Below are 1,153,433 nucleotides of genomic sequence, written 5' to 3'. Positions count from 1 at the left end.
GTAGTAACTAAACAAATATTTTTAAACTTTCAGCATTTCTGAGATGAGAATATGTAAAACTCAAGTCCCCTTGTCAAAACTTATGGCAAACTTGTTTTAAGAATGACTGATTATGGCAAAATTCCAGAAAAACGAAACACTTAGAATAACATTTAGTATAACCTAAGTGGTTATTCTACCTAAATGGATTGACTGTTTCAGACTTTAAACGAAACAGCATTTCTATCTTTACTCATAAAGGAAGTAGAATGCCAATTATAGTCTAAATCCAGCAATGTCTAAAGTTTATTCCACATAAATTTGTAAAAAAAAAAAAAAACCCAATCCCTAAATATCAGTGGTCTCAACATTGATTCCAAATTGTATGCTATGAGAACACAATGTCTAGAATATAGAAAATTGTGCTTTTAATGTCTTTTTAACTGAAAATAAGCTAAAGGGAATTTAGATTGCTTTTTCTTGAAATAAAGAGAGGCCATACTTCTCTCTGTCCTGAGCCACTACAGTTACCACACTCACCCAAAGGGAAATTTAAATATCAAACAATATTGGTAGAGCAGGTAAGTTTTCTTTTAAAGGACAATATACAATTCTTATAGCCAAAGTATTATTTGTAAATCATTTTCCTCCAGGATAGAGATTTTTCAATTTCTCTTCTCTATTGTGATTTCTGATTCTGTGAATCAGAATCCCATCAAAGGAAACCAGTAAAGAATATAGATTTATAGGTTAATTATTTTCCTAGATATGGAGGGGAAAAAAAGCTAAAGCTTTCTTTTTCTTTGTCTAATAAATCAGAATTACAAAATCCCATGATCCCATGCAGACTCTGGCTAGTTTGCAGTTTGGGGACTTGAGAGAAGATGACAGCTGCAGACAGTGTGGAGGAAAAACCACCTTGCAACATAGTTTGTCAAGTTGCAGCCTCTGGCTTTGACCTAGGGCCAGTATTCCTGGAGACATGATGAAGTGTGAAAAGTACTGGCAGGCATTTTAGACAAAAAAAAAAAAAGTTAGGCATTGAGGGAAAAGGGGGACCAGGAGAGATTAATATTTGTGAGGTTTATAGCAAAAAAGGCAAAGCAATAGGAAGTAAAGAAATCCCTGAAGGGACTTTCTTACAACAGCAGCAGATTAGAAACAGGACGGACAAGAGCAGGAAGCTTATTTTTCCAGTTGGAGCCTTCCCTACAAACCTGAGGTCGATTTTGGAACGGCAGACAAATGCCAAGCAAATGCAAAATCAAGAAATCATAATAGAATTTACAGGCTCTGGGAAAGTCTGGGGGCTGGGAAGAGAGAGAAGGAAAGAGTGGGGGAGTTGTGAAGAGAGGAAGGGATAAAATACAGAAGAATGTACCAGAATTCTGAAATTGGAACATTTTGGAAACAGAGCCAGAGAGCAGAATAACGTTTGTGCTAGTGAAGGCAGATTTTCAAGTTAGAAGAAGAGTTAGAGGTGACCTAGTCTAGATATTTTCAAATTTTATAATAGCCACAGGAAATACAGTTCAAATTCATATGCAGAATCCCCATATGGATACAGAAGAGCTGATCTAAGAGGAAGGGGCAGGCTTGGACCTGTGTGCACTGGCCTCAACACATGCCTGGAAATTGACTCCTGGGGCACTTAGAGAATCTTTAATGCTTTTCAAAATATTTGAAAATAAACCCGGTCTAACCTATCCCTTCATTTATTACTTAAGGAAACAGAATTTAAGGTCTTCGGGATTGCAGAATATATTTTGAGGGCCTATGTGCTGTAAGCCTCTGTTTCCTGATGCCCTGGGTTCTGAATTTCCAGGGTCCCTCTGCTGAAAATAAAGGTCCTTGAACATCCCTCATAACACTGTGGGTAATTGTTACACACACTTCTTCATGATAGACGTAACAATAGACCGATGAACTCCACTCTCACTCTGAGAAACAGAGAGGATGATTCTTTTCTGTTTAAAACTGACACTTTACTGGCATGGTGAATAAGGCAGGGATGGAAGAAAATTAGAAAAGAAAGAAAAAGAAAAAGAAAATTTGCCTGCAACTCTTATCTGTTCTCATTGGTGCCTACTGCCATAGATGGGGTTTTCCAACAGTTTTCCTCAGCCTCTCCAGCTTGTAATGACTCCTTTAATAATCATTTCCAGCAACTGGCCTGTCCCTGTCAGCTTTCAGAAATGGCATTTTCTACTGGCATTAACTTTGCTTCAGATGTTCAAGTTAGCAGCTTCTGCTGGCTACTCTGGTAGGATAATGGTGTCCCACTATCGCTCAGTAGCTGGCAAAGAAAAATTCTTCCACTCTGAGTACTGTCTCAGTAGTGTCCTTCTTAGAAGCACTTCTGTGAAACCTTTCAACCACAGCTACCTTGCAGCACAACTCTTTCAGTTTATGATTTCAGATAACCATCTAGTTTCACTGGGAAAGCACATCTTTGTATATACACATATTGTTACATTTATGTTACTTTTTTCGCTTTAACTTTGCCTTGAAATGAATTCTGACCTTGTTGGCAGAAACATTGGGTAAGCGTTGTCTCTTTCACTTTCTAAAGATGTGAATTCAGGAAGACCATAAAATCTCAAAGAATCTCATATCCCTCATCTGTTCAGATGGAGATAAATCCTAATGACCTCCAGAGGTACTGGAAGCCTTAAAAAAAGTCAGACTAATGTGAAAATGTTTTCAAAATTGTAAACTATTATGTGAATATAAGGGATTGTAAAACCACAATCATAATAGTATCAATCTGTTTCCTCTGCCTTGACTTTCTGCTTTTTAAGGCTCTCACTGTAACAAAAACCCATTTGTTACGGGTTTTGAGGGAGGATATTCAAGCCGAGGAATACAGTTTAGTAATATCTAAACTTAGACAATAGGGTACTTGGCAAAATCTCCCAATTCTTCTTCACATACCTCTCATGTACATGGAGGCAATTATTCTTAAATATAGTGACAAAAATTTCCTAGTTATCCCATAGTTTCCTATGTAAAAGATACACAACTACAAGATTCTTGGGAACCCAATGTCTTTTTGTTAGTGAATGAAGTCACTGAGTAACCTGAATTTAATGTTTTCAGTGTTCAGTTTATCTATTTGTCTATTAAGGAATTTGTGTTGATTATTACATGCAACTTCACCAACAAGCTCTTAATTTTGTGCTGTATTTTATTACCAAACGGAAATACACCCACCTAGATTTGCAATAAATATTTAATATAAGTGTGCCCCCTATAATATTTGTAACCTGCTTGCCTCTTCCCCTCTGTTCCATCTCTCCACAAAACAGTTTCTGTCTTTCAGTGCCTTAAGCCAGAATCCAATCCTCCATACCTTGACTCCTTTCTCTTATATTTTATCAATCACAGAAGACTCCTGATTCTATCTCCTAACTGTATTTTAAGTTTATCTATTCCTTTCCATCCCCAATGGCATTTCTCTATTAGAGGTCACTGTTACCTCTGACACTGATGGCAGCAACAGCACCCAAATTAGTTTTCCTGTCTTCAGCTTTTCCCCCAGTCACCCTACAGCAATCTAAATGCTATCTAAATGCAAATATAATACTGTAAACCAGAAAGTAAGCGCCATGAGATCAGGACCTGGGTCTTTCTTTCTCACCTCTTCATCCCTAGTAACTTATACATTGATTTATTCATTCAACAAACATTTAATGAGTGTTTACTATATACTAAGCAATGTTCTAAGCTTTGGAAATTCAATATAGAACAAGACAGGCAATGGCTTTGCCCCCAAGAACCTTACATTTCAGTGAAAGAAGACAGACCTAAACAAACAAAAATAGACAAATGAGAAAGTATAAGGAAGGTATGAGTGTTATGACACAAATAAACTTGTGGTGTGAACAAACAGTGGCCAATGGGCTGCTTTAGATAAGGTAGGTCAGGGAAAGCGCCTCAAAAGAAGTGATGTGAATGCATGGCTGTCACTCTCCTCCTTATATATTTTCTGTGGTCACCATTGTCTTCATGAGATAAGGTCATGATTTTTCAGGTTCTTTTTTTTTTTAATTTTTTTAAATTTATTTTTTTATATATATCAGATTCTTACTAGTTATCCATTTTATACTTTCCGGTTCTTATCTCTCATTTTGCAAGGCTAATCTTTAGCTACTTTTGAGCATTCTGTACAATCTTGCTAATTTAATTTGAGTTCCTTGTACATAGTGCTTCTCACACTTCAGCTGGCGTAACAGTCACAGGGAGGGCTTGTTAAAACACAGATTGCCAGGCTCCATTCGAGGGTTTCTGATTCATTTGATCTGAGATGGGGCTGGAGAATGTGCATATCTAACACGTTATTCCCAGGTGATGCCAATGATGTTGGTCCAGCGATCAACATCACACACTCTCACACAACCACCTGCAGTCTTCCTTCACACACTTTTGCACTGTCTGTGGAGTTTCACTCGCCTGCCCCCACCCCTTTGCCTTTTTTTTGCATTATTGGCTGTTACTCATTTTCCAGGTCTCAGTATACTTTTATTTCCTCTAAGGACATTCCCCAAATATACATTTTCCCTCTCTCTTAGATGTTCCACAGAGTCTTATTGTACCCCAGTTTTATCACATTCTATTATGGTTTCTTATTCCTTCTTTGGTGTACCTCATTCATACCTCCTTGATTGTATTTTTCACTGCTGTATCTTTATTGCCTAACACAGTGCCTGGCACGTTTTCTATACTTTTTATTCAAGAAATGCCAGTGCTCTGATGACTGCTAGTTTGGTCAAGTGATTTCCTGCATAAGCCTGTGAATTTGGAAAATAATTAGATATGATAAAAGTATGATGATGTATCTAACGCCAGATACATTAGTTCTTAAAATCATAAAGACTGTGATGAATGAATGAATAAATTCCATTAAAACTGTGATTTCTGGATTAACTTTCAAGAAAATAATCCCTCTGTGTCTTTTTCTATCTCACCTTGAAAAAAGGCAAAGCATTTTTTTGTTTGTTTGTTTGTTTTTTAATGATAGAAAATACCAAGGGGATAAAGATAGTGATGTACCTACTCTAAATTTGGTTAGACTTAGAGAAGAGATTCAAAACATTTTTTTTCTAAACAGATGTTATGTTTACCCTATTTTAAAAATTGTTTTCTTCCATGTATTTTACAGTCAAGTGATTCTGAAAAAACAAAAGTAGTTAACAAAAAAAATATTATGATTGAGCCATGGAAGAATAAGGCCTCTTAAGGCTTTTGACATGTGTTTTCTTAGATGGGAAATTATATGATGGAAAAAGTGAAATTGTACGTTAATCAATCAAGGCAACGTTAATTAAATTGGGGAGAATAGTATGAACAATTCAATCTTGGATAATACTTAATCAAAGGAAGAATAACAAACAATATGGATAGAGTGAAGTAAATTTGAGATAGGAAATTTTCCAGACCATCTAATTACTCATCTTCTCAATTTTCTCTGCCATAAGTGACAGCATATTCACTGTCATCATCTAAGTTAATGAGAAACCAGGGGCTAAAAGATCATCGCTAAAACTGAACTTGCCAGTAGGGGAAATCAAAATGGAACACAGGAAGAGGAAAGGTTAGATTTTAAAGAGGAAAAATTGCTTCTCAGAGATGATATGTATTTAGAAGAGCATAAAATGAATTTGATCTGAGTTGGGAATTCAAAACATAAGAGCTTTAAGGGATTGCTAAAATCCCAGTGCCTACATTTAAGAAATCTGTTTTCCACTTGGAGATTTAGAAAATAAAAACTACATGTCAGTAGAGAACTGGAGATAGGGCTTTTTGGCTTCTGGAAAGTCTTGAATGAGTCACTTAGTGTCACATGAGAAATAGGTGTTATTCCTACAAAATCCATCATACTATAAAAGCAAAGCACTGCAAAGGACCTTTAAAAGCCAACCTAAGCATCGCCCTGTCTGCACACATGCCAATTTGAAAATTACTCCAGGCCAGTTTTATAAGGCCTTAATAAATACTTCTTCATTCCATTAGTAATCTCGTATAGTACTTAACAGTTTTCACTGTCAGAAAAGTCTTCCTTATATATTATTTAAATTCCTTCTGAGTTTCCTTCCTTTCTTTCTTTCTTACTTTCTTATTTGCTTTCTTTCCTCCTTGCTTTCTTTCAATTCAGTCTTCCATAGAGATGGAGAACAGCTGGTCATCATAAATTATATGGTTGTTCATCTTTTATATAATTGGTAAAGAGTAATTTCTCTCACTTTCAAGATGCAAGTAATATAACCAGTGTTGAAAAATTAGGAAAACAAATAAGCAAAACGAAAAATACCACCCCAAATCCTACTACTCAGTTACTCAGTGGTTACAATTATAAATATTTTTGCCGTGTTTTTTAGACTGTTCCCTATCTAAATTATGTATGTTTTACATAATATATTATGATCGTTTTGCCATATTAATAAAATTATAAATTGTATTATGTGTTGCAGAATTATTTCTCAAGTTGATTGACTAAAGTAGAAAAGCAGATATAAAACACACTAGCAACTAGATTACAACGTACAAAGTACTATAATAAAAATATTGTAGTGCTTCTCTGGTGGTGCAGTGGTTGAGAATCTGCCTGCCAATGCAGGGGACATGGGTTCGAGCCCTGGTCTGGGAAGATCCCACATGCCACGGAGCAACTAAGCCCATGCGCCACACCTACTGAGCCTGCGCATCTGGAGCCTGTGCTCCGCAACAAGAGAGGCCGCGACAGTGAGAGGCCCGCGTACCGCGTTGAAGAGTGGCCCCCGCTCGCTGCAACTAGAGAAAGCTCTCACACAGAAACGAAGACCCAACACAGCCAAAAAAATAAATTAATTAATTAATTTAAAATATATATATATATATTGTAAAATATTAGTGTAACAAAGCAGGACTTTTTTTCCTAATAACAGTCTGGTAGAAACAGGGAAGACTCCATCCAGATGATGTCATTTTAGTCACTACTAAATAAGAATGAATAGAAGTTCCTTTAATAGAAAATGGAAGACAATAAAAACAGAAAAAAGAATCATGTATAGGAATAAAGTATAAGAAAATGTGTGTTTGGCTATAACAGTTGGTAAAAGGAATGCAAAGTCTCCTGAGTCTAGCTTTCAACAGCAGGATACATTTATCCTTTCTCACCTTTTCTTCTATGCATGGTATAAAAATACAGCCCAGATCTTCCATAGTCAAGCTATGGTTAGACCTCAGAAGATAGCTTTAGTCTCTTCCTCTCATGCGTGAGGAATTATAAGATTCCTTGTGAACATGCAGTTGATAATGGAGTTATCACAGAAGACACTGAGAGATAAAGTTAACTTTTAAAAATATTTAACTTTTTGTTTATGGATTAAGTTCAAAGAACACTAAATAATGGAAAATTATTTTGATTCCAAGCTTCTTTCACCTATGCATGTGACCTGATTAAAAATAGTGAAATTCAGAGGAAGGTGGCCAAAAGGCACAAGCTTCCAGTTATAAGGTAAATAAGTACTAGGGATGTAATGTAATGTACAGCATGATGACTATAGATAACACTGCTGCATGATGCATAGGAAAATTAAGAGAGTAGATACTAAGAGTTTTCATCACAAGGAGAATATTTTTCTTTTCTCTTTATTGTAGCTATATGAGATGATGGATGTTAACTAAATCTATTATGGTAATTATTTAACAATATATGTAACTCAAACCATCATGCTGTATACTTCACACTTATGTCTTAAACTTATAAACTTATACAGTATGTCAATTATTTCTCATTAAAACTGGAAAGAAATACTTAAATTATCAGAGCCTCAAGAGCCTCATCCCTTAAAAGAGGTAATAATAAAATCTACTTATACAGGGACTATAAAAATTAAGATGGACATGGTGGCATTATAAGGAATTCCAGTTGGACTCATTAATTCCATATGTTAGGTATCAAGATTGTCTCTTCTTTTCCCAATCCTCACACATTGTGTCCAGGTATTTTACCCAACCATCCAGGAATTTACAAGCATCCACAGTATTTGGTAAAGCAATATTGCAGGCAGATATATTATAGAGAGTTTTAGTAAGTTTTGCATCTCACAAAATGCTTGGACATCTCATTGACAAATTAAGTATTTTTAATTTGGATAATTTCACAAGGACTAATCCAACTATGAATTCTGAATTATTTTTAATGGCTTTGTGGAGATATAGTTGACATATAACATTGTGTAAGTTCAAAGTGTGCAAGGTGATGATTTGATATATGTATGTATTGAATATATATTATAAAGTTAGCTAACACCTCCATCCCATCACATAATTACCATTTTTGGTATGGGTGTGATGAGAATATTTAAGATGTATTCTCTTAGACTACTTTCAAGTATATAATACAATATTGCTAACTATAGTCACCATGCTGTATATTAGATCTTCAGAACTTATTTATCTTAAGATAGGGAAGTTTGTACCTTTGACCAACATCTTTCCATTTCCCTCACCCCCAAGCCCTGGCAATCACTATTCTAGTCTGTTTCCAACTGTGAATTCTTTAAACACGAGGAATAGGTTTCAAACATCTTTAAGTAGGAGAGTTTTATTTCCCCCTGTTTTTCTCTATTTGGGTTCAGATGCTGTAGCTCAAGTTTTCTCCTCAAATGTTCTTACAGATTCTCTTCTTCTCAAAGACTCTGTTTGACTCAAGAGAGTATGTTTTTCACTTACCTTCTGAAACCCTGCAGGAACAAAACCTCAGAACTGGATCCAAGTGTTATATTTATACATATTCCATATGCTTTCTCAAAAGATGTTTTATCGGCACCTGCTTGCATGGATCGAACAGAAAATAATAAATCCATAAATGGTGATGAATATATAAGGCAAGAAACTATATGCTTCTCCCCCTAGGAAGACCACAGTAGAAAGATTGTGGTGCCTTCCGGAAATTTCAAAGTATAGAGGTGCAAGTGGACGGCAGAAGCCAACATTGAATGAGCACCTATTTGGTGCCATATTGTCCCAGGTGATTCATCTACATTCTATCAGCTAATTCTCACAACCAACCTGAGACAGAGTTCTTAATATGAAAATTCTGAGATGTAGAGCATTGAGAAACAAGACTAAAATCAAACAGTAAGATAAAGTAGGACTGTATGGCAAGATTCACCTTTGTAGGTCTTTTCTGTAAGAAGTTGTCTCCTTAATAAAGAAGAACTATCTTATAATGTAGATACTGGAAGTAAAGAGGGAGAAGCAGGACACTTCTCCAAATTAATCTCAGTAGCATTATAAATTTCTCTACTGATCCCATTGAGTAAGACCTACTTGCCCAGGCTGGAAGCTTCCATTTATTTGGCTTGCTTCTCTGCAGCTTTAATCCTATTAAAAGACATGGTAATCATTTTAAAAACCGTTTTCCACATGCATTTTCAGATATGTGATGTGCCTGACCATTAGGCTTAGAGTCTGACAGAAATCATATACCAGGATAAGTGTAAAATGTGTCTAAAGATAAACAACTGTCTGGGTTATAGGGCTCTGCGCTGTTGGCTTACTGTTAAATTTGAAAAGTAACTTGCTAGTTTTTCATCTAAGCTGCTACTTGCTGATTTCAGCTGGAAAAATTGGCATCAACTTTCCCTTATCATGCTCAGAACAAAGAAATATGGATTTTTTTTAAGATCAGAATGTCTGGTAAATATCCATTCCACTGATACTGCAGAGAGCTGATCCATGTCTCCTCTGGGTTTCAAATGCATTTGTTTTAGTAAGTGAATAATCAAAAATAAATTACTCTTTCAACAGAAAACTGACTGAGGCTTGAACTCATGGTGTGTAAAAGCCTTTCATCATGTTTAAAGGTATCTAGTGGAATGTAATAAAGCAGTGGGCTCTATTCATCCTTCTTTTAACTCATGTGGATTACACCTTAAGACAACAGGGTTGTTCATGCCTTGGTTACTTTTCAAAAGAGCCTATTTGCAAGTGAAAACTATATCACAGTACCTATTACATTTTGAAAATTTCTGTTATATGCCTTGCAGTTTGGTATTGCACTTACAGTAGGGCCTAACCTATGCATGCGGAAAAGACAGGTGTGAACACACTGTTAAAAATGAAGCTTTAGGTCATCTGTTATATGTAAAAACCAGAAGTGTTCTACCTTTTAAACTGAATACAGCTGCATTCTAAACTGCTTGCTCACTCTACTTTCTTGAAAATACTAATGCTACTACTATATAATAACAATAGAAACAAAAATACATTACTGAACCTCTTCTAAAATGAGTAAATACACAGATAAAATCTTCTCAAGTGATTTCTGAAATTTTTGTCCTTTATCTTTCACATTATCCATTCTAAATGCACTGCTTTAGGGCCCCCTGCATGTATATATACATCTACATATACACATGAACACACACATATATTCCTCTAAAAACATCTTCTACCAGTAGAGTTTTCATAATTGTAAAGTTGTAGAATTAAGATCATTTCTGTTCCCTCGTTTTGTGGGTGTTTTTTCTTTGGAGTTCCCTGCAGTACCTACCATAATGGCTTCTGAAAGAGACATTTGCTTCTTCTACACTTATGCATTGTTATGAAGTGTAATATTTTCCACATGGAAAAAATATGATGTAGTTACTTATGCAAAGCCATATGTCATATTAGTAGCAGAATTGGAACTTAAAATATCTTTTGATGCCACGGTTCATTGTTATACAGTGTTTAATGTTGTGGTGCTCTATCGACTGTATGCCATTTGTGTAGGTGATGTGATATCCCAAGCAGGTCACACAAATCAGCTCTTGTTTAATATATAGATTCCTCCCTGCCCATCCTCAAACACCAACACACTTCACAGTAGTATAAAAGAGTTCCCCTCCTAGTCCATTATTCCCCAAACCCATCATAATAACCTGATTACGATAATGAATAATGTAGTCTATCGTGATAATGTAAGAAGAGCATATTTTTCTGTTAATTGTGAGAGCATTACCCAGTGATCTTATTTCCATCCAGTGGAGAGTAAATGTCCCCTTTCTCTTTTCTTTCCTAGTATCAAACCAATTCTAACCATCTCTAGCTCACCATCTTCCTGTAACTGTACAGCATTCAATCCTAAAAGTGTTAAGACGCTGTTTTCCAAGTTTATATTACTCGTAGAGTTTATTTTTGTTGTTCACAGTACTTTTCTTTTTGTTTCTAATTGCTAATCTACTAAAATATAAGATTCAAGAACTGAAAGGAAAATGCTCGAGAATTCTTGTGAATATACTGGTTAGAGCCTAAACTGGATTGCTGTTCTAGTGAGAGTTGATATATATACATTCATGGCCTAAAGCAGAAAAATGGATCTATTTCTTGGCTGAGAGACATAGAAAGACTCTTCCATCTCTTTCCTCAGAGGCTTTTTCTTGTCTCTCCCACCAAACATCCCCAGGACATAGTAACAGGAATGAAAATTGTGCTTCCTAATCAATTTGGTTCTGCTGTGAGTCTGCAGGGTTACCTTTAAGGCTTTAATAGTTACTAATTTCCTATCTCTTACTAGCATGCTGTTATATTTTAGGGGTAAAGTCAATTAATAGGATTTCAATGAGAACCAACCAAAATGTTCTCCTTTATATTACAGAGATAGATAGCATGAACAAAACAAAAATTCAAAATGAGTATGTCACACGAAAGACCTATACTGGTTAGTCTTCAGTCTCCAGATAAGTTTTTCTTCCATGCTGTGTTGAGTTAGCCCTCTATATTTCTCTTTATCCTTTCTTTCTGACTCAAATCTGAGCAATTAACTCATTTCTTAGTTTAATTTTATACTTAGTTTTCCTCTCTTGGAAAACCACTTGACCCAATTAAATGATTAGATCATATTTGGTAAACATGCAGGCCTAAAAACCTAGTTTCATCTGGTTGTCTGGTTTTTAGAACCCTACTGAGAACAAACCCATCTGTCCCTAGAAGCCACCTAGTAACCATGCCTATGTGATTGATATATCAAATGAGAATGCCACTCTATTAATTTATACTAGGTACAAAACCAAAACAAAACCTGGAATACTTATGTCTAGAATAAAGATGTTAAAAGGCCAAGAATTATCCACAAAATCATTTTATGAACATGGAAGGAGAGCAAGAAGACTGAATGAAAATTAAGTGGCACTGGACAAAATTTAAATAATATAGTATACTGCAAAGGCTCTCTAAATCAGCCATCAAATCTCAGCTTGAGCAATTACTAGCTGTGAAGTCCTAGACAAATTATTTAACTTCTCTAAATCTTAGTATGCTCATTAGTAAAATGAGAGTGATAATAGTAACTTATCTCATGTATGATGCAGTATGTGAAATATTTAGGACAATGCCTAGCCTGTATTAAATATGACCCTGTGCAATCTCACAATGGGGATGGATGGGGTGGTGGGATCATTAGAGTTAAAGACCTTTAACTAAGGTGGCTTCTCTCCTAGACACTAATTGTATGCAGGCATGGACCATGCCTCCCCTTTTATTCTGTTTCCAATAATCTTTTTATTATGCATTTTTTTCTTTAAATTTGTGTTAGACGTGTTAGTGAATCTTTTTATGCCTGGGGAAATATTCTGTCCCTTGAAAGTCATCTTGCACATCTGCTGTGAGCTATTCAGCATTGGATTTTACAGTTTAACTCTTAATATACAGCTCTATTTCCTCACTTCCTCCTCCCATGGAAAACCTTGTTATATCTCTATGCATAAAACCCAATGTTCTCATAGTGACGAAAACATTTGGATAAAGTCATGTAGTGTCAGTACAGAGTTTAGAAAAGACCAAAAGCTGCAGAAATAACACTATCACAGGGGCTGGAGAAAATGCATTTCATATTAGTAAGCTGATCAGAGTCAGTGCCTCAGTACTCTGCAGAGACAAAGTACAAACATTAAAATGCACATATATATTAGGAATTTCCTGACGGTCCAGTGGTTAGAACTCGGTGCTTTCACTGCCAAGGGCCAGGGTTTGATCCCTGGTTGGGGAATTAAGATTCCAGAAGCCACGTGGCACAGCCAAAAAACAAAAACAAAAACACATATACCCTAATCTTCTCAATATTAGGGTTTTTTTCTGCCCAAATTATTAAGCGTAGTTATCTTTTCCATAAGGCTGGCCTATATATTTTTAATCATTGTATATTCTCAGTTGCCATTTCAGTTAGAGCAGTAAATGTGTTACTTGTCATAACCAGTAAAGCACTATGTCATAGATCTCATTTTGAAAACATTTTTTGCAGGTTGGAAATACGGCTGCCAGATTTCTTATTAGATTTAACTTACACAGGAGAAACTGGACATGTATGGCTTGAGAGAATTCTATAGGTCATATCCCAGATGCCCCTCAGCCCAGGGTTTCAAGGTCTTACTTTGAGGCACAGTAGATTTCTAAAACATCCACTAGAGTGACTGCTTTTGCTTCCATGCCATCATGTCTTGACTAATCAATCCCAAAATTTCGGAAATAAGACTTGGCAAATGAAGATGTGTTGATTAAGCACGTCTGGGAAAATACTTGACAATTATTCTCTCTTAAAAAATACAGATAGGGGCTTCCCTGGTGGCGCAGTGGTTGAGAATCTGCCTGCCAGTGCAGGGGACACGGGTTCGAGCCCTGGTCTGGGAGGATCCCACATGCCACGGAGCAACTGGGCCCGTGAGCCACAATTACTGAGCCTGCGCGTCTGGAGCCTGTGCTCCGCAACAAGAGAGGCCGCGATGGTGAGAGGCCCGCGCACCGCGATGAAGAGTGGTCCCCACTTGCCGCAACTAGAGAAAGCCCTCGCACAGAAACGAAGACTCAACACAGTCATAAATAAATAAATAAATAAAAGAACGTGAATTTAAAAAAAAAAAAAAAATACAGATAGATGATGGATAGAGAAATGTGTGTGTGTGTGTGTGTGTATGTAATTTTAATTTTAAAATTTACAAATATACATGAAAATAATCCATCATTTCAATAGCTTCATTTCATATAATGACATAAGAAGAGGGGATTCTTTCCCACTCTGTTGTCCACATGTACTACCACTATTGCATACTTCTCATTTGGTGCTGATTGAATTCTAATCACACAGGGAGGACAGTTATTATCATTTCCAGGTTTCAGATGGGTAGGATGAAATTCAGAGAGTTTTGAAAATTAAGTCCAATCTCTCAGTAAATGGAAAATTGGGCTTCAAACCCAGGTTTTCTAGTTTTGTGTTCAGTGTCCTTTTGATTCCTCTAATTTTGAAATAAAAGTACTTACATAAAAACATGTATTTTGGGGCTTCCCTGGTGGCGCAGTGGTTGAGAATCTGCCTGCCAATGCAGGGGACACGGGTTCGAGCCCTGGTCTGGGAAGATCCCACATGCCGCGGAGCAACTGGGCCCGTGAGCCACAACTACTGAGCCTGCGCGTCTGGAGCCTGTGCTCTGCAACAGGAGAGGCCGCGATAGTGAGAGGCCCGCGCACCACGATGAAGAGTGGCCCCCACTTGCCACAACTAGAGGAAGCCCTCACACAGAAACAAAGACCCAACACAGCCAAAAATAAATAAATAAATAAACAAACATGTATTTTCATTTTAAACAGTGTTTATAAAGTAATACTTGTAGAAGAGAGGTAAATATATTGTAGTAGGGAGAGAATTAGTCAGCAAAAATTTTTAACAATTTTGAAAGATGGAGTTGAAGATGAATGCGCATTTAAAAGCTTTTCTAGATAAAGTGTTCATGGGTTTTGAAGAGGGTGTCAGAGGAGGAAATTAAGGAATAGAATTTTAAGATCTATCGTCAGAGTTTCAGAGAAATCAGAGCTCATGATTGTGATGCCCAAAGGAATAAGAATGTAAACAGAGCAGTAGACAAACTAAATGAGATAAGATTGTGAGTGCTTGCAGTGATAATACAATGCTGTGTGCCTGCATGGGCAGGCCCTTTAATTTACCAGGAAATGAAAATCAAGGTATGACTCTCTTTTGCGTATCTTAATTGCCACTTTGGGCTCCATATAGTCTTTGTTGCAATTACTTCTGAACATACAGTGAGAAATTCACATTGCCTGTCTGTCATTTTGGGGTACAGAAATTCGTCTGAACTTGTGTTAGGAAAAGTGAAAATAGATTTGAAGTTACTTTATTTCTTTCAAACAGCATTTAAATTTTAAAAACGTTTAAATTCACTGCTTAGGGAAAATCAAATCATTTGGAATCACAGAGGCTAATATGTGATAGAAATTACTGGGTCATACCCTGGTTGTGTCATTTATATCAAAAGAAGTGTTGTGACAGAAATTTCCAAGACTTTCACATTGAAAATTACAGTTGGGAGAAAATGGTTTTCACAAAAATAAAGAGCAAAAAATAAATAAATCAATAAAAATAACATGATGTTTCTACTCAAGAGGTGGTCCTGTTGGTTCCCCCTAAGTGTTTGGAAATCTGATCATCAGTCTTCCCCTAAAGGTTTTGAAATGAAGCTGTTGAAAGCTGTGATCAGCAAGCACCCTTTTACTCTCATTACTCTTTCTGTTTTCTTTTTCCTCTCGGCAGACAAACTCAGTTGCATCCTTCCTGCCCCCTCCTCCAGCCTGTCCTTCCCTAAAGAATCTTTTCTATGATGTTGAAAGTGATATGTTCTCTTCAAAGGAGGTCGAAACAAATGAACATATTCAGAAAATATTGTACTATTTTTCGTGATTGAAAGGAAAATGTTTTCTTCCTGTCTGTGGGTTCATATGTGAGAAATACAAGAAGGGTAATCAGGGGGAGTCTGTAATATATTTTTGAATATTGCTCTCAAGTGTTTTATGACAAATGTGCAAGTGGATGGAACTAAATGGCATTTTGGAAAACAATCTTGGACTGACATTCTAAGGAACTTAATTTTACCTGTGTGTAATGTGCAAAGATTTTTATACGAAGGAGGCCATCTCTTGCTTACTTCAATAGATTGTTTATTTATTTATTTTTTTAAAAAATTATTTATTTATTTATTTATGGCTGTGTTGGGTCTTCGTTTCTGTGCGAGGGCTTTCTCTAGTTGTGGCAAGCGGGGGCCGCTCTTCATCGCGGTGCGCGGGCCTCTCACTATCGCGGCCTCTCTTGTTGCGGAGCACAGGCTCCAGACGCGCAGGCTCAGTAATTGTGGCTCACGGGCCCAGTTGCTCCGCGGCATGTGGGATCTTCCCAGACCAGGGCTCGAACCCCTGTCCCCTGCATTAGCAGGCGGATTCTCAACCACTGTGCCACCAGGGAAGCCCCAATAGATTGTTTATTAATTTAAGTGGACTTGAAAATAAGGTTAAGGAAGTAACAATATCATGATTTTGCTAAGTTTCTACTGATAGATACAAAATGAATTGCTACCACATTTTAACATCATGGCCTGTGCATATGATGAATATTTTTGATACCTACAAAAATACTTTTTGAGACTCTACTATTGCCAGACACATTTCTAGGGTATGCAAGAGTAAATGAACTAAGCAAAACTCTCTAGCTTTGTAGAGCTTTCATTTTATTTAGGGAGAGGGTAGAGAAATTAAAGTGATGATTAGAGTTTAAGAATTAAATTTTATTAAAAAAAAAGAAAAGGGGATTAGAGTATGAGAAGTATAAGAAAGTGACATTTAAATAAATCTCTGAGGAAATGATGGAGCTACATGCAAAGAGCATCTCAGATAAAGAAGGTGAAAGTGTGGGGCTTCCCTGGTGGCGCGGTGGTTGAGAATCTGCCTGCCAATGCAGCGGACACGGGTTCGAGCCCTGGTCTGGGAAGATTCCACATGCCGCGGAGCAACTGGGCCCGTGAGCCACAACTACTGAGCCTGCGCGTCTGGAGCCTGTGCTCAGCAACAAGAGAGGCCGCGACAGTGAGAGGCCCGCGCACCGCGATGAAGAGTGGCCCCCACTCGCCGCAACTAGAGAAACCCCTCGCATAGAAACGAAGAGCCAACACAGTCATAAATAAATAAATAATTTAAAAAAAAAAAAAAAGGTGAAAGTGTAAAGTGGCCTGAGGTAGAGGTGTCTTGGAGGCTGGAGGAAGGGTGAGGAGATCCATGTGGCTACAGTGGAGTGATCCAGCTGGAGTTGTAGGAGATGAAATCTGAGAGGCAACCTGGCCAGATAACCATGTAAGACCCTATTGATCATTTCCAGGGCACTGTATTTTACTTTGAGTGAGGTGAAAATTCTTTGGAGGATTTTGAGCACAGAAATTAAGTAGAGTAAGAAAACTGATCAAACCTAGTAAAACATTCCAAATCAAAAAAAGGTGGTGAAGAGAAAAACAAATACCGTATGCTAACACATATATATGGAATCTAAAAAAAAAAAAAAGGCTCTGAAGAACCTAGGGGCAGGACGGGAATAAAGGCGCAGATGTAGAGAATGGACTTGAGGACACGGAGAGGGGGAAGGGTAAGCTGGTACGAAGTGAGAGAGTGGCATGGACATATATACACTACCAAATGTAAAATAGATAGCTAGTGGGAAGCAGCCACATAGCACAGGGAGATCAGCTTGGTGCTTTGTGACCACCTAGAGGGTGGGATAGGGAGGGTGGGAGGGAGATGCAAGAGGGAAGAGATACGGGGATATATATTTATATATAGCTTATTCACTTTGTTATACAGCAGAAACTAACACACCATTGTAAAGCAATTATACTCCAATAAAGTTGAAAAAAAAAAAAAGTGGTGCAACATAAGCCAGGGAAAAAGAGATGCAGAAAAAAATTAATACCAAGATACAGGTTGAAATACACAGAGCATTAGCTCTCCCAAAAAGACTTCTAATTATTTGTTTGTTGATTCCTTTTCATTTGAGGAAAGACTGTTCTGAGTGTGCATGGTCTGTAACTGAGTTGTGGAGTAGGGCAAGACAGGAAAGCAGAGTATTTAGCAATAAATAAAGATTTTCCACATGGTTTTCAATTGTCTTTAAATGTCTTTACATTTTCAAATGTCTAACCTTTTCATCTATCTTTACTGCAGATATGTGGCCTAGATAAAACTGTACATGAGTTGGGGGAAGGAGATGTGGAGAGCAGTCATTTTCTCAGAACGCATTATACTTGGTCCAGGCTGCATTCATATTGAAGATCTAATTGACTTCATCTCACTTTTACAAAAAATGAGGCTATGAGATGTTGGTTGTGTTTTGCTAATGTTTAAAAGAAAAAATTGAACTTTAACATTTTTTAAATTCTAGGTGATAATATCTAACAATTAGTGAGCACCAAGTGCCAGGCATTGTTTTATTTTTCAAATATTATTTTATTATAGTAAGAACACAACATGAGATGTACTCTTTTAATGATTTTTTTTTAAGTGTACCTTATTGTTGACTATAATGGAGTAGAGCAATATAGGCTCACTTATCTATTTTTGCTTTTGTTGCCTGTGTTTTTGGTGTCATATCCAAAAAATAATTGTTGAGAACAATGTCAAGGAAATTTTTCCTTATGCCTTCTTATGGTTTCAGGTCTTACATTTAAATTGTTAATCCATTTCAAGCTAATTTTTGTAAGTGGTGTAAGATAGGGGTCCAGTTTCATCTTCTTGCACATGGATATCCAATTTTCCCAGGACCATGTATTGAAGAAACAATCCTTTCTCCATCGTGTATTCTTGGTGCCCTTGTCAAGGATTAGCTGACCACATATGTATGGTTTTATTTTTGGACCCTCTAATCTGTACCATTGGTCTATATGTCTACCTTTATATAGTGCTACACTGCTTTGATTACTGAAACTTTGTAATATATTTTGAAATCAGGAAGTGTGATGCTTCCAGCTTTGTTCTTTCTCAGGATTGATTTGTCTCTTCCTGGTCTTTTGTGGCTCCACATAAATTGCATGTTATTTTTTCTATTTCTGTAAAAAATGCTATAAGGATTTGGTTAAGGATTGTATTGAATCTGTAGATCACATTGGGTAGTATGGACAATTTGACAATATTAAATTTTCTATCCATGAACACAGTATGTCTTTCCATTTGTTTGTATCTTTAATTTCTTTCATCAATTTGTTTATCTTTATTTTGGGGGGGCGGGTATAGTTGTTTTCAATATTGTGTTAGTTTCTACTGTACAGTGAAGTGGAGTTCCCTATGCTGTACAGCAGGTTCTTATTAGTTATCTATTTTATACATATTAGTGTATATATGTCAATCCCAATCTCCCAATTCATCCCACCCCTCCCCCTTCCCCCTTTGGTGTCCATATGTTTGTTCTCTACATCTATGTCTCTCTTTCTGCCTTGCAAAGCTGCTCATCTGTACCATTTTTCTAGATTCCACATATATGTGTTAACATACGATATTTGTTTTTCTCTTCCTGGCTTACTTCACTCTGTATGACAGTCTCTAGGTACATCCATCTCTCTACAAATGACCAAATTTTGTTCTTTTTATGGCTGAATAATATTCCAATGTATATATATATATACCACATTTTCTTTACCCATTCATCTGTCGATGGACACTTAGGTTGCTTCCATGACCTGGCTATTGTAAATAGTGCTGCAATGAACATTGGGATGCATATTCCTTTTGAATTATGGTTTTCTCAGGGTATATGCCCAGTAGTGGGATTGCTGGGTCATATGGTAGTTCTATTTTTAACTTTTTAAGGAACCTCCATACTGTTCTCCATAGTGGCTGTATCAATTTACATTCCCACTAACAGGGCAAGAGGGTTCCCTTTTTTCCACACCCTCTCCAGCATTTGTTATTTGTAGATTTTCTGATGATGCTCATTCTAACTGGTGTAAGGTGATACCTCATTGTAGTTTTGACTGCGTTTCTCTAATAATTAGTGATGTTGAGCATCTTTACATATGACTCTTGGCCATCTGTGTGTCTTCTTTGGAGAAATGTCTATTTAGGTTTTCCACTCATTTTTTGATTGGGTTTTTTGTTTTTTTGATATTGAACTACATGAGCTGTTTATATATTTTGAAGATTAATCCTTTGTCCGTTGCTTCATTTGCAAATATTTTCTCCCATTCTGAGGTTGTCTTTTCATCTTGTTTATGGTATCCTTTGCTGTGCAAAAGCTTTTAAGTTTAATTAGGTCTCATTTGTTTATTTTTGTTTTTATTTCCATTACTCTAGGAGGTGGGTCAAAAAAGATCTTGTTGTGATTTATGTCAAAGCATGTTCTTCCTATGTTTTCCTCTAAGAGTTTTATAGTGTCCAGTCTTCATCAATGTTTTATAATTTTCAGCATACCAGTCTTCCACTTCCTTAGCTAAATTTATTTCAGAGTATTTTATTATTTTTGGTGCTATTGTAAATAGAATTTGTTTTCCCAATTTCCTTTTCAAATAGTTCAAGGTGTATATAAACAAAACTAACTTTTGTATTTAATTTTATATTCCGCACCTTTACTGAACTCATCTATTAGTTCTAAAAGCATTTTTTTTTCCTTTTTTTTTTAAAATGGTGTCTTTACTGTTCTCTATGCATTAAATCCTATTGTCTGCAAACAAGAACAAATTTACTTTTTTCTTTTTGATGTGGATAACTTTTATTTCCTTTTCTTGCCTAATTTTTCTGGCTAGGACTTTCAATAATCTGTTGAATAGAATCAGCAAGAGTGGGCCTCCTTGTTCCTGATCTTAGAGGGAAAGTTTTAATTTTTTCACAATTAAGTATAAAATTTGCTGTGGCCTTTTCATATATGACCTTTATTGTGTTCAGGTACATTCTTTCACTTCTTAGTTTGTTGAGAGTTTTATCATGAAAGGATGTTGAATTATTTAAAATGCTTTTTCTTCATCTATTGAGATACTTATATGCTTTTTATCCTTTATTCTGTTAATGTGTTGTATCATATTAGTTAATTTTCATATGTTAGACCAGCCTTGCATTTCGGGCATAAATCCCATTTAGTCATGATGTATGATCCTTTTTATATTCTGTTGGATTCAGTTTGCTAGTTTGTTGAAGATTTTTGCATATGTGTATATATATATATATATATTCATCAGGCTATTGGCTTGTCTCTTTCTCTTCTTGTGATGTCTTTGCTTTAGTATCAGGATAATGCTGGCCTCATAAAAATAGTTTGGAACTGTTTCTTTCTTTTCAATTTTTTGCAAGTGTTTGGGAAGGATTGGTATTAATTCTTCTTTAAATATTTGGTAGAATTCACAAGTGAAGCCATCTCGTCCTGAGGTTTTCTTGGTTGGGAAATTTTTTATTAAGGATTCAATCTCCATAGAAGTTATACGTCTGTTCAGTCTTTCTATTTCTCCATAATTTAGTCTTGTTAGGTTGTATGCTTCTATGAATTTATCTATTTCTTCTAGATTATGCAGTGTGCTGGTATACAATTGTTCATCATAGCCTCTTGTAATCCTTTTTATTTCTGTGGCATCAGTGTAATGTCTCTTCTTTAGTATATAATTTTATTTGAGTCTTCTCTATTTTTTTCTTAGTTTAACTGATGATTTGTCAATTTTGTTAATATTTTCAAAAAAATGACTCAGTTATATTTTCTATTGTTCTCTATTTTCTATTACATATATTTCTATTTTAATCTTTGTTGTTTTATTTTTATGCTTAGTTTGTTCTTCTCTTTTTAGCTCCTGGAGTTGTAAACATAGGCCGCTTATTTGAGCTTTTCTTTTATAATGTAAGGATTTATTGCTATGAACTTCTCTCTTAGTACTGCTTTTATTACACTCCATAAGTTTTGGTATGTTGTATTCTCATTTTCATTTGTCTCAATGTATTTTCTAATTTCCTTTTTTATTTCTTCTTTGACTCAACAGTTGTTCAAGTGTGTATTGTTTAATTTCCACATGTTTGTGAGTTTTCCACTTTTCCTTCTTCTATCAATTTCTGGTTTCATTCCATGTGGTTGGAAAAGTTACTTGGTATGATTTCATCTTCTTGATTTTGTTACAACTTGTTTTGTGATGTAACATATGATCTAGTCTGGGGAAAGATCTGTGTGCACTTGAGAAAAATGTATATGCTGCTGTTGGGAGAAATGTTCTGTATATGTTCTTTATGTCCATTTGTATATAATGCTGTTCAAGTTCTCTGTTAACTTATTGAATTTCTGTCCAGATGTCCTTCCCACTATTTAAAGTTGGTTATTGAAGTACCTTACCATTATTGTTCTCCCTTCAGTTCTTATAATGTTTGCTTTATATATTTAGGTGTCTAATGTTGGCTGCATATATATTTATAATTATTATATCTTCCAGGTGGGTTGACCTTTTTATCATTATATAATGTCCTTCTTTATCTCTTGTGAAAGTTTTTGATTTAAAGTTTATTTTTCCTGATATAAGTATAACCACTCCTCCTTTCTCTTGGTTATTTACATGGAATATTTAACAGCCCTTTACTTTCAGCCTATGTGTATGCTTAAACCTAAAGTGACGTTTTACAGAAAGTATATCACTGTGTTTATTTTTTTAAATTCAGCCACTCTATGTCTTTTGATTGGGGAGTTCAAACCATTCACATTTAAAGTAAAGTAACTATTGATAGGGAATGGTTTGTTATTGTCATTTTGTTAATTGTTCTCTGTTAGTCTTATAGTTCTTGTGCCTGTCTTTTCCTCTCTTAATGTCTTCCTTTGTGTTTTGTTGAGCTTTTTGTATTGGTTCCCTTGTTTCTTTTGTGTACCATCTATAGGTATTTTATGTGTGTGTGGTTACCTTGGGAATTTCATAAAATATCTTATATTTATAACAGTCTACTTAAGCTGATGGCAACTCTCATTTCTCTTCCCTAAAAGTCAAAGACAAAGATAGAATTTTGAAAGTAGCAAGGGAAAAATAAATTGTCACATACAAAGGAACCCCCATAAGACTATTAGTGGGTTTTTCAGCAGAAACCTTTCAGCCAAGAAAAAAGTGGGGTGATACATTTGAATTGCTGGAAAAACAAACAAACAAAAAACAAAAAAAATGCCTAATGAAGAATACTATGCTTGGAAAAACTTTCCTTCAAAAATGAAGAAGAGATAAAAACTTTCCCAGACAAACAGAAGCTTAGGGAGTTCATTACCACTAGACCTGTCTTACAAGAAATACTACAGGAATTCTTCAGTTTGAAATCAAAGAATGCCATATATTGTTTTGAAATATTTCTATATTATGTTTAATTATCACAACAATACTATGTGATATATATTCTTTCCATACCTATCTATATAATAGATCTTTACCATTTTGTGGCCATAGTATATTTGAAGCACCATTCCTGAATTTTGGTAATTTCTCCATTGTGAGTTATGATTTCCCAAGGTAGAAGCCAAAAATTTACTTTCCCAGCCTCCTTTACATCATATGACACACTTTCCTCCATTAGATGCACTCACAGAAGAGAATAATATAAATAAGGAAGTGTTCAGTTGAATCTATTTTTTCTGGCAAAGAGGTAGAGCACAATAACTAGATCACATAATAGTGATGGGGTTCTAGTAATATTGTCCTGTCTGTGATCCGTGTCCGATGCTGCAAGCTGTGGTTTCTGTGAGCAGCAGCCTTGCCTGTGAAAAGTGTGATTCAGTGGTTTTTGCCACTAAAACTGGCGTCATGCCTCTGGTTCTGCATCTATACCTCTGAAATCTTCAAGATTCTGTGAGTTGTACAGTGTCTTCTGAAGACAGAGGTTGGCAATGCCTGTTTTTGTAAATAAAGATTTATTGGAACATAGGCACACCTATTTATTTATATATTGTCTATGGCTATTTTTGTTAAAATGTCAGTCTTGAGTGTTTTTAATAGAGACTATCTGGCTCACAAGTCTAAAATATTTACTCTTAGGCTCAAGGAGAAAAAGGTTTCTAAACGCTGCTTTAATAAATACCTTCCTGCTTTAGTTAGATAGAGTGAGCTGTGCTGTGTGCAACTAAGAACCCGATTGATACAATCCATTTTAAAAAATGAGGAAACCTGGCCAAAATGAATTTAGATTATGTTCTCCAGTTCATGTATATTTAGTAAGTAGTATAACCAGGATATAAACCTCAAGGACTCACCTCTAGAGCCCAAATTTTTAGCTAAATACTATATTTCTTCTGTTATATTTTATGCTGGCTTTAGAGTTGATAATATAAAGTTTGGGGACTCGACTCAAGTTTTCAGTTTTCATTTATATATGCATTGATAGAAACTTGACAAATTTAGAAACTATATCCATTTAGCTTCATCTCTTTAGGGCTGGGCTCAGATTAAGGCTTTCTTAGTCAAAGTAGTTTTTTCCTAATCCTGGGTTGTGAATTGACATTAATCTTGTTTAAAATTGTGCTAATTATATTTAACTATTTTTTAATCCTGATATTTTACATAAACTATTTTCTTTTTGGCTATTCTTAGTGGCACTAGTATCCTTCCAAAAGCATACTCATTTTCAAATCTTAATGGATTAGTTCAATGACAGGCTAAACTAGAAGCTCCTGCTTTCAGAAGCAAATGGTGGCTGTAACTAAATTAATCTGTGTAAGAAGCATAAATAGCATCAAATCACCAGGTGATGATAGTGTCCAGTGTAATCTTTCTGTAGATAAAAAATAAAAAAAACTTATGAAATTGTAAAATGCAAAAGTCCTGAAGTTTAATTCATGTGAGAGGACCTTGCCTTTCAAAATAAGAATTTGAGAAATGGACTTGAAAATATAAAAATAAAAACAAAAATGACATGAACTCTAAGCTCTGGACTAGTTTCCTCAAGATTTGCAGCCAATTTTCATTGTCTATAAATTTGATCACACATCTTGCCCATTTATAAATTCCAGTCTTTTCATACTGATTTCTCTCTAATTAATAGAATTTTATTTCATGCTTTTATTTGTTAGACTTGGTTTCAAAATCCCAACAGAGCAATTGGGGAAAGAGACTGATTCCTTACAGGTAAAATATATGGCTTTAATACTAAGGGTTTTAAGTAACTAAAAATATGGAATGAGAAATTTTGTCACCACAAGCTGATGAAAGTCATAAAATATTTAATCCCAGTTACTCCATTGTAATACTCTTTACACAGGAAAAATGAATTCCTTTCATTATAAAATTTAGCAAACTGAAAACAACATTATATGATTGACACATTGTGTGACTCTGAGGAATGAAGAAAAGAAACAAGGGCATTTTGGTTATTGATGTGTATCTGCTCTGAGGAAAGAAAATTAAAGCAATGTTTAGAAGTTGAAATTCTTATGTAATTGTTTAAATTCTGAGTAAGTCTTTTAGGTCAAATATTAACTAATTATGAGAGAAATATAACATTAAAAACGTGACATAAATTTCTTTATTTCCAAGTAAAACATGGTGAAAACTCTTTCCTTCTCTCTCTCCCCTCTCTCTCTCAATATCTATATATAGAGGTATAAATATAGACATAGATATAGATATAGATATAGACATAGATATAAATCTATCTACAATTGAGAAGCTGTTCCATAGGTTTTTGGACTCAAAACTACCCAATAATTATATAAATATTAAAAATATCAATGATATTCTCACTTTGGTTCAGGTTACTGAAAAGTTTATGAGAAAAAGGGCTTTCTTCTCCATTAGTTTGCCTTCTTCTGTCAGTGGGACTTAATGTTGGTAAGATTAAAGGCACCACTTTGTATCACAGGCTAGGTGAAATGGCTCTTCTATGTAGGCAAAGTAGAGCAAAGAGTTGGTACTTCAGCTCCTTAGTATGCCCCCTCTTTTCAAGAAATTGATGATTTGTGGGGGAAAAATGATTTCTTGTGTCTTGCTTGTGCTGCAAGGCCATCATTCATCTTATTAAAATGTGCATATAATAATGCAAGATGTGATTGAATGTCACTCATTTCGATCCCATTGATCACATAGTGCCTGTTGGTCCCAGTGTAATTTGTCAAGGTAAGACATGCTAAAGATGGAAGCAAATGAGCTCAGTCATCTCACAATTCCCAAGAACAGAAACTGCTTTTTAAAAATTTTCTGCACATGTTATTGCTCCTTGTAGTTATTGAGTTGAGTCCTCAATTAACAATCTGTTGAGTTTGTTATTATATCTGAAAGTCCCATGTGACATAGGCATGAAAGAACCCCCAATTGGACTACCATATAACAATAAAAACGAGAACAAAAATTATTAGTTAGCTTTATCTTAATACATATTTTATGGGGCATTTAAAAATATGTAAATGTATGTAATCTGCAACCATGAATTTGACATTTTGTTCTTGTTTTGTTCTTGCTTTAGGAATAAACATTATAACTGCTTCTATATTTACTCTCCAACAGTAGTCTTCATTGCTGGGTACTGACACCAAACAATATATGAAATTTTACTTTAGAAAAATTGTATTTATGAACAGAGGATAGGGAGGGAAGATAAGAAACACAGAGCATAATGACAAAGATCTTAGAAGCATAGAGGTTTGAATCACAATTACAGGACATTCTATATTGCACCAAAATGTTGGTTTTCTTTTTAAGGTTTCTGATAACTCTGAGTATCAGGAGGATTTTTTTTCCAATTTACTGTGGAGACAGAGGGGAAAGGATTCTGCTAGAAAGAGTGGCTATTTTAGAACACTAAATCTGTAAGTCTTAGGAATCTACTTAGATGTATGTTTCAGGAACACAGTATAGGGCTCTAGTGGGTTTGGAGTGAGAATCCTTTAATTGATAGTGAGGTCTTTAGGCACTGAGCTTGAAAGCAGGGCCAGGGACACTTAGATCTCAAAAAGGCTCAAAAAAGAAAGTCATGATGCTTTCAAATACAGTGACTGATTCTAATTAAATCTTTGGGCTACCAAGGGAGCTTTGCACCCGGCTCTGAATAAACACTGATGTTCAAATGTATTAAACTTTGAGAGACTAAAAGACTAAGTGACCACTTATGTGGAGCTCTCTCCCATTTTGAAGAAGTCCAACCAGAGATATACTTGGTGGAGACCTTGATGGGTATTTTAATGAATGTGAAAGGAAGTTTAGCTTAGAAGAAAGAAGGAAAAAACTATTTTTTCCCTTTACACATTTTATTTTGGTAGTGAATCTATTTTAAACCTGTTCAATGAAAATAATCTTGCAGTTTATTTGGTAACATATGTGTATTAAATATAATCGTACATGCATTTTTGTGCATTTGTTCCATTATTTTCTTGGAAAAATCTCTAAAAGTAAAATGGTTGGATGCATGTGTTCATATATTTTAAGACTTGAAGTGGCTTAGTTGACCTCTAGAAAGGTTGCACCACTCCCCAAAGACTTACTTTTAAGTTAAATTTATTCCTACATTTAACAATTTGCGATTTAAAATTTTTCACTCTTGGAATCCCCTGAATTAACACTTGTCCTTTCCTTCATGTATTCTTTCCCTATTCACTCCCTAACTCAGTGATAGAACCTAATATTTGCTTCAAATTATTACGGCTTGGGAGTTTGGGGAGAGATAAAGAAGGCAAGGGTTGACTATGACACCTAAGCATGCAACTGAGCAAGACCACAGTAGCTTGAAAGGGAAGACCCTTGAATGCACCAGGGGAAGCATAGGCTGTGGCTATCACTGGTAAGACCCCTGGGTGAGAAAATAGTGCCCCTCTTATCAAGGACCAATTCCTTTCCATCTTCCCTGGATTACAGCCACCAACTTGTGTTGACCTAAGATAGACTAACAGATATTTCTCCAGCAAAGATGGATTTATTCAGGATCAGCTGAGTTGCAATTCAGGATCTGCAACCTTGGTGAGCCACGTTTAAGTTCCTACACAGCAAGCCGCGTGTCTGACAGGGTCTTGGTTCTTGGGCCAGGTGTCAGGGCTGAGCCTCTGAGGTGGGAAAGCAGAGTTCAGGACACTGGACCACCAGAGACCTCCCAACCCTACATAATATCAATCAGTGAGAGCTTTCCCAGAGATCTCCATTTCAAAGCTAAGACCCAGCTCCGCTCAACGACCAGCAAGACACAGTGCAGAGCACGCCATGCCAAACAACTAGCGAGACAGGAACACAAACCTATGCATTAGCAGACAGGCTGCTCAAAACCATAAAAAGTTCACAGACACCTCAAAACATACCTCCAGACATGGTCCTGCCCACCAGAAAGACAAGATCCAGCCTCATCCAGCAGAACACAGGCACAAGTCCCCTTCACCAGGAAGCCTACACAACCCACTGAACTAACCTTAGCCACTGGGGGCAACCACCAAAAACAACAGGAAATACGAACATGCAGCATGAGAAAAGGAGACCCAAAACACAGTAAGTTAAGCAAATGAGAAGACAGAGAACTACGTAGCAGATGAAGGAGCAAGGTAAAAACCCACCAGAACAAACAAATGAAGAGGAAATAGGCAGTCTACCTGAAAAAGAATTCAGAGTAATGATAGTAAAGATGATCCAAAATCTTGGAAATAGACTTAAGAAAATACAAGGAATGTTTAAAAAGGACCTAGAAGAACTAAAGAGCAAACAAACAATGATGAAATACACAATAAATGAAATTAAAAATTCTCTAGAAGGAATCAATAGCAGAATAACTGAGGCAGAAGAATGGATAAGTGACCTGGAAGATAAAATAGTGGAAAAAACTATCACAAAGGAGAATAAAAGAAAGAATGAAAAGAATTGAGGACAGTCTCAGAGACCTCTGGGACACCAGTAAACACACCAACATTCGAAATACAGGGATCCCAGAAGAAGAAGAGAAAAAGAAGAAGAATGAGAAAATATTTGAAGAGATTATAGTTGAAAAATTCACTAAGACGGGAAGGGAAATAGTCAGTCAATTCCAGGAAGTGCAGAGAGTCCCATAAGGATAAATCCAAGGAGAAATACACCAAGACATATATTAAACAACCTATCAAAAATTAAATACAAAGAAAAAATATTAAAAGCAGCAAGGGATGAAGTTGGTAAAGTAGCAGGATACAAAATTAATAAACAGCAATCTTTTGCATTCCTATAAACAAATGATGAAAAATCTGAAAGAGAAATTAAGGAAACATTCCCATTTACCATTGCAACAAAAAGAATAAAATACTTAGGAATAAACTTACCTAAGAAGAGAAAAGACCTATATGCAGAAAACTATAAGACACTGATGAAAAAAATTAAAGATGACACAAACAGACAGAGAGATATACCATGTTCTTGGGTTGGAAGAATCAACATTGTGAAAGTGACTATAATACCCAAAGCAATCTACAGATTCAATGCAATCCCTATCAAACTACCAATGACACTTTTCACAGAACCAGAACAAAAAAATCCACAATTTGTATGGAAATACAAAAGACCCCGAAAGGCAAAGCAATATTGAGAAAGAAAAACGGAGCTGGAGGAACCATGCTCCAAGACATCAGACTATGCTAGAGAGCTACAGTAATCAAGACAGTATGATACTTTCACAAAAACAGAAATATAGGTCAATGGAACAGGATAGAAAGCCCAGAGATAAACCCAGGCACATATGGTCACCTTATTTTTGATAAAGGATGCAAGAATATACAATGGAGAAAAGACAGCCTCTTCAATAAGTGGTGCTGGGAAAACTGGACAGCTACATGTAAAAGAATGAATTTAGAACACTCCCTAATACCATACACAAAATAAACTCAAAATGGATTAGGCCAGATACTATAAAACTCTTAGAGGAAAACATAGGCAGAAAACTTTATGACATAAATCACAGCAAGATCCATTTTGACCCACCTCCTAGAGTAATGGAAATAAACAAAAATAAACAAATGGGACCTAATGAAACTTAAAACTTTTTCACAGCAAAGGAAACCATAAACAAGATGAAAAGACAACCTTCAGAATGCGAGAAAATATTTGCAAACAAAGCAACTGACAAAGGATAAATCTCTGAAAGTTACAAGCAGCTCATGCAGCTCAATACCAAAAAAACAAACACCCCAATCCAAAATTGGGCAGAAGTTCTAAATAGACATTTCTCCAAAGAAGATATACAGATTGCCAACAAGCACATGAAAGAATGCTCAACATCACTAATCATTAGAGAAATGCAAAACAAAACTACAATGAGGTATCATCTCATGCTGGTCAGAATGGCCATCATCAAAAAATTTACAAACAATAAATGCTGGAGAGGGTGTGAAGTAAAGGGAACACTCTTGCACTGTTGGTGGGAATGTAAATTTATAAAGCCACTAGGGAGAACAGTATGAAAGTTCCTTAAAAAACTAAAATTAGAATACCATATGACCCAGCAATCCCACTGCTGAGCATATACCCTGAGAAAACCATCATTCAAAAAGTGTCACGTACCACAATATTCATTGCAGCACTATTTACAATAGCCAGGACATGGATGCAACCTAAGTGTCCATTGACAGATGAATGGATAAAGAAGATGTGACACATATATACAATGGAATATTACTCAGTCATAAAAAGAAAAGAAATTGAGTTATTTGTAGTGAGGTGGATGGACTTAGAGTTTGTCTTACCGAGTGAAGTAAGTCAGAAAGAGAAAAACAAATACCATATGCTAACACATATATATGGAATCCAAAAAAAAAAAAAAAAAGAAAATGGTTCTGAAGAACCTAGGGGCAGGACAGGAATAAAGATGCAGACGTAGAGTATGAAGTTGAGGATACTGGGAAGGGAAGGGTAAGGTGAAACGAAGTGAGAGAGTAGCATTGACATATATACATTACCAAATGTAAAATAGATAGCTAGTGGGAAGCACCTGCATCACACAAGGTGATCAGCTTGGTGCTTTGTGACCACCTAGAAGGGTGGGATAGGGAGTTTAGGAGGGAAATGCAAGAGGGAGGGGATATGGGGATATATCTATACATATAGCTGATTCGTGTTTTTATACGGTAGCAGCTAACAGAACATTGTAAAGCAATTATTCTCCAATAAAGGTGTTAAAAAAAAAAAAAGAAGAAGACATGGGTTTTTATATTTAGGATAATAGGGTAATTTGTAATCAGCATGTGATGTAAACTCAGAAGACTGATTTAATAACTAACTTCTGTGCTTCATAGTGTGTCACTTGAAATTTTTGAGGTTCTAATTAATCATGTTAAAAGTGGAAGAAAACAGTAACTACTTGAAAAGATAAGCAAATATGCAAGTGTTTTGTAAACCAAAAAGCTGTTTACAAAACAATGATTGGGGTTTGGCTTTACAAATGCAAGATGAAATTCTTTAAACCTTCTATCATTTATATTTATCCAAATTGATAGTCGAAGTCATATTATGTTAATCTGAGTAAATATTTAGCTTCAGCCATGGCGTTTTCTAATACAGGATTGATGTTATAAATGCATGCCTTTCTTCCTCCCTCCTTTCTTCCCTCTCTTGAAAGAGTTTATCTAAAAGACATGACCACAGCTGGACCCAGGCAATCAGAGACTCTTCACCCACTCCCTGTCTTTGAAATGTACCCCTGCCCACTGTTCTCGAACTAGGAACTACTTAAGGACACAGTCTTAAGAGAGCAATGTGTTGTTGAAACCATCAAGACTGAATATGTGACTGAACTTTGTTAATGCCTCTATATAAGATTCTGGGGAGCTTGTACAGATATCTACTCATCTTAAGGCCACCCAAGACAAGCTTCATGTAAGTTCCCTTGCTTATTAAATTGGCCACCTACCCGTCTGGAGTGATCTGCCTCTTTCTTCTGTCTCTCCTTGCTCTCTCTGTAGGGGATCTAGTTTTAGATCTCCCCCAGAGAACTTTACAGGTTATGAATAGCACCCTCCCTAGGTTACTTCTCTCTTTCATTCCTTCTTCTTTCTTCTTTTACATTTTCTTTATGCATTTGATAAACACATCATTTAGTTATTTAATAAACAAAACACTCACTTGTTTAAAAAATTCAGAAAGCATGAGAAAATACATTGTGAAAATTCTCCTCACTGCAGGGATCAGCCACTCAGAGAATAATTTCTCACATATTATCTCTCCTTCTTTCTCTTGATACACACACACACACACACACACACATCTCATTTTTATTAAAAAAAAAAAAAACTACTGGGTGTTAAATTCACCGTTCTTCACTTTTGTTTATTCACTTAAAATTCACTTAAAATACAATTTGAAGGTTGTCCCATATGGGCTTATACATTTGTTTTTACAGCTGTACAATTGTACATTATGACTATACCATAAATTATTTAAGCAGCTTCCTATTGATGGACACTTTCATTGTTTCCCAATTTTTTATTTTACAACCATATTCTATTGTCATTTCACACATGTGATTACCACTAAAGGACAAATATCTATAACTGGAATTGGTATTTCAAAGAGTGAATGCATTTGTAACTTATAAATGTTGTCAAATCTCCCTTTATAGGTTTTGTACCAGTTTATATTCCCATGAGAAATTCATGAGAGTACCTTTTTCCTAACATGACCCTCACAATGTTTCAAGAACTGTTTGATAAATTAGATAAGTTAAGAAAAAGTTTGTCATTGTTTAAAATTTAGATTTCTTTTATTATGAGAAAGGTTGATCATCTTTCCAATTGTTTAAGGGCCCTTTAAATTTATTTTTTTGTTAATTATCTTTATATATTTTTCCTGTCTTTTTGTTATTTCATTTTTTATGAATATTTTAATGGATATTTGCTCACATATGGGTACATATATCTGCTTTTCTATGTAAGGAATTGCAGTTTTTTCCCGTGTTTGTTTGTGTTTGGATTTTTAAAGTTGCCTTTTATCATGTCTTTTTTCATTATTATGAACTCAAATTACAAATCTTCCAATGAGCTGTTTTGAGAACACATGTCATGTCACATTAAACAGACCATCCTCAACTTGAGATCATTCAATTTCTCTATAGCGTTATTTTCTAATACTGTTATAGATTACCTGCTAAGTTTCAATATATGTTCCATTTTGAATTTATGTATTTTAAAATTAATTACTCTATTTTTACATTTTTCAGACAGTTTCCAAGTTGTACAAACATTTTATTAAAGAATATGGGTCTTACCAAATTATCTGTTTTATTATCTTTGTCATACACTAATTTGGTAATATACTTTAGCCTATCTCAGGACTTCCCATTCAGTTGCATAGATGTGGCTATCCACGTACTAACATCATAATTACAGATATATTAACTTTATAATAATATATTTTTTAATTATTGTACATAGCCCCCCTTTACTACTAGTCTCTGGCTATATTGTTGTTAATTGAAATGTTGTGTTGAAAGTGTAAATAACTTCAAATTTCCTAGGTAATGAAAAATTGTACATAAAAGTGGTTGTAACAACTTAATTTCCAAACAGTCATGTATGAGAGGTCCCATCACTTAAAAACCTCTCCAGGGACTTCCCTGGAGGTCCAGTGGTTAAAACTCTGCACTTCCAATGCAGGGGGCACGGATTCAATCCCAGGTCAGGGAACTAAGATCCCACATGTAGTGCTGTGCTGCCAAATGCATAAATAAATAAATAAATAAATAAATAAATAAATAAATAAATAAAATTATAAACCTCTCCAATAATTGGAACTGATCAGATTCTTAATTTTTCCAATAAATTAGTGATGGAATGATATTTCATTGTTGTTTCAGTTGGTCTTTCCTTGATTACTGAAAAACTTGAGTTCTTATTAATATCAGTTATGAATATAACTTTTGGTGAAATATCTATTTAAAGGTTTCTCACATTTTTCTAATGGGTTGTTTGTCTCTAAATTATTGATTTGTATAAGTTCTTCTGGTGACTAATTTTTTTGTCAGTTATACACATTCCAAATCATACCTCTTACTATATGCTCTTTTCTTACTCTATGTATAGTTTTTTTAATGAGCAAAAGTTCTTAATGTAAGTGTAGTTGAATGCACTGCATAAATACGGTTAGTACTTTCCATATTTTTTAAGAATATATTCCATATCTGACAATATAATGATATTTTACTAAGTTATCCTAAAAACTTCATGTATTTGTCCTTAACATTTCAATCTTTCATCACCAAGGAATCACTTTTCTATATAGTGTAAGGTAAAGGTTAAATTTTATTTTATCCCAAATGGATATTTAATTTTCTATCATCACTTATTGAAAATCCTATTCTTTCCCATTCATCTAAAAAAAGCATATCTCTCCTATGTCAAATATTGATATATGTGTGGGTTAATTTTTTGATCCTGTATTCTGATATATTGGCCTTTTTGTCTATCTCTAGAAAATAATTTCTTTGGGTTTATAACAATTCTTGATACCAGGCACAGTGGCCTTCCCACTTTTTCTTTTTCAACATGGCATTGAAACTTTGCATTTTTATATAAATTTATAACAGCTTGCCCATTTACACACACACACAATCATGTGCACACAAACCCTGCTGATATTTTAATTAGAATTGCATTAAATATACAGAAAAATTTGGTGAAATTAACATCTTTCTTATAAAGGCTTTTAAGTTATAAAACAACATATTTATTTCTAAAAAATCTCTCTTCTGTGCAAAATCACTCAGTAAAACCAAAGGGCTGTGAGGAAAATGGGTTTAGGAGAAAAACACTGTAAAACATCATCAGTGATATATAAAAATATAGGGGAAAAACAATAGCAAAATTTTACGTATGTTAAGTGCTTAAAAATATATACAACAATAAATATGGTACTTTAACTTGAAAAACACTTGAGACATTAGAATTGTCACAGTGAGTTATTGTGAGGTGGTGGAAGGAAGATTCTCTGAAATCAGATGGAAAGTTATAAACACTAGATGCAGATGGGTGTGGCTCATAGCCTACTTGATAAATTGGGGTAGATGGTAGATGTTGGAGATGTGTTTTTCTGTATTTTTGTGTGTGGTGGAAGAAAGTGATCTAATTTCATTCTTTTGCATGTAGCTGTCCAGTTTTCTTAACACCATTTATTGAAGAGAATGTCTTTTCCCCATTGTGTCCTTTGTCGTAGATACATTGACCATATAAGCCTGTGTTTTATTCTGGGCTCTCTATTCCGTTCCATTGATCTATGAGCCTGTTTTTGTGCTAGTACCATACAGTTTTGATTACTATAGATTTGTAATGTAGCTTGATTTCCAGAAGCATGATACCTCTAGCTTTGTTCTTCTTTCTCAAGGTTGCTTCAGATATCCAAGGTCTTCTGTGGTTCCATATAAATTTTAGGATTATACACTTTAGTTTTGTGGGAAAAAAATGCCATAGCTATTTTGATAGGGATGGAATTGAATATGTAGATTGCTTTGGGTAGTATGGAAAATTTAACAATATTAATTCTTCCAATCTATGTGCATAGTATATCTTTCCATTTATTTGTGTTGTCTTTAATTTTTTTCATCAGTATCTTATAACTTTCACAGTACAGGTCTTTTTACCTCTTTGGTTAAATTTATCATTTTATTCATTTTGATGCAATGTTAAATGGGACTGTTTTCTTAATTTCTCTAACTGATAGTTTGCTATTAGTATATAGAAATGCAACAGGTTTCTGTATATTAATTTTGTATCCTGAAGCTTTACTGAATTCATTTATCAGTTCTAATCACTTTTGGTGGAGTTTTTACAGTTTTCTGTATATAGTATGATGTCTGCAAATAGTGACAGTTTTCTTCTTACTTTCCAATTTTGATGCCTTTTATTTCTTTCTCATGTCTGATTGCCATGGCTAGGACTTCCAATACTATTTCGAATAAAAGTGGCAAGGGTGAGCATCCTTGTCTTGTTCCTGATCTTAGAGGAAAATCTTTCAGCTTTTTTCCATTGAGAATGATGTTAGCTGTGGGTTAGTCATATACAACCTTTATTATGTTGACATATATTCCCTCTATACACACTTTGTTGAACGCTTTTCTCATAAATGGATATTGGGTTTTGTCAAATGCTTTTTCTGCATCTGAAATTATCATGTAATTTATTATATATTTTGTTAATGTGATGGATCATGTTGATTGACATGTGGATATTGAACCATCCCTGAACCCCTGAACTAAGTCTCAATTGATCATGGTATATGATTTTTTTAAGGTATTGTTGAATTTCATTTACTAATATTTTGTTGAAGATTTTTGTATCACCATTTTTTTAATATAAAACATGTTTTATAACCCTTAGCCTCATTGTCAAGTTATAAACCCTTATGCCTCAATATGCCTTTGCAGATTTACCACATCACCAATCTTTTCATGAAATGGTACAATAAAATTGCTCACTTCTTTACCCTTTTTATAACATTGACTATCTTGTTTCTGTCTGCTTATAGCATCTTTTTCTATTTTTACATGTATAAATCTGTTTTGCAGAAAGTTTTACTTTCATTTTAGGTTCGAAGGATTAGTTAACAAAAAGACACCACTCGTCACACAAATAGACAATTTAAACTTAACTTTAATAGAAAATCATTAAAAAGAAAGAAATAGAGATGAAAAGGGAAAGAAAAGTAAAAGCATGTACATCACCAAATTGGATCAACACCTACATCCAGACTCAAACAGCCCTGGGAATTCCTGAAAACAGCCATCTGGAGTCCCAATTGGGAAAAGTCCCAGGCAGTGCGTCCACTCCGCGGGTGAGACTTCAAATTGCAGTTTAGGGGAATCCCACTTATAATAGTAGGTCGCTAACTGATATCATCAATTTGCATGCAAATACGCAGCTCTGGGTTTCTTCAACAATGCTGTTTATCGCAATTTGTGTATCGTAAGAAATTTTAGACCCCCGGGAACTGACCAGGTCCTCCGAGGCTCAAGAAATTCCACGATCCACTCCCTTCTTCATCTTAAGTGCCGCCAGACTTGCTGGCGGCAGCTCAGAAGCAGGCACGTAGTCCAGGCAAGGTCACCCATCGGTTAGAGGCCTAATATCGCCTCTGAAGCCTGAACAAGACTTCTTCCATTTCAATCCTCCTGACAAAATCCTATTCACCGTACAAAGTTTAGTTCATATGCCATCTTCTCTGTACAGTTTCCTTAACCCACACACAGTGGCAAATATTGCTTAATCTCTATGTACTAGATATTATGCCATGAACCTTCATGTAAAAGATCGTATTTCAAAACAACCATTCAAGTTAAGGACTGTTTTTTTTTCTCCTTCTTCTTCCCCTTCTCCTTCCTCTTCTCCTGTTCCCTCTCTCCCTCCCCTCCCCCTTCTTCTCCTTCTCCTCCCCCTCCTCCTCCTTTTCTTTTTCCTCCTCTTTTTCTTGAGTCACATTATCCTCAGAGAAATCATCTCCTTACTTAAATTTGCAAAGAGCTACACATGGTTAGGGTTGCTTTTGAACACAAAGATATCTAATTATACAATCCTGCTTTCTCCATTTCTTTGCATGCTGTCTACCTTCTGAAAATTTCTGTTTCAACTTCAGACTTTTCTGTATTATGTAATTAAATTATTGTGTTTTATATACCTCACAGCCATTTGTATGTATATTTTAAATTTGTTTCTTAAGGAAAAGCCTGAATTTCTCAGTATCTCTCCATATGCTCTCAATAGGCGCTGGATTAAGTCATCATGTGTCATCTCTACCAACATCATCACCACTACCATCATTATTCAGCTTGATTGGTTTTATCTTTGGCATATTCAAAGTTATGTTATAACAGTGCTTAAAAGTGGCCCAGCTATGTTTGGGGATTAAATATTCTTACACTGAATATTTGAATTCAATAAAATACAGAAGACTGTTATTTTCAAATTGGTAGTTTAAATGTGAAGGTTTTCTGCTTATAGAAGAAAGCTAATATCTACATTTGAAATTTTCTTCTTTTAAAATAAGGAAAAGAAATATAAGGTCTTTGTATTTTTTTAAAAAGTACTCTCAAATGAAAACACAGTAGATTATATCCGAAGCTCTGACTGTAACGCTTAGAGTTTAAATCAGAGGAGCACCCTGAAATGAAAATCTCAGATCACTCTGTGACTTGTCTCACAGCATCAACCTGACCTCAATGTAAATTGTTCCTTAGATGGCAGGGCAAATGAGAAAACTTTTAAGGAAGTTAAGAGAACACAACTTTTACCTCGAAGAAGATTGCCCCTGGGGATACATTTAAATCTTTCGAAAGCTATACCTGTCTCCTGTTTACAGAACACAGAAAGAGATATGCCTCAGCCATTCTTGTCTCTGCTTTTAATAGATACTACTCTGCCAGAGGGAGGACATATTTGTATATGCTGGTTTTAAGCAGGGTCAGGTCAAATTTGAGTATGTTGTTATAGCACTGTTACACGCTTTATCTGGCAGAGAGAGAAGAGAATATCTGTACGAGAAAAAATCCCAGGGCGTTGCTCACCTATTTGCTGCAGAACCCAGTCGCTCACAAAATTGGGAAATATTTGGGCCTTACAGACAAATAGAATATAGTGTAGTATATACAACGCTGGTTGGAGAATCACATGATATTAATGACAACACAGTTAAAATAAATATCCAGTGAAGTGCAGGGCAATGAAAAATACTTTGCAAGTGTTTATAAGGACTTATACAAAATTCAAGAAAGTAAGCTAACATTGTTATATAGCAGTAATATACCAGACACTTTATATGCATTAAATTTAATTACTATTCCCACAACACTGAGACATGATTTGACCTTTACTAATGTTGTCATTGAGAATCACAGAATTTTTTAACTTACAAATCATAATAGTATGTCAAATACTGTTAAAATCAAGTGTTGGTTCTTTCCAGAATTGAAAAAAATCTAAATATTTTAAAACAGAGCTCGAAACTCTGAAAAGGATCATATGGAATTAGGAATTAGCTATCAGCCTAATGGGTGACCTTGAAATTCAGTTTCATTATATATATATAATTAAGGAGAAGGTAGTTCATATATCCAATACTATTGTACAGGCATTATATATTTTTATGAGAAAAGTATGACTGCTCCTACTTCATAATTGTGAGGAATAAGGCTTAGAAAGTTCATGCGACTGGGAAAGTATAGCCAGTCAGCACTAGCGTCAGTTTTCCAAACCAGGTGTGTTAATAAAAGCCATGTTATTTACGTTACATTTTTCTTCCGAATTAAGGGAATCAGGATTATTTCTGATTGCTTATGCAACATAGAGAGTACAAAATGTCAGCATGATTTTGGTAGCCAAGCAGCAAACACACAGACATGTTTGGCTGCAATCTAGTGTTATTGGTGGGAAAACAAGCATCTGTCTTCAGAATTCCAAGAGCCTGAGGTGATGGTAGTCACCTAAATCCTAATGTCTCCACATAGCTAATAAAATCACTATAGATCATCAAGAAGACCAAATAAAATTTTAACAATTCCGCTCTTTTGCTGAAGAAATGTAAATACATATACATATATATATATATATATATTTTTTTTTTTTTCTGAAGGTATGAAGTGTGAATAAAAGCAGGCTTATTCAAAGAGGAGTTGACTTAGAAGAGAAATGAGGCAAGCAATGTTTCTTGAATTTGTTTTTTTTTTGGCAAACCATAGTCAGAACTGTATGGGACTCTTAAATTCCTGATGGAAAAACTGAAGTCTTCAGAACTTGGAATACCCTCAATGGCTAGAAAGTGAGAGAGAAGGGAGTATCACTCTATCTCTTATCCTAAGGTTTACATAGGCTTTCCACATTTTAGGATTGCCATAAATTATGTATGCATGAGATAGACAAACTGCAGCCCAGATGAGAGTAAAAGAAATGAACTGAGATTTGAGCAGCTATCCAAGTAAGAGCTTATAATTTGAGTTCAAACAACTTGATTTCATGCCAAACAAATGACAAAAAAATCAGACTCTGGTAGAATATAAAAGAATCTAGAATTTTCATTATGTGACATACACAATGTACAATCCAAATTACTCAGTATGAAGAATACAGTTACTCAATATGAAGAATAAGGAAAATGTGACCTGAGGTGACCCAGATGTCGGAATTAGCTGCGAGTATTTTTAAGCAGCCAAAATACTCAATCCAAATTACTCAATATGAAGAATAAGGAAACTGTGACCTGAGATGACCCAGATGTTGGAATTAGCTGCAAGTATTTTTAAGCAACCAAAATAACCATCATCAATGTTATAAAGCAAAATGTGCTTTCAATGTATGAGAAAATAAGAAACTGCAATAGATAAATAGTAATTATTAAAAATAACAAAATTAAAATTCTGCAACTAAACAGTATCTACAATAAAATTTTTAATGGATGGGACTAACAACATAATAAATATGGCAGAGGAATGAATCAATGTGCTTCAAGACAGATCAAAAATAAAGAAACCTAGACTCAAAACCTATGTGACAATATCAAATCAAAGGTCTCATATATGTGTAATTTGTACCTCAGAATAGGAGAAGAGATAGAATGGGGTTTAAAAAATAATTGAAGAAACAATGGTATAATATTACCCAAATGTTAGTGAAAGACATAAATTTATTGATTTAAGAACCTGAGGAAACTGAGAGCACATGCATGTTTCATTTCATCTGGTTAAGTTTTTTGTCTTCATCATATCACATGTAAGCTTCATGCTGGTTTCCCAAATTCCCTCCCAGTTCTTATCTTGCTACAACGTCCTTCCAACTGAATTCCTACATAACAGTTTTGACAGGGTAACCCCTTTACTCAACAAGGTTCCATGGCTATTTATTGCCAATAGAATAAAATATTTAATGGCAAGTAACCTTTTCTTCCATCTGCTCACATGATATTTTTTATCATTTTTTTGGCCAAGTTTTAATTTTTTGAACTTGCACTTATGGTACACTATATTGATTTAAATAACAACTATGCTTTTCCTTAAACCATTTTCCCCTTACTTGTTAAAGTCAGACATAATTCTCAAAATTTCAGTAGTTCTAAAACATTCAGATTTTTTAGGGCTATTCAATACTGATAGAAAAATAATTTACATAATAGTTGAGACTCTTCCGTAGTCAGTGAAGATAATTCCCTAGAAAGAATTTCTGCTTTAAATGATATTGCTGTAGAAAATACCGATTATGAATGCAAGAGTATATCAGAAAATGAGAAAGGTTAAAACATAATAAAATAGAAAATGTAAGCATTTTGTAAAGGAGACTTCAAAGTTTTTCTTCACAAACCCCAGAAGTATTTTAAGAAAACAGGATTAGGTAAAGGCAATGATTTGAGAAATTATATATTTATAATTATCTAAAAGTACACAAACAGTTTTAGAGTTTACTTCTTTGAAAAATTATTTTCCTCCTCTGTGGGTTTATTAGACATTTAACTCTTGTGCATAGGGACTTCTATCTCACCAAGAGAAAATTGATTTCTTTTTTTTTTTTTGTATTCAAGCAATGTGGTTGTTATTTAGCATAGCCCTGGCTGTGGCCAATTAGTAAACATGAAAGAGGTATTTTAAACGGGCTACATTTCTATCAAAGTGATCCTTTTGGGAAACTCCAAATTCCCCAGGAATGTGATTCTGGGTCTTTTGAGAATGCAGAATATGTGCTTGTTCTTTCTGTCAAAGATAAGAGTCACTGCAGGAAAAATCCAACTGATGGAATATGAGAAAAAGGACTAGCAGTAGCCAAAATAGTACAGGAATTATCAGTTCTTGCCTACAGAAGAGGACATGCATGGCCCAGTAATGTCATGAAGGGAATGTCTTACCCTCATTGCTGCACAAAAGTATAAACTGTGAGATCTAAAGAAAGATAAATATTTGAATATGAGAAACGGGGTGCTTCATTCCATTCCTTTCCAAATAAATGTCCCTCCCCTTACTTTTAATTATCCCACATCAAGAAGCAACAGAATGGAATAGTGGATGAGCATGAGAATTTTAGTCAGGAAACATAGACAAAATTCACCACGTAGTAGTCTTGTGAATTTTGGCAAATTGACATTTCTAAGCTGCAGTTTCCTGATTTATCAAATAAAGAAAATAGTAATTCCTTCCAGCCTGTGAGGCTAAGTTGTCATAATGTATGTAATTTTGTCCACTGTGTGTTTGTGTGTAGAGCTTTTTGTTTGTTTGTTTGTTTGTAAATTTAAACCATGTGACATGTCCATTCTTATTCCCCTTTTTGCCAACTTCATGATGCCTACCTCCTACTAGACTTCTGAGATGCTAAGAGACAAAGTATTTCCTTTCTGCCTTGGCAAATAAACATCTAAATATCAGTAAGTCACTGTGGCCAAAATGCTAAAGGAAAGAGTGAATGATCTTTCAATTGACTCCTGAGCAACTTTGAAATCTTTGCCATATGGACAAGTGATCAAATAATAAGCAGAAAAAAAAATCAGAAAAAATGTATTAGAGAAGTGTGTCAAGCAGTGATTACTGAAAATATCATGGTACCATTCTATATTTTGTGATCACTGTGGTATTTGTCAATCTTTTAATTTTAAAAATTGTTTTGATTTTTTCTCATTGATAAATATTCATATTCCATACCTAATATTGTATTTATAGTTTGTATTAGATTCAGGCAGCAATCACCTTTTGGGAGCACAAGAGTTTCTTTGGGGGGAAATGGAACTCTTCTTTGGCCTACGGAAAATTCATTATTTTTTGTATCCTCAAAAATTGCAAAATAGACCCTTAGTGCTTTATAGGTTTGATGTCTGAACACCTGAAAAAATGAATGGAAACTTTAATGCACTGAGTACATGTTAATTATAATTTGTGATGAGGCTTAGCTTCAAATCTCTTGTTTAATTACTCTAGAACATTGGCAGAATGTCACGGATGTATGGGAAGTACATGGCCTCGTGATAAAACAATGAAATGTTCTTTTATTTCAAAATGACTCTAATGGCTCACTTGTTGGGAGACAAGAATAATTAGGTGATTTTGTAGTACTGGATTTCTGATATTTCCTCTACATTCTCTGTAATCTTTGACATGAACTTGAAAGACAGGACAGAGATTATGTAGTCTAAGGTCATTAAACAGAGTAGAGTGGGAGGAATGGTATGGATTCAGTGTCTTCTAACCTAGATCATCAATCTTGACTATTGGCAAAGAGATTTTGTATATTCAGGTGAGACATAATCTGAAAGAAACTTACAAATGTACTTCCTGTACAGAATTTGTAGCAACAACTAGCTCCTTAAGACTCAATAGCAGAAATTTCACCAATAACAAGTACATGGTAGACTTAACTGATAGACTTAACTGATGAGAAGAAAATAAGTGAAAATCATACTCCATATTCAATAAATTATTAACAAAGACTATATTGTCTGGTATGTAAAAGAAATATCTAGACAACTATTAATTAAATGTCTAAAGTTTCTTTACTGCCTGGTTTCACAGACATGCAGAATGACTGCATTTGTGGTGGAAAACTATTGACATTCCACATTGTCTTTACAGCATCTTAGATTTGGAAAGGAAATCAAACCCATTTGTTTACTGTACCTCAGAATTATTGTTACTCTCTATAACTGTGCTTCATTGAACACTAGTATCTGATAAGATACTGATAAGTGTTCCTACTTTATAAAGCAGGCCATTATGTGGTTGAATGTTCAGAATTCATTATAAATTCCTATTTACTAATATTGATTCAAAATCCCTCTACCTTCCACTAATAATCACTGTTTTGTGTTTTGGAGTAACTTACACTTTTTCCTTTCCTTCGTGTGAAAATATTTTTATTTATGCTATAACGGACATGGTGGTTTTTCCTCTTGATACACTCTCCCCCATCTCATTGTGTAGCAACCAAACTTATTGGGTCAAGTTGACCATAGGTGAGCCCTGAGAGTTGTAAGCCATCACTAGTGCCTTCTCTCCAATGTCCCATCTTAGCCCAGGTAACTATCATCTTCTGTCTGGTCTCTTACAATCAGTTATCTCCTAACTGTGTTCCCTGTTTCCCTTCTGTCCTTACTAGAGTCTATTCTCCAGCAGCCCGGATGATCTTCAAAAGCACTAATCATACTATGCTACTTCTGTTTCATTTAGACACAAAATTCTACAACTGCATTACATTGTTCTTTGAATAAAAACTAATATTTTCCCCATGACTTACAAAGCCCCATTGTGATCCAGTTTCTCTTTACTTCTCTGGACTTATAACATTTTAAAACTGGATCATTTCTCTCTGACCATATCAGCTTCTTTTCCTTCCCTTAGGAAACTAAGCCTTTTTCTACATCCAGGAGTTTGTATCTGTCCTTCTTTTACTTAGAAATTTCCTCCCATAGCAGCTCCTAAGGCTGATCCATCCTCATTTTCAGATATCAACCAATGTAATTCTTTTAAGAGTGGTATCACACATTAGTGTTGCTAAAGTAACTATGCCAAAGTACTCTGTTTCTTGTTAACCAGTTTATTTCCTACATAAAACAGTGTAAGAAGTCATGATCTCATGTGTGTGTGTATTTTTTTTTTTTTTTACTTTTTTGCGTGAAATATCTCACCCAATGGAACGTGATCTTCATGAGGATAGGGGCTATTTCTATTTTCATTGCTGCTTTGAAATAAGTATTTGAACAGTGGCTTGTATATTGTAACTTCCCAATTGTTAAATGATGAATAAATGAATTGAGCTTGCATACGTTTCATTATTATTATTATCAGTCCTTAGCTTTAAATAACAAGTATCAGTTCGCATATGATATAGAGAACAATGGTGATAGGAGAGAGTGCTTTAAATAACATGCTACAGATATAAAATATTTTCAGTAACATCATCAGAGTAGAGTTTGGCATGAAATAGTGATAATAATCACTTGCCCCATTTGGCTTCGCTGACTGCTCTAGCCTATAATAATCTCCACCTGTGAGCATCCCTTGCCTTTGGTGAGTGTATAGCTCATTTGTCATTGACACAAACTGTCTTGTGAAATCTAGTAACTCAAATTGCTCTTTCATTTATAATTTTTTCATGTTTATAAGAAAATGTGACATGTGTATATCTTGACTCTCATAAACTATTATAACCTCCCAAGGGTGCTGAGATATAGACAGTGCTAATCACTAATTAGAAAACATTAATTTAATCAATACCTATTTATATATTTCTTTGATAAAAGAGATGTTTACAGTTTTCTTGGGGACTTGCCTTTACTTCTTTCTGTCATAGAACCTCTTCCAAGAAAAAGAATTTTCATTTCTAGGTGTGTCCCAGAATCCTCATTTCCTTCTTTCCTGCTGTAGAAACCAAAGAAATAAGGTAGAGAGGATAACTGAGTTTTTCATTTGACAAATATCTTTTGAATCACAGTAGACAATGTGCTAGACTTTGGAGATAAAGCAGGGAAAAGATGAATACTCTATTGGGGTATTCATCATATCCAGGAGATACAAAAGAAACAAGTTAACACATAAATTAGATAAATGGATTTTTTATGTATTTTGAAGGGATTCCTGTTGTTGAGCTGACAGATGGGGGGAATCCAGGCTTTAATGAAATAATCCCACAAGGAAGCCAAGTTGGCTTGTATAATAAAGACTGATCGAGAAGAAAAAGAAAATGTCTATGTGGACTGAGTTTGTGAGCAAGTTGAAGGGATCTGGGATTTAGGGTGAGTGTTTTTGATTAGCTGTTGTGTTTGCAAGCTACATCGAAGACAAGAGAAGGAGTATGTATTTCTGAGTTCTGCAGTGTAATGGTAAAAGTATTATATTTTTTTTCTTCAGAAACTGCCATAAAGATTTAAATTTCTCCTCAAATGTCTTTGGTTGCAGCAGTGATGTTCTATTGATGTGGCACGAAGCCTAAATGGGTAACATTGAGTGAGTTCATACTTGGAGTAGTGGTTGATAAGAAATATTCAATAAATTGTTGCTTCTTCCCTTGTTGCATTCCCCTGGCTTTGACTGTGACTTAAATAACCATTATTTCTTATAGTTAAAAGCTTGCTAAGCCATGTCATAGAATCTCCATTCTTCCTTCCTGCCTACTGGCCTTTTTTCTCTCCCTTGTTGACATCCTTCCACCTATTATTCTTGTTCCCTCTCTCCTTTCTTTATAATATTTATTAAGCTGTTACAATGGACCAAGCAACATAAACTCCCAGGATCATTAAAATAATAACTGGAATTTCTTCATGGATCTTACTTTTGAATCTTCATTTAAACTAACAACATCCTAGTATTCTCTCAGAGGTCCTGTTACATTTCCTACAAATTGTGCAGTTTGCTATAGTTTCTCAGAGCAAAGCTAAGTTGGTAAGTCTGTAATTTCCAAAGTCATCATTTTCTCCTTCTTTTGTAAAGATGAATGTAGTATTGACCTTATTTCCTCCTTGGTTTGATATTTTACACACTTGTCAATACATTCTATCTAGAAGATCTCAGGAGCCTTCCCTTCCTCACAACTGAATATTTAGGACTGAACATTAAAGCAGTGTGCTCTCTATATAAATGTCCACAGGATAGGTAGGGAGATAGAAGAAAGACACAATTTAATAAGCTCTGACAATATTGTGGATGCTAGGCTGAAAAAGTTACCTATGTATATATTTTAATTTATTTTTACAGCAACACTATTTTACAGATGATGAAATGGAGGCATGGGAAGATTAGGCAATAATGAATTATCTGTTAAGGATCAAGTTAGTTTTTAAAGGAAAACTAGAGAATCCGAATTCTGAAGTGAGTAGGGGGTGTGATAAGGAAAATGATCATATTAAGATTCTGAGAGGCACAGCCACTATGGAAAACAGTATGGAACCTTCTCAAAAAACTAAAAGAGTTGTCATATGATCCAGCAATCCCATTTCTGGCATATATCCAGACAAAACTATAACTCAAAAAGATACATTCACCCCTATGTTCATAGCAGCACTGCACCATAGCCAAGACATGGGAACAAACCAAATGTTCATCGACAGATAAATGGATAAAAAAGATGTGGCATACATACAATGCAATACTAACAACTACAAAAAAGAATTTAAAAATGCCATTTGCAGCAACATGGGTGGACCTAGAGATTATCATACTAAGTGAAGTAGGTCAGAAAGAGAAAGACAAATAACATATGATATCACTTGTAAGTGGAATCTAAAATATGACACAAATGAACTTATCTAAAAAACAGATATAGAAAACAGACTTGTGTTTGCCAAGAGGGTGGGGGTTGGGGGAGGGATAGATTGGGAATTTGGGATAAGCAGATGCAAATATATATAGAATGGATAAAGAAAGTCCTACTGTATAGCACAGGGAACTATATTTAATATCCTGTGAAAAAACATAAAGGAAAAGAACAAGAAAAATAATATATATATATATATACATATATATATACATATATACACACACACACAACTGAATCACTTTGCTGTACAACACAAATTAACACAATATTTTATTTTTTAAATTATTTCTTTGGTGATGATGCTTTTAGTATTTTATTTTTTATTTTTAACATCTTTATTGAAGTAAAATTGTTTTACAATGGTGTGTTAGTTTCTGCTTTATAACAAAGTGAATCAGCTATAAATATACATATATACCCATATCTCCTCCCTTTTGCATCTCCCTCCCACCCTCCCTATCCCACCCCTCTAGGTGGTCACAAAGCATCGAGCTGATCTCCCTGTGCTATGCGGCTGCTTCTCACTAGCTATCTATTTTATATTTGGTAGTATATATAAGTCCATGCCACTCTCTCACTTCGTCCCAGCTTGCCCTTCCCCCTCCCTGTGTCCTCAAGCCCATTCTTTACGTCTGCATCTTTATTCCTGTCTTGCCCCTAGGTTCTTCACAACCATTTTTTTTTTTCAGATTCCATATATATGTGTTAGCATACGGAATTTATTTTTCTCTTTCTGACTTACTTCACTCCATATGACAGATGCTAGGTCCATCCGCCTCAATACAAATAACTCAATTTCATTTCTTTTTATGGCTGTATTCCACTGTATATATGTACCACATCTTCTTTATCCATTCATCTGGCGATGGACACTTAGGATATTTCCATGTCCTGGCTATTGTAAATAGAGCCGCAATGAATATTGTGGTACATGACTATTTTGAATTATGGTTTTCTCACGGTGTATGCCTAGTACTGGGATTGCTGGGTCATATGGTACTTCTATTTTTAGTTTTTTAAGGAACCTCCAGACTGTTCTCCATAGTGGCTGTATCAATTTACATTCCCAACGACAGTGCAAGAGGGTTCCGTTTTCTCCACACCCTCTCCAGCATTTATTGTTTGTAGATTTTTTGATGATATGGCCATTCTGACTGGTGTGAGGTGATAACTCATTGTAGTTTTCATTTGCATTTCGCTAATGATTAGTGATGTTGAGCATTCTTTCATGTGTTTGTTGGCAATCTGTATATCTTCTTTGGAGAAATGTCTAGGTCTTCTGCCCATTTTTGGATTGGGTTGTTTGTTTTTTTTGATATTGAGCTGCATGAGCTGCTTGTAAATTTCAGAGATTAATCCTTTGTCAGTTGCTTCATTTGCAAATATTTTCTCACATTCTAAGGGTTCTCTTTTAGTCTTGTTTATGGTTTCCTTTGCTGTGTGAAAGCTTTTAAGTTTCATTAGGTCCCATTTATTTATTTTGGTTTTTCTTTCCATTTCTCTAGGAGGTGGGTCAAAAAGGATCTTGCTGTGATTTATGTCATAGAGTGTTCTGCCTATGTTTTCCTTTTAAAGTTTGATAGTGTCTGGCCTAACATTTAGGTCTTTAATCCATTTTGAGTTTATTTTTGTGTATGGTGTTAGGGAGTGTTCTAATTTCATTCTGTTACATGTAGCTGTCCAGTTTTCCCAGCAGCACTTATTGCAGAGGCTGTCTTTTCTCCATTGTATATTCTTGCATTGTTTATCAAAAATTAGGTGACCATATGTGCATGGGTTTATCTCTGGGCTATCTATCCTGTTCCATTGATCTATATTTCTGTTTTTGTGGCAGTACCATACTCTCTTGATTACTATAGCTTTGTAGTATAGTCTGAAGTCAGGGAGCCTGATTCCTCTAGCTCCGTTTTTCTTTCTCAGATTGCTTTGGCTATTCGGGGTCTTTTGTGTTTCCATACAGATTGTGATATTTTTTGTTCTAGTTCTGTGGAGAATCCCAGTGGTAGTTTGATAGGGATTGCGTTGAAACTGTAGATTGCTTTGGGTAGTTTAGTTATTTTCACAATGTTGATCTTCCAATTGAAGAACATGGTATATCTCTCCATCTGTTTGTATCATCTTTAATTTCTTTCATCAGTGTCTTATAATTTTCTGCATACAGGTCTTTTGTCTCCTTAGGTAGGTTTATTCCTACATATTTTATTCTTTTTGTTGCAATGGTAAATAGGAGTGTTTTCTTAATTTCACTTTCAGATTTTTCATCCTTAGTGTATAGGAATGCAAGCGATTTCTGTGCATTATTTTTGTATCATTCTACTTTACCAAAATTCATTGATTAGCTCTAGTAGTTTTCTGGTAGCATCTTTAGGATTCTCTATGTATAGTATCATGTCATTTGCAAACAGTGACAGCTTTACTTCTTCTTTTCTGATTTGGATTCTTTTTATTTCTTTTTCTTCTCTGCTGTGGCTAAAACTTCCAAAACTATGTTGAATAATAGTGGTGAGAGTGGGCAATCTTGTCTTGTTCCTGATATTAGTGGAAATGGTTTCAGTTTTTCACCATTGAGGATGATGTTAGCTGTGGGTTTGCCATATATGGCCTTTATTATGTTGAGGAAGGTTCCCTCTATGCCTACTTTATGGAGAGTTTTTATCATAAAATGGTGTTGAATTTTGTCAAAAGTTTTCTCTGCATCTATTGAGATTATCATATGGTTTTTCTCCTTCAATTTGTTAATATGGTGTATCACATTGATTGATTTGTGTATATTGAAGAATCCTTGCATTCCTGGTGTAAACCCCACTTGATCATGGTGTATTATCCTTTTAATGTGCTGTTGGATTCTGTTTGCTAGTATTTTGTTGAGGATTTTTGCATCTATGTTCATCAGTGATACTGGCCTGCAGTTTTCTTTCTTTATGACATCCTTGTCTGGTTTGGTATCAGGGTGATGGTGGCCTTGTAGAATGAGTTTGGGAGTGTTCCCCCCGTGCTATATTTTGGAAGAGTTTGAGAAGGATAGGTGTTAGCTCTTCTCTAAATGTTTGATAGAATTCACCTGTGAAGCCATCTGGTCCTGGGGTTTTGTTTGTTGGAAGATTTTTAACCACGGTTTCAATTTCAGTGTTTGTGATTGGTCTGTTCATATTTTCTATTTCTTTCTGGTTCAGTCTCAGAACATTGTGCATTTCTACGAATTTGTCCATTTCTTCCACATTGTCCATTTTATTGTCATAGAGTTGCTTGTAGTAATCTCTCATGATCCTTTGTATTTCTGCAGTGTCAGTTGGTACTTCTCCCTTTTCAGTTCTAATTATTTATTTATTTATTTATTTATTTATTTATTTATGGCTGTGTTGGGTCTTCGTTTCTGTGCGAGGGCTTTCTCTAGTTGCGGCAAGTGGGGGCCACACTTCATCGCGGTGCACGGGCCTCTCATTATCGCAGCCTGTCTTGTTTTGGAGCACAGGCTCCAGACGTGCAGGCTCAGTAATTGTGGCTCACGGGCCCAGTTGCTCCACGGCATGTGGGATCTTCCCAGACCAGGGTTCAAACCCGTGTCCCCTGCATTAGCAGGCAGATTCACAACCACTGCACCACCAGGGAATCCCTCTAATTTTATTGATTTGAGTCTTCTCCCTTTTTTTCTTGATGAGTCTGGCTAATGGTTTATCAATTTTGTTTATCTTCTCAAAGAACCAGCTTTTAGTTTTATTGATCTTGGCTATGGTTTCCTTCAGTTCTTTTTCATTTATTTCTGATCTGAACTTTATGATTTCTTTCCTTCTGCTAACTTTGGGGTTTTTTTCTTCTTCTTTCTCTAATTTCTTTAGGTGTAAGGTTAGGTTGTTTATTTGAGATGTTTCTTGTTTCTTAAGGTAGGATTGTATTGCTATAAACTTCCCTCTTAGAACTGCTTCTGCTGCATCCCGTACGTTTTGGGTCATCGTGTTTTCATTGTCATTTGTTTCTAGGTTTTTTTTGATTTCCTCTTTGATTTCTTCAGTGATCCCTTGGTTATTAAGTAGTGTATTGTTTATCCTCCATGTGTTTCTATTTTTTACAGATTTTTTCCTGTAATTGATATTTAGTCTCATATCATTGTGTTCAGAAAAGATACTTGATACGATTTCAATTTTCTTCAACTTTCCAAGGATTGATTTGTGACCCAAGATATGATCTATCCTGGAGAATGTTCCATGAACACTTGAGAAGAATGTGTATTCTGTTGTTTGTGGATGGAATGTCCTATAAATATCAATTAAGTCCATCTTGCTTAATGTATCATTTAAAGCTTGTGTTTCCTTATTTATTTTCATTTTGGATGATCTGCCCATTGGTGAAAGTGGGGTGTTAAAGTCCCCTACTATGATTGTGTTACTGTTGATTTCCCCTTTTATGGCTGTTAGTGTTTGCCTTATGTATTGAGGTGCTCCTATGTTGGGTGCATAAATATTTACAAATTCTTATATCTTCTTCTTGGATTTATCCCTTGATCAATATGTAGTGTTCTTATTTGTCTCTTGTAATAGTCTTTGTTTTATAGTCTATTTTGTCTGGTATGAGAATTGCTACTCCAGCTTTCTTTTGATTTCCATTTGCATGGAATATCTTTTTCCGTGCCCTCACGTTCAGTCTGTATGTGTCCGTAGGTCTGAAGTGGGTCTCTTGTAGACAGCATAGATAAGGGTCTTGTTTTTATATCCATTCAGTCAGTCTATGCCTTTAGGTTGGAGCATTTAATCCATTTACATTTAAGGTAATTATTGATATGTATGTTCTTATTACCATGTTCTTAATTGTTTGGAGTTTGTTGTTGTGGGTCTTTTCCTTGTCTTGTGTTTCCTGCCTAGAGAAGTTCCTTTAGCAATTGTTGTAAAACTGGTTTCTTGGTGCTGAATTCTCTTAGCTTTTTCTTGTCTGTAAAGATTTTAATTTCTCCTTTGAATCTGAATGAGATCCTTGCTGGCTACGGTAATCTTGGTTGTAGGTTTTTCCCTTTCATCACTTTAAATATATCCTGCCATTCCCTCAGGCTTGCAGAGTTTCTGCTGAAAGATCAGCTGTTAACCTTATTAGGATTCCCTTGTATGTTATTTGTTGCTTTTCCCTTGCTGCTCTTAATAATTTTTCTTTGTATTCAATTTTTAATAGTTTTATTAATATATGTCTTGGTGTGTTTCTCCTTGGAATTATCCTGTATGGGACTCTCTGTGCTTACTGGACTTGTTTGACCATTTCCTTTCCCATATTAGGGAAGTTTTCAACTATAATCTCTTCAAATATTTTTTCAGTCCCCTTCTTTTTCTCTTCTTCTTCTGGGACCCCTATAATTCGAATGTTGGTGCATTTAAAGTTGTCCCAGATGTCTCTGAGACTGTGCTCAATTCTTTTTATTCTTTCTCTTTATTTTGCTCTCTGGTAGTTATTTCCACTATTTTATCTTCCAGGTCACTTACCCGTTCTTCTGCCTCAGTTATTCTGCTATTGTTTCCTTCTAGAGAAGTTTTAATTTCATTTATTATGTTGTTCATGATTGTTCATTTGCTCTTTAGTTCTTTTAGGTCCTTGTTAAACGTTTCTTGTATTTTCTCAAGTCTATTTCCAAGATTTTGGATTATCCTTACTGTTATTACTCTGTATTGTTTTTCAGGTAGACTGCCTATTTCCTCTTCATTTGTTTGGTCTGGTGGCTTTTTACCAGTTTTTATGTTCTTCCTCCATCTGCTGTTGTTTCTCTGTCTTCTCATTTTGCTTAACTTACTATGTTTGGGATCTCCTTTTCGCAGGCTGCAGGTTCGTAGCTCCTGCTGTTTTTGGTATGTGCCCCCAGTATCTAAGTTTGTTTCAGTGGGTTATGTAGGCTTCCTTGTTGAGGGTACTGTTGCCTGTTTTCTGGTGGATGAGGCTGGGTCTTGTCTTTCTGTTGGGCTTGTCCATATCTGGTGGTGTGTTTTGGGGTGTCTGTGACCTTATTATGATTTTAGGCGGCCTCTCTGCTAATGGATGGGGTTGTGTTCCTGTCTTGCTAGTTATTTGGTATAGGGTGTCCAATACTGTAGCTTGCTGGTCATTGAGTGGAGCTGGGTCTTAGCGTTGAGAGGGAGATCTCTGGGAGAGCTTTTGCTGCTTGTTATTACATGGAGCTGCGAGGTCTCTGGTGGACCAATGCCCTGAACTCAGCTCTCCCACTTCAGAGACACAGGCTTGATACCTGGCAGGAGCACCAAAGACCCTGTCAGCTACATGGCTCCGAAGGAAAGGGAGAGAAAATGAAAGAAAGAAAGAAAGAAAGAAAAAAATAAAGTTATTAAAATAAAAAATAATTATTAAAAATAAAACAGTTTAAAAGTAATAAAAAAAGAAAAGGAAAAGAAAGTAAGAAGAGAGAAACCAAAGCAAAAACCAAATCCACCAATTATAACAAGCACTAAAAACTATACAAAAAAAAAAAAAAGCGAAAAAAACCAGACAGACAGAACCCTAGGACAAATGGTAAAAGCAAAGCTATACAGACAAAGTCACACAAAGAAGCATACACATACATGCTCACAAAAAGAGAAAAAGGAAATAAAAATATATATTGTTGCTTTCAACGTCCACCGCCTCAATTTTGAGGTGATTCGTTGTCTATTCAGGTATTCTACAGATGCAGGTACATCAAGTTGATTGTGGAGTTTTAATCCTCTGCTCCTGAGGCTGCTGGGGGAGATTTCCCTTTCTCTTCTTTGTTCATACGGATCTTGGGGTTCAGCTTTGGATTTGGCCCTGCCTCTGTCTGTAGGTCACCAGAGGACGTTTTTCTTCACTCAGACAGGATGGGGTTAAAGTAGCAGCTGATTAGAGGGCTCTGGCTCACTCAGGCAGGGGGGAGGCAGGGGTACGGAATGCGGAGTGAGCCTGCGGTGGCAGAGGCCAGCATGACGTTTCAACAGCCTGAGGTATACCGTGTGTTCTCCTGGGGAAGTTGTCCTTGGATCACAGGACACTGGCAGTGGCGGGCTTCACAGTCTCCTGGGAGGGTAGGTGTGGCTAGTGACCTGTGCTTGCACACAGGCTTCTTGGTGGCTGCAGCAGTAGCCTTAGCATTTCATGCCTGTCTCTGTTGTCCGTGCTGACAGCCGTGGCTCGCACCCGGCTGTGGAGCTTGTTTAGATGGTGCTCTGAATCCCCTCTCCTCACACACCCTGAAACAATGGTCTCTTGCCTCTTAGGCAGCTCCAGACTTTTTCCCGGACTCCCTCCTGGCTAGCTGTGGCACACTAGCCCCCTTCAGCTGTGTTCATGCAGCCAACCCCAGTCCTCTCTCTCAGTCTGAACTCCAAAGCCAGAGCCTCAGCTACCAGACCCTGCCCGCCCTGGTGGCTGAGCAGACAAGCCTTTTGGACTGGTGCGTGCTGGTTGGCACCCAATCCTCTGTACGGGAATCTCTCCACTTTGTTCTCTTCAACCTTACTGCTGCACTCTCCTCCATGGCTCTGAAGCTTCCCCTCGCAACCCCCCATCTCCGCCAGTGAAGGGGCTTCCTAGTGTGTGGAAACTTTTCCTCCTTCACAGCTCCCTCCCCAAGGTGCAGGTCCCGTCCTTATTCTTTTGTGTCTGTTTTTTCTTTTTTCTTTTGCTCTATGTAGGTATGTGAGGAGTTTCTTGCCTTTTGGGAGGTCTGAGGTCTTCTGTCAGCGTTCAGTGGGTGTTCTGTAGGAGTTGTTTCACATGTAGATGTATTTCTAATGTGTTTGTTGGGAGGAAGGTGATTTCCACGTCTTATTCTTCTACCATCTTGAAGTTCTCTCCTCAACACAATATTTTAAATCAAGTATACTTCAGAAAAAGAAATTTTTTAAAAAGACTATGATACAAGTAAAAATGCTTTCAAGAACCACTAAGAGTATAGTACAAAAGAGGCATTAATTTCAAACTTGCTAAATAAAACTGAAGCTGCGTTACTGCTTTTGTCTAAAGCCTTTCTGTATTTATTCGCTTCATAAATGTTCTTGGGCACTCTTTGACTGTTGGTCTGCCTGTACAGCTGAGTGTTGAGATACAGAGTTGAAAGCAGCAAGCCCTTGTTCTCTTCAGTCTTAGGTTTAGACAAGTAAACTCAATGTTTACTTGTCTAAACAAATACAAGGTCTTTCATCATGCCAAGGCTACGAGAATTGCCACATTTCCTGATGAGTGTGGTGCTCATTATCATGGTAGAGGTGAAAGCAATGGGGTGCTGAGTGACATGTACCTGCTACAACTTCCCAGAGGAGAAACATGTCTGTAATGCTCAGGAACATAGTAGGTTTCCAAAAGTACATAAAGTCAGTGGTATTGATTGGCCATAGTTCTTTTTGTTCTGTTACCATGAATAAAAGCAAATAAAATTTATAAGAATTTGAAAGATAAAGGAAAGCCATTTCGTTCCCCAATCTCTGCTCACATTTTGTAAAAACAAGTGTTGGTCCATTAATTATATATAAGTAAATGTAACCTATTTTAATACTTTGTTGTAATCATCCCCTCATAAAAAGGTAGTAAGACTCTAGTTTATACTTTACATTATGTTCAACCCTAAGGAGAAATAAAAAGGTAATATGAAATATATCTTTGCCCTCTTGAGGTATCCCATCTCATTCTTCTGTCTTTAAAGTGAATCCTGTTAAAAACGTTTCTGTGTGTGTGTGTGTTGTTTCATTGTGGTGACTTCAAGATAAGTGGACTCCTTAAACTCCTCCAGTGCTTCCTTTAAGTGTTTAAAAATATGTCAGTAAATGCACAGAGCAGTGGCCCAAGCACTACATAGGAAGTTGATATAATGGTGTTTAAGCAATAGATTTATTCTTATGTATCTAGTATTTTAAGCCATGTAAACTCTCCAAGCCTTGTTTTCCTTATCTCTAAAATGAAAACAATTGACTGGATGATATTGAAGTTTTCTCTAGGAGTTGATTAAATTTTCTACTATATCTAACTTCAATCCTACAATCTTCAATTTATGTCAAGGCTTCATATTATTTTCTCAGTGGAAAGATAGGACAGATTATTTTTCTTTTAAAATTAAAGCCTGAGGGGGAAAATAATGTATGTAATTCTGAATCCAGGATTCTGGATTTGGGAAGGAAATATATTAATGAGCATAAGCTTTAATTATTTTGGTCAATAAAATATTTCTTTTCTTGAATGGAAGATAATTTTAAATTTTAAGAAGGCAGTAATAATTTTTTCTATTGAATCTCTACAAAACCTTACACCTGAAACTTGAAATTATGCAAAGCAAAGTATTACTCTGCATTTTCCAGATATAAAATTAGCATTTTTATATTCTAACAATTTTTAAAATATGCAACTTAGAGGAAATCTAAATTAAGAGCTGAAATTCCAATTCTTTGTTTAAACATTTCTCCATGAAACAAGAAAAATCTTAGTCATTGTAGCAAGTAAATATGTAGGACACATCTCATTTCTAATTCAACTTGAACTTGCTATTGAGGTGTTTGCTATAACTATTACTCATTTCTTCTTTTTTTCCCTGAGATTTGGCACAATCAGCTAATTGTAGTCAATTTTAAAGTTTTTGACTCTATGATAGCAATTATAAGCTAGATTAAAAATAGCATTCAAAACTCAAATTACATGATAAGTATAAGCATGATTTTCAAAAAGATCTGGACATAAAACAAACATTAAAATTAATAAGGAAACATCTAAACTTGGAATATAAACAGAAATGAATGATCCTAACTATATTTCACATGAATAATGTAACTACACTGAAGGAAATAAAAAAAAAATAAAAAACTATGTAGCATTCAAACACAGTATTTAGCTACAAAACTTCCTGTTACATGCATGGTAGCTGTGGGGAACTTAGTTAACAAGTTTGTTTTTCCTAATGTTTTAAATTTCTCAATGGGTTAAATTTTCTGAAACACTCTCTGTATATTCTAGGACTGAGTAACTAAATAAATATACTGTGGATAAAGGAATCATGTTTCTAGTTGGAGAAAAGAGGAACAAATGTGGAGACAAAAGTTACAATAAATCCTGTGATACCGAAATGAAGCTGAAACAATTAATATGATTTCATGATTTTCAGTATAAATAGGTAGGTATTTAAAATATAAATACACATATTCAGAGCATACAGTATCTTACATAGTACATATGTGTGTATATACATGTATGTATCCTTTTTGCCATCAAAATTTTATCCTCTAATTTTAACTTCCACTGTTGTTCCTTGCTTGAATCAATTATTACTATGCGGTTGAAAAAATGATGATTTTCTAATCCTATCATTTGTTCTATGTTTATTATTGGCTAATTGGCATCTGACTGTACAAAGAAAGGCAATTCTATATAGATAGATTGTATATTCTACATCTTTTGAAAGAGCCTAGAAACAAGACATCGTAGCAACAATGAACACACCTGCTGCCCAGATCTTGTTTTCTCTACACCATTCTCCACTAAAAGTAACCAGGGCTCCTTGAAGAAAGGATTAATCCAGGGGTGACGTAGAAAAATACAAGATGAAGCTGGAACTTCTTGTTGTGCCATAAGGAAAATATCATGCTCAAAGAATGTGGAGGAAATGTCAAAAGGACAGAGATGCTAGATTGAAGGGACTTTCATTAGCTAAGACAGTTTTAACACACATATATAATGATGCCAATGATTATAACCCATTGAATAGAACAAAAGGTCATGAGTCTATGCTGATATATGCAAATAGATTAATAAAGGGGATAACTTTTTAAAATACTCAAATGTCAACTAGCCAACTAATAAATGTAGAAGTAATAATGGAATTATAAAATCACAATTAGTCAGCTTACATAGTAATAATACATTCGGGCAAGGATCATCAGTAAATATTAAAATTAGGGGATAAAAGTTTGATGAGAGATAGAATATTTACATGATCTCAAACTGTCTCCCCCAGTAATGACTCTTAATGGAGAAATCTGGCACAGGCTAACTTAACCAAGTGATCAGAGTTAACATGAACAGTAATAGAACAGACTACATCATGTGCCTTCTGATATGATGGCTTGAGAAGAACACAACATCACTTCTGTGGTTGGTACTCTGGCCAAAAATGTATAATCACCAAATTAAGGGTTATTCTACCAAACAAGTAGCCTAACTCTTCAAAAGTTTCAGGGTTCACCACTTTCAATAAAAACACACAAACAAAAAACAACAACAGCAACAAAAACAGGGCTCCTTGGAGAAATGGTTGATTCTAGTGCTGGACCAGGAAATGTTCAAGATAAGTCTGGAGTTTCTTTTACTGCCAGAAAACAAGGAAGTGCTAAAAAACCCCAAATTCATAATGATAAAGGTATATCAGAGGAACACAAGAGCCAAGCAAAAGCTCCCAATAGCCAAAGGTGGAAACATTTGAGCAACAGAAAGAATAATGTAGCAGTGGATAATAACCTAAAGTAAAAATACATATTCATAAGGTCATACTGATAAAAATAAATTATTGAATAGATAAATATATAAAAGAATAATGGGGAGGGATAGACAAATCTCCCCATAGCAGAACTCCAAATAATGTATGTAAATACTGTTTCCTCAAGGAGGTGGAATATAACTTTCTACTCCTTAAGTTTGGGCAGTGCATAGTGACTTCTTTCCAAAAAGTATCACATGGGAACTGTGTGTGTGTGTGTGTGTGTGTATGTTGGAAATAACTTTACAGTTTTACACTTTTATAGTGGAGAGATCTGGCAAACACTATCTCAGCCATGTGACCAAGGTTAACATTAGCACTGATAATTCAGGTTGGTAATATGTACCCTTGATATTATGTAGTAATGGTACTTTACCTCATGTTCTTTCTCAAAAAATAAAATAAAATAAAACAACCCCAATGTAATCAGAAAAAATAAGATAAACTCAAAATGAAGGACTCTGCAAAATACCTGACCATTATCTTCAAAGCTATCAAGATCATCACAAATACGGTAAGTCTGAAAAACTGTCATAATTTAGAGAAGTTTAAGGAAACACTATGACTAAATGTAACATTTTATCTTGTAAGGTGTCCTGGGATGGAAAAAAGGACATTAAATAAAAATTAAGGATATCTTTAAAAAGTATGGACTTCTAGGTAATCATAATGTATTAATATTGGTTTACTAGCTGTGACAAATGTGTCATACTTATGTAAGATCTGAGCAAAGAAAATTGAGTACAGCGTATATGAGAAATGTCTATCCTATCTTTGTAACTTTTGCAAATATAAAATGGTACAAAAATGTTTTTTTCAAAAACATATGTCAAAGTCATGAAAGACAAGGAAGTGCTAAAGAAGGTTCTAGATGAAAAGAGAATAAAAGGTTGTGCAATGCATGATTCTGGATTCAACTCTCTAGCAGATTTTTTTTTCTTCTTTTTCTTTTCTTTTCCTTTGCAATAAATGGCATAATTAAGACAATTGGAAATTTGAATAATTTATCTAAAACAAGTAATTTCCCTGGGACTACTTAAGATTTTGAGGATCTAAACATATAAGGCAAACTCAAGAGCAGGTTCTACATGACAATTTCTCACTTCCATTGCAATTGTAAACAAAACACAAGTAGGCCTAATTTTCTTTGTAAATAATTATTTCTAGAAAAATTCCTGATAATCTAGCTTACTGAACACTTTTCAGCTCATCAATGTAGCTTATATTCTAAAGAACAATATTTTTTAACTTCATTGAATTGTTGGAGAACTTTTCAGACTAAGAGTATAGTTCTCTTTATGAAGCTATCTTGTATCCACAGGGTTTTTCTGAGTGACAGTGATGAAATGAGAGGAACATTTTTCATAATACAGAAACTACCTCCCCACCTGATTCAGCATTGTAGCTGTGGAAATGGGTGAGAAATATAATTTAACATAGGTAGTTTGATTGAAAAAAAAAATTCTGTTGTTTCTGAAAGCTATTTCCACAGAACCATGATGTCTAGATGTTGGAAAATGGCAACAAACAACTTTGATGATATACTGGAAGGGGAAAAAAAAAAGAGAGAGAAAAGGATAAAAATTGCAAGTCACATACCCCACTCACGTTGGCTAGCTGAGGAATAGTCCCAACTTTAAAATTATGCAGGAAAAAATTAGGCTGCCTTTGAAATCAGTTCATGGAATAAAATTCCTGTCTCTTTATTCTTCCCTATCAGCATAAACTCTTAGAACTAAATATGAAATAGCAATTGTCTTATAGAAAACTAAATTGAAAAGAGTAGGTTTTATAAGGGGAAGGAGATTAACAGTATAGTTTCTTGTATTGTGGGTATTCAGAAATATTTAAAATGTTGGACAGTACTACCCACTAAATATATTTCTCAAATTCTGAGTTCTTTCATTTCATTTTTAATCTTTATATTGCTACTTGAAGGGTTGCCCTAAACAATGCAGAAGTAGTGTTCTGATGGAATGAATGCATATAATTATTACAGAGCCTCACCCAGAGAGATGTATAATTATTTGCCTGAACAGAGAGTCCTTGAAGTTATTAACCTCTGATGGAAACAAAAGGAAAGCCATCCTCCAGGTAAGCCCTAGACCCGACTCACCTCTGAATCCAGTGCTTTTCATTCTTCCATCTAGCAATGTACTTCTTAGCAGGTTCTCTCAGAATTCCATCATTATGGATATTTGGTCTGTTTAATCTAGCAATACTCTGTTTCTTCAGAATACTCCTTTTTCAAAGGATTCAATGAGAAAATATGGGTTATATTTTAACAGGAAATATTATTTTTAAATGTATGTGTTTTATATTTCTAGGAGATTAAACCTGCAAAGTAAGAATTTTGTGGTAAGTTGGATCAAAATTAAATAAGGTAAGCCTCCATTTGGGTATCCTTAGGGAGTTTTTCGAGGCAAACCTTTCTAGGAGGCCCACTCTTGTTTTTCTCCACGCCCAGTCGCCAAAAGCAGAACATGTAATCTTACTGTAGAAGCTCATGAAAAGGAAGACTTCATAGGTGGTTAGGATCACAGTGTTGCCTCTGTCCAAAGAATAGACAGTCTCATGTGGAATAGATTGAAGGTAACAAAAGCCTACTGCAGAAATCTATTAATAAATATAAAAGTAAATTTGGGGCTAGACAAAATAATACTATAGACAAATGAAGAATGTGGTTAGTAATGACAGTCCTGATCAAGAAGCAGTCAGCTGATTACAGCCTATATCCAAATTGTGTTTCATAAAAAGAATATGAGAATGAATATAGAAGGAGACACAAGCTAAGTCAAAACTACTCATTTAGCAACATTGATTAGACATATATCAGAACCTCTTTTGCAGCCTTGTTTGTTTTATACACTGCTCCTCAACTAACCTGATACAGGATACTAAATGTGGTAGACTACTGTAGATTGGCTCTTACCATCAGCATTCCACCTCCTTTGTAATTGGAAAGATTAAAAAACAAAACAAAACACTGTTTCCCAGACTGTTTTAGGGCTTTGTTTCTGGATGTGAATCAGATCCACCAATTGGAGGCACTGACATGAAATCTGGAAGGCAATAGGGAGGCAAGGTGCAAGCCAGTTTCCAGTAGCTATCTCTGCCAGCAAGAAGGTTTATGAAGTAATCTAGAGACAATTGAGGCACCTAGACTTAATGTTCCATGTTTTCATTCCTAGCTTTATGGGTTTAAAAGGCAACCATGAAGCACACGGCGAAAGCAGCTGCAGCCCCCTGATCTCTGGATGGTAGTTCTAATGCAATTCCCTTGAACATAGTAGGACAGAGATGGTCCTTCTTTTTGCCGTACTTAAACTGTTGGATCCTTAGAAGGCAAATTTAATAACTCAGTAATCATTTTAAGCACCTACTATATTCCAGGCAGCGTGGTAGGCATTTGAACAGGGCCATCACGAACAGTTATGCAGACCATGCCCTGCACAAGGGCAGTTCATCAAGATGGCAAATTGTAGCTGAAATGCCTGGTGTGAGTTTTGTCAACTGGAAAGAAGAGGCATGTTCTTTTATTATTCTTACAGGTATTTCCTTCTTATAATACCTCAGGCAGCATTAAGTCCTCACTAATTACCAAATTGCAATGTATATATGTATATTTTTTTTCCATATAGGATTCTAGATAGCATTCCCTTTGCATAGTGAGGCTTAGGAATTCTTATAAAATTCCCCCTATTGCTGCATATAGACCTGAGTTTTTAAAAGTCTTTAAATTTTGAAATTTGTAAATACCCTTTGGGGGGTTCTTAACTGATTGTTGCTCTGGGATGTAGAGTGGGGAAAAATAAACTTCTCTTGAGCAATTCTGTGTTAATCAAATTAATGCTGTTAGATGAGCTCTCTGTTACAAACCCTCTTTGAAAATACGTGCACTGCTAGGTTTCCAGGCTTTGTAAACAAAACTAAAAGAGAGAATCATCTACTTAGTGTCAAAACAATATTTACAATGGATTCAAACACCAATTGGCCCATAATGAACAAGGGCATTACTGGCATATTTGATGTCTTTATGTGAATTTCAAAAAGTGACACTCCCAAGACAAAAGTAAATTTGAAATAGTTACACTCAGGATGTAAGAATAATAAAAGAATACGCCTCCTTTTCCCAGTTGATGAAACTCACACCAGGGATTTCAGCTACAATTTGCCATCTTGATGAACTGCCCTTGTGCAGGGCATGGTCTGCATAACTGTTCGTGATGGCTCTGTTCAAACGCCTACCACGCTGCCTGGAATAGAGTCGGTGCTTAAAATGATTATTGAATTATTAAATTTGCCTTCTAAGAATCCAACAGTTTAAGTATGGCAAAAAGAAGGAGGGATGTGCCTTTATCCCTTTATCCTGTGCACCTAGCCTGAGGTCTGATGCATATTTAGGCAACGTTTGATATTTTCTTCAAAAACAGACATGTTGGTTTCCTAGTAGAAAGGCCTACCTCCTTGAATGATAAACTCCATGGAATGAACATGTAATACTGTACCTTTTTCCAGCTCTAATTTCTTTTGTATCTTCTTAAGGTACAAAATTGAATAATAAGAACTGAAAGAAGACTCAGAGCACCCTTCCTTTGAGAAAGTCACGTACTTTGACACACCTTGACTTTATTTGGCTGTAGTCAGGATTAAGCATGGGAAATTTTATTTTTATTTCCATGATATACACTCCCCTCCTGTCTATACAGGTGTACATGCCTGTGTATATTTGCCATTTTATTTGTAGAAAGTGACATGTTTTCTCCATAACAATATGTACAGGTCTTCTAGGATAAGTCCACTGTCTCTCCTTATCCATTTAGCGGAACTAATCCCCATACTATTGTGAGATGCCATTTCACGGTCTTACGGTTTACATAGTTTTTGTCAAGACATGTGAGATAATTCTTAACTTTGTATTCCTGTATGTAAAGATGTAATGTCTTGTTTTTCTCTAACTTCTTTAATGATTTTCTCTCTTTAATGAATTTTATCAACTTGATTATAAACCATATTTTGCTCCATATGGTTTTCTTTCTCTTTACCATTGCTGGAATTTGCGGAGCTTTCTGGTTCTGTGAGTTTATAATTTTTTAAACAAATTTGAGAACAAAATAGTGATTATTTCTTTAAATATTTTTCAGTTTCTTCCTTTCTGGAAATCTAACTACACATATGTTATACCACTTGATATTGTACTACTTGTAAACGAAGCTCTGTTCATTTATTCTGTTTTCTTCTGCCCTTCCTCTTCCTTCCTCTGTTTAGAGTTTTATTTTTGTTGTTGCTGTTGCTTGTTTATACATGCTTAGTTGTTGCTATATCTTGGAGGACATTGGTATTCTCTTCTTCAGTATCCACTTTTCTAACAAGCCATTCCCAGTGTATTTTTTTCACTTTGGATATTTAATTTTTCAGTTCTTGGAGTTTCATTTATTTCCTTTCTATATCTTCAATTTCCTCATTAGGTTTATATTTTACTTTAAATCCATTATCACGTTTATCATAGGTTTTTTCGTTTTCCTTTTTTTTAAGATTCTGCCTCTAAATACAAGAGCTCTGACATTTCTGGATATCCTTCTTTTGATGTGAATTCCTTCCATTTATAGCTCACAATTTCTTGCTTTTCTTCCCCTATACATAGTAGAATTTGTGAATTTTAGACATTGTCAAAGTTATATTTTTAAGAGTCTGAATTTTGCTGCCTTCATTTGAAGAATATTGAATTTTATTGGGGCAGTTTATTACTTGCAGATTAGCTTGAATGTTTTTGTGGCTCATTTTTTAGTTTGTTAGGTCAGCTCTCCAATAGCCTTTATTTTATCAAATTGAGCCCTGTCACTAAGTTCATACCACTATAAAACCGCTACTGGATTTTTGGGATGTGCAATGTTTCTCCATTTAAACTGGTTAGACTTGAACAATTTTCAAACCTTTGTGAGCTCTTTGAATTGCTCAGCAATATTTCAATAGTAGTTCTTTTTACAGTGTCTTGGTGTTTTACCCTAAACCAGCACAATTTAGTATGTGACTGACTCATCCTTTATGCAGATTGCCCATGATCTTTCTCTGTAGTCTCTCCATTCCAATATTTTGTCCTCTAAATTCCAGCATTGTCAACTTCCCCCAACTGCAATTTGTGTCTGCAGTCAGAGAGATCCCTGTACTCTTCTTGTGTTTCTCCTCCTTGTAACACACTCAAGAAAGTGAATCATGGCTTAAAACAAAGCATTTGTAGTGTTCATTCCATTTTTTTCTCTTCTCTCAGGAATAAAAGTTTGTGATGATTGTTGCCCAGTGCCTCTAAAAGTTTTTTTTTTTTCCAAATATTTTCCAAGTTGCTATTTTCTTACAGCAAGATGGCAAACCACTATCAATTAATGACCCATCCTTTGATAAAATACTGTGACTTCCTTCCCCATATGTTATGCTAAATAAGTGTTCTAATATTTAAATATTCTCTTTTACTGTAGCATTGCATTCAGTGGGCACTTTGGATTTATTATTGATTGAGCAGCTGAGTGCACTTACATTTTCTAATGTAAGTCATTTATTTGTCCATTCAAGGAATGGACAGCTTAGTCTTGAGAGGTTTAGATTTTGGCAAAAATAATTGCTGGATTGGAATTTTAGCTATAGTTTTTCTTTGAAATGTTCAAAAGTAGGTGACTAAGACATACTCTGAATCTCACATTTTTCAGGAGACTATAAGTCAAGACAAATCTATATTAAACATTTCTTAAAATTTATTTTATTGAAGTATAGTTGATTTATAATCTTGTGTTAATTTCGACTGTACAGCAAAGTGATTCAGCTATATATATATATATATATATATATATATATATATATATATACATTCTTTTTCATATTATTTTCCATTATGGTTTATCACAGGATATTGAATATAGTTCCCTGTACTTCACAGTAGGACCTTGTTGTTTATCCATTCTATATATAATAGTTTGCATCTGCTAATCCCAAACTCCCAATTGATCTCTCCCCCAACCCCCTCCTCCTTGGCAACCACAAGTCTGATCTCTATGTCTGTGAGTCTGTTATTGTTTTGTAGATAAGTTCATTTGTGTCATATTTTAGATTTCACATGTAAGTGATAACATTTGGTATTTGTCTTTCTCTTTCTGACTTACTTAACTTAGTATGATAATCTCTAGTTGCATCCATGTTTCTGTAAAAGACATTATTTCATTCTTGTACGGCTGAGTAATATTCCATTGTATATATGTACCACATCTTCTTTATCCATTCCTCTGTCGATGGACATTTAGGTTGTTTCCATGTCTTGGCTATTGTAAATAGTGCTGCAATGAACAATGGGGTGCTTGTATCTTTCCTTTTTTTTTTTTTTAACATCTTTATTGGAGTATAATTGCATTACAGTGGTGTGTTAGTTTCTGCTTTATAACAAAGTGAACCAGCTATACATATACATATATCCCCATATTTCCTTGCTCTTGCATCTCCTTCCCACATTCCCTATGCAACCCCTCTAGGTGGTCACAAAGCACCGAGCGGATCTCCCTGTGCTACGTGGCTGATTCCCACTAGGTACTGATTTTACATTTGGTAGTGTGTATATGTCCATGCCACTCTCTCACTTAGTCCCAGCTTACCCTTCCCATTCCCCATGTCTTCAAGTTCATTCTCTATGTCTACGTCTTTATTCCTGTCCTGCCCCTTGGTTCTTCAGAATTTTTTTTTTTTTTAAGATTCCATATATATGTGCGAACATACCGTATTTGTTTTCTCTTTCTGATTTACTTCACTCTGTATGACAGAAACTAGGTCCATGCACCTCACTATAAATAACTTAATTTTGTTTCTTTTTATGGCTGAGTAATATTCCATTGTATATATGTGCCACATCTTCTTTATCCATTAAACTGTTGATGGACACTTAGGTTGCTTCCATGTCCTGGCTATTGTAAATAGAGCTGTAATGAACATTGTGGTGCATGCCTTGTTTGAATTATGGTTTTCTCAGGGTATATGCCCAGTAGTGGGATGCTGGGTGATATGGTAGTTCTACTTTTAGATTTTAAGGAAACTCTGTACTGTTTTCCTTAGTGGCTGTATCAAATTACATTCCCACCAACAGTGCAAGAGGGTTCCCTTTTCTCCACACCCTATCCAACATTTATTGCTTGTAGATTATTTGATGATGGCCATTCTGACTGGTGTGAGGTGATACCTCATTGTAGTTTTGATTTCCATTTCTCTAATGATTAGTGATGTTGAGCATCCTTTCATGTGTTTGTTGGCAATCTGCATAACTTCTTTCGAGAAATGTCTATTTAGGTCTTCTGCCCATTTTTGGATTGGGTTGTTTGTTTTTTGATATTGAGCTGCATGAGTTGCTTGTATGTTTTGGAGATTAATCCTTTGTCAGTTGCTTCATTTGCTATTATTTTCTCCCATTCTGAGGGTGGTCTTTTGGTCTTGTTTATGTTTTCCTTTGCTGTGCAAAAGCTTTTAAGTTTCATTAGGTCCCACTTGTTTATTTTTGTTTTTCCTTCCATTTCTCTAGGAGGTGGGGAAAAAGGATTTTGCTGTGATTTATGTCATAGAGTGTTCTGCCTATGTTTTCCTCTAAGGGTTTGATAGTATCTGGCCTTACATTTAGGTCTTTAATCCATTTTGAGTTTATTTTTGTGTATGGTGTTAGGGAGTGTTCTAATTTCATACTTTTACATGTAACTGTCCAGTTTTCCCAACACCACTTACTGAAGGGGCTGTCTTTTCTCCATTGCATATTCTTGCCTCCTTTATCAAAGATAAGGTGACCATATTTGCTTGGGTTTATCTCTGGGCTTCCTATCCTGTTCCATGGATCTATATTTCTGTTTTTGTGCCAGTACCATATTGTCTTGATTACTGTAGCTTTGTAGTGTGGTCTGAAGTCGAGGAGGCTGATTCCTCCAGCTCCATTTTCCTTTCACCATGTTGCTTTTGCTGTTTGGGGACTTTTGTGTTTCCATACAAATTGTGAAATATTTTGTTCTAGTTCTCTGAAAAACGCCATTGGTAAATTGATACGTATTGCATTGAATATGTAGATTGTGTTTAGTAGTAGAGTCATTTTCACAATGTGGATTCTTCCACTCCAAGAACATGGTATATCTCTCCATCTGTTTGTTTCATCTTTAATTTCTTTCATCAGTGTCTTATAGTTTTCTGCATACAGGACTTTTGTCTCTTTAGATAGGTTTATTCCTAGTTATTTTATTCTTTTTGTTGCAATGGTATATGGGAGTGTTTCCTTAATTTCTCTTTCAGATTTTTCATCATTATTGTATAGGAATGCAAGAGATTTCTGTGCATTAATTTTGTATCCTGCTACTTTAGCAAATTCATTGATTGGCTCCAGTAGTTTTCTGATAGCATCTTTAGGATTCTCTATGTATAGTATCATATCATCTGCAAATACTGACAGCTTTACTTCTTCTTTTCCAATTTGGATTCCTTTTATTTCTTTTTCTTCTCTGATTGCTGTGGCTAAAACTTCCAAAACTATGTTGAATAATAGTGGTGAGAGTGAACAACCTTGTCTTGCTCTGGATCTTAGTGGAAATGGTATCAGTGTTTCACATTGAGAATGATGTTGGCTGTGGGTTTTTCATATATGGCCTTTATTATGTTGAGATAACTTCCCTCTATGCCTATTTTCTGGAGGTTTTTTATCATAAATGGGTGTTGAACTTTGTTGAAAGCTTTTTCTGCATCCATTGAGATGATCAAATGGCTTTTCTCCTTCAATTTGTTAATATGGTGTATCATGTTGATTGATTTGCATATATTGAAGAATCCTTGCATTTCTGGGATAAACCCCACTTGATCATGGTGTATGATCCTTTTAATGTGCTGTTGGATTCTGTTTGCTAGTATTTTGTTGAGAATTTTGGCATCTATGTTCATCAGTGATATTGGCCTGTAGCTTTCTTTCTTGTGACATCTTTGTCTGGTTTTGGTATCAGGGTGATGGTGGCTGCATAGAATGAGTTTGGGAGTATTCCTCCCTCTGTTATATTTTGGAAGAGTTTGAGAATGATAGGTGTTAGCTCTTCTCTAAATGTTTGATAGAACTTGCCTGTGAAGCCATCTGGTCCTTGGCATTTGTTTGTTGGAAGATTTTAAATCACAGTCTTAATTTCAGTGCTTGTGATTGGTCTGTTTATACTTTCTATCTTCCTGGTTCAGTCTCAGAAGGTTTTGCTTTTCTAAGAATTTGTCCATTTCTTCCAGGTTGTCCAATTTATTGGCATATAGTTGCTTGTAGTAATCTCTCATGATCCTTTGTATTTCTGCAGTGTCAGTTGTTACTTCCCCTTTTTCAGTTCTAATTCTATTGATTTGAATCTTCTCCCTTTTTCCCTTGATGTGTCTGGCTAATGGTTTATCAATTTGTTTATCTTCTCAAAGACATAGCTTTTAGTTTTATTGATCTTTGCTATTGTCTCCTTCATTTCTTTTTCAGTTATTTCTGATCCGATCTTTATGATTTCTTTCCTTCTGCTAACTTTGGGGTTTTTTTGTCCTTCTTTCTCTAATTGCTTGAGGTGTAAGTTTAGGTGGTTTATTTGAAATGTTTTTTGTCCTTGAGGTAGGATTGTATTGCTATAAATTTCCCTTTAAGAACTGCTTTTGCTGCATCCCATGCATTTTGGGTCATCGTGTTTTCATTGTCATTTGTTTCTAGGTATTTTTTGATTTCCCCTTTGATTTCTTCAGTAATCTCTTGGTTATTTAGTAGTGTATTTTTTAGCCTCCGTGTGTTTGTATTTTTCACAGATTTCTTTTCCTGTAATTGATTTCTAGTCTCATAGTGTTGTTTTCAGAAAAGATACTTGATACAAGTTCAATTTTCTTAAATTTACTGAGGCTTGATTTGTGACCCAAGATATGATCTATCCTGGAGAATATTCCATGAGCACTTGAAAAGAATGTGCATTGTGTTGTTTTTGAATGGAATGTCCTATAAATATCAGTTAAGTTCATCTTGTTTAATGTATCATTTAAAGCTTGTGTTTCCTTATTTATTTTCATTTTGGATGGTATTTCCATTGGTGAAAATGGGGTGTTAAGGTCTGCTAATATGATCATGTTACTGTTGATTTCCCCTTTTATGGCTGTTTGCATTTGCCTTATGTATTGTGGTACTCCTATGTTAAGTGCATAAATATTTACAATTGCTTTATCTTCTTCTTGGATTGATCCCTTGATCATGATGTAGTGTCCTTTTTTTTCTCTTGTAATAGTCTTTATTTTAAAGTCTATTGTGTCTGATACGAGAATTGCTATGCCAGCTGTCTTTTGATTTCCATTTGCATGGAATATCTTTTTCCATCCCCTCACTTTCAGTCTGTATGTGTCCCTAGGTCTGAAGTGGGTCTCTTGTAGGCAGTATATATAAGGGTCTTGTTTTAATGTCCATTCAGCCAGTCTATGTCTTTGGGTTGAAGCATTTAATCCATTTACATGTAAGGTAATTATTGATATATATGTTCCTATTACCATTTTCTTAATTGTTTTGGGTTTGTTATTGTAGGTCTTTTCCTTCTCTTGTGTCTCCTGCCTAGAGAAGTTCCTTTAGCATTTGTTGTAAAGGTGGTTTCGGTTTTGTGGTGCTGAATCATCTTAGCTTCTGCTTGTCTGTAAAGATTTTAATTTTGCTGTTGAATCTGAATGAAAGCCTGCTGGGTAGAGTAATCTTGTTTGTAGGTTTTCCCCTTTCATCACTTTAGATATGTCCTGCCATTCCCTTCTGGCTTGCAGAGTTTCTGCTGAAAAATCAGCTGTTAACCTTATAGGGATTCCCTTGTATGTTATTTGTTGTTTTTCCCTTACTGCTTTTAATATTTTTTCTTTGTATTTAATTTTTGATAGTTTGATTAATATGTGTCTTGGCATGTTTTTCCTTGGATTTATCCTGTATGGAACTCTTTGGGCTTCCTGGACTTGACTGACTTTTTCCTTTCCCATATTAGGGAATTTTTCAACTATAATCTCTTCAAATATTTTCTCAGTCCCTTTCTTTTTCTCTTCTTCTTCTGGGACCCCTATAATTCGAATGTTGGTGTGTTTAATATTGTCCCAGAGGTCTCTGAGACTGTCCTCAATTCTTTTCATTCTTTTTCTTTATTCTGCTCTACAGTAGTTATTTCCACTCTTTTATCTTCCAGGTCACTTATCTGTTCTTCTGCCTCAGTTATTCTGCTATTGATTTCTTCTAGAGAATTTTTAATTTTGTTTATTTTGTTGGTCATAATTGTTTGTTTGCTCTTTAGTTCTTCTAGGTCCTTGTTAAGCATTTCTTGTATTTTCTGCATTCTATTTCCAAGACTTTACATCATCTTTACTATCATTACTCTAAATTCTTCTTCGGGTAGACTGCCTATTTCCTCTTCATTTTTTTGGTCTGATGGGTTTTTACTTTGCTCCTTCATCTGCTGTGTGTTTCTGTGTGTTCTCATTTTGCTTCACTTACTGTGTTTGTGGTCTCCTTTTTGCAGACTGCAGGTTCGTACTCCCGTTGTTTTTGGTGTCTGCCCCCAGTGGGTAAGTTTGGTTCAGTGGATTGTGTAGGCTTCCTGGTTGAGGGTACTGGAGCAGTGTTCTGGTGGATGAGGCTGGATCTTGTCTTTCTTGTGGGCAGGACCATGTCTGTTGGTGTGTTTGGGGGTGTCTGTGACCTTATTATGATTGTAGACAGCCTCTATGCTGATGGGTGGGTTTGTGTTCCTGTCTTGCTAGTTGTTTGGCATAGGGTGTCCAGCACTGTAGCTTGCTGGTCGTTGAGTGGAGCTGGGTCTTAGCATTGAGATGGAGGTCTCTGGAAGAGATTTTGCCATTTAATATTATGTGGAGTCGGGAGGTCCCTGGTGGTCCAATGTCCTGAACTCGGCTCTCCCATCTGTGAGACACAGGCCTGACCCCCGACCGGAGCACCAAGATCCTGTCAGCCACACAGTGGTTCCTGCAGTTTCAACGTCCTCACTCTCTCCCTCGAAAATAACATCGTTTTTTAAGCATTGAGAAAAGGCAATATAAATTTTATTGAGTCTTTCCTCAATTTCATGGCAAAAATTAGAAAAACTTTCCCATATAAGCAAACAAGATATTTTGTATGGAGGGAATTTTAAAAATATATATTAAACTTTATAAATCTTAGTAGTTTCATGCTCTTGCCACTCATTTAAGAAATCTTGTTTCTTGAAGATTTACCTTCCTCCATGTACTTCTGGAATCTCCAAGGGGTGTTTTAAACTAGTTTTCAATTTGTTTCTGGTCATTGTTCTCCTACAGCCTTATGAAATTTGGTTTCCACATCAATAGAAATCTCTTCTGATTTACTTCTGATAATAAAGGTATACCTACTGTTTTATTTCCAAGAGGAGATTGGGGCTGAATAGCCATTAACTCAAAGTTTTGGTTGCTTGGAACACAAAAGAGTAAAAGCTCTTTCCTCTAAGATGAGTTCCATTACTTCTGCTCCAACTCTAGTCAGTACTGCTACCTCAGGATACTTCCAAGATAGAACTTTGTTCTTTTTACTACTCCCTCCTTACTGGCAAGTGTGCTGCAACTCTTACACGGCCACCTCCAATTTTGGGAAAGATGTTTCCCAGACCTGATGCTTGTTCAAGTATAGTTAGACTTTCCCACAGCCTCGACTTTGGCCAGTCATAATTTGTGACAGTATTCTTTTTTCTCTCTGTGTACACATTGGTATCAGGAGTCCTATGGCAGAATTGTTCAGTATGATCCTGATACAAAATGTAGTGAGGTGCTTCTTAATTTATATCGTGTGCTTCTTCTCTTTCCTACAGTGTATACAGAGTACCTGTATGTACTATAACAAATGGTGTGTTTGGCTGGATTCTAAGGCCATCCACTCTGCTGTTCCCTCCCCCCCAAAAATATGCTTTTTCTCTGTTTCTTTCTTTCATTACTCTAAGTATTGTCAGCCATCCATACAATCTGACTTTTGTAAGGGTTACTACTATCCAATATGTTGTTATATGTGTGAACCTCAGGTATTAGTGTTGAAATCCTCCTCCTTAACTGATTTCAAGAGATTCCTTAGCCTTCCATCTCCATCCCTGTGTATCAATTTTTTCTAACTCTATCCATACATTTTATCAGTTTTTATTCCAGCTTAATAAGATACTCTATTCTATATATAGTATAATAATAGCCAATTCCTAAATGTTGGAAAATCTTTTCAAAAGTCCTCCCTGGGCATTATATGGCTGTGTCTTTTAACAAGAGATAATGTGTATAAATGTAGCCTTAATTTATTGCTACATGATTCTTTGAATTCTAATGAGTATCAAGAGTGGTTTCAGAAAGCCATAGCCTACTTTGTGTCAAATTATACAAAAGCTGTTGGAATTTTGATACATGCATTCATAACAATGTGTACCAATGATTATACCTGGCTTTCCATCACTAATAATCAGCAACAGATTGTCCAAGATGTGCAGCTGCTGGGCTGCTGGGCTGGTTTCCATACAAGCACCACGGTTCTTTTAATCATGCTCTCCAACTCAGTGGCCCTTTTTCCCAAACTATTACATCAGTACTCTTCAATTCTTCTTGGCAAATCTTACATTTTCCTTTTATGGCAGGCATGATTTTTTCCTCTTGAGATTGATGGAAATATGTTAACTGTTCATATTTAAGATATGAAACTTTTTTCATAACAAATTCATTATCTTGAACCACTTCCTTTCGAATTCTATTTTTAAACATGGCAAGGAAAACATTTCTAAGCACATACAGGGAGGCCACCTGTCAACATATATTGCAAAAAACGTTAACTGCACTTACAAGAACTTCTCAAATATTAGATTGTAGGATCCCATGAAAGTAATAATTGCTTGTTTCCTGAGTAACAGTAAAGATATGTTTTCTAATTTAAAATTCTTAAAAATTGATTTCAAATTGTCAAGAATTCTACACATAATGTTTTCACATCGAATGTAAAATATTCCAATTTTTTAAAACACAATTAAGGCATAGAATTTGGAACATTTTCTAAAGCTCTCAAAAATTTGTCTTAAACTGAATGTTCTGAAACCTTCTTTAATTGAGTGTCCCTGAAATCTACATCAATGTGTATTTGGCCATGTAATATGTGGTCTTTCAGGAATTTACATACATTATTTAATCATAAAACAAATGTGTGTGATAAAAAATGTAATATTACTTACAATGGCTTTATAGATCTTTTTATTAAGGAAATATGTGAATGATTTTTAAGTGACAAAAAAGATTCCTCTGTGTTCTGTCTAGCATATTCTTTCAGATTATCTCCACTTATCATTGACTTTGTGCTACATTACAACATTGAAAGTTGCAGAAAACTGATAATACAACAAATGATGTTCATTCATAGAAATACAAACTGTCCCATGGACAATAATCAAATACTGTCCCAAGTATTTAATTATTGCCCTGCAGATAACAACCAATTTTGAATCTAGTAAGTAAATTATTTTTAGTATTCCTGAATTCCTATACATGTTCCTGTCCTTCATATTCTCCTATGTTCCAGTTGTAACTTGCTTGTTGCCTCATTAATTAATGAAATCAAATAACGTTTTTGACAAGTACATATTTATATTTGTATGAGAATGGTGATTTTACTTTTAAAAATTATACTCTGACAACTTCTAGTATAATTTAAATGTTTATCTTGCTAAAGTTTGTCAGTTTTATTGGTTGAATAATTTCAGAAAGTTTATATCAAATTATCTATCATTTGTGCTGTCTTCACTTTATCTGGGTTTATTCATTGTCATAATTTTCCTTGTAATGCAAGATTAGAAGCTATAATTGCCAGTAGAATATTTTCTTGTTTTCTGGTCAATTAATACATAATGCATATGAATGAACAATACATATTATAGTATATTATCACTTTGCTTTGTTTTTTTTTTAAGAAAAATTAAATCAACAATTATATGAATACTCTTAGGACTAGAAAAGCATGTAAGAATATGGGCTTTGAATTCATTCAAGTCTACACTGACTCAGCTTTAGAAACTATTACTTAAAAATAAGGGTTCAATTTACATTTAGTTTAACTTAAAATATGAAAACATTTAATTGTGTCTATTATCAGCAAGAACCACTAAGTGATGAGAATACAAATATGAATAGGTTTTGGTGTCTGCTCTCAGGAAGCATGAAGTCCAGAACTAAAAATTGATGATAAAGGTATTCTTCTTGGTTTTAGTGTTACATACAAACTGAACAGCTGATCTAATGCTGTTATCTAATGAACAGTTAATGCTAGATAAGTTATAACTGTCACATCTTTTGTACAGAGGAGCTTCCAGTTAATAGTACGTAGTAGTGACTAATGACCCCAAATGTAGTCTTACTTGCCATTTCAAAATAGATTCAGGTAGACATTCAAGATGGCAGAGGAGTAAGACATGGAGATCACCTTCCTCCCCACAAATACATCAGAAATACATCTACATGTGGAACAACTCCTACAGAACACCTACTGAATGCTGGCAGAAGACCTCAGACTTCCCAAAAGGCAAAAACTCCCCAAGTACCTGGGTAGGGCAAAAGAAAAAAGAAACAACAGAGACAAAAGAATAAGGTTGGCCCTGCACCTCTGGGAGGGAGCTGTGAAGGAGGAAAGTTTCCACACACTAAGAAGCTCCTTCACTGGTGGAGACAGGGGGTGGGTGGGAGAAGCTTCAGAGCCACAGAGGAGAGCGCAGCAACAGGGGTGCAGAGAGCAAAGCAGAGAGATTCCCGCACAGAAGATCAGTGCTGGCCAGCACTCACCAGCCTGAGAAGCTTGTCTGTTCACCCACCTGGGTAGGTGGGGGCTGGGAGCTGAGGCTTGGGCTTCGGCGTTCAGATCCCAGGGAGAGGACTGGTGTTGGTTGGATGAACACAGCCTGAAGGGGGCTAGTGCACCACAGCTAGCTGGGAGAGATTCCACGAAAAAGTCTGGAACTGCCTAAGAGGCAAGAGACCATTGTTTCAGGGTGTGTGAGGAGAGGGGAATCTTTCCCTGTCTGCCCACAGAAGGCAGAGCACCACCTAAGTGAGCTCCAGAGTTGGGAGCGAGCTGTGGCTATCAGCTCAGACACCAGAGATGGGCAAGTAACACTAACGCTGCCGTTGCAACCACCAAGAAACCTGTGTGCAAGCACAGGTCACCATACACACCCCCCACCACCACCACCACCTAGGGGACCTGTGCAGCACTCCACTGCCAGGGTCACGTGATCCAGGGACAACTTCCCTGGGAGAAAACACGGCGCACCTCAGGCTGTTGCAATGTCACGCCAGACTCTGCTGCCGCAGGCTTACTCTGCATTCCAATTGTAACTACCATACCCTTCCCTCACTGCAGCATGAGTGGGCCAGAGTCCCCTAATCAGCGGCTGCTTTAACCCTGTAATGTCTGGGAGGGAACAGATGCCTGAGGGCTACCTACACACAGAGGTAGAGCCAAAACCAAAGCTGACCCCAGAAGCTGTGCAAACAAAGAAGAGAAAGGGAAATTTCTCCATGCAGCCTCAGGAGCAGCAGATTAAATCCCCGCAGTCAACTTGGGGTATCCTGCATCTGTGGAATACCTGAATACACAATGAATCATCCCAAAATTGAGGTGGTGGATTTTGGGAACAACTGTAGACTTGGGGTTTGCTGTCTGCAACTAAATTATTTCTGATTTTTATGTTCACCTTAGTATAGGTTTTAGTACTTGTTATCATTGGTTGATATGTTTGTTGGCTTTGTTGCTCTCCTTTTTTTATTACTTTTTTATTTTAATAATTAAAAAATTTTTAATTTTAATTATTTTATTTTATTTCACTTATTGTATTTTTTATTTATTTATTTTTCTTTTTTTTTTCTCCCTTTTCTTCTGAGCCATATGGCTGACAGGGTCTTTGTGCTCTGGCCAGGTGTCAGGCCTGAGCCTCTGAGGTGGTAGAGCCGAGTTCAGGACATTGGACCAACACAAACCTCCCAGCCCCATGTAATATCAATGGGCAAGACCTCTCAGATAGATCTCCATCTCAACACTAAGACCCAGCTCCACCTAACTGTCAGCACGCTCCAGTGCTAGATGTCCCATGACAAATAACTAGCAAGACAGGAACACAACCCCACCCATTAGCAGAGAAAGTGCCTAAAATCATAATAAGTTCACAGACACCCCTAAACACACCACTGGATGCAGCCTTGCCCACCAGAAAGACAATATCCAGCCCCACCCACCAGAACACAGGCACCAGTACCATCCACCAGAAAGCCTACACAACCCACTGAAACAACCTCACCTACTGGGGCAGACAACAAAAACAACGGGAACTAGGAACCTGCAGCCTTCAAAAAGGAAACGCCAAACAAAATAAATGAAGCAAAATGAGGAGACAGAGAAACAGACAGCAGATGAAGGAGCAAGCTAAAAACCCACCAGACAAAACAAATGAAGAGGAAATAGGCAGTTTACCTGAAAAACCATACAGAGTAATGATAGTAAAGCTGATCCAAAATCCTGGAAATAGAATGGAGGAAATATGAGAAACTTTTAACAAGGACCTAGAAGAACTAAGGAGCAAACAAACAATGACAAAAAACACAATAAATTAAATTTAAAATTCTCTAGAAGGAATCAATAGCAGAATAACTGAGGCAGAAGAACAGATAAGTGACCTAGAAGATAAAATAGTGGCAATAACTACCAGAGAACAAAATAAAGAGAAAAGAATTAAAACAATTGGGGACAGTCTCAGAAACTTCTGGGACAAAATTAAACACACCAACATTCAAATTATAGGGGTCCCAGAAGAAGAAGACAAAAATAAAGGGTCTGATAAAATATTTGGAGAGATTATAGTTGAAAATTTACCTAACATTGGAACGGAAATATTCAGTAAAGTCCAGGAAACGCAGAGTTCCATACAGGATAAATCCAAGGAGAAACATGCCAAGACACATATTAATCAAACTATCAAAAACTAAATGCAAAGAAAACATATTAAAAGCAACCAGGGAAAAACAACAAATATCATACAAGGAAATCCCCATAAGGTTAACAGCTGATCTTTTAGCAGAAACTCTGCAAGCCAGAAGGGAATGGCAGGACATATCTAAAGTGATGAAAGGCAAAAACCTACAACCAACATTACTCTCCCCGGCAAGGATCTCGTTCAGATTCAAAGGAGAAATTAAAACCTTTACAGAAAAGCAAAAGTTAAGAGAATTTAGCACCACCTAACCAGATTTACAACAAATGCTAGTAGGAAAAGACTTACAAAAACAAACCCAAAACAATTAAGAAAATGGTAATAGGAATATATATATTGGTAATTAACTTAAATGTAAATGGATTAAATGCTCCAACCAAAAGACATAGACTGGCTTAATGGATAAAAAACGAGCCCTGCTTATATGCTGTCTAAAACAGAATCACTTCAGACCTAGGGACACGTACAGACTCAAAGTAAGGGAGGGAAAATGATATTCCACGCAAATGGAAATCAAAAGAGCTGGGATAGCAATTTTAATATTAGACAAAAGAGACTTTAAAATAAAAACTATTACAAGACACAAACAAGGATACTGCATACTGTTTAAGGGATCAATCCAAGAAGAAGATATAACAATTGTAAATATTTATGCACCAAACATAGGAGCACCTCAATACACAAGGCAAATGCTAACAGCCATAAAAGGGGAAATCGACAGTAACACAATCATAGTAGGGGACTTTAATACCCCACTTTCACCAATGGACAAATCATCCAAAATGAAAATAAATAAAAGAACACAAGGTTTAACTGACACATTAAGCAAGATGGACTTCATTGATATTCATAGTACATTCCATCCAAAAACAAGAGAACACACTTTCTTCTCAAATGCTCAGGGAACATTCTCCAGGATAGATCATATCTTGGATCACAAATCAAGCATTGGTAAATTTAAGAAACTTGAGATCCTATCAAGTATCTCTTCTGACCAAAATGCTATGAGATATCAATTACAGGAAAAAAACTGTAAAAAAATACAAACACACGTAAGTTAAACAATACACTACCAAATAAATAAGAGATCACTGAAGAAATCAAAGAGGAAATCAAAAATACCTAGAAACAAATGACAATGAAAACACGATGACCCAAAACCTATGGGATACAGCAAAAGCAGTTCTAAGAGGGAAATTTGTAGCAATACAATCCTCAAGAAACAAGGAACAAGAAACATCTCAAATAAACAACTTAACCTTACACCTAACGCAATTAGAGAAAGAAGAACAAAAAAACCCCAAAGTTAGCAGAAGGAAAGAAATCATAAAGATCAGATCAGAAATAAATGAAAAAGAAATCAAGGAAACAAGAGCAGAGATCAGTAAAACTAAAAGCTGTTTCTTTGAGAAGATAAACAAGATTGATAAACACTAGCCAGACTCCCCAAGAAAAAAAAGGAGAAGACTCAAATCAACAGAATTAGGAATCAAAAAGGAAAAGTAACAACTGACACTGCAGAAATACAAAGAATCATGAGAGATTACTACAAGCATGTATATGTGAACAAAATAGATAACCTAGGAGAAATGGAAAAATTGTTAGAAAAGCACAACCTTCCGAGACTGAACAAAGAAGAAATAGAAAATATAAACAGACCAATCACATGCACTGAAATTGAAACTGTAATTAAAAATCTTCCAACAGACAAAAGTCCAGGACCAGATGAATTCACAGGCAAAATCTATCAAACATTTAGAGAAGAGCTAACACCTATCCTTCTCAAACTCTTCCAAAATATAGCAGAGGGAGGAACACTCCCAAACTCATACTACAAGGCCCCCATCACGCTGATACCAAAATCAGACAAGATGTCACAAAAAATGAAAACGACAGGCCAATATTGCTGATGAACATAGATGCAAAAATCCTGAACAAAATACTAACAAACAGAATCCAACAGCACATTAAAAGGATCATACAACATGATCAAGTGGGGTTTATCACAAGAATGCAAGGATTCTTCAGTATATGCAAATCAATCAATGTGATACACCATCTTAACAAACTGAATCATAAAAATCATATGATCATCTCAATAGATACAGAAAAAACTTTCGACAAAGTTCAACACCCATTTATAATAAAAACTCTCCAGAAATTAGGCATAGAGAGAACTTACCTCAACATAATAAAGGCCATATATGACAAACACACAGCCAGCATCATTCTCAATGGTGAAAAACTGAAACCATTTCCACTAAAAGCAGGAACAAGACAAGGATGCCCACTCTCACCTCTATTATTCAAAATAGCTTTGGAAGTTTTAGCCACAACAATCAGAGAAGAAAAAGAGATAAAAGGAATACAAATCAGAAAAAGAAGAAATAAAGCTGTCATTGTTTTCAGATGATATGATACTACACATAGAGAATCCTAAAGATACTACCAGAAAACTACTAGAGTTAATCAATGAAGTTGGTAAATTTCAGGATACAAAACTAATGCACAGAAATCTCTTGCATTCCTATGCACTAATGATGAAAAATCTGAAAGAGAAATTAAGGAAACACTCACATTTACGACTGCAACAAAAACAGTAAAATATCTACGAATAAACCTACCTCAGGAGACAAAAGACCTGCATGCAGAAAACTATAAGACACTGTGGAAAGAAATTAAAGATGGTACAAACAGATAGAGAGATATACCATGTTCTTGGGTTGGAAGAGTCAACATTGCGAAAATGGCTATACTACCCAAAGCAATCTACAGATTCAGTGCAATCCCTACCAAAGTACCAATGGCATTTTTCACAGAACTAGAACAAAAAATTTCACAATTTGTATGGAAACAAAAAGACCCCGAATAGCCAAAGAAATCTTGAGAAAGAAAAATGGAGCTGGAGGAATTAGCCTCCCTGACTTCAGACTATGCTACAAAGCTACAGTAATCAAGGCAGTGTGGTACTGGCACAAAAACAGAAATGTAGGTCAATGGAACAGGATAGAAAGCCCACAGATAAACACATACACATATGGTCACCTTATCTTTGATAAAGGAGGCAAGAATACACAATGGAGGAAAGACAGCCTCTTCAATAAGTGGTGCTGGGAAAACTTGACAGCTACATGTAAAATAATGAAATTAGAACACTTCCTAACACCATAAACAAAAGTAAACTCAAAATGGATTAAAGACCTAAATGTAAGGCCAGACACTATCAAACTCTTAGAGGAAAACATAGGGAGAACACTCTATGACATAAATCACAACAAGAACGTCTTTGAGGCACCTCCTAGAGAAATGGAAATAAAAACAAAAATAAACAAATGGGACCTAATGAAACTTAAAAGCTTTTGCACAGCAAAGGAAACCATAAATAAGATGAAAAGACAACCTTCAGAATATATTTGCAAATGAAGCAACTGACAAAGATTAATCTCCAAAATATACAAGCAGTTCATGCAGCTCAATGTCAAAAAAACAAACAGCCTAATCAGAAATGGGCAGAAGACCTAAATAGACATTTCTCCAAATAAGATATACAGATTGCCAACAAGCACATGAAAGGATGCTCAGTACCACTAATCATTAGAGAAATGCAAATCAAAACTACAATGAGGTATCACCTCACGCCGGTCAGAATGGTCATCATTAAAAAATCTACAAACAATAAATGCTGGAGAGGGTGTGGAGAAAAGGGAACCCTCTTGCACTGTAGGTGGGAATGTAATTTGATATAGCCACTCTGCAGAACAGTATGGAGGTTCCTTAAAAAACTAAAAATAGAACTATCATATGACCCAGGAATCCCACTACTGGGCATATACCCTGAGAAAACCATAAATCAAAAAGAGACATGTACCACAGTGTTCACTGCAGCACTATTTACAATAGTCAGGACATGGATGCAACCTAAGTGTCCATCAACAGATGAATGGATAAAGAAGATGTGGCACAATGGAATTACTCAGCCATAAAAAGAAACGAAATTGAGTTATTTGTAGTGAGGCGGATGGACCTTGAGTTTGTCATACAGAGTGAAGTAAGTCGGAAAGAGAAAAATAAATTCTGTAGGCTAACACATATATATGGAATCTAAAAGAAAAAAAAAAGGTTCTGAAGGACCTTGGGGTAAGACAGGAATAAAGACACAGATGTAGAGAATGGACTTTAGGACACGGAGAGGGGGAAGTGTAAGCTGGGATGAAGTGAGAGCGTGGCACTGACATATATACACTACCAAATGTAAAATAGCTAGTGGGAGAAGCCACATAGCACAGGGAGATCAGCTCGATGATTTGTGTCCACCTATAGGGGTGGGATAAGGAGAGTGGGAGGGAGGCACAAGAGGGAGGGGATATGGGGACATATGTATACATATAGCTGATTCACTTTGTTATACAGCAGAAACTAACACATCATTGTAAAGCAATTATACTCCAATAAAGATGTTAAAAAAAAAAGAAAATCAATTTACTCTAAGTGCTCACAACACATGGTTTGTTCAGTTTCATTTATGTAATAATAATGTATTTAGCATCTACCATGTTCCTTGCACAGTGTTAGATAGTAAATTTAAAAGATTCATGTGGCATAGATTCTCCCCTTAGCTGAGCAAATATAAGTGTTGTTGGTGAACGAGGAGGAGGAAACATAAATCATTAACTGCATGAAAATGTCACAGGAATTACAACAGAATTATGAACAAAGAATTAAGGTAGCAAAAGCAGAAATTTAAGCCCAAATGGTGTATAAAAGTTTTCACCCAGAAGGCAACTTTTGAATGGTGGCTTACGTAGGCATTGGTTTCACTTCCGAATAAAAGGGAGATATGCATTCCAGAAGAAGACTCTGTGCGTGCTGTCTTATGGATGCATAAGCAAGTAAATAATGCCCAGGTATGCAATGAAACATGGCAACGAGATATGGACCAATCTGGGTGGTTGAGGAATGGAAAGCAAAGTGGAAGGGGCTAAAAGTGTGAAACACATCTGGGAAATTAAGTTGATATCTATTTATGAAGAATTTTGCATTCTGTTACAGAGTTTGCTATAGATCTGTAGGGGATTATGTATGAAGCATCATAATTCAATCTGGATTTAATAGCGCTAACTGGAGAGGGAATGAGTAAGATCTAATGGAGGGGGAGAGTAAAGTCAAGAAGTCCAATTAAGTCTGATAATTTTTTTTTAATTAATTAATTAATTTACTTATTTTTGGCTGTGTTGGGTCTTCGTTTCTGTGCGAAGGCTTTCTCCAGTTGCGGCAAGCGGGGGCCACTCTTCATCGTGGTGCGTGGGCCTCTCACTGTCACGGCCTCTCCCATTGCGGAGCACAGGCTCCAGACGCGCAGGCTCAGTAGTTGTGGCTCACGGGCTTAGTTGCTCCGCGGCATGTGGGATCCTCCCAGACCAGGGCTGGAACCCGTGTCCCCTGCATTGGCAGGCAGATTCCCAACCACTGCGCCACCAGGGAAGCCCTGATAATTTTTAATGTGTATATTTTTCCTGTCATTTACTAAGGTATCAATTCATAATTGTATGTTATTTTTTAAGAGGATATTCTAGGCACAATATTAAAATGAGTAGGGTATCATTAGAAAAGTTTAAGATCCTGGTAGCTGAGACTTACACCTTCATCATCACCAGATTCCTTAGTAACTCCCAATAGATTTGTGCTTTACAGTCATTCTATCTTAAAGCATATTCTCAGGAAAAAATATATGACAAGTAACTTACATCTAAGTGTGAATTTAAACTAATTATTTATCTTTCCCATGGTGTTTTGCATTTGAAATCTAATCAATTAACCTAAAGCTAATATTTCATTATGTGACATTCAAGATATCCATAAACAAGTTGCTTCTTGTCGTGTGGCATTTGCTATTGCATGACTATCTTTGATTAATCACTCTACCATTGCTATGGAGAGTGTCTCTATTGGAAGGCAATGTTGAGATCCAGAGATGATTGGTTCTTTTTTTTTAATCATTTTGACTTTATAGATTCCTCAATTCAAAATTTTATAGTCGTATACAACTTTTCACAACCACACTTTGTTCAATACACTGGTGAAAAGCAGTGAGGCACTTACACGTAACTGCTGACAGGCTGGAGCCTGAAGTGTTTGCTATGGGAGGTGAATGTTCCCAAGACTATAACAAAGTGTTCTAGTAAAAGTGAAAGGAGTTGTTGTGACCATCATTTTCCTGAAGCTGGGAACTGACACATTCCTTCAGTTTTTGGTCTTGTAACTTTTGACTTGATTTTATAGTTTTACAGAATTATAAGCCCCATTTAGAAAGTAGTTTCAAAAATAACAGTTGGAACTTTCCAGCCTCATAATTAACTACTATAAAACAAATAGCTTGGCTGGTATTTAAAAACAGGCTAACTAGTCTGCTCTCAGGACCCAGTATTGCCAGTAATCTCTATTCTACAATATTTACTGAGCATTTATCTTTTTAACAAAATCTGGTTGAGTTATAATTTTAAAACCATATATTTCTCCCTTCTTTTTAGATGTACAGTTCTACATACTCTAACACACAGTCAAATGAACACTACTACAATTAAGGCAAAGAACATTTCTATCGCTGTGAAAGCTCCCTCATGTCTCTTTATAATCATAATCATTCCTTTCTCCCCAGCAGCAGCCTTGGCAACCACTGATCTGGTTTTTGTCCCTTAATTTTGCCTTTTTCTGAATACCATATAAATGGAACAATCAAGAATGTAGCCATTATAATATGATTTCTTTCCTTTAGCATCTTTGTGATTCATCCGTGTTGCTGTATCGCTGAGTAGAATTTCATTGTATAATGCACCATATTCTATCTACTCACCAATTGTAGACATTTTAATTTTTTTGAGTTTTTGGAGATTATGAATTTAATTTCTATAATATGATCTGCTATAAATGTTTGTGGACAGGATTTTGTGTGGACCTATGTTTTCACTTACCTTGAATAAACATCTAGAAGTGGTATTTCTGGATCATATGGTAACTTTATAAGAAATTGCCTACGTATTTTCCAAAGTAGCTGTATCATTTTGCATTATCGCTAGCAATATATGAGAGATTCAATTGCTCTATATTCTCACCAGCTCTTGACATTGACAGGTGTTTAGTTATATCTCACATTATAGCTGTGCAATACTCATTGTGATTTTCATTTGCATTTCCCTAATGACTGATGATGTGGCGTGTCATTTTATATGTTTGTCATCCATAAATCTCTAGAAAAATATCTCCTCAGATCTTTGCCCATTTTTTTGTTAGTAGTTTGTTTCCTTATTATTGAGTTTTGAAAGGATTTACGTGTTCTAAATGATTTCTTTATTAGATATGTGTTTTGCAAATATCTTCTCCCAGTATATAGTTGTGTTTTAATTTTCTTAATAGTGTATTTGCACAAGGAGAATTTTTAATTTTGATGAAGTACACTATAGTTTTTCTTTTATGATTTGTACTTTATCATGTCCTATTAAAAAATATTTGCCTTACCAAAGGACATATTTCCTTCTATATTTTTTCTGGATACTTGCATATAATTTCAATTCACTTTTAGTTAATTTTTGTATATGGCACAAGGTAAGCATTAATATATATTTTTTGCATATGGTTTTTCATTTTTTTCCATTATCATTTGTTGAAAAGACTACCATTTTTCATTAATTACCTTGACAATTTTACTGAAAATTATTTGATGATATTTTGTGGGGGAGTCTATTTCTGGGCTGTCTATTCTGTCTTATTGATCTATGGGCCTATTCTTTCACTGACACAACAGTTTCTTGATTGCTATAGCTTTATAATAAGTGTTCAAATCAGGTAATATAAATCTTGCAACTTTGTTCTTATTCCAAAATGCTTTGGCTATTCTTATTCCTTTGAATCTCTACATAGCTTTTAAAAGTAGCTTTTCCATTTCTACCAAAAACCCTGCTGGAATTTGGGTTGGAATTTTGCTGAATGTATAGACCTTGATTACTGGAGTGTTGAATCTGCATTTGTATACCTTCTCTTAAGTTTTTCTCTCAATAATATTTTATACTTTACTGCATACAAACTTGCATATATTTTTGAGGATGTATATGCATCCCATGGTTTTGGTGCTATTTCAAATTTTACTTTGAAAAATGATTTCCAATTGCCCATAGAGTACATATAAAATATGATTGATTTTTGTATGTTGATATTGTATCCTGCATTCTCGCTAAATTCACTTTTTAGTTCTATTAACTTTCGTTTTTATAGACTCTTTGGGAAAATCTATGTAGACAATGAAGTCATATAATTACTTCCACTCCAGTCTATATAAATCTATTCATTTTTATTGTCTTTTTGAACGGGCTAGGACATCTACTATGATATTAGACAGAACTGAGTGCACAACTTTTCCTTATTCCCAATTTTAAAAGGAAAGCTAGCAGTTTTTAAACCATCAAATATAATACTAACAATGTAATTTTTGGGTAGACATTCTTTATTAGGATTAGGAAGTTCCCCTCTATTCTTAGTTTGCTCTGAGTTTTCATCATGAATGGATGTTATATTTTGTCAAATCCTTTTTCTATGTATTTTAGATGGTCATGTGCTTTTTCCTCTTTAGTCTGTTGATATGGTAAGTTACACTGACTGGTTGGATATATATATACACTACCAAATGTAAAATCGATAGCTAGTGGGAAGCAGCTGCATAGCACAGGGAGATCAGCTCTTTGCTTTGTGACCATCTAAAGGGGTGGGATAGGGAGGGTGGGAGGGAGGGAGACGCAAGAGGGAAGAGATATGGAGATATATGTATATGTATAGCTGATTCACTTTGTTATACAGCAGAAACTAACACACCATTGTAAAGCAATTATACTCCAATAAAAATGTTAAATAATAAATAAAGAAATAAAATGTTTAACCAGCCTTGCATTGCTTGGATAACTACCCTTATCCCCTCTTGGATGTAGTGTATTATTCTTTTAATTTATTACTGGATTGGATTTGCAAATACTTTAATGGGGATTTTTGTGTCCATATCGTGAATGATATTGGTCTATATCTCTTTTTCTTGTAACAGGTTTGTTCTGTAGTATCTTCTGTATCAGGATAATGGTAGCCTTGTAAGATAAGTTAGAGAGTGTTCTCTCCTATGGTGTCTCCTAAGAAGTTTTGCGTGTAGTTAGTGGTATCTGGTCCTTAAGTATTCAGTAGAATTTGGCAGAAGCACCCCACTTGAGCTACTAAGTTTCTTTGTTGGAGAAAGTTCACTAAGGAGTCCATTACTTTAGTAGATGTATAACTGTCCAAGTTATAAATGTCTTCTTAAGTGAGCTTTGGAATTTTGTGTCTTTTAAGGGATTTGTCCATTTCATCCCAGTTGATGAATTTATGGGCATAAAATTGTTCATAACATTTCTGTATTACACTTTAAGGTCAATAGAATCTTTAGTGATGTAATACACTGTCTCCTTCCTGATATTCATTATTTATATCTCCTCCCTTTTCTTTTCAGTGTAGCTACACTTATCAATTTGCTGATTTTTTTAAAGGCTTACATGAACTTGCCATTTCATTCAACAGCTTCTTGGACATTTCATTCTAAAGTTTCTTGAATATTTAGGGCCTTTAATAATGAAAGTGTGAACATTAGCAACTAAAAAACCTCTTTCTTTTTCTTTTCCTCTTTCTCTCTCTCTTTCTTTCATTTGTTCTTTCTTTTTTTCTTTGATGTTTTAGTTTCATTCCAATGTATTAATTTCCAGGTGTTCTGTATATCCTTTTGGGTTGCCTAACTATTTTTGCATAATCATAAATATTCAGATACCGAATATAATGTTGAAAAGTATGATGTACTTTGCTAAACACTTACTGTATCCTAGATGTCCTAAGTGTTAGCTCCTTTATTTCTAAAATTCTTCTTCAGTATTGACCCTGAATGCATCATTTAGTCTTTTCTCTGAAAAAGATGTTTAAGAAAGAAAATAATTATTACCTTTCTATTCATCTCAAAAACAGTGTATCTTTAAGGTGGTTACATTAACTAATATGACTACTTATTGAAAAATTACAGACTGGATTATTGCTATATTACTAAACAATAATCAGTTTTAGTAAAACAGAAATCATATCAGAAATTCTTGCTTTTACCACAGAGAGCCCTCTGGGATAAATATAGCATGGTATATTTTTCATGAAGGACAAATAATTACAAAATATTCATTATTTTTATTTTTAGCATCAAATTACAAAGCAATAGATAAGTGAAAGTGAGGAGAAAAAAAGACTCCCTCTAGGATTATCCCTGTCATTCACTTCTCAGTCTCCTTGTCACCTCTTCTCTGCTTCTTCTACTTAATTTGACATACTTTCAGTTCTTGGAAGGCACCATGCTGATTCATACCTCCATATGTTTTATCCATAATCCTCACACTGCTTGGAATATTCTTTACAAATCACCACCAGCTCTATCCCCAACTACAGAGCTCTTTTTCTTCTTATAAATTTAAATTAGTTGATACCACCTTATAACCTCTTTCCCAATGCTCTCCTTGCTCTAAAGAAAATTGGAAATGTCCCATTTGTATCTCACACATCCCATAAAGGATTCTATCATACCACCTATAACCAATTGTTCCATATTTCTTTCAAGTATGAATCCCTCCAAAAGCATAAGCTTTTTAAAGATAGAGATTGTTACTTATTTGTCTTTGTGTCCACTAGATTGGCAAGTTGATTATACACAGTGGGCCATATATTTATTCGTTGAGTGAGGTAGTGAGTGAGTTAATGAATGAATTAATATATAAAATTATCTTGAATCGATCTTGAACCCAGATATCCGTGGGGTACAGAGATAAATTTCTTATATAATTGAATACAAATATTACTTATTTCTGTGTTTTGATATGGAGAGAAATGTTCATCTCTCATTACAAATCCCAGCATCCAGGTTACATTTCATCCTCATACTCTACCATCACATCCATCTTCTCTTGGCTTCAAAATTACTTCTAGGTATAAGATCTCTGCCTTAAGTGAAGTCATGCATATTTCCTCGTTTTGTACAACTGTATTCAAAGGCAGTAAATAAACAATTTTAATCTTTCCTTACTTTGCTATTTTATACTTTTGAAAGAAAGATCCTATTTATTTCATTTATCATGTAATAAACGTATATTTACTTGTTTAGAATTAAATACTTGGCCACGTCTCCCCACCACCCCCGACAACCCCTGCAACCTTCCCCGAATGCATAATGCCAAATTCAGGGGTATGTATTTGTAAGTAGCGTAATCAATAGTTACATAACTGCTTGTGACTGATTTGATATGTGAGTAGAATTGAGGGTTTCAGAAGAGAAAGTAGCTTCTTATACTGATCTCTTATCTTTCCTATTAAAAAAAAAAATAGGTAGGTTGTATCCCTTAAATACTAGGTTTTAGAAAAAGGCTGACTGCAGAGGAACTCTATCCTTCATTTTTCCTCTTGCTTTTTTTGTTACTTTTTTCTTCAAGATTTCCCCAATAAAAAGAGTGAGACATACCTGGCTACTGACTATTGATTTTTTTAATATTATTTATGTGTGCGGTTTCAACCATTATTTTTGATTACCAGTTCTGGCATGATCACAATTTCCTGTAATATTTCTTTTCTCTCCCAAGGGAAATTAATGTCTGTTCTTAGCATTTGTCCCTTATTTTCTCTGTGAAAACTGAGACAAGGAAGCAAGGAATTAATTTAACATTTTAGCAATATCTATTTCATTGGTCGATAATTTATTCTTATCATTTTTACTCTGTAGGCTTCTTCAGAGTGACCTCTGGTCCTTTTTATGCTTGAAACACATTTTCTATAATATTTTGACCTCCTGCAATATTTTTCTTTCATTTCTCACTTTGGCTTTCCCTTGCACTCTGCTCTCACCACTGTGCCCTTTGTCTCTTTCTTTCAATTCCGCATTACCAATATTTTATACTTCATATCTGAGCTGCTCATATACTTGATTACTTTTTACAAATCATTTTTCATCCATATTGGATTTTTTAAAATTTCTGTGATATTTGCTTTTAGGTTACATATAAACACAATCCTTTGGGAACACTGAACATTAATTTACTTGGGAACATGCTCCAATTTTTCTTATCTTTTTTTGTTTTAATCTACACTATAAATAAATAAATACCTCACCACTTTTTTATTTCTAGTACAATACTGCAGTTTACCAGTACCTATTTTCTCATTTAATTTGTTTTTAAATCTTTCATACTCTTTTTTCCAACTGTCTGAGAAATAATTGACACGCATCACTGTATATTTTCTCCTTTATTGATTTCTTTATTCCCTCATTAATTTCAAGACTTTCCTTAGTATTTCTTTATTTATTGTTATTTCATATTTGTGTTTAGGCATCTTAGGACATGGCTTTATCTTGTGTTAATAAAGTTAACACAGTAAATGTCCTCCTACTTTGGATTTCTCATTTAGCTGTAACTATTCATTCATGTTCACACACAAAGGAATATGGATATGAATCATCTTTCCCAATTTAGGTTTCTTGTTTCAGATATATTATACTTCCTTGCCACTTTCAACATTTCTCAAATAAAATTCTTGAACATAATTGTTTTGTATTGCTTTATAAAATATGTCCTGTGCTTTTTAACCTTTTATAAAATGTACTTTTTTTCAATTAAACTTTTTATTTTGAGAACACTGTAGATTATTTTTGAATTTTTCAGGTATAAATAGCTTCTGCTATAATTTCCATTCTGTCATATTTTCTGCTTGTATATAGCTTATTTATTCATTGTGTATATGTATTGAGTCCTATATGCATGTAAGATAATGTAAGGTTGGGGATACAATAGACAAATGGGCATGTTTTTTGCCCTCATGGATATCATAATCCAACAAATATTTTAAAAATAAAGTGTCATTAAAATTTTAGATAAATGCCTCAGCTGTAAAGTAAAGTGTATACTGTGAAAGACTCCTATGGAAAATTTTGGTTTGAATTTTGAGGAAGAGGTCAGAATGGTTTCTCTGATGAAATTTACCTTTAAGCTGAGATTGAAAGCAACAGTAAGAGTTACTTAATTGAATTAATTTGGGTTCTTCTCAAAACTGGAGATTGTGGGAGATTATTCCAAGGATCAAGAGTTTTGAAAGACCAGGGAAAATCATAAAAGAAGGAGAAATTGGTCTCTGCCATGAACATTTAGGCTCAATTTTGCTAGAAACTTCTGAGAAGTGTATAGGATACCTTTTATAATATTCCATCTCAGATATCATAGGAAGACCTGTTGATTCATCAGCTTCCTTTCCCCATTTGTTAAGGGTTTACTCAGATATTTTTAACTACCATCACTTCCTAGTTGTACTTGTGTGTATGCCAAGCAGGTTCCCACCTGCCTGTTTTCCACACCACCATATTGGAAAAGCCCAGGGCAGAAAGTGAATGATGCAAGTTGAGTTGCATCAGTATCATCTTGAAGGGTGTTAAGTCTTCGTGCATCTATTCCTCGAATCTAGGGCTGGAATGAGAGACGTCGCCCAGAGTAGTATGAAGTGATACTCAAGAGGTCTTGGTCCACCAAGGAAACCATTAAAGTGGCAGAATTTGCAAAGTTCCAGAAACAGGAATTAATTGGGCATATTCAAAGAAATTAAAGATGGCCAGTGACATAGAAAAGAGTGGCGGGAGACAAGGGAGGAGTCTTGGCAGAGACTAAAGTATCATGTTAAATGAGTTGTATTCTGTTATTGAAGCACTAATAAGTATTTGAAATGTGCTACACAAGGGGCATTTCTCTGAATCATGACCTTATATTTTCAGTACCAATTGTTAAATACATCATTTTCTGTATGTTTCCCAATGCAGAGTGTTTAGAATCAGAATTAGATTTACCAGATTATTTTTTTCCATGCAAAATTCTCATCCTGGACTGTAGGCCATGCAAAAGAATAGCTGCTCTTGGATCAGGAAGCCATTCTTGGTTCCCGGTCAGCTGTCTCTGAAGAAGTACAGGGTGGAATGGAAATTGTGTCAGGTATTTCAGCATTCATTTTACCCATCAGATATTGGAAAAATGTGTTTCAGAACATTCTTCTTCAACCTGCTCTGGAAGGCAGAGAGGCACCTACAACCACCAATAAACCATCAGTGCCATCTACATGCTTGTAGAGAAAGAAGGGTCTTGAGTGGCCTATCACTGAAAGTGAGGAGAAGGAACAATAAGGCTATGGGATTCAGGAAATAAGTAATAAGTTCTATTGGTTGCTAATAACCTTTAGTTTAGAAACCTTGCTGAATCCAGATCATTGTAAATTTATAGGCAGCTATAAGATGTATAAGTTCTGGGGATCTAATGTGCAGCATAATAACTATAAATAATACTGTATTGTGTACTTGAAATTTACTGAGAGTAGATTTTAAGTGTTCTCACCACAAACACACACACATACAAACACACACACACAGTAGCTATATGAGGTGACAGATGTGTTATTTAACTTTGTAGTAATCATTTCACAATATATAGGTATATCAAATCATTACATTGTACACTTTAGAATGTACAGTTTTTATTTGTTAATTATATCTCAGCAAAGCTAGGGAAAAAAGAAAAAATACAGAGAGAGCCCATACACTCTTTACCCAGTTTCACCCAGAGGCAACAACCTGCAAAACTATACTATAATAGCACGTCCAGGGCACTGACACTGACACAGTAAAAATACAGAATATTGGCATCCCTATAGGGATCTCTCATGTTTCCATTTTACAGCCATGCCTACTTGTCATTTCAAGAATTTCATAGAAATGGGATGTAAGTTTTTTGGATTGGCTTTTATTTATTCAGTGTAATTCTCTAGAGATTCATCCAAGTTGTTACAGGTCTTAATAATTTGTTTCTTTTTCTTTTTATTACTAAGCAGTATTCCATCGTACGCATGCACCACAATTTATTTAACCCTTCACCTGTTGCAGGATGTCTATGTGGTTTCCAGGTTTTGGCTATTATGAATGAAGCTCTGCAAATATTCATGTGCAGATTTTTGTGTGAACCTAACTTTTCACTTCTCTGTGATAAATGCCAAGGGGTGCAATTTCGGATCATTTGGTACTCGGATGTTTAGTTTTTAAAGAAACTGCCAAAATGTTTCCAGAGTGACTGTTCCATTTTACATTCCCACCAGCGATGTATGAATGATCCGATTCCTCTGCATCCTTGTCATCATGTGGGTGGTGTCACCAGTTTTTGATCTAGTCATTCTAATAGGTGTTGTAGTGATATCTCATTATGGTTTTAATTTGTGTTTCCCTAATGGCTAATAATGTTGAATGTCTTTTTATATGCTTACTTGCCATCTGTGTAGCTTCTTTGATTTATGTTTTCTTTTTGTTTTCTTGCAATTTTATTGAGATATAATTGACAGCACTGTATAAGTTTGGTATACAGCAAAATGTTTTCACTTACATACATCATGACATGATTATCACAATAAGTTTAGTGAACATCCATCCTCATATAGATACAAAATTAAAGAAATAGAAAAGAAATATTTTTCCTTGTAATGAGAACTCAGGATTTACTCAACACCTTTCATATAAAACATCCAGCAGTGTTAATTATATTTTTATGTTGTACATTATATCTTTAGTTCTTATTTATCTTATACCTGGAAGTTTGTAGCACCCTTTGAATGCCTTCATTCAATTCCCCCTCCCACACCCCACCTCTGGTAACCACAAAAAGATTTATGCCTCTTAATTGTTTTCTAATTGAATTTTTTTTAACTAATGAGTTGTGAGTGTTCTTTATGTACTAGTCTGTTGTCAGTTATGTAGTTTGTAAATATTTTCCCCCAGTAAGTAACTTGTCACTTCAAATTCTTAAAAGGGTCTTTCACAGAGCAAAAGTTTTTAATGGCCTTCCTTTTGAATCTGGACTGCCCTTAATGAGTGGCTGGACCAGTAAAATGTGGTGGAAGTGAAATTTTGGGACTTAAGAAGGTAGACCGTAAGAAGCCTTGAAACTTTAGGTTTCTTTTGGATGTGACAGTTACTCAGATTTGCTTTGGTTTTGCTAACTCTGATGGTTTTGAGGAATAGTGGTCATATAGTTGGTAGCAGGTCACTAAGTCAGGATTTAGGGGATGTTTTTCTCATCATACTGCTGTTGTGACTTTTGAAGAGGAAGACCACAGAGGTAAAGTGCTATCCTCATCACATCATCTCAAGTGTACACTGCTGACTTCTATTTGCTAATATTTTGCAGAGGATTTTTGAGTCTGCATTCATAAGATTTATTGGTTTATAGCTTTCTTTTCTTGTAATGTCTTTAATGGTTTTAGTCTGTAGATTTTCCATATACAATGCGTTTATCTGGCTTTAATATTTGGGTTAACCTTGCTTCAGAAAATGAAGTAGGAAATGTCTCCTGTGCCTATATTTTCTGGAAAAGATTGAGGAGAATTGGTATCATATCTTACTTAAATGTGTGGTGGAATTCACCAGTGAAACCAGTATTTTCTTTTATGGAAGGTTACTAATTAGTCAATATCTTTAAAAAAATTAGGCCTATTCAGATTATTTCTCCTTGGTGAGTTTTAGTAGATTTTGTCCTTCTAGGAATTGGTCCATTTCACCTAAGTTATCAAATTTGTGGACATAGAGTGGTTCATAGCATGCCTTTATTACCCTTTTAATGTTCATGTTTTCACTAGCTATGACTGTCAGGAACTGAGCTGGGCTCGGAAGAGCTGATCTGTCAAGGGTCAGAGTGCTCAGTTAAGACAACAAGCCAAAAAAGAAAGTAAAAGTCAAGGCTTTAGTCACTGACTGTGATAGTTTAGGCAAGAGGTTATTGTATGATATCCCTTATATGTGGACTCTTAGAAAGGGGTACAAATGAACTTATCTACAAAACAGAAATAGAGTTACAGATATAGAAAACAATCTTATGGTTACCAGGGGTAAAGGGGGGGAGGGATAAATTGGAAGATTGCGATTGACATATATACACTACTATATATAAAATAGATAACTAATAAGGACCAACTGTATACAACAGGGAACTCTACTCAATACTCTGTAATGGCCTATATGAGAAAATAATCTTAAAAAGAGTGGATATATGTGTATGTACAACTGATTCACTTTGCTGGACACCTGAAACTAACTCAAAATTGCAAACCAACTATACTTCAATAATTTCTTTTTTTTTTTAAAAAAGAGGTCAAACCCAAGAAAGCACCAACTCTTCCCCATTCCCCCTTCCAATTTTCCCCTTGGAATGGTGCTAGTTAAGGATCAGGTGGATCAATGCACATGTGGGAATTGCCTCGATGTCAATGGAGCACCTAAAAAAGTCTCCTGTAGTTTTATGGGCCAAGGGGACTGGGAGAGAGGGGCAGGGGGGAGGCATAGAATGAAAAAAGTACTGAATACTGAGTCAGAGTGAAGAAGGAAGAATGTCTTCAAGTCTAGTTCCCCATAATGGCAGCCGGGTGGGGGGAGTGCATTTCAGTAGACATACCTGAGAAAGTCCTCACCTGAAGGCCTTTGTAAATGTGGCCTCTGAATTGAAACACTTGAGCTAGGACACAAATACACATTAGAGCACGACAGCCAGGGCAGTCTGAGTCCTTGAGTACAATTCCCTTCTGAGACTGCAATTCCCTTCTGAGACTGCAATGCACTGGCAGTACACCAAGTCTGTGTGGTAAGGGCACGTTTCCACCATGAGACCTGCCAGCTAAGCCTTTTCATAAGTGCCTATGGTTGGGCTTAAAAGATTACACAGAGATTTTTGGTCATGGTTTTGAGGCCTTGATTACCCCCTTTTTTCATGTATGATATTGGTAATTTGTGATACCTCTCTTTTTTCTTGGTTAGATTGACTATAGAGTTTTATCAATTTATTATTTTTTTCAAAGAACCAGTTTTCTGTTTTGTTTTGTTTTTGTCCATAGAATTCCTACTTTTCAATTCCATTGATTTTTTCCTGAATTTTTATTATTGCTTTGCCTCTGCTTACTTTGGATTTAATTTGCTCTTCTAGTTTTCTAATATTAAAACTTAAATTATTGACTTTTAGATCTTTCCCCTTTTCTATTACATGCATTAAATAATAGAAAATGGCCCTCTAAGCTCTTATTTCACTATATCTCACAAACATTGAAAATTGTATATTCATTTTCATTCAGTGTCAAATTATTTATATTTTTTCTTGAGACTTTTATATTGGACAATGTGTTACTTACAAGTGTATTATTTAATCTCTAGTATTTTGGGATTTCCACCTAGCTTTCTGTAACTGACTTCTTGTTGAAAGGTGGATATGCTATATTAGATAATAGGAACTGAGGTAAAAAGGCCTTTATTATAAATATCTTTTAATCCAGTAAGGAGTTGGTTTGTGTTTAATGTTTGCCATGGCTAGCTTCCAGAGGCTTACAATTCCTCTAGCGTTCTGTTTTGTTCTCTCTTGTTGCCTTTGGGCTTCTCTAAGAAATCCTCCTCAGATAGAGTCAGTCTTTCAGATATTTCAGTTGTAATATACTGATATACTGGAGTCCTACTGGTGTGTTGGTAAGTTGTAGGGGAGGAAAAGCATTCTGTAATTTAATAATTAAATCTTAGTCATTTAATGAACCCATATCCTGAGCTGTGAAATCCACAGGTGTTTTGTTTGTTTTTTTAGCTCACCATCTTCCCCTTAGTTGCAGCAGGAAAGATAGAGGAGAATCAATAGAGGATTCTATTGATTGAGATAGAGGATATTTTCCATATCCTGTGGTGCTCAGTGAGTATCCCAGCTTCCTCGTCCCTCAATCCCCATTGCCCACTATTCTTAACCGAAGACCCATAGTCCCCATCTTTTATGACATGGCACAGTTCCGAGAATATGGTGGCTGTGGGGAAAAAAATGAAAATGAAACACACACAAACTGAACCTCAACAGGCTGAAAACGAATAAAAAACAAGACATGCACTCAGAAGGCGACAGCCATGACATAGGAATTGTAACCAGTATCCCTACTACTAATATTGACATTGAAACTGACAACATTCATCAAGAAACAGACGGGGCTTTGACTTCTGTTGCCCAGAAGAGGAAGCTACACGGCAAGAGCCCTTCTAATAACACTCTGTATAGAGATGCAAAAAAAAAAAAAAAAGTTGAAGAAATGCACTTTCCCCAGGTGGGAAAAGGCTGTCATAAAGTCTTCCACTGAGTGTAGGCCTTTGTAATAACCAACACTCAGGGCATATTTCAAAATGGTTACTTTTTTCCTCCCCTTGCTAGAATCAGGAGTGGATCTTTCTAGACTTTTGACCGTGAGAACCTGGTGGGTGTTTTTGAGATAAAGCCCATGAAAATGTGGGCACCCCCTAAGATTGCAACCCTCAGGAGTTTCTCATCCTTAACCTAGTCTACAATGAGCCCCCAGCAACCCATCCAAATTACCTTTTAAGTGTTACTACCAGTTCCTGGCTTCCACAGCTTCTCTTCCAAATAAGCAGAGCTCAGTTGTCACTCTATTAGCCTGTGTCTCCAGAGTTTTGAGTGGTGCTTTATAGTATTACTTAAGTTATCTGATGACTCCAGCAAAATCTGTTGACTTTCATTGTCTCCAGCTTTTTCTTGTCATAAAAATGGGAGTGACAACATCCAAGCTCACATGTTGAGGTGGAACCAGAAGTCCCTGTGCTCTTTTTTTTAAGAAACATATAATATGATTTTCCTTTCCAATCTTATATAGCCTGCAAGAGTTGAGGAGAGTGGGCACCTAGCCTTCTTCAGAATTGTTGTATTTTCTGTGTATTTTCACAGCAGCTAAGAAGGAATTCAACTTAACTTTAGGTATTTTTCTCTTTTTAACATTTTCTAAATTTATAAAGTTTATGTAATATTTAAAAACACCTATTAACCAATTCCACCCTCCCCCAAATTCTAATATCTCTATACATAAGGAGAATCATTCTATATGCATTTGTGTTCACAGACATAATCAAGATAATGGAGGCAGGGGCAGAATTTATTTGCAGCCTACTATAGACTGGCGTAGGCTAACTTTTGTATTTATAGTTATTAATTTAACTCTTACAACAGCCCTATCAGGTAGTCATTATTCCTAGAGTACACATGATAGATCAAAGGTTTGGAATGAAAATCATATCCCCAAATTCATGCAGAAAAGAACTTTTAGAGTAAATGCTATACCAAGCTTATTTATCCTGGACCTAATAAAAATGTGAAACATATAGGGTTAATTTTTGCTTTATAATTTTGTCAAGAAATTGGCATATACCTGATCATTGATTATAGATGAGTCACCAGGGGAAAAGTGTTTGCTCTGCCTTTCTTCACCTTTTTGTACTCAATGTGTTTTTTACCACATTGTACATCATATACATGTTACATCATAATCAGCTCCTAAAATGCTTCCTGCCCCAATATTTATTTTCTTATTTGGAATGCATTAAGACAGAGTATAGACACAAGACTCTTAGCACAAGACTCTTGTGCTAAGACCATAAATTCAGCTTTCTAAGAGCTCAACAAGTCAGCACCAAATATTCATGTAATTCTCCACAAGTATATTCATCCCCAGGAATACTGCATTTTATACTTTGTGCAAAATCATCTGTTTCTTCTTGTGTTAGCTGCTAATCCCACAGCCTAGAAAACCATAATCCTACCTTCTCTAAATCCTATCTTGGAAGAGAAACCTTGTCTAGGGAAAAAGAGGAAACTTAATACAGCTTAAGGTGAACCAGTAATCCTTAACTTTGTCTACACAAAATCTGCCCCAGCTGTAACGCAGTGACAGGGTTCTAATGCAAAACACGTGTGTGCTTTATCATGACAAATCCAACATCCTGAGAAAACTAAGCATTTTGATTTTTTTAAAAATTTAGATGGTGATTTTTAAGATTCTTGAACAAAAAGAGAGTTGAAATAGCAATTAAATAGGGTTGATAAAATCTTTTTTTATAGAAATATCATGTTACCAAAATACCTTGGAATCAGTTATATTCACCTGTTTATTCTATAGGAGATTTCACTCAGTAGGAAATGACCTTATCATCCCAGTAGGAAGTAATCTCCTTATCTCAAATTGAGAACTTAATTAGCAATCTTACCTTTAGGAGTGTGAAACCTTTATATTCATTCTTTTCTAATGTATTTTGGAGAATCAAGTGTTCCTGAGTTGTCAGATATACAGGAAAGGTCAGGAGCTCTCCATGATTTTCTTCATGGGGACTCTTGACTTTACATAATCAGTCAACCTGAAGGTTAAACTTAAGATTTCACAGCTTTTGTGAAGTTCTTTGGAATAAAAATAGTTTGATCACAATTATACTAATCTTGTACTTTTCTAAGTATTAAAACCAAAAGCAAAAATACCTAGACCAAACTAAACTTGGTTTCGAAATGGATAGCTCACTTTTTTTCTGAGAAGTTAATTCTCTAAGATGCTATGCAATAGCTCAGTGGAAAATTTATCAGATAAAGATTTATTTTCAGTACTTGAGATATTGAGCAAAAGTCAGCTGATGTGGTTAAACTTTCTGTTTCTTTATTTGGTTATTTATTTATAGGCTTTAGTTTCTAATTGTTGGGAAATGCAATTTTTAGTATATTTATAACTTACTACCTCTTTCTCTTCCATATACACATTTGCTTTTCTAACTAAATATCAAAGTGTTTTTGGATATTTGTGAAATAATTTCTTCAAGGTAGAGGGCACTAAAAGTGGGGAGAATAATTGCAGTCCATTTTTCCAATAGCTCAGTGTTTCAGTAACCTGTTTAAAAGTAACCAATGCCAAAGCTTAATAAAATTTTTTTGATAGTGCTTGATAATACTAAAAAAATATGCTAGACTGTCCTTCAATTAGCTAACATACTTCTGTATTTTAGAGATATCCATATATACCTGCTAATGGTAAAAATGTATGATATTAAAAGAATGCAATTCATAGTTTAAAATAAATTTGTCTGTAAAAGTTATTCAGATATGGTGAGGACAAAATAAATAAAATTTTAATTTGCAAGTCTTAATGCAGTTAGTGTTGTAGATTGGTGAGGAGGTAATTTTCAATCAGGGAGAACTGAAAAAAGACAAATGGAAATCTTCTTATTTCTTAAAGAACAATATTCCTCTGGTACTTTAGCAAAGCTGGGATAATATTGCATGTCGTCAGATATATATGTATATATCTATATGTTGTCATATATATATATATTCTTTAGTTAACTAGGGTAAGAGTTAATTTTTAGATAACCAAATCATTACAAAGCAATACTATAGTCATCATAAGAAGATATATATAAAGGAATCATTCTATTTTGTGTCCATTATTTAGAGGTGTATTCTATTGGTCTTCAGATCATATATTCTCAATATAAATTAACTTAAAATTTAGTTAATATGGAAGTTAAATGAAAGCTTGGAAGAGGAGATTGGGTTGTGACTTCATGCCAAAATGAAAAGGCACTGACACCTTGTTATTCATAATTGCTGTTATTAAATACACATGACATTTGACATGTGTATATTTAACCCATAGTAAAAGAATTTATAGATAAGGAAATGAAGGTGAAAAGAAGCTAAGAGGTGATAGAGGATTATTTTGAACAAGATCTACATGCTGCCAAGGCCAACACTGCCATCCACATCCTGCTGTTTCTCATAGGACATATATATATATATATATATACAAAAACTAAAAGTGATCAATATATAAACTTGATTTTTTAAAATTTGAGGGCCAGAAAGATTGGATCTCTGGCTTTATAACTTTGATCTGTTTTTACACAAAATAGTACTTGTGAAAAATACGAGAATCTCTTCCCTCTTATAACTTCAGAATTTAAAAAATTGTTTGAATCCTTTTTTCCACGAATAAATTGTATATCTAGTGTTACTATAATCATTCACTAGAAAAAGCATCATATTCTAAAATCTCCTGGTTTTCTGATTTGCAAATATTGAAATATTTAAATGATTATAAAAATTACCCATAGAAACTTGTAGCAAAATATTTCCCTACATTTCTGGGGTCAAATCTAGGATGAGTGTTTTTCACTTTGTTTTATTTTTGGTTTTTCATATACTTTCAGCAACAGGAAATTTTTCTTATTGTCTTTGAATTGAGACAGTATTCCAAAGCACTAGGTTACTATTCTATCACAGAATTATAATCCTATCAAGCTTCTAAAGGATGTTAGATTTCATGTCAATGTTCCCTCTTCATCACTCTCTTCCTTGTTTTCTCTTTTTCCTCCCTCGTATCTCTCTTCTTCCACACACTTCTGCATAAACTGCTTCTTATTGTGAAAAATGATGAAAAACAATTCTTGCAAGTGTTATTTTATTTTTATTTGTTTATTTTTATTCTGAATTCTTTTATGTTAAATAGGAACATTTTTTCAATAGCACTCTTAAGTCACTTCTCATTTATCTTCCTCCTTAAGAACTGCATAGTCTTGTTTTAAATAGTTTAAACACCTGTAGTAAACTACAGTTTGCTAAGAGTAGAGGTACTCTGGTTAATGCTCAAAATGATGTGGCCAGAGGAAAAGCAAGCATTATTAAATATGAATGCAACCCTTACCAACACGAATTGAACTTTTTCAATAAAAAAGCTAGTCCAAAAAAAGTCTCATTCTATAAAGATTTATCGTTTCCAAATCACAGTGAAAGGAACTTAAATAATTTACCAATTTTGTTTTCTCCTATGTGCCTTAAAGATACCTCACTAAAAACTGGTATCTGACACAACAGAATGACATATGCAGAATGTAATATTGTAGTGACAGTACTGAGGTTGATTGCTACAGACATATTTAAACTCTGAATATTAAATGGTTACATCCTAATTATTTATATAGAACATTGGTCCAATAACTAAAATAGAGAACAGCAGCTGAAAATTTATCTCATTCAATGTTCAGAGATAAAAGGGTTAACCATTCCTTCCATTATTTTCTGCAGATAAGTCTTTTATTTTTTTCATATTTAAATCTGATGGCAACTGAATTCTGGCATTTTTCCAAGCTACTGTATGAAGAGGATGCTGAAGGCCACCACAATACAGCATACTGCAACATAAGGACTGTTCCGTTCACCAGTTCTGACACACTTCCAAAATATACCCAACAGCCCAGTTTTGTTTTTGTCCAGGAGGCTGAGTGCCAAGGATAGGATATAAGCACAGGTACATAGAAGCAACAAGATTACAGTCAACAGACTCTGAAGATTGAAAATGGCAGACCTAGTGAGGCTGGCGAAGCCCCGGCCACATCTCCCTTCTGGGCCCGGGGCGAAAGAGGCGTGCAGGGGCGGAAGAGGCATGCAGGTACGGCTTGCCTTTCTCGCTCCTTCCGCGGTCTGCAAGTGTTATTTTAATATGGTTTCATCACTGAGTCCAGGGCATTCTTACTATGTGACTTAACTATAGACAGCTGTTCTGATTTAGAAAAAAACATTTTTTTCAGTCCAGTTGAGTTAGGTCAAAGTTGTAAAAAAAAATCAATCACAGATGTTTCAAATCCTGGCCATCATAAGTCTTTAGTACTTATTGTTTATACCATTCATTTGGAGCAAAGCATATGCTACCTTATATTTTAAATTATTTTTAGAATTCCCTTTCCCCTGTACTTCATTATAAGCTTCAGTGCCGACATAGTTCAAACTTCCTTGCAGACCTTGTATCTAACCCTGCACACAACATATGTTCCATATGTATTTTTTAATTCAAACTAATTCAAATCAACTAACATGTTTTGAGTGCCTTCTGTGGTTGACTCAAATAAGAAAAAAAGAATAGGTTGTTTTTACCTCAGAATCATAGAACCAACTTTCAGGGGATTGTGGATGTTTTGGAAAGAAAAAGCTTGACCTATAACTAATACAAAGTTGCCTAAGAATAGTGGTACATGAAGGTGCAAGGTAGGACATAGAAGAACCTGGTTACTTTATCCAACTTGATAAAAACATTAATGAAGCATTACCTTTTGTGACTTTTCTCAGAGGGAGACATTCCAGTTGACTGACATTGAAAGTAGTACATGGTAGATGATCAATAAACATTGACTAGCAGAGATGGTTTGTGAACAGGTAAGGAAAATGAAACGGCCAAAAGACTGAAGGTTAGGGAGAGCCTAAGCAAATTACCTGATTCGAAATTGGGCATGGTGGTAGTATTTATACCATGGAAATAGACAAATACTTCAAAGTAAATCAGAGCTCCCTTCCCCTCTCCTCTGCAGAGCTGGAGATAATCAGATTTCTGATTTTTCCTCACCAAAATTTAGCTTTCCTTTGCTAAAATTTCATAAAAATGAATAGTAGAGTATGCATATTTTGATAAGGTAACTTAAAGACAGCTGAATACTTGAGATTTAGTCTTATTTCCACATGTATCAGTGGTTTGTATCTTTTTATTGCTGATTAGATTTCCAGTACACAAATATACTACAGTTTAAGTCATTTTCCTATTAATAGATACTTGGGCTGGTTCTAGTTTTGGGTTTTTATGAGTAAAGCTTTTTATGAAAATTCTTGTACAAATATTTTTGTAAACATATTTTTCAATACTCCTGGACAAATATATAGGTTTCCTGAGTCATCTGGTAGATGTATGTTCAAGATTATTAAAGAAAAAAACAAAGCAAGCAACAACAAAACAGCCCTTAGCCAAAGTGGTTGCTCCATGTTATGCTTTGCCAAAAGTGCATGGTAGTTAGTTGTCTTATCTCACCTCCACAACGTTTACAGTTTTATTATGATATATCTTGAAAAGGATATCTTTAAATTGACTTTCTTTGATGATCTGTGAGCTTCATGAAATTTGTTATCTAAATCTCTCCCCAAATTTGGGAACTTCTCAGTCATTATTTCTTTAAATAAATTCTCTGCTCCCTTCTCCCTTTTTTTCTTCTCTTCTTCTGAAACTCCAATAATTTACAAATTGGTTCTTTTGATGTTGTCTTATGGATCATGTAAGCTTTCCGCACTCTTTTTTCTTGTTTTTTCTTTGTCCACTCCAAGGAGAGTAATTTCAAGTTCCTACCTTCAGTCTCACTGATTCTGTCTTCTGCTTGATCAAGTCTGCTGTTGAGGATCTCTATGGCAGTTTTCATTTCATTCATTGTTTCTTCAGCTCCAGAATATCCATTTGAGTTTTTAAATGATTTCTATACTTCTGTTAAACTTATATTGGTCATGTATAGTTTTTCTGATCTCATTGAATTATCTTTCTGTGTGTGTGTGTGTGTGTGTGTGTGTGTGTGTGTGTGTGTGTTGTAGCTCACTGAGTTTTCTTCAAATCGTTATTTTGAATTGTTTATCTGGTAAAATGCACATCTCTAACTCTATGAGGTTAGTTATTAGTAAATTTTGATTCTTTGGTGTCATATTTCCTTGATTTTATTTCATGTTTTTGAAGTGTTGCATTGCTGATTATATTTGAAATATCAGCCACCTCCTCCAGTCTTTACTGACTGACCTCAGGAGAGAAATACTTCCTATAGCACTGGTAAGGATTCCGAGGCCTTCTCAGATCTTCTAGGCATACACCTGCCCTTGTGTCATGTAGCTCATGATTCGATATTCTGGATTGGGGTGAGAAAAATGAGCCCCTTTGGCAGCACCCTGTATAGATGGGGAAGCCAACCCACTCACACATTTTCTCTTTGTTCAGAGGAAGAATTCACAGGATGAGGAAGATCTCTCTTGACCCTAAGCTGTGTCCTCTTGGAGGAGGTGTGAGGCATGTAAAGTTAAACAGTTCTTCTTACTATCTCCAAAGCATCCAAACTCATTTTCTTTTTTCCTCAAGTGGTCTGCTGGAACTTTTCCTCTAGAAACCTGGACTTCTACAAAGGCTCTCATCTGTGGGCAATTGTCTGTGTCACTGTTTTCCAGGGGTTCCTGTGCTGTGTTCAAGAGAAGCTGGAGCTGGTTCATGAACCACTGCAGGGTCCACATCCAGGACCAAAGTCTGGCTGCCAGTTTCCCAATGCATGGGTGGCCCAGATTCCTCCCTGGCCCCTTGGTGTATGATGTTGTACCCACAGCTTCCTCAAAAACACTTTTGTCCATGGATGGATGTCAAATTTTTGTTGTGAGGGACATCTTATGTTACCATAAATGTTTATATCACCTATGCATTTTATCTTAATTGTCAAATTTATTGGCATAAAATTATCCACAGTATCATTGTTTTATTCTCTCAGTGTCTGTCAGATCTGAGGTGATCTCTTTCATCCCTAAATTTTCATAGTCACTTTGTAGTTAATATTGTATTAATTAAATATGTGTTAACCTTTAATTAATGTAGACCTTCATCTACTGTTCTCATTCTTTTTACAATACTAGATTCTATTATACTAGCATACATTATAAACAAGAAAAGAAAACACAATCCTTTTTGTTTCAAGCAATCCTATGTAGTTTAAAGAAATAAGAAAGAAAAATTGCTTACTAAACATTTACCATTTTTGATTTTCTTCATTTCCAGCCTGAAGAACTTCCTTCAGAATTTCCTATAGTGCTGATCCAATGGAAATGAATTCTCCATTGCATTTTATATAAAAATTAGTCTATTCCATTTTCAGTGTCAATGGATATATTTGCTTTGTCTGAAACTATGGTTTGATAATAAATCCTTTCCAAGACTTTAATGATGTTTTCCAATGCTTTCTGGACTATATATTTTTGATAAAGTCAGCATTCATTCAAAAATTATTCCCCCTATGTGGAACTATCTCATCCTTATATGGCCTATTTCAAGGTTTTCCTTTTAGCTTTGTTTTCACCAGCTTGATTATGACATATCCGGGAGTGGACTTATTTGCTTTTACCTGCTTGGGTAATTTTGTCTTTAGCTGAAGACTGCTCATAGGACTAGCACAGGGGGCAGAGACTCAAAAAGTTTATACAAAGAATTTGGTGTTATCATTTCTGGGTACTTCCTTTCTGGGATTCTCCTCTCTCTTTTCTGCAACATTGGTTGCCCTGAACTTTTGGGATTGAAGTTTCATGGCCAGAGTAGCTTTGATTGCAAGTTACCCTCAGGCTAAAAGACATAGGAACTGATATTTCACCCTTCCTATTCCCTTTTTCTGTGTGTCAACTCCCTTATTGATCAGCTCGCTTTTGTTCACACTTCACAGAATTTAGGTGGTTGCCTATTCCCTGCCAGATTTTGTAGTTGTTATCTGGTAAAGGGATAGGTCTGATAGGAACTAGTCAGCTGTACCGAAAGCAGGACTCCAAGGGTATGAATTTTTAATAAATAAATAAACCATCAACATCTTTAGGTTTGGTGAGTAAAATTCAAGCTAGCTGACTCATTTTGTACTGCTGCTGGGCTCACCGAACTGGAAATACAACCAATTTCGTACTCAATATAAAAGAAAAAATAATATGAAGAAACTATCTAGTGATTTCCTCTGAGAGGTTTTACTTTTCATAAAGGCAATTTGGGGGTCATCCTAGATAATAGCATCATTTTATTTAATGGCAGAATTTTACCACTTTTTCCTTGTAAACATCCATAAGACTTACAATATCTCTCATTTTTCAAATGAGAAACTAAGGCCAAGAGAAGACTGATTTCACTATAATAATATAATTATGGATTAGTTTATAAAAATCTCAGTCCAGTTGATTTTCAAATCAATTCAATAAATATTCACTGAGCATCTTTGCTAAGCACAGTATATAAAGTTAAATTTTTAATGATCTCTTTCCTTGAGAGATTAACATTTTAGTAGATGAAGGCTGTCAGACATATACAGAAATATTTTTATTTTACCAAGTGTGTGATATGAGAGTTATAAACACAGAATGCTATAGAAACACATAGATGGGAAACCAAACCCAAAGTTGTCATGAAAGGAACAAGGTGTGTGTCATTCATTTTTGTCTTACTCTAGCCAAAGATAAAAGAGCTGATCCTTAAAGGATCATTATAAGTTAGTCAGCTGAAGAACTGGAGCTCTTACTTCATTCAGGTCATTGTTCCATTGTTTCAGAGAGCTCTTTCTTGACCACAGCAAACTTGCACCTCCCTTCCTGGTACTTCTTCTCTCTCTCTCCCTTGTTTTATTTTATTTTTTTTCCAAATTACTTGCTATCTTCTAGCATGTTATATATTTCCCTCCTTTTTTGCCCCTCACTCCCAACTAGTATGTAAGTTGCATAAGCATAGAGTTTTTTGTCTATTTTATTCACTGCTCTATCTAGACTGTTAGAACACTTTCCGAGCCATAGCAGTTTCTCCAATATTTGCTATATAAATGCATTTGATAAATGTTGTAAGTGATAAATTAGCAGGCAATAAGACTTGAATATTTTTCAAAGGCTATACAATGTAGCGCCAAAATGCTGTACCAAGAGGTTTGGAATTTGTTTTGTATAATGGGAAATAATCAGAAAGAGAAAAATAACATGTTTATATGAATCACTGTGATCAATGTGGAGATAATTGACCCAAGGGGCAAAAATGGATTGATTGACTGACAATGTAAAAAATTACATTGATTGACTGACAAAACCTTCAAATTCACAAGATAAATAATTATGAAATCTATCTTCAACAGAGAATCTAGAGTTTTGTGAAATAGTAAGGAAAACCCTAAGAGCTAATCCTTGAAGATTCACATTTTGGGAATGATGCAAATTCTGCCTTAAGTAAATTCTGCCTTTTTAGTCAAGAAACAACATTCTGATGTCTAAATTATATAATACTCACAAAAATATAACTGAAATGAAAGGTGTGTGGGCTTGAGATGGCAGAGACCATTATATTAGAATAGTAAATACCATTCTAAGCACAGGTGTGAAATAAAATGACCTGCTTGGTGAACCCAATTTGTTATGTATAAAGAAATGATGTATGTGGGAAAAACTACAGATGGAAGCAGATAATTAAGCAAGCACCCACTTATTCACCTATTTATTTAACAAATATGTATTAACCATCAATGAGTTATTGTGCTCTATTCCTGGGATACAATATGAGTAAATATTTGTACACAGACTCTGCCTAAAGGAGGTTTATGTTCTAGACATTATTCGAATATCAATTCAAACACACATTTGCAAACTATAATCAGTGTGTCGATGGACTAATAGTATAACAGGGAAACAAAACCTAACATGGATTATCAGGAAACAAGTCTCTGAGGAAGTTAAATTTCAACTGACATAGAAAAGATTAAGAGAAATTAAGAGAGTAGAGGGAATGGAGGCAGGGTGTTTGATTGCAGAAGACAAAGTATTTGCAAAGGTTCTATGTTTGGAGGAAGAATGAAATATTTAAGGAACTGGAGGTTGGTAGGTAATTAATGCCTAGGAATCAAGGAGGAAAGTAGAAACATATGACATGAAGTAGCATGTAAGGGTCAGACTATGCAAAGACCTTAAAGTCTATATAATGAAAATGATTTGGGCTTCATCCTAAAATGAGTAGGAAGTATGAACACTCTAGATGCTAAACTAAGGAGTTAAATACCATCCTGATCATCACAATGACCCACTGAAGGATTAAAAGCTGAGTTATCTAGCTTTCAAAAACAATTCTGGCCTCACTTTATTCATTTAATATTTATTAAGTATCTATTATGTGTCAGGCACAGAGCTAGAGACAAGATCTGCCTTATGGACAAAGCAGTGAGGTTCTTGCTCTCTTAAAATTCACACTGTCTTGGGAGAGATGACTTTGAAGGGAACAAGCTGAATCCTGTGTCCTCATCTTATAACCTATATCATTATTGTTACATATTCCAAAGAAACAAGGTACACTAAAGTACATCAAAAAGCAATATGGTCTTAATTGTCTCTTGAGGAGATATCTGTGGGGTAGGGAGCATGTGTGACACTCAAAAATGGTGTCACACAACACAAACTGCATAAAAACCATCTCTAAAAATCTTCCTGTATAATATTCATTCAAATTTGAGCTTTATTTTAAGGCAAAAAAGATGTATAGAAATATAAAGAACATTAGATAATGGGGACCAACATAAAAAAAATAAGATGTAGTTTTAGTGAAATTTTATGTATCACATAACATAATATGTATGTACATAAAAGAAAGATTACAGCAAACAAAAAGGGAAATAAAACCACAATTTTTGTAGAAGACTCTACAGGACAACAGAAGACATATACATATACATCTATATGTATATAAAAGATGTGTGTATATACCACATAGAAACTTAGGCAATTTATATATTTGTCTACATAGCATTTTTTTATTTACATGGGGCCATAGATCTAACACACAAACTTATAAAATATATAAGTTTGAAGCTTTTTTTTGATAACTTTTCTAAACTATGGTGGTAGCTAAACTTAGGTTACAGTTGAGAGTATCAACTGAGCTATATATGGTGATAAGAGTTTATTAATTCTTCCTGAAACTTTTATAAAATATAATAATAATCTTGTTATAAAACAACTTAAATTTCCAAAAAGTATAAATCTATGGACCAATGATTCAGTAAAAGTATAAATTCAAATAAATAAAAACCCTTGAAATCAATCAACTAATGAATAAGTAAGCAAACAAAAAATCTTGGTTAAAAATTGGCCAATTAAGGAGAGAAGCTTCAAGATGGCGGAAGAGTAAGAAGTGGAGATCACCTTCCTCCCGACAAATACATCAGAAATACATCTACATATGGAACAACTCCTACAGAACACTTACTGAACGCTGGCAGAAGACCTCAGAGCTCCCAAAAGGCAAGAAACTCTCCAAATACCTGGGTAGGGCAAAAGAAAAAAGAAAAAACAGAGACAAAAGAATAGGGACAGGACCTGCGCCAGTGGGAGGGAGCTGTGAAGGAGGAAAGGTTTCCACACACTAGGAAGCGCATTCACGGGCAGAGACTGTGGGTGGCAGAGGGGGGAAGCTTTGGAGCCACGGAGGAGAGCGCAGCAACAGGGGTGCGGAGGGCAAAGCGGAGAGATTCCCGCACGGAGGCTCGGCACCGAGCAGCACTCACCAGCCCGAGAGGCTTGTCTGCTCACCCGCCGGGGGGGGCGGGGGCTGGGAGCTGAGGCTCTGGCTCCAGAGTTCAGACCGCAGGGAGAGGACTGGGGTTGGCTGTATGAGCACAGCCTGAAGCGGGCTAGTGCACCACAGCTAGTGGGGAGTGTGTCCGGGAACAGGTCTGGAACTGCCAAAGAGCCAAGAGACTTTTTCTTGTCTCTTTGTTCCGTGATGTGCAAGAAGAGGGGATTAAGAGCACTGCCTAAACGAGCTCAAAGGACAGGCACGAGCCATGGCTATCTGCTTGGACCCCAGAGACGGGCATGAGACGCTAAGGCTGCTGCTATAGCCACCAAGAAGCCTGTGTGCGAGCACAGGTCACTATCCACACCTCCTCTGGGAGCCTGTGCAGCCAGTCACTGCCAGGGTCCTGTGATAGAGGGACCACTTCCCCAGGAGAACACACGGCATGCCTCAGGCTGGTGCAATGTCATGCCAGCCTCTGATGCCACAGGCTCGCCGCCCATTCCGCACCTCTCCCTCCCATGGGCCTGAGTGAGCCAGAGCCCCCTAATCAGCTGCTGCTTTAACCCCATCCTGTCTGAGCAAGGAACAGACGCCCTCAGGCGACCTTCACGCAGAGGCGGGGCCAAAACCAAAGCTGAACTCCAGGAGCTGCGCGAACAAAGAAGAGAAAGGGGAATCTCTCCCAGCAGCCTCAGGAGCAGCAGATTAAATCTCCAAAATCAACTTGATGTGCCTGCATCTGTGGAATACCTGAATAGACAACGAATCATCCCAAATTGAGGCAGTGGACGTTGGTAGCAACGATACATATATATTTTTCCTTTTTCTCTTTTTGTGAGTGTGTATGTGTATGCTTCTGTGTGTGATTGTGTCTATATAACTTTGCTTTTACCATATGTCCTAGGGTTCTGTCTGCCAGTTTTTTTGGTTTTTTTTCTTAGTATAGTTTTTAGCACTTCTTATCATTGGTGGATTTGTTTTTTTGTTTGTTTGTTTGGTTGCTCTTTTCTTTCTTTCTTTTATTACGTAAAAATATTTTTTAAATTTTTAATAATTATTGTTTATTTTAATAACTTTTCTGTTTTATTTTATTTTTTCTTTCTTTCTTTCTTTTTTTTTTTCTAACATTTATTCTGAGCCATGTGGATGACAGGGTCTCGGTGCTACAGCCGGGTGTCAGGCCTGTGCCTCTGAGATGAGAGAGCCGAGTTCAGGACATTGGTCCACAGGAGACTTCCCAGCTCCACATAATATCAAATGATGAAAATCTCCCAGAGATCTCCATCTCAACACCAAGACCCACTTCTACTCAACGACCAGCAAGCTACAGTGCTGGACACCCTTTGCCAAACAACTAGCAAGACAGGAACACAACCACACCCATTAATAGAGAGGCTGCCTAAAATCACAATAAGGTCACAGACACCCCAAAACACACCACTGGACACGGACTAGCCCACCAGAAAGACAAGATCCAGCCTCATCCACCAGAACACAGGCACTAGTCTCCTCCACCAGGAAGCCTGCATAATCCACTGCATAATCTTAGCCACGGAGGGCAGACACCAAAAACAACGGGAACTAAGAACATGCAGCCTGTGAAAAGAAGACCCCAAACACAGTAAGTTAAGCAAAATGAGAAGACAAAAAAACACACAGCAGATGAAGGAGCAAGGTAAAAAGCCACCAGACCAAACAAATGCAGAGGAAATAGGCAGTCTACCTGAAAAAGAATTCAGAGTAACGATAGTAAAGATGATGCAAAATAGTGGGAATAGAATGGAGAAAATACAAGAAACATTCAACAAGGACCTAGAAGAACTAAAGAGCAAACAAACAATGTTGAACAACACAATAAATGAAATTAAAAACACACTAGAAGGAGCCAACAGCAGAATAACTGAGGCAGAAAAACGAATAAGTGACCTGGAAGATAAAAGAGTGGCTATAACTACTGCAGAGCAGAATAAAGAAAAAAGAATGAAAAGAATTGAGGACAGCCTAAGAGACCTCTGGGACAACATTAAATTCACCAACATTCGAATTATAGGGGTCCCAGAAGAAGAAGAGAAAAAGAAAGGGACTGAGAAAATATTTGAAGAGATTATAGTTGAAAACTTCCTTAATATGAGAAAGGAAATAGTTAATCAAGTCTAGGAACTGCAGAGAGTCCTATACAGGATAAATCCAAGGAGAAACATGCCAAGACACATATTAATCAAACTATCAAAAATTGAATACAAAGAAAAAAATATTAAAAGCAGCAAGGGAAAAACAACAAAAAACATACAAGGGAATCTGCATAAGGATAACAGCTGAGATATCAGCAGAAATTCTGCAAGCCAGAAGGGAGTGGCAGGACATATTTAAAGTGATGAAAGAGAAAAAAACTACAACCAAGATTACCCAACAAGGACCACATTCAGATTCGACAGTGTGTGTCCTTGGAAAGTAGTGTCCTTCTTTGTCTCTTGTAATAGTCTTTGTTTTATAGTCTATTTTGTCTGGTATGAGAATTGCTACACCAGCTTTCTTTTGATTTCCTTTTGCATGGAATATCATTTTCCATCTCTTCTCTTTCAGTCTGTATGTGTTCCTAGGTTTGAATTGGGTCTCTTGTAGACAGCATATATACGGGTCTTGTTTTTGTATCCATTCAGCCAGTCTATGTCTTTTGGTGGGAGCATTTAATCCATTTACATTTAAGGTAATTATCGATATATATGTTCCTATTACCATTTTCTTAATTGTTTTGTGTTTGTTATTGTAGGTCTTTTCCTTCTCTTGTGTTTCCTGCCTAGGAAAGTTCCTTTAGCATTTGTTGTAAGCTGGTTTGGTGGTGTTGAATTCTCTTAGCTTTTGCTTGTCTGTAAATATTTTAATTTCTCTATCAAATCAGATTGAGATCCTTGCTGGGTAGAGTAATCTTTGTTTTAGGTTTTTCTCCTTCATCACTTTAAATATGTCATGCCACTCCCTTCTAGCTGGCAGAGTTTCTGCTGAAAAATCAGCTGTTAACCTTATGGGGATTCCCTTGTATGTTATTTGTTGTTTTTCCCTTTCTGCTTTTAAAATTTTTTTCTTTGTATTCAATTTTTGATAGTTTGATTAATATGTGTCTTGGCGTGTTTCTCCTTGGATTTATCCTGTATGGGACTCTCTGTGCTTCCTGGACTTGATTAATTATTTCCTTTCTCATATTAGGGAAGTTTTCAACTATAATCTCTTCAAATATTTTCTCAGTCCCTTTCTTTTTCTCTTCGTCCTCTGGGACCCCTATAATTCGAATGTTGGTGCATTTAATGTTGTCCCAGAGGTCTCTGAGACTGTCCTCAATTCTTTTCATTCTTTTTTCTTTATTCTGCTCTGCAGTAGTTATTTCCACTATTTTATCTTCCAGGTCACTTATCTGTCCTTCTGCCTCAGTTATTCTGCTATTGATCCCTTCTAGAGAATTTTTAATTCATTTATTGTGTTGTTCATGATTGTTTATTTGCTCTTCAGTTCTTCTAGGTCCTTGTTAAACGTTTCCTGTATTTTCTCCAATCTATTTCCAAGATTTTGGATCATCTTTACTGTCATTATTCTGAATTCTTTTTCAAGTAGACTGCCTATTTCCTCTTCATTTGTTAGGTCTGGTAGGTTTTTGCCTTGCTCCTTCATCTGCTGTGTGTTTCTTTGTCTTCTCATTTTGCTTAATTACTGTGTTTGTGTTCTCCTTTTCACAGGCTGCATGTTCATAATTCCCATTGTTTTTGGTGTCTGCTCCCAGTGGCTATGGTTGGTTCAGTGGGTTGTGTAGGTTTCCTGGTGGAGGGGACTAGTGCCTGTGTTCTGGTGGATGAGGCTGGATCTTGTCTTTCTGGTGAGCAGGTCCAGGTCTGGTGGTGTGTTTTGGGGTGTCTGTGACCTTATTATGATTTTATGTAGCCTCTCTGCTAAATGGGTGGGTTTGTGTTCCTGTCTTGCTAGTTGTTTGGCATAGGGTGTCAAGCGCTGTAGCTTGCTGGTCGTTGAGTGGCTCTGGGTCTTGGCGCTGAGATGGAGATCTCTGGGAGATTGTCACCACTTGATATTATGTGGAGCTGGGAGGTCTCTGGTGGACCAATGTGCTGAACTTGGCTCTCTCACCTCAGTGTCACAGCCCTGATGCCTGGCTGGAGCACCAAGAGACTGTCATCCACATGGCTCAGAATAAAAAGGAGAAAAGATAAAAAGAAAGAAAGAAAAATATAATTAAAATAAGATAAAATAAAATAAATAAAAATGTTATTAAAATATAAAACAAAAAATAATTATTAAAAAAAGAATTTTAAAGTAATTTAAGAAAAAAGAAAGAAAGTAGAGAACAACCAAACCAAAAAACAAATTCACCAATGATAAGAAGCGCTGAAAACTATATGAAAAAAATTTAAAAAACAAGTATAGATAGAACCCTAAGACAAATGGTAAAAGCAAAGCTATACAGACAAAATCACACAGAGAAGCATATGCATACACACTCACAAAAAGAGAAAAAGGGAAAAAAAAAAAAATATATATCATTGCTCCCAAAGTCCACCTCCTCAATTTGGGATGATTTGTTGTGTATTCAGGTATTCCACAGGTGCAGGGTACATCAAGTTGAGTGTGGAGATTTAATCCGCTGCTCCTGAGGCTGCTGGGAGAGATTTCTCTTTCTCTTCATTGTTCATACAGCTCCTGGGATTCACCTTTGGATTTGGCCCCACCTCTGCATGTAGGTCACCTGAGGACATCTGTTCTTTGCTCAGACAGGACAGGGTTAAAGGAGCAGCTGATTCGGGGGAATCTGGCTCACTCAGGCCAGGGGAGGGAGGGGTACAGATGCGGGGTGAGCCTGCAGCTGCAGAGGCCAGTGTGATGTTTCACCGGCTTTAGGTGCACCATGTGTTCTCCTGGGGAAGTTGTCCCTGGATCACGGGACCCTGGCAGTGGCAGGCCGCACAGGTCCCCGGGAGGGGAGATGTGGAGAGTGACCTGTGCTTGCACACAGGCTTCTTGGTGGCTGCAGCAGCAGGCTTAGCACCCCATGCCCGTCTCTGAGGTCCGCGCTGATAGCTGCGGCTTGCGCCCGTCTCTGGAGCTCCTTTAAGCTGCGTTCTTAATCTCTTCTCCTCGCGCATCAGGAAACAAAGAGGCAAGAAAAAGTCTCTTGCCTCTTTGGCAGTTCCAGACCTTTTCCCGGACTCCCTCCTGGCTAGCCGTGGTGCACTAGCCCCCTTCAGGCTTTGTTCACGCAGCCAACCCCAGTCCTCTCCCTGGGATCCAACCTCCGAAGCCCGAGCCTCAACTCCCAGCCCCCACCCGCCCCGGCGGCTGAGCAGACAAGCCTCTCGGGCTGGTGAGGGCTGGTTGGCACCGATCCTCCATGCGGGAATCTCTCCACTTTGCTCTCTGCACCCCTGTTGCTGCGCTCTCCCCTGTGGCTCTGAAGCTTCCCCCCTCTGCCACCCGCAGTCTCTGCCCGAGTGTGTGGAAACTTTTTCTCCTTCACAGCTCCCTCCCACTTGTTCATGTCCCATCCCTATTTTTTTGTCTCTGTTTTTTATTTTGCCCTACCCATGTACATGGGGAGTTTCTTGCCTTTTGGGAGGTCTGAGATCTTCTGCCAGCGTTCAGTAGGCGTTCTGTAGGAGTTGTTCCACATGTAGATCTATTTCCAATGTATTTGTGGGGAGGAAGGTGATCTCCATGTCTTACTCTTCCGCCATCTTGAAGCTCAACCAATATACTTATTTTTGAAGAGTTAGTTATGTTATGATTGTACACTATATTATAGTAAGTGTCAGAAGAATATTAAATAGAATGGAAAAGTATTTTCAGGCTCTTGCAGAACATGGGGATTTTAATATATATTTTGGCATCATCTTTATTTCTTTTTTTATATTATAGGAAACTGCCACTGCATGGAGGTAAATATCAAATTATAATCTACATTGTCCTCTATGTTTTTCCTTTTTGTTCTTTAGCTTTTCCAGTTAAAAATGAATACTTTCCTTCTTTAAAATTCTCATGGTTAGATAACGTAAAATGACATTAAATCCAATTAAGCTGGAACATTCCTCTTTCTTTCACTACATATTTGTCAGAGTGTTGAATATTTCTGTAAGGGTACAAAGGTTAGTACTTCTGTTTTTATTTTTAACATCAAGAGAAAAAGATGAAGAACTAAGTGAGCTGGGCCAAAGCAAATCTTTGAAGCCCTGAGACATCAGGTGGTACTTAATCCATGAATCATGCCACCTCCCAGCAGGTAACTAGCAGCTATTCCAATGCAGGTCAAAAATTTAAACTGTAAATTAAAGGAAAGAATAAAGAATCAGTGAAGTATTTGACGGTTTGATATGACCTATACTCTGAGTACAAAATATCAATAAAAATCATAGCAAAACAGTTGTTGGTTTCATTTTGATGATGCATTATTCCAATATGAATCAAAACATATCTGAAATAACAAAAATCATACCCAAAGAAGTGTTTTCAGATATGAAAATGGTCACATTTACCACCTTAATGTTTCAGGTAACTAGGACCTGAAGAGGTTTATACCACCCAGTAACTAAGCTCAAAAAACATGGATTGGGGCTTGAAAACTCTCAATGGTACTCCCCATGTGCACCGAAATTATTTAATTAGGTTGGTTTGGATGTGTATTATCATATAAAATTATAGCTTGGACTTTTACTCAGAACTTTCCAGTATACACCTCGTACTACTATCTGTGTTATCTTTCTAAATTTAGATCTGTTAATGACACTTCTTTTCCAAAAATTAACTTGTAGTAAGAACCCTACTGAGTATGGGATAGATCCACATTATTTATAATAGCATTCCGTGCCTTTCTCAGCCTGGCACAAATCTTCATTATCCTGTTTACCACAGCATCCTCAGTGCCCCACTAGTGGGCCACACACACCTTGTGGTCTCTGTAGGTTGTGCAGTATACAGACATTCACATAGGCTACAGGTAAGTGCTCCCCCTGCAGTTGAGGAATGTGATATTCCTTCTCTTTACTCACCATACCCGTCCTTATCTTACTGTGAATTTTACGCTAAATTTTCTTCTTCTTCTTTTTTTTTTTTTTTTTAAAGAAGAATCTGAATCAGTTGGTTTGGGACTGGGCCTGAGATTCTGCATTTTTTTTTTTTACCTATTTATTTATTTATTTATTTATGGCTGTGTTGGGTCTTCGTTTCTGTGCGAGGGCTTTCTCTAGTTGTGGCAAGCGGGGGCCACTCTTCATCGCAGTGTGCGGGTCTCTCATTATCACGGCCTCTCTTGTTGTGGAGCACAGGCTCCAGACGCGCAGGCTCAGTAGTTGTGGCTCACGGGCCTAGTTGTTCCGCGGCATGTGGGATCTTCCCAGACCAGTGCTCGAACCCGTGACTGCTGCATTGGCAGGCAGATTCTCAACCACTGCACCACCAGGGAAGCCCCTTTTCTTCTTTTTTTGACACTATGGTTTTCTCTTACACCATTGCCAATTTTCAGATGCTCTTTCTTTTACCTAAGATGACTTTTCTGCTGTTTAATCTACAAGCTCAGAGACATTCTTCAGGACCCAGATAAATCATCACCTGTTCTCTGAAACCTAAACTACTATGACTCAAAATTTATAACTGCTTACTAAGAATTCTATGTATTTTAATTTATTGCACTATGTGGCTTTTTTACACCTCTCTTTTCTTATGGGTTTATTTACTTGCCTCTTACTACTACTACTGCATTGATTTCCTACTATTGCTATAACAAATTGTCACCAATGTGGTGGCTTAAATCTACACAAATTTATTCTATTAGAGCTCTAGAAGTTAAAAGTCTGAAACAGGTGTTACTGGGTTAAAATCAAGGTGTCAAAAATGGCAATCAAAGATGGCAATGCGAGGGGTGGGATAGAGAGGGTGGGAGGGAGATGCAGGAGGGAGGAGATATGGGGATGTATGTATATGTATAGCTGATTCACTTTGTTTTACAGCAGAAACTAACACACCATTGTAAAGCAATTATACTCCAATAGAGATGTTAAAAAAAAAAAAAAATGGCAATGCTGTCTTTCACTGGTCCCTGAATTTGCCATAGTCATTCCTGAGCTCAAGACTCCTGAAATGCATTTCCCCTCTTTTCCATCTTTTCAACTTTTGCTTATTTTTCCAAATGCAGCTGTAGGTATTTCTATTACACAAAGCCTTTTCCAAATAGCGCTGTCCCCTTTGGTCTGCTTCATTGATAGAACTGGATACTTATCGTTTTGGTATCATTTACCTCAAAGTTTCCCAGTCTCCTTCTGGATATTAGAACTCTTGAGTGTGCATTAAATACAGAGATTATCAGATATTTCTCCCATAAATTCTAGTTCATTAGTACTGAGCTGGGGCTTAGGAGTATGTACTGAAGTGTTCACAGATAATTTCTTTCTCTGGGGAATTTAAGCAAACACTCTGCCTTTCACTGACAATTTGTGATATTAACAACATTAATAGCAGGATGAGCCCTTAGAGTCACATAACCCAACCATTCTTCTTGGGCTGAAATCTCCTGTAAACATTTCTACTACATATCCATCCATTTTATGCTCCTGAAGAAATCTTCCACCTTTTATGGTTTGAGAGCAAATTGTTTTTCATATGAAGCTCAAATCCATTTTCTTAATAGTTTTCATTTATTCCCTTACTTTGAACTTTGGGGATATGGAGACCAAGTTAGATCTTTCTTTTAAAGGACAGCCACTCAATTATGAGAAAGAGGCTATTGTTCCCACTTGACACCATTATTTTCTAAAATTCAAATCTTCTATTCCATTGGCCTCTAAAAGCCAAGATTTCACTATCCTAACTACCAACGTCTTGACCTGGATGTCCAATATTGTAGCAACTATCCACATGCGCCCACTGTGGAAATAAAACGTGACGAGTGTTACTATAGGATTGAATTTATAATTTAATTTAAACATGTTTATATAGCCACATATAGCTAAACATAAAGTGTAAGTTCAGACACGGAGAGACTTCTCTAGGAAATATTTACCCAGCTTCATGAAACAGTGAGTAAAACTGAAGTTTCACAAACTTCAGATTCAATTACATGTGAAAAATAAAAACTTATGGTTGTAATGGGAAGAAAGGTAATTACATTTGTAAAAGGTCTGAGATGTGTATTTCCAAGATTTTTCCTTAGATAATATGTATGATTATTGGAAAGTAGTTTGGGGAAACTTACATAGTTGGTGATAATGTTTGGTTTATTTTGGTTAGGTGTTTATGCCATTGAAAGTAAGTTCAACTTTATTTTAGAGGCAATAGAGGATCATTGGAACTTTTGAAGCAAGAAAAATAAATCTCAGGGGGTATATGTGGGTGAGGCATGAAGACTTTCTTCTACTTAGAATCATTATCAATAATTTTTTTTTCTAAAAAGAATAATACTAAGGTACTAGAATTTTTGAAGAAAGGGTGAATATTCTTTCTTCATTTCAATGACACCTATTAAGTTTAACTCTGTTTTTTTTGATCATGGAAGGATCTTAATATTTAATATGTTCATAGTTAAATTATGGTCCTACACAATTCAGATAGTATAAGTATTTTGATATAGCAACAGCTTACTATTTTTCATTGCCTATCCAGAAAGAAATAACTTTGAAACTAAAATTTAAATAAAGAATTGCCATTTGGATGTTTAAGAAAATACATGGAATGCATCTGATTCTTTACAATATCTAGGTAGTTTAGTCTAGTAGGTATTACAGCCAAATAAAGCCTCTTCTAAGTCTAGCTGTGTAACCTGCAGCCTCAAATTTTTTCCTGTATTTCCTTCAGATCTCAATTCAAAAGTCACCTATTCAGTGAGACTTCCTGGGTTCCTGGTATGAAATGGCATCCACTTCTTAATATTTCATATTATCTCCTTGATACATATGAGTATGAATTGATATGACTCCATCTGTTTACTATTTTATAATGATAAATTGTCTCACATAATTCTCAATGTCATTTTCATTATCAGCTGCATATTAAAGAAAAGGAAACTGAGGCTAAGGAAATTTTAATTGACTGGTTGAATTCAGAGTTTGTAAGTGCAGAGTCAGATCAGTAGTTTTTTCACTCTGCTATGTTATCCTTTTATAAGGACAGGTATTTTATCCTAAGTCTTAATAATGTCTTTTAAGTGTGTTTCAATTATTTAGCTTTTGTATTTTCAATCTGAAACAAGCATGCAGGGATAATAGTTTAAAATATTGACCATGCCTATATTTTCATGATTGGTTCCCTATTGTTAACTGTATCTTCTATGACCTATGCTTATAATTAAAAACAAAAAAAACACCAAAACCTATAGGCCTATATTCTAGCTCAATGGATTCATTCTTGCTGAAACTTTTCTAATTATTATGTGACTTTTTCATGTCATTATTATGTGAATTTTTCATGTCATTTACTATTTTGAATTTCTGTTGACTCAAAAGTAAAAATTTGGATTAAATTATCTCTAAGGGCTCTCATCCTCAAATTTTCTAACAGTCTTGTGGTTCTTATAATGAATGAATGACCAACTGCCAATTGGTAAAACAATGCTATCCCTTTTATTACCTCTCTTGTCTACTCTGCTGGCTGCCTTACTCTATTTATAACCTGAATATAAATACTTTACTAGAGGACCCAGAAAATTGGTTAAATAACCACTCTAAATAAAAGTAATGAAATTCTATAAGACTTCTACCAAGGTATCTGAAAGGCAAGGTAAGAGCCAAAAGGGAGTTATAATGTCCATTATGAGACATCAGAACAAGAAGGAGAACTTGTTTTATAGAGACATTCTGAAGTAGTTAAGACCTAATTAATTTAGCTTCAGGAAACCTGCAATTTAGTCCAGATTTTGACACATAATGGCTAGACAATCCTGAGTGCATAAATATAGTTCTCCGAAACTCAGTCTCTTCATGGATCAAAAGAAATCAATAACTTGTCCTTCACCATATCCTCTGGTAGCTTTCCAGGAACTGGATGGGGGGCGGTGCAGGGGGAAAGTAAAATAAATGTACAAAAATAACTAAAACCCAAGATCGAATGAGAGCATCTCAGATAAGGTGCTGTCAAGGTTCAGAAAAATAATTCCTGCAAGGTGGGTGAGCCAATTGGTAAAGTATCATTCTGAGTACATATAAATGAAAGGAATGGTGACGGTTTCTATTGGCTTTCTTAAATATTGTGTAATAATTAATCTTTCAAAATAAAGTGTTTATATTTTTTGTTCATCTCATAAAACTAATACATGACCATTATGGAAATAATAATGTACACTCTTTATTCAACATTAATTATGCACCAGCGACAAATAGTGCTTGGTGTCTCTTAATATCACCTCATTTGATTTGCACTATCTTTCCATTAGATGGAAATTATTACTAACCATTTTGGAGACAAAAAACTGAGTATCAGAAAAGTTTACAGTGAGCCCAAGATCATGGAGCTAAGACGGGAGCAAAACAGTTCAAATCCAGATGTGTCTAATTCCACAATTTCTACTCCTAAATATCAGGCTTTACAGAAAATACAGGTAAAAAATATATGTAAACATTTGTAGTACCACTCACCCAGGACTTAGCAGTGCTAATGTTTGTTAAGTTATATACACTGTACACACACACACACACACAAACACACACGCAGGTACATTTATGCAGTGTTCAACGTGAAAATTTCAAATGACACTAAAGTTCTAAGATGAAAAGTAAAAGTGCCCAACTTGGCACTATCTTTATTTTTCTCTCACGTAATAACCACTATGAACAGATTCTTATATAGCCCTTCATAAATTTGAATAGATATATATCTGAAACTCATTTTAAATTGACTCCCCAGAGTTTAACAAGTCTGTCATTATTATATATTTAGCTTAACTACATAAAAATAGAAAAATCCTATGACATTCTACATAATGCAATATCTTCACATAATTCTCAGTTCAGTTTTTGAAGGGTGCATTTGATTAATTGACAAATCTACATATGAATGCTTGACATCATAATAATAGCAATGTTAAAAAAAGCTACCGTTGATTGAATAACAGCTATTTTAGACATGTACATGTAATTTTAATATTCATGGTATCTGTACATGTTAGTTTTATTTCCACTGTACATTTGAGAAGGCTGAAACTTAGGACAATCGAACAACTCACTCTATGTTACATAACAAGTCATAAAGGGGAATTGATCTAGAATCTGTGACTATAAAATCAGTTCTCTATTCACTGTAATGACTTCACTCTGCTGCTTTTTGTGGTTTGAGACCTTTCCTTCCCAGCACAGAGTTTAGCTTTGTATAAACATACCCATATTGGTCAAATTTGCTAAGTAATTATCAAATTTTACTCTTCTTTGTACTATGTGGCTATAAAATCTGGTTTTCTAAGCGGTTGCCAAAATTCAGTGAATGGAACAGTCCAAAGAACGATATAGATTTTTTGTTTCAGATAAACCCAGCAAGGCAAAATTATCTACCACAAAGGGAACTTGCAAGTTCTACTTTTGTTCTATATCTTTCCAAGACATTGGAAAAGGTATTAGTCTCAGTTCAATATATCTTTGTAGGCTTCCTGTTATTTCAATCATATCCATGAAGTGGAACATTTAAAATCTTTCTGTAAAAGCTTAAGCAAGTGAGGCAAAGCAGAGAAATAAATACTCGTATTTGCTTTAAGCTTCTTTTTCTTATTGGATATAGGGAGAGTCAGTTGGGATGATTTCTATCAGAATTTGCTGCTTCCTTGGTTTAAATCTAACAGTAAAGATTGGATTACAGATGTATAATAAATGGTATGGTATTCCTAGTGATTGTATCAAAACAATTAACCTGTATATTTGTCATGATATTAATTAATTTAGAAGATATATTATCCCTGTTTTCTTCCTTCTCTTCCTCTTTCCCCCCACCTCTTCTTTCTCTCTTTTTTTTTTTTTCTTTTCCGTCAGAGCAAAATGTCTCTGGGGGCTCAGGATATAATTCAGAGAAGACACCAAATAAAGACAGAAAAAATCTGAAATAATGGTGGAAAGAATCCCAGTCTTTCCTTGAGAGTACTGGGTTAGACACTCTGCCCAGTTGACCACCACTATAGCACTGACATCATAGCAACTTTATCTGTGAATCCATCTCCCCACTGTCCCCTGCCACCTTCTCTCTTTTTCTCTCAGCTTGGTGCTCTGGTCTCTGCTTATCTACCTTCCTCCCTTTCACTCTCTGGGATCTAGGTTACTGAAGATTGGTAGGGGACGTGTATAAGAAATATACAAATGTTAAATGATTTGCCTGTGATTCAGCACAAGGGAAACATGCAGTGTATTTATGTGGACTTCATGAAGTCAGCCTAGACTAGTAGTTAAGAGTATAAACTTTGGGACCAGAAAGAATAGACCTTGAATTTTACTGTGACTACTGATTAGCTATATCAACTTGCTTTTAAACGTTTGGACCTCAAAATAGAGATCGTATAATACCTTACAGAGTTGGTATCATAACTAGAGTTTAAATGGGAAGATATATATAGTGTTAAGTATACTGACTTTTACATAGTAAATGCTCCATAAAAGATAGAGCATAAGATGAGTGACATTTTTCCAGAGAGGCCTTGTCTGCTAATAGGGCAAACATTGATGGTCAATGAAAGCCTGGCACGTCTTTCCTTTAAGCACTTTCTAAGAAAGTAGAGCTATTGGAAGATCTGCCATTTCAGTCTAGATCTGAGCCTCCTCTTCTACTTAGTAGAGAATCTAGATCCCACTGTATGCCACTGATCACAAGATCCTATAGTTCAGGGACACTTGAGGATGTCAGGGGCCTGAAGACAATAAGGCTTTCTTATCCCAATTCACTAGCTGCATCACACACACAAATTGAAATACATAGTCAATTGCCTCATTCACTTTACTCACCTGATCAATAGGTGAGAGAGGGAACACAGTTTTGCACAGATCTCTTATTTGCTTTTACCTTCTGTTAGCCCTTGCAGTGGTCCCCAAACTTTTTGGCACCAAGGGCCAGTTTTGTAGAAGACAATTTTCCTCTGATGAGGTATGGGGGGCGGGCATCGTTCAGATGGTAATGCAAATGATGGGGAGCGATGGGGAGTGGCAGACAAAGCTTCACTCACTCACCTGCTACTCACCTCCTGCTGTGCGGCCTGGTTCCTGACAGGCCACGGACCAGTACCAGGGTTTGAGGATCCCTGAGCCCTTGGATGATCTCACTCGATGACAAGCACAATAAAAACTCTTCTTTCCTTTAGCTTTCAACCAGTTCTGGCACATAAAATACTTTTAGAAGATTTTCTTCTAAAGTGGTCACCAACATCCCCACCTGCAACACTCCCTGCCCTCACCCCCTGGCAATAGCAGTGAAGTACATAGTCTTTGTCTTCATACATCACAACCTCAAGTTCTGAAGACTTTTGTGAGCTCTTTTCACCTCCTTTTTCTACCTGAGTTACTGACATTGAAGTGCCAAGTACACTTTATTGTCTTTTTATTCCCTTGACTGGGGTTTCTTAGGCTGTATTTACAGTTGTTCTTTTGCTTTCCTCCAAAGGATCTACTCCTTAATTCACCCCACCCCCACCCCACTCAGTTGACAGAAGTAGGCTCCATCTACTTGAAATCTTTGTTGTTTTCTTTCTCCTTAGGCCAGCTTCATGGAATCATCCAGTTGAGGATACAAGTTCATGCTTAAGGGTCATCTCTTCTTCCTGAGGGCAATCTGTCTTCAGTTGTACAGGGAGATGTCTGCTTTTCCAAGGGTCTCAGAACTCCACTTCAACTGTGTATGATCTGTTCTCATTAAAAACCTAAAATCTAGAGAAATTTTGCTTTTTTCTAGGTACATTGCCACTTATAGAAAAGATATTGCATCATTTGTGTATACACGGGTGCTGTGATAGTTTTCAAATTCTTATGGGGAGTCAGATGGTATCCTATTCATGTTTTTATACCTATGGTATTGAACATATTTCTTGAACAGAGTAAGAAATAAACATTTTCTTTTGTTTTAAGGAAATACCTGTAGTCTGTGAGAAGATACCAAAATTGGCAAGCTAGAGAATTAAGTAGAGGTCTTCACCATTGATTATTATTTCTCAAAAAAAAAAAAAGAAAAAAAAAAGAATTTTGATTGAGATAAAGTTTCACTCTATTTTTATATTGCCAAAATAAGTTATACTATGTTTTTTTGAGTTATTTTCACATTAGATATATTCAACTTCTATATTCTAAAGAAGCCTTTGTTATCTTGTCTTATTATAGTCTTATGACTATCTCAAGGTTGAAAGAAGTTTGAAAACTGGAATTACAGAGCAATAAATGTTTCTTTTCTCTTTTCATTGAATAATGCAACTACTCTCAAATTCTGTACTATCAGAGTTTGTCATTGAAAATATTCCCTCTCTATACACAACAGGCTACAAACTTAAATAGATTTCAGATTCCAAAATGGGGCCAAGTATGGTCATCTGCTGAGTGGCACTGAGTGATATGTAGCCCTTCTGAGTTTGTTTTAGCACGTGTAAAATGGTGGGTGATAATAATATCCCCCCCGCCAAGTACACAGGATTGTCATGAAGATAAAATAATACAAAAGAAAGTACTTTCTAAACTTTGAAACTCCTTTAAAGTATAAGACATCATTATAACTTTTGGCTTATAAAATAACACAACACCTAAACTTTTGGGACTCAATTTAAATGCAAAGAATAAGCTCTAATTATCTGCCTAGTTGCTACTTAGTCTGTTGAAAGTGATATAAAACCAGAAGTTTTATACCCTTTGAGAAAAGTTCCTAACTGCAATCTCTATGTTCTAATGGGAACTTTGCTCTAGGGTTATTAGCTCACAGTATGAATTTCTTGTAATTTTTGACCTATTTTAGAATCTATAACTATCAGATTTTGAAAAAGTTAAATTAGCATTGCAAATTAAGCATTAGAATTCAATTGGATCTCAAAAATCACAGTGGTCTGAGCAAATTAATGCTTTTGAACCTGCAGAAAATTGAAGCTGCAAGTTTGGAGTTTTTTCCAGAATTAAGAAATGTGATCCCTGGTTCTTCAGTTAGTCAATCTGATTAATTTATAGAGCATAATATGCTTAGCAAGGATTTTATTCATTTATCATGAGAAATAGGAGGGAAACTATTTCATGTAGTAGAAAGAGGAGTGGATTTTTCCTTAAAGACCTTGAATATAAGTCTTAGCTCAACTACACCTTAGTTGTGGGATCCACCTGTAGGCAAATTACTTTTGCCTATAGGTTTCTAGTTCCTCAATTATTGAATTGTTTTTGAGAATCAAATGAAATGACATTCATTCACTAAGTCCATGTGTGCATTTATTTATATATGTATAATTTAGCTTTCAAAGATATAAGCAGAGTAATATTTCCCATTGAAGAAGAGAATACAGAAGCCATGGAATATAGGTATGTATAAGAAAAGCATGTTGTATCCAAAGAATCACAACCAGATCTATGTTTGAGGAATGTTACAGAAAAGACAGGGAATTACTGAAGAAGAAACTAGATAGGAAGACAGAAGCATGATTATGGAGGACTTTGTAAACAATGCTAAAGGGATTGGATTTTATTATTTATGTGATGGGGAGGATTTGAAAGGTTTTACATAGGAAATCAGAATGGTGTAGATCATGCATCGTGTATCATGACCTAGAAAGAGACACTAGTGATGTGGTCTCTATCTATCATTTGAAAATACTCTGTTCCACTCTTCCACCTTGTTCAACATGGTCATTTTCATGGTCTCTGAATATGGTCAAGCCCTTTCCTAACTTCTAGCACATGTTATTGCTGTTCCTTCTGCTAGGAATCTTCTGATCATGCCAAGCTCAGCAAAATGATGTCACTTCCTCAGAGACAGCTTCTCTGACACAGTTTCTAATGTGTTCCCCCTAACTTACTCTGTCTAAGGACTCTATCACATTAAGGTTAGATTTGTGGAGAACAAGACTAAAGACAGGGAGGAAATTTACAAAGATGACTTTATAGTCCATGTGAGAAATAATGAGTCTTGGGTTAGGAGCAAGCTAGTTAACCTCTTTCTTGGTCACCCCCTATAATATCTGAGCTATTTTCTATCAGTGTCCTACCTCATAAGAAAATGAGTCAAATTCAACTCATACATTTGGCACAACGATAAATGCTGCTCTAAACACTGCTCTCTATCTGTAACAAAGTCATGACAAGCAGCCCGTTCCTTTGGTCTTGGGCATGGCATCATACTACTGTTGTTATGTGCTGGCTTTCAGACTTTCAGAAGAACTATTTGCCTTAAGTGGACTTGATGCATTACACAAAAAAAGTGGACGATGTGCTGTGTATCTTAAATGATATCAGTTAGGCATGAAATGAATTAATGTTAAGTAACAGCCTATTGCAACTGTTATTAGGGGTAGACCCATGACTGATATTTATAGGTCCTGGTGCAATAATATAAATGGAGGCAACACAACCTGTGTTAAAATATTTAAAAGTTATAAATCAAGCCAACAACTTATTAAATAAAATATATTCTATTCTGTACCTTGAAATGTATGCCTTAATATTGTAATTTTTTAAGTAATGCTATGATTTTTATATATTACATCTCATCAAATGGTGAACATGATTGAAATTAATAGTTTCAATATATGTCTGGTGTTCTGTTGACAAGAATTGCTGAAGAAGAAACTAGACAGGAAGACAGAAGCCTGATTTTAATGTGTAACAAAACATATGTAATTCAAAAGATATGTCTAGCTCAAAAATCATTTTCTTGCACTCAATACAATTTCACACAATTATCACATAAATATGTAAGAATCTACTTCATTATTGCTTTCTGAAAATCTTTATCAAGTTGCTTATTTTTTTTTCCTTTTATCTAAAAACTTCCATTGCTCAAATCCTCCCTTCACTCAGCAGACTTTCTTCATATCAGCAGTAATGTTATCATATGTTTTCAAACTATTTGTACATATTTGCCTTTCCTTTCAAAGATACAGAGTAAGGGTTTGGTAAAAATGTTTTCCTGAAGTCTAGATGCTGTTGAGTATGAGAGTAGATATTTTGGCTTATGAGATATGTTGTGCCAGAACTGAGCACAAGATCCTGAATTCCTGAGACACCTATGTGTTTTTTAGTAATGTTATTTATGTGTATTTATGAAGTCTAGTGCTATCTAAAATGTAGAGCTCAAAGCCAAAGTTATATAGAACAATAACCCTGTGAGGTAATATTATTATTCCCATTTTACAGATGAAGATACTTACATAGATAGGCTTAACCTACAGCTTCTCTCTTAAAAGTCATAAATGGCATATATTTGGAGTAATCTGCTGTAAATGTAGTATCAGCATTGATTTGCATAGCCTCACTATACCTAATGTACATATATGTGTGTGTATATATACATACACACGCATATATGTGTGCACATACACACATATGCACATGTAAACAAGGAGTAGATATCTATACTCCTTGTTTCTGATGTGCATCTTTACGGCAATATGTCAAGGCATATAGTTCAAAATAAAAGGCTAGAGAGCAAAGCAAATATATCTGTCTTGTTCATATGACAGTGGTTAATGTTAGAAGTTTCATATTCAGGATCTAGAAATAATTGGTGGGCTAGCTCAGCAATACTGAGGTAAAATTTTCATTCATTTATTCAATCCACGACAACATGCATTTATTGAGTGCCCATGTATGCGTTGTGGTAAAAGCCAGGATTATACTGATAACTAAATAATTCTATCTTGTCCTCAAATATCTCATGGACTCTGTAAATAATTATGATGCAATATGATCACTGCCATGGTTTAAAATGATTATGAAATTATTGAGAGTCTAAAGGACTCTATCTGGAGTCATTAATTGTCAGTGAAAGTTTTATTTAAAAAGATAACATTTAATTCAACCTAAGAGTAAATAAAAATTTGACAAAGGGGAACTCGTTATACTAATTTTGCAAATTTTATTAAAATAAATGTATTTTTTAGGTAAATGACTTGAGCAATTCAAATCCATGAAAGTGTTGAGAACATGAAGAAATGCTACTTCTTCTACAAAGGAAGCACAAAAAGATTTACTGAAAAAGTTAAAAAAGAAAAAAAGAAGGCAAAGATAGTGTCTCTCCCTAACTGCTCCCATTTACCTAGTGGACATCTTGGTCCATGATTTATCTGCAAAGAAGATGATTTCACAGATTCAATTTCATTTAGTTAGTATTTTCTAACTTGTCAGATGACCTAATTTTAATTAGATATCATTAGAAGAAGTGTTAAGGAATCACTGATGTCAGTAATGGGAACAGTCTTAGAATGTTTGTTTTTTAAAACATCTGAACATTTATCACCAAACTCTCAACAAAAGTAATAAAATGTATGGCTCTGGCTGAATTTGCATCCATTATGCAAACAGAGGAATAGATAGACACATGTTGCTCCACTAGCTGGCTGAAAACAAATGCATTTCAATGAAGCCCACATTATCTTGTGAGGTATATATGATCCATTTCTGCCCGTGAACCAAGGCGAATTTAGCAAATCTATCTTTCAAAGTAGCTGCAGGAGAATTTGTCACCCTTACTGGAACAACTCTGAAGTGGATGCTCTCTAACTCTGGAAGTAAAAGAAAGAACCACAGGATTTTGGGCTTTGCTCTTGTGTGAACGATGTTTCTTCCATTGTTTTTATCTCTCTCCTATTTCCCTGCCGAAAGTTCATTTTCACATGGTTTTGGCCTATAACAACGGTCACTTCTTGCTTTTAAGTAAGCTTTGCTCAGTGTTTTCTAGCACTCAGATGGACCATTCTTTACTTTTTATGTCATCTCATTTAAAATGTTTCCTACTGATGTTTTATTTTCAGGCTGTTTAGGTTTCTTTTTAATATTGTTGTAATGCCACTTCTCAAAATTATCCATGTTGCAGATTAGGACTTTTTTTTTTTCAGTTTGAGTTGATTATTCTGTAAATAATGCTCAGCTAAGACTCAAGAAATAAAATGTTAAGGCAAATTGTTTTAAGCTATGAGAGCCTTTAAATTGAGTACAGCTGTGCCATGTACAATCTCAGTTTTCAAAGGGATGTGTGCCACCACATTCTACTGTTTCCAATTTGGCAAATTATTCCCATTATACTGGGGCAATGATGATTCTTGGTGGAGAAGTCTTTGCAGCAGATACATGACAATTGTATTATCAAATGATTCGAGGTCCATTAAGAAATGTTGAGATTATTAAGGACGCTATTCTTAATCCTCAAAAAAGCATATAATGGGATATAAGCGATTGAATGCCCTGGAGCATCATTCTTTGTAAGAATATTACTTCAATAATGAGCATGTTTTGAAGAGTCACTTTCTCCAGAGTTGGCTTCATGCACCTCCATGGGGTCATTATAGACCAAGTTCAGGGAGAAAAATTTAATGTCTATTTTAATGAATTTCTATAAAATCAGGGCAAAAAATAAAGATAAACAAAACACACTAAACAATATGTGGTTGGAATTCTAAAAATTGCACACTAAACAATATGTGGTTGGAATTCTAAAAATTGCATATTATTGTCTTTGGAAATATTAAAGGGAATTACTAAGAAAATGTCTACTAGTTGTTCTCCATCTTCAAAAGGAGCATGAGCTAAACAAGAAATAGAATCCAAATTCACCTGTTGGAAAGCAGGGAGCCAGATCCAAAGACCTCTTAAAATGAGTTCCAGCTCTAAGATTATAGAAAATAAAATGCCTTGCTTTAAGAGTGTTGAACTATGTACAGGCTGTCAGAAAGGTTGAGACTATCTATTTATAAACAATTTCAACATGTTTTAATGATTCCATTTGTGCATATAAAGTTATTAACCTTCCATGAGAAAAGCATGTACTTTTGGTTATTTGTCCACAAGTGGTGGTTTATTTACATTCCTATTTAATGCACACTGTCTGGAACTCTAGTGGCAAGCAAACTTAACTGACTCACATGAGATTTAAACTTGTAACACTTGATTCATTAGCACCAAGCAAAAAGAGCTAGCCATCTGAAACAAACCACACCATAATATCTAAGGGAAAAAAGTTAACCATCTAGGTTTCAATACATATTTTGTTGGAAGCAAAAATAGTAGACATAATAAATTGTTGAGCCCTCTTGCTTCACTGGGATTCTATGAGTCTATAAGTGAGTTTTATAGGAGAAAGCTATGGATAGATCCTTCCATGCTTGACAGTATAATCTTTTAGACTGTTGCAAAGATTTTAGACAGGACCCAAACTAAAATGACTGAAGCCTACAGAAAGGAAAGGTTACTTTTTTTCTGACCTGATTTGCTGATCTGAAATGCAACCCACTGACTCTTTTTCATTAAGCCACTAGCCACTATGGTAACCACTTTATATTATTACTCAACCTGGTCAGCAGTTAAGCCAGTATTCAAGGAGTGGGAGTTTTAGAATAGCATTAACAAAAAGAATTCTCCTCCAATAAAAGATAAGCAGTTTCCAGAATGAAAGACTTGGCTTGAAGCCTTCCTGTTTACTGTAAAAAGCAAAAGATAAATCAGATATATTCCCACTGTGGAGCAAGTAGAAGATGGTAGTGTATTTTTGTAGGCATAGAAATGGGAATTAAATAACCCATATAACTTCTGCCTGCAAAGTGAGAAAACCTTGGAAAGCAGATGCATTTACTTTCTGTAGGTCTTGAAGTGCTGACTTCAATTCAGCGAAGAAAACCCTGAGCAAAGGGAAGACTTTGGAATATAGCAATAAGTAGCAGTGGCAGAATCCCAATCTCATTCAAATGAAGCCAGTGCTGTACTAGAGGGAGTTGAGATTTTTAAAAAGGGGGCTGAATTTTTTTTTTTTTTTCACCAAGAGAATGACTAGATAATACAATAATTTACTTCTACCTGCAACTTCTAGCATTCTCTTAGACATGACGGGGGAAGGCATTTTTGCAGTTTTATAAATGTTTCTCAGAGGAAAGAGCGTGATACAGCATAGATGTCTTTTATACATGTCAAGTAGATACATTACTAGATTATAGAATATATAGAACCTGGGCAAGGTTGCTAATAGAATATGAATATTGAACGTCGTTTTGAGAATAACTATTTTCCCTTTAAGTAGAGGATTTTTTTCTCCCCTACAGAGCTACGACAAAGTTCACTCAGGCCCCAAGAATCCTTGATTATGAGTTCAGATGAATCACCTGAAGAGCAAGAGGACTGGGAAAGACAGAGAAGAAAATCGGTCCAAGTTACCCACTGCCTTTGATCTCAGTAGGAGCCAGTAAACCCATTAGGGCATCTCTCATTTTCTCTGAGCCCTGGTAAGTAGAGCCTGAGTCAGACTGTGAACCTCCAGTCTGAAACAAGCTCCTGACCTTCATGCTTAACCTCTGGTACTCTAGAATCCTTGAGTTCCATCAATCAGCTTCCTTAACCTGGAGGGGAGTCAGAAAATGCCTGTAGTTTAATAATTAGTTTTTAAATACAGAAGAGAAAGGAAAATGCTTCCCCCCCCCACCCAACATCTCTAAAATGTGAAAATTGTGATATTTAAATTAATTCAATTTGCCTAAGTATCAACTTTGACGTCATAGGGCATCAAATACACTTTCCTGCTGACTAGGTGTTAGCGCAAGTTAGCACAAGTTCGTGTGCCCGACGAGGCCAAATGAACGGAATTGAAATGTTGGGGTTTGGAGCAGAGAAAGGTTTATTGCAGGGTCATGCAAGGAGATGGGTGGCTCATGCCCTAAAAAGTCCCAAGCTCCCAGAAGGGTTTCGGCAAAGCACTTTAAAAAGCCAGGTGAGGGAGGGGTGTCACAGGGTACGTGATCAGCTCTTGCACATTTCTCTGACTGGCTGGTGGTGAGGGAACAGGGCGGTATCACAGGGGTTAACATTATCAGTCCTTAGGCTCCAGGAGGCCTGGGGCGATGTGCTTATGGTCATCAAGTAGTTAACATCTTCCATTTGGTGGCGGGTTTTCACATCTATAAAACAACTCAGGAAATGTGTATCAAATACTGTTATCTAGGTACTGCAGAGAGGAGCTAAAGCAGAGGATATGGGGAAAGGCCTGTCGGGGAGACCTCACAGGGTCCTGCTCCATTACAAAAGGAAGAAAATAAAAATCTTCTCACACCCACTTCTTTTGAGGCTCATTTCTAATTGTGACTTGCTCATATTTGGCCATATGTATTTTTTTTTTTTTTTTTCATTTTTGTCTGCGTTGGGTCCTTGCTGCTGCGCACGGGCTTTCTCTAGTTGTGGCGAGCGGGGGTTACTCTTTGTTGCTGTGCGCGGGCTTCTCACTGCGGTGGCCTCTCTTGTTGCCGAACACAGGTTCTAGGTGTGCGGGCTTCAGTAGCTGTGGCGCACGGGCTTCAGTAGTTGTGGCTTGCGGGTTCTAGAGCGCAGGCTCAGTAGTTGTGGCACACGGGCTTAGTTGCTCCGTGGCATGTGGGATCTTCCCAGACCAGGGCTCGAACCCGTGTCCCCTGCATTGGCAGGCGGATTCTTAACCACTGCGCCACCAGGGAAGACCCCATATGTATTTTTATCAGTAAGAATTCTTACATAGAAAAAATAGAAGGACAGAGAATTCATATTTAGTCATTGTCTGCTTTGTTTCAATGTACTGAGGCCTTATATATTTATTCATCCTCCAAAACACCCTAAACATTCTCTGTATTTGACCATGAATTTGCAGAGAAAATGCTCCAAATCCCACCTTTCATCCTCGGTCTTGAAGCTTTCTCCAACTGCCCCTTCATACTTAATCTATCGGCTTTGCATGTAGGGTCATCTCTCTGCCTAGCCTCCCTTTCACAGATGGCTTAGGTAGTTGCATGTGCTTCTCTGCAGTGATTCAGCAGTTCCCTAGGCGGTTGTGTCACTTAACAGGTCTCTGTGCCACGATCAGATCCTGTAATCATGTGATGCCATTCTCCAAATTCTTGAAAGGTATAGTCCTGGGCCTGTGATGGTCTTATGGCTCAGTACATATTTCCTGTTCACCTTCTTCAAGCATATGGCAGGATGGCCCTTCTTCACTCCCTTTAGAGTTAGATATGACCATGCAGTGTACTTTGGCCAATTAAATGTGAGCAGAAGAGATGTGTGTCCTATGTTTCTAGGAGTTTTAAGAGCCATTGCACAGTATACATTCCCCACTTTGTGCTCCAGTCATCAGTCTGGGAGCCCCATCACTCTGGATCCTTGAGTGACTACGAAGGCAGAGCTTGCTTGCAGACCTTCATTGGACAGCTAGTGTGTATGAAAAATGAATGCCTGTTATTTTTAAGCCACTGAAATTTTATGTTATTTGTTATATTTGTTATAATATCAGAATTATATGGCCTATCTGCCTGATATAAGGCTCATATGAGTTAAATGATTTAGTGCTTTTTGTTTGGGATAACAGGCCACATAGTATCATTCTCTAGTACTTGGTTATCTGTACAGATATATGTTCTAGAATGAGAGTTTAGATTCTATCAATTTCTATTTATTTTCCTTTTTTCAAATTCTCACATCATTAAAAAAGAGAAAAAACCCTCAAAGTGGAACTCTGCCCCCCGAGTGGAACAAAATTCCTAAAAAGGTAATTTTAAATGTGTTCAGATAAATATCTTGTTTAAGTTTCTTCCAAGGAATTATCTGCAGAACTTCAGTGCCAAATGATTGTATCTCTAAGAAATATTTTGGCATTTACAAGGCCAACATAAATGTGGTATGGAATTTGCAGATCGTTCTCAGAGCATAAGACTAAAAGGAAGAGTTTTTAAAAGTTTTCAGCTGGAATATATCAGCATGTCCTTTTAAATAACAGAAGGGAAAAAGGCTGACGGCTTATGACTTTGGTATTTTATATAAAAGAATAATGTTTTTTATCCCCAGATCACTGATTTTTATCTGTCTTAAGTCAATTTGCTAAGGTTTTTGATGGCTTTTATGAAAAGTAGGTGGTCTGACCTTACTATCAAATAAGCAGATGTGTAGATCAAAAAAGCAAGGTTTAAAAGACTGAGCCTATTGTGGCTAAATAAAAGGAATGAAAGGCTAAAGGAAGGTGACCTATAAATCATATTACTAGTCAGTTAATGAAAAGTACGTAGTAAATGGCCTGAAGCACTTGCTTAGATCACTTTTTTAAAATCATTTTTACCACATATATCTCAAATTTTTCAAAACTAGTATTTACCTATAAATCTGTGTAAGTCAGTGATGATCAACCATCAGCTTGTTAACTATTGTCAAATGTGTGAGTGTCTATGTGTTTATTTTTATATTTTGGTGAACTGGTAGAGAGATTGGTAAAATGTTCAAATATACTGACTCAGTTTCTGGGAACTTCTTATTCAATGGATCTCTGGTGAACAGCAGAAATTTTATTTTAAATGGTATTGTGCTATAAAAGGTATTGATTTTAACCTAATTAAGAATACAGGGTGAATGGGGCATCTTGCACATAGCAGGTGTTCTGTTCATGTTTGTAAAAGTGGGCAGGTAAGTGTTTGTGCATTTGGATGCAGATCTATCTTCTTGATGTTTTAGTTTCTTCTGTATTGTTTCTAGTCAATTCATTGAGAACAATATTTGAAGGCATATTATTCATGAATAGATGTAAAAGGCACCCTTCTTTAGTGAAAAACCTGTACATTCTGAGACCTTTGACATACCTCTTGACTCCTCTAGGCCTTGTTTTTTGCATTTTTAAAACTGAAGTATAGTTGACTTACCATACTGTGTTAGTTTCAGGTGTACAGCAAAGTAATTTGGTTATTCATATACATATGTATATATCTTTTTTTTTTTTGATTCTTTTCCATTATAGTTTGTTACGAGATATTGAGTATAGTTTCCTGTGCTGTACAGTAAATCCTTGTTTATTTTTTTGCATTTTTAAGATATGGTTTTAAGATATCTATCTTAGACAATTTTCATTCTAGAAGTGGGAAAGAACCATCTTCCTTAGCCCATAGATTTAAGTGTCCTACTCCCTTCTCAAATCTAAATGCTTTCTCCTGATGGTGTAACTTCCTTCAAAAACAATCTGCTCTCTTGTTCTATTTTGTGAGACTTCATCCTCTTTCTCTGAACTTTACATTTTTATAATTTCAGTTTGATAAACAATAATATTAAGTGTATTTTATGGTCAGGGTACCACAGATAATTATTTAAATGTAATTACTTTGCCATCACATAAACAGAGATAGTATTACAGCATTTAAATGCTAGAAGTCCAAAGTGTATGTAAATATAATCTAATGAGCCTAATAAATAAAATAGTGGCGCTTTCAAATGGAAAAAGAAATGCTGTAAATACAATAACATTTACAAACATCTAGCTCTGAAACCACACTTAAAAAAGGATTAGATGTTTATAAATAATATTTATGTTGTAAATATTACCACTAATTTTTTTAAAATGCCAGCTTATCACAATTTGAGTTGGGAGTCTGACAAACTATTTGAGGGAGGAATGCTCCTGTAAAATTCCCAGAAGAACATCTAAATGCCCAAGTATACAAAAAATTGAATGTTAAAAAAAAAAATCTGGGATGCTTTTTTCAAACCCATGACTATACACTGATCAATTTCTTCATCTGTTTTTCTTTATAGCTGATTAAGACATTTTGATTTCCCACTACTTATTTTGAACCATCTGAAAGTAGATATTGCTAGAAGCAAAAATGAAAGTGGGCATGATAAAAGTGTCAATGCATCAGAGCAGTCAATGAGAAAGGAACCATTCATATCTATCCTCCTCCAGTGTCCCAATGTAAATTCTGTGAAACTGTACAAAGGAAAGATGTATTATACTCAAGCCTATATCACTGCTGAATTTTAGCTAAATCAAAGCCCCTGAAATTATAAGACAATGTATTCAGGTAAGAAAAAATAAACTTTGGTCTACTTGTCATTGAGACTCTCCTCCCCCTTTTTATTCCCAATGTGCCTTTAAGGATGTTAATCATCATTAATATCAGCATCAGCATCATTAACGTCATTATCATTATCATTGCCAAGTGCATTCATGAAACTTCAATCTGTTTGTTGCATATTTAAAGCAAGTAAAACAGATATGTGTCTTAACTTCTAAAAGACCACTTTTTGTAAATCCAGTTTTACTTAGATATATTTTATATATAATAACATTTAGTCATTTTTAGATGTATAGTTCTATGAATTTTGACAAATTTATGTAGTTCTGTAACAGAGACCCCAATTTTCTCTGTTCCCCTTTGTAGTCAATCTTCACCTCTAACTCCTAGTACCTAGTACGTATTGATAGATATTTGTACCCATAGTTTTACATTTTCCAGAATGTCAAATAAATGGGATCATGCAATATGTAGCCTATTATGTCTGGTATGTTTCATTTAGCAAAAACTTTTTAACATTCGTCCATACTGTTTCATGTTTCAGTAGCTTATTCATTTTTATTACTGAGTAGTTTTCCATTGCATGGTTACACCATAGTTTGTTTATCCGTGCAGCAGTTGATTGATATTGGCTTGTTTTCAGGTGTGCACAATTATAAATAAAGCTGATATTAACTTTTGCATACAGGTTTTTGTGTTTAACTAAAAGCATTTAAATAATGACTTTAACTCAATGCCACATGAATATGCCATGAATTATAGTAAGGCCTTAAAATTTTTGATTGAAGAAATGATTAATAATTACTTCAATAACAATGTTTCATATAATTTATATAGAACAGCAATATATTAATACAGAGGTTGAACTCTTATTTATCACATATATATGAATTATAGTCATATTTATTCTATTCATTAACAATAGTCATCAGACGTAGAGGTATAGAGAAAATCTACAAAATAACCTGGTGTTGTTATTAGTAACATTATTAGCATTATTTACATTTCACTGGGAATGTTAAGACTCTCTCTTAATTTCTATTTTCTCCTATTTTTAACTTGGCTCTGTGTTTTCTATAGAAGACTCTAATTAAATAAGGGATATTATATTTGCATAGTGCCAGGAAATTAAAAGATTTTGTTGATATGATCAGCTCTGCAAACATTTCCTAAAAATAAGAAGCCTCAAGATTTCCATTCTCCTTACAAGTGGTGATGGGATCCACATTTCTCCAGTTAGCCTCTCCCTCTTCTACTGCTGCTCACCAAGGAAAGAAAAAGGACTTCTGTCCATGGGAATGCTATTCTACCAAGTAGGTTCTTTAAAAAGACAAAATTATGTAATAAAGTCATGATATCTGTTTTCCCAGACCTCACTACCTAAATTTTTGGGAGCTTAACTAGGCTGGGTTGCCCTTCAGGTAGTTTTAAATAGGTACATAGTCAGATGGCATAGCGTTCGGGTTATAGAGAAACTTTCCCTCCTTCTACCAATTCACCCCATAATCTCAAGGTATATCCCCTTTAAGTCAACAAGACATTAATTATATCCAATGTTTTTATTAAAGATACGTTCTCTATATTTTAGAAACCCATACATTCTGAAATTTAAAGCAAGACTTTTAATAAAAATGTATAATAATATCGTAGAGTCTCTTAGGGATTCTGAATTTCTTTTGACTATGGCTAATGAGATATTATACATTTTTCATTTGAATTATGCTGGTAACTGTGGAAATAGCTTAACATATGTTATATATGAACATAATCTTATTATACATGCTGCATGACAGTGTGCTCATGTCAACTTGTGTTCTGTGTTTAGTATTTCTTTGATAGTTTTTTTCATTATATTTAAGATTTATGTTACAAATGTAATTTTGCTTTCTCAGTTGGCACCCCCTAGAGTATACCTTTGTCTTCTACACAGTTCTTAAGGCCATTCAATGTAGCAGATTTTCGTCTGATCATTATCCAACATTAATAAGTTGGAATGAACATAAATGGTCTCTATAGAGCTAAGGATAGTTCTCTTCCTGACCCAGGGTTATTAACTAGACTTCCAAGGTGTATGAGGATGTGCACATTAACTAAGACAGCCTGCAATTCATGTTGTCTTGGGCTAACCTTAGGTTTACTGGTTTTCTAATTTCTTTCTATCCCAACATCAAAGGCTTGATAGGAAGTCTATAACTAACTGCCAGAGGAGGCGTCAGTCTAAAATTTTGATCATCAGCCAGCTGCTGTCCCCCCTTCCCTATTTCAGAGAAATATCAAAATGGTATAGAAAACACTTTTTCAAAAAAATATTCATATTAAGGGGAGGGTATTGTCTTCATCAAAAGCAATTGTATTTCTCTTTCTGACTTACTTCACTCTGTATGACAGACTCTAAGTCCATCCACCTCACTACAAATAACTCAATTTCGTTTCTTTTTATGACTGAGTAATATTCCATTATATATATGTGCCACATCTTCTTTATCCATTCATCTGTCGATGGACACTTAGGTTGCTTCCATGTCCTGGCTATTGTAAATAATGTTGCAATGAACATTGTGGTACGTGTCTCTTTTTGATTTATGGTTTTCTCAGGGTATATGCCCAGTAGTGGGATTGCTGGGTCATATGGTAGGTCTATTTTTAGTTTTTTAAGGAACCTCCATACTGTTCTCCATAGTGGCTGTATCAATTTACATTCCCACCAACAGTGCAAGAGGGTTCCCGTTTCACCACACCCTTTCCAGCACTTATTGTTTCTAGATTTGTTGATAATAGCCATTCTGACCGGTGTGAGGTAATACCTCATTGTAGCTTTGATTTGCATTTCTCTAATAATTAGTGATGTTGAGCATCTTTTCATGTGCCTCTTTGTTATCTGTATGTCTTCTTTGGTGAAATGTCTATTTAGGTCTTCTGCCCATTTTTTAATTGGATTGTTTGTTTTTATGATATTGAGCTCCATGAGTTGTTTGTATATTTTGGGAGATTAATCCTTTGTCTGTTGTTTCATTTGCAAATATTTTCTCCCATTCTGAGAATTGTCTTTTCATCTTGTTTATGGTTTCCTTTGTTGTGCAAAAGCTTTAAAGTTTAATTAGGTCCCATTTCTTTATTTTTGTTTTTATTTTCGTTACTCTAGTAGGTGGGTCAAAAAAGATCTTGGTATGCTAACGCATATATATGGAAACTAAAAAATAAAAATAAAAAAAAATGGTACCGATGAACCTAGTGGCAGGGCAGGAATAAAGATGTAGACATAAAGAATAGATTTGAGGACACGGTGGGGAGGGGGAAGCTGGGGCAAAATGAGAGTAGCATCGACATATATACACTAGCAAATGTGAAATAGTTAGCTAATGGGAAGCAGCCATATAGCACAGGGAGATCAGCTCGGTTCTTTGCGACCACCTAGAGGGGTGGGATAGGGAGCGTGGGAGGGAAGCTCAAGAGGGAGGGGATATGGGGATGTATGTGTGCATGCGGCTGATTCACTTTGTTGGGCGACAGAGGCTAACACAGTATTGTGAAGTAGTTATACTCCAATAAAGATCTATTAAAAAAGAAAAAAGCAATTGCAAAAGTTTGTCATTCTTTGGAAATGATAGCTCAAGATCGCTCTTGAGACCCATTTGTATCAGATATCTTACCAATTTCAGTTCACAGAAGTCTTTTAAATAGTCTGCATTTAAAAGGTAGAGAATGAAAGTTCTATAACACCTGTTTCCTTCTAACACATCCGTTGGCCTTTGTCTATAAGCCCATATATATTTTAATGCAGTAAATGATACTTCATGTTTTATCCTCAGTAAACTGGAGAGGCCATTGTCATTGCCCACTTAAAGTCGTTATTTACAGCCCTTGATAGATATTGAAGTTGTAATATGAGAGAGTATTTATAGAAATAGTGCGTCCAACAATAATGGTTACTACAAGCAAGCACAAAGAATCCACGAGTTCTTGTTAAAGTGTTTACTAAATTTTGAAATCAAGGTTTTCAGCGCCGTCTTACTGGCAGTTTGAGAATGAACATATTTGGTTTATGCCTCAAAGCATCTTAAGATAAACAATTTTTCTGTGATTTCTCCAGAGCTCTTGGTTTCCAGGCATAGTTTTGGGTGGGCTTGGAAGCTATGGAAACTTCTCTGTTAAAACAATAACTATTGTTCTTACCGGCAGACACTTTGAATTCTCCTCTTGTTAAGTGACAAGAAACTGATGGTTTTCTGCTCTGTCTGGGAATCAAAGATTCTGCAAAACTTGACAAATAAAAGTTCTGAGTAGGAGGAGGACACTATGCACTCTGGATGTTACCAATAAGGACAGTGTTGTTGATTTTTTACATAACAATGCAAGATTTATCACAATTTATTGTAATTACTTGCTTGGTTTTTCTTTGCCAAAACAGTCTTCCTGTTTCCATTCTATTTATCTGCTCCAAGATCTGGTAGTGTATGGTACATTGTATGTTTTGAACAAATGAGTGAATCAAAGCATAAAACATCAATTCCACTTAGAAGTGTACTCAACTTTTTCTGCATTCCTGTAATAAGGGTGAGAAACTGAGCTCTTTTTCTACACACTCGTTTTTGTCTTTTTTAAAAAATACAATATTGTTAACTATAATCACAATTCTGTGCATTAGCATTCAAAAATTTGTCTTCTAACTGCAAGTTTGCATCCTTTGACCAACATCTCCCCAGTTCCTGCAAGCTTGTTTTTCACTTCGCACCTATGCAATCTATGTGAACTTAATCATCTTCCACTTACCAGACTGTCAAAACCAGAACTTGAGTTATCATGATCTCCTCCCCACTCCATGTCCAATTTATAATCATCACCAGGTCTTATCCATTTTATCTCTTTATATTTTTTTTCACCTAACCCAACACTCCCATTATCTCCATTATCCCTTAGAAGTTGAACTCTGGCTATAGTCTCCTAATTTGTCTCTCTATCACAATCATTCTCTGCCTTCAGTACAGCCTCACTTGCAATCTGGCATAAACATTTATTTTGTTATAATTTCTATTCTTCTTTCAAGTTTTAGTTCATTCTTATATCTCTAAGAGGTCTCCTTTACTCCTGACCCATGCTCTGGAATCAATTTATATATTCTTCCCCTGCAATCCCATACCCTCCTTATGAATATATTTACTATGACACATATTACTGTTTTACTCTTCTGTCTCTTCCATTGAAATGTAAATTCTTTAACATCAATAATAATAATATAATTGATGCCATATACAAGCCATTCAATGAATTAAATGAATTAAAATGGAATTAATAAGTGCTTTATGAGAACTGTTGCAGTAATAACTTAGATTTGCTTTAAAAAAAACAGTCATTAAGTCCCAAACTTGGATGAGAATTTAATATTTTTGTACAATAACCTAATGTCACATGACAAGTAATGAGAGCTGACTGTTTCAAATCAGTCATCTGTTGAGGGAAAAATAGACTGGACTCTAGACCCAGCAAGGGTTAGCAAGCAATTACTGTAGAAGTTTATATAGTCATAGTTTTTAGGCTTTGAAGACCATAAAATCTCTGTCACAATTACTCAACTCTGTTACTGTGGCAGGAAAAAAAGCCATTGACGATATGTATTGATAAATTAATGGGCATGACTCTGTTCCAATAAAACTTAATTCACAAATACAAGGAGCTGATTAGATTTAGTCCATAGGGCCTGTAGTTTGCACACCCCTCCTCCAGACCTCAGGAAAAGACTACTCATTAATATTGTATAGCAATATATTTAAGTGTATATACTGATCTTTTATCCTGCAAGTTCATTGCATGTTTATCAGTCTAATAGTTTTGTGTGTGTGTGTGTGTGTGTGTGGATTCCTTAGGATTTTCTATATAAAGGGTTATATCATGTACATATGGAGATAGTTTCATTTTTTTCCAATTCTCATGAGTTTTATTTCTTTTTAATACCTAATCATCCTGTCTAGAAACTGTAGTACAAAGACATCTTTGTCTTGTTCCTTACATGAGGGAGAAAGTATTCAGTCTTCCATCACTAAGTGTGATGATGGCTGTTGGTTTTTATGTAGAAGCTCTTTATTAGGTTGTGAAAGCTCCCATCTATTTCCAGTTTGGTGCATATTTTTATCATAAAAGGGTATTGCATTTTGTCAAATGCCTTTTTTATATCTATTTAGATGATCACGTTTTTGTCTTTTATTCTATTGATATAGTATAATGCATTAACTGATATTTCAATCTTCCCTTCTAGGGATAATTCCCACTTATTATTATTCCTTTTACATGTTATTGGATTTGATTGGTCACAACATATTATTCCTTTTACATGTTATTGGATTTGATTTTCTAGTATTTAGTTGGGAATTTTCACATCTATATTCATAAGAGACATTTACACATAATTTTCTTTTCTTGTGATATCTTTGTTTTGGCAGCGGAGAATACATACTTCCTATAATTATTTGGGAAATGTCCTCCCTATCTCTACTTTCTCGAAGAATATGTAAAAGATGATGGTGATGATGACAATGATTTTATTCCAATAATGTTGGTAGTGATATCATCTCATGTTTATGATTTGAGAAATTTGAGTCCTCTCTTTTGTGCTTAGTGGGTCTAGCTAAAGTTTTGCCAATTTTGTTCATTTTTCCAATGAATCAAATTTTGGTTTTATTTAATTTTTCAATTGCTTTCTATTCTCTTCATTAGATATTTGTTCTCTAATATTTGTTATTCTCTTTCTTCTACTTGGTTTAATTTACTCTTTTATCTAGTTCTTAATGGAGAAGTTTAGGATATTGATATAAGATCTTCTTTTTTAACATAGGCATGTAAAGCTATCAATTTCATTCTGAACACTACTTTCACTGCATTCATGAGTTTTGGTATGTTTTGGTTTTGTTTTTATTAATCTCAAATAATTTTCTAACTGTCATTTTGATTTCTTCTTTTACTTCTTGGTTCTTTATAAGTATGTTGTATAATTTCCATATACTTTTGGATTTCCTAAATCTCCTTCCTTTATTGATATCTAAATAAATTATACTATCTTCAGAGAACATACTTGGTATAATTTTAATCCTTCCAATTTTATTGAGTTTTTTTTGTCTTAATATAATCTATATGATTATAACATTGTTCATGTCTCCCCCTTCCTTGTTAATCTGCTGTTTTGTTGTTTTTATTATTGAAAGTGCGGTATTACAATTATTAATGTTTAATTTTTTATTTATCTCCTCAATTCTGACACTTTGTTTCTCATATTATGGGACTATGTTGTTTGGCGAATGTATATTTTTCACTGTTGTGTCTTCATTATAGATTTACCCTTTAATCCTTATTAAAGCCACTGATTGTCTTTGTCTAAGTAACAAATTTTTTCTCAAAGTCTATTTTGTCTGATATCTGTGGATCAACTACAGCTCATTTTTCTTGCTGTTTACATGATACATCTTTCATATTTAACTTATTTGTGTCTTTGAATCTAAAGCATGTGTTTCATCATAGCATATATAGTAGCATTATGGTTTTATGTATGTTTATTTGTTGCTTTAGCCAATCTCTTCCTTTGGATTATAGTGTAATACAGACCTTGGTACTGAGAGTAATTCTAGAGGAACAGAATCATAAGGATGTTTTTTGAATTGGTTCTGGGGTTTCTGGAATTGGTTCTCTAATATAATTATATTTAAAGAAACTAATCAGTCTATTTCCAATGGTAAAAGAGGGCATTGATATATCGTGGACAATGTGGCACAAGTATGAAAATCTCACCATTGGATACTCCTAATCAAATACTTATAAAAGGTAAGTTTCTGGGTAACCCTGTATTTGATAACTTAGAATATTTTTGTCAAATTAGCTAGTAAAATGAGGTTGACTGGCTGATCCTAGTGGTGCCAGAAAAAGTAAGTGAAAAAAAAAAAAAAAAGGATGAACTCAGGGCTTCAAATTACCAGCTCTAGCTCCACAAAAATGACCTGAAAATTTCTATGTCTAACCTGAAAGAAACCTTCATTTCTCATAGCCATGGAGCTGAGATTTCTGAAAAACAAACTCAGGCGGTTATTCCATGAATGTCTGAATTACAATGCAAGTTGAATTCCCATCTTACAGCATGTATGCTATTAAATGAGGTAATTGATTTGTAAGAAATGAGATATTGAAAACTGGAATGGGGTCATATGGGCAGATTCTGATTAGCAGAAAATATTGAACTCCTAATTTCTATTCAATCTTTTTTGCTGGTAGAAGCTGCCCGTTTACCCCTGTTTGAGGAGACCCAAAACATCATTGTAGTCTATCAATCAGAGTTGGGGCTTATGAACTATAAGTTCAAGTCCAACTCACAGTAGGTCCAAGTGACTACCCAAAGCCATCCTGTTGTTATATTCCCAGTTCCAGAATGCATTAATTGAAATAAGCACACTCAGCAACTGGCAAAATGCAAACACTTGTTCCTTGACTTGTGGATTGAGGGTCATTATGGTGGGAAAGGCAAAGTGGAAGCCACTAGAACTGTCTCTAACTAGGAAAATAAAAAATCAAATAAAATATCACATTCCTGGAAGGATTGCAGAGATTATTGTCACCATCAAGGATCCAGGGGTGGTGATTGCCACCACATCCCCATTCAACTCACCTATTTGACCTGTGCTGAAAGCAGATAGATCTTGAAGAAAGATGATAGATTAGCATAAACTTAACCAGATGGTGACTCTAGTTGCAGCTCCTGTTCCTGATGTAATTTTACTGCTTGAACAAATTAACACATCTCCTGCTACCTCATGGGTAGCTAGTGATCTAGAAATTGATTTTTTCTTGATATCTATTAGTAAAGGCTATCATAAGCAGTGTGCTTTCAGCTGGCAAGGACAGAAATTTACCTTAATGGTCCTACCTCAGGGCTATATCAATGTTGCAACCCTATGTCATAATTTTGCAGGGATCTTGACTGCCTTTTCCTTTCATAAGATATTGTACTGGTGCATTACATTGATAACATTATGCTGATTGGACCTAGTGAGCAACAAGTAGCAACTACTCTAATTTATTGGTAAGACATTTGTGTCATGGGGCCCAGTGGTGTGAAACAAGTTGAGATATTTAAGGATATTAAAAGACATTAGAGGATACATGGTTGCACCTGGCCCCTCCTGCAACCAAAAGAGAAGCACAAAGCCTAGTTAGCCAATTTGCATTTTAGAGGTAGAATATTCCTTACTTGATTGAGTATGTTACTCCGGCCCACTTACCTAGTGAACTGAAAAGGTGCCGGTTTTGAGTCAGGTCAGCAGGAAAATTCTCTGAAACAGATCTAGGCCGCCATGCCAGGTGCTCTGTCACTTGGTCTATAACGATCCAGTAGATCCAATGATGTTTGAAGTGTTGGCGTCAGATGCAGATTGTTTGTGGCCTTTGGCAGTCCCCTATAGATAAATTACAACACAAACTCTTAAGAATTTTGAGCCAAGCCCTGGCATCCTCTGTGAATAACTAGTCTCTTTAAGAAACACCTTTTGCCTTGCTATTGGGCCTTAGTAGAGACTGCATCTTCAACCATGGGCCACCAAATTACCATGCAATCTGGGACACCTATTATGAACTGGGTATCGTATGACCCATCAAATCATACATTGGGTGTGTTGAGAAGCAATACTTGATCAAATGGAAGTGGTATATGCAAGATCAAACTCAAGCAGGCCTTGAAGGCACAAATAAGCTACATACAGAAGTGGCCCAAATGTCCATGGTCCTCACTACTGCTACATTATTTTCTCTATTCCAGCCTGTACCTATGGGAGTTCCCTATGATCAGGTTACTAAGGAAGAGAAACTTTTGGCCAGGATTACAGATCTTGCAGATGGTTCTTTATGACACATAAGCACCACCCATAAATGGACAACTGTAGCACTACAGTCCCTTTCTGGAACATCCTTGAAGGACAGTGGTGGAGGGAATTCCTCCCAGTTGGTAGAGTCTTGAGCAATGTAACTAGTTGTTCATTTTGCTTGAAAGAAGTGGCCAGATGCATGAGTGTATATTGATTTACAGGCTATGATCTATGATTTTGCTCAATGGTCAGGGACTTGGAAGGAATATGATTAGAAAATTGGTGATATGGAAGTCTGGGGAAGATGTATGTAGATAGACCTCTCTGAATGGGTAAAAAATATGAAGATGTTTGTGTCCCATGTGAATATTCAGAAAAGTGTTACCTCAGCAGAAACATATTTTAATAATCAAGTGGAGAGGATGTCCTATTTTGTGCAAACCAGTCAGCCTTTTTCCCTAGACATTTCTGTCATTGTCTCAATAGGCTCAGAAAAAAGTGCCCATGGTGACATAAATGGAGGTGATATATGAGCTTAGCAACATGAACCAGTGAACCACTCACCAATGCTGACCTGGCTACAGCCCCTGGGATTGCCCAATCTGCCCATAGAGACCTCCACTGAGTCTCCAATATGGCACCATTTCCTTGTCACCCAGTCAGCTATCTCATAACAGGTTAATTACATTGGACTGCTTCTACAATGAAATGTCAGCACTTCAACCTTACTGGATTAGAAACTTTATGTGGGGGTAATGCTTTTTTAGTTGTACACAGGATAGTTGTGTCATGTTAAATGAAAATATTGTCTTTATTTGGAGATTATTTATGATTTAAGGAGATGTGTATGGGTGCCAAGTTAACAAGAGTAAGACTGTGATGGTTAACTTTATGTATCAACTTGGCTAGGCCATAGTACTCAGGTATTTAGTCAAGCACCAATCTAGGTGCTATGAAGTTATTTTGTAGATACAGTTAACATCTACAATCAGTTGATTTAAATAATGGAGATTACCCTCAATAATATAGATGAGGCTCATTCAATATGTTGAAGCCTTTAAGTGCAAAAACAGAAGTTTCCTGAAGAAGAAGAAATTCTGGACCTTAAGACTGCAGCATCAGCTCTTGCCTGAGTTTCCTGCCTGCTAGCTGCTCTACAAATTTTGGACTTGCCAACGCCTACAATCTTGGGAGCCAGTTCCTTAAAATATATGTCTTAATTACTATTGATTCTGTTTCTCTGGAGGACCTTGAATGACACAAAGTATTTACTCCATTACTTTTTAATGTAATTACTGATCCAGTAGAATTTATGTCTGCCATTATGCTATTCATTTTTTTCTTTATTTTTGTTCCTTTACTTGGCCTTTGTTGTCTTACTTTAAATTAAAAAGAGGTTTTCTAGCATACTATTTTAATTATTTTTGTTTTTTACTATATATTTGATACATTTTCTTAATTGTTTCCCTGGGGATTACAATTAACATTTAATACAATTAATATCAAATTAATTTTAATAATATACAAAAATTCCAATATAGCTCTGCTCTCTCCTCCTTTTTTGTACTATTATTGCCATATAAATTACTTTCCTTATGCATCATAATTCCATTAACACAGCTTTACAATTATTGTATTCTGCAGTTATCTTTTAAATGAGGAGAAAAAGAGTTGCAAACAAAAATGCATTTTTTATTGAAAAGAGAGATTTTAAATAATATAACATTTTCCCTCCTTGGGACTTTTGTTGTTCCATACAAATTTTAGAATTTTTTTTTCTATTTCTGTGAAAAGTGCTCTTGGGATTTTGATAGGGATCACATTGAATCTGCAAGTTGCTTTGCGTAGCATGGATGTTTTAAAAATATTAATTCTTCCAAGCAATCATGAGAAAGAATAACAAACTGAGTACATCACATTTCCTGATTTCAAACTATATTACAAAACTTTAGTAATCAAAACAATATGGTATTGGCATAAAAAAAAGACAAAAAGATGAATGAGACAGAAGAGAGACCTCAGAAATTAATCCATGCATATATAGTCAATTAATTTATGACAAAGGAGCCAAAAATATACAATGGGTAAAGAATGTTCTCTTCAATAAATGGTGCTGGGAAAACTGGACAGACACATACAAAAGAATGAAACTGGACCCCTATCTTACCCCATACACAAATGTCAAGTCAAAATGGATCAAAGACTTCAAGGTAAAACCTGAAACCATAAAAGTCCTAGAAGAAAACATAAGGATAAGCTCCTTGATATCAGTCTTAACAATGAATAATTTTTCAGATTTAACACCAAAGGCACAAGCAACAAAAACAAAAATAAAGAAGTGGAACTACATTAAACTAAAATGCTTCTTCACAATAAAGGAAGCTATCAACAAAATGAAAAGGCAGCCTATGGGATGAGAGAAAATATTCACAAACCACATCTCCAATAAGGAGTTAATATCTAATATATACAAAGAACTCATACAACTCAGTAGCAAAAATTCCAAATAACCTAGTTTAAAAATGGGCAGAGGAACAGAATAGGCATTTTTCCAGACAAGATATACAAATGACAAGCAGGTAAATGAAAAGTGTTTGATATCACTAATTATCAGGGAAATGTGAGTCAAAACCATGAGAACCTCACACCTGTCAGAATGACTATCATTAAAAAGAAAAGAGATAACAAGTGTTGGCAAGGATGTGAAGAAAGGGAAACACAACAAGCACTGTTGGTGGGAATTTAAATTGATGCAGCCACTATGGAAAACAGTATGAAGGTTCCTTAAAAAAATAAAAATAGAACTATTATATAATCCATCAATCCCACTTCTGGGTCTATATCCAAAGGCAACTAGAATAGGGCTTGGTAGTCATATCTGCAGTCAAATGTTTATTGCAGCATTATTCACAATAGCCAAGGTATGGGAAGAAACTAAGTGCCCATCAATGGATGAATGGCTGAAGATGTGGTATAATGCAATGGAATATTATTCAGCCATGCCTATGCAAACATTAAAATTGGAGATATACATGCATACAAAAAGCATACAAACTACATTACCTTGTATAAGATTATGTTTACTTAAAGATAGTAGAATCAGAGTAATATAACTATCATCGTTGAGAATCCTTTGTCCAGCATCATTGGTAGGTTGCCAACTATTAATATCTCAATGGGGCATATTCTGAAGATACAACTGTGGCAGTTGATTTGGAATAAAAGACTTGGCTTCGCTTCTTGGCTTTGACATTTAGAAAACATGGGATTTTTAAGAAACCAATTACACTGTTACTTCTTCAAGTCCCCTACATATGAAACTGAAATAAACTACAATCCTTTTTCCCCTTTGATTATTAAAGGAAATATTGATATAAAAGTGTTAGATAGCTGATATTATTATGCACCTGTACCATCAGGCTGGTTTTATTCTCATTCTTATAAACATTGATTGAATTTAGTTCCTATTATCATTTACTGTAACAAACCACTCCAAAACTTAATCACACAAAACAATGATTTTATTATGCTCTTCGATTCTGTGGGTCAGGAATTCAGGAAGATCACACCAGAGATGGCTTATATCTACTCCATGATATCTGCATCCTTAGCTGGGATGACTTCCATGGCTGAGGATAACTTGGTGACTGAGGGGGAGGGCTGAAATTATATGGAAGCATCTTCACTCACATGGCTGGAGATTGATGTTGACTGTCACCTGGAACTTCAGCAGAAGCTTTCGACTGGAGTGCTTTCACGTGGTCTCTTCACGTGGTTTGGCTTCTTGTAGTATGATGGCTATGTTCATAGAGAGAGCTTCCTAAGAGGAGGCCCAGAGAACAGTTATTTCAAGAGGGACAAGTGGAAACTTCGTGGCCTTTTGTGACCTTCAAAGTCATATGACATCACTATTCTATTGGTTAACAGTCATAAATCACCTGATTTAAAGAGACAGACCATAGACCCCAGCTCTTGATGTGAGGACTGTCAAAGAATTTGAAGGCCATGTTTTAGAATCACCAGAGTCATACTATTAGAATTTAAAGATTTATTTTACTTCTTCCCATTTCTTCTGTATCCCAGGAATACAATATTTATCTAAATAGGAAATTTATATTCTTACTTCCTCTCATCCAAGTAAATGGAAAATATTCCATCCAACTAGCTATACATCATTCTTTTAATGGCATGATAATAGCTTGAAATCCAACCTTTTTCAAAATATGAAAAAAATAGGCGATTTCCCCATCTTTTTTGATTGTAAATCTTATTTAAAAAATTTGTAAACTCTTTATTCCTATGTAGTAACCAAGTGGAGTTCAGAATTATCAAGTACATAAAATCCCTTTGACATAAAATATCCATATAATTGGGAATGAGTTAATCAATAATGTAGCCTTGAATTACTCAGATATTAGTTTTGATTTACTGATCAACTTTGCCCATATTATATGTACATGCAATTATTTTTAGAAATGCAATTATTTTTAGAAATGCATGTAGGTAATATAGACACTTCCTTTGATGTTTATGTTCTATAGCTGAAGGGCCACAATAAGTAAGTGTGTCTCTGAAAAGTTATGTAATTAATGTTTTATAAGAAAAAATATTAATTTTATTAATAAGCTAATTGTTTTAAGAAATTCTAAGTCAAATTGCAAACTCTGTGGCAATGTGAATTAATTATTAAGACATATGTTTTCAAAATTTGAATGTTAGTGTTTTCATTTTGCTTAATGAAAGGTAGACCAGAATTTATTTAACATCAAGGCACTAGTCATAAACTATATAAGCATATTGTTTTAGATGTTTATGTGCATTAATATCTCATATTTTGAGGATTAATTGCCAAAAGAGAGGTGATTTGCTTTCTATAATGCTATGAGTAGGAAGGTAATTATTACACTTTGATCATGATGGATAATGGTTATAATTATTTAATTATGATTCTCATTTCACTATTTTTTGTAATATTAATACTATAAAATGTAAGTGACCTATACCAATTAAGGTTGTGACTCAACAAATAAAGAATTAAAGTTTATAATCCAAGATCATGTAAACATACAAACCTAAAACATATTTTTTTAATTGTGTAGAAATGTTAATTATTGAATGAACATATTCCATAGCAGAAGTTCTTTGAAAAGGTCTCTGCAGTTTGTAGATGAATCTGGTATCTGACACTGGAGATTAAATAGGAATGGGTTGTGGGTTGTTTTTCTCCCTGGTAAAACAAAGGAAACCGTTAAATGAATATTGAGGATGAATAAAGTGAATCAGGATTTGTGCAGAAGGAAATGAGGGCGAAGATTCCATTTGGAAAATATTTCGAGTGTTTGAAAGAAGGAGATTATGTGTGAGAGGAAATCTTGGGAAATAAACTGAGGGCCTCTTTCAAGACTGAGCTCATCTGTCATTTGGCACCTTAGAATCTACCAAATGCTTCTTCTAGGTGCTAACTTAGCACCGAGTGCATGCATCTTTCCAAAGTTGGATCAGTATTTGGGGGAATTGGGTGGTTTAGTTTGGATACTTCAGGAGCAGGTCATGATAGTAGGATACTGGTCCTAGTGATTTATTTGGTATATGAAGGAGATTTTGGTAGCAGAGTAATGAAGTGAGGTAAGCAAGGGAAAGAAGCCAATAATACATGGTGCATTGTAAAGGCAACTAGCACTGTATGACTGGAGCTTAATCCTGTGGGGAAATCATTAGAGAACTTACCCATCAGAGTTATAGCACAAGCAGGGCCATCAATACAGGATAATTATACCCTCACTCCTCTCAGTTATTGGTTGTAGGCTTTTCACAGGTATAAGTTTTTCTGATTTGTGGCCTACTTCGGAGAAAACCCTCAAGCACAGAAATGAGAATTACCATCAGAAGGGACTCGGTTGGGAGAGATAAAGTGAGAGATTGGGATTGACATATACACACAGCTATATATAAAATAGATAACTAATAAGGACCTACTGTATAGCACAGGGAGCTCTACTCAATACTCTGTAATAACCTATGTGGGGAAATAATCTAAAAAAAGAGTGAATATATGTATATGTATAACTGATTCACTTGGCTGTACACCTGAAACTAACACAACATTGTAAATAAACTACACTCAAATAAAAATTAATTTTTAAAAAGAAAAAAAAAGAAGAGAATATGCTGGAACAAACTGAAGTAAGAAGGCCTAGTGATATGGTCTGGGTACAGAAAAAAAACTGATGCACATTTACAGGGTAAATTTCTGCACTCATTGAAGTGGAGATTAATGTATGCATTTACTCATTTTAGTCATACATTCAAAAAATTTTTTGACAAGAGGCTAATATATGCCAATACAATTCTTTGGTTCGGCAACCAAGATGTGAAAAAAAAGAAAATAAGTAAAATTCTGGCTTTTCTGAAGTGGGTATAAACATGCTGTATCTTCATTGCCTAGAATATACCTGACACTGAGTAAGCCATGTAAGTATGGAACGATTGAAAAAATGAGAAAGCAAATAATAAACCCATAAACAAAAAATTAACCCATAAACACAAAATATATGCTATCTGATTGTAATAAAAGATGTGAAGCAAAAACAAACATGTGATATAGAAATGGTAACTAAATGGGTAGGCAACTTTGAATCCAGGGTCAGAAAAGGCCATTTTGAATTATGACATTTGAATATAAATCTTGTTAAAATCTGGCCCAGGTTAACGCAGTTATAAATATTTAGTTATTTTTGGCAAATACTGGTACTGTCAAAATATAGCTATAGACAAAGAGCTATTCCTTTTTAAATGTTCTACCCCATTAAAATAAAAGCTAGTCTTTGACTGTATCCCATTGCACGCATTTTAATATCTCCAACATAAAGCATTGATAGGAGGTAGCTTAATTTATTTCTCCCCTCAGTAAGGGAGAACACTACTTCAACATAACTTTGGTAGTATCTCTAATGCAGAATGGCAAATTTGGATTTTATTGAGAATTTGAAGTTTAGTTTAAGGTGGGTGTTTCAATGTAAGAACTCGGTTAGGATTTGGTATTTATTATGATATGTTGGTTTAGTATTCGTGGAAATAGCAAAACAAGGATTTTGGGTTTAGGGATTCAGTGAATCTTAAGGCATAAACTATCTGTTGATGCTTTCTACTGAAGAGTTGATGGTTCTTTGAGAATCTCCTGTAATGAACAGTAAAATTACTTGCCTGAACAAGAGGTTCTAGTAATAGTAAACTTTTGGCACTGACATTGGAATAGTACCTCACTTTTTGTAGATAGTAAGATGTGTGGAGGTTCCCACTGCAATCATTTATCAAGCCAAATACACTAGTAAACAGGAAGAGCAACAACAACAAATTCCTACAATGGCTCTGTTTGATCTACAGTGCCTCAGTTCTCTGTCTTTTTAGGTGCTCTAGTAGCATCTTGAATGAAAAAACATGAAAACAGACACAATTTTCAAACCTTTGTGAAGATTCAGTTATAGCTGAATCCTTTATAGCTAATCATCAGACACAAATTTTTCTTAAATTGTGGTTGAACATGGCCATTTTAGAATCAAGTGTCAAGTGTCTTTCTGAAAGGTGTAGCGTGGAGGCCTTATTAGATGCACATACTCTTTTCATTTAAATGATATAATCTCTAAAATAGTCTAGCTAATCCACATTTCCTGAACACCATTAATTCTACCAATAACATCAATTTCTATATTGTTAGAAAAACACCTATTGATGAGAAGAGAAAAAGATGACTCAAGTACTGTAGTGATAGATTTTGATTAAATGGAGTTTAAATAGCTGTAAGGGTAACCAACCACCCACCATGAGAATAGAAACCACAGTTGTTTATGCCTAAATATGTTTTTAAAAATCCAAACTGTATAATAGTTATGAAGGATGATTCCTGCAAACAGAGGGTTCAGCAAGTGTAAATGTCCATGGAGGAGGCAGAACTATTGTCCAAGAATCAAAGAGTGGCTGTAATTCAGTAGACAAATTTAAGATGATTTTGGAAGGGAGGTCAGGAACCAAGTCACATAGTGTTTTACAGTACATGGTAGGGAATTTATATTTTTATTCTAGGAGAAAAATCCAGAATAGAAGAATGGAGACAGTGGGAGAAAAAAGAGGGATAGAGAATGAGAGTTACAATACAGGTAAATGAAGGATGTGAATTTAAAGAAGGAGAGGGGATGAGATTTAGAGCACAAGCAGAGACACATGGATTTTAGAGGAGCAGATATACTTCCATATTAGACTAGGAGGACAAGCTTAGAAAATGAGATTCAGATCCAGGCTGGTCTTCAGACTTATCCAGGAATATAGTAGAATCTTGTTCCCTTTGCTTCTATATTGCCAGTCAAGTATGAAGCAATTTTATTAGTTTATACCATACATAAGTGGGGCTATGGTTGTTTTGAGGAGAAAAGGTAATATGAAACTAAACATTAAATTAATATTTGAATAATGTTTATTTACAGGTGAGGACCCACATGGTACAGAGTGAGAACATCATAGAAGAATGCTTGTGTGGCATACAGCCTCTCCTCCATCATTTATAATGACTTAGCTCTGGACCCTAATATGTGTGCTCTGATAAAACAAAAATCCCACAATTAACCCAATTCAGAGGCAGTTCAGCCTAACTAATACTCCTCCTGGAGCTGTTACCTTCACAGTCTCAGTGACTTATATCAAAGCATTCTGTCCAACTACCTTTAATAGTGACTCTGGTTGGATGTACTAGTAAGTGAAATATTTTTGTTCTTATATTCTCAAGGATCTTTTAACACTCCAGATACTTTTTTTCCCAATAGAGACTGATATCCTAGGCAATCTCCTGTCCCTTAATTCAAGTTTTGTCTCTTTCTCTGTAGTTATATTTTTGCTCTACTCTCATAGCCTTTAAACTAAGTGTTCTTCCAGAATAGGAACTATCTCTTATTCTTATTTGTAATTGTTACTAGAATTCAATAGGCACTCAAAAAAAGCTTGCTGAATGGAAATGCTAATTCAGGGGGAAATTAATAAGGAGAGAACTAACAGGCCAATGTAATTGTTTTTACCAGATTAAGTTTGCCAATTCTACAAAAACAAATCAGGTTTAAAGAACTGCACAGTATAATAACTTATTAGTTGTTGGAAATTTTCATTTTTTTCACCATAAATTATTTGTTTATGACATTTATTCTAGGTCTGATTCAAAACTGTAGTTTATGGGCGTTTCAGCCATGGTGGAAGTAGAGTCTGGTTCCAGCAGGGTTGTGGTTGGCACTGTTCTGGATTGACTTTGCTTCACTGTGAGAGGCAGACTAAGAGTAAGTGCTGACAGCCAGGGCATTAGTCTGAGGAGCAGTAAGGATAACTATTGATAGAAAGAGGGCAGGGAGGGCTTCCCTGGTGGCGTAGTGGTTGAGAATCGGCCTGCCAATGCAGGGGACACGAGTTCGAGCCCTGGTCTGCGAAGATCCCACATGCCGCGGAGCAACTAGGCCCGTGAGCCACAACTACTGAGCCTGCACGTCTGGAGCCTGTGCTCTGCAACAAGAGAGGCCGCGATAGTGAGAGGCCTGCGCACCGCGATGAAGAGTGGCCCCCACTTGCCACAACTAGAGAAAGCCCTCGCACAGAAATGAAGACCTAACACAGCCAAAAATAAATAAATTAATTAATTAAAAAAAAAAAAAAAAAAAGAAAGAGGGCAGGGAGATGAGAAGGAAGTAGCACAATTGATTCTTGTTTGATGTCCTGAGCTGAGAGTTGTGGGCAACATATCCCCAAGGAATTGTGGGTAATTCAATACCTCTCTTACCAGCTTAGTGGTATCTCACTGAGGTTTTGATTTGCATTTCCTTGATGACTAATGATATTGAGCATTTTTCACGTGCTTATTGGTCATTTGTATATCTTCTTTAGGGAAATGTCTATTCAGATCATTTTGTTGCTGTTGTTGGGTTATTCGTCTTTTTATTTTTAAGTTGTAAGAGGTCTTTATATACTCTAGATCAAGTCCTTTTTACATATGTAATTTGCAACTATTTTCTCCTTCCTGTGGGTTTTCTTTTAGCTTTTTGGATAGGGAACTTTAAAAAACAAAATTTTAAAATTTTATTAAAGTGTTATTTAGCTATTTTTTCTCTTCATTGCTTGTAATTCTGTTGTCACATCTAAGAAACCATTGCCAAATCTATCATCATGAAGATTTAGCCCCATATTTTCTTCTGAGAGTTTTATAGCTTCAGCTCTTACACTTAGGATTTTGATTCATTCTGAGCTAATTATTATATATGGTTGGAGTTAGGGGTCCAACCTCTTGGTTATTATTTAATTCATACGGAAAAACTATACCTTGGTATATCCTTTCCCATTACCAAACCAAGGAGCCACAAAATGCATTTCTGCTATCAGAGCAAGCATAAATGTTGAAGAAGAGGTTTTAAATATATCAAAGCTTTTATTTATTTTTTTTTTACTTAGAAAGCAGTGTATCATGGAAATGTACAAAAGTATTTGAAAATAAAATGATATGAGTTTGAATTATATTTCCCCTATCATTTGGTGACATTGTAAAAATTAAACAATTTCTCTGATCTTAGAAATTTCTGTCTAAAATAGAAATGATAATGAATATAACATAGTATTGTATTGAAGATTAAATGAGATAATTTCTGTCAAATACCTAGTACAATTCCTACAAGTAAAGGTAAATATGGTTCATTCTCATCTCTACCCCTTTTTTATGGTCAGTGTTTCCTACACCACTTGCCTTAGTTCTCTACTCGACTTGTTGCTCCCACATCTTCCCTGTGTGGATAAACTTTACTGACTCCCTCCACACAGTCCTGACACGTTTGATGTTCCCATCCTTGAATAGTAAAGCTAAAGTGTATGTATAATTTATAGTAGAGAAAAAATTTCTTAGGAAGTGAAAATACCAACATTAGAACAGAAGCAGAAGCCTAAAGGTGGCAGGGAAGCATAATATTAAACAAAACAAAATGCTAAACTGAAAGCAGTTTTGTTTTCATTCATTACATATATGTGAGGTCCCACTATGTTCCAGATTCCGTTAAGCACAGATCATACGTAATGTGGAATGCAGACATGATCCTTGCTCTCCTGTATCTGGCAGCTATTGCAGTGAGACTTTCCAATCTAAATGGTAGATAATTGAAGCAGCATTTTCCAACTCATCATTATATCTCAATTGTCTCTAGTGTTTTAAGGATATCTGAGAAAAAAGTTTTCCCCAGCCACTTTTCTCAACATATATTCCCTGATGATCTGGAACTTTAAAGGTGACCACTGAGTAATCGACGTAAATAAGCATGCATAAGTCCTTCAGATAGCTTGTTACTTGAGCAGGGAGCTAAAAATCTACGAAAAGTAGTCACCGTGAAACTTCTAGTGTTTTCTTGTTATTACACCAACTAAACCACTTTCGAAAAAGTCCCTCTTTTTCTCTCTCCATCACCCCCATTCCTTCTCCAACACACATACATTCAAACACACTCACAGTCACACCACTTGAGAAATAATTTTAAAAGAAGTTAGGTTTCTCATTTAAGTTAACATGGAACCATGAAAAAAAGCATAGCAATGTTATGTGAGATGGAAGTTAGATCAAGAGCTCTACAGCTACAAGAACTTAAGATTGTAAGATACTTGGGGTTTGTAAACATATTTGGAAAGGAATAGAAATTTCTAAGACATGTTTCTATATGATCATATGGAGAGTTTGAACTTCTTTTAACTCTCAGAAGTGCACAGAGGGTTTTAGAGGAGATTTAGAGGATCACTGACTTGTAGATATTATATCCAGCTTTGCTTTTACCATCAGCTTCCCAGGCCCATAATGTTTTTATATTCACCCTGCCATTCTTTTATTGAGTCATTATGAGTAATTAGATCTATGTCTAAGACCATGTGCTCTGTACACTGGGAGGGTTACTAGAACTCCTTCACCATGAGTGTGACTTCAAGTTAACAGTATAAGTCACTTTTGAACCCCATCCAAAGATAATTATTCTGGAACCTCTATAATCATTGATAATTAGTACTGTTTTTTGAGAAATTCCCTCTCCCATTGTTCTTAAAATAATTTATATATGTATAAATTATATATATATAATTATTTTGTATTTTATTATTATATATAATATAATTTTTATATGTATAAAATATATGTAGATAAATATATTTTATTATTTTATTATTCTATATAATATAATTTTTATATATGTAAAATATATGTATATAAAATCTATATATAAATATATATTTATATATTTTACATATATATAAATTATATATAAAAATATATATATAATTATATATATTTTTATATATATAAAATATATATGTATATAAAATCTATGTATATACATAGATATAGATATATCTTGCTACAGATTAAATTGAAGCTTGTTTGCTTTACTTACATGATACAAAATCATTCATCACCAAGGGGAGTAGAGATCAAAAATATATGTCTAGCATCATGATCCTTCTTTAACTGCTACACCCATTAAATCCATGTTTTCTCTGTATGACTAAACTAACTAGTTTGTTAAGCAAACACAAAGGGAGCAACAGTATGGGGTGGGGGTTGGGAGCCTTCCTAAAAACTCGAGCTCATGAAGCACTGTCAACCAGTCTCCCTCTGGACCCTTCAGGGGGCAGTGACAGATAAACAATTCCACAAGTCTTGACTTGGAAACTAAGAAAACAAACAACTTGCATAATGCAAAGAACACTTTGGAGCCAGAACAGGGTTTGAGTTCAGGCTCTACCCCTTACTAATTTTCCAACCATGTGTAAGCTGGTTTTGCCTTCATTCTCTAGTCTCTAAAATGGATGGGCCAGTACTTGCTTCAAAGGATAACTCTATAGATTACCAGTGATAATAAACATAGAACTATAGAATGCTGTTTTGCATATAGTATTCTTTCTTTCTTTCCTTAGGCGTGCTGATCCCATACACACACACAATACAATAGAGAAACCAAATCTGATGAAACCAAAATATTCAGAATTTTGGCTCTCAGCAGACCACTCAGCTAGATGCAGGGAGCACATATGGTTTCCATTTCTCATCCATCAGCAGTCATTACTTATGGTAAATGAAGCCAACTGAATTTTGGCCATGCCTGATATTGCTGTATGCACTTAGAGCAGCAATAGCAAGTTCAAAGCAGCAAATATGTGAAGAACTAAATTTAGAGGAAGCCCATGGAAAAAACAAATGGGATGCTTATTTGGTTCCCACAGCCATAGTTTGACATCTGTGTGTGGGTGTGTGTATATGTATTTATACCGTGTGTATGGGAGTATATACATAACATTTATACATGAACCTATGAACATATAATTCCAATAAAAATGGGAAGGATGAGGGATATAAGAATTACAACTCTCATTGTTGTGATATTATATACATATATACATATATACCGTTGACCCTTGAACAACACAGGTTTGAACAGCGTGGGTCCACTTACACATGATTTTTTTTTCAATAAATACCTACTATAGTACTACACGATTCACAGTTGGTTGAATCTGCAGATTTGCAGTCAAGACCTAGAGGGATGGGATAGGGAGGGTGGGAGGGAGGCTCAAGAGGGACGTGATATGGGGATATATGTATACATATAGCTGATTCACTTTGTTGTACAGCAGAAACTAACACAACATTGTAAAGCATTTATACTCCAATAAAGATGTGAAAAAAAAATTAAAAACAAAAAAAAGAATATGGAGGGTCAACTGTAAAGTTACATGTAGATTTTCTACTGTGTGGAGAAATAGAACCTCAATTCCTGTGTTATTCAAGCATCAAGGGTACTAATATAAGTAATATATTCAAGACATCCATGGTATTATATAAATTATTTACATATGTATACTAGTATAATATACCATGTGTATATCTGTGTACAATATATCTATATATGTGTGTACATATATAGATATATATGTATATATATGTGTACATATATAGATATATATGTATATATATCTATGTATATGTGTGCATGTGTTACAAAATGTATGCAACATATAATATATTATTATGTATTCATATTTAATATTATATAGAATATTATATATACTATATATTCTTTTATATTACTATATTCATGTCTGCTTATTTGACTTTGTTCTTTATCTTATTGAAATAGGTGTCCCTTAATATATGGCATGCTTTAACTTAACCAGACAAGTTCTGCCAAACCATAGACAACTATTTGGAATCATAGAGGTACTTCTTTCCTTTGGAACAGTAAAATCATGTTCTGTACATGTATGATTGGAAAATGCTTCTCCTAACTATGAAAGATGTGCACTAAAGAGAGTAAGACCAAGCTTATCTATTTTCAAGTTCTCAAAAAGTTAAAAAACACGAGTAGCAGCAAGTATTCTGAGGACAGTCATGTATACTTGCCCTGAAAGAGCCCTATGAATCAGCTTTAATAGATATGTCTACTAAAGAGATCATTTGGCTTTGAAAATTAGTACTCCAATGGATTTTGTGGTGAGATATGAACATGCAGTCATGATCTAGGCATCTAATTATAACACTCAAGAATTCTAAATTGAATAAACTTCTAAATTTTGCATGTGAGTTTTGAGGACTTGCTTTATTCTTGTTTATGGTAATATAAAAATTGCTACATGACAAAAATACAATGTGAACATTTCAGCAACAAAATAAGAAAGGATTTAATTATCATGTCTCCCATCAAAAACACACCACAGATGTTCATCTAAAAATGCATATCTTTAAATTAGAATTTTCTACAAATAAAAGTGATTCATCTTCTATTCCAGGTCTTAGACAAATTGTGTCACTTCTTACATGATAATCAGCTACCATTTTAATTAGAAGTTGTCATTCACCTCAGCACACCAATATCTGGAAGAGATCAAGTAACAGTTTGTACAGCTGCTCCCATGCTTTGCCTGTCATCTTTGGCCTGACTTTGAATTCCTCTCCCCCATTTTTCCTCTCCTTTAGATAAAACCCCTCCTCCTTTTCCTCACTCCCACTGAGCTGTCAAGAGTTGAAATACTGTGATATGAAATCACTGCCTCCATGACTCTAAAAAAAGGAGAGCTTGCACTAGATTTTGATCAAAGAGAATCATTTATAAGATAGATGCAGCAAAAAACCTCAGGGAGTTTTTTTTTTTTTTTCCACCCAAAGCATAAGATTATGAGAAATAACAGACAAAGAAACATATTTTTAAACATTCTTTTGCTCTTAACTGCATGATTAAGGTTGGTGCTATACAATGTTTATCAATTTTTTTTGCCTTGATATTCAGCACCACTTCAGAAGGATGTCACCTATGAACATATAATTCCAATAAAAATGGGAAGGATGAGGGATATAAGAATTACAACTCTCATTGTTGTGACCAACAATACATGGAGAATGAAAAGAGAGCTGTAACTATTTTGCAGGGGCAGGAAGAGCTCTGGGGAAGGCCCATAGGTTGCCATAAATTGATAACAAAAATTTGGAAAACTTCTCGGTTGTTTTCAATTCTCCCTGCTATCATTTTTATAAGGATGTATTTATGTTGTGCCACATCTCATTATCATCTTTGCCCCTCCAGTAGAGCATGCAGTTACCAATGCTTAGGGGAGAGAAGCCGACCACAGTGCTTTGTCCTCTAGGAGACGCTGTTTGGTTACTTAATCCCATGTATTAATCTTTGCTACAAGAATTTAAGTGAGAGTTTATACATTAATGTTACAGTCCTATCAAGAAGCTTTCCCACCATTATTCATGTTGGATATCAAATATTAAAATTCTGATGCCGGGCTTCCCTGGTGGCGCAGTGGTTGAGAGTCTGCCTGCTAATGCAGGGGACACGGGTTCGAGCCCTGGTCTGGGAAGATCCCACATGCCACGGAGCAGCTGGGCCCGTGAGCCACAACTGCTGAGCCTGCGCGTCTGGAGCCTGTGCCCCGCGACGAGAGGGGCCGCGATAGTGAGAGGCCCGCGCACCGCGATGAAGAGCGGTCCCCGCACCGCGATGAAGAGTGGCCCCCACTTGCCTCAACTAGAGAAAGCCCTCGCATGAACCGAAGACCCAACACAGCCAAATATAAAAAAAATAAAATAAAATAAATAAATAAAGTAGCTATAAAAAAGAAAAGTGCTTTAAAATTCTGATGCCTTCTTCATAATCAGCAAAAATGGCATCAAGAATCCATTTCCTAGAAGAGATAATAATGAGAGTGAGTAATGGAAGCACTGGACATCTTTATCTCTGGTTTTTATGTAACGCTCCTATTGTCTTTGTCGGAGGTGGAAAGTAACATTGTTTAAATGTGAAATGAAGTAAAGAATATAGTTTGCATAATGACACACTGTACCCAGATTTTGAAATGCTTACTTATTTATGTTCTGGTTTTGAAAATGTAGTCATTTCCTCAGTCTCTGGGCACAAATACAGGAAATGATATATCCATTTATAATTTATTCATTTAATTTTTAGTTTTATAAAGCTACACCCATTGCCATGGTCTCTGGGAGAATATAAAACATGAAATAGACAATAACAAAGTCAAGTAATAAAAGCAAATTACAGAAATGTTGTGGCTTTGAAATTATGAAGGTCAAAGAGCCAAGATATTTTCAGATTAATAATATAAAGGTAGTAATATAATTTCGTCACTAAATATTAAGATCTAGAATTAAGCAAAGAAGGGAGGTAAGTGAAAGGAGATGGGATAATTAGTGGGATAAGAGGAGGAAAGTCAGAAGAAATTGTTACAATACGGATAGTGGAAAATTATCCAGGCTCGTCAAATCGGCCCTTTGTTTGTTAGCGTAAGTACGATGCGTGTATTTACAGATCTTCCTCCACTTACGATGGGGTTATGTCCCTATAAACCTATCATAAATTGAAAATAGCATAAGTCAAAAATGCATTTAATATACCGAACCAACCGAAGATCATAGCCCAGCTTAGTATACTTCAAAGGTGCTCAGAACACTTACATTAGACTACAGTTGGGCAAAATCATCTGACACAAAGCCTATTTTATAATAAATTGTTGAATAGCTCACGTGCTTTATTGAATACTGTCCTGAAAGTGAAAAACAGAGTGGAGTATGGGTACAGAATGGGTGTAAGCATATTGGTTGTTTACCCTCATGATTATGCGGCTAAGTAGGAGCTGTGGCTCACCGCTGCTGCCCAGCAACTGAGAGAGTATCCTACCGCTTATCACTCACCAGGGAAAAGATCAAAACTCAAAATTCAAAGTATTATTTCTACTGAATGTGTATCACTTTTGCAATATCATAAAGTCAAAAAATTGTAAGTCGAACCATTCTAAGTTGGGAACTGTCTGTAACGGGAGGACTATTTTAAAAAGAGTTATTGAATGTGTTGGAAAGAATCAAATCTGATTAAAGTAGAATGTTGGCCATGGGGGAAAGAGCTGGAGTGTGGACTTATTTCCAGAGACTACTCAGAGTATCAAATGCCATGGGGACAGACAAGGTCACTTTGTATTGGAAAATCCAATGTTCAAACACAAGAATTCAAGTCAAAATGCAAATCCAGTGACTGCATGATGAAATCATGTCAGGATCGTAGAGCCAGACTTCAATAAGAGAAAGTAGAGTGGTGGTTTATATCTGATTTCTCAACATTGTTTCCCCAGAACCTAGCAACTTTCTCAATAAGTGTTTGTTAAATGAAAATGAATGAGTTTTGCAGGTTTGTAGGTCTTCTTTATATGCTGGAAACTTCCTGATTTGTGAAAGATTCAAAAAGGGCAAAAGTGCTAGTGGCAAAGCATCCAAAGCAAAAGTTTGAAAAAAATAGCAGTTGAAATTTTTGATTGGATTAGAAAGTATTTTAAAATAAGTGTGAGAGTGGAGATATTTGTTCACAAAGGAGTGCCCCCAAATGCAAAGCAGTGAAGAGGAAATATCATGAGAATATCCTCATTAGAAATGTATACACACACACACACACACACACACACACACACACACACACGTTTTAGCAGAGCCACGTATGTTTCCTTAAGGTTTTGCCCTTGACTAGTATCCTGTCTGATGATATGAGCTATTTCTCTTCACATAGCACATTGCTCCAAGAGCCTTATATATTAGTGGTGGAGGTGGAAGGGAATTGGCAGTGGCAGAGGCACTAGAATGGCCTCAAAGCTTAGCAATTATTGTTCTCAAGCAGATAAAAGTAGCTGGTCTGAGAGTAAGACCCAACTAGGATAAAGAGAATTATAAAGATAATATAAGATAAAGGCCAAAGTTGTTGCTGAGATCACCTACTCTCTTCCTATTTACTGCTTCCACATGAACCTTGGATCCTTTCTTCTTCAATGATCCAAAAAACAAAATGGAAGTAAGTATGTTTTGGAAGAAAGATGGGCAACTATGTTATCAATTATTTTGGAATATACAGAGTCTATGTGGAACTCAATAATAAAATGTGTTCTATTATCTTAAAGGATAGAAGAGAAAGATTCAGACTAAAACTGTAGAATACGGGACTATATAAAATAGCAATATAAATTTTCAAGCCATGAAGATTACTTAATACTATGATGGTTTATCAAAAGACACTTCAGAATAGCTTTCCATGGAGGTCTTTACAAATGATTTTTTTTTTCATGAGCATCAATCCAACTCTTCAAAGACAGTTTTGTAAATAAGGAAATGGATTTGATGAAATAAACTGGTTTTGAAATAAACTAAAAAAATTGCTTGTTCTAGTTAAGAAAATTTGACCGGACAGTGTGTTTTAATGATGTATTCTGCAAGTAATTTTAGAACATGTAGTGTTACTTAGAGATCTAATCAGAGCTCTCTTCCAGCAACCGATACTGATGTTCATCATTTGTTGTCTACTTCAGTTTGTGGCTCTTAAGAGTTCTGAACTTGGATAAAATATACTACATAAATAATGAGACACATTTCTTCAGTGTCATATTTTTATTAATGCTTAAAACATGGAATTTATTCATATTACTGACAGATTGATGATGTAAATTTGTCTAGAGTTATGCTGCTTTAATTTCAATATATGCCTTTTAAGATTTAAAATGGGGATCTAAGCGCCTTTTATTTTCCATCTATTATTAGAAGATTACCATTGTACAATTGTGGTTGTGACTGGGAGAGGAGGCTATGTGATGAGGAAACTTTGCTTTGATGTTCACATTGAAGACTATTATTCACTTTCAGATTCAGGTCTCTGCTTGGAGACTACAGTGCTTTTCCTCAAATGAACTTATGTGGCTCACTGTTGCTACAAGTCAACTTCTTCTAGCTGCCTGATTGATTAATTTACATAGCAATGCAGCAACTTAAATATCTATGTGTACACATATATATGTATATATATATGCACACTTGCTTATCTGTGTGAATATATACATAATATGCATATATTATATAATATACACATTATATCTAAACAAATGTATTTTTCTGAAGTTACTGGTATTACCACTAAGTTAAGAGAAAACATATCTATGATAAAAAAAACTCAAAATCAGGAACAGAAGAAAACTGTTCTTTTTTAATAGAAAAAATTCTCTATAAAAAATCTATAACTAATACCATATTAAATGAAGGAACAGTGAGTGATTTCCTCCTTAGAGCAGAAAGTTTAGGATGCCCACTTTCACCACTTCTATTCAGTATTGTATTCAATACGTCATTAGGGTTTTCTATTTACAGTACCATGTTATCTGCAAATGGTGACAATTTTACTTCTTTCTTTCCAGTTTAAATGCCTTTTTCTTATTTTTCTTAGTTAACTGTTCTTGCTAGTACTTCCAACATTATGTTGAATAAAAGTGGTGAGAGTTGATATACCTGTCTTGTTCCTGATATTAAAGGAAAAGCTTTCAGCTTTTCACCACTGATTATGATGTTAGTTGTGGGCTTGTCATATATGGTCATTATTATTTTGAGGTATATTCTCTCTATGGCCACTTTGTTGAGAGTTTTATCATAAATGGCTGTAGAATTTTGTCAAATGCTTTTTCTGCATTTATTGAGATAATAGTGTGATTTTTATCCCGAATTTTGTTAATGTGGTGTGTCGCATTGATTGATTTACAGATGTTGAACCATCCTTACATCCCTGGAATAAATCTCACTTGATCATGATGTATTACCCTTTTAATGTATTGTTAAATTCAGTTTGCAAATATTTTGTTTAGGAATTTTGCATCTATGTTCATCAGGAATAGTGGCTTGTAATTTTCTTTTCTTGTGGTATCCTTGTCTGGTTTTGCTATCAGGGTAATACTGGTCTTGTAAAAGGAGTTGGGAAGTAGTCTCCTATTTTCTGGAAGAGTTTGAGAAGGATTGGTATTAATTCTTCCTTGAATGTTTAGTAGAATTCACCTGGGAAGCCATCTGTCCTGGACTTTTTTGTTGGAAGGTTTTTGATAATTGATTCCATCCTAGTAATTGGCTTATTCAGATTTTCTATTTCTTCATCATGCAGTCTTGCAAGATTGTATATTTCTAGGAATTTGTCCACTTCTCCTAGAATGTCCAATTTATTGGTGTATAATTGTTTATAAGTCTTCTATGTTGCTTTATATTTCTGTGGTATCAGTTGTAAGGTCTCTTCTTTCACTTCTAATCTTATTTATTTGAGGTCTCTTATTTTTTCTTGGTGTGTCTAGTTAGACATTTGTCAATTTTATTTTTTCAAAGAGCCAGCTCTTAGTTTCACTGATCTTTTTTATTGTCTTTTAGTCTCTATTCCATTTATTTCAACTCTGATCTTTGTTATTTCCTTCCTTCTACTAACTTTGGGCTTCATTTGTTTTTCTTTTTATAATTCCTTGAGGTGCAATGTTAGGTTGTTTATTTGAGATTTTTCTTGTTTCTTGAGGTAGGCATTTATTTCTATGAACTTCCTTCTTAATAAAACTGCTTTCCTGCATCTCATAAAATTTGATATATTGTATTTCCATTTTCATTTGTCTCAAGGTATTTTTTCTTTCTTCTCTGATTGCTTCATTAACCCTTTGTTTGTTCAATAGCATGTTGTTTAATCCCCATGTATATTTGAATTTTCCAGCTTTCTTTTAAAAATTGATTTCTAGTTTCATGAATTGTCATCAGAAAAGTTGCTTAATCTGATTTCAATCTTCTTAAATGTACTAAGACTTGTTTTGTGGCCTAACATATGATCTATCCTGGAGAATGTCCCATGTGCACATGAGAAGAATATGTATTGAGCTGCCTTTGGATGGAATATTCTATATATACTTATTAAATCCATCTGGTCCAATGTGTCATTTAAGACCACCGTTTTCTTATGGATTTCTATCTGTATAATCTATCCATTGAAGTAAGTAAGATATTAAAATTCCAAACTATTATTGTATTGCTGTCTATTTACCCCTTTAGGTCTGTTAATATTTGTTTTATATATTTAGGTGTTCCTAAGAATGACTCTAAAAAATTTATTTCTTTCAAACAGTAAAGTTAGGAGTTAAGAAGTTTGGTTCTTATCTGGCAACCCCATAGCATTAAGTACTCAGAGACTCAGTCTCCTTGAATTTCATTTCTCTGAATCCCAAGATGTAGTCTCCTCCTCATGGGCTAAAGTTACCATCTGGGGGCTACAGTTACCATCATCATATCTGTATTTCAAGATACAAATAGAGAAGGGACAAAGGGGAAAAAAAAGTAGTAATAAACAATTTCCTGTATCAGTTACAAAACACTTCTATTTTAAGCCATTGTTTAGTACACTGTTAGCTGGAGACACCTGCTTGAAAAGAAACTATGAAATGAGATCTTTATTCTTGAAGACCATGTACTCAGCTGAAATCCAGATATTTTATTACTAGGGGCAATGGGCAGAATAATATTGGGGGACAATGTCCAAGATAGTTCAAAAATAAAAATGGTTTATCAGCTAAGCAATTTGTTTACCAGTGATCTACTTATAATATAATAGTTCATTATCATTAAAATATTCATCTCTTTAATAATTTTTATTAAGCATCTACCATGTGGTCAATATTGTGCTTGGCTCCAGGGATATTAAGTTGTATTTTTCACAATTACTGCCCTTGGGGATCTTATATGCTAGTGCTAATTACTTTATTATATACTGCATAATTACACAGATCAGTCTTCATGGATTATTTATTTATTTATTAAATAAATTATTTTTTAATTAAACAAATTATAAATGAAATTACTCATACTATTGAAACACGTTTTCTTTGATTTCCTCTTTTCCTTTGCATCCTATATCTTTTATATAAATTTCAAAAGAAAAATAAATGCTTCATTCCCATGTTTAGAGAAAAAGGAATGTTGATTCCTCTGCATCATCTGCCTGTGGAATGCACATAGTAATTCTGCCAAGAGGCCTCTGGGGGTTAAATTCACTATCTTGATGAATTTACTAAGCTTCAGATATGGTCCTTTGTTTTGCTGGCTCAGCACATTGTTTTTATCAGCACACTAAGAGGACATTAATATCTCAGAGGTAGACACACATTAAGCAACCTCTTAAGATACTTATGAATTCAGAATGACAAATGATTAATTCACTATGAGAAATATAACTGTCATAGGAATAACAACATGTGCACCCCTCATGATCAGCCCATTTTGTATCTCTAGGTAGACCTACATCAGCTATCAAGTCATATTCTGAATGTCAACTTATCTTTCTATAAAATATAATTATCATAAGTACCATATAAACTTCAGGTTTATATGACCAGGAATCGTATTTGATCTCACATACCTAAGTAGATAGTGAGTGCTGCTAATGACAAGCCACAATCTCAAGGGCTGGGAATTTTCTCCTTTTATCTAATGTAAAAAAGAAAAATAAAAACAAAACTAAATAAAAACATGGCACCTGTATTAGTCATTGTTTTTCATTGAAACAGAACCAATAGAGAGAGAGAGTGTGTGTGTGTCTGTGTGTATGAGATTTATGGAGTTATGTCACCAAAATGATGACATAGGATACCCCTGCCTCCACCTCACCACAAAAATCAACAATTAGACATGTATCCATAAACAAAAACAGCTCTGGGATAGCTCCAGATTCCAGTTAAGAAACTTTAGTAACACAGTGCAACAAAATCCTAAGAATAACCATACAAGGAGAGAAGGAAGACAGCTTCATTTTGCTTGTAATCATCCCATCCCCCAAGCTGACTTTGCCGTGCCAAAAGGGAACCTCCCAGCTAGAAAGAGTTCTCCTCTCCAGGAAAAGAAAAGTGGGGTGAGAAACAAGATTCCCCAGCCTTCTGGGGACCCAAAAGAAGGTCCTGCTTTGGTTTCACCCCACCCAGAGCAGCAAAGCTGAGACCTATAGAGATGACTAGGAATAAGGGAAAAAAGTAGTGCTATCAATAGCAACCGCACAGTGGGAGTGATCGTGGTCCACAGTGACCTACTCTGAAGCCAACCCAGCAAATTTTGCCACTGGAGAATCTAACGGCCAGCACGTCTGCCTTGCACAGCCTGCAGATTTCACAAGTTTTCGCCCCAGAGGTATTTGCATTTGCTGATGCCAGTCACCTGAGTCCCTCTTAACTCCCTCCCTCTTTGCCTCCTTCTTTGTGTAGTTTAAGGCCAGCAGGTTCATGGCCATCAAGAGCAGGAATTTCAGTTTGAATCTAAAAGCAGTAAAAAGCCTATGTCCCAGCTTGAAAGCATGGAAAGTAAGTGGAATTTTCTCTTACTGGGGGTCTGCCTTTTATTTTATGTTGGACTTCAACTGATTGATGAGGCCCACCCATGTTAGAGAGGCAATCTGCTTTATTCAGTCTACCAATTTAAATGTTATTCTCATTCAAGAACATGCTCATAGACACAGCCAGAATAATATTTGACCAAATATCTGGGCACCCAGTGGCCCAACCAACTTAACACATTCACCATCACAGTCCCCGTGAAAACATATTTTAAAAAAATAGAGTCTTGGTGTGGGGGTGGAGAGGAGTTATAGAGAAAAATTAAAAAGAAGAAAATAAATAAATAAAGGGCAATTTACCTGTCTGGACTGTGTGCCCTGTCTTTGATTACTGCTTATTCCTTGAGAGCAGGATTTAAGGCTTATTCACCCTTCTATCACTAGCACCTTATGTGGATTCAAAATCTTATATAGTTCAAAAGTTACATTAAAATGACATTATAAAGTGATTTAACATTCAAACTAGGATATGAAAATACATGGCTTCTCTGAAATAAGGTCACACAATCAATGAGCGAATAGACTTAGATGTAAAAATAACAACAGCTATGTTGACAAATCCAAAGATGAAAAGATATCTAGGTATCTATCTATTGAAAAAGCTTAGGGAAACTGCTCAGATAATTATAGAGCTCAAGCATATATTAGCTATAAAATTTTCTTTACAAATAAATATATATTTGAAATATTAAAATATTGAAATATTGAAAACATGCTTGAATTTTACTTCTAGTTAACTGAGAAATATAAAATCTTGTAACAGGAAAAAATATATAGCATTGGTAGTAATAATAACAAAACACAGGATTAATCCTAGATAATTGCTATTAATACAGTTACAGATCTAATAAAAATGTCAAGAATTATAAGATATAGAATGTGAGAATAATTTGGTCATAATGAATGTTCATAATTTTGAAGTTTTTAAACTAAGATTCAGGAGTAGGTAGACAAGTAAAATGTGTTCTAAATTCCTCACTTAATATAGTAGAAAAGTCCATTTAGCCTTAGTCCATTCTGGCTGCTGTAACAAAATAGCATAGACTGTGTGGCATATAAACAACCAATATTTATTTCTCATGGTTCTGGAGGCTGGGAAGTCCAAGATCAAGATGCTGGTAGATTTAATGTCTGGTGATAGCTTGCTTTCTGGTTCATAAACAGTCATCTTCTCCCAGTGTCCTCACATGGCATAAAGGTTAAGAAAGTTCTCCGGGATCTCCTTTAAAAATGCACTAATCTCAGAGTTTGAGGATCTGGTTCCACTTTTGTGGTTGAAAAGAGCAAAGAAGCCCTAGTAAATCCAAGGCCCAGATGGGTTTCACGATATATTACTCCTAAGTTGAGTCACATTCAAGTCTAACAGAAGACAAGAACGTAAGCCAGGAAGTAGAGGCACAGCAAATGAACAGAATCTTTTGTCAAGCCAGAAGCAGAGACCATGAATTGGAATGCTTTGTAAAACGTGGTCTGTGTGTGTGCCTTCAACATCAAATAAAACCAGTACATTTAAAAAAAATGTATTAATCTCATTCATGAGGGTTTCACCTTTATGCCATAATCCCCCTACAGAAAGGCCCCATCTCCTATTGCTACCACATTGGGGATTAGGATTTCAACATATGAATCTTGGGGGGGAGGGGCATAAACAGTCTATAACAAAAATCAATAAATATGACCCAATTTTTGAATTTGATAAATTTAGGGTAAAATCCATAATCATCATCTCACACTGGGATGTCATTGTCCTGAGGGCAATTCCAATGTGATCCATATGAGATATCATATAAAGATGATCTGCCTTTCTGGGATAACTTGATTTAGTTGCTGTTAAGTGAAGATGCCATCATATTTTTGAACTCCTGAGTGTTTGAGATCTAGATTACGAGAGAAAGTTTGTTTTGAAGCTTAGATGTATGACATTTTTATCTGAGAGAGAGGACTCATATTGTAATCCTTTTAGCAATACTACCTTAGGCAAATCACTCAACCTCTCTAATCCTCAGCTTTCTCATCTATAGTATGAAAAACAAAAATTCAAATTACTTCATGGAACTGCATTGAAGAACGAAGAAGACAATGTTTTAAAGCACTTGGCATTAAACCTAGAACATCGAAATATTAGCCATGATGAAGAAGAGGATGATGCTGATGCTGAGAGATGAGCAGTATTTCTCCATTAAGACTTCCTCAGTGCTCATCCCTCCAGGCACTGTCCAGCTGTATCTAAGGGACAGTTTTCTACACATTTTAAATTTTTTTTTAAGTACATATTTTTTTAAATTAATTAATTAATTTATTTATTTTTGGCTGTGTTGGGTTTTCGCCTCTGTGTGAGGGCTTTCTCTAGTTGTGGCAAGTGGGGGCCACTCTTCATCGCGGTGCGTGGGCCTCTCACTATCGCGGCCTCTCTTGCTGTGGAGCACAGGCTCCAGATACGCAGGCTCAGCAGTTGTGGCTCATGGGCCCAGTTGCTCCGTGGCATGTGGGATCTTCCCAGACCAGGGCTCGAACCCGTGTCCCCTGCATTAGCAGGCAGACTCTCAACCACTGCGCCACCAGGGAAGCCCCACATTTTAATATTGGCAGTGCCTAGTTGCCTGGCTACATGATGCCTGTTTTATGTGCTCTGTATCTGATTTCAAAGGGGAAAATGGGCAGTGATTTTATTCACTGGATAATGCCATCATTTTTTCCTTTCTGGAAGTATCTGTCTCTCTTGATTTCTTGCTTTCTTTCTTGCTTTCTTACTTTCTTTCTTCTTGTGTTATTGCTTTCTTGATTTCTTGCTTTCCTTTTTTTTTTTTTCTTTCTCTTTCTTTTATTTATTTATTTTAACCTGTTGGCCAGAGAAATGCTTGTTGTTTCAATTCAGAGCACACTTTTTGTTTCTCTTAACAACTGACAGATCTTCTCCTTATGGCAATTCCCTCAATGCATAGTCATGACAGTTATGTTTTTGTTGTTTTGTTTTCTTCTTATTTCTTTGTTTCTTTTGTTTATATTTAGTTATGGTACATTTGTAAACTTGATTTCATAAATTATTTTAGGCTATATGGACCCAGAAAAAAGGGTGCATACAGTAAAATGTTATGATGTCTCACAGACTATGACATAGGCACTGAGACCACAATACAACATTAATTTCATTGTAATCCTGTAATGACTGTACTCATATGACTAGCAAACTGTCTGCAGACATCTCCAAGATTCAGTTTTCTCATCCAATAAATGAGGGTAACATTTTCCCAAGTTACCTCAGAGAGTTGATATGAGCATCTAATAAGGAAATAAAAAGAAAATCCTTTGAAAAGAATAAAGCACTTTTGCTGTGCTGTGAGTTTGGGGAATTGTCAATTATTGATGTTATTAAGCCTAATTGGGAACTAACCTTAAATAATTTATCTAATTCTATAGATTATGTTCCTTGAAATGCTCTATCATTCTCTCAGCAACTAGTATAATTTGTTTTGTAACTAAAGCAAGAATTTTTCCGGAGTATAATTTAAAATTCTTGCTATGAATAACATGTTCTTTGAATACAAATCAGCCTTTGAAATCAAGATTCAACATAAGTTATCTCTGCATGGAAACAGGTATTGTTTAAAATATTCATTTCAAAATCATATGTAACATTTAAACATGCCCACTTTTTTAACTCTCTAATTAATAATTTTAAATTAAACCCGAATTTATCTTACCTATGAATGCATGAACCTATAAAGATATGTATTGTTCTTTTCATGTATAATTTTACAAATCTTATGATAAACACAACACTTTGAGGATTCCAAAAATGATAGGGTCTGTTTCTCTCATGACTAATGATGAGATATGATTAGACTTTATTTTAAAATGTAATTAAATTCATTTTTATAGAATATCTCTTTCAAGTCCAAGGGGTATATATATTAGATATTGATAAATATTGATATATATATCAATAATATTGGATTATATTGTATAGTACTTATGAAGTTAAAGTATCATTCTAATGTCTTATATGCTTTAAATCATTTAATTTTTAAAGAAACCTATGAGTTATGTGTTATGATAAATGCATTTGGAGATGAGTGGAGGTCTCATATAACTGGAACTCTGAATACTGAGATGGGGGCTTTGTCTATCTGGTACTGGTATGAGTGAGCATCATGCTGAAGCTGCATCTGGCAATGTTTAAAGAATCTAGAGACTAGAGCTAATGGCTGCTACCATTTCTGGAGAAATGCCAACAGCAACAGCAAACAAAAAAATAGGGGAAGGGCTGTCCTCCCCTACTTCTACCTTGCAATCACTCTCCAGGGCCAAACCTGACAGAAAGTTATTTGACAAAGAAGACATGCCATCTGCAGCATCCCAACTCTCATATCAGAGAACAGAGTATAGTTGGATAACTTTGGAACTAAGAGACAAGAGCTAACTAACTGGCCCATTAGGATAATGACTACAAGAATATTAAATAATGCATAACTTGCAAGAGTGTGGAACAAATAAAAGTACTTTAATACAAAAGAAGGCTGGTGAGGAAGAGAAAAAGGAAGGAAAAGAAGAAACAATGCAGAAGACGCAGATAAAAAACAAAGAGTAAGGAGAGGAAATAAAACCTGATATATCAATAATTTCACTTTAATATTATTTAATTTGAGTCTATTCTTTTAACAGAATAAGGTGGTCAGGTTGGATTACAAAAACCTAAACTATATACTGTGTATAAGAGGCATACATTAAATATAGGAACAAACAAAGATTGAAAGCAAAAGGATGAAAAAAAAATATGCCACACTAATGTTAACCCCCAAAAATGCCTTATGACAATATTAACACAAATCAAAGTATATTTTAAGTTAATAAATATTACAAGAAATAAAGGGAGGGTGTATTTTATAATGATCACAGTGTTAATGCAATGGGCAGATGGAAAAACTTCTAAATTATATGTACCTATATAACACAGCTTTTAAACAAAAAATAACTATAAAATTATAATTAATATATAATAATATAATAAACAAACTACAAAACAAAAATTAACAACAAGAGTATTAGAAAAATTCACTGAGTGGGTGATTTTAGCATATCTATTTCAATTATGGATAGCTCAAGCAGACAAAACAATTTTTAAAAATCATATAGGTGATTTAAATATAATTAACAAATTTAATTATAGAAAACTCTGCCATACAGTTGTAGGATAAACATTGTTTTGAAATGGTCTTCGAGATATTATCAAATGATCATAAGTTGGGTCATATAATAAGCCTCAACAATCTGTGATTGATTAAATCATACAGATTATGATCTCCAAATAGAGGGAAACTTAGAATTCTATAATAAATAACAACAAGGAAATCCTCAAATATTTGGAAATTGGGCAATATACATCTAGATACTATATGGGTCAAAGAACAACTCTGATGGAAATTAAAATATACTTTGATCCCAGTGCTAATGAAAATAAAGCATATGAAAATGTGTGATTTTAACTGGAATCATGTTTAAAGAGAAATCTGTAGCCATACAAAAGAAAGGAATAAAGACTGAAAATCAATGACCTCAGAAGCTGGAGGAAGATCCCACTGAACACATAAACTTTATGACAAAAGGGAATTAATCAAGACAAGAAAAGAAATCAGTGACACAGAAAACAAATGTGTAATAGAGAACATCAACAAGTCCAAAAGTTATTTGTTTGAAAAGACTAATTAAATTTGTAACCACTAGCCAGGTTGTTCACAGAAAACAAAGGTACAGAAGACAATAATAGGAGGGAAAATGGTGACTTCACTAGAGATTCTAAAACTATTGAAGGGATAACAAGAGAGTATTATAAACTTTAAAATAACAAATATTTAAATTTGGATGAAACTGTTGAAAGACTAGAAAAACCACAGCCTCCCAAAAATGATACAAGAAGAATTAAAAAATCTAAATATCTATTATAGCAATTGAATCTCTAATTCAATACTTGCTGCAAAAGATATCTCCAGACCGAGATAGCTTCATCAGTAAATTCTTACAAACTTTAAAAGAAGAAGTAATATCAGTTTTAAAAAGGTATTCTAGAAAATGGGGAAAAGAGAGAATACTTCAAAACTCATTTCATGAGGCTCTTATAACAAAAACTTGAAGCCATTACAAGAAAGAAAAATAAATTTATTTCCCCATAAAAAGATTAAACTTCTAAACAAAGTATTAGCAAATCAAATTCAAAAAAATATAAATTAAAAAGGATAATACATCACGCCCATGTTAAGTTTATTCCAGAAACACATGGATGTTTTAACATACAAGAAGCAATCAATATAGGGAACACGGGTCTGAGAAGATGGCAGAGTAGGAAGCACCAGGACTCTGTTCCTCCAACTAGACATAATTACAGGGACAGATGTATTCATTTTGGAACTCTGGAATCTATTGAAGGCTTAAAAGTTCCTGGGGAAAACTTGGAGGTAAATTGTGGCTAATTGGAATCAATTTCAGCTTTTAGCACAGTAGCAGCTACACATACTCCATCCACCACCCCCACCACAGAGCAGGTAGCTGTCACCTGTTCCTGGAGCAGCTTGCACACAGCTTAAGGGAGCCGGGGTGAGCAAAAAGGACCTATCCTCCAAGTACAGGGGATCTGTTCTCTGAACACTGATTGCTACTCCTGGTCATAGTCCTTTTTGTCGGTATCAGTTCTGATCTCTTTAGGGTAATCTACCAGTGAGTGGAATTGCTGAAAAATATAATAAGTGTATGTTTAACTTTATAAGAAACTAAAAAACTCTTTTCCACATCATTATAGCATCTTACATTACCCAGAGCAATGTATAGGGTTTCCAATTGCACTACATCTTCGTCAATACTTGGCATTATTGTATTTTTATTTTAGTGTAAAGTAGTAATTAATTGTGGTTTTATTTTGTATTGCCTATATAATTAATGACGTTGAACATATTTTCATATGCTTATTTAAATATAAATATATTTTCTTTTTTGGTATACGATTCAAAATATTTATACTTTTTCTTTTTCCTTTTTGAATTTTATTTTAAACAGCAGTTTTTTATTAGTTATCTATTTTATACATATTAGTGTATATGTGTCAATCCCAATCTCCCAATTCATCCCACCACCACCTTTCCCCCCTTGGTGTCCATAGGTTTGCTCTCTACATCTGTGTTTCTATATCTGCCTTGCAAACTGGTTCATCTGCACCATTTTTCTAGATTCCATGTAAATGCGTTAATATACGATATTTGTTTTTCTCCTTCTGACTTTCTTCACTCTGTATGACAGTCTCTAGGTCCATCCACGTCTCTACAAATGACCCAATTTCGTTACTTTTTTATGGCTGAATAATATTCCATTGTATATATGTACCACTTCTTCTTTATCCATTCGTCTGTCAATGGGCATTCAGGTTGCTTCCATGACCTGGCTATTGTAAATAGTGCTGCAATGAACATTAGGGGTGTGTGTGTCTTTTTGGATTATGGTTTTCTCTGGGTATATGCCCAGTAGTGGGATTGCTGGGTCATATGATACTTTTATTTTTAGATTTTTAAGAAATCTCCATGCTGCTCTCCATAGTGGCTGGATCAATTTACATTCTCACAAACAGTGCAAGAGGGTTTCCTTTCCTCCACAATATTTCCAGCATTTGTTGTTTGTAGATTTTCTGATGATGCCCATTCTAACCTGTGTGAGGTAATACCTCATTGTAGTTTTTTTTTTTTTTTTTTTAATTTTATTTATTTATTTATTTATTTATGGCTGTGTTGGGTCTTCGTTTCTGCGCGAGGGCTTCCTCCAGCTGCGGCAAGCGGGGGCCACTCTTCATCGCGGTGCGCGGGCCTCTCACTGTCGTGGCCTCTCTTGTTGCGGATCACAGGCTCCAGACGCGCAGGCTCAGCAATTGTGGCGCACGGGCCCAGTTGCTCCGCAGCACGTGGGATCCTCCCAGACCAGGGCTCGAACCCGTGTCCCCTGCATTGGCAGGCAGACTCTCAACCACTGCGCCACCAGGGAAGCCCTCATTGTAGTTTTGATTTGCATTTCTCTAATAATTATTGATGTTGAGTAGCTTTTCATGTGCCTCTTGGCCATCTGTATGTCTTCTTTGGAAAAATGTCTATTTAGGTCTTCTGCCCATTTTTGGATTGGGTTGTCTGCTTTTTTAATATTGAGCTGCAGGAGCTGTTTATATATTTTGGAGATTAATCCTTTGTCCATTTATTCGTTTGCAAATATTTTCTCCCATTCTGATGGTTGTCCTTTCATCTTGTTTCTAGTTTCCTTTGCTGTGCAAAAGCTTTTACATCTCATTAAATCCCATTGGTTTATTTTTGGTTTTATTTCCATTACTCTAGGAGGTGGGTCAAAAAAGATCTTGCTGTGAATTATGTCAAAGAGGGCTCTTCCTATGTTTTCCTCTAACAGTTTTATAGAGACCAGTCTTACATTTAGGACTTAAATCCATTTTGAGTTTAGTTTTGTGTATGGTGTTAGGGAGTGTTCTAATTTCATTCTTTTACATGTAACTGTCCAGTTTTCCCAGCACCACTTATTGAAGAGGCTGTCTTTTCTCCATTGTATATCTTTGCCTCCTTTGTCATAGATTAGGTGACCATAGGTGTATAGGTTTATCTCTGGGCGTTCTCTCCTGTTCCACTGATCTATATCTATGTTTTTTGTGACAGTACCATATTGTCTTGATTACTGTAGCTTTGTAGTATAATCTGAAGTCAGGGAGTCTGATTCCTCCAGCTCTGTTTTTTTCCCTCAAGATTGCTTTGGATATTCAGGATCTTTTGTGTTTCCATACAAATTGTGAAATTTTCTGTTATAGTCCTGTGAAAAATGCCATTGGTTGTTTGATAGGGATTGCATGGAATCTGCAGATTGCTTTGGGTAGTAGAGTCATTTTCACAATGTTGATTCTTCCAATCCAAGAACATGGTATATCTCTCCATCTGTTGTACCATCTTTAATTTCTTTCATCAGTGTCTTATAGTTTTTTGAGTACAGATCCTTTACCTCTTAAGCAAGTTTATTCCTAGGTATTTTATTCTTTTTGTTGCAATGCTGAATGGCACTGTTTCCTTAATTTCTCTTTCTGATCATTCATTGTTACTGTGAAGGAATGCAAGAGATTTCTGTGCATTAAATTTGTATCCTGCAACTTTACCAAATTCATTGATTAGTCTAGTAGTTTTCTGGTGGCATCTTTAGGATTATCTATGTATAGTATCATGTCATCTGCAAACAGGGACATGTTTACTTCTTCTTTTCCAGTTTGTATTCCTTTTATTTCATTTTCTTCTCTGATTGCCATGGCTAGTGCTTCCAAAACTATGTTGAATAATAGTGGCAAGAGTGGATATCTTTTGTCTTGTTCCTGATCTTAGAGGAAATGCTTTCAGTTTTTCACCATTGAGAATGATGTTTGCTGTGGGTTTGTCATATATGGCCTTTATTATGTTGAGGTAGGTTCCCTCTATGCCTACTTTCTGGAGAGTTTTTATCATAAATGAGTGTTGAATTTTGTCAAAAGCTTTTTCTGCATCTATTGAGATGATCATATGGATTTTATTCTTCAATTTGTTAATATGATGTATCACACTGATTGATTTGCATATATTGAAGAATCCTTTCATCCTTGGGATAAAACCCAATTGATCTTGGTGTATGATCCTTTTAATGTGCTGTTGCATTCTGTTTGCTAGTATTCTGTTGAGGATTTTTGCATCTATATTCATCAGTGATATTGGTCTGTAATTTTCTTTTTTGGTCGTATCTTTGTCTGGTTATGGTATCAGGGTGATGGTGGCCTCATAGGATAAGTTTGGGAGTGTTCCTTCCTCTGAAAATTTTTGGAAGAGTTTGAGAAGGATGGGTGTTAGCTATTCACTAAATGTTTGATAGAATTCACCTGCAAAGCCATCTGGTCCTAGACTTTTGTTTGTTGGAAGATTTTTAATCACAGTTTCAATTTCATTACTTGTGATTGGTCTGTTCATGTTTTCTATTTCTTCCTGGTTCAGTCTTGGAAGGTTATAACTTTCTAAGAATTTGCCCATTTCTTCCAGGTTGTCCATTTTATTGGCATAGAGTTACTTGTAGTAGTCTCTTATGATGCTTTGTATTTCTGCGGTGTCCATTGTAACTTCTCTTTATTCATTTCTAATCTTATTGTTTTGAGTCCTCTCCCTCTTTTTCTTGATGAGTCTGTCTAAAGATTTGTCAATTTTTTTTATCGTCTCAGAGAACCAGCTTTTAGTTTTATTGATCTTTGCTATTGTTTTGTTTGTTTCTATTTCATTTCTGCTCTGACCTTTATGATTTCTTTCCTTCTACTATGTTTGGGTTTTGTTTGTTCTTCTTTCTCTAGTTCCTTTAGGTGTAAGGTTAGATTGTTTATTTGAGATTTTTCTTGTTTCTTGAGGTAGGATTTTATCGCTATAATCCTCCCTCTTAGAACTGCTTTTGCTGCATCCCATGGTTTTGGATTATTGTGTTTTTGTTGTCCTTTGTCTCTAGGTATTTTTTGATTTCCTCTTTGATTTCTTCAGTGATATCTTGGTTATTTAGTCATGTATTGTTTAGCCCCCATGTGTTTGTGGGGGTTTTTTTTCCCTGTAATTTATTCCTTATCTCATTCTGTTGTAGTCAGAAAAGATGCTTGATATGATTTCAATTTTCTTAAATTTACTGAGGCTTGATTTGTGACCCAAGATGTGACCTCTCCTGGAGAAAGTTCCGTGTGCTCTTGAGAAGAAAGTGTAATCTGCTGTTTTCAGATGAAATCTCCTAAAAATATTAATTAATATATCTGGTCTATTGTGGCATTTAAAGCTTGTGTTTCCTTATTAATTTTCTGTCTGGATTATTTGTCCATTGGTGGAAGTGAGGTGTTAAATCCTCCACTATTGTGTTAATGTTGATTTCCTCTTTTATAGCTGTTAGCATTTGCCTTATATATTGAGCTGCTTCTATGTTGGGTGCATATATAATCGTTATATTTTCTCCTTGGATTGATCCCTTGATCATTATGTAGTGTCCTTCTTTGTCTCTTGTGACACTCTTTATTTTAAAGTCTATTTTACCTGATATGAGTATTGCTACGCCAGCTTTCTTCTGATTTCCATTTGCATGGAACATATTTTTCCATCCCCTCACTTTCAGTCTATATGTGTGTCCCTAGGTCTGAAGTGGGTCTCTTGTAGACAGCATATATATGGGTCTTGGTTTTGTATCCATTCAGCAAGCCTGTGTCTTTTGGTTAGAGCATTTAATCTATTCACATTTAAGGTAATTATTGATATGTTTGTTGCTATTACCATTTTCTTAATTGTTTTGGGTTTGTTTTGTAGATCTTTTTCTTGTCTTGTATCTCCCACTTAGACAAATTAGCATTTGTTGTAAAGCTGGTTTGGTGGTGCTGAATTCTCTTAGATTTTGCTTGTCTGTAAAGCTTTTGATTTCTCCATCAAATCTGAATGAGATCCTTGCCGTGTAGAGTAATCTTGGTTGTAGGTTCTTTCCCTTCATCACTTTAAATATATCGTGCCACTCCCTTCTGGCTTGTAGAGTGTCTGCTGATAAATCAGCTGTTAACCTTATGGGAGTTCCCTTGTATATTATTTGTCATTTTTCCCTTGTTGCTGTTAATAATTTTTCTTTGTCTTTAATTTTTGTCAATTTGATTACTATGTGTCTCTGCATGTTTCTGTTTAGGTTTATCCTGCTTGGGACTCCTGTGCTTCCTGGACTTGGGTGATTAGTTCCTTTCCCTTGTTAGGGAAGTTTTCAACTATAATCTCTTCAAATATTTTCTTGGGCCCTTTCTCTCTCTCTTCTCCTTTTGGGACTCCTATAATGGGAATGATAGTGCTTTTAATGTTGTCCCAGAGGTCTCTAAGGCTGTCTTCATTTCTTTTCTTTCTTTTTTCTTTATTCTGTTCCATGGCAGTGAATTCCACCATTCTCTCTTCCAGGTCACTTATCCGTTCTCTGCCTCAGTTATTCTGCTATTGATTCCTTTTAATGTATTTTTCATTTTAGTTATTGTATTGTTAATCTCTGTTTGTTTGTCCTTTAATTCTTCTAAGTGTTTGTTCTTTAATTCTTCTAGGTCTTTGTTAAACATTTCTTGCATCTTCTTGATCTTTGCCTCCATTCTTTTCCATGGTCCTGGATCATCTTCACTGTCATTCTTCTGATTTCTTTTTCTAGAAAGTTGCCTATCTCCACTTCATTTAGTTGTTTTTCTAGGGTTTTATCTTGTTCCTTCATATGGTACATAGTCCTCTGCCTTTTCATTTTGTCTATCTTTTTGTTTATGTGGTTTTCATTCCACAGGCTGCAGGATTGTAGTTTTTCTTGGTTCTGCTGTCTGCCCTCTGGTGGATGAGGCTATCTAAGAGGCTGTGCAAGCTTCCTAACTGGAGGGACTGGTGGTGGGTAGAGCTGGGTGTTACTCTGGTGGGCAGAGCTCAGTAAAACTTTAATCCACTTGTTTGCTGCTGGGTGGGGGTGAGTTTCCCCCCACCCCCAGTTGATTGTTTGGCCTGAGGCGACCCAGTATTGTAGCCTCCAGTACACCAAGGAGTTCTTCCCAGAACTCCTGCTGCCACTGTCCTTGTCCCCATGGTGAGCCACAGCCACCCCCTGCCTCTGCAGGAGACCCTCCAACACTAGCAGGTAGGTCTGGTTCAGTCTTCTATGGGGTCACTGCTCTTTTCCCCTGGTCCTGATGCATACACTACTTTGTGTGCCCTCCAAGAGTGGAGTCTCTGTTTACCCCAGTCCTGTTGAAGTTCTGCAATCAAATCCCACTAGCCTTCAAAGTCTGATTCTCTGGGAATTCCTCCTCCCATCACCAGACCCCCAGATTGGGAAGCCTGACGTGGGGCTCAGAACCTTCACTCCAGTGAGTGGACTTCTGTGGTATAAGTGTTCTCCAGTTTGTGAGTCACCCACCCAGCAGTTATGGGATTTGATTTTATTGTGATTGCACCCCTCCTACCATCTCATTGCGTCTTCTCCTTTGTCTTTGTATGTGGGGTATCTTTTTTGGTGAGTTCCAGTGTCTTCCTGTTGATGATTGTTCAGCAGTTAGTTGTGATTCCAGTGATCTCTCAAGAGGGAGTGAACGCACATCCTTATATTTCTACTTTTTATGGTGTTGTTTTTCTTCCTATTAGTGAGCTTCTCTTGATTATGGATTGCATTTTCTCATTCTTTCCATATCTAATAAATTTTATGTGTACCAGACATTAATTATGATTTAGAGGGACACTCTATCCACTCTCTTCCTCCTTAGAGTTCTGATTTTTGTTCTATTAGTTCAATAAATTTTTGATTACCTTTGTCAACAAAAGTAATCAATATTCTATAATATGAATAGAAATAAGTTTTATTTGAGCCAAACTGAAGATGGTAGCCTGGAAGACTGCCTTTTAGGTAACTATGGGGAACTTCTCTGGAGAAGCGTGGTTTTCAGCACAGTTTCATATCCTCTCAGAACAAAGAACATCAAACAAGTCAGGGATACATTCCTTTAAAGTTTCAAAAAAAAAAGACAGATCAGAACACACACAACAAGTCAGTATGGCCTCTGCACCTGGGAAGGGAGTTTTATCATCAAATGAGTACCAGGATTGGCATCCCAGGAAGGGAGGCATTTAATTTTTAACATGGACATTATTTCTGGTTAATGTACTCTTTTCCTTAATAATTAAAACATATGTGCAATATATGTTGTTTTATTTAGCATAAAATTTGATTTGTAACTCATATATAAGCCAGAACAACTTCTCCATATCTCAATATATGAAAGTTTCTTTTATCACCTTTATATTGTATAATATTCGTTTTACCATTTGTCTGGATAAACACATGTCAAATCTGAGTCACTCGAACTAGTCAGGATTCAAACTCCAAACTTGTTCTTTTCTTAGATCACTTGAGACTTTTCTTCACTTCAAGATTTCTTAGGGTGGGTCTAGAGTAGCCCATATTCCTGATAACATCCTATTCCTAAAGGTAAAGCTTTCTCTCAGCTGTTCCTGGTGTTAAGGAATTCTCTCCATCTTAAGACAGATCTCCACTCTTCCAAATTTGCCCTATAATAGCTTTGTTGCATTTTTAACCCCTTAGTAACTACTTTCTGGTAAGCTTTGTATAGTCTTATTTTGTGTATGCAAACCTAGACCAACAAAGGAGTCAGAGAGGGAACCCTCACTTTCCAGTTCTATGCTCCAGGAATTCCAGTCTTTTTAGTATCTACAAACTCTGATCTCTGATTCTTCAACTCAGCAGGACTACCAGACTCTGCTTGGACTCCAGCTTTCTATAGCCATTTGGAAATATTCTGCAGAAAGAAAGCAAGAACGATCATGAGGTTTATCTTAATGAGTTCTCCTTCTCTCAAGGATTGCATTCTTAGACTAGGTATTGTACAATTCTTGGTATGCTTCCCTTTTCTTATATTTTACTCAGATTATGGTGCCAGAAAATTTCAGGACCCCAATTCAGTAGTCAGGCAAACTTTAAAATACATTCATGTAGTACATATATATATGTATGTATTTATATATATATATATACACACATATATTTCAGTGGATTGCAGTTTGTTGAGATGTGATATTACAAAAATAAATAATTCAAAAATTTGAAAACTTTACTTTTTTTAAATGTAAGTTAATTCAATTTTCCAAAACTAGCTCCTAAATGCCCAAATTCTAGTGTGGTAGAATGTGATGAAACTGCTGAGAAAAAGTAAAATAGTTAACTTAAACAAGCTGAAGGGTGCATTTATTTTATATGGCTTTACTTAAGTAATAATACCCACTATTATATCCTTCTTGTCATCATGTGAAGATAGAAACTGTGTTTTCATGTTTATATGTGATAAGTAGTGGACGCATTTTTCTGAGAATGCAAATTAATTTGTCCATGTGTGTAAGAAGGTACTAATACAACTTTTGACAACATTGAAAACCTAATTTACACTTCAAAAATATTGTACCTTAGACAATCATTTTAGGGTTAGCAGCTGCAAAATCTGCAGAGTTTATAAAAGTTCTGGCCATAAATATAACTTTATATCTTAAAATAAGTGATGAAAAGTTATCATTTCTATACCCAGTACTATATTTCTTACACTCTCTGTCAAACAAGTAATCTTCCAAGTGCTGAGTCAGCAGGGAATTTATTTTAATAAGTTATATGCAGTACATTAATTTTCACTAAGTCCTAAAACCTAATTCAGATATTTATATAAGCTGTATATATAATATCCAGTTATGTGGTGGTATATATTTTCTATAATGTTATTATATCTCTGAACTTGTTTTGGTGGATCTGTGTAAAAATATTTTGTTGTACCTATTTATCACCATGCCTTATGTGAAGTATAATTTCCTCAAGGGGTTGCAGGATTTTACAATATCCAAATCACAACTTTCCTGTTCCCTCAAAATATACAGAATATAACCTATCCTGCAGCCATAAGTAGGCCCAAATGTCCCCGTTTTTTGCCAGAGGACGCAAGTCAGTTTTGATGAATTAACTGTGAGTTGAGAGAGAACCATGAATAATGACCAGAAACAATAACAAAAGCACGGAAAATGTACATTACCAAGACCGGAAACACTTTCACCTCATGGCCATTGACTTGAAAAGTCGACTTGAACCTCTGAGGATTTGAGATAAGGTTTTGTTTGTCTGCCTCTCTTGAGAAAATCGGTTTATCATTTACAAGACAATATGCCAGTGTACTTTGGGAATTCAGAATTGCTTTACCAGAGCAACATTTTTGGGACTTGAATATAACCATTAACAGAACCCCAAATATATGTATGTACACCTATCTCTAATAAACACCATATAAAAAACTATTGGTTAAGGAAAGTTTTCCTCCTGTACATTCTTCTTACCATTCTCATGTGAGGCCTTGATCTGCAGTAAGCAAATTTAGGAATATGTTTTATTTTAAATGTACTCATTGTTCCCAAGAACAATCAAATTAAGATGAAATCAAGTGAAAAATGCAATATTGAGGGAAATTTTTTCCTTCAAGGCTTTAATTCTTTGATCCTTGTACCTTCTCATCTAGGCTTACTCTGCTCTACTCAAATATGTATTGCACTCCCCAATCTGCTCTCCTTTATATGCTCCTCTTTTACTCACATAGCATTGATCACCTTTAATCTACTAAAACCCTATTTTATTTACTGTATTTACTGTTTCTATCTTATAATGTAAACTTCAACAGAAGGAATTTTTGTGTGCCTGTTCATTGATTATTAAGACACTTCTCCTTGAGTCTTTTCATTCCTACAATTCTTTTAAGTAGAGACACTACAGCATTTTGATCTGGTTTATCCTTTGAAGGATTTTTTGTAGAGCAAACACTGTTGGAATAAATCATTTATAGTATCTCCCTTAAAAACAGAGGGAAAGTTTTTGCTTCCCAGTATAATAAATATAATATCTCTCTCCAGGACAAAAGATGGGCATGTTTGCTTGCATCCCCTTATAAAAGATTGAGGTTTACTAAAGCTTGGGCTTCCTCAGGCGTGATACAAACTCATTGTGTACATAGAATCCTCTGGAGCCACTCTCCATCACTTTGAATGGATTAAGGGGCAAGGGAAGCTAGCATTAACACAAAGTTCATATTCCCTGCTGTGCTGTGTGTAATAAATCCCTTTGTCTTTGATCTAGTATTCTTGTTTTTTATTGTCAATGTCCTTGAAATCATGGCAGGCTAAATTGTTAGCTTACAAGTAGGGAAAATCCTAGGCCCTTTACAGTTGTTGACACTGATATAAGTCAAATGCCTATGAAAATGTAGAGCTCATTGAAAGTACTAAATAAATAAATGTTGAGTTAATGAATATGTGAGTGAATATTAGAAAGGAACTACAGTGCTTATGTAAATATATAATAGTATTTGTGAAATGATAGACCTAAAACATCATATTTTGTGTGGGCTGAAAAGAAATTTCTATGTCAACAGGACTGTGGAACAGAATAGACAAGAGTTGGGGTTCTTATATCAAAAAAAATGAAGTGCAATTCCAGTAGCACCTATTATTCTCTATGAGACTTTGCACCAATATTTCTCAATCTTAATTTTATATTTGTAAATTAGAAGAAACAATAGTATGTATCTGTACTACTCTTTAGTTAGATTAGATAACATAGTAAGTACTCTACTGAAGTTTATTACTGTTTTTATTTTTGCCCAGACCCCTTTTTGAGTCTTCCTTATTATATGAATAATAATTTGACTTACAGAGTTCATAAATAATTTGTGTAATAAATCATCCACTCCTCTTCTTATCTCCCAGGTGCCAATGCACTCTGTTTAACACATTTCAGATTCATAGAACTTCTTGAATCTGTAGCTTGATATCGTTCATCCTCCTGAAAAACTTCTTAGCCCTTATCTCTTCAAATATTGCTTATGGTTTGTTCTCTTCCCTTTTCTTCCATTTTCTTCCCTTCTCTTCCCTTTCCTTCCATCTTCTTTTCTCCTCCTTCTCCTCCCCTCCCTTCTCCTCCTTCTCTGTCTCTCTCTCCCACTCTTTCTCTTTCTTTTGTATTCCAGGTCATATTTTAAAACTTCAATTAGATGTATGGCAGACTTTTAAAACTAAATATCCCCTTGCCTCTTATGTCCTTTAATGTATTCTTTTTTACATTTTGTCTCTGTGTGCTTCATTTCCAATATTTTTTATGACCTATCTTCCAATGCCTTCTTCATCTATGTCTAACAACTATTAAGCCCCTTGAATTCTTTTTATTATTATACTTTTCTGTTCTAGAATTTTAATTTTTTTGTTCCCCATTCTATAACAAAGCTTTTAATACTTCCTTTTATCTTTGTTAACATATTCAGCATAGTTATTTTTAAGTTTCTGTGTGATAATCCTTTACCTCAAGATCCTGATAATTTGTTTGTGTTTTCTGTTGTTTTCTTGGATTTTGATCTCATCTCTTATCCTTAGGTGCCTGATGATTTTTGTTTGAGTGTTGAACACTGTATTATTACAATGTAGGGGAAAAAAGCCTGGAGGTTAAATATAGTGTTATCTTCCTTAAGAGAAGATTTATACTTGCTTTTGGCATATGGTTAGAAAAACTCATCATTTGGATCACATAAATCTGATCTTAGGGAATAAGGTAATGCAAAGCCTTGCTTCAGTCCTTGAAAGTAGTTCTATATGTATCTCTTCTTTAATCCTAAAATGTATTCATTCAGGGTCCCTTCCCAAAGTGCTTGGGAATCCCTATGGTACTTTCTCTATAAAAGCCTTCACCTCGACTTTTTGTCCTGTTAGACATCCAAGACAGTTAATATTCCTCCCATTCTCGGGTTCACAGATGTTTTTCCGCAATGCACAGATACCTTAGGTGCAATGTAGTCTCAAATGCTGAGCAACATTTCTACACATCATTCTCTTATATCTGAGCCCTATAATTTTTCACTGCCTTGTTAGCTTTCCAGTGTCTTCAGACAAATACACACACACACACACACACACAATCTCAGTTTTTATAGATGTTTTCAGTAGATGAGTTGCCATTAATGGAAGACCAATGCACTCTATATTTTTCCATAAGAACTTATTCTTTTATATGAAGTAGATCAGTGACTCATTAAGATAGGGGATATTTCTTAAAATATAAATTACTTACATTAGATTATATATTTATGAATTGTCTACTATAACACCTGGAATTGTATTTATAATATACTCCATTATATAGAAGAGATAAAAGTGTAAATAATACAACTTTTGAAAAAATTCTGGAATGATTATAATATTTTTTGAGTCACATCTGCAACCAATCATCTTGAGAACACAGAAACCCTTTGAAACAGAAAAATGGTTATCAAGATAAGGTGTAAGGGAAAGAAGTATCAATTTCCAAGGCTTTTAAGAATGAATGAAATGGTAAAGTCGGTCTTAAAACTTCAGGTAACCCTGAATTATCCAGATGAAACAAATGTGTGATAGTCTTACAACAATTTCATTTTTTAGCAGAACATAGAGGATGGACTAAGGAAGAGAGAAGGGCAGGGTGGGGAGGGTGGAGAGAGACAAGAAATGTGAATGTACCGACGGATGATTGATGGGAGTGTAGAACAAGGTGGTGAGGAACAAGGAAGACAAAATTTAACTCGTGTGTTCTGCCTAGGGCCAGCAGCACTGCTCATACCTGAATTATTATACTCAGAGGGGATAATGAACTCTGCTTCCACTAAATTTGTCTGTGGATACAAACTGATAGAACAGTGTAGAAGATAAACCTCCATCTCATCTAAAGCCTTACTGTCACACCAGAAAGCATTCTTCCTATTTCAGGAATATTTTCTTCCATTTTATTGGAGCTAAAAGTAAGTTAACCGTCCTTAAATCATAATTTGCTTTTCAGGTCACTGACCATGACTTCCTGTCCTAATTACAAGCAAAACCAAGGCTCAGCTCAGTTCACTGTTTAAATTATTTAACAACAAAAAAAGTAGCTTTTCTTAATGTAAAGTGATGTCAAAATTGCCTTTCCAATACTGGACTGATGTTTTAAATATTAGTGAAGAATAGTTTCTTTTTAGTGAACTAAAGAGGAAATTATAATTTAAATTTTCTGTCATGCTTTAAAAAAGCGTTCCTTGGATGTCCCTGGCGGTCCAGTGGTTAAGACTCTGTGCTTCCAGTGCAGGAGGTGCAGGTTCGATCCCTGGTCGAGGAACTAAGATCCCACATGCTGTGCGGCATGGCCAAATTTTAAAAAGTAATAAAAATAAAAATAAAAATATATTCTTTGACAAAACCTTTTTTAATGAACTTGGTCAAATTTAGATCAAGGATGTCTTTTGTATTATTTTATCTTATACATGTGAAAAGTGATTCCCTTCCCTTCAACTGTTCGATATATTAAGTATATTGCTTTTTTTTTCAGCTTTATTGAGATGTAACTGACATGTAACATTGTGTAAGTTAAGGTGTATGATCTTTTGATGCGATCTTTTTGCACATATATATTGCAAAATGATTACCACGGTGAGATTAGTTACACCTCCATCATCTCATATAATTACCTTTATCTGTGTGTGGTAAAAACATTTAAGATCTACTCTCTTAACAACTTTCGAGTATATAATATAGTGTTGTTAACTATCGTCACCATGTTGTGCATTGCATCCCCAGAACTTTTTCATCTTATGATGGGAAATTTGTACCCTTTGGCCAACATCTACCCATTTCCCCGTATCCCAGTCCCTGGCAACCACCATTCTACTCCAGGTTTCTGTGAATTCAGCTTTTTTAGATTCCACAGAAAAGGGAAATCATACAGCATTTGTTTTTTATCTGCCTGAAATATTTCAGTATTCTCAAGATCCATCCATGTTGTCACAAATGTTAGTATTTCCTCTTTTCTTGTGGCTGAATATTATCCCATTGTATACATATAACATGTATATCCATTTATCCATAGATGACACTTAGGATGTTTCCATATCTTGGCTATCGTGAATAATGGGAGTGCAGATCCTTCAAGAACCTGATTTCACTTTCTTTAGATACATATCCAGTGGAATTGCTGGATCATATGGTAGTTCTATTTTTTAAATTTTTTGAGGAACCTCTATACTGTTTCCCACCAACAGGACAGAGGGGTACACTTTGCTCAACATCCTTACCCAAACTTATTATCTCTTGATTTTTTATAATAGCCATCTAACAGGTGTGAGGTAATACCACATTATCGTTTTGATTTGCATTTCCCTGGTGATTAGTGACATTGAACATCTTTTTATGTACCTGTTGGCTATTTGTTTGTCTTCTTTGGAAAATATGTATTCATTGCTTCTGTCCAGTATTTAATTAGATTGTTTGTTTTTTAGCTGTTAAGCTGCATGAGTCCCTTATATATGTTGGATATTGACCCCTTAACAGGTAAATGGTTTGCAAATATTTTCTTCCATTCCATATATTGCCTTTTCAATTTTTTGATGGTTTCCTTTGCTGTGCAGATTTTCAGTTTGATGTCCCACTTGATTTTGCTTTTCTTCCTTGTGGTTTTGGTGTCATTTAAAAAAATATAGCCAAGCTTATGTCAAGGAGATTTTTCCCTAGGTTTTCTTCTGGGTCTTTTAAAGTTTCAAGTCTTACGTTTAAGCATTTAATTTATTTTAAGTTAATTTTTGTCAATGGTGTTAGGAAGGGATCCAATTTCATTTTTTTGCAAATGGATATCCAGTTTTCTTAACACCATTTATTGAAGACACTATTATTTTCCCAGTGAGTATGCTTGGCTCCCTTGTCAAACATTAGGATGATACGTTTGAGGGTTTATTTCTGTGTTCTAGATTCTGTTCCATTGGTCTACGTGTCTATTTTTTTTTTTTTTTTTTACGTGTCTATTTTTAATGCCAATGCAATACTGTTTTGATTTTGTGGCTTTTTTAAAAATTGATCTTTATTGGAGTATAATTGCTTCACAATACGGTGTTAGTCTCTGTTGCACAACAAAGTGAATCAGCCATATGCATACACATGTCCCCAGAACACCTCCCTCCTGAGCCTCCCTTCCACCCTCCCTATCCCATGTCATCGCAAAGCACTGAGCTGATCTCCCTGTGCTATGCTGCTGCTTCCAACTAGCGAACTACTTTATGTTCAGTAGTGTATTTATGTTGATGCTACTCTCACTTTGCCCCAGCTTCCCCCTCCCCCCGCCATGTCCTCAAGTCCGTTCTCTATGTCTATGTCTTTATTCCTGCCCTACCACTAGGTTCATCAGTACCATTTTTTTTTAAGATTCCATATATATGTGTTAGAATACAGTATCTGATTTTCTCCTTCTGACTACTTCACTCTGTATGACAGACTCTAGATACATCCACCTCATTACAAATAACTCAATTTCATTTCTTTTTATGGCTGAGTAATATTCCATTGAATATATGTGCCACATCTTCTTTATCCATTCATCTGTGGATGGACATTTAGGTTGGTTCCATGTGCTGGCTATTGTAAATAGCGCTGCAATGAACATTGTGGTACATGTCTCTTTTTGAATTATGGTTTTCTCAGGGTATATGCCCAGTAGCGGGATTGCTGGGTCATATAATAGTTCTATTTTTAGTTTTTTAAGGAAACTCTAAACTGTTTTCCAGAGTGGTTGTATCCATTTACATTCTCACCAACAGTGCAGGAGGGTTCCCTTTTCACCACACCCTTTCCAGCATTTATTGTTTCTAGATTTTTTGATAATGGCCATTCTGACCTGTGTGAGGTGATACCTCATTGTAGTTTTGATTGTATTTCTCTAATAATTAGTGATGTTGAGCATCTTTTCATGTTCCTCTTGGCCATCTGTATGTCTTCCTTAGTGAAATGTCTATTTAGTTCTTCTGCCCATTTTTTAACTGGATTGTTTGTTTTTTTGATATTGAGCTGCATGAGCTGTTTGTATATTTTGGAGATTAATCCTTTTTCAGTTGCTTCATTTGCAAATATTTTCTCCCATTGTGAGGGATGACTTTTCATCTGGTTTAAGGTTTCTTGGCTGTGCAAAAGCTTTTAAGTTTAATTAGGTCCCATTTGTTTATTTTTGTTTTTATTTCCGTTACTCTAGGAGGTAGGCCAAAAAAAGATCTTGCTGTGGTTTATGTCAAAGAGTGTTTTGCTTATGTTTTCCTCTAAGAATTTTACAGTGTCTGGTCTTACATTTAAGTCTTTAACACATTTTGAGTTTATTTTTGTGTATGGTGTTAGGTAGTGTTCTAATTTCATTCTTTTATATGTAGCTGTCTGATTTTCAGAGCACCACTTATTGAAGAGGCTGTCTTTTCTCCATGGTATGTTTTTGCCTCCTTTGTTTTAAATTAGGTGCCCCTATGTGTGTGGGTTTATCTTTGGGCATTCTATCCTGTACCATTGATCTATATTTCTGTTTCAGTGCCAGTACCATACTGTCTTGATTACTGGAGCTTTGTAGAATAGTTTGAAGTCGGGGAGCCTGATTCCTCTAACTCCGTTTTTCTTTCTCAAGATTGCTTTGGATATTCGGGTTTTTTTGTGTTTCCATACGAATTGTAATTTTTTTTTTTGTTCTAATTCTGTGAAGAATGCCATTGGTAGTTTGATAGGAATTGAACTGAATCTGTAGATTTCTTTGGGTAATATAGCCATTTTCACAATATTGATTCTTCCAATCCAAGAAAATGGTTTATTTCTCCATCTGTTTATGTCATCTTTGATTTTCACAATATTGATTCTTCCAATCCAAGAAAATGGTATATTTCTCCATCTGTTTATGTCATCTTTGATTTCTTTTATCAGTGTTTTATAGTTTTCTGAGTACAAGTCTTTTGCCTCTTTAGGCAGGCTTATTCCTAGGTATTTTATTCTTTTTGTTGCAATGGTAAATGGGAGTGTTTCCTCAATTTCTTTCTGAGTTTTCATTGTTGGTGTATAGGAATACCAGAGATTTCTGTGCATTAATTTTGTATCCTGCAAATTTACGAATTTCATTGATTAGTTCTAGTAGTTTTCTGGTGTGATCTTTAGGATTTTCTATGTATAATATCATGTCATCAGCAAACAGTGACAGTTTTACTTCTTCTCTTCCAATTTGTATTCCTTTTCTTTTTCTTCTCTGCTGTGGCTAGGACTTCCAAAACTATGTTGAATAAGAGTGGTGAGAGTGGACATCCTTGTTTTGTTCCTGATCTTAGTGTAAATGCTTTCAGTTTTTTTGCCATTGAGTATGATACTTGCTGTGTGTCTGTCATATATGGTCTTTATTATGTTGAGGCAGGGTCCCTGTATGCCCATTTTCTGGAGAGTTTTTTCATAAATGGGTGTTAAATTTTGTCAAAAGCTTTTTCTGCATCTACTGAGGTGATCATATGGTTTCTATTACTTAACTTGTTAATGTGGTGTATCATATTGATTGATTTTCGTATTGTGAAGAATCCTTGCATCCCTGGGATAAATCCCACTTGATCGTGGTGTATGATCCATTTAATGTGCTGTTGGAGTCTGTTTGCTAGTATTTTGTTCAGGATTTTTGCATCTATGTTCATCAGTGATATTGGTCTATAGTTTCCTTTTTTTATGATATCTTATTCTGGCTTTGGTATCAGGGTGATGGTGGATTCATAGAATGAATTTGGGAGTGTTTCTCCCTCTGCAATTTTTTGGAGGAGTTTGAGAAAGATCAGTGTTAGCTCTTCTCTAAATGTTTGATAGAATTCTCCTGTGAAGCCAACTGGTCCTGGACATTTGTTTGTTGGGAGATTTTTAATTATGGTTTCAATTTCATTACCTGTGATAAGACTGTTGATATTTTTTTAATTCTTCCTGGTTCAGTCTTGGAAAATTGTACCTTTCCAAGAATTTGCCCATTTCTTTGTGGTTTTCCATTTTATTGGCATATAGTTGTCTGCAGTAGTCTCTTATAACCCTTTGTGTTTCTGCAGTATCATTAGTGATTTCTCCTTTTTCGTTTTTAATTTTATTGATTTGCGTCCTCTCCCTTTTTTTCTTAATGAGTCTGGCTAAGGGTTTATCAATTTTGTTTATCTTCTCAAAGAATCAGCTTTTAGTTTTATTGATCTTTTCAACTGTTTTCTTCATTTCTATTTCATTTATTTCTGCTCTGATCTTTATGATTTCTTTCCTTCTACTGACTTTGGGTTTTCTTTGTTCTTCTTTCTCTATTTGTTTTAAGTGTAGAGTTAGATTGTTTATTTGAGATTTTTCTTGTTTACTGAGGTGAGATTAAATTGCCATAAACTTCCCACTTAGAACTGCTTTTGCTGCATCCCATAGGTTTTGGGTTGTCGTATTTTCATTGTCATTTGTTTTTATGTATTTCTTTATTTCTTCTTTGATTTCTTCAGTGATCTCTTGGTTATTTAGTAGAGCACTGTTTAGCCTCCATGTATTTGTGTTTTTAGTTTTTTTTTCCCTGTAATTGATTTCCAATCTCATAGCATTGTGGTCAGAAAAGATGTTTGATATAATTTCAGTTTTCTTAAATTGAGGCTTGATCTGTGACCCAAGATGTGATCTATCCTGGAGAATGTTCCGTATGCAGTTGAGAAGAAAGTGTAATCTGTTGTTTTGGATGGAATGTCCTATAAATATCAATTAAATCTACCTGGTCTATTGTGTCATTTAAAGCTTGTGTTTCCTTATTTATTTTCTGTTTGGCTCATCTGTCCATTGGTGTAAGTGGGGTGTTAAATTCCCCTACTATAATTGTGTTACCATTGATTTCTCCTTTCATGGTTGTTAGCATTTGCCTTATGTATTGTGGTGTTCCTATGCTGGGTACATAAACATTTATAATTGTTATATCTTCTTGGATTGATCCTTTGATCATTATGTAGTGTCCCTCCTTATCTCTTGTAACAGTCTTTATTTTAAAGTCTATTTCATCTGATACAAGTATTGCTAATTCAGCTTTCCTTTGATTTCCATTTACATGGAATATCTTTTTCCATCAGTTCACTTTCAATCTGTATGTGTCCCTAGGTCTGAAGTGGGTCTCTTGTAGACAGCATATAGATGGGTCTTGTTTTTACATCCACTCAGTCAGTCTGTGACTTTTGGTTGGGGAATTTAATCCATTTACACTCAAGGTTATTATCAATATGTATGTTCCTGTTACCATTTTCCTAATTGTTTTGGGTTTGTTTTTGAGGGTCGTTTTCTTCTCTTGTTTCCTGCCTAGAGAAATTTCTTTAGCATTTGTTGTAAAGCTGGTTTGTTGGTGCTGAATTCTCTTAGCTTTTGCTTGTCTGAAAAGCTTTTGAGTTCTCCATCAAATCTGAATGAGGTCTTAGCTGGGTAGAGTAATCTTGGTTGCAGTTTTTTGTCATCCATCACTTTAGGTATATCCTGCCACTCTCTTCTGGCCTGCAGATTTTCTGCTGAAAAATCAGCTGATAACCTTATGGGGATTCCTTTGTATGTTATTTTTTCATTTTTCCCTTGCTGCTTTTAATATTTTTTCTTTGAATTTAATTTTTTTTTAGTTTGATTTATATGTGTCTTAGTGTGCTTTTCTTAGGGTTTATCTTGTATGGGATTCTCTGTACTTCCTGGACTTGATTGACTATTTCCTTTCCCATGTTAGGGAAGTTTTCAACTATAATCTCTTCAAATATTTTCTCAGACCCTTTCTTTTTCTCTTCTTCATCTGGGACCCCTATTATTTGACTCTTCGTGTGTTTAGTGTTGTCCAGTGGGCTCTGAGATTGTTTTCAATTCTTTTCATTCTTTTTTCTTTATTCTGCTCCTCAGCAATTATTTCCACCATTTTGTCTTCCAGCTCAATTACTCACTCTTCTGCCTCAGTTATTCTGTTATTGATTCCTTCTAGTGTATTTTCATTTCAGTTATTGTGTTGCTCATCTCTGTTTGTTTGTTCTTTAGTTCTTCTCAATCTTTGTTAAACATTTCTTGTATTTTCTCAAACCGTGCCTCCGTTCTATTTCTGAGATTCTGGATCATCTTTACTATCATTACTCTGAATTATTTTTCAGGTATATTGCTTATTTTCTCTTCATTTATTTGGTCTTGTAGGTTTTTACCTTGCTCCATCATCTGTGATATATTTTTCTGCTGTCTCTTTTTTTTTTTTTTTTAATGAGTGGGATTGTGTTCCTGTTTTACTGGTTGTTTGGCCTGAGGCTTCCAAAATACAGTACCTCAGCTTTGTTCTTCTTTCTCAGAATTTCATTGAGTATTTGGGCTCTTTGTGGTTCAATATGAATTTAGCATTGTACTTTCTATTTCTTTGAAAAATGCCATTGGTATTTTGTTAGGGATTTCATTCAATTTATAGATGCCTTTGGGTAAATGATCATTTTAACAATTTTTGTATACATGTACATAAGATAGCTTTCCATCTTTTGTGTCTTCTTCAATTTCTTTCTTCAATGTCATATTTTTTAGGGTACGTTTTTCACTTCATTGATTAAATTTATTTTAAGTATTTTATTGTTTTTGATGCTATTGTAAATAGAATTTTTTTTTTATTTCTTTTTCAGATATGTCACTCAGTGTACAGAAGTAATTGATGTATAATAATTTTGCATTCTGCAACTTTATTTGTTGATTATTTCTAACAGTTTTTTAGTAGAGTCTTTATGATTCCCAATATATAAAATTACATCATATGCAAACAAATACAGTTTTACCTCTTCCTTTCCATTTTGGATACCTTTATTTCTTTTTCTTGCCTAATTGCTCTGACTTGGATTTCCAGTACTGTGTTGAATAAGAGTGGTGAGATGGGGCCCCTTTGTCTTGTTCTTGATCTTAGAAAAAAAGACTTCAGTCTTTCATTATTGAGTATGGTGTTAACTGAGGTCTTGTCATATATATGCCCTTTATTATGTTGAGGTACATTTCTTCTATACAAAATTTGTTGAGACTTTTATCATGAAATTATGTGGTATTTTGTCAAATGATTTTTATGCATCTATTGAAATGACCATATGATTTTCATCATTCGGTTAATTTGATGCATCACATTTATTTATTTGCATATGTTGAATCATTCTTGCATTACAGGGATAAATATCACTTGATGATTGTGCATGATCCTTTAAATGAGCTGTTGTATTTAGTTTGCTAATGTTTTGTCGAGAAGTTTTCTATCTGTGTTCATCAGAGATATTGGCCTGTAGTTTTCTTTTCTTGTAGTGTTTGTAGGCCATTTTGGTACAAGGGTAATACTTACCTTTTAAAATGAAGTTGGGAGTATTCCCTGCCCTTCAATTTTTTGGAAAAGTTTGAGAAACATTGATGTTAATTCTTCTTTAAATGTTTCACTAGTGAAACCATCTGATCCTGGGCTTTTCCTCTTTTGGGAGGTTTTTGATTACTGATTCAGTCTCCTTACTCATTATTGGTCTTTTCAGATTTTCCATTTCTTCATGATTCAGTCTTGGTAAGTAGTATATTTCTAGCAATTTATCCATTTCTTGATTATCCAATTTGTTGGGGTGCAATTGTTCATAGTAGTCTCTTATCCTTGATTTCTTTGGTAACAGTTGTAATGTCTCCTCTTTCACTTCTGATTTTATTTGAGTCTTCACCTTTTTTCTTAGCTAGCCTATATAAAGTTTGGCAATTTTACTAACCTTTTGAAAAAATAACTTGTACTTTCATTAATCTTTTCTATGTTTTTTGTCTCTGTTTCATTTATTTCTACTCCAATCTTTGTTTTTTGTTTTTTTTTCCTTTTCTTCTAGTTCCTTAAGGTGTTTTACTTGAGATCTTTCTTTTTGTTTGATGTTGGCTTTCATTGCTATACACTTCCTCTTAGATCTGCCTTTGAAGGATCCAATAGTTTCTGATAGGTTGTGTTTACAGACTTGGTTGCTGACAACCTCCCTTATACTTTCCCAAGGGTAGTACTATAGCTTAAGTTTTTGACTACCCTTGGCCCATGGATTCTGGTGACTTTCTGCACATGCTCACTAACTATCTGTCAAAGCTCATGCATTTCTGGAGCTTGTACAGGAAAACAGCCATGAAGTGGAAGTATGTGCAGGTGAGGCACCTGGAGAACTTGTACCCAGGAGTCAGTTGGGGGAATCAGTAGGTGAGGTACCCCAGTGGCTTTTGTGTGGGTGTCCTAATAGAATCTGGGATGTAATTAGTAGGGTCTGCATTCCTTTGTTACATTCCTGAACTCTGGCTAGTATTCTTCCAGCCAGTTACACCCCCTACCCCTCAACCCCCACCACCTTCATGTAGCTCACAAATCAGTACTCTGAATGGGGTAGAGAGAAATGGTCCTCTTTGGCAGCATCCTATATAGCTGGGGAAGACTAATGCACACACACACACACACACACACACACACACACACACACATTCTCAGTCCTTTGGCCTCCGGCCTCATGCCACCTTGAAAGAGGGGTGATGCAGTTGAAGTCAAACTGTTCCTCTTGCCTTCTCAAACGTGTCTAATCTTGGATCTTTTTGCTCCAAAGTGGTGCTGGAACGTCACTGGATGCTGGATTTCCACAAAGGCTCTCTTGTACTTGGGCAATTATCTAAGGCAGTGTTCAGCACAGCCCCCCAGACTGTGGCCAAGTGGGGCTGGAGATGGTTCCCAGGCAACTTCAAGTTCTGCAACTGGAACCAAGGTCTGTCTGCACATTATTCAACACACAAGTAAGTGAGATTCATCCTGTGTTCCTTGGCATATGGTGCTGCATTTCACAGGTCCCACAAAGGTACTTTTGTTCATGGAAGGATATCAAATTTAATCATTTTTCTTGGCAGAGGAGATAGATTGAGGGATGTCTTTTTTGGCCATTTTGTTTAGTATATTGCTTTAAAAAATATTTTTCTTAATAATTCTTTTTCATTTCATGGATTATGAAATTAAATACATTTTTAAAGAAATTTTTAAAAATCACAGAACACTTAAGAAAAATATTTTATATATGTGCACTTTATATACATGTTGCTCAACATCTCAAGTTCAGCATCTAGAGTACCTTTCCCTTAGAACATCTTCTGTTTAATTCAGAGTATAAGTGCACATTTGCTGAATTGCTTAAGGCAAGTAGCTAATTAAGCTCAAGGCATACATTCAATTTCTATTAAAAAAGAGGGCCATCTTTTTATTTTTTCTTTTTCTCTTTGTTGTTATTCTATTCTTTTCAAATTTGTAGTTGTTTATTTTTCCTTGTTCTTTCCTTCACTCCTTTGTTTTCCTTCTGCCCCCTGCACAGATTTCTTAAGTATCCTATAATATATGACATATTAATAATTCCCAAAATATTCAGATACAAGTGACAAAAATAATACAATATAAGACACTTTAACCTTTTTCTTCTGTTTTCACTACTTTTGCTTCATCACATTCCGCCCTCCTCATTGTGGATGATTTATACAATATATGTCTATATATTCTTAAATATATATTGTATATAGTCATGCATTTTGCACATCTTTTAATTTATTTTTCATAATAGATCTTTATTGGAGTATAATTGCTTCACAATGTTGTGTTAGTTTCTGTTGTACAACAAAGTGAATCAGCTGTATGCATACATATATCCCCATATCCCCTCCCTCCCACCCTCCCTATCCCACCTCTCTAGGTCATCACAAAGCAAAGAGCTAATCTCCCTGTGCTATGCTTCTGCTTCCCACGAGGTAACTATTTTACATTCAGTAGTGTATATATGTCGATGCTACTCTCACTTCGTCTCAGCTTCCCCCTCCCCACCCCGTGTCCTCAAGTGCATTCTCTATGTCTACATCTTTATACCTGCCCTGCCACTACATTCATCAGTACCACTTTTTTTTTTTTTTTTTTTTTTTAGATTCCATATATATGTGTTAGCATACGGTATTTGTTTTTCTCTTTCTGACTTACTTCACTCCGTATGACAGACTCTAGGTTCATCCACCTCACTACAAATAACTCAGTTTCATTTCATTTTATGGCTGAGTAATATTCCATTGTATATATGTGCCACATCTTCTTTATCCACTCATCTGTGGATGGACGTTTAGGTTGGTTCCATGTCCTGGCTGTTGTAAATAGTGCTGCAATGCATGTCCTTTTATATAGTTAAATAATTAAACATTTCTCTGACATTAAACGTAGGCTATAAGAAACATTCAAATATAGACAAATGGGTTTAAAGTAATTTAGAATACATTGACCATTAAGGAGAAATATGAATAAGTTCCAGAACTCTTTTATTGAGCCCTAAATCAGAAAACATCAAATATTTTTCTATTAGGCAACTCTTTATAAATGTCTTGCTAAGTTACATATATTAAATAACTTTCTATAGCAAATGAACTTTATTGAAAAGAGTACAATGAGAGCAGCAGGAAGAGCCTTGAAATTTTTGAATCCATGCCACTGTTACTGCAGGGAAAGATTTGAGATGTTTGTTTAAGTCATAAAGTCATATACTCATGGACTATATAAATAGTCACTGAGTATGACTGCTCAGTCAAGTACAGCTTCTTTTTGTATCCATTTTAAAGTTTCCCATCCATAGGTATGTTTTAAAGGAAAAAAAAAAAGAAAGTATCACGATACTTTCTAATGATGTATTTTCTATCAGACAAATTACTTTCTAATGATGTATTTTCTATCAGACAAATTCAGTGTGTTTCAAAAGATGTGCACATTTTGCATGGACTATACTGTGAATATTCTGGTGGATTGTAAAATAGACAAGGTTCACAGACTGCTTTTTTTCCAGTTTAGTGAAATCTTTAAATAAGCATATATATATATATATATATATATAGTTTTTATCCTTCTGAGTACTTGACCTTTGTTAATTTGATCTAGAATACCTGTCCCTAGAGTGTGGATTAAAATTTGTTACAGGGAGGCAGACACCAGAAGCAAAAGGAACTATGACCCTGTAGCCTGCAGAAAGGAGGCCTCAAACACAGTAAGTTATGCAAAATGAGAAGACAGAGAAATATGTTGCAGATGAAGAAGTAAGATAAAAACCACAAGACCAAATAAATGAAGAGGAAATAGGCACTTTACCTGAAAAAGAATTCAGAATAATGATAGTAAAAATGATCCAAAATTTCATAAATAGAATGGAGAAAATAAAAGAAATGTTTAACTAGGACTTAGAAGGACTAAAGAACAAACAAACAGTGATGAACTACAAAATAACTGAAATTAAAAACACACTAGAAGGAGTCAACAGCAGAATAACTTGAGGCAGAAGAACAGATAAGTGGGCTGGAAGATAGAATGATGGAAATAACTTCTGCAGAGCAGAAAAAAGAAAAAAGCATGAAAAGAAATGTGGACAGTCTCAGAGACATCTGGGACATCATTAAATGTCCAAACTTTCAAATTATAGGGGTCTCAGAAGAAGAAGAGAAAGAGAGAGGGTCTGAGAAAATATTTGAAGAGATTATAGTTGAAAACTTCCCTAACATGGGAAAGGAAATAGTCAATCAAGTCCAAGAGGTGCAGAGAGTCCCATACAGAATAAACCCAAAGAGAAACATGCTGAGACACATATTAAACAAACTAACAAAAATTAAATACAAAGCAAAAGTATTAAAAGCAACAAATAACATACAAGGAAATCCCCATATGATGATCAGGTGATCTTTCAGCAGAAACTCTGCAAGCCAGAAGAGAGTGGCATGATATATTTAAAGTGATGAAGGGAAAGAACCTACAACCAAGATTACTCTACCCAGCAAGGATCTCATTCAGATTTGACCAAGAAATCAAAAGCTTTACAGACAAGCAAAAGTTAAGAGAATTCAGCACCCCCAAACCAGCTCTACAACAAATGCTAAAGGAACTTCTCTATGCAGGAAACACAAGAGAAGGAAAAGATCTACAAAAACAAACCCAAAACAATTAAGAAAATGGTAATAGGAACACACATATCGATAATTACCTTAAATGTAAACGGATTAAATGCTCCAACCAAAAGACACAGACTGGTGAATCGATACAAAAACAAGACCCATACATATGTTGTCTACAAGAGACCCACTTCAGACTTAGGGACACATACAGACTAAAAGTGAGGGGATGAAAAAAGATATTCCATGCTAATGGAAATCAAAAGAAAGCTGGAGTAGCAATACTCATATCAGACAAAATATACTTTAAAATAAAGACTGTCACAAGAGGCAAGGAACACTACATAATGATCAAGGGATCAATCCAAAAAGAAGATAAAACAGTTATAAATATATATGCACCCAACATAGGAGCACCTCAATGTATAAGGCAAATGCTAACAGTCATAAAAGGGGAAATCAACAATAAAACAATGGTAGTGACAGGGTTTAACACTCCTCTTACACGAATGGATAGATCATCTAGACAGAAAATTAATAAGGAAATACAAGCCTTAAATGAAACATTAGACCAGATAGACTTAATTGATATCTATAGGACATTCCATCCAAAGACATTAGAATACACTTTATTCCCAAATGCACATGGAACATTTTCCAGGATAGATCACATCTTGGGTCACAAATGAAGTCTCAGTAAATTTAAGAAAACTGACGTTGTATCAAGCATCTTTTCTGACCACAACACTATGAGATTAGAAACCAATTACTGGAAAAGAAACTGTAAAAAACACAAACACGTAGAGGCTAAACAATATGTTACTAAATAACCAAGAGATCACTGAAGAAATCAAGGAGGAAACCAAAGAATACCTAGAAACAAATAGCAATGAAAACACAATGACCCAATACCTATGGGATACAGCAAAAGCAGTTCTAAGAGGGAAGTTGATAGCAATACAATCTCACCTAAAGAAACAAGAAAAATCTCAAACAATCTAACCTTACACTTAAAGGAACTAGAGAAAGAAGAAAAAACAAAACCCAAAGTTAGTAGAAGGAAAGAAATCATAAAGATGAGAGCAGGAATAAATGAAATAGAAACGAAAAAACCATAGCAAAGATCAATGAAACTCAAAGCTGGTTCTTTGAGAAGATAAACAAAATTGATAAACCTTTAGCCAGACACATCAAAAAAAAAAGGAAGAGGACTCAAATCAATAAAATTAGAAATGAAAAAGGAGAAGTTGCAATGGACACCGCAGAAATAAAAAGGATCATAAGAGACTAGTACAAGCAACTATATGCCAATAAAATGGACAACCTGGAAGAAATGGACAAATTCTTAGAAAAGTACAAACTACCAGGACTGAACCAGGAGGAATAGAAAATATGAACAGACCAATCACAAGTAATGAAACTGAAACTGATTAAAAGTTCTCCAGCAAACAAATGTCCAGGACCAGATGGCTTCACAGGTGAATTCTACCAAACATTTAGAGAAGAGCTAAAACCTATCCTTCTCAAACTCTTCCAAAAACTTGCAGAGGGAGGAAAACCCCCAAACTCATTCTATGAGGCCACCATCACTCTGATACCCAAACCAGCCAAAGATATAATAAAAAAAAAATTACAGGCCAATATCACTGATGAATATAGATGCAAAAATCCTCAACAATATACTAGCAAGCTGAATCCAACAATATATTAAAAGGATCATACACAATGATCAAGTGGGATTTATCCCAGGAATGCAAGGATTCTACAGTATATGCAAATCAATCAATGTGATACACATATTAACAAACTGAAGAATAAAAACCATATGATCATCTCAATAGATGTAGAAAAAGCTTTTGACAAAATTCAACATCCATTTATTATAAAAACTCTCCAGAAAGTGGGCAGAGGGAACCTACCTCAACATAATAAAGGCCATATATGGCAAACCCACATCAAAAGTTATTCTCAATGGTGAAAAATTGAAAGCATTTCCTCTAAAATCAGGAACAAGACAAGAGTGCCCACTCTCGCCACTATTATTCAACATAGTTGTGGAAGTCCTAGCCATGGCAATCGGAGAAGAAAAAGGAATAAAAGGAATCCAAATTGGCAAATTTGTTACTGTTTGCAGATGACATGATACTATACATAGAAAATCCTAAAGGTGCCATCAGAAAACTGCTAGAGCTAATCAATGAATTTAGTAAATTTGCAGGATACAAAATTAATGCAAAGAAAAGTCTTGCATTCCTACACAATAACAAAGAAATAAATTAAGGAAACAATCACATTTACCATTGCAACAAAAAGAATAAAATACCTAGGAATAAATCTACCTAAGGAGGCAAAAGACTTGTATGCAGAAAACTACATGATACTGATGAAAGAAATTAAAGACGACACAAACAGATGGAGAGATATAACATGTTCCTTGATTGGAAGAATCAATATTGTGAAAATGACTGTCCTACTCAAAGCAATCTACAGATTCAATGCAATCTCTATCAAATTACCAATAGCATTTTTCACAGAAATAGAAGAAAAATTTTTACAATTTGTATGGAAACACAAAAGACCTCAAATAGGAAAAGCAATCTTGAGGAAAAAAATGGAGCTGGAGGAATCAGGCTCCCTGACTTCAGACTATACTACAAAGCTACAATAACCAAGACAGTATGGTACTGGCACAAAACCAGAAATATAGACCAATGGAATAGGATAGAAAGTCCAGAGACAAACCCACACACCTATAGTCACCTAATCTACAACAAAGGAGGCAAGGATATACAGTGGAGAAAAGACAGCCTCTTCAATAAGTGGTGCTGGGAAAACTGGACAGCTACATGTAAAAGAATGAAATTAGAACACTCCCTAACACCATACACAAAAACGAAATAAAAGTGGATCAATGACCTAAATGTAAGGCCAGACACTATGAAACTCTTAGAGGAAAATATAGACAGAACACTCTTTGAAATAAATCACAGAAAGATCTTTCTTGGCCCACCTCCTGGAGTAATGAGAATAACAATAAAAAATAAACAAATAGGACCCAATTAAACTTAAAATCTTTTTCACAATAAAGGAAACCTTAAACAAGATGAAAAGACATCCCTCAGAATGGGAGAAAATATTCGCAAATGAAGCAAGTGACAAAGGATTAATCTCCAAAATATACAAACAGCCCATGCAGCTCAATATCCAAGAAACGAACAACTCAATCAAAAAATGGAGGAAGGTCTAAATAGACATTTCTCCAAAGAAGACATACAGATGGCCAACAAACACACGAAAAGTTTCTCAACATCACTAATTATTAGAGAAATGCAAATCAAAACTACAATGAGGTACCACCTCACATCGGTCAGAGTGGCCATCATCAAATATCTACGAACAATAAATGCTGGAGAGAGTGTGGAGAAAAGGGAACCCTCATACATTGTTGGTGGGAACGTAAACTGGTATAGCCACTATGGAGAACAGTATGGAAGTTCCTTGAAAAACTAAAAATAGAGCTACCATATGACCCAACAATCCCACTACTGGGCATATACTCAGAGAAAACCATAACTCAAAAGACACATGCACCTCAGTGTTCATTGCAGCACTCTTTACAATAGCCAGGACATGGAAGCCACCTAAATGTCCATCAATAGAGGAATGGATAAAAAAGATGTGGTACATATATACAGTGGAATATTACTCAGCCATTAAAAGGAACGAAATTGAGTTATTTTTAGAGATGTGGGTGGACCTAGAGACTGTCATACAGCGTGAAGTAAGTCAGAAAGAGGAAAACAAATATCATATATTAACGCATATATGTGGAATCTGAAAAAAATTGGTATAGATGATCTTATTCACAAAGCAGAATTAGAGACACAGACATAGAAAACAAACATGGATACCAAAGGTAAAAGGGGGATGGGATGAATTGGGAGATGGGATTGACATATATACACTATTGATACTATGTATAAAATAGATAGCTAATGAGAACCTACTGTATACCTCAGGGAACTCTACTCAATGCTCTTTGGTGACCTAAATGGGAAGGAAATACAAAAAAGAGGGGATATATGTATACATATAGCTGATTAACTTTGCTGTACATTAGAAACTAACACAATATTGTAAAGCAGCTATACTCCAATAAAAATTTTAAAACAATAAAAAATAAAGCTTGTTACATAAGTAATGAAAAGAGAAACAATACTTAGCTGTTGGCATTCAAAAATAAAGTTTGGAATAAGATAATATCCAAGCTATTGATTTGAGAAATTAAATCTTATTGATTCTGGAGTCTTTAAATTGTACAATCTTTTAGTATCTATTTTAAGGTACTTATTTTCCATTAAACCTTAGCCAGATAGTTTAGAATCAGGGAAAGGAAAAACTGAGTTAGGGGAAAGAGGATTTGAAGCAAAGGAAGCTCCTCCTTTCTGGCTTTGGAGAATTGTGAAAGGGAGAGCAAGTTATCAATAATAATCCTTACTGCTGTGAGGACAGAATCACCTGGTGTCAACCCAGGATATACTCACATAAGCTAGCCCTTAGCCTGTTTCTTCCCATTCTTTTAAGAAAATTTGGTGGTGGGCGGGGGCAGGTAGTTCAGGGGAAAACATGAAAATTCTTCTCTCAATTAACTATGCCTACACGAACTCTGATATATCACACTGGGAAGTTGTCACATTGTGGTAGCACATATCTATTTCTCTCACAGCTTCCTAAAAGAAATAATCAGGTGGTTTTTATTCCCAAAATAATCCATAATGAGCTCACTGAGTGGATCTCTGGAATGATACTTTAGAAGCTCTGTGATGGTATGATGAGATGGGAGGATTGGAGTCAACTCAAATATGTCAAGGAAATCACATCTTAATGTGGAACATACAGCCAAGGCAAAAGAAAAAAATAGGAGATTAAAGTTGGAAAGGAAGAAAAATTAAAATGTGAAGGCAAAAGTCCAGGTGAGAAGAATACAAATTCATATATCTAGTCCAGCTTCACTATTTAACATCTAGCTTATGAAAGCAGAACTCATAAAACAATCAATATCCCAAAACCACTAGAATTGACTTATGCCTTAATGAACAGCTTTCCCTGGTCTCATCCAATTTGATTAAAGTTCTATGACTGTACTGGCTGTTTTAGAATTAGAGATCATATGCTTCACACTTAAAATGAACTGATTTAAAGAAAGCCTAGCTACATAGCTTAACTGCTTAAACCAATAGCAATCTCCAGGTTTCGACTGAACTGAGTAGTCATAGAATTACTGACAAATTATTAATATTACAAAACCTCCCCTTCAAAAGAACCATTTAAACACAATATAGTCCCACAAAAGTAATACTACAAAAATATTTAAAGATGACTAATACCTTTAGGACAGTCTGAGTCAGAATTTTGGCAGGATTCCTGAGACCCAGTAGGAATGATTGTTACAAAACTCCAGTGGCTGAAAAATACCCAACAGATTTTCTGGAAATATGGTTCCAGAACTAAGAATTATGTATCCTGAATTCAAAATATATAAAAAATATGTGTAACATAACTATATCACATTGAATTCCATGCATATTTTTTAGTCATGACAGCAACATAATGTTTCAATTGGAGTTTTTTTAATTTCTATGGATTCATCCAAATGCAATGTAAAAATAGAATGTTTGTATTAAAATGACACATCCCTAAGGTGGCCAACACATTCCTTGCCTGTGTGGAATTCACAGCTTAGTGAGATGTAATTTATAATACATAAAAAGGAGAGAATGAAAAAATTAACCCTTTAGTCTGTCTACCATCTATGATGGACCCTCATCTCTCTTTCAAATGTGCTATTTACACAAGACCAGTGTTTACATTATGAAGCTGAAAGAAAGAATAGCTATCAATGTGGTGTCACTGAGATGTCCTCTGGTAGTTCTTAGATGCTGTATATCTTAAGTAAATGAACCTCTCCTCCTCACTCTTCACACATACAGAGTTATAGATTGCAGAAAACAAGGGACTTTATAAGGCCTCTGAAAATTTCTGAGAGCTTACACTGTTATAAAGCCTTTGACTTCCTGGGCTATGATTTAGCAGTTGTGGGTATGAACACTGGGTGTAAAATTTATCTCCTTTTTAAATTTTCCTATATATACTTATAGCATAATTTATGAAAACTATTTAAAAACTAGTATGCATTGCTGAAGATCTTTGAGAAATATATATGACAAATAACATTATGGGACAAATTCTTATTATACAACTTGGTCATTCAGCACCAGTGATTTTTAATGGTCCTTTATTTTATTTTTCAACCTGTCTCAGTTTTACTAGCTTTTCCATTTCCTTCTTCCCATATTTCAGCTTTTTATCAATTATCTTACTGTGGAATCTAGGCAGAACTTACCAATATAATTTGAGTCTATAGGTTATATATATGCATATCAATCACTTCAAATTTATTGAAATTTGCTTCATTTCCCAGGATATAGTCAATTATTTAAATGTACTATGCATGCTTTAAGAGAATGTGTAGTTTTGAGTTTTGTAGTTAGATATTTTATAACTGTCCATGAACTGATGATTGCTAGTTTTGCTGTTGATATCATCTAGTCTATTTCCTTACAGATTTTTATCTGCTTTTTCTTTTTTCTTTTTTAAATTGAGATATAATTTATATATCACATTTTGTAAGTTTAAGGTGTACAACGTATTGATATGATACATTCATATATTGCAATATGCTTACCAAGGTAGCATTAGCTAGCATTTCTATCATGTCACATAATTACCTATTTTTTGTGGTGAGAACAATTAAGATCTAGTCTCTTAGCAACTTTGAAGTTTTTAATATAGTATTGTTGATTATAATCTCTATTCTATGGGTTTGAAGTCTAGGACTTACTTATCTATTAGTTGCAAACATCTCCTCCAATGAGAAAAGTGTTTTAAAATCTCCTATGGGAGATTTTAAACTATAGGAGTTCTATGCCTATAGTTTCCTATTTTTTGCTTTATATATTTATATGCTATGATATTATATAAACATTTAAATTATTATACCATTTGTTGAGTTTCAGTTTTTTTAATTATAAAATAACTTTTCTATACCTAATAATGTAATTTGCCTTAAAATTAATTTTATGATGTAACCACATAAGTTCCTTTTGATAATTATTTGCATGCATTTGCCTATCCTTTTACTTCCAATATTTCTGTATTTTTTCTGTGTGTTCTAGAACGTAAAAAATATAGATTTATTTTTGAACACCCACTTAAAATCTTTGTATACCACTTTTACTTTTTAAATTTTTTGCTGGGGAGAATGTTAACTGTATTATCATAACTCAAGAAACATGTAACCATGAACTGAAAAAGTACAAATATTGATGATATTAAGTTAGACAAACTACATCTAACATTTAAAGTTAGGCAGAAATTAATGTAAAAGCAAATACTCCACTGAGACTTGTATTTAAATAACATGAGACTAGTTTTACATTATAAATACTTACATTGCCAAGGAACAGCTAAGAGCCAATGACTAATTGTACCTACACTTATGAAAAATAATCCTCATATTTTCATAGTTATTTATAACTAAAATATATTGAAATATTAAGTATTTCCAGAAATCACCACACCTGTATTTCATAATTAAAATAATCTTTTAGTTTTTGAAATGTTAGCTATGGTACTGACAACACTGTAATTCCTGGTTCTATGTTCTCTTAAAATAAGAAAACCAAGATTACCCAAAGATTTCCAGGAAACTTAAAGTTCTTAATGACCAAAAAAGCAGTCCAAGTGGTCTGATAAACAAGGTTACTGAGAAAGAGAGTGTGGCAAGATTTTTAAGAGGTATTGTCTGCAGTTATGGTCATAAATACCATCTGTGGCCATAAGTGTTAGCAGAAACTCACCAAATTTGAATGTGAATTGATTATCCACAAAGCCATAGAGGACTACTGTGCCAATGCAAAATATTGTGCAATTATGATACTGCAATACATTTTTCTCCCAGTAATTTCAGTTCTCTTCAGTTGTTGACAGAAACATGAGTCCAGGATGGCTACTAATAACATAATGCATTATGGCAACCACTTGGCATAGGATTGGACAAGTGAGTGTGTCTAATTTATCCAATGAATGTACACCGGAAGAAAATTCTCCCATACTTTTGTCCAACCCTCTTGAAGTTCTACTAGTTAGACTCTGTGAAGGCAGGCTGCATCCTCAGAATCAGACCTTTTAGGTTCCCTTTATCCTTTTAGCTAAGAAGTCATAGCTTCATTTGCAGGATAGCTTTGCTAATGCAGAGTTGTGTCACTGTCTGCTTTTAGCATTTTCTATATAAACCCAACAATATAGCAAATAAAACTATTCAAGCACATTCAGTGTCTGGACCAGAAGAGGTAGGCTCTAAAATCTGAGCTAGTTCATAACAGATTACAGGAGTTGTAAAAGTCCACAACTGAAAGCCAGCTTTGTATTTCAAGTCGTAACTTTCATTTCTTAGCAAATACAGAATGCAGACCATGAGGGGTGAGAGGTGTTAAATTGGTAATGCTCAGAAAATGCATTTGTCTTCATGCATTTTCCATCCATGTGACATAAATTGTGCTGCTCTCTGTGTTTTTATTATTTCACTGAGCCACGTTAGTGATACTGTGTAAGACACCTAAAGGTCCAGTGATTTAACCCAGACATGAGTGTTCAAGATGTGAGGTTTTAGCCAATTGAATTTCTTATTCATATATTGCATTTAACAATTAAATGAAGTTGAATTTGGTTTATAAATACTTTGTTTTTAAATCTGCTCTCACCATAAACTTCACTTACATATACACATTATACATTATTCACCTGTTTCTCTCTATTCATTATTTTTCCATATCCTGATGTGAATAACATTACCTTCCTTAAAATGTGGCTTACAAATTATTCTTTAAGAGGACATCCAGACCGTGGAACAGAAGGCCATGAAGCTCACTTCCCCCAATGAACACATCAAAGATACATCTGCATGTGGAGAAATTCTCACTGAAAATAAAATGGAGACTGGCAGAAAGACTCTTGTACAACCAAAGCTGTGAGAAAGATCCAGGTGGAATCACATAGGAAGGGAAGAGAAGTGATCAGGTGGGGACCTGTGCCCCTGGGAGGCCTCACAAAAGAGGAGGGGGATTACAGAGGCTTGGAGATCCTCACAGGGAAGTGAGCAGTTTGAGCCATGTGTTGGGCACCTCCACCCTGGAGTCTGACACTGGGAAGACAGTCCCCTTAGATGGGTTGAAAACCAGGGAGATTAACAGGAAGGCTGTAAGAAACCTAGACTCCGCTCATGAAGAGTGTGCACACACTTGCTTACTCACGAAACAAGGCAGAGGAAGAAGATTGAAACTGTCCAAGACTCTGGCCGGTTTCGAGTCTGAACTGAGCACCCACTCTGGGCCCTTTTGCTCTGTGGCACAGCTCCACACTAGGACGTGGTCTGTAGTTGCCCATGAGAGTGCACAATTTTGGGGGACAGAGCTGACTCAGACCTTGAACAGGATCTGAATGGGGTGAGGGCAGCCACTGCTGACACTTATGCCGGCAGCACATCAGGAGCAGTCTGGAACTCTGACTGGGGCCAGGACCACCACAACCCATGCCCTGGCCCACACCAGGCACCTGCTCAAGCTCCTCCTGCTCCAGAATATCTCCCCTCTGGGATGTGGGTGCCAGTGCTGGGTTGGGGGAGAGCACACACTTAGAGAGGATGGAGCCAGAAAGGACCTGATCATCAGGGCTTCTGCTTCAGCAACTGACCCTGCCCTGATAAGGTGGTGTTGGCCACTGAGAAGAGGAGAAGCCCGAGCTCACATCTGGATCTGGTCCTAGCCCTTCCACCTCCAGGTCCACCTCCTATTAATTGTCAACACACGTTGGGGGAAGATGTGACTCCTGCTCACTTCAGATCTAACTCTCCCACCAAAGTCACTGGGCACATGGAGATTGTATAGGGATGCTCCCACACAAGGACACCTCTTTAATACCAGAATTGTTAACTGTTTCACCTTATTTCAGAGAAAGATAAAAAGAAACAATATTAAAAGACAGGGGAATTTGTCTCAATTTCAAAAGCAAGAGAAAAACCTCTGAAAAAACAACTAATGAAATAGAAATAATTTACCAGATAAAGAATTCAAAGCATTAGTGGCAAGAATACTAACTGAATTAGGGAAAAGTGAACACAGTGAGAATTTATATATTATATATTAAATAAGGAACTAGAAAACATAATGAGGAACCAGTCTGAAATGAAGAATAAAATAATTGAAATTAAAAATGCATTAGACACAAGAGGGAGGAGATATGGGGATATATGTTTATGTAGAGCTGATTCACTTTGTTATACAGCAGAAACTAACACACCATTGTAAAGCAATTATACTCCAAGAAAGATGTTAAAATAAATAAATAATTTAAAAACACATTAGAAGGAAATAACAACAAAGTAGGTGATACAGAAGAATGCATAAGTGATCTGTAAGATAGAATAATGGAAAACATCCAACCAGAAGAGCACAAAGAAAAACAAATTTAAAAAATTAGATCAGTTTAAGGGTCCTCTTGGACAACACCAAGCATACCAACATTCCAGAAGGAGAAGAGAGAGAGAAAGGCCTTAAAAAATCAATTTGATGAAATTATGGCTAAAAACTTCCTGAACATGAAGAAGGAAACAGATATCCAGATACAGGAAGACAGAGGGTCCCAAACAAGATGAACCTAAACAGACCCTCACCAAGATATATCATAATTAGGATGGTGAAAGTTAAAGATAAAGATAGAATTCTAAAGTCATCAAGAGAAAAACAAAGAGTCACATAAAAGGGAAACTCCATAAGGCTATCAGCTGATTTTTCTGCAGAAACTTTGCAGGCCAAAAGGGAGTGACATGATATATTTAACATGCTGAAAGGAAAAAAAGTGCAATCTAGGATACTCTACCCAGCAAGATTATAATTTTGAGTTGAAGGAGAGATAAAGAACTTCTCAGACAAGCAAAAACTAAAAGAGTTCATCAATACTAATCCTACCCTAAAATAAATGTTATAAGATCTTCCCAAAGTCTAAAAGGAAATGCTACAACAAGAAGAATTTATAGGAAAGGAAAAAATCCTGCTAGTAAAGGAAAATATACAGTAAAGACTGTGGATCAACCACTTAAATAAGGTAGTATGAAGACTGAAAGACAAAAAATTGTAAAATCAACTATAACTAGAATAAACATTAAGATGTAAAACATGACATAAAAAATACTAAATGTGGGGAAAAGGAGTAAAAAATATCTTTTAGAATGCATTGGAGCTAAAATGACTGCCAGTTTAAAACAAGCAGATATAGTTGTAGCTCAACATATATGAACCCCATAGTAACCAGAAATCAAAAACCTACAATAGATACACAAAATTTAGAGAGAAAGTAACAGAAGAATACCACTAAAGGCAATCACCAAACCACAAGACACAAACTAAAAGAAGAAAAGAACATAGAAATGGAAAACAACCAGAAAATAAGAAACGAAATGGCAATAAGTACATACCTATCAATTATCACTTTAAATCTCAATGGACTAAATGCTCAGATCAAAAGACACAGTGTACTGATTGGATTTAAAAAAAAAGACTAATTTAAATGCTGCTTACCAGAAACTCACTTCAGAGCTAATGACACACACAGACTGAAAGTGAGGGGATGGAAAAATATATTTCATGCAAATGGAAATGACAAGAAAGTAGGGGTAGCAATACTCATATCACATAGAATAGACTTTAAAACAAAGTGTATAACAAAAGATAAAGAAGACCATTATATAATGATAAAGGGAAAAATACAAAAAGAGGATATATATATGCATGTGTGTATGTATATATATCTCTCCCATACCTCAACATTCCCCAACCTTTTTGGCACAAGGGACTGGTTTTGTGGAAGACAATTTTTCCACTCCTGGTGGGGGGGAGGGAATGGTTCAGGTGGAAATGCGAGCAGTGGAGAGTGATAGGGAGCAGCCGATGAAGCTTTGCTCTTTGCCTGCCACTCAGCTCCTGCTTTGCAGCCCAGTTCCTAACAGGCCATGGACTGGTACCGGTCTGTGTCCCGGGCATTGGGGACCCCTACCATACTTAATATAGGAGGACCTAAATATATAAAAGAAATATTAATAGACATAAAGAGAGACATTGACAACAATACAATAATAGTACAGAACTTTAAGACCCCACTTAACATCAGTGGATAGATCATCTAGACAGAAAATCAATAAGAAAATACTGGCCTTAAGTGACACATTAGACCTGTTGGAATTAATAGACATCTGTAGGACATTCCATCCAAAACAGCAGAATACACAAACTTCTCAAGTGTACATGGAATGTTCTCCAGGATAGATCATGCACTTGTCTACAAAACGTGTCTAAACAAATTTAAGAAGACAGAAATTATATCAAGCATTTATTTCCAGTGACTATGGTTTGAAACTAGAAATAATTATAGGAAGAAAATGTGAAAAACACAAATGTGCAGACTAAACAAAACACTACTAAAAAAAAATTAATGGGTCAATGAAGAAATCTAAGAGGAAATCAAAAAATATATCAATACAAATGAAAATAAATACACAACTTTCCAAAATCTATGGGAAAAGCAGTTCTAAGAGGAAAGTTTATAGCAATATAGGCCTACCTTAAGAAACAAGAAAAATCTCAAATAAGCAACCTTACTAACATGAAAAGGAATTAGAAAAAGACAAAAAGGAATTAGAAAAGACAAAAAAATAGAAAAGATCAATGAAATCAAGAGCTCGTCTTTGAAAAGACAAATAAAATTGATAAGCCTTTAGCCAGGCTCATCAAGAGAAAAAAAGAGAGAGGACCCAACTAAAATAAGAAATAAAAGAGAAGAAATGACAACCAATATCACAGAGATTCAAAAAAATTATAAGAGAAACCTGTGAACAGTGATATGCTAGCAAATTGGACAACCTAAATGAAATGGACAAATTGCCAGAAACATATAATCTTCCAAGACTGAATCAGAATGAAATAGACAGTATGAACAGACTGATCACTAGTACTGAAATTGAACTTGTATTAAAAAAAAAAAAAAGCTCCAAGCACACAAAAGTCCAGGACCAGATAGCTTCACAAGGGAATTTTACCAAACTTATAAAGAAGAGTTAATACCTATACTTCTCAAAATATTCCAAAAAATTGAAGAGTAGGGAACACTCCCAAATTCATTCTACGATGTCACCATAACCCTAACACCAAAACCAAAGACATTACCAAAAAAGAAAAAAAGAAAAAGGAAATTAAAGGCCAATTTCTTTAATGAATATAGATAAAATATCCTCAACAAAATATTAGCAAACTTAATTCAACAATATAAAAAAGATCATACACCATAATCAGGTGGGATTTATTTTAGGGATGCAAGGATGGTTCAATATCTGCCAATCAATTAATGTGATATAACACATTAACAAAATGAAGGCTAAAAATCATTTGATCATCTCAATAGATGCAGAAAAAGCATTTGACTAAATTAAAAATTCATCACAGTAAGTATTCACCTTCCTTCATACTACAGAGCTCTTCCTCCTAGGAACCCAGCTACGTTTTTAATCAGTGGATTCCAGATCCGAAAATCAGTTCAGGTCTTGGAACTGAAGGGATCACAACTTTTTTTTTTGAATGAGTATCTATTCCTCCATTCCTGAAGTTTTTGTTTGTTTTGTTTTGTTTTGGGTTTATTTTGTAATAGATTGTTAGACAACCAACAAAAGTGCTATTTATCTATTTTACATTTATAGATGCCAAACTCTATTAACCATCTCAGCTCCCTAAAGGTCAAACCCTCTTGGCTACTCTTTTGATGTTGTTAGTTGTTACAGTAATTGCAGATTCCGGTTTCTGGTGGTTATAGTGTGACTACCTGGCTTCTATTACTTTAGAAATCCATTATCTCCGTGTATGTTAATGAGAGACTAAGGGACTGTCTTACAGTCATCCTTGTTTTGCAGAGGAGAGTCATCACAGAATTTCTTAGTGATATCAGTGTCACTTTCCCCATTGTATTCCTGATAGCCTTGGTCAATGGTATGTATCCCAAGCCTTCTATAGCAGAAAATAAGCCACCAGTGGATATTCTAGCTTTACATCATGTTTACCTTCCAAAATGCCCACTTCCCTTAACCTCTTAATTTCTTCCTCTATCATGTATCGGCTCAACTTAGATATTTCTACTACACTGAGTGTTGGGTATGATTTTTTCCAGGCTTCTAAGAGCCACCCCAGCAGGGGATTTACTCCATCATCACAGATCACTGCCAGTGTGTTAAATCTCATATATCAAGAAAGTATCCCTTATACAATAAATTATTTATTATCTAGTCTTACAATCTGGCCCCACTGTTTAGGACCCTTAAAATCCAGTCCTAGAAGTACACCCCCTGGTTACGTAAATTCCTTTTTGAAATTATTTACATAGATAGAGCCTCTTTCCTCAATTATCAAAACCAATACAACCACAGCTGAATTACACTGGGGTTTAACCCTTATTTTTGGCCTGGCATCTAGGAAAGGTGATGGGGGAATGGCCCTGGGTGTGGCATGTATTGCCTTATAAGGGAGAGGCTTCTGTAACGTATCCTAAGACAAGAATTTACCTGCCCCTTCCACGGGAAGAACAAAAGGTCTAGGTGAGTGTAGGTGGTTGGAAAGTCAACATCCTTAAAGGTTTCCATTCATATGTCCTTTTCTGAGTTTTCAGGATCATAGATTTTCCCCACTATGGTCATCATCATTGTATAATAGACCCACCTTGACTGAGTATTCAAATGTCTTTGCAGCTCTGTGACTCTTAACAATTAGGTCTTTAGTCTTCCATTCAATTGTATCCATCCTTTCACTATAGGTAATGAGGTATCCTTTTTAAGATACAACTGAAGTTCTCTAGTTTTTACTTAGCCATTAACAACATTTGATTCAGCATTTTCCTTCCACAGGGCATCAATACATTTAGCAGTAATCATCCAATCCTCCCTCCTTATTGGCATAATTTTCTCCATATTATTCAAAATAGCTGCATCAACACACCTGTCACAACATTACCCACTTCTGAGAAGAAGGCAGGCATTTCATATCCACCCAACTGTCATTTTTTGAAGATTTTTTTTTTTCCAATTCAGCCCTCCAGATCCTATCCAAATGTCTAGAGTAGGGCAGAGTTGAGAGTGTTAATCCATAATGCGTTTGCTATGAGACAAGATATTCTAAGTGATTTCAGAATTGAGTGGTGGGTTATATATAAACTCTTCAGAAGATATTGTTATCCAACCAGAATATGGTAATTGAAGTGAAAGGAAAGAGTCTAATACAGGCATCTCAGGCTCACCTGGCTATCTTGTTGGAGATTATTACACGTTGTATCTGAATGTCTCAAGTAAAGCAGACTTCATGGTGTTAGTCTAGGAGAGTTTACTGGGAATATAGGTGGATCTAAGTCTATACAGATTTTCTAGGCTGTCACATCTCTTCAATCCATATTTACAATACGGTGATAAGTACCTACATAGACGATGAGGGTCCAGAAGCCCTTGCTGGGCTTAATGAAAAACATGTTGCAAGTATCTGGAAGAGCTCTGCAGCAGTGACCTCCCTAAAAGAAGAATAAGGAAGGTCATAGCTGGTGAGCTTTCTCAGATACATTTAATGCCATGATAGGATTAGAATCCGGGTGTATATAGTCCCCAAATTGATGTCCATAATTAATACTATTCTACAGTGACTCTGTGTAAAGGTTTTCTACCTTGAAAATGCCCACAAATTTAACCCCCAAAAACAAGTGAAGAATCTTCTGAAGATCACAATTGCAAATATGAAAACTTATGAGTTACAAGAATATCAATACAGTATATATATGAGACAAACTCACTCATTTCATAGATGGACAAATTATAGCCCACAGACAGAGAGTATGCCCAAAATCACACAAAAATTTAGAAGCAGAATTGTAGTCAAAACTGAAGTCTTTCTCCTGCAAATCTTGTGTTTGTTTCTCTATTATTCTGTGTAATTTAGGCATTTCTGTCGGAGATGTCACGCTCTTCATTATAATTTCAAGTTCCACAGACCATCTAGCAGGAGAATCTCATGACATGGAAAAATAGATACAACTATCTTTTAAATAATTGTTCTATATTACATAGGGAAAAATAGTCAAATCTTTGATACAATTCTACATTTTATCCATTTACCTTTTGCACTGAATTAAAAGTTCCATTAACCATTAAAAACACATGGTTAGCTTTCTCAACTATAAAGTGTGGTCCTTTGTTTGGCTTTGTTTGGCTGATCCTGATGCTAAAATATTTTAATATTTTCTATATCTTCTATTTTATTTCTATCAGATTTCACCAATGAGGACAAAAAGAATGAATCTAACAAGAAATGTTCTGCCATTAAAGTAACTGCAAATACAAATTTATGTTCTTATCATGACTTTGAAGTATTTTAATACATATTTGGCTAACTCTATCTAAAAAATTAACTGCTGCTTGAAAATACATACTGTACGGGGAACAACTGAACTTTTTCAGGTCACTGAGATATGGTAAATTTTACCCAAGATGATGTTATTAGTGAATATTCAAAAGGCCAGCACATTTCCATAGGCAGAGAAAAGACAAAAGCAATGAAAAAGTGAGATATAGAAAAAAAATTATTGATCCCCAATCACATCATAATACTTCTTTTCCCAATATATGTATGTATAATTATCCTCTGATACATATTTTAGAAACCCACTCCTTGACTATGTAGGGCACAGGATATTCATGCATTAAATGGAAAGAAAAATAAATGGCTTCTCCTGTATCATCTAAGTTTGATTTACTAGGCAAAAATAAATAAATAAGGCCACTGTACTTTTAGCACATGGTAGGGCCCAAGAACAGAGGCATCATTTGACTCAAAGACCGGGTTTTGAATCCTAACTCTGACAGTTACTAAATGTGTGATCTTGGACAAGCTTCTGTTTATTAACCTCTAAAACCAAAGTAGTTAACATCTACCTCAAAAAGTTTGCTGTGAGAAATACATGTGCTGTGTTTGTAAAGAATGTGGTAGTGTTCCAGAAAATATCAAGCACTTGTTCAATGCCCTCTAAAGCCCCCCATAATGGTGCATTTGCCTATGTTTTCAGCCTTAAGTTTTTTCACTCGCCCCCTTTTCTAGCAAACTCACTGTACTAGAGCAAGCCTAGCTTCAATTCATTTCCTTAAAAACATCTAGAAAAACTTTAGCCTCTCATAGATTCTTCTTACATTTTTACTTATGTTTAGAAAACTCTTCTCTCACTTTTAACCTGGCTGTTCCTTGTCATACTTCATGTTTGAGCTTAAATGTCTCTGCATAAATGTCTCAAAATGTATTTCCTTGTTTATCTCAAATATTAGTATTTGTGAATTTTTCTATTGAATTTATCAAAACTTTAAAATTATGTATACTCTTTTATTTACTTGTTTATTATGTACTGTCTTACAAGGTTGTAGACTGAGATCAAAGACTGCTTGCTTTATTCACTAGATTTTATGGTTATTTAACTCAGAGTTGTGTACTAGTAAACACTGAGACTTTTTTTTTACTAAATCAATGAGTGAGTGAATTAATTAATTGAATGGATGCTCATACTGTTTCATTTGTTTTTTTAATGAACCTAGACCAGACTTACAAAGTTAATAAAGAGCATTCAGAAGGGAAACAGGAGAATCAATTTCCTGTCCTGTCTGTGCCAGATGTTAGATATTGCAATTTTGCTAATACAGAAACCTCAGTTTCCTCTTATTCGAAATATACAGTTTGGGTTAGATCGTCTCACTAAGGTACCTGTGAAAGAAATATCTAACATTAATTGTAACATGGAACCCTTTAAGGATATGTAAATATGTTCATAAATTATTCAAAACATGTTTGTGCAAAATTTCAATAGATTTCCCAAACTCATTGAAGCCCTTGCAGAGACCACTAGAGACACACAGAACAATCCTCCGTTAGAGCACAAACATTTCATTAAATTATTCTATTCCATAGGACTTGGCAAATATTCAATTCATTTTTAATTCATCCAGAAAATTAAATTGATTCCAGAGTTCAGACTGCTAAGTATGGAAACGTTATCTGGAATTTTCATTAAGAATCATTTCTCATATTGCTTTAGTATTTCTTTGGTGTGTTAAGAAAGGTGCAAATTAACCACTTATAGTATCTGTTAGTCTCTTGCTTTCATATCATTGTTTTCATAAAAACAGTGGATAACCCTCATAACACATTATTGGGCATTCAATCTCTTTTGTTTCAATCAACTATAGACAAATACATAATAGAAACACCTCAATGATTGTACCTATATCACCTACTAAGCATTTATTTATTTATAAAATTATGTTCATACATTTATGAGAGAGTCCTAAATTTGAGTAACATTATAGAATGTAAACTATGTGTATAAAAGAGTAAGCATCCATAAAATGAATAGATTTAAGATAATAAAGAATAAAGTTGTAATTCCAGTTATAAGAAATCCAGGTGGCAATTAATTTTCTGCCAAGTCAAGAAAATCTGAACCTTTCCAAAGCAAAGGAGAAGGGTACTAAAAAAATGTTAGCCTTCATAAAATAGACAGATAGAGAACTTAAAAAAAAACAGTAAAAAAGAATAAAGGTATTATGATGCTATCCCTAATGCAATGAAATGAATAATAGCACAGAAGGTTGTTTTAAGGTAATACTGAAAAAAATGGATTATAAACACCTAGAAATTGACATTAGTTTGAAGATAGCCCATTTAATAACTGGAGGTTTCTTCCATGCATACAAAACAATTATGGCTTATTTAATGGAAAAAATATGTTTCTGGACAGTCATATATTCAACAAATATATATTGAGCACTGAAGATGGCTAGGCATTGGTTTGGAAAGGGAGGAAAAACTAATAAAAAAAATAGAAATTATCTCAGTCCATTCCAGGGCTGGATAGTCTCATTTGCCTCTTGAGATCAACTAGCCATATTTAATTATGCTCTATGGCCTAAAAGCTCATCTTCATGAATTATATTACTGCTAACTTGCTATCCAGTCTCTGGTTGGACTATACCAATGTAAGGTAAAGACAGGAGATTAGAGGAAGGAAGAAGAATGAACATGGGATATTTTCCCCTTGACTACATGTCTTTTGAGCTTCAAATTAGCAGTGGATACATTCCTCTATTAAATGTCACACTACTTATTGTGTATCCCTTTCCCAGGGTTAAGACCACAAGCCCAGCTATTGTTCCCTCACTTGCCACTTCAAGTCTAGGGAAGGTAAAGGCTCTCACTGTGGCTAGACCCCAGGCATTTCTGCATTCCCTACCCAAATCTTGTAAGTCCATCTTTGGATCTACCCTATATCAGACTGAGATTCTATTACATCACACAGACCGTCCCTTTTATAAGATAAAAATGTGATTGTGTGTCTGTTTGTTAATAATAAACTAAAAATTTTTTCACCTAATTGTTTAGTGCTTATTAACTCACATATAACCTATATCCTGTGTTTAAAACCAGACTCTAGAGTGAATAGTCTTTAATTTTAATGAAGACAGGATAGACTTTACTAAATTAAATGTACTTCTTTCTGCTCATAATTTATATTTTATAAAGGAATAATCTGGAATTTAGTCTTACCTTCTCTGGTGATGCCAGATGCACTACAGACTATAAGGAATTAAATATTTTAAACAGCCATATATATTCTTTCTCTGTATATGTTTGTGTGTGTGTGTGTGTGTGTGTACAGATAGATACAAACAAAAAAATGACACATCTAGATTTCACCTTATGTAATAAAAAATCACTTAAAGAAACTTCCACAGAATCTTGAATTTCCTTTTAAATGTAATGTCCTATATAGTTCTACAGCATATATGGAAAAATATAAAATTGAGAGAAACAAAAAGCGAAGGTAAGCTTTTCTCCCTTCATTGTTTACTTCAAGCATTCTCCTTTCCAGTCTATAATAAAAGGAGATTGCATGAGAATCTCTCTTTGAAAATAGTTCATCAGTTATCAAATACATTAAAGTTTCATCTATAGCTTTTTATGCTTCTTTTTGTTATATGTGTTATTTCCAAATTGAGCTAATAATGTATAACTTGCTCTAAAGCATTACCTGATTGCCTCATGACAATTAAATATCACAAAATCTCCAGCATTTAAGTGTTTATAGGGGTTCTAGTTGATTGGGAAAGACAGATTAGTATGAAGAATACACAAGTCATTGAGACTTTAAGGTCTACAAACCTCATTCTACTACTGGAGCAAGAGATTTTGTTTAACCATAATTTGGATTTTTCCACCCTATTTTGCAATGCAAATAAAAAGACATATTTATCTTGACACACTTACAGTAGTTCTAAAATCTTTCTAATTATACCCAATATCACTCTTATTCAAGTCATCAGAGTGCATATGGAGCTAGTTAGAATATTCCATAAAACTTTGAACTTGGATGGCAAAATTTGATCGTTCCAGTTTCTGGATTGGGAGAAAATGGCGAATAAATAACTAGACTTTTTTTTTAATGGAAGTCTTCCAGATTATAAAGACTTATATGTATATTTATTGACAATTTTTTACACACACTTACATTCATCAGTCTCTAAATTTTCATTCATACTCAGGTCTCAGTAGGCAGTGCCAATTTATGGAAGCAGCTAAGATAATATGAACTAATTTTTACTTAAACGAGTTTTTATTTTTTTGGCTCCTAGACAATGCTGATTATTTTACTTCACAGCCGATTTGTAATGGCAAATATTCAATCATTTAGTAAATATTTAATTTCACAGGAATATAGTAGGTCATGTAGAGGGTTACTGTGAGAATTATGAACAAGTTGCACCATGATCTCTTGGAAAAGGGAGAAGTAACCAAATGACGACATTACTTAGTATTATCTCGATAATTCCAAGGAATGTTGTTTTCTACGCAAAAGTATATGATATGTTCATATGAAAAAAGGTCCTATCTCCCTGAGCTACCTGTTTGAATTGTGATCAATGGATTTCAGCCTAGAAAAGCAAGTTTGTACAATATTTCTGGGACAGACCCAAATATTCACAGATCATTTTGTAAATCCGTATTTATAGAAAAGAGCCACTTGTCATTCAAGTATTGTGATTCTTTTGAGTAGTCACCTTGTATCGCTCCACTATATTTTGTCTCCAATAGAGTCTGAATCTCTAGGACTAACCCAATCATCCTTTATGGGTGCCTGGTCATCTCACTCTACAATTTTTTTTCTTTTCTTTTTTGTGCTTGACTATATTCAATTTATTTATTTACTTATTTATTTATATTTTATTGAAGTATAGTTGCTTTGCAATATTGTGTTAGTTTCAGGTGTACAGCAAAGTGATTCAGTACATATATATATATATAAAAATTTTTTGCAGATTCAGATTTTTTTCCCATATAGGTTATTACAAAATACTGTGTACAGTTCCCTGTGCTATACAGTAGGTCTTCATTGGTTATATATTTTATATATAATAGTGTGTATACCTAATTTATTCCTTCTCTCCACCTTTCCCCTTTGGTAACCATATGTTTGTTTCCTATGTCCATGAGTCTTCTTCTGTTTTGTAAAAGATTCATTTGTATCATTATTTTAGATTCCACATATAAGTGATATCATATGATATTCATTTTTGTCTATCTGACTTACTTCACTTAATATGATAATGTCTAGGTCCATCCATGTTGCCACAAATGGAATTACTTCATTCTTTTTTTATGGCTGAGTAGTATTCCATTATATATATATATATATATATATATATATATATATATATATATATACACCGTATCTTCTTTATCCATTCCTCTATTGATGGACATTTAGGTTGCTTCCATGTGTTGGCTATTGTAAATAGTGCTACTATGAACATTGGGGTGCATGTAACTTTCTGAATTAGAGTTTTCATCTTTTCCAGATATATGCCGAGGAATGGGACTGCTGGATCATATAGTAGCTCTATTTTTAGTTTTTTAAGGAACCTCCATACTATTCTCCATAGTGGCTGTATCAATTTACATTCCCACCAACATTGTAGGAGGGTTCCATTTTCTCCACACCCTCTACAGCATTTATTATTTGTAGACATTTTGATGATGGCCATTCTGACTGGTGTGAGGTGAAACATCATTGTAGTTTTGATTTGCATTTCTCTAATCATTAGCAATGTTGTCCATCTTTTCATGTGCCTTTTGGCCATCTGTATGTCTTCTTTGGAGAAATGTCTATTTATATCTTCTGCCTATTTTTTGATTGGGTTGTTTGTTATTTTTTGATATTGAGCTGTATGAACTGTTTGTATATTTTGGAGATTAATCCCTTGTTGGTTACATCATTTACAAACATTTTCCCCATTCTGTAGGTTGCCTTTTCATTTTGTTTATGGTTTCCTTTGCCATGCAAAAGCTTTTAACTTTACGAAAGATCAGAAAGAGAAATTAAGGAAACAATCCCATTTACCATTACATCAAAAAGAATAAAATATTTAGGAATAAACCTACCTAAGGAGACACAAGACCTTTACCCTGAAAACTATAAGGTGCTGATGAAAGAAATTGAAGATGACACAAACAGATGGAAAGATACAACATGTTCTTGGATTGGAAGAATCAACAGTGTCAAAATAACTATACTACTCAAGGCAATCTACAGATTCAATGCAATCCCTGTCAAATTACCAATGGCATTTTTCACAGAATTAGAACAAAAAAAATCTTAAAATTTGTATGGAAACAGAAAAGACCCCAAATAGCCAAAGCAATATTGAGAAAGGAAAACAGAGCTGAAGAAATCAGGCTCCTTGACTTCAGACTATACTACAAAGCTACAGTCATCAAAACAGTATGGTACTGGCACAGAAACAGAAATATAGATCAATGGAATAGGATAGGAAGCTCAGAAATAAACCCACACACCTATGGTCAATTAATCTATGACAAAGGAGGCAAGAATATACAATGGTGAAATGACAGTCTTTTCAATAAGTGGTGGTGAAAAAACTGGATAACCACATGTAAAGGAATGAAATTAGAACATCCTCTAACACCATGTACAAAAATATACTCAAAATGGATTAAAGACCTAAATGTATGACCAGATACTATAAAACTCCTAGAGGAAAACATAGGCAGGACACTCTGACACAGATCACAGCAATATCTTTTTGGATCCGTCTCCTAATGGAGATAAAAACACTCTACAATTTCTAACTCTACCCAAGCCCCTACCTAACTTCTGTCTCCCTCCATCTCAACACAGGGATTTTATCTCCTACCTCAAACAGAAAATGGAAAACTAAATTCTCTGCCCTTTTAACAACACTCTCATTCCCGATTCTCTGTACACACAACGATTCCTGCTTTCTTCCCAGTAGTCCTATGAGTAAAGGATTCCTACACTTTGTCAGTACTTCATGACAGGGATTTGTTGAATTAATCTGAATGGAACTTTCTTAGGCATGTGACATTTTACATAATTTCCTTCCTTCTGGGATTCTCTTCTCCTCTTGTTTTCTCAACACTACTCTCTCTTCATTTTGCTTGTAGTTCTGTGGTTGCTTTTTCTAATGAGAAATGGGGAATTCTTAAAGATATATCATTCTCCATCCATTTTAATAGTGTTTTAACTAAGGGTTTTATACTCAGCCCTTTTCTTTGGTTATATTAACATCTCACCTTGGACAACATTATCCACACCCAGGATTTCAAATGTCTGCCTCCTAAATGCAGATGTCTCCTAAGTCAGCATTTCAATTCAGTCCTTTCTTTTGAGACCCATAAAGTCAGCTCCCTATATGTAACAAAGACATCTCAAATTCAACAAGTGTGATACTAAAATAATCTATATCTTCATTTCTGTTCCTTCCACTAGCTTGCTAAATTAAGTTAAATTAAGTGCACTTCTATAAACATAGTAATGCATATAAGAAACTTGGAAATCAGCCCCCATATCCACAGGCTCCTTAAAGTATATCAAATCTATTTCTAATTTCTGTATTTCTTTTTAATACTTCCCCTTCTCTATCCTCATCTTTCAACCATTCACTCACAGAATAATCATGTATTCCACAACTGTATGCCAGACAGTTTTAGGGTTTCTGCTACCTTAGACCAGGTTGTCATTATGTCTCATTATTTCTTGCTTTATTTTATTATAATCACTATAAAATATATACTATCATGTCACTTCATTACATAGCCCTTGATAAGTCTTTTGCCTACAGGATAAAAAGCAAGTTTTAAAGCAAAGTCCTTCTTGATCTTGTTCCTGCTTATCTCTGTAGAATCCTCACTAGATTTTCTTCAAATGTGCTCTGTTCTCACAGGCCTTTCTACCTGCCCATTCTGCTGCCTCTCTTTAGAATAACCCATCCCTCATTTATGCCTAAGTAAATCCTTTCAAGATTTAACTCAGTTGTCCCTTAGTCTTGGAAGACTTTCCAGATGTGTCCTCTAACAACATGTTAAATACTTGACTTGCATTACAGCACTTAGCATGTGATCTTGTGTTCCTTAGTCTATCTTTCTTACTGGGCAGTGACTTCCTTGAGAGGAAGTATGTGTCTTTTATCTCTATAGCTCTAATAGCTAATGTATTTCTCAGTGCATACCACTCAATATGTTCTTGAATGTAGAAATGAGAGACAGGTGATTGAAAATATTCTTATAAGAAAACTACATAACATGAAGCCACTACATTTTCCCTACTTAGAACTGATTTTTGCGAGTTAACAATTTTGAGTGGTATCTACTGAATTACTTTATCCATGAATATTTAGTCCTTTAGATAAAACATTATGCTGGGGAAAAGATTTTTCCTTGGCAGACCACTATGTATGGCCTAACTTGGCAAACATGTGGGGCAGAGGAAACATACCTGATATACCAGCAATCTAAAAAAAATTAACATACTTCAGATATCTACATATATATACACACACACACATATATATATATATACACACATATATTATCTATATGCATAATATATATTTGCATAATACACATATTTGCATTTTATATATTTGCTAAGATAGTGTTTGGGAAAGGAAAAAGACATAAAATTGAAATATAAAGAAATTAACATGTGTTGATCTTTACAAAATTTAATAAACCCTAGTAGGAAGAACGAATTCAGTTGTGGAAACTAGGAATTCTTTCTCCCCTGAAGAGTGCTTTTGTTTCTTCTTCTATAATTGGCCATTGTTTGGTGGGGAGTAGAGGTTAATATTGTGAAGTTATTTTAACAAATTAAAGAAAATATTAGAAAATAAGTAATTTTAAAAGGGCTTTTACAATCTGTAGAAATTGGGGGAAAATCTGTAATCTTTTCAATTTTGTGTGGTCTCATTTCTATGGGGTAGCTAGTTTTAAGATACATTGATTACTTGCATTCAGCTACGTCTGTTTATAACCTTATTTTGGCTATCTTCCCCTATTGACCCCAGTAAAATTAAAAACACTCCAGGAAATCACATTTAAATTACTTTAAAGCAAGAGAGAGAGAGACTGTATTATGCAGCAGACTGCTTTAGTTTCTGAGAGCTAAAAATATGTAATAAAAAAGTCTCTGTTCTCAAGGTGTTCCTGGAGGCAAGTCTCGGGGAAGGGGGTGGTTGGCAAAGAATCAGTAACTAGAATATGCTGGGATTTGTATCATTATGGAGCTAGGATGGAATTTTAGTGGAGCCAAAATGGGGGAGCTAGTGAGGTAAAGAAAAGAGGTATAATTATCAAAGTAATTTAGGTTATAAACCACACTTTGTTCAATTATAATGAACTGAAGCACCCCATAATTGGTTCATTCTCTGTTGTGTGTGGCACACACAGCCCTAATCTTAAAGCATCATTATCCTTGCTTTTGAAGCCAAACCATGTGTTACAACTGTAAGCATCAGACCTCCCAACCTTCTTGATTCCCCCCCCACTTATGTGGCAGCTCAGCATGCCTTCTGATTATGAGGACCACAAACCACTGCACATTTCCAGAACACACAAACGAGTGACAGCAGTAGTTTTTCTTTCCCTTAGACCAGCTATTATGTAAGGCATATCAGGGAAGTGAGTACAAAATTGGCATCCAGGTGTTAAGAAAAAAGGAAAAAAAAAAGCCCTGAATATGCCAGGCTCAGTTGAACTCATTGTACTGTCTAGAAACCACTCTTGCTCCAGCTGCCCTTGAGACCATCTGGAAGAATCACAGTAGAGATGGGGCAAAGTACAAAGGAGGGTTAAAAGGAAGCTTTTTTTGTAAAAGAAAGAACTTTTTAAAAAAAGCTATCTGTGTTAGCTAACTTGGAAATAAAGGGGATATGGAGGGTCTTTTCCCTTCTTTTAATTATTATTATAAAGAGACAATAACATTTCAGAACACTGTAAAGGGGGTAATAATACCCCCAATAGTACAAATCCAAAAAAAATTATCATTTTCTTCCCTCTATTGTATCTATGCATTATACAGATTGTGTAATTCTTGGAAGTGGTTATTTTTTCCCAAAGTATTTCCTTGTTTCCCTTTCCTTCTTCTATACTTTCTTCTTTTCCTCCCTTCCTTCCTTCCCACTTTCCTTCCTTCCTTTCCTCTATTTTGTATTTCTTCTCTTTCTCTTTTCTCTGTCTCTTTCTTTCATTCCTGGTTTGTTTTTAACCCTATAATGATCTAATATGCCAGGATTTAATAGTGGCAATCATAGTATAAATACACTAGACTACCATCACAAAAATTACTTAACCTTTGGAGCCTCAATTTCTTCATCTGCAAAACGTATATAATATAGCTTGCCTCTTCAGCTACCTCTTATACTAATTACATGAGAACAAATCCTGAACACAGTTGATGACGTATAATGGACTCTTAGTCATTTATGCAACTGCCATTATATAGTGCTCAAGCTTTTTCCTTGCTTTGGATATTTTTTTTTTCCTTGAGAACATTTACTATAACAAAAATTATAAAATTTTTATTGTATTTTTAAATATTGCCAAGTTGCATTATAAAAGATCCATGCAAATTTGATTTAACAATTTAATAAAACAAGAATTAAAAATAGCAGGTGTGAAGCAATCAGAATATTTCTTGGAACCTTCAAAACTGAGACCTCTCAAGAAAGAATCAGGCTTCTTAGACAATCACAAAAGTTCAAGAGATAACCAACAGCTTGGGTAAGGTTAAACAGTAAGGTTCATCTCTTACACAAAGTCACTCCTTCAAAAGTAGGAGAGATAGTTGTTTTGCCTAATGCATACAGCCAAACACAAAGAGCCAAGCAAAATGTGGAGACAGAGGAACATGTTCCAAACAAAAAAGATAAAACCCCAGAAAAAACCTTACTAAAACAGAAATAAGTAATTATCTGATAAAGAGTTCAAAGTAATGGTCATCTTACAGCATACAATGAAGAACACAACAGCTGAACTAAAAAATATGCAAGAGGGGTTCAACAGCAGACTACATGATGCAGAAAAAACCATCAGTGATCTGTAAGACAGGGTAGTGGTACAATCCAAACAGAGAAGCAAAAAGAAAGTATTTTAAAAAGTGAAGATAGCTTAAGGGACCTGTGGGACAACATTGAACAAAATGACATTCACCTTATAAGTGGTCCCAGAGGAGAAGAGAAAGAGAAAAAGGAAAACATCCCTAACCTGGAGAAAGAAAGAGACATCCAGATCCAGGAAGCCCAGAGATTTCTAAATAAGATGAACCCAAAAGACCCACAACAAGACACATTATAATTAAAATGTCAAAAGTTAAAGCTAAAGAGAGAATCTTAAAAGCATCAAGAGAAAAACAATGTGTTACATACAAGGGAACCCCCATAAGACTCTCAGAAGACTTATCAGCAGAAACTTTGCCAGCAAAGAAGCAGTGACATGATATATTCAAAGTGCAAAAAATAAGCAAAATAAAACAAAACAGCAAAAACAACTCCCAACCAAGTATACTCTTCCTGACAAAGTTATAATTCAGAATTGAAGGAGACATAAAGAGCTTTCCAGGCAAACAAAAACTAAGAGTCCATCACCACTAAACTGTCCTTATAAGAAATGTTAAAGGGACTTCTTTATGGTAAAAAGAAAGGGCACTAATTAGTAACAAGAAAATACATGAAAGCAAAAATGTCAATGGTAAAGGTAAATATTAGTAAAGGTAGTAGATTAATCACTTATAAAGCTAGTATGGGGGCTTCCCTGGTGGTGCAGTGGTTGAGAATCTGCCTGCCAATGCAGGGGACATGAGTTTGAGCCCTGGACTGGGAAGATCCCACATGCCGCGGAGCAACTAGGCCCGTGAGCCACAATTACTGAGCCTGCGCATCTGGAGCCTGTGCTCCACAACAAGAGAGGCCGCAATAGTGAGAGACCCGCGCACCGCGATGAAGAGTGGCCCCCACTTGCCACAACTAGAGAAAGCCCTCACACAGAAACAAAGACCCAACACAGCCATAAATAAATAAAAACAAATAAACAAAAAAATTTAAAAAAAAAGCTAGTATGAAGGTTAAAAGACAAAGTAGTAAAAATAACTATATCTGCAAGAATTAGTTAAGAGTTGCAGAAAATAAAAAGATGGAAAATGTGACATTAGAAGCATTAAAATGGGGGGTGGAGCAAAAATGTACAGTTTTAGAACATGTTCAAGCTTAATTTTCTATTAACTTAGAATAGACTGTCATAGGTGAGCCTCTTGGTAACAACAAAGCAAAAAACTATAGTAGATACACAAAAGATAATGATAAAGGATCTGAAGTATATCACTATAGAAAGTCATCAAACCACAAGGAAGGAAAGCAAGAGAAGAAGAAACAGAGAGTAACTACAAAACAGCCAGAAAACAATGAACAAAATGGCAATAAGTACATAGCTATTAATAATTACTTTAAATAAAAATGGACTAAAAGCTCCAATCAAAAGACAAAGTTGTTGAATGGATAAAACAAAATGTGACCCATCTATAGCTGCCTATAAGAGACTCACTTCAATATAAGGACACAAACAGACTGAAAATAAAGGGATGAAAAAAGATGTTTCATGCAAATGGAAATAAAAAGAAAGCTGGGGTGGCTATACTTCGACAAAATAGACTTCAAAACAAAGACTGTAATAAAAGACAAAGTGGGAATTAATAATGATAAAGAGATCAATCAGCATGAAGATATAACATTTGTAAATATTTATGCACTCAACATAGGAGCACATAACATATAAAGCAAATGTTAACAGGCCTAAAGGGAGACGTTGACAGCAATACAATAATAGTAAGGGATTTTAATACCCCACATACATCAATGGATAAATTATCCAGACAGAAAATCAATAAGAAAACATCAGCCTTAAATGAAGATTAGATCAGATAAAATTAATATATATAGAAAACTCCATCCAAAAGAAGAATACACATTCTTCTGAACTGCACATGGAACATTCTCTAGGATAGAGCCTATGTTAGACCAGAAAACAAGCTCAATAAATTTAAGAAGACTGAAATCATATCAAGAATTATTTTTACCACAAGAATATGAAACTAGAAATCAATTACAAGAGAAAAAATTGGAAATGTCACAAATATGTGGGGGTTAAACTACATGTTACTGAACAACCAATGGGTCAATGAATAAATTGAAAAAAATAAAATACCTTAAGACAATGGAAAAAAAAAAATCTATGGGAGGCAGCAAAAGGTGTTCCAAGAGGGATGTTTATAGTGATACAGGCCTACCTCAAGAAACAAGAAAAATCTGAAATAAACAATATACAACACCTGGAACCTGTAAATATTACCTTATTTGGAAAAAGGGTCTTTGTAGATGTGTTTAAGTTAAGGGTCTTGTAATGGAGAAATGATCTTGGATTATCTGTATGGGCTCTCAAGGTCATCAAAAGTGTTCTTATAAGAGGTAAGCAGATAGGTATAAAACACACAGAGGACAAGGTGATGTGAAGATGGAGATAGATATTGGAGTGTTGCAGCCAGAAGCCAAGGAAAGCTGGCAGCCAATACAAAATAAAAATAGAAAACTAACATAATTATGTATATGCATTAACAAAAAATAGTAGTAAGTCTTATTTTTTTCTTATGTAGAATGTTGATAGCTAATAATATTTGAAGAGTAGCTTACATTTTTTGAACAATTAGTACAGGCCAGGTGCAGTGCTAAATGATTTTAATGCATCATCTCATTCGCCAACAATCCCAAGTGACATTTCTCTTTCTAATGGTATCCTTGAGTACAAAGAACTGAAAAATTCTGTCTTAGCTTATATCACTCCACCTGCTATAAAACTAGAATATTCTTTGAGGATGCAAGTGAACCAGGCACACTTTAGCTGCAGAACTTAAGACTTAATCACTTATTCTTATGCTGCTCCAAATTCACCTGCAATCATATGTTCTTATTATCAAGACCAATAAAAGAGATATCTGTGGGGAAAAAAAACAACAAAGAAAGTTGTATGTAAGGAAATTTGGGGAGAGGAGGTGGTTCATCTTTAAGGTTAGTAGATTTATACTGTCCTGGGTAGAATTTTTTGAGGCTATTATGAGGAAGATTGCTTCTGGGTATTTTTTAAACATTATTTTTAAAAGGCTTTTTTAAAAAGGCTTCAGATTCACAGAAAAATTGAGAGGAATGTACAGAGATTTCCCATAGGCCCTCTGCCCCACACAAGCATAGCCTCCCCATTATCAACATCTCCCACTAGAGTGGTACATTTGTTAAAATGGATGAACCTACACTGACACATCATAATCGCTCAAAGTCCATATTTTACATTAGAATTCACTCTTGGTGTTTGTACATTCTAAGCGGTTAAATATATAATGACATGTATCCACCATTATGGTAACATACAGAGTATTTCAACTGTGCTAAAAATCCTCTGTGCTCCACCAATTCATCCCTCTCCTCCCACCAACCAAGCACTGACAACCACTGATCTTTTTACTGTCTCCTAGTTTTGCATTTTCCTGAATTTCATATAGTTAGAATCATATAATATGTAGCCTTTTCATATTGGCTGCTTTCAATTAATAATATGCATTTATGATTCCTCCATGTCTTTTCATGGCTTGATAGCACATATCTTTTTAGTGGTGAACAATATCCCATTGTCTGAATGTACCATAATTTATATAGCCATTTACCTACTGAAGGACATCTTGGTTGCTTCCAAGTTGTGGCAATTATGAACAAAACTGCTATAAACATCCATGTGCAGGTTTTTGTGTGGACATAAGTTTTATGTGGATATAAATTTACTTTTTTGGGTAAATACCAAGGAGCACAGTTGCTGGATCATATAGTTTAGTTTTTGTTGTTGTTGTTTTGTTTTTGTTTTTTTGTTTTTATTTGTTGTGTTTTTTTAACATCTTTATTGGAGTATAATTGCTTTACAATGGTGTGTTATTTTCTGATTTATAACAAAGTGAATCAGCTATACATATACATATATCCCCATATCTCCTCTCTCTTGTGTCTCTCTCCCACCCTCCCTTTCCCACCTCTCTAGGTGGTCACAAAGCACCAAGCTGATTTCCCTGTGCTATGTGTTATAGTTAGCTTTGAAAGAAACAATCAAACTTTCTTTCAATGAATGAGAGGTTTTTTGTTTTTGTTTTGCTCATCCTCGCTGCAGTTGGTGTTGCCAGTGTTCTGGATTTTGGACATTCTCATAAGTGTGCAGTGATATCTCAATGTTTTAATTTGTATTTCCCTGATGATATATTGTGTAGAGCATCTTTTCATATGCTTATTTGACATCTGCAGGTCTTCTTTGGTGAGGTGTCTGTAAAATATTATTTTTAATCAGTAGAAGAATTAATACTAATTTGAAAAAGAGAGAGATTGTTTCCTCAGTTCCAAGAATACCAGATTCTCTAAAAATATGATAATTTTGTCCTGGGAGCTATTCCCTAATCCAAATTGTGATTGAAAATACTTTGATGCAATTTCAAATTCTCCCAGCATATAGTGTTTTTTTGACATTGACATGTACCTCAAGTAAAGTTTTTAGTTTGTTTCGTTTTTGTTTCCATATTCTAACATGGAAAATCATATTCTGGGAATTTGGAATACTTGGGGTTTCACAGAAACTGAGTGGAGATTTTTGTGAATAAGTGTGCATTTTCAGTTTGCTAAGTAGAGGTTCCATAGTTTTCGCTGGTTTTTCACAGGAGTTTCTGATAAAAAAAAAAAAGCTTAAAATAAACATGCTTTTAAAATGTAGCATAAGCTTCGTTATCACATTTGTGATTCTCTATAAATTTATAACCAAAATTATTACTTTTGAGCTTTAGCTTTAGATTTTTCAGAAGTCAGTGTGTTATAGGCAATTACAGAACTCTCATAATTCTGACACAACCCCATATATTCAGCTTATATGTTCACTATCAATGTTACCTTCCGTGCTTCTTTCTATCATCTATCTTCTTTTCACCTGCTTTTAAATTTCATATTTAGCCAATTTAAAATATGCTTTCTTCTAATTTTGCCTCCACACACATGATTCATTCTGTTCTTCATCATATTTCTGTATCTTATTTCAAGTCAATTTTCTCATACTAACAAAGTAGTTTTAGTTTCTTGATGTGATAAAGGCAAATTCTACATCAGATCACATAATTAGCTGTAGCAATAGGATATGGATTGGAGAGATGGATACCACTTCCAAGATTATATTATGTAATATTCTATGATATTCTCTGAATATCATTTCTCCTTGATTATTCATTGGACAGCTGAGACAGAGGGCTTAGGAAAGGCCCTAGGGCATGCCAGAAGCACTTGACAAAAACAGCCTGCTCCCCTCAGTCACCACTTGGAAGGCCACCTGCATAACAACTACTTGGACTGTGAGATGAGAAAAAAAATTAATCTCTATTATGTTAAACCTTTAAGAATTTAGGATTGTTTCCTATAGCTGCTTATGTTCATTATCTTCTTCACACTTATAAATTTATTTCCTCTTCCTTTATGGATCTCTGAGATTGGGTGTTTATTTCCATCATTGGCAGAATAGTCAATTTCTCTCTTCTTTCTTCATCACTCCTCATCTCACTAAATTTTTAAATATAACCTTTACTTTTTACTGTATTGGTTGTCTACAAACCTAAATCTTTATGTTAATGGTTCAGTTGTGGTGCTTAGTTTAATACATATTTGGTCTTCTTAGCCACAGACAGATTTATTGCAACTGTTCCTGACTGTTATCAGATGGTGAGAATCATGCCAGAAAGTGCTTATAGCAATTAAAGCCGTTAACATCCAGTAGGGGACATATAAACTCTACTGGTCATAAAGCTCTTTCCATTCACAGCACTGTACTTTAGAATAAGTACCCCATATTCTCAGGGTTTTGTGTTATGTATATGACTAGAGTAAGTCCCCTACCTATGAATGAGTTCCCTTCCAAGAGCACTGCGTTTGTAAGTCTAATTTGTTCATAAGACCAACAAAGTTAGCCTAGGTACCCAACTAACACAATTGGCTATATAGTACTGTACTGTAATTGGTTTATAATACTTTTCACACAAATAATACATAAAAAACAACCAAACTCAAAAACAAAAGAAAACATTTTAAATCTTACAGTACCTTGAAAAGTACAGTAGTGCAGTACAACAGCTGGAATACAGGGGCTGGCATCCAGTGAACAGGCAAGAAGAGTTACTGACTGGACAATGGAGAGGGGGTGGGAGATGGTAGAGCTGAAGAATCGTCAGCAGTAGGAGATGGAGGGCAAGCTACAATTTCACTCTCATCTGATGTTGATGGCACAGGTTCTGGTTCCTTGCTGGATTCAATTCTATCTACCCTCTTGAAAAAACGATCCAGTGATGTCTGGGCAGTAGCCCTTTTTTTCTCATCATAGATGACAGAATACCACTGGCTTGCATTCTGAATGGCTGCTGCAACCTTTGTGTACCATTCTACGTTTGGGTCCTGTGCCTCAAAAACTAACAGTGCCTCCTCAAATAAAGAAAATCACCTTGCCATTTCCTGTGTTGTGAATCTCTTCAGTTCTTTAGTTATTTCTTCTGTCTCTCTTTGTCCTTTCTCTTGGCCTCCAATTCCATCAGGTCTTCATTAGGAAGCTCCTCATGTTGCACAGCAAGGAGTTCAATGAAGTTGTCCTCTTGAAGATCTAGCTTGAAATAGATACTGTACTACTATATTCTGTACAGTACTGTACAGTAAAGTACCCAAAACACAACCAGTTGTAGAGGATGCACACACGTGACAATGTACGCCAGACACGAGAACTAACGTGATTGGACATGCGAACACACGTTTGTGTCTTTGAAAGCTCACAACTTGAAGGTTCGTATATAGGGAACTTACTGTAGATGAGACTTGTTGCAAGAAATTATCTTAGATGATTGTGGAGGTTGACTAGGCAGGTCCAAAATCTGAAACACAGGTCACTGAGAAGGGCAGGCTGGAATTCCTGGGCAGAAACTGAAGCTGCAGTCCACAAGAAGAATTTCCTTTTCTTCAGGGAAACTTCAGTTCTGTTCTCAAGACCTTTCAGCTGATTGAATTGGGCAGAGCTTGATTATCTAGGATAATGTCTTTCACTTTAAGTCAACTGATTACTGACATTAATCACATCTAAAAATATCTTCTGTAGCAGCACCTAGATTAGTGTTTGATTGAATAACTGGGGATTATAGCCTAGCCAAGTTAACACATAAACTTGGCCATCACAGTGATATCAAACTTCTGGATTTTGTGGTTTAGTAAAACTTAAAAAAGGAGAAGGGGTGATATTGGTAATTTGGTTTAATTTTATTTTTGCCATATAAATCTACCTTATTTGATAAAAGAGAATCTATTAATTAATTTAATATATACTTGTTGTTAATAGCAGATAGCTCTTTAAACAGAATATATTTAGTTTTGGGGGAAAAAACATATTTTCCTCATTTTACTTCTATTGTCATGGAACATCCCTAGTTTTTGGAGTTTGGGAACCACTGAATGATAATATTGTTGCTATCTCCTCCAACTCTAACATTCTCTGAATCTTTGAAACCAATCAAATGACAAACAATTGTTATGTATATGAGGTTCTATTTTTAGTGTGGGCTAGTTAAATATAAAAAGCCTTACCTTAGTAAGATCATCATAATGTGCTTATTAGCATGTATTATAAAGTTGTTAGCTAGAGTGATCTTGGGCAATTAAACTCCTCTCTGTGCCTCAGTTTTCTCCTACAAAAGGAAAGCAATAATGCTTACTTCAGAGGATTGTTCTAAAGATTAAAAATTGTAAGATGTTTAACATATATAGTTCATAGAATGTGTTCAATAAGTATTGGTTGTTATTGTTGCTACCACTGATTTCATGTGTCATGTTTCTTAATTAGATTTATATGATCATCTTCTATCCTGTCAGGTAGCAAGTACAGCTATCAAACCTAAGGAAAATATAACCAAAATAAGCTCTACCTTAGAACGCTGAGTTTCTACTATATTATAGACACCATATTAATATTTTTTTTAAAGTTAAACCTGTACACAACTTTTTCAAAAAGCTCTATTATGTACATTTTATTGATTAACACACCTAGGGGCAAACATTTCAAACAACTAGTTCAAGATTATAAAGTTTGTATATAAAAGATGTTTTTATTTCAACCCAAGCTTTCTAATTCCAAATATTTCATTATCTCTCTACATATTGTTGATTCTGAACAGATTTTTCTAATACTGCTATAGTAACCAATTACTTGACAACCTCCCTCCTTGCCCTCTTCCCCCATTTTTTTCTTCCATTTTAAAAGTGGTCGTGGGTGCATATATCCTTTTGAATTATGGTCTTCTCTGGATATATGCCCAGGAGTGGGATTGCTGGATCATATGCTAGCTCTATTTTTAGTTTTTTAAGGAACATCCATACTGTTCTCCACAGTGGCTGTACCAGTTTACATTCCCACCAACAGGGTAGGAAGGTTCCTTATCTCCACACCCTCTTCAGCATTTATTGCTTGTAGATTTTTTTGATGTTGGCCATTCTGACCGGTGTGAAGTGATACTTCATTGTAGTTTTGATTTGCATTTCTCTAATAACTAGTGATGCTGAGCTTCTTTTATGTGCCTCTTGGCATCTGTATGTATTCTTTGGAGAAATGTCTATTTAGGTCTTCTGCCCATTTTTTGATTGGGTTGTTTGCTTTTTGGAGCACTATTTACAATAGTGCACTATTTTGCAGCACTATTTACAATAGCCAGGACATGAAAGCAACCTAAATGTCCATCGATGGAGGTATGGATAAAGAAGATATTGTACATATATACAATGGAATATTACACAGCCATAACAAAAGAATGAAATAATACCATTTGCAGCAACATGAATGGACCTAGAGATTGTCATGCCGAGTGAAGTAAGTCATACAGAGAAAGACAAATATCATATGGTATTGCTTAACAAACCTATTTACAAAACAGAAGTTGAGTCACAGATGTAGAAAACAAACGTGATTACCAGGGGGGAAGAGGGCGAGGGATAAATTGGGAGAAGGGGATTGACATATACACACTACTATATATAGGAAAGATAACTAATAAAAGCCTACTGAATAGCACAGGGAACTCCATTCAATACTCTGTAATTGACCTATATGGAAATTGAAATTAAAAAGTGGATATATGTGTATATATAACTGATTCACTTTGCTGTACAGCAGAGACTAACACAACATAGTAAATCAACTATACTCCAATAAAAAATTAATTAAATAAATTGTAGCAAGAAAAAAAAAAAGGAACAGTTTATCAGGGTGGGAGATCAGGTAAGGATTTGTGGATAAAGTCTCAGTGAGTGGGAAACTATGGTGGTAATAGGTAGTGGGATTTAGGTATCTGGAGTTTGTAATGGACTCATTCAATTGCCCAAACATAGTAAGGAGAACCTCTAACAGAAAAAGCCAAGTGCTGCAGTTGGGGGAATCAAGATTTTTCTACCACCTGATTACTACCTCAGTGTATAACCTTGAATAAATCATTTCCTTTATCTTAGGCTTGGACTCTCATTTGTAAAATGAAGGGATGGAACTAGATGACTGCAGTTTCATATTTCTATAATTATAGTCAAGATAGGGATGTAAGAGGCATTTTATTTTGGGAGTTAATATAATTATTCTCATATGATAAGGCTAAAAGGTTGGTTGTTTCCTACATAATTAGATGATAGTTTAAATACTAATAAGCTAAAGGTAGATATGACTTTTTAACTATAAAACAATTTTGTAAGTCTCATAAGACAATGTGATCTATTGGTAAAAACATAGTTTTTGTAGGTATTCAGAACTGGTTCCAAATCTTAATTCTGCCCAGACTATACAGCCTTCTAATCCATCCTACATACACCTGCCAGAATTATCGGAAACAGATCTTATAATGTTATGCCTCTGTCAGTGGCAAAATCATAAGTTTCAAATTCTAGCATGACAGTCAATGATTCACAATTTGGTTCCAGTCTTCTTTCTCATTTCATGTTCTGCAGGATCTTGTATTTAGCACAGTATTTCCCAAACAGTTCCCCCAAAATAACACTGTGCTGAGAGGTATTAAGAGATATTCAAGAAGAGAGTTCCATGCTCAATTTTTTTTTTTTTTAGGTGGTAATTGGTTTTAAGGAGGTTGCAACTTTTGTTGGATGAATTCAGTTGAGGAGGATCACAGAATATGTATGAAAATTCTTTTTTTTTTTAACATCTTTATTGAGTATAATTGCTTTACAATAATGTGTTAGTTTCTGCTGTATAACAAAGTGAATCAGCTATATGTATACATATATCTCCATATCACCTCCCTCTTGCATTTCCCTCCCACCCTCCCTATCCCACACCTCTAGATGGTCAAAAAGCACCAAGTTGATCTCCCTGTGCTATGCAGCTGCTTCCCACTAGCTATCTATTTTACATTTGGTAGTGTATATATGTCAATGCTACTCTCTCACTTCGTCCCAGCTTACCCTTCCCCCGCCCCTTGTCTTCAAGTCCATTCTCTACATCTGCATCTTTATTCCTGTCCCGCCCCTAGGTTCATCAGAACCATTTTTTTTTTTGATTCCATATATATGTGTTAGCATACGGTATTTGTTTTCTTCTTTCTGACTAACTTCACTCTGTATGACAGACTCTAGGTCCATCTACCTCACTACAAATAGCTCAATTTCATTTCCTTTTATGGGTGAGTAATATTCCATTGTTTATAGGTGCCACATTTTCTTTATCCATTCATCTATCAATGGACACTTAGATTGCTTCCATGTCCTGGCTATTGTAAATAGTGCTGCAATGAACATTGTGGTACATGTCTCTTTTTGAATTATGGTTTTCTCAGGGTATATGCCCAGTAGTGGGATTGCTGGGTCATATGGTAGGTCTATTTTTAGTTTTTTAAGCAAAGTCCATACTGTTCTCCATAGTGGCTGTATCAATTTATATTCCCACCAACAGTGTAAGAGGGTTCCCTTTTCTCCACACCCTCTCCAGCATTTATTGTTTGTAGATTTTTTGATAATGACCATTCTGACTGGTGTGAGGTGATACCTCATTGTGGTTTTGATTTGCATTTCTCTAATGATTAGTGATGTTGAGCATCCTTTCATGTGTTTGTTGACAATTTCTATGTCTTCGTTGGAGAAATGTCTATTTAGGTCTTTTGCCCAGTTTTGGATTGGGTTGTTTGTTTTTTTGATATTGAGCTGCATAAGCTGCTTGTATATTTTGGCAATGAATCCTTTGTCAGTTGTTTCATTTGCAAAATTTTTCTCCCATTCTGAGGGTTGTCTTTTCATCTTGTTTATGGTTTCCTTTGCTGAGCAAAAGCTTTAAAGTCTTAAGAATAAAAAATTTTACAATTTGTATGGAAATACGAAAGACCCCGAATAGCCAAATCAATATTGTGAAAGAAAAACCGAGGCTCGCTGGTTTGACTATACTACAAAGCTACAGTAATCAAGACAGTATGGTACTGGCACAAAAACAGAAATATAGATCAATGGAACAGGATAGAAAGCCCAGAGATAAACCCACTCACATATGGTCACCTTATCTTTGATAAAGGAGGCAAGAATATACAATGGAGAAAAGACAACCTCTTCAATAAGTGATGCTGGGAAAACTGGACAGCAACAGGTAAAAGAATGAAATTAGAACATTTCCTGACACCATACACCAAAATAATCTCAAAATGGATTAAAGACCTAAATGTAAGGCCAGATACTATAAAACTCTTAGAGGAAAACATAGGCAGAACACTCTATGACATAAATCACAGCAAGATCCTTTTTGATCCACCTCCTAGATTAATGGAAATAAAAACAAAAATAAACAAATGGGACCTAATTAAACTTCAAAGCTTTTGCACAGTATGAAAATTCTAATTGCTCTGTATTCTCAACAATACTTGCTATTGTCAGGTTTTGTTTGTTTGTTTGCCATTCAGTTTGTAGTAAAGTGGTATCTGAAGATTAGTTAATATGTATTTCACTAATGAATAATGACAATGAGCACATTTTCTTGTGCTCATTAGACATTTTAATATATTCTTTAGTGAAGTGTTATTTTTAAACATTTTTATTATTTTGTAGTTCTCTATAAATTCTAGATAAGTCATTTATTATATTTTCTCCCAATATATTCCTATCTTTTCATGATTTTATGCTGACTTTGGAAAAGCAGAATGTTTTAAACTTGATAAATTCCAATTACTACATTCTCTTCTTTAACACTTAGTGATATTTATGCTCTAACTAAAATTTTTTTAACTTATGATAAAAGTAAGATAACTGGGCTTCCCTGGTGGCGCAGTGGTTGAGAGTCTGCCTGCCAATGCAGGGGACACGGGTTCGAGCCCTGGTCTGGGAAGATCCCACATGCCGTGGAGCGACTAGGCCCATGAGCCACAATTGCTGAGCCTGCGCGTCTGGAGCCTGTGCTCCCCAACAAGAGAGGCCGCGATAGTGAGAGGCCCGTGCACCGCGATGAAGAGTGGACCCCACTTGCCACAACTAGAGGAAGCCCTCGCACAGAAACGAAGACCCAACACAACCATAAATTAATTAATTAATTAATTAAAAAAAAAAAAAGAATAAAGAGACTTTATAAAAAAAAAAAGTAAGATAACGTTTATCTTTTTGTATGGCTTCTATTACAAATTTATCTCTTTAATAAATATGTACCTACTTAGATTTTTATTTCTTCTCGTGTTACGTCTGGAGGTTGTGTCTTTCAAGAACGTTTTTATTCTATTTAATTTGTCAAAATTATTGGCATAAAGATGCTCATATTATTTCCTTATTATCTTTTTAATGTCTCTAGGATCCATAGTGATATCCTTAGAAATATTACTGACATTTGCATTGCGTTCCTTCCCTCTTTCACTCATTCTCTCTTTCACTCTTACTTGATTAGACTTGTAATGGTTTATCAATTATAACAATCTTTAAGGAGCAAACTTTTGGCCTTATTGATTTGTTCTATTATTTGTACTCTAGCCCATTGATTTCCACTCTTTTATTTATTAATCTTTTCTTTCTACTTATTTTCCATTTATTGACAAGTCATTTTTTTAGTTTCTTAAGATGGAAGTTTTGACAGCTGATTTTAAATCTTTCCTCCTTCTAACTATAAACATATGATCCTATAAATTTCCCTCTAAACAATGCTTTATCTACACTCCACAAATGTTATGTTGTGCTTTCATTATCATTTAGGTCAAATTAATTTTCAATTTCTCTTGTAATTCATTCTTTAACTCATAGATTATTTACAAATGTTTGGTTTAATTTTCCAAATATTTTGGTATTTTCTCATTATAGGTTAGTTATTTAGTTCTAGTTTATGTCTGGTTTGGTCAGAGAAGCTATTTTATATGACTTCAAGATTTAAAAATTAACTTAGCGTTGTTTTATGGAAAAGTATACGGTTACCTTGGTGAATATCCCATGGTTACTTTGAAAGAAATTATATTCTGGAGTTTTTTATATTTGATTGTCTTTAAATATCAGTTTAGTGAAATTACTTAAGGATTGTTCATATCTTCTATATCATTGATTTTCTCTTTATATACACATGTTTTAATCAGTCAGCAAGAGAGGACTGATAAAATCTGCAGTTATGATTGTGGATGTCTATTTCTACACTTGTGCTTATAAATTTTTACTTCACACAAATTGAAGCTCTGTTATTAACTGCACGTCCATTTAGGATTGTTTTGTTACTTGATGAATTAACTTCTGTATTTCTATACAATCAACTTCTTTATCTCTGATAATACTCTATTTTTGAATGTACTTTGTATTAGTATAATCATTTCAGCTTTCCTATGATGATGTTTTGCATCATATATTGTATTCCATCCTTCACTATCAAGAGGTTCATGTCTTTAGATTTTACTTGCATCTCTAATAAGCAACACTTAGTCAAGCCTTCCTATTTTATTCAGTCTGACTTTTAATCAGAATGTTTGGTCTGATTTACATGTAATTTAATTATTGATATGATTGGATTTAGGTCATTGTTTTATTATTTTCTATTTGTTCTTTCTGTCTTTGTTTCTTTTTTTCCCCCTTTTATCTTCTGAGTAAAGCAAATAACATTTACTATTCCATTCTAACTCCTCCTTTGACTTTATATCTCTATCTCTTTACATTTTTAGTTAGTTGCTTTGGAGATTACAAGATGGATTCCTAACTTATCACAGACTATCTTGACTTCACATTATATCATTTCTCATATAATGTAACAAATTTATACTGGTATATATACATATCTCTCCCCACCCATTCTTTGCATTATTACTGTCATGTACTATTCATCTACATGTTTTATATATTCCACATTTACTTATATTTAATTATATATTTTTAAATTAATTTTAAATTATTTAAGAAAAAAGAGAGGGCTTCCCTGGTGGCGCAGTGGTTGAGAATCCACCTGCTAATGCAGGGGGCACGGGTTCGAGGCCTGGTCTGGGAGGATCCCACATGCCACGGAGCAACTGGGCCCGTGAACCACAACTACTGAGCCTGCACGTCTGGAGCCTGTGCTCCGCAACAAGAGAGGCCGTGACAGTGAGAGGCCTGTGCACCACGATGAGAGTGGCCCCTGCTCGCCGCAACTGGAGAAAGCCCTCGCCCAGAAACGAAGACCCAACACAGCCAAAAATAAATAAATAAATAAATTTTAAAAAAGAAAAAAGAGAAAAAAATTTTTATATTTATCTATATATTTAACACTTCAAGTGCTATTTCTTTCTTTCCATAGAATATTATTTCCAAATGGTGCCATTTTCCTTCAACCTGAAGAGTGCCCTTTAGTTTTTTGTTTTGGTTTTGTTTCGTTTTTGGTTTTGGTAGTACAAGTTTGTAACAAATTCTGAACTTTCAATTTTTCCAAAAAATTTTCTTATTTTGTCTTTATTTTGAAGGATAATTTCACAGGATATAAAATTATGCATGGGAAAATTCAATACTTTAAAATTTTTATGCAATTTTCTTCTGGTTTCCACTATTTATTCTGATGGAAATTTACAATAATAGTGTTTCATTATACTTAATATGTAAGTTTCCCCTCTCACTTTTAATATTATTCTGTTAGTGCTTTTCTGAAGTTTAGCTGTAATATTCCTAGGTAAAATTTGCTTTGTATTTGCTTGGCATTTGCTTGGCTTCTTGAATGTGTAGGTTCCTCTTTATAATCAATTTGGAATTTTTTAAGCCAATATTTCTTCAAGTACTTCTTGCACTAATTTCTACTGATATTCCAATTATATACTTATTAAATCATTTAAGCTTGTCTCATCAGTCAATGAAACTCATTTATGTTTCCCTTCTAGATTAATATTTACTTGTCTTCAAGCTCACTAATACTCTCATCTATCATGTCTAACCTGCTATTTTTTCAGATTTTGCACTTTTCATTTCTACTTCTACATCTAAACAAGGTTTCCATATTGTTCATTTTTACAGTTTCCAAATATTCTCTGAAAATCTCCACTTTGATATATTTATATTTTCTTATGGATTTTTAAAAATATTTATCAAATACAATGAGGCATCACCTCACACCAGTCAGAATGGCCATCAACAAAATGTCTACAAATAATAAATGCTGGAGAGGGTGTGGAGAAGGGGAACCCTGCTACACTGTTGGTGGGAATGTAAATTGGTACAATCACTATGGAGAACAGTATGGAGGTTCCTTGAAAAACTAAATATAGAATTACCATATGATCTAGCAATCCCACTCGGCATATATTCAAAGAAAACTCTAACTCAAAAGGATACATGCACCCCATGCACTATTTACAATAGCCAAGACATGGAAGCAATCTAAATGTCCATGGGTAAAGACGATGTGGTACATACATGCAGTGGAATATTACTCAGCCATAAAAATTAATGAAATAATGCCATTAGCAACAACATGGATGGACCTAGAGATTATCATACTAAGTCAAGTAAGTCAGACAGAGAAAGACAAATATCTATGATATCACTTATATGCAGAATCTAAAATAATGTTACAAATGAATTTATTTACAAAACAGAAACAGATTCACAGATACAGAAAAAAAGTTATGGTTATGAAAGGGAAAAGAGGGAGGGAGGGATAAATTTAGAATTTGGGATTAACAGAGATAAACTACTGTATAAAAATTGATAAACAACAAGGACCTACTGTATAGCACAGGGAACTATATTCAATATCTTATAATAATCTACAATGGAAAATAATCTGAAAAAAATAGATACATATATATATAACTGAGTCACTTTGCTGTACACCTGAAACATTGTAAATCAACTATACTTTGATAAAAACATTAAAAAATATATTTATCATAGTTATTTCAAAGTATTTGCCTACTAATTCCAACATCTGGATTGTTAGTGCATCTATTTCCATTGAATTAATTTTCTTTTGACTGGGGGGGGGAGGTCACATTTTCCTATTTTTTTACATGCCTGGTGTTATCTCTTGTGTTATGAAAATAACATATGATACATTGTAAAGACAGAATTTTCTTATCTTCCTCTGAAGGGTCTTAGGTTTTTTGTTCTATTAAGTAGTTAAATTACTGACATGCCACTTTCAACCTTTTAAATAATTTGGTTGAATGTTTTGTTAGGGTGGGTCTATTCTAGTTTTGCTTTTATTTTTAGGATGAATATATTATTTTTTACTTTACTCCTAATACTTTACTAGAATCTACTGCTAAATTTGGCCTTTTTTGTATTCCAATAGAAAGTCTCTTTTATGCTTTAAAGTTATGCTAATTTTGTAGGACTTGAACTCTAAACTCTTTTACCCCTGAAGTGAATAGCACCTGTAATCTCTGCTCACTTCTTTCAGCTAATTGTTAACTTCTTCTTGTATCCTTACAGTCTTTACCCTCACATGCCTAATTGTCAGTTAAAGATTTAAAGGGAGTTTATTTAGGGGTTCCCCTCTTGGTGCTTCCTCTTTTCATGTATTTTCCCTGTAATCCCCAGCTTCTCTGGTTTCTACCATCTCTGTCCCCTGACTTCTAAGTCCCAAAACACTGCACCTATCTGCTTGAGTTCTAGCTGCCTCATGTGTAGACTGATATTGCCCTCAGGGGAAAGTCATATACAGATGGATCTCATCCAATGTAGTTCTCTTCTTTTGAGGGTCAAATCCCCTCCAGTTTCTTCCTACTGTAACAGAAAAGAACAAACCTGACTCCATATTGGATCTCTTCCTTTAGCTCTAACCTTCGTGCTCTGTTACCTGTGCTTAGTCATGCTGTCTTTGCACCTTTGTCTCATCTATCAGTAAAAGAATTTTGCCTATAGACTAAAATATACATAATACGTCTTTCTCAAGGCTCTGCTTCCAGGCTTGACCTTTAAAGCCATAACACTTTTCATTCATATAGAGGTAAAAAATTGCAGAACAGAAAATAACATTTGTCTTGTTGAAAATTTATAGGAATATCGTGACCAGACCTACATATATAGCTTCAAGAGCAAAGAATTATCACATCCCCTCTGAGGTCTGGCCAGCACCAAGTCTGCAACAACCAGCCACACCTCCTCCTTTTTTATATAGAAATAGCCTGAATTCTAACTCAGGTAGGATGGTTCTTTGGGACACTAGTCCACCATCGTCTAGGTCTGTTGGCTTTCCAAATAAAGTTGCTATTCCTTGCTCCAACACCTTGTCTCTCGATTTATTTGCCTGTCTTGCTATTAGCAGTACAAGTTCTGACTCGGTAACACTACATTTGGTCACTCCCTTGTGCCTTTACACAGTTGTTTTGATATTTCCCCAGGTTTTAGGAATGTTATATATGGCAGGATTAGTTCAATTAAAGCTATTCCATCATCACAAGAATCAGACTCTGAATTAATTTCTTTGTGTGGATGCCCTGCTGTGTCACTATCTTTGACTCTGTGTGTGTGTATGTGAGCACATGCCTTTGAATTAATCTCTCTCTTTCTTTCTCTCTCAGTAACAGTTTTTAAACTCATGTACATTGAAGGACTATTTTCTTTCAAGAAACTATGTTAGAAACTAGAGGATATGAAGGATATAAGATCATTCTGTTATTAGAATCCTTTCAATTTACTTAGTCATTTAGCAAAAGTCTCTTGAGTGACTACTATGTAGTGAGAACCATGCTAAATAATAAGGATATTGAATTAAAGAGATATACATGTGTAAATGAATGAATCACAAAATCATAAACTCAGCAATATCATATTAAATCTCTAAAACAGATTTCAAGTATTTTAAGTTTGATTGTTTTTTTATACTAGAGATAGTTCTATTTTATAAGCATGCTTCACAATTGCTACTCCTTTTACTATCTGAGAAACACTGAAACATCAGTTTCCAGGTCCCTACTCTGAGTGATTTTGGAATATGATAATATTTGTTTATTAAGCTCTTTGGATGGTTCTGATGTACAGTAAGGTTTAAGAACCAGTGTTTCTTATCATAAATGCATATTAGGACACTTGTGCCCAGAGGCCTAGGGAAATTTTATTTCTTAACTGTAGTAAGCAAAGGAATATTTTCTATGCCTACTTCCCAGTTGTGTTTTGCAAAGTATCTCCATCTTTGACCTAAAATATGTTGGTATCCCAAGCTCTGCTATTTTACAAAGTAATGTGCCACATTAATGCTTTAAAATTGTTCTAGAAAACTTAATACAGCACACAGAAGAATTATTGGACAATTATCTATAAATGGAAGAACAGAAAGACCCAGCATGCCTGAGAACAATGATCTTATCTGTTTTATATCTGGAGAGTATGAAGCAATATATACATTTTTTGATGAATGAGTGATTAACTTTCATTCAGTAAATATCTATTTTGCATTTACTATACTGGATAAGTACTAAGCTGGATGATGATGAGAATAAGAAGACGAAAGTAACAGTTCCTGCCTTCAAAGAGTTTTTTTTTTTTTTTATTTTAGTAGTAAAGTTCTTATGCTGGCATATGAGGAACATGTCTGCTAATTAGCCATCCTCTTTTCCTCTGTAATGTTCATCTCCTTAGATGTGTGCCATTTAATTCTGTGGAGGACATTTCTTCCTATATATGTATAAAAGGGTAATTTCTGAACAACTAACTGATCAGGGATTAGAATTATACTATGCTTTTATTCCACAGAGCTGAGAGAAGAAAAAGTGGATTGTAAAGCATGTTCATCAAGAAGAAATATTTTTGATTTTGCTTTTGTTTTCACTATTTTAATCTACACAGTAGAATAAATTCTCCTTCTTACCTCTCTGTTTCATTGCTGGAATCAAAATCTTAAAATAACTGTTACATTTGAAATAAATGTCTTCACTAGAAATTTGGTGCTTCACAAACTATACTCTAAAGGTAGCAACTATTTCTTTCCCTGAACTGTGTTACATTTGACATCCTCTCCTTGGACTCAGAGAAAGAGGTGTGATTTGGTTGACTGTTGCCTAAAGAACTTTGAAGAAAAAGCCTGGTGATAGGTAAGATAATTATACCAAACAAATTGGAAGAGGAGTCTCAAAAATAAATGGAGGAATTCATGCCAGGAGGCAATGGGCACTCTGGAAAAATAATTATATAAGAATATTTTCTTAACAGCAGTTAATCACGCATTTAGCCATACTCTGGACTTTCATTTAATTCCTGAAAAAAATTACACTTCTATTGATGTCCTTTTTGTAGGATTCAGTTTAAAAGTGAACACGTATGCGATTTCAATGGATGTTTATGAGATGAAGCTGTCAAACGTTATTTTATTAAAAATTATGCTGGATTTTCTGGTTCTGTTTCTTAAGAAATGACATTATAGGTAAAATTTGAGTTTCCTGTAACTCTCTTTATCTCAGGAAAATTTCAAGACTATTGGTCCGAATTCAGGATTTAGATCTAAATGACAAAAGACTTGTAAGCCTCAGTTATGGCCTTGATGGTGAAGGCTTCACGTGATAGAAATATCAGGTTTCTCTCTAAAAAAGTAAACACTGAGACAGCTATAACTTTAGAGCATTTCAATGATGTGTGTAACTTTGATGCTGAATTAGGTTTTAAAATCTTAATGCTAGTATTATTTCCAACAGATTCTAACACTATAGTTTTTAATACATAAATAAGTGTGATAATAATGTTTTTATGATAAACTAATACAAATATCTGAACAATGATTTATATTATTTCTTATGAGAGTACAATCGACTTTCCTTAACAAGAAATAAGGCTGATTCTCTAAAAGGAACTTGAAAGCAAGGGCTGTCTACCTATATCTTTTAGAAAAAATTTATGTTAAAATAAATTACTTCTAAATAAATAAATGCATTCAAAGCCTAAAATTAAAAGAAAAAATTGAAGTTAAATTAAGAAATACTAAATTTATTAATAAAATATTCAAGATTGAACAAAAAAAATATGTATTCTGATATTTCCTATAACATTTGACTTTATAAGGGGTTGTAGTATTAGACAAAACATAAAATTATTATTACTGAGGATAGATAATACGATGTTAAGAGAAAATGGTCATTTTTACTTTTATTACTATCATCTGTGAGAAGACGTTAGGATGCAAAGCAGGATCTTAGCATTTATTTATCATTCTAAACATTGCCTACACAATGGATAAATATTTAATGAAATTAAATTGGCATAGAAGATTAGGAAATGTCTAGTTTAGCTCTTAAAGCTATTTTAGTGATGTGTTTTCCACCCTAGAAAATTTGTGAAACAGAAAGTAAACAAGGGAATATTATTAAAATGAATAGTTGAAATTCATTCAGGAATTTCTTCATTCTGACTTAAAGCAGTTCTGAACTAAAAGAGGACTTTATTTGTGCTTTGATTTTTCCATCACCTCATCTTTTTTTTTTTTAGTAATGGGGTAAGTTTATCTGAATGACAATGAAAATTCCAGTTCAGCCCAAATTATTCAACATTATTAGATAAGTCTGATTAGATATTTTCGGAAATGTTTAGTTATAGCCAATCTAGCTTCCCTCCTAAGGACCTATTGTGTTTCATGTAATCAATAAGGATGATATTGAATAAATGAAAGCAAAATCCTGTCAATTCTTCCTCTAAAATATATCTCAAATCTGTCTATTTTTCTTCCTATCTATTATTACTCTCCTGGTTCAATGATGTACTTTCTTGCTTGATATCATTTCAGCACTTTTGACTGAATATGAAATATCCAGAACTTCCTCTGAAAATATGTCAGACCATATCACTCTCTCTTCAGTCATTTCCCTTTCCACCAAGAATTAAATTGAAAATCCTTACTGTGACTTTAAGTCCCTTAGGATTCTTACTACCTCACCACATGCCACAGATCACCTCCTATCCCATTGACTCTTTTTTTTTTTTAATTATTCTCAAAAAAAACCCCACTGTTCTTTCCAACATATGGCCTCATCTTTTGTTCTATTCTTAGTTTGGAAAATTCTTTCTCTGCTGTAGTATGGCTACTCCTTTTCCTTCTCTGTTTATGTTAAATGTTAACTTCCCAGAAAAGTCTTTCCTAACTACTATATGCACGATACATTTCTGCTTTTATACTTTTGTCTTTTCTCCCTATCTTTCATCACACTGTTATTCTCCATCACACTACCAGGGACAGCTTATTGCCAACTCCAGGGATACTGACTCCCTAGGATTCTACGTAAATGACAACTTTGAATCAAAATATGTATGTATAATGAAAGGGGCATAATTCTCGGAGGTGTGCGACTCATGCTGTACTGTTCAGGAACCTATTATCTTTGCACATATAATTGATTACATTTTAAATAAACATTTATTTCTGCATCTACTTGTTTACTCTGGATTGTTTATCAGCCTAGAAACTCCATAAGAACAAGAGTCATATCTGTTTACTTTTGTATAAACAAGTCCTTGCATGTAGAAAGCCCTCATTAAATACTTTTTAAATGAATGAAAGAAGTAAGAATTTGATAGGTAAGATACAGTCAGTAAAGAGAAAAATGGAAAATTTCTAAATCATTCTTGAAAAGTGACAGTTTTTCTTTCTAAGGAAATAAATGCAAAGATACTTCAGAACATAACATTAGACACCTGACCAAACGATTGTTTAAGAATTTGGGCCTGGGTAGTTTTTTCCCAGAACGCTGTCTCCTAAACGCTATATTAAAAAGCCTGCAAATATTGTTTTAATTTTATTTTTTTCAGTTTTATTGGGTTGTTATTGACATATAACAGTATAAAAGTTTAAGGTGTACAACATAATGATTTGATATTTGTATATATTGTGAAATGATTACCACAATAAATTTAGTTAACATCCATCACCTCACATAGTTACAAATTCTTTTTTCCTTGTGGTGAGAACGTTTAAGATCTACTTTCTTCGCAAGTTCTAAATACACAATACAGTATTGTTGACTACAGTCACCATGTTGTACATTACATCATTAGGACTTATTTATCTTGTAACTAGAAATTTATAACTTTTGACCTCCTCCACCCTCCACCCCCCCACCTCGGTCAACCACCAATCTGATCTCTGCTTCTATGAGTTTGGGTTTTTTTTACATTCCACATATAACTGAAATCATGTGATATTTATCTTTCTACGTCTTATTTCACTAAGCATAATTCTCTCAAGTCCCACTAATGTTGTCACAAATGGCAGGATTTCCTTCTTTTTTATGACTGATTTTAAATTTCTTAAATAATTTTAACCTGAGAAACTTTGGGCAAAAGTTCTAAAGTTGAAGTCATCCAAAAGAGGAACGTTAAATGGGAATTACATTCAGTATAAGTACATTTTTCAGGCTCTGATTTTGATTTTGGTGACAATAACTTCAATCTGCTATGTGGAAATGTTGACAAAGGGTAAAAGACTTAGGGAGCCATTTGTGTTGAGAAACACACACACACACACACACACACACACACACACACACACAAATATTTCTTGGCCAGACCAAGAATGGATAATGGTTATACTAGTAGTTAGGTAAACACCCTTTCAATATTTTATTTTCATTAACTCTGTAGTTTTGATGTTTTCATTCCTTTAATTGTATGGAGCATTGATGTTTTTTAAATTAGCTCTCACTGTTTGGAAAAGTGCACTTTGGTTGTACAATTTAACTACTCTAAAATATTTTAAATAGTTAACAAATGGGGGTAAGAAAAAGGATAGTATGTCCCCTTATAGCAATAAATATCAACTCCCTCCCAGTTTTAAACTTTATCATTCACCATTTCTGAGCACAGAATTTTGGCAAGGGTTAACAATTTTTACATACTTTACACAGTAAGCATAATGTAATACTATATATTGCAAACTATCTCTTATGAACTCAAGTTGATTTCATTTGCTGGGCAAAGGTGTAGTTTACACTGGAATCTTCCTGGGCAGACTGTGCAGAAGGGAAAATATTATAAAACACATTTAAGTTCAAATTAATTCACTGAACTATTAAAAGCTACCAGTGTGATAGTCCAGGGTTAGCAAACTATGGCCTAGGGGCCAAATGCAACCTACCGCCTCTTTTTGTAAATAAAGTTTTACTGGAAACCAGCCATATTCATTTGTTTATGCCTTGTGTAGGGCTGCTTTTGCACTACACTGGCAATATTCAGTAGCTTTGATGAAGGCTATTTGGCCCCAAAGCAAAAATATTTATTATCTAGTCCTTTAAAGTTTTCCAGTCCTTGTAATATCTCACTTCATGTCAAATGGCACTGGATGCTTAGATAATATCTTCTGGTAAAACGTTTTCATGGGCTTTGAATGTTATTACAAGAATCAAAAGTGTAACAATTTCTTTGTTTCATGAAGACAGCCATCAGCAAAAGGTACCTAAACAACCTAAAAGAATGAATTATCTTTCAAAAGGCCTACTTTAGTCTCCATCTATGTGTGACTGTACTGAATCTAGACCAGTGATCAAGAATAAAGAATTAGGTCAGGAATCATTGACAGTATTTGAAATTAAAGTCTGCGCTAGGTGAGAGTTCCAGAGACACATGGAAATTTTGGCCTTCACTGATCCCCCACACTCAAAAACATAATTTGGAGAGAGCAATACATCAGGAACAGGTAGATACAAGAAGCTGACATAAAAGGCACCTCAGGAATTGCACCTTCAGGTGAGAATAAAAGGAACTAAAAAAGGCCATGCAGGGGTCTAAACATTCAGAGGGGAAGACAAGAAATAAGAGCTCACAGAAACAAAGTACAAGAGAGAATGGAAAAAGAAACAGATGGGGGCACCAGAGCAGAGTAATCTTGTTACACATGTTCCTTTATAAAAAAGCCAAATCAAGAGCTTAGCAGGGCCAACCTCTATACTGATCATTAATTTTCCAGACAACATTTTTCCCTTTCCTTGTCCTCACCCTGAATTGCACCCTCTCTCCCACTCAGTAGAAGCTCATTCAGTCTCTGACTGTTTTAATCCTTAGTCTCTTCTTTTCCCATTCTTAGAACTAGTGTCCTTTGAATTAACAAGGCAGACACTTAAAACCACTTTTGTGACCTGACTCCAGTGAGTCAGGATGACATTTGGTCTCTTTGCTCTTATTTGTTTTGGATCTTCTTCTATTCTGTATTCTGACTTGAATTCAGTCCCAGATCATGGGGGCAATTCTTGTTTTAGCCCTTTATTTTTCCATAGTCACTTCATATATTATAGAACTGTGATTATTAATTCTAACAGGGCCAGTCTCTTTTTTCAATAACTTTATGAATAAAGTCCCCTTTAGTATCCTAATGTAATTCACAGAGACAATTAAACACTTATTCATATTACTTAAAAATCAATATAATGTCCTAACAGTAATCGACAAAAGTAATAAAAATTATGATTGCAATTGTCATTCAATATGTACATGCTTAGGTATATTGACTTTAGAAAATGTAAGGAAATGGCCATATGCTTGTTCCTATAGATAGAATGAATATTAATGAATAAGCCATAAATTCAAATTGATAGTTGTATTGGTGACTCAAATACCCAAAATTGGCATTGCTACTCATGCTATGATTTTTCTAAAGGTGAACAACTCATTTTAAAATTCAAAACAAATAAAATATAATATTTCATCTTGTTACATGGTATTATATTCCTGGAAAATTTAATGAATATAAAAATTAAGAAAAAACTGTGGATTTAAAGATTATATAGAGATATGTTTTAAGACTATATTTCTATGAGACATTTTGTGCATTAATAAATATCAAAGTGCCATGGAATGCAGGATGCTGTTTTGATAAGTGGGATATTCCAAGAGTATTATAGGGATACTAGTATTTTTGTCTATTACCTCCTTGCCCTTGACAATGGTGCCCTCCTCACTGTGACAACAAAAATATCCTGAGGACGTTGTACCCCATTAAGATGAAATGGGGAGCAAAGAACATGGACTCCCTGCTCAGCCTCCCTGTTGCCTGCTCCTACCACCATGCTATAGTTTCAGAGTGCTAACTAAAAGAGGTTAACACCATAGAGAATAAGAAACCTGGGAAAATTCCAGAAGTAAACTGATATTTCTGACATAATGGTTTATTTATAAGAATTAAATTTACTACATATTGAAGGTAGAAACAGGAGAGAGGTTAATTATGACTTGAGGGAACACATCAGTGAGAAACAGTACAGGCCTGGGACACCGAGTGGCAATGGCCATATGGATATATAGATAATTAGGTCATGAACATAATACTGAGTTTAACAATAGGATTGGAATTATCAATAAATACACATTGATAATTTACATCAGTGATTTAAAATAAAAGAAGTAGAATGGCATTGACAATTTCATTATTTTGTATTTAAAGTTTCTGTTCAAAACATTGATAATGATAGTAACAGCTCAAAAACAACTAATGCATTTTCCAGGGGGTGATAACAAACATATTCATAAATTTGCCTTCTGTTCAAATTTTAATTTAAAAGCAAATGTAAGTAAGTTTATTTCTTCTTCATGCTTGAAGCACAGGTGCTATCAGTAGAAAGTGAGGTTCCAAAGGTGAAATAAAATATGGTGGAATTCCAAATACTTGTGAAATTCAAGAGGATTTTGTTTATTCATGTACTTCTGAAACCTGAAAAAAAATCTGTGGACCAAAAAAAAAATGTTACCTGCCATTTTAGTAAACATGAATGTTGCCCACCATCAAGCCATCAGCCACTGTAGCCACCCCTAACAGTGCACCCTTAGGGGAATACAGGATGGAGAGAAACCGGATACTGGCCCTTTGTAGTTAAGATGTATATCAAAGGAATAATTTCAATGAGCCCAGATTCTTGCATCTTCCCGTACATAAAAAGGCACTAAAATTTGAGATGTCTGGGGTGTTTTTGTGGTTAGCAGTAATCTTTTGATGTTCAACTATATGTTGTTGTTGTTTTTCAGCAAGAACTTCTCTATATATTGGCTCCTCCCTGACCTCTCTGGAAGAGTTCCTCAGAGCTCTATGAGAGGCTGGTTCTCAGGCTATAGTCTTCAGTAATGTCCCAAATAAAAGATAATTCTCAAATTTTAGGTTGTGCATTTATTTTCAGTTGACAAAGCATAATATAGACATAATAGGAAAAAGCAATGGTATGTGAATTAGAAACTGGAACACAGGATAATTCATGGATTTGCAAAGTCTTTATCTGCAGAGATATCTGTACGAGAACTAAACAGTCTTTACAATTCTCCTTCTATTCTCCTTTTTATCAGAAATGCTAGATCTTAAATAGTCTACCTTTTTTGGGGTTTCTTTGTGGGAAACTTAAAAACTCTTACTATCAATCAGCATTTATAATTTCTCTCATAGTATGAAGTAATGTCAAAATATCTTGTTTTAAATTTTCAAACAAAGGAATGTCATATTGAAATCTTGAGAATTTTGAAAGATTGTGACCTTTAGTTTTCAATATCTTATCAATACTCTTCCTAAAAGGCCATAAAGATAATACTCAAGAGAATATAGTAGGTTAATCAGTGAAAGGTACATGCATCATAGAAACCCATGTGGTGGACATCTGGCCACACCTCTTCTGTCTATGCCATGGAGTACCACGTGAGGATTGGGCAAGAAATAGACATAAGCAAAAAATAGAAGCTAATTCTGAGTCTTTCAGTCAGACCTGAGATAAATCACTTAACAGATACATATATTTCCTTATTTTTAAAAATGACAAAATGGTGTTTTTTTCTCCCAGAAAATAAAATAACTAGAAGACTTTAAATGAAACTTTTGACTCATATTTTATTAATAAAGTATTATATTTCTTCTAAGAATAAAGATACTTAGGCATTTATCCCCCAAGCCACTATCAGGAAAGGCATAAGTGTTCATAATGGTTGCCTTTATTTCAAACAATTTATTGTTAATGCTGAATATATTTCTTAATGACTCCAAGCTTGAACAAAGCTGTGAAACCACAACACTTGATGTTTGAGATTAATTTTTTCATTTAGATAAAATTTCAAGTATGCTATAAGCAATTAAAGTGTGGGGAAAGCTTTTGTTCCCATGTAGACCTTTTACAAACTTTTAAGAATATATCACCATCTCGCCAACATGAAATAGCCTCCCCCTGAAAACCTATATTAGAGTAAAACGGTGGGGACTGAGTCAGATTGAAAAGCTTGCCTGCAGAAATCACCCAGGAACTTTATAAGGCAAAGCACAGGAAAGACATTTACACTTAAAATCCTGGCCTCTGGATGAAACTGACTGAATATTACTGGGCACAATGACATCAGACTTGGATATGAGAGAGACAGAAGCCACAATTCTCATTAAAATTGCAAAGAAAACAGCTAATAAAAAACAGAAAATTAAAAAAACAAAACAAAACCGAAGAGTTGTGAACATTTGTAGGTTTAAAAACACAATTTGCTAGCTCTTGAGCATTCCTTTCTTATAAAACACTTGACTATTGTCCATAGATATCAGGCACCATACAGGATTCTCAGGTTGTACTTGCTGCTTTTGTATCTTCTCCATTGCAAGGGCTTAACTGTCCCTCGCTCACCAAACTCATATAAAGTATTTTCTAATACTTCATTAAGCAGTAAATTAACTTAAGTTTGCACAAAGATTTCTTAAGCAGCTGCTCCATTAGATAACTATCGCTTTTATGTTTTTCCTTCCCCTTACACACACATACACATATTGCTTTTTACATTTGGTCTCACTTTGAATTGACATTAAAAGCTAAAATATAAGATCCAAATTTAGAAGCACTGGAAGGAGAGCATGCATTTAAGAACATTTAGGGAGAGAAAGTGAATCTCTGTGTCACATATTAAATGGGATTTTAAAATCACTGTTATGAAGACCAATGTTGCTGGCTTTGAGGATTAATGATATGTATTAATGATTAATGATTTTTATTGATTTAAGTTTTATGTCACCAGCAAGAAACTGAACTGGAAGTTACAAAATATGTACTAGTGAATATTCAACAGCAATCGTCTCTACTATGAAGATCTGTGTATAGGATTGTGCTGAGCTGAAAGACAGAATACATGGGCTCTGTCCCTTTTTCAGTCAAAAAACAACAGAGCAATATTGAAAAAGTCACTTCAATTGACTGATTTTAATATTCCCTTCCCTCTAATCTTCTTCATTACTGATTATAGCTTATTATATGTACATGAACACATTTCTGTATAATGGACATGACCTCTATTATATTAGAAAATCTAAGAACTTGAATCATATATTCTCTACTCGGTAGTACACAATTAGTCACGTTAAGAAATGCAGATGTAGGTAATGTCAGTGAAAATGGCAGAGTAGGGAACTCTCGGCAGGTGGGTCTGTTCTTCCCCAGAAACACTGAAAGCTCTAGTAAAAACTGTCAGAATTAATCTTAGTAGAACTCAGAGAGATAGTCAAAAATTTAGAGGAAATAAGCAAACCCTTAAAGACAGTTTGAACATGGTAGAAATTCGTTGTGGCATTTTAATTGACCCTGATTCCATCCATTTCCCTAGCACTGCCAAGGTCTTGAGGATGGCAACCCACATTCCAGATGCAGGTATCTGATTTTTAAAATGAATAGAGCAGACCTTGTTTCCAAGAAATATTGTTTGCTTTGACCTGACAGATTTTCAAAAGCACTAATGCAAGGGGTTTCCCTTTGTTTTGCCTACCTGGTAATTCTATCAGACAGGGGAGGCTATGAAAACATTGAGAAACAAATGAAAAGCCCTTGCCATGTAGGGCAAAAAATAACAGTTGAGGCACATAATGGACACACAGCTTGGGAAGAAAACCTTGATAGTGAGAATTTAGGGGAATAAGGGCTTTGAAAGGTTTCAGCATATACTAGGTCAACTAGAAAGCCCATGTGCATATGCAGGGCAGGAAACATGCTCAAAAAAGACCTGAGGAGACAGTAACATTTAACCTTGGCTAATTTTTAAGCTCAGCACAAGCAGGAGGTAAAGGTTAAGTTGGAGTTGAAAATAGGCTGGCTCCAACCAAGAATATTCTACTCAGCAAAGTTGTCAAACAGATTTGAAGGAGAGATAAAGAGTTTTCTAAACAACAACAACAAGAAGCTGAAGGAGTTCACCACCACTAAACTGGCCTTAAAGAAATGTTAAAGGAAGTTATTCTAGTTGAAACAAAAGGATGCTTATTAGTGACAGGAAAACATATAAAAATATAAAACTCTTTGATAAAGTAAATATATAGTTAAATTCAGAATAAATTATTGTAATGCTGTTGGGTAAATCACTTATAACTCTAGTATGAAAGTTAAAAAACAAAAGTATTTTCAAAACTACAACTATAATATGTTAATGGTTACACAATGTACAAAAAAACACACAAATTGTGATAGTAAAAACATAAAATGTTGGGGGGGTGAGTTTTTGTATTCATTTGAAATAAAGTTATTATTAACCTAAATAGGCTGTTATAGTATACTTTATGTAAGCCTTATGGTAACCAAAAAGCAAAACTCTGTAATAGATACACAAAAGAGAAAGAGAAAGGAGTCAAAATACTACTACAGAAAATCATCAAATCACAAAGAAAGAGCAAGAGAGGAAGAAAGGAACAAAGAAATTATATAAGATAACCAGAATACAGTAACTAAACAACAATAATAAGTCCATACCTATAAGTAATTGCTTTAAATGTAAATGCACTAAATTATCCAATCAAATGACTTAAGTGGCTGAATGGATTAAAATTAAAAAAGACTCAACATGTAGGTATATACTACCTACAAGAGACTCATTTCAGCTTTAAGAACACAAATAGATTGGGGTGTTTATTTTTTGTTGTTGAGCTGTATGGGCTGTTTGGAGATTAAGCCCTTGTATTTTGCAACATTTGCAAATATTTTCTCCCATTCCATATGCTGTTTTATTATTTTTTTTATTGTTTCCTTTGCTGAGCAAAAGTCGTAAGTTGGATTAAGCCCCATTTGGTTATTTTTGTTTTTATTTTTATTGCCTTGGGAGACAGACCTAAGAAAACATGGGTACAATTTATGTCAGAGAATGTTTTGCCTATGCTCTCTTCTAAGAGTTTTATAGTGTCACGTCTTATGTTTAAGTCTTTAAGCCATTTTGAGTTTACTTTTGTGCATGGTGTGAGGGTATGTTCTAACTTCATTGATTTACATTCAGCTGTCCAACATTCCCAGCACCACTTGCTGAAGAGACTGTCTTTTTCCCATTTTATATTACAGTGCCAGAAAGGGTGTGGAGAAAAGGGAACACTCCTACACTGTTGGTGGGAATGTAAGTTGGTGCAGCCACTATGGAGAACAGTGTGGATGTTCCTCAGAAAACTAAAAATAGAATTACCATATGATGTAGCAATCACACTCCTGGGCATATACCCAGACAAAACTATAATTCAAAAAGATAACATGCACTCTTATGTTCATAGCAGCACTATTCACAATAGCCAAAACATGGAAATAACCTAAATGTCCACTGACAGAAAAATGGATAAAGAAGATGTGATACACCAGAGACCTCCTCATCCCATGTAATATCAACTGACAAGAGCTTGCCCAGAGGTCTCCATCTCAACGCTAAGACCCAGCTCCACGCAATGAAAAGCAAGCACCAGTACTGGACACACCATGCCAAAAAACTAGCAAGACAGGAACACAAACACAACCATTAGCAGATAGGCTGCCTAAAATCACAATAAGTTCACAGACAGCCCAAAACACAGCACCAGATGCAGTCCTGCCCACCAGAAAGACAACATCCAGCCTCATCCACCAGAACACAGGCACCAGCCCCTCCACCTGGAAGCCTACATGACCCACTGAACCAACCTTACACACTGGGGGCAGACACCAAAAACAATGGGAACTACAAACCTGAAGCCTGTGAAAAAGAGACCCAAAACACAGTAAGTTAAGCAAAATGAGAAGACAGAGAAATAGGCAGCAGATGAAGGAGCAAGGTAAAAACCCAACAGACCAAATAAATGAAGAGGAAATAGGCAGTCTACTTGATAAAGGATTCAGAGGAATGATAGTAAAGATGATCCAAAATCCTGGAATAGAATGGAGAAAACAGAAGAAAAGTTTAACAAGGACCTGGAAGAACTAAAGAGCAAACAAACAATGATGAACAACACAATAACTGAAATGAAAAATTCTCTAGAAGGAATCAATAGCAGAATAACTGAGGCAGAAGGACAGACAAGTGACCTGAAAGATAAAATAGTGGAAATAACTACCACAAAACAGAATAAAGAAAAAAGAATGAGAAGAATTGAGGACAGTCTTAGAGAACTCTGGGACAACATTAAATGCACAAACATTCGAATTAGAGAGGTCCCAGAAGAAGAAGAGAAAAAGAAAGGGACTGAGAAAAATTTGAAAAGATTAGAGTTGAAAACTTCCCTAATATGGGGAAGGAAATAGTCAATCAAGTCCAGGAAGGGCAGAGAGTCCCATACAGGATAAATCCAAGAAGAAACACACTAAGACACATATAAATCAAACCATCAAAAATGAAATACAAAGAAAAAATATTAAAAGCAGCAGGGGAAAAGCAACAAATAACATACAAGGGAATCCCCATAAGATTAACAGATGATCTTTCGGCAGAAAATCTGTAAGCCAGAAAGGAGTGGCAAAACATATTTAAGTGATGGAAGGGAAAAACCTACAGCTATGATTACACTACCCAGCAAGGATCTCATTCAGATTCAATGGAGAAATTAAAAGCTTTATAGACAAGCATAAGCTAAGAGAATACAGCACCACCAAACCAGCTTTACAACAAATGCCAAGGGAACTTCTCCAGGAAGGAAACACAAGAGAAGAAAAAGACCTACAATAACAAACCCAAAACAATTAAGAAAAAGGTAATAGGAACATACATATCAATAATTACCTTAAATGTAAATAGATTAAATGTTCCAACCAAAAGACATAGACTGGCTGAAGGGATACAAAAACAAGACTCATAAACATGCTGTCTACAAGAGACCCACTTCAGACCTAGGGACACATACAGACTGAAAGTGTGGGGATGGAAAAAGATATTCATTGCAAATGGAAATCAAAAGAAAGCTGGAGTAGCAATTCTCATATCAGACAAAATAGACTTTAAAATGAAGACTATTACAAGAGACAAAGAAGGACACTACATAATGATCAAGGGATCAATCCAAGAAGAAGATATAACAATTGTAAATATTTATGCACCCAACATAGGCGCACCTCAATGCATAAGGCAAATGCTAACAGCCATAAAAGGGGAAATCAACAGCAACACAATAATCGTAGGGGAATTTAACACCCCACTTTCACCAATGGACAGACCATACAAAATGAAAATAAATAAGGAAAAAAAAAGCTTTAAATGACACATTAAACAAAACGGACTTAATTGATATTTATAGGACATTCCATCCAAAAACAAGAGAATATACTTTCTTGTCAAGTGCTCATGGAAAATTCTCCAGGATAGATCATATCTTGGGTCACATATCAAGCCGTGGTAAATTTAAGAAAATTGAAATCATATCAAGTATCTTTACTGACCACAATGCTACGAGACTAGATATAAATTACAGGAAAAAAAACAGTAAAAAATACAAACACATAGAGGCTAAACAATACACTGCTAAACAACCAATAGATCACTGAAGAAATCAAAGAGGAAATTAAAACTACCTAGAAACAAATGACAATGAAAACACAACGACCTGGGCTTCCCTGGTGGCGCAGTGGTTGAGAATCTGCCTGCCAATGCAGGGGACACAGGTTCAAGCCCTGGTCTGGGAAGATCCCACATGCCGCGGAGCAACTAGGCCCATGAGCCACAACTACTAAGCCCGCGCGTCTGGAGCCTGTGCTCCACAACAAGAGAGGCCACGATAGTGAGAGGCCTGTGCACCGTGATGAAGAGTTGCCCCCGCTTGCTGCAACTAGAGAAAGCTCTTGCACAGAAATGAAGACCCAACACAGCCAAAATTAAATTAATTAATTAATTAATTAAAAAAAAAAACCCCACAATGACCCAAAACCTATGGGATGCAGCAAAAGTAGTTCTAAGATGGAAGTTTACAGGAATAAAATCCTCCCTCAGGAAACAAGCAAAATCTCAAATAAACAACCTAACCTTACACCTAAAGCAATTAGAGAAAGAAGAACAAAAAAAACCAAAGTTAGCAGAAGGAAAGAAATCATAAAAATCAGATCAGAAATAAATGAAAAAGAAATGAAGGAAACGAGAGCAAAGATCAATAAAACTAAAAGCTTGTTCTTTGAGAAGATAAACAAAATTGATAAACCATTAGCCAGACTCATCAAGAAAAAAAGGGAAAAGACTCAAATCAACAGAAGTAGAAATGAAAAAGGAGAAGTAAGAATTGACACTGCGGAAATACAAGTGATGATGAGAGACTACTACAAGTAACTATATGCCAATAAAATGGACAAGCTGGAAGAAATGGACAAATCTTAAAAAAGCACAACCTTCCGAGATTGAACCAGGAAGGAATAGAAAATATGAACAGACCAATGACAAACACTGAAATTGAAACTGTGATTAAAAATCTTCCTAAAAAACAAAAGCCCAGGACCAGATGGCTTCACAGGTGAATTCTATCAAACATTTAGAGAAGGGCTAATACCTATCTTTCTTAAACTCTTCCAAAATATCGCAGAAGGAGGAACACTCCCAAACTCATTCTACGAGGCCATCATCACCCTGATACCAAAACCAAACAAAGATATCACCAAAAAAGAAAACTACACACCAATATCACTGATGAATATAGATGCAAAAATACTAGCAAACTGAATCGAACAGCACATTAAAAGGATCATACACCATGATCAAGTGGGGTTAATCTCACGAATGCAAGGATTCTTCAATATATGCAAATCAATCAATGTGATAAACCATATTAACAAACTGAAGCATAAAACCACATCATCACCTCAATAGATGCAGAAAAGGCTTTCAACAAAATTCAACACCCATTTATGATAAAAACCCTCCAGAAAGTAGGCATAGAGGGAATTTACTTCAACATAATAGAGACCATATATGACAAACCCACAACCAACATCGTTCTCAATGGTGAAAACCTGAAACCTTTTCCAATAAGATCAGGAACAACACAAGATTGCCCATTCTCACGACTATTATTCAACATAGTTTTGGAAGTTTTAGCCACAACAATCAGAGATGAAAAGAAATAAAAGGAATCCAAATCAGAAAAGAAGAAGTAAAACTGTCACTGTTTGCAGATGACATGATAGTCTACATAGAGAATGCTGAAGATGCTACCAGAAAACTACTAGAGCTAATCAATGAATTTAGTAAAGTATCAGGATAGAAAATTAATGCACAGAAATCTCTTACATTTCTGTACAATAATGATGAAAAGTCTGAAAGAGAAATGAAGGAAACACTCCCATTTTCCATTGCAACCAAAAGAATAAAATACCTATGAATAAATCTAGTTAAGGAGACAAAAGTCCTGTATGCAGATAACTATGACACTGTTGAAAGAATTTAAAGATGATACAACAGATGGAGAGATATACCATGTTCTTGGATTGGAAGAATCAACATTGTGAAAATGACTCTACTACCCAAAAGCAATCTACAGATTCAATGCAAGCCCTTTCAAACTACCAATGGCATTTTTCAAAGAACTAGAACAAAAAATTTCACAATTTGTATGGAAACACAAAAGATCCCAAATAGCCAAAGCAATACTGAGAAAGATAAGTGGAGCTATAGGAATAAGTCTCCCTGACTTCAGACTATACTACAAAGCTACAGTAATCAAGACAGTATGGTACTGGCACAGAAGCAGAAATAGAGATCAACGGAACAGGATAGAATACCCAGAGATAAACCTACGCACATTTGGTCACCTTATCTTTGATAAAGGAGGCAAGAATATACAATGGAGAAAGGACAGCCTCTTCAACATGTGGTGCTGGGAAAACTAAACAGTTACTTGTAAGAGAATGAAATTAGATCACTCCCTACCACCACACACAAAAATAAACTCCAAATGGATTAAAGACCTAAATATAAGACTGGACACTATAAAACTCTTAGAGGAAAACATAGGCAAAACACTCTATGACATAAAACACAGCAAGATCCTTTTTGACCCACCTCCTAGAGAAATGAAAATAGAAACAAAACTAAACAAATGGGACCTAATGAAACTTAAAAGATTTTGCACAGCAAAGGAAACCATAAACAAGACAAAAAGATAACCCTCAGAATGGGAGAAAATATTTGCAAATGAAGCAATGGACAAAGGATTAATCTCCAAAATATACAAGCAGCCCATGCAGCTCAAAATTAATAAAACCAACAACCTAATCCAAAAATAGGCAGAAGACCTAAATAGACATTTCTCCAAAGAAGATATACAGATTGCCACCAAACACAGGAAAGGATGCTCAACATCACTAATCATCAGAGAAATGCAAATCAAAACTACAATGAGGTATCACCTCACACCAGTCAAAACGACCATTATCAAAAACTCTACATGCTGGAGAGGGTGTGGAGAAAAGGGAACCCTCTTGCACTGTTGGTGGGAATGTAAATTGATACAGCCACTATGGAGAACAGTATGGAGGTTCCTTATAAAACTAAAAATAGAACTATCATATGACACAGCAATCCCACTACTGGACCTATACCCTGAGAAAACCATAATTCAAAAAAAGTCATGTACCACAATGTTCATTGCAGCACTGTTTACAATAGCTAGGACATGAAAGCAACCTAAGTGTCCATCGACAGATGAATGGATAAAGAAGATGTGGCACATATATACAATGGAATATTACTCAGTCATAAAAAGAAACGAAATTGAGTTATTTGTAGTGAGGTGGATGGAACTAGAGTCTGTCGTACAAAGTGAAGTAAATCAGAAAGAGGAAAACAAATTCCGTATGCTAACACATATATATGGAATCTAAAAAAAAAAAAAAAGTCTAATGAACCTAGGGGCAGGACAGGAATAAAGACACAGATGTAGACAATGGACTTGAGGACAAGGGGAGGGGGAAGGGTAAGCTGGAACAAAGTGAGAGAGTGGCATGGACATATATACACTACCAAATGTAAAATAGATAGCTAGTGGGAAGCAGCCGCATAGCACAGGGACATCAGCCTAGTGCTTTGTGACCACCTAGAGGGGTGGGATAGGGAGGGTGGGAGGGAGATGCCAGAGTATGGGGATATGTGTATACGTATAGCTGGTTCACTTTGTTATACAGCAGAAACTAACACAACATTGTAAAGCAATTATACTCCAATAAAGATGTTAAAAAAAAAAACAAAACAGAATATGGGATACATATAAACAATGGAATACTACTCAGCCATAAAAGAAAATGAAATACCGTTTGCAGCAACATGGATGCAACTAGAGATTATCATACTAAGTTAGGTAAGAAAGATAAAGACAAATACTATATGATATCACTTATATGTGGAATCTAAGATATGGCACAAATGAACCTGTCTACAAAACAGAAACAGACTCACAGACATAGAGAACAGACTTGTGGTTGCCAAGGGGAGGGGTGTGGGGAAGGGAAGGACTAGGAGTTTGGGATTAGCATATATAAACTATTATATATAGGATGGATAAACTAAAAGGTCCTACTGTATAGCACAGGGAACTATATTCAATATCCTGTAATAAACCATAATGGAAAAAAATATGTGTATATATGTATAACTGACTCACTTTGCTGTATACCAGAAACTAACACAACCTTGTAAATCAACTATACTTAAATTTAAACAAAGAACTTTTGCCTTCAACTTGAATCTCTTAAATGGGTTCATTGGAGCTTAACAAAGAAAACTACTTTTACACAGATATCTCTGGATTCAAATTTTCTTTGATAAGGCCATTTTGGCATTCTTTATTAAAAATCTATACTGCATACTAGTGTGTTGTTAGGAGACATTCAAATGCAGAAGGCATATTATAATGTGTGCTTTGAATATGAATAAAAAATATTTTAGGGACAATGCTCATGATAACTTAGTATGCAAAGTGATATTCTTCTTCTGGGACTGGTTGTATTCCAAAGCAGAACTAAAAACTAAGACAGCTGATAACTGAAAAAGCCATTCTGTGCATTTATGCTTCAATATGGTGAATACAATTTCCATTAAACATGTTATTTTCCCTTACAATAAACAGTAACAATTAAAATCCTATTTACTTTATACAGCAGAAACTAACACACCATTGTAAAGCAATTATACTCCAATAAAGATGTTAAAAAAAAAATCCTATTTACTACTTGGTGCTTTGAAAAGTCTCAGTTGCTTTTCTCTAGTGTAGTTCACTGCTGTTAAACGATTACTTAATTATTGAAGCAGCTCCCTGATGTTGAACAAAATTTTCAATACATAATTAATACAGACAGGCTCAAGTTGAAATGAAAAGTTTCCTCATATCAGCTTAACTCTTCTTGTCCAGTAAGGTAAAAGAAGCAGAAAGGCAAGTATACTTTAAAGAATAGTAATCACCATGAGACTTGGAGACTATTTCTGAGTTCTTTAGCTGAGACTTGAGAATATCTGGATAGAAACAAAAAATTCAGCCACACTGCAAATTTGGTTCATATAGACCACAAAAGAGCTGTTGAGCTAAGTAGCTGTTGATGTTTTTTATTTTTATTTTTTCTAATCCTAGAGTCATTATAAAATTATAAAAATTATATGTGAAGTTTCATCTAGGTATTTTAGAGCATTTGTTTCAGTTACTCATCTTTGTATGTCCTCCCTGGCATAATCTGAGTTCCTAAAAAAGAAGGTAATTGTGTCTTATTGATCTTCGAACTCTTGGAAATCTTTCTATTGTAATAATATCTTTCTGCTTTTCATGATGTTGGAGAACTCTTCTTTATACTACCAAGTGGACAGCCCATGATAAAACTTGAAAACTGACAGGAGAACTCTGGACCAAACAGTAAGAAGTGGGGGAAAAAAAAAAAGTTTGTGCTGCTCAGCTTAGTCAAAAACATTGAGCCACATCTAACAAAAGGTCTCAGTGTTAATAACAAAAGGTTGATCCAATGTTCTTGAAGATCTTAATAGTTATATATACATATTAAAACATTTAATGGATCAGTTCATATATTCCCTTGACAACACATTTAATACCCCAATTTGTTTCACATATTATCAAGAGTTCAACAGTAATATTTTTAAAGCAATATATTCAAGATTAAACAGAGATTGAAGAAGAAATGGAACAAATTCTTTCAGAATTGTTTGTGTCCTTTGACTTGTTAAATGATAATTGAAAACTTTTCCTGGAAACTATATTCATTAAGTCTGAAAACCACATTTGAACTAGATGGAATGAAATGTAAAGCCCATTTCGAAACATTTCCAAGCTCATATACTCAGCTTTACCCATATTTTCTGTGTTATCTTTTTATACTTTAATTAAAGTTAGTTGAAGATTTTCATTCATGTTTGTTTGATTAATTCTACAGTGTTTTTTCTTAAGTTCAAGATTCTTTTCTTTTTTTTAATGTTCTTAGTCTTCACTTCTTCAGATTTTGGACTTTAAGTCTATTCTCTCCATGTATAAATTAGGATTCAATCAGTACTAACATGAATATTATGGAATAAGAAGTTTATCATAGAAATTAGAAATCAAACAATTAAAGGAGGAACTAGGGAAATAAATATATGAAAGAAATTCTTGAAGGATTGGAGAAAAATCATTAACCAACTCTGACACAAATTAGTATGAGCTTACAAGGAAATTTGGAAGAATAGTGCATCTGGCTGTTACAGTGAGACTATGAAGGGAGATTGATGTTTATGTCAGGCTGTTGGCTTTACATGGTTACTACATATGAGTTTTCAGCAAAGTGTGTGGTAGTGGGCCTTACATCACTGTTGATAGGCAGGGCTGGAATTCACAAAAGACAGCTGGATGGGGAGAGGGCAGGAGCAAGGGAAAACTGAAATCCTCTGGAAACTTTTCCTTTGAATCTCAATGCCTCTAACCAACAACCTTCAGAACATAAAGGTTCTGTTTTGTTTATACCTGCCAAACCTCATGCAACCACATGTGTCAATTCTAACTTGAACTCATAGAGTAAGGAAAATTCTGGGAAATGTAGTTCCCAATAAAATAAAGTTGATAATAGAAGAATCTGACTCAGCTCATCCCTTGTGAACTTGACATCTAGATATACCTGACATTCTGTAACTTAAATACTGAGATATAAGGCTGATGACTGTTAACGCATTTTATATTAGTAGGGAAGTTGGAGAGGGAAAATTGAAATAAAAATAATCTTCAATCTCTCAATGGATACATAGATAGATATAGAGATAGATACATGTATATAGATATAGACATATATGATGTATGCATAGCTATATCTATATATCTGTATAAGTATTATATAGACCTTGTTCTGGCCATAGGTGCTTTTTACTTCCTTTTTCCCTTACCACTTCTGAATATAGTCATAATATATGCATATGTGTGCGTGTGCACATACACACACACACATAAAGACATTTGCTATGAAGAATTTGCTCACAGATTTATGGTGGCTAGCATGTCCCAAGATCTTCAGGGTGAGTCAGCAAGCTGGACAAAAGCTGTTGGTTCAGTGCCAGTCTGAGTCCAAAGGACTGAGAACCAGGAGTCAATAGAGTAGTTTCAGTTTGAAGATCAGCAGACTTGAGACCAGGGAAAGTTGATGTTTCAGTTAAAGTTCCAAGGCAGGAAAAATTCTGTCCCAGACTGAAAGCTGTCAGGCAGGAGGAATTTTCTCCTAGTCAGGAAACAGTCAGACTTTCTGTTCTACTCAGTCCTTTAACAGATTGGATGAGGCCCACCCACGTTAGGGAGGGCAATCTACTTTACTCAGTCTACTGATATAAATGCTATGTCATCCAGAAACATCCTTGTAGAAACACCCAGAATAATGTTTGACCAAATATCTGGACACCCTGTGGTCCAGTCAAGTTGACCCATGAAATTAACCATCACATCTCCCAAATCTAACTCCAGTCAAGATGAACTTTTCTTAAGTCTGTTGAACTCTGCCACATGTTAAAGGAAAGCTTTTCTAATTAAAGAAATCTACAATTATGTCAACATGACTGAGATTCAAACTTCCCCTGTAAATTTTAAAAGAGAAACCTCTCAGGCTGAGTGTTTTTCCAACTGTTGGAATACATGGGACTATTCTGAACAGAAATTTCCTGATGTACTACACCATTATTACTCAACCATAGTTGCACATTGGAATCACCTTGTGGAACTTTAACGTTATTAATGCCCTTGCCCATATAGAATCACTTATAGATTCCATTTACTTATTCTGGAATGGGACCCGAACATGGATATAGTTTGAGATCAACTCAGTGAATTGTGAAGTGCAGTCCTCGTAGAGAACCAGTCACTGCTCTATATCCATCCTAAGATATCAAAACTTGTTTCACACTCTCAGAGAAAGGAAGTTGAGCAAACTAGTTTAATTATTCTAGTTTTAATTAAAGTATTTTGGTAATTGAATAACAAAACTGTCAATGTCGTCACTATTTTTTCACTTGACAGTATCGTTGACCAGTTATTCAGATGCAGATCTAATGTGTGACTTTCTACCTTTTTCCCTATAAACCAGAAAACATAATTCCTTGTTATAACTGCAATTTTCTCAAATTTGGTTGAGTGAATTACTGAAGAACTGTCATTAAACACAGGCATGTAGACACAGGCAAACCCCAAGCATCTTGCCAGTATGCAATTCCTTATTTTTATCTTCAAATTGTCTTTGAAATACAACTTAATCTCTTTGATACTGACACACTTGTTTTATACTCATTATAAGTTATAGTGAGGCCATAGATTTTGGGTGGTCAAATTATTTTTTCAGTTATCAGAAAAAAAGTCCCTTTGAATTTTTCTTAATTAGAAGTCCCATCCAGAGCCCTCCTCTTGGATCAGTACTGAGTTCATACAACTGATTGAAAAGCAAATGTTAGATAATTCCAAGTGAATCTTCCACTTGCTGGAGCATTTTCTTTCCATCTAACAGTAAGACAGAGAATTTTTGTTTTATTTGCTTTGCATTGTTTTGCTTTCAATGCAAAATAAGTAGATTGGTAGGTAGGTAGGTAGATAGATAGACACAGATAGATAGCATCAAAAAGTGATTCCTGAAAAAACAAACAAACAAACAAAAAGACAAGACCAGTTGGTGATTTATTGCTTTTAAGTTCAATAATATCTTTAAAAGCTCCACCCCTGTGCTCCCTTATTTCTTAAGCAGGGATATTTTCAGTGACTTATGAGTACATACTATAATTTGAAAACCCTTTCTTTTCAATAAATATCTTCATTAGAAGATATTCACCTCCAAAATATGGCCAATAATCCAGCAAAAAGCAATAACCGCAATATAATTACACTCTCCTTATTAAAATGTTCAACCATTTGCTACAGATGCACACTCATGGTTCTGGAAAAGTGTAATTTGTTCAATAATATATTCACCCAGCTACCCATAATGTGATTTAATCAGTACATTATATGCAGGCTACAAATGTAAAGTAGCTCAAATGATCAGACTGAATGAGGGAGGGGGAAAGATGGAGATTCATCTTCCCCCTTTATAAATCCTTTACCTTTCAGTTACATTTAAAGACATGTTCTGAAAACCACCTGCCATATTAAACAACAGAATAACTGCTCTACCTAGAGTAGACAAAATCAAAGCTACTCGAGATTTGACATTGGTTTGTTCATATTATAAGTTCATGTCATCTGAGAATAATATACCAGTAAGTTCTTATTCAGGCCAAAATCCTTTCTTCCCTTGTACCCCACATTGAATCTATTATATCAATACCTCCTTCAGCACTATCTGCAAAATATAATGATATTCTGGTCATTTTTTTTTACTGCTGCTCCCTTGGTCCACCATCATTTCTCACTTGGATTACTGATACAGACATCTTCCTGCTTCTGGTCCCACCTCTCTTAAGTATACTCAGCTCCGAAGCCAAGATGATGCTATTTAAATGAAAGCCATTTCTTGACATTCCTCTGGTAAAAATTCTCCAGTGGCTCTTCATTTAACAGAGTAAAAGCTAAAGATTTAGAATGACCTGAAAAACTTGCTTATCATCTGTTCTCAACAATTTTTCTGATTTGATCCCATATTACTCTCCCCATCATTCACACTGATCCAGCCTCATTGGCTTTCCCTCAGTTGAGTCAACACACCAAATATCTTTCTACCTTAGACCTTACACAGACCTTGCATCTATATGGGATGCCTTTCCCTCAGATATCCTAATGCTTTACTCTCTCATCTTGTGGGTGTTTATCAAACATCACCTCCTTCATGAGGCCTTCTCTAATGTAATGGCCTTCTCCAAAATTGCAGTCCTTGATCCTTCCCTACTCCATTCTGCTTTATTTTTCTTCTTAGCACTTATCTAAGTTAGATATTTTTATTGAATATTTCAATGTTGTATCTCTAGCACAGGGTGAAGAGGAACATTTGCTGAACTGGTGAGTATTCTAGAGATAGTGTACACCAGCAACAAATCTCATCTACGCCAATACCTTCAATGTACAATGGAATACAGCTGTTGTCTTTTGCATGATGGTAGTGAGGAAAGAATTGTCCCCAACTTTGAATCATAAGTTAAGCATTCTATCATGCTATATTGATTACTATTGCTTCATAAAAACCACCCCCCAAAATCAATGATAAAAAAATACTCATTTATTTAACTTTAGCTCACAGGATTGTAGGTCAGTTGGATAGTTCTATTGGTCTGTTTCAGGTTCATCTTGACTATTCTTGCGCATGGGTGTATGGTCAGCTGCTTGGTTGACTGGGAATTCACTGATCTAAGACAGCTTCAGCTGGGATCAACTGGTTTTGTATCACATGATTTCTCATCCTCCAGCAGGCTAATCTGTACTTGGTGGTCACATGGGTCCAAGCAAGAAAGTACAGTACACACAGCCTCTTGAGGTCTAGTCTCAGGGTTGAGCTCCCACCTTCCGTTCTGCCACATTCTTTTACTCAATAAAATCACTAAGAAGGCCAGATCCAAGTGGGTAAAGAAAAAATTCCATCCTTGATGGAGGAGATGCAAAGCCACATTGCAAAGAGCATTTACTACTTAAGCATTTCAACAATATCACTCATGGCCATGAATCATTAAATCCTGATAACAATATGGAAAGTCCAGGAAGTGATCTCTTTTCATACCACACAATCATGTTATAGTCATTTTTTATTAATTATTAATTGGGTTAAATTTTATAGATCGGGTGTCTATTTTTGCAAGGCTCCATTGTGACCAAGATTAGCTTATAATAGTATACATTCAGAATTTTCTTGTTCTATTTTCATATTCTCAATTGTATCTGTTAAGTTTAACACCTTATTAAGGAGGCATAATTAACATAAGGCCAATGGAAAGATAGTTTGAATGAAACTGGTTATATACAACTTTAGCAGGAACTTTGCAGAAGAACTTGAGATGAAGCACACATTAAAATCATATTAGAGAAATAATGAGATAGTACTTCATACCTATTAGAGTGGCCAAAATCTGGTACATTGGCAGTACCAAATGCTGGCAACTATGTGGAACAACAGGAACACACATCTATTGCTGATGGGAGTGCAAAATGGTTCAGTTACTTTGGGTGATATCTTGGCAGATTTTCACAAAACCAAACATATTCTTACCATATGATCCAGCAGTTGTAGTCCTTAGTATTCATCCAAAGGAGTTAAAAACTTAATGTCCATTCAAAAATCTACACAAGGCTGTTTATTGCAGCTTTATTCATAATTGCCAAAACTTAGAAGCAACCAAGGTGTCCATCAGTAAATGAATGGATAAATAAACTACAGTACATCCAGACATTTTTCAGTACTAAAAAGAAGTGAGCTGTCAATCCATGAAGAGACATACATGAAGAGTAATCTAAATGCATATTACTAAGTGAAAGAAGCCAATCTGAAAAGGCTGCATACTGTATGATTCCAACTATATGACACTTAGGAAAAGGCACAACAATTGAGATGGTAAAAAGATCAATTGCTGCCAGGAGTAGGCAAGGAGAGATGAATAGGTAGAGCACAGAGGATTTTTAGGACAGTTGAAGTACTCTGTATGATATTATAATAATGAATATATATCATTGTACATTTGTCTAAATCCATAGACTGTACAATATCCTAGAGTGAATCCTAAGGTAAACTATGGACTTTGGGGGATTTTGACGTGTCAATGTAGGTTCATCCTTGATAAAAAATGTACCATTCTGGTGAATGATGTTGGTATGTAGGAGGCTATGCATCTCTGCATTCCCCTCTCAATTCTGTTGAAAAACTAAAAGTGCCCTGAAATAATAAAGTCTTAAAAATTACATTACAGAAATTAGTATTTTTGGATCATTACACACCAGTGTTTTAATGGAGAACAGTGGTCTTGGAAAACATATGTAATCTTTGTTACTCTTTCCAGAGGAAACAGTCAGATTCAAACGCAAATATGCAAATATATGCACTCATTCTGTCTTTATATTCATTTAAGAATATATTTTGTTTATTGTTTTTTTTCTGCTATTTTCTCTCTTTCAATGACCTAAACTTTTCATCTTTGGTTTTTCTTCCTTTTCTCTGAGGTAATCCACAATTGTTTTTGTCTTTTAATTTTTTTAAACTTGGAATCATGTTACTCTTTGCTTTCTGTCATATTCCCTCTCTAACTGGGTTGGAAGCTTAAGTTTAAGAAAAAGCCAGAATTTTCTCATATTTTGCAGATATTTAAAGTCTCCTGTGCTCCAAATACAAACACATATGAGGAAACCCCACAGGTAGATGGAATTTTGAGTTTTGTGCATAAATGTAAACAGAAAATTCCCTAACAATTGAGGAAAAAAAATTAGTAGACTCAATATAATTTCTGAAATATATTTCCCTGAATTCTAAAGTGTTCATTTGTGTTGATTTAGTCAGGGATATGGAAGAGAATAAAGATGCTGATCCTAATGTTACCCTTTAGAATAAATATATTTTCAAAATAAACCCCAAATAATGCATAGGTAGCATTTTGAGTGTGAACAGCCTCAGAATTTGGTATGAATGCAAATAAACCTAGCTATAATATAAACAATGTATGCTGACAAAGCATACATAAATTCTGCACAAATGTAATTAGTAAAAATTTATATGTGGCAATACAGTAGCACTTGCAGAATTCAAGAGTACTGACTTTAGGAATAGAGTCCTGGATATAAATAGTTGTACTGCTGTGTTCTGCAAATTATTTAACCTCACATTCAGAGAAAGACTGGTCAAATTTTCCTTTACGGGCCTGAAACCTTCTGTATATACACATACATTTAATGATATTTCCTTCTCTTGGGGAAATTATGACTATTTACGTTATTCTGTGGTAAGTTCCCCTAAAATCTGTGGTAATCTTTCTCAGAAAAATAAAATCCATATTACTGTAATGAATATAACATGTATAGCTAGAAAAACATTTTTTTAAATCATTGTTCAAAAATTGTTGAACAGCTTGCCGTCTATTGTTGCTATTAAAAAACAGAGAGGGGCTTGCCCATTATAATCTCTCACATGAGGTAATGGAATTTGTTTGGATATCATAATTGAAATAATGGCTGCCCTCAGAGAGATGATGAAATGGGTCAGAATACCTCCACCCTTTGAAGTAGTTTCTCATGTATAATTAAAATCCCCTGGGCAGGTCTCTGAAAAACTTGAGGTGACGCAGATCTGCTTGAATGCATAAAAAAATAAATAAATCTTAAAAACAAAAAACTAAAAAAAAAAACAAAAAACTGCTGTTATATTTAAGTGTTGTTATAGTGTTCTTAGTAATGAACAAAGGGGCTGGTCTCCAAGTCTCTTATATGTCTTATATTTTCTCATTACTTATGAGGATTATATTAAGTGTTTACTATGACTCTGTGTCACATAATATTCTAGAAATAGTAGCAATTAGTTATAATAACTTGGAAAAAATCCTTACCACCCTGGAATAGCAAATTTCTATTTAGCCTACCAATAGACTAGTAAATTTTCAAAAAAAAATCAGTTCAATTTGATGTCTTTGGGTCACAATAACCAAAAGTCAGTGGCCAGAGCCACTTCAAAGTTTCACCTCAGATGGATTCCAACTCGATACTAGTGTATTCCTCTATACATAAGTTATACCAGAAAGAACTATCTTAGAAGTCCCAACTTCACTGGAATGTAGGAATGGGGGAATTACTAGCTATATTTCTCCATGCTAAGCTAGGTGCTGACTACCCCATTTCTAGGTCCTAGCTGTTTTATTAATGCTTCATTGAGCAATTATTACTAGTGGATGAAGTTCTTATGCCTTAGAAGCAGAAACCTATCTTCTGTTCTTATAAATGTTTATTTTATTCTACTTTAGGCATCTGAATAAGTATATCGGGCCTGTGCTCTCTTTTGGACTCTGAGGGCCTATCATTCTTCCACTGTTCCTTGTGCCTGAGTGTATGAAATATTCCAGGGCTCCTTTATCCAAATTTCCCCACTACAACCCACCTGGTTTTCCACTTTCTTCCTCATGCTGCTGACCAGAGAGTGTACAAATTCCAAATTTTAGATACAAGAGGAATTAGCAGGCTCAGATTAGGCCTCCATTTTTATCTCTTCAACTCAATCTGCTTTACATTGGAATACTAACTCAGATATTAATAAAAGACTACTTAATTTATCTCCATTCTGTTGTTTCATGTATACTTAGTATGGGATAATTCATGGTGGGGAGAGATGGTGGGTTATGTTTTGTGCATCCTTATATCTATGCCTATAATATCATTAAATACAATCAAAACTTCAATAAGCTGAATTAAGAGAAGAGTAAGGGAGTGGCTTGATATTTGAATACCCAGGCAGACCATATAGGAACAGCTCGTGTGTTTGTATTTGAAGCTTTCTCTAGCCTTCCAAAGTTCTTTTTACTGGGTGACACTATTTCCAATATCTGGATAGAATCTCCCACACCTAACCAGCAGTCTATTGTGTATGAAATCGATGTCTGAGATAGTAAATTTTTTCTCCTTCTAGCTAAGAAAATTTGAAAAAAATCTAGTAAAGTAAAAGACAGTGAGGAGTAATGAATGCATATTCACCAGGAATGAATATATTATATACATTTAGTTCAATATAGAAGTAATTCACAAACACAAAGGGAACTGGCTGGCAATCTTCGGATTGTTGGCTTGAAAAGCTATCCCTTGCTTTTCTTCCCATGCATCTACTTTCCTAGTTAAAGAGAAAATTAATTTGATCAAGATTCCAGAGTGATGATTCAAGGCAGTCTAAAAACATAATTCTCCAACTTACAACCCTCAACCAACCAAACTATATCTGCTTCAGTGGCCTTGCCTTCTTCTTCCTCATGGTTTTCCCTTTCCTTTTCTTCTACTGTTATCATTTTCTCTTTCTTCTTTCCTTTCTCACTCCTCCTTTCCCTTTTCTCTCTCTTCCCTTTCTAAATTTTCTCTCTTTCCTTTTCTTCTTTACTCACCCCTTCTTCCCCATTGTCAATTTTTTTATTTTCTTCCACTTACTTCCTGCCTTCTTTGTTTTTCTTTCTCCTATTTCTTCTTCTGCTGCTCACTCTATTCCTCTAGAAAAACCACTCATTTTGCTTCTGCTGAACCAACATTTTAGTCCTGTCTGAAGAGGAATGTAAACATCTGTCTTTCAAAAAAAATCAAGACATGCATGTAAATCATATATCCTTCACTAGTTTCAGTCAGTGAAATTTACCTGAAGCAAATGTTAATGAATTGTAGGATATTAATATAAGCAGTATTATGTTTCCATGTGAACAATTTTCTAGCATCTGTTAGAGATAAAACATCTCTAGAAACTCTCACCAGTTTAATAAAAGAGTAGAAATGAATAGAAATTGCACCTTTAGCTGACAAAATTATGTAACATAGAAGAACTGCAAAACTCACTCTGGATTATGTTTCTATATATCTCTATATAATAATGGATGCCATTAAACCATAAATAAACTATAGTCATTGAAGTATCTCTTATTCTTTTTAAAAATAATGGACCCTAATTATGACCTAAAATGGTTGTAAAACTGAGGTATTTTTATCCATACATTGGTTTTACTAATCTTTCTTTTTAAAATATAGTATTTCACGTAGAGAGCTTGGCCAAGATAGCAAAGTAGGAAGACCTTAAACCCACCTCCTCTCACGGGCATACCAAAATTACGATTATTTACAAAGCAACTATTGATGAGAAAGACCAGAATCTAGCAGAAAAGGTCTTCCACAACTGAAGATATAAAGAATGAACCACAAGGATACAGGTAGGAGGGGCAGAGTTGCTGTATACTCAAGACCCATATCCCCAGGTGGGAGACCCACAAATGGGAGGATAATTACAACTGCAGAGGTTATCCCCAAGGACCAACAGGTCAGAGCCCCACATCAAGCTCAGCAGCCTGGAGGTCCTGCCTAGGGAAGACGAGCTCCCAGAATGTTTGGCTTTAAAGGCCAGTGGGTCTTAACTTTCAGAAGAGCCAGAGTGCTGTGGGAAATAGAGACTCCACCCTTAAAGTGCACACACAAAATCTCATAAGCTCCAAGACCCAAGGCAGAAGCAGTAATTTGAAAGGAACCTAGGTCAGGCACAGCTGCTGATCTTAGAGAATCTTCCAGAGGCAGGAAGCAACTAGAGCTCACCCTGGGAACATAGACACTTATGGCAGCCATTTTGGGAGCTCCTTCTACCATGTGGAGACAGGTACTGGTAAGTGCCATTTTGGAATGTCCCTTCTAGCTTATTAACAATGGGACCTTGTCCCACCCACCAGCCTGTTGGCACCAGTACTAGGACATTACATAATGATCAAGGGGTTAACCCAAGAAGAAGATATAACAATTGTAAATATATATACTCCCAATATAGGAGCACCTAAATATATAGCAAATATTAACAGACACAAAGAAATAAAGTGACAGTAACACAATAGTAGGGAAATTTAACACTCCATTTATATTAGTGAACAGATAATCGAGACAGAAAATTAATAAGAAAACACTGGTCTGAAATGACACATTATACCAAATGGACTTAATAGATACATATATAGAACATTCCATCTAAAAGCAGCAGAATACACCATTCTTTTCAAGGGCACACGGAACATTCTCCAGGATAGATCACAGACTAGACCACAAAACAAGTCTCAGTAAATTTAAGAAAAGTGAAATCATATCAAGCATCTTTTCCAACCACAATACTATGAGACTAAAAATCAACTACAAGAAAAAAAAAAAACCGTAAAAACTACAAACATGTGGAAGATGAACAATATGCTACTAAATAACTAGTGGATCACTGAAGAAATCAAAGAAGAAATAAAAAATACCTGGAGACAAATGAAAATGAAAACACAATGATCCAAAATCTATGGGATTCAGCAAAAACAGTTCTAAGAGGGTAGATTATAGTGATACAAGCCTACCTCAGGAAACAAGAAAAATCTCAAATAAACAATCTAACGTTACACCTAACAGAACTAATTCCTAGAAATGTATAATTTCCAAGATTGGACTAGGAAGACTAGGAAGAAATAGAAAATATAAATGGATCAATTACCAGTAATGAAACTGAAGCAGTAATGTAATAAAAACTACCAACAAACAAAAGTCTGAGACCAGATGGCTTCACAGGTGAACTATAACAAATTTAGAGAAGAGTTAACACCTATCCTTCTCAAATTATTCCAAAAAATTGCAGAGGAAAGGACACTTCTGAAATCATTCTGTCATGCCAGAATCACCCTGATACCAAAACCAGACAAAGTAATCACAAAATAAAACAATAAAAATAATAAATAAATAAATAACTGGCTGATATCACTTCAGAGCATAGATGCAAAAATCCTCAAAAAAAATTAGCAAATCGAATTCAACAGTACACTAAAAGGATCATAAACCATGACCAAGTGGAGTTTATCCCAGAGATGCAAGGAAGGTTCAATATCCATAAATCAATCAATATGATACACCACATTAACAAACTGAAGAATAAAAATCATATGATCATCTCAATAGATGCATAAAAAACTTTTACAAAATTCAACATCAATTTATGATATAAACTGTCAACAAAGTGGGTGTAGAGGGAACACACCTCAAAATAATAAAGGTCATATAAGCCCACAGATAATATCACACTCACTGGTGAAAAGCTGAAAGCATTTTCTCTAAGATAAGAAACAAGATAAGGATGTCCACTTTTGTCAATTTCATTCAACATAGCATTAGAAGTCTTAGCCACAGCAATCAACAAAAAAAGAAATAAAAGGAATCCAAATTGGAAAGGAAGAAGGAAAACTCACTGTTTGCAGATGACATGACACTATACATAAAAAATCTTAATGACACCACCAAAAATCTACTAAAGCTCATTTATGAATTTGATAAAGTTGTAGAATACAAAATTAATATACAGAAATCTGTTGCATTTCTATACACTAACAAAAAACTATCAGTAAGATAAATTAAGAAATCAATCCCATTTACCATCCAATCAAAAAGAATAAATCTAACTTCAAAAATTAATATTGTTGAAATGACCATAGTACCCTTGGCAATCTACAGATTCAATGCAATCCCTTTCAAAACACCAATGGCATTTTTCACAGAACTAGAATAAATAACTTGAAATTTGTATGGAAACACAAAACACCCAGAATAGCCAAAGCAATCTTGGGAAAGAAGAACAGAAGTGGAGGTATCACACTCCCTGACTTCAGACTATAATACAAAGCTACAGTCATGAAAACAGTATGATACTGGCAAAAAAACCAGATACATAGGCCAATGGAACAGAATAGAGAGCCCAGAAGTAAATCTTCACACTTATGGTGAATTAATCTATGACAAAAGAGGCAAGAATATAAAATGTGGAAAAGCTTGTCTCTTCAATAACTGAGGCTGGGAAAACTGGAGAGCTATAATTAAAATAATGTAATTAGAATATTTTCTCACACCATATAAAAAATAAACTCAAAATGGATCAAGAACATATGTGTAAGACTAGAAACCATAAAACTCCTAGAAGAGAAGATAGGTAGTAAACTCTTTGACATCGATGTTAGTAATAATTTTTTGGATATGTCTCCTCAGGCATGGAAAACTAGAGCAACAAGTTGGATACCTCAAACTAAAATCCTTTTGCACAGTGAAGGAAACAGTCAATGATATGTAAAGGCCACCTACTGAATTGGAGAAGTTATTTGCAAATGATATCCAAAAAGATCTCATAAAGGGTTAATATCCAAAATACACAAAGAACTCATACAACTAAAATAAAATAAACAAATAAACAAACAACCCAAATAAAAACTGGTCAGGGTATCTGAATAGACAGTTTTCCAAAGAAAACATACAGATTACCAACAAGCAATAAAAAAGATGCTCAACATTGCTAATCATCAGAGAAATGCAAGTCAAAATCACAATGAGATATCACCTCACACCTGTCCGAATGACTATCACCAAAAAGACAGCAAATTCAAATGATGGTGAGGATGTGAAGAAAAGATAACCCTTGTACACTGTTGGTGGGAATGTAAATTAGTACAGCCACTATTTAAAACAGTATGGAGAGGTTCCTCAAAAAACTAAAAATAGAATATTATATAATCCAGCAATTCCACTCTGGAATATATATCCCAAGAAAATCAAAACACTGATTTGAAAGGATGCATACATCCCAATATTCACAGCAGCATTATTTACAATAGCCAAGATATAGAAGCTATCTAAGTGTCCATCAACATATGAATGGATAAAGAAGATGTGGCATATATATATATATATATATATATATATACATACATACATACATATAATGGAATATTACTCATATATATATAATGGAATATTACTCATTCATAGAAAAGAATTGAATTATACCATTTACAACAACATGGATGAACCTAGAGGGTGCCATACTTAGTGAAATAAATCAAATATTGTATGTTATCACTTATATTGGAATCTAAAAAGTAAAACAAATAATTGAATATAACAAAACAGAAACAGACTCACAGATACAGAGAACAAACTAGTGGTTACCAGTGGGTAGAGGGAAGAGGGAGAGGAAAGTTAGGGGTAGGGGATTAAGAATTACAAGCTATTATGGATAAAATAAATAAGCTAAAAGGATCTATTGTACAACACAGGGAATATAGCCAATGTTTTATAATATCTTTAAACAGTGTATAATCTATAAAAATTTGGAATCACTATGTTGTACACTTGAAACTAATATAATGTTGTAAATCAACTATACCTCAATAAAAAAATTAAAACAAAAAGTAAAACAAATATTTCAATGTAAAATATGAGATAATTTCCCAAAGATCCAAGCCTATGTACATTTTTAAAGAAGAATAACATTTGGAAAAACAAGTTACCAAAAAGTCAAAAGTACGATGCCCTCTGAACCAAGGACTCAGACTTTGATTTTCATTTTCTGTCTAATAATAATAACCAGAATTGGTTTAAGTATTGCCAGTTATGAGTGCAAGTCTAGGGGATTTGTTTAGCTGTAGAGTCCATTGATATAACTGTTGCCTCCAAATTTAACTAAATGTGTATTATTTATTTTCATAAAAATTTTAAGCTGACACTGAAAGAAAATTAGGATAGCTTCAGTATCTCAAATTTACCAAGTGAGTTAGTGACTCTTAAATGGTTCTGGCAATTTTAGGTTAAGCACTTCATTACCTAGTAACCATTCCCTATACAGCTACTAATAACCCAAGTTCTACCAGAACACTTAACAATCTTCACTGCTTTTCTATGAGGCTTCTAGGCCTTTTTGTTTTGATTATACAATCAAACATTTACACTTACAAAGATGTCATAAGAAAAGAACAAAGAAAATGTAAAAAAAGAATTTGTAGGCAAACAACTCCTAACCACTTCTCTGTCTCTGCCACAGTTTGTGTGCAAGAAAGTGTTGCTGGAATAAGAGTGTATGTAAGTCCCAATGAGGAAAGACCTATTAGTGAATTCCAGACATAGCTATATTCACCATTTATGCCAGAATAAAATGCTACTTAATTTTATCTAGCAGCTGAATCAAGTGACAAGACATAGATGTTTCAATTGTAAATATAGTTATGAAAGCACAACAAAATCTTATGAATCCCAAGCAGCAATATTTACAAATGGCTACAAACGACAGTGTAAATCAGTGGAAAAACATCTTACTGATTGTTTTTCCTATCTGCCTTCTTTTCACGCTTTCTGTGAGTCTTTGCTTTTCCTTCCTGTCAGTTTCATCTGTTTTATTGTTGTTGCTCCCATTCTTTATCATTTCAACCCTCTTTCCTTTCTTTAAAACTCCTACCTTTTAGATGAAAGAATAAATATATTAACAAAATAGATTCTTTTATTTTCCGAACTTGAAAAATAGAAGAGTGTAAAGATCTAGGAACTGTTCATTTGTATTACTAAAGTCTTCCTTTATTTACACATATGAGGAGCTAGAAGTACAGAACCTGCCAAATATTTAACACGTTAAGTGTTAATTTATTTCCCTATGAGTATCTTCCTCAGCTGATTTTTTTCCTTCCAATGGATCTATGGCCTTCAATGGATTTTTTTTTTTCTACTCAGAGGTATAAAATACAATCACATTTATGCAAAGGTATAAAGTACAACTATAAGGCATTAAGTCTTGCTATATCTCTTATATTTGAAGAGTGCACCTGTGCAATACACTGTCATTGATTTTTAGTGGAATTGAAAAACTTTATAAAGCTGATTTCTTATGTTATTGATCCCAGTTCATGATACTATAAAAAATTTCTGTCCACAATTTCCTGAATCTCATATTTTAAAAATAAAAGTCTTTAAACAGCCCTACCCTGATATATTTCTATTAACATTATATTTAATTATTTCAATTTGTTAGAAATTCAATATTACTTGTAAAATCTAATAAATTATTAGAATTTTTTAATGAATACAATTATTAGAATTTGATATGACAATTTAATATGAAATATAATATGAATAAAATTTATTCATGAGATTTCAATACATTTTTATTTTGATGCTGTCTATATTTTCCCATCAAAATTTTTAAGAGTATTTCTAGTATTTCATACTAGAATTCCCATACTTTGGTCATGTTTTCATCGTTACATCTATTAGTATTTAACAGTAGAATACTTACTATATTCTAGGTGATCTGTTAAGGAGCTTACATTCATTTTATCTAATCCCCACAGTAATTCTCTGACATAGATACTATTATTTCCACTTACAACTGAGAAATCTGAGCCTCTGTAAAATTAAGCAACTTGATAAAATTCCCAGAATAATAATTTGAATCTGATTCTGTTTGACTCAAAACTATATTCCTCTTTACCTCCTTGATTTTGCATCTTGTAGCAACTTGATTATGACTTAGACGTGTTTCATTATTCCTAAATCAAACACTGACAAGTAAAATCAAACTGCCTTAATTATTTTATCCAGTAGTTTTCACCCAGGGGAAATTTTGCCTCCAAGGGTACATTTGGCAAATTTGGTTAGGATAATTTTGTTGTCACAATTAGCTGGGGCTGGGAAAGTGGCTACTAGTAGCCAGTGAATAAAGGACAGGAATGTTGCTAAACATCCTACAATGCATAGTCCCCTCAACAAAGAATTGCCTGGCCTACATTGTTAATAAAACTACTGCTGAAAAATCCTGCGTGTGGGTTTTGATAAATGTCTAGTCATATCTCCTTCCTAATTAAGCACTCCCTGACTCCCCCTCAATACCACAATATATTCAAAATGCAGATTATATTAGAGAGAAAGTCTTCAGAAACAGGAGTCAAAGGGATTGAAAAAACAAGCTTGGACTATTGATTTTTCCAAGGATATACATTAATCAATCAGTAATCTTATTTTCCACCTTGCCTTCTCAGAGACACCTGTAGAAATCTATGTAATCTTTCACAAATTATATTAATTTCATGGCGTTTTTGTGGGTAAAATATATTCCTCACAGGAATAGTCACAGGCAGTAGCATGTGACTTTCTAGCCTAATTCACAATATGCCCTTAAATTACAAGAAAGTGGAGGTGATGTGATCTTCTCTAGGAACTGAGGGCAGGGCAGGGCAGAATCACAATCCTCCTGCTGGTCATCGCTGCTTCATCACTTTTTCTGTCTCGACCAGAGATTCCTTTTTCACTGTCAGTTCATTCTCTGATGAACTCTCTGTTTAGTTTTCTGGTATCCTTATATATATATATATCACATCTCTGTATTATTGTCTTGATACACTGCAATAACAAAGGCTTACATCATGGATATAATGATGAAATCCTTTGTCTGGGGATTAACACCAAAACCATCTTCAGAGGGAAACCACAAAGCAAAACATTCAGATATATAGTCTATACTTACCAACAGGAAGATCTCAGAATTCTATCCCTGAAACACAAGCAAAATTATTATACAAAAAGATCTCTCCACCTGTAATCACAGTAAAACACAATCAAAAACAAGTTATGTTGTTACTGCTGAATGAGTTCTAAGAGCTATACAAATAGGGCTTCAGAACCTGATTTCCTAGCATTTTGCATCAACACTTCAATACAGTTGCCAAACATAGAACTAATAGCATAAGTGATTTTGATTATTCCAGTAGAAAAGTGATGCAGTATTTAACAAACTACATTTATGTGTTGGATCATTAAAATCATAAACTATAGTGGTAATTTTAAACTGGTTTTATTTCCAATAAATACAATTAAAAAAGGCTTTAAAAAATAACTTTTGACTAAAACAATTTCAAATCTTATTTTACTAATGTGGTTTTTAAATGTTTAAAATAAGCTAACGTTTACTATCAATCACTAAAGAAATATAGATTAAAGTCATACCACTAACAATGTTGTTTATTCTAACATCAAAAAATTTACAAATAGTAATGCCTTGCTCACACTGTTTCTTTTCTCCACATTCTCAAATCTAAATTTGTATCAGAAATTCTTAACTGTTCTCTTTATCTCTTCTACTCACTTGATTTGAAAGGCCTATACAAGTATACTTCATTTTATTGTGCTTTGTAGATACTTTTTTTTTTTTTACAAATTGATGGTTTGCTGTTATTCTGTGCCAAACAAGTCTATAGGTACAATTTTTCCAATAGTGTTTGCTTACTTCATGTCTCTGTGTCACATTTTGTTAACTCTCCTAATATTTAACTTTTTTCATTATTGTTATATTTGTTATATTGATCTGTGATCAGTGATCTTTTTTTAATTGAAGTATAGTTGATTTACAATGTTGTGTGAGTTTCAGGTGTACAGCAAAGTGATTCAGTTATAGACACATATATATCTATTTTTTTTTCAGATTCTTTTCCCTTACAGGTTATTACAAAATATTGAGTATAGTTCCCTGTACTATATAGTAGGTCCTTGTTGGTTATCTATTTTATATATAGTAATGTGTATATGTTAATCACAAATTCCTAATTTATTCCTCTCCCCTCCTTTCCCTTTTGGTAACCATAAGTTTGTTTTCTATGTGTGTATCTATTGCTATTTAGTATATAAGTTTATTTGTATCATTTTTTTTACATTCCACATGTAAGTGATATCATGTGGTATTTTTCTTTCTCAGTCCGGCTTACTTCACTTAGCTTGCTAATCTCTAGGTCCAACCATGTTGCTGCAAATGGCATTATTTCATTCTTTTTTATGGCTGAGTAATATTCCATTGTGCAAATATACCACATCTTCTTTATCCATTCTCTATCAGTGGACATTTAGGTTGCTCCCAGTTCTCAACTCGTGATTTGCTAATATTCAGGAGCTTCAACTTTTTTATTTCCTAATGCCCATTTGCTTCATACCAAGATTACCAAACTTTACTGATCTTAAAATCAATCTAGAAATCTCACATCTATTAAGGGCTCTAATAATTCACAAAACTCTGTCACAGATGTTGTTCTATTTGATTCTCAAAAATGGTTCTCCGAGGTGCTCAAGACAAAAATTACTGTATACATTTTAATGTACACATTGATCCCCAACCCAAGAAACCTCAATGACTAGTCTAAAGTAACACAGCTAATAAGTTGACCAAGACACAAACTGGTTTCCTCTAATTCCATACTCTTTGCTATTTCTACTATATAAGTTTGCTCGTCTGCTTTATCATTGCTGTTGGGGTTCCTAAAGTCCTAAAAATATTTTGGTGTCCATAATGATATTAAACCACTCAATGAGAGTAGATTCAAGCCAGCTACACCATTTGTGGAATACAAAGAACACCTGGGCTTCCTTCCTCCCAATCATTCTGTTCCTAGTAAGATTACATATTAGATAAATATTGTGAGTTTTCTTAATCAGCTATTTCCTCTGTCTGAATATTTGAACTCAATTCATAGGGTACTGTATCCTCAGTTTAAGATCATTTGGAATATAGAAAAGTACTAATGACAGAAAAGGAACTTATCAGTTAAGACAGAAATTGGCTCCAAATTGTTTAATCAAGTAGTAAATAACGTCTCTTATTTACCCTCACCCATCATCTAAGTCATCATATCAAGGTCCGTGGCTTTAAATACCAATTCTATGATAATAATACACCAAAATATATAGTTTACCCCCAAATCCAACAAATCCTGACTTGTATGCTCAATTGCATACATGGCATCTCTAACTGTATGTTTAAATGATGTCTCAAAATTAACATTCCTTGAGACCAAGCTCCTGAAATACATCTCCCTCCAAAACTGTCTTTCTCTTCCCACATTTGTCTACATCTAAATAAATGTCAATTCTATTTTTCTATCTACTCAGGCCAAAAATCTTGGAGTCATTCTTAACTCCAAGCTCATAGCCCATATTCAATTTACAAACAAATTCTGTTTATCCTAACATCAAAATATTTAGTTCCTAAATCTATTTCTCAATGACACCAGTACATCCCAGGTGCAAATCATCTCACACTTTGTGACAATAATCTTCTAAGATGTCTCCCTACTTCGACCCTTGCCCTCACTATTAGTTCATTTTCAACCCCAAACCAAATTGATCCTTTTAAAACAAAAATCTGATCATGTCAATTCTATATTCAAAAACCCCCAGTGGCTTCTCCTTTTACTCAGAGCAAAAGTCCTTAATGACCATAGACTCGATGGTCCTCATAATCTGTTCCCATCCCCAGTATTTCTGTGATCTTACCTCCTACAATTTTTATTCTGCTTAATTCTGTTCTGTCCATCAAAAATACTAAGCAAAGTCTTACCTCAGGACACTTGAACTTGCTGTTCTTTTTGCAGAGAGTGTCCCCTTCCCCAGATACACTCAAGATTCACTTTCTAACTTCCATTGAATCTCTGTTCAAATATCATCTTGTCTGTGAAGCCTTTCCTAATTATCCTATGTGATGGCTAATCTCACTGCCTCAATTCTCCTTATTCTTATTATCTAATCCTGCTTACCTCCACAGCACTTTCACTACCCAATGAACAATATATTTTACTTATATGTTGACCTGTGGTCTGTTTCTACCAACAGCTTTCTTAAAGCTCCATGAGGGAAGAATATTTCTTCTCCAATGTATTCCCAAGAACTAGAACATTTTCTAGCACATAGTAGGCACTCAATAAATGTGGTTGAATAAATTAATGCAATATCATTCTTTTCATTACAAATTTTACCATTGAGAAAACAAACCAGAGATAGTAGGTAAACTATTCAAGGGGGTACAGGATGGTGACAGTGACAGTGACAGGGCTTATAAAAAAGAAAGAACACCCTAACTTGAAATGAATCAGGCTGTGTTTTCCCCAAGCTGAAAAGAACTGCTTAGGTAGATTCCATTGGTGAAGGTCAGTGGTTAAATATCTATTCTCATCACTTCTATTGAGTTTTTTATGAGCTGTGCTAAATTGACATTGAGTGGTACAATAGCAATAAAAATGTTATTTGAGTTTAGTATGCTATAGTTGAATATTAAAGCAAATAATAGTTGTTAAATTCCAAATCAGAAAATGCTTACTCAGAGCTGACCACTGTTCAGAGAATTTATTAATTTAACATTATTTAACCTTGAGGCCATGCTGTCAAAGGAGGAGGGTATATTTAGGCTAACGATTTAGAATTTTATATGGGAAAATTTTAAAGCAGGAGGCCACACATGCTTTCTTCTGAAAATAGAAAAATTTAAATTTCATAGATCTTATGATTTTTGCTAGGAAAGAAAGTCTATAACAGCCTACATAATGAAGTTCTCAGACTATATAGGTATTTCAGATAAGCAATTGTATTCTCTTCCTGCCAAAACTTACTGGACAAAGACACACTGACGGCCAAGGAATTCCTGACTAATCAGTTAAGTATGTCAGTCATTTGTAGATCATGGTTAAATTGCCAGTGCCCTTTGGTGTGAAGTCTTAATTTAGGAGAATAGAAAAAAAAAAGCAGCTATAGATGCAAGAGTCAAAAGTATTTTATTCAGTAAAAACTCACTAACCCTTGGTTTTAGCAGCTATACAACTGAAAATAGAACTATCATATGATCCAGCAATTCTACTCCTGAAGAAATTCCATCCCAAGAAACTGAAAACAATAATTTGAAAAAACATATGCACCCCAATGTTCATAGCAGCATTATTTACAATTGTCAAGATATGGAAGCAACCTAAGTGTCCATCAACAGATGAATGGATAAAGAAGATGTGATAAATAGAATATTACTCAGCCATGAAAAATAATGTAATTATGCTATTTGCAACAACATGGATGGATGGACCTGAAACATATTGCGCTTAGTGAAATAAGTCATACAGAGAAAGACAATACTGTATGTTATCACTTACATGTGGGATCTAAAAAATAAAACGAATGAATGTAACAAAGCAGAAACAGACTCACAAATACAAGGAATGAACTAGTGGTTACCAGTGGGGAGAGGGAAAGGGGGAGGGGCTCAACAGGGGTAGGGGATTGAGAGATACAAACCATTATGTATAAAATTAAAAAGCTACAAGGATGTATTGTACAACACAGGGAATACCGCAAATATTTTATAATAACTTGAAATGCAGTATAACCTATACAATTTTCTTGTACACCTGAAACAAATATAATATTATAAATCAACTATACTTCAATAAAAAAATTTAAAATAAAAACAAAAAACAGAGTAGTGTTTGCCACTGTTCAGCAATCCTGGTTAAAAGACATGACTCTCCCTGAAGAGAAAAGTAAAGGGACCTGCAGAGTTTTGTGGTCCAGAAGGGAGTCAAATTCTGGCAACAATAAAAATATAAAGAGATTCTCTTCATAATTAAATAAACTGGTTTGCAAGTTCATGAAGAAAAATAAACAAAAATAGCCAGGGGGAAAAAGTATGATGGAGAATTATTCTTATAAGATACTGAAGTGTATTACAAAGTTATAAGAAATAAAAGTGTGGCTTTTTAACAAAAATATATCTTTACTGAGTTTCAATGTTCTTGCATTATACAGATACTTAGTCATATAAACTTGACTCATGTCCACAAAAATAAACTATAAACGAAGGAGTAAAACTGCTGGAAAATCCCTGCAAGCCATGGATCCTTATCGAAAATGTTCACTGGGATGATGAAACTGTCTTAAAACACCATACTGCAACCAAATGAAAATATTTAAAGAAGTAATAAAGGGTTAAAGTGATATGGAATAAAACTCATGAATTAATATGTCAATGGAACTGAACAGAAAGTCTAGGACAAAGCCAAGTATATGAGGATATTTAGTTTTTTAGAAGATATTTTAAGTCAGTGGAAATTATGTGAATTAATCAACAAATGGCATTCAAACAATTGGATAGTTGTGTAGAAAAAGATAAGGTTGAATCCATTTCTCACAATTTCAACAGTATAAATTCCACTTTGAATCAAAAAGTTTAAATGGAAGAAATATATAAAAGTACAAGATGACATAATGAAATGCATTTTACTACTCTGAAATTGGGAAGACCTTTCTAAATGTTACACAATATCTGGAGAAAGGATTGATAAATTACATAAATCTCAAATACATCCTGAAAACAGAAATTACCATCACTAAAATAATTTAAACACTCTGGAAAATACTTATATCTTATATATTTACACTCCTATATTATACTTTACATGATGCACACATACATACAAACATACACACACACACACTTTATATATAGTGGTAAATAAAAATGTTGTTTAATGCATAAAAATGCCTAAAAAATAAATATAAAAGAAATCGACAAAAGAAGGAGTAAACACAAATACATATAGCTCATCTGGAAGAACACTTTGAAGACTTTAATGGATTGAAAGGAAGAAAATGACTTTGGTTTAGATTGAGGCATAGATAGAACATGAAAGGAAAACAGGAACCATTTCAATCCTCCTAATTAAACAGCTCCTTTTTTCTGAGTTAATAGCTGTCAGCTTACTTCACTCCCGAAGATAAGAAATCCTCAACATACCACAATCAATTTTAAGCAAAAGGAGAGTTTAGGGGTATGCATTGGATTAGGAATACTACACATTAAAGAGTATTCTATTTGTATTTATAAATACGGAGAGATATACACACTTCCTATTCTTGTATTTGTACTATTTCATGTTTGTATGTTTGAGTGTATTTTTAATACTATATATACTTTCCATATTCCCCAATAACAGAATAAAAATCTGCCAAGTCAATTTGCCTAATTTAGAGCTTTTCTGACTTCACTCTTTTTTCCCCCTAACAGCTATGCTCCAGCTGTCTCTGGAACAACTAAGTGGTTAAAAAAAAGTCACTTTAATTCAATTAAAAATAAAATATTGTTCATTTAAAAAAGCAATAAATGATTTTTGAAACGCATATGTTTTCAGTATTTTAGCCATTAATTACACTTCAATATGCAGTTTTATATTTCTAATACCGAGGCAAGCGATTTCAGGTCCTGTGGTTATGCTATTTCTCTGCTTGCTTTCACAGATGTAACACCTGTTGATGGTCAAGTGGAGGGGTTTGTGAACTGTTGCTGTTCGTGACATAAGGAGGCTGTGGAAGACACCATTTCACATCGTTCTTTATACCAGCATGGCAGGGGTGAGTTCACATGTTACTCTGACAACACTGGTACACTTTCAGAAGCTGGTGTGCTAGACTCAGCTAATAGTTCTTCCTTTGCTGATACCCAGTTTTAGACTGATTAATATGACTCTTCTGGCACATAGAGATCAAGGATCTAGTATGTGAAGCTAGACAGGCTCCAAAAAAAGCTACTAATATTTGACCTTGAGCATACTACTTAACCACACTGTATCTCATTTCATCATTTTTGAAATGGTGTTAATAAGCTTTTTGTGGTGATTGTGTTTATAAATGTAAAATGCCTACCATGGTGCCTATTAATAATGTTAGATCAATAAATGTTAGCTATTTTCATGAGAAAGAATGACAAGGCACTTAGCACCAGAAGATCAAGTCTGAATAAATAGATTAGATGGAGTAGATGGCAAAGTCTCTAGACTTTGAGCTCTAGAGCTTGAGTTTATATTAAATAATTGTCGGGGGCTTCCCTGGTGGCGCAGTGGTTGAGAATCTGCCTGCTAATGCAGGGGACATGGGTTTGAGCCCTGGTCTGGGAAGATCCCACATGCCACGGAGCAACTAGGTCCGTGAGCCACAATTACTGAGCCTGCGCGTCTGGAACCTGTGCTCCGCAACAAGAGAGGCCACGACAGTGAAAGGCCCGCGCACCGCGATGAAGAGTGACCCCCGCTTGCCGCAACTAGAGAAAGCCCTCGCACAGAAACGAAGACCCAACACAGCCATAAATAAATAAATTAATTAATTAAAAAAAATTGTCATCTAAGAGGTAGCCAACTATTAAAAAAAGAATGATTTTTGGAACCAAACTGTTCTGATTTTCAGTTGTAATTCTGACATTTACCAGCTGCATGGCTTCAGACAAGCGGTTTTTAACCAACAGTATTTACTTAGTGAATATTATACTGCTAGCACAATAACAGGTGCTGGGGATAGGAAGATAAACAGAAGAGATAAAAACTCCTCCTCTCCTGGAGTTTGTAAGTGCTAGATGGGGCTTCTGTGAGGTACCTCACAAATTTACAAGGAGGTTTTGGATTGATATTTGTAATCCTAAAGTCACAACCCTGGCAGATCTAGAGATCACTGAAATGGTATCCTACCTACAGAAATCTGTATGAGGGTGCTAGCTATCTCTCTTGCCTTTGCATACTTGTAGGAGGGACTACAAATCTTCCTTTACTTATGATGGCATTACACCCCCAAAGAACCCATCATAAGTTGAAAATGTCCTAAGTAGAAAATACATTTAATACACCTAACCTACCGAACACCATAGTTAAGCCTAGCCTACCTTAAACGTACTCAGAACACTTACATTAGCTTACAGTTGGGCAAAATTATCTAACAGAAAGCCTATTTTATAATGAAGCATTGAATATCTCAAGTAATTTATTGAATACTTTACTGAAAGTGAGAAACAGAATGGTCGTATGAGTACAAAATGGCTTAAGTACATTTGTTGTTTACCCTTGTGATTTTGTGACGGACTGGAAGCTGCCCAGTATCATGAGAGTATCACGCAGCATATCACTAGCCCAGGGAGAGATCAAAATTCAAAATCTAAAATATGCTTTCTACTGAATGCATATTGTTTTCACACCACCATAAAGTCGAAAAATCATAAGTGAAACCATCGTAGGTTGAGTACCATCTGTACTCACCAGTCACTCTGAGATTCAGTCAAATGTAAAAGAAGGGCAGCAAAAGGAGAACCAGAATGAGGGTGTGGATATATTCATACAATGACAGTCAAGAAAAGAGAAACACCTTACACAAGTGGAATTACCATATCAAATAATTCATGTTCTATTTAACACATGTTAGGGATCTGATATGCATAGAGATGGTCAAGACAAGGTCTCTGCTTTCAAGGAGCTCAGAAACTAGTCAAGTTACAACTTAACATGCTCACCCTGGCAGACATACAGACAAAGCAAAGTATTATAATAGCACAGAATGGAACTTCTGTTTTTAAATCAGGCAGGTGGACGGGAATAATATAGACAGTTGTGCATAAGAAAACTTGGAACAGAAGCCTAGGGATTTTCAAGCAAAGAAACACAAGAAAATTTTCTATCTGGAAAAAACCTTACTATCTGTAACAACATATGCAAAGAATTATATAGAAAATGGCTAGTGAGTTTAAAAGTGAGCCTGTTTAGTGACCCACAACCCTCCTTTTCATCTGACCCCAGAAAACTCTAGCTCTTAACAGCCTCATCGAAGGGGAATTAGATGGATTTGGTTGAATCATAAGAGTGAGGTAGAGAATAAACAGCTAAATCTGGAAACTAAGGTTAGTCCAGGTTGTGAAGGGTTGAACATGTCATTCAAGAATGTGGTCCTGGGCTTCCCTGGTGGCGCAGTGGTTGAGAATCTGCCTGCCAAGGCAGGGGAACCGGGTTCGAGCCCTGGTCTGGGAAGATCCCACATGCCGCGGAGCAACTAAGCCCGTGAGCCACAACCACTGAGCCTGCGCGTCTGGAGCCTGTGCTCCGCAACGGGAGAGGCCGCGACAGTGAGAGGCCCGCGCACTGCGATGAAGAGTGGCCCCCGCTCTCCGCAACTGGAGAAAGCCCTCGCACAGAAACGACGACCCAACACAGACAAAAATAAATAAATAAATAAAGTTTAAAAAAAAAGAATGTGGTCCTTATCTTTTATGTAACAGGACATCATAGAAGGTGCATAAGCTGAGAATTAAAGCTATTAGAACTGACTGGGGGCTATAATCCTAGCAGCAACCTGCATAGTAATCAGTAAGTTAAAGATTGAAGGCACTGTAACAATTACAGACACTGACGTAATTGTTTAAAAGAGACAGAGAAAGAGAGATAAATTTTCAGGAAGAAAGAAAGGTTGAATTTAAGACAACAAACAGATAGTAGGTCCTATTTTATTGCTTCAATCAAAATCCATTGAGCACCTATTTTGTGCCAGGCATTTTCCAGTTTCTAAAGATTTAGCCATACAATACAAACACAATCTCTGCTCTTACGTGATTTAGATTTTAGTGATCTGAAAGCTTAGGAAACACCTGGCACACAATAGGTGCCTAATAAATATTATTGAATGAATATTAATTCAAAGAGAGAATGACTTCAAGTTAGAAGATTGACTGAATATTGAAACAATTAACACAGATCAGATACATAATTGGCACATTTATTATCATTGGAAGATAAATACAGCTAAATAAATCCATCTACCTTCATCCGTCTACCTTCATCACCATTTAACTAAAAAGCCAAGGGGAGTGTATGTGTTTGTGTATGTGTATGCATGTGTGTGTGTGTGTGTGTGTGTGTGTGTGTGTGTGTGTGAGAGGGAGAAAGAGAATAACTTAAAGAACCACACTGAAATGTTAGTGCCAAATAAATGATCTAGAATATTCTCAGATGCTTCAAGATGGGGAGGAGGGTCATTGCATAACAAGGGAAATTTCATAAAGGCAATAGGATTTAAATGGTGACTGATATTAAATGATAGAGAAGATACAGATGGGAAAAGTGTGTACCAGATGGGAGAACAATGTGATCAAAATACATTGGGGAATATGGGGACTAGCCAAGTGCATTCTTGGGGCAGGAAAAGGAAACTAGTCTGGGAGGAATATGAGATGAGAGAAGGCTGAGAGATGCAGCTGAAAATGAAAGCAGGAGGCAAACTGTAAAAGTGGTGTTGATGAAGAAAGATTTTTTTTCCATCATAAACCCTGCTGAAATCCTTTGCTCTGTTAATTATTAGTGAAAGTGATATATGGCAGAATATGTCCTGAAGAGGAAGAAAAAAATGTTTCCTTGACCCTCTTATGGCCCCTGACTGGGTCTGAAAATTAAACTGTTAAAGACAAATTAACAGGGGAAAAGCATACAAATTCATTTGATATAAATTTTACATGACAAGGGAGCCTTCATAAGGCAATAAAGACCCAAAGAAACAATTAAACCTGAGTGCTATTGTGCTAAGTTTGATGTAGAATGGACAGTCATGGAAAGATGTAATAGGACAGAGGATGAGCTGAGTGTGGTAAACTGGGGAAACAGCAAGGTCTGTTATAAAGATGTTCTTTCCTCCTGATTGTTAATGAACTTAAGTTCAGTTGCTCTCCACTCAGAAGCCAATACTTGAGAGGCAAATGTTGGTAGAAAGGAAAGGTCACTTTATTCAGGCTGCCAGCAGCCTGGGGAGAAATCAGACTGATGTCCCAAACCAACTCCAAAGATTCTGCTCAGCCATGACAGCTTTTAAAGGGAAAAAGGGGGGAAAGAATCTCTGTGAATTATCAAGGCAGGAGGTAGGGTTCTGTGTCCTTTTCCATTGTGTGCAGACTGGTTGACTCTTCATGCTTTTTCTTCAGATACTATCTTGCCCACGAGGTCTGCCTGGATGATTGCTGTGAAGGCTGCTGGAGGTAGAGAGCTAGTCATTCTTTAACTACTTAATTCTTCATTCTTACTTCTTTTAATCTAGGAAAAACTCAACAGGCTAGGCAAGGCATTGTGTGCATTCAGTGGAGCATAAGTCAGGAGTTAGGTTAAATTGCCTAGTAATCTCATTCCTATAATTAGGTTCTTTTAAGGTTAAAGGGGAACAGGAAATGGCAAACAGGAAAGGCGTAAAAGAGCTGCTTTCATGATAAAGGTATAGGGAGGTCACCTCTCATAGGAGGGTCTTATGACCTGATTTGAAGGAGAAGGAAAGGGGAAGGTCAGAGACCCTCCTGCTTCTGCCATTTCCTCAAAATCTTTCAGCTTCAAATATTCAGTCCGCCAAGGTGCCATATTTTTGGCGGTAGCATGTTCTGAACCCAGTCAGTCCTAAATTATGTTGTGCCTCAGCAGCTGCCTTCCTCTTGTTGTTTGGCAACCACTACACCATCAACAGCTGAAATGTTAGGGTCTCTCATTCTATTGCCAGACAAAATGTCAGACTACAGAATGCCCAAAATATTATAAACAATAGAGACATTTTTCATATAATATGTCTCATGAAATATTTAGTACACAATAACACTAAAAAAATTATCCATTGTTTATCAGAGATTCTGATTTAACTGGATATTCTATGTTTTTACTTGGTAAATCTCTTAACTCCTCCTAGAACTATGAAAGAAATTGGACTCTGAGAAGTCCTTTTTTGTTAGTTCTAAAGATTTCAAATGAGAAGTTGAGAATCTATGCTATTCTTGTTTAAATTAAACCCATCTAGTGTTTATATGTCTACTGTATGAAGGAAAAATTATTTTCTCCATAGCAGTTATCACTTTTAACAATTTGTACATGCTTTTGTTTAGTTGCAAAGGCAAGCGAAAAAATAAAACAAAAAAGAAAAGAAAAAAAAAAAAAAAACTCAGCCATTTCAGAGTGAAGTGACTTAAAAATGGCAAGTACCATTTGTCATTAAAAATTCCTCTTCTCAGTGTGGGCTAAGTATGTGAAGGGGTTAAGTCTCAAAGCTCCCTTCAGCCTTTTGCCCTAGGACTCCTATTTACTTTAATGGAAATCACTTTTCCAAGGCACCAAGCAGGGTTCAGAAACACAGGGTTAAAGGTCATCCTGCAACTCCAAGAATAATAAATTTGCAATTTGTACTTTCCTGACCCCTAGAAATATTTTTAGGTGTTTGAGGCCAAAGAAAACAAAGCAGTGCTTTGAAAGGACTGGGAAGTTATCAATTGATCAATTTAAGTGGGATTCTGATAATTGGGTAAATACATTGTTATTGACATGGAGAAGGAGGAAGGTGTGCCAAGAAAACTCTAATGCCTAGGCCTAGATTTATCTGCTAATCCTTAAAGGAGGCAGTTTACAGAGCACATGAGTAATTGCTCTGCTAACAGATTTATTCTTCGTTTAAGCCCCATTTGGGGCTTAAATCTTCCCCTCTCTTTCAAGCAGTTCAAAATATGGCCTGAATCCCACTGCCCAGAGTGTTACACTTTGCAGCCCCTCCCAGGCATGTTCAGACTCCAATTTCTTTGATTTAATATGCACTGCTATAACACGACACTAGTGCTCTAGCCAGGTATGTTTTATGTCAGTGAACCTTCAGGAATCTTGCATTTGGTTGAGCTACCTGGAGAGAATTGCCTCTTTCTTTTCACCATATTTTCAACCAGATTATTTTTAAACAGAGCCCTAAGGATGATATGGCTTAGTGGGAAGAACCTAAGACTGGAAACCAGGAAACCAATGTTCTAATCTTGACTCTAGCCTCAATGAACTTTGTGACCTTGATTAATCTTGTTACTTTGTCTAACTCTTCTGGCCTCTAATTTCTTACTTATGAGTCAAGGAAATAGAGCTGAGATTGCTTCCAGCTCAAACTATCAATGAAGGAATGAAGTAATTGATCTGCATTTTATGTTTAGCATGTAGACCCAACTACTAGGATTTTCTATGATTTTCATTTCTATCCTTCCTGATATAGACACATGTTATCTCTACAACATGACTGTTACTTGAGCTTTCATGGAATTTCCACTGGGAGAAGTAAGACAATGGCAGAGAGCAGGACAATTTTTATTTATCAAAAAAAAAAAATCTATATAGAATTTTCCTGTGGATATTAAACTGTTCTGAAACCCCACTATATTCAACTCATTTTAGAAACAGGGTCCTTTTTAAAAAATGAGTTCCAAATCAAAATATCTAAACCTATATGAGTGTACACATATAGTCAAAACAACGTATATATAAAATCTTCCCCTATATTCTCTCAGGCAAAGAGTAACCACTTTTAAATTACAAAATAAATTATTCTCTAAGTGACGACTCTTTCAGTTCATGGATTTCTTGATCTACTCAGACAGATTTCATGCCTCAACTCCATAGCTGACCTTTCTATAGACATCTATGGTTAAGTAGGCAGTATTCAATTGAAAACCTCTTCATTTTTATTTATTTATTTATTTATTTATTTAACTATAAGTCAGATTTATTAAATTTGAAACCTTTAAAGTCATTTTTAAATCTATCCACGAGGACAGATTTAGTTCCATGAGACTGAGAGATTTTTTTCAGCATATATCTTATTTGTGAGCAAAGGGCCTTAAAAAGATTCACATTTATTTTGAGAAAAATCCACAACAAACAATCAGACAATCTGTAAAAGAAAGAAAGAGTAATCATCCCAGCCTCATTTAAAATACATTAGAGAACGTATTAGTTGTGGTATGGGCTAAACTTCTTAAGAAATAGGGGACAACAAATAATGTGGGTCAAACAAGATAGAAATTTCTCTCTCAAATAACTAGGGTAACAACAGGAAGCCTGGGCAAAAGACATGCATGTGGTGAAGCAGTGAGGCACATGCAGGGAGCAGATAAAGGGAAACTTGTCAGAAGCCAGGGTTGCGGACATCAGTAAAAGGGATTCTCCATTCCACGAGGTCATCTAAGCGCCTATGTTCCTTTTGTCTTGCTCTGCATTCATTAGCGTATTCCTCTTACCTGTATAGTCAATACTGGCTTTCATTCTGGCCCACATTTCTCCAGATGAAAAAAGTAGAGTAAGCAGCTTCCTGATATAAAAGAGACTCAGGAGTTTCATACGTCATTTCTGCTCACATCCTATTGGCAAAAGCTTAGTCACATAGTCATTTCTAACTGCAAAGAAGGCTGGAAAATGTAATCTGATTGGACAACTATATAGTATACTTTTAGCAAAAGTTCTGCCCCTACAAGAAGAAGTAGAGAATGGACATGGGGAACATATAGCAGTCTATAGCATATGTCTATTACAGAGATATGTCATGGTCTAATATTTCTAAAGGTCCCTCCATCAATAGGCAAAACATTTTACAATAATTCTGTATGAGCAATCCAGTCATTACAAAATCTTGGTAATAATGATAAGGTTTCAAACCTTAGTTTTATACCTTCGGTTAATGAAAAGATCAGCTAAGGACAAATACTTAACTTGATGACTTCCTTACCAATATGAAACACTTCAAATTAAAAGAGGTTAACTTTTAGGATAGTGTTCTTCTCAGTGTTGCCAAATCTCTAATTTTTCTTGAATGCCTTTCCAATTTCAGACATACATATTAACATATTTGTGAACTGAGATTGATACTCTCCACCTTAACTGGGCAGATGTTGGACATACTTTAAAGGTTAGAGACTAATTGGTCTTTACAACAGGAAAGAACCTGTCAAATGTTGGTATTTAAGACACACAATTCAATTGGACAGAAGATACAATGTAAAAAGTAGGGTAACATAAGATAATAAGACATAGTAAAGACATTACTGATAATAATCAACATGATAACTAGCAGTTGTTAAGCACTTACTATGTGGCAGAGATTATTCTATGTGATTTGCATGAATTAAATAATGTAATGACCATAATAATCATATAGAAATATAAGATATTTAATATAACAAATTCAGAAATCTCACTTACTACATCTCTAATAGGTAATCGTTCACACTTAAAAAAAAAAGAGGGAAGCCCACTACCTCACATAGTAGACTGTTAATTTTTTTTAACACTGAATCCATTTCTTTCTTTTTTTTCTAGTTTTATTGAAATATAATTGACATATAACACTGTGTTAGTTTAAGGTGTAAAATATAATTATGTGATGCATATATATTATATATGTAATATTTGCAAATGATTATCACAATGAGTTAACATCCAGTACCACTCATAGTAAAAATTGTTTTTCTTGTGATGATAACTTTTAAGATTTAACCTCTTAGCAACTTTCAAATACACAATACAACATTCTTAACTATAGTCACCATGCTGTATATTGCATCCCCAGAAATTATTTATCTTAAAAATGGAAGTTTGTACCTTTTGATCACCTTCACCTATTTTCCCCAACCCTCCCCTACCCCCAATTCTGGCAACCACCAATCTGTTTTCTCTTTCTATGAGTTTAGTTTTTTTTAGATACCACATAGAAATTAGATCATGCAGGATTTGTGTCTCTGGCTTATTTAACATAGAAAAGCCCTCAGGGACCATCCATGTTGTTGCAAATGGGAGGATTTCCTTCTTCTTATTGCTGAATGGTATTCCATTGTATCTACATACCACATTATTTTTGTCCACTCATCCCACTGATGGACATTTAGGTTGTTTCTATGTTTTGGCTATTGTGAATAATGCTGAAATGAACATGGGGCTGCAGAAGATATCTCTTTCAGTCAGTGATTTTCCTTCCTTTGGATAAATATCCAGAAGTGGAATTGCTGGATTATATGGTCATTCTATTTGTAATATTTTGAGGAACAACCATTCTATTTCCCATTATTACTCTATCAATTTACATTCCCATCAACAGTGCACAAAGGTTCCCTTTTCTCCATATCCTTGACAACCCTTGTTATCTCTTGTCTTTTTGATGATAGACATTTTAATCAGTATGAGATAAGTTGTTGTAGTTTTGATTTGCATTTCTCTGATGATTAGCAATGTTGACCACACTTTCATGTACCTGTTGGCCATTTGGATGCCTTCAATGGAAAAAATTTCTATTAGGTCCATCTGCCCATTTTTAAATCAGATTGTTTGTTGTTATTATTTTTTTTCTTGCTATTGTGTTATATAAGTTTTGTATATATTTTGGATATTATTTTTTATACATCTTTACTGGAATATAATTGCTTCACAATGCTGTTAGTCTCTGTTGTACAACAAAGTGAATCAGCCCTATGCATACATATATCCCCATATCCCCTACCTCTTGCATTTCCCTCCCACCCTCCCTATCCCACCCCTCTAGGTGGTCACAAAGCACCAAGCTGATCTCCCTGTGCTATGCTGCTGCTTCCCACTAGCTATCAATTTTACATTTGAGAGTGTATATATGTTGATGCTACTCTAACTTCGGCAACTCCTTTTCAGATATATGCTTTGCAAATATTTTCTCCCATTCTGTACATTCCCTTTCCATTTTGTTAGTGGTTTCCTTTGCTGTGCAGAAGCTTTTTAATTTGATGTTGTCCCACTTTTTTATTTTTGCTTTTGTTATGTTTGTTTTTTGTGTCAAGTCCAAAAAATGCCAAGAACAATGTCAATGAACCTACCCCATTTGTTTTCTCCTAAGACCATTATTTTTTGCATATTTTAATTGAGGTGTAGTTGATTTAAAATATTATATGTTTCAGATGTACAATATAGTGATTCACAATTTTTAAAGGTTATAATCCATTTATAGTCATTATAAAATATTGGTTATATTCCCCATGTGGTACCATATATCATTGTAGCTTATTTATTTTACACATAATAGCTTATAACTCTTAATCCCCTACCCCTATCTTGCCCCTCCCCTCTTCCCTCTGCCCACTGGTAACCACTAGTTTGTTCTCTATATCTGTGAATTTGTTTCTGTTTTGTTATATTCATTTGTTTTATTTTTTAGATTCCATGTATAAATGATAACATACAGTATTGTCTTTCTCTGACTTATTTCACTAAGCATAATACTTTTCAGGTCCATCCATGTTGTTGCAAATGGCAAATTTTCATTCTTTTTTATGGCCGAGTAATATTCCATTGTATCTATATATACCACATCTTCTTTAGCCATTCATCTGTTGATGGATACTTAGGTTGCTTCTATATCTTGGCTATTGTAAATAAGTGCTGCAATGAACCTTGGGGTTCATGTATCTTTTCAAATTAAGTTTTCATTTTCTTCAGATATATACCCAGTAGTGGAATTGCTGGACCACTGAATGCATTTTTGATGACTTTATTTCTTAGACAGTTATTCCTTGAGCTAAATAATGACCCTCATCAATACCCATTCAGTGGTGGTCCTAATTTTATTATTCTTTCTTACAAGTGAAGTCTCTCAGGTGAAATACTTAAAATCTGCTATCATGGCACTCTTCAAATTCTTTCTATGATAATCCTCCCTGGGACCTAGAAACATTTCTCAAACAACATGGCAGCCCAACTGATTGAGATTATTTTTACCCTCCTCTAGGCAGAATCCATTAAAACCTCCAGCTTGCATCTAAGGTTGGTTTTATAAACATCATTGCAGGGTTGGCTAACTACATGAAAGACTAGTTGTATCTCAGGGGTTCTCCTACAGTTCTACCACTTAACTATGTGCCACAAGAACACAAGCTGTATCCCTCATGCCACCTGCGAGTTCATCTTTCAGTAACTCAGTTTGCTTGAGTTGTAGAGGTTACAACAGTGTCTACACTATATCAACCATCTTGATAAATATATATATATATATATATATATATATTTCTAGCCTATATGAATTAGAGGAGATAAAAAGAGAAGTGTATATTACCTGTGGTTGTCCATCTACATGGCAACAAAAGACAGAAAACTAAGCAAAACTTTGAAACTAGAGAATTGTAAGATAAGATGACTTTTGAATTGATAAGAAGAACTTATTTATGCAGATCCAAAGGTACTAGGAGGCTTGCAAGTGTTTTACTTAAATAACCCTTACATAAAATGTATCTCAGGATAAAGGAAAAAATAATTTACCTATGTTTCAGAGCATCTGAAATTGACAAACTAGAAAACCCAGCATTAGGATATACGTATTAATTTGTCCTAATAAATGTGACCCAAATTATTACATCTTTTTCTTAGCCTCAATGTCCTTTCTTATGATCAACAAAATAACTCTGCTCTGTGCCTGACAATTCCACAGCTAGTTAATGATTCATTAAGATTTTATCATTTTGGTGACATATTATTGAATCTGGCTTCCTCAGGAGGCTGGTCCAGTGATTACAAGAGTAACTAGCAAATGCTTAATCACCCACTTTATTATCTTCCTATTAATAATAAATACCAGGAGGTAATGTATATAATTACATTGCTAGTTTAAGAGTGGCATTAGACCTTAAAGTTTGCAATATTGGAACACTAATTTAATTTGAACAGCATCACATTGGTACTTGGGACAACAGCTGAGTAAAAGCATAAGAGAATATAAATCCCTCTATTTCAAATCAGGAAAAGTCATTGAAAGATTACATTCATGGAATCTGGAGCCCTTCTAAATAGTAGTATTTCTTTAAATAAACTGTTGTACATTATCGTCTCTCAAATGATTTGTGACCTCCAGTATTTGAGAAATTATTGTTAAAATGTCTGGCTCCTTTATATTAGACATATAGGGACTTCAAACAAGGATTCTCCCTCTGAAATTATCAATTTACCTGCTTATTTATCTCAGTCTTCTGATTGTTAAATGCAGATAGTAATAAAACTGAATTTTTAATAAATATTTGTGGTTCTTTTTACTGTCTTTGACACAATAAGGCAATATTATGTTTAGCTTTCTTCTGATAAAAAGTGTTACCACTAAACAATCTGTTTAAGCACAGATTATTAAGGGATTCTGTAATCAAGGAACACCCCTGCCAATTGATCAGGTATCCTTTTGGTCAAAGAGCAAGTATTTTCTTGAGTACCTACTATGTGTCTTTGGCACAGAGATTCTCAACTTTTATACTGCTGTGATGTACATAAGAGATGACATTCACCTATGAGACATACATCCAATAGGCAGTACCATGAAATGTCAGCTGTTGCTCCATTTTTCTCTGGCATTCAAGGAATAACATTAAGATGTAACTGAATATTGTTATTATACAAATAATATTGAATACTGACCTTACTGTAATTTATACAACATGAATATTGGGTACTTAAAATCTTATTAGTGACAAATTGCATATAACAAACCCAGACTTACCAGCATGTCAATTGCTGTTGCTCAGAGTCTAACTTTTCCAAGTCCTATAAGTCCAAATGAACTTCACTTGGTCACTGTATGTGTACAATTTCTGTGGTACATACTCCTGTTTCTGCGACTTTGATCAATGTCACTTTTCTGTCCTAAAAGCTCCTTCTTCTTTGTGCCAAGAATCTAATGTCTATTTAACCTTCAAATCCCGATTCAAATCTTTTATTTTTCCTAATCATACCCAATTATTTCTGCAAGTAACAATCTGCTCATTCATTGAGTTCCTATTTTAAGTATTTATTATACATCTATAATATATACAACATGCTCTAACTTCCCATTTGTTTTGTACCAGCCAGCACCATTTAAATTGGTTTAATAGGGCTTCCATTATTCCTCTATTGAAAAGCTAACCTCACTTTTCAATTGCCATGATGGGAAGGATATACATGTCTTATATTTCTTTCTTTCATAGTTCACAGTACAACTTAAAAATATAGAGTGCTCAAATTAGCGTTGATAGGTTGATTTATGCTGATGATAGTGTCCTCTATCCATCCATTCTTGTATGTCTAAAAGGCAAATTAAAGATGGGAATCCCAGCATCACCTGGGAGCTTATTAGAAATGCAGAATTTTGGAAATCATTCCAGACCTAACTGAATCAGCTTTTGTACCTTTAAAAGACCCCCAGGTGATTCACATGCATATTAAGTTTATGGAACACTGATAAAACTAAAGCGCAGCATTTTTGAACTTTCAGTATTCATAATATAAAGAATATTTAGTATTTAGATACAGAATATTTATAATATTTGGTTAATGGTATTATTCAAAAATAACTTTTTACCCAAAACCATAAATCAAAAAGGAAAATGATTATTTCCTATTATTAGTCCCATATTTTCAACATTACTAAACAGTTAATATCAACATTATACATGCACTATATAACATATACAGTCCAACATACTCTTTTTCTGATGTGGAGAGTAATGTCTAAAGATGATAAGTGACTTGTCAAAAGGCACAAAGCCAATGACTTACAGGTTGGAATTTAGCTAGTTATTCTATTTCATTTTATTTAATGCACTTGGGAAGTCTATAAGGTAAATATTACTACTAACTCCATTTTAATGATGAAGAAAGTAAAGCTTAAAAGTGATAGGGAAGTTCCTTTAAATAGGGGAACAAATAAATAAATCAGAGATTCACATATACAACTCTGTTCTTTGACACCATGCTTTTATTCATGCTCTTCTATGATCACAATCACCCATGGCATAAATTTCCAAAGATGTGAAACAGAGAAGAAACATGACAGATTTAAGGAAAGTCAAAGGTTAATTTGGAGAAAGTAAGGTGGAATGTAGTATATGTTGTTGCTGGAAAGGAGGTAGGCTTCATTTCACAAACTAAAGTTATAGATTTTCATTTTTCTCAAAATAATACAAAATAATTTTAAACAAGAGCATGATATAAATAATTTTCTGTTTGAACAGAATACTCTAACAGCATTATGGAGAACATATTGGAAAGGAAATTAGAATGGATGGAAGAAGACTAGCTAATATTTTCTTGCTGAACTCTAGGCAAGGAGTATTGGCAACTTGGACTAGGGGATTTGGCGTTAAAAAGACAGAGATTAGAAATTGAATTTGAAGACGAGAATAAAATCAATAGGAATTGGAGATAGTTTTAATATATCAAGTAAAGGTAAAGAGAAGTCTTAAAGAAGAGCTTTAGGCCCCTGGTTTACTATTTGGATGAATGAAGGTGTCTTTCACTGACTGAAATAAGAAGGCCTAAAATAATAATAGGTAATAAACTCTGAGATGACAGTATGGAGTTTGAGGTACACATGAACCATCGAAATTCAGAATATACTTAAAAATATAGGTCAGGGATTCATAGAAAGCTTTGAGTTAAAGACACTAGATTGTGAATTATTTATGTATAGAACGAAAAGTATTCTATACTTCTCATTCTAAGACTGAGGGTTGAGTAATGCCAACACTAATAAACCTGCAACAGAGATGGAGAAGTAACAGACATAGAGGGAGGAAAGTCAAGAGAACATATTACTTTAGAGGCCAACAGAAAAGTATCTCTTTAAATAAGGAAGACCTGTGTAAAGCAAGTACTAAAATATGTCTGTTGGATTGAACAATATGGAGATCATTGGTGACTGTATTGAGAGCCGCTTTGGGGGAACAGTGGGACCAGCTTTGAATGGGTTTTTAAAGTAAATGAAAAGTGGATAAATTGAGGTATTAAATATGGAAAATTCCTTCTCTAAGCGTACTGATGAAGAGGAGGAAATGTATGGAAGTAGATAGGAGATTTGAAATAAAAATGGGATTGATTTGTTTGATTGTATACTTAAGATGGGAAATATTTAGGAGTTTCTAAATACCTATGGGAAGGATTCATCAAGAAAAAGAATATTAGAATACACACAAGCTATAAGGAAAAATTTATTTTGAATGATTCCAGAAAATAAGGAAGGAATAGAAAAGCAGGCATAGGTTTTATCAGTCATTTCATTCTACCTGAGATGTGACATGCTGCCACAGCAATGGTTGCTAGCTTGGCATTGCTTTAAAATAATTTGGTTGAGCCTCAGTCACCTTTGTGGTTGTTTGTGTGCCTAATTTATAAATAGTAGATCTTCATTACAACTATTCAATGTTCAGGCTACACACACACACACACACACACACACACAAACACACATGGCCCATATACAGCGTTTTGTTTTGAAATAATTTTAGATTTTTAGAACACGTCCAAAGTTAATACAGAGAATTTTCATACCCAATTCACCAAGCTTCCTCTCATATTAACATATTACACACTGATATTGTATTTATCAAAACTAAGAAATTTACATATATGTTATATATGGCCCTGGCCTCCAGCAGGCTAATACCATCTCTAGGACACCTTGAGCCCCTTAGCCCTGGGATCCAGCCCCACCAATTAACAGGCTGACACCAGCTTCAGGAACCCCAGTGCCCTGCAGCCAGAGACCCCAAGACCTGGAACCTCCCATCAGTGAGCCAGTACTAGCTCCAGGACCCCCTGGACCCAGGCCCCCCACACCAGCAGGCCAAAACCAGTTCCAAGACACCTTGAACCCCTCAGCCAGCCACCCTGGGTTGCAGCCCCTCTCACCAGTGGGCCAGCACTAGCTTTGGGAAGTGCCAGAACTCATAGTGAGCCATGTAAGGAACTGGCCCCCACCAACCAGCAGACCAACACTAGGTCTGGGAACCACAGCCCCACAACTACCCACTCCAGAACCTGGCTCTGCACACCAGTGGGCCAGCACTAGCCCCAGAGACCCCCTAGGGCCTTGCAACCAACCAGACCAGGGGCCAGCCATGCCTACCAGACCACCCACAGTAGTCAGTCCACCACAACAGAAGGACCCAGGCAACCCATATAGGGGGCACCCCTATAGCATATAGCTCTAGTGTCCAGAGGGCAGTGTGCTGTGGGGACACACAGGATGTCTCTTACAAAAGATAACTTCTCCAAGGCTGTGAACTGTAACCAACTTGCCTGATACATAGAAATAAAAACAGCAAATGAGGCAAAATGAGGCAACAAAAGAACATGTTCCAAAGGAAAGAATAAGATAAGACACCAGAAGATGAACTAAGTAGAGAAAAGCAATCCACTCAATAAAGAGTTCAAGGTAATGATCATAAAGACAATCAAAGATCTCAGGAGAAAAGTGGATGAACAGAGCTAGAGGTTAGAAGGTTTTAACAAAGAGTTAGAAAGTATAAAGAAGAACCAAACACAGATGAAGAATACAATAACTGAAATGAAAAATACACTAGAAGGAATCAACAGTAGATTGGATGATACAGAGGAAGAGATCAGTGAGCTGGAAGACAGAGTAGTAGAAATCATGGAAGCTGAACAGAAAAAAAAAAGAATAAAATAAATGAGGACAGTTTAAAAGATCTCTGAGACAACATCAAGTGTACTAACATTCTTATTATAGGGGTCCCAGAAGGAGAAGAGAAAGAGAGGGGTGCAGATAACATATTTGAAGGATCATAGCTGAAAAATTCCCTAACCTGGATAAGGAAATAGACACCCAGGTCCAGGAAGCAGAGTCCCAGACAGGATCAATCCAAAGAGGATCACACCAAGACACATATAATTAAAATGGCAAAAATTAAAGATAAAGAGAGAATATTAAAAGCAGCAGGGGAAAGCAACAAGTTATGTACCAGGAAACTCCCCCAGAATGCTACAAGCTGACTTTTCAGCTCGGAGGAAGGAGTTGTATGATATATTTTAAAGTGATGGCCAGAAAGAAGTGGTATGATATATTTAAAGTGATGAAGGGGTTAAAAACTACAAGTTAGAATATTCAACCCAACAAGACTTTCATCTAGGTATCATGGAGAGATCAAAAATTTTGCAGACAAAGCAAAAGCTAAAGGAGTTCAGCGTCACCAAACCAGCTTTACAAGAAATTTTAAAGGGCATCTCCAAGTGAAAAAGAGAAGGCCACAACTAGAAACATGAAAATTAAAAAAGGAAAAAGCTCATTGGTAAAGACAAATATACAGTGAAAGTAGTAAACCAACCACATATAAAGCTAGTAGGAAGGTTAAAACACAAAAGTAGTAAAATCATCTACATCCAAAATGAGCAGTTAAGGGATACACAAAACAAACAGATGTAAAACATGATGTCAAAAACAAAACTGATGTAAAAAAACTGCATTATTATTATTTTTTATTTCTTTAATTCTGTACCTATATTAGATGATAGATGTTTACTAAATTTATTGTGATAATCACTTCATGATGTATGTAAATCATATCACTATGCTGCATAGCTTGAACTTATACAGTGCCATATATCAATTATATCTCAATAAAACTGGAAGAAAAAAAGTTTGTTTAACCAAAAGACCTGAGATTCCAACCCTTATATCAGCGTTTTACAAATATCAGTGTATAGACTAGTGTCGGTTTTTGATGTTTCATAAAAATAAATTTATTCCATTAAAGGACTGGCCTTTATTCTAAAATTTATTTATTCTCTCTCTTTAGTGTATACACACACACACACATGAAATAGTAATGAGAATAGATAATAGTTTTTCTTTGCATTATTTAATTGATAAGATAGATCACGGGCAATAATATTCTGGACTCACTTTTTTTACTGTTTTGAAATTTCCCATAATTTGGAAATGATTTGCTATAATTAATCTTCTGATCTAGTATCATTTCAGAGTATCTAATGACTCTAAAATGTGGTTCTGGGGTGTGATTGCATATTCTTGTGTGAGCATGTATTTGCAGAGAGAAAATATAATATGTGAAAATATATTTGTAAGGAGGCAAAAGACCTATACTCCAAAAACTATAAGAAACTGATGAAAGAAATTGAAGAAAACACAAACAGATGGAAAGATCTACCATGTTCTTAGATTGGAAGAATCAAAACAATGACCATACCAGGATCCACTGATGTGGTGATGTCATGCTCCCAGGTGGGGCCTAAGCCTTGCGAGATGAGGAACTGACATTCACAGCAGCAGGGCTGCTCTTCTCCTTCTGTTGGCGGCCCCTTGCCTCTCCTCCCCACCATTGGTGGTGTGGGGAAGGCAGGGGTGTGGAACCTGGCCTGACCCTTGGTCTCCCACCCCTGCCTCAAGGTGTCAGCAGGACCAGGGTCCTCTGAGACAGCAGACACTCACTTCACCTTTTCAGCCTGTGTCTCACAAGCGGCCCTCCCCGAGGTGGGGGTGGGGCGGGGCACCTGGTGCTGTGCCCACTGGCCAGTGTGAGAGCATGTCTCACAGGCTCTCTGCGATGCCCCTGGAGCACTCCAGGGCATGCCTCAGGTGCCCAAGGCTGAGCAGGTGGCATTGTTTCCTGTTCCCAGTGAGCCCCTTCAGTCTCCACTGTGGTGGTGCTTCGGTGAACACTTCTCTTGGGGAGGTCTAGATGGTAAAGGAGACACGAGTGTCCCTCTCCTGGGGCCAGGTGCCCCCTCTTTGTGGTGTCCTCACTGCCTCTTGTGGGTACTGACTTGGCCTCTGTGTTCCCCCTTCACCGGAGGTTGCACGAGGGCATGTGAGCGATAGTGGTGGGCTGAGCAATAGTGGTGGGCTGGGCGATGTGAACAGGGACTGTCACATTGTACACTGTTCACAGGAATGTAAATTGGTGAAGCCACTGTGGAAGACAGTATGGAGATTTCTCAAAAAACTAAAAATACAGCTACCATATGACCCAGGAATTCCACTCTTGGGCATATATCTGAAAAAAACAAAAACATTAATTTGGAAAGATACATGCACCCCGATGTTCACAGCAGCACTATTTACAATTGACAAGATATGGAAGTAACCTAAGTGTTCATCAATGTGTGAATGGATAAAGAAGTGGTATACATGTACAATGGAATAAAACTCAACCATAAAAAAGAATGAAATTTTGCCATTTGCAGCAACATGGATGGACTTGGAGGGCATTATGCTAAGTGAAATAAGTCAGAGAAAGACAAATACAGTATAACTTATATGTAGAATCTAAAAAATACAACAAACTAGTGAATGTAGTAAAGCAGAGGCAGAATCATAGATACAGAAAACAAACCAGTGGTTACCAGTGGGTGGGGGAGGCAGGCAACGTAGGGTTGGAGAGTGGGAAGTGCAAACTGTTGTTGCAAGATAGGCTCAAAGATTTATTGTACAAGATGGGGAACATAGACAATATTTTGTAATAACTGTAAATGAAAAGTAACCTTTAAAATTGTATAAGTATTTAACATTTTAAATAAATAAATAAAAACTTATTGACTCTCCTAAAACTATGGGCTATAAAAACCAGACTTGATTGACAAAGATGGCGGTGTGGGGGACACTGAGTTAGCGTTTCCCCACAACTAGGGTGCCTGCTGGCTGCTGTTTGGGGACCCTGATGCCCAAGGAGACAGGAAGAACCCCCAAGTGAACCAGTAGGACATGGGGGGACAGAGGGTGAAGGAGAAGTGGTGGTCAGACAGGATTGGCATCCCTGAGGTTGGGGAGATCAGGAGAGGTAGGTGGGAGGAGCCATCTGGGAGGAGTGGGAGAGGAGGGAGGGTGTTTGTCCCACCCACTTGGGCCCGGGAGCCTGCTGAGCTCCCAGGCTGGTCCCCTGCCCTCAAAGGACCCCCTCCCCCTGGCTGCATTGATCCTGGGGCATAGGAAGGAGGCTGAGGGGAGTTCAGGAGAGGCAGGTGGGAGGAGCCATCTGGGAGGAGCAGCAGAGGAGCACAGGGCAATTGCCCCACCCACTCGGGCATGGGGAGCCTGCTGAACTCCCAGGCAAGTCCCCTGCCCTCCAAAGCCCCCTCCAGGCCACATGGGTCCTTGGGGGCATAGGAGGGAGGCCGGGAAGATCAGGAGAAGCAGGCAGGAGGAGCCATCCAGGAGGAGTGGGAGAGGAATGGAGGGTGTTTATCCTGCCCGCTCAGGCCAGGGAGCCTGCTGAGCTCCAAGGCTGGTCCCCTGACCTCCAAGGCCTCCCACCCCAGGAATGCATTAGTCCTGGGGGCATAGGAAGGAGGCGGAGGGGAGAACAGGAGAGGCAGGTGGGAGGGGCCCTCTGAGACAGAAGAGAAGGAGAGGAGAGGAGGACGTTTGCCCCGCCCACTCAAGCCCAGAAAGCCTGCTGGGCTCCCAGGTGATGTCCCCTGCCCTTTGAGACCAGGGGTGGGGGACACACCTGGGGCCCTTCTGTTCCTTGAGTCTAAGCCCTACCCCCCACAGCCCCCAAGGCCTTTTCCAGCCCTGTGGGTCCTAAGCGTAGGCCCCACCCACCACCCAAACCTTGCCCTTGCTTATGCCCTGCCCTCCACATCCAAGGCCTTTTCCCACTTTTTTTTTTTTTCTCTTTTCCCTCCTCCTCTTCTTTACTATTGTGGTATTGTTGCACTTTCCAGTTGTTGATTCATCTATATTTATATTTATATTTTTATATTCTTTCTAATATATCTGTTAGTTTCCAAGTCTAATATTATTTTTTATTGTGTTATAGTTCTCTCTTTTATTTTTTTTTCTAACCACCCACGTGGCTTGTGGGATCTTGGTTCACCAGCCAGAGATTGGGCTGAAGCTCCTGCGGTGGGAGTTCCTTGTCAGAACCACTGGACTAAGAGAGAAACTCAGACCCCAGGGAATATTCATCAGGGTGAGGTGAGGTCACATGGTGGTCCTCATCTCAGCACCAACACCCAGCTATACACAACAGCCTACAAATTCCAGTGTTAGAAGCCTCAGGCCAAACAACCAGTAAGACAGGAACACAATCCCACTCATTAAAAAAAAAAAAAAAAAAAAAAGAGACAGCAAAAAAATATGTCACAGATGAAGGAGCAAGGTGAAAACCTACAAGACCAAATAAATGAACATGACATAGGCAATCTATCTGAAAAAGAATTCAGAGTAACGATAGTAAAGATGATCCAGAATCTTGAAATATAACGGAGGCACAAATTGAGAAAATACAAGAAATGTTTAACAAAGATCTAGAAGAACTGAAGAAGAAACAAAAAGAGATGAACAACATAATAACTGAAATGAAAAATACACTAGAAGGAATCAATGACAGAATAACAGAGGCAGAAGAATCAATAAGTGAGCTGGAAGAAAAAATGATGGAAATAACTGCCAAGGAGCAAAATAAAGAAAAAAGAATGAAAAGAATTGAAGACAATCTCAGAGACCTCTAGGACAACACTAAACGCACGAACAGTTGAATTATAGGGGTCCCAGAAGAAGAAGAGAAAAAGAAAGGGTCTGAGAAAATATTTGAAGAGATTATAGTCAAAAACTTATCTAACATGGGAAAGGAAATAGTCACCCAAGTCCAAGAAACACAAAGACTCCCATACAGGATAAACCCTAGGAAAAACACACAAAGAAACATATTAATCAAAGTAAAAAAAATTAAATTCAAAGAAAAAATATTAAAAGCAACAAGGGAAAGACAAAAAATAACATGCAAATGAATCCCCATAAGGTTATCAGCTGATTATTCAGCAGAAACTCTGCAGGTCAAAAGGGAGTGGCAGGATATACTTAAAGTGATGAAAGAGCAAAACCTACAACCAAGTTTACTCTATCCAGCAAGGATCTCATTCAGATTTGACAGAGAAATCAGAAGCTTTTCAGACAAACAAAAGCTAAGAGAATTCAGCACCACAAAACCAGCTTTACAAGAAATGCTAAAGAAACTTCTCTAGGCAGGAAACACGGGAGAAGGAAAAGACCCACAAAAACAAACCCAAAACAATTAAGAAAATGGTAATAAGAACATACATATCGATAATAACCTTGAATGTAAATGGATTAAATGCCCCAACCAAAAGACACAGACTGGCTGAATGGATACAAAAACAAGACCCATCTATACACTGTCTACAAGAGACCCACTTCAGACCTAGGGACACATACAGACTGAAGGTGAAGGGATGGAAAAAGATATTCCATGCAAATGGAAATCAAAAGAAAGCTGGAGTAGCAGTACTCATATCCAATAAAATAGATTTTAAAATAAAAGCTGTTACAAGAGATAAGGAGGGACATTACATAATGATCAAAGGATCAATCCAAGAAGTAGATATAACAATTGTAAATCTTTGTGCACCCAACATAGGACACCTCAATATACAAGGCAAATGCTAACAACCATGAAAGGAGAAATTGACAGTAACACAATAATAGTAGGGGACTTTAACATGCCACCTACACCAATGGACAGATCATCCAAACAGAAAATAAATAAAGAAACACAAGATTTAAATGCCACAATAGACCAGATAGATTTAATTAATATTTATAGGAGATTCCATCCAAAACAACAGATTACATTTTCTTCTCAAGTGCACACGGAACATTCTCCAGGATAGATCACATCTTGGGTCACAAATCAAGCCTTGGAACATTTAAGAAGATTGAAATCATATCAAGCATCTTTTCTGACCACAATGTTATGAGATTGGAAATCAATTACAGGAAAAAAACTGTAAAAGACACAAATATATGGAGGCTAAACAGTGCGCTACTAAATAACCAAGAGATCAATGAAGAAATCAAAAAAGAAATAAAAAAATACATAGAAACAAATGACAATGAAAACACAATGATCCAAAACCTCTGGGATGCAGCAAAAGCAGTTCTAAGAGGGAAGTTTATAGCAATTCAATCTCATATCAAGAAACAAGAAAAATCTCAAATAAGCAATCTAACACTACATTTAAAACAACTAGAGAAAGAAGAACAAAGAAGACCCAAAGTCAGTAGAAGGAAAGAAATCATAAAAATCAGAGCAGAAATAAATGAAATAGAAACGAAGAAAACAATAGCAAAGAACAATAAACTAAAAGCTGACTCTTTGAGAAGATAAACAAAATTGATAAACTCTTAGCCAGACTCATCAAGAAAAAAAGGGAGAGGACGCAAATCAATAAAATTAGAAATGAAAAAGGAGAATCACAACTGACACCACAGAAATACAAAGGATTACAAGAGACTACTACAAACAACTATATGTCAATAAAATGGACGACCACAAAGAAATGAACAAATTCTTGGAAAGGTACAATTTTCCAAGACTGAACCAGGAAGAACTATAAAATATAAACAGATGTATCACAAGTAATGAAATTGAAACCATAATTAAAAATCTTCCAACAAACAAAAGTCCAGGACCAGATGGCTTCACAGGCAAATTCTATCAAACATCTAGAGAAGAGCTAACACTGATCCTTCTCAAACTCTTCCAAAAAATTGCAGAAGGAGAAACACTCCTAAATTCATTCTACGAAGCCACCATCACCCTGAAACCAAAACCAGGAAAAGATATCACAGAAAGAGAAAATTATAGACCAATATCACTGTGAACATAGATGCAAAAATCCTGAACAAAATACTAGCAAACAGAATCCAGCAACACATTACAAGGATCATACACCATGATCAAGTGGGATTTATCCCAGGGATGCAAGGATTCTTCAATATATGCAAATCAATCGATGTGATACATCACATTAACAAATTAAGGAATAAAAATAATATGATCATCTCAATAGATGCAGAAAAAGCTTTCAACAAAATCCAGCACCCATTTATGATAAAAACTCTCCAGAAAATGGGCATACAGGGAACCTACCTCAACATAATAAAGGCCATATATGACAAACCCAGAGCAAATATCATACTCAGTGGTGAAAACTGAAAGCATTTTCACTAAGATCAGGAAGGAGACAAGGATGTCCACTCTTGCCACTATTATTCAACATAGTTTTGGAAGTCCTAGCCACGGCAATTGGAGAAGAAAAAGAAATAAAAGGAATACAAATTGGGAAAGAAGAAGTAAAACTGTCACTGTTTGCTGATGACATGATACTATACATAGAAAATCCTAAAGGTGCCACCAGAAAACTACTAGAACTAATAGGTGAATTTGGTAAGGTTGCAGAAAACAAAATTAATGCACAGAAATCCCTGGCATTCCTATACACCAACAGTGAAAGATGAGAAAGAGAAACTAAGGAAACAATCCCATTAACCATTACAACAAAAACAATAATATACCTAAGAATAAACCTATCTAAGGAGTAAAAGACCTGTACTCAGAAATCTATAAAACACTCATGAAAGAATTCAAAGGTGACATAAACAGATGGAGAAATATACCATGATCTTGGATTGGAATAATCAATATTGTGAAAATGACTATACTACCCAAAGCAATCTACAGATTCAATGCAATCCCTATCAAACTTCCAATGGCATTCTTCACAGAATTAGAACAAAAAATTTTACAATTCGTATGGAAACACAAAAGACCCCGAATAGCCAAAGCAATCTTGAGAAAGAAAAATGGAGTTGGAGGAATCAGGCTCCCTGACTTCAAACTATAGCACAAAGCTACAGTAATCAAGACAGTATGGTACTGGCACCAAAACAAAAATATAGATCAATGGTACAAGATAGAATGCCCAGAGAAACCCACACACATATGGTCACCTAATTTACAATAAAAGAGGCAAGAATATACAATGGAGAAAAGACAGCCTCTTCAATAAATGGTGTTGGGAAAACTGGACAACTACATGTAAAAGAATGAAATTAGAACACTACCTAACACCATACACAAAAATAAACTCCAAATGGATTAAAGACCTAAAGTAAGACCAGACACTACAAAACTCTAGAGGAAAAACACTCTTTGACATAAACCACAGCAAGATCTTTTTTGACCCACATCCTACAGTAATGCAAATAAAAACAAAAATAAACAAATGGGAGTTAATTAAACTTAAAAGCTTTTGCATAGCAAAGGAAACCATAAACAAAACAAAAAGACAACTCTCAGAATGGGAGAAAATATTTTCAAATGAAACAACAGACAAAGGATTAATCTCCAAAATATACAAACAGCTCATGGAGCTCAATATCAAAAAAGCAAACAATCCAATTTAAAAATGGGCAGAAGTCTTAAAGAGACATTTCACCAAGGAAGACATACAGGTGGTCAAGAGGCACATGAAAAGATGCTCAACATCACTAATTATTAGAGAAATGCAAATCAAAACTACAATGACGTATCACCTCACGCTGGTCACAAAGGCCATTATCAACAAATCTAGAAACAATAAATGGTGGAAAGGGTGTGGTGAAAAGAAAACCCTCCTGCACTGTTGGTGGGAATGTAAATTGATACAGCCACTATGGAGAACAGTATGGAGGTTCCTTAAAAACCAAAAATAGAACTACCATATGACCCAGCAATCCCACTACTGGGGATACACCCTGAGAAAACCATAATTCAAAAAGAGTTATGTACCACAATGTTCATTGCAGCTCTGTTACAATAGCCAAGACATGGACCCAATCTAAATGTCCATCAACAGATGAATGGATTAAGAAAATGTGGCACATATATACAATGGAATATTACTCAGCCATAAAAAGAAACAAAACTGAGTTATTTGTAGTGAGGTGGATGGACCTAGAGACTGTCATACAGACTGAAGTTAAGTCAGAAAGAGAAAAACAAATACCTTATTCTAATGCATATATATGGAATCTAAAAAAAAAAATGGTACTGATGAACATAGTTGCAGGGCAGGAATAAAGATGTAGACATAGAGAATGGACTTGAGGTCACGGAGTTGGAGGGGGAAGCTGGGGAGAAGTGAGAGTAGCATCGACATATATTCACTGCTGAATGTAAAATAGTTAGCTAGTGGGAAGCAGCAGGGAGATCAGCTCGGTGCTTTGTGATGACCTAGAAGGGTGGGATAGGGAGGATGCGAGGGAGGCTCAAGGAGGAGGGGATATGGGAACATATGTATGCACATGGTTGACTCACTTTGGTGTACAACAGAAACTAACACAGTATAGTGAAGCAATTATACTCCAATAAAGCTCTATTAAAAAAAATCGATTGACAATAAATGTAAGGGTTTATGTCTGGAAAAAATAATAAAAGATAAAAACCAGACTTGTGCTTTTACACATCAAAAACTCAGCAAATATTCATTTAAGAGATGAATAAATATATAATTTTCAGGTTTTTTAATGTACTGGAATGGAGAGTGGCACCAGATGATTAAACAAGTCTTCTCTTTTAATGGGATCAGGAAGTTTGTCCAAATTACCTCTTTGGCAAGGTCACTCATAATACTCTCCGAGAGGAAATAGGGAATGTAGAACATTCATCTCTTAACATATGGTACAATACATTTCAATTTTTTGCATATGGGATTCTGCTGCAAGTGACAGAAATACAGTAAACTTCATAAAGAAAGGGGCATGTTTCCCAATAATGACACATCCTGCAGTGTGCACAAACATGCTCATGAATTTTCTTTACTCCATCAAATAAAGCAGTGTTACAAAGTAAATCTTGTGGTGTTTAAGAGAGGAAAGCTAAAATAATTTTTTTTATTTATAATTTTTGGTACATTTTTTGGAGGGTCTCAGGAGTATATCATTCTTTCTATCCTATAAAAATGATACTGCTTTTATCTCTGATGCACTGCCAATAGCCTGAAAAGATGGTGGTTTTCTACAATAAGAGCTGATTGTTCAGTTTATTATACCTAGGACCTTTGGAAAATTAAATTATCAATTTCCTCTTCTTTTTATGTCATGTATGATTATTAGACTCCCCTTTATAGTGTGCTTTCATTTTCCTTTAAATGTTCTCATAATCTATGATTACAAGGTTATTTATGTATACACAAGGAGCCCTTTGTTCCATAGTCATCTTTTCCCTGCAGCCTGATTTCGTTAGTGTTTGGAATATCACAGTTTATCACCATGGAGATAACTATAATGTGACAAATACTGGAACAAATCAAATGGGAAGAGCATGATTAGAAAGCAGAAGTAATTTTGTTTTTTGAATGAACAGCTTCATTGTAACCAATGATACTCCTTAAAGATCTTTATAATTGTAATCAAAACAAGAAAGTTGACACGTAAGAGTATATTTGCAAGTCTTAACCTGCTGACACAATGTGATGTATTGGAAAGAGACTATAAGAGAAGAGAGAAGAGTTGGGCTTCAGTGTTGGCTCCACCATTTACTAGGTTTCCTAGTTTTGTAATTTTCATAAAATCCTTTTGTATATGAAATGAGATTAATCTATCTGATTTATAAATATATACATATATCACAAACACTATACACATATATCACAAAGACTATAATTCTCATAAATACTGCATTCTGTGTATTTTACTTCTAGGACGAGAGAGTAAAAAACAATTCAGTTATAATTCGCTAGCCTCTATTTCCTAACATGGAGATAGTAAAATCCTATCAGCCTGAGTACTTGAGTGACCATGTAGATCAGACCATCACCGGACATATAGCGTAATTGACAAACCATCACTAGATGCATAGGGTGAGTACAAAACAAATCTGTTACATGAAACCACTGAAATTTTAGATTAAATTTGTTATATTTTTTTAGTTTATCCTTAGTTTCTGGACTCAAGGAAATGAGGTGGACTTGACTGGAGAAACTGGTAAAACAGATTAGGTTCTAAAGGACAAAAAAAAATCCAGAATATCGTCTCTGGAATAGTGGTGGGATTGGCTCAGTCTTTTAAAAGGACTTAGAGTTCTTCATGCCAAATCTAGAAGGGAAGGAGAAAGGTGATAAACAGGAAATGTGTGCAAAATGTCACCAGTCTAGCAGACTATATATATAGAGCATTGTCCTGCATAATTTTGGGAGAATCAGTCTCTGAAATTTATGGTTTAGAATCTATAGTTTGGCTTACAGGGCAAGTGCCAGTGGAGACAGTGAAGCATATGTGGAAGGAGTGAGATGTGGGTGGAATTGCAGAATTTCTAAATCTTGGATTCTAGAATCAGACAGAACTGTTTAGATAAGGGAAGTGATTATCAGCTACATGATTCATGGCAAGTTATTTAATCTCTCCTAAATTTAGTTTCTTCATGTAAAAACATTTAATAATAATCCTTAAATGATGTTTAAATTAGATAAAATACTTGCTACATGCTTGGCACTATATCTGGCACATACCAATTATTTAATAAATGTTAGTATTATTATTATAGAGAAGAGAGTAACATGAGATGGAACAATATATAAAACCAGTCATTTTCATGAAAGATTGGCCTATCTATGACCTGATAAGATCTCATCAAACTCACCTTTATGAGAGTAATAACTTCGAATTAGAAAATATTTGAAAGGGGAGGCATAGTGACTCTGATAATTAATGGAATAAATTCAAACAGAATTCAGCAGTAATGTATTTGTTATTTAAATGTAGATCATCTTTCAATTACTTTGACTTCTCACTAATTGCCCTCTTGTATGTGTAAAGTATTATAAATCTCAAGAGTTCCAGTGACTCATATTATGGAAAGAAACTTAGGATTTGATCTGGATTTAAATGGTTTCTAAACTATGTATCTGAGCAGAGGCATAAATCAAACTCCTGTTAAACTAGACTGGTCAGGGAGTACAATGATCTGGTTGATTGACTATTTAGGTTAATAGGTCTTTAGAATACATACATACCATGAGCTAATTGCATATTTCATCACTTCATACTAAAACCAAAGTGAAAAAATTAATTTTTTGAACGTTTATAGGTCAGTTGAAGTTCTTACTCTGTCTTATTCTCTCCATATGAATGTCACTCATTCCTTACCTCATTTAGACCTTTTCTAAACTGAGCTAACATAGCCTCAATTGATTTGTTACCTTTAACTTCAGTCTCTTTGCTTGTTCAGAAATTCATCACCACTGCATCGATATGATAAAACAGTATCCTCTGAGTTAAACTTGGGTTACTCAGCACTCTTGCAGGAAAAAAAGATATCAGGAAGAATAGCTTACAGTATACATTTATGGTATTCAATCTTGGATATAGCCTCAATTTTACTGATTATTTTTATTTTAAGTATAATAATTCATAACTTTAGTTATTATTATTTTACAAGGAACAGTTTCTTCTCCATTCTTCTCAACAGTTATTCCAAATATTCAGTTTGCTTCAAGTCATCTGCAGCTTCCTGCCACCATCTCTCTTAAATGCTCAAATGGCATTGCTTCATTTTTTACAGAGGAAGTAGAGATTCTGTAAAATCAGGAACACGTATCACCTCCTAAAACACACCTACACATTTACCTGCAACTGTCTAGTTCTTAAACCCTTCGCATCTGTCTTAGATGGAGAGCTAACCCTCCTATTTACTAACATAATGCATTTTCAGGCAGTGTAATTTTCCATGCTTGTCTATAGTCTCAACCAGGCAAGTTAGGAACTTACAGGTTCAGCACCAAAATACCTTAGGCATTGTTTACTAAATTTTGTTCTAATAGACTCACACATCAATTCTTTATATTGTTCTGGTTTCCAACTTTATTTCCCTGTCCTTACATCATATTTAGAAAAAGTTTTTAAAAATCACACTTTTTTTTTTGTTCTTCTGGTGAACCTAAAGTTGTATAATGACTTAATCCAATAAGGTAATGTTTATTGGGAATGGGTAAATTATTAGTGCACTTACCCTAGTTAATTAATGTAAACCATTGGAGTATAGGTCCACCTATATATATATATATATATATATATATAGTTGTATTATAGATGTAACTGTAAAAATATATTAACATATATATGTATTTATAAAAGAAGTTATTCTCTGTCCTTGAAAGAGGATTGAGTATGTGAAGTCTGTTTGAGAAAGAAAGAAAGAAAAGGAAAAAGAAAGAAAGAAAGAGAGGAAGAAAGAAAGAAGGAAAGAAACAGAGGGAGGGAGGAGGGAAGGAAGGAGGGAAGGGAAGAAAAAACATTTTCTTAGTTACATTATTTGCAGTTATACGCTTGTCTCTCATGTCCTTTCCTCATTAACAAATTAAGAACAGTCTCTAAACTACAGATTTGTTAAACTTCTGTTAGAAGTGAATTTTCTTAAAAAAAACACACCTTTCTAAATAATTTCATCATATTTTGATTACTTAGAACATACTTTGTGTAAAACTAAACAGTGTTTTCAATAAATAAATATTTCTCCCTCACATAAAAATTACACAATAAGAAATACATGGATTATATTTTTGCTACTCATGTATCAAACAGCAACAACTACTCTTCTTTATTAAATACTCATTTAATCCTAGGCATAAGTAAATGGCAAAATAGAATGGTACTGGATTTGAGGGGAGAAGTGCTTACAATTTCTAAGGAGTTATTCATCTCGGTAAAGTTAGTATATCTGAATTTGGTATTTTGGAGATCAAAAAAAATTGGCAAGCTTCTTTTTAATGGAGTATGACTCATGATTTGTGAAAATGTTGATATAAGAAATGAATGCTGTTTCAGAGATACATGACTGTTAAAATTATAGCAGAAAGATTATGTTAACCTCTTGAAAAGTTTATTCAGATTTCTTATTTCCATGGCTAACCTGACCTATTTATGTAGGGGAAATATATTGGCCGTTATGAGCTAAGAATTATGAGCTAAAAATGCCGTCTCTCCTTATAGTTAATACAAGAGCTAAGAATTCTATCTCTCCTTATAGTTAATACACACCAAATATCAATACTTCATTCTACACTATGTGGTTCTATCTGGATTTACAGTAAGCATCTTCTGGCATTTTCACTTTATTCAAAAGATTGGACATTTTGTAAGATCCCTATTATACCCTGGGGTACTATTTCTATGACTTCCATTTTCTTTATCCTTTTAAATTAATGAAGTGAAGATTTTTTGAATTCTAAAAGGGTAATGTTGTTTTTAAAACCTCATTGGTTTGAAGTCCCAAAGCGCTTCTTACAAATAAATATGAAAGACACAAGTGTTATGAAACAAGATTCTTAAATTAATGTCATTTTGATTATTTGTTTTCTGGTGGATGTTGAGGAAAACCACCTGAATACTACTTTGGGACTGAGGATCTCAGTTTTTCAGCTGCCAAGGATGTTGGCTGCTGATGCATCACTTCTGAGTTCCTTCCTGGGAAAGCCATCCTCATTCATGAACTGATTGATGGGGTAATACAAACACCCAGGCCCTTGCTTGATGGAGGGCAGTTATATAGGAACATCCCTGTTACAGAGCTCCCCATAGGATTAATGGTAGTCACTGTTACCACTGTAATTCAACTTCTCTCCCAAATCCTGCTTTCCTCACTCCCTCACATGGTTATTCCAGAGATAACTCCTTGATAACTCCCCAATAAACCTGCTGCATGCAAATCTCAGAATCTCAATGTTTGTTTCCCTGGAAAATCATACCATTTGGTGCCCAAAGTCATTTTTAAGAGGCCAACTCTAAAATAATGTTGTGAAACTGGATGGTAATTAGGAAAATGAATTGTTAAAACTTTTAATGATGGTAAACTTGGATGGGACAGTGATGAAAGGAAATGCAAAAGCAGGTGTAATATCTCAAGAAATTGAGAAATACTGAAAAAAAGTAATCATAAAGACTATATAGCTGTTGCTGGGGCAATTGATACATTAGAGAAAGACAGTGAAAGGCCTAGGGTGATGATCAGTCATCAATTTAAAACTCTTGGGCTTACTTGGCAGGAGAGATGCCTTGGCAACAAATAAGGATACTTTTTTATCTCCTTTAGCCAAAGGACAAAAAAGCTTCGGAACAGGCCCAGGACTTAGTTATAGTAGTAGAAGAGTTACAGGAGAGGTTGAATTCTCAACCTCCAAAAAGTAACTACACCAAGGTCAGAAACCTGACAGGGAAGTAATGGGGCTCTGAAACATTGGATGGGGACAGCTGGTTGAATGCACTAAAAAATCATAAATCCTCAGATTCTCTCAAATCTTCTGGGACTGTCCAAGTCACTCACTTCTTGCTGCCTAAAGATGATTAATCTCAGTGGTATTCTAGTAAATGTTTAACAATCAAAATCAAACAAACAAATGAGCAAAGCTCTGATTTGTAGCATTTGCTGATTTGCACAATGTAAATGCTCACACTATGATTGATTTCAAGCTACCAACATTTTAACAATTGGCTCACAAAATTCCTGGAATGTTTAACAATTGTTTCTCATTAGCTGGAGCAAACCAGCTCTGGTACATCATGGAGTCAGGTATTATGTGTCCCGTTTATGGTCTCTTCTCCTGGCCACCAAAAAACTAAAAAAGACAAACAAACAAACAAAAAAACCCCACAAAACTAGAGCACAACACCAAGCTTAGCCATAGTATAAATTTATTGGGGAAGTGCTTGGTTAAGAGAGGAAAGGGACTTTATCATGAGGGAGCTGCATGATTTTGACAATATGTACAGTCAAGCACAGAGACTAACTAGATGGGACTAATCAACTATGCAGTGACTAAGAGACTAGTTCTTAGGGGCTCAGAAGCCAGGGAGATGGACCAGAACACAAAGTTGGATAAAGGAGAGTGTACTGATATGGGAGCACTCTCGAGTGATACATAAATTAACATTCTGGAAAGGACCTTGAAAGATGGCACTAACACATTGCTGGTATGGTCTTAGAGGTTTAGAGAAAGCAAAGACCCACACAAAGTGGAATAAGAATTCTAGAACTGCCATGGCAGACAGGAAAAGAAGTGGTCAGAAGACTCAGAGGGAAGGGCATACCATACGTATCAAACTACATACAGCAAATGATTGTGTTCTATGCAAGGATCCAGAATATACAATGGAGAAAAGACAGTCTCTTCAATAAATGCTGCTAGGAAAACTGGAGAGCTACATGCAAAAAAATGAAACTAGAACATTCTTTAACACCATACCAAAAAATAAACTCAAATTGGATTAAAGACTTAAATGTAAGACCGGATACTATAAAACTCTTAGAGGAAAACATAGGCAGAGCATTCTTTGACATAAATCACAGCAATATATTTTTCAATCCGTCTCCAAGAATAATGGAAATAAAAATAAACAAATGGGACCTAATTAAACTCAAAAGCTTTTGCACAGCAAAGGAAACCACAAACAAAATGAAATGACAACCCACAGAATGGGAGAAAATATTTGCAAATGATGCAGCCGACAAGGGATTAGTCTCCAAAATTCACAGACAGCTCATGTGGCTCAATATCCAAAACCCAAACAACCCAATCAAAAAATGGGCAGACCTACATAGACATTTCTCTAAAGAAGACATACAGATGGCCAAGAGGCACATGAAAAGGTGCTCAACATCACTAATTATTAAAGAAATGCAAGTTGAAACTACAATGAGATATCACCTAACACCAGTCAGAATGGCCATCATCAAAAAATCTACAAACAATAAATGCTGGAGAGGGTGTGGAGAAAAGGGAACCCTCCTGCACTGTTGGTGGGAATGTAAATTAGTAAAGCCAGTACGGAGAACAGTATGAAGCTTCCTTAAAACACTAAAATTAGAGCCACCATGTGATCCAGCAATCCCACTCCTGAGTATATATCCAGAGAAAAACATGGTTCAAAACGATACATGCACCCCGATGTTCACTGCAGCACTGTTTACAATAGCCAAGGCATAGAAGCAACTTGAAGGTCCATTGACAGATTAGTGGATAAAAAAGATGTGGTATATATATACAATGGAATATTATTCAGCCATTAAAAAGAATTAAATAATGCCATTTGCAGCAACATAGATGGACTTGGAGATTATCATACTAAGTGAAGTAAGTCAGAGAGAGAAAGACAAATATATGATATTGCTTATATGGGGAATCTAAAGAAAAATGATACAAATGAACTTATTTACAGAACAGAAATAGACTCACAGACTTAGAGAATTAACATACGGTTACCAGGTGGAAGTGTGGTGGGGGGAGGGATAGACTGGGAGTGTGGGATTGGCATGTACACACTGCTTTATTTAAAATAGATAACCAAAAAGAACCTACTGTAAAAATAAATAAATAAATAAACTAACTACATAGGGCAAATGACTGTGTTCTATGGAAGGATACAGAAGACACTCTATTTACCAAATTGACAGGAGCGTACTGGTGACAGGGTCATGAATTTCTTGAGAAACTGACTGGTGACTCTTCTCTGGAGGCCAGAGCTGATGACAGGAGATGCTACTTCAGGAATGCTAATCCCCTAATAGCACGGGGATCATGGAATGGCAAAATAATAGAAACCAAGTGGTGGGACTTAAATGACAGAAGCAATGTTAGTGTAATTATAAAAATAAATGGCAAGGAAAGAGTGGCAGCCAGGGTATCAGACCCACAAAAAACTGGAAATGCTGTACAGAAAGTGTGGCAAGTACAACAGAAAACTTGATAAGACATGCACTTTAGGGTTGGGGCTTGTGTTGATAAGTATTAAAAAGATTCAGAGGCCTGTCATATCAGGAAATGTTTTTAGGGTCCACTGGTCTGGGCCTTTATGGAACATCCTCTTAAAATAAAGTACAATGCTTAGTAGACCTCCTCACATTCTTGAGGTACCAGATTCTACCCTTTGGAATCTTGCCAAAACCCATTTACTGAGTGATATAAAAGACTGCCTGGTTTAAGTATGTATATGGCTCTGAAGAATACTCAGACTGTGATGCAGGACACTGTGCCTTGTGGACCATATGGCTTGGCCCAGTGTATAGCATTAAAGGTATTTGTTATGGGGAAAACATCATGTGGAATTTATGACAAGCACCAATAGAAGAATCACAACATAAACCTATAGGATTCTGGAGAAGAAGAAGGCAATCTGTAGCAGATCATTTTACACCATACAGAAAATATATTTTAGCATTAACCAGGCTCTGATGGAGATAGAGTGCCGGGCCGTTAGTCATCAAGAGGTTATGCAGCCAGACTGCCCATCGTGAAATGATTCTTTCAGCCCCACTAAGTCATAAATTAGAGCAATTCCACCAGTATCCTTCATAAGATGGAAGGAATACATCTAGGATTACAGGCAAACATAGCCAGAGAACACAAGTTTCATGACTAGGTAGCTTGAATCCCCATGTTTTCCACCACAGTTGTACCTGTGCCTCTTCTGCAGCTCACACATTTGGCCATTTTGGAGGAGGGTTCCTTTATGAGCAGCTTACAGAAGAGACAAAAAGCTAGGTGTGGATCATGGAAGCTCAGCTCAATATATGAGTGGAAGCTGAAAATACTGTGGTTGTCCTTCAGCCTTACTCATGGATGGCTTTGAAAGACAGGGTTAGGAGATATCTTCCCAACAGGCAGCGTGTTGCTCAATGAACACAATCATCTAATTTGTGTAGAAAAAGAAATACTCTGAGATAAGACTATATGAAGACTCACGGATAGTGCTCAGGTCTTGACTCAGTTTTGAAGCTCTGGTGAGAGGCTGGTCAAGTAGTCTTCTTGAGTAGCTGATTAATTCTACACCCCAACCATTTACCTCACATTCAAGGCGACTATGTACCAGCCCTAAACTTCCCAGAGTCAGGTATCAGACAACTAGGGAGAACCCCTATGATCAGGAGCCAGATAAATTATTCAAATTAGCCAATCGACAAAGAGCCTGAAAACCCTAGCTAACCTCACCCCACTTGCTACACATAAGCTGCCCACTATGGTTCCAGCTTGCTGTTATTGGGTCCTTGGGTACAACATCCTGCTGTTTGGCCCAAGCTGGTAGCCCTCTTTCCTTTGGAGCTGTAAGTAACAAAAAGTTCTGCCTTTCGTCAGGTATTGTCATTGCGTTATGTCCCGTCAAAGGAATCTTTAAATCTTATAAAATATGCTGTCACCGGTATCATAACCGGTGGGTTTCTCATTAAACTTTTGTAATGGGTCTCAAATTCTGTGACAGATTTTGGGTCAAGTTGTTCCCATTAAAAAGTACTGATTTTAAAAACTAATAACTTATAACTTAAAACTGCCACACACAAAACAAATGGTCCACAAAACATTCTCCTTTCCTTCTGAAGGTTTTACCATGTACTGTTATCATTAACCAGTCTTTTACTATTCAACTTAAATGGCCAACTGAGACAAACAGTTCTGAGACCGTTCTTCCACCACTGATTAAGACTCGGTGGCAGGTAATGGGGATAATATTCATTTAGCCTTCTGAGCTTTCTGGGCAGACTTGGTGACCTTGCTAGCTCCAGCTGCCTTCTTGTCCGCTGTTTTGATGACAACCACAGCAAACGTCTGTCTCATGTCACGAACAGCAAAACGGCCCAGAGGAGGATAGTCAAAGGCAGCCCTTCCCTTGTCCATAATCTACAGGTATTATCACTCAGTCCTCTAGTTCCAACATGAAATTCCATTATGGTAAAATGAATATGTTTACATTATTTATATCATACTTTCTCACACGAAATTGCTTACTTACAATATATTGTTAATATCAATTGATCCTACTGATGCTTGTGTCATCATCTTCCTGTGGAAACTATATAGTTTTACACATAACTAAAGATAACCTTCCAGATAAATACAAGGATCTTAACTTGGGTCTCTTTCTGTAATCTTATACACTGTATTCTACTGTTCTTTTTCTAAAATCATCATATGACACTGCTCTATCCTAATTATCTTTTTCTCCAACATGTGGTCCTTCATTATATATTTCTGTTGGTTCTTACTTCTAATTGGTGGATATCTGAGAAGTTTTTCATAAATTGTTTATTGAATATTCTCATTCAAGAAATATTTACTAAAAATTTATTATATGTCAGACACTTTACTAAACAGAAGATGTAGCATTGAAAAAGAGAGACAGTTTCTGCTATGAAACAGTTTACAGTCTGATGAAGGAATCAGGGATTTATTGTCAATACTCGTTGCTTGGGAGATATCATCTTTCTCACTTCTTAAATTGCTTTCTTGTAATTCCTAAACATCTCCATTTTTTCTCCCCCAAGTTAAATTTTCTTTCATTTATTCATTCAGACATTCATTCATTCATTTTCTTCATCAAAGAGGTTCTTATAACCACCATTTTATTATACTCACTAATAAAGCAGTACTGCCTTTTTTAAAACCTCTGTGAACTTATATACTGCCTATATCTCCTGTGATTTTTCTTCTTTCCTACCTTTATTCATTCTCTATTATTTTTCTTCTGTCTGAACTTACTTTCCCTCTATCTTATACCTCCAATATCCAAATTTTTCAAGACCGCAAAGGTTTAGTTAAAATGTCATTCTCTATAACCCCCTCACATTTGCCTAGATACTACACATTGGGGAATTTTTCTTCTTCTCCTGAAAGCCAATATTATGATTTAGGTCATACATAGTATACTAGTTACTTCATTTTTAATTAGACTTTCCATGTGTGTGAGTGTGGAGTGTGGATGTACATGTCTTTCTTCTGTATATATCTCTATGGGCAACATCTGTCTGATCTTCTTTATTTCCCCTCTGTGGGAGATGTTCTCTGTGACAGTTCAATATTATATTTTAAATTTAGTTGGTACTCAGTACAATTTATTGAGCAAATAGATATATGGCCCTCATTATTTTTTTCACTGTATTCTGAGTCAAATTGAGTTCACAAGTTAGAATTGGGAGATTAGAATTGGCTCCCATTAATCCTTACAGCTATATTTCACACAAAGAGAATTTGTCATGTGCCCAACGTTGGTCATTTATATGTGTCTCACTTATTTTGTTGTACCTCTTCTGTAACAGAAATCAGATGAAATAAATTAATATTCTAACTTGTTTCATAATGTCTATGCTCCTTTTCCCATTTCCCACAAAAACTTTTTCTCTATTTGAATATGTAAAATTAAATTTTAAAATTATGATATATCTATCCCGTGGAATGTTATGTATCTATTAAAACTGGTGGTTAGTAAGCCCATGTATCATAAACACATAATATGTGTTTATGATATTATAACCAAGGGGATGTATGAACTGTTATCATAATGTGCTGTGTTACAACTATATAAAGAAAATGTCTGAGGGAAGCATTTAGGAGAAAACACTCAAATGATATCAATAAATGTTTGCAATGGTGGATATATGTGCAGTTTTTTTATGTCCTTTCCTTATGTTAGAATATTTATGATGGGATGCTACTTTTATACTTATAAAAGTAAAGTTAAAGTAATAGTAATGCCTTCTCATTTTGAAAAATAGACCAATTTACTATTCAAAACACTAAAACTTTTCATAAGAAAATATAAGAAAGTAAAATAATAGATTCACTAAATTGGTCTTAAATACAGGCCAATTTATAGAAGATTCATAGAATTTAAACTTATAGGTGCTCTCCTTATTCCAATGCCTGGGATCTACCCTGGCATCTTGTACTGAATGAATTCCTCAAATCCATTGCAACTAAAACTCCTGGTGATATTGTAGAGGACCCCAAGTAATCAGAATATATATGTGATATGATATAAATATGTATCAAGTCTCAACAGCAACAAATTTTAGTCATCACACTATGATGATTATTTTGGAAACCAGCAATAATTTTTTCTTGACCTATGTAAATGAATTTTGGATTGCCTCTAGCTCTGGCCAAATGACCACATATGAATCCCAAGGGTTTCAGTAACGTATACTCAAAGAAAGGAAAAAATATCATCACCAACTGTGCTGCTAACATAAATAAAAGTAGTATGTCCCATTAATAAGCTTAAATTAAATAACAATTTTGAGATATATAAGCACACTCTACCTGACATTCAATCACTCCAGACAAATTTTCTTCACAGATACACTATACTTAGGGAATGGCATAAATTTTGATTAAAATAACCTGATTAGTGTTAAATATTTGACAAATTATTTATTATAGCTTTTTGTTTATGACCCTCCTCAATTCTTATTAACAACTTCTGATGATATCTTTTTTATTCTGTATATAAGAAATAGTCAGAAATATATAAAAATTTAAGAGTACACAATAAAAATAGCTCTCAGCCAATCCAGTTCCCTAACTTAACCCTTATTCTTGTTATATATTCACACTATATACAACAAAGTGCAGACTCAGAAGAGCAAATGGTACAAGTTCCAGAGTCCGAAGGCCTGAGAACCAGGAAAGCCAATGGTGTGAGTTCCAGTCCTACGGCCAAGAAAAGACTCATGTCCTAGCTCAAGTAGTCAGGCCAGCAAAGTTTCCTCCTACTGAGCCATTTTTGTTCTATTCAGGCCTTCAGTTGATTGGAAGAGAGCCACCCACGTTAGGAAGGGCAATTTTTCTGCCAATTCCGATGTTAATCTCATCCAAAAACATTCTTACAAAGACAGAATAGTATTTAATCAAATATCTGGGCATGCCATGGTCCAGGAAAGTTGACACATAAAAGTAACTATTCACAATCAAAATCTTCCCGGCTTCTAAATATTTGACTATGACTGTTATTTAACTATCATCTTTGGAAACCATCGGTTTTGACCATTGTTTGAGCATTGTTCATGACATTATTGGCTTTGACCAAAAGTTAGCAACTGCACTTGGAAACAGAACTTTACTTCCCTGGCTTGTAACTTCAGGGATACCAAGTTCACACTTAGCTTCTAATTGCACTCTGGCTCTTCTTGCTGTTGGTTACTGCTGGACAATGGCTCCAAAAGAACTGATGCAGACGTTTCTGTGCACCAATGAAATTATCTTAGCAACAAGTTGACAGCTTAAATAGCACTGAATATTATGGTATTAACCCAGTATTCACCATTTTCACTTCCTGTTATAAATTTCAATTTGACAAGGTTGGAGCCTGGAAGAAAACCAACCCAAGAATTGAGTTTGATGCCCCAAAAAAGATAAGGCCATGTCCAACATGAGAGAGGATATAGGGAATTCATTGTGTTTGAACAGACAGAAACCTTCACAAAATTGGGTATGAGAGGCAGATCACTGTACACTTGACCCTTGAATGACACTTACCCTTTCAATGGCACAGATCCACTTATACATGGATTTTTTTCAATAAATACATACTACAGTACTACATGATCCTCAGAAAGTTGAATTTGTGGATTTGGAACTGCAGATATAGAAGGCCAGCTGTAAAGTGATACAGGAGTTTTCAGCTGCACAAGAGGTAGGTCTCTAAATCCTACATTATTCAATGGTCAGCTGTATTATCAACTCAGAGTGTGGGATTAACAGCATTATCACAATCCAATCACTCCAAGATCATAAAACAAAATCTAACCAACTCCACTAACAATGGACTGGAGTCCAAGTAAATAAACAATTTCAGAGATAAATAATTTTAACATGTAAAAACTAAGATGATTATGAAATGTACATGTTATGACTCAAGCAAATATAAATAAATCATATTTAGAGGTATAGAAAAGACAGAGAGAATTATTTTTCATAAGTAAAAGTACAATGAATCATTGGCTTTTAATTCTGTTTCTTGGTGAAATGAAACGGAGTTGGCCCTCCATACCCATGGATTCCACATCTGTGGCTTCAACCAACTGTGGATCAAAAATATCCAAAACAATTCCAGAAAGTTCCAAAAAGCAAAACTTGAATTTGCCTCACCCCAACAACTATTTACATATTATTTACAGTGTATTAGGTATTATAAGTAGTCTAGAGATGATTTAAACTATACAGGAGGATATACATAGGTTATGGCATCCATGGTGGTGGCGGGTGGGTGTCCAGGAACTGATCCCCTGCAGATACTGAGGGATGGCTCTAATTATGGTATAAAAATAATGGCTTTAGTTAAGTTGAAATCTGGATGGAATATTTACTTTTATATTAATTCCTGCCTAAATCTAAGCATGAAACATGGCTTGCTTTAATTGACATAATATCTTCCATTTTTAAGCTTAATCATTTCATGGAAACATTTTTCTTTAATTCTGAAATGTTACTTAACACTTCTAAAACACCTTTGAAAAGCAAAAGCAATGCATTTTGCAAACTCATTATTGCACTTGGTAGTTGGAAGAACAGTGCCTAATCATAAGAAGATAAAGAATTGCAAAGTAAAAACATAAATTAACTATGCATCTTTGTCAATTGACAACAAACCACCTGATTTTCTGAATTAACTGAATTGTTTTACTGCTTTGTCCTTCTATAGCCATACCTAATAGAGTCCTACATCTGTTCCCAGAGTGGTAAACTCATGTTTCAGAAGAAAAAAAAGCAGTGAATAGAAGTATTAAGACAGAGATTTATTATTAGAACCTTGAAAATGAGTAAGGATATAAAATTTTCAAAGTCCCTTCCCTTTTTTACCCTTACAACAACCTTCCTAGGTAAGAAAGACAAGTATTTATAAGACTTCTTAGTACAAAAATGAGATAACTGAGTGCTCTGGACAGACCTCTCAGTTACAGTTACGAGATATAGTCTTGTGTTGATTCTGCCATAAACAAATTATTTGAATTTTTGACACCAAACTAATTTTTTACTTTTTCTGGCGTCTCATTTGTAAAATGTAGGACAATGGTTCTTAGAGTATGGTATATAGACACTTGGGGTTACCCAGGACACCTTTAAGGAGAATGTGAGGCCAAAAGTATTTTTATAATAACGCTAAAATATTATTTACCTTTTTACTGTGTTGATATTTTCACTGATGGTACAAAAAACAATGGTGAGTAAAACTGCTGTTGCCTTATCACAAATCAAGGCAATAACACCCAACTGTACTAGTTTTTATTACTATGTTTTTGATGAAGCAATACAAATTAATAAAGTTTAAAGTTTCTATCCTTTAAGTAAATTAAAAAATATATATTCCGTGTGATAAAATGATAACTACAATTAAAAACATTTCTTGGATACCCAAGTTTGAAGACTGTCTTGAGGAACAGCAATTAAGCAACTGTATGATGTACAAACTGAATTAACTGCTTTATTCATGGAATATTTTTACTCGAAAGAAGAACTGACTTAACAAACCACGGTTATTCAAAATCAGGCTTTTGGCAGATACTGTCTTGAAAAAAACAAAGTGAGACTGTCACTTCAGGGAAAACCATGGACAGTATTTGTTGTCAGTAATAAAATTAGAGTTTTCAAGCAAAAATTAGAATATTGGAAAACTGTGAGATTGACACCTTCTCAATAAAGATTTTTCTGATGAGATAAATGGTGAGATCCATAAGTGTGATTTTCAAAATACTGTATAATGAAATGTGTCACATTTGGAAGCTCTGCATCACTACAGTGAACAATATTTTTTAAATGACCAATGCATGATGTTACTAAATAATTTAACATAAAAGAATAACAAGTAGTCTTAACATAAAAAATATTCAATGCATATTGATGTTGTATTAGATTCCACATTGCAACTATTTAAAAATAACTACTAGTTGAGTTTTGATGTATTATCAAAGAAGAATATTCACAATTATCTCAAGGTTATTAAAATATTCTTCACATTTCTAACTATATATTCAGATAACGCTGAATCTTCTTTATGTATTTCAACCAAAACAACATTGTAATAAAATTAATGCAGAAGCAGATATGAGAATCCAACTCACCTATTAAAGAAGACATTAGATTAACAAAAATGAGAAACACTGTTTCTTTTCCCACAATATTGAAAAATGTTTATCATAAAACATATGCCAATTATATTAACAGGTTTAACATGTTAATAGGTTTATGTTAGTGGCTTTATCAGGAGTTGGCAAATTATAGTTCCTGGACCAAATCCAGTCTTAAGGCTACATCTAGCCTGCCTGCTTTTTTTGGTAAAGTTTTCTTTGGAATACAGTCATACTCATTACATACTGTCCATGGCTGCTTTGGCAGTACAATAGCAGAGTTGAGTAGTTACAAGAGAGACTTTACGGTCCATTAAGCCAAAAGTATTTACTATCTGTCCCTTTACAGAAAAAGTATGCTAATCCCTGAGTTTATTATTATCTTTAAATAAATTAATACACAGTTTGAAAAAAAATTATGTTTTAATTTCCAAGATCATAAATATCAAGAGATATAACTTTGCATACATAAAAGTTCTTTGAAGTTCTCAATAATTTCTAAGAGCTTGAAAGGATCCTGGGATCTCAAAACTTGAGAACCACTGACCTAAGCAACCAGAATAAATCTTATCTTTTTGGAACACAACAGGTACTCAATAACCATCAGTTTCCTTTCCAAAACTATCTCAGAGTTCATAGGCTGACTGTCCCTTGGCAAAAGGCCACTGCTCCTCTCTAATAAGCATAACTCTCCTTCAGGGTTCCGGAACCTCCTTCCTCTTCTTGTCTCTTTGAGCCTTAGGGCAGTGACAGCACTGCTGCTGTTTGCTCAGAGTCCTGTACTATTCCTTGTGATTCCTCCAAACTCCACACACATCTTTGTTACGAATCCCCTTGATAATAATCTCAATTGTTTCATTTGAATGTGCCTGATATATTTCCTTCGGGACTCCAAATAACTAACCAACAAATGAACAAACATATCAACTAACTAGTTAACTATATTCTCCATGTCTCATTTAATAAACACAGCAAATATGAAATGTGTACCTTTTTGTTCTTATTTTACAGAAATGGAAAATAAGACACACGGAGGTTAGATAATTATCTGTAGGACATTAGTTAGTATGTGAATCCAGGAGTATAATGCAGGCAGTCTCACTGCAGACTTTAGGAAATCAACCTCCAAATAACTGTCATTCTGTTAAATAGAAATTTTACTTATTTATATATCAGCCATATTATTACCCTTAGAAATAAATAATTAATTGGATTTTTATGACCACAGTATCAGCATACATCAACAACACATAACTGTATTTTTCAGTATACTGCGTGCTGGGTGTTATGGCTTTCCATTTTCCATGTATCACTAGTAGTATAATATAACAAGAAAAAAGAGCTACAGAACATGTTACTTCATAACATGAACTATGGTATCTGCAGTAACAAAATATCCGTCTTTCTGGTCTGCTATGGCACTTATGGTTTATTACTAGGCCTGAATATGAACTTTCCAACTTCTTACATTTTTTCAGCTTATCGCTACAGTATTTGCATACTACATCAAAGCAAATTTTATCCTATCACTGTTTGGTTTTTATAAGTATATCTAGCATTACTACATCGGTTGCAGGAAAGATAAGCAACTTATTGATTTACAAAACCCAAGGGATAATGTCCCTTATTACACTGGCAAATGAAAACACTTCAGCTGATAAATGCTTCACCGTAAACCAAAAGACCCATTTATCATTTCAACTGGTGAGTTTCGCACTATACCAGAAATATGTTTGCTTCTGGCAGCTAATGAGTAAGCAGTGTATTCAGGGGGAAATCTCTGTGCTTTCTCCTGACAGCATCATGACTTTCTTCTTTTCCATTACATTTTTAGTCACAATCATTTTAAAGTATAAATTCCAAGTGAACACCCGAGTTCCTACAAAAAATGTTATATTCATATAGTCATTCTTCACATCCTCAATTTAACTCAGAACAGTTTTAAACATAGGGCTAGAAGGTTGCCTTTCCTCTGCTATGATTTCAAGTGTCCTAAAATAGCTCCTTATTCATTCCTCCCACATTCCTCAACTGCCGGTTTTCTGAATATTTCATTCTTTAACCATAAGGCAAAACCTTTCCTCCTACATCCTGAGCTAAAGCTAAAAATGCAGACCCCCCAGGAGAGGAAACACTATAAATTAAATTCATACTCAGGTGCCAATAACTGATATAAAACCACTTCCCAGGCAGTAGATTTTGACATGAGAGTCCTAAGGGACTACTCCAAAAGGGGTGGAGAATAAGGGGCCGCAGAGTAAATAAAAGGCTCATAAAAAGGGATGTCTGAGGTCAACTCCACATCATGACATGATGCAATATTTCCAAAACTTGCCTGGTGATTAAAAAAAAAACCTACAGTGAATTCTGTTAAAATCTGAGCTTCCTGGCCTTACTCCAGAAATATCAAATCAGAATTTCCGAAGAAGAAGCCTGAGAATTTTAAACTGTACCCATGAGGATTTTTTTTAATCAGGGAATTTTGGGAAACTGCTGTAGTGAAGATGGGAAATTGATTCTGTTTGCACCTAGCAATGTGGTCTTGATGGTGTCATTTAATCTCTCTTTTTCTAAATTGTATTACTAAGAAACATTGATAATTCTTAATTCACATAGTTGTCATGAGAAATAAGTGAAGTAATACATATAAAAGTACCTGGAAATCAGTAAGCACCTATAACAATCCCCTTTCTTTGCCTCTGTCATAGCTTTGTCACAAATTATCATGGTCACCAGTGCTTGGTCTGCTACTGCAAACTCTGTGGAGGGATGGGCACTCACAAGAGGCTCTCTGAGGGCTTCAATTACAAAAAAAGGCTCATTACTAACTTGTTATTTGAGATGGATAGGGTAAGTGTCATCATCTACATGGTCATAACATAGTTCCACTGGCTTCAATTGGTCATGTTAATACTTTTTCCGACTCATTTTACAACATGGAGTAGCACAAACTAACAGCTTGTGAAATTCAATTTACTCACAACTGGTTGGCTCTTTGAGGGTAGATTTAATCTATCACTTCCTTTGGTATTTTCTTTTGAAAAATTAAATGAGAGCCTCAGAGAGCAACACACATACATAAAAATCTAAATAGACACAGGTGAAAGTCCTCCTTGTGTGACTTAAGAAAAGTCCAACACAGCCAAAAAGAAGCAGTGCTAAGTCCAGAAGCAGACCTAAGCCTGGCCCTGATGATAAAGGAGACAATGTCCTTGTACCATTGCTTGCACAAAGCAGGCATTTGGTAAATTCTACTGACAGATTGAACAGACAGGGATACTAATCAGTCTGGCACAGTGGCCCATTTTCCTGAGCTTTCGCATTTAACCATGTAATATTTAGCCATGCACAATTCTTCTGTTTCTTAGCAGCTTTTAAGCTCCTAGAAGATAAAAATGTTGAGTTCATCTTTGTATCATCTATTATAGCACCTTATTCATAGTACGTGCTAAAGGAACTTTGTTGAATTGGTTCAAAGTAGCCTACATAGGGTTATTTTATTTATTGTTTACTGATATTTGTGAACTGTGTATTGTATTATTTTTATTTAACAAACTCAGTTTAATTCAATAATTATTATTATCCTATCCTATATTTTTGTTTCCCAAGTACAAACAGAAGCTTTTGGAGTGCTATGTTTATAATACAACTTTCCAAATGAAAAGCACTTTATGCCAGATATGTCCCATGTTGGAAACTGGTGAAGCTGAGGTGACATTTTCAGTCTTCTGATATGATATATATTCCAGTGTGATATTTATTTCATGATGATGTAAAGCATTGAGATAAAAAACTGAAGAGAATGCAGATCTCCCCCTTTAGATGGAAAATGGAGGAAATAAACAAGTATGTGTGTCTACCACATTCCAAACTCTTGTATTCACACATATATTATGATGTTACACCTTCATCTTAATTCTAAGAGGTAAAAATTATTGTTCTCATTTTGCATAAAAGAAAATAGGGGCTCTGAGAAGTAACTTGAATCAAATTACATAGTTAACACTACATTTGGGACTGAACACTAGATCTGCCCTATTCCAAAAACAAATCTCTTTGAATTATGGTTTTCTCTGGGTATATGCCCAGTAGTGGGATTGCTGGGTCATATGGTAGTTCTTTTTTTAGATTTTTAAGAAATCTCCATATTGTTCTCCATAGTGACTGTATCAATTTACATTCCCACCAACAATGCATGAGGGTTCCATTTTCTCCACACCCACTCCAGCATTTACTGTTTGTAGATTTTTTAATGATGGCGATTCTGATCGGTATAAGGTGATACCTCATTGTAGTTCTGATTTGCATTTCTCTAATAACTAGTGATGTTGAGCATCTTTTCATGTATTTGTTGGCCATCTGTATGTCTTCTTTGGAGAAATGTCTATTTAGGTTTTCCACCCATTTTTGGTTGGGTTGTTTTTTTTTTTTTTGATACTGAGCTGCATGAGCTGTTTGTATATTTTGGAGATTAATCTTTTGTCAGTTGCTTCATTTGCAAATATTTTCTCCCACTCTGAGGGTTGTCTTTTCATCTTGTTTACGGTTTCCTTTGCTGTTTAAGTTTAATTAGGTCCCATTTGTTTATTTTTGTTGTTATTCTCATTACTCTAGGAGGTGGGTCAAAAAAGATCTTCCTGCAATTTATGTCAGATAGTGTTCTGCCTATGTTTTCCTCTAAGAGTTTTATAATGTCTGGCCTTACATTTAGGTCTTTAATCCATTTTGAGTTCATTTTTGTGTATGGTGTTAGGGAGTGTTCTAATTTCATTCTTGTACATGTAGCTGTCCAGTTTTCCCAGCACTACACATGCACCCCAATGTACCTTACAGCACTATTTACAATAGCCAGGTCATAGAAGCAACCTAAATGTCCATCAACAGAGGAACGGATAAAGAAGATGTGGTACATATTTACAGTGGAATATTACTCAGCCATGAAAAGGAACGAAATTGGGTCATTTGTAGAGACATGGATGGATATACAGACTGTCATACAGAATGAAGTAAGTCAGACACAGAAAGACAAATATAGTATGTTAACACATATATGTGGAATCTGAAAAATTGGTATAGACGATCTTATTAGAAATAGAGACACAGACATAGAGAACAAAAACATGGATACCAAGGGGGAAGGTGGGAGTAGGATGAATTGGGAGACTGAGATTGACATATATACACTATTGATACTATGTATAAAATAGATAACTAATGAGACCTACTGTATAGCACAGGGAACTCTAGTCAATGTTCTGTGGTGACCTAAATGAGAAGGAAATCCTAAAAAGAGGGGATATATGTATACATATAGCTGATTCACTCTGATGTACAGTATAAACTAACACAATATTGTAAAGCAACTATACTCCAATTAAAAAAAAAAAAAAAGCAAAAACAAATCTCTTTCCCCTCAGGGCACAACTTGAAGTACAGATTAGAATCACAGTGGAGGCATACAAGATCTTCATTTACTCCTCAAGGCTTTCTGTCTCCAATTCTCATTATTTTCATAACCCATGTTCACTTGTCTGACTGTTTAGCTCTTCTCTTTTTATAACTTCCTTTTTATCTATTCTTTGCCCTTTTGAAATATGCCATTGCCAAGCGTTTAAAATAGATCTTTTCTTTTCTCGTCTCTCAGCCCCTATTTCTCCAGCCTTTTGATACCCACTTAGAGCCTGTAATTCTGAGTGGGCAACTGAGTATTATCTATTTTCAAATTTTTAATCCAACATGTTTAATCTGCTTTAGGCAATATAGCATTGTTGAGAAACTGTCCACATCAACTGTAAATGAAAAGATATTATGTGGAATTGCTTTGGGTTCATTTTTTTCCCATTTCAATTTAGTATATTTATCTTTGAGGACAGCGCTGCTACTTTGTGGTTTAATCAGTTTTTTTGAAATTGATTCCACTTGTGATCCAAATGTGAACTGCTTGACTAATTGCCCATTTGGTCAATGATATGGTCAATTTTGGCATTGAAATAGATTTCAAATATCAGAAATATATATTTCTCCAAAGTTGGAGAAATAAATAGCATGGCACGCTTTCCTTCTACTAATAAAGTTAAAGATATATTCACAGTCCCACCCAGATATAAAGCAGGGAGAATACCTACATTTGACAGTTAACACAAGGTAAATTATACCTATTTTCATGTAAACAAATAAAATAGAATTGCAATGTATAATACAATCAAATAGAATTATATTCGTGGTATGTCTCTTATGATAGTGAGTAGGGGTGTTGTTGGGATGAGAGTTGTTGTTTTCTCGATTCTGCTTACTCTAAAAAAAAATCTTGATTCTAATGATTGGTTAAATTTGGTTCTTACAAATAGTTTCTATAACAATACCTGAATGACTTTTTTTATGTCAATATTTTATAGAGGTAACAAAGATAAATTGAGAATAAGAAGATTATTCTGTGTACCATGGTATTTTTTTTTTTTTTTTTTTGGTGTTTTTTCCATGGTATTTTTATATGCCCTCTACCATGGTTGTTTTATGAAATAAAATCAAGTATATTCATTCAGCTTTAAAGTTTTTAGTTTTTCTTCTGTGATGACACTGGAACCAGGGTGTGAAGAGAGCAAGCTCTATGAAAGCTACAAACTGGTCCTCTCTTGGAGTCGGGGTCGGGTGGCAATGTTGCTTTTATCTTGTATAATATTCCCTGAATCAAAATTATTTTGCTGAAAATCCATAGGTCTTCATCTCTGTTTATATGCTGTAGCTTTCTGCCTTATTAATCAAAGGATTTCATTACTATAATTAACCAACTAACAATATTCTTTTTTTTGAAATCTGTATTTTTGTGTGCCCAACACCTGTTAGACTCAAGTTCTTTGTTAGAATCATCATTTTTAGGGGTATAAAAAGGTTTTGAACTTTCGTGGATAGGGGGAAGAAAACTGTTGATTTGAACCAGATTTGAAAATAGGTCTTTCATATCATTAACACCATAATACTTCCCCTGTAGTATCGTTAAACATCACTTGGGAATACAATATGTTGCAATACCTTATTTATCACTTAATATATAAGTTGACTGAGGTTTATCTGTGAATATAACACTGTGAGGAGAGAGTGACTTCACCCAACTCAATCTTCTGGTTTCAGGAATATGATTTTTTAAATGGCATTGTGTTTCACATGGAAAAACATTTTCACAGATTTATTTTTGAATGCCATGCACAGAAAAAAAAACAACCATGAATAATGTGCCATTAATATCTTTTTGTCTAAACCCATTTAGAAACATGTTTCCTCCAAAACATGCCCCAATATTTCATGCTATTAAACTTAGGTTAAAATATTGATGAAAAATGAAATAGGAGAAAAGTAACTAACAACAAGATCTTTAATTCTGATTTAATCACATAAGCAGATGTAGTAGGGAGGAGTCTAGACTGGAATAAGTTCCAGATGGGATGCTTATGTCAATAAAAACCTTTGAAGAGTTAGTGGCAAGTGAAACCCCAGCGCTTTGAGCTGAACATTTTAATTTCTCTACTAATAAAACATAGTTGGCCAGAGAGCAAAAGAATACAAAATTATTAGAGTTTAATACATTTAAAAAATTAACCAGTGAGGTAAAATAACTTTAAAAATAACTAAAGAAATGTGGAAAATATGTGACTTCACTATGTCAAACTATAAGTTAGTGTCAAGGCAGACCTAGAAATTACTGCCAGTTTAATGGTGAGGATTAGGTGTTCTAGATTCATTTTAGACTAACAATACACATATATAATTAATTTTAATACTAAAATAATCTTTTACTCTTTGATTTACTTATTATAGCTAAACTCTATTTCACAATGAAATAATATAGCAAGTACACAAATTCTTCATCATTAGTCATTTACTTTGTATATCATTGAGCTTTATTTTGAACATTTTGATTGTTTCATGCATCATGGACCTCAGTATAACTAATTTGTCCCCAAAACATGAAATTTAAGTATTTATTAACTATTTTTGCTTTGAATAGAAAATTAGGTAAATAAAATAAACATTTTCCCTTTTATGACATTGAGGATTTCAGATTTTACTTTACAATACTATTCATTCTATCAAAAAAAATCAAGTAGAATGAGTTGGAGGAATGAGCTTTTTAATTTTCACTACAAATATATCACAAATCTTTTCCATATTTTTACAGATTTGGCTGCTGCCTTTGAAGCCACACATATACACATACATCTTTCTCTCTCTCTCTCTCTCTCTCACACACACACACACACATACACACACTCAAAGCCTAACCTTTCCCCTGCTAGCCTGACATTCTTATCCAGAAATGTTCATCTGGGTTATGGCACTGTCTTTTTGTGGTACCTGCTATAATGAGCAAGTATGCCATGAGAAGGATGGACACGCTGAGTTATTAGAATATATCAATAAAAAATGAATATTTTGCAAGAGATCAAAGACTTGTGTCTGTAGCACAAGAACAAACAGTGTCATGGTTTATTGTGTTGAGAACTGAGACTTGTGATATTTTGCTTGCTCAGAGAAATGTCTTAGTTGGGCTGGACTGTCCAAGATAAGCCCCACTGGAGGAATCGCTAGGCTACTTAAGTACAAAGAATATCAGGAAAGGAGAGACCACAAAAATTATTCAAAGAAGAATTTTAAATATTGGGCATATGGATGGAGCTCTAACAGAGGCAAACTCCTATTTCACAATTTTGTCACAAGCTGACCATGGCAGATTCTGTTCAGTGCTTTGATTGTTGAACCTCGTCTGACCCTCAGACTTCTGCCTGAATATTTCCCACATCAACAAACACAAAACCTAATAGATTCTGGAGAGGAGCTTCAAGATGGTGGAAGAATAAGACGTGGAGATCACCTTCCTCCCCACAAATACATCAGAAATACATCTACACGTGGAACAGCTCCTACAGAACAACTACTGAACACTGGCAGGAGACCTCAGACCTCCCAAAAGGCAGAAACTCCCCACGTACCTGGGTAGGGCAAAAGAAAAAAGAAAAAACAGAGACAAAAGAATACGGATGGGACCTGCACCAGTGGGAGGGAGCTGTGAAGGAGGAAAGGTATCCACACACTAGGAAGCCCCTTTGCGGGCACAGACTGCGGGTGGCGGAGGGGAGAAGCTTCGGAGCCATGGAGGAGAGCACAGCAACGGGTGCGGAGGGCAAAGCAGAGAGACTCCCGCACAGAGGATCAGTGCCGACCAGCACTCACCAGCCCGAGAGGCTTGTCTGCTCACCCACCGGGGCGGGCGGGGGCCGGGAGCTGAGGCTCGGGCTTCGGTCGGATCCCAGGGAGAGGACTGGGGTTGGCGGCGTGAACACAGCCTGAAGGGGGCTAGTGCGCCACAGCTAGCCAGGAGGGAGTCCGGGAAAGTCTGGAGCTGCTGAAGAGACAAGAGACATTTTCTTGACTCTTTGTTTCCCAGTGCTCAAGGAGAGGGGATTAAGAGCGCCGCTTAAAGGATTTCCAGAGACGGGCGTGAGCCGCGGCTATCAGCACAGACCCCAGAGACAGGCATGGGACACTAAGCCTGCTGCTGCAGCCACCAAGAACCCTGCGTGCGAGCACAGGTCACTATCCACACCTCCCCTCCCGGGAGCCTGTGCAGCCCGCCACTGCCAGGGTCCCATGATCCAGGGACAACTTCCCCGGGAGAACGCACAGCGCGCCTCAGGCTGGTGTAACTTCACGCCGGCCTCTGTCGCCGCAGGCTCGCCCCGCATCCGTACCCCTCCCTCCCCCCGGCCTGAGCGAGCCAGAGCCCCCGAATCAGCTGCTCCTTTAACCCCGTCCTGTCTGAGCGAAGAACAGATGCCCTCAGGCGACCTACACGCAGAGGTGGGGCCAAATCCAAAGCTGAACCCCGGGAGCTGTGCGAACAAAGAAGAGAAAGGGAAATTTCTCCCAGCAGCCTCAGGAGCAGCGGATTACATCTCCACAATCAACTTGATGTACCCTGCATCTGTGGAGTACCTGAATAGACAACAAATCATCCCAAATTGAGGAGGTGGACTTTGGGAGCAACGATATATACATATTTTCCCCTTTTTCTCTTTTTGTGAGTGTGTATGTGTATGCTTCTTTGTGTGATTTTGTCTGTATAGTTTTGCTTTTACCATTTGTCCTAGAGTTCTGTCCATCCATTTAATTTTTTGGTTTGTTTTATTTTTTTAACTTATTAAATTTTTTTTCTTAATAATTATTTTTTTATTTTTTATTTTAATAACTTTATTTTATTTTACTCTATTTTATTTTATATTCTTTCTATTTTTTCTCCCTTTTATTCTGAGCCATGTGGATGAAAGGCTCTTGGTGCTCCAGCCAGGCAACAGTGCTGTGCCTCTGAGGTGGGAGAGCCAAGTTCAGCACATTGGTCCACCAGAGACCTCCCAGCTCCACATAATATCAAACGGTGAAAATCTCCCGGAGATCTCCATCACAACGCCAAGACCCAGAGCCACTCAACGACCAGCAAGCTACAGTGCTTGACACCCTATGCCAAACAACTAGCAAGACAGGAACACAACCCCACCCATTAGCAGAGAGGCTACATAAAATCATTATAAGGTCACAGACACCCCAAAACACACCACCAGACGTGGAACTGCTCACCAGAAAGACAAGATCCAGCCTCATCCACCAGAACACAGGCACTAGTCCCCTCCACCAGGAAGCCTACACAACCCACTGAACCAACCTTAGCCACTGGGGACAGACACCAAAAACAATGGGAACTACGAACCTGCAGCCTGCAAAAAGGAGACCCCAAACACAGTAAGTTAAGCAAAATGATAAGACAGAAAAACACACAGAAGATGAAGGAGCAAGGCAAAAACCCACCAGACCTAACAAATGAAGAGGAAATAGGCAGTCTACCTGAAAAAGAATTCAGAATAATGATAGTAAACATGATCCAAAATCTTGGAAATAGAATAGGGAAAATACAAGAAACGTTTAACAAGGACCTAGAAGAACTAAAGAGCAAAAAAACAACGATGAACAACACAATAAATGAAATTAAAAATTCTCTAGAAAGGATCAACAGCAGAATAACTGAGGCAGAAGAACGGATAAGTGACCTGGAAGATAAAATAGTGGAAATAACTACTGCAGAGCAGAATAAAGAAAAAAGAATGAAAAGAACTGAGGACAGTCTCAGAGACCTCTGGGACAACATTAAACGCACCAACATTTGAATTATAGGGGTCCCAGAAGAAGAAGAGAAAAAGAAAGGGACTGAGAAAATATTTGAAGAGATTATAGTTGAAAATTTCCTTATATTGGAAAGGAAATAGCTAAACAAGTCCAGGAAGCACGAAGAGTCCCATATAGGAAAAATCCAAGGAGAAACATGCCAAGACATATATTAATCAAACTATTAAAAATTAAATACAAAGAAAACATATTAAAAGCAGCAAGGGAAAAACAACAAATAACACACAATGGAATCCCCATAAGGTTAACAGCTGATCTTTCAGCAGAAACTCTGCAAGCCAGAAGGGAGTGGTAGGACATATTTAAAGTGATGAAAGAGAAAAACCTACAACAAAGATTACTCTACCCAGCAAGGATCTCATTCAGATTTGACCGAGAAATTAAAACCTTTACAGACAAGCAAAAGCTAAGAGAATTCAGCACCACCAAACCAGCTTTACAACAAATGCTAAAGGAACTTCTCTAGGCAGGAAACACAAGAGAAGGAAAAGACTTAAAATAACAAACCCAAAACAATTAAGAAAATGGTAATAGGAACATACATATCGATAATTACCTTAAATGTAAATGTATTAAATGCTCCAACCAAAGACACAGACTGGCTGAATAGATACAAAAATAAGACCCCTATATATGCTGTCTACAAGAGACCCACTTCAGACCTAGGGACAGATACAGACTGAAAGTGAGGGGATGGAAAATGATATTTCATGCAAATGGAAATCAAAAGAAAACTGGCATAGCAATTCTCATATCAGACAAAATAGACTTTAAAATAAAGACTATTACAAGAGACAAAGAAGGAACACTACATAATGATCAAGGGATCAATCCAAGAAGAAGATATAACAATTGTAAATATTTATGCACCCAACATAGGAGCACCTCAATACATAAGGCAAATAATAACAGCCATAAAAGAGGAAATCAACAATAACACAATCATAGTAGGGGACTTTAACACCCCACTTTCACCAATGGACAGATCATCCAAAATGAAAATAAGGAAACACAAGCTTTAAATGATACATTAAACAAGATGGACTTAATTGATATTTATAGGGCATTCCATCCAAAAACAACAGAATAACATTTTCTCAAGTGCTCATGGAACATTCTCCAGAATAGATCATATCTTGGGTCACAAATCAAGCCTTAGTAAATTTAAGAAAATTGAAATAGTATCAAGTATCTTTTCTGACCACAATGCTATGAGACTAGATATCAATTACAGGAGAAGATCTGTAAAAAATACAAACACATGGAGGCTAAACAATACACTACTTAATAACCAAGAGATCATGGAAGAAATCAAACAGGAAATCAAAAAATACCTAGAAACAAATGACACTGAAAACATGACGAACCAAAACCTATGGGATGCAGCAAAAGCAGTTCTAAGAGGGAAGTTTATAGCAATACAATCCTACCCGAAGAATCAAGAAACATCTCAAATAAAAAACCTAATCTTACACATAAAGCAATTAGAGAAAGAAGAACAAAATAACCCCAAAGTTAGCAAAAGGAAAGAAATCAAAAAGATCAGATCAGAAATAAATCAAAAAGAAATGAAGGAAACAATAGCAAAGATCAAGAAAACTAAAAGCTGGTTCTCTGAGAAGATAAACAAAATTGATAAACCATTAGCCAGACTCATCAAGAAAAAAAGGGAGAAGACTCAAATCAATAGAATTAGAAATGAAAATGGAGAAGTAACAACTGACACTGCAGAAATACAAACGATCATGAGAGATAACTACAAGCAACTATATGCCAATAAAATGGGCAACCTGGAAGAAATGGACAAATTCTTAGGAATGCACAAACTTCCGAGACTGAACCAGGAAGAAAGAGAAAACATGAACAGACCAATCCAAGCACTGAAATTGATACTGTGATTAAAAATCTTCCAACAAACAAAAGCTCATGACCAGATGGCTTCACAGGGGAATTCTATCAAACATTTAGAGAACAGCTAACACCCATCCTTCTCAAACTCTTCCAAAATATTGCAGAGGGAGGAACACTCCCAAACTCATTCTACGAGGCCACCACCACCCTGATACAAAACCAGACGAAGATGTCACAAAGAAAGAAAACTACAGGCCAATATCACTGATGAACATAGATGCTAAAATCCTCAACAAAATACTAGCAAACAGAAAACAACAGCACATTAAAAGGATTATACACCATGATCAAGTGGGGTTTATCCCAGGAATGCAAGGATTCTTCAATATACGCAAATCAATCAATGTGACACACCATATTAACAAATTTAAGGAGAAAAACCATATGATCATCTCAATTGAGGCAGAGAAAGCTTTCAACAAAATTCAATACCTATTTATGATAAAAACCCTGCAGAAAGTAGGAATAGAGGGAACTTTCCTCAACATAATAAAGGCCATATATGACAAACCCACAGCCAACATCGTCATCAATGGTGAAAAACTGAAACCATTTCCACTAAGATCAGGAACAAGACAAGGTTGCCCACTCTCACCACTATTATTCAACATAGTTTTGGAAGTTTTAGCCACAGCAATCAAAGAAGAAAAAGAAATAGAAGGAATCCAAATCAGAAAAGAAGAAGTAAAGCTGGCACTGTTTGCAGATGATATGAAACTATACATAGAGAATCCTAAAGATTCTACCAGAAAACTACTAGAGCTAATCAATGAATTTGGTAAAGTAGCAGGGTACAAAGTTAATGCACAGAAATCTGTTGCATTCCTATGCACTAATGATGAAAAATCTGAAAGTGAAATTAAGAAAACACTCCCATTTACAACTGCAACAAAAAGAATAAAATATCTAGGAATAAACCTACCTAAGGAGATAAAATACCTGTATGCAGAAAATTATAAGGCACTGATGAAAGAAATTAAAGATGATACAAATAGATGGAGAGATATACCAAGTTCTTGAATTGGAAGAATGAACATTGTGAAAATGACTCTACTACCCAAAGCAATCTACAGGTTCAATGCAATCCCTCTCAAACTACCACTGCCATTTTTCACAGAACTAGAACAAAAAATTTCACAATTTGTGTGGAAACGCAAAAGACCCTGAATAGCCAAAGGAATCTTGAGAAAGAAAAACGGAGCTGGAGGAATCAGGTTCCCTGACTTCAGAATATACTACAAAGCTACAGTAATCAAGACAGTATGCTACCAGCTCCAAAACAGAAATATATATCAATGGAACAGGACAGAATGCCCAGAGATAAACCCACGCACATATGGTCACCTTATCTTTGACAAAGGAGGCAAGAATATACAGTGGAGAAAAGACAGCCTCTTCAATAAGTGGTGCTGGGAAAACTGGACAGGTACATGTAAAAGTATGAAATTAGAACACTCCCTAACACCATACACAAAAATAAACTCAAAATGGATTAAAGACCTAAATGTAAGGCCAGACACTATCAAACTCTTAGAGGAAAACATAGGCAGAACACTCTATGACATAAATCACAGCAGGATCCTTTTTGACCCACCTCCTAGAGAAATCGAAATAAAAACAAAAATAAACAAATGGGACATAATGAAACTTAGAAGCTTTTGCATAGCAAAGGAAACCATAAACAAGATGAAAAGACAACCCTCAGAATGGGAGAAAATATTTGCTAATGAAGCAATTGACAAAGGATTAATCTCCAAAATTTACAAGCAGCTCATGCAGCTCAATATCAAAAAAAACAAACAACCCAATCCAAAAATGGGCAGAAGACCTAAATAGACATTTCTCCAAAGAAGATATACAGATTGCCAACAAACGCAGGAAAGAATGCTCAACATCATTAATCATTAGAGAAATGCAAATCAAAACTACAGTGAGATATCATCTCACACCGGTCAGATTGGCCATCAACAAAAAATCTACAAACAATAAATGCTGGAGAGGATATGGAGAAAAGGGGACCCTCTTGCACTGTTGGTGGGAATGTAAATTGATACAGCCACTATGGAGAACAGTATGGCAGCTCCTTAAGAATCTAAAAGTAGAACTACCATACGAGCCAGCAATCCCACTACTGGGCATATACCCTGAGAAAACCATAATTCAAAAAGAGTCATGTACCAAAATGTTCATTGCAGCTCTATTTACAATAGCCAGAACATGGAAGCAACCTAAATGTCCATCAACAGATGAATGGATAAAGAAGATGTGGCACATATATACAATGGAATATTACTCAGCCATAAAAAGAAACAAAATTGAGTTATTTGTAGTGAGGTGGATGGAACTAGAGTCTGTCATACAGAGTGAAGCAAGTCAGAAAGAGAAAAACAAATACTGTATTCTAGCACATATATATGGAATCTAAGAAAGAAAGAAAAAAAAAAAGGTCATGAAGAACCTAGGGGCAAGACGGGAATAAAGACACAGACCTACTAGAGAATGGACTTGAGGACAAGGGGAAGGGGAAGGGTAAGCTGGGACAAAGTGAGAGAGTGGCATGGACATATATATACTACCAAATATAAAATAGATAGCTAGTGGGAAGTAGCCGCATAGCACAGGGAGATCAGCCTAGTGCTTTGTGACCACCTAGAGGGGTCGGATAGGGAGGGTGAGAGGGAGATGCAAGAGGAAGGGGATATGGGGATATGTGTATACGTATAGCTGGTTCACTTTTTTATACAGCAGAAACTAACACACCATTGTAAAGCAATTATACTCCAATAAAGACGTTAAAAAAAAACCCAAAACAGCCTTTTGACTAAATGAATAAATGATTTCCAAAAATAATGTAATTTCATCAAACACATATTTAATATATGGAAATTCAACAATTTGCTAGATGAAGGAGGGAAAGATGCCTGTGTGTGTATGCACACACACATGCAAACACACAAATACACACTTAAATGATCTGGGCCATTCTCCCTGCCAGTCTACTCAGTGTTTACAGACCTACTGAGCATATATGGGAAATTAGAGTACGTCCTTTCTTCAGTTGGTAGCAGTGTTTATAATCCTTACAGGGAAGGAGTGATTTTTTACTTGGTGTTGAAATGTTTTTTGTTTTTGTTTTCGTGTTTTTCTTTCTTTGTGTGTGTGTGTGTGTGTGTGTGTGTGTATATTTTTCTAACATGAGCCATCTACTCCATTTCAAACTCAACTGAAGAAATAGATCTCTTGTAACCATGGGGGAAAGCTGGCTCTGTTGGACTTACTGAGAGATGTGGGTTCCCACAGGGAACAGTCCTTGGAATTTTCAAAAGTATTTTTAATCACTTGTAATTGTATACATTTATTTTAATTTTTAAAAAATGTTACCATTTTATTGAGATGTTGAGAACAGAGAAATTTATAGAGACATAGTAAATTAGTGGTTGCTTACGAATGCCTGGAGCAAATGGAGAGTAATAGTTAAGGGGTACAGGGTTTCTTTTTGAGGTGACAAAAATGTTCTAAAATTGTGGTTATGGTTGCACATACCTGTGAATATACTAAAATCCATGAAACTGTGTACCTTAAATTGGTCCACTGTATAGTATGTGAACTATATCTCAATTTTATTTGAACAGAATGATATAATTTACGATCTCCTGTGACTGTCCACGTTCATTTAGTACAATGGTTTCAACGTTTATCTATGTTGTAGCATGTTTCAGTGCTACGTTCCTTCATTCCTTTTTATAGCCAAATATTATTCCGTTGTATGGATATATGACATTTTCTCTTTTTTAAATTGAAGTACAGTTGATTTACAGTATTATATTAGTTCAGGTATAAAGCATAGTGATTCAGTATTTTTATAGATTATACTCCATTAAAAGTTATTACAAGATAAAAAAAAAAACCTAATAGATTTTATCTATTTAAAATCTTCCCTCTATATATTTTTTCAATCCCTATTGCCAAACTTTAGTCCTGAATAACATCATTTCTTACCAGGATTATGCCAATACAATCCTGAATGGTCTTCCTGCTTGTGACTTACCAAATATGATATATTTTATACATTATTGTCCCCTTAAATAAACGGATGCCCTCAAGACTAACCCCCCAAACAATCCATAAGTATAAGGAAGAAAATATTAGAAAGTCTCTTGACTTAATTTTTTACAAACCTATGAGAAAAATACTACCTTTATTACTATTTAGTGTTCACACAGACATCTATCCTCTCACTTGGTTTCTCAGGTTGTCACATGTCACCTGCATCAAGCAGGTATCCTGCCGAGAGGATGGGCCTTCAGCAACATGGAGGGGTCCCCGGAGACACTGCACCTTCATTCTTACTTTCCTTACATTGTGTTGCAACTAACACAGTGTCTATGTGTTCCACTGAATGATTACAGGATTTTATTGCCTAGCTTTAGGTAAAAATGTCACACAAGATAGACAGATGGCTTAAAGTTTCTTTCCTCAGAGCCTATGTTGTATTAGTGAAGTAAGCAGAAGCAACCACAGGAAGAAACAGTTTGGATATTTTTCTTACTCTTTGTGAGCTTTTTATCAGCTATACTACAAAAGGGCATTAAAAGAATGACAATTTAATCATCTATGAAAAATGTGCGTTCCAAAAGCCAACATTAAAAATACTATATTAAATATGAATTAGTTTCCATGTTCCTTAACAAAGGACCTTAGCATAAGTCTATAATCTGCCTTGAAATACTTGATACTAAAAATAAGAGGCCAAAAGGATTAGCAAGACATTAAAAAATTATTATTTAGTTAAACTTTATTTCATTTTTTGTTAATTCACACTTTAAAAGTTTTATAATATATATATCTGTAGAATAGTATGTGTGTATATATACACTCACACATACACACATATACTTTATTGTGGGGGAATGGTCAAAATAATTTACTATTAGAGGTACATGATCAAAAATATTTAAATACTGCAGCCAAAACCAGGGTGATGTTTCTAAAACACTACTATGATTACATCAGTCTTTTGCTTAAAACCTTCACATGCTTATCCAGTTTTTTCAGGATGAAATCCAAACTCCTTACCATAGCCTGTGTCAAACCACATTTTATGGCATGGGCCCCACTTACTTCTCCACATCTATCTTTCACTTCATACACTAAATACTGAATATTTTCCTATTCCTGCACATCATCTCCCAATGCCAAACACACACATTCTCTACCCTGTGGAGGTACCAAGTTACTCTAGAAGCTTTCTTATTTGACTCTTGCGAAATATGTATTCGTTTAGTTAATTAAGTCAGTGGAAGCAAATGACTTGGTATAGTAAAGAACAGTTTGCTTGCTATGAGACTTCAGCATAAAATTGGGAGAATATTAGCAATAATATTGTGATGGGAGTTAAAGGAGTTTCCACTGAACTTTCAGTTCCCTTCACACACCATGTTTCTTGATCCAAGGATACTATTCCCTCTCCTCCTTTTCAGCAAACTAATTTCTATCTCATTTTCAGATTTCAACTTGCATGTCACGTTTTTTAGGAAGCCTTCCCTGATTTCCTCAAGGCCTTTCCTATGTGTTCCTCTACTACCTTCTTCTTACCTCCATTATGCACTTGTCTCCCAGCAAGGCTGTTAGCCCCAGTCAGACAGTTTACATGTTTATCCACACTTGTGTCTCTAGAACTGAGCACAGTGCCTTGAACATATTAGAGTATTATTGATTATTATTAATATTGAATGAATGAATAAATACAAAGCTTCAAAATTAAACAGCAGCAAAAATGAGAATCCAGGAATATTCATCTTTCTTGCCACCCCCTTCTCCTTCAAAAGCCCTTCCCATTTCCAAGCACCCCTTTTTCCTGCCTTGCAACTTCCCTACCAGATAAATATTCAAATCTAACTCCAGTTCAAAGGTTACCCAATCACCTGAAGTTATTGATAACAAAATGAGTACTTCTTCCTGCTGTTATATGATAAAAATAATTTATACAGCATTTTCAGTTTCCATAGCACTTCACGTGAATTAAATGTCAAGAGGAACATATATCCGTAAGAGTGGAACTTCAGGTTATGGGACTGATGTTTCTGGACAGGTGGCCCTTCCTGAGACTCCTGTAGCAAGATGTTCACAGTGATTACTCACAAACCCATCTCTTGTGAGTAATCTGTGCATTCTGAGAATGGGTTTATCAGAAGTAGGGCAAATGATACTAAAATAACCTTTCATATTTGTAAGGCACTTGACACTAGTGATTCCCAAAGGACCACATGTCCAGAAACATCAGTCCTATAACCTGTCATTCCACTATCACTGATATACGTTCCTCTTGACATTTATGACACTAGTTTTTCTTAGCAAATGTCTCATTTAATACTAATTACAATTCTTTCAAGTAGATGGGGAAAATTCTCTCTCCCTTTCTTCTCTTCCTCCTCATCCATACCCACACACACAAACACACATACACACATCCATGCACACACAATTTAAAGTTAAGAGAAATGAAGGTTAGAATTTAAGCCACTTGATTTTGTCCACAAAAATGGTAAGAGTTAACACCATGGTCTTCCTGATTCCTGGTCCAGGGTTCAATTCCATGCCTCAGATGAGCAAGCCATTGCCCTTTTCTCCTCCGATCCAAGCAAGTTATGTGACTAGTACCTCTTCTCATCCTATCCATCACATCAGTGTGAGAAAACTAGGGCTGTGCACAGAATAGCCAATGAATCACTGCTCTATAATTGCAGAGAAATGTTGTGTTGATTAGTGGGAGGCAACAGCTTTTCAACACTGCTGTGTCCACACTTAGATGTTATGCCACATTGAAACTGAAAGCCTTGATCTAGATAATAATAACTGCCCAATTCTAATTTGGGACAGTCCAAACAAGAACAAACCATGTCATACTCATCCATCAGAAGCTCTTCTTACATCTTAATCAGGCAGGAAACTGCACACAGGTTGTAAAGACATTAGTAGAGATATCCATTTGTAATTTCAGAGAGAATGAAAACAGAGTGGCAAAACCTACAATTTAGCATCTTCCACAGAAGGAAAATATCTGCAGTTCTCTTTCATCATCAAATCATATTAGTTCTATTGACTAAAACTCATCATTACATTAAGTATGTTTTAAAATAAAATCTGTCACATGTAAATATATCAGTCTAAGCACTGCCCTATCATTTTGCATACATTTAATTAATTCTCTAATTAATTCTGTGCATCTCCATTTCACAAATGAGAAAATTGAGAAATATTCAGGTTGTCTAATGAGATGTAGCTAGGAAGTAGTGAAGATTCAAACCTAAATCCCTCTGACATTCAAATTCATCCTCTTAAGCACACATACGTTTTACATGCAGTAGGATCATGGACTTGATTGCAACAGTGAAAATTGTTTGGTCCAATTGAAAATTGTAGTTAATGGATTTGTTCACTTCACCTAAAGATAATTGTGGGAGGTATCTCTTTTCTTAAATTAAGTATTCTAACTTGTGAGTACGCTTCATGATATAGTGTATGTACCATGAAAGGTCAATGGTTTTCTTTTGGTCCTGCCAATAGGGTTTTCTACAGTGACACTGGTCCTGCTTATCTGAGGCTGTTCTCTGCCAATTGTCCTCAGGTATCCTAATCCTTTGTCCAGAAAAATTCATCTTCCAGGTTTAATCCAACCCTAGGCTACAGTGAGTAGAAGTAGCACACACTTCCAAAGGTCCCACTTCAACTTTCCAGGGCAAACAGATTTCCCTTCCTTAATTCTTTCTCCCTTCATCATCCTGAACACCTCAGCACCTTAGGCTCTCTGGTCCATTCTCTGATGGTGCTTTCTTCACTCTAGTTGAAGACTTTTGTGTTAAGATTTGTATCTAGCTGCTGGCCCTTTACAATGTTGATCACTAACTAATATATCTCGTGCAATTATTAGATTTTTTTTTTTCCCCTTACCTCCTACTTTCCTTATGCATTCTTCCTGATGAGACAAAGCCAATGGAAAAAGCAGAGAACAGAGGAAGATAGTTTGAAGGCATAATAGTAGAAAGAAAATAATGCACTGAAAGTTGTTCAATATTAGCAAAAGAAAATTTTTTTGTCTGTTATGTTTGCTTGGCTTTGTCTGATAGATATTTTACCCTGACAGTGCTAATAGAACTAAAATGCCTTCTAAGAAAAATCTGTATCTGTTTACAGAATAGATATGGGGATGAGACACAGAAACATTAAGTCTGTGTTGCTCCTCCAGGCTGGAGGAAGGATTCTAGGACAGGGTGGAAGTAATGAAAGAAAGAAAGGATTATGAAAAATAGGGTAAAAGGAGATAGAAGATAATAGAACTCATGGATTCCCCTCTGAGATGATTAAATGGGAACAGCAAAAAAGTGTTTTGTGCCATCTCCTAGACTCTGTGTTTATAATTGCAAAATAGTACAATAATTATTTTTAGGGTAGAGATCTAAGTCACACTAAGTATACTCTGGATATGTAGACTTAAATCATCAGTAGGAACTGATGGATATTAGGAAGTTGTGAGAGTGTTTGCCAAAGCTTTCAGCGTCACATTTTTTATTTCCTAGTTGCCTATAGGAAAGGAAAAGCCAGAGTTGAAGTGCCAATCTCTGTATCAGGCAAATGACCCACTTATATTTTCTTCAGAACAGGGTGAACGTTGCTGTAAACCTCCCAGAAGAAATAATAAAGCACTAGAAAATACTCCACCTACTCTCCGACTTGGTGTTGTTCTCCTACTAAAAACTGGAGGGGACAATCTCTCTATTCAAACCTATGTATTATTGCTGATTTTGTCTCTTTTCTAAAATATCTGAAGTCAATAACAAAACCCAGTAAAATTAAAGTCATATTATGTTCTATATTTTCTATTTTTTTTACTTTAATAACCATATTTTTTCTGAGAAATTGAAACAATTTTCTTTTTTCTTAACCTCCGTCATTTCATTTTCACCTTTTAGGTTAATAATTCAGAAGTGTTTCTATACTGATTATAGTTTTACTAAGTGTGTAATAAGACAGGAAATATCATGAATATAAAAGCAACTTGGGTCATTCAGTCTATTTCCAGGAATAGCAAGGCATGACTGTCTTGCTATTGGGAATATCAATCTTAGGGTTCAGGCTAGAGGTTTACTGATGCCCTGTGGCAATGTATTACATTTTTTGACTAAAATGTCAGATATTATTCTTAGTATTTAGCTTCAAAGTTTTAACTCTATATGATAAAATACATTTTGTTTCCAGATTTTAAAAGGCCTCAGCCCCTCTAATTAATCCAAGTCTCTTTGTTTTATTTTTTTGTTTGTTTTGGAAACTAGACACTTGGTACTAGATACCAAAATAAGATGCATATTCAGTGTTCAGAAAAATATATTTTTTCAAAAATATACCTTTTTTGGTTTATTAATCAATCAATACATCATCTAGTTCCACAAAATTCCACAAAAGTAGAATTCTGTGAGGAAAAAGAGGAGGAAGGATACCCAATTGCTCACACCCTGCCTTCTCTAGAAGGGTCCCTTCATTACACCAGCCCATAGAGATGATTCCATCCCTTAACTTCCTGCCTCTGTGTGGATCATACACATTGTTATCTGATTTTACAATGTCTTATAAACCGTGTGTTTACACTGTCTTTTTGTTTACACAGTTTTGTGTTTTATGACAGTTTCTTTCCTGAAATAGATGCTATTTGAAGCATTTACAAAATGGATGATACTTGAGTTCAGCATTAACTGCAAAGAAGGATTCTCATGAAACAGACAGTGGAGTGGCATGCCCATCTTGTGTCAGAATTTCTACCAAAGGCCCAAAGAGAACAGCGTGAGTCCATAAGTATTCCCACAAAGGCACAGAAAGATGTTTCCCTACAGGACTCACAGAGATGGATCTGACTACTCCTTTGACCTCCACCTCACCCCATCCTGCTTTTAAAACAGACTAGAAATTTGAGGTAATGAGCTTTTAGCCTAGGGAAAAGTGCTTTGTATGGTTTCCTTTCCTACCTCATAGGAAGGGAAATGAAGACCCCTCTAAGAGAACCAAGCTGAGGTCCTAAATACTTGAAAGAAGAAAAGTTGGGCAATGCATTCCTTTTCTGAGTGCTTTTTTACTCCAGTTTGTATAGACTCCTCATTCTGTCACCAGAGAATAACTTCATAATTTCCTAAATGAGCTTAACCCACGTCTGCTGGAGTTTGAACGGTATAACCGAACATAAAAGCTGGTACCTGCTTCTTTCTTGAAAGATTTGGAAGTGAGAATTTGGCCTGTCAAAGACGTGAAGTTTCACCAACTAAGTGGATAGCATAAAAAGTGGCTGCTTACTTATCTTATTAGGTTCATCTTAAACACTACATTATCCCTGAAGGAGTCCTTGGTTTTTACTACTCCCTATTTCTAAGCTTTTAGTTATGGTATACATCACTTTCTTCACAAACATTTATCAAGCACTTTTATCATCTCAATTTCACTTAACACAGAAATAAAAAAATGAAGTCATCTCTGTCATTAAGGAGCTTACAGTCTTGCAGTATGAAAGTGAATGCATACAAGGTAAAGCAGTGATCTAAAGGAGTTATTCTTCTCTACCTAGGGCTGGAGGAGTGTGATCTCATGGGAAGCAAGGAGTCAGCATCAAAGAAAGTTTCAGAGAAGAAGAAGGAAGAAGTGGGTTCTAACGGATATCTTGGGCTATTAGATACTCTTTTTTTTGCTCTAACTTAGATACTGTCTCCTAAATAAGAAAGACTTTTTTCTCTATCTCAAGCTGTTGAAACAGAATATGGAAATAGAATATAGTCATATGGTTAGTCCTTAATAGTCCAAAGTCATGTAATGCAAATGATCAGAAGTGTAAAATCCAAGAAGGAAGATGAGGGAGTGAGTTGGTAGCATGACATAAGATAATTAAACATGAGATGTAGAGTTAAACTATGTTAATAAGAGAACACTGGAGTTAAATTCTAGAAACAAGTTTGTCTAAAGATCCAGGAGTGGTGTTGAGTGCAGAACCCATCTCTATGCAGCCCCCAGCATTTTTCCCCTGCCTACCTTGAGTACACTTGAGATGTGTCTAAGGTGTTCAAAGTCAGTTCCCTCTTCTTTAGCTATGTTAGGTGAGAATCCATTTCTTGTGAATAGACTATAATAACAGAATGCAAACAACTAAAGTAAGAAGTTTCATATGAAAATGTTATTAATAGAGATGCAAACTCTATGTTAGTAGAGGCAGAGAAAGGTCTTGTATTTTAAGTATCTTGAGGATCCACAGTGTCTTTTTTCACCTTTATTTTTATGCCTTTTATGTGTAGAAAAAGTATCTTACAGATTATGGTTTCCCTATCAATGTTTACAAGAGTTTAAGTAAAATAAATCATTAATGATCACCTTTGTGACCAGGCACTATAGAAGAGGTGTGGACATTACTAATAACATAGAATCATTGTTTTCAAGGGATTTACTATCTGTCAAGAAAGAGAAACACCAAATAGACAATTTCAATGTAGGGCAAGTGTGGAGATAGTAAAATCTAAGTAATTTAACTTCTGGGGAAAAGAAATGTTTGCAATAGAAAGGTAAAAATAGGCATAAAAAGGTAAGCTTTTGTTGTTTGTTTGTTTGGTGCTGATTTCTGCTACTTGTGAATCTTTCTCAATGATCTTCCTTACTTATACCTTTTAAGGAGAAGTATTTACTTCCCCAAAGAGTAAGTCATAAAGCCTCAACTAGTGGCTGCATGATTTTGTGAACAATATGTTGGGTGAGAGGATTTGAATTTCCTTAAGAGACATGTTAATAACAATTTGGGTAAGTTACTTTCTGTCTGAGATCTACCCAGCTTTACCCATGTGGGGAAAATTCATCAGACTTCTGTTCTTCCCTTGGACTTGCTCTTGAGGTCCTGTAGTAAGGGAGTCACACCAAATATGTTCATCAATTTCATAATGACCATGAAATTTTCTACAAATTTTTATGAATGCTGAGTAGACATAGAATAAAATTATTGATCTCAATTGGGATTTTATTATGGGAATGTGGTAATATTTATATTGCCTCCTATTTTGTTCTCAAGAATTCAGAATAGTATAACTTGCTATATATGGGCTGGGTTAGAATATCTTGTAATTTGGGGGCTTGGCTAAGTAATTTTTAAGTCTCATTCTAACATTAAACAAACCTACAAATTTTAGTTATTATTTCTCAAACTAGATTTTTGGGAATCTCCAGAGGCAACTGGCTATTTTTAAGAAAAATCTCAGCAATGCTATTTTGTTCTTAAAAGTCCAAAACTAGTTGATAATAACCTTTCTTGATTTTCTGCTTTTTATAATGGTGGATATTTCTGTATAAATTTATGAATTTAAAGTTACCAGGTTAACCCAAAGATTTTATTCATCAATCAGATCACAAAGGATTATTCAAGGAGAAAATCCTCTTTGAAAGTAGCTGAAAAATAAGGTAACCTTTTTTAAAAATAGCTTTATTGAGATATAATGGATATCCAAAATTTTTCATGTATTTAATGGCTACAATTTGATGAGTTTAGACATATGCAAACTCCCATGATACCATCACCATAATCAAGGTAATAGACATATCCAACCCCTCCCAATGTTTTCTTGTGTCCGTCCCTTTGTTTTTGCTTTGTTGTTTGTGGTAAGAACACTTAACATGAGAATCACCTTCTTAACAACTTTGGAAGTGCACAATACTGTATTGTTAACTGCAGGCACTATGCTTTACAGCAGGTCTCTAGGACTTACTCATTTAGCATAACTAAAATTTTATACCTGTTGAACAGCCAAGAATACACAGCAGGGAAAGGATTGTTTCTTCAACAAATGGTGTTGGGAAAACTGAATATCCACTTGCAAAAAAAATTGAAATTGGACTCCTACCTTATAGTATCATATACAAAAATCAACTCAAAATGAATTAAAGACTTAAACATAAGGCCTGAAATTGTAAAACTCCTGAAGGTTACCTTTGTTTTAACTTTATTGAAAAACTTTTTATTTAATTCATCAAAAGAAGTTAAACACAGAGAAAAAATAGCTATCAGCAGGTCAAGGCTACTATTACTTTAATATAATTTCCCTTTGTACAATAGAGACAAGAAGAAACAATGTTGTTGTTGTTTTGCCTTTCTGTAAAATGTAATTTTAAAATTATGTTTACTACAAAGGTAGTTAGATACATGGATAGATCCCCAAATGTCCAAACATACATCAGCTCAGGGAAATAAAAGGGAAATGAGATATATAGAATATTAATTAACGTTTGGATATCTTGAAGGCTCTTTTTAACCCTCAATTTTTTATTAGGTTTCCATTCCTCCTTTCTTTTTTGTATTTTAAGGGGATATGTTATTTTTTATGCAAATCAATAAAGCTCAATTTAATGCTCATTATAATCAAAATCAGATAATAAAAGATAATTGGGGCATTTTCAATTATGATATATTAAGCAATTAACAGCAAGGTCAATTGTTTGAGTTTTTCTCTGATTAGAAAATATTTTAGACGTAAAATGATTACCTTTCTCTTTTTTTGCCTTCTCTTATCCATGTCTGTATATCTGATTGAAGTAAAGTATTCTAAATCATGAAAAGTATGTAACTGCTTTGATGTGTTCTTTGAATTTCCCACTAAAGTACAGAAGTTCAACTCTGTAAAACCTACTATGTGACCTATATAAACTAAAACATTTTGGAATTCAGAGAAATCAGATAAAGAACTCTTTGAGAGAGAGAATAGTTTTATCTCCTTTGGTGAGCCACAGAAACTTTGTTTCCTCATCAGAGAAAAGATGTACAATTAGCAGATAGAATATATTTATAAGAGCTTCCTTTTCTAAATAGCTTTCATAAAAGATAGCTGGTCTTTGCTCCATGGTCAAAAGGCTCAGCTTTTCTAAGTTCACAACATAATTATATCTGCTGAATTACAATTGAACCAGAAACACTGGAATTATTTTCTTCTGATTGTTATAATGCCATTCTCTGTCTCTACTGAGCATAACTCAGCATATAACTTCAAAATATATATCCAATGGATATTGGGTAAGATCTTACAGGTGAAATTTTTGAAAAGTTTCTGGTCAAATAATGTTAAGGCAAAAACTATGTTTCAGCATTATAGTATTTCTCAGAACCTTTGATATCATGATTTATTATAGCTTGGGTCCTACAGTGGGAGTGGGTGGAGAATAATATACCAGTTTGCCATCTTAAACTCCATTATCCTGGAATAAATATTGACATTTATCTAAAAATACTTCTCTTGGGCTTAAGAGCTAAAAACAAACACTAATTACCATATATACTTCCATTTTTAATACTTCCTACTACACTGCCACTGAAACCCCAAGAAAATGATAATTTTTTAAAGTACATACACAAACTTTTTAATACATTTCTTCATTGGCAAAAATGTATGGTATCCACAGACACCTCAAAGGAAGGGAAAGCAGGAATCCTGAAATGTAAGCCAGCATTTAAGGTAGCTTTCAAGAGGGAGAAATTGCCAACCACAGGTACCTGGAGTTTTAGCTTTAATGCCATACAGGACAGTGATGAAAGGAGGATAAGCCTCAAATGGGGAGTTTAATAGAAGATCCCCACATAAAGCTGCTGCTGAAGGGAGCAGTAGGATACTAGATTGTATCAACCTTGATTCTATCAATGGGAAGAAGTAAGCTCTCACAGAAGATAATATCAAGCTTGTCATTGAGTTTTCATCTGAAATTTGCAATACTTGTAAAAGTAAAAAAAAACAACAAAAAGATTTTTTTAAGTGGTATCCCCAGTACCCTGCCAAAAGCAAACAAAAATAAATCAAAAATAGACACCATCAAATAATTACGTCAAAGTAATATGAGCTCACAATTAAAAGCCACCAAAGGGGAAAAAAAAGCCACTAAAAGTGAAAAACACCAGAAACAACAAACACAAAATATGAATTGCAAATATTCCAAATATTTAAATTATCAGGCATAGAACAAAAATTGGTATATGTAATCTGTCTAGATAATAAAAGGTTATTGAAAATATAAATATGGTATATGACAATACTAAAATGACTGAGTAGATTTGAAAATAATTTCCCAGAGAATTTATAGAAATAAAAAAATGTATAGAAATCAAAATTTAAATGACACGGACAGCTTTAAAATAGATTTCACTGAAGTGTGAAGTATTTATTCAAAAAATAGAGCCTAAAAATTACAAGGAATTTATCACAGAGAGATGAAGTACCTTAAAAACTCTGTTTTAATATGAAAGAGCAAATAAGAGACATGAGTAGAGAGTACAAAGTCCCATTATATATCTAATTGGAGATTCCAGAAATAAAGAAGAGAAAGATGGTGAGATAATATTTTAAAAGATAAAGGAGGAAACCACTAAAAAAAAGTAAAAATAATAAAAAAATAAAGTATAACCAATATAATGAGAGAAAATGAATCATATAAAATGCTCAAAACTACAAAAGGAAAAAAAAAATTGTAACTATGTGATTATGGATGTTAACCTAACTGTGGTAATAATTTTTTTTTTAAGAATTTTATAATATGTACACATATCAAATTATGTTGTATAGCTGAAACTAATATTATGTCAATTATACCTCAACTAAAAAAAACACACACAAAGAGCACAGGTCCACTTATATGCTTTTGTTTTTCAGTAATACACACTACAGTACTACATGCTCTGTGGTTGGTTGAATCTGCTGATGCAGAAATGCAGATACAGAGGTCAGAGTGTAAAGTTATAAGCAGATTTTTTTATTGTGCTGAGGGTTTGTGACCCTAACCCATGCATCGTGAAGGGTGAACTGTAATTAGTGACTATAGCAAAGTTAAAGGAGACAAAGTTAATATATAAAATTTAATCACTTTCTTACATGCTAGTAATGAACAAGAGAAATTTGAAATTAAAAATACAATATGTATATTAGCATACCAAAAAATTAATTAATTAGGTGTAAATCTAACAAAATATCTATAAGATCTACATGAGAAAAAAATACAAGTCTCAGATAAAATGAAAGAAGAACTAAATAAATGGAGAGATATACCATTTTCTTGGATAGGAAGACTCAATCTTGTCAAGATATCAATTCTTCCCAAAATAATCTATATATTCAGTACAAGCCCAATCAATATCCCAGAAAGCTTTTTTGTGGATATTGCCATACTGATTCTAAAGTTTATATGGAGAGGCGGAAGACTCAAAATAGCTAGTGATGTTAAAGGAGAAAACAAAGTTGGAAAACTGACAGTACCTGACTTCAAGTCTTACTATAAAGCTATAGTACTTGAGACAGTCTGACATTGATAAACAAGTAGACATAGATCAATGGACCAAAATAGACAGTCCCAAAATAGACCTACATAAATAAATAGTCAATTCATTTTTGAGAGAGAAGCAAAGGCCATAAAATGGAGCAAAGATAGTCTTTTCAAAAAACAATACTGGAAAAACTGGACACTCACATACCAAAAAAAAAAAAAAAAAAAATCTAGACACAGACTTTATACCCTTCACAAAAATTAACTAAAACTGGATCACAGACTTAAAGATAGAATGAAAACTATAAAAATCTTAAAGATAACATAGGAAGAAACTTAAATGACATTGAGTATGGCGACAATATTTTATATACAGTACCAAAGTCATTATCCATGAAAGAAATAATTTATGAGCTGGACTTCATTAAAATTTTTTTTAAAAATCTGATCTACAAAAGACAATGTCAAGAGAATGAGAAGACAAGCCATAGACTGGAAGAAAATCTTTGTAAGAGTCACATCTGATAAAGGACTGTTTTCCAAGGTATACAAATAACTCATAAAACTCAATAATAAGAAAACAAACAACTTGTTTAAAAACATTGGCCAATTGGCCAATTGGACAACTCACCGAAAAAGATATACAGATGGTAAATAAGCATATGAAAAGATGTTCCCAACCATATGTCATCAGAGAGATGCAAATTAAGCAGCTATAAGATACCACTGCACACTTATTAGAAAGGCCAATATCTGGGACACTGAATATAACAAATACTAACAAGAAGCTGATCATCAGAAACCCTCATTCATTGCCAGTGGTAATACAAAATGGTTCATCCACTTTGGAAGATAGTTTGGTGATTTATTACACAACTAAACATATTCTTACCATACAATCCAGCAATCACTCTCCTTGATTTTTACCCAACGAGTTGAAAACTTATGTCCTACACAAAAACCTGCACACAGATATTTATTGCAACTTTATTCATAATTGCCAAAACTTGGAAGCAACTAAGATGTTCTTTAGTCACTGAGTGGAAAAATAAACTACGGTACATCCCAACAATGGAATATTATTTAGCAATAAAAAGAAATGAGCAATTAAGCCATGAAAATACATGAAAGAACCTCATGTGCATATTTCTAAGTAACAGAAGCCAATTTGAAAAGGCTGCATACTATTTGATTCCAACCATATGACATTTTAGAAAAGGCAAAACTACTGAGACAGTGAAAAGATCAGTGGTTACCAAAGGTAGGCAGGGAGAGATGAGCAGACAGAGCAGAGAGGATTTTTAGGACAGTGAAAATACTCTGTATGGTGTCATAATGATAGATACATGTCATTATATTTGTCCAAATCATCCCACTCATCACATAAAGAGAGAACCATAATGTAAACTATAGAGTTTAGGTAATTATGATGTGTCAGTGTAGGTTTACCAATTTTAACAAATGTACTGCTCTGGTAGAAGATGTTGGTAATGGGAGAGGCAGCGCATATGTATGTGGGTAGGGGGTATACAGGAACTCTGTATTTCCCTCTTAATTTTGTTGAAAAATTAAAACCACTCAAATAATAAAATCTTAATAAAACTAATTCTGAAGAAAGGGATAAAGGATGACAATTTTCTAGAAATCATAACATATCAATCATTAGAATAAAGAAGCCCAATGAATCCTAAGCACATGACTAATAAGAAATATATGCATGTGTCTAAATCAAACTGCAGCATATCAAAGCCAATGGTAATAACTTAAAATCAGTAAGGCAAAAAGTTAAATTAACAAACTGACTTTCCAATGGTAACAATGTAAACAAAATAGAGGGAAACAGTATTTTCATGGTGCTAAAAGAACATAAGTGTCAGCCTAATATTGTATACCTAGATTTCAAGACGATTGATGAAGTAAAAACATTTTCAAACCAGTAAAGGCCGAGAGTTTATTATCAATCAGTTTTTACTAAGGTAATTTCTAATAGATGTATTCAGTCAAAGGCATGAGGACCAAAGATGGATGTTCTCAGAAGCTAAAGAAACACTGAACCAAAAAACCTGGTAAATATGGGTGTAAATATAAACAAATATTGCCTTATGAAAACATAGTAATGCTTTTTTCTGAGATTGAAATTGAGAAAGCTATAATACTGGATAATATTTGATTATGTAGAGATCAAAGTGATATTGCCTTTATTTCCTCAGAATACTTTATAGAAGAGAAATAAATTTGAATAACTTTAGAATTTTTAAGTATAATATCTAAAATGAAACATTTAGAATAATTACCAAATAAATAGGAAAAGAATGTAAATGTCAGACTATCAAAGGGAAAATAATAGAACAAGACTTCCTATCTCTCAAATAAAAAGCAAAAAGGAGAAAACATTGTCATCCAAAAGAATGCAAAATAGAACAACACAAAAGTGAGAAAGCAGATAAACTGAAAGCACAAAGTAAAATGGTAAAAATAAATCAAAATATATCATACTAAAAAGTGAAAAGTGGACTAATCACTCTATTAAAAGACAACAATTATTAAACTGTCTGGCAGGTTGGGTTCATCAAGAAGAGACTTTCACATGGAGTTTATTACAAAAGATATTTATTATGGAAAGCCCTTGGGGAGAGCTCTAGAAGGGGAAGAAGAAAGCAGCACTAGGCACACCAAAATTTAAACTTCAATGTAAACCCAGTGGCAGCCTTGGCTAACCTCACAGGAAGCACAAGAGCTAGAATGGCCCTTTTTGAGTTTGCCTAAGTTGAGTTGTGTTGTCCATCTCTATATGATCAGTCACTGGATCCAGGCCATCCCAGGAAGGGATGTTACCTTAGGTTCTCTGCAACCTAAAGGGGCTGACAAAATGTTATCTAATTATGATTTTTATTGTCTAGTTATGGTTTTTATGTAGAACCTAGAGGAAGAATAAAAACAAAACAAAAAACCAATAGAGTGAATCATAATAGAAAATCAGTGAAACAGCTAGTCCTTTGGAAAGATCAATGAAATTGAAAAATCACCAGGACCAACAAAGAAAAGAGACACAAACTTACAACACCAGAAATGAAACAGAGGATATACTGCAGATTCTGCAAACATTGAAAAATAAGTGAATATTATGATCAACTTTATACACATAAATTTGACCAATTAAGACTGTGTGTGATTGGTGGAGGGATAGATACCTAAACCATTGGAACAGAATAGAGAACCCAGATAGAGAGCCACAACAGTATGCCCAACAGATTTTTGATAAAGGAGGGATGGGCTTTTCAACCAATGTTGGTGAAGCAAGTGGATATCCAATGGGGGGGGGGGGGCGGACATTGACCTAAACTTCACACCTTTTACAAAATTTAACTCTAAATGAATCACAGATTTAAATGTAAACTGTAAAGCTAGACAACATTTAGGAAAAAAAAAATACAGGAGAAAATCTCCAGGATTTAGATCTAGGCAAAGAGTTCTGGATGACATCAATAGCATCATCCATACATTGAAAAAAAAAAGGCCAAACTAGGATTCATCAAAATCAAGAAAGAAAAACTTGTTCTCTGCAAAAGGCCCTGTTAAGATGATGACAAGGCAAGATGCAGATTGGGGAAAAAATTTTGCAAACCAGATATCTGACAGAGGACTAATATCTAGAATATATAAAGAAATCTTAAATCTCAACAGTAAAAATAATAATAATCCAATTAGAAAATTAGCAAAGATATGAACAGACATTTCACCAAAGAAGATATACAGATGACAAATAAGCAAAAGAAAAGATGTTCAACATCTTAAGCCATTAGGGGAGATATTAAAACCACAATGAGATATCACTGTGCACATATCAAAATAACTAAAATAAAAATAGTGACAGCACCAAATGTTAGCAAAGATGTAGAGAAACTGGATCATGCATATGTTGCTTTTGGGATTATAATTCTGGAAACAGTTTGACAGTTTCTTAAAACACTACACATGCGTCTGCCATATGATCTGGTAACTGCACTCCTTTGGCATTTGTCTCAGAGAAATTAAAAGTTCACACAAAAACCTCTCATTGATATTCATAGCAGTTTTATTTGAACTAGCCAAAAATGGGAAACAACAGATGTACTTCAGCAAATGAATAGTTAAAAAACTGTGGTATATCTGTATTATAAAATACAACTTAGCAATAAAAAGGATTGGACTACTGGTATAAGAAACAACTTGGACAAATGTCCAGAGAATTATGCTGAGTGAAAGAGCCAATCCTGAAGGTTACCTGATTATACTTATATAACATTCCTGAAATGACAAAACCATAGAAATGAAAAAGAGATCAGTGTTTACCATGGATTAAGAATGGAGGAAGATCTTCTTTATCCATTCTTCTGTTGATGGACATTTAGGTTGCTTCCAGGCCTTGGATATTGTAAATAGTGCTGCAATGAACATTGGGGTGCATGTGGTACATATATACAATGGAATATTACTCAGCCATAAGAAGGAATGAAATTGTGCCATTTGCAGAGACATGGATGGACCCAGGGGCTGTCATACAGAGTGAAGTAAGTCAGAAAGAGAAAAGCAAATATTGTATATTAACATATATATTTGGAATTTAGAAAAATGGTACAGATGAACCTATCTGCAAAGCAGAAATAGAGACACAGATGTAGAGAACAAACATATGGACACCAAGGGCGGGGGTGGGATGGATTCGGAGATTGGTATTGTACACTACAATGTATGAAGTAGATGGCTGGTGAGCATCTATTGTATAGCAGAGGGGGGAAAAAAAAAGGAAGGTACAATCTGTTTGCAGGACATATATTAAGTTAACCTTAAATATGCATTCCAATATACATTAGGTGCAAATACTGTTTGATTCCACTTATACAAGGTACCTAGAATAGTCAAGAGTCAGAAAGTACATTGGTAGATGCCAGGGGCTGAGGGAGTGGGGGGTGGGGAGGGGGAATGGGGAGTTAGTGTTTAATGGGGACAGAGTTTCAGTTTGGGAAGGTGAAATATTCAGGAGATGGATGATGGTGAGAGTTGCACAACAATATGAATGTACTTAGAGACACTGAACTGTACAGTTAAATATGGTTAAAATAGTATGTTTTATATTATGTGACTTTTACCACAGTAAAAAATCATCAAAAAAAAGCACCTGAAAAAAACTTTAAAAATAAAAAAATAAAAAAAAGAATGGAGGAACAGAGTGTAGAGGGAATAGAGTAGTGGGTATGGCTATAAAAAGGCAACACAAGTGTGGAAGACAGACTAATGTCCCTTTTCCCCCAAAGAGATCCATGTCTTACTCTCTGAAAGCTGTGAATATAGTATGCTACTTGGTAAGGAACAATTAAGCTTTCAGATGAAGTCAAGATTGCTGGTCAGCTGACCTTAAAATAAAGAAATTATTCTGTACTGTCTGGGTGGGTCCAATGTAATCACAAGGGTCTTTTAAATGTGGAACAATCAGTGTCTGAATGATGTGATAAGAGAAAGATTCCAAAGGACTCTGTTGACTGTGAAGATGTAAGAAGGCCGAGAGACAAGGAATGCAGGCAACCTCTAGAAGATGGAAAAGTCAAGAAAATGGATTCTCCCCTGGAGACTCCAGTAAAAACTCCAGCCCTTGTTGACACCTTGATTTTAGCCCTGTGAGACCAATTTCAAACTTCTGGCCTCCACAAGATAATAGATTTGTGTTAAGCCACTAAGTTGTTTTTTCTTTTTCTTTTATTTTCTTTTTTCTTTCTTTTTTTAACAGCAGCTATTCTTGTAATGATCTTGGTTGTGTTTTGGAAGTTTTGGAAGATGTTACCATTGGGGGAAACATGAGTGAAGGGTACACAAAATTTCACATGTGAATCTACAATTATCTCAAAGTAAGGTTAAATTAAATTATGTATAAATTTTACTTTCCTTAAAAATTTAGAGCACATTTAATTTTAGAATTTTATTGGTATGTTGTCTAAGAGTTTTAACACCTTACTTTTCATTTAAAAATCATTTTTGAAGCATACATCTTTAAAAGATAAATCACAGCATTAAGATAATGATCATAGTCTTGATATCAAGATGCTTTTCCAATAACAATAACTTCAGTTTCATAATGAGATACTGGATTGCTTCGGGACTGTATTCTATATACAGAGGTACTGTAATGTGTTGTGTGATCTCGGCTCTGGAATTGGATGTGTTCAAAGCCAGGCTCAGCAATTTACTATATAGTCTAGCCTTGTGCAAAGTACTTAAACTTCATGAAGCTCAATTTTCTCACCTGTAAACTGGGAAAATTATAGGATGCCCTGTAGTGTCTGCTCACTGTAAAGTGTCAATAAATGACAATGCTATTTTTGTTGAAATATGCTGCATTTATGTTTGTATCAGATGAAATTTAAGAGGATAGTGTTCAAAATTTTAAGTATCTGAAAGTGAATGAAAATCTCTATGCATTAATCCATGCCTACTTCGTAAAAAATTCCAATTTGTGTGGTCCACATCAAAAAGTGCTTTCTAAGTGGCCCCAGAAGGTCCTTTCCTAATTTATCTTTTTCATAGTGAGAAGGCCAAATGATTTAGGGCATTTAGAAAGTTACTTTTGACTTAATGACAGGTAACATGATTGGCATAGATCTGAACAAGTACTCAGAAGAAAATAGGATTTGCTATTTATTTTTCAGACATATTGGAATGTTTCTGATTTAAAGAGAAGTTCCATTTTTCTAGCCGTGTGTGGCTTCTTCAGAGATCAAGTAAAACATATTTCTTACTAGAAAGAAGCAAATTGCAGGCTGTCTCGAGGGAGACTAAGGGCACTTGAGACTCACATACTTCTTTGAATATTCAATATCATTTTAGGAAATAAAAGCTATTCATATAACTTTAATTCTAATTTACACAGCTATAAATAAGGTTCTAAGTTCTTTAGAAGATACAAGTACAAATATTTGAAGTTTCCTCTGAGAAAGAAAAAACACAATGAGCAGTAATTTGATTTCTAGGCTTTCTTTGTGAATTCATAAGGTAAGTACTAGTGTATTTTACTGGATGGTATATAGCTCCATAGGGCATCATTATCATGTTTTCAAAACAGGACACTGAGCACCCTAAAACCAGTTCCTTGCCTTTTGAGATAAGGGTGCAGAGAGTTGTGTGAGAGAGAATCTAATTGAAATTCAATTATTTCACCCTGCTTTTCACAGTGATTAAGCTAAGGGAAAAACAAAGTTCAGAGAGATAGAGAAAACCAGGTAAAATGCAAGAGTTGCTCACCTTGGTGGCATTATCTACTTGAATCTATGACATTGTGGATGTGCCTAATCACAAACAGGGTGCACCAATGGTTTTGAGTCTCTGGTCCTCCTGGGACCTGGACATCTCAGTATTTGCAATGGACTCCACCTACATCAGAGTTAATATTTTGCCCAAGTTGGCAAGAGGTTTTGATTATTGTTTAAAACCATCAGCTTCTGTGAACAAGAAAATTGGTCAGTGTAACAGGATAAGAAGATGGAGTATAATTATATATGTTTTTGAGGCAAAGGGAGAGGTGGCAATGATAGTGGAAAACTGATTGAACTTTACATATTCAGTTATTCAGAAAACTTACATAACTTTATAGTCTGCTGACAATATAGATGAATGAATTAAGACAGTCCTTTGTGTTAAGATAGAAAAATAAATAGATCACTATGGATGGGCACCAGAAATGGCTGGTTAGGAGTAGGGCACAGGGGTACATCAGGGAAGTATAAATTGGATGCAAGATATATAGAGAGCTACATTAACAATTATTTGTGCTGTATTTCTGGCCTTTCTGGTTTAGACATACCTCCTCTTCCCTTTTTCTGTAAAAGTTGAAGAAAAGACCATGATAAATACTTTGAACACTAGTAAGCGTATGTTTAAGATGGAAATCCTTCTGCATTCTCAGGCTAGCCCATAATTCAGGGAATCACTATAAGGGAAATCTAAGTTAAAGTTATCACAATAAACTCACCTCTGCTCTAAAACTTTCAGGGTAACATTGGCCCTTGGAGAATATTATTCCACAGTAAAGTATCTACAATAAATTTACAATAACATATCCAAAATATTCTATATTAGAACTTTCTGTATGGTGACCATAAAAGTCTGAAGGGTTAGAAAGATTTGCTTCCAATGCACTTTGCAGACGTTTTCTTGGTGAAGAATAAGAGCCAATATAAATACAACATACTCTTTTTCTTGGTCCTTATTATATTCAAGCAGAAAGCTTACTCTTATAAAGGATAACACTAATTCAGGAACTAGCCTACAAATAAAGCTGAAATGCATCCCAATATAGTCACCTTCTTTCATTTGTCAATCAAATATTGAGTACTCACTGTGTGCCAAGCACTATTACAAGCAGTGGGAAATAGATATTCAATGAGCAAAACAAAGAATTACCATGGACTTACATTCCAATAGGGGAATACATTAACAAAGAAAAAAATACTATGTTACTTGATAGAAAGTGCTCTGTATAATAATAATGGTAATAGTAAGGAAAATAATAGTCATTGTAAACATTCATACAATACTTACTATATGCCAGTTGTTAACGTTCTTTAGAAATATTATTATTTTTAGTCTATCTAGAAGAAAGATATTGTTAGTATTCTCACTTTACAGATGCGGGAAATGAGGCATGGAATAACTTGGCCAAGTTGACAGTTATTAAATGGCAGAGTTAGAAATCCAAGGAGATGGGCTCTAGATTTTGTGGTACATAAAAGTAAGGCAGATTAAAGGGAATTAAGAGAGGTGGAGTATGTAGCACTATTTTATATAATATGATCTTGGAAGATTTCCCTAATTGACCAGATATTTAATCAGATATATGAAGGAGATACGAGAGCAAGCCGTGCAGATGTGGCTGCCACAGAGGAGGAAGGGAGGAAAATGCCAGATGTTGAAGTCAAAGAGGTAATGGGGGGGGGGGTTACAATGGTCAGATCATGTGGGCCTTAGAAGCCTTAGCGAAGCACCTTGAATGTCAAGGGAGTCATTACAGTTTGGAAGAGAAAGGGAACATTATCCCACTTAAAGTTTAAAAAGACCACCTTGTGCAATTACATAGACAAGAGACACATACAGAAGTAGTAAGACTGGTAAGAAGGCCGTGACAACAACCCAGGTAAGAGAGAATGTAGTTTGGGCCTAGGGTGATAACAGTGAAAGAGATAAGGTGAGAAGCGGTCAGGTTCTGGATAAATTTTAAAGCCATATGAATAGGATGTGTTGAAAGAATGGATTTGGTAAGTGAGAGAAAGATAGCAGTCCAGAAACTCTAAAAGTTTTGGCTTGAGAAACCGGGGAAAAACAGAGGTGCCATTTACCGAGATATAGAATAATTGGTGAGGAAAGTTCAGAAGTCTGTTTTGGAAACATTGATATTGACGGCATTATTGGATATGCAGGTGGAGATGTTGACTGAACTGTTGTATTTTCATGTCTGGAGTTCAGAAAAAGAACGAGGCTGGGGTTATAAATTTGAAAGCTATCAGTATATAAAGTCTATTTAAATCCATGGGACAGTATATCACCTCGGAAGTAAATGTAGATAGAGGAAATGTAAAGTTTTGTTATGGTTGATGTTGTGTATACACAGAAAGAACTATACCAGTTCATAATTTAGGGATCAGGCTGACTGACAGCAGGCTGTCCATGTCTGAGAATACCGGAGAGAAAAAAAAAGCCTTCTTCCTCTTGTTTCAAAAGAGGAGCTACCATAGCACTTTACATGAGGGCATGGTGGTGGTGCTGGTACCAACAGAAGAGTGCCACCGAAAAGGAAGTAGAAGAGAATCAGACCTGAAGGAACAGGTTTCTATTCCAGTATGCTTCTGTGTCAATAGGATAATATAGATTGAGTCAAGGATATAGGCAGGAAAATCTTTAATTATCAGAAAGATTTAGGGACATCAATCCCAAGAGAAGACTCTACTTTCTAAGAAATTGGCAAAGGGATGGCTAGAGCCACAGTAGTTTAAAATATGCTTATGTAAATTCAGTAATATTGACAGTCCATATAAACTATAATATTGTTTTCAGTTAACACAAATTTGTTAGTATTTGATTTCTACAATTCAAAATTCTCATTTACAGTAATTTATATTTCTTTTTTTTGTAGTTTTTTTCTTTAAAAAAAACTTTTTTTAAACCTCTTTACTGGAGTATAATTGCTTTACATTGGTGTGTTAGTTTCTGGTTTATAACAAAGTGAATCAGCTATACATATACATATATCCCCATATCCCCTCCTTCTTGTGTCTCCCTCCCTTCCACCCTCCCTACCTCACCCATCTGGTGGTCACAAAGCACCAAGCTGATCTCCCTGCGCCATGCGGCTGCTTTCCACTAGCTATCTATTTTACATTTGGTAGTGGATATATGTCCATGCCACTCTCTCACTTCGTCCTAGCTTACCCTTCGGGGGTGGGTTTTTTTTTTTTCTTTTTTTTCTTTTTTATTTATTTTTTTACACAACAGGTTCTTATTAGTCATCCATTTTATACACATCAGTGTATACATGTCAATCCCAATCTCCCAATTCATCACACCACCAACCCCACCCCCCACTGCTTTCCCCCCTTGGTGTCCATACATTTGTTCTCTACATCTGTGTCTCTATTTCTGCCCTACAAACCAGTTCATCTGTACCATTTTTTAGGTTCCACATATATGCGTTAATATATGACATTTGTTTCATTCTGTATGACAGTCTCTAGATTCATCCACGTCTCTACATATGACCCAATTTCGTTCCTTTTTATGGCTGAGTAATATTCCATTGTATATATGTACCACTTCTTCTTTATCCATTCGTCTGTTGATGGGCATTTAGGCTGCTTCCATGACCTGGCTATTGTAAATAGCACAGCAATGAACATTGGAGTGCATGGTTTTTTTGAATTATGGTTTTCTCTGGGTATATGCCCAGTAGTGGGATTGCTGGGTCACATGGAAATTCTATTTTTAGGTTTTTAAGGAACCTCCATACTGTTCTCCATAGTGACTGTATCAACTTACATTCCCACCAACAGAGCACGAGGGTTCCCTTTTCTCCACACCCTCTCCAGCATTTGTTGTTTGTAGATTTTCTGATGATGCCCATTCTAACTGGTGTCAGCTGATACCTCATTGCAGTTCTTTTTTTTTTTTTTTAACATCTTTCTTGGAGTATAATTGCTTTACCATGGTGTGTTAGTTTCTGCATTATAACAAAGTGAATCAGTTATAAATATACATATGTTCCCATATCTCTTCCCTCTTGCATCTCCCTTCCTCCCATGTTCCCTATCCCACCCCTCTAGGTGATCACAAAGCACCGAGCTGATCTCCCTGTGCTATGCAGCTGCTTCCCACTAGCTATCCATTTTATGTTTGGTAGTGTATATGTCCATGCCACTCTCTCACTTTGTCACAGCTTACCCTTCCCCCTTCCCATATCCTCAAGTCCATTCTCTAGTAGGTCTGTGTCTTTATTCCCGTCTTGCCCCTAGTTTCTTCATGAACTGTTTTTTTTTTTTCTTCTTAGATTCCATATATATGTGTTAGCATACGGTATTTGTTTTTCTCTTTCTGACTTACTTCACTCTGTTGACAGACTCTAGGTCCATCCACCTCACTACAAATAACTAAATTTCGTTTTTTTTATGGCTGAGTAATATTCCATTGTATGTATGTGCCACAACTTCTTTATCCATTCACCTGTTGATGGACACAGGTTGATTCCATGTCCTGGCTATTGTAAATACAGATGCAATGAACATTTTGGTACATGACACTTTTTGAATTATGGTTTTCTCAGGGTATATGCCCAGTAGTGGGATTGCTGGGTCATATGGTAGTTCTATTTTTAGTTTTTTAAGGAACCTCCATACTGTTCTCCATAGTGGCTGTATCAATATACATTTCAACCAACAGTGCAAGAGGGTTCCTTTTTCTCCACAACCTCTCCAGCATTTATTGTTTGTAGATTTTTTAAAGATGGCCATTCTGTCCAGTGTGAGATGATATCTCATTGTAGTTTTGATTTGCATTTCTCTAATGATTAATGATGTTGAGCATTTGTTCATGTGTTTGTTGGCAATCTGTATATCTTCTTTGGAGAAATGTCTATTTAGGTCTTCCGCCCACTTTTGGATTGGGTTGTTTGTTTTTTTGATATTGAGCTGCATGAGCTGCTTGTAAATTTTGGAGATTAATCCTTTGTGAGTTGCTTCATTTGCAAATATTTTCTCCTATTCTGAGGGTTGTCTTTGCATCTTGTTTATGGTTTCCTTTGCTGTGTGAAAGCTTTTAAGCTTCATTAGGTCCCATTTGTTTATTTTTGTTTTTATTTCCATTTCTCTAAGAGGTGGGTCAAAAAGGATCTTGCTGTGATTTATGTCATAGAGTGTTCTGCCTATGTTTTCCTCCAAGAGTTTGATAGTGTCTGGCCTTACATTTAGGTCTTTAATCCATTTCAAGTTTATTTTTGTGTATGGTGTTAGGGAGTGTTCTAATTTCATACTTTTACATGTACCTGTCCAGTTTTCCCAGCACCACTTATTGAAGAGGCTGTCTTCTCTCCACTGTATATTCTTGCCTCCTTTATCAAAGATAAGGTGACCATATGTGCGTGGGTTTATCTCTGGGCTTTCTATCTTGTTCCATTGGTCTACATTTCTGTTTTTGTGTCAGTACCATACTGTCTTGATTACTGTAGCTATGTAGTATAGTCTGAAGTCCGGGAGCCTGATTCCTACAGCTCCGTTTTTCATTCTCAAGATTGCTTCGGCCATTCGGGGTCTTTTGTGTTTCCATACAAATTGTGAAATTTTTTGTTCTAGTTCTGTGAAAAATGGCAGTGGTAGTTTGATAGGGATTGCATTCAATCTGTAGATTGCTTTGGGTAGCAGAGTCATTTTCACAATGTTGATTCTTCCAATCCAAGAACATGGTATATCTCTCCATCTATTTGTATCATCTTTAATTTCTTTCATCAGTGTCTTATAATTTTCTGCATACAGGTTTTTTGTCTCGTTAGGTAGGTTTATTCCTAGATATTTTATTCTTTTTGTTGCAATGGTAAATGGGAGTGTTTTCTTAACTTCACTTTCAGATTTTTCATCATTAGTGTATAGGAATGCAAGAGATTTCTGTGCATTTATTTTCTATACTGCTATTTTACCAAATTCATTGATTAGCTCTAGTAGTTTTCTGGTAGCATCTTTAGGATTCTCTATGTATAGTATCATGTCATCTGCAAACAGTAATAGCTTTACTTCTTTTCCTATTTGGATTCCTTTTATTTCTTTTTCTTCTCTGATTGCTGTGACTAAAACTTCCAACACTATGTAGAATAATAGTGGTGAGAGTGGGCAACCTTATCTTGTTCCTGATCTTACTGGAAATGGTTTCAGTTTTTCACCATTGATGACGATGTTGGCTGTGGATTTGTCATAATGTGGCCTTTATTATGTTGAGGAAAGTTCCCTCTATGCCTACCTTGTGCAGTGTTTTTATCATAAATGAGTGTTGAATTTTGTCGAAAGCTTTCTCTGCATCTATTAAGATGATCATGTGGTTTTTCTTCTTCAATTTGTTAATATGGTGTATCACATAGATTGATTTGCCTATATTGAAGAATCCTTGCATTCCTGGGATAAACGTCACTTGATCATGTTGTATGATCCTTTTAATGTGCTGTTGGATTCTGTTTGCTAGTATTGTGTTGAGGATTTTTGCATCTATGTTAATCAGTGATATTGGCCTGTAGTTTTCTTTCTTTGTGACATCTTTGTCTTGTTTTGATATCAGGGTGATGGTGGCCTCGTAGAATGAGTTTGGGAGTTTTATAGTGTCCAGTCTTACATTTAGGTCTCTAACCATTTTGAGTTTATTTTTGTGTATGGTGTTAGGGAGTGTTCTAATTTCATTCTTTTACATGTTGCTGTCCAGTTTTCCCAGGACCACTTATTGAAGAGACTGTCTTTTCTCCATTGTATATCCTTGTCTCCTTTGTCATAGATTAGTTGACCATAGGTGCGTGGGTTTATCGCTGGGTTCTCTATGCTGTTCCATTGATTGACATTTCTGTTTTTGTGCCAGTACCATATTGTCTTGATTACTGTAGCTTTGTAGTATATTCTGAAGTCACGGAGTCTGATTCCTCCAGCTTCGTGTTTTTCCCTCATTACTGCTTTGGCTATTCGGGGTCTTTTTGGTCTCCATACAAATTTTAAGATTTTTCGTTCTAGTTCTGTAAAAAATGCCATTGGTAATTTGATAGGGATTGCACTGAATCTGTAGATTGCTTTGGGTAGCAGAGTCATTTTCACAATATTGATTCTTCCAATTAAAGAACATGGTACATCTCTCCATCTGTTGGTATAATCTTTAATTTCTTTCAACGTCTTATTGTTTTGTGCATACAGGTCTTTTGTCTACCTAGGTAGGTTTATTCCTAGGTATTTTATTCTTTTTGTTGCAATGGTAAATGGGAGTGTTTCCTTAACTTCTCTTTCAGATTTTTCATCATTAGTGTATAGGAATGCAAGAGATTTCTGTGCATTAATTTTGTATCCTGCAACTTTACCAAATTCATTGCTTAGCTCTAGTAGTTTTCTGGTGGCATCTTTAGGACTCTCTATGCATAGTATCATGTCATCTGCAAACAGTGACAGTTTTACTTCTTCTTTTCCAATTTGTATTCTTTTTCTTTTTCTTCTCTGATTGCCATGGCTAGGACTTCCAAAACTATGTTGAATAATAGTGGTGAGAGTGGACATCCTCGTCTTGTTCCTCATCTTACAGGAAATGCTTTCAGTTTTATTCATTGAGAATGTTGTTTGCTGTGGGTTTGTTGTACATGGCCTTTATTATGTTGAGGTAATTTCACTCTATGCCCACTTTCTAGAGAGTTTTTATCATAAGTCGGTGTTGAATTTTGTCAAAAGCTCTTTCTGCATCTATTGAGATGATCATATGGTTTTTATTCTTCAATTTGTTAATATGGTGTATCACATTGATTGATTTGCGTATATTGAAGAATCCTTGCATCCCTGGGATAAATCCCACTTGATCGTGGTGTATGATCCTTTTAATGTGTTGTTGGATTCTGTTTGCTAGTATTTCATTGAGGATTTTTGCATCTATATTCATGAGTGATATCGGTCTGTAATTTTCTTTTTTTGTAGTATCTTTGTCTGGTTTTCATATCAGGGTGATGGTGACCTCATAGAATGAATTTGGGAGTTTTCCTTCCTCTGCAATTTTTTGAAGAGTTTGAGAAAGATGGGTGTTAGATCTTCTCTAAATGTTTGATAGAATTCACCTGTGAATCCATCTGGTCCTGGACTTTTGTTTGTTGGAAGATTTTTAATCACAGTTTCAATTTCATTACTTGTGATTGGTCTGTTCATATTTTCTATTTCTTCCTGGTTCAGTCTGAGAACGTTGTGCATTTCTAAGAATTTGTCCATTTCTTCCAGGTTGTCCATTTTATTGGCATACAGTTGCTTGTTGTAGTCTCTTAGGATGCTTTGTATTTCTGCGGTGTCTGTCATAACTTCTCCCCTTTCATTTCTAATTTTATTGATTTGAGTCCTCTCCCTCTTTTTCTTGATGAGTCTGGCTAATGGTTTATCAATTTTGTTTATCTTCTCAAAGAACTACCTTTTAGTTTTATTGATCTTTGTTATTGTTTTCATTATTTCTATTTCATTTATTTCTGCTCTGATCTTTATGATTTCTTTCCTTCTGCTAACTTTGGGTTTTGTTTGTTCTTCTTTCTCTAGTTTCTTTAGGTGTAAGGTTAGATTGTTTACTTGAGATTTTTCTTGTTTCTTGAGGTAGGCTTGTATAGCTATAAACTTCCCTCTTAGAACTGCTTTTGCTGCATCCCATAGGTTTTGGATTGTCATGTTTTCATTGTCATTTGTCTCTAGGTATTTTTTGATTTCCTCTTTGATTTCTTCAGTGATTTCTTGGTTATTTACTAACATATTGTTTAGCCTCCATGTGTTTATGTTTTTATGTGTTTTTCCCTGCAATTGATTTCTAATCTCATAGCATTGTGGTCAGAAAAGATGCCGTGATATGATTTCAATTTTCTTAAATTTACTGAGGCTTGATTTGTGACCCGAGTTGTGATCTATCCTGGAGAATGTTCTGTGCACACTTGAGAAGCAAGTGTAATCTGCTGTTTTTGGATGGAATGTCCTTAAATATCAATTAAATCTATCTGGTCTATTGTGTCATTTAAAGCTTCTGTTTCCTTATTTATTTTCATTTTGGATGATCTGTCCATTGGTGTAAGTGAGGTGTTAAAGTCCCCCACTATTATTGTGTTACTGTCGATTTCCTCTTTTATAGCTCTTAGCAGTTGTCTTATGTATAGAGGTGCTCCTATGTTGGGTACATATATATTTATAATTGTTATATCTTCTTCTTGGAGTGATCCCTTGATCATTATGTAGTGTCCTTCTTTGTCTCTTGTAACATTCTTTATTTTAAAGTCTATTTTATCTGATATGAGTATTGCTACTCCAGCTTTCTTCTGATTTCCATTTGCATGGAATATCTTTTTCCATCCCCTCACTTTCAGCCTGAATGTGTCCCTTGGTCTGCAGTGGGTCTCTTGTAGACAGCATATATATGGGTCTTATTTTTTTATCCATTCAGCTGGCCTGTGTATTTTGGTTGGAGAATTTAATCCATCCACGTTTAAGGTAATTATCGATGTGTACGTTCCTATGACCATTTTCTTAATTGTTTTGGGTTTGTTTTTGTAGGTCCTTTTCTTCTCTTGTGTTTCCCACTTAGAGAAGTTCCTTTACCATTTGTTTTAGAGCTGTTTTGGTGGTCCTGAATTCTCTTAGCTTTTGCTTGTCTGTAAAGCTTTTGATTTCTCCATTGAATCTGAATGAGATCCTTGCTGGGTAGAGTAATCTTTGTTGTAGGTTCTTCCCTTTCAGCACTTTAAGTATGTCATGCCACTCTCTTCTGGCTTGTAGAGTTTCTGCTGAGAAATAAGCTGTTAACCTTATGGGAGTTCTCTTGTATGTTATTTGTCGTTTTTCCCTTGCTGCTTTCAATAATTTTTCTTTGTCTTTAATTTTTGTCAATTTGATTACTATGTGTCTCGGCGTGTTTCTCCTTGGGTTTATCCTGTATGGGACTCGCTGTGTTTCCTGGACTTGGGTGGCTATTTCCTTTCCCATGTTAGGGAAGTTTTTGACTATAATCTCTTCAAATATTTTCTCTGGTCCTTTCTCTCTCTTTTCTCCTTCTGGGACCCCTATAATGCGAATGTTGTTGCGTTTAATGTTGTGCCAGAGGTCTCTTAGGCTATCTTCATTTCTTTTCATTTTTTTTTTCTTTAGTCTGTTCCGCAGCAGTGAATTCCACCATTCTGTCTTCCAGGTCACTTATCCGTTCTGTCTCAGTTATTCTGCTATTGATTCCTTCTAGTGTAGTTTTCATTTCAGTTATTGTGTTGGTCATCTCTGTCTGTTCTTTAATTCTTCTAGATCTTTGTTAAACGTTTCTTGCATCCTCTCGATCTTTGCCTCCATTCTTTTTCTGAGGTCCTGTATCATCTTCACTATCATTATTCTGAATTATTTTTCTGGAAGGTTGCCTATCTCCCCTTTATTTGTTTTTCTGGGGTTTTATCTTGTTTCTTTATCTGGTACATAGCCCTCTGCATTTTCACCTTGTCTATTTTTATGTGAATGTGTTTTTTCTTCCACAGGCTGCAGGATTGTAGTTCTTTTTGATTCTGCTGTCTGCCCTCTGGTAGATGAGGCTATCTAAGAGGCTTGTGCAAGTTTCCTGATGGGAGGGACTGGTGGTGGCTACAGCTGGCTGTTGCTTTGGTAGGCAGAGCTCAGTAAAACTTTAAGCCACTTGACTGCTGATGGGTGGGGCTGGGTTCCCTCCCTGTTTGCTGTTTGGCCTGAGGCGACCCAACACTGGAGCCTACCCAGGCTCTTTGGTGGGGCTAATGGCAGACTCTGGGAGGGCTTACACCAAGGAGTACTTCCCAGAACTTCTGCTGCCAGTGTCCTTGTCCTCACAGTGACATACAGCCACCCCCGCCTCTGCAGGAGACCCTCCAACACTAACAGGTAGGTCTGGTTCAGTCTCCTATGGGGTCACTGCTCCTTCTCCTGGGTCCCGATGAGCACACTACTGTGTGTGCCCTCCAAGATGGAGTCTCTGTTTCCCCAAGTCCTGTCAAAATTCTCCAATCAAATCCCACTAGGCTTCAAAGTCTGATTCTCTAGGAATTCCTCCTCCCATTGCCGGACCCCCAGATTAGAAAGCATGATGTGGGGCTCAGAACCTTCACTCCAGTGGGTGGGCTTCTGTGGTATAATTGTTCTCCAGTTTGTGAGTCACCCACTCAGCAGTTATGGGATTTGATTTTATTGTGATTGCACCCCTCCTACCATCTCATTGTGGCTTCTCCTTTGTCTTTGGATTTGGGATATCTTTTTTGGTGAGTTCCAGTGTCTTCCTGTTGATGACTGTTCAGCAGTTAGTTGTGATTCTGGTGTTCTTGCAAGAGGGAGTGAGAGCATGTCCTTCTACTCTGCCATCTTGAACCAATCTCAGTAATTCATATTTCTTGCCTAACTTCTTTGTGTATAGTTTTTCTAACTCATTGTAGACAGAGAGTGTAGAAAGATATAAAGATATCATCGATTTTTTTTTTAAGATTTGCTAAATCAGTATGTGGTACGCATTGACATTGTTGTCCTCTTTAAATATTCTCTGTGATCTTCCATTCGTTGGTTCATTTTTCAAATAAAATAGAGATCCAGAAGTAGAATATTTTTAATGTATTTTTCTGGGTTTATTCTGTGTGTGGATAATAGCATATGACAGTAGAAAATATTGTTGCTGACAGTCATTGGGTAAACCCAAGCAGGGAAAGGCCCAATTGCAGACCTCCACTTTGCTCTGCCTGCATTGTTCGAATGTGCATTTGTAATGTGCACGTTTTTATTTTTAACATTTGCAAAGAAAGTGGAAAAGCTACAAGTCTCTGGGCATGTGGAGTAAAGTAATGACTCTCTATTAAGTGGTCCATTTACCTATAGCCACCCAAGGAAACTCTGTGCTACATAAAATCCCTTCATTCTACTAGATCTTCACATTATTGAATGTCTTTCTGCACTATTCTCTTTTTTAGAGCCCAGGCAATATTACCTATGAAGGTATTATCTAGTAGTCATAAATTGGGGTAACAAAAAGAAAATAAAAGAAAAAAAGAAGAAGAATTCAGAAGAGAAGGAAGAAACTAATATAGAGGCAGACAAAGCTGGTTTTGTAGTACCTGCTCTGATGCTAATCTTGTGACCATGAGCAGGTCAGGAAACCCCATTAATTTAACATAATAATCTGCTTAATAAGGTGTTATGAGAGAATATATGAAATTGTTTAAACATAATATAAAAATGATGAATAAGTTTACTCAGGACATAGCAAAGTAACATAGGTAAATTACTGTCTTAATAATAAAAGCTAAACAAATATTTTTAACCAGTATATTTTGTATTTCCTTTAAAATTGTTAAGTAACTTAAATATTTAGAAATAACCTTGCTCAGTGAATTAGTTCCTTGACCAATTAGTTAAGAAAGTAATTTGTATTTTAATTTAACATATGCTAACTTGTATCTTGTTAAATGAAGGGCTCCAGCAGAATGTTTACCATAGATAAGTATCAATATCTCTCAGAAGCATAGCCATCTCCATTCAGGCTGTTCTCTCCACGAGGACAGTATTATTCACCTTGTAGGTGGCCAATTAGGATTTCTTTACATAAGGAATGAGTCAGTAATCTAAAAAGCATTAACAATAAAAAAGTCTCTTTACTGACAATATCCTGAAAACATTGAAGAGCCACTCCAAATTATTCACAATCCCCACTTTCAATTTTCTCTTTATTCTATACATTTCCTCACTTTTAGCTACATAATAAGCTAATCAAAAGCAAATGAACCATAAAAACTGATTCCAAATATTACTGACCAAAAATTACACTTGGTGACACATAGATTATGACAAATATAGGCAAATATAGATTAGGACAAAATATAGATGTCTATAAGAAAATGGAAAGTCTTTCTTAAGTAAATGTGTATTTATGTAAAAGCCTGTAATTTTAACTTTCTAAAGTATGTTTTATCACTTAAAAAGAGTTAAAAGTTTCTATGTTTCATTTAGAAAATGCACCAAATTTTATAACTTTATTTCCAATTATACCAAGCTGCCTGTGTTCAGAGTAAGCCAAATAAAACTTATTGTGGCAAAAAAAAAAAAAAAAAAAGATACAGATACACGTATAGATATCTATCCATGTTATTAGTAAAAGCAAAAGTGTATAGAAACGATTACATATTTGTTAAAAAAAATGTTTAAAGAAGACAATTGAGGTGATACACATAAAATTTATTTAACACTTCAGGAAGTGGACAGTCTGCTTTTGAAGAACTGCAAAAGGGGGCAGAAAGCAGAAAGCTTTTATAGGATAAAGAGTAAAGAACAAAGAAGAGGAAAATAGAAAATATCTGATTGGCTGGAGCCACATAGTCAACCTTGTTTGGGGTGAGAAGGCCCAGAGTTGTCTTGTCATTTGGGGATTGGCTGACTGGATTTGCTGAGCTTCTGGTCAAGTGGAGCATTTTCAGGGACATGAAAGTTATTTAAGTTTCAGTTTGCTGACATGGCACCCCAGGCAGGAGCAGCTCCACCTGGGCCTAGAAATTTATTTCAATATATACTGGGCAACTCTTAAAAATCGGGCCATGCAGAAAATATTCTAGATGAGGACCAATTTAGAATTCTAGAAGTCCCCTGGTGGACAAAAAGAATATGATAAAATTCTTAATCATAGTGTACACAGAAATGTCATTCTTTGTTTTTGCTGTTCATTAGAAGTGATGCTTCATTGTTCTCTCAACTACAATACCCTTTCACCACCTTCTGTCTCAACCTCTTTTAGTTCATTTTAGACTGAACATCCCTCACGGCCCCTCTTAACATTGTAACCATGAAGGTGGAGAGTTTTGATTGGAAGTTTTGCTTGGGAAAGGGAGGTTCTCTTCTGGAAACTGGCACTTTAGCTGGAGAGATGGCCCTCTTGCTCACTTCAATAGTCACATATTCTCATTTGAAACTAGGGCTCTCTCTTAGCAACAACACAACACAGTGAGGTGATAGAAAACATATTATGAGTTAATTAGGCTTATATAGGCCAGCTGGTCACCTAACCAGAATTTATAAAATGAATTTATTGATTTCATGGGTAAAATATGCTGGGATTTAAGCCTATTATTTTCAAATGAATTCTCATAATATTACACATTTTCCTGATGGTGTCTGCTGTATTGGCATCACACTGCCACTCCCTTTTATGATAAAGAGCATGTTAAATTACCAGTACTTACCAAGGGTGGAAAATATATAGTGGAAGCTTATTATTTTTCATAAACCATTAATTTGCTTGTCAGAGTTTTCATTGATCACCTGATAGGAAGCAAATATCTAATGGAGTGGAAGAAAGGAGAGGTGATATTTGAAGAATCAGAAAGAAAGGGCTGTAGAAAAGAAAGCAATATATTTTGTGTGGGGTGAGTTTTAAATGCATAGAATAAATGGAGCAAAGATTTGGCAGAAGTCATCAGATCTCCTGGCTGCAGACTAAATGGCCAACTATACCACGACTTTTCTCTCCATAATTCTGTTACAAGTGACAGCTGTGTTCCTGGTGCAAAAATAAGAACTTAAAGCCACCCACAGAGTTCTCCCCCAAAATAACCCATTTTCAGAAGATCTGAATCTATGCTGGAAGGTTTTTTGGTTTGTTTTTTATTTTTTGTTTTTTAAATGAACACTGAAATCAGTGCGCTTTGACGTGCCAGTGTTTGGAGATATTATAAAATACACATTTCTCCAGACTGTGGGATGGATGGAATCAAATCTTTGGGATTTCTGATAGTATGATATACCCTGTTAGTGATTGTCACCTAAATCCCCTGGTCATTCTAAACTCAGGTGACCAAGGAAAGGTATATCAAAATTTGCATGTGTCTGTGTGTCTGTGTGGAGGGTGGCAGTGTGGGGAGTCTCTCCTCTGCCCCCTCTGTCAACCCCACAGCTGTTTAATAATCACTGCTGCACATTATATAACTGCCAATCAGGACTTGCTCTTGTTACTTTCCCTCTCTACTATTTATTTCCAATTCTTTTATCTGAACTTAATAGAATATATGATTGCTTCTGATGGACACAATTATTAGAAAGAGAAGCAGAATTAGTCTACCTGGCATTAAATCTTAAAATGCATGACAGTTTTAAAAAGCTAACATATTAGAGCATCTCAGTGCAATTTATAAATGAATATTTCAATGCCAGATCTTCCACTATTTTTCTGTTCAAATTGAGCAGCTGATACAAGCAGTAAGACTGCCGTCAATAAGACTTTATAAGCAGACTTGGGAAGTCTGATCTGCTTTCCTCAGATAATAGGAAGTTTTGAGGTTGCTATAAGTCCACAGAGTACCTCCTAGTGGATTGGCTGGTGCCAAAAGAACCATGTTTTTAATTGCATGTTTTTTTTAAGGTGGAGTTGCTGGTACAATCCACTAATTATGACTAGCTCCAATATTTCATTTCTCTATTTCAATATTTTCATATTTCATTGCCCTGCTAATCTGGTTTCAAATCTGGGTCCATCCACTAGTTCCTTACACACCCATCTTTCCTTACTCTAGTCCCCTTAACCCCACTCCAACCTATCTGATTTGTTTCTTGACTATCATGTTATGGAATAAGATACTTAATCCCTATAAACTGGTGGCGCAGTGGTTGAGAATCTGCCTGCCAATGCAGGGGGCACGGGTTCGAGCCCTGGTCTGGGAAGATCCCACATGCCGTGGAGCAACTGGGCCCGTGAGCCACAACTACTGAGCCTGCGCGTCTGGAGCCTGTGCTCCGCAACAAGAAAGGCCCACGCACCGCGATGAAGAGTGGCCCCCGCTCGCCGCAACTAGAGAAAGCCCTCGCACAGAAACAAAGACCCAACACAGCAAAAATAAATAAATAAATAAATTTATAAAAATAAAAAAAAAATGGGGATTTTTTAGTACTTGCTTCATTGGGTTGTTGTCAGGTAAAAGATAATGATGCATGTTAGGTACTGTTAAAATTAAATATAAAATGGAGACCAAACTTGAAATTTTCCTGAGCAGACAAAACCATTTAGGCCACATAAGTGAAACTTAATTTAGCTTATTCTGTGAAACAAGTGAAACTTAACCTGGGCCACTTCTTATAAATGACTCTGATAATCAAAAAAGAAACATAAGTCATCTTCCTAAAAATAGAATAAGATAATCGCTTTTAACCAATCCCCTGCTGTCTAGTAACACGCACTGTAATAACCAATCATTCTGAATGTTAAACAACTTCCTTATTTTCACTTGATAAGCCATTTTGTAACATCATGCCCCTGAGCTTCATATCAATCTTTGAATTTGAAAACTCCTACTTTATGAACTGATTTTTGTGTGCACAATAAACTTTTACTAATTACTACTTCAGTGATCCAGTTGTTTTACTTCTGCTAGTTCTGAAATGTTAACAGTACTTAGCATAGGACACTGCCACTGTAATTACTGCAAACAAATGTTTGCTATTCTTAATATTATTTTTGTCATAGAATTGCATTTTCTGTGCATCTCAATCCTGGTTTTCCCAGCATTTACTTTGCCATCATCTCCACCTATGCTTGTCATAAACCCTCGCTAAGTACAGATCTTACAAAGGTTCCTACCACAGCCCCCTTGAGTTTCTAAATTATCTAGCTGCCTCCTCCCATCTGATTCTGTCTTGGACTTGGTGGAATTCTATGCATAGTTCCACTGTTAAATCTCACTTGTTTCAGAGGGAAATGGTAGTCAATATCCAGATTTTACCTATAAGAAAGGTAAGAAAATATACAGATTTCAAATATAATTTGATGATTAGTGGTCACCATTAACTGGAGTACTTCTCTGTTTTTGAGTTCATATCCTTGTCAGGAAAGCATTTATTTAATCAAAAAATATATTTTGAATGTCTTCTTAGAACTTCAGATTTTATCAGTATGTAATCTTAACTACAAAAAATAAACTGCTTATTTAATTGAAATTCTGCTCAGGAGAGATTTAATGAGCCTAGAACTGTGTTGTCCAGTATGGCAGCCACATATGGTTATTTGAAATTAAATTAAATCAATTAAAATTAAATTAAAACAAAAATCAGTCCTTCAGTCACACTAGCCACATTCAAGTGTAGAGTTGCCACATGTAGGTAGAGGCTACCATATTAAACAATACAGATACAGAATGTTTTCTTCATCAGAGAAAGTTCTATTGGACATTGCTAGTCTAGAGAAATGCAGCTAGTATTCTATTCTAATTTATCTAATGTAGAGACCTCAAAATTCATAGTACAATACAGACATAAGGCCAGATGTAAAGAAAGTAGCCTTCAAGGTGCCTGTGACCTAGCAGCCAGAAAAGACACCCAAATACCTTTTTCTCTAAGTGTTTGTGTATATTTTCTTCATGGGTGAATCAATTTGGTTCAAACCACTGACAAATTCCCTGTCATACTGATGCTCCTTTACTGTGAGGACCCCTACTTATCTGTGTCAACAAGTTTATTCATAGCACAAATTAGAGACCTTGAAAGGGCATCAGTTGTATCTGGAGACTTGTAGTCTGGATCAAAAGAGTTTCTCGTTGTTGGCATTTCATTGCTCAAAATTTTGGCTAAATTGTCAGCTGCAAGAAGAGGTAGAGCAAATCCATCAATAAATTGGAAAACTATTGTCTATTCAACCTAACTATTTAATACAAATTTAGCTGGAGTGAAGTATCTAGTGATCAGCTTAGTTGACCCAGAGAACTTTGGTGATGCATCCCAGGATCAAGGTTGTTATTCAACCAACCCTTAAAGAATAATGGTATATGTCTGCTCTGATTGGTTGGTGTTCTTGCCATACTGGTCATTAAATATCATCATTTAAATGTCACCCTTTCTCAAGAGTCATTTTGTAGAACCCTAAGTTAATTCCTACCTTTACCAGATACCTACATGTTAGAATGTCGATTGGCCTGTTTTGTTTCAGAAGTCTGGTTTACAAAATTGATACTTAGAAAAAAATGAAGATATTCAATAAGGTTTAAACATCTCAAACTTTTCCAAAATAAGATAAAAAACAATCATTCTTTTTTTAGTAATATATAGGAAAATAATGCTAGTAAAACTTAATGGAATTGGAAAAAAATCATACATGGTTTAAAAACTCTAAAGACCATGTAGTTGATTAGTCCTCCCTTTGGAAAACTCTTTTTTATTGCATCCTTTGTTTAAACACTTCTAGTTAGAAAAAAACACAAAAGGAAGTGCACTCTATAAAAAAGTATATTTCCTAATTAAGAAAATAATACATGTTTAATGTACAAATTTCAGAAAACACAGAAACGTATGTGGCAGGATAATATATTAAAATGTTAATTTGTATTTTGCTCTTAAAATGTTTTTCCACCCTGTATTCCAAGAGAGCAGTTAGAACTCTTTGTTGTTCCTTACTCAGGAAAGATTTCTGTTACAAAGTTGAAAGCAGAAGTTGTTTGCTGAAAATTTCCTTTCCTGGATTTAGTTTTCAGAAAACCTGAGCTCCTGGGGCAAGCAGTTACTCTTAGGAAACAAGACAGATGAGTGTTTTTAGGAAGAAAGAAGTGCCTACAATGGGACCAAGACTATAAAAGATGATAAAACAAATGCAAGATCTTTGGTTTGAAAGGGATTGGGACATATGACACAATTACTTATAGTACCTGAAGAAAAGGTGGCAAGTCTTAAGGGATTGTGCCTATAAATGAGATGCACTATGGTTTCAAAGTATTCTGAACCCACAGAATAAAACAGAGCTCTAAGATTTCAGGAGACTATGGAGACGCATAAATGGACATCTTACCAAAACCTGATACTAGAAAAGCTTCTCAAATGTTGTATGCCAAATCTTTTACTCCCATCTTTATATACCAAACTCCATAGGATGTTCATGTGACTTGTGGTAGGAGAATGGTGGTTCATAATTGGGGTAAATTTTCTCATCAGCCAAGAATGGGACTTGGAATTAGATTCCGTTGAATTAAAATAAATAATATGATTATTCTTATTTATTTGCATTTGTAGAGTAAAATTCATATGTTCTATATATGTACAGAACAAAATCTAAATCTTAAGATTCATGTGTCTAGTTCTGTTCTAAGACAAAAAATATAATGAAAAGAATTGAAAATGATAGATTTGTATTGTAAAGAGGAGTATAAACTGAAAAGATTAAGTACAGAGTTCCTTTCATAAAGATGCCTCTCTTATAGTTGTGTAATGAGGGAAATGATATATTTGGCAGGACTAATACATTATTTAACTAAGAATCTCTGTCCTTTTTACATATCCATTATTGTCCATTAGTAAATGAAAGCAAATTTGGATCTCAAAGTATGCTCTGAGAACCCAGCTTACATGTCCTTATTTTTATATGTATAACAAGGAGCTACTTAAAGTAAATCTTAAACAGTTACGTTCATTTCTCTGGAATTATTATTACTTGGCTAATTCATAAATTGTTCATCTTAATGTATTTAGAGGAAAAAGTATATAATTCATGCTTTGTTCTTCTTCGTTTTCTGGAAGAAATAACAGTTCTAAACTGGCAAATTCCCAATCCTTCTAATTGCCGTTCCAATTCTGGCAATATTAAAAAGTTCAGTACTTGGTTCAGACATATCATATAAAAAAAATCCATCATGAAATAGATGTATATGTTAGGAGGCTGAGGATGGTTCAGACTGAATAAACAGGAGAGGTCTCATATGCATCCATCTATATCAGTATTTTAAAGTTCAAAGTCTGTATTCTGACTCATCCCACAATGATGAAAGTAAAACCTCTCCTCATCTCCCAACAGAAAAAATAAATATGCATTAGTAACCTGCAAAAAAACATTTTTGTGCCCTCTAAAGTTTACTTTTTCTATTTTAGTACTTAAATAATTTAAAAATGAAAACAGGACTCTGAGCAAAATCAGAACTCCCTCTAGTGCTCAGAGTTGCTTGGCTCCGTAAGAAGGAAAGAAAGAGAGAAAGAAAGAGAGAAAGAAAGAGAGAAAGAAAGAAAGAAAGAAGGAAAGAAAGACAGAAAGAAAGAAAGAAAGAAAGAAAGAAAGAAAGAAAGAAAGAAAGAAAGAAAGAAAGAAAAAGAAAGGAAGGAAGGAAGGGAAAGAAAGGAAGAGAGAGGGAAAGAAAGAAAGGGAAGAAAGAAAGGGAGAAAGAGGGAGGGAGGGAAGGAAGGAAGAAGGAAAGAAAAAGAAAGAAAGAAAGAAAGAGAGAGAGAGAAGGAAAGAAAGAGAGAAGGAAAGAAAGAGAGAAAAAAAGGAAAGAAACAGTTTAGAAATGTTTCCTTTCCTTCTGACAAGACAACTAGCTTAGTTTCCCTATTTGGCTCTATAACGCAAGCGTGTGGGGAGACCCTGGCAATTACTGACTGACTAGGAGGCTCCCAGGCAGGCTATCCCATGACCTTGAGCCAAGAGCACCAAAATGCCAATCATGGCTGTTGGAAACAACTTCCCTTCTCTCTGTGCATCTTGATGCAAAGGGAAAAAGGGCGTATTTGTTCCATTCCAAAGAGCAAGCATTAATGTTATGCAGCTGACAGGAATTACCTTCCTTCTTGAGATTTTGAGTTCCCTTGTAGCATATGTTGTTCATTTAAACACAGCTGATTTCACATGTTACAATTATACAATAAGCATATATGCTTATAGCACCGCCCCATAACTCCTGAGTTAGAGGAACAAACCCGTCTTCCCTTTGTCTCTTTTCTGCTGTGTTCTGAGCCTATTCTCAAGGCATTGCCACTTTTTTTTAAAGGAAACTCCAATTTAGACTTGTCAGCTTGTCAAAGCCACAGTGGTGTTGTGACTTGTCAGTGCTCTCTATGAGGGGAGACAAAGCAGAGAAATTAATAAAAATCACCCACAAGGAAATCTATGCAGATGTATTCATCTTGAGCCAAATGCTGCTGCTGGGTTCCCTAGGAGTTGAGTGTGAATTGCATGAGGGGTGGGCAAAGTGGGAGACTTTTGAAGGTAAACTGATTATTGATGGACTAGTCCCCCCCTCAGATTTTTGGCTGTGGTTTTCCTTGGTTCATTATCAGGGGCATCTCTCTGGTATTTTCCCCCACAGTTGTTCCTTTGTTTCGATGCAAGAAGATGTTAATTTTCACGTCTCTAGGTTCTTAACATCAGCGTGACATATGGTATTAGATATTGACACTTTACTTGGATTTGCTATGATGCTTCCTTTCTGAACCATATGTTTTAAGAGTTTGGTTATTTATGTACTGGTGAAAATTTTGTTATGCCTGATTTTTATTTTTTAAAATCATTTTAAAAATCTTTAGTCAGACAATTCTAGTTTCTCTAGTGTATAAGAATATAGATTTATGTTATTACTTATTAGCAAAAATGCTGTAGTAAGCACTAGACAATATCAAGTCACACAAAAACTAGTCAGCCCACAGAAAGCAGGGCAAGAGAGGTTTCTGGAATATCTGTGGCTTGACAAAGAATAATTTTGAATTATTAAGACTGGCAAATGATTTCACTTCCAGTGAGCATTAATCTTTTCCCAGGAAAGTTAACAGGATGATAAGTGTGAGTTGGTATTCTTGGTGACCATCTAAATATTTCTAGAAAGTCTAAAATTTGCTCTGAAGTGCCCTGAGTAATCTGCCTTCCTAAACCTTTCCATGCCTGGGAAGTAGAATTCAGATTGATGTGATAAGTTTCTCCAAATGAAGTAGGGTCATATTAATAAATATTCGTGATAGAGAAAAGGAGCCAAATAAACATAGATTGAAGGCTGAAGGGGAATTGTTGAAAAAAAGAAAAAAGAAATTCTCCTCACTTTCCCTCCAGTGTGTAAGCATAGGGTTGTTGAGAGGATTAAATGAGATAAAGAGCTTAGTACAATGACTGGCACATGACAAATGTGCCATAAATATTATCCAGAATATTAGAATGTTAATGTATATCCTTATTCCCTTTTGTACTTTCTCAATTTGGAACCAGTTATACAAAATAAGCAGGATGGGGGGAAATGTCAGCTTTATTTCTAATAAGGTAAAAGGTGAATGTAGCTTTGACCTAAAGGCAAAAGGGCTTGCTAGCACTTTCCCTAGGTCCTCTATAAGAGTATACTGTGAAAGCACATTCAAGGAATGTTTGAGTGTAGAGAGCAGATCTTACCCAAGAATGCTGTCTCATTCTGGTCTGGGGCAGATAGGAAAAGAATAAAGAGAATGAATCCCCAGGGACTGCCACAGTTTAATAAAATAACTCAGGAACATGGACCAATGCATTTCACTCACTAATTTGCTGGAGTGTAACTGTAGACAAAGTTCCTCCATGTAGAAATACCAGACTGAAGGGAAATAAAGTCACTCCCTAACACTAACTATTGTTATTTATTATTATTATCACTACTACAAATTTACAGTGGCCTTTACTTGCTTGTTCAGCTAAAGACTTAGAAGTAAATAAAGTAAAATACATGAACTCAAGGAGTTTAGTAGAAACTGTCCTTGGAAGCAAGGAGGATCAAACACTCTTGTTGCATATGTTATTTCATTTTTCACACCACTTGCAAACAAACTCTGTCCTGCTTGTTGCCTTCCTAATATACTCCCCAGCTGCCTGCTGCCAAAATTCATTGTCCAGCAGGGATTGGTCCTCACCAATGTGAGTGAGTTCCCAGAGCAAAACAAAGTGAACCTTGCTTAACACTGGGGAGACCTTAAAGTTGATGTGTAGAGAAATGGTCCTGTGTTTTTATAGCAGGGAAAAGAAATTCTTGCCATTGACCACTTTTTATGTGTGGATATTAAATTCTACCACAGCAGTAGAAGGATAGGGAGAATTGTTGGTAGGAGTAGGAAAAACCACACTGTTCTTTTCAGTCATTGACACACAAGGAGAGTTAGTTTCTACTGAAACTTAAGAATAGGAGTTTAAATAAAGTATTTAGAGTAATTTGGTTTAAATGAGGAAAAGAAATGTGTAGAGTGCAGGATACTCCAATAAAGTAAGAGAACTACAGCAAGAAGGCAATAAGCTGACACTAGGGTTTGTGGTAGGAAGGAAGTAGTAGGACAAGAAATGCTAAAATAGATGGAACACTAACAATGGAAGGTGAATATGTTTAGAGTGTGATCAAAGGAAACAAGAATAAATTGACCTAGCATTTATTCATTCATTCATTATTTTGGTAAAATACAGAGGATACAATTTACCGTTGTTACAATTTTACAGTATACAATTCAGTGGAATTTAGTACATTCACAATATTGTGAACTATTGCAACTATGTAGCTCCAAAACAGTTTATTCACTGCAGAAGAAAACTCCATATCTACTAAACAGTCACTTCCATTCCCTCCTCCCCCAAAAGCCTCTGGCAACCACTAATCTATTTTCAGCTTCTATGAATTTGCTTATTCTGGATAATTCATATGAATGGATGTTATAGGTTGAATTGTTTCCCCCAAAATATATGTTGAAGTCCTAACCCCTATTATCTCAAAATGTAAACCTCTTTGGAAATAGGTTTGTTGCTGATATAATTAGTTAAGACGAAGTCATACTATAATAGACTGGACTCTTAACCCAATATGACTGCTGTCCTTATAGGAAGAGAAGAGACACAGATGTACAAGGAGAGGATGCCATGATACCACAGAAACAGAGACTGAAGGGCTGCAGCTGCAAGTCAGGGAATGCCAAGAAGAGCCAGCAAATCAACAGAAGTTGCAAGATGCACAGGAATCTCCCTTACAGGTTTCAGAGGGAGCATGGTCTTCTCAATATTTTGATCTCAGACTTTTAGACACCAAAACTGTGAAACAAAACATTTTTGTTGTTTTAAGCCATCCAGTTTGTGGTACTTCGTTATGGCAGCCTTAGGACACCCATACAATATATCTTATAATATGTGGTTTTTGTGTCTGGCTTCTTTTAGTTAGTGTAATGTTTTCAAGTTTCATCCATGATGTTGCATGTATTAGTATTTAATTATTTTATATGGCCCATTAGTATTCTGTCATATGGATATACCACATTTTGTTTATCGATTCACTAGTTGATGGACTAATCTGACTTTTAAAAAGTACTCTTTAAATTGCAAACATGTAATAACTAATTAATATAAAAGACATATGATAAGATATAAAAAATCTTAGATTTAAAAATCAGTGCACATAAAACTAAATTCTAGCCCCACTAACTAGAATTGTTTTGAAGTAATTTCATCATTTAATACTCTATATTTTATTATCGCAATGGAAAAAATACTTGCCATGCTTCCAGAACTGTTTTTAAATGCGTCATCTTCATACTTGTCCTTAAGTCTAATGGTTCTTAAACACAGACCCACCCTAAATGTCTGAGTTAGAAACTATTCCTAGCTGTTCACTCTATATGGAGCTCTATCCTGGCACTCACCACAGTGTATTATATATAATTGCTTGTTTATTCCTGTCTCTTCCCTTTAGACTCTGAGAGTAAGTGCTTTGTCTCATTCAGTTTTGTATACTTGGCACTTAGTGAGTTCTCAGTAATTATTTCCTGGTTGAGTGAATAAATAAATGAATTAGCCCCCTCTGCTCTTCCCCATTGGGAAAAATATCATTCTATCATTTTGCTGAGCATAGCATCACTTGGCAGCAGTACTAAATATTAGACCCACACTAGCCTACGAAGGATTAATGGTCAACTTCAGTAATTAAGTGAGCCATGCTCACTTACTAGTATTTATGACTACAGGAGCACATGCCCAATTAGCTTCAATTCTGAGTTTTCCCTTTGTACACTCATATCTCTGATTCAGTCTTTTTATTTTTATATTAAGGTCAAATATGTTTAGCTTCAAATACACACTTGCTTTTGGAAATTACTTTTCCCCAGATTGCCACATTTTAAATAAATAGTGAATTAATCATCAAAATAACACACAACTTCTTGGGAAAGCCAATGATTTCCTAGAAATTCAATATCAAATTTGAAAAATAAACCCAATAATAAAGGCTGTTAAGTCCATGGGGCTATGATGAGTTCAATATAATACGTTCAACATTCATCGAAAACCTAAATCTTTCCAAGGCACAGGGATAGACCCTGTGTGAGATAAAAGGACAGATAGGACATGATTTTAATGCCTAGAATTCTAGACAAAATAGACATCTACAGAATCAATCACAAGCTAAGATAGAATAGGCCGAATACCGTATATGTCTGGCTAGCACAGAGGTATAAACAATGTATCCTGAAGGACCCAGAGGAAAGAAGTTTTAATTCTTAGTAAAGAAAAAACAGAAGGTAAAGCTTCACAAAGTAATAGTTATTTGAGCTGAACTACTTTGAAAAAAACCTGACAAAAGTAAATTTTATTAAATGTTTGCCATGTTCCCAATTCTCAGCTAAGAATCTTATATACTTTAACTCATTTATTTAATCCTTATAATCATGCTTGGAGATAAGATTATCATCACCATTTTGCAAATGAAAAAAGCAGAGGTTCAGATAAACTAAGTAAATTTGTCTAAAGTCACATAGTTGTACAAGGCATAACCAGAATTTAGATCTGAGTGAAATTTATAATAAATTTCAAATTCTAGATTTATTTCTGTGTTAGCCTATAGTTCTTTGGATTGACTCAATAATAGAGTTACCCCAACTCCCATTTCTCTAGAACACTTAACAACCGTCTCATTGAGAGATAGAAGTATAATATATGATCACCGTGCTTTTAATAAACACCAGTGAGTGAGAACAAAAAGCATCCTCTGAAATCTCCCAAACATGCTGCCTGCCCAGTATCATCTGGCAAGTGATACTGGTTTAAGCATATGCTCTTCTTACACAATATACTTTGAATTTCCTTCACCTCTCATTCCCAACTTGAGAATACATTTTGGCAAAAATCAAATAAAAAATAGCCTATATATGTATGTGGGCATGTGTATGTGTATATTCTTTTCTGTGATTCAATATGCAATAATTTAACATCAACTCTTCATTTTGAACAATGGCTATAGTCTTAACTGAGGCTCCAAGACCAATATTACATTCAGAGTCAAACCTGGTGTCAGAAGAGGGAAATTTAGCCTTCAATTTCTGGTTTTCTCCAGCCGACAGTCTGTGGAAGACATTTATCTAGGGAAAGGAAGAAATAACTCAGAATAAGTTTTGTAAATCCTGACTTCCAAACTGAAGGTGTTTTACCACTTACTTCTAGATTCTTTGAAAGGAATGACAGAATAGAATCTTTTTTCAGTTGACAAGCATTCTAAAATACTAAAAATATATGTTTAAGTACAGAAGGAAATTGCAAGTCACAACTATTTTATAAGAACTATAACAACTTTTAATACAACAACTTTTAGTAGTAGTTCAACATTATGAATTGTTGAAGCCTCTTTTCTGGGGAAATAAAAACAAATATCTGTCTCCTTTGATAAAGTCTTTTATCAGTGACCAGTAACTACAGTATAATTTCTCCCCATATGGTGTGGTCTGTAGAAATATTGCCAAATCTCTCTTCTGTGACCAAGACAGACATCACTAATCAACCCTGGCACACTTTCTGGGGATGCCCATCACTAAGAATCATCTTCATTAAACCAGATGTGTGTGTGTGTGTGTGTGTGTGTAATACAAAAGCACTTTATCATGATCTCCTTATGTATGCCCTTTCTCCTAAAGGTCAGGAACAGTGAACTTTACTACTTTTAATGTAGGCTTTGCTTATGGATTCTGTGTTTTCCAAAGCGATTTACTAAGATACCTTCACAGTATGGATTCTACTGCATTCAAAATATATTCTGCTCATACCTAATGTTTAAGAACATTATGATATACAAAAGAAAGATTATATATGTATATCAGAGCTAATGTGAGTGATCAAAAGTATTTCAGAAAACAAGTACTGGTAAAAAGATATTTTTGAATAATAATAAATCGTATATTCAATGGGACAACATCTCTCAGTTATAAATTCAGAATGCACACATTGTCTAATTATATATTTAATATTCTTGAGGACACTTTTAAAATTTTAAGAGAATATTCACTAGTCAGCCATGTTTCCAAAGTTTTCACACTTTTCAGAAACAATACAGCATAGAAGAGAACGATATTCGGTGTTACATAGCAAGCCTCTTCGATTGATGGAATTAAATTCAGTAAAATATTTTTAGAGTAGAACTTTTAAATTATAATGCAGTTTCATTGTTAGTGGTGATTACTGTGCATTATAGAAGTGGGAAAAAATGAAGAAGAATTAACTAACAGTCCAAACAAATGTAGGTGAAGAAACCCTAACTTGTGTTACTATTGTATTTCCTCCAAGTAGCTACACTAGCTATCAAGTTCAGTGTTTAATATATTCCACTCTCTTCCAGAAATATATCTCCTTTACAATGGATTTGGAAATAGAGGTTTATGTAATCACTAGATATTTAAAGATTTTGTAGGGATGGTCATTTTTTAAATGTATGCTAGCAGTGAAAACTTCAGCTAAAGATGGAATCTGTCATATTCTAGTGTTTAAATAAATCATTCAAGCTTCTTCCCTACCACTGGGAAATGTTAGAAAAGAACATTTGTTTGTGAAATAAATTAGTTGCTGTAAAATGTTGAGTATGAAATGAAAATGTACAATTGAGCTAATTTCCACATAGAAACAAAAACAAAGAAATAGCTCAATAGTGTTATTAATAGTATTAATAATATTTTAGATTAGATTTGTGTAAGACATCCCCAAGAGAGAGAGTAAGTGTTCCTCTATCTGTGGCCCCAAAGTACCTTGTATTTATTTGTGTCATAGTACATACTATGTACTATTTATAGACCATTCTGGAAATCAGGCACTGAATTAATCATTTATTACAGGTTTTTTAATATCTACTTTGTATACATCAAACTGCCCATGTACAAAGAATACACTTTGATAAGTATTCACCCATGAAACAAACACCACAATCAAGATAATATGAATACATCTATCACACCCAAAATTTCCTTATGTCTCTTTTTACTTCTTCCATTACTTCCTTTCCCTTGCCTATCCAGAAGCAAACACTGCTCTGATTTTTATCTTTAGTTTAATTTGTAAGTTCTAGAATTGTATATGAATGAAATCATATAACATACTGTCTTCCTCGTCTGGCTTATTTCATTCAGGATGCTTGTTATGAGATTCAAAGTTGTGGTTGCATGTATCAATAGCCAGTTATTTTTTAGGGCTGAGTAATATTTCTTTTAATGGTTATGTCACAATTTGTATATCTTTTCATCTGTTTGTGGATATCTGTGTTGTTTCCAAAGAAAGCTTCTATGAATATTCATGAAAAATATTGATATGAGTATATTTTCTCATTTCTTTTGAGTAAATACTTAGATGTGGAATGGACAGGTCATATGGAGGACATATGTTTAAGTTTTTAAGAATTTCAAGCTTTTTTCCAAAATGACCTTACCATTTTACATTTCTACCAACAGTCTATGAAAATTCCAGTTCCTCCACATGTTTACTAACACTTGATATAGTCAGGGTTTTTTTTGCTTCTTTTGTCACTCTAGCAGGAATATAGTAGTATCTCCTTGTGGTTTTAGTTTTCATTTTGCTAATGACTACTATGGTTGAGTAAATTTTCATACATTTATTTCTCATTCTTATACCTTATTAAGTGGAGTGTCCATTTTTTAATTGGCATCTTTGTCTTATTATTGAGTTATAAGTGTTCTCTATATATTCCAGACACAAGTCCTTGGGCAGATATGTTTTGCAAATCATATAAAAATAAAAGCACAGGAAAGCAAATGCCTTTTTTCATAGTAGTACCAAAAGAAAAATCTCCATTATGATTTCAGCTCTGGGTGCAAAATACCTAAGGTATTTTTGAAAGGTATTATCCTAAGCTGAGTTTTATTATATCCAACAATCTCTCAGAGTCTTTTCCTCAGTGAGCACAGATAACAATGAGGAACTTCATAATAAAGGGAAATACTGCCCACAGTACCAATGGCATTTGAGCTTTTCTGGTGGTTGGTAAAATATACTTTTATATTGTGAATGTGAAAATAATGCCTAGTTTTGTTGTATTCTGAAAACTAAAGTCAACATATAGATTGGTAGTTTTGGCTCTAACTTGTAAAGGACTTTGAAGTCATCGCTCCCGTTCTTACACGAAAAGACATGACAAACTGAAAATCACTGACTTTTCTTGGAACCATAAGAAAATTGAGTTTGCAGGGCAAACCAACACCCCAAAGTCTGGAGAAACAGACAAATACAGAGAGTCATAGCTGAGATCCATTTCACTGGAGGAGAAAACACTACAGTCACAAACCAATAAGTACACTTAAATTGTGATTTTGATAAGTTGGTGAAGGCTGAGTGTGGACTACCTTGAAAGTGAAAAACTACTCAGGGTGACAATCTTAGGAGACTCCTACAAGTTCTGGGATTTTACCTCAATAAACCCTACAAGGTGGTCATGGAAAAGAGTCTAAAAGAAGATTTTATGACTCTGGCAGGTAGAGGAAAAGAGAGAAAAATAGAAATTACTCAATTGGAACAGCAAAAAGAAAAAAAAATGAGAACAGTTTCAGGGACCCCTGGAATAACATTAAGTGTACCAACATTGGCATTGTAGGGGCCCCAGAAGGAGAAGAGAGAGAGAAAGGTGTTGAAAATCTACTTGATAAAATTACGACTGAAAACTTCCCAAACATGAATAAGGAAACATATCCAGATACAGGAAGACAAAGGGTTTCAAACAAGATGAATCCAAACAGACCCCCACCAAGAAATATCATAATTAGAATAACAAATTTTAAGAGAGAACTCTAAAGGCAACAAGAGAAAAACAGAGTCACATACAAGGGAACCCCATAGAGCCATCAGCTGATTGTTCTGCAGAAACTCTGCAGACAAGGGAGTGGCATGTTATACTTAAAGTGGTGAAAGGGAAAAACATACAACCAAAGATACTCTACAGACCAAGGTTAGCATTTAGAATTGAAGGAGACATATAGAACTTCTCAGAAAAGTAAAAACTAAAAACGTTCATCAATACTAAGCTGACAATAAAAGAAGTATTAGAGGGTTTTCTAAAGAAACTAGAAAATACATAAATAACTTAACCTTCTACAAAAAGGAGTTAGAAAAAGAACAAGGCCCGAAGTTAGAAGAAGAAAGGAAATAATAAATATCAGAGGGAAAATAAATAAAATAGAGACCCCCCCCCAAAAAAAATTAGAAAAGATCAGTGAAACCAAGAGATTTTTTTCTTAAAGATAAAAAAAAGAGATAAGCCCTTAGCCAGCCTCATTAAGAAAACAAAAGAGGGGGGGACCTTCAAGATGGCAGAGGAGAAAGATGTGGAGATCACCTTCCTCTCCAAAAATACATCAAAAATACAACTACATGTGGAATAACTCCTACAGAACCCCGACTGAACACTGGCAGAAGACCTCAGATTTTCCAAAAGGGTGTTGGTGCTCCAGCCAGGTGTCAGGCCAGAGCCTCTGAGGTGGGAGAGCCAAGGTCAGGATATTAGACCACCAGAGACCTCCTGGCCCCATGTAATATCAATCAGCAAGAGCTCTCTCAGAGATCTCCATCTCAACGATAACACCCAGCTCCACTAAATGATGAGTAAACTCCAGTGCTGGACACCCCATGCCAAAAAACTAGCAAGACAGGAACACAACCCACCCATTAGCAGAGAGCCTGCCTAAAATCATACTAAGTTCATAGACACCCCAAAACCCACCACCAAACGTGCTCCTGCCCATCAGAAAGACAAAATCAAGCCTCATCCACAAGAACACCCGCACCAGTACCATCCACCAGGGAACCTACACAACCCACTGAAACAACATTACTCACTGAGGACAAACACCAAAACAAAAAGAACAACGAACTTGCAGCCTGCAAAAAGGAGAATGCAAACACAGTAAGTTAAGCAAAATGAGAAGACAGAGAAATACACAGCAGATGAAGGAGCAATTTAAAAACCCACCAGGCCAAACAAATGGGGAGGAAATAGGCAGTCTACCTGAAAAAGAATTCAGAGTAATGAGAAAAAAGTTGATCCAAAATTTTGGAAATAGAGTGGAGAAAATACAAGAAACATTTAACAAGAAACTAGACAAACTAAAGAGCAAACAAACAATGATGAACAACACAATAAATGAAATTAAAAATTCTCTAGAAGGAATCAATAGCAGAGTAACCGAGGCAGAAGAATGGATAAGTGACCTGGAAGATAAAATAGTGGAAATAACTACCACAGAGCAGAATAAAGAAAAAAGAATGAAAAGAATTCAGGACAGTCTCAGAGACATCTGGGACAACATTAAATGTAACAACATTCGAATTATAGGGGACCCAGAAGAAGAAGAGAAAAAGAAAAGGACTGAGAAAATATTTGAAGAGATTATAGTTGAAAACTTCCCTAATATGAGAAAGGAAATAGTCAATCAAGTCCAGGAAGCACAGAGAGTCCCATACAGGATAAATCCAAAGAGAAACACGCCAAGATGCATATTAATCAAACTATCAAAAATTAAACACAAAGAAAAATTATTAAAAGCAGCAAGGGAAAAGCAACAAATAACATACAAGGAAATCACCACAAGGTTAACAGTTGATCTTTCAACAGAAAATCTGCAAGCCAGAAGGGAGTGGAAGGACATAGTTAAAGTGATGAAAGGGAAAAATCTACAACCAAGATTACTCTACCCAACAAAGATCTCATTCAGATTTGATGGAGAAATAAAAACGCTTACAGACAAGCAAAAGCTAAGAGAATTCAGCACCACCAAACCAGCTTTACAACAAATGCAAAAGGAACTTCTCTAGGCAGGAAACACAAGAGAAGGAAAAGACCTACAATAACAAACCCAAAACAATCAAGAAAATGGTAATAGGAACACACATATTGATAATTACCTTAAATGCAAGTAAATTAAATGCTCCAACCAAAAGATATAGACTGGCTGAATGGATATAGAAACAAAATCTGTATATATGCTATCTACAAGAGACCCACTTCAGACCTAGGGACACATACAGACTGAAAGTGAGGGGATGGAAAAAGATATTCCATGCAAATGGAAATCAAAAGAAACCTGCAGTAGGAATTCTCATATCTGAAAAAATAGACTTTAAAATACAGACTATTACAAGAGACAAAGGACACTACATAATGATCAAGGGATCAATCCAAGAAGAAGATATAACAATTGTAAATATTTATGCACCCAACATAGGAGCACCTCAATACATAAGGCAAATGTTAACAGCCATAAAAGGAGAAATCAACAGTAACACAATAATAGTAGGGTACTTTAACACCCCACTTCTTTCACCAATGGACAGATCAATCAAAATGAAAATAAATAAGGAGACACAAGCTTTAAATGACACATTAAACTAGATGGACTTAATTGATATTTATAGGACAGTCCATCCAAAAACAACAGAATACACTTTCCTCTCAAGTGCTCATGGAATATTCTCCAGGATAGATCATATCTTGGGTCACAAAGCAAGCCTTGGTAAATTTAAGAAAATTGAAGTTGTATCAAGTATCTTTTCCGACCACAATCTTAAGAGACTGGATATCAATTACAGGAAAAAAACTGTAAAAAATACAAACACATGGAAGCTAAACAATACACTACTAAATAACCAAGAGATCACTGAGGAAATCAAACAGGAAATCAATAAACACCTAGAAACAAATGACAATGAAAACACAACCGTCCAAACCCTATGGGATGCAGCAAAAGCAGTTCTAAGAAAGAAGTTTATAGCAATACAATCCTACCTCAAAAAACAAGAAACATCTCAAATAAACAACCTAAACTTACATGTAAGCAATTAGAGAAAGAACCAAAAGAACACAAAGTTAAGAGAAAGAAAGAAATAATAAAGAACAGATCAGGAATAAATGAAAAAGAAATGAAAGAAACAATAGAAAAGATCAATAAAACTTAAAGCTCATTCTTTGAGAAGATAAACAAAATTGATCAATCATTAGCCAGACTCATCAAGAAAAAAAGGGAGAAGGCTAAAATCAACAAAAATAGAAATGAAAAAGAAGAAGTAACAACTGATACTGCAGAAATACAAAGATCATGAGAGACCACTACAAGCAACTATATGCCAATAAAATGGAGAACCTGGAAGAAATGGACAAATTCTTGAAAAAGAACAATCTTCTGAGACTGAACCAAGAAGAAATACAAAATATAAACAGACTTACCACAAGCACTGAAATTGAAACTGTGATTACAAATCTTTCAACAAACAAAAGCCCAATCAGATGGCTTCACAGGCGAATTCTTTCAAACATTTAGAAAAGAGCAAACATCTATCCCTCTCAAACTCTTCCAAAATATAGCACAGGGAGGAACACTCCCAAACTAATTCTATGAGGCCACCATCACCCTGATACCAAAATCAGACACAGATGTCACAAAAAAAGAAAATTACAGGCAAATATCACTGATGAATATAAATGCAAAAATCCTCAACAAAATACTAGCAAACAAAATCCAAGAGCACATTAAAAGGATGGTACACCATGATCAAGTGGGTTTTATCCCAGGAATGCAAAGATTCTTCAATATATGCAAATCAATCAATGTGATACACCATATTAACAAACTCAAGGATAAAAACCATATGATAATCTCAACAGATGCAGAAAAAGCTTTTGACAGAATTCAACACCCATTTATGAAAAAAACTCTCCAGAAAGTGGGCATAGAGGGAACTTACGTCAACATAATAAAGTCCATATATGACAAACCCACTGCCAACATCGTTCTCAATGATGAAATACTGAAACCATTTCCACTAAGATCAGGAACAAGACAAGGTTGCCCACTCTCACTACTATTACTCAACATAGTTTTGGAAGTTTTAGCCACAGCAATCAGAGAAGAAAAAGAAATAAAAGGAATCCAAATCAGAACAGAAGTAAAACTGTTGGTGTTTGCAGATGACATGAAAATATAGAGAGAGAATCCTAAAGATGCTATACCAGAAAACTACTAGAGCTAATCAATGAATTTGGTAAAGTAGCAGGATACAAAATTAATGCAGAGAAATCTCTTGCATTCCTATACATTAATGACGAAAAATCTGAAAGAGAAATTAAGGAAACACTCACATTTACCATTGCAACGAAAAGAATAAAATACCTAGGAATAAACCTAGTTAAGGAGACAAAAGCCCTGTATGCAGAAAACTATAAGACACTGTTGAAAGAAATTAAAGATGATACAAAGAGATGGAGAGACATACGATGTTCTTGTATTTGAAGAATCAACATTGTGAAAATGACTATACTACCCAAAGTAATCTAATGATTCAGTGCAATCCCTATCAAACTACCACTGGCATTTTCACAGAACTAGAACAAAAAATTTCACAATTTGTATGGAAACACAGAAGACCATGAATAGCCAAAGCAATCTTGAGAACGAAAAACAGAGCTGGAGGAATCAGGCTCCCTGACTTCAGACTATACTACAAACCTACAGTAATCAAGACAGTATGGCACTGGCACAATAAAAGAAATATAGATCAATGGAACAGGATAGAGAGCCCAGAGATAAACCCACGCACATATGGTCACCTGATTTTTCATAAAGGAGGCAAGAATACACAATGGAGAAAAGACAGCCTCTTCAATAAGTGGTGCCAAGAAAACTGGACAGCTACATTTAGAAGAATGAAATTAGAACACTCCTTAACTCCATACACAAAAATAAACTCAAAATGGATTAAAGACCTAAATGTAAGGCCAGACACTATCCAACTCTTAGAGGAAAGCATAGGCAGAACACTCTATGCCATAAATCACAGCAGGATCCTTTTTGACCCACCTCCTAGAGAAATCAAAATAAAAACAAAAATAAACAAATGGGACCTAATGAAATTTAAAAGCTTTTGCACAGCAAAGGAAAATATAAACAAGATCAAAAGACAACCCTCAGAATGGGAGGAAATATTTGCAAATGAAGCAACTGACAAAGGATTAATCTCTAAAATTTTCAAGCATCTCATGCAGCTCAATATCAAAAAAACAAACAATCCAATCCAAAAATGGGCAGAAGACCTAAATAGACATTTCTCCAAAGAAGATATACAGATTGCCAACAAACACAGGGAAGGATGCTCAACATCACTAATCATTAGGGAAATGCAAATCAAAACTACAATGAGGTATCATCTCACACCAGTCAGAATGGCCATCATCAAAAAATCTACAAACAATAAATGCTGGAGAGGTTGTGGAGAAAAGGGAACCCTCTTGCACTGTTGGTGGCAATGTAAATTGATACAGCCACTATGGAGAACAGTATGGAGGTTCCTTAAAAAACAAAAAATAGAACTACCATACAACCCAGCAATCCCACTACTGGGCATATACCCTGAGAAAACCATAATTCAAAAAGAGTCATGTACCACAATGTTCATTGCATCTCTATTTACAATAGCCAGGACATGGAAGCAACCCAAGTGTCCATTGACAGATGAATGGATAAAGAAGATGTGGCACATATAGAATGGAATATTACTCAGCCATAAAAAGAAACGAAATTGAGTTATTTGTAGTGAGATGGATGGACCTACAGTCTGTCATACAGAGTGAAGTAAGTCAGAAAGAGAAAAACAAATACCGTATGCTAACACATATATATGGAATCTAAAAAAAAAAAAAAAATGTTCTGAAGAACTTAGGGGCAGGACAGGAATAAAGTCGCAGATGTAGAGAATGGACTTGAGGACACGGGGAGGGGTAAGGGTAAGCTGGGATAAAATGAGAGAGTGGCATGGACATATATACACTACCAAATGTAAAATAGATAGCTAGTGGGAAGCAGCCACATAGCACAGGGAGATCAGCTCCGTCCTTTGTGAGCACCTAGAGAGGTGGGATATGGAGGGTGGTAGGGAGATGCAAGAGGGAGGAGATACGGGGATATATGTATATGTATAACTGATTCACTTTGTTATAAAGCAGAAACTAACACACCATTGTAAAGCAATCGTACTGCAATAAAGTTGTTAAAAAAAAATTGGCCAAAGTCCTGAATAGGCATTTTTCTCAAAAAGACATACAGGTGGCCAATAGGCACATGAAAAGGTGCAGAAAATTGCTAATCATCAGGGAAATGTAAACCAAAACCCAATGAGGTGTCAACTCACACCTGTCAGAGTGGCTATAGTAAAAAAGAGTACAAATAACAAATGTTGGTGAGGAAGTGGAGAAAAGGAGACCTCCTACACTGTTGGTGGTAATGTAAATTAGTGCAGCCACTATGGGAAATCGTATGGGAGATTCCTCAAAAACTAAAAATAGAACTACCATATGATCCAGCAATTTCATTCCTGGGTATACACCTGAAGAAAACAATAACATTTATTATTATCTAATTCAAAAGTATATATGCACCTCAGTGTTCATAGCGTCATTATTTAAAATAGTCAAGATACGGAAACATCAAGTGTCCATCAACAGATGTATGGATAAAGGAGGTGTGGTATGTGTGTGTGTACATATATATATATATATAAAATGGAATTTGCTCAGCCATAAAAATGAATGAAATTTTGTCATTTGCAAAAGCATGGTTGGACCTGGTGGGCATTATGCTTAGTGAAATAAGTCAGACAGAGAAAGATATTTAACATATGTTATCACTTATATGTGGAATCTAAAATATGAAACAAATGAATGAATGTAAGAAAACAGAAACAAACTTACAGATATAGAAAGCAAACTAGTAATTATCAGTGGAGAGAAGTAAGGGGGAGGGGCAAAGATAAGGGTATTAGATTAAGAAGTACTAACTACTATGTATAAAATTAGCTATAAGGATATATTGTACTGCAAAGGAATATAGTCAATATTTTATAATAACTTTAAGTGAAGTATAATCTATAAAAATATTGGATCACCTTGTTTTGCTGAAACTAATATATCATTTTAAGTCAAGAGTACTTCAATTTAAAAAAAAAATCAGGGGGAAAAACACAAGGATATGGTTCAAGATTTCATTGAAAGAAATGAGGTAATGTATATTTAAAGCTAACTGTAAAATAATATCTAAATATAATTCTCTCATTTGAGACAGTTTCACTGAAAAAAAAAAAAAACAGAGAAGGAGAAAAAGAGGTGACAAATAATGACCAAACATGGTAGATATTAATATAATCAAAATCAACTTAAATGTAGGTCGTCTAAACACACAAATTAAAAATTAAACTGACAGAGTGGATTATAAAAACAAGCCCCAACTACGTGTCGTGTACGAAGACCCACTTTAAATATAAATTCAGGTTAAAAATAAAGGTGAGGAGGAAAATATAACCTGTTAACATTAATCAAAAGTAAACTAAAGCGGCAATATTAATTTCATACAGAAGACTTTCAGAACAAGAAAAAAAGAGTGGCATTATATATATATATAATGATGAAGGGGTCAATTTTCTACACACACAAAAAAAGCCTAAATATGCATGCACCTAACAAGAGAGTGAAAATATTTGAGATAAGAGCTGGTAGAACTGCAAGAAGAAATAGGAAAATTCACTATTACAGTTGGAGAATTAAACACCCGTCTTTCAGTAATTGATAGGTAAAATAGACTAAAAATAAGTAAAGATCCTGTGACCTGACCAGCACAATCAACTTGATCTAATTGATATTTATGGAATATTCCATTACAACAGAAGCACAGACTTTCTTCTCAAACTCAAATGAAACATTCACCAAAATAGAACACATTCTGTACCATGAAACACACCTTGACAAATTAAAAAATCAAAATCACACAAAGTATGTTCTCAAAGCACAACAGAATTAAACTAGAAATCATTAATAGAGAAATATCTCAAAAATATCCAAATACTTGAAGATTAAACAACACACTTTTAAATAACATTGGCTAAAGAAGTCTCAAAAGAAATTTTTTAAATATTTTAACCGAATGAAAAAAATAGAATTTTTAAAAATATATGGAATGTGGCAAATGCCACATTAGAGGAAAATATACAATATTAAATGTATACATTAGAAGAGAAGATAAATTTAAAACCAATAATCTAAGCTTCCATCTATGGACTCTAGGAAAAGGGGAGCATTTAAACTAAAGTATGCAGGAAGAAAAATAACAATAAAAATTAGAGTACAAAGCAAGGAAATTGAAAATAGAAAAATAATTTTTAAATTATTAAAGCAATGAAACCATACACTGGTTCTTTGAAAGGGTCAATAAAATTGATATGATAAATTTCTAGCCTGGCTAACCAAGATAAGGCAAAAGACACAAATTGCAATATCAGAAATGACAGAGTGTTCTCACTCTAGACCCCATGGACATTAAAATGATAATAAAGGGTTGCTCTGAACAACTCTATACCCACAAATTTGAAAAGTTAGATGCAATGGACCAATTTCTTGAAAGAGTGAAACTACCAGCTAAGCAACTCCAGATCCAATCCATGTCTTCTCTACTCTGCAAGGCTACGTGCTGTGTTTGGGCACAAGTTCCCTGTGCCAATGACAAGAAATTACCTCCAGACAGAGAGCTAGGTTGATGGTAGTGCACATATCCTTTGTTTCTCTTTCTTCAGGAATTAGATTTGTGTCCTACTGTCCAATTTATAAAACAATTTGTTTTTCATTTTATGTCTGTTTGTATAGTTATTTATGGCAGGAAACTATTCCTATCCCAGTTACTATCATGGTTAGCTTTGGTAGAATTTTGATTTTATCTCTAACACAATCTTGAATTTACATTGCCCTTTTACCAAACTCAAGTGTTTTTTGTTGTTGTTGTTGTTGTTGTTGTTGATCTACATACAAATCATTCTCCTAATGAAATTCAGAGCACATATTATAGATCTCCTTACCCAAAATTCAAATCCTTGTATCTCTTCATGGGAAAATATATTCAGAGAAGTAAACTGAGTTTTCCTCATTTATGTAAACAACTAGAACATAAGAAAGTTGGAATGTAAGCCAAAGTCTCTCATCTCTTCCTCTTCTCATTGAATGGTCCATTAAAAAATAATAATAATAAGGTAGGTAATAAATAGAATTGAACAAAGAGAAATAGCATTCCTTTGAAAAGGGACACAGACACACTTGTAAATTAGCATCAATAGAGAATTTTAGTTAAAAAGCATTTTTGTGATGGTCTACTCCTCTACCATCTTCTGAATTATTTTATTTCAGAATGACCACCATGTATGAGACACCTCAAATAAATTAGGTTACTTACTTGACAAGTTTATATGCCAAGGAGAAAAAGGGAGAAGATGAGGCATGTGGGAAGGCTGAGAGATACTAACACCCCATTTTACAGAATGCAGTAGCTAAAATAGAATCCTCTATTCTTTAGTGTTTTTCTTTAATCAGCATCTGAGAAACATAAATTACAAAGACAGTGTCTGCTTCTTCCTAAGGGCCTCCATTTCCTGGCTGCTGGTATGTCTGCCAGCTTTCTGACTCGCCAACATTCCATCCTATCTTTCTTAATGGAACCATTTAATGCTGTTCCCAAGATGTTTACAGTTTAATAAGTGAAGCTACATATACTTGAACAAGTAGAAAACGTCTATTTGTTTGACCCAACTATCTAAAATTTCTCTAACAGTCTTTTCCTTCGAAGAGCATCCTCAAGCTTTTAAGAAATTCAGAACCTGGCTCAATCTCACGTTCAGTAACAGCTTGCTTCTGAGTTTGCCTGTCCTCAAGGGACAGGAAGCTTTGGCAGCCGCCTGAATCCTCTGTGATCATGAGGAACTGCGCCACACTGCATGCAGCTGTCTGAAGTGCTCTCCCTTAATTATGAGTATTGATGGTACTCACCCAGCTCCATTGAGAATTCCATTTCCATATATAGTGCTAACTGCCCTTGTTTCTTTGCTGATTTGAAGAACAGACAGATGTCTGCTCTTGGGCTTGATACAATTACCCAAATGAGTATTTCCCTAGGCTTTTCCTTGCGTGCCCCAAATATCTAGAGCATTTGACAGGGTTTGCATACACAGTATTACAGGCAGCACCACATTCACACAATGTTTGCTCACCAGCTTTTTCTTCCATTTACACATTTAAGGATAAATCTGAGACTGATCGTTCTTACACTTAACTTCTTTCATTTCACTAATATCAGAAGACCTAGCAATAAAAATTAATAATACTTTCACAATGCTTTCCTCAATAATTATACTTTATTATACAAATAACATTTCATAGTTTGTGAGATTTGCTATTCATTTTTTCTTGAATGCTTAGTTCTATCAATACATGTTTATAGAATATTGAGTATGTGCCAGGAAGTATTAGACACTGAATTTCCAATGTTTAAAAGGTACTCTAGCACAAAAACAGAAATATAGATCAATGGAGAGGGATAGAAAGCCCAGAGATAAACCCACACAAGTAATCTATGACAAGATTATATATTGCAAGAATATACAATAGAGAAAAGGCAGTCTCTTCAATAAGTGGTGCTGGGCAAACTGGACAGCTACATGTAAAAGAATGAAATTAGAACACTCCCTAACACCATACACAAAAAATAAACTTAAAATAAATTAAAGACCTAAATATAAGACCAGACACTATAAAACTTAGAGGAAAACATAGGAAGAAGACTCTTTGACATAAAGCACAGCAAGATCTTTTTTGACCCACCTCCTAGAGTAATGAAAATAAAAACAAAAATAAACAAATGGGACCTAATGAAATTTAAAAGCTTTTGCACAGCAAAGGAAACCATAAACAAGACAAAAAGACAACCCTCAGAATGAGAGAAAATATTTACAAATGAAGCAACAGACAAGGGATCAATCTCCAAAATATACAAACAGCTCATGCAGCTCAATATTAAAAAAAAAAAAAAACCCAATCAAAAAATGGACAGATATTTCTCCAAAGAAGACATACAGATGGCCAAGAGACACATGAAAAGATGCTCAACATCACTAATTATTAGAGAAATGCAAATCAAAACTACAATGAGGTATCACCTCACACTGGTAAGAATGGCCATCATCAGAAAATCTACAAACAATAAATGCTGGAGAAGGTGTGGAGAAAAGGGAACCCTCTTGCACTGTTGGTGGCAATGTAAATTGATACAGCCACTATGGAGAACAGTATGGAGGTTCCTTAAAAAACTAAAACAGAATTACCATATGACTCAGCAATCCTACTACTGGACATATACCCTGAGAAAACCATAATTCAAAAACAGTCATGTACCACAGTGTTCATTGCAGCTCTATGTACAATAACCAGGACATGGAAGCAACCTAAGTGTCCATCGACAGATGAATGGATAAAGAAGATGTGGCACATATATACAATGGAATATTACTCAGTCATAAAAAGGAATGAAACTGGGGCATTTGTAGAGATGTGGATGGACATAGAGACTGTCATACAGAGTGAAGTAAGTCAGAAAGAAGAGAGTATCGTATATTAAGGCATATATGGGGAATCTAGAAAAACGGTACATATGAACCTGTTTGCAAGGTAGAAATAGAAACACACATGTAGAGCACAAATGAATGGACACCAAAGGGGGAAATGGAGGGTGAGATGAATTGGGAGATTGGGATTGACATATATACAATAATATGTATAAAACAGATAACTAATGAGAACCTGCTGTATAGCACAGGGAACTCTACTAAATGCTCTATGGTGACCTAAATGGGAAGGTAATCCAAAAAAGAGGGGATGTATATATATATATATATATATATATATATATATATATATATATATACACACCTATAGCTGATTCACTTCGATGTACAACAGAAACTAATACAACATTGTAAACAACTATACCCCAATTAAAAAAAAATTAAGGTCAATTGCTAATTATCAAGTTCAATTTCTTCTGTCTCATTTCTAGACTTTCATATACAAAATCATATGATATATTCTCTTTGGGTCTGGTTAAACTCAGTATAATGCTTTTAGATGCATCATATGTCTTTTTGCAGGATTAGTAGTTTGTCCATTTTTATTGTTGAGTAGTATTCTATTTTATGATTGGTCTACACTATGTCCATTTACATGTTGATACACAAGTTTGTATGACATTTATATTATTTAGTCCTAACAATATTTTACAGAATTCAAAATTTTTGAATGAAAAGGTACTCTAAGGCTTAGGCAGGGCAACTTTGAAGGTAGACACTATTCCTTGTCCAGGTGTTATTTAAGCATTTGAGAAGGGTGCTTCTTCAAACAATCTAATATTGCCATAACCAAATAGAAATATACTTTACTAAATTCTGTAAAGAGGATGCTCACCTGTTTTGCCCACTTTGGACAACAGAATCTTTACTATTGTCAAGTAGTATCCACCAAGGACATAAATATGGGGGAAAAACATCCTTTGAGGAATTTTTTTAATGTCAAAGAAGATAAAAGTATTAGTTGAGACATACGAAAGCTTCACTGTGTAATGAGATATATATTCAGTTTAATACATTAGTATAAAATTAGAAGTGTTAATGTGCGTTAGTGGATACTTATGACATTGGCCTTCGTCTGTAGAAAACTGACCTCTGACTCTCTCAATACACATGCTTAAGGTGGGCACTAGCATGTTCTTATTTTATCCCAGCTACTAACGACAATCCAACCAAAGATGAGCAGCTGACCCAAGTGGAACAGAACCCTTCTCCAGGATATTTGAAACTGAAATTGAGAATAAAAATTTGTTGTGTGGTGGCATAAGCTCTATAAAGTGAGACTTGGCAACTCTTGGAAGCCATGATTCCTGCCAAGTATAGCCGTTGACCTATAATAGGAGACTATGAAGCTAACATATAAAGAGGAACAAATGAGATCAAGAGAGAGATTGGGAGGGAGGGAAGAAGAGAGAGAGAGACAGAGACAGAGAGGGAGAAAGAGAGCATGTGATTCTGTAGGCATATAGTTGCTGGTGGCCGTTATCATCCACACTCCAGTTTTCCCTTAGTTGATGGTTAATCTTCCTTCAGTCTTTCCATATATTTCTCTACTTTTGTCCATATTTATTTTCTGCTTAGTATACATCTTTAAAAATTTTTATTTATAAATTTTACTATCTAACATTCTACTAAACACTTTGTTCAACAGTGCATACTCAGTGCTTAGAACAGTGCCTGGCATAATGGGCACTCAATATTTGTTGGATAAATGAAGGAAGGAAAATGACTGATAAGAGATATCCCAGTATTCTTCTGAAAATTCTCCCATAAACTAGTTCAAATTGGTTTTATTTCATTTTCATGCAAGAACTTTAATTAATATATATATTAAAAATTTTGAGGACATAAATTCTTTTCTTCCTCTCTAAAAAATGACTTAAAAACTCCATTTACTGAGGGAAAATCTGGGATGCTAAACCTGTGGGTAAATGGAACTAGAGATATCATTCAGGATAGACTACATTATACTACAAAAAGAAAGCAAACCCTTAATCCTAGCAGTTTAGGAAAATAAAATTACATTTTTCATCTATGTGCCCAAAGCAGGGCATCAGGAAGACTCTGCTCATCATAACACTTAAAGACTCTGAATACATGCTTCTAAAGCCACTGGGGCAGTGAGAATAGGGTGTGGCAAATTATGCACTGGCATTTAATGTTTCTACCCAGAAGGGACACATGACATGTTTACTCACATTGGCCATGCCTAATTTCAAAAGGAGTTGGGAAGTATGACTTACCATAAGTCTAGAAGAAATAGAATGATTTGTGAACAGCAAAAGTAAATACCATACTGAGCTTCTCTATGGAAGTATTCCCAGCAATTTGGAACTCTGTATGTCCATGAAGCTTCCCTGTCTGTAGAGGGTCAGCACGCTTTAGTCCATGGGAAAAATCTAGTCTATTGCCTGAATTTATAATGTTTAATTGGGACATAACCACACCCATTCACTTATGTATTATCTAAGTCTGCTTTCACACTACAATGTCAGTTGAATAGTTTAAACAGAGACCATATGGCCTGCAAACCTTAAGATATTTACTCTAAATAAATTGTCTGCTTTACACTATATATTTTCTATTATTTTAAAAAGTATACTTGACTAACGAGCTACAGATATATTTACTAAATTCCTAGTAGTTTTGTCATTTAATATATTTCTAGTAAATCCATATGATAATTTTTTATCCTAAAAGAGTGCTTCATTTCTTAAAAAGGAGTAGAATTCATTAATCACTGGATATTGCGGAATAATGTCTGTTCTGTTCAAATGTGGATTCTGCTTCCTCTAGAGTGCTATGATTATCTCTCAGTGACCCCAAAGTGATAGAAAGTGATAGAAAGGATCTCATGTTACCTCAATTGCCTCTCCTAATAACAGTAGTTCTGCATAGTCTCATCTAAAATATAACTATTAACAACGAGAATTAAAATTTCCTGAACACATCAATGTGAGACAGTGTTTTGAGCATGCTACTTTTAATATCTCTTTTAATTTCCTAGAGGCTCTGCCTCTGCCACCACAGAAATGGGCAGCACATGACCCAAGGAAGGTCAGTGAGAGGCCCTTTGCAGAGATTAACATGAGACCTGGGATAGGGTCTCTTTCGGTCTGATATAGTAAAATTTAGGCACCAGGTAATACTGGACCTATGGTGGGGGACTGTCCTAGTCAGTTCAAGTTGCTACGACAATGCTATAGACTGGATGGCTTAAACAACAAACACGTATTTCTCCTAGTTCTGGAGTGTGGGAAGACCAAGATCAAAGTACCAGTCAATTTGGTTCCTGGTGAAAACTCTCTTACATGTGGCTACTTTCTTTCTGGATTCTCTCATGATGGAGAGAGAGAATGCAAGTTCTCTGGTCTCGTTTTATAAGAACACCAATCTGATCATAAGAATTCCACCTTCATGACCTCATCTAAACCTAATTACCTCCCAAAGGCCCAACCTCCTAATATCACATTAGAGTTAAGGTTAGGGTTTCAATACATGAATTTGAGTGGGGAGGAGCACAAACTTTCAGTCCATAGCAGGGATCTTTCCTATCAGAGCCTGAGAGAGGAAGAACCAACACAAAGGAAACAGACTACAAACAAAAAGAGACAGAGCTGGTCCTACACACCTGATTTTAGCATGGTTTGATCCAGCACATCTGAACTGGCCTGTCTTATATTGTACAGTGAGAAACTGATTCCTTTAGCTCCAAGCTTTTTTATGTCTTTGAAAATAAAATATTTCCAGGAGAAGTAAAATATTAAGGCTTGAGGAAAAAGGAATTTCTTATCATTTTTTCCTGATTGAAGATTTGACCACTGAGAAGGAAAAGGGTATTAAAAGGCACCAAGCAAGAATAATGTATAGGAGAAGGTGGAACTTGAAAGATTAATTTCAAAGTTTTTCCTCAGTCCTAGGAACTAAAAACTGAACCAATAATTGGTGCTTATAGGTAGGATTAGCAGTACACATAGGGCACAGATGGTCATCTATATGATGAATTTAAAAAGTGATAGAAAGGACCCTTACCTCAAATGCCTTTCCTATTACCAGCAGCTCTGCATTGTACTGTAGTCTAAAGCCAAACCTCTCGGTTTTCCACCCACATTTTAATATGGGCCCAAATTCTATTTGATCTTTTCACCTCCTGATACTTCCTTCCTTACAGTAAATTCCTAGATGCTGAATTCCTTGAGGGAGAAGATCTCCTCCTGTTTTATATCCTTTTATATTCAGCACCTAGTTCATCATAATACATCCATGAAATGCTTAAAAATTGTTTTTTGGTATTTGTTTTTTCATCAAGATTATGTTTTGAAAGAAACTTTTAATTGCTTAACCTGAAAGACAATTAGTTGCAATCATTCAAACTTGATGTGATGCTGATAAAAGAGATGTTTGGTGATATGGGACCAGTTTTGCAAGGTTCACTGAAAAGATTATAGAGTTTAGAATCAGACAGATCTATACTCACTACCTGGGAAAACTGGGATGTGTTGAATTTCTCTGGACCTCAATTTCTTATGTGACTCATAGGAATACCATATACAGAAGTGTGTATATTAGTTAATATAATACTAAGCCTCAGTTTTTTACCTGTTTAAAGTAGGTGATATAATGTAAGTACCAGGTTATTTTGAAGTTTAAGTGAAATCTTATGTAAGGCACCAATACAGTGTCTTGTACATGGTGGTTACTCAATGAATTTTCTTTATCTCCTTTTCTCTCAAAGGGCATCACAAAGTATTCAGTTTTCTCAAATTCCATTCAAATGTCCCCAAATTTGAAAAACACCTAGGCTTAATCAGAATTAGTCTTCAGTGGCCCTACCACCTCTCTCAGACATTCCTCATGCTAACTCATCTTTCACAGGGTTTAGCAGTTTATAAAGTAGGCTTGCTTTTATCATCTTAGGTAGTAGATTCTGTTATTGTCCACATTTTACAGAGAAGAGAAATGAACTGTTCTCTAATGTGAATATGATCTGATGCTTATATTGACTTTGAAGTTGTAGCAATTATCTTCCTTGTCAGCTGAATACCTTTTAAGGTTCTTGGTAAATAAATACATTTTTCAGGTCTGATACTTCTGACACTTTTAAAGAATGGGAACTTGCCTAATTGATTTGTAAATTAAAATTTCCCCTCTTTTTAAAAATTTTTCACATTTAGCAATGTTCCTAGCATAATCCCTCGCCTCCAGAACTAGACATTTCTTCTGCTTTTATGTGGTTTGCATTTTTTAAAAACAAGGTATGCTTTTGCAGTACACTGAGACCTCTGGCTCAGACAACAAGACTTTTTCTTTAAGCATATGGAAGAAATTAAATAAAAAACATGTCAAAAAACTCTCTTTACGTGAGAAACTTGAGATTCACACATTTTTCATAAATTCTAAACCATGCTTTTGTCATTTGTTTTTTACTATTTCTCCATAAGCCTTTTCATCCAGTCCATTAATCATTATTTTTAAAAATCTTCTCTGAATTTCCAATGAGTTTGACTTTATCTTTTGATAATGAGGTGTCCAGAACCCAGTTTATGTATCAAAAATTCCAGTTATCCAATAAAAACAATTTATCACTTAACCCACTGTTTTAATCCATGCTATGATGATATAAATAAAATAGTTTTAATGATAGACTTTAAAATAGTTAAGTTTTATCTTACTTCACTTCTGGAGAAAAATGAATCATAGAGGTTCGCAATAAGGTCTATGATAGAGGTTTTGAGAGCTCCTTATATTCTAAAACAAAGCTTGAAATATATTTGGATTTACCTTATGGTCATGACCCTAACATTCTTGATAATGAGTTTCATTTTGTATTAAAATATTCCAAATGTATTCTCTGCCAACACCTTATCTCTGAAATACCTGAGGTTTCTTCTGTTGTTGATCCATTCATCCTCTTTAAAGCCCCAAGGAACCCCAAGCCTTCCAGGATCATTGTATCTTCAACTTCTAAGGCCACCACCCTTCACTTTTTACCTCTACTTTCTACCTCAATGCTCTCATTCCTATACCTTCAGAGCCTCAGGTCTTTTCTCCTTCTACCTCAACATCTTTCTTTTAATAATGACATTTACTGACTGCTTAATGTTTGCCAAAGATTGTGTTAAGTTCTTTGCTTGCATTATTTATTTTAATTTAACAATAACCCTATGAGCTGGATTGTATTATTCTCCTCTTACAAGTTGAGGAAACTGGGACTCGCAAAGATTGAGTTATAACCACCGTCAGGTTCCGTTAGAAAACAAATCACACCAGTTATTTTTAAAGAGATCATCCAATATGAGGAATTGTTACTTAGGCACAAAAAATTATTAGGTACGTAACTGAGCATTAAAAGGGAACACTGAGGTGTCAAGGAAGTAGCACCGGCAGGAGGAGGAGCTGAAAGTCGTTTTTCTGTAAGTGACCACTGCTTGGCAAGGGCTGGTATCTGTGAGCTTGAGAAAGGGTTGGAGGAGCTGGCACCCAAGCCTCTGAGGACAGGTTCCAGCTAGCGTGTGCTGATGGCTCTGAATTTTGGAAAAACTTTGAACCAAATTCCACTGCTTCTAAACAAACTGCTGCTGCCACAGTGAAGAAGCAGCTTTGCTGGCGAGGCAGATAAAAACAGGAAACCCAGCCACAACGAAACAGGAAGGAAACTGGGTGAGGAGTATCCCTGATGTCTCCTCCAGCTGATTGCTTTTATTCTCCAATCAGCATCCTATTGGTAGAGGCTTTTAGGAAGCCAGATGACAAAAGTATGGTTTGCAAAATCCCAGCCTCAGCATCACAGAGTAGAGTATAGAAGAATGAATTTTAACATGAGAAACAACAGCTTACTTATAAGCAGGTGGTTCACCTGCTTACCTCTTCAGAAACTAAAACACCCTTCAACCCATTGTTTTTTAATTTTTATTTGATATTGGAGTATAGTTGATTAACAGTGTTGTGTTAGTTTCAGGTGTACAGCAAAGTGATTCAGTTATACATATACATGTATCTATTCTTTTTCAAATTATTCTCCCATTTAGGTCATTACAGAATACTGAGCAGAGTTCCCTGCCTCTATACAGTAGGTCCTTGTTGGTTATCTATTTTAGATATAGCAGTGTGTACATGTCAATCCCAAACTCCCAATCTATCCCACCCTCCCACCCGTCCCCCCTGGTAACCTTTAGTTAGTTCTCTAGGTCTGTGAGTCTGTTTCTGTTTTGTAAATAAGTTCATTTGTATCGTTGTTTCTAGATTCCACATATTTAAATTTCTACAAATCAACAATAGCAACTTTAGATTCCAAGCAACATGATGCAACAATTTTTTGTTCACAACCTCTTTTCAAAGCGCAAGCAGTAATTGTATTTATCTCTGGAAAACAGTCACACTATTTATCTTAGGGCTCTGTTATTTTGCTTCCAATTCAGCCATCATCCCATTGTTACATTTCTTGTGCTGTGAAATTAGTTCCTTGGTCAGAAATAATTTTATAAAGAATATCTTGGCAATGAATGTGGCATTCCATAAATCCACGGATACAATACTGGCAGAAGCTTCATGGGCAAGTCCATATTCAAAATGCATGTCTACTCCAGTGAGGAGATTAGAAAACAAGTACCATACATCCCAGTCATCGTGGTTACCATAACCACTTTCTGCTCATTTTCTTTTCTCTCCCCTGACAGCTTTCCCACAACCAAGCTATAGTTTGATACTCAGAACCAACTCCAGAGTAATACTCCCTGCCAACCCCCTTCCCTATTGAGAGTTATTGTAAATTTTTAAATTAATTTGATTTCATTATATTTTCAAATTTTAATAATGAAAATATTTTATCTTCATACTAATAAAAAATATAAATTCTATTTTTAAATTATTGTAAATTGATGTTATCAGCCCTTATATTATGTATCACAGGTAACGACTATCATCACCAAGAACAGCAACTTTGGTTATATATTGAATGAAAAGGAGCCCAGAAAGTATCAAAGTACAGACCAAATTCATTATTTTATACTGTGCAATCATCAATTGAAAACCAAAATTTTTTTATCATTTATTGTATGCCAGTCATGGAGTAAGTGTTTAGGGTTCAAAGTGCTTTCTGGGGGCTCAGTCTATGGCAGAAGTCAGGCAAACTGATTAAAATGTTATGAGATAAGTTATGAGTACATTATTATGAGTGCATTATGAGATACATTATGAGTATTCTTAGAGAGATATTAACAAAGAGATATGTAAGGTGGAACATGGATCCTGACCTTGAATTTCTCATGAATGTATAACAATTTCCTGAATGCGTCACTAAACAAAACAGGTTGAACAGTGCTTGAAAAGCCAATAAAACATTATTCAGTGCACTTACTGAAAATTCATTCTTACCTCTCTCATATAACATTTTTCTTGCTTTCTTGTACCATCAAGCGACCACCAAAACCACTCTTCTTCATAATATTTCATCTAGGATATGTACAAGTGAATCCCTATTTTGAGCCTAAGACTGTGTTATTGATGGTGAAGAACACATAAATGTATGAGAAAAAGGTTACAGTCTCAAAATTTGCATCTGGGGATAAAAGGAAAATATATCTGCCTGGCTGGAAAAGAAACAAGAAAGAAAGAAAAAAACTGAAGAATCTAAGCTAATGTAGAATTATGCAGAGCAAACTGCAATTTTGCCACAACATTATAAAATTTGAATTAATTCCTCATCTGAGCTTAAGTTCACGTTTCCATTTCCCTACGGAAATACAGTAATCTTAATTTTCGGTGTTCATTTTGAGTACTGGATGTAAAACATACATATGATGTTAGTATTCAAAAACAATTTGATTGATGCTTCCAATTGCTAGGTATTTTATCATATTTAAAGAGAACAAACGTATGGACACCAAGGCGGGAAAGTGGGGGGAGGTGGTGGGATGAATTGGGAGACTGGGATCGACATATATACACTAATATGTATAAGATAGGTAACTAATAAGAACCTGCTGTATAAAAAATAAATAAATAAAATGAAATTTTAAAAAAGAAAAGAAGAACAACAAAAAAAGATTTCTAGAGGTCTTCTTTCATTGTTTAAGAACTTTTAAAAATCATTTAATGATTTACTAATTAATATCATTTTTATGTTGGTCTCTATAGCATCCTAATATTTCAAAATGCTATCACCTGGCTTAATAAAAATTAATAGTGTTTATCAGTGATCTATCACATTTTTAAAGTATTTATTTGCACCATGATTTTTTTCTTATTGAGATTCAAATATTTGGGTAAGTAGATAAATATTTTCTGTACTTTTTATTCTCCTCATCAGTCGTCTCTTAATTCTTTTGAAGAGATATGAAATACAACATTGAAACATTGTTTATTCCCTAACACAGTGGTAGAAAGCCAATACCTAATCTGCAATGTACTAGTATACAGGTTTTGGCAGGGTTGTTAATTTATCTAATCCTAGTTTCTTCATCCATAAAATGGTAAGAGTAATGGATATTTTGTAACTTACTGAATTATATGAGTAATACATGCAAAGTGCTTTGCATCCTGTCTGGCAAATAGTAATTACCACCCAGTACATGTCAGTTTCTTAATTTATGATGATGATGATGATGAGTATTTTTGGTTGATTTCTCTATTATGAGTACTTTGTTGATAGTTTAGAGTAAAACATGTCATGCCATGCTCAAATACCTAGGGCTTAAAATAAAGCAGGAAGAATAAATGATTTATCAAGTATAGTAAAAATGAAGTAGCATGAACATGGAATTAAGCATCACACTGCCTTTGTTTCTGCTGGATAAGTAGCAATCTTGTGCCCTCTTCTAGGTTAGAATTACTGCCAACAAAATTATAGTTGGCAGAGAGCTGCAGCTGCATTCATTCACATCAAAGAGAAGATGCCAAGTGTCAATGAAAGAAATAGACCTACAGTAGATAACAATCCAAGACTTTTCTTTCTAGTTTTCTTTAAATCCCATTCCTGCCTATCTTCCATTTCTTTTAACTTGGCAATGTTCCTTTCTTTGGTGTATGTGTGTGTATATATATATATATATATATGTATATATATACACACACACACACACATATATATAATAAATTCTTTACTTTATATTAATCTTCCAAATTAAAGTTTTCCTACTTCATAAATGGTACCACTGTGAGGAGAGAAAAGTATCTATTTTAACTCACTGAAATAGAGTAGTAATTGGTTACTACAGAAGCCTCCCTTGAGTAATTTTAACTCTTAAGTCACTGCCACAAGCATTCATATTATAAAGTTACTTTAAGGGAGATGTCATCAGCAGGACTAGGAAAATATGCATTGCATTATGTTACACAAAATGTTCATTTATTTTGAAAAGTCTTTAAGGGTTTTTAATTGTAAGAAAGCTTTTTTCTTAATCGTGTCTCCTAAGGGCACCTTGCATAATGCTGGGCACATAAAGTGGCCTCAATAAAAACACGTTAATTAATTGACTTCGCTGATTTCTAAGTAGGCAGTTTCTTTCATTTGTCTATGGAGTTTATTCTAAATAAATATTTCACCTTTTATGTTTCTTAGACTCATCAGTGTAAGAAAAAGGTATATTTCGTAATAAAAGTATGGCACAGAACATCTAAATTAATACTTGAAATCAGGTGAGCAAATGGCTCCAAATCTGCCCCTCTATTTCTTCAACTCTCCTTTGGGTTTTCTTGACTTTAGTACCATTATTATCCACCAATCTGACCTCAAAGGCATTGCTACTCCCCGTTTGCTAATCTGAACCTAGAATGTGAAAACAAAAAACATTTTAGTTTATCTCATTTAGCACAATTGAGACTGGTTGTCATTATTTTTTTAATTCAGTAGAATACTAAGGAATAACCAAAGAAAAATAAATTCAAAAACATGTTAGTAATGGACACAATTGTGCTCACAGACTGTGGAATTTGTTTAAAATTTTAAATTATTTATCTTGTGTTTGAAATACCATTCCACGTTCTTGTACATCCCTTTTATGGATAAGGGTATTTTAACATCTTGTTTATAAAGCATCCATCTGTGTCTTTTTATAGCATAAACCAAGAAATTCATACATTCTTATCTAAATAAGAACCACCCAGGGGCTTCCCCGGTGGCGCAGTGGTTGAGAATCTGCCTGCCAATGCAGGGGACACGGGTTCAAGCCCTGGTCTGGGAGGATCTCACATGCCGCGGAGCAACTGGGCCCGTGAGCCACAATTACTGAGCCTGCGAGTCTGGAGCCTGTGCTCCGCGACAAGAGAGGCCACGATAGTGAGAGGCCCGCGCACCGCAATGAAGAGTGGCCCCCGCTTGCCACAACTTGAGAAAGCCCTCGCACAGAAACGAAGACCCAACGCAGCTAAAAATAAATAAATAAGTTTAAAAAAAAAAAGTTCTTTAAAAAAAAATAAATAAATAAATAAGAACCACCCAACCATTCTAGAATCCAGTTCCAGAAACATTTATTTTCCCCTGGTGATTGTCCCCTGCAAAGACATTTTGCTTTAGGTATTTCCACATGCTTTTTCTGTAAGAGCATGGATACACTTTTAGGGAACAATCATACAATCCTATATTCACATAATAAGTATAGAACGTATAAAAAGAAACGTACACACACATATATATACACACACACACACAGTAATAGAAGGATCAGTCTGTCTCTAGTAATCTGGTAATATACCATTTTGAAATGAATGACCACTCCTTGGTGATACACTTCCTCTCCTTGCTTCAGTCATCTGCTAAGTCTGTGCTATTCATTCCTTGAAGATTCTAACACCAATCTCTCTCTCCCTCCATTATTAATCCTACATTGTTCACTGAAAAATCTACAGTTTATCTTGTTCACCATCCTCCATAGTCACACTCTAAACAATTGTTTTCAAAATGCATATTGTGACCTTTGGTGAGTCACAGAATCAATTGAACACATCACTATTGACATTTTTTAAAAAATGAATGTAATAGAATAGAAAATATGATTTTTTAATGTATTAAGGGTTAATATTGTTTTGTGAAACTTTTTAATTCATGTGTATGTGTGTATGTTTAGGAAGTGTGTCTCAATGTAAAATGTTGAGGGTTCTAAAGACTAAGTGCAATTTCAAGTCAAGATCTTTGGAAACTCTATATTTCTTATTTTCTATCACCAAAATTTTTTGAAAACTGTTATTTTAAAATTTGATGTTACCAATAATTATACTGCTTTTAAAATATTAATGTATGGAATCCTACTTTCTAAACACAATATCCTATTACTTCAAGTAACCCAATTTATACCAACAGAATCTTTATTTTCCCAAATTTTAAACATCCATTACTTCATATGTCCTCACATAAATTTTCCCCAAAATTTATTTTACTTATCTTTTTTCTTACTTATCTTTGATTCAGTTATCCATTGATATAATCACTTATTTGTACTTATCTTCCACTATATTGACACATTCCCTCTCTTGTGTCTACTTACTCACAAAGTTCCAATTTTGGGTAAATCTAACAGTCCATATAGTCTTTGCTGCCTTCAAACAGCTTAAGGTGCCTAAGGAAAACATGAAACACAATGAATGACCAGTCTCACTTCAAATGTATGGCTGCAAGCACCAGGTAGGACTCCAATATATTCCTCTGGTCAGTCCACTCTTCCACTCACTTGGGTACGTGTTTCATACCTACTGCTTTTTTCTCCAGCCTCTCCTAACACTTTCTTACACTCAAGTTTCTTATTTCCAGAGACAACAGAATTTCACATTTCATTAGAAATTAGGTGCAACAAGAATATAATTTCAAATTGCTTCAACCACAACATGTGTAAATCTACTTGTATTTGTATACATATAATCTTTCTTCTTTTCATGGATGAAAGTCTATGCTCCTTTCCATGGTCAGTCCTCCACTAAAGAACTAAATTCCAGAACCGCTAGTCAACATAAGGACTTTGCTTTCATGATCTATCCCCTCTTCTCATAAAAGGCAATTATCTAGTGAATGCCATCTCCTTTCCACCATTTTATTTAAAAAATACTTCAATAAAAAGAATTACTCTATGACCGCACACTACAAAGCCTTTTCTTGTCAAAAGAATATTGGCACCAATAATCTCTGTGGCACCAAATCTAATAGTCACTAACAGGCTTACCTAATTCAAATTTTCTGTGACATTTGGCAGTATCATTTATTTTGACATTTTCTTCACTTGGCATCTGAGACATACTCTCTTGATTTCCCTTTTATCTAATGGGTCACTTCTTTTAAAATATTTATTCATTAATTCTCCTCTTGAATTAGGAGCTGAGGCTCCTAACTGTTAAAATGTCCCCAAAATAAGTCCTTATACCTCTCCTCAATCACCTACTGGTGATTTAATCCAGTTATATGCCATATACAACATCATCTATCTGATGATTCCTAGAATTTTACCTCCAGCCCTGGTGTTTCCATTGACTCAATACTCTACCTGACTATTCCAGTTGGAAATGTATCAAGCATTAGAAGCTTAACATGTATGAAACTGAAGTTTTGATGTCTCATTCAAAAACTCCTTCTCTAGCCAGTGTTCTTTTCCTCAGTAAAAGTCACAGGCACTCACCAACATACTCAGGGAGAAAACTTTCTTAGTCACTGGTTGACATGAAAGGAGCAGCAGAAAGTTTGAGTTTGCCTGATGGCTCAAGTACCCAGCTGAGGTCTAACAAGGCAACACTTTGCTTTCTTATTTCAGTTATCATACTGTAAACAAATGTCTTTTCTGCGATCTACTTAGTGCCATGTTTTCTGCTTTTTTGTGTTTTGTGTTAGTGATTTCACTGTTTAAAATGGCCCAAGCATAGCACTGCAATGCTGTCTAGTGTTCCTAAGCGCAAGAAGGATGTAACGTGCCTTATGAAGAGGATATGTGTCTTAGGTAAACTTCATTCAGGCATGAGTTATACTGGTGTTGGCTGTGAGTTCAATGTTAATGAACCAACAACATATATTAAATAACGTGTCTTTAAACAGAAATACACATATTACAAGGTCATGTATTGATTAGTTGACGAAAAAGTGACCAGAGGCTCACAGGAACCTAACCCTGTATTTCCTTTAAGTGAAATGATTCAGTATTCTCTAATTCAATGTTTCTGGAGATTTTATAGAATAAGACTAGAGAGAATAATAAGAACTTCAACAGTATTATAAAAATTAAATAAACTTTTAAAAAGCAGTAAGTAAAAATCAAAAGAGAAGTTAAACAAATGAACCCAACTTGTGTTCATTTGGTAGTATAGCTACACACAACAGAAATATTACATATAACTTTTAAATTCAATTATTTGACAGTATATTCCTTAAGGACAATGGGAGAGGCAAAATTAAACTACTTTTGCTAATTCTATCTTTTGGGGTAGTATTTATGCTCTTACTCTAAGCCTACTGTGTGTGTGGGTGTACAAACGTGTACACATGCACACACATATGCTGTGGAAAATATCAAATAATTATATTGATAACATTAAAAATCAAGTTTTTAGGGTGGTTAAAAGGAGATAAAGTAAAAAATCAATGACTTTAAGTGAAACCTCTGTAGTCTTGACTTTGAAATAAAAATATTAGTAGGACTCATGTTGTATTTTTATCTTTTAAAGATTTATACATTTTTTGGTTCTGTTCACTGAAAACACTTAGAAATAATAAACAATCCAATGGTAATAACATCTCCAGATTCTAGATTGTGCTTTTTAAATATTATTTCCAATTAAACGGAATTAGAACTCTGTGGAAAAATTTCTAATTCCACATCTCCAGTAGGAATTACACCTGATAAGCCTGGATTTGTTCTGTCATGCCGGAAAAAATGGAAGCCATCCAAGTTTTGTGTGAAAACGTATTTAAATCCCTAAGCTCATAATAATTCAAACAAACAAACAAATAAACCTTATTGATCACCTTCAGAGGACACTTAGGAATCAGTAAAAGGAAAGATTTAAACTTTTATCTCTGCCTCTGTATAACCAAAAGTTGCCGAGAGGAAGGTTCTTTTTATAAAAGTATTCTAGCCAAAAATGAAGGACAAATCTGAATTTTTAGATTAATGGATCTGGTAGATATAATTAATGACTAATAATATTACAAAAAGATAGACCAAGACATCAGTTATCACCTAATGGTGATGTCACACCTTCTGTGAAATAGCCTAGCAAAAACAAGCAAAAAACTCAATCTGTATCTATCAATTTACAGGATATGTAAAAACTGAACTTCAATCAGAAAAAGGGAAAGAAAGATTGAAAGAGAGAAAGAAAGACAAAGAAATAGAATATTACAAGCTTAGATCAAAAGAGACTTAACAGGCATATCAATAAATTGCAATGTGTATATTTTCCTGGATCCTTATTGAAATAAACATACTATAAAAACAAATTATAAATTATTCAGACAAATGTGAACACAACCATACTTTGATGATTTTATTGTTAATTTAGTGGTATTATGCAAGTTTAGTGGCATTGATAAATGTATGGCCCTGTGGTTAGAAATTTAAGGAGTCCTTATATTTTAGAAATATATATTGAAGTACTTACATATGGATAATGCGATATCTGGAGTTTGCGTGAAAGTAATTCATAGAGAGTGTGTTGAACAAGCTTGGCGTTGCACTCAAGTTGTAGATGTTGGCTGGTGAGTAAAACCGATCCACTGCAGTGTTTTTCAACATCCGCATCATGCCTTTAGAAGTTCAAAAACAAGACACAAAATATCAGTTTTTGGTTTTTTCTTTCGATAAAGACATTTATTACCGAGCTATAAATTAGAGGTGGGTGGAGGGGTAGGGCGGGCGCGGTGGGAGGCGCCAAGTGGTCACGTTTTGGGCGGCTGCTCTCGCTCTGTCTTCCTGGGCCTGGATTCTGAGTTGCTCCTCAAAGCGCTCCTTCGCTCGAACCACCTTTAACAGCAGGTAGAAGGAGGCGCCCACGGATTTATCACTCACCTTGACTAGGTGTTCGTAGTTCTGCAGAGGAGGGGAGACGGTGAGGGTCCCTGGGTTACAGAAGCGGGGGAAGCTTCTGGGTCTCCTCAGGGCTCAGCTTGAAGACGTTGAGAATCTGCTGCGTCTCCTGGAGGCTGAGGCCGGAGAGGTTGGAGGCGGCTGCAGACTGCTGTCTGGCACGTCCCCGGGCGTCAGCTGCTGCCTGGCTGGCTGCAAACTCCTGTCGCAGGGCCCGGGCAAAGGCCCTGCCCACCACCTGCACGCCTATCACAATGATCTGGGCCAGGTACTTGGCCATGGCAGCCGTTCTGCTTCGGGAGCACAGGCTCCGGCTTCCTGGCCCCGCGGGCCCCGGCTCCGGGGCCGCCGGCGGGGCAAAGGTCAAGGGAAGCTGCGAAGAGCGCGTGCGCTGGGCATGCGCGTTGTTTCAAAAAAGTCAGTTTCATTTTTGGTACTTTTCTCCCCAAACAATCGTATAATCTGTTGGATAATTGTTGTCCACTTTACTTTCAAAATTATCCGAAATCTCTCCTTTTCTACCAAACTTTATCACTGCTACCAGACTAAATTTCCATCATCTCTTGCCTGGGCTGCTTGTACGGCCAGTACTTCCTGGACCAAGGTTCGAACCCTTGTCCCCTGTATTGCCAGGTGGAGTCTTAAAAACTGCGCCACTAGGGCAGCTCGTCCTACTTTCTTTCTTGCCATTCTTTTCACACCCTTCACTTCAACTACGTTCTGATTCTCAAACATCTGCAGCAGGCTACAATCTCTAGGCTTTGCACCTTCTTTTTCTCCTCTCTGGAATACTCGTCACCTCACTGTTTGTATGATTTGCCTCCCTGTGTCATTCAGTTCTCAGTTCAAATGTCACCTTCTCAAAGGTGACTTCTTAGCTACCTGATCTAAAATATTACTACTTGGGGACTTCCCTGGTGGCGCAGTGGTTGGGAATCCGCCTGTGAGTGCAGCGGACGCAGATTCGAGTCCTGTGTTGAGAAGATCCCACATCGTGCGGAGTAACTAGGCCTGCGTGCCACAACTGCTGGGGCCCACGCACCTGGAGCCCATGCTGTGCAGCGGGAGAGGCCACTGCAGTGAGAAACCCTCGTACAGCAACGAAGAGCCAATGCAGCCAAAAATAAATAAATTAAAAAAAAAAAATTTTTAAATAATACCACCTTGCAAACTCTAACCACTTAATGTATTTATTTTTTTTGTATCACATATTGTCATATGTCTTTTTGTGAGCAGGATCTTTATTTTGTTTATCACTGCCTCCTGGCATCTAGACTGTCATCTGACACATAGGGAATGCTCAACAAATATTCGTTGAATAAGTGAATGAGTGGATGATTTTCAGCTGATCAGTAGCCCATTAATAAGAACTTGCTTAAGTCCGTATTGTATATCCAGCAGAATATTTGATATTTAAAAAAAAAATCATCTCATTTAATCTACATATAAACTCTGTGAAGTAGGCACTACAATCATCTACTTTTATAAATAAAAATACTGAGACCCATGGAGTTTAAAGACACATTCACATAGTTTTAAAAAAAATAGTGCAGCACACATTCAAAACTATGTCTGTGTAATTCCAAAGCATTTTCTCTTTTTGCTATATCATTCTACCACATAAAAAGCACATCAGCTAGGTGCAGACCTTCTGAAATAAATATATCAGCCTTCTGTTATTACAAATACTAACACCAAGCTTTACGATCAAAAGGAACAAGTGGGTCTGGCTTTACCCCATTAGATATTTGTCTGTTTATTCACCACTATTGAAGTATTCTTTTAAAGCTGGTCTCTTTGGGGGCTGTAAATCTCGGTTTGATATGTCCTTTCTGTAAACCACAAAAGAAACCAGAATTTACCTGATCCAAAATAATGAAAGTGCAGAGAAATCAATAATAGGAAAAGAATAGCTACCCTCAGATTATGTTTTCCAGCAACAAAGAGGAAAAAGACATGGCTCACTAAGATGCCGCTATTTTGTACCAACCTGATATTATTTGAATTTGTTCTCTATGTAAAATTGGCCTATTTCAGCATTAACTTGCTGTAAAGATGTAGCCAAGGTTCACATATGCTTATCTTTGATGTTATAAGATCTATGGGAGCAAGACACAGAAATTTGGAGTCCTGGGTTCTACTCCTAGATAGACCTTTTTGTACTTTCTGAGGAATGGTGTTACAAAGCCTATTTAGCTATAGAGTATTATGAGAATACAATTAAATAAAGGGCCAAGGTGAAGTTCAGAGAACTATAAAGGACTGATAAGGAAGCAGAGTTGGAAAGGGGGAGGAAAGCCTAATATTTAATTAGTAATTTTATGCTTTGACATGTTTTGTATAATTTAGTCTTCACAATAATCCTTCCAAATAGTCATGCTTAGCCCTACACTATATGAGAGGAACAATGAAAAGTGGTTAATTTCATCATACGACTGGGATTTTCATTTCTCCAAAATTGTTTATTCATTACAGATAATCTGTGTATAATGGTGGATGAAACTTTATATTATGCAATTGTTAGGATTAAAGAACAATACTATTGCTTTCGCTTTCATTCTAAAGATTATGTTTTGATACAGCTTGAGTCCTCCTATATGAGGATACTAAGACAGAATGAGTTGCACTGCACGTGACTGATGGGAGGAAATGCCTGTGAAAGACAAGTGGCAGATGGAGCAGGTTTAGTGTGTGCGAAGTCTACATAAAACAATCCAAGCCTGACACTTCTGAAAGGAAAAAGGAAGGAGGATTGATTGGATAAGAAGAGCCTCCAACTTCAGTGCAGCTCTGGGAAAGTCTCAGCCAGACCCCTGGGAAATCCCAGAGCAGAAATGGACTTACACTAGTACCTTCACCGTGTTCATTTTTTCAGAAGGAGTGGGGAGATTGGGGGGGGAACAGGGGGCCTCAGTGTGAATACCGTTGAGGTCCAAAGGTACAGTAGTTGGAGAGGGCCAGCCAACTATGTTCCTTATAGCAAGTTCTCTTTAAGGGAATCTCAGTGGTGTACCTCCAGGGCCACCAGAGGTCTCAATAGACATATTAATATCCAAGCTCTAAAAGTAATTATGACACCTATTATAGAGTTTTATCTTCAGTTTATTGTTCTCCGCACTCTACATTATTTTGTTCATAGTCATGACTTTAAATATGATGAAGAGGTAAGCCAGACCTCAGAGGCAGGTCTAGGTTACAAGTTTGGCGAGAATGAGCAATCAGACTAGGTTTAAAATTGCTTTCACTTCTGTTTTGCTATTTAATCAGCATACAAAGAGTACAAAGAATGTATACAAGACAAAGGAATCAAAAAAGTGGACAGATTCCTCATTTTCACTATTCCCAGATCCAGAGTATTGATGAAGTTCAATGGGTTTAGCCGCTAACATGGCCAGAGGAGACCAAAACTGTGAGCTTGCTGCCATTGAGTCATTAGGCTAGGGTAAGGGTCTTGTTAACACACATATAAAGTAACTCTTACTCTTCAATATACATATACTCCTACCCCTATTACTTACTACTTGATTAGGCTTACAGAATGTCTAGCCCTGGCCTATCAAAGATTGTGACACCTACATTTGTTTTTCTAGGTCTCTCTTAAAAGTACAGACTTCTAAACTATCTATCTACAAGATATATTTCCATATCCAGGCTTTTCACATTAAACTGAACTCATCCTCTTTCCCCACAATTTTTTCTTCCTGTATTATCAGTCTTAGTGGCACCATTATCCATGCAGTCAGGCAAGATGTGTACATTAATTTTAGGTTTTTCTAAAATGGGATAACTCTACCAGTATATCAAGCAGAGAGTATCATGAATCAAGCAGGCATTTGATTCTTTTCTCTTTATATTCTTGTGGTCTGCGTGGAGAACTGCATGTTGCATGATCATAGTTATATGAGTGAATGTCCAGTATTTAAAAAATATCCACAGATATTATACCTCAAATTAATTAACATTGTCTTACACCGTGAATTTTACTACTTTGCCACTAGTGTTTGGAGCTCAGACATGCCTTGCTTCATGCTTATTATCTGTAAGGGAGGCACTACGTAACACATATGTAGGTGATAGGACAGAATCAAGGCACAAAAAACACAAATTTCTCAATAAGATTGAATAATAAACTAAAACAAACAAGATGGCATTTATGCGATAAACGTAACATTGTTTGCCGAGGTACAAAAGCAATATCTTACACGGGGAGAGAGCATGGTATTCATGCGGCATGACACCAACGTTATCATCATCACCTTCTCTATCATCATATTTCTTGAATGACTTCCATGTGCCTGGCCCTGTGTTATGTAACTTACATCAGTTATCTTATGTACTCTTCCACAACCCTCTATGGTAGGTTTATCGTCATGTATTTTTTACAGATTAAGAAATGGAGGCAAAGGGATGAACAGTAACTTGCCAAAGTTTACACTGCTAATAAGAGTTGGAGCTAAGATTAAATGCACTTGGTTTTGCTCAGGGCCTGAAATCCTGATAGACAATTGCATTTTAGTTGTGTTATAGCTGCCCCAAAACAAATGAGATCATAGGCTACATTATAGAAGTAAATGAATTGATGAGGACACAACTTTCGAGAAGTTAGGTAACTTGTCCAAACGGTGAGCCAGGTTACATGTAGTAGAGGCAGAATTGACACTAGGATCCACCACAGTTCTAATCATTCTAATTATGCTGCCTCAAATGCGATGCCATGTCCAATTTTACTAACATCTATTCAGTGTCTTTTCCATATTATAAGATTCTCGAATTAATCAGAGACTCTAGAGGAATAGTTTACAGGATTTACGTATAATTAATATGCCAGCACAGGTAAATTTAATCTACCCTAGAGTATGTACTTTCTAAAGTGTGCTTCAGGCTTACTGGAGATCTTTCCTCTGCAGAGTTGGACAGAAGTTTGAGTAGTATCCCCTCAGAGTCCCTGCCCAGTGGAAAGAGCTATAGGGAACAGTTCATTATCAGAGGATCGATTCTCATAAGCACAGGTTAGTGCTGTTATATCAAAACTGCATAATTCAGGACATCTAAACAAATTTTACTTTTTTATTTTGATGGGAAAAAATAATGAGCAATGATATTAATAATATTTGAGAGTACTTGACAGTTCTATTTGAAAAACAGAATATCTTTAATTTAAATAATACATGTACACATTATGCAATATGTTTGTTACTATTTTTCTTAACAGTAAGATCTTATTTTAAAATGCAAATTTGTATTCTTAACTATTGCTTTATTCTGCTTAGTAAGATAGTGCATACTTAATATATATATCAAATGGAATTAGATTATTAGAGGCTTCAGTGAAATTATCCAGAAGAGAAGGTTTTTGGAGGAAGTCAAGGTAACAGCGTCTTGCATAGCAGCACCAAACCTAGATATACTAAGTTACATGCTAAGGATATCTGCATAGTCACAGATAGGATGCTTAGAATGCTACAGAAAATAAAATTTTCTCTACCAAAACTTTCATTATCAAGAAATAAAATAAAAGATGCTGCTTATAAATACAAATAATAAATAAAAGACATAAGTGGTATATTCCATAGTGAGTGCAATAAAGATAAATGAGAAAACATTTACCTGTTAAGAGATTGTTCAAGGCCAAGAGATCTGGAGAGAAAACTTATGACAGACACAAAAAACCTTCCAGAACTTGAGTTAAGAAAGGAAATGTTTCATCATAATAGAAAAACTTATGTATTAACAATGACTTGGTAATCAAGTAAGTCTCTGCCAAAAAGTCATAATAATACGAGTTTTAAAAACAAGATGAAAATTTATTAAAAAGTTTCCAAATGATACTAAGTATAGAATCAAAAGTCAGAGGGAAGAGTGAAGAAAATGCAAATTCTTATGCTCACTACCATTTTCTATTGTGTTTTTTGAATTTGATGTAAAGAGAAAGATGGGTGGATGGCCTTTGGGTGTAAAGACTGTTAATACACCATGTCAGAAAAATAAGTGGAAATAACACTGGGATTTTAATTCAATGGATTGGTTTTCAATTCTTGCACCCCCAGTTAGTAGTTTGAGAATAAGTATTTGTTCATTTGTAAAACTGGAATAGTATATTCCTTATAGTGCTGTTGTAGGGAGTTGAATTAGATAATATATGTATCTAGTATATAACAATCATATTAAAAATATTAGAATATGAAAGCTTTCGTGAAGCTACAGGATGCCTAAGGAAAACATGCTAATATAATACCTCTAAAGATCAAGCAGCATTACAGGAGTTGTATTTATTAACTTTTTTTTAATTTACATGCAATAAAATTCACTTTTTTGGGACATATGACAATTATATGTTTAACTTTCAAACTGTTTTCTAAAGTATCTGTAGCATTTGTATTCTTTCAGAAAATCAATGTGACAGATTTTCAATTGTCTGTCATCCATATAGCCTTGTCAGTATTTTTTTATAGTAGTCATTTGAATAAATCTGTAATGATTTCATTGTGGTATTAATTTGAATTTCCCTAATGACTAAAGATGTTGAACATGTTTTCATGTGATTATTTTAAAGCCAGATATTTTCTTTAATGAAGTGTCTATTAACGTATTTTCCCCATTTTTACTGTTCTTTCTTCATATTAATTTTTGTGTTTTTTTTATGTTCTTGATACAAGACTTCTGTCAAATTTGTAATTTATAAATATCTTCTGCTACTCTGTATCTTTCCTTCTCAATTTCTTTATGATGTCCTTCAGAGAGAAAATTTTTTAAATTTTGATAGAGCTCAATTTATCTTTTTTGTTTGTTTCTATGGTTCATGCTTTTGATTTTGTATCTAAGATCTATTTGCTTGACTCAGGATCATGAGGATTATTTCCTACACTTTCATCAGTGTTTTACAATTTACATTTAGGTCTATGGACCAATTTGAGTTAATTTTTGTATATAATATGTTATTACAGGTTCTCTTTTTATATGGATGTCCAATTGTTCCAGCATCATTTGTTGAAAATACTGTCCATTCTACATTGAATTGCCTTTGCCCATTTGTCAAAAATCAGTTGATCACATCTGAAGGTCAATTTCAGAAATCTGTATTTTGTTTGATTGGTATGTGTGTCTGTCCTTTTGCCAATGCCATGCTGTCTAGATTACTGTAGCTTTATAACATGTTAATGTCAGGTAGTGTGGGTTCTCCAATTTGATTCTGATTAATTTTTTTTGAATATTCAAGTTCCTAGAGCTTTTCACATAAATTTTGGAATCAGCTTATCTATATCTACTAGGAATCCTGCTAGGATTTTATTTGGGATTGAATTAAATCCACAGATCCATTTGGGGAGAATTGATATCACATCTTTCAATCTGTTAACAGAATATCACTGCTCTCCATTTATTTAGGTTTTCTTTGATTTCTGTCATCAGTGTTTTGTAGTTTTCAGCATATAAATTTTGCACATATTTTGTTAGATTAATACCTAAATATTTCATTCAGATGGGGAGGATATTGTAATATGTATATTTTTCTATTTTTGGTTTCTAATTGTTCATTCCCAATGTATGGTTGATTTTTTTTATTGAGGTATAGTTGATTTACAGTATTATATGTTTTGGGTACACAACATAGTCATTAACAATTTGTGATGATTGTACTCCATTCATAATTATTTTGAAATGTTGACTATATTCTCGGTGCATAACATATCCTTTTAGCTTTTTTATTTTATACATAGTAGCTTGTACCTCTTAATTCCCTACCCCTATTTTCCCCATGCCTCCTTTCTTTTCCTCACTGGTAACCACTAGTTTGTTCTTTATATCTGTGAGTCTATTTATTTTTTGTTATACTCACTAGTTTGTTTTATTTTTGAAGTACCTCATATAAGTGATAACATACAGTATTTGTCTTTTGCTATATTATTATGCTTATTTCACTAAGCATAATACCTTCCAAGTCCATCTATGTTGTTGCAAGAGGCAACATTTTATTCTGTTTTATTTATTTATTTATTCTTGGCTGCGTTCAGTCTTCATTTGCTGCATGTGGCTTTCTCTAGTTGTGGCGAGTGGGGGGCTACTCTTTGTTGCAGTGCATGGGCTTCTCATTGCAGTGGCTTTTCTTGTTGCAGAGCATGGGGTCTAGGTGCGTGGGCTTCAGTAGTTGTGGCACATGGGCTCAGTAGTTGTGGCTCATGGGTTCTAGAGTCCAGGCTCAGTAGTTGTGGCACACGGGCTTAGTTGCTCCATGACACGTGAGATCCTCCCGAACCAGGGCTCAAACCCATGTCTCCTGCATTGGCAGGCAGATTCTTAACCACTGCACCACCAGGGAAGTCCTCATTCTGTTTTATGGATGAGTAGTATCCCACTATGTATATGTGTGTGTATATACTACATCTTCTTTATCTGCTCATCTGTTGATGGACACTTAGGCTGCTTCCATATCTTGGCAATTGTAAATGATGTTGCTATGAACACTGGGGTACATGTATCTTTTTGAATTAGTGTTTTTGTTTCTTTTGGATATATACCCAGGAGTGAAATCGCTGGATCATATGGTAGTTCTATTTTCAGGGTTTTCTTTGAGGAATTTCCATACTGTTCTCCACAATGGCTGCATCAATTTACATTCCCACCAACAGTATATGAGGGTCCCCTTTTCTCCACAGCCTCACCAGCATTTGCTATTTGTGGCCTTTTTGATGATAGCCGTTCTAACAAGTGTGAGGTGATATCTTCCTGTGTTTTTGGTGTACATTTCTCCAATGATTAGTGGTGCTGAGCACTTTTCATGTGCCTATTGGCTATCTGTATGTCTTCTTTGGAAAATCTGTCTATTCTGGTCTTCTACCCATTTTTTAATCAGGTTGTTTGGGGTTTTTGATATTGAGTTGTATGAACTATTTATATATTATAGATATTAACTACTTATCGGTCATATCATTTGCAAATTTTGTCTCCCATTCATTAGGTTGTCTTTTCATTTTCTCAATGGTTTCTTTTGCTGTGTAAAAGTTTTTAAGTTTAATTAGGTCCCATCTGTTTGTTTTCGCTTTTGCCTTAGGAGACAGATCCAAAAAAATATTTCTAATATTTATGTCAAAGAGTATTCTGCCTGTTTTCTTCTAGGAGTTTTATGGTTACCAGTCTTACATTTACGTATGTAATCCATTTTGAGTTTATGTTTGTAGATGGTATGAGAAAATGTTCTAATTTCATTCTTTTTCATTTAGCTGTCCAAGTTTCCCAGCACCATTTATTGAAAAGAATGTCTTTTCTCCATTGTGTGTTCTCATCTCCTTTGTAATCGATTAATTGAGCATAATTGTGTGGGTTTATTTCTTGACCCTCTCTTCTGTTCCATTGATCTATGTGTCTGTTTTTGTGCCAGTACCATACTGTTTTGATTACTGTAGCTTTGTACGATAGTCTGAAATCTGGGACCATGATACCTCTAGCTCTGTTTTTCTTTTTCCAGATTATTTTGACTATTCAGGGTCTTTTGTATTTCCACATACATTTTAAAGTTATTTATTCTAGTTCTGTGAAAAATATCATTGCTGTATGATTGATTTTTGTGTATTGGTATTGTATTGTGTAACCTTGGTAAACTTACTTATTGCCTCTAAAAGCTTTTTAGTATATTCATTGAGATTTTTTACATAGACAAGCATGTCTACAAATAAGGACAGTTTATTTATATTTACCCCTTACATTTATTATTCATCCCTTAGCAATTATAGAAAATAGGAGGGAGTAGTAAGAGTGGACATCTTTATCTAAATTATAAGGGAAAAAAGTGTTTAGTCATTCACTGCATGATAATATCTGAAGGATTTTTGGATGCCCTTGATAAGACTGGGGAAATTCCCTTCTATTTCTATGTTCTGAGATTTTTATAATGAATGAATATTCATTTTTGTCAAATACTTTTTCTGCATATATTCATGTGATTATATATATTTTTCTTGATCAGTCTGTTAATAGTGGAATATAGTGACTGGTTTTCAAAAGTTAACTAGCATTGAATTCCTGGGATAAACCAACTTGATTATGAGATTTCATTTTCTTTATATATTAGTATACTCAATTTCCTAATATGTGGCTGAAATTTTTCATATTGATGTTGATGAGGGATAGTGACCTATAGTTTTCTCTTCTTGAATTTCTTTTGTCTGGGGTCTTGGTATAAGAGTAATGCTGGCCTCATAAAATGAATGGGAAGTATTTCCTTTCCTTCTGTTATCTGCAAGAGATAATGTAGAACTAATACTAATTATTCCTTAAATGTTCAATAAAATTATTCAGTGAACTCATTTACTGTTGGAATTTCATTTTTTGGAAAAAACTTAACTGCAAACTTTATTTCTTCAAAGATATAGGAATATTCAGGCTATCTATTTCTTTTTAAATGAGTTTTGGTAGTTTGTATTCTGCAACGTATTCATCCACTTCATCTAGGTTGTCAAATTAATGGGCATAGATTTGCAAGCCATTTCCTCATTATCCCTTTAACATAGGTAACATCAATATTGATATTATCCCTCATGTTAGTAATGTACGTCTTCTTTCTTTTTTTATTGACAAATCTGTCAAGAGGTGTATTAGTTTTATTGTACTTTTTGAAAACCAGCACTTGGCTTAATGAGTTTTCTATTGGTTTTTCTGTTCTTAATTTTAGTGATGTTTTCTCTTATCTTTGTTATTTCCTTCTTTCTGTTTGCTTTGGTACTTGCTTGTCTTCTTCAAGTGTCTTAGATGGTATCTTAAAGTAGTGTTTTGAAATCCTTTTTCATTTCTAATATAAGCATTTAACATTATAAATTTTCATCTAGTTAATGTATTAGCTGCATCTCATAAATTTTTATATGTTCTATTTCTGTTTTAAAAATATGTTATACTTTCCTTTGAGATAGACTCTTTCAACCATGGCACATAGATTATCTACTTTTGTGTTGTTTAATTTCCAAATAGAGGGGTATTTTCCAGATATCTTGTTATTGATTTTCATTTTATTTTTTTATGTTTAAAGAATGCACTTTGAATAATTCCAATTCTTTTATATTTATTAATGTGTGTTTTATGATCCACAATGTGGTTTGTCTCAGTGAATGTTTAATGTGCACTAGAAAATAATGTGTGTTCTGTTTTGTTGCATGGGATATTTTATAAATTTCAACTAGGTCATCCTTGTTAATTTTCCTTCTACTCATTTTATATATTACTGACAAAGGAGTATTGAACTTTCCAAGTATAATTATAGATTTATCAAACTCTTTTCATCTATTAGCTTTTGCTTAATGTACTTTAGAACTCTAAGTGCATATACATTTAAAATTATTATATATGCTTGATGAATTAAACTTTTATCACTTTCTAATGTATTTTTTTCTGATAATTTTCTTTATTCTGAATTTTGCTTTGTTTGATGTTAATAAAGACAATCGAATGTTTTTTAAAACTTGCTGTTGGTGAAGTATTTTCTTTACCATACTTTTATTTAAATCACTATGCTTCAAGTGTATTTCTGGTAGACTGCATATAGAAGGATATTTTTAAAAATCAAAAGAAGCTTTTGTTTTTTATTTGATGTGTTTATACCATTTACCTTTAATGTTATTATTTATAGGTTGTATTTAGGTCTGTGATTGCATTAGTTTTCTTTTTGTCCATTCTATTTTGTTTTTGTTCCTGTGTCTTCTCTTCCCTACTTTTTGTTTAAGTTATTTGAATTGTTTTTAGAATTTCATTTTAATCTGCCGACTGTCTTTCAAGAAAAAAAAAATGTCCCTAGGGATTACAACATATATACAAATCTTTACCCAAACTACTTAGAATTATTGTTTAGCACTTCAAGTAAAATAAATAAACCCTGTGACTAAATAGAGGCCTTTACCTTCTTGCTTTTGATGTAGTGGTCATGTATATAATAATCTGCTTACATTGAAACTCAAGTCAGAAAGTGTTATTATAATTTTAGCTTTCAATAGCCATATATAATTCAATAAACTTAGGCAAAAATAGTCTATTTTATATAACCAAATGTTTATATTTTCCTTTGTTCTTTTTTCATTTATGAGAGATCAGGTTTCCTTCTGTTAAAATTTCATCTGACAGCACATTTATTTTATACTTTATTCCTAAAAGACAATTTTGCTAGATATAGGATCGAAATGACATTTCTTTTCTATTGGTGTAATTGGTGTTTTAAATACATTGCTCAGCTATCTTCTGGCCTCCATGATTTCTGGTAGAAGATATGAAGTAATTTGAATCTTTGTTTACTTACAGATATGTGATGCTTTTTGCCTGGGGGGGGGAAAAAAAAAAATATATATATATATATATAACATTTTATCTTTGATTTCCAGCAGTCTGATTTTGATGTGTCTGGGTGTAGATTTCTTTGAATTTATCCTGTTGAGTGAGTTCGCTGAGCTTGTAGGATTATTAAATTTATGTTTTTCACCAAATTTAGGGAGTTCTGTGTCATTACTTCCTCAAACATTTTTGTGCACCAACTTCTTTTTTTTCTCTTTCTGGGACTCCAATGAGACTAAGGTTAGATGTTTTGACATTGTCTAATAAGTGCCTGAAACTATATTCATTTTTCCTCAGTTTTTTATTCTCTCTGTGACTCAGGTTGAAAATTTCTGTTGATCTACCTTTAAGATTCTTTCCTCTGTCATCTCCATTCTGCTATAAAATCTCTTCAGTGAATTTTTTATTACTATTATTGTATTTTCAGCTGTAGATTTTCCACTTGTTTCATTTTATAGTTTTTATTACTTTTCAGAGAAATTCTCCCTTTTCATTCATTTCAAGAATGCTTTCTCTCACTTCTCAGAATATTGTTGCAACAGCTGTTTTAAAATCTTTGCCAAAAAATCTAACATTTCAGTCATGTCATTATTAGCATGTGTACAGTTTTGTTTTGGTTTTTTTTTCCACCTTGAACGTTGCTTTGGTTTTCCTGGCTCTTTGCATGTGTAGTCATTTTGTATTCCATCCTGTTCTTTTTAAATACTATGTTTTGAGACTTTATCCATGAAAAAAATGTTAAGATTTGATGGATTACATTAACTGTTTTGCTTTAGAAAGTAGTCAACCCTGTTAGGTTCAGATCACAATTTCTGACCTACACTCTGTGGGTAATTAATCCAATATTATTTTAGTCTATAGAGCCTTTGCAGTGCTATTATGATTTTTACTGCTTATGTACCTCCTAAGTGTCATTCTGAAACATGGGCCATGGTTTTCACTGTAGTTTAAATCTCAAAGCCTTTGCTGGCCTCCTTCTAATTCATATCAAGCATGTGCAGCTTTGTGGCGATCCCAAGAATTCTTACAGTGATTTAAAGATTTCCTTCTCAAGATGCCTCTTCTCCATGGCCCACTCCCGAATTTCTAGTTTCCAGGTTCCTCTTTCTCAGTGTTGCCTCTAGAAAGCCAGTAATTTATCCTCCCCATATTACCTCATACTAACCATAATTGTTTCATTTTGTAGCAAAGCACCAAGGGGAAAAAGACTAGAGGACAATTTCTGATGCCCCATAACTGCCACAATCTGGTCAGTGCAGGGTAAGGAGAGTCAAAAACACTTTGCCCTGCTGGGGCAGCTTCCAATGTGCCAGTGAGGAAGAGATTGCCCCATTAAAAAAAAAAATCAATATGCGTTATCACAAGATAGGTTGAAAGGAGGCATATAATTCCTAGGCACATAACAGTAGTGCAGCTGGGAGCTAAGCTATAGATCTGTGGTAAAGTTAAAGGAAAATTTCTACATAGAGGTACTGAAGTCGGGACTTCTTACTTGGGAAAAGAAATTACTTGCCTGGAATGAGAGAATGAGGGCTTTAAGCCAGGGAGAAGGTCAGATGAACAACAATTTTTCAAAGAATATTTGGTGTAGAATTTATCATCATAGAGGAAAATATTGAATGGAGTGAAAGCTACTTTCAAATTATGAAAGTGATAAATACACTATTTGTAGACTTAGTGAAATATTTCAAAGCCTTTATTTCTGAGTTAAGTGAGACTGACACGTGGGACAAAATAAAATATTTCCATTGTCTTTTAGAGAGAGTTTTATAAAAACTTAAAATTTTGTGCAAAATTAAGCTGTATTGTAAGATGATAATTTTCCTATCTTGAATGTTTTAAGAAGATAGTCCAGCAGAGACTGGACAACACGTGACAGGAATTACGTAAATGGGACTTCCACTCTGAGAATAAGACATCAGCAGATAGTAAAATCCATTTCAACTCTGACAGGCTAGAATGATTTAAACTATCAGAGCAAAACCATTTACAAAAAAATAAAATCAGAAACAAAAGCGGTAACTCAGAAACATGTAAAATGTTGACTAAGGAAATCTTAAAAAACACTGTTTCTTGATTTTCAAACTTCAGATTTATACTATCAACTGAAGAATTTTCCCACCTAATCCCTTAAATAAAATACAGATACTATCATCTTTTACAAGCCAACTCAGTTCCATTTGATTCATAAATAATAAATAATAGACCACCTAGCAGGCTAAATTTATTTTAAGGAAATAATTTCCATAATATACAGATAAATGTATTGATGATTAATTAGCTTAAAGACTTCTTTAACATTGCTGATTAAGTAATAGGTGAGTTAACAGAAGAGTCTGCCACAATTTTTAATATATAGCTAATATTTTAAAAAGCATACTCATTAATCACTTTTTTTACTTGAATTGCAAATAAATAATAATGAGTAATTTGATTACATTATCTATGCAAACTGTCCTAATTTCTTAAAATTCAAGACTCTCCAATAATTGCCAGTGCATCTACTTTGTATTCCCATGTTATTAGTCTCTAAGATATCCCCACAGAATGCACTTATTTGCCCTCTTGCAGTCTTCCTTCTACCAAGATTTATTGGCCATCTAATATATGCCAGATACTCCAGGCATTGGAATATAAAATTAAGAATATAGACACTATCCTTAAAGAATCTACAGTCTAGAATAGGTAGATATACAATTAAGAGTGCAATAGTCATAATGATACTTTTTTTGGCATTTCTAATGTGTGGATTACACTATGCTAAAATATTTTCATGTACTTATTTTATTTGAGGTCATGACAATACTATGAGATAGAACTTGATTAAAACTGATTAAACTGATTAAAAATTGTAGGCTCCCTACAGTAATATTACAACTCTTATCATCTGCAGTAAGTGCTATATAAAAATTACTAGTGAGTACAATGAAGAGGCATGTGGCCGATTCTCTGTCCACCAGTTTGGGGACATGCCATTCTTTACAGAAAAGGCAGTGAGGTTGGAATACTTAAAAACCTGAATTTTCTACCCAACCATGCAACTGGGATTCTGTACATGATTTAGGTCCCACTAATCATACGCTCTTAAACAAACCTGAAAAAGAATTGAATTATTTCGGGGGGAAGAAGCAAGGGGCAGAAATTTTCTATTTTGATGATGTACATAAGCAGAAACTGTGTAGTTCTAGTGCTAACAGCTTCTCAGTAAAGTACTTGGCTTTCTAATTTGGCAGCCACCCAGTTACGCAGAGGTGTCTTGTACTGGAGCCAATGGCCACAGTTTCTTGGATCTGCAAATCATGGTAGAGGCAGCAGCTTCCTTGACTTCGTTCTGTGCCATGGTTTTGGCAGCTTTTCTGAAAGCTTAGCTGAGAGTCCTTTTCTTCATCCTTCCTGAAAATATAGTGATCGCTTCCTAATAGTACTGTCAACAGTTGATAACACTTCATAAATTCCTTTCTGCTGAAACTATCTAGAATATTTCCAGTGTCTGTATGTAAAGATTCTGGTTAATACTGAGCACTCAATCTGGTCTGATGACAAGGGAATTGGTATAAAGAAGGGATTCTGGAAAGGGTGACTTCTGTGGTGATCCTTGGAGGGAGAATCTAAGAAAAGAAGTCATCCATGCAGTACTAGTGTGTAAAAAGTTCAGATGCATCAGAAGTCACATCCAGGGCACTACAAGTAGTGGAATATTCACTATTGACAGGGTATTACCTTGCAGTTTTATTTTTGGCACAGAATTCCTCCTTAAAAGATATGCAAAACATCTCCACCATTTAATTAAAGCTTTCTCAGTTGTGCTGGCATCAAAAGACTCAACAATAGAATCTGATCAACGTAATTATAGTTTGTTTGCTGTATGATTAAGGGCATGTCTATTTGACAAAAACATCTCTAAAGTCATGAAATTTCACGGCAAAATGTTTCTTTTTGTTGTTGTTGTTTGTTTTTTCTGACATGAATTCCCATTATATACTATGTGGATTATCGATAAAATCAATGACTTGTCCAAACAGATGGCCTTTTCTTGGTTAACATGTTTAGACACTTATTCAAGTTTATTCAATTTTGTTCCCTCTCTCTGAACCATGATTCCCTGCCAAATTTTGCTCTCAGCATTCAACAGCTTACCTCTCTACCCAATTACCTTCCCTAATCTCTGTGTCTTATAAAGCCAACTAATACAGTCCTCTAACAGTCCTACTCTTTTCCACATTGTGGAACATGTTCAAAAGTGTTAAGTAGTTTGTCCAATTCATGTAGCATCAAAACCAGAGTGGTCTGCCGTACTCCAGAGCCCTTACCTTAACCATTAAATTACATCATTACATTAACAGCCCGGAGAAAATAATCTGAAGATAATTATAGGTCCCTACAAAGAAGAAGCATATTGAATGTATGTATTATTAGTAGCTAATCTGAATCAATCTAGTTCTTCCTCTATGAAAATATGTTCAACCAAAGATATATTATTCATAAAACAAGATATAGCTAACCATTAGACCCAACTATATGAACAAACATAATAACATGAATCTTTATATAAATTTTCTTATTAAAAATAGTTTTATGATTTAAATGTGAAACAGAATGGGAGGAAGTGCCAAGTGGAAAAAAAGCAATTGTTAGGGAGAAGAAAGCTAGTTTAAGAGAAACAGAATATTATGCCTGAAAATAATTCTTTAAAAAGTTTGAAAATATGAAACGGTTGCTTTTGTATTCATCATTTTAATTTTTTCAATTCCAAAAGCATTTTTTGGTTTTAAGTAACTTGTCATCATCTCAGTGAATACTGATTCATTTTATGATAGCTTAAAAGTAGGGGTAATAATGTATTTTAGTGCAGCTTCAGGAATAATTTTTCAATATCTACTTTTTATTCTTTTTGCAGTGAATGTAACCAAGGCAAAACCCTTCTATTTTTAGGAGAAAATAATATGTAAATATAGTAAGTCTTTTTTTAGGCGGTTGTTAAGAAAATTTAAGTGTTTGGAATATACTAAGAAAAACAGTCTTGTTCTTCCATAAAATATCTTTGGCAATCACTAGCAGAGTAGAAGTTGTGAACCTGCTAGACCAGTAGTCTGACTCCAAGCAACATGTCTCATGAACTTATGCTTTTATGTTATCATAAATTCGAGGCTTTGCTACCTTTTCCTTAGAACAAAAAGATGGAAATACTGCTATGTCAGATTCAGATCATTATTGGGTTGGATTTATAGATGGGTGGGGTCCTGTGAGGACCTGCTTTGCACTACCTGTGGTTTTGGTTTCCTGCTTCTCTGTAGCAAACTTAAACAGATCTGAAAATTAGGCCTCTCTCTCTGGCCAGCTCCAGCTCCTTCACTCCACGGAGCAGAATCAAAAGCTGAGACAGAGTCATTAATTTCTGTATATCTTAGACATGTGCCATAAAGACATCATAGTAGGTCTTAGCAAAGAAGAAAATTCTTCTTTGTATAACATTTTTAATGTATGGCTATTAAAATAGGTGTAAATATAAATTTGCTTGTTTTTTATCTGCATTTTTGTGTTGTTAAAAACAAAAATGGCTTAGAAAATACGTTTTGAAGGTTTACATCTTAAAATAAGAATTAAAATGCAAGAGTAATTCTACTTCTATCATTCAATTACTCTGAGCGAACAAATTCATGAAAAATAAAATCACACCTGCAAGTTCATGATTGCTTAAATTAGAAAAAAGTTATAACCGTCCTTATTCATGGGTTGTTTCCCGTGAAGCTACTCACACTCTGAAACCCTAGCCACACATCAAATCACATTATGTTGAACTGTCGTTTAGATTATTTCTGTACCAAATTACCTCATCCAATTATGAAGATACTATTTCTGTATTATTTTACATAAATGATACTTAATGTGTTTTGTGTGGCGGGTCAAAGAAAATCCTGACAGTTTCCACACTATAGATTAAAAGAATTTAGGGCTCTTGATCTCATATAGAAAATTATGAGTTATCATTCCCATTTTGTTTTAAATTACAATATTTTTTGAACCATATTTGCAGTGTTACCCTTTGTTCACCCAGGGAGCCTTCCATGAACGTTCATAATTGTTTTTCTAAGAAAAATAAATAACTCTACTTTGGTTTAATGGTGTGCTGCATTGTTTATAAGACAGTGCTCTGAACTCAAAAGGACTCTTCTCATCACCATATAAGTAAGCAGTAGTTGTTTAAGGAGACAATGAAATCAAAAGCTTTTAGGTTAAAGTCATGGGCAGCGCTCAAACATGTGCAACCTCTATTTGTAGGACCACTTTCTTCTCCTAAATACTAGAAATTGTGCTTTACTAATGTTTTGTTTTGAATCCCTAAGGTGCTAATCGCATTATACGCTGTTGAGGAGTGGAAATATTATAGGTGGTTTCCAACTGGAGGGAGCTAGAGGAGCCTTTAGTAACTTATGTCAGAACAATATATTTAATAACCTATGAAAGTCCCCCAGGGAATAGTATAGTGTGGGAGAAAAACATATTCCATTATTTATACGTGAATGTAAATCAAATACATAAAAGAAACATAAACATATTGGAGTATTTTTAAAACCAAAAAAAAAAAAGGTTTAAAGGTAAAAGACAACATTTGTTCTTAATATTTCAAGAGATTCTTACTTAACAGTGAAGCTTGAATACAGTCAAAACTTAGATTTCTCACTAGCTACCACTGCATATTCTGTCATGTTAATAACACCATGAAAAGTGTCATTAAGAAATCTCCAGTGAAATTAAATTTCTAATGTGTGCTCTAAGTATTAAATGATTGTTTACTTAATAAAGATGGTACTTAAACTTTTTCCTTTGGTGAATCATGTGCTGACCAACAAGTATAACCAAACATATGTCTCTCTTACCATAGTCCAAGAAAGTATCCCAGAGTCGAACAACACTGAAACAATAGTGACATCTAGCAGCAAATATAGTCAGTATGATACATCTCACATAAGACTCTTTCAAATGCATCAAAATTTAATTAATTCAAGCCTCCCAGCCTTTATTCAAGGTGACAAGCACAATAATTATTTATCAAATCCCCCCTTAAATAAATGTCTTTTGTAAAGTAACCAAAAACAAATCATTTTTGATTTCTGCCTCCCAAACTACACCTTGTTTTAAGCATTCAAATGAGAGTGCCACAAATGACTTTGATTTTAAGACGCATTTTTACAACAGCTGCTGTTGTGTTATTGAATCTATAAGCATTTCAGATTAGCTTTCACATGGTGCATCTTAAAAAATAAAAGCTGCCTCTCTGTTAGCGTAGTTGACTAGCTGTTTCTAAAATGTAATTTATTTTACTCACATGGCTTGGAAATAAAGAAGTTTGATATCCAGAGAAATAGGATGAAACAGGAAGCACAAACTTATATTTAAGATAATTTTAAGATAATTTTAAATTTAAGATAACTTAAAAGTCACAATGATGTAATATACAGCATAAGGAATATAATTAATAATATTGTAATTACTTTTTATGGTGACAGATGATAATTGGACATATCGTGATGAGCATTTTGGAATGTATAAAAATATCGAATGACTGACTATATGGTACACCTGAAACTAATGTAATATTGTAGGTCAATTTGTGCTTTAATTTAAAAATAAAGTAAATAAAATAAATAAATGATATTTTAAAAAGCAAGTCTATCCCTGTCTCCTTTTTTTAATTTTTAATTGAAAAGTAGCAAATCCATATGAAGGTTTACACAGTGGTGGAGTTTTTTGTGAATTTGGCAAATGCCGAGAATCTAGTTTTTGTGAATTTGGCAAATGCTTATTTCAAATCACCTGAGAAGAAAAGTAGGAAATGAGACCAGAGAGCAATTCCAGTCTCCATAAGCAGCTCTTAAGGATGTATGCTGTCTGAAGAACAAGGCTATCTGTCTTTCCAGTGAGGCCAATTCTTTACCTTGATCTGTTAGTGAAGAACTTCAAAACCAGTCTGCACAGATGAAAAAATATAACAGAATACTCTGGGAAAAAACAAACAAACTAGCATTTGAAAGGAAATGGAGGGGGCCAAAGACAAGGGAAAGAAAACAAGCAGACAACTACATAATATATAAGCCTTATGACAAAAATGATAGAAAAAAAAAAAGCAGAAGAGGTGCTTAACACTGAGAAAGGGCAGGATAAAATCTTCTAGACTTAATAACAGTGATTATTTATTAATAGCTAACATTTTGAACTAATATGGGCTAGGAACTAATATGGGCTAGGAACTCTTATGTGAACTTTACATTTACAAACTCATTTTCTCCTCATCACCACCCCATTAGATAGGTGCCACTATTCAATCTGTTTTACAGATAAGAAAGCTGAGATACAGAGAAGTCAAGTAAGTTGCATACATACATTCAGCTAATAGGTTGTGGGGTTAAGATTCATACCCAAGCAGTACTACACTGTTAACCACTAGACTATAGCACATCTCAAATATATGAATTATTTTTTGTGTGCCAAGCATTGATCTAAGCAGGTACACCTATCTACTTTATAACAGCCCTGTGAGGGAGGCATTTATCTCTATCTTACAGATGAGAAACTGAGGCTTAGAAAAGAAAGCCCCAAATTCTGGTGGCTTAACACAATTTCAGTGGCTTATTTTCTTCATATTGCATTCTTAGAGAAAGAGAATGTTATTTCATGATTCTTTGTTTCTGATGAAGAACTATAATTAAATAACTGATTGCCATCTATGTGTTTCCTGCTGCCACCAAATATCAATTTATTATTAAAAAGAGATTCTGTGACTAATGGAAACAATGCAGATTTTAGAACCCGATCTTAGCTTGCTCATGCCCTGGCTGTGTACTCCTGGGCGTGTTTGCTAACCTTGTAGAAAATCAGTTTCCTTAAGAAAATTGAAAGGATTGATATATTTCTCCTTTTATTGCAGTAAATATTCAAGATCAATTATAAAAAATGCCTATCCTGTAGAAAGCACTCGGCCAATGGAAGCTAGTTTAAATTTTTAATCATTTTATTTATCTGTGCTTCTGTTCTAAGGATGGCTGTAATTTATGGGAGAGCCTCAAAGAAATTAAAAAAGCTTCCAGGAAGAGTATGAAAGCCTGAGAGAGACTGGCTGGCTGGTTTTATAAACAGATATTAGTCCAGTAGAAAAGTTACCCATTAATAGCTATTTGAAAAGGAAAGGAATATACATAGATAAAAATATAGAGAATGTCAGTCAGCAGTATTACATAAAAAACAATAAAAATGGAACTACCGTCACAGCTGAAAAAAAGGTTTTAAGTATTCCATGGTTTCAAAACATTGCTCAGTGCATCAGGGTCTCACTTCCGTTGAAGTGTCTGGTGAGTGGAATTGCCTGCTCTAAAAATTTCACAAGAAGTGCTCTTCAATGTGCTATTTGGCAGTATTTCTTTTTCCCTCTAACCACACCTGAATTATCTCTTCCGAAAATCACATCTCTAACTATTAGGCATCAGTGAATGAGACCAAGATTTAGAATACAGTGGGAGCCCACTTGCCAGTAGGAATCACATTACAGAAAAACTTCTAATGGCAAGAATCTGTTTAAGCTGTGTCTCCCAAGGGAAGGGTTACAAGGCCCACTGCCTAACAAAATTAAAGTAAAATTGAGCAAAGGGCTGTAAGTTATTCTTCAGGGGATCATTTAGTAAAAGCAATGGCAGCCAAAGGTACTGGCTTTTACAGGACAGTCTTGCTTTCCTGCAACTTTATTATTTTCAATGAAACCATTCTGTTAAATGCATAACTAAAGTGATTTCATTTCTATAAATTTTTAAGACTTTTTAGACAAATTAGTTTATAAATTAAAAAAAAATTATCTAATCACATATTCTGATTTTAGGATTACAGTATTGTCAATACATATGGAAAACTAGCACCATGATAGTGTAATAGGGAAGTACAAATTTGACTCAATATTGGATCTGCTTCTTTTGCTTTAACCTTTGTAGTCTATTGTTTTTGCTATAAGTTAATTACTAAAAATGTTGCCTATAGTCTGAAATATACAGGATAGCCCATTCTCAAGGATCTGACCTTTAAAGTCATAAAGCTTTTCCATTCATTTAGAGATAAAAAGTTGCAGAATAGAGGATAACATTTGTCTTGTTGGAGGTTTATAGAAACACTGTGACCAGACCTACCTGGACAGCTGCAAGAACAAAGGATTCTGCCACCAAGAAGTTTGCAGAAACCAACCACACCCCCTCCCCTTTTAGTATAAAAGAAGCCTGAATTCTAACTTTGGTAAGATGGTTCTTTGGGACACTAGTCCACCATCTTCTCGGTCTTCTGGCTTTCCGAGTAAAGTCACTATTCCTTGCCCCAACAACTTGTCTCTCGAATTATTGGCCTGTCATGCAGCAGGCAGTACAAGCTCGGATGCAGTAACAATTGGACATTTTCATATACGGTTATTTGATTTTCATCCTGATCAGAAAACAGAAAGAAAATTATCTTTATAATTAGTCCTTTCAGGTGAGTCCAGTGAGAAAAGGGTTTAAAATATTTGCTGTTTACACTGTTTGGAAACCTACATTTCCTTGCCTTTTTAAATTTTATATTTGTTTTTGAGAAAGTTACAGTTTCTTATTGTTTAATTATCATAGACTAGTAAACTGACTCAGAAAATGAACTTCATGTCTTAAATGTACAAATTGAAATTAAGCTACTATACAGAGAGGTTTTTCTATTTCCACTTTGGTAAAGAAATTTTCTTAAAACTGTTAAATCAAAACCCTTGGATGTTATGTACTGCCAGAACCAGCTTGAACCCAGAACTTTCTTTACAAGTAGAGGATGAGGAAAATTTTAACAAGAACTCTTCCCCATTCTTTCTCCTTAGTTTCCAAAACCAACATAATTTGACTTTTTTTTTACAGTTTTGATTAAAGAAAATTCAATAACAAATTGAGCATATAAACTATTTTTATTGTGATAATAACACTTAACATGAGATCTACCTTTATAACAAATTTTAAGTACAATACAATATTGCTAACTGTAGACATTCTGTTGTATAGCAGAGCTCTAGAATTTATTCACCTTGCATTACTGAAACTTTATACCCATAGAACAACTTTGCATTTCCCCTTCCTCCAGCCCTTGGCAAACACTGTTTTACATTACCAGTTTGACTATTTTAGATATCTCATGTAAGTGGAACCATGCAGTATTTGTTCTTCTGTGACCAGTTTATTTCACTTAGTACAATATTCTCAAGGTTCACTCATGTTTTCACAGATGGTAGAACTTCCTTCTTTTTAAAAACTAATATAAAATATAAAAAATAAAGCATTCTTCCACAAGCAATATGGGTAACTTCAAATGGAATAAAAATAAATGCTATAAGAAATTAGGATTCTTAATTATATGCTGGTCATCTTTCAGTCTATGGAATATCCATTGCTTCTAAATCATACAGTGAAGAATGTGAGATGATTTTTTTTTACATTTTTTTCCCATAGAAAGACATAATTATCCAATCATTCTTAGTGGAACTCATTTTGATTGACAAATGTCACAATAAAGCTCACTTTAATGGGCATGTAGCAGTTACATCAATAACATTATGTTTTGGTAGAGCAATCTCATTGAGATAAAGGAGATTCCTCTCTTTTTTCAACCAAAGAATATATCCTCCAGCACTCTGGTAAGCTAAAAACATACACAAGCAATTGCATATCACCTTATCTGTGATATTTGTTTAGGCATTTTTTTCTCCTAAAGAAATTAAAGTGACTATGGGGCAAATCAAAAGATTGAGATAAATACTTCATCCTTAAGATCATCTAATACGGAGCTATCTCTGGGTTGGAACAAATCAGATAACCTCAGACAGATGGGGCTCTGGAAATGTCCTCTGCCTTCACTTACTAAACTATTTTAATGCTTGTTCTGCTGTTCCATAATCATATGACATTAACCAATTGTAAAGCATTTCAGTTAAAAGGAATCAGCCAGGAGATTTCTTATCTTTCTTACCATCCTTTCTTCATTATGAGGGGAAGGTGAGTTGCAAGCAGGAAGGAGGGAGATATTGACTCAGCAATCCAGAGGGTCAGGAGTATTAAATTCACGAGACAAAAAGCAGAAAATAGTTGTACTGGGTTAAAGAATGAAGGCAAGGGGCAGCAGGGAGAAGAGTGAGAGAGTGGGAAGAAAATAAATTCTGGAATCAGAGAGATCTGGGGGTGTATTGTATGCCCATCCTGCCACCTACTAGCTGGGTGATCCTGGAAACAAATTTTTCAAGTCTCCGATTCCCCCTCTGAATAATGTTATATAATAACTTATTAAGGCCTTTTTGAGAACTAAAACTTTAGCAGCAAATCACATATTACAGAGCACAGAGTACGCACTTGAAAAAAAAAACAGTTATCTTTGTCTTGTTCAGTCCTTTATTGTTGTAGAGATTGCCATGGTTTTAGAAGAAATTGCAACTTTTAGGATGATCCCTCTGACTATATTCCTACAATGTGTGTATTTTCTTGGTTCAGGGAACTATTTCTTCTGCCTGGGTCTAAACTACCACCATATTCCATTCATCCCCTTTTCTGGCTAATTATTTTTATTTTTCCTTTCTCAATGTACATGTTACTTCCTCAAGGATCATTTCCCTATTGACACACTTCGGTGTCTAGATAAATTTAACCCCTCTGTCACAGGTCTCACAACAAACTGTTTTATCCTCTCTATTTGTACTTTTTTCATTCATCCCTTCATACATGCTGGGCATTTATTATAATTATAATTAAACTATGCTTGTAATTTCTTGTTTAATGTCACCCCCTGATAATTGAATATTCCTAGAGAGACTGTTTTAGAATACTCCCCATTACTCCGCCACATCTAGAGTGGTGCTTGCTACATAGGAGGGGTCGATAAATATTTGCTGAGTGTTTATGTATATTGAAATTTTTATCTATAGAAAATAGAATTCTAGGATCATCAATGTTATTTTAAAATATTTAACATCAATATACTATCCAGTGTTTGACAATTAAAGAATCTATGAAAAATAATCAAGGGCACAATTAGAGTCATACTTTATTTCAAATTAAGTACTCAGAGATTAGACACACATTTTCAGGACATTTACGACCAAGAAGAGCCTCTCTTTCTCTCTCCTATACACATTACACACATGTGTACAGAAAAGTATTAAGTATAGATTTGGAGGTTGATAACCATTGCAGCATTCAGTAATGTGCAAATGTGCAATTACAGACAGGAAAGCATCATCTATAAGGTAACTAAAAATGGATGAACAATATATTGTAATTTTGATCAGTTACTTATTAGAAATCCATTAGAAAATCCCATTAGTTGGGGAAACTCATTTAGTGAAGATTCACATTTTGTTTCATAGTAATTTAGCTCATATTTTAGATTCATGATTTATACCACATTTTGCTCCCCCCATTTTATTATTTTTCATTTTTTCATAAAAAAAAAGGAAAAAGAAAAAAGAAATTTCAGGATTTAATGTAGTGTAAGAAAGAAATGAGCATCTTTATATCCATGTAACATTTTAAATCCTGCTTAATCTATTTCAGCATTCTTCTCACTCTTAATTAGGGATGATTTGGCTTCAAGATGGCAGAGGAGTAAGACATGGAGATCACCTTCCTCCCCATAAATACATCAAAACTACGTCTACATGTGGAACAACTCTTACAGAACACCTACTGAATGCTAGCAGAAGACCTCAGACTTCCCAAAAGGCAAGAAAATCCCCACGTACCTGTGTAGGGCAAAAGAAAAAAGAAAAAACAGAGACAAAAAAATAGGGATGGGACCCACACCTCTGGGAGGGAGCTGTGAAGGAGGAAAAGTTTCCACACACTAGGAAGCCCCTTCACTGGCAGATATAGGGGGTGAGCAGGTTGGGGGGAGGGGGAAGCTTTGAAGCCACAGAGGAGAGCGCAGCAACAGGGGTGCAGAGGGCAAAGTGGAGAGATTCCCTCACAGAGGATCGGTGCCAACCAGCACTCACCAGCCTGAGAGGCTTGTCTGCTCACCGCTGGAGTGGGTGGAGGCTGGGAGCTGAGACTTGGGTTGGAGGTCAGATCCCAGGGAGAAGACTGGGGTTGGATGTGTGAAGACAGCCTGAAGGGGCTAGTGCACCACAGCTAGCTGGGAGGGAGTCCAGGAAAAAGTCTGGACCTGCCAGAGAGGCAAGAGACCATTGTTTTGGGGTGCACAAGGAGAGGGCATTCCTTCCCAATGTGCCCACAGAAGGCAGAGCACCCCTAAGTGAGCTCCAGAGACAGGCATGAGCCACGGCTATCAGCTCGGAACACAAGAGGCGGGCATGAACTGCTAACGCTGTGGCCACTGCCACCAAGAATCCCGTGTGCAAGCGCAGGTAACCATCCACAGCCCCATGGGACCCTGTGCAGCCCACCACCTCCAGGGTCCCATGATCCAGGGACAACTTCCCCGGGAGAACACACAGCACACCTCAGGCTGTTGCAATGTCATGCCGGCCTCTGCTGCCTCAGGCTTGCCTTGCATTCCAATTATGACTACCGTACCCCTCCCTTCCCCTGGCCTGAGTGAGCAAGAGTGCCCTAATCAGCCGCTGCTTTAACCCCCTCTTGTCTGGGCGTGGAAGAGACTCCTGAGGGTGGCCTATATGCAGAGGCGGGGCCAAAACCAAAGCTAAACCTCTGGAGCCATGTAAACAAAGAAGAGAAAGGGAAATTACTCTGTGCAGCCTCAAGAGCAGCAGATTATCCCCATAATCAACTTGATAAACCTGCATCTGTGGAATACCTGAATAGACAACAAACCTTCCCAAAATTGAGGCAGTGGATTTGGGGAGCAACTGTAGACTTGGGGTTTGCTTTCTGTGTCTAATTTGTCTCTGGTTTTATGTTTATCTTAGTTTAGTATTTAGAACTAATTATCATTGGTGGATTTTGTTTATTAGTTTGGTTGCTCTCTTCCTTTTTTTGTTTTCTTTTATATATATGTTTTTTTTTTTTCCTTTTTCTCTTTTCATGAATGTGTATGTGTATGCTTCTTTGTGTGATTTTGTCTGTATAGGTTGCCTTTTACCATTTGGCCTAGGGTTCTGTCTGTCCTTTTTTTGGGGGGATTTTTGGTTTTTTGTTTGTTTCATTTTGTTTTTCTTTATGATTTTTTTTCTTTCTTTCTTTTCTCCTGAACTGTGTGGCTGGCAGGGTCTTGGTGCTCTGGCTGGGTGTCAGGTTTGAGCCTCCAAGGTGGGAGGGCCGACTCCAGGATATTGGACCACCAGAAACCTCCCAGCCACACATTATATCAGTTGGCAAGAACTCTCCCAGAGATCTCTGTCTCAGCACTAAGACCCATCTCCACCCAACGGCCAGCAAGCTCCAGTGCTGGAAGCCCCATGCCAAACAACTAGCAAGACAGGAACACAATTCCACTCATTAGCACAGAGGCTGCCTAAAGCTATACTAACTTCACAGACACTCCAAAACACACCACCAGATGAGGCCCTGCCCACCAGAAGGACAAGATACAGCCCCACCTACCAGACCACAGGCACCAGTCCCCTCCAGCAGGAAGCGTACACAAGTCACTGAACAAACTTTACTCACTGGGGAAAGACACCAAAAATAATGGGAACTACGAACCTGCAGCCTGGGAAAAGGAGATCCCAAACATAGTGGGTTAAACAAAATGAGAAAACAGAGAAATATGCAGCACACGAAGGAGCAAGGTAAAAACAAACCAGACCAAACAAATGAAGAGGAAACAGGCAGTCTACCTGAAAAAGAATTCAGAGTAAGGATAGTAAAGATGATCCAAAATCTCAGAAATAGAAAGGAGAAAATACAAGAAACATTTAACAAGGACCAAGAAGAACTAAAGAGCAAACAAACAATGATGAACAACACAATAAAGGAAATTAAAAATACTCTAGAAGGAATCATTAGCAGAATAAATGAGACAGAAGAAAGGATAAGTGACCTGGAAGATAAAATAGTGGAAATAACTGCCACAGAACAGAAGAGAGAAAAAAGAATGAACAGAATTGAGGACAGTCTCAGAGACATCTGGGACAAAATCAAACGCACCAACATTAGAATTATAGGGGTCCCAGAAGAAGAAGAGAAAAAGAAAGTGTGTCAGAAAATATTTGAAGGGACTATAATTGAAAACTTCCCTAACATGAGAAAAGAAATGGTCAATCAAGTCCAGGAAGCACAGAGTCCAATACAGGATAAATCCAAGGAGAAACATGCCAAGACACATATTAATCAAAATATCAAAAATTAAATTCAAAGAAAAAATACTAAAAGCAGCAAGGGAAAAGCAACAAATAACATACAAGGGAAACCTCATAAGATTAACAGCTGATTTTAAGCAGAAACTCTGCAAGCCAGAGAAGAGCAGCAGGACATATTTAAAGTGATGACAGGGAAAAACCTACAACCACGATTACTCTACCCAGCAAGGATGTCATTCAGATTCGACAGAGAAATTAAGACCTTTACAGACAAGAAAAAGTTAAGAGAATTCAGCACCACCAAACCAGCTTTACAGTGCTAAAGGAACTTCTCTAGGTAGGAAACACAAGAGAAGGAAAAGACCTACAATAACAAACCCAAAACAATTAAGAAAATGATAATAGGAACATACATATTGATAACTACCTTAAATGTAAATGGATTAAATGCTCTAAACAAGAGACACAGACTGGCTGAAAGGATACAAAAACAAGACCCATATATATGCTGTCTACAGGAAACCCACATCAAACCTAGGGAAACATACAGACTGAAAGTGAATGGATGAAAAAGATATTCCATGCAAACAGAAATCAAAAGAAATCTGGAGTAGCAGTTCTCGTATCAGGCAAAATAGACTTTAAAATAAAGACTATTACAAGAGACAAAGAAGGTCACTATATAACGATCAACGGATCAATCCAAGAAGAAGATATAACTATTGTAAATATTTATGGACCCAACATAGGAGCACCTCAAAACATAAGGCAAATGCTAACAGCCATAAAAGGGGAAATTGACAGAAACACAATCATAGTAGGGGACTTTAACACCCCACTTTCAACAATGGACAGATCATCCAAAATGAAAATAAATAAGGAAACACAAGCTTTAAATGATACATTAAACAAGATGGACTTAATTGATATTTATAGGACATTCCATCCCAAAACAACAGAATACACTTTCTTCTCAAGTGTTCATAGAACATTCTCCAGGATAGATCATATCTTGGGTCACAAATCAAGCCATGGTAAATTTAAGAAAACTGAAATCATATCAAGTATCTTTTCCGACCACAACGCTATGAGACTAGATATCAATTACAGGAAAAAAATCTGTAAAAAATACAAACATGGAGGCTAAACAACACGCTACTAAATAACCAAGAGATCACTGAATAAATCAAAGAGGAAATCAAAAAATACCCAGAAACAAATGACAATGAAAACACGACAGCCCAAAACATATGGGATGCAGCAAAAGCAGTTCTAAGATGGAAGTTTATAGCAATACAATCTTACCTCAAGAAACAAGAAACATCTCAAATAAACAACCTAACCTTACACCTAAAGCAATTAGACAAACAAGAACCAAAAAAACCCAAAGTTAGCAGAAAGAAAGAAATCATAAAGATCAGATTTGAAATAAATGAAAAAGAAATGAAGGAAACAATAGCAAAAATCAATAAAACTAAAGGCTGATTCTTTGAAAAGATAAACAAAATTGATAAGCCAGTAGCAAGACTCATCAAGAAAAAAAGAGAGAAGACTCAGATCAACAGAACAAGAAATGAAAAAGGAGAAGTAACAACTGACACTGCAGAAATACAAAGGATCATGAGAGACTATTACAAGCAACAATAAGCCAATAAAACGGACAACCTGGAAGAAATGGACAAATTCTTAGAAAAGTACAACCTCCAAGATTGAACCAGGAAGAAAGAGAAAATATGAACAGACCAATCACAAGCACTGAAATTGAAACTGTGATTACAAATCTTCCAACAAACAAAAGCCAAGGACCAGATGGCTTCACAGGTGAATTGTATCAAACATTTAGGGAGGAGCTAACCCCTATCCTTCTGAAACTCTTCCAAAATGTAGCAGAGGGAGGAACACTTCCAAACTCATTCTATGAGGCCACCATCACCCTGATACCAAAACCAGACAAAATTTCTCCGAAGAAGGTACACAGTTTGCCAACAAACACATGAAAGGATGCTCAACATCACTAATCATTAGAGAAATTCAAATCAAAATCAAAATGAGGTGTCACCTCACACCAGTCAGAATGTCCATCATCAAAAATTCTAGAAACAATAAATGCTGGAGAGGGTGTGGAGAAAAGGGAACCCCTCTTGCACTGTTGGTGGGAATGTAAATTGATACAGCCACTATGGAGAACAGTATGGAGGTTCCTTAAAAAACTAAATATAGAACTACCATATGACCCAGCAATCCCACTACTGGGCATATACCCTGAGAAAACCGTAATTCAAAAAGAGACATGTACCACAATATTCATTACAGCACTATTTGAAATAGCCAGAACATGGAAGCAACCTAAGCATCCATTGACAGATGAATGGATAAAGAACATGTGGCACATATATACAATGGTATATTACTCAGCCATAAAAAGAAATGAAATTGAGTTATTTGTAGTGAGGTGGATGGACCTAGAGTCTGTCATACAGAGTGAAATAAGTCAGAAGGAGAAAAACAAATACTGCATGCTAACACATATATATGGAATCCAAAAAAAAAAAAGGTTCTGATGAATCTAGGGGCAGGACAGGAATAAAGACACAGACGTAGAGAATGGACTTGAGGACACAGGGAGGGGGAAGTGTAAACTGATGAAGTGAAAGAGTAGCATTGACAAATATACACTACCAAATGTTAAATAGATAGCTAGTGGGAAGCAGCAGCATAGCACAGGGAGATCACCTCGGTGCTTTGTGACCACCTAGAGGGGTGGGATAGGGAGGGTGGGTGGGAGGTGCAAGATGGAGGGGATATGGGGATGTATGTATACATAACTAATTCACTTTGTTATACAGCAGAAACTAACATAGCATTGTAAAGCAATTATAATCCAATAAAGATGTTAAAAAAAGAAAAAAGAAAAAGAAATTAGGGATGATTATAAAACATCTTGGCCTTAGGCAAAAAGGCTAAATCTGATATTGTTAAATGGCTTGTTTTTCTACTCGGAAGATAACCCCTAAACCCAAAATTGCTGAACCTGGTGAGAAAATTGGCAGACAAACTCAATAAGCACTTGCTTTGTGGTCAATCCTTAGAATAACTTCTCAAGGTTAAATTACCTTTAAAAAGAATCTAGGCATTCTAATTCTTAAATTCATAAGATTATTTGACACAAGTGCTATTAGTGTAAAAATCACTATAATAAATTTCTAGACAATTAACAATCTTGGGATGTACTTCAGTCCACTCAGAAATTGATCTGTTTTAATTCTGTGGGCTTCTATCTTTTGGATTTGTAGTCAAGCTTTAAATATTCATCCATTTCTAACAATTAAACTTTGCTGTTTCACCTTCATTACCAGCTGGTGTTTTGTCCCTGAATCATACTGACAACTCTAATAAGGTACAAGGTTGCTGCCTGTTTTCAGAGTTGGACAGCATAGGAAAAAATATTAGAAATATTTCAAAAATAAAGAAGTGTGAGGGAGCAGTTTTGGTAATATGAAGCATCCTAAAGTTTGCTCATTATCAATAACAGCAGCTAATATGCTTTAAAGCTCAGCATTCAGGATGGTGCTTAAATTATTTAGAGGTAAGAATTAGGAACATATGAACAGTAGGCCAGAGACATGAGTTGCTAAAAGCAATGCTAATTATTAAACACTCCCTAGGGTAGCAATTAATATCAGAAGATCAATTTTACTGTTAAATACAGAAAAACTCTTAGCAAACTACTATATAAGTAAAGCCATTATTAAAGTCCTCAGTTTGAATGTTGTGGATTGCATCATAGGGTATGGTCTAGAGCACATTTTCACAGAATATGAGAATGCTTCTGTCACACTGCAGAGAAAGGCTCCTCACCTTGTAAAATCCCAACCTTAGAACACCAGGGTTTTAAAAGGATCCTTTGAAGCCATGATGGAATTAGGCTAATGAATCATTTAATACCTATGCCAGACTAAATTTCTTTCGCATGCAATCGTGTTTGTAAAAGAAGCACTAATCACCACAACCCTTAATCTGTATTCAGCAGAAACCCTACATACAAATTACTGGCTAAGACAAGAACATACAATAGGGAAGGAGAGGAAAAAGAGTAACTCTGCAGAAGAGAAACCTGACAGACACTACCTTAGACAGGTGATGAAGATCAACATTAACAGTGATAACTCACATTTAATATAAGTATCATTGACATGATATGATTAAAATGGCACTTTACATTTGCGGTCATCCTTCCCCAAACACATAACCCTACATAATCATAATAACCCCTATGTAAACTTCAGATAAATCCCAAGTAAAAGATATATTTTAAATATCTGAATCATAGTCTACAAAGCTGTCAAGGTCATCAAAAACAAGGTAAGCCTAAGAAACTGACACACCCAAGAGTAGCCTAAGGAGACATAGTGACTAAAGGTAATGTGGGATCCTGGTGGGATCCTGAAAGAGAAAAAGGACATTAGGTTTAAAATAAGAAAATTTGAATATGTATGGACTTTAGTTAATATATAAATATTGGTTCATTAATTGTGACAAATGTGTCATAATAATATATGATGTTGACAATAGGAAAAACTGGGTGCTGAATATGTGAAAACACTCTGTACTATTTCTACAAATTTTTCTGTAACTCCAAAACTCTTCTAAACAATAAAGTTAAATATCATACAATAACCAAAGCAGGAAGGTGCTGAGGTAAAATGGCATGTGGGGAAACTAAATCTGAAAGGCTCCTACTGCATGGACAAGGCTAGAAAGCTTTCTCTTCTTAACAATGCTTAAAAAGGTTTATTGAGCTCCAGGTTTCTTAATACCAACAGAAAATAATTATTTGAGAATATCCTCATCCACATTAAAGAATAAACTAGATCAGCTGGATACATAGGCTGTGTAGGCCTATATATATATGGTTAAAGAAACAACAAACAAGGCTGACCCAGTTACTCTATAGAACCATTGCATTGAACAATAATAATGCTTGAGATTTCACATCAAAATCAACTTTATTTTTATCTTCCACTCTCACTTAAGTTTATTTACTTAGGATAACTATTTCTTTCATTGACTCCAGATAAAAATTTTGGCAGTCCCATGACTTGTCAGGTTCATCTTATGGAATAAAACACACTATGGTCACTTCAAGTCACAGTTTCAATTCATTACTTGTATTACGCACTTAATAAGCCAACTACACTTTGGCATACCCAAAACTCTACCCCATTTTGCTCTTTGAATCCTTTTTCTTGAAAGTCTTCTTATTATGCCTCTGGATTGGAAATATAATGTTTTGCCTTTCCCTCTTAGAGTGGTTAGTTGGATTCATAAAAAGTTGTTTCTAAAGAAAAATTTTATAAATTTGTCGCCAGATTTTCAATACTGAATCTTCTTTTTTACACTCCATCTGATTGAGTATTAAAGAGGAGTAAGTAGTAAAGAACTATGTTTCAAGAATTTCCTTTGTAATTACTGCATATGTTCCAGTGCTCTTCTGACATGTAATACTAATTTCCATTGATGCCTCAACCAAAACTTCCACATTAAGATCCTGTTATGCATATATGTGTGTGTATTATTTTAAAATAACTTATAAGACTAAATCTATGGTGGGTTGTAGAATCTACAAGCACTGATTATCCCAAGAGTAGTGGCAACAATATGACATGGGAATAAGGTTGCCAGATAAAATGCCCAATAAGTAAAGTTGAATTCAGATAGTGAAATTTTTAGTATAAATGCATGAAATAGAAAAAATTTAATTTAACTTCATTTTTTAAATTAATTTTTATTGGAGTATGGTTGCTTTACAATGTTGTGTTAGCCTTCACTGCACAACAAAATGATTCAGCCATAAACATACAGATATCCCCTCCCTTTTGGACTTCCCTCCCATTTAGGTTACCACAGCGCATTAGGTAGAGTTCCCTGTGCTATACAGTATGTTCCCATCCTTGTCTATTTTATACATAGTATCAATAATGTATATGTCTCAATCCCAGTCTCCCAATTCCTCCCACCCCACCCATTTCCCCTTTGGTATCCATACATTTATTCTCTACGTCTGTGTCTCTATTTCAGCTTTGCAAATAAGATCATCTATACCATTTTTTTAGATTCCACATATATGTGTAATTATACAATATTTGCTTTTCTCTTCTGACTTACTTCACTCTGTATGACACTCTCCAGGTCCATCCATGTCTCTACAAGTGACCCAACTTCATTCCTTTTTATGGCTGAGTAATATTCTATTATATATATGTACCACATCTTCTTTATCCATTCCTCTGTTGACGGACATTTAGGTTGCTACCATGTCCTGGCTATTGTAAATAGTGCTGCAATGAACATTGGGGTGGATGTGTCTTTTTGAATTATGGTTTTCTCTGGGTATATGCCTAGTAGTGGGATTGTTGGGTCATATGGTAATTCGATTTCCAGTTTTTTAAGGAACCTCCATACTGTTTTCCATAGTGGCTGTATCAATTTACATTCCCACCAACAGTGTATGAGGGTTCCTTTTTCTCCACACCCTCTCCAGCACTTATTGTTTGTAGATTAACTGCATTTTTTATTTGCTAAATCTGTTAACACTACGTGATAACTTATGAAACATGCAGATTCCCAGGTCATTCCCCAAACCTACTGAATGAGATATTCCAGGGTTGGAGTCCAGAAGTTTTTGGTTTTAAGAACTCTGTAGATTTGATGTGCACTAAAGTCTGAGAACGAGAACCACTGCTCCAGGGTATTATGAATCTCTTAGCCAGCAGTCTTGATGCTGCTCCCAATCTCGTCCTTCTTTCACAAGCTACCAGTAGACTCATTCTTTCCAAGCCACTGTATTAATAAAAATATACCTGGTCGTAGAATTAATGTAATTTTTATACTAGTTAAAGGAGTCTAGAATGAAAGAGAAACTGAAATGACTGGTGTGCTAGATATGAGCCCCACTGAGTTTTAGTTTCCCTAGTTGTGAGGACACGTCTGCCTTAATAACATTTTACCTATGTCCCTGATTCCTGGTTTCCAGACTAGTTTCCAGTGGAAAAAAGACTGGTTCATGCCACATCCCCTCACGCCCAAATCATCTCATGTTTAGAGTCCCTGGTTTTCACTGGGATGCATCTTCTATCTACAACTAAATTACTCATTGTTGAGAAAGACTGCCCCCTAGAAATCCTGCTATTGTGAACCTTTGTCCTTAATTTGGTTCCCTTGAATATGGTGTTTCATTTTAGACTGATAATATGGACATTGACTGCTGACAGGGAGGCTCCTCTGTTTTGCTCAGTCCTCTTTCCTAGTCTGGCATTCTTTGTCCAGTACCAAGTTCATCTTGCCTTCATCTCTTTTATGGCAAGGTCTGAGTCTCATTGTGTACAATTACATAAAGTTCTGTGTGTAAAGTACCAAATATTCTACCTTAACCACAGCAACTCATCAACTGTATTTCTATTGCCTTACCTATTTCTGAGACTAATTGCTATTGAACAAATCTTTACTAATGCAGGAAATTGAGGAGATATGACTCTCCATGGATATAAATGTATTCCTCTGATATGCTCTCCAAAATGCTTTCTGTTTAAGGTCAAGGAAAGGAAGGAAATTCACATTTATTGAATGTTCACTGTGTGCCAAGAGGTATACAGATGTTTTACATAGTTATCTCAATATAGGAATTTTTTTTCTACTCTTACCACTCTCTTCCATTGCTTGAAATCTCTTAATTTGCAAGATATTGTCTTTAGCCCCAAAATGGTTAGAAAGAAGAGAGGAAATCAACCATGTGGATCTCACTGAAATGATGAGGGAAAATAAGGAATGGATTCCTAGGTATGAAAGAAAGTAATAGATAATTTTATTTGAGCTTCATGGGCTCCTGTGTAAGAAGAATAAAAATAAGAAAACTCATGTAATATCTTCTTGTCTTGGGTGGGGAGAGAGACAAAGAAAGAGAAAGGGGAGATTAAGAATGAGAGAGAAGAAAATATAGAAACAGAAGTGTGATTGTGTGGAGAGTTTCAAGCAAAATTTATTTTGATCTCAAGATAAACCAGTAGTTGGGCACTGTGACAACTTGAATGTATAATGTCTATGTTATTAATAAAGTTTTCAAAGCATAAGAATTCTATTACCAATTCAAATTGAGATGCAAAATATGATCATATTATGATTATGTAAAGAAGCAAGAGAAACTTGGACAAATGACATGTTTTCACCCTTTTAGAAAGAGAATACTAGAAGATTAATTAAGCAATACATTATCTCTAGAACCATGCTACCAGACTAAGAGCATTTGCACTGAAGTAGCAAAACAGGTGAGGAGCTAAGTAAAAGCTGAGTCCCGGGCCTCCTAGGGCATAGTCACTCTTCAGTAAGTATCTGCTAAATTAATGAAAAATTGGGAAACTATTTCTTATGAAACACCTTGCTTAACTTGCTTGCATTTGCTTCAGTTTTTCATTTTCTTTACAGGGTAACAGTTGGGTCAATCGTGTGTATTGGAGAATCACTTGGAGGACTTGTTAAGATTTTTGTGTCCCATCCCTAAAGTTTGTAATTTAGTAGTATTGGGGTCTGGCTTGAGAATTTGAATGTATAACAATTTCCAAGGTCAATCTGATGCTGCTAGTCTGGGACTACACTTTGAGAACTATTGGTTTATGTCTTCAATAAGTCACATGGGTTCCTTCCATACATGAAATCAGGTGAAGGAAGAAATTCAGAGGAAGGAGAAAAAAGGAGAAAGAATCCAACAGTCGTTTTTTAAAAAAATTTATTTTATTAAAGTATAGTTGATTTACAATGTTGTGCTAATTTCTGCCGTACAGCAAAGTGATTCAGTTGTACATATGTATATATATACACACACACACACACACATTCTTTTATCATTATGGTTTATCACAAGATATTGAATATAGTCCCCTGTGCTATACAGTAGGACCTTGTTGTTTATCCATTCTATATATAATAGTTTGCATCTGCTAATCCCAAACTTCCAATCCATCCCACCCCCACCCCCTTCCCCTTTGGCAACCACTAGTCTGTTCTCTATGTCTGTGAGTCCATTTCTGTTTCATAGATAAATTCATTTGTGTCATATTTTAGATGCCACATACAAGTGATATTATATGGTATTTGTCTTTCTCTTTCTGGCTTATTTTACTTAGTATGATAATCTCTGGTTGCATCCATGTTGCTACAAATGGCAATATTTCATTCTTTTTATGGATGAGTAGTATTCCATTGTATATATGTACCACATTTTCTTTATCCATTCATCTCTCAATGGACATTTAGGTTGTTTCCATATCTTGGCTATTGTGAATAGTGCTGCTATGAATACAGGGGTGCATGTATCTTTCGAATTATAGTTTTGTCTGGATTTATGCCCAGGAGTGGGATTGCACAATCATATGGTAACTCTATTTTTATTTTTTTGAGAAACCTCCATACTGTTTTCCATAGTGGCTGCACCCATTTACATTCCCACCAACAATGTAGAAGAGTTTTCTTTTCTCCACACCCTTTCCAGCATTTATTATTTATAGACTTTTTAATAATGACCATTCTGACCAGTGTGCGGTGGTATCTCATAGTTTGGATTTGCATTTCTCTAGTAATTAGTGATGTTGAGTATCTTTTCATGTGTCTGTTGGCCATCTGTATGTCTTCTTTAAGAATCCAACGATCTTTAAAACTGACAAGAACTGCAGGTTAAAGTATGCTCCTTCGAGATAAAATACACTTGTCTGATAAAACTTTTTATGAGTTTCTGTATTAAAATTTCAATTGCCTATTACACATGTGGATTCGTTCATTTAAAAACTATCTCTGAGGTTCTTGCAAGATGTCATGTGCTATAAGCAGTACATACAGATAAAAAGGTACAAAAAAAAATGTTTCCACTCTTAAGAAAGATACAGTCTAGTTCAAGCATAGCAGCTAGATTTTATCTCATGTGTAAACACTACTTGATTTACAAGCAGTAAATTTACAAGAGCTTGATTTACAAGCTCTCTTCCTGGAGAGCTATGTTGGGAAGAATTCTGATCTCAAGTTTCTACTGTCCAATATTATAGCCATTAGTCACATGTGGATTTTTAAATATGAATTAATTAAAATCAATTAAAATTTAAAGTTATGTTCCTCAATCACACTAGCCACTTGCAAGTACTCAAAGCTGCATATGTTTATTGTCCGATATATTGGGAAGTGCAGAATACAGGACATTTCCAGCATTGCACGAGGTCCTGTGGGGAAACACCATTCTAGGTAAAGCAGGAAGAGGGAATCAGGATTACAGAAATTCTTTTCCAACCCCCCCCACCCCCACCCCATAAAACAATAGTTGAAAGTAGGGGGAAAATGTCAGGCAGACTTTTTCCAAAGAGATGGGCATAAAATGGCAGCTTTGTCAAAGAGATTTAGAAGGCTCAGCAAGACTTCCTACTCATCCTTACAGAAGCATTACAAAAGAAAGAAAGTGTGTAGATACAATTCTAAAAATGTTCAATAAAACTCTCCAAGTTGGAAATAAGTTTGCCAAGGACATGAATAGGGAGCTCACAAAAAGTCTCTTAGAAAGACCCTCAACCTCAAAGAAACTCCTACTGATGCAAAATCTCAGCAGGGACAGCACTTTTCCAGTCTAGGGGAAATCTAGGAGCAAAGGCTGAAATAATACTAACACACACTAGTTATCTTCAAAATAAATAGGTACTAAGTACAAAAAAGAAAATAAAAGAAGAAAGAAACAATAATTTCAGGGTTTCTGATCTAGGTTGCTATTAGCATTTTTGTTGGAACAGTTATCTGTTATGAAAAGCTATCTAGAACATTGTAAGATGTTTTGAGTCCCTAGGGTTTGGTTACTAAATGTGAGTAGCATTCCATTCACTGAGAAAGTAAGAAATGTCCCCTCCATAAAATTTCAAAAAATCTTCCTAGGAGGACAGTGCTATTTCCTCAGGTGAGAACACCAAGAGGTCTGTGAAAAAAAAAGAAGTTAGGAAGGGGGCCAACGTAGGAGGGATACTGAGAATTCCCACAGATTATTGACATAGGGCCAAGGGTAGCACTTAAGGTTTCCATTTCATTTCATCCTGGGTGATTGGAAATGCTTTCTGAGAAATACTTAAGACAGAGTAAACTACAAATTGAGTAATGTCTGATGAAAGGAATAGAAAATTCTACTTAGAATACATGCCATTAGAGATAGAGGTAGAAGAAGAGGAGAGAGAGAGGGATAGGGGAAAGGTAGGGGAGGGGAGAGGAGGAGAGAGGAGAAACATCCCAATCAAGAAAATTGCAGAAGAGGAGAACTCGAGCATAAACAGACTCTTCAACACAGCCTCAAGTTTGTGTTTATTTTCTTCCTCCTTACATACCTGTGTTCTCAGGCTACATAAAAACAGTACGTTGTGAATCAGGACTTAAATTATATCTCAAAGGGGAAAGGAAAGTGTTCTCACTTAATGTGGAAAGGAAAGCATGGAGAAGTCACCTACATTGTATCAGAGGAGACTGAAATTCTGCATACACTAGCTACTCACATCATGCAAAAATAAGATGAAAAGAAATGCCTGCCCAATATTTAAGCAGAATAGAGTGTTTAAAGTTGCAAAAAATAAAGACAAACAAGCCTCTATGTAAAAGATAATTTAAGGGAAAAGACATATTCTTATAGAACAATTTATTGAAAACATGCATTAAATAAATCAGAAACACAAATATAAAGTGATAAAGTGCCACTAAAAATAAATATAAATTTTCTTTAAAACTGAACAAAACATGTTATATTTTTGAAATACTGCAGCACTGCCATTTCTTTCTATCTGTGTATTATTATGTTTCCAGGTTGTGAAAAGAACAAAACACTATTCTGAGAGTCAATTGACCAGAGATATTGGTAATTTATTGGTTATATTTATCTTCTTCATGTTTTAAAATATTTTATAGGCTTATGGCAGCATTGAAACTTAATAATAAGTTAATTGTTAAATTAGAACTAAATTCCTAGTTATTATATAATTTTTTTTAAAAATGTACTTTAAAAATGTAGAGCATCAGTCAGGTTGCAATTCAGATTCTCCTAATAAAAGACAAAACATAGTTTAAACTCTGTAGTATTTTCCTATGACTTCATAACAAACTACCACAAACTTAATGACTTGGAACAATATAGATTTATTCTCTTACAGATCTAGAGGTCAGAAATGAATCTTAGTGGGCTAAGATGAGCAGGCAGGGCTGCAACCTTCTGGAGATTCTAGGGGAGAATCCATTTCCTTGCTTTTGTCAGCTTCTAGGGGCTGCCCACATTCCTTGGCTTGTGGCCTCATTTCTCTGTCTTCAAGCTAGCAGTGTTGGCCAAGTCCTCCTCATGCTGCCATCACTCTGGTTCTCTTTTCTGTCCCCCTCACACATTTATAAGGAAACTTGTGATTCCATTGGGCTCACCCAGATAATCCAGGATAATCTCTCCCTTTGAAGGCTGGCTGATTAGGACCTTAATTCCCCTTTACTTATAACGTAACTTATTCCCAGGTTCCAGGGATTGGTATTGGTCATGTTTGGGGGTCCAAATTCTGTCTACCACAAAAGCAGTTTTATTCTTTATTTTCCTAGAAAATTTAGGACATTTGTCAGGGTTGTCTTGCAAATCTGGTAGTCCTAAATAAGAGACAAGATATAGTTTAAACTTCATAAATTAAGCCCTTATAATTTTATGAAAATTCTTGACTTGATTCTAATTATGTAGTTTGGATGCAAGATATTCTTTTTTAGGAAAAGTATCATAAAGGATATCACTTTTGAATGAATTTGAAGAAGCAAAAACAAAAATTGTGTAACAAAAGGAAATGAAATACATCTCAAGACAATGGTATTTTCAGAGTATTGTACTATATCATCCGGGCCCAAATTAAAACTTAGATTTTGATTTAAAAAAAAAAACAACTGATTCTGAACTTATCTTTGCAGCTCCAAAAATCTATTAAAGGGAAAAAATATCTAAACCTCAATATAGGAGTTAATATTATACATTATTACAATATTGAATATACAATTGAATATCCATTAGAATATTCAAGATATTGGATTCCTTACTTCTAGCAGCCTAAATTGGCATGGAAAAAATTTAGTTATGATAAGGATAAATTCTGCTTGCTCTAAGAATGCAAACATTGGCAGTGTTGTATTTAATGTCCTCTAAAGCTTCATCTGAAGATCTATACTGGATTCAACTATATCTCCAATGAAATATATATTTTAAAACAAGTATTATCCATTTCAATTATGTTTTATCTTCAATCTTGTTTCAGATATTTTATTGCCTTTATATATTTTGTTATATTTCTTACTATTTCATTATTTTTATTACTAATATTATGCAGTGACTTTCTGTTGAATAATTATTTTGAGCTTGAACAATCTCATCTGTTGTAGTGAAAGTAAAGGTTCCTCTTGGTACATGGTTCCCTTTGGGTGTCAAGGGGAAGTTGTCAATATTACAAGTATTATGTTTTGATTGTTTTTTTTATAAGGTCACTATTTCATTTAACCTCTTTAGATGAAAACTCTATTACATCCACTGTAAATTAGGGTTGTTGCTGTTGACTAAATTGTTCCTTAAAGTAATTTAAGATTTCTAATTATTTTCTCATTCATGGCATAGAAGCTCAACGGCCAACAAATTAAAGAAAGTGATCTGTAAACTGTAAATTGCTATTCAAATGTTATGTGCAATTTTAAAATGTGTGTTTTCTGAATTCTATACTTGGAAACTGGGAATGACTGCAAATAAGACCTGACGAACTTTATGCTTCATTTTCAAAATATTTTGTCAAAAAACATATTTTATCTGTGTTTCTGCTAATATTTCTCTTGGGGAAAATGTATACAGCTTATGAATTTCTAGAGAGTTAGAAAATTTTAATATTTGTATTAAATAAATGTTTTCCAATAAGGATTGAAGTAGTTCATAGTATCTGAGGACCAGAATATCAAGCAGAAAAGTTAGAATTGCCCCTTTATAAAAGTTAACAAGTGATATTGTATGACAAATAAGCCTATCTCACATACTCTTCTAAGCCATCAAAATGTTTATACATTTTCAATTACCCGCATAAGGTTACATTTTGTTATTGTGGTTTGTTTTATTTTTTATTTTTTAACTCAAAGGAAACCCTCTCTTCACATGTACACAGTAGTTGAGAAAACTAAGAGAAATATCTTGTTTGCTGCCAAGAGACTCACTTTAAAATGTCCTACCTGAATCATTAAAAAAGAAATAAACTTCTCCAAATATGGATGTCTCAAACATCTTGCAAGGAGTGTTGATTCCAAAAACTTAGAGTTATGGTTCAAGCATAAGATTTCTGTTCATGAGGTGCAGGGTTGAAAATTAGGATTTATTTTGAAAGAACTACTACTCAGAATAAAATAATATAATGAAAATCAAAGGAGTAGGGCAGAAATAGAGTTCCTGGAACATGGCAGTGTTAGAGAGACATTTATAATTCTAAATGTCTGTATTAGTAAGGAAGAAATATATAAAACCAATGGCCTAAGTGTCCAAGTTAAGGTGGTATGAAAGAACAGCAAATTAAACCTATAACACAGCATGACATTTTCCAAGTGCTGTTAATCCCAGAAAAAAATCAGTGGAAGAATATTTATATTCAGAAAAAAATATTCTTCAGTGGAAATCAAGACATTCTCAGATGAAAGGAAATAATGAGAGATTTTGTCACAACATATCTACCCTAAGAATTACTAAAGGAAGTTTTCTAAACAGAAAGGATATAACAAAAGAAGGGATCTTGGAACATCAGGAAGAAGTAACAATGAAAAAAGTAAAAAAACATAAAGAGGGTATCTACAATAGACTCTCCTTCTCTCAGATTTTCTGAGTTACATTTCATGGTCATGTATGTAACATCATTTTTCTCTGGCTGCTTTTAAGATTTTATCTGTTGTTTTGAACATTCCAATTATGATATGTCCGGGTGACATTTTTGTCATATTTCTTTTTTTAAATATATTTATTTATTTGTTTGTTTGTGTGTTTGTTTACTTATTTATGGCTGCATTGGGTCTTCGTTGCTGCGTGCAGGCTTTCTCTACTTGCAGCGAACGGGGGCTACTCTTCGTCACGGGTGTGCAGGCTTCACACCATGCGGTGACTTCTCTTGTTGCGGAGCACAGGCTCTAGGTGTGCAGGCGTTGGTAGTTGTGGCACGCAGGTCAGTAGTTGTGGCTTGTGGGCTCTACAGTGCAGGCTCAGTAGTTGTGGCACAACTACTTAGTTGCTCCGTGGCATGTGGGATCTTCCCGGACCAGGGATTGAACCCGCATCCCCTGCATTGGCAGGCGGATTCTTAACCACTGTGGCACCAAGGAACTCCTTGTCATATTTCTTTTGATAAGGTTTCATTGAACTCCTTGGATCTATTAGTTTATAGTTTTCATTCAATTTAGAAAAAAAAATTTCCATTATTTCTAAAAATAATTTTGTGTCCCCTGTCTCATCTCTAGCCTTTCCTTCTGGGACTCCAACTTCACACATATTAGGCCACTTGAAGTTGTCCTACCTCTCACTGATGCTCCTTTCTTTAATTCTATTTTTTTTAATTCCATTGTTTCATATTTCATTTTGGGTGATTTCTATTGCTATGTCTCTAAACTTCCTAATATTTTATTTCTGTGATGTCAGTTCCTACCATTATTTCTATTAGTGTATTTTTCAGTTCACAAATTTTAGTCTTTATCACTGAAATGTGTTTTGTGTTTTCATACCTACATCTTTGGTTAACTTTTTTGCAGTATCTAATACAATTATGATAATATCCTCATTTTCTAATTCTAACATCTGAGTTAGTTTTGGAATGGTTTTTACTGATTAATTGTTCTCCTCATTGTGGGTTTTGTTTTCTTTTTTGTTTGTTTCCTTGCTAAGTATTTTTTAATGTTTTAATGAAATATTGTGCTTTATTTTGAGCACTGTAACAAAATTATTGGAATGTACTTTGAGCAATGTGGAAAGGTTACCACTTTATCCATGGCCTATAAAATGGCATTCATTGATGAATATATCAAAAAAACAGACAAATAAACTACATAAGACACGTGCAGAATTGCCCCACCTCTGATGGTCCTGGCAACTACGAAGCCTGGTGAAAGATTCTGATGTAGTTTGCGGTAGGTTTTAATTTTATTGTAGATTCCAAATCAGGAAGTTTCTAGGTCACTTTAAAGTGAAGCCATGTCTCAAAGTATTATCAAATGAGTTTAAGTACTAGAAGGAGTCTTAGAGATGATAGTCTTGTCTCTCATATGTACTTATCAGGAAACTGAGGCTTGTTTTGGTGAAGTGACTTGTTACAAGTTGCAGTGCTTTGTGTTAAGATCTGAATTAGGAAATTTATAGTCTTTACAATCAGTAAATGTCATAGCAAAAAATGAGTAAATTCTTTAAAAAATAAGTATGATGATTAGTACTATGAATTTCTTGTAAAAAGATTAATAAAACAAATATGAGCTTTATACAAATAGAAGTATGTATTCCATGTATGTTTGAATTAATCTTTATGAGTTATATAATACAAGTAAAATATCAATTTCAAATTAGGATGAAATGAAATTTTTTACAATATATAATTTCCTCCAAATGAAATTTTGTATCATAAAATAATGCATGGGGAATTAGAATAATTTAGTTGCACTTAAAGACCAATTTACATCTTGAATATCACACTCAAAGAATCCCATTTGAGAAGATCCTCATAGAATATTATATTTTTATCATATTCATCTTCCTCCAATTTTCATTTATACACATTTCTCTATTTCTCCAGATACCAAAGCTGGACAGACACCATAAGAAAAGAAAACTACAGGCCAGTATCCCTGATGACTATTGGTGCAAAAATTCTCAATGAAATCCTAACAATCTGAATCCAACAGCACATTAAAAGGATCATACCAAGGTCATACCATGACCAAGTAGAATTTACTCCTGGGATGCAAAGGTAGTTCAACATATGAAAATCAATTAATGTAACACACCACATTAACAGTATAAAGCATAAAATTAACATAAAACATAATAATTACATGACTGTCTCAATAGGTGCAGAAAAAGCATTTGACAAAATTCAACACTCTTTTATGGTAAAGACTCTCAACAAACTAGGAATAAAAGGAAAGTATCTATCTATGAAAAGCCCACAGATAACATCATATACAATAGTGAAAACCTGAAAGATTTTCTTCTAGGATCAGGAACAAGGCAAAGAAGAACACTTCACCACTTCTATTCAACATAGTACTCGAAGTCCTAGCCAGAGCAATACCGCAAGAAAAAAAAAATAATAAAAGACATGTAATGGAGAATGAAGAAGGAAAATTGTCCCTGTTTGCAAATGACATGATTATGTATGTAGAAAACCCTAAAGATTCAGGAGAAAAAAAAAACTATTAGAACTGATATATTAATTCAGTAAAGTTTGATGAGTAATTTTTGATTGGATACCAGACATTAAGAATTTACCTTTTTTGGAGGGGTGGGGACAGATATTTTGAATTCTTATAAATATCCAAGATATTTTGAAGGTACTCCCTTAAGTCACTGGGGAAGGAGTTTGATCCTCAGAAGTCTTGATTTTAATCTTTATAAGGCAGTAGCATTGCAATATTTAGTCTAGGGTTATATCCTCCTCATTCTGAGGCAAGAACTTCTATGTTCTCTACTCAGTGCTCCATGAGTCATGAAGTTTTGGAGTCTGTTTGGAACAGGCACTTGTTACAGACCTGTTTAAGCACTAGGTACTGTTACCTCTAGTAACAGTGCCTGACATGGTTCTTTCTCAGGCCTTGTATGTTTCCTCACATGCATGAGCTTACTCACCTGAATACTAAAGGATAACCCTCTGCAGATTTTTAGAGTTCTCTGTCTGTGTAGCTCTCTTTTCTCTGTCCTGATAACTCTAGCCACCTTTATCTTTCTGGACTTTTGACTCTGCCTACTCAATTCAAGGAGTCAGTGAACTCCACCTGGATGCTTCTTCCCCGTGTCACTGCCTGCAAACTCATGACATTAAGCTAGGGAAGTTGCAGAACTTATTTGTTTCTCATCTTTAAGTGATTGCTTTCCTTTATTTCTAAATATGCAGTGTCTTGCAAACCATTTAATTTTTGGTTGTTTCAAGTGGTAGCATTAATCTGTCCCCTATTACTCTATCTTGATCAGAAGTAGAAATCCCAATGCATTTTTAAAATGAAGGAAAAAATCTGGAGTAATAGTGGTAAAGTCTGAAGGAAACTCAGTTTCAATTGTAGCTTAGAATAATAGCTTGTAACATTTTTGTTACAGTAGCTTATTATTGAACATCCAGGCTGTTATGTACAACATCAGGTCTCTGTCTTAGGGGTGCTTTTTGGATGCAGCCACTTTGAAGCAATTGTTACTTCTCCAAGTTTGGAGAGAGACAGAGAGACATGGGGGCGGGGAATAATATTAGGAGTAAATGAAAGCCTGTGGGTGGGTTGAAAACCATGAAACCATGTCATATGGAAAGATAGCACAAAAGGGAGACTATAGACATGCACTATCTAGTATGGTGGCCACCAGCCAGGTAATACCTAGTTACTAGCCAGATAACAGCTAATAAGGACTGGTTATATTTTACACTTACAGCATATTCATTTGACTAGTAACAAATGAATGTGCTATAAGTGTAAAATATACATGAGATTTTGAAGACTTTTAAATGAAAAAAACTTGAAAATAATTTATATTGATTATATATTAAAATTATCTTTTGGACATATTTGGACTAAATAAAATCATTATTGGAGTTAATTTTACCAGCTTTTTTCCACTTCTATAGTGTGCCTACTAGAAAACATAAAATTATATGTGTGGCTTGCATTTGTGGCTCACATTATATTTTGAATTGGGTAGCACTTTTATTGATTGTTCTTCTTACTATGCTTAGCTCAGAGACTGTAGTGTAATCTATGGACTCTTTCTCAGTGTAACTGTATAACTGCTTCCACAAACAAAAGTATGAATACAGTTCTAAGTTTTTCTCTGCTGTTTGGAAACCATCTATGGGCCCAAGTTAAGAATCTTAAAAAAAAAAAAAAAAAAAAATCTTTATCGGGGAATGTTAACCATCATAACACCAGCCGTGTCATTTGGGAACATGGAGAAGAGAATATTTCTGCCTTGGGATTTTCCTTTGGCTTCTAGGTCAAGACAAAAGCAAGAACAGAGAAGTAAAGGAATTAAGCATTCTAACATTTCCCATAATGATTTTTTCTTTGCTTCTTCACCAACTTTTTTTCTACCCAGTATTTGTTCAGTTTAGAAGAATGTCTATATAATTATAGTATCCTCCTAACTTAAAGTAGGACTCCTGGGGGTAAATACTTTCTTTGTCTTCTTCATTCTTCATTCTTTAAAAGTTGTGTGCAATATTACTCAGCCATAAAAAAGAATGAAATTTTTCCATTTGAGACAACATGGATGACCTGGAGGGTATTATGCCTAGTAAAATAAGTCAGAGAAAGATAAATATTGTATGTTTTTACTTATAGGTGGAATCTAAAAAATAAAACAAAAGAACAAATATAACAAAACAAAAACAGACTCACAGATACAGAAAACAAACTAGTGGTTAACAGAGGGGACAGGTCTAGAGGGAGGGGCAAAATAGGTGAAGGGGGTTAAGAGGTACAGACTACTAGGTAAAAAATAAATAAGTTATAAGGATGTATTGTACAACCCAGGGAATATAGTCAATATTTCATAATAACTTTGTACAGAGAATAACCTATAAAAATATATTACTATGTTGTGCACTTGAAATTAATATAATATTGTGAGTCAACAATACTCCAATTAAAAAAAAAAAGAAAGCTGCATGCATGGTTTTTCTTAAGCAAAATAATGTAGCCCTAACCACAGATCTGAGCAATTTTGCATATTCCGCTTGAAACTTCAAGATCCATGGTCCAGGAACCTGGGGATTTTATTTCACACCCATAAAATCACAACTGTGAAATGTGAATTGTTAAAGCATGAGCAGACCCCAGAGAAATTTGACTGATAGTGGTAGAGAAAAACAAGATTATTGGCAATAAATGAGCTGATGCTAACTTGATGGTGATTAGATGCAACACCTCCCATGTCACCATGTCATCTCTAAATAAGGAGCCATTCCATAATGAACTGGAAATCAAGATGAGACCTAGCCTTGTGAAGGAATTTCTTGCATGAAGAGTTTACTCTTTGAGCATCATCTTTTCTTTTGTTTTGTTTTGACATGCATGCATTTTTAACATAGTTTACACAATTGTTGACAAATTACAGTTAGTCAAATTATTAAAAAAAGTTATACTGTTTTCTTTACTGAAACTCCCATATTGTCTGCAAAACTTATAGTTCCCCATCCGATTTTCAAGCTTTTAATTCTATTCAAAAAGTAATTACTGAGTATTTGCCCTGTGCCTAATACCACACTAAGTGTCATGAGGGATACAAAGGGAAGTAGAATAAGTGTTCTTGTTTTCTTAATGCTTGCATTTTCCTTGAGGAAAGACCACATATTTTGGTCAAAATATAGCAGTGAAATATATAAGTAAGCGATACAATTAAGGAACACACACACACAAAAATAGCTTTAAATAAAATGCTGAATATTAAAAATGTTCCAAAAAGTCAGGAGACAATAATGTGATAATTATCCATTGAAGAATCTGGTTTTGAAAGATATAGAGCTGTTGGACACACCAACTGAACAGGTAAACAGGGAAAACCACAAAGTCAGTACACTTAGTGTTTTCTATTCTTTTTCAAGATATGGCACATGTAGAATATTTGTTAACTCACTATGACAAACTGAGAAACTGTTAATGGGCCAGAAGTAACCAATCAAGGTATCTAATTATTCCCAGACCCTGGCTAGGTGCACACCAGCCTGAGGGTTTCAATCTTAGCACACTTAAACTTATGTTTAAGTGACATGTCTGTTGGAAATTGATTTATGACAACACATTTCTGGAGCACTCCTTCCAAAGAGATCACTGTTTTTTGTTGTTTTGTTTTGTTTTTTACTATGGATTATATCACCTGACCCAAAGGCAGCAATCTAGAGGCAGATTAGCAGCTATGAAGTGATCTAGTGTGAGAACTCTGATGAAGAGAGGTATCTTAAACCGAACTGTCTGGCTAACTAAATCACAACCCCTCTTAAAGTGTTTGAAGTGAGACTTCCAGTGAATACATAAAATGGAATTTTTAAAAAATGGAGAGTCTTTAAGAGTAAAAGCGATATGATTTACGAGGGAACAGAAAACATGGGTAAGGAGAGGCCATGAGGGAAAAAAAGAGGAAGAAAATGTCAAAAGCTGAATAGGAAAAAAAATGAATAGGAAATAATCAGAAAAGGACACACTAAGTTAGGGATGTAACATATTTTCCTGAGCAGGAAATAACCTGGCTTTATTTTAAGGCACCAAGTAGTAGAGTCACTGCCACTGAGTCACCAGAACTGCCATCAGACCACAAGAGGAATGTTGGACCCTGAAAGGCCATGCTGTTCCCATGCAGTCTCAGGGTCCCTGGTCAGAGCCCTCACTCTTCTTCCTTATTTCCCCTTGTATCAAACATGAATTTATTCCTGTCCCTTGCCACCTGGAAAACATACATAACCCCACCCATAAAGCCAGTTCAGCACAAAGGCTCATTACTCCACAGCCTTCCTCAGTGCCCATTGTGATCACAGGAACGTTGTGAAGTTCCTCAGCTCCAGTGAAAGACTACTTTCTCATGAATCACCCTATGAAGTTGATAATACTCCTTGGAACACTAGTTTGCAAATGCCAGTGGGTAACTATAAAGCAATTTGTCAGTTTCCTATTCTACAAGGAAGTATTTCATTTCTTATTCTTCTTCATATCTATCTTACTTTAGAAACATTTTCATGATTTTTATACACATCATCTAACATTTTTGTGCCATCAAACACATATCCCAGTCACAGCAAACTCCATTTATGAATACCTCATACTGTTTCCCAAAATCCCACTGTGGTCAACTACAAAAAGGGACATAAATTCATACCATCCATTTTTGCATGTCCCTATGCAATGTGAGTTTGAACCAACTTCAATCAAGTGGTTAAGTCTATTTCTGAACCCTTTAAGTTTAATATAGAACAAGGCAAATGAGGCAAATATATATAACCCTGTGCCTTGTTTAAGTGAACAGACATTAGCAAATGGGATGTGAGTTAAGGCTTGAAATGTTCTTGTACTTTGGGTCTTACTCTCTCTTGCAAGTCTTTGGAGCCCTCAGATTGTTGTGTGGAAAAAACAAAAACAAAAATCGGACACACTTACTAGAGGATGAGACTACAAGACAACACAGAGCAGAGACTAGCCTACCCAGCTGAATTCTTTCTACGAACCACCATTCTGTCCACTGCTGAACTCTGTGCACAAGATTACTGTTGTCTATGCAGCCCTAGATGAGCTGAATCAGACCAGAAGAATCGCCCAGTCAACCCAAGGAACTATGAGAATTAATAAAGATGTGTTGTTTTGAACAGGGATTGGGAAACTTTTCCGTAAAGGGTCGTATAGAAAATGTTTTTGATTTTGTGCATCACTTTATCTCTTTCTCAACTATTCAACTCTATAGTTATAACAAGAGAGCAGTCATAGACAACAGACAATTGAATGGATATAGCTGTGTACCAATAAAACTTCATTTAAACTTAATTTATAGTTCCAGTAAAAGTAAATATTATTGCCTTAGTTTCATGACCCCTGTTTTAAACCAGTAAGTTTTAGGGTAGTTTATTACACAGCAAAAGCTAAAAGAGACACTGATCTTATTGTAGTGTCCTTTCCCACCTTCCCAATCTAGTTAACTACTCCAACTTGTCTTTTAGAATTCAGTAGAAGCATCATTTCAGAAAGCCTGAATGCACTGGTTTTAGAATCAGACCAATCTGAATTTGAGTCTTGATTCTACCACATACTACATGTTTGAGACTTGGGAAAGTTATCCTGTCTTGAGCTTTAGTTTATTCATCTACAAAATAGGCCTGGCATAAAATAATTATTTAATTTTTTAGATAATTATAGTATAGTTAAATATCATGTCATTATATCCTTATTATCTTCACTCCCAGTTTAGAATAGATGCTCTGCACTAACATGGTATCTTGTGTATACTCCTATAACACCATTTACTATACTATGTATTAATATTAACTTTTTAGCTTTTCTTGTCATCATTTGACACAAAGGAATTAATTCATCATTAAGGAGAATGCTTCTTCCCTCCTCTGATGATTCCTTCCAAGAGGACACTCAGTTGCTGCCTCACTCCTGGCTTCTCTCTACCATTTTACTGAACTCAAGATACTGAGCTCAGTTCCTACCTTGTTCCTCCTGGAGAGGTAAATGCCCTCTGAAAGCACACATCCTCTTCTGCTCCTCCAGGAAAGAGCATCACATGTGGAGAGGTCCAGTCTTGATCTCCTTGACCAGGTTAGTACATATATCTGGCTCTAGGGTTCAGTGTTAAGTATTAGGAGGACCCATTTTTCCCTCACATTAAGCCATATCATCCAATCTTGGTCTGTCATTAATAAAGGTTTAATTTAGGCTTTCATTTTCCTGATTTTGTGCCATATTTTTCAATCGGTTCACAGCTCATTGAGGGAACAAAGACAATTTTTATTGGGTCTCTTTGAGATCCCAACATACATGCACTACACTTAAAACTTTTCCTAGAAAATAGAGAGCAATTCCTGTAGGAGAAAAAAGTAATGTTGCTTTCTAGTCTTAGCTAAGTAGAGAGGCTTCCAGAAATTAGATCATTGCTATTGAAATATACAGAGAGAAAATGGGCATTTCAGTCTCTGCTGGCTACTTGCTGAGCTGCAGATATTCATTGCCAGCACTATGCACCTAAACTGACTGAGCATGAGTGAGTTTCTGGAAGAATCTGACATGTGTCCCTAACAGCTTTTGAGCGGAAGAGACCTCATTGGCAGGAGATGGATAAGCCGCACCTCTGTGGGTATTTTCCTGTAGGCTAAGTGGGACTGTAGCAGGATTGAAGCTTCCTCAAAGGTCTAGGCATGGGTTTTCCAACAGAAAGAAACCATAGGGCACTGCTTGACAAAAAGGAATTAACAAGGAGCATGAGGAATTAACAAGGAACAACTGGAGAGTTGTTCATGAAGATTGTGAGAAAGCAAGGTCATGAGCTATTCCTTACAGGAGGATATCCAAACACATCACCAAGGATCTAATTTGATGCCTACAATGACAAAGACATTCAACTGCCAAAATCAGCAACAGCTGAGGAAGCAGGCCATCTTTTCCTCCCCCTCACAACTCCATACCACACTTGAGACAAAAAGGGAAAACCTAAGTGGAAGTAGAACGTGGATAATAATAGAACAAGTCAAGAGACCCTCCTTTCCCCTACACCAGGAATTATCTGGAGAGAAGGAAAAATTAAGTTTAAAATATTGGTTTAAATTGTGGTAGACACTGTAATATCTGATGGAGATATTGTTCTTACAACTAAAAGAGACAGAGTGGAACACAAAAAAAATAAATGTCTTTCTGATTTTACTCTGTTGTGTATAGTCCATTCAATAATCACTATATATGTGCATACAAACATTAATTATTTCATTTTCTCTTTAAATTAGATTAGGTTGGTGACATTACAGCAGAACTATAAACACACTGTCAAGTTCTTTACTAGCAGAAAGAAAAATTAGAGCTGATTATGACAGGTCAGTAAAATGAGGCTATTCAGTGTTATGTAAATCATAAAATATAATCTTTAATCACGTTCTACAAACAGCAAGATTACTTGATCTTGCCACAAAACTAGAGCTAAGTCAGCATGCCAGCCACAAATTCAACAGTGTTTATATGTTTCAAAAAAAAAAAATGCAAAGAATGTATGTCCTCAAAATATGGATAAGAGAATAAAAGGCGCCAAGCTTCTTTCAGTATGTAGAAATAATAGTTAGAACCCTTTTTTCAGTACACCATATTCTTTAAAAAAAACATGATAAAGGTTCTATAGTTAAATAGCTATTTCTAATCTACACATTTATTCTTAAAATATTTTGCAACCAATTTTGTTTTCTTTTTTATTTGTGTACACTTCTTATAGCATTGCCGGATTAAACTCTTCATCACAATATTTTATCATTGCATTTCCATTTAGTACAAAGCCATATGACTGCTGAAAAGGTCTACAATAATTTAAGTGTCCTAAGCATACCATTTCTCTGACTACATGCATTTTTTTATGCCCTAACTCTTATTGTAATGCTTATGATCAATAAAGATGCTCGCTCAGAAGTAGAATAAATTTGTGAACTATTAATATTTCATGCCCTGGGCCTTAAATAATTGTCCACTCTTACCTAAATAAAATTCTTTTTTATTCTTAGTAGTAGCTTATAGAAACTGAGAGAGAAAAATCAACAAAATCATTCCTGTTCATAGCAGTTTTAGAAAAATTACTTTTTTACGTATTTATGGATAAAACTAAGTTCTATCTTATTGCGGCTGAAAGGTCATTTGGAGGAAATCTATGTAAGATTTTTTGTAATGGGTCAAGAGGGGAATGGGGGGTGGGGGAATGGATGCATATGATGACACAGAGAGTGTATGTGTCTAGATGTGCGCCTGTGAAATGTTTCTCTGATAATGTTCTTAATCATACCAGAGAGATCAGCATTGCTGAGAACTTGGCCTGATGTTGGAGTAGGGAAACAGGGTCCCAACCTGCCTGCCTTCCTTGGCTTATACCTCAGCTTTGTAAAGAGCCATCCTGGGCCCCAGCTGACCTCATGCATGTGAGCTAGCTTAAACACTACTGTAGCTACCTACTCAATCAAACCCCAAAAATGGAATGAACATTCATGGACATTTAATTTATGATAAAATTGGCACTACAGAATGGTGAGAAAATAGTGGTATTTTTAATGAAAGAAACTAGGACTACTGGAAGCCAAATGGATGAAAATACCTTTGGACTCTTACTCTCTACATATAAAAATAAAAACCAGATAGACAATAGCCTTAAATGTGCAAAGAAAAAATATTTTAGAAGATAACAGGGGGAAAAAAGCTATAACTTTGGAGTAGAACATGATTTATTAAGACACAAAAAGCATTAACTCTGAAGGAAATAGATTGATAAAATGTACATTAAGACTTTTTCCATTAAAATACCTCATTTACTTAGTAAAAACGCAAGCCACAGAATGGGATAGTTATTGGCAACATAATCTATGAAAGACTGATATTCAGGATATATAAATATCCTCTACTGATCAGTAAGAAGACAATCAGCACTTCACAGAAGAGAAAATACAAATAGTCAATATATATATATATATATACGCAAAGATAGTCAAGCACATTTGTAATCAGAGAAATGCAAATTAAAACCATAGAGAGATAATAAAAGAGATAATAAAAAATACTATAGTGGCAAAACCGAAACAAAAGATGTCATCTTGATAAATGTAAAAGTAGGAAAATTCTAAACGTTGGTGAGTTTGTTGAGCAGAGGAAATATTTATACACTGCTGGTAAGAATATAGATTGCTAAAACTACCTTAGGAAAAACATTTGGCAGTATCAAATAAACATACATATATGCATACACTATCCTCTATTGATGCCACCCTTAGGTTATGTCCTCTGGAAAAGCATAACTTTTTGCACAGGGATATATAACATATAAAATATGTATAATATATATGTATAGATGAATGTTCATTGCAGCATTGTTTATAATAATCCCAAACTGAAAGCGACCCAAATGCAGCTCTATAAAGAAATAAAATATATGTGGTATATACATTTAAGGAAATATTATATAGTAGTAGAAAGGAATAAACTGAATGAATAAACTACACTAACAATATGGTTGAATCTTAAAGACTCAAAAAGGAAAAGCCAAACTCAATATAATAAACAGAATACAGCCTGTATCATTCCAAAATTTTGTATATGTGTATACATATGTATGTATGTATCCATAATTAGATAATGAAACTATAAAGGAAGATAAGAAACTGATTACCATAAAGTTAGGACAGTGGTTACTGCTGGGTGAAAAGAGGGGTTATGATTTGGAAGAGATATGCAGGAGCATTTGGGGTTCTAGTTCTATTCTGTCTCTTGAACTGAGCTGGGGTCACTGCACTGTTCGCTCTACAGTTCATTAAGTTGTACATATATGTTTTATTAAATTTACATATATTTGTTACAATTCATAATATTTACAAGTTAAAAAGATGATATTTTAGAAAATAGGAGTTAGGGTAAATGAAACAGGCCAAGACATTTTATAAAAGGGAACACGGTATTACATGAGCATCATGAGTTAGTATTTATTTAATTAAGGGCCTAATAATTGAGGTGTAAAGGGAGCAAATTGTAATAAATTATATGCCTGCTTTGTGACTCCTCTGCTTGACCTCATTCAGTCATCAAAGGATGCATTAGAATTCCCATTTTACCAATGGGCAGAAAAATTGAGTTCAGAAATACTAAGTGGTTTATATAAATTCCCACAGATAGTAAATGATAAAACCAGGATTCGCATTCAGATGATATGATATATCTAGCATGCTTTCCACTACATCTCATTAGTGTCATCTTCTGTTCCTTACCTTGCTTGCCATCATATTTCTCCCTTTAAAGGATTTTATTCATTGGTTGAACATTTTTGAGGACACTATGGTGTAAGAAAAGTGCCAATAGCAACAACAGACAAAGAAGTCTTGAATTACAGTTTGGAAACAGTAGTTATTTTATTTGGCCTTTGCCTCTTTAAAGTGTTTGGATGTCATATGCTTCCTATAAGATAAATAGGATATTGAGAATTACACTAACATGTTTGCACAAACTTAATTCACAGCTAAGGAGAATAAAAAGATCATCCACTTTATACATTGGCTTGCCATGACTTACGAAAGACCTATCATTTATGATTAAAATAATAATTATAAAAGCAAAGATAACCTCTAAATCTGTTGAATTCCATCAGTCACATTCACGATTGCATTAGCAAATATAAGTGCAGAGGAAAAGAAAAACTTTTGCAGTGGTGAGGCATGCTACAAGTAAAAATGGCAAAAATAAACAGGGCAGTAGAAAGTCACTATTAAACATGCTCTGGATGAGAGAAAATATCTGCAAATGAAGCAACTGACAAAGGATTAATCAAAATTTATAAGCAGCTCATGCAGCTCAATATGAAAAAAACAAACAACCCAATCCAAAAATGGGCAGAGGACCTAAATAGACATTTCTCCAAAGAAGATACACAGATTGCCAACAAACACATGAAAGGATGCTCAACATCACTAATCATTAGAGAAATGCAAATCAAAACTACAGTGAGGGATCACTTCACACCAGTCAGAATGGCCATCATCAAAAAATCTACAAACAGTAAATGCTGGAGAGGGTGTGGAGAAGAGGGAACCCTCTTGCACTGTTGGTGGGAGTGTAAATTGATACAGCCACTATGGAGAACAGTATGGAGGTCTCTTAAAAAACAAAAAATAGGACTACCATACGACTCAGCAATCCCACTACTGGGCATATACCCTGAGAAAACCATAATTTAAAAAGAGTCATGTACCAAAATGTTCATTGCAGCTCTATTTACAATAGCCAGGACATGGAAGCAACCTAAGTGTCCATCGACAGATGAATGGATAAAGAAGATGTGGCACATATATACAATGGAATATTACTGAGCCATAAAAAGAAATGAAATTGAGTTATTTGTAGTGAGGTGGATGGACCTAGAGACTGTCATACAGAGTGAAGTAAGTCAAAAAGAGAAAAATAAACACCATACGCTAACACATATATATGGAATATAAGAAAAAAAAAATGGTCATGAAGAACCTAGGGGCAGGACAGGAATAAAGACGCAGACGTAGAGAATGGACTTGAGGACACGGGGAGGGGGAAGGGTAAGCTGGGATGAAGTGAGAGAGTGGCATGGACATATATATACTACCAAATGTAAAATAGGTAACTAGTGGGAAGCAGTCGCATAGCACATAGAGATCAGCTCGGTGCTTTGTGACCACCTAGAAGGGTGGGATAGGGAGGGTGGGAGGGAGACACAAGAGGGAGGGGATATGGGGATATATGTATACATATAGCTGATTCACTTTGTTATACAGCAGAAACTAACACAACATTGTAAAGCAATTATACTCCAATAAGGATGTTAAGAAAAATTAAATGAATAAAAAAAATAAAGATGCTCTGGGAGATGGGGAGACACAAATCGGAAAATTAGAACACCAATAGTAAAGCATGAGCTCCACTTTTTCCATCACCACAGACCTCTACCAGAGAGGGCTCTATGTAAAATCTAAGAAACAGGGGTCACAGCAGTACTGATCCTGTTGTATATGGCATCTATGGCTTCCATTACACTAATCCTAGGCGTACTCCTTTTTTTTTTTTAAATCAGTTTCCATCTCTATGATTTAGTTCATAATTCTGCTACTCTTTTGCAATGCCCTTCCTTTCTATCAAGAAACTGTTAGCAAAATCCTCCTTAAATACATTTGCAGGAAAGATAGCTGATTGACAAAAGATTTCATACCTTAAGTTCATGCCAAGCATAATTTAAGCCCAGATATTATCAATTAGAGAAAAAAAAATTATGGAAGTAACTTTTTCTAGCTATGAGATGTATTCTAAAAATAATCTATGAGATGGGGTGCTTCGAGACAATTATATCAGTAGCCTTTTTATTAGCTCAAATGCTTTTCCCTTGTTCTCAATGCAGTCCAATATTTATTCTATTATTTAAATGAAATTCCTGGTTTCAATAATAGAAACTGCTCTGAAACAACATCAAAGCCAAGGTCAATAGTACAAAAAGTAATAGTGCCTACTGTATAGCACAGGGAACTCTACCAATATTCTGTAATGACCTATATGGGAGAAGAATCTAAAAAAGAGTGGGTACATGTATATGTACAACTGATTCACTTTTCTGTACAGCAGAAACTAACACAACATTGTAACTCAACTATACTCCAATAAAAATTAATTTAAAAAGAAAAGCAATAGTGATGAGGATCCTCTCTCTAAACAGTACCAAAGTGTGAGAAGGCATCGATCACCAATACTATGTGAAGGTAGAGTTGAGGAAGAAGCCCAAGGACAGTAAGAAGGAAAGGAGTAATGAGGAGGGAAGGAAACAGCATGGCAGGAAAAGCATGATCCTGGACTCAAGAGACCTGGGTTGCATTCTGAATGGCTAACTAGTTTTATGAACTTGAAGAAGTCATTTGACCTCTCTTGGTTTCAGATTCCATTTGTAAAATACAGAGGCTAGAATAAATCATCTTTATTAATTTTCAGTATCTTTCAGAATTTTCCAGTATCCACATTGAGATATTATAAAGACTAAACATAGAGTGAATACACACTATATATAATAACTAGAAACAATACATAGGCATTAATATCCTGTACTTTTGGTATTCGCAATCTTATTATCCATTGTATAGTGTAAACTAGCTAAAAGCCTGCAATTGTAAAAGGGTTGTCCAGGATTTAGACAAAGAGACCGAATTATTTTAGACTCTAAAATTCATATTTTTTTTTACTAAGTAAAATGAAAAAAGAGGAACTGTGAGACTACCATATAGGTAGTCCAGACTAGAAATCCTTATTATATTATGTCATAATTTGGAATCATTTATTTCTGTCCTAAATTTCTGATCCAGGTATTCTCTAAAACTCTAAATTGATTTTTCCACAGTAACTTTCTCAGCCACAGAAGCAATTCGACAGTCTTTTGACAGTGAAGGTGAAATGAATGGCATTTGCTAATATGTAAAGATCATTTGTATATCAAGTGCTTTTTAATTGGGGACGGTCTATGTTGAGTATTTGTCATGCTCTCAACACTTCACAAGGCAATATAAAGATCAAGAGTCAGAAGGCATAGGGCTTGTAACAAATTTACAACATTTTTGGGAAGAGCATAGAAAGATTGATACATGGAAAGTTTGGGGACAGTGAAGAGATCATTTAAATGGCTTCAAAGAATCTGATGAAAACTTATGGGAAGGGAAGAAAAATCCTACTCTGAAGTGAAGTGAGATCAAGATTTTGGAAATGAACAGCCATAGAGGTTTTCAACATGGAAATGTGATACGATGAAACTCATGTTTTAGGAAGACTAATCTGATGTGTGGATGTAACCTGATGTAGTGATGAGAAACCAGGAGACTGGCAGGGAGACTGCTGAAATAACCTGGCTATGGGAATGTGAGAGCAAGTTAGAACTAAGATATTTGCACTTGAGCATGCTCACAGACTAACTGAAAAGAGAACAAGTAGAGGTTAATGGAATAGTCCCTTCATCTTCCTGTATCATTCAATCAGAGCTGATGCTTAAATCCCTCGACTGGTCTTGATAAACTTTAAGAAAGGAGATTTACTACCCCTCAAAAACATTCTACTAGAACAACGTTCTTTCTGAATATAAATCCAGAGCTTGAAGAGATTTCCAAAGGTTAGTCTCCTTGCCTATTGCCAGAATTGCTTTCAAGCCATGCCAGACAGATGGCTGTGTATATGATGACTTAAAATAACCTGAAATTTATACAGGGATGCCACTAGAATGAGAAGGAGATTATAATCACAGGAAAACTTCACTCTACCCAGATAGACTGAAACAGCTGAGCTCTGACAGTCTTCTAGGGAAAATAAAACTAAAATGTCTGTTTTTCATACAGACAGGTGTAACTAGCATATGTCAGCCTTTGAAAGCGTGGTATCAAAAAAATACCCAGTGCATAAAAAATTATGCAAGGGCCTGATCTGATTTTATGAATATTATTACAAAACTGGCAACTAAGAGAGAAAAATTAATACTAACCAGGTAGCATTTTTTTAGCTAGCTCAAAAATTCTAAACATAAAGCAACATAATATAATTCATAGTAAATCCATCTTGGCTCATTTGCTCTTCAGCACATCCCAATTTAGAGCATGCTGTGTAACTGACCACGAGGGTGTGAATTTTTGTGTGTTTTGTTCAAGTGCACCACAAGTGTCTAAAAGAGTGACTAGAATGTAACAGCCCACAGTATATACTTTTTTTGTGATCGGATACTCTCGTTACATACATTTAAATGGTCTTTTATAAATCCTTAAAATATTTTTAAAGTGAAAAAGATGTTCACTTACAATATTCGGAGGTGTTAACAAGGCACCTCCCAATCCACAAATCCTACAGAACATGATATAGGATAGAGTTTCAGAGCACTGAATTTGGACTCAAAAATTTGACTGCATTTAGGGGTTGGACGTTGGTACTTATTAGTTATAGGTCTTCAATAATTCATAACACTTCTCTGATCTTCAATGTTCATATCTATAATAAGACACAAAAAATACCCATTAGGTTGGGAATCAGGTTTCTCACTATTGGTGTGGGATAGTACAGATTAAAGAAAGTAAAAAATGAACATTGGGGTACATGTGTTCTTTTGAATTATGGTTTTCTCAGGGTATATGCCCAGTAGTGGGATTGTTGGGTCATATGGTAGTTCTATTTTAGTTTTCCAAGGAACCTCCATACTGTTCTCCACAGTGGCTGTATCAATTTACATTCTAACCAACAGTGCAAAACTTTTCCTTTTCTCCACACCCTCTCCAGCATTTACTGTTTGTAGATTTTTTGATGATTGCCATTCTGACCATTGTGAGGTGATACCTCATAATTTTGATTTGCATTTCTCTAATAATTAGTGATGTTGAGCATCTTTTCATGTGCCTCTTGGCCATCTGTATGTCCTCTTTGGTGAAATGTCTATTTAGGTCTTCCACCCATTTTGTAATTGGTTTTTTTTTTTTTTTTTGATATTGAGCTCCATAAGCTGTTTGTATATTTTGGAAATTAATCCTTTCTCCATTGCTTCATTTGCAAATATTTTCTCCCATTCTGAGGGCTGTCTTTTCATCTTGTTTATGGTTACCTTTGTTGTGCAAAAACTTTTAAGTTTAATTAGGTCCCATTTGTGTATTGCAGCCCTATTTACAATAGCCAAGACATAGAAACAACCTACATGTCCAACGACAGATGAATGGATAAAGAAGATGTGGTACATATATACAATGGAATATTACTCAGCCATAAAAAGGAACAAAACTGGGTCATTTGCAGAGATGTGGATGGACCTAGAGTCTATCATACCAAGGGAAGTAAGCCAGAAAGAGAAAAACAAATATTGTATATTAATGCATACAAGTGGAATCTAGAAAATTGTTACAGATGAACCTATTTGCAGGGCAGGAATAGAGACATAGATGTAGAGAATGGACATGTGGACACACGCGGGAAGGGGAGGGTGGGATGAATTGGGACATTAGGATTGACATATATACACTACCATGTGTAAAATAGATAGCTAGTGGGAACAGGCTATAAAGCACAGGAAGCTCAGCTCAGTGCTCTGTGACGACTTAGATGGGTGGGATGGGGGGGTGGGAGGGAGGTCCAAGAGGGAAGGGATATAGGTATACATATAGCTGATTCACTTCATTGTACAGCAGAAACTAACACAACATTGTAAAGCTATTATACTCCAATTTTAAAAAAAAGTAAAAAAGTCTAGAATGATGCATTTATAATAGAGTTGGAGAAATCAGTACAAACTTATTTTAGCTTAATAAAGATAAAGCTGGTTATATATATATATAGATATGTGGGTTTATAGAAGTTCCTATACAAACATAAATTTCTTTGCTCTGTCTACAGAGATGACTAAGAATCAATGACACCCAGTAGCAATAAGCACATCTACCACTCAGATCTTAATTTCTAATACCATTCTCCAATAAAAGGAACCAGGGCTCCTTGGAGAAATAACTGATTATAGGACTCGGGCAAGAAATGTATAATATGAGCCTGGATCATCTAGCAGATGCCAAAAAGTACTAAAAAAAAAAAAAAAAAACCCACAATGATGGGTGTATGTAAATGGAAATAGGAATGAACTGAAAGAGTTTCTGATGGCCAAAGTTGGAACGATTTCACAGTAAAACATAGTAATGTTGAATTATTACTCTAGTATTACCCTCATGTATTTTACTGGTATAAATAAAGTATTTAATAAACAAATAATTTGGAGAGAATAAACAAATTTCCCATGCAAAAAACTCCAAGTAATCTATGTAGATACCCTACCATTAAGCAGGTGAAGTACTGACTGTGGGCTGTGCATAGTGACATTCTTCCTAAAAGTACAATGTGAAAAGGGAAGAAAAAAAGTAACTTTATAGTGGAGAAACCTGGCAAACATCACCTTAGCTAGGTGACCAAAGTCAATATCAGTAGTGATGTCATGTTGTTATGATGTGATAAAAATATCACTTTACTTTTGTGGTCTTCCACTCCAAAACTTATAACCCCAGTCTAGTCATGAGAAAAAAACCTCAGGCCATCAGGAAAATCCTAGTTGAGAAACATTCTATAAAATACCTAACCAGTATTCCCCAAAGCTGTCAAGATCATGAAAACAAGGAAAGTCTGAGAAACTGACTTCAAGAAGAGCCTAAGGAGATATCACAGCTAAATGTAATGGGATATCCTGGATGGGATCCTAGAAAAGAAAAATGACCTTGGGTAAAAACTAAGGAAATCTGAACAAAAAATAATTATAATGTATCAGTATTGTTTCACTGATTATAACAAATTAATAACACTAATGTAAAGAGTTTCTGCAGGTTTTCTATAAATTTAAAACTCTTATCAAATAAAATGTTTATTTAAAAAATACCTACCAAGTAAAATATATATGCTTCTTGTAAATTAAAATAAGGTCAATATGGTAAATATATAAGGTGCAATGTAAATTGACATTACTTTTTTAATTGCCATACAGGGAGATAATGCAAGTGACACTTGAAGAAAATTGCAATTAAATTGCTAAATCCCATTATATCAAAAACTTCTCTCCCTCTTGGACTCAAATAAAGATACTTTGTGGTCCCATTAAAGGTAGTGTCAACTCCTGCTTCTATTTAATCTATATTTTACATTGTAATAGACTCATTTATGCTAAATAACAAATGTCTTTCAAATCTCAGTGACTTCAGCTGGCAAAAGCTCCTTTCTTATTCAGCATACATTTTCATTACAGTTTGTTCCTCCTCATCCTCATTCAGAAACATGAGCTGATAGATTCTCCACCAACTGGCATCTCACTATTTTTATAATCTAACACTGTGATAATGGGAAAAGACATGATGAATCTAAAGATGCCTGTATCACAGTGATGCGTTATTTCAGCTCCATTTCATTGGCTAAAGTAAGTCATATGGCCACATCTTCAAGGAGGTGGAGAAAGATAATCTTAAGTCATAACTGCAAGGAGTAAAATCATAAATATCAGTTAACAGAAAGAATGACTATCACATTCTTTGGTAACAATCTGTCATGTAGTTATCCATTCAGCCAACAATAAATAATCAACTACATTTATCCTTAATGAAATTGGTAAGTTTGTATATCAGAAATTCATTCCCCCACTTCTTTATAAGTTTTAGACTTCTCCCACTGAAAAAGTGATACTCAAAACTCAAGATCTCATGATTCAACCGGATGCTCAACACAGAAACTCTTCAGGTTTTCTAATCTTTATGTTATCTATCCAAAAACTCTAGGTGAAAAGAACACATTTTTTTAAATATATCATCTTCTTTCAGTGACCAGTTTCATTATGGTTTCTTTCATAAGTATAAAAGGATGTGGCAAAGAGGAGGGAAAAAGCAGGAAGAATCAACCCACAAGAGTCAACTTACAGGGAAATTTCAAGATAAAAAGCATAGGCTTTGGTTCAAATCCCAGCTCTTCCGTTTTTCTTCCTTTCTTTCTTCCTTGTGCATGCCAACACACATAAACATACACAATGAATAAACAAACCTGAGTAAATTAGATGTGGTTGCCATTGGGCCAGCTGCAAAGACAAATAGAAAGCAAGTATAAAACATAGCCTCTGCCCTTCAATAAGCCTCACAGGATATTGGCTTATCTCTGGTTTGTGTCTCGTGTATCTGCTTTTAATAAATATTTTGGGGAAAGGTGGTACATATTTGTCCCTCAGTGGAAAGCTATCTCAGTTCCCTCTACAATCTCTCCTCTGATCTACAAATCATCAGTGCTCACAAATTACACAAATCTGTTTAAGGAGCAAGCATCAATTCTTTGGATGGTATAATATGATAGTTCTCAGCAGAGCTTTCCAGAGGTTATTGGCATCACCCATTACAGCATCTAAAACTTCACTATCACAGATTCATTTCACTGGTAGGAAAGGGGAAACTTCAAGAGCCTACAATAAAAGTGTGAAACCTTAGGAAGAGGAGTACCTTAGATAGTAAGATATATCTTACTATCTAATTAAATTAGTAATTAGAACTAATGAAAGTATCAGCAGACAGTGCAGAGAGACCAGGACCTTGGAGTAATAGGTAATAATAAAGTGACCTAGAAGACACAAAATGGGAGAAACAGGAACTGGAAAAGGTTACATGTGTATAAAAGAAAAGTCCTGCTGAATCCATTATTTTGCCTAAGGCTAAACTTGAATAAAAGAAACAGTGATATAAACATTAGAATAAAAGTCGCCTGCTGTTCAAGTTTTCAGTTAATTGACAGACAAATCTTTTCAGCTTAATATTTTAAAACAGTTTAATAAATCCTAAACGTGCAGTATTAATAAATATATTAACCAGGAAGAAAAAGTCCTAGGGAGAGTAAAATTCCTTTAAGTCATTTTCATACCATTATTTTCCAGAAACACTGTAGGATTTAATATAGTATTAGCATCAAAATAAAGAGAGGCCATTATAATTTTTCAAAACATCCTTCAGATATGCTTTTCTTGGTAGATTCCTTTGGCCTCCCACTGCCATTCTGTTTGGAGATAGTGTTTGAAATCAGGGCTCTGCTCTGCAGGCCATCTAGCAAGGAGAAATTAGCAAGCACATAGCTGGCGACAGGCTAGAAGAATCTATTCGAAGTCTTAACAAGGGAAGCATTATGATTCCACTGACCAGATAAATGGGGCAGTGAGGAGACTGAAGCAACATGAACATATTTATTATTAAAACACATTTCAGGAGCTTTCTGTTCTTCAAGGGATTAATGATGAATGGAAGCGCTTATGATTAAAATATGAAGCCTGCTCTTTTTGTAAACAAAACTTGTTTGATGAAACCTACCAGGGGGTGTCTGCTTCCATAGTGTAAGATGCTTATCATTATGGTTATGCTTATCCTGGAATGACCATCTGTTTTTCTTACATGAAGGAATGTCATTAACGCAAGCCAATGGTCATGTTCTCAGGTCACTTGAAAGCTAACCAAGCATTCTTGTTGCCTCAGGACAGTCCTAGTTAATTCTGCTGTCCCGGTATCTTTATTAATAGCACCAGTTTTACTCTCAAAAGCATCCTGATTTAGGTGATAAATTATATGGTCACTCAACTAATAAGCAGCTTCTGTGACTGATTTGGGTTCAATATAAATTGATATCACCTTCACATCATGATATCACACATCACTGATCATGTCATTTGATTAGAGTGCTGCACTCATGAGGTCAAAATCATACACCTTACCCATTTAATGGTAGGGAAGAGTAAATCTATTCCAAGATCAAATAATTTTCTAACTAGGCTAACTTTCAAATACATTTAGGGATGCTGAGAGAGAATATATGTTTGTGAATACACACCCTTCATTAGAAGGCTTACCAGCCATGTGAATTTGGGCAAGTTACTCTACCTCAGTGAGTCTCAGTTTTCTCATCTGTAGAACTGAGATAAGAAAAAGCTGGGTTATAATTTAAAAAAGAATCCAAGCCTTCCTATGGAGAGTCGGATAAAGAAAGACCACTGAATTTGGAATCAGAAGACATCAAAAAAATGATGCCATCGCATACTAGTTGTGAGACCTTGAGTAAATCATTTTAACCACTCTGTGCCTAAGTTTCCTTATGTGCAAAGAGAGGTGTTAAAAGCGTGAAGGTCTTTTCTGTTGCAAGGATGGAAAATATATAGATGGTGATGGGATAGGGAAATTGTATAACTGTATCAGGTGTTATCTCAAAACCAGAGAGACAGCTAAAGCTTTGAGATGAGGATAATTCCGTTCAAGTAGATGTTTGCAAAACAATGTCTGCCTTTTAGAGGGAAAAATGGAATTTATTTGGGACAGAGCTTTTCTTGGTTCTTAAAAATAGTGAATTGTCAAGCTCCCTTATTCATGAAGATGTGACAAATACTTTCTTATGGCTGGCAAGAAAATATTGTAAGTTTGTGCAACCACCCAATATTGGTGCTCATGGGTAAATGTACAGTTTGATGAGGTAACTTAGGTATATTAGAAGGATTATACTTCAGCACAATTAGAAAATACTTGTTCTTTATTTTTCAGAATATGGACTTATGTTTTCTTATGCTTGAAAATTATTATTTGTTTCCGGAATGCGCATATGAATTTATGTCCAAACTTTTGCACAGGAACGATCAAAAGCCAAAACTAGACTACAGAAGGAGCAGGAAATGTATAAACCCTAAACTTCTCATCAATACATGCAGGAGACAAAAATTAATACTATATTAATTAATAATAACAGCAGCTAACACATTATACAATAGCACTTACTAGACTACAGTGCTAAATATAATATAAGTAATTCTCATACATTAATCTTAATTCTCACAATAACTGTAAAATAGGAGTTATCATTATCCCCAATTTACAGATGAGAAAACTGAGATGTTAAGTAAGGTCTCCATTATCACACATCTAGTATACAAATCATAGAGCTAGGATTCAAACCTAAGTAGTTTGACTTCATAGTCTTTTAACCTTGTCCAATGTCACCCTAGAGACCAGCTTCAGCATTGTGAAATTTATACCCTAAGGTCTTTTATTTGGTGTTATTTATAATTAAATGAGTTCAAGGTTGATAGAAGTGCTATCAAACTATTGTTTCTGGAACTTGTGAAGCCATATTCCATACTTGTGAGGGAGGATGTTTCCCTTTAATGATTCCCACCATCGTCATTCTGGAAAGCAGTGAATTCTAGATTCATAAAAGAGCTGGATCTTAGACTGAAGGAAAGAAAGATGCCCTGTCTCTTTAGGTCTAAATAGGTCTGGAGTCTGAGGAGTGGAGGTGCAGAAACATTCATGGTAGTGACTTGTTTTCTGCCAGGTGAGGACATTTCAGAAGCTAAATAAAAAGCCAGCCTTGGTGCAGGATTTTGAGGTCAGGTTTGAGCTTACGAGTTCTAAGGGTAGTGACTTTGAATAGCAGATGTAAACAAGTCTTTGGGCTTTATTTCTATCATTTCTAAACCACAAATAAGTCTTTTCACAAGGCAAAATGTGGTCTCATTAGTTCTGTGGGAAAATAGGGGCATTAGTATTCCCTGAAGCTAGAGTGGGTGGTAGCAGAGGTCATCTACAGAGGACAGTGGTGTCCAAATGAAAAACAGTTTCTCTAGAGTCACTGATGGTTATGGCAGAGGTAGCCATGTAGGGGCAAGATGAGTTTCTGAGCAGAATATGCTTTGCTATTTGATTAGGATTACCTTTAGGCAGTATCTGAAAAACTCAGAAATTGCTTGGGGCACATTTGGTAGAGGCAAACTGGAGAAGCTGGTGACACTTGCGTTACATAAGGAAAAGTAAAGAAGTGAAATAGTTTAAGAAATAGTTTTAGAGCCTTAGAGTCACTGGATTCAGTTTTTCTAAGACATAAGGCTCTTGGAGAGAGAAAATGAATACACAGTACAACCTGTGTGTGGTAATGACCCCCTCTTCTGTGTATAATTTACTCATAACCTCACCCCCACTAGAACAAAGGGATCTGTTTAGGTAAGCTTATCAATATCTAATATCATTATCAATATCCACTCTACCCTCTCTTTGCTGATTCGGTCAGGTGAGATAAATGCTAATGGAACTTATGCTTGAAAAATGTTCTCTCTTCCTTATCCTTGTCTTCCATGTCACTCCGGTGCCAAAACAAAGAGTCAGAAGACATCAGGCTTAACCATTCTCTTCTGCTTCCTTTACCCTTTATTTGTAAAAAATAAATAAATAAATAAAAGTACCAGTCTTGATGAACTTGGAGATGGCCCAAGAATCTTCTCTTTACTCACTATAATGTGAGCTCCCTGACATTAGGAAACTTGTTCATCCTGTTCACAGATGTAACCTCAGTGCCAAAGACAATTCACTCAGTAAATATATTTAAAGAGTAAATGAATGCATGACTTAATTCTCACAACTTCTGCTTCACCCTTCCATGCAGTTGGATTGGTGATCCAAACCTGAGCACTATCTCTGAGCAGGTCCATTCAGCTTGGTATCTGCTTGGTATCTTTCTACTCTCTCATGCATGTACTAGGTTCTACTGGACATTTGTGTCTTGGCATCAGAAGGAGGTGAAGGTAGGAAAGCCACACTCTGTAAGGCTAAGCTACTTTGTAATAACACCCATTGTTTTGTCTATTTAGCTTCCCTCCTTCCTCCCCTTACTTCTGCATACTTCTTTTTTTAGTGTAATATTCTCCAGGAATTACGCATGGTTCTGAGGCAACTGTCAATCTTAGGGACATGTCCTTTTGAACACAGGGTTGGACATATCACCCACACTGAGATAATTAGATTCTTTTTCTCCTGGAAAATTGAATTTTTCAATTTAGATATAAAGAGGTAGAACACAGTTCAAATTAAGGTATCTATAGTAGCCTCCTTGAGAAGTAATTCAAAAGGTTCTGCTAAACTGATCCCAGGAATTGCCCCAATTCCAGGTCTTCCCAAGGTGTGACTGTTCATCTCTTCCTTCAGTTGTTAAAGCTATGCCAATAAATCCCCTTCAGCTCTTCCTTAGGTTAAGCAGAATAATGTTCTGCTGCATGCAACCAAGTAACCTTAATTACTTGTAAAGTTTTTTCACCAAATTGTGAGAGAGCTTCACTATGTGAGTTATGGACTTAAGCCTACCTAACAAAAATGAAACATCTTACTTACCATTTGTGATGATCTGACTCATTCAGAAAGCCCCAGTGTCTAGAACAGTGTCTGATACATAGTGAAAATTCAATAAATATTTTATATGAATTAATGAACAAGTAAATTGTTTTCTTATGGGTGTATTTCCCTGAGAAATCTCTTGAGGAAGTTACTGTGGCTTGAAAAAAGGTCATTCCCAAGACTTCCAGCCAAGAACCATTCAAATAGTGCTTTCAAATTCTGATATTCCTTCTAAAAATGTCTTCTTTCTAGAAGGAAGTTTTCTGTGCCACACCACTATTTGGCTGGTTAGTTTCTTCCATGTCCCTTAGGGTGCCTCTTATGTCAGTACTAATCACAGGACCAATCACTCACGCTACACCAAACTCAAAAAGGAGGAACGCCAAAGGATGCTTTCATCAGAAGGGGTAACAGCTGTAGCTGGCACTTTGAGTTCTATGAAATTCTCTGTACCATATTATTATTACTTATTTTCCTTACCTCACTGGGTAGTTTTAGAAGTACATTAGATACATGTGGAAAACGTGTCTCATGTGCCTCTGCACATGCTCCTGCCAATCTGTTGGTCTGTAATACCCCCTATCTCCCACCCACAACCAATGTACTTGGCTAATTCCTATGCAAGCTTCATTTCTGAGAGTGGAGGATATTACTTCCTCAGGAAGACTCACTTCCCACTCCCTCTGAAGTGAGTCTCTTATAAGAAGCATATAGATGGATCTTGGTTTTTTATCCAATTAGCCATTCTACAGGCTGTTTGGTTGGGCTAATGGTGGTCTGCAGGAGGGCTCACGCCAATGAGTACTTCCCCAAACTGGTGCTGCCTGTGTCTTTGTCCCCATGGTGAGCCACAGCTGTCCCCTGCCTCTGCAGGAGACCCTCCAACACTAGCAGATAGGTCTGGTTCAGTCTCCTGAGGGGTCACTGCTCCTTGCCCCTGGGTCCTGGTGTGCATAAGACTTTGTGTGCACCCTCCAAGAGTGGAGTCTCGGTGTCCCCCAATCCTGTGAAGTCCTGCAGTCAAATCCTGCTGGCCTTCAAAGTCCAGTCTCTGGGTATTCCTCCTCCTGTTGTCAGACCCCCAGGTTGGGAAGCCTGATGTGGGGCTCAGAACCTTCACTCCAGTAGGAGAAGTTCTGTAGTATAATTGTTCTCCATTTTGTGGGTCGCCCACCCAGTGATTATGGGATTTGATTTTATCGTGATTGTGACCCTCCTACCATCTCATTGTGGCTTCTCCTTTGTCTTTGGAGGTGGAGTATCTATTTTGGTGGGTTCCAGCTTCTTCCTGTTGATGGTTGTTCTGCAGATAGCTGTGATTCCAGTGCTCTCACAAGAAGGGGTGAGCGCACCTCCTTCTACTCCACCATTTTCTCTTGCTCTCTTTCAGTTGAGACAAATTCTTCTGTCTTCTCATTTTGCTTATCTTCCTCTGTCTCTATGAAATTAGGTTAAACAGCTTCTGTGGAAGTTTTGAAGGGCTGTCCTTATATGGGAGAGTCCCTATATAATCTGTGTGTGCCCAGAAGCTTTGGTGGGAGAGCTGATCTTTATGTGAACACAAGTCACATCTTTCCTTAGGTGTGCTGGCAAGTATCACTTTAGTAGGAGGTGAGTTTGGAGATGGAGTGTCTAGGGCTAGAGACAGGTGTGAGGCAAGGCTTCTTCTCTGCTCAGTGGCCTATCAGGAGCATGGTCTGGTCCCAAGATGCTGAAGGAGAAGCACTGAGGGTCTGGTCTGAGCTGGCTCAGTTCCCTTCAAGTGTGTGCTTTTCCCCCTCCAGCACTAGCACCCTCACCCTAGAGGAGAGCAGTGTTGGAGCAAGGGCTGGTATGGTTATTTAGTGAGGGTGAGGACAAGGGATGTGGTGGTCTGGCCAGTGTCAAAGATCTGGTCTGCCTCTGATGTGCCACCTGTGCGATCACCAGTAATGGCCACCTCCTCCTTGCGTAGAAGCTGCTTAGGATTTTATTTGCTATAGCATTTCCTGGCTGAGCTCTTACCTCAGTAATGGCCACCCACACTCCAGTGTGGAGCTGAGGCGCAAGGCAAACAGTGCTATAGTGTTCTTTCAGCTCAGGCTTGGTCACATGCCTGGGTTATCACAGGAAAGCAGTCAGCCAGCCATGAGGTTTCAATCTACCATCTACCTCCTGCTTCAGGAGCAAGCAAGTGTTCCCCTGCTCCTCAGGAGGAGAGTCCAGGCTTCCTACAGCCCTCCTATTAGTCCCACCAGTCTTCCAACCAGCAAAGGGGCCCATCTTCCCTTTGTTGGACCCCAGGCCTGGGGCACCCAATATGTGGCTTGAACTGCTGGCTCCCCAGAGAGGGTCTCTGCCCCTGTAATCTCCCTTTTCTTCTAAAAGTCCCCTCCCTAGAGCACAGGTTCTGACCTGATCTCTTCTCTTCCCTACCTACCTGATTCCCCATGTATCTTTCTTACAGCCTAGGTTGTACAGGAGTTTTTCTGCCAGTCTCCAGTTAGTTTTCAGTGAGAATTGTTCCACATGTAGATGTATTTTTGATATGTTCATGGCGCGAGGTGAGTTCTGTTCTGCATCCTCCTACTCCACCATTTGATTCAGGTTCTTGTGTGTGTTTAAGAAATATGACTATTTTAATCATCTAAATTTTCAAAAAATTTTGGCCTAAATTTATTTGTAGTTTTTCTTCATTATTTATAATACCTATATGATCTGTAGTGATGACCCCTCTTTAATTCTCAATGAGAGATGGCCCCTCATTTATTCTTGACTTATAATCTGGTGGTTTCTTTCTTTCTTTCTTTCTTTCTTTCTTTCTTTCTTTCTTTCTTTCTTTCTTTCTTTTTCTTTCTTTCTTTTCTTTTCTTTCTTTCTTTCTTTCTTTCTTTCTTTCTTTCTTTCTTTCTCTCTCTCTCTCTATCTCTCTCAGTTATTTAGGTAGGAATTTATAAATTTAGTATTTTTTTTTTTTAAAGTTTATATTTGTTTTACTCTGTTTACTCATTGTTTTTCTCTATTGCTTTATGACTTTAATGCCTTATGTCTTTCATTTTAACACTTAACATTATTGTCCCCTTCATTCTAGGTACTTGGGTTAATATATTCTCCTCTTCTAGTTTCTAAAGATGGAAGTGTAGGTGCTGATTTTTCAAAATTCCTCTTTTCTAATATAAGGATTTAAGGCTTTAGATTTACCTCTAAGCACAGTTAAAACTTCTTAGAGATAAAATTATCATTTATTTTAATTCTCATTATATTTAAATATTTTCTAATTAAACCTTAATTTTTTCATTGGCTCATGAGTTATTCATAAATGTATGGCTTAGTTTCAAAATACGTAGGGTTTTTTTCATATATCTATTTGTCATTGTCTACTGATTTATTTCTGCTATGGTCAGAAAGTATGTCATGTATGAATAAAAGCCTTTGAAATACATAGGTTTATTTTATGTCCTCATATATGATCTGTTTTGGTGAATGATCCATATTAACTTGCAAAGAGTGTTTATTTTCAGGTTTCCCTTTATAGGATTTCATAAATGTTCATTTGATTAAATGTGTTGGTTTGTTTGAATATTCTGTATTCTTACTAATTTTCTTTAATTTACTTGTTTTTTATTTTTAAACTTATTGAAGGATGAATATTAAAATCTCCAACTATATTTGGGGATTCAATCATTTCTTTCTTTGGTTTTGTCAGTTTTCTTTTCATGTATATTAATGTTCTTTTATTAAGTGGATAATTTTAAGGATTATTATGTATTCTTGATAAATTGCCCCTTCATCATCATTAAAGGCCCTCTTTATCTCTGGTAATAATCTATGTTTTAAAATATCTTTTTGATAATCATATGGGCACTCCAGATTTCTCAGAGTAAGGGTTTTTATGGTACATCACCTTTATCTTTTACTTTTGTTCTATCCATATCTTTATAATTAAAATGTCTATTTTGAGAAGTAGTCAGGTCTTATTTTTTATTATCAAATCTGAAAATCTCTGTCTTTTATTTTATGAGTTTAGTTCATTCAAATATTTAATGAGATTACTTTGACATTTTTAAGTGGAAATCTATTGGTTTTATTTATTATTTGTTTCAACTCTTCTAAATTATTTTATTATTTATACCATCTTTTGGATTATTAATATTTTAAGACTTTATTTTTTGGATCAGTTTTGATACACAGCAAAATTGAGAGGAAGATACAGATATTCCCTGCGTATACTCCCTGGCACATCTGTCTTCAAGATGACTAGTCCTACAGAATCAAATGTTCTATTTAGTCAATTCAGTAATGTTTTTATTTAATAGTTTAATTTTTTAGTTCTAGTATGTCCAAGTGTTTTTTTGTTTTGTTTTGTTTTACAATTTCTACATCCCTGCTGAGATTTCCCATCTGTATATTCATTATGTCATATTTTACTCTAAATATTTAAACATTTATAATAGTCATTTTAAATCCCTTGCCTGATAATCCTAACATTCTTGGCATTTCTGCAATAAATTCTAGTAACTGCGTTTTTTCTCCTATGTATGGGTCACTTTTTCTTTCTTCTTTGCATGTCTAGTAACTTTTATTGTATTCTGAACTCTGTGAATGCTACGTTGCTGAGTGCTTACATTTTTTTGGTCTTCCTTTAAAGAATTTGAACATTTGTTCTGGCAGAAAATTTGGTGGTATATCAGCTTGATCTTCTAAGGATTATTTTTAGGTTTTGTTAAAGCATATCTAACAAAGTAGCCCTATTGCAAAGGCATGGTCTTTTTGAGCTATCAACTCTATTCAGTGAAATCTCTTCACTCTGCCATTAAGAAGGGCAGTGTTTCCAAGGACTGTGTAATCTCCAGAATATCTGTTTACCACAAAGATCCCCAGTAGCTATTTTTTCTGGACCTCAAAAATTCTCCTTTTAAGTATATGCAGCTTAATATTCTGACAAATTCTCAAGGGAACTCAGTGCAGATTTGGGTGTTACTGCTCTGAGCCTCCCGCTTGTCTCTAAAACCATCCCCCCACAAATTCTACCTATCTCAGTAGCCCTGAGCTCCAATTTACCTTCACCCACACCAGTTACTGGTGTCTGTCTGGGTTCCCAGTTTTGTGCCATGGTTTAAAAAGTGCCCATAGGCAGCAAGTTAGGTTGAATTTGAAACTCGCTTTATGTATTTGCCTTCTATCAAAAATTATAGCTCTCTGCTGTTGTCTGGTGAGTGGAAAACATTCATAAATTTTATTTAATATTATACTCATTTAAGTTTGGACAGTAACCCCTATACTTGTTATTCTCCTATGATTAAAACCACCTGCCGGGCTTCCCCGGTGGCGCAGTGGTTGAGAATCTGCCTGCCAATGCAGGGGACACGGGTTCGAGCCCTGGTCTGGGAAGGTCCCACATGCCGCGGAGCGGCTGGGCCTGTGAGCCACAACTACTGAGCCTGCGCATCTGGAGCCTGTGCTCCTCAACAAGAGAGGCCGCGATAGTGAGAGGCCAGCGCACCGCGATGAAGAGTGGCCCCTGCTTGCTGCAACTGGAGAAAGCCCTCGCACAGAAACGAAGACCCAACACAGCCAAAAATAAACAAATTAATTAATTAATTAAAAAAAAACAAAAAACAAAAAAAAAAACCACCTGTCTTTTTTAATAAACTAAAGTTTTAAAGAAATAACTGGAGAGCTCCTCCTAATAATAACATAATAAACGTGTATTTACATTGAAGGTAATCCTTCAGAGAAAGCCAGGACCCAAAGAGGTAAGGAAAATTGGTGGTAGTTTAGAAACATTCTTTAGTCCATTTTGTTACTTTCAGTAAAAAGTTGTTCTAACCTAACACCAACATGTGTAGCTCATGGTGAGCCTAAGCCATATTTCTTGTGGTTTTTCTATCTTTACTTTGCATCATGATCTTTGTTTTCACAATTTATTTGATTCTATTCACACTTTCTGTATGTTCTTGGCTTACTTTTCTTTGTAATGCTGGGCAAATACTCAACTCGAGTAAGTTAAACATAAAATATTTCCACAAAATGCAGCTTTCATCTCTAAGGATGATGCAGCAAATAATTTATGCATATATTTGAATAATCTAGGCCAGTCTGGCTAAATTTTAAAAGCTTATAAAGCAAGAGGAGAGACATGATGTTTTAATTCTACTTGAATTTTAAACAGAAGCATGTGATAGTTTGATAGTACAATGAGTTGCCCAAGTCTTGAAGATCTAGAATCTAAAATATATTAGTATATTTACAAATGATCAATTATTTTTGGTGTGCTTATAATAGCTGAATTCACATAAGAGTGATACACCAAGCAGCATACAATTCATTAACTTATTATGGAAGATGATAGGTACAGGACTGCTTATATTTTATGTTTCCCTATGCTGGACTTTGAGGCACATACATCAAAAGAAATTGCTTTCTCCATAACATGTTTTCCTAAGCTAGGTACAGTCCTTCATTGATTAATTTGTCCTTTAACTTGGTTAACATCAGCAATAAAACTATAATTCAAGACACTATTCCAGGCAATCTAGCATAAATTTTGCCTCCTCCTATTATAGATTTATTTAGATCATATAACTTCAAGAGAAATTTTTAAAATCTTCTCTCCAGGTTCTTAGAGGTAACCACTTTCCTTCAGACTCCCAATACGCCACCAATTACCCAGCTTAAAGATCAGAATTTTGCCATAATGAATAAACTTTGGATCTTTTACGTGAAAAGATATACTAGTGTGCAATAATATGACATTACAAGAAGGAAACTGGAATAAAAACTGAAAGTAAGACATAGATCAATTACTCTGAAGATTTTTGCAAACATTTCAAGGCTCAGAAAATCATAGTTCTAAATGTCAATGAAGAACATTCTCACTTGTATGTTGCAGAAATCATGGCTGTTTGTGTACTGGATTTTCTTGGTCAACTTCTAAGAAAGATACCAAAAAGATAAGTATCACTAAAAAATTATCATATTTGAATATTAAGAACATTGCTCAGCCACACCTACATAAATGAATATGCTCTTCAAAATAAGTTAATTTTTTAGTAAGTATTTTAAAAGTGAAAATAAAACACCAAAACCCCAAAGCTAAATATGAGACAATTCCTATGCATTAAGAGGGAAATACAACTTTCAAAACATAAAATAATAAGTCTATACATTTTCCTGTTTAATGGAACATCACAGAAATACTGACCAAACTGCAGCACAATGTTTCCTAGAGCAAAAGGAGGTGTACTTTCACTGTTACAAGCTCACAGATCCATATGAAATGAGACAGACTGACATGACAAATGCAAACATTAGTCCTAAAAAAAGGATGTCAGATTCTTTGTTCTAATTAAAGATTATAGATTCAGAGTAAATCTTGCCATTTTCATGGCTAAGTGTAATTCAAAAGAAAAAAAACAGGAAATGTGTTTATTTTCCACCCTGAGTGGAGTATGCTCTCTAGCCCGATATAAAATACTAGGTTTTACTAAGGCATAGGGAAATAATGTCTGTCACTCTTTAGCCTTTAGAGCTTTTAACTCTAACAAATGAAGAAAGGAAAAGCTTACACAATCACCTGAAAAGCCATCCACACGAAAGCTTTTGGATATTTGAAATTATCTATTAATGAATCAACAATGCTTATTACTTATACATTAGTATAATCATAAATGAGTCAGTTTCAAGGGTAAGACGCTTTACACTTCACGGTAATCATCAGAAAGTTTTTTAAACTGTGCAACATTTAATCGGCTAATTGACAAATATACTGAATATCCCCTTCTAAATTTAAATTTTAATTTAATTATTGTGAGCTACTGAAACCTTCTCAGTATGTTCATTTATTCATTCATTCAACAGGTAATTGTTGAGTTCCTACTTTTTGCCAGATAGAGTCTTTGTCCTCAGGGAGCTTTCAGTGGATCAGTGGACACTGCTAGATTCTAGAAAGAGCATTAAACAATATGGGCAGTTTTCTTGTCCTCATAAAGCTCTCATTCTACCTGGAGAAACTGATATTATCAAAGGGTTTTATAAAACATTTGACATTTCAGCTTGATAATTTCTGATAAGGGAAGGTGCGTGGTCCTATGAGGTATCTCACAGGAAGACTGAAATTGCTCTTTTTCATTTTAATAAACATAAAACTCTTTCAAATTTAGAGAACTCATCTGAAAAATTGGCTTATTTTATAGGAAACATTTTAGTTAATTGTATCACTGCCTTTATTTGCAAGTTCATGTCAATTTGCAGAATGGGCAGCATAGAGAGATCAAATAATCTAAAGTTCTAATAATCTAAAGGGCCTACTGTATAGCATAGGGAACTCTGCTCAATGTTATGTGGCAGCCTGGATGGGAGGGGAGTTTGAGGGAGAATGGATACATGTATACGTATGGCTGAGTCGCTTTGCTGTGTACCTGAAACTATCACAACATTGTTAATCGGCTATACTCCAAAATAAAATAAAAAGTTAAAAAAAAATCTAAAGTTCAGTAACAGAGTATTTCTAAACTGTTTCCTGCTTGCCCACTATGTGCTAGGCATTACTGCATTCTCTGAGAATATAAAAATATATAAGGTAGTAACAGAGTGACAGCCAGAGTGATGTAAGATCAAAGTAGATACGGGGTAGAGTTAGATATGAGATGGAATGGGTGCTTGGTTTTGTTTAATCAGTCTAGAATGAGAAAAAAATTATGTTTACAGGTTGAGTGGAAAGAACCAACAAAGAAAAACATGTTGAATATTTAGGAGGAAGTTTATACAGTTAATGGAGTATTTGTGATTTCATACAACAAAATGTAGTACAAAGGCAGAGGGATTCTTCCTAAACTCTGATTTCTTCCATGAGTTCCTAAAAGAAACAAACCATCTCATGTATTATAAAAATTAGCCCAGGGAACCACCAAGAATGATGAGAGTTGCAAGAAGAATAAACTTTTTCAGGTGTTGTTTATCTCTTTTTAAATTTTTTATTCCAAAAGTAATACAGTAGTTGCTGCTCCAAAAGACGTAAAAAAATACTTGCTATGCATAATGTAAAATGTGAAAGCTCCTTACAACTATACTCTTAGAGTTAACATAAGCTACAATTTGTTTCCAGACAAACCCCCTTCCCAAACATAAACTTTGAAGTGAGAAAAACAACATAAATCAGGAAGATTTGACACTTGTGCAGTGAATTTCAACAAAATGCTGAGGCCACGGAATAGCAAAACATTGATCATGAATGGGACTTGAGCAACAATCAGGACAATGACTTTTACCATGAAAATGAAAACGGAAACAAAAGACAGCATAGGTTAATGAAAGAGCATGGCTTGAATCACTAGGATCCCGAATTCCAATCCCAGCTCTGTCACTGATTTTCTGTATGACCTTTGGTGAGTCACTATTCTCCTTGGTCTCAATTTCTTCTTTAATAAAATGAGTGGGATAGATTTTAGGAATTTCATTACTTCAAGTTGATATATTAGGTTATAATTTTTATAGACTGTGGGATTATCAGAAATAGTGCTTTCAAAGGTAGTGATCTTAAATGATGAAAAATTAAATAAAATTTGCCTCAAATAATGAGGCAAAGGAACTAAACATAGCAATGATGTATATTTTAAATTCAATTTTACTGGAATTATAAATGATATCATTACACAAAACAAAGCCCTTGTCATTAGCTATAAAACATTTAAAAGTATATTACCTCAAAAGATTTCTAATATTAAATAATTTGTATAATCCATTCCCATTACTTTTACTTTTTTTAATTTTATTGGATTGTAGTTGATTTACAATATTGTGTTAGTCAATTTATTGTAAATTGATTCAGTTATACATATATTTATTCTTTTTCAAATTCTTTTCTCATGTAGGTCATCAAAGAATATTGAGTAGAGTTCCCTGTGCTATACACTAGGTCCTTGTTGGTTATCTGTCTTATATATAGTAGTGTGTGTACGTTAATCCTAAGCTCCTGATTTACCCCTCCTCCCAACGTTACCCCTTTGGTAACCATAAGTTTGTTTTTGATATCTGTTTGTTTCTGTTTTGTAAATAAGTTCATTTGTATCATTTTTTTAAATTAGATTCCACATATGAGTGATATAATATGATATTTGTGTTTATCTGTCTTACTTCTCTCAGTATGATAATCTGCAGGTCCATCCATGTTGCTGCTAATGGCATTATTTCATTCTTTTTAATGATTAATATTCCATTGTATATGTGTACCACATCTTCTTTATACATTCCTCTGTCGATGGACATTTAGGTTGCTTCCACGTCTTGGCTATTGTAAATAGTGCTGCAATGAACATTGGGGTGCATGTATCTTTTCAAAGTATGGTTTTCTCCAGATGTATGCCCATGAGTAAGATTGCTGGATCATATGGTAGTTCTATTTTAGTTTTTAAAGGAACCTCCATACTGTTCTTCATAGTGGTTGTACCAACTTACATTCCCACCAACAGTGTAGGGGGTTCTCTTTCCTCCACACCCTCTCTAGCATTTATTATTTGTGAACATTTTGATGATGGCCATTCTGACCAGTGTGAGGTGATATCTCATTGTAGTTTTGATTTGCATTTCTCTGATAATTAGTGATGTTAAGCATCTTTTCATGTGCTTTTTGGTCATCTGTATGTCTTCTTTGGAGAAATGTCTATTTAGATCTTCTGCACATTTCTTGATTGCGTTGTTTGTTTTTTTGACATAGAGCTACAGGAGCTGTTTGTATATTCTGGAGATTAATCCCTTGTTGGTGGCTTCATTTGCAAATATTTTCTCCCATTCTGTGTGTTGTCTTTTCATCTTGTTTATGGTTTCCTTTGCAGTGCAGAAGCTTTTAAGTTTAATTTGGTCCCATTTGTTTATTTTTGTTTTTATTTTCATTACTCTAGAAGGTGGATCAAAAAAGATATTGCTGTGATTTATGTCAAAGAGCATGCCATTTTCCTCTAAGAGTTTTATAGTGTCCAGCCTTACATTTAGATCTTTGATCCATTTTGAGTTTATTTTTGAGTACAGTGTTAGAGAATGTTCTAATTTCATTTGTTTATGTATAGCTGTCCAGTTTTCCCAGCACCACTTACTGAAGAGACTGTCTTTTCTCCATTGTATATTCTTGCCTGCTTTGTTGTAGATTAATTGATCATAGGTGCATGGGTTTATTTATGGGCTTTATATCCTGTTCCATTGATCTATATTTCTCTTTTTGTGCCAGTACCATACTGTTTTGATGACTGTAGCTTTGTAGCATAGTCTGAAGTCAGGGAGCCTGATTTCTCCAGCTCCATTTTTCTTTCTCAAGATTGCTTTGGCTATTTGGGGTCTTTTGTGTCTGCATACAAATTTAATTTTTCTTTTGCTCTATTTCTGTGAAAAATGCCATTGGTAATTTGATAGGGGTTGTGTTGAATCTGTAGATTGCCTTGGGTAGTATAGTTATTTTAACAATATTGATTCTTCCAATCCAAGAGCATGGTATATCTTTCCAACTGTTTGGATCTTCTTCAATTTCTTTCATCAGCATCTTATAGTTTTCAGAGTAGAGGTGTTTTGTCTCCTTAGGTTTATTCCTAAGTATTTTATTCTTTTTGATGCAGTGGTTAATATAACTGTTTCCTTAATTTTGCTTTCTAATCTTTAGTTGTTAGTGTATAGGAATGCAAGAGATTTCTGTGTATTAATTTTGTATTCTACAACTTTACCAAATTTACTGATGAGCTCTAGTATTTTTCTGGTAGCATCTTTAGGATTTTCTGTGTATAGTATCATGTCATCTGCAAACACTGACAGTTTTACTTCTTCTTTTCCAATTTGCATTCCTTTTATTTCTTTTTCTTCTCCAATTGCCATGGCTAGGACTTCCAAAACTATATTAAATAAAAGTGGCGAGAGTGGTCATCCTTGCCTTGTTCCTGATCTTAAAGGGAATGCTTTCAGCTTTTCACCATTGCAAATGATGTTAGCTGTGGGTTTGTCATATACAGCCTTTATTATGTTGAGGTAGCATTTCCATTACTTTTAATAAGCTATGCTGTAAGAATTTCCTTCCCCCTTTGACAATGACCAAAAATAGGTTAGACTGTTATACATCATCTTAAATCACATTTTCTGCAAAACACTAATATTGCAAAATGTTGCATTAAATGTTTTTAAAGCTTAAAATATTTCCCTGATATTTTCTCTTTGTAACCACTTGATTTATTACAGTTTAGACATAGTTCCAGGTTAATAATTTATTCAGGAATTTATTTAACAAACACTTATAAAATGCCAAATAAAACATTTAAAAGTAGCCTCACATTTATAATTTCATTGATTTTTATGCAAACACATGGTAATAGAGGACTTAAGATATAAATGGAGGTTCTTGCTCTCTTGGCAAACTGATGAAAAGAAACTGAAGAAATCAATTAGAGAAATAAAGCCATTATTTGGAAAATTAGGTGCAAAAAATTACCAAACTATTATTTTTAAAATATGCACACTATTATAATTAAGTTCCATTTGTTTGGTACTCACAAACTTACTGCTAATTATTATTATAGACTTATGATTAGCATTTATAACATCAACTATCTTGTTAAGTATGCACATGTACTAGATTGTAAAATATTTTTAACAAAATTTAACAAATATTTGTTGAGCATTTATCATGTGCCCATTAGTATTCAAAAAGATAGTGAAATACAGACGAATCATGTGTAAATATGTACATAGATGTGCTTCAACAATTTCACAATATTTAAGTAGGAGAGGCCAACAAAAACATTATGGTCTCATGAAACGGATGATACAAGAAGCATAAACGCTTTGGGGGAGCATAGTGAAGGGAGTAATTAATTCTAGACAAAGCAAGTGGATTTATAGCATGGGTACCTTTACTGCTAGATCTTGAGTCAATATTACAGCCTGTATTCATTGAATAAAGGTGATGAGGAGAAGAGTACCCTGGAAATGAGGAATTATATATAATTCCTGGGTAGAACGAAGGTTATTTCTTGTTTGGGAAATTGCAAGTAGTCTAGTCAGACTCACGCATAGAGTTTAATTTCTTATGAGAAAGAACATGGGGTAATAACTGGGGTCCCATTTTAAACTTTCTTGAGAACCATATCAACATATTTTGACTATCTTTTTTTTAATTGAAGTGAGTATTTTCGACGCTGGCTGTGATTAAGAATTACTTGCAGAGCTGCCCTCTTTGTCCTCAGCCAAGATCTAGTGGGAAGGAATCTTTGTTAGAATACCCATAAAATAACATATATTTTAAGCCCCATAACTTATTTTGATGCATAATAAAATTTGGTTTGAAAGCTACTGTGTAAGAGAAAGGGAGCTTTAGGCTCACAAGCAGGAAACTATATTATCAGCTCTTGACTAGGAAAAACAATTCTTGTCAAGAGAGAAAAATTAGGATGGGGCTGTGTTATCCCTGTGCTGGGCATTGAATTCTAGAGGTAAACAAGACAAAGAAGTTTCCTGCTCTCATGAAGCTTACATCTTAATGGAAGAGGCAATAATAAACACTATTTTGTGCTCTATGTGTAGTTAAATATCAATGTACAATATTTGAATAAATAAATGAATTCATCTTGTATATTTTTTCAATACTTTATTTTGCTTTACCTATAACCAATGGTTGCCAAACCTGGCTGTGAATCAATAGCATCAGGGGATTTTATTGGAAGTACAGGCACCAGAAGCTACTGTGGAGCTTGAAGTCCATGGATCTGTATTGATAAAAATCTTCCCAGGCACCTTTTGAAGTGGTCTCAGCATGAATTTGCAGGGTGGCTTTGGACATATGGGAACATAGAACTTTAACACCCAGATTTGTTAAATAATCTCAGTTCTGTACTTCACTCTATGCTTCATAAAAATGACCTGAGAATTAGCTGCGAAATATACTTTATTCAATTTCAAGTTAAAAACTCTGCCACCACTGTATGACAGGCACTTAAGGTTAATAGGTGGGTAGACTTGGGAAAAAGATGCTTTCAAGGACTCTACACTTTAAGCACAGAAAACAGATCCACAACTGACTATAATACCAGGCAGAGTTAAATAGTAGTAAATGGAAGGGCTAGTTGCATACTGTGAGAAGGAAAAAGAAGGTTGTACTTAATTCTGTCTGGCGGAAGTAGACTGGGGGTGGGGAGGTATGGAAATTAAGGAAGCTTCACACTGGAGGCTGTAGCCTAGTAGCAGGATTTTACAAGGCAAGATGAATTTCAAAGGGGGATGGAAATGATATTTCAGTATTAAAAACCAGCATAAACTTAGATTCAGAAAAAGTTTTGTTTTAATATTAATAATTTTGCTTAATGTTCTCAAGGGGCAATGTTTTCCAAAATTCTTGTCGCATTGAAAGACAAGTGTCTATTCTTTTGTACTCATACAATTTGCAGGATAAGAAATGCACATTTCAAAAACCGAAGAACTAATCTTACAAGAATAACCCTGAGCATTTGACTCTGATTCTTTTTCTGCCACAATTTGCCTAGTTCACAGAACTCTCACAGTCCCTTAATGCCTTCCCTACCTTCTTCTTGGTTTTCATTTTCTTCTTTCGAAGATCATAGCAATCTGCATAATAAGCTACCTGTCTTAAGGAGAGGGAGAGTGATAGCATAGCAGACTGTCTCAACTCCCACTGAAACTGAGAGTCTTAATAAAAGTAAAATGAAGAGAAATAAAAAATCAAATCTGAAAAACAGAGCATAGTCTCAGTTAAATCTCACTAGAGGGAAGTTTCACCGTCAGGATGACAGTTGAAAATAGTTTCACTTGTGAATTTATGCTCAATCTTTCTTTTGGTCACAGAGTTTCAGGGTCAAATTGTTGGGTATTTTTTTTCTTTTCTTTTATCAGTATGTCCCTTCTCTCTTAGGGCTGGTGAGCAGACCAGTACATAACACGAGAGATGTTAAAATATGCCAAGGTCATATAAAGAAACATAAATCGTGTCTATGGAATATCAGTTATTTCAGAATTTTTCTTAATATATGAAAATCACTGATTTGTCTCTCAAGTTTTAGTTTTTGAAATATTGGGAAACTATAGCTTTACATGATACCAACTAGGAGACCTGGGCTTCTTAACATTACATGCACAGTTTAAATAAGGTCAGATTATTTAATTATAAAGTGTGGTAAATGCTTAATCAAAAATGCAAAACATTTATCAAAAATGCACTCACGGAGTGTATCAGGCAGAAGAAATACACAAGGAAGATTTTACTAGGAAAATCAGGCAACTAGCCCAGTTAATAAATAGTCTGCTGTTTCTAGCAATGAAATAATGTAACGTAATACAAAGACTACAGATTTTGGCATCTAACACATTCAGGTAAGGATCCCACTTACACTACTTTAATAATGCTACAACCTTGGACAAATTACTCAATCGCTCTAAGTCTCAGTTAACTTACCCATAAAATGAGGAAAATATAACTAAGCTTCAGGATTACTCCAAGGGATCAGAATAATATAAAATAATATATAGCAATCACAAAGTAGGGCAGACATTCAAGTATTGAGAATTATTAGTAATAAAAGGAACACAGAAGTCTGTTGCTTTAACCTTTGTTGTGACAAATATCCAAAGAGTAATTCTGTAACTTGAGAGTGTTGAATTTTCCTTTTGATTCACACTCCAGAATAGTAGACTTTGTTATTTCAAGTTATTTCCTTTAAACCACAGGTTCCTCAGATGACACCTGCAATACTTGGGATTCTGCTGATACCTGTTCTGCCTACATGATAGAATGCAGCCATTTGCCCAGCATTCCTTGTTAAAGTATTACACGAAGATTAATCGTGAACTCGTGCTCTTAAAACAGAAAGGGAAGTTGTTTCAAAGAAGAAAGGTGCTGTCTAAATATGCAGTGTGCACACAGTTTAATGACAAGTTTCTCACATCCTGAAGCCCGAAATGAAAGTAGGGCTCTTCCCTCTGGGCTCTCTCCACTGCAGCACCCACCCCTGCTCAATTCCACTCATCCCTGCCAAATACTCTGTTTATGATCCAGTCACAGGGAGTTAGCAAATTACTGCTGTTCTGAGCTCCTCGTCTGCAAAAGCAGACAATGTCCAAGACACTAAGATCTCGTTAGCATTATAATTTACTAGCTTTGTTGGAGGTGAAAGATTTTGCATGCAAACACATGCAGTGTGAAAGGACTAGGGCCAAAAGAAAGGATTAAATTGTCAACAGAGTCTTGGAACAAGAGATGGACACATCTTAAATATATTAATGCTATGTACATATATACATAGCTATAGCAAACACATCTATGATCACATCAACATATAGTTTCTGAAACATATAATCTCCTACATATATAATATATCCTACATATAGCTAAAAGATAATTCTATATCCTGACCTTAGTTCACCAGTATTGACTGCATATAGCAACACATACAGTTGTTATTTACAGGCATAACATACAAAGGCATATTAACTATATATAAACATATAGACTCTTTATACAAACCTATAGTAAACGCTTTACACAAACACATATTTAATCCCTACATAAACATATGTAATGGAGATGCCATAAAAGAAAACATGACAAGATATTTTGTTAGAATGAACATTGGTTTTGTTACCACTTTGAAGTATTGCACTTCATGAAATGGTTGTCTGATGCTTCTTTTTAATTATGTCTCACTCTCTTTATATGGGATCTCTGTTTTTATTATCTCTACAGTTTTTATTCAGATTTATCTCCTGTTACTGATCCATAGTCACTCTGTCTTTTCTCAGATTGCTCTTCAAAATCCATCACTTTCTTGGAGCTTCTTAGGTCTTCCCTCTGTAGTGATGTTCAACATGGTTCGGGGTCTTACTGAGACAGTAAAATCCCCCGATCAGGGAACTCATCTATGAAAATTTATAAAAAATAGAGTGTCTTTTATGGGATGTGTAAAATAACCTGCCCAACATTTATTTACTGGGAAATAGCATTATGCAAGGATTTAGATAGAATGCCGGCACTGAGAGGAAATGGTCCTAAGGCAAGCCCCGGCTCTGTTGGTTACTGGCTGCCTGAACTTCGGGAAATTACTAACCAGTCTAAATCTGTTTCATCATTAGGAAAGGGGAATATAACAATACCTGACCCATAGGGTAGATTTGAGGACTAAGTGAGATGATGCATTTAAAACACTTTATACAATTCTTAACACAAAGTAAGTTCTCAGTAAACATGAGCTATTATTATTGCTTTTTTAAAAAAATTATTATCTGCAAAACCAGATGAAAACTCTAGTGCAATTCTATATAAGGATGTACCTCTTGCATAGGTAGGTTTAATGACCTCCAAGAAATATTATGTCAGAATGAGGGATGCTGATTTTATCACAGTCTACCCACAGATAAACCTTTACTACATGTAATTCTCTCCTGTGATTGATCACACTGTGCATGATAAAATATGATAGACAACCACAGATATTCTATTTCAAGCAATTAAAGGCATGAACCCCATACTAAGTAGATTCCTCTAAGATATGCTGACACAAAATAAGAAAAATAATCCACAGCCTCCTTTTTTCCCAGAGCAAAATGTCAATCTCTTTTAGATTTCTCAGACATCAGCAAAACATCTGCTTTGTTAAGTTACCACTACTTGTCAGCAGAAGCAGGAAGACACAGTGTTTGCTTTACCCTCCATATGATCCTTAAGCACTCACAAATAGGACACCTTAAAACACACATATGCACACAAAATAACATATATTTTAGAACTGTTCATTTAGAATATTTTTTCCAGGCTTCCCTGTACAGTTCCTTGAATATAGTATACAAAGGACTAGTTGACCTAAATAAATTTTTTTTTTCCAGGAATAATACTCTTATTTTGGAGGGAAGAAGGGTGGAGGGAAAGAGGAAGAAAGAAAAGGTTATGTAATTTTTACTGAGTGGTAGGATATCTAAGTGTGGGTGACAGTGTGTGTGTGTGTGTTTGTTTGTAAAATTAGGTACCTTACCTACATCCTGATAAATTGTCAAATACCTCTTTGGACTCTCCTCCCTTACTTCATCTGACTCCCCCTTTTCCATTTCTCATGACTCATAGAAGGTTGTTTATGTCAAATGAATCAGTGAATGAGAACTTCAATTTACTAGAGCAAAATAAACACTACTAGGATTGAAAAACACCTAATTTGCCTTGGGTGGTGGGAAAGCACTGTCTAAAAAACAGCACTGTTTGTATTTCATTTTGGACTCTATACATACAGACTACAGAGTTTTTGAAATCTAATTTTGTACATACACAATACGGAAATCTTTGTCTACTTAATGTCCTTGCTCACTTCATAAAATTTTGCTGCCTATGCTCTTGTATATGCCTTAATACCCTGAAATGGCACCATAACTACCAGTATCTGGAATTATTTTTCCACGTATTTGGATAATGTGGGGATATTGGTATTTTGTTTATTTTCATAAAGCTCACTTAAATCACTTGACCATAACCATGGAATAGAGACATGAAAATTCCACCTCCTGGCACAATTGAACGTGTTTTTGTTGAATTCATTTTGGTTTCTCTTTATGCATCCAACCTCCATTTAGTCTTTGAGGTCAATGCCTGTTGTTTAAATGGCTGGAGGAGGGGGGACTCTTCAGTGATCAAGTCTCTATGCAGGCAGGGCTACTGAAAAAAGCTCCCACAGCTGACTGAATCTATGTTATGCTTGTCTAGCACCACTAGCATTAATCCTTTGCAACCAGTAATGGTCAATTAACTCATCTTAAAAAAATATTAATTAATCTCATTTGAATTATTCATAGGAGTGATGATTTTGTTTTTAAATGGTAATGTGTATTGCTACACATTGGCGGAGGGGCACATGAAAAATATGTCTCCTGAGTATTACATAGCTTTTTCTTTGTAATATGTCAAGCTAACTCCTGTATTATTATTATTCACTACAGCCAAAGTATGGGGTAATGGGGATGAGCGTGTGTCCATGTGTGCATGTGTGTGCAAGTATGTGCATGTGTGTGCCCTCCTACTACATCACATTTGATAATTTCCAGTATATCTGGAAATGCATGCCATATCTGCCTTTGATTTCTAAAGAGAGAACAAACTTCAAGAGAATTAGAAAAGACCACTTTGACTCATTCTTACCATGAGGCAAAGTGACAAGGAGAAGGTACCCTGATACTACTGACTCACTAGTAAGATTCAGCTATAACACAATTTGCTAACCACACATATAGAACAGAAATGCAAAATTCACTTTGCTTGCACTCACTCTCACTCCACCTTCTGCATCTTCATGATCTTAAATGGTCAACTCAATGGTTTATTTATATTAAGTGCCAAATATTTGTTTATTTTATCTTATATAAAAATCATGGGGCTTCCCTGGTGGCGCAGTGGTTGAGAATCTGCCTGCAGGGGACACGGGTTCAAGCCCTGGTCTGGGAAGATCCCACATGCCGCGGAGCAACTAGGCCTGTGAGCCACAACTACTGAGCCTGCGCGTCTGGAGCCTGTGCTCCGCAACAAGAGAAGCCACGATAATGAGAGGCCCGCGCACCGCTATGAGGAGTGGCCCCCACTTGCCGCAGCTAGAGGAAGCCCTCGCACAGAAAAGAAGACCCAACACAGTCAAATAAATAAATAAATAAATAATAATTAAAGTTGCTAATAATTTAAAAAAAAAAAATCATGGCTCCTCTCTGTGGGGTTGAATTCAAGATGGTTTATTTTTCTTCTAATATCTTCCTTTTTAAATGTTCTACAATGACAATATCTTCTTTAGAGAATGAAATGCATTACAGATAACATCTCACTTTGTCAATCACAACTTTTCCAGTTACATTCAGACATTTTTCTTTAAGTTAGATATTATTTTCATAATTTTAAATTGTTTTAAGATGGCATCATAATTTCTCACACTTTATTCTAATGACTGCAGAAAGATAAGTCTTAAAATCACATATTTTATAGGGAAAAGGAAGTTACAAGGAAAAAATAAGCACATTTATTTTGGGGTTGAGTGTTAATATAAACTAGAAAAAGTCTTATAATTATCAAAATGTTATTCTTGTTTTGGGGAAGAAAATTTTTGCCTGAGTTTATATTTTTGCAGGAATTCTGGTTAAAGATATCAAACTGAGCATATGTTTTTATTTTTCACTCCTCCTCTTAACTGAAATATTACTAAAGATGTAAAAATGTGAATAATCATAAACTAACCTAAAAACAAAAATAGCTTTTATTTGCACAACAGAGAAGTTGATTCTTTAGAGCACTCTATAACTGGATAGGATTATACTGACAGAAGTCAAAGCAGAGGGTGTCAAGGCCTAGAATATGACCAACAAAAAGCAGGAAATCATCTCCCTAGTGGGCTTGAAAGAGCTCAAATTCAGAATCAGCAGCTACAGAAAGAAGTCGAATGTTGGCCATAATCAGGGTAATTGGTGATTATCTACAGAATAGCTTGATCAGGTGACACCTTCTACTACAGGCATCCCCAAACAGAGGATGATGTGTTCAGCATTTGTTCCCAAGATAAACCCATAAAACTGCTTTCTGTAAAAACAGTACATTGTATGCCTGGAAGAAAGCTGATGTGAATCTTTATGCCTAAGAGAGAAGCAAAAAAGATCAAAGTAACTCCAAATTTAACATAGGGTGGGGACAGTGGAGGATAAAATGTAAGGCAGTGCCGCCAATTGCTCTGCTCCTGATAAGTCCTTTTATTTTTATATTTGAAAGAGTTCCCAGCTTATCTGACTACTCTTGACATTCCATGTCCCCTAATAATACGTATCAGTACTTTCCTTAATTCTTCACATAAATTAAATGAATTCATTTTATTCTCTCAACAGCCATATGTAGTAGGTAACATTGTTATCATCTAAGAGATAAGGAAGCTGGGAAACAGAAATTTTAAGTAACTTGCTTAAGTTCACTTAAGTTAGTAAATATTAGAGCTGAGATTTGAATATAGAATCTGGTTCCAGAGTTGCATGTTCTTAACCACTACCCTAGGTCACCGTGACACAAAGCTGCCATTTGATGTGTCAAACAAACTCTATAGACACACACAGAGGTAAGGACTTCAGAGAAATAGACCAACAAACCTACAAAGGAAACCCATGTCATCTCTCTATGTTTATCAACTGAGTCCCTTGTTCATAAATATGAACAGACAACCAAGAATCATCAGATATTTGAGGAAACCAAAACCAGTAAGAGAAAACTCAAGATGAACAAATGGAACAATTGACTAAAAAAAAAAAAAAAAAACTCAGCCATTTGAAAGAACAGAAGAAAACTTTAAAAATTATAATGATTACACTTAGAGAAATAAAAGAGGATATTTCATCAATAAAAAGTAGACACTGCAGTGGGAAAAAAAGTAATTATATAAAAGTAAAGCTTCTTGGAAATTTCAAATGTGATTCCTAAATTTTTTTAAAAGTCCATAGAATGGCTAAGTAATAGAACAGACAGTTTAAGTCAAATTGCTCATCTTGAATGACATAACTATGAACTCTCTCAGAATATGGAGAAAATGAGAGAAATTGAGGAATACAAAGGATCAAGGCAGGCACTCCAACATCCACTAAATAAAAATTCTAGAATGACAGAACATAGAAAAATGTAGGATAAAAATGATAAAATTTAAGAAGAATATAACTTCAGTCATCTTAAGAAATTATTTTTTAATATATAAAGAATTAACAGACTATCAAATAGAATGGGATAAAAAGACTTAAACCTAAAAATATTTCAGCAAATTTCTGAATTTGAAGGGAAATTATGTAAGCTTTCACAATGGAAAAAATAAACAAGTTGCTTCCAAAGGAATAAGAACTCAGATTAGCATCACATTGGTTATCACCAACACCAAGATTGATGATAATGGGGCAACGCCTTCAAAGTTCTGAGATAAATAATCTTTAACTTGTAATCCAAATCCACCCAACTGTCAATCAAAAAAAAAAGTATTCCAGACAGACTCACATATTTTATATCTCATAAATACTTCTTTCAAAAAGTTTTCTTGAGAATATATTCAAACAAGAAGATAAATATATCTAAGATATAAACAGATATTGAATCCAAGGCGGATAGAACTAATAGGAGAGAAAATAGTTAAAATCAAAGAAGACGATTGTGCATCAGGCCTAGAAAGCAGTAGATCCAAGCAGTAGATCCAAACTAGAACTAAAAGTCATTTCATAAGCTTGTCTTCAAGAATGAAGTGGTGGAGTTGAGGGGAGAGCAGAAAGCTTTTTAATTTTACATATACCCTTCTATGCTATTTGAAATCTTAAATCAGAAACATGTAGTATTGCTCTAATGGAAAAATACAAGGGTCAAAATTATAAAAATACATGTATAATATACATACATATATGTGTCTACCTATGCATATAAATTGTACATGTACATACACATGTGTACATGGAAACATGCATATACATGAATATATGTACATATGTATATACATATCCATCCTTTCAGGTTTTTTTTCTTTGAGAGTGCTTATAAAACTCATATAGGTACCTATTTTCAGATGGCTAATGCTGTGTCTTAATCAAGACATATATGCTTTCTAATTGTGCAATCCTATGTCATCACGGCCAATATTTCTTCACTGAGTAAAGCAGATTCTAAGGATAGTAAATACATATAGTGAAATAAGTTATAATCTCTACTGGATATACAAAGTTAATCTCATGACTCTAAGGATGGGGTGGTATATTCAGCTTCATGGCTTTATTATTTTCTCATTGTTCATTAGGGCTTAAAATGCACAGTTTCTCATGAAAGAAGCTGACCTGTTACCTATGCAGAGTTCACGCTGGTTGCTGTTCTGAAGACTACTTTAATCTCTCAGTAAAACACATTTGGAGAGTAATGATTTTCAGATGCTAAAATCTCACAGCACAGAAATCTGGCCAGATCATGAACCAAACATAATTCAGAAAAACTGTGGAGCTGGAGGAAGCCAAAAGTATCTGATCAGTATACGTCCTTGCCTCATCCAAGCTATTCTAGGAGGTAACTTGGATAAAGATTGGATATAACCTAATAAATGTATTGGCTTCATTTTTTTTAACCAAGGGTGTTCCTGTTAACATTTTATACGGTCAGTTTTTCAATTTCCAGTTCTAGTATTTGCTATTTGTTTAAAAAATAAAGATTAAATATTACAAAGCAAATCACAGGTACAGTTAATATGTGCTTGAATGGTTTCCTCTGCCTAGAAGGCTCTTTCCACTGTTCTCTGCCTGATTTCCTCCTACTTGTTCCTCACAACTGAATTCAGGTCTTACTTTTAGAAGTCCCTAGCTAGTCACTTTTTTGCCCCTCTCACTAGACTGGGTTGCATGCCTCTCTGTGTTCCTACAGCACTCTGTGCTTCCCTCTATCAAAAACCCTTCATTTTTGTATTGTATTGTATAAGGGTAGCCTTTGCATCTTCCCCCCAGACTGTCCTGCACCTGCTTTTCTGCCCTGCTCCTTCAATATACCACGTAGGCCCTAAGCTCACCTGAGACCATTCCATGCACAGTTCCTTGCCAATAGGACTACAGATACCATGTAGGCCCTTAGTGCTGTATGGAAATCCTACTACACTTCTGCTATCAGGTCACTGCCTAACTCTCCTGAACAATATTTCACACTTTATTTTCTCTTTTCAAACCACCAACATCCCTCCCATCATCTCACCCTCAGCTGATGTCTTTGTTTCTCATTTACTTAGGAAATAGAAGCAATCAAAAGAGAATTTTCTCATGTTCCCACTACCAAATCTATATACAGATCTGCATCTCTATATTATTTACAGTTTTACCTTCAATAAGGCATGGGTTCTATGTCTAAATATAAGCCAACAGTACTGCTTATGCACTGGTTTCCATATCTGCTCCCATGCCAAAGGACTTGATCACTTTTTCTCTCCTGATTCATCAGGACTAAATAATTACCATCTGTATATAAATGTGCTCTGATATATATCATCTTATAATTATTTTAAATCCCTCTTTTACCACATCCATCTTCAGCTGCAAAGCAAATTTAATTCAAAATATTACAGGACGTCCTTCACAGTTGTCTTGCAGTCTCCCACCTTTCTTCCATCATGTCTTTGTACTGTTAACTGAGGAAGAGGTGGATAAAAATCTGAGGGTTATCTTGTTAAGAAATTTGATATCTCAGGACAAAATGAACCATCAGTTATATTAACACTGTGCTTTGAAGATTCCAAGTTATGTAAATTATATCTTTCAGCACTCTTCATTCCTATCAGATCACATGTGAGAAAGCAGCAGTAGGACTCTAAAGCAAATAATGAATAAGGAAGAACAAAGTGAAAATTAAGGAAGCAATGTTAGTTGAGGCTCAGTTCAGGAAACACACACCACTTTAGGTGGTTTAAGCAGCTGGAACTTTAATACAAAAGGATAAGTGCTTACAAATGCTTTGGAAAGGCTAGCAGAGAAACCTCAGTGCTAAAGATTCTTGGAAGCACACCAAGAACACCACAGAATTATGGTCCAGCGAAATTACTACCTCTGACACAATCAGAACCACGGAGAATCAGGAAGCCACCACTGGGAATACTGAGTTCAAGAACACAAAGCAGTAGACAGGATCTAAGCAGTAGTGTGCTGGTAAATGTGTGACAACCAGCTGGGGTCCTCCCCACACTTGTTTAAAGTGTCTGTTAATTACTGTGGTGAAAACCACCCCACCACGGATATTACAGGCACCACCGTGAGGCCACTAAATGTGGAGCTGTGAAGAGATGAGCAGAGATAAACACACAATTGCCTAGTATTCCCACCGCACAGATACAATAGACGTAAAGAAATTCAAGAGCATTGAAAATACTAAGACGTAGTAATTAGGAAGTGATGAGTTCTGAGTCTTTATTACCTTGCTTTTTAATATAATATTTTTACTTGTAAAATTATATAATTTAGATTTTAATAATGACTGTGTTTAAAAACCAGCCTGCAAAATTCCTAAAAGTTTAACAATCGGCTCTCATAAACTGATACAAGTCAACTCCAGTGCACCACTGTATACAAGGATCAAGAAGCTTGGAACAATGACGTTGCCATCAGCACTCTGCCACAGCTGAATACATTTAAATAGAAGACACTTCTGAAAGTCTGCTTCAGGTTGCCAAGTAATATTTAACTGAAAAGTTCTGCTTGACACTGTTTTCATGAACTCGACTTTTTACTCCCACAACTAACAAAGAGGGCATTGTTTCTGGAAGTTTTTGTTTTCTAAGTCAACAATGTTTATCAACTTACGCAGCACCTCCCTGGTTTCTCATTGGTAGTACCAGTATATTGGGAATCGATGACAATGACAGGAAAGAAATTGTATGGTAAGGAACTGACAAGTTCATAGTCAGAATCAATATTGTGCCAAATACTTAAGTGCATAAATAGTTGGATAACGGAAATTAAGAGATACAGTTTTTAAAACTCTGCTGAACAAAAGTAGCAATATTCTCTTTCATCACAATTCATTCTCCCACACAAATGATACCTTACAGATCAGGTAATACCACTAATCAGGTGCCATTAGCAAAAAAAAAAAAAAAAAAGATTGACATGATATCTATCTTCCAGAAGCTATGTGAATATTTTCAATGCCCCTAATAGTGCCTTTCTGATCTGGTAAGTAGCTAAACAGTACTACCATTATCTAAAAATGTTGTTTCTCATCGATAAATCTCAGACTGGTAGACTGCGAAGAATAAAGAAAACAAGGACTAGAAAAGTAAAAGTGTTAACAAAAAACATTTAGGGCACATGTGTCTATATAATGCTTCCTTCTTGAAAATGTAGGTATTTTTAGAAACATGATAAACCATCCAAAAGTCCATTAAACCTAGTATATAGAGCACAAGACAAAAGTCTCAGTTATATTTGTCTGAAACAGTGTTAAAATTACAAACTCTTCACCAAGCTATAAAATACAAACAAAGAAAATATGGGATAATAATCTCATTTGGGACTACTACTAACTCAGTAAAGTACTGGCTGTCCAATTCCTATAAGCATCCCTTCAAGAAGTTTTAATAAAGATACAGATATTATTTGTGATAATAAGATGATTTCCGTTACTAAACTTTGGCTGCATTTAGAATGACTTGGGCAGCAGAAGGATTATCTCTGAGCAAAACATTCCTTTGAGAGTATAATTAAAGATTTTAGAGTCTTTGCAAACACAACATACATCATTTAAACATCATCAGAAGCTCATTCCAGGGATGTGGAAGGGTTTGATGAGAGAATGTGTGTTTATTGGAAACCAATTTTCACATGCACAAAATAAAACTCTAATTAGCACTGTTATTTTAAACTTGCACATCTGCTATAGTCTCAACTTTTTACTTTTCATTTTAACCTGTATTTCTTTCATTTAAATAGATTTAATTTCTCACCTCTTTGTTCATCAAGTAGCATGGTAGAAAAAGTTTAAACTTTGGAATCAGGAGTAATTCAAAACTAAGTTCCATTCTTTTAAGTCATTCCTCTCTGAGACCCAGTCTCTTTACATGTAAAATGTAGTCAAAAACATCTTCCTCATGTGGATTTTGTACCCTCCTTATAAGAAAGTCTGTGCAACATCTTTCCTTATGGCAAAATCAGGCCCATGAAGCTGCGAAGCATGTTTCACCAACTGGATCCAAAAGCATCCCCATAATTTGTAAGATCGGTAGGTTGGCTACAGTGGAATAGAATGTGTGTGTGGCGAGGGGGCAATGATTTGAGGGGACTCTTCAATAGACAGTAAAACTTCTGTCTACCGTGTGGGTTTTGACACTTTTTTCAATTAAAATAAAAAAATTTTTATTATCTAAAATAACAACATGATGAACAAAAAATAAAATACAAAACTTGCTAACAACTGCAATTACTGTTCATCTATTCTTTTTTTTTGTATTAGCAAATATTTCAAACATTCAAAAATGCTGAGTAAAACATAAAACACCCCTGTACCCACTACACAATTTGGTAAAACATTAAAATTATGGAGTTCATTTATTCTTTCAGTAAACTATGTATCAAAATGACATTTTTTGTTAAACTGCTTCTCACATTTTTGAAACCATGAACACTGAATAATTTACCTCTTCTCTTATACAGAAAGGCACTATTTTGTGTACGTGCATGGGGCAAAAATGAGTAAAAGAAAAAGAAATATCCTCCCTGATGGAGTTTATAATCTAGCAGGAGAGCTAAACTACAATTGCAAAAAACAAACAAACAAAAAACATGAACATTTGTAAAAACACAGTATTATTTGAAGATGTAAAACAGAAGCGCAATTGAATCACGGAGAATTCAGAGCAAGGAGCATCCACATTCAATCTGAAAATGAGGAAAGCACTCAAAGAAGATATGGCTTTTGATGTGGACCTTAAACAATTAGTAAGAATTTGAGAAATGGAAGAGTATGAGCCAAGAATCTTGATTAAAAGCCACATAAACTGACCATGTAACCTTAAGCAAAAGGTAAATATATTGCAAAGTTATTGAGAGCTTAGAGAATCAATAAAAAGTTGAAAGACCCAGCTCAGAAAATAGGAAAGAAAAAGGGCAGGTTCAGAAAATTGGCAGGAATCTTGCTAGGCAGAAAAAAACATCTAGCCAGAAATCATATTAACCATATGCTATAGCCATTAACCCATTGCCATATTAACAACAACAATGGAAACAATGTAAGTTGTAAGTGCCTTTTGATCCTTGCATCACATTCCAGAGTCAACATCCTAGGCAGCAATAAGCTAGAGACATCCATTCAACTAGTCTAGGTAATGGGCTAACAGCCTGGATCCCAGGACTGGGGTGTGAAGGAGTGAAAGAAAGAACCCCCATCTGTGACATCGTAAGTGAGAGAATAAATACTGCTTCTAGTGATTTGGATACCAAATTTCAGTAATTTGTATTCTGGCATACTATGCTATTTAAGTGTATTAAAATACTAATTTTCTTTTTAGTTTAAACTGACTTTTCAATATTTTTGAAAATATGAAACTTGAATCATTCACATTTTGAGTCATAACCAGAGAGACATACTTGACATTGATATTTAGGAGCAAAAGACTACTCATTTGAAAGGCAGCCTTCTTTGCCTACATAATTCTCAGCGGAGGCAGAAAATTACTATTGTTTCTCTAGAAGGATAATGCTTAATCCAAGTTCAAAGATTTTTGAACAAATGGAATATAAAAATACCAATACTGAAAATTATACATGTACCTCTGCACTGAAATCTCCATGTTTCCATGATTAAACTGAAGGAGACAAAGGTGAACCGGAAATGTTCTCTTTAACGTGAAACTATAGCTCACTATCAATAAGAAAATGGTAAATGGTGCCCTTAAAGTTATCAAACAAGTAGAGCTTATTTTCTTGTTAAATAGAGTAAAAATTTGGAGTTAGCTAACAACTATCTCTTCATCATTCCCCTGACAAAGAAGAATAGAAAGCTTGCTTAGTAGCTGAAAATCGTTTTACAAAAGACATACCACAGATTCAGCAATAATCTAACACTGACATACTTTGCTGTTTAAGATTGTTTCTTTCATATAATTTCATATTGTTATCGAATCAAGTCTGTGTGCCCGGATGCACAGTGAAGCCAAACAATACCGAAACGTCAGAGTTTGGAGCAGAGAAAGGTTTATTGCAGGGCCACTCAGGGAGACAGGTGGCTCATGCCTTATATGTATATGTATAACTGATTCACTTTGTTATAAAGCAGAAACTAACACACCATTGTAAAGCAATTATACTCCAATAAAGATGTTAAAAAAATAAATAAATAAAGCAGACCATGTTTGAATTTCAAAACAAAAAACAAAAAACCCCAAACTCCCCAAAAGCTTTCAGCAAAGCCCTTTTATAGGAAAGGGAGGGAGGGGCGTGGTTAATTGTTACAAACTTCTTGGTGTCAGATCCTTTGTTCTTGAGGTCAGGTCACAGTCAGGTCATGATGTTCCTGTAAACCTCCACCAAAACAAGTGTTACTCTCTGTTCTGACTAGAAAGGGCAAGGACCCAAGGCACAACTTTCGCCCTCCCAGGTTCAGGCCCTGGGGATCCCTGCATAGGCTGGTTACCCTGCCTGGGAGTGTTTGTCCAGCACCTAGTCTGGGTCTGCCCTCTAGAACCCAGGCCCAGCTTAAGAGGCAGATCTCAGCTGGCGGTGCCTTCCGGGCCAGGTCCTCAGACCCTACCTACCCAACCGTCATCACGGAGGGAGCAAAGCACCCAGGACCGAGCCGGCCCTCAGGCTTTTCATTTAAACTGGAGAGAATCATTTGTATAAGAACAATAGGAGTACATGTTGTAGCAAATACCAATCAGGTTCATTTCCAGATCAAACAATTGCCCCTCTCTGAGGATAGCTGCAACCACAGAGGTGGACCTAAAGTAATGATGTGCAGTGTCCTTGCAACTTAACCCTGACGTCTGGCCACCTCCTAGGGGTAGATAACTGATCTAAGCTGTACCAATTTTTTAACTTGAACAGAGAGACTGAAGCTGGTTGAAGCTGTTACCTTAATGGCAGTGTCCATACACCCCAGTTGCTGAGGCCTCCGTGGACTTCGACCCATGGAGACCACCCACCGCCATTAGGTCGCAAGGGTGGGGATGGGGGAGAGGTTCGCTGCTGCTCCAAGGCCTGGGTCTGGCCAGTGGGCGGCCGTGGCGAGGGCTCTGGAGGTCTGCAGGACATAGCCGTCAGCCTGTCCCGGGGCCTCCCAGCTCACTTGCCAGCCCCGAGGCTGGAGGGCCTGGAGCACGTGCCTGGGAGAAGGCCGAGATCCCGAGATCTGTCTCTCACCGCACTCTCTGCGGGGAGAACCACTGCTACGCTGACTGTTGAAGGAGTGGGACCTCTAACCACCGCGCTAACAGTCCTGCGCTACCGGCCAAGCGCCCACTTCGCCCCATTACAATTCATTATATTATACTTTTCATTCATAGTTTAAAATCTGTTCAATTTATTTACAGTTTTCTAGGTATACAGTGTTATTACAAAGATATTGGTATCACATATAGTATTAACTTGTATCTTCCTTGTTTTATAAAATGTTACTACATTTTTGTTTTTAATACGTGTTAAATTTTTAGTTTATTAATTTAAAATTCTGAACCCTTTGTAAAATAATGATTCTTTGCAAATAAATACCCCAATACTAGCAGTATCGTTTTGCTGTAGTATTGCTATCAGTAACTACCTTACAACAATACTTCGCACAATGGAAGAATTTCCCCAAATAAAAATGGTTGTTTAAGGTAGAATAGAAGAAAAATTACCTGAAAGATAATCAAATGAAGGATCAGAAGCAGGGAAAAGCAGAACATCTTGGGCAACAGTGAATTATTTATCAGAAAGTTCAGTTGTAAAAGATAACCATATTTTCTATGCAATATTTTTATTTTAGCCATAGGAAGCCACATTCTCCTGGCAAAAGTGTATTGTAGAAAATTTTCAGTGGAATTCTGATGACTTATTGATAAAGAGCTTGGCAATGAGACAGAAGCCATTTTTTAATACCATGGCTAACCAGACTACATCTTTTCATCTTTATGAAAAGTAAGTGGACACACATAACATAGACCCTCCAACCAAGCATATGCACAGAGTAATTACATCAGAGAATCCAGTTAAGTCAGCAGTAAATAAGAATCATCACAAATGTTTAATTACGCTGAAACTTTTCCATGAAAGTAAAAGTGATCAAAGGGTTTTACAGCAGGAAAGGGTATGTTTCAAATATAAAACAAAGCAAATGATTAAGTGCATTTATTCCTCAGCAGGTAGAAGGAAAAGATTTTAATGATGACTCAAATGAATTAGAGAATTTTTTCAACATGATTTCATGCCAAGAAAATTTTTAACATTTTGTGCTATTGATTTGCCATAAAAAGGCTAACTAGTAATTCAAAATAAAATTTTAATAACAATAATCTCAAAAGGTTGCCATTCACTGAACTAGTAGTTCTATTATTGTCTGAGTTTAACATTAGAGTATGCAATCTACTAGCATCACAAAAAGGCCCTTGTCAGTAGATGAAATATTATATAATCACAATTAATATTATCACCTTGTGGAGGAAAACTCCTTTCAAAGAAAGATCCTACCTAATTTTACAAATCTCAAAGTGCATATAGAAATTTCTTCATGTGGCTGTTCAATACTCATTGCAACACCGTAAAGTTATTTTCTTCAATCAATCATGCAAGTTCAGCTAGATGACACAGAGGGTGTTTATCAAGCTAGAATTTGAGTGGGAAAGGATCAGTAATCTTACTTCACATAAAATTCCCAATTTTTAAGACCATTTATAGCTAAAACTTTGGTTTTAAATTCACTTTAAAAAGAGCCATGGATCTTTGATACCATGTTACAGTACTTTAAGTTCCTGAGTAAGAGGAGGGAAATCAGTCCAATGATATTTGAAACTATTTAGAAGGTTCCTACTCAGTAAGGGAAGAGGCAACAGCTGAAATCTGCAAGGATTAAGGATGCTAAAATAGCCTGGTCAAATGGCACGTCTCTAATTTGGGAGACAGAATTATTCCATTTGGAGAACAACACTAGGAAGAAGTGATACTTGACTGGCATATTAGAAACTCTATATTTATTTTAAAAAGACGCTTCAGTAACTTTGCAACATCTAAACATTACATGCTGTCAAAATTTCCCGTCAGCAAAATAATACTCATTTACATAATAAAAAGGACATCAAGAAATGGAAGAAGCATTATATTAAAAGGCAGGTGACTTGGGATCAAGTCCCCCTTTTACTACCTACAGTTATGTGGCCATATCTTACTATTTTCAGGCCTCAGTTGCTTCATACCCAAACTGGAAATAATAATGGCTTCTATGCCTAAGTATAGATTGAACTAAGTAGTCTCTTGGGGTTCCTTCACTCATGAGATTCATGATTCTGTGATTCAGTATGTTCATGCTCCCTCAGAAATAAAAGAAAACTGAATTAGCTTTTATCCTCTTACCTACAACAGCAATGAATAAAACACCATCATTTTAATTCTAATAACACTACCATTTTGAACATTCACAGTATGCCAAGCGCTGTGTTAGGCATCAATTAATTTAATCCTCAATACAATACTAAGAGATTGCTAATTAACTTCTCCATTTCACAGATGAGAAACTGAACATTAAAGAGATGAAGAAATTTGTTGAAGGTTACATATGTTCTGTGTAACAAACTGATTTAAACCCAGGTCTCTCAGGTGCCAAAGGCAGGACCCTTTTTCTTTCTGGTAGTTTCTCCTGCTTGTCAACCTTGAAGGAGTTGCATTGCTGCAACAAAGCAATACCCATATTTGCTTCAACTGATTATGAAGATTCCATTTTAGCCCTTATCTTATAATAAATCTTCTGGTTAGAAAAATTACAACAGGCTCTATGGCACTTTTAACTCTTCCAAACAATGCCACAAATATCTTATTTTATTATCCCGAAAATTTTGTTTGCCAGATATAACAGCTCTGCCTGTTCCCATCTGGCTTACCCCCAAAAAACAAAACAAAACAATGTAATAGAGGAAAGGCAAACAAACTTTACCTGAGACAGGGAATGATGATAATGTGGTAGAAAGAGATCTTCACGAGGAGTTAAGCAGAGCTGAATCTAAAGCCTGGTTTCTCCCAATTCCCTTCCAGGAATCTTCCCATCACTTCATAAATTTTTGCTTTAAATTCTCCTGAAGACCATGGCCTTTGCCAAGCACTGCACCCAGCAGTAACAGCAGCAGTAGCAAGTGGGGCATAGACTCACCAAAAAACATTTTTCAGAGAGACATACTAGCCAATGAAAATCCCTTCAAACTCATAATCGATATCTTAAAGAAAAGCAAGTAGCGTTGCATATCAAATAAAGCAAAAGCACTGAAAAGCATCTGGAAAACATTTTAATATACTGCTCTCATTATTTTATAACTGTTTCTAAGCAAGGATCCAAGACATTTTGTCAAGTTGAAGATTAATAGTATCTAAAACAAAAACAAAAATAAAAAATATGGACAAGCAACCTATTCAAAAAGAGGATGTGGTCAAGAAGTCAGTGCCTGGGTAATGATGGCCAGTTGGGTCTCAGTGAGCACAATATTCTGGGAGCTGAGAGCACAGGTAGCACATGACCTCATGGCTACCAATACATTGGCAGCACAGCCTGGAGAGAGGGAGTCCATTGCACTCACTCAGATAATTGGCTCAGCTTTTGGTCTTCTTCCTGCCACTTGCTTTAAATAATTTATCTAACCAGTAATTATTTCTAGCTTCCTAGAATAGTTTCAAATATGGCAGGATGACCAAGAAGTTTGCTTACTATCATGTATACAAATGTTAAAGTTTCATAAGCTCTAATGAATTACGATCACTAAGTCTGAGTTAATGATAATGGCAACTAATCTCAACTGATAGTTACTAGTTGCCAGGGACTATGCTTAATGTTCTATGTGATTACCCCATGAAAACAGTATTTTGCAGAAAAGGAAAGTGAGTTAGATAGACATTAAGTTTTTGCCTACAGTCATACAGACGGTAATTAGAAGAGCCAGGATAGGAACCTGGAAGTTGGGCTATAGAGTTGGAACACCTAACTGTTACACTAAATAGCAGTCTCTTCTCACAGAACATTTTCTGTGTGTCAGGAACCATGCCAAGCACGTTATTGTATTTTATCCCTATATTTATTATCATTTCCATTTTCCAGGTGATAAAACAGACGCTTCAAGAAATGAATTAAATTATTACTTAACATACAGCTGAATAGTGGTAGAGCCCAGATAAAATCTATTTTTGTTTCACTTCTGTTTATTTCTCGATTCCAGTATCCATCCAAGCATGTGTGCACTCTGCCATATTGCCTCTAGTTAGCCAGCAGCACCACAAAGTAACAAAAAAGAAAATATCTGATCTTTCCCCTTTCTTGTTCAAATGAGGAAACTGAGGCTCAAAATGAATAGGGACTTACTCAAGATAACAGAACTATTTACTACAAATCTGTGACAAAAACTTTCAGATAATTTATCCAGAGATCATCCAAGTAGGCTAATTTTCCTCTCTTAAATAAAATATGCTCTCTGACCTTTTCCCATTAGGTTTTGTCTACTGTGAGGCATATTCAGTTTAGAATTAGATGGTGTTCTTTATGGTTATTGTTATCATTTTGTGTTTAAAGAGGAAATTTCTCTCTAAGGAGAAATTTTTACCTGTATTATTTTTTTAATCATCTAAAAAAAAATTAGAAACACATAATAGGGAAGATAGTTCATTTTCTTCTTAGACCTAAGTTCAGCTTCCACAACAAATTTTAAAAGTTGAACTCTGTCAATTTACTTAATTCGCCATCTAATCAATCCAGTCGATTCCCGGAAAATGTTTGGACAGATTTATGTACACTTAAATTTGTGCCAAAGATTTAATGCCACATCAAGGTTTGTTCCATACGAGAATTTCTGAAGGGAACTTTCCCTGGGCATATTTGTGATCATCTTTGATTGAAAGCACTGGAAGGTGAAAATCTGTCCCTCAAGTCTTCTCTTACTTTCATAGAGTAGTTTAGTTTGCAAAGCCACAGGAGAAGTTTTTGGCAAAGTCAAATTATTTGTGTTTTTAATTTTTTTCTTTAAGCAACTGGGAGTTAAACCTGCACAAGGTTGGATGGCAGTCACGGGTCTCAGACCCAAAGAGAGGTATGGAGATGGCACAGTGTTCCTAGGGCAGGATAGAAGGACAGCTAAAATATATTCCTTAATGTGTATAATAAAAAGAAATCAAGGATGGATAATACGGAGGCTGAGGACAACCACCCCAATAATTACGTTTTTCCCAATTTCTTGGTGTGAGTCAATTCATAGATTTGGAACCTATTGACTGAAAAAGAGGCCAGCTATTCAAAAGGAAGCACGTGTAACTATATCCAGTAATGTTTCCCCCACACCTTCCCAAAAGGGATATTTGGCCATTTAGTCAGATATTCATACTATAGGAATAGATGAATACCCAAACAGCTCCAGGGTTGTTAGACACAGGAATCAGGAACCAAAAGCACCATCATAGTCTGTGTTAGCGAAGGGACATGTGCAGGGCAGGTGGTGGAGTCCTGGCTCAGATCCAGCTCATAGTGAGTCAACCAGTTTCACAAATCCACCTGCTGCTTATTTTCCCAATCACTGAATAAATAATTTGAATTGATACATTTGTAGTTGGCAAAATTCTCATATTGGCTCCTCAACGTATAGCATAAGAGCTATCATAGGAATGGAAGCCAAGTGGAACCTCTGAAAATTCCCCTTCTCCCCAAGAAGCAAATGACAAACAGTACTGCATCCTTGTGGTAAAAACTGTGATAAATGTCTCCCTAAAATAAAAAATATAGGAAGTCCCCATCTTATTACCAGATAATCCACCCATCTGGCTCCTACCAAAACTGGATGAATCATGGCAGATGACAAACGGATTATTACAGACTTTTCAAAGTCATAATCCCATTGAAGTTGCTGTACTGGGTGTGAGAAAACACAGCCTCAAGCAAGTGGTTCTGAGCTGTTGATTCAGCAAATACATTCTTTTCTAACAAGCTTTGCTCTAAGAGCTAGAGCAAAACCACCTCCATGAGTTCCCCATAACCAATAACTTCTTTTTGGATTTTGCCATTAGGAATCCCTATGGAAAATCAGAAGGGATTAGATCCCTACCTGTAAAGCTACCTTGAGCTTGCTGTGTTCCTTGATTGAAGGTTACTGATCTTCTAAGCAACTCTGTATCTCCAGGCCCCAATATCCCCTACCTGGCTTCATTACTTTATGCCTAAAATGTTAATAGCTTGACTACCACTAAGCTCCAGGTTGTAGTACTGATTCTAAACCTTTGTAACTAGTTCCTGAACAAAGAAACTTTCCTTAATTATCTTATTTTGAATGTGCCCTCTGTTTCCTGTGGGACTCTGACTGTTTGATATAAGAAGTCATCAAATCTTTCTGAGATATTGAGAGGGAAAGGACAGAGAAATTGAGAATTAGGAAGATAAAAATTATACTAAATGGTTCTTGACTTAATTTTCTCCTCAATAGCTCCTGGACACATTTTATAAATTTCACCAACATCTAATGAATAATTTCATATGTTGTTGTATCAAGATAGAGATTCTCAATATGTGGTCTCTGACCAGTGGCATCAACAGCACTTGGGACTTTGTTAGAAATGTAATTTCTTGGGCTCCATCCCAGACACTCTGGGAGTGTATTCTGTATTTTAACAAGCCCTTTAGGTGATTTTGATGTATGCTACAGTCTGAGAACCATTATTTTAAGGTGGATCATGACCTGCCTTCCTAATAAAGAAAATACTAATTTAGGTAACCAAACACATTTCGAGACTCTTATTAGGTAAAACCAAATATACTATAGCAAGACATGAATAGATGATGAAATATTTATATGATTGTACCTATTGCCAACTTCAACAGTTTTTTTTTTAATTAGAAAGTGCATAGAATGTTTAGCTCTCCTGTGCCAAGTTTATAATTTTCAGCTCTAGAAACCATATAAGCCCTAAAGAGGTGTCTAAGGAACATATATAATTACTTACAGGTCATAAGTTTTTCTAAATGTTTTCTACTGCCACAAACTATTAGTGAGAAGTACTGGGAAACTGGAGGTGGTGGGCCCCAAGTCAAATAATTTAAGAAAACTTCTAGCTCAATGGTACTAAATACATTTATTTATAAATATTCCAAGTTATTAATATATAATTGTGCATTTAAAATCCCCACAATTTTTGGCATGTTGCATCTCTTAGCGTATCATATATATATAATGAATTTTGGAAAATACTCAAGCCAGGAAGTGACAAAATTAGTAAAACAGGGCTATACACCAGCTAACCAAAGGCAGATATGAATGAAAAAAAAAAAAAAAAGAGAGAATTGAAGTTATATGGACAATCATGATGAGGGTCTCTGATTCTCAGAATGGCATATTGGAATTATTCTCTGAAATAGCAAAAAGTTACCACAAAGTTTAAGAAAACAGAAGAAATGACAGGCTCAACATGAGGGAGGGAGCTTTGTCATGTCATGACAAATTGGTAGAATGGCCAAGGTGAGGGATAAGCAGAGAAAAACTTTAACCCAAAGGTGAAAATTTATGTACTAAGGTGATTTTTCACTCTAAGTAAAATAGTAGGGAGAGACATTTGTTCATTAACCCATTATTTTATGTGGTCTCAACTGAGGAGTCCAGCAGAGTTGTGCAGCATTAGAATGTCAATGAAAATCTGAGTATACTACTGAGTATAATTTGAAACATATAGATAAGATTGCCTCTCCCATTCTCTTTGCCTCCATTGACAATGGTCAAGAGGAAACTCAGTGCCCCGAACATATTCCAAATAAAGAATTCTCTTTCTGAGCTTCCATACTGCAATAGCAGCACTGAAGAGGACACTCCAGAGCTCTGTGTTCTTCTAGCAGAACTTCCATCATTCCCTCCTCCACAAAATGTATCCCCTTACCACCTTTTCCTTCTGCTTGGAAAATCTCATTATGCTGCCAATCCCTGTTAACACTGGTCATGAAAAGAAGCCCAGGGCATCCCTCTTCCCCAGACTATAATTATGAGGTGCAGTGAGGCAACTCATCTTAGGGTGAGCACTGCTTTTCATCCTTCCCTGATTTATTTTCCTGTTCAGCACTTAACCAAATATAATATAATTTATATTTTACTTATTTAGCCATTTGTCTGTTTCTCTCCTCTAGAATAAAATCTCCTTGAGGGCAAGGATTTTTTTCTGCATCCCTTAGGTCTGAACAGTTTCTAGCCCATAGGAACTCTAGACATATTTAATAAGTGAGTGTTCCACTATCCCCCATATATATTATCAACTAACATGAAGGATGGCTAAAAAGAATTCACTGATTCTTCTAAGTATCATTCCTCTGTATTTCCTATGTGTCCCAATAATACTATATCGAAATTCTATTTTGTCTTGGGTAATCTTATCTAATTGTCTGTCTAAAAATAATCACTTTTCAAACTCCTTGGTGAGAGGCACCATATCTTACCTCTATATATCTCAGTTTCTTTGATAAATTCTGCCATATATTTCTTAAATTGATGAATGCATATATAAATAAATGAGAAAAATCATATCAGAGTTAATAGGAAAAAACTTTTCAGTTTTTAATAGTAATATAATAGATACACAGTGACCTGAAAAAAAAAGTTAAGATTACCTGTAGTTAAAGGAATCTAGTACCTTTGAAGCCTCTACTCCTTTCTCAATTTTTCCAAATCCAAAATGGCCCAGGCCACTTCCTCTTTTTGGAACTCCTAGAATCAAAAAAGGAAAACATGACAAAACAGATTATAATATTTCTAGATGTTTACACTCAATACATTCATATATTTAAAACAAAATACAATAGAACATGTAGAAATGTATAAAACTTTATATTAGTATAGGCATATAAAGTATAATATGTATATGGAAAACGTAAAGAAGATGACTTTAAAAATATTGCTTTATTTTCAGGATAGTCCTTTCACGAAATTTTGCTTATTGGAAAATTACATAGTAAGTATAACAAGTGTGGATAAAATTTTAAAATAAAACCAAACAATTAAAAATTTTGTTTCACATACTATGGTAAATTTTCATGTATAGTAAATTAAATAAATTATTATGTGTAATATAAATCAACTATAGTATGCACAAGAAAATTATAGGATTTGTGAAAAATATTAATTCACAGAAAACTATAAACATTGTTATTCTAAATTAAGACATACCAGGACTTCCCTGGTGGTGCAGTGGTTAAGAATCCGCCTGCCAATGCAGGGGACATAGGTTTGATCTGGGAAGATCCCACATGCTGCGGAGCAACTAAGCCTGTGCACCACAACTACTGAGCCTGCGCTCTAGAGCCCATGAGCCCACGCGCCCGCGTGCCGCAACTACTGAAGCCCAGGTGCACTAGAGCCCACACACTGCAACTACGGAAGCCCACATGTCTAGAGCCCATGCTCCGCAACAAGAGAAGCCACCGCAATGAGAAATGCATGCACCACAACAAAGAGTAGCCCCCGCTCGCCTCAACTAGAGAAAGCCCGCGCGCAGCAATGAAGACCCAATATGACCAAAAAAAAAAAAAAAATTAAGACATACCTATAAGTAAATACAATAAAGACAATTATTTTATTCTGTAAACATGTATCTCTGACTAGATATATAACTCCCTCAGAAAGAGTATGAAAAATCCAGACTTTAGGCCTGTTATTGTCATTTTAATGGTTTAGTGCCCTGACCATAATGCAAGAGTAAACCACAAGACATATAGAATGAAGTCAGAAGTAATTTTAATATCCCTAAAATTTGTGGCCTTGCCAGATGGGAATTATGTGGGAATAATTCAGAATGAAATAAGCAGTTAATAAAAAAGACTATTTGAATCCATTCTACAGGTGAAGCAATCTACAATGGTTTGAGATTCAAGTAGGATTTGTGAAGTGTCTATTAGCTAACATAAATCCAGGGTATCTAGTCTAAAAGACCATATTATTTGGAGAGTGTGGACTTGGAGTTGATACATAGGAATTATAAGTGAGAACTCTATGCATCTCTTATTGTCCTGAAAAGAACAATCCAGATGTCAGTTCTCCTCCAAAATCTCTGCTTGATGTGCAACCTCAGCTAGATTGGGCATGCAATCCCAAACTTCTTGGTAAAATAACTCTGAATTGCTTGAAATGATATTAATATTTCCTTGGAGGGCAAATACGTTTCCTTGGTGGGGCAAAATATTTAATTTTAAATGGATCGTAAAAATTTAGATGTAATGGGGTCTATAGTTTTAATGTACTTATGTTAAACTTGAGAACAATTTGTGTGTCTATGTAGTTACATATATAAGATTATAAATACTGTTGTTTAATAGAAAATTACACATTAGAGTACCTAATAGCTTAACTTTATGATTATAATGAAAATATTTTAGTAAATAATGAAAGTTTTGACTTTAATGTGAAAGGTTAAAGATGACTAAATTTGATATAGTATTGAATATAAAAAGTATCACATTTATAAGTTTAATAAGTGTAATCTATTAGATTTATAAGACTTAAGTACTTAGAAAGATTTTATTTGTTAGGCAGTTGAAGTATTTAAGGAGAAAATTGATTATGTTTAATTTATAAAAGCAGCTTCAAATTTTAAGAAAATTTAATTATAAAGGCTAAGATAATTGTTAATGTTTGATAGGTTTATTAAATATAATGATAACACTTGTAAGTAAAAACTGAAAGCTTATGGATTAATAGGTTTTTAAATTTGAATATGAAGGAAATATTAATTTCAAATGTTAAAGTAGCTACAATTTTTATTTTCTGTGTACAAAATCCACCCTCAAGCACCAAAAAAATCAAAAAACAAAACAAAACAAAAACCTCCCAATGACAGTAATAAATATGAGATTTGGCAAACTTTGTAATATGTTCTAATTATAGTCTCAAGAGGCTTATGAATTTTTCTCATTCTGAGTACTAGATTCTTGACTAGTAATTAATCAAGTTCTAACCAATCAAATTACCTTTATCTTACAACTTTTAACTTGAAGGAGAATTGAATCCATAACCCAATACCTGTGGTGAAAACAATATATGCTTTCTAATACATACCTTTTACAGTAGAACAGAAAGAAAAATAGATACTAAAAATGCAAGGAGGGCTTCCCTGGTGGCGCAGTGGTTGAGCATCTACCTGGCAATGCAGGGGACACGGGTTTGAGCCCTGGTCTGGGAAGATCCCACATGCCGCGGAGCAACTGGGCCCGTGAGCCACAACTACTGAGCCTGCACGTCTGGAGCCTGTGCTCCGCAATAAGAGAGGCCGCGATAGTGAGAGGCCCGCGCACTGCGATGAAGAGTGGCCCCCACTTGCCGCAACTAGAGAAAGCCCTCACACAGAAACGAAGACCCAACATAGCCAATAAATAAATAAATAAATAAATAAATAAATAAATAAATAAATAAATAAATAAATGCAAGGAGTTCCCTGGTGGTCCAGTGGTTAGGACTCTAGGACCCAGGGCTTTCACTGCCGTGGCCCGGGTTCCATCCCTGGTCGTTGGGGACCTAAGATCCCGCAAGCCGCTCAATGTAGCCAAATAAAAAAATAATAAATAAAAGAAAAATACAATTATTACTGAGCTGCATTCTAGGGGAGGAGCAGTATTGCCAGGGTAAATAGTGTTCATTAAGAAAACACCTAGATGGGTAGTGACATCAGCAAGATGGCCAAATAAGAAGTCCCTCTTTTGTATCCCATTCTCAACATCACTCAAGATCGTAAATTATCTAGGAAATGCAAATCAAAACCACAATGAGATATTGCCCCAATCAAAAAGACAAGAGACAAGTGTTGATGAGGATGCATAGTTAATGGAAAACTTGTGCACCTTTGGTTAGAATATAATCTGGTAAACCACTTGGAAAACTGTATGAAGGTTCCCCAAAAAATTAAAAATAGAACTACCATGTGATCCAGCAATCTCACTTCTGGGTGTATATCATAGGAAATGAAATCACTATCTCAAAGAGATATCTCCACCCTCATGTTCATTGCAGTACTATTCACAATAACCAAGACACAGAGACAACCTTAGTTTCCATCAACAGATGAATGGATAAAGAAGATGTGGTATACATATACAATGGAATATCATTTAGTCATAAAAAGAAAGAAATCCTGCCATTTGCAACAACATGGATATACCTTGAGTGTATTATGCTAAGTGAAATAAGTCAAACAAAGAAAGACAAATACAAATAAAGATCACAATTAAATGATCTCACTAATACATGAAATTGTTTTAAAAAGCTGAACTTAGAGAAACGGAGAGAAGAATGGGGGTTTTCTGGGGCTGGGGTTTAGAGGAAATGCAGAGACATTGGTCAAAGGGTAGAAATTTCCAGTGATAAGTTCTGGCGATCTAATGTACACCACGGTGCCTATAATTAATAATTCTGTATTATATATGCAAAAGTTGATAAGAGGGTAGATCTTAAATGTTCTCACTACCAAAAAAATAGTAGTTATGTGATGTGATGAATGTATTAACTACCCTTTTGTGGTAATCATTTCTCAATGTATACATACATCAAATTATCACATTGTTCCTTAAACTCACACTGTTATTATGTCAATTATATTTCAATAAAGCTTGGTGGGGGGGAGACAAAACACGTAGATGGATTGCTGCTTAGTTATACAAAATGATTATTATATTGTCCTGTCTCCTACAAAGTGTGGAAGGGACTACTAGCAGAGAACTCAACAAATTATTGTAAATGGCAAATATCAGACATTTGGAGGATTAGGGGAAAAAAGGGATAGAGGGAGGGAAGATCAAATAGACATGGCCTTGGGCATGGCTGTGAGGAAAGTAGGTGTGAAAAATTTACCTGTGACAGGGTTGGACAAGAGGCTGTAGCAGGTATGGTCAAGAGGCCAAAGGATTGAGTTGCTTGATAATTCAATTTTAAGTTATGACCTGTTCACCTTATCCAAATTAGTCTAATCAATGGCTCTGGGCTCCGGAGGAAAGGGGAGATTTTCTATGCTTAGGGATATAAAAGCAGAGAGAGGAAAACAACCAAAGAATGTAAAATTGAGAATTCAGTGGAAAAAGAAATTAGATCATGATACTGCAAGATACTGTAATCTATGCAAGATAGTGGGGGGGTGGCTATACTTTCCACAAGAAGAGGAATGAGAACTCAGGGCAGTTTGTATTTAAAGACCAGATGGACAACAGATAATTGGAGGACTTAATGACATTCAGGTGTCAAAGACATGAATTACTTTTACATGCAATGAAATGTAAAGGATATACAGTGGACCCTTCCCCCTCACCAAAGAATTGGTAAGAATACTTATCGAGTGCATCCAAGAGAATACCTGTACTGTCTCAGGTATTAACCAATACCTGTACTGGGTAATCTCTCATCCTGGTCCTGGCCCTTGATAAACTCTCTGCTGATAGCCTATGAAATTTGCTGTGGTCAGATACCTGTCTTGAAAAATTGCCAGGAAAGCACTTCTGCTCACCCTATTAAGCTATGTTCCCTGTGTATATATCCATAGTTCTCCCCTTGGTTTGGCAATTGGCTTGTATTCCCTTCTCTATGTAACTCTTAGCTCTGCTTGTTACCTTAATTTCAGTGTTATCTGTGACTTTGGATACAAATACTCCTCTGTTAGAAAGCCTTCATCAGAGTGCTATCCCTTGCCTTCTTTCACCCCACTGAAAGACAGGTAAAGGCATTATTTCCATGTTTCGGGAGCATATCTTCTTTGTGTTACTTGTGGCTCTTTCTCTTTGCCTTCTCCTCAGATATCTACCCATTAAAACCCGTACTAGAGCTCTATAAATTTTTGCTTACATCATATTTGTAACTATATCTATAAACTCAGAGCAGAACTGGTTAGAGACTGAATCCTCAAAAATACGTAAAAGTATTTGTCATGAATCATCAGAATCATCATTTTTATAAATAGAAAGTGTAACCAAGCAGGACCTTACAGGGCCTTCCTAGGACAGGCCTTCCCCCATATCCTTTGCTTTAGCTCCTCTCTGAAGTACCTAGATAACAGTATTTGTTGCAAATTTCCTGAGTTGTTTTACAGACATAAAAATTCCCCACCAAATGGAAGACGTTAACTACTTGATGACCATGAGCACACAGCCCCAGGCCTCCTGGAGTTCAAGGACAGATAATGTTAACCCCTGTTACAATGCCCTGTTCCCTCACCATCAGCCAGAGAATTGTGCATGAGCTAATCACGTACCCTGCGACCCACCCCACTCACCTGGCTTTTAAAAATGCTTTGCCGAAGAAACCCTTCGGGGAGCTCAGGGATTTTTAGAGCATGAGCCACCCATCTCCTTGCATGGCCCTGCAATAAACCTCTCTCTGCTCCAAACTCTGACGTTTCCGTTTGTTTGGCCTCACTGTGCATCGGACACGGACTTGTGCTAACAAAAGCATTTTTAAATGCCCTCCATTCAGAAGCTTCTAGCTAGAAAGGAGCAGGTTGGAGGAGTCAGTCATTCTTAGGCCATAGCCAAGTTTTCTAAACTTAACTCCTCCTGTCAATTCGCCCTAGCTCACGGTAAGGCAATTAACATTCATCTTCCAGCTAAGATGGTCTGGAGAAAACTGTAAGGCAAATCTGCAGGTTCTCTTATTAAAAACTGAGGCAAAAATAGAGAATGTCATTAAAATAAATACTCTTACAGAATTGTATGGGCTAGCAACAACCCTTTAATTAAAAAAAAATCTGGGGCTTCCCTGGTGGTGCATTGGTTGAGAGTCTGCCTGCTAATGCAGGGGACACGGGTTCGAGCCCTGGTCTGGGAAGATCCCACATGCTGCGGAGCAAATGGGCCCGTGAGCCACAACTACTGAGCCTGCGCGTCTGGAGCCTGTGCCCCGCAACAAGAGAGGCTGCGATAGTGAGAGGCCCGCGCACCGCGATGAAGAGTGGCCCCCGCTTGCCACAACTGGAGAAAGCCCTCGCACAAAAACGGAGACCCAACACAGCCAAAAATAAATTAATTAATTAATTTAAAAAAAAAATCTGAATTGTAAGAGTAATCCTTAATTGGTACCTTGCTCCTTTTGTATAAGAAGTTCAGCTGGCTGTGGAAAGAGGTGGGGATGACCTTGTAGGTTGAGTTATTATTGAGAAGGAGTCACAGATGGAGGGAGAGCCCCTCCCATTTTCTCATTCTCAGTGATCATAAAACCAACAGTATTTCTCTGGTGGAATGAAGCCTCTTGTTAAATTAGAGTAACAGCCCTCTTACACGTATAGACTCTACTCCCCTTTCTGGAAGAACTTGCTTAAGCTATTTCAAATAATTTAACAAATCATTTGCTGATTTACATCAATTTAAGAGAGTATGTTTTTAATAAAAAAGTAATACCAAAAAAAATAAAAAAAGAGAGTATGTTTTTCTAAAGAATGAGCTTAAACCAGCTGCATGAGAAATATTGTCTTGCAAAAAGAACCTAAAGAATGGGAATACATTTCTCCCTCAGTTATTGACACTAATCAAAGTAAATTCCTATATCCAAGACTCACAGTTATATGATGATTAAAATACCTGTGGATGCTGCCTTGATTGTTTATCATTAGTGTTGGGGCTTTTCAGGTCCAGTAAGGAAAAGATTCCCAATGTCCTTTTCTCCCACCTAAAAAAATTATGAGAGTGAATGTATTGACATTCATATCTTTGCCTCTTCATCTACCTTACCCTATTTCCAGTTCCCATAGGTAAGAGATTTCATAAGTATTATGTAATCTTGACTTTGTCCTCAGAGAAGCAGAAAAATACATGTATATCTACTATATGTCAGACAAAAATCCTAAGCACTTTTACATACACTGTTTTTTAAAATTAACTTCTCTGCAAGACTTTTTTACAGATTATGAAACCAATGCTTAATTAAATTAAACAATTATTTGCCTAATAACTTTAAATGGAGTATAGCCTATAAAAATATTGAATCACATTGTTGCACATCTGAAACTAATATAATATTGTAAATCAACAATACTTCAATTAAAAAAAATTATTTGCCAGAGGTCAAGTGGCTAATACAGAACTGAATTAGGATTTAGAACTTGATCTTTCCTTGGATAGCTTGATAGGTTATTGTATTGGGATTTTCTTGAGGAGAGAAACAGGGTGATGTTTTTATTGTACATTGAAATACACAGAAAGTAATCAGTTAATGGTTGTGCAATAAATCCCAAGTCATTACTTCTTTTGTTCCCCTTAGCCACCCCCTCTTGTTCTTAATCTGTCTTCTGCCACCCAGTAGCAATCCTGAGTAGAGTAAGAGTTATAACAGTTAGCATGAAGATTTGTGAAAGTACTACGTAGCGTATTTCAAGAAATGCTAGATTAAACTTGGAGCAGTTAAATCCCTGAGGACTCAATATATCACTTAAATTCATCATGGGAAGTGACAAGTGACAATTGAGAGCATAAAATTGAGGGACAGGTCAGATACAATGACAGTAGAGTTTAGTAACAATTGTCTACCCTGATGAGAGCTTTATCCACTGTCCCCATTTACACTGACTACTTATCAATTAACATTGACTACAAAACGCTAATGGAGTTGAATACCTGAACATGCCTGTCATTGGGATTAGGCACTACTAAAACAATGACATTATATAAACACTTGAAAAATGCATTACTAGAGCTGAGGTGGCATTATTATTGCTAGATATTATTTTCTCCTTTATTTTCCTCTCTTTACAAGAAGGGATAACCAAATTACCCCATGGAATAAGCAGAGACAAATCCAATTACAACTAAGCAAGCAATGAACAAAAATTTAGATATTCTTCCACCCTTGTATTGCCTATATAGATATGTGTGGTTTCACTTAGTTAAATTGAAAGCACAGGTCCAGGCCACTTGATGCCAAGTTATAGATCTTTCCGCAACAGCTTTTGGCAGCAACTTCCAAGAAATCGCTTTGGAAAATTTATAATTCACTATAGCTGCATACATTTGCTGTATAATTTTTCTCTCATAGCATTATTTTGGATTTGACAATGAGGGAAAGGATTGGAGAGAGTTCCCGAATATACATTTTGGGGAGAATATTTTGCATCTTTCTAAATTTCATGTTAAGTGGGTGACAAGTTTAAGAACTTAGTAGCCTAGTTATGAAGATTATATAGCCTGTAGATATTACTGGCACAGAAAATGAATCATTTTTCACTAAAAGGTGATAAGCAAACTTTCACAAAGCCCTCAAACCACATTGATTACACCTAGACAATAAAGTTTCCTCACCCCTAGATGATACCACGGTGTTTCTGCTAAGAACAAAAGAGAAAATTGACTGTATCTTTTTCAAGGCAATTGGCAATAGGGCTATAGTTACCCTTCATTTCTTTTCATTTTCAAAATAGCCAGAACAAAAGGAACAGCCTGACTAGTTAACCTGCCTGCGCAATTACAGGGCAATGGTGATCACATGTCTTTGGGGCTGGCTTTACCTCCCCAGCTCCATTCAGCAAAGGTACCTTCTTGTAAGGGAAATGACACTTAGACAACTGCAGTCATTATAAGACAAATGCAGTTATCAGGAATTGGAAACACTTTGCTCTCAGCTTCCCGGCTCAGCATGTTCCCAGGCTTATGATTATCTCACGCACAGCTGCAAACCTTGGAGGATGCTGCTCTTTATTTAATGCTCAGCTAGGGTTTCTTCTCTGGGATACCAATGACTGGATGCTGGGTAAATTTCTCCTTTACTGTCAGCTCAGTCTGTCCAAATGAAAGAAGAAAAAAAATGGAAATGTCATCACATGAATTGACATCATTTTGTAAACTATCCGCCCCACACACACACATGCATACCACATCTAAGGACAATAAGAACCAACATTATTAAAAATCTACTAAAATGTCCAACACTACTTTATAAGTTACCTCATTTAATCCCCATGCAAGTTGTTAGAAATTGTATTATTATAGCAACTTTTCAAGTAAAGAAACTGATAATTTGACAGATTAAAAAACTTGGGTAACTTACTCTGCTAGTAAATAGCAGAATTTGGGGACTGAAAAGCCATGTTTATTCCACATGTTTTTAACTTTTTATTTTATATTGGAGTATAGATGATTAACAATGTTATGATAGTTTCAGGTGTACAGCAAAGTGATTCAGTTATACATATACCTGTATCTATTCTTTTTCAAATTCTTTTCCCATTTAGGTTGTTACATAATACTGAGCAGAGTTCTCTGTGCTATACAGTAGATCCTTGTTGCACATTTTTATGGTGCCTCTACTCAAGATATATTTATTTCCTTCACTGGAAAAAAAGAAAACTTCTCTCTTTTTATGAAAAGATTAATCAACAGTCATTAATTGAATGACCTCTATGTGCCAGGCTCTATTCTAGGTACTGAAGATATAGATCCTGCCATCATGGAACTTACATTCTAGTGGAGAGAGAAGAAATATACAAAAATGATGAGTAAATGTTGCTCCACCATGTATTAGGTAAATGACAGGGAAAAGAAAAACAATCACAGTAGAAGGACTGAGAATACGAAATGTTGATGGAGGTGAGGGTGTGTGGAGTTGCGTGTTCAATTGGAGTGACAAGAAAGATTTTCATTAAGAAGGTGATATCTGATGAAAGGACTAACAGAGGTGAGAGAATCAGCCAGGCAGATAACTTGAAGAGCATCACTACAGCAGAGGGAACAGTGAATGTAAAGATGCTGGGAAAGAAGTGTCTCTGGAGTGTGTAAGGAACAGCCAGTGAGAACTGGGTGACAGGCATATGGAAAAGAGAAACAAAAAGTAGAACATAACAGCAGGGAGGTGATGAGATAATGGGTGATGGGAAGGTATAGATGTATGCGGTTTTAAAGGCCACTGGAAATGCCTTGCCTTTAATTTCAAGCGAGGCATAAAGCCATTTGAGGGTCCTGAGAATAGGAATGACCGATTTAACTTACATTGCAATAATATCATTCTAGTTGCTGTGTTAAGAGTCGAATGCAGATGAGTAACGGAGGTAGCAGGAAGAACAATTAGGGGCTAACAGTAATACTGATCTGCGTAAGAGATGATACTGGCTTCGATGATTAGGCCTACAGTGGTGACATAAGGATAGTGAGGAGTGGTGAGATTCTAGGTCTTTGAAGGTAGAACCTACAGATTTCCTGAAGAATTGAACGAGGAGAAAGAATAAAGAGAAGAATTAAAGAGGGGCTCATGGTTTTTGACCTGAGAAACTGTAAGTTTATAGTTACCATTCATTGAAATGGAGAAAATGTTTGGATGAGCAACTGTGGGGGAAAATATCAGGAGTTTGGACAATGAATAAGTGCTTAAAATTAGAATTGTGCGTTTGGATTGCCTATTAAATACCCAAGTGGAGATATTAAGTGGTTCAATAAATGAGTCCAGAGTTTAGAGTAGAGGTCTGAAATGGAAATATAAATTTAAAATGATCAACATAGGTATGATACTTAGGATTTTTGAGAATGTATGAATTTCTTTTTTTTTTGTAATATGTTTATTTTCAGGGAGCAAATCATCATCCATTTGCCTTATTGGAAAAAATTTCCGTTACACAGGGAAAGTGGAGTATTTAAAAAGGAAATGAATATGACAACCAAATGGACTTGGTTGAAATAGGCAAATTTGTTTCTTATTTACTTGTTTTTTTTTAATTGAAGTATAGTTGATTTACAACGTTGTGCTAAGTTTTGCTGTACAGCAAAGTGATTCAATTATACATATACATACAAGAGGAGGTATGAGATTTCTATGTATACAAGTGTAAATAGAAAAAACAAGAGTTCGAAGAAGTAACCCTGATGTATTCCAATATTTAGGGAATGGAGACTAGGGAAAGAATGACCAAAATATTATGAGAATTACCAGCCAAAAGGTGGGTGGAAAACCAGGTTCTGAATTTTCCTAAAAGCAAAACAAGAAGAAAATCTTTCAAGAATGAGGGAATGATTAGCTCTGCCAAACACCAGTGATGGTCAAGTAGTAAGACACCTGGAAATTTACTATTTTATTTAGCAATGTGAAGATCACTGGTAGCCAGGATCTTTGTAGAGACAAAAAAATTTTTGATGGGATTGGATTTAGGAAAAATGCAAGGAAAGAAATTGAGGCTGTAAGATCAGACAACTCTTCTGAGGAATTTTGCTCTAAAGGGAAAGAGATAAAAGGGGTGGTAACTGACATGGGGCCATTATAAGGATGATAAAGATGGTTAATAGGAGACATCACCTGAAAACATTTTTACTTTCTTAACACAGTAAAGAAATAATAGGATCAAGGTGGATAGCCATCATCAATTCACTCAATTAATAAATACTTACTGTATGCCTTCTTGTGTTATGTACTGCTTTATTCAGGTTTACTTGATTTTTACCTAATGTTATTTTTCTGTTCCAGGAGCCTCATGTATCCTTAGGCTTCTCTTGGTTGTTACAGTATCTCAGAATTTCCTTGTTTTTGATAACTTCATAGGATTCAGGAATACTGGTCAGATGTCTTATAGAATGTCCCTCAATTGTGAGTTTTCTGATGCTTTTCTCATGATTAGACTGGGGTTATATTTTTGGAAGGACCCACAGATAAAGTACCAATATTATTACATAATATCAAGAGAACATTCTATTGATATGACTTATTACTGTTGATGTTAAGCTTGATCACATGACTGAGGTAGTGTTTGACAACATTCTCCAGTATGTTACTCTCTTGCCCTCTTTCATACTGTAATCTTTGTAAGGAAGTCATTATGTGCAGCACACACTTAGGGAGTGGGGAGTAGTGTACCACCTCTTCAAATCAGAATATCTACATAAATCATTTGGAATTCTTCTGCAAGAGATTAGTCCCCACCCCATTTATTTATTTCTTTGCTAATCTATTTATTCATTTATTTACTTCAATATAGATTCAGGAATATTTACTTTATACTTGGAGTTATAAGTCAATACAAAACCATTTATTTTGTTGCTCAAGTTGTTCCAGCTTTTAGCCACTGGGAGCTCTTTCAGTTGGCTCCTGTGTCTCCTTGACATACCCCTCATGTGGTGTTTGTTGGTTTATGAGCACTTTCATACTTTCTGGCACTGCAAAATACTCCAAGCACATCTTATAAATTTCCTGCTCCAATCCTAGAGTCAGCCATTTCTCCAAGGAGCCCTGGTTTCTTGTATTGGAAAATAGTATAAGAAACGAAGATAAGGGCGCTAGATATGTTCATTCCTACTGTTCTCTTCTAGACCCTCTCAGCTGACAGAACAGGGAAATATATGTGTGTATAATAGCGCATGTGTATATATATATGTACATTTTTAATTTTAAAGTTTCACTTGTTCATTGCAGGTATATAGTAAAGCTACTGAGTCTTGTATATAACCTTGTTTCCTGTGACATTCCTATACTCACTTATTAGTTCCAGGAATTTTTTGTGTGTAGATTCTTTAGATTTTCTGCATAGGCAATAGAGACATTTTTATGTTTAATTTCTTTCTCATTTATACACCTTTTATTTCCTTATCTTGTCATACTGCACTAAGACTTTCAATATGATGTTGAATAGGGATGAGGAGAGGAAACATCCTTGCCTTGTTTCACCTGACTAGAAATTTATCAATTTTATTGAGCTTTTCAAAGAACAAGCTTTTGGTTTTGTTGATTTTCTCTAATGTTTTCCTGCTTTTGGTTTCATCAATTTCTGCTATAATTTTTATTATTTATTTTCTCCTGTTTGCTTCAAATATAAATTGATTTTTTTCCTCTGGTTTCCTAGATGTGTAAACTGAGATTATTAATTTTAGATATTTCCTCGTTCTAAAATCTCCTTTATCTGAAATGTATACACCTCCATAGTTTATCTTTCTCCATTCCTTTATTTTTAAACATATATAGATATTTCTATTTCTACTCATGCATAAATATCACCTGTATATATATATTTAATATCATTATCTATACATATCACACTATTTGTTATATACACTTTAAAGCTTTAATTTATCCTTCAAAGTTCTATGACATAATGGCAACATGTACATAAATGGTGTTAAAAGGCAGAATCTTTTCTTTTTCTATACATACCTAGTATTTAAATAAATTTGATTTATTTCTAAGCATTGTGATTTCCTTAAAAATAAAAACTTCTAGGAGAGATTATATTGCAATATAAAAAAGGCTTAAATGAGAAAATTTTACACAAGAAATATTTATTTTCCTAAACATGATTTTCACAAATCAAAAATACGACATACCGTAATAACAACCTCTGAATTGAATATCTTCAACTTAAGTTTGTTATGATACATCATATCTTTGATATGGGAAGCTGACTTCCGCTTCTGGTTGAGATGGAACAAAAGCGATTGGATTTACCCAGCCCCTGAAAAACAACCAAAAGTAACCAGAAAACAAAAGAACATAAAAAATATGAAGTAACAACAATTTACAAATATTGCACATTAGGCATCACAGAACAGAGATCTTTGAGAGAAGGGATACAAATGAGATGGGCCCAATGATAGCTCCAACTTACTGCCTGAAAAGTGATTCCAGAACACTATGCAGACAGAGGGAGCCCGATCAGAGCACAGAGGTCTGCCAGAGTGGAGGGAATAGAGCTTGGAGGCCAATGTGACAAGAGTTCACAGAGTGAAGCATCAAAAAGAAGAGAGCTGTAGAAACAGAGCACTCCAGAGATCAAAAGACTCCTCATGCACACCTTAAATCTTCAGCTGAGTACTTATCAATGCATGCATGTACAAGACCAGAAATAGAAACACCCAAGAAGATCAGAGCTAGAATATCCCTAGAGCTCACAGAGGGCCATAAATAGTCCATGTTTCTACTAGCCACAGTGAAAAACATACTACTAATTCATCACTACCAGGGTATTGGCACAAAGTGAGGCAAAATTATTCCTAGACTAAAGGTTTCTTTGGTTTCGTTTAACAAAGCATAAGTTCAAAACTTTAAAGGATAAAATTGTTTCCATATAACTTAATTATATGCCATAAAAAGGCTCAAGTATATTTCAATAATTTTTTTACAGTCCAGTACTCAACTGGTAAAATTCACAATGTACTGCATATAGTAAAAAATAGCTAGGCATGCAAGAAAGCAGGAAAATACAATTAATAATGACTATAGACTAATAGACTACATCCAAATTAAAAATGTGCTAAAAATGATACCATCAGGAAATTGGCAATGCAACACAAGAATGAAAGAAAATATTTGCATATCACATATCTAATAAGGAACTAGTTTCAGAATATATAGAATACTTCCAATCCAATAATAAAAAAGACAAATATCACAATTATAAAATGGGCATAAAATTTGTCAATTCTGTTCATCTATTTTCTTTCATTCTTGTGTTGTATTGCCAATTTCTTGATGGTATCATTTTTAGCACATTTTTAATTTGGATATAGTCTATTAGTCTATAGTCATTATAATTTATCTATTTTTTGTCACATGTACTTTGGATGCAATATCTAGAAAACCATTACCTAATGCAAAATTATGGAGATCTACTCCTATGTTTTTTTCTAAGACTTAGCTTTAGAATTTGGCTCTTAAATTTATGCCTATTACCCATTTTTAGTTAATTTCTGTATATGGGGTAAAGGAAAGAGGGGTCCATTTCATCTTTTTCCATATGGATATCTAGTTGTCCCAAGACCATTTGTGGAAAAGACATTTCTTTCTCCATTCAATTTTCTTGTCATCTTGTAAAAAATAAATTTACCATAAAAGTAAAGGTTTACTTATGTACACTCAATTCTATTCCATTGATCTATATGTCTATCTTTATATCAGTATCTTAATCACTGTAGTTTTGGAGTAAGTTGTAAAATCAGAAAATGTGAGTCCTCTAACTTTGTTCTTCTTTTTAAAATATGTTAATAAGGCATTTCTATATGAATCTAGGATCAGCTGAACAATTTATGCAAAAAAAAAAAAAAGTTAACTGTATGTTGATAGGGATTCTATTGAATCAATAGATGAAATTGGGGAGTATTGTCTTTTAACAATATTAAGTCTTCCAATCCAGGAACACAGGATGTCTTTCCATGTATTTATATCTTCAAATTCTTTCAACAATGTTTTGTTGTTTTCAGTGTACAAGTCTTGCACTTCTTTCGTTAAATTTATGCCTAAAATTTTATGATCTTTGAAGATTTTGTGAATGCAATTGTTTCCTAAATTTTGCTTTGGAATGTTCATTGCTAGTATAGAGAAATATAAGTGATATTTGTATACTGAGTATGTGTACTGAAACCTTGCTGGACTCTTTTATTAGCTCTAATAGTTTTTCTTGGTTTCTTTATGATTATGATTTCCTATATATAAGATCATATCATGTTCAAAATAGAGATATTTACATTTTTCTTTTCACTTGTGATGTCTTTTCATTTATTTTTCTTACCTAATTTCCCTGGATAGAATTTTCAACACAGTGTTCAGTAAAATGGTGAGAGGATATCCTAGTCTTGCTCTTGGTCTTATAGTGAAGTCATACCATTGAGAATGTTGTTAGTTGTAAGATTTTCAAAGATATTCTGTACCATATTCAGGAAGTTTCTTTTTATTCCTAGTTTGTTAAGTGTTTTCATCACAAAAAAATGTTGTATTTTGTTCCTTGTGCTTTTGGTGTCATATGTAAGAAATCATTGTTAAATTCATTGTTATGAATTTTTCTCCCATGTTTGCTTAATTTCTCTCATTTATAATTTTGTTTATTTCAGTCCTTTATTTTTTTCTTGTTTAGTCTGGTTAAAAGTTTGTCAATTCTGTTCATCTGTTCAAAAAACATGTCTTAGTTTCATTGATTTTTTTTTCCTATTGCTTTTCTTGTCTCTATTTCATTTATTTGTACTTTTTTTTTGTTATGTCCTTTCTTCTGCTAACTTTGTGCTTCTATTTTTCTTCTTTTTCTAGTTCTTGAGGTGTAAAGTTAGGTTGTTTGAAATTTTTCATTTTTCTTAATGTAGGTGCTTATCACCATAAAATTCCTTCTTAGAAATGATTTTGCTGCATCCCATAAGTTTTAGTATGTTGTGTTTCCATTTTCATTTTTCTCAAAATGATTTTTGCTTTAATTTATTCTTTGACCCATTGGTTGTTCCAAAGTGTATTGTTTACCTGTCATGTATTAGTGATTATTCTTCATTTTCATCCTGTTATTTATTTTCAGTTTCATATCATTACAGTAAGAAAAGATACTTGATATGATGTAAATCTTTTTAAATTTGTTAAGATTAGCTTGTGGCCCTACATATGATCAATCCTGGAGAATGTTCTTTTTGTTTGCACTTGAGAAGAATGTATATTCTGGTGCTGTTGGAATAAATGTCTACATATGTTTGGTTTATAGTGTTATTCAGACTCTATGTTTTCTTATTAATTTTCTGTCTGGATGACTTATCTAATATTGAAAGTGCAGTATTTGTCTCCTACTATTGTTACATTATTATACACCTAATAACAGAACTTCAAAATACATGGATCAAAAAATGACAAGACTGTAAGAAGAAATAGAAAAATCCACAATTATATAACAAAGCTTCAAGATACGTGAAGTAAAAATTAATATAAATAAAAAGAGAAATTAAAAAATCTACAAGTCCAATCAGAAATTTCAATATCCTTCTTATAATAATTGATAAAACAAGTAGAATATCACTAAAGATACAGAATACTTGAGCAACATTTTCAACCAAATTGACTTACTTGATATTTAATAGAATCATCCCCTCAATAAATGTAGAAAGATCTTTTTTTTCAGGTGCACTTTGAGCATTTACCAAATAAATTATATTCTGAGCCTTAAAATAGATGTTAAAAAACCTAAAAGATTTAGAATCATACAAAATATATCAGTGATCTAAAAAAAAAATACCCCCTTTGGCCTAAGCTAAGTAAAGCTGAGTTTCTGTCACTTTCAACCAAAAGATTCTGGAATATTAAAATCCCAAAGAAAGTGTCTCTATGAGAGCTGAGATTAAAATACAGGCTTATCATTTCCCTGTAGCTTTCACTACACTGTGATTACCAGTCTTTTGATTGTGCTAATTTAGTTTTCTTACGTTTGATCTTTATATCTAACCTTACTTTTCTTTTTATTTTTCCCATTTCCCTGAATCTTTACTGCCTTTTAACAACATTCTATCCTAAATTCAATATGGAGAGAATTGGAAGAATGACTTTCTCAGTGTTATGGGGCTGAAAGTCCCATATGTCATTTTTAACTAATGTCATACGTTTTCCCATCTCACATCCTGAGAAAAGAAAGCAGGTATTGGGTAGTTTAGTTGTTCCAAATTTACAGAACAGTGGCCTTCATACTTTAAAGAACTGAATTAAAGATATGGATTCTCCACAGAATCCACAACAAACACACACATATGCAACATACATTTTACAAAATTTTGTAGATTCCAGGTTAAGAATTTCTCTTATAAGCAGAAAGACCACATTCTAATATAAAATGATTTTATCATCCATCATTATATATTTACATTTTACTTATTTTGAGAAAATATAATACAAAAGCTACTAGAAGTAAAGAAATACTTTTATATTAATTTTTATCTTATTGTTCACATAGCACCTACATAAATTTTAAAAATAGTGTAAGTCCACAACATTTTATGTATTCGTCTATAGATCCTACAAGATACATAGACTCTCTGCTATAACTCAATGTCTCTACCAGAGTTCACTGTACAATAGTGAACCACTGAATCACTGGTATACCTCTTTTCAATTCTCCTGGTGTTTTTAAAATATTGAGTCACAAACTACAGTAGCCCTGTGAACTATCATGCTTATCATTATAAAGCAAAACCAAATATCTTCCATGGGCACTATGTAAAAGAAAAGCCAGAAAGGATCAGCTGAATAGTGTGGAATAAGTTCACATGCAAGTAATGATCACCACCAGGTACACTGTGTTCCAGTACAAAAGAGAAAACAATTACAATAGCAATATTTTCCCATTTCCATACATTTTCATTAATTTGCTAACTTGACTCTCATAACAGCCTTATAAAGAATAGAGGGTTGGGCTTCCCTGGTGGTGCAGTGATTGAGAATCTGCCTGCTGATGCGGAGGACACGGGTTCGAGCCCTGGTCTGGGAAGATCCCACATGCCGCAGAGCAACTGGGCCCGTGAGCCACAACTACTGAGCCTGCGCGTCTGGAGCCGGTGCTCCGCAACAAGAGAGGCCGCGATGGTGAGAGGCCCCCGCACTGCAATGAAGAGTGGCCCCCACTTGCCGCAACTAAAGCCCTCGCACAGAAACGAAGACTCAACACAGCCAAAAATAAAAATAATTAATTTAAAAAAAAAATGTAACGTGATCAATTTCATTAAAAAAAAAAGAATAGAGGGTTAATATTATTATTATTGTTTTATTAAAAGAGTAACAATGTTCCAAGAGATCCAACTAGTTTCCACCCTAGTTTTGCAGTTATGGTTTACTCATATAAGCCCTAGTTATAAATAGTAAAATTTGAAATGAAAAGCATTTATAAAATCTTAATTGTATTTTTGGTACATAGGTGACATAAAGAATGGTTTAAAAAGAGCCAGACAGAATTTAGAACATAGTGATCCTTAGATTATTCCTGAAACAATAAATATAACAGAATGCTCTTGATAGAAAAGCATATACACAGAATTTTTTATCAGATAAACTGTCTCCTCAAAGTTATCCATCTTTTTCCTATCACTTGCAGCAAGGGCATCTTGGCACATCAGAGAAATCATAAAATAAACCCACAAATATAAAATTTAATGAGAAATCAAATAACATAAACCAATCTCATAAAATAGAATGAGGAAATGAAATAAAAAACAGCCAAGAAAGAAGTCTTTTAGTACTCTTGATGGTTTGCCAGTTCACAGCCTGCTATAAAAAAATCACCATTATTAATGGATCCAGGATTGAAATATTTGCAGAATGTAAGGAGAGATTGTCATGGTTATTAATTTTTCTGAGTTGATTATATAATTTATGACAAGGGGTATGTGGAAATACTAGCACCATCACGTAAGAATTGACCAGATTTCCAATTTTGTATAATATATTTCCTTGGAAAAATAAAAGGCAATGTAGAAATGACACAAATTCTGAATAAAAGGATATTTCAGATGATATACCACAAAGACCTCTAGTATAGCAGTCAGATAATTTGGGTTTGTATCTCAATTTTTCAACTGATTATCTCTAGTGTGATCTCAGTAAGGTTCTTTCACCTTTCTGGTTTTATCTTCCCTCATCTAAATGAAGAGGCTCATACTAACAAATCAACCATGCCAATAGTAAAAGATTAGTAGGCAAAATATGAAAAGCAACTTAAAGAAGTACTTCAAAAACTATAATTCAGTACAAGTTTTAATCGTACATGAGAGTGCTTCAAATGATATTGATAGTGATTGATATTTATTCAATGAATATTTATAGAGAAATTACCATGCTACCTGTGTTAGGTACTAGATAATAACATCAGATATTCTGGCAAGGAAAAGATATGAAAATATATGTATGCAATTTATAGCACACTCATAGAGAAATAAATATTGTTATATCACTTTAAAATGTGCCTCTGACCAAAATGAACATTAGAAATTTTTAAACTTTTTTCCTGATTATAAAAGTAATAATTATCCATTTTTAAAAACCTGAAGATATACAAAAATATTCTAAAATAAAAAAATTATCTGAAACACTGAGAGATAGCCCCTATTAACATATTTCCAAAAAGTTATTAATGTGATTTACACATATCCATTTGAAAGTCAAATAATACTAAAAGTCTTACAATGAATAGCAGTCTTAGACATTCTTATCACTGTAGTTCCGATCTCTTGAGACAGTCACTTTTAATACTTTATATTATTTTAAAATATTTTATATTTTATTATATTTTCATGATATTTATTTCCACATATCTAGATAATAAGGTTTGTAGCATTTATTGATTTATCACTAAATATACATTGATTTCATCTTATTTTATTAACAGGATTTATGTCTTTTATACTTGCCCTCCCTCCTCTTTCTTCTCATTCGTATACTGTTGTTTTGGTTTTCTATTGCTGCCATAAAAAATTATCACAAACTTAGCAGCTTAAAAAGCATAAATTTATCATCTCATTGTTCTGTAGGTCAAAAGTCTGGTGGGTCAGCTAGTTTCTCTGCTCTGGTCCCACAAAGTCAAAATGAAGATGTTGGCCAGCCTGGGTTCTCACCTGGAAGCTTTAGGGGAGAACCCATTTACAGGCTCTTTCAGGTGGTTTACAAAATTCAGCTCCATGTGACTGTAATCTGAGGTCTTCATTTCTTTCTTGGAAGACAGCTGGAGCTGGGGAGGTTCTTAACATTTGGATGCTTCTCCCCAGTCTTTGTAAATGGCCCCCTACATCTCAGAACTAGAAAAACAAAAATGTGAACATCAAGAGGTAGGAGTCCTCGTGGGTTACTATAGAATCTATCTGCCATAGTCTACCATCCAGCCTGCAGTGATTCACAACCCTCCCACATGCAAAATACATTTACCCCCTCCCAAAGCTCCTACAGTCTAACACCCACTTCAGCATTTGCTCAAAGTGCATAATCTCACTGGTTATGTATCTGGTCCACGTACAGATGAGGCTTCTGGGTATAACCTATTAAGTACAGCACTGCGGATACAATTCCTCTCCACCTATGCACCTTTGAAACTAAGGAAAAAGTTGTCTTGCTCAAACACACCCAACATACAACAGTGGGACAGGCATAGTATAATAGCTGTAGTCTTTTTGGTTCAAAAATGGAGAAAAGTAAAAGTAAAAAAGAATCACTGGTACATTTCTGGCATTTCCCACATCCAGCCATGCAAAGTCCAGCCGTAGTTCCTTGATTAGTTTTCAAAGCCTGGGAATAATGCACCCTGCCTTTCAGTTCTACCATTTGGGCTCTTGGTGTGTCCTTTGAGTCATACTTCCTTTATAATGAAAGATAGCATGTGTTCATGGAGGAATCTTATCAGCCTGATTGTTTCCAGTAGAATTTTGGGACTTCAACAGTCTCTTTTTATTTTGTACACTTTCTGCCCTCTTCAGTCCAAGCTGGTAGTTTTTGCTGAAGTAAATTTCTCAGAAACTGTGTAGGTCTCCCATAGATTTCACTGGAGTTCACCTCACTAGACAAATGCCACACTTACAGACTTTTTTTAGGTAACATCTTTTCTAATGAGGAAAAATGTCCTTAGGCTTCCTAGAGGTCCTATACTTTGAGAGGATTTGTGAGACATACCCTTAATCTTGTGAGAACCCTTTATGTGACTGAATACTCTGACCTTTTTCTCTTTCTGAGGTTTTAACAACATGTTATGCAGTTAACATCTTAGCCTTTTCTCTAGAGTATTCTTTCCTGATAGTGAATCCTTTAATGTTAGGATCTTTTCCCATATGGAAAGACTGAGAATTTTCAAAACTGTTAACTCCTATTTTCTTTTTGTTTAATAGTCTTCCCTCAATATCTCTCTCCTTTTTTCAATTTACTATGAGCATTAAGAAGGAATCAAATTTCACCTTCAACAAATTTCTTGGAAATCTCCTTAGTTTTATAACCAAATTCATCACTTAAAAGTTCTGATTTTCACATAACTTCAGGAGATAATTTTGCTAAATTTTCTGCTGCTACATAACAATGATCCCCCATTCCTTGAGTTTCCAATAACCTGTTTCTTACTTCCTTCTGAGCCCTCAGCTGCAAGTCTAAATTTCTATTAAAACTCTGTTCAAAGCAATTTAGGCTTTCTATCATGTTCCTCAAAATTCTTCCAGCCTCAGTCTATTGCTTGGCTCCAAAGTCACTCTTGTTTAGATCTTTGTTATCACAGCATCTCACTTCTGGTACCAAAATCTGTTATCAGTTTTCTATTGCTGCATACCAAATTATCACAAACCTAGGAACTTAGAGCAACACATATTTATTACCTCATAATTTCCTTGGTTTAGGGTTCCAGGCATAGACATAGATCACCTGCTTGAGCTCTCACAAGGCTGCAGTCAACATATCTGTCAAATTTGCCTTTAGCTTTAGGGCACTGATTGGCCAGAATTTTTAAACTATAACAATTTATGGAGCATTGTGTACTCTATATTTGAAATACATGAATCCATATGGACTCACTCTTGTTATGATATTATGCTACATTATTTTTATGAAACCTCTTCATCTGAATTACTTGGTGTTAAAACAAAGTGTTTTTTAGAATTGAGCTTAGATAGCTTGTATTTCATATCATGTTTTGGTAAAGTTTATCTTTTCATGAGTCATAGTTCATTTTGAATGTTTGTGGTCTCTGTCTCATTTCTTAAATGGATGGGCATGATATTCCCTAGGATAACAAGGTAGGATGGAGCAGGATAGAAACCAGGATGACAGTACTGGTTAAAGAGTCTAAAGCTATATGTTTGGCTTTACTATATAAATTCAATTTATTTCTAATTTTTTGTTGTTGTTGTGGGAATTGCAAAAATAAATATATACTCTAAATCATTATCTACGTACCATGCGTCAGGGACTCTACTGATACTCTCCAGTGAAGTTACCACATCCAGAATCACAGATATAATTGATACCAATAACTGGATGTGTGCTTTTTTAAAAAATTTTCTACCATTGTTTTCCATAACTTTGATTTTTTAAATGGCCAAACAGGCTAGTCAATGTGGATGTGGTAAGAATCACCACATTTCTCAAGTTAAGGCAATAGTCTTAGCAATTTTTCCAAGGGATATAGTATTACTGTTAGTTTAACATCCTGGGAGGACATTCATATAGAACATTTTCATACCTTTATCACCGTAATTATAATTTTATAATTTTTCCATCCTCACTACAAGGTTTAATGACAAGTACGAAGATCCTACAGTAACTAAGTACATTTATTCCCCACTGTACTTTCTGGGACTGGGTAAATAACCACAGGATACATCCATGGTCCCACTAAAGCCCTTTTAAATTGACTTAGGTCAACTCTTCAAATGTCACTTGACTACACTAACTCATGGCTTATGGCATTTGGGGACTTTGAGGATAAGTACATGATCTAAGTCAATAAAAGTAACTCCAGGAATGTCTGGAGGTTTTCTTTTTCCAGTGTACAGTTAACTTGGTATTGCATATCCTTTTGGAAAAGTCAAGGTGAATATTAAAGACCTAATCATATGACTATTGTAGGGCTTTTCCATAAAGGGACTCAGTCTCCTTCTGTAAGTAGTGCTAGATCTGTGAACTGGCTTAAGCCTGGACACAAGAAAAGAGTACCTTAATCCCCACAATATTAGCTATATTAGGATTTCTGACCAGAAGATCTAGAATTTCCATCTATATCTGTCAACCTGAACCATACCCATTGCCCATTTAGTTTATTTTAAGGATCCTGGATTAAAATAAAATAAATTGTCACAAGTCTCTATGTATCGAAATAGTCTATTATTTTTTCTGGCCACTTGCGGGACTAATTACTTAATAATTAGGATTTTGTTAAGTAATTTCAACAATAGTCTGGAATTGTTGTAGCTTATTTCATTAATTGCTTCTACTTCAACTGTGGTATTCAAGCAATGCCATCAAGCTCTGTCATTCTGAGATTCCATTTTTTCCTGTTAAAATCATGGAATTCAGCTCCATTAGCACCTTTTATCACCATCTTTCCCATTTTATTTCTTACCTACAGAGGAGAACCACCAGAGATTGGTACTCCCTAGTCAATATATACATGTATTTTAGCCAAAATATTTTTTAATTCTAATGAAGATATGACCTCTCTTACTGACAGTGTGGTTCAGGAGTAGCTGCGCAGGTTCCTTATAACTGTTTCATTCCAACATACTCATTTCCAGTAGCTTTCAGATATCTTTCTCTACAGTATGACAAGAAACTTCTGGCACAAAGGCCTCATTAACTAAAGGCCACCATTGCAACTAGGCTTCAATTATCCAACCAAATTAACTATTAATGTTAGGCCCAAGTGCTGAAGCTGCCAATTAAATACAAATCATAAGTGAATGCACCCCTGTCCAGGATGGGCCTAGGGGTAATATTGAGGTAGTGGGTTGGGTCTTGAGGATAAATGCTTGCTTCCGCATGTTGTACATCTATTAAAATGTTTTTAAATATATAAGGCTATTCCTTCATGGGGGAAGATGTTGTCTGCAATGACAAAAGACATTCAAGAAAACACTGAGTTTTGAAGTTCTTAGTTTCATCCATGAATGTACACACATAACAATTCCATGTCTCAAGTTCCTGCTGTTCCTTCAGCAGTACCCATATATTAGTGTAAGAGAGATGGTGGTATTAAGTACATAATTGGTATTTCAAGTCTGTATTCCTTCCAGTCATTTTCTGGATTTGGTCCTCATATGAGAGAGAACAGATTCTTTTAAAGCTGCCATTGAGGCATTCTGATTTTCAATACATATTCTTAGTTACATGTTAATAGTTTTTAACTTCTGTTTCTACTGATGTATGATCTCTAGGGTTAACCCAAAAAGTAATTGTGATTAGACAATTTTTATAATCACCAATGTTGTCACAATGATTAGTTGCCAGGTGATCTCCCAAAGCTTGTTCTCTACCTGTACTTCATCCCATACTGCCACCAGAGGTAAGGATTAGGCGAAGCTTCATTCTCTCTAGGCAAGAAAATTATTGCTTGAAAATATGAACCAAAATAATCTCCAAATATGTATTCAATGGATTATTTTTTCTGGCCACTTGCAGGACTAATTACTTAATAATTAGGATTTTGTTAAGAAGCAGATGGTACACTTAAGATCTTGGTACACAAGGTAATTTGAGAAGGGTTTCCTTGTAAATTTACAACAGTAGCAATGTCAGGAAACCACAAAGGATAAGACATTAATTTGAAGTATAGTGTTACAGTTCTTGGGCCCAAAGAGACAAGGGGAGAAAGAAATTACTTGACTTCTGATGAAGATAGTGGTTGTATTAGTTTTCTAGGGTTGCAATAAGAAAGTACAAGAAACTGAGTGCTATAAAAAAGCAGAAGTATATTCTTTCACAGATAGGAAGGCTAGAAGTCTGAAATCAAGTTATCATTAGGGCCAAGTTCTCTCTGAAGGCTCTAGAGGCGATCCACCCTTGCCTCTTCCTAGCTTGTGGAGGTTATTGGCAACCTCTGGTGTTTTTTAGCTAGTAGATGCATCACTCTAATCTGTCTCCATCTTCACATGGTCATCTTCCCTGTATGTCTTTCTGACTCTGTGTCTCTTCTCCCCTTCTAATAAACACACTAGTTATATTGGATATAAGGCCCACTCTACTCCAATATGACATCATCTTAACTAATTACATCTACAAGGACCTTAAATCCAAATTAGGTCACATCTGAGGTTCTGGGAATGACATAAATTTGGGGTGGACACTATTAAACCCAGTACAATTATATAGAATATGCACTTGATAAAAGCTTTATCCTTCAATGTAGATGAAACAACTAGCTTGAGTTGACCTAGAAGTGATGGAGCTAGGAAAATAAGTAAGTTGATTTCACTTTTTTTCCCTTCATTTAATCTCCTGCCAGGTCCCCCATTGGCTAACACCAATTGGAATCTAAAAGACACAGAACCCATATTGCTCAAACTCTTAGCCACAGAGCCAGGTAGAGAAATGTAGAAAGCAAACCATAAAGAGCAAAAAATCGCTAGTACACCCTTAAAGGAACTCATAAACATCTAAATAAGCTCACTAAGTTTCCAAAAAGAATATTATGGAAAGTGGACCAAAATTTAAGTACTTGGTGTAATGGAATGATGAAAGTGAGAGAATATAACCTAAACCTCATAAGCAGAGCAAAAATAATTTGCTGTTGACAGAATTTGTCAATTTTTACTCCAGAGTTTCATCTGTCCTTTAACTTCTCAAGAAGCAGAAACTGTTCTGTACTGGAGAGAAATAAAAAATGTTTGAGAGATAATTATCAAATTCACCTATTTTGAACATCTAATCTTATGGGAGGCCAGTAAGGTTATATGCTAAGCTGAAAAAAAGGCAATTAATTTTCTAAAGATGCTTATGAGTAGAGACCAGATACCTGAAAACTTATTATGAGACCTTCTTCATGAATTCTGACCTTCTAGTTAACTAAAACAATATTTGAGGAGTCTTTTCAAAATTATGATTGATGAGGCTTTAAAAAACCCTATTATCTAAAGCGAAAAAGCATTTCTCATAAAAAAAAAATCATTAAACTAGTTCTTCTTTAAAAGGAAAAACAACAGTATATCTAGGTTAAGACAATATAAATGCAGTATTCTTTAATATACCATCTCTCTCTACCACACTAAATAATTAAAAATACTAAACAATGAAACACATTAGCACTGAAAACTTAGGCTAGCAGTCATTAATTCATTAATGTCAGTGGATAATGTCTACTAGGGGCAAGTTTTACTGGCCTCTTTTTGTATACTTCACCTTCTGACCTAGGACGCCAATCAAGAAAGAGGTAAGCTTTGGTTTTACTCAACCCAGTTCTCTTCCCCTAACTAAAAAATGTGTTTCTAAATCAACCAGAAACGATCTATAGGAATACTGTTTTCTTAAGCAGCAACTGCCCCATTTCCCACCAAAGATTTCCTTTCTTTCTGCACACATTCAGAGACAACACATCTCATTACTGGGGGGAAAAGAACAGATATGTAAACTTGGCATTCTCATGTCCCATTACCTGCAGCTGAGAGGGAGACGGGAGGAAATGTAATTCATGTGTGGCTGGGTGTGTATGCATGTGTGCTCATACACATGTGTATGTTTATTAATTTTAATGCTCTGCTAACTATCAAAGGAAAGCTATATTATCAGGAACATCACTTATCTTCCTCTTTTTCAGAAACTATGTAAATATGCTTAGTTTAAACATGAAGTTTATAAGGAAACACACCAAAACAGCTATGAAGGTCACCTTAATACATAACTATATGTCATTTTTAACTTCTCTGTTACAAATTTCTGGACTTTCTAAATTTTCTACACTATGTCTATTTAACTTTTGTAATTAAGAAGAATGAAACACATTTAAAAAATAAAGGACAAAAAATGGACAGAAAAGCAGAAAAGAGAAAAGCAAAAAGTAAGGAACAGATAAGAAAAACCTCTTGCTTGAATGATACTATTATTAATTTTGGTAGCAGTGGTTGAAAAGACCAGTGAGTACAGAATAATCTTCCTATACAGATGATGATTCTTGAGTTTGTGTCTTAAAACAATATTTAGTTAAAGCTGTGTCACTGTTTATATCTTAATCCTCTGATGTTTTGCTCACAGCATAGTAACTGAATGCTCCCTGCTGCACCCGGTGTAGTTTTCCAGCATCATATCACAGTATATTTTAACTTGTAGTTTTGGGCGGGGTTGGGGGGGTTGTCCAACCTCATATAAAATGCTTGCTTGCAATTCAGATGTTTCTCTCATGCTTCAAGATATACCTCAAACATTTTAAGAAATCTTTCTAAAATTTATACTCTGTAGTGATATTTCTTTTCTCTTAACTGCTATCAAACTTATCTAGATTTTAAATAAATATAGTATTTTTAGTTCATTGATTATTTTTACGTTAAATTTTGTCTTCTCAACATGTTTTGATAAAATTAAATTTGGTATTGTATTTTCATTCAGATCTACCATAGGTGATACATTTTTCTTTCTTTAAACAGTGGGGAAGAGCCAAGAAAAATATTATCTCCCTAATGAATAAAATTATATTAGATAGATACATAGATACAGAGATATATTTAAGTTAAAAAATGACAAGGAGCTCATTTGCAGACAGATTATCTTAAAACTGATCTATTTATAACATAGTTTAAGTGACAGAATTCAATTTTCCATCTCAAAGATAGTTTTATGGTCTCAGCAAACACAGGCATATCTTAGAAGATTTGGGGTCATCATTAGCATTGAGATAAGGCTTACACTCTTGGGAAATTAAGCATACCAATGAACAAATGAACAGTCTCTCTTTTTCTGTATTATCTCTCTAACCATCTATAACTAAATTGTTAATAATCAACACTGAATCTATGATTATGACAAGGAATAAAGATTACACAGATTTAAATTCAATTACAGCCTTTGTCTATTTGGCTAGACATTTTGTTTATTACATATATGTAGTCACTCAGTCATAAATATTCTCTAAATTTCTCTTTCTAATATAACTGAGGAGGCATTAAGCAGTAGTTGAGTATTTTTATACCAGTAAGAGTATTCTTTCAAAGATTTTCAGTATGTACTGTTGAAACATACATTTTAAATACTAATTTAAAATAATTTCAAATTTCCACAGTGCTTATAAATATCAGGTCAACAGATATCACACTGTACTAATATTGGGCCCTGTAAGTGCTTAATATATGCTTATTAATTCATTGAATGCTTTTTTTTCTACTTGAACTACTTATCAGGAATTTCTCTAAGAGCTGAGATACATATGAATTTAAGTCAAAAATCTCCTACTCTTAAGGCACTCATAAGCTAGTGAAGGAGGAGACTGGCTTATACACAATCAATACAATGAATACTATTTTGTATTTATTAACAATGATCAATAGAAAAACAGATGAATACTTAACACTGCCTCTAAAGGGGGAGAAAAGATTTAACCAAGAAAATAATATTCAAATTGACTCTTGAAATTTCATACACTCAATTTATTTATTTATCTACTCTTTTATTTATTTACTTTATTATTATTATTATTATTATTATTATTATTATTATTTTTGAGAACTCCTATGTTCCAGGCACTGGGCTAGGCAATAGGGATATCATTTTTATCAATGTATTCAATCCCTGATCCATTATAACCCAATATAGGAGACAGAAATGATTTAAATGTACATTAAAGAATGTACATATAATTACAAACTGAAGTATATTCTATGAAGACAAAGAATGAGGATCTGTTAAAACATATAAGACAGAACCCAAATTTACCCTACTTAAGTTTGGTGGAGTTAATTAGGCAAAGTGAAGGATGAAATCAAGAAAGATCACTGTAGATACAAAGATCATCTGGTAAAAAGATGTAGAACACACTCAGCCATCCACAACAACAAAAAACCTTGTTCTAGAGCAGAGTATTGGAGGAGAGTTATATAAGATGAGCTGAAACCCTAGTCAGGATCAGATAGGGAACACTTCTAGGCCATGTTGAAGATTGTATACTATATCTTTAGAGTAATGAAAGCTTTTGAAGAGAATTCTACCACCCAAAGAAAAGCATTTTGTACAATCCTGACATTAAAATTAGATGGATAGATAGATAAAATAAAATAAAATAAAATAAAATAAGAGAGCATGTAACATATTCAGAGAATGGTAACCAGATGAGCTTAAGAAATGCAAAGTGGGGATTTAGAGGTAATGAAGACAGCCTTAACATTTCCTTCAGCTTGAATAAACCTGAGACAGTCTTCTTCCAGACTCTAGACCCTTGACCTCCCTTTTCTCAGAGCTTTTACCTTAGAAAATTATAATTGTAAATTCACTCTCTGCTCATTTGAGATGTAAATCTTTTTAAAAGCTTCTTGCCAGTTTTTCAACTCAGAATTGTCTTTCTCAGGGACCTGGAGCTGTCCCTCTGAAATGCAATCATCAAGAAAGACAACATCCTTATCTCCCACTTTCTATGGGAGGGTAGGTAGGAACTTAATATTGACAGGTATCTTGCTCCAAGTTGTAAAAATATCTCCCATCTTGAAGATACAAGAAAGTGTACTCTTCCTTTGGGTAAAGTCAATTAGCAACATAGATGGCCTATAACTCCTCCAAATCCAGCCCTTAAAAACTGCAGCCTTTGTTTCAGTGGACTTCAGCTCAGACTGAGTTCTGGCCTTTCTCCTTTATTGTAGTAATCTTAAATAAAGTCTTCCTTGTCTGTTTAACTTTGTCTGGTGTAATTGTTGCTTTGACAGAGGTAAGACCAGAAAACAGCACACAACATGCTGAGGAGTCTGCATTCTATCATTAGGCAATGTGGAAGCATCCAAGGATTTTAAGCAAAAAGAATGATCATATAACTTAGAAAGGTATCTTTTGGGACAATGTAGATGAAAGAGAATGCCGCTTGAGGACTTCAAAGATGAGGGAACACTCTGATTCCCAGGTGTACATGGAAACAACCCAGCTTTTGGAGAAGTGACTGTTATGGCCCAGCCTCAGAATTGCATTAAGCAGCAAAGATAAGAGGGGACTTTTAAGAGAGGTTTGGCTTAGGACAGGGTTATCTACCTTTTGTTTGGAGTCAGAAACTGCAGTCAGGAAGGGCTAAATGAATGGTTACTCCAAAGATGAGTTTGAGCTTTGCAGAGCTTTGTAAAGGAGGTGATTTCAGCTGCCTATTAGAGGAAGAGAACTGACATCTGTGCTGGAAATGTGAGGTTCTTAAATAAATATATTACAAGATATTGTGATGGTCCTTTCTAGCCATATCCTGGAATCTCAAATTATAACGATGTGGGATTCAACATATTAGAAGTTACTCAATGAGTGTTTGTTGATTTGAATTGAATTGGCACATAGTCTATATGCTAGTGTTTTATTTTATATACATAATTTCAGTCTTGGTAATACTGTCTAATTTAATCAGATATCAAAGTGAAATGTTTCCTATGTTAATATAATTAAACAATTCAAGAATCTGACTATCTAGATGCATAAGGGGTAAATTAACTAGCACAATATATGACACATAACAGGACTCAAAAATACTCATTCCCTTCTTTGTGCTTCCCTAAGAAAAGCACATAAGGAAACAACCAACATGCTATAATACTTTAAAAAATATTGAAATGAAATACAAGGCAACTTTTGATAATTTAAATACATGAATTAAATAAAACCTAATTTAGAGAAAATAATACTTAAGAAGGTTGAAATTTTATAAATATATACATATTTGATCATAGAAGGGAGGTCTATGGTTTCTATTTTAATGTACTGAATAATATGTTTGAAGCTATAGAAGTTGCAGGTTTTGAGTGAAATAAAACAGAAGCAATGTACTAAATAATATGTTTGAAGCTGCAGAAGTTGCAGTATCTGAGCAAAATAAAACAGATTCAATAAATATATATATATATGTAGTATAAAAGTGAAATAATACCTGATGCAATATGTTTAATAAAAATTTCTAAAAATATCGTTAAAGAATAGATTGCTGCAACATTTTCTACATTTGCAATTAAAAATTATTAGAAATTCTGGGTGGGTAGTACCATAGCTGACCTGTCAGAACAGTTGATGCCTATTCTTCCATGACTTAGCAGAATCATTTGCTCACTCTCATAAAAATAAGACGATTTTTTTTTCTATTGACTTGAGACCATTTCTTTATTGCTTTGGTGACTCTGCCTTAGTAAAAGGAATTCCATTAAATTTGTCAAGTCTTTTAGAGTTGTTTCTTTGATTTCCCTTAACAAAAAAAAAATATTCATGGTATAAAATTAACATCTCACAAGTGTTTTAGTTGAGCAAGGTATCATAAAACAAAAACTTTATTGTTACCCCTTAGGTGTAGTATAATAGATAATGAAGATTAATGGCATATGTAATGATATTGTACTTATGATGAACATGCCCATTATTATAAATTCAACCACAGTGAAGGGAAATAGCTCAGTATGAATATAGTTACAATTAGAATATGGACATGTTAAAGTTGAAATGACACTTCAAAATCACTTAAATTCTTGACACAGATGAGCATATTGCATCCTTTAGAGCTTAAGTGACATACAAATTTTCAAAGCTAGTAAGGCACATAGCCAGCTTGTACCACAGGTTACTACACTATCCAGTTCTTACTGTCACTGAGCCCCAATTTTCTCAACTATAAAACTAGGATAAAAACACCTTAAAGTCTTATATAAAAGGATGAAATTAGATAATGTCGTAAGCACTCAGTAAGTGGTTGTTGGTGGTGGTGTTATTGTGCCATCTGTCCCAAATTAGTATTATTTCTTCCCAACCTCATTAAGGGCCTGAATGGAACAAAAAGGTGAGGGAAAGCTAATTCTCTCTCAGTCTTCTTCATTCATTAATCAGAGAAAAAGTCAGGCTCCTGGTGCACAGAGCAGAGTGAAGAGTGCTAACACAATAAATACACTCATGTATTCAATTTAAATAAGTAATATATATCAGGGACAGGCTTTCTGTTGTTGTGATGGAGACGAAAAGGAAGTACACATAACTTTTGCCCTATATTGCAATGAGGGAGACACAGAATATGTATGTGCATAAAAGAGAAGCGTAAGAAAGGTGATATGAATGCATAAAGGAAAAAATGAATTAATTTTGTGTGAGGCAAGATTTCATAGGGTTGGCTCTTAAAGGATTTATAGGAAGTCACCACATGAAGAGATAAAGAAAAGGGCATTCTACACAGAGGAAATAGCATGGATAAAAGCAGAGAGGTGTGAAAATGTATGACAAGGAAGGGTGGGTAGTTTGATGTGGTGGAAATTTCAAATACGTAAGTGAGAATAACCGGGAATGTGATTGAAATATCTTCTTAAAAAGTATTTTTTAAATATATTAAGGATTTTAAATTTTATCTTATAGGCAATGAGAAAACATTGAAGGTTTCTAAACAGCATCTGTGTTTTGGAATTTTATTTAGACTTTCTCTGAAAAGTTACTTTTAGTAAATTATAGTGCCTTCCTTTGGCATCCGTAAGCTGAGCAGGTGGAGGCTATAAAAAAATTATATGAACTGCATCCTGAAAGACAACGTTTTGGCATTGAAACTGTAGATAATAAGTTAGCCCAGATTTTTCATATTTTCTGATAACTCTTATCACCTGAGAGATTGATCCTAGAGAAACCAAGAATCAGGGAAGTCAATCTAGTATGTTAATGTAGGAAACATTTCCTTAATGCCAAAGTAAATTCAGAATATGTCTCTCATTTGATGTACTGAAAAGGATCCAACTTACATATTATCACATTGTTATTCCTCCTTCCTTAGTGATAAGAGGTATTATGTCAATATATTGGCAATGGAAAACTCCATGTCATATGATTACCTTTCAAAATGTTCTCACTTGCTTTTATTTTTTTAGAAAAATAACTTGCAGTCAACTGACATTAATGACAAATATGAAAGTCAAGAGATTCTACTCAAATTACATCTCTAGTAAAGTAATTTTTATGCCAATATTCTTTGTAATATTATGTCATGAGAAAGTTCTTTCATCTTTTCCTGCAGAGTCCTGCAGTTTCAACCGTAGAATTAAGAAAATACACAATTCAATTCAAAATTACAAAGATTCATGTTTTAAAAAACTGTAAACCTCAAAATTATCTTAAGGAGAGGGAAACAAAAAATAAAACAATAAGACAACTACAGATTCAAAGCAAAGTGATAGCAAGGAAATATTAAAACAGAAAACAAACGGAGATGACATATTAGGCAAAACATTTATTATACTAGTAAATGCAAATGGTAAAAACACATATTAATAGAAAAGCATACTGTTGCATTGAAAATAAAGCAACTATATGCCACATGTGAGACATCTGAAAATAGTGACTTAGAAATATCAAAAACAAAAGGATGGATAAAGATATATCTGAAAAAAACAGTAATAAAATCAACAGGAATAAAAACTGAAGTTTAAATATTAATATATAAAGCAACTATAATCCAATACAAGTTAATTAAAAATAAATATTAATATGAAATCAATTTCAATTTATGGAATACACTATTATATGATACAAATCGAGATTTACAATGAAAAGAACTGCTGTGAAAAAGGAGGATGTAGCTGTGTGGGAGCATAAATGGTTTAATTGTCAAATCAGATTCACATGAATCTCAGTAACAATTTTATTAATAAATGAAAAGATACAGTAAGCACAAGGCACAGGCAAACATTCTTCCCTTGGAGAAGTCTGATGCTGTCAGACTCAGTACCCAATTAAAGTCCTTCTTCTTCCTCATTATCATACACTCTGGTTTAAAAGTTAATCTGTGAAGTTTTCTTTTTTTGGGGGGTGGGGGGGAAATGTGTGTGGATATATTGTTTACATAGGGGAATAAAATTTGCTTATGGGATTTCTCCATTTTATATCCAGTTCTCCTGTAAATCATGCTCCCATAAAAAAATTAAGCAGCATAGACAAACCAGGCATGTTAGTTTTCCATTACCGCCATAACAAATTACTTCAAATTTAGCAGCTTCAAACACAAATATATTATCTCACATTTTCTACAGGTCAGAAGTCTAAGGGTCGGGCTTCCCTGGTGGCGCAGTGGTTGAGAATCTGCCTGCCGATGCAGGGGACACGGGTTCGAGCCCTGGTCTGGGAAGATCCCACATGCTGCGGAGCAAATGGGCCCGTGAGCCACAACTACTGAGCCTGTGCGTCTGGAGCCTGTGCTCCGCAACAAGAGAGGCCGCAATAGTGAGAGGCCCGCGCACTGCGATGAAGAGTGGCCCCTGCTTGCCGCAACTGGAGAAAGCCCTCGCACAGAAAAACGAAGACCCAACACAGCCAAAAATAAATAAATAAATAAATAATAATTTAAAAAAAATAAAATAAAATAAAAACGCATGAGTCCACAGTGAAACTCAAAAAATAAAAATAAAAAAAAAAAAGAAGTCTAAGGGCCTTACAGGGCTAAAATGAAGGTGTCACATGGATATGTTTCTTGCTATAGGCTCTGGGGAAGAATCCTTTCCAAGCTCACTCAGAGGGTCGGTCAAGTATAATTCCTTGTGGTTGCAGGACTAAGGTCCCGATTTCTTTGCTCTCTGTCGCAGAGGAGTGCCCCTTAGCTCCTAGAGGCAATTCTCCAGTCCTCGTACACAGGCTCTATATTTCAGAACTCACAATGATGCATCATATTCTTCTCACACTTGAAATCTAACTTTTGTTTATGTTGCATAATTTCTGCCTCCTTCTGTTGCATCTCTCTGAATCCAGCGAAAGAAAGTTTTCTGCTTTTAAGGGCTCTAATAATAATTAGACTGGGCCCACCCAGATAAGCCAGGATAATTGCCCTATCTATAGCCTTAATTACACATGCAAGTCTCTTTTCTCATGTAATATAACCTATTCACAGATTCCAGATATTAAGGAGAGCCATTACTAGGCCTACCACAACAGGTATATCCTCTCAAAATCATTTCATAGATAATAACTTTCTATTATCTTTTCTCTAGTAATTGCATTACTGTGTGAATCAGATCTGGTTATCAGCATGCTTACAGGAGACTTGACAAGATCTTTCCTCCTTCCTGAACATCTCATTAAATGCTGTTAACCTTTTTTTAAATTTTCTTAAACTGCCATAATCTTTCAGGTTCCGAACAATATAGAATCAAAATATATAAAGCAAGATCTACCAGAAATTCATAGAGCTATTATCTTAACAAATATAATTAATAAGGTTGCTGATTTATATTTATTAAAACTATCATTGACAAAAGAGTACACATTTCTTTGAATGGTCCATCAATCATTTGCAAACATTACCAAATGTTGCACTACAAAGGAAAACTCAACAAATTCTAAAAAGGAGAAACAGAACATCCCAAGGAAGATGAAGAAGGAGAAGGAGGTAAAATAGGAAGGAAGAGGAAAGAGAAGGAGGAGAATGAAAAGGAAAAGTAACATTTTTAAGCATTTTCTATGTGCCAGGAACAATTTTAAGTGCACTTGAATCCTCTAAAACCCAATGAGGTAGGCACTGTTATTATCAATATTTTACGATAAGGGAACAGAAGCACAGAGATATGAAGTGAAAGGCTCAAGTAAAATGCATAACTAGCAAGTGGTACATCGAAATAGCTTAGCTTCAGGATTTGTCTTTTTAACCACCATGCTATATTTAACCTGAAAAAAATTAGAAATTAATAATAACATAAATTAAAACTCCATGTTATGGATCAAATGCTTTATGTCCCTCCAAAATTCATATGCGGAAGCCCTAACCCCCAGTGTGGCTATATATGGAGATGAGGCCTCTAAGGAAGGAATTAAGGTTAAACAAGGTCAGGGTGGGGCCCTGATCCTATCCTTATAAGAAGAGACACCAGAGAACCCACGTATCTCTCTCTCCACACACACCACACACACCAAGGAAAGGCCATGTGAGCACACAGAGAGACAGCAGCCACTTACAACCCAAGGGGAGAGCATTCGCCAGATACCAACCCTGCTGGCACCTTGATCTTTGACTTCCAGTCTCCAGAACTGTAAGAAAATTAATTTCTGTTGTTTAAGCCACCCAGTCTGTGGCATTGTGTTATGGTAGCCTGAGCAGACTAATACACCCCACCACTTGGATATTTTAAAACTCTTTATAAACAACCTTTGCATTATAGATAAACCAAAACCAGAAGTGTGGAACATACTGAAAGTAATATAATGAAATACAGCTCATAAAAATGTATAAGATACAGCCTTCGTGAATATATATTCTTTTGGCAACTGAGCATGTATTCACACTTCTGTTTTCTCCCATATTTTTAGTCCAAGACTTTCAAGAAGTTGACCTCAACCATAACCCCAGAAATATGCCCTTGTTAAGCTAAACCCATCTGTATTTTATGTTCTTCTGGCCAGAGCAATTGTTTCAAGGATGTCCATATGACTGAGTCAAAAACCCTAAGACCAAGGAGATTTTAGCTGAAATTCATGAAATAAAAGCAGACATTCTTTTCTACAGGACTTGAGTGAAGCGGATATAGGCTAGAGTTGGTATGACCATGAGCCCACACTGGTAGCATAGGAAAGCTCACTTACAGAGGTGAGTAGAGAAGCAACAAAGGAAATCTAGGTTCTCTTGGAAGATTTTGAGCCCTACTCAGGCTCCCTTGAATGCAACACCACCCTTGGGACTTAACAGTTACATAAGCCAAAAAACTAATTTTTTGCTGAAAGCAGTTTGGCTTGGGTTTTCTGTCACATTCAACCTAAAGAGCTGTAAATAATATAAAACTGAAGTTGTGAAAAAAAACAAAAAAACAAACTGAAGTTGTGCTCAGGGAAAATTCTATGATTTTTGGACAAAATACTATACTGTCAAATCTTTGATTCAGCCCTGATTAAAAGTCGGGTATAAAGCAGAGGGCAGGGTTTTTACTGAGAGTTAAAGAAAACAGTCCAAAACATTTTGGAGAATTCAATTCTCAGAACAAATATTGCCCTTTGATAAAATGGATGAAAACCTGAGGGATTTTGAAACAGTTTCTTTGGCCTTGAAAATGAATGCATATTTTTATTCAGAAGTTTAAACATTGTGTTAATTATTATTGTAATCATGGGCAATATATGTGTTCTAACAACACAATTAACTGAGCATCATTTATGTAGTTCTTAACCCACCGATAAAAGGTAAAGGTGAACTTAAAGCAATAGCTGTAATTGGATCAAGTGTGCAACCCAAAATCAAAGAAATGGTTTTAAATTTAGAGGAAAAAAATGTTTTAACCTGAATGAGGTCTCTAAAGCCTTGGTTTGATTACCTAAGGGAATGTTTCATAGCAAGACATCCTAGGAGTTTAAGAACATAAACTCAGGAATATAAAACTCTGACAAGAAATGCTATTTCAGAGCAAGAAATATTGGGTAAATATTTTAAATATAGGCTTTGTAAAAATAACAGTAAGAGACGAGGAAATACATTTCCAATCTTCATTCCCTATTCTATTTTTTCATAGGCTACCTATAGAACAGGGCTTCATTGAGAAGTACTAAATGTTCTTAGAATATTTTAAATGTCTATTGTTCTGCTCATCAATTATTTTCTACATTAGACACTTACTAATTGGAGGCTTAAAGACACATGCTTAAAATAACAAGATAAATGAATACCCAAAACTATGTTCATCTGACATTACTCTTATATTATTTTTTAATTTGAAGACCATTTTCAAGATTTCTATCTTCATGTTTTTCTTTTTTTTTTTTTGGCCTCAGGCAATCTCCATGTTAAGCAGCTCTGAGCATATAAATTTAACTGAAAAATGTTTCTTACACTCCCTAAAATGGCTGAAAATTGAAACTGCAGATTTCGATATACATTTGCAAAGAAACTCATTTTTTATTATGAGCTGAAAAAGCTTGTCTCCTGAATGCTTGAGGCCACTCAGTCAACCAGCTTGCATAATTCAAATACTTGGAAACCCACAAATAATCTAAGGCCACACTCCAGCTGCAGAAAATAGCGCAGGAAAATCCTTTCTTGCATATTTCCAACACGTATGGCGAATTGCATTTTCTGCTGGTAGTGAACATTTTAACTCTGATGAATTTGTAATTATATCCAACTAATTAGCACCATTTTTTTTTTTTACAATGCTGCCCTTTCTTTTAAGTGGAAAGGAAATTCTGTATCTTCCCACAGTGATTATCACTTTCGCTATGTGTAACTGTTGTCAGACAGAAAGGAATTTAAGCAGTCACCTAATCAATATTCATGAAACGGGGATCACAAAGAGTGGTACCAAATCTGCTTTAGCCTGTCTTAGAATCAGAATCCACAAGTTCGTGAAATATTTTCTGATTGACATTTTGGTTGTATGTTGACTCAAATCTGTTTCAAAGTTAGTACGACTCTGAGAGTTTAAATGTGGGCAAACCTGGGTAGATTTTTTTTCTTTTTTACTTCTGTTCTATTTCATAAGTTGGGCTGCAAGTTTTAAGACATCCTTTGAAAACTAGCTGCTAATATTTCTGCCCAATGTCTCAGCAAAGCCAGGGCAGAGTGCCTACATTGTGGAAAGGGCACAATAGACAAGAAACATCAGGTCAGCTCCTGGTTTGGTCTGCCGAAACAGCAGCTAAACTAATTCCAGTCAGCTAATGGCTCTTCCCCAGATCTTTGAAAGGCAATGACGTCACCACTGATTAGGCAATAAGTTTCCCTTAATAGTCTCCCCTTTCTTTACCCCGTCTCCTTCTCGCGGGAGTGTGCTGGGCAAGGCGGAGGGTTACCACTCCTTCAAGGGCGCAATATCCGCATTCTTTGCAATTCCTCTTTCCTCATCAAAATTTGCTCTCAGGGCAAGATCTATTACTAGTCATTTATGTACCTTAGCTCTTGGATGAGAATGCATCGTCTCATGTGAAAGGAACTGAATGCAACAGAAAGTGATAGAGAAATTTCCTCAGGAAAAACGCTGTTCAAGCTCTTTTTGGTGCCCTTGTAATGCCTTATGGGCATAGGAACCTACTGGCCTGGATGAAGGCAGGCAGCAGTGCAGCAGGTATATCATAATATTTATAATAGTATCAATTAAGGATTAAAATAGTATGCATTCATGGTATACAAGGTAAGGGCCATCTTTAATCCTCACATTAATCCCCATTTATAGATGAGGAAATGTATAGTTGAAGTCTTAATCCATACATTTTATATCTAATATTTTGTCGTTTAAAAATGGAAACAGGATCCAAGAAACATCTAATCCAAATTGACACAGTTGTCTGACTGACACTCGAATATTGATCATATATCATTGTGCTGATGCCTTTGCTGTTATGAAATAGTTCCATTTCCCTTGCAACTGATAGGAGCCATTTTGCCTCTGTGTGTATTGAACATATCAGAGTATTTCCTAGCTCTAAAACCTTTTCTTTTCCCCCATCAACCTTCATTAGCTTTCATGTTTGGATATGTAACCAGGGTGTCAAAGAATTTAAATTACTTGCCCAAAGTCGTACTGCTGGAAAATGTAGCAATAGGAGCTTGTCTGCCCAGCTCCGAAGTCTGTGCTGTAACCTTTACCACCGAGTAGCCTTGTAGCCCTTCAGGATAAACCATGAGCCATCCCATGTTGAAATATTAGAAACTGCCATACTCTATTGGCTTCTTAAGGCTTTGTTTTGGTTTTGGTTTGGTTTATTTTAGTTACTTGTTTTCTCCCTAATGAATTAATCTGTCTTTTTTTTTTTTAATCTGGGTTGATGCTCAAGGAGCAAACCTAAACTCCAATGATAATTGTTCTTGCATCCATCTCTTGCCGTCTACCATGAGTATACTGCTCTATTTTTCCACAGCTTTTTAACAGTATTTGGTAATGATTTAACAACTATATCCTTGGCAAGAGATCCATCCAAAGTTTTATTAGAAAGAAAAATGAAAGTGGATGTTTGTTGACATCTGAAAGAAGGATGGGTGAAAAGAGAGCACGCCACTAGTTGTCACATGAAGTAAAATGAGATGTAATAAAAGTGCAGATTGGTAAAATCTGTCCCAGGAGGTAAGCCCTTCTATGAGTAAGATAAACATAATAACTGTAAAGAGCCTTGACACTAATGAATATCTATTTCCTCCTGGGATATTCCCAGTGAATCTACAGCCTGTTGCTCACAACAAATATTCCCACTCTGTTCAAGGTCCTCATTCTTTTCCCATGACTCACCCAACCTCCAGCCCATGTACAGACACTCACCATCTCCACACCATGCAGAAGAATGAGACACTCCTCACAACTGCCTCAAAAATATTCCCTAACTTTATATGTTTTTATATATTCATATATATTCATTCACTTTTTATATATTCATTCACGTTTTGTCTGTCTCAGAAAAAAGATTTCTCTCACATTCACCTAAATTTAATCTCTCTTCCTATACCTTTTTTTCATTTTTTGATGAATGTTTATTGAGTATCTTTTATGTTTGTCATACTAGGTCTCCAGCTATGCAGGTATCCTGTGCCTGGCAGAAAGTGATTAGGAAAGAAGCTGAGAGTCAGGTCACCTTTTTGTCTGGAATACTGAATGTGAAATTTTCTGTAACCTATAAAGTGCTATACTATTGTGGCATCAGCAGCAGTATTATTATCTTTTTTCCAAACTTTTCTCCTCTCTTCTCTTCCTGCATTTCTCCTTTTCTTTTCCTTTTTTTTTTAAGTTTTAAAGCAGAAAATTTTAAATATATAAAACAGGAGATAAGATTATATAAAGGAACCCTTGCAACCATCATCACTCAACCTCAACACTATATGCTCATAGCCAATCTTATTTATTCTGTAACCTGGACCCATTTTCCCCATTTCCTGATTGTTTTGAAGCAAATCCAGAAAATCAATCATATAATTTTATTTGCGGGTAATCAAGTGTTTATCTCCAAATAATAAAACTTAAAAAAAAATATGACATCATTATCACTTAAAAAAAAATAGCCATAATATCTTGTGGTCATCAAATTTCCCATTGTCTCTTAAACATTTTTTTTTTTTTTTAATAATTTGTATGTCTGAGTCAGGATTCAAATAAGGTTCACACACTGAAATTGGTTAATCCGTCCCTTATGTCTCTATGTCTCTTTTAATCTACAATTTTCCTTTTATCCTTTTTTTTCTTTCCCTACAATGTGCTTTTGAAGAACTGTAGAGTTTCCACAGTCTGGATTTTGCTTATTACGTCTGCAAGGTGTAGTTTAACATGTTTTTCTCTCCTCCATATTTCCCATAAATTGGGTATTTGCATATAAAGGCTTAATTTGAACTTAAGAATTAAGAACTTAATTAAGTTCTTTTTTTGTTTTTTGCAAGATGACTTCATAGAGGATGTGTATTCTTCTTTCAGGAAGTGATTATGTTCGGTGTATCTCTTTATGCGATGCTAGAAGCCACTGATGATTAGATCTGCTAACATTTGCAAAATGGTATTATTCTATCATTCTTTTTATATCCATTAACTGGAATAAATCTATGAAGAGAAACTTTCCTAGCAACAACTATTTTGTTTCCAAGTGATATGGTTCACCAGTTATCAAGATAACCAGCTATATCCCTGGATCCACCAATGGCAACCAAGTAGGTTTTCTTTTGGAGGAGAGGGAGTCAGATTTATTGAGATATACAGTAGAGTTCACCCTTTCAAACATACAGCTCTATGAGTTGTGGCCAATGCATACAATCAGCTAATCACCTCTACAATGAAAAAATAGAACATTTCCATCATCCCCCAAAATTCCCTTGTATCCCTTTATAGTCAACACTTTCCCACCCATAACCCCTGGCAACCACTGATTTGTTTTCTATGCACATATTTTTGCTAGAATGTCATATAAGTGGAGTCATATACTATGTGGTGTTATGAGTCAGGCTTCTTTCACATACCATAATTCGAGATTTATCTATGTTGTTGAGAATCAGTTTATTTTTATTTTATTTATTTATTTATTTATTTATTTATTTATTTATTTATTTTGCTGAGTGATATTCCATTGTATGGATATGCCACTGTTTATCCATTCACCAGTGGAAGGAACTTGAGTTGTTTCCAATTTTTGATGGTTATGAATAAAACTGCCATTAACATTCATGTACAGGTTTTTGGATGATCATAACTTTTCATTTCTCTTGGTTAAATACTTAGGAATGGGATGGCTGGTATTTATGGTAAATATATGCTTAACTTTATACAAAACTGGCAAACCATTTTCTAAAGTGGCTGTGCAATTTTTTATTTACACCAACAGTATGTGGGATAAGAGTTCCACTTACTCTTCATCTTCACCAGCACTGTGTATTGTCCGATATTTTTATTTTATTTTATCTAATTGGTATGTAGGGATATACAATTAGGCTTTTAATTTGCATTTCCCTAATGACTAATTGTGTTAAGAATTTTTTCATGTGCTTATTAACCATTTGTGTATTGTTTTGGTGAAATGTCTGTTCAAATCCTTTCCCATTTTCATTGTGGGTTTTTCTTTGTTCATTTTCTTATTATTGCTTCAGAGTTGTCTATATATTCTGTATAGAAGCCCCTTATCAGATTTAAGTTGTACAAATACTGTCTCCTAATCTGGGGCTTGTCTTTTTACTAACAGTATCTTTATGAGTAGATTTTTTACCTTTGATGAGGACTGATTTCTTTTTTTTTTTCTTTTATGTATCATACTTTTGGTATAGTATCTCATACATCTTTACCTTAGTCAAATACACAAAGATTTTTCTCATATTTTTCTTCTATAATGTATATACTTTTAAAGTTTTACATCTAGGTCTATGGTACCTGGTATTTCATGGTAAATTTTAATGTGATATGTGGTATGAGTCAAGGTTCATTTTTTTCATATGGATGTCCAATTTTTCCAGCATCATTTGCTGAAAGCCTAACTGTACACTTTAATTTTATTCCATCTCCATTGTGATCTTATCCCATAAATTAGCTTAATTTTATATTTATTACCTTTTTTTATGATTATTCAATAGCTTATGAATGTTACAACAAAATTCCTCAAAGATTTGTCTCTATTCCCTGTTTCCATTTCCTCCTTTGCTGAGCTCTTCTAAATGCACAACAATAATTAGCTACTATATGGTTATTGAAAATAGCTGTCTTTCTAATGGTACCGAGTTCTTTAAAAGAACATCACGAATAGTGTGCATTCCATATATGTATGATGCCATACAATATTTTACACAAAATTTATAAAAATATTGGTGAATAAAGCATGGTAAAAAGATACATGAAAAACTGCAGCTTAATGTGGTTATTATCATGAAAATGTAATAAAATATATGTTGAGATTTTGGTCAATGGGGCTCAAAAGTTTGTGGGGTTATTTTTCACGTTGTGAGATTCAAATTTCCTTTTTCTTTTTTTTTTTTGACACATCAAAGAATGGTAGGATTTTCAATGTTTCAGATAGCCACCAGACTTATATCACTTCATGCAGATTTTTAACTTGATGAATTTACAAACATTTCATGTCCAGAGCACTGCAATATGAGTCTCGGTTTTTCCCATGTACCAAAAATACATTTGTCTTAGATTTCAATGACAAAGGCGTAATCAAAGAAGGTTAAACTTGCAAAAAAATTTCCTTTTAAATCAGAACTTGACTGGGGAAAAATAACTTTATATGTGAGTATGCTCAAAGTAAAAATGTTATGAGCAATTATAAATAATGATCTGGTTAGGCACAGTATTTCACTTCTGTCATTAAAAAGTTTACTGCTTGATAATAGATATTGTCATTTCTCAAAGGAAAGCTGTCAAAATATTTTCCTATAAATTTCTAAAAGGCATTTCTTGCCCAACTTTATTTCAGAACTAAGTTCCTACAATAAATTTTCTAGCCCAGCATGAACAACTCAATGACTAATCAATCAATCTTGTTACTTTTCAGTTTAAATGTGAACATCTGAGAGCAATTGTTCTGAAAACCTACAAAGTAACAAGGTAAAATTGGAGATCTCACACTCAGTTTTACTCACTACAAATTTGTGTGTATATCAGTATCAATTTCAAATACTTCTTATTCTTGAATATAATCACTATCTACTGTCTGCCATGAAACTTAAAAACCTTTCTTCAGGATTTTGTGGTAAAACAGTGCAAGCACAGAAGGGATCATCATGGTATGATGATACCTTTTAAATAATGGTCTCTGGATATGACTAGATATGGTTTGTTACTTTACAGCAAGCACTATAAAATTCTCTGCCATTTGTTTAAATTAAATAACTACGGCATTTCCCTACTTCAGATATCCAAGTCCACTTCATGTCATAAGACTATACATATATTTTTAATAGTTTTAAAGAAAGTACACAACTTAAATGGGACAAAGGCTATTTAATAGACCACATGAAATGAAACAAAAACAACAAAAAAAGCTTTATTCTAAGAAAGTATATTTTTTAGGGTTCTTAAATGATTTTCAAACAAATTGGAAGAGTACGGTCCAAAAGCGCCTTTCTACTATGGAAGGTTATTTCTAAAATACATCACCCTGCATATAATTTATTTCACAATGATACAAATATCATTTGTATCAATTAAATTCTCAACTGCACCACTTGACAACATTTAAACTAAGACCTTCATTATCATTGCTATTATTTCATTGTCATGAAACAAAATCAAAGCATCTTGTAGAGACCAACGTACCAGAAACAAAAATGACACTAGGGGCGCTTGCAATCTCATTAGGCTGAGAAAATAGACCTAAAACATAGAAAAACATAAAGGAAGAAAAGGCAGTAATGCATGTCAGACCTCAGGACAGCCATCATTTCTAAAGAGGAAACTTTAATGGGATAATTCTCTAGTTAAGGGATATTTTCCATTTTTAAATTGAATTTCCATAAGTGCTGAATCCGCACTATAGAAATCACTGGAAACTTTAGTTGTATCTTAGCTACCCAGCCAAGGTCATTATTTGTCTATGGAGAATTCAGCTAGCCAGATGGGGGAAAAAGAACAAAAGAAAATTCAAAAGAAGCACTCTCACAGAGAATATTCTCTAGAGGCTGTAAATCCCTCAATAAATACATGACAAATAAATTTATTTGGAGTTACAAGACAGCTGCCAAATAAGACTTGTCCCTTGTGTAACTTATAATACCTAAACACTCCTACAATGGAAATAACAGAAATATATTTGTATATCATTGTACAGTTCACAGAATTTTTTCACTTTGCTTAATTTAATCTTCACATTGTCCTTGAAACATAGGTATTATTACTTGCATTCCTACTTTAGAGATGAGGAAAACAAATGAGAGGTTAGGTGTAAGGGGATGAGCTATAGTGAGAGAGAGAAGAAAGTAGACCCAGGTAAGATTAATTTAAAGCCATATTTTAGAAAGTGATAATGTGAAGAAAGTACCAAAGATTTTTTTTTCTATAGCTACATGATGATTCTATAGGCATATTCTTCCAAAAAATGGTAATATCCCTCATAGACACAGAGAAGATTGACAATATTCCAGAACGTAGAGGGTGGGATGAGTTTTAGGGGAGGCATATATTAGCATCTTATTTTTAGCCTGGAAGAGTCCCCAAACTTCTGAAACCAGAAGCGTAATTTTTGCTAAAAGAAAATTTTCAGAAAGGAGAAGTAAAAACATTAACACGTGGTTCTCAGATAACAGGACATGTGTATCACTTGCTAATGTATATTCTAATTTTTATGAATCTCTCTTATTTCTTCTGCAAAACTGTAAGTTTGTGAGGAGAAGATATCTATTTCGATTCATTTCTTTATCCTCACAGAAGATACTGGAGTGCTCGCTCAGTGACTAGTTGCTGAATGGCAATAATTCAATCATCTATTTATTTCCTGCCCATTATGTAAACCCTGCCTTGCTCCTTGATCACAGTATGTTCAGGTCTGGAGGGGAGGGATAGTGCTTTGAATGGTTGTCAAGGTTACAGCTTGGTCCTCTTTGAAAATAAAACTGATGCATTCCAAAAAAAAAAAAAAAAGGTAATATCCCTTCAGTTAATAAATATAAATATAATAATACATATTAGCAGTAAAACTATATTCCTAATTCATTCAGTTTATTCTGTTCATTATACTATTCCTACTACCAATTCTATTTTAATTTTATGATCGGTAATATTCTTTCAAGTGGAGGTGAGGTTGATAGAAAAGAATAACAAGAACATTATAGTGATTTGACATCACAAAAAGTGTAAGCTTCTATATTAAAGGCCCTATGATGGGGAAAATGATATTCACTCAAGTCAAAAAAAATGATTTCATTATTTTTTTATTCTTAGATTCTAGTAAATACATATAATTTCAGTGAAATGGAGACAGCTGTGTAGGTATGTTTAACAATTTACGATTTTGATAAGATTATGGGAAGAAACCAAAGAAAATAGTCACTGAAAGAAAAAAGGAACTTAGCAGAAGAAAATATGAAGAGGGGAGTGTTGAGATCTGGTATAGAGATTATGTAGGTTCTGGGTAGAAACTGTTTAAATTTATTCAGTAGACCATAATAGTCAAGAGGACAAATGGACCATAATAGACTATATAACCAGTCCTGTGGAAAGGCTTGGGAATAAGCCCACTGAGTGGGCTGCCATGTACGTAAATGACTGTAATACAACATGACATTCCATGAGTGAATAAACTAAGCTCGATTAAATAGTTTTTCCATGTTCAATACTGAAAAATAGGGGGTCAGGTTAAGTGTTATGATTGGTTTTCTTTCATCAAGTTAGCAAAGACATACTGGAAATTTATACATGTTCATGTCTCATTAATGTGCCCAGGCCAATCTCCTCACTTGAGGACCCTTCAAGAAAACATTACTTTGTACTGAGCTATTATTTTTTGGTCTCAAAACTATCACAGGCTATGGATAGAAATTTGGCAGATGAAATTTGAAAATGTATTTGGTTTGAATTAGGAATCAATACTCTGTTTTGAGTAGCTTTTTACTGCAATTTTTTAAAGGTCTAGTAGGTTACTCTTGCTTTTGCAGTTTAGCCTCTAAATAGTCAATCCTCTGGCTTCCTGGGCAACTCAGATCCCAAATGCCTGACTCATCTCAAAATGATTAGCTCTACAACCAACAGGGTGCAGAAGATGGAGGTTTTGATAACTGTTGAGACAGGACAGCCTCAGGCAACTGGACACTATTCAGTCAGTCAGTGCTTTGTAAGCTCTGAGACCAGATGACAGAAGTTGTAATCCTTCTTGAGGGCCAGTAAGACTTTGGAACAACTCTACCCACTCCTCTTTGACATTAATATACATCAAAACTTGCCTAGAATATAAGACATCTCAGCTCTTAATTCCCTTCTTTGGTTAGGTTCCTTCTCTTTCTCCTTTTCTGTCCCAAGAAGACTAAAAACATGTGTGCTTTGTCTCTACTGTGTGAATATGTGTCTCTGCATATATGTCACTCATTTTTGTGGCAAAAAGTGTTAGAAACTTTACTTCCATGCTAGAAAATAAGTTTCTAACTAGGTTAACAGAACCTATCAGGAAACCAGGAATAAAAGAAATTTGCAAGGGGACAAAAGTAATCAGGAAATTATTGCATGTTTATAAGTGGAGGGAGAGAGGGAATACTAATATGATAACTGGATTGTGCAGTTATTACTATATGGTAGTTGTGGCTGTGGCATTGTATTATATGGCAATCGTACTCATAGAAATTTAAGTATAAACTCTCTATGCTGTGAAAGAGAATAGGATCACTCCTGAATAGTGAGGTCATATTCTTTGCCAACATCCTGAAAGTGAGACAGTTCTCTCAAGCTGGAACCCAGAACTGAAAGGGAAGGCTCAAAGGAGTAACAGACAATAGCCTTTTTTTTTTTTCTCTTAACTTTGACCATGAAGTTGCCAAGATATTTTGAAAGTAGTTCCTGAGTGAGAGATATGATATTGTCCTTCAAAAATTGGAAGTAATAAGTCCAATCTTTTTTTTTCAAAATGAAGTCCTCTAGGCATGACTAAAGAGACTATTTTCCTAGTAACAATATTCTTAGAGAAGCTACTGAGAGATTTAGTACAGCTGGCAGTGGTGAGAGAATTTGAGAGCACGGATGATGAAAAACTATAGGGAAAAGAAAGGGAAAAGACAAAACTAGTCGTTCTTCTCTCCCATGCTCCAAAGTGTCTGTAACCTATATAACATGTCTCTTTTCCTCATCAGAACTTAAGCTTCTTGAGGGTAGATATGCAGTTTCCAGTATAGGGCCTGGCACTTGGAAGACTCAATAGCTGTTAATAAATGAATAAACAGTACCTGAAACTAAAATATCTTCCTTTTATTTTAAGAATGAAATCAAATCACATATTTGCAAACTAGTGGTTATTTGTATAATCGCCACTGTGTTAAGGTAGAAAATAAATGTTTTTGAAGTATAAGATTAATAATTGTATGGCGATCTGATACTATAAAGATAACCAACTTTTTTTCTATAAAGAAATCCCCTGTTTACTGGAATTCCCTTTAGCTAGAAGAACTTGAATAATTTGATACTTCATTTAGACCTTAAAAATATTCCTTCAGATGCCACTATCTGTCTTGCTTCTAACTGTTATGAACACTTTTGGAATCATATGCACCCCTGGTCATCACTCTCCACACACCAGTCTTCTTCAAAAACAAGATGCCGATCTCGTCAATAGAAAGGCTACACAGTCAGAAATGTTGGAATCTCCACCATAGTCATGTGGACGATTAATTATGCAGTATTACTGGCAGCAAGAGCTATTGAGAGGAGACTTGGAATGTTGTTAAATTTTAGACCTCTTAAATCTTTGGGAAAATGTTTCTCTAAGTTGCACTTTGAATAAGGGAAGAAAGGACCATAAGTTAGCAGAGAGCTCCCCATCACGTTCTTAAATAAGGCTAAGAAGGGAAGGTGAAAGAGTGTCTGCTGTAAGGCAAGAATTATGTTCGGCATTTCCAATCTAGTAGAAATGAATAGATACCTTATGTCTAAATAGCACTTTGCAATTTACAAAGTTTTATCACACTTGACCTCATGTATAGTCAGAAAAGGCCATATATATATATATATATATATATATATATATATATATAATATATATAATTATATTATTATATATGTACATATATATAAAACAAAATTTTAAATGAGAAAAGAGAGATTTAAAGAAGCTAAATGAAGTAAAGTGACTTGCCCAAGTGGCAGAACTGGGACCAGAATCCAGCTTTTCTGATTTTAAAGTCTATGCATATATTTTTAAAAAACACGTTTTATCTTTCATGAAAAAATTTTGTTGACTAATGAGGCTCTCCAGAGTTCTGTGTTAAGAAGGATCTGAAGCCATGCCCTGACTCAATGGAAAAGACTGCTGTGATTGATTATTAATGTCTGCCCTGGACAAAAAATGAAGAGTGGTAAAATGTCAGTTATTCCCACACTATTTTCCTATGTTGAGTTCTCTAGATATGCATGTCCACCCCAATAGTAACACTGATTATAAGGTCACTAATCAATGGAAGGTAAGAATTGCTTCCAGCTACAGGGAATTAGAGGCAATTATTGAAGGTGCCCTTCCTATACCAATAGACCGATAAGGCTTTATTGACTGGATTGCCCTCAAAGGCATATTCAGAGATAACAAGAGAAAGAGTAGGAAAAGAAGTTATTCCCAGGAAGTGAATTATGTCCTGGAAGACTGTGCCTCTTTATTAGACAAAGCGTGATATCCATATCTAACTGAAATGAAAATAAATCTTTGGTCCAATTTACAGAGTTTAAAATATTTGCATAATTCCAATGGTTTTAAGAATAGTGATGTTTAAAGAGTATTATTGCCTTTCATACCCATCATTTACTCCTAAATAATGTATCTTTATTTTTGTCCTTCATAATAATGAAAATATTTGCCATTTGAATGATAGAGATTTTTCCCAAACATAAGATAAGTAATTATCTCCAAGTAAATAAGATATTTGCCTCTTTTAGGAGGCCAATTAAATGGGCCTGATAACTATAGTAGAAATACTGTAATTTCTATACTACTATACACACAATACTTACTGACATATTCTCCAAGGGAAGAAATATAAAGGCATAGTAGCAATGTAATAAGGTTATGGTTAACTAAATATGGAGGAAAAAATCTGTGCTTTAAAATGTTACATCAGCTATTAGCAATCTTTTGGCTTCTTGTTTCGTATTAGACTCTTTTCCATGTGCTTCTGTCTCTTTTTCTTCGAATCGTCTTGCTGCCCATTACCTTTCTTCTGGCTGAAAAGGTAGAGCCACAAAGAGCTCTCAATGCCCAGTGCATTTCAAATCTATCCTCATTTTCAAAGCCTAATTCTATGTGGAAAAGTGTAATTTAAATTCAACTTTAGGGTAATTTTAATAGAACATTTGCATAATACAATTCTTGCTTCTTGTAATTCAAATCTGCTTACTCCAAATAGGCTTCTCCATGGACACACATCCACCATGCATCAAATGATAATAAACCTGCTTTACCTGGGATGAGAGTATAGAAGCAAAAAGGAGTAAAAGCTATGGGAAGAAGGCTGAGGTGGGATTTCATGAAGCTGTTAATTAATAATACTAGAGGACCTTGAATTTTCACAGATTTACACATTGTTAAAACAAGCACACCTTTTATCTAATTTTTCCATTCTAGTCTCCACTGGGCAACCTCGGGCTCAAACAAGCTCCCTCAGGCAATATAACCACTTTTGAATGGGGTGAAGTCACTGTAAATTTCATCTTGAAGTGTGGTAAACAGTAAACTGAAGTTAAGAGGACCTTCTCCCAATCCCCATCAGACATGCCTACAAGTACGGCTACCTTCTTTTAAGTCTCCTTATTTCCCTCATTTCTGATGGTTGGGTGGTGGGATTTTTAATTATTTATTTTGACTTTTTTTTTATGTGTATCCTCTTCCATAAGCCTTTTATGTAAATTAGTCTAAGAAGTAAAGTAGAAGAAAGCCTAGCTTGCACAAAAATATTTACTTCCCATTCACTGCAGAAAAAAAGTGTTTAAGAAATATAATCACATACAGTGGCTGTTACCCCATCAAGAAACATAACTCCTAGAAACAAATGACAATGAAAACACGACGAGCCAATACCTATGGGATGCAGCAAAAGTAGTTCTAAGAGGGAAGTTTATAGCAATACAATCCTACCGTAAGAAACAAGAAACATCTCAAGTAAATAACCTAACCTTACACCTAAAGCAATTAGAGAAAGAAGAACAAAAAAACCCCAAAGTTAGCAGAAGGAAAGAAATCAAAGATCAGATCAGAAAAAAAAATGAAAAAGAAATGAAGGAAACAATAGCAAAGATCAAAAAGACTAAAAGCTGGTTCTTTGAGAAGATAAACAAAATTGTTAAACCATTAGCCAGACTCATCAAGAAAAAAACGGAGAACACTCAAATCAATAGAATTAGAAATGAAAAAGGAGAAGTAACAACTGACACTGCAGAAATACAAAAGATCATGAGAGATTACTACAAGCAACTCTATGCCAATAAAATGGACAACCTGGAAGAAATGGACAGATTCTTAGAAATGCACAACCTTCCGAGACTGAACCAGGAAGAAATAGAAAATATGAACAGACCAATCACAAGCATTGAAATTGAAACTGTGACTAAAAATCTTGCAACAAACAAAAGCCCAGGACCAGATGGCTTCACAGGTGAATTCTATCAAACATTTAGAGAAGAGCTAACACCTATCCTTCTCAAACTCTTCCAAAATGTAGCAGAGGGAGGAACACGCCCAAACTCATTCTACGAGGCCACCATCACCCTGATACCAAAACCAGACAAAGATGTCACAAAGAAAGAAAACTACAGACCAATATCACTGATGAACATAGATGCAAAAATCCTCAACAAAATACTAGTAAACAGAATCCAACAGCACATTAAAAGGATCATACACCATGATCAAGTGGGGTTTATCCCACGAATGCAAGGATTCTTCAATACACACAAATCAATCAATGTGATACACCATATTAACAAATTGAAGGAGAAAAACCATATGATCATCTCAATCGATGCAGAGAAAGCTTTTGACAAAATTCAACACCTATTTATGTTAAAAACCCTCCAGAAAGTAAGCATAGAGGGAACTTACTTCAACATAATAAAGGCCATATATGACAAACCCACAGCCAACATTGTCCTCAATGGTGAAAAACTGAAATCATTTCCACTAAGATCAGGGACAGGACAAGGTTGCCCACTCTCACCACTATTATTCAACTTAGTTTTGGAAGTTTTAGCCACAGCAATCAGAGAAGAAAAAGAAATGAAAGGAATCCAAATCAGAAAAGAAGAAGTAAAGCTGTCACTGATTGCTGATGACATGATACTATACACAGAGAATCCTAAAGATGCTACCAGAGAACTAATAGAACTAATCAATGAATTTGGTAAAGTAGCAGGATACAAAATTAATGCACAGAAATCTCTTGCATTTCTATACACTAATGATGAAAAATCTGAAAGTGAAATTAAGAAAACACTCCCATTTACCACTGCAACAAAAAGAATAAAATACCTAGGAATAAACCTACCTAAGGAGACAAAAGACCTGTATGCAGAAAATTATAAGACGCTGATGAAAGAAATTAAAGATGATACAAATAGATGGAGAGATATACCATGTTCTTGGATTGGAAGAATCAACATTGTGAAAATGACTGTACTACCCAAAGCAATCTACATATTCAATGCAATCCCTATCAAACTACCAATGGCATTTTTCACAGAAATAGAACAAAAAATTTCACAATTTGTATGGAAACACAAAAGACCCCGAATAGCCAATGCAATCTTGAGAAAGAAAAACGGAGCTGGAGGAATCAGGCTTCCTGAGTTCAGACTACACTACAAAGCTACAGTAATCAAGACAGTATGGTACTGGCACAAAAAAAGATATATAGATCAATGGAACAGGATAGAAAGCCCAGAGATCAACCCACGCACATATGGTCACGTTATCTTTGATAAAGGAGGCAAGAGTATACAATGGAGAAAAGGCAACCTCTTCAACAAGTGGTGCTGGGAAAACTGGACAGCTACATGTAAAAGAATGAAATTAGAACACTCCCTAACACCATACACAAAAATAAACTCAAAATGGATTAAACACCTAAATGTAAGGCCACACACTACCAAACTCTTAGAGGAAAACATAGGCAGAACACTCTGTGACATAAATCACTGCAAGATCCTTTTTGACCCACCTCCTAGAGAAATGGAAATAAAAACAAAAATAAACAAATGGACTTAATGAAACTTAAAAGCTTTTGCCAAGCAAAGGAAACCATAAACAAGACAAAAAGACAACCCTCAGAACGGGAGAAAATATTTGCAAACGAAGCAAATGACAAAGGATTAATCTCCAAAATTTACAAGCATCTCATGCAGCTCAATATCAAAAACCAAACAACCCAATCCAAAAATGGGCAGAAGACCTAAACAGACATTTCTCCAAAGAAGATATACAGATTGCCAACAAACACATGAAAGAATGCTCAACATCATTAATCATTAGAGAAATGCAAATCAAAACTACAATGATATATCATCTCACACTGGTCAGAATGGCCATAATCAAAAAATCTACAAACAATAAATTCTGGAGAGTGTGTGGAGCAAAGGGACCCTCTTGCACTGTTGGTGGGAATGTAAATTCATACAGCCACTGTGGAGAACAGTATGGAGGTTCCTTAAAAAACTAAAAATAGAACTACCATACGACCCAGCAGTCCCACTACTGGGCATATATCCTGAGAAAACCATAATTCAAAAAGAGTCATGTACCAAAATGTTCACTGAAGCTCTATTTACAATAGCCAGGACATGGAAGTAACCTAAGTGTCCATCAACAGATGAATGGATAAAAAAAATGTGGCACATATATACAATGGAATATTACTCAGCCATAAAAAGAAATGAAATGGAGGTATTTGTAATGAGGTGGATGGAGTTAGAGTCTGTCATACAGAGTGAAGTAAGTCAGAAAGAGAAAAACAAATAACGTATACTAACACGTATATATGTAATCTAAAAAACAAAAACAAAAAAATGTCATGAAGAACCTAGGGGCAAGATGGGAATAAAGACACAGACCTACTAGAGAATGGACTTGAGGATATGAGGAGGGGGAAGGGTAAGGTGTGACAAAGTGAGCGAGTGGCATGGACATATATACACTTCCAAACGTAAAATAGATAACTAGTGGGAAGCAGTTGCATAGCACAGGGAGATCAGCTCGGTGCTTTGTGACCACCTAGAGGGGTGGGATAGGGAGGGTGGGAGGGAGGGAGATGCAAGAGGGAAGAGATATGGGGACATATGTATATGTATAGCTGATTCACTTTGTTATAAAGCAGAAACTAACACACCATTGTAAAGCAATTATACTCCAAGAAAGATGTTAAAAAAAAAGAAACATAACTCATCCATTGACTTTTATATCATTACTATTTATATTTTATATAAAGCTTCTCTCTTTTTCTCATTTCCTTGGGTATGTAAAGTGTGTACCATGTTTACAACTCTCAGTCTTCTATTAAGATCTAATCAATCTGCATCTGAAGTTCAAATTTCTTGTCTGCCCACACAAACTTAAGCTGATGGTTTTTAAAAGATTTATACCTTCCAAGTGGCAGATTGTACCAAAGAGGGCTTCTGTCACAATAACTCTTTTTCCTAAAAGAGTCTCCTAATTTGATTCCATAACTTGAGTTTCTCACCTCTCCAAAACATGTTTCATGCTGTTGCCAAAGTTAACTTTCTAAAATAACTGTTCTGCTCCTCTACTACTCACATGGAGCCTACAGTGTATCACCACTGGTTTTGTAACCGATCAGGACCCTGTGGGGCCTTCCTGTGACAAACCCCTCCCCCCATGTCCTCTGCCTGTGTCTTGTTTGTAGAAAAATGTAGTCTCCCAGGCCTCCCCTGAGTCACAAAAGCCTGGCTCAAGAATTAATTATTGAAAGGATGTGAACATGTAGCAACAACAATAACAGTCGGGTCAGGAGAACTGGTAAGGATTTAAATAGTAAATCAGCCATATGGCAGTCAACAAAACCTTTAGTTCCTCTCTGAAGTACCTAGACAACAGTATCTAGTATGCACATTTCCTGAACTGTTGATGCTAAAACCCCCACCAAATGTAAAAAGTTAACTACTTGATGACCATGAGCACATAGCCCCCAGATCTGCTGGAACCTGAGGATTTACAGTGCTAACCCTTGTGACACTACCCTATTACCTCACCGTCGACCAATCAGAGAACTGTACAGGAGCTGATCACATATCCTGTGACTCCTCTCCCTTGCTTTGCCTTTAAAAATGCTTCCCTGAAGAAGTGAGAGAGTGGCATTGACATATACACTACCAAATGTAAAGCCCATAGCTAGTGGGAAGCAGCCACATAGCACAAGGAGATCAGCCCGGTGCTTTGTGACCACCTAGAGGAGTGGGATAGGGATGGTGGGAGGGAGACACAAGAGGGAGGGCATATGCTGATATATGTATACATATAGCTGATTCACTTTGTTGTACAGCAGAAACTAACACAACATTTTAAAGCAATTATACTCCAATAAAGATGTTAACAACAAAAATGCTTCCCTGAAGCTGGGTTTTTTTGAGCATTAGCTGCCCCAAACTCCTTGCCTGGCACCTTACAATAAATGCTGTACTTTCCTTCACTATGACCCAGTGTCAGTAGATTGGCTTTACTGTGAGCGGGTGAGCAAATTCAAGTTTGGTTCAGTAACACTTTCAAGATTTCTCATGGTGAAAACCCTTCAGGATTTAAGGATGGACTCATCATTATCTACAAAACAAACCTTAACCTCCATTCCTTTACCCATGGTGGTCCTTTAGCTTAGTATTTCTTCCTGGCCCCCATTTACTCTTTGCTTATTAGAATACATTGTTACCTTAAAGACCCACCTTATCTGTGACTTCTTTTTTGGAAGCCTTCCATGGTGAAATAATCATAAATATTCCCTCCTTTATGTTTCCAGAACATGTTACTTTCCATTTATTTAGCATGTATATATTGCTCTGTCTTGAATCAAAAGTAATTGCTTATTTTTAACTTACTTTATTAGATTATATGGTCCTTAAGGGCCAACATTGCGGGGTTTTTTTCTAATTTCCTCCCAATAGTCCCCCACCACCCACTAACATAAATGAGTAATTTCAGTACTATTTAGCCTTCACTATCTGCAGGGGCTTTTATGATTATCCTTCTCTATGTCACTGAAACCTCATTCGATTTCTCTCTGATCTCGTGATCTATGGTCTAGAAATCTTGTCTCCAGTGTGTTACATTTTCACCTGATCAATTTTGTACCTATAATGATTTAATTAAATTATTGATTATTCACTGGTCTCTATGTCTTTATGCATTTAATAGCTTAATCTATTCATATGTGCTGGAGTACTGCTTCTGCAGAAATATATTGAGAAAGAAAAATAAGAATCAATCTAAAGCAAAATGACTTTATTGTCTTCCTAAAATGAATTTGATTTCATTGATTATATTCTTTCAGAACCAGTCTGATTAATGTACACTGCTCTTAGTATTCTTTAAACATGGCCACATGATATGTCCCTCAATTTTGAATTTATAGCCATGTCTAAGCAGTCCCTACCAAAAAAAAAAAAAAAAAGAAGAAGAAGAAGAAGAAAAGGAAGAAAAATGAAAATCCAGGAACTAGATTGATTCAAGGAGGCTTATATATTCCATGTGGTAAAACAGAAACAAAAGAGAAGAGTCAACAAGGAGATGGTACTTGTAACATTTGGCAGCTTGCCCACTGAGAACCACTCTTAATTAGCATTATTACCCCCCAAAGAAACTGGCATACTACCTTGTATGTAGGCACTCTGCCATCAAACAGATGGGTCTGCACAAGAGATGCCAAAAAACCACATATGAACATCAAACATGGCTCTTAACCATGTTATTTTCAGCTTATAGTATTTAAATGACTGTTGTCCTGCAATGCCATGATTGCAGTCAAGAAGAAGAGCAAATATAGCAATTACAACCACAGCAACTGTCAGGGACCAAACAAGAGGGGTTCCCATTTCAACCTATCTCTTTGGCTGTTGCTTTGAATTTTAGCTAATGAAAAGGCCTAAAAATTTAATGCTCCGGTACCAAGTACAGAAACTCCAGGAAACACTTTCTTATATATATAGACAAACGTTAGCAAATGGACTAAAGTCATCATTCTGAAGGCTGATGAGAATTTTCTAGGGGCCGATGAAAATTTTGTTTCTGAAAATAGAGTTTCTGCTGAAATCATAGCTACCTAAAAAGACTTCTCTAGCAGTATGTATCACTGAAATTTGAAAAGATTGATTTCCAGTACCACTTGAAAGTTTAAATTTTGACCATCAAAATATATTTCAATTTTTCAAAAAAAATGCATCATATGTCAGCCACATAGCCAACTAAGTTTCTCACAACCTTAGATTTATAACCTTATTTATAAAACCTAAAATTAAAGTCAATTAATATTAATGAAGCACGTATTATGTTCATAGCACTATGCTGAGCTCTGTGTGTGATAAAGAAACAAGACAACAGGTCTACCATCTTTGGACTTTCCATGCAGTTGTGAAGGGCATACATGATAAGTTATATTTGAAATTTTATGATTGTTTACTGAAAGAAGTTATACCCAGTTTAAGGCAGCAGTAAAGATCCTTGAAGGAGGTAAAATTCAAAATAGTCTGAGAAGAGTGGGTAGAATTTACAATCAGTTGAATAAAGTGCACAGTTGTTATCTATTCTTTGTGGAGCAGATACAGACAGAATCAGAGGCTCTGATAATGTCCGGATAATTTAAATGGCTTCTCCATGGCTTTCTGAATCTTGTTATAGTATCCTTTAAAATATTCCAATAATTGCCTAAATAACTAATAATCTTCTCTGGTGGATTTCCTGCAAAGATCCCATCCGTCATGCCTTGTAAGGCAGGTGCTGTCTTTAGTTGCAGGGATGACTACAAAAGCCTGTCTGCCTAAGGGAACCTGGCCAAAGAGAAAGCCAACTCATGAGGAGTCACTATGCAAGCTTCTCAATCAGAGATATCTGAGGGATTTCCAGGGTCACTTCCAACAGAACCACCTTGCTCATCTTCCTTCTTAATTTCCCAGAATTATATACTTCCCCCCATTCCCAAGGAAAATAGATTTCCATTTTCCTGCTCAGTTCAACAGAATCCAGTCTTGGAAGTCAAAATTTTAAATGTATTAATTGGTCCACATTATCTATTTTCCTGATGCTGTGTTCTTCTGCTACTTCAGTTCCATTCAGGACCAGAGCTTTCCTTTCCCACAAGCCTCATAACCAAAAATGTGTCCTCTGATTCTTCCCAGCCTTGACTTTTCCTGACTTTTTGATTCAATAAACTTCTGCTCTGGAAAGGAACTGGCTGGCCCTTATCAGTGGACATATAAACTTTAATGATCCTCTCCACTAGCATTAAAGCTATCAAGTTTACCTTCATAATAAGAGTGTCTTTAAGTGTAAATGTCTCCCAGTAGGCATTTATCCTCTGTGTGGGAGGGAAACAATGGAATGGATTGAAATGCAGTCTCTTCCCTAAATGCTAGGATTGAATTAACCTGCCAGCTCCCTATGAAAATTAAAAAATAACCGCTCAACAGGCTCACATATTATATGTTTGAATAATAGGAAATGTTAAACAAAATGTCTGACTCACAGTAGGCACTCAGTAAATATTTAAAGAATTGGTAAATTAATTCCTTTCCTTTCACATTATTATTGTAACCTTATAAAAACCCTGTTGCTTAGTAACTACTCAATGAAACTGTTCCTGACCACAAGGTAGGATTATTATTTATAATTTATAAATTGTATTTTCTAAGTAAATATATTTATAAATTATTTTCAAAATGTAGTATTCAACTTTTAACATCCTATAGCAAATAGCAAGTCAATTGCAAATATTAGACACTAAAAACAGGTTCGTTATTCATTTGTTCAACAAAAATTACTTAGACAGTCTATCAGGATTGGTGAAGTTATGCGGCAACAATAAACAACCTGAGAACTCAATGGTTTAAAACAATAAAATGTATATTTTACTCACACTATGTATCTATTGCAGGTTCATAAGAGGGTTCTGCTCATTGTGGTCACTCACTGACCAGTGTGACAAAGATATCATCTCATGTTATTCTTCCATGATCACAGATGCCAAGAAAACAGAGACAATTATGAACCAGACACTAGTTCTTAAAGCTGTTTCATGGGATGCCACATGTCACATCTGGCAAAATTTTATTGATCAAAAAAAGTCACATGGATATGCCTGGGTTCAACAGACAAAGGTATATAACCTTCCACATTTGTAGTACCACAGGAGATAAATCAAGCTACATGGTGAAAAGTAACACAATCTTCTACAAGCATGTAGTAATTTATTTGGTCTGATGCACCAAGTCACAAGGTGAATAAGATAAACTTGAGCTCTTGTTGAGTATTATCACCTCCTTGGGGTTGGGAATGATTTTGTTTCTCTGTGTCCTCCCCCCATGAAAAAAATATCTCTTCAATCTATGATTGTGGATAATAATGATGACTATGTTTACTTCACAGAAGTAATCACAAAATAATAATCTCTTACAATGAAGTTGAACGTAGCAAACACTTTGGGTTACTAAGGCCTAAATGTAGAGCCTATCTAGATTTTCTCCTACTCAATTATCCCATCAAAGCTCAATGTATGTAAACTATGTAGGAGACAGATTGCCCTTCTGATTGCCCATGCCATGCCTCTAAGTCCCCTCCACATTTTGTCTTCATCCTCTCCACCACCCCTCCTAAAACTCTAACCATATCTTGAAGCCTGGAAGATAAAAAGCCTCAATTACCTTCCCATCTTGTTTTTGGAGACTGCCATTGAAATCAGAAGCGCTAACAAAGAGATGCAAAGTGCTACAAAGTACAAAGTGCTACATAAATTTAAGAATGACTCTTATAATAAACCTAAAGAAGTGTGCCTCTAGTGAGGACAGTGAGGATAGAAGAGATTTGGGAGACAAAACTTGGGGCCATTCTGATCTGATAGTTGTAAAAGTAACATAGCAGACTATGTATATAGTCTGCTTTTTTCTTAAGTATTAGGTCTAATTAAGTTTTTCCACTTTTGTTTTAAGTTTAAGCTGCCATTTTCTTTTGGTTATGGTCCTTTAATAAGAGTTGCTTTGTCCTAGACCTCCCCCCAAAAAAGGACTATAAATTTATCTTGGAACTATAAGCTGGATGGAGCAGCAAGGTTGGCTTTAGACAGAACTGTTTATTAAATAGTCAGTCTTGGCTGAAGGCATTATGGTATAATGGGAATACCATGGGATTTGAAGTCAAGCTGACACAGTTTTGAGTACAGACTCTATTGCTCATTACCAAATTTCTCTCTGAACTTCAGATCTCTTCTTTAAAATGGAGAGAATGTCAGCCACTTCATATTATCATAGGATTAAAAAAAAAAAAAGGTAATGCAATACCATAGGAAAATGCCTAGCAGAGAGATTCTCCCTGTGTCCCTTGGTGATTCATATGTATCCTTTCTGCTAGGTTTTCTTCTCAGAGAATATGGTATGTTTCATCTTTATCTATAGTTCCTAATTTTATATGCCATATAAGAGTTATGACTATCTCAGGAAATATTTTATCGGGTCTATGAACAGTAGCACTAAATTATAACTGATAACCAGACTTAGGATGTTATCTCTCTCTGAGGTAATTTGAATTTTGAAAGGGGATAAAGTCTTAAGGTAAAGAATTAATCTTAATCTCACATAAGCACCCACTCTGAGTCTTTTAACTTTCAACTTGTGTGACCCTGAACTAATCACTATTTATCCTTGGGTAAGTTATTGCCCATTCTAAGCCTCCATTTTTTGTTTTGTTTTGTTGTTGTTTTTAACTTTAACACAATGAACTAAAACTTGGTTATCTTTAAAGATAAACCCTACCAGTCCTAACATTCTATAGTTTTTATTGTGAAACTTCAATTAATAATAAAGGATGAAAATAATATTTACCAAATACAAAAATTAGACTGTGTGCTCTAAACAATTTTTAATTCTCAAAGAATTTCTGAGTCATGATTATTCTCTCTGTTTTACAAATGAGGACTTTGAGGTTTAGCAAGAATTAAGAGGCTTGCCCTAGGTTGGATGGTTGACAAGCAGATGAGCCAAACTTTAAACTCCCACTCATCTAACTCCAAAGCCTTTGTTCATTTCACCCCTGCAATGGGAAAGTCTTTTTTGCCACCCATGAAATTACACCGTTAAGGAGGCCACTATTATCAAGGCTGTTTGTTTTATTGCAGTCATCTACACACCATCACTTGTAAGCTCCTAGAGAAAGACAGTCATGCACAATTTGTTTTTTGAAGTTCCAGCACCTAAGAAAACTAAGGGATCAAGTATGTTTTCAATTAGGGTTTGCAACAGAATAGAAGACAGAAAAGGAGGAGGAGGAGAGAGAGGAAGGGAGGAAGATAAGAAAGAAGGAAAGAGGCACTTATTTTATTTCTTACCCATTATGAGCTTTAAATCTTGCTTTGCTAAGCTGGAATAACAGCTATCTGAGAGCTATTTATAGATAGCCATTTTCTACTATAAGCAGGATATTGTGAAATTAAACTTTATTTTGAAAACTTTTTAAATTTTTTCAACTTTAATGTCATTCTACATTCAACTTTGTGACATCACACACAAGAAGGTATTTTACGCTAAAAGGAATGAAAAACTTTTCCTCTGTGTTCTTATGTTCTGTAATTGAGACATGCAAATTAAACTGGCAAAAGACAGATTAACAGCATAAAAGCATAAAAATTTTATGTGCATGGAGACTCTACAGAAAAAAAGTGAAAACCCAAAGAAGTGGTTAGACTGCGGGCTTATACATCATTTAAAAAAGAGCAATAAATTGTGGGAAGCTGACTAGGAGATGTATGGTAAGTAAGGGTTGTTTATTAACATGTGTTATACAGACTCATCTCAGTGTTATCTCAGGTCTTTCTGGCATGGGAGAGGGAACACCTTTACAGATGGAAATGTATATTACCTTTATGAAGGGCAATTTATTCCCCGCTCTTAGGCAGAAAAGGTGGAGGACAGAGAGCTTTTCTTGTGTTTGTTGTTTTTCAATTGACTTCAAGCTCAAAATAATTCTTATGCCAAAGTGGCATTTTTAGGGGGGTGGAATATTCTGATCCCCTTCAATGCCAATAAGATTTTTGAATATTTAAAGGAACAGCAAAGTCTATTAGAAAGTCTAGAGAAGATGGGAGTGAGGAAATGCCTTCACTCCCTTTTGGTTGCCATGTTGAGTATACACTTCCTGTATCAAAATTTATTTAAAATTATATATCCCTCGACCTAACAATCCTACTTCCTGGAATATATTGAGAGGCAATAATCAGATGCATGTACAAAAATGTGCCTATATATTTGTTAATCAAAGTCAATTTTATAATAGTAATATACTAGGGGGAAAACCTAAATGTACATCTACAGATAAATGAATATATAAAGTATTATGGCCAAACTATGAACCAGGTATCTACAATATAGATCTTTATTTATTGGCATGACAGATGTCTTTGTCATACCACTTAATGAAAACATTGGTTATAGAATATATATAGCATGAAAATGTAAATTTTATATTAATAATAACTGTCTATGTAACTTTTTATAGGGAGATGTCTATATTCACCAAAAAACTAACAGTAGTAATCATTAGTTTATCTTTACTTTTTAATAATATTTTAGTTTTCATGATTTACAGGTGTTACTTTTATTATTGAGAGCAAAAGCTATTTTTAATTAGGAAAAATGTGTTTTGAAATATTAGGAAATATGAAAAAATTATGATGAATTTTTAATAAAATAAACCTTGGGAGATTTGAAAATAATTGGATGTACAGTAGTCTCCCCTTATCTTCAGGGGTTATATTCAGACAGTATGTAACCCTATGTATACTAAGTTTTTTCCTATACAGACATAGCTATGATAAAGTGTAATTTATGAATCAGGCACAGTAAGAGACTATCTGAATTGCCAGCATCACTACTCTTGTGCATTGGGATCATTGCTAAGTAAAATAAGGATTACTTGAACACAAGCACTGTGATACCGTAACAGTGGATCTGATAACTGAGATGGCTACTAAGTGGCTATGTGGTGGGTAGCATATACAGCATGAATATGCCAGACAAAGGAATGATCTCAAGTGGGATGAAGCAGGATGGTGTAAGATTTCATCAAGCTACTTAAAATTCCATGCAATTTAAAATATGAATTGCTTATTTCTGGAATTTTCCAATTAATATTTTCAGACCAAAGTTGATCATAGGTAACTGAAACCATGGAAAGCAAAACTGGGAATAAGGGTGGGCTACTGTACAAAAGTTTAAGTATGCTCTCAATATCAATAAGGACTTGAAATATTGTCACAACTTTTTAAATACAACTCCGAAAAATAGATCACTTTGGATAGTACCTGTCCATAGAGAGTGGGCAGAGGGTCAGAACAAGGGGGAAAAAAATCTTGTACCTCACTCAGCTCCATCCTCTTTTTGAGTGAGTTTGTGGAATATCAAATAAAATCCCATCACGTGGTTTAGTCAAATGTTTTACTATTAAATAAAAGTCTGATATAGTGTCTTCCAACACTTCTCTTCATCCAGGGATATGATTTTTATCTTGTGATGCATTTTGAAAAAGTTGATCTCTCTGTAATGATAATTATGTGAGAAAATTTAACTACTCCTTGGGATTGTATGTGGGAAATCCAAAAATAATAGCAATAGCATTAAATAACTCCCAATTTTATTTATATGATGGGAATTGTTTGAGTGTTTCACTGAAACTTTGTCTATAGACCAGCCTACTGGAAGGTTTAATATTCTCCATGGTATCTGTTCTGGATCTCAGGAGTGGTACTATTGCTTTCCCTGTTGTTTTATATAACAGCATGGAAATTCAGGATAAAGACCCAAAAACAAATAGCCAGACTTAGAAACATTTAATCAGGGCAACCTATTTTATTTCTTTTAAACAAAATGAAATCTTTATAAGAATATTAGCATAAATATCAGTATCATACTTCTAAACGCCACAGAAAATTGAGAGCTGAAAGGGACCATAGAGAGTGTCAAAAATTTATAGTAAATGAGGTGTCAATATAAAATGTAAATCTCAGAAGAAAAAGAATTTCTTTGCCATTGTACAAGTTCCAATTATCCTCCACAGTATCCTCTCATTGAGCCACTTTTTGTTAAAGTGAGTAATTTCTGTCCTTGCCCTTCACGTCAGCACTTCCAGGATTTCTTGTCCTAGAATTTTGCCTGTACCCGTGCTCTCCCTGATTTGAGGCTTGAACTGGTCACTGCTGTCAGAGCTAGTCCTGTCAAGTAGTTGTTAGTGGACTGAGTCTTTGGTTTCCTCTGTCTCCTCCCTAAGTCAAAGCGAAATGAAAACAATAGGATTCTCGTTGACTTCCATTACTGTATTTTCTCCATTCTGAAACAATATATTACTTTCCTGACATGTAAAGCTCCCTCATTTTTTCTTCATATCTTATGCCTATATCTTAAACTTCTTTTGGGTATAACACAACTCAATTCTGAGGCATATATTGACTTAAATTAGATTAGTTGTTTATTAACTTTATCTATTTTTGTGGAAGGTTTTATATAATTTAAGTGATATTTAACTCCCTTTTCCCAAATATTCTTTTTAAAAGAAGGGAATCTTCTGGGACAATTTTAAATTGATTCAAAGTACTTTACATTTTAATAATTAAACAGTACTTTCCACAAAATGAATTAAAGATCTTGTCCTACTCTTTGAAGAAAAATCCTCAGAGGAATTTGATTAAAGATAACCTATTTCTTATATATTACATAAAATCTAATTAGAGAATCAATCTCTGCTTTTGGCTCAAAGGGACTGGGCCAAAACAATTAAAAACCCACATATCTAAAAAAAATTATTGTAAAACTTGTTGCTGTATACTCACCAGAAAACTACATTTTTTTTCTCTCTTTCCGTATAAATTATCAAAATAACACCATGCAGGGCAATAGATCTTCAGCATATTAATTTCATGTTACTATTATAATACCAATACCATGAGATATTATTGTTGAGTATTACTGTTGTCAATTTAAATGAAGAAATTAAGATCAAATTGGATCAGTAAGTTGCCCAAAGTCACCAATACACGTGGGAGAACTAGAGATTCTAATGTAAAGTCACTAACCTTTCCGTTATGTCAATACCCCAGAGAGTCACTCATGATGAGAAATTTGTTTGAAATATTTGTCTGGATGGGACTTCATAGTATATTATCCAACCAAAAATATGTAGATTGTAACTCGTTGTTATTTGAGTTACAAGTTTAATCATAAGACCCCTTGGTCTGTGTCCAACACAACTTAACTACCTTGAGCTACTTATTTACTCTATTTCTTTATTCCTCTGCCATTTGGAACCTATAGAGTCTCTAAATGTTTAAATGTTTTTCACAATTCCAACTCCCAAAAAAACCAGCTTTCTAACCCCTTTGTAGGATAAGTCTTCAAATGCCAGTAGCTCTTATCTCCATTCAATTGTTTCTTTCCAAAGAGCACTATGCTATTCCACGCATTCTTAACCTGGCAGTGAACTTGAGCAGGAGGAAAGATGATACGTACTCCTTTAAAATATATACAAATATCGTGTATATTTGAATATGTGCATTTTACTGAAGACTGAGTCCTTAAATTTTAACAATTCCCTGAGGGAAAATTTTTATTTTTCCACAAAACACTTAATTCTGTCTAAATTGCAAGCCAGTGTTCACCATGGTGGGAATATTGGCGAGCTGGAGAGAAAGTGTTGCTCAATAGATATGTGAAAGAAGAAATATAAAAAGAAGAAGTAAAAGAAGGAAAGGCAGAAGAATAACATTTTTCACTTATTCAAAAACATTTCTTGAGCACCTACTGTGTGAGATACCACGTATTACCTTATAGAACACTTAAAAACATGCAAATTACTTTCAAAAACATTGTCTAATTCAATAGTAATTAGTATTTTAAAAATGAATATTTACTAAGGAATAAAATCTTTTAATGTTACTTTATTAGAGTGATTAGTTTCAAAACTGATACAGGGAAAAAATAAATCTTAATAAACAATGACTGAAGTTTGCAAAAAGTGATTGCTAAAAATGAGCTCTCTGAAACTGGATTCTTGCAAACAATTCTCAGAGGTATAAGGTACAGCTGTGCATTCAAGCCTGAAATCACTACATCAGCTAATTTTAGACTATACTTATCAGTAATAATGGTATGTCATTGTTCTCATTTTTTATACTATATTACCCATGATTCCTACTGTGACAGCTAAATTGTTCTCAAATTTACCATAGTCAAAAAAGTTTAAATTACACATGTGTATGATTTTGTTTCTAGAACTTTGGAAAATTGATGATGGTGATGATGGAGAGCTTACTCCTGACTTTTGACAAGTTTAGATTGAACCACAGCCAAAAAAGATTTTCAAAGTGTATAATAATAGCACTTTCAAATAGTCAAGGAAACAACTTTTATCACATTTTGTGAAGTCCTCAATTCACTGGGAATAAACTAGATATTAATTATTATTATTATATATTATTTATGCTACTATTATATTTATTACTCTTTTGAGACTGTTTTAATGAACATAGCAGAATAGTAACCTAGAAGACTCAAATCTCCCATCTTATGCTTCAGCCAAAGAGGTTAGCCAATACTAGGACTAGTTTTACTCAATTTTATAAATATTTGGTTAATTGTTTGTTTTGCTCACCAGCTGCACACTACTTGGGGTCGTATATGTGAAAATATATGTAAAAATAAGGAAATAAAGACAGGACTGTAGACGAGGTCCAACTGATCATGTTTTTTCCTCTGTCCCATGGTACCTCTCAGTAAATATCTACCTACTTTATTTGGGCTTATTCAGTTGGTGAAAAATCAGAAATAATTAACAATATCTGAGAATTATATTTACTGTGATTATAAACATAAAATTTCTTATTTAATATTCCCAATAATCCTTACAAATAGAGAATAGTTTTTTTTTTTTTCACATAAAGAAAAAAGAGTCAATGAAATTAGACTATTTGAAAAAAGGATAAGAGCTCAGTTTCAATATTGGCTCTGTTTGACTTAAAACCCATCATCCTTCCTTACTATTAGTCTAGTTTTGACACAAGAGATCAACCAGGAAGGTAGTTCCATAATATAGATGTGAAAGAAAGAGAGTTTAGACTACACCAGTTGAGTTGGAAAAACAGAGAATAAGGGAAGAATGATGGCTCATCATATGGGTTTTCTAAGAATGTTTCAGCATGACTCTAAATAGGATAAGGCTCGATATACCTCAGTGACCTCCCAGAAGTCTATAACACAATTTCATTCAAGAAATATGGTGGCTAATTATTGTTCTAATCCCATTTTCCAATCCTAACCCCAGCCTAACATGAACTCCAAAGCTTGTTTCATACGACATGACTATTTAAATTCCTTAGTGGATATTATTGCCTTCTTTTTTTCATTCTCAAAACACAGTGTTTTAAATAAGCCTACTAAAATAGTATACACATTATATCATAGGCTTGCAAAAGAAGCAAAGTTCATTATTTTGTGATTTATTTCAGATATACTTTGAGCATATTTTCTGAAGTGGAAATTCTTACCTTTTAATTTTCTCTCTCTCTTATTTATTCTAAACTTACTCTCAACTTCGCAAAACCATGCCTGAATGGTCTATTAAGCCAGTAACAATTTATCTTGTCATAGTATAAGTCATGTAACTGGTAATGTTTTAGCTTCTGGAGAAACAAGTGAATAAGACATGGTAGCTGCCCATCAGAACCTCGTAGTCTCTTAGAGAGTCAGGCAAATAGATTCAATAAAAGGAGGTGAGGTCCTTGTAGAAGTTCTCAGAAGGCACAATGGAGGAGAAAGGAAAGAGGAGCTGGTTGCTTCTTATTCTTGTAATCTTTGTTCTTAAAGCTAGAATTGGCTTTTGACTCATCATATATTACAAGTTCTAAGCTAAATTGACTTTGCCCATTAATCTGATCACAACTTCCAAGTTTAAATTATTTTAAAGGTCTCCCATCATACAAATTTGAAGTATCTTACCAGGATAGAAGTCCTATATAAATTCTGGCCCCTGACAACCTCTCATTTCTCATTACATTAAGACATATACCATCACTTTAGCCATGTTACAAAAATATACAGTTCAACAATGGCACACTCCTGCCTCTGAGACCTCACACAAGGTTTTTCTTCTATCTGAAATGCTATTCCTCTTTCTTCTAGCTAACTCCAAGTAAAATTTTCTGGTAACTCTTTTTTCTAGCTAATATCCATCTAATTTTAGCTTAAGACTTGCATTCTCCAGGAATCCTTCCTGACCTGTGATTCCAGTGCTTATACCATGTACCCCCAAAGCAGCATGATTATAAGGCTGTCTAACATGAAATTGTTGAACTAGTTTTCTATGCTGCATAATAAATTACCACAAACTTAGCAGTTTAAAACAATGCACATTTATCTAACAATTCCTGTGGATCAGGATTCTGGGCACAGCTAAGTTGGGTGCCTATGCAAGAATACAATCAAGGTGTTGATAAGGCCTAGGTTCTCATTGGGAAGTTCAATGGGGAAAAATTTGCTTTCAATTGGTTGGTATACTTTATTTGTGGCTCTTCGACTCATGGCTTGCTTGCTTCTTCAAAGACAGCAAGCGGGGAAAGGTTCTAGAGCAAGTCTACCAGCAAGAAAAAGTCTTATATAGCATAATGTAATCACAGATGTCACATCGTATCACCATTGCCATATGTTATTGGTTAAAAGTAATCCACAGGTCCTCCCACAATCAAGGAGAGAGAATTATACAAGGGTGTGAACCCCAAGATGTGGGTGTCATGGGAGTCACCTTAAAGTTTATCTACCACAATTGTCACCAGTGATTTATAAGTTTGTTTTCTCAAGTAGGCCACAAGCTATTTAATGGCAAGGAGCATATCTTACCTGACTTTCTGTGCCCAGTAACTAGCACTCTATGTTTGATATATTACACATTTACAATTTGATTCACTAACTACTGCCAAAAACAAAAATATTGAGGCTATACAAAGTAAATTCATTTTCCATAAAAATACTCAAAAACTGTAGCATCTAAAACCAACAAATATAAAATTATGTTAATAATTAGTAAAGTATCATAGATAATGCTAACCCTTTACACTTATTCCTTGGTTATTGCTATGATGATGTTGTTATACTTGAGATTTTTAGAAATGGAATATAAATGTGATACACGAACTAAGATGGTAGCAACACTATGCATTTTTATTGACTATTTTATTTTTTTATAAATTTATTTATTTATTTATTTATTTATTTATTTATTTATTTATTTATTTATTTATTTTTGGCTGCGTTGGGTCTTTGTTGCTGCACACAGGCTTTCTCTAGTTGCGGCAAGCAGGGGCTACTCTCCATTGTGGTGCGTGGGTTTCTCATTGCAGTGTCTTCTCTTGAGGAGCACGGGCTCTAGGCAGGCGGACGTCAGTAGTTGTGGCTCGCGGGCTCTAGAGCGCAGGCTCAGTAGTTGTGGCGCACGGGCTTAGTTGCTCCGCGGCATGTGGGATCTTCCCAGACCAGGGCTCCAACCTGTGTCCCCTGCACTGGCAGGTGGATTCTTAACCACTGAGCCACCAGGGAAGTCCCTTATTGACTATTTAAAAAGGAAAAAAGATGCCATGGGCTATTACCTGCGATTAGGAACCTACAGACTATTTAGTTACACTAGCAATTTAATTAACAGGTTTATATTACACAACTGCTAAAGAGATTCATGTATCTAGGAACACAGAAATGTAAACTGTGCTATGAGTTTGTCCTGTATGCTCCAGAGAAAGAAAGATTATTTTGCAGAATGACTCTGATAATTTAGCAAATTAAAAGTTGTTTTGTGGACTTCAAATGCCTACATCTACACTTCAGGCAAGAATGATACCTTTTAAGAGGACAGAGAGTCTACATTCTGAACTTGCATTTATACCAAAATAAAGAGGTTCAGGTTTGCAGTCTAGTTACAATGAAATAATGTCAGTAGAGGAGACCTTCAAGATGGTGGAGGAGTAAGATGTGGAGATCATCTTCTTCCCCACAAATACATCAGAAATACATCTACATGTGGAACAACTCCTACAGAACACCTACTGAACTCTGGCAGAAGACCTCAGACTTCCCAAAAGGCAAGAAACTCTCCACATACCTGGGTAGGGCAAAAGAAAAAAGAAAAAACAGGGACAAAAGAATAGGGATGGGGGTTTCCCTGGTGGCGCAGTGGTTGAGAACTAATGCATAGATGGGCAAATCTGGTCCTGCTGACAGGTATAATAATGAGGAATATGAGGGTGGTATGAATGGGGACAATAATTCATTCTTCCTGGTTAGCCATAGTCACTAGTTGCTAACACTTGATTTAGTATGTTAAAGGTTAAAATTGATAAAATGTTGTCCAATGTGTTCAGAAAGAATTACTCTGCTCTCTGTCTACAACATAGTAACAAAAAAGAAGAAAAAAAATCTTTTCATAAACAATAGTAATAATACCATGCATTTACTGAACAATTATTGGACATACTGAGAGTTAATCATACATTATCTGAAATCAAGGAGCCTGATTCCTCCAGCTCCATTTTTCTTTCTCAAGACTGCTTTGGCTATTCAGGGTCTTTTTGTTTCTATACAAATTATAAAATTTTTTGTTCTAGTTCTGTGAAAAATGCCAGTGGTAGTTTGATAGGGGTGGCATTGAATCTGTAGATTGCTTTGGGTAGTATAGTCATTTTCACAATGTTGATTCTTCCAATCCAAGAACATGGTGTATCTCTCCATCTGTTTGTATCATCTTTAATTTCTTTCATCAGTGTCTTATAGTTTTCTGCATACAGGTCTTTTGTCTCCTTCAGTAGGTTTATTCCTAGGTATTTTATTCTTCTTGTTGCAATGGTAAAAGGGAGTGTTTCCTTAATTTCTCTTTTCGATTTTTTGTTATTAGTGTATAGGAATGCAAGAGATTTCTGTGCATTAATTTTATATCCTGCTACTTTACCAAATTCATTGATTAGCTCTAGTAGTTTTCTGGTAGCATCTTTAGGATCCTCTATGTATAGTATCATGTCATCTGCAAACAGTGACAACTTTACTTCTTTTCCGATTTGGATTCCTTTTATTTCTTTTTCTTGCCTGATTGCCATGGCTAATTCCAAAACTAAGTTGAATAATAGTTGTGAGAGTGGGCAACCTTGTCTTGTTCCTGATCTTAGTGGAAATGGTTTCAGTTTTTCACCATTGAGAACGATGTTGGCAGTGGGTTTGTCATATATGGCCTTTATTATGTTGAGGGGGGTTCCCGCTATGTGCACTTTCTGGAGAGTTTTTATCATAAATGGGTGTTGAATTTTGTCAAAAGCTTTTTCTGCATCTATTGAGATGATCATATGGTTTTTATCCTTCAGTTTGTTAATATGGTGTATCACATTGATTGATATACATATATTGAAGAATCCTTGCATTCCTGGGATTAACCCCACTTGATCATGGTGTATGATCCTTTTAATGTATTGTTGGATTCTGTTTGATAGTATTTTGTTGAGAATTTCTGCATCTATGTTCATCATTGATATTGGTCTGTAGTACCATATGACCCAGCAATCTCACTACTGGGCATATACCCTGAGAAAACCATAATTCAAAAAGAGACATGTACCACAATGTTCATCGCAGCACTATTTACAATAGCCAGGACATGGAAGCAACCTAAGTGTACAGTGACAGATGAATGGATAAAGAAGATGTGGCACATATATACATATAATATGGAATATTACTCTGCCATAAAAAGAAACAAAATTGAGTTATTTGTAGTGAGGTGGATGGACCTAGAGTCTGTCATACAGAGTGAAGTAAGTCAGAAAGAAACAAATACTGTATGCTAACACATAAATATGGAATCTAAAAAAAAAAAAAAATCGTTCTGATGAACCTAGGGGCCGGACAGGAATAAAGACGCAGATGTACAGAATGGACTTGAGGACATGGGGATGGGGGATGGTAAGCTGGGACGAAGTGAGAGAGTAGCACTGACATATATATACTACCAAATGTAAAATAGATAGCTAGTGGGAAGCAGCTGCATGGCACAGGGCGATCATCTTGGTGCTTTGTGACCACCTAGAGGGGTAGGATAGGGAGGGTGGGAGGGAGATGCAAGAGGGAGGGGATATGGGGATATATGTATACATATAGCCGATTCACTTTGTTATAAAGCAGAAACTAGCACACCATTGTAAAGCAATTATACTCCAATAAAGATGTTAAAAAATCATATATTATCTACTTTAGTTTTCATTACTAATTATGAGGTATTTTTATTTTTAAATTTACAGATTAACCTTATGATTGTTATGGCACTTTTTTTTACCAGCCTACCATCCTCCATTCTTCAGATCAGCAACAGCCATTGGAACACAACCTCCATTCCTTGTGTGACCTGATGTGTAAATTGACCTTGTTCTCAAATAATTGTGGATTATTGTGGTTATGATTTTGACCTGTTTGGTGGTTAGCTAGTGGATTGGCTCTGAGATTTGCCTTTATTTGCACCCTCCTGGAACTCTCTCAGGGCTGGAGTGACCTCTTGGTAAGTGTTTTTCAAAAGTATTTAAAAACATATATTATTACAGCCACCTGTGGCAAGGCAGAGCAGATGGGGCAAGATGCTCTAAGACAGACCTCAAAACCTGGGGAAAATGAGGCTGAGGAAGAATATACGTGGGAGAATGAGGGTTTTAAATGGCTTTTGTATCTGCTAGGGAATAAGAGGGCCACATCATGATCAGGGATGGATATATGACCATAAAAGACCTCAAGAGATCCTACAGTTAACTTCTGACTGACCTTTGAGCACTGAATAAACAGAAGAAAATGGCTAAGGCAGAGTTATAAGCATCTTGGCTAAGCATTGAAGGAGTGCTCTAGCTCAGAACCAATCTACATAGAACAAGAGAGTATTTTTTGCCTTATTTTGTTGTTTTAGGCTTCAGGAGTTTAAGGAGATCTCTGTTAGGTCATTGGCTGACTGCTAAGCCAATGGAATGGAGACTCAGTGACATCACAATGACAAGAAATACTGTCTTTGCAAAATAGTTTGGAAAAACCACTGAAAAAAATGGATGACTGCAGACAACAAAAAAGCAACAGTGCAAAACCTGGTGGGAGTGGGTAGAGGAAGGAGGATCTGATATTCTAGAGTTATCTCATTATAATATTCAAATTCTCCAGTTTTTAACCAAAACAATTATGAGACAAGGAAAACAGGGCTCATTAATAAGAATCAAAGAAATTTCAGAAACCATTCTTGAGGAAGCACAGATATTGGACTTACAAATGTCTTATGCGCAAAGAGCTAAAGGAAACCATGGACACAAAATCAAAGGAAAACGGGAAAACTATTACAGAATATACTAATCTATATAATTAATAGAGAATATCAATAATGACATAAAAATTATTCAAAAAAAACCAAATAGGGCTTCCCTGGTGGTGCAGTGGTTGAGAATCCGCCTGCCAATGCAGGGGACACGGGTTTGAGCCCTGGTCTGGGAAGATCCCACAAGCCGCGGAGCAACTGGGCCTGTGAGCCACAACTACTGAGCCTGCGCGTCTGGAGCCTGTGCTCCACAACAAGAGAGGCCGCGATAGTGAGAGGCCCGCGCACCGCGATGAAGACTGGCCCCCGCTCGCCGCAACTAGAGAAAGCCCTCGCACAGAAACAAAGACCCAACACAGCCAAAAATAAATAAATAAATTTATTTTAAAAAAAAACAAAAACAAATAGATATGCTAGAGCTGAGAAGTATAAAACTGAAATGAAAATCTCATTACAAGAGTCCAACGGTAGATCTGAGCAGACAAAAGAAAGAATCAACAAACTTGAAGATAGGCCAATTGAAACTATCTAGGCTGAGGAGCAGAAAGATAAAAGAATGAAAACAAAAAATAAATAGATAGTTAAAGGAAAATGGGAATTAAATCAAAATGATACACTAGAAATAGTCAATTAGAAAAAACAAAAAGCATTAATGAAAGAATTAAGGAACAAAAAAGATATAACATAAAGAAAGAAAACAGAAAAATGGCAGAAATAAATCCTTCCTTGCTAGTAATTACTATAAATATAAATTGATTAAACTCACAATTTAATGCATTATAAGGCAGAAATAGGCCTAATATTAAATATTTTCTCCAAAGATATATAAATAGCCAACAAGCCCATGAAAAGATGCCCAACATCCTTAGCCATTAAGCAAATGCAAATCTAAACCATACTAAGATAGTACTTCACACCCAGTAGGATAACTACAAAAAAATGGAAAACAGCAAGTGTTTGTGAGAATATGGAAAAAACTAGAACCCTTCTACACTGCTGGTGGGAATGTAAAATGATGCAGCCACTGCAGGAAACAGTTTGGCCATACCTATTTAAATTAAACAAAGAATTACCATGTGTTCCAGCAATTCCACTTCTGAGTATGTACTTAAAAGAACTGAAAACAGATGTTCAAACAAAAACTTGCACATGAATGTTCATAGCAGCACTTTAGCCAAATCAAGAAGTCAAGGAAATGACCCAAATGTCCATCAACTGATTAATGGATATGCCAAACATGGGATGTTCAGATAATGGAATATCATTCAGCCATAAAAAGGAATGAAGTACTGATACATACTACAGCATGAATGAACCTTCAAAACATTAGGCTAAGTGAAAGAAACCAGACACAAAAGGCCACATGTTTGGGATTCCATTTATATAAATATTAACAAATAGCAGATCCATAGAGACAGAAAACAGAGTAGTGCTTGTGAGGGCTTGGAGGTAGAATGTGATGAACAGAAATGCTTAATATGTATAAGGCTTCCTACTGGAGTGATGAAAAAATATTCTGGAACTAAATAGTGGTGATAGTTGTGCAACATTGTAAATGTACTAAGTGTCACTAAAGCTAAATTATATTATACATATTTTAACACAATAAAACAATTTAAACAAGTTAAAAGAAAGAACAATATAAATAATTTGGTAGTTTCTTAGAGGAAGGTAGCATGGAGATATCACAGACTCAGAATAAGAATACAAAATCAAGCCCTATTATTATTAGCTGCTACCACCTACTAATAAAATATTTTATGGGGATTAAGTAAAACAAAAATATATGAAAATTTACCAGTGTAGAACTTGACCCATGGAATGTTTTCCATACATATTGATTGAATCTAAACTTCTTTAGTTAAAGATATGTATTGTGGTGTTACTGCTTTGGGGGCATTTTTGTATAATTATCCAGTTATTTAATAGAGCATATTATACATGTCCTGGCTCTGGAGTCAGACTGACATTGCCCAAGTTCAAATCTGGGTTCTTTTACTCAGTAACCTTCAGACGTTTGCTTTACCTCTCTCTGCCTTAGTCTTCTCATTTATAAAGTGGAGATAATCATAGTATTTACATCCTGAGGAATGAGAATTATAGTAGTATATGTATGACAAATTTGTCACACAATTCTAGGCTCTGAAATCAGCACTCAATAAATGTTTTTCTTATTATTATTATAAAAGTCAAAATTTTTATTGCTTTGTCCCACTTCTGCTTATTCATAAACAGAAAGAAAATAATTCACACCTTAAACAAATTTTTTATATTGAAGTATAGTTGATCTACAATGTTGTGTTAGTTTCAGGTGCACAGCAAAGTGATTCAGTTATATATATATATATACACACACAAATACATATATATACATATATACATATATATTCTTTTTTCAGATTCTTTTCCATTATAGGTTATTACAAAATATTGAGTATAGTTCCCTGTGCTGTATAGTCGGTCCTTGTTGTTTATATATTTTTTATATACTAGTGTGTATCTATTAATCCCAAACTCCTAATTCATCCCTCCCAACACACTTTTTCCCCTTTGGTAACCATAAGATTGTTTTCTGTGTCCGTAATTCACACTTTGAATGAGAAGGTAGAAGATGTCAATGAAACCATTTCTTTCCCGTTCTCATTTCAAACAGGAAATGTTGCTTCCAACTGGTTTCTACACTTTCTGTTTTGCTTCCTGACACTTACATCCTCCCCCGCCCCCAATTTTCTTCTTCATTAGAGTTGCAGTCCAGTGGTGTAGTCTGTCCAGATATTTATTTCCATTGCCTTTTAGGGCAATATGCATAATTGCTCGTTCTTGGGTTCCTGAACCAATGACCTTGCATTAACTCCATCTTGCTTGGGACAAATTCATAAATTGCTGCTTTTTTAGGAGAAAAGATAAGACATGTTGAACTCCTAGACCTTTTAGTCCTGAAATTAATTCTTTGGTTTTATTAAAAACTTTTGGCAAATTCAAAATTTTCTAGTTGGGGAAAAAAAAAGATACCTCAGGTGCCCAGAATAGCCTACTTATATCATCCCTACCATCTAGGAGTCATGTAGAACTAGACCATAAATCAGAACAATCTGTATCACAAAGGTAGGAGTACAAATCCTCATGTTGTCGAAAAGCAATTTCTCAATTGGCCAAGTGAGAAAATAATTCAATAATGCATAGGAACTTGTTGAAATCTGTCCCCTCACTAGACTCCTTGCTGAGAAATATATTTAGAAAGTTCTAAGAAAACAAAAAGCTTGTCAGTACATACCTGGGGAAAAACTATAACAGAAATATAAAGTTTTAGCATGCTCCAGACACACAAGTTTGAATATTCAGTAGTTGACTAACATATTCTTGAATTTTACTCTAAGTAATTATTTAAGCAGCTAAACTGTTTACAATTGTTTAAAAAATAGGGACATAAGAATAAAATACAAAGTTATATGAGAAAAACTGATACATAACAAATCTGTCACTTTATCCAGCTTCACCAATTATCACTTCACGCCCATTTTGTTTCACCTCTACTCCCATCATCTTTTATCTCTCATATTTTATTGATGCAAATTCTAGCCTTCAAGTTATTTCATTAAAAGTATTTTATTATGTAACTCTAGAAGATATGGGGGATGTGACCAAGCAGAGTAAGAAAACCCTGAGCTCACCTCCCACAGGCACACCAAAATTACAACTATTTACAGAGCAACTATCTATGAGAATGACTGGAAGCCTAGCAGAAAAGACTTTCCATAACTAAAGATATAAAGATATAAAGAAGGAACCACAATTTTCCGTAGACTGGGATACTTTCATAATGACAAATACTAAACTGGTTGGAAGCCAACAGACAACAAGCAAACATTGGAATTACTGGATACTTTGGGTTGTATAGTCATATTAATATGGGTAGGATTACAAAATTTTATACACACACACAAATACACATATTCCTCCCTTGGTATCTGTGGGAGATCGGTTCCAAGATCCACCATGGATACCAGAATCCATGTATGGTGAAGTCCCATAGTCAGCCCTCAGTGGTTCCAAATCCTCAGATTCAACCAACCATAGATCACGTGGTACTGTTTTTACTTTTTGAAAAAAATCCACATATAAGTGGACCCATGTCATTCTGATCAAGGGTCAACTGTATATATACACATATATGTGTGTATATATATATATATATTTTGCTTTTGCAGTGAGTGTTAACATGTGAACAATATATATTCCCACATAAACAATATTCAGGCTTATATCTCAGTTCTGTTCAACAAATATTTATTGTGTTTACTATGTTCCAGTTGTCTTCTAAAATGGGGACCCAAGAGTGAGCAAAACACATAAAAATTCCTTCACTTTTACAGCTTACTTACCACAGGGAGCTTTACATCCTAGAATCAACAAATAAATTCAAGGAATAAAAGGAATGGAAAGAGAGCCAGACAGAAATACTACAAGAAAAGAAAATTATAGACCAATATCCCTGATGAACATAGATGCAAAATCCTCAAAAAAGTATTAGCAAATCAAATTCAACAGTACACTGAAAGGATCATACACCACAATTAAGTGGGATTTATTCCGGGGATGCAAGGATGATTCAACATTCACAAATGAAAAACTGGGATACACCACATTAAAAAAGTGAAGGATAAAAATTATATAATCATCTTAATAGATGCAGAAAAAGCATTTGACCAAATTTAACATCCTTTCCCGATAACAACTATCAACAAACTGGGTATAGAGGGAACATATCTCAACAAAATAAAGACAGTCTATGACAAAACCACAGCTAACATCATGCTCAATGGTGAAATACTGGGAGCTTTATCTCTAAGATCAGGAAAAAGACAAGGATGCTCACTCTCACCACTTTTATATTCAACATAGTACTGGAAGTCCTAGCCAGGGCAGTTAGGCAAGAAAAAGAAATAAACAGCATCCAAATTGGAAAGGAAGAATTAAAACTGTCTCCATTTGCAGATGGCATGATATTATTTAGAAAAAACTCTAAAGGCTCCAACAAAAAGCTGTTAGAACTGATCAGTGATTTCACTAATATTGCAGGATACAAAATCTATATACAAAAGTAAGTTGCTTCTTCAACTGACAAAGAATTAATCTCCAAAATATACAAGCAGCTCATGCAGCTCACTATCAAAAAAACAAACAACCCAATCCAAAAATGGGCAGAAGATCTAAATAGACATTTCTCCAAAGAAGATATACAGATTGCCAACAAACACATGAAAGGATGCTCAACATCACTAATTATTAGAGAAATGCAAATCAAAACTACAATGAGGTATCACCTCACATCAGGTATCACCTGATGGTCAGAATGGCCATCATTAAAAAATCTACAAACAATAAATGCTGGAGAGGGTGTGGAGAAAAGGGAACCCTCTTGCACTGTTGTGGGATTGTAACTTGATACAGCCAATATGGAGAACAGTATGGAGGTTCCTTAAAAAAACTAAAAATAGAACTACCATATGAACCAGTAATCCCACTACTGGGCATATACCCTGAGAATACCATAATTCAAAAAGAGTCATGTACCACAATGTTCATTGCAGCACTATTTACAATAGCCAGGACATGGAAGCAACCTAAGTGTCTATCAACAGATGAATGGATAAGGAAGATGTGGCACATATTTATAATGAAATATTACTTATGATTACTTTATCAATTTTGTTTATCTTCTCAAAGAACCAGCTTTTAGTTTTATTGATTTTTGCTATTGTTTCCTTCATTTCTTTTTCATTTATTTCTGACCTGATCTTTATGATTTCTTTCCTTCTGCTAGCTTTAGGGTTTTTTTGTTCTTCTTTCTTTAATTGCTTTAGGTGCAAGGTTAGGTTGTTTATTCGAGATGTTTCCTGTTTCTTGAGGTAGGCTTGTATTGCTATAAACTTCCCTCTTAGCACTGCTTTTGCTGCGTCCCATAGGTTTTGGGTCGTCGTATCTCCATTGTCATTTGTTTCTAGGTATTTTTTGATTTCCCCTTTGATTTCTTCAGTGATCACTTCGTTATTAAGTAGTGTATTGTGTAGCCTCCATGTGTTTGTATTTTTTACACATCTTTTCCTGTAATTGATATCTAGTCTCATAGCGTTGTGGTCGGAAAAGATACTTGATACGATTTCAATTTTCTTAAATTTACCAAGGCTTGATTTGTGAACCAAGATATGATCTATCCTGGAGAATGTTCCATGAGCACTTGAGAAAAATGTGTATTCTGTTGTTTTTGGGTGGAATGTCCTATAAATATCAATTAAGTCCATCTTGTTTAATGTATCATTTAAAGCTTGTGTTTCCTTATTTATTTTCATTTTGGATGATCTGTCCATTGGTGAAAGTGGGGTGTTAAAGTCCCCTACTATGATTGTGTTGCTGTCAATTTCCCCTTTTATGGCTGTTAGTATTTGCCTTATGTATTGAGGTGCTCGTATGTTGGGTGCATAAATATTTACAATTGTTATACCTTCTTCTTGGATCGATCCCTTGATCATTATATAGTGTCCTTCTTTGTCTCTTGTAATAGTCTTTATTTTAAAGTCTATTTTGTCTGATATGAGAATTGCTACTCCAGCTTTCTTTTGATTTCCATTTGCATGGAATATCTTTTTCCATCCCCTCACTTTCAGTCTTTATGTGTCCCTAGGTCTGAAGTTGCTCTCTTGTAGACAGCATATATATGGGTCTTGTTTTTGTATCCATTCAGCCAGTCTGTGTCTTTTGGTGGGAGCATTTAATCCATTTACATTCAAGGTAATTATCGATATGTATGTTCCTATTCCCATTTTCTTAAATGTTTTGGGTTTGTTATTGTAGGTGTTTTCCTTCTCTTGTGTTTCTTGCCTAGAGAAGTTCCTTTGGCATTTGTTGTAAAGCTGGTTTGGTGGTGCTGAACTCTCTCAGCTTTTGCTTGTCTGTAAAGGTTTTAATTTCTCCATCAAATCTGAATGAGATCCTTGCTGGGTAGAGTAACATTGGTTGTAGGTTTTTCTCCTTCATCACTTTAAGTATATCCTGCCACTCCCTTCTGGCTTGCAGAGTTTCTGCTGAAAGATCAGCTGTTAACCTTATGGGGATTCCCTTGTGTGTTATTTGTTGTTTTTCCCTTGCTGCTTTTAATATGTTTTCTTTATATTTAATTTTTGACAGTTTGATTAATATGTGTCTTGGCGTGTTTCTCCTTGGGTTTATCCTGTATGGGACTCTCTGTGCTTCCTGGACTTGATTAACTATTTCCTTTCCCATATTAGGGAAGTTTTCAACTATAATCTCTTCAAATATTTTCTCAGTCCCTTTCTTTTTCTCTTCTTCTTCTGGGACCCCTATAATTCGAATGTTGGTGCGTTTAATGTTGTCCCAGAGGTCTCTGAGACTGTCCTCAGTTCTTTTCATTCTTTTTTCTTTATCCTGCTCTGCAGTAGTTATTTCCACCATTTTATCTTCCAGATCACTTATCCTTTCTTCTGCCTCAGTTATTCTGCTATTGATCCCTTCTAGAGTATTTTTAATTTCATTTATTGTGTTTTTCATCGTTGCTTGGTTCCTCTTTAGTTCTTCTACGTCCTTGTTAAATGTTTCTTGCATTTTGTCTATTCTATTTCCAAGATTTTGGATCATCCTTACTATCATTATTCTGAATTCTTTTTCAGGTAGACTGCCTATTTCCTCTTCATTTGTTAGGTCTGGTGTGTTTTGACCCTGCTCCTTCATCTGCTGTGTGTTTTTCTGTCATCTCATTTTGCTTATCTTACTGTGTGTGGGGTCTCCTTTTCACAGGCTGCAGGTTCGTAGTTCCCATTGTTTTTGGTATCTGTCCCCAGTGGCTAAGGTTGGTTCAGTGGGTTGTGTAGGCTTCCTGGTGGAGGGGACTATTGCCTGTGTTCTGGTGGATGAGGTTGAATCTTGTCTTTCTGGTGGGCACGTCCACGTCTGGTGGTGTGTTTTGGGGTGTCTGTGGCCTTATGATTTTAGGCAGCCTCCCTGCTAATGGATGGGGCTGTGTTCCTGTCTTGCTAGTTGTTTGGCATAGGGTGTCCAGCCCTGTAGCTTGCTGGTCGTTGAGTGAAGCTGGGTCTTGATGTTGAGATGGAGATCTCTGAGAGATTTTTGCCATTTGGTATTACGTGGAGCTGGTAGGTCTCTTGTGGACCAGTGTCCTGAAGTTGGCTCTCCCACCTCAGAGGCACAGCCCTGATGCCTGGCTGGAGCACCAAGAGCCTTTCATCCACACAGCTCAGAATATAAGGGAGAAAAAAATAGAAAGAAAAAAAGAGGATAAAATAAAATAAAATAAAGCTATTATAATAAAAAATAAGAAAAAAAATTATTAAGAGTAAATGTATTCAGAAAAAAAATTTTTTTTAATTTTTAAAAATAGATTTATTAATTTTTTATAGTAAAAAATAAGAAAAAATTTTTTAAGAAAAAAATTTATTAAGAAAAAAAATTTTAATTTTTTAAAATAAAAAATATGAAAAAACTTATTAAAAAATTTTTTAATTTCTAAAAATAGAAAATACGGAAAAAATTATTAAGAAAACATATATTAGGAAAAAAAAATTTTTTTAAGTAAAAAAAAAAAAAAAAATGGACGGACCTAACCCTAGGACTGATGGTGAAAGCAAAGCTATACAGACAAAATCTCACCCAGAAGCATACACATATACACTCACAAAAAAAGGAATAGGGGAAATTAATATATCCTGCTCCTAAAGTCCACCTTTTGAATTTGGGATGATTCGTTGTCTATTCAGGTATTCAACAGATGCAGGCACATCAAGTTGTTTGTGGAGCTTTAATCCGCTGCTTCTGAGGCTGCTGGGGGAGATTTCCCTTTCTCTTCTTTGTTCGTACAGCTCCCAGCGTTCAGCTTTGGATTTGGACCCGCCTCTGCATGTACGTCGCCTGAGGGCGTCCGTTCCCCGCCCAGACAGAACGGGGTTAAAGGAGCAGCTGCTTCGGGGGCTCTGGCTCACTCAGGCCGGGGGAGGGAGCGGCACGGAGGAGGCGGGGCGAGCCTGCGGCGTCAGAGGCGTCGTGACATTGCAGCAGCCTGAGGCGCGCCGTGTGTTCTCCCGGGGAAGTTGTCCCCGGATCACGGGAGCCTGGCAGTGGCGAGCTGCACCGGCTCTCGGGAGGGGCAGTGTGGAGAGTGACCTGTGCTCGCACACAGGCTTCTTGGTGGCGGCAGCAGCAGCCTTAGCGTTTCCTACCAGTCTCTGGTGTCCGCGCTGATGCCGCGGCTCACGCCCGTCTCTGGGGTCCGCGCTGTTAGCCGCGGCTTGCGCCCGCCTCTGGAGTTCGTCTAGGCGGCGCTCTGAATCCCCTCTCCTTGCGCGCCGCAAAACAAAGAGGCAAGAAAAAGTCTCTTGCCTCTTCGGCAGCTGCAGACCTCCTCTCCGGCTCCCTCCAGGCTCGCCGTGGCACGCCAACCCCTTCAGGCTGTGTTCTTGCCGCCAACCCCAGTCCTCTCCCTGCGATCCGACCGAAGCCCGCGCCTCAGCTCCCAGCTCCGCCTGCCCCGGCGGGTGAGCAGACAAGCCTCTCGGGCTGGTGAGTGCTGCTCAGCGCTGAGCCTCTGTGCGGGAATCTCTCCGTTTTTCCCTCTGCGCCCCTGTTGCTGTGGGATCCGCGCTGATAGCCGCGGCTCGCACCCGTCTCTGGATTTCGTTTAGGCAGCGCTCTGAATCCCCTCTCCTTGCGCGCCGCGAAACAAAGAGGCAAGAAAAAGTCTCTTGCCTCTTCGGCAGCTGCAGACTTTTTCCCGGACTCCCTCCCGGCTAGCACCAAAGCCCGAGCCTCAGCTCCCAGCCCCTGCCCGCCCCGGCGGGTGAGCAGACAAGCCTCTCGGGCTGGTGAGTGCTGGTTGGCGCCGAGCCTCTGTGCGGGAGTCTCTCCGCTTTGCCCTCCGCACCCCTGTGGCTGCGCTCTCCTCCACGGCTCCGAAGCTTCCCCCCTCTGCCACCCGCAGTCTCTGCCCGCAAAGGGGCTTCATAGTGCCTGGAAACCTTTCCTCCTTCACGGCTCCCTCCCACTGGCGCAGGTCCCGTCATAATTCTTTTGTCTCTGTTATTTCTTTTTTCTTTTACCCTACCCAAGTACGTGGGGATTTTCTTGCCTTTTGGGAGGTCTGACGTCTTCTGCCAGCGTTCAGTGGGTGTTCTGTAGGAGCAGTTCCACGTGTAGATGTATTTCTACTGTATCTGTGGGAAGGAAGGTGATCTCCGCGTCTTACTCTTCCGCCATCTTGCCCCTACTCTCCCTTTTTTTTTTGATAATGTTAAGTTTATGTCCTAAAGTTTTTCTCCTATATCATCATCTAGGAGCTTTGCTTTGTCTTTTACAGTTAGATATAAACTCCCCTTAGAATTATTATATTATATATATATATATATATATATATGTATATATATATATATATATATATATATATATATATATAGTTTTAATTATTCTGTGAGGCAGGGGTCAATTGAAAAATATTATTTTATTATTGCTCTACAGTGCCACCTTTGTCATAAATTACATAAATGGGCCTGTTTGTAGCTCTCCATTTCCATTCTATCAGTCAATTTGTCTATGTTTATGCCAATACCATACAGTCTAAAAGTCTTATAGTAGAGTGAGTTCTATCACGTCAATCTTCTTCAGCAGTGTCTTGGTTATTCTATCTTTGAATTTCCATATAAATTTGAGAATCACTTTGCAAATTCTATTTTTAAAAATCTTTCTGTTGGGTTTTGATTTTGCATATAACTTATAAAAAATTTAAGGAGAATTTATATATTTACAATATTGAGTCTTCCAATCCATAAATTGGTATCCCCCTTCATTTGTATAAGTCTTAGTATACAAAGAACATTATACAGTTTTCTGTATAGAGATCTTTTCTATCTTTTATTGATTTTTCCTGAGTCTTAGCTTGAGTTCATACAGAAGCAGAACTTGAGACAAGGATTCAAATTGGAAGAGTTTATTTGGAAGGAGAGATCCCAGAAAACACCAGCAGGAAACTGAAAGTGAGTTAGGTAAGGAAATAAGCCAATAAGGGGTGTAACCAAAGGTTACAACTGTGGACAACTGGGGATAATCTTACTGAGAAATGGTATAAAATATGCTCCAAGGTTATCCCAATTAATGGAAGAGGAAGAGGAAAAGGACGGTTCTAGCCATCCTTGTGCATCAGTCAAGCTAGCTCTTGAATGCAACCACCATTCCATTCCATAAAAGGAAACATTAGGTAAGCTTTTGCAAGTGACCATAGTACACAGCACCATTAGAATATAGAAATGAGTGCTCAGAAAATATGGGATGGCCACAGACCATGTCTGCAACAATCAAACTATTGCTTCTTACCCTCCTATTAGAGCTTGAAGAACGCTACCATAATGGGACTGTCCAAGACATGTGATAAGACCGCTTGTACCACAACCAAAACCAATTGCAGAGCCTTTTGGGGCCCACTCAAAATCGGCATCCTTCTGTGTAATCTAAGTGGAACAGAGCAGTGTGTTATGTACTGTCTCCAAAATCAAAAGAGGTCGATAAGACTCTGATAGAATGTGCAATTTGCGGTTATTGTTACTTACTTTGCAGAGCATATGTAGACATGACTCAGACAAATGAACACCCCGAAATTTTACTAAGGTGTCAGGCCCCGAGTCTTTATAGTGTTTATTCTACACCCTTCAGCACACAAGTATTTATCACAGTATTCAGATCAATTGCAATTTCCTGCTCACTAATTTTTTTAAATTTAATGTGATTCAAGGTCCTTTCAGATCATGTTGTGATACAGAGCTGAAGAGTTAACATAGCTCTGGGACAATATGATAATTGGTATCCTGCAATTCTTGCCAGCTGAATGTGAGCTGTTTCTAATTCTATTTCTTGATAGGAATTATAAATAAGCCATTTGGCAGATAGATAGCCACAAACTAACTACTGTACGCTATTCTGATCTGTTCGAGTAGAGATACAATATCTAGCACTGTGATTAAAGCTACCATTTGGTTAAGTATAGAGTAATCAACCACCATCTACCATTATCCATCTTAATTTTTTTTGTAGGATCAAGACTGGCAAATTAAACAAGATACGATGTGGACTACCGCTCCTGAATTTAATGTATTTGAGGATGAAAGTAATATCGGCCATTTTACCTATGATACAGCATTGCTTCTGGCTTATTGCCTTAATTTGGGAGTGGGAGAGGGTACAGTTTTGGGGCTTCCACTTGTTTTCCAATTATTACGGTTCTTATTCCACAGGTCAGGGAATCAAAATGAGTGATTAATATAACTGATTTTATAACAATCACAAATGTACACTGAGGGACCAATAAAATGATCACAGAGTAGATATAGAGATCTATTAACTCCATCTAACAGAAGGACCATGACAATGTGTGGGTTTTCAGGTATCCATGTCACCTTAACCCTTGTATCCAATAGCCTTCAAAGGACCTGGGTATTATCTTTTCTTCGGGATAAAGAACTCTGTTAAATAGTCATTGTTTACTTTGGGGGAAGGGTTGGGGGAGAATTGTAAATAATTGGAGGAACTATAAATATTTGCTATATCATTGATGGGCCCTTCTTCAAGGGGATCCACTTTCACTTTCAACCATAAGTTCTGGGTCTGAAAAACACCTTAAGTTTGGAAATAAAGCAAAGGATCATAATTTTCCATTATGGTAGCCAGCATCAGTGTCCTACCTACCTTTAACCTTTTTGGTTATATATTTCAATCAATATCTTTATTGATTCCCACATCTATCTCACCCACAGGAATGTCATCATTTTTTAACCATTGGCACAGAGCCCTGGTGAGTCCAGCCCCATGATCGACATTCTGGCCTTGCTGCAAATTGTAGTAATTATATTTATTTTGCCTCCCACAATTTAATTCTGCTACTCCAAGTGCTGCTGTCATTGACTCTGTAACAGTATTTCCTACTAATAACACTGATCTACAGAGTATACACACCATAAAGCATTGCAACAATACCTCTACTTCCTGACTAGTGATAAGAGGATTTCTTATCACTGTAGTGAGAAGAATATCATCTGAAAATACAGTCAGTCACATGGTGGATTCTCCAGCCATACATAATAAATCAGATGAGGAGTTTCCATATTCTCTAGTCAGGAAAAAGCAGCTTTCCTCTACCAAGGGGCTGATATTCTCTCATAAGATCTCAGAATGTTCAATAGAATCTAGGGACTAATGATTGTCAGGAACATCTATCCAAATATCCCCAAACTTATCTAGACTGCCTCTCACAGTCTTGTCAAGACAGTGAATCAGCCTGTGTATTCTCACTACTCTCCAAATCAGACTTTGAGCATTCTTTTCAGTACAGTCTGCTCTCCATTTGCAGGACATGATGCTCTCTCTAAATGCTGCCATAAAGACCTTCTGATATTTACACTGTATCCTGAGTTGATTGCTGATTGTCCTAAACATCAGTAGGGAGGAAAGCTAATCATTTTACTCCTTCAGTGTTTCACTGTCAGTTAACAACCACCCACTAACTCCACAATCCTTATAATTACTATTGCTCCATATCTGTCAAATGCTGCAGACATTGCTTAAGCCAAAGTGTTCCCTGTCACCTATATGCCATCTTAACTTACTAAAGATAAGTGTCTTAGTAATTATGATCCTACAGTATACAGAAATTATTCTTATTCCACTCACCACTAGCAATGAGTACTTGTAGTCATTGGGCTAATATATGACCCAAATTCTAGCATTATATATAGAGGGTCTGTTCTTAATTGTCCTTCTTTGATTCCCCCAGAAACGGACCCCAAAACAAAGATTCAAGTGCAAAGAAAATTGATTTGTGAGGAAATCCCAGGAACTTGGCTGAGGAGTAGGGAACGGAGACAGGGAAGGAAGCCAATAGAGGATACATTATTTAAGCAAGTTACTAGTATGGGCAACTAGAACTTAATTCCACAAGTGAACTCTGAGAGAAAATTTAGGATGCACCTCCCACTTACCTCAACTAAGAGTCAAACACTCTGGGGTAGTTAACTATCATATATTCTAATCCATCATCAGTTGAGGGCTTTTTCCAGTGCTATTAACTTTCTGGCACTTCTGGTTTTCCTTCCAGTTGGACCGTAAGGCTCCTGCGTCCAGACAATGGTCCTCAGTCAAGGAACTGCAGATGTTACCAATATGCAACCTTCAGAGTATAGAAGCGAATGAATCAATATAGGGTGGGATGACAGATTCTGCTACAAGAGGTATGAAATACTTTTTTAACTTTTTATTTTGAAACAATCTTAGACTTAAAGAATTTTTTAAATAGCAATATAAAGTTTCATACATACTTCACTCACACTCTCCACATGTTAATATTCTACCACATTGGTTTTATCAGGAGAGAAACTAATAAAAAGAGAAAGAGAGATACCAAAAGTAAGAATCCTTGAGTCCAAGCTGCAGACATCATGCCCTTTCTCTCCAAATATTTCAATTCTAAAATATAAATACTCTTTTAAATAACCACTGCACAAGTTAATATGGTATAATTGATATAGTACAATGATCTACCCTACAGATCATATAAAAATTTTGACAATTGTCCCATTGATTTCCTTTATATCAAAAAATAATATTGCATTATTTGTTATAGTTCCTTAATCTCCTTGTTATAGTTCCTTAATTTCCTTGAAGCTGGAAATATACTTTAGTCTATTTTTGTCTTTCATGACCTTGACATTTTTGAAGAGGTATACATTTAATTCATAGAAAGTTCCCCAATTTCAGTATGTCTAAAGTTTCCTCATAATTAGATTCAGTTTATGCATTTTTAGCAGGAATATCAACCATAGAAATGATGCTGTGCCCTCAGCACAACATGTCAGGGGGGCATATGTTAATCTATTTGTGCCATTACTGGTGATGCTAACTTTGACCACTTGGTTGAGGTGGCATCTGCCAGGTTTTCCCATTATAACAATACTGTTTTTTCCTCTTTTAATTATTATATATACTGTTGGAAGGTGCTTTTGAAATTATATGGATATCTTTTTTCTCATCAAACTTTCACTTTCTAGTTTTAGCAAGTACTTTCCTATTACTACAATACTGGTTGCCAAATGGTGATTTTTTTAATCCCATCATTTCTTCTGCAATTAATACTCGGCATTCTACTGTAAGGAAAATATGTTTTCTCTACATTTAATTTATTCATTTATTTATATTAATATGGACTCATTAATACTAATTTTATTCTATAACGATCCATTAATATAATTATTTATTTTGATGTTCAAATTGATCCTGATTTGATCAATGGTAGCCCTTTCACATTGACTTCTGTGCCTTTTGACATGCCCCGATCATTTTAATTGCTTCCTTGTTTTCTGATAAAGCAAGATGTTCCAGGTTAATCATGAACTCTCCCAGGCCCAGCCCTGGAATCAGCCATGTTTCCAATGAGCTTGGATGTCTTATAGCAGAGAATGGAGTTCAGAATTCAAAATCTCTCTCTCTCTCTCTCTCCTTTTCATTCTATCTACTTATCAATCTAAGCATGAATTCATACGGATACTGAAAATTTCAATTAACTGTCACAAGATTCATTCTAGCCTTTGCATATTTCTAATCCCCTTTTCTGACAGTGAGAAATCTGGCTCCTTCTATATAAAAATATATGTTCCTCCTTAGAATACACATTTAATTTGAGAATCCCTAACCCATATCTCTATGTAAAACACACCTATTTAAAAATTTGATATTGTTTACAGTTTGATTCATTTTTTAGTTCCGTGGTATATAGTCAAAGTATTTGTTCTAGTGTTAACTTAGGCAAGTCTTTCCTTCATCCTTTACAGATGTGGCTAATCTATACATTGGAAACTGAATCTGATTCATCTGTTTCTGTTTGTAATCCATTGTTGATTTAATTTCTTTAAAAAATATAACTTGGCTTTAGTAGTCAAAACTGTACAAAAAGTTTCACTCAGAGGAGTGAGTGAGCACCCTCGCCTCTGCCCCTTGTTCCTCTAGGCTTCCACCTCATTTCTACACATCTTCTATGGACAACCAAGCTCATGTTTTTGACTTCCTGTTTCTGGCTTTTGTTTTGTTTGCAAAAATGAATAAATATGTGTATATTTCCTTATCCTCACCTTTTTCTTATGCTTTTCTTTTTTTATTTAAAATTTATTCTGAAAATTTCTCTATATCAGTCAGTACTTTTTCTCATTGTCTAATTTCCATTGTGGTTTTATTTAACCTTTGGTTTTTTAGCCTTTTATCACAATTTCAAAACATTGGGGATTTGGGATTTATTTTCTGATTCTTTTTGGTAATTGATTTCTACATTAATTACATAATAGTTAGAGGATATATAGTCTGTGGGATTTTAATCTTCTGAAATATGTCAAAACTGTTTTGTCGTAAAGTATGTATGGTCAATTCTGGAAAAGCTCTATGTGTAATCATAAATAATGTGAATACTACAGCTGTTAGGCACAGTATTCTATACATTTAAGTTAAACCTAAGTTACTTATCATTTTGTTTATATCTTTTATATCTTTACTGAATTCTGCCTGATTGCTCTCTCAATTACAAAGGAAGTATGTTAAAACCTCCCATTCTGATTGTGAATTTCGAGAGAGAGAGATTGTGTTACACATATTTAGAATTGATTTAACTTCCTGGAAAATTGAATATTTCATTATTATGAAATATCCCTTGCAATCCCTATTAATGTTTTTGTATTGAAGTCTTGTAACAATATAGCTACACTAACATTTTTTTTGGTTAGTATTTCCATATTATACATTTTATCATCCTTTTATTTTTCAACCTTTAAACTTTATGTTTAAAATATATTTCTATTAAGCAGTACATATAGGGTTTTCTTTTATCTAATATAAACTAATAGCCTCTTTAAATTATAGCATTAAGTTTATTTATATTTGATGCAATTATTGGTATATTTAATTTATCATTTTATTAAGTGCTTTCTCTTTTTTTGTGTTCTCTATTTGTCCTCATTGGGTAGATTCTTTTTTTTTTTTTAACATCTTTATTGGAGTAAAATTGCTTTACAATGGTGTGTTAGTTTCTGCTGTATAACAAAGTGAATCAGTTATACATATACATATGTTCCCATATCTCTTCCCTCTTGCGTCTCCCTCCCTCCCACCCTCCCTATCCCACCCCTCTAGGTGGTCACAAAGCACCAAGCTGATCTCCCTGTGCTATGCAGCTGCTTCCCACTAGCTATCTATTTTACATTTGGTAGTGTATATATGTCCATGACGCTCTCTCACCCTGTCACATCTTACGCCTCCCCCTCCCGATATCCTCAAGTCCATTCTCTAGTAGGCCTGTGTCTTTATTCCCGTCTTGCCACTAGGTTCTTCATGACCTTTTATTTTTTCCTTAGATTCCATATATGTATGTTAGCATACTGTATTTGTTTTTCTCTTTCTGACTAACTTCACTCTGTATGACAGACTCTAACTCCAACCACCTCACTACAAATACCTTCATTTCGTTTCTTTTTATGGTTGAGTAATATTCCATTGTATATATGTGCCACATTTTCTTTATCCATTCATCCGATGATGGACACTTAGGTTGCTTCCATGTCCTGGCTATTGTAAATAGAGCTGCAATGAACATTTTGGTACATGACTCTTTTTGAATTATGGTTTTCTCAGGGTATATGCCCAGTAGTGGGATTGCTGGGTCATATGGTAGTTCTATTTTTAGTTTTTTAAGGAACCTCCATACGGTTCTCCATAGTGGCTGTATCAATTTACATTCCCACCAACAGTGCAAGAGGGTTCCCTTTTCTCCACACCCTCTCCAGCATTTATTGTTTCTAGATTTTTTGATGATGACCATTCTGACCAGTGTGAGATGATACCTCATTGTAGCTTTGATTTGCATTTCTCTAATGATTAAGGATGTTGAGCATTCTTTCATGTGTCTGTTGGTCATCTGTATATCTTCTTTGGAGATATGTCTGTTTAGGTCTTCTGCCCATTTTTGGATTGGGTTGTTTGTTTTTTTGTTATTGAGCTGCATGAGCTGCTTGTAAATCTTGGAGATTAATCCTTTGTCAGTTGCTTCATTTGTAAATATTTTCTCCCATTCTGAGGGTTGTTTTTTGGTCTTGTTTATGGTTTTCTTTACTGTGCGAAAGCTTTTAAGTTTCATTAGGTCCCATTTGTTTATTTGTGTTTTTATTTCCATTTCTCTAGGAGCTGGGTCAAGAAGGATCTTGCTGTGATTTATGTCACAGAGTGTTCTGCCTATGTTTTCCTCTAAGAGTTTGATAGTGTCTGGCTTTACATTTAGGTCTTTAATCCATTTTGAGTTTATTTTTGTGTATGATGTTAGGGAATGTTCTAATTTCATACTTTTACATGTACCTGTCCAGTTTTCCCAACACCACTTATTGAAGAGGCTGTCTTTTCTCCACTGTATATGCTTGCCTCCTTTATCAATGATAAGGTGACCATATGTGCATGGGTTTATCTCTGGGCTTTCTATCCTGTTCCATTGATCTATGTTTCTGTTTTTGTGCTAGTACCATACTGTCTTGATTACTGTAGCTTTGTAGTATAGTCTGAAGTCAGGGAGCCTGATTCCTCCAGCTCCAATTTTCATTCTCAAGATTGCTTTGGCTATTCGGGGTCTTTTGTATCTCTATACAAATTGTGAAATTTTTTGTTCTAGTTCTGTGAAAAATGGCAGTGGTAGTTTGATAGGGATTGCACTGAATCTGTAGATTGCCTTGGGTAGTAGAGTCATGTTCACAATGTTGATTCTTCCAATCCAAGAACATGGTATATCTCTCCATCTATTTGTATCATCTTTAATTTCTTTCATCAGCGTCTTATAATTTTCTGCATACAGGTCTTTTGTCTCCTTAGGTAGGTTTATTCCTAGATATTTTATTCTTTTTGTTGCAATGGTAAACGGGAGTGTTTTCTTAATTTCACTTTCAGATTTTTCATCATTAGTGTATAGGAATGCAAGAGATTTCTGTGCATTAATTTTGTATCCTCCAACCTTTCCAAATTCATTGATTAGCTCTAGTAGTTTTCTGGTAGCATCTTTAGGATTCTCTATGTATAGTATCATGTCATCTTCAAACAGTGACAGCTTTACTTCTTCTTTTCCGATTTGGATTCTTTTTATTTCTTTTTCTTCTCTGATTGCTGTGGCTAACACTTCCAAAACTATGTTGAACAATAGTGGTGAGAGTGGGCAACCATGTCTTGTTCCTGATCTTAGTGGAAATGGTTTCAGTTTTTCACCATTGAGGACGATGTTGGCTGTGGGTTTGTCATATATGGCCTTTATTATGTTGAGGAAATTTCCCTCTATGCCTACTTTCTGCAGGACTTTTATCACAAACGGGTGTTGAATTTTGTCAAAAGCTTTCTCTGCATCTATTGAGATGATCATATGGTTTTTCTCCTTCAATTTGTTTATATGGTGTATCACATTGATTGATTTGTGTGTATTGAAGAATCCTTGCATTCCTGGGATAAACCCCACTTGTTCATGGTGTATGATCCTTTTAATGTGCTGTTGGATTCTGTTTGCTAGTATTTTGTTGAGGATTTTTGCATCTATGCTCATCAGTGATATTGGCCTGTAGTTTTCTTTCTTTGTGACATCTTTGTCTGGTTTTGGTATCAGGGTGATGGTGGCCTCATAGAATGAGTTGGGGAGTGTTCCTCCCTCTGCCATATTTTGGAAGAGTTTGAGAAGGATAGGTGTTAGCTCTTCTCTAAATATTTGATAGAATTCGCCTGTGAAGCCACCTGGTCCTGGGCTTTTGTTTGTTGGAAGATTTTAAATCACAGTTTCAATTTCAGTGCTTGTGATTGGTCTGTTCATATTTTCTATTTCTTCCTGGTTCAGTCTCAGCAGGTTGTGCATTTCTAAGAATCTGTCCATTTCTTCCAGGTTGTCCATTTTATTGGCATAGAGTTGCTTGTAGTAATCTCTCATGATCGTTTGTATTTCTGCAGTGTCAGTGGTTACTTCTCCTTTTTCATTTCTAATTCTATTGATTTGAGTCTTCTCCCTTTTTCTCTTGATGAGTCTGGCTAATGGTTTATCAATTTTGTTTATCTTCTCAAAGAACCAGCTTTTAGTTTCATTGATTTTTGCTATTGTTTCCTTCATTTCTTTTTCATTTATTTCTGATCTGATCTTTATGATTTCTTTCCTTCTGCTATCTTTGGGGTTTTTTGTTCTTCTTTCTCTAATTGCTTTAGGTGCAAGGTTAGGTTGTTTATTCGAGATGTTTCCTGTTTCTTGAGGTAGGCTTGTATTGCTATAAACTTCCCTCTTAGCACTGCTTTTGCTGCATCCCATAGGTTTTGGGTCGTCGTGTCTCCATTGTCATTTGTTTCTAGGTATTTTTTGATTTCCCCTTTGATTTCTTCAGTGATCACTTCGTTATTAAGTAGTGTATTGTGTAGCCTCCATGTGTTTGTATTTTTTACAGATCTTTTCCTGTAATTGATATAGTCTCATAGCATTGTGGTCGGAAAAGATACTTGATACGATTTCAATTTTCTTAAATTTACCAAGGCTTGATTAGTGACCCAAGATATGATCTATCCTGGAAAAATGTTCCATAAGCACTTGAGAAAAACGTGTATTCTGTTGTTTTTGGGTGGAATGTCCTATAAATATCAATAATGTGTCATTTAAAGCTTGTGTTTCCTTATTTATTTTCATTTTGGATGATCTGTCCATTGGTGAAAGTGGGGTGTTAAAGTCCCCTACTATGATTGTGTTACTGTCGGTTTCCCCTTTTATGGCTGTTAGTATTTGCCTTATGTATTGAGGTGCTCCTATGTTGGATGCATAAATATTTACAATTGTTATACCTTCTTCTTGGATCGATCCCTTGATCATTATATAGTGTCCTTCTTTGTCCCTTGTAATAGTCTTTATTTTAAAGTCTATTTTGTCTGATATGAGAATTGCTACTCCAGCTTTCTTTTGATTTCCATTTGCATGGAATATCTTTTTCCATCCCCTCACTTTCAGTCTTTATGTGTCCCTAGGTCTGAAGTGGGTCTCTTGTAGACAGCATATATATGGGTCTTGTTTTTGTATCCATTCAGCCAGTCTGTGTCTTTTGGTGGGAGCATTTAATCCATTTACATTCAAGGTAATTATCGATATGTATGTTCCTATTCCCATTTTCTTAAATGTTTTGGGTTTGTTATTGTAGGTGTTTTCCTTCTCTTGTGTTTCTTGCCTAGAGAAGTTCCTTTGGCATTTGTTGTAAAGCTGGTTTGGTGGTGCTGAACTCTCTCAGCTTTTGCTTGTCTGTAAAGGTTTTAATTTCTCCATCAAATCTGAATGAGATCCTTGCTGGGTAGAGTAACCTTGGTTGTAGGTTTTTCTCCTTCATCACTTTAAGTATATCCTGCCACTCCCTTCTGGCTTGCAGGGTTTCTGCTGAAAGGTCAGCTGTTAACCTTATGGGGATTCCCTTGTGTGTTATTTGTTGTTTTTCCCTTGCTGCTTTTAATATGTTTTCTTTATATTTAATTTTTGATAGTTTGATAAATATGTGTCTTGACGTGTTTCTCCTTGGATTTATCCTGTATGGGACTCTCTGTGCTTCCAGGACTTGATTAACTATTTCCTTTCCCATATTAGGGAAGTTTTCAACTATAATCTCTTCAAATATTTTCTCAGTCCCTTTCTTTTTCTCTTCTTCTTCTGGGACCCCTATAATTCGAATACTGGTGCGTTTAATGTTGTCCCAGAGGTCTCTGAGCCTGTCCTCAGTTCTTTTCATTCTTTTTTCTTTATTCTGCTCTGCAGTAGTTATTTCCACTATTTTATCTTCCAGGTCACTTATCCTTTCTTCTGCCTCAGTTATTCTGCTATTGATCCCTTCTAGAGTATTTTTAATTTCATTTATTGTGTTTTTCATCGTTGCTTGGTTCCTCTTTAGTTCTTCTACGTCCTTGTTAAATGTTTCTTGCATTTTGTCTATGCTATTTCCAAGATTTTGGATCATCTTTACTATCATTATTCTGAATTCTTTTTCAGGTAGACTGCCTATTTCTTCCTCATTTGTTAAGTCTGGTGTGTTTTGACCCTGCTCCTTTATCTGCTGTGTGTTTTTCTGTCTTCTCATTTTGCTTATCTTACTGTGTTTGGGGTCTCCTTTTCACAGGCTGCAGGTTCGTAGTTCCCATTGTTTTTGGTATCTGTCCCCAGTGGCTAAGGTTGGTTCAGTGGGTTGTGTAGGCTTCCTGGTGGAGGGGACTAGTGCCTGTGTTCTGGTGGATGAGGCTGGGTCTTGTCTCTCTGGTGGGCACGTCCACATCTGGTGGTGTGTTTTGGGGTGTCTGTGGCCTTATTATGATTTTACGCAACCTCTCTGCTAATGGATGGGGCTGTGTTCCTGTCTTGCTAGTTGTTTGGCATAGGGTGTCCAGCACTGTAGCTTGCTGGTCGTTAAGTGAAGCTGGGTCTTGATGTTGAGATGGAGATCTCTGAGAGATTTTTGCCATTTGGTATTACGTGGAGCTGGGAGGTCTCTTGTGGATCAGTGTCCTGAAGTTGGCTCTCCCACCTCAGAGGCACAGCCCTGATGCCTGGCTGGAGCACCAAGAGCCTTTCATCCACACGGCTCAGAGTAAAAGGGAGAAAAAATAGAAAGAAAGAAAGGAAGAGGATAAAATAAAATAAAATAAAGCTATTATAATAAAAATAAGAATAAAATTATTAAGAAGAAATTTATTAAGAAAAATTTTTTTTAATTTTTTAAAATAATTTTTTAATATTTTATAATAAAAAATAAGAAAAGATTTATTAAGAAAAAAATTAATTTTTTAAAATAAAAAAATAAGAAAACAATTATTAAGAAAAAATTTATTAAGAAAAAAAATTTTTTAAGTCAAAAGAAAAATAAAAACGGACGGACCGAACCCCAGGACAAATGGTGAAAGCAAAGCTATACAGACAAAATCTCACCCAGAAGCATACACATATACACTCACAAAAAGAGGAAATGGGGAAAAATTAATATATCCTGCTCCCAAAGTCCACCTCCTGAATTTGGGATGATTCATTGTCTATTCAGGTATTCCACAGATGCAGGCACATCAAGCTGACTGTGGAAATTTAATCAGCTGCTCCTGAGGCTGCTGGGAGAAATTTCCCTTTCTCTTCTTTGTTCGCACAGCTCCCGGGGTTCAGCTTTGGATTTGGACCCGCCTCTGTGTTTAGGTCGCCTGAGGGCGTCTGTTCTTCACTCAGACAGGACGGGGTTAAAGGAGCAGCTGCTTCGGGGGCTCTGGCTCACTCAGGCCGGGGGGAGGGAAGGGTATGGATGCGGGGTGAGCCTGCGGCGGCAGAGGCCGGCGTGACGTTGCAGCAGCCTGAGGCACGCCGTGCGTTCTCCCGGGGAAGTTGTCCCCGGATCACGGGACCCTGGCAGTGGCGGGCTGCACAGGCTCCCGGGAGGGGAGGTGTGGAGAGTGACCTGTGCTTGCACACAGGCTTTTTGGTGGTGGCAGCCACAGCCTTAGCGTCTCATGCCCATCTCTGGGGTCTGCGCTGATAGCCGCGGCTCACGCCCGTCTCTGGAGCTCATTTAGGCGGCGCTCTGAATCCCCCTCTCCTCGCGCACCGTGAAACAAAGAGGCAAGAAAAAGTCTCTTGCCTCTTCGGCAGCTGCAGACTTTTTCCCAGACTCTCTCCCGGCTAGCTGTGGTGCACTAACCCTTTCAGGCTGTGCTCACACAGCCAAACACAGTCCTCTCCCTGCGGTCTGAACTCTGGAGCCAGAGCCTCAGCTCCCAGCCCCCGCCCGCCCCGGCAGGTAAGCAGACAAGCCTCTCAGGCTGGTGAGTGCTGGTCAGCACCAAGCCTCTGTGCGGGAATCTCTCCGCTTTGCCCTCCGCACCCCTGTGGCTGCGCTCTCCTCCGTGGCTCCAAAGCTTCCCCCCTCCACCAACCGCAGTCTCTGCCCGCGAAGGTGCTTCCTAGTGTGTGGAAACCTTTCCTCCTTCACAGCTCCCTCCCACTGGTGCAGGCCCCGTCCCTATTCTTTTGTCTCTGTTATTTCTTTTTTCTTTTGCCCTACCCAAGTACGTGGGGAGTTTCTTGCCTTTTGGGAGGTCTGACGTCTTCTGCCAGCGGTCAGTGGGTGTTCTGTAGGAGCAGTTCCACGTGTAGATGTATTTCTGATGTATCTGTGGGAAGGAAGGTGATCTCCGCGTCTTACTCTTCTGCCATCTTGCCCAGACCCCTAGATTCTTTTTTACCATTTCATATTTTTTTCTTCTCTTAGCTTGAAAAAACTCTTTTAGTTGTCTCTCTAGGAAAAAGGTCAAAATGTTAGTATAAATGTTAGCAGTGTCTGTATGATAAGAAAATAACTTCCTAATTTGATGTAAAGCTATGTCCTATCACTTTTTCTAATTAAAAAAACATGTATTAATTATTTGAGTATTTTGATTTTTTTAAGTTAGTGGCATAAGATTTTTGGATCATATAGCACCAATAATGAGAAAGTAATCACTATGTGGAAAAAATTACAAAGGAAAGTAATAAAAGCTATAGCCAATATTAAAACTTACTGTGCTTAACACTGATAGGCAAGAAAGACTAATCATGCCTTGTGATTGTAGTACAACATTCATACTCACTGTAAAACCTATATTAGTGCAGAATCACCCTAAAAATAGCATAAATACATTATGTAGCACACTCCAAGGAAAATATTTTAGTTAAAAGACATCCTTTAAATTGTCATTTATATTCTGTGGGAGATAAGGGTAAAAATCCCCAAAACTATATTTAGCTAATGATTTTACTGGCAATGTATGAGAATTAAACTAGTAGGTAAATTAGTTAAATTAGTAGGTAGAAAAAACAGGCCTACATGGGATAGGAGACCAGGGAGGAGGAAACAACAACGAAGTTGTAGCTTGCTTAGAAAAAGAATAGCAAATTAAAAACTAAAATTAAAGCCTACAAAGATTTATTATATAGAAAATGGTGGCCAGCTGTTCTCCATCCCTAGTAAGATACACCTCAGGAAATTGGCTTAAATTGCATTAGAAGGATTTAAGTTCCCTATAAGAAGTGTTAGACTTGAGAGTGGAGGAAGATAAATGGTTCCTTTGGGGAATGTGGTGACCCCACTCTTAGATAAAGATTCTGTATCTCAAAAAATCCATGATGCCTCTGAATCAAAAAAAAATCCTCTTTGGTTTTCTGAGAGCATGCACATAGAGGGTGGTCTACTAAACTACTTTCTTGATAAAGGATATGCCAAAACCACCTCCAGGCAAAAGAAAGAATTTCCTGAGAGGATGATTAAGCACTAGATTGGGCAATTTTTAAAAGTTCTGGTATCACTTTCACAGTAGATTTTTAAGAGTAGTATATTTTTTTCTGTCTGAAATGACTTATTCAACCCTCCTTAGAGAAACATCAATCACTGTGATGAAGACAGTCTTCTCAATAATTTTATGTAAAAAATTTTACCATCATTTTACATAGGAAAAACTAAGGTTCAACAACTTGACAATATTCAACATATATGCAGTAGAGCCAATACTCAAACTCCAGGAATTGAGGAATCCAGTGTTAAAACCACACGGTGAATCAAACTTCAGGGTTTGGCTTGGTAACTGTCAGAGGGTCAGTTATCAATCAACATGGAGTAAATAACCAGTTAAGATACATCAAAGAACCTGAATTCATAAATAGTCAATAATAATTACTATCAACATTTATGTTAATATTTACTATCAACATTTATCAGGTGCTTATATGTCCCAGATGCTGTCCTAAGAGTGTATTATTTTCATAGCAACAAAAATGAGTTAGTTACTATCTTTACAAACATAACAGAGAAGGAAAATGCACCACAGGGAGGTAAAATAATTTGGTCTAGGTAAGACAAGTAAAAAGTGGCAAAACCACTGCCTAGGTCCGGAGTCCCTGTTTTTTAATTATTATTTCAGTTAATCTGGAATGGTAAGTTTTTCTAAATATTCAACTGCTACTTGTCTCTTCATGAAAAATAAAGAAAAAAATTAAACAGATAGGAAGCAACTCAGTTTGTCTAGGTAAGAGATGGTAAGGTAACTTAGACCACAATCTAAGTAAATCATAGTTGCAGTGTACAGATTTAGAGAGATATATTTTGAGGTAGATGTTTATCACTGTGAAAAGCCAATGTCCTGTCTCTCCTAAACTTAGGAAAGTATAATACTTTACCAAGTATCCAAACTCAACTCATCTTTCCAACATTACCTCACATTGAAAGGAAACTCTAAAACATTTTTTGTTCATTTTGGGAGGCTCTAAGTGTTAGTCTTATTTCTACACACTGATTTCCAGTGCCATTGTTAATTTTAAAAGGCAAAAAAAAAATACTTCTAGATATTTTACCTCTCAATCAACTATAATTAGATAGTTCACCCTAAAATTATTCCCCTATAGCCACCAAATAAATTCTAAACTTGTATTTAAAGCCCTCTTCTAACTAGGCCCCCTCTGTCCTTCCAGTATCACCATCTGCTTCTCCACAACACAAATCCCATTGATTTAAAGACATTCACTATATACCACACATACTTTTTCTTTTCTGTTTTCTAATCTTTACCACGCTCTTCTCCTCTTGTGAGTGGAGAAACATTTTATGTAAATACATTTATACGTGTTTATTTAGTATAGAATTTCTTTATTACAGGAATTCATAGAGGACTTACTAAGTTGATAGATACTTCTCCATGCAGCAAAATAATTCTCATCCTTCTATGACTACTTCAAATATTTACTGATGTTTATCAAAGAGACTTTTTATCTTTAAATTTCTCATATGTAAAACAAAATTAGGCATTAGTAATGTTCAAAGAATAATTGAGAGTGTTAAAAATTTTCCAGGCTGATGATATCTCTAACAAGTTATTTATATAGTTATATAGTAATATTTTTAAATTAATAAAATAAAATTGAATTAATACTGAAGTCTAATAAAGCTGGCATAAAATACAAATTATATTGTGGAAGAAAAAATTATTTGAACACTTTTGAGAGATAATCTGGTAATATATATAAAGGAACATAAAAATGTTTTTTGTTTTAGACCTAACAATTAAATTTTGAGAATTTTTTCTATGAAAATAATAAAGTTATATGTAAAAGTATTCAAAATATATTTTTGTTATAATAAACCAACAGAAGGTACTTTTTGTATCTAACAAAATGGCATTATTTAAATATATTTTGGTAGAAACTCAAGAAAATAAAGAGCAGACACTAAAAATGATAATTATAAAACTGTGTAGCAATACAGAGAAATAATCACATAAAGCTAATTTAAAATCAAGATATAAATTAAAATAATTGACACAGCAGAATACTGAATCTGAAACAAATTAAGTACCCCTCCTCCAGTATCTCCTCTGTAGTTTCCCTCGTGGAGATTAAAGTGGTTCTTGGATACATTATTTTAAAAAATCAAGATATAAATGTTTATGTAAACTATGCTTAAGATGATTAAAAAATATATATGTATGTATGTGCTACAAAGAAACACAAAATGTATAAAAATTGTGTAGTTTAGGGTAGTGGAATAAGGATGATTATTTCCTTGGCCCCAAAATTTTGTAAAAATATTATATATTTTTAATTCAAAAACACAGTTATGATAGATGTTCCCTTTATACATTACTTTGTATTCTTAAGATTTATAAGAGTTTATAAGCTGGTAGTTACAAAGGAGTCTTTCTAAAGAATGCTTTCTTTTGGAAACATGCTTAAAAGGCTGGCTTTGTTAACTCATGGATGTTTATGCAGAAAATGGCTTTCTTTACAGACTAAGAAAGAAAATGAGAAAGAGAGAGAGAGACAAGCAGAGAGAGAGAAAAAGAGAGAAAGAGAGAAAGAAGAAGAAGGAGTGGAGGAGGAGGAGGAAGGGAAGGAGGGAAGGGAGAGAAGGTGAGAAGAAAGGAAGTTCTATGTTCCTCCACATTTCTCTTTGCATTTTTTGGGACATGATTATGACTCAGGAATAATACTTCTGAGTCAACTTCCTTATAACCACCACAGAATTCTTATAAAATTTTTGCAAAAATGTATATAACAAGTAAAAATCAATTAAAATATGCCCCACTCCAGAATACAGAGGAATACCACTCCTTATCTGTCCCCTGTTTATGTGGGTGCTAATTATGAGATTCTTTTTTAAAATATTTATTTATTCATTTATTTATTTTAGCTGTGCCCCACGGCTTGTGGGATCTCAATTCCTCTACCAGGGATTGAACCCGCACCCTCCGCAGTGAAAGTGTGTAGTCCTAACCACTGCACCGCCAGGGAATTCCTTAGATTCTTATGATATGATAGAAAATGTAATCATAAAAAAAAGGAAACTGACCACCTACTATGTGCCTGGCTCTACAGGTAATCAAGTGTTCTAATATAAACACACTCAGTATGGTAGGTATAACCATGCCCATATTATTAATGATGAAATTGAAGCCCCTGAGAATTGACTTTTCTGAAGTCACACAGCTGGTAAGTAACAGAATCAGAGCTACAGTGTTGATTTGTAAACTAAATCCAATGCTCTTTCCATGTTATAGGATAGCTACCTCTAAAATAGCAAGCACCAAAAGAATGGAAGATTCATAAAAACTGGTGACACAAACTATAAGGCAAAAAGATGGTTACTGTTAATGAAATTTTTAAATGGAATATTTTTTAAAATGCCTACCATCCTTAGAAATATAAGAGATAAAAAAAAATGTAGGAAATCATCAAAATAGAATGGGTATAGTTTTTTTACCAATAACTGAAAACCTACTGTGCACCATTTGTGGAACTTAATATACTTATATTTTTCCCTTATGTTGTATCAAAAAGTTAATATGCTACATAAGAATATCAGGACACTTTGAAAGAATTAATGCTATATGAAAGAAAATGAACTTATCATAGCATTTATAGGCCCAATGAAATGGTTCTATGCTAAGAAAAAGAGATGAAACACTTAATCAGAACTTTAATAGGAAAAAGCCTACACATTTTAAACCCATGAAGTAATCAACATTAAATAAAAATTAATGCTTTCAAGAGGAGAAAAGTGTGTTTCTGCACAAATGTGTTAACTTTACAGTCTAAAGCTCAGTCAAAATAACATCATGGGCAAACAACTATTTGCGAGCTTTTGTTTTCTATTAATCAAATTTAATTGATTTAAATTAATTATTTAATATCTGCTGGTTTCTTCCATTTTATAAAACATAGAGTATTTGTAAATATTTATTTATTTGTCGTTATTTGTATTTCTGTTTTCTTCACTAAGCAGGAAAATCCTAAAATATAGGGACTGTATTTATCTTGTTCACTACTGTCCCCACTCAAGGAACAGATACATTATACACTTGATAAATTTGCACTGATCAGGTGAACTAGGTACCACACACAGCAGCAAAGAAAAAAAAAAAAAAGGAAACAGAAAAGATGTTGTATCCTATTTAGTCATGCTGAATTTTGATTAGCTCTTTCCTTGCTCATCTCCCTCATCATACTAAAATTTCCTCAAGGCCAAGAACCAATTTTTATTCACCTTTGTCCCAGAATGTATAACTATGAATGATATGTGGGCACTCAGTAAATATTTACTGAAAAAAATTGGACTGGGTAGGAAATAAAACAGTACAGTTGCACAGGAAAGGTCACATGTAAAAAGGGCCATATAACCCAGTTTGATGAGTGGATAATGGACGTAAGAGAGAAGAGCCAAAGATGATACAGGTTTCTGAGGCTATATTACCTCCAGATATTAACACTTTTGAGACACTGTATATCAAGCATAAAATAAGTCTTCTTTTAAGTCAAAAACAAGACACTAAAACAGTTATTAAAGAAAATAGACATTATGTAATATGATAGGGAAAAAGAAAAGATTTAGAAATTTATTAAATGAGGTAGAGTAAGTAATTTGAGAGGCTTATAGTTATGGTAATTATCTCTCCAGATTTCCTGAAACACTATCTCATAGAGTGTTTCATGTAGTTTTTCCATTAAACCATTACTATTAAAATATTCTACAAATTCTAACATTGAAGTAAGCAAAACACTTTCACTGCCTACATTGATATATGAAAAAGGAAAAAAGAACAAAAATGACAACAAATCTTGAGAGCATATATCCCACTTGAGGGGTTCTGAAATAATGATAAGCACAGCTCTAAATATCTGGGCTACCTAGCCTAGAGTTAATCAGATTAATTCAGTGACAAAATCTGCAATTTTCTTCATTATATTAAAACCTGTGTTAAGACTTTTTATTCCATCCACCTTCAACATTTTAGGCTATTAACAGTAGATAAATTTCTCATCACAAGAAGAAAAAATGTAAACTGTGAGGTGACGGATGTTAACTAAACTTGTGGTAGTTATTTTGCAATATAAACACATATCAAATTATTATGTTGTACACCTTAAACTAATACAATGTTACATGTCAAATATATCTCAATAAAACTGGGGGGAAAGTAAGTAGCTTTAACTAAAGAAAATCCTTACAATCCTAAATCAAGGCAAACCTTATTTTAAAAATAAAAATTAGTACATGGTAGGCATTTTTTCAATGTTGTTGCATTTAAGTTTGGAAATAGATATTATTTCCATTTTACAGCTCAAGAGCTTGAGCTACAGCAGTATCACATAGGAAATAAGAAGCAGTTCCAGGATTTGTGCCAGGTCTGCCCAAATCCAAAGTTGGTGTTCTTTACACTATCACACCAATTCTTCTCATATGACATTTCATAACCCATTATGAAATGATATCTACCTCCATTGTTGGAGGGCTCTTCCAAAATAAGACAGTTGAAAAAATAAAAGGATTGGACAGCTGGGACAAAGTTGAGCTTCCTTTTTGGCATCTCACATGATGAGCTCATACCTTGGAGAGTGACTGCTTATACTTAGCCCAAAATGTTAAGGACCCATAACTGACTTGCTATCCCAAGACTTACTATCTGACCACAATTGAAACTCAGCGTTCAGAAAGTTTGCAAACAAGAACTTTCTTGTAGTTCGTTGTCAGGAGCAATTAACGAGCTATTAACAATACTCACAGGCAGAATCCCCACTGCCTCCATGCCTTGGATGGCATCGTATATTACCCACATAGAAATACCAGGATTGAGAAATCTCAGGGACTGGGGTGAGGGGAAAGGAATAAAAAGGTTTTCTCCAGTCATGATATTGGATGTCCCAAGACAGTATCACAAACAGTTACCAAGAGAGAGAATTTATTTTTAGCATTTGAGCTTCCCATTTAATATTTTCTCCTAATTCCCAAATCCAGTTTTATTAAGAGTGGTTCGAATCATGGCACAATGGAATAAAAAGAAATCCCTATGACACTGAACCTAGAACTCTCTGGTTCCCTACCTGAGCTGTTAGAAACAATTCTAAAATTGAATAAGGGAATTAATCATAGCCATTTTTTATTTCACCTTCTCTTCGATCAGAAGATCCTTGAGAAATGGAAAATTCAGCCAGAGGAAGTTTGAGATGGCTCCTGCAAAGGTTTTTAAGAGGCAGTAGTGTAGTGGGCAAAGCATGGGTTCTGGAGCAGGACTGCCTAGGTTCAATCCCTAGCTTTATCACTTACTTACTAAGGAACAGAAGACAAGTTGTACAATTTCTCTGTGTCTCAGTTTCCTTATCTGTAAATCAGGGTAATAGTTTTTATTTCATTGCATTGTTGTGAGACATGATTGAGTTAATATAATTAGAGCACAAAACTGCATCTGCACACAAGTACTTTGAAATCATTAGCTATTATTACCTAGAGAAAGAGACTTTTTGGCTTTCATGTTCCCTCCATATCTCTTCCCTGTTGGAATCTTATGAAAACTCAAGGATGTTAATATCTGTGTGGTGCTGCTTAATTCAAAATTTCATGAAGGACTATATCCAAAAGACAAATTAAAAAGGTTAAGTGGGGGCCAAGATGATCTGGCAGTAAGAGATTTGGGTTCTAGTCCTGACCCTAAAGACTTGTTTGACATTGCAAAATCAAAGCACATCTCTTAGGCTGCCTTTTCTCATTAGTTAATTAAGAGTCTGGACTAGGTCAGCATACCCCAAAGCATGTGCTATCAAAAATTTACAGTGACGATAATATTCTTTTGAAATATTTTCATATATGCTTTCATAACTGATAAATCTGTTCTGTGTACGCTCCAACCCATTGAGTCAATGTCATTGGTCCCCTCAGGGTGAGAGTAAATTCACCTAGAACTAAGTGGTCCTTCTTTAGGTTTGAATCACAAAGTTGACTTCATTATTTTTTTCAATCACTCTCTAGACAACAGTGTAGGGAATAAAGCTTGTCACAAGAAAAAAAAAGATTCCTAAAATTCTAAGCTAATTTTACCTATAATAACATCAATAAGAAAGTCCCTTATGGCTGGTGGAGTGAGAAAAAGGGGAAGAATTCAAATAAGTTGAGCAAGACAAGGGATGCATGTGTCTGGCATCCACTTAGCTGGGGAGTGAGGACAGGCTGCAGGCTTTGTTTGTTAGATAGTTTGAGGGAAAAGTAAAAAAAGCTTCCCTGATTTGCCAACATGGGGAGGAAGCTTCAGGGAAGATAAGAGCAGAAAGTGTAGTTAAGGAAAGAGAAGTCCCAAGTTTACACTCCTCAACCACCTTCAATTCTGACCTAGTGTGAACAGGCTCCAGAATTTCCCATATGCTCCAAGGGGGTAGGGTGGGAATATGTGAAAAGTAGCTGAGTGAAGAACCAATGATATTTCATAGAATGACCATGGTCACGGGAAACATGACCCCTTTTATGGAATAGACAGCCTTGGCCAGCGATTGATTGCAAGCTATTTCAACATAAATGTGTGTAGCACTAGCAAGAGCTGAAGTAGAGCCAGTTACTAAAAGAAGACCAAAAAGTCCAACTTGGGCCAAATTATGAACTCTAAGGTCACCAGCCACATTTCCAGCAAATCCCTGCACATGGAACCAAGGGCCCAAATCAGTCATCCCATAGTAGAGGCTGGCAAGAACCCAGAGGAAAGAGCACAGACCCCATTGCCAATGGGTAATATAAGCAAGCCCATCCTTACCCATATAGCCAGATGCCAATTTGAGAGATGAGGGAGATGATTTAACTAACTGAGTCTTTCACCCAGAGAGACAAACTTCTTGAAAGGGACTGTGTAAACTGAAAATTCTGAGATAGGTTTGATCGGCAGCTAAAGTTGCCCACATCCACATACTCACTCACTCTATAAATACACACCTTAGTTAGACCATCCACTCAGCAGTGCAGGAGCTCAGGAAAACTATTAGATCGATAACAGAAACTGAAGATGCTAGTTGTGTGTGAGTAAGTCCGCAACCAGATAACACATTAATCTCACAAGATGTCCCATTAAAAGGAAATCTCTATATTCAAATATATTCAGAAAACGTTAGATAAAATATCCTTCTGGTCTACAGACCCATAATTCATATTAGCATGTTACAGACTCTAAATGGCCTAGTGTACAGAAATCTGTTCAAATGTTTCTTAATCCTGTTATAGTTTTGTGTGCTAATGCTACTTTCCCAGGCATTACTTCTGGTTACAAATCTCTCTCCACCACGTGTGGGAATAAGTATCTATATTCCATGGCACAAAAACTGGGTTACAAATGGGTCTATGACCCAAGCTGGGTCAATCAAATCCTTCAATAGTATTTTCTATCTTGAGGTGGTGAGAACGAGCCCTTTATTTTTGCTGGTTGCAAACACTAACAATATCAATTTGGAGTTTACTGTAACCATTGTGTATAATATTCAGAGAGAAGCGAAGACCAGAGAGACAGAAAAAGCAAGTGAGCTGAAGGTTTTAAGACTGGTTGATCTCTTCCTCTCCTGGTTACAATAATTTGTTTTTTGTTTTTATAACATCTTTATTGGAGTATAATTGCTTTACAATGGTATGTTAGTTTCTGCTGTATAACAAAGTGAATCAGCTATACATATACATTATGTCCACATATCTCCTCCCTCTTGCATCTCCCTGCCTCCCACCCTCCCTATCCCACCCCTCTAGGTGGTCACAAAGCACCAAGCTGATCACCCTGTGCGGCTGCTTCCCACTAGCTATCTATTTTACATTTGGTAGTGTATATATGTCCATGCCACTCTCTCACGTCGTCCCAGCTTACACTTCCCCCTCCCTGTGCCCTCAAGTCCATTCTCTATATCTGCATCTTTATTCCTGTCCTGCCCCTAGGTTCTTCAGAACCTTTTTTTTTTAAGATTCCATATATACGTGTTAGCATATGGTATTTGTTTTTCTCTTTCTGACTTACTTCACTCTGTATGACAGACTCTAACTCCAACCACCTCACTATAAATAACTCAATTTTGTTTCTTTTTATGGCGGAGTAATATTCCATTGTATATATGTGCCACATCTTCTTTATCCATTCATCTGTAGATGGACACTTGGTTGCTTCCATGTCCTGGGTACTGTAAAAAGAGCTGTAATGAACATTGTGGTACATGACTCTTTTTGAATTATGGTTTTCTCAGGGTATATGTCTAGTAGTGGGATTGCTGGGTCATATGGTAGTTCTATTTTTAGTTTTTTAAGGAATCTCCATCCTATTCTCCATAGTGGCTGTATCAATTTACATTTTCACCAACAGTGCAAGAGGGTTCCCTTTTCTCCACACCCTCTCCAGCATTTATTATTTGTAGATTTTTTGATGATGGCCATTCTGACTGGTGTGAGGTGATACCTCATTGTAGTTTTGATTTGCATTTCTCTAATGATTAATGATGTTGAGCATCCTTTCATGTGTTTGCTGGCAAACTGTATATCTTCTTTGGAGAAATGTCTATTTAGGTCTTCGGCCCACTTTTGGATTGGGTTGTTTGTATTTTTGATATTGAGCTGCATGAGCTAGTTGTATATTTTGGAGATTAATCCTTTGTCAGTTGCTTCATTTGCAAATATTTTCTCCCATTCTGAGGGTTGTCTTTTCGTCTTGTTTATGGTTTCCTTTGCTGGGCAAAAGCTTTTAAGTTTCATTAGGTCCCATTTGTTTATTTTTGTTTTTATTTCCATTTCTCTAGGAGGTGGGTCAAAAAGGATCTTGCTGTGATTGATGTCATAGAGTGTTCTGCCCATGTCTTCCTCTGAGAGTTTGATAGTGTCTGGCCTTACATTTAGGTCTTTAATCCATTTTGAGTTTATTTTTGTGTATGGTGTTAGGGAGTGTTCTAATTTCATTCTTTTACATGTAGCTGTCCGGTTACAATAACTTGAATTGAAGTTTTTGTTACTTGAGAATGAAGGATCCAAACTAACCATAGGCCACTGAGATTTTTGGTTTTATGGTTAAAAAAAAAAAAAACTATTAACATCAAGAAATACACTAATACACTTTTGAAAATGTTGATTTTAATTATGTGATGTCTTTTTGTTTTTATTTCTATGATAGAAGCAAAAGCCTGTGCTTATCTGTTACAAGCATAGAAAGGTGACCTTATATCCAAAGTAAGAAATCTCCCTCACCAGAGAAAAGCATAGTGCTATTTGTCTTTAAAATGTCATATTAAGGAGAAATTTGAATCCAGACATTTTTAAATCTCTATCAGTGTCCTCCATTACTTCATCATTAGTGGAGATGGAAAAATGCTCACTAAAAATTACTTCCAGAACATGAAATGGATATTATACTATTTAAATGGATGTAATATAAAAATAATTTACTTTAAATCATGGCACAAACCATTGCTATGATACCATATTCATTGTGAACCTTAGGGATTTCTTCATTTAGAGTAGAATGAATTTTGACTAGGCATAAGTGCTTTTTGTGAAAGAGTAAATCCACAAAACCCAGTACATTGAAAATATAGCCAGGCGTGAGTGGCTTTAAAAAAATAAATTATGCCTAGATACATTGCCCAGCTGTGTTTTAGAATTTCAAGAGATTTTAAGATATATTCAGGCATTAAGCACTCAATAATACCAAATTATATTTTCCTATGGCTTTTGTCTCTAATTTAAAACCTATTCACGAGAAAACTGAAGACATAGCATTTTCTGGCTGTGTATATTTAATTTACTAAAAAATGTTGCTTAGCAAAATTTTTACATGATATTCAGGTAGCCTTTGATATAACTGTGGAATTTTCTTCAACATTAACTTGTTTTAACTATAAAAAAATGTAAAAAAAATCAACATCAGATATTTAAATTTTATTGTTATGAATACATAATTTAGTAGAAAATGCCTAAGCTAGGAAGTCTGACAATACTGGGTTCAAACCTCAGTCTTGCCAATTGAGGGGTTATGTAACCTTCAGGAAGTTAGTGAACTTTTCATAATCTCATTAGCTGATCTTTAAAATGGGTATGACCAGACTATCAGGCATATTAAATGATATTATAAGTGAAACTGCCTAATGCAAACTAAGCATTCTTTCTTCAACCTTCTACTAGAGAAGTAGAGATAATAATAGTACATACTTTGCCTTCTCAAGCCAGTTTTCTTTCTCAAATTCTAAATGATTATTTTAGTATACTATTTAAATTAACCACACCACAATTATGGATTCCAAAACATTTAGGTAATTCTATAAAATCACGGATTTACAACTTACAAATTCAGCAAATACTTACTAAGGATCTGTTAGGTTCCAATGCAGAAATCTATGCTGAAAGATTCGTATAAATGAGAAAAATCTATGTATCGAGTTTTCATCATGTTCCAAAGAGAAAGAAAGAAATCACAGAATATGAAACAAAGTGGCCTAAGTGATTATGGATGGATGTGGATCCTCCTATTTGGTAAAATGCCCCAGGGGGGTTGATTTTGGCTCTCCTAAACATGAGGATTCCACAATAGCACTGTCTGATAGAAATATAAGTCAAGCCACAAATGTGGGCCACATATGTAATTTAAAATTTTCTAGAAACCACATTTTGAAAAGGAAAAGGTAAAGGTAATTTTAATATGATTTTCTAATAATATTAAATAACATAACATTAAAATATTAACCCAATATATTTAAAATATTATTATTTCAAAATGCAATCCACATAAAAATTACTAATGAGATATTTTATTTGAAGGAAGGGGCTAAATCTTCAAAACCTGATGTGCATTTCGCACTTGCCCATTTCAGTTCAGATAGCCACATTTCCAGTGCTCAGTAGCCACATACCTTCAGCAACTACAGTCTAGGACATAACAACTTAGAGCCTCTGTATGTCACTCAATCACAGCCAAATGGATGTTCCCACCCAGAAATTTGAATCTTGAGAAAGTGCTACAAAGTCTTAGTCAATTAGAATTTATCCACAGTGGTTACAGTGGAGTTGAGTACAGCAGCACTGAGTAGAATATCCTATGGTAGCAAGTGTCCACTGACAACAGAGCCAGCCATTGTGTCCTAGGTAAGTCACTAATAGAAGAGTAGATAAGATACCCAGCAATTCTTGGTTATTCCTTAACATTTATGTGGTCTTCATAACACCATTTTAATAAATTTATTTTCTGCTTTTATGAAGCAGAATTGGTGGGGTTTTTTTTTGCAATCGAGAACCCTAACTAATACAGAGATATTTTGGAGTAACAAAATAAAATCAGAGAACTGAAAAGGAAGATATGAAGCTCTATGAAAGTTTAGAAAGAGGAAGATATAAAGCTCTATGGAAGTTTGGAAGTTTACCATAGGTAAAAGTTTAGACTTGAGTATAAACTGTAAGGATAGACAGGACTTAAATAAATGGATATGAGCTAAACTTGTCTACTGCACCCTTTGCCTTCATTATTATCCTCATTTAATAGAAGAGGCAATCAAGACCTAGAAAGGTAAAGAATCAAGAGATATAAAACCTGATTCTAGCCCTGATACCAATTACCTGGGAAGAACACAATTTCTTCAGGCATCATCTCATTACCAACCACAAGGTGACAGGGTTGGATTAAATTACATGACCTCAAAGATTCTATAATAATGGTAACAAATTGGCCATAGGGTAAGTGATTTTTAGATGAATGAATGTAGAGATGATAGATAGATAGATAGATAGATAGATAGATAGATAGATAGATAGAGAGATAGAGAGATAGAGAGATAGAGAGATAGATGAATGAAAGAATACAGGATTTTAAAAATATGCTAAATTAGCAACTTATTTAGAAATTGGAGTTTCCTCAAAGAGAACACTCATCTTTCTAAGGAAATCTGCAGATAATCTATATAGGTGGAGGGGAAAGATGATATTCCTAAGATAATACTGTGGTAAAATAATGCTTATCACTGAGTTGTTCTATTAGATGAAAGGATGTGAATTTTGAAATTCACAGGTGAAATCATATTTGATTCTCTTTTAAGAGAGGGAAGAATAAAGGAGGCTGACATTGCATGGTGGGATTAGGAGAGGGGAGGAATTCCTCAGGAAGGTAGACAAAGAGGAAGATGAAGCAGGGTCATGTCAAATGGGAATATTTCAAAATAAATGTCATGTGCTCTGCAATGTGAGCTTTCTCCAGAGCCTTCACAGCTTCAGTCTGAACTGAAAAGGCTTGAATAGTATAGATTTCCTATAGACACTTCCAGTTAGTGGGGCTGTGTTCTGCTCTCTGGTTGATAAGAGTCTAGAAAAGTGTCCGGCCATATAGACTAGAGAACAGCCCAGTGTCATGGAGTAAACATCCAATTAACCTTTGTCAAAGTAAATGGGAATAAAAGTATAATATCTTTAAAATTTAACACATATTCAGTGTTTAACTCATAAAATCGACTAACCTAAAAATACCAATGGGACTGTTTGAAGTAATTTAGAAAGGACTCAACTAAGAAAATTTGCAAAGATCAAACATATCCCTTGCTTTATAATTTTATAGTACCCACATATTTTGATGGCCCAAAAGTTTTGGCAATTTCAAGGCTAAAGATTTAAAACACATTTGACTATTATGCTTTAGCACTAATATATTTATCCCTATCAGAGAATCACAGAAATCAATTATCCCAACCTTCATTTTATAGACTTGAAGTGTTTAGACTTTCAGCTGCTGATGTTCTGAGGTTCCATTTTGTTATGAGCTGAATGGTGTCACCCTAAAATTCAGATGTTGAAGTCCCAAACCCCAGTACCGCATAATATAATCATATATGGATATAAGATCTTTAAAGAAGTGATTAAACTAAAATGAAGATGTTAGGGTGGGTCCCTAACCCAATATGACTGGTGTCTTATAAGAAAAGGAAAAAACACCAGAGGCATATGCAAAGAGGAAGGGCCAAGCGAGGACACAGCAAGAAGGCAGCCATCTGCAAGCTAAGGAGACAGGCCTTAGAAGAGACTAAAACTGCCTGTGGTCCCTTGATCTTGGACCTCTAGTCAGGAGGCTAGAAAATAAATGTCTGTTGTTTAAACCACACAGTCTCTTGTATTTTGTTATGGCAGTCCTAGCAGACTAATACACATTTAATATTTTATTTGGTGTTTTGCTAGATCATAGTAATGCCAGTAATTAGAATACAAAGGGAGAATAAATAGAAGCAAAATCGTTAAAAAAAAGAAGCTGTAACCACCTGCTTAAGGAAATGTGAAACTCAGTCAAGATTAGTGATCTATGTTGGGCAGAGCAGGCTGGAGCCAGAAGACAGGTCTGCTTGTGAGAAGAACAGATTCCACATACTTTACAGTTATCCTAAGATATAGGATAGTATTGTAATTAGAACTTCAAAGAAACTTTCTTCTCAAGTGCTCATGGAACATTCTCCAGGAGAGATCATATCTTGGGTCACAAGTTAAGCCTTGGCAAATTTAAGAAAATTGAAATCGTATCAAGTATCTTTTATGATCAAAGCGCTATGAGACTAGATATCAATTACACGAAAAAATCTGTAAAAAATACAAACACATGGAGGCTAAACAATACACTACTTAATAACCAAGAGATCACTGAAGAAATCAAAGAGGAAATCAAAAAATACCTAGAAACAAATAACAATGAAAACACGATGACCCCAAACCTATGGGATGCAGCAAAAGCAGGTTGAAGAGGGAAGTTTATAGCAATACAATCCTACCTTAAGAAACAAGATACATCTCAAATAAACAACCTAACCTTACACCTAAAGCAATTAGAGAAAGAAGAACAAAAAAACCCCAAAGTTAGCAGAAGGAGAGAAATCATAAACATCAGATCAGAAATAAATGAAAAGGAAATGAGGAAACGATAGCAAAGATCAATAAAACTAAAAGCTGGTTCTTTGAGAAGATAAGCAAAATTGATAAACCATTAGCCAGACTCATCAAGAAAAAAAGGGACAAGACTCAAATCAACAGAATTAGAAATGAAAAAGGAGAAGTAACAACTGACACTGCAGAAATACAAAGGATCATGAGAGATTACTACAAGCAACTATATGCCAATAAAATGGACAACCTGGAAGAAATGGACAAATTCTTAGAAATACACAATCTTCCGAGACTGAACCAGGAAGAAATAGAAAATATAAACAGACCAATCACAAGCACTGAAATTGAAACTGTGATTAAAAATCTTCCAACAAACAAAAGCCCAGGACCAGATGGCTTCACAGGCGAATTCTATCAAACATTTAGAGAAGACCTAACACCTATCCTTCTCAAACTCTTCCAAAATATAGCAGAGGGAGGAACATGCCCAAACTCATTCTATGAGGCCACCATCACCCTGATACCAAAACCAGACAAAGATGTCACAAAGAAAGAAAACTACAGGCCAATAACACTAATGAACATAGATGCAAAAATCCTCAGCAAAATACTAGCAAACAGAATCCAACAGCACATTAAAAGGATCATACACCATGATCAAGTGGGGTTTATCCCACGAATGCAAGGATTCTTCAATATACGAAAATCAATCAATGTGATACACCATATTAACAAAGTGATGGAGAAAAACCATATGATCATCTCAATCGATGCAGAGAAAGCTTTTGACAAAATTCAACACCCATTTATGATAAAAGCCCTGCAGAAAGTAGGCATAGAGGGAACTTTCCTCAACATAATAAAGGCCATATATGACAAACCCACAGCCAACATCGTCCTGAATGGTGAAAAACTGAAACCATTTCCACTAAGATCAGGAACAAGACAAGGTTGCCCACTCTCACCACTATTATTCAACATAGTTGTGGAAGTTTTAGCCACAGCAATCAGAGAAGAAAAAGAAATAAAAGGAATTCAAATCAGAAAAGAAGAAGTACAGCTGTCGCTGTTTGCTGATGACATGATACTATACATAGAGAATCCTAAAGATGCTACCAGAACATGACTAGAGCTAATCAATGAATTTGGTAAAGTTGGAGGATACAAAATTAATGCACAGAAATCTCTTGCATTCCTATACACTAATGATGAATAATCTGAAAGTGAAAGTAAGAAAACCCTCCCGTTTACCATTGCAACAAAAAGAATAAAATACCTAGGAATAAACCTACCTAAGGAGACAAAAGAACTGTATGCAGAAAACTGTAAGACACTGATGAAAGTAATTAAAGATGATACAAACAGATGGAGAGATATACCATGTTTTTGGATTGGAAGAATCAACATTGTGAAAATGACTCTACTACCCAAAGCAATCTACAGATTCAATGCAATCCCTATCAAACTACCAATGGCATTTTTCACAAAACTAGAATAAAAAAGTTCACAATTTGTATGGAAACACAAAAGACCCTGAATAGCCGAAGCAATCTTGAGAAAGAAAAATGGAGCTGGAGGAATGAAGCTCTCGGACTTCAGGCTATACTACAAAGCTACAGTAATCAAGACAGTATGGTACTGGCACAAAAACAGAAATATAGATCAATGGAACAGGATAGGAAGCCCAGAGATAAACCCACACACATATGGTCACCTTATCTTTGATAAGGGAGGCAAGAATATACAGTGGAGAAAAGCCAGCCTCTTCAATAAGTGGTGCTAGGAAAACTGGAGAGCTACATGTAAAAGAATGAAATTAGAACACTCCTTAACACCATACACAAAAATAAACTCAAAATGGATTAAAGACCTAAATGTAAGGCCAGACACTATCAAACTCTTACAGGAAAACATAGGTAGAACACTCTATGACATAAATCACAGCAAGATCCTTTTTGACCCACCTCCTAGAGAAATGGAAATAAAACCAAAAATAAACAAATAGGACCTAATGAAACTTAGAAGCTTTTGCATAGCAAAGGAAACCATAAACAAGACAAAAAGACAATCTTCAGAATGGGAGAAAATATTTGCAAATGAAGCAACTGACAAAGGATTAATCTCCAAAATTTAGAAGCAGCTCATGCAGCTCAATATCAAAAAAACAACCCAATCCAAAAATGGGCAGAAGACCTAAATATACATTTCTCCGAAGAAGATATACAGATTGTCAACAAACACATGAAAGAATGCTCATCATCATTAATCATTAGAGAAATGCAAATCAAAACTACAATGAGATATCGTCTCACACTGGTCAGAATGGCCATCATCAAAATATCTAAAAACAATAAATGCTGGAGGGGGTGTGGAGAAAAGGGAACCCTCTTGCACTGTTTGTGGGAATGTAAATTGTTACAGCCACTATAGAGGACAGTATGGAGGTTCCTTAAAAAACTAAAAATAGGACTACCATATGACCCAGCAATCCGACTACTGGGCATATACCCTGAGAAAACCATAATTCAAAAAGAGTCATGTACCACAATATTCATTGCAGCTCTTTTTACAGTAGCCAGGACATGGAAGCAACCAAGTGTCCATTGACAGATGAATGAATAAAGAAGATGTGGCACATTTATACAATGGAATATTACTCAGCCATAAAAAGGAAAGAAATTGAGTTATTTGTACTGAGGTGGATGCACCTAGAGTTTGTCATAGAGAGTGAAGTAAGTCAGAAACAGAAAAACAAACACCATATGCTAACACATATATACGGAATCTAAAAAAAAAAAAAAAAGATGGTCACGAAGAACCTAGGGGCAAGATGGGAATAAAGATGCAGACCTACTAGAGAATGGATTTGAGGACACGGGGAGGGGGAAGTGTAAGCTGGGACAAAGTGAGTGAGTGGTAGTGTATATATGGACATATATACACTACCAAATGTAAAATTGATAGCTAGTGGGAAGCAGTCGCATAGCACAGGGAGATCAGCTCGGTGCTTTGTGACCAGCTAGAAGGGTGGGATAGGGAGGGTGGGAGGGAGGAGGGAGACGCAAGAGGGAAGAGTTTTGGGGATATACGTATATGTATAACTGATTCACTTCTTTATAAAGCAGAAACTAACACACCATTGTAAAGCAATTATATTCCAATAAAAACGTCAAAAAAATAATAAAATAAAATTTTGACTTTCACCTTAAAAAAAAAAAAAAACTTCAACCAGAAAATCAGAAACACATGAGCATAATTGACATTCTTGGCATTACTTGTAAGGACAGAAATTGGAGCTTCATCTGGCCTGTTAAAGTTAATTTATGACACAGTATAAATATGTACTCTGTGAGGATTGTTTAGTAAAATGTGTGATCTCTATGTTATAGTCAAATCAAAATTAGAAATTAAAGATAGTGTTGCTATAATTGTTTCTTAATATGATTAAGCTACCATCATTGTTTCAAAATATACAGAAGCTGTGCAAATGAGAAACGTTATAAATAAGAGGACTGCAATGGGCCTACAGAGAGCCCTGGAATATTATAAAATTGATTCAAATATTACACACTTGAAAATCTGTCATTTCATTTGGGAATTAAGAAAAATATACTTAGGCTATCTAATTCTCAATATGCATAGTCTTTTTATTTTCCAATATTCAATAACAATAAAATATCTTTAGTATGAGAAACATTTTACACAAATGAAAACACAATGTCATGAAATGGGATTTATGTACTTTAAGCAATGCAAGTAAAATATAGAAATAAATAATTTGCGAGGTGAGAAAAGAAAAAGAAAAAAAAAGAGGACTCCATTTTTTATGGAGCACATGAGAACATGATGTCATTACATTTCTTTGATACTAACCCAGAGTGAAACTAAGCAATACACTACCAACCTTACAAGATTTTTATTTTTTTAATGATTTTCAGCAGTTCAGGAGAGCAGTTACTGATTTCCATCTGGAGAGATACTATAAAACTAAATGGTATATATGACAAGCTACATAATCTGCATGGGCAAGTGCAGCATAAAAATGGTGGACCCCTTGTTCAAAAATTATTAAGAATTTCAGGATGGAAAACAGCTGAGCACTAAATAAAGTGTTAAGCAGTTAAACAGGAAGCTCTGTGCAACTGTTTAGGCCATGCTCCCTACAATGAGTGTGACTTATTAGGGATCAGGCAACCATAGATCTAATTTAGATCATTGTGTGTATCTTAGGGTAAGTTCTCTCAAGATATTTTTAGAAGGGAATAAGGATAGCTGTTAAATTCCAGGCCACCGTTTATCATAGGGCATACTGAAAGTCCTGTTACTATTTGTGAGCGGGGCCTCCTAGTGAAATATATCCCATGAAGGTTGTTTTTTCTGGCAAAAGAAGGAGTTAGCTGATGAACTTATGCCCAAATCCACTTCCCTGGTTACTGAAGTAAAATGCCATAACCCTACAGAGTGCCTTGATAAATACTGTCTCCTCCTTCGTTACAGAATTTTCTTTCTTCCAACATTCAATAAGTATTTCATTGAATTTTATGGAATTTACTGCCAGTCATTGCATTAAAAACCTAATTTCAATCTCTGTGTTGTGCTCACTAAACTCCCTAACTCCTAAATTACCCTACTTTATTAATTTTTCTGAAAGAACTACCCAAATGAGGAGTTATTGTCAAAATTTCTAGCATAGGTATTATGAAAAACCTTCTAAACAGTCTAACTTGCTTAAAAAGTTGTTTAATATGTGAGATATTACAAGGAAGTCTTACTTCATTTCAAAATAAAAATCAGATAAAAGAAATCTGACTCACAAAATCACCTTCTCTATTCTTATCCTGTAGAGATTTTCTTGAGGTTAAAGAGGTCCCAAGGAAGCCAGTTTTGCACAAGTGTTTATGGGAACAAAATAGAAATAAATTACAAGGGAGTTTTTTTCAAAACCAATGCTGAGTGAAACAAATATTGGAAGGAAACACACAAATATTACCTCTGTTTGTGTCTGGGTGGTAGGAAAATGACTAATCAGTTCTCCCTTCTTTTTTGAATTTTCTTACATCCTAGAAATTATTTCTAATGATTAAATTTCTAATATAAAGTAAGCATTGAAGGCACAAAAGTGAATTAAATGGATTAGATCAACTGTATGACTATTACTAAAGAAACTAACAGTTTTATTCTTTGAGGAGATCTTATCACTTGTGTTTGTAGGTGCATGTGTAGGAATAAATTTATATAAATTAAATTCAAGCTACGTCATAGTGATTGCCTAACAAAAGACGGGTAAAATTGCATTTCCCTCTTACGTTTTATTATACAGCACTGTCATTCTTTGTTTCAGTCATAAAATACAGTACCCAAGTACAATGGAGATAGTGCCAAATAGACTGGTGTGTGTAGTAAATAATGAGAAGTACAGTTGACCCTTGAACAATGCAGCGGTCAGGGGGCCAACCCCCATGCAGATGAAAATCCACATATAAACATTACAGTGGGCCTTCCACATCCAAGGTTCCACATCCACGGATTCACCCAACTGCAGACTGTGGAGTACTATGGTACGTATTTATTTTTAAAATTCCAGTATAAGTGGACCCGTGCAGTTCAAGTCTGTGTTGTCCAAGAGTCAACCATATTATTATTCCTGATTTGTTTCCTTTCTAAGGGTAAAAGTGTCAAGAAGTTGACAAAGATGGTGACATAGCAGGCTCCTGAATTCCCCTCCTCTCACAGATGCACCCAGTGTACACATGGAGCAATTGCTTCTGCAAGAAGTCCAGAAACTGAGTGAGTGACTTCTACATATCACGTGAGTGAGAAAACACCCACATCAGAAAGGGCAGGAAAGGCTGAGACACAGTCTGACCTAAATCCCACCCTCAGAACAGCACCATACAATCAAGAAAGAATTCCCAACTACCAGTTTCTCCCTGAGCGTCAATGGGTTTGGGTCCCACATTTAGTGACACAACTTTTAAGCCTCCCACTCAAGAGATGGGCCCCTAAAACATCTAGCTCTAAAAGCCAATGAGGCTTGCTTCCAGGAGACCCACAAGACTGTAGCAAATGAAAAGGCAGTTGTTCACAGGCATACAAGCACTCTCTATGACTATCCTGCTGGGACTCAGTGCAGAGGGAGCAGGCAAAATTGCCCGTTTCCCAGTCTTTCCTTGAAAGGGGTCCATTTGTTTACTTTGAAAACTGTTGCCTGAGGGTCAAGCTTCTCAGTTAGCACATATCTAAGGGCATCCTGCAATACTCCTGGAGACAAGGAAACCCACAGACACCTCCCCTGCCATCTCTCTGTAGCCTCCTGCAAGTTGCCAGTATCTTCCTGGAAGGAGCTCATACATACAATTTGTGCCCCAGGTGTGGAGATGCTGCCCAAGGGACAGGTACCCAAAACACCCAGCTCTGATAGCCAACGGGGCTTCCATTCATGAGTCCCACAGGACCACAGCAATCAAAGAAGCAGTTCTTAATGTTAAAGCAGGCAGGTAGCTAGATATGAACAGAAAAGGGGGGCATGGGCCAGATGGCAGGAAACCATGCATCTCGTAAATAGGAGGCGTCCTGGGCAGACAAAGAAAACCAAGAGCCTCCAGACTGACAGGAAACCGCACATTTGGAGATGAAAGTGTCCTGGAGGCAGACTTGTGCTCATTATAATAAAATTAGCCTTACAGGGCTTCCCTGGTGGCGCAGTGGTTGAGAGTCTGCCTGCCGATGCAGGGGACACGGGTTCGAGCCCTGGTCTGGGAAGATCCCACGTGCCGCGGAGCAACTAGGCCTGTGAGCCACAATTACTGAGCCTGCGCGTCTGGAGCCTGTTCTCCACAACAAGAGAGGCCGCGATAGTGAGAGGCCCGCGCACCGCGATGAAGAGTGGCCCCCGCTCTCCGCAACTAGAGAAAGCCCTCGCGCAGAAACGAAGACCCAATACAGCCAAAAATAAAAAAAAAAAAAATTAGCCTTACAGATAAGAAGTACCCATCATGCACTGACACCATGATACTTCCAGCAAGACTAAATAAGGACATAAATCCCTCCTCCCCTGGGGAGGTGGAGCTGGGATGAAAATCAGGGAATATGACCCCCAAACCCCTCCCTTCCCAGTGAATATTCTGCCCCTTCATTTCTAGTCTCCACATAACCAGTTTGCCAAAGAAACTTAGGGCAGCTACTCACCTGAGCTTGCCCCCTCTTCCCTTTAGAGCATACTATTGCTTGAATAAATCCTCACTTTACTTTCTTGACCTCCCTGTTTCATCTCTGAATTCTTTCTGCAATGAGAGACAAGAACCTACCCTCAAGGAACATCTTTGGGAAACCAGCCAAGAGAATTCAGTAAGCCTCAGCCTCTCGCTTCCCTTGTGCTTGAGAGGCACTGCCTCCTTACTTCCTGCCATTTCCCCTCTCTCTCTCTCTCTCCCTCTCTCTCTTTCTTATTGTCTGTCCCATTTTTGGACCTATTGCTGCAAAGATGTGGGCACAGGTCAAGCATTTAAAAGCCACTGGGGTACTTGCCAGGAGAAATCTCCCTTAAGAGGATGAGTGGGTCATGGAAACGACTAGAGACAATAGGTCTGTCCACCCACCTCAAGGCAATTTCCACACAAGGTTCTTAGGCACACAGTTAAAAGCGTAACACTGCCCTCTCCCAGCGGCTACACTTATAGGCTTATTATTAGTGCACCTATGCCTGGCTATCCTTGTCTCTGCATCCCTACCTCACTCTTACTTTCCACTCTTATTTTGTTCCTTACTCTGCTGAGAATGTGGGCAAAAAGAAATCTGCCAGGCATTTTCCAACCTTGCTGCTAGGTCTTCCACTTCTCACTGTTACCTATGTGCAGGGTGTCTCAAGAAGAGTTTCCCACCATCCTCACAGGCAGCTAGGGACCCGAAGCGTAGGACCTTTGCCCTCTGGGTTTGCCTTAGTCACCATTTAATTAAGTGTCATCAGGTACAAGTGTGTGAAAATGTAAAGTGCAGCCTTACTTAGACAGACTTCGATCCGTGGTCGCAGCGGCTGAGCTCCTTCGGGAGTTCCCTGGCATCATGGGTGGTCTGTGTGCACCCCTCCAGAAGCTGGGAAGGGGGATGGCCCATTCCCCCACGGCTGGGACCCATGATGGTGGGACCATGTCCTGGCCGCCATTCTTCTCTGCCTGGTGTTCCCGCTGACCCGCTCCGTGGTCTGCCGAGGTCCATCCCTGCCCAACCCCCTGCCTCGCCCTGTTGGTGCGGGGTGGCTCACTCTGGGAGCGGCTTGCGCTGGCTTGGCTGTGCACATGGCCACAGCCCAGGATACATGCCCATGCAGTGACCCGAGTTCGCTGCTCTTACCTCCCCACCACCCCCGGGTCGCTCTATTCGTAGTGTCCTTGCAGGGCCACTGGAACCGCCCTCTGTCCCCCTAAATGCAGACATGGTGCCTCCACCTCCAGCGGCCATATCCCCCTTGCTCCCGGCCTGCCACTGGCTGGACAGAGCAGGTATGGGAAGGGATGGAGCGGGAGGCTGGCACTTAGGCCGGGGTATTACCCACAAAAGGGAAGGGAAAAGAGAGGCTTTTTCATAAACCACCTCCTTTAATGGCCAGTGCCTGTTTTCAGAAATTTACCACCATTTTAGAAAAAAAAAAAAAAACTTGCTAGGACCTAAATAGGTCCTAGACCTATGAGGATGTCCATTCCAGGGGAACATACCCCAGAACACAGGGATTAATCATTGGCCATAAAGTCTACAGAGAAGTCTTCAGGAAGGTCGCTCATCCAGGGTACCATGGATGCCCAGGATAGGACACAGGCCCCAGGACACGGGGGCTAACAGGACCACCACATGGCTGAGTAGCTAACCCCCACTGTGGCTAAGGTCGACAGGACTATGTGGATGGAGTACCGGGAACCAGTCCTGTATTAGAGCGCCCCCATGGGACCTCCTAACGCTAGTGCTTCTCTCTGGTACAGGAGCACCCTCTCCCTGAAGGAACGATGGGAAACACCTCCTCCATCCCCAAGGGCTCACCCTCAGGTGCATTCTGAGTCACTGGGACAAGTTTTCTCTACATTCTTTAAAACAAAACAAAACCAAACCAAACCAAAAAAAGCTCATTTTCTTTTGTAACACAGCTGGGGTCCCATATAAATTTGAGGACAATGAGGCCTGGCCAGAAAATGAAAGCCTCAACTATAATACCATCCCATAGTTAGACATCTTTTGCAAAAGGCAGGGGAAATGGACAGAAGTTCCTCAGGTTCAGGTTTTTATGGCCCTAAGAGAGAACCTGAAGCTATGCAAGTCCTATGTTAGGGAGCCTAGCTGGCTGGGACCCATTCAGGCTATACAAAAGCCCTCTTTAGTGGCATCCATGGACCAACACAAGCCCCAGACAGAAGACCCAAGCCCCAAAACTCTTTCACCATCTTCAGCCCCTCCCCCACCCTATAAGCCTCTTTACATTTCCGTACCAGAAGTGCAGCCAGAGCTTCTTTGCCCCCTTCAGGTAGTAGGTGGACCTCAGGGAATTACCAGAGTCCACACCCCATTTTCTTTGTCTAACCTCAATCAGTGTCACACTTGCTTAAGTAGATTCTCAGAGGACCCTAGCTGGCTCACCAAAGAATTCCAGGGACTGACTCTTTCCTTGGACCTTACCTGGAAGGATCTAAATATTGTCCTTTCCCACTGCTGCACCACTGAGAAAAAGACCTGTATTTGGGCACAGGCCCAAACATATGCTGATGGATTACACATTGCCCAACCTCATCCGTACCCCGTGGGCATGACAGCAGTGCCTCTAATGGATCCCTATTGGGACTATCACTAGAAGGGACCACATGATCCTTGGCCTCACAGAAGGGATGAAACGATGCATAATTAAACCTATTAACTATGATAAGGTTAAAGAGATCATCCAAGGCCAAGATGAAAATCCAGCCCTATTTCAGGCCCTATTGGTAGATGCCCTGAGAAAGTACATGAACTTAGACCCAAACACTTTTGAGGGATGCATTGTATTTGCAACCCACAATTAGCCCCTAACATCTGTCAGAAGCTTCGGAAGCTTGCCATGGATACTTTAATAGCTGCTTCCTGAGGGCCTGGCTTACTATCACTCTTCATCTAAGTACTGAATGTGATCCTAACCTTTGAGACACAGCTCAGTCTTGGCATACCCTCAACTACTGGGAACCACTAAGAACAAAGAAGGTGACTTGGACAGCCACAGAACTTTGAGATATAACCAAGAGCTCAGGCCAGGCTGATTGACAAAGTTTATCTCCTACATGAGATGGACAGCCACATCCAAAAGATGTGGATCTGACATCATCAACTCAAATACAAAAATACAACTCAAAGTGGTTTAAAGACTTGAACTTAACCTGAAACTGTAAAACTCCTAGAAGAAAATATAAGGCATAAGCTCTTTGACATTCTTCTTGGCAACACTGTTTTGGATTTGACACCAAAAGCAAAAGCAACAAAAATAAAAACAAGCATGTGGGACCACATTAAACTAAAATACTCCTGCTCATCAAAGGAAATCATCAACCAAATGAAAAGGCAACCTATGGAATGAGAGAAAATGTTTGCAAATCACATAACCAATAAGGATTAATATCCAAAATATACAAGGAGCTTATACAGCTCAATAGCGAAAAAACAAATAATCCAATTAAAAAATGAGCAAAGGAACTACATAAACATTTCTCCTAAGAAGATAGACCCACAGTTACATGAAAAGATGCTCAACATCACTAATCATCAGAGAAATACAAATCAAAACCACAATAAGAAATCACCTCACACCTGTTAGAAGAGCTATTATCAAAGATAAGAGATAACAAATGCTGGTGAGGATGTGGACAAAAGGGAAACCTTGTACACTACTGGTAGGAATGTAGACTGGTACAACCACTATTGAGAACAGTATGGAGGTTCCTCCAGAAATTAAAAATAGAACTACCATAGGACCCAGCAATCCCACTTCTGTGTATATATTCAAAATAAAAGGAAACCATGATCTCAAAGAGATATCTGTACTCTCATGTTCCTTGCAGCATTATTCACAATAGCTAAGGCATGGAAACAACCTAAGTATCTATCAATGAGTGAATGGATCAAGAAAATGTGGTAGATATATTCAATGGACTATTATTCAGCCTTTAAAAAGAAGAAAATATTGTCATTTGCAACAGCATGGATGGACCTGGAGGGCATTACCTAAAACAGAGAAAGAAATATCCTGCATGGTATCACTTAAATGTGAAATCTAAAAAAAAAAAGTCAAACTGAGAAACAGATTTAAAAAGTTGCCAGTGGACCTAATGTGTAACATGGTTACTACAGTTGATAACACATTAATGTACAATTGAAAATTGCTAAGAGATTAGAACATAAATTTATTCTGCAATTTAAAAATATTTAAATATGTGAGTGATGGATGTGTTTATTAACTCGATGGGAGAATCCTTTCACAATGTATACATATATTAAATCATCACTTTGTATGCCTTAAGTATCTTACAATTTTATTTGTCAATTGTATTTCAATAAAGCTGAAAAAATATTTGTTAAATCAGGGGTCCCCAGCCCTCCAGCCACGGACCGTTACTGGTCCATGGCCTGTTAGGAACCAGGCTGCAAAGCAGGAGGTGAGCAGCGGGAGGGCGAGTGAGCAAAGCTTCATCTGCTGCTCCCCATTGTTCCCCATTGCTCGCATTACCACCTGAACCATCCCCCCGCCAGCTCCGTGGAAAAACTGTCTTCCTCAAAACCGGTCCCTGGTGCCAGAAAGGTTGGGAACCGCTGTGTTAAATGATGCTATGAATAAATAAGTTCTCACACCCCCCAAATCCCCCAAACATTAATTTATCACGTAACTTTCAGGAAGCCAAAGGTAATGTGTCTTATTTATTGTTATATTCTTAGAGCGTGTCATACTGCTTAGAATATGATAAATTCTCACTAAGTTTTTATTGAAATTTTTATGGTCTTAGGTTATGGTATATTACAAACTTAAATATAAAATGTGATTTTTACGAAGCATAAAAAAAAGGAAAATTGTTTTTTGTGTGTCTTTTAAAAATTCCAAACTAACCACCTAAAGTACATGAAGAAAAAGAAGCAATTCAAAGCATGTTGTCATTAAGTAACTCTAAGGGGTTTGGTAATTGCAGGCATCAATTTCCTTAGAGGAGTCCTGAGGCATAAGCTGCATACAAGCAAGAGATAAAGAAAAGATAGATGATGACGATGATAGATGATAGATAGATAGATAGATAGATAGATAGATAGATAGATAGATTTATAAAATATGTTATTTTGTTATATATTTAATTCTATTTCTTTTTTTCACTCCAAAGGCTATCATTTTTAAGCTTCACACAAGTAGCAATGTGTACATTTAACCTATTGTTTCTAAATTTTGCATACTATTCCATGTTGTGCAATTGCTGTATTTTACTTATCCTCCCCCACTTATGGACACCCACATTGCCTCCATCTCTCAATCAATACAAGTAATTCTTCTACGAGAGTGTTTATTTGTGCCCCCTTACCAGTATGTTAGAATTACTGCCATTCTAAGGACTACCGTTCTTGGATCAAATAGTATTGGTGTGCTTATCTTGACTCCTTCCAGAATGGCTACACCAGTCTAAACTTCCACTAGCAGAGGATGAAAGTTCCTGTATCCCCAAAACCTCACCAGCATTTGGCATTATTCAGCTTTTTAATTTTTCTGGTCTAATACTGTAGTTGTAAGTGATATCATATTGCAGTTTTAAAATTCAGTTTCCCTGATTACTAATAATTTTTTGTCATCTCTTTATCAGCTTATTAGATTTGGGTGTTTCTTATTAAATTATCTGTTCCATATTATTCACCCATTCTCCTAATGAGATTACTGATTTTTTTGTTGAATGCGTAACTTCTTAAATATTTGGTGTTCTGATTTCTTTTCATTTTTAATCATTGCAAGTCTTGTATCCATGTTTGTCATGTCTTAACTTTGTCTATGATATCCTTCAGTGAACAAAAAAAATTTTATTTTGATGTAATCAAATTCAACTTTTTGATCTAAAAGTTTATGCTTTTAAAATTGTTTAAAGTTCTTCCCAACCCATAGATCACAAAAGCATTTTCCTATATTTTCATTTATTAACTTTATATTTTTACCTTTTTCATTGTATTGTACCTTTCTGGTACAGATGAGCCGGTTTGCAGGGCAGAAGTTGAGACACAGCTGTAGAGAACAGACATATGGACACCAAGGGGGGAAAACTGCGGTGGGGTGGGGATGGTGGTGTGCTGAATTGGGCGATTGGGATTGACATGTATACACTGATGGGTATAAAATTGATGACTAATAAGAACCTGCAGTATAAAAAAACAAACAAACAAAACAACTAATACTAAACTTTCATTGGGTTATTTGTATGGAAATATGTTAATATAAATGTTTCAGACATTACATGAAATTTCTAAAAATCTTATATGTTCTGGTATAATGTTATAAGTCATAATCCTAGTTATTACTTTAAAATGTATATCTCAGAAATAACTAATTTTCTTGTCAACTGCATTATTATGAACTTTCATCAAATCTTTAACCGTGGTCATTTTTAAGTCTTTTGTCATTTACAGACAGTTCTGGGTGTACTCTGATGCTTTTGCAAATATGTTCCTACAAAAGGGTTTCATCTTCAAGAAATTCATGGAAAAGACTCTGACAAGTACAGGTTTCTGGTAACTGACTGTACTGCTGAACTGAATGAATAAGCATTTTCAGAACTCTAATGAAAAACTGATGAACTCATAAAAGTGCTAACAAAAGATCAAGATGAAAAAAAAATTAATTACATGGGACTGAGTGAACTGATGAGGATGAGTATAATTTTTGTGACTTTCTGTTTGAATTAAAAAAAAAAAATCCCACAAGGACTCAGAGGCAAAGAATATACAAATCAATTTTCACTGCAAAGTAAAGGAGCTGTTACAGTGGAGGATTACTGGACTGAATGTCAATATTATGACATAGTATGAGTGTGTTTCGTGTTTGGTAATTGCAATCATTGTTGCTTTTGTTGTGGTCATCCATGTACAATGCTTGGTGTCAGTCTATTTATCTCTTGTAAAAATAAAATACAGTGTGTGTGTGTGTGTGAAAAAAAATAAAAAAATAAAATTGTTTAAAGTTCTTCCCAACCCATAGATCACAAAAGCATTTTCCTATATTTTCATTTATTAACTTTATATTTTTACCTTTCTCATTCAGGTCTTCTATTCAACTAGATTCTACCATGAATCTATGGTGTTAATATCAATCCAGTTCCACTTTTCTCAATGGATAGATCTAGTTTTCTAAACATCATTCTAAACAAACTCACTTTGCTATTTCTTGGAACAATGAAGAAATTCAGAAGAAAAGGTCCTTAACGCTTGTAGGGTGCAGAGTGCAGGTCATACACAAAGGAATGACACTAAGACTTGGACTCAAATAGTGACATGCATGCTAAAAGACCTAGGATAAATACTCTCAAATTTTTCAAGAGAAATAATTTTCCACTTAGGAAATCAAAATATCTAATGAGTTGACTATAGAATAAAGATAACTTCAGATTTATAAGCACTCAGAATATATACATCACATGCACACTTTCTTGGATGAAATTGGAAAATATGCCCTCCAACATAAAGGAGTTAACCAAGAAAAGAAAAAGTCATAGATTCCAGATAATGGCTGAATATTCAACCTAGAAGAGTGGCAACTAGAAGTTCCAGGATGAATCACATCTAGAAAACAACAATTTCAGATTAAAGCATGCTATAAGAGGGCTCAAAACAAAACAAAAGATGGGGAGAAAGGAAGGGACTAGGTAGAATAATATGAAAAAATTATATTTTAAAAGTGAAAGTAGGAACTTCCCTGGTAGGGCACTGGTTGAGAATCTGCCTGCCAATTCAGGGGACACGGGTGTGATCCCTGGTCCAGGAAGATCCCACATGCCACCTAGCAACTAAGCCCATGCACCACAACTACTGAGCATGTGCTCTAGAGCGCGCGAGCCACAACTACTGAGCCTGCGTGCCACAACTACTGAAGCCCATGCACCTAGAGCCCGTGCTCGGCAACAAGAGAAGCCACGGCAATGAGAAGCCCACACACCACAAACGAAGAGTAGCCCCCGCTCTCTGCAACTAGAGAAGGCCCGCATGCAGCAACGAAGACCCAGCACAGCCAAAAATAAATTAAAAAATTAATAAATTTACAAAAATAAAATTGAAAGTAAAGAATGTGTTTTTTTGTTTTGTTTTTTGTTTTCTTACATCTTTATTGGAGTATAATTGCTTTACAATGTTGTGTTAGTTTCTGCTGTATAACAAAGTGAATCCGCTATATGTATACATATATTCCCATATCCTCTCCCTCTTGAGCCTCCCTCCTACCCTTCCTATCCCACCCCTCTAGGTCGTCAACAAAACATCGAGCTGATCTCCCTGTGCTATGCAGCAGCTTCCCACTAGGCACCCATTTTACATTTGGTAGTGTATATATGTCAATGCCACTGTCTCACCTCGTCCCAGCTTCCGCTCCCTCCCCACCGTGTCCTCAAGTCCATTCTCTACGTCTGCAAAAGAATGTATTTTACTCTGAAGCTTAATTGTTAAACTTAAAAACACCTTATGAGTCCACAGGTTGATTGAGTGATTCTGGATTTGCTCAAGCATCTTCAGTCAGGTAAGAGCTGGAAGGTCAAGAATGGTTGGAGCTAAGACTACTTGTTTTGATCCACAAAGCCTCTCATCCTATAGCAGGCTAGACAGGGCTCAGTCTCATGGCATTGGCAGGAATCCAAGAAAGGAAGTATAAATGGACTAGTGCTATTTCAACCTCCCTTTGCATCAATTTTGCTAAAGTCCTAGTGTAAAAACTTTATGGCCAAGCTCAGAGTCAGTATGAGAAGATACTTCCAAAGGGTGTGAACAAGCAAGGTGTAAAAATTGGGTCCAGCAGTACAATAAATCTACTACAAAATGTGCAAGTGGTGCAGCTAGTTTCATCTTCAACTATTGTAAGTGGAATTCATAAGATAATCTTAAAACCTATGTCAAGAATAAGCAAGATAAGCATTTTATTTAGAGATACAGAGGAAGTTTCTGGAAGAAACTAATAAAAGAGTTAATAGAATTTGCCCCAGAAACAGGATTTGAAGGATGGAAATGTTGGGACAGGGGACAACTTTAAGTACTTTGATTTTGTAAAAATAGTGTGAATCAATTACTTAAAATATTCAATATAAAAATTACGAAAAAATAATAAATTTTTAAAATTAAAAATTACAAGCAAAGAAAGCCATCTCTCTTAAGAAAATGCTCATTTGTCTCGAAACAGTAAGCAAGAGAATATTTCAAAAGAGGGACTGTGGCACTGTCTTCATCATAACTCTACAACATCTTGAAAAGAGTATAAATAGTATGTCTGAATTATTTAAAAAGAATATCTATCAAAATGCCTGTGGAAAAAAATAGAATTTGTATATGAGGAAGATAAATCAAAACTAGCCAGTATCTTCCATTCTGCTAAGGGCAAAAGGGCCAAAAAGTTGTAGTTCATATAATATATGGTAGCAAACAACAGCAGCTCCATAAAAAAACAACAAATGATTTTAGCCCCAAGAGAGTCATCTGCAACATGGAGTGTTAAAGCTAAGGACACAAAGATTTCTGTGATTTCTTTTACTCACCATTGTGAATGTTGCCAATAGAAGTCACTAACAGAGTACTATTCTTTTTGTCCAAAAATATATTTAAGTAATCTTGGTATTTTATTTTATGATATTAATGAAATGTAAGCTAATTGGGATAAGAAAACTTCCCATTCCTAAAAATGTCTGATACGTTGGAAAACAGTGCCATTTTGATTTTTATGGTTCTAATATTATTCCCTCTATGTATCCACATTGATATTTTGTTAAAGCCATACCTAAATACTTAAAATGTACTACAATTATTTGTGTAGATGTGACCTCTCCCACTAGGCTATGATTTTTTTGAAGATGGGAACTCTTTTGTCGTACTCATTTTAAAGTCTCTAGCATTTAGCATGGAGCCTGTCGCACAGTAGATACTAGTAAAACCTGACTGAATAAATAAAGCAATAAAGAAATGAATTATCCTGCATGAACAACTGCAATCCCTTTAGTAGTGAATGAACAGCAACTATTGGGTAACCTGTATTAAGTATCTACTCTGTACAAGGCACTATTTTTGAGAAGCAGAGAGCAAAAATCATAATCCTTCACATGAAGCAATTTACACTTTAGGGAAAAGCAACATCCACATATTGAGCAGTTACTACACGGCAAGAAAATGCTGGATATTTGCATATCTTATCTCATTAAATCTGCAAAACAACTTTTGAAGTAATTACTATTCTTGAGATGACATATACTATTAGAATCAAAATGCAATATGACAGTCTTTACCTGTGCACCCCAATTTGTGCATTTCCAAATTTTCAAGAAAATTTTTCTTTGTGTTGGCTAAAAATCTGGAAACATTTCTTCATCCAGAAATACCATTATATTAATCACATAGTGGACTGTAATTCTAAAATAGCTCACCAGACTTATAGCTCCTTTTTTGCATACAAGTTTGAAGTCCTAAAAATTTTAATAAACTGAATTATCTAATTTTAATTACTAAAATTAGGATTAACATATCATAAATTTGTGTAAAATGTTACTCTTCATAAAGACCTGTCACAGGGGCTTCCCTGGTGGCGCAGTGGTTGAGAATCTGCCTGCCAATGCAGGGGACACGGGTTCGAGCCCTGGTCTGGGAAGATCCCACATGCCGCGGAGCAACTGGGCCCGTGAGCCACAACTACTGAGCCTGCGTGTCTGGAGCCTGTGCTCCACAACAAGAGAGGCCGTGATAGTGAGAGGCCCGCGCACCGCGATGAAGAGTGGCCCCCGCTTGCCACAACTAGAGAAAGCCCTCGCACAGAAACGAAGACCCAACACAGCCATAAATAAAATAAATAAATAAAATTTAAAAAAAAAAAGACCTGTCACAAACATTATTACTATAAATAATAACAAATACCACTTATTTAGACGTTATTTTTATAGCCAGGCACTTTGTCAAGCATTCTACAATGATGATATGGGAAAATTTTTATTAACTGAGTTTTCTTAAATAAGGTAATTGAAGCTCTAATGGATTAATTAATTTGCCAAGTTCCCACACTTAGAAAGAATGAAGAATTTTATCTTCCTTACTGAGAAGTCTAAGCTTACCCACTCTATTATACTGCCTACTATACCTGTGAGTATATTAATATTTCTGTCCCCATTTTATGCATGAGGAAACTGATACATTGCAAGATCAAATGTCCCACAGGTAGTAAGCAGAGCCTTTGTTTGTCCTTCTAACACCAGCTTCACTCTAGTGGGATTAAATAGTCCACTACTAAGTAGAAAAGACAAATAAGCAATTGCTATGTACATTTTACTTTGCAAAGAATGATAAAGAGTGAGAAGATTCAAGAGGATCATCATTATTGGTGATCACTTTTATGAACAGTTTTTGGAGCTATCTAAGATTTGCTTTGGAGCTCTCTGCATGCAAGTGCACTTAGAGAGTAGATAGTAATTAAATATAAAGTTAATAGTATAAAATTCAGAGAAATTTCTGTGGAATTGTATATTGCACTCACATATATCCTCTTTGAGTCTCCAAAGAGATTACCACAATGTAAACTATGCAAACCATTTGTAATCAATCCCTTGGATTCTCCATCTAGTGAAGGGCTGTCCAGGATGGTGAAGTATTAGAAGACTTCAAGATGGAACGCGGCATTACAGTTACTTGAAAGCTAATACTTAAATGTCCCTGTTATATTGGTGGCTCTACTTTTTATTAATTACCACAAACATTTGTAATATTTCAGATTATCAAAACCCAAAATAAATGCACAAAGAATTTTTTCTCTTTTATAATATATTTGGGAATAAGGCGGTTTGATTAATGCATGTTAGCCACCACATGATTAAAACCCAAACTACTGTGTGTGTATATATATATGTAGAGAGAGTGAGTGAGACAGCGAGAGAGAGAGAGAGAGAGAGAGTACATTTATAGATGATTTACATATTTCATATATATATAAAATAGGAGTATCATGAAGTTACCTGGCCTGGCCTGGCCCAAAAAGAAAGGCAGCTGGGCAAGTTAGAAATTTAAGCAAGTCAAAATGTTCAGTTGCAAATCCCTAGTAGAAGTCACTTCTCTATAGAAATAACAAGACCCTGCCAGTGTTCCTATTATAGGAAAAAATCAATCCAAGACGAGGAATGACCAATCCACAGAGATGTTCAAGTTAAGGCATAAAGAACTACTTAGGAGAAATAGCCAAAAATCACTACCTGGATCAAAAATGGAACACAGTAGTTATTAAGAGACTCTAGACTCAGGTAACAAACAAGGGTTCCAGTTCTATCACTTAGTAGCTAGGGGGTCTTGGGAAATATACTCATTGTCTATGAACCTCAGTTTCTTTATATGCAAAGTAATATAGACACAAAAATAACCATTTTGCAGAAATGTTGTAAGGATTAAAGATAATTATACAGAGTCCCCAGCTCTTTGGCACAAACTAGCCTCTCAAATTATAGACACTTTTTAAAAATTTTAGGTGGGATTCTAAAAGTTCGTGGAATGACAAATGAAAGGAGGTAAATCTTGGTGACTAAAGCACACTAATGTTTAAAGGTGAATGAGATTCTGTAATAATCCTTCACTACAGCTGAAAAATATACAACAACTAATGTTATTTCTACAATGTACCAATACAATCCTCCAAAAAATAGAATTTACAAAAGCTCAACAGAAAATATAATAATGATCTGAAAACAAGCCAATCTCCATGATTAAAAAAAAAACAGTAGATAAATTAGGCAATGAACATGCGATGTACATAGGGAAAAAATGCTGGAATCAGACCATACTTAACCGTGGATGAAGACAATAAATAAACTCATTATTCAGAGTTTAAGTTATTGCATATTCAAGATATATGCTTTTAATACTGATGATCCAATTTTTACCAACTTTGTAAGTAACTGAGCTCTTTATAATAATTCTTTGATGTTCAACTCAGTAGTATTTTTATGCATAAATATTTTAAAGACCATTTTATATGCCCAACATTTGGCTAAGCACTGAAAACCCTATGGTGAGAAAGGTAGGCCAGTTCCCTGTCACTATTAAGCCTAAATTCCAACCAATAACTTAAGGAGATTTTTTGGCTTCTTGTCACAAATATTCTACTAGCTTATTAATTTTCATGTCATCACAACAAATACTGTACTCCTGACAGTTGAAATGTACAGTAGACACAAAGAACTCTAATCCCTGCTCAGCAATTAAGTGTAAAAAAATATCAATTCATAGTTGCATATGCCAAATATAGTTGACAATATGGATGATTTTTAAATGGGTTAGACAATATGATTTGATTTTTAAAAGAGTCAGAAGTGTTGGTACAGGACACTTGACAGAATTTTTAAGAATATTTCATTTTAATAGTCATAGAGGATAGATGTGTTGAAAACATACTTTATGAATGCATTCTATAATGGAAATCTTTCCTATAAACATGCAAAATACACTACCAACTCATAATATGACTATTGCCTTGAACTGATATTGTCACGCTCTAGGGCTATAAGAAGAGCATATAATGTTATGAATTCTTTCTCTTTGAACTGGATATATATTGAAATTCAGTGAAATAAGAATGGTTAGGTGTCTTGCATTATGCATAATGAAAAGTTCCTCTCCTGAGTCTGTGGTTTGATGGACTGATAAAACACTTTGTGTCCACTTCGCTTCTTAACTTTGCCTCATGACTACAGAAAACTGACCCTCCATCTGGTTCACTGAGATGACCTACATTTCAACTCCTGCTACATGTAACAATATCATACACATTGATATGGGATTTAAAATTAAATATTCCCTGAGTTACTACATATGTCATAATATTGTACCTCCATTTTAACTGTATTTTAATATTCCTTATTTTAACGCAAATTGTTGGCATGATATATTATTCCATACAGTTTTATTAGAATCAATTCAAAGTAGAATTTTTATTTAAAAAAAACCTAAAATACATTCAAACCAAATGAATCACAGACCTTAGAAACAATATTCTAGGGCTTGAAGTTTATTATTAGTCAGGCAGATCAATACTTTAATATCTGCATTTTTATTTCAAATAGATCCAGTAAAAAAATTTTTTTAATTTTTAAAAAAGTGAAAACTAACCAGAATTATGTAATGATCTCTCAATTATCAAATAGTGCCAAGTGAAATCTAATTTTAAAAAGTAAATGTTCACTTTGCTCTATGACTTTCCTACAAACAAAATATATGGAATGGAGGGGTATTCCAAAGAAATATATGTAAATCAGAAAGGAGACTATTGATTTTCAACTATCAAAAAAATTGTTTTTTACATCATTGTTTTTATCTTTTGAGCATCTGTCTTCCTGTGCCACTTATCTAGCAGAAACCCAAATCTTCATGAATTCATCCATCTGCTTTCTCAGTGACTGCATCTGCACAGCTAAGGAACCAGGAAAAAATATGACTACAAATCATTTAACCAGGACCCTGGCAATCTTACTATAATTTGCAAGTGAATTGATTTTCTCTCTTCATAAAATGGGACTATACCTGGAACCCACTATGAGTACATTGAATGGTGTTCCCCAGCAAAGTATGTTCCTACCATCTGCTATCTATACAAATAATTATTAAATTCTAGTATGCATGTTAGTGTTTCAGAATTATTAACCTGTACCTCCATGGGAAATAATCGAGTCAACAAGAGCATGGTGCTATGTTCAGTTCTTTTGTCTTTAGTCTTATAGTCTCCACTCATTTCCAAAGTTACTTGAATCAGCACCTTTTCCCACTACTTCTTCAGTGAGATTATTTCATACATTTGTAATATAGTTAGATTCTTTTGTCACAGCCAATGTTGTGGTTAATTTTATGTGTCAACTTGACTGGGCCCAGACATTTGGCCAAACATTATTCTGAGTGTGTCTGTGAGGTTCTTTTTGGACAAGATTAACATTTAAACTGATAGACTGAGTAAAGCTGTTTGCATCTCTAGTGTGGGTGGGCCTCATCCAATCAAGTGAAGACCTGAATAGAACAAAAAGGCTGATTAAAAGGGAACTCCTCCTGCCTGATTGTTAAGCTAGAATATTGGTCTTTTCCAGCCTTGAGTTTCAGACTGAAACACTGGCTCATTTTGGATCTCAAGCCTAATTACAGAATACCCTAACTTCCAAAATGATTTCTTTATTTGCATACGTTACAATTTTCTTTTTGTGCTGTAAAGGTCTACAGGCTTTGACAAATGCATAGTGTCAAGTATGCCGTGCGTCTACAATTACAGTATCATACAGACTAATTAAAGCATCTTAAAAAAAAATCTGTGCTTCAACTATTCAGCCCTCTCTCCTCCCTAAATCCCTGACTACCACTGATCTGTTTATCATCTCTATAGTTTTGCCTCTTCCAGAATGTCATATAAATGAAATGATATAGTATGCAACCTTTTTCAGTTTGACTTTTTTCACTTAGCAATATGCCTTTAAGGTTTATGCACGTTTTGCATAGCCTGATAGCACATTTCTTTATATTTCTAAATAGTACCTCATGGTTTGGCTATATCTCATCTTTGTTTATCCACTCATTTATTGAAGGACATCTTGGTTGCTTCCGGTTATTGATGATTATGAATAAATGTGCTATAAACCTTTGTGTGCAGGTTTTCTTGTGGACATAAGTTATCAAGTCAGTTGACTAAATACCCAGCAGCATGATACCATATCATATGGTAAGACTATGTTTAGCATTTTAACAAACTGCCAAACTATCTTCCAAAGTGTCTGTTCCAGTTTGTATTACAAATAGCAATGAAAGAGAGTTTTCATGATGCTTTGGAAAAACAATATTTCCATAGATTAAATCATTAAAATATTTTTCATGAGAAAGAGAAATATGAATGTTATTATAGATCTCAACCTTAAAAACAGAAGATAGATAGATAGATAGATAGATAGATAGATAGATAGATAGATAGACAGATAATAGATAAATTTATTCCTGAAATTAAAATTGGGATTTCATTCAATGCAACAACCAGTGTCAAATCAGCTTGTTGAATTATGTATATACCTTAGCAGTGACTTTTTTTCATATTGGATCAGAGCAGAAGGCAAGATTGGTTTGGGAAGTAATGTCTTCAGGAATTAGGGCATAATTTTCCCTTTGTGTAGATTCATTTCCCTTTAACATCCAAATCTGCCTCTATTTTGTTGTCACCTCATTTGAGACGCTGAATCTCATTCCCTCTTTCAATGGGCTTCGATTTCTGATGCCATTAATACCTACTTTTTATAACAATTGAGAAGGAAGAAGTATCCAGCCTGCAGTATATTTTCAAGTCAGTTTTCTATTTCTGGAAAAGCTAAAACAATTACCATTTAATTTGGGTGTCAATATCTGAAGCAACTTTTTATTGCCAAGATTTAAAAATGATGTATTATTGATAATAATGTGACAGATTACTAAAAAATATTAACTATATATTTTTAACATTTAACATGGTATTGACATATAGATTTTTAGAAACCCATATATATGCCAATAATAGCCAGAATATATAGCCAATATAATATCCATATTTCCCCTATGTAGAAACTGGACGTTCACATAATTATACATGATGTTTCTGAGCTTAACACTGACTTGAACTCTTAAAAATAGGTCATCTAACTGAACTATTGCTAGTTAAGAAAGTTAATTTTCTGTTATTTTTATAGTGTTGAAGTTTGAACCTAAGTAATGCTAATTTTGAGGTAATTGGAAGGAGCCATAGAATATAATTCTCTAAGAAAATTAAAATTAGCAAAAGGATTTCTTTGAAACAATTGTGCCAATCTATTATTCTGTTTCCTTTATTCCCTTAGAGTATGAATAAGAATAACTGATTCTACTCTACTGATTTGGTTGATAAATAAATACTGGAACGTGTTTCCAATAAATATTGGAAAGCATCTAAGACATTGGATGCTACAAAAAAAGTATGACATAGGATATAGGAAAAAAGTGTTTTTTCATTTGTTTAATGAATGAAATCACTTAGATGAATATGGACTATGTTTTACAATCAAAAATGAGGGAATTGGAAACAAAGCAAAAGTCTAATTATGTTACATGAAGTATAGTGTATTACTTTACCATACATATTTTAACATATATTAAAAATGTATAATGTCCCACACATTGGTATGTATAATGTCTGGAACATACATTATTTCATATAATTACATTTACTCCTCATAACAATCCTTTGCCATGGGTGCTATGGTGCACTGCTCAGATACCTTGATATGTTAGCAGGGAAAATCTGCTTTATTGAGGCTAAGTCTTTATATGAGAAATAGAAATAGTAATGAAAACATAATCTATAAAATTTAGATTTTTTCTTTCAACTTTGAGGCATAATGCTCAAAGGGCTTTACAGAATGAAGTTATATGACAAATATCTATTGAGTGCCTGCTACATGCTGGCACTATTCTACGTGCTGACAAGTAAAAATTTTTGCTTTCAAGCAGCTTTACATTCTAGTGAGTTTTGAGTCTGGTGTTTAAGGGCTTTGGGAAGTAAAAGATTGACAGATGTCAGGTTCCTTTATGATTAATATACAAGTTTTTCTTCCCTCATCCTCCTGTCAAAAGCCCCAAATCATTGATACTGTCTTCCCTCAAGGCTAAGAATATGTAGCCTTTAAAAAAATGAATGTATATTTAGCTTAATTTACATTAAAAAGAGAAAATTACTTATAAAATTCTAAGTTATTACCAATGACTAAAGCTAGAATAGTCTAGAAAGGTCCCAAGGAAGAAACTATGAAATTAAGAGCCAATATTTCTGAATAAGTGATATTCAATATAACTTATAAATATAAGCCAATATTTCTGAATAATAACTGAAAAATAAGTTAACAAAATATAAAAACTTCAAAGAGGAAAAGGTTAAGAAAGGAAAACGTACTTTTTCAGATTTATATGTGTAAGATTTCACTTGAGATAAAATCATCTCAAATTGTAAGTAGAGATTATAAAACCCTAATTTATTTTTTATTTTTAAACAGAGAAATATCAATAAACAATTTGACTACCTGAGCCAACATTAGAAGCGAGGTCGCCAATAGTATATAAAATGCCTATGTATGAATTAGAAAAAGTTGCCATCTCCGGGTAGATGAATCACAGAAGGGCACCCCTTTTCTCAAATTGACCCAATACCAAGTAGGGGTTCATGTAGAGATTTCACCGCAATGTGATCCTTCTTCAGGGGCCCTTGTTCAGGGAACTACTTGAAAGAAAACAATACAACAGACTTGATTGATGTCACAGGCAGAGGAGAAAGCAAACTGTTCAAAAGAGCATCGTTAGAAACATACCAAATTAAAGTTATCAATCGTGAAACAGAAAAATACTGGAAAAAATTCAATTATTCCACAAAGGTGAAGTAATTTCATAGTTATTTAGATAAAGAATGTGGTGGCAGGGTGCATCTGAATGAAGAAATAAATACAAGTTGTCCACTATGCTTATAGCCCAAATGTCCTTTCACAGAATTAGTGACAGATGTCAGATTCCTTTATGATAAACACATATAAGTTCTTCTGGTCCCCATGAAAAGCCTCTAAATGTTTAGTTATTCTTTGGCTCTGCGACCATACTTGTGTTAGTATAACTTTTCCCCTAATGTTATAAAGAAAAAGCCTTCAGATAATAATGTAATAAACATGTCAGTAAGCCTAACAAAAAAATGTTGAAAGCAAGCAGGATGAACTCAATATCTTATAAACTGTTTGAAATTCATGTTTTTCTGATAGCTGACAATCGATATATCATGCATGCTGCATTTCCTAAAAAATGATGCCCTGAAGCTAGGGCTGGTCATGCATACTTAGCTTGTAAATAGAAAGCCTGTATGTATGTATGTATGTATGTATGTATGTATGTATGTATGTATGTATGAGAGTGGGTTGCTTCTAATATCTGGAAGCAAAATGAACTGATGGCCATAGAGGAAGATTGAGAGACACACTTTTTTTTTTCCTTTTTTTTTTTTTTTTAACTCTGAACTATACCTGCCTTGATTTTTCCTGTGAAATGAGAATACAGATTGCCAAATTCTGCCATCTCTCTCTGCTGCAGTTTGGTTTCTCTAGAAGCAGATGCTGAGATGGAGTTTGAAGCCATATTGATCTGTTCTAGCAAAGATTCCATATCTGGCACAGTGTTGAAATTGTGGCTATGACTTAGTTGGGTTTGTGGAGTCTACATTTACTCTCCAGGATTTATTCTTTCTTCAGGGGATGGTCTGGTGAATTAAACCGATATGATGAGGACAATCATCATTAAATTCTTTAGATGCCTCAGGGGCTACTCCCACCCCCTGCTCCCAACTCCCCCATACAATATGGTTTTTGATTTACTATCTGGGCTTCAGTTGGAGGAGAATTTCAGAGGCTTCCACTTGGCCTTTCTCATTATAATAGCTATTCCCTCGCAGGCTCAGGACACAGTGTGGGAGTTCCACTATCTACTGCAAAGCATGTACCTGAATTATACATCTGGGGACAGAGGGAATGACAATTAGGTAGGAGATTATACATTTGGAAACTGAAGGGATTACAACCTGGTATGCAAATAGGCCTATTGAATCCACTGTAAACCAGAACTTTTCTGAACTTCAGGCATCTCCTGCACCTCATATGCCCTCACTCTAACAGGAAGGTAATGATATTGCTTCAGCTCTCCCAATACCAAATATTAATTCAGACTCTATTTACAACAATTAATAAGATGCCTAGGTTTTCCCTTTGCTCCAGTGAATAAAACACCACAGGTTCTTTTCAGGAAAACTGGGGAAAACCTTACTGTGTATAGTTGCCATGGTATTGCAGTGTCTTTTCCCCTAGGAAAGGGACATCTTCACTAGTCAAAGGGTTTTATGTCTGAAAGCTAACCCAGGTTTGGATATTGGGTAAGAGATTTTGACATTTTATTTGGGAGACTACCCTCAGCCACATAGTAATCTGTCCTTAATTTCTTCTGTTAGTACAAGCTAAGTAAGACAGATGCAGCTTTCCATCTATTCTGCTCTAGGAAGGTTGCAGTCTGTTAACCATCTTTATAACTCTTCAGATGCAGGTCAGCCCCTCAGCTACCACTTTGGCCCTGATGCTCATTACAATAATTATAAACCCTGGCATCTGGTAATTAAGTGTCAACATGGTCTCTATTATTTCAGAGTCCTGTCTTCTTCATTCTCGGTGATCCAGGTTCTGGTAATAGCCTGTCCTGCCACCAGCCCTCATCCAAAGAAGAGAGCCACCACAATTGCAGTGATGCTGCATAATTGTAGTGATTCTTGTGCCTGTGTCATCAGCAAATTCCTTATACTGCCTTGGTAAATGCTATGTCCTCTTGGTCTTCCCATGAAATATAATCAACTGGAAAGTCTTCTGGACGTACGTAGTGTGTCTATCCCAACAGGTCTACTTCCCCAAGGCCTTTGATCCCTTCCTCCATTTTCCTCTATGACATTTCAACTTGTTAAGTATTGACCATTTCTTACTGCATGCTCTAGGAGCTGTGCTAGTAGAAAGTTTGCATGATCTGGGGTTCTTGCCAGGGTGTTACATTATGTATGTCAGGAGAGTGCTCTTAAGTCAATAATCTATTTTCTATCCAAATTCATCTTCCTGCCACTTTAATCTAGAAACTTCAAATCCAATCCCACGTGTATTCCTCCAGCTCTTACTGGTACATGCTGGCTACTTCTCATAGGTACTTTAGGACATATAATCCTTCTGCCCTCTCATCAATCTCAGCACCTCTCCCTCTGGGTGATGTTGCATCTCAACCCTGCTTGTAGGACACAGTCAGGAGGGGACATGAGGTGTGACAAAATGTCTTCCTTCAAGGAAGGGGTGGGGCTGTGGGGGGTGGGATTCTGCAATCAGGTGTTTTGTATTCAATTAGGACAATTAATCAAACAAAGCATCAATCACGCTGTTATTCATTCACTGTAATATTGCAAGCAAGAGGCAAAAAGGGGTGCCAGCTCCCAGTGTTCCATTTTCCCCCAACAGAACAGTACCAGGTAAAGGTGAGGAGATACAGTATAAACTGGGACAATCTCCTCACTGCCAAGGAGGGCTAAACAAAAGGCTCCTGCCTTTATATGGACCCATGAACTGGGAGGACGGAGAGGGCGATGGACTAGGAGAGGAAAGGTACTTCAACCAAGGTCCCCTGTAAGGAGGTCTCAGTGGTGGTACCTTGGCTAGGAATATAGGTATGAATATGAGTATGGCTGGCCCTAGAGTGCCTGAGTCCTTAGCTGTAACTCCCTCTAGAAAATTGCAAGGCACTAGCTATGCACCAGATCTGAGGTGGGGAGGGAAGCTTCCCCCCATGAGACATGCCAGGCAAAGCCTTGTAATTGCCTAGAGTTGGGCCTGAAATATCACACATAAGATTTTGGCCTGGAGTTGAGCTCTTCAACTTTATGTCTTGATCATGCAGGGCCTGAGAGAGAAGCATAAGCTACTCCATCATGGATTCAAATGAACTAGATATTAAGGAGCTGTGATCATAACAGGTTAATCTACCTGAGGCAACAGAAGACCAAGGCCACAGTCAAAATCACCCCAAGCAGGATCATCAAGCCTGCCAGGAAAAGTGAACATAGCCATGAGCCCCAAGCATTAACAATCTAGTAAAAGATGCCACATAGCCCAATAGGGTCCACTCTAGAGTCCCAGGAAGCCCCCTCATCTAAGCCTCATAATGGTACTGTTCTACTTTACCAGTTCCATTGATCCAGGTACAACACAAGATGTTGGCAGTTGCATGCTCCTCCTTGGCTGGCCAACAGTAAGTAGAGGGATATGCAATTATCCAATACTACTGAGGCCAAGGAGTTTAGGGCCCTCCAAGTCAGAGGTAGTATCATTAGTAACCTCAGCCAGGGTCAAGGACAGGCTTCACACAACTCTTCTAGTTGGATGACCTTGACATTGGGAATAACTGCATCTATGTACAGCAGGGGCAAGCGTAGGGGAAGAAAAGACCACCATCGCTGTAGGCAAAATGACCCTAGTGATGGGTCCCATGTCCCCTCCTCCAGATGTTTCATTTGCCACAATCCATAGCAGAAGTGAGTTGACATTTAGGAAGGTGTTTGGCTCGGCTGTGTCAGAGTTTAATTGCAGCAATGCATCAAAGCCAAATTAATAAGATTGAGGTACCTGAGGTACCTAAGGTACCAGAACAGTGCATGGTTATTGAAATGTCCACTTGTGGTATTTAGGTGCACTGCAATCGGATGTTTAGGATCAGGCAGTGGGCAATATATCCAACAGTTCATCCAATTCATGGTGGTGGCAACTGCCCTAGATAGATGTTTCAATGAACTCAGTGAAGTGGGAGTCACACAGGCTACCCTGTGGGATGGAGAGAATAGAAGTTAGATTCCTACTCCTTTTTTCCACCATATCTGAGCTCCCAGATCTGAAGATGCTCACATCCTATCCTTTGGGAAAACTATTCCCCATAGACTACAACTTGGGCAGTCTGTCTTGTATCATGGGAAAGCATAGTACCTCTGACCTAATCCCCAGGGTGCTGAATGCAAACTTTCTGGCTTGGATCCTCCTGTAGTTATATAAATTTTTATTTTATATACGATATTCATTCTGTGGGACTGCTCAGGGAAAAATGGCAGGGCCACCTTAAAGAAAATGTTTAACTAGAGACCTCAAATTGATGGTCATTTTCTTCAAGATCCTTGTAGGCAAAAACAAGTGGTCTGCTTCCAGGAGATAAATAGAAAAGGAGACCACTGTTTCTTTCTGTTCAATAGCCATCCTGATCTTCTATCAACTTGAGTTTTCAGGAAGGGGTCAAGAGGATGGAAGGCCCTTGCAGGGCCCTCATGGAGACCAAGCTGTCCATAATTATAAAAGAAGAGTATACAATTGAAAGAATGGACTTGGCAGTCTGGTCAAACATGTGTTACAAATGAAAAGTACCTATTTGGGGAATTGTTGCATTGAGACCCCATACTGCTCACCTGAGCTATTTAGTCCAGGATGGGGTTACCCTGTTCCCTCCTCCCAGTCACTTAAATCTGTCCTTTCAAATGCTCAACCAGCCCTGCAACTTGGAAGTTTTATAGAGCATCATATGTTCCATAACCAGACCCACTGATGTGTAGCTTGAGCCACAAATCCAGATCTGTTGTAAGATGAAATGTGCTCAGGGGACCCAAACAAGAAACATGTGGCCTTGTAGACCTGTCTAGTATGGCCTGAGTCAGTGGAATGCATGAGGATGCCTAGGACAAACCTAGAGAAAGTATCAACTGCAGTTAGGATCCAGCAGAAACTTCTGGATAGGATGAGAGTCCCAAGGTGATCTATCTGCCAAGAATACCCTGCCTGTTGGCTCAAGAAACTGTACCTAAGCCATATTTTTATCCTTAATCAGGGTCTAGCAGGCAGGACAGTTTTCCATGCTGTTTCAGGATCTTCTGATGAACAGGGGAAATCCATGCATGGAGGTCCTGTCTGGATGGTGATTGCAGTTTTATTTCTCATAGATCCAGCAGTCAACTGGTTTCACATCTGCTAGCTCTGGTGTAGAGAACAATTCAGTCTTCATATTTAGCTAAGAGGGGTCTGTTCATTGATTATGTGCCCTTTCAATAGTGTAGAAGTATTTCTGGTGACATGAATAACAAAAAGCTTACTAGGAACGAAATCAATTTTTATCCAAATGCCTTATCCCCACAGGGAAGCTTATTTTATATTCCATTTCAGGGCTTGCCATTGGCCTGAGCAAATGACTATGGCATTAGTCATAGCCTATAGGTCAGTGAAAACATAGCACAGCTCAGTTACTGAAGTGACCTAGATCCGTGCATACTGCACGAAGCTCTGCCAATTGTCCTGAGCATCCTTTACCATGCTCTGCAAGGGACAGGTCTCTTTCAAGTTAAACAGCAGCTGCACCCCATTCCATCCCAGTAGAAGCTAACCAGGAGGAGCAAATAGTGATCCAGGCCCATGCATGGTCCTAGAGGTCTCTATATCTTGGTCCTCATTGGGACAAAAGAGGCAGCAGCTCCTCGAGCCACATACCTGGGGGTCAGAAGGGCATTCCTGAGACCTTTTCTTGGTCTCAGAGATCTTTTAATGGTTTCAAGACCCCAGCAGGGCCAGGCTTTACCCACTCCTGTGTATACGATTTCCACTTCACTAGAAAGGGTTTCTGAGCCACTTCCATCTGGCAATTTCAGGCCTCTGCTCAGACCCACAACATGATTGAGATTTCTGGTTATAAGACTACCTCACGGCCATGGATTATGTGCTCAGTACCCACTAAGGTGCAATAATAAGTCAATTATTGCCTCTCAAAATGTATGTACCTTTCTGCTGACTCCAGGAATTTATAGGTCCAAAAGCCTAACAGTGCTGCTGGCCCTGGTGATGTCCTTCTGCCATAATTCCAACTAGTGAACTGAGAGGTTGCTGAGCCCCATAACTCAAATGGTAAATGTGGATCACAGGGGCCCAGGGAAAGGGCAGCCTGAGTGGCCCATTGGAGGGCCTTCAGGACAACCTGTAGGTCGGGTCTCCACACAAAGCTGGTGGGTAGATACCATCAAATCTACATGTGGGGGACATGAGCGTACCAGTAGCTGAATAGACCTACCAATTCCTGAAACTCTTTTTTATTTGTTGGTGAAAATCAAAAGCTTAGAAGCCTGGAATGGAATGAGAAGTCGTACCCCTAACTAGATTACATCCAGGAACTTCCCCTGGATTCATTAACCTCATCTGTGTTAATGTCCCAGCTGTGTTGCTGCATGTGGGTCAACAGGGCTTCCACCCTTTGTTAGACAGGACCCTTCTCTGGGCCCATCAGGAGTACATCATCAATAAGTCCAGTGCTCCCTTTGGGAGAGAAACTTTTTTTCAGATTACAGTCTACCCACTGATGGCAGATAGCCAAGGAATTTAGGTTACATTAAAAATGTGTTGCAATCCATTCCACAAAAGGCAAATTAAACAAGATTGTGGTGAAAAGAAATGCTAAAAAATATTATTTGTGATATCAGTTGCCATATGCCAAATTCCCTTTGCTTGGGCAATAGTCACAATGTCAAGGGTGGCAGTGTGGCCTTGAGTTGTCAATAGTCAAAAGTGAGTTTCCAGGTACTGGAGGCCTTGTCTACAGGCTAGATGGGTCTATTTAATGGAGACATAGTCTCACAGGGTACTTTGGCTTCTTTAAGCTCAGCAGTGAAGGCAGTTATTTCTTTTTCTTTCACAGGCAGCTGAAATTGTTTTTGAGAAACACTGGCACTAAGTGACAGTAGTTGGGTAGAGGCACAGTTTTCCATATGCTCCACTAAAATGATCTTCACTTTTCTATTAGGATTATTAGCAGCTAATCCCATCAGAGTGTGGGTGAGCAGGACTGCATATCGACAATACAACTTTACCAATAATACGTTCAGTAGTGGGGTCCATAACAGTGGAGCTTTATAGGAACCCAAAGGGACCCATTCATAGCCAGGTCTAAGCAAGGGTTCTGGTGATGGTGGTCCCAGACCCAAAACCAGAGCATTATCTGTCCTCTCCTCATCCTGGTGTTAGGGATTGTAGGGACCAGAGTCACCTGGGCACCAGTATCCAAAAAGCTCAAAAATATGATTCTCCCTTATCTCCCCATTGAACCCAAACTTTGGCAAAGGCCCCTGATCACCCTGGGGACAGAGAGCCTTACCCTAACCCATAGTCTCATTTCTGAAAGTTGAGAGGTCCAGGTTTATTTATGGGACTCTGTAATTCATCTCCAGACTCGCTGGGTCAGGTTTCACTAGAAGGAGAAAGCACTTGTGTCAGTCACAGGAGTCATCATTATGCAGAACCTCACTAGGTCTCCTATCAGGCACCTCTGTGGCCAAGTACCTGGCCACAAGTTCCTTGGGGGAGAACTCATCAGTCTCCTTGAGACCCCATTATCGAGTAAACAAACCTGAATGTCTTTTGGGAGAAGTTCTTGCCCAAGTTGTCCAGGAAAGGGTGCCTGTTTACTGCTCATATGCTGTTCTTTCTGTGGGTCGATTTTTGCTGTCTTGATGTGGCTATGTTTTCCTTGTTAAGAATCTGTCAGTTAAGACTTGGATTGTGTCATAGGCTGATTGACCTGACTTCATAAGGAGGTTTAACTGGGCTGGGTAACCAGCAAGAGCAGCATGGGACAAACCTAGAAATCTGAGTCTGGTGAATGGTCACATTATCCACTGTTTCCGGTTACTCACTGTAGACCCAAGAGACCACGAGGGTGGCGCATAGGGCCATTATCACCTCTGTGAGGAGAGGACAGGCACGTTTTTCAGTGGCAGAGGATTAGTCACAAGTGGGCCAAACTTTTCGGATCTGAAATAATACCCAGCTGCAGAAGGACAGGGTCTTGGGTGTTCTTGCTCTTCTTCTGCCCTGCTCCCTCTCCCTCCTAAGGCAAAATGGCCTCTGTCAGGACACTCTGAAGGGGGGGAGTCTGTAGTGACACACCCTACAAGGTGCCATTTTCCTTCACTAAGTTTAACAAGATTACTTCCTTCATTGTGCAAGTAAACTAACCAATTTTCTAAGGTTTCTTTGGGCTGGTAGGCAAAGGAATTCCAAGGGGCTTTACAAGCTTTTTCACTGGAGGCACAAGTCTGCATAACTTCCTGTGTCACAGGACATACATCAACACCAGGGATCTGTACAGAAATAACAGTAGTCACTGGACACAATTCAGTGGCACCGTCCTCTGACAGTTTTTCTCCCATTGTAGGAGGACCACGAGCAGCAGGTACAGAAATGTTTTCCTAGTTTTCTTTGAGCCCCTTGGTTGGATTTCTAATTCGACCTGCTGGGTGAGCTCAGCCAGGGAGTCGGGGGCTAAAGAGAAGAGCCAATGATCCCCCTTGGAACCAAAATGTTTCTGTATACAATCTTCTAGCATTCCCCAGGTAAGACCCATTGCATGGCTGGCAAAGTGCCCAGTAGGACCCTCAGGATTTTTGCTCTTCCAGAATGACATTTTGTGTAATTGAACACCCTGCTCACTGTTTGCCAATTTTGTCATGCAGTCAGGTATAACGGTGGTCAATTAAGACAACGAGCCAAAACGAAAGTAAAAATCAAGTCTTATTCACTTATTGCAACAGCGCACGCAAAAGGCAAAAATAAAGAGGTGCTGGTTCCCCACTGTTGATTTTTTCCCCAGAAAGGGTCAGGTGAATACAGCACAGATGCGGGAATCATCTCACTGCCGAAGAGTGCTGAACACAGAACTACTACATCTTTATGGAGCCATGGACCAGGGGTAGGGAGAGGAGGAAGGGCTAAGGGTAGAAAGGTGCTCAGCCAAGCTCCCTAAAAATAGGTGGAGGCTCCTTGGCTCAAATGCAGACATGTGTATGAACATGGCTGGCCCAGAGTGCCTGAGTCCTTGACTGCAACTCTCTCCAGAAAACTGCAGTGCATAGGCTGTGCACCAAGTCTGAAATGGGGTGGGCAGCTTTCCCCCATGAGCCCTGCCAGGCAAAGCTTTGTAACTGCCTTGGATCAGGCCTGAAAAATCATGTACAGATTTTTTCATCTATAAAATACAGATTTAATATCTACTGTACAGAGCAGTAATAATGTGATAAAAGCTAAAGATGAAACACAATGTTAATTTCTTTTCCAAGAGCTAGAACTGGACTCCTCGGGGCATATTGGCTCTTAATCAAGAAGCGTGGACTTTATCTGCAGGCTCAGAAGATTCAGAGGATTCTAGGGTATTAAAATATTTGAAAGTATCCTCACAGAAATACCATGCAGTGTATCAGGGTCCTAGATTTTCCCAACCAGGTCACTCACTTTGGCATACGAAACCTGTCTTAGTTAGGCATTTAACAGTCTTTCAAGTTCATCCATTCTCTTAACTCCTAGACTTGATTATTAGCTTTCCCCACTCCATTGCTGAAGATGAAAATTTCACTTTATGCAACCAAAGAGACTTTCTGGTTAATAGTATTATGTTACTTAGACTCAGCTGTTATTATCTTTCTGTATCTCATCAATAACAAAATAGCCATCAATACCATAATATTTAAAGTTACTATTTTGGGCTTCCCTGGTGGCGCAGTGGTTGAGAATCTGCCTGCCGGTGCAGGGGACGCGGGTTCGAGCCCTGGTCTGGGAAGATCCCACATGCCGCGGAGCAACTGGGCCCGTGAGCCACAGCTACTGAGCCTGCGCGTCTGGAGCCTGTGCTCCGCAACAAGAGAGGCCGCGATAGTGAGAGGCCCGCGCACCGCGATGAAGAGTGGCCCCCGCTCGCCGCAGCTAGAGAAAGCCCTCTCACAGAAACGAAGACCCAACACGCCAAAAATAAATAAATAAATTAATTAATTAATTTTTAAAATGCAACTGCGGGAAAAAAAAAAAGTTTAAAGTTACTATTTCTTTTGTACCTCTCAAAAGCTTAATACATCACACCCTCAAGTACATTTCCTTCCAGTGGTATTACCATCATAATTCACCACCAGGGAGGGTTGGAGTGTCATCTTGCACTGGGGGTTGTCTGCACTCTACCTTACTATCAGTAATGGGTCTGTAATTGATCTAATTTCCAAGCCCCTAATTATTTTTTACTGGCCTGGGCCACTCCTGGTATCAACTGTCACAAAATTATTTCTCCAGAAGCAGATGCCAAGATGGAGTTTGGAACGCAAGATGTTTATTAGGCATCAACATCTGTGAAAGGAAGCGTAAGGAAGCAACATTTGGTAGAGGAAGAATTTGAGCTGTGATGCACCTGCCTTGGTTTCCTGAGGCAGCTCTCCACAGCTGAAATAGACCATGAAGTTGCTGACAGCTGAAGGCTATCTGCTGATGGCACTCCCCACACCTGAACAGCAAGGGGATCTGGATAGTACATCAACCTGGCTACCATACTCTTCTCCCTATACATTATTTTAGTACCTTCAAAAGAGGTTTAACAGATACAAACAATGCCAGCCAGTCATTCACAGTAAGCATCTCAGTCATTCACAAGAGGCGACGTGGTATCATACACAGAATCAAAGAGACCTGGGTTCACATCTCAGCAGTGCCTTTTGAAAAGCTTTGTGACTTTGAGAAAGGCACTCAGCTTCCTGAAGGTACATACAGAGAGATGCAGCAACTGCGCTCTGCTTATCTGAAACAAAAGTTGCTGGAGCCATTAAGTGGTAGAAACATTTAAATAGCAATTTAGATTAAATGCTGGAGGCTGAGTGGACTAGCTTAAGAGTAAGAAACCAACTTCTGGGACCTCAGTGTTAGTGCCCATAAAAATTGCATATGCCTTCTTCCTAGAAACTCACCAGGTTCTCAGAGTGAGATCTGAGAAAAATCCCCTCAGAAACTCGGATCTACATTAGAAAGAGAAGAACATCAGAGAAGGAATAAATGAAAGTAAAATAAATATTTTATTTTTCTTATTTGTAATTAATCTAAAAGATAACTGTTAAAGCAATAAAGATTAAAACATATTGAGTGATTATAAAAGATGGATATGTGAAATAAATAATAAGTGAAATAAATAACAGCAATATCACAAAGATGGGATAGAGCAATTTGGAATACTCTATTACAAGTTGTCTATAATAATGTGAAACAGTATTCTAATTTATTTAAAGAGGGATTAGATTAGTTAAAATGCATATTGTAAACTCTGAGGTAACCACTAAAAATTTTAAAAAGAAGCATAAATGATAAGCTAAGGAAAGAGATAAAATAGAAGCATATAAAATGCTCAATTAAAACCAGAGAAGGCAAAAATAAGGAGTGCAGGGAAGAAACAAAGAGCAAATTCAATGAATAGAAAAGTTACAAAAATGGTACATATTAATCCAACCATATAAATAATAACTTTATATATTAATGATCAAAACACATCAATTACAAGACAAAGTTTATTAGAGTGGAAAAAAATAAGTCCCAACTATGTATTGTCTACAAGAAACACACTTTAAATATAAAGTTTCATGCGAAAAGTAAAAAGGTGGAAAAGGATATACCATGCTAACATTAACCAAAAGAAAGCTGGAGTAGGTACATTAATTTCAGACAAAGAAGACTTCAGAACAAGGAACACTATCATGGATGAAGACGTCATTCCCCAAGAAGACATAGTCTGAAACATGCCTGTACTGGAAACAAAGCATTGAAATACATGAGGCAAAAACAGACTGACATGAAATAAGAAACAGACAAATCGAGTATTATGGTGGGAGACTTCGACACATATCCTTCTTTTAGTAAGTGATAGATTAAGCAGGCAGAAAATCAATAAAGATGTAAATGACATGAACAGCACTGTCACTCTCAAGTTGATCTAATTGAAATTTATAGAATACTCCATCTAACAACAGCAGAATATAAATTCGTCTCAAGCTCTCATGGAATATTCAATCAAGACAGACCACATTCTGGGCTATATTTTAACACACCTTAACAAAATTTTAAAAATAGAAATCATATAAATTATGTTCTTAGACCACAATGAAATTAAGCTAGAAATCAATAACAGAGAGATAGCTGAAGAATCCCCAAATATTTGAAAATTAAACAGCAAACTTCTAAATAACAAATTGGTCTCAAATTTTCCTGGCAATGCCCATCTCCCTCACTCTGGATTCAGGGATCTGAACCTGACTACTTTGCTCAGCTGTGGGCAATGAAGACCATCACCTTCCCTTTGGAATGGCGTTCTCCCATCTCTCAAGAGCGACTGACCCACGTTCAACTACTGTTCTCATGGAATCCTCCCCTTTGGCCTTCAAAGTGCTGGTTTGAATATTTTTACCACTACCACCAAGATTTGCACCTGTGAGAGGCTCCCTAGGCTTCAAGGGTCACCCCAATACACTCCTGCTTGTAGGGCATAGCATCCAGGGGGTGGGAATTAGGAATTCCCATACCCATCCCTTTCTCTTCTTATTGACTATCAACAATGGTGGCTATGGGCTGAATGTTTGAGCACCATCTATGTTCAGGGCTATTTGATTTGGCAGGTGAGTTGTTTAACCTTCTTAGCGGATTCTGACTTCCATGGCCACCTTCCTCCTGGTGTCATTGTTTATTTTACCAAAAAAAAAAAAAAATCATTATATTATAGTCCTCTCTCGATTTTTAATCTCTCTCTCCACAATATTTTGAGAAAATTCCACCAAATCAATGTGAGAACATACCATCTTTGCATAATTTATTGAACCATTTCTTTATTGATGATGATTGATTTTGTTTCTAGGGTTTTTCTGGTCCGCAAGAGCAATGATTCTAGAAAAATCCTTGGAAACATAATCTTATACATTGTATATTTCTTTTTAGAGGAGAGATTCCTAGGAATGGGGTCATTTAGTAGAAGAATATGAACTTTTTAAATAGATGGTACCAGATTGTTTTCCAGTAAACCAATAACATGAGAAAAGTCTTTCACCAATGATAGGATTGCTCCACACATCCTTGTTAGCAATTGATTTTAGAGTATATTTTAATTCTGGCAGCTTGTAGAATGAAGTAGTATTTCATTTTTACTTCACTATTCATTTCTCTGAGTAGCAAGCTTAAGCATCTTTTCCAATTTTTGCCAGCCATATAGAATTACTCATTGGCTAGCTGCTGATTTCTATCCTTTGCTCATTTTTTTCCATTAAAAAAATAGTTTCTTTAAAATGGAATCTATTTCAGGATTCTCTGGATTCTCTTTTTGTCTCATCTGTTTTCTCTTTCCATTTCAATACCATATTCATTTATTACTGTGGTTTTATAACTTGTTCTGATATTTGTTCATTTTCATAATTTTCTTCAATTCTTTTATATTTAATGTTACATGTAAACTTCAAAATAAGTTATCCATTTTTTTCAAAAATCATATTAGGATTCAAACTGTAGTTATATTAAATTTCAAACAACTGTTTGAGAATTATCATTTTCATGATGTTAAAATTTTCCATTCAAGAATAACATATGATTTTGCATGTGATTTATTAGCATAAATGATTTAATAGTTTTCTTCATATTGTTGTTGATATCCTTTGTTAAATTGATTCCTAAGTACTTTATAGATTTCTGTTTATATTATGAATGGGACTTTTCCTAATTCCTGTTTTCGAGTTATTTATTGCTAGAATAGTTACTATGCTAGAAAAGTTACTATTTTTTCTGGTTATCTTATGGACAATAACTTTTCCCTATTTTCATTTGAAGTTAAATAATATTTTTCTTAGAATATCTTTGGCTTTCTGGTTATTTAATCACTTTGTCAACAAAAATAAATAATTGTTCTTTCAAAATTTATAATCATTGTTTGATTTTTCCTGTTATTATATATTTTACATCCTTCAACACATTATTGGTTAATCATGGCACTAACATGTATCCTTTTCTGGTTTCTAATTGTAATTAAAATGGTATTTACTAGTATTTCACAATTTATATTTGTATTTGCTTTTAAATCTTTATCATGTTTAAGTAATTTCCTTATACTCCTGTTTACTCAGAGTTCTAATTAGTCATGGCTCCAGAATTTTTTTTCAAATATATTTTCAGCATTTTAGTGATAAAAACACATAAATTTTTCTCTAATTTGTTAAGGAAATGAATTATGCTAATAGATCAATCAATATGGAACAACTCTAGCATTTCTAGAATAACTTGTATTGGGGTCTGGTATAGTCCTTTGAAACAATGATAGTTCTATTTGGTAATTTTTAAAATAAATTTTGCTTTTATAATAATAAATGAGGCATTATGTCTTATAGGTTTTAATATTAACATTATTGTGGCTTCATAAAATGAATTGGGAGGTCATATATTTCCTATGAGCTAACATAATTTTGACAACATTGAAATAATCTTTTATTTATAAGTAAGATAGCTTCCATTCTTAATAAGTTTCCTTAATTACAATTTCAATTTTTTTTTGACAATTGGCCTATTAAATTTTCCACTTCTCTTGGATTGATTTTGTTAATTTATATTTTGCTGGGACACACTCTATTTCCTATAGATTTTCAATTTTTTTCCATAGTTTCATATAATATTCTCTTATGGTTCTTTGCATAATTTCTATATGTATTGCTATTTGTTTTCTGAGAACAAATTGAAACATTATAATTAATAAATATTAATATAAACCTCTCTGATTTGCTTGCAAGCTGGAAAAGACATACAAATTTTTCAAGTGTTACTATTTCGTGTCTTCTGAACAGAAACTTTAGAGATTTAGCCTTGGTTGCTTATTTTTTTATGGGAAAAGTTAATTATGTTTGGAATCATAATTAGAAAATGTACAATCACAGGAAGCCATTAAACCACTGATAATGTAACAGGATTTTTAAACATTTATAAAAGATATATTTGCAACTATGAAGTGAAAAGTAAATGCTTTCTTACATAAGGTTTAAGCAAATTTCCTTTCTAAACCTAGCCGGAAAATATCTTGCTTGTGGCTTAAGTGAGAAAAATGCATCATTACATTTGAAAGGAGCCTAATAAATAGCCCCCTCATTTTCTACTTGATTTCTGAACCAACTGAAATGTAAGACATAAGAGACAGCAAAGGAGATTCAAAATATCACCCTTATTACTAATAAAGCTGATACTAGAAAACCTGAATAATATATGCTGGTAAGCAGGCTTTTTAATAACAAACCCCAAAATTAGATAAACTCGGCTACTGAGACATGGTAACATTAGAACAAGGAAAATCTATCCCAGCATCCTCCTGTCCCCACAGAACAAAGAGTCTGTCCAAGGAGTATGAGAGAAAACATACTTCCTTGTGTTAACTGAATCCAAGAACAGTAGAGAGAATTGGTTGGGCAAGGCATGCCTAGTTACTTCTCTAAAACTCACCAATAATACTAAGTCATTCCTCTTCTAACAAGGAATGAGTGGGAGAGGTTGAGAAAAAGATGCTAGAAGTCTTAGGCTACTAGGGTTTCCTCCATAGGCAAAGAAACATCCAGAAAAGGAAAGAAATAGACCTACTTTACATCTGAGAATTATCACCTTTTATTCATTTTTTTCATTGATCCACCCATGCATCCATTAAACATTTATTACACACCACTAATATCTAGGCCATTAAAAAGATCAATCTTCAAACATTTCTCTAGAAAACCCTTATAGTTAACTCCCCCAAACAAGTTTAATACCATTTTCAAAGTGCGTAAAATCTGGAGATAATTTATTGTCTGCTCTCCAGATGCCCAATTCCTTTCCCTCTAGAATAGAATGCGAAGAAAGACACAGTAATTGTCTATTATTATTTCTTTGGTATTGAAGTAGATATTGATGCTTCTGGCATGGCCTGGAAAGAGCTGTATGAGTATGAGGATAACAAACAGACCTTACTTACACCATTTTTGGTACGGATATCACACGTAGTAAGTAAACGCCTATACGATACTGGCATCTAGACTTTTCTGTAGTATCTTTTCTGGAATTCCTAACACCATTAAAACACAGTACTGCCATCTTCAGAAATATATAAATAATATCCTTTTATCTTCAATATATATTACTTAGCCTGACTTGTAAAGCACTTTGTGATCTGGAGCTTGCCCACTTCTCCAGAGTTTTCTCTCACCACTTCTCTCTGAGTACTCACTAGTACAGTTCTACTAAACGATTTTCAGTTTCTGAACCCTACTGGCCTCTCTCTCACCAATGGACCTGTATACACATTGATCTCTTTGTCTGAAACACTCTCTCGCACGCTTCTCTCTTTCACTCCTAAATATCTTTCATATATCAATTCTCTAAGAGTCAATCCATGAATTAGGGGTGATGTTCAAAACATTTAACAAGTATGGCACAAGCACTGGTGACCAATCGGAAAGGACATAGGCTATGGTGCTGGAACAGAGTCATAGAAGGCTCACAGTGTCCAGTGTACCCCTTAGTGGCAGAGTCAAGACAAGATGTGGGAGGGATGTCTCTGGAGAGAAACCTGAGCAGCCAAGGTGTCAGGGGAAAGAGTTGGGAGTACAGGTAGAGGCTAATTACCAAACTGTACAGAAGTATTTCACTGTTTTAATAAATGGTTCAGCCATTCTGTTGTAACCTCTGTAAATGTCTCCCTTATAAACTCCGTGAGAAGGTTAGGTATTCCTTCTACGTTCTCCCACAGTATTTATCACCATGGTACAACGTGTCACACTGTATTATAATTTCCAATTCACTTTTCTATCTCCCTCACCAAATTAAAAGCTCTTTAAAGTCAAGGACCCTGTCTTGTTTGTCAGGACCAAAACCTGGTAGACAAACTTCATAAATATTTGTGAAAGGGGAAGGAAGAATGGGAAGAAGACAGGAAAGAAGGAAGGAAGGAAGAGAGGGAACAGGGGAGAGAGGAAGGAATTGTAGTAGACCAGATGTACAAGTCTTATTAACATTCTCAAGTGCAGGTGTCCCCAATGCCCAGGCCGAGGACAGTCCACGGCCTGTTAGGAACCGGGCTGCACAGCAGGAGGTGAGTGGCGGACAAGCAAACAAAGCTTCATCTGCCGCTCCCCATCGGTCCCCATCACTCGCATTACCCGCATTATTGCCTGAACCATCCCCCCACCCCACCCCACCCTTGATCCGTGGGAAAATTGCCTTCCACGAAACCGGTCCCTTGTGCCAAAAAGTTTGGGGACTGCTGCTCTAGTGTATTGGTTAAAATTTTAAGAAAGTATTAAGAGGAGAAAGACATAAAGATCATTTAATCCAACCTTCTCCTTTTATAAACAACGACACAGAAATTCAAAGGAATTAGTATTTTGCCCAGCAGCATGTAGCTAGGGAAAGTACCCAAGTGCCCTAGTCCAAGATTTGTGCTCTTATTTTTTTCTTCCTTGAACCTTTTGAAAATCAAGATTGAACCCTATTGACAAAATATTCCCCATTAACATCCATGTAATTTATTACTTTGGAATTGCAAGTTCAGTTGCTACTGCAAATACTTTCAGTGTATTTCAGGAAGGCTGATGTCTTGCTGTGGTGTTGTTTGATAATCATATAAAATAAAAATGCTCATATACATGTTAATATATTTATCAGGTTTTGACTCTGAAATTCTATGACTTTAAGTCTGAAGATAAAAATCCTTGCCCTTATTTCTCTGCAGCATGTTCCATGATCATAAAACATGCCTCACACTCCAGAAATAGTGCTCACCCCCACTAAACTGCTGGGCCTCAGGTGAAACACCTGTGTTCTTGAAACTAAAATTCTCATGAGATTCAGTTGTAAAAGGAGAATATACAAACTCTTGTGTAGCTCCGTGTTGCACACTCTCACATTCCTGGCAGAAAATATAAGTAATCCTTCTTTTAAAATATTTACCAAATGTAATCGAGCAATGAATTAGATGTTTAGGTCCCCAAACCACCTAACTAGTTTATTTGTATTAGCAAAGTACAAAGTGAGACACATGGTACACTGCCAGGGAGTTGTAACAGAAAATAAAGTAGCATATGTTTTGAATCAATTCCTCTTGCTGGTTTCAATAAAGCAGAAACAAGGCTTTCACCTATTCAATCATATAAACCACAGTTGTTTTAGAAGCAGCATTTCTCAGAATGTGTCCCCTGCAGTACTGGTAAACACCAGTAAAAAGGGAATTCTCAGACAGAGCACAGAAAAGTATTAGAGTGAAACTATTCTATATGATACTATCATGATGGATACATGTCATTACACATTTGTCAAAACCCATAAAATACAAAACACCAAGAGTGAACCCTAATGTAAACTATGGACTTTGGGTGATGATGATGTGGCGTTGCGGGTTCATTGATTGTAACAAAAGCACTACACTAGTGACAAATGTTCATCGTGAGAAGCTGTGCATGTGTGGATGTGTGAGGATAGGGAGTATGTGGGAACTCTCTATATTTTCCATTAAATTTTGCAGCAAACCTAAAACTGCTCTACAAAATAAAGTCTATGGGAAAAAAAGAGATACTCTCTCTCTCTCTCTCTCTTCCCCCCACCCCCACACACACGGAGAAGGACATAGTCAAATAAACTTGGAAATTACTGCAGACTGTCTCTGCCTCTTAGAGTATATGTGTGGTGCTCCCTGAACTCAATAAAAAGGAATTAGGCCCTTTCTTTTTAAACCCAGCTCTCATTGACTAACCTCAAAACTAACTGTGAATAAATCAACTCAAACTCTATGTCTTCCTGCCTTCCAAATCCCTAAGGAAAGGGGGAAAGAGAGCTCAGGAACCAGCATAAGTGGAGTTCTCAGCCTCCTATGGGTTCAGAAGTGGTTTGCCTCAATCCCGTCCCCACCCCCTCCCACCTGCCAGGAGAGAGCAAGTGACAAGCAAAGATTATGTGGGAGCCCTTGAAGCCCAGTGGTGACACTTCCCTGTGTTCTTCCTGCTGTCACATGACTTTAAAAATGAAGTCTTATACTGTTTATAAAATCAAGAGAATTAAGGCAGCTGGAGTATTCTATTCTCTCTTGGATTCCTATCTCCTGACCCTGCCTTGATTACTTCAATTTCATTTGAATAACTTTTAAATGTACTTATAATGATCACTTGCAGATTGTTTAGAATGTCCTCAGAAAATGATTTTTCCATTAAAGAGTGGGGAAAAAAAGACTGTAAAGAATAAGCTTAACTATTCTAATAAAATAACTTTGATCTTGTTCCTTATATGTGTTGTACAAACTGGGAGGTAGTAGAGGAGGATACTGATGAGATATTTTTCCATTAGGAAAAAAGGAGAACGTACCTGCCCCAGGATTCTTTCTACAGCTTCCACACCAGAATATTCCTTGGCTTACCTAAAACTTCAAAGTCCTACAGTCAAAATAATTTCCAAAATTTCCTGAATTTTATAAACTCAGAATACTTTTTGAGCAATACCTTTTAGTGTCTTATGAGACACCACGGGCCCTAGGAAGAGTTTGAGAAATGCTTATCTGAAGGCTATGTTTGGTCTAATTGACTGTAAATAAGCTGATTTATGACATCAATTAACTTATGACTATATGATCTATTATCAATTAGGAATTTCCCCCAGATATAGAATTTTAGTTAGGAAGACCTCTGAGATTCTTTAGTTCAACTCCGTTTTGTGTGTAGGACCAGAATGGTTTCACAATGCACTCAGGGGAACACAGAAAACAAATGACTCAGTCAGAACAAGATCCCATGTCACTAATGCTCTCTCTTTGAAACCTTCTCCTCAAGATGGCATGCAAATATCTTAATTGAATTGTGGCCCTCCAAAGTTCGCATGTTGAAGCCCTAACACCTAATACATCAGAATGTAACTATATGTAGAAACAGAGCCTTTAAAGAGGTGATTAAGTTAAAAGAGGCTGTTAGAGTGAGCCCTAATGCAATTTGACTGGTGTCCTTAATAAGAAGAGGAAGAGGTTGGTTCAAGATGGCAGAGTACAAGGACGTGCTCTCACTCCCTCTTGCGATAACACTGGAATCACAACTAACTGCTGAACAATCATTGACAGGAAGACACTGGAACTCACCAAAAAAGATACTCCACATACAAAGACAAAAGAGAAGCCACAATGAGGTGGTAGGAGGGACGCAATCACAATAAAATCAAATCCCATAACTGCTCTGTGGGTGACTCACAAACTGGAGAACACTTATACCACAGAAGTCCACCCACTGGAGTGAAGGTTCTGAGCCCCACGTCAGGCTTCTGAACCTGGGGGTCCGGCAACAGGAGGAGGAATTCCTAGGGAATCAGACTTTGAAGGCTAGTGGGATTTGACTGCAGGACTTCAACAGGACTGAGGAAAACAGAGACTCCACTCTTGGAGGGCACAAACAAAGTAGTGTGTGCATCAGGACCCAGGGGAAGGAGCAGTGACCCCATAGAGACTGAACCAGACCTACCTGCTAGTGTTAGGGGGTCTCCTGCAGAGGTGGGAGGTGGCTCTGACTCACCGTGAGGACAAGGACACTGGCAGCAGCAGTTCTGGGAAGTACTCCTTGGCGTGAGCCCACCCAGAGTCTGCCATTAGCCCCACCAGAGAGCCCGGGTAGGCTCCAGTGTTCAGTCACCTCAGGCCAAACAACCAACAGGGAGGGGACCCAGCCCTACCTATCAGCAGGTAAGCGGATTAAAGTTTTACTTAGCTCTGCCCAACAGAGCAATAGCCAGCTATACCCACCACCAGTCCCTCCCATCAGGAAACTTGCACAAGCCTCTTAGATAGCCTCATCCACCAGAGGGCAGACAGCAGAATCAAGAAGAACTACAATCCTGCAGCCTGTGGAACAAAAACCGCATTCATAGAAAGATAAACAAGATGAAAAGGCAGAAGGCTACGTACCAGATGAAGGAACAAGATAAAACCCCAGAAAAACAACTAAATGAAGGAGAAATAGGCAACCTTCCAAAAAAGAATTCAGAATAATGATAGTGAACATGATCCAGGACCTCGGAAAAAGAATGGAGGAAAAGATCGAGAAGTTGCAAGAAATATTTAACAAAGACCTAGAAGAATTAAAGAACAAACAGACAGAGATGCACAATACAATACTTGACATGAAAAATACACTAGAAGGAATCAATAGCAGAATAACTGAGGGAGAAGAATGGATAAGTGACCTGGAAGACAGAATGGTGGAATTCACAACTGCATAAAAGAATAAAGAAAAAAGAATGAAAAGAAATGAAGACAGCCTAAGAGACTTCTGGGACAACATTAAATGCAACAACATTCGCATTATAGGGGTCCCAGAAGGAGAGGAGAGAGAGAAAGGACCCTAGAAAATATTTGTAGAGATTATCATCAAAAACTTCCCTAACATGGGAAAGGAAATAGCCACCCAAGTCCAGGAAGCACAGTCTCATACAAAATAAACCCAAGGAGAACCATGCTGAGACACATAGTAATCAAATTGGCAAAAATTAAAGACAAAGAAAAATTATTGAAAGCAACAAGGGAAAAATGACAAATAACATACAAGGGAACTCCCATAAGGTTAACAGCTGATTTCTCAGCAGAAACTCTACAAGCCAGATGGGAGTGGCATGATATACTTAGAGTGATAAAAGGGAAAAACCTACAACCAAGAGTACTCTACCCAGCAAGGATCTCATTCAGATTCGATGGAGAAATCAAAAGCTTTACAGACAAGCAAAAGCTAAGAGAATTCAGCATCACCAAACCAGCTCTACAACAAATACTAAAGGAACTGCTCTAAGTGAGAAACACAAGAGAAGAAAAGGACCTACAAAAACAAACCCAAAATGAATAAGAAAATGGTAATAGGAACATACATATCAATAATTACCTTAAACGTGAATGGATTAAATGCTTCAACCAAAAGACACAGGTTCGCTGAATGGATACAAAAACAAGACCCATATATATGCTGTCTACAAGAGACCCACTTCAGACTTAGGGACACATACAGACTGAAAGTGAGGGGATGGAAAAAGGTATTCCATGCAAATGGAAATCAAAAGAAAGCAGGAGTAGCAATACTCATATTAGATAAAATAGACTTTAAAATAAAGAATGTTACAAGAGACAAGGAAGGACACTACATAATGATCAAGGGATCAATCCAAGATGAAGATATAACAATTATAAATATATATGCACCCAACACAGGAGCACATCAATACATAGGACAACTGCTAACAGCTATAAAAGAAGAAATCGACAGGGACACAATAATAGTGGGGAACTTTAACACCTCACTTACACCAATGGATCATCCAAACAGAAAATTAATACAGAAACACAAGCTTTAAATGGCACAATAGACCAGATAGATTTAATTGATATTTATACAACATTGAATCCAAAAACAGCAGATTACACTTGCTTTTCAAGTGCGCACAGAACATTCCCCAGGATAGATCACATCTTGGGTCACAAATCAAGCCTCAGTAAATTAAAGAAAATTGAAATCATATCAAGGCATCTTTTCTGACCACAACGCTATGAGATTAGAAATCAATTACAGGGGAAAAAACGTAAAAAACACAAACACATGGAGGCAAACAATATGTTACTAAATAACCAAGAGATCACTGAAGAAATCAAAGAGGAAATCAAAAAATACCTAGAGACAAATGACAATGAAAACACGACGACCCAAAACCTATGGGATGCAGCAAAAGCAGTTCTAAGAGGGAAGTTTATAGCTATACAAGCCTACCTTAAGAAACAAGAAAAATCTCAAATAAACAATCTAACCTTACACATAAAGGAACTAGAGGAAGAATAACAAACAAACCCAAAGTTAGCAGAAGGAAAGAAATCATAAAGATCAGAGCAGAAATAAATGAAATAGAAACAAAGAAAAGAATAGCAAAGATGAATATAACTAAAAGCTCGTTCTCTGAGAAGATAAAACTGATAAACCATTAGCAAGACTCATCAAGAAAAAGAGCGAGAGGACTCAAATCAATCTAATTAGAAATGAAAAACGAGAAGTTACAACAGACACCGCAGAAATACAAAGCATTCTAAGAGACTACTACAGGCAACTCTATGCCAATAAAATGGACAACCTGGAAGAAAAGGACAAATTCTTAGAAAGGTATAACCTCCCAAAACTGAACCAGGAAGAAATAGAAAATATGAACAGACCAATCACAAGTAATGAAATTGAAACTGTGATTTAAAATCTTCCAACAAACAAAAGTCCAGAACCAGATGGCTTCACAGGTGAATTCTATCAAACATTTAGAGAAGAGCTAACACCCATCCTTCTCAAACTCTTCCAAAAAATTGCAGAGGAAGGAACACTCCCAAACTCATTCTATGAGTCCACGATCACCCTGATACCAAAACCAGACAAAGATACTACAAAAAAAGAAAATTATAGACCAATATCACTGATGAATATAGATGCAAAATTCTTCAACAAAATACTAGCAAACAGAATCCAACAACACATTAAAATGATCATACATCATGATCAAGTGGGATTTATTCCAGGGATGCAAGGATTCTTCAATATATGCAATTCAATCAATGTGATACACCATATTAACAAATTGAAGAAGAAAAACCACATGATCATCTCAATAGATGCAGAAAAAGCTTTTGACAAAATTCAACACCCATTTATGATAAAAACTCTCCAGAAAGTGGGCATAGAGGGAACCTACCTCAACATAATAAAGGCCATATACTGCAAACCCACAGCAAACATCATTCTCAATGGTGAAAAACTGAAAGCATTTCCTCTAAGATCAGGAACAAGACAAGGATGTCCACTCTCACCACTATTATTCAATATAGTTTTGGAAGTCCTAGCCACGGCAGTCACAGAAGAAAAAGAAATAAAAGGAATACAAATTGGAAAAGAAGAAGTAAAACTGTCACTGTTTGCAGATGACATGATACTATACATAGAGAATCCAAAAGATGCCACCAGAAAACTACTAGAGCTAATCAATGAATTTGGTAAAGTTGCAGGATACAAAATTAATGCACAGAAATCTCTTGCATTCCTATACACTAATGATGAAAAATCTGGAAGAGAAATTAAGGAAACGCTCTCATTTACCATTGCAACAAAAATAATAAAATACCTAGGAATAAACCTCCCTAGGGAGACAAAAGACCTGTATGCAGAAAACTATAAGACACTGATGAAAGTAATTAAAGATGATACCAACAGATGGAGAGATATACCATGTTCTTGGATTGAAAGAATCAATATTGTGAAAATGACTATACTACCCAAAGCAATCTACAGATTCAATGCAATCCCTATCAAATTACCAATGGCATTTTTTACAGAACTAGGACAAAAAAATCTTAAAATTTGTATGGAGACACAAAAGACCCCGAATAGCCAAAGCAGTCTTGAGGGAAAAAAGCGGAGCTGGAGGAATCAGGCTCCCTGACTTCAGACTATACTACAAAGCTACAGTAATCAAGACAATATGGTACTGGCACAAATACAGAAACATAGATCAACAGAACAAGATAGAAAGCTCAGAGACAAACCCACGCACCTATGGTAAACTAATCTATGACAAAGGAGGCAAGGATATACAATCGAGAAAAGACAGTCTCTTCAATAAGTGGTGCTGGAAAACTGGACAGCTACAGGTAAAAGAATAAATTAGAACACTCCCTAACACCCTACATAAAAATAAACTCAAAATGGATTAAACACCTAAATATAAGACCAGACACTATAAAACTCTTAGAGGAAAACATAGGAAGAACACTCTTTGACATAAATCACAGCAAGATCTTTTTTGATCCACCTGCTAGAGTAATGGAAATAAAGACCAAAATAAACAAATGGGACCTAGTGAAACTTAAATGCTTTCGCACAGCAAAGGAAACCATAAACAAGACCAACAGACAATCCTCAGAATGGGAGAAAATACTTGTCAATGAATCAACGGACAAAGGATTAATCTCCAAAATATTTAAACAGCTCATGCAGCTCAATATTAAAGAAACAAACAACCCAATCCAAAAACGGGCAGAAGACCTAAATAGACATTTCTCCAGTGATGACATACAGATGGCCAAGAAGCACATGAAAAGCTGCTCAACATCACTAATTATTAGAGAAATGCACCTCAAAACTACAATGAGGTATCACCTCACACCAGTTAGAATGGGCATCATCAGAAAATCTACAATCAACAAATGCTGGAGGGGGTGTGGAGAAAAGGGAACCCTCTTGCACTGTTGGTGGGAATGTAAATTGATACAGCCACTATGGAGAACAGTATGGAGGTTCCTTAAAAACCTAAAAATAGAATTACCATATGACCCAGCAATCCCACTACTGGGCATATACCCAGCGAAAGCCATACTTCAAAAAGACACATGCACCCCAATGTTCATTGCAGCACTATTTACAATAGCCAGGTCATGGGAGCAACCTAAATGCCCATCGACAGACGAATGGATAAAGAAGATGTGGTACATATATACAATGGAATATTACTGAACCATAAAAAGGAACGAAATTGGGTCATTTGTAGAGACGTGGATGGATCTAGAGACTGTCATACAGAGTGAAGTAAGAAAGAGAAAAACAAATATCATATATTAACGCATATATGTGGAACCTAGAAAAATGGTACAGATGAACCGGTTTGCAGGACAGAAATTGAGACACAGATGTAGAGAAAAAACGTATGGACACCAAGGGGGGAAAGCGGCAGAGGGTGGGGGTGGTGGTGTGATGAATTGGGAGATTGGGATTGGCATGTATACACTGATGTGTATAAAATGGATGACTAATAAGAACCGGCTGTATAAAAAAAAATAAAATTAAATTCAATAAGAAGAGGAAATTTGAACAAACAAGAAGAGACACCAGGGATGCATCCACACAGGGGAAAGGTCATGTGAAGACATGGCCAGCTGCAAGCCAAGGAAAAAGGCCTCAGAAGAAACCAAACCTGCCACGACACCACATTCTTGGATTTATAGCCTTCAGAACTGTGAAAAATAGTTTTCTGTTGTTTAAGTCACCCCATCTGTGATATTTTGCTATGGCAGCCCTCAAAAACTAGCACAGTCCTTCTACTATCTGATCCTCTTACTTTTTCAATATTTTCCTCTTCCATCCCAGTGTAAAATGTACATTTCAACAATAGTATATCCCTTGAATATTCCTGCCTCTGTCCTTCCCCACAGCTTTTTTTCTAAAGTGGCACTTATTTCTTCCCCTGTATATTATCTACTTCTACACAGTGAAACTCCACTTCTGTAATAACATTCCTGACTAGCCCAGCTCATGATGTTCATTCCTTTTGCTAAACTTCTCAAAAACTACAACATATGAGTTGTATCATTCTTTTCATACAATTATTATTACTAGTCATCTTTGATGATTGTGTGTCTTGTCACCTAAATTAGTTCCTCAAATACCATTTCTTTGGTATCTCCACTGTGGCTAGTCTTTGAACATATTCTGTTGATTTTTCTCTATTTCTAAACAAGTGAGCCAGAAGATTTTTTTCCCCAAGATATGTATGGGGACATCAGTTTAATCCTAAGGAAATTCAACAAAACTAACGACCATAGGAATTTGTAATGGTGACACCACAAAGCAATATTATAAAAGTAGGCATATTTGGTCTTCTCTCCTGATACAATAACAAATTACTAGCATAACTCTCCGGTTATACATGAAATTATTGAGCATTATATACAAAGCCAAATTGCTAAAACAAACTGCCCATTTAAAATAGATATTCCCTGGTCAATTCTGCTTGTATTTCTTCATTCTTTACTTCCAATTTCTTCAGCAAACTCAATCCTCAATAATAGTATTTTTGCTATCTTATGAGTATTCTCTGTTATGACGTTTGGTGTTAAAATATCGATCTAAACTGCATAGTATCTCCGAAGGATTAAAATGGGCCCTAAGCTGCTTGGCAGTATTTGTGCCAAGATTATTCAACTTGTAGAGTAATTCTAAGATTTGGACTCTTGATAATCTTCAGCTTTGGGGATGAAAGAAAAGGACAAAGAATGACTTCAGAGAAAATGAGCTTTAACTGCTTTAATGAGCTACTCGTATTCAATTATTCAGTTATGATGAATCAGGAGTGGTTTTGGTCAATATCTTGTCAAATCAAATAGCAGCAGACTTAAGGACAGAGCTTCTAACCAAATGTCTTTAAAACTTACATCTGAATATGCCCAGAAGCTGTCAATATCTAACTACATATCTACCACTTTTCTTCTCTCTTAAAAGCAAAATCTTGTATTTTTAAAGATAAGACCATAACTTAAATTTTCTAATCTCTTCAGAAAAAATAGCACTGTCTGGAAAAGAATCATTTATTTTTTTCAAGAGGTCTCTGTGGAAAGCCTTAGAAGAAAGAAGCAATCTTATTAGGATTCAAAACAAGCAAGAAACTTTTCTCATCACCTTGGTTCTCTGATTCCCTATGATATTTTAACAAAATGCCAGTTATCCTTAGTTATTTTAATTTTGTCAAGTGTAACTCTCAAAAGCCAATTGTACTGCCAACACTGCCCTCTGAACCACCTGGGAACTTTCCATTCGAGAAGATCTGATCCTAGAACAAAGTGTAGAACTCATTCTCTAATTTGCTCCTAAGCAATAGTAGATGAACTCTGATTCAGTCAATATCAATTCCTCCCCTCAAACTCTAATTGACTATACATAAGGTGCCAAAATCATTTGGTATGAGAACCTTCAGGCTGAAAGAGCCCCAAGTAATTGAGCTATAAATATGCCATTGTTCTTCACATGCCCCAACTGGAAAATAAAGGCCAGGAAAAGACAAGCCCTGAAGATTATGTGTAGTGATCTGATGGGAGGGCAGAAGTCCAGATACTTTTTGTCACACTGGCCTGCCTTTTATTTTAGAACATTTATTTCCTTGGAGAGTAGCCATTATAATAAAGATCATATACCTTCAAGGTTCCAAGATGGTGGCACTCCAAATAGATGCTAGGGGACAAATAAAGCATAAGAATTTAAAGGTGACTTGCCAAGCAGGACTCTTAATTGGATATTCTCCATGACTATGCTGAATGTCAGCAATAACTGTGTGAGGAAGGAAAGGCAGGCCATAAGCAACTAAAAACTGACCTTTTAAAAATTCACTTTGGGTTCCCAAAGTCCTTCATCTAGGAAATGATGCTTTGGAATGCAAATTCCTAGGGTATTTCCTTGGACTCAAATGGAGGGGCAAACCCATGATATCTAAAGCAAAAGAAGTCCCTTTCCACACTTCATTTTTTTCCCTCTACCCTAATATTACTCACACTTGGTTGTGCACCTGTCATTTTTGTAAACAGCACAAAGTTGGGTATATGATACTAATGCAATAACAAAACTCAGGCGATTACATCATGTGACTATGCTATAGTTAGAGAGACAAATGATGCATCTTAAGTAATAGTTATACATTGAATGAAATCTTATACATTATTCTTTGATTTTAGTGTGTAAAAATACAATTCTACCCATTTTTCTGGCAAGCATCTTCTATAATCCTCTCTCTCCTAAACACCATTTAAATTTAAATATTAGTGGAAAGTACCTCTAACCTCCTAAGAACATTCTGTGACAGGGAAAAGGAATTGATGTGCCCTCTGGAAAGATTTTTATGACTTCAAAATTATATTTAAAATTCGAGTTGCTTACTTAATAAGTTTGGAGACTTTGTTTCATTTGGTATACTTTGTTGTCTCTAAGCTACCACAGACAGCTAAACAAGTTATAGCTAAAAGCTTTAGGCTTCATGTGCATTTTTAGTTAGGTTCTCACCATAGCCCCTGTAGGAAGTACTACCATTAGCACCACCCCCCAGCCAAACAAGACTTAAAGAGGTTAAGTAACCACTACTAAATATTGTATTCAGAACTGAAACCTAGGACTTTATGACTCTAAAATTATAGAGCTTAGAGTATATGAGAAATAATGAAGGATAGAGAAGTGTGGAGAGGTTGCTGCTAAAACCAGCAGCAGTAAGATAGGATGGCTGCCATTAAAAGCCAGACAACAGAATTATGACACAATACAGCAATCTAGCATAATTTCAGGACAAACAAAATAATGACTCTGGGTCCTGAAGAACGTTTATATTCTGTGCAGTATGCTCTCTTTAATAAATCAAGGAAGCAGCCGCATAGCACAGGAAGATCAGCTCGGTGCTCTGTGACCACCTAGAAGGGTGGGATAGGGAGGGGGGAGAGAGGGAGATGCAAGAGGGAAGAGATATGGGAACATATGTATATGTATAACTGATTCACTTTGTTATAAAGCAGAAACTAACGCACCATTGTAAAGCAATTATACTCCAATAAAGATGTTTAAAAAATAAATAAATAAAAAATAAATCAAGGAAATGCACATTACATTTTTAGATACATTTCTATGACAAATAAAATACAACCCACTGTTTAAATGGATAAGTTTCAGTTATTTGGGGATGGAATTGGTCCTAGGCAGAATGATAAAATGGGAAAACTTGTCTATAAGTAAGAGCTCCTCTTTCTTTTCCAAAGTCCATGGTCCACTCTATCACAATCAGTTTCTAAAAAGACAGATTCTATTAGCCACTTCCAACTTCATAAGAACCACAGACATTATCCATTTCTTTTCCCTAGAATATTCACATTTTCAATCTTAGTATCAGGAATCAAATAGAATAATCTTCCTTATTAAAAAAAATTCAGCCACCAGAGAATATTAAATTGGAGTGTGTAAATTTGGGGAACAGTAAGAGTCATTATCAGATTTCCTAAAGTCACAGTGCATGGGTACCTATACTACTTGGGGAAAAATTCAGTCTGTGTAAAAATTTTACTTCTGAAAAATGTCTTATTTCTTAGAGCTGTCTTCTCAGTGAGATAGCTTTGTGTTTATTTGTAATATTCCCAAAGTATCTCTGAGATAACTAAGACATGTGAAACTAGACCATGAAAGAGCCATCAAAATCTTTTGCCCAATTAACCACTTATTGTTCTGTTAAAATATACATCTGCAATGACTGAACTTTGAGAAAAAGATTTTTTCTGACTGTCAAGGGCACCATTTGACTCATTCCACATAATTAGGCTCTTTTGCAGAGTCCTAATTAGTCATTTTATTTACTTTTTCTTTCTCTTCCTCAGAGGTGTCAATCCAAGCAGCATTCATAATGTAGGAAACTTTCCCTAAAGAGCCCTCAAGTTTCCTACATATCTGGTAATGGGCATGTTCACAATGCTGAAACTCTACCATAATTGATTTTATGGCATGATTTCTTAATGAACCCTGTTAAAATGTAAGTAACTAAAAAGTACATAAGGTACCTCCATTTGAGCTTTGAAATGGGAAAGATCAAAGAGAGGCCTTCTATCTCTGTCTTGGCTCCAGTGACCTGTAGCTCAGTAAATGATAACAGTTCAGTTCCTAATACGGAAGGCTCTTATGATTAAAAAGAAAAGTACCGTTAACAATCACACCAATTTATTTGGATGAAACATCCTGTTAAGCAGAAAATGTTCTGAACACTTCATGAAAAATATATCTTAAAGCAATTATACTCCAATAAAGATGTTTAAAAAATATATATCTTAGTTGTACATAAAGGGGGCCTTTTACTCAATGCGACAGCTCAATAGGTTAATAAAAATTCTTTCTTATGAGATTATGTTAGAGCTATCTGAGAGCTAAACATATTTGGAGTATAGAAATAGACAGTGAAATCTTTAATCTTCTGCCAGGTTGTTAAAATCGTCTAAGGCTAGTTGTGGACAAAAGCTTTGACTACTTGACTGACTTATGGTGACATACATGAAATTTGTTGATTATCTCAGCTCAGTACTTCCACTAGCTAATGACATAATTGTTATTATCATGTGTATAATGGTACTCTCATAGAGTACTAAAAATAGTTTTAAAAATGCCAGTGCTTAATCATACTTAAATATATTTTAACAATATTCAACCATCATGCATTATGAAACTAGTATGTTGCTGATACTGTGGTACAGAGTGCAGGAGATTCATAGATTAAAAACACATTTTTCTTGACCTCCAGAGATTTAAGATCTAGTAAGGAGTTAGACTAAAATTTAGAATCATAGTTGTGTGTAAGAGCTATAACAGACATATGCATAGTGATCTGAAAACAAGACAAAGATACAGCTACTACCAGTGGAGTGAGGAAAGGCTTCACAGTAGATGTGACATCTGAACTGGTTATGGAAAAGGGAGTTGAAGTATGTCAGAGAAGGTAAAGAAAGGTATTCTGATAGAACAGATATAGAGCTGTGAAGGAGCATAGTGTGTCCAGCGAGAACTAGTACCTAGAAAAAATGCCTAGGACATAGTAGATGTTCAATAAATATCTCTGGAATGAATGAGTAAAAGGTAGAAGTGAAAAGTTATATTTGACTGGAAATATAAACAGTGTATATGAATAAAAGGAAATGAATTTGGGGAAATAGAGAAATATAGGCAAGAACTAGCGGTCAATTTCCAAGGAGCATTGTTTTCTTACTATATAGTACTGTAATAATTATTTTACTGAAATGAACCAAAGTTAAGATATAGAGACTTTTTTTTCAACTATCTATTTCTGCATTTTAAAAATCTCAAACTTAATGGTTTAAAATATCAAAAGCATTTATTTTGTTCACAAATGTGCCCTTCGGCAAGTAATAGCTGGTCTTGGCTCCACTCAGCTGAGGCAGCTTAAAGACTGAGGCCTATAGTTATCTGAAGGCTTGCTCACTCACACATCTCACAAGTGGTACTGGTTATCAGCTGAGACCTTCACTGGGGCTATCAACAGAAATATGAACACACAACCTTCGTTTTAACTTGGGCTTCCTTACAACATGGTGGCTATGTTCCAGTGGTGAGTATCTTAAGAGAGAGGCAGGGAGAAGCCGTATAATTTTTAGATCTAGTCTTGGAAGTTACATAGTATCATATCTGCTATACTCTTTTGGTCGAAGCATATACAACCCCTTCCAAGTTGAAAGGGATAGAAAATAGACTCCTTGTCTTGACTGTTGGTGTGACAAGGATTGTAAGAGTATGTGAGACCAGGAATATTGCTGTGAACATTTTTAGAAAATGCAATCTACCACAAATGATGTTTTTCCTCATCCCCATAATAAATATTTAATAAAAGTGACATATACAAAATAGGAGTCTAACATTTTTTTAATGGACTCAACAGTAGAGACTACAAAATTCATCTTGTTTAGCTCAAGACTTATCAATTATCTTACTATATTATAATTGTCAATTTCCTAACCTGATATTTTAAGCTTCATTAGAGCAGGAAATGAGTCTGTTTTGTTTAACCATTGTATCTCCAACACCTGGTGGGATCCTGGTTTTTTTGTTTTTTTTTTAATAAATGTTTAATTCATATTTGCTAAGTAAATGAATACACAAGTATATAAACTTATCAAATATCATTTCTTCCTGTATAACTGACTTCCATAGTATTTTCACATGTATATATTTTAGAATCCTAATACCAATTTTGATATCAATATAATTGTTAGTGTGTGATCCACTCAAATATATTGACAATTGAAAGATTTTGAGGATTATAATCTTGCCAAGGTTGGGGAGTGTATGGTCAGGCCACACAAGATGACTGTTCTCTTGCTCTCTGTACATCCCCTGCTCAACCAGTGCCTGCTTCACCTACACCATCACCTGACTGACCGTCCTACATACTTGCCCCAGGTCCTAGCTAGTGATTGTTCTAACCTTTAGATTAGAACATTTCCACCTGGAGAGATTATCAAAGGGGTGGTGAGGGGCGTGCCCCTCTGCTAGTTTCCCTGGTAACCAATGAGCCAACCTGAAGTCAATTCCCCCTATAACTAGTAACCTCCCCCCCCCCCCACCCCCAGCCCTCGGGAGTGAAGACTGACGCCATGACCATGTCCTGCCTGCCATCCACTGCACGCTGTGCGGTGTTGCTCCAGGACCTTGCTTCTGTCACCGACTCTGGGCTGTTTCTTCGATCTTGAAGCTGGGCAAGTACAGACCTTGTAGGCCTGCGGGGTGCAGCCCAATGCGGCCCAATGCGGGGGTGGGGGGGCAGGTATCAAATAACCAATATTTTTCTTATTTTTTAATAAAAGGAATCAGCCATCTGAAATCAGAGTAAGTTTTTAAAAATAAAACAAAGATTATAAAAGTTTGAACTGCTACTTTAAAAAATTTACCCACCTTCTTCCAGTGACTAAAATATACCCTGAAGTCAATTCAGTCACTATGAAAACAATATTCAAATCCCTTTGAAACATTGCGTGTATTTGTAATTTACTTTAAATATGTGTAAGAGTGAAGACTAAAAAACCTCAATCTATTAGTATGGGTACTCCTTTTTATAGTTGCTACACAAATGCCCAATTTATGTTGAATAGTCCCCCATCACTCTCTCTCCCCTCCTCAGCTCAGTGAAAGCATATGGAAATTGACCAAACCTGATTTTTAACATAAGAAAAAATTTTCATTTTTGTTGTTTGTAAGATACCCCACACTATGATCTCTTCATATGTTAAAGCATAGAATGTATGATTTGGGGGATTTATATGTCTGGACCACATTTATTAGTTATAAGATTTTTGAATGAGTTACTCTGAAGTGCTGCATGAAGTTTCATTTGCAAATCAATGAATGTTTAATCTAGTTTTCTAAACTATTACCAAGGAGGCTTGTCAGTTTCAATTCCCTTCAATAATATTTAAAACGAACAAGGATGAAATTACATTGTAAGGGAATGTGGAGGAGCATGTGATGAGGTTTAGAATGCTTTCCGTTTTGAATATGGCAAGAGAAGTCTGTTGTCAAGTGAATTTCCTGTAGTGCCTTAGCTCCCTCAAAGCCTATTGTCTGAGTTACACAAATGTTGACCATGTATACCTATGAGTTAGTCTGAAAATGACAGTGATAAAATTTGACTTTTTAATCTATTTGTTAAATTTCTGGTAAATTTTTATGAATATAGCACTTAACACAAGTGTAGTAGGGAGAATGGGAGCAAGGAGAACCTGCTCTGACTTTGTCATTTAAGAAGTTTTGCACTGGACATACTTGTCTTGTTCCTGATCTTAGAGGAACTTTCAGCTTTTCACCATTGGGTATGATGTTAGCTGTGGGTTTGTCATATGTGGCCTTTATTAGGTTGAGGTAGGTTCTCTCTGTGCCCACTTTCTGGAGAGTTTTTATCATAAATCGATGTTGAATGTTATCAAAAGCTTTTTCTGCATCTATTGAGATGATCATATGGTTTTCATTCTTCAATTTGTTAATGTGGTGTATCACACTGATTGATTTGTGGATAGTGAAGAATCCTTGCATCCCTGGGATAAATCTCACTTGATCACAGTGTATGACCCTTTTAATGTATTGTTGGATTTGGTTTGATAGTATTTTGTTGAGGATTTTTGCATAAAACGAACCCTCCTACACTGTTGGTGGGAGTGTAAATTGTTCTCCATAGCCACTATGGAGAACAGTATGGAGGTTCCTTACAAAAACCTAAAAGTAGAGCTACCATATGATCCAGCAATCCCTTTCCTGGGAATATATCTACAGAAAACCATAATTTGAAAAAACACATGCACCCCAATTTTCATAGCAGCACTATTTACAATAGCCAAGACATGGAAGCAACCTAAATTTCCATCAATAGGGGAATGGATAAAGAAGATGTGGTATGTATATGCAATGGAATATTACTTAGCCATAAAAAGAATGAAATACTGCCATTTACAGCAACACGGATGGATCTATAGATTACCATACTAAGTGAAGTAAGCCAGGAAGAGAAAGACAAATATCATATGGTATCACTTACATGTGGAATCTTAAAAAAAAATGATACGATGAACTTATATACAGAAAACATTAATCAGTAATGTTCTTTTCTTATTGCATTTGCTAGAATGTATTTTTTTTTTAATCAGTCATCAATTTTATACACATCAGTGTATACATGTCAATCCCAATCGCCCAATTCAGCACACCACCATCCCCACCCCACCGCAGTTTTCCCCCCTTGGTGTCCATATGTTTGTGCTCTACATCTGTGTCTCAACTTCTGCCCTGCAACCCGGTTCATCCGTACCATTTTTCTAGGTAGAATGTATTTTTTAAAGTTAAATAATAATTGTCAAAATGAGCTTCTCATTGTTTACAAGTGAAAACTATCCTATCCTAAGACAGGATACCCTAAGAAAGTTTCTTTTCTTTCTTATTTTAGTCAGGGTTTATTAAGAATATCTGCTGAATTTCATCAAATAACTTTCAGCATCTAGGGCTATATTCATTTATATTCATTAACATCATGTGTCATAAAATGTGTTAAATTTCCTGATTTTGTACTCACTCTCATATTCCTGGAATCCTATCTGTGAATACCTCACTGCTGAACTCCAGTTGATAATATTTTATTTACATCTATAATTTAAACTATCATTGAACTATATTTTCCTTCTTTGTATACTTTTTATCATGTTTTGATATTAATATCATATTGTCTTTTTATAATGAATTTAGAAGACTTCTCCCATTTTCTTATGGTCTATAATTTAAATAAATTAGAACTATCTCTTTTCTAAAGATTGGATAAAATTAATCTTTGCAACTCTCTAATCATAGTTCCTTGTTTAGTGATATATTTTAAATCTCATCTCCAATCTAGTTTACAATAATTGGTATCCCAAGTTTTCTGCTTATTCATGACTCAATGTTGGTAATTTATCTTTTTTCTCAGAAAACATGTATGTAATCTAGGTTTTCAAAAGTTTAGAGTATTTGCTTATAATTATTTAAATCTCATTTTTATATGGATTATATCTCCATTTTCATTTAGGATTTTCCTAATATATAATTCATTTTTGCTTCCCTTTTTTGCTTAGTTCAGCTCATAATCTATATTACTGATCTTTTAAAGAAATAGTTTTCAGGTTTATCTTTTCTTATTTGTTATTTTCTACTTCATTTCTTCAGATTCTACTTTTTTTTTTTTTTTAAAGAAGGGAGTCATTATTTTTTTTTAAGTATTTGTTTATTTATTTATTTATGGCTGTGTTGGGTCTTCGTTTCTGTGCGAGGGCTTTCTCTAGTTGTGGCAAGCGGGGGCCACTCTTCATCACGGTGCGCGGGCCTCTCACTATCGCGGCCTCTCTTGTTGTGGAGCACAGGATCCAGATGTGCAGGCTCAGTAGTTGTGGCTCACAGGCCCAGCTGCTCCGCGGCACGTGGGATATTCCCAGACCAGGGCTCAAACCCGTGTCCCTGCATTGGCAGGCAGATTCTCAACCACTGCACCACCAGGGAAGCCCCAGATTCTACTTTTATGTATTCTTTCTACTGCTTTGTTTTAGCATATTCTTTGTTTTGTCTAATTTCTCAAGATTAATACCAAGTTTCCATATTTTTTGTCTTTCTTCTTTAGAAATAAAACCATTTAAAATGTAAATTTTTCTATGAGAATACCTTTAGCTGTGTCCCATGGGTTTCAGTGTAGAGTTTTCCTTTTATAACTTTCTAGATAATTTGTAATTTCACTTTTGAATTCCTCCTTCATCTAAGGGTTATCTAAGAGAATGTTTCTTAATTTCCAAGTAGTTGATTTTTCAGAACTTCTAGATTATAAAATTACCTATCAGAGGATGTGATCTGTAAAATCTCTACTTTAAAATGTTCTCATTTATTCTTTGTCAGCAAGTGGAACACTGATTTTAAAAATATCCCATGGATATTAAAATAAATTGTCTCCTATTTGTGAGATGCAAGGTTCTGTGTGTGTCTCTATCTTCTCTCTCCCTACACACACACACACTCACACACACACCAAGTGTGATTATATTATTCAGTTTCTTCCCATCTGAACTTCTTTTTGTTTACCTGATTTGTCATGGTCTATAAATGTGAATCCAAATATCCTAATTTAATTTTTTTAATTGAATTCTCCTGTGGTTTAATAAATTGTCTTTATATAATCAGCTGCTGTGTTTTTGGCAAATACAAGTTTATTACTGTTCTTTTCCATAAAGAATTGCATTTTACTACTCTTTATTTTTTATTATTACACAGTGTTCTTTTTATCTTATTTAACCTAAAATTCCTAACTTGTCTAATATCAACTTTGCGTCTCCTGCCTTTCTTTGTTTATAATTTGTCTGGTACACCTCTGCCCATTCCAGTTTTTCCTTTAAAACCACTTCTGTACACATAAATGTACTTGTATTATTTTAATTGCATAATTTTTTTTCCATTTTTGTGAATTTTTTTTCACAGTAGCCTATTTTTGTTTTTATTTGTGTGATCAAATTACTGTTGATTATGCTTTTCCTATGTTTCTTGGCTCCCTCAGCCCCTTCTCTTTCTGCATCTTTACCCACATTATCTCCTGTTAATATAAGCCCTTCCTACCCCCACCCCATAAGTCATGTTAGAAATCTTTATTAGTCTACATTATTCTTCATGTTCATATAATCATACACAAACAAAATATATTTGCACACACAAACTTATAGTCATCTAGATTTTCCATTGTTTGTTTTATAAAAATATGATCACATTATCTATAATTCTCTACATTTTACTTTTTTTCTTCATGAATACCTCATAGAAATTTTACCTCCAGGTCAAATTATATAGTTTGTATTAATTTTCTTTAATGCTGTGTAAACTTCCAAAGAACAGATGCAGCATAATTTATTCAATAATTCCTCTATCCATTATACATTGGAGTTTTTTGGCTTTTTTTTTTTTTTGGCCATGCTGCACGGCACAAGGGGATCTTAGTTCCCTGACCAGGGATTGAACCCACACCCCCTGTAGTGGAAGCATGGAGTGTTAACCACTGGACCACCCACGAAGTCCCTATTATACACTGCTGTTTTCTCTTTTATTTTTTCCATACTTTTTTTTTACTTGTTTGATCAAATTACCTTTATCTTGTTCCTCTCATCAGTTTGGAGGTTCTATGGAAATTTTACATTCTACTAATGGTTACCCATCAATTCCAAGGGCACTCTTTCTTTAATGCATTCCTCTCCCATTGCTTTCAGTCCCAAGTAATTCTAATCCCACAATTTGTGGGATACATGCTGTGTCTGGCCCTCTGAGCAGGGGATATATCAGCTTGAGGTTTTTTGACCACCTATTGAGTCCAAAGGAGAAAATCCCTCTACTCCCATAAATTATAATGGTTAATGTCTTTCTAGTCAGAGATAAAGAGAACTCTTCCAAATTCTTCAGCATTGGGGGAGGTACTTAGGGACCTGAGGGACCAGTAAGTTCTTACAGCAAATGTGGATGGGCAGGTGCTAGTTTTTTCTTAGTGCTCCATAGATCTCAATGGACCAACTTCTTTTCAGGAAGCACAAAGCTCTAATTGGTCCAACAAGAGATCTTCTCTGTAGTGTCCAGGATCTAGGCAGGCCTAGATAAGAGGTAAGTCCTACGTATGTGCTTCCTGCCAGGATCTCCACAAAGGCAAGACCTTGTTCTCTGCTTCCAGGCCCAGTTTTCTTTGGATGCTACTCCACTGAATGAGTAATTCTAAGGGGAAGGAGAGGGCAACAGAAATGTACATGCAGCCTGCCATCTTCTCTGAACTCTCTCCCATTTCTATCTCTCAGATATTAACTATTATTTACTACTTACTTCAAATGATATCCCTTCCATGAATCTTTTTTTTTTTTTTTTTTTGCAGGGAGAGGAGATCTTTGGGATGTTTTCTCTCATCTTTGAATCAGAAAACATGTCCCTCTCGAAAGTCAATTTTTGGATTCTGGTTAATAACAATGGCCATCACTTATTGAGTGTTTACTGTCTGCCAAGCGCTGTGTTATATATTTTATATGCACAACTTTGTGCTCAATATCCATGTGCTTGATAAGGGGCCAAGCCACTCAATCTCCCTAATTCCCTCACCTCAGGGGCTGTATATCTTGCTGCTGGGGTCTTTCTGTGAATAGGCTGAGTATCAAGTCACACAATTAGAAATGGCCACTTGGAAAACACATTGGATATCTCCTCAATTTTATTTAATCATAAAACAAATCAAAGTAGGTACTTTAATGTACAAATAATCTGGTACCTTCACTGGCTTGATATCTATACTAGCTTCATAGGTAGAGTTAATAATTGGCTCCAAATGCAGGGAAATCTTCAGCTGTTCATGATTTTCTTATTTCCATCTGAAAGTCACTAACTTAAAGCTCCTGATTCACTTTTTTATCAGTTTTCATTGCTTTTTTTTTTAACATCTTTATTAGAGTATAATTGCTTTACAGTAGTGTGTTAGTTTCTGCTGTATTACAAAGTGATCAGCTATACATATACATATATCCCCAGATGAAATAAAATAAAATCCTTTCTTACTTGATCATATTGGATAGAATTTGCCAGTGAACAAAGTAATATGTTGGATCAGAATTTTTACCATCAGTATGACATATATAATTGGTAGTGACTTGAGATTAATTTCTTCTTTTTTTCATCTTTATTGGAGTATAATTGCTTTACAATGTTATGGGTTTTTTTTCATAATTTCTTCTTGATGTAAACAACATAAAGTAAAATGGCTACTCTCTCAATACAGATAAATATTATTTTACATAAGGCTATCCTGGTGCTTTAAATAATGAACCACTCAACCAAGATCCAAAGTATTTTTCATATCTGTAGCCTATATCTTAAAATACCATAGCAAGGTAGAATGTGATCATTCCCAACTACTGGAGTTGCAGAAATGGCTCACGACTCACTGTGCTTGCCATGTAGATATGAACCTTGCTTCCTCTCCTAAAAGAATGTATTATTTTAAAACTTTAAAGCTGAGCTAAATTTTTTAATATTATCTGAGGTATGTAGCACTTTTTGTGGCAATCAAACACCAAATGAGGGTTGAGACTCACTGAGTGTAGAATCTCAGGATATTAGCTATGAACAGGGAAGAGTAAAATAGTCCCAAGACAGGTCAGTTACATGTGCTCTGACTCTCATGTACAAACAGAACTGCCTTTCCTGTCACTCTGTGGCATTTTTTCATTCATTCATTTGGCAATTCATTTAATTAATAGTTATTTACCCTAGAGATTATCATATTAAGTGAAGTAAGTCAGATAAAGACAAATATCATATGATATCACTTATATGAGGAGTCTAAAAAAATGATACAAATGAACTTATTTACAAAACAGAAATAGACTCACAGACATAGAAAACAAACTTATGGTTACCTAGCATGTACACACAATTGTATATAAAATAGATAAACAAGAAGGAGCTAGTGTATATAGCATAGGGAACAATACTCAGTATCTTGTAATAACCTATACTGGAAAAGAATCTGAAAAAGATTCACTGAACTGAATCACTTTGCTGTCCACCTGAAACTAACACAACATTGTAAGTTAACTATACTTCAATTTTTAAAAATGGAAAAAAACAGATATTTATTGAATGTCCACCATGAACCAGACACTGGGCCAGACACCATAGTGAACAATATACAATTCCAATCATGTTATTGAATAAGGGAATAATATTTATTTGCTCATTGTCTATCCCACCCACACCAGAATGTAAGCTCCATGAGGGTGAGTGCATCCCAGAATTCAGAAAAGTACCTGGCAATAAAGGAATAGTAAATAAACAACTAATGATAATTTAGCATAATAAGTGCTATGCTACAGTATTAGAGCAGGAATCAGCCCTATTTTTCTTTTCTGCAAAGGGGCAGATACAAAATAAATCAGGATTTGGAGGCCATACAGCCTCTGTTGCCTCCTGCAATTGTAACTCAATAGAGCCATAGACATAGCAAATGGATGTGATTTTATTCCAATGACTTTTATTACAAAAGAAAAAAAGCTGCAGGCTGGGTTTGGTCTGGGGGGCTATAGTTTGGCCAACCCTGTGTTAGAAATATACATAAGAAGTCTATATACACAGACTCAATCATCTGTGGAGGGTTTGGGAAGACTTTCTAGAAAAAGTTTAAACCAGGATTTCTCAAATGTTAGCAGGTTTGTACATCAGTCACCTGCAAGGCTTGTTAAAACGCAGATTGCTGGGTCCCACCCCACAGTGCCTGAGTCCATGGTCTGGGATGGAACTTGAGATTTGCATTTCTAACAAGACCAGGTAATACTGATGCTTCTGCGGACCACACCTTGAAAACCACTAGTCTAAACTGAGACATGATAGCTCTGTAGGGGGAGGGAGGGAGACAAAATGTAAGGAATGTAGAAAATATGGGAGATGGTACATTTAGAGGGCCAAAGGCAAGAAAAAATAAAACATGTTCAGTAGCAAGGACTTCACTAAGACTGGAACATGGGTGGAGAAGGGTAACTGAAGAACAGTGAGAGATAAGGCTGGAGAATTAGGCTTCATCCTAAGGGCACATGTATCCCATGTTGTTCACAGTTGTCACAGACTATTAATGAAAACTAAATTTCTTGTTGTGTCCGTTTTACCTCACTTGTGATTGTGTATTTTTTTTTAAATAGCAAAGCTATCATAATTGAAAAGCTATATTTGACGGAATTTTTTTTAAAGGTCAAGCAAACTATAGTGATTTCTTAGGAGAGTGAAAGCACATGTGTATGTGTTTTGCATACTTGACACCAAATAACTGATGAGTTTATCACACAAATTGCAATGGACTAAGTGCTATAAGAGCCCTGTGCTTATTTTCTTCAGATGCTCATCAATGTTTAATTTTCTAGTTTATACATTTATTAGTTATTTTTCTTTTCCTATCTCCATAACCAGACTCTGCTGTGCTCCATGAGGGCAGAGACTTTGTCTCTGGTTTACCAGCATATTTCCAGGATCTAGCTCAATGCTGGTACAGTGCAGGTGTTTAGAAAAAGATGTTGAATAAAAGGATAAGTGAATTAATGAAATGACTTTAAGATGTTACCAAGTTAATTTAAAATTTTTAAAATATTTTCAGTTAGATGACATGTTATAACAAAATACAGTGAGTCCTCTACATACGAAACTTCAAGTTGCAAACTTTCAAAGATGCAAACATGCATTTGTATGTCCAATCACATAAGTTAGTTCACGTGTCTGGCGTACATTGTCACATGTGTGCAGCTTCTACAGGCGGTTGTGCTTTTGTGTACTTCACAGTACTTTTGCTGTGCAATATGAGGAGCTTACTAATGAAGACCTGATGGAATTGGAGGCCCAGAGAAAGGATGAAGAGAGAAGACAAGAGGAAGAAGTAACCGAAGAACCCAAGAGATTCATGATGCAGGAAATGGCAAGGGGATTTTCTTTATTTGAGGAGCGACTCTTAGTTTTTGAGGCACAGGACCCAAACGTAGAACAGTACACAAAGGTTGCAGCAGCCGTTCAGAATGCAATCCAGGGCTACCATGTCATCTATGACAAGAAAAAAAGAGCTACTACTCAGACATCACTGGATCGTTCTTTCAAGAGGGGAGATAGAATTGAATCCAGCAAGGAACCAGAACCTGTGCCATCAACGTCAGACGAGAGTGAAACTGCAGCTTGCCCTCAGTCTCCTATTGCTGACGATTCTTCAGCTCTACCATCTCCCACTTCTGCTCCCTCGTCCAGTCAGTAACTCTTCTTGCCGGCTCACTCAATGCCAGCCCCTGTATGCCAGCTGTTGTACTGTACTACTGTACTTTTCAAGGTACTGTACTGTAACATTAAAAATGGTTTCTTTATTTTTTGTGTTTGTTTTTTTATGTATTATTTATGTGAAAAGTATTATAAACCTATTACAGTACAGTACTGTATAGCCGATTGTGTTAGTTGGGTACCTAGGCTAACTTTGCTGGACTTAACGAACAAATTGGACGTATGGAAGTACTCTCAGAATGGAATTCATTCATATGTAGAGGACTTACTGTATTAGAAAAATTTTAAAATAGAGTCTTTTATATTAAGTATTAAGTAATGGTAACTCAAAGATAAAATAAATAATAGGCATAAATAAGAGAAAATTTTGTCCTATAAAAAAGGCCTTTTATTTTTTATTTTTATATTTTTAGAAGAGATAGATTTGGTACTTGTAAAGCAGATAATTCCTATTTGGATTTTTTCCATGATATAATTTATAACTTGTTTTATGAACATTTATCTTGTGTCCTTCTCAAAGAAAACAGAAAGTGTACAATGGACAAAAAATAAGGTCAACATGATATATGAAGAAGCAAAATAAGCATCATAAGGAAATATCAACATTCCTTTAACAATCAATCACTAATAATGTGTCAGCAAGCATGAGGTCATCTTTAACTTGCAGTTCAACGGAAACAGATCATTTAAGTAAGGAAGGCAGTCTTACTAAATTCAACACACCTATCAACAGTTGCTTGACTATTTCACAAAACTGAAAGACAGCTGCATAAGATAAATGCATAAAAAACTACAGCATGCAAATTAAAATACTAGTCTTCCAAAATAGCTTTGGACTGAATCTTCAATCAGATTTAACAAACTGAATTTTTTAAAACTAATTTCTTTATATTTATTTTTGGCTGTGTTGGGTCTTCATTGCTGCACACAGGCTTTCTCTAGTCACGGCAAGTGGGGGCTACTCTTCATTGAGGTGCGCGGGCTTCTCATTGCGGTGGCTTCTCTTGTTGTGGAGCACGGGCTCTAGGTGCGTGGGCTTCAAAAGTTGTGGCACACAGGCTCAGTAGTTGTGGTGCACGGGCTTAGTTGCTCCGCGGCGTGTGGGATCATCCTGGACCAGGGCTTGAACCCGTGTCCCCTGCATTGGCAGGTGGATTCTTAACCATTGGGCCACCAGGGAAGTCCAAAAAACTGAATTTTTAATCAACTATTATATTTTACTTTTCAAAGTAAAGAATTTGTCTTTAAATGGAAGAAACCTTCTTAGCTTAGTCTTCTTAGAAGTAGACTATTTTTGAGGGGAGACGAAAGTTATTTTCATTCTGAATACCACAAAATACATATAGACACATATAAATGAAAAAATTTTTCAGGCATGAAGTATATATGAATTTAATTTTTTTCCCACAGATGTACATACTCTGTATTGGCCCTTATATGTCTGTGAGAAAGAGATGAACTACAATTCTTCCAACCATTTAAATAATTACTAGCTATAAAAAAAATTCACAGTAATAAAACTTATTCTTCTTTTATCATAATGTCATCATAGGTCTCCAAGGAGAAAGTTGAGAACTATTTAAATGAATAATTAATTTCATGAGAAATTGGTAAAAAATTTAAAAAAGAGGGGGTTGAATTTTAAGTGATAGATGAGTCTTCAGGTTTAAAGAGAGAAAGCATGGAGGATAGAATGATTCTAAAGTCTTTAATATTTCATTAAATAGTATCTTCTTCAAGTAATTTATTGTATCTGAAAATTGGGGAGGGGGAGAATAAAAAAATACATTGGAAGAAAAAGTATTCCTGCAAATCTCCAGCTCAATATATATGTAATTGATTGTTAACCTGACTTTTCCAATTGCTTTAGAGTTGCACCCAAGTGCCAACACAAGCATTCTAAAGAGAGCTTCTGGAAGGGTTAACTGAGAGAAATAGATACCATCAACCCTCCTGGTACCCCTCAGGACTATATGAGAAGTCCATGTATCTTTGGGACCTGTCAGCTGTGGCAGTCTCCCTTCCTAGCCATGGAAGAGCATATTCTCATTTATTGGCAAAGCTGTCACCATTTAATTGGTATCAGATTCTGACTTGTACAAGTAACATTCTTCACTTCAAAAACCCAGAGGGTACTGAGTTATTGGGCAAACACATAACTACTGTTCAAATGTTTCTAGGAAACTGAACTAATTGTTCCAATGGATGATGAAAAACGTAACAAGATATCAAGAAATCCAAAGCAACATGTGTGAAGTCTTATTTAGCATCCTGCAGTACACTGCCAAACGTGATTTTAAATCTCAAGTATGGTATTTAAGTGGAGAATAAATAAGTGCTTCCTTGCTATACATATATGTTAAAAAAGACTATATGAGAGAAAAAAAAGGAAATAAAAGGGTCCATGAATAGAGTTGTAGGAAGTGTAGATATCCTAGTAAAATTTTACATCCTCCCTTCACAAAGGAAGGATAAAGTTTGCTCCTCTCATCCCAATAAGGAGGCTCCCAGAGAACTATTTATAGAGATTGGGGTGCACGCAAGAAGACCCCTTGTCTAGGTGGACATCTACCTATGGCCCTCAAGATCATTTGTGAAGAAGGAAGAGAGAGTGGAGAGATTATTCAAAGTGAAAAGTGGAGATAGCAGTGAGACATGCTCTGTCTGACTTCACTTAATATGATAATTTCTAGTTACAGCCATGTTGCTGCAGATGGCATTATTTCATTCTTTTTAATGGCTGAGTAATATTCCATTGTATATATGTACCACATCTTCTTTACCCATTTATCTGTTGATAGACACTTAGGCTGCTTCCATGTCTTAGCTATTGTAAATAGTGCTGCTATGAACATCGGGGTGCATGTATCTTTTCAAATTGGAGTTTTCTCTGGATATATGCCCAGGAGTGGGATTGCAGGATCATATGGTAACTCTATTAGAATATATTTTAAATATTGTAAATATCATCATCTAATTGCAAATATTTAATATATTTCTTACATATACAGATTTCTAACACTAGCCAGAATAATTCATTTTATCTAATCCAATAATACTTTGATGGTAGCATCTAAAGATGTTTTGGTAAAGAAGCAGAGTAATTTTTCCTAATACAAACTCAAAAAGTTTAGTGATATTCTCCTACCTTAATCTTGACTTCATCTGTCATTAATTGAACTAATACCTTATTGACCTAATTCATGTTTAAGCCTTTAACATTTCTTAGTATTTACTTATACACTCTCATTTGTCTCAGGTGTACTCTTTCAAGTTTAAGTATTTCCAAGTAAATAAGTCAATGTTAACAATATCCATTGTCTTCATGAATCTTAGTTGATTACTACTCCCAGATTTTATGTTTTCTAAGTGAAAGTCCTATATTTTAAGCTGTTGTCACACGTGTAAAAGGCTCCAAGCTTCATACTGCATTTAAATTAGATCTGTCAAAGGCAACACTAATTTTTGGCAGCTATAGAGGAGAGCTAGTCAAAACGTTCTTTTTAACCAGAAAACCCACACATGGTATTGAAATGATTATATGATGGTGGAGTTCATTTATAGAGCACTGAATTAATTTTCTCAAAGCTAATAAATTAATTTACAGCTTAAGTAAGAAAATTCAGTTTTACACTAAAAAAACATTTTATTGGCTGAGTGAGCAAATAGAATAACCTATAACAAACATAAGTTTTCTGGTCATCACAAACCTCATATACAAATACTACGTTCCTGGGAAATTAACCACAAAAATCATAGTTAAATAGCTGAATATCTTGGGCTGTTCTCTCCTCCTCAGCGAACATACAGAGAGAAGCTCATATAATCATGATAAGAAACAGAGGATGTATAGATTTTTACTTAATTAATCCCATTGCTATTTGGCTCTTGTTTCAACATGACTCTTAATTGTAGAAACATTATAATCACAGAAGTATAAATATTTTCTTGTTTTCTTTCCTTTTGCTTAGAAGGGCAATTTCACAGTCACTTAAGTACTCAAGTCATGAGAGGAAAATAAGGTCCAAAATTATTTTCTCCTATAGGTCTCTTATTCAATTCTAATGTAAGATACTTTTTTATAACTAAGGTCAGTCAAATTAAAGCCTATACTTTCTGATCTCTACTAATAAAAGCTGTGTGTACTTTCTCTAAATTGCCTTCAGATATGCTGTAGTATTCTTGAGGCTGAGAACCAGAACTTCCACATGTAGCTATTTCAACAATTTAGGGTAATTTATGATAAGCACTTTTTTTCATTTTGTTTCCAGTATCTTTCCTAGTGAGAGCACATATTTATTGATCCTTTTTGGACACAGTATCATATTGAGAAAATATCATTAATAGGTAGCCTTCTAGAATTTCAGCCTCTTTCCTGTGTCGGAACGAAAAGCCCTAAGTCACAAATTCAATATTTTTGTAAATATTTACTATTTGCTATATGCAAAGAAGTATGCTGAGGATTCAAAGAGGAACAAGCTAAGTCCCTACAATCAAGATATTCAGAGCTGAATGTACATAGTATTTTACAAAAATACTAGATAATTATAAATAAGGAGTGTGTTACAAAGCCACTGTATAATTATAAAGTAGCTTTCTTTAAAAATATACTTATGACTCTTATTAAATTTGTTACACTTTTAAAGAATGATGGAACACGGAACAGAGGCCTGAAGAATTCTAATTCTATACTTTCAATGTTTAAGAAGTTTTGGTAAGGAACTAGCAATTATTGGAGGTATTTAATAAATCTTAATTCTTTGTTACAAGTTTCAAAACATTAGGATCCAGTGCAAAATATGAGCTCTTTGGCAAGCCTCAGTTAACAAGAACTTTCCATTAACCAAAGTACTTTAGCCTACATCATTCTGGGGAAATAGAGATTTATCATACTATTAGGAAATTTAGATTCTAAAAAGGGGACTTCCCTGTTGGTCCAGTGGTTAAGACTCCACACTCGCAATGCAGGGGGCATGGGTTTGATCCCTGGTTGGGAAACTAAGATCCTGCATGCCGCAGGGCATGGTCAAAAATAAAAAGAATTTTAAAAAATAATTCGATGTTTAATTTTGGGAAAACATGATATATGCAATAATCTTAGAATCAGACATAGTGAAACATATTTCTCAAATTTTTTCTTGTTGAAAATAATTTTTCTAGAAAACATGGATTGAGTTTTTTCCTTTACATTTGGTACAGCGTTGCTTTCCTATCTCTTCGGTACATTATCCAGGCAAAGATAAATATCTATTTTTTGATTCCTCCTTTCAAATTCATTCCTTGAACACCTATTCACAGCATTCTAGTCAAATCCAGATATTTATACTGCAAAGGTAACTTGTGACCTTATGACTCATATCAAAAGCCTCAATCTTTTCAGCCACATTACACAATTATCTACCGCTTATCACTCCTCTCCCTTAACTTCTTCACACACTTGTCTCCTACAGTCAGTCACAGAGAACAAAGAAAACATATGTAAATCAAGGAAAAGCTGTATAATTAGTACATGAATACAAAAATGAAAAGGATGTACGGGAAGGAGGTAATAGGTAATCAGATCAAATACAAAAAGTGGAATAGCAGGAGAACGGGAGAAGAAGCAAAAAATATGCAAAAGATAAAGTGAATCAAGGAGAGGCATTGAGAGAATTGTTCACAAAGTTCACACAGCATCTTTGTTAATGACGTCTAGTCTTTCTCTACCATTAACCATTTGAGGGAGAGCCTTTATTAAGTCAACTTTAAGCCTCAAAGCACCTCATGCGTTGTAATACATTTAACAGGTGCTTAATAAGTCTTACTATTAAGACAACAAAAAGGTGCTTTTCTTTACAAATCCAAATATAGTTGTTGATACAGATGAAATGAATTAAGTATACGCTATCATAACATGTACAATTGATTTTCAAGGACTGCTGTTACATTTACTACTTGCGTAATTGCAGACTTCGTTCTAGTTATATCATAGCATGTGAACACAACTAAGCAAATTGCAATGGTTATAGGTTTTCCCAGAGTTAATCTATATTTGGTTAAATGTATTGGAGTATAAGGGGTTTTTTTTTTTTTTTAGTTTAAACATGTTCTCAATCTGTTTTTAATTTTCTGCCATTTCGTTTTACAAGATGCAGGATTGTAGAATGTGATGCCACTCATTTCTAAAATGGTATAAAACCTCTCATACAATAAGTCAAACCCTATATAAATTCATTTTTTGCTCATTTGTTTTGTAATATAAGTTTATGACCACAATTTAACCACAAAGAAATCAAACAAACGTATTAGTGCTCGTACCACAAGAAGCAAAGATATCCAAGTTTAACAAGAAACTTTTTAATTATTAATATGGAAATGAATTCGTGTATTTCTTAAATCTGAATATCTATTTGCGGTCTGCATTTTTCTAGCATTCTTTTTCAAAATGAAGAGTGAAACATAATATTTTTTCTATCTGCCAGAACAAAGGAAAGATAAAAACAGATGTAATACGTACTAATTTCCTTTACTTGTAGGAGTGCTAGTGATAGGAATAGGCTTTCTTGAGGACAAAGTGGGATTTTTTAAAAGTGTTTTATTACAGAAAGAACTCAACTCAGAGTCAGGTACAAAGAGTCCTAGACCTGCTCTACCACAAACACTCTAGGCACATGTGGGCAACTTGGTTAGGTGCTCTACATTAAAGTTTCACCTCTGAGCTGATGCGTTAAAGCAATGGCTTTTAAATTGTGTTCCAGAGTGGCTGCAGGGGTTCCATCAGTCTTTTATTCTAGTTTAATTTTTAAATATATGTATGTATTTAACTGTAGTAAAATACATATAACATAAAATTTACTGTCTTAAACATTTTTAAGTGCGTAGTGTAGTAGTATTAAGTATATTCACACTGGTGTGCAATAAATCTCCAGAACTTTTCATCTTGCAAAACCCAACTCTACACCCATTAAACAGCTCCCCATGTCCCCATCCCCCAGCCCCTTTCTCTCTCCATAAAGTTCTTTGAAAGAATAATCTATATATTTATCTCCTCCTCCTCACCTCCCACTCCCTCTTCAAACTTCAACCTTCAGGTTTCTACCCCACTACTCCATATAAACCACTCTGGAAAAGACCCTCATTACTTCCTAATTGCCAAATTCAAGAGACTCTTGTCAATTTTTACCCTATTTTACCTCTATTCTGCATTTGTCATATTCCTACCTTTATTTCTACAAGGCCACTTTCTCCTTCTTTGGTTTCTGCCTTTCTCATATTTTTCATCTTAGAGCCCCTTTTTACTCATTTACACCTTAAACATTACATTTTCCAATGGTCTGTCCTTTCTTCTCTTTTTATTTTCATTAGATGGTCTCATCTATATCCATGGCTTTAGTCAGCATTTATATATGGATAGATTCTCAAGGCTACAGTCCTAATCCAGAGTTTTCCCTTGATTCCAAATGCTGCTATATATTTCTTCTTGGAATCCCAACAGGCACCTTAATTGAAATCTATCCAAAACTGAGCTTGTTAATTTTTTCTCCTGGACTCATCTCATCCTCCATCTCTTGCCTAAACTATCACAGTCTCCCAGCTTACCTCGTTGTTGCCAAATTCCCACCCCTCAATCTATCCACTATACCTCCATCAGAGTGAAATTTCAAAAATGCAAATAAGATTGTCACTTTCCTTCAGAACTCATTCCTGACTCTAAGTGCCCAGAAAATAAGGTCCAAATTTCTTGATATGACATGAAAAGCTTTCCTGACCATACTTCTATCTACATTTACCACCCTATATTTTGCACTTTCTCACACAAATTATTTTCACTTTTCAAATAAACCACACTATGTATGCCCTTTTTAAATTCCCACACTGATCCTTCTGTCAAGAATATTCTGCTTCACAGTTATTCAATCTAGTGAACTCCTGTACATCTTTCAAAATAGTTCAAGAGTTCCTTTCTAATGAAGCTTTCCATCACTCCACCTTACATTCCTATAGACAGAAAAGATCTATCTTTTGTGATTCCACTGTAGCCAATACATACTTCCATCATGGCACCCATAATTTATTGACCTTACTTGTATGTGTCTGCCTTGCCTTTACATATTTTAGGCTTCTTAAAGGCAGAAGTTATGTCTTATTCATTATTTTATCCCCAATCTGTTGCATATTAAGTATGCAATAAGTGATTAATAAAAGCATGATTGCATGAATTAATTAATGTGAACATTTCTTACCCTCAACTGTCTTAAAGTCTAATGGGGAAACATACACAAACATCAAAAATTATAATAGAGTATGTATCTGCAATGGTTGACTTGTGTGCCTTCTGACTGTTATTTCCAGATAGGTCAAGGGAAAACACATATGTTCATTGTAAACATGAAGTATCTTTCTGTGTCCTTTGCAATTTGTTTATATCATTCCTACCAGTTCCTGTTTCTACTATAACTATATAGTTGGTTTTATATATCTCCTAAATATTAAGAACTAAATAAAAATACAGATCTGAATACAATATAAAATTAGTCAAACTATCCCTATAGCAGTTTACTTTCAGAGGAATGAATTTCATGAGAAATATGTGAGAAGATACTCCTTTTCAAGAAAAATGTATTTTTCCCATGACCTGTGTTCTGCAGTTAACAATGGTTGTAGATTAGAAAAATGTTTAAGGTTGTGCTTTCAGCTGTTGACAAATTGTAAAATAGACTAAATAAGAGGATACCAAAAAATCAAGTGGAAACTGGACTCACTATTTAAAATTCTGAATTGTTCCCCAGGCTTTAGTCATGTTTTTTCCTTTCGTAGCTGGGTCAGTGTGAGATGGCTGAAGTAGATGGAGGAACGGTGAATGTAATGAGGGGAAGAGGTTGAGGAAATTATTCTGGCACTCATGATTTAAGCCTCAAGTAAGGATTCGTTCTAAAGGAAATGAAATTGGTGATCTCAGTTTGCTCCCTAGCAACTACTGTAGCAGAGATGCAATTTGACTGCATCAATGTGTTTCACATATTGGGAATCTCTGTGGAAATGTATAATGAGCTCCTGTTGGGGCAGTTTTCTGTATTATGCTTCAGTGCTAGGGCATGAATTTGTCTGGATGTTGGCAGCATCCTGAGCTGCTCAACAAATTTTAAACATTTTGGAGACAAAAATAGTTTGAGGCTTTCCCTAAGCACTCTCCAAGGTATCAGGCTGAAAACAAAGTAGAACCTCCAGATCCTAAAAAAACTGATGCCTACCACACCTGGAGTACTCACCTTGGCAAGGAACTAGGTGACATTTACACAGAAAAACCACATATTCCACATGGCTCTTGATGAGCTTATTTTTCGGAAGAAAATGCACAGTGTCATTTAATCAAAATATAACACATTGGTATGAAATTCGATGAGCTAGCACAAAGTCAATTGTGTTTGATGACTTATTTCCAATTAACTTAAGACATATTTTACTTGCCCCTGCTTCTTAACAGTTCACTTTGAAAAAAAATCCATTCATAAAAATTAAATAAACACAATGTGCTGAATTTAAAAATCTATCTTTATCTGTTTTCATTTCTATCCCTTTCTTTTTCAATCTCTTGCCTCCTTTCTCTCTCTTAAATAAAGATGAGAAGTGAAGAGGGACTGCCATCTACTGGTATATGGGAAACATTCCTGAAATAGTTGAACTGCACTAGAAATTGGCTTTGCCAAGGACACTTAGGGAGACAATAGAAAAGGTTGTGATGCTTTAAGCTCTTTAAATGAAACCCTGGAATATATATTCATTCATTTATTCACTAATTTCAGTAAAGTTGAATTTAGAACTTCCAGTATTGCCAAGCACTGAACTAAATCCATAGAACACAGAGATGACTAAATCATGGCACTTGACAGAAAAACCATTTCATTTTCTTTCCTTCCTCTGTTCACGTACTGTCAATAGTATATGAAGCTGCTTTTGCAGCATGCACTTGAGTTAATGGATTGAGCCTCTGAGGATAATTTCTGGAAAATATTAAATATTTACAGGCTACACTGCCAGCAAAAAGTCCCAGGAGGATTCCAGAAGCATACAAATCCTGTAAATACCTCTTTCTTCATTCATTTGAAATTCAGTCTACTTATTTTAATATAGTTAATAATCCCCTTAAATATTACCATTCACAAAGGAACAGAGAAAAGATAGAAAAGTAGTTCTGTTGAATGTGTTCCTTAATAGAAGGTGCAGAACAGGAATATTGGAAGTGGTAAAGAATACACACAGATATTGATTTCACAACATTAATACTGATTAATACATCAAGACTATTCAGCATACACCTCAGATACTTTAGCAAGCCTGCCCTAACACCTATGCTATTGACGCGAATCAAACTAGAAACTCACTCAGGCAATGAAGAAGCCTACAATACATGTGATCATCAAACACCAATAAAAAATGATTCTTGCACAAACATTAGAGATTAGAAGTATTTCAATTATACAGTTTTGTTATTTTCTTATGAAATCTTGGTTTTCCCAATACACATCCACCTTGAAGACAACCAGACTTTGAAGATGATTCAAAGACACTTATGGCTGAGCCCCGAAACCAATTTCATTATTGTAAATTCAAACTTTCTCAGTCTCCCTCTACTCAAGGATAATAACACTCATCATCCCCTTTGGCAACTAAAAGAACATGTATGTTTCATTTGTTTCTATAAACCCCACAGTGCTTGACCCATTATAAGTCCCCAGTATATTTATATTTAAGGAGTGAATGAACATCATTGGTTTATATGTATGTGTGTGGTTAATTGGAGAGTTTTCCACCAGTGATATGTCAGTGCTCTGCTTTATTATTTGAAAAGTCTTAATTTTGCTTTTTAAAAAAAAATTATGGTGAAATAATTTTTGACTTGCAAAAGAGTTGCAAAGATAGTAGAGTTTTCTTATACCCTTCATTCAGCCTCTCCTTAATGTTAACATCTCACATCACCAAGGCATAATTATTAAAAGTGAGAGTTTGACATCACTATAATACTACTAACTAATTTATTTTGGATTTCCCCAGCTTTTCCACTGATATCCATTTTTTGTTCCAGGATATATCTCTAGTCCCCTCTAATCTGTGACAGTTCCTTAGTCTTTCCTTATCCTTCATGACATTGACACTTCAGAAGAATAGTAGTCATGAACTTTGGGTTTGTCGGATGTTTTCTCATGATTACGCTTGTGTCATAGATTTTTGAAAATAATACCACAAAGGAGAAGTGCACGCCTGAGCGCATCACATCGGGGGTATATGATATCAATATGTATTATTACTGACAATGTTAACTTCAATCACTTGATGAAGATTGTATCTCCAGGTTTCTCCACTGTTAGCTCTACCTCCTGGAAGGAGGAGAGAGTATCAGAGCATTTATTCCTCTTTCCCCAGTCTCAGGTAGTTTTCTCACATAAAGTCTGATCAGTACTCAGCTGAAGACTCAAGGGAAAGCCTTTTCCAACTTCTAGAGCTCTGTCTTCTCATCCACATCTCTTCTCTCCTGTGCACAGACCTATAAATTTCTCTCTGCTTTCTCAGCTCTGTTTCCTCAACTCAGGGAAACTGTGAGGGTCCATTTGGGTTCCCTCCCACTGCACTTCAGCCTAGAGATTCTCTTAAGGCAGTATGTTGGATCAATAGTAGGATTCACCTCATTTGTTTTCCTTCTCTCAGATGCTGGTGGTTCAATTTCTGAAAAAACATTGTTTCTTATATTTTTGTCCTACTTTTTATTTGTTTAAGGTATATGGGTATGTCCAGGCCTTTATTCCATGTGGCTGGAAGCATATACCAAGCTCAATGTTTTAAATACCATCTGTATGATAATACCACTAAAAATTAAAATTTTAGTTCAGTACTCTCCCTTGAATTACAAACACATATCCAATTTCCCATTTTATATGTTTCCTTAAGTTCTCATTAACATTTTAAACCCAAGTTATCCAAAGCATGAAGCAAACTCTTGAGTCACTCCATCCCCCCATCCATTTCTCTTCTGCTAATCCCAATTTCAGTACATGTCACCACCAGCCTCCTAGATGTTCAATTCAAAAATCTAAGAGTTATCTTTGACTCCTCTTTTCCCCTACTGTCATATCCAATACATTGGCAATTCCTATTATTCTATTCCAAAATGCATATCAAACCCAGCCTCTTGTGTCTCTCTACACTGCAACCACTCTCAGAATCGCTCATCTGAACCACGGCAGAAACTTCTAATCTCTTTCCTTCCACTCTTGCTTCTCCTCTTTAATTCACTATCTAGCAACCAGAATATTTTTTTAAATATACATGATATCCTGTTATCTCCCTCATAAAACATTTTCAGCAGCTTCTCATTGCAATTAGAAAACATTTCACACACATTACCATGACCTTCAAGGCCCTACTTGATCTGGATACCATCTTCATCTACAATCTCATTTTATACCTGATATTCTAGGCACATAGTCTTCCTTTCTGTTCTCAAAATATACCAAGCACCTTCCCATCTCAGAGCCTTTATACTTTTCATTTCCCTTTCCTGGAATACTCTTCCCCCAGGCTCATGATATGGCTAGTTTTCTCCATCATTCAGGTTTCAGCTTAAATGTCACTTTCTTCAGAAAACATTCCTTGACTACCCTATTTAAAGTTGAGCTCCTAGCTTCAATTACTTTTTTTACATCATAGTATTTGTTTCCTTTGTAATAAAGTGATTTTTTATTATCTTGGTTACTTGCTTCTTTATTTATCATCTGTTTCTTAGACAAAAACTTTTAGAGGAAACTGTCTTCTTTCACTACTGTATCACACTGTATGACATGGGGTCTGGTATGTACTTGATGTGCTATAAAATTTCCTGAATAAATGAATGAAGATATAAAGACTGTTTTTACAAATAGGAAGGAGGCTAATGTCATGATCTGGGCAAAATTTGACTTGTTGAGCAAGAATCTAGACAAAGAGTGGGTCAAATCAGCTTGTCACTTACTTTTGTAAATAAAGTGATGTCAAAACACAGCCACACCCGTTTTATTATGTATTGTCTATGGCTATAGAGGTAGTGGTTGTACCAGAGACTATATGGCCTGAGAAGCCTGAAATATTTACCATCTGTCCCTTTATAGAAAATGTTTACCAACTCTTGATCTAAACATATGCAGAGATGATGGGGATATAGCAGGAAAACTAGAATATTTAAAGCACTACTCTCAGACCACAAGTCTGTGTTCCATGACAGTACACATGAAATTCATCTCTCTCCTTCTTCATGGTCTGCTCCCCACATTCTTCCCTACCACTATCACCCCAGGGTTAGGATAACCTTGTACATCCTATGTAATGATGTACATCCTATGTTTCTGAGACCCTGATTATGTCTTTAAAACTCCTTCTTTATACTATAAAGGTATAGCCAGGATGCAACTTACAGATTCTGTAGCTTGTCATAATTTCCCAGAACTTTCAACTTCCATATTCTGGGTCAAACACCACCATCACTCTTGCTATTTCTTTTGCATTTTGAAAATGTTGCCATTTCATGAAATTTATTGAAATGCATATTGTTTTTGCTGGAATTCTATTAAAATGTAATTTCAACCAGAAACAGTGATCCATCTTTCTAGGATCATTGGATGCGTAAATGCCCTTTTAAATGGGCATTCAATGCATTCAACTTTCCAAACCATAGTAATGTCAGCTAGGCCACTGGAAATGTAATATACATTACCAGTACTTTCCAAAGTTCTTAATGTAATATACATTACCAGTACTTTCCAAAATCAATCCAAAGAAAATATTTTACTCAACTAGCAATGAATGTTTGTGACAAAAGTTGCAACCATACACTTTTTCTGCCTTCCAGCACTCCTACTTGGAGGTAGGAGGCCATGAAAGACTTAATCTGTCTACCAAGGAAGCCTCGACTTTTCCCAAGGTCTCCTCACTTTGTCACCATGACAGCTTTTAGAAGTGGTGACTTTTCAACTTCATATGACCACATATCAAATACACAATGATATTACCACCTAAACACAAATGATGTTACAATGTCACCATTTCCCACTCCAAGATGAAAAATGATTCATAGGTCACCAGGTTATGAAGGAAAAAGTTGAATTTGAGGAGAGGTCTTTAGGGGTTCATGCACCTTACCTCTGTGGTTTGTCCTATCTGGTTATATCCTTGAATATGACTATAGAATTAAAAATTAGGCTATTGATATTAAATATAAATTTTTCACCACATGTGACATTGGTCACTATAGGTAAAGATGGAGACATATTAAGACAATGTGAATGATTTTATGGGGGTCTGTCTTAGATACTTTGTGTCTGTGGATAAGCAGCACACATGATAATTTAAATGCCTTGAAAGCCCCCAAGCTCACACTTTTAGCAAAACCAAAACAAAATAAAATAACCTACTTGCCTGCTTTCCATAACTCACTCTTCCATTACTTAGTATGTCCTGCAGCAAAGGTCTAGGAGTTCTTTCAAGTAAGTGGAATCAGAACCAAAACAAATCAAAATGAAACTTAAAAAACAAAACGCTAAGAAATAAATCTTTAACGACCAAGTTACTTGCAGAGTGAAAATAATATTCAAGCCTCTCAGATCAACATGGTATCATCTAAAATGTTTGTAAATATGTAAATAAATTGTGTTAAGGAGCCAAGGAACAGAGTATATCAAATTTTCAAATGCTCCTCTGAATATCAAAGCAAGATATTAGTTTACCATTAAGAACCAATTTATATTGTTTTGATGTGTTAGACTTCCATTAACCAGAAAATAATCTACTTTCATAATTATTGACCTAATAGATTATTTTTTCATCCCCAAATGTAAGAATATGGAAGATAATTTTTATATGTTTTGAATTCCAAGGATTTTAAGTTCTTTTCTCTTTTCCAGTTAAATGTTGATCAATACCAACATCTCACTGAAGAAGGGGAAAAAATCCAAATTATAAAAGTAATCATTTGGATGCGTAAATCAACAATATTTATAATACATCAATATCAGGAAATAGTTCATTTATCTGTTCAGGCAAATGAGATACAATTTGAAATGTAGATGTAAGAATATGGGGAATTGGCTCAGGATTTTTTTCAGTTTGTATAGTTTTATTTACCTAGTTTGCTACATACCTACACATACTCCAATTCTGTTCTTTTCTTGACCAAAATTCTCTCAATTTCTCAAAAAAGATAGCTTGGTATAGGAAAGAAGATTTTGTTTTATGCAGTCTTTACAAAAGATTTTTTTTTTCATGTAAACACAGCTTCACTTTTTTCCCCTACAAAAAATGGATAATAATCTAATGGTCTCCACATGGAGTGAGCAATTTCCCCTTTTTTATCAAATTAGCCCATCTTACATACACATGAGCCTTTGGTCATGCCATTCTTTCCATTGAAATGCCCTTTGTTCATGCTCTCTTGCGTCAGGGAACAATTCAACTAAAGCTGATACCATCAAAACATGAATAATCTCAAGGCTTGTGAATTCAGTTAGCTCCTCTACTAGCAATATTCTGCATGTTTGATATTCCTCAAGATAGTCTGTTCATCTGGCCCACCTCCCTTTCACTAAGTGATATCCATCATGATTGATTCTAAATATACATTAGGCTATATTGTATACTAAATACCATTCTAAATGCTGGTACTACCATGAGTTATCAGAGACTACAGTTAGTTTATTAGCTCCTATTTTAGATGCTGGGACCTCAATAAAGTTTTCAAATGATTAAGCTCCTATATATTACAATATATAGGGGATATTGGGGATTCAGCTCCTATATATTACAATAAAATAAATGATAGAAAATATTACCTAGTATCAAGTGATAATCCTAGAATGTAGATGAGATTAAATTTCAGAGAAAAAAAAACATGGTTGCCCACAGGAGTAATCAGGAAATACATTTTGGAGTAAAAAACATGTAAAGTAGGAAAGGAAGATATCCTAAGAAGAAGAAAAAAAAGGAATGAACAAAATTGTGGATGTGAGAATATATGACTGGCCACTGAAAAAGATAATTTACATAAGAAACAGATGAAAAAATTGAGACTAAGGCAATGAATGCCAAAGTAAGCTGCCTAGATTTATAGATGGCAAAGGGCAAACAAAGACTTCTGAACTGTGGGTGACATGAACAGAGAATTGTTTTACAAAGATTAATTTGACATCAGAGTGCTATATGAATTGGGGATAGGAAGATGTTTTTAGGAGATTTTGCAGAAGATTAAAAATAAAATAACCACAGTCTGTAATACAGTAGTGTCAATGGGATTTTTTTAATGTAATGATATTACAAAAAAAATCTATAGAAATTGGTGAGTGACATTACATAGAGAACAATTTGGAGAGAGGCTAAGACTAGAAAAGAATGAAACATACACAGAGTAAAGTCAAGATCAGTGCCTGGAAGGTATAAGGTAGAGAAAAATTGCTGTTATTTGTGAGGCACATTTTAAAAAAATCAAGTGGAGAACACCTTTGCTGTGACTTGTTGCCTCACACTTTCCCTTCCTATTTGGCCACATCTTATCTTTCTCTATGAACTATGCTTTGACAAATAGAATCATTTAGTAAATCTGTTTTCTTCGATAATGCTTTCAGTATTAATTCATTTAATTTATACTTATTGAATGTATACTAAATGGTAGGCATTGTGGTAGGTAGTGGGAATGCAATGATGAACAAAAATAGACACAGTGTCTACCCTCATGGTGGTTCTCGTGTAAAGGAGAAAACACATGTTTAACAAATAATTGCACAAATGATTATTTAATATGACCATTATACATGATATTAGGTAAAAGTGCAGAGGGCTATAAGAGTTTATATAGTAGGAGGAATTAACCTAAACTGGTAAGAGGTTCTGAGAAAGATTCCCTGGCAAATTAAATAATCTTTGAGACTTGAAAGATGAGTAGAAGTTAGCTGTGCTAGCTATGTGGGGTGGGGTGTGGGTAGGGAGAGAGAAAGGTGAAGGGAATACCTCACATGCAGGAAATAAGATGTGCCAGGGCTTTAAAGGCAAAAGAACTTAGTGCATTTCAGAAACAGAGAAGGTGGGTGTGGATGGAGTCAAGTGAGGAAGAAAGAGAGATGATTGAAAGATGAGGATGGAAAAACAGGTGGGAACCATATTATCTAAATCTTATAGAATTTATGTTTATCCATAGAACAATGGAAAGCTATTAAAGGCTTTTAATGAGGGGATTAACAACCTGGTGAAGGTGTGAGTACTGGAATGGAGAAAGACAATATTAGAAACAAGAAAACCAGTTTGGAGATTATTTGTCTAAGTCCAGGCAGTTGATCATGGTGGCCTGGAGTAGAAACAAGAGCGGCTGAGAGAAGTAAACAGAGTCAAGACACACTTTGCACATTTGGGAAGTAAACTTGACAAAATTTGAATTAGATATAAGGTAGTGAAGAAAAGGGAATGTCAAGGATGACTCCCAGGTTTCTGAAAAGAACTCAGTGGATGAAAAAGGCACTTACTAAGACAGCTAACATTAGAAGAGAAACTGGTTTGATGAGGGCAGATCATAAGTTCAGTTTTTGACCATGAGGCACCAAAGTGGAGTGTTCAAATAAGCCACTATATATATGGGTCTTGAGATCAATTTAGATTTAATGTGTAATGCTTGAGTGAGGCATTTTTGAGGCGAGATTTCTGATACATAAAGTTATGTAAAAATAGTTTTCATTAACTGTAGCTTCCACTTAGGTGAGTATTAACTATAGCTTCTATATTCACTTTATCCAAAGTGAATCCGGAAGCTTAAAAACTCTGTACATTTTATTCATATAATTAAAATTCTGATAAGAAACTACCTTTTCAAGAGAAGATCAACTAATTTATCTAATAACAGTGTTAAGTGAGTATTATTCATTTAAATACAAGTAAGAACTGTCTAAGGTCAAATTTCTTCCTGTACAGAAAGGCATAATCTTTAGCAGGCTAACATGCCATCCCTCCCAACTACTTTGTACTTTCCTTTCATGTGTCTGCACAAGTACCATTTTTTTACAGACAAGCTGTGGATTAGAAAAGATATGTAGTTAAGAAGAATCCTTTTAAAAGACGTCCTCCTCTTAAAAGACCAAATCTTCAAGAGGTAAATGAACTATTAAAATGGAAGTTGTCGTAGACACTATTGTACCCAGCTTTTCTCTAATGAATGAGTCCTTTCCATATCTGAATATGTTGTGCCAAGCTTGCTTGAGCTCTTCTAATAAAACCTATATTTCAAGAAAATAATTTTAAACGATCATTCCATCATGCATTTATTTCTTCATTAGTTCTACATAGAGTATATTAACAAAGCGTGATGCTAGATGCTAGACAGGGGGAAGTTGAATAAAAACATGAATCAGGGCTTCCCTGGTGGTGCAGTGGTTGAGAGTCTGCCTGCCGGTGCAGGGGACACGGGTTCGAGCCCTGGTCTGGGAAGATCCCACATGCCGTGGAGCGGCGAGTCCCGTGAGCCACGGCTACTGAGCCTGCGCGTCTGGAGCCTGTGCTCCGCAACAAGAGAGGCCGCGACAGTGGGAGGCCCGCGCACCGCGATGAAGAGTGGCCCCCGCTTGCCGCAACTGGAGAGGGCCCTCGCGCATAAACGGGGACCCAACACAGCCAAAAATAAAATATATAAATAAAAGATTACTATTTTAAAAAAAAAATTAAAAAAAAAAACATGAATCTGATATAGGTACTTGCTCCTCAAGCAGCTTAAAGCCTCGTAGATATAAAAGAAAATTTTAATAATATAAGGAAAACTTAAGACTAAGATAAAGTCCATAAAATGTCGTAGTAATTCAAGAGATGAAAAGTCCGTTTTAGCTGGTAAATGACTTAAGACTTGTAGTGGATATTGTGGTTTACCTACTCAGAATATAATGGGTTTTTTTTAACATCTTTATTAGAGTATAATTGCTTTACAATAGTGTGTTAGTTTCTGCAGTATAACAAAGTGAATCAGCTATACATATACATATATCCCCATATCCCCTCCCACACTCCCTATCTCAACCCTCTAGGTGGTCACAAAGCACCAAGCTGATCTCCCTTGTGCTATGCAGCTGCTTCCCACTAGCTATCTATTTTACATTTGGTAGTGTTTATATGTCCATGCCACTCTCTCACTTCGTCCCAGCTTACCCTTCCCCCTCCCCATGTCCTCAAGTCCATTCTCTACGTCTGTGTCTTTATTCCTGTCCTGACCCTAGGTTCTTCATAACAATTTTTTTTTTTTTAGATTCTGTACATATGTGTTAGCATACAGTGTTTGCTTTTCTCTTTCTGACTTACTTAACTCCGTATGACAGACTCTAGGTCCATCCACTTCACTACAAATAACTCAATTTCGTTTCTTTTTATGGCTGAGTAATCTTCTATTGTATATATGTGCCACATCTTCTTTATCCTTTCATCTGTCGATGGACACTTAGGTTGCTTCCATGTCCTGGAGGTTATAAATAGTGCTGTAATGAACACTATGGTACATGTCTCTTTTTGAATTACAGTTTTCTCAGGGTATATGCCCAGTAGTGGGATTGCTGGGTCATATGGTAGTCCTCTTTTTAGTTTTTTAAGGAACCTCCATATTGTTCTCCATAGTGGCTATATCAATTTACATTCCCACCAACAGTTCAAGAGGGTTCCCTTTTCTCCACACCCTCTCCAGCATTTATCGTTTGTAGATTTTTTGATGTTGGCCATTCTGACTAGTGTGAGGTGATACCTCATTGTAGTTTTGATTTGCATTTCTCTAATGATTAATGATGTTGAGCATCCTTTCATGTGTTTGTTGGCAATCTGTATATCTTCTTTGGAGAAAAGTCTGTTTAGGTCTTCTGCCCATTTATGGATTGGGTTGTTTGTTTTTCAGGTATTAAGCTGCATGAGCTGCTTCTAAATTTTGGAGATTAATCCTTTGTCAGTTGCTTCCTTTGCAAATATGTTCTCTCAGTCTGAGGGTTGTCTTTTCATCTTGTTAATGGTTTCCTTTGCTATGCAAAAGCTTTTAAGTTTCATTAGGTCCCATTTGTTTATTTTTGTTTTTATTTCCATTTCTCTAGGAGGAGGGTCAAAAAGGATCTTGCTGTGATTTATGTCATAGAGTGTTCTGCCTATGTTTTCCTCTAAGAGTTTGATAGTGTCTGGCCTTACATTTAGGTCTTTAATCCATTTTGAGTTTATTTTTGTGTATGGTGTTAGGAAGTGTTCTAATTTTATTCTTTTAAATATAGCTGTCCAGTTTTCCCAGCACCACTTACTGAAGAAGCTTTTTTCTCCATTGTATATTCTTGCCTCCTTTATCAAAGATAAGGTGACCATATGTGCATGAGGTTATCTCTGGGCTTTCTATCCTGTTCCATTGATCTATATTTCTGTTTTTGTGCCAATACCATATTGTCTTGATGACTGTAGCTTTGTAGTATAGTCTGAAGTCCGGGAGCCTGATTCCTCCAGCTCCGTTTTTCTTTCTCAAGATTGCTTTGGCTATTCGGGGTCTTTTGTGTTTCCATACATTGTGAAATTCTGTGTTCTAGTTCTGTGAAAAATGCCAGTGGTAGTTTGATAGGGATTGCACTGAATCTGTAGATTGCTTTGGATAGTAGAGTCATGTTCACAATGTTGATTCTTCCAATCCAAGAACATGGTATATCTCTCCATGTGTTTGTATCAACTTTAATTTCTTTCATCAGTGTCTTACAGTTTTCTGCATACAGGTTTTTGTCTCCTTAGATAGGTTTATAGCTAGGTATTTTATTCTTTTTGTTGCAATGGTAAATGGGAGTGTTTCCTTAATTTCATTTTCAGATTTTTCATCATTAGTGTATAGGAATGCAAGAGATTTCTGTGCATTACTTTTGTATCCTACTACTTTACCAAATTCATTGATTAGCTCTAGTAGTTTTCTGGAAGCATCTTTAGGATTCTCTATTTTAGTACCACGTCATCTGCAAACAGTGACAGCTTTACTTCTTCTTTTCCTATTTGAATTCCTTTTCTTTTTCTTCTCTGATTGCTGTGGCCAAAACTTCCAAAACTATGTTGAATAATAGTGGTGAGAGTGGGAAACCTTGTTTGTTCCTGATCTTAGAGGAAATGGTTTCAGTTTTTCACCATTGAGAATGATGTTGACAGTGGGTTTGCCATATATGGCCTTTATTACGTTGAGGTAGGTTCCCTCTATGCCTACTTTCTGGAGGGTTTTTATCATAAATGGGTGTTGAATTTTTTTCGAAAGTTTTTCCTGGATCTATTGAGATTATCATATGGCTTTTACCCTTCAATTTGTTAATATGGTATATCACATTGATTGATTTGTGTATACTGAAGAATCCTTTCATTCCTGGGTTAAAACCCCACTTGATCATGGTGTGTGATCCTTTTAATGTGCTATTGGATTCTGTTTGCTAGTATTTTGTTGAGGATTTTTGCATCTATGTTCATTAGTGATATTGGTCTGTAGTTTCTTTTTATGTGACATCTTTGTCTGGTTTTGGTATCAGGGTAATGGTGGCCTTGTGGAATGAGTTTGGGAGTGTTCCTACCCCTGCTATATTTTGGAAGAGTTTGAGAAGGATAGGTGTTAGCTCTTCTCTAAATGATTGACAGAATTTGCCTGTGAAGCCATCTTGTCCTGGGTTTTGTTTGTTGGAAGATTTTTAATCACAGTTTGAATTTCAGTGCTTGTGATTCATCTATTTGTATTTTCTATTTCTTCCTGGTTCAGTATCGGAAGGTTGTGTTTATCTAAAAATTTGTCCATTTCTTCCAGGTTGTCCATTTTATTAGTATGTAGTTGCTGATAGTAATCCCTTATGATTCTTTGTATTTCTGCAGTGTCAGTTGTTACTCCTCCTTTTTCATTTCTAATTCTGTTGATTTGAGCCTTCACCCTTTTTTTCTTGATGAGTCTGGCTAGTGGTTTATCAATTTTCTTTCTCTTCTCAAAGAACCACCTTTTCGTTTTATTGATCTTTGTTATCGTTTCCTTCATTTCTTTTTCATTTGTTTCTGGTCTGATCTTTATAATTTCTTTCCTTCTGCTAACTTCGAGGTTTTTTTGTTCTTCTTTCTCTAATTGTTTTAGGTGTAAGGTTAGGCTGTTTATTTGAGATTTTTCTTGTTTCTTGAGGTAGGATTATACTGATATAAATTTTCCTCTTAAAACTGCTTTTGCTGCATCCCATAGGTTTTGGTTCATGGTGTTTTCATTGTTATTTGTTCTAGGTATTTTTTTATTTCCTCTTTGATTTCTTCAGTGATCTCTTGGTTACTTAGTAGCATATTGTTTAGCCTCTATGTGTTTGTACTTTTTACAGTCTTTTTTCCTGTAATTGACACCTAGTCTCATAGCATTGTGGTCGGAAATGATACTTGATATGATTTCAATTTTCTTAAAATTACCAAGACTTGATTTGTCACCCAAGATATCATCTCTCCTGGAGAATGTTCCTTGCGCACTTGAGAAGAAAGAGTAATCTGCTGTTTTTGGATGGAATGTCCTATAAATATCAATTAAACCTATCTGGTCTATTGTGTCATTTAAAGCTTCTGTTTCCTTATTTATTTTCATTTTGGATGATCTGTCCATTGGTGTAAGTGAGGTGTTAAAGTCCCCCACTATTACTGTGTTTCTGTCAATTTCCTCTTTTATAGCTGTTAGCAGTTGCCTTATGTATTGATGTGCTCCTATATTGGGTGCATATATATTTATAATTGTTATATCTTCTTCTTGGATTGATCTCTTGATCATTATGTAGTGCCCTTCCTTGTCTCTTGTAACATTCTTTATTTTAAAGTCTATTTTATCTGATATGAGTATAGCTACTCCAGCTTTCTTTTGATTTCCATTTGCATGGAATATCTTTTTCCATCCCCTCACTTTCAGTCTGTATGTGTCCCTAGGTCTGAAGTGGGTCTCTTGTAGACAGCATATAGATGGGTCTTGTTTTTGTATCCATTCAGTGAGCCTGTGTCTTTTGGTTGGAGCATTTAATCCATTCATGTTTAAGGTAATTATCGATATGTATGTTCCTATGGCCATTTTCTTAATTGTTTTGGGTTTGTTTTTGTAGGTCCTTTTCTTCTCTTGTGTTTCCCACTTAGAGAAGTTCCTTTAGCATTTGTTGTAGAGCTGATTTGGTGGTGCTGAATTCTCTTAGCTTTTGCTTGTCTGTAAGGCTTTTGATTTCTCCATTGAATCTGAATGAGATCCTTGCTGGGTAGAGTAATCTTGGTTGTAGGTTCTTCCCTTTCATCACTTTAAGTATATCATGCCACTCCCTTCTGGCTTATAGAGTTTCTGCTGAGAAATCAGCTGTTAACCTTATGGGAGTTCCCTTGTATGTTATTTGTTGTTTTTCCCTTGCTGCTTTCAATAATTTTTCTTTGTCTTTAATTTTTGCCAATTTGATTACTATGTGTCTCGGCATGTTTCTCCTTGGGTTTATCCTGTATGGGACTCACTGCGCTTCCTGGACTTGGGTGGCTATTTCTTTTCTCATGTTAGGGAAGTTTTTGATTATAATCTCTTCAAATATTTTCTCTGGTCGTTCTCTCTCTCTTCTCCTTCTGGGACCCCTATAATGCGAATGTTGTTGCATTTAATGTTGTCCCCAAGGTCTCTTAGGCTGTCTTCATTTCTTTTCATTCTTTTTTCTTTATTCTGTTCCGCAGCAGTGAATTCCACCATTCTGTCTTCCAGGTCACTTATCCGTTCTTCTGCCTCAGTTATTCTGCTATTGATTCCTTCTAGTGTAGTTTTCATTTCAGTTATTGTATGGTTCCTCTCTGCTTGTTTGTTCTTTAATTCTTCTAGGTCTTTGTTAAACATTTCTTGCATCTTCTCGATCTTTGCCTCCATTCTTTTTCTGAGGTCCTGGATCATGTTCACTATCATTATTCTGAATTCTTTTTCTGGAAGGTTGCCTATCTCCACTTCATTTAGTTGTTTTTCTGGGGTTTTCTCTTGTTCCTTCATCTGGTGCATAGCCCTCTGCCTTTTCATCTCGTCTATCTTTCTGTGAATGTGGTTTTTGTTCCACAGGCTGCAGGACTGTCTTTAAGAAATTTAAAAAACATATTCTGGGTAATATGCACTGATGTGAAACAGTTATTTTTCATGACTTGTCAATGAGTTTATGGTTCACTTCCTTTCCTCATATATTTATCTATTTCTACATAACTAAACAAATATTAGATTTTTATAAAAACATGCTGTACATATTTTAAATGTGTAAACACTTTCAATTTTACATTTTTGTCAGATATTGCAAAAATGTTCAGTATTGGGGCTTCCCTGGTGGCGCAGTGGTTGAGAGTCTGCCTGATAATGCAGGGGACATGGGTTCGAGCCCTGGTTTGGGAGGATCCCACATGCCACAGAGCAACTAGGCCCATGAGCCACAACTACTGAGCCTGCGCGTCTGGAGCCTGTGCTCCACAACAAGAGAGGCTGCGATAGTGAGAGGCCCACGCACCGCGATGAAGAGTGGCCCCCGCTTGCCACAACTAGAGAAGGCCCTCGCACAGAAACGAAGACTCAACATAGCCAAAAATAAATATAAAAGAAAAATTTTAAAAAAATGTTCAGTATTGAAGAAATTGTACACCTCATTCAATAGGTATTTTTTAAAAATTTTTTTAGTTTTCTTTTTTTTGGCCACACACGTGTGATCTTAGTTTCCTGATCAGCAAAGGAACCATGCCCCCTGCAGTGGAAGCATGGAGTCTTAACCACTGAACCACCAGGGAAGTCCTTATTTTTTTAAATACTATCAAACAGTTGAAATGATTGGAAAATAGAAAAAGATTATCTTCTTAGAATGATGCAGAGCTATATCTTTTAATGTGTAGCTTCCAGACAGAAAAGGAGAGGAACTTTTAGCCTGATGAAAAGACAAGCTGAGGGCCCAAACCGCTAAACCTATTCATGCAGTAATTTCCCCATCATGATCTTCCAAGTCCTGCAAAGACAGATCCACCACAAAGCAACTATGAGTAATCACTCTTCAAATGTTATCAGCACTTGTAAAAGCTTCCTTTTGAAAATTTAGTGCTTACCTAAATCTTAATATTTATTGCGTGTAGATATTGTTTGGAGCATTTTTGTCTAAATGTATTTCTGCACTTAATAACATAGAACCCCACCTACTACTTCAGCATGGTGTCTTGAGAAGAGCACTTGGCTGGGAAACCTGGGTTCCAGTCCATGCTCTGGTCACTAAGGATTGTAAGATTTTGGACAAGATCCTAACCTACCTAAAAGTTAATGTCTTTATTTGTCTCTAAGTCTCTCAGAACTTAGATTTTACACTACTTCATCACTTAGTGCTGTTTGTAAAACAAAACAAAGCAAATAAAACAAAACCAACATATATTATCAAATATTGTCATTAAAAATGTTAAAGTACAGTTGACCCTTGAACAATGCTGGGGCCAAGAGCACCGACCCTCTGCACAGTCAAAAATCTTAAAATAATATAAGTAGGCCTTCCCTATTCTCTGTTACTCCATATCCAAGGATTCAAGCAACCATGGATCAAATAGTACTATAATTTTTACTCTTGAAAGAAACCCCGCATATAAGTAGACCGTGCAGTTCAAACTCATGTTGTTCAAGGGTCGACTGTACTTTGAATCCCTTAGGGGGAAAAACAAACAAGTGCTTTGTTAATCATTAGCCAGAAATTTATTTCCTTCAAATATCAGCCTCCTGGGATATGTGCCTCCTACTGTCGAAAGACTGTGCTAAAAGTTCCTGAGAAATATGATGTCAGAGATACCACCTTTAAGTATATTCTTAATTCTTAGCTAATCCTCTGCTCAAAAACCCTGTCTACTCTCTTCTCCTGAAAACACAATAACATTTTCAACTCTCACTCTTAAATCCTAGACAGGGTCATCTCCACAAATTCATTCCATATCTCCTTTACTCTTGGCCTACCATATAGATCTGTTTGACTTTTCCAAGTGGAGGGCTTCCCAAACAGAACACATACTTGGTGTTAACATTCCAGATGCAAAGGACAGAAGAAAAACCTTCCACTATAAAGGAGAAGGGAACCTTAATCTCTTTACTTCCAACAACATTCTATACTGTGTTTGTTGGCTTAGTTGTTTGCCTTTCAGGTGTCATGCCAAAGCTTTGTATGTACATACACACACAAATATATTTACATGCATAATTACTTTATTAAGTTGTGGTCATAATAAATATTTATAGTTGAGTTATGAAAACATAGAAAGGTAGGAAACTAACCCAAGATCACATTTGAGAACTGTGAGAACTGTGCAGCCATTTGAATTTAGAGTGAAAACGGTGAGGGTATATGACAACACAACTGTCCATGTGGAGTTCTGGCTATTTCTGTTTACCTGTAATATCTTAGTAAAGTCATTTATAATAAAATCAGAACTAGAAATCTGTTAGGCGTTTTATATTTATGTAGCTCTTGGTATAGAAACTTATCAAAAGCTTTGCTGAATATCCAAATAAAGTACATGAAATAGCTCACACTTACCATATTTACATTTTATTATCTCACACAATCTGAAAAGATTACATATGCATGTTCCTTATAGAGGTATAATCATATACTTTGGCCAGTTATGTTAAATACACTTTGGAAGATACTTTACATATATTGTCTCATTTAATTCTCAAGAGAAAATATAAGTAACAATATTTCCATTTTTAAGTTGAAAAAATAGAGAATCAGGCAATTTAAACTACTTTTTCAAAGTCACCCAGTTTCAAACAGTTTCATTCCAAAGCCTGTGATTTTTCTTTTGTACTACACTATTGTACTTTTCCTTTTTGCCATAAATTATGTTTCCTTAAATTTTTCCTTAAATATTCCTGAAGTTCCATACCATTACTTGTTAAAAAAAAAAAGAGAGACATTTATTCATTTGTAATAAGAATAATAGCACCCGCTCTTTATTAAGATAGATATTGTATCACAATCTAATTTAATTCCCACATCAACCTCATGAGGTAGATATTGTTATTCCTACATTACAGACAATGGATTTGAGTCTCAAAAGACTTAAGGAACTTGTTCAATACCCCATAGCTAGCAAGCAACAGAACCAGAATTTGATCACAAATGCAACTGTTTGATACTAAAGACCATATTTTCAACCATTACTCTAAAATTTGTAGATCTAGAGATGCTTGGAATAAATTTTATTTATGGAGATCATATTAAAATCCTGCAGGTTCTCTGGTACAACAATTAAGGAAGCATTAAAAATAATGAAAGATAATAGTAGGGGAAACTGTGCAGGAGGAGAGGAGCTATATGAGAGCTCTCTATAATTTCTGCTCAGTTTTTCTATAGACCTAAAACTGCTCTAGAAAATAAAGCCTGGTAACTTTAAAAGATTATATTATTTTGTCTTTGACATCCCTTACAATCATCAGATGAAGGCCTGTAGTATTAAGCTACTGATAAGATCTGAAACATCCTAAGCACAGTTCTATGAACTGTAAGGATCCGGTATAATGACCACAGACAGGTGATTTGCCTCCTAACAAATATCCAACTGTTTTTGGAAGGAGTGGAAAGGTATTTTAAAAATTGCCTGGATAAAATCTACCATACAAAAGCTATTTTTATTGTCAGTGAACTTGAATACCTTTTTTTTTCCCACAATGCCTGTCTGTTCCCTTAATTCCTGTGCTTGACTGCATCCCTGCAAGAGTTCTTGGTACCTTGTTGAAAATACTGGTTATTGATTCTTCCACAGGATTGTGCCACTGAACTTGTTCCCACATGTCTGTTGCATAGCCCCTGACAACAATCTGGTTTCTAACTGAGAAATATAGATCATACAGATGTTAATAACAACGCTATATTTTACATTACAGTAATAGCTTTCACATTAAATTTTAGGTCAAAAAACTATAAATTGATACATACACCCACTTCTAAAAAGTAATTTATACTCTGATTTATCATTAAAAGTGTTTAATGCCAGGTATATTCCTTAATCCTCATTTAAAAGGATTTTATTATTTAATTTTCATTAATAATTATATTACCACGTAACAAAAATTATATTCTCTATACTCCAAAAGTAAGTGATAAAGTCTTATGTCTTACAAAAGGAATGGACAGAGTCTTATATGACTATTATTGTGCTGTTTGGTCCAGTTAAAAATATCACTAGCATCTTCTTCCTGACATATTTACAGATGTTGTCTATACACTGAATACTGCTAGTTTATGCCCTTCTTAGTTGAATTTATTCCAAAGTACAAATGGAAACATTTGTATTCTGCTCCTTCTATATTTGGTATTTTAAAAATATCCTATCACTTTATCTTACATTTTCATGAATTATGGTCTAGACTCTAAACATGACCTATTCAGACCATGCAAGGTATTGAAAATGTAAAGAAACCAGAAAAATAAAGCTTACATGACACAACAACTGGAGGATATATTGATTTTAAAATGGATAAAATTAGATCTATATGGTTGCAGGGAAGGAATGTAATATAATGTAGTAGTGCAGGGAGGGAGAGATGAGTAATACATATTTTAAAGACAGGAAAATAATTATTTTGAGTAACTGACTAAAGAACTTTGTTAATACTGATATAGAATAAGCATTGTAAACATTAATAGTAAAGCAACTAGATATTACAAATATTACACAACATTGCAGGTACCCAGGTATGTGTAAGTAAATATAAAAAATGAAAAATGGCATAAATGGCCCTTAGGGATTTAGTGATTCAGACTATATTGACCCAGAGAGATTGTGGTAAGTTCTGAGTTTGAAAAAAAAGTAAAATAGGGACTTCCCTGGTGGCACAGTGGTTAAGAATCCGCCTGCCAATGCAGGGGACACGGGTTCAAGCTCTGGTCCGGGAAGCTCCCAGATGCTGCAGAGCAACTACGTCTGTGTGCCACAACTACTGAGCCTGCACTCTATAGCTCATGAGCCACAACTACTGAGCCCGTGAGCCATAACTACTGAGCTCACGTGCCACAACTACTGAAGTCCATGTGCCTAGAACCCATGCAACAAAAAGAAGCCACCACAATGCGAAGCACGCTCACCGCAATGAGGAGTAGCCCCCACTTGCCACAACTAGAGAAAGCCCACACGCAGCAACGAAGACCCAACGCAGCCAAAAATAAATAAATAAGTTAGTTTTTTTAAAAAGTAATATAGCTCCTCTCCTCACAGAGCTTATATTTCATTTAGGAAGATATGCAATAGAAACTAATGTATAGAGCTTGTGAGAAGCATAAGAAAGAAAGAAATAGACTCTATAAGAGAAAATTAAGAGTGTGGGAGTGAGTAGGCAGAGAGAGCCTCTCCAGAGAAGTGACATTTGAACTGTGACATGAAGGATAAGAAGTAATAGGATAGCAAGAATAAGCACAAGATATCTCCAGGAAGAGAGTACAGCAAGTGCAACTGCCCTAAGGTGGGAAAATAACTTTGCCTTAAAAAGAACTTTCATCTAAGAGTGTAAGTGGGTGAGGGAGAAAGTGGTATGGGATGAGACTGAATAGTGAACAGGTTCCCGATATCATATGGTCTTATAACCATTAAAAGGTGCTGGAAATGTATTCTAAATGCAATAAGAATCATGAATGAGTTTTAAACAGTAGTGAAATAATGGAACTCAAGTTTTAAAAATAAGCCTACTTATATGTGGAGAATGTATTATTGGAGGGTAACAGTGGAAGTGGTGGACATATATTGTTCTCCCAACATCCACTTTCTCATCTCTTAGAAATAGTGCCATGATGTTCCTTTAGGGAATGATCTTTCCCTTCTCTCTGTTCCTGTGGATTGGGTGGGTTTTACCCTACTTGAACCAGAATTCCAAAAAGCTACTATTGACAAACAGGAGCAATGTTTCCCTCTCATACAGTACTTGGATCTGAGATGCCTATATGATCTGGGCCAGGCTCATGAGAGCCCTACTGTGGATTTTTTTTTTTTTAATTTACTTATTGGTAACTTTTTTCTAACATCTTTATTGGAGTATAATTGCTTTACAATGGTGTGTTAGTTTCTGCTTTATAACAAAGTGAGTCAGCTATACATATCCATATATCCCCATATCTCCTCCCTCTTGTGTCTCCCTCCCATCCTCCCTATCCCACCCCTCTAGGTGGTCACAAAGCACCAAGCTGATCTCCCTGTGCTATGCGGCTGCTTCCCACTAGCTATCTATTTTACATTTGGTAGTGTATATATGTCCATGCCACTCTCTCACTTCGTCCCATCTTACCCTTACCCCTCCCCATGTCCTCAAGTCCATTCTCTACGTCTGTGTCTTTATTCCTGTCCTGCCCCTAGGTTCTTCAGAACCATTTGTTTTTTGTTTTTTTTTAGATTCCATATAAAGCATACAGTATTTGTTTTCCTCTTTCTGACTTACTTCACTCTGTATGACAGACTCTAGGTCCATCCACCTCACTACAAATAACTCAATTTCTTTTGTTTTTATGGCTGAGTAATATTCCATTGTATACATGTGCCATATCTTCTTTATCCATTCATCTGCCGATGGACACTTAGGTTGCTTCCATGTCCTGGCTATTGTAAATAGTGCTGCAATGAACATTGTGGTACATGACTCTTTTTGAATTATGGTTTTCTCAGGGTATATGCCCAGTAGTGGGATTGCTGGGTCGTATGGTAGTTCTATTTTACTAGAGCAAATAATTGGAAAAGAAAAGTGATCTTTCTCTGGGAAGGAGAGCTTGACTAAAACTGAAGTCAACGCAGTTAGGAGACACTTGAAGTACAGTTGACCCTTGAACAACTGGGTTTGAACTGCACAGGTATATTTTTATGTGGATTTTTTCCCAATAAATATGTACTAACTACAGTACTACAAAATCTGTGGTTCGCTGAATCTCAGATGCAACATGTGGATACAAAGGGCCGACTGGAAAGTTACACTTGGATTTTCTACTGTGCAGAGGATTGGAGACCCTAACCTCCGAGTTGTCAAGAGTCAACTGCAATCTAGAGAGAAATAATGGTGACTTGATATAGATGGGTGGAAGGAGAAAGAGAGAAGAGGGCACACTGTAAAATATCTTTGAAGTAGATTTGACTGGCCTTCCTAATGGAATAGATGGAAATAATGAAGAAAAATACTTCAGACTTTGCCTTCTGAGACAGTATGAATGGATGGTGATGCTAAACAGTGTAAGAAAAAGACTTAAACTGGATTTGGTGAACGAGGAAATCAATAAATTCATTCTTGTACTTGTTAAATTTGAGACAACTTAGGCCGTTTTGAGTGGATATGTCAGGAAGACAATTGGATATTGAATCTTAGGAGAGAGGTATGAATGGTGTATGTATATGTATACATATATCTATATATATGTATATTGAAATTAGAACAGGTAATGGGGTGAGTGCAGACAGAGAACTTAACAGGGCCCAGATCAAGTCCTAAGGAACCTCAACAAAGTAGACTGAAATGGAGCAGAGTATAAGACAAAATATAGGAATTGTTAATATTCATTATAATCCTGTTGCAAAATGTGAATCATAACGAAGAATCTTAGCAGATGCTTAATTTCAAAATGCTAAATATGATCTTTGCTATCAAAAAACACCTGCAATCCCTTAGGGCTGTCAAAGCAAATATCTATATGAAGGTACCACTTTATCATTATTCAGAAAATTGTGCTTTCCGAAATGTCTATTCACTTGCACTGAGGAAAGGTTTCCAGTTGACAATTTACTCTCAGAAAAAAAATAAATGCTATAGATTCTGAATTCTTCATGAAGCTACTGGATCTTTCCAGTCCTGAAACTAATTTTAATTCATTTTGAGGGCCATGAGGGGAAACTAAGGAGGGCTGTTACATAGCAGAGGCCAATTTAGTGAGGAAAGCATCAGTAAGTTGTCATACTTCCTCCGCCTCTTTTCAAGTATAGCACTTTTCAAGTAAAGAATATTTGGATGAGCCAAATGTTCTTCCTTGCAGAGGACTTAATAAAAAGAACAAAATGTATGAAGTTTCACAGAAAATAGTTCTAAATTTAGACAGAATATAATTATTTATACGATTGTACAACATAACCATGAGTCGGTGCTTAATCACTCATCATAATGTCACTTTTTGTATCATAAGAAAGACAAATTCAAAATGGGAAATCACACCAAGTAGTAGGCACTTAACAGCAATATGAAATTTTATAAGGCAAAGTAACTTCACATATTAGACTGAGGTATATCATCCTCAGAATTATATAAGTCCCCTGAATCGAAAGGAATGGAGGATCTTCTCCATTTAAGAAATAATGGTGGCTGTCTAGGTACTGTAGATGTTATCGTAAACAAGAGAGATAGAATCATTGCTTTTTTTTACTTCAAATTCAAGTAAATAAGCAAACATAAAAGTAAACAAGTAGTAGTTTAAGATAATGGTAATAACCTCTATGGAAATAGAGAAACAATGGTGATTAGGGTGATGGGTAGCTATACCAACTGAATATGTATGGAAATTATGGCCAAAGTGCCTGCCCTCTTACTTCCATGAGAGACCGTGTGGCTTGTGCTCATTTATCCATAGTTCCAAGTCACAGTTGTTCTCATTGTAGCTGATGACTCCAGGAGGAAAGAAAATATCTCACCCCACCCCACATTTACAAGACCTCCCTTCCAGACCACAAGTGCGTGAATTCTGTAAGGCCAAAATATCTTTCCTTCCTCAAAAGACTATTGGTACTAAATTCACTAAATGCCTCATATCCCTGCTTTCTACCACAGCTTCTGTGTAGAGTCTATGTGAATGGTGTGCCACTGTGGCAGTGACTGTGACTTCACATTGTATCTGTGAAGCCATAAGATCTTTAAGCTATCCCTAGCTCTATTCTCATCTGTATGATTCTCAGTATGTCTGTTTCCTCACCTGCCCTCCTACTCACACTTATTTTCCCTCCAAAACAATCACATTGGGCTTTCTGGAACACTCCCCATAGAACCAGCAAGTCCCTACAATCCTACCAGCTTCCCCAAACATTACTTTAACTGAAAATGGATGACTACTGAGAAAACGTCTGCAGCTCTCCCAAGTAGAAATTGTTTAACATTCTAGAAAACAATAGCCATAATAATCGCAAGCATTTATTGTGCACTTCCTATGTACAGCACTACACCTATACTGTACATGGATTTATTTCATGAATAAATTTCATAACCTTATTTCATTTAAGTATTATAGCAATCCAATAAAGTAAGTATTTTATTCATATTTTAGAGATGTGAAACTGAGGCATAGAGAGATTAAGTAACATTAATCAAGGTCACAGAAGTATAGAGAGATGGAGCCAGCAGGGGAATCCAGGCAATCTGAATCCAGAGCTGAGACTCTTAGGCAACATCTTCTCATGGGTTAGAAGTGGGGCTTGAGTTGTCATTGTTGTCTTGTTCTACAGAAGCTCTTTCAGCCACTTTTTTAAACTCTTGTGCTTTGTTGTTTTTATCTACCAACCTCCTGTCCAATTCATCTCATTCACTAAAGATTTTGGTACCCTGCTCAGGGTATTCCTTTCCTTCTCTATTCTTACCATCATCTCAGGAAATTCAGTGTCCACATGGACAATCTATCCAACATCATATTTTAATGGTTCCCTGACTTTCTTATCATTAATGGTATATTTCAGATCATCTCCACCAATCCCTTATAATTTACCACTGAAAAAATTTCCACTTTCAAAATTACAAACATTTCACTCTCTTATGAAAATTTCCATTTGCCTGCTCAGACCCCCAACTCTCACTGTTCTTCAGTCTCAGCCTCCAGCTCCATTGACCTCTCCACTTCTTCCAAATATCAAACTCCTTATACCTTTGTTTGATTCTACAGTATTTTACTTCAATCATTTTGTTGCCAATGCACTAACCTCCCTTGTCCATTTGTCCTTTTAAAGCCTCCAACAAGAAAAGCTCCAACCCTGAATCCAACCATCTTTGTTACCTGCATCTATGTCTATACTCAGATAGCTAAGCACTCATAAATGGATTGACAGTACATAAATGGATTGATAAAGTCAGTCAACAACTTCACCTATACACAATCTTAATATAATTCTCTAATCATCTTGATCTAATTTCTATAACAAATATTTCATATGTTCTTTATTCTTTACAAGCTGTGATACCCTGTCCATACACTTCACTCTCAGCAGATGATTGCATTGTACTTAACTAAAATGATTCGAGCCATCAGACAGGAATTCCTTCAATATTCTGCTGCCAAATCTGTCATTAACCTGCATGTGTACCAACCTTCTCCTCCTGCCTTCCTGATACAAAAAGGTGCATGTCTCTCCTCTTCTTGAAGGCCAATTCTTCTACATGTAATCTGAGTCCCAGTTCCTCCCACATTCTTCAGAATCTATGCTGACATTTAATGCTTTCACTTTCAGAGTATTTTTTTTCTTTTTACTAAGACCCACAACAAGGAATATATGTATTACATTGCAACGCAATATATCCACATTATACATATATATGTACTTATCACATGTAACATATGCACTGTATAAAAGTATCATGTATAAATATATAAAATATATCTCACTGTGGTTTGCAGTTGACAATTTGTACCAAAGAAACACAATTTTACAAGGTAAGATCACCTTACTATGCATGATACACTGATATTTTACCTTTTTTTTAATTAATGCTGGTCACCATTCACTAAATTAATGCTACCACACAATAGTGAGTCATAACCTGCAGTTTGAACCACAATGAATTACTCTATTCCTCTACAAATTTGTCTTTAAATTCTTTCATCTAAAAGTTAAAAAAAAACAAATTTTACCTCCGATGCTCTTTCAGCTCATATACTTCGCACATTTAGACTTAATAGAAAAGTTATTTTAGTCTGCACATTTTTGTCCCATTAACTCCTCAGAACAATTTAATCTGTCCCCTACCACACTACCACATGAAAACCACTTCCCTTAAGTTTCAGTTAGCTCTCTACAGTGAGTCCCCTACATACGAACATTCAAGTTGCAACCTTTCAAAGATGTGAACGTGCATTCGCATGTCCGATCACGTAAGTTAGTTCACGTGTCTGGAGTACATTGTCCCGTGCATGCAGCCTCTACAAGTGGTTGTGCTTTTGTGTACTTTTCTGTACACTACTGTTGCTGTGCAACACGAGGAGCTTACTAATGAAGACCTGATGGAATTGGAGGCCCAGAGAAAGGACGAAGAGAGACAAGAGGAAAAAGAAGTACCTGAAGAAACCAAGAGATTCACGATGCAGGAAGTGGCAAGGGGATTTTCTTTACTTGAGGAGGCACTGTTAGTTTTTGAGGCACAGGACCCAAACGTAGAACAGTACATGAAGGTTGCAGCAGCCGTTCAGAATGCAATCCAGGGCTACCATGTCATCTAGGACAAGAAAAAAAAGAGCTACTACCCAGACATCACTGGATCGTTTTTTCAAGAGGGGCGATAGAATTGAATCCAGCAAGGAACCAGAACCTGTGCCATCAACATCAGGCGTGACTGAAATTGCAGCTTGGCCTCTGTCTGCTATTGCTGATGGTCCTTCAGCTCTACCATCTCCCACCCCCTCTCCCTCGTCCAGTCAGTAACTCTCCTTGCCTGTTCACTCGATGCCAGCCCCTGTAGGCCAGTTGTTGTACTGTACTTTTCAAGCTACTGTACTGTAAAATTAAAAATGTTTTCTTTATTTTTTGTGTTTGTTTTTATATGTTATTTTAATGAAAAGTATTATAAACCTATCACAATACAGTACTATATAACTGATTGTGTTAATTGGGTACCTAGGCTAACTTTGTTGGACTTATGAACAAATTGGACTTACGAACGTGCTCTCAGAATGGAACTTGTTCGTATGCAGGGGACTTACTGTATAACTAAATTCAGTGGACACATTTCTGCCTTCACACTACTCAGCATCTCAGCAGCATTTAACAACTGATTACCCCCCTCCTTGAAACATTAATTTTGCTTTGCTTTCATGACACTACATTCCATTTGTTTTCCTCCCTTCTCTCTGTCTACCTCCTTTCAGCCTCTTTTCGCTGGCTCCTCTGTCACTCTCAGGTACTGGAGGCCCTCCATTCATTTTACTCTTCTCTCTTAGCATCTCCTTCTCACTCTTTAGCTTTTGCTCTAGTTCTCCCGTTTATTGTTGGAATTACCATCTTGATTTAGGAGGCAAGAGAGATGTCCTATTTATAGGCTAGAGGTCTTTGGACATTAGCTGTGAAATAAGTCTTCCTATCCTTAGAGAATATAGGAATATTCATAATAATTCAGAATCCAAAGCTTCTCCTGAATCATTTCCAAGCATATGCAGTTACAGAACCCAGAAATATTGCTTTTTATATTCTATGCTCATGAACCTGACTGCTTTATCACATTTAGGATTCACTGTATAATTTCTGACATATCAAGGAATATCAAGATTTTCTCTGCATTTCCGATTTAGTTAAATTCAAGGTTTCCTTTTCTCCCTATAGGACTTATGTATCCCTGCAAGTTAACAGCTTCTCTTGGAAGTCAGCTGGAAGCCTTTGAATGTTACATGCTCAGTATCTGAGGAATAGATTTTCATGATGTATGAATCATCACACCAACCTTTCCTAGCTTTGAAAATTCTGTGATCTGTTCCAAGAGATTTGGCAATTTCTCCTATCTTTAATTGCATTGCCTGGAGGGTAACCAGAAATCCTTTTTTAAATGTCTCAATGACAAAATAAAACTTAGCTTTATCTTCTTGTATATTTTCTCTCCCGTTAGGTACTGTAAATTACTTGGTTGATACTTTAAAAACATGCAGATAATGCTCTAGCAAGAAATATTTGCCCAATTTGTAATGTTTTCATCTTACAGATTTGTGTTATGCTCTTTTGAACCCAGTACTTTTCATTTCAATGTTGCATCCCAATATAATAATTTTTATGAATTTTGGGCTACAATTATGGTTCCAAATTAATTTAAAATTCAATCTTCTGTTTGGATACAAATTTGCAAATAACCTAGCTGAGTAGACAATTAGATAAATAAGCACCTGCACCTACAGAGTTAAGTTCACAGGCAGAGTGGACCACATGGAAACTTATTTCTTTACCAAGTTTTGGCATTGAGGCTGCAAATGAACCTTGGATTATACAAGGTACCTCAATTTCAAAATGTTAAAATGTGGAGACAATGTATCTCTGAATCAAATAAAAATGTCCTTCACTAAAATCTGCTGATTAAATTACTAAAATTGCAAAGAACCAATAAACATTTTGAACACATGTTGCTTAAGCTGTGTAACAAAATAATTTCATTTCACATGCATTAACTTATGCATATTGTCATTAGAACTTTGATATATAGCTTCAGGCTGTAAACATACATATATCAGTTATAAATATTCACATTTTATTGAAATTCATTCTATTTTTCCTCTAATTTTATCACTCTGATTATTCCTTCTGCCCCCAGGCTACCTTTCTTTTTGGTTTTAAAATGACTAAATAAGTAATTCCTTTAAAGGATCAAACCTATGTCATTTCTTCTCTGAGAATCATAACCAAACCAATCATATTTGTATACCTTCACTGTTATATTAACAATTAAATAGGCACAACAAATAAGACTATAAAACTTTTATTAGAGTAACTAAGATATTACTCTATAAGCATTTGGTTTCTATGGTTTAGTAGTTATGGGAACAAGCAATTATAAAATTACAGTGATATGTTGTTAATTAAATGGCTCAGAATTAGAGGAAGAAAAAGCCCAAATTATCAGGTCATCACTAAAAAGGGGTTAACTAAGTTTTATATTTACAATTTTTTACTCAATAGTAAAAATGCACTTAATGAAAAACATTTCATCAAATTTAAGTTCTATTAATTTTAAAAATTTTTATTGGAGTATAGTTGATTTACAATGTTGTGTTAGTTTCAGGCATACAGCAAAGTGAATCAGTTATAAATATACATATATCCACTCTTTTCTTTTTTTTTTTCTTAGATTCTTTTCCCATATAGGCCATTACAGAGTATTGAGTAGAGTTCCTGTGCTATACAGAAGGTTCTTATTAGTTATCTATTTTATATATAGCAGTGTATATATGTCAATCCCAGTCTTCCAGTTTATCCCTCCCCCCTTCCCCCCAGTAACCATAAGTTTGTTTTCTACATCTGTGACTCTACTTCTGTTTTGTGAATAAGTTCATTTTGTACGCTTTTTTTTAGATTCCACATATAATCGATATCATTTGATATTTTTCTGTGTCTGACTTACTTCACTCAGTATGACAATCTCTAGGTCCACCCACGTCATTGCAAATGGCATTATTTTGTTCTTTTTCGTGGCTGAGTAATATCCCATTGCATATATGTACCACATCTTCTTTATCCATTCCTCTGTTGATGGACATTTAAGTTGCTTCCATGTCCTGGCTATTGTAAATAGTGCTGCAATGAACATTGGGGTGCATGTACCTTTTCAAATTATGGTTTTCTTCGGGTATATGCCCAGGAGTGGGATTGCTAGGTCATACGGTAGTTCTATTTTTAGTTTTTTAAGGAAACTCTATACTGTTCTCCATAGGGGCTGTACCAATTTACATTTCCACCAACACTGTAGGAGGGTTCCCTTTTCTCCACACCCTCTCCAGCATTTATTGTTTGTAGATTTTATGGTGATGGCCATTCTGACCGGTGTGAGGTGATACCTCATTGTAGTTTTGATTTGCATTTCTCTAATAATTAATGATGTTGAGCATCTTTTCAAGTGCTTTTTGGCCATCTGTATGTCTTCTTTGGAGAAATGTCTATTTAGATTTTCTGTCCATTTTTTGACTGAGTTATTTGTTTTTTTGATATTGAGCTGCATGAGCTGTTTGTATATTTTGGAGATTAATCCCTTGTCTGTTGCTTCCTGTGCAAATATTTTCTCCCATTCTGAAGGCTGTCTTTTTGTTTTGTTAATATTATTTTTGAAGTTACAAAACAAAAGAAAATCAAAAACAGAAACTACTCTTAACCCCGATTGGACTAATTCATGAATGTTAAAATTGTCAACAGTCAAAATTGACTTGAATATAGAAACAGTCTTTAAAATATATCAATATAAGCCAAATAATTTCCAACTCTAGTAGGTTTATTTGATTGTAATACATTGTTTTCCTGATTCTTTTTATGCTTCAACATGGCCAGACAGGAAATAAAATCTTTGCATTAAATGCAATGCCTTTACCAGTCCAACCTAGAGCAGTTCAAAAAAGGGTCAGTGGTTCTGAAGGAGCCTCCCAAAAGCAAATTGAAAATATTTAGGTAGTGGAGTTTTTTCCTAAAAGTGTAATCAAATTTGGCCATAATAATGACCAAATAATTTCCCCAATTATATATAATTTCCAAAAATTGTTGTGTTAATGTACTGACTACATTGGCAAAGGGGTAAAATGCAACCTGTAGAATCAATTGACTCAAAGCTTGGCTCTGATCAACCAATCAGATGATACTAATTTCCCTTTGGAGGAAACAATACTGAGTAAGAATTAAATTCACAGGCTATTGAATCAGATTGCCTGCTTTGAATGGTACCTTCACCAATTATTAGCTGTGGGATCTTGAGCAAGTTACTTAAACTCTCTGTCCTATACTTCAGTTGTCCTTTAGTTACTTAAGGTAGGTAAACAGAACCTACCTTATAAGGTTATATATATGAGTAAATCATTTAACACATGTAAAGACCCTAGAATAGAACCTGGAAAATAGTAAGCTTTTGATAAATGTTAGCTACTGATGTTACAAATTTAATGTGAATGTCTTGTTTTCTAAACTGGTTAATAAACTGCTCCAGGGCAGGCACCAAGCATTAATTTTATTTTCATTTCTGGTACTAGCACAGTAGATATTCAGTGAATACCTGTTAAATAATAACACAAAAATGCATTATGTTATATCTTAGAAGAACATTATAGTACTAATTAGAATTCAGAATCTGACGACAAGGATTCCATGTGAATCCTTCAGAATAAATTAATTATACCAAAGCAAATACCTGTAGGTAAATTACATATACCCATTTCTTCAAAAGCCTATAGATATGTTTAGACAGATATTATTTTCATGAAAGACCGCACTGACAGCTTTAAATAGAAAGATGCAAGATCAGCATTTCCCAAATGATGTTTTATGATGTTTTATGTCTTTACGGGGCTTATTGTCTATAAGATTTTTTAGCTTTATGATTTAATTTATATGATATGATATTTAACATAAGTATACTCTGGATCTTGTGAAAACCATCTTAAACATAAGAATGGCTTCATAAATTCAGTACCCAGTTGGTGTTTATAAAAATAGTACAACAAGGAAGAGCTTTTAATTGTCAGAGTCTAATAAGAATGTGACCATTTACATGTAACTAGTGAGGTGTGCCAAGTGAAAGCCAACAATATCAGTATATTGACTAAACAAGTTATTCAAAGTAATTCCACAGACAAAAGTTATGGAGAATTGAGTCATCACATAGTCATTTCAAACTAAAAGTAGTCCTTGTTTAAGAGAGTCAGTACCATTTTCAACCTCAGAAAATTATTTATTTTGAACAAGGCATTCATTCATTACACCAAATTAATTTTCTTAATGTTAGTTTATTTGCTTCATAGTTTTTCTTATACAAATACATAAGAAAATCATACTTATTTCTGTGTTTTTACATATTTAAGTAATATCACAGTAAAGAGTAACTTAAATGACCATTAGTAATATACAAGAGTGCTTTCCCTTTAAAATGGTTCCTTACATTACTCATGTGAGAAATATTGATTAAGATGATAACAAGGCCATTAGCATGGGAAACATGGTAGTGGCTAGAAGGAATTTAGCAGTATTTTATAAATATCCAATAGTTTCTGGACAATGAGATTTTTACCTCAGTTATTACTCTCTTCTTTAGAAGAAGGATTGGCAAAAGCAACATCCCTCGGAAACCATAGCCTATGGGCCAAATCCAACCTGCTGCATATTTTTGTAAGTGAAGTTTAATTGGAACACGGCCACCTCCATTCATTTATGTATTATTTATGACTGCTTTTGCCTGACAACAACAGAGCTGATAGAGACTACAAAAGCAAAAATATTTACTATCTGAATCTTTACAGAAAATATTTGCTAACTACAACTCTAGAATTTTCACTTTTTCTTAGTATTAAATATATCTTAAAATATCTTCATGGGACTTCCCTGGTGGTCCAGTGGTTAAGACTCCGTGCTCCCAATGCAGAGGGCCTGGGTTCAACTCCTGGTCAGGGAACTAGATCCCGCATGCCACAACTAAGAGCCCGCATGCCACAACTAAAAGATCCCACAAGCCACAACTAAAGATCTTGCATGCTGCAACTAAAGATCCCATGTGCCGCAACTAAGACCCGGCACAGCCAAAATAAATAAACAAAATGAATAAATATTTTTAAAAAAATCTTCACATAGCTCCATGGAACAGAGTGGAGAATTAAAAAATAGACCTACACAAATTATGTCCAACGGATTTTTTAAACAAAGTTGAAAAAAACAATTCAATGGAAGAAAGATAATCTTTTCAAGAAATGGTCTTGGAGCAATTGGACATGCATGGGCTAAAAAACAAAACAAAACAAACTTCAACCTAGACCTTACATGTTATATAAAAATTTTTAAATTAATTTAAAATTAATCACAGGGACTTCCCTGGTGGCACAGTGGTGAAGAATCTGCCTGCCAATGCAGGGGACATGGGTTCGATCCCTGGTCCAGGAAGATCCCACATGCCGTGGAGCAACTAAGTCCATGTGCCACAACTACTGAGCCCACACACCACAACTACTGAAGCCCGCATGCCCTAGAGCCCGTGTGCCACAACTACTGAGTCCATACGCCACAACTACTGAAGCCTGCGTGCCTAGAGCCCATGCTCTGCAACGAGAAGCCACTGCAATGAGAAGTCTGTGCACCTCAACAAAGAGTAACCTCCGCTCACCCCAACTAGAGAAAGCCTGCACACAGCAATGAAGACCCAACACAGCCAAAAAACTTTTTTTTAATAAATAAATAAAATAAAATAGCAAAAGTTAATTTCTAAAAAAAATAAAATAAGTTTAATCACAAAGTTAAATGTAAAACATAAATCTGTTAAACTTTTAGGAAAAAAACATAGAAAAAAAATCTTCAGGATCTCTAGCTATAGGAAGAATTCTTATACTTGATGCCAAATGCATGATCCATAAAAGAAAAATTGATAAATTGGACCTCATCAAAATTAAAAACTTTTTTTCTACAAAAGACTCTGTTAAGAAATTTAAAAGATGAATTATGATCTGGGAGAAAATATTTGCAAACCTTACACAAGGACTAGTACCCAGAATATATAAAGAACCAAAAATAAGTATCTGGATTATATAAAGAACTCTCAAAACTCACCAGTAAAGAACAATCCAATTAGAAAATAGTCAAAAGACAAACAGACATTTCACAAAAGAGGATATGTAAATAGTAAATAAAATTTGCCTTCTATATACCACTAAAAAGGATAAATTGATGGCATGGGAAAAGATGTTCAATACAGCTTGCCATTAGAGAAATGAAACTTAAAACTACAATGAGATATTACTACACACCTACCAGAATGGCTAAAATTTAAAATGGTGGTAATAACAAATGCTTGCAAGCATGCAGAGAAACTGGATCATTCATACATTCCTGGTGGAGATGTAAAATAGTATAGCCACTGTGGAACAGTTTGTGGGTTTCTTATAAGACTAAACATGCAACTACCATATGACCCAGCAACTGCATGCTTGGGCATTTATCCCAGAGAAACGAATACTTATGCTAATGCAAAAACCTGTAGCCAAAAGTTCATAGTAGCTTCATTTGTAATGGATAAAAACTGGAAACAACTTAAAATGTCCTTCAGTGGGAGAAAGATTAAACAAACTATGGCACGTACACACCATGGAATACTACTCAGGGATAAAAAGGCAGGATTGATATATATACAACAACTTGGATAAATCTCCAGGGAATTTTACCTAGTGAAAAAAAAGAAAAAAAAAAACCTAAAGCTTTTATACTATAAAATTCCACTCGTATAACATTCTAGAAATGGCAAAAGTATAGAGATGGAGACCAAATTCATGGTTGTTAGGGATTAAGGAAGAGGAGGATAAGCTGGAGTGGTTTTAAAAGAGTACAATAGGCAATAGATACCCTTGTATTGATGGAACTGTTTTGTATCTTGACTGGTAGTAGTTCCATGAACCGTTACATGTGACAAAATTGCTTACATCTGAATACACACACACACACACACACACACACACACAGATGAGTACAGATCTTCCTTCCTTACGATGGGGTTACGTCCTGATAAACCCATCATAAGCTGAAAATATCAAAATTCAAAAATGCATTTAATATGCCTAACCTACTGAACATCATAGCTTAGCCTTGTCTACCTCAAACATGCTCAGAACATTTACATGAGCCTGCAGTTGGGCAAAATCTTCTAACACAAAGCCTATTTTATAATAAAGGATTGAACATCTCATGTAATTTATTGAATACTGTCCTGAAAGTAGAAAACAGAATGGCTGTATGGGTACAGAACGGTTGTGAGGGTATCAGTTGTTTGCCCTGGTGATCGCATGGCTGATTAGAAGCTGTGGTTCCCTACCGCTGCCCGGCATCACTAGAGTATCTTACCACGTATTGCTAGCCTAGGAAAAGATCAAAAGAGATTATCATACTAAGTGAAGTAAGTCAGAGAAAGACAAATATCATATGATATCGCTTATATGTGGAATCTTAAAAAATGATAAAAATGAACTTTTTAAAATAAATTTACTTATTTATTTATTTTTGGCTGCACTGGGTCTTTGTTGATGTGCAGGGGCTTTCTCTAGTTGCAATGAGCAGGGGCTACTCTTTGTTGCGGTTCACAGGCTGTTCATTGTGGTGGCTTCTCTTGTTGCAGAGTACGGGCTCTAGGTGCGCAGGCTTCAATAGTTGTGGCACGTGGGCTCAGTAGTTGTGGCTTGCAGGCTCTAGAGTGCAGGCTCAGTAGCTGTGGCGCAAAGGCTTAGCTGCTCTGTGGCATGTGGGATCTTCCCAGACTAGGGATAGAAACTGTGTCTCCTGCATTGGCAGGCTGATTCTTAACCAATGTGCCATCAGGGAAGTCTGATACAAATGAACTTATTTACAAAACAGAAATAGAGTCATAGATGTAGAAAACAAATTTATGGTTACCAGGGAGAAAGGGGGTGAGGGATAAATTAGAAGATTGGGATTGACATATCTACACTACTATATATAAAATAGATAACTAATAAGGACCTACTGTATAGCACAGGGAACTCTACTCAATACTCTGTAATTATCTATATGGGAAAAGAATCTAAAAAAAAGTGGGTATATGTATATGTATAACTGATCCACTTTGCTGTACAGCAGAAACTAACACAACATCATAAATCAACTATACTCCAATAAAATTTTTTTTTAATTCAAAGTACAGTTTCTACTGAATGCATATCCCTTTTGCACCATTGTAAAGTCGAAAAATTGTAAGTCAAACCATTGTAAGTCAGGGACCATCTGTACGTGTAAAACTGTAAAAATCTGAATAAGATGAATGGATTGTATCAATGTCGATTTCCTCATCATGGTATTTGTACTATAGTTTTACAAGATATCATCATGAGGACAAACCAGGTAAAGGGTACATGGGAGCTGTCAGTATTATTTTTTTACCACTTCATGTGAATCTTCAATTATCACAAAATAAAATTTTAATTAAATTTTCTTAAAAGCTTGCTCCATAGAATAAAAGTAACTTCAAATATTGCTCCTCCCCCTTTTTTGAGCAACTTTCTCTGTGAAATTTTAATATATAACTTATTCGACAAATATGCATTAGGTATCCACAGAACTATATAATGACATCGTATTGATACTAGGCACGTAGGAATGAAAGTAAGACTTAATTTTGACTACAAGAGAACACCTACTGAGAAGATAGTAATAGCCAATTTCCAACTGAAAGTGTCTTCGAATTAATTACACAAGTGCTACAAAATATATTAGAACTTCTGTGTTAACTCCATGACTCCCAGATACTATAGAAGCTTATTCTAAATGCTTTAGACAGAGCCTCAGAATATGAGCTCTGGATTCAGAATGCCTGAGATTGAAATAAGTCTTTGGGACCTACCAGCTGTGATAACTTAGGAAAACAAGTTAACTCCTTTATGCCTCATTTTCCTAATATGGAAACTTGGGGTAATAAAGTATTCATCTTGGTCTTTGTGAGGATTATTTAATGTAAAGAGCCTGGAACAGAGTAAGCACTGAATTGTTCTTGTTGTCATAAGTAGTAATGAATGTAAAAGAACAGAACAATCCCATGTTCTCAGCTATTACTAAAAATTAAGAAATCATATTTAGATGGTTCAGCTGAAGCATAAACAAGCACGTATTTAGACATTATTTAGTTGGCTTTTGCTATTTTTAAAGACCCCTGATTTTTTAAAATAAATATGGAATACTGTAAATATCACAAATATATATGCTGATTGAATTACTACTGACCATTGAACAATGTGGGGGGGGGGCGGGTGTTAGGAGTCCCCACCCTCTGTGCAGTCAAAAATCCAAGTATAACTTATAGTTGGCCCTCTGTATCCATGGTCCCTCCTTATCTATAGTTCCCTATTGGTGGATTCAACCAACCTCAGATTGTGTAGTACTGTAGTGTTGACTATTGAAAAATCCGCTAAGTGGACCTGTGAAGTTCAAACCCTTGTTGTTCAATGGTCAACTGTACTCTTAGTTTCTGGAGTTGTAGTTTACATCATTGTCTTTCAGACATACTTATTTTAAATGATGAAAAATGAACTGAAATATTATGAAACAGATATTCAAAAGTTTAACCAATGAAATATTTTTTACATGAGATCTTGAAAATGATAATGCTACCAGTAGAAGGTCACTATTCACAAAAATAGAGAATGTTAACTTTAACACATTTGGCAGAGAAACATCTGGATTTCTTTTTTATCTTAGTATGAATAATATACTTGAGCTGGCCCCATTACAGCCTGATGCCATTTAGGGTGCCTAGCAGATGTTTTTTGCTTTCCTTCTTATTTATTTTTTCCTTCTCACTATATTAGTTCCCTTTCTTTCCCACTTTCCAGCTTATAGAATTCTTTTTCCAGAGAAGTAATATGTGTCAATAAAATATGTAATAGAACCTGACAATACTTCATAACATTTTTTATTTTCAAAATTATTTGAAAATTATCATTCAAATTATCAATTTGAAATTATTATTTTATAGGTTAGTAAAATGTGACTGCATTTTATTAAAAGAATCGTGTTACCTGTACCTGGTCACGTTATTTTTTAATTTCTCCTTTCCAATGGCAAGTACTATATAAAAGTTGCTACTTTACTTGTCATACCAAGTAGATATGGTAAAGGCCTATTAGGCTCCTAGTTGGCTCAACCACTGTATAAAATTACTCCCTAGGGTATATTTTTTAATGCTGTTTCCAGACTGGTTTTGAATAACTAAAGTATTCACACTTCCCACGGGAAGATATTTCATAGCATGACTTTAGTATTAGAACACTTTTCCTGAAACTCTATTTAAAGTTTCTGTTCTTATATTACAATATTATCTTATTTTTCTTCAGTCCTCTAAACACATTGTGCTTTGATTTTTATGAATTCCTCACTCAATTATCTCATGACCAACTGAGTATTTTGTCATTAATATTTTCCATAAAATAATTTATATTAATTCAGCTATTCAAAGAAATGGAGAAAAGCATAAGCATATACTATTCAGAACCATAGATAATTGATCAAATATATAATTTTTAAATGTCTATTAAATATCTATTAAGCTGACTCATTTTGAAGACTTTAAGGAAAGAAAATGTACGTTATAAACATAGTAAAACATTGAATTAGAAACATTGGTAGTGGGACTTCCCTGGTGGTGCAGTGATTAAGAGTTTGTCTGCCAATGCAGCGGACACGGGTTCGAGCCGTGGTCTGGGAAGATCCCACATGCCGCGGAGCAACTAAGCCCGTGCACCACAACTACTGAGCCTGTGCTCTAGAGCCCTTAAGCCACAACTACTGAGCCCGCGTGCCACAACTACTGAAGCCGTGTGCCTAGAGCTCGTGCTCCACAACAAGAGAAGCCACAGCAATAAAAAGCCTGTTCAGGGCTTCCCTGGTGGCGCAGTGGTTGAGGGTCTTCCTGCCAATGCAGGGGATACGGGTTCGAGCCCTGGTCTGGGAGGATCCCACATGCCGCGGAGCAACTGGGCCCGTGAGCCACAGCTACTGAGCCTGCGCGTCTGCAGCCTGTGCTCCTCAACAAGAGAGGCCGCGATAGTGAGAGGCCTGCGCACCGCGACGAAGAGTGGCCCCCGCTTGCCGCAACTAGAGAAAGCCCTCGCGCAGAAACGAAGACCCAACACAGCCAAATAAATAAATAAATAAATAAATAAATAAATAAATAATTTTAAAGGGGTATATTTATAAAAAAAAAAAAAGCCTGTGCACCTCAACGAAGAGTAGCTCCCGCTCGCTGCAAATAGAGAAAGCCTGCGCGCAGCAACGAGGACCCAATGACGAAGACCCAACGCAGCCAAAAATAAATAAATAAATGTATTTTTAAAAAAAAGAAACATTGGTAGGACACAGAATGATTGAAAAATTATGAATAATTGGCCTATCCCCAGCCCTGGACATTAGCTTAATCTTAAATTATCTGAAGGCAATTGTTCTATATATTGTTCTAAGATTAGCCAAGAAATAAATATACCCTTTCAGTCTTTGAAATTTTGGTGAATATGACTGATACGAATAAGACAAATAAATTTATAAATAAATAAAACTCCAAGTATACATTATGATATATAAATTTTAATGCAAGCATATTGGATTTGGTAGAAATAATGGTGACCAAATAAAATTCCCAATAGTATGAGTTATAAATGATAACATTTTATGCAGACAAAAACCAATAAATGGATCAACTCTTAGTTTAAAATTTTATTTTAAAAAATTATTATAAAAATAACTTCAGTAAATTTAAAATGAAATGGCAAAATTGTGAATGGCTAGCTGTGAAAGAAAATTGGTCAACAGATTAAACTGACATAATGACATCTATCCAGCCAAATATAATTTTATTTTTCCCAAAATATTTTCACCAAAAAAATCAATTTTTGTTATAACTCTGAATAAAATATTTTACTTTTATGAATGAAAAGCAAAATGATCTTAGAATCAAAATCTAAAGTTAAATACCTATTTGCTGAAAACAGATCAAAATATTCTGTCTCTATATTTAAAACATAATAAAGACCTTCTGAGTTTTAAAAATAAAAATAAATTATTTTGATAGGACTTGGGATAGAACCAATTATTCACTATTAATTCATTTAATAAAAATTTGCTGAGGCACTTTTGTCAACATGTGCATAGTTATAAGAAGCAAATTGCTGTGAATATGGATTTCAAAATCTGTAAAACTTATAGAGAATTGTATACTGTAAATACAGTAAAGCTTCTTACATAAAACTTGGATATACTTTTACATGAATGCTTCTAAAAAGTGTACTAATATATTTATAAGATTTTACGGTTCACAACACATTTTCAAAAATTTTTTTCAATTGATCCTCCTAACAACCTATTTTTAGGTTAGAAAGCATGTGAACCAGAGAAGTGAAGCAATATGCTCAAGTTATATATTTGGATTCAATGTCAGGTCTTCTTACTCCAAATTTAGGCTCTTCTCATTACTTGTTTTTGATTACTATATTGATATCCAACTACTTTTTATTATATTCCTTAATTTTATTTTTCTTATATATTGATAAAAACTCACAGCTTATATAAGCAATTTAACAAAATTTTACAATTACCTTGGGAAACTTAAACAGAAACAAAACAAAAATAAACATTTCCTTAGTTTTCAGCAAATCAAATCTAATACACATTTCACATTTAATACAAGAGTGAAGTTTGTGTTTTCAAAAAGCAGCAAATTGAATTAAATTTTAAGAGAACTAAATATATTTTCTAAAACTACTGAGCCAGATGAAAACAAAGAACCCCTTCCACTACCCACAAGATTCTCATATGCTTTCAGACCGCAAAACATCATATGCTGAAAGATTTTTCCCGAATCACCACACACACACACACACACACACACACACATGTCTTGTTCCCCTCCAGTATTCTATACTGGTTGTGTTTTGGGAGGTATCATTGACTATTTAACCTGGAACTTTCAGATATGAGAACTCACACTTGAACTGGATCATATGGTGAGGATAGCTTCAAGTAGGAGGTATAATTTGTTTGGAACTTTAAAAATGTATAAGTTTTAAACAAGGAGATATTAGAAAAGAGAGAATGAATTAAAGGAAACAAAGCATTATGGAAATCACGGGACATATCAGGGCAAGAGGAAGTAATCCACTTTGACTCATGTATAAGTCAGACGAAATGCATTAATAAAGGATAGAGACCATGGTGTGAAGATCCTTGAATGCAAACTCTCCACCCTATACCTAAAAACTTAACTATACTTACACTCATTTTTACACCATTTCTTTCAGACTCCAAAAGAAAAAAAAGTAATACTCTCTCCATGTATGAACAAATGCTTCATCTAGTTTTTGATCACATCTGACCATTTCCAGAATCTTGTTTTATTAGCTATTCCCTGTTTTTCTTATATTTTAGCCCTCTATTTGTCTACCAGCTTGTTTCTTCACAAATTATATTCATGCTCTAGTCTCCTCCATTTAAAATAAACAAAGCAATCCATAAATATTCTTCCTCTATTCAGACTTTCTATGGACCTACCATCCTGCTTTTGAAAGGAATCTTCTCACAGGAATAGTTCACCCCTTCTTTGCATCTCATGCCTCCTGTCCCACAGCAGGTAGGCTAACAGTGTTCTAGCAGAGGTCACCATCCAGGATACTAATTGCCAAATCCAATCGATTTGTCTGAGTTCTCTTCTCAGTTAATCACTCTGCAGAATTTGACACTGAACTATCCTATTCCTAAAAATTGTTCAGTTCTTGTGATACATGGCACTATTCTCCCCATTCTTTTTTTTTTTTTTTTTATTGCAACTATCATTTATTTAAAAAAAAGTATATATATATACATACATGGCTCCTTGGAAGGAACACTGGTAAACCAACTATATCATGCTTGCTTTGAATCTCTGCTTTCCTTTCCTGGGAGGGGTAGAGGGTTGAGCATCATTCAAACTACATTATTTAACATCAGAGAAATCAACAACACTCTCAGCTCACCCCCTCCTCACCAGAGTCATAATCGGACACCACTTTACCCCTCTTGCCTCCAATCCAGTGTACTGCGCAGGTAAAGCTGCTGCCCTTTCTCTATCCACATTCTGGGCTCCACACTTTACAGTTAGCTTCATCATGCTGGTAGGAGAACTGTTAACAGACTTCCTAAATCTGGCTGGTAGCGCTCAAAGCATCTTCAACATGTATCCTTTGCACCGGTTGTAACACAGTGGGCTAGGAAACAACAGGCCCAACCCTGGGGCCAAGCATGTCCACGCTCTTCTCCCCTGGGTCGTGCCTCCAGCATGGAGCTGAGGGAGGCATGGTGGCTTCAAAGGAGCATGGAGGGGTGGGGTGCGGTGGGGCGGGGCCTGGGCCACACCTGCCACCTGCATTTGTGGTCAGAGAAAAACCCCCTTGACCACAATCACTGCCGTTTGACTCTGGGAAAAAGCAACAAGGTTTCACATCTCAACAATAAGTGAATCTCAGCTCTACAGCTCAAATTGACAGCATTAAAGTCTACTTTCTTCTTGAAGAAATAGTAAGCTACCAGCTGTTGGTGAGGGATTGGGGTAGGTAAGGCATATGAAGCAGCTGCGAAAAAAACCCAAATCAAACTTTTCATTACGTGGCTGGCCAAGCTCAGGGCCATCCTACTGTCTCTGCACAGAGCTGGAAGGCAAGTGACTCCCCGTCCCTGCCAGTGGGCCCCATGACAGGGCCTCAGCTGAGCCCAGCATGTCCCTGGCAGGTGAGTGAAGGGATATGTTACAATAGGAGGCCCAGCTCCTGTCGGTTCTCACCTGCCCCCACTTCCCTTTCCGCTGACGGGATGGCCAAGCCCGGGTCACCTAGTCTATCACAAGGCCCGGCTCCTCCAGAACATCAGGAGCCTTTAGAACACGGTCAAATTGGATTCTACACATTCACTTAAATAGTAAAAGTAAAATCTGGAAGAATGAAAAGGCTGACACAGTAGCACAACATGGTTTTGGTTTAACAGCAGCTTACAAATGAACAAAAAGGAAACCTCTCATGCAGACACATCAGGTGGCATAAAACAATCGGCAATTTAATACCGTGGGAGCACCGTTAGCCATTCTCTCGCTCCCCACACGCGGGCCTGACTGTGCCCCAAGGGCAGCATCTAGGGTCACGGCTCCAAGGGATCTAGGGTCACGGCTCCAAGCCTCTGGCCCCCGGGCAAAAGCCCTTTCTCACCATCCTCCAGCTGACTCCTCCTAAAGAAAAGCCCAGCTCTCAAGAGAATGACCAATGCAGGTGCCCTCGGTACAGCACTTAACTACCACTTTCACTCCCTCCCCAACCAGTTGGGATATAAGATGCCATCTGATTGGAATATGAAAATTAAAGCATTTCTCTAATAACACAGTACCATTGATGAAATCTCCATAGATTTTCTAGTCCAAGTGCGTGTAAATATATAATAAACTATATGAGAGTATATAATACATATATAATTTCTATATATTTATATAAATTATATATATATATCTATATATAAATAAGATACTTTCTATCGCCGTGACCACGCCGTCCCAAGCCTCAAGGCAGTGTACAGATCGTAGCAAAGCTGGGTAGCCTCTCCTCGCGGGGTGCACGGGGCTCACTTCATAAGCCACGCAGCTGTCCAGTCTGTCTTTTCATCAGTCCTCCTCTCTTCTCTTCGCTTCAGCTTGGTTTTATGCAAACAATGACTCTGATGGATTTGCACCTGTGCTAGTGCTTGGGAAAGGTCCATGCAGGAATGGGCACAGTCACATGATGAGTAAGATGGCATCATCCCCAAAAATAAACTAAAACAAAACAAAAATTAAAAAAAACAGGACTAGAAAACAATTTTTTGGACATATCTAAAAAAGGGGACAAGAACAATAGTCATTTGTTCTCCCCATGGGGGACAGGAATGAAGAGGGAGGAGGGAAGGGGGAGTTGATTTCTTCTGTTCACAATAGAATGGTTACAGGGGATTCTTCAGAGTTTTTCAGGCAAGGGACCCAAATGTAGTGCCCAGACTGGTCCTCAATGATTTGTTTGGTTTTATTATAAATCTCTTCCAGTGAGTCACCCTGTACAATGGCTGTGAAGTATTCTCCAAACTCCTGCTCCAGATTCATGGCTTTGTCATAGATCTTATTTGCTTGTTCACACATCTGCCGTCAGTTCATTTCCATAAGCGCTCCAATGGACTTGGGCTTGATGAAAATGGCAATGGGATAAATTTGTGACTGCTGCAGCCTCTTGATAGCATTGCCAGAAACATCTAAGATGCAGTGCTTGCCCCTCTCCCCAACTCCCTTCACTGACTAGATGCTGGTCCCATAGAGATTATCGTTGAATTGGCCTGCCTCAATGAACTTGTCCTGAATATCCTTCTCCATCTGTTCTCGGGAGACCACAAAGTGGTAGTCTTGCCCAACCACTTCATCATCACGCCGAGGCCAGGTAGTATGTTGTACACAAAATCCAAATTTATGTGGGAACTCCGAAATCAGGTCATCGTTGACTCTGTCCTTCATTGGGCCCAGGATGACAGGCCTTGCATAGTGAATTTCTTGCTGTGTCACTGGCTCATATGACAAAATAGCATCCTCCTGTCCTTTGGAACTGCTTTCACTGTCACTGGTGTTGGACGTCACTCCCTGTTCCTGTACGCTGCTCTCCTATACCATGTTTTCTTTGCTCTTGTAAAATGAAAACTTTTGAGAGAGGCAGAAACTCTTTTTACGTTTTGTGGTGTTTTTTTTTTTTTGACATCTTTATTGGAGTATAATTGCTTTACAATGGTATGTTAATTTCTGCTGTATAACAAAGTGAATCAGCTATACATATACATATGTTCCCATATCCCCTTCCTCTTGTGTCTTCCTCCCACCCTCCTCATCCCACCCCTCTAGGTGGTCACAAAGCACTGAGCTGACCTCCCTGTGCTATGCGGCTGCTTCCCACTAGCTATCTATTTTACATTTGGTAGTGTATATATGTCCATGCCACTCTCTCACTTCTTCCCAGCTTACCCTTCCCCCTCACTGTGTTCTCAAGTCCATTTTCTACATCTGCATCTTTATTCCTGTCCTGCCCCTAGGTTCTTCAGAACCATTTTTTTTTTTTTAGATTCCATATATGTGTGTTAGCATATGGTATTTGTTTTTCTCTTTCTGACTTACTTCACTCTGTAAGACAGTCTCTAGGTCCATTCACTCACTATAAATAACTCAATTTCGTTTCTTTTTATGGCTGAGTAATATTCCATTGTATATATGTGCCACATCTTCTTTATCCATTCATCTGTCAATGGACACTTAGGTTGTTTCCATTTCCTGGCTATTGTAAATAGTGTTGCAATGAACATTGTGGTACATGACTCTATTTGAATTATGATTTTCTCAGGGTATATGCCCAGGAGTGGGATTGCTGGGTCGTATGGTAGTTCTATTTTTAGTTTTTTAAAGAACCTCCACACTGTTCTCCATAGTGGCTGATGGACCTGTTAGACACAATCATCCCCGTCCTGGCATGAAACTTCACGGTTTTCATTCGAGCCCTTTCTTTCTTTTCCACCCTCTTCTTACTGGGGATTACACTGATTTGCTCACTTTCTCCGTGTGGGGTCACCAGTCTCACTTGCCACCACTCATCATCAGAGGCGTTAATGACAGTAGAATGTCACCAAAGGAGAAGCTGAGGTCTTGGCTCGGCAGGCAGCGGTCCTGAGTCTGGTCATAATCAAACAAGGCCCTGACATACAAGGACCTCTTCTCACTCGTTTGCAGGGACCGACCCAGACCCAGAGCTCATGCTGCTGTTCATCATTTGCTCTTGCAAGTCATGTATCTTAGATTCAAAGCGACTGTATTCTGGCGCTGGGTGGGAGTCCAGGTCTAGTGCTGAGAAAGTGTCAGCTCAGGCTGGCCCCTTTGTCTCTCGCAGAAGACCAGGGACCCAAAGTGGGGCATGTGGGGGGAGGGGAGGAGGCAGGGGAGGGGGATGGGAGGAGGGGAAGGGAGGAGGAGGAGATGCCTGAGGCACACGAGGTGGGGCGTGGGGGAAGGAGCGGCGCCCGCCACCCTCCGCCTCTCTCCCCATTCTTATACTGCTTCCTGACCACTTTTTTTTAGTCCCATTTGCTGTTCCCTCCAGCTCCCCTTTCATGACTTACCATTAAGTGAATTGCAGTTACAAAAACAGAATATGTATTATGACCCATTTATGATATATTTGTATATATAGATATTTAGAGTATGAAAGTACGAGTTGTGTCTGTGTAAGCTAGGTCTAAAAATATATATATATATATACCAAAATGCTAGTAGGCAATGGAGATATTCTGGGTCAATTTCACATTAATCATTTCTATAGTTTTTTAATGCTTTTGCAATTATCATGTATAAATTTTAAAATTGGAGAGTCAATTAAAAATTCACCAATAATATTTACGTGCTGTTTAATTATACTTGTATGTTAATTATTCCCTCAAGCCCAAATTTTTTCCCCTGAATTACAGATCAGGGTGACCATAGTCACACTCAACTCACTCCCCCATCTTTCTTCTGTGCCTCAACAGTACCCAAATCATACTTTTCTCTAGGTAGTACTTTGCTGCAGCTACGTCTTTATTTTATTCTTTTTTTAAAATTTTATTTTATTTATTTTTTTACACAGCAGGTTCTTATTAGTTATCATTTTATACATATTAGTGTATATATGTCAATCCCAGTCTCCCAATTCATCACACCAGCCTCACCCCCACACCCACTATTTTCCCCCCTTGGTGTCCATATATTTGTTCTCTACATCTGTGTCTCTATTTCTGCCCTACAAACCAGTTAATCTGTATCATTTTTCTAGTTCCACATCTATGCATTAATATACAATATTTGTTTTTCTTTCTGACTTACTTCACTCTGTATGACAGTCTCTAGATTCATCCACATCTCTACAAATGACCCAATTTCGTTCTTTTTTATGGCTGAGCAATATTCCATTGAATATATGTACCACAACTTCTTTATCTATTTGTCTGTCGATGGGCATTTAGGTTGTTTCCATGACCTGGCTATTGTAAATAGTGCTGCAATGAACATTAGGGTGCATGTGTCTTTTTGAATTATGGTGTTCTCTGTGTATATGCCCAGTAGTGGGATTGCTGGGTCATATGGTAATTCTATTTTTGTTTTTTAAGGAAACTCCATACTGTTCTCCATAGTGGCTGTATCAATTTACATTCCCACCAACAGTGCAAGAGGGTTCTCTTTTCTCTACACCTTCTCCAGCATTTGTTGTTTGTAGATTTCCTGATGATGCCCATTCTAACTGGTGTGAGGTGATACCTCATTGTAGTTTTGATCTGCATTTCTCTAATAATTAGTGATGTTGAGCAGCATTTCATGTGCTTCTTGGCCATCTGTATGTCTTCTTTGGAGAAATGTCTATTTAGGTCTTCTTCCCATTTTTTGATTGGGTTGTTTGTTTTTTTTAATATTGAGCTGCATGAGTTGTTTATATATTTTGGAGATTAGTGCTTTGTTCATTGATTCGTTAGCAAATATTTTCTCCCATTCTGAGGGTTGGTTTTTCATCTTGTTTGTAGTTTCCTTTGCTGTGCAAAAGCTTTTAAGTTTCATTAGGTTCCATTTGTTTATTTTTGTTTTTATTTCCATTACCCCAGAAGGTGGATCAAAAAAGATCTTGCTATGATTTATATCAAAGAGTGTTCTTCCTATGTTTTCCTCTAAGAGTTTTATAGTCTCCAGTCTTACATTTAGGTCTCTAATTTTGAGTTTATTTTTGTGTATGGTGTTAGGGAGTGTTCTAATTTCATTCTTTTACATGTAGCTCTCCAGTTTTCCCAGCACCACTTATTGAAGAGACTGTCTTTTCTCCATTGTATATTCTTGCCTCCTTTATCAAAAATAAAATGACCATAGGTGTGTGGGTTAATCTCTGGGCTTTCTAGTCTGTTCCACTGATCTATATTTCTGTTTTTGTGCCAGTACCATACTGTCTTGATTATTGTGGCTTTGTAGTATAGTCTGAAGTCAGGGAGTCTGATTCCTCTAGCTCCGTTTTTTTTCCCTTAAGACTGCTTTGGTTATTCGGGGTCTTTTTTGTCTACATACAAATTTTAAGATTTTTTGTTCTACTTCTGTAAAAAATGCCATTGGTAATTTGATAGGGATTGCATTGAATCTGTAAATTGCTTTATAGTCATTTTCACAATGTTGATTCTTCCAATCCAAGAACATGGTATATCTCTCCATCGGTTTGTATCATCTTTAATTATTTTCATCAGTGTCTTATAGGTTTCTGCATACAGGTCTTTTGTCTCCCTAGGTAGGTTTATTCCTAGGTATTTTATTCTTTTTGTTGCAATGGTAAATGGGAGTGTTTCCTTAATTTCTCTTTCAGAATTTTCATCCTTAGTGTATAGGAATGCAAGAGATTTCTGTGCATTAATTTTGTATCCTGCAACTTTACCAAATTCATTGATTAGCTCTAGTAGTTTTCTGGTGGCATCTTTAGGATTATCTATGTATAGTATCATTTCATCTGCAAACAGTGACAGTTTTACTTCTTTTCCAATTTGTATTCCTTTTATTTCTTTTTCTTCTCTGATTGCCGTGGCTAGGACTTCCAGAACTATGTTGAATAATAGTGGTGAGAGTGGACATCCTTGTCTCGTTCCTGATCTTACAGGAAATGCTTTCAGTTTTTCACCATTGAGAATGATGTTTGCTGTGGGTTTGTTGTATATGGACTTTATTATGTTGAGGTAGGTTCCCCCTACGCCCACTTTCTGGAGAGTTTTTATCATAAATGGTTGTTGAATTTTGTCAAAAGCTTTTTCTGCATCTATTGAGATGATCATATGGTTTTTCTTCTTCAATTTGTTAATATGGTGTATCACATTGATTGATTTGTGTATATTGAAGAATCCTTGCATCCCTGGGATAACTCCCACTTGATCATGGTGTATGATCCTTTTAATGTGTTGTTTTATTCTGTTTGCTAGTATTTTGTTGAGGATTTTTGCATCTATATTCATCAGTGATATTGGTCTGTAATTTTTTTTTAGTATCTTTGTCTGGTTTTGGTATCAGGATGATCGTAGCCTCATAGAATGAGTTTGGGAGTGTTCCTTCCTCTGCAATTTTTTGGAAGAGTTTGAGAAGGACAGGTGTTAGCTCTTCTCTAAATGTTTGATAGAATTCACCTGTGAAGCCATCTGGTCCTGGACTTTTGTTTGCTGGAAGATTTTTAATCACAGTTTCAATTTCATTACTTGTGATTGGTCTATTCATATTGTGTATTTCCTCCTGGTTCAGTTTTGGAAGGTTATACCTTTCTAAGAATTTGTCCATTTCTCCCAGGTTGTCCAATTTTTTGGCTAAAGTTGTGTGTAGTAATCTCTTAGGATGCTTTGTATTTCTGTGGTGTCTGCTGTAACTTCTCTGTTTTCATTTCTAATTTTATTGATTTGAGTTCTCTCCCTCTTTTCCTTGATGACTCTGGCTAATGGTTTATCAATTTTGTTTATCTTGTCAAAGAACCAGTTTTAGTTTTATTGATTTTTGCTATTGTTTTCTTTGTTTCTATTTCATTTATTTCTGCTCTGATCTTTATGATTTCTTTCGTTGTACTAACTTTGTGTTTTGTTTGTTCTTCTTTCTCTAGTTCCTTTAGTTTAAGTTTAGATTGTTTATTTGAGATTTTTCTTTTTTCTTGAGGTAGGCTTTTATTGCTATAAACTTCCCTCTTAGAACAGCTTTTGCTGCATCCCATAGGTTTTGCATTGTCGTATTTTCGTTGTTAATTGTCTCTAGGTATTTTTTGATTTCCTCTTTGATTTCTTCAGTGATCTCTTGGTTATTTAGTAACGTATTGTTTAGCCTCCATGTGTTTGTGCTTTTTACGGTTTTTCCCTGTAATTGATTTCTAATCTCATAGCGTTGTGGTCAGAAAAGATGCTTGATATGACTTCAATTTTCTTAAATTTACTGAGGCTTGATTTGTGTCCCAAGATGTGATCTATCCTGGAGAATGTTCCTTGTGCACTTGAGAAGAAAGTGTAATCTGCTGTTTTTAGATGGAATGTCCTATAAATATCAATTAAATCTATCTGGTCTATTGTGCCATTTAAAGCTTCTGTTTCCTTATTAATTTTCTGTTTGGATGATCTGTCCATTGTGTGTGTAAGTGAGGTGTTACAGTACCCCACTATTATTGTATTACTGTCGATTTCCTCTTTTATAGCTGTTAGCAGTTGCCTTATGTATTGAGGTGCTCCTATGTTGGGTGCATATATATTTATAATTGTTATATCTTCTTCTTGGATTGATCCCTTGATCATTATGTAGTGTCCTTCCTTGTCTCTTGTAACATTCTTTATTTTAAAGTCTATTTTATCTGATATGAGTATTGCTACTCCAGCTTTCTTTTGATTTCTATTTGCATGGAATATCTTTTTCCATCCCCTCACTTTCAGTCTGTATGTGTCCCTAGGTGTGAAGTGGGTCTCTTGTAAACAGCATATATATGGGTCCTGTTTTTGTATCCATTCAGCGAGCCTGTGTCTTTTGGTTGGAGCATTTAATCCATTCACGTTTAAGGTAATTATCGATATGTACGTTCCTATTACCATTTTCTTAATTGTTATGGGGATTTTTGTAGGTCCTTTTCGTCTCTTGTGTTTCCCACTTAGAGAAGTTCCTTTAGCATTTGTTGTAGAGCTGGTTTGGTGGTGCTGAAATCTCTTAGCTTTTGCTTGTCTGTAAAGCTTTTGATTTCTCTGTTGAATCTGAATGATATCCTTGCCGGGAAGAGTAATCTTGATTGTAGCTTCTTCACTTTCATCACTTTAAATATATCATGCCACTCCCTTCTGGCTTGTAGAGTTTCTGCTGAGAAATCAGCTGTTAACCTTATGGGAGTTCCCTTGTATGTTATTTGTCATTTTTCCCTTGTTGCTTTCAATAATTTTTCTTTGTCTTTAATTTTTGTCAATTTGATTACTATGTGTCTCGATGTGTTTCTCCTTGGGTTTATCCTGCCTGGGACTCTCTGCACTTCCTGGGCTTGGGTGGCTATTTCCCTTCCCATAGGGAAGTTTTTGACTATAATCTCTTCAAATATTTTCTCGGGTCATTTCTCTCTGTCTTCTCCTTCTGGGACCCCTATAATGCAAATGTTGTTGTGTTTAATGTTGTCCCAGAGGTCTCTTAGGCTGTCTTCATTTCTTTTCATTCTTTTTTCTTTATTCAGTTCTGTGGCAGAGAATTCTACCATTCTGTCTTCCAGGTCACTTATCCGTTCTTCTGCCTCAGTTATTCTGCTACTGATTAATTCTAGTGTAGTTTTCATTTCAGTTATTGTATTGTTCATCTCTGTTCGTTTGTTCTTTAACTCTTCTAGGTGTTTGTTCTTTAATTCTTTTAGGTCTTTGTTAAACATTTCTTGCATCTTCTCGATATTTGCCTCCATTCTTTTTCCAATGTTCCGTACCATCTTCACTAGCATTATTCTGAATTCTTTTTCTGGAACGTTGCCTATCTCCATTTATTTGTTTTTCTGGGGTTTTATCTTGTTCCTTCATCTGATACATAGTCCTCTGCCTTTCATCTTGTCTATCTTTCTGTGAATGTGGTTTTTGTTCCACAGGCTGCAGGACTGTAGTTATTCTTGCTTCTGCTTTCTGCCCTCTGGTGGATGAGGCTATCTAAGAGGTTTGTGCAAGTTTCCTGATGGGAGGGACCTGTGGTGGGTAGAGCTGGGTGTTGCTCTGGTGGGCAGAGCTCAGTAAAACTTTAATCTGCTTGTCTTCAGATGGGTAGGGCTGGGTTCCATCCCTGTTGGTTGTTTGGCCTGAGGTGACCCAACACTGGAGACAACCTGGCTCTTTGGTGGGGCTAATGGAGGACTCTGGGAGGGCTCACACCAAGGTGTCCTTTCCAGAACTTCTGCTGCCAGTGTCCTTGCCCTCATGGTGAGACACAGCCCCCCCCACCTCTGCAGGAGACCCTCCAACACTAGCAGGCAGGTCTGGTTCAGTGTCCTATGGGGTCACTGCTCCTTCCCCTGGGTCCTGAAGCACACACTACTTTGTGTGTGTCCTCCAAGAGTGGAGTCTCTGTTTCCTCCAGTCCTGTTGAAGTCCTGCAATCAAATCCCACTAGGCTTCAAAGTCTGATTCTCTGGGAATTCCTCCTCCCGTTGCCAGACCTGCAGGTTGGGAAGCCTGACATGGGGCTCAGAACCTTCACTCCAGTGGGTGGACTTCTGTGGTATAATTGTTCTCCAGTTTTTGAGTCACCCACCCAGCAGTTATGGGATTTGATTTTATTGTGATTGAGCCCCTCCTACCATCTCATTTTGGCTTCTCCTTTGTCTTTGGATGTGGAGTATTTTTTTGGTGAGTTCCAGTGTCTTCCTGTTGATGGTTGTTCAGCAGTTAGTTGTGATTATGGTGCTCTCGCAAGAGGGAGTGATCACACATCCTTCTACTCCACCATCTTGAACCAATTTCCTATATCTTTACATATTTGTAATTCCCAGACTGGAAAGCTCCATGCATTATCTTGTTTCTTTTCCTAGGGCCTATCATAGTGCTTTGTAAATAGAATATAGTCACTGAGTTGATTGACTGAATAAACTAAAAGCATTATTCTTTATTTTGCATGGTTTAGGGAATTATTGAATTTTTTTTTTTTTTAGTTAATGAGTGACATGTTCAGATTTGTAATTTAAGGTTAATCTGGAAGTATATGAAAAGTGAAATGGAGGTAGAGCATTTAAAAGAGAGGAGGCAAGTATAAGGAATCACAGATACTCTAGCCACCAATGAGAGAACCTTCGTGATGAAGTGGTACCTCCAAGGAATAAGAGAAAATATGCCCCACGTTCCTTATACATTATAGCTTTTAAACATGTACATCATTTGGTATGATGACGGAGGTTGTCTAATTATTCTAAAATAAATCTTTGCTGCCACCTTGTGGAACAAAATTTATACTTTATAATAATGTTTAAGCTTTGCAAGACTTATTGAACCTGAAATTACCCATAGTTAGTCTTTAAAAATAATAATAAATTTCAACTTGGTTTTTTTAAAAGTTACTTTGTCTTTTAAAAAATAATAAATTTCAACTTAACCTTTAACATTTAAAAGTATTCCTTCTTCTGCCTTCATGCAAACTGACTTTTCAATTTACATGGACTTTTTAATCTATATCTTTTCTGGAGTCTAATTTTGTTTTGTTTATTGTAATATAAATATCTCTAAATTAATTTCTATATTTAAATTTGTTCAATTTTGCTCCAAATTCTACAAGCTAAAGAAAAATATCAGCTACAAATTAATTATGAATTTACCACCTTTTAGCTCCTTTCTACAGAGTACATATGAGTTCATTCATTCAAGTTATTTAATAGATATATACTGAGTGCCAGCCATAAAAAGGAACAAAATTGGGTCATTTGTAGAGACGTGGATGAATCTAGAGACTGTCATACAGAGTGAAGTAAGTCAGAAAAAGAAAAACAAATATCGTATATTAACGCATACATGTGGAACCTAGAAAAATGGTACACATGAACTGGTTTGCAGGGCAGAAATTGAGACACAGATGTAGAGAACAAACGTATGGACACCAAGGGGGGAAAGCAGCTGGGGGGTGGTGGTGGTGGTGTGATGAACTGGGAGATTGGGATTGACATGTATACACTGATGTGTATAAAATGGATAACTAATAAGAACCTGTTGTATAAAAAAATAAATAAAACAAAATTCAAAAAAAAAGAAAAAAAATATATATACTGAGTGCATATCTTGTGTCCATCATTGTTCTAAGCATTCAGGATATGGTAGTGGATAAACAGACAAAAAGCTCTGCTTTCAAATATTTTACATTTTAGTTAGATATATAAAGTGGATTTGTTTGTCTTGATATTCTTTGAAAACATCTTTGTTATACACTATAACAAACTGCATAGAAGTTTTTAATTTTGAAGCAAGGAAGATATAAAAGAAACTATCTCTAAAATGGGCTTTCTTCTTGGAAAAAAATGTAGTCTAGAATACTCCAATATTAGGACCATGCATATAAAATTTTGGAACTTAGAAACTGTAAGTCTTTGTGATTATTTCTGTATTTATAAGATGATATAAAAGCGGGCTACAAATAAATGACTCAGCAACAAATTTTAAAATTTTGATTAGTTTATTCAAATCTGAGCAAGATAAGTCACTTAGTGCTCACATGCATCATCTAAAGTGTCAAAGTTTAACGAAAATTGAAATTGTTTAGAAAGGCTTGCATTTTAGATGATGTAATGTAAAAATGTAATTTGATGGAAATGCCAGCAATTATTGCACAAGGAAATCATTCTTCCTAATTGACAACATCTTCAAATTTACAGCCTGTAAAATTGTCTTTTCTTTTTCTATTAATAGAGCATGTAGTCCATAAAATTCTGAGATATGATGAATTTCATTTTTTGAAGGTTTAATTAAAAAAAAAAAGATATTCAGTGAGAATGCACACATTTCAACATATTTCAATTTGTTTCAGCATGGGTCCTCTCCAAAAGCAGAGCTGGAGACAAAAGCTTATTAACAGACAGTCTATTTTAGGAAGTCACCCCAAAGAGGAGGAGTGGGAAACTGCAAAGAGAAGGAGAGAAAGAAAATTGAATCCTAGGATATCTTATTGAGCAGTATGATTATTGCGGTAAATAGTTGGGCTCAATCCCTCTAAGAAGCCTCGAAGGATACACTGCAGAATTGTCCACTTGAGACACAGACTCAGGCACACTTACCCACTAGTCCCCATCCAACACTTGGTCAGGGCTGCACCATTAGATGTTTATTCCTACCACTTGCAGGTTTGGTAAGCATCAGAAGGGATGACTGGATTCTCTTGGACATTTTATAATACATACTGGCACCAGAGAAATCTGGGAATAGAGAACGAAAAGTATGTGATTCATTTGAAAGGAGACATTAGGTTACATCCACAATGAGTAGAGTAAAATGATGGGCCAAGAAATGTGAGGTGGGGCACGAAACGTGTACGAGTCTCACCTCTCATTTCATGATGCTGTTGAAACTAATAAGGACACCCTCTTAGGTGGGAATTTAAAAAGTAAAAACAAATAAGTAAGAATTTATTATAAGAAAAAGTACCTTCCAATTTTGATATGAGAATTTAATAAATTATTTCCATCAGGATTACAGCCTATATGGAAATTCAAATATGGATAACACTATGAAAATTTGTATTCTTCAAAAAGCTCACACATGCTAAAGAGTATAAACATAAACCTATGTTTTTTAATATACAAAATTATCATTTCTAGTTTCCCTGATTATTTATATTTTATTTCCTCCTTTGTTTTGTAGGGATAAATATCAATGTATTCTTATTTGTAATCTTTGTTTTTTTAAACTGCAACTTTCAAAGGACTTCAAAAGCTAAAGGGTTTCTGGTAATCCAAATTTATAAAATGTTTCTGTTAAAGATGTTCAGCTTATTTTGGAAAAAACTAACCAAATTTTGGAAGAATCACTTACAAAATATGCAACACTATTGTAGCGGATTTATACTGGTTTACAAAGTAGTGAAATAAATTCAGGACATTTCTAAAAATGTGACTGACGCAGGGAAGCAAAAAGAAAAACAGGTACTGCTATGATTAGGTCTTTTTTCTTTTCTTTTCTTTTTGATTCAACATAGGCTTCACCACAAAAAAGAATTCAGTTGTTATTCCATGTAAAAATATTTGTAAATTCTGACAATCAGATTTCTAATGTAATTCGTACACCGTCACAGCTTAAGTAAATAAAATTGTACATGCACCGTAACTAAGCCCAAGAACACTTCTGCTTCATAAATTTCTTAATCTGATAAGAACAGTTTGTGCCATGATGTTGTGCTCCAAAAAAATTGGTATTCATATTGTTACCACCTAATTTTTTGTATAGAATGTGTATGTTATAATATTTAAAAGCTATGTTACCACTGCAAATTTCAAATACTTAAATATCTAGTCCTCAGATTCTTGTGATATGTGATATGAAAATAGATATATAACCACAACTTTAGGCTATTTAGTAAAATAGCAGAATGATAAGACTACATAATTTATGAAATGGAGCTAAAGTATGCAAGGGCAAATTTATAGCCTTAAATTATTTCATCTGTGAACAAGGGGAAAAAAAGAAATTAAGGCTTTTAACCTTAAAAAAAAGAAAAAAGAACAAATAAAATTAAGGAAAACAGGTGAAATAATAAGTGAAACAGAGCAGATGATAATTTAATAGAATTGAATAGAAAGCCCAGAAATAAACCAGAGTAGGTATACATGTGTGTGCATACACAGTATTACGGGAGTAGCTGACTCAACGGTCCTAAGTATAAAAGCACTGGGGAAAAAAAAAAAACACAAAGGAAAATATGCATAAATCTGACTGCATAAAAATTAAATATTGCTCTACTATCAAAAAATGATAAATAAGAAAGGTCAACTATGAAATAAATATTTCAAAAATGTCTATTTTAATATTTTAAAATTATAAAAATCTCTTCAAAACCAAAATAAAAATCTTTAGTTCTCCAAAAGATAAATGAGCAAAGGATATGAGGAGTGAATTCACAAAACACAAAGAAAGCAGAATTATTAGAAGTTATAGTATTTAAGGCTGGAAGGATGCTGTGAACCTAGGACTTTCATCTATTGCTGTTGGGAGTGTAAATTTGTATAATCTATCTGGGAAGTAGCATAGGTGTATATTTCATCTTAAATATGTCCATATTATTTTACCTAGAAATTCCACTTTCAAGGATCTAAGTTGAGAAAAAAGGAGATACAAATATTTGTATATAAGGATGTCAATCATATTATTATTTACAAAAGAAAAATATCGGAAGCCACATCTATGTGCAACAACAAAGAATGCCTATGTCATCTAAGAAAATACTGGTATTTGTGGTAATAGGATTGGATACCATTTGGTCATACGATTTCTGTAGAACATTTCAAAGTAAAAATAGTTTTCATTTATTGAGCACCTACCATGCACAAGGCAATGCACTAAAGAGCTTTACAAGTGATTTCCACACTTCAATTGATTTCCATGCTTTTAACACTAGCAACATTTACATGATCTCTAAAGAATTATTATGATTTACATTTGACAGAAGAGAAAATTGAAGTCTAGACAGATTTCCTGAAATGATTAAAGTCTTTTAGGCACTATATTGCAGAGCTAAGATTTGAATCCCAGTCTGACTCCAAAGGTCCACTTTCCACTTTTAGCTATTCTACAGCACTGCTATCATAGCATGGGAAAAATCTCAAGATACTATGTAATAGTTCGTGTGTGTTGGGGGGTAGGGAGGTGGGAGCTGGATTTAAAGGCTATATAAATTACGGGTGTTACCACCACAAAGTTTCTTGAACAGTTCCTGGTAGTCAGCACTGGAGTGTGGGAATGGACGTGAAGTGTTGGCGGTGAAGTGGAATGCACTGTCTCTATACTTTCTTTTTTTACTAAGAATAATTTAATTGTGTAGTTTATTAAAATACCCAAAAGAGGAACATAAACTTCCGTATACACTGTGACTCCAGTTCTTTTTTTTTTTTTTTAACATTCATACCAATACTTGTCTGGGGGGACGGGGGAACCACTGGAAATAATTTTATCAGTTATTTTAGTGATCTCAATACTTATTGCTGAGAAGTAGAATTATTGTTGATCTGTTTTTCGTACATTTCTATATTTTCAAATTATCTATTATAAGCATTTATTATTTTCTGATTGTAAAATGCTATAGTTGAAAAACACTGACAATAAACATTAAAGTCATTTAAATGAGTTAGCTTACTGATAAACAGTGCAATGTTATGATAATGCTAGGATACTCAGAAAGTGGATTTGGCCACAACCAACTTTTTAATCCTCTTCATGGCTCCTCCTCACATCCATGGCTGGTGAAAAAGCAAATTAATACCACCTTTTTGGAAACAATTGACAGTATATACCTTTAAAGTCCTAAAATTATTTTAAAAGGCTTAAGCCCTTGCAAAACAAAGAATGTTGCACACCATCCACTTCTACAAGGATCAAGTCATTAGCCACTGGAGTCACTGACCCTGAAAGGAATTACAGTACACCCTGAAAGGAATTAAGGAGGAAGAACAGGATGAGGCACTCTGTGTTTTGGCAAAATAGGCCCTCTAGATAGTTAGATATCTCAGGAAGAATTTTAATGAAACCAAAATCTTGCATCTTCCCTTACATGGAAAAAAAAAAAAAAAAAAAAGGCACTAAAATCATTAACTGAGATACTTGTTCCTCCTGGCTAGCAATAACCTTTTATTGAGATGTGTGCTTGACTGCATGTATTCCCTATCCAAAATCATACACACACACACAGACACACACACACACACACTGGCTCCTCCCCTACTTCTTCAGAGCAGTTCCTCAGAGCTGCTCTGGGCGTGAGTCCTCTATAATACCCAGAATAAAACTCAACTTACAGCTCTTATGTTGTGGGGTTTTGTTTTGTTTTGTTTTTTCAGTTCATACACCTTACTGCTACTTCTCAAAAATCTAAAATAAGAAAAACAACATACAATAAGTTTATCACTGAAGCTTACTGTATAATAAAGTTGGTGAGATTAAATGAAGAATGATTATAGTGCATTTATTCATCAGAAATCTACCTCATCATTCATAATGTGATTATGAAACAAAACAGAAAAATTCTCCTTAGGTAAAATAAAGGAGAATACAACATTGTATATATCTATGTTAGAATGACTACATAGAAATTTAATACTTCTAGGTATCGAGGAACGGAATATGGAAAATGAAAAGTCTTCTTTATTGGGGTGGGAGGACTGAACTCATTTCTCATTAACAGACTTGGGATCGTTAGAAATATTGTATAGCTTTTTACTTCTACTTAACAAATACTGATATTACATTTTGTTTGTTCAGTATACCTGTTATCAAGAAGCATTGGCTTTTATTTCAAATACATCAAGTCTGGTAAACATACAAGTTGGAACTAGGGTTGTTTGCGTGTGCCCATTAATGTATCACTACACTTTTTAAGATGCTCTTGATAAAATCTTACCAGATGATCCAGGATAGGAGAATTCAGCATCGCAAACTGATTAAATGGAAGCTAACACGAAATAATAACAATTACCCCAGCGTCTTAGAGCAATAGTGACCATTTTAGCGCTGTAACTGAGCAACAATTCCCTTGATATTCTAATTTTCAAGTGCTTTGTATTGTCAATGTGATTTGACCTCAATTACTTCGCCATCAAAACTGCTCCCGATGCCTACACTTCTTCAATGCTTCTGAGATCAGGCCAGGGGAGACACGGAGGGAGGTTCGTCCACCATCCCCCTCATCATTTATTAAGCAACCACGTTCCAGGAAAGAGGATTCGGAAATACTGTACGACTCTACACTTACTCTCAGGCAGCTAAGGAGCAAACAAACATATCGACCAGGCTTTTACGGGTAATTACAGTCTCCAAAGGAAGCACGATGACGGCCTACGGGGACCGAGAGGGCAGGGCGGTCCGTTCGCTGTGCGAGATACCCGCAGCCAATGAGTGAGGAGATCCGGAGAGAGCGCGTCAGTGCCCCGGATGCCTACATTTCCAGCCTTTAAGGTTTCTCTCCGGCAAATATCTTGGCTGCATCTGCGACCCCGGGCCCCCCACCCATCGTAGTCCCACCTAGAAGGGCCCCCGACTGCGGCCGGCCGCCCGCGCTTCCTCCGCCTCTTCCCATCGCCTGTGCGCCTGCGCGACCGGAAAATTCGCGAAGGTTCCTGAAGCGGAACTGGCCGTTTCCGGAAGCCGGCAGCCGCCCCAGCCTGCAGACGGGTGGTTGCGGCAGGGGAGTTGTAAAGGCAGTGTCTGGCGGTTCCAGGCGTTTGGCCCTGACCCGGAGCGGTGGGAAGAAAAAATGGCCCTGCTGTGCTACAACCGAGGCTGCGGCCAGCGCTTCGATCCCGAGACCAATTCCGATGGTAAGAGAAGCGCGCCGCCGGCCCTCCCTCCCCTCCACCTCCTCCCGGGGACGCCCTTGGGCCGGAGGGCATCCCGGGTCTCCGCGCAAGCCGGCACCGCGCTGCCCGCGCCGGGCCGCCCCTCCCGCCTGTCCTCCCCGTCCGCCCCGTCCGCCCCGTCCGCCCAAGGGTGCGGGACCGCTCTGCGGGCGCCGCGGCAACGGCTTCTGAACCTCTCTCTCTGCCGCTTCCGGACCCACGGACCCACTGCCCCCTCGGGCGCACGTGTTTGCCCAAATCGTCTGCTCACTTTCTAATTGGCCTGGAAATTTAGAGCATCTTTATCCTCGCCCCCTCCCCCCCCCCCCAGCGTCTCTTAAAGGAATCAGAAGTTAACCAGGTGCTCTGGGCTCGCTTTGCGGTTGATTTGCTGTGTCCGTGTGTCGGAGGCAGACCGACATTGACTGGAGGGTTGGGCGGCGGGCGGGTTATCCTAGCGTTTAAGTTCGGCCACTTTCTATTAGTATAGAAGTGTATTTGTCTGAAAGCCTGCTGTCGATTTATTCATTCGACCCACTCACTGTTTTAACCTTACTCTTTAAAACGTTCTTGGTTAAGAAAATTATTTTGTATCTTTATGCTGTTAAGTTTTGATACATCTGCTCCAATGGGAGATACATTCCTCATCCTTTACTTTGTAGCCATGTTTGTTGGGTATTTTTGCAATGGCCTTTCCATTTAGTACCGTGCGGTCTATAGGATACAGTGATTGAATGTCCTCTACAGCACCCAGGTATAGAGTTAAGGATGTAAGGTGAAAGTTAGTGATTAGACTAGGTGAACAATAGAACCTGACCAGTGGATTTGAATTTTAATAGGTGAATGGGATAAAGAAGTGAGTTGAATCCTTGAAAATTGTAGGCATAACACTTTCTCAATTCGACTAGCATATATTGTGTGTTTTCTATATGCCAGACATTGGTCTATCACTTTATTATGTTATCTCATTTAACCTTCACAGCACCTCTGTGAAGTGTCCATTGTTATACGCATTTAATAGAGAAGCACGGTTCAGCATGGTAGCAACATGGTTCCTCATTGTGTACGAGGTTAAAATTGATACTTAAAAAATCCTTTTCACCTCTTGAGATGTCTGAATGTTTATCTTGGTGCACAGGTGAATTGGGGACATAATTTAAAATGATAAGATCTTTGGTGGGATTCTGAGGAAAAGATAAGTTTAATCATTTTTATGATATTAATATGAAGTGCAGGGAGAAAATTGTGAGACTTAAGTGGATGAAAACATCGAGGAATGAGGGGTTTCAATGCCCTTTACTGTTGGTAGCCTGCGTAAAAAGTAAATTGCTTTAGTGTCTGTACATATTTTACTTTAATATTAAAGGGAAGACTGATGCTTTGTTGAGTGACAATATGTTTATTTATAGGGTGTTATGTACCAGCCTAATTTTAAGGGGAGATGCAGCCAATTTTTTGGAAGTCAGCTTTGTGTGTGTGAAATGGTACAGTGCCCAGGAAAGAGATGAGGGAAGCCAGGAAAACCAGAGGAGTAGACTGTCTCAAGCATTGAGCGTCAACCGTACTAAATTCAGCAGAGAGTTCCCTTAAGGTTGCTGAAAGTTTATCTGCTTTAGCAAAATTGGGGTTATATTAGAGACTTAGAATAAATACTCCAAGTGAATTGGTTGATGGAAAATGGGGCTAGGGAGTAAAGACAAGAGCTAATAGCAAACTGTGGACTTGATTAGGAGAACGTTTTATACGATGGGAGAGGTTTGACCTTGTGTATTGACTAAAAATAAGAAGACTCCTTTCTAAGATGATAGGACATTTTCATTTGAAACAAAAGTTAAATGAGTGTTTTAAAGAGACATGGTAACTTGCATATGTTAAAAATAGCTATTCTGGAAGAAACACCTCTTCCCAAACGGTATTTTATTCAATCCACACGTGCGAGGAAACTGAAACAGCGCGAGGAAACTGTAACAGCTGCAAGAGGCAGAGTCAGAATTTGAGCCAGCGTCAGACTCAATGTTAAAAGCCCTTGGCTCTTAACGCTACTGTGTTGTAGCTTCTTACGCATCATATTACTTTGGGCAAAACTGGCAAACCTGATTTAAAAAGAGAAAAAATACTAAAGAGGAAAATGTCCATCTGCTTGTTATGTAGCACTGATTTTCAAATTTTGTTTATACTAGTTGTATGGTTAAGACCTGACTCCCTCCTGCTGCCATTCTGCCAGAACTGTCCATTATTATGATCATGCCTCTTACTGTGTCAGACATTATGTGTTTTATGCCTCTGACTGTATGTAAATTTGATATTTGAAAATATTCTACCTGTTCTCTACTTTGATTCCCCTCTCAACTTCATATTCCTCTGCATATTCATTTCTACTTTGAATCTCCTTTTTCAGCCCTCAGCTCCACTACTACCCTTAATTAATAGCATCTTCCTAAACTGGGCTTACTTACTGTACCATGAAAATACCTGACACTTTTCTTGCTTCATTAGCTAGAATGGTCTCTAGGTAGTAATGAAGGAAAAATATACTGACTTAATACAGCCATAGGGAGAAAAGTACCAGAAATTAATCATTTTAAGGCGACACCAGGAATCAGAGGTTGTAGACAGTTGAGAACTAAACAGACGTGAAAGTTTGAGCAAAGTAGCCTTACATGAAAATTGCACAGGTGTGGAGCTGACCTGCTTTTTCTGAGCTCATGGTGCTATCTAGCTAGGGAATAAGTGTGTCTATTATCTGTTGTTTTTTTTAATGTAATTTTATATATTGCAGACTATAATAAGTCCATTTTCGTAAGAGTTAAGTAAAACTTGGTGGTGTAATGGGGAAGAGTTAGGGAAATAATAGACTAACAATCATTGACAAGCCTGAAAATAGATTGTAGAATTTAAACTTCTTTTTAATGAGGTTTCTATCTAGAAATTGACACCTGTGTAGGAAAATTAAATTAGCAATTAGATATTGTATCAGTTTTTTAAAATTTGAACCTGTTCTTCCAAAACATCTTTTTAGGGAATCTCTTAGGCAACCTTTATGGATCGATGCACATAAGAACATTTAAATTTGATAGTATTTTTGTAAAAACAGAATTTGATGGTCAAAATTTGGAGCTTGATGTTCGGGTACTAAAAAATTTTACAACTAAGATTAGAGGAATACAAAATATAATTTGTTATACTTGAGCTATTTGTGTTTTTATTTATAGCTTTCATACTCCAATTAGAATTTTAACCTTTACTGTTTTAATACAATGTTATATTAAGCACTGTGTGTCATGCATCAAATTCGAGCATTACTGAATTTTTAAGGAAAACTATTACCTGCATATGGAAAAAGGATTATATGCTAACACTGAAGGAAATGATGATTTTTCTTCATTATAAAGTGGTTTTTTTTTTCGTTTGTTTTTGACCAGACGCTTGCACATACCACCCAGGCATTCCAGTCTTTCATGATGCATTAAAGGTAGGAACTTGATACATTTCAGTCTTTTCACATTTGTATAGTAAACTCAGAGGTATAATACTAAATCTTTAATTTCTCATTTTTTTTTTCCTCAGCTTGTGACTCTCTGCTTTCTTAATGACCATCTTGGGGTGCTTTGAGCAAGTGCTCCACTAAAGGCAAAGAGGACAGTAGATGGTGATCTTAAGGGCTTTTCCAGTTTTTAAATTGTTACTTTTATCCCAACTCTCACTTTCAGTGCCCCTCATTTCTTCACTTTGAGGGGAAATGAAAGCAATTGTAGAAGCCATAACACTTCTTAATCTTTCAATATATCAGGCAGGTGCTGTTTAATAAGAGCAGCTCTGAATTTTAGAGAACATTATTATAAATACTTAACAGTGCCACTCTTGGGACAGACATGAAAGTTTAGAGTAATACTGTACAGAAAAGAGATGCCACCTGTTTTCCTTGATGTTCTGTAGAATTAGAGAAATAATAGAATATTGTTTGATCAGGTTTTTTTGTGTTGGGTTTATTGATCTTTTAAAATTTATGATAATGTGGTACATTTTCCCTTGTATATCTCAAAAGAAACTGTTGCAGTGTGGCTGCCATGATTTTCTTAGGAACATAAACAGTCCTATGTGTTTATAAATTATCGATGCCCTTTGAATTTCTAATTTTACCTTTCGGGGAGTAGTTGGACCTTTCTGGTATTTAACTGTTAGCCACGTATAAACAGTGATGTACAAGCAGATAGCAAGTTTATGTTAATATGGTTAGTTCTGAGTGAGAAAAACAGAACAAACGTTCAGTAGGGCAAATTATGATCTGACTCTTCCTTACATCTTTTTAGCCTCTTTACAAGCTTTTATGGGGATAGAAACTGTGGTTCTGTGGGAATACTTATTTTTGCTGGGGGTGAGGGGATTTTATCTTTCCTAAATTGCCATTTATTCTATGTTTGTTTTTCTTGTTGTACTTTGTTTTCCTGTGATGTTTTCCTCCTGTCTCCTAACCATGGGCATACTTCACTTCTCAGTTTTGGCTTCCTGTTTTCTCTCATTCAGCTCATTCATTCTTGTCCTTAATTTATTCTTGTCACCTCTATGCCAGTGACTTCTGCAACATATTTTCATTTATCTGTGTCATTGGCAAGCACAGATGAGTTCTGAAGTGACCCCTTATTCCAAAAATAGCCTGCCTTTCAAGTTTGCTGCTAGTAATATCACTGACTTTCTAGTCATTTAGTCCATTGCTCCTCTTTTTACTACCCAACTGTTAATTACTCTGATTAATTAAATTTACTGATTTTACTTTGAAGTGTTTTTGTTTCTCTGCTCCGATTCTACTGTTTATTATTGTCTCTATAAACATTTGAAGACTTAGACTTTCCAAGCCTACTGAATTTCACGGCCCGGTAGATTCAGGCAAAATACATAAATCAGTATGGTGTCTACTGTTGTCAGTTTTCTATTTAACCAAGTGAGAAGTTAAACATTGCATTAACAGAAGAAAAAACATTTTAATATTTAAATTAGAAAAGGCATGTTCAGGGAAAAGAGCAGTCCTTAAGAAAAGACAGTTTTCAACCTTATACTTACATTTAATTTCCTTTTCACATTTTACTGAGGACTACCGTAGATCTCAGATCGGCAGTAGGGAACAATCTATGTCATGTATGTATCCCAATATTCCCAGAATACCTAATTCTTCATATAGAATTAAGACAGTAAAGCTTTTTTCATATAGAATAACTTTACTGGTGACAATATTATCTATATTAATTAAACCTTATATTTAATTTTGTAGTAATTAGTAATTTTTGATCTATATTTCAGTTCAGAGTAAAAGAAAATTAAATTTCAGAATACAGGAAAATATGAATTGTAGAATATTTAACATTTTCCTTTTAAAAAACTTCAAGGGCATATGGTGAAAATAGTCACTACCAAATTCTTCATGCACACATTGAGAAAAACACTGAGGCCCAGATGGATATGTGCAAGGCTGACTCTTAGTCTGAATTTGAGACATCCGAAGCTTTGAGTCTGCTGCATTTTTATTTCCTTATTCTTTGTACTACATTGGAATTATAGATGATAACTTAAAGCCATTTATTGTTTAGCTACTTGATACTCTGTTCAGAAATCTCATACGGCATTACAGTTTCTATATTTGTATGCTTCTAACTGAAAAGATCATTTAACCTTGAAAGATCTAACAGTGCTTAAGCTGCTACATGAATTAATGTTTTTCTGAAAATAGAATGCTTATTGTTGAGGAACAACTATGCTGAGTTTGTTTAGAAACTGAATTATTATAATTATTATCTCTAACTTAATGGATTTTTAAAGTAAAGCACTTCACTTACTCCCTAGATCCTTTAAAATAGTTTCTAGAAATTATAGATTGCTTTTCTTCTAAAAATCAAGTACTATTCTTGAAAACAGAAGCAATTTCTGTTTCCATATTTCAAGGTGCTTCCTTTCATGATGGGTCACAGCACAAATCACTTGTAATATTGGTTAATTCATTTTTTTAAGTCAAAGACTAATCATTTCACTTGATTAGGTGAATTATTTATAACACTTAAAAACCATAAAATTATGTGTATACAGGTTACTTCGGGATTCAAGGAGATAAATCCAAATAGATTGTTTTAGTGGGTTGTGGTTCTCACACAAATAGAGTTTTCATTTTTTTTTCCCTCTTATGTTTCTTAGGGTTGGTCTTGCTGTAAGAGAAGAACAACTGATTTTTCTGATTTTTTAAGCATTGCAGTAAGTATTAATGGGTTTCTTTTCCCCTAGATTATCTCCCAAAAAGTACATATTATGGGGAGCTCCAGAGTTGAGGAGTCTGATTTTGGACATCTATTGACTAGGCCCTGTTAACTCACAGATAGTACCTTTCTTTTACTCACCTCCCTTCTATGGCATTTAAAATAAGGAATTTATCTGTTTTCGAGATTAAAGTTTCAAGATATTAATTAACCATTTGTCAGTTTAAGTTTATTTTTGATAGCAGTCTTTTTTTTTTTTATTTCTAGTATACTTTATTCCTTTATATACATCAAAATTACACCCTAGAATTTTTTCTTACAGCTTATTATTTTTCCTCTAGCTTTTTATTTATTTTTTTATTGAAGTATAGTTGATTTACAATGTTGTATTAGTTTCAGATGTCCAGCAAAGTGATTCAGTTATATATATATACCTATTCTTTTTCAGATTCTTCTCCATTATAGGTTATTACAAGATATTAAATATAGTTCCCTGTGCTATACAGTAGGTCCTTGTTGTTTGATGTTAGTAGTCTTAAAAGACCATCAAAAAGAAGGAACGCAACAATTTAAAGCATTTCCAGTTAGGAACAGTAAATTTTTATCATATCTAAGATACCATAGAGATGCACTATTATTTTGTGTACCCTTAAGAAAGAAATCTAAAGTTGTTAATTAAATGACATACGATTTACCTTATGATTTCAGGGATGTTAAAATGTATGTATAACTCAATGGAATATAGAAAAGGTAGCTAGCATTTATTGAATGTTTACCACCTGCCAGATATGGGAAGTATTCTATTGTTTTATTTAATCCTCTCAAAAAAGGTCTGAATGCCATTGCCTCCATTTTACTGATGAGGACACTGACTTTAGAAAACCATAATTCAAAAAGACACGTGCACCCCAGTGTTCCTTGCAGCACTATTTACAATAGCCAGGACATGGAAGCAACCTAAATGTCCATCAACAGAGGAATGGATAAAGAAGATGTGGTGCATATATACAGTGGAATATTACTCAGCCATAAAAAGGAACAAAATTGGGTCATTTGTAGAGACATGGATAGACCTAGAGACTGTCATACAGAGTGAAGTAAGAAAAACAAATATCATATATTAACGCATATATGTGGAATCTCAAAAAATTGGTATAGATGATTTTATTTACAAAGCAGAAATAGAGACACAGACATAGAGAACAAATGAATGGCTACCAAGGGGGAAAGAGGGGGGATGGGATGAATTGGGAGATTGGGATTGACATATATATACTATTGATACTATGTATAAAATAGATAACTAATGAGAACCTACTGTATATCACAGGGAACTCTATTCGGTGCTCTGTGGTGACCTAAATGAGAAGGAAATCCAAAAACGAGGGGATATATGTATATGTATAGCTGACTCACTTTGCTGTACAGTATAAACTAACACAATATTGTAAAGCAACTATACTCCAATTAAAAAATAAATAAATAATTAAAAATAATTTTAAAAATAATGAAGTCATAAAGTTTTTGGAGCCATGTATGTCTCTCTATATATATGAACTCTTGGAATTTGAGATCTGTTGAAATCAACTACCCTTGTTGTTAATAGAAGTGAAACATTTAAACTATTAATTTCTCTGTAAAATGATTATGCCTTATTCTTTGTGATTTAGAAAGAAATAAAGTTTCAACTGGTGGTTTCAAAAAAAAAAAAAAAGATTAATTAACTTGCTCGAGGTCGTATAGCTAGGTAGTAGGAGAACTGAGACTCAAATCGGGGCCCTTTTGTAGAATTCTCTGTGTGAGATCTCCAGAATTTGTCTTCTGTAAACAAGTTTATGCTGCACCTTTAATAGAATAAGTAAAGTAGATATTTATTAAGTGTAATTTAAAGGCCTGTTTTTAATGTATTATTCGCATGTAAGAACTCATTTACAAATATATTATTTAGAGTTCTGTTTTTAGTTTCTTAAAATAAGTCAGTGTGTTAAAAGTGGAGAAAACATGCCCTTGAATTTATTAATAAAGAATTGAAAAATAGTATTTCTGTCATGGCATGTGAAGTAGATGATAGGCTAACTCTCAGTGAATGAAAACCTCTCACCAACAGGGCTGTACGAAAGGAAGGCATGATAGTGAGAAGCCGCCCGAGCCAGTCAAACCTGAAGTCAAGACTACTGAGAAGAAAGAACTATCTGAATTGAAACCCAAATTTCAGGAGCATATCATTCAAGCCCCTAAACCAATAGAAGCAATAAAAAGGCCAAGGTATACTTTATACAGTTGTATATTTTTGTCACACTTGAATAATAGCATTTGTTCCTGGTATTTCCTCTTCTGATTCGGCATAATATCATTTGCAGCTACTGTGTAGTTCACCCACTTTTGAACCATTTGGTTTTCTCTTAGATAATACCGTTCATTTCTATTCCCTTGAGGGCATATACACAGTAGAACTGCAGTACAGGTTTGTTCACTGTGTACTCAGTTATGCTCAGGGCGGGGGAGCCACACATCTTTCTTGTGCCTTGGTGTGTATCTTTTTCACGGTGGCATAGTGGAATTCTGTAAAAGAATCGGCCTTGTCAGGGAATCAGTTTGAGTTGAAAAAGAACTTAGGGGCTTTCCTTTCCAATCTACCACTGTTTCTTAAATAATTTTTAGAACATTCTTGATAGAAAAATATTTAATTTCCTTTCAAATAATTCTATTGAAGAATTTACTTTTATTTTAAAGCAGTGCATTTTAATGTTACTAACTCAGTATTTAACTTTTCCTTGTATTGAGTCAAATTCTGTTTCTTTCATTTGTCCACATTTTGCCACTTAGAACAAGCCTAGTCACTCATCTTTTAACAGTTTGCCTAAAAACTGTTAATCTCATTACTGATCAATTTTTAATGGATTCAATTTACATGGCATATTTGTTAACGTACTTGTAAAACAGCTTTTGGTCCTTTTGCAGTAGAATTACACAGGTACTTCATACTCACCTCCTGATCCACTAGACTCTATTTTACAATCCCACACATGCATGTTGGGTACCACTATTACACCAGGTCTTCTTCATATTGCACTTGAGTATTGAATTGTTTTAGAACCAAAGTACAGGACTTAAAAAAACGGATGGTTTTTGGCCTCAAACATGGCCTTTGTTGATATTTTTATTCACACTGTGGACTCATGATTTTCCCAGCTTTTTCTTTATTGATCTTATGTAAATAAATTTATAGCATCTTAAATTATGCCCGACCAAGATAAGAACCCAAAGAGACTTTCTGATGTTTATTCTGTTTTTTTAACCAAACTACTTAGGATGATTTTATTCTATATCCAGCTTATTTATATCATGAGAGATTTTACCAGATGCCTTACTGGCTGATTTGCCAGTGGGAAAAAAATGTCAGAAAAAGCCAAGAATTTTGGCATGGCTCATTAATAAATATTATAGTGGAGTCTACTATAATTGACAGGATGAGCTAATTTTTTTTTAAATTATGGACTACTACTAATTTCACTTAAGAGAAAGTGAGAGAAATTAAATATTTTATCGTAAATTCATTAGATAGTATTGTAGGGACTGAGGATATAGGTTTTTGTGTACTTTGTTAGTGCCTCCTATATCAGTAGGTTTTTCATTAAGGATGTAGAATGAATAACCTAGGATTTTCAGTTTTATTGTTACATTTATTAATATTCTTCATACTTACTGAGTGTCTTAACCAGATTGTACATATAACACTAAACCATTGTGAAATGTTAGGGGACATTGTTGTTACTGTTTTTTTAACCGTACTAAAACTGCCTTGTGGTATAACTGTATCTGAATTTATAGATGCATGTACTAGTGTCCACATAAAGTGAACTATCTCCACCAGTAGGGATATGGATTCACTTAGTACCTGTTTATTGCCTATTACATGCTCAGTGTTCTGCTTAGGCATGGAATGTAAAGGTACTTCGCAGTCCCTTCCTTGGAGTTGCTCATCTTAACAAATTTGTATTCTTACTCTTTACTTCCTTCCCATTAGCCCTACTGATTAATAATTTAATGTGTTGACAATAGCATGATTATTTGATATTTAATATCAGAACTTTTCCTGCTAAGACTTAGAAATATAGCTGTCTTAATAGCAGTTATTGTAAAATACTTTTTAAAGAGAAAAACTTGATTGACAAGGCATTTGGCGTATCATAAGTAGAGTCTTAAGTATATTTTTACTACAAAGAAATATTTTGGTACATCAGTAATGGTAATAAAGTTTCCAAATTCTCCAGCCCGGATGAACCAATGACAAATTTGGAATTAAAAATATCTGCCTCCCTAAAACAAGCACTTGATAAACTTAAACTATCATCGGGGAATGAAGAAAATAAGAAAGGTAAGGTTTTGTTTTGTATTTTGTAATTTTTTCTGTTCAGTTAACCAATTATCTAAAAGAGACAGGAGCAGTGTAGTTTACTGTATATAAATACGAAAAAGTAGTACATTGTAGTATATTTGTAGAGATGTGGATGGACCTAGAGACTGTCATACAGAGTGAAGTAAGTCAGAAAGAGAAAAACAAATATCGTATATTAACGCATATATTTGGAATCTAGAAAAATGGTACAGATGAACATATTTGCAGGGTGGGAATAGAGACGCAGACGTAGGGAACGGACGTGTAGACTCAGACGGAGGCGGGGGATGAATTGGGAGACTGGGATTGACATATGTCCACTGGCATGTGTAAAACGGATAGCTAGTGGGAACCTGCTGTATAGCGTAGGGAGCTCGGCTTGGTGCTCTGTGGTGACCTAGATGGATGGGATAGAGGGGGGTGGGAGGGAGGTCCAAGAGGGAGGGGATATATGTATACATACAGCTGGTTCTCTTCATTGTACAACGTAAACTAACACAATATTTTAAAGCAATTATACCCCAATTTAAAAAAAAAAAAAAAAAGGAGTACATTGTAGTAAAGAACTTATTTTTGATTTTTGTTTACTGAATGCTGGTAAAACCACAAAATGAATATGTGGATTATTCCATTTTGTCTTTATTAAAAATGAGAACCTGTTAATTAAAATTTTTTTCTTCTATTACTCATTACTTTTTAACAGTGAGTTAAAATTTTTTGATAGTTGTAAATGTTTCATTGTGCGTGATATAAAATATATTCAGTATTCTCTGACCTACACCTGGTATCTGGGGAAAAAAGTAACCCTTTCATGATTTCTTTTTTACGTAAGGTTAAGTTATTGGATATAGTATTGCATTGTAGAATAGAAATGTGTCATGTCATATATCAATTTGGGGATATAGGCAAGACTTACTCATAATAGTTGGTTTCTTATTAGCTTTTAAGTGTATTACATGAAAGGTCACACAGAAAACTTACTTATCTAAAATCATTTTAAAAATCAGTATTTTTTTTGTATTTAGATTATTTTATTAAATACTTGTTTTATGGAATAGTTTACTTTTTAAGAATAGCACTATAGTAAACTGTTCTATTTTAATATTTCTATTTTGGTTTTTTTCTTTGTTGTAGAAGACGACAGTGATGAAATTAAGATTGGAACCTCATGTAAAAATGGAGGGTGTTCGAAGGTATATATTGTAAAATTTGTGTTGTGTCATGGAAGTAAATTTTTAATTTTGAGAAAAGAGAGTAATTGACTTAATTAGACAAACATTTGGGTGCCTTTTATGAGTTGGGCACTATTCCATGGAGCAGGGCTATTAACATGGATAAGAGACTGTCTCTAAGGAGCACCGTGTCTAATAGATCATGGGAATAAATAGTTCTAGTTCAGTCAGCATTTACTGAACACTTACTATGTGCCAGACATTGTTTTAGGGGCTGGGAATATAGTATTAAATAAAGCAAAAATCTCTGTTCTTATGGAGCTGATATTCTAATTTTGGGGGAAGGATAACAAATAAGTTTTTAAATGCTGTGAATTTAGGTAGACTTGAAGAAAATTAAGCAGACAAGGAGATTGAGTAAAAGTATTTAAGTGCACTTGTCAGGGAAGTCCTTTCTGATATGGTGACACTAAGTCAGAATTCTGAATAATGTAGCAGATGAGTTATGTAAACCTTGGAGTAGATGTGAGAGTAGTATGTGTAGAGGCATTAGAGCTTGACTACTCGAGAAATTATGAGAAAGGTCAGTGGGGGCTTGATAAGCGTGCGAAAGTAGGGAGTATGAGAGGCAGGCACGATTATGGAGGTCCTTATAAGCTACAGTGAGGGGTTTGGGCTTTATTCTAAGTATAATTGTCAATGAAGCCATTGTCTGTTTAAGGAGGGGCTTTGAAAAAGATGTCTTTGGCTGATAAGTGGCAAATTTAATGGGGCAAGAGTGGAATCGGGAAGGAAAACCAGCTAGGGTGCTACGGTGGAGACCAGGCATTAGGATATGTTTTTGAGAAGTGGTTAAATATAGGATGTATTCAGACATCTCAGTGAGGCTTCTTTCTGCCTACTCTATATAATATTACACACCCTCCAACATTCCATACTCTTTTTTCTCCACAGCACTTACCACCTTATTACACACTACTTGTTTTACATATTTATTTTGCTTATGCTCTATCCCATCTAACTTCCCCTTCCCTTCCCCTTTTGCACTAAGGTTTAAAAGGAAAGAATGTTATTTGTTTTCTCTTTGCTGAGTCTTGAGTGCTTAGAACAATGCCTGGCACATGACAAACACGTGTGGAATGAATGATATTTGGAAGTATTAGCAGGACTTGCTAATAAACTGGAAGTGAAGCATCTAGGTCAGCGGTTCCCAACCTTTTTGGCACCCGGGACTGGTTTCGTGGAAGACAGTTTTTCCACGGACTGGAGTGGAGGCAGGGGGGATGGTTCAAGCAGTAACATGAGCAATGGCGAGCGGCAGATGAAGCTTCGCTCGCTTGCCCGCCGCTCACTTCCTGCTGTGCGGCCCGTCTCCTAACAGGCCGCGGACTGCTACCGGTCCAAGTCCCGGGGACTGGGGACCCCTGATCTAGGTGATTTGTGCGCCATTAACAGAGAAGGAGAAAATGGAGTTAGGGTTGGGGGCAGGTTTGCAGTCTTCCTTCATGTTAAATTTGACATCACCTTGCTCATTTAGAGATGGAAATATGAATGCATTCACATGTGTATAAGGTAGAAGTAGTAGATAAAAGAGAATGATTAATTTTTGGGGTGAGGGAGATACCGTGCAAGTGGTAGGGTAATGGAGGAACATCAGAGCAAAGGTATCCCAGGTGAACTTTGAGAAGTGAATGGCAGTTCTATAAATGGACAAAAAGGGAAAGGATATCCCAAGCAGAGGTGATAGCAGTAATATACAGAAAACAAAAATAGTCAATAACAGTGGTACAAAATTTGCTGATGTAAAGTTGAGATTAAAAGAGATAAGTAGGGTCTAGATCCTGAAAGGCTTTTATACTGCTCAAAACCTTACTTTAGGTCATGCTGGCCATTGAAAAAAATTTTTTTAAGTTTTTTCATTGAAATATAACATTAAATATATAAATATGTTAATTCTGTGTAAGCATAAGGGATTTTCACAAAGCAGAGCCCTCCTTATGCTTCCTCTCATTCATTATTTCCTCTCCCAAAGGTAACCACTTTTTTCTATCAACATAGATTAGTTTTGCCTACTTCTGAACTTACTGTAAATAGAATCATGGAACAGGTACTCATGTCTGTCCTCCTTTGCTTAATAAAATGTTGGTTATCTTGGTTTCATGTAGCTGTAATTTGTTCATTTTCATTGCTTTAAAACATGCCATTGTTTGAATGTACCAATCAATTTATCCTTTCTACTGTCCTGTAAAGTTTTTTGATTAATGTTACTGTGAACATTTTTGTGCATGACTTTTAGGATACATGTACACATTTCTTTTAAGTATATGACTAGAAATGGTGTTGCCGGTTCATAGAGTGTGTGTGTGTGTGTGTGTGTGTGTGTGTATGTTTAGCTTTAACATACTCCCACATAGTTTTACAAAGTGGTTGTATTTACACTCTTACCGGCAATACATTAGGCTGGTTCTTTTGTTCTACACCTTGGTAACACTCTGTAATATCAGTCTTTTATATTTTAGCCATTCTGGTGGATGTGGAATGTTCCCATTGTGGTTTTAATTTGCACTTTCCTGATAATGATGTTGACTACCTTTTTGTATGTTTATGGCCATTTGGATATCCTGTTTTGTGACATGTCCAAAATCTTTATCTGTTTTTCTATTAAGCTGACATTTTCTTAATGATTTTAGGAATTCTTTATATGTTTTAGCTACAAGTCCTTTGTCTGAGAGGCCTATATACCTTTTCACTGTCTTAATAATGGCTTTTGATAAACAGAGTCTCTTTAATTTTAATGAAATTCAACTTGTTCTTTTCCTTTATGACTAGGGCTTTCTGTGTCCTATTTAAGATATCTGTTTATTTTAGGGCCATGAGTATTTTCTCATATATAGAGGCACATTTAAATGTGCAAACGACCTGGAACTGATTATTGTATATGGTGTGAGGTAGATGTAATTAAAGGACTTTAAACAAGAGAGTGATACATGTTTTAATTAGGTAGTAGAGTCCAGAAATTGAAGGCAGAGAAATTAATTAGAATCTTTTAGCATAGTTTCATTGCCTAAAATCTGCTAGTGATCATGAGGAAGTTTAGCAAATTAAACTGATAGATATTTTTAAGTCAGATTGACAGGATCTTGTGATAGACTACATATGGGTAGAGGGTAAAGAGAAATTGAAGAGGACTTACAGAATTTTTGCTTTGAAAGACTGAGTGGATATGGTGCCATCAAATAAGATGGGAAGAAGAGTAGGAGGTTTGGGGGGCAGTAGTGATGTTAAGTTCAGAATCTAACATACTGAGTTTTGTGTGCCTATGGAATATCTTCAGGAGGTACACACACCCCGTAATTTGAATTTACAAAAAGTAAATGTACAGAATTTTATTTTCTGTAACTGTAGGATGGTTGCTGTAAATAATACCAAAATAGACAGAAAATATACTACTGGCTGCATCTATGTTTTATTAACATAACTTTTTGTGAATTCATCTGTAGAGCCTTCATCTACAGCAGCAATGGGGCCCGGATCTTCCAGACAAACCCTGGATATATATATAGGTCTGCAGCTCATTTTACGCTTCGTAGGGAAAAGAAATCATCTGGGACTTCCAGAATCGCTTATTAGATTTTCCATTTTAATTCATAATGTTCACACAGAGTTTACTATGCACATAAATCATCCTATAACTGTATTTCTGATGAGAGTACTAATCTCTTGGTTTCAGTATTGTTCTGTAAATTTATAGAACATACCTGAATATGTTTGGGTGTGTCCTCATATGCAAAAGTCTGAAAGTATCTGAATACATCCTTTTGCCTACTTTTATATTTGCCTTTTTCACAGGGAACTGAAACTTAAGCATATCCAAAAAGGAATCATTTTTCATTCCTTATTGGAATGGCCTGAGGTGAATTTATGAATGTTCTAGGTAGCTGTTATCTCTTGGGCATTTTCATAGTTCATAGAGGTCACCATTACTTGCAAATACATGTGAAATGTAACATTGAGATGTGAAACTCATTTTTTCGTCTCTCTTTCTCTTTTAGACATACCAGGGTCCACAGAGTCTAGAAGAAGTCTGTGTATATCATTCTGGAGTACCTATTTTCCATGAAGGGTAACTTATACCAGACTAATTAAAACTTTATGGTAGATGTTAGAAATGTTAATATGCCTTCAAACATTAAATGCCATGCAGCAATATTAGGTATTTTACTTACATTGTCATATAATTTTTACAATAACCTAGAAATGTGGGTTTTGTCTTCTTTTTACACATGGGAAAACTGAAACAAGATTACAGTGAAGTGGCCGTTGTGATTCAAACCTCATGTTTTTTTCCGTATTCCCTTCTATTACAGTGTGATGATACTCTTTCTGTTTGAGCTGAACAGGTGTTTTTTTGTTGTTTTTTTTTTCTTTGAAGGACTATGCTGTGCATTGTAGGACATTGGGAATTTTGGGCCCTGGGACACTAAGACATCAACATTGTGGCATCTGAGAAAACCCATACTTTTCCACAGCTCTCAGTTGAGAGCCTCTCAATATATTACCCTGTAGTTTATAGAAACACAGTACTGTGTTAAAATCTTCCCCTCTGTTTCCATATTCTTCAGGACTCAAACCCAAAGTTTTACTGTAATTTTTGTCTTCCAGTGTTAGATTTTTCTCAAGTAAATAATAGTGGGTTTCACCTACTTTGGGCTTGACCATCACAGGTTGTGTAAACAGTTATTTTTAGTTTGTTTGCATGTTCTCACTTTGCTGGTTTATTAAAATACGAACGTTTTCAATCTTTGGCCATACCACTTCATGGTAGCTTCATGAGGAAACTGGAGTGTGAACTATCAGTGAAAAGCTGATGTTGGATTTTGTGATGGTTTTAAGCATCTTCACTCAGGAACTCCAAAACTGCTATACTAAATGGCATTCTGGTTTTAACTTTAGTCTTCTGGTAGTTTTTTAAGGTTTTTTTTGGGGGGGGGGGCGGGGGGTGTTGTTTTTTTTTTTGTTTTTTAATTTTCATTGTAGTGTAGTTGCTTTATAATGTTGTGCCAGTTTCTACTGTACAGCAAAGTGAATCAGCCATATGTATACATATATCCCCTCTTTTTTGGATTTCCTTCCCGTTTAGGTCACCACAGAGCATTGAGTAGAGTTCCCTGTGCTATACAGTAGGTTCTCATAGTCTTCTGGTAGTTTTAATTGTTTAGTAATTTAGACACTTGTAAGATACTAAAGTTACACACTTATTTCTTTTTTGGTTAAGTCACTTATCACTTAACACTTCTGAACTTGATTGTGAGATTTTATTTCTGAAATTTTTCTATAATAATTTAAAGGATGAAATACTGGAGCTGTTGTAGAAGAAAAACTTCTGATTTTAATACATTCTTAGCCCAAGAGGGCTGTACAACTGGGAAACACACGTGGACTAAAAAGGATGCTGTAAGTAGCATTTTAAAAATAGCTTATTGGAGTGTATTTATCTGAGTCATTTTGAAGAGATTTGAGATTATTCTGTCTTTACATTAAAGAAAACAAGTTTTTCTCTCCGTCACACAGTAAAGTTTGATGAGCCTAAAAACTGAAGTTAATCTGAGCCAAGCTCTCTCAAAGCACTGCTCTTTGATCAAAATAGCCATTGTGTATGTTGATGCAAATATGTAGGTTTTTGTGAAATAGTTAAGCTAGCCTAAATTGAAGCATATTTTTCTGTAATTCCGTACCTTGTTCCCAGTTTTTGTTTTTTAAAAATCACTTTTCTGGTCATTTGATGTTATTAATCATTTAGACTTCTGATTCTCTTTTGGCCACTTAACATCATTCAACCATGTACAGATGTACAAATACTCTTAGTGGCCGAAGAGAAGGATTGATTGCACACTTGTTTCATTGGGATTGTTTTGAAAGCCTCTGCTTGCTACCAGGAAATTTATCAAAAGAAAAGAGAAAGCATCAGTGCCTACTTCCCTGACAGCATTTTAAATAGACTTGTGTCTGTGTAAATAATCCCCCAAAATCCCATTAAATTGTAAGAAGGCAAGCAATTATTTGCTAAATAAATGTTGGTTAGCTATTATTAATGTATCTTAAATTAGTTTTATGTGCTGTATTGGCACTAATAACCTCAAGACAATGAACCTTTTCGGTATGTGTGTCTTTATGTTCATATTACTTTAGGAATTCATTTAGTCTACATTTGCATATTTTATAGTTTCTGCTTTTTAATAACACATGGGTTTAGGTATTATAAATGTATCCATTAAGTTATAATAATTTATCTACCAGAAAACTTCTAGGAATGTTTTATTAGTAAAAAGTGAAATCTCCCTGTATTTTCTCCAAGGTTCAAAAGTTTGAAAGTTTTGCTTTGAAAAAATAAAATGTTGTTTTATGCTCAAAAGTTTTCATAGTATGACCCTTGATGAAACACGTTTTTTGATATTTTTTAATGCATGTAGTTATCAAGTATTGAGTGTCTAAGCCAGGTGGCTAAGGGCAAAAAAATGTAAGTCATATAAGTAATTTAAATTCAGTTAGTATAATTGTACGAAAATATAAATATTACTTTTTAAAACAGTAGTGTCTCGCAGTTTCCTGCATTAAATTACCCTCAGTTATAGAACAAATCACAATTTGTCTTTCAGATAGTTATTGTTATAGCAGTGTATCACTCATAGGTAATAATATTTTCATAATAGTAATCAAAAGATTACTTCCACAAATTCTCACCCTTTTTTGCATGTTATTATGAGAGGAAAGTATTCAGTAACAACAACAGATAGTTATAACTAGTCAATTATTTTTTCCCAAATTTCAGTTTGTAGAAAATAAATGGAAAGTTCTTATGCATGAGGTTAAGATGTTGTCTGGTTTATCCTGCTAAAGCAAATGTGTTTTTCACTTCAGTCTTCAAAAGTGTGTTCTCAAATCATAAAACTGTAAGATTCTTTGTATTTTATTTTATTGGTTTTAACTTGTTGATGGGAGCTTTAGAAGTTGTTTGTGCTTAAAAGCATTAAGGGCTCAGTTTTGTGTGGTATTTTTGTTCTCAATTTAGATGGGTCAAATTACTCTTTTTAAGAGGTTAATTATGTGGCACTTTGTAAATTCATAAAGTTTCTCTTACATTACAGGGGAAAAAGGTTGTTCCGTGTAGACATGACTGGCATCAGACTGGAGGTGAAGTCACCATTTCAGTATATGCTAAAAATTCACTTCCGGAACTTAGTCAAGTAGTAGCAAATAGTACACTGGTAAGTACACTAAACATCTTTGAGTAAAAATTATACATTATTCTGAATGTTAATGTCTTATAAAACATTGATCTTGTTTGAGCTGTTTTTAAGATCTTTTAATCTTCCCCATTTGAAAATTAGTTTGAAATTACTTTCACAGAAACTATTTTAAATGAAAGTTTCTGCATAGTAGTTATTTCTGAAGCATGGAGATACTGTAGTAGCTTAGAATACCAAATAATAATGGAACTTAATTCTCAATATGAAACTCCAAGTTAATTTTTCTTGGTTTTTTCAAATTACAAAAGTACAGTATTGGTAATTAATGGTTTTTTCAAATAGAAAAAGTACAATATTGGTATTTTAATGGTTTAAAAATGGTTAATGGTTTTTCCAAATAAAAAAAGTACAATATTGGTAATTCCTTAAAATAGCTTAAATGATTTTTATCAGTATCTTCTTATTTTTATAATTAGTGTTTTACATCATAAATCTTTACTTTGGTTTTGATCAATTAATCAACTTTTTCTTTTTCAGTTAAATGTGCACATTGTATTTGAAGGAGAGAAGGAATTTCATCAAAATGTGAAATTATGGGGTGTAAGTATTGTGAATCCGGCAGAATTTTTTCTTAATATTTAAAATACCATTGTATAATAAAAGACAGTACTTTAGTAAGCATTGATGCAAAGTAGATGTATAACTTACCATTATTTCTTACCAAAAAGTTTCAACTAGGGATAGAAATGGCCTTAGAAGCTTGGAATTTTGACTGTTAGCAATAGGCATAGGCACAGACATGAAATCTTGTTTATCGTTTCAACCTACTTGCCTCTAAAACTAATAAAAGCACCCAGGTGTACTGTAATTCTCTTTGATATGTTGCAGGTGATTGATGTAAAGCGAAGTTATGTAACTATGACTGCAACAAAGATTGAAATTACCATGAGAAAAGCTGAACCTATGCAGTGGGCAAGCCTTGAACTGCCTGCAGCCAAAAACCAGGAAAAACAAAAAGAAGATACAACAGAATGAGTTGAGAAGGAAAAGAAAGTTATTGACTATTTCAGAATTCTTAATATGTGGTGAAGTGGCGGCTTGCTGCTGTACTCTTGTTTTCTTGTTGTTGTTGTTGATGAATCTGGCGTTTCAGGGTCTACAGTAGGTCCAAGCCAAAGTCAGTTTATCTTTTTGTGCCTCCCGTATCCCTTTTGAGTTACCTAAGACTGATTATTCATTTCTCCTCACTAATAGAACTGTAGTTGTGTCTGATACTTGAAGCAGCTAGAAAATAGCTCACAACAGTTACAGCATTTCGTAGTATATTATGTTAATCAGAGAAATGTAAAGAAACATTTGTTTTTACATTTCTTTCTTTTATCCTGTAATTAGTAAAGCAAGATGGAATGTCAAACTTTCAATTAGTTTTTTCATGAGTTTGTGTTCCTATGATACTTGAAAATCTTTAAGGAAGAGATGAAGCTCTGCATTCCTTTTTCCACTCAGCAGTTACGTTTTGTGGGGGGATTAACTTGAGGTAGTGTAGTAAGTAGTAATGGGGAATATATGCATTGATTAACAAATTTCAATTCATTTACAACTAATTGGATTAAAAATTGCATCAGTACCTATATAACTGGCTAAGCAGTATGATTTAAGAGTATAGGAAACATTATAAATAAGAATATAAAGGTATCAATTTGGTTAAAATTCACCATTTTATCAGACTAAGCAGTAATGTTAAACATCTTTTTCCTGACTATTTATAAGGTCTTTGTATGGTGTTATGACTGAATTGTACCTAATTTATAGCCTACACCCTCTTAGAATCTTTTATTAGTTACAAAGATCTGGCCTCCCTGATGGAAAAGTGTCTGTAAAGTTGTTGACTAAAAGGCTTATGGAAATACATTAGGGTATCAGAAAAGTAAATATTTAAGCTTTGCTTTATGACAGCTATTACATGTTAAATAAACAAAATAGCTTATTCTTTTGGAGTTTTTTTTTTTTTAAGGCTTTCATGAACAGCTTGACAATTCTTGGTGATACAATGTTGATTATATATTGTATTTGATTAAATATAGGTATCACAGAATTAGATTGTTTATGCTAATTGAAGTCATTAAAGGATAGTTACTTTTTGAGGCAGTGCAGAGCTCACAAAGAAAACTGATATTAAGACGTGTTACGAAAGCCGAAACTCTGGCAGAACTTAATAAGTTTGGGTATGAATTATGTTTATATAGATTAAAATGATTATTTTCTTAAGCTCCTTGAGTGTTTCTCTTTTCTTGGTATTAATGGACTTCTTATACAGAAAAGTTTGCAGAAGTACAATTTCAGTTAATAGTATATCTTAGTCTACTACCCTTAACAGGTAACTATTAGATGTAGTTATATAATTCTTAAACGGTTTAGCTGCGTTACGTATAAAGACAGAAAAATTGGCAACCAGCTTTCATGACCCTAAAATACCATGGCAAGAAATTTTTGCAGTGAAGATTGGACTCAAACAGAGTATATGTTTCTAGTACTTGGGGTTGTATTTAAATTTTTTTAAAGTTATCTTTCATAATTTTGGAACGTGGGTTCATTTGGAGACGTGTAATCTTGTGTATTGTTTAGGGGAAGGATTGATAATTGATTCGATTTGAGGTAATGATTAGTAGACCCTTTTTTGAAGATTCCTTCTTGAGGCTTTTTCCCCTGAGCAGTATCTTTATATGTTATGTGCCCGTGAACTATTGAAAGCAAGCGTATTATTCACCTACGAGTTAGTTACAAAGCACTGACCTTTTTATATATATATATATATGTGTGTGTGTATATATATATATATATATATATATATATATATATATATATATATATATCATCTGTCAAAAAAATGCTTATTAACTTTATTAAGTTGTTTCTCTAGAAATGCTTCATCTTTCTTAGCATTCATAGTAATTACTATAGCAAAGCAGTCAACTAATCTGACAGCTGACTCAACATGGGAAACATAAAATACCATTTTTCTTGCCTGGCACGTTTACTAGTATAAAGGAAGAAAAGTGCTAAGAACTTGAACTTTTATTATTTTTTAGCCTCTTATTTTTGAGATAATTTTAGATTTACAGAAGAGTTGCAAAAAAAGTACAGCGTTTTTTATATACTATATTAATCTTCCCTATACGTTAAAATCTTACATACCCGTAGAACATTTACAAAACTAAGAATTAGCCTTGGTACAATGCTGTTAACTAAAGTTGAACATTAATTTTGACCATTTGTTTTTAGTGGAACACGATTTAAAGAGTAGTTCTTGAGACCTATCCTAATATTTTGGTAGTAATTAAAGCCAGTAATTATGAGCCATTAAAAATATAAATTGAAATCAACCTATCATAGACATTTATAGGTCAATGTTGTAACTTCTTGCTGTAACCATATACTGGCAAAGTACTGCAATGATCTATTTTATTAAAATTTATATTTTATGCCAGAGATTTTAATCCTTACTAAGTAAAACTTGTTGTGTTTGGTTTTCTTTAGACAGTTCAACTATCTAAGGGTGAAGAGAACCTTAAAGAGTTCTTGGAAATATTTTAAGGTGACTTTTGGTTATTGCTTTACCACCCCTTGCTTTAAAAAAACACAAATCGGTCATTGCCCAGCCCAAAAATGCATGTCATACATCTACCCATATTAAGTAAATTCACTTAAAAGCTTAAAAGTGGGAATTGCCTGGTGGTCCAATGGTTAGGGCTCCGTGCTTCCACTGCAAGGGTTTCGGGGGGTCGGGGAGGGGGAGGGAAGCTTAGAAACTCACTTATGAGGTCTGTAACCTTTTATTTTTTTTTTAATGCCCAGGTACTTTTAAGTTATCTATTAGAACATTAATGGGTTTTTGGTTTGTTTCATTGCAAATTATTTTGACCTGGCATTCATATTTGATATTTATTTTTGCCTATGTTATAATTCCACAGCCTCAATTCTGGAATGCAAGCTAAGTCCAGCTTGTTTTTAAGTTTTGTTAATAGGTGTTTCCTTTCATTTCTTTTGTTTGCTGGGTAGATGGGAAGTTGGTTTTTTACCTGATTGCTTCCTTACTTCCCGAGTACAACTTAAACTCATCTGGAGTTGTTGCATGACTTGCTTATTTTATTTAAGTGTAGATAGATACCTGCTGCTTTAAACATTTGGCATTATCTCTAAAATACTGGACTTGCAAAGGTTTTTTGTGGTTTTTTTTTTTTTGCATAGTTGTTTGATTTTAAGTTTTTATATAATTCTTAGTTGTGAAGAATTCCTTGAAAAACAGTTTTTCTAGAGCATGTTTTTATTAAATGCTAATTAATGCCTTTTCTTAGTTTTCCAATTTAGTAGGCCACGTTTAATGTCTACTGAAGTGAAATAAAACTTCCAGCCTTAAACATTTTTATGTTGCTTAAAGATTATGTGTCAAAATAATTTTATTTGTTAATCCTTTTTGACTAAGCAGATACAGTGTTCAAGTGATTGAGTCCTTAAATTATCTTTTTTAAGACTGCTAATAGAAGATTACTGATTAAGCCTGGGAGAGGGTAGTCTCCCTGAACCTGTAGTACTTTCCCCTCCTCCAAAAATGAGACTAGTTGAGTATATTAATGTTTTTGAAAACACTGTGATCCTTTTCTTCATATTGCTCATTTCAGTTTATAGTTCCATATTTATTAATTATTTATATGATTAATTTGTTAATGTTCGTATACTCTTATAGACCACATACAACCTTGACTGTGTTTTGGCCAACAATTATGTCCCCATTTTCTAGTACAGTACTTGGCATGTTGGTTGGCTCATGTAAATATAAAGACGTAGCACTTGTTATGGGCCTGTCACTGTTCTAAGGAGTTTTATGAATATGAACTTAATCCTCATGACAACCCTGTGAGGTAGGTTCTCTTGTTACAGTCAAGGAAACTGATTTATGGCACAAGTAACTTGCCCAGCGGCAAAACTAGTGAGTTGTGGAGGAGAGATTTCAAACTCAGGCACCTGGCTTTCTGTTCTGTACTCTTAACTATTATTTTATGCTGCTTGTGTCTGTCAGTTGAATTAGTGGGTTCCATAAAACATTGGCACATAGCATGGAAAACTAGTAACACTGTGTTTAGTTACCAGGAACAAATTTTACTTTCATATGTTTTGTTAGAAAATAAATTTATAAAATAAAGTATGTAGTCCTTTTGTCTGTACGGTTTTGGTTATAATAATAGCTGGATTATAAACTTATCATTTATGTTTTGACAACTCTTATGGTCTCTAGTTTCTCTAAACAGCTTCCAAAGAAATCTCAGAATCCTCAGTTCAAAAAAGTTTCCATTGCCATTTTGATAGTGATGTATTTTGTATATAGCTTGTAGATAGGAATTCGTATCTGTGTGTTGGATAAAATGTGTAATGAAACAGCATCAAACTTATCTTTGTTTTCCCTATTAATATGAGAGCTGGTTAAAGCAATCTTATGTCTGGAGCATAAGATATGCAGAGGAAGGACAGATAAGATTGTAAACATGGGGATAAATAGCAAAGGATCATTTGAATTGTTGGCTTTCATCTTGTAGACCAGGCCATTGGTTATCAAAATACCACTTCTAGACCAGAGGTGTCAGCATCTTGAAATATGTTAAAAATGCAAATTCTTGGTCCCCAACCTGTCAGACCTACTAAATCAGAAACTCTGGAGTGATACCCAAAAGTTTGCGGAAGAATTTCCATTTTATTCTGTTGTACGATAAGTTTGGAAAACACTAGCAGCGTGGAAATCTAATTAGGCTTGCTTTTTTTTTTTCTTTTTATCAACTTAATTTCTTTTAAGTTAACTTTTTGTTTCAGAACAGTTTTGGATTTAAAGAAAAGTTGAGAAGATAGTACAGAGTTCCCATATATTCCACCCCCATTTTCCCCTATTTTTAATATATTGCATTAGTATGGTACATTTGTTACAACTAATGAACTCATATTGATACATTATTATTAACAAAGTCCATACTTTATTCAGATTTCCTTAGTTTTTTACCTAATGTCTTTTTTCTGTTCCAGGATCCCATCCAGGACACCACATTTCATTTAGTCATCATGTGTCTGTCCTTGGTCTCTTCTTGATTTTGACAGTTTCTCAGACTCTCTTCAAAACCCTGAACAATTTTGAGAAGTACTGGTCAGGTATTTTGTAGAATGTCTCCCAACTGGGATTTGTCTGGTGTTTTTCTTAGGATTAAATTTATGTTTTTGAGAAAGAAGACCACAGGGGTAAAGTGCCATTCTCATTAGTGGTGTCAAGGGTACGTACTGTCAACATGGCTTACTGTTTTGATCTCCTGGCTAAGGTAGTGTTTGTCAATTTTTTAACTGTAAAGTTACTCTTTGTCCTGTCTTCTATCATTTAGTTCCTTCTGTGTGCAGCCCACACTTAAGAAGGGCTGGGGAGCTATGTTCCACCTCTGAAGGGTGGAGTATCTATGTAAATTATTTAGAATTTTTGTGTGTGGAAGATTTGTTTCTTCTCCTGATTTATTTATTTATGTATTTATACCAGTGTAGACTCGTTTTTATACTTTGAATTATAATCCAGTGTTACTTTGTTTCCCAGATTGTCCCAGCTTTGGTTATTGTAGCCTTTCAGTTGGCTGTGTGTCCCTTTGTCATATCCTTGGCCTGTCATTGTGGGTTTACTTTTGGTTTTGTTTTGGTGGTGGTCTTTAGCACTTTCTTACCTTCTGGCACTTCAGCATGCTCCAGTCAGTCATTTCTCCAAAGATGCTACGTTCTTTTTATTGGAAAATGGTATTAGAAACCAATATCTGGATATTAGGTGTACTCATTGCTGACTTATCTTTGTGTCTAGGTACACTCAAGCTGATAGCAAGGAAATATATGTGTGTATGCTAACCTGTCTATACACATATCTATAAATATTTCTATAAGTAACTATTTGTGTCTATAGTAAGGTGAACGTGAGTTCATACTTACTTCTCCAGCACTAGTCCATTACCACACAGATCACTGCAGCGTCCTCCCCTAGCTTATGTGTAACTTCCCACTCCTACAGTAAACACCTGGCTTCTGTCATCCACTATCCACTTACTTGTTCAGTTTCAGTATACATGTACAGCAGTATCAGAATTTTTAACCTAATCTCCCATAGGAAACAGATTTATCAACTGGAGTAGTGCTTAGGTAGTTTTTTGCCTGTAGTCTTACGTTTCTAGACTCCTACGGTCTCAGAGTTAGCTGAGCACCTTTTCCCCCTCACTTCTTTCTTTGAGGTTTTTTCATATATTTGTAATAAGGCTTGTACTTTATTTTAGAAAGATCATTGTAGGGAATTCCCTGGCAGTGGTTAGGGCTCCACGCTTCCACTGCACAGGGCCCAATTTTGATCACTGATCAGGGAAGTAGGATCCCCAGGCCACACGGCACAGCCAAAAATAAATAAAAATAAAATAATCATTATAATGAAAGGTACAATTAGAAGTGTTTTAAAGAGAAAGACCCTTTAGGAGGAGGGCATGAAATACACCAGAAGCAGTAGGAAGAGAAGAGGCTAAATTAGGAGATTTATCTTGAACTCAAAGGAATTAGGGATTAGAGGGTGAAATTTCAAGGATAACTCCTACATTTTGAAACAGAAGGAGCACCTAAACAAGATAGGGAATTTTGGAAGAAGTGATTTTTTTACAGAGGACTCTGAGTCCAAGGAATCTATAATGCCCAGGTAAAGTAGTCCAAGCTATTGGTAAGTTCTGACGCTTACAGCGAGGCCATGTCTGGCTCTCAGAATTTGGAAGTCATAAGTATATAGGCGGTAATGTAAATATACCATTTAGCTAACTTTGAGAATACAAAGTTGATACTGTTCTGAACTTTTGAGAACATCTTGCTTTAATCCAAAAGCAGTGACAATTCCGGTCCTTTGTATCATGCAGGAGTACACAGGCATTGAGATAAGTAAGCCTGAAAAAGCGTTGAGGCTTACATCCTGAATACGCAGCGTGTGCCACCTAAACCACCTGTAATGGGTCCCCTAGATGAAAGAAAAGTTCTTTACCAGAAGAATGCGGAAGGAAGGCTGGGTGGATGAAAAACAACATAAATTCACCACAGACCCTTGATTCTGTCAGTATGATCATTAAACAATTTTAGTGTTAGGCATAATATATTCTTATGGTGGAGGGAAATGTAAAGATTATTTGTTAGAAATAAAATCCACAAATTTTAAATGATGCAATAGGCTTATTAGAATTGATGGGTTCCTTATAATTACAATTGTTTGTAAAACTTTAAAAGGCTTCCTAATTATGAAAGCTGGATTCCGGTAACAGACTGATCCCAGACTGGCCTGAAACCAGGTTGGACTGTTTTTGTTACCTTAATGATTCCTTCCAGCCCCACCCTCCCTTGCCCATAATGCTACTTAAATTATCATCATAAAAAGGCTGAGTTGGACACAAAGGAGGGGAATGAGTTTAAGGAAGCAGAAAGCCAATGTCAGGATGATGAAAATCAGAATTGAAAGATATTTAGTTAGGTGGAATTCTTGTCCCATTTAAGTAGGTGTATAGTAATAGGGCTTTATAATTCATTTGATCAGATTAAAATACTTCATAAATTGTTTGTGATTTAGGCTTAGGAATTTAGGAAGTACTAGTTACAAGTAATTCAGAACTGTAGACATAATGATAACTAATTTTTTATTCAATAGCTTGGCAATTCAAGTGTGCTAAGCACTTTGCTAAGTGCTTTTGATAGCTTTTCATTTTATCTTCAGAATACCCCCATGATTATATATTATTATCCATATTTTATGGATAGAGAAACAGAGGCAAAGGAAGCTACATAACTTGCCTCAGGTCACAATAGGTAGCAGATGGCAAAACTGGATTTTAAAATGAGGGCCTTCAACTTCAAAATCCTGTTTAAACTCTCCACCATGACACTAAAGACATCTGAGTCACCATGCAAAACCTAAAATTGGAACTGCTATTTCTTTATTAATGTTTAGTCTTTTCTTCCTTAGTATCAAGTGAGTGAATTGTCGTGAAAAGATAATGTGCTTTTAACTTTTGCAGTAGTTAATTGAGCCATTGACTTTCTTGATAAGGACCTCTATAGGGCTGATGGGCTATTGACAAGAATTAGGGATGGCTTCTGCAGAACTGTAAAAGGCCCATGGCAATGAATTTGTCCTTTGCAGGCTGTTTGTTCTAAAGGCTTGTGCATATAAATAACCTTGGACTTATTATCATTTGGAATCTGGAACAGTTTTCTACATCTGTATTCTTAGATGTTGATGATTGGAAGACAATGTAAATAGGCAAATAACATGTCACTGTAATGGGGTGAAAGAAGCAATGCATTAAAATTAAGTATTAGTGCATTAGGCAAACAAATTCACTCTTCAATCTTGTAAAACTAGGTTTTCATTTGTGAAAAGTTAGGGAAGATGTCTCCATCAAAGTACAGGGAAAGACACTTAAACCTGAGCTCTAGAGTGTTTTAATGAATCAAGAACCACATGTAAAATTATCATGTTATAAATTATAGGACACTTCTTCCAAAGAGAGATCTGTAGCCTACATGGGTGATCTTTTTATATATTATTATGCTTTGCCAGATAATCTTGAGGCTAGTTGAGGTTAGGTTTCTTAATATTTTTTTCTCCCAAAGGAATTGTTCTGAGTTGGTAGGTATGAAATTTACAGATTTTATTAATGTTTTTGGTAAGATATAAAAGTTTGTGAGCATCTTCAATCATTATATCCATCCCTTTGCTTAATTATTTCATTTCATTCAAGAAAACATTTTTAGCTACTTCGTATGTGCGGGGATAATTACCAAACACACTGGCCTCTGCTTCCAAAGAAGATTCCAGCAAGGAAAGCAAAAGGTCATCAAAAACTATGCTAAAGATCCACCTGTAAAGAGTTGCTGTGAGAGCATGTTTGGTAGATTTTATACATGGATTTTTGGAGGGGTAGACACCAGAGTGCTGAAAAAAAATGGGTAGGAATTAACCAAATAGGAGAGGGGGGATGGAGAAAGACAAGGATGTGAAAAGACCTGGAGTTGAGAGATGACAATGGCCTCTTAAGAAAACTCTTGTTAGTCTGCTTAGCCCCAAAGCTTTCTATCTTGCCTTCGCCCCTAAGCAAACATCTCAGCCTCGGTTTTAGGTTCCTGTAGATTCCAGTACATCGTGGTAGTTCATACAGCCATCAGAAACTCTGCTGATATTCCCCTTAAAGTGCCTTAGTCTAGGACAAATCTGACCTTTAGCCCATGCCTAGAATCGGCAGATGTCCCCAAGGAAGTAAACAGTTGTTGCTCTCAGCAGTATTTGGAGACTTTTAGTACATTTAGTCTTCATTGCTTCCACAGCTTTTTGATATCTCTAAAAATATTGTGCATTTAATACATTTTTTTTTTTAGTAGCTGGAACTGGAGTGATTGCCTGCCAGTACCTACTATATCATTCCTGGGAGTGTGGAAGTCCCTACTGAAAATCTGTAAACAGAGTGTAGCATGATCACATTTAGGAAGATCATTCTGGCTGAAGTTACGGTAATTGTGATACAACAGGAGAAAGGAAGTTGGGTGATTTGAAAGGAAGTTTTTAACATCATTTAAGTGAAAGATATTGTTGGCGTGAATTTAGAATACTCACACTTGGGATTGAAAGAAGTGGATGAATACAGACTTACTAAAAAGAGAGGAAACAGAGCAAATGACTCACTAAAGTTAAAAAGCAATGACAATACAAAAACTAAAATCCATTACAGTGTGGTAATTATTTCTCACGTTACTGTTTTACCAAACTCATTTCTGTACTTCAAAAGTCAGGATTGGAGGAGAATTATTTTCTTGTATCTCATCTCCATATATAAACTTGAAAGTTGGAAGGTCAATTGATAGTTTTGAAATTCTGAGCTAATATGAAAAATACTAAAATAGCCCATGTATGCATCTGTAAATGAGTGTTGTTTGTATCCTCAGAACAGAAAAACTAGTAAATTACAAAGATACAAAAAGGTTTCTATTTTTGAACTTTATTGCATCCCAGAACTTTGTATACTTTTTTCTCTTCAAAGTTAAAACAGCCTTACTGTAGTTTTTATTATGAGAGGAATATATTCCAATGTAAGAAATTAAAGCAATACAGAAAAGTACAAAGATTAAAAGTCCACCACCCCAGGGTAATAAGTACTGCTGATACTTGTCTGATATCTGTACATTCAGTTTTAACATATTTTTTTTCCAGCTCAACAATAACTCACGGACAACTTACCAAAAAATGAAAAATGTTTATCAGTTTATCAGCTTTATGACTATTATGCTATAAGTTAAGCAGTTTCCCATTGATGAATATTGACTTTTTTACTATGACAAAGTGTTGCAGTAAGTATCTTTGTCACAAATATTGGCATTCTTTCCAATTTTCTCTGGAATAAATTTTTAGAATTTCTTAATGTATATGCCTATATTACATTTCACATGCTTTTTATTAGTTTACTTTTATATTACTCAGTATAAGCAACATGTCTACATTTTTTAAATGATGAAATTATTGCATTATAATAGAAATGTATTGCTTATTTAAATTTGATTTTAAAAGTCAGCAACAGGGAATTCTCTTACGGTCTAGTGGTTAGGACTCAGTGGTTTCACTGCCATGGCCTGGGTTCAACCTCTGGTCCTAATCGGGGGAACTAAGATCCACCAAGCTGTGCTGCACAGCCAAATAAAACTGTCAGTAATAAAGCAGGCAAAACATTTGTCACTAGCAAAATATTTCTTTGCTATTTCACAAGTATCCTTATGAGAAATAATCTCTTACTCAGGATGTGGACTGAACAGGAATAGGATATGCTTAGGGGAAAAAAGTTTTATTTTTTTTTCTTTTTGGGGGTATGATTCTTTGAGCTGGGAGATGGATAAATGGGAGTTTATTGTATGTTCTCTATGTGTAAGTTTGATGCTTAATGAGACTTGAGGTGCTGTTCTGGGTGTACAGGACTCAATCTCTTCTAGAGTGTTTTGTTTTTGTTTTTGTTTTAATATATCTGATATGTAATGTGTAAATTTAAAGTGTAAAACGTTAACTGGATACATTTATATATTGTAATATGATTGCCATTGTGGTGATAATTAGCACCTCTATCACCTTACATAGTTATCCTTTTTTTGGTAGTTGGAATAAGTTCTCTTAACAAGCCTGATGACTGTAACACGATACTATTGTCTGTACTCCCTGTACTGTGCATTATATCTAGAGCTTTTTTACTACTTATTGTAAATTTGTACCCTAAACAACATTAGTCTTGTCCCCCACCCCTTAGCCCCTGCTAACCACCATCTTATTCTGTTCCTGCAAGTTTGACTTTTTAAAATTCCAAATATAAGCAATATCATACAATACTTGTTTTCTGTCTGACTTAATCTCACTTAGCAAAATGTGCTGAGGCCATCTATGTTTTCACAAATGGCAAGGTACCCTCCTTTCTTCGTGGCTGAACAATATTCCATTATATATGTACCATATTCTCTTTATTCAACCATTGACAGACACTAAGTTTTTTTCCACATCTTGGCTATTATAAATAATGCGGCCATGAATATTGGGGTACACATATTTTTTTGAGTTAGAGGTTTCATTTTCTTCTGATAAATAACCCAGAAGTGGAATTGCTGGATCATGTGGTAGTTCTATCTTTAATTTTTTGAGGAAACTCCACACCATTTTCCATAGTGGCTGCGCCAGTTTATGTTCCTACTGGTAGTGTACCAAGGGTTCCCTTTTCTCCACGTTCTCACCGGTACGGTACTTCTTATCTCTTTTCTTTCTGATGATAACCATTTTAACAGGTATGAGACGATAACTCGCTGTGGTTTTAACTTGCATTTCCCTGATGATTAGCAATATTGAGCATCTTTTCATATACCTGTTGGCCATCTGTATGTCTTTGGAAAAATGTCTGTTAGGTCTTCTGTCCATTTTTTAATCAAATTATTTGCGTTTTTGTTTCTGACTTCTCTGTATATTTTGGATATTAACCCCTTATCATATATGTGATTTGCAAAAAGTTTCTCCCATTCTGTAGGTTGCCTTTTCATTTTGTTGTTTCTTTTGCTGTGCAAAAGCTTTTAAATTTGATGTAGTCCCATTTGTTGATTTTTGCTTTTGTTGTTATATCCAAAGAAATCATTGCTAACACCAGTGTTGAGGAGTTTCTTCCCTATGTTTTCCTCTAAGAATTTTAAAGTATCAGGTCTTATGTTTAAATCTTTAATATATTTCAAGTTAATTTTTGTGAGTGGTGTAAGATAACGGTCCATTCTCTTTGCTCGGCATGTGTTTATCCAGTTTTCCCAACACAATTTGTTGAAGAGACTATTCCTTTCCCCATTGGGTGCCCTTGACTCCCTTATCCAATATTACTTGACCATATAAGCAAAGGTTTAATTCTAGGCCCTCTAATGTGCCCCACTGGTCTATGTGTCTATTTTTGTGCCAGTATAATACTTTTTTAAAAAATTGAAGTATAGTTCATGTACAATATTATATGTTTCAGGAGTATGACATTGATTCACAATTTTTAAAGGTTATATTCCATTTATAGTTATAAAATATTGGCTATATTCCCTGTGTTGTTCAATATATCATTGTAGGTTATATATTTTATACAGGGTAGTTTTTAGTAGTTAATCTCCTACCCCTATTCTGCCCCTTCCCCCTCCTCACTGGTAACTACTAGTTTGTTCTGTATACCTGTGTGACTGTTTCTTTTTAGTTATGTTCACTAGTTGATTTTATTTTTATTTATTTGTTTGTTTCTTTAATGGAAAGGAACATTCTTTAAATTCTATAGAACTTTACAATTTTCAAGTTTCACACATGATTTCATATAATCCCATAATAACCCTTTTTTTTAAATCACCTACCCCTGTATTGCCCCCCCTTCCCTCTCTGCACTGGTAAACACTAGTTTATTTTCTGTATCTGTGAGTTTGTTTCTTTTTTTATTTTATTCATTAATTTGTTGTATTTTTTAGTTTCCACATATAAGTGATATTATACAGTATTTGTCTTTCTCTGACTTATTTCACTTAGCATAATACCCTCCAAGACCATGCATGTTATTGCAGATGGCAAAATTTTCTTTTTTATGGCTGAGTTGTATTCCATTGTGTGTGTGTGTGTGTGTGTGTGTATCACATCATCTTCATCCATTCATCTGTTGGTGGACACTTAGGTTGCTTCCATATCTTGGCAATGGTAAATAATGCTATGAATATTGAGGTGCGTGTATCTTTTCAAATTATGGTTTTCTCTGGATATATGCCCAAGAGTGGGATTGCTGGATCATATGATGGTTGTTTTTACTTTTTAAGGAACTCCCCCATACTTTCTCCAAAATGGTTGTATGAATTTACATTCCCTCAACAGTGTACAGGGTTCCCTTTTCTCCACATCTTCATGAACATTTGTTGTGTTCTTTTTGATGATAGCGATTCTGATAGGTCTGAGGTGATATCTTACTGTGGTTTTAATTTGCATTTCTCTGATGATTAATGATGTTGAGCATCTTTTCATGTGCCTGTTGACCATCTGTATATCTTCTTTGGAAAAATGTCTCTTCAGGTCTTCTGCCCAGTTTTTAATCAGGTTGTTTGTTTTTTTGATGTTGAGTTGTATGAGTTGTTTATATGTTTTGGATCATATCATTTGCAAATATTTTCTCTCATTCACTAGGTTGCTTTTCGTTTTCTTGATGGCTTCCTTTACTGTGCAAAAGCTTTTAAGTTTAATTAGGTTCCATCTGTTTACTTTTGCTTTTATTTCCTTTGCTTTAGGAGACAGATCCAAAATAATACTGCTATGATTTATGTCAGAGAGGGTTCTGCCTATGTTTTCCTCTAGGAGTTTTATGATTTCCTGTCTTATATGTAGGCCTTTAATCCATTTTGAGTTTATCTTTGTATGTGATGTTAATGTTCTAATTTTATTCTTTTACATGTAGCCGTCCAGTTTTCCCAGCACCACTTATTGAAGAGACTGTCTTTTCTCCATTGTATATTTTTGCCTCCTTTGTCATAGGTTAATTGACCATAAATACATGGGTTTATTTCTAGGCTTTGCATCCTGTTCCACTGATCTATGTATCTGTTTTTATGCCAGTACCATATTATTTTGATTACTGTAGCTTTGTAGTATAGTCTGAAGCCAGGGAGTGTGATTCCTCCAGCCCTGTTCTTTCTCCAGATTATTTTGGCTATTCAAGATCTTTTGTGTGTCCATAGAAACTTTAAAATTTTCTTTTCTAGTTCTGTGAAAAATGCCCATGGTATTTTGACAGGAATTACATTGAATCTGTCAATTGACTTCAGTATTATGGTCATTTTAACAATATGGATTCTTCCAATCCATGAACACGGTATATCTTTCCATCTGTTTGTGTCATCTTCAATTTTTTTCATCAGTGTCTTACAGTTTTCAAAGTATAGGTTTTTTGCCTCCTTAAGTAGATCTCTAGGTATTTTCTTTTTGATGTGATAGTAAATGGGATTGTTTCCTTAAATTCTTTTTCTGATCTTTTGTTGCTAGTGTATAGAAATGCAACAGATTTCTGTATGTTAATTTTATATCCTTCAATTTTACTGAATTCATTGATGAGCTCTAGTAGTTTTCTGGTAGCATCTTTAGGATTTTCTACGTAGAGTATCATGTCATCTGCAAACAGTGACAGTTTTACTACTTCTTTTCCAATTTGGATTCCTTTTATTTATTTTCCTTCTCTGGCTGCTGGGGGGAGGACTTCCAAAACTCTGTTGAATAAACGTGGTGAGAGTGGGCATCCTTGTCTTATTTATGATCTTAGAGGAAATGCTTTCAGATTTTCATCATTAAGTATGATGTTACCTGTGGGCTTGTCATATATGGCCTTTATTATGTTGAGGTTTGTTCCCTTTATGTCCATTTCTGAAGAGTTTTTATCTTAAATGGATGCTTAATTTTGTAAAGCTTTTTCTGCATCTGTTGATATGGTTTTTGCCCTTCAGTTTGTTAATGTGGCATATTACATTGATTGATTTGCAGATATTGAAAAATCCCTGCATCCCTGGGATAAATCCCACTTGATCGTGGTGCATGATCCTTTTAATGTATTGTTGGATTTGGTTTGATTATTTTTTGTTGAGGATTTTTGCATCTATGTTTATCAGTGATATTGGCCTGTAATTTTCTTTTATTGTGGTGTCTGTTTTTGTTATCAGGATGATGCTGGCCTTGTAGAATGAGTTCACAAATGTTCCTCTGCAGTTTTTAGTACAGTTTGAGAAGAATAGATGTCAACTCTTCTCTAAATGTTTGGTAGCATTCACCTGTGAAGCTTTCTGGTTTCGACTTTTGTTTTCTGGTAGTTTTTATTACTGTTCCACTTTCATTGCTGGTAATTGGTCTGTTCATATTTTCTGTTTCTTCCTGGTTCAATCATGGGAGATCATACATTTCTAGGAATCTTGCATTTTCTTCTAGATTGTCCATTTTATGGGCATATAGCTGTTCATTGTAGTCTCTTATGATCCTTTGTATTTCCTTGGTGTCTCTTATAACTTTCATGTCTGATTTTATTGATTTGGCCCTCTCTTTTCTTTCTTGATGAGCCTGGCTAAAGGTTTATCAGTTTTGCTTATCTTTTCTAAAAACCAGCTCTTAGCTTCATTGATCTTTTCTATTTTTAGTTTCTATTTTACTTATTTCTGTTCTGATATTTATGATTTATTTCCTTCTACTAACTTTGGGGTTTTGTTCTTCTTTTTCTACCTCCTTTAGGCATATGGTTATATTGTTTATTATAATACATTTTTAGTACTACAGCTTTGTAATATAGTTTGAAATCAGGAAGTATGATACCACCAGCTTGGTTCTTTTTCCTCAGAATTGCTTTTGCTATTTGGGGTCTTTTGTGGGTCCATACAGATTTGAGGATTGTTTTCTACTGTGAAGAATGCCATTGGTGTTTTGATGGGAATTGTGTTGAATCTATAGATGGCTTTGGGTAGTATGGACATTTTGACAATGTTACTTATTCCGATCCATAAACACAGGCTGTCTTTCCATTTATTACTTTCGTTTTCAGTTTATTTCAGCAATAATCTTTCACTTCCTTGGTTAAACTTATTCCTAAGTATTTTATTGTTTTTGATGCTGTTGTGATTGGGATAGTTTTATTTCCTTTTCAGATGTTTCATTCTTAGTGTATAGAAATGTAATTGATTTCTGTATATTGATTTTTATATCCTGCAATTTTACTGAAATCATTAATTAGTTCCAACAGTTTTTTTTTTTTTTTTTTTGGTTGAGTCTTTGGGATCTTCTATATATGAAATCATATCATCTGCAAATATCCACACTTAGTTCTTCATTCTCTATTTGGATGCCTTTTGTTTGTCTTGCCCAATTCCTCTGTATTGAGCAATTTAGTACTTCAGTACTTTATTGAATAAGAATGGTGAAAGTGGGCATCCTTGTCTTGTTCCTGATCTTAGAGGAATAGCTTTCAATTTTTATCCATTGAGTATCATGTTAAGTGTGGGTTTGTTACATATGGCCTTTATTATGTTGTGGTATGTTCCTCTATACCCAGTCTGCCTAGGGTTTTTTAATCATGAAGGGATGTTGTATTTTATCAAATGCTTTTCTGCATCAACTGAGATGATCATGCGATTTTTATCTTTCATTAATGTGATATATTACATTTATTGATTTACATGTTGAAGCATCTTTGCATCAAAGGGATAAATCCCATTTGGTCATGATGTATAACCCTTTTTGTGTGTTCTTAAATTCAGTTTGCTAAGATTTTGTTGAAAAATTTGCAGCTACATTCATCAGGGATATTAGTCTATTGTTTTCTTAAAGTGTCCTTATCTGGCTTCAGAATCAGGGTAATGCTGGCCTCGTAAAATGACCTTGGAAGTATTTCCTCCTCAGTTTTTTGCAAGAGTTTGAGAAGGACTATTGTTAATTCTCTTTTGAATGTTTGGTAGAATTTGCCAGTGAAGCCATCTGGTCCTGAGGTTTTCTGTGTTGGGCTGTTTTTGATTACTGATTCAATCTCTTTGCTCATTAATGGTCTGTTCAGAATTTCTGTTTGTCCTGATTCAGTCTTGGTAGTTTGTGTTTATAGAAGTTTATGCATTTCTTCTAGGTTATCTCATTGGCATATAATTGTTCATAATAGTCTCATATGGTCTTCTGTATTTCTGTAGTATTTGTATCTCTGTAGTGTCTTTCATTTCTAATTTTGAGTCTTCTCTCTTTTTTTCTTAGTCTGGTTAAAGAGGTTTGTCAATTTTGTTTATCTTTTGAAGAGCCAGCTTTAATTTTGTTAATCTGGTTTTTTCCTCCCTGGTCTCTATTCATGTATTTCCACTTTGATCCTCCTGCTTTCTTTTTCTAATTCCTTGAGGTGTAAAAGTTAGGGGGAGGTTTTTTTGAGATGTTTCTAAATTTCTTAATATATGAATTTATTGCTATAAACTTTCCTCTCAAAACTGCTTTTCCTTCATCCCATAAGATTTGATAGGTTATATTTCCATTTTCATTTGTTTTAATTTTTTAATTTCCTTTTTTTTCCCTCTGACTCACTGTTTAGGAGTGTCTTGTTTACGTTCCACATATTTGTAGATTTTCCAGCTTTCCTCTTATTGTTGATTTCTAGTTTCATAGATTGTTATCTGAAAAGATAGTTGGTGTGATTTCAGTATTCTTATTTGTTGAGATGTGTTGTTTTCATTTCTTCTCATATCATGATTTATACTAGATAATGTTCTGTGTGCACTTGAGAAGTATGTATATTCTGCTGCTTTTGGATATGTCTGTTAAGGTCATTTGTTATACAGTATAGTTAAATTCCAACATTTCTTATTGATTTTATGTCTGGATGATCAGTGGTCATTGCTGGCAGTGGGATATTGAAATCCTCTACTATTATTGCATTATTGTCTATCTCTCCCTTTTGATCTATTAGAATTTGCTTAATATATTTCAGTGTGCCAATGTTGGGTGTATATATATTTATGATTGTTGTATCTTCTGGATATACTGACCTTTTTATTATTATATAATGACCTTTTGTCTCATCATTTTTGGCATTAAGTCTGTTTTGTCTGGCTATACCTGCTTTCTTTTGGTTTCCAGTTGCACGGAATATCCTCATCCACTCACATCTTCACCCTGAGCTTATGTGTATCTTTAGAGCTGAAATTATATAGTTAGGTCTTTTTAATCCATCCAGCTACTCTGTGCCTTTGATTAGTGAATTGAATTCATTTGTATTTAGAGTGATTAACTGATATGTAAGGACTTACTACTGCCATCTTATCATTTGTCTTCTGGTTGTTTTGTATCTCCTTTCTTTGCTTTTCCCTCTGTTTCTGTCTACCTTTGTAAAGTGGTGATTTTCCACGGTGATTTGCTCAGTCTCCCTTTTTTTCATGTTTCATGACTACTCTAGATTTTTGCTATGTGGTTACCAAGCGTAAACATTTTAGAGATAAAATAATCCTACAGGAAAAAGACTAAAAAAATAGTTCAAACACACGTTCTGTGTGTTGAACATGTGGTAGTACATATTCTCTATCTAATATCCTGAGTTTATTACAGTGCATACCACACAATCATTGTTCTGTTCAAATGATCAATTGTTGATTAAAGATGATAAAAACAAAATAACTTACCAATTAAAGTAAACAATAAGTTGAAAAGGTTACTATTTTTCTCTAAACCCATATTTCTAACCATACATGCTGTTTTAGCAATAAATATCTTTCTTCTGGAAAGCTGCTGGTAGAAAAAACATAAAAGAGATTTATAAATTTTTGCATTTTGTCCCCTTTAGAAATGATATAATAGAGTTAGATGGAACCTTAACAATCCTTACTCTTGAAGAAACTGATGCCCAAAATTATGTAGTGATTTACTCAGTTGGGACAGTAGAAAACCCAATATTGTCTCTACAAGACAATGCTTTAAGTCAAAAGTTAAAATACAGTTACTCCTCTATCCTAAAATAAAGTCTTATGTTAAGGTAATATAGTATGGTAGAAAATTAAATTCATAGATTTGCTAAAACTGTTTTCACAGAAGTCTAATTTAATCTGCTTTATAAATTTATTTATACTTCATGAGTAATATCTTTTATTGCCCTTTAAAGCTTCTTATTGTAGTTAGTGTGCCTGCCTGTGAGGGCTCATTTAATTTTGATTCTCAACTCTTTTTGGCAAAGTAATTGAACGACCAAGCTTTCTGAAGCTTTCATCTCAGATGACCCACAATTCTGAATCATTAGGCTCTGCATGAAAGTTTGCACATGCTGATATACTTCTGTTCAGTAGGAGTCAGGGTATGAAGATTTGTGGCAACTACAGTAGACCTGTGAACAACACAGGTTTCAACTGCATAGGTCCATTTATCCGCAGATTTTTTTCCACTAAATACGTACTAGAGCACTACATGATCCATGGTTGGCTGACTCCATGCATGCAGAAGCAAGGATATGGAGAGGCCAACTGTCAAGTTACACGTGGATTTTCAACTGCACAGAGGGTCAGCACCCCTAACCCCCATGTTGTTCAAGGGTCAACTATTTTCACCTATCAGATATATATTATTCAGTAGAGTTGAAGTTATCAAAAGTATAGCTATTACTCACTTTTCCTTACCATTTATACTCCATGATGGTTTCACAAGAGAAGGTGTGCTATTCCAGTCTCCTTGCCAGACATTTTTTTCTTGGTAATCAAATTTATTTATAAGGTATCATTGTTACACATTTTAAGTTTACTGTTTGATGAAGTTTGACAGCTGTATATTCCTGTGTAACTATCATCCAGATCATGATACAGAAAACTCCCATCATCCCAGAAACTTTCCTCTTTGTAGCAGATTTCCTCCCTGCCTGCCCCTTACTTGACCCGAGCAATCACTGATCTAATTGCTAATACCATAGATTAGTTTTGCTTCTTCATATAAATTGAATCTCATATTAGACATTCTTTTGTGTCTGGCTTCTTTCCCTCAACAATGTCTGCCAATAATATTACATGTATTGGCAGTTATTTCGTTTTTATTGCTGAGTAGTATTCCATTGTGAAAATACCACAATTTATCCATTCATTTATTGATGGGCATTTGCATTATTTGCACATTAAGCTGCGCTGGACATGCAACAGTCTTTTGGTGACCACGTTTTTTGCTTTTCCTTAGTAAATACCTAGAAGTAGAATTTTAGAGCTATAATATAACTATATATTTAACTTTATAAGAAAGGGCCAGACCGTTTTCCGAAGTGGTTGTACCGTTTTACTTTCCGGCCGCCAGTGTCTGAAGAGTTCAAGTTCCTTGCCATATTTTATTTTAGGGAATTTTCACTTACTTTATCTCTTTCTCCATATGACTAGAGGTTTTTTGGTTTCTTTTATTGGATTAGCACTTTGATGATGAAGTTATGAATTTTCAAAGAGCCAAAAATCTCTTTGCAGATGAACAAGGTGGAAGTCTAAAGTCAAAACATGACATGAAAAGCAAGATTTTAGCATGCTCTGGCTTCATGTGTTATCAGAAAGAAAGACGGATTTTATCCTCAGACTTTTAATGGCAGCCAGTTGGCTGAGACCTTACTCTAACACCTCTTTCAGAGTCCCTGCTGCTGCTTGAATTGTAAAGGCTGCAATTGAAATGTGTTTCTTTACTTCTTTCCAGGCTGAACGAGGATCTGCTTTATTTTCAATATCAAATAGAGCATCAAAGATGCCAGGAAATGATTGGCCAGCATATTTGTTGTGGCTGCTTGGAGCAAAGATGATGTGCCTAGTAGAAAAAAACAGAGGACAGGTTGAACAGAAGCGTATACATATATTATATTTTATATGCTTTTTCTTTATTCATTCTGCTGTGTTAGACCGTATCTTACTAAGTATTCTGTGTCTCCTCCTGGCATTTACTTTAGTTACTCCAAAATAAAAACATATATAATTGGTTTGAGATACTTAGTTAATGGTATATTTTTAAGCAAAGAAAGGAGTTGATAAGACGCATCTCGTGAATCATATGTTGCCAACCCATGCAGTTGGAAGTAAGTAGATTCTTTCCTGTAAGTGATGGGCATTAGTTGTCTAACTGCCTAGACATCCACAAACTGACATCCGTGAAGCATGGATAATTTATGGATATGTTTAATAAGAGATTAAAAAAATAATTACCTCTGTATTCCCTTTTTTAGAGATTCAACAAGAATGACAGTTGTTCCCAGTACTCTTCAGACATTAAAAAGCAATAATTAAAGAAGCTTGTATTACAAAAATATCACAAGTGGTAAGGATAATAAAGCCCATTCCACAAAGGTAAAATGGCTATATATGGGTTGCCCACAAAGACACTCTTTTTTGATCTAGAAGGAAAGTTTGCAGTTGATTTCCTACTTCATAAGTAGCTCAAGAGATCAAGTTACTTCTCTCCCCAGTGTGTGGAATTCTGCCTTCCACAAACGTACATATTTTATTAAACACTCTTATCAGGAATTAGGCCCAACAGTCAAATCCTAGAGCTGCTTCAAGCTGTAAATCTACTGTAGGACACAATATGGAACTCTATGTAAAGTCACTATATTAATGGTCAAAGAGAAATTTATAATGTAATCATTTAGATTTCCCAGAGTACATCAGGATTTATTGCTCTTGGCTTTTAAATTTTAGTATGGCCTCAAATGGACCTTTCTTATTAAAGCAAGTATATGTGCTAAACTGTTTATAAACATTAATATTCTGACCTATATAAGCTGAGATTAGAGATACAGATCACAGGTATTCCTTATTATACATGCCGTCTTCTGGAGAATTGTGAAGGGAGAGTATAGTACAATATTATTGATACAGCAATCAAGTAAACCTGATGAAATTGTAAATGGGGTGTTTTCCTAATTTCTTTCTGATCATTAGTGTGTAGAAATGCCATGGGTTCCTGTATATTGATTATGTGTCCTACAGCTTTACTGAATTCATTTAGTCTAATAGTTTTTTTGTGGAATCATTAGGATTTTCTACATATAGTACCATGTCATCTGCAATAGTGACAGTTTTACTTCTTCCTGGTTTGGTTGTCTTTGATTGACTTGTCCTAATTGCTGTGGCTAGGACTTCCAGTACTATGTTGAATAAAAGTGGTGAGAGTAGGCATACTTGTCTTGTTCCTGATCTTAAAGGAAATGTTTTGGGTTTTTCACCATTGAGCATGATGGCAGCTGTGGGTCTGTCATATATGGCCTATGTTATGTTGAGATACACTGCCTCTGTATCCAGTTTGTTGAGACTTTTTTTTTTAATTCTCTGTGCGGCATGTGGGATCTTAGTTCCCCGACCAGGGATCGAACCCATGCCCCGTGCAGTAGGAGCACGGAGTCTTAACCACTGGACCACCAGGGAAGTCCCGTTGAGACTTTTTATCGTGAGTGGATGCTGAATTTTGCCAAATGTTTTTTCTCTATTGAGATGATTATATGGTTTTTATTCACTTTGGTTGGGAATTTTTTTCTTTCAGCACTTTGAATACATCATGCCACTCCCTTCTGGCCTGAAAAATTTCGCTGGAATATCTGCTAATGGTCTCAAGAGGATTCTCTTGTTCATAAGTTGTTTTTCTCTTGCTGCTTTTAAGATTCTCTCCTTATTTCTACCTTCCTTGCCATTTTAATTATAATTTGTCTTAGATGGGTATCTTTTGGTTCATCTTATTTGAAATTGTCTCAACTTCCTGGATCTGGGTGTCTGTTTCCTTCCCCAGGTTGAGGAAGTTTTCAGCCCCCTTCTCTTTTCTTCTGGGACCTCTATAACACAAATGTTGTTTCACTTGATGATGTTGTCCCAGAGGTCCCTTAAGCTGTCATCACTTTTAAAAATCCTTTTTGCTTTTCGTTGCTCAGCTTGTGTGAGTTCCACTACCTGTGTTCCAGGTCACTGATTCTTCCGCTTCCTCTAGTCTGCTAGTGAACCACTCTAGTGTATTTTTCAGTTCAGTTATTGTATTCTTTCTTTAACACCATGACTTCTGTTTGGTACTTTCTTATATTTTCTACAAGTTTCTCAAAGTTTTCACTGTGTTCATCCATTCTTCTCTCACATTCAGTAGCATCTTTTATGCCCACTACTTTGAACACTTTATCAGGTAGATTACTTATATTTGTTTAAGGAAGTTTTTTTCCTGAGGTTTTGTCTTTTTTTTCTCTGTTTGTAACATATTCCCGTGTTTCCCCATTTTGCTTGACTCTCTGGAAGAGGTGCTGTTTCATCTAATGCATAGAAACCAACAGTCTTGAGGGAGTAGCCTCATGTGATAAACCTTATGTTCAACCTTTCCCTGGCTCTTGGTTGTCTCTCAAACCTCTGTGATTCTCCAAGCCACCTATTTTTAATAGCTCCCAATAGCTGAGTGTGTGCCAAGACCTGTCAGTGTACCAAAGGGGAACATCTCAGTCAGCACTTAGATTCCAGATGATTGGAAGCCAGGCCCTCAGGCAGCAGCTTTTAAAGTATGCAAATATATACCATCCTGTGGAACACAAGAGTAGGTCTGGTGGCCACTAGAGCCAGGTCATATGAAGGTGTCCCCTGGGTAGCAGTCAAAACTCGGGGCTCCAGACAAGTGTATAAGCTCCTTTCTGGTATATACTAGCAAGCTGTAGCAAAGCAGAGGGAGAACGTAAAGATGGTGTTCCCCGGCCCGTGTTCCCTGAGAGGAGCTCCACGGGCCTCCAGATGTGTGCCAAGCCTGAAGGCTGCCCCTCAGGCTGAAGCTCCAGGACAGGCAGATGGGCCTCTTCTATGGAAAGGTTGGGGGGGGGGGGGGGTTCCGCCTGCTCTCTGTGCAGTGACCTGGAGGTGGCAGCCTCCCAAGCACTGACTCTCAGATCGTTGTAACCCTGTGGGACCCAGGAAAGCAATCCCACCTGGCCGCCAGAGGCAGGGGATGAAGGGGTGTCCCCTGGGCAGCAGCCGCAAAAGCTGAGGCATCAGACGTGTAAGAGTTCCCCTGAGAGATGCTGGTTCTCTGGCGCGTGGCAAAGGGAGAGCATGAAGACAGCACCTGCCCTCCTAGCTCTCCGGTACAGTTTACAGTCAGCCCTTAGATGGGTAATGTGTTTAATCAGAGTCCTGCCTCTCGGCCTGCAGCTGTGATTATAAGCTTACAGCCTTCTTTCCCTGGAAGACAGCCCTTGGTTCTGCTGCCTCTCTCTTGCTGTGCCTGACAGTGGTAGGTGTTTAAGATCTATTCCTATGACACCTGCAAACATAATCCCCTCTGGTCACCAGAGCCAGGCAATGTAGAAGTAGCCCCGGCAGCAGCTTCAAAAATCAGGGTGCCAGAAAAGGGTATAAGCTCCCTTCTGAGAGAGAATGTCAAGCTGGAGTGAGGCCGAGGCAGAGCGCAAAGACTGCTTCTACCAGCCTCCATTCCCCGAGAGCACTCCGTAGGCTTTTAGAAGTGCGCCAGAACAAAAGCCGTCTCCTCAGGCCAAAGCTCCTGGACAAGCAAATGACCCTCTTTCTCAGAAAGACTGGGGGTGTTTTCAGTCTGCTCTCTGGGCAGTACCTTGGGGATGGCAGTCTGCCAAGAACTGTCTCTCCAGTTGTTACAGCCTCATGGGATCCAGGAATGCAAGCCCTCCCCCGAGCCCCGACCCTGAGCCAAGCAATCAAGGAGTGTCTCCTGGCGACAGCTACAAAAACCAGGACACCAGATGCAAAAGGCAGAGTACCAGCTGCAAATAAAAGCTCCCCTCCAGAGATACCGGTGCTCCGGAGATCAGCAGAGGGAATGCATGAAGATCACCACCTTCAGGGAAGAGGAGGGAAAGAAAGATAGTCCCCACGAGCTTTAGCAAGGCAGAGGAAGAGCGGAAATCGACACCCACCGGCCCCCATCTCGGAGAGTATCCAAACAGGCCCCTGCCCCTCCAGCCGGCGCTCTAAGATCAACAAATGAATCTCTTTCGCATAAAATCTGGGTGCTTTTAAGGACTGCCTCTGTGCTGGGCCCTGTGGCAGATGAGTTCCAGCGAGTCCTTTCAACCTGAGCAGTTTCTCAGTTCTGTACCTCCCTTTGGTCTTAGGGATGCAGCAGCTTTGTTGGTTCTCAAAGCCAGATATTTGGGAGGCTTACCTCTCAGGCACAGGTCCTAAAAGTTGAGGTGGCTGATTTGGGTACAAACCCTTTGCTGTGGGCTGCTGCCCCAGGAGTGGGCTTTGTGGCAAGATTGGGCCTCAGCCTCACCTACCCACATCCACGGGGCCTTTTTCTCCTTTGCCTGACGTGAAGGAGTTGCTCGGCTAATTTTCAGGTCTTTTTCAGAAGAAACTGTCCCATCTGTAACTATAGATTTGGTATGTCTGGGAGAGGTGAGTTCAGTATCTTCCTACATTGTCATCTTGAACCACCTCTCCCTGGCTTTAGAATATAGTCTTCATGTTCAATTAATAGTTCCAAAAAATGTGTTTACCCTTTGACCCTTAAATCTCAGGTACTGATTATAGAGATATTAAAACAAATGTTCAATTAGGGCTCAGGGACATTTTATAGCAGTACTTTTCATAATACTAAATAATTGGGGGGCAAAATCTAATTAAAAACTCAATAAGGACTAAAATAATTACACATGAAAGCCATACAGTGGAACACTATGCAGCAGATGAGAAGAGCTAAAATTATATATACTGGGCTTCCCTGGTGGCGCAGTGGTTAAGAATCCGCCTGCCAATGCAGGGGACACGGGTTTGAGCCCTGGTGCGGGAAGATCCCACATGCTGTGGAGCAACTAAGCCCGTGCACCACAACTACTGAGCCTGCACTCTAGAGTCCATGAGCCACAACTACTGAGCCCGTGAGCCACAGCTACTGAAGCCGGCACGCCTAGAGCCTGTGCTCCACAACAAACCCACTCACCGCAACAAAGAGTAGCCCCTGCTAGCTGCAACTAGAGAAAAGCCCGTGTGCAGCAACGAAGACCCAACACAGCCAAAAGAATAAATAAGTAAAAAATAAAGTTATATATATTGACATAGATCTCTAAGATAAATTTTTACCAAAAGCAGTTGCAAAGTGATATATGGCCCCATTTATGTAAACAGAAATGAATAAATAATAAATAACTATACATGTGTACATAACTGCATTCAAAATTTAACATCAAACTCATCACTTATTTTCCCTGAAGGAAATAATAGAAATGTCCGGGTGTTAGCACTGTCCCTTTTTATTCTATATAATTGTACAGAGCCTGAATTTGAAAAAGAGATGTTTTGCTTATAAATCATATAAATTGAAAAATAAGGACTTCCCTGGTGGTCCAGTGGTTAAGAATCCATCTTCCAATGCAGGGGACGCCGGTTCGATCCCTGGTCGGGGAACTAAGATCCCACATGCCGCAGGGCAACCAAGCCCGTGCCTCAACTACTGAGCCTGTGGGCCACAACTACAGAGCCCATGAGCTCTGCAGCCCATGCGCCACAAGTAGAGAGAAGCCGACACACTGCAACAAAGAGCCTGTGCACTGCAACAAAAGATCCCACGTGCTGCAACTAAGACCCAATGCATCCAAAAAAATAATTTTTTTAAAAAACCTTTAAAAAATAAAAAAATAAATATATAAAGATGGACTAATGATAGGCAAGAGAGGATTAACGTGTAGATTGGCTTTCAACCTTTGATTTGATTTATGTAAATACTTAACTGATGGCTGCTATTTCATTTGTATTGATAAACATTTATCTTTGCATTATGTAAGCTATTATAAAAATAGCAGCCATTTACTGAGTATACCCCTCTCTGAGCTAAATCTTCTGCATGCCTTAAATCTACAAACCTATGGGGTAAAAGCACTGTAATCTCCATCTACAGCTGAGGAACCTGAGTCTTAGAGAAGTAAATGTGCCCAGGTCACGCTTAGTATTTGGCAGAGCTGGGCTCTAAATGCCTGGGCTTGTAATCAGTTAAATTATTACTAATATTTATAAGAAAAGTAACATAGAAATATCTTTTGTATATGTCATTTGATGATAAACAGCCTTGTAAAATAGCAATTATCACCATCCTATTTCAGATGAGCCAACCCTAGATATGACTTGCTCTAAGTCACACATGTGCAAGTGAACTAGAACACAGATTTTCTGTCTCTAAATGCTAGGACCTTTCTAATTTTTACCAAGAAACCATGGCTTAAAATGTACCTCAAAAAACTGGAGGCTATCCAAAAGCAGCCAAGATACTGAAAGAAAACCTGAAATAGAGATTAAAAAAAAAAAAAAACGATATTTCTTTAGGGGAAACTATGGCATCCATCTTCAAAAACCTGAAATGTTATATGGAAATAGATCTAGAGTAATTCTTTTTGACTTTGGAGAGCAGAACAGGGTCAGAGGGAGAAAATTACAGGGAAATATATCTTTATGAAGAAAACTTTCTATTAAGTAGACCTTTCCTAAAACAGAACGAACTTCCTCATGTGGTAGTAAGCTTCCATTCACTGGAAGATTCAAACAGTGGCTGGATAACTACTTTTCTGAGATCCTACAGAAAAGATTCATGTAGAAAATTGAACTACATGAGCTCTAAGATCCCCTTTAAGATTCTGTGTCTTTTCGATTTTGTTACAAGAGTTCTTTTTCAACTATCATCTGCCATTTACATCTGCAGCAAAGCAATACACAATATGAAATTAACTTTTCTGATAGTACAAATTATACTGTTATGCATGATCTCACCCATATTTCCTTCAGTATACATATCCACTTTCCACTTGTCTGATAGCAGGAGTGTGAAGCAGACCTTGGGTATGCTGGTTTTGGTCACAGTGACATATTTGGTGTCCTTTAGTGGAACAGCTGTTGCCTCCTTACCTATAGAATGGCCTCCCTGGTAAACCAAGGGGATCGATGAATGCTCTTTCCAGGAACATCAGTTGGTCATTCATAATTCTCACTGCAGTGGGGCTTTGAGAATAAGAAATAGATAATTAAAACCCTTACCATGCAACCACATTTTAAAATATTAAATAAGGATAAGGCATGAGGAAATAACCTTCTAAACTCATAAATTTTTTTAAAGAAAATGCATATAAAACACACAGTAAGGCTCATATGGTAAGCTACGTATAACAGCAGGGGCATCTTTCTATTATTTATAATAAGCAGAGAGACTGATTGGGAAATGGTTTGTTTTGTTTTTCAAGATCACAGACCAGAAAGAAGTGAAAGACATTTTTAATTCTTTGTAGGAGGAGAGCCAGGCCTCCTGCAAAGGTAGGCAGGGTGGACTGCCAAGTTGTTCTTGATAAACCAGTTAATTCTACTGTGGAAGAAAGGAGCAGAGTAAAGGCTAAACAAGACAGAATGAAGGGAAGTTGCAGGAGTCTGCAAGGAGGGAGACAGCTGCTCCTAGTGGGCAGGGAGTCCCCTCCACACTTGGAATCTGCCAGCTCTCTTTTGGGGTGCTGCCTAAGTTCCCTAGGCTGTCCTACAACCCCAGGGAGAGAGAGGCCCCTCACAGTGACTGAAACAGCTTCCTGCCCAGATGGGAGGTGGCAAAGCTTATTCTGATAAATCTGAAAAAAATTAAGAAATGCGACGTGGACCGTAAGGTGGAACAAATTATGCTTGTTAAATAATGCTTTGAGTATAACTTTTAAATTATTTTTCAACCTAACAACGGCACGAGGTTAAATGAAACGCAAAAAAAAGTATTAGTAAAGAAAGAATTTCTACACCGTTCACAGGAATATTGTGACTGTAGTAAAATATGCCACAAATGCACTTAAACCCATAGAATTATGAATTACCAGAAATAGAATTCTTATCATGCAAATTCCTAAAGACATGTCTCCTTGGCCCTTGCCATGGGATGAGTTTTTAGTCTATCATTCCACAGCTATGTTCCTCAAACTTTAATGTGAATACAAACTACCTGGAGAGTCTTGTTAAAGTGCAGAACTCTATTAAAGCAGGCCTTGGATGGGGTCTGATATTCTGCCTTTGTAACAAGCTCCCAGGTGATGTTGATGTTACTGGTTGGCAGACCATAATTTGAGTAGCAATGATTCAGAGTTGAATGCTTCTGTGTGTACCCAGTTCATTCCAGTAACCAGATTGCTTTTCCAAACAGTAGGGAGCTTTACATTTGAAACTTACTTATTCAGATCAACTTGTGAAAGTCTTCTATGAAAATCTGAAGCGGACTTTGAGAAGTTTTTCACAGCAGAAAATAAGGAATCTTTTTTAAAAAATAGAAAAGTAGAAGGGAAATTAGTTAAGCATGAGTGCTTCATATTTCAAAGGTTCATTTTCCAACTCCCCCCCATTCCAGATTGCTGTGACTGAAGAGATGTTGAAACTATTTTTCCACTGAGTCTTCTTGCAGGTCCATGGAAATTATTAGAAAATATTGTAACAAAGAAATAATGTATAAAATTGAAAATGGCAAAATCGGTTCTTAAGGAAATAACAGATTTCAAGAGTTTAGGACATAAAAAAATCCTTTTAACTCAATTTATCAGAAACCCAGCATTCATTTATTTATTCATTCAATACTTAACTTATTGGGACAACTATTCATATAGGTCTAAGCACAATTTTCTAAATTTTCTTTGCTTCAGCTTCTAGATCTTAGTGCCTGCTGCTCCTCGTAACTTTCTGAAGGTTACTAATTCTTATGTAATTATGTTCCAAAGCCTTTACTGACCACCCGCTACTCATTCTCAGCACCCCTATAGTACTCTCTGTGCACCCCTTTAATAGCTTATCCCCTGCATTTTGTCTTCCCCATGAGAATTTAAGCTCTTTGAGGACAATGACTATTTCTTTTTTTTTTCATTTATTATTATTATTTTTTAATTTATTTATTTATTTTTGGCTGTGTTGGGTTTTCATTTCTGGGCAAGGGCTTTCTCTAGTTGCAGCAAGTGGGGGCCACTCTTCATTGCGGTGCACAGGCCTCTCACTATCGTGGCCTCTCTTGTTGTGGAGCACAGGCTCCAGACGCACAGGCTCAGTAGTTGTGGCTCACGGGCCTAGTGGCTCAGCGGCATGTGGGATCTTCCCGGACCAGGGCTCGAACCCGTGTCCCCTGCATTGGCAGGCAGATTCTCAACCACTGCGCCACCAGGGAAGCCCCAATGACTATTTCTTAATCTTCCTTATATCTCCCAGGAAATAACACAGCACTTGGTACACAGTAGACACTCAGTACATATTTGATAACTTTGATATATACTAAGAATATGTACTCCCAGAATAATAAAAGAAAATCGTTGCAATAAAACAGTAATAATAGCTAACGTTATGAGCACTAAGTGACAGTCACCATTGTTTCCATATACCAACCAAATGAAATCTCCACAGCAATCTTGGAAACATTTTATTTTACTATTTCACTCATAATAAAACTGACACATAGAGGGGTTAAGTAACTTTCTCAAGGTCACACAATGACTAAATATTAGAGCCAGGATTTGAACCAGGAAACTGCTTCCAGACCCAATGCTTAATGCTCCTACACTACACTACACTACATTTCACTTCTGCTTTGCAGGAGATACATGATGTGGAATAGCAACCACAAAATGGCCAGATATAAAAGGAAAGAATGCTTAAAACCATGTAAAAAGTCCTCCATGTAGAAAAACATTAATAGGTAAATGCTGTAGTAATAATGATAATAATGTAATACTACATATATGTAGTGGAAGTGGTGGCTTTCTCTACTTTCCAATCTTTGTGTAATATTGTTACATTTTAATAGTATTGTTCTTATAACAAAACATTTTTAAAGGCAGCAATATGGGGAAAATATTTACCAACCCAATGTTTGTAGCACTAACTTAGCAAAATGGATTCATCCTACAAATATCAAACTAAATCACATTCTTTAATAGGTGTTTAAAGTTTTTTTTCGATAAGTTAGGATTAAGAAATGAGGCAGGGATAAATTCTAGGATGAAATAGTATGCATGGATGACAATAGGAGGTGATATCTTAAAACTCTAACTTAATGATTATAAAATATCTGTCCAGCCATTTCTTACCAAATGATACTTGATGGTCTCTTAATTGTTGGTCATATTTCTTGGATAAACTGTAGATATCTGTTGCATAGTTTTCCAAAGTTTTTGCATAGTCTTGAATGTTGAAAGGAATGATTTTAGAGTCTGCAAGCTCATAAACCAGTGCTCCTCGTAATTGAGCTACAGCAAGCTGTTTTTTAAACGTGGGGTCATAAAAATTCTCTACCAATTCAAATGTCTCGTAAATTGTATGGTATGTTGGATAGCTGCTGTAATTATCTGTTTTCTGAAAGAAAAAAAAAAGGTGGGGGGGACCGAGTATATACAAACATTAAATATTCAAATTATAATATTTTATGGAATCATAAAATGATTGTGTTTAAAAACATAACCATACGGTACCCTGAGTTTTATCACGAGTGAAAAAAGTTAAGTCTAATTAACTAAAACCCCACCACCAAATTTTCACCAATTTAAAATTTTACCATTATTCATTTTATAACTCATATAATCTTTGTTCAAAACACTGCTTCTTGAAAATTTTCCCTATTGCTTTGCTGACAATTAAATTAAGGTGTACATACTCAAATTGCATACCAGCACAGTTTAAAATTATCTATCAACTGATTGAGAATGAAAGGTTCTGAGCAGCTAAGTATTGTTATAGCTGAAGGATTATTCAGCTGGCACTTTAACAATACAGGTTTGAACTACAGGGGTTCACTTATACATGGAATTTTTTTCAATAAATATGTACTACAGAACTACACGATCCCAAATGTAAAGCTATGTGTGGGTTTTCAACTGCTGGGAGGGTTGGCACCCCTGTTGTTTAAAGGTCAACATTTCAGCCCCTTCCCTGCCTTCCCAAACAGTATACAACCACATGCCATTTAACCTTTGTTACAAAATTAAGGGTTACCATTATAAACATAAATTATTACAGGGTGGTACTCCACATAAATATTTTTTACTTCTTAGGTCTGCCTTTCCTAACTTTAGTTTTTACCTATCTGCTACTTTGCCATAAAGCTATCATTCTTATTGCTTTTAATATAACTAAAAGGCATCCCTGTATCAGTCTCTCTCCCTCTATCTGATATTCTGCTTTTAATCTGCATTGTCTTAGAAACTAGATAACTTTGTTCAGAATGATGACAGTATAAAAGTGAACAGGCTTTGACAGAGGTAAAGCGCATCTCTTATGTATGAAGTGTAATGAGTATTAGTATACAGATTTATGCATTTATTATGGGTTATTCTGAAGCTGTTTTTGCTTACTTCTCTGTTAGCTGTATTCTGGATAGTCAAATTTGCAAGGGATATGTATTCTAGACAAGCAAGATGTTGGCATACTGCAATTATGATTAGAAAATGACTAAAATCTGTGACAAATCTGAGTTTACTGATGTAATCTTCAGTTTGGTTTATGACATAATTTATAACAGACAAACAAACACGGTATAGGTTCGAAACCCGTGTACTCACATATCATCAATGTGTTTGAGTGGCAATGGTGCAAAGCAGGCAATGCAGAGCAGAAAAGAAGAATTCGATTTTCCAACAAAGCCCCCATCGGGAAAAGGATGCAAACCTCTTGGTAGTGATAACCAGCTAAGTACCTGGCATTACTCTATCAACTACCACTTCGCTCAATAACCCTGGCAGTGAACATTCACAAAATAGCTCAAATTATTTCCTAGTCCATCTACGAAGGGACCTGCAGGCTATCTCTATCCCTGCAATTCTTCCCAGGCCACATGTCCACTCGGTGCCTGGTGCCCAACAACTAAATGACAGAATTCCTAACAAAGAGAATGTGGATGAAGTGCTATGTATCCAAAATAATAAAATGGCTTACTCTATTCTTAGTGTACCGGACTCTTCCTGAAGCAATTCCAAGTCTCTGAAAATAAGCTTCAAAATCACTTCCAGATCCCAGCTTGTTGATTCTAAATGTAAAATATGATACACATACACACACACACGAAGAAATAAATGCATAAATAAATAATATAAAATTAAATAGATGGCACCATGAATCCTGTCCTAAGAACTGCAAGGAATTGTATGGCACATTTATAAAAATTAAGAAAAGGTATACCACCCTCAAAACACTTTCCTATCACACCTATTTATATGTGTGATAAACCTATAAATCTGAACTGATTAAAACCAGAGTCGGGCAGTGACACTAAATATGGCAGCCTGGTAACTATGATATCTTCCGTATCTTCAGCATTTATGGTATTTGTTTTGAGGGAAAAACAAATAAGATACGGTCTCTGCCCTCAGAGAACTATAGTAAGAAAACTGCCATGAGAAAGTCTACATTTAAGATCATGAAGACTCTAAAAGTGCCTTAGTTTATTTCAGAAATAAATCTAATTATAATATATTGCTTTGCATATAATTAAGAAGCCACTACATACATACATATATATAAATAATATATAAATATATACATATAAAATGTAATGACAGGATTTCCCTTGTGGCGCAGTGGTTAAGAATCCGCCTGCCAATGCAGGGGACACGAGTTAGAGCCCTGGTCCGGGAAGATCCCACATGCCGCTCAGCAACTAAGCCCGTGTGCCATAACTACTGAGACTGTGCTTTAGAGCCCACGAGCCACAACTACCGAGGCCTTGTGCCACAACTACTGAAGCCCTCACGCCTAGAGCCCGTGCTCTGCAACAAGAGAAGCCACCGCAATGAGAAGCCCGTGCACCGCAACCAAGAGTAGACCCCGCTCGCCTCAACTCGAGAAAGCCTCTGTGCAGCAATGAAGACCCAATGCAGCCAAAAATAAATAAATAAATAAAAACTTAAAAAAAAAAAAAGTAATGTCATGAAGATTTTCATTCAAAAATAAGTCAGTAAAACAGAATATAAAATTACATATGCATTAAGAACCTAACTATATACTTCTAAACTATTAGAATGTTTTTGAGATTGAGACCTTGGGATGTTTTTTAAATCTTTTTTTCTACTCTAGTGTTTTTTTGAATAAGCATTTAAAACATAATGGAAGGACTTCCCAGGTGGTCCAGTGGTTAAGAATCTGCCTTCCAATGCAGGGGATGTGGGTTCCTTCCCTGGTCGGGGAACTAAGATCCCACATGCTGCGGAGCAACTAAGTCCATGCGCCGCAACTACTGAGCATGCGAGCCACAACTAGAGAGCTCGCATGCCACAACTACAGAGCCCACCTGCTCTGGAGCTTGCGTGCCACAACTAGAGAGAGAAGCCTGCGTGCCGCAACGAAAGATCCCACGTGCCACATCTAAGACCCAATGCAGCCAAAAATAAAATAAAAAAATAAATAAATAAATATTTTTTAAAATATTCCTGTAATTAAAAAAAAACATAATGGAGATACATTTAAACTTTCACAAGACTTATTTGCAATATGGAATGAAGCTATAAATTGCTCCCACCAGCTGGTTTTAGAAATAGTATAGGAGTAGAAAACAAATATAAACATAAAATAAATACAAGAAAGCTGCTACTGTATAAATGAGAAGTAAAAGTTAATTCTTACATAAAATCTAAACTAATTAAAGGTAAAGACATAACTTGGTAGTTACTGATAATGCACCTTAATAAATTTAGAAAGAAATAATCCATCATTTGTTTTTTTACTTCACTTGAATTGTATTTATTAATGTACTTAATACATATCTGAATGTAATTTTATGCAAGAATGCAAAATAATGGCTAATAATTTTTTACTAAAAATTTGCAAAAATACTCTCAAATTGTTGCGACATCTGAGAATTGCCTGTCTGGAGATACAAGGGGCAAAGGGGAACTCAACTGACCCTGTGGTAGAAAACGTACATACAAGTAATTTACCTAGGCAAAGTTTTATTTTCAGATGAAGGGTCCTTTTCTAACCAGCTTTCATAAAGAGATTTATTCTCAAAACCATCATCCGGGCTGGAGATCTGGAAAGATAAATCAAATATCAGGAATAAGAGGTAGAACAACTAAATTTACGCCAATATAAAACCACATGTTAGTTAATATCAACTTCTATGTTTATCTACGTGAACATTTGTGTATCATATTCTTTACAGAGAAATATGTTTATGCAAATTGCACGAAAAAAATCCAGCCCAAATTCTCGTTCATTTATAATTCCCACTTATTTGTAATTTTGCCATGTCCTTAGGAAAAAATTTCTTGCTTATACTGGTAAACTTTTTAATAGCATTTCAGATTTTTAACAAGTGTCATCACTTCAATGTTGGGCAGCTTAGATTTCTTTCAGTGGGAAGTCACTGGGAGAAAACTTTATATATATAATATTTACTTTAGTAAATTGCTTTTGTCCAAGATGACCTACAGTGAGGCCTTAGGGCAGGAGACAGACATTAAGAAGCTGAGCTTGAAATTGTCAATATGAGTCCTGGTTTTGTAGGGCAGGTGGGGTGAGGAGGAACTGTTATTTTAGAAAGTCTGTGTTTAAACAACGTTGGAATTTGATGGGTTTTAAAAAAACTACATAACCTCAGGTTTCTAGTTGGGAATTTTAAGAACTTATGTATATACATAAACATTTTTTATTACCCTCATTAAACACATACTTACAAACTTATACTTTCCTTTTCTTTCTCCACTCTAAGAAAAGCAGAAGCATGTGGTGGGAAAAAAATCATCATACATATTGGCTGCATTTTATTTGTTTGTTGGTTTACAGCTCTGCTTTGTTCAAAAATGGACCAAAGACAGACCCTACTTATGAAACGCTGAAAGCATTAAAACCTTTGGTGTATTGCTTCCTTTCTTTAAACCCTAGTTTCCCACATGTGGAAATGGGGATAATGGTGCCCATCTTAATCCAAACAATATCTTCTCTGATATCTTCTCAGGCCTTTATACAGAGTTGGTTATTCCCTCATCATAGCATACGAGGTCCTCAGCTTAAAAACAGTCTCGGCACCCCACAGAGACATCCCCTCCCCACCAGCTTGTGGGAGCTTCAGGGATGTTCTGCTCATTTCCAGCCAAATGACTGGGTTCTACTCTGTACTCTGCTTCTGCCAATTTGCAACAGCTGAGATCCTGCTCCAATTCCTACAAACTGCTTGAACTGAATTCCCTGCAAAATCCTCTTCATTTCCCGGAATCATACCATCCAGGTCTAGCACCAACCAGAACTGTGTCCCTATGGCCTGTACAGCTAAGATCAGAATTTTCTGTTTCAGCTATATGCTCTGTCATAATTGCTGGTTCTCCGCCATTATTTCAACACCTTGTCCATTTCCTGCTTCTATCAGGCAGGTAGGTTCCCTTCTCTCTAAGCTCAGCCCTCTCCACCACACTCCCCAGCATGGTTTGACCATGCCAACACACACTAGGGGTTGATAAAATTGTAATAAACAGTTTAGGAGGATAAAAGTCTCCTTTTTCTACTGGGTTTTTGTATGGCCACAGATAAGCATCTGCCTTTGTACAAAGGGGGGATAGAATGAAACTTCTGCTTATTGGCCCTGAAATTATTATAATCCCTCACATCAAAGGCAGGAGCCACCTCTGTAGGACAGAACATGAATGCATATCCTGAGAAGGGTTCTCCCAATAAAGACTGTCTTTACAACTTGCTTTCAGATGAGATGTTTTTATGGGACATTCCAATGAAAGGATCAAGGACATAAGCTACCCAATACAGTGAGAGAGTTGTGATGGGAATAATGAGAGGATTCTCATTTGGGAGAATAAGATGTTAAAGACACTAACAGTGAAAAGGAGAGGGCAAGATTAAGGAAGATTGGGAAATAGTACCTACAGAAAAGTGATACCTACTTCACATTGTCATCTACGTGATACCTACTTGAAAGAAATACGTCTATAGTTAAATCCTATAACAAGTAATTATTTAATGATGTACACAGATATTTAATGAATAGATTACATAATTTTTAGAGATTCAGAGTACCTTAGGGTTTTCAGAGTATTTTATATATCAATAAGTAATATTTATAAAATTCCTGTGTGCTAAGTAAGCATGTGGAATTATTTCCATTTTGCTTTTAGATTTACTACAGCTTAACCTATTCACTACACTGATACAGAGTAATCTTTCTAAATGAATAAATATGATAATGTACAACCTTGTTAAAGATTCTTGAATTTCTCCATCACCAAATTTCTGAACCCCTTGACCTATTTGTCATGCCCCATTTTGTACCAGCCTTTCACCAACACTTTATGCTTAGGTCACACTAAGTTACCTACAGGTCAAGAAATATGTTCTTTCATACCTCCACATCTTTTTTAGGTACTGCATCCTCTGTTGAGAAAGCGTCTCCCTTACCTTCACATCCCTCCATATTACAGCCCAACCATTAATTCTTCAGGAAACATCCTCTAATGTTTTCCCACTTCCCCAGCTGCCCCAGGATTTTAGCTTCTCTGTTCCACAATTGTTCTCCATTGTATATAGTATCCAATATTCTAGTGAAATATATATAGTTCCCCGTTTATAGGTCTGTATCCTCTCTAGATTACAAAGTATTTGGATTCAGTAATGTTTTCCTTTTATCATTGCTGCTGCTAGAATTCATTTTATAGGGCCTGATACATAGTAACCACGTAATGAACACTTGTTGAATGAACGAATGAATGAGTAGCCAAGGCAATCTTTGAAACAAAGGCTTTTCCATTCCAGCTCAGCGTTCTTTCTGTTATATAAAAATGCCTATGCCAGACGAAATGATAGACCCCATACTTTATGACAAATGTATACAATTATTAAGAACTATTATTAGGACAGAAACTAGCACTACTATTTTCATAGTTATGTCACATAAGTAAATATTATATTAAAGATTTTGTTCTGCTTAGTTATATCAATACAATCAGCTATGTGTCTCCAGTTTAAAAATAAGTATCACTAATTTAGAAAACAAGTTATTCACTTACTATTCATCAGAAAACATTAAGACAGAACTACTTATATACCTCTTTTGTCAGTTTATACACCAATTGGTAAAGAAGGGGTGTACAGTCAACTCTGAGAGTATAATTGCCTGAAAAATAAATAAGACACACAGAGTATTTTAATACTTCCAAATGAAACTCCAATCTATTTAATTCTAACTTTATTTTCTAATTATAAACAAGATATAATAAACTTCAAATTGAAGGCATCATTCCCAGAGAATTAAAAATAGGGTGGAAATAATTCTTCAGGGGTGAGAGAGGCTGCGGTACACACTTAGGACATTGGAGGGCATAGGTGGACTTTGCTGCTAAGGCAGCAGCTCTCATCCTTCAGTAAGGCAGTATCACTTAGGGAGACTTTAGCAAAGGAAGTGATAAGGCCACCGTATTCTTTCTTCATTCATTCAATTCAGCCTTTTTTTCTTTTTTCCCTGGCTGCACCGCTCGGCTTGCAGAATCCTAGTTCCCCGACCAGGGATACAACCCGGGTCCACGTCAGTGAAAGCACTGAGTCCTAACCACTGGACGGCCAGGGATTTCCCTCATTCATTCAATTCAATAGTATATATCAAGACATTAGACTACAGCATGTCAGTAGCTAGTAAGTGTGCTTTGACATTTATCTAGAAATAATAATACAGTGAAAGCCTATAGATATTAATGTCACATGTCAGGGTCAAAAGGTAGTCTGTAGTTTGTACTCACTTCAAATTTGCTCCAGTACATACAGGAAGTATTTCTGTATGAAATATTCTGTAGACCAATCCTTTTACTATCTCCACATGAAGAATGTAATTAAATACTAGAGTTTTAACTAGTAATCCAAGATAGGCAAATGGTGAATATACTAAAGAAATTAGGATCAATAGCTTAGTTATGAATCATATTGATTTTCTCTCTGGTAAAAATGGAAAATGGAGGTATTATCGAGGTGTCTCATAGGAGAGGATAATCTTAGAAAGTTTACAAGCTGAATTTACAGACTTAAATGATGGTATACTATTTAATAACAACCCAAAATAAAATTTACCTTCTATAGATGAATCTGAGTTGATATAAGCAACGCTTCTCTCCTGAAGTGATTTTACATTCTCCTATAGTTGAAGCAAAAGTTGTTACTTAACTCACAGCATTTACAATTGTGAGAATGTAAAAAAAATAATTTAGTATAAGAGTGGTCTACAAATACCTTTATAAATCAAATACCTATGCCTTTGACAATAATTTCTGAGAAATTATCTGATTGGTTGACAACATTAATTCAGTTAAAACAAGTAAGAAAAATATTATGAGGCTGTAGCTACTGTTTATAGCAATAGCAGTGAGCCCTGAGGCAACAGCATTTTGAAAACGTGGTTCCTTGATCCCCTGCAGCAGAATATGAAGGGTAAACCTCACGGAATCTCAGCCCCACCCCAGATCTACTGAATAAGAATTGCTCAAAGTAAGGCCTGGAAATCTATAATTTTTAAAAGGTATCCCTGGCAATCCTTACATACATTAAAGTGTGAGATCCACTGAAATTGGACACCCATGTAAATTTATCATTTTAAAAGTGAGTAGTTGGAAATTTCCATTTATCTAAATATTTTTTTAAAAAAGATATGATGAAGAAAAAGAACAAAAAAGCAGGAGAATAGAGAAAAAACAAGAGGGAAAGAAGGATGGGCAATAAAAAAAGATGTACTCTCTTTCTCTGATTCACACACACACACACACACACACATCCAAGAAAAATAAAGCAGAGAAAAACTAATGTCATCACACTCAGATGAGAATATGCTGAGAGACCACTTTACTTCTCTTTCCCTCTAGCTTTGTACCTTATAAGAACATGTTACAATAAAATCATTTAAAGCTGTAAGTGGTTATCACACAAATGAGGATTCTTGCCTCTACAGTTGCCCACACAGGCCAGATCACAGCTGACTCTGCTGTAGATAGAGTCACAGTTCCCATTATAACAGACTTACAGTAGAAATAAAGAAGGTTCCTTAACTATATTTAAGGAAGGTGGGACTTCCCTGGTGGCTCAGTGGTTACGAATCCGCCTGCCAATGCAGGGGACCTGGGTTCGAGCCCTGGTCCAGGAAGATCCCACATGCCGCAGAGCAACTAAGCCCGTGCGCCACAACTACTGAGCCCACGTGCCACAACTACTGAAGCCCGTGCGCCTAGAACCCGTGCTCTGCAACAAGAGAAGCCACCGCAATGAGAAGCCCACACACCGCAACAAACAGTAGCCCCTGCTCACCGCAACTAGAGGAAGCCTATGCACAGCAACGAAGACCCAGCGCAGCCAAAAATAAATAAATAAATTTATAAAAAAAAAAAAAATAAAGAAGGTAACTATGCTGCTGAATGTGATCAAGAATCTGGTAGAAAACTGGAAACAGTATTGAAACTGTCTTTTAATCCACATGTATTTAAATTAATGCAAGGCATATTATATCTTGGATTTATTTTATCTTTATTTTAAGCTGCTGAAATTATAGGAACAGAGACATGTATTTATATATACATGCATTCATAAGAAATTACATATTTCTAAAAGTAAATGACCTTAATGAAATTTGATTCATCTAAATTAACAGTCTATCCCCAAATACATATTCATAATACCAACATAATAATAAAACCTCGCAATATAAATGGAATAAAGCATAAGTGATACAAGTAACTGTATGTGTGTGATTTTACTCCCATATTTATTTATTTCATATTATTATTTTAAAGTAAAGTAAGAGGAAAGGAGTCAGAAGGAAAGCATTTAAAAACTAGACACAATGGCAAGAATTATAAGACATACTTTAAAACAATTCTATAAAATCTGGACTTATTAAAGATAAATAGAGGATGGTGGAGGGAAAGTGCTTTATGGTGCACTTGCCTTTATAAAAATGCACAAGCTTACCTTGCACATTTAAGAACTTAGAGATACTCAACAGAGAGGCTAAGGGAAGAAGATGAAAGAGGGGGCCTAGGAGAGACACTTAAAGACTAAGCATTAAGACCCAGTGAAAATAAAAATTAATCATAACTGAAGGAAAAATAAACCCTTGAAATTGTAACTCAGTTTACAAAATTATCATATTATACTCAACAATCAGGAACTTTTGTGAATGGTAAAATATACCTATGGTTACAGTTATACATGGAATCTGTAAATGTGAAATTACAATCAAAGTATAGTCACCTTAACAGAACATCTTATGTTCTCTTAGATGGAAGAACTCCAAGGAAACTTCAGAAGCTTGAAAATTAACTCCAAGTATCTGTATCAGTTTTTACATAAGTTAATTCATTTGTCAGAAACAGCCTGCTAGTTTTAACTACTTTTGGAACTTAACAGATTTTTTACAAAACAAATACAAATAGAAACTAAAATATTTTGACAATAATAAATAAATTTGTTTGTAGCCCAATAATTAAGAGGATATTCTGTTTTGCCAATCTGATATGATAGTAAAAGCAAACTCTAATTCCTAAATTCTCTTGGGTATTTATCCAAATTAAAACCATATTAGGTAATGGAACCTATCTGTGATTATCCAGAGATATGTATATTTGTTCCCTGTTGACCAAGAAAATAAGAACTTCTTTGTCTTATTTACCTCAGCCCATTCTGTGGAACCCAGAAGTCCAAATTCTTCTGCATCCCAGCTGGCAAAAATGATAGTTCTTCTTGGTCTCCAGCCTGTAATCATTGTTAACATACATAGTTAGGTACACCTGCCTAAAAACAAAGGAAAATTCAGCGAGTCACTTTTTGTCATCACCTACCAAAGAAACATTACTTACCTCTACTCATCAGTTTGCCAAAACTCTGAACAACTTCTTGCAAAACAGAAGCCCCACTGGTTGGGTCAATACCTCCAAATACCCAGGAGTCCCGATGACCTCCCAGAATAACATACCTGTCTGGGAAAAAATGTGTTCAAAAGAACTACAACTTTGAATACATTATAAAGAGTAGTAATTTATGTTTTTAAATTAAACTTCCTCTCGCTTGAGTTTCCCCATAGAAAATAATCAACATCATAAGGTAGAGTCTTCTTTTAGAATTATACTTTCTTATTCTAAATTTAGTTGTTTCACATCAGCCAGAAAAAAATCAATTGTTGATGAAAATTTATCTTCTCTTACTCTTGTAATCTTTGTAAAAATAAAATGTCTAAAATAATCCACCAACTCACCAGGTTCCACAGATCCTCTGATAGTTCCGATTACATTGTAAATCCTTGTGATTTTATTGATGTTATGAACATGCATTCTAACCTTCCTAGAATTTCAAAAGGAACAAATTACTTCACATAGAACATTATGTCTAACAGCTTTCTTCCAATGTTTTATTATGAGAAATCTCAAAAGTACAGAAAACTGTATAATAGGACAATAAATTCCCAAATACCCACCACATAAATTCAATAATTGTAATATTGTTGAATCACTTGCAAGTAAGTTGCAGACATCATGACAGGTTACTCCTGTGTACTTAAGCATGCTCCTTAAAGACAAATTTTAAAAACCAAATATCAATATTTTATATTTTTCCTCCCTCATAGCCCTACTGTTGATATTTATTTAAAGTTCAAAATATTCTATTATTAAACATGCCTTGGGTATTCATTCTAAAATTTATAAATACACGCTATACAATTACAAAAATAAGGGAGACAGCCCATTATCTATTAAAGGTCAAAGAAGCTTATTTTTAATGTGATTTATATGTATATTAATTCCTGCTATTCAGTAACATTTTCCAAGATTACTGAAAAAGTCTATCAGTACATTGTTAAAGGGCTGACTGAATGCTGCCTATAAGAAACATGATAAATTCCATTGTTAAATGGCAATTTGAGAAGCACCTGCTAAAAGGTACAAGACAACTATACGATGAAACTTTTCCAGGTCATCACTGTTGATTCTGATTTGGGCCTGCCTTTTAAATATTCATTCATCAATTATAATTAACCAAATTAGAATTCACGGGAAAGTACAAGCAAGCTCAGAAAGTCAGAAAAAAATGCCATTCACATTTTATAAATCCAAAATGACATGGGAAAATGTTGACCCTCTTTTTTCACAAAGGAACAAAAGTTTTTAATCTATGGTGGGCTTACAGGAGGTGGGCAGGGAACCTACTTAGTACTTCATTTTTGAATGGAAGAACAAACAAGTCAAATCCTGTATATTAAGTGCAAATTCTGGTTTTTCTCCCCCTAAAAGTACACTGTGCTTCTGAATGCATATGTAATTCATGCGCAGTATTCAACTAAAAGTGCCTTTGGGGGAAAACTAATCAATGGGTGTTGTCTTGCATTTTAAGACATTAAGTAAAAGATTTGTTTCTACTACTGAATGATAAAAATTAATAGCAAAAATACTCTTTAGCATGTGTTTCTAAGTATATGAACCTAAGATCTATTAGTAAGAAAGCCAGCTTCATTGATGTATGTCATTAAATGAAGAAAATTAAGTAAAGAATACTGTAACAATGAGGAATGAGGAAAAAAATCTATTTTAATCTAAACATGAAAATAAACTGGCTCTCTGCTCAGATTCTCAAAGAAGCTCATCTACACCTTTAATCCTTATATCTTTCTGGTTTTTAGTATCATTGACTCCAGGAGTACCTAAAAGAATTATCTAGAGAGGTGCTGCTATGGCTTCCAGTGGGGTCAGTGTGAACGATGTGGGCTCAGCAAATAAAGTTCCCGAAATTCTGAAATTCCGGACAACTTGGGAGATTGGCTTTGGGGCGTCTACTGCTTCACCACCAATAGGAATGACTTCCAGAGAAATTTGATCCTCAGTTTGGGACTCTTTGCTGTGGGAGTTTGGCTGGCCAGGAATTTGAGTGACAATGACCTAAAGGCACCTCAGCCAGGGGTGTAGCCATAAAAACACATAGAACCCCTGTGCTGTATCTGAACCTTCCAAACACAGGGCCTCCCATCTGTGACCATTACACGACTTGCCCTGATGGCAACTGAAGTTTGATTCAGATGGGCACCTTTCCTTCCCTGCCTTGTAATACTTCTTGTACTCTATTACAAGTTATTCATTAAGGGATGTTGCCTATAAGCTTAAATTATACATAATGGCCCATCTCTGGGAGCCCTGCTTCCCAGGTAATGAACATTAAGCTAAAATTCCTTTTTTTAAGCTCACAGGAAACAACCTGAGCAGGCCCATCAGTGAATGACAGCAGGGAGGAAGAAATGAACACATCCCCTCTGCAGGCTGACAGGAACCAGGAAATGTTTGACTTTACTCCCTCCCCTTTTAGTATGAAAGGAGCCTGAATTCTAACGCAGGCAAGATGGTTCTTTGGGGCACGCCATCTTCTCGGTCTGCTGGCTTTCCGAATAAAGTAGTTATTCCTTGCCCCAGCAACTCATCTCTCGATTATCGGCTGTTCGTACTGCGAGCAGTAGAGCTTAGACTTCGGTAACAGCCTGATTTCCTTTTCTTTGCTGAGTCCATTCAGAACACACTTCTCTGGTCAGCAGGCAGGTTTCAGCTAAAGTGTTGTCCTCTATTCCTTAAAGTTCTGTACATAGTTCCTAAGTTTCTGCAGGGGATGATCTTTGCTCTTGTCTTTGTTCTTGATCTAATCTAATGGTATTTTAACAAATATTTGAAATAGAGATTATGCACAAAGGAAAAAAAAAGAATTATCTACAGTTGACCCTTGAACAGCATGGGTTTGAACTGCATAAGTGCCCTTACACGTGGATTTTTTTCACTAAATATGCACTACAATGCTACATGATCCACAGCTGTTTGAATACACAGATGTGAAACCTCAGATATGGAGGGCTAACTGTAAAGTAATACTCAGATTTTTGACAGGCGGTGGGCTGGTGCCCCTAACCCCTGTGTTGTTTGAGGGTCACCTGTATTTGTTTGTCCTGTTATCACCTCAAACTCATCATGTTCCAAATAAACTAAACTTCAGAATGTAGGCTCCACAGGGCAGGGATTTTTGCCTGTTTTGTACACTGATGAATCCCCAGTACCCAGAATGGTACCAGGGGTATAGTAAATGCTCAGTAAATAACTGTGAATTGAGTGAATATACTCCTGTATGGAAAAACTGAGAACAACCTTAGCTCAACCATCAGAGTTACCTCTGCCTATCATTATCTTTGACTAGACTATTTTACAACTCTGTAGTGACAGAACTTAACTTGTAGTAATGTAGTAATACAAATAATTCACGCCCACTGAAATGCACAATTTCTCTAGTGAACGTTCAATTGACTTCCCTCCCCCAATGTGGAAGAAATCAGTTTTTCAGCTATTAAGCACACTCATTTCAGCATTCCTAAGGAGCTCATTTTTTGTATCATCTTTGAATTCTCCTTTGAACCAGTTTTAACTCCTTTCTGGTCCCCTTATTAACTAATGCATTAAATAAAATTTTTACACATGTTCAGTTTATATTTGTATGAGAATTATGGTTTTACTTAAAAAAAAATCCTTTATCATTTTTGGAAGTCCCACTGAGATGTACATGGGCTCTGCTTGAAGAACCAAGAATGCGCAGCTTAAAACCAGACATGTCTTCTTTTGGCTCTCAGATGTAAATCCCAAGCAGCAATAGAATTTTAACTTTGCTGAATCTCTGTATCTCTAACTTAATTTTTTTCTGTTGATTCTGTGTTTTGTTTATGTTTCTAGTTTGCTTACAGTAGGTAAATTATTCCCTATTTGTGGTAGCAATGTTTAAGAATTTAAGGTTTCATGCCTTGTCATTTGGTAATCTCTGTAAATGGATCCATAGATTATCAAGATCTCTTTTGGGTGAGAAATGACATACATAGTCTTGTTTTTAGCAATTTTTAAAAAAAATTTGTGTATCTGCCCATTTTGAGCTAAAATCAAATAGGATTTTGTGCCCATGGTGAAGGTGAACATTTTTTTGATATCTTGACCAGGTAAATGTTCTGTTTCTGAGTTTACTCTTGAACTGTGACTGAAGCTATATGTTTATTGATTTCTCTGTATGTTTCTGTTTATAAATCAGAAAGGCCTATATCTTTCATTGTGTGCCTCTAGAGAGTATTAATAATTAGACAATAAAGTCTCTTATCTTAAAAGAACTCCATTCTAATTGAGAGATAGAGATAAATAAGCACTTATATAAAAATATTTCTAAAATCCCCATAAAATAAAATTGAACTTCTAATACTTTAAAAGTTCAGAAATAAAAAAAAAAACTCTTACAGAAATTAAAAAACATTCTAAGAATACAATTTCACATTGTTAAAGTAAATTGTTAGCAAACAAGACTGATTTAATCATTTTAGCTTAATAAAAACAGCTATATTTTCTCTGATTTATCAGTGTTAAGTTTCCCTTCCTCTCTACATTTCAAGCAAATCAAAGTACTTAAAGTTCTGATCATGTCATGATGTTCTGCAACTCTGTATAAGCTGTTCTCTGCCGCTGGCATTTCCTGCCTATCTTGATACTTATTTTTTCTGTAGAATTAAGCTCAATGAACACATATTCTGTGATCACTCCTCGAAGTGCTCTCGTGGGTTAATAACAATAATAGCCAAAATGCTAAGTGTATTGAGCCTTACAGTAGTTACCTGCTTACCCATTTTAACTCATCTAACCCACCCACACAGGAAGTGATCAACAAAGGTTGGCTCCTTTCTCTCTTCTCTTTTACTCCTTCCCTCAGGTTAACCTAGTGCTTCACATGCATAGCGTTTTGACAGTTATCTGAAAAACTTAAAAAGGTTAGGTGAAGAGGGAAGTTAAAATGTTAAACCTATAACTCAAATGTAATTTTTGAGATTTACAAAACAAATGTTGTGATATCACTGTTGGAAGAAGAATTTAATACATCATTCCATAAGTAATTCTTAAGCAATATAAAATAATTATTCATTATGAAAAATGAGAAAAAGAAGATAAGCAAAATATATCTGGCAGAATATTTATCTTGACATTTTTCCATTAAACATGTAAACCTTTTCTAGGATACTAAAGTAACATAAAATTACCTGAAAGAATCATGCCCTATGAAGCCAGGCCCAATATTATAATTCACCTTAAGACTTCCCTTCCAGCTCTCATCTGGTGGAGCAGTTCCTCCCAAATAGCTGTCAAGAGAACACAAAAATGACAGAAAAATGCTGAGCATCACAATTTTCTGGAAGAAATCATAAAGTGTGATGATGAGATATTTCATTCATTCATTTAACAAGTATATATTGAGGATTTACTAAGTGCCAGGTACTGTAAAATTTCCTTGCCTTGTGGAGCTTACATTCTAGTGAGAGAGCCATAACTGAGATAACTAAGGAAAATGTTTAATATATTACTGATAAGAGCCAAGGAGAGGAATTCCCTGGCGGTCCAGTGGTTAGGACTCGGCACTTTCACTGCCTGGGCCTGGGTTCAGTCCCAGGTCGGGGAACTAAGATCCCGCAAGCCGCACAGCATGGGCAAAAAAACAAAAAGAGCTAAGGAGAAAAAAAACCAACCAAGATAGTGAGGGGAAATAGGAAGCATCAGCCTTTCTACTTCTGACTTTAATTATTTACATAGGGAAGCATTAGGTCCAAGAAATCCTGAACATGTGAAATTCATGACTGTGTTAAAGAGAAGAAATTTCTAGAAAAGCTGCTGATTACATAGTAGCCACTCACAAAGCAATTATCAAATTGTATTGGTGCATACATTAAACAAAAATAGAAGTTAGGTGATTTGAAAAGCAACACAGTTATACAATACAATAATAACAAACATTAATTGAATATCATATTATAGATGCTTTATATACATGATCTCATCTACTTCTCATAATAACTCTGTCAGGGAGAAACTATTTCTGTCTTCATTTTACAGAGAAGGAAACTGAGTCAGAGAAAGATTGAGTAACTGGTATAAGTTCACACATCTGGTAAGTGGTGGACATTACCACATTTTTAAAATGCAGGTCAAATACAAATATCAAATGAAGATCTAAGAAAATCTAACTACTTGAAAAATCTCAAATCAGTATTTTTATCTTTGGACATAGTTTTGCTTTTGAGACTTTCATTTGTAGCAAACAAAGTAATGTTTTCTTATTATTTCTTAGTCATTAAACTGACTGCTCTTCTCTTATGGAAAAAAAAGAAGATGTGGTCTGTTCTTCCTATTTTAGGAGTCATTCTGATACAAAACATATTCGTTTTAGAAGAGAAAATGGACACACTAGTGTAAAATATCTTATTCTCAAATCCAACTAGAAAACTATACCGTAATAATATTTCTGCATCATTATATCCAATGGGATGTACAGGGATTTGAGGGATTCCCACTCCTTCTTCAACATCAAGTCTGAAGGTGTACTCTGCAAAAATCAATTGCATAAGAAGAAAACGATTGAAGAATCTGAGTAAGGGGTATAAAGGAATTTCTTTTATTACTATTGCAGATTAGCTATATGTTTAAAATTATATTCAAAATTTAAAGTTCCCCAAAAGTCAATTATTGTTTTATCTAATATGGTCTATTTAATTTGACAGTAAGAAATTAAATCATTTACAGTTTAATGTAAAATCAATTATAGGGATTACAGACTCCCCAACTTGCTTTGACATTTCATGTAATTCTCTTGAATTTTACAAGAATATTTTATTTCCTCAAGGATATCTCAAATGCTTCTTAAAGAAGCTTCAGTTAACCAGATACCTGGAAAATGCGTCCCAGATTCTGAAACTAGAAAGAATTGTAAAAGAAAAATTAAAGGGAATGTATGAGATATTGTGAATAAGTGATAAGGTTCTTACTCAAACAGTATCAATATTCTCCTTAAAGGAAGATGAAAAGTATTGTCAGACTTAAAACCTAATTGGGACTTCAGCTTTCAGCCAAAATAGAGTTCTCTAGAGCATTATTACCACTATCTTAGAAAAAAGGGAGGTTTCAGGACTTCCCTGGTAGTCCAGTAGTTAAGACTCTGAGTTCCCAACGCAGTAGGCCCAGGTTCGATCCCTGTCAGGGAACTAGATCCCATATGCCGCAACGAAGATCCTGCATGCCGCAACTAAGACCCAGAGCAGCCAAATAAATAAATAAATAAATATTTTTTTAAAAGAAGAAGAAAAAAGGGAAGTTTCAAACAAGTGACATCAGATTCCACTTAAGAAAGTAAAAAAAGAAGAGTAAATAAAGCAAAAATAAGCAGGAGAAAGGATATACTGAAGATCAGAGCAGAAATCTAAGAAATAGGAAACAGAAAAATGATGGAGATTATCAATGAAATCCAAAGCTGGTTCTCTGAGAGGATTAATAAAATTGATAAATCTCTAGCAAGACAAATCAGGAAAAGAAGAAAAAAGATATAAATTGCTAATGTCAGGAATAAAGATGAGAATAGCACTCCAGTACCTGCAGAAAAAGAGAGAGAAAGAGAAAGAGAGAGAATGTATTATGAACAACTCTAAACCCATAAATGTGACAACTTAGATGAAATGGACAAAATTCTTAAACAACACAAACTACCAAACCTCACTCAAGAATAAATAGATAACCTAAACAGCCATATATCTACTAAAGAAATTGAATTTGTAGTTAAAAACATTCCTACAAAAAAAAAACACCAGGCCCATATGGATTCACTGAAGAACTCTACAAACATTCACAGACAAAAATCAAACCCATTCTATATAAACACTTGCAGAAAAATGAAGAAGATGAAATAGTTCTTAACTCATTCCATGAAGCCAACGTTACTGTTACCAAAATGAGACAGAGATATTACAAGAAAATAAATTGATAGCAATAAGGGATAAACGATATCCCTTATTACTAAAGACAGATTCTTAATAAAATTTTAGCAAAAATCCAATAATATACCAACACTATGAAAAGAATAATACATTGTGACCAAGTAGAGTCTGTCCCAGGATGTTTTGGTTTAACATTCAAAAATCAATCTGGGGAGTCCCCTGGTAGCTTAGTGGTTAGGATTCTGGGCTTTCACTGCCATGGCCCAGGTTCAATACCTGGTCGCGGAACATCCTGCAAGCTGTGCAGCATGGCCAAAAAAAAAAAAAAATCAATCTGTATAATTGAAAAAACATAAATAAGAACAACTTAAGATCATTTCAATAGATGCAGTAAAAGCATTTGACAAGGGGCTTCCCTGGTGGCACAGTGCTTAAGAACCCACCTGCCAATGCAGGGGACGTGAGTTCAAGCCCTGGCCCGGGAAGATCCCACGTGCTGCAGAGCAACTAAGCCTGTGCGCCACAACTACTGAGCTTGCGCTCTAGAGCCCGTGAGCCACAACTACTGAAGCCTGCACGCCTACAGCCCATGCTCCGCAACAAGAGAAGTCACTGCAATGAGAAGCCCACACACCACAAGGAAGAGTAGCCCCAGCTCCCCGGAACTAGAGAAAGCCCATGCATAGCAACGAAGACCCAACACAGCCAAAAATAAAAAAATAAAAAAAAGCATTTGACAAAATCCAGTACATATTGCTAGTGAAATGAGATAAATGTGCTAAGATAAAAACTCGTAGCACTTTAGAAGTGAACTTCCTCAATCTGATAAAAAGAATCTATAAAAAATATACAGCTACTATCATACTTAACAGAGAAAGACTAGGACAGTCTTTGGGGCAGGAACATGGCAAGGATATCTGCTCTAACAACTTTTTTCAGCAATGTTCTAGAGGTACCAGATGCTACAATAAGAAAAGAAAAGAAAAGGCACCCAGATTAGAAACAAAGAAATAAAACTGTCTTTATTTGCTGATGACATGATCATCTATGCAAAAACTCTGATAGAATCCACAAAAACCTAGTAGAATGAATTAGTTTAACAAGTTTTCATAATACAAGATCAATATATTTCTTCTAAAAATAAAATAACATTTCTATTTACTAGCAATGAGCAACTGGAAATTGAAATTTAAAATGTAATTTAAAACAGCATAAAACTTTGAAATTATTATGGATAAATGTGAAAATATACATGCATGGTCTGTACAGTGAAACTACAAACATGCTGAGAGAAAGTAAAGAATACCTAAGTAAATGGAGAGTTGTGCCATATTCATGGATCAGAAGATTCAATATTTTTAAAACGTCAATTCTGCTCAAACTGATCTATAGGTTTAACTCAATCTCAAATCAACCTCCCAGGAGACTTTTTGGTAGAAATTGATAAGTTGGTTCTAAAATTCACATGGGAAGGACCTAGAATAGCTACCAAAACTTTGAAAAAGAATTGTAACTTGGAGGATGTACATATCTATTAGAACGTAAAGTTAACAAGATTGACCATACTAAGTGTTGACAGCGGTGTAGCAGCTGGAACACTCATACACAGCTGCTGCAATATAAAATGGTACAACCAATTTGGAAAACAATTTGAAAATCATCTATCATATTATCCAGCCATGCCATTTCTATGTATTTACTCAAGAGAAATAAAAACATATGTACATATAAAGACTTGCATACAACTGTTCATAGCAGCTTTATGTGTAATATCTCCAAAACTTAAAGCAATCCAAATTTCCAACAAAAAGTAAATGAATAAACAAACTGTAGAGTATCCGTTCAATGGAATACCATTCAGCAAAAAAAAAGAAATGAAATACTGACACAGACATCAACATAAATGAATCTCAAAATAACTATACTGACAGAAAGCAAATCAATGATTTCCTAGGGATTGGCAGGGAGGGGGTAGGGCTGAGAGGAAGGCTTTACAAAAAGATGAGAGGAAACTTTTTTGGGTAATGGATATGTTCATTATCTTGATTGTGGATATGGTTATGCAGATGTCAAAACTTTTCACATTTCACATATTAAATAACACAAAAAACCCACTGGTATTTTTAAAAATAGAAATACGTGATCTACAGAAGAATAAAATCATTAGACAATTCAGAAACTCCAAGTTCTGGTTTGGTAAGAGTAATATTACTTTGGACATGAGAATCTGTGTTTCTGAACCTCTACTAAAGGTAGAGAGAGAATTGAATTGACCCCTTCCCCTCTCCATGTCCACACTTCATGAAAATTTAAAACTGAAATAAAAGGGAAATGCTTTTGAATTCCTAGCAATAGCAATCCAAAATATAATTGCACACAGTTTTAATGTTATTCTATAGATGCTTGCTTGCTTTTATGCCTTCTATAAGGGCAAGTAATATTTTTGCAAAAATGAGTGGACCATAACAGGCTTATCTATTACCTTTAGCTGGATAGCCTGGAGTGAGCGGGTCACCAGCACCATTCAAGTTTAACACATTCCCTCTCTGGGCTGCAGTTCCAGGAAGGTTCCATCCTTTTGGGTATGGCTGTACCCCAGGGGCAGAGTAGTCAGCTGGATCTGAGTACAAGATGATTCCTTCGGCTCTTGCTAACATGGCATTTTTAACCTACAGGGGCAATGTGCAACCCATAATGTAGAAATGGAAAATGACTGATTTACCAATCTAAGATAAAATCAATTTAATGACATAAGGAAATTTACACACTGTTTTATCATCACACTGTTACACATTCAGTTCTCTTTGCCTTGAATACAATTTCTGTCTTGGTAGACTTAACAACTCTCATTATTCAACATAACTCCAAACAAGTTATTGCCTTTTCTGTGAAGCATTCCTATTATCCCTAAAACTGCAAAATTAATGTCTCCCTTCTTGGTACGTCTTCTATATTTTGTATATAATTATATTACAAGATGGATTAAATCATTATAAAATACCTTTTAAACATCTTTCTCCCCTACTATATTGAGGCTGTTTTTGAGAACAGGGACCCTGTCTTACTCACTTTTAACTATCCACCCTCCAACATTTAGTACATCATAGAGTAAGCATGATGTAAATATTTGTGGAACTAAACTAATTTAAAATTCTACACAGGTGAAGTCCCTGGCGGTCCACTGTTAACACTCTGCAGTCTCACTGCAGAGGGCCCAGGTTCAATCCCTGGTTGGGGAGCTAAGATACCACAAGCCACGCTGTGTGGTCAAAAAATAAATAACATAACATAACATAAAACATAAAATTCTACACAGAACAGTCATAGTGTGTGAAACATTGCCCATAGTGTTTTGTAAACATTTTTCTAACAATTCAAACTGACCACAAATAGGAAAATCTATCCTGTAAGATACTGAATTCTTTATTACCAGAAGTATTATCGCGAAAGATAGATAACTATCAGCCAACTAAAACACTTTCCAGCATTCAGAAAGCACTCTTTTATAATATTAGAAAGAGTAAAATCTGGCACAACTCGATGATGCCCATCAAACTTTTGAAATAATATACAATTGACCCTTGAACAATGCAGGGTTAATCCAAGAATAACTTATAGTTGGCCCTCTGTATCCGCCATTCCTCTGCATCCGCGGATTTAACCAACGTCCAGCCATGTAGTATTGTACTACTTATTATTGAAAAATATCCACGTATAAGTGGACCCATGCAGTTCAAATCTGTGTTGTTCAAGAGTCAACTGTGCACTATGATTTAGTCATTCAACTTCTAGGAATGAATCTATATTACAAAAATCTTCACACGAATGTTCAAGTACATATGGACAAAGATGCTAACAATATAATTATTTGTAATAGTAACAAATTTAAGACAAGCCAAGGATCTGTCAACAGAGCAATGGTTAAATAAACTGCTTATCAATTCTGTGAAATATTACATAGCCATCTAAAGTAATGAGGTATTTACTTGATAAGCAGTTACCAAGAAATTACTAAGTACAGGTAACTATCCTAAGCGCTTTCAAACTTAAAGTCGATTAATCCTACTGTGGATTCTAAGAGATTAGTGTTATTATTAGCATTCCTATTTCATATATGAGGAAACACTGGCACAGAGAGGTTAACTAACTTGCTCACAGGAAAAGATCTAGAGAATAGGGGGCCCAGACCAGATCAGACCCCAGGTTGTATGGATCTAGCTACCTATACTCTTAACCACTTCATTATACAACTCTCAATGTGTTGACATGGAAGAATACCCTTGAGTTATTATTGAGTGAAAAAATAAAGTTATACAGTATATAGTATCTAATGCCCTCTTTGTAAAAAAAAAAATTATGTAATATGAGTATATGGAGACATATATTTATATTCATATAATATATTCATATTTCATAGGCCTGGAAAGACCTGTTAAGATTGATTATGTCTGGGCAATGAAATTGAGTAATACATGGGAGATTTTCATTTTTTAGGTTATATAAAATTTCTTCAATTAAATTAAAAAAAACATTGCTTTGGTAATAAAACTATTAAGAATAATTTCCCTTTCTAGATATGTGAGGTAGCAAACAAACAAACAAACAAAAAAACCTCAAAAATAAACCAGGATTTTCAGTGAAACCATGAAAACAGCAAATTTACATATATATATATGTATATATATATATATATATATATATATAAAGCAATTTTGGAAACCATAATGCAAGCTGATCATTTATATTCACAGGTTATATCCTATCTTTTTCCCTCTAGTAAAGCAAATAACACAATACTTTATTTCCTCTGAAGATTTTCCCATATCTTGCAATAACAATTTTTCCAGTGCAGTTGATGTTCATCTCTCTTTCTAGTTTGAAAAAGTCTTCAGTACGAGCGTAGTTCACATATACAAGCTCCCCCTGTAGGAAAACAAAAATAAAACAAAAGAAAAAATACATAATACTGCTATAATTAAAGAGAAAACCAAAGAATAAGTTTGCTCTGCAATACTGCATCATCAAAAGTTATCTTTCCTGTCTTGGGCTTAATAAACAGATCCATGCTAATTCTGTAGAAGTCTTTAAAAATATTTCAGTATCCTGAAAGTTAAAAAAAAAAAAAAAGAAAATATGTAAAACATTTTAGACAGTGTGCTCTGTCTTGAGGAAATTATTAGCATATCCTGAGCCATGGGAAATAGGATAAATAAAAGTAATTTTTAAAATCCTAACTATGTTTGATTTCCAACCATGGTATTAATTTAAGAATTTCTGTGGTATGATTTATAAATTCAGATCTATAAATCTGTAACAAAGTCAGACTATGAACAAAGGAAAAAAGCTTGAAAACCACCTATTGCCCTTACTGAATTAAAGCCGTGTTCAGCAGTTTCTTAATTATTTCAAAGAGTGGCATCTGCTAATCAGGGTCCAATTTTCATGTATTTATTTTCTTTATGTTTTTCTTTTTCTTTTTTAAAAATTATTTTTAGGAAGGCTGTATATAGCAACAAGCCTCCAAGTATGAATTAGCATGTATGACCCTCCTAAACTTGGTTTTAGTCCTCTACATAGGTTTTTTTAAAAAAGGTTTAAAGAGTTGAATAAAAAATGTCTTTTATTTTACCTCTGGTGTGCCCTGCGGTGAAAAGGCATTATAGGGTGGTACAATATTTTTAACATTTTCATATCCATCTGGTGGTGGCTCATGGTCTGATGTATTGAAAATCTAGCAAGAATTGAAACACATGAAGTTAGAATTATTTCGGATTGCTATTAAGGAATAATGCATTTTGTGGGCGAAAGACCTAAATAGACACTTCTCCAAAGAAGATATACAGATGACAAACAGACACATGAAAAGATGCTCAACATTGCTAACCATCAGAGAAATGTAAATGGAAACCACGATGAGGTATCACCTCACAGTGGTAAGAATGGCTATCAAGAAGTCTACAAACAGGGCTTCCCTGGTGGCGCAGTGGTTGAGAATCTGCCTGCCAATGCAGGGGACACGGGTTCGTGCCCTGGTCTGGGAAGATCCCACATGCCGCGGAGCAACTAGGCCCGTGAGCCACAGCTACTGAGCCTGCGCGTCTGGAGCTTGTGCTCCTCAACAAGAGAGGCCGCAACAGTGAGAGGCCCGCGCACCGCGATGAAGAGTGGCCCCCACTTGCCACAACTAGAGAGAGCCCTCGCACAGAAACGAAGACCCAATACAGCCATAAATAAATAAATAAAATTAAAAAAAAAAAAAAAAAAAAAGAAGTCTACAAACAACAAATGCTTGAAAAAACCATAATGGAAAAGAATATAAAAAAAAGAATGTCTCTGTGTGTATAACTGAGTCACTTTGCTGTACAGCAGAGATTGGCACAGCACTGTAAATCAACTATACTTCAAAAAAAATTAAAAATTTAAAAAAACAAATGCTGGAAAAGGTGGGGAGAAAAGGGAACCCTCCTACACTGTTAGTGGGAATGTAAATAGGTACAGCCACTATGGAGAACAGTATGGAGGTTCCTTAAAAAACTAAAAATAGAGCTACCATATGATCCAGCAATCCTACTCCTGGGCATATATCCAAAAAAGACAAAAACTCTAATTCAAAAAGGTACATACACCCAAATGTTCACTATTTACAATAGCCAAGACATGGAAACAACCCAAATGCCCATCAGCAGATGGTTGGTTTAATAAGATGTGGTTTATATATACAATGGAATATTACTCAGCCATAAAAAAGAATGAAATTGCCATTTGCAGCAACATGGGTAGACCTAGAGAATATCATGCTAAGTGAAGTAAGTCAGAAAGAGAAAGACAAATATATGATATCACCTATATGTGGAATCTAAAAAATAATATAAGTGAATCTATATACAAAAGAGAAAGACTCACAGACATAGAAAATAAACTTATGATTACTAAAGAGGGAAGAGGGGGAGGGATAAAATAGGAGTATAGGATTAACAGATACACACTACTATATATAAAGTAGATAAGCAACAAAGATTTACTGTATAAAACAGGGAACAATATTCAATATCTTATAATAACCTATAATGGAAAATAACCTGAAAAAAAATACATATATATATATATATTTTTAAAAAACTGAATCACTTTGCTATACACCTGAAAGTAACACAATATTGTAAAACAATCACCTCATTTCCATGTTCATCCGTGATTGATATGTAGTTGGCATTTGTCTCATTAGGGTAAGACAGGAGAACATCATAATGAACCAACTTGGCTGAATCCAGTCCAGATTTCTTCCACTGGGTTTGGATTTTCTTGGCCAGCAGCAAATTTTGTTCTGTTCCTGCCAGATGAGGTAGCTCTGTAAAAGAACTAAAATGAAAATAAAAGGGGGAGTTAAAGACTATATTCAGAAAATGTGCCTAAGAACTATTCTAGATGCATAACTCATATTTTAGGCTTCACACTATGTTCCCACAGAAAAGAACACATCCCATGGTGAACACATTCAATCAGCAGAGGTTCGGGTATGAGAAAACACGCTGGAAGGAAGGATGGCATGCCTCTACATCAGTGGTGCTAAATTCTTGCTGCTTAACAGGAAATGAGGACATTCTGAAAAAAGATCATAACGTTTGCCAGAGACCAGTTGGGCAGTCTTGTTAACATAAACTTCTACTGCTGTTTTCATACTATTGTACGCAGTTGTCTATTTATCTCATTGAAGCTAGAGCCCATGCATTTTTATTTGTATATTCCCTAATGCTCAGTACTTGCCTGTTACCCAGGAATTACACAATACAGGTTTGTTGAACTGAATTTGAGCAATGTTCTCTAGGTTCTGGGTCTAAATGATTTGGAACAGTTAAATGACTTCACAAACATAGTTCTGAATGAAATTCACTTTGCTTGAGGTAAATAATATTTAAAAAGTTTCCCAAACCCTCTCCCTCCATAAGTAAGGTAATGATACTTTTGTAGATTGGTTTTTTAATCAACCATAGTACAACCGAAAAAGACAGACAGTAAAGAAAAACCAGTACTTATTGAAAACTTACTATATGCCAGGAACTGGACCAGGTATTTCACATGGGCTTTCTCATTCAATCCTCACAACCCTTCTGCCAATGTCCCCGTTTTGCAAATAAGGAAACAGAGAGTAGTTAAATACCTTGTCCATAATTTCCTAAGTATTAAATGCCAGGGCTAGTGTCTGAAAGTTGCAGTTGTCTGACCTTGAGAAATTATGTTATTTTTAAACCATTCATCTGATCATTTTGATCAACTGCTTTTAAAACCCTTCTATCTTCTACATTATAAAGTTCACACTAGGCATGGCATTTGTGCCCTTTTTCAACTAATCCACTGTTTCACCTTTCCAGCTGCATTTCCCACCACTCACCTTATAAACTTCTTCACTCTATATCATTTAATATGCTAATTGGTCTCCTAAAATGACCACCATTTTTAGCCTTTGCACAAGATCTTCTCTCAGACATAAATATCATCCTATTTACATGAATCTCCCTGTATCACCACTCCTAGTCAGTCACCTTCCCCACCTGTAAGCTATTAATCACCCATTAGGACTCTTCAAGCATATTCTCCTCTGTGAAGCTTTCCACTTCTATACCATTAAATCAAAGCTGCAAGGCTTCCCTGGTGGCGCAGTGGTTGAGAATCTGCCTGCCAATGCAGGGGACACGGGTTCGAGCCCTGGTCTGGGAAGATCCCACATGCCGCGGAGCAACTAGGCCCGTGAGCCACAATTACTGAGCCTGCGCGTCTGGAGCCTGTGCTCCGCAACAAGAGAGGCCGCGACAGTGAGAGGCCCGCGCACCGCGATGAAGAGTGGCCCCCGCTCGCCGCAACTAGAGAAAGCCCTCGCACAGAAACGAAGACCCAAAACAGCCATAAATTAATTAATTAATTAATTAATTTAAAAAAACACAAACAAACAAAAAAAAAAACCCAGCCCACACCTTTTCTCCTCTCATCCAATTTCTGGTCACCTCTTTATAAAAAAAAAAAAAAAAAAAAAGCTGCACGTTACTGATATTTAATATTGTAAAATATTTGTTAAAAAAATATTAATGTGTTTGTAAACAGAAGTTATTTTACATGCATAGAAAAACCATTGAGGGTGGGGATATTTAAAATTCTACTTCAGGGCTTCCCTGGTGGCGTAGTGGTTAAGAATCCACCTGCCAATGCAGGGGACATGGGTTCGATCCCTGGCCCGGGAAGATCCCACATGCCATGGAGCAACTAAGCCCGTGTGCCACAACTACTGAGCCTGTGCTCTACAGCCCATGAGCCACAACTACTGAGCCTACATGCCACAACTACTGAAGCCCGTGCGCCTAGAGCCTGTGCTCTGCAACAAGAGAAGCCACCGCAATGAGAAGCCCGTGCACCGCAAAGAAGAGAGTAGCCCCTGCTCGCCGCAACTAGAGAAAGCCCGCGCTCAGCAACGAAGACCCAATACAGCCAAAAATAAAAACAAACAAATAAATAAATTTATTTAAAAAATAAAATTCTACTTCATATAATTCATTATTGTTTTATTTTCTGTAGTGAACAAATAATATTCTTACAATTAGGGAAAAAATGAGTATATTTCCTTCATTTAAGATGGAGGATTAACCATGAAGTTTTGCCTCCCATCTTTTAGGCAACCCACTGAAATGAAAGACAGAAGTGCAAAAAACAAAAAGCAACAGGGAATAACTTTACTGAATTTCTCCTTATGGACCCAAGTGGGACACTGCAGCTCCAGGCATCATATATTCATGCTGCAACATTCAGGAGAAGCAAGTACAAACAAGAACAGCTATTTCCTCTTTTGTGTTTCTCTTAACAAAGGAAAACTTTTTGTAGAGGATCTCAGCTAAATTTTTCTCCCATTTCATCAGGCATAATAGGGTCATATACCCCTTCTCCAACTAACCCTTGTCAGAAGGAAGTTATAATGATTGGATTATAGACCAGATTCTTGGGCTGGATGGAAGGTAACCCTCACTGAACACAGGTCCCCCTTAAGGAGTGAGAACATGAGCAGTTGAGGTTCTGTCAACAAGGAAGTGGCTGGGGAGAAATCAACTTTTTCCCACTACATTAATCCCTTTAAACCAATCTTGAAACCTTCCTTTCCCTGGAAGCCTCTTTCACTGGTCATAAATCTCTATTCTATAATCAATCAATTCTATTTCCTCGGCCCGTTCCTGAATGGTTACTTGACTTCCTTGCCTTAACTGGTTTCTTCGGGGGACCCTGCTCGTGCTTCCACATACCTCAGGCCCAGATGATCATTGAGGAGGAGTCCTTCTTACTCTCCATGGGCTCTTTCAAATATTTTCCCTTTATCTTCTCTCAAAAATAACAACTCTTTTAAAACTCATACCAAAAGTCACCACCTACTATGCCTTCTAGCTGCTGTCAAAAATGTGGATCACTCCCTCTTCACTCACTAAAGTCTTGGGCTTCTAATTCAACGCATTTCACTCTACCTCGATTCTTGTCATCATTCTTGGTATGCAACTTCTGTCTTCAGTTGGATGTAAAGAAAAGAAAAGCCAACTCTAACAAGATAACATCATGCAAACTATTCATACATAACTTATCACCTTATGCTACATTATACATTAAAGCAAAGGAGAGAGAAAATAAACAGACATAAATTTTAATGTTTGGTCAAGAGCATCACCAAGTTTTGCTTCTGGCACCTCATGTATTGATAATTTTCTAGGTAATTTCTTCTGGACACTTTATGATATGCTGCAGACAGAGTTCAACGGTGTTTACATTTTACCTGGTCTTTTACACATTTTTATTTTGTTTTATTTTATTTATTTTTTTGGCCACTCTGAGCAGCTTGCAGGATCTTAGTTCCCTGACCAGGGATTAAACCCGGGCCACGGCAGTGAAAGCACTGAGTCCTAACCACTGGACCACCAGGGGATTCCCCACATTTTTAAATATAGGCATTCTGTCTTACTTGATAAGACAACTGGTTATTTTCATGTATTGCATGAGAAATATAGAATGCGTCTTTCTTCAAATGACATCCACCCTACTGCCTATAGATTCTTTTCTTATATCTCCAAACAAGCACCTCAAAACAGACATTTTGATTTAGCTTTCCTGATACCTATGTGCCTCAGTCATAAGTCAGCTCAAATTTCTAAGAAGAGTATAGCTGTTTTCATTCCTCAACTTCAGCTTGCTATAGTTCATCCATCGAAAGTAAGATGGAACTTTGTGATCACATCAAATCACAGGACAGATGGGGAGGAAATATACTACACCATATGAACTTCACCTTGTTCATTTGATTCTAGGGTTTAATTGGAGTCTCAAAAGGATAGAAGAGAAAGAATGATGCAGAAAATTTTCAAGAAAGAATGAACAGGGGACTTCCCTGGTGGTCCAGTGGGTAGGACTCCACACTCCCAGTGTGGGGGACCCAGGTTCGATCCCTGGTTGGGGAACTAGATCTCACATGCATGCAGCAACTGGGAGTTTGCGTGCCACAACTAAGAAGTCCGCATGCTGCAACTAAAAGATCCTGCATGCCGCAACTGAGACACGGAGCAGCCAAATAAATAAACAAACAAACAAACAAATAAATAAATATTTCCCAAAAAAAAAAGAAATAATGAACAAAAAGTAGTGTTCCTAAAGTAGTGAAAGACAAAAGTTTACAAAGTCAAAAAGCTCAGAGAGGACTTCCCTTGTGGTCCAGTGGTTAAGACTCCACGCTTCCACCGCAGGGGGCAAGGGTTCAATCCCTGGTTGGGGAACTAAGATCCTGCATGCCATGTGGTGTGGCCAAAAATAAAATAAAATAAAAATTAAAAGCTCAGAGAGCCTTAAATAGAATAAATTTGAAGAAAACTATGCCTAGGCACATATTAAACTGCTGAAAATTAAAGACAAAAATGACATATGTTATATAACTTAAATAACTGTGGACTGCTCATCGGATGCCACTACCAGCCAGATGACAGTAAAAAAAAAATATTTAAAGCTCTGAAAGGAGGAAAAACAAGGTGATCTTAGAAATCTATATCCAAGAAAAATTTTCTTCAAGAATTAAGATGAAATAAATGTGTTATAGACAAAGGAAAACTAAAAGAATTTGTCAACACCAGACCCGACATAACAGGAAATGCTTAAGAAAGTTATTCAGACTAAATAGATATACCACAGGATAACCTAAATTTTCAGAAACAAATAAAGATACTGGAAACAATAAAAAAATAGTATTTTACATTTCTCAGATATTTAACTCTTAATTGGCTTTCAATAGGTACAACTGTTCAAAGAAAAAATTATAACATTGTTCTGTGAGGTTTATATTGTATGTGTATATGATAATTTCAACAACTATCATATAAAGGATGATAGAAAGACGGTAAATGGACATACAGAAATGTGAGTTTTCTGCATTTTATGTTAAATGGTACAGTAGTAACTTTAAAAATACAGTGAAATGTTAGACAAGTATAATGTAATCTCTAGAGTAACTGCTAGAAAAGAAAAAAGAATCAATGCAAAGAGTTATAGCCAAAAGATAAATTGAAATGAAATAAAATTTAAAATACTCTCTCCACTACCAAAAAAAAGAAAAAAAAAAGCAGAAAATGAGAAGTAAAGGAACAGAAATAAAGGGAGCAAACAGAGAACAGTAAAGGAGTTGGCCTAAGTTTAACCATATCAAGTTACATTATATGTTACCAGACTAAATGCTCAAATTAAAAGGCACAGATTCCAAAATTAATAAAATAGCAAGTGCCAATTACATGCTCTCTATAGAAGGTACATTTTAAAAGTAAGTGGATGGAAGAATACGTATCATGCAAATGTAAGTATAAGAAAGCTGATGTGGCTTAATTTATACCAAATAAAATATGCTTAAATATAGAGATTATTACCAAAGATAAAGAATATTTCACAAAGGTAAAAGGTTAGTTCTGTCCTGAAGACATAATATTAATGTGTATATGTCTAATAAATGAGTTTCATAATACATAATGCAAAAATTAACAGAATTAATGGGAAAAATAGACAATTTAACATTCCTGGAGGAGATTGTAACACTATTCTTGACAGAATTTGATCCCCCCAAAAAAGTCAGTGAAGAAATAAAGGAATCACCATACTAATCAGCTAAAGCAGAAAAGAAGAAAAGTCATATGATCATATAAATTGATGCAGAAAAACTGAAACTGAGCGGGGCCCTATGGGCTCCCAGGCACGGAGGCCTTTTTGTCTCCCATTTCTTGTAGGCAAGACTCCAGCCTCCATGACATTCCCCGAGTTCCAAAGGGCAGATTCCAACAGTTGCAAATCAAAGGAGGAGCAGCCAGGAAACCACCTGAGGCCCTGCACACATCCTAATCTTGTCAGCAACCCCACCCTTTTGAAACTCTGCAGAAGAAAGAAGAATGCAGGACTGTTACTGCCTTGATCCTTATAGCATACCCCTGACCAGGAGCCCTGACTGTAAGACCTCTCCCTATTCCCCAGGGAGGGGGACACGTTTCTTGAGGTGTTAGCCTGCTGTGTTCCCCTCTTTGCCTGGCAAAGAATAAAGCCACCCTTTCTTTCTCCTCCAAAACTCTGTCTCTGTATCTAATCTTGGCATTGGTGTACAGGGAGCCAAGATTTTGAGAGCAAAACCATTTTACAACTGCCAACTAAAGTGTGTCACTGGCCATCTGGTTCTACAAGGATTAGCTCACTACTCACTGCATTTACTGACCTCCAACACACTCTGAAAGGAATTCAGGGTTGGAGATCAGGAATGAGATACTCTATGCTCTGGGAAAAACTGGCAGAACAGGCCTTCAGATAGTTAGATATTTTCAGGAGAAAATTTTATTTACCCAATTTCGTGTATCTTCTCATATATAGAAAAGCACTAAAATTATTCATGGAGATATCTGCTCCTTGTGACTAGCAGCAACCTTCTTGTTACTAGTAGCAACCGTGTACCAAGATGTGTGCTTGATTGCATGCACCCCCTTCACTAAAATCATATATATACAGACCTGGACCTCCACCCATCCCCACCTCCACCTCTTGGGAGAAGTTACAAAGAGCTATCTGAGAGAATGTCTCCTGGGTATAGTCCTCTGTAAGTCCCCAAATAACACTGAACTCACAGCTCTCTCATGTTGTGCTTTTTTTTTTTTTCCAGTTGACACAATATTTAATACCCATTCATGATTAAAAAAAAAAACAACAAACCTCTTAGCAATCTTGGAATAGAGGGACATTTCCTTAACTCAGTAAAGAATATCTACAAAAAATCTACATACAACATCACACTTAATGGGGAAACTCTGAGTGCTTTCCCACTAAGATCAGACATAGGGAAAGAATGTTTGCTCTCATCACTTTTATTCAATGCAGTACTGTAATTACAATCAGCACAATAAGGACACACACACACATATATATATATATATATATATATATGTATATATATATATATATACACACATATATATATATACACATATATATATATATATATATATATACATATATATATGGCATACAGTTTGAAAACAGAGAAATAAAATGGTCCCTATTTGAAGATGGCCTGATTTTCTACATAGGAAGTAAATCCTAATGAATCTACAAAAACTCCTAGAACTAACACATGAGTTTAGACAAGTCACAGAATGCAAAATCAACAGTATTTCTATATACTAGCAACAAACATGTGAAAACTGAAATTAAACACCATATGATTTTACATCTGCTGCAAAGAAAATGAAATACTTACATGTAAAGGTAACAATACATATACAAGATCTGCATCCTGAAAATTGCAAAATGCTGATAAAGGAAGACCTAAATAATTGTAGAGACGTACCGTAATCATGGATGGAAAGTCGAGACAGAGTAAAAATGCGAAGTGCCCCTAAATTGCTCTGTAAGATTAAAGCAATTCTTGTCAAAATCTCATCAAGGATTTTTCTAGATATAGATATATTTATTCTATATTTTATAAAAATAGGCAAATGATATAGAAAAATAAAGTGGGAGGAATCATGCTATGCATTGTTAAGGCTTACTACATAACTTCAGTAATCAGGACAGCATGGTACTGGCAGGGAGTAGACACATAGATCAGCAGAGCATCAGAGAACTCAAAGAGACTCACACAAATATGCCCAACTGATTACTGACAAAGGAGCAAAAGCAATGGATAGCCTTTCAACAAATGGGGCTAGAGCAACTGGACATCCACAGGTAAAAAAAGAATGACCCTCAACCAAGCATTACACCTTATGCAAAAATTAACTCTAAAATGAATCACAAAATATATTGTAAAATGTAAACTATAAAATTTGGGGGTAAAAAGAGGAGAAAAGGTATCTAGGGCTAGACAAAGAGTTCTTAGACATGAACCCAAAAGCATGATCTATAGAATGAAAAATTGATAAATTAGACCTTATTAAAATTAAACACTTCTGGGACTTTCCTGGTGGCCCAGGGGTTAAGACTCCACCTGCCAATGCAGGGGACACGGGTTCGAGCCCTAGTCCGGGAAGATCCCACATGTCACGGAGCAACTAAGCCCATGTGCCACAACTACTGAGCCCATGCTCTAGAGTCCACAAGCCACAACTACTGAGCCTGCATGCCACAGCTACTGAAGCCCACGCACCTAGAGCCCGTGCTCCGCAACAAGAGAAGCCACTGCAATGAGAAGCCCATGCACCACAAAGAAGACCCAACACAGCCAAAAAAAAAAAAAAAAATTAAACACTTCTGATGTGCAAACAACCCAATTAAGGTGTGAAAGGACAAATAACAGACTAGGAAAAATATCTGTACACCACAAAGCCAACAAAAGACTTGTATATAGAAAATATAAAGAACCCTCAAAGCTCAGTAGAAAAAAAAAAAGTATCCAAATAGAGAATAGGTCAAAGGCATGAACAGACATTTCACTGAAGATGGTATACAGATGGTGAATAAGCACAGGAAAGATGTTCAATATCATTAGGTACTAGGGAATGTAAATTAAAACCATAATAAGGTATCTCTATGCACCTGTCAGAATGGGTAAAATTAAAAAGAGTAATAACGCCAATGAAAAATATAAAATGATATAGCCATACTATAGTTTGGCAGATTCTTCAACAACTAAAAGTGTACTTTTCCTACAAACAAGCAATTTTCACTCTGGGGTATTTATCCCAGAGAGATGAAAACCTATGATTACATAAAAGTTGCACATGAATGTTAATGGCAGCTTCATTCATAATAGCCAACAAGTGGAAGCAAAACAAATGTCCCTCAGTGGGTGAAAAGTTAAACTGTAGTACATCCCTATGATGAATGAAGAGACTGCAAGACTCTTCCAAATTCATCTACAGATTCAATGCAATTTTAATCAAAGTTCCAGCAGGCTTTTTTTTTTGGTAGGAATTGAGAAGTTGATTCTAAAATTTATTTGGATATGCAAATGACTTAAAACAGTCAAAGCAATTTTTAAAAAGAAAAATTTGTAGGATTAACTCTACCTGATTTTCAGACTTACTATTAAGCTAGACTAAACCAGATAGTGTGGTACTGAGATATATAGATTAATAGATCAATAGAAGAAAATATAAAATCCAAAAAACAGGCCATGGATTTATGATCAAGTGATTTTGGACCAAGTACCAAGGCAATTCAACAGGGAAAGAAAAGTTTTTAAACAAATCTTGCAGGAATAATTAAATAATTGTATTTAAAAAATCATCAACTCTTACATCATACCACACACAAAAATTAACTTGAAGTGGATCATTGACCTAAATGTGCAAGCTAAAATTACAAAACTTCTAAAAAAAAAATAATATAAGAAAATCTTCACAACTTCTCATAGGCCTAGATAGGACACAGAGTAAGAAACATAAGACAAAAGATTGTTCAACTGGAGTTTATCGAAATTAAAAATCTCTGCCCTTCAAAAACTCCACTAGGCAAACAAAAAAGCCAACCATAGAACAGAAGAAAATATTCACAAAAATACCTGACAAAAGAATGTATAAAGAAAGAACTCCTATACTCAATAATAAATCAAAACAATTTAAAAATGAAAAAAAAAATTGAACAGAGACCCTATAAAAGAAGCTATACAAATGTCCAATAAGTGCATGAGAAGAGGGGTGGGATAGGGAGGGTGGGAGGGAGACACAAGAGGGAGGAGATATGGGGATATATGTATATGTATAGCTGATTCACTTTGTTATACAGCAGAAACTAACACACCATTGTAAAGCGATTATACTCTAATAGAGATGTTAAAAAAAAAAGAAAATGCAAATTAAAACCACAATGGAGATACTAGTACACACCCACTAAAATGGTTAAAATGAAAACAACTGACAATACTAAGGTAGGAATGTAAAATGGTACAACCACTTTTGAAACCTGGTTGTCATTTTCTTAAAAAGTTAAAACACGTGCTTATCATCCAACACAGCCATTCAAAAAGAAATGAAATCATATGTAAACATATGCTCATAGCAACTTTGTTCACAATAATCAAAAACTAAAAACAACCCGAGATCCATCAACTACATATTGGAGTCTCTCCATTCAATAGAATACTACTCAGCAATAAAAAGCAATAAACTACAGATACATGCAACAACCTGGATGAATTCCAAAATCATTCATCATGCTGAGTGAAAGACACAAAAAAACACATACTGTATGATTTTATTTATATAAAGTTCTAGAAAATATAAAGGAGTCCAAAGGAAGGGAGTTGAAGGGAGGAATAAACTGCAAAGGCATGATGTAAATTTTCTGTATCTTAATTGAGGAGGTGGTTTGCTGAGTATATTGTGCATCTGTCAATACTCTCAAATCGTAGGCTTTATATGGATGCAGTTTATTTTATGTAAATTATGATTCAGTAAAATTTTTTTTAATGATACTCCTTTGAAAGAGTCGGAATATAGAAATAAATGTCATAACTGCCTTCAAGGAATTCATAACCACTCCCCTGAATGAATGTCACTCCTTCTCTTGCTAAGAGACTGGTGGGTTTGCACTGATCCTTTTGCTTTCACTTTGTCCTATTTGTGTTACTTAAATTTGCAACACGGGATAAAGGTTTAATTTGTAGAGGACAGAATCTGAAACTTTAATCTCCTTTCCTCTAAATCAGAGTTTGCAACCATCTTACTCTGCCTGGCAGAATATGACATTTAAATTAAATTCCTGATTAAACCCAGGCACAGGGAACAAAGAATAACATTGAGTTGCAGTCCAAAGTACATGAAGTTGAAACATCTCTTAATAAGGCAACCAGATACTTTTTCTGCAGATGAAGTTGGGGAAGAAAGGCTCCTTCAACATTCAAGTAGATTTTACTCTAAGAGTGGAATAAAGGAACATTTAAACTACCATGAATTAATGTGATATCGTATAATTTCACACAAAGATTACCCACATGAATAAAATCAGTTTTCATACAGTTCTCACTCTGCAATATTTTAAACACTATTTTTATGATCAAGTATACAAAACAAACTTACCGAAGAAATGATTTAATATTTTCAGCTTTCATCTCAGATACCAGTTTCCACCTTAGATTTTGGTGAGTGTCCACTGAAGTGGCTGTTTCTTTGAGAGGCTTACTAAGCCAGCCTGGGAGGAGAATATATACACATATGCATACTACATACACAAGAAATTGCTTTTGACTTTTATAAAAACTAGAAGCCAAAGGGGAAGAAGGAAAAAAAAAAAAAAAAAAAGCCCTTACCTAAGAAACAGATCATGGTGAGCTTTACAAAAACTTCATACCAAATGCAGAAAACCTTCAAATTCTGATGTGTAACTTTGAGTTGGTTAAACGAGTTTTAAATGAGGGCTATTCTTTTCATTTTCCCATGAGCTATGCATCAAGGCACGGGTCTTTATCTTTCTTGTTCTCCCATGGGGGTTAAGTTCGTAGCACAGTGCCTGACACACAGGGAGCATTCGACAAATATTTATGTAATAAATGATTACAGAAGGGCAGTTGAAAGTTTTGACTCATTAATGGTCTTGGAAATGAAATCATCTTTTTGACCCCTGCGGATAGTGGCAACTCTAAATTGTCTTCACAACAGCCCTTAACAGTACCCTGAACTCAGCGAGCATTTAATAAATTTGAATTTCTGGCACACTTTATTAGGAAGGCCGAAATGCATTCCACTCAGTTTCCAGTTCTGCTGAAATTGGCGGAGCTCAGCCGGCTCCGCGCCCAGCGCTGCAGCCCAGCTCTTCAGCCCCAGGTTCTCCCGCTTTTCTCCGGGGAGGCTAGAGGGATCCGGGGAAGGGGTCGGTACACTTACCCACCATAAATCCACCCAGGAAAGATGCCAGCGCTGCAGCCAAGCACATCCCAAGGTACAGACGACCCCTGGACTTGGCCATGGCTTCCTCGGGACTGAGCAGGAGGCGCCGGCTACCGGAGCGAGCCTCGGGAATGAGGGCGAACAGAGAGCGCGCGCCCGGGAACGCGGGGAACGCCCAGGTTGCCGCAGACCTTGGCCTCCGCTGATCTTCCTCAAAGCCCTGCCTCTGCCCTCCAGGTGGGTCCAGAGGCGAATGGAAACCGGCCCCAAACTCCTGGCTCCTGCGATCCCCGGGGGGCCTCGAGGGGAGAGAGGAAGCCCTGCAGGAGGAGGACACGTTCTGCTTGCTGGCAGGCAACGTCCAATCTGTTGATCCTGGACAAAGTGTGCTTTCGGCGTGGGGGTGGGGGGTGGGGGTGGGGACTACTGAAAATGTCCCTGCTTGTTCCCTAAAGAACTCTACTTACCAGCCTCATTCTAGGAGTCGCCAGATGCATTTAACTCCAGCTTTTTCTTCCCTGTTTATTGCCCTGCTGCCAGATTCTGACTAATTTATAACCGGTCACACTTGGGCAGCCTTTCTGGTCCTGGCTGCTCTCTGATAACACATTAGTTTCCTAACCACATACAACCTCAGAACTGATAGGATTGGGCTCTTTTGTCTTCCTTTACCCAAACAAGTCTCCAAATTACTGAAATTGTCAGTTTCTTCTTCTGTAACTGGGGTTTTTCCCTATCTCACTAGAATGTTGTAGGTTCAAATTAATAAGATTAACCACTGAAAGTGCCTTGCACCCTAACCCATGGTGGTTTCTCAACAAATGTCATCCTCCCTAACCTCCCCCTCCTATCACGTTTACCCCAGCATTTCTTTTTAAAAGTGATTAAAAGGTTTACAAGGCAGTACTTGTAAATAGGACACCATTATCCATCCATTTTACCCTGGAGGAAATCTTTAGCAATTCATGACTGGATTCCTCCTATCCAACCAAAAGCAATTTTGCAGCCAGAGCAAAGGTGCCTACTGGGTGGAATATGAACAAGATAGTACATCTCTGGTTATGAAACTGAGAAGGACCCTGTGGGGTTCCCCAGTACAAATCCTTTCTGTGTCACTCATTTCTTGTTTGTAGGAAATTGGCTTCATTCAGCCTCCTTGACCTTCCCTGAGTTCCAAAGGGCAGGTTCAAACAGTTGCTCATCAGGGAAGGGAAGGAATACAGAAACTATGGAGGAGCAGTCAAGAAACAACAGTGCAGCCTTCGGGCAGGGTCCTGGTTCCTCTTGAGGGAATATATATAGCAATATCTTTGAGTTCTTCTGAAAAACTAAGGCCCCCACCCAGGTAGAGGACGGCAACTTCAGGCTGAGAGCAAGATTCCTGGAGCACTGCCTTGTTACCTCACCACCAACCAATCAGAACAAAGCCACACACCCTGCAGCCCTCACCCCAAATTTTACCTATAAAAACTTCTCCCCCCAAACAATTGGGGAGTTTGGTGTTTTTGAGCACGAGTCACCCATTCTCCTTGCTTGGCCCTACAATAAACCTTTCTCTGCTCCAAAATTCTGACGTTTCAGTTTATTTGGCCTCACTGTGTATCAGGCACATGAACTTTTTTCAATAACAGTTATACCCCCAATCTTCACTGCATTGTCTGAGGCCCTGATAATCTTAGATAAGGCACTTTTCTTTGCTCCTAAAAAGTTGCCAGGAGAGTCTAATTTCTTTTTCTTGCACTGCAATTGTTGATAAATGTATTTGATGGTTTTTCCTTCAAAAATTTTGTAGAAGAAATATAGGTTTCTGATAACTTTCAGACCATACTACTGAACTGGGTAACAAATTACAGAACTCTAATTGAAAAACTGATGGCTTCCTAAAACTGCTAACAACAGATCAAGATCAACAAGAATCAATTACATTAATGATTGAATGAACTGACGAATATTATTATAATTTTTATGACTTTTCATTTGAAATATTACTGGTTTTTTAATCTTTCATTTTCAGATATGAGGAAACCTTTCCTCTTGTGTAATGACATACAGCAATTTGGTAAATTATACTTTTGTATAATACCTTTGTATTTACATAAAGTCACTAATAATCTGCTCTCCTTGTAACAGGACACAATTGGAAACACTGTTTACATTAACAAGGCTTTGACTGGAAGGCAATATTTGAGAATATGCGTTGAATCAGATATGACCAGACAGCTTTAAGGAACTAAGATTGACTTTATGAAGCTATAAAGCCCCTTAGAAAACCAGCCTGGTACCTTGCTTACTTACAGTGTTCCCAGCAGCCTTACCAGGTGAGTAAGAATGGTCACTTCCTGGCAGATGCAAGAACCTCAGGATATTTTGGGAACCTCAAGAAGAGAGAAATTCACCCAAATCTATAGGTATTACATGCAAGTGTGATGGCAAATACTTGGCCTGGCTTGCTGGCCTTGAGAGCTATTAAAAATTCAGTCTGGGACTTCCCTGGTGGTCCAATGGTTAAGACTCCATGCTTCCACTGCCAGTTGCTATTCTTACTGGACTTAAGTAAATAATCAGGCCAATTTGAGTGAAACTAAACTTATTTTGCAAACAAATTAGTTTTAATTTGGCTTTCTTTGGTAGAAATGAGGGTGATTTTAAAGAGAAAAAATTGTGTTTCAGCAAAAACTGTAATACACAGTTATGAATATTAGATTTGAGTTCTATCAATCATCTTTGAAGTTTTGTTCTTCCACCCAAAAACTGGACTGGGTTCTGAATTCTTCTAGTCTCCTCAAATATTTGGCAACGACTGTTCAAACTAATGTTTCCAATTTTTCTCCCCCTTTTGACTTGGAATCATTTAGAACTATAGCTGAACAACTTGATATAAACTTAAGAGAGATCACCACAATAGCCCATGTTTAGACAATCTCTGTGCCTGTCACTTTGTAAGCCACTCAGAAAGTTTACCTGAACACCTGATGACATCATCAGAGACATTTCAAACTACAAAAGATGCTTCGACCTTAAGATCTAGAAATCTTCTCCACTGGCAACTCTCAGGACTCAGACACTGGGTTTACAATTTGCTCCAACCATGAACCTTTGTTTTTCTTTTGTCTCCATAGAAATGCGTCTTAGTAAATACCTGATTGCTTGCACCCTATAGGGCTAACTTTGAGAGCCCACTTGCATCACTGCCTCCTGAAATGAGTAACTGACCTGACCTATTGTCAGAACTAAGAAACTGGCTGAGTGAGATAAAGCAATCTATCAACCCAACTTCTGGACTGTGAAATCTCTTAAAAGAAGTTTCAAAGGCAGGACTGTAGTAGAGCAAAATTTGCCACCTCAAAATGTCTCTTTGGCATACGTACTATTTCTAGATGAAAATAATCAAGGCCCCAAAGACTCAGGAATAAACTTTGATCTTCCTCCTAACTGCCTAAAAGAAGGTAGTTAGAGGACCTGTTGCAGGAATGGAGCTATCAAGTAGATAACTATAGGATGAATAGGTGTGGTACACTGGAAGGAACCTGGAAAAATCTGTTAAACTTCCTCTCTGTGTCCCATTGTCTCTGCCTGGCTCAGCAAACTTTTTTTTTTACTACACATCTGCTTTCTATCTCCATGTGAATTACTTTCCTCCCCTTTGAAGTCCCAAACTACTTCCCCCTTTTGTCTTTAGCTAAAGATGGTATTTAAGGTGAGGGTTTTGGCCATTTGGGGGAATTACTCAATTCTTCTGGGTCTCTCCCATCTATACATGTTAAAAAAAAAATGACTAAGTTATTTGTGAAATTTGTTTTTTCCTACTCCTATCTCAATTTTTATAGCTAATTATATGTTGACTAATAGAAGAGATCAGTCTATTAATTAGCACAGTTTCCCAACTTGATTAATATTCCCAAATTAAAATTAGATTATTCGTTCATTCAACGAGGCTATAGCATTCCAGACATTGTGAAAAATTCTGAAGATATGGTCCTTGCCTTTAGGAAGCCTACAACAGTGAGAAGGCAAATATTGAATAGGTAATTAAATGTAAGAAGTTCTAAGAAGGAGCAGTATTACCTTAAATGTGAAGGTTGTCGCTGCCTTAATAGGTGGCATCTGCAATCTTTATCTTGGCAATCCATTGTAAATAGTCGAGTTAACTGGTTCAGCAAGCCTTTCACCTTTGTAAAAATATGGACACAGAGTCATTTCATGATTTCATCTTCTCAATTAAGCATATAAAAGAATGCTGCTATCACAGTTTCTAATTATTAGCATCTTAGAAGATATTTGCATCTTACAAAGCACACTTAACAAAGCAACATTGTTTGATTTATGCCAACCCCTTTCAGTCTTTCCTTCAAAGCTAAAAACTGTATAGGAAACTTTTAGTATTGGAAAATCAATCTCAGTAAAAGTATTTAACACATTTGATCTGCTCAGTATTCAGGGTCTCTAACATGACAGGATCTCACTATCTTCTCCATTAGTGAAGTTAAATTGTTCTTATATAATCTTTCTTTCCCTTCTCCTCTCACATCCTAGAAAAGGCAATCTTGTAACTTCAAAGTCCAAATCCTATCAAATGGATCACTGCAAGGTTTGAAAACAAAGTGTGACTTGTGTACTAATAAAGCAGTATATGTAAGTTTCTTAATAAACATACCAATAATTAAGATTTAATAGAGAAGAAATAATATCTAGTGTCAAATTTCACATTTTCCCTGAAGATGTTGCATTATCTTTCATAAAAGAGGGATCGCCTAGATCCTCACTGTACAGATATAGACATGATGCCATTAATGATGTCACAAGGTGATAGGATGATCTGGTCATCGAGATAGCAACATTCTCTTTCCAAAAAAGTGAAAAGTTAATGTCATGGTAGCTGAGATTCATGACAAAAAATACATTCCAATTGAGTATTTCTAAAATCCTGGGTCTAAAAACTGCCCAAAATTAGTTTCAAACTTAAGATGTGAGAATGTTAGTATATTGTACCATAAACCATAACACATAGAGCAGGTGAGAAGTGAGACAGGAGTATAGTGTGAAAAGTGTAAAAGACTAATAAAAGTAAGTGAGAAGAAATTTTAAAAGAAAAGCAGAAAACCATGATTGGATGATTTCCTCCTGATGTCACAATTACTCTACGCAACAGTAAATGTAGAAATTAGAAAAGATCCACCAAGTTAAAGTGTAAAACAGAGAGAGGACTGCCACCCATGTCCTCCTATCAATACAGGGTGTGTGTACCATGATGCTAACATTCCAGGTGGTACCTTGGCGCTGGTAAGTTATATTTATTTGGCCTTTAAACCATGTTTTCCTATCCAGTATTTCTCATCCCTTATAATTAACATGTACCTTCAGCCTATTTTCCATGATAGCTTGTACATAATAGTGCTAGGATCAGGGGACCACTCATGCTTTTTCTTCCAACACTCTCATCCTCTATCCTCATTTACATCCTCAGTCCCTGTGTACTTTCCCTATCGTTAGATTATGAATAAATCTCTCCAGATTTTTGATCTTCCTTCTGACAGCCCTTTCTCTATTCCATCTTACCTGACACCTATTTTTACTTGATGATACCCCTTGTCCTAAAACCAGAGAAAAATCCACTTCATGGGGAAGTAGGAATGAGTCACATAGGGACTCATGGAGTCAGAAAGGAAGGATGGACCTTTGCTCTGACATCATAAATCACTGGGTGTTCTCTTTTGAAGTTACTACCCTCTGATTATATCATCTGCTTCTTATTCACATCATTGTCCCCAGTTGAGCACCAAGATATTCTCCCACCTTCTGTAATGGTTTGAACAGCTGTCTTGTAGATTTTTGGTGTACCTCTGGCACTTCACTCTTCCTTTTCTTTCACATCTTGCATCCAATCCACCAGTAAGTTCTACTGGCTCTGCAATCAAAATATATCATGAATCCAGCTGCTTCACCAGTATTCATCTAATCCTAGCCCCAGTCATCTCTCATCTAGACTTCCGCAACAGACCCCTAGTGGGGGTCTTCCTCCACTGTTGCTCCTGTTGTTACTTTAGGAAGAAAACTCTATGGAGTCAATCAGATCATGTTATTACTAAAATCCTTCAAAGCTTTCTCATTAAACTTAAAAACAAAATTCAGACTCCTTAGAGCGGCAACTAAACCTACTTGATCTAGCTTTTGAAGCTTGCCTCCTTTCAAGGGAAGACAACACTAAGGAAACACATGCAGACCAAGTGCATACAGACCAGGAAACAGCCACATCAGCAGAGATCACCAGCATCACAAAGAACCAGACAATCCCAGAGGGAGGCCTGTGGTAATGTGCTCTCCCAGCGCTCGTGTAGTACATCCATATGCCTACAGATGAAGGCATTGGTAAATGTCCAGTGGCTAAGAGCATTCCTGGCCTTCTTCTACAGTATTGTCCAAGGCTTGCTAACAAGACAAAATAACAAAAAAAGCAGTTTTCAACAATTTTATAATTGGAGGCATTTGTTGGAAAAGCTAAAATTATTTCATGTTTTTCCTTCAGTGAGCTGAGACTGGTACCTCTTCTTGACCAGCTAGAGTGACCAAGGGCAGTATAACTCATAATAATAGCAATATAATTCATATTCTGCAAGCCTTATCCATAATAAAGGTCAAGCCTATATTTCCCTAAACTGCATTGACAATATTTATGACTCAGTGTTTATTCTCTGCTCTCTAAATCTCAGACCACCCTGAGAAAGGCTGTCAGGCATTTGCCAGGCATCTCACTACTACAAGCTTTCATGCAGAATGCCTTTTTTTCTTATAGTAAGGCTATTCATGAATAAGTGAAAGAGGTTTTCAGATGATCAAGTGGTGAAGTTATTGCAGACTCTGGTTCATACACAGGGTGAAAAAGATAAAGGGAAGAAGAGCCAAAGGGTAAGAGATCCATGGTGTGGTCCAAGGGGATGTGAAATAATGCTCAATGAATGCTCTCTGGCTTTCACAAAGACCAAAATTTTAACAACAAATCTATTCCATTTCCTAAAACACAGGTCATTCTTCCACAGCAAAACTAAATCTCTAACCAACATAGACAATTTAAAAATTCCTTTATGCTGGAACAAAGTATCTTAGTGTAGCTTGCATATTGCAAATAGGATAAAAGACCCTAGAACTAAGTGAATAAGTAAAGCTGGACTTTGAATGTGTCAAAAAAATGAAAGGATGATTATAGTCAACTGTACATTGTCACAAGTTTTTCCTCAAAAATATTTTAAAAAATCAACTCCAATCAATTTGGAAGATAGCTAGATCCCAGGACCATAATCCTGGTAATTGTCATCTTTGTGTGGTAAGCAGGCATACTATAAAGCCAGTATCTTAACATCAAAACATTGTGTTTTCTGAATTGCTCAGAGAAGAAAGATTCTGTCCTTGCAATTTATTGGCCTGAAGAGACCCTGCCCCACTCCAACAAAATACAGCCAAGGAGAAAGACAACCTTCATGGACAATCACATTTTCTTATTTCATTAGTTTTGGTGAAATCAAATTTAAAACTGATCTATAAATACAGAGTTTAGAGTGAGGTGATTTCTATTTACCTTCCACTTTAAAAATTGCTTTGGAAACTTGCTCTGTAGGCATTGGGACATGGCACCTCACTTGAGTGAAAGGGTGGTTCGCCTGTAATTAAAACAACTCCCCCAAAATTAAAAATAGAATTACTGTATGATATGATCCTGCAATTCTACTTCTGGGTATTTACCCAAAGAAAACAAAAACATTAATTTGAAAAGATATCTAGAGACTTCCCTGGTGGTCCAGTGGTTAAGACTCCATGCTCCCAATGCAGTGGGCCTGAGTTTGATCCCTAGTTTGGGAACTAAAATCCCACATACCGCAACTAAGCCCACGGGCCACAGCTACTGAGCCCGCACACTCTAGAGCCTGCGCACCACAACTAGAGACGCCAGTATGCTGCAATGAAGACCCAGCACAGCCTAAATAAATAAATAAAAATTTTTTTAAAAAGAGAGCCACATTCAAATTAAAAAAAAAAGAAATCTACACCCCCATGTTCATTGCACATTATTTATAATAGCCAAAACATGGAAACAACCTAAATGTACATCACTGGATAAATGGATAGAACAGTGTGATAGGTATATATCACATTATACATATATATATGCCATAAAAAAGAATGAAATCTTGTCATTTGTAACAACATAGATGGACCTTGAGGACATTGCGCTAAGTAAAATAAATCAGACAGGAAAAGTTAAATACCATATGATCTCACTTATGTGGAATCTATAAAGCAAAAAAACACACATATACATACACATGTTCTTTAGATTTGTCCACTGAGAGGACCCGGGAGAAGCACATTTCAGGAGCGGTGAACACACATATATTCTTGGCTAATATCATTCTCCTCTAAGTGGACTGAGGATCTTTGGGGAAATGGTTTATTCCAGGGCTGTGGAAAAGGAAATGCAAGTCTGGAACATCTTGTGCCAGAAATCAAGGAAATGCTCAAAGAATGATGGAGATACATCAAAAAGACAGGGAGGGCATCTTGAAGGGGCTGCTATTGATCAAACCTGGGACAAATTAACTCAAAATAAATAATGCTTGTAGCTAATTATAACTCACTGAATAAAATTGGAAATCATGAGTCCAAACAGTTATAAATGAATGAATAAATTAAAATGATATAAATGAATAAATTTAATGTTTGATGAGGAATATGCTTTTTACATAGCTTCCAAGTACATAGCCATAAATATATTTAAAAGAGAAAAAGTAACTTTTTTTTGTTTTGGCTGCACCACACAGCTTGTAAGGATCTCAGTTCCCTAACCAGGGACTGAACCTGGGCACTGTCAGTGAAAGCCCAGAATCCTAACCACTAGGCCACCAGGGAACTGCCTGGGAAAAAGTGGGGAAACCTGACAGACACCACCTTAAACAAGTGACCTAAATGAACAACATCAAAATGGGCCCATCAAAATAGTGCACCATTAGATAGGATGCAATAGAAACAGCATCACTTTTGTGATTTTCTGGTCAAGATGCATAACCTATTTGTAATCAGGAGAAAACAGACAAAATTACTTTAAGAGATATTCTACAAAATATCCAACCTTTCATTGTCAAAAGTATCAAGGGCATGAAAGTTAAGACTAAGGACCTGTTCCAAAATATATATATATTTAGAAGAAAAGTAGAGCTGAGAGACCCCTGAGTTACACAAATCTGTCCAATTTAACTCAAAAAACATAAACTGACAATTTTGCAAATTTCTCAATGTCCAATTTGCAAATATTTACAAACTTAAACTAATAATAATTTTATACAATTTTATTTGTAAAGCAGAGAAGTTCAGATGTCTTAGAAGTTGATTAGTCTCTATTCCATATTTCTAAATCAGTAAAAGTCCTTTAAAAGTTGATTTGCCATGGGACTTCCCTGGTGGCACAGTGGTTAAGAATCTGCCTGCCAATGCAGGGGACACGGGTTCGAGCCCTGGTCCGGGAAGATCCCACATGTCACAGAGCAACTAAGCCCATGCACCACAACTACTGAGCCTGCGTTCTAGAGCCCACACTCTAGAGCCCATGTGCCACAACTACTGAAGCCCCTGTGCCTAGAGCCCCTGCTCTGCAACAAGAGAAGTCACCAAAGTGAGAAGATGGCTCACTACAACAAAGAGTAGCCCCCACTCACTGCAGCTAGAGAAAGCCCGTACGCAGCAACGAAGACCCAACGCAGCCAAAAATAAATAAATAAATTTATATTAAAAAAAGGGGGCTTCCCTGGTGGTGCAGTGGTTGAGAATCCGCCTGCCGGTGCAGGGGACACGGGTTCGAGCCCTGGTCTGGGAAGATCCCACGTGCCGCGGAGCAGCTGGGCCCGTGAGCCACAATTACTGAGCTTGCGCATCTGGAGCCTGTGCTCCACAACAAGAGAGGCCGCGATAGTGAGAGGTCCGCGCACCGCGATGAAGAGTGGCCCCCGCTCACCACAACTAGAGAAAGCCCTGGCACAGAAACGAAGACCCAACACAGCCAAAAATAAATAAATTAATTTAAAAAAAAAAAAAGGAACATACATATTGATAATTACCTTAAATGTAAAAGGATTAAGTGCTCCAACCAAAAGACATAGACTGGCTGAATGGATATAGAAACAAGACCCATATATATGCTGTCTACAATAGACACACTTCAGATCTAGAGACTCATACAGAATGAAAGTGAGGGGATGGAGAAAGGTATTCTATGCAAATGGAAGTCAAAAGAAAGCTGGAGTAGCAATACTCATATCAGACAAAATAGACTTTAAAATAAAGACTGTTATAAGAGACAAAGAAGGACATTACATAATGATCAAGGGACCAATCCAAGAAGGAGATATTACAATTGTAACTATTGGGTTGGCCAAAAAGTTCATTTGGGTTATGCTGTATGATGTTACAGAAAACCCTGAATGAACTTTTTGGGCAACCCAATATATATGCACCCAACATAGAAACACCTCAATATACAAGGCAAATGTTAACAGACATAAAAGGAGAAACTGACAGTAACACAATAATAATAGGGGACTTTAGGACCCCACTTACATCAATGGACAGATCATCCAGACAGAAAATCAACAAGGAAACACAGGCCTTAAATGACACATTAGACCAGATGGACTTAACTGATATTTATAGAACTTTCCATCTGAAAGCAGCAGAACACACACTTTTCAAGTGCACAGGGAACATTCTCCAGGATAGATCACGTGCTGGGTCACAAAACAAGTCTCTGTAAACTTAAGAACATTGGAATCATATCAAGCATCTCTTCCGACTACAATGTTATGAGATTAGAAATCAACTACAAGAAAAAAACTGCAAAAAACACAAACACATGGAGGCTAAACAATATGCTACTAAACAATCAATGAATCACTAAAGAAATTAAAGAGGAAATCAAAAAGTACCTAGAGACAACTGAAAATGAAAACATGATCTTCCAAAACCCATGGGATGCAGCACAAGCATTTGTAAGAGGAAAGTTTTTAGCAATACAAGCTTACCTCACGAAACAAGAAAAATCTCAAATAAACAACCCAAGTTTACACCTTAAGTAACTAAAGAACAACAAAACCCAAAGTTAGTAGAAAGAAACATATCATAGAGATCAGAGCAGAAATAAATGAAACAGATACTAAAAAAAAAAAAAAAAAAAAGGAAAAGATCAATGAAACTCAAAACTGGTTCTTTGAAAAGATAAACAAAATTGATAAACCTTTAGCCAGACTCATCAAGAAAAAAGGGAGAGGTCCCAAATCAATAAAATCAGAAATGAAAAAGGAAAAGTTACAATTGACACCACAGAAATACAAAGTTCCATGAGAGACTATTACAAGAAACTATATGCAAATAAAATGGAACCTAGAAGAAACAGACAAATTCTTACAGGAGTATAATCACCCAAGACTGAACCATGAAGAAAGAGAAGATATGAACAGAAAAATTACCATTAATGAAAGTGAAACAGTAATAAGAAAAACTATCAAAAAGCAAAAGTTGTAAACCAGAAGGCTTCACAGGTGAATGCTACCAAATATTTAGAAAAGAGTTAACACCTATTCTTCTCAAACTATACTAAAAAACTGCAGAGGAACATTTGTGAACTCATTCTACAAGGCTACCATCACCCTGATACCAAAACCAGACAAAGATGTCACAAAAAAGAAAATTACAGGCCAATATCACTGAGAAACATAGATGCAAAAATTCTCAACAAACTATTATCAAACCAAATCCAACAATACATTAAAAGGATCATACACCATGATCAAGTGGCATTTATCCCATGGATTTAAATATCTGCAAATTAATCAATGTACACCACATTAACAAACTGAAGAATGAAAACCATATGATCATCTCAATAGATGCAGAAAAAGCTTTTGATAACATTAAAAATCCTTTTATAATAAAAACTCTCCAGAAAGTGGACATTGGGGGGAGCATAACTCAACATAATAAAGGCCATATATGACAAACACACGGATTCAGGGCAAGATGGCGGAAGAGTAAGACGCGGAGATCACCTTCCTTCCCACAGATACATTAGAAATACATCTACACGTGGAACTGCTCCTACAGAACACCCACTGAATGCTGGCAGAAGACCTCAGACCTCCCAAAAGGCAAGAAACTCCCCACGTACCTGGGTAGGGCAAAAGAAAAAAGAAATAACAGAGACAAAAGAACAGGGATGCGACCTGTACCAGTGGGAGGGAGCTGTGAAGGAGGAAAGGTTTCCACACACTAGAAGCCCCTTCACGGGCGGGGCTGCGGGTGGCAGAGGGCGGAAGCTTCGGAGCCACGGCGGAGAGCGCAGCCACAGGGGTGCGGAGGGCAAAGCGGAGAGATTCCCGCACAGAGGCTCGGCGCCGAGCAGCACTCACCAGCCCGAGAGGCTTGTCTGCTCACCCGCTGGGGCGGGCGGGGGCTGGGAGCGGAGGCTCGGGCTTCGGTTGAATCGCAGGGAGAGGACTGGGGTTGGCTGTGTGAACACAGCCTGAGGGAGTTAGCGCACCACAGCTAGCCGGGAGGGAGTCTGGGAAAAAGTCTACAGCTGCTGAAGAGGCAAGAGTCTTTTTCTTGCCTCTTTGTTTCGCGGCGCGCAAGGAAAGGGGATTCAAAGCGCCGCCTAAACGAGCTTCAGAGACGGGCGCGAGCCGCGGCTATCAGCGCGAACCCCAGAGACGGGCGTGAGACGCCAAGGCTGCTGCTGCTGCCACCACCAAGAAGCCTGTGTTCGAGCACAGGTCACTCTCCACACCGCCCCTCCCGGGAGCCTGTGCAGCCCGCCACTGCCAGGGTCCCGTGATCCAGGGACAACTTCCCCGGGAGAACGCACGGCCAGCCTCAGGCTGCTGCAACGTCACGCCGGCCTCTGACGCCCGCAGGCTCGCCCCGCAACCGTACCCCTCCCTCCCCGCGGCCTGAGTGACCCAGAGCCCCCGAAGCAGCTGCTCCTTTAACCCTGTCCTGTGTGAGCGAAGAACAGACGCCCTCAGGCGACCTACACGCAGAGGCGGGTCCAAATCCAAAGCTGAAACCTGGGAGCTGTGCGAACAAAGGAGAGAAAGGGGAATCTCTCCCAGCAGCCTCAGAAGCAGCGGATTAAAGCTCCACAAACAACTTGATGTACCTGCATCTGTTGAATAGACAACGAATCATTCCAAATTCAGAAGGTGGACTTTGGGAGGAGGATATATTTTTTCCCCTTTTCCTTTTTTTGTGAGTGTATATGTGTATGCTTCTGGGTGAAATTTTTTTTCTTAATAAATTTTTTCTTAATAATTTTTTCCTTATTTTTTTTTTTTCTTATTTTTTATTTTAAAAAAAATTAAAAATTTTTTTCTTATTTTTTATTTTAAAAAATTAAAAAATTTTTTTCTTAATAATTTTTTTCTTAATAATTTTTTCTTATTTTTATTATAAAAATTAATAAATTTATTTTTAAAAATTAAAAAAAAATTTTCTTAATAATTTTTTTCTTATTTTTTTATTATAATAGCTTTCTTTTCTTTTATTTTATCCTCTTGCTTTCTTTCTTTCTATTTTTTCTCCCTTTTATTCTGAGCCGTGTGGATGAAAGGCTCTTGGTACTCCAGCCAGGCATCAGGGCTGTGCCTCTGAGGTGGGAGAGCCAACTTCAGGACAATGGTCCACAAGAGACCTCCCAGCTCCACGCAATACCAAACGGCGAAAATCTCTCAGAGATCTCCATCTCAATATCAAGACCCAGCTTCACTCAACGACCAGCAAGCTACAGTGCTGGACACCCTATGCCAAAAAACTAGCAAGACAGGAACACAGCCCCATCCATTAGCAGGGAGGCTGCGTAAAATCATAATAAGGCCACAGACACCCCAAAACACACCACCAGACGTGGACGTGCCCACCAGAAAGACAAGATCCAGCCTCATCCACCAGAACACAGGCACTAGTCCCCTCCACCAGGAAGGCTACACAACCCACTGAACCAACCTTAGCCACTGGGGACAGATACCAAAAACAACGGGAACTACGAACCTGCAACCTGTGAAAAGGAGACCCCAAACACAGTAAGATAAGCAAAATGAGAAGACAGAAAAACACACAGCAGATGAAGGAGCAGGGTCAAAACACACCAGACGTAACAAATGAAGAGGAAATAGGCAGTCTACCTGAAAAAGAATTCAGAATAATGATAGTAAAGATGATCCAAAATCTTGGAAATAGAATAGACAAAATGCAAGAAACATTTAACAAGGATGTAGAAGAACTAAAGAGGAATCAAGCAACGATGAAAAACACAATAAATGAAATTAAAAATACTCTAGAAAGGATTAATAGCAGAATAACTGAGGCAGAAGAACGGGTAAGTGACCTGGAAGATAAAATAGTGGAAATAACTACTGCAGAGCAGAATAAAGAAAAAAGAATGAAAAGAACTGAGGACAGTTTCAGAGACCTCTGGGACAACATTAAACGCACCAATATTCGAATTATAGGGGTCCCAGAAGAAGAAGAGAAAAAGAAAGGGACTGAGAAAATATTTGAAGAGATTATAGTTGAAAACTTCCCTAATATGGGAAAGGAAATAGTTAATCAAGTCCTGGAAGCACACAGAGTCCCATGCAGGATAAATCCAAGGAGAAACACGCCAAGACACATATTAATCAAACTATCCAAAATTAAATATAAAGAAAACATATTAAAAGCAACAAGGGAAAAACAACAAATAACCCACAAAGGAATCCCCATAAGGTTAACAGCTGACCTTTCAGCAGAAACTCTGCAAGCCAGAAGGAAGTGGCAGGACATATTTAAAGTGATGAAGGAGAAAAACCTACAACCAAGATTACTCTACCCAGCAAGGATCTCATTCAGATTTGATGGAGAAATTAAAACCTTTACAGACAAGCAAAAGCTGAGAGAGTTCAGCACCACCAAACCAGCTTTACAACAAATGCTAAAGGAACTTCTTTAGGCAAGAAACACAAGAGAAGGAAAACACCTACAATAACAAACCCAAAACATTTAAGAAAATGGGAATAGGAACATACATATCGATAATTACCTTAAATGTAAATGGATTAAATGCTCCCACCAAAAGACACAGACTGGCTGAATAGATATAAAAACAAGACCCATATATATGCTGTCTACAAGAGACCCACTTCAGACCTAGGGACACATACAGACTGAAAGTGAGGGGATGGAAAATGATATTCCATGCAAATGGAAATCAAAAGAAAGCTGGAGTAGCAATTCTCATATCAGACAAAATAGACTTTAAAATAAAGACTATTACAAGAGACAAAGAAGGACACTATATAATGATCAAGGGATCAATCCAAGAAGAAGATATAACAATTGTAAATATTTATGCACCCAACATAGGAGCACCTCAATACATAAGGCAAATACTAACAGCCATAAAAGGGGAAATCGACAATAACACAATCATAGTAGGGGACTTTAACACCCCACTTTCACCAATGGACAGATCATCCAAAATGAAAATAAATAAGGAAACACAAGCTTTAAATGATACATTAAACAAGATGGACTTAATTGATATTTATAGGACATTCCACCCAAAAACAACAGAATACACATTTTTCTCAAGTGCTTATGGAACATTCTCCAGGATAGATGATATCTTGGGTCACACATCAAGCCTTGGTAAATTTAAGAAAATTGAAATCGTATCAATTATCTTTTCCGACCACAACGCTATGAGACTAGATATCAATTACAGGAAAAGATCTGTAAAAAATACAAACAGATGGAGGCTACACAATACACTACTTAATAACGAAGTGATCATTGAAGAAATGAAAGGGGAAATCAAAAAATACCTAGAAACAAATGACAATGGAGACACGACGACCCAAAACCTATGGGATGCAGCAAAAGCAGTTCTAAGAGAGAAGTTTATAGCAATACAAGCCTACATCAAGAAACGGGAAACATCTCGAATAAACAACCTAACCTTGCACCTAAAGCAATTAGAGAAAGAAGAACAAAAAAACCCCAAAGCTAGCAGAAGGAAAGAAATCATAAAGATCAGATCAGAAATAAATGAAAAAGAAATGACAGCGACAATAGCAAAGATCAATAAAGCTAAAAGCTGGTTCTTTGAGAAGATAAACAAAATTGATAAACCATTAGCCAGACTCATCAAGAGAAAGAGGAAGAAGACTCAAATCAATAGAATTAGAAATGAAAAAGGAGAAGTAAGAACTGACACTGCAGAAATATGAAGGATCATGAGAGATTACTACAAGCAACTCTATGCCAATAAAATGGACAACCTGGAAGAAATGGACAGATTCTTAGAAATGCACAACCTGCTGAGACTGAACCAGGAAGAAATAGAAAATATGAACAGACCAATCACAAGCACTGAAATTGAAACTGTGATTAAAAATCTTCCAACAAACAAAAGCCCAGGACCAGATGGCTTCACAGGCGAATTCTATCAAACATTTAGAGAAGAGCTAACACCTATCCTTCTCAAACTCTTCCAAAATATTGCAGAGGGAGGAACACTCCCCAACTCATTCTACGAGGCCACCATCACCCTGATACCAAAACCAGACAATGATGTCACAAAGAAAGAAAACTACAGGCCAATATCACTGATGAACATAGATGCAAAAATCCTCAACAAAATACTAGCAAACAGAATCCAACAGCACATTAAAAGGATCATACACCATGATCAAGTGGGGTTTATTCCAGGAATGCAAGGATTCTTCAATATACGCAAATTAATCAACGTGATACATCATATTAACAAATTGAAGGAGAAAAACCATATGATCATCTCAATAGATGCAGAGAAAGCTTTCAACAAAATTCAACACCCATTTATGATAAAAGCCCTGCAGAAAGTAGGCATAGAGGGAACTTTCCTCAACATAATAAAGGCTATATATGACAAACCCACAGCCAACATTGTCCTCAATGGTGAAAAACTGAAACCATTTCCACTAAGATCAGGAACAAGACAAGGTTGCCCACTCTCACCACTATTATTCAACATAGTTTTGGAAGTGTTAGCCACAGCAATCAGAGAAGAAAAAGAAATAAAAGGAATCCAAATCGGAAAAGAAGAAGTAAAGCTGTCACTGTTTGCAGATGACATGATACTATAATTAGAGAATCCTAAATATGCTACCAGAAAACTGCTAGAGCTAATCAATGAATTTGGTAAAGTAGCAGGATACAAAATTAATGCACAGAAATATCTTGCATTCCTATATACTAATGATGAAAAATCTGAAAGTGAAATTAAGAAAACACTCCCATTTACCATTGCAACAAAAAGAATAAAATATCTAGGAATAAACCTACCTAAGGAGACAAAAGACCTGTATGCAGAAAATTATAAGGCACTGATGAAAGAAATTAAAGATGATACAAATAGATGGAGAGATATACTATGTTCTTGGATTGGAAGAATCAACATTGTGAAAATGACTCTACTACCCAAAGCAATCTACAGATTCAATGCAATCCCTATCAAACTACCACTGGCATTTTTCACAGAACTAGAACAAAAAATTTCACAATTTGTATGGAAACACAAAAGACCCCAAATAGCCAAAGCAATCTTGAGAACGAAAAATGGAGCTGGAGGAATCAGGCTCCCTGACTTCAGACTATATTACAAAGCTACAGTAATCAAGACAGTTTGGTACTGGCACAAAAACAGAAACATAGATCAATGGAACAGGATAGAAAGGCCAGAGATAAACCCACGCATATATGGTCACCTTATCTTTGATAGAGGAGGCAAGCATATACAGTGGAGAAAAGACAGCCTCTTCAATAAGTGGTGCTGGGAAAACTGGAGAGCTACATGTAAAAGAATGAAATTAGAACACTCCCTGACACCATACACAAAAATAAACTCAAAATGGATTAGAGACCTAAGTGTAAGGCCAGACACTATCAAACTCTTAGAGGAAAACATAGGCAGAACACTCTCTGACATAAATCACAGCAAGATCCTTTTTGACCCACCTCCTAGAGAAATGGAGATAAAAACACAAATAAACAAATGGGACCTAATGAAACTTAAAAGCTTTTGCACAGCAAAGGAAACCATAAACAAGACCAAAAGACAACCCTCAGAATGGGAGAAAATATTTGCAAACGAAGCAACTGACACAGGATTAATCTCCAAGATTTACAAGCAGCTCATGCAGCTCAATAACAAAAAGGAAAACAACCCAATCCAAAAATGGGCAGAAGACCTAAATAGACATTTCTACAAAGATATACAGATTGCCAACAAACACATGAAAGAATGCTCAACATCATTAATCATTAGAGAAATGCAAATGAAAACTACAATGAGATATCATCTCACACCGGTCAGAATGGCCATCATCAAAAAATCTAGAAACAATAAATGCTGGAGAGGGTGTGGAGAAAAGGGAACACTCTTGCACTGTTGGTGGGAATGTAAATTGATACAGCCACTATGGAGAACAGTATGGAGGTTCCTTAAAAAACTAAAAATAGAACTACCATACGACCCAGCAATCCCACTAATGGGCATATACCCTGAGAAAACCATAATTCAAAAAGAGTCATGTCCCGAAATGTTCATTGCAGCTCTATTTACAATAGCCAGGACATGGAAGCAAGCTAAGTGTCCATCATCGGATGAATGGATAAAGAAGATGTGGCACATATATACAATGGAATATTACTCAGCCATAAAAAGAAACGAAATTGAGTTATTTGTAGTGAGGTGGATGGAGTTAGAGTCTGTCATACAGAGTGAAGTAAGTCAGAAAGAGAAAAACAAATACAGTATGCTAACACATATATATGGAAAAAAAAAAAAAAGGTCATGAAGAACCTAGTGGCAAGATGGGAATAAAGACACAGACCTACTAGAGAATGGACTTGAAGATATGGAGAGGGGGAGGGGTAAGATGTGACAGGGTGAGAGAGTGGTATGGACATATATACACTACCAAATGTAAAATAGATAGCTAGCGGGAAGCAGCCGCATAGCACAGGGAGATCAGCTCAGTGCTTTGTGACCACCTAGAGCGGTGGGATAGGGAGGGTGGGAGGGAGGGAGACGCAAGAGGGAAGAGATATGGGAACATATGTATATGTATAACTGATTCACTTTGTTATAAAGCAGAAAGTAACACAGCATTGTAAAGCAATTATACTCCAATAAAGATGTTTAAAAAAAAAAAACTCTGGATTTTCAAGAGAAAAAAAAAAAGTATAGTATTAGTATAATGTGAGATATATTAATATGTACAACAATGAAACAGAATTAGAATCCAGAAATAGATAACACATCTATGGTCAATTGATTTTCAACAAAGATGCCAAGATAAGTCAAAAATGGAAAGGATAATCTTTTCTACAAGTAGAGCTTAAACATTTGGGATTATATGCAAAATGAACCTCATCCTCACATTACACCATACAAAAAATTAACTAAAAATGGTTCATTGACCTAAATGTATTTCCTGAAAACTTCTAGAGGAATTCATGAAAAAGAAAAATTAGTGAGCTTGTGTTTAACAAAGATTTCTTGCACATGACACCAAAATGAAACATAAAAGAAAAAACTGACAAATTGTATTCATCAATATTAAAAATTTCATTCTTCAAATAAGGCATCTAACAAAATTAAAAGAAAAGCCATAGCCTGGGAAAAAGAATTTGCAAACAAATATCTGATAAGGGAGTTTCATCCAAAAGAACTCTTACAATTCAATAAGACAAACAATCCAACAGAAACCATTGTACAATTAAGAAGACTCGGGGCTTCCTTTGGTGGCGCAGTGGTTGAGAATCTGCCTGCCAATGCAGGGGACACGGGTTCGAGCCCTGGTCTGGGAGGATCCCACATGCCGCGGAGCAACTGGGCCCGTGAGCCACAGTTGCTGAGCCTGCGTGTCTGGAGCCTGTGCTCCGCAACAAGAGAGGCCGCGATGGTGAGAGGCCCGCGCACCACGATGAAGAGTGGCCCCCACTTGCCGCAACTGGAGAAAGCCCTCGCACAGAAACGAAGACCCAACGCAGCCAAAAATAAATAAATAAATAAAATTAAAAAAAAAAAAAGAGTCAATTTGTATAAAAAAAAAAAAAAAAAGAAGAAGGCTCGAGTAGGCATTTCACCGAAGAAGATATCTGGATGGCAAATAAGGACATTGCCTTTGTCTGTTCCAGCTTCTGTAACAAAAATACCATAAACCCCAGAAACTTATTTCTCACAGTTCTAGGGGCTGGAAAGTCAAAGATCAAGATGCTGGCAAACTCGACGTCTGGTGAAGGCCTGCCTCCTGGTTCACTGACAGCTGTCTTTTCTGGGTGTCCTCACGTGTTAGGAGTGAGGGAACTCTCTGGAGTCTCTTTTACAATAATAGGACACACTGTATTCATGAGGGCTCCATCCTCATAACCTAATCATCTCCAAAAGTCCTACCTCCAATATATCACATTTTTGATTAGGTTTTAACATACAGCTTTTGGAGGGACACAGACAGCCAGTCGATAGCATACATAAAATGATGCTCAACATCATTAGTTATTAGTAGTACATGTGCAAATTAAAACTGCAATGAGATACCACTACACACTAAAAAATGAAATGGCTTAATAAAGGCAGACAATACTGTTGGTGAGGATGTGCAGGAATCGGAACTCATCAATTGCTGGTAGCAAAATAAAACGGTCCAGCCACTCTGAAAAAGTTCTGCAGGTTCTCAAATGATTAAACATATAAAACAAATAACTTAGCACTTTCACCCATAAATATCTACCCACAGTAAATGAAATTTCATAGCAGCATTACTCATATTCACTAAAAACTGGAAACAATCCAAATGCCCATCATTTAGTGAATGGATAAATAAATTGTGGTATATTCATTAAAATGCAATACCTCTTAGCTAAAATGTAATAAATTACATATACCAAAAAAAGAATAATGAACCTCAAAACATTATGTTAAATGAAAGGAAGCAGGCACAAAGAAAGGGCCATGTGTAGTATGATTTCATGCATATGATGACCCTAAAAAGACAAAACTGTACAGACAGAAAGTAGATATCTGGTTGCATGGAACTGGGGATGGGAGTAGGGATTGACTGTGAAAGATCAGGAGGGATCTTTTGGAAAGACAAGTGTTCTAAAAGTGGATGTGGTGATGGTTGCATAAAATAAATTTAAAAAACATTTATTAGAAGTCATTAAACTGTACATATTAAGTGGGTGAATTTTATGGTCTATAAATTATACCTTGATTATGCTAATAAAATTATTGTAAGGCCGGGCCCCCGAAAGCTTTTTGTTTATGTAGGTTTATTTATTTATTTATTTATTTTTATTTATTTATTTATTTATTTAAATTAATTAATTTATTTATTTTTGGCTGTGTTGGGTCTTCGTTTCTGTGCGAGGGCTTTCTCTAGGTGCGGCGAGCGGGGGCCACTCTTCATCGCCGTGCGCGGGCCTTTCACTGTCACGGCCTCTCTTGTTGCGGAGCACAGGCTCCAGACACGCAGGCTCAGTAGTTGTGGCTCACGGGCCTAGTTGCTCCACGGCATGTGGGATCTTCCCAGACCAGGGCTCGAACCCGTGTCCCCTGCATTGGCAGGCAGATTCTCAACCACTGCGCTACCAGGGAAGCCCTATGTAGGTTTTTTTTTAATGTCAGAATATGCCGCATTAGAAATTAAAACTAAAAATAATTATTAATTTACTAAATAATTAAAATAACATTTATAGAACCATCTTAGGCCACAGGACAAATAATCTCTGAATATTATTTTAAATATAATCTTGACTTCACAGACTCCCACGGTTCTCAGAACCACACTTTGAGAACCTCTGTTGTAAGGACATATTTCCTGTGGGGTTGGGATGGGGAAGAGAATGGTCCAAATCTGGGGCTGCCTGGGCCCCTGGACACCAGGCCTGTACCTTGTTGCTTGATCTTCTGGGCCCTGCAAACTAAGGACACTGCACAGTGGCCATCTTGCACCCCTCCTAAGGCTCTGTAGCTGTACCGGCAAAAGAGCCTGCATTTTCCACCACTTCTTTCTCTCCACCACAGACCATAAAAAGCTATAGTAGCAAGTTCACAGTGTGCTTCCAGCCTTATGCTTTCCAATAAGATTTTTTCTTTTAATTGCCCATCTTCGTACAGCCTAAAAGTATCATCTTTTTTTTTTTTAAATAAATGTATTTATTTATTTATTTTTGGTTGCATTGGGTCTTCGTTGCTGTGCATGGGCTTTCTCTAGTTGTGGCGAGCGGGGGCTACTCTTCATTGTGGTGCGTGGGCTTATTGCAGTGGCTTCTCTTGTTGTGGAGCATGAGCTCTAGGCACACAGGCTTCAACAGTTGTGGCACGTGGGCTCCGTAGTTGTGGCTCGCAGGCTCTAGAGAGCAGGCTCAGTAGTTGTGGCGCATGGGCTTAGTTGCTCCGTGGCATGTGGGATCTTCCCGGCCCAGGGCTCGAACCCGTGTCCCCTGCATTGGCAGGTGGATTCTTAACCACTGCGCCATCAGGGAAGTCCCTAAAAGAATCATCTTTAATGGATATGGGCTCAGTCAGAGATTCTAAAATTATGGTCCAGCACCAACAGCAGCATCTCATAATTTGTTAGATATGCAAACTCTGTGACCCCACCTCAGATCTACTGAATCAAGAATCTTTGTGGTTGAAGCCTAGCAAGCTGTGGTTTAACAAGCCCTGCAGGTGATTCTGATGCACCTACTAGGGTAAGTCAGTCTTGATGATTAACATCAAATCTGACCAGGATCCCTTCTTATAAAGGAAACAAAGCACAGCTGGGAAGGGCAGCTTCTTTTTGCCCTCTCTCGTCTCCTCCCCTTCCTGAATGTGGACAGTGGGCAGAGATACAGAAAATCAGTTCCTGGTGTTGGGGGCAGACAAAATCAGGCAACAGGGGTTCCTTGAGAAGAAGCATCAACTAGAAGGTGAGAAAAGTGAGTTGTATAAAACAAAATTACCTTGCTTCTGATTACTGTTAGTTTGTCTTTCCCTGTAGTTTGAATTAAGCCTTTAATCAAAGTTCCATTCTCACCTCTGCCCCTTGCTTGAATAAAAATTAGACCAGGACCATATTATGTGGAACAAACCCACCTGTGGTCACCTTGATGGTAATGGGGGTTATCCAGAAAACCTTCAAAGAAGTGGAATTGGAGTGAGAACTGCCCTCTGCACCTGGAGACTCCCCTGTAGAACACTTTGGCAGGTTCTGAGTTTGCTCCTATTAATGAAAGAGGCTTCATTAGAGTTCATTCAAATGTCTGTGAGTACCGTAGGGATAACCATCTACATCCCCTCTTCGAACACGATCTTGCACTCATATTTTTGCTACTTGCAAAAAATCTGTAAAGTACAAAATAACAAAAATAAACTATTTTAACCCAGAATACATAAGTAGGCTTTATTAATGATTTTGTTAATATTTGTTAATATTTTTGGTATAAGTGTTTTTTTTAAATTTTGTGTTCCATTGGAGAAAATTTTTTTAAGAAAATTAGCCAACAAAATTTATTGGGATTGACTGGTAAGACTGCCTTTATATATATTGAAAGAAGGATTGAGGGGAAGAGAAAGAGAAAAGATTCGCATGTTGTGATATCAGTTGCAGTGTTGATATCCTTCTTGGGAAAAATTCAGAAGCAAGTCTTCTAGGAATTAAATGATGTTTTCAAATGTATTTCACATATCACAGCAATTTCTGTGTATTTTTGAAAACCTCTGAGTGTGAGTGTATGAGCTTGCAGGCACACATGCAAATGAGAAGGGGAGAGAAGGAAGTCAGATATTCCCAACCTTCTGAAAGACTTTTTAATCTTTGAGGGGATCTTGTCTCTGGAGAAAAATAGCAAGAAAAAGAGGCCATGTTTTTCAAGGATAAATGAAATTGGGAAATTTTTTTTCTCTTTTATCTGCTTTTTCTTTTCTTCTTTTTTTTTAATTGTGAGAAGCTGGTTTCAGGTAAGTGATAGACTAAGCAGGGGTGATTATTGATGAAAGATTTCATACAATGGCTTTGAAAGGAATAGTACAGATGATTCTTTTTACTGTTATCTTTCACTGAATTGGTGTGTATAAAGGAGGAAACTCATCCAATTTGTTCTTGTGGTTATTCCTTCCCTGTTTCTGTGAGTTTATTACTTATTTCAAGGAACAGAGGGGAGAAGAGCCCCACTTAGAAACTTTGGCACCAGGAGCTTTCTTAAATGTCTATTTTCATGTAAACCCAGGATGGGGCTTGCGGGCATTCCCACCTAGGAATACTGTACTCATGCTGCAGTGACCAAATCTCCAAAAGAATGAGGAATGGGGAGAAGCTATGAGAAGCTCTGCTCTGTGTAATAGTAGGGTGCTTGTTCTCAGTGCTAGAATGGGGACGATGATCCAGAACTCCCTAATCTAAGGGAGCTGTATTCAGAGACAATTGGCAGGCAATGGCACGATCAAGCAAAAGGAAAGCTGAGTCCTGGTTGTGGGCTGAGTTGGGTCTTTGGGAGAAAAGAGGATCCCAGGACTCACGAACTCACTTCTTCATGCTTTACTATGCCTAGAGTGCTCACACAGCTTCAGTATGTCTCCCATCTCTTTGTGGCTCCGCTAGGAGCCTAAAGGGATCCTGATGTCATCTACCTCTAAGGGCAGCTGACACCCTCTGTGGCTCTGAGAAACTCTTATTAAAAGCCACACCAAGGTTCAAGAGCATGGTGGAGCAGTCTAGGGATTCATTTTAGGAGGTGTGGGAGCATAAAAAAGCATTTCACTGCTACCCTACAAATTGAGAACTAAATGAAAGAAGCCAACTAACTAAAGCCCACCTCCTTGATTGTGAGTTCCTTAGCTGAGACCTTTGGCCATTTCCTACTGTGTCTTTTTTTTTTTTTTTTTTTTTTATTTATTTTTGGTTGTGTTGGGTCTTCGTTTCTGTGCGAGGGCTTTCTCTAGTTGCGGCAAGCAGGGGCCACTCTTCATCGCGGTGCGCGGGCCTCTCACTATCGCGGCCTCTCTTGTTGCGGAGCACAGGCTCCAGATGCGCAGGCTCAGTAATTGTGGCTCACGGACCTAGTTGCTCCGCGGCATGTGGGATCCTCCCAGACCAGGGCTCGAACCCGTGTCCCCTGCATTGGCAGGGAGATTCTCAACCACTGCGCCACCGGGGAAGCCCCGATCAACACATCTTATGAAAGTGAAGAGCAAGAGCTGAGCCCTGGAATGTGGGTAGAGACATTCCAGACTTTTGTACTGAGATCTGGGCCAGACAGAGGACTGAAAGAGAAGGAAAAAGATTTCAGAGTGATTTTGTCAGACATCATGGTTCAGTAGGGCCAGGGTAGAGGTGCATACAGGAAGACAGTCAAAAGCCTGTGGCAAGGACAGGGCCTGTTCCTTCACAGCAGAATGGTAATATAGACACTCGATTTTAGCAAAGAGAGGCCATGTCTCAGAGCCAGCATCAGAAACTTCCACAATCCAGAAGAGTGGGAGGTCATAAGAACTAGCCTGACTGTCCCTTCAGAGTATGGGAGGCACAGGGACTCTGAGAGTAGAACAATTTCTATCTGAGAGTGGGGGCAAGTTTCAGTCTCTTCAGGCCACACTTACTGGTAAGGTCCAGTGGATGACTCAGCTATGGGGTTTTAACATCTGTCTATTAAAGGCAGGATATGCCACCCTCTACTCAGAAATACTCCCATGGACAGAAGTCCACAAGGCCCATATTAATAAGACTTTCAGTGAAATATGGAGACATCAGAAGGGGCTTCCTGCAGAGGAGAGGTACTGACCTTCTTCCCCACTCAGTCCTAGAATCACCAAGTCTTTTCCTCGTGCTCTATGAGGAGATGAACATCTCTCCCATTCAGTATTATGCATATCTGTGTCAACACTCTTTTACTATGTTGTATTCAGAGTAATTGTCCAGTTGTCCTTGAAGGGCCCCCCAACAGAAAAAATATTTACTGTGTCAATTTTCCAGAGAACTAGAGATGCATTTAATAGAAATCTGGAGTTTGAAATGTGGAGCTATCTCATTGAATCCACTATATCCAGGGCCCTCACTCTCTGGATGCAGATCCCTGAGATCAGCTTATTAGGAAGAGCAGATATAGCGGGTTTTATTCCTCCCCTCCTCACCCCCAAATAGACTCAACAATATATCCCATCCCTCGTTCTCTTCCTACAATGTAACTTCAATACTGCTCCCCATTGAAAGTGTTCCGTCCCTTTGAACCTGGGTAGGGTTGTGGCAATAACAGATGAGATACTCTGTGTTGCACAAAAGGTAGAATAACTTCCATCTGACAGTATTGGGATCCTTGCTCTAGAAAGCTAACTACTATGCTGTGAGGAAGCCCCCAAGCAACTACATGAAGAGGTTATATGAAGATATTCTGGGCAACAGCCCCAGCTGAGGGAACTCAGAGAGCGTCAACTGCCAGACTTGTGAGTGAGGTCTTCTGTTTCCAGTGCATGTTCACTTACCAAGAGAATGACCACTAGGTGGGTCTACAGACCCAACAGACTCACTATACTCTGGGATTTTCCAGAGCTGCATTTCTTACCTGATTCTCATTAGTTCCCAGTCTAACATGAGGTGATAGTTATGCTTCAGGTCTCCAGGTATCAATTAAAACTCATACCCTGTGTGAAATCAAAATGTATGCATCTTCCCATTTTCCTAATGAACAGTCACTTGAGTTATTAGTCATAGGTCCCTTTGGATTAGGACTGGGTAATCATTACAGTATATAATACTGTGTCATGGTGTCACAGGGAACTTACTCCTAGGGATGTGGCCACCTCATCAATCAAGGAGTTCTAAGTCTGAAAATTGTTCTCAGTCCTGTTCTCAGTCCTGGGAACTGGAAAAAAGGATCATTACTTTAATTGGAGAAAACAACCCTCTGCCTCCTGATAACACTTCCTTGATTTCTTTTGATTATATCTTAAAGCAGTATTCTTGGCTTCTCTTGTATCTATTCTGCCCCTGGGGATCCTATTCATTTTATTAACCATCTCGGCAATTCCTTGTGGGTCAAGCCATCTTGGTTCCTGCTCAGTCCTTGCTAGTCATTACAAAAATGCAGTCTGCTGGCATCTGGTGGTTAAATGCCCTATCATCTGATTGATATCAGTAGCCAAGCTCTGTAAACACTTTTATCATCATCCCAATCCTGGAGAGGATAGCTACCACTGAACTTCTTTCTGATGCTAGATCCCTCTCACCAGCACATTTGTGATAACCTTGGTGAATAGTGTATTCTCTTTATTGACAAACACAATGCTATGGTTGACCTTCTGACCTCATAATATATCCACTCCAAGATACAAATGTCTTTTTGCCTTTTAATCCTGTCCTGTCCCATCTTACAGAGCAATTCAGGCATTTCATTGTTACTAAGCATGGGCCATTGCTTTTTCCAGGCTTGTAGGAGCCTGCAAACATCAAATGTTCTAGTCTTCTAATATCCTTCCAAAGTGTTATATCCTATATCCTGAGAAAGTGCCCCCAGACCAATAAACTCTCTCTTATCCTGTTTGATGTTCTAGCCCCCTTGATGAAGCATCCTCAAAATCCAGTCCTAAGGGGACTCTCACACTTTCTTCAAGTACATGCTGGATAATTCTCCCAGCTTCTTTAGGATATAGTATCTTAATTCTCAGGCTAAATGTCTTCATGGTTAGGCTTTGCTGAGACTTAAGGAAGCCAGGAGAGGAGGTGGGGCAAATTTTGAGGGGGTTCTCTATTGACTCTCAGGGGAGAAACCTCTGCAGTGTCTCCCTTCATAGTAGTTCCAGGTTTAATAGGAAGAGTGAGACATTTCTGTAATCTTTGTGGATCCAGAGAAGTCTTGTCTTCTGTCTTGTCAGTCTTTTCAGTTCATTTGGATAAATATCTCAGAGTGAAATTGCCGAGTTGTGTGATGATTCTTTGTTTAGTTTTATAAAAACAAAACAAACAAACAAAAAACAACTGCCAAATTGTCTTCCAAAGTGACTGTACCATTGTTCACTCCCACCAGCAGTAAAGGAGAGTTCTTGTTGCTCTGCATCCTTACCAGCATTTGATGTTGTCAGTTTTTAAAAATTTTATTTTAGCCATTCTAATAGACATATAGCAATACGTCATTGTGGTTTTAATTCCAATGCCACTAATGACTAATGCTTGAGCACATTTTTATATGCTCATTTGCCATCTAAATATGTTCTTTAGTGAAGTTTATATCTTTTGCCCATTTAAAAAATTGGGTTGTTTGCTTTCTAATTTTTGAGTTTTAAGTATTCATTTTATATTCTGAATATGAGTTCCTTATCAGTTGTTTGACTGCAAATATTTTCTCACAGAGTGTGTCTTGGTTTACATTCTTATAATGATATCTTTCAGAGAGTGAAAGTTTTAAATTTTGATAAAGTCAAATTTATCTGTATTTCTTTCATGGATTGTGCTTTTGTTGTTTTATCTAAGGCTATTCTTTCTCCACTGAAGTGCCATTACACTTGTAAAAAATCAGCTGACTATATTTCTGCAGGTCTCCTCTTTACTTTCTGTTTAGTTCTAATGATCAGTACGTCTATCCTTTTCTCAATACTGTGTTGTCATAATACTGTGGAATTCCACTAAGTTTTAAAATCAAGTAATGTGAGTATTATGATTTTATTTTTTTAGGATTGTTTTGGCTATTCTATTTGTTTGGTATACCATAACAAATTTTACAAACATCTTGTGGATACCTACAAAATTTTTCTAGAGTTTTGTTAGAGATTACACTGAATTTATAGACCATATAGAGGAAGATTACCATCTTATCAGTATTAAATTGTTCAATGTATGAACATGATATGTTTCTTCGTTTATCTAGATCTTTCTTTTCTTTCATCAATGTTTTGTAGCTGTTGCCATGCTGATCCTGCACATATTTTGTTAAAAATGATAACTAGTTAATTCACTTTCTTAAAATTTAAAATTATGTGTTCAGACATAATTGACAAAGAATAAACTCCACATACTTAAAATGTACAATTTGACAAACTTTTGATATATGTAAACACTTTCAAAGCCACCATCACAGTCAAGACAATGAACATATCAATACATTACCTGCAAAATTTCCTTTGTCCCTTTAATTTTTTTTTATTGTAGTATAAAAACACTTAACATGAGATCTACCCATTTAATACATTTTTAATTATATAACACATTATTGTTAAGTATAGCTATAATGTTGTATATCAGATCTCTAGAATTTATTGCATTTGGTTAATTCACCTTTTCAAGTTATTATAAATGTGAGGTTCAAAAAATTCAAATACAAGTTTTTCATTACTTGTGTATGGGAATAAAATCAACTTTTATATATTGACCTTTTGTTCTCTGACCTTGCTAAACTTACTTATTACTTCCAGGATTTTTTTAGTAGATTCTTTGGGATTTTCTACACTCACAGTCATGTCATCCATGAATACATATAGTTAGTTTAAAATATACCTCTTTAAATAATCTTCATCCACCTTCAGTAATACTATATTACTTTTCATGTAATGTAAAATCCTTATAATATTTCCAATTCCTCTTTTTCATTTCTTGTGTCATTGTCATAAGTTTCATAAACACATACATTGTTAAACTATTGCTTTAAACAGTAAGTTATCTTTTAAAGAAATTAAAATATAAGAGCTTACATTTTGTCTTTATTGAATTTCCAGTGTCCTTCATTTTTTTGCATGTAGATCAGTTTTCTTCCCAGCATCATATGCTTTTGTCTGAAGAACTTCCCTGTGTATTTCTTACAGATTAGGCCTGACAGCACTGAATTCCCTCAAGTTGTCTTTTTTTGGAAAATTCTAATATTTATTTTACTTTTGAAGTATATTTTCACTGGATATAGAATTGTGGGTTGACAGTTGTTTTCTTTCAGCAATCTAAAGAAGTCACTTACCTGTCTTCTTGCTTGCATGGTTTCTAATAAGGTTTCTGCTATAATCTTTATCTTTATTCTTCTGTATGTAATCTTCATTTTTCTTTCCCCTATTTTGGTGGCTCCCTTCAAGAATTTCTCTTTGTTATTGGTTTTTATTCAGTGTGAATATGACTTGCCTGAGTGTGTTTTTTGTTTGCTTATTCATTTTGTATTTTTCTGTTTGATATTCTCTGAATATCGTAGATCTTTTTTTTTAGTGTCCGTCACTAATTTTGGAAGAGTCTCTAAAATTATTTCTTTAAATGTTTCTTTTGCCCTGTTATATCTTTATTTTCCTTCTGGAAATCTAATTACACAGATGCTAAACAATGTTAAACAGCATTTAATGTTGTCATTCTGCTCTTTGATGCTCTGTTTTGTTTTAATTTTTTACTCTTTGTTTTTCTCCTTTGTGTTTAGTTTTCGTATTTTATATTGACCTACCATTATGGTCACTGATACTTTTCTTTCTTGTATTGTATCTACTCCTGAATGCAAACACAAAATTCTCTGCATATATTATATCTTATCAGATATAAGATATATGATATATAAGATGTATTATATCATCAGATATTCTCTGCATATATTATATCAATCAGATAGGCTTGCCAGATAGACAAGCCTATCTGACTGTCTTATAGTTTTCATCCCTCTCCTGAAATTACCTATCTTGCATGTTATCTACATTTTTTATAAAAGCCTTTAACATACTAATCACAGTTATTTTAAATTCTTTGTCTGATGGTTCTAACAACTGTGTTGTATCTAAGTCTGGTTCTGATGACTGCTTTGTCTGTTCAGACTACATTTTTCTTGCCTTATGATATATCTCATAATTTTTGTTGAACCCCTGACGTATTACATATGACAGTTGATACTGTGCTAAGTTCTTTTTTTATGTGGTAGTGAGCACAAACTTTCTTCTGTTAGGTCTTTCGTATAGGGATTTATGTTAATTTAGTCAGAAATTGGCCTCTCCAGAATTAGTTAACTCTTGTTCAGTGTCATTGTTAAGAACCCAGTTTCTTTCCATCTTTTTGTTATCCTTAGACTATTGGCTTTTCTCCTTAGGCTAGTTCACGTTGTGACCACAAGATGGCTTTGCAAAAGGGTATTGTATCCAAAAAATGTCCAGAAACAGAAAAAGCAGGGTTTTTTTTTAATTCCACGCATCTCTTCTGAAGCAAGAAAATCTTTTCTGGAATTGTCCTAGGAGTCTTAGTTTCTTATTTCATTGGCCAGAATTGGAACAAATACCCTGTGCTAACCAATCAGAGAGAGGAAAAAAGGGGAAAATTGTGATAGTTTTGGACACAGTATGACCCACTGCCTATGAATGAGCCCAGAACCTCTGATTTCTTTGTCTTTGAAAGAGAGGTAATATATGTGAAAAATACTGGATTTCTACTAGGGAAATGAGAAGTAGTGCTGGAGGCCAATGTTAGAAAATAATAATGCATTTTACCAGTCTGTAGGACTCTCTTTGTGCCTCGCCATCCTATTCAAAACATGGCCTGTCCTCCTATGGTACATATGTGTATTAGTGAGAGAAGGCTCAAAGTTCAACTCACATGCCAAGGGTAAAGAATGTCCTTTCCTTTTATCTTCTCAGAAACATGGAATCTGCTTTCACGCAGTGTTTCCCCAGTGAGTTCATCTGCTCCATCTGCAAGGACAATTTCACAGACCCTGTCACCATTAGCTGTGGGCACAGATTTTGTACTCCTTGCCTCTGTCTCTTGTGGGACGATGCCCAGACAGCTACTTGCTGTCCTGTGTGCAAGGCAATATCTCCGAAAATGGACTTCAAAAGCACTCTTCTTGCTAAGGAGCATATTCTTCCTACCAGAGAATCAATTGTCTGCCAGTTACCTAGCTCTGCCAAGCAGATGTGTAGGATACACCAAGTGGTAAAGCTCTACTTCTGTCAAGCTGACACGAGCCTGCTGTGTTTGTTCTGCTCTCATTCCCCAGAGCATGCCGCGCATGAACACTATCCAATAAAGCAGGTTGCAGAGCACTACAGGGTAAGTAATATCTCTGAATGCACTTTGAAATGTGGACGACCCTGTATCTGATAGGCAATGAGGCAAATACATTGATTGTTATTATTATTTTATGTAATAAACAAATAGAATTTCTGAACACCATGTGCCAGGCACTATTCTGAAATCTGGGGATAAAGCGGTGAAGAAACTAGACAACATTGTTGCTCTCCTGAAGTTTAAATTCTGTTGGGCTGAAAGAGAGGAATGATGATGAAATTGATGAGGATTAGGGTGCTGGTATTTCAGTGTAAGTAACGTGGTGGATAAATCTCTAGTTTCAGTAACAGTCATTGGCTCCTACAACCATGATTACGATGACCCTGTTCTAATTATAGCAGATTTAGAAACACTGGCCAATATTTTCTTATAGTGCCATAGGAAAACTGAGGGCTAATATTTCACAATTAAATATAAAGCAAGATTCACTTCTGAAAATTGACCAGGTTACTACAATATCAGTGTTAGATTCCTCAGATAATAGATTACATTTTCTAAATTTAGGCATTCTATTTTTGGTTGATCTCTCAGATTTATCAGTTAGTGTTCCCAAGGAAAATCATTGACATCTCTTCTCTCTTTACTGTTTGTCCCATGTTCATCCCCTTCTATCTTCTTTTAAGTATCTGAAATGTACTACCTTTGCTTTTCTAGTACTCCAATTTATAGTTATTTTGCAGGAGAACCTTCTGATGCAAATGAAGTCTATTTGGAAAAAGAAAAAAGAAAATCAGAGCAATATAAAAAAAGTGACCAACATATTCAGAGTATGGGAGGTAAGCGGTAGACCCTGTATCCACTGGAACCAGCTTGGGACAAATATCCTCATAACTTACAGTGGAAGAACTTGAATTAAATCATAATGTCCCCTGAGTGAGTGATCAGAGAGAGCTACATATGGAAAAACATGACCTTCAATGTAGGATTTCATGTTGAATGAACCCAATATGTAACTAAAAGATTCTTCCTGATTTTCTTGATAAAGCAATGTCTATCACTAACATTGTACTTCAGCAGGGACAAGAAAATGCAGTATCACAAAACAAAAGGCAATGGTCACTGGGATGGAGGTAAAAATAGAGTTCTGTAGGAGATTAATAAACTTTGAATGTTAAGAAAAGCTTCTCAAACAAGTAAAAATCATCCCAATGCTAATGTGTTAGTAGAATCTATAAATTCATGGGTATTTATGACACAGACACCTAAGGGACAAGAAAGCTAAAAATGAGACAAATCATGGAATTGTCTGGGACCTGCAAGTAGCTCCTATTAATTAGTACATAGGGTATGAAGCAGGCAATGAGAGTTATGGCTAGAAATGTAATTATAGCCATGGCAAGACTGTGAACGCCTACCTAAGGATTTTGGGTTGTATCATTCATTGATTCACATATATGAACTGCGAACCTGAAACTGAAGGTTTAATAAAAATAAACTACATTTTTATTTTCAAAGAACTCAATCACTTCTAAAGAAGACATATCAACAGGCTATAGCAGAGAATATGTCGTTAAACCGAAACCTGTATACAGTGCTGTGAAAATACCAAAGGCAATAATAAAATTATCTTGATCATTTAGGATGGATTTCCTAATAAACCACTCATTCATAGGAGGGCATATGATGCATTGCTCACTGTTCTAGGGCCACAAAGAGATACAGAAATGGACAAAAAGAGGAAAATCACTGACCTCGGTTATAATCTAATAAGAGAAGCCATGTAACAAATAAAAAAGAGTAACATTTATAATACCTCACGTCTGTAAAGTTCTTGGGAGAAAATTAAAGCAGGGATGTGTATTAAATAGTACAGGTTTGGGGAGAAAGTATGCTGGTCAGGGAAGACTCATTATGAGCGTTACATCAGGGTAGAGATCTAAAGAACCAAAGGGAGTGAACCAGCAGCTCTCTGAGAACACATCCTTCTGGAGCAGAGAAAACAGAAGGTATGGTCCAAAAGTTTGGGTTCCCCCCTCCCTCCCGCCACCAAGTTCAAATGTTGAAATTCTAACCCCCAAAGTGATGGTGTTAGGAGGTCATGCCTTTGGGAGGTGATTAGGTCATGAAGGCAGAGTCCTTATGAATGGGATTCTTATAAAAGAAGCCCTGTGGAGGCTTGCCCCTTCTGCCATGTGAGGACACAACCAAAAGATGACTATCTAGTCAAGACATGGAAGCAACCTAAATGTCCATCGACAGATGAATGGACAAAGAAGATGTAGTATATTTCTACAATGGAATACTACTCAGCCAAGAAAAAGGATGAAATAATGCCATTTGCAACAACATGGATGGACCTAGAGATTACCATATTATGGGAAGTAAGTCAGAGAAAGACAAATATCATGTGATATCACTTATATGTGGAATCTAAAAAAGAAATGATACAAATGAACTTATTTACAAACCAGAAATCGACCCACAGGCATAGAAAAAAACTTATGGTTACCAAAGGGGAAAGTGGGGGAAGGATAAATTAGGAGTTTGGGATTAACATATACACACTACTATATATAAAATAGATAAACAACAGGGACCTACTTTATAGCACAGGGAACTATATTCAATATCTTGTAATAACCTATAATGGAAAAGAATTGGGAAAAAACAGAATATAGATATATACATATATATATATATATGTATAACCAAATCACTTTGCTGTAAACCTGAAATAACACAGTATTGTAAATCAACTACACTTAAATTAAAAAAATGCATGCATTGGTAAAAAAATGAAAACCAATTATGTGAATGTGCTTTGTAAAGTGGAATATATTTTAATCATTATTAAGCAAAAAAAAAGAAAAAAAAAAGATAGCTATCTAGGCAGTGGCTCTCACCATACACCAAATCTGCTGGCACTGATCTTGGATTTCCCACTTTACTGAACTGTGTGAAGTAAATTTCTGTTATTTATAAGTTATGCAGTCTATTGTGCTTTTGTTATAGTAGCCCAAACAAACTAAGACAAGTATTCTATACATAACACGTAGACAATAGATGATAAGAGAAGAATAAAACCATCCAGATACATGATCTAATTTAATCCAATGTCACTGCAGGGTTTTGTAAATCTACGGATGGTGATGATAGGAGCTGAATACCCTAAGGTATATCAATATCTCCAGGAAGAAAAGCAAAAACATTTAGAGATGTTGGCAATTGAAGGCAAGATCGTTTTTCAGCGACTCAGGAGAAATGTAGCCAGAATGGTTCATATGGGGAAACTCCTGAGAAGAATATATGAGGAGCTGAAGGAACTGTGCCTTAAAGCAGATGTGGACATGCTCCAGGTAAGGACTAAGGAAGGACGTTAGGGTGCTGAACACCAGCCAGCTTGGAAAGCATTTATAGCCACTGAAGTTATATCCTTTTTGGCCTCCATTATTTTTCTGGTTCCAAAGTCCAGATTCTTTTTCTGCCTCTGTGATGGCGGGTTTTGCTCCTCCAGTATAATCTGGAGACGAAACATCACTTTTGCCTTATATGGAAGAAGGATAACTATGTGGAAAGGTTCAAGTAACAGATCCAGAAGAAAATCTCTCAAACCTTCTTGTTATATTCCTCTACTATACAGTTAGCCTTCCATATCCCTATAGGTTTCACATCCGAGGATTCAACCAACTGCCGATGGAAAATATATTTTTTTAAAAAACCCAGAAATTTCCAAAAAGCAAAACTTGAATTTGTCAATGTTGACAACTATTTACATAGCATTTACATTATATTAGGTATTATAAGTAATCTAGAGGTGATTAAAGTATACAGGAAAATGTGCATACATTATATGGAAATACTGTGCCATTTTATATAAGAGATTTGAGCATCCATGGATTTTGGTATACAAGGGGTCCTGGAATTAATTCCCCTCATATACTCAGGGACGACTATATTTACAGTTTCTGACCAGCTGCAAGAGAGCAGCTTGTGAGCAGATAATTTAACTTTGTATGTGTACTTGGTAATATGTGTGAATATGGGATGTATGCCTTCTTTCTGTTGTGAAGTTCTAGCTTTCACACCCTTATAAGAACTTTGGGGAACGCTGTGAATCCTGCTGTAGATTACAACAAAGCACAGCCATTCGTGTACCCTAAGAACATCTTCTGACTTTCAATTTTATCAAGATTATGATTTTATCAACTGTATGTAAATGTGAGACTGGGTTTCATCTTTTTAAGGATAAGGGAAATGGCAAATGATTTTCCCCAAGGAAGAAAACTGGAGATAGTGAATTTCCTGGTATAATCTCATATCCTCAAACTAGACTAAACAAACAGGAGAGCTTGTGCTGAAAGCTAAGCCTTCCTTTCTTTCTCTTTACAGGGTGTGGGAGACACAATGAAAAGGTAAGTTTGCCCCTCTATTCAAATCATGGTAATTGTGATAGTGATCAGGTTATTTCTGTTGAGATGGACCCTCTCTTTTTAATGAGAAGTTTCTTTCTGTCTGCGTTTATTCCTTCCTTCTCTAAAAGTCTGCCAGGTTTTATATAGTCTACCCTTAGGTGAAAGTAGGGTTGAGGGGAGTGTAGCTTCAGTTGCAAGCCTTACTGTAGAAGTTGCAAAGAGACAACTATTTTTCTTGCCCCTAATTTCCAAATTCTAATTATTGATATTTGAGGATTATTCCTGGTCATCTATGGGAAAGGCAGATAAGCTCAGAGAGGCAGCAGGTAGACGGATGCTGAGACGAGGAATGAGGTAGAATCATCAAGAAAGAACATAGAGGGGCTTCCCTGGTGGCGCAGTGGTTGAGAGTCTGCCTGCCAATGCAGGGGACACGGGTTCGAGCCCTGGTCTGGGAAGATCCCACATGCCGCGGAGCAACTAGGCCCGTGAGCCACAACTACTGAGCCTGCGCGTCTGGAGCTTGTGCTCCGCAGCAAGAGAGGCCGCGATAGTGAGAGGCCCGCGCACCGCGATGAAGAGTGGCCCCCGCTCGCCGCAACTAGAGAAAGCCCTCGCACAGAAACGAAGACCCAACACAGCCAAAAATAAATAAATAAATTAAAAGAAAATGAAAAAATAAATAAATAAAATAAAAATAAAAATAAAAAAAAAAGAAAGAACATAGATAGTGCTGAGGTTCCATATGTATCAGATGGCAAGTTCCAACTATTTGCCACCTATTAGATTTCAGGAATTAAATGAGAATTGCTGTGTGGATCCCCTAGGGAAGCTAGAAGGGAGGAAACAGACACAATTATGATGGAGGTGACATATTCTACTAAGATTGATATGCTAAGAGCAGGGAAACAGATTGTAAAATATAATAGCAATTGTTGTGTTTCTCCATCTGAGGAGTTAAATTCACACCCTTCAAACCTAATTATGAGGATTCTGATGAAGCACCATCAATGGATTGCTAATGATACCTCTGGGCCTATTAGTAAGTGGGTCTTTTTTTTTTTTTTACAGGAGTCACTTAATGCAGCTGTACATTCCTCAGCCTATGGACCCACAGCTCAGTACATGGGCCATCACTGGGATGTTGGAAAGGCTTAACAGCTTCCGAGGTAAGAGGCAGCTCTGTGTGAAGGCAGTAATATTTCCTTCACGACTAGAGACATGCTGATGATCTCTCTTCATTGCTCTGTCTGTTCTTTGCAGAGAACAGGGAAGCAGGCACTGCTTTATAACTAACTTTATAATTTATTGTTAATTATCAGTCAGAGAAAGCTAAGTGAAGCCTGTCAAAAACAATCAATCGAATATGACAGTTTCTTATATAGTTACTTGTGGTGAGTTAAAATTTAAAAAAAAAGAACACACTGCCTTATAAAACTGCATATCCATTCAGTGTATTTCATCTTGTAGTTAACTGTGGTTATATGTGGATATTCAGATTCTTAGAATCACCTTAATGTTGTTATTTAAATGTTTATCTGAATATTGAATGTAATAATTACATTTGAAAAATCACAAGACTTTTAAAAAGCTCAGAAGTATTTTTATATACAACAAGTACAACCACAAAACAAATTGAACCCATGATTTGTTGCATAGAGGGCCCCTTAAGACAAATGCAACTGAAGGGTGAGCCTGGCAGACAAAGGAGAAGCAGGCCTGAGATGGGATGAGTTGGATTCTGATTCAGCGGTGGCTCCATTAGAAATCCTAAGAGAGAAATCACTTCTAAAAAAAGGCACAAATGGGTTTTTGGTTTATTTTATTTTTGCTTGCTTAAACGTTAAGCATGTGATCACTATTTAGGACTAAAAATATCAACAATATCATATTTAAATATAATGTATAATGTATTTATTACTATTATATTTTATTTTGTGAGAGTGGATTAATGAGAGGACTTAAGTGGATTAAGGGCCAGTTTGCTATTTTCTTGACATCTATGAATGAGCTCTCCAGTTTTTGAGGACTTAGTGAAAATAAGCCAGAGCCTGATATCCTACATCTTTATATATTCTCAAAATTTTCCTTCATCTAGTTGTATGATTAGAGATTTTCTGGCTCTTTAGATAGACAAGAAGCCCTTCCTGTTCTTTCTCTGGATTTCCAGTGACACACTGTCTAGTCACCTTTGGTAAAGTGGTGTTCTGGAGCTAGCTGGTACTGACACACTCGTGGGAATGAATTGTTACAAGTTCCAGAATTTTAGGAGCAATTACTAAATGGCTGGCATCTTGAAAATGGTCAAGGTGGGCTGGAATATTCCCAGCAAATAAGACAAACCAGCTTTGCTTTGTTCCAGAGATTTGGTTGCTAAACCTCTGCCACAATACCGCCACACTTATCGATCCCTCAGAACTTTAAAACTCTGTTCTTTGACTTTGCTGTTTTCTTTTTACTAAAGTGTATGTTACGTTGGATCATAAAATAAGAAATTGTCACGTGGCTCTGACTGAAGACCTGAGACATTTGCAGTGCAGTCCTGACCATCAAGACGTGCCCCGTAATCCAGCAAGTTCAGAGAATACTCCTTCATGGGGCGCTCAGACCTTCACCACTGGCAAACATTACTGGGAGGTGAATGTGGGAAACTCTCGTAACTGGATTATAGGACTTTGCAAGGAATCCTGGACAAGTAGGAATGATATGCTACTTAACTCTGAGGATATTTTTCTACTTCTGTGTGTCAGCGTGGAGGACCGTTTCAGTCTCTTTTCTACCTTCCCACTCTTACCCCACTATATTCAAAGACCCCAGGGCTGGATAGGGGTGTTTCTGGATTATGAATGTGGTATAATAAGCTTTATTAATGTTGCCAGAAGTTCCCTCATTTGTAATTTCCTCTCACGCTCTTTCTCTTTCCCTCTCAGACCTTTCATTTGGTGTGGACCCAAATGATCAGGAACAGGTCACCAACCTGACCAAGGTCTCGGGAATTCTAGTAGCTGAGGGGCTCCTATCCTGGTGACTTCTAGAATGGGGAAAATCAATTATACTGTGTTTAACTTCATTTTACCTTCAGGAGATATAATGGCTGCATTATTTTTTAAAGTGGTGATAATGTTAACGATGTACATTTGTCTTTTCTATTTTATTTAAATAAAAGTAATCTCTTTTATTTTATTGGGTAGGATACATGTACTTTTCATTTGCCATCTGAAGTTGCTAGAGATTAAAGAATACACGGGTGTGGAAATGCAGCCAAATGCATGAACAAAAAGCACAGAGGATTCTCCTTCCAGAAAGTCCTTGTCAAAACTCAAGGGCAGCGCAGAATTCTCTTCTCCCTCCACTCATCTGGCTAAATCCTATTCCTCTTTTAATCCTCAGTTTACCAAACTAGATTAGGTCAATTATAATATGACCTCAAGAACCGCTTATTCTTTCCCTTTGTAAAACTCACAATAGATATTGGGTCTTCTTTTCTAGTTTGCAGACTGCAAGAAGCAAAGGCCAATGTTAGTCCTCTTCCCAGACACATTCCAGGGATGAAACACCAGGTTAAGGATATGAGAGACATCAAAAATATATTGGAACAAATGAATGAATGTGTAGGAAAATTATTAAAAGCAAAGGCTATATAACCAAAAAAAAGTTACTATAATGTAGACACAATTAGCAGCTCAAGAAGCGATGAGAAATATTAAATAAAGATGTGAATTAATTTATTGTTCAGGTACATGGCTCAGAAATTCATTTTAACTGGCAAAATATAGACTGTGTATGATCTGATTCCTCAATGTTGCTATTAGTAGCTCTCAATGATGAACAGAGATTTTTAGGAATATACACATATTTTATCAGAGTGGTAGTAGTATAGATAATAAGACCTAGATGCTTGGATACTGCAGTACTTTTAAGGAAGATATATAGAGTGAAAAAACCTTGAATATATATTTTCAAGGATGGACAATAAACTTTATTTCTTACATGCACAAAACATCCAAGCTGTCAACAGTCAAATTTCATTTCAAAGAGTGTTACTGACTTAGATCTTAAAACTTTGTAATCAGACATTGAAATCAATCTCTTTGGGGATGTGTTGTCCAACATAATGACTCTAGTTAACACTGATGTATGATAGATAGGAAAAGAGTAGATTCTAGGAGAGTTTATCATAAGGAAAAAATTTTTTTTCTTTTTCTTCTATTTTAGAAGAATCAATCTTTCTCTCCCCACTCCCCTTTCTCCTTCCATCTCTCCATCTCTTGCTCTCTCTCTTTAAAGAGAAGTTGCTTAGGGAATAGTTTGGGGATTATATGTATTTCTATGAAGTTGTAGTGGAAAAGAAATTAAAACTAGATTTTCAGATATTTGCTTAGGGATTATTTAAAGCAATCTAATAATGCCCTCATCTTTGGAAGGGGTCCAAGAATTGTTGCATACTGAAAAGTTTTGAATTGACTCTGGCACTGGCCAAAATGGAATACATTCTCCATAGTCTGTCTCACCTACAGATTACAACTGAAAACTCTGAACTGACCATAAAAAGTAACCATGTGAGGAATGTGAAAAATTAAAACTAGAAAGTGAAATAAGGAGAGAAATTAAGACTTGAATAATTACCCACAGTGGAGGTGAGTTGGTGGAATTATTTTTCCTCTTCTCCTTCCTGGCATTGACTGAATTGAAGGAAGACTCAGTTCTCTGATCTACACAGCATGAGCATGCAGCAAAAGCTCAAACATAAACACCTGATTTCTAGTCAGAGGACCAGGAAAAGAGGTTCCTGCAAACAGAAAAGTGTAAGAGGAAATCATTTTTTTTCTTTTTATCTTTTCTTTTTCTCTTCCAGTGCTGCCCCAAGATCAGCCACTGTCAAAAAAGTGCAGTGAGTGGCAACAGTGAAATGGCAGACGGGGAAGCTTTGTCCCAAGAGAGAGCCCTTTTGTCCTTTTTCCAGAGGAACTGCAGAAAGAGGCCTCTATTGTCCAAAGTGGGGTGTGTGTGTGAAATCTTCTTAAGTGTTTTCTATTGTTGCTTTGACTTGAGGACCACCACAGTCCTAGGCCAGAAGGTGGTGTTAACTCTGGAAGAATCTCCAGTTTTCAAGGCTTGCTTATAAACGGTGTAAGGAGAAAGCAGAGAAGTCTTTAACCTGGGCTGGATTTTCCCTGCCACTGGGACAATACCAACCCCCCTGCCCCCCGAGTATTCTAAAAGTTATGCCCTGTACTGTGAGGGTTTTTCACTCTGGATAGTGGGAACTATTCCCAGCTCTGTGTGACCTGAGGTATTGCTCCATCTACCCCTTTGGGGTGGTTCTTTCCTTGATCTTGGATATTTTCCTCACAAGCATTCACTGATCTGTACTCAGAGGTAGGCTCCTGCTGTGGGACCTCTCTGGAGCTCCCTCTGTGCAACTCTACCCTCAACTAGTACTCAATCCTGGGAACTCCAGCCACCTTGGTTTTACTGAACTTCCAACCCTGTCTCTTCAACTCAGGGAGACCACTGGGCTCTGTCTGGGTTCCCCCTCCCTGTGACAAGTCTGGAAATCTCCAGGCAGTAAAATGGGACTGTCAAAGGCTCCCCTCCTTTGGTCCCTCTCTCTAAGTTTACTCTCCTGTGATGCTTATTGTCAAACGTCTGAAAACTGTTGCCTTTATATGTCACATTTCTGGGTTGTCCTTGTTTAAGATAGAAGAGCAAATCCCATCCCTGCTACTTAATTTTCACTCAAAACAGAAGACTGAGAGTAATTTATTAAATTACAGATTCAATTCTGTTAATGGATATCCAGCTATTCATTTTACTTACTTCTATCTTCAGGGGGTTTTAGTAGTGTGTATCTTCCAAAGAATTTACCCGTTCCATCTAGACTGTCAAGTTTATCAACATCGGCCTTTGCTAGATATTTGTTTTGCTGAATAAATTTACGTACGCCAGGTTTTGATGATGTTGCGGTGGGGGCTTCCATTTGAGTTTCTGGAAACTAGATTCTAAGCCCTGGTTGCACTGTAAGCTGTGGGTCCCAGCAAAGGGTGATGTGGGATGAGTGTTCCCACTCTATCCCATCCTCATGGCAGGAAGTACCCACTGGAAAGAGAAGCTCTTCTGGGTGGTTACTAAGCACTGATCTGACTTAGAAGAGGAGGAATCCCATGACCTTTGAGGCAGATGAGTCAGTGGTGGGTCAAGAAGGAAGAGGCGTGAGAATTTCAGGATCATGGTCACTACGGTCCATCAGGACCCTGACTTGCTAGGTGACTCCCAGGTTTAGATATTCCCATTCAGGGGCTAAGGGCACTGGATCCCCCAACCCTCGTGGGTCCAGTGTTTTAGCACCCTGCAGTCAGGATTGCTTCAGGATTGCTAAGCACCACCCAGTGCTTTGGATAAGAGCTTTCCTTTGGGTTTTTTTGGGCAGTGCTGCTAGGCATGTGGGATCATAGTTCCCTGACCAGGGATTGAACCCATGCCCCCTACGGTGAAAGCGTGCTTTTTTTTTTTTTTTTAATTGATTAATTAATTAATTTTTTTTTTTGGCTGTGTTTGGGTCTTCGTTTCTGTGCGAAGGCTTTCTCTAGTTGTGGCAAGCGGGGGCTACTCTTCATCGCGGTGCGCGGGCCTCTCACTATCGCGGCCTCTCTTGTTGCGGAGCACAGGCTCCAGACGCTCAGGCTCAGTAGTTGTGGCTCACGGGCCTAGTTGCTCCGCGGCATGTGGGATCTTCCCAGACCAGGGCTCGAACCCGTGTCCCCTGCATTAGCAGGCAGATTCTCAACCACTGCGCCACCAGGGAAGCCCCAGAAAGCGTGGATTCTTAACCACTGGACTGCTGGGAAAGTCCAAGAGCTTTCCTAATTCCTTTGAGCACTTCTTAGCCCTGGTAACACCTAAGCACTGCCCTATGCAGGAAGGAACTTAAAAGTCTCCCAACATCATGTATTGAAGAACCTATCATTTCCCCACTGTGTGTTCTTCATCTTGTCAAAGATTAGTTGAATGTATATGCACAGGTTAATTTCCTGGCTCTCAATCCTGTTCTATTGGTCTATGTATTTTTTTATGCCAGTACCATATCACTTTGATTACTGTAGCTTTGGAATATAGTTTGAAATCAGGACATATCACATTCTTTAATGAGACTATACTTAGATTTACTTAGCCATTTCACCAGTAATGGAATTGAGATTGGCCAGAGTTTCTTTTTTATTATTATTTTGGTGATTATATATTACGTTGTTATGACCAATTTGTACCTGCCACATATAGCACTTGTTCTTGTTTAAATTATTCAGTCAGGATTCTAAATATGTTCAACTTGAATTTCACTAGAGATTGATTTCCAAGAGAATTGTACCAATTTTTACTCCCATAACATGAGATATTTTGGGTTCCTCTTGTCATCACCAGAGCTTAATATTTTTAAAAAAATATTATTTTAACATTATTAAAATAAAATATTAATATTTTAAATGTTATTTTTAAAAATATCTGAAGGTAGTGATTGTGATTTTAATTTTTATTTCTCTGATATCCAATGAGTTTGAGCATCTTTTTATGTATATCTGTCTTTCTTTCCTGTGAACTTATTGCTTTGTCCTTCTGTGCTTGGGGTAGTGGACTTATACTGGTCTTATAGATTTTCAGGTCTCTTGATATATTCTGGTCACTTATCCTTTGCTAGTTTTATGGATTACAGTGTTTTTCCCAGCATTTCTCTTCCATTAAGATGACTTTTGATAACAGAAATGCTTAATGTTTGTAGTTAATTGATCATTTTTCTTATTCAATTTATGGTTTTTGTTTCTTTATTAGGAAATCCCTGTGGAAAAAAGGGTCAAAAAGATTTTCTTTTAATATTCACTCCTTTTAAACTGATGAATTTGTCTTTCCCATTGAACTCAATCCACATGAAATTGATTTTCGTGGATGGCATTAGGTAAATACCACAGCAGATTTATTGAGAAGTCTATTTTACACCCACATGCAATGCGTGCCTGTTCAGGCATAAATCAGACATTCATACATCAGGTGAGTTTGAAGCTTTCTCTTTGGTTCCTGTGGTCATTTTCTCCATCTTTGTGCCAATGGGCCATGGCTTAATTTTTACAGCGTCCTGAGATCATAACATCTGCTACTGACATCTCAGACTATATACTTGATATTTTGACCCAGGAAAGGACACTGCTCTAATATTGCTGATATCCATGTCTAGTGTAAAATTTATATGTATACCGTAATCACTTAGAATCCTCTCATTTTAGGACTGTATTCCCAGAAATTTAAATAATCCAATAAAGCATATATGATTACAAAGTCTTTTCTGACTAATCTTCTAGAAAGTAAATTGAACTCACTAATGTTTTACCTACTTACATCTAGAGTATTTTTTGGCTATTGTTCGTTTCCTGTATTTTCTAAACTAAAGAAAGGAAGTTTTCTTCTTTTTATAGTAAGCAAATGACTCAAAAAATATAACTGTGTATATCTTCCATGAAAATAATCTATTTTCCAAAATGTTTCATTAATTTTCTGAATCCCCAACATTCCATTTAAAATCTTAAGCTCTCTCATTAAACTTTTTTCATTAAGAAGTACATAAACAACCCTTTTGGACCATTTAGTGTATAATACTGTGTAGGGAAGACTAGCCCCCTTGGCTGATGGGAGTTCCTCTGGGACTAACAGGAGGGATGTAGGAAGCCTGGACTCTGCTTTCAGGAGTATGAGTGTGCCTGCTGGCTCCCCCGGCAGGGCAGAAATGGCAGATTGAAAACTGCCCCAGCATGTGCCCAGCCTGAGCCTAGTGAACACTCCAGCCCCATGAAGCATACTTCACATCGCAGCTCTGCACTGGACCAAGGGCTGCCAGGGCCCGGGGAAGAGCTGGCTGTAGAATGCAGAGGCATCTTGGACTGGGGAGGCATCTGAGCGGGGTGGGAGAGGCATTGCTGAAGTTTACCCAGCAGCACATCAGGAGCAGTCCTGATCTCTGACAGAGGCCAGACTGCCATAGCCCACTTCTGCGATACATGCAGAAAGCTCGCGTGAGCCCGACGGCTCCACAGCAGGGCGGGGGGTGGCAGAGGCTGGGGACAGGGATCGACTGTCAGGGACAAGAAGACTCAGACCAGAAGGTGTCTCTGAGCAGAGCCAGGTCAGCCTGGTGCTTGCACACGTGGCGCATCAGTCTAATGAATTATAATCTCAAAGAACTGAGTGACAAAAATTTGGTTTTCCTATGGCTCTTTTCTTTCCTGGCTTTACTCCAGGACCAAAGAAAGTCCCCAGTCTCTGAACTGCACAGCAGGAACTCACAGAAAAACTCCAAGAGACCCTCTCTTTCCCGTCAGAGGATCAGCAAAGAGGCCCCTGAAAACAGAATAAGTGTGGAGGTGGGGAGTCTCATTTTTTCTTGTTTTCTCTCCCACCCCTGACCCAAGACCAGGCTCAGTCATGAAGCTGCGCTGTGTAGCAACAGCAAAATGGCAGAGTGGTGCCAGTGGCATGGGCACCAATGGCCCTGGGAGAGCCCTTCCTTCAGGCCAGAGTAATTGGGAGAAGGGGTGTCTGTTACTTGAAGAGTGTGGGTGGAACCTCCTTTAATTTCTCTGTTGTCTTGCCTCTTTGTGCCAGAGAAGTCATGGTTGCACAGCCTGGGAGTGTAGAAGTGGGGTTAACTCTGGAAGAAATCTTGACTTTCAAAGCTTGCTTTTAAACTCTGTTAGTGGGAAGAGAGAAGTCTTTAATCTGGGCTTGATTTCCCCACCAGCGGGGCAATCCCCTTGCACGTCCTCTCCCCTACATCCCATGTAGTTCAAGGATTTCCCATTGTGGATGAGGAAACAACTACTCCCAGCCCTGTGTGAGATGCAGGCATTGTTCTACTGGTTCTCTTTGGGGTCCTCTTTTCTTGACCTGGAATATTTCCTCACAAACATTAATTGACCGGCATTCAGCTGTAGACTCCACCTTTGGGGCCCTCTAGAGATGTCTGTCTCTGTCTGTCTCTGTCTCTCTGTGCAGCTTTACCCTCAACTAGGCTTCAGTCCTGGGAACTCCAACCACCTTGACTCCCTGAACTCACATCTACACTCAGGGTCCCCCCACCCTGTGTTGTGGCCTAGAAATCTTCAGGCAGTAAGGTGGGTCTATCACTGGGTTTCCCTCATTTGTTTCCTCTTTCTCAGGGTTCACTGTCCTGTGCTGCCTATATAACACATTGAAATCATCTCATCATACCACATATAGTCAGAATTTTAAGTACAAAATAACATTCCTACAAATTATTACAATAAAATGTTATTCCAAAAATAACATTCCTACAAATCTGATTGTATGTCTTTTCTGAATAATTTTCAAGACAGTAAATTAAATTCATTAGTTTTATACCTAACTACATATGGAATTTTTTTTAATATTGTCTGCTTCCTGTATTTCCCCAGACCAAAAAAAAAAAAAAGTGTAGTTTAAGTAGTCAGCAATTCAAGAAATATGACTATGTGTATTGTCCATGAAAATAATCTGTTATTCAAATTTATTTTTGGAATCCTCAACATTCTCTTTAAGAACTTAATCTTTGGGCTTCCCACGTGGTGCAGTGGTTGGGAATCCGCCTGCTAACGCAGGGGACACGGGTTCGAGCCCTGGTCTGGGAGGATCCCACATGCCCCGGAGCAACTAAACCCGTGTGCCACAACTACTGAGCCTGTGCTCTAGAGCCTGCGAGCCACAACTACTGAGCCCGCATGCCACAACTACTGAAGCCCGTGCGCCTAGAGCCTGTGCTCCACAACGAGAAGCCGCCGCAATGAGAAGCCTGTGTACCACAAGGAAGAGTAGCCCCTGCTTGTCGCAACTAGAGAAAGCCCCTGCACAGCAACGAAGACCCAACGCAGCCAAAAATAAATAAATAAAATAAATTAAAAGAAAAAACTTAATCTTCACCTTTATGCTTTTTTCATTAAAGTATAGTTAATCAATGCTATTGAATCAATTTGTGTCTAGTGATACTTTAGATCTGAGAAGTAAGAAATTTCCTAAGTCTTTGTTTCTCTGTAAATCAGCCTAATTCAGTGTTTCTCAAACGTTAGAAGTCATCAGAATTACCTGGAATGACTGATAAACTACAGATTTCAGGTCCCACTCACATGACTTTTGATTCAGGAGGTCTTGGGTGTAAGCCACGAATTTGAATTTCTAACAAGGTTCAGGTGATGATGATACTGTTTGAATTGGAACCAAACTTTGAGAACCACTGGCCGAAGTAATTTTTTTATTCCATTTTATCTTCAACATTTCCTATTCTTCTGATTCATTTTATGTCTTTTTCAGTGGCTTATAACATTTCTTTTAATGACTATTCTCACTTATTAATCAGAAATATTTGGTATCATAAGTGTTTCAAAACTACGTTCCTTTCAGAAATGTAATTTGGAAGGAAACTGTATATTATGTAAACTGTAGGAAAGATTATTGAGTAGCACACCCTAATCAAAACCCTACTGCCAATAAGACAATCATCTCATCTCATTTATTAATTTATTCACTCATCAAATATTTTAGTGCCCAGACACTGGGCATTATCTGTCTTTATCTGCAGATAAAGACATTATCTGCTGGGAATATGGCACTGAACACTTCCTTTACCTCTTGCAATTTACACTATTATGTAAGAAAAGACCAGAGTTTATATAAAGAAAGACCTATTCTGGTCCTGAGGGTCAGTGGAGATGTGCCTGTAAAATAGATTTTTTTTCTTTCTGAGGGTGAATTAGTGAGTAGGATATACTAGAACAAGAGTAGGGAAAAGGTTTCCAACTAATATGGGGATTGTACGTAACCAAGTCTGTCCACGATGTGCAACCCTGGGTTTCTTGCCAGACTGCCATCCAGCCCTGCTCATCAATTAAACGCCACCTCCGTCCCTCCCACGCTTACCTTGAACGTGCACATTCACTGCGTCAAGCCCCATCCCGTTACAGGCAGGACATTCAAGTTGTAAAACCAACGAAGAGAGTCCTGCAAGTGAGGTGCTCAGAATCTGGAGAAGGAAGCAGACAGCAGCATTGGTGACAAAGCACTTCAGTCTGCAGGAATGCCTGGGCCGGGGTTGGGTAGGAAGGCCTCATAAGAAAGGTGAGGCTTGAGCCTGGGTGAAGAAGGGTCACTTCACTGAGAACAGGGAGGAAATGTGAGACAAAACTCAGCCTGGTCCCCAAGGCATGAACTGTGCAAAGCAGGACCTTTCATTGCTCTTCAATCAATCAATCAATCAATCAATCGTGGCTTCAAAAATATGTATAGGTAACATCTCTTAAGAATTGAGGACTGGGGCTTCCCTGGTGGTGCAGTGGTTGAGAATCCGCCTGCCAGTGCAGGGGACACGGGTTCGAGCCCTGGTCCGGGAAGATCCCACATGCTGCGGAGCAACTAAGCCCGTGCGCCACAACAACTGAGCCTGCGCTCTAGAGCCCGCGAGCCACAACTACTGAAGCCCACGCGCCTAGAGCCCGTGCTCTGCAACAAGAGAAGCCACCGCAATGAGAACCCTGCGCACCGCGATGAAGAGGAGCCCCCGCTCCCTGCAACTAGAGAAAAGCCCGCGCCCAGCAACAAAGACCCAACGCAGCCAAAAATAAATAAATTTATATTAAAAAAAAAAAAAAAGAATTGAGGACTGAATGAAGTGTCTGAGAGTGTGTCTTTGGTAATAAAGCTGAGAGTTAAAAAAAAAGACCATTAAGTTGGAATCATACACACCACACATATATTTTTGTAACTACATCAAGCTCACAAAACAGGTGAGCAACCACAGCGTATATTCTAGATAATGGGCCATGAGAGACGACTTTACTTTTAAAAAGATGGAACCAACAAAATTTATCTCACGGTATCTTCATGTTAAATAGCAATAAAAGGAGGTTAAAGTAGAAAAAGCTTAAACGACAATAAAGTATTATTGATTTACTTCGACTGGGAAGGAGTTCTCAGAGAGGGAGTTGCTGGGTATAGTCAGGTTCCCAATTTATCCCTCATTATATGTGGCCAGTGTTTAACAAAGGGCTGACAGGAAAACTGAAGGATCAAGCTGGGCACCTCCATATGAAGGAAATTTTTAGCAGTATTAAAAAACCTCACCTTTCCACTGTGATTATCAAGGAACACACAAACCCAACCCAGTATATAGGTTTCTCTATATACTGCCAACACTGGGGAAGTGGTCAAGAGACAGTCATGATTATCTTCCTTCTCACATAAAAGAAGAAATATGTCCTTAGATTCAGTGTACCATTCTTTCTTACCCAGAAACCCTTACAGAAGCCTAGAGTCCCAAGAGTCACCCACATCCGGCTCCCAGTAATGGTTGCCAGAGGTCAAGTAATCCCCACTACATCAGTGATGCTTTTTTTTTTTTTTTTTTACTTTTGAGTAAATTTCAAACTTTTAGAAGATTATTTTTGAAAAGCCAGGTAAAGATGGAAAACATTCACATTTCCAAGTACTTTCTCTTTAAAACAATAATAAATAAACATGAGTTTGCATTAGTAATAACCAAATGAGCGTCAAAGTTAGTAGGGTAGACACTTACGAATATTCAAAATGTTTGGTAGGTTTCTCTAAGGTGACTTGCTCTGTGAAGGTGTGGTGGGAGGAAATGTGCTGCTTTCAGACCATCAGGGAAGCTTTCACGTTGCCGTGTCAGTAGTAACTGGCCCACTTCTGACTCAGGCCAAGTTCTGTGCTGGTCGGTTTTCACTCTGTTCTCCACAACCGGCACGGAAACAGGCAAGTTTAACAGTTCATTTCTTTGGCACAGTCCACATGCCGTCACAGTGGAGGTTTTGTCTCTTCAAGTCTTGTTTGGTGACCCCCCCCATTCGAGTCATTATTATTCTAATCAACCAACCAAAGACACCAGTTCCCCGCTCTCTAATTTCCACTAAAGGCCTTTGACATGATTTCTGACCCACCTTGCTAGGTTCTAACATTCTCAGCATGTGTGATTTCACTAGGAACTTCAAACACTGAAAGGCATTGAAACATTTCACTGAAATTTGCTTTTCCATCACACTGTGACTGGGAACCTGCATTTTCTTTTATTTATTTATTTATTTAATTTATTATTTATTTTTGGCTGCGTTGGGTCTTCGCTGCTGGGCACAGTCTTCCTCTAGTTGCGGTGAGCGGGGGCTACTCTTCGTTGTGGTGCGCGGGCTTCTCACTGTGGTGGCTTCTCGTTGCAGAGCACAGGCTCTAGGTGCGAGGGCTTCAGTAGTTGTGGCACGTGGGCTCAGTAGTTGTGGCTCACGGGCTCTAGAGCTCAGGCTCAGTAGTTGTGGCACACGGGCTTAGTTGCTCTGTGGCATGTGGGATCTTCCCGGACCAGGGATTGAACCAGTGTCCCCTGCACTGGTAGGCGGATTCCCAACCACTGCACAACCAGGGAAGCCCTGGAATGTGCATTTTCAGATGCAGAAGACTGACTGATTGACCACTGTAAAACAAACAGATGCAGAAGGCACATGAGAGGCAGTGCAACACGACCAAAGCAGGATATTCCTTGTTTTTGATAAAGCAATCCTTTAGAATAGGAACTTTCTGGAGACACTGTGAAATGAATTTTCCTTGTAAAATTATCATCCATCTTCCACACGTTTGGTGAATATGTGCAATCTATCTACGATCCCCAGATGTGACGGCTCCATCAGAAAAAACTAAAAAATCAAAAACGGTACCAGGTGCCATTCCTGGGCCTTGTCCAAGGGCAGCCAGTGGAAGAGTCTATTTTATTCTCTTCTCCCCTCATTAAATAATAACAGCGGCAGAGAAGGAGATCATTTGCATTTGAACAAACGGCATCTAATACCTAACAAGCGAAGCAACTCTTTCAAGCGTTAGATTCTAAGTGTCTGATGGTCCCAAGGATCAGGAGGGCTTATTTGTCTTAAGACGGTTGGCAGCAGGATCCCCTGTAGTCACCATCCCAACGCTTACGAGCATGCGTCATTATCCAGTCAGCAACTGGGGGGGTTCTCTCGGCCGGGTTCTTCATCACCGCCTGGCGGAAGCTGTTATCCACATAGGACACCACCTGCCCGCGCGGCCCGGGCCAGGGTGTCTGCGCCCTCGGCCGCCGCCTCCGCCCTGCGCGCCCCGCCTGCCTCGGCCCAATCAGCCAAACCTCGGCGGCGGCGGGTCGGCGGGGCGAGGGTCGCGCGGCGTCCGGCGGCCGGGAGCTCCTGCTTCCTCCGTCAACTTCGCGCCGCGCGACCGGAAGGTTTCCTCCGGACCCTGGCTCTACACGCCTCGCCGGCTGCTCTCCGGCACTGCGGCTGCGGCTCCTCCCGGCCCCAGCGGGCCGGAGTTATTTTTAGAGAGTTCGGTGAGGAGGTAGGCGGGGGGCTGGGGGGGTGCAAGAGCCTCCCGCTCCTCCGCGCGCAGGACCGCCCCCTCCTCTCCGGGGCTCGCGCCGCCGCCCGGGGTCCCCGGGAAGCACTCGGGCACCGCGGCCGCCGTCTGAGGACCGGCTCAGGTCCGGGCGCCGCGAAGTCGGGTCGCCTAGGCCGCCGTTCCCGCCGCGCCGAGGTTACATATACTGCGCTTGGCCAAGCCCACCAACTGCTGCTGCCTCCCCTCGGGCCGCGCCGCCGCCGCCCCCAAGCGGCGCGCGCAGAGCTGCCAGAGCGACACCCCGCTGCGCCCTCGGCCCGCTGGCTCTCGGCAACTTTGTTCCCGGGCTGCGGGCGCGGGAGGGAAGGGGCCGCAGGCAGCCGGGTCCGGACTCCCGGCGGCGGGCGTCGCGCACAGCCCCCCGGAGAGTGTTTGGAAAGCGGCGACTCCCCTCCTCTTCCCCGCCTCGTTCTCCTCCTGCGCCTGTGTGCCGCCCCGCCGCTCCTCGGGGAGCACATCAGTGATGTTTTATGATGTTTCACATACATTAAAATATTTAGGTCCTTATAGCACACGGAACCATACCGAATATTTTGTAATAACCTATAAGGGAAAAGAATATGAAAAATTATATATAATATATATATGGCTGAATCACTTTGCTGTACATCTGAAACTAACACTGACATTGTAAATCACCTATACTTCAATTTTAAAAAAGAAAAAATAATTGTTTCACAGTACAGTGGACCATACCAAAAAAAATTTAGATCCTTCACATTTCAAAGATACATCTTGATGGTCATGTCTGTACGTCAAACTTCTCACATTGTCAAACAGCTAGATATTGTGATTGCTTATTTCTTTACTGAAGGAAATCGTCTCTGTGGGAAAAAAGAATATTCCAGTCAAAATTAGTTTTTAAATTCCTATAAAGGTTTCCTAACCAAGAGTCATCCACCTCTCCAACAGTTTTCCTTCTGTATATAAGAAACTCAGGGCTTTCCTGGTGGCGCAGTGGTTAAGAATCCGCCTGCCAATGCAGGGCACACGGGTTCTAGCCCTGGTCCGGGAAGATCCCACATGCCACGGAGCAACTAAGCCCGTGCGCCACAACTACTGAGCCTGCGCTCCAGAGCCTGTGAGCCACAACCAATGAAGCCCGCGTGCCTAGAGCCCAAGCTCTGCAACAAGAGGAGCCACCGCAATGAGAAACCTGCGCAACCGCAACGGAAGAGTAGTCCCCGCTCGCCACAACGAGAGAAAGCCTGTGCGCAGCAATGAAGACTCAACGCAGACAAAAATAAATAAATAAATAAGTTTATTTAAAAAAAAAAAAAACAACTCAGTTTTGTTGTGGTGTTAGTTTCTTCCAAATAACTTGGACATCTGGAGTTTCATTCAATTTATAGCTCCGGGCGGTGTGTCCTAATTGGTTTGAAAAATCAATCAGTAATAGTACCAGCCAGTGACTGACTTAACAAAAGGTAGTTAATTAAGCTTTTCTACTTTCATTATTTCATTTAAGTGTCACAACCATCCTATCAGGATTTCTTGTTCAAAATTACCCTGCTGGTAAATGTGGGAGCCAGAAATCACACTTTTGACCAAATTAAAATCCACAAGTCATAAGTCTCCAAGATGAGACAAAATGCAAGCAACATGTTCTCTAAGCAACTATGTTAATTGAGCCAACAAGCATTTTCTGGTAAATTTACAGTTCAAGGAACAATCTATCAGCTTGGGGATGTAATGGCTAATAAAACAACATCCTTAGATAATAAAAAATTTTTAAAAAACCACGGTTGTAAAAATGAAGAAATGTACACAATGCCACTTCGTCTGTCCCTCACCCGTGATCTAGAAAATACCTTTATTGCAACTCACTGATTAAAATGCATGAAAATGTGCATATACAAGACACAGTCACAAACTAAATATTCTCCTTTGATATCCTTTATCTCAAACAGAAATCACCATTAAAAATCAATTTCTGAATATATGAGTTAATAGGATTAATCTTTGTAAAAGTGGGTCAGATTTCAGTCTTCTTATATGAGTATAGTAAGTTTTTAAATTTTACCCTCCTATCTTTATTATTGACATCCTTGTATTTAAAAACAAAAAGTTAAGGAGAAGGGATTATTCTAAGTTCTTTGGAACTATTATCAAGAAGTCCTTCCCATTGTGAAATGATGTAACTCTCATGTAATGACAATCAACACCAGAAAACAAATCATGCTTTTAAACTTTTATTTTGTAAAAAACATTTATTTGATCTGAATTTCTATACCACACGAATGGTCACTCTAATTTCTGCTACTTATGCACAGTTACAAATGTCACTTTTCTGTAGACACATTCATTATTGCTTGCTCTAAGTCAGAGGTTTCTGAAGAGTCATTTACCAACACTCAAAAACAGTTTTTTTCTCAGATAATTTACTGCATTATCTACTTATCTTTTGCCAAATATTCTCTAACATACACACATGTTACCACTTGTAATACATTTATATGAGTAGAACAAGATGCTCCTAACCCATTTTTAGGATCTACACTAAGTAAAAAATTACACGATACCTGGAAACTACTTTCTGAGTCCTTATAATCTATATAAACAACCAAGGAATTCATAGATAATAGACCTAAAATTAATCATCAAATTATTCCAAAAATATATAGCAAGACAAGATGGCAAAATAATTTAATTCATAAAAATGGTTGAAAGAATGTGGTAATTTTTAAAATTCGACAAATGAGAGCATTACATAGAAACTACCTCAGTTTGCTGATAAATTAAGATTATTATATTATTGTTTGTTTTGGGAAAGTAGCGTGGACTCCTCTTATGTAAACTGTGTATTTACCTAAGGAATATATATATGTAGTCTTATCAATGCCTGCTGTGGAAGTAATAATGTGAAGTCAGCTCAAGATCAAGGCTTCCAAGTTTGGTAATGGAAGCTTTCAGAAGTCACTGTAGTCGGTGAGCTCCAAACACAATCACTCTGTTCTGAAGAAGAATGAATTTGGCTCCTTAAATCTCCTTATATTGAGTCCTTCAAGACCACACCCACTTCTTTCAAGTGAGTGCATTTCAGAGGTCTTTGGACGGGTGCTAATATGGGTAATTAGATCTCTTAAAATCAGAGGGAAAGATCTATTTAACACCCTGGCTAATCTTCATAAACACATCTCCACAAACATCATCTCATCAAGAGACACAGATTTTACAACAAACCCACCCATGAATGCCACCTGTATATCTAAATTTCTAGACATCAAGGACTTTTACAACTTACAAAAAAGCTAGAGGGCTTCCCTGGTGGCGCAGTGGTTGAGAATCTGCCTGCCAATGCAGGGGACACGGGTTCGAGCCCTGGTCTGGGAAGATCCCACATGCCGCGGAGCGACTAGGCCCGTGAGCCACAACTACTGAGCCTGCGCGTCTGGAGCCTGTGCTCTGCAACAAGAGAGGCCGCGATAGTGAGAGGCCCGCGCACCGCGATGAAGAGTGGCCCCCGCTCGCCGTAACTAGAGAAAGCCCGCACACAGAAACGAAGACCCAACACAGTTATAAATAAATAAATAAATAATTTTTAAAAAAAAGCTAGAAAACATTATTTCATCAGTTAGTGACTTTAGAAAACCTGTTTGAAAACTGGGAAATGTTTTACCTGAGGTTTGTTTATATTCTGTATTGGAGGATGCGCTCTATTGATTGATTTATTCTTGTGTTTCAGTGTAAGACTTTAAAGCAACAGCATTTTTGGCCACCAGAATAGAGATTTCTCCTACTCCTCACACTCCATATCAAGACCCCCAAGGCCTCCCAGCAAGAGCAGAGCTGGAGATTCTCTGCCTGGCGCTCCTTATGCCAGCTAAGGGGGAACAGTAGAGAAAGGATGACATGCCCCAGTTCAGCGACCCTCTGGGCCAAGGGAAGGGAAGAGGAGTTGTCCTCATGTATGGAATTTATATCTACTTATGTCTCAGTCCAATTAGTTCTCTGTCTATGGAGGGAGTTATTTGCCACCTTGAGCAAACCTCCATCCTAGTTACCACTGGTTCCACATATTCTTCGTGCAGTCACGGAAAACCAAACTGTGGATTCTGAAGAATCAGCTCAGAGCTTGGCACAGAGTTCTTAGAGCACTGCCTTGGCTATGCAGAAACCCTTGGGTCCAGCAACAGTCTGAGCTGGATGAGAGACAGAGCAAGGCTCCGAGGAGCTGAAAGAAGTGCCGGGAGGAGAGAGGGAGGGAGGGAGCCCCATCTTCCAGGATGTCCCACTTCGTGCATAGGCATGCTTCCCCTATGAGGTCACCATTCCTCTGCTTCCTCTGAGGTCTGCGAGTTTCCCTGGGTTTAGCTATTAAGGGATAGGGCAGGAGGTGCCTTTTAGTTCTGGGGCCATAGGGCAGGGCCTCAGCAGGAGGAGACCCAGCTGAGCAGGTAACTATTCATGGGGCAGAGTGTGGGCAAAATGGGTTGTAACCTTTTGGAAGCTGCAAGTCTCCCCGTTCTCCTGACCCTCCAACATCACTGCATGCAGTCAGTAAAATGGGGAAGGTGTGGACTATGGGAATTCTGAAGGAAGGGAAGTGAGAGCCTAGTAGTTGTGAGGTTGCGGGCAGAGCACTTTTTCTGTCAAGGTCGCTGAACACAACATTCTCTCCTCTTTTTTTTTTTAAATACGTTTATTTATTTATTTATTTATTTATTTGGCTGCGCCGGGTCTTAGTTGCAGTATGTGGGATCTAGTTCCCTGACCAGGGATCGAACCTGGGGCCCCTGCATTGGGAGCGTGGAGTCTTAGCCACTGGACCACCAAGGAAGTCCTCCCCTCTTAAATTCAGAAAAAAAAAGCAGTGATGGGTGGAAGAGCTTCCTGTGCCCTGGGCAGTAGAGCATTTCTCTGGTCTTCTCCAGATATACCCAGTCCAATCCTACAGGTAGAGGAGTCAGCACATTTTTTTACCTCCTGGAATTTCTCCTGTCAGGAACTCCCAAATTCCCCACCTGAACCGGGGGCTGCTGAGCTTTTTCTCCCTGGATTGCTTTTCCCCTAGGTGAACCATGTCAGTACCATGACAAGGTCCAACAACTATAAATATCAACCAGCCTTCCATGTCTCTATGAAGTTAAATATTTGCCAAAGTGGGAGGATAAAAATATTTATTAGCAGTTTGCTAGCTATAGTTAGGCATTTTAAATATTTGACATGTGGTATGTGGACCTCAATTTGTACTCTTGCTCTGACCTCATAAATATTTTTATTTTTATTTTTTAAATATTTTGTATTTTAAAAAATCTTGGTAAAGTATGACAGTCAGAGTAACCAGCTGGGGGTGCCCTGTACAAGTCGTCAAGTGAAGCTTTCCTTTGACACCCACCTCTTCCCATTCTAGTGCCCGCTTCCCATCCAGCTTCTTTGAAAATTGCTTTTGTCCTCTGTAACTACTGAAGAAATAAAATTTATATTTTAAGGCAGGACAAGAGAAATTAAACATAAATTTCCCTTTCAGTGTCTGTTTAGGCGTCCTCTCTCCATAATGTGCCATGTGCATCTGCATTACACATTAACCAGAGCTTCTGATGCTTCTTACTCACCTCTTCATAATTTTAAGTGTGATTGTTTAAGATTAGAGTGTAGTGAATTCATAATTTTCAGGAAGTGAAGATGTAAAATTTTGCATATGGTGGTAATAGGATGTGTTCCTAGTACATCTGAACTTATCACTTGATGTGGTTCAGTGCAGGCTACCCCAAAATGTGCCACTTTGACATATTGGTTATACTTAAGAGACAACCAAGAAGGACACTCTAAACCTTCATTGTCCCCCTGAAAGCAGGAAATAAATCTCCCATACGAAAGGTATCCTCCTGTTAACAGAATGTAGAGAGATATTCTAATCACCAAAGATAGGAAACTGAAAGCTAAGAAGGCTGCATAAACAAACTTTGTTACTTTACTAATTTAATACCCTAAGACCAAACTTCTTTGTTTTGTCAGTTTTTCACAAATGTATTGTTTCTTTGTCTAAAAGGTATAAAAGCTGCCTACTTGGGTCACTTCTCTGAGTCTCATTTTTCTATGAGCTCCCATACATAACGAATTAAATTTGTTTTTCTCCAGTTGATCTGCCATATGTCAATTTAGTTATTAGAGCAGCCAAAGAACCTAGAAGAGAAGAAAGAAAAATGTTTCCTCCCCCCACACCCATTAACAAGATATGTGATGAATTAACCATGACTTGCGTCTGCTATGCTATGAAGTAATTCCCGGGGCACATAAAGGCTGATCATCACTGAGGTAGAGCAAAGGGAAGAAAAACACAAATGGTAAGTGCTGATGTCTGATCATTCAAATCTTCCACCTTGAGGTGAGTAGGGGCTGTGTGAAGAATTTTAAACCACTGATTCTCAAACTTGCCGGAGCGTTGGAATCATCTAAGGAGTTTTGGAAAAGGGCGATGCCTGTGTCCCATCAGAGAAGTTCTGATGTAATGTTCCGGGGCATAGCTTAAAACTGGGGAGTTTTAGAAACTCCCCAGGTGATTCTAACGTGCAGTCAAGTTTGAGAACCGTTGTCCAGATTTAAACCTAAAATGTTCCTCCGTTTCTATATGTACATTCACCATTCCACAGTTTTTAAAATTAGATTACTCAGAACTTGATATATTGATAGATAATATGTTATTGATTAAACAGAGTTCCATATATACATATATATGGCATGGTCTGGCACAATATTTTCTTTGATTATACATCTAATTTCACCTGGCACACATATGCATTATTCTTTCTTGAGTTGAAAATGTGGCCCCGTCCTGACTGTGTTGCCAGATTGGCATTGACAGTAGTGTGTCTATTAAAGCTCTCTAACTTTCGTGTACTGGGATCCTGACTCTTTAAAATCAATAATTTTCAGGACTCTCAGAGAGAGGGCTAGGTAGCATTGGTGCTTCAATCTTTGTCCTACCACCTGAGAAGCAGATTTTGCTGTCTGAAAGTAGGATACTGGTCACTGTAAACTTTGCTAAATATCCAATTTAACCTTAATTTTTTTTTTTAAATTTTATTATTTATTTATTTATTTATGGCTATGTTGGGTCTTCGTTTCTGTGCGAGGGCTTTCTCTAGCTGCGGCAAGTGGGGGCCGCTCTTCATCGCGGTGCGCGGGCCTCTCACTATTGCGGCCTCTCTTGTTGCGGAGCACAGGCTCCAGATGCGCAGGCTCAGCAACTGTGGCTCATGGGCTTAGTCGCTCCGCGGCATGTGGGATCTTCCCAGACCAGGGCTCGAACCCGTGTCCCCTGCACTGGCAGGGAGATTCTCAACCACTGCGCTACCAGGGAAGTCCTAACCTTAATTTTTAAAGTGTATTTATGTGGAAATGTGCTGAATAAGAATGAGAATTCTATCAGAATATAAGGCCACTGCTTCTAGGTTTCATCCCATTCCTGCTATGTCCCCTTACTGAATTAAGTAATTTAGTTGACCTCCATTGTCTATTGAAGGCCAAGTATGTGCCAAGGATACCATATGCTTCTCTCCATTTCTCTCATCAAATTGGTGGATGCTTAGATGCTTGGATACTACTAGACTGAAAATACTAAGAAGGTAAGGACAGTAGTTTTTTAATTACTATATTCCCACTATCTTACACATGCTTAAAACATAGAATACTATAAAAATGTGGTGAATGAATGAATAAATAAATGAAAGAGTGAATATAAACAATATTTTTCTGGCATTAACAAAGTTTTCCAAAATATAGGTAACATAATAAGACTGAAAATAATAAATCATAATGTCAATAAAATGTAAGAAATAAACTGATTTCCAGATTCATAGGCCAAGGAAATTCTATTATTTTGAGATTTGAAATGACTATACTGTAATTTTATTCTATAGGTTGGATTTTGAGACTTCCTCAGGATGGAATATATATATTAGTGGAAGATAAATATTCCTAGTGATGGGAAACAGAAAACAAGACTTAGAATGAGACAGTCAGGATTTATTTTTATTTATTTATTTTTATTTTTAAAATTTTTATAGTATAGTTGATTTACAATGTTGTGTTAGTTTCAGGTGTACAGCAAAGTGACTCAGTTATGCATATACATATATCCACTCTTTTTTAGATTCTTTTCCCATATAGGCCATTACAGACTATTGAGTAGATTTCCCGTGCTGCACAGTAGGCCCTTATTTGTTATCTCCGTTATATATAGTAGTGTTTATATGTCAATCCCAATCTCCCAATTTATCCCTTCCCCACACTTACCCCCTGGCAACCATAAGTTTGTTTTCTACATCTGTAACTCTCTTTCTGTTTTGTAGATAGGTTCATTTGTACCCTTTTCTTAGATTCTACATATAAGCGGTATCATATGATATTTGTCTTTCATGAGACAGGATTTAAATAGGCATATATATAAAATCACTTAGCATTAGGTGATATAAACATCATGCACTGACAAAAACAAAACAGATTTGCATATGAAAGAGTAATACACATGATTGAGAATTCACATTTCTAGAAATAGAATGATACATATACCCTGTAAGAAAGAAGAAAAAGAAACTGAATAAAGAAGGAAACAAAGAAAAGAAAGAAACCAAGACACCAAGAAAGAAAAACAAAGAAAATACCTTGGTATATGGTCATGGGATAAATGATGACTGAAATGTGAAAAAATTGCATAAACTGTAATATGCTAAATTCCATGAAACTGGGAGTTCACTTCTTTCAGATACTCAGGGCAAGTGAAAATCTCTCAAATGAGTTAGGGGACAGGCTGATTTGCTCTAACAAAGACTGTGACTCAGAGGCTGTTTTTCTTTTTTCTTTCTTTTTTTTTTTTGGGCTGCCCTGAGTGGCATGTGGGATCTTAGTTCCCTGACCAAGGATGGAACACTGAAGTGGAAGAGGACCGCCAGGGAAGTCCCCAGAGGGTGTTTTTCTTTCACGTGTCCGTTCATATATAGCAGCTAATCAAGAGGAAGATTGATATCTTCAATAACTGGCTTTTTTCTAAGTGCGCAGAAAAGAGCTTATTGATGCCATCTCTTATCCATCCTGAGAAAATAACCTGAGCAAGGGGATCTAAGTGTAAGGAAATAATGTACTGTGTTCCAAAGCAGTTGTGTTTCCACCCTATTGGGTCAAGATTAGGCATATGACACACCAACCTTCAAGATTTATCTGGAAGTGCTGGATGCACATTAAAAGCTTTTGTTTGTTTGGTTTGGTTTGGTTTAGAAGAAAAAAATTCAATGGCAGGAACAGCAGAAGAAATATACATGAGGTTATATTCAATGAAAATAAACTGATCTTCAACAAGAACGATGTCATAGTGTTCTGGGTTAGAACCAGGAATGAGTAGTCAAGAAGAGTAAACTCTGCTTTTCACCATTGTCAAGATGTCGAGTGTTTACCTTTTCAGCATCTGGCTCCTAAGGGTCATGGACAAGGAATATCTACTTATCTTTGAATCTCTTAAATGGAAGACTAAGTCAGAATTGATTCTCCAAATTTGGAAATACTTATCAGAAAGTCCCCTTATTCTGTCCATCTATATTACCTAGCTTTCATAGAACACGTTCTCCCTACTCTTCTCCCCTGTTTCATGTAGCCCTTCATTAACTAACAAATTTCTTTATCAGCTTCTTTTGACAAACTGCATCTCTCCAGCTGATCTCAGATTGTATAATTTTACTTTATTTGCCTTCAACTCATCACTTCTTTCCATTTCCACCTAAAATTCCTGAGTGCTTTCTGTTGACACTAAAATTTCAGTGAGCAACAATCATTACACCTTGAATTTCATAAGCTTAATTTTGCCCCTTTTCAAAGAAAGTTTTATAGCTAATATTCTTCTTATTTAGTTTGCATTTAGTTGTACATACTGGCAGAATTAGCTACTATGGGCCTTTGGACTTGTCTTTGATTGGAAGGTGAGGAAAATATGTACTGGATACATTTTCTTAGCTATAATATCAAGAATTTCTTATTCTAAAGCCGTTTCTACATCTTTCAGTTTTGATGACCTTTATTAGAATTAATGTCATCTGGGTCATATTTACAATTGAGTAATGAAATCAAGGTGAGGCCACTGGGAACACTGCCAGTTAAACCCATCATGTGAGTCTTCTCATCCCCAGAAGAGGTTATTTATTTATTTAGCTGGTCACTTTTTTTTTTCTTTTTTTGTGTCAGAGATTTTTCAAAAGAAGATTCTTCTTCAAAAAAAAAAAGATTCTTCAGAGAAGATTATCGATGGAAATAAAAAAACTGATACAGAAAATTCAGCATATGTGTAGCTTAAAAAAGGAGATAAACGTGTAAAACAGAGAATGTATAAAGTGAGAAGAGAACATGGCCCATGATAAATTCCTGGGAAAGCTATAATTTTAAAGAAACATTAAGGAAAATGAGAGGAATTATGGCAAATAAAAATGGCAAAATAAAGGAAATAAATGGTGCTTTGAAAGCATAAACTGAGTGCTTACCATGTGAGCTTGATTTTACCAGCACCATATAGTAGACCTTTATCACTGTAGCTAAAGATACTAAGAATTAGTGGAGATGACTGCCCAGGTTCTCCTCCTGTCAGCTTTCCTTTGATTCCTTGCTAGTGACTAAGGATTCAAGATTATGTTAAATATAGTTACTGTTATTAGATAATGAAAAATGCAGAAAATATGATTTTCGTCCCCAGCTCAACTCCTGATGTGTGATTTTGGTCAAATTTCCTCATATCTCTTTGATATTTTATTACATTTTTAATAGAATATTTTTTAAACATTTTATCTCTTAATTTTCTATCCTTTTTATAGGATTTAATTTCTGTTCACCTAAAACATTTGTCTTTTAGACCATGAAAACTTTCAAACTTTGGGGGACTCTGAATTGTACAAGCATGCCACTGTTTTAAAGGGAAGGGCTTAAGTTTATTGTTTTCTTACTAGAGAAAATCATAAGGAAATACCTTTTTTGGAAAAGATAGGAAGAAAATCTACAAAAAACTGGAAGAAGAGAGACTTGTTGCTATGTGGAAAGGAGATTAGTAGCAATTGTTTCCTTCAATCCCATTTTAGGAAAGGCATCATTCACTCTGTGTTACTTTATCTCCAGCAACGAGGAATTCTTCCTATGTGAGTTTCTCCCCTCACCGATGGTTCATTTCCAAGATACCTGGGAAACATCCACAACTAACCTGCATTAACATAATCCTTTTAAGTAGAAAAATCACATTTACTGAAAGGAAGCAGCCTGTAAAAATCAAAAAAGGATGATGAAGAAAAAATTTTTCTGATTTGTAGAGCCTTGTGCTTGCAAGATCAACACAGTTTCTAGAGAGTTCGAGTACAGGGAAGCTTCTTATATGGAGTGAAGGAACCATTGCCTCAGTAAATGTTCAGACTAATCTGACATCATTTCTCAACAATTCTGTAATAACATTGTTCTTCATCAACCAGGTAAAAACATACCATAGGGTCTATTATTCCCCTCAACATCCTATCCTTGAACACAAATCTGTAATTCTGTATATATCAAAAAGTGTGTTTTTTTTAGGAAATGTGTGGCTGGACTGTATAATTATTTTTTTTTTGTATCTCTCTTCCATATTATTATTTATTTGCTTATATGTTTATATTCTTATAAGCAAGTTTTCCACTATCTTCTGTGTTACTGCCTTACATGCTGTAGATTTTATATACAACTTTAGGAATAAGTGAGCATATCTATATGAACTATTTTATGGATCCTATTGTCAATGAAAATTCAATTAACAATCAAGATAAGGAAAAAAGAAGAGCATTTCACTCAAGCCAAACTGAGGAGTATAACTCAGGAGACAGACCCTCAGAAGCTCTGAGAACTATTCCACCTGTTAGAAATGGAAGGAAACTAACACACCATTGTAAAGCAATTATACTCCAATAAGATGTTAACAAATAAATAAATAAAAATAAAGAGAACCTATGGAAAAGAAAAAAACACAGAAATGGAAGGAACAGTCACATACATTTTCAGGACAAAGGGATCATACATCAAAATGACATATTGATATTTTATATAAAGCTCACCAAAGATATACAGTCCAGGTAAACACATACAAAGTTAGCAGCAAGTTGTTATGATCCCTTACAGAGTTGAGAAAGAATGCTCTTCTTCAAGAAGTTACATTGCTAACATTAGAAGAAAGGGAAAAAAGAGATCTTTATGCTCAAGTGGGCACCCCCATCTTTGAGGAGGTCTAGTTAGTGTGGAATGCAGATGTACACTGCACATTAGGGAGGGAGAGAGGAGGCCCAAACAAACACAGGAAGAGAATTTTATGTTTAAATTTTCTTGTCATATCTAAAAATACAAATATTATTTCATCATTATCAATGTCTCATCTACTTTTTTCCATCAACTAGTGCAGTGGTTTCAAATGGGGGTGATTTTTTCTTCCAGAGGGCAATTGTTGATATGTGGAAAAATTTTTGGTTCACATTTAACTTCACAATTGGAAGTTACCATTGATATTTCATGGGTAGAGACCATGGATTCTGCTAAACATCCTACAAGGCAGCCCTACAAGAAAGAAGAAACCGGTCCCAACTGTCAATTGTTCTGATGTTGAAAAAGCCCTGAACTAGAAAATCTTCATATAGATTAATAGTAAGACTTTTAATTAGCCAGTAACAGGAGAGAACAGGCAGGAATAAATGGAAAGCTAAGAATGAAAATACAATGTTGTCGGTCTAAGATTTATATGGGATTCCTGGAAATCACTCTAGATGATTAGATTCATATCTACTAGCAAACAATATTTTGACTTGGAATTTTGTCACTGTGATTTGAGACTTTCTGCCTTTCAATCTGTAAACATATTTTCAATACTGTGAATAATACATCTGAATACATTCTTTGATTATTTTGTTGCTTATTTATTAACATTTGTTTTAGGTACTGAGGAGTAGCCATGAACAAGACAGACATCATTCCTACCCTTATGAAGGCTATAGTCAGGGAGCAAGGAATTGAATAAATGCTACAGGAATTGTAGTTAAAATTTGGGTCAGTGTATGAAAGAGGAAAAAAGGGAGTATATTAAAGGAATATAAAATGAAGTATAAACTTAGGCTAGTGTAAGGGAGTGGCATTTGAAGACAGACTTGAAGGGTAAATAGGGTGGGGTGGGTGGAGATCCTGAGGTGGGAAAGAGGTCAGGTACAGGACCTAGAGGAAGACTAGGAGGACGGTAACAGATCACCACATTTCCCTATTCTTCCTCACTATCGATCAGTTTTAGAAGATTCCACACTGCAGAACCACGCACCATCAGGGAATCATATATCTAGGGAAAGGAACAGGATTTTATTGAGCATGGCTAATTTTCAGGTAGTTTGGCATCTTGCATCAGAATTTGGATGTAGTGCTGCTTGCTGCCTACTAATTCCAATGTACTGTATCTTCCTTCTTTGTCCAGAGTTAGGAAATCTGTATCCAATGGAAAAGCCTTTTGCACTTGTAGATGTTAGAGCCAAAGACTCTTTCTCAAAATGAAGGCTTTATAGAGCCTTGAGCATAATAATGTATCACCCAAATAATTTCAATTAACTTTATCACCCAGCCATTGGATACAAGTTCCATAAAGGCAGGTATGCTGCAGCATTTTCTTCATAGCTTTGTCATTGCTAACTAGGTCTGTACCTGGCACCCGGTAAAGAGAGGGTTTAATCATCATTATGATCATAATATCCTTTTTAAAAAAATATTTATTTAATTTACTTATTTCGTTGTGACAATTCTTAGTTGTGGCTCGCTGGCTCCTTAGTTCTAGCACGTGGACTCTTAGCATGAATGTGGGATCTAGTTCCCTGACCAGGGATCGAACCTGGGCCCCCTTCATTGGGAGCATGGAGTCTTAACCACTGTGCCACCAGGGAAGTCCTGACTATAATATCCTTTTTTAAAAAAAATATTTGTTTACTTATTTCGTTGTGACAGGTCTTAGTTGCGGCTTGCTGGCTCCTTAGTTGTGGCATGTGCACTCTTAGTTGGGGCATGCATGTGGGATCTAGTTCCCTGACCAGGGATGGAACCTGGGCCCCCTTCATTGCGAGCTTGGAGTCTTAACCACTGTGCCACCAGGGGAGCCCTGACTGTAATGTCCTTTTAATCTCTTAGCTGCACCGTCCTCCAGCTCTCCAAGCGCTCTCACAGACGTCACTCACCCAGTATTCCTCGGCAGCCTCTTCAGTGGAACGGTGCCTGTGAGCCCTGTGCTCCTGACTTTGAGAGCAGACCAAACAGAGCAAGCTCTTGTGGGCTTCACAGAAGATCTTCTTTGTCTCCTTATGGGTCCCACACGTATGTTCCTCAGAGTTCAGGAATTGCCCAAGATTTGCTTTTCTGGCAATGGACACCAGATTCTTCAGAAGAAAATTGGTTTTGAGGTTTGTCTTCTCTGATCGTTGCCTGCACACTGGGCAACTGGCAGGGTCTTCGGCTTGCTCCCAGAAAAGACAGAGACAGGACCTACAGAAGCTGTGTCCACAGCCTATGGTGACTGGGTCTAGAAGGTAATTCAGGCACACGAGGCAGGTGAGCTCTTTCTGGAAGGCTTCTGGGATGTCTGAGTCCATTTTTTCTGAGGGGAGGAAATCAGGAGTTTATTCCTCTACCCCAAAGACAAAAAAGGCCCAAGGACCAAGAGGACTTGGTGTCAGCCTGCGACCTCCTGGGTGTGGCGGTCGAGAACCCCCTGGGTGGTGGGATCTGAGTACACATGGCCACTGGTCCTGCTCAGCAAAGGGATGCTGCAGCTGACGGAGCGTAAGTTGCAGGAAGTCCACCCATTGCTGACTCTCTGTGGACAGATAGTTGAGAACTGGCAAGGGAATCCCATCCAGAAAGAGTCTAGTCTCTGTGTGTCTTCTTCCTGGTGCTCCAGGTGACCCACTACCTGGGTGCCGGGCAGGTAAAGAGTGTGAAGCTGTGCCCGAAGCAGCTGCAGCAGTGCCTCCAGACCATCTCCACACTGCACACGACAAGATCCTGCCCAGCGACCACGCCAACCTCTTCCACTGGCTGCCCAAGGACCACATGTGCTTGCTTGTGACCATGATGCACTCCATGCAAGCCGGCCACTTAGAGAAAGTGCAGAAGTCCACAGACAAGGCCCTCACGTAGCTGGAGAAGCCCCAGGTGCTCTACTGCAGCCCCATTCTGTCCTCCTTCCAAGTAACCGTGCTTGAGGACATCATCACATGCAGGCTTGTGGCGGGACATAAGGCCACTGCACTGCAGGAGATCTCCCAGGTCCATCAGCTGTGCCAGCAACCCCTCCGGCTCTGCTCCGACCACTCAGCATACACGGCCGGGCTTGTATTGTGTCTCTGTCAACTGCGTGGACAACGCTGAAGCCCAGCTCACCACAGCTTTGCGGCTCACCAGTCACCAGGAGCTGTGGGCCTTCATGGTGACCAACCTGGTGAGCGTGTATATAAGGGAAGGAGGTGGACACCAAGAGGTACTGTACAGAGTGTCGGAGAGGATCAGTCCAGACCACAGCTTCCCTGTCAGCTCACACTGCCTGCTAACGGCAGCTCAGGCTCTTCATCTTCCAGGGACGCTGTGAGGATGCCAGTCGCACTTTACATCATGTTTGTCTCTGCGTATTTATTGAAGCCTTTCTTCGCTTCTAGGGCATTTTGTACCTAGAGCAGTTGAAATAAGAACCTCAAAACTTAACGTCTGTCCTGATGTTAAGGTGCTTTTAGTGACCACTCTGTTATCTATGTATATGTAAAATTAAGCACAAGTTCTTAAGTTTACAGTTAAAAATTCAGTACCTGATATGTAATATTGCACTCCAGCTTTATGGAAGCCAGCCCATGTGTATGTGCACGCATGTGTGTGTGCGGGCTTCGAAGCTCCCCTTCACTGCAGCGTCTTTCGATTACATAAAGCTGTTGTAAATACCTTCCTGTGAGTCCAAATTCAGAGCCTCTCAGTTTCTCAATCATAAGAATTTAAGACAGCCAGCATGGAAGGCCCCAGGGAGACATTACAGCTAGTGCCATACAGCTAAGTGTTTAGAAAAAACAGATAAATAAAAAGTCCAAACCTTTAAGCACACAGGGGTGCGAGGGAGTAGTAGAAAGATTCCTGTTGGCAGGTAAATTGTTGAAAGCTGGTCAGACCCCTCGTGTGAGACTCCCATTTCGTCCTATCAGCAGTGGGGTCCTCAGGGTCTACGGTTCTGGGGGCGCTGGTCCAGGAGGTGCAGGTTTCCTCACAGACGCATAGCTGCCTTCCCCTGTTGGATCCTCACAGTTGCCCATGGGTGAGGCCAGGGTCCTCCCACTGGGGTAAGCACTCCCAGTTCCAGTTATTGGGAACACAGGCAGGGCAATCGGAAAGGGCGCTGGGCACAGTGGGTAAATTTGTTGGTTGCGTTGTCTTTGTTTCCTTAAAGGGTTTTTAATAAGTATGTTTGGCATACTGTCTTTTAATGGGTTTGTGATGTCTTATATTTTTAGCAGCCTGTATCTTCAGCTGGTGCTTTTAATCAGGAAAAAAATTTTTTTGTAAATGCAAAACATTGTTTAAAAGACATAGCCATAGAACATAGCTTCTCGCTTGTGGATTTCTTTTCCTGTATAATTCAAAGTAAAATAACTTTCAGGAACCATCAAAAAATATAATAGGGACCTCCCTGGTGGTCCAGTGGTTAAGAATCCTCTTTCCAATGCAGGGGACGCAGGTTCGATCCTTGGCCGAAACGTTGAACGTATTTGGAAAACCATGTTGCAAATTATACCATTTGCTTCCTTGCTCAACATGAAATCTGTAAAATGAGTGCCAAAGACATGATTCTTTTTATTTCAAATAGCAGATAATACAAGAGGCTCTTGCTACTAGGATGCAGTAAGTTTTATAACATAAGCTAGATAGTAAATTTAATTAACCAGTATTGAAAAACTTATCATAATATATACAGGAAGTATATTTAGTGGTGGAATTACAATGGTGAATATGCAATTCAGTGTGGGACAACATTTAAATCAAAAACCAATGCTCTATTGTATGATAGTAAAATGGGAACAGACAATGTTCCCTGCCCTACCATCTCATCCTTCATGGCCTAGGTGATGATCCTAAATTAAATTAAAATAATATAAAACAATAATGTAAGACCACCATGATTGCAATACACACAATCACCCTCACACTTCTAGTGTCTACACTAAAACAGCCTCCAACACACAGATGCACTTTTCCAAAGATAATTAAAAATCAATTGGGCTCAAGCTCAATGTGCATAATCTAATCAGTTTTTGACATCCACCTTCAAATCCTGAAAATTTAAACTTTTAGATTCTCGTCCCTAACTTTTATTGCAAAGCTCCTTTCCAATAAGATAATTGTTTTGTCTATTTATTAATTTATTCAGGCAAAGATTTGTTCAGTGCCCCTCATGAGGCACTTCCTTTCTTTAGGTCTTTTCCCTTATATTATTGTAAAAGAAAAGGACCTGCAAATTCTGGGTTCTCTAAGAAAAGAAGACTTATCCCCGTCTCCAGGGTCAGTGGAGATTTCTCTGTCAAATCGGTTTTCACCCTGAGGGTGCATAGATGTGTAGGACAGAGTAGATCATGAGGAAGGAGGAGAAAGTTGGGGGCTGACCTGGGTCTGGTTGGTGACCAGGTCTGTCCATGCTGTGTAAGCCCTGGGTTCCTGTACTGGGTCTCAGGAAGTGGGAAGCACACGCCCATACTTTGGTGAGTTCAGCAAGCTCACAACACAGGTGAATAACCACATCATATATTCCAGACAAATGTCTATAAGGCAAGCTTTTATTGTCAAGAAGATGGAAGACACCAACAAAAATTTGCATTTGACACTATATAACAAATAGCAATAAAAGGAGGTTCCATTACAGTAGAAAGAGCCTAAAGACAATGAAGTATCCTTGACTTGCTGCACCTGAGAAGGGTTGCCTCGGAGAAGGAGTCCTGAGCATCCAGTCAGGGTCCTGACTTAGCCCGCCTCACGTGTGGCCAGTGCAAATGAAAGGCCTGACAGGGGAAGTGAACAGGCCATCCTCGTACCTCCAAAGGAGGGAGCGCTTGACAACATCCACAAAACTCATACTCCCGCTGTCAAAATCAAGGAACACGCCAACCCGGCCCAGAGGTTTCTCTATGTACAGAGGAGTGGTCGGGGTGGTGGTCCAGAGACGGTAATGATGATCCTCCTTCACACACACAAGGAGAAAGCTGTCCCTGTTGGATTCCTTCAGTATGCCATCATCCTTCCTTGTCCAGGAATCCTTACAGACGCCTACAGCCCAGTCCCAAGAGCCGTCCACATCCACCTCCCAGTATTGTTTGCCAGAGGTGAAGCCCCGGGATCCCCATGCAGCAAAATACTTCGATGTTCTGCCATCCAAAGACACACAGAGGCTGTCATGCTCATACTTCAAACTTCTCGCGTCATCAAACAGCCTGAAGTGCTGGCTGCTTACTTCATTATTGAATGCAATTTTTACTGTGGAGAGATGACAGAATACTCCAGTCAAAATCAATGTTAAAAATAAAATTATCTATGAGAGAAGAGGGTCCACCTAGGGTCTCACTGGGAGAAAAAAAAAAAAAAAAACCTTAAGGTTATTAGAAGTGTAGTTCTAACCGGAAACATTGGATTCAAAGGTTGCCGGGATATCTGCTGAGGAAACAGATAACTAGTTACCATGGAAAAAACTTCCTAAAAATTCAGAGATTATACAGGATAGGGAGGTCATGGCTACTTCTGGCTGGGTACTTTTCCTGACATCTAAAAGACTGGACGCCAGGCGCTGATCACCTCCAAGACCGTGACAGTATAACTCACCTCCACCTCCACCACCACTGCTCAGGGAAAAAAAAAAATACATTGTAGAATAGAGAATTGGTGATCATTCTAACATCTCATTTAAGTTAGCAAATGGACACTGCAGAAACAAAACCTAAGGATGGCTTCTTAAAAGTGGTTTCCTGGTAGGAATTTCCGCCTTTGATATGTGGTTCCAACGTGAGGCCTAATCTTCCACTTCCTCTAAGTTACCCTCCAGGGTTAGGTTTATCATGAAGCTCTATTTGGCTCATCAACCACCAATTTGCTTTCTTGTTGTTCACAAATCCTGGTTTCTGCATTTAATTTTTGTGGCTTATATATATTTTTCTGATTATATCAATGGAAAAAAACACATCATACATTCAATTGCCAAGAAACTTTCAAGCAAAAATGTTTTTGAACTCTAAGTAACTGCACTTAGACTCTGAAATTGGAATATCCTGGATTGATAACCCGTTTTCTAGAATTCAGTGAACAACTGACATTGTATGTGATGATATTTCTAGGGCTCAAGGAGCCATTTTTGGAGCATGTCCTTTTTTCCATTATAGAAATTATTTATCAAATTTATAAGTAATTGATAAGGCCTGAATCACATCTATCCCTGCACCAGGCTGCATGTATTTTGTAAGGATTTTAATGACTCTGTGACTACACATGTCTATACATGCCTATTTGCAGGCTGTTCTGTACAAGGTGAGAGATGAAGAGGGAAAGATTGCCTATAGAAACCATTATTGAAGGACCTTGCAGGGTGGACACACTGATGGGGTGACACTCACCTCGGAAGCGGTTAAGCCAGTCCATCAGCCCAGTGATAGGTCGTGCACGGAGTTCTGGCAGCAGAGGCTGAGGCATGTGCAGCTGTGCTGACTCGCTCCTATAAGGAGGAAGATGAGGTTAAACTTTCTGCTGCCCAGGACTTCTTAACCACAGCCTTTAAGAAAAAGTCAGCGTCCTTCAGCTCAACTCTCTTATCAAAATCCTTTTCTCCACAGTCATGGGATGGGATCGTGCCATTCTTAGGAAATTTTTTCTCACTTTAATTCACGACCTGATTTCACCCCCATTTCTCAGAGATACTTGCCTCTCTCACCTAATGCCTGGGAAGTACTAGTCCTTGCACTTCAATGTGTTTATGATTTTGAAATTTAAATCAGAAAAAAACTGGCCTTTTAGAAACTTCTGCATTGAGCTCTACAGCGCATACCTCTCTAAGCCACAGGAGCAAACTTCTGATGCTAACTTCTGATTCAAGCGGAACAGGAAATCATACTCAGCAAAACAGGCACAGATACACGCACACACAAGCAATGCAGTATTATCTAGTAAGTTATGTGTTCCCTTTGTTAAATGCAGCTTGATCTCTTTCACAGCGCCCTGGTCAGCATCACAAGATCAGACTTACCATTTCAGTTTGTCTCCCAATTCCTGTCAAAAATAAGATAAAAAAATATAAGATTAGACTTCTTCATAAATAGCCAACCAGGATTTGGTATGGGAAAAACTTCAGAAGAGATCTAATCACCACCACGAGTAAACAGTCAGGAAAATCCATTTTCCTTTTTCTCCCTAAAGAAAACTCTGGCACAATGTGTTGAAAGAATCTAAATTCTTCATAAATTAACAAACCTGAGGGTGAAAGAGAAAGAGCAAGTGAGCGAGCGAGCGAGCGAGAGAGAGAGAGAGAGAGAGAGAGAGAAAGGAAAATGTAGTGATTGTTCATTGCTGCAACCCTCAGCTCTCTGTAAATTCGTTTTTCCTAAGACTTGTCCAAAAGGGTAATATGCCCCTCCAAAAAGGCAACTCAAACCTAGGATATCCCAACAGGAGGTGGAAATATATGAGCTTTTGCCAAGTTTCTCCCATTGCCCAGCTGGAGATCAAAAAACTGAATGACAATACATAAGTCGTTCCTTTCTGGTTTTGACAGAAGCAAGCTACAAAAGGAGATTTTGAGAAGGGAATATTCCTGGGGAGTCTCCATAATAACAATTCTGTAAAGCTTGCTCAATCATGGTTTGGATGAGTTGCATTTCTTCTATAATATTTCAAACTAGGAGAGACTCCCACCTTAGGATGCAAGAGATGAATAAATATACCCCTGGTACCATTTAATGGTCATTGAAGGTGTGAGCTTCAGATAAAATATTTTCAGTCCTCAGTTCTTACCTGGAGCAGCTCCACATCTGGTTTATAGGACATTTTCATGAGCTCTTGGTATATTACTTTGAGGTCTGTCTTCTTTCCACTCATTTCCTCTTGTCTTTTTCTGATTTGCTTGCAAATCTTTTGGTTTTCTTTTATAATACTCCTTAAGTAGTAATTTTCTTCCTCCTGAAGAAATGGAGTTACCATCTGATAAGTTTTCCTAATCATGTCTCCATATCGATACACATAAAACTGTTGGGAGATGGATTTCAACAGCATTTAGTTTGCTCTGATTCATGTTCTCTCCCAAGAAGCTACATCCATCCCAAGTTCGTATCTTCTAAGAAATCAAATTTATTCCTCTTTCCTTCACTTATTTTTCATTGTTTTTAACTACATCAAGAGCCAAACCCACCCTTTCCTCAAACCACTTTCATCAAATTCATGAGTTCCTGAAACATCTGGAGAAAATCTTTTCATGTATCGTTTCTTTCATATGCCTGCTTTCAAATCTGAAAGACCCCACGCAAGCAATTGAAATGTATGGGTGATTCATACATCATATGCAATATCCTCATCTCAATGTTAATAAGTAAATTTGTTTCTCATCTCAATCCTCCAAACTCCACAGCCTGAGTTTCTCTCTGAGCAGCCATGTTCCATTTTACTCTCAGGGTTGGTATCCTCAGGAAAGATCTTCCTAAGAATCTCACCTACTGCCCTCAAACAGGTGCCAATCCTCATAGCCCTTTCTTTCTGCCCTCCTTTTTTATATAAACAGGTTCTGTCCTCCCTCTAAGGCCACAGCCTCCTTCCCATATTGTTTGGAAGGTCATTCATCCTCATTCCATTGCATATTCCCTCCCAGTATTGATGGATTCACTCTCTCACTCTCCATCTCTATCTTTCTCCTTGTTCCTTTTCTCCCTGTGGTTTTTCTTTAACGTGTCACATTTTCTCCTACTTGAACTAATATCACTCTCTAGCTAGTGAGCTGTCGCTTTTCACGATGACAGGCACACCCCTTAAATTCCTGTTCATGTCTCCTTTGTATCACCTGGGCTCATGTACTAATCAGACTGAAGTACTTGTGGTTCCCAATGATACACCCTTTACTTTCTGGAATGTATGACTTACAGAAATCTGTGCCTGAAATAACCCACGGATTTTTAAACACCCACTTGATCTTCAGGCCTGGGATTGATCTTAAACATGAGAAATTTTCCCTGGGATACTGAATCATGGGCATGGAATCGTCCACATCACGCCATGTGCCTCCACCTTAGCACTTGTGACACATTCTTCTAGTGGCTCTTTTGTTGTAGTTACTGATCCATTAGATTCTAAAAAACCCAAGAGGCGGGTTTTGTAGGTTCAAATGGTACATAGAAAATGTTTTTAAATGGTGTTCAACCCATTCTCAGAATTTCATGGCACATGATGATTTCACCTCAAATTATTAAGGGGTAAGCTCCTAGCATGTCTGCCTCAACTTGTTTCAAAGAGAAATACATTCTCATACTTACCATCCAAGGGTCAGTTCCTCTGCCATCTTTCTTGAGATTTCTTTCAATTTCTTGGATCTTTTCCCATAAAGATCTCATTTGGTTTGCCAGCTTCTCCTGTAAAATAATTGAATTTTAACACCAGAAAAGCAAATAGATTGAGGTTTCAGACCCCAAATGATGGAGTGTACCCAGGGATGTCAGGTACAGGACCTAGAGGAAGACTAGAAGGACCATAACAGATCATCACATTTCCCTATTCTTCCTCACTATCGATCAGTTTTCGAAGATTCCACACTGCAGAACCATACACACCATCAGGGAATCATATATCTAGGGAAAGGAACAGGATTTTATTGAGCATGGCTAATTTTCAGGTAGTTTGGCATCTTGCATCAGAATTTGGATGTAGTGCTGCTTGCTGCCTGCTAATTCCAATGTACTGTATCTTCCTTCTTTGTCCAGAGTCAGGAAACCTGTATCCAATGGAAAAGACTTTTTGCACTTGTAGATGTTAGAGCCAAAGACTCTTTCTCAAAATGAAGGCTTTATAGAGCCTTGAGCATAATAACGTATCATCCAAATAATTTCAATTAACTTTATCACCCAGCCATCGGATACAAGTTCCATAAAGGCAGGTATGCTACAGCATTTTCTTCATAGCTTTGTCATTGCTAACTAGGTCTGTACCTGGCACTCAGTAAAGAGAGAGTTTAATCATCATTATGATCATAATATCCTTTTTTAAAAAATATTTGTTTACTTTACTTATTTCGTTGTGACAGGTCTTAGTTGTGGCTCACTGGCTCCTTAGTTGTGGCATGCGCCCTCTTAGTAGGGGCATGCATGTGGGATCTAGGTCCCTGACCAGGGATCGAACCTGGGCCCCCTTCATTGGGAGCATGGAGTCTTAACCACTGTGCCACCAGGGGAGTCCTGACTGTAATATCCTTTTACTCTCTTAGCTGCACCGTCCTCCAGCTCTCTAAGCGCTCTCACAGACGTCACTCACCCAGTATTCCTCGGCAGCCTCTTCAGTGGAACGGTGCCTGTGAGCCCTGTGCTCCTGACTTTGAGAGCAGACCAAACAGAGCAAACTCTTGTGGGCTTCACAGAAGATCTTCTTTGTCTCCTTATGGGTCCCACACATATGTTCCTCAGAGTTCAGGAATTGCCCGAGATTGGCTTTTCTGGCAATGGACACCAGATTCTTCAGAAGAAAATTGGTTTTGAGGTTTGTCTGCTCTGATCGTTGCCTGCACACTGGGCAACTGGCAGGGTCTTCGGCTTGCTCCCAGAAAAGACAGAGACAGCACCTACAGAAGCTGTGTCCACAGCCTATGGTGACTGGGTCTAGAAGGTAATTCAGGCACACGAGGCAGGTGAGCTCTTTCTGGAAGGCTTCTGGGATGTCTGAATCCATTTTTCTGAGGGAAGGAAATCAGGAGTTTATTCCTCTACCCCAAAGATAAAAAGGGCCCAAGGAATATCAGACACGGATTGTCACTGAATAATACACTGCTTTACAAAAGATTTTTCATTTGACAGAAATGGAAAACTGAGACACAAAGAGAACTCTCAAGAGCTGCAGAAAGTTTTCTCAGCTGCCAAACCAACACTACTTCTTGCCCTCTTTTCCCCTACCTAAAGGAGAACCTCAGGTTTGTTGAGATCTTATTTTCCTCTAGATAGCATGAGCTTCAGGAGTTTGACCTAATTTATAGCTCTATGTGGTGGGTCCTGATTGCCCTAAACAATCAATCATGATGTTCAATGCCAGTCATTGATTTAGTGCAGCATACTTGACTAAGCTTGTATTTTTATTATTTCCTATAATTGTCAGGCATTTTTCTTTGGATGTCCTTTTATATCTCAATCTGAATCTACATCCACAAACACTTTTTTTCTTTGCAAAACACTTTCTGAATAATTCAGAGATAATGAAGAGGAACCTAAACATTGTCAGATTGGATCCTATTCTAACCAGAAGCAACTTACATGGATGTACTAATCGGTTGAGTTTGCCTTCCTGTCTTATCTGTACCACACTCATCAATCAAACCAAAAATGAAAGAGAATGGTTATATCTTCTCAGTCTTTAAAACTGTTATCAAGCACCCCTTTCATCCTGTGGTAAGATGCAGTTTGCATGTAATGGTAATAATCAGCGCCGAAAAACAAATCATGCTTTTTAAAACTGACTTTGCTAAAAATTTGGGTCCTTGTGTCTGTGCTAGTTAAGTACAGAGGTTCCTCAACTTTCTTATGTTTCTGTATGTACACAAGTGTCACTTTTCTCTTGCCCAATCATTTCCTAGTTTCTTTAAAATTTCAGTCAGAATAACTCACATTTCTGAAGAGACAACGTTTACTTCACTTTAAAACAATATTTTCTCCCAAATTATTGCATGCATTACCTAGTTCTGTTGTGTAGGATATTATGTCTCCTGTGTATACAGGCACACTCCATTTTTAAAGTAGACTGTAATAGGTACTGCACATGGAGTCAAATAGTCCTAAAAATTATTTTTAGGCTCTACATCAAACACAAACGTATAAGATATCAGACAACCACTTTCTGAGTCCTTGTAATGCGTAGGAATAACTAAGAGATGAACAAAATCAGATAACTAAAATTAATCACCGTATTAATTCCAACATGTATGCCAAGACAAGATGACAATACAGAAATACAGTCATTTCACTAAGTTGGCACACAAGATTATTTCAATGAAACAACCTCAATTTTCTGTTAAAATTAGGAAATTGTGTTTTTTTCCCCTCGGGAGAGTCCCATGAGCTGCTCTATGGTAAATTATGTACTCACTGAAAGTGCTGTAGAAACAATCCTCGCTGGAGAAGTAACAAGACAATGTCCGCTCGGGGATCAAGGCTTCCAAGGGTGGTAGTGGTAGCTCTCAGAAGTCTCCAGAGCCAGGTGAGCTCCAAACACTGGCTCTCAGTTCTGGAGTAGAATGAGTTTGGCTCCTTTAGTGTCCTTACATTGAGCTCTGAACCACACCCGCTTTTTCCAAGTGATTGCATTTCACCAGTCTTCTGATAGGGTTAATATGGATGATGAGATTTCCTGAAACCTAGGACAAGATTGCTTTAACACCTTGGATAATCTTCATAAACCCATCTCTGCAAACATCTCACCAAGAACCACTGATTGTACCACAAATCCACCCTGAAATGGGCCTTCATATGTGTTTCTAGATATCATGGATTTTTATTTTTAACTTACCAAAGAAGTTGGAAAGATTATTTCATCACTTAGAGAGTTTAGCAAATGTCTTGGAAAACTTGGAAATCTGTTTCTTGAGGTTTGTTTAAATATGTTCTGTCATGGAGGCAGTGCTTTATTTTGTTGATTGATTGGTTTTAACAATTTAAAGTAGGACTTTAGTGTAAGAACATCTGTGGCGACAACTTCAGAATGGAAATTTCTCTTGCCCCTCACCGTCACACTCCAGATCAAGCCCCCAGTGTCTCCCAGCAACAGCAGGACAGGAGATTTTCTGCCTGGTGCTCCCCCACCCGGCTCAGGGGGGACAGTAGAGAAAGTCCCCAGCACACAGACCCCTTTGGGACAATGTCATTTATAGGTTGCTTTTTGGAATTAATGTACAAATATGACACTGCTTTTATTATTTTGGTTTACTGATACATATATATATTTAACATCCTTATTGCAGTATAATTACTTTACAGTGGTGTGTTAGTTTCTGCTTTACAACAAAGTGAATCAGCTATACATATACATTTATCCCCATATACCCTCCCTCTTGCGTCTCCCTCCCACCCACCCTATCCCACTCTTCTAGGTGGTCACAGAGCACCAAGCTGATCTCCCTGTGCTATGCGCCTGCTTCCCACTAGCTAACTATCTTACATTTGGTAGAGTATATATGTCCATGCCACTCTCTCACTTCATCCCACCTGACCCTTCCCCCTCCCCGTGTCCTCAAGTCCATTCTCTACATCTGTGTCTTTATTCCTGTCCTGCCCCTATGTTCATCAGAACCTTTTTTTTTTTTTTTTAGATTCCATATATATGTGTTAGCATATGGTATTTCTTTTTCTCTTTCTGACTTACTTCACTCTGTATGACAGTATCTAGGTCCATCCACCTCACTACAAATAACTCAATTCTGTTTCTTTTTATGGCTGAGTAATATTCCATTGTATATATGTGCTATTCCTCTGTTGATGGACGTTTAGGTTGCTTCCATGTACTGGCTATTGTAAATAGAGCTGCAATGAACATTGTGGTACATGACTCTTTTTGCACTATGGTTTTCTCAGGGTATATGCCCAGTAGTGGAATTGCTGGGTCATATGGTAGTTCTATTTTTAGCTTTTTAAGGAACCTTCATACTGTTCTCCATAGTGGCTGTACCAATTTACATTACCACCAGCAGTGCAAGAGGGTTCCCTTTTCTCCACACCCTCTCCAGCATTTATTGTTTGTAGATTTTCTGATGATGGCCATTCTGACTGGTGTGAGGTGATACCTCATTGTAGTTTTGATTTGCATTTCTCTACTGATTAGTGATGTGGAGCATCCTTTCATGTGTTTGTTGGCAATCTGTAGATCTTCTTTGGAGAAATGTCTATTTAGGTCTTCTGCTCATTTTTGGATTGGGTTGTTTGTTTTTAGATATTGAGCTGCATGAGCTGCTTGTATATTTTGGAGATTAATCCTTTGTCAGTTGCTTCATTTGCAAATATTTTCTCCCATTCTGAGGGCTCTCTTTTCCTCTTGTTTATGGTTTCCTTTGCTGTGCAAAGGCTTTTAAGTTTCATTAGGTCCCCTTTGCTTATTTTTCTTTTTATTTCTCTTTCTCTAGGACGTGGGTCAAAAAGGATCTTGCTATGATTTATGTCAGAGATTGTTCTGCCTATGTTTTCCTCTAAAAGTTTATAGTGTCTGGGCTTATATTTAAGTCTTTAATCCATTTTGATTTTATTTTTGTGTATGGTATTAGGGAGTGTTCTAATTTCATTCTTTTACATATACCTGTCCAGTTTTCCCAGCACCACTTATTGAAAAGGCTGTCTTTTCTCCATTGTATATTCTTGCCTCCTTAATCAAAGATAAGGTGACCATATGTGCATGTGTTTATCTCTGGGCTTTCTATCCTGTTCCACTGATCTATAATTCTGTTTTTGTGCCAGTACCATACTGTCTTGATTATTGTGGCTTTGTAGTATAGTCTGAAGTCAGGGAGCCTGATTACTCCAGCTCCGTTTTTCTTTCTCAAGATTGCTTTGGCTCTTCAGGGTCTTTTTGTTTCCATAAAAATTGCAAAGTTTTTTGTTCTAGTTCTGTGAAAAATGCTGTTGGTAGTTTGATAGGCATTGCACTGAATCTGTAGCTTGCTTTGGATAGTATAGTCATTTTCACAATGTTGATTCTTCCAGTCCAAGAGTATGGTATATCTCTCCATCTGTTTGTGTCATCTTTAATTTCTTTCATCAGTGTCTTATAGTTTTCTGCATACAGATCTTTTGTCTCCTTAGGTAGGTTTATTCCTAGGTATTTTATTCTTTTTGTTGCAGTGGTAAATGGGAGTGTTTCCTTGATTTCTCTTTCAGATATTACATCATTAGTGTATAGGAATGCAAGAGACTTCTATGCATTAATTTTGTATCCTGCTACTTTACCAAATTCATTGATTAGCTCTAGTAGTTTTCTGGTAGCATATTTAGGATTCTCTAAGTATATTATCATGTCATCTGCAAACAGTGACAGTTTTACTTCTTCTTTTCCAATTTGGATTCCTTTTATTTCTTTTTCTTCTCTGATTGCTGTGGCTAAAACTTCCAAAACTACGTTGAATAATAGTGGTGAGAGTGGGGAACCTAGTATTGTTCCTGATCTTAGTGGGAATGGTTTCAGTTTTTCACCATTGAGAAGGACGCTGACTGTGGGTTTGTCATATATGGCCTTTATTATGTTGAGGTAAGTTCCCTCTATGTGTACTTTCTGGAGTGTTTTTATCATAAATGGCTGTTGAATTTTTTTGAAAGCTTTTTCTGCATCTACTGAGAAGATCATATGGTTTTTATCCTTCAGTTTGTTAATATGGTGTATCACATTGATTGATTTGCATATATTGAAGAATCCTTGCATTCCTGGGATAAACCGCACTTGATGATGGTGTATGTTCCCTTTAATGTGCTGTTGGATTCTGTTTGCTAGTATTTTGTTGAGGATTTTTGCAACTATGTTCATCAGTGATATTGGCCTGTAGTTTTCTTTTTTTGTGACATCTTTGTTTGGTTTTGGTATCAGGGTGATGGTGGCCTCGCAGAATGAGTTTGGGAGTGTTCCTCCCTCTGCTATATTTTGGAAGAGTTTGAGAAGGATAGGTGTTAGCTCTTCTCTAAATGTTTGATAGAATTCACCTGTGAAGCCATCTGGTCCTGGGCTTTTGCTTGTTGGAAGATTTTTAATCACAGTTTCAATTCCAATGTTTGTGATTGGTCTGTTTATATTTTCTATTTCTTTCTGATTCAGTCTTGGAAGGTTGTGCTTTTCTAAAAATTTGTTCATTTCTTCCAGGGTGTCCATTTTATTGGCATATAGTTGCTTGTAGTAATCTCTCATGATCCTTCATATTTCTGCAGTGTCAGTTCTTACTTCTCCTTTTTCATTTCCAATTCTATTGATTTGAGTCTTCTCCCTCTTTCTCTTGATGAGTCTGGCTAATGGTTTATCAATTTTGTTTATCTTCTCAAAGAACCAGCTTTTAGCTTTATTGATCTTTGCTATCATTTCCTTCATTGTTTTCCCATTTATATCTGACCTGATCTTTATGATTTCTTTCCTTCTACTAACTTTGGGGTTTTTTTGTTCTTCTTTCTCTAATTGCTTTTGGTTTAAGGTTAGGTTGTTTATTTGAGGTGTTTCTTGTTTCTTGATGTAGGATTGTATTACTATAAACTTCCCTCTTAGAACTGCTTTTGCTGCATCCCATAGTTTTGGGTGGTCATGTTTTCATTGTCATTTGTTTCTAGGTATTTTTTGATTTCCTCTTGGATTTCTTCAGTGATCTCTTGGTTATTTAGTAGTTTGTTGTTTAGCCTCCATGTGTTCGTACTCTTTACAGATTTTTTCCTGTAATTGATATCTACTCTCATAGCATTGTTGTTGGAAAAGATACTTGACACAATATCAATTTTCTTAAATTCACCAAGTCTTCATTTGTGACCCAAGATATGATCAATCGTGGAGAATGTTCCATGAGCACTTGAGAAGAAAGTGTATTCTGTTGTTTTGGGATGGAATGTCCTATAAATATCAATTAAGTCCATCTCATTTAATGTATCATTTAAAGCTTGTGTTTCCTTATTTATTTTCATTTTGGTTGATTGCTCCATTGGTGAAAGTGGGGTGTTAAAGTTCCCTGCTATGACTGTGTTACTGTCGATTTCCCCTATTATGGCTGTTAGCATTTACCTTATGTATTGAGGTGCTCCTATGTTGGGTGCATAAATATATACAATTGTTATATCTTCTTCTTGGATTGATCCCTTGATCATTATGTAGTGTCCTTCTTTGTCTCCTGTAATAGTCTTTATTTTAAAGTCTATTTTGTGTTACATGAGAATTGCTACCCCAGCTTTCTTTTGATTTCCATTTGCATGGAATATCTTTTTCCATCCCCTCATTTTATGTCTGTATGTGTCCCTAGGTCTGAAGTGGGTCTCTTGTAGACAGCATATATATGGGTCTTGTTTTTGTATCCATTCAGCCACTCTATGTCTTTTGGTTGGAACATTTTATCCATTTACATTTAAGGTAATTATTGATATGTATGTTTCTATTACCATTTTCTTAATTGTTTGGGGTTTGTTATTGTAGGTCTTTTCCTTCTCTAGTGTTTCCTGCCTAGAGAAGTTCCTTTAGCATTTGTTGTAAAGCTGGTTTTGTGCTGCTGAATTCTCTTAACTTTTGCTAGTCTGTAAAGGTTTTAGTTTTTCCATCAAACCTGAATGAGATTCTTGATGGTTAGAGTAATCTTGGTTGTAGGTTTTTCCCTTTCATAACGTTAAATATTTCCTGCCAATCCCTTCTGGCTTGTAGAGCTTCTGCTGAAAGATCAGCTGTTAACCTTATGGGGATTCCCTTGTATCTTATTTGTTGTTCTTCCCTTCCTGCTTTTCATATTTTTTCTTTGTATTTAATTTTTGATAGTTTGATTAATATGTGTCTTGGCATGCTTCTCCTTGGATTTATCCTGTATGAGACCCTCTGAGCTTCCTGGACTTGATTGACTATTTCCTTTCCCATATTAGGGACGTTTTCTACTATAATCTCTTCAAATATTTTCTCAGTCCCTTTTTTTTCCCCTTCTTCTTCTGGGACCCGTATAGTTCAAATGTTGGTGTGTTTAATATTGTCCCAGAGTTCTCTGAGGCTGTCCTCAATTCTTTTCATTCTTTTTTCTTTTTTCTGTGGTAGTTACTTCTACTATTTTACCTTCCAGGTCACTTATCTATTTTTATGCCTCAGTTATTCTGCTATTGGTTCCTTCTAGAGAATTTTTAATTTCATTTATTTTGTTGTTCATTATTGTTTGATTGCTCTTTAGTTCTTCTAGGTCCTTGTTAAACATTTCTTATATTTTCTCCATTCTATTTCCATGATTTTGGATCATCTTTACTGTCATTACTCTGAATTCTTTTTCTGGTAGGCTGCCTATTTCCTCTTCATTTGTTTGGTCTGGTGCATTTTTACCTTGCTCCTTCATCTGCTGTGTATTCCTCTGTCTTCTCATTTTGCTTAACTTACTGTGTTTGGGGTCTCCTTTTTGCAGGCTGCAGGTTCATAGTTCCCTTGTTTTTGGTGTCTGTCCCCAGTGGATAAGGTTTGTTCAGTGGGTTGTGTAGGCTTCCTGGTGAAGGGGACTGGTGACTGTGTTCTGGGGGATGCGGCTGGATCTTGTCTTTTTGGTGGGCAGGCCCAATTCCAGTGGTGTGTTTTGGGGTGTCTGTGAACTTATTATGATTTTAGGCAGCCTTTCTGCTAATGGGTGGGTTTGTGTTCCTGTTGTGCTAGTTGTTTGGCATAGGGTGTCCAGCACTGTAGCTTGCTGGTCGTTGAGTGGATCTGGGTCTTAGCGTTGAGATGGAGATCTCTAGGAGAGCTTTCACTGTTTGATATTATGTGGTGCTGAGAGGTCTCTGGTGGACCCATGTCCTGAGCTCGGCTCTCCCACCTCAGAGTCTCAGTCCTGACACCCGGCTGGAGCACCAAGACCCTGTCAGCCACATGGCTCAGAAGAAAAGGGAGAAAGAAAAAAAAAAGAAAGAAGGAAAACTTAAAATAAAGTTATTAAAATAAAAAAATTTTAAAAATTATTATTAAAAATAAAAAAAGTGATAAAAATAGAAAAAACAAAAAAGAGAGAGAGAAAGAAGAGAGCAGCCAAACCAGAAAACCAGTCCACCAGTGATAACAGGTACTAAATACTATCCAAAAAAAATAGGCAGACAGGGCTTCCCTGGTGGCGAAGTGGTTGAGAATCTGCCTGCTAATGCAGGGGACACGGGTTCAAGCCCTGGTCTGGGAAGATCCCACATGCCACGGAGCAACTAGGCCCGTGAGCCACAACTACTGAGCCTGTGCGTCTGGAGCCTGTGCCCTGCAACAAGAGAGGCCACGATAGTGAGAGGCCCGCGCGCCGTGATGAAGAGCGGCCCCCGCTTGCCGTAACTAGAAAAAGCCCTCACACAGAAACGAAGACCCAACACAGCCAAAAAAATAAAAATAAATAAATAAATAAATTTAAAAAAAGAAAAAAAGGCAGACAGAAACCAGGAGAAATGGTAAAAGCAAAGCTATACTGACAATATCACACAAAGAAGCATATACATACACACTCACAAAAAGAGAAAAAGGGGAAAAAATATATTTATATATAAAATAAAAGAAGAGAGCATCCAAATCAATAAACAAATTTACCAGTGTTAATAAGCTCTAAATACTAAACTAAGATAAACATAAAACCAGAAACAAATTAGATGTAGAAAGCATACCCCAGGTCTACAGTTGCTCCCAAAGTCCATCACCTCAATTTTGGGATGATTCATTATCTATTCAGGTATTCCAGAGATGCAGGGTACATGAGATTGACTGTGGAGATTTAATCCGCTGCTCCTGAGGCTGTTAGGAGAAATTTCCCTTTCTCTTTGTTCGCACAGCTCCTGTGGTTCAGCTTTGCCTTTGACCCTAAATTTAAATTTTGGCCTCTGTGTGTAGGCCGCCTGAGGGCATCTGTTCCCGCCCAGACAGGATGGGGTTAAAGTAGCAGCTGATTAGGGGGCTCTGGCTCACTCAAGCCGGGAGGAGGGAGGGGTATGGAATGCGGGGCGAGCTTGCGGCGGCAGAGGCCAGCATGACGTTGCAAGAGCCTGAGGGGCGCCGTGTGTTCTCCCCGGGGAATTTGTCCCTGGATCATGGGACCCTGGCAGTGGCGGGCTGCACAGTCTCCCGGGGCGGGTGGTGGGTGGATAGTGACCTGTGCTTGCACACAGGCTTCTTGGTGGCTGCAGAAGCAACCTTAGTGTTTCATGCCCATCTCTGGTGTCTGCTCTGATAGGCACAGCTTGCGTCAGTCTCTGGAGCTCATTTAGGTGGTGCTCTGAATCCCCTCTCCTCGCGCACCCTGAAACAATGGTCTCTTGCCTCTTCGGCAGGTCCAGACTTTTTCCCGGACTCCCTCCTGGCTAGCTGTGGCGCACTAGCCCCCTTCAGGCTGTGTTCACACAGCCAACCCCAGTCCTCTCCCTGGGATCTGACCTCCGAAGCCAGAGCCTCAGCTCCCAGCCCCCACCCGCCCCGGTGGGTGAGCAGACAAGCCTCTGAGGCTGGTGAGTGCTGTTTGGCACTGATCCTCTGTGCGGGAATCTCTCCGCTTTGCCCTCTGCACCCCTGTTGCTGTGCTTTCTTCTGTGACACTGAAGCTTCCCCCCTGCCATCCCCCCTCTCCGCCAGTGAAGGGGCTTCCTAGTGTATGGAAACTTTTCCTCCTTCACAGCTCCCTCCCAGAAATGCAGGTCCCAGCCCTATTCTTTTGTCTCTGTTTTTTCTTTTTTCTTTTGCCCTACCCAGGTACATGGGGAGTTTCTTGCCTTTTGGGAAGTCTGAGGTCTTCTGCCAGCATTCAGTAGGTGTTCTGTAGGAGTTGTTCCACATGTAGTTGTATTTTTGATGTATTTGTGAGGAGGAAGGTGATCTCCATGTCTTACTCCTCTGCAATCTTGAAGGTCCCCTCAGCAAGTAATAATCTCTTTTAGATTATATTGGTCATCGTAGGGAAATCTCAAAATCGATTGTATAAAACAATATTATTCTATTGCTCTTGATATCTCAAACTTTAGGATGTAATTTTCACAGGCTGTGAATCTGCAAATCAATTTCCTGTCTTTGGTTGACATTATTCATTAGTATTTTATGTGTATTATGTTAGCTACATTTTAGGAAATTTTAATGATAATAGAATACTTTTTCTGCGTATTAGCTCTTTCACTCATGTATTTGTCCATTCATTTGCCTTATATTTATTTTTGTTATGTGCTAAGTGCTTCATTGGATAGTGGGAATATAGTAGTAAATGAGTCAAAGGCCATCCTTACTCTCTCAGAATTTTCAGTCTGGTAGTAAAAAGTATCTAGTAATTTGGGGAAAGTTTGTTGAATATTATGATGAGATGACATATGCTCAGAGAGTGTGTTATAAGAGGAACTACACTGGTCTGTGGAGTCAGGGAATACTTTCTGGAAAAGCTGTGGATGAGCTGTGATGTGCTGAATGACTAGGGTTTAGAGAAAGTCTAAATGTTTGACAAAGAGAAAGGGTTTGACCAAATCTGTCAAAGACATGGATCCAACCAACTAGGTCACACTTGAAGAAAAAACTGAGCTATTCCTTTTGTTTACTAGGCTGAGATATATACCACTTCATTCTTCTACCCCAATATGGTTCAACTATGGAAGAAAAACACATTGCTTAAAATGTAAATGAACCTTATGATACATAATTTTTATTTTAATACAAATATTATTTTAAAAAACGAATATCTGTTGATTACATTCTAGAAATGCTCCATAACAAATAGTTTTTATTAATAGATCATTTAATTAACAAATTTATACATTCAACATGGTTATGCCATTTTATAAACATACCATCATTATGTTCCATTAAATTACAATAGGCTCAGAGACAGTCAAGTATCATCCTGTAGCCTCACATGAGGTTTCAGGACAGTAACTTCCTCCGACGAGAAGTTCATCTAATAAATGGTCACGGAACTTGACTATTCATGGAGACCTAAGGCAAAGGAAAGGCTTCAGAGGGGAGGAAAAGAAGGAAGGAAAGAAACTATATATGAGGGAACCTCTGCAAACATCATAGAAGCTCACAGTTCCATTGTCATAATCCAGAAACACTCCAATCCCACCCAGAGGCCTTTGCACATACTGAATTAAGGGTGGGGAGTTCGTGGACAGAATATAATGATTGTTCACTTTCATAGAAAATAGCAAAAATGCTTCTTCAGAATCAATACTGATAACAGTATTGCTGGTCAAGATATCTTTACAGACTCCCAGAATCCAGTTCGAGGAGTGTGTCACATCCACCTCCCAGTAATGCCTCCCGGAGGTGAAGGCCACAGCTCCCCAGGCCACAAAACTCTCTGCACCCTGGAGCTCTCTGGACACGCCATGATGGTCATCTCCATATATCACAGTTGTATCACCCTCAGAAAGGCTCACATTGTGAATGGTCGTTTTCTGACTCAGAACGTTATCCTCTGCAGAAAGAGCAAAAATGTGGTCAACAAGTGGGATTTCCATGGCCTGAGAGGCAGAAGCTCTCTACCCAATGAGTCTTTTCATTTTCCCTCCTCCAAGGAAATACAAAACGAAGACAAAAGGGAGCTCAGACTGGCTCTTCTATGAAAAACAAGAGTTATAACTATCTCTGCAGCCCATAGAAACACCTCAAATCATATAGAAAAAGAAAAAAACATACAGACATATCATGAACTCTGTGAAGTCTGATTTAATGTCAAATTCTTGATAGTTTATTTCAGGACACGTAAAATTTTATTTTTTTCTTTACTTTAGAAAACTTTTCTTGTGTCTTTTGTCTTTAACACTGTTTAATATATAGAGAGCACTTTGATATTATGTGGGTATTTGTTGGGCTAGAGTCTCTACCTAGCAAGTTTTCAAAGCAAAAATGTTAATAGAAATCCATCAATGAATAGTTTGGAAGCTTCTAAAAGCATGTTATGACTAACCATGTTCACATATCCCTCACCTTTCAATTATTTTGAGATTGATGTAACAGCATTACAATGATTCTGCCTAAGCCAATTGTAGTCTATTTTGTCAAAAGTTAGTAATTATAGAAATAAGAAATATTCTTTGTATAATGCATGATAAACACAATTGTAATATAGAACAAATTAAAACCAGCAATGCCATATATAACCTTTCAAGAGTGAAATAAACTGAATAAACATACAACATTAACTGCTACTCTGAGAACTAAATATTCTATTTCTTTATAACTAGCTGATCAATCCAGTTGCTCTCTTCTTGCTCCGCCTATTTCAGATGTAACTAAAAATATGTATCTTGCTTTGCATTTGCAGTAAAATATAGGTTGCAAAGTTCAGCCTTGTTCTTTGTAGCATGACTGTATTGGCAGAAAAGATATAACAACTTTGGAAAGTCATGTACTAACTTCATGTCAGAAAAAATAAAATCAAAGAAGCCTCCTTCCCAAGAACCACCAAAGAAATGGAGGCCTGATCACCAAAGCGCTAACTCTTACCTCTGAAGTTGTTCAGCATGTCTAGGATTCCAGTGACAGGCCAGGAAGTGAGCTCTGGGTTCACTGGCTGAGGCTTTTGCATCTGTACCAAATCAGTCCTGTAAAAAAATGATATCAGTTACACCTCAGGGTCAAAGGTTAATCACACAACTGTTACAAAAGAAGCCATTTTTTAATTTAGTTTATTATTTTTTTTTATTGGAGTATAGTTGCTTTACAATATTGTGTTAGTTTCTGCCGTACAGCAAAGTGAATCAGCTATATGTATATATATATCCCTTCTTTTTTGGATTTCCTTCCCATTTAGGTCACCACACAGCACTGAGTAGAGTTCCCTGTGCTATACAGTTGGTTCTCATTAGCTATCTATTTTATACATAGTAGCATATACATGTCAATCCTAATCTTCAAAAGAAGCCGTTTTTAATCCAAGATATTTCATCAGAATTCTCCCATTAAGGTTAATTGGACATTCATTATATTCTACACTCTTGGGATAAAAAAATATGTTACCTTACTTTTTTGCAAAATATAAATTATCAAATTTCAAATGCTCCATTCATTTTAGTCATTATTCTATTTCTAGAAATTTTTTTTTTTTTTTTTTTTTAATTTATGGCTGTGTTGGGTCTTCGTTTCTGTGCGAGGGCTTCCTCTAGTTATGGCAAGCGGGGGCCACTCTTCATCGCGGTGCGCGGGCCTCTCACTATCGCGGCCTCTCTTTTTGCGGAGCACAGGCTCCAGACGCGCAGGCTCAGTAATTGTGGCTCACGGGCCCAGTTGCTCCGTGGCATGTGGGATCTTCCCGGACCAGGGCTCGAACCCGTGTCCCCTGCATTGGCAGGCAGACTCTCAACCACTGCGCCACCAGGGAAGCCCCTATTTCTAGAAATTTTGAGGTTTGTTTCCTTGCTCTATTCCATCTCAGGTGATGCAAAGATCCTGGGCATTTTACAGAGAGCACAAATTCAGGCAAAGCTCTTGTACTTCAGTCAGCAAGTAGTCACCAAAAGGAAGAGTACACTGAGCCAGACAGCTTTGCTCTCGTCAGCCCAGCAAGGGAATCCAATTCCAGCCTGGCTGCCCTTGTCCCGAAAGTCTAACTTCCCAGTGGGCACCAGGAAGCCATTCCCTCTGAGGTCCAGCCTACAAGGGGGCTTTCAGTGATGGAACAGGTTGAGTCACTGCTACTTCTAGGAACAAAATAGCAGCCCCTCTTCCCATTCTTAGAGAATCTACCTCTTTCCAGTATTATTCACCTTCCAACTCACTCAGGTAGGTTCTTCCTGTATTGCAACTTAGAAAATTTCGTTCAATACATTTTATTGTGGTAAGGCTAGAGAGGTGGAACAAAGTCCAGAATGTCAGAAGCCTTTTAGGTATATTTGAAATCAACCAAATGAGCAGGAAACTTCTGAGACCAAGGAGTGGAAGGTCTTCGGAACTCTTTTGAAATAAAATAGAAAATAGCCACAAAAACAATGTTAATAGCTCAAAAAATGTACAGTCCATCTGCCATTTCCTAGGATTCCACACCTGTGGATTCAATCATTATTTGAAACTGTGAAATCTGAATGGAAAATATTCAGAAAAAAAATCAGGAAATTTCAAAAAGTAAAACTTGAAAATGCCACACACCAGGCAACTATTTACATAGCATTTAATTTACATCATAATAGGTGTTAGAAGTAGTCTAGAGATGATTTAAAGGATACCAGAAAATGTTTGTAAGTTATGTGTACATACTATGTCATTTTGTATAAGAGATTGTACATCCTCAGATTTAGGCATGGGGGAGGGCCTGGAACCAAATCCTCATGGTACTAAGGGATGACTGTACATTTACTTCATCAAAAAGACAGAAACATTCTCAGAAATCAGAAATCTTTAGTGTAAACTCACCTTTCCAATACATTTCCCAAGTCCTGTGAGGGGAAAAAAAAAAGATGATGTTAATCATCAGAGTTCTGTCCTTTTGCATCTTCTTTAGTATTCTTGTTTGTTCCTTTCATTAAGGTATTTATTCTCTGATTCTTCTCTAAGGAACAATTAGAGGTTATCTTAATAACAGAACCTAAACTAAAACATGATGGACTTAGTGAGGGTGCATTACAGAAGGAAGAAGGCCAGGAAGAGTCTGTGTTATGATGCAACAACATCTAGGTCTCCAATGTCACTCATTGCCCTGTCCTATTCCCAAGGAGAGATCTCATCATTTATGGTAACAATGAAAGCAAAACAGGGGACCATACAAAATGAATTATAGAATACATTGAAATTGATTACCAGTTCTAAATTTTTCTAGACAATGGGCAAAACCTCAATGTCTTCAGTAAGTATGGGATAACAGAGTGACAAGAGATTAGGGGAACATATATTCAAAATTATTCCAACAAAGTTAACTTTTCCTGGCTACAGAATTTTGCTGGCTTTGGATAATCTGTGTGGAGAGTCCCCCTGATCACACTGAAATAATTTTGTCCTATGTTAGCTAATAAAAGGATTTAAAAAAAAAACCTCCCAAAGATTACCAGGCTGTGAGAAATAAGGGACTGGACAAATAAGATAATGGGAGTCAAGGAACATCATCCCTTAGCTGAGGTAAGAGTATATGCAGGTAACATTTCCATGTCATGGCAACGGTGCCCAGAATAGTACTTCTGTCTCTGAGGATGGAACCTCCCTTCTCACCTGGAGCAGCTCCACATCAGGCTTGTGGCACATCTCAGTCAGCTCTCTGTACATTTCTTTCAGACTCTCTTTCTGTTGAGTCATTCTGAATTCACTCTCCCTGAGTTGTTGGAAAGTCTCTTTCGCTTCTTTCTCCAGTGCCTCCAGATGGAGTTGCTCCTCCTCCTGGAGAAACAGGTGGATCCTCTGATACTGAACTTTGATCATCTCCTTTCTTACGGCCACATAGTTCTGCAGAGATAATGGATTCAAAGAATCACTCGTCCTCATTCTCAACAGAAAACGTCAAATATTATTTCCTTACTGTCATCGGGAAAGTTCTTGACAAACTTTCTGCCTCACATTTCAAAAGACCTGGAATATTTGCTGGTCCTTCCGGCCCATCCTTTCTCTATAGTCCTAGTTTCTTTCCCTGTTTAAATCAAGCCATCCGAGGGGTCCCAGGCTCTCTCCCTAGGAGGTTTCTTCAGGGTTCTTTGTCCATTTTTTATTTTGTCTCTTACCTGAATCTTCTTTTTTTTCTGTTCCTTTGCCTGACTTTCCTAAATATTTTTTTTTAATTATGTAAACCCCATAGTATACAGTTTAAAAAATATTCTTTATTTTTCCTCTAGGTACTACTCTATTCCTCTCCTCTCTTTTAGAGCCACACTAAGTGCAATGTTCCCTTATCATCCGTATCTGAGAAAGTTTATCCAAATCTTCAAAATTTGGACTATGAATAATTTTCATGCCCTGGTTTTCCCATATACTAGCAATATTTGAAATACCTTGTATTGGCCTGTATATTTGTGATCACTGCTACGTCATTTGAAACCACTACCTCTCCAGGGAAGACACCACTGTCCTTTAACTGGGAACTTAAACTAGGCTAAAAGTCTAAGCTAGAATTATGTCAATATTCATACAAATGAAAAGGAACATTTTCATCCTTACCTCTAATGACTGAGTTTTGTGAGTTTCCAGATTCAGATTGTTTTGCATTTCTTGTGTCATTTTCCATAAAGAGTCCATTCTGTTTAGAAGTTTCTCCTGCAAAATACCCATAAGCTTTAGTGACACAGATGATGATACCGTAAATTTCATCCCCTTAATTATGAGCAAAGAGAGTCATTGAAAAACCAGTAATCGTGATTTAAATTGAAGTGATCAGATTTTTCCACATTAATCTAGTCTGATTCTAATATTTTGAATATCAGAAATGACAGAGATGTATCCTAGAAAACTGGAGGAACTTTACAGATGATGGAATCCATTTCCTAAGAAATTGAGACTCATATGTTTATATAACCTGACTGAGAAAGCCTCAAGCTCACATCAGAAGCCAGTATGCCTCGTGCTGCCACATGCCCCAGGATGCAGCATTTCCACATGTTTGGACAATTGGGCAACAACACTGAAATGATACATTTCTATCTTGGGACCCACACTAAAACATCCCCACCTCCACCATCTCCATCCCCATCAGCTTCATTATCATCCTCATCTTTCTCTCTGATTTAGGAGCCTATAGGTTCCTAATTGCCTTAGAAGCATCACCTACCCGGTATTCCTCAGCAGCCCATTGTACTGGACGGTGGTTGTGAGCTGCATGCTCTGGGGACGCAGAGCAGGGGCCACAGAGCAGGGTCTTGTCAGCCTCACAGAAGAGTCCTTTGGCTTCTTTGTGTGTCACGCAGATCTGCGCCTCCGAGCTGTGGGTTTGTTTAGCTGCGTCCTGTCTGGCGAGGGAAGCCAGCCTCTTGAGTACAATGTTGGTTTTGAAATCGGGCTTCTCTGATAGTCCCCTGCACTCAGGGCAGCTCTTTGGAGTCTGGTCTTCCTCCCAGCAGAGGTACAGGCAGGGACGGCAAAAGCTGTGCCCGCAGTCTATGGTGACGGGGTCTATGAAGTAGTTCATACAGATGGAGCAGGTGAGTTCATTCTGGAAGGCTTGCATGAATCCTTCGGAATCCATGTTTCTAGAAATTAAAGAGAAAAAGCAAGAGTAATCATTCTTTTACCCTGATTAGAAAAACAAAACAAAACAAAAAACAGCCTTTGGACAAAGCTTGTCTGCTTGAACTCTATCTGATTTACCTATTTGCTTACCCACAGTACAAACCTAGAAGTGGTGAATAGAGACAGATTGGGTTCATGCTGTAACACAAATGATGAAATTAGAGAAGAGACTACTTAGCAACTTTATTGTTTAAAATAAGCCATGGTCTCAGTCATACCTAAATTACATGGAAAAGCTTAAATATTAGAGCAAAGGCTAAGAGACAGGATGACGCCAGAGTTCTTTTTCATAGCTGATTGGTGCAGAAGCACACAGAGAATCTCAATCTCTTTCTCTCTCTCTCTCTCCATGACTGGTACCCATACATGCACACACTTCATCTCTATGTTAATGGTCTCTATGCCTCCTATCTCCCAAGTGACAGATACCCTTTTCCAAAGACAAAATTGTTTACATATAATTTAAGCTTGTTCAATTTAATCAATGTTGACTGAAATTTTGGAGTCCTAAAACTATAAACAGTTGAGTATTTGCTTCCAACTTAAATAGCAAAACTCTTCCTCTCAAGGAAAAAGTATGCTATTTCTAGCTCAGGAAAACATTTTTTCCCAGTCTTTTCAGACCATCAGAGCACCTTCACATTTCAAACTGGTGAATGTTCAAGCTACAATGATAATCAGTAAAAATCAATTTTTAAAACCAACCACCCCCGAAAAACACTATAATTTACACAGCAATTTCCTCTCTACACTAGAATATCCAGAGATGCAATTGATGGAAGCATGACCATAGACCTGTGTTACTGATATTTTCTCATATGATCAATGCCACTTCTTGGAAGTCCCTACCAGGTGATTGGATCTAGTCTGAATACTTTTCAAATCTAGACTGCAAACAGAAGGCTTTCAACAGATAGCAAATAAGACCTTACAAAAATGTATCATAATTAGTTCAATACATTTAACTCATGTTGATCTGTACAAAGACCATGTAATGTCTACATTACATTCAGCATTTTAGGTGTTTTATGTGTTCCATAGATACATATAAATGGGAAAATTTAAGACCTAAAAACATCTAATACCACATAAGGTAATGAAATAAAAATTATTAAATAACAATATTACAAATATCAATTTATTGCAATTGCTCTAGTTACAGATACTTTAAATATTGATGTCATTGAAATAAAACAAAGAAAACTACTTGTTTACTTGGACAAGACCCAAGCAGGCCAAGAGGTAAAGGAAAAGTATTTGCATAAGGGAAAGTAGGCATGAAGATATTTGCAATCAATTCCTTGCTTACCAGAGTCTACTGTGAGTGGTCTCACCTCAGGAAGTCTGGACGTCCTGGTAGCCTGTGGAGGTCAAGGTCAACAAGAACTCTCCAAAGCTTGGCAGCTGCACATTCCCACAGTCTACCTTGGAGAATCAGTCACCTCTGGACAAAGGTGCTTTTTAAAGGATCAGACTCACCTGAGGCCACACCTACTTCCTGAGATTGGATACAACCTTCAGACAGGAAGGTGTGAAAACAGCTGATTGGGTTTGCAGCATATAGAAAACAACACCTGAGGGGTAAGACCCTAAAAGAATACAGACTTCCTTTAGGGTAAATGGAAGAAGGTTGACCCCACACAAGTTGTTTCAAAATACATTTGAACTGAAGAAATGATTTCATGAAATGATTTTTTATTCTTCAAGCAATGACTTCATAATTTTTAAAATGTATATTCTTACTCCACTTTTAAAATTTGAAATAGCTAATGATGTTTCCAGCCATTGTTTATCTGATTATGCTTGAAAATAAAACATTAATTGGAATAATTGACACACCTACACTATATACACTTCTCATAAAAAAGGGCAACTAGGCATTCAAATGTGGTTTAAATAATTGTATATATAATAATTGGTGAAATTAACTGTGCTAAGCTTTTTCTTACCTTTAATATTTTATGAGTACTGTGTAATAAATGGTTTATGTCAAAATAAAACCTATTGTTTGGACTCATACATTTGTAAATACTTTTAATCAGAATACTTTATATATATTATATATATAACATATACATCAATGGATATATTCATATTAAAATATAAATATAATGTAACTACTTATACAATATTTATATGAATAATTATCTTTAATAAAATGAATAAAGAAAATTGGTTTTTCGTGAGGTATAATTGACATATAACATTATATAAGATTCAGATATACAAGCCGAATGATTTGTTATTCATATATATTATGAAATAATCACCACCATAAGTCTAGCTAACATTCGTCACACTGCATAGTTACAAATACTTTTTCTTGTGAAGAGAATTTTCTTTTTTATGTTCATTTATTTATTTATTTATTTTCTTGTTAGTCATCCATTTTATACACATCAGTGTATACATGTCAAACCCAATCGCCCAATTCATCACACTACAACCCCCACCCCCTGCCGCTTTCCCCTCTTGGTGTCCATATGTTTGTTCTCTACATCTGTGTCTCAATTTCTGCTCTGCAAACCGGTTCATCTGTACCATTTTCTAGGCTCTGAGATCTGAATATTTTCTTGCCTGGGGAGCTGAGTCATTCACTTCCGGTCAGCATCAGTGGGAGGTGGATGTGGTGGGCTGTTGCAGCTGGGCGATTGGATTTTGTAATGATTCTTGGACAAGGAAGAGTGACATGGTACTTGTCTCAGAGGGAATTTTTCTACTTCTTTGCATCAAAGGGAACAACCAGTGCAGTCTCTTTACCTCCTCCCCACTATCACCTCAATATGTCAGAAGGCCTCTGGGCCACGTGTGGTGTTCCTGGATTACGATGGTGGTGTCCTGAGCTTTGTCAATGTGGCCAGTAGTTTCCTCATTTGTAGTTTCCTCTCCTGCTCCTTCTCCTCTCCTCTCAAACCTTTTCTTTGCTCTGATCAGGGACAGGTAAAAAAATCTGACCCCAGGTGTCAGAAATGTCAATAACTGAGATTGTTCATTTAGTGCCCACTTGATTATCTGTAACTTCACCTTCCTTTATGAAACATATTGATTGATTTTTTAAAAGGTTTGATATCTTTTCTTTTTCCCAGAAAGGCAAAGCTTTACTAGTTGCCAAGTAATCAGTGTAGCTCATCAAATTTACAGAATAAATTAGAAAAAAAAAAAAAATGGTTATCTCAACAAATACAGGAAAACCATTTGACAAAACTCAACAACGATATATATGTTAAAAACACCAAGAAAACCGGGAATAAAGGAACCTTTCTTTTTTTTTAAGATTTTTAGAAATTTCATGTAATGTCTGAAACATTTATATTAACATATTTCCATACAAATAACACAATGAAAGTTTAGTATTAGTTGTTTTGTTTGTTTTTTTATACTGCAGGTTCTTATTAGTCATCAATTTTATACACATCAGTGTATACATGTCAATCCCAATCGCCCAATTCAGCACACCACCATCCCCACCCCACCACAGTTTTCCCCCCTTGGTGTCCATATGTCTGTTCTCTACATCTGTGTCTCAACTTCTGCCCTGCAAACCGGCTCATCTGTACCATTTTTCTAGGCTCCACATACATGCGTTAATATACAATATTTGTTTTTCTCTTTCTGACTTACTTCACTCTGTATGACAGTCTCTAGATCCATCCACGTCTCAACAAATGACTCAATTTCGTTCCTAAAAGGTTTGATATCTTAATTGTATATACTTGTTTCTGTTTTCTTTTAATAAAACTAATCTCTCTTGGAATGCTGTGCAACCGTTATTCTATGTCTTGTCTATTCACTTGATTTCTAAGGTAGTTGGAAGTCAAAGAACACCTGGCACATTTACCCAGCTTAATGAGTTAAAACAAGAGCACAGGGTTCTTCTCACTGGCAGACTTGGGATTCTCTTCTCTCTGATATGCATCTGCTTAATCATGTTCCTTCATCAAGTCTCACTTTTAAAATCTTTTTTCATGGTTTTATTTTTAAAGCTTCCTTACTAAATGAGAGAATCTTGTTGGATAGACTCTGCACATCTTATAATTTTCTTTGTAAAACTCACAGCTTAATATAGGCCTTCCCATCTAGTTCACCTATTAGAAGAAGATTTATGTCTGCCATATGTACAGATAAATTCCAAACAAGTAGAACAAACCTACCTGCTTGAAATATATCTGTTTGTGTAAGTACAATAGAGGTACAAGGTCATAAATAAAAACATGGTCTACCACAGTTTAAAAGCTTATTAAATGTAACCAAAATCAGATGAAAAATGGAGATTATTATTATTTAACAAGAATGCGGAATAGGCTACCTGTAAAATTCATAGGCTCAACAAATTCTCTGTTACAACATACTGAATATAAATGTATACATATCTTAACAGAATGAAACTGATAGAGAAAATAAGACTGCATACCTCAGAAATTTTAGAAATTTTAATGGAGAGACCCGAAGTCACAGAAATCTTGACATTACACTTACCTTAATAGACTGTAAAATGAAATATGCAAGAAAAAAATGCATTTAAAATGTTTTTAAAGTTAATCAAATCTTCAAAGTCTCAAGATAGTGGTACATTACTACCATATGGTCCATAACTACCACATGATCCAGCAATTCCACTTCTGGGTATTTATTTGAAGAAAACAAAAAGACTAACTGGAAAAGATACATGTACCCCAATGTTCATTGTAATGAATATGATTTTCTGGGTCCCTTTATCAGAAGTTTGTCCAGCTTATTTTCCCTCCTCTTATGTTGCAGAGGTAAGTTTTGAAGGATTCACTGGGTAAATTGCTAGATGACAGCTACCAGGTAGCATTAACCGAAAGGCAGGTCTGGCCACTCACTGTTTGAACACCAACACTCCAGAGGGAAGGTTGGTGGAAAGGAAAGTTTGCTTTATTTTGGCGGCCAGCAACTGTGGGAGAGGTCCCACATGTCCAAAGGTCCATTCTCCCCTAACAATCTGGGGGCAAGAAATTTTAGATGGGGAGTTTCAGGTGTGTATAGGGGGAAGGAGGGGAATCCATGTAGAAACAACACAGTCAGCTCTGACAGTCATGTTGAAATTGGTCATGCAGTGGTCTGATCAGCGTCATAATCAAGTACAGTTAATCTTCAGTTCCAAGGTTGGTTTGTTCCCGTTTCTTTGAGGCCAGTTTTTGGAATTGTGGCAGCTTATGTCATGGCTACAGTCTGGTCATCATGTAGTTAAACTCTTCCACCTGGTGGGGGTTTCAGTATCTACAAACCAGCTCAACAGATATGGCTCAGAATATCACCTATAGCCCTTGAAGAGGAGCTAAAGATCCTTGATTTTGTTTAATGACTAAGCTATTATTATTTTGTCCTGTTTGATGGCTTTTCCTTTGTTTCTGCATTTTCTCACTTCTCTGATTAAATTTATTCTTTGACTAAAATATTTCTACAGACAAAAGGCAGGCTGAGGATATTGGGGTGAGTGGGTAAGAACCATAGGGTGCTCTGTTCTGTTCCAGTAGTAGGTGAGAGAGGCAAGTACCTCTGAGGATCAGGAGGGTGGAAGCAGACAAGCAAAGAGAAAAGTTAGGAAGATTTTCTAAGAGTTATACAAATCTATTGATATTTGTGCACATACACTACAATACGAAAAAAAGGTTTTGATGAAACCTTTCCAGGTGAAGGTATATGTCACTGTAAACACTGTTGTAGCCTGTGGCACCCAAAAGAGGAACTCTTGTAGGAATCTCGTTGCAGGAATGAGCCAGTGCTGCTGTTCATATGCCAGCCTGTGAACCCAGAACTGAGTCCAAGAGACATTACTGGACTGATGGCCAGGCTCAACCACTTCTGAGATGAGTATAGCCCTTTGGTGGAATCACACTTGCATGTCCTTCAATAATGGTTCTGCATTGACTATCTTTCCCTCTTTACTGATCTTCAGTTTAGGAGAGGAGAGCAGCCTGTGAATAGGCATTTACAGTCATATTTCTACTATGGTAATATGGACAAATCTCCATAAAAGCTAGTGAAATGATAATGTGATTCAAAACTATAGTACAATTTTTCTATAATGAGAAAAAATAAATTTTTGGAAAAAACGTTGCTCAAAACCTAGAATCATTCGTAGATACAGTGTCAGTTGCTCAATGAGTCACAGAAAACTACAAATTAATTCAGGACATTCGAATTTCAAATTAAGTGCAATTAGTAATTATGATTGAGTGCTTCACTTTTTAACAATTTTCCTTAAAAACTTCTTAGTAATTAAATTTTTTACAATGAACACTATACTTGATACAATCATAAAAATACATGAATAAAAATAAAATAAGTGTGCAAATCAATTTTTATGAACAATAAAATAATGCAAGTTGGTCGTTGATGAAGCAGTATATAGACCCAAACCTGAAGGGCAACAAACAGGCAGAGGAAAACTAGACCTCCTATGTGACCAGGATTAAAAGGCAGAAAATTACTAGTAGGAAATTTCCTCCAATAACATACATTTAGATTTTCTTCTTAAGTGTAAATTTTCTCAACTAGCATCACATGATAACCCTGGCAATGTGATCACCAATTATTTAGGTCTAAAAATGGTCCCCTTCTCCCTTGACCCAAGAAGAAGCAGTGGAGGTAAGTTATATGCAGCACTGCACAGGTCACAAATTTTCATGTGCCATGAAAAGCAACCAGAGAGAAGTAGCCATGATCTCCCTCCCCTTTATGATCTCAGAGTTTTCAGGAAGTTTTTCCATTGTGGTTAGATGTTGTTTCTTCTGCAGGTTTGCTGGTAGTGCTTGAGTCTAATTTTTTTCCAGCCAGAACTGCCCAGGAAGTCTTAGCCTGTTTTTTTGTTTGTTTGTTTTTTCCCCAGGAAGATTCTAGCTCGACCCTCTTATGTCAAAGACAATTTGAAATTTAAAATTGATTTTTACTGGACTCTTCTTTTGTTTCCACAATGTAAAGTTCCTAAAATAACAAAATAACCAACTACAATCAATCACAGGCTGTTAGACAATGTGAGAAGTTGGAGATGTTGACATGATCATCAAAATGCATCTTTGAATTCTGAAAGATCTAACTATTTTCATGTAGGGGGAACCAAGAGCTTCACCTGTATAGAAAGTTTACTGGTGCAGGATGTAGAGGGCTCCTGGCATTGAGCTCCAGGCGTGTGTCAGGATTTCTGGATTAGAAAGATTGCACACTGATTGAATTCAAAGACATATTTCTTACGTGTGAAGGAGGATATTCCTCACAGTCTTTTGACCACATTTCCAATGTTTTGTCCTTACACAGAGAAGCTTCTGGTGTGTTCCTTGATGCTGAAAGTAGTGCTGTCAGTTTTTTGAATGTTGTCAAGTGTTCCCTCATACTCACATGAGTTGTCCCTGTCCGGCCTTTCTTTTATACGGAACACAAATAATGAGAAATAAATCAGGAACCTGACTGATTGCCTGGGAACTCCATATCTGAGGCTGTGGTTTTAACTGAAGCAAATAAGTAATACTTTACTGTCTTTTAAGAAGAACTCTTCTACAAAGGGTAAAGGAAAGTGGGAAGTCTATAGTAAACAAAGATTCTTTGGCTTTTCATTGGCTTAATTGTTGCCAGGAAAGTAGTCTTTCTTCTTCTTGGTGGGCTCTGCTCTGTTCCCAGGACATGAGAGACCCCACCTGTCCTGGTCTCCCAACTCTATGTAATTGAGGCTTTTGTTTATCATTACAAGCTTTACTCCAACTAGAAACTCAGTTTTTAAGAAACGTGCTAAAATTTCCTAAGCTCTTCCAAGGCAATAAGCTTTTAATCTCAATATATCCTATTAACTTGCAAAGCTCTCACTCTGAAGCGTTTGTGGTAAAATGGAAAGATATTAAGTGAAATAAAATTCGGGAATCAAGAAAAAATATCTCTTAAATCTTTCCATTAAAGAGCTATAACTTTCTGGACCATTTGCCCAGTTCGGGGTTAGGAATGTGACAGACAGGAAACTGAATGAGATAGTGGGATTGTTGGAGGAAAAAAGTAGAGAATCTATCATAATTTCAAATCTCCTGAGTGTCATTTGCATACAAATTCCTCTTGTATATATGAATACATATATATTTCATGTTGAATATATACATTTTCTATATAAATTAACCTTATTTTTCTTTGTATAACAAAGGTTTGTGTTTTTATAAGAAAATTCGTAATGAAGAAGAAAATTTTACGAGTGTCTATCTTAATATTTCCAGGAGAGGAGTTGTCAGCCAATGGATTATAAGATTTATGGTCAAATTATCCTAATAGTTATGGTAAATTTATCAGATTTGTATCAGTCAGTGTTCAACTAGAAAAGGAGAACCAGTAAGAAAGAGAGAGAGAAGGAGAGAGAGAAGGAGAGAAAGAGAGAGAGAGAATTGTCATTTGTAAGGAATTGCTTCATGTGATGGTTATGGAAACTGGCTAAGCAAGTCTGAGGACAGTAAGGGAGTTACTCGGGGAGGGAAAACACAAGCAGGCTGGAGCTGAACTTGTTCAGGACAAAGTTGTTCTCCACAGGCAGTCAGGGGCAATGGGAGTAATGTAGATCCACTTGCTGTTTGGGATTTTATTCAGGGAGTCTCAAACTTTCCTTTAAAGGCCTCCTGTTGATTAAATCTGGTGCACCTGGATAATGTCCCTAGTTTAGAGTCAATATCAGGAACTTTACATCCTCAAAACCTCTTCACAGCAGCACCTAGATTAGCATTTGCTTGAATAGCTGCAAGAGATGTGAGTGTGCTACAAAGTGGATGGTGCGCTCCCTTAAATCCCTGTAGTTCAGCCTAGCCAAGTTGACACACCAGAAATCCATTACAAGGCCATATGTCATTTAGCATAAAAAAGTCTAAAAAACGTTAAAATTCTCTCATTTTAGGCCTACTACACAGAATTGCCTAACGAGAGGATGACCTGAAGATACACTCTGTTTCTCAATAAATGCATCATTTTAGTAAACATTTCTTATTGCAGTGCTAATAATATGGTAATGCTTATAATGGTAATACTGAAATTTGGGGATCTGAAATCACCTTATGTGAGCTTGACCGAAATCAGTGCCTTTTAATCTTTAATTCTATATTCTTCAGTGTATGATTTGTTTTGTGGCGATTGTTGTTGTCAATTAGTTGCATTGGTTTCAAAATATTCATGAGTCAGTTAACACACACACAGGAGATATCACAGACTAAATCATTATTTTAAAATATTTTCATTTCTATAATGTGCTGAATTGAATTTAGTATTTTTATTCAATTATTCTCTATGTTGTAGAATTTTCAACCATCCTCTTCATTTATTTAGCTATTATAAACAATGCTACTAAATATATCTTTCTGTGTATATCATTTTGTTGAGAAAGTCTATGTGAAAGATTATGAGATGTTATTGGTGGCTTATTTTTATGAATATAAGATTTTGATAGGAAACACAGTACAGTGTAGTTACAGAGTGAGATGGTCCCGCTCTGGCTGGAGAGGTCGCAGGCTTCTCTGATCCTGTGTCCTAACCCATGCCTTGAATGAGGGTTGCAGGGGGTGGGTATGGAGAATGTAATTATAGGACCGGAGGTTCATCAAACCCGCTGGAAGAGGCATACCCAGACATTAGGGAGTATAGGAACCAGAGTGTGGTGGTGAAGACTGGAAGCAGGTTTAGCAAAGGAACTAGAGCCTTGGGTGTGGTGGGCATGGCAGAGAGGGCAGTGATTCCAATCAGTCCTCCCCAGTGTGTCCGATCCCCCCAAACACACACACGCACACACACACAGCACTCTTATGGATGTGATTCTAGATTCCTGTCCTGGTTGCAGCAGAAGCATGGAACCATGTGGTAAGTGAACCTTCAGGGTCTTGGCTTCTGAGGCCGAAGGAGCCACAGAAAATTCTTGTGACCTATTTTGTGGCTGGACTTTTCAGTATTATCATCTGCTAATTGTCTGCTATCTAAGGATCCCACCACCCTAACCTGAGGACAGACAGAGCACCTGAAGTTTACTGAAAAGCTGTTAGGAGGCTGGCACAGACTGTGGCTGGAGTTTTGATGTCTGTCAGGAGCATTTGCAGAGAGTACGTAAATTATCATTCAGTTAAAAAGGATGTTAATCTATACTAATTTATTATTATTAATTAGGTCTTGCAGAATAAAGTTAACGGTATTTTTTTAGATATATACTGAGAAGGTTAATACTTCAGATTGGTTTTTTTGGCATAGAAAATTGACCTCTCTCCCCAGATGGATTTGAATTTACCTATGAGAAAATTGACATTTGGTACTTTCATCACTGTATCCCCTGTAAGTGGGACAAGGCTTAGAAAACAGTAGAATCTGAATTGGAACATGTATGATTTAAAACCATGATTCACAACGAGAGGCAATATTGTAAATATTGCCATTATTTTCTGAGATTGTTATTTTATACTTATAAAAACACTTATAAAGAATAAAATATTTCACTAAGACATCAAGGAGTAAGGTGAACTCTCAAAAGTCAACAGTTTTCATATATAAGAACGCAACTACTTGTGTGATGCTAATGTCCATGAGAATGAAAAAATGAAAATAGCCAGGAATGTTTAGAAAAGTTTAATGAGATGGCACGGTCTTTAAACACATTTTCAAATGTATCAGTAAATCACAATAAAAGCAGTGTCAAACTGGTACATGAATTCCCAAACACTAGTCTGTGGACTAAAATACTTATACACACAACAGGTACAAAGTCATAACATAATACCTATAAATTAAGTGTATGGTAAAAACGTGGTTCACTTACAACCTGAAGCATTTGGAAGGAGCTGGACCAGAAACCAGAATACATTTAGACATGGCCTGGAAAATTAGTGCCAAGAGTCAAAGGACACTGATTTTGAGAAGCATTTCATTCAGATGGAAATGGTGTGGTTCTAAGAATTTAATTTCTAATTTTTGAAACCAGTAAGAAAAATCTCAGTGATAGCTAAGAGATAAATATACATGTAGAAATGCTGCTGCCCACATACCCCTGCCCACTCACAAATTAAGGAAGGGCCAACTCCTCACTTCAGAAAGCAGGATGAAAGACATCAGGAGCTTGACAATTTTCTTAAAGGCAACTCTCCTAGCTCCAGTCTGTCAAATCTCCCCCTCCCCACTTCCTGTGCAAGAGTCCTGAGGGACAGGACCACAGAGAAGGGAGACGTCACAGACTCCTCGGGGCTCCCTCACAGCTCTGGCAGCAGAAGATGAGGAGAGCAAAATTTCTCTGTTCAGGAAACTCAGTCTAGCCCAGTGTACACTGCAACCCAACCAGCTCATTGTTTATTCCAAGAGTCTTCATTGCATGGACTGTCTCTGGGGGTGGACTTGGGCTACAGGGAGGAGAAAGAAATTACTGTACAAGATGCCTTCTATCCAACAGGTCCCTCCTACTTTATATTGAAGAGGGAAGGAAAGAAGGAAGGCAATGAAAGGGCACAGGGAGAAGAATGCTTTAATTTGATGCAGATGCCATGTCCATTTGCTAGGAAGTTCTCTATCCCATCGCTCAGATGATGAACAAAGCTCAGTTGGAATCTGAGTCAGAGGAGTTCCCTGAGGTAGATGAGCTGGAGCCACTGTCCTCAGACTCACAATTTTCATCTTCATTCCCACTGCTGTGGTCTGAGGAGTTGCTGCCTTCCTCCTCTTCCTCATCTTTCTCGTTTTCTTCTGATCTCCCTGAGGCAGGAGAATGTTCTCCAATAGTGTTTGATGATTCTACCTCTGGAGACTGAAGCCCCTGCTCCAGTCCAGGCCCTCCTTGAAGATTCCCTGATGATGTGAACTGCAGATCCATCCTTCTAACCTTGGGGTTTGGGCCCCTTGTCATGCTCATGTTGTTACGCTTAGTATAGGTTGCCTCTCTGTAAGCAGCATATTCTTCAGGAGACAAACTCTTGAGCCAGAGATCAAGGTCAACCTTGTACTGTTTCTGCAGTTCCTCAGCCTCCTTCTTATAACGCTCCTTCTGGTTCTGTGGGACACGCTGCCAGCATCTACTAATCTCCACCATGCGCTCCCTCAGGGGCACCACTTGAAACTCCCTACTCGACCACAAATCCTGGTGGAACTTGTGATATCCATTCATAGGTGGCTTCTTGGGCTCTCCATGGAATTTTCTCTTCATGGATAAATTGTTTTCTGGGGGAGACTCCACTTTTTGCACATTTCCCTGAAACTTCTTTCGTGCTTTGATTTGGCTTCCTTTGGGGACATCAGATTTCATGGAGTTCTGGACTAGATCAGGGTGCTGTTTTCTGAATAGTGCCATTTTCTCCTCAAACTCCAGTTTCTCCTTCTGGAAATCTTGACTATATTTCAGCTTCAGCTGCTCTGGAAGCTTCTTGTATTCCTCAGACAGAACCTTGGTCAGCTCCTGGTTGCTCATCTTAGGGTGTTTTTGGCTGTACTGGGGTCGCATCTCTTTGAAAAAGCGGAGGTAAGCTGTCAAGGGCTTCTTGGGTAAATCAGGATGCTTCTTGCATTTTCTGCATTTGTAAGGATTGTTAACATTTTCCTTTGCTTCCAGGACTAATTCTTTCAAAGTGCGAAATTTTCTCAAGTTATAAGAAACCTCTAACCATTTGAGTTTGCACATTTCCCCAGAAAAATCTTTAAAAGCTACTTTTTCCCAGTCCATCAGTGACTGGGTTGTTTTGAACGTGTGCCTGTCATTGGATGGAATGTTATTCTCCATACATTCCAATAACTTCACAATGTCTTCTTTGGACCAGTCATCTTGACCTTTAGGCAACACCATTTCTAGGTCTTTGGGGCACTTATATGATCCCAGCAAAATCTTCAACTTCTTCACTCTCAAGATTCAGAAGGTGAGTTATTTCTGGAATCCTGTAGTTTGTGAGATTCTATGTTCCTGAGGAGAAAGGAAAGGAAAGTTACTATCCTATGAGATACATGAGAGAAGCACACCCCACTACGGATATGTCCCTTCTATCATTTAATTTCCCCTTAAGAAAGTAAATGAAAACTGGCCCAATTTCTGAGTTGAGATTAATGTTGAGCATTAAGCAGCTTCTTTTGCACAGTTAAAAATCCTCAGGCCCCATCCCAACATGTCTTCCAATCAATCTCACCACTTGTTTTATCTACAAGTGAACAAAATAATTGACTGGCTACTAGCTCAAAAAGCAAAGGATATGAGAAAATGATGAGGAAGTAAATAATTAAAATGAAAGAGAAATGCCTGAAAAAGAAAGGGCTTTAAAATAGCAATGTGATACTACAGCACATGTGTAAGAATGGTCAAAAATCGCAGACAGGAACATCACCAAACCCTGAGAGGATGTGGAGAATCAGGAACTTTGATTCATTGCTGATGGGAATACAAAATGATACAGGCATTCTGAAAGACAATATGGCAGTTTGTTACAAAACTAAATATCCTCTTACCATATAATTCAGTAACCATGCTCCTTTGAATTTGCCCAAATCAGTTGAAAACATGTATCCATTAAAAAAACCTACAAAGGGTAATTTATAGCAGCTTTGTTCATAATTGTCAAAACTTGATAGCAACCAAGATGTCCTTAGGTAGGTGAATGGATGAAGAAACTCTCGTACATCCTGACAATGTAATAGTACTCAGCGCTAAAAAGAAATGAGCGATCAAGGCAGCAAGAGACACGGAGTATATTTGAATGCATATCACTAAAGGAAAGAAGCTAATTGAAAAGGATACGAACTTCATGAGTCCAACTCTAAGACATTCTAGAAAAAGAGAATTATGGAGACAGAAAAATAATCCTTGGTTTCCAGCAGTCTAGGGTGGGGGGGACTGATGAATAGGTTATCACAAAAGATTTTTAGGGCAGTGTAACTCTTCTGTACATTATAAAGGTGGATACATGTCACTATACATCAGTCAAAACTTACAGAATATACGGCACCAAAGTGAACACTAATGTAAAACCATAGACTTTGGGTCATAATGAAGTGTCAGTGTAGGTTCTTCAATTGTAATAAATACACCATTCTGTTGCAGTATGTGATAATGGGGGATACTGTGTGTGTGTTTACTCAGTGGAGGCAGGAGGTATATGGGAACTCTCTGTACGTTCTATTAAATTTTACTGTGAATCTAATCTTCTCTAAAACAGTAACTCTCCACAGTATTCCAGAGCAGAGCTGCCTTCTAAGAAGAGTCCAGATGACCATGGACTGAATGTGCAGTTGAGGAGCTAGAAATAGAAATGAGACAAGCCTAGGAGCTTGTCTAGACTTGCATCCAGCTGTGAGCGCTTTATGGGTTAGTCATGAACACTTGAACCTTAAGTAAATGACTGATTTATAGATTTTGCTGGACTCTGTCCATTAGAATAAATGCATTCTACTGAACCATAATTTTTCTGTCTTTAAATGGCAAGGATTTAATGAGAATTATAGAATATTTAGAATACTTATTTGGTTAACTTTACCAGTCTTTAAGCCACAGTGACAGTATTACCTCCTTCAGAAAACTCCCCACAAAACACCTGGTATTTACTAGAACTTAAACAAGTGTAAGAGCTGATAACAGCATACGATTTCCTCATATCTATTTATCCAATAAGTTGGATAGAAAAGGCAGTCTTTTCTAACTTAGTATCTAGATCATGCCCCAAATACTCATGATAGCCCTTTGAACAGCCTCTTAGGATATTCCTCTATTCTACGACTAAGGCTACTCAGACATATGCTAACTAAGAAGAAAGTGGAAAATTAGATAAAATCGCCTTTACAAATGAGAAGTGGAATACAGTAAGTCCCCTATGTACGAACGAGTCCCATTCCAAGAGCACATTTGTAAATCCAATTTGTTCGAAAGTCCAACAAAGTTAGCCTAGGTACACAGCTAACACAATCGGCTATATAGTACTGTACTGTAATAGGTTTATAATACTTTTCACACAAATAATACATAAAAAAACAAACAGAAAATAAAGAAAACATTTAAAATCTTACAGTACAGTACCGTGAAAAGTACAGTAGTACCAGGTACATCACCGATGTTTTATGCCTGCTTCTGGACATCCTGGGCTTGAAATAAAGGTTCTGTACTACTGTACTCTATACAGTACTGTACAGTAAAGTACACAGAAGCACAGCCACTTGTAAAGGATGCACGCACATGACAATGTTCACCCACGTGAACTAACTTACGTGACTGGAAATGAGAAAGCACGCTCGCATCTTTGAAAGTTTGAAACTTGAAGGTTCATATGTAGGAGACTTACTGTATTTGATATCTGAATCTAGAGAGGAAGAATTGCTTTCTTTCCAATTATTCTAAAAGATAAGATGCTATATTTAAAGCAATGAAGGTTGAAATACAGTTGTGCTGTTGTTTTTGTTGTGTGGCAACAAAGGAGCCAGGCATTTTTCCAAATATCTTACACTTATTACCACAGAACTTAGATGAAGAAACTAAAAACTTTAAGAGAGTTTAGGTTACTTACTTAAATTACAGAGATTTAGATTTAATACTAATATTTTAGTATTATTAAAATAATACTAAAAGGTTTTAAGAAGAACTGTTTAGAAAACAAAAGAGAAATTATATACTATAAGATACATTAATATGTTTTATTAGGTGTAACATAGGAGAAATTAAAACTCAATGGAAGATGAAGGAAATCAAGTGAAAGGTAGGATGACAGTTTTACATGTTTTAAAATAGATGCCATTTGTTGGGAAAGCAGGAAACAGTTTATCACAGATGGCTCAAGAGTTTAATGAAGGTAATACTAACAGTATTATCACTCTGGTGAATGGAACCTACAAGGAGTTGAGGTTCCCAAAGTCTTACAATAGTGGGAAACTGAACCTGAAGGTGGCAAACAACTTCTGGATGGCATTCAGGGATTATTAATGTGTTTGTATATCTTGAGAAGAGGCATTTGGTTCAGAGAGTGTGAGACTGAGTGTGTGATAGTTTTAGAGAAAGCCAGAGAAAAGAATATTGTAAACTGCAGAATGAAGATGTTATAAGAAAAAGGTGTACTCACAGTAAAGCTCTTGGCTGAGCTACGTCTTTTTTTTAATCAAAAGATAATAATTGATATAATCCATCTAGCAATCATATAATGGAAGTAAGATAGGAAGATGAAGGGGAGAGAAGTGTAAACATGTGTATGTAAGGGTCAAAGGGTTGAAGGGCTAAATATTTCATTTGTGGTAATGTCAATAGACATTATTTATATTAATGTATATTAACTACAATATACAATAAAGACAGGGAGTCTTCATTTTGTTAGAGATATAAAGAAGAAGAAAACATCTCTCATCAGAAGCTCACGGATACGAACAAATAAGATATCAATAGAAAACTGCCATTATGGAGAAATGTGCAGATACTTTAGGAGCTGGCAGGGGAACCACTTCTTTGCATTTTGTCTCCTGCACTCATACACAAAAATAGTCTTCTTACCACCCATTGATAGAGCAACTTGAGAAAAAAAATGACATTACACACACAGTATACCTACATTAAACAGAATTATTGTTCAATATTCTATTCTATTAAAAACTCACTCCCATCTATCCCTAAGAAAAATAATTCATTAGCAATATATTAATCTCTGTTTAACTACAAGCTTCAGTTTTGAGAATTCAAACAATTGAATTTTCTCTTCACTTTGACATTGGCACCCTTGAATTTAAGTGACCTTAATGTAAAGAGAATCCATTTCTTAGACGAGCAGATAAATATATTCCCAATCATATCAGATTGACTATCATATCACAAGTGTTTTCACATTTGGAATTATGAAAATTCCAAGTTAAAATAAAAACCAGTGCCATCTAATATATTGTGCTTTCAAATAAATGACAGAAATTAATCAAAATTCCCACTTCTATATCAGAGTGAGTGCAGAAGTTCTCAGCTTTCTGGTATTGTGTGTCACCAGTGTTACATTTTCACAGCCATCACCAGTTGCTGGATTGTCATGGGGCACTTTAAAGACCGAAGCTGCAACCTTTCCTGAAGAAACATTGCTCTTCACCTTCTACAACGCAGGTTCCCAACCAGGTTTTAGGAATCATGCCAAATGGAAAAACTACCTGTCTAGGATTTCCCATCCAGAAACTCACATTTTACTTTTACACCATAAAAATCATAAATTAGCAGAAACATTCATATTCATTTATAAATTTCAAACATTTGTAGATATTATAATTCTATGGCTCCAGAGTAAACTGAACATAATTACATAGTTTTTATTAACTAGGAGTATTTCATCTGCTTGAGAAATTCTTAAGTCTGCTGACTGTTAAATTAAAATTTTTTTTTTTAAGGGAAAGAAATATGAATTCCTCTACTCAGGACATTGTACTTACCAGAAGATTGTAGAATGGGTCTCATCAATGCTGGTAGGAAATTCCATCCAATCAGGTCAGGGGTTCTATGTTCTCTGGGTGGGTCAGCAGCTGTAGCTTTCAGAGTTTTCCACAGTCCAGCCAACTCCAAATGACTCTGAACAGAAGAAACATTGCTTTTGAGATGCCTGACTATCAGGATCCTTGAAGTCCCTCCCTGATTGGTTACTGAAGTTCCCTTAGATACACCCAATCAACACTGACTGGATTAACACCCTTCCTAATCTCTATAAACAACCCACTGCCAAAGTCTCCTAGGGCTGGCTTATCCTCATCCTTGAGTTTTATAATAAACACCCATTCATGTTTGATTTAGAAGGTCCCAAATTCTATTCCAGTTCCCTCCATATTTGACTATACTTCAGTAAGGTATTTGAATATGCATCATTCCATGTCTTGATAATTTCTGCCCTTTTTTCACTATGATCTAGGATCTAATAACATGTCGTGTTTAGAATGCCCATTTAAATTCCTTCAGTTCTGATCAGTTTTTACTACTGTATGGAATAAATCGAAATATGAATGATTATTGTGGATATTTTGGGAACTTGAGAAATAAAGGCTCCAAATTCTGGCAGCCATGGCTGATTTAATTCTGATGTTAGGATGATTAAACATGAGCATTACATTTTTAAAAATCACGATATTTTTGTTAAAAGCAATTTGATTAAACCCAATGTGGTCAAAAGTATACCTGGCTTGAAATGATTACTTATTAGACCAAAGAATGTTTGACAATATCAGACTTCATAATTATTTTGAAATTGGCTTCCTCTATTTCAAAATGTATATATAAATATACTTTCCAACAAGTGATTAAGTGACTATATCTAAAAATAAGATACTATTGGACAAACTAAATCAGTGAAATATTTACCTTTAAAAAAAAACTAAATAAATATGGCTTAATTGTTTTTTTTTTTTTAAGTCAATTTCCTTTAGTTTTACTGTGTATGAGCTAGTCAAGTGTACCTGGTAAGGGTCTTTCTATCTAGGTTGGAGATGGCCCTTTATTTTATTTTATTTTATTTTAAATTATTATTTATTTATTTTGGCTGTGTTGGGTCTTCGTTTCTGTGGGAGGGCTTCCTCTAGTTGCGGCAAGTGGGGGCCACTCTTCATCACGGTGCGCGGGTCTCTCATTATCGTGGCCTCTCTTGTTGTGGATCACAGGCTCCAGACACGCAGGCTCAGTAGTTGTGGCTCATGGGCCTAGTTGCTCCGCGGCATGTGGGATCTTCCCAGACCAGGGCTCGAACCCGTGTCCCCTGCATTAGCAGGCAGATTCTCAAGCACTGCGCCACCAGGGAAGCCCAATATGGCTTAATTTTTGATATATATTTTTACTTATGGATATACACAGACAAAGCTGAAATCATATACAGAAATATATAGGATGGGGGGGAATGTTATAATTCTTGGAGATTTCCATGGTAATAACTTGTTGGGATTTTTAAAAAATAAATGTTTCATCTCTCTCTATATATTTTATAATCTTTTGGTAATGAGAATGAACTCCTCCTGAAAAAGAACGACCATTTTTATTAGAATATACTATCACATACATATCCTTCACATAACTCACATAAATAGTTTGTAGAGGTCTCTAGTTCTAATTACTTTTAGCATGCTATTTTATTACCCATAAAAATTAATTAAGGGAATCAATAAATGTTACATTTTTATGTTTATAATACCAAATTCAGATTAAATTTTAGCAGATTCACTATTACTGAAAATAAAGAACTTCTAATATATTAATGAAGGTTATACAGTTCCTTTAGAAAGCAAATAAATTAACAAACTATTATTATGAACTGTTAAACATTATTAAACTATTAATTTGGCAAATATTTAAAAAGGATAATATCCAGTATTAATGATAGTAAAAAAAAATGTATACCCTCACATATTGGTATGTTTGTATGAAGTTAATAGAGAATGTTTTGATAATATGCATTAAAATTCTTAAAAAATGTTTGCCTCTGACCCAGTGATTCTAGTCCTAGAAAAAAATTCTAAGAAATTCATTGGACAAAACCTGGCAAATCTGAAACCTTCCTTTAACAATTTCTCTCCCTACTATATATAATCTACATACACAGCAAAAAAAAAAATTTGAAGTTTTTACTTCCCCAGCAAAATCTGAGACCTCAAGATTTTAGGGCAACAATCTTTCATTCTGTTGGATGGAGTAGTGGATTAAATGTGCCCACTTACACCTCCCCCAAATTATGTCCAAATCCCAACACCCAGTACCTCTGAATGTGATCTATTTTAGAAATAGAGTCTTTGCAGATGGAATCAAGTTGAAGACGTCAAGATGAGGTCATCCTGCGTAGATTGGGTCCTAAATCTACTGACTGATGTCCTGATACGGGAAAGAAGAGGGATATTTTAGATGTAGCAAAAAAGGTCATGTGAAGAGACAGAGACATGAAGTAAACAATTGCTTAACTGAACAACTGTGAAGTCAGCTTTAAGATGCCTTTTGAAAAATGATGAGCAGTGAAGCGATGGTGAACAGATCTATTTATAAGTAAAAATTCTTGAGAGGGGGTTTATAGGCTTCTGATCAATGACCACAAAATTTTCAGTGTATAGAACATAAAGCCATTGACTCAAACCTGTCTCAAATGAGGAGATAGTTTGATGAACGGGGAGAAAGTATAGATAAGCCCTGTGTAGACTGGGCTAGAAACTGGCCAAGAATTCATTATGAATATAATCATTTCTAGACTGATAACATTAATGATAATGATAATATTAAAATGATAATAGTAAAAGTTAATGTGTTTACTATTTCTAGGCATTCAATTAACTCCTCTTACACGGATTAACTATTTTTTTTTTTTTGGGTTAACTGTTTTACTCTTCAACAATATTAACAAATTTTCTATTTTTGCCTCCATTTTATGAGGTTACCTGACATAGTGTGGATAAAATAAGTCACTTGTCTATGAATAACAGATTGAATAAATGCTTCATGCAGTACTCACACATAGGCATTACTGATAGAAAAAATGACAATGTAGATTTAGTGTCCATGATTACCATTAATGTTTCATTTTTAAGTGAACATAGTAGAAATTCATTGTACCTTGTTCAGAACTCACCTTTGGGTACAGTTAATGAAATGTTCCACTCTTGTTCAGTAAGTAACTCTGTTAAATTCAGTTCAGTGATTGGTGATCCCCTCCTGGTGGCAGTAACTTTCAAAATTCTCCACAGCCCAGCCGAGTCCAAACAGGACAGCTCTGGGCTCTGGAGAAGAATGAGCTCTTTGCTGGATGTTTTATATATTCTCCGAAGACCACGCCCATTTCCTCCAAGTGATAAGGTTATCAAACCTTAGAAAATGTATAGGCACAATGATTAGATTTTTGCAGAGTTGAAAACACACTGACACCAATGGTTAATATCAAACATTTTGAAACCTACTTAATCCAATTGCCACAATCCAATCTCTGGTGAAAAACAAAAAACAAAAGTCACACCTTGAGTTTACACTTGTAATCCAAGAAGTTGCTGTTTGGAAAATAAATGATCTCCCCAAATATGAATTTCAATATCTCCACTTAATGAACTATATTTTAGTCCTAATTGAAGTGACCCATTACTACCCACTATGTTTGATTGCCTGTCTGAATCTGCCTGCATTACTTCTGTGATACGTGATATTTCTTCAGAAAGATGAGTCTTTCACATTCCATTTTTCATCCCAATGCAGTCAAGCTCCCTAGTAATACCACTTACTGCTCTGGCAGAGATAGCCCACTACTGTTTGATGGATCTTGTCAACCTCATCTGAACTAAAATTCTCTGAAATTTTATACTTTTCATTGATATCTCCATGACATTCTTCTTTCTAAGGTTTTTTTGATTGTTTGCTTTGTTTTTCTTTTTGGTAACACACTGTTGTTTTTTTTCTTTCCCTCTATAACTGCACACAAAATAGCTGTTGGTAATTTTTCTCTATGACTCTGTCCCTTTTTCTCATTCCTTGCATATTATTTCATATCCTCTCATTCTAATATTCAATATATATGCACAATTGAAATATTTATGCTGTGTTGTGTATTTAGTGATTAACTCATAGTTGTATATACACGATTGACTAAAAGGAATCTTAGACATTTTCTTTAAGGAATATGATATTGGATCGTATGGTAGTTCTATTTTTAGTTTTTTACGGAACATCCATACTGTTCTCCATAGTGGCTGTATCAATTTACATTCGCACCAACAGTGCAAGAGTGTTCCCTTTTCTCCACACCCTCTCCAGCATTTATTGTTTCCAGATTTTTTTGATGATGGCCATTCTGACCGGTGTGAGATGATATCTCACTGTAGTTTTGATTTGCATTTCTCTAATGATTAATGATGTTGAGCATTCTTTCATGTGTTTGTTGGCAATCTGTATATCTTCTTTGGAGAAATGTCTATTTAGGTCTTCTGCCCATTTTTGGATTGGGTTGTTTGTTTTTTTGTTATTGAGCTGCATGAGCTGCTTGTAAATTTTGGAGATTAATCCTTTGTCACTTGCTTCATTTGCAAATATTTTCTCCCTTTCTGAGGGTTGTCTTTTGGTCTTGTTTATGATTTCCTTTGCTGTGCAAAAGCTTTTAAGTTTCATTAGGTGCCATTTGTTTATTTTTGTTTTTATTTCCATTTCTCTAGGAGGTGGGTCTAAAAGGATCTTGCTGTGATTTATGTCATAGAGTGTTCTGCCTGTGTTTTCCTCTAAGATTTGATAGCAATCCCACTACTGGGCATATACCCTGAGAAAACCATAATTCAAAAAGAGTCATGTACCAAAATGTTCATTGCAGCTCTATTTACAATAGCCAGGACATGGAAGCAACCTAAGTGTCCATCATCGGATGAATGGATAAAGAAGATGTGGCACATATATACAATGGAATATTACTCAGGCATAAAAAGAAATGAAATGGAGGTATTTGTAGTGAGGTGGATGGAGTTAGAGTCTGTCATACAGAGTGAAGTAAGTCAGAAAGAGAAAAACAAATACAGTATGCTAACACATATATATGGAATCTAAGGAAAAACAAAAAAAAAAGGCCATGAAGAACCTAGTGGCAAGATGGGAATAAAGAAAGACACAGACCTACTAAAGAATGGACTTGAGGATATGGGGAGGGGGAGGGGTGAGATGTGACAGGATGAGAGAGTGTCATGGACATATATACACTACTAAATGTAAAATAGATAGCTAGTGGGAAGCAGCCGCATAGCACAGGGAGTTCAGCATGGTGCTTTGTGACCGCCTGGGGGGGTGGGATGGGGAGGGTGGGAGGGAGGGAGATGCGGGAGGGAGGAGATATGGGAACGTGTGTATATCTGTAGCTGATTCACTTCGTTATAAAGCAGAAACTAACACACCATTGTGAAGCAATTATACTTCAATAAAGATGTTTAAAAAAAAAAAAAAAAAAGAGTCATGTACCAAAATGTTCATTGCAGCTCCATTTACAATAGCCAGGACATGGAAGCAACCTAAGTGTCCATCATCGGATGAATGGATAAAGAAGATGTGGCACATATATACAATGGAATATTACTCAGCCATAAAAAGAAACGAAATTGAGTTATTTGTAGTGAGGTGGATGGAGTTAGAGTCTGTCATACAGAGTGAAGTAAGTCAGAAAGAGAAAAACAAATACCATATGCTAACACATATATATGGAATCTAAGGAAAAAAAAAAAAGGTCATGAAGAACCTAGTGGCAAGACAGGAATAAAGACACAGACCTACTAGAGAATGGACTTGAGGATATGGGGAGGGGGAAGGGTAAGATGTGACAAAGTGGGAAAGTGGCATGGACATATATACACTACCAAACGTAAAATAGATAGCTAGTGGGAAGCAACCGCATAGCACAGGGAGATCAGCTCTGTGCTTTGTGACCACCTAGAGGGGTGGGATAGGAGGGTGGGAGGGAGGGAGATGCAAGAGGGAAGAGATATGGGAACATATGTATATGTATAACTGATTCACTTTGTTATAAAGCAGAAACTAACACACCATTGTAAAGCAATTATACTCCAATAAAGATGTTAAAAAAAAAAGAAATATGATATTGTCTGCTAAGTTTGAGCAACTTTCTCTTAAGGTTTTCTTTATTTTGACTGTGTTTGCATTTTATTCTGAAAATTTTTTCCTATTTAATCAATCACGGGCCATTGTGCTTCACTCAGGGAAGGATACTAGACAGGAATATTTATTTATTTATTTAAAAAATTTTATTGAAGTATAATTGTTCATCTTGGTCTTACATTGATTTATCACAGTTCCAAACATGATCAAACTCATCATCACCATCAACTCAGGTTATAAGATTTTAAAATATAAAAACTGAACTGCTTAAGATTGAGAGCATCCTTTCTTCAATTGTCTATCCTAGAACCTGGTACATAATACTAGTTAGTATCTGCGTTATATTAGGCATGAATGAAGGATAATTATCTTCATCTAATTTTCATTCTCTCCCAGGTAGAGAGTTTCCTTGATTCAAACTTTTCTCTCAGCCACGGCTTACCCGGTATTCCTCAGCCATCCACAAAGTGGAACAATGCTTGTGAGCCACACGCTCCTCAGACTTACAGCAGGGTAAACAAAGCACATCCTTGGTGACCTCACAAAAGAAGGTCTTTGTTTTCATGTGTATCTCACATATCTGTTCTTCAGAGCTTGGTAAGTCATAGGTTCCTGCCCATCTGGCAAGGAATACCTGTGTCTTCAAAACGATATTGGTGGTCAAGTTCATTAAATGGGATGTTTCCCTGCACACAAGGTAGCGAGGAGGATGTTGGGCTTCCTCCCGGCAGAGACAGAGACACGGCATATCAGACAAGGCATGTCTGATATAAACAATGTAATTAGGAGCATATTCATCAAGACTTTAGATCCTGTCTTTTTTGTTTGGTTGGTTTTTGCCTTTCATTTTTTGAAAACAGTTTTATTGAGAGATAATTGACATACAGTAAACTGCACATATTTAGAGTGTATACTATCAAAAGTTTTCACATATGTATACAGCCATAGAACCATCACCATGATTAAGATAATGAACATATCCACCACCCCAAAAGTTTCTCCTGCCCTTTCATAATCTTTTTCACCCAACTTTTCCCACACAACACACCCCCAGCCCCTTCATTTCCATCCCCAGGCAATCACTGATCTGTATTCTGTTGTTATAGATTAGACACATTTTCTGGAGTATTATATAAACGGAATCACACCCTATGTACTCTTTTTTTTTGGTCTGGCTTTCTCTTACTCAGAATGATTACTTTGAGATTCATCCTGTTGTAGTGTATTTTAATAGGTCATTTCATGTATTGCTAAGCAGTGTTTCAGTTTATGGCTATACCACAGTTAGTGTATTCATTCACCTGTTTAGTAGATATTTGGGTTATTTCTCTTTTTATTGCTGTCTTTCTATACATTACTGATGTTTCAAATAAAGCTGCTAAGGGCCTCGTGCTGGAATCCTGGAGAAGAGAAGCTCTATTTCTGTTGGGAGTGGAGGGGACGTGATGTCAGCCTGTGGCAGTTGGTGGCCATCTTGCTGTCATAAAGGCAGAGCCACCTGTGTGAGGATGACACCAGTAAGCAGAGCCAAGAGGTCGGGCAAGAGATTACTGCTGATGCCATTGAGCTCCAGGTACAGCCCTGCCGGAAGCTGTCTGCCTGTGGACTTAGATACCACCTGCACCTAAATTCTCCAAATGTATAGATGTTGGACATGGAGTCAGTGTGAAATCTTGTGTAAGTGCAGGAGCTGTGAGAGAAGACAAGATGACTCATGTGTCTGCCTTTCCGTGGGTGTCCAAGGAGAGAAATCTTCCCAGAGCTTTTCAGAGAAGTCCCAGCCCAGGAATTCACAACAGAGTGTCTTCTCACACGGCAGTCTACCAGCTGGGTGGTCTGAGGCCAGTCTTTGCTCCTGGTCCCACACCAGCCTCTGGGGTCTCCTCCTTTTGGGGCCCAGCACTCACCCCTCCACACACATAATCACTTGTACCCACCCAGGCCTTCTCACCTTTGGACTCTGCTTGGTGGGCTCTGGTCCTCCAGCTGACTGAGGGGAATGTTGACACGGTGTTCCAGGTGTGAGCCAGGTGTGCTGAGTTGCACATGAGCCCAGGATCGGATCCTGAGAAGTGACCCAGGTGGTGTCTGGGCAGGAGGTCTGCCCCATTCACCTCTGAGCCCTGGTTCTGGAGAACCCCCTGTGGCCACACTCACCAGGAGCCCAGGTTGGCCCTCGTTGGCAGTGTGGTGTCCCCGCCACTCACTCGGGGAGATGGATTGGGTGTCCCCATCGATCAACTCCTCACCAATCTCCAGGGTGGGGTTCTGCAATGACAGTCACCAGCAGCCGGCCTGGCCCAGAGGTATCAGAGCACCATGTGGCCATTATCTTATCGCTGCTTCTTCTGCCCACTTGACCTTCTGCTGCCACATCATGCCCAGACCTGTGTCTGCTCAGATATCCATCGAGGAGAAAAGAGGTACATCTAGAGGGTTTGGGATAAACATTGGGCAGAAGGGTGCTGCCCTGGCTTTCCACATCCCACCCAGCCAGCTTTGACCTGGGGTGTGGACGTGACCGGCCCACCAGGCTTCTGACCCCTCATCAGCCTGCTTTTGCTTGAGGCAGCCCCGCCCCACATAAAGCCCCCACCTGCACATGTACAGGGAGGCAACAGGGGGCTGCCCAGGTGGGATCGGAGTGCTGGTCTGGCCTGAGCTGGCCTGCCCTGCACTTCCCTGTGTTACATTTCTGTCCCTCTGGTCAAATGGCCAAAGATGTCTGAGATGAGATCTGTCCCAGGGTCTGCAGTGTCAGAAAGCATTCTCACTGTGACCTTTCCTGATGCCATGGCTTTGGGAATATTGTGACGCAATATAAGTCCCTTCCTCCTCTCCAACCCAGTGAGCTGGGTAAGGGGCTTCTCTAGAAGTGGGTGCCTGGTTACCCAGGTTCCAAGTTCTGTTGGGCGCTCTCGCCAGGGAAGTGAGGTCACTTTCTGCGGTCTGCTTACCTGGGTTTCCTCCTTACACAAAACTCCCCAAAGGCATCTGTGGGCTGCTGACTTCTCACCCCCCACCCTATGCCTGGTCCATGCACAGTGGCACCACACAGCCCACTTCCCAGCCCACAGCCCCTGGGAAGCCTGGGGGCAGCCAGGGTTCCAGCTCTGAGGACACAGCTGGGTTCAGACCTGGCTCCTCCTCCTCATCAGGGATGCGATCCTGGACAAGCCATGTGCCTCTCAGGGTTTCCCCAGTCCCCCATCTGCACACCGGGGATCACTTTGGCATCTACTTCTTAGGGAAGCTGTCAGGTTATCACCTTTAAACACCCAGAGTGCCTGTGAAACCCATGGCCTGGTATCACATGGAGCTCATGCGCAGACTTAGCAAAGGAAGGATTACGTAAAGGGCTGGCATAGCACAGAATACAACTGAAACAGGCCTGGGTCTCCTCTGGGATTTAGGGAAAGTCACTCCCCTTTCTGCTGTTTCCCAGTGCCCCCCCTCCATGGGAGAGTTGAAATTCAATAAAATTCAGACATCCTCCCCTCTGGCATACAACCAAAAATATAAATAAATAAAAGATGCTATGAACATTTATGTATGAGTATTTGTATAGACATATGCTTTCATTTCTCTTAGGTAAATACGTAGGACTCAAATGAATAGATCATATGGGATTTATATGTCTAACTTTTTAATAAATGACAACGCGGTTGCACCATTTCATATTTCCAGTAGCAGCATATGAGCATTCCTGTTCCTTCATATTTTTGCCAATACTTAGTATGTACAGTCTTTTAAATTTTAAAAGTAGTATATTATTTTGATTTTAATTTACATTTCTCTAATGATTAATGATGCTGAATATCATTCGATGTATTTGCCACCTATATATCTTGTCTGGTGAATAATCTGTTCAAATATCATACCCATATTTTATTGTATTGTTTTATTATTCATGAGTTTTGCCGGTTCTTATGGACAAGTTCTCTATCTGATATATGATTCACAAATGTATTCTTCTGCCTTTCTTTTCTTTGAAAAGAGTCTTTTGAGGGCAGATTTTTAAAAATAGTGTTAAAGTCCAATTTATCAATTGGTCATGCTTTTGTTGTTTTATTCTTCTCCTCATGACCACACTTCTCCAAAAAAAAAGAAGATTTTGCTGGACGCAATATTACAAAGATTTTCAAGTAGAAGTCTGATGGGCTTAGGTTTTATCTTTAGGCCTATAACCCATTTGAGCTGACTTTTGTGGATGATTTGTGTTACATACTGGAGTTCTTTTTTTTTTTTTTTTTTTTTTGCAGTTAGTGTTTCAGCACAGTTTGTTGAAAAGAGTATCCTTTCTACACGGAATTGCCTTTGCACTTTTGTTAGAAAAATCCTTTGTCCACATATATGTAGGTCTATTTCTTTTTTTCTTTTTTTTTTTAACATCTTTATTGGAGTATAATTGCTTTACAGTGGTGTGTTACTTTCTGCTTTATAACAAAGTGAATCAGTTATACATATACATATGTTCCCATATCTCTTCCCTCTTGCGTCTCCCTCCCTCCCACCCTCCTTATCCCACCCCTCTAGGTGGTCACAAAGCACCAAGCTGATCTCCCTGTGATATGCGGCTGCTTCCCACTAGCTATCTATTTTAGGTTTGGTAGTGTATATATGTCCATGCCACTCTCTCACTTTGTCACAGCTTACCCTTCCCCCTCCCCGTATCCTCAAGTCCATTCTCTAGTAGGTCTGTGTCTTTATTCCCGTCTTACCCTTAGTTTCTTCATGACCTTTTTTTTTTTTTCTTAGATTCCATATATATGTGTTAGCATATGGTATTTGTTTTTCTCTTTCTGACTTACTTCACTCTGTATGACAGACTCTTCTGAGCTCTCTATTTTGTGCCATTTATCTACTTATCTATTTGAACACCAATACCACACAGTTGTGATCACTGTGGCTTTAAGAAAGTCTTGACATTAGGTAGTGTTACTCCAACTTTGCTCTTTGTAGTAATATAATGCTACAATGTTACATGACTATAATGTTGGGAGTCAGGTTCTATAAATGTCCATTAGGGCAAGCTGGCTTATAGTGTTGTCCTGTACTTTGTGGTTTTCAGTTTGATCTATGGATCTATTTGATCTATGGCTCTGTTAATCTATGGATTTCAAAATTCAAAGAGATATTGAAATCTCTGAATATAATTTCCATTTCTCTGGCAGTTCTGTCAGTTTTTGCCCCATGTAATGTGAAGCTCTGTTATTAGGTGCATAAACATTGAGGATTCTTATGTCCTTTTCAAGATTTGATCCCTTTATCACTGTGAAATGACCTCTTATATCCGTGGTAATAATATTCTTCGTTCTGAAATCTATTGTTTCTAATATTAATATAGGCACTCCTGTTCTTCTTAGAATAGTGTTCGCATGGTATAACTTTTCAATCACTTTACTTTAGCCAATTTGTGACTCTATATTTCAAGTGTATAGGCAACATATAGTTGTATCTTGCTTTCTTAACCATCTGAAAACATCTGCCTTTAATTGGGATGTTTCCACCAATGATATTAAATATGATTATTGATATGGTTATCAGTAAGTCTATCATATTGCTACTTGTTTACTCTTTTCCCAACTGTTTTACCCCCTTTTTTCTCTGTTCTTGTCTTTAAAAAATATTGTTTATGATTCCATTTTGTCACCTTTTTTGGCTTATTATTTGTAACCTCCTATTTAAAGTTATTTTAGTTGTTTCTAAAGGGTTTAAAATATATATCTTTAACTTACCATACTCTACTTGTATGTGATATTTTACCGCTTCACACATAGTATAATAACCATATTTTATGTATAAATAGATATACATATGTTTATTTTTCTCCTCCCAAATTTTGTAATATGTTTGTCATACATTTTATATTTACATAGATTATAAAAGCTTCATAACATTGTTATGATTTTGTTTAAATAATCCATTACTTTAAAAGTTTCTAATAACAAGAAAAAGTCTTATATATTTACCCATGTAATTACAATTTCTGATGTTCCTCATTTTTGTGCATGTGTATATCCTTTGTAACATGGGTGTACATCTATAAGACATGAATTCTTGCAGCTTTGGGATCATTCAGGAAGGAAAACCCAGTCTCTATTACTCTATCTTAAGAAGTAGAAGTCTCCCCTTATCTGTCTTTTGTAAGTAGTATTAAAATAATTTTTTAATTAAAAGAAAATGGATTTTCTACTAATTTTATTATTAGTGCTATTGTTTCAGTATTTAAAAAGTTAACTCTTTCTGGATTGCTAGTGAGAATGAAAATATCTTAGATTGCATATTCGGGGCATACATTCTTAAGGAAATATTAAATTAAGATGCACCAGTGGGAGACTGGAAAATATTGTGGTTGTTATCCATGGCTTCAATCTGGGTGATATTTTTACAAACAAATGCGTAGTTATGCATTTTTAAAAACATGTGGAAAAATAAGGTGATTTTTTTACTGACCATATACAGTCCCATTGTCTCTTTGAAGAAATAATTATCTTGAATGTTTTACGGTAAATGGGCCAGAATTTTGAGGCCATTGACACTCTTTATTCCTTAAGGCCACCTTCTGTTTTGTTTTTAAATAGATGTTATATTTTAGAGCAGTGTAAGTTCACCGCAAAATTGAGTGGAGCCAGGGGATCCCCATATACGCCCTGCGCTCCCACATATGCACAGCCTCCCACACAAGCAATGTTTGTTACCGTCGATGAAACTACATTGCACGTCATCACCAAAGCCCATAGAGTAAAATTAGCGTTTACTGGTTGCTGTACATTCTATTTAAATAGAATAAATGTATAATGACACTTATTCTGTAAGTTTGAATAAGTGTATACAGAGTGTTTATCATACAGAATGTTGTTTGTGGTTTTTTTTTTTCACTGCCCTAAAAATCCTCTGTGTTCCACCCTCCCTCCTCCCACCCCCTGGCAACCATTGATCTTTTTACTATCTCCATAGTTTTGCCATTTCCAGAATGTCAGATAGTGGGAAGGATATATAGTATGCAGCCTTTTCAGATTGGCTTATTTCACTTAGTAGTATACAATTATGGTTGCTTCATGTCTTTTTTTTTTTTTTTACTTGTGCCTAAAGTAAAAATTCAGTTTATTCATCTGTTTACAACACAGTACTCAAAAGGCAAAGTGTTTCACATCATAGATTTCACTTCCAACTCCTTGGAATGTTCATTTCTTTGACTGTAAAGAGAGACTAGACCGGAAAGCCAGGTAATGCTTTTAGGCAACTAAACTAAGGATGGAGCAGGTGGGGTGGGCAGCGCTAACGTCATCCTCCCAGGGATGGGCACAAGGGGGCTCTAAGCCACAAGCTGATTGTGTAGAACTGTTAGCTGGGAGCGTGGAGCAGCCGTCCTGGACCCTCGGGCCACTGTGGGCTTCAGTCATCCCCACCACACAGGTACAGCAGCGCTTTCTGGGAGTCGCCCTTGGTGTCTTGCTGAATGTAGTAGTACAGGGACTTGCCGTATTTTTTCTTGAATTCAGATCTAATTTTCAACATGTTCACTTCACTGCGGGAGATCGTGATTCTAATCAGGACCTTATCGCGAGTGCCCTCGCCCTTCATGGAGTCGTACAGTCTGTCAGGAAAATACAGGGGCTTGTTCTGAATGCACTGGACGAGGTTCAGGAAAGCATTTTCCAGGTCTCCCCTGACCCCCTTCTTGATGCTCTCCAGCATATCATAAGGGCTGTAGCTCTTGTACCTTTCAAGTACTTTCTGGAGGCGGCACACACTCGGCTCGGTCATGATGCTGACCCACTTGGAAACATCAGTTCCTCTCCACTTCACGCCAGCATCATAGAGATGCCGGGCATCTTGGTCAATCAGTTCATAATCAATGACAGAGCCATCCTCTGCTCTTTGACCATTAGATAGGGCAACCATCGAAGACTTGAGGAAGTCATCAGATGTGTCGGAAATGATATCCTTCTCCAGATCGGTCTTGTATATTTCCTTGTAGACTCTGTTGATTTCCTGCAGCTCCTGGTTGGTCCTTGAGCAGATGACCTCAATGAGGGAGTCCTCATTGGTCCCCAGCCCCTTCATGGAAGCTTTCAGCTCGGAAGCCTCATACTGAGCAGGTGTCTTCAATAGGCCCCAAATCACTGTCTCCAGGTGGCCGGAAAAGGCTGACTTCAGTGCTGATGCAAGTTCCTTTTTGGTCCTTCTCTGGTAGGTGAAGGCAATATCCTGTCTCTGTTCATTGCTGCGGTTGGTCGAAATGTTGACGATGGTGACCTCATCCACACCTTTAGTCTTGATGGCCTTTTCAATGTTCATCAAAATTGGTGTATGCTTTGACGGACCCGTATGCACTTGGAGGTGTGGAGTGATCACCCTCCAAGCTGAGCTTGCAGAGAATTTCATGAACGGTAGACATTCTGAAAGAAGCTGGGCCGGGTGCGGTGCGCTGCAAGAGCTGCCAGATGCAAAGCCTGCTTCATGTCTTTTTGTGGCTTGATAGCTCCTTTCTTTTTAGTACAGAATAATATTCCGTTGTCTGGATGTACCATGGTTTATTTATCCCCTCACCTAGTGAAGGACACCTCGGTTGCTTCCATGTTTTAACAATTTTGAATAAAGCAGCTGCAAACACGTTTTTGATAGACATAAGATTTCTACTCCTTTGTGCAAATAACAAAGAGTGAGATTGCTGGACACAAGCATGTTTAGTTTTGTAAGAACTGCCAAACTTTCTTCCAAAGTGTCTGTGCCATTTAGCGTTCCCACCAGCAATGACAGTAGTTTCTGTTACTCCACATCCTTGACAGCATTTGACGTAAGTTTTCAACTCCATATTTTATATGGCAGTCCAGTACTTGATAATAAATTTTTATTGAAATAAATAGATTAAGACAAACAGCATGGTATTCACAGTTAAAAACAAACAACAATCAGGAAATCCCAGCTGTATTTACCCCAGAGGAAGAAGACCAGCGCTGGGAGCACCTTATCGCCACTTGCCAGCCCCCTGCCGGCTGCACCTGGCCTGGGATGTCTGGGCAGCTCCGGGGCTTCTCTTCTCAGGTCGCACTGGACAAAGGAGCCCGCCTGAGGCCTCGCCCAGGAAGAGGAGCGGGATCCGCAGACGGGGCACGCGAAGTCCTCAGGGGTTAGGTGCCGGCAGGGCGAGATAAGAGAGCCCGAGATGAGGGTTGCAGCCACAAAGGTCCCGCGAATCTCCGCCGTGCCCTTGTTTTCAGCACTGAATCTCACCACGACCCGCACACGATGCCCGCAGATCCGACTTCTTTTCTGACACTCGAACCACCACCTCCATCGCGCAACAGTATCCTAAGGGACGGCCAGGACTCCTTGGCACCGCCAGGCACTTGTGGACACAATGATTTCTGGGTTCCATAAGAGCAGCCCGTTTAACATCCAGGAACACGACCGTTCTCCCATCGCCATCCACGTCCTGCCAACTCCAACTCGGCCGCGGGGACTCCTGGCGGGACGGAACCTAAGATCTTTCCCAGACCGACGCGGGATCCGGCGCGCTGCGGGCATCTTCCGCGTTCCTCGCCGAGCTCCTGGGAGCGGGTGTCCGGAGCGCCGCCCCGCCCCAGCGCTCCTCCCTCGGGCGGGTACCCTCAGCGGGCTGGGGGCAGGAACCCACAGACCCCAGCGAGGGCCCTGGAAGATCTGATCCGCCGCCAGAACACTTTCTCCTGAAAAGGCACGCCTTTCTCTGAGAGGGCGGGTTTCTTTGGAAGGAGGAGGTTCCATTCAGCGAGGATGCCAGAACCAAGGGCAGAGCCTAAGCTCCCACCTGGACTCCAAACGGTCTGTCTCCAAGCGGCGACCTTGAACCTGAGGCGCGGCTGGGGCTGGTAGTCTCCAGACCTGCAGGGTCAGAGGAGCCTTAGGGCGGCCCTCAGCTCTCGCTCCCGCCCCATGGCCGAGGAATTCTGGGCTGTAGGGGTTCAGTCCGGGGACCTGAAGCCTTTATATACTATCTTTGGTTCAATATTTTTCTGTAGCACCACTTACATTTTTTACTAGATACGTTTATTTTTTAAAAGAAAAATTCATATTGTTTTCGTTAAAAAGCAGAATCCCTTGATATTTTAAGAAATAACACAATAAATACAGTGAAAACTATGTTTCTAAATTAAACAGATAGAAAATAAATACAAATAATAAATCTAATCAATTTACAAAAGCATAAAATATCATACATTCATGAAAGAGGAGACTGGAATTGTTTATAGTAAGACAGTCAGAAATACATTTATTTATCTTTATATATTCTTAAGATAATAATACTTCTTTATGTAAAAAGGCATCTAATGTAGAAATGTGCTCAAATTTTATATAACCCAAATTCATTTAACCCATTTCCAGGCTCTGTCATTTTTAAGTCATTTTGGACAAAACTTGCTACTCTGCCTTTACTCTTCCATGTAGTTTCTCATTAAGTAGGTTATAAGAAGGGGCTCTGGAGTTATAGGTCTCACTCTATATAGGGGAGTAATCAGGCCACAACTTCAATCCAGACAACTATTTTCCCATCAGTAGAATTCCTGACATAGTCATCTCATTTAAAAATTCCATGTCTTAGATTATATGTATGAAACCCAGATTAGATCATTTCAAACTGTGTTCAGAGGTTAAGAAGTAGAATACTTACTAGCGGCTTCAGTCTCCAGAGTAAGGATTGCCAGATCTCTCCTCCTATTGATCCAGAAACAAAAAATATAAGTAGGGATTTTTTTTTTCTGTCCCCACATTAAGGTGGTTTTAATTTTTCTTGGAGCTGACAGAGTTTCGAGGAGAGAGGAGAGAGAAATTGGGAACAGTGGGTCAGAGCAGGGGCAGGGGAGAGGAATAGGAAGCACACCTGGAATCTGTAAACACTGTACTGGCCCATTGGCTTTCTGTGACTTACTGTTCTGCCTCTCCTACCTCATTCTCATTATTACTTTCACGTATCCATCTTGGCTCCTTTATCAGTCATCTTTTGTGCATTGTGACTAAGTGTGTTTTGCATGCCTCTCTCAGTGATCTCACCATCCCTATGGCTTCCATTATAATTCACGAATGTACATCTTCAAATAGAAGATGTCCCCCATGTTCCAAATTTGTATTTTTAAATATCTATAGGGCAAATCCGATTATATGTTATACGAACTGCTCGCTCCTAATTTATTTAATATAGCCCTCAATAGCTTCACTCTACCTCCACCTTCAATCATCTTCCAAAGTTCTGTTTCTTTTTAAAAAAATCATTTGAAATACATTTAAATTCTAACTTTATTTTGTCAAGTAATTATGGCAAAGAAGAGCAACCTAAGCACTAACAAAATGACGATGAGAACGATTTATTGTTTTATAGTATAGAATCAATGTGATGTTTAACTAAAAGATGATTTATGAGTGATCTGAAAACAAAGCCTTTCTAACTCTCCCCAGTCACATGACACCGGTCTTGTTACAGCTCCCCTGTCACCTCTGGTACCTCTGGGACTAGGATGGTAGGTCCAAGGCTAAGGACATGGACCGAATGGCAATTCATGGACATTCTGGATCAAGAGTTCAGGTCATTCTCCTGAAACTGGGCAGATGGATCAGAATGACATGATAGGTTAAAATGAGGGGCTGCTTGGTTGTGTTAAGGAGAACATTCATTGTAATGCTTTTCCCACACTCCCACTTTTATCAATAGGTGGCAAGATCTATTTCCTGCAGTGTGGCATGCCTGGATTATAAAGTAGAAGTGTAAGCTTTGTCAATGTTGCCCAAAGATCCCTTATACATAGTAACCCCTCTCGCTCTTTTTTCTAATTCGCAGACCTTTCTTTTGCTATAATCACATTTGACCAGGAACAAATTCAGGAATAAGAATGAATGTCAGGAGGTTGCCAAAATCTGAGAAACCCCTACTCCTGTGCACTCTTGAACAAAACAAATAGATGATATCTGATTGCCTTCAGGTTCTCTCTAATGTAATGAAAATCATAATTTTATATTAAGTAAGGTGGTAATGTAAAAGGTATGTATTTGAAATGTATGTATTAATGATGGTGAAAAATCATATGTTATAAACCTCAGAATATATGCAGTGGCTTCATCTTAATTTCTCAACACATAAGTGAAAAAAAAATCATTGATGTTTTAATGTGTTTTAATGTCTAGTACAAGAAAGGCATATTTTTCTTCCCAAACTTGTGTTATCTGGAAAATTTTCTCTTCATTTTCTCCCAACTATATCATACTTATCCATCATACTCAAGTTTAGTAATCCATTCTTTGAGGGTAATTTTGATCACTGATTCTGTATTTTCTTTGTAATTTCAAATAATGTGTGTAAATAGTTATTCTCTATCAGTGTTCTCTAATAATCTGTAAGTTACAAGAGGGTAAGATAAGCCTGAGTCAATTATGGTTTTAAATATAGACAAAAATCTTAAGCTGTATCACATTGTGTAAAATAATTCCACATCAGTGCAATGATAACTGTTAAAAAGAATAATAGAGAAAAATAGGGGCTTCCCTGGTGGTGCAGTGGTTAAGAATCCACATGCCAATGCAGGTGACACGGGTTTGAGCCCTGGTCCGGGAAGATCCCACATGCCACAGAGCAACTAAGCCCATGTGCCACAACTACTGAGCCAGCGCGCAACAACTACTGAAGCCCGTGAGCCTAGAGCCCATGCACCGCAACGAAGAGCAGCCCCCGCTCACCGCAACGAAGACCTGATGCAGCCAAAAATAAATAAATAAATTTAAAAAGTAAATTTATTAAAAAAACAGAAAAAGAAAGCTCTCAGAAAAGTTGAGGAGTATATATTTTCAGAGAAAGTTTTCCTTAGTAGTTTTCTTAAGTTTTCATAAGTCACTAAACAAAGAGGAAAGTAAATTGGAATGCATTAGAATTCATAATCCTGTGCATTGAGACACCATTGAAAATGCAAGGCAGTAATGAGAGAAGAGATTTGACATATCTCCATCCAAATGAATGACTTTCTAGAGGAGAAAGGAAGAATCTGGAAAGTCAAAAAAAAAAAAAAAAAAAAAAGACAAGTCAACTCAGTAGAAAAATGGGAGTGGGAGTTGATTTGAGCAGGCACCTCACCAAAAAAGTGTATCCAAACGGCTGATAAACCTATGAAAAAGTGTTCCTCTGCATTTGTCATCAGGTAAATGCAAATTAAAACCACAATGTCAAACACAAAATGACAAAAATATTAAAACAGGTAAAGGCATGTGTTAGCAAAAAAATGGAGGAAACAAAACAATCATCTATTGCTTAAAAGTGTGTAAATTGGTATCATCACTTTGGAAAGCTCTTTGTGAGGCATAACTTATGCATTATGACTCAACTATTTCACTCCTAGTTACACACCTAGTATCAATGTGTACATATGATCAATAAAAGGATATGCACAATGTCTTCATGACAGCAGTATTTATGCTTACTCAATTGGAAATGAACATGTTCATCAGTAGTAGAAAGAGTAAATTGTGGTATACTCATATAATGAAATACTATGAAACAAAATAATAAAAACACTACATGCAACGGAGTGGATGAATCTCACCAACATAATTTTAAACGAAAGAAAACACACAGAGAAGAGTATATGCTGTGTGATTTCACTTATATAAATTTCAAAAAATGACAATTAGTATCAGAGTATATTAATCACCAGGGTGTGATTACCTTTATGGGAGAGGGGGTTAGAGTTGGGACAGGGTTGGCAAGAGTGGAGCTGGATGTGGGAATATGTTTACTTGGTGTTATGAAATAGAACATTCTTTTGACAATTTCTTCACCAGTATTCCATAATGTTTAGAGACTTCTAAGCAAGGAAGGTATATTCTTGCATCAGGAATGTGGAACTGTATAATTTTATTATGTTTCCAAATATTCTTTCAGATGTAGTTTCCTGACTTGAATTCCAGGGACCTCTAAGGGTATTATTTCCCCCATATCATTACAAAGGGAGAGAAAATTACATCAGTGCACAGCATTTTCTAAGATGTGCTCAAATGGTCTCTTCTTAGTTACTTTGTTACTGTGTGAAACCCATTTATTTTCCTTATTAAATGTGAAGGGTTCAAGCCAATTTCATAAACATGCTCCTTTCCAAGGGATAATCATCTCTTTTGTTGTGTTGCCTAAAATACTAGCTATAGTTTGTCATTTCCTTTTCAACATGGCTCTATACATATATCAAAATGTACTAAACTGTACACTTAAAGTTGTTAAATAATATTGTATATAAATTATGCATCAAAAAAGCTAACAACAAAAAATGTTGCCAGAGTTAAAAAAAAAAAATGTATTGGAAGATAGAAACAAAAAGAGAGAAAAGAATAAAAGAATGAAGACAGATCGAGAAAAAGCAAAAACCAGCAGATTATTTAGAGTTTGGGTGCTTGGATCAGATCGTCAACTTTCTTCAATTTTCCAATTGATAAAATGAAAAACAATTAGAAAGTAGGATGCTAACCATAGAGGAGCAACTTCATAGAAGTGAAGACCAACTTTGCACCTTGACCAGCAGATATGTGGGAGAAACGCTGCCTGCTACCATCTGCAGAGCCGTGAAGACTTGTGAGAAAGAAAGTGGTGCATATTTTTGTTGTGTCTGTCGTTTCTAATTTTGTTCTCCTCTCCTAGTATAATCTTTTGTTCTTTCTTCTTTCTCTCTCCGTCCAGTCTTTGCAAGAGCTTCAGCACTTTGCTAAAGGAGGTGAAAATTCCAGCCCAGCAGATATATTTCAAAGTTGCCAAGCAGCTCTCAGGAAGACCCCCAGGAATGTCAGAAGCTAGATTGCCCTGGCTCCTGAACCTCATTTCTTAGAGAAGCGGCCTGTTTTCCTTTCCCTGTTTGGTAAATGTATTATTTTCCCTATGACTTAGTAAAATCAGTCATTCTCTCCCTTGTATTTGTTAGAAAATTCACATGAAAAAGTGTTGCTAGAGGGGCAAGTGTCTCTGTCTGCCTCTCTTCATCCATCCATTTGTCTATCCTCCACCCAGTACCCGGAATCGACGGCCCAAAAGTCCTAGGCAGATAAGAAATCCTTCAGAAGATGATGCACTTTCATGTAAAATCTGACGAGTTATAATTACCATTAAGAGATTCTCATAATTACCTGGAGTGAGATGAGGGTCAGAGGGAGCTAGCGCTTCGGGGCCGCCCATTTTACAAAGCCTTAGAAATCCTGAGGAAAAGCGGGGGAGGTGTTGACCCTAGTCAGGGATTTGAGTTGTGAATTTTGGTTTCATTTTTAAGACACGCCCTCTCTGAGTTCCTCCCGTGATCTCTTGTGTTTGGTTTAGGTCCTTAGATACATCCCAGGTTCCTTTACGGACCCCAAAGGCGATCAGCATCAGCATCCTCATGTTTTTCTATGTCATCACTAACTTCAACACTCTGAGAAAGGGTCCCTGGACGGGCGGGCTGGGCGGACCCTGTCTCCCCCTCATGAAGGTCGCAGAGCCAGGCAGGGTCACCGGAGGCTGGAAGCGCTGGCGACCCCTCTTGGCTCGCAGCCCCGCCGTCCCTCGCTCGCTGGCTCTCGGGCTCCCTCTAGCGGGCTCTCATTTTCCGCCCTGGTGAGAGAGGCGCTCCATCGTCCTCTCCCCGCTCTTGGTCTGTTCCATAGGCCCTCCCTATACTTGTGTTGTTTTTTATTTTACCCCACCCGCCAGATTGCCCCGCGAATACACCCCTCTTCCCCTCTCTCCAGGTTCTCGACCTGAGACCCGAGTCACTAGCGGGAGCCGGAGAGTCATTGTGCGAATGGGCCTTGGACTCGGGACCAGTTGGGGCTTGTGGGCTCTTCTAGGCAGAAGAAGGTGGCGGTGCACGCCCTGGCCTGAGTTCCCAAGTCTGAACCCATGCGAATTGGAGAAGGACATATTGCTGTAGGGATCGAGGCCTTCTAGGCTTTTCTCTCACCTTGGAGAGAAGTAGAACCTCACCCTCCATTGATCCTTCGTGTTTCCGCGATAAACAAAGCGTTAGCCTTGGGGACAATGGGATTCTACAGGTCCAGGTAGGCGCACTCGCCAAGCCCCGCCTTCTTCTGTAGGTCTCGATGGTGATTCAGTTGGTTTTGTTGAAAATGACACATTTTCCTGGAGATCACTCATTTTTCACCCATGCACTCCTCCTTTTGCAAACACAGAAAGGAGTGGGCAGAATGTAGTGTTCTCTTTTATCTTGGAGCTGTGGGTGAAGTAGGGAAGCAGCCTCTGCTCTGTAAAAGGTTTAACCCCTCCCCTGTCTCTCAAGACCTTCAGATGTGAGGATTTCTCCACTCACTTGGGGACTGTCCCAACGACCGAAGTTCTCCACCATATTAGCCCCCAATACAGAGAAACAGCGGCCCAGGTATTCCCCTCACCTCCAGGGTTTTTTCACTGGTACTAATGAACAGTCAGGATCAAATCTTTTGGCACTTTGTTTCCTCCCTCTATCCTTTGAGGGTGGCTGGCTTACTTGAGTTATTTCCTAAGTCCAAATAATTCAGATAAGTGGAAATACCTTGTGGTCCCCAGACATATCTGAGTCCTTTGTGTCGTGTAGAAAAGTATTAAACCCTTGTGAGAGCTGGGTGTGTGGTCTACAATTAGGAATTAGAAAACCTGGGTCCTCAGGGGAGATTTTTTATATTTATATGTATATAAACATATATATTGTACTCAAAACTATAAATTTTGGATATTCTTAGTCCTAGCAGTTCTAATTTATTTGGATTATTTCAACAAATTAGTTGGATAAAGTTACAATTTATATGTAAACGATGTTTACTGCATAGGAAATTTGTAGCTAGTATACAGACCCCCCAAACATGGCTTGCATATTAATTTGTTTATCAATACACCCAAAAGGATGTGCACAAAATTTCATTAATACTAGATAACATAGACACCCCTACTATATAGACAGGACCTCATCAATCTTGTCCCCCAGTGTTTATGTGGGTATCTTTCCTAAAACTGTACAAATATTACATGTTTAATCTTTTGTAATATGATATTACAAAGAAATTGCTTTTATTCTTGTTCAGCTCGGTCATCTTCATATATGTTTAATCCTTACTAGTCACTTGTGTTGTTTCACTTTCTTCTTCTTCTTTTGTTTTTTTTTTTTAATTTACCTTGGTATATATAACGTCTTCGTTACTGGTTTCTAAGAACTCGTTTATGAGTAAGAATGTTAACCATTTGTGATGCAATGCAAATCAAATACCGTATTTTATTGCCATCAATTTACTATGGTGTTTTGTATTTTGGTTGTGTATTAAATTATAATCATGTCGTGTTTTCTGTAGTGAGTTCTTAGAAAAGTCCATTATTGTTAAGCCAGGACAAAATGACTTACAGATGGCTCCTTAGGGGGAGAAACTCGAGGGACTAGAGAAGGTGTGTGAAAGAGAGATCATAAAACACTGCAGAACTGACCTTCAGGAACAGCTAGAGGTGGCTAGCACAGTGGTAGAGATAGATCCAGGGAGACGAAGCTGTGCGTCTGTGAGTTTCTGGGGCAAAGGAGCAGAGAGGGCCTCTCAGGGTCATGTTCTCCCAAGATGGGAGTGCAAGGCTGCGATCTTAATGTAGCTCTGGCATCAGGGCTCTTCTAGCAACTGTCTCTCTAAAGGCCACTTCATGAACAGTCATACCGAGTTCTATTATATTAGGAAAGGTATTTTCTTCCCTCTGGATTCTTCCTAAATAGGAAGTGAAAAACGTGCTCTATTGATGGTATTTATATGCAATTAGTCTCCTTGGACTTTTATAAGGTGAATATGGGTCAAGGTAGCTTTCTTCACTTCATAAGTCTAGAGGACTCGGTTGTTTTCATAAGGTGCTCAGTAATATGAACTCAACTTTTTGCCATCTTCTGGTTCTGCTTCTCTTCCCACTTCTTTTCTTGAGACATAATTTAATTGACCCGTAAAAGTAAAATGAAAACTGTCCCAAATTCTAATTTGAAATTTATGCTTTGTTTTCAGATGCATCATCTGTACTCTTTAAAATTCCCCTTGCCTCTCCGGCCTTCATTCCACCCAATTTTACAGGGCTTATCATAAATGGAACTTAACCAAAAAATGAGTCATTCAATCAAGAGGCTTAGGATAAGAGATATAATCCAAGAAAATGGAGTAAAAAGATCAAAATGAAAAGAGAAATGGCTAAAAGGAAAGGACTTTCACTCCATAGTGCACTGAATACTTCTTTTGAATTGTAGGACTGAAGGTACAGTGAAGGATCTGGAGATAAAAATGAGACAAACCAAGAAGCTCCTTCTTGTACTCTGTAAAAAGAAAACAAAATACATCCAGTTCTTGAGTTTTTGTGAATTGGATATTATAGATTGAACTTGAACAAATTATCATTTAGTATATTCTTGTGGAGATGTGCCTGAGAATGAATGCTTTCCAGTGAACCATACTGTTTCTGCTTTCAAATGACCAGGGTATAATGAACATTATAGAACAATTACAATATTTTTTAGGTATCACATTATATTACAGAATTCTGTATTTCTGTAATCTGAATTATTCTTCAAATTTAAATTGGTTTTGGCCTTCCCACTGCTAAGGAAATTATACCACCTTATGCTTAGTAGTATTTTATATGTCAGTTTAAATGCTGACAGTCACCATTATGTGAAGTCCTGTTTTCTGTTTCCATATCACTTTATGTAGGGTCTTCATCTTCCATTAGATTGTACTGATCATCTTAGGGAAATCTCAAAATCAACACTATAAAACAAAATTATGCAGTAGTTATTTTAAACCTCAAAATAATGGAATTTTCTTAGGCTGTAAAGCTGCAAATCTTTTTTGTTGACATTATCAGTTAGCATTTTACGTCTATTATGTTAGCTACATTTTGGAAAACTTTATCAATGCTGGAATAATATTTGTTTATATTAATGCTTTCATTCATGTATTTGTTCATTGATTCATCCTATACTTCTATGTATCATGTTATAAGTCTGCACTGGATAGTAGGAATATAGTAGTAAACAATATACTGTCCTTACTGTCTCAGAATTGTCTGTCAAGTAGTAAAAGTACTAATTTGAGGGTATATGCTCAGGGAGTGTGTAATAAGAGGAACTACACTGGTCTGTGTAGTCACGAAAAACTTCCTGGGAAAACTGTTGTTGAGCTGAAATGTGCTTAATGACTAGGGTTTAGAGAAATGATAAAGTCTGTCAAACACTTGGTTCTAACCAACTAGGTCAACTTTGAAGAGAAAACTAAGCACCATTCCTTTTGTTTACTAACCTGATATCACCTCATTCTTTCACCCCAATCTGGTTCAGATATGCAAGTAAAGCACACTGTTTACAATGTAGATGTATCTTGAAAGCATTAAGTGAAAGTAAACAGATATAAAAAGCCACACATTGTGTGATCCAATTTATTTGAAACGATATAATAGAAAAATCCATGAAGAATAAAACTGGATTAGGGGGTGGCTTGGGGGGGGAGGGGGAATGGGGAGTAAATGTTAATGGGCATTGGTTTATTTTTGGGGTGATGGATATGTCCTAGAATTAGATAGTTATGGTTTCACTTTTTGAATATTACTAAAAGCCACTGAATTATATAGTTTAAATGGGGTGACCTTTATGGTATGTAACTTTTATTTTAATAAAACTATTATTTATGATGGAAGAAAAGCAACTGATTATACTCTATGAAATATTCCATAATAAATTTTTATTACAATAAAATTTAATTAACAAATTTATACATTCAACATGGTTATGCCATTTTATAAACATACAGTCATATGTTCCATTAAATTACAATGTGCTCAGAGATAGTCAGATATCATCCTGTGGCCTCATGTGAGGTTTAGGACAGCAATTTGTTCAGGCGAGAATTTCATCAATTAAATGGTCACGGAACTTGACTAGTCATGGAGATCTAAGGCAAAGGAAAGGCATCAGAGGGGAGGAGAAGGAGGAAGGAAGGAAACTATATATGAGGGAACCTCTGCAAACATCATAGAAGCTCACAATTCCATTGTCATAATCCAGAAACACTCCGATCCTACCCAAAGGCCTTTTCACATACTGAATTAAGGGTGGGGAGTTTGTGGACAAACTATAATGATTGTTCACCTTCATAGAAAATAGAAAAAATCCTTCTTCAGAATGAATAATGATATCAGTATCACTCGTCAAGATATCTTTACAGACTCCCAGAATCCAGTTCGAGGAGTGTGTCACATCCACCTCCCAGTAATGCCTCCCGGAGGTGAAGGCCACAGCTCCCCAGGCCACAAATTTCTCCACAATCTGGGGCTGTCTGGGCACACCTTGATGGTCACCTCCAAACGTCACACTTGTACCATCCTCAGAAAGGCTCACATTGTGAATGGTCATTTTCTGACTCAGAACGTTATCCACTGCAGAAAGAGAAAAAATCAGGTCAGCAAGTGGGATTTCCATGGCCTGAGAGGCAGAGGCTCTCTACCCAATGAGTCTTTTCATTTTCCCTCCTCCAAGGAAATACAAAACGAAGACAAAAGGGAGTTCAGACTGGCTCTTCTATGAAGAACAAGAGTTATAACTATCTCTACAGCACATAGAAACACCTCAAATCATATAGAAAAAGAAAAAATCATGCAGATATATCATGAACTCTGTGAAGTCTGATTTAATGTCAATGTCTTGATAGTTTATTTCAGGACTCACCGAAAACATTATTTTTTTCTTTCATTTAGAAAACTTTTCTTCTGTCCTTTGTCTTTAATACGATCTAACAGGTAGCTAGCACTTGCTATCATGTGGGTATTTATTGGGCTATAGTCTCTACTTACTACCTTTTCAAAGGTCAAAATGTTGATAGAAATCCATCAATGAATAGTTTGGAAGCTTCTAAAAGGATGTTCTGGCTAACCATGTTCAAATATCCCTTGCCTGTCAGTTGTTTTGAAATTGATCTAATAGCATTACAATTATCCTGCCTAAGCCAATTTTAGTCTTTTCTGTCAATTCTTGCTGATTTTAGAAATAATAATTTTTGTACAATGCATAATAAATGCGCTTGTAATACAGAACAAATTAAAAACCAGCGATGCCATATTTAACTTTTTAAGAGTGAAATAAACTGAATAAACACAATATTGATGGTTACTCACAAAAGTAAATATTCTATCTCTTTATACCCACATGAGCAAGCTGGCTGCTCTCCTCTTGCTCTGCCTATGTCATATGTAACTGAATATATATATCTAGCTTTGCATTTTCGGTAAACTATAGGATGCAAAGTTCAGCCTTGATCTTTGTAATATGACTACACAGGCAGGAAAAATGTAACAACTTTGGGAAGTTATGTACTACCTTCATGTCATAAAAAATAAAATAACAATAAAAGAAAGCTCCTTCCCAAGAAGTTCTAATGAAATGTAGTCCTGCTCACTGAAGGTTGACTCTTACCTCTGAAGTTGTTCAGCATGTCTAGGATTCCAGTGACAGGCCAGGAAGTGAGCTCTGGGTTCACTGGCTGAGGCTTTTGCATCTGTACGAAATCAGTCCTGTAACAAATGACATCAGTTACATTTCAAGATCAAAGGCTAATCACGGGACCATTACAAAAAAGCAGTTTTTAATCCAGGATATTTTGTCAGAATTCTCCTGTTTTTGGTTAATTGGATATACATTATATTCTACACACTTGGGAATATAAAAAGTGACCATACTTTTTTCTGAATATAAATTACATCAAATTTCAACTTCCCCATTCTTCTCAGACTTTACTCCAATTTTCAACTTATTGAACTTCATTCACTTCCTCTATTCCAACTCAGGTAATGCAAAGATCCTGGGCATTTTACAGAGAGCAAAAAATTCAGGCAAAGCCTTTGGGACTTCAGTCAGCAAGTTGTCATCAAGGATACATTCAGTGTCTAAAAGGAAGAGTTCACTGAGCCAGACATGTTTGCTCTTATCAGCCCAGCAAGGGAATCCAATTCCAGCCTGGCTGCCCTTGTCCCGAAAGTCTAACTTCCCAGTGGGCACCAGGAAGCCATTAGCTCTGAGGTCCAGCCTACAAGGGGGCTTTCAGTGATGGAACAGGCTGATTCACTGCTACTCCTAGGAACAAAATCACAGCCCCTCTTCCTATTAGGGAATTTGCCTCTTTCCTGCCTTTTTCACCTTCCAACTCACTAGTGTAGGTGCTTCCTCTGTGATATCCTAGAAAAATCCCTTCCCTAAGTTTTATTGTGGTGAGTCTGGAGAGGATGGGATGAGTGGGTGGAACAAAGCCCAGAATGTCAGAAAGTTTTCAGGTATATTTGAATTCAGCCAAATGAAAAGGAAACTTCTCAGACCAAGGATCAGAAGGCCTCTAGAATCCTTTTGAAATACAACAGAAAATAGCCAAAAAGACGATGTTAATAGATCAAAAGATGTACTGTTCGTCATCCATGTGCGAGGAGGTTCTGCACCTATGGATTCAACCATGGATTGAATCTGTAATTTCTGTTTTATTTTATTTATTTATTTATTTAGTTAGTTAGTTAGTTAGTTAGTTAGTTAGTTATTTTACAGTAGGTCCTTGTTTGTTATCTATTTTTTTGTTAAATTTATTTTACTTATAGAATAATACATAGATACATTCTTTTCAAAAAGTTTGAACATTATAGGTAAAGCTAAAGTCTCCTTTGACCACCATTTTTAATCCTGATCTTCTTCCCTATGGCTTGAGATAACCACTGTGTGTTATTTATTTTAAATCTAGCAGTGTGTACATGTCAATCCCAAATTCTAAATCTATCCTTCCCCTACATTCTTCCTCCCTGGTTCTAAACGGAAAATATTCAGAAAAAAAAAATTCCTGTAAGTTCCAAAAAGTGAAACTTGAAAATGCCACATACCTGGGAACTATTTACATAGCATTTAATTTACATTTTATTAGGTGTTATAAGTAGTCTAGAGGTGACTAAAGTGTATGGGAGCATGCTTGTAAGTTATCTGCAAATACTATGGCATTTTCTATAAGGGATTGTGCATCCCAGGATTTAGATTTTGGGGATGGCCTGAAAACAATTCCCCATGGTACCAAGGAACGACTATCCAACCACTTCATCAAAAAGACAACAACTTTTCCAGAAATCAAAAATCGTTAGCGTACACTCACATTTCCAATACATTTCCTGAGGCCTGCAATGAAAAAAAAAAAAAAATCACGTTAATCATGAGAGTTCTGTCCTTTTGCATCTTCTTTACTATTCTTGTTTGTTCAATAAGGTATTGTTTTTCTCATGCTCCTCTAAGGAACAATCAGAGGCTATCTTAATAACAGAACTTAAACTAAAACATGATGCGCTTCCTCAGGGCACATTAAGGAAGGAAGGAAGGAGGCCAGGAAGAGTTTGTGTAATGATGCAACAACATCAGGTTTCCAATGTCAGTCATTGCTCAGTCCTATTCCCAAGGAGAGATCTCACCATTTATGATAACAATTAAAGCAAAACAAGGAACCATATAAAACGAATTATAGAGTGCATTGAAATTGACTACCAGTTCTAAAAATTTTACCTAGACAATGGGCAAAACCTCAATGTCTTCAGTAAGTGTGGGATAATAGAGAGTGACAATGTATTGAGAATTACTCTAAGAAAATTAACTTTCCCCTGGTCACAGAATTCTGCTGATTTTGGATAATCTGTCTGGATAGTACTCCTGATCACACTGAAAAAATTTTGTCCTATGTTAGCTAGTGAAAGGATTAAAACAAAACCTCCCAAAGATTACCAGGCTGTGAGAAATAAGGGATTGGACAAATAAAATAATGGGAGTCAAGGAACATCATCCCTTAGCTGAGATAAGAGTATATGCAGGTAACATTTCAATGTCATGGCAACGGTGCCCAGAATAGTACTTCTGTCTCTGAGGATGGAACCTCCCTTCTCACCTGGAGCAGCTCCATGTCAGGCTTGTGGCACATCTCAGTCAGCTCTCTGTACATTTCTTTCAGACTCTCTTTCTGTTGAGTCATTCTGAATTCACTCTCCCTGAGTTGCTGGAGAGTCTCCTTCGCTTCTTTCTCCAGTGCCTCCAGATGGAGTTGCTCCTCCTCCCGGAGGAACAGGTGGATCCTCTGATACTGAACTTTGATCATCACCTTCCTTACGGCCACATAGTTCTGCAGAGATAATGGATTCAAAGAATCACTCATCCTCATTCCCAACAGAAAACGTCAAATATTATTTCCTTACTGTCATCGGGAAAGTTCTTGACAAACTTTCTGCCTCACATTTCAAAAGGCCTGGAATATTTGCTGGCCCTTCCGGCCCATCGTTTCTCTAAGTTTCTTGCCTCTTTTCCTGTTTAAATCAAGCCGTGTGAGGGGGTCCCAGTTTTTCTCCCTAGGAGGATTCTTCAGGGTTCTTACTCCATCAATTATTTCCTCTCTTACCCAAATCTTGTTTTTTCTTGTTCCTTTCCCTGATTTTTCTAAATATTCTTTTATTAGGTAAACCCCATACTGTGCATCTTTAAAAACATGCGCTAATTCTCCTCTAGGTACTACTGCATTCCTCTCCTCACCTTCACAGACACACTTAGCACAATGTTGTCTTATACTCCATGTCTGAGAAGGTTTATTCACATCTTCAAAATGTGGCCTAGGAATAAGTTTCATGCCTTGGTTTTCCCATATACTAGCACTCTTTGAACTAGTTTGTATTGATCTATTATAATCGTGATTACTGATAGGTCATTTGAAACCACTACTCTTTCCAAGGAAAAGACCACTGTCCTTTACCTGGCAATTTGAATTTTGCTAAAAGTCTAAGCAAGGATTATATCTGTCTCCATGCAAACAAATAGAATATTTTTATTCTTACCGCTAATGACTGAGTTTTGTTAGCTTCTTGATTCAGACTGTTTTGCATTTCTTGTGTCATTTTCCTTAAAGAGTCCATTCTCTTCAGAAGTTTCTCCTGCAAAATAACCATGAGCTTTAGTGACACAGATGATGATACCATAAATTCCATCCCCTTATGTATGAGCAAAGGCGGTCATTTAGAGCAGGAGTCCCCACCCCACTGGGCCGAGGACCACTACCAGTCCACAGCCTGTTAGGAACGGGGCCGCACAGCAGGAGGTGAGCGGTGGACAAGCAAGTGAAGCTTCATCTGCTGCACCCCATCGACCCCCATCCCTTGCATTACCACCTGAACCATCCCCCCAACCTCCCCCTGCCCCCGTCCATGGAAAAATTGTCTTCCACGAAACTGGTCGCTGGTGCCAAATAGGATGGGGACCCCTGGTTTAGAAAATAGAAATCTTGAGTTTGAATGATGTGGTCAGATTTTTCCACATTAATCTAATTTGATTCTAATATTTTGAATATTAAAGTGACAGAAACATATAATGAAGAATTGAGGGGGACTTCCCTGGTGGTGCAGTGGTTAAGAATCTGCCTGCCAATGCAGGGGACACAGGTTAGATCCCTGGTCCTGGAAGACCCCACATGCTGCGGAGCAACTAAGCCTGTGTGCTCTAGTGAGCCTGTGCTCTAGACCCCATAAGCCACAACTACTGAGCTCGCGAGCCACAAGTACTGAAGCCTGAGTGCCTAGAGCCCATGCTCTGCAACAAGAGAAGCTACTGCAATGAGAAGCCTGTGCACCACAGCGAAGAGTAGCCCCCGCTCGCTGCAACTAGAGAAAGCCCACAAGCAGCAACAAAGACCCAATGCAGCCAAAAATAAATTAATTAATTAAAAATTTAAAAAAGAAAGAAAGAATTGGGGGAACTTTACAGATAATGGAATCTCTCATTTCCATGCGAGAAATGAAATTTCTCATGTCCTAAGAAATTGAGACTCAGATTTTTATATAACTTGACTAAGGATGCGTCAACCTCACGTCAGGAGCCAGTGTGCCTGGGGCTGCCACATGCCCCAGGATACAGCAGTTCCACGTGTTTGGACAATTGGGCAACAACATTAAAACGATACACTTACATGATCTACACTGAAAAATCCCCACCTCCACCATCTCCATCCCCATCAGCTTCATTATCATCCTCATCTTTCTCTCTGATTTAGGAGCCTATAGGTTCCTAATTGCCTTAGAAGCATCACCTACCCGGTATTCCTCAGCAGCCCATTGTACTGGACGGTGGTTGTGAGCTGCATGCTCTGGGGACGCAGAGCAGGGGCCACAGAGCAGGGTCTTGTCAGCCTCACAGAAGAGTCCTTTGGCTTCTTTGTGTGTCACGCAGATCTGCGCCTCCGAGCTGTGGGTTTGTTTAGCTGCGTCCTGTCTGGCGAGGGAAGCCAGCCTCTTGAGTACAATGTTGGTTTTGAAATCGGGCTTCTCTGATAGTCCCCTGCACTCAGGGCAGCTCTTTGGAGTCTGGTCTTCCTCCCAGCAGAGGTACAGGCAGGGACGGCAAAAGCTGTGCCCGCAGTCTATGGTGACGGGGTCTATGAAGTAGTTCATACAGATGGAGCAGGTGAGTTCATTCTGGAAGGCTTGCAATGTGTCTGAATCCATGTTTCTGAAAACTCAAGACAGAAATAGAGAGGATAAGAGAGAAAGTCTTTCTTCTGCCCTGATAAGGGAAAATAAAGCCTTCGGACAAAGTCCTGTCTGTTTGAACTCTATCTAATTTACCTATTTGCTAACCCTCAGTACAAACCTAGAAATGGTGAATACAGACAGGTTCATGCTGATACAAATGATAAAATTAGATAAGCGAGTCCCTAGCAACTTTTTGGTCTAAATAAACCATGTTCTCAGTCATACCTAAATTACGTGGATGTGCTTAAAGCTTAGACCAGAGGGTAAATGGTAAGATGACTCCAGAGTTACTTTTATTGGCTGATTGGTACAGAAGCACATATATAATCTCAATCTGTCTCTCTGTCTCTCTCTCTCTCCATGACTCCATGACTGGAACCCATACTTGCACACACTTTGTCTCTATGCTAACATTCTCTGTGTCTCCTGCCTCTGAACTGACAGATGTGCTTTTCTAAAGACAAATAAAATTGTTTAGAATAATTTAAACTTAATATAATCAATGTTGGCTTTACCTTTGGCATCTTAAAACTATAAACATTTCAGTGTTTGCTTCCAACTTAAATAGCAAAACTCCTCCTTTCAAGACAAAAAGGAAAAAAATATGTTATTTCTAGTTCAGGAAAACAATTTTTCCTGGAGTCAGTTCAGATCATCAGAGCACTTCACATTTTGAACTAGGGAATGTTCAAGCTATAACAATAATCAGTAAAAATTAATCAGTTATTTTTTAAAACCAAAGAAAAAATTTGAATATACATGAGGATTTTCTCTCTACAGTAGAAATTCCAAAGATGTAGTTAATGGAAGCAACATCATATCCTCTTTGTTTCTGATATTTCCCTATTTGACCAATGCCACTTCTTGGGAGTCCCTATGAGTTCATTGGATCTATCCTGAACACTTTTCAAATCTAGACTGGAAACTGAAGTCTTTAAAAATATAGCGCCTTTATTCTGGCATGGACATATATACACTACCAAATGTAAAACTGATAGCTAGTGGGAAGCAGCCGCATAGCACAGGGATATCAGCTCGGTGCTTTGTGACCACCTAGAGGGGTGGGATAGGGAGGGTGGGAAGGAGGGAGACGCAAGAGGGAAGAGATATGGGGATATGTGTATATGTATAGCTGATTCACTCTGTTATAAAGCAGAAACTAACCCACCATTGTAAAGCAATTATACTCCAATAAAAATGTTTAAAAATATATATATAGCGCATATGACCTTTGCAGGAAGATATTCTAATTAATTCAACACATTTAACTCTTATGTTCATCTGTATAAAGACTATGAAATGTATACATTATGTTGAACATTTTAGGTGTTCTACGTGTTTCATAAATACATATGTCTGTAGAAATCTCATTTAAAACCTAAAAACATCTAATATCATGTAAGGTAACGGAATAAAAATGATTACATATGTTAATATTACAAATATCAATATATTACAATTGCTCTAGTTACAGATATTTTAAATATTGAGGTCATTTAAAAAAAACTAAGACAACTACTTGTTTGCTTGGACAAAACCCAAGCAGGCCAATAGGTAAATGGAAAGGATTTGGATGAGAGGAAATAGGCATGAAGATATTTACAATCAATTCCGTACTTACCAGAGTCCACTGTGAGCGGTCTCACTTCTGGAAGGCTGCACGTCCTGGAAATCTGTGGATATCAGGGTCAACAAGAACTGTCCAACACCTGGTAGCTGCACTTTCCCTCAGTCCCCCTGAGAGAAGCAGTCACCCCTGGGCAAAGTTGCCTTTTAAAGGATTAGACTCTCCTGAGGCCACACCTACTTCTTGAGATTGGATAATACCTTCAAAGGGTAGTGGAAAATACTGATAAGTTTACTCAGAAAGGTGTGAAAATGGCTGATTGGGTTTTCGGTATATAGAAAACCCAATCTTAGGGGGCTGAGACCCTAAAAGAATATAGACTTCTTTTGGGGTAAATGCAAAAGAAAAAATTGGTGAAAACTTTTAAACAAAATACTTTATATATGTTATATATACATACATAATATATACATCAATGTATATGTTTATATTAATATGAATATAATATAGTAATTATTTACACAATAATTATGTGAGTAATTATATTTAATACAATGCATAAAGATGATTGTTTTTTATTGAGGTATAATTGACATATAACCTCATATAACTTTCAGGTATATAACGTAATGATTTGCTATTTGCATATATTGTGAAATAATCACCATATTAGTTAACATTCATCATAATACGTAGTTAAAAATTATTTTTCTTGTTATGAGAACTTTTAAGATCTACTCTCCTAGCAACTTTTAAATATGCATTACAGTATTATTATCTGTAGTTACTATGTTATACATACTGTAGAATATTACTTTTAACAGAAGTGCCATAGTACCTGTATTTTGCTGACACCTATCACAGTTTATCAAATTACCAATGCTTACATACATGTTATTTCGCTAAATTACCTATTGTTTGTTAATTGAAGCACTACTTATAAACAAATATGAAAATAAATTGACCTTGCTAGAAATTTTTAAAGTGAAAATATAAAGAAGGTCAATTTTTAAAAAAACTTTTGAATTTTATTTTATTTTTTTATACAGCAGGTTCTTATTAGTCATCCATTTTATACACATCAGTGTATACATGTCAATCCCAGTCTCCCAATTCATCCCACCACCACCCCCACCCCCCACCACTTTCCCCCCTTGGTGTCCATACGTTTGTTCTCTACATCTGTGTCTCAATTTCTGCTCAGCAAACTGGTTCATCTGTACCATTTTTCTAGGTTCCACATATATGCATTAATATACGATATTTATTTTTCACTTTCTGACTTACTTCACTCTGTATGACAGTCTCTAGATCCAACCACGTCTCTGCAAATGACCCAATTTCGTTCATTTTTATAGCTGAGTAATATTCCATTGTATATATGTACCACATCTTCTTTATCCATTCGTCTGTTGATGGGCATTTAGGTTGGTCCATGACCTGGTTATTGTAAACAGTGCTGCAATGAACATTGGGGTGCATGTGTCTTTTTGAATTATGGTTTTCCCTGGGTATATGCCCAGTAGTGGGATTGCTGGGTCATATGGTAATTCTATTTTTAGTTTTTTAAGGAACCTCCATACTGTTCTCCATAGTGGCTGTATCAATTTACATTCCCACCAACAGTGCAAGAGGGCTCCCTTTTCTCCACACCCTTTCCAGCATTTGTTGTTTGTAGATTTTCTGATGATCCCCATTCTAACTGGTGTGAGGTGATACCTCATTGTAGTATTGATTTGCATTTCTCTAATAATTAGTGATGTTGAGCAGCTTTTCATTTGCTTCTTGGCCATCTATATGTCTTCTTTGGAGAAATGTCTATTTAGGTCTTCTGCCCATTTTTGGATTGGGTTGTTTGTTTCTTTAATGTTGAGCTGCATGAGCTGTTTATATATTTTGGAGATTAATCCTTTGTCCATCGATTCATTTGCAAATATTTTCTCCCATTCTGAGGGTTGTCTTTTCATCTTGTTTATAGTTTCCTTTGCTGTGCAAAAGCTTTTAAGTTTCATTAGGTCCCATTTGCTTATTTTTGTTTTTATTTCCATTACTCTAGGAGATGGATCAAAAAAGATCTTGCTGTGATTTATATCAAAGAGTGTTCTTCCTATGTTTTCCTCTAAGAGCTTTAGAGTGTCCAGTCTTACATTTAGGTCTCTAATCCATTTTGAGTTTATTTTTGTGTATGGTGTTAGGGAGTGTTCTAAGTTCATTCATTTACATGTAGCTGTCCAGTTTTCCCAGCACCACTTATTGAAGAGGCTGTCTTTTCTCCATTGTATATCCTTCCCTCCTTTGTCATAGATTAGTTGACCATAGGTGCATGGGTTTATCTCTGGGATTTCTATCCTGTTCCATTGATCTATATTTCTATTTTTGTGCCGGTACCATATTGTCTTGATTACTGTAGCTGTGTAGTATAGTCTGAAGTCAGAGAGTCTGATTCCTCCAACTCTGCTTTTTTCCCTCAAGACCGCTTTCGCTATTCAGGATCTTTTGTGTCTCCATACAAATTTAAAAATTTTTTGTTCTAGTTCTGTAAAAATGCCATTGGTAATTTGATAAGGATGGCATTGAATCTATAGATTGCTTTGGGTAGTATAGTAATTTTCACAATATTGATTCTTCCAATCCAAGAACATGGTATATCTTTCCAACTGTTTGTATCATCTTTGATTTCTTTCATCAATGTCTTATAGTTTCCTGCATACAGGTCTTTTTTCTCCCTAGGTAGAAATAAAATACCTAGAAATTCCTAGGTATTTTATTTTTTTGTTGCAATGGTAAATGGGAGTGTTTCCTTAATTTCTCTTTCAGATTTCTCATCATTAGTGTATAGGAATGCAAGAGATTTCTGTGCATTAATTTTGTATCCTGCTACTTTACCAAGTTCATCGATTAGCTCTAGTAGTTTTCTCGTGGCATCTTTAGGATTCTCTATATATAGTATCATATCATCTGCAAACAGTGACAGTTTTACTTCTTTTCCAATTTGTATCCTTTCATTTCTTTTTCTTTTCTGGTTTCCAAGGCTCGGACTTCCAAAACTATGTTGAATAATAGTGGTGAGAGTGGACATCCTTGTCTTGCTCCTGATCTTAGAGGAAATGCTTTCAATTTTTCACGATTGAGAATGATGTTTGCTGTGGGTTTGTCATATATGGTCTTTATTATGTTGAGGTAGGTTCCCTCTATGCCCACTTTCTGGAGAGTTTTTATCATAAATGGGTGTTGAATTTTGTCAAAAGCTTTTTCTGCATCTATTGAGATGATCATATGGGTTTTATTCTTCAATTTGTTAATATGGTGTATCATGTTGATTGATTTGCATATATTGAAGAATCCTTGCATCCCTGGGTAAATCCCATTTGATCATGGTGTATGGTCCTTTTAAAGTGCTGTTGGATTCTGTTTGCTAGTATTTTGTTGAGGATTTTTGCATCTATATTCATCAGTGATATTGGTCTGTAGTTTTCTTTTTTTGTAGTATCTTTTTCTGGTTTTGCTATCATGGTGATGGTAGCCTTATAGAATGAGTTTGGGAGTGTTCCTTCCTATGCAATTTCTTGGAAGTATTTGAGAAGGATGGGTGTTAGCTCTTCTCTAAATGTTTGATAGAATTCACCTGTGAAGTCTTCTGGTCCTGGACTTCTGTTTGTTGGAAGATTTTTAATCACAGTTTTAATTTCATTCCTTGTGATTGTTCTGTTCATATTTTCTATTTCCTCCTGTTTCAGTCTTGGAAGGTTATACCTTTCTAAAAATTTGTCCATTTCTTCCAGGTTGTCCATTTTATTGGCATAAAGTTGCTTGTAGTAGTCTCATAGGATGCTTTGTATTTCTGTGGTGTCTGTTGTAACTTCTCCTTTTTCATTTCTACTTTTATTGATTTGAGTCCTCTCCCTCTTTTTCTTGATGAATCTGGCTAATGGTTTATCAATTTTGTTTATCTTCTCAAAGAACCAGCTTTAATTTTATTGATCTTTGATATTGATTTCTTTGTTTCTATTTCATTTATTTCTGCTCTGATCTTTATGATTTCTTTCCTTCTACTTACTTTGGGTTCTGTTTGTTCTTCTTTCTCTAATTCCTTAGGTGTAAGGTTCAATTGTTTATTTGAGATGTTGTTGTTTCTTGAGGTAGGATAGTATTGGTGTAAACATCCCTGTTAAAACTGCTTTTTCTTCATCCCATAGGTTTTGGATCATCGCATTTTCATTGTCATTTGTCTCTAGGTATTTTTTGATTTCCTCTTTGATTACTTCAGTGATCTCTTGGTTATTTAGTAACGTATTGTTTAGCATCCATGTGTTTGTGTTTTTTACGCTTTTTTCCCTGTAATTCGTTTCTAATCTCATAGCATTGTGGTCAGAAAAGATGCTTGATATGATTTCAGTTTTCTTAAATTTACTGAGGCTTGATTTGTGACCCAATTTGTGATCTATCCTGGAGAATGTTCCGTGCGCACTTGAGAAGAAAGTGTAATCTGCTGTTTTTGGATGGAATGTCCTATAAATATCAATTAAATCTATCTGGTTTATTGTGTCATTTAAAGCTTCTGTTTCCTTATTAATTTTCTGTTTGGATGATCTGTCCATTGGTGTAAGTGAGGTGTTAAAGTCCCCCACTATTACTATGTTACTGTCAATTTCCTCTTTTATATCTATTAGCAGTTGCCTTATGTATTGAGGTGCTCCTCTGTTGGGTACATATATATATTTATAATTGTTATATCTTCTTCTTGGATTGATCCCTTGATCATTATGTAGTGTCCTTCCTTGTCTCTTGTAACATTCTTTATTTTAAAGTCTATTTTATCTGATATGAGTATAGCTACTCCAGCTTTCTTTTGATTTCCATTTGCATGGAATATCTTTTTCCATCCCCTCACTTTCAGTCTCTATGTGTCCCTAGGTCTGAAGTGGGTCTCTTGTAGACAGCATATATGTGGATCTTGTTTTTGTATCCATTCAGCGAGCCTGTGTCTTTTGGGTGGAGCACTTAATCCATTCACGTTTAAGGTAATTATCGCTATGTATTTTCCTATGACCATTTTCTTAATTGTTTTGGGTTTATCTTTGTAGGTCCTTTTCTTCTCTTGTGTTTCCCACTTAGAGAAGCTCCTTTAGCATTTGTTGTAGAGCTGGTTTGGTGGTGCTGAATTCTCTTAACTTTTGCTTGTCTGTAAAGCTTTTGATTTCTCCATCGAATCTAAATGAGGTCCTTGCCGGGTAGAGTAATCTTGGTTGTAGGTTCTTCCCTTTCATCACTTTAAGTATATCATGCCACTCCCTTCTGGTTTGTACAGTTTCTGCTGAGAAATCAGCTGTTAACCTTATGGGAGTTCCCTTGTATGTTATTTGTCGTTTTTCCCTTGCTGCTTTCAATAATTTTTGTTTGTCTTTAATTTTTGCCAATTTGATTACTATGTGTCTCGGCATGTTTCTCCTTGGGTTTATCCTGTATGGGACTCTCTGTGCTTCCTGGACTTGGGTGGCTATTTCCTTTCCCATGTTAGGGAAGTTTTCGACTATAATCTCTTCAAATATTTTCTCGGGTCCTTTCTCTCTGTCTTCTCCTTCTGGGACCCCTATAATGTGAATGTTGTTGCATTTAATGTTGTCCCAGAGGTCTCTTAGGCTGTCTTCATTTCTTTTCATTCTTTTTTCTTTAGTCTGTTCCGCAGCAGTGAATTCCACCATTCTGTCTTCCAGGTCACTTATCCGTTCTTCTGCCTCAGTTATTCTGCTATTCATTCCTTCTAGTGTATTTTTCATTTCAGTTATTGTATTGTTCATCTCTGTTTGTTTGTTCTTTAATTCTTCTAGGTCTTTGTTAAACATTTCTTGCATCTTCTCGATCTTTGCCTCCATTCTTATTCCGAGGTCCTGGATCATCTTCACTATCATTATTCTGAATTCTTTTACTGGAAGGTTGCCTATCTCCACTTCATTTAGTTGTTTTTCTGGGGTTGTACCTTATTCCTTCATCTGGTATATAGCCCTCTGCCTTTTCATCTTGTCTATCTTTCTGTGAATGTGGTTTTTGTTCCACAGGCTGCAGGATTATAGTTTCTCTTGCTTCTGCTCCAGGCATTTGATAAGAGAGGCAAGTACCTCTGAGAAACGGGCTGGAATCAGGCAAAGAAGAATAGTGAAAATAAATTTCCAAAAATGGAACAATTCTATTCCAGGAGGGTGGAGAAAGGATTTTGATGAAGAATGTTGAGCTGAAGGATGCTGACTTATCTTAGAGGCTGATTAACCGCATCTGTCTCCTTACAGGAGTGAGTCAGCACAGCTGCACTTGCCTCAGCCTCTGCTGCCAGAACTCCATGCACAGCCCATGTCTGGGCTGATGGACTGGCTCAACTGCTTCCAAGGTGAGTATCTCTCCATTGGTGTGTCCACCCTGCAAGGTTCTTCAATAATGGTTTCCACAGACAAACTTTCCCTCTTCATCTCTCACCTTGTACAGGAGAACAGCCTACAAACAGGCACGTACAGACATGTGTAGTCACAGAGTCACTAAAATCCTTACAAAATACATGCAGGCTGGCGCAGGGATAGATGTGATTCAGGCCTCATCAATTACTTATAAATTTGATAAATAATTTCTATAATAAATAAAAGGACATGCTCCAAAAATGGCTCCTTGAGCCCTAGAAATATCATCACATACAATGTCAGTTGTTCACTGAATTCTAGAAAATGGGTTATTAATCCAGGATATTCCAATTTCAGAGTCTAAGTGCAGTTACTTAGAGTTTAAAAACATTTTTGCTTCAAAGTTTCTTAGCAATTGAATGTATAATGTGTTTTTCCATTGATATAATCAGAAAAAATGCATAAGCCTCAAAAATTAAATGCAGAAACTGCAAGGAAGCAAAGGAATGGTTGATGAGCCACATAGAGCTAGCTCCATGATAAACCTAACTCTGGAGGGTGCCTTAGCAGAAAGTGGAAGACTAGACCTCAGGTTGGAACCACATATCAAAGGCAGAAAATTCCTATAAGTAAACTACTTTTAAGAAGCCATCCTTAGTTTCTGTTTCTGCAGTGACCATTTGCTAACTTAACTGGAATAGTATAATAATCCTGGCAGAGCGATCACCAATTCTTTAGTCTAAGATGCACTGTGTTTCCACTGATAGGGGTGGTGGAGGTGGAGTAAGGTACAGTGCCATGACCTTGGAGGTGACCAGTGCACATGTGCGCAGGCTTTTAGATGTCATGGAAAGCATCCATAGCCCTGACCTCCCTTGAGTTACAATCTCTGAACTTATAGGAAGTGTTTTCCATGGGAACTATTTATTTGTTTCTTCAGCAGATATGCTGGCAACATTTGAATCCAATACTTTCCAGTGAGAGCTGCTCTTCTAATCTTAAAATACTTTTCCATTGAGACCCTAGGTGGACTCTCTTCTCTGGTAGAGAATTTGATTTTTAACATTGATTTTGACTGGAGTATTCTCTCATCTCTCCACAGTAAAACTTTCATTCAATAATGAAGTAAGCAGTCAGCATGTCAGGCTGTTTCATGATGCAAGAAGTTTTGAAGTATGAGCATGACAGCCTCTGTGTGTCTTTGGATGGCAAAACATCGAAGTATTTTGCTGCATGGGGAGCCCGGGGCTTCACCTCTGGCAAACAATACTGGGAGGTAGATGTGGACGGCTCTTGGGACTGGGCTGTAGGCGTCTGTAAGGATTCCTGGACAAGGAAGGATGACGGCATACTGAAGGAATCCAACAGGGACAGCTTTCTCCTTGTGTGTGTGAAGGAGGATCATCATTACCGTCTCTGGACCACCACCCCGACCACTCCTCTGTACATAGAGAAACCTCTGGGCCGGGTTGGCATGTTCCTTGATTTTGACAGTGGGAGTATGAGTTTTGTGGATGTTGTCAAGCGCTCCCTCCTTTGGAGGTACGAGGATGGCCTGTTCACTTCCCCTGTCAGGCCTTTCATTTGCACTGGCCACACGTGAGGCGGGCTAAGTCAGGACCCTGACTGGATGCTCAGGACTCCTTCTCCGAGGCAACCCTTCTCAGGTGCAGCAAGTCAAGGATACTTCATTGTCTTTAGGCTCTTTCTACTGTAATGGAAACTCCTTTATTGTTATTTGGTGTGAAGATAGTGTCAAGTGCAACTTTTGTTGGTTTTGCTTCTTCTTGACCATACATTCTTGTCCTGTAGACATGTGTCTGGAGTATATGTTGTGGTTGTTCACCTCTTTTGTGAGCTTGCTGCATTCACCACAATATGACCGTGTGCTTCCCACTTCCTGGTCCCCAGTACAGGACCCCAGGGCTGGCACAGCATAGACAGACCTGGTCACCAACCAGACCCAGGTCAGCCCCTTACCTTCTCCTCCTTCCTCATGATCTACTCTGTCTTACACATCTATTCACCCTCAGGGCGAAAACCAATTTTCAAGGAAATCTCCACTGATCTTGTAGACTGGGATAAGCATTTCATTAAAGAACCCAGAATTTGCAGGTCCTTTTCTTTCACAATAGAATAAGGGAAAAGAGATAAAGAAAGATAACACCTCTTAAAGGAAGCACTTTATGGCTTCTCTTTGATCTATCGGATATACCACCATCACTACTACCGCGCCTTGGGCCATTATTAAACAAAATAAGGGTTACTTGAACACAAGCAGTTTGATTTTAGGAGTGGATCTGATAACCCAGAAAGTTACTAAGTGAATGAGGTGGGATAAGCAGGACTAAGGGGTGATTCACGTTCTGGAGGGATTTCATCACACTGCAAAGAATGGCTCACAATTAAACAATCTGAATTATTTATTTCTGGGATTTTCCATTTAATATTTTCTGAGCAAGGTTTTAACAACCGGGTAACTGAACTCAAGGAAAGCAAAACTGTGGATAAGGGTGGATTACTCTATAGTTAAAAAAAAAAATCTAGGGAAGGGAGTGAAAGAAGTGCTTGGACTTCTAGTAATTTCCATGTTTCCCTGTGGGTCATGTTACTCTGGAACACACAATTAACATCTAGGTCATCAAAAACAAATACGAAGGTATGAATTTTACATACCCAGAGGGCTTGCATAAATGTGATTTTCCTGTTATAAGAAAGGCTGAGAGAATTTGCCTGAATTTATCATATTGTCAATAAAGCAGGAACATGTGGGTTCATTTCTGGAAAGTAACAGGATTTATTAAGTAACCCATTAATACAATTGCCTTCTATTAATGTATCTGAGGAAAAATCAGATTGATAGATGAAAGAAAGGATGTGATAAACTAATGTGATAAATTAAAGGATTTGATAAATTAATATCCATCATGGACTAAAAGCCTAAAATGAATAAGTAAACAGACATTGACTTAACATATTAACAATAATTTAAACTCTATACAAATCAGCATTATTTTAGTAGTAGGAAACCCTGCTTTAAAGCTTTGAAGCCTCAGCTTTAAAGTCACAATGAGAACAATAACATATCACCACTATTAACATTGTTTTAGACATATGGCACAACACAGTGTGAAATAAACTTCAGGTATAAAAAGTTAAATACTATCATTATTTCTGATATTATGATCGTTCACCTGAAACACACTTATAAACAGTAAAGTAAGTCACTAAGATTTCTAGAAACAAAATTAACACTCAAATATTAACGTTTGAATGTAATTAATGTTAATGTTAAAAAAATTAACTTTTTTTGTATATAAAAGATACAACTACTTAGTAAATGCAAATGTTCTTGAAAACAAAAAATGAAAAAAGCCAGGAACTTTAAGGCAAAGAAAAGAAGAAAGAATAATGTGAGGGCATTAGTGTTAAACAGACTTTCCATTATTATTCATATGTCAGTGGGATAATTATATATGTATAATTTCCTGTTATAAGAAAGGCTGAGAGAATTTGCCTGAATTTATCATATTGTCAATATATATATATATATAACCAATATATATATATTAGTACAAAAGAGTCGGGGTTTCTGCTAAGAATAAATGCAGACACTGCCTGGAAAACAAGTGGAGCACCTCATTCAAATGAAATAGATGAGTATTTTTGATTTTTATTTTTCTAAATCAGAAAGAAACACTTTATTGGCAGATCAAAGTTTAAATATACATATAGAAATACTGCTGCCCACAATCTATTCACTCTCAGTTGGAGAACGGCCTACTCCTAAACTGAGGAAGTAAGGAAAAGAGATAGCAAGACTTTGGCCATTTTCTTAAAGTCACCTAGCCCACCTCCCATCAAATATTCCCCACTGCATATCCAGTACAGGGGTCCATGAGGAGAAATCCACAGAAAAGGAGTGGATCATAGACAGATGATAACAACACTTTTCACTCCAGGATAAACAGTCTAACCCATTGTTTCTTTACCCAACAGCTCAATCATTTCATTGTTTTCTCGTTTTGTTTTCGAAGAATCTTAATTGCATGGATTTCCAGGAGGAGGGATGGGTGGTATTGGAGGTGGAAGCAATATTAATTCGTATTTACAGTTATTCTGCCTGTAGTGTCCCCCTCCTCCCATGTTTATGGACCTGATGCAGTGAATACTGCTTCAAGTTGTCTTCTTCCCAACCTGTCCTACTTTATATGCAGAAGGAAGGAAGGAGGAAGGAAGGAAGGAAGGAAGGAAAGGAGGAAAGGAGGGAGGGAAACTGGCAAGGAGGAGAGTACCCTCCCTTTGGCATAGATTCCCTAGAGTTTTGCTTGACATTCCTCTGTCCCACCCTTTAAGGGATGAAAACATATTCAGTTGGAATCTGAATCAGAGGAGAAAACAGACAACCCCTGACTGAGTGTGAGATTCTTTCCTGCCTCATCTTCCCACGGGAAAAAGCCTCCTGAAAAAAAATTTTTATTAAAATGTCTTGAGCCCCTGAGATGGCCAACACTGAGCCTGCCAAAATGCAGAAAATACCTCCTCCTCTGCGGTGTGCTAACTCTGGAATAGCTGTCAGATGTGAATTCATCAAGGTTTATGGACTTAGCTTGATGAAAAAACTTAAAATGAACATGAATCTAAAAATGGGCAGTTGAAAAAGATATCTTTTATTTGGCTAAGAAATAGTAATATCATAAATATCAGGTACTTTGGAAATAAAAAACAGATGGAGCAAATAATATTTCCAAGAGAACACAAATAATCTGTTATGCCTAGTATTGCCCAGGGAAGATCCTTTTGCACCAGGGAGATTAAAAGAGACTTTCAGTTTATTCATCTCCCATGACAGGACCTAGGGCAGGTGAGAGATGCTGAGAGAAGCCAGGGTACAAGCAGGTATACATCCATCTGGACTGCAACATGGATTTTGACATGACCAGGCCCCCATCAAATTCTGGCACCTTCCTATCCTGAGTGGTGCAGCTCAACTTGGCTACAGGCAAATAGGAGTGAACTTCTGGTTGATATCAGCGCGGTTGGTGGGAAGAGTTGGTCAGTCTGTTTACCAGAAGGTGAACAAGAAATTATAAAACTGCTGTCAGTACCACTTGGGCAACTAGAAATAGATGGAAACACTCACTTAGTAAAATAACGTGATCAGCCTCACCCAATCATCTGCTTTTCAACTTCTGTGAACAACTTGTGAGAAGATTTAAAACACACCCAGGGCCTAAAGCCTGCTATCAACCTGGCATTATCAATATGCTGGATAGCAAGAACCTGAATGCAGCAGCTAGCTACAAGCTTGTTAGGACTGGGTTTCAAGTGAGCATCTGAAAGTATTTTATAACACAGCTATCTCCACAACTTAGTGTATCATAGTGTTTTTCCTTCTATACCTAGGATGCAAGCGCTTCTAACCAGCATACTAGGAATCCAGTTTGAAATAATTCTGTTTAAAGTGTTTGTCTTTCGAAGGTACTCAAGAAACCCAAATTTATAGGCCTGGGAGGAAAAGAGCTTTTCTGACTTGGGGAAATCTTGGTAGTTCTCTTAAAGTTTTTAGTTTTCCCTAAGATTGAAAAGGAGCTTGCCACCTTTTAAATCTAGAAATAGTTTCATGTAGTAGGTAATGAGTAATGAAAGGTATTATGACTTCCTGAGAATGTAAGTCCACTGCGGCAGCCTGGGTCACCAAATCCTATGTAAACTCAGGCTCACTGCTTGAAGGAGTGAAAAGCTGATATGGACCTTTTTAGACAGATCTTTATACCCTGTTCCTACTACAATTTATCTCCTTTCACACAAATGTTGCCCTCCATCATATGGTAGAATTTTCATTTGAGCCACTTAGGTATGGGAAGGCTTGAGGTGATAAGGTTGATAACACAAATTCCTCTTTATGTGTGTGATCTATCCTTTATTCTCCGGAGCATAAACCATTTTCTAAGAGGCACAGCCACACACATACATTTAAAAATCAGCTTCTCAATTACACACACACACACACACACACACACACACACACACACCCACTACACACAGCTTCCTTGACTATTTATTTGAATGGTATTTACTTTAGAGTTCTATTTGGGGAGGATTGACATTTTTACCATATTTTGTTTTCCTATCCACAAATGTGGGCTTTCTCTCCATTCACTCATATTTCTTTAATTTCTTTTAATAGTAATTAATGGTTTATGTACATAAAATTTTACATCTTTCTTTAGACTTATTTCTAGGTATTTGATATTTTGCTAATATTTTAAATGCATTTTAAATTTCCTTTTCCCCTTTTTATTGTTTATAGAAATGTATTTATCTCTCTTATTAATTCCACTAATTATAGCTTTCAGGAAATTTTCTAACCACACTATCACATCATGTTAATAGTTCAAATTACTACAGCTTTATTTCTTCTTGACTCGTATAAGATTTATTTCTTTTTCTTGTTCAATTGCATTGAATATGACATCTATAATGGTGTTGAGTACAAGTGGTAATAGCAGACAATCTTGTTTCTTTCCTATTCTTAGGAGAAAACTTTCAAATTCTCCATAAATATGATACTATCTATACATTTTTTTAGATAATCTTTCTTAGATTGTAAAATTTTGCTCCTGTTTCTTTTTTAATAATTTTTGAAATTATGGATGAACATTGAGTTATACCAAATGCTTTTTTCCTGCATATGTATATATATATATATATATATTTTTTTCCCTGCTAATGAGGTGATTTGCATTTATTCTGCTTTCAGGTGTTAAAAGACTTTACCTTTCTAAAACAAACTCCACTAGGACATGGTATATTATGCCTTTATCTCTCACTAGGTTTGATTAGCTCATATCTTGTTTAGAATTGTTCCATCTATATTTATGTGAGAGTGTGTACCATAATTTTCATTTCTCATAATACCCTTGTCAGGCTTGGGTATCAAAATTATGACTTGGGAAGTATTATTTCTCTCTCTGATATATGGAAGAGTTTGTCTAAATTTGTGGTGTTTTGTTTTTTGTTTTCTTAAAATTTTGGAAAATTTCACGAAAAGATCAGTGGACAAAAATTTTTTTTAAATAATGGATTCAGTTCCATCAGTGTAAATAATGTCATTCAGATTTTCTATTTATCTTTCTGTCAGCTTTTGTAAGATGTGTTTTTCGAAGAATTTGTTCATATTATCTAAATTGTCAAGTGCCAAGACATAAAATTGTTCATAAAAACCTCTTAATACCTTATTAACAACTAAGGAATCTATACGTTTGCCTTTTTATTCTTGATTTAAACACCCCTCCTTTTTGCTAGAGGATTATCAGTTTAATTGCTCTATTCAAAAAGCCAATTTTTTATGTTGTTGACTTTATCTATTGTCTGCTTTTTTTTTTTAATTTCAGAATTTTCTGCAATTATTATTATTATTTTAATCCTAGTTTATTTGGCATGGATTTGCTTTTCTTTATTTACCTCTTTGAGGTAGGCTTTTCTTCTTTTTAATTATATGCATTTAGTGCTACAAATTGCCTTCTAAGCATTGCATTAACTGCATCTCAAAAGTTTTGTTTGGATGCATCCTCAATATTATTCAATTAAAATATTCCATCATTGGTTTTTGTTTAATTTGTGCAGTTGCATAAGAAATACATAGTTGGAAGAAAATAGCTGTTGAGTGCCAAAAAGAATGGACTGTCCAGGCTGGGACTTGAATGTGTTCAGAATCTTTGCACATCTTCCCCCTACTTTCTTCTTTATCTCATGTAGCCTGACACTACAGGCTGAGATTCCAAAACTTTTATACAACCTGGTGTCTAGCAGGCTCTGGAAGGACATTAGAGGGTGAGAGAAAGGGAGAAGTCACTATATTTCTTCTCTTCCTCTCTGCCTAGGGCACCATGTCCTTCATGGTTCCAGCCTCCATCCCTGACTCTGGCTCTGAAAATAAGTAACATCACTACCATCCTATCTCCACAGTCTAGTCTGGTGGTGGCTCCTGCTGTTGCTAACCTCTGAGTGGTTTCACTGTCTCTTATTTCTATTCTCGCCTCTCATTTCAGCAGTACAACCAATTCCTTGCATTACATTCCTTCTGTTTTAAATGCCCAGAACATTTTCGATTTTTTTTGTTTAGATTCTTACTGACCCATTTTCCCTTCATATTTTAAAGCCTCAAGACCACAATTTATAATGTGAATCAACTCCAGGTAACAAATTGTCCCTTATAAAATGGAATAAATGCAGTAATCTCTTCTAAAATGGACTAAGGGTGCCCTATTTGTGTTTCTGAGAGGAGACCGTAATATTTTTGCTCTTTTTTTTCCCCAGAGTTTTTGATTTACACATAACTCTGAGCTGTCAATCAACAAGTTTAAATATTTATTTAAACTTGTTGAAATTGATTTAAAGGTACGTCTATAAACTAAAGGTGTTAAAGATATATAAAGTATTGCATTTCACTACCTGTGTTCTCACTTGATTCAACACAATCATCCAGTCTATATGAAACACTTACCTTTGCCTTTCAGGTATGGTGGGTGAACCAAAACAAGATAGCTGAGCCTTCTCCCCCAGAAAACTTACTGTATAGTTAAAAAGATAAGGCAAACACAAAACAATTTTTCAAAACATGCTTAAATTAATCACAAGATTTAATAAAATACAACTGAAATGCTTAATGCGAAAAAGATTTAAAGAATAAAATAATAATAAAATTTTTATAGAAATATAATCTGAACTGTATATGTATTTTTAAACTTCTTAGTGTCTACATTATAAAAGGTAATTAAAAACATTTGAAATGAATTTCAATAATATACTTAAATATATTCAAAAATTATCATTAAAAATATAAGTAATATTGAAAATATTAATGAGCTATTTTACATTCTTTTTTTCTATACTAAGTTTTTGGTGTCCAGCATGCATTTCATACTGACAGCACAGCTCAATTCAAACTAGTCACATTTCAAGAGCTTGATATCTACATGTGGCTACCCTATTAGGCATTATGGAATTAGACAAACCACCTATTACATGGGAGACACATTGTTTTCAAATCCTCAGCTGACAGAACAATTTCAAGCAGTCTTAGGAAGAGAGGGTGGATTGGAACCCACTATCTCCAAATTCCATAGCAATAGATGAGCATTATAAACGGTCTCATGATGATAATTTTAGAGGAAAAGTTGTCAAAATCAGCCAGGCTGTTTGCTTTGTAAGAGAGGACTAATAGGCAGCTGTACTTGGCATCTTAATGTCCACCAGTGAAGATCTTTATTTTCTGGATACTGTGAATGGTATTCTTTAGGCCTTTTGTAGAATTTCCAAAGACTAGACTTTTCTTAGGATATTGTACGTTAAAGAAGATTAGGTTATCTTAGGTGTAAACACAAGCTCAAATCATTTTGATTGGATTTACACAATGGCCTAATTTATTTTTAAGGAAACATCTACATGTTCCTGCAGTCCTCAATCCAAGGGACAGTGATTGCTCCATATATCTGTAATTCTTATATTCTGTTTTTTAAAAAAATAATTATTTATTTGGCTGCGCCGGGTCTTAGTTGAGGCACACAGGACCTTCCTTGCAACATGTGGGCTCTTAGTTGTGGCACGTGGGATCTAGTTCCCTGACCAGGGGTCGAACCTGGGCCCCCTACATTGGGAGTGCGGAGTATTAGCCACTGGACCACCAGGGAAGTCCCTGTAATTCTTATAGTCTTTAAACTTCTTTTTACCTTTTACTAGACAATACTTCATTGCTCCAATGCTATTGTAATTAATCATTCTTTACGTTAACTTTCTCTGTTTATGTTTCTGTGTGGTTTCTCTGTCTTGACTGAATGCTAAAGGATAAGTGTTATATCCATGCAAGGGAATGCTCTGTGTCAGTGGAATCTAATGACCTACAGCCACAGTAATACATGGATGAAATGTCAAAGGTGAATGAAAAAATCAAGTCCTAGAAAAATATACATGGTACAATTTTATTTATAAAAATTCTAAAAATACACAACAAATAAACTGATGTTTTCTACATGTACAGTGACAGGAGTAGTTTTGTAAGTGCTGAATTAGACATGATTCTCTGATAATGCCACATAAGTGTATTAAAATTTTACTCTCTCCTTAATTTCAACACATAGTCCAACTTCAGAATGACTTTCTATAATTACAGAATAAAAATCATCCATCTTTCTTATTCAATCTATATGGAGAAGAAAAAAGAATGCCAAGGTGGATATATGTATCTATCTGTATCTATATATGTATATATATGTACACAACTTTATTTTTCAGTTTATCAGTACATCCAACATGATTCTTTCTGAGTGATACATCATACTAATTCAATGTGTTCCCCAAAGAAACTTCTTAGGCTACTTCTCTCAGAGTCCCTGCTGCAGCCTGCACAGTGAAGGCTGCAATAGAAATGTGTCTCTTCACTTCTTCCCAGGCCTTGGAAGGATCCACCTTGCTTTCAATATCATACAGAGCATCAAAGATCCCTGGGAATGACTCCCCCATATACTTGTTGTGGCTGCTTGGAGCATAGATGACATGTCTGTTGATAAAAATAGTTTGCTATCAGTTGCTCGAATTATATATACAAGGGAAAAAACAGGGACATTCTACAATTCATGGATTGTAAAATTCTAATTGCCACTTGTCAACTAAATTTACAAGTTCAATCTCCAAAGACTAGTCTATGAAATATGTGGCAATTAATTATATTTTGACTTTAGACAGATGACGTAAAGTGGCTCAGAGCAACAAAACTGATGACAACGATAGCAACAACAGCTTGTCACCTACTATGGATCACGCTTGGCATTAAATTATTTACCTATCATTTTTCTAATCCTTGAAAATAAACTCTACAGAGTTGATATTATACTTTCAAAGAGGAGGAAACTGAGGTCTGGGAGATGAAGTGATCACTCTCAAGGCACACTGCAAGAAGTGATGACTTCAAAATACCACTCTATCCTCTGAAATGTAGCACAACTGTGATTATAGGGTTTCGTTTGTGACCAGAAAACCTATCATTGTGTTTTTCTCCTATTTAAAAAAGAAGTCATGTTATAATACCTAGCGTCAAGCATGAAGAATCATTAAAAACAGTTTTATAACATTCAACATGACCTAGGAAGAAGGTGATGTTTTACTGAAGGAGCTAAGCCAGTGCATGTAACAGCCCCTGGCTGGGGATAGTTGGTGTTTATCAGAAATAATTATGATTGTCAAAAATTAGAAGAAAACTAAATGTCAACATTAAGAGGTAGAGTAAATAAATATATATTTATTATGCCTTATGTATATGCATAAATACACATATATTCAAAATAAAATGAGAGGGGCTAAAATTATGTATTACCAAAGGACAAACATGGTTTTATATCTGACAAGTAGAGTTGGGGAGATTTTTATTTTCTACTTCTGACTTCCTGGGTTTTCTAAATTTCCTGCAATGAACATATACTCTTTTATATACAGAAACAAAAAAGATAATAAAATAAAGATCTGTAGTAATCATATTACATTATATAAATAAGTAATATATTTATCATTTACTACATATATTTTGGAATTTTTTATATGCTTGCAAGAAATCAACTATATTTTTCCCACAGAGCAAAAAATAAGAAAAAAATTATATTAAAATAAAGAGTCATATTTTTATCCTTACCTATAAAAAGGCCTGTCTGGTAATCCTAAAGGATCAATAAATGCTCGTTCCAAAAACATAAGTTGATCATTCATAATTCTTAATAATATTGGGCTAGAAAAGGAAAGGAATACAGTTGTAGCTTCATGAAAATATGTGCACTACCCAGCAAAAAAAATTCAAAACAAAACTAAACACAGCTAATATATTTTAAATTCCTATAACATGCAAATTAAGAACAGTAGCATGCATAGTTACATTTTTTAAAATCCTACAAAATACTACTCTGCTGAGGCTTATAAAAGGACTGAAAAAGTTCAATGTGCCCATGGAAAAAAAATATAGTAATTTTTATTTATATTGAAATAATTAATTGATAAACCTAGGTATTCAAATATAGGCAAGACTTTTTTTCATTTTAAGTCTCATAATAATCTGTTCATAGAAGTCATTTCAATATTGAAATGGAAGAGTCTATTAATGTTTAGTAGGGTACCTGGGGAATTATATATATTTACCAAATGACAGCTAATAATATTTTTATTATTATTTTTAAAGATAAACCTATCATGAACAAAAGGGGTGGTGCTTATTTCACCCTTTCAACAATATTTGAATGCCTGCTATGTATCAGACACTTTTGGCTTTCACAGAGCTCACATTCCAAAGTGTGTGGGACAGCGTTACTGTAATAAAAATGACTCAATACAACTGAAAATTTACCAGCAAGCCTGGAGTAGGGCAACAACGTTATTAAATTCAACCTATTAAGTCTGTCATAATTTAATTAACTAATGAGAAATAACCATTACCATAAGGAATCATAAATTACTTTATATAAAAATTTAATTATCTTAGTTTTGTTATTTTTTAGATTTAATAATAAAACAATGTGCCCATTACTATTCTGAAAGTTTACAAAATTTATTCTTTTTAATCTTCAGAGCAGTCCTCCAAGTTATGCAGGATAATAGCCCCGTTCCACAGATGACATACTCGATTCAGTAGCTAAATGACTTGCCCAGGTCCACACCTAGAAAGTTTTAGAGTGAATAGTAGCTCAGTACTATTCCTTCAACTGCACTATGTTGACAACACGAAGACAGACTAATTAAAGGCCCCACAGTTTGGATTTGAGCTATTTTCAACTTTCATTTATTTAGCATCAAGAACTCAGGTTTTACGATAGTATAAAGGTAAACTGGGCATACACTTTACCTGTGAGCAGTTCACATAAACTAACAAAGGCGGCAATTGAATGAACCATAATTTCAATAAGACGTTACAGGTTTCCGAACCAAATTCATAAAGCATTGCTACAAACACAAAAATTCATGTGGTTACGCACACACCCCATTTGGATGTTCCTTGTACAGAGCAGGGTTCAATCTGAAATATCCCTGGGAGGTAAATGCTCACAGCACCAGACGTACGTAAACAGGATCTATTTCCACCAGAAGCAGGCTGGCCTCCCTAGGGCTGGAGGAGGTAGGTCTTGAGGTTGAATACTATGTGAGCATAAAAGTACCAAGGAGTCAACACTGTATCCTTTGATGGGTTAAGGGATTGATTTAAGAAAAGCAGGATTCAAGAAGTGTCTCTTCCTCACATTTCAAAGTTTTGGTTGAGAAATTCAACATCCACTTTAATTTACTTTAGCCAGCATTTACTCATATTATGTACAAAGCACAGCTCCAGGTGTTTCAGGATATGTAAACATAATATAGAGACACAAACTGTACCTTAACTATCATTTAGAGATGGTAAGACAAATACAGAAATACTCAAGGAAGTGAAAGCTCAGTGTCCTGGATTACCATACCATGCCAACAGCAGTTCTCCACAAGGAAGAAACGTCATTTAATGATAGAAAATCAGCTTAATAGACTATATGGTGTTTGGCATTTCTCTAAAATTTATTTATAATTGTTGATTTTTTTACTCATATAAAAAATTTGGAAAGAATTGTAAAGTATAAGAAAAAAAATCTTCCTATTCACCCAAGGATAACACGATTATTATACTAATTGGTTTTCTGTAAGATTTTCTCTATATTCAATAAAATATTGTATGTGTACAATTTTATGATCTTTTTGTTTGCTTAACATTTTATTACAAATATCTTATTATATTTCCTTTATAACCATCAGTGTTAATCTTTACAAAATGTTTAAATGGGTGGACATCTGATTGTTTAGTAATTTCTGTCCTCATAGGTATTAAGGCTGTTTTGAATTATCTGGTATTATAATTTGTAACTTTCTCTGAGAAGCCATTTTATTCCCTCAAATTTGAGACTCTTTCCTGAAGAAAAAAACAAGAAATAGAAATACTATGGCAAAGTGTAAGAACCCTGTCATGGCCCTAGAAACTTTAACAATATGTATTTATGCTTTTTAACAGTTTAAAGCAATTCACAATGCTATCAGAAAAACATGAGAGCATCTGCTTCAGTGTACTGCCTGTAGCAATGTGCACAAACAAGTTTTAATTTGCTATTCATTTGGTATGAAAATAGTATGACATTATTTTCATTTGTATTTTTGAATTATTAGTAAATTGAATACTACATGATTTTCATTTGTATTTTTGAATATTAGTAAATTTGAATTTTTTTATCTGTTTCTGCACAGGTGGTATCTTCTTTTTGAATGATTTCTCTTGTCTAGTGCCAATATTTCCAACTTTGTTCTTTTGATTTTCTTATCAATTTTCAAAAAAAAGTATTTTTATTATATCTATATTACCCCCCTGTCCATATTTTCCGGAAAAGAGTTTTTCCAGTCTTTTATCTTTGATTTGGAGTATCAGTTTCTATATTATTAACCATTTTAATATTCTCAAATCTGATTGCATTGTTATTTCTAAACTTGGAATCTCACTTCCAAGATATTTCAATTTTTACTAAAAATTTCTTCTATCCCTGTTGTTTATTTTTGCATAGAATGTGAAGTGAGATTTTGAATTCACTTTTTTATCAGTTCCTGAAAGAGCTTATACAATATTATTGTTGAATACCTTTCTTTCTCATTTGACTTTAATGTATCCTGCATAACAAATACATTCTTACATATCACTGGTCTATTTTTTGTTCTGTCTGCTCTTTGTCTTTCTATGTATTCTTGCATCAGTCTCCAAGGATTTGATATTTGTATCGTCACAATATTTTTAATATATAGTAGATATTCACTCTCAAAATTCTACCTTTAAAAAATTGTCCCTAACATTCTCTTTTTCTCCAGTCTTAAAATTTTGTTCATATTATGTTTTACTTTTGTGATTTTACAAGAATTAATCCCAAATGCTTAACATCTGAAAAAAAACTAATGGCTTTACCTTATTTGCTAGTCTGGATATAGAGAATTTTTCCAGTGGAAGTGGAGATTAGGAACTCTTTGTGTGGGTAATGACATTAAGAAAAGGGAGGAAGAAGGTGTGTTTTGGGAATAGGAGAGCTTGGTTGAAGTATGATTTACAGATGTTGAAAGAACAGGAAATAAAACTGGAAAAAGATGGGGACACACAGTGGAGGACCTTCAATGTTAAGGTGGAAATTTTGTAACTACCACTCAGTTGGTAGTAAAGAAGGTACCAGCATTTCTCAACAGCACATATGACACTCAGAATGTCAAAAATATCTCTTTGAGAGATATGGCAGCCCTGTATAGCCCTGTTAGAATGAAGAGAAAGAAAGCAGAAAGAAACTTTCCAAAGATACTTCAACAACAAAGATGTCAGCTAGTATTTCTTTTTCATTATATCTATTACATGCATAACTTATATCTCTATATATACAACGTACTTGTTTTTGTCCAAGTCTTGGAGTCTCTCACTGAAGTTAGAAGCAATTTCTGTAAAATTCTTCACTGCAGAAAATAGTGATTCTGAAATAGAAATGAGGACCTAATGGCATTGTTCTATAGTTTAAGCAAAGGGAACAATATAGAAGGTTGTTCTCTTTTGTATTTAACAGGGTATTTATATTTTGTATATTGCAAGACAGGCATCAATGAAATGGAAGATACATTTATATGCATAAAATATTTGATCATATGGAATAGCAATAAATAATAAATGGGCCTAAGGTAGATCATTACATTTTAGAGATTAATAGAAACATACAGACTGTGAATTTTGAAAAAGGAAGGGTATCATACCAAATGACACACTGTATGTTTTCATTTCTTGTGGATGTTTCATTGAAATATTGTAGATTTTATCAGCATACTTTCTTAAAACGACAGCATAATCTCGACAGTCAAAAGGGAGCACTATGGAATTGGCTAGTTCAAAGACGATTCCTCCTCGAACCTGGGCCACAGCAAGGTGATACTTAAAAGCTGGATCATAAAACTTTTCCACTAATTCATATGTTTCATAGACACTGTGATACAGTGGATAGCTGCTGAATTTGTTTGTTGCCTACAAAAACAACCCAAAAAACAAAATATATCTCTCGTGAGATAACTTATACAAAATGCATAGTATCATAGATACTGTTAATATTAGTAAGACTGTTTCTGTCAGCAATGAATAAAGGAAAGTATTTAAGTACCTCAATAAGCCACTTACTAAAGGGTTAATATAATATTAAAACCCACCCCAGGTTTTCACCAGTTAAAAAGTATGTGTATATAACATAAACAATACTATGAAAATTACCTTGGATAAAAGCTAACATTCTTGCCTTTAAGAAAATAGGAGATGTAATAGAAATGTCTCTGAAGTAAAGACAAGATAATGTTGCATTTGGGTGAAAACAATTTAAGAAGACAGAGAATCATTAGAAGCAAGGAAATAAGCATGACACAATATTATATAGGGCAATGCTGCAAATCGTTTAATGACTGAAATTCCATGAATAACTTTCTGACAAGCAGTGTGCTGACAAGTGAAGAGTGAACAGTGAGGGTTTCAGTAGTAGATCCAAAATCTCACTAAGTAAAGAAGTAATGCTCAGATGGGTATAGAAAAACAAGAACATACACAAAAGGCAAGAGAGAACAACTTTTCAAATTCCGAGTTGCTGATTTATGCCTTTTGCCCATCGTTTAGATGCTTATCTATTTATTCATTTTTTTTTTTTTTTTTTTTTACTGATATAACAGAACACTTTATATAGTGATGTGTTGAGCGTGGACTCTGGAATTAGCCTGCCAGAGTGTGAATCCAGGCTTCATGGCTTATTACCAAACAACTCTGGGAGGTTATTAACCCAAAAGTTATTAACTTTCTTTGCTGTGGTTTTCTCATAAGTAAAATGTAGATAATATTAACATCTACTCTCATCACCAACCCCAATGGTAAGAGATTATAAAGATTTTCTGTCTGGGGAGAATAACTAGCCCAAAGACAAAAGACAAAAGACCTATAGATTCTCAGCGTTAGTTGGTTGCCAAAGAGGGCCAGGCATTTGAAGAAAGGCTTTAACTTGAAAGATACAGACCAAGCACACAAACTAAAATAAAATCAACCCACAGTAAGGAGGTACTACGGGGAATGGAGGGAAACAATGAAAAAGAGTGAATGAATGGCAGAGCTGAGAAAAATATCCCAGAATGTAGAAAAAGACACAGATAAGAACACAAAAGAACAGATAAAGACATTGGAAAATAATGCTACAGATGCTAAACAAATTAATAATGGTTTGAGAAAGAGAAAAGAGGGAATAATCAAAGAAAAAAACATTTCCTCCAACTACAATACATAGGTTTCCAGAACAAAGAGTCCACTTTGTTCCCAGCTCAGCATATTAAAAATGGCATGATACACATGTACACCAAGGGCAACACAGCCATAAAGAGAAGATACTAAAATCTTCCTTTAAAAAAAACCAGAGGCGGGACTTCCCTGGTGGCGCAGTGGTTAAGAATCTGCCTGCCAATGCAGGGGACACAAGTTCGATTCCTGGTCTGGGAAGATCCCACATGCCACGAAGCAACTAAGCCCATGTGGCACAACTACTGAGCCTGCGCTCTAGAGCCCGTGAGCCACAACTACTGAAGTCTGCGTGCCTAGAGCTCATGCTCCGCAACAAGAGAAGCCATGGCAATGAGAAGCCGGCGCACCACAACGAAGAGTAGCCCCCACTCGCCACAACTAGAGAAAGCCCGCGCACAGCAGCAAAGACCCAATGCAGCCAAAAATCATAAATAAATAAATAAATAAATAAATAAATTTATTAAAAAAAAAAAAAAAAAAAAAAACAGAGGCAAGAGATCAAGGAATAAGGGACTTCCCTGGTGGCGCAGTGTATAAGACTCTGCACTCGCAATGCAGCGGGCCCGGGGTTTGATCCCTGGTCAGGGAACTAGATCCCACATGCATGCTGCAACTAAGACCTGGTACAACCAAATAAATAAATAAATAAAATATAAAAGAAAGAGATCAAGGAACAAACAACATCTCTCAACAGGCAATGAAGCAATGAGTTCACAATTCTAAGGGTACAGAATTTTCAAGCAAAATTTTGTGCCCAGTCAAATTATTGAAGAATTTTGTGTAATATAACAGACATGCAAGGTGTTTAGCTGTCATTCACCCTTTTCAAGAAGTGCCTGAAGGATGTGTTCCCAAAAACGTGGAGAGTAAATAAGAAAAAGGAAGAAAAATCTGGGAAACAGAAAATCCAAAATACGAGTGAAATGAAGATACTCTCAGATTTCTTAGTGAAGGAAAATTTCACAGCCAAGAGCTGTGCCACAGGCAGAAAGAATAACCAGAGAACCCAGAGAAGCAGAAGAGCCCCAGCGGGGGAAATGGACTCAGCCAGTTCACCTGATGTGTTTGAATATACTAAGAGTTTGAGGTGAGTTAAGTATGGATACACGGAGGAAAAACATGTCTTCTAATCAACAAGGGTAGCACAACTATATATTGAAAAAATGCCATGAGGGAAAGCATTTGGGGGTTGGGAGAAGAAGTGATATAAGAGAACTGAATGCCTAGCTTTCCTAGTAAGAAGTAAATGGATAATACCTAAAACTGAAAAAGAAAGAAGTAGCAGTAGAAGCGTATTATTTACAAACATGCAGATCGATATCAGAAGAAACCAATTAAAATACTGAAAGAATTTCAATTTGCTGAACAGAATCAGAGATGGAACAAGCACGGTGCTTAAGTCACTTTTTTTGATCCAGAATTATTTGTTTAGCTAAAATATATTCATAACTAACCATGAAGAACTTACTGATAGACTTACCCAGTCTTTAGTGTACCGTGCTCTGCCTGAGGCAATTCCAAGTCTTTGGAAGAACACTTCAAAATCATTACCAGATCCTAATTTGCTAATCCTTTTAGGGATAAAATACAGGATTATTTGAGTAACTTCTTCACTGAGTACAGATCAAAATTAATTAAACTAATCTCCACTCAATACTATAAATATAATTTTTAGATATATTGCCTTGGATATATTTTAGATATAAGCAGCAAAAAAAAAAGGGGGGGGGACTGTCAATTCTGATCACAAAATATCTGCTTCCATAAGAATGTTTTAGGAAGAGGTGACCATTGTTCTTTTGGGTTTCTGGATCCAATTCCAACCTGTTTGTGTGTGTGTTGTCGGAGGGGCAGTTCCCCACACCAACAACAAGCGATTCTCCAGGCCATCAGCTGGGTATTCTACAATTCAACTCAATTCTGACATTGTCCACCCAGAGATAGGGTCAGGTCCCACACGTTAAGGGCTCAGTCCCAAGAGACTGTCCCCCCCAACACACAACCACCACCAGTGCTCCTGACCAACTGACTGTAGATGGGAGGTTCCCACGAGCCCCTCCTTGGGTTTGCTAGAGCTGCTCGTAGAACCCAGAGAAACATTTACTTACTAGATCATCAATTTATTATGAAAGGTTATGACTCAAGAACAGCCAGATGGAAGAGATGCATAGGGTGAGGTATGGGAAAGGGGTCAGAACTTCCACGCCCTGTCCGGGCTCGCCGGACTCTTCTAGCACCTCCACGTGTTCACCAACCAAGAAGCTCCCCAAACCCAACTCTTTTGGGGTTTTCTGAAAGCCTCATTCCATAGTCATGATCAATTAAGTCATTGGACACTGGTGACTGAGTCAACCTCCAGGCTCTCTCCCTTCCTGGGAGGTTGAGGGTCAGACTGAAAGTTCCAACCCTCAAATCACTTGGTTGGTTCTCCTGGCAACCATCCTCCACCTTAAGTGGGGTCCCTGTCACCTCATTAACATAAAAAAAGGCACCTTTGTCCCTCTCATCACTTAGAAAATTCCAGGGGTTTAGGAGCTCTGTAAGAGATCAGGAGGACCAAATATGCACTTCTTATTATGAATCACAATATCACAATTGTATGTTGCTAATCTTAGAAAAAGATTATTGAAGTTGGAAAATATTTTCCTTCACTAATTTTTTTTATTACCTATATTTGTTGTACATGATAAAGTTAAAAGAATCAGAAAATTTTCAGATAACTCAGATTTAATTCCCATCCTTAAAAATTTAAATTATTTGTACTGTTATCTTTAATCTCAAACTACTGAGATATTTATTCCTCTTCCCATGCTTGTGAAGACACAACTAAACCTGAAATGATGCCTATATTCTTCTTAGAACATTATGCAGTTAACAAAACACTTGTTAACTGTATAATGCTCAGAAAAAAGAATATTTATACAGTGATGAGAGGACAGACTTAGGTGCCATGTGTATATATTACCTATTCAAAAGTGAACCATATTTTGATGGCCTACAGATTTAATTTCAAAACACACAGCAATATTTTGTAAGCAGATAGGGTAGGGGGGTCCCTGGAGAAAGAGAACTAGGCATGGCTTTCTTGACATAAGACAACTCATTTTTGGCCTAAGCCATTTTGTGGTAAAGTCCTGGCCACAATGTTTATCCTTGAACAGGTCTCAGTAATTAATGATCTTAAGGCAGCAAGAGAATTTAGGAACAAATGACTTATCAGGCAAGAGAGGTAACAATAGCAAAGATAATAAATCAGTTGTAAAGACTCGCAGTTCTGCTACAATGGTAAAGATTAGCCTGAAGAACATTTTTGAGCTGTTTTGCAGAATTTGGATCCCCTTGAGCACTCAACCCCCAGATCAGCTGAAACCTAAGGAATGATGATGTTGACCCTTTCTGAACTCAATCAACTAAAGCTTGTACTCTGTGAAACTTTGCCCCAATTCTATACTGAATTCTCCTCTGCTCAAACCCTCTCATGAATATGTATGTACCCTTAACTTGAAACTTCCCCCATTTTGCTGTCCAGGGAGACACTGCTTTGGAAAAGATCCCCGGTACTCTCCTTACTTGCTGCAAGTAATACATCCTTCCTTCTACCGCTCTTTGGCTTGGTTGTGCCATTTGGCTGACACCCACCAGGAGGCAAACCCAGGTTTTGGGTAACAATTTTATTTGTAAACCTAAGCATCACTTTTTCTTTAACAGATATCAGAGAATTTTAAATTAAATGTTTATTATTTGTTGAAAGAAACTACCCTTTTATTTTCAACACAATTCCACAGTAAATTCAGTAAAGAGTTTTCTTTGTTTACCTGGGCAAGCCACTGAATTCGGGTGAAGGGCTTTTTTCATTCCAGCTCTCAAAAAGGGATTTGCCTTCAAAACCTTCATCAGGACTTTGGAGCTACACAAGTTAAAAGGGGAAAAAAAAAAAAAAGAGAGAGAGAATACTTATAAATCAGATGTTTTAAAACCTAAACATCTATTAACCAGGGAATGAGTAGCCAAATTATATTCAGGAAAATAAGGAATGCAATTCATACATTAGCAGTCATTAAGAATTACAACAGTGAGTTTCTGACAATATGGGAAAATGCTCATGTTATTATCTATAATACACCTATTATAAAAAAAAATACATGGAGTGTATGGAAAAGAAAGCTGTACCAAATTATTACCAAGCCATTGTATTCAGACGAATGGTCATACTGTAAGATTTTTTTTTTTTTTTTTGGTCTATTTTTCCAAATTAAGGGAGGCTACTCTCAAAAACACATTCCTCCTCCACTTATAAAAAAAAATGAAAAGAAGCAAGCTGGTTAAGGGAAGGTTTGTTTTTTTGTTTTTTTGGTTTTTTTAAAATATTGCTTTGTGCCAACAAGTTTGTCAAATAATACATAACAAGTTTGTCATTAAATAATACATAACAAAACAAATGCACTAATATTTTATTTAATTAGTTGAGTATTGTAATTGTGTTAAACACAGGGCTTTCAATACATTTTCAGATTTTACAGATGAGAATTCTAAGGGAGTACAATACGCCCTACTATTGAATGCTAAACTCAGAGCATTAAATGTTATGCCAAAACGTTTAGCACACTAAACTGTAACTAATACTCACTAAACTGTAACTGAATAATATATGGTATAAAAAGTTTTTATTTTTTATTTAAGAAAAGTCCTATGCTCTATTTTTTAACAGGTTCAACTCAAAAAATTTTATAGACTACCTATCCTGTGGAAGACTTTTTGTAGATGTCAGCCATACAAAGTTTAATAATACAAATTACACACCATCTACTAGTGGGAACTATAAATAAAAATGTGGAATTCATGTGCTAGGTGCTATAATAGACGGATGTGCAAAGGTTGATGGGAACACCGATAAATTTATATAAACTTGGGGAGAAAGAAGTTATGTCAGCATCTTAAGTCATAAAATATCAATACATAAAGCAACAAAATAATTTCACTCAAGCTTACAAATTTACACAAAATTTTGATATAATGGACAGTACCACTCCATTTATTTTAAGTAATATGAATTTGAAGTAATGTATTTAGAAATATATTACTAAAGTCACAGTTTATCACTAAAATTTGAAATACCACGAATCACCTTCCCCAAACAAAAACAGAATTTAAAAAATCCAAAACTGTCAAGCATCATACAATTTCAAACTTGACCTAGAAAGTAGTGTTTTTGCATTTGTCACAGGGTGCCACCAATCTACCTGGTAAACAAATATAACTGCCAAGCTTCCTTAGCATTGACCTCAAATTACGTAAATGGTGGGAATTCTCTGAGGCACAATGTTTCAGATATTTAATTTTGTATACACTTCATGGGAATTGTAAAACTGCAGGCACCTGACAGAGCTCTTAAGTAACAATATGAATAGATTAGTGCCAAATTAAACTTTTCTATTCCTACTGGAGATGTTAATAAATTAAATTCCATGCTTGGGAAACCAAAGCTTAACAATACGTTTAGGATCTATTTAAAATCCCTATCTGAGGGAAATAATTGTCTTTCCTGGTAATTACATTTCAATTGGTAATTCTGTTAAATAAGCAAGTCTTTTTATCCTTTCCAGTTCAAATCAGGTAATTAGCAGTAACAGCAAAAATCTGCCATGCAAAACATTCCTTATGACTAACTTTAGGAATGGTGGCTTTATGGGGCAGGAGAATTAAAATGAAGAGTTGCCTATTGGTCCTATAGAAATTTAGGCACCACCTCTCCGCCAGGTTCAGTATGTTGTGCTACTGTTAGAATTAAGATAACTTTAGCTCAGTGGACTGAAGCCCACAGCAGGAAATCAGGAATTGGGTACATGGTCTTACCCAGTCTCTGTCCCAGGAGTCAGCACCTGGTTTTTTATACATTCTCTTTCTCAATCGGTTAGAAATGTCAACTCTTCCAGAGTCCTAAATTAATCGGTATCATTATATTAAAGAGTAAAAACCAGTTTTAAAATTAAGGAGTTAAACCGCAGGACCAAGTCCTGGTTCAGCTACTTGAACAAGTTGTGTGACTCTAGGGGCTAATGCTTTTTGGGCTCAGTTTTCTCATTTTCAAATGGAGATGGTAGACGCAATGCTCTCCATAGACTGCCTCAGATTGGTGTGGGAGAAATGGGCAAAAGTTATAAAACAACACAGATGTTTAACATAATAATGCCACCTCAAGAAAACATCATTTGTAGAACTTAAAATTCCATGTAATTATTTTTACCTCCTTTGTTAGGTTGTATACCAAGCTGTACATAAGTGGGGTACAATCAACTCTCAGAGTGTAGTTTCCTGAAAGACAAGAAGATAGTTTGTTTTCTATTTCATTTCTTTATTTTATTCTTCCATTCAAAGACCATTCCTAACTCCTTAGCCAGAATGATCCCTTTATAACCTAAGTCTGGGGAATTCCCTGGCGGTCCAGTGGTTAGGACTCTGTGTTTCCATGCAGAGGGCATGGGTTTGATCCCTGGTCGGGGAAATAAGATCCTGCAAGACACGTGGCCAAAAATAAATAAATAAATAAAACCTAAGTCTGATCAAAACTCTCCAACTCATCACTCAATAAAATTCATCCTCACCATGACCCTTGGTGCCACACATGAAACAACCTCAGGTCACCTCTCCAAATATTCACCTCCTACTCCACCCAAGTAAATGTTCTATACAAGAGAGATAATAAAAGTACTTACCTCACAGGAATATTGTGTTAAATAAATGTTTATATTTAAACATTGGTTGGTACTTTGTGTGAGCTAAATTCTATATATGAATGTCAACATGATGGAAACACCTCAAACTGAGGACAGTAGTTCCTATGAAGAGAGGGTTATTTGAGAATGGTTTCAGTAGGAATTGTTTTCTTTGCAAATTTTGCATTTTAACATTAGAAAGCTAATAGATGACTTATTTTATTATTTGAAAAATGAACAGTTAATAAAATTTTAAATATAAAACAAAGTGAGACAAGCTGTGTTTCAATCACAGAGTAATGAGTGTGTTATTTGCTCTTGATCCTGAAAATGCTGGGGAGACAATGCAGCATTTTAAACCAGGGAATGACGTAAACAGCAAAATCAAAGATTAAAAAAATGCATTAAAATCAAGTCTTAAAGAAAAAAAACAAACAAACTAGCAATAGAGAGAACATTATTCTACTTTTGAAGAATATATGTTTGGTATACTTATTCTGTGTGGCAAAGGTGTTTCATCTTCATGTGTGTGTTTAAATAAGGGTAATGAGGAATTCCCTGGTGGTCCAGTGGTTAGGACTCTGTGTTCTCACTGCCGGGGGCCCTGGGTTCAGTCCCTGGTTGGGGAACTAAGATCTCACAAGCCGTGTGGCACGGCCAGTAAATAAATAAATACAGATAATAATAATCCAAGCTAACATTTTTGAACATTTACCCTGTGCAAGGCACAAGTCTGGGAGTTTTGCAAATATTAACTTCTTTTGCCCTTACAAGAGCCTTTGAGATATGTGCTCTTAGTAACTCTATTGAGAGGTGAGAAAGTAACAACCTGAGGTCACATAACTATAATAGAAAGTAGCAGTGCCGGGAATAAGGCCAAGCCCTGAGCCACTAACTAAGGAAAGTTAGAGGAAGGAAGAAAAGATAACTGAAATGCATGAACTAACTTAGGGGACAGTGCAGCTCAGATATGTGGACAAAGAAGAAAATGTAAATGCCAATGCGCCTCCATCAATATACAATGCTCCAACTATTTTTGACATGGCAGATTTACTAATAAACTAAAGAAAATATTCTATAAGTCCACCCTTCATTCATTTATTCATTCATTTGTTGCACCCATGCAAACACCATTTATTTAATAAGACATTAAGAATCCAGGAATGAAGAAGTATGATCCTGCCTGTTCCTGGAAGAAAAATATAGTCTAGGAAGGGAGAGGGTTTATAAAACAAATAATTACTTAATAACAGCAGTGATGAATGCTACAAAGATGGTTTCCCAGAAAAAAATAACATTCCTGGGGAGACTGTAAGAATAAGAATTAAACAGATGGTGTGTCGAACAGCAATCTGAGTACAGAGAACAACAGTTGCAACGGCTGAGAAGTTGCATGTGGTCAAGGGACAGAAAGATTCGTGCGGGGCTACAGTATAGTGAGTGACAATGGACTGTTTCAGTTTCTTGAAAATGGACTTGAGATTGTCCCTTAGTTTGAATCTCTGTTTATCAAAGCAAATCCATTCTAAAAGGCCTGTCTTCGATGCCTATCTCATTTCTCAAGCCTTTCCTGACGTTGCTATCATTCTCTCTTCTGAACTCCAAGATCAGCCCGATAATATCCTTCTGAGAGTACCTGCATATATTAGAATCCTAGACTGATTTATTTTATCATCTATACTGAGTCTTCAACTCTTGAGTACTAAACTATTCTTTACTAAACCCTAATTCCTTTGAAATCCTGGAAAGTACACTGCACAGAGAGGTGCTTAGTAAATATTTGCTGAATTGAAGAAAAAAATATTTAAGAAGAAAAAATTCTTGGTGAAAGATGAAATCTGGGAAATCAGCATTTGTTTTCAAAATTTGTGTGCATGATATTATGATGACAGTAGTTAAATCATACCGTTTAGCTACCCCATTCTAAAATCATAGAAATCTTTAGTTCCATAACTGACTTATTCATTTAACAGATATTCACTGAATTCCTACCATAGATAAGGTAATCTGCCAGATGAAACAAACAAATCATAGAGTGTTGTTCTGAGAGCCCAAATCAGCACCCTAGAGCTCACAGCTGCCATGAGTATGACAAACCAGCAGCAAATTCCCTCACCACCTGTTCATGGATTTGCATTCCTAGTTAGTGCATAATTTACGAACTAAACTGCTGTTACTACCAAGATCATATATTTTCCTATGAAACCAATAATATTCACCTTCTATAGAAGAATCAGCATTAATATAGGCCACACCACGCACTTGAAGAAGTCTGGAATTCTCCTATAATATTAAATAAATAAATAAACAAACAAACAAATAGCCATAACCCCTTCCTAAAAAAATGCACATCTACATTTACTGTATGGAGGTTTCTGAATTAAGTTGGCCCATGTTCACCCCAAATCTGACATACAAGATTTTCAAGCATATGTTTGAAAGAATTTCAATAAAGGTCATTGGTAAGAAATAACAAGCAAAACATTTGTAAGACTAAAATTTGAGATGAGACTATCCACATTCATAATACAGTGAGTGGGAAAGGAGTTGATTTCTTTTTTTTTATTGGGTAGTTGCTGTGTGCGGGCTTTTGTGCGCGGGCTTTCTCTAGTTGCGGCGAGCTGCTCTTCGTTGCGGTGCGCGGGATCTAGGTGCGCAAGATTCAGTAATTGTGGCACGTGGGCTTAGTAGTTGTGGTTCATGGGCTTCGTTGCTCCGCGGCATGTGGGATCTTCTTGGACCCGGGATCGAACCCGTGTCCCTTGTATTGGCAGGAGGATTCTTAACCACTGTGCCACCAGGGAAGCCCAGGGGTTGATTTCTTAACCACACTATGGTTTAATTCCTTAAATTAGGTTCTCCTGTGTTATGACACCATCTACTGGTCAAAACTTTAAAACTTTTTTCCTCAGCTTTAAAACACTGACAAAGTATAGCAGGATTTTTTTGATATAAGTGGATTATGAATCTCCAAAACAAGCAATTTTCTAAGTGTCCTGACTGTGAGAAATAAAGTGAAAAAACATGCAGCTCTAGGTAATGAAAATAAAATGAAAGAGGCAAATCAACCTCAAAATATTTAGGCTCTTCTTGATGCCAGCATAAATCTTTGTCTATAGGAGCACTACTTTTTTTTCTACCCCAGAGAAAATTGAAGTTTACAGGGCTTCTCGTAATTCCCAGATAATAGGAGCCAACTAAATATTTATAGCGTGACTAGAAGTTAATGGAATGTTAATTTTGCATATGTTTACAAGTAACACTTCTATTACACAAAGCCAACAATGCATGCGGGTAAAATTACTTTCCAAGGAGCCTAGTAAATATTCTGTGGTGGGGCATTCCACTTCACTTTTAGCATGATTTAGAGTAGGTCATTACGATATGAGGAAGACAGTACAAGCTCAAGGAGTATTTAAATGTGATTAGCTTTAGGAGTTAATTTGAAAAAATTAAAACATTATATCTTATTATGATGTCCAGTTTCTAGTGAATTTACTTAGCTACTATCACACTCCCAGACAACGAAGATTAAATTATTTCCACAACTGACATTAAGTTGCTTTAAAATTTCAAACAAAACTTAGTTCTCAAGTGACGAAAAAATTTTTATCGTTGATTTTTGAACAAGAATATGTCGCTTCAGACTTTCTGGAAAAAAGTTTGAATATTTTCTGGCTGGATTGACCAGTTATTCTTACATTCTTGTGAATTAAATACTAACTGCTTTATTATTATGAAAATGCATGTTATATCAAATTATCAACTAACCTCTGCCCACTCAGTGGAACCAAGAAGACCAAATTCTTCTGCATCCCAGCTTGCAAACAAAATTGTTCTTCTAGGCCTCCATCCTGAAATATATGTGCATACTTATAAAAGCTGGGAAAATGCATAATATTGCCAAGACATCACCATGCCCAGCAGAGTAACAACAGCAAAAATTCATTGGTTGTTTAGGAAGGGTGAATTATGGCGACAATCTTTACTTAACTTCCTTTTGAAAGATTTTAAAGCTTATCTGTCAATACAAAAAAGCACATCTGTATTGAAAAAGGGGGAAATGCAGACATGGTAAAAATCCTGTGAGATCATAAAATAGTCTTATAGGTTTATAATGATTGCCTATGCTAGGAAGCCATCTGTGGTCTGCAGCTGCCTAGAGTGAAAGAAGAAAATGCTGGATGTGGTCTGTGCTCTGAGACAATAGAACTGAGAGAAAATCCTTTACAACTCTTCCATGCGGTGTTGGCATCACACAAACAATTGTTCAATGTCAGCTGGTTGTGTGATTTCACTCCATTCTCTGCCAGAATTAGTCAACAGAAGCTCCATTCGCAACACTAGTGTCTGCTGCTGCTGAAAAGGACACCCTTCATTAGGACGGTCATATGGCTTGGAGTTATAAACACTGATCTTGAAGTTAAAGAAAGATCTTATTTCAAGCCCTGGTTCTTTCACTTACTAGCAGTATGACCAAGGGAATGTTACTCAAACTTGTTAGGCCTCTTGTTTCTTCACCTGTATACCAGGAAGGGCAGAGAAAAGATAACACTCCTTGATTGTTAGGAGGATTAAATGGAATAATATTTATAAATATAGCACTGAACAAGTGCTCCAGGCATGTAAGTTGTTATTGTTTGAGTACATATTTCATTTGTGCTTAAGGATATATATCCCTCTAGCTGTTGAGTCCAGAGCTTCATTTTTGTTAAGTATATTAATAGCATTATTTAAATCTCCTATTAATTATTATTCCCCATCATTGCAGCCTTTTGGCATACTTTGTAATTGTCATAGTGGTGTTTTGTATTTACCACGGGAATCTTCTGGCAAAATCATGAAACTTTTTGTAATACTATTAAACACAACCTGATTCACAAGCTATGTAAATTCAGGTCTCCATCGTTCTATTTTCTTAAAAAATAAGATAGCTGTGTGGAAAAAAGAATAGAGCACCTTTACATTTGATTTCAAAGAGTGACATCATTGTTTTGTGGACTGGGGGCCAGAAATCTGAATTTTAACCCTAGTTCTCTGATTCTGCCACACACCAGCTACAAAACGTTGGGTAATTACTTGATTCTGGAAACCTCAGTTAACTTATTTGTAAAATGAAGACAGAAATAATTAAACATATCCCTCATCCTATGAGTTCAAAATAGATAACACTGTTTCTCTAAGAAAGTAAGTACCAGGCAAATGTAACATATTTTTACCACATTCATTGTTGCTAAAAAAAATATGTATGCATCACATTTACAGCCCGTAGACACCTTGTTTGCAGGGTCAGTAAACAAAGTAGACCTTCTGTTCTCAGTATGTAATGTTTACTTTAAAAAGTAACCATTTGAACTCAATTTTATTTTGGTTTTCATATGAAGATTCTAAAATGACTGAAGTGACTGTGCTAGTAGTATAATCTTAAATTCTGTGAGAGAAATCAAAGCTGGGGGTGTGAGAGTGCAGATATCAAACTTTTGATGGCATCCTATTAAGCAGGAAGACCAGCATTTTTCTGAATAAGCTTTCATCCCCTCAGTCAGTTGATGTACTTGACCTGAGGCCTGAGGCTGGAAGATCCCAAGGAACTCCTGCTCACATTTCTCAGACCAGGACGCTTTGGCTTATGACCTAAATCTGGTGTCTACTCTCCAGTAAAGAAACCCATCTCCATCTTCTTTGCTGCCAGAGAAACCACTAATAGTATAATTCCTTTATTTCAGATTATAATTTAATATAAAATATAAAAAATATGAACTTTATTATATAAATAAATGAATTATTAAAAATGAATATATAAAAATGAATAAACAATATCATTAACCAACATAAGTAATATAGCTGCTAGTTATTGAAAGCTACGCTCTGCTATTAAGCACTACTAAGTACTCTATGCTACTAAGATGATATAATTTGCATGCAGCCTCTCTGTTGTGTTTCACACAAACCTATGAGGTGGTATTTTTATACTCACTTTACTGAGGACCAAACTGAGATTCAGAAAACATGGTCTTTTTACTTTTTGTTTACATTACCTTCTTTTTTCAGCTTTCCAAAACTCCTGACAATTTCATGAACAACAGCTGCTCCACTCTGAGGGTCAATGCCACCAAATACCCAAGAGTCACGGTGACCTCCAAGAATGACATACCTGTCTAGAAAGCATCATTGCAAAATTACTTGCCATTCCAGGTCAAGAATAGAGGAAAATTGCAAATGACTCAATAGCATCTAAACACAAAGCACTCAGGACTCAAGTTAAGATAGCAAAGGTTCCTGAAGACTTTTGTAAATATATCACTTTGTTCTGAATTTGATGTATGAAGAAAATATGAATGTGATAAGCAAATGTATACTTCAATTAATTACAGTAATTATAAGTATATAAGTAATGATAAGTGAGTATAAAAGTATCCTTATCCATTTCTTTGTATAATTCTCTGTTACTCCTCTCTTACCTATTTACACTATGTTTCCAGTATTTTCAGAGTAAGAGAACACAGTGGCCAAATAACGATTTCTCCACTTCCTACTCCTTCTACTTAGTTTTTAAGGTACAGCTCAAAGATTCTACCTCTCTATGATCTGTTCCTATTTTCTACAGGGAGAGGGAATCGCACCCCTATCCAGCTTTCTGGGCAGTCTTTTCATATTGATAAAGCATTTACCATGGGGCTTCCCTGGTGGCGCAGTGGTTAAGAATCTACCTGCCAATGCAGGGGACATGGGTTCAAGCCCTGGTCCGGGAAGACCCCACATGCCACAGGGCAACTAAGCCCGTGCGCCACAACTGCTGAGCCCGGGAGCCTAGAGCCCGTGCTCCACAACAAGAGAAGCCACTGCAATGAGAAGCCTGCACCCCGCAACAAAGAGTAGCCCCCGCTCGCCTCAACTAGAGAAAAGCCTGCATGCAAAAAAAAGTAAAAGGATTTAAAAAAAGCATTTACCACACTTCAATGTAGGGGTCTTCTTGTCTCTGGTCTGTGTCTTTTTTAAAAATCCCTCCATCCCCAAAGCCTAGCACAGAGCTGGCACAAAATATGTACTCAGTGAGATTCAATAAATAGCCAGTTGTACATTGTTTAGTGCTCATTGGAAGCATATCAATATTCTTTATCCCTGAAAGAAAGTACTGGCTGCTTGTACAAAAGATATTCAGTTTAATTCTGTCTGTTTGGGTAGGAAATATAACCATATAGTTCCTAAGGAATCAAACATAATAAAGTAAGATGATTTTCAAATGTATCATTGAGCAGGTTATCTGAAATCATATGGAAATCACGTGTATATATATTCCACCCATTCCAGTGTAAAAAAAAACCATGTAAAGGATTCATTAACTTCAGGTTACCTTAATTTTCTAAGAGTGTTACTTATCGTTGTAATGAAGATATTTCTCCAGGCAAAATATGTGGTAAAGAAATCCAGAAAGCTCAGATTAAACACCTGTAAACCATCTCTCCCTGCTCTTCCTCCCTTGGTCCTTTAATTGAAGCATGCATAGTTTATCAACAACCTTGGTCATCTGACCAATCTAGTCCCAACATTTACTTTCTTCACAACATGCATCACAATGTAAAGTTACCTCCTATTGATCTATTTTGTGTTTATGTGAGTTCCATTAGGACAAAGAGTTGCTTTGCTTTGTTCACCTTACATTCCCAGAGCTCAGAGCAGTACCTGGCACCGAAGAATTGCCCGATCGATATTTGCTGAGCAAATGATCAATTTACCTGGCTCCACTGCCCCTCTGAGAGTTCCAATCACATTGTAAATTCTTTTCACTTTATTGTTGGAATGGATGTGCATCTTGACTTTTCTAATGCAAAAATAAAGGGCACAGGCTAAAAATACTGGTTAACAGCTTGCCACCCACAATTTTTAAATCTGACATTGTTTTGAATATTTCTAAATGCGCACAGGCAATAACTACATTGACCAATTGTCCAATTGTGAGGATATATGCGTATTCCCCTTTTCAACCTGTTGTTATGTCTCCTGCTGGTAGTAGATTTTACTTTTCAGTCATCCTCTGTAATTGTTTTTTGAAAAAGGTTTCCTCCCCCTAAAGAGAGTTATAATAGAAATAGTCTCTTAACTGGGTAGAGAAGTTTCCAGTAAATCCAGGTCCCACATTGTAGGGCACTTGGAGACTTCCTTTCCAGCTGTAATCCGGTGGTGCTGATCCACCCATTTTTCTGTTGAACACAAAAAATATTATTAGCTGAAGGAAACCTTTGAAGTTATAAGTTACAATGTCCTTGAACTTGTTTTCTTGAGTGCCTGCTCATAATAGCTTCTATGAGTCATGGTAGTACAAAGTGCTTTGCATAGGGATATGCCATTTAACTCTTTTTTTTTTTTTTTTTTTTAGTAGATTAATCTCGTATTACACTGCCTTTTATTTATTTATTTATTTATTTATTTTTGGCTGTGTTGGGTCCTCGTTTCTATGCGAGGGCTTTCTCTAGTTGCGGCGAGCGGGGGCCACTCTTCATCGCGGTGCGCGGGCCTCTCACTATCGCGGCCTCTCTTGTTGCGGAGCACAGGCTCCAGACGCGCAGGCTCAGTAGTTGTGGCACACGGGTTTAGTTGCTCCGCGGCATGTGGGATCTTCCCAGACCAGGGCTCGAACCCGTGTGCCCTGCATTGGCAGGCAGATTCCCAACCACTGCGCCACCAGGGAAGCCCTTAACTCTTAATACACCTCTTATGAGGTGGTTCTGCTATTACTCCCCACTTCAAAGATAAGGAGGGTGAGGCTTAGAGAGATTAGGTAACATGCCCAAAGTCAAGCAGCTGATTAGTGGTACAATCGAGATTCAAACAGTTGGCAAGAATTTGGACTCTGTGTTACCAGTTTCCAACAGTAAACCATGTGAAAAGTGCTCTCAAGAGCATGCTCTGAAGAAACAGCAGATGTCAAACTCTTTGGAATTTCCCATTGTGTTATTTCTCCCACTGATAAATACATTCCCAAACACATGTATGGTCATCCTTTGCAAAGTACTTTTGCACACATCTATTAGGGAGGGAGGAAGGGCGAAGGAAGGGATGTCACTTCAACCAACAGCCCCTCAAAGCTTTATACACTATTTATTTTTTTAATTCAAAAAGGTGGAAAGATTCAGGTGGACCAGCCCATATATACCACTAGCCCTGGTTATCTCTCATCAGGTGATTGAGAAAAATAATATGATAATATCTGTGGAATGGTGAGGTTCTTGCTGTTTCATTTCAGCATATCTTCCTTTACTGTTTAAGAGCATGGACTGATTTATTCTTGATTTGGGCATGAAGACCAAATGTACTTTTGCTACCTAGAAGCAGATAGAAGAAGATAGCTCCAGACAAACTTAAGAGAGTGAAAAACATCAATCTGCCTTTTATGGCTCCATCTCTGGTCCACACACCTGTATGCACCCTATGATTTACAGTGAAACATTTTCTGTAGTTTCCTCCTTTTTTCTGTGCCTGCGCACGGGTACTTATTCCCTGCCTACTCAGTTAAGGTAATGTGAATAGCTCAGCTTGACCTAGAATATATTTTATGTGCAAAACTACATCAATATGATTATCTTCTCATGGAAAACTAAGTATAAATAATATTTTGTTTTAAAATGCTCTATCAGAGAGTAAATATTTACTCTGTTTTTTTCCTATCTCATGAGGGAGTTTGTTTAATAAACATAATTTCATGTAATATACTATATAATTTATTTATCTATATACAATAAAATTTCACATGAAAAGCATCAAGTAAAATGAAGGGGCATTATACATTGTTAAATATCATAATGAATAGTCAAACTAGCAGAATATTATGTATACAAAAAATGGTAGAAGCCAAGTGAAGAATATACATATACTTGATTATACATAAAATATTTTTATAGTAGTATATTGCAGACTAATAACATTGATTGCCTTTGGGATGGAAATGGGTAGGAGGGAAACTTTTTATTGTATACCCCTTTGAACTTTGAACTGTGTAAATGTATTTCCTTTTCAAAATAAAAATATGAAAAACAAAACAAGGTGCAAATTCATCAGGAAGTCAATTACATATTATAAGGAAGGTAATGAAGAGTCCATATTCCCAGAAAATAATAAAATATAAAGCCAAGATTACAGTGCCCCCACAAGGACAAGAAAATATCACACATCTATGGAGAACAGAGATTTTAGTCACTAAATTTCACTGGGATAATTAATCAGGGATATAATTTTCTTTAGGTCCCTCTTTCACTCTATAAATAAAAAATAAATTCTGTGAAAATTAAAAGGTTGAATATTTAAATTTCAAATCATAGAAATTTCAGAAAATATAATATTGGAAATGTCCTTGAAAGGATTTGATAGAGCATAGATGCTCAATAAATATCTATAAACAACACTGAATTTAAAAATCTATATTGTGTAGCATATTAAACTTTATTTGTTCATTTAGCAGAGACTTATTCTCTATAATGCTCAAGGTACTGTATTGTACTCACTAAGGAATACAAATATGTATAAGACATGGTCATTCTACCAAAGAGTTTATAAGTCAGAAAAAGATAGATATAAAACAGAGCATGATATATGATAGATAAAGTTCTGAAGGAGAAAAGAGAGCTTAATTCCCCTTGTAGGATCAGAAATAATTTTCGTGGAAATATGTTAATATAAATGTTTCAGACATTACATGAAATTTCTAAAAATCTTATATTTGTACTTGTATGGAAATATGTATGGAAATATGTTAATATAAATGTTTCAGACATTAAAAAAAAAAAAAAAAAAGAAATAATTTTCGTTCTACAGGAGGTTTCACTTATCTGGATTTTTAAAGAATGAGTAAGATGTGGGCAGGGAAGATGGAGGTAAAGAGCATTCCAGGTACAATGTATGATGTAAACAGGCATGAAGGCTGAAGAGTCAAAGCAAAAGTAAGGTATGGTGATTAATCTGGCTGGGGTATAAGATGATTAGGATACCATAACAGAGAAGCTTGAAAAGTAGTGAGACTTTGCTTCTGAGAACATGCATTTTACCCTATTCATCCTGCTGAGTACAGCTAAATTCCCTGGACTATAAATATATGAAAAATAAACATGAGACTCTGAAAGGTGGAGAAAAGAAAATAAACCAGCTCAGGACCTCAGGGTACAAGAAATGAAAAAGTGGTGAGTTCCTTGGGTTTTCATGTGGGCTCTCATATCTCATACATAGAGCTGAAGAAGCTGGCAAACCAGAAAAGCCAAGTGGCACATATAAAACACGTTGCCCAACAAAAGCCTTGAGTATGAATACATACTTGAATAGTATACATATTCAAGTGCACCTAGGACAATTTTCAGGATAGACCATATATTAGGCTATAAAAAAACTCAATAAATTTAAAAGGCTGAAATCATATCATCTCTTTATTAATCATACAAACCTTTTACTAACCCAACTATAGTATAAAGAATTTAGTAAGCAAGGATTCTTCAATATATGCAAATCAAGCAATGTGATACACCATATTAACAAATTAAAGAATAAACACCATATGATCATCTCAATAGATGCAGAAAAAGCTTTTGACAAAATTCAACACCCATTTATACTAAAAACTCTCCAGAAAGTAGGCATAGAGGGAACCTACCTCAACATAATAAAGGCCATATATGACAAACTCACAGCAAACATCATTCTCAATGGTAAAAAACTGAAAGCATTGTCTCTAAGATCAGGAACAAGACAAGGATGCCCACTCTCGCCACTATTATTCAACATAGTTTTGGAAGTCCTAGCTATGGCAATCAGAGAAGAAAAAGAAATAAAAGGAATACAAATTGGAAAAGAAGAAGTAAAACTGTCACTGTTTGCAGATGACATGATACTATACATAGAAAATCCTAAAGATGCCACCAGAAAACTACTAGAGCTAATCAATGAATTTGGTAAAGTTGCAGGATACAAAATTAATGCACAGAAATCTCTTGCATTCCTATACACTAACAATGAAAGATCAGAAATTAAGGAAACAATCCCATTTACCATTGCATCAAAAATAATAAAATATCTAGGAATAAACCTACCTAAGGAGGCAAACGACCGGTACTCAGAAGACTATACAACACTGATGAAAGAAATCAAAGATGACACAAACAGATGAGAGATATACCATGTTCTTAGATTAGAAGAATATATATTGTGAAAATGACTATACTACCCAAAGCAATCTACAGATTCATTGCAATCAATATCAAATTACCAATGGCATTTTTCAAAGAATTAGAACAAAAAATTTTACAGTTTGTATGAAAACACAAAAGACTCCGAATAGCCAAAGCAATCTTGAGAATGAAAAACAGAGCTGGAGGAATCAGGCTCCCTGACTTCAGACTATACTACAAAGCTACAGTAATCAAGACAGTAAGGTACTGGCTCAAAAACAGAAATATAGATGAATGGAACAGGATAAAAAGCCCAGAGATAAACCCATGTACCTATGGTCATCTAATCTATGACAAAGGAGGCAAGAATACACAATGGAGAAATGACACTCTCTTCAATAAGTGGTGCTGGGAAAACTGGACAGCCACATGTAAGAGAATGAAATTAGAACACTCCTTAACACCATACACAAAAATAAACTCAAAATGAATTAAAGACCTAAATGTAAGACAGGATACTATAAAACTCTCAGAGGAAAACACAGGAAAAACATAAATCACAGTATCCACTTCCTAGAGTAATGAAAATAAAAACAAAAATAAACAAATGGGTCCTAATTGCACTTAAAAGCTTTTGCACAGCAAAGGAAATCATAAACAAGACGAAAAGACAACCCTCAGAATCGGAGAAAATATTTGCAAATGAAGCAACTGACAAAGGATTAATCTCCAAAATATACAAGCAGCTCATGCAGCTCAATATAAAAAACCAAACAACCCAATCCAAAAATGGGCAGAAGACCTAAATAGACATTTCTCCAAAGAAGATATACAGATTGCCAACAAACACATGAAAGGACGCTCAACATCACTAATCATTAGAGAAATGCAAATCAAAACTACAATGAGATATCACCTCACACTGGTCAGAATGGCCATCATCAAAAAGTCTACAAACGATAAATGCTGGAGAGGGTGTGGAGAAAAGGGAACCCTCTTGCACTGTTGCTGGGATTGTAAATTGATACAGCCACTATGGAGAACAGTACGGAGGTTCCTTAAAAAACTAAAAATAGAACTACCATATGACCCAGCAATCCCACTACTAGGCACATACCCTGAGAAAACCATAATTCAAAAAAACACATGCACCCCAATGTTTATTGCAGCACTGTTTACAACCACCAGGACATGGAAGCAACCTAAATGTCTATCATCAGATGAATGGATAAAGAAGATGTGGTACATATATACAATGGAATATTACTCAGCTATAAAAAGGAATGAAAATGGGTCATTTGTAGAGATGTGCATGGACCTAGAGTCTGTCATACAGAGTGAAGTAAGTCAGAAAGAGAAAAACAAATATCATATATTAATGCATATATGTGGAATCCAGAAAAATGGTACCAATGAACCCATTTGCAAGGCAGCAATGGAGAGGCTGACATAGAGAATGGATGGTGGACACATTGGGGGAAGGGGAGGATGGGATGAACTGGGAGATTAGGATTGACATATATACACTACCATGTGTAAAATAGACTGCTAGTGGGAACCTGCTGTACAGCACAGGGAGCTCAGCTCAGTGCTCTGTGATGACCTAGATGGGTGGGATGGGGGGATGGTGGAAGGGAGGTCCAAGAGGGAAGGGATATGGGGATATACATATACATATAGCTGATTCACTTTGCTGTACAGCAGAAACTAACACAACATTGTAAAGTAATTATACTCCAATAAAAAAAAAAAGAGAGAAAGGAAAAAAAGAAGACAGCAGTGTTCTAAGAATAGCCATGTATGGATGCTGACTGCCATCATCATTAATAAATGATTCTGCACTGAAGCTAAAGAATTAATTTGAGAGCGATTTATGATAATGTGTTGCTAGGCAATTAAACTTCTGAGGAAAAAAAATAACAGAAAAAAATTTGGAAAATTTGCAAATATATGAAAATTAAACAATTGACTCTAAATAAGCAATGGCTCATAGAAAAAAATCACAAGAGTAAATAGAAAATACTTTGAGATACATAAAAATGAAGACATAAGACACCAAAAGTTATGAGATGCAGTTAAAACAGTGTTTAGAGGGAAATATATAGCTGTAAACACCTATATTAAAAAACTAGGAAGCTATCAAATCAATAAACTAATCTTCCACCTAAAGAAATTCAACAATGGAAAGCAAGCTAAATTCATATCAAGCATAAGAAAGGCAATAATAAAGACTGGAGCAAAAATAACAAAATAGAAACTAGAAAAAAAAATAAAGAAAAATGAATGAAAGCAAAAGTTGGTTCTTTGAAAAGATCAACAAAATTGACAAATCATTAGCTAGACTGACCAAGAAAAAAAGGGGAGAAGACTGAAAATCAGGAACAAAAGAGGGAATACTACTATTGACTTTACAGAAATAAAAAGGATTATAAGGGAACACTATAAACAATTATATACCAACAAATTAACCTCAATGAAATGAATTCCTGAAAAGATATAAACTACCAAAACTGAAGAAAGAGAAAATGTAAGTAGGCTATAACAAGTAATCAAAACTTCTCAGAAAGAGAAGCCCATATGGCTTCACTGCTGAATGCTACCAATCAATAAAGAATAAACACCAATCCTTCACATGCTCTTTAGAAAAAACAGAAGGAACATTTCTAAAGTTACCCTATGCAACAAACATTACCATGATACCAAAACCAGATAAAGAAATCACAAGGAAACTAAAGATAAATATGAATATTGACACAAAAATCATTAATAAAATACTAGAAAACCAAATTCAATAGCATTTTGAAAGGATTATACACCATGACCAAGTGAGATTTATTCCATGAATGCAAGACTGATACTACATACAAAAATCAAAAAGTGTAATATACCACATTAACAGGCTAAAGAAAAACCACATGATCAGAATAATTGATGCAGAAAATAAACAACCACAGCAACAATAAAACACTGGGGAAAATTCAACATCCATTCATGATGAAAATTATCAGAAAACTAGAAATATTGAAAGAAAATACAAGACAAACCTGAAATATTTTCTGATGTCAGAATGCAAGTGCTTATAAAAGGATTGGAAGACCTGTATTTTTTTTATATTGCTGGTAGGATGTAAAAGGATACAACCGCTATGGAAAAAGTTTGTCAGATTCTTAAAAAAGTAAACATGCTATTATCATATGACCCGGCAATTGCACTCCAGAGAAATGAAAACTTATGTTGACACACAAATCTGCACACGATTATCTGTAGCAGCTTTATTCATAATAGCTACAAACTAGTTGTCCTTCGAATGGTGAAACAAACTGTGATACCAAATACAATGGAACACTCCTCAGTATTAAAAAGAAAACAAACTATATATACGACAACTTGAACAAATCTCCAGAGAATTATGCTGAGTGAAGAAAAATCCCACAAGGGTATACATTTATATAACATTCTTAAAATGATGAAATTATAGAAATGGTGAACAGATTAGTAGTTGCTAGGAGTTAAGGTCAGAGGGTATGGATGGAGGGGGACAGGAAAGGAGTGGGTGTGGCTAAAAGTGTCACATGAGGGATCCTGGTAACGATGGAAATGTTTTGTGTCATGACTATAAAAAAATATATATCAATATTTTGGTTGTGATATTGTACTATACTTTGCAAGATGTTACCATTGGGGAAAGCTGGGTAAATGGCCTAGAGGGACTCTTTAGTACTACTTACAGATGCATGTGAGTCACAGTTATCTCAAAATAATGAGTTTAATTCTTAAAAATTAGGAACAAGCTAGATGGGCAGAAAATGATGTGCTAGAATTTCGTGGTTTGTCATGTAGCCTCTATTAAGCTGTGAGCTTCTATACTATATTTTGAGGGCCCTGAGAACAAAACCTATATATAAATCATACTTTTACCACAGTGCTTGACAAAAAGAAGCCATTCCATAAGTGTACCTTGAGTGGACAGGCTGTAGGAAGCCATTAAAGGTCTTCTGAGCAGAGACACAAGAATGAGACAGTGCCTTGACAAAGAGGTGCCTACTAAATGCTTGTGCTGTTGAATAGAGCATAAGTGATGCTCAACAAAGTTGTCTTTTACATCAGACATGAGTTTGGGTCCCAGATCTATCACATACTCTCTGAACTTTGATTTCTTTATTTGTAAAATTAGTTATCACAATACTAACTCATGTAGTTGTTTTATGGGTGAATTGATAAACAGTATGTAAATCATTTAGCAAAAAGTAAGTGCTAGAATATAATTAGCACTCTCTGCATGTTAGATGCTATTATCATTGTCTTTATTATTATTGTCGTTGCTGTCATTATAATCCTGGTAGTTACTCAGGGAGACAAAGAGAAACCATGTAACCACATTCCCTTCAGTACAAATGCAGAAAAGAAGAAGAAAGAACATACACACTGTTCCCCTTTTCTCCCACCTAGGTAAACACAATTTTCTTTTTTCTATAATTCACATTTCATCAACTTTTTATTAAAGTTCTCGGCATACCTGGGCCGTTATATAACTTTATGTCTCTCCTCTTCTTCTCATATACTTATTAAGAAACTTTCATTTTATGATATATCCAATTTGTAAAATACTGTCTATTCTAATTAATACATAATGTTACACTACTAACCATTTGTGGGAATATGAGAACTGACTATAATGGATACGTAGATATCACACTCCCTAGATAATTATGCAGAGGGAGTAAATACTCCCAATGAAATTCATAAACAAATTACATGTTCTTAAAATATTTTATGACTAAATTCCAGTCTGTAGAATGTTTCACTATACCTTAGAAGGTATGGATGGTGAAACAGAAACTATATTATTGCTTTTAGTATACACAGATCATCTCCTCCTTCCAAATACATTTTTAATACATTTCTGTACATCCAAAATTCATTTTTAATCATGGTGTTTTGAATGCAAAATATACTTCCATAGAATTTATGTTATTTAATGATGATTGCATTTACAAAATGACTTACTAGAGCTGACTTAAATACATTTGGTAATTTTTTTGATCAAATATTAATAATTCTACTACCCAGTTAGGGCATAGCCAAATTCAACTAGTTTACCAGAGCAGTCAAATGGTAGACATGGTTAAATAAACCTCACGTCCAATTCTGTATGATCCTTCCTTCTTTCCTTCCATGCACTCTTTTTCTAACTACAAAGATAATATGGGTTCACTTTTTTAAACTTATAATTTAGGGATTATTTTATATATATATATAATATTATATATATATATATTTGAAATCTACTTTTTCCATTTAATAGTATAGCATAAGCATGTACCCACATTGTTAAATACTCTTGTACAACATATATTTTAATGGCTTCATGTACTGTCATAGACAGTAATATATTTAACTACTTATCAATTATTGAAGATTTGTGTTGTTTACAATTTTCCGCTATCACAAGTAAAGCTACAATCACGTTCATCTTTTAAATATAATGAATATTTAGACTTTATATTTACACAAACACATAGTCTGTGGTGCCCTCAAAAGTTGTGCCCCATCCTGAATCCTAACCCATGTGGTAAAGCTAAGAGCTCAAAAGAAAAAGAGACCAGGGCGCTTGCTCTTCCTTAATCTGCCCTTAAATTGGACAGACACCTCCAATTCTCTGATGACAGCCTCCTCACCTGTAAAAATGAGGGCACTGAACTAGGTCATAAAAAAGTTTTCTTATACATTCTAGAATAAAATGATTAAGAATATCTTAAACTCAAAGAAGAAAAGGGACTAACTGTCCAGATGCTTTGGTCTCCAGTGATTCTACTTTCAGAGAAGTCAGTGCTCTCTCCCCTCCTCAAGGATAATGGAGAAGAAGGGACATGCAGATGGGAGAAAGCGGGACAGGAAAGAGGAAAGAGCTCCAATGGCAGGTTAAACAATAACAACTTTGGAGAAGCTTCAGTAGTGAAAACAGAGGAAGAAGAGGAATGGATAAAGATGAAAATCAGTGGAAGATGCTTTCAAAGGGCATTATTCCAGGTCCACCAAGAAGTAGACAATAAGAGGTTTCAATAAGTAAGAGATTTATTAGGGGAAAGGCGTGTGAAGGAAATAGCAAGGGAGCTAAGAGAGTCTGAGAAAGCCATCAGACTGCAATGCAGGTCAGAAATGGGGTAAACAAGAAAGAGAAGAAAGAAGAGTGCTGGTGGCAGAATCCCTTGATAGCAAGGCTGTCAGAGAGTCCTGAGCCAGTCTCCCATCAGAGGAGTCCCATGCCTCCCAGTATTGGGCCTCATTTAATACCCTTGCTACATTTAGTTACTGACTGGGAGCATCTATGGGAAGCATGGCCTTGACACAAACAGGGTAATGGATTTCAAAACACAGTGGAGCACCTTATCAATTACACTCCCCACAGCTGATGATCTGAAAGACTCACTTTCATGGCTGTCACACACTGGATACCAGTATTTAAAGCAAATCCCAGGTTAGAACCATTGTTCTATAAAATGGTGATAAAATTGTATGCTTATTTAATTTTCCACCAACACACAAAAGAATGGATACTATCTGATTCGACTTATATCAAGTTCAAAACCAAACTAATCAATGATGATAGATATCAGAAAGTGGTTGCTTCTAGGGGGGTGTGGTAAAAATTGCGCACAGAAAACTTCAGTATCAAATAATGGAGATAAAAGCATGAAAGTTGAAGATGGCCAGTAAAGAGAATTACCCCAATAGCCATCTGTTTGTTTCTTACAAACTTACTGTAGGAGCTTCTGTGCATCATAGTATCCAATTGGATGAACAGGAATATTTGGAAGACCGACAGCCTCTGCGATTTCACGTCTATAAGCATATTCTGAAAAAAAGTTGAACATACTTCTAATAAAAATGGAATCCCTTTCAAAATGTCCTCTGTAAATCACATTAAACACATTCTTAAATTGCATCTACTAGAACTGTTACAATTAAAAAGACAGAGCTTCAAATTGTTAGCGAAAATGTGGAGCAACTGAAACTCTCATACAATCTTGTAAGAGTGTATAATTAGAGAGTCACTTTAAATAACTTCTTTGAAAAGTAATGTTATACAGAATTATGCCCTATGGCAGAACAATTACACTCCTAGTTACTTACCCAAGAAAGATGGAAACATATGTCCACAAAAAGACCTGCACAAAATTGCTCATAGCAGCTGAATCTAGGTAGCCCATATGGGACACACACAGTCCAGCTGTTTGTAAACAGGAGAATGAATAAGCAATTTGTAGAACAGTCCCATAATAGAATTCTACTCAGCAATTAAAGGGAAGAAACTATTAACACACACAGCAACATGACTAACCTCTAATCGTTGTACTGAGTGAGAGCAGCAAGGCAAATGATGAGGAAAGATCATAAATTTTTCTATGACTGGAAAATCAAACTAAGAAAGAAAAAAATAATATGCCCACTTTGTGGCAGGCCTTTCCCAATGTGCAATGTGCATCTGTATTGTACATTAACCAGACCTCCTCAAACAGGAGGATGTAATCAACCTTTAAGAAAAATGGTCACTTTATTCAGACACCAGCATTGTAATTTTAAGGTTATTTTAATTTCTTTTTCATCCCATACAGGGAGTTGTATTGACCAAAACATCTTTGATCAACTTTATGTAGAATGCTAACCTGTCAATATAACACATAAATTCTTTGTCTCAGAAATGTATAAAATTGCATCTCTAACTCCTGACCAATAGAACAGTTCTCAGAGCTTCTGCAAATCTGTCCCCTGGGTTATAATCCTCAGTGTGACTCAAATAAAATTCTCTTTTCTTTCTTCTTAGCTTGACTGTTATTTGATTTTCCACCAACACACAAAAGAATAGTTACTATCTGATTCCATTTATATGAAGTTGAAAACCAAACTAATCAATGATTACAGATATCAGAAAGTGGTTGCTTCTAGGGGGATATGGTAAAAATTGACCAGAAAGGGGCAACAGAGAACTTTCTGGAGTCATAGAAATGTCCTATATCTTATTTTGAGTGATACAGATACATGCAATTTAAAAAATTTATTAAATTAACTCAAGACCTGGGCATTTTGTTACATGTAAACTCTACCTCAAAATAAAAACACATTTTCTGTCATTTCTTCAGATTTAAGAAAAATAAGAGCTATTTTTCCATTTTTTTCTTCAAAATTTTGAATTATAAGAGCTTTAGGTAACTGCAAAAGCTATTCTTTTTATAGTAAAATGACATAATAATATGTTGCATGGGATTTGTTTTAAAATTCTTTAGGGTAATAATGCAAAAAGGGAAGATGAAGAGATAAAATAAGATTGACAAAGTGGTGATAATTTTCTCTATTTTTTTGTATGTTAGAACTATTCCATAATAAAAAGTAAAATTAAAAGGAAAAGAAAAAAAATAGGGTACAAAAGGGAATTCAACAAATGCAAGCCTCACAGGGATAACATGATTTTTCTTTCTACAATGTCATCTTTTAAATTTGAGGATAATAAACAGAAATAGTCCAGTTAATCTTATTTTATGTTCACAATTTTAACTTTATATAACCAACAGAGCTGGGGAGAAGTTGCACTTTTCAAAACTTGGGAATAAAAAGGCTAAGTAAGTAAAGTTCAGGTAGACTTATGTGATTTTATTATAGGATAATATGTATTGCTTAAAAAAAATCTATGATAATGTACTATATTCCAAGACGATTTACGAAGCCAAAATGCATAAACTTTAAAGGAGTTTACAATTTGATAGAAAATCCAGATGAAATATAAATATGGAAATGCCATGGATACTTTGGTAACCTATTTTATCCAAGGTACACACCTTAGTTTTAAACCACACAAATTAAATGATCACAGATTTTTGTAAATGTCATCAACTAGCTGAGTACATTCAAAATAAATTAGCTCCCTTTGTTAATGATCTATTGTTTTACAGCAGAGCATTTCAGCATAAGACAAACATGTGGGCTGGAGCCAGACCATCTGAATTTGAATCCCCACTCCTCATTTAGTGGTGTGATGGTCTAGGGCAGAGATTGCTTACTTCTAGTCTCGCTTCCCTCCTCTGTCAAGTAGAGATAATAACACAACAAAGCTTATAGGGTTGTTAATGCATGTAAAGAGCTAGCATTTAGGAAATACTCCTTGAAAGTGATCACTATTGTCTTTATACAGCAATGATACAATAAGCATTTTCTAGGCTCTAAATTCTAAATGTCATTTCAGGGATTTATAGAACTTCTTTTGTTCTACTATCCCTTATCTACAACTAGAAATTTAAAAAACTGTGAAATCCATTAATTGGGGGGAATTTACTTGTCAGCAAAACATGATCTGATGTAAACTAATTTGGAAGCAAGATCTGACTTGAGTAGACAGACTATTTATATTACTCACATTCCTCTGCTTAATATGATTATTCATACATTTTACTGCATAAATATTTACATGCTTGCTTCCCATTTTAGGCTCCAGCCTCCTATGTGAATGTTATGCAAGAAATGGTATATGCACCATATTACTTTTAAATATCTGAAAATGTCTGCATTTCAAAACCTGTCAGACCCAAGGATTCCAAAGAAGGGATAAGGGACCTGAACCAACAATTTTCTGAGTTCAAAATCCTTTATTCTTAGATACAAAGAGAACAAGAAAAAGACATACTTTATCCATGTGTCAAAGGAAATCCTTTGGTAAAATCACTTTACAATGTTAAGGTTTTTGTGATGATTAAGGCCTGGCCACTCACCATTTGCTGGGTAGCCAGGTGTGAGAGGGTCCCCTGCACCATTAAGATTTAAGATATTTCCACGCTGAACACCACCTCCAGGAAGATTCCAACCAGCTGGATAGGACTCCACCCCGGGAGCAAAGTAATCAGCAGGATCCGAGTACAAAATGATCCCTTTGGCCCCAGCCAGCTGGGCATTTTTAACCTGGAAAAGACAGTCTTTCTTATTTTAGGTTGGTTACTCAAAATTACTCTTAAATAAGTAGCTAAACCTCATCTTCAATCTTTTATCCTTAGACTTACAACAAGGGACATCTCACAGAGAGTTGGCTTTTTCTTTTTCCTACTGCAAGCTCTAAAAATGAGTTTCCAGGGCTGAATCAGCCATCAGAGCAGCAGATTTTAAAAATGTACACATAGGGCTTCCCTGGTGGCGCAGTGGTTGAGAGTCTGCCTGCCAATGCAGGGGACACGGGTTCGAGCCCTGGTCTGGGGAGATCCCACATGCCGCAGAGCAACTGGGCCCGTGCGCCACAATTACTGAGCCTGCGCGTCTGGAGCCTGTTCTCCACAACAAGAGAGGCCGCGATAGTGAGAGGCCCGCGCACCGCGATGAAGAGTGGCCCCCGCTCGCCGCAACTGGAGAAAGCCCTCGCACAGAAACGGGGACCCAACACAGCCAAAAATAAAAATAAATTAATCTTTTTAAAAAAATGTACATATTAGTGGTAGTGAGTATGTGCTATTTCCTTCCTCTAGTCTAGAAGCACAATAAGCAAGTAGACTCCACAGACTAGATTCCCATTTCTTCTATGGTTGAGAGGGAATATTTCTGAAATTTAGCTTCCCACAAAAGAAGAAAAAATATTAGCAAATCAAGCCAAATTAAGTGATAGTAACTTTCAAAACTGCTGTGTATAAATTGGTTTCTCTCATTACCTATAACAAGAATTAATACTAAAATTTAATTTAGTAAATATTTTCAAAGGTAACATTTAAAACAAAGATACTGAAGGTTAACAACAAATCAAATGCATGCTTCTTTGTAGACCACAGGCATAATGTGTAGGTATGGAAAAAACCTGCTCTGTTTCCCTGAACTTCTACACTGGCCGAATTCCAATGACCCAGTTTAAAACCACTGTCTATAAGCTAGAAAATGTATCCTCCCTATTAGGTGGGCTGGTACAGAGTATGAGAAGATCACAGTCCTCTAAAAGTTTTAAGGATGTGGTTCTACCCATGTAAGATACAATATAACTTTTTATTTTTGTGGAAAAGAAAAAAAAGATTATTTTTTACCTTATTTCCTCTGAAAATTTTCCCATATCTGGCAATCAGAATCTTCCCAGAGCAATTAATTTTCATGTCCCGCTCTAGCTTAAAGAAGTCTTCAGTTCGTGCGTAGTTAACATAGACTAGGTCACCCTGTTGAGATCACGGATGACTTAGTACAAGAAAGATTTAATAAAAGAGGTTTTTCTGCGTGAAGACTGTTTCACATCTTTGAAAGAGGTAAGAGACAAGAGTATGCAAGAGGGTCAGAAAAGCATGAGCCTCAGGTAAGAGATTCAACAGAGAAATGAACTCGAATTGAGAAGGCAATTACCTGGGTAGAGACTTATGAATTAACTATTAAGTTTTGTTTATGTCGATGTCTCCTGTAAAGTGACCATAAAACTATAGAAGCGTTCGCCAGAAAAATGCACGTAAATATACACACTGCAATTTGGAAGGGGCCAGATACCCTAGGTGAAAAAGCCCTAGATGAGATCTGTATTCTCTTTGAAGTATATTCACAATGGGTCTTCACACCACCAGGTAAATAAGAAATGTCAGGTAATACTGCTTTACTGGTCTGGCTTCAGGATTACGTGCGAGTATTCTAACATCTCGGAGTATCAACATTATCATTTGTAAAATGGCCTGTTAGATTAGATCAGTGTTCTTCACACATTTTTTTTGCTCACCTACTCCCTAGATTATTTTTGAAGAGAAATGTATCCCTCCTTTATTTTTTATTATTATTTTTTGGATTTTTTTAAAACATCTTTATTGGAGTATAATTGCTTTACAATGGTGTGTTAGTTTCTGCTGTATAACAAAGCGAATCAGCTATACGTATACATATATCCCCATATCCCCTCCCTCTTGCGTCTCCCTCCCACCGTCCCTATCCCACCCCTCTAGGTGGTCACAAAGCACTGAGCTGATCTCCCTGTGCTATGCGGCTGCTTCCCACTAGCCATCTATTTTACATTTGGTAGTGTATATATGTCCATGCCACTCTCTCACTTCGTCCTAGGTTACCCTTCCTCCTCCCCGTGTCCTCAAGTCCATTCTCTACATCTGTGTCTTTATTCCTGTCCTACCCCTAGGTTCTTCAGAACCACTTTTTAAAAAATTTTTAGATTCCATATATATGTGCTAGCATACAGTATTTGTTTTTCTCTTTCTGACTTACTTCACTCTGTATGACAGACTCTAGGTCCATCCACCTCACTACAAATAACTCAATTTCGTGTCTTTTTATGGCTAATATTCCATTGTATATATGTGCCACATCTTCTTTACCTATTCATCTGCTAATGGACACTTAGTTTTCTTCCATGTCCTGGCTATTATAAACAGTGCTGCAGTAAACATTGTGATACATGTCTATTTTTGAATTATGGTTTTCTCAGGGTATATGCCCAGTAGTGGGATTGCTGGGTCGTATGTATGGTAGTTCTTTTTTAATTTTTTAAGGAACCTCCATACTGTTCTCCATAGTGGCTGTATCAATTTACAATCCCAGCAACAGTGCAAGAGGGTTCCCTTTTCCCCACACCCTCTCCAGCATTTATTGTTTGTAGACTTTTTGATGATGGCCATTCTGACCAGTATGAGGTGATACCAAATTGTAGTTTTGATTTGCATTTCTCTAATGATTAGTGATGTTGAGCATTCTTTCATGTGTTTGTTGGCAATCTGTATATCTTCTTTGGAGAAATGTCTGTTTAGGTCTTCTGCCCATTTTTGGATTGGGTTGCTTGATTTTTGATATTGAGCTGCATGAGCTGCTTGTAAATTTTGGAGATTAATCCTTTGTCAGTTGCTTCACTTGCAAATATTTTCTCCCATTCTGAGGGTTGTCTTTTGGTCTTGTTTATGGTCTCCTTTGCTGTGCAAAAGCTTTTAAGTTTCATTAGGTCCCATTTGTTTATTTGTGTTTTTATTTCCATTTCTCTAGGAGGTGGGTCAAAAGGGATCTTGCTGTGATTTATGTCAGAGTGTTCTGCCTATGTTTTCCTCTAAGAGTTTGATAGTGTCTGGCCTTACATTTAGGTCTTTAATCCATTTTGAGTTTATTTTTGTGTATGGTGTTAGGGAGTGTTCTAATTTCATTCTTTTACATGTAGCTATCCAGTTTTCCCAGCACCACTTATTGAAGAGGGTGTCTTTTCTCCACTGTATATTCTTGCCTCCTTTATCAAAGATAAGGTGTCCATATGTGCGTGGGTTTATCTCTGGGCTTTCTATCCTGTTCCATTGATATGTATTTCTGTTTCTGACACACAGGATTCTTGGTGGCTGTAGTAGCAGCCTTAGCATTTCATGCCCGTCTCTGGTGTCCTAGGCTTGTGCCCGTCTCTGGAGCTCATTTAGGCGGTGCTCTGAATCCCCTCTCCTCGCACACCCTGAGGTCTTTTGACCCTTAGGCAGTTCCAGACTTTTTCCTGGACTACCTCCTGGCTAGCTGTGGTGCGCTAACCCCTTCAGGCTGTGTTCACGCCGACAACCCCAGTCTTCTCCCTGGGGTCCGACCGAAGCCCGAGCCTCAGCTCCCAGCCCCGCCCGCCCCGGCGGGGGAGCAGACAAGCCTCTCGGGCCGGTGAGTGCTACTCGGCACCGATCCTCCGTGCAGGAATCTCTCCGCTTTGCCCTCCGCACCCCTGTGGCTGCGCTCTCCTCCGTGGCTCCGAAGCTTCCCCCCTCCGCCACCCGCAGTCTCCGCCTGAGAAGGGGCTCCTAGTGTGTGGACACCTTTCCTCCTTCACGGCTCCCTCCCACTGGTGCAGGTCCCGTCCCTATTCTTTTGTCTCTGTTTTTCCTTTTTTCTTTTGCCCTACCCAGGTACGTGGGGAGTTTCTTGCCTTTTGGGAGGTCTGACGTCTTCTGCCAGCGTTCTGTAGGTGTTCTGTAGGAGTTGTTCCACATGTAGATGTATTTCTGATGTATTTGTGAAGAGGAAGGTGATCTCCACATCTTACTCCTCCACCATCTTGAAGGTCCTCCCCCCTCCTTTATTTTTAAGTTGACATCTGAAATTTTTTGTCATGTCTTTAAGTTGTGGCGAACCATGCAATTTCCAGCACATTATAAATATTAACACTTTTAGAAGCAGTTTTACCTCACTTTTTATTTATATCCAAAGGAATTTAAATATTGTAATGATTTATTATTCAATATCATCCACTTTAAAACCACACTCTTCAGTCAGAATTTTATCATCACTTTTTCTCCTTGAACTTATATTTGCCCCTTTCCCTAAAGCATTTTACTCTAAAGTAAAATGTATTCGTGCTGGACACCAGGGCGTTGGTGTCCAGATTCCCCTTCACTGAAGATGTTCTTGCTCCAGCTGCAGGGAAGGCTCTCTGCAGTCAGCCTTAAAGAGTCAGCCCCTTGCTCACGATCAGCTACCGACAGCCACCTTGTTCAAGGTCATGCCCCTTCTTAGGATGCACATATTCAATGACTGATCGATGTGGGAATATGAATACCTGGACATCTTTGTCCAGCCCAGGACAATCCTGAAAGGCTATTCTGACTCCAGAGCTGCCCATTGGGTCAGCTGAGGCTGTCCTTGAGCTGGCACTGAGGTGCAACTTCTCCCTCTGCCTATTCCAGCTTCCTTCTCCTCCCTGCCACAGATATTGATCCCAAGAGAACACTCCTTAATTACCATCTAGCATGCTAAATTCCATTTCAGTTTCTGTTACCTAGAATCTGGGTATGTTTGCAAGTCTTTTATTAATCACTGCCAAACTTGCCTTGATTAAGAATGTGTGTGTGTGTGTGTGTGTGTGTGTGTGTGTGTGTGTGTGTGTGTGTATAGTGCTTAAAAATATTTATTTCCTATGACAAGCTGTACATGTTAAGAAAATTCTTCAAGAGTAATTTACTATTATAATTATTAGTAGTATCAATTGAGTCTAACAGCATCATTACAAACTTTTATAAATAATATCTAAGCATAAAATTTTACTTGAAATACAACTTCTGGTGCTATAGGATGTTAAAACATTAAGTCATGGATCTATGGATGAATAAATTATTTCCAGAATGAGTCAGGACTCACTCTCAGTTCTATTTACATTTCTTGTTTTTATACAAGTTCTGAGAAACCTTGGGATGGGGATGAAAAAAATTGGAATTTTCCCTATATTATTTAAACTCTTTCCAAGTTACAACTCCTAAATCTCACACTGATCTATTATCCAAGTTAATTCTAATGATACCAGCTGGAAACTCAATTAGGCTCATCTTTAATTTTGTTCAACTATAAACCATTTGACTTGCCAAATCTTTGTTACCCAGCTATTAGAATCTTTCACTATTGTCTCTTTGTTTGGAGCCCCAGAGATTTTTTTACTACTCAGAGATATTCTTCATCTTGTTTTAGGATGAATGAGTGATGTCTCTCATTCATAAAATAAGAGAAAAATAACTGTAAATAAGGAGGTGAAGACAGAGTACCAGCGGGACCTCACCACGGGCTAGTTATCAATTCCATGAAAGAGTCCACTGAGAAATTGATGGTGCAACTGATTTATTTAAAACCATCCTATGTCTGCCTTTGGAAAGTCTTCACATACCCTAGAGTTTGAAGTCCCTGTCCTACACGATTTCTAATATCCTATCATTTTATTTTGGTTATTGTTTTCCTCTTTAACTACATCTCATAACATGTGCACAACAAATTTATAACATATTGACATAAGGTTGTTTCCAAGCTGATTGTAGGATTCATTCCACAAACTTGTTGAGGGCATATCATTCTAGGAATTAGGGATACAGCAAATCCCTGTCCTTGAAGAAACTTACATTCATGTGGAAAGCAGAGAGATAAGATAATAAACAATAAAATTAATAACTAAGTAAATTGTATATTATATTAAAAGGTGATGAGTTCTGTAGAAAAATTCAAAAAAAAAGTTTAAATACAGTAGGCAAACAGGGAACTTGTACTGTATTCAGTTGGGTGCAATTTTCAAAAAAGGGAGAAAGTCTGTTGAGAAGGTGACATCTGAATCTTTGCTTCAGTAAAAGGATTAGTTTTAGCTATTACTTTTCCTCCTAAGACCAATGCAATATTAATGCACTATTGATGATAGCACTGTATGTCTGATTTATAACTGTTAGTCTTCTCTGGAGCTCACTCTTATCCTACTGTGAATACAAAGCCATTAACCAATTTGGTTTCAGTGAATTTTGTTTTACTGTAAATGTTCTACTTGAAATTTATTCATATTTAATATCACCAACTTTGAGAAGACTAACTACTTCTTTAAATGTCTGTAAATTGTGGCTATCTTTTAATAAATCTGCACTCCTCACAAAGCAAATTATGATGGAGAAGGGATTGGAGAAGATATTAGTTTGAAAATGACAGTAAACTTTGAAAATGAAAACACGTGTGGACAGATAGGCCCTCTCGGCACTTCACAAATGCAAGTTGTCACTGCTAGTTAGAAAAAAATCTTTGTTTTCAGACAATGACCTTCTTGTAAAATTTACACTGTACCATTGTTCTATAACTGGGAATAAATACAATATTGCACTGTTAGCCTACAATTTTCCATTTCTTTTAAGCTTCCATCTTCCTGAGCTTGTTAATAGAGACAGAATTGGGACGTGAGACCAGTGGTTCTCAAACCATGGTTCTTGAACCAACAGAATCAACAATATCTAGGAACTTGCTGGAAACAAACTCTCAGGCTTCACCCAAGACCTACTGAAACTCAGGCGATGGGAATCAGAATCTGTGTTTTATATGATCGTTTATGATTTCCTTTCTTGTGCAAAAGCTTTTAAGTTTCATTAGGTCCCATTTGTTTATTTTTGTCTTTATATCCATTTCTCTAGGACGTGGGTGAAAAAGGGTCTTGCTGTGATTTATGTCATAGAGTGTTCTGCCTATGTAAGGTGCAAGAGGGAGGGGATATGGGGATATATGTATACATATAGCTGATTCACTTTATTATACAGCAGAAACTAACACAACCTTGTAAAGCAATTATACTTCAATAAAGATGTTAAAAAAAAATAATGAATGAGGAAATTAATAAAGACCCAAAGTGTGAAAACATAAAGAGAACACTGGACAATATCACAATTAAAGAATCCTTTTCAGTAAAAAGCAACATAAATAACATGAACAAATATGGGTGAAAAATTAGGAGAAGCTGTTTGCAATATCTAAACCAATATGAGATGAATAACTAAAATATTTAAGAAACCCCTGAAGTTAATAAGAAAAAGGCCAGAAACTCAACAGGAAAAGAAAGCTATAATTAATCATTTCACAGAGCAAAAACACAACATAGTTAATAAATATATTTAGAGATGTACAATCTTATTTGTAATAAAAAAATGTGAATCAAAACAAATTAAAACAACAACAAAACAATTAGATGGGCAAAATTTAGAAAGTTACATAACTTCAGCCGTTGATGAAAATGTGAGGAAAAAGGAACACTCATACAGTATTGGAGGGAGCAGTAAACTGCTACAGTCTGGACAGTGTGAAATGAAGTATTCCCTGAAAACCAGCAATCTCATACCTGGTTTAGTTTACACAGAGAGCCCATGTATGAGCATATTCACTCCAACACTGTTTGTGGTAATTTAACTTTAGAGGCAAACCACGTGTTTGCCACTAAGAGAATGGATAAGTTACATGTGGTGTGCATGATAACATGGGATAACATGCAACAGTGAAAAGTAGCAAACTACTCTGATATAAAGCAATAGATTAAAACAAAAGTTGACTGAAAAACAGTAAGAGACCAAGTAAGACCTAAGGTATAATATTATTTGCGTACATTTAAAATACACCAATCACAAAATTAAGGCCATGTTTTTGTAAGAATACATACATTGCTAAAAGTAAATATACATTACAGTGGGTGGCAGGGTGTAGTGGGGTGGAGAAGAGGAATGAGATTGAAAATAGGGATGAGAGATGAAAGGAAAGAAATTAAATTAGGGATCTTACATGGACCCATGATGGTAATGTGCCTTACCTTGAGGAATAAGTCTAGGTCACCTCAGGACACCTGAGTTCTAAAATATACTATCTCTTCATTCCCAATTTTTATATACCTTATTTCTATGTCATGTCAATTATGAAATAATTATAGTGATTATAAGCATTCTATTTATGTCCAAATATTTAGGGAGAATTTTTCTAATACTGTTCCCTTAACTATGATGTTAACTACTCATTTGAAGTAAATTTCATACAATCAATAGAAAATATTCTATTCTAAGTTTGTGAGAGTTTTTAAATTATAAGTTAATCAAATATTCAAAACATTAGAAAATAATAAAAATAGTGTGTTTTTTAACTTTACTTATTAAAAAACATGGCATTGCCTAATATTAAATCATCCTTATGTTCTTGCAATAAATCTTAACTAACTGGTGAAGATAGAGCTTTAAATGTCAATTCAATTCTAAATGTAAATTTTTTACTTAGGATGCTTCTGATGATAGTCAAGCCCTTATCTCCCTATTGAGTGATACTTTAATATGCCCAACTGTCTATTAGCAACTTCTTGGAATATATCCTAGGCACCTCAAACTCAATATGTCCAAAACTGAATCTACTTAATGTTAAATATTATGGTATGAGACATAACATTTTAAAAGACATTAATAAATTATATTCAACTCTTTCAAATTTAACTTTCTTATAAAAAAACAAAGTACTATGCAAGAATCTGGGGATTTACTGTAAAATCTCAGATGATAGTTATACACACTGCTTTATTGAGTAAACCACGTAACATTTTCTAAAACGGACATTCGGACATTCATACTCTTCACTTGAAAATGGCAACAATTTCAAATTCTCATTCAAGTTCTTTGAAAATTAATCCAAGTTATACAGTGGTAGTAAGATATGTAGTATTTTCATACAATGGAAATTATTTGGCAATAAAAAGGAACAATCTACTGATAAATGCAAAACATGTGAATTTCACAGACCCTATGCAGTGAAAGAAAATAGACACAAATGATTACATGCTATCGATTCTATCTATATGAATTTCTAGTATAGGCAAAACTAATCAAAGGTGGCAAAAAAAAAAAAATCAGAAGAATGATTGCCTTGAGAGTGTGTGGAGTTGATTGAGAAGGGGCTTAAAAGTACTTTCTGAAGTGACAGTAATATTCTATATGTTGATGGGGTTTTAATTACACAGGTGTATGCATTTGTCAAAAGTCAATAAATGTACATTTTGGATTTCTCCATCTCAGTGTAATAAATTTTATCTTAAAAAACACTATGAACACAAAATAATATGTATTCCTTTTTATTACTAAGAAATTCTATTTCTTAAATGTAAAAAAAGATGAATTTGGATTACATCAAAAACCTCCTTAATACCCCTTTAATTATTGCCTGTATGTATAAGGAAGTTCTCTTTGTTATTTTTATTTTATTGCATGCATTTTTACCTCTGGCATTCCTTGTGGAGAAAAGGCACTAAAAGGTGGAACAACATCTGAAACATTTTCATATCCTGGAGGAGGTGGTTCAAATAATGATGTGTTGAAAATCTAGAGAAACAAAATATAATAATCAGAAGCAAATCAGGCAAAGTTTGATTACTACAACCAAACAAGGAAATGTGTAGTATCTCTTTCTGTCAGTAGATGGTTAATGAAGCCTTTGGTATTTTAAAGATACAGATCAAAGAACCAGCACTGTGCTAGAGACTATGAGGATTTCATGAGATGAATAAACTTAGAGACCCTTAGAGGATGTATAAGCACTAGCTTTTGATTTAGAAGGAAAACTTTAATTCCCAAATAAAAATAACAGCGTACAGTATTCTTAGTCACTTATAAAAATGCTAAGATAATTACTTGGGAGCAAATTAAATGTTAAATTCACTTTGAACCAAATATAATATAATCTTTTAAGTGTATCACTGACATTGTTAAGGAGGAATCAATTTTTTTTTAGGTTCCAAACCACTACCTCTAAAAGAGAGCTCCAAGCTACAGGAAGAAGAAACTGACAGAATTCCAAAGGGAAATAAAAATAATCCACCAATATAGTGAGATAATCTAACATTCCTTTCCCAGCAGTTAATAAAGATTGCAGACAAAATAAGAATACATCAAGGATAAAGGCGATTTTAGCCAAACAATTAAGAAATTTGAACTAGTGAACAAATATAAGATCATTAAACTCAACAACTGAATACATTTTTTTCAAATAAACACAGAACATTTATAAAAACTGACCACATAATAGGCTATAAAGGAAACCTCAACAATTGCCAAACGATTAGTGTCATACAAACCACATTATCTGATCACAATGTAGTTAATTTAGAAAATCAGATCAAACCGATAGTGGAATAACTTTTAAATTTGGAATTTTAAAAATACCCCTAAATAGCTCCAAGGCTCAAAGATGAAAACATAGAAATTAGAAAATATTGATACTAATGATAACTAAAACACTTCTCCAAACTTGTGAGATCTAGTTGAAGTGGCCCTTAGAAGGAAATTTATGGTTTTAAATACTCATATTAGAAAAGAAGAAAGGTTGAACATCAATAAATTAAGTATTCAACTGAAAATGTTACAAAGAACAGCAAAATAGACACCGGGAAGGTAAAAGAGGAAATTATATAAAGTAAGAACAGAATTAATGAAACATAAAACAGATATACAAGAAATGATTGCCAAAGCTGAAGGTTTATTCTTTGAAAATACAGGTAAAATTGACATATCTCTGTCAATGTCAATAAGAAAAAAATATAATGTAAGCACAAATAAATAATATTAAGAGTTGAAAAAAAGTCATATCTATAGATGTCATACAGATTCAAAAAGGTAATAAGAAAATACTAGGAAGAACTATGCCAATAATTGAAAACTTAGATGAAATGGAAAAATGCATTTTAAAAAAATTATTAAAACTGACATAAGGATGCATTTTTTAAAATCTAAATAGTCCTATAACAATAAAAATAATTGAATCAGTAGTTTAAAATCTCCCACAAAACAAAGTATCAAAACCAACTGGTTTTCCTTTGAGTTTGAAAGATTAAAGTAAAAGATTGTTTAAGTATAACACAACCTATTTCAGAGATTAAAAACTCAGCTCATTTTATAAGGCAAGTCTAATCTAGAAATTATACCCCAATAAGCAAATTGCAGAAACACAGGCCAAACATGCTATGAATATAAACTGAATATATATAGATATATGAGTTGAAAACTCTACTACTGACTAATATTACAAATTTCAAAAATGTAAGATTAGTGTAATATTAGAATATCATTTAATATAATTATCATTATGAAAAAGAAAAATTATACTCTCATCTCAAAAGATATCCAAAAAAAAGAAAAATAGTGTTGATAAAATTCAACATAAATCCATGACAAAAAGTCTTAGGAAACTTGGAAAGGAAGTGAATTAACGTAACCTGATACAAATATCAAAATTAAGGTGAAACATTAAAAACATTCAAGTCAAGGACACCTGCTATCACCACTCATTTTTAATGTTAAACTGTAAGTCCTGGTCCATGCAGTAATGCAAAGGGTGGTGGGAGATGGGGAGTGACTCTGAGCTGACATTATATTGTACTGACTAGAACACCAGTTACCTACTTCTGATGCTGATAGAACTTAAAATGAAACCAAATCAACTACTACTCTTCCAAAATTCCCATATCTTCCATCTTTCCCATAATTTTTCTGTGGTCCACATAGGGTACAAATGCAGCTGAATCACTGGGAAAGATTATAAGAAAAACTATACTAAAGTGCAATAAAAATCCATCTAAAGACAAAGTCATCCCATCAGCAAGTCTTTCAGCCAAGGAAGTACTCAAGCTCGTTTCATTTGATTTGCCTTTACGGTAATCTTCAATTTTACAATACCACTGAGCAGGTGGATTTTACATCAAGTTTATGAGTTATTCTAACAACTAGGAAAAGTTTCTTAAGGTGACGGAAAACAGTCTTTTGGGTGACTTTATCAAAGGTAGACAATACACCAGTGAGCACTGCTCACTATCCAAAATTCACTAATATAGCCTCAAATTATGTATTCTGAGTATAATTAAAATAATTTTGGTTTACAAATTTCTATTTACTTTTTGTGACATAAAAAAGGCAATAAATATAGTTCAATCCATATGGAATGTTATCCTTACGTAAACAAAGATAAAATAATGCATATGGTATTAAAAATATTTCTTGCAGAATCTATAAAATGCTAATCATATTTGTTGCCTGTGGGAAGGGGAACTCATCTGTGTCGTGCAGGAAAGTAAAAGTTTGCAGTTTACCACATAGCTTGGCTATGAATAGTCACAATAATTAAACTGGGAGATGGGGACACAGTAAAAGAGCATTTGTAGTTGGGGTGAGAATAGAGCTGAACTGTCACAAGGTCAAAAGATAATGCCTGAATCTGAAACACAAGCAATACAAGCATGTCATTTAAAGAAACAGAAGTAAATACCAAAAGAATCAACTCAGTGTTGAACAGTGATTGCCTCAGGGAAGGGGGATATAGAGGGGCCCTTTGGAAAACTGTGTGATTCTTTATGTGCAGGTAAAACTTGGGTAAAAATAAAAATGATTTAATGATATAACTTTCAAAAAAGTTAATAAGCTTTTGGCAGCTAACACCATTCAGGAAAATCTCCAAAATGAAACTTCTGCAAGATAGGTTTATATTAAGTGACAGGCTTTAGAAATTTCATAAGTGCTTATAATAGCAAAAATAAATAATGAAATGAAATAAAAGCAAAGGTACAGTCAAAATTGGAAGTGAAGAGGAAGGAAAAAAGAAGAGAAATGAAAGTTTGCTATTTTCCTCATTGCACACAATTGCCAAATTTGATAAATCAAATTTGGTTTAAGTATGCGTATTTTTTTAACATTACCAATATTTTATTACATCATTAAATAATCTTCCTAAATATACATTTAAAGACCCCTTAATACTTAATTACATAGATATGCCCCTGCTTATTTAATAAAGGTTATGGGACCATAGGAAGTATATCAGTATTCCCCATACCTACCTTAAAAATATTTTTAAAATTTTGAAATAGTTTGATAATATTTTTAAAAGTTAAACTGTATTAACTACTATAATTTAAAATAGTGAATATGGAAACTTTCAACTCATATTAGGAAAGTTAGCATGGGATTATATCACTGACTGTAAAACAACATATTAATCATGAAGGAGAGGCTGATTCATTAGTCAATAAGAGGAGGTGATTAAAAATTTATATATACTTACATCACATGACATTTTAGTTGACTGATCAAACTGGACATATTTGAAGCTATATGCAATTTAGAAGGCCCAGCTAACAAAAGGACTGAAAGAAGCTATCCAGAGTAAAAGGGGCTACTTTAAATATGGTAGTTGTAAGGCAAATAGGGATGAATATTGAGTTATATTTTATGAGCTTTCATATTGTATATATATCGTGATAAGAAATATCTCAATAACTTGTATTATCTTCTTTCCCAAGTGCCCTAACTAGCAAAGAAGATTGTAAATTCTTTAGTGTAGATATAATTCTATAGTATTTCTCTCCAAATTCTCCTTCCAAATGCCCACACCCAAGTTCTGGGCACAGAGCTGAACACATGATCATATGAGATATAATCATTAAGTACCAATAAAAACCTGCTAGCTCAAACAGCACTTCTCTGAAATTTCTAGCATCTTCAAATCTATGCATGATCTTTTATAGTCCGAACCTATCAAAAATGTATCAATTTAGTTGCTTAGAAGTTTACTAATATCTCATATTTTATATTAGTGTACAATACTAAAAAATAGAAAATAGCAAATGTCATCAAACATCAATTTCTCAGAATCTTTCAAACATCACATAAATTCAAACATCATAAGAAAGAGTTGGCACCAGTAATAAGATTATTAAAGGCATCATTCACAAGTGTCAATATTGATTTCTATCAGTACTTGGAGATGGTATAGGGCATTCTTTCACAGAAGGTATTTCAAAAGAGTAGACCAGGGGGGCTTATTTTTTCTTTCTTTCTTTTTACCTCATTTCCATCTTCATCAATTATTGAGATGTAGTTGGGATGAGTCTTATTTGGATAGGACAACAGGACATCATAATGGGCTAACTCAACAGAATCCAGGCCAAATTCTTTCCACTGAGACTGAATTTGCTTTGCAAGCTGAAAGTTTTGTTCTGTTCCAGCTAAATGTGGTATCCGTGTAAAATTACTGTTGAACAAAAATTGAAAGCGGTTAGAAATTTTTAGTCAGCCTTTATCTTAAATCAACAACCAAATAAGGCAGATTTACATTAAAAAATACTTTGAAGTGTTATACATTAAAAAAGCAAAGTGGCACTATTATTGCATCAAATAGATTTTCAAGTGTGTTTTGAAATTTTCATGCTCTAATTTGTACTCATTCAAGAGAAAAATCAGAAAAACTGATCTTTGTAGAGAATTGTTACACGCAATCCTGTAGATGTATCTCTATATGTTAGTTGAGGAAAGGGTTATATTCTTTCTTAAGACCCACGCATCTTTGAACTTTCATGGAATTATCTGTTTACTTCACCTTGTAAAATATAATTGGAAAATAAAAAATATTTTCATCCAAAGATCAATCTGTGACATGCCAAGAACTACTGATAATTACATTTATTTTTAAATACTGAAAGTTATAGCCAAGTGAGAAACCTTTTGATTAGCAACCATTTTAAAGTGCCTTCCTTAAGGAGTAATTGGAACATATTTACACAAGCTCAAACTGAATCTTTTGTACTCCATTCACCATATATACTTATTAAGTAAGTATAATACTTAAAATCAATGATGAGAATTAGTCTGACCACAAATAAACTATGTGGCTAAATTTTAGCTACCACAAATACTTTCATGAATAGATTAATTTCTCACTTAATATGTCCAGATACTGGTGCTTTTGTTTGTTTTAAATTTCTCTCTCTTGGAAATTTGTTGTTTCTCTGAAGATTCAGTTCATTGGTATTTTCAAACCCCTTCAAGAAAAAACAAAAAATCCCATACGACAAAGCATCATGTATCATGATAAGACACTGATTTATTTCTAGCTCATGAACTTCTTGAACTTCATGAATTTCTGGTTCTAAATATGTAGATTTTTCTAAACTAAAAACACTTCCATCCTGATGGTGATTTAAAAAAAACTAATAGACAACATGGCTATGATGATCCCAATTTCAAATGTTTGATTCTATTGTGTATCTTTAAAAAAAAAAGGATGAGGGGGATTCTGGTGATTAATTTTATAATTATATTAAAATCATTTAAATTGTATTTACAAAAATAGTATTAAAATTCTCATTCAATAAATTTTTAGGGGCTTAAACCTTACATGGGATTTCTAATGCGTATTTACAAAATAAAGTAATGAAAAGAACACAATTTTAAGAGCCAGCTGAGGAGTTTGTATATCCCTTCATCAATGGATACCTGCAAAGAAAACAGAAAATAGCCAACAAGTTGCTATTTTCTTCCATATTACACAAATCCAAACTGTAACATAACTAGATGCAGATGATGCATATTTCTTGAAGTCACAGCTATAACTCTATTCCTACATGAGAGAAGAATTGTTATGGGAGTCTTGAACCTGCTCACACACACACAGAGGAGATCATTATTAGACTTTGTTATTATTGAAACTGAGTCCCCCTAAAACCGAGCTCCCCTGCCAAGTTTATGATTAACCTCTCTAACCAAAGCTTTATTCTCTTTCTCATTCTGCCCCTGTTCCTCTCAGGATTAAGAAGTATCAGAGAAAAGGGGGGACTGAAACCAAGCAGTACCCTGCAGGCCCCTCCCAGGTACAAGAGCCCCTCAGTGTCCCCCGTTTCTTTTTTGTAGTAAAAGGCTTTAGTCTTCTAGGCCTTCCATGGGTTCCAAAGAGCAGACCCAAGCTGCTAATTAGGGAAATGAGGGAATAGAGAAACAGAGGAAAAGCGGTCAAGCAAGAAAGTAATGATAGCTTAAACAGTATAACAACCTGATGCGCTATCTTTGAGCTGTTCTGCAGAAACTAAGAACCCCACCCAGTTGGAGGATGGTGACTACATGCTGACCACAAGCACACAGACCCTAGACTAGTTGGAACCAGAAGGTTGATGATTCAGATTTCCAAAACATCACCCTGTTACCTCACCACCAACCAATCAGAAGAAAGTCCATGAGCTGCAACCCTCACCCCACATGTTGCCTTTAAAAACCCTCCCTTTTAGATAGCTAGTGGGAAGGAGTCGCATAGCACAGGGAGATCAGCTTGGTGCTCTGTGACCAGCTAGAGGGGTGGGATTGGGAGGGTGGGAGGGAGGGAGATGCAAGAGGGAAGAGATATGGGGATACATGTATATGTATAACTGATTCACTTCGTTATAAAGCAGATATTAACACACCATTGTAAAGCAATTATATTCCAATAAAAACGTTAAAAAAAATCAAATGGGAAAAATATTTTCGGATCATCTAAAGTATTTTGCCTATAAAAATAAAGGAGAGAAGGAGTTATATATAATGCTTAAAAAAACAAAAAAACAAAAAACCCTCCCCTGAAAGCCACCTGAGATTTCTGGTCTTTTGAGCATAAGCTGTCTGTTCTCCTTATTTGGCGCCCTACAGTAAATGCTGGACTCCTTCACCTCAACCTGGTGTCAGTAGACTGGCTTTGCTGCACAGCAGGCTAGCAGACCCAAGTTTGGTTAGGTAACATTATGAGTGAAATTCCTGGTAAAAGTTTTGTCATTACCCACCAAGATGCAGTGGTGTTCTATGATCAGGTTTAGAACCCACTCATTTGGAGCAAAGTTAATCCTGAAAATGATGAGTAGGAAAAAAGAATTGTTTCCAAGGATAAATAAATCAATTGGCCACAAAATCAGTGTATTACAGGTTTTGCCACTAACTTGTTGTATAATCCTGGCCATGTCTTAAATTTCTCATCCATACATGGGGAGAATATTGCTACCTCACTAATTCACAAAGATTTGAGGCTCAATTAGACAACTGCTAATAAACAGAAGTTCATTTTTTTTTGTTTTAATCAATTGAGAAGTGTGTCACACTGTCTTGATTCTATTAGAATATCCAGTTATTTTCTAATAAGAAGAATAACTTACAAATTATCCAAAATAGCCAACAACATGTATTAACAAAAAAAATTGGCTCATACATCTCTGTCTGGCTAGAAAAGTTTATATATGTTCCAAGTATCATTATGTTATCTCAATTAATAAAGGGAGCTATTGGTATTCCTGTTTTCATACATTGCATCTGGTTTACAGATGCACAGTGCTTACAGAAGTTAGATGACTTAAAGACAGCCAGTGAAAGATGGAACTGGTATTCAAATGTAGATCAGTGAAAGTCTAAGACACTCTTTTGAAATAATCTTGTCTTTCAGAACAGGGTGGAGAAGGAAATTCTCTCTAAAGACATGCAAAATGGTGAACAGATCTGAGAATTTAACCAGATGCTACAAAACAAAAGGGAAAACATAGGACAACCTTGCACCCCAAGGGAGACTGAAAAGGCAGCCCCTACTTAACCCCCCCAGCCACTATTGAGAGTCAGGTGATTTAGAAGTAGTAGAGAATTTTTAGTAGTAAAGCAAAGGATGAGAAAGGGGAACAAGACAGAGGATCTGAGGCTTTAATGACCCCTAACCTAAGGGTCTAAATAGACTGAAAGCGCTCTGATGGACAAATGGAGAATTGGAATTCTGGAGAGTCCAGGAGGCTTCTGGAGGTTCTGTGGTCCTTGGAGGGGTGAGTCGGGGGTTCTGTTAATCTCTTTCTTTTGTTTGTTAATGATGAAAATCCTTGAGTTCTAAACAGTTAGAGGAGCTTGGTCAAGGCCACGGAGAATAAGCAAGAAGCTGACGGCCCAGAAAGTGAGCTAGAGGAAGGCATTCATTTTATTTCTTTGCTGGTCGCTCCATCTCACAGGTTAGAAAACGAAAAATGAAGCAGAGGCAGCTCCGCTGTCTAGGAGTGAAGATTATATCTCGCCAGACTTCCACTTTTATTATACCTATTATACATAATTATAGTAAAAGAAGTGCAAGAGGCAGAAGGATTTCCACAAAATTTAAGCTTCTGGATCTCTCACTTGTAATGGTCTTTCCAAAGACTTGATAGGTGCCCTAGCAAATTTTATTCATAGTTTTAATTCTATCATAATTAAATAGACATATGTGTTTGTATGACTATGTGTATGTACATCTGTACATATATATATTTACTTGACTGTTTTTACATAAAATTATATAATTATAATTTATAATTATTATTATAATAATTATAAATTATAATTTTTACATAAAATTATAACAAAATTATAACCTTTAATTGTTATCAGTACTTCAAGTATGTCACTTTGAAAAAGCTAAGTATTCCAATCAATTATTCAATAAAAGTGTTTTATTTAGTTGCCTTGCAAATACATTTTTTTTAAATTAATTAATTTATTTATTTTTGGCTGTGTTGGGTCTTCATTTCTGTGCGAGGGCTTTCTCTAGTTGCAGCGAGCGGGGGCCACTCTTCATCGCGGTGCACGGGCCTCTCACTATCGTGGCCTCTCTTGTTGCGGAGCACAGGCTCCAGACGCGCAGGCTCAGTAGTTGTGGCTCACGGGCCCAGTTGCTCCGCGGCATGTGGGATCTTCCCAGACCAGGGCTCGAACCTGTGTCCCCTGCATTGGCAGGCAGATTCTCAACCACTGCGCCACCAGGGAAGCCTGCAAATACTTTTTAAATTTACTCATTTACCTCTTTTTCCCTACACGAGGGATAGCTATTTCAGGAAATAGGGAGCTGGTTTTTACACTAGGTCACATATATGCTCTCTAATTTCATGCTCATCAGAACAATATCATTATCCCCATTTTATAGAGGTGAAAATGATGGCTCAGGAAGGTTAAGTATTCACTCAAAGTTACTTTAATATCAATGGGCAAAGATGGAATTTTAGCTCGTGTATGTCTACTTCGAAGTCCAAAATTTATTCTTTTGACTAAAATATACTATCTTCCTCTGAAACAGGAGTCAGCAAACTATGTTTCACTGACCAAATCCAGCTCACTTCCTTTCTTTGTACAGCCCACAAGCTAAAAATGGTTATCACATTTTGAATAGGTGAAAAAAATCAAGAGGAATAATATTTTGTGACATATCATTTATATGAAATTTAAATTTCAGTGCCTACAAATAAAGTTTTATCGAAACCGTCACACTTATTCAATTACGTATTTACTGTCACTTTTTTGGTGCTACAATAGCAGAGCTGAGTAGTTGGGATAGAGATCAGCTGGCCTACAAAAGCTGGACCTTTACAGAAAAAGTTTGCTGACACCTGCTTTAAAACATCTATCATGATAAAGTTCAGTTGAAGGTACAATCCTCTCCAGATGAAACATGATACAAGATCTTCAGTAATAAAACCTTTTTAAAAAGTCAGTTTCTGTTTATGAAATATTGGATCAAAACTTCTAAACAGAATAATAAACTTTTAAGTATATGCTTACTACAAGAACGTCTTGATGTTCTCTGCTTTCAACTCATCCAAAAATGCTTTCTTCACACTATGCTGTGGAATGTTAGTAGCTCCACTGGAGGATTTTATAAACCATCCTGTAAAATACAAACAAATATAGGAATGAGATATGAGCTTATAGACAGGGCCTATTTTTCCTTATTATTGTATTTATCATATATAAAACATGTTATCAATGACCTCTGGCATTAACTGAGATTTTCTGAAGTTTCATTGCTCTTGCCTACTTCCATTGGAAAAAAAATCATGCAGACAGACTTAATTACAAATCAGTTGCAACATATTTTTTAATCCAATTTCAATAAGTATTGCTGTTATTCTAAGAAATGTTTTATGAAATTAGCACTAAAATTGAAGATGGTTCAACTGATGGGAAAAATGAAGGCAAAAAGGAGATCCACCTTCTTTCTCCTTAAAGCTTCTATCCCCAGTGGCGACTCCTCTGCTGACCCAGAATAAGCATTTAGTAAATGTTTGTAATGAATTAATTATGAGTATATTTCAAGTACATAAATTATTTCAAAGAGTTGAAGGCAATTCAGACTTGTAATTTGTTCTGGTTCTGAAACTAAAGCAAAATATGCTTAAATATTTTGTGCTTGCAGTTGAAGTAGGCTTCAGAAGTTCAACTTCAGAGAGCTACAGTGAAACTCCAATTCACCCAACATCTCTGCAAGACACACAGTGAACACAGAGGCTAGAGGCAATGGGTAGCCAGATCGTGTAGAGCCATTCGCCCTGGTAGTTGGCTTCGTGACATAGTTTATTTAGATAAATGATATGATTTGTGCATAAAATGGTTACCAAAATCACCCAGCTAGCTTTCATGGAGCTTTCCAGTTATTAATCACATACACGTTACACACATGCATATATACATGCATATTGAAATAAATGGTTGGCAGCAAATGGAAATACAGTTCCACCAGTATGTAAAATAAAGGGACTTGGATTAGACTGTCGGATCAGGGCACTCGGAGGATGAAATGCTTGAATTGAGATCTAAAAAATGAGCTGGATAAAGAGGACGGAGGCCTGTGGGAGGGAGGGAGCAGAGAATCCTAGGAAAAAATTAACAAACATTAATAAAGAACCCACAGCCATTGAGCAGTGAATTTAAGGATGGGGCTGAGGGCAATACTGGGACGAATAAAATGCTTTTAAAAGATGCAGAAGGTCTTAATCCTCATGCTACCCTTGCCAAGTGTATTTCCCACGTTTACAGCTGAGAAAATTGAAACCCGAGTTGAAGTGTGCCCTTAACGAGCACACTTATCTAAGCCCCACAATAACCCTAATATCCACATGCTAGTTATGAGCAGAGTGTGGGCTCAAAGGTAACACAACAAGCAAGAAGAGGCTGAATTTGAGCCAGCTTAGTTGGTCTATGCCCTGGTCTTCTAAATCCCAGAAAGGGGACCCAGAATTCAGAGTAGGGCCGAACTACCAGGCTATACCTTAACGCTAGTCCTGTGCATTAATGCCCAATTAGAATCATCTCCTCACCAGGAAAGAATTTTTAAAAAGTGCCAATACCCCAATACTGTGCCAGGAGCTTTAGATGCTATTTCGTTTACGATTCCCACTAAGTTACAGATAGTATTCTTATAAAGGTTGACAAACTGTGGCTCAGAGAGACTCGGTAACTCGCTCAAGGCCACAGAGAAGTTGCAGAGTTAAAATTAGAATTTAAAAGAGTCTCAGCGAATCTGTGCTGCCCCCTGGTTATCATGGAGAGTTGGGTTGAGTCTGCAAATCAGTACACAGGGGAAAACGCTAAAGAACTGCTATTAAGGATCTGTTCAGAGCACTGACAATGCCAGCCAGTTAGCTCCTAAATGTTCCTCTTTATTTACTCCTAAGGACGAAAGAATGAGAGACTAGGGCTCCCACGCAGCGGTGCCCTGACTTCTACCTACTGTATACACGAAGCAGTTCCAGGCACAGGCACTAGATAAAGACCCCAAACAGGTAAGAGTCGTTTCTTGCAAAGCTCCTTGGACGACCTAGCAAATGCCCCCAGAGATCCGGCGCTCCTGCTAAAACGTACCGATTGCTCGCAGGGCCTCAGCAGTTGGAACTTTCTCAAGTTCAGTTTGAGTCTCTCCGTTGTACTCCTTAGCCTGGGTGACTGTCCCACAGTAGCCCGTCCAGAACCCAACTGTGCACCGCCCCCAGCAACTCCCACCTAACGCGCGGGAGCTCGTCCCCACGTTCCCCCAACCCGATCACCGCCCCCCACCCCCCGGGAGACCCGGAGACCAGCAGCTGGGCCCACGCGGCAGCTGGCCCGGGAGTCCCGCGAACCGCCGAACAGCCGGGTAGGCTCGGGGCTGTGCGTGGCGAGGGCCCCCGTACCGAAGAGGAAGCCGAGGACGAAGAGGCAGGCGGCCAGCACCAGGGCCCCAGCGCACAGCCAGCGCGGGCGGCGCCAGGCGACAAAGGTCGAGTCGGTTTCGTGCAGGGGGTTCCACATCTCAGCGTGTGGCCGGCGGGGCCTCCGGGGACCGGCGCCTCTGCGGTGGCCCCCCCTGCTGCCTCGCGGGCGGCGGGGCAAAGGCTTCCTCCTTCGAGGGCCGCGCTTACCAGCTCTGCAGCCTAGAGTCCGCTCCCAGCGCAGTCCACTCGCACTCCCAGGGCACTCCCAGTTTCTCCGCCCCTGAAAGTATTTCTACTTTACTCTCAACCAATCCCGGAGAGCAAGAGGCAGCATCAGTCCCCAGAAGAAGAAAACCCGGCCCCTTCGGAGAGGTGCTTAAAAAAAAAAAAAAGTTTAGCTTGAAAATTTCTAGCCCTTACTTTAAAATAAAAGGAAAAGAAGGGAGAAAGGGAAGGAGGAAGCGGGGAACAAACTCTTCTCCTTTCTCCACTTCCAGACCACAATCCGATTCACAAAAAGAACACTAAGTTCTTGATGAACGATCCTCTTTTGTCTGTCTAGGAGAATGCATGTTCCAGGCAAGTTGGTAGACTAGACTAAACTATTTCTCAAGAACTTTTTTCAGATCCGAAATCCTATTAAATACTATTATAGCCCTAAAAGGAGTAAAATCAAGTAGAAAACGGTGGTGTCCAGTTCTGGCACTGCTTTGAATATTCAGGGAGTGAATTTTGGTGTCAATGCCAGTTATCACTGTGCTCTTTTTCCCTAATGAAGATCATTGATACTAATCAATTATTAGGGAATTATTCCTCCCTTTACATAGCACAACCATTTTTAAAGAAATATTATTGGAATTTGCTGAAGGCAGAGAGTACATCTCTTTTTATATCAGAGCTGTCCTTGGTACTCTCTTACATTGTGGGTATGAAATCAGTCTTTGTCGAATTAACCTGAAGAGTCAATCACACATAAATCTACCCCTGTCATAAATTCTTAAAATGTTATAACAATGATATCTAAAGGAGGGCAATAACCACATGCTTTATAAAATCAACGATGTTCTTATAATCTGTAAGGGACACTGCATGCATGGTCTCTAGCTAGGCGTGCTTTATGGAAGCATTGTATTTAAAAGAATCGTGAAGTACCAGCAGAGTTTGAACCAGGGGAGATGAGAAGAAACTTTGGGTCTGGGAGCCAGAGGGATAGTCAAGGAATGGCAGATAGTTTGCTTTGGGAAAGGGAGCGAACAGGGAGAGAGTGAGGAGAGATGGGGCTACATCATAGAGAATGTTGGGTACTTTGATAAAGAATTTCAGAGCTAAGTGAAGAGATGTGGGAAAATTAAGATGTTAACAGTGAACCAAGACAACTACTAGATGACTTAGGACAGGAAAGGAAGGAGTTTCTTAATCCCTTTCTAACAATAGCTGATATTTATTAAACGTCTCCTAATCTTCCTGTTGTTAAATCTAACCAGGAATGGTGGAAGAAGAATACTGAGCACTTTCTAAATGAGCCACTTTATATACATTAACTCGTTTAATCATCGGTACCCTTCGTGGTTGATACTATCACCCTTCCCATTTTACATGTAGGAAAACTGAAATTTAATGAGATGAAATAAATCACTCAAAGTCACAAAGCTAAGACATAATCCAAAGTGTACCTTACTCTAAACCACTGTACTGCCTCCCTTGAGCATGGGCTGCATTTGCTAAGCTCTTTGCTTGTATTGGGAGGAGCAATGGGCTTGAAGTCAGAAGACTTGGACTTAAGCTTCGGATCTGGTCCTGTCTAAGCCTTGTACCCTGGAGAGTCACATATTCGGTTTCCTTGAATGTATCTTCTCATTTGTAAAATATAGGATCATCTAATAACGTTATTAAGTACCATCTGTTAATAAAGATGTTCTGAAGGTCAGATGCGAGTATAAATGAGGGAAATTATATTTATTAAATATAAGAAGGGTTTTGAACAATGTTACAACTACCTAAAAATGTAATTAATACCCTTATGGTGAGCTGGGCTACATTTGAAGAAATCAGAGAACAAATGAACATCTGTCAAATCTTATTGAAAGGATTCCTTCTCTCCTCATGAAGCTTACAGTTTAGTGGGAAAAACATAGCTTTTACGAGTAATTAATGACTGATTAATATTATGAGCACATTCTACATGGCAGGCACTTGCTATATGCTTTACAGAATTATTTCATTTAATTATCAGGGTTTAGCCCCAAAGAATTTGAAATCTCTAACAGGTGGTTTTGCAAGCCACACTAGATTTTTCTTTTCTTTTCTTTTCTTTTTTAAGATGCCCTCTCTCTTTCTTTTTTTTTTTTTTATTTTTTATTTATTATTTTTGGCTGCATTGGGTCTTCGTTGCTGCACGCGGGCTTTCTCTAGTTGCGGCCAGGAGGGGCTACTCTTCCTTGCAGTGCGCGGGATTCTCATTGTGGCAAGCCACACTAGATTTTTCTGTTGTCACTGTTTCTCTTTTACAGCTGAAGAAACTAAGCTTTAATGAAGTTGATTAACACCCACCCTGCCCCCAAAAAAACCTGACACATGTTTACTTTGATAAGCATTAGATCACACTATACTTCCTTCTTCGACTATTGAGGAAAGATTGTAGATGAGTCTTCATATAAGGACTTGTAGAAGAAGAAGAATGCCAAACCCAGTAAGAAACGTTCTTATTTTTCTTGATTATAACATTTATCGTACTATATTGTAACTGTGTTCACTTGTCTATCTTCCTGGATATTGTGAACTTTTTTTTGAGGTCAAGGACTTTATTTGATACATATTTATACCCATAATTCCTGGCACAAGATAGCTAGGAATGGTTATTTGTTTCAATGAATGAACAGGTGAATGATTGAACAGAAGAACAACTTTAATGTTAAAAAGGAAAACTATTTGCTTGATAATTCACTATGTATTATGACACCTAATGACAAATGAAAAATCTGACATCCCTACACCTTGCCTGGGTGCCTATTTGAGATTTCAAAAACATTGGTTTCATACAATACTCTCCCCAACCCTGCACCATTTACTTCCTTCACACATTCATTATGACTCATAAACTCCCAAGGAAAAATGAATACAACATCTGCTTAATACTGCTTTATTTTTGAAAGTGTCTGAAATTGCAAATGTACTCCTCTATGTGGACACCTTATTTCCACTTTCATATGCATAACTTCTTATATGGACGTATTATTTCCACTTTCATATGCATAATTTTTTCTCTCTTTAAAGATCCTGCTTAAATATACCTGTGTTGTGAAGTCTTCCTGATATTCATAGACATTTGCCACTAATACACTGATCTCTACTTTTCCTTAATTTTGTGTCAGCCTTTTGTTACACATGTTACTCTCTTATTCCCTTTCAGATTTTAAGCTTCTTGGTGCCAGGAACCATATCATGTTCCTGTCTATTTTCCAGAGTTATCACAATGCCTCGCATATAGAAACATCCTCTTGAATGAATGGATGACATTATGCTAAGTAATGAAGTGATTATGAGGTATAAGAGATCATTACTGTTACTGAAGAACTTTACTCAAAGGGGGAAGACAGGACCTAAACAGAAAGATAAATAACAATACCAGAAAGCAGAGATTATGAGCCAAAAAGAACAGCAATAGCTTGTGCTCAGGAAAGCATTTTGGGCTCCTTGTTTGTACCTAATGATTCATATTAACCTCATTAGCTTTTGTTTGAAGAACACCTTGAAATATTTCATAGTGCCATATGCCCATCCATACACAAAAAATGTGTGGGTGGATGGATCTAGAGACTGTCATACAGAGTGAAGTAAGTCAGAAAGAGAAAAACAAATATCGTATATTAACGCACGTATGTGGAACCTAGAAAAATGGTACAGATGAGCCGGTTTGCAGGGCAGAAGTCGAGACACAGATGCAGAGAACAGACATATGGACACCAAGGGGGGAAAACTGCGGTGGGGTGGGGATGGTGGTGTGCTGAATTGGGCGATTGATATTGACATGTATACACTGATGTGTATAAAATTGATGACTAATAAGAACCTGCAGTATAAAAAAACAAACAAACAAAACAACTAAAAAAAAAAATGTGTGGCTTTACTTTGTAGGTAGGTAGATAAGGTAAAATGTGACCTGATCATTGTCTTCCTCTCCCAGTGCAGGAAATAATAGATTCACAATAGAAATATTAAATGAAGGAAACGTAATACATTTGTATCTGCTACTAGTTATCAGCTCTTACAGAATCTCTAGACTGAAAGCTCCAAAGAGGAAGGGCTGTGCCTGACAGAGCATTTGGCACATAATACTTATACAATAAATACCTTTAAGTGATTGAACAGTACAGCAACTACTAGATGATGAATAGTTATTACCTAGTTACAAAACTCTTTTAAACAATAGAACAGTATAGTATAAAATAAAACTATTTAACTTTAATTCAGTAATGAGAGAAAGCATTTTTGTCCTTTACTAATATATACTCATTTAGATATTTTATTCAGTCTGAAAAACATTTCTTAAAATTATCACCAAGGGCCAAGTACTGGGCTGGGTCACAGAAACACCAAATAATAAGATGTTTTTTTGCTTAAGCTGGGATTTCTGACTCTCTGAACTGTAAGGTTTGGTAAAAGCAGATGCTCAATAAATAGTAGCTATTATGATTCCCTACCTATGACTGGCTAGAATTGAATATATATAAATCAGTACAAAATAGTTGTGCTGGCTAACCAGCCTTGGAGAGAATGTGTATAATCCAACCTTGTTAGGCTGAAATGATTTAAAACAGTCTTGACCAAGAAATCTTGGAATATTCCTGTGAACTCAGGTGGGAGGAAGCTTGAGAGCTCAAACAGAACAATGTTGTCAGATTAATTTTCCAAGGTCTCTACCCTGTTTTTAATTTCCCAACTCAGAAACCTTAAGTGGAATCCAGTGCACTATATAGCGATTCTAAATTCCTTAACAAAGCACTGCAGGCTATCTAGATTTCGGATTCTTTTTGGCAACATCCTCCATTAACCTCTCTGTCGTGTACTCTAATGTAATTTCCTTAGTCTTGCTAACCTTCAGTTTACTCACCTATAAAATAGTAATAATACAAGTTCCTGTTGCACACGGTGGTTAAAAAAGGTTAGCAGACAAGCCTGGCACTTAGATCACTGTGAGTGAATAAGAGATGCTGTCGTTACATATTTCAAAAAAATCATGTAAAATCATTATCTTATTTGATCAGATTATTTTAAGTAAATGTCATATATGTACTTAGAAATCTCCTGTGTTTGAAACCAATACACTATCATTACACTAACTTACACTTAAGAAAAAACTATTCTTATGAGAACAGTAAAGAAATATATTCCAAAGAGTAAAATGAGATACTCTATGCATAATACTAATATTTCTTTCATAAATTGAAAGTGATTAGATCAGTCAATATGGCAATAAGGACAAGATAAATCTGTCTTTGTACAGACATGAACTAAATCAAAGAGTATTACACTCATCTCTGGAATCTGTTTGAAAGAAAACAATTAAAATTATTTTAGCTCCTTTATCCCCAGGCTCTAATACATATTTACTTTTTAAAAATACTTTAATGTTCTAAAGAAAAAAAATACTTTAAAGCTCCATGACAAAGGAAACCGTAAACAAAACAAAAAGGCAACCCGCAGAATGGGAGAAAATATTTGCAAATGAAGCGACCGACAAGGGATTAATCTCCAAAATATACAAACAGCTCATGCAGCTCAATATCAAAAAAATAAGCAACCTAATTAAAAATGGGCAGAAGATCTAAATAGACATTTCTCCAAAGAAGGCATACAGATGGCCAAGAGGCACATGAAAAGATGCTCTAACATCTTTACTATTAGAGAAACACTAACTATTAGAGAAATGCAAATCAAAACTACAATGAGGTATCACCTCACGCTGGTCAGAATGGCCGCCATCAAAAAATGTACAAACAATAAATCCTGGAGAGGGTGTGGAGAAAAGGGAACCCTCCTACACTTTTGGTGGGAATGTAAATTGGTACAGCCACTATGGAGAGCAGTATGGAGGTTCCTTAAAAACTTAAAAATAGAACTACCAAATGATCCAGCAATCCCACTCTTGGGCATAATATATCCAGAGAAAACCATAATTTGAAAAGATACATGTACCCCAATGGTCATTGCAACACTATTTACAATAGCCAGGACATGGAAGCAACCTAAATGTCTATCAACAGAGGAATGGATAAAGAAGATGTGGTACATATATACAGTGGAATATTACTTAGCCAAAAAAAGAACAAAATAATGCCATTTGCATCAACATGGATGGACCTAGAGATTGTCATACTGAGTGAAGTATGTTAGACAGACAAAGACAAATATCATATGATATCGCTTATATGTGGAATCTATAAAAATGGTACAAATGAACTTATTTACAAAACAGAAATAGAATCACAGATGTTGAAAACAAACTTATGGCTACCAAGGGGGGAAGGGGGGGATAAATTGGGAGATTGGGATTGACATATACACACTGCTATATATAAAATAGATAACTAATAAGAACCTACTGTATTGCACAGTGGACTCTACTCAATACTCTGTAATGACCTATATGGGAAAAGAATCTAAAAGAGTGGATATATGTATATGTATAACTGATTCACCTTGCTGTAGAGCAGAAGTTAACACAACATTGTAAATCAACTATACTCCAATAAAAATTAATTTAAAAAAACCTTTAATAAACATTCTTGAACAAAAAAACAAAAACAGAAACAGAACTCCATGACTTCTACTTCATCTGTAAACACAGAACCCTTGAATTCTAAATTACACATTAAATAACGTAGCTTGGAAAGACAAGAACTCTCTTCTCCAAGTGATTTTCTATCTTTTTAAAATTTTCAATCTTTTAAAGTTGGAGGGTGGTTATACAAACATATACATTTGTAAAACTCTTTTCACTATACATTGAAAATCTGTGCATTTTATTGTATATAAATTATAAATCACAAAAACTGATTTAAATAAAAAGATAGGTGTATAGGTAAATGAGAATATTTCTTAAAGATTCCTCTAAATTCCACTCTTTTAAACTAATTAATTCTCATTCTCCTAAACTAGGGGAATCTTTGCAGACAAGTTTCTTTGCTTCGACATTTTGAGAAATAGAATATTTAGCTTTTCAATCAAATGATAGAATGGGATTGTAAAAGGACATGTTTTAAGAAAAAATATAGGGTGTTTCAGTTAAATTTTATTACTAAAATGAAGCATGTTTATCTTTTTAAGAAATGTATATAGAAGTATAGGAAATAAGAAGCTCAAAGTAATCTTTTACACCCTTCTTTCCTTTCCTACACCGTATCACCCTCCAGAGGTAAGTATTGTAAACATTTTAGTATTAATCCTTCCAGACATTTTTCAATGCATATACACAATACCTTTAAAAATACAAAATGATATCATGCTATGCATTTATTTGTTTTTTTATTTTAAGAAAGCTTTTAATTGATGTGTACATACTTACAGAAAAGTACACAAATCATAATCGTACAGCTTCATGAATTTTTACGAGGTGCAAACAATGGTAATTCAGCATCAGGATCAAGAAACAGAACTTTACCAGGAAGTCCAGATGCCCTCCTCAATCCCCTTTACATCTCTACTCCTCACATTGAATAATATCCACTATTCTATCCTGAATTCTAACACCAACGTTTAGTTTTGTAATTTCTATAAATAGAATTATATAGTATATTTACTTTTGTGTTCGGCATCTTTCACTCAGAATTACATTTGTGAGATACTTTCAGTGATACTTTTCAGTAAATCTACTTTTCAGTAGATGCTTTTCAGTAAATCAGCTCTGACAACGGAGGGAAAAGCCCTGATTTGTGGCATCTCTTAATTTCCATGATGCAAATACTCCCACAGTGGTAGATTTAAAGCTAACAATGTGATGTACGTGAGTTGGAAGGAGATGCCCGTAATTGCCTTTTTTGGGGTTGCATTGGGTCTTTGTTGCTGCACACGGGCTTTTCTCTAGTTGCAGCGAGTGGGGGCTACTCTTCGTTGCGCTGCGTGGGCTTCTCATTGCAATGGCCTCTCTTGTTGCAGAGCACAGGCTCTAGGCACATGGGTTTCAGTATTTTCAGGGCACAGTCTCAGTAGTTGTGGCTCGCGGGCCCTAGAGCACGCAGGCTTCAGGGGTTGTGGTGCACGGGCTTAGTTGCTCTGAGGCATGTGGTATCTTCCTGGACCCGGAATCGAACCCGTGTCCCCTGCATTGGCAGGTGGACTCTTAACCGCTGCGCCACCAGAGAAGTCCCCCATAATTGCCTCTTTTAAGCTGGTAGGAGCAGGCTCCAGCATACTACTGGGCCATATTTTTTCCATGTAGCAATCATTCATTCATTCTCTGGGCTATGAACTAACCTATTGTACAAATATGCCACCATCTATTTATCCATTTTCCTCTTGATAGACATCTAGATCATCTCCAGTTCTTAGCTGTTAGAAACTGTGCTTCTACAAACATTTGGCGATTGTATGTATTTATTTCTGTGGGTATATATCTAGAAGTCACTCTTACCAGCAGTGTATGTGAAATTCTAATTCCTCCATATGCTTGCCAACTAAATTGTATTTCCCTGACAGCTAATAAAATAGAACAGCTTCTCCTAAGTTTGTTGCCCCACTTGTATTCTTTGAAGTGACTGTTCAAGTGTTTTGTCCAATTTTCTGTTGGGTATTCTGACTTTTTCTTTTGGTGTTTTTGTAGGAATTTTTTTGTACTTATGCCTATAACTTTATAATATGTTTATTTTACTCAATAATGCAGACTTTCATATTAGTACATAAATTTTTTCCTTTATTGTTTTTAGTAGCCTTATAATATTTTAAAGAATAGATGTGAAAAATAGATTTTTTCATTCTTAAGCATACCAAAAATTTCTATGTGTATCTGATTCATATGAGAGTTTAATATATTGAATCAAAGCTGAAATCTGTCCTGGAAAGTAGCACCAGGAATTTTGTTATGAATAAACATTTAAAAGGAAGAGTGGCCCTTAAAGAACTTGAAAAATGAAAAGGTATTCTCCAGTTTGATGAAATAGAAAGGGCCATTTTATTCCACACACAGCAGAATAATCACAGAATGCTGGTGATTTTAGTTTGGTAAGAAGCAAGGTGAGTGTGATTTGGATAGGATAAAGTAAAAATTGTTGAGAGTTGTTTGGAATATAAAAGTAAGAGCTCAGCTAGAAGCTCATTAGGAATAACTATTGGCAAAGGTCACAGTTTTGAAGGTCTGTAGTGGGAATTCTGAGAAAAAATACATTGTTAAGACCTAGACTAAAAGACTAAAGAGAATTAAATTATCAAGTGTCTAAAGAAATATCTTCCTCAGAGTTCTTGAGAAAATACGGAGAATGGTAAAGATTCAATTAAATGTAATTTTATTGGGAGAGGGGAGGAGTGTTGATTGGTGGGATGTTTCATTGTTTAAGCTAGAAACTAAAAACTCTGTTTTTTGGGGGTTTGGCTTTGTTTGTTTTTTAAATAATTGGAAATCTTTTACACTATTGTTGGGAGTGCAAAATGGTGCAGCCACAATGGAAAACAGCATGAAGGATCCTCAAAAATTTAAAAAGAACTACCTTATGATCCAGCCGTCCCACTTCTGGATATTTATCCAGAAGGATTGAAAGCAGGACTCGAAGAGATATTAGTACTTCCATATTAATTGCAGCCATATTCACATAAGATAAGATGTAGAAGCAACCTAAATATCCATCAACCAATGAAAGGATTTTTTTAAAATACAGTAGGTATACATAACATAGAATACTATTCAGCCTTAAAAAAACAGGGAATCTTGCAATATGTGACAACATTGATGAAACTTTAGGACATTATGCTAAGTGAAATAGGCAGTCACAGCAGGGAAATACTGCATGCTTCAACCTATATGAAGTATCTAAAGTAGTCAAACTTGTAGAAGCATAGAATAGCATGGTGGTTGCTAGGGAGTTGCTAATGAAGGGCTATAAAATTTTAGTTATGTAAGATGAATAAGTTCTAGATATATGCTGCATAACATTGTGTCTACAGATAATATTGTGCATAATAGGTAGCAGTATTGTTTTGAACACTTAAAAATCTGTTAAAAGGTCAGATATATTAAATATTCTTACCACCATTAAAAAAAAAGAACAAAAAAACTAGATGGCAATTCTAAAACTAAAGGATGCTAAAAGGCCCCAAATATAACCAAAACAATACATTAACAAAAATTTAGTTTTTAAAATGTGGTATCTTAGATTCATTGAGAGTATTCATTTCAAAAATATTAACAAAAAATATTATTGAAAAGACACAAACATTCACACATACAAATATGCCAAAGTACATATTTTCAAAGTCATGGCTTTGAAATCAGACATATTTGATTTTAAATCTACCTCAGGTGCTCACATACACAATTATAGGTAAATTGTTCAGTTTTACCCCTTTTATAGTCTCTACCAACTCCACAGAAAAGGCTCTTCTCAAAGTTACCAAGACAGTGGTCAATTCTCTTTGCTCCTCATTTTCTCTCTCTCTCTATTTCTCTCTCTCTCCCTGTCTCTCTCTGTCTCTCTGTCTCTCTCTCTCTCTCCCTCTCTCTCTTTTATTAGTGGAATGGACTGCACCTTGGCACTGTATAGCCATGAGTTATCTACACCCATACGGAAATCTGTTTCTACCAAATGGGAAAAACCTGACCAAAGTATAGGTTTCCATTAAGATCAGAGTTCTTTAGACCTATGTAGGAAGAATTTTAAATAACATAAGAACCAAAAGAAAATTAAACCCAGTGATATAACCACCTGAGTGAGGTTGCAGAGTCTTGTGAGAAGAAAAATTAAGTCAAATCTAAACCCAAGCATGTAATCTCTGTTGGTTATTAGACCTACAAGACTATTAAGTGAATTGATATAGTGACTACAAATAGGGCATCACAGGCATAGTATCTCTGGTCAGTATCTCAGGTAAATATGTCAAACATGTAAGAGAGTATCCTTCAAGACTCTTTGCGATGGCACCAATATTTCCTTTGTGAGAAAGCATATTTTTACCTCTAGAATATTTAGATTTAAACATAGAAATGTTTAGGTAATCAAATTAATTATTTATTATTCCATTAATTATTATTTCAAAACTGTGCTGTGTGATATTTAAGAGAATTTGGCCTATTCGATTAGACTTGATTCTAATATAAGCTATATAATTGAGTAATTCAGTTAATCTTTTGGGTTTTAAATTGAAATTACTTACTATATTTATATGCAGTTTTACTGAAATACATAAAAGAAGTTAATATTCCCCATAATTATAAATTAAATTTTTTTAGACTTATAAGAATTAATTTTAAGTACTTGATAAGGTTTGTCAGGTGATTGAATTGCCTAAAAATTAACAGGATACATTAAATGTATAAATGCTGTTTAAAATGTTTGACAGTATTTAATTAACTGTGTAAAATAAGACTAAAATTATAAAAGGTCCCAGGGTTATTGTTAAAATTTATTTGATTTATTAATTGAATAAGATATATATGCTGAAATTAAAGTAAGAAAGAACAAGTTCTTTTTTAAATTTCAAACTTCAATCAACCAAATACAGATTATAAAAATTAAAGTAAAATTCTGAATAGTTTTTTTTTCTATATAAAACCTGCCCTTAAGGATATTTGAAACAATTTTTTAAATGTTACAATACAGATCCTCAAAGAGTTTAGTAAAGTGAAATGCTAGTTCCCCAATTAACACTTTCTCTTCCAGACCAGATGACATCACTTCTCTCAAACTGGCATTCCTTCTCAGTCTCCTTTGCCAGCTCCTCCTTTATCAGCCCTTTAAATGTTGGACTGTCTCAAGGCTCTGCCTTTGGCCCTGTGCTCTCTGCTTTCTATAGCATCTCTTGAGGTGATTTCAAACTCGAAGTATGATCCATGCTCTGGTAGAAACTGCTCACCAAACACATTTCCTGTTTCCTAGGCAAACAGCTAGGCCAGAAGTTCTCAGTCTCCCTTGAAGTTAGGTAGGCCCACATTACTGTGTAAGAGTTAATAAAATATAGGAGGAAGTGATATATACCACTGCCAAGCCTAGCCTTTAAATACTTCCTACATATTCTTCTCTCTCTTCACTTCAATCATTTGGCTGAATACACAAGATTTAGCAGAGATATCAGAGGCTCTAGGGGATGGTATTGCCTCAAGATGGAAAGAGCATCCATTTCTGAATCATTACTTGGAGGAGTAACCAGCAATCAAGAATGCCCATTGGATTTTATAGATGTGAAAAATAAACTTCTATTTTTTTTAATCCAATAGATTTGTCACAGAAGTCACTGTCACTAATATCACTGATCTTGATAGAATCCTCCATTTCTTCATGTTTTTCGTCAGCCTAGACTTCACTCCTGGGATCCAGAATTAAACACCCAATTGCTTAATTGAAATCTCCACCTGAGAGTCTATCAGGCCCACCAGTATTAGTCAGGGTTCTACAGAGAAACAGAACTGATAGGCTATATAGAGATATACAAAAGAGAAGATTTATTATAGGAATTGACTCACATGGTTATGGAGGCCAAGAAGTCCCACAGTCTGCTGCCTGAAAGCTGGAGAGCTAGGAGAGCTGCTGGTATAATTCAGTCCTCGACCGAAGGCCCAAGAAGGGGCATGGTAGGGGTGTGTCTCTAGTATAAGTCTTCAAGTCTGAAGGCCCAAGAACCACTTCCTCTGATGTCTGAGTGCAGGAAAAGATGAACGACCCAGCTCAAGAAGAGAGAGAGGAAACTCGTCTTTCCTTCACTTGTTTGTCCTGTTAGGACCCCAATCACATTGGTAAGGGTGAATCTTCTTTACTCAGTTTACTGAATCAGATGCTAATCTCTTCCAGAGACACCCTCACAGATACACCCAGAAATAATGTTCTACCAGCTCTCTGGGCATCCTTTAATCCAGTCAAGTTGATAAATAAAAGTCACTTCACTACCACCCCCAACACATTTACTGTCCACTCTCCAGCATCACCCCTACCTCCACCCAGACTTCCCTGTCTGCCCTATCTGAATAAATGACACCATTCTCCATTGTTGTTCAGGATAAAAGCCTAAGGCATTCTTTGTCCATTTACCAATGAAATATCTATTGAGTCTCCTATGCATCAGGAACTATGCAGATACAATAGTAAACAAAGTAAACCTGGTTGCTCTTCTCTCTTTTAGTCATACCCAACCACCACTAGGGTCCTCCTAAAAAATAAATGCAATCATATCTGACTCTTGCTTGAAAATCTTTGCCTTTACTCTTTTTTTTCCCTTCAAAATAAAGTTGAATTGTTTTCATCAGGATATGCACATTTTCCCAGGACCTTATACAAATCTATTCTTGTAGTGGACATCTACCTTGAAAACCTCATGCCTCTGGGTACAGTTAGTTGAATGAAGAAAAGATATCTGATTCCATTTAGTGGATGGTCTTCTTTGCTGAGGTAATGAATTGGAGTTTGAAGTGGCTGGAAGTGTTACATATGTGACCAGTCAGCTTCTGCCTACTACATGGATACATTCACAGAGAACTGGGATTAACTAGAAAGTATAATAAAGCACGTGTCCAGAGAGGAGCAGAGATAGTATTAGAAATGGAGTACTCCCTTAATTCCTGACCTTCAAGATCTTGATTCCAGGGTTTCTTGACACCCAGTGTCATTCTTACCCTTGGGTTCTATGAGATACTCTTGTATCCTTGTAATAAACCCTTACCCCTTTGTCCATTCTCCCTTTTGCTGAAACTAATTTTAGTTTATTTTACTTGCAACATTGAATCCTGAATATTTAAGTTCTTCAACCTCATTTCTCCTTCAGCTCTACTCCCCCATTCTCTAATCCCATCATCTATCATAAAAACTTGTTACATAAAATTTCAAATGGTTTCTGAAACATTCTTGGCTGTTTTGTGGCATTAGGCTTTTATAAAATCTGTCTCGTGCCTCAAATGCCCATTACCACTTAACTTTCTGGAAATGTTCTAGTTGTATATTAAGGTTTTTCTCAAATATCACCTCTGCAGTTCACTTTTTCTGGATTTTGCCAAGAAGATGTTTTCATCTTCTGTGTTGCCATAGTACTCCATCTACACATCTGTTACAGCATAAAGGACATGAAATCACTATTGAGAGATTTTCTTCCACATTAGACTAACTCAAGTGTAGGAATGGTCTTTAATTCTGAAAAGCATTTGGATTAGTTTCTATATTTCTGAGAGTATACCTGATGTATAGAAATGCTTTGTCTTTAAGCCAACTAAATAGAATTCTTTAAAAATTAACTTTGTCAATACCATTGGAAGTAGAAAACTATCACACACTGATACATACATAGACATACATAAACATACAGAGAGACAAAAACAGAACTTATGGTTCTAAAATTTTACCAAGAAGCAGATAGGGTAGGGGTCCCTGGAGAAAGAAAACCAGACATGGGTTTCTTGACATAAGAAAAGCTGTTTTTTGGCCTAAGCTATGTTGTGATCTAAGCCTGGCCACAATGCTTGCTCTTGAACAGGTCTTGGTAATTAATGATCTTAAAAGAACAAAATAACTCAGGAACAGATGACTTTTATCAGGCAAGAGAAGTAACAATAACAAAGATAATAAATCAGTTGTAAAGACTCCCAGTTCCACAATGGTAAAGATTAACATGAAGAACATTTTCAAGCTGTTTCGCAGAATTCGGACCCCCTTGAGCACTCAACCACCAGATCAGGTGGAACCTAAGGAATGATGATGTTGACCCTTTCTGAATTCAATCAACTAGAGCTTGGACTCTGTCGAGCTTTGCCCTAATTCTATACTGAATTCTCCTCTGCTCAAACCCCCTCATGAGTATGTATGTACACTTAGCTTAAAACTTCCCCAATTTTGCTGTCCAGGGAGACACTGCTGTGGGAAAGATCCCCAGTACACTCCTTACTTGCTGCAAGTAATACATCCTTCCTTCTCCCGATCTTTGACTTGGTTGTGCAATTTGGCTGACACCCACCAGGAGGCAAAGCCAGTTTTTTGGTAATAGTATAATAATACAAAACCCACAAGTTTAGGAAAGAGTGGTTGGATCCAAATTGTGTTTCTGGTAGATGCATAAGTTAAGTTTACCAGCTCAAATGGCACAAACTTTTTATTAATATTTGTGGAGAGTGTTAAGATTTTCCATTTTTTCATTTGCTTAGTTTCCAAATAGCCTTTCCCCTTTTTTTCTTTCCTTTCCTTTTCTTTTTTCTTTTTCCTCTGATAAGAATTACCTCTCTGAAGTTTCTGTTTCAAAGAGATGGCCCTCAGTTCCTAGAGAAGACCAGGTAGAACATTTATGTCTCGAAGATACAGGGAATGAATGCAAGTTTCTTCAAGAAGGACTTTTGATCCTAAATCCAGAACTTTACAATACTTACAAGTCTTTTGAGATGAATAGGGGAGGTTTGGGGATTGGTAAAAAGATAGGTGAGCTTTTAATTGTTTCTAGAGCTGCATTTCTGTTCTTGTAAAGACTTGATCTGTTAGAAAAATACTGTTGTTTTTAATTCCTCAAAGAATGGGTTGCAACCTAAATGACAATGAAGCTGACCTATCCATCCAACTACATTATCTTCAATTTTCTTTAGGAAAATTAATAAACAGAAACCTCATTTAAAATGGAGTTGGGAGGCCAGAAGGGGGAGCTCTCATGCCCTACCACTTAACTTCAATTGCAGACCCAACAGGAAGAAACTTACCTTTACGTCTCCAACAGGAAGAAGGTTACTACTTTACTGCCCAGCAGGAAGAAGAAAGAATTTCTCCTTGCTTGGAAACAGACCAGCCAATGAGAGACTGTCACAGCTCAACCAATGAAAACTTCCAGTTCCTATAATAGGACTCTCTGTTTATAACAACTCCTTCACTTCTCCCTTTTCTAGAAAAGAACTTTCCTCTCCTTTGTCCTCCAGACTTGCCTGTGGTTCACCACCATAAATTGTATGTCCCAAATTGCATTTTTTTTTTTCTGTTCTCAAATAAACTCATTTTGCTGGTAAAATAACTGGCTGTTTTATTGTGTAGGTCAACATTACTTGGTGTCAGAGAATGGGATCCAGAGAAGACCCCCCAATAACTCTGAGGCTGGTTATTGGCTGGTTATTCTTTGGTGCTGGTACCCACAGAGCCCACTGAGCTCACTGGTTTCTTGCAGACCCTGGAGCTGTGCTCTTTTTGCATTTTAAAACTTTCCAGGCTTTATTCACGGCACCTGCCCTTTTTTTTTTGAAGGTTTTGTCCTTTCTGTTAAAGGCCTTGTCTTTTTTGTGAATACTCATTTGGCAGTTTGGCCTAACTCTTTTGAAATTGGGCTGTTCATATTGGAAATATGCTGCTAAGCCTTTGGTCAGATTCCTTTGGAACCAGCCTGTACCTATTGAAATTGTGCTGTTTAGGATTTTTCTTTGCTTTTCTCTAGAGTAAAACCTCTAAGAAATGGGATCCAAGTTATCTAAAAGTTTTGAGCATGCCCTCTCTTTTCAGAAACCCCAGCTGGTTTTATAAATTAAAACCACAGTCCCTCCTCATGCACATTTCTATCTAAATGGACCTACTTAACCAAAAGTAATTTAGAACACTGATGCCCATTATGGGGAACTTTTTGAACTCCCCAAATTTACTTTTCTTAAAATTGAATTGGACAGCCATGGCTTTAAAATTGTCAAAACTGAATGGGATACTTATTTCAATTGGTATTTTGAGGCTTTCAAGTGTTATCAGAAGTCTAAAATTTCTTCTCTGAAAAATACAATTTTTAAATAACTGAGGCAAACAAACAATTAAAGAAAGACAAAATGGCTTCTGAGGCCGCTCTTTCCCTCCCCCCACCTCCCAAGTCTCTTTATCCAGATATGTGGGAGTCATCCTTGTGATCAGGCCCCACCTCCAGCACCATCTTTCTCCTTCTGTTCTGCACTGCCCCTACCTCCCCTATAATCTCTGCTTCTCCATTCCAATTCTTTCACCAAACTTCCCTTTTTTCCTAAAACTTTCCGCACTCTCCTACTCTGAACCTATCAGAACCTGTCCCTTTAAAGTTAAGTCTTCTGATGATACAAACAAACCTCAAGTTTTTTATATTCCCTGGACTAAGGCCAAATTGTGAGCCACAGTTAAAGAGTTTCCTAAAATAACTAAGGATCGCCCCCACCCCACAGGTTTGCTGAAGAATTCAACATAGTTATCAAACTTCCCAACCTGGTTTTTCAGATCTGTATCTGTTAGTTTACATGCTTGCTGGTGAGAGTCAGGCCAAACATTGGATGAAACTTGCCCAATGGGAACTTCCTGAAAGAGATTTAAAAAAGCAAACTCCTAACTTTCGGCAAGAGGCTAGAACACTCGCTGTAGAACTCTACCCAGCACTTACAGTAGCTTTTCTTAAGCCTATTGATTGGAACAAAATTCAGGCTAGCACACAAAAATCTGATGAACCTTTTCATGGCTATTATAATCAACTTCAGATTTTTTTCAAAGAAAATTCTCTTCTTCCTTCAGATGTTGAATCTACTTGGGTAGCCTTTAACTCTATGCTTGTTAACATTTTGAACTGGTGTCTTTCTTTTTCAATTAAAAGGACCAGGGTGGAATGAGAAACTATGTCCACTCCAGATTTAGTTAATTTGGCAAATCAGCTCACTCGCACCCTAGATCAGTCATCTAAAAGAAAGACTGCTAAAATTCTTAATTTTCAACTCCAGCTAATGAAGGTTCCCAAACAAAACCAAAGCCCTCCTAATTTCTGCTATTATTGCAAAGAGCCAGGACATTGGAAGAAAGATTGTCACCAACTTAAGTGCTTCAGGTGCCTTTAGCCCTCTAATAACCTTTTTCAATGTCCTCCTAATTCCCAGTGGTCTAAAGGGATGCAAAAGATACTATCCTCTCAATAACCAGAGCCACTGGCACAGATAGCCAAAGGAAAAAATGGCTTAGACAATTATCCTGAGAGTTGGCAATAGTGAGTGGTAGGACCCTAACTGCAAATATGGTACAATGCACATTTCTGTTCAGCCATATCTAGCCACTAATAGGATGTAACCCACGTTTATCTCTAGTCATATTTTAGGGGTCCACAACCTGACAATTGTCAAGCCAAGTTCTCAGGACACAAAACAAAACAGACAAGAAGGTAATAGCTGTTCCTGGGAGAGAAAGCGTTGACAACCAATGAGTACCTGAAAGCAAATTCATGAGTCACAAGTCAAAGATCTAATTCTTACTTTTTTTTTTTTTTGCCTGGCGATCTGAATTTGGAAAGGAGGGAACAACATGAAATTTACGTTCCTCTCTCTACCAAGCACCATAGATAGAGATCTGAGAGAACTGACTTTGGTAGGAATTCTCACCCTTTGCTGGCTTCCGCCATTTTGCCCAGGATCCCATTTGCAGGCTCTGGAATGAGTGGGATGTCCCAGCAGGTCTCATCTTGGTCACCAGGAACTGTAGCAGAGGAAAAATAATTTTTCCTATACCGTTTATGGTGAGTGCTTGGCTGAGATCTCTTTTTCTCTAGGATACCTCATATATAGATAAGCTTATCTAAGTTAAAATTTCTCCACTGTGGTCACTGAATTCAAAATATTTGTTGGTAAGGTTAACTTGCTTGTTCAGCCTTAGGACAAAATTTTATTTACCCGAGGCTTAAGTCAGGCCCAGTCCAACCCCAGACCCAGTCCAGTAGGTCAAACCCAGTCTGACTCTGGCCAGTTTCTGGAAAAAGAAATGCACAAATAAATTCTGGAAGCTAATAATGTAAAAGCTGCAGAGCTAGGATCCAAGAGGGATGTACCCACCATCTCCAGAGGCATCGAGAAAGCAGGGAATTCAAGGGCTCAGCAGGTACATTTGCTTGGTTGCTTCTTGCTCCTGGGGGTGTTGGGGGAGGTTGGAGGGAGTCTCCTTTGGTTCCACATTCTGAAACCAGAACCATTAAAAGATAAACTCAGGTATATTAAAATTTTTAAGAGTTTATAAGAGCAAAAATCGAATGGAATTTGGCAACATCAAACCAGAAGTGGTTAGGAATGCTCCACTGACAGGAGCACAGGGAGAGGCTTTTCTAGAGAAAAAGCGGGAGAAAAGTAAGAAAATTATTGATTGGGTATAGTTTAAAGCCTTGTTTCCTGTTTGTGATTGGTTGTGCTTAGCATTTGGATTTCATAACATTAAGGCATTTATAGGGTTAGATTTGGGTTTGATTACATGGGTCACAATGGCATTAGGGCCACACCATCTAATGGTTTCCTGTTTTAATTAATTTAACACTTCTCATTTATTGGTTCAGGATTTTGGATTTTATCGCAAGTCCAGTGGGTATCAGGCAAGGATCTCTTGCCAACGATATCTCTAATGCAAGTTATTTAGGTTTATAAGGACTTTGTTGTTGTTGGAGCAGTAACTCGTTAAGCAACCATTTGAGGGCTTACGAGAGGTTGTTTGCGAGCTATTTCACACTCTTCTGATTTATATTGGGGTACTCAATGCCCTCTTGCACTAGAATACTTTGTAATTTTCTTCAGAAATGTCTATACTATGACTGTCCATTTCCAATATGTACTATATCTCGGTTAAGAAACTCTTTATGAATTTCCACGTTTTCTTCTGCCAAGAGCTGAACTAAACAAGACGTATTTTGAGCCACTGGCCAATAATATGCAAAAAAATTCTTTTTTTTGATATAAGTTTACTAGCTAGAATGGCTTTGGAGGAGAAAGACCTCTTTACTCTTCAGAAGTGGCAGGAAAATCAAGCTGTTCCTCAGAATTGGCTCATCCACCTGTGACTCTGCCATGATTATATGAAGTGATATTAATGCAGTGATATTAATGCAGGTTTTGTAATTCAGTTCGTTGTTTCTTGTTCCAGTGAGGAACTTGATCTGTTCTTCTGTTCCAGCTCTTCCCCTTCACAGCAAGTAAATCAAAGGAGAGGAGGGAGTTGGGGGTGGGGGGGGGAGGGTGATGAAGACCTGAGAGTGAGGGTTTCAAGGTGACATTCTCCAGAAAGAATGAAAAATTATGCCAACCATTCGAAACACATTGTGGAGTTTGAATTTTGATTAGAATTTTTTTCTTTATGTCTTTTTGCTCCAGTTTTTTTTTTTAATTCTCCTTTAAAAATGTGTTATAGTACAAATTAGATTTTAAAACTCCACCTTTGTCCTAGCTGAATTGATAGGTTAAGGAATGCTTCCAGATCTCAAACCTAAATGAATAGGGGAATGGCTTATCCCTAAATGGCAAGCCAGTTAGGAGGGCCCTCTTTGGAAAGCCCAGTCACAAGAAAATTGATATGAAGTGGAAACCAGGAGTTTTTCTATAAAAATAATCCTTTACCCTTCGGCCCAAAAAAAAAAAAAAAAATTATTTAGTTTTTACAGTGTTGTAGGGATTTTCCAGCTACTGCTAATAGTGAGGGAACAGATTTAGTCTCTGGACAAGGACAGAGTGAGAATTGCAACATAGTTTCAGATTCCAGAAGAACCAGGGTTCCTGCCATGGATTGCCAAAATATCCATCTATAGCTTAGCTTCTGTTTAGATGATCATTCCTGTGTCTCTTAGATATTCTTCTTCCTGATCTTGGGAAAGCTGCCCAATTCCATCTGTGTTTCTATCTGGATACTAGGCACATTATTTTCTTGTTATCATGTATTATTCATATATAATTCAACTGGATTTTGCTGTTTAATAGAAAGAACACTAGACCAGGAATCAAGAGCTGTGGTTTAAAAGAAATGATAACAGAACAATGTAAATTCCTCTTACTTTATAACTATTTAGCTTTTAAAATTATTTAAACTGCTACAAAATTATTCATAGTACTTTCATTCTTAATTACTTTTCTTAACAAGCTGCAACAGCTGCTGTAAAAATTCTGGAATCATCTCTGAGTAAATAAAACAACACATCATAAGGATAAAAATTTTTTTAAATAAAAGAAATAATAATGTAATAATAACTAACAGTTATTGCTTATTTGCTATGTGTCTGGGATTGTGATAAATGGTTTACATGGGCAGTTGAAAATAAATGAAATGTTAAGTAAGCAACACACTAGATATATATGATAATATTCAGTTTGGTTACAGAATAAAATATAAAATAAAATTATCTATGGTGTACATGCAGTAATTAGTGTGCTTTGTATTTAGGCATAAGTGGGAAGTATTTCAGACAATTTTTACAGCCAAGCCGAGTAACTCAGTAGAAGAGAAGTCTGCCTTTATTATTACTACTTTTTGTCAAGCCTAAGCATCTGGATGTCTTACTTTCACTAGAAAGCAGCCTGGGCATTGCAAGACCAGTGTATTTACTATCATAGATACATAACACAGCTGAGTCATGCCCTTCATTCAGAAGCCCCAGGGGAACATGGTGCTATATAACGGGGTGAAATGAGAAGCAGGGAAGAGAGGAAGCATAACTTCTTTAGAGGTATGAATCCAAGATCTTTAAGAGGGCAGAGTAGTTTTCTCATTTTTTTAAGTTTCTTTCTGTACCTCCTTTCAATTGAAGAGAATTCAGGTCATGAACACTTTTTTTCCCTTTCCATTTTCATTATTGACTTTACATAAACATGGAGTAAGCTACTGACAAAAAGACTGGACTTTGTCATCCCAGATCAACTCTATCATTCAATTAAAACTCTGCACACAGGAAAATAATTTGGATTAATAAGCAAGTGGGACAGATGTTTGTGCTAGTTCATATTTCAGCAGATAGGACACCTCCAAAATCATCATCATCATCACTATTATAGCTTTGGGTTTGTACATTCTGGGTTCTCACGTTTTGACAAGAGTAAGGTAAGGTTGTCCCAGCCCAAAATATGGAGGAGTTCTATAACTGAGGACTTTGAAATACAATTAAAGAATTCTTCTCTTTTGCATGGCCTAAATTCTGCAAATCCTCTTCTATATGTCTTCATATTCTGTTCTTCTGCATTCAGATGATTCTTTGTACTGAAAAGAAATTAACCATATATATGTACATCCTTAGTATTCAGAAGTCACTGTACATATCCAGGTGTATATGTGCAGTGTCCCTCTATTTCTCCCTCTGTCTCTGTTTCTCCCTGTGTGTGCTGACCACTGCCTGCACCATTTAAAATGCACTTCTCTTCCCAAAAAGAGTGTATTATTCATGGAGATCTCAACTGAAAAACTTCCTTCCATTGGACGGAAATGTGCATAGAATATCTTCCTTTGGCTGAAACAGCTTAGAATTGTTATTGTTTAACCATTTTATGGCCCATAACATGTTAGGGAAGTATGCTTATTTAGTACATCTTCTCTATATTCTTGTTTATTTTTCATTCTGTTGTACTTTGTGAATCTTTTATAAGCCACCTCAAATCTTTTTTGGGGGGCTAAGTCTAGAAATGTGTTACTTCTATGCTCCAGCCCAATTTATATGTGCCTGTTCTAGGCTGAGTGTGTTTCCCCAAATTTTATATATTGAAGTCCTAAGCCCCAGTACCTCAGATGTGACCTTCTTTGGAGAGGAGGTCTTTACAGAGGAAATCATGAGGCCATTAGAGTGGACCGTAATCCAATATGACTAGAGTCCCTATGAAAAGGGGAAATTTGGTCATAGACGTTCATAGAGGGAAAATGTCTTATGAAGAAGAAGGCAGAGGTCAGGATGATGCTTCTGCATGCCAAGGATGCCAATCCTTATCATCAACAGAAGCTGCAGGAGGGACATGGAACAGAATTTTCTCTCACAGCCCTCAGAAGGAACCGACCCTGCCAACATTTTGATTTTGGGCTTCTAGCCTGCAGAACTGTATCAATAAATTTCTGTTGTTTAAGCCACCCAATTGTGGAATTTTGTTATATCATCCCTAGGAAACTAATACAGTGTCTCTAGTGAAACAACTGTCTTGTTAACTGCAGATTTTTTTCTTTGGCATTTTTGTTCTATACTGGAGTAGGCATTCATCAGGAGAAGTAAATTTGCTTGTCACATACTTTACTCTGTGGTAGTTTCGTAAGGGATACAAAATACGACATGATTCCTGTCTTAAAATATGAAATTTATTAATCAAATATCTATTGAGTGCCAGATGTAATTATGTAACAGGCACTCAGTCAGGATATGGATCTCACAGTGGCGAGCACAAGAGCTGGTGATCCCTACTCTCATGGAGGAAATAGTCTGGAAGATGGCAGTGGGGTGAAGCATTAAGAACATACACAAGATAAAATAATTGCATGTTATTATAAATAGTTTGAAGGAAAAGAAGACAAATCACATTTTTATAATAGCAATTTCAATGCATACAAATATGTGATCATTGCCAAGTAGGAAAGAAACAACTGTGCATAGAGGAGGGAACGGTGATCATCCTTGGCTGTGAGATGGTCTGGGAAGCCCTCCAAGGGAGGGCATTTGAGCTCAGCTTACAAAGAGCAGTTGACTTTGATAGAGGGTAGGGGGAGACCCCATTTACAGTTGATGTACACTTGATTACATATGATTCCCAAGATGGGAATAAGCATGAACCTCTGGGTCACTAGTAGTCCACGTGTCTGGAACATAAAGAAATAGAATAAGCAGAATGATATGGTAATCATAACTATTATTATTTTTTAATGCTTACTAAGTGCTAGAAACTGAAACAAAGGTTTACATTATCTTATTTACATTCACATTTTTTACGAGGTGGCCTGTAGTTGTCCCAGTTTACAGATGAGAATGTTGAAGTTTGCTCAATCATTGCTTTGAACTCATGTTATTATACCACACAACACACCACCAAGACTGATTCATAGGAATAACTGTGATTTGGAATGAGGTCTCTAACTCCAACAAACTGTTTATTCCATGAAAGAGGACTGTGTCCCCACATACAGTCAGAGGATGGGTTGCAGGCAGATTTTAGAATACTTTGTATTCCTAGCTAAAGACTGCAAAGTTTATTTTAGAATAAACAAAGGGAGAAATAGAACTTTGGCAAAGTAGTTACTTGAACTGAAATGTGTTTTAGTATATACACGCTAAAACATTGAAACAGGAAGAAATTGGGGAATATAGAATCCCTTAGCCCTTAATAAAGGGAAGATCCAGATGAGAAATACAGATGTATTATTAGGATGGCTTAATGTGCACAAGAAGCACCTGAGGTGCCTCTTAATAATCTCTATTTCCAGGCACTACCCCAGGGGATTGTTGATGTGAGGAAGCTTGAGACAATATTCTGTTCTCACTTAGCCAAAAGATTAGGTAAGCAATGTGAGCCAAACTTCCTTCTTCACAGCAAGCCTTTGGCCTGCAGGGACCAGAATTCATTCATCTTTTCATTCATTTTCCCACTAGGACCTGAGATCTTGCTCATAATAAGCATGTGGATGAATTGAATTGAACTGTCGGAGTGAAAGACTCTTGTCAAAGAAGAATCATTAGGATTGTTTGAATTGAAAAAGAGAACAAATTCAAGAAAACACGATTTGTAAGTCTGGGAGAGAGAGCACGTGGGCATACAGGGATGGTTATATGTGACCAACAAAACAAAATTAAATGAAATCTCTAGCCTATTATATCTGAGTGATCTGCTGCTTAGGGTGCATGATTAAGTTCCTAGCAGGTTTTATGTCTGTTGGGTACTTTTCCTCTACAGACTCTGAAAGCACTTTGAAGAGGCTGCGTCACCATTAGGAGGCAATATAAAGCACCATTTGATTAGAGCCCCCTGCTCTGGAAACACGCAGGCAGCGATCTTTCTGCTGAGTGCCAGAGGGGAAGCAGAGAACAGTTTTTTTTTCCATTGAAATAGCAGGAAGATATGTAGAGAAGCACAATATTGTTTTCTGAGTTGGAAATTGGCTAGAACATAGACATGTGAGTGCCCATCTTCTCTAAAACACGCTGGATTCCAATACGTATGAATGGCATGAAACATTAAAATAAATGGCAGGCTCAAAAGATACTAAAGCCCTTATTTAAGAAGTCCTCATTTATTGACCTGAAGGTAGTTGGCATTCCAATAAATATCTGTTGAAATAAAAATATCAGTAACAAATTTAGGGCATACATGCTCTCAAGGGGTTGCTGGCTTGTTTCTCGTACCTCTTCTGTTGCTGGACTTAGATGTAGAAAGGTTGTCTGTCCTTCTTTCTCCTAGTTGACACTTACAGATCATTTTCCTTCTGTCCTCCTTAAAAATCCCCCAGCATAATGCTCATATCATTAGATTATATTACTTATTACTCTTATTTATTGCTTTAAGATTGTATCATGTGTGTCTTTACAACACTCCTGTGTGTCATATAAGTTTTTACAACACTCCTGTCATAACTCACGATAAATGTCCATGGATTAAATTTCCAAAATCCTGACCTCTCTTTCAGAGAACTTCCATTCTATTTCAGCTACTCAGGTCCTTGGTTGTACCCTAGAATAATCCGTAGTTAGCTGCTCTGTCCTGCTGCCACCACATCAACTAACCTGTTCTCTCTGCACATGAGTATTCTCTCTTCTTTCATCTACTAAGAATGAACTAACCAGGATCCTATATGCTAGTACTTGTACACTGGGTCTCACTCCCTTTCACTTCAGCAATTAGACTCTCTCTTCTTTATGCAATATTTCTCTGTCTCAAGCAGACCATTACCAAAATCATGCAAACATACTGTAATATCTTCTTTTTCTTAAAAAAAAAAACCCTTCTTTAAATAATCTCCAACTATTACCTGATTTCTCTGCTTCCCTATGTATCAGAATTCCTTGAAAGAGGTTTCTTATACTCATTCTGTCCCCTCTCTCTTCTCCAGTTCTGTTTTGAATCTACCCCAAAAGGTCTCCACAATAAACAAAAAGTAGCCCTTCTCAAGATTATGAATGACTTCCATTGTGCTAAAATCATTGCTAAACTCTCAGTCTTTGTCTTAATTAATTTCTCCATAGCTTTGAAAAAAAATTTTTTATTGAAGTATAGTTGATTTACAGTGTTGGGTTAGTTTCTGGTACGCAGCAAAGTGATTCAGTTATACATATACATATTCTTTTCCATATAGGTTTTTACAAAATATTGAATATAGTTCCTGTGCTAAACAGTAGGTCCTTGTTAGTTATTTATTTTATATACAGTAGTATATATATTAATCCCATCTTCGTAATTTATCCCTCCCCTGCTTTCCCCTTTGGTAACCATAGTTTGTTTTCAATATCTGTGAGTCTGTTTCTGTTTTGCAAATAAGTTCATTTGTATCATATTTTAGATTCCACATATAACTAATATCATATGATATTTGTCTTTGTCTGACTTACTTCATTTAGTATGATAATCTCTAGGTCCATCCATGTTCCTGGAAATGGCATTATTTTATTCTTTTTTATAGCCATGTAGTATTCATATATATATGTATACTACATCTCTTCTTCATCCATTCATCTATCGGTGGACATTTATGTTGCTTCCCTGTCTTGGCTATTGTAAATAGTGCTACTATGAACATTGGGGTGCATGTATCTCTTTGAATTACAGTTTTCTCCAGATATATGCTCAGGAGTGGGATTGCTGGATCATATAGTAGTTCTATTTTTAGTTTTTGAAATAACCTCTGTACTGTTCTCAATAGTGGCTGCACCATTTTACATTCCTACCCACAGTGTAGGAGGGTTCCCTTTTCTCCACATCCTCTCCAGCATTTACTGCTTGTGGACTTTTTAATGATGACCATCCTGATTGGTGTGAGGTGATACCTCACTGCAGTCTTTATTTGCATTTCTCTGATTATTAGCGATGTTGAGCATCTTTTCAAGTGCCTATGGGCCATCTGTATATCTTCTTTGGAGAAATGCCTATTTAGATCACCTGTCCATTTTTTGATTGGGTTGTGGATGACTCTTTCCTTGAAATACTTTCTTCACTTGGCTTATGGAAGCTTCTCTCTCAGTTCTCCTATTCCCCTTGGTTGTTTCTTCTAGCTCCCACTGTTGACTCTTCTCATCTCTCCACTGGGGTTCACTGGGGTTTTGTTCTTAGATCCCTTCTCTTCTGTATCAACACTCATTCCCAAGGTGATATCACCCACTCTTATGGCTTTAAATATTATCTGTATGTTGATGATGCTCAAATGTTCTTTCCCCTGAACTTAAGATTCTATTCAACTGCTACTGGACATCCTCACTTGCAAAGTTAATAGACATCTCAAATTTAATACATCCTAAGTTGGACTCTTGATACCAGCTCCTCCAAACCTGATCTTTCTGTACATTTCTTGATCTCATTTAATGTCAACTTCTTCTTCCAGTTGCTTAAGCAACTTGGAGTCACCCCCCTTCCCAAGTAACTTTCCTCTTTTTCTCATACATATTCAATCCATCAATCAATACTGTTAATTATACCTTCAAAATGTATAAATAATCTGATTATTCCTCTGCCAAGGCCAACTCCTCCACGTGACCTTGATCTGTTTCCTGGGTAAATACAATACTCTACTTTTGGTGTCTCTGATTCAGAACTTGCCTCCCTCCTATGGTCTGTTCTGAACATAGCAGCTAGGTCAGATTGGGTAATGTCACCCTTGAACCCTAAACTCTACAGTGGTTTCCCACCATCCTCCTTACAATGGCCAACAGCCCTGTGTGATCTGGCCACCATTTTTTTCTTCAGACCTAACTTATTCTTCTCTTTTCAGGCCTCATTCATTAATCACACTGTCCTCCTTGGTGTTCTTCACACTCAACGCATGCTTCCAACACAGAGTTTTATTGTTCCCTTTACTTGGAGCACTTTCTCCCAAATACCCACATGTCTCCCTCCATAACCTCCTTCAGGTCTTTGCTAAAATGTCAGTTTCTCAGGGAGGCTTTCCCTGACCACCATACTTAAAATTATACTCCTCCCAGCACTATCTATCCTCCATCCCTGATCAATTTTTCCTAATAATATTTATAGCCATCTGACTTACCATACATTTTATTTATTTATTTATTGACTTTTCTCCCCTCTAGAATGTAAGTACAACGAGGGCTTGGCTTTTGTTTACTGTTCTATCTCTAGCACCATGGAGAATATCTGATACATAGTAGGCACTCAATAAATAACACTTGAGTATCTCAAAGTCAGACAACTCTGGTTTCTGTCCCCCAGCCTCTCTACTTACCAGATATAGAAATAAGAAATATTGAGAACACTAGGAACACCCCTGTGTTATTGACCAGAAACAGTAACATACTCTTTTTCTCTACAAGGACCAAGTTGATCAATACTGAAGAAATATCAGTGACATTCATACTCATGAAATTAAATTGAATAAAAATATATTTAGATGCTAGATGCTTTTTGATACATTTGAGAGAATGAATTGAGACTTTTTGCTTTTTAAGTCAGGTGGACTTCCAACCCCTTTTAAGAATTAAGTTAGAAAGGTCTCATTTTCTCTGAAGGCTTCCTGACTTCCCAGTCAGTCACTCCTTCCTCATCATCCTTTCATCAGCATATTTTTACATATCTTAATTTTAGCCCTTATCACATTTAGTATAGTTCCCTGTAACGAGTTTATTTCTCCAGATAGGCAGTGAGGCTCCTGAAGAAAGGGGTAATAGATATCTACCTTTGCTAGAACTGTTTCTGTCATGTAGTAAGTTCTCTTAGGTCTTTTTTGAATAGATGATGTAATTTAGGTTCAGATGGCACAATACTGGCAACAATTCACTGTTATTAAAAAGAAAATGACTATAAAACAGAGCTTTGTTTATAGACATATTAATAAGAGGGGAACAATGGAAGACTATCTTCAAAAATTTTAACATACTCTCCAAATTTTGGACTAATAACCCTAGAAAAATGTTAATAAACATAAATGCAAAAGTACTTTATTTTTATTCTTCCTATATTTTGTATCACCCTGATTTAGACACCAGATGTCACTAGGAGACTGTGGTCCATGTCGCTCTTTCTGTAAACAAGAAGGAAACAAAGGCTTGACATTGTAACATGAAGTAAAATCTATTTCCTTGTAGAAACTCATCTGAATGTAAATCCTAGTAGCTTTAATATTTTATTTTTGACCTGATTTTGACATAATCTAGGTTAGAATAAAGAACACTGGATGGGGAATCAGAAATCTTGGGTTTTAGCTCCCACTCTGGCATTTTCTTTTTTTCTTGTTTTTTTTAATCAAGATTTTAAGACAGTTTTTTTTTTAACTTTTAAATTTTATTTAATTTATTTTTTTAAACAGCAGGTTCTTATTAGTCATCAATTTTATACACATCAGTGTATACATGTCAATCCCATTTGCCCAATTCATCACAAAAACCCCCCCCACCCCCCCAAGGCTTTCCCCCCTTGGTGTCCATATGTTTGTTCTCTACATCTGTATCTCAATTTCTGCCCTGCAAACCAGTTCATCTGTACCATTTTTCTAGTTTCCACATATATGCTTTAATGTACGATATTTGTTTTTCTCTTTCTGACTTACTTCACTCTGTATGACAGTCTCTAGATCCATCCATGTCTCAACAAATGACCCAGTTTCGTTCCATTTTATGGCTGAGTAATATTCCATTGTATATATGTACCACATCTTCTTTATCCATTCGTCTGTCGATTGGCATTTAGGTTGCTTCCATGACCTGGCTATTGTAAACAGTTCTGCAATGAACATTGGGGTGCATGTGTCTTTTTGAATTATGGTTTTCTCTGGGTATATGCCCAGTAGTGGAATTGCTGGATCATATGGTAATTCTATTTTTAGTTTTTTAAGGAACCTCCATACTGTTCTCCATAGTGGCTGTATCAATTTACATTCCCACCAACAGTGCAAGAGGGTTCCCTTTTCTCCACACCCTCCCCAGCATTTGTTGTTTGTAGATTTTCGGATGATGCCTGTTCTAACTGGTGTGAGGTGATACCTCATTGTAGTTTTGATTTGCATTTCTCTAATAATTAGTGATGTTGAGCAGCTTTTCATGTGCTTCTTGGCCATCTGTATGTCTTCTTTGGAGAAATGTCTATTTAGGTCTTCTGCCGATCTTTGGATTGGGTTGTTTGTTTTCTTAATATTGAGCTGCATGAGCTGTTTATATATTTTCGAGATTAATCCTTTGTCCGTTGATTCGTTTGCAAATATTTTCTCCCATTCTGAGGGTTGTCTTTTCATCTTGTTTATGGTTTCATTTGCTGTGCAAAAGCTTTGAAGTCTCATTAGGTCCCATTTGTTTATTTTTGTCTTTATTTCCATTACTCTAGGAGGTGGATTAAAAAAGATCTTGCTGTGATTTATGTCAAAGAGTGTTCTTCCTATGTTTTCCTCTAAGAGTTTTATAGTGTCCAGTCTTATATTTAGGTCTCGAATCCATTTTGAGTTTATTTTTGTGTATGGTGTTAGGGAGTGTTCTAATTTCATTCTTTTACATGTAGCTGTCCAGTTTTCCCAGCACCACTTATTGAGGAGACTGTCTTTTCTCCATTGTATATCCTTGCCTCCTTTGTCATAGGTTAGTTGACCATAGGTGTGTGGGTTTATCTCTGGACTTTCTATCTTGTTCCGTTGATCTATGTTTCTGTTTTTGTGCCAGTACCATATTGTCTTGATTACTGTAGCTTTGTATTATAGTCTGAAGTCAGGGAGTCTGATTCCTCCAGCTCCGTTTTTTTCCCTCAAGACTGCTTTGGCTATTCGGAGTCTTTTGTGTCTCCATACAGATTTTAAGATTTTTTGTTCTAGTTCTGTAAAAAATGCCATTGGTAATTTTATAAGGATTGCATTGTATCTGTAGATTGCTTTGGGTAGTATAGTCATTTTCACAATATTGATTCTTCCAAACAAAGAACATGGTATATCTCTCCATCTGTTGGTATAATCTTTAATTTCTTTCTTCAGTGTCTTATAGTTTTCTGCATACAGGTCTTTTGTCTGCTTAAGTAAATTTATCCCTAGGTGTTTTATTCTTTTTGTGGCAATGGTAAATGGGAGTGTTTCCTTAATTTCTCTTTCAGATTTTTCATCATTAGTGTATAGGAATGCAAGAGATCTATGTGCATTAATTTTGTATCCTGCAACTTTACCAAATTCACTGATTAGCTCTAGTAGTTTTCTGGTGGCATCTTAGGATTCTCTATGTATAGTATCATGTCATCTGCAAACAGTGAGAGTTTTACTTCTTTTCAAATTTGTATTCCTTTTATTTCTTTTTCTTCTCTGATTGCTGTCGCTAGGACTTCCAAAACTATGTTGAATAATAGTGGTGAGAGTGGACATCCTTGTCTTGCTCCTGGTCTTAGAGGAAATGCTTTCAATTTTTCACCATTGAGAATGATGTTTGCTGTGGGTTTGTGGTATATGGCCTTTATTATGTTGAGGTAGTTTCCCTCTATGCCCACTTTCTGGAGAGTTTTTATCATAAATGGGTGTGGAATTTTGTCAAAAGCTTTTTCTGCATCTATTGAGATGATCGTATCGTTTTTCTTCTTCAATTTGTTAATATGGTGTATCACATTGATTGATTTGCATATGTTGGAAGAATCCTTGCATCCCTGGGATAAATCCCACTTGATCATGGTGTATGATCCTTTTAATGTGTTGTTGGATTCTGTTTGCTAGTATTTTGTTGAGGATTTTTGCATCTATATTCATCACTCATATTGGTCTGTAATTTTCTTTTTTTGTAGTATCTTTGTCTGGTTTTGGTATCAGGGTGATGGTGGCCTCATAGAATGCGATTGGGAGTGTTCCTTCCTCTGCAATTTTTTGGAAAAGTTTGAGAAGGATGAGTGTTAGGTCTTCTCTAAATGTTTGATAGAATTCACCTGCAAAGCCATCTGGTCCTGGACTTTTGTTTGTTAGAAGATTTTTAATCACAGTTTCAATTTCATTACTTGTGATTTGTCTGTTCATATTTTCTATTTCTTCCTGGTTCAGTCTGGGAAGGTTATACCTTTCTAAGAATTTGTCCATTTCTTCAAGGTTGTCCATTTTATTGGCATAGATTTGCTTGTAGTAGTCTCTTAGGATGCTTTGTATTTCTGCAGTGTCTGTTGTAACTTCTCCTTTCTCATTTCTAATTTTATTGATTTGAGTCCTCTCCCTCTTTTTCTTGATGAGTCTGGCTAATAGTTTATCAATTTTGTTTATCTTCTCAAAGAACCAGCTTTTAGTTTTATTGATCTTTGCTATTGTTTTCTTTGTTTCTATTTCATTTGTTTCTGCTCTGACCTTTATGATTACTTTCCTTCTGCTAACTTTGGGTTTTGTTTGTTCTTATTTCTCTAGTTCCTTTACGTGTAAGGTTAGATTATTTATTTGAGATTTTTCTTGTTTCTTGAGGTAGGCTTGTATAGCTATAAACTTCCCTCTTGGAACTGCTTTTGCTGCATCCCATAGGTTTTGGATCGTCGTGTTTTCATTGTCATTTGTCTCTAGGTATTTTTTGATTTCCTCTTTGATTTCTTCAGTGATCTCTTGGTTATTTAGTACCGTATTGTTTAGCATCCATGTGTTTGTGTTTTTTATGTTTTTTTACCTGTAATTGATTTCTAATCTCATAGCATTGTGGTCAGAAAAGATGTTTGATATGATTTCAATTTTCTTAAATTTACTGTGGCTTGATTTGTGACCCAAGATGTGATCTTTCCTGGAGAATGTTTCATGCACACTTGAGAAGAAAGTGTAATCTGCTGTTTTTGGATGGAATGTCCTATAAATATCAATTAACTCTACCTGGTCTATTGTGTCATTTAAAGCTTCTGTTTCCTTATTTATTTTCATTTTGGATGATCTGTCCATTGGTGTAAGTGAGGTGTTAAAGTCCCCCACTATTATTGTGTTCCTGTCGATTTCCTCTTTTAGAGCTGCTAGCAGTTGCCTTATGTATTGAGGTGCTCCTATGTTGGGTGTATATATATTTATAATTGTTATATCTTCTTCTTGGATTGATCCCTTGATCATTACGTAGTGTCCTTCCTTGTCTCTTGTAACATTCTTTATTTTAAAATCTATTTTGTCTGATATTAGTATAGCTACTCCAGCTTTCTTTTGATTTCCATTTGCATGGAATATCTTTTTCCATCCCCTCACTTTCAGTTTGTCTGTGTCCCTAGGTCTGATGTGGGTCTCTTGTAGACAGCATATATATGGGTCTTGTTTTTGTATCCATTCAGCGAACCTGTGTCTTTTGGTTGGAGCATTTAATCCATTCACATTTAAGGTAATTATTGATATGTATGTTCCTATAACCATTTTCTTAATTGTTTTGGGTTTGTTTTTGTAGGTCCTTTTCTTCTCTCGTGTTTCCCACTTAGAGAAGTTCCTTTAGCATTTGTTGTAGAGCTGGTTTGGTGGTGCTGAATTCTCTTAGCTTTTGCTTGTCTGTAAAGCTTTTAATTTCTCCATCGAATCTGAATGAGATCCTTGCCAGGTAGAGTAATCTTGGTTGTAGGTTCTTCCCTTTCATCACTGGAAGCATATCATGCCACTCCCTTCTGGCTTGTCGAGTTTCTGCTGAGAAATCAGCTATTAACCTTATGGGAGTTCCCTTGTATGTTATTTGTCGTTTTTCCCTTGCTGCTTTCAATAATTTTTCTTTGTCTTTAATTTTTGCCAATTTGATTACTATGTGTCTCGGTGTGTTTCTCCTTGGGTTTATCCTGTATGGGACTCTCTGTGCTTCCTGGACTTGGGTGGCTATTTCCTTTCCCATGTTAGGGAAATTTTCAACTATAATCTCTTCAAATATTTTCTCTGGTCCTTTATCTCTCTGTTCTCTTTCTGGAACCCCTATAATGCGAATGTTGTTGCGTTTAATGTTTTCCCAGAGGTCTCTTAGGCTGCCTGCATTTCTTTTCTTTCTTTTTCCTTTATTCTGTTCCGCAGCAGTGAATTCCACCATTCTGTCTTCCAGGTCACTTATCTGTTCTTCTGCCTCAGTTATTCTGCTATTGATTCCTTCTAGTGTAGTTTTCATTTCAGTTATTGTATTGCCCATCTCTGTTTGTTCGTTCTTTAATTCTCCTAGGTCTTTGTTAAACATTTCTTGCATCTTCTCGATCTTTGCCTCCATTCTTTTTCCGAGGTCTGGGATCATCTTCACTATCATTATTCTGAATTCTTTTTCTGAAAGTTTGCCTATCTCCACTTCATTTAGTTGTTTTTCTGGGGTCTTATCTTGTTCCTTCATCTGGGACATAGCCCTCTGCCTTTTCATCTTGTCTCTCTTTCTGTGAATGTGGTTTTTGTTCCACAGGCTGCAGGATTGTAGTTCTTTTTGCTTCTGCTGTCTGCCCTCTGGTGGATGAGGCTATCTGAGAGGCTTGTGCAAGTTTCCTGATGGGAGGGACTGGTCTCTGACATTTTCTAGTTCTTTGACTACCTGGTAAATTTATTCACCTTTCTGGTCTCTGAAAGGTTTCTCATCTGAAAATAAGGATAGCAAAAGAAGATGATCCCCATAAATGCTTCAGCTCTAACTTCTGATAATTTTATTCCCCCCGCTTGCTACTCCTTAGGGCGTAGCAAGGAGTTCCTCACCTCCAGTGGTGACTGGGAAGTCAGCTCAAATGAGAATTCTGGGTACATTTTACACTCTCAATTTTATTCTAAATGCAGGCTTTCATGGATTGTGACCTACTGTGAAGCTGGAAAACCTTCATGTTCTCATTGCCACACCATCTCCAGATGTTGTTTGACATGTCGTGTGAAATTCCTTTTCCCTCTAGAGAATGCTCCATTTTTATTATAAAAATATTGCACAAATTTGTTTAAGATATCAATATGTAAATATGATACTTTTAGCAATAGTCATTTTGGGGGTTTCATTCTCACTGTGAAATGAATTATTTACCTTAGGTATTTCTGAATACTAATCTGAATATTCTCTCTGTTTGTTACCAGTTCTCTGTTCTGCCTACCCATCCACCTACCTAAAACTCATACAGCTTAATCTTTTATTTAAGGTGTTACAAAGCAGCCTGCAATCACAAACCACTTGTAGAAGACTCAGACACTGTTGTTGTATGAGTCCCTCATTTATCTCTTTCTGTGAATATTTATGCATTGGTTGATATATACATTTCATATGGTTCTTTTTTTTAACATCTTTATTGGAGTATAATTGCTTTACAATGGTGTGTTCGTTTCTGCTTTACAACAAAATGAATCAGCTATACATATATGTATATCCCCATATCTCCTCCCTCTTTTGTCTCTCTTCCACCCTCCCTATCCCACCCCTCTAGGTGGACACAAAGCACCGAGCTGATCTCCCTGTGCTATGGGGCTGCTTCCCACTAGTTATCTATTTACATTTGGTAGTTCTTTTGATGGTGAGCATCCAGCAGTCTCAAACCATTCCTTTGTAATTCTTTTACTATGGATTAAGCCACATAGTAGTATCTTTGAGAATAATCTCAATTAGACGGAGCCCTTAACACTTAGAGCCAATAATCCACTACCCAATTTACATGAACCAAGTTTACAAATGTTTTTGTAGAATTTATTCATTCCTGAAACATATGTTACATACTTACTAAACGCTTTGCACTGTTGATGGTCTGAGATTTAGACAACAAATAATACACCGGGTAACCTGGGCACAGCACGAATAGGTATGGACACAGCAAAGTGATGGACACTGCAGTGGAGTTATGTCAGTGTGCAGTGGGGGGGCTAGAGGAAGGCAAGCCTAAGCCATCTAGGGGAGCCCAAGAAGGCTTCACAAAGATTTACAAAGTTACCCTTGATCTGCATTTCAAAGAAAAAGTCAGCAAGTTTGGATGGGAGGTTGGGAGACTATTTCAGGCAAAGGGGGCAGCAGAGGCAAAGAAACAGAGGTACAGAACTGCATATTAAACTGGAGAACTGCCTGTGTGTGGTTTGTGCTTATTGGTTAGTGAGGGGGTGATACACTGGGAGGTGAGACTGAATTAACGTCGCCCATTGATTTCTCTTTGAAACTTATAAAATGTTCTCTTGCCTCTCTCTCTTCATGTACTTTGATAACTTTTCAAGGGTCAGTTCAAGTGTTTCTTAGAGAACTATTCTTCATGATCTTTGTTTCAGTGACTCATTGCTACTCTTTATTTATATGTTGGTGGTTTGACAGGTACAGGGGCTCTTGCCTCAGCTAGACAGTGAGCTCCCCTGGGTCATGTTTGTACTTAGCCGTCACATTGAAATGTTATTATTCAATATATAGAGGATGGAAGGAAGAAAAGAAGAAAAGGACAGAGGGAGGGAGGAAACAATGGAGAATTCTACCTACTGTACTTACTTAGCAGCATCATATGAGATAATGTATCAAATGTTCCATCCAATTCGGGGGGGTGGGGTTCCAGGTCCCCGAGGTTGAGTACCCATGCCTTGTTCTGCCTGACAGCCAAGGACTGATCTACTTGCAGACTTTTAGTGCTCTGGTTGCTGAAAACAACATCACATGGCTCTGTGCAAAGTACAGTGCCCATTTCATGGGTTTATGGAGGCATATATGTCAAAGTTGAGAGTCTGATTGAAAACTTAGCAGTCCTGTGTGGTGTCTTACAGTACTTTGCATTTTGAAAGAAACTCATAACATAGCTATATGGAGTTTGGTTGTCATGGTTATTGTAAACTTCCATGAGTGTCTCATATTGTGTTATTCATATGCAGGTTATTTATACAGTCATTCTACCCACTATTCTTAAAAGCTGATATGATTTAAAGATACCACTGCATCTTTACGGTTCTCTTTCATTCTTGTATCTGCAATCAAAGCCAGATGCACTAGCATCTGTTTTCCTTTGTTAATGCCAAATCTCACTTCCAAAAGTCAGCTTTCTTTTGACTTTTTTCCTCAAATCATACTTTAGGGCTTCAAGAAAACATGGAGGCCACCAAACCAATACTCATTCTTTACAGCTGAGGAAACTGAACTCCAGAGAGCTTCAGAGATTTATACAAGCTCACATGGTGTTAGTGGAAGAATGCTAAGTCTTCTTGTTTATATGTCTTTTCAGATAAATCATATTATCCTTGAAAGTAGAGTCATTTTAAAAATTTGGTTTAGTTCAGAAAGTTTGCATGAAGTATGAAGTTGTTTGATGTAATAATTATTTATATTGTTACATTTGTTTTATTTTATCTATAATAATTCATCAAATCATTATAAGCTTAAATACTTTACAAAGTAATTCCACATTAATCATTTTGTTGTGTCTTATTCATACTCATTTGAAGAACACAGGTAGATATAACTCTATTATTAATCTCATGTCCCAGATGATCACATTGAAGTTCAAGGGTTTGTGGCCTTGCTCAATGTCACATAGCTAGTAAAAGTAGGTGCCAATATATAAATACAGGTTTTCTGACTCCAAGCTTACTCCAATCCACCAAAAGTATTATTTAAATTAAAGTATTAATTGTCTACAGAAAGTAAACTTGAAGAAATAGGTTAGTCAGGTTTAATCTATTTCTTTGCTTGGAAGCAGATGTGATAATTTTCATTCTCTTTAAAGCACTGGTTGCATGGTGAAACTGGACACTTCCTGTGTCTCCTGAATTGGAATTTCATTATTTAATCTGAAGTATTAATTTGAAGTATTAGACATTAGATACAGTTATGTTTATGCATAATTTTGTAAGCTTAGTTCAGAGTTAGATGTAACATAATTGTTTTTACGTTCTCTGTGCTTTCTTATCTTGGAAATCTCTTAGTTCTTTTACAATATTGCAACAGTACAACTTCCAGAGGAAAATGTAATTTTGATCATTTTGTGTTTTTATGAAGAAATAATGATTATTATTAAATGTTGGTTCTATTTATATTGAGTTACTTTTAAAAAGTCATATGGTGACTATTTAATTATATGCTACTTCCTCTTAAAAACACTTGAAAATGGGATCACATATGCTATAGATTAATAATATATAAGTACATATATATTACTTGTATATTTCTTCAACCACGGTTGAAGAAAAATCAACTGTGGCTGAAGAATGATGCATGATGCTTGAAAAAGAGAAGAAAGAAGGAAATTTTCCCCCAATTCAGCATTTTTTATTCTTCTACAATCATATTATTTTCTAGATCAAGAAGATTCTTGGAATTTGTATTATTGAATACTTTTTTTTTAAGCTGAGGATACTACAGATCTAAGTGTTTTGCCAAAAATCACACAGTCAGTTGGTAGCAGCACCAAAACCAGAACATAATTATTTTTCAACTATGTGCCAGAGTCCCCAAGCCCCTGACTTCCTTAATAATGTATTACTTAATAATTTAATTTCACTTGAACTTCTCCTTTGTAATCCCCAAAGTACATTATATTACAAAAAAGAGGAAGTTCTGAAAGAATATATTTATGATCAAATTTTAATTTTCCTTTTTTATATAGCATCTAGCAGTTTGCTCATCCAATGTGCATTGCAAATAACTATCATAAATATTGTAAACACCTGATTAAACTTTCTCTGTTATCACTCCATACAAAGACATAGGTGGGGGACCCATGCGAGCATCTCCTCACGCCACGGTTAGATTATTGGCTAGTAAAACTCTGAGCCCTTCTCCCCACTCCCAATCATTCCCAGCCACCATATCCTATGCTTTTCCAATCCAGCTGACAAGACCATCTTCCTAAAGTCTTTTAAGTTCTCAGAACAAAATCCTCAGTGGTTCATTTCAAGAAACATTAAATCTAAATTTCTCTAACAAGGTTCTACAAATCTAACCCTATTCACTAGTATTGTGATGGAGAGGGAAGGTGTGCATGAGGCAATGTTTTTTCACTTCTTATTTTTAAAATAATTTTTATTGGAGTATAGCTGCTTTACACTGTATTAGTTTCTACTGTACAGCAAAGTGAATCGGCTGTACATATATATATCTCGCCTCTTTTTTGGATTTCCTTCCCATTTAGGTCACCACAGAACACTGAGAAGAGTTCCCTGAGCTATACAGTAGGTTCTCATTAGTTATCTATTTTATACATAGTATCAATAGTGTATATATGTGAATCCAAATCTCACTTCTTTTTAAAAATTTTTATTGAAATACATATAGTTGATTTACAATGTTGTGTTAGTCTTAGGTGTACAGCAAAGTGGTTCTGCTGTATAGATAGATATAAAAAAATATATTCTTTTTTTATATTCTCTTCCATTATAGGTTATTACAAAGTATTGAGTATAGTTCCCTATGCTATACAGTAGGTCCTTGTTGTTTATCTATTTTATATATAGTAATGTGTATATTTTAATCCAAAACTCCCAGTTTATCCCTTCCTCTCCTCCCCTTTGGTAACTGCAAGTTTTTTCTATGTCTGAGTCTATTTCTGTCTTGAAAATAAGTTCATTTGTATCATTTTTTTATATTCCACATATAAGTGGTATCATATGATATTTGTCTTTCTCTGTGTGACTTACTTCACTTAGTATGATAATCTCTAGGTCCATCCATGTTGGATAATGCTGCAAATGGCATTATTTCATTCTTTTTTATGGCTGAGTAATATTCCACTATGTATATGTACCACATCTTCTTTATCTATTCCTCTGTCAATGGACAGAGGTTGCTTCCATGTGTGTGAGGCAATTTTTTAAATTTTAAGCTGTGGAGAATTAAGAACTGCTTGTGTGTAGGGGATGTTGATCTTAATATTGAAGTCAGAGGCATAATCCATGAGGACAAAGGGCAATCAGAAGCAACAGAGGCAAGAGGCAGTCTTTTCCTCAGAGAAGAAGCTTGAGCTGTCAGAACACTCCTCTTGGAGGAAAAAAGCACAGGTGGAGGCTCCCATGTGCTCTTTTCCCTATAGTGACCAGGCCACCTGGCAGTTCCTGAGGACTGGGACCCTGACACCTCGGTCACATGCAGTTGCCCCAAGTAAAATGCACACTTTACCTTCCTTTTTTTTTTTTTTTTATTAATTAATTTATTTATTTTTGGCTGTGTTGGGTCTTCGTTTCTGTGCGAAGGCTTTCTCTAGTTGCGGCAAGCGGGGGCCACTCTTCATCGCGGTGCGCGGGCCTCTCACTGTCGCGACCTCTCTTGTTGCGGAGCACAGGCTCCAGACGCGCAGGCTCAGTAGTTGTGGCGCACGGGCCTAGTTGCTCCACGGCGTGTGGGATCTTCCCAGGCCAGGGCTCGAACCCGTGTCCGCTGCATTGGCAGGCAGATTCTCAACCAATGCGCCACCAGGGAAGCCCCTAACTTCCTTCTTAATCTCCAGAGTTTTCCTGAACAAGTTTCACTGAATTCTTGATCAGTAACAGTCTTAGGCTGTTTGAAAATTTTCTCTTGATCTGCATACTTCTTAATGCAACATTAAGTAGAAGTCACCCCAGTTCAATCTTTTACCGTGAGACCAAACATACCTTTTTAAAGTACTTGTTGGGATGGCTCTTTGAACAAGTCAAAAAAGAAGGATGCTCTCTGAGGTTATGAAGACAGTGCAAGTGTGGCAGGGACAGACTTGTCAGAATGAACACACTGTGGCATTCTGAACTAAACTCAAGGTGATCTCTATTCAAAGGCACTTTAAGAATTATGCATGACAATCAACTGTAACGTAAAAGGAATCTCTTAACACTTCTGTTCATAATTATTTTATCTAAAATTAAAATAAAACATGATTTAGGTTTATTCATATTTATATTAACACAAATGTATATGTTAAAATATATATATATAATATGTACTTCCAATGTATGAACACATATGGATGAATATATATATCCAGTGAATATACATATTGTTCATATATTGGAAATACACTCGCCAAAATTTCCACTGATGGGTTGAAGCATTAAAGAAGTTTGAAAACTGCTGCTCTAGTTCTTTTCCTCATCTGCTTATGAAACCTGAGGAGCTATTCATCTCAGTATTTTGCAATGACACAAGTAGATTAGAGATGAATTTGTTTATCCCCCCAGAATAGCTATAAATGTGGTTGTAAAGACAATGTGGGTTTGCTGTAATCAGTGAAACTGAGGGAGCAAAGAGAGGATACTAAAATATCTTGCTTTTCTCCTAGAATGTTGTCAATAGACAACAACAATTTTTTAAAAAGGGAAAACTGAGGCCCAGAGAGGTTTATTAAATTACTCAAGATAACAGATCTTATTACAAGCAAAGTAAGCATTTGAATTCAGGACTATTTGTCTTTAAATCCTGCCTCTTGCTATGAGAACTTGCTGCATTTGTTCTTTTCTTTGTATTATTCTCAGGATATCATGGCCTTTTTTCCCATCCTTTCCTTTATCCAAATTCTCCTTATCCTTCAAGACTCAGCCCCCATTCTCTATGATGCTTTTACTGATAATTCCAGTGCTTATTAATCAATGTCTTTTCCAAACTCCCGGTGTGAGCTTCATTTACTGAGGGTTTACTCTGTGTCAGATATACAGACATTTAAAATTATCTCCTCACACATCACTATGAGTCATTGTGATAGGCAGAATAATGGCTCCCAAAGATGTCCCCACCCTAATCCCTGGAACCTATGAATATGTTACACGGCAAAAGGAATTTTGCAAATTAAGGTGATGGACCTTAAAATAGTGGGGTTATCCTGGATTATTTGGCTGGACCCTGTCTAATCACATGAGCCCTTAAAAGTGGAAGAAGAAGACACTAAAGGCAATCAGAGATGTGACAGAAGAAGATGCAGGAGAGATCCAAAGCATGAAAGGGACTTGACCCACTGTTAGTGTCTTTGAAGATAGAGTAAGGGGGGCCACACGCCAAGGAATATATCTGGTCTCTAGAACCTGGGAGTAGCCCTCAGCTGACAGCAAAGGAAAGAAGACCCTAGTCCTACAACTGTAAGAATCTGAATTCTGCCCATATCCTGAATGAGCAGGAATGCATTCTCCCTTAGAGCTTTTAGAAAAGAATGCAGGCTTGTGGACACTTTGATTTCCACCTGGTGGGATCCGGAGCCCAGAATCCAGCCAAGCCCACCTGGGCTTTTGACCTAGATAACTGTGAGATAATAAATGTGTGTTGTTTTACGTTGCTAAATTTGTATAATTTGTTATAGCAGCAGAAAACTAATACAGTTGTTACCTACAATTTCCAAGTAAAAATTTGAACCATGGAAGAGTTATGCTCACACAACTCCCAAGTGTCTGAACTGACTCAAATATACTCTACTTCTACTTCTACAGTGGGCATGTTACATAGTCTCTTCTACTCTCTACTCAAGGGAGAGAACCATATCTTAAATATTTTATGCATCTATCTTCTCTATATTACCCGCTATAGTCTCGGACACACAGACATCCTAGAGGGTGGACATTTGATGAGCTTTCCAGATGCCCCATCAGTGAAGGACTCAGTACCCTGACAGCTGAGAAGGTTGTCAGTCATGACCGTCAATCACAAGCCCCTTCAGAGATCATCCCAGCTATGGCGCCACCTTGCCCAAACACACACTGTTTGCGGGGTGGCCCACATGAAATGTCTAGTATATATCAGGGCATAAAGACCTGGCTGTGTTGACCCAAGTTGGGACAATGCTGAAGGATCCTTATAAATACAGAGCTCCCCATGGGGTCAGCAGAGACTGTTGTTAAGTTTACCTTGCATATCCATTTCTCCCTACCCCATCCTGTTTCCATCTCCTTCCTTCCACAGGCCCATAGGTGTGGATCCCAAGGGTACTTTCTACTAAACATTTTGCAAGTTAATCTGCTTCTCAGAATCTGCTTCCCAGGGAAAGTAACCTGTGACATCGAACCTTTGGTTGGTTAGCATATCTAAATGTTAGATAAAGTTTATTTTACCTATTAATTTAGGTAAAATATTAGCTCCTTGCCACAAATTTCCAAAGTGTGCAGAAAGCTTATTGGAATTGTTCTTGTAACTTCTATCCCTCATTTGATGAATTTGAGGGCTGCAGATGGCAAATTTTATAAATAGCCTCACTTTGGTTAGTGTTTTAATATGCACGTGTAATATAATAAAGTAGGGTGCAATATAAGAAACGAGGCAGTATTCTTACACGAGGCATGTATCAGGCACTAGAGGGATAGAGGTACATTAGCATGCTTAAACAAAAGCCACAAATTTCATGATGAGCTGGGAGAATTATATAGAAAGTTGACGAATACCTACCCTATTTTCCTCCCTGCCTCTGCAGCCTTGCTGCCATGTTCCTGGCCTGTGAGTTAATTTACTTGGGAGTGTTAATACAAAAGGAGGTTCTTCAGCTGTGCCTTTTTTCTTTCTTTTAAAAGTCTCCAAAGCCATCTTCCTGGTACCCATGATGAGTTCTCTCACCTCCTGGCCTTTGTACTTGTTCTATGATCTCTGTAGCTCCTGCCTTCCAGGAATTCACTGGCCACAAGGTAGCCTTCTGTTGTTTTCCAGTAACCTTATGTGCTCTTAAAATTTGTGGTCCAGAAGCAAAACCCTCTTAAGTGTCATAGCTTGAGATAACTGCTTCTTTTATTCTCGTTGTTGTAATCTTTCCTTTCTCCCTCTACCATTTTTTAAGAGTCCCCTTTAAATTCCCTGGGGAACATTTCTTCTCACCATGTCTTCAAGGGCCTCTCTTTCCTATAGTACAACTTTATTAAATATTTTATATAAGTTTTCCCCTGGAGTATTGCAGTTCAGCATTAGGTTTTTCTTACATTCAGTTTCTATTGGTATTCATTTCATCTACTTTTACCAGTGTTTTATGCCACAAAAAATAGAACTACTAAGCATAGTGATCTTTTTAACTCTAAGAACTCCAAGCTAGCATTGGAATAGGTGGTAGGCTTAGAGTCAGTGAAGAAGAACTTTTAACAACATATATGTCTTTGATGCAGTGGTGAGCACTTGTCCCGTTGTACAGTAAGGATGGAGAATCCTCAGACCTCAAGTCAAAGTCCACATTTAAAGCCTAACTCTCAGCTCCCTAGGATGCATACAGACATCCTTGCCCTTTGAACACAATGCATCCCATAATAGTTGTTTTGCAGTGAATGCACATTTCCTGGGGAATTGAGGTTGCTTGCTAGCTAGCCTTCGAATGCCTTCTACAATAGGTACATCTTCGTGGTCAAAGTTGTTGCCTTTTGTTTCCAGTGTCGAAGCACAGGCAAGACTATAAGTCATCAGGATAGCATCCTAAAAGCACCTCTGTTTCTTCCTGTTGGCATCAGATCCCAGCAGACTAAATTTTATCTGTTGTTTCATCTTAGACTTCGCAAATCCATTCTGCAAAAGATATATCTCAACAGGAGCCAAACACAAGCAATCAAACTCAGACATATCATATTCTTAATTCCACTTCCCCCCTCGATACAACCATTTTGGCCAGATTTACACTGTGATGAATGTCTGCTTGTGTTCTGTTTGTTCGCCATGGTCTCAGTTATCTACAACTTTAAGATTCGTTAAATTGTCTTTTGCTTATTTCTCCTGTTCACCTGTATGCAGCCTATGTTTCACTCATTTCCTGATAACATCACTACAAATACTTTACTTCAAATTGCCATGGATAAATTTGGTCAGTGGCCTTATTGCTTCTATCAAATTCTCTTCCCACTCTTCATGCTCCAGCTCCCTTTCCATGGATAAATTGAATGCAACAGGCATGAGCTACTGAGTACAGGTGCTGCTGACATGCTGGAATCCTGGAGGCACCAAGCTGGTGCCCAGTATAGTCTTCAAAGCCAATGACCTGAAGTTGAGCTGCATTTCTCACGGAGGAGTGGGGAGAGTACCTCTCTCTTAATTTTAGTATGACCATTCCACATGACCATAAAACATTTATGTTTGTTTCTCGATAATTTACAAAGTTTATAGTGAAATAGCTCTTTCAGTGTTTTACTTATACCACGTCTTAGCAAAAATATGAGTCCATAGGACATTGAACGGGAGACGAATCTGAGAGTGAAACTAATCTAAGTGTAGATAGCTAACGCTCAAAATGTTTCTTGATGGAGTTCAATTCGGATTAATAGTCGGCAAAACCTGTTTGCTTAGGTCTCTCTTTTATGGTAAGCTCAGTCTAGCCCCACTCCTAAGGGAAACTAGCTGAAATTTGTGAATTGAAAGGTAGGGGTAGAGCATGGAGGAGATCTGGATGGAAAGTGACCTTGGCAGAAGTCATAGGGGCCTGAGAAGAAGGACAGATAGAGGGGTGGTATGAGGAGAGACCCAGAATCATCATCAAGAGACTGCCAAGTACATTTCAGTCACCAGTGCTCACAGCTCCATGGATGTCAGAGAAAGCTTGTAGCCCTATGCTTGTGACCATTTGCAGAGGTACTACACATCACCTATGTGAGGTTCCGTGTTAGCTGATCTCAGAACTCTTAGACAGGATAGCTCGTCATCACCTACTTGCTCCATGTCTGAGAACCTTCCAGGAGAGGTGCTGATCAGCCAGATTTGTTGAGTACACCTGAGCTACCTGTGCTGTGGCTACTCCTCTCTTAACTGCCCAGGACACTCCTAAGCCCTGGAAACAGAGCATGGTGTCCTTGAACAGTAGTGGTTTGGAAAGGAATTCCCATTCCACCCTCAGCACTAGCATGTGCAAAGAACAAGACTGTAATTAAAATGAAGTCCATTACATAAATATTATTTACAAATTCTAACTCTTCCTGAAGCAACTAGGAGCATTACATTTGCTTTGAATTTTGAAAGATTAAGATTTGTTCTCACCAATGTGCATCCTGTTCTATTTGAACTGACAATTTTAGCGTTGGCTTTAATCTTGTTTGAATCTGAAGTGGGGCTTCTTTCAACCTTACCTTCACTGAAAGGAGAAAAATATGACCATAAAAGCAAGTGTAGCACCTTTGTGTTTATCTGATTACCATGTCAATGTACAAGAAATCAAAGAGTGTGGCAAATCAAATACAACATAAGACAAATTAAGTTTTTATTAAAATTTAATTTCTTGGCAATAGTTATTTCTCCCTGGAGAGTTACAGTCTGCCATTTAAGACTTAATCTAATGCTTTTATAAATCTTCTCTTCCTTCTTTCCTTCTTTAGTTCTTTTCTTTTTTTCTTTTTCTTTCTTCTTTCCTTCCTTCCCTTCCTCTCTCCTTCCCTCCTTCCTTTCTCCCTTTCTTCCTTCTTTCCTTCCTTTTCTTTCTTTCTTTCTCCCTTCCTTCCTTCCTTCCTTCTTTCCTTTCTTTCTTTCTCTTTCTTTCTTTCTTTCTCTTTCTTTCTTTCTTCCAAATATGACTGCTTGCTGGACAATGCAAGTGACACCCTTGAGCCTAACTATTATGGTCATTACTCTAGCTCTTGTTAGCCTGAAATGCAGAATACTTAAATGAAAATATTTACCTATTTTCAATATCCTCAAGAAGCCCCCTCCGTTAATTCACTTATTGTACAAACATTGATTTTGTACCTACTTTGCATCATACTTGTAAAAGGTGCTGAGGATACACAGTGAGTAGGGCATAGACTATGGTATCAAGCAGCCCATAGTCTGTTGAGAGCTAGGAACATGGACAATAATAGGCTGTGTCTGTGCAGTCCTAAGAAGATGGCTTTGTTGGGTTTGTAGTAGTTACTAAATAAATGTTTATTACATGGATGTTACTGAAAGATTTGGTTGCTACCATTTATCACCATCACCCATCCCAACTCTGTGAATGTGAGTATGCCCAGTTCACTTTCAGACTGTTTCAGTGGTGAAATTTTCCTTTGCCCTGTCAGTACCATCTCCCACATGGGACTCTCTGACCTTATTTGCTGCCCTTAGTAAATGTCTCAGTATGACAGCATTGCTCGAAGCAAATAGGAAAAGGCTGTCTTTTCTTTATTTGTCCATTTTAAACTTACTGACTTCTGATTTGAGGATTTATTCGAGTATGGAGATAACTGACAGGTTAGAAAATTAGTTTATCTCTTTCTTGATGTAGGTCTGTTGGTTTTTAACTTTAAAAAGTTGGTAACATTTAGGCTAATATATTAGCCTTCAGTCAAAAAAGGCAAAAGAAAGGAAAATTAAGTCCATTTTTATTATTTTCAGAGTGCATTCACACATGTAAGCTAGGGTATTCTCAACAACCCCCATGGCATTGTGGACCGGAAAGAGCCTGGAAAAAGGGAAAAATCACTGGGCCAGGTCTTGTCTCAGCTCTGTCTTTAATTAGCTCTGGGAGCAACAATTGTTATATGTGGAATAGAGCAGACCTACTTCCATTCACCAAATTACATCTGCTTGTGCAACCTTAGCCAAGTTACTAAATTTCCGTGTGAACTGGTTTCCTCCTATGTAAAATAGGGATACTATTACCACCATCATACATTTTCTGGGAAAATACTCTTATTTAAAATATATAAAGTATTTAGACTAATGCCTGACACATATAGCTATTACCATGTTAATCATTATTTTTTCCTTTCTATTAACGTAGATGGGGAATCTGGAATTAGAGAAAATCGCCTTCATTTTCCATAGCGTTTCACATGCAGGCGTGTTGTCATGGGTTGGTTTCCAAGGTGCTAACTTTGGGACAGAGTTTAGTGCACAGCGTTTTAGTAGGAAGTGCCCTTATGATCAAGACCTGTGGAAAGAAAGGAGAGAAAGCAGGACTGGGCAGGAGTCAAACTGCAATGCAGACCTGGTAAGATCCCTGACAGATTCTACAGGTAGCTCCAGAGCTTAAATGGCCTATCAAAGATGCTCCCCTTTGGGACACAACGGTTGTGCCATTACAACCCCAGCTCCTGTAGTCATTGGATTTTTGTTGCCCCAAAAATGACTGTGCTAGGGGGAGTCTCTGATCTGCACACTCCCCAAAGGGGCTGACTTCTTCTACCCACTTTGCAGAAGTCTGTCTACAGACAGCACTCCCAGAAATGAGGGCACACATCCTTCCTTGAAGGAAGTCTGGATGGTTCATCCCTGTGTCCATCACATGTTCTAACAGTGTCCTACCAGAGAGGCAATGCAGGGTAGAGACAACGGCATTGACTCTGGTGCCAGATTTAGAGACTTACTATATGCCAGTTACTTAATTTTTCTGTGTCTCTCTCCCTTAGCTGAAAAATGTAGATGATAATACCTATCTGATAGGCTGTTGTGATAGTAAATGAATATTTATAATTATACCTAACAGTCTATTCAATATGTTAGCTGCATTCTGCAGAAATGCATTCTGCATTTCAACATTCTGCATTTTCCCAAACCAGACAAATTTTGTCCTGTTTTCTCATCAATTAAAAACACCTATTCTAATTTTTGTTTAGAAAATGGAGTTACCGTAGTTTCTCTGTATATTTGCTTTAAATTTTGTTCTTATATTTTACACTAAGCCTGTTTACTTTCTCTACAGCCAGTTGGAAGCCCAAGATCTCCTCCTTGGATTGCTACAGTATCTCACATTTGGATCTTACAGCTACAGTATCTCACATTTACTCTGTAGCATAACATGTAAAATGTGACAGCTCCACACTAAGCCAATCTTTTGCATATTTTCTTATATTTCAAAATGTCATCATTTCCTAGCGTTAATATTACCAGTATATATCATTAATATAAGGGTGGAAAAGGATATGTATATTCAGCTTTTCTCTCAAAATCCAGTCCCTTAGTAACTCGGCCATTGGTTTTCTAGAATGTGTGTCACCCAGATGTGTGACACTACACTTCAGCTCTGTTTCAGTAGACTCCAGATGCAGACATGCCCTAAAAACTGTTATATAGAGTCCAAGCTTATACTACTCACCACACGGCAGGCCAATAATTCAAGAGGCGAGGTGTTGGGGCATAGAGTAGTGACTTTATTCAGAAAGCTGTCAGACCAAGAAGATGGCAGACTAGTGTCCCAAAGAACCCTTTTACCCAGGTTAGAATTCAGACTTCTTTTATACTAAAAGGAAAGGGGATGTGGCTGGTTGTTGCAAACTTCTTGGTGCTGGCCAGACCCTGGAGGGGTTAAGGTAATCCTTTGTTCTCGAATCTGTCCATGCGGGTCTGGTCACCATGTTCCTGTAAACCTCCAACAAGGCAAATGTTATTTTCTGTTCTGCAACTTTTTATCTCTATATGAATGGAAAGTGTTAACATCTTTAAAGGTCAAGCCTGGGAGGCAGAGCCTTGAGAATGGGCTTTCATGTACATTTCAGGCTAAAGGCAATATTCTTTTACAGAGATGCAGAGCCAGCATGACTAAGTACAAGCAACAGAGCACAAAGGTTAGAGCTAAAGGAATAGATACAGTATGGAGTCAGATTTGTTCCTCTTTTTTTTTTTTTTTTTTTTTAATTTTTATTTTATTAGGTTTGTTCTTCTCTGTTACAAAACCAACAGTTGTAAATCAATCTTTTCAGAAAGTAGGGTGAGACAATATGATCACAGTTTGGACTTTGTTTTAAAAAAAAAATCCAGGGAAATTTACTCTAGGTTTATAAAATAAATATCCATGAGTTTATACTGATATATATAAATGATTGAATAAGTAAACAAAGGGAAAGCATAGACTAATCTCTCATGCAGAAGAATTCCAAATAATTTATGTAGATACTCCGCTCTTAAGGAGATGAAGCAAAACTCCCTATTCCTTAAGTACTGGGTGGGCATGGTAATATTTTTTCAAAAAGTACCATATGGAAATGAGGAAAAAGAGGAACTTTACAAAGGAAAAATCTGGCAAATGCTACTTCGGCCAGGTGATCAAGGTTAACATCAATAGTGATTAGTCATGTTTATAGTATGTATCCTTGATGGGATGTGATAAAAATGGCACTTCACTTCTATGATCTTCATCTCTAAAACCCATATAAATCTTCTGATTATGATGAAAACATCAGTAAAACCTCAGCTGAGGTACATTATACAAAATACCTGACCAATATTCCTCAAAATAGTCAAAGTCATCAAAAAAAAAAAAAAAAAAAGTCTGAGAAACTATCGCAACCTAATGGATCCTAAGGAGACATAATGGCTAAATGCTATATGACTTCCTGGATAAGGTCCTGGAACAGAATATGAATACTGGGTAAAATCTAAGGAAATCTGAATAAAGTATGGGCTTTAGTTAATAATAATGTAATACAGCTTCCATAGTTATGACAAATGTACCATATGAATATATGATGTTAACAATAGGGGGAACTGGATGTGGGTGTGTTGAACCCTCTGTACCACCTTCACAACTTTTCTATAAATCTAAAAATATTCTAAGATAGGAAGTTTAATAAAAAATAAGTTGAAGTCCTCAAAAACATTTGTTTACAAGAGCATTCTCTCATCTGTCCTTTTGTTCTTACCAGTCCTCACAATTCCCCCTACCATGCTCCTTACTTATGGTTAATGAGCACATTTCCTTTCCCATTGATCTTGGCCTTGGGCCCATGACTTGACTTGGCTGATGGAAATGAGCAGAATGTGCATTCAGGGTGGGCTCAGTGCCTCTAACTCTGTGCTTCCACCATTAAAACAGTCCCAGAGAGTGGTTACTCCATTTACGCGCCTTCTAGAATGAGAAAACAGGTGGAGCTAAACTGAGCTGAGCCAAGCCAAGCTGCATGTCATTCATGAGAGCTGCAGCTGTATCGTAGTCTTCAGGTAACCTAAGAAATAAATGTTTGTTGTTATAAACCACTGAGATAATGGGAATATTAGCTACTACAACAAAAGTAGGTTAGTATACTTGCAGATATCTTTCAAATAATATTCAGTTCTTGTACTGTGTCCTTCATGAAGCCTTCCCTAATTGTCTCCATGATTCATCTATGATTTCCAGATTTAGCAAATAAAAAGAGGACTTAATGCACTTTAAAAATGTGTATAGACTAACTTGATTATAATCTCCTTAAAGCAAGTCTCAATCTTATTCATACATTCATAGATTGAGCAATATATATTGGACCTCTAATGTCCCAGGCACTTTATTAAGCTTTGGAGATATAATGGTGTATGAATATAAATAGGAGCCCTACACTCTTCAAGCTTTTAAGCTACCAGAGGGGACAGAAGTTAAATAAATAATCACAATAATAAATGCAAAACTGCAGTTCTAACCAGTGCTATTTAAAGATACCAGTGCACGTTCTTCTGAGGATCTATATATGGGAGATTTGAACAAGTCTTAATTCCAAGGCAAGGAAAGTTTTCCTTGACAGTGAGTTAAGAGGTAGAATGGTAGGGAAGAATAGCCAAGCCTCTAAACAACCCATGTATAGACGTAGCCAGCGTGGCTGGAGAAGAAAGAGTGAAGTTGGTGTGACGTGAGATTGGAGAGGTAGATGGGAGACAAACATAGCATCTCTACCCCTAACACTAACCCCAGTGTCACACACTTAGTATGTGCTCAACAAATAATGATGATCATATATGGCTTGATTCAGGCTAGCTAAACTTTTTTTTTTAATTGAAATATAGCTGACATATTAGTTTCAGGTGTACAACGTAATGATTTGACATTTATATACATTGCAAAATAGCCACCACAATAAATCTAGTTACTATAAAGCTAGTTAAACTTTTTAACAGACATACTGAATGCCTGTGGCCAGATCATGCAAGTGCAAATGTGAGTAAGGCATGGCCCTTATCTACAAGGAGCTCATATGCTAGAGGCTATAATAATCCAGTATCCATCAGCTATAGTTGAGTTCTATGTGACCAAAAAGCCAGAGCCAACTGACTTATTGCTTTATTGACTCATAAAATCAAAACAAATGTTCAACAACTAAGCTACAGGAAGGACAGGAATATAGCTAGTCTTTGAAAAACCTGGAGCTAGAAACTCAAATGCTTCCAGAATTGTTTGTCCTTTGTTCTTTCACTTTAGACTAGCTTCCTCTACTTTAGGATATAGTGCTGTCTTCAGTTTGTTAGTTCTACATTTCCTGACTTCAGACATAGAAAGAGATATTCTACAACTCTTTTTGGTTGAGCTTGGCCCAGTGACCCATTCTTGGACCAATCAATCAGGATTTGGGTAACAAAATCATGTAAAATCAAGGTCATTAAAACCATGTGACAGGAAGAAATCCTGACATACAGAGCAACACAGATGAATCTCAAAAAGCTTACGGTAAGTGAAAGAAGCTAGGCACAAAAAAAACGGTATATTATATGATTTCCCTTATATGAAAGTCTGGGAAAGGCAAAACTATCGTGAGGAAAAGAAGATAAATGGTTGCCAGAAATGGGAGGAGGAGACTGAATACAAAGAAACATGAAGGAAATGTTGGGGTGATGGAAATATTTAATATTACGATTTTGGTGGCAGTTACACCAATAGCTTTAGCAAAACTCTTTATATTCTTAAAATTGGTAAATTTTACTGTACATTAATGATATCACAATAAAGCTAATTTTTTAAAAAGCAATAAGAACATGTGGATGGGTGACAAGCAGTTCCAAGAGAGAAGATGTTGGACAGAAAATACCAACAATATCCACCAAAAATACAGTTTGGTAAGTGGTATGCCAATAATGAAACAAAGAGCTATGATGGGAGCATTGAGGGAGCGTATTAATTTATATACAAGTGAAGAGGTCTCAAATGTTTGCTTTATCTGTGATTAAGAACAAGAGTAGGAAGAAGCAGTTCCCATGACGATTCCTAGATATTTGAAGTTCTGCAAAGTAGGCATTTCAAATAACGTAATTAGTTTTTTAAAATGTGTGTACGGGGAAGGACATGGTGGGGGAATGGAAACTGAAATGGTTTGGAGAGCCAGAAGGGAAGAAGATAGAATGAACTGAATAAGAGAATTTCTATCCGATGAAGAGGAAGAAAGACTGAACATTCTCAGGCAAAAAGGAATGAAGAAACCTGTTCCTTTCTATAAAAGAAGACCAGAAAATGAGAAGGCAGAGTTGTAATGTAAAAGACTCCAAAGCTGCAAAGTAGTTTTTTTTTCTTCCAGTTTTACTAAGATATAATTGACATACAGCACTGTATAAATTTAAGGTGTACAGCATAATATTTGACTCACATACATCATGAAATCATTACCACAGTAAGCTTAGTGAATACCCATCATTTCATACAGATACAAAATTTAAAAAAGGAAAACATTAATTTTTTCCTTGTGATGAGAACTCTCAGGATATATTCTCTTAACAACTTTCATATATAATATACAACAGTGTTAATTATATTAATCATGTTATACATTACATCCCTAGTACTTATTTATTTTATAACTGGCCGTTTGTACATTTTGACCACCTTCATCACCATACAAAGACATTACATTATTAAGATATTAAATTATTATTGACTATATTCTCCAAACTGTACACTTTATCCTTGTGACTCATTTATTTTGTAACTGGAAGCTTGTAGCTCTTAATTTTCCTCATCGATATTCACCCACCCTCTTCCCCACTTCCCCTCTGGAAACCACCTGTTTGTTCTCTGTATCTACAACTCTGTTTCTTTTGTTTTTTAGATTCCACATGTAAGTCAAATAATACAGTATTTCACTTTCTCTGTCTGGCTTATTTCACTTTGCACAATACCCTCTAGGTTCATCCATGATGTCGCAAATGGTAAGATTTCCTTTTTTAGGGCAGAGTAATATTCCATTATATATATGTATGTGTGTATGCATGTATATGTGATATATATATGTATATTACATCTTCTTTATCTAATCATCTATCAATGGGCACTTAGGTTGCTTCCATATCTTAGCTATTGTGAATAATTTTGCAACAAACATAGGGGTGCATATATCTTTTTGAATTAGTGTGTTTGTTTTCTTCAGGTAAATAGCCAGGAGTGGAATTGCTGGATCATATAGCAGTTCTATTTTTATTTTTTTGAGGAACATCCATACTGTTTTTTATAGTGACTACACCAAATTAGTGACCCATCAATAGTGCACAAAAGTTCCCATCCCTACACATACTCCCCACCACTTGTTATTTGTTGTTTTTGATAACAGCCATTCTGACAGGTGTGAGGTGATATCTCATTGCGGTTTTGATTTGTGTTTCCCATAATTAGTGATATTGAGCATCTTTTCATGTGTGTGTTGCCCATCTAAATGTCTTCTCTGGAAAAATATCTATTCAGGCCCTCTGCTAATTTTTAATCAGTTTTTCTTTTTTTTTCTTTTTTTGAGGTTAATTTGTATGAGTTTTTTGTCTATTTTGGATATTAACCCCTTATTGGGTATATTGTTTGCAAATATTTTTTCCCATTCAGTAGGCAGCCTTTTTTTTTCCACTGCAAAAACTTTTTGGTTTGATGTAGTCCTATTTGTTTATTTTTGCTTTTGTGTTTATTACCTGAGGAGACAAATCCAAAAAACATATTGCCAAGACTGAAGTCAAAGCTTGTATGTTTTCTTCTAGGAGTTTTACAGTTTCAGGTCTTATATTTACATCTTTAATCCATTTTGCATTTATTTTTGTATATGGTGTGAGAAAGTTATCCAGTCTGATTATTTTACACATAGCTGTCCACTTTATCCAGCACCATTTATTAAAGAGACTGTCTTTTCCCCACTGTATATTCTTGCTTCCCTTGTCATAGATTAATTGACCATATAAGAGTAGGTTCACTTCTGGGCTTTCCATTCTGTTCCATGGATCTACTGTCTGTTTTTGTACTGTTTTGATTACTGTAGCGTTGTAGTATGGTTTGAAATCATGGAGTGTGATACCTCCAGCTTTGTTCTACTTTCTCAAGATTGTTTGGGCTATTCAGGATCTTTTGTGTTTTCATAAAAATTTTAGAATTATTTGTTCTTGTTTTGTGAAAAATGTCATTGGTATTTGAAAAGGAATGGCATTGAATCTGTAGATTGCCTTGGGTACTATGTACATTTTAACAAATTAAGTCTTCCAATCCATGAACATGGCATATTTTTCCATCTGTTTGTGTCATCTTCAATTTCTTCCATCAGTGTCTTTAGCTTTTCAAGTACAGGTATTTTACGTCTTTAGTTAGATTTATTCCTAGGTACTTTATTATTTTTGATGCAATTGTAAATGAGATTGTTTTCTTCATTTCTCTTTCAGATAACTTATTGTTAGTGTATAGAAATGCAACAGATTTCTGTATATTAACTTTGCATTCTGCAACTTTAATGAACTCATTAATGAGTTCTAATAGTTTTCTGGTGTCATCTTTAGGATTTTCTATATATAGTATCATGTCATCAGCAAACAGTGACAGTTTTATTTCTTCCTGTCCAATTTGAATTTCTTTTATGTCTTCTTTATGTCTTCTTTTTCTTGTCTGATTGTTGTGGCTAGGGCTTCCAGTACTATGTTGAATAAAAGTGATGAGAATGGACATCCTTCTATTGTTCCTGATCTTAAAGGAAATGCTCTCAGCTTTTCACCATTGTGTATGATGTTGGCTGTGGGTTTGTCATATATGGTTTTTATTATATTCAGGTATGTTTGAGAGTTTTTATCAGAAATAGATGTTGAATGTTTTTAAAAGTTTTTTTCTGCTACAAAGTAGTTTTTTACAGGAAAGCAAATTTATTTCCTACTAACTCTAACCGTACCCCCCAACTTTATGACTGTTAGCATAAAATGATTGCCATTGGGTTCTGCCTCATTTATTTACTTAATTTTCACCTTACTTAAAAATCAGCCAGAGAGTAGCAGTGACTTTCTTCTTAGAGTTACAAACATTCCAGCAATTAACTCAAACTTCTAATTTATGGCTAACACTTCTTTTCTTTCCTTGCTTAGGGAATGCCCTTTCTCATTAGGCATCAAGAGTCTAGTAGGGGCATTGCACAGCCAGGAACTGA

General features: G+C 36.1%; 8 protein-coding genes, 5 long non-coding RNA genes and 6 pseudogenes across 34 annotated transcripts; 7 read left to right on the top strand and 12 right to left on the bottom strand.

Annotated features, from left to right (window-relative positions):
• Positions 1 to 31,957: 31,957 nt before the first annotated feature.
• On the bottom strand, positions 31,958 to 34,275 carry LOC309605141. Its single transcript, XR_014231248.1, has 2 exons — positions 33,449 to 34,275; positions 31,958 to 33,316 (listed from the first exon to the last, which is right to left on the bottom strand). It is a non-coding gene; the product is annotated as an uncharacterized lncRNA (long non-coding RNA).
• A 66,795-nt stretch (positions 34,276 to 101,070) lies between these two features.
• On the bottom strand, positions 101,071 to 102,619 carry LOC309606141 (protein kish-A pseudogene; annotated as a pseudogene). The gene has a single exon. The product of its transcript is annotated as a protein kish-A pseudogene (transcript).
• Positions 102,620 to 164,273: 61,654 nt separating this feature from the next.
• On the top strand, positions 164,274 to 175,015 carry LOC309605142. Its single transcript, XR_014231249.1, has 2 exons — positions 164,274 to 172,249; positions 172,576 to 175,015. It is a non-coding gene; the product is annotated as an uncharacterized lncRNA (long non-coding RNA).
• Positions 175,016 to 429,465: 254,450 nt separating this feature from the next.
• LOC309605136 (mitochondrial import inner membrane translocase subunit TIM16 pseudogene) lies at positions 429,466 to 435,752 on the bottom strand (annotated as a pseudogene). The gene has a single exon. The product of its transcript is annotated as a mitochondrial import inner membrane translocase subunit TIM16 pseudogene (transcript).
• Positions 435,753 to 484,131: 48,379 nt separating this feature from the next.
• LOC309605128 lies at positions 484,132 to 788,737 on the bottom strand. 3 transcript variants are annotated; one of them, XR_014231238.1, is made up of 6 exons: positions 788,567 to 788,704; positions 787,614 to 787,686; positions 783,888 to 784,025; positions 755,908 to 756,064; positions 537,645 to 537,741; positions 484,132 to 493,664 (listed from the first exon to the last, which is right to left on the bottom strand). It is a non-coding gene; the product is annotated as an uncharacterized lncRNA (long non-coding RNA). The 3 variants fall into 3 exon arrangements; XR_014231237.1 differs by lacking the exons at positions 484,132 to 493,664; positions 537,645 to 537,741; positions 755,908 to 756,064 and adding an exon at positions 772,105 to 772,870 and having other exon boundaries at positions 788,567 to 788,737; XR_014231239.1 differs by lacking the exons at positions 484,132 to 493,664; positions 537,645 to 537,741; positions 755,908 to 756,064 and adding an exon at positions 775,042 to 783,732.
• On the bottom strand, positions 772,879 to 775,021 carry LOC309605135 (disks large homolog 3-like; annotated as a pseudogene). Its single transcript has 2 exons — positions 774,538 to 775,021; positions 772,879 to 773,810 (listed from the first exon to the last, which is right to left on the bottom strand). The product of its transcript is annotated as a disks large homolog 3-like (transcript).
• Positions 788,738 to 788,996: 259 nt separating the features above from the next.
• On the top strand, positions 788,997 to 809,879 carry CHORDC1 (cysteine and histidine rich domain containing 1). Of its 2 annotated transcripts, XM_082340509.1 has the most exons (11): positions 788,997 to 789,131; positions 792,572 to 792,621; positions 795,330 to 795,386; positions 797,496 to 797,653; positions 799,663 to 799,766; positions 800,922 to 800,980; positions 805,012 to 805,082; positions 806,308 to 806,413; positions 808,105 to 808,224; positions 808,744 to 808,806; positions 809,095 to 809,879. In XM_082340509.1, the coding sequence occupies exons 1-11, from the start codon at positions 789,068 to 789,070 to the stop codon at positions 809,239 to 809,241; spliced, it is 999 nt and encodes a 332-aa protein (XP_082196635.1). In that variant the 5' UTR covers positions 788,997 to 789,067; the 3' UTR covers positions 809,242 to 809,879. The 2 variants fall into 2 exon arrangements, with proteins under 2 accessions (XP_082196635.1, XP_082196636.1); XM_082340510.1 differs by lacking the exon at positions 792,572 to 792,621 and having other exon boundaries at positions 789,000 to 789,131; positions 809,095 to 809,372.
• A 1,151-nt stretch (positions 809,880 to 811,030) lies between these two features.
• On the bottom strand, positions 811,031 to 931,529 carry LOC309605104 (N-acetylated-alpha-linked acidic dipeptidase 2). Its single transcript, XM_082340451.1, has 24 exons — positions 928,440 to 931,529; positions 924,426 to 924,569; positions 919,470 to 919,628; positions 910,014 to 910,108; positions 882,451 to 882,554; positions 878,383 to 878,705; positions 877,579 to 877,690; positions 866,206 to 866,392; positions 864,663 to 864,764; positions 863,831 to 863,956; positions 861,516 to 861,702; positions 857,559 to 857,652; positions 856,316 to 856,414; positions 851,486 to 851,571; positions 851,091 to 851,210; positions 850,904 to 850,986; positions 848,320 to 848,383; positions 847,308 to 847,375; positions 844,197 to 844,288; positions 842,200 to 842,290; positions 840,360 to 840,624; positions 838,468 to 838,549; positions 837,181 to 837,273; positions 811,031 to 830,104 (listed from the first exon to the last, which is right to left on the bottom strand). The coding sequence occupies exons 3-24, from the start codon at positions 919,516 to 919,518 to the stop codon at positions 829,912 to 829,914; spliced, it is 2,715 nt and encodes a 904-aa protein (XP_082196577.1). The 5' UTR covers positions 919,519 to 919,628; positions 924,426 to 924,569; positions 928,440 to 931,529; the 3' UTR covers positions 811,031 to 829,911.
• On the top strand, positions 851,584 to 856,309 carry LOC309605129 (mitochondrial import receptor subunit TOM6 homolog pseudogene; annotated as a pseudogene). Its single transcript has one exon. The product of its transcript is annotated as a mitochondrial import receptor subunit TOM6 homolog pseudogene (transcript).
• Positions 898,569 to 900,642, top strand: LOC309605144. Its single transcript, XR_014231251.1, has 2 exons — positions 898,569 to 899,770; positions 900,110 to 900,642. It is a non-coding gene; the product is annotated as an uncharacterized lncRNA (long non-coding RNA).
• On the top strand, positions 929,850 to 944,530 carry LOC309606627 (uncharacterized protein; the record flags this gene model as incomplete). The annotated part of the gene is made up of 2 exons (XM_082343926.1): positions 929,850 to 930,233; positions 944,441 to 944,530. The coding sequence occupies 2 exons, from the start codon at positions 929,850 to 929,852 to the stop codon at positions 944,528 to 944,530; spliced, it is 474 nt and encodes a 157-aa protein (XP_082200052.1).
• A 374-nt stretch (positions 944,531 to 944,904) lies between these two features.
• On the top strand, positions 944,905 to 946,177 carry LOC309605121 (MAU2 chromatid cohesion factor homolog pseudogene; annotated as a pseudogene). Its single transcript has one exon. The product of its transcript is annotated as an MAU2 chromatid cohesion factor homolog pseudogene (transcript).
• A 1,921-nt stretch (positions 946,178 to 948,098) lies between these two features.
• Positions 948,099 to 956,581, bottom strand: LOC309605283 (tripartite motif-containing protein 43-like). The gene is made up of 7 exons (XM_082340945.1): positions 955,637 to 956,581; positions 953,822 to 954,236; positions 952,831 to 952,926; positions 951,326 to 951,556; positions 950,562 to 950,584; positions 949,936 to 950,033; positions 948,099 to 948,808 (listed from the first exon to the last, which is right to left on the bottom strand). Exons 1-7 carry the CDS (start codon positions 955,852 to 955,854, stop codon positions 948,309 to 948,311), a joined length of 1,581 nt encoding a protein of 526 aa, XP_082197071.1. The 5' UTR covers positions 955,855 to 956,581; the 3' UTR covers positions 948,099 to 948,308.
• Positions 956,582 to 963,813: 7,232 nt separating this feature from the next.
• On the bottom strand, positions 963,814 to 974,042 carry LOC309605134 (tripartite motif-containing protein 64-like). Its single transcript, XM_082340546.1, has 6 exons — positions 970,905 to 974,042; positions 970,298 to 970,393; positions 969,362 to 969,592; positions 968,573 to 968,595; positions 966,671 to 966,768; positions 963,814 to 965,639 (listed from the first exon to the last, which is right to left on the bottom strand). The coding sequence occupies exons 1-6, from the start codon at positions 971,316 to 971,318 to the stop codon at positions 965,146 to 965,148; spliced, it is 1,356 nt and encodes a 451-aa protein (XP_082196672.1). The 5' UTR covers positions 971,319 to 974,042; the 3' UTR covers positions 963,814 to 965,145.
• Positions 974,043 to 974,077: 35 nt separating this feature from the next.
• On the top strand, positions 974,078 to 976,973 carry LOC309605145. The gene is made up of 3 exons (XR_014231252.1): positions 974,078 to 974,423; positions 975,052 to 976,838; positions 976,888 to 976,973. It is a non-coding gene; the product is annotated as an uncharacterized lncRNA (long non-coding RNA).
• UBTFL1 (upstream binding transcription factor like 1) lies at positions 976,916 to 1,006,795 on the bottom strand. Of its 9 annotated transcripts, none has more exons than XM_082340504.1 (2): positions 1,003,820 to 1,006,795; positions 976,916 to 991,130 (listed from the first exon to the last, which is right to left on the bottom strand). In XM_082340504.1, the coding sequence occupies exon 2, from the start codon at positions 984,141 to 984,143 to the stop codon at positions 982,908 to 982,910; it is 1,236 nt and encodes a 411-aa protein (XP_082196630.1). In that variant the 5' UTR covers positions 984,144 to 991,130; positions 1,003,820 to 1,006,795; the 3' UTR covers positions 976,916 to 982,907. The 9 variants fall into 9 exon arrangements, with proteins under 9 accessions (XP_082196630.1, XP_082196628.1, XP_082196625.1 ...); XM_082340502.1 differs by lacking the exon at positions 1,003,820 to 1,006,795 and having other exon boundaries at positions 976,916 to 984,864; positions 988,721 to 993,870; XM_082340499.1 differs by lacking the exon at positions 1,003,820 to 1,006,795 and having other exon boundaries at positions 976,916 to 984,257; positions 988,721 to 993,870.
• Positions 1,001,968 to 1,003,350, bottom strand: LOC309605119 (annexin A2 pseudogene; annotated as a pseudogene). Its single transcript has one exon. The product of its transcript is annotated as an annexin A2 pseudogene (transcript).
• A 7,165-nt stretch (positions 1,006,796 to 1,013,960) lies between the features above and the next one.
• On the bottom strand, positions 1,013,961 to 1,023,987 carry LOC309605133 (tripartite motif-containing protein 64C-like). Its single transcript, XM_082340545.1, has 7 exons — positions 1,021,944 to 1,023,987; positions 1,020,991 to 1,021,405; positions 1,019,743 to 1,019,838; positions 1,018,809 to 1,019,039; positions 1,018,032 to 1,018,054; positions 1,016,327 to 1,016,424; positions 1,013,961 to 1,015,293 (listed from the first exon to the last, which is right to left on the bottom strand). The coding sequence occupies exons 1-7, from the start codon at positions 1,021,967 to 1,021,969 to the stop codon at positions 1,014,800 to 1,014,802; spliced, it is 1,383 nt and encodes a 460-aa protein (XP_082196671.1). The 5' UTR covers positions 1,021,970 to 1,023,987; the 3' UTR covers positions 1,013,961 to 1,014,799.
• Positions 1,023,988 to 1,039,350: 15,363 nt separating this feature from the next.
• On the bottom strand, positions 1,039,351 to 1,103,665 carry LOC309605105 (glutamate carboxypeptidase 2). 5 transcript variants are annotated; one of them, XM_082340454.1, is made up of 19 exons: positions 1,097,614 to 1,103,661; positions 1,095,227 to 1,095,332; positions 1,089,716 to 1,089,902; positions 1,085,105 to 1,085,206; positions 1,076,675 to 1,076,800; positions 1,075,391 to 1,075,577; positions 1,072,392 to 1,072,485; positions 1,061,583 to 1,061,681; positions 1,061,217 to 1,061,302; positions 1,059,519 to 1,059,638; positions 1,057,252 to 1,057,334; positions 1,055,700 to 1,055,763; positions 1,053,012 to 1,053,079; positions 1,050,583 to 1,050,674; positions 1,048,248 to 1,048,338; positions 1,045,204 to 1,045,357; positions 1,044,849 to 1,044,930; positions 1,041,068 to 1,041,160; positions 1,039,351 to 1,039,942 (listed from the first exon to the last, which is right to left on the bottom strand). In XM_082340454.1, the coding sequence occupies exons 1-19, from the start codon at positions 1,097,729 to 1,097,731 to the stop codon at positions 1,039,753 to 1,039,755; spliced, it is 2,142 nt and encodes a 713-aa protein (XP_082196580.1). In that variant the 5' UTR covers positions 1,097,732 to 1,103,661; the 3' UTR covers positions 1,039,351 to 1,039,752. The 5 variants fall into 5 exon arrangements, 4 of the variants coding, with proteins under 4 accessions (XP_082196580.1, XP_082196578.1, XP_082196579.1 ...); XM_082340452.1 differs by having other exon boundaries at positions 1,045,204 to 1,045,468; positions 1,097,614 to 1,103,658; XR_014231231.1 differs by lacking the exon at positions 1,039,351 to 1,039,942 and adding an exon at positions 1,042,399 to 1,042,554 and having other exon boundaries at positions 1,045,204 to 1,045,468; positions 1,097,614 to 1,103,665.
• Between the last annotated feature and the right edge of the window lie 49,768 nt (positions 1,103,666 to 1,153,433).

This window comes from Balaenoptera borealis (genome assembly GCF_965194805.1).
Source record: "Balaenoptera borealis genome assembly, chromosome: 11".
Taxonomy (NCBI): Eukaryota; Metazoa; Chordata; class Mammalia; order Artiodactyla; family Balaenopteridae; genus Balaenoptera; species Balaenoptera borealis.
The sequence above is the reverse complement of the archived record's forward strand: the minus strand, read 5'-3'. Positions and strand labels throughout refer to the sequence as shown.

Bases quoted from the DNA above. Each gene is read 5' to 3' on its own strand.
- CHORDC1 (XM_082340509.1), top strand. From the start codon at position 789,068: ATGGCCCTGCTGTGCTACAACCGAGGCTGCGGCCAGCGCTTCGATCCC. The intron at 789,132-792,571 runs GTAAGAGAAGCG...GTTTTTGACCAG, and splicing joins TCCCGAGACCAATTCCGATG to ACGCTTGCACATACCACCCA. The intron at 806,414-808,104 runs GTAAGTAGCATT...CTTACATTACAG, and splicing joins CGTGGACTAAAAAGGATGCT to GGGAAAAAGGTTGTTCCGTG.
- LOC309605104 (XM_082340451.1), bottom strand. From the start codon at position 919,518: ATGCCAGGAAGGAGAAGAGGAAAAATAATTCCACCAACTCACCTCCAC. The intron at 850,987-851,090 runs GTAAGTAATGTT...CAATGATTACAG, and splicing joins TGGCAAACTGATGAGTAGAG to GCTGGAGACCAAGAAGAACT. The intron at 848,384-850,903 runs GTAAATAAGACA...CTTCAACTATAG, and splicing joins GTTCCACAGAATGGGCTGAG to GAGAATGTAAAATCACTTCA.
- LOC309605283 (XM_082340945.1), bottom strand. From the start codon at position 955,854: ATGCAATCACTTGGAAAAAGCGGGTGTGGTTCAGAGCTCAATGTAAGG. The intron at 954,237-955,636 runs GTGAGTACATAA...TCCTTCCCTCAG, and splicing joins TTGTTTCTACAGCACTTTCA to AAAAATGGATTCAGACATCC. The intron at 951,557-952,830 runs GTAAGTATGAGA...ATCTCCCAACAG, and splicing joins GAGGAACTGACCCTTGGATG to TTTTATGTGTATCGATATGG.
- LOC309605134 (XM_082340546.1), bottom strand. From the start codon at position 971,318: ATGGATTCCGAAGGATTCATGCAAGCCTTCCAGAATGAACTCACCTGC. The intron at 968,596-969,361 runs GTGAGAAGGGAG...TTCCCCTCACAG, and splicing joins CTGATGTGGAGCTGCTCCAG to GACTTGGGAAATGTATTGGA. The intron at 965,640-966,670 runs GTAAGAGTTAGC...CTCTTTCTGCAG, and splicing joins CATGCTGAACAACTTCAGAG to AGGATAACGTTCTGAGTCAG.
- UBTFL1 (XM_082340504.1), bottom strand. From the start codon at position 984,143: ATGGTGTTGCCTAAAGGTCAAGATGACTGGTCCAAAGAAGACATTGTG.
- LOC309605133 (XM_082340545.1), bottom strand. From the start codon at position 1,021,969: ATGTTTATAGTTTTAAGATGCCAAAG. The intron at 1,021,406-1,021,943 runs GTAAAGCCAACA...TTGAGTTTTCAG, and splicing joins ATAGTTTTAAGATGCCAAAG to AAACATGGATTCAGACACAT. The intron at 1,016,425-1,018,031 runs GTGAGTGTACGC...CATTTGTTACAG, and splicing joins TCAGGAAATGTATTGGAAAT to GACTGATTTCGTACAGATGC.
- LOC309605105 (XM_082340452.1), bottom strand. From the start codon at position 1,097,731: ATGTGGAACCCCCTGCACGAAACCGACTCGACCTTTGTCGCCTGGCGC. The intron at 1,095,333-1,097,613 runs GTACGGGGGCCC...TGTATTTTACAG, and splicing joins CGTCCTCGGCTTCCTCTTCG to GATGGTTTATAAAATCCTCC. The intron at 1,050,675-1,053,011 runs GTAAAAATAATT...TAACTTGTGTAG, and splicing joins TATACAACCTAACAAAGGAG to CTCCAAAGTCCTGATGAAGG.